This window comes from Schistocerca gregaria, chromosome 1 (assembly GCF_023897955.1).
Source record: "Schistocerca gregaria isolate iqSchGreg1 chromosome 1, iqSchGreg1.2, whole genome shotgun sequence".
Taxonomy (NCBI): Eukaryota; Metazoa; Arthropoda; class Insecta; order Orthoptera; family Acrididae; genus Schistocerca; species Schistocerca gregaria.
Window position 1 is genome coordinate 676,930,920 of NC_064920.1, and position 1,153,433 is coordinate 678,084,352.

At 43.1% G+C, this 1,153,433-nt stretch overlaps 3 protein-coding genes, 1 non-coding gene and 1 pseudogene across 4 annotated transcripts; 3 read left to right on the forward strand and 2 right to left on the reverse strand.

Moving 5' to 3' along the window:
* The first annotated feature begins 233 nt into the window (after nucleotides 1–233).
* Nucleotides 234–94,535, forward strand: LOC126267983 (odorant receptor Or2-like). Its single transcript, XM_049973373.1, has 6 exons — nucleotides 234–285; nucleotides 21,034–21,862; nucleotides 30,026–30,125; nucleotides 54,754–54,855; nucleotides 74,553–74,708; nucleotides 94,479–94,535. The coding sequence occupies exons 1-6, from the start codon at nucleotides 234–236 to the stop codon at nucleotides 94,533–94,535; spliced, it is 1,296 nt and encodes a 431-aa protein (XP_049829330.1).
* Trnas-cga (transfer RNA serine (anticodon CGA)) lies at nucleotides 53,101–53,175 on the reverse strand. Its single transcript has one exon. It is a non-coding gene; the product is annotated as a tRNA-Ser (tRNA).
* A 57,177-nt stretch (nucleotides 94,536–151,712) lies between the features above and the next one.
* LOC126301915 (uncharacterized) lies at nucleotides 151,713–203,027 on the forward strand. Its single transcript, XM_049991720.1, has 3 exons — nucleotides 151,713–151,957; nucleotides 177,697–177,850; nucleotides 202,487–203,027. Exons 1-3 carry the CDS (start codon nucleotides 151,821–151,823, stop codon nucleotides 202,526–202,528), a joined length of 333 nt encoding a protein of 110 aa, XP_049847677.1. The 5' UTR covers nucleotides 151,713–151,820; the 3' UTR covers nucleotides 202,529–203,027.
* A 41,725-nt stretch (nucleotides 203,028–244,752) lies between these two features.
* On the reverse strand, nucleotides 244,753–758,331 carry LOC126363134 (CUB and sushi domain-containing protein 3). The gene is made up of 20 exons (XM_050007939.1): nucleotides 758,085–758,331; nucleotides 454,109–454,235; nucleotides 443,279–443,337; nucleotides 360,538–360,747; nucleotides 350,553–350,648; nucleotides 345,787–345,909; nucleotides 324,860–325,153; nucleotides 291,923–292,072; nucleotides 283,823–283,999; nucleotides 275,957–276,136; nucleotides 272,543–272,661; nucleotides 263,746–263,980; nucleotides 263,477–263,650; nucleotides 263,085–263,264; nucleotides 259,858–260,094; nucleotides 253,185–253,364; nucleotides 251,609–251,782; nucleotides 250,936–251,115; nucleotides 246,656–246,764; nucleotides 244,753–245,401 (listed from the first exon to the last, which is right to left on the reverse strand). Exons 1-20 carry the CDS (start codon nucleotides 758,191–758,193, stop codon nucleotides 245,125–245,127), a joined length of 3,390 nt encoding a protein of 1,129 aa, XP_049863896.1. The 5' UTR covers nucleotides 758,194–758,331; the 3' UTR covers nucleotides 244,753–245,124.
* On the forward strand, nucleotides 713,676–713,793 carry LOC126289675 (5S ribosomal RNA; annotated as a pseudogene).
* Nucleotides 758,332–1,153,433: the final 395,102 nt, after the last annotated feature.

Consider the following 1,153,433-nt stretch of genomic DNA (forward strand, 5'->3'; position numbering starts at 1 on the left):
TGCGTCGGAAGCAGCCGTTGGCGCTTTGGAAACAGGTGTCGTTTGTGAAACCCTCATTAAAAAAGATCAGGTACTGAGAAAATGAATGACTGTTGAGTTTAGTACATCACTTGGAGCGAACATCGGGCTCATGATTTAAGCACGGCGAACGCTACCTTAAAAGAACGGAGCAGCCATAAATCTGGGAACGGGTGGACATCCGTATTCAGTCTCCGGGAGGGGAATTTGCCGGAATGATTACTATCGGATCCAGCGCAAAGCCGATAGTTGAACAACCAAGCAAATGTAAGATTTCTAGGTGATATTCCTCATGTATTAGACATTAGTGTGTCATTCTTCCACTGCTAATAAATAACATGTTTATAATCTGCAGTGCTATTTATGTGCTCCAAATTTTAAACTTTATTATATCTTCTTGTGTCTATCAAAGCGTTTGAACTTTATGGTGACATTTCTTAATTCAGTAATAAAAGAGTGCACGTCTTAAACATTTAATTAGTCTGTGAACTTTTGTCTTAAGTCATAAATACTGTGGCGCTGTAATGTGATGATCGTTTCTTTGTTTCTTTTTGTTTTTTAGTGTTTTCATTGTTCCACCTTAAGAGTCCCCTTCCATAGATGGGCGGCCAGCACTGAAACACGGTTTTGATTCTCGCTATTTAAAAAGATTTCCCATTGACTGAAAAGACTGAGACAGGTTACACTCAGCGCCTCGAAAAGCACTAAGGGATTGTTAAAGTTAAAAAATATATCGGCTCAACCACTTGTTTATAGTGTAAAACACTAAGATTGACGCGTTTCGGAAGTCAAGCTTCCATCATCAGAATAATAAAAAATAAAAGAATCTGTTAAAACTCGCTAAAATGAAACATGCACCAGGCACAATAAAATTGATAATAAAATTAAAAGATCGTGGCTACTTCCCTTGTTACAGCCGTGTCTTGGGAACCGGGACACCCCATTTTGGAAATAGATCAGGATCTCGTTATTTTACATAGACAGGACAAAGGCAAAAAGCTGGAGCTACTTGAACAGCTGGAAATTACGACACATAGCGTGGATAATCAGAACACACTGAATGAACAACTAACTGGTGATACAAATAACTATTTCAAACATTTCACTGGTTTCTTTTAGTAACTACATGTTTAGTAATTGGTAGGATACTATCATTTCATGAGGTCCTTGGAACCTGCATAAGTTATCTGCTTGTATAGTCATCTCTGTGACTTCCTTGTTTTCTTGCGCGTGAGGTCATTCGCAATTCAGTGTCGTGTTTGGCTACGTGGTGTGTGGTATCAACGAAGACGCACGGGTGGTTTACGACGATAGAGGAGAGAGCCATGTGGTTAGATGTTGAACACCATAGGCGACACCATTTTAGAGTTTTTTTATATTTTGACGACTATGTGGAGATGCACCTTGGAAAACACGGCTGCAACAAGGGAAGTAGCCACGATGTTTTAATTTTATTATCAATTTTATTGTGCCTGGTGTATGTTCCATTTTAGCGAGTTTTAACAGGTTCTTTACTTTTTATTATTCTGATGATGGAAGCTTGACTTCCGAAACGCGTCAATCTTAGTGTTTTACACTATAAACAAGTGGTTGAGCCGATATATTTTTTAACATTGACATTCACAACCACGACCTCTCACCCAGTATGGATAAAATCAAAACACTATGTGGTTTCTTGAAGGAGAGGTGGCTTCGATTCAGAAGCTGAAATTAACTATCGAGGGAGTGCATTGTTCACCAGATGCTGGTATAAAGTGACGTTCAGTGAAGCTGAGGCAGAAGGGACATCACAGTCGGTGGGCTCTCGTGACCCAACGGGCTTGAATGCGTATTTACTATTATACTAGCAGACACATACGGCGTTGCCCAGCTACTCATTTGCCCTATTTTCAGTTATAAACGGAAACGAAATATGAACTGTAACCGTAGTGTAACATCGAAAACATTTCTTTTCCTGTATTCGTGCAAATATCTCTGAAACAGATGTAAAAAGAACTTGAGTAATGTACAACTGCTTTACCTGTCTACAATGCGATTTTGAACATGTCTCTATGGCTATGCCTCTTCATAGTTCTACAGCCAGCCAACAGCCGTTTACGCTCCGCACTTGAAAGATATCAAAAGCTCTGCCATTTGACAGGGATTTCTTTAAGCTGAATCGACGGTCTTACCAGTAAAGATAAATTTATTAAAGCTTCATGCATGGTGCGACATTTTTCACGCATCTCATTGATTATGAGGTCACATCTCTTGAATTGTGTATCATACAATGGTATCTTTGTGTAGGTAGATACAGGATGTGGACAATATCTGCGATATATGTTGAGAAAAGAGTTAGTAGCAAAGAAGTAATAAATTTAAACTTCATTCATGATGCGGCAGTTTTTCAAGCATCTTAGTGTTTATGACGTCATATGTCCTGACCTATGTATATTAGTGACAGGGGTGTCATCACAAACGAGTCCGTAGGGTTCGATTTTGGTTCCAATCCTATTCCTTATATACGTGAATGACCTTCCACTTAACATTCCATAGGCAAAATTGTTACTAGAATGAGATTTTCACTCTGCAGCGGAGTGTGCGCTGATATGAAGTTTCCTGGCAGATTAAAATTGTGTGCATGACCGAGACTCGAACTCGGTACCCTTTCCTTTCGCGGGCAAGTGCTCTACCATCTGGGCTACCGAAACACGACTCACGCCCGGTAATCACAGCTTTACTTCTGCCAGTATCTCGTCTCCTACCTTCCAAACTTTACAGAAGCTCTCCTGCGAACCTTGCAGAACTAGCACTCCTGAAAGAAAGGATATTGTGGAGACATGGCTTAGCCAAAGCCTGGGGGATGTTTCCAGAACGAGATTTTCATTCTGCAGCGGAGTGTGCGCTGATATGAAACTTCCTGGCATTACGGGGCGTGAGTCGTGCTTCGGTAGCTCAGATGGTAGAGCACTTGCCCGCGAAAAGGAAAGGTCCCGAGTTAGAGTGTCGGTCATGCACACAGTTTTAATCTGCCAGGAAGTTTCAAAATTGTTAATTCTTGCAGATGATGCTAGTGTTAAAATAAATTACACTAGAGAGAAAGCAATACAAGAGTTAGTAAATGGTAATTTCCAAAGAATTATAAGTGATTCTCCTAAAACGGACTCTCCTAAATTTTATGAAAACGTACTACATTCAGGTCTGTACAGCAAATAGAGTCATACAATCAGTTGAGTTAGGACATGATCGGGATTCAGTAACTAGAGTAGAATTCCCCAGATTTTCGAGTGTAAATATTGATGAAAAGTTGAAATGGAATAATCATACGACCGAGCTTCTCAAACAGTTCAGTTTAGCTACTTTTGCTCTTCGTATAATTGCTAATCTTGGAGATAAACGTACCAACCTCCTGAGATATTTTGCATATTTCTACTCATTAATGTCGTACGGTGCAATTTTCTTTCATCACTTGGAAAGAAAGTACTGACTGCACAAAAGCGAACAGTAGGAATAATATGTGGTGTCCCCACTGGAACTTCATGTGCTACCTCCTCAACGAGTTAGGCGTTTGAGCTGTGCCGTCAACATACCAATTTTCGCTGTGAAATTCTTCATAAATAATCCATCACAATTTGCAAAAAACAGTGATTCACTTACCTACAAAACTAAGGACCTTACTGTCCATTGTTAAAGCTGTCAGTGGCTCAGAAAGAAGTTCATTAAACAACAATAAAATTTTTTGAGTATTTGCCAAATAACATAAAATGTCTGACAGGCAGTGAAGCAAGTTTTAAATCTAATTAAAAATCATTTCTCCTGGACAACTCCGTTTATTCCACTGACGAATTTCTACTTAAAACTGGTAGCCAGAGAAACACTTGTTTTTAAATGTAAATTCGTGAATAGGAATAAAATGACAATTTATTCATCAGTGCTAACAGTAATCGTATATACATATTCTGCAAACTGACGCGTTACACATCGTTTGGATGAAAGAATCATTAAAATGCTCTGTGGAACATGTAACTAACTAACCACAATGATGTAATTTTGAACGTATTAAGTGGATACTGTCCGCGACATTTACAGCGAACACATACACACACACACACACACACACACGAAATAAGCATCAAACGAAAAAACTACAAAGAACGATACTCATCTAGCTTGAAGAGGGAAACCAGATGGCGCTATGGTTGGCCCATTTTTATTACATATTCGTGTAGTACGTAAAGAAATATGAATGTTTTAGGTGGACCACTTTTTTCGCTTTGTGATAGATGGCGGTTTAATAGTCACAAGCGTGTAAGTACGTGGTATCACGTAACATTCCGCCAGCGCGGACCGTATTTACTTCGTGATACACTACCCGTGTTAAAATGGACCGTTTACCAACTGCGGGAAATGTCGATATCGTGTTGATGTAAGGCCACTGTGATCAAAATGCACAACGGGAGTGTGCTATATATGCTGCTCGGTATCCTGGACGACATCATCCAAGTGTTCGGACCGTTCGCCGGATAGTTTAGTTATTTGAGGAAACATGAAGTGTTCAGCCACACGTGAAACGTCAACTACGATCTCAGTGTTGACAATGCTACATCAACATCGATTGCACCCGTACCATGTCTCTATGCACCAGGAATTGCATGGCGACGATTTTGAAAGTCATGTACAGTTCTGCCACTGGGCACAAGAGAAATTACTGGACGATGACAAATTTTTTGCACGCGTTCTGTTTAGCGACGAAGCGTCATTCACCAACAGCGGTAACGTAAACCAGCATAATATGCACTATTGGGCAACGGAAAATCCACTATGGCTGCAACAACTGGAACATCGGTGACCTTGGCGGGTTAATGTATGGTGCGGCATTATGGGAGGAAGGATAATTGGCCCCCATTTTATCGATGGCAATCTAAATGGTGCAATGTATGCTGATTTCCTACGTAAGGTTCTACCGATGTTTCTACAAGATGTTTCATTGCATGACAGAATGGCGATGTACTTCCAACATGATGGATGTCCGGCACATAGCTCGCGTGCGGTTGAAGCGGTATTGAATAGCATATTTCATGACAGGTGGATTAGTCGTCGCACGTTCACCGGATCTGACGTCCCCAGGTTTCTTTCTGTGTGAAAAGTTGAAGGATATTTACTATCGTGATCCACAGACAACGCCTGACAACATGCGTCAGCGCGTTGTCAATGCATGTGCGAACATTACGGAAGGCGAACTACTCGCTGTTGAGAGGAATGTCGTTACACGTATTTTCAAATGCAGTGAGGTTGACGGACATCATTTTGAGCATATATTGCATTAATGTGGTATTTACAGGTAATCGCGCTGTGACAGCATGCGTTCTCAGAAACTATAAGTTCACAAAGGTATGTATACCACAATGGAACAACCAAATCAAATGTTCAAACGTACCTACGTTCTGTATTTTAATTTCAAAAACCTAACTATTACCAATTGTTCGTCTAAAATTGTGAGCCATACTATGTTTGTCACTATTACAGCGCCATCCATCACAAAGTGAAAAAAGTGGGCCAACTAAAACATTCCTATTTCTTTACGTACTACACGAATATGTAATAAAAAATGGGGGTTCTTATTAAAAAAAAAAAAACGCAGCTGCCATCCGTTTGACCTATGGCAGCGACATCTAGCGGGCTAACCATAGAGCCATCTGGTTTCCCGCTTCAAGCTAGACAAGTTTCATTCTTTCTAGTTTTTTCGTTTGATGCTTATTTCGTGAGATATTTGGCCCGGTTTCGATCAATGGACCACCGTGTATATATCATACACAAACTTACAGGGTGTTTCAAAAATGACCGGTATATTTGAAACGGCAATAAAAACTAAACGAGCAGCGATAGAAATACACCGTTTGTTGCAATATGCTTGGGACAACAGTACATTTTCAGGCGGACAAACTTTCGAAATTACAGTAGTTACAATTTTCAACAACAGATGGCGCTGCAAGTGATGTGAAAGATATAGAAGACAACGCAGTCTGTGGGTGCGCCATTCTGTACGTCGTCTTTCTGCTGTAAGCGTGTGCTATTCACAACGTGCAAGTGTGCTGTGGACAACATGGTTTATTCCTTAGAACAGAGGATTTTTCTGGTGTTGGAATTCCACCTCCTAGAACACAGTGTTGTTGCAACAAGACGAAGTTTTCAACGGAGGTTTAATGTAACCATAGGACCGAAAAGCGATACAATAAAGGATCTGTTTGAAAAATTTCAACGGACTGGGAACGTGACGGATGAACGTGCTGGAAAGGTAGGGCGACCGCGTACGGCAACCATAGAGGGCAACGCGCAGCTAGTGCAGCAGGTGATCCAACAGCGGCCTCGGGTTTCCGTTCGCCATGTTGCAGCTGCGGTCCAAATGACGCCAACGTCCACGTATCGTCTCATGCGCCAGATTTTACACCTCTATCCATACAAAATTCAAACGCGGCAACCCCTCAGCACTGCTACCATTGCTGCACGAGAGACATTCGCTAACGATATAGTGTACAGGATTGATGACGGCGATATGCATGTGGGCAGCATTTGGTTTACTGACGAAGCTTATTTTTACCTGGACTGCTTCGTCAATAAACAGAACTGGCGCATATGGGGAACCGAAAAGCCCCATGTTGCAGTCCCATCGTCCCTCCATCCTCAAAAAGTACTGGTCTGGGCCGCCATTTCTTCCAAAGGAATCATTGGCCCATTTTTCAGATCCGAAACGATTACTGCATCACTCTATCTGGACATTCTTCGTGAATTTGTGGCGGTACAAACTGCCTTAGACGACACTGCGAACACCGCGTGGTTTATGCAAGATGGTGCCCGGCCACATCGCACGGCCGACGTCTTTAATTTCCTGAATGAATATTTCGATGATCGTGTGATTGCTTTGGGCTATCCGAAACATACAGGAGGCGGCGTGGATTGGCCTCCCTATTCGCCAGACATGAACCCCTGTGACTTCTTTCTGTGGGGACACTTGAAAGACCAGGTGTACCGCCAGAATCCAGAAACAATTGAACAGCTGAAGCAGTACATCTCATCTGCATATGAAGCCATTCCGCCAGACACGTTGTCAAAGGTTTCGGGTAATTTCATTCAGAGACTACGCCATATTATTGCTACGCATATGTGGAAAATATCGTACTATAGTTTCCCAGACCGCAGCGCCATCTGTTGTTGACAATTGTAACTACTGTAATTTCGAAAGTTTGTCTGCCTGAAAATGTACTGTTGTCCCAAGCATATTGCAACAAACGGTGTATTTCTATCGCTGCTCGTTTAGTTTGTATTGCCGTTTCAAATATACCGGTCATTTTTGAAGCACCCTGTACATATATATTTTTGTAATATGTGTGGACTTTATGTGGGCACAAGGACTACGCAAAGTAAGTTGAAATGTTGTGACCATGTTTATTTTAGTTAGTTAGTATGTGCTTTTTCCGTGCTTCTATTTTAAATTGCCCCAGTCTTTCTTCTGGATTATTCCTTATCGTCAATTTGTTAAGGCTGAATTTTAGATCGGAAGATCTGTCTTTTCTGGATGTCTCCTTGTGTGATCTCTGTCAATCTTAGATAATTTTTTTATTTCTGCTAACAATTTAATGTCATATGTATTTACTTTATTCCTGGTTTCAAAATATTCAAATAGTAATCTTGCTAAGGTAACGCCGCATAGAGCAAATGGACGAAACTGACATGGATGTAATAACAATTTTTTTGTTATGTGAAGAAAAGACTGTAAATTTATATATGTGAACGTTTATTACTTCGCAAATAATAGCGATACGGGGATCTCTTCACAGTCGGATTTAGCAACAAAACTGCAGACAAATACCTTGAATATATCAAGGCCAAATAATTACTATGCTCAAGAGTACGAATGCCTTATATAGTTGTCGGAGACGATGTTTTTCCTTCAAAAACCTGTTTGTTAAGACCTTATTCTGGTGCACAATTAGATGACCAATCGAAAAAAGTTGAGGGTAACAGACATAACAGAGGCAAAGAGTTTCAGGAAAAAATGATTTTTGTGTATTTATTATTTGGAGGATTTATTATCGTTATGATCTGTCTCAGTCCGGAACATGTAGAGAACATAATGTCTTGCACAACTTTTTCAGACACAATGCAGTGTTCTTTGACAATGAAGAGACTGAAGAGATACAATTACGAGACCTTCTTCGCGGATGAGGAAATTTCGTAAATAATTCTATACACATACAGGATTGCTTCAAATATTATTTCAATTCTCCGCAAGGTAGTTTTTTCCGGACAAAAGACGTGGTAAACATTGGATGCCATCCAAGAGAAAATAAGTAGTAAAAATGTAATAATAAACATGTAGTCATAAAAAACGTAGATCTAATCTTCTGTTCCACAAAATTAAAAAAAATATTACTAGGGTGGTGCATAAGTTTGTAGCGCTTTTGTTTTGCTTGTTAGTATTCCAATTGCTATAGGTTTATTTGTCGATTGTTATTCTTTGTGTGTCCACTGTTGCTATTTGAGTTTTCATATCGTTATTTTGTCATTTGAAGATAGTGAGAGGAGCCGTGGACGCTAGAAAATGGAGTACCAAGTGCAGAAATCGAAATATTTCTAACATATTCTTTTGTCTGAGTTCAATAGAGGGGCAACAGCAGCGGAGGCAGCCAAAACCATTTGGGCCTCTACGGGGGTAACGCCAATGGACACGTCACGGCAAAAAAATGGTTTTCTCAATTTAAGAAGGATCGCTGTGACGTAAGTAACTCGCCATCTTCAGGGTTTGACGAAGACCGTTTAAACTCATTAATCCACAATGATCCCCGTCAGTGTACTCGAGAACTGATAAGTGTGATGAACTGTGATCATTCCAGCACTGTGCGATTGTTGCATGCAATGCGAAAGGTCCAAAAATCAGGGGTATTGGCTCTCAGCCAAAATCACAAAAATCAGCGTGTAGCCATTCGTGCATCTCCGCTTGCTCAATTGGCTCGTGAACAACACCGACCATTCCTGTCCCTTATCGTTACTGCTGACGAGAAATTGTGTCTTTATACCAACTTAAAAAAAAGAAGGAATGGTTGAGCCCAAACAAAGCAGCAAATCCCCATACAAAAACTTATGCGCAATCGTAAAATGTAATGTTATGCATCTGGTGAAACAGGGACGTGCGATGTACTACACATTGCTTCCTCGAGGTGTAACCACCACTGCTGGCATTTATTGTCAACAACTGAAACACCCTGCAGACGAAATCCAGCAACAACGACCAGGAAGACTGCGTTAAGTGGTTCTACTCTGCGATAACACCCGTCCATATTCTGCTAGACTGTCAAAAAACGCTGTACAGGAGTTGGGTTGGGAAGCCACAACCGTCGAGCAACTCGACGAGTTCTGCTCCTCAAAAGCACGTGATTTCTACAGTCGCGCAATCGAAAAGTTATCCCAGCATTAGCGGACTGTTGTACATAAGGAAGGAGAATATATTATTAATGACTAAAGTGCAAATGGTTCAAATGGCTCTGAGCAATATGGCACTTAACTTCTGAGGTTATCAGTCCCCTAGACTTAGAACTACTTAAACCTAACTAAGCTAAGGACATCACACACATCCGTGCTCAAGGCAGGATTCGAAACCGCGACCGTGGCGGTCGCGTGGTTCCAGACTGTAGCGCCTAGAACCGCTCGGCCACCGATCCACTGCAGTCTTGCCAATAACCTACCTGCAGCTGACAGCTCTTATGGGACTTAACTGCTAAGGTCATCAGTCCCTAAGCTTACACACTACTTAACCTAAATTATCCTAAGGACAAACACACACATCCATGCCCAAGGCAGGATTCGAACCTGCGACCGTAGCGGTCGCGCGGTTTCGGACTGTAGCGCTTAGAACCGCTTGGCCACTCCGGCCGGTGATGACTATAGTCTCTGTTATGTGTGTCTGTTGTGTTTATTAAAAAAAGTACTCCGTCTTCAGGCCACGAGTGGCCCAGCGGGACAATCCGACCACCGTGTCATCCTCAGAGGAGGATGCGGATAGGAGGGGAGTGGGGTCAGCACACCGCTCTCCCGGTCGTTATGATGGTATTCTCGACCGAAGCCGATACTATTCGGTCGAGTAGCTCCTCAATTGCCATCACGAGGCTGAGTGGACCCCGAAAAATGGTAACAGTGCATGGCGGCTGAATGGTCACCCATCCAAGTGCCGGCCACTCCCAACAGCACACATCTTCGGTGATTTCAGGGCAACCGGTGTATCCACTGTGGCAAGGCCGTTGCCCTGTGCTTATTAAACATATGTAAAACCGCTACGTACTTATACACCAACCCAATAATTTGTAAATATTCGTAGTCGGTCGATCACGATACATTTGCGACTTCAGGTAATCCCATTTTCTTGGCAATCACTTTCCAAATGTTGTTTTTTCTGGTACTATTCATATAATGATATAATGCTCATTTTGAAGTGTCATATAAACCTGGACATCCGCTTACACTTAACTTTTCTTTCTCCAACGCCATTTCGATAAACAAACTTTTGTTTCGCACTTCAAAAGAGTGAATGGTCAACTTCGCCTCGCAGTGCTGCACGGCAAAGTTCCGCTGCCGCGTAGTGCGTTCTGCCTCTTAATATTTCATATACCGAGTGATCAAAAAGTCAGTATAAATTTGAAAACTGAATAAATCACACAATAATGTAGATACTGCGTTACAAATTGACACACATGCTTGGAATGACATTGGGTTTTATTAGAATGAAAAAAATACAAAAGTTCAAAAAATGTCCGACAGATGGCGCTTCATCTGATCAGAATAGGAATAATAATCATAACAAAGTAAGACAAAGCAAAGATGATGTTCTTTACAGGAAATGCTCAATATGTCCACCATAATTCCTCAACAATAGCTGTAGTCGAGGAATAATATTGTGAACAGCACTGTAAAGCATGTCTGGAGTTATGGTGAGGCATTGGCGTCGGATGTTGTCTTTCAGCATCCCTAGAGATGTCGGTCGATCATGATACATTTGCGACTTCAGGTAACCCCAAAGCCAATAATCACACGGACTCAGGTCTGGGGACCTGGGAGGCCAAGCATGACGAAAGTGGCGGCTGAGCACACGATCATCACTAAACGACGCGTGCAAGACTTTTTGATCACACGGCATAAAATTTATGGTCGCGTCATGCTGCGCCGGACTGCTGCGGTGCAGTTCTGGTCACTGCGGTCTAACCTTTAACGTATCCCCTTTTCATTCCCTTTCATATGGTCGTAAAAATTTTATCCGCATTTTATAATGCTACTTTCACTACCTACGTAGTGTCTGGTTTCTTGATTACCTCTTAGCTGGAAACAATCACATACGAATTTTGGGCCGAGGGTGTTTTTTTTTTTTTTTTTTTTTTTTTTTTTTTTTTTTTTTTTTTTAAAAAACCGCGTAGGACTGGCCTGTGCGGCTGATCCCGGCGGAGATTCGAGTCCTCACTCGGACATGGATGTGTGTGTTTGTCCTTAGGATAATTTAGGTTAAGTAGTGTGTAAGCTTAGGGACTGACGACCTTAGCAGTTAAGTTCAAATGGTTCAAATGGCTCTGAGCACTATGGGACTCATCTGCTGTGGTCATTAGTCCCCTAGAACTTAGAACTACTTAAATCTAACTAACCTAAGTACATCACACACATCCATGCCCGAGGCAGGATTCGAACCTGACACCGTAGCAGTCGCACGGTTCCGGACTGCGTGCCTAGAACCGCGAGATCACCGCGGCCGACAGCAGTTAAGTCCCATAAGATTTCACATTGTAATTTTTTGTTCTCCAATTTTCGATATCTGTTTTCCCGGTCAGAGTAAGTGTTTTGGAAGAATAGAGACATTCTGGTAATGGTGGAATTGTTAAGTTTCATTATAGAGAGTTTTGAAGTACACTTTTTTTGGTTTTTTTTTTCAGTGAGACGGTATGTTGTTTTGCATTTTTATCAGCCTAACTTCATTAGCTTTTTTTATTCTCAGGTTGACCACTTATAAACACGTTACGACTTCACTTTGTTTTGTTTGTAAGGAACTTCCACTGTTTCCAATACTTCTTCACAGAGTCACTATGAGAGTCACTATGTAGTTGCTGTTGTTTTTCACCCGTTTTCGTCCGGCCTTTGTAGTTCTTCTTTCGAACTGAAACCTTTCCCAGCTTTATATTCTGTTTCGAAAAACCGCGCGGGCTACCGGGATGTGGGACCTGTCAAGGTGTTTCCGAAGGAAGGAAGATTGAGTTTAACGTGTCGTCGCCATCGAGACCATTAGAGACAGAACACAAGCTTGGATTGTGTCGAGAACTGGGAATTAAGTCAGCCATGTCCTTTCAAAGGAACGATCTTGCCATTTGCCTGGAGCGATTTAGGGAAATCACGGAAGACCAAAACCTGGATGGAAGGACACGGATTTTAACCATCGATCTCGTGAATGCGAGTCCAGTGTGCTAATCACTGCGCCACTACGCTCGTCAGATCTTTCCGATCTTCTTTCATCCGCATCTTGCTGATTTTCTTGTCCCAGCAGTAATAGAATATTTGTTTGGATTGTCTGTTTTTGTCCGTTGTGTACAGATATCCCAAAAATATCGGTACTTTTCCTCGTGGTCTCGGAAACCCTTTCCACATTCCAGTGGTTTTTTTCAGAAGTTTCCAGTCAGCTTCAGCCTCAATTGCAGCCATGATTTTTCGTAAGATTCTCCGTTCAAGGACCTGCAACTTCTCTACTTCTCTACACTGTAGTTCATCGACAAACATTCACTGGCGTACAATCCTTCTGTCCGCGCTATTGTAGTGTCTTAGTTTGGTGTTCAATGAGATGCACTTTTTGCTGTAAAATTTTACAGTCTATCCACATGGTCTCTCCATTTTTGAGATCAGATCGCCTATCGCCGCTTAGCCCAGTTTTTTACCTGGTCGCGCCGATGTCCTTACCCTCGCAATCCGGCCTGTTTCTATTGCAATATATTCATATTTGTATTTGTCATTCATGATGAATTTGGTCTTTCCTATCGAGATCCTCAACCCGGTTCTGGTGATGATTCTTGCTACAAGGTTAATCTGGATGGTCGCGTCTTCAGCGCTTTCCAACACTATCGCTTTCTTTATTATTATTATTATTATTATTATTGTTATTTTTATTATTGTCTCATGAAATTAACTACGTAGTGAGCTTCGTTGATTACTTGGATCTTCAAGCTTGATACAACTGCAGATGCATTCAAGTTTGCGGTTGGTGCACAAAGGTATAAGCAGCAATAAAACGGGTTTCTTATGGTGAATAAAATGCACGGCAGTTGTAATTACAAAGTTCCTTCATTTGAAATTATGGAGTAGATTTTAACAACGCTGTATGGTTGTTCGAAAATATTCACCGGTTGCTTGTGAATTTCTTTATTATTCCTTGTCATGACGCATTTCGGGATTATCCCATCACCTGGTGACCTAATAAGTGAACAAAATTTCTTTTTTAATTTTCCAAGAGTCTTACAATAATGATTACAGTAAAACAGCAGTGAAGAATAATAAAATGTGAACCTCTGATACATGCCATACAGTGAATACGAAGACACGACTTTAACGTACCAGTCGTGCATCATCAATTGAAGCTTAAACTTCATCAAATAAAAACTTAATGCCAACAAGGAACTTGACATCGCATAAACCTAGAATTGTAGTGTCAAGGCGAATTGTCTGCGCTGCAGAAGAAGACGCGGCGCACGCTAAAAGACTTTGGAGCACAGCTAAATGTGTATCGAGGGCCACGACTTTGTGTGACTTACGTGGAAGATACTAGTCAAGCAAACAAGTTAGCATACACGTATACAAAAACCTGAAATATCGCAATAGTCTACAATCACTGGCAATTTTTGCAAGAAATTTACTGAGTAACATTATAGAATAAAACTGTCTTTATGTAATACAAATAGCCGTAAAAATGGAAGTACTGGAAATTCTTTATTAAAACGCATACACATCAGGCGGTGACTTGTTTGCTTAACTTACCAATATGTATATTACGATAAAACCAAAGTATATATTAAGTTCATTTGTAAAATGTCATCAATTGGTTTCTTTACAGAGAGGAGTACATTGCTTATGTCGGGTTGCTGTGATTGGTTTATTATTTCATTAAGATGTCTCAGATGTAGCAACAAGGGACTGAATGAAGGATTTTCAGTCCAGTTTAGATTCCTTCATTTGGATAAAAGCATGTTCACTACCCCGGTTTCAGGACAGTGATTCAGTTTTCAGGTGCTACTTAATTGTGTACGACAAAACCGTACAAGCCACGTGGAAAAACTAACAAATTTATTGAGTAGTATGAAAAACGTAGGGTCGGCTGCTGAGACTCGAGGCAAACAGGGCGGCGCAGGCGCTCAGGGCTATGCTGGGTGTACTCCACATGCTGCTTCCTAGGACCCCCACGTTTTTCATGCCTCACTCGCAGAGGCTCTTTCAGTCTAATCAGTAAATCTGTTAATTTTTTTACATGGCTTGTACTGTTTTGTTGTTCGTAATTAAGTAACACCTGAAAACTGGATTAGTGTCGTGAAACCCGGGTAGCGAACACACCTTCAACCAAATGCAGGACTTTTGTAATTACAGCTACAGCGAATTTTATTCACCATGAGTAATCCAAGTGACAGTAGTGGATGCCCTACTAACAAGGAGACTACATGTCAGTCGGGTTTCTGTGTTTTTGTGTTTATTCAGAACTCAAAATCAATTTCCCAGAGATGTTCGAGGTAATACACAAAAATTTCCGAGAAAATCGACTCTGAAGTTTTCTGAGCATCGCTAATCTCCTAACTCAAGTTCTTTTTTACTCATTAGCCGTATGAATCTGTGGTAGAGCGCACACCTGCCACTTAATGTACCCCTCAAAGACTGAATGTGTAATAAAATGAACTTCAGTCCTCCAAAAGCTAATTGTTCAGATGGAGGACACATCACAATGACCACAGCGCTAGGACATTAAAAACCAGTGGTAATCAGAATTTTTATAATAAATTACATATGTAAAGCTGTATTGTAGCCTATTTGTTTTTGTGCCCGCCGCGGTGGTCTCGCGGTTCTAGGCGCGCAGTCCGGAACCGTGCGACTGCTACGGTCGCAGGTTCGAATCCTGCCTCGGGCATGGATGTGTGTTGTCCTTAGGTTAGTTAGGTTTAAGTAGTTCTAAGTTCTAGGGGACTGATGACCACAGCAGTTGAGTCCCATAGTGCTCAGAGCCATTTGAACCGTTTTTTTCTATAAACAGGACATAGCACAATGACTTAGTCCTCGACTCAACGCGGCGAACTCGCCGCACTGCTGCACCAGTAAGTGTTGCAAGATATCAGGCTAGCAGTATAATCTGACATTTTTATCTTTAAGCGGGAACTGCGGATCTCTTTTGACGTGAACAAAGACTTCCATTTCTACCAATATCATTAAGGTGTAGCCTTTACGTGCCGTATAGAATATTTCTGGATATGGCCTATTTTTTGTTTCTCGGTGTTCATATGATTTCCGACGAAACTCTTGTTCTGATCATATGTGAACTCTCTAAATCGAATCTCAAAGTTCCTGCCTGTTTGCCAAACATAAACATCTCCGTAGTTTATTTTATAAACATCCCAGTCGGTGAATTTATTTCGTTTCTCACCGATTCTGTGCCGTAGTCTTCCTCCCAAGGCTCTTTCGGTGCGAAAGCGGACATTCATTTAAGCTTTTTTAAAACTACGCGCCATTCCCTTCGCCTGTGCTCCGCTGTACGTCATTGGTACATAATTTTTATCGCAAGCACACTGTTTACAGTCATGAGTTTTCTTTTTTCTCCCTCAACTTGTTTAACATTTTCTTCATATCACACTTTTTATATCCGTTGGCTCTGATCTCTTGCATGATTATTCTAACTAATTTCTCAATTTCTTCATTTTCAAGTGGAAGATCAAGGATACGGTAGATCTATCACCTGACATAGGCCTATTTATGTATATTTGGATGCCTAGAGTCGGCATTTATAATCTAATATGTGTTCGTCGGTCTTCTGAACACTCCATATAAAAGTTTGTCAGAGAAGATAGGTTCAATAGGTGGCAACATTTATTTGGAGGGAATGGCGCATAGTTTTAAAGAGGCTAAAGTGAACGTCGGCTTTCGCACCAAACGAACCTGGGGACGAAGACTACGCCACAGAATCGCTGATAAACGTAATAAATTCATGGACTGGGGTGTTTATAAAATAAAATACCGAGACTGTATTAAATTTTATGTTTTAGAAACAGGCGGGAACTTTGGCGTTCGATTTAGAGAGTTCGTGTGTGATCAGAATAAGAGTTCCCTCGGAAGTCATCTCAACGCCGACAAATATAAAATACGCCATATGCAGGATAATTCAGAAATTGTATACACGGTACGTAAAGGCTGTTAGTTAGTCCAATTCTTTATATTTGTAGATTATTTTTGGTGAAATGACTGCATGCGCAATGTAGAGACGTTAATCTGAATTTTCCTCTAACAAGACAAATTGCATTTAACGCCACCCAACCGACACATATTGTTATTTAAAGTAGGCTCCATCACTAAGCAGGACTAGTCATTGCCCAAGCGAACATGTGAACTGACGAAATACTGCGTATCGAGATTTTGAAAGTGATATGTCTTCATTTTTTTCTATAAATATATTATTGTAATTATTGTAAAAACGTCACTTCGCCTCATATGTGCTGCATATTTGACAGTTTTTGATTATAGTTGTTGTCGAAATACGTTGAGGCGTATATTTGAATAATAATAATAATAATGAAAAACATAAATAGCTATCAGACCAGCAATTAAGTAGACCAGTGACAATGATCACAAACTCGCCAATTTTTTATGTTATTTATAGACAAAGCAGATTGTTATCTACATCTGTGATAACACAATTGCAGTTATAAACAAAAAGATACTTTTAAAAAACTTCATTATATAATTCAGTTTCAACAGTAAATATCAATCGAACTAGTAAGTTTTCCACAGGCAAAATCTGTCTCGCGTGGTGAAAGACCCACTCCAAAAGTTTAAATTTTGGTAGCGTTCATTAATACTGCCTTTCAAAACACTACTAACTAAACCCATCAAATTGCTAAGAACTATACTACAATGTGATCTTATAAATGCAAAACCCATTGCTAAAGACACGATGCCACTACAATTATGAGCAGTTGTAAATACCAGTATTGTGAGTTGCCCCGAGAAAGGGAATTATTTAAAGTCAAGAACTGAAAAAATTCTTTCCATGGAGACACGGAAAGCTGTATCAATGAAAGTTAAATAACATTCAAAGTAAGCATAACATATAGCACATGACATGGGTCACTGTGTTTTTCTAAAAGTACCGTAAACCGGGTATACTTTGACCTCCATGGTTACTGAGAGCACTCATACACCAAAAGTTTTGCAGCTCTCTGCTGGCTCCTTGTTGAGTGTGTAGTATATACAATTTGATGGTGAAGTTCCATCAATATACACTAGATGACGCCATATAGTGCTAATTTTCTTGCGCAACCTATTGCGACTTATAATTGCACACGAAAAAGTGTGCTAAAATCTGGTCGTGTAAAATCTGTCGATATCATTTTACTGCAAGTAGTTTTCAACTATATCGTGTATGTTACTTGATTAATTCTCAAATCAGACTACTGATTAATTTTTTTCACATGTAAATATCTGCCAATGTATTGCGGTTTCTGAGGACCTGTGTATGATTTTTCTGTTTCTCGGTTACTTTGACCACTGCTCATTGTTACACCAGATACACAATTTATTAAACAGTGTTGATGCCAACAACAGTGCGAAACTAAGGAATACAATCATTAACCATCGGTACATAGACGAAGGCTCATTTGTAATTTTTAATGTGCACACGACCAAGAAAAACATATGTCAGTGATATATATCGCTCATATCCCAAGTTATTGTGATTTAGGCGGTGGTCCAGGTATAACATAAAATGTCATATATCTCCAAAAACAAGTAATGAAGTTTGTTTGGCCACAAATTCCAGATCTTGACTAGCTAAATGAAGAACAGATAACCTTATTTCTTACTGCACCGGATATTTTGAAATAAATATTGAGGTTTAAGGTGGCTGAAACTGAATGTATTATGCTCATCTAAATTTGGAGCTAGGTGTGTGGTACTCCATCCTTATTATACTTACAAGTTTGATGATGGAACACTCTGTTGAATTAACGTATCATACGAAGTTTTTTTTGTTATGAGGGTTAATAAGGCACTTAAGAAAATTTTAGATCAATCCTATTTATTTCTGCGTAGTCAAAGTGATCACAAATGGAATGGTAGTAGACACTTTGGGTGGAAATATAAGCCAATCAATGCATCCCCAAAGCCATGGAAACCTTGACCACCTACAATTTTTTGTTATTTCCCCTGCGTTTTAGAAAATGTATTGTTCTAATTGGTATGTAATATTTTCATACAAACACCTATATTCACTACCATAAATTTCACAGATAATCTCATATAAACCTGAAAATCGGTCAAACTATACCCGGTTTACGGTATACGAAAATTAGACGTGACAAGAGAACGGCTACGAACTATTCTTAAGCACTAGCAACGTTCACGGGACTGTCAGGACCGCAGAATATCCATTTCGGTGGTGTAGGCAGCATTCCCACCTTTCGGGATACAGAGATCGGGGCAGTTGCTCGAACCACTTTCACATTATTTTCTCGACTGTTTTACTCTTGAACAGCATGTTGGGGAAAATGAACACATGGTACCTTCCACTCAAGCTCTGATGTCTTTTATTCTATTACAATGCTCATGTCTCTTTATGTAAGTGGGACTCAACAAAATATTTTCGTGTTCACACTGATATCCGTGAAACCTCTCCCCTACTTCGCAATAATATAAAACGAGCTACCCTTTCTTGAACTTTTACGAAAATCCTATCTAGTAAGGATCCCATACTAGTGCTCTGTAATATCTATATGTTTAATATGTACTTCAATATTTCTACATATTAGGTATGTTTAAATAAATAATGGGCGCTAAACACTGGCAGGTCACCTATTGCGGTGGTCATATGTGCAAGGATAGAAAAGGTTCAGATAACCTGTTAGTTAGACTGCGTGCCTGAAATCCTCTGGTTTCATAGTAGGGAACTGAACCTTGACCCTCTCTGAATTCTGACTGGACGTTCCTTTGAGAGATTGCGTCACATGTAGGAGGGGGGAGAGGGGGAAGGGGGAGGGGCGCAGATCTGCAGCGTAGAGCTCCAAGAGAACCACTGCAATAAATATTTATGGAAGTAAAACTGGACAAGATTAACTTTTACGGCGTTGGAGGGCGTATAGACTGTCACTGCTCTGGCCACACAGCCGGCCGCGTTGGTCTCGCGGTTAAGGCGCTCAGTCCGGAACCGCGTGACCGCTACGGTCGCAGGTTCGAATCCTGCCTCGGGCATGGATGTGTGTGATGTCCTTAGGTTAGTTAGGTTTAAGTAGTTCTAAGTTCTAGGGGACTGATGACCACAGATGTTAAGTCCCATAGTGCTCAGAGCCATTTGAACCCTTTTTTTTTTTTTTTTTTTTTTTTTTGCTCTGACCACAACATTGTTGCAGGGAATCAGTTTGGTGCAGAGGAGTTGAGTGGGCACTAGCTACAGCGCACTCATTCCACTGCAAATGGCTCTGATCACTAAGGGACTTAACTTCTGAGGTCATCAGTCTCATAGAACTCAGAACTACTTGAACCTAACTAACCTAAGGACAACACACACATCCATGCTCAAGGCAGGATTCGAACTTGCAACCGTAGCGGTCGCGCGGTTCCAGCCTGTAGCGCCTAGAACCGCTCGGCCACCATTTCACTGCAGTCTTACCAATAACGTACCTGCAGCTGACAGCCGGCGATGCCGTTACGGCCAACAATAAAAAACACTGAACGTGATAAGGCATACAATTGTGCATAATAAACAAACTTTGGACTGTGGTGCCACAAACTCATGCAGGGTCATTGGAAGTCGTCTTGGGTTACAGGGACCATGAGTCCCATTAATCTACTGTCAGGCCCCTTGACCTTGAACTTGGGGGAGGTGGGAGAGTGCAAGGATGTGACAGGAGGGGACTGATTTAATGGAAATCTGATATCCATACTGGATGTGTCACCAACTGCAGTCATCTCAGGTGGTCGTGAATGTGTGGAAAGTTGAACGGGAGAACCAATTATGCAGGCTGTCCCAGAATGTAAATGTGATTATAGTTTGTGGTTTTGATTGTATTACAGATCATAGTAATTACTGTTTGCTCATCCCTCATAAACTGAAATTATTTTATCTTCATGATCCCTATAGAAGTAGTGCATTCGAGTTGCAGTGTACCCCTTGATACCTTACTGAAATAGTGTGCAACTTCTGTCACACATGAAGCGTGTATCCTAGCCTGAGACTCGAGTGTGCACACCTGTCGTTAATGGTCATGGCGTTTTCAATTGTGATCAGAGTACGCTACTTAGATGGACTAAAACGTTCTACTTGCTGCTTGACTCCTTACCCTACGGCGTCACTGACGAAGAGCCCTGAAATTTTGTAGAATATTTCTCCGAGAGGATATCAGTATCTCTTATCTAGTGCTAGTCAATTTACTTTTGAAATAATTCTGTAATACTGTCTTGTAAATAGTGAAAAAGTGACAATTCTTGCTTTGCATATCATCAAAGCCTTGATTTCTCCGTTACTTGAACCTGATATGAATTTTGTTTCCTGAAATAAAATTACAGTGTTGGAGGAATAGCATTTTTTAGCAAGCTATTTCTCTGACGATTTGCAGTTTCGTTATATCCTACCAAATCCTCTAAAGAGCACCTGGAGTGAAGTGTTACTGTTCGTTTATTAATATTATTTTGTCCAAATCTAACAGTTCTGAAGTATTGCTTCAGAAGTCGTATGGTACTTCTATTAAGCTCTCTAAAGTGTGCAACCCTTATATTTTTCAGCCTGGGACGACGTCTTAGGCCGCAATGTGAAGATCCTGATATTTGGCGGGGTGTGGCGGCCAGTTTCGCGAAGTGGTTGGCGACCTTACGTGTTCCCGCTGTACTTCGCCTCAGTGTGTGGCAGCCTGCTCACCATCATAGGGCTGGACATCGTCAGGATCTGGCTGCTGTGGGGGGACATGACAGAGATCACCTACGCCGTCGTGACTGCAGTGTGCTGCTTCAACGGAGTCTACAAGATGGTCCACTGCTTCAAACACGGCGACACATACAGCCGGCTGGTGAGAGGCCTGAACGACCTCGTAGCGCTACAGCGGCCGTACTGCGAGAGGGATGACACTCTCATGGAAGTCTTCCAGGAGGTGTGCCGGAAGACCAAGCGGCTCACGATCGGCTGCCTGACGTACATGAGCGTCCTGGGGCAGATGTGGTGCGTGTTGCCTCTCGTCTCGCCCGTGCCACCAGACAGCAGGGAGGACCCGATGCCACTGGTCAGTCTCCCCGGGCTCCACAAGGGAAACACTGGCTGGTATTCATTCATTTACCTGCTGGAGTGCCACACCGTTTTCTACTGGAACTTTTCCAGCTTCGGCATGGACATGTTCTTCGCCTCGATCATGAGCCACGTAACGGGGCAGCTCAATATCCTCAACATGCGTCTGACACAGCTGAGACAGGAGGAGTCATCAGAAGACCAGGTCCGGCCATCCACGTGCAACGGATTCAATCTCAACACAAGCAACCAAGATCAGGAGCAGAATGTCAATGATTCTACCACAATGTACATCGAATTGTGCGAGTGTGTGAAACACCATCAAGCAATAATAAGGCAAGTTTGCCGGTTTAATTTTGAGTATTACGTAAGTTTTCCTTAGCACAGAGCTTAACTCTAATGTGTCACTAAGTGAGCCCTAAGCTTAACAATTTTAATAACCCCTATAATTTGAACATTTGTGGTGATCTCGTTCATCCAATAGCTGATGAGTTCCAAATGCAGAGAAACGCTACAAATATTAGAAAACAAAGATATTTTGGAAGCCTTCCATAGACTGTAAAATGTTAGTTGTCAATACGCACTATATTTTTATAGGATACTAAATAAATTTAATTTACGCTCTTTTCAGCTCTTTGTGTGAGCAAGGGTCTCGCTCCAAGTTTTTTTGTCTCCTTACACATGGTTCAAATGGCTCTAAGCACTAAGGGACTTAACATCTGAGGTCATCAGTCCCCTAGACTTAGAACTACCTAAACCTAACTAACCTAAGGACATCACACATCCATACCCGAGGCAGGATTCGAACCTGCGACCGTAGCAACAGCGCGGTTCCGGACTGGAGTGCCTAGAACCGCCCGGCCGCATCGGCCGGCTGTCCCCTCACAAAAACAGTCTCGCCACTGTGACTCCGTCACAATGCACCTCTGTTAGCATTATACATCGACAAATATCGAAACAACGTGACAACAGATCTTTCATCTACACTGTACAATAGAAACTCTGTAACTGCCTCCCACTGTGAGGCATAAGTTTGAAATTTGGCCCAAAATGCCTGCAACCGTCTCCTATAATGCTGAAAAAGCGTGGCGCCCCGAGACGTCACGCTCGACCTCGACAACGCTTCAAACAGCAAGGCATCAGCACATGCAAGAAACGGCCAGAGCTCAAAAGTTGACTTGACGTGTAAGGTGGGTTCATGACGACACAATGGCACAACATTTCACCACAATTCTGCCCGACGTCGCCGTGGCCGTGTCACACAATGGGGAGGTCGTCACAGCCACTCTTACCCACATTTCACCTTTCTTTTGACGCCTCAGCGATAGAGTTCAGAACCGCCAAGCCTTGGGTTGAAATCGCACTGTTTTCTTGTGAGTGGCTGGAGAAAGCATTTCAGACACACCGCTGCTCAGAATGGCCACGAAAAGGCCTCAGCGATTGGCGCAAAGGGCGTCAATGAAACCATTGTTTTCCTCGGAGTGTTAATTACCATTAATTTCGCAGTCGAAAACGACAGTTGGCGATGCAGTGAGCGGCATGGCGATGTTCTTGACAACATTTATCTCTGCTGAATAGTCAGAAGTATGAACTCTGCTCAAAGGACATTATGGAGCTGCACTCCCATCGAAGGTGATCGCATCACTCTGGAGTGGAGTGCAATCGTGTTTTTGCTCTCGTGTCGCGGCCGTTCAAAACCATTTCACGAAATCTCAACATGATCTGAAACAGCAAAGGGTGCTTATTCTTTTTTAGCCCTCCTCTTTGGTGTGATCCTGTAGCAGGGGTGGCGCAGGAGATACGACATTCACGCAGGCGCGGATAAAACTTCAAAGGGACCCTCTAAGGTCCGCCAGTTCGGCAAAATCTCGGTGGCACCTGCCCATCTTTACTGAGAATTTTAAAAATCAATAGGGTTTTTATTTGCTGTCGAGAGACATAAACGAGCCGAGAAAGCCCAGAGAGACCAAAGATCATCCCAGAGAGGCCTAGAGAACTACAACACCAAGAAAACAAAACATGACAATAATGAACTAACAAACATCGCAATAGGCACTCATAAAGTGGCTCCAATGCTGTTGCGTGGCTAATAACATGCAAGCATACGTTAGTCACTATGCGGTTGCATTGCAAAATCCGTAGGTCAGCCATTGAAGCGAGCTACAAAATACTCAAGGTCAAACGCTACTGCGGCAACAGATAGGGACTCTCTTGCTGAAAAAAAAAAAAATGGTACAAATGGCTCTGAGCACTATGGGACTTAACTGGTGAGGTCATCAGTCCCCTAGAACTTAGAACTACTTAAACTTACCTAATCTAAGGACATCACACACATCCACGCCTGAGGCAGGATTCGAACCTGAGACCGTAGCGGTCGTGCTGCTCCAGACGGAAGCACCTAGAACCACTCGGCCACTCCGGCCGGCTGTTAACTCATTAGTGTCATGTATTGTTTTCTTGGTGTTGTAGAGAAAAGCTGCAAGGTAGTCCCAGTTGCTGCAGGCAGAAACCCCTTGACAGACTTCCGAGTCCGGCTGCCTGCCTGCAGGCACCTGGGGCTACTTTACAAGTTGTCAATGAACAGGATGATTTTCAAAATGGGTCTGAAATAACTATAAGCACCCTTTACTGCTTCGGACCAAGTTCAAATTTCGTCGAATGGTTTTTAACGGTCCCTACTGGTTCCATCTTCAACACTAGAGCAAAAATTCTGGCCGCGCTGCAATCCACAGGGGTGCGTTCACGTTCAATGGGAATGTAGCCCCACAACGTCCTTTGTGAAGGATTGAAACGTTCGATGAAGTCAGCAATGTCAAAGGTTGTCAAGAACGTCGCCCTGTTGCTCACTGAAATGCGAACTGTCATTTTATACTGGGACATATGTGATAATCAATGCTCCAAGGAAAGGAGTGGTTTCATTGACACTCTTTATGCCATAGCCTGAGGCCTCTTCGTGTCCACTCTGAGCGACAGAATGTCTGAAATGATTTCCTTGGCCACTCACAAGAAAACCGCGTAATTTCAACTCTGAGCTTGGCGGTTCTGACCTCCATCGCAGAGGCGTCAAAAGAAGTGGTGAAATAGGGATAAGAAGTGTTGTGATGAGCTTGTCATCGTGTGGCACGTCCGCCGTGGCGTTGAGCAGAATAGTGGCGAAATTTTGTACCAATATGGCATCATTATCCCGCCTTACACCTCGCATGAACCTCTGAGCTTTGGCTCTTTTTTCGCTTGTGTTGACTCCTTGCAGTCTCAAGCGTCGTCTCCTTTCAGTAAAATTTCAAACTTATGCGTTGCAGTGGGATACAATTACGTGGTTTTGAAAAGTGTCCCTTTAATTCTGTTGCGCAGTGTATTTCAAAAGAGACCGGTTTGACCATTCTCAACCACCTTATAACCGTTGCCAAAAACGCACTGCGATTAATAGAGATCACTTTGAAGAAGAATAAACGTATTGTTTCTATCATCCATTTTAAATCACTTATCGGATTTTTTAGATTACATTGTTCTAAAAGCGTATTTGGAGTGCGCTTCGTTATATACCACAGCACAAAATGCAAAAGTAGTTTCCACAAATACACGATGACCTATCTAGGTTAGAAAGTGGAGTCCTTTTCAAACTCTTTCATCAGTTTTAATAAGTTAGTTTCTGACACAAGACATCAATTTTCTAAATACATAATTTAAAAAATATAACTTTTCCTAAAAAAAGGTAAGGAAACTCCGAGTTCAAGCCCTGAACACTACAGGGTAGTCAACGGACTGCCGTGTCATCCTCAGAGTCTGCATCAGCAGATGCAGTATGGTGGGGCATCGAGTCAGTACATCGCACAGCCAGCCGTTGTCGTTCCGACATCGGACCCGCTGCCTCTCGCTCAAGTAGCTCCTAGTTGGCATCACGAAACTGAGTGCACGTCGGCCCACACTTTAAACCAAGGAAAAATCCCTAGCAGTTGCAGGAGTCGAACCCAGGTCCCCCACATGAGCGTCTGTCGCGGTGACAATTGGACTACGGAAGCGGATCTAGCGTCTTAAAGATCATTTGAACGTTTGGATTCTGAGTTTCCGGACCACTATTGAAAATGTTCCTAGTATCTACGGCAGCAGTTACATAATACTTGGTCATTGTTATCCTTCAACTGACATGTCAGGTTTTCTGGGTATGATAGATTAATGGTGTGCTCCCAGGTGTTCTGCCGAATTACTGTTTCCATTTGCTACCTAGTGTTTCGCGACCGACCCAACCCCTTCTTCAGGTGCTGCGAGTTTTGATGTCAAGTGCGCTCGCTCCCTGGACTCCAACCAGACTGTGAACTGTTGTTGGTCTCACACTGCTATTTGCACCAGAGTTCGAGTCTCAACGCCCATTACACTCTTTCAGTTTTCAGAGCTCGTTCTGATATTCCGTGAATCGTAAATTCCGCCAGTATTCTCGAACTCGGGTGGATGTGATGGCCGGCGAGATTTTAATAAATCGAGTCCAAATCCCATGCATTATTTCGACCGACACCTCCGCCCTTATTTATTAGATTTTTTGACATCTTTATTTCGACAGACTTCTTAATTATGTTGTCCATAAATTTGATGTTTGTACCACGATACTTGTCTCATTGTATTTCATTTCATGATTACATTCGAGTCAGTGCTCTGCGACTTTTGATTTGCTTGTATGTCTTAGTCTAACGTGTTGCTGAAATTCCTTGTATCTCTCCTCGATTGTTGTGAAAGTCTGCCCCACGTAAGACATGTCACATCCGCATCGAATGCGATATACACCCGGCTTTCGGAGACGCACATCGTCTTCAACTTCACAAAGAATATGAATAACAATAACGACGCTCAACACTCAACAACCATTCGAATTATCATAAATATTACAACGATTAAAAGGTCAAGAATGATATGGTGTTTCCTGCTGGCCTCAACGGGCTGTTTATACCACAGCAGCCCGTTAGCAATACGGCGGAAGTAAGCGCATTACACAGGGTTTTAAGTTTTACTTCATTGGCTTTATTCGATCGGTGTTTACCCGATTCAGTAATGTATGCTACGTCGTGTTATCCAACCTGGCTCATTCAGCAGTCACGTTTTGTACATTTTTGCAAGCATCTTTTGAGCGTACCCAATTTTCTCATGATAACCCCTCATTCTGGTTTGACGTTTAACGCGGATAACTTCCCGAAAGCTGGGACTCCTTAACTGTCCATCTACATTATGGAAATATAAATATTATAAACCTGAAGAGTCGCGTTTACTGACGACATAGCGGTAATTGCAAATAAAGCACCTTGAAGCAGCTATCCAGCCTTTAGAAACATCTTATCATACTTGAATTTTTAATTAGGATTTGAATTATTATTGTTGAGTGTTGTTATTGTTATTCGTAATGTCTCTGAGCTGTAGATGTCCTCCCCATAAAGTTGTTTGTTACAAAGATTATCTTTTATCTGACGTGAGGGGGGTAAAATACACTCGATGCCATATTTCTATTGGAGTCATCGATCTTCCCAGACATTTTTCCAGCATAAGCTAGTTAAGTGATCTTTGGCGTCTCTTTCTCTGTCTCAGTCTGAACCTCTTTCTCAGCCTTCCTTCTTTTGACTTCATTGCCCATTCAGTTTGATGAATTATGTATCCATTCCTTCGGAAAACTATTTGCAGGTATTGTAATTCCTCGACGAGGCTGTCCTTGTCTGAAAGTCCTTGAGTTCTGTGGATCAGAGTCTGAATTTCTTTGTGACGGATGGCGATGGCTCGAGGAGTGGAGATAGAGGTCAGTGGGCCCAGTTTTTCTGTATGCACTGTGGGGAAGGGATCCACCCTTTCTTATCTTAATTAACACGTCAAGGAAAGGCAAATGGCCATTTCCACGTTCCATCGCTCCTTTTATGTTGCGATAGATAGACTTTAAAAGTTCCAAGAACTCTTGAAGGTTTTCCGTTCCATATAGCTACACCACAAACTTGTCGTCCACGCACCGATGGAAACACATTGGTTTCAACTTGGCGGATTCTAGTACGTTAGCTTCAGAGTCCTTCCTGTAAAGGTTCGCCATCACAGGTTGTAAAGTACTACCCACCGCTACGCCACCGGTTTGTTCATAATATTTTCCGTCGAACAGGAAATCTGTAGATGTCAGAACGTGCCTAAAAAGTTCTGTGAAGCAATCGTCGAACTTTTCCACGATTGTTTCCAGGGAATACGAAAGCAAAACTCTTGTAAAGAAGAAGTTCACATGGAAAATTAACATAAATATTCTTATCCTGGAGGCGCAATTGCTTGAGGCGAAGTACGAAGTCAGCGGAGTTGTGAACGTGATGTTTGCACTTCCTCGCATATTTTCTGAGAATGCCTTTCTGATATTTTGCCAGATGGTATGCAGTAAGAGCTCTGAAAAAGAACATCTAAGAGCGCAGTGGGTGTCGGGATTCGAACTCTGTTATAAATAGCGGCGTGAGACCAACAATAGTTCAACGCCTGGTTGGTGCCCAGGAAGAATGAACACACAATACCAGAAATCACAGCACCTGACGAACGCGCTTGGGTTGGTTGTCGAAATATTGTACAAAAAATGGAAATAACGGCTCGGCTGCTTGGTATTATTCCTTCAATTGTTTTCAGTACTTTGTTATAATTGTAAAGTAAGTAATATCAGCTCAACAACAGCTGAATCATAAAACTGGAAAAGGTTTTTTTTGCCATAGTAATGGACTTCGCTGGAATTATGTGAGGACTGCCCTTGATGCATAATATAAGCGACCTGTCATAACTAACAATTGCTAGTGTACCGGTACTCTACAGAAGCAGTTAACAGCAGTTGCCGGACGGTTCACTCTGATAATGGAATGTGCAGAGCACAATGAATCAATAAATGTTTTCTATTGTAGAAGACTATCCTGCACCAGTGTGAAATCTTAAAAATGGACGCCGGTATGCAGTTACTCTTTTTTGTGTAGGTACAGATAGTGTCATGATCTCCAGGGGAATAAATTAGGCTTGCCAGTTGCCACTGCCTATCAGTATGTGTTACATTGTTAAAATACAACTGTTACTAGTTACTCCATGTCTTCATATCTTTTCAGTCACAAAACTGACGTGTTATTTGATTCGACGACAATCGTTATGAAATTACGCAAGAAGCTGAATCTCATCGACAGTGGATCGTAATGGTTGACCTAACAGCATAATCATTTACAGCAAAACACGAATATCGTTACAGTTTACGGTTTTTTAATACAATGAATAAACAGAATAATCGGCTGTCAGTTGCAAATATTTTCCGTTCTTTCGTTTATGCTTTTGTCAAATCGCCGTCTACGTTTTCACCTTATATGTTGGTGGGCTGACATACCGGTGCTTGATCCTTAACTGAACAGCGATGGTTCGTCGCTGGTGTATGGTTATATCACGCACTCATTAATTTATCCCTTTTCTTATCTGTAGATTCGTGTAGTAAGATCTACCTCGCAAATAATAATCCCCAGCTTCCAAGCGCAGGCGACACGGCGCCCACAGCTTGAACGAATAATGCAGTTTATTCATTTTCAAAAACGCCCAAATACTGTAGATACAAAAAACGCTGGCCAAATAAATGTTTTAATTGCACTTGGTTGTAAGTCTTCAAATAGAAGTTTGTTCGGATTCTAAAATACTTAGCGAGCATAGCTTTAGTAACACGGCAGCTAAAGTTCAGTTTTTGTTGTCTGGTAGCGAATATGAATAAGTCCAAATTACTCCTTTAGAGAACACAACCCGACAGTACACTAGAGTCTCTTTTCTGCGTGCAGTCCATCCCTCTCGAAAATTTTAAACTAAAACAATAGCTCCCGATGTTCGGATCCGAAGGCCTACGCTCACGAAAATTCAAAGTTTAACTACGCAACGACCCCGTCAAAAACAGAATTCTAGCGCCTGCCTCACAGTGAAAATGTACAGCATCACTATCCACGCATCCGTGTGTGGAGGCTCGAAACAGAAGGAACGTTGCCAGATTGCATTCCCCATCACCATACGGGCGCAGCACATGGTGTACTGGTATCAGAAACCAATGGGTACACATCCTCTGGTCAGCATAGCTGGTAATTTTAACAGCAGCCCTTACATTTCCGACTTGCTACGGCTGGCGGCTGAGTCCTGTCTTCGACGTTCCCGTGACGTGAACTTTCCTCTGCGGCCCATATAAAAGCGTTTACTGTATACCTACCTTCTGCAAACTTTGAAATTGGGTCTACCACGCAAGTGATTGCAGGACCACAACGCCTGCTTCAGTACTTTCCGTTCATGAAGAAGTTCTTTAGTCCAATGATAGATCACAGAATTAAGGTGAAGGTCACCATCTTCAGATACCTTCCAAGGTCATCAATCGAGTAAAATCATTCATCATTTACTGTAACCTGGGGTATAAGGCTAAGAATAAGAAGCCCTTCCACAGTTCGTGGAACGTTGCTATCCTCGACACTGACGATGCCTCATTGTCGCCTCTCTGTTTCTGGTTTTCAGGTACCTGGAGTTCTTGGACAGCGTGATGAGCCCCGTGTCGTTGACGCAGTTCCTGTGCAGCGTGGTAGCAGTGTGTGTCACGCTGTACCAGATAACATTTGTGAGTACAAAGCTGCGTGTGAGATGTTCAGACGTCTTAGCAAAACTGTCACCAGACTTACTGGTCTCTGCAATCACTGTGACACTGCGAAGAAACTCAGATGGACGTTAGCACTCTTAGCTGTGAAGGAAATACCTTTCACTAAAGCAGCTGTGAATAGGGCTCACATTAAAATGACTTAAGAATTTGCGAAATATGCAGGCATTTATGACCTAAAACTTGTGTAAAAACGATATTGAAAATAAATTACGTAAGTTTATTTAAAACATTCTTGTTAATTTTTGGATATCAAACAATACAAAATTCACTTCTGCACACAGTGTGAGTATAGTACTTACTTTTTGCAGTTTTTGGAATTAACTAGCGCTTCTTTTTAAAATGACTGCATGTATCCGAAAAGTTAGGAAGTACGGTGAAAACAATAACATATATCCAAACACAAAAAACCATGTTTTTTCTTTTGCACACCATTTGTATAAAGTATTAAAAATTAATTAACACGTCCTGTCAATCTTCAGTTTCTGCAGAGTTGGAATGGATCAAAAAAATGGTTCAAATGGCTCTGAGCATATGGAACTTAACATCTATGATCATCAGTCCCCTAGAACTTAGAACTACTTGAACCTAACTAACCTAAGGAGATGACACACCCAAGCCCGAGGCAGGATTCGGACTGCGACCGTAGCGGTCGGGCGGTTCCAGATTGAAGCGCCTAGAACCGCTCGGCCACACAGGCCGGCGCAATGGATCACAAGGTGCACTTTCAGTTTTTCCATTTTAAAAGGCCTGTAGTTGTCGCTGATTATAGTTTTGTACTGTAAAAGCTCCTTTCCACATCACAGGACGTTACCTAACGTGTTTGAAGACGGCGAGTCACTACAGGCCAGCTTTGGTTCATTGTTTCGAGTGTTGTGGCATTCCCAGAAAGACTGTCACTATTTTTGCACATTGCAGACTATTCAGGATCCCGCTGGAGGGCACTTTGCAATTTGTTGCTCACTTTGTCTGACACTCGACCACGAATTCGACTCAACTCATTCTGCACATATTGCACAATATCCAGGGCTCACACAGTTGATTACCAGCAGTTTCCAGTCATCTGATGTCTTTAGATACCACTAAAAACTCGGTGTTGATGTACGCCAAGCTTCCGGATAAGGTATCTCTAAAGATCTCTTTCACAGATTTTTTAGCACCTTATTCATCGCTGTCATGGTCACAAAAGACGGTTGTAACCTTCCCGTATTAAATAATAAAATTATATTTCCAGAATGAGATTTTCACTCTGCAGCGGAGTGTGCGCTGATATGAAACTTCCTGGCAGATTAAAACTGTGTGCCCGACCGAGACTCGAACTCGGGACCTTTTCCTTTCGCGGGCAAGCACTCTACCATCTTTTTTATTTATTTATTTATTTATTTTCAATAAAGATCACTCTGTTAAAAGGAACATGTAGATCATTTCATCGTATAGTATGTGCATTACATATTGAGTGGTGAGAGAAGCGTGAGGTTCATTATCAGCTGTCAAATGAGCACACCGACTGCACCCGGCACATTCCAACTGCGTGGGGGGTCAAGGAGGCTGCCTGAAGATAGTTGGCAAAGGTTTTCCGATAGTGTGACCATCTATGAACCTCATTGTGGGCTTGCTGCAAGAAATATCAAAAGTCAAGTCGCGACTTGGCAGCATCCCCATAGAGGCACGCGATTGTCCAACCTTTGACCCAGATGATCGACTGTGATTTAGTCGCCGGAAAGTAGTCAGTCTCCGGATGTAAGAAGGAAGCAGGGGTAACATGCTGCGGGGTGACACGGAGGTAGCAAGCCACCACCTGTCTTCCTAGGAGCCAGACGTCCTCCACCGCGATACAAGTTAAGCGGTGATGGTCGTCATCCACTTGGCGACATTTCGGGTATAGTGGAGTGTCCACTAGTCCAATTGCATGCAGCCGTTGGTTGGTGTTGAACTTGCCACAGGCGACAGAGAACCACAGTGCCCGAACGAAGGTAGGAAGGAATTTTTGGTGCACATGTCTCCAAATCTTCGGCCAATGCAACCTGGGGTGTTTGAGTTCAATGACATTACGACTTATCCGTCGTAGCAGCCAAACATAAAAATCCCCTCGCACATAGCGGTCTCGTGCGCGGAAGCTCGTCTCTGACATAACTAAGTTCCACGATAAATGTTGAGACATGCGCAAAATGTTGCGTAATGTTGCCCACCGCCACCAGAGGTGTGAGGGACGCTGGAACTAGGAGATCCAGTAGGCGGGATGTAAGGGAATCACGACCGCTACGCCATTGCTAGAAGGAGCGCCGTCGCTCGGCAGTGAAAATTCCTAAGTATGAGTCCGCCCTTGTCCGTAGCGAGCGTGAGCGTTTCGTATCGCACCTTGAGGGGCGACCCAATCATCACAAAATAGCCTAGTGCTGATTGAAGTCGACGTCGGAGCGTGAGTGGTAGGGGCAGGATCTGCGAAATATGCACCATTCGAGAAACCACATAAGTGTTCAGATACTCGACTCGCTGCAAAGGATCAAGGCGCCGTAGGAGATGTTGTCGGACCATGGTACATGTTGTCTGTAAAATACCTCGGTAATTAACTGCCGCAGTATGTTTTACAGATGAGGTAAAGTCTATGCCGAAATAGCGGAATCGTTGCACATAAGAAAACGGACTGATTTCTTCCGACGTTAGGCCCCTTCCAACCGGCATTGCCGCCGATTTGTTCATGTTCACTGCACTACCCGCCGTCACACTGTGGTCCAACAACAGTTCAAGAACCGTCTTCACCTCTTCCTCAGAACGAACGAGCAGCAGGAGGTCGTCCGCACAGGCACGACATTTGAAGGTGTAGCCCCGTAGTTCTATCCCAGAAAGAGAATTGGTTAGCCTCCCAATTAATGGTTCCAACGCTATTGCGAACAGCAGCATCGAAAGAGGGCAGCCCTGGTGAATGGATCGTCGAAATTGAATGGGCCCTGCTGTACGCCCATTAACCTGTACCAAGGATTGTGCGTCCCCATAAAACCTTCTAATCAGACCAGTAAAACGGTCAGGAAATCCCATTTGTTCCAGTACAACGTACAGATAGTTGTGGCGCACCTTATCAAAAGCACTGTCAAAATCAACCGCCACCATCGCTGCCTTAAGCCGGCACTCCTCCGCCAGCGCTATCACATCACGGCATTCGCCAGTAGCTGTTTGCACATTCACCGATCCACCCGGTGTCGTCTGTTCTGGAGAGAGAACGCTACGAATTAACATACGACATCGAGACGCTAACAACCGTGCAAATATCTTATAGTCGGCATTAAGCAGGGTGAAGGGGCGATAATGTCTGACCGTAATTCCTGGCATCGGTTTATGCACTGGCACCAAGAGGCCTTCCATAAAAGCCGGTGGAATAGGCGCATCGGAATTTAACATCTCGTTGTACGGGACTGATTCAACGCACCTTGTGCGATCGCGTCATGTACTTCCTCACAGCTAATGGCTTCCAGTAGGGTTTCCGCGGCTTCCACCGCCAGTGTACGGGAGACTTGCGTGGCTATACGGTCGAGGTCATCGACAGGGGCTGCTTCTTCCCGATAGATGTGTTGGTAATGGTCGACGAATGCAGAGACAATGTCCGCTTGACGCGTCACTCTTCGGTCTTCGCGGGTAATTAATTCCCGTACCAAAACGCGTCGTCGGTGCTTTCATTCATTCACGACGTGGTGCATGGAAGGAATCTCGTGCCTTATCGTATCGTGACATCTGGCGCACACCATGGTTCCCTGAAGATGTTTCGAGATAAAGTCACTAGTTTAGCTCTTATCCTTTTGCGTTCGATTGAGATGTCCTGTCCCGGCGGACCATCATCCAGGTAACGCAGTGCTGCAAAATAAAAGTCGGTCGTACGGTGGCGCCATTCTGCCATCTCCCTGCTATATGAGATGAACGTGTGGCGAAGCGCCGTTTTAGCACAAGTCAGCCACCAATCAAGCTTCGTCCCATACCTTCCAACCCTTCGCTCGCACATCGTCCATGTCTCAAGGATCCGTTGACGGCATTGAGGATCACGTAGATGTTGAATGTTTAGTTTCCACGGGGCCTTACTGTTCCACACCTCTCTACGGGGAAAAAGCACCGTACAGATGTAAGCGCTGTGATCGGAAAATGATATGGCCAGCGTTTCGCGTCCTGGACATCATTTGTATGAGTCCGTGAGATATAAATGCGACATAATCTGCTCGCCGAATGACTTGTCACATAGGTGTATCCCGGTGCATCTCCATGTCGCAATTCCTACGTGTCACTAAGTACAATGTCGTTGGCAACGATTCGCAACTCCTGGCTAATGTTTGCTTGCGGCCATTGGTCTTTCTGGCTGAGAACACAGTTGAAATCTCCACCAATTATTACACATTCATAACGTCCATGGAATAGTGGAGCAATCTCTTCTGCATAAAAGTGCGCCCTTTCCCGCCGCCGATTATTGCCCGACGGTCCATAAAGATTGATGATGCGTGTCCCAAACGTTGTGAAAGCCATTCCACTGGCCGACGGAAGATAAGACATGTTTTCCACTGGGAAGCCATCTCGCACGTAAGCTGCCACCCCACTACCATTGTGATCTCCATGTGACGAATAGGATTGGTAACCTGCGATGTATGGGAGCGCAGCTATGTGGACTTCCTGCAGCAAAGCAATATCCACATCAGATGCCCAAATCGTTTCCTTCAGTAGGTGTATTTCGGCCGGTGAACGCACGTCATTTATATTTAACGTCGAAATACGGTTCGCATGGCGTTCAATCCCACTCTGTCGAGGCGCAACATCTACCTGCATCGGCGCTGGGGGCTCAGTTAGAAGACGTTCTCTCGCCCCTCTCCCTTCACCTTCAGCAATTATTAGGCCATCTTCGTGAGTGCCGGCTGCCTCTGTATGACGTCCGGCTCCTCCTCAATATTGTCATACCACATCTTTTCAGGCTGTGATATATTCGTGTCCATAGCCATAGTATCTGCGTCTGGAGAGCCAACTGGCTGTGATTCCTCTTCAGCATCACCACGTCCCGGTACCGTCAATGTGACAGACCGCTGAGGTTCTGATCGAACAGTTTCCATTGCCTCATCCTGTTTCGTAGAGGCTGTTGTGTCGTCTTGGTCCACAGGCACATCGTCGTCAGGGCAAGGGGAGTCATCCAGAGGAAATGTCGTGCGACGCCGCCGTTTCCTCCTTTTCGGGGAACGTTGATTGCGTGATCTTCCTTCCGTGTCCTCAGATTGTAGGGAATCACGGCTGCCCGACAGAAAAGCATCCGTAGGAACTGGAAGTGTTTCGAGTCCCATCGTTTTACTTGGCGGGAGTTCGGTCGAAACTAATGTAGTCCTCTCAGAGTGCATTCCAGACGGAACAGCATCCGTAATGGTTGGAACTGCTTCGTGTACTATCGGTGTGCTTGGTGGGAGTTCGGTCTCATCTGATGATGTCGCTGTAGATTGTATGCTCGATGGAGCATCACCCTCTGTCATCCCGACGTCTGCGACAAGGTTTCGGACAGTGCCATCTTGATCTTCCACCGGGGCTGTGTCCTTTCGGTCATCAGCGGACGCAGTGAGGGCTTTGGCATAGGTGATCGGTAGTACTGTCATAGCCGGCGATGGCTCCCGCACATCTGAAGGCAGTTGCGTAATCCGCCGTTGCGTACAGTTCGACCTGAAGTGTCCCTCCTGGCCACAGCCAGAACATGTACGTGGTTGACCATCGTAAATCACCACCGCCCGACAACCACCAATTGTCAGATAGGACGGTACATGCTTCTAAGATCAATAGTGATCTGTCGTACTCCGTTAAGAACGGGGTACGTGGCGAATTGTGTCCAGCGTTCTGCCGTGTGACCATGTACCGTGCCTTATGGCTTAAAAGCCCCGATAACTTCATCAGCCGGGAGCTCAAATGGCAGCTCAAAAACTCGTATTGTCCGTATACCCAGACCAGCATGTTCTACAGTTACCGTGCCGACATTCCCGTCACTATGGCAAAATCGGAGTCCTGCTTTTGTCGCCTGTAGAATTCTCTCACATGCCGCGTCATTTACCATCTTAACATGCACCGTGGGACTAATGATGGACAGGTGAATTCCGACAATATCGTTTGGCGGTAGCTTGACTTCCTCTCGAATGAATCGGTCCACTGCTAAAGCCTTTGGTCGTTCGTAGTCTTTGCAGAAATCGAATCGTAAAGTAGTTTTCCTGTACTTGTTCGCCATGATCGTTGTTACTAGCATGCGCGCAGACTAAATCCGCAAGTAAATAAACACTCGCGCACGCAGCACAGACGGAAGTATCGGACCTCCGCTTCGCACGGCCGCTAGCACCGAACTTACCATCTGAGCAACCGAAGCACGACTCACGCCCGGTACTCACAGCTTTACTTCTACCAGTATCTCGTCTCCTACCTTCCAAACTTTACAGAAGCTCTCCTGCGAAACATGCAGAACTAGCACTCCTGAAAGAAAGGATATTGCGGAGACATGGCTTAGCCACAGCCTGGGGGATGTTTCCAGAATGAGATTTTCACTCTGCAGCGGAGTGTGCGCTGAATATGAAACTTCCTAGCAGATTAAAACTGTGTGCCCGACCGAGACTCGAACTCGGGGCCTTTGCCTTTCGCGGGCAAGTGCTCTACCATTTGATCTACCGAAGCACGACTCACGCGCGTTACTCACAGCTTTACTTCGGCCAGTATCTCGTCTCCTACCTTCCAAACTTTACAGAAGCTCTCCTGCGAAACTTGCAGAACTAGCACTCCTGAAACTATAAAATTATAAAATTACAGTTTTTTATCTTATCTCATGAAAACTGATAAATTTTGACGCAGTAGCGCTACGCCATGGCCCTGTGAAATCAGTCTGAAAAATTCTTACCTCATGATGGTGTCCCCGGATAACATTTTCTATATATCTGCTCGTAAATGGCACATGTTAGTGCAATTCTGGCCTACCTACTAATACTGGACAAAATTTGTCTGAGATCTGAATTGTTAGAAAAACTGACTTTGCTTAGTGACACAACTGGACGGTCGTCTGATTACTAAAGAACACGTGACTATGATCCGAGAACATTTCTGAAATATTTAAATTTAAATAAATGACTGGATCTGGACTGGTAATGACTTAAGGCAAAATTATTCCTTCCTTTTCTTTGCTGACTAGTAAAAATTATATTCTGAAAATCTGTTACATTATTAATAAAGATTTGCAATCTATTATATGAAAAATCGAATATTACAAATCTGGGTCAACAGGTGCTGACGAATCACAAAAAAGATTGAAACAAATTCATTTTAACATCTCAGACAAGTGACTTAACTATGCGCATGCCAATAAAAATAATAAAATTTACCTTACAATGAACTGCGCTGTACCGGGCGACAGACTACAACTACACTATAGCAGCGAGCGACTGCAACAAGTGCCGAGACTGATGTCACCTGCAACTCTATTGCAGCAAAGATATTTTCTGTCGCAGGCAGCGCGTGAGCAATACATCGAAATTACGTTTGCTTCAGCAGGGTTGTGAACCCCTTACACGGTCTTTATTTTGTGTCGTTGGTAGTACTCAGCAGCATTAAGCCAAGAACCCCATCGTATAAGAACAGGCTGAGGGGAGAGCGGCAGTGAAAGTGCTTGTTCCTTTTCCTTGAATTTGTTCACCCGTTGCGAAGGTTTCACACAGATTTTCTTGCAACAAGAAATTAATCTGTCCACTCCAGGGTTATTTGATCGCATCTCTTCTGCAACTCTATGCAACACATGTGCAAGGCAAGGGACATACACCTTGCTGGAGTAGATAATGTGGAATCCCTTGGCTAACTAGTCGTGTTTAAAGTACTATATGTTACTAACAGCAGAACATTGTTTCTGCTCACAACATCAGGTCACAGTAGCTTCATAGAGCTGTCAAACAAAATGGCAAATGTTGGCTTGTTTACCCCTTGAAAGCTTCACACGTTGTTGTTGTTGTTGTGGTCCTCAGTCCTGAGACTGGTTTGATGCAGCTCTCCATGTTACTCTATCCTGTGCAAGCTTCTTCATCTCACAGTACCTACTGCAACCTACATCCTTCTGAATCTGTTTAGTGTATTCATCTCTTGGTCTCCCTCTACGATTTTTACCCTCCACGCTGCCCTCCAATGCTAAATTGGTGATCCCTCGATGTCTCGAAATATGTCCTGCCAACCGATCCCTTCTTCTAGTCAAGTTGTGCCACAAACTCCTCTTCTCCCCAATCCTATTCAATACCTCCTCATTAGTTATGTGATCTACCCATCTAATCTTCAGCATTCTTCTGTAGCACCACATTTCAAAAGCTTCTATTCTCTTCTTGTCTAAACTATTTATTGTCCATGTTTCACTTCCGTATATGGCTACACTCCATACAAATACTTTCAGAAACGACTTCCTGACACTTAAATCTATACTTGATGTTAACAAATTTCTCTTCTTCAGAAACGCTTTCCTTGCCATTGCCAGTTTACATTTTATATCCTCTCTACTTCGACCGTCATCAGTTATTTTGCTCCCCAAATAGCAAAACTCCTTTACTACTTTAAGTGTCTCATTTCCTAATCTAATTCCCTCAGCATCACCCGACTTAATTCGACTACATTCCATTATCCTCGTTTTGCTTTTGTTGATGTTCATCTTATATCCTCCTTTCAAGACACTATCCATACCGTTCAACTGCTATTCTAAGTCCTGTGCTATCTCTGACAGAATTACAATGTCATCGGCGAACCTCAAAGTTTTTATTTCTTCTCCATGGATTTTAATACCTACTAGGAACTTTTCTTTTGTTTCCTTTATTGCTTGCTCAATATACAGATTGAATAACATCGGGGAGAGGCTACAAGCCTGTCTCACTCCCTTCCCAACCACTGCTTCCCTTTCATGCCCCTCGACTCTTACAACTGCCATCTGGTTTCTGTACAAATTGTAAATAGCCTTTGGCTCTCTGTATTTTACCTCTGCCACCTTCATAACTTGAAAGAGAGTATTCCAATCAACATTGTCAAAAGCTTTCTCTAAGTCTACAAATGCTAGAAACGTAGGTTTGCCTTTCCTTAATCTTTCTTCTAAGGTAAGTCGTAGGGTCAGTATGGCCTCACGTTTTCCAACATTTCTACGGAATCCAAACTGATCTTCCCCGAGGTCGGCTTCTATCAGTTTTTCCATTCGTCTGTAAAGAATTCGTGTTAGTATTTTGCAGCTTGACTAATTAAACTGATAGTTCGGTAACTTTTAAATCTGTCAACACCTGCTTTCTTTGGGATTGGGATTATTATATTCTTCTTGGGGTCTGAGGGTATTTCGCCTGTCTCATACATGTTGCTCGCCAGATGGTAGAGTTTTGTCATGACTGGCTCTCCCAAGGTTGTCGGTAGTTCTAATGGAATGTTGTCTACTCCGGGGGCCTTGTTTCGACTCAGGTCTTTCAGTGCTCTGTCAAACTCTTCACGCAATATCATATCTCCCATTTCATCTTCATCTACATCCTCTTCCATTTCCATAATATTGTCCTCAACTACATCGCCCTTGTATAGGCCCTCTATATACTCCTTCCACCTTTCTGTTTTCCCTTCTTTGCTAAGAACTGGGTTTCCATCTCAGCTCTTGATATTCATGCAAGTGGTTCTCTTTTCTCCAAAGGTCTCTTTAATTTTCCTGTAGGCAGTATCTATCTTACCCCTAGTGAGATAAGCCTCTACAGCCTTACATTTGTCTAGCAATCCGTGCTTAGCCATTTTGCACTTCCTGTCAATCTCATTTTTGAGACGTTTGTATTCCTTTTAGCCTGCTTCATTTCCTGCATTTTTATATTTTCTCCTTTCATCAATTAAATTCAATATTTCTTCTTCTTCGTCTTTTTACCTATTTGATCCTCTGCTGCCGTCACTATTTCATCCCTTAAAGCTACCCATTCTTCTTCTACTGTATTTCGTTCCCCCATTCCTGTCAATTGTTCCCTTATGCTCTCCCTGAAACTCTGTACAATCTCTGGTTCTTTCAGTTTATACAGGTCCCATCTCCTTAAATTCCCACCTTTTTGCAGTTTCTTCAGTTTTAATCTACAGTTCATAACCAATAGATTGTGGTCAGAGTCCACATCTGCCCCTGGAAATGTCTTACAATTTAAAACCTGGTTCCTAAATCTCTGTCTTACCACTATATAATATATCTGATACCTTTTAGTATCTCCAGGGTTCTTCCATGTATACAACCTTCTTTTATGATTCTTAAACCAAGTATTAGCTATGATTAAGTTATGCTCTGCGCAAAATTCTACCAGGCGGCTTCCTCTTTCGTTTCATAGCCCCAGTCCACATTCACCTACTATGTTTCCTTCTCTCCCTTTTCCTACTGATGAATTCCAGTCACCCATGACTATTAAATTTTCGTCTCCCTTCAGTACCTGAATAATTTCTTTTATCTCATCATACATTTCGTCAATTTCTTCGTCATCTGCAGAGCTAGATGCATATAAACTTGTACTACTGTAGTAGGTGTGGGCTTCGTGTCTATCTTGGCCACAATAACGCGTTCACTATGCTGTTTGTAGTTGCTTACCCGTACACCTATTTTTATATTCATTATTAATCCCACTCCTGCATTACCCCTATTTGATTTTGTATTTATGACCCTGTGTTCACCTGACCAAAAGTCTTGTTCCTCCTGCCACCGAACGTCACTAATTCCCACTATATCTAACTATAACCTATCCATTTCCCTATTTTAAATTTTCTAACCTACCTGCCCGATTAAGGGATCTGACATTCCACGCTCCAGGAACATTTCTCCAGGCCGGTCAACTTTTAGAACATTTGCAACATATAGCCTACCCACATCAGTTGTTTCATCTACAGACAGTCAGACATTTTAGTCAGCAACACTAATTCGTACATTGATAAACACCTCCTCGTAGCACAGGGATAAATAACTCTCAGTTTTGATTCAGCTGAAACTGGATGTGTTGCGTGCTTCTCCAAGAATTGTCTGAAGCATGGATTCTTCAGCTTCTTCAATGGGATGCTGCAAAACACCATCATCTCACACACGTCCGTGAGGAATAATTACACGATCGTCTGTTCAGATAAGATAGTTTATCTCGTTTTCAGCACTTCTCTTCACATTGCTGCTGTGTTTCGCGGCATTATAGTGTTGTTTCGCAGTCAAGTGCTTTTCTTCATAGTTTACAAAATGTTTCCCCGGGAGTGCAGAAGAACTTCTCTTTAAATTCATGAACAAAACCTCACTTCTTCATCTGTTGGAGCACTTTACTTTCGGCATATTGAACCACATTGAGTTTGTATTCATACTGAATAGTGTGACCAGGTGTCACTTTTATTACGTCTGAACTCGTCTTCGTTGGCTTCAAGAGAGTTTTGTTGACACCATACAACGACGTCTTACGTCAGCGGACCGACTAGTGTGTTACACTACTTCTCTACTACAGGCCTGGTAAATAAAGTTTTGCAGTAATTGTTGTGTATATTTGTAACAATATCACCTGAAACATTGCCATGTGAACGACATTTTCATGTGTTTATATTTGTATCCTTAACACTTACGGTGCTAGTCTTGTACTGATTGGCCACGATAATTTGACGATTTCGCTAGCTCGGCCAGATGCGGGGAAAAACCGCCACTGCTTGAAATATATTAATTTATCTCCGAGCGCTTCCAACATCATGCTAAGTATTACGTAAGGTTTGCGTTTAATAGAAATAAACTTCTGTAAGCACTTCCTGAGCTGTTTACTTCTTAAAGTTTGATTTCAGGAGCTTTCTGCAAGTAGTTGTTGCAGAAGTTCAGTTTTTCTAAAAACCAGATCAGTCGCCACTGTTGTTGTATTGTTATCAATGAATAAAAATCGTGACGAAGCACAAAATTTTTAACAAAATAGAAAAATATTTTGGAGAGTACACGTTTGTTACCAAGAAACACAATTCGTTTAACTTCACTTATATTAAGTACTTTGAGGATGTCGTATGGACATTTCGAACAGGCCGGCCGGTGTGGCCAAGCGGTCTGGAACCGCGCGGCTGCTACGGTCGCAGGTTCGAATCCTGCCTCGGGCATGGATGTGTGTGATGTCCTTAGGTTAGTTAGGTTTAAGTAGTTCTAAGTTCTAGGGGACTGATGGCCTCCGATGTTAAGTCCCATAGTGCTGAGAGCCATTTGAACTATTTTTTTTTTTAATTTCGAACATTTCTTGTCTAATACATAATCAAATATTCGACAGTAGGAAACAAAAGTCCGGTCCGATATGTCACCAAGACTGCGTGTGCCACACTGCCACGGACTGGCTAAAATATGTGTTCTTTTTTGTAAGTTACAACTCGCGTGTACAAATATGTAGTCGCAATTTCAAAATATTTTTCGGTTTATTGGACTTTAAATATGCATCTTTTCGCATTGCTTGCGTCAAATCTGCATCCACATATGACATTTCAATTTAATAGTAATCATCCCATTGAAATTGAAAATGAGTTCTGATATTCAAGTACATAACTGGGTAAGAAAACAAGTGACCTATCCTGTTTAAATTTCTTTTACAGCCCATTTAAATCTAAAAACTCACACAAAACACAAGACCATAGTGGAGTACAAATTGATACAAATTGTACATGACACTCACTGGAACCATATCCTCAGACTGATTTCCTGATTTACCTGCAGGAACAAAATCTGCGAAAATATGACGGTAAACGTGCGATCCAAATCATCACCAATTATTTCGTTCCCATCATCCGTAGACTCAGAAACGACTTCGTAAATCATTTACTCCAGTCGATTCTCCTCTTCACAGCACGTTTTGGTCACAAAATCAACACAAAATCACACAAAACAGAACTTGAATGTCAGTTAACGCCTACGAAACAAGAGGTGATAGCAAAATTTTCACAGAAGGGCGATTTTTTTCCGTTGATACCGCTACTACCACCCAGCAAAAACTACGAAGCCTACAGAAATGACAGGCGTTTGTGGGAGTTTAAACAAACGTTTGACACCACTGAAAATCTTCTTAACTGGCGTGGCGTAATATTGCGTCCGTCGCACATTTCCATTCACGCAAGCACTGCAATATTACGTCAGCGTTAAAAGTTAAGTGTTAATGATATGACAAAAATATGTATTTTCGGCAGAAGTTGGCCGAAATGTGTGACCTATTACTAAAAAGGATTTATGTACAATTAAAATACGTTTTACTACACTACAATACATGTATTCGTGCATAATTTGTTGTACAATTCCACGTAAAGTTAAAGAAAAAAATATATTACTTGCCATTAAAATCTGGACCCTGGTTATGATACTGGCATTCGTAATTTTAAGAGCACGACTTACTTCGGAAACGAACATAGGAAAATATTAAGCCTCTCGTTGATGTCTAAAACCAAACTCTGTCTGAACAGGCCTTGGAAGGCCCAACAGTACCGACCGGCCGCCGTGTCATCCTCAGCCCACAGGCGTCAGTGAATGAGGATATGGAGGGGCATGTGATGAGCACACCGCTCTACCGGCCGTTGTCAGTTATCGTGACCAGAGCTGTTGCCTCACAATCAAGTAACTCCTCAACTGCCCTCACAAGGGCTGAGTTCATCCCGCTCGCCAATACCACAAGGGATACCGCGTGGAACCCATCCACGTGCTAGCCCAGCCCGACAGCGCTTAACTTCGGTGATATGACAGGAACCGATGTTAACACTGCGGCAAGGCCGTTGGCCTCATTGATGTCTAAGGCATGTAAATTAATTAGTTGTAATACTAGCATAATTATAATACAATTTATTACGATCTAGACAAAAGCCATCATCACCATATAAATTTGCGGAACAATATGTTTAGTTTGAGTATTAGTCGCCACGTTATCACTTATTGTAACCCTCGCTGTTGTCTTTAGTTCTTGAGCCGCTCGGCAATCGGTAGGCAAAGATCTGCATCTCCCGTCTGCAGGCTTCTTGTCTAAGAAGGTCCTGGCTAGCAGTGCCTTCTCTGGCTAGTCAGCCGTTGTTTTTTCCGCTCGGCGCCGATCTAGCTCAGTAGTTCCAACCTATCTTAGACCATTACCCCTGAGGGCAATCAGATATTACCTAGTATCCCCGCCCTCGCCAACACCTTGCCGTCTCTTGTCCCCCCCCCCCCTCCTCCCTCACATTATCACGAGCTTTAGAACCTAGCTAAACTGTGGAATGAAAGACTTTGCTTGGAAAACTCTAATTTTCAGAATTATGAAAAGTGAATGATATTTAATTTGCGCGCGTGCGCGCTAGCGAGCGAGCGCGCTCGCATGTGTGTGTGTGTGTGTGTGTGTGTGTGTGTGTGTGTGTGTATGTGTGTGTGTGCGTAGGGGGATTAGAATGAATGTTGGAGGTACTCATGGTGCATTGCAAGTGCTAACGATAACTCCTTCTCAGACAAGAAAGCTAACTATTCACAGTGAGGATAGACATTTGCTACGAAAAACATACTTCCCGTACATTACTCCTCTCCACTGCTGCATTTGTTTTACCTGCACACCTTAACCTCATTTAAAATCAACCTAGTTAAAATGTTTGCTCTATACTTAATGTTCTAAATCACTTTATTGCTGCACTGCCTACTTCCGAACTGGCAAAAATTGGAAGACTTCTGGCTATTAATGTTTTGTGTCTGACCACAGCCACTAATAGTAATAGTAATAATAATAATGCTGTGTACAGCACTATAGTAGCACTTATGTAGTTACTACTGTGTCGTGTTGTCAATTAATTTATTTATCTGTTTATAAGGGAGGAATGAAGCAATTTCTGGACTACTGCAGAAACTGTCTACAGCTTGGAGATGACATTTTCTTGAGAGCATTTGTTAGGTATATGTCTCACGTTTATCATCGGCGATGTACGGCACAAAGCACAACGTATATGTGTAAGGCGTGGACTATGTGGGGAACATGTAGCCTCCACAGCTTTAATGCTACTAATTGAGAAAGTAGTTTTTGATAAATTATATAATCAGTATTAGAGTGTTTCAAAATTTTAATAATAGTAATGATCTCTCGAGAATAAATTAGTTTCGTGACTGAAACAGAATCGAATCGTTAGCTTATCATCCACATTGAAAAAGTGACAGATGACCTGGAACTTGCCATTGATAGACAAGAAGCGACTATCATCTGCTTCTTAGATTTCAGCGAAGCATTTCATACTGTCGACTCCGACATCTTACTTGTCAAACTTATCAGTCTAAATTTCTCACCAAGTGCAGTACAATGGTTTCGCTCATACATGACGTCTCGTCAGGAACGCGTTCTGTCCGGGAATATAATATCACAACGGCGGCAGGTAGTGTCAGGAATTGCCCAAGGCTCAGTATTAGGTCCAATTCTCTTCTCTCTGTGTGTCAATGATGTGTTATCGCTTCTGACCTATTATAAATATCACATGTATGCTGATGACCTTCAGTTGTATCTAAGAGCAGAAACAATCAACCTTAAGAAAGCTATTGAAAATTTCAATACTGACCTCGAAGCACTATCAAAATGGGCACAGAACATAGGACTAAAACTCAACCCATCTAAAACCTAAGCGATACTTGTTGGTCACTCTCAGCTCATTAGCACAAAACATCTGGAACCTTCTCTAATCATAAATGGAACAAATGTCAACTTCTCTCCCTCAGCAAAATGTTTGGGAGTAATAATCTAATTTGGACATAGCACGTAACTGCAGTGTGCAAAAAAGCATCAGCATCCCTTCATGCCCCACAAAAAAAAAAAAAAATAAAAAAAGCTCTTCCCTTTCGATCTGAAAAAGAAATTAGTTCAAAGGCTTATACTCCCAATCATTGACTACAGCGATATTATCCTACAAGGTCTCTCTCACGAAAATTCGTGACGTCTGGAACTGGTCATGAATGCCTGCGTCCGATATATCTGTGACGTTCTACTTTTTGATCACATTTCACCAGCGTATGCACGACTGTCCTGGCTGCTTTCAAATAGACGCGGAGATTTCCATACACACCGTCTCATCTACTATCTTAACAAATTTACACTGTCCCTCATATCTCTCATCGTCCTTAACGCTCATGTCTGAACAACATGACAGAAACAAACGTTCCCATCATAATAAAATCCTCTCTGTTCCACTACAATGCTTAGTCACCTTCTCGAAGTCCTCTACACTAGCAGGAACCCGACTCTGGAATAACCTCCCTCGTTATATTAGAGAACTTAAAAACATGTCCGGCTTCAAAAACAATTAATGACGTATCTACTTAAGCAACAGCAATGCCTTCCTCTGTACATGAATGCACTTCACCCCATTACTTCCATTTTTCCTACTTGATCTTCCTCAGTTCCCAGTGCTCTCTTAACTGATGCGACCTCCTTAAATCTCCCTTCACCAAAACCCACTATACCAGTAAACAGCTACTTTACACACCAATATATTAATGTACATCTACACAAATCGACATTAATTTTGACAATTTTTCTCATGTTTACCATTACTATTTTATTTTTTCTTTCACTGTTATTATTATTGCTTTTATCATATTTTTTTTTGTATAGCAGCAGTTGTAAAAATACTGCCAGTATTTACTTTATTACGTCTTATTCATTATTCTTTATTCATATTGTCCCTATATTAATCTATTTTTCTTGTTCAAACAACTGTCATGATGTTACTACGATGTGTAAAATGCTGCATGTGTGGAACAGTGGTCCGATGTAAGAGAGGGCCTGATGGCCCTAATCTGATCAGGTTAAATAAATAAAGAAATATACCCCTCAGGAGGTAATTACACTGAGGTTGGGGACCATTGTTCTAGCTGATGGGCATGTACACTCCTGGAAATGGAAAAAAGAACACATTGACATCGGTGTGTCAGACCCACCATACTTGCTCTGGACACTGCGAGAGGGCTCTACAAGCAATGATCACACGCACGGCACAGCGAACACACCAGGAACCGCGGTGTTGGCCGTCGAATGGCGCTAGCTGCGCAGCATTTGTGCACCGCCGCTGTCAGTGTCAGCCAGTTTGCCGTGGCATACGGAGCTCCATCGCAGTCTTTAACACTGGTAGCATGCCGCGACAGCGTGGACGTGAACTGTATGTGCAGTTGACGGACTTTGAGCGAGGGCGTATAGTGGGCATGCGGGAGGCCGGGTGGACGTACCGCCGAATTGCTCAACACGTGGGGCGTGAGGTCTCCACAGTACATCGACGTTGTCGCCAGTGGTCGGCGGAAGGTGCACGTGCCCGTCGACCAGAGACCGGACCGCAGCGACGCACGGATGCACGCCAAGACCGAAGGATCCTACGCAGTGCCGTTGGGGATCGCACCGCCACTTCCCAGCAAATTAGGGACACTGTTGCTCCTGGGGTATCGGCGAGGACCATTCGCAACCGTCTCCATGAAGCTGGGCTACGGTCCCGCTCACCGTTAGGCCGTCTTCCGCTCACGCCCCAACATCGTGCAGCCCGCCTCCAGTGGTGTCGCGACAGGCGTGAATGGAGGGACGAATGGAAACGTGTCGTCTTCAGCGATGAGAGTCGCTTCTGCCTTGGTGCCAATGATGGTCGTATGCGTGTTTGGCGCCCTGCATGTGAGCGCCACAATCAGGACTGCATACGACCGAGGCACACAGGGCCAACACCCGGCATCATGGTGTAGGGAGCGATCTCCTACACTGGCCGTACACCTCTGGTGATCGTCGAGGGGACACTGAATAGTGCACGGTACATCCAAACCGTCATCGAACCCATCATTCTACCATTCCTAGACCGGCAAGGGAACTTGCTGTTCCAACAGGACAATGCACGTCCGCATGTATCCCGTGCCACCCAACGTGCTCTAGAAGGTGTAAGTCAACTACCCTGGCCAGCAAAATCTCCGGATCTGTCCCCCATTGAGCATGTTTGGGACTGGATGAAGCGTCGTCTCACGCGGTCTGCACGTCCAGCACGAACGCTGGTCCAACTGAGGCGCCAGGTGGAAATGGCACGGCAAGCCGTTCCGCAGGACTACATCCAGCATCTCTACGATCGTCTCCATGGGAGTATAGCAGCCTGCATTGCTGCGAAAGGTGGATATACACTGTACTAGTGCCGACATTGTGCATGCTCTGTTTCCTGTGTCTATGTGCCTGTGATTCTGTCAGTGTGATCATGTGATGTATCTGACCCCAGGAATGTGTCAATAAAGTTTCCCCTTCCTGGGACAATGAATTCACGGTGTTCTTATTTCAATTTCCAGGAGTGTAGTTATCGTTCGATGGTCGACATAGTGCGCGTTAGTGAGGACCGACCTTGGTAGCAGCAGTACACTGTTGTCGAATACGGTGTTCTTTTGTGTGCGATTTGGCGGATCAGAGGGGGCTGCCAAGTACTGTTACTGCTACTCGCGGATTGTGGATACTTCCCGTTACATGACTGATGGACATTTGTGGGGAGAAGAAGCAACAGTGCATGAAATGGTGAACGTTATCTTTGCATGGTAACAATTGCGGCTTGAATTGGTATACGTGACTCAATTATTTGTTTTATGATAGGGTGCGTGATTTTGCCTTCAAGTTTTGTATAATCAAAGAGCACAAGTCGCTCGCATGCTTATGAATTTTGCCTGTATTTTGAGAACGGCAGGACATCTACTTCGTGTTTCCTTGCGTGGCTTATTTAATCTAACGTTTTAAATGGTTCATTTCCTGGCTCTCTTATTCTAGCAGCGTTGTTTCCTGTAACCACCACCCAGGGCGATGAGAACTGAATTATTTCTTCTGGTTTGTGTTCTGTAGTAAGTCTTTCTGGAAGATTCTAGGCTGTAAATTCTGACTGGTTTTGATCGGCTGAGTATTGTGAAACGTAGAATAAGAGTTCATAGCTTTTAAAACTGTTTATCCTTAATATGTTAAGGTCTGTTTCAAAGAAAGCTTTCTAAAGATTTTCCTATTTAAAGAACTTTAATTCCCTTTTAAAAGCCACGGCACTTTTGCCAGCAGTTCTTTTAGTAAAGATTATATGGTTCTCTTACGGACTGCTATGTTTTATTAATTGTAGTTTTGTTATTACTGCAACATTGGCCGAGTAAATTTGAATCCTTTTAAAGCAGTTTTCTGGTCTTTAAACTGCGACGGTACTGACCGCTTCACTTGATAATGCTATGTTCTGTTATGCTTTCAGGTGTGTGTTTTAGATTTTTCCTGCGCCTTATATTCGTCAATGTTTTTGTGAAGGCAGTTGTCAGGATTGCAGGAGGCGCAGTTTGTTTGTGAAGGCTACGCTGTCCGTCGCATCTGAAATGTCAGTGTCATTTGAATTTGTTGGAAATTGTGCAAGCTATGTTATAATTGTCTGTTGTAACTTAAAGGTTTATTTGTAATTTATTGTTATATAAGTGTGTGCAATTTATTTGTGTTTCCTCTAGGTTTGTGTTCACGATCTTTCCAATTCCGAATTGAGATAGTTGGCAATTTAGCTCAAATGTACGAAAGCAACAGCTCAGATTTCGTTAAGATATTTCTTGGATCCGTCTGCATATCTCTGCTTCTCTTTCCTTCTGTTTACCCTTCAGCTATAACATGCTGCCAACTGTTTTTCTTTCAAATGTATCCAGCCTAGGTTGCATATTTCTTTCTAATATAGTTCAGAAAGTTTACTTTTCCTTTGCTCTTGTAAACATTTCATCACTCTCTATTCTGCCTAACCACTCAATTTTCTCGATTCACCTCCACAGTCATATATCATAGGTGTCCTGATACCTCTCTTCTTTCTCTTTAGTGTCGTAGTTCCTGGGTCCACGTGTAACTAAACTCCAAATAAATCAATTTTCACGTCTCTTTCTTAGTTCATTTGCTATTGCTCTTCTCTCAGCAACCACTATGTTTGTCTGAAGGCTTTCTCTCGGTATATTATCCTTCCTCTTCTTTGCTTGATACAGTTTCAGTCCGCAGTAAGCACACATCCTAACTGACGAAGTTCACTTGCTCTAATTTCTTTCTGTAGAACGTTAAATTTATTGGATAGTATTTATTTTTCTTGGAAATTCACGCATTTCAAAATAGTTCCCTCTAGCTTTTCAGTGTATATTATTCAAGATTTAGTCCATAAATTTGTCACCATAGATACTAAAAAGAAGTGGAACGTGGGGCAACTTTGCCTTTGACATCTCTTAGTAGCTGTTTTATCCGTTGTTTCTTCGTGAACTCACCACTACTGTTACAGGAAGCAAGTTCACATAAACTGCATAGAATCGTACAGGCAACTCATCAGGTCCAAGATCCTTTTCTGTTGTGAGTGATTTTAGATGGTTTTCTATTTCACCACTGCTTGTTTTAGTCAATACTGTTTTGGTATTCGTGTGAAAATATTACAGCCTTCTGCAGGGAAACAATTTCGGAATATCAATTTTAGTACTCCGCCTTCTCTCCATAATTTTAAGTTGCGGCACCAGAATGGTCATCGTTCCGCAGTACGGATGACCTTATTCCGTTTGTTGGAAGTTACGTAAGACGGAAACATGCTAGGATTTTTCATCAGAATCGTAGCCGGAGTTTTACCTTGTAAGTCATTGAATGCTTCTTGCACTACACTCCTTACATTTATTTTGACATTGTCCAGTTTTTGCTTGTCAACAAGGCTTTGTGTTGCTTAAATCTAGATTCAGCACTCTCTGCTTTCGTAGCAGTTATCTAACACGGTTGTAGAAAAACAATGGATTTTTGTCATCCTTCACAGTTCACAGCTGACCATAAATGTCCAGAGTGTATACAACACCCTCGAATTTTACCCTTTGATACTCCACATCTTCATCGTCAGAGATCAATGATGTGAGACAGTCAGGTAATTTGCTACATGATTCCAGTTCAGTTTCCTGAGGATAAAAGTTTTATCGTCTTTCTTAACATCCATTTCACCATTTGTAGAAACTGGTACTGTAATGGCCTCAAGGTCAATGATTTTTACCTAGAAGTCCAAAAATTATGACCTGTTACTTATCAGAAGATCTGACCAGTAAGATATTGCCTTGGCGAGTCCTTTCTCTAACTGCCCCAGATAAATGTCGTAAAAGACGTTCAGATTAATTTCTGCTATCTTAAATGTCTACATCGGTGGGTTGTCATACAGAGTGACTAGCGATACCCTCAGAGATTATTAATACAGTGGTTTCTCGCCGCCTCCATTTCGCACTGCTGGCCGAATGCGGTTCCTCACCCTGCAAAGTAATTCCTTACTACTAGGACAGGGGTGTACAGACTTGCCAGTTCCATGGGCGGGAAAATAATCAATGCGACTACGTAAACACTGCAAGCAAAATTCATTCACGTCATTTGTTTCACGAGTTGTCACTTTATTTAATAAATGTAGTTGCAACAATACAACAGTATATTACCAAAAAGCTAAGTTCAGCAAGGACCCGCCCTCTCCTTTCCTGGAGTAAAAGAAAGATGACTAAAAAAATTATAAGACAGAACGATGAGACCAATGGCTCGCCGCATGCGGCTCGCCAATGCGATTTGTGCCTCCCTGCCCCGGAGCAACAGTGCCATCTCATTGTGAAGAGGCTCATTCGGTCCCTGAGTACATTGTTCGCCTTACACGTTGTCCACTCCCTACCACGTCAATGTATTCAACAAATTTCCGTATAAATAAACATACTCCCTTTGTCAGAAAAGTTCCAGGACAGTTTTTTTTTTTAAATATGAAACTGCACTTGTCAACTAATGATTGTAGCTCCTTTCGAAGTAGTCCCTTTTGTTATCTGCACACAGTTGGCAACGTTTCTGGAGGTGTTGGAAGCAAGCATGGCAATTTTTTGCTGCAATGTTTAGAAGCTCATTTGTCTCAGCCCGTTGGATGTCTGCGACATCTTGATGAAGCTTTGCTTTCAATCGCCTTTTCACTCGGGGAAACAAGGAAACATTCGCAAGGCGAGATGTCGGGTAAATATTGTGGATGTGGTAATGTAATAACAGAATGTCTGGACAGATATTCGGTAAACAGATTAAGCAGTATGGGATATTGTATTGTCATGCTGTAAGAAACAGTACTGAGAATGACGTAATTAGGGACGCGATGATTAACTGCTCGCCAAAAACGTTTCAAGACTTCGATGTAAAGAGTTTGTTTCACTGTTTGACCTGGAGGAACAAGCTTATGCTGAACTAAACCTTTACTATCAAAGTGTGATCAACATTGTCCTTGTTCTCAAAGGCTGTCGTTTGACTCTTGTCGAAGCTGATGGCCCAGGACTCTGTCATTCAGCACTTTGGCGCTTCGTATGAATGTCGTACTGGCTACATGAACTTTCATCCTCACCAATAATCTTTGGCAGAGATGTGGGAACACGTCTGGCTCGGTCCAGTAGTCCAGTAAAAATTCTTTGTCTTTCCTATTTCCGTTCGTCTGTCAGTGTGTGTGGGACGAGTTTTGCATTAAGTTTCGGTTTCCCAAAATCTTATCTTAAAATCTAATGACACACGTCACAATTTAAATTAAGTCCTTCTGATATCGTTCGCACAGTTACATGACGGACTTCATGCAATACATGCTCCATGTTTGCATCGGTATGAGCTGTAGACGGGCGATCAGCTTTGAGATCGTCTTGCACTGAATCTCTGCCTCCAGGAAACCATTTGTGCCACTCGAAAACGACTTTTTGAAAGTGCCTCGCCTGTATGTGCTTGTTTAATCATTGTCCACGTCTCACTAGGGTTTTTTCCCGAGCGTTACGCAGGAATTAATGTTCACTCTTTCCTCACGATGCATCCATTGCGTCACCGTAACTAAAGCGCCAAGAATCCGAACAGTGTGTTGCTAAGCGCAGCTCTGCCACAAATTGAGTTGGAGCGGAAATATGTCCAGGGTCATTTCAATACTCACACTTAGCGAGTAACAAAAACACATTTGTTCCTGGAACTTCCTGGCAGATTAAAACTGTATGCCGGACCGAGACTCGAACTCGGGACCTTTGCCTTTCGCGGGCAAATGCTCTACCAACTGAGCTACCCAAGCACAACTCACGGCCCGTTCCCACAGCTTCACTTCGGGCAGTACCTAGTCCCCTACCTTGCACACTTTACAGAAGCTCTCCTGCGAAACTGCAGAACTAGCACTCCTGAAAGAAAGGGTATTGCGGAGACATGGCTTAGCCTCAGTCTGGGGATGTTTCCAGAATGAAATTTTCACTTTGCAGCGGAGTTTGCACTGACTGAAACTTCCTGGCAGATTAAAACTGTGTGCCGGACCGAAACTCGAACTCGAGACCTTTGTCTTTCGGGCAACTGGGCTACCCTGGTTGGCAGGAGAGCTTCTGTAAAATTTGGAAGGTGGGAGCCGAAGTACTAGAAGAAGTGAGGCTGTGAGGGGTGGGGAAGGGGGGGGGGGGCGTGAGTCGTGCTTGGGTAGCTCAGGTGGTAGAGCACTGGCCAGCGAAAGGCAAAGGTCCCGAGTTCGAGTCTCGGTCCGCACACAGTTTTAATCTGCCAGGAAGTTTCATATCAGCGCACACCCCGCTGCAGAGTGAAAATCTCAGTCTGGAAACATTTATTCGTTTTAAGCACTGCAAACTAAGAAATTAAAAAAAAAAGCCTGGAACTTTCCTGACAAAGGGAGTGTAATTTGTTTTCCCTCCATGACAGTGCATAAGATCAGGAAAACTGAACTCAGTTACTCACACAAATGATTTAGCAAATATTAATCGCTAAATAACTCAGAATATTTTATAATACTAGCATGAATTGAAACAGTACTTCATTAAACTTTATTTTACTAATTCGAAATTTATTCGTTGACTGCAAATTCTGTGACGTCATCTGTATTAGGTATCGGTGTAGTACCTATTAGTGACATACGAAAACTCAGCCGGACCGGGACTCGAACACAAATCTCCCGCTCACTGCGAGTAGTCGCTTTAACCACTTGAGCTATCCACGTACGCTCCCCGATCCAAAGTAAACCTCCATATGTCGAACATATAGTGAATTATGGCATAAGGACTGAGACAATGGGGTTTGGGTCAGCCCGGGAGCGTGCAGGGATAGCCGCTATAAGCAGGAAATTTGTTTTCCAGTCCCGGACCGGCACAAGTGTTCGTATGCCGCTAGCAGCTAGTACATCTATACCTAACACAGCTGATGTCAGAGAGTTCACAATGAGCGAGTATATTTCTTAATTATTTTGTACAGCTCTGGATCGTCAGCAAAGTCTGTTCCTTCAGACACGCAAGTTATTAAGTCGTAAGCTATCAAGTGTTAAGTGAAAGGTAAATATGGCTGTGTAACCTGAAGAGAAGCTTCTGAACACTTGAATCAGTACGTCAAAGTGACTACCTTTGCTTCATGTGTAGTAACATTGACATCATGTTTCCTTGTTGGTGGTCTGTTTGATATCTTGACATACAGCAGTGGTGTCTACCAACAGCAATCTCTCGGGAGAGACCAGAGATAATTTTGAAGTAAAATGGAACTTATCACATAAAACCAGTTTCAGTAGTTTTGTGGTTAGACTTTACTTATAGTGTTATTGATTTCTAAATGTAGCTTTAGACAGCAGTTGCTGGTATCAATTACCATTTTACCTTGTGTCTTTTCAGAATCCACAAGACAGTGCAGTGATAAAATGTGCCCTGTACCTTCCAATCCCGGCTCTACAGATATTCATCTATTGCTGGTGTGGACATGACACAATGGAAGCAGTAAGTACTTCTTATACGTATACATTTGCAAAGTAATACAGTGGCTCTAGTGTTCGAATTTTCATAACAGATCCCTCAAAACCATATTTAAACAACTTTAAGGAGTCCTTGATTCATTCCACTGAAACTACTAAATCAGTTCAGATGAAAATGCCATCTAATTACCAAGAATCGAAAAGAAATTGAAAATAGCGAAACTTTCGATCTTGTGGTTATGATAGGTTTTATTTTAAAAACAAACGTTAGAAACGTACTCAGTACCGACAAAATACGTGATAGGTGACAATAGCATTCTAGGTGAAAGAAAGAAAGACTAAGAAAACAGCTAAAGCTAAAGTAGTTTGTGAGTCTTGAATACAGTTTGTAACGGAATGTGATGAACAGACGGAGCAACAATGATTACCAGCTGTAATATCAACTGAAAAAAACTCCCCCTTTCGCAAAACACCGTTTCTTTCTTTTTGCTTTACCCATAGGTGTTTCAGCACTTCCTGTGCTATCTTGGGTACATTGTTGTTTGTCATTCTGCCTGAAAATTATCATGATACAGTAACATCTTGTGAAATTCATATAAATTTCGGGTTAAACCTCTATACCCGAAGGGGTGACGATAAGGCATTAATTTTAGGTTAGCTTCATATTTACCTAAAGACACATGTGTAATACAGTTGAAATACGATATGTATATACGTTTATACCGTATTGAAAATAAGATATACAGCTGTTTTTATCTCACTTAACGATATCAGATATTTTGTACTGGCAGTTTAATGTGTACCACTCATTATACAGCTTGTCATCTGCAAAGAGCATGATTTTTCTGTTCTTCTTCCATTTCAGAGTGAAAATAGCTTCATCATAATGCATTTTTAGAATACTACTTACGGTTTCTGATACTGTTGTCTTGCTTCCCGTTGTTTTAGCCTTTTACTTCTACATATATACTCCGCTAGCTACCAAGCGGTGTGTGGCGAGGACACAATTCGCGCCAAAGTCATATTTGCCCCCCCCCTCCCCCCCTCCCCCCCCCCCCTCTGTTCCACTCGCGGATCGCACGAGGGAAAGACGACTGTCTGGACGCCTCAGTACGAACTCTAATCTTCCTTATCTTTGGATGTTGATCACTGTGCGATTTCAAAGTTGGTGGTAATAATGTATACTCTACATCCTGGGCGAAGATCGGTTTTCGGAATTTAGTGAGCAGCCCCTTCCGTTTAGTGCGTCGTCTATCTGCAAGTGTATCCCACTTCAAACTTTCTACAAGATTTGTAACGTTCTCGCGCTTGCTTGTTAAAAAGGATAAGGCATACGACAACGAGGCGAAACACAAGATTTGTCTTACATTAAGTGAAATCTCTCTCCAATATTTCTTTGCAAGCATGGAAAGTGATAAGAGATATGATATCCAAAAGCTGATTGGGTGCATGATCGGCTCATTAAGATTTTCCGTTTCATTACAGCGATGGTCTTACGTGGATATGCATGTTTCCAAACAACCCTGACTATGCAATGCGAACTTGTAACGCTGTAGCGCAGATGGCTTTTACGACACGAGAAGTGTGCATGTCACAGAGGCAGAGTCATTCCACAGGGCTTGGTTCAAATGGCTCTGAGCACTATGGGACTTAACATCTATGGTCATCAGTTCCCTAGAACTTAGAACTACTTAAACCTAACTAACCTAAGGACATCACACAACATCCAGTCATCACGAGGTAGAGAAAATCCCCGACCCTACATCTACATCTACATCCGTACTCCGCAAGCCACCTGACGGTGTGTGGCGGAGGGTACCCTGAGTACCTCTATCGGTTCTCCCTTCTATTCCAGTCTCGTATTGTACGTGGAAAGAAGGATTGTCGGTATGCTTCTGTGTGGGCTCTAATCTCTCTGATTTTATCCTCATGGTCTCTTCGCGAGATATACGTAGGAGGGAGCAATATACTGCTTGACTCTTCGGTGAAGGTATGTTCTCGAAACTTCAACAAAAGCCCGTACCGAGCTACTGAGCGTCTCTCCTGCAGAGTCTTCCACTGGAGTTTATCTATCATCTCCGTAACGCTTTCGCAATTACTAAATGATCCTGTAACGAAGCGCGCTGCTCTCCGTTGGATCTTCTCTATCTCTTCTATCAACCCTACCTGGTGCGGATCCCACACTGCTGAGCAGTATTCAAGCATTGGGCGAACAAGCGTACTGTAACCTACTTCCTTTGTTGTCGGATTGCATTTCCTTAGGATTCTTCCTATGAATCTCAGTCTGGCATCTGCTTTACCGACGATCAACTTTATATGATCATTCCATTTTAAATCACTCCTAATGCGTACTCCCAGATAATTTATGGAATTAACTGCTTCCAGTTGCTGACCTGCTATTTTGTAGCTAAATGATAAGGGACCTATCTCCCGCCGGGAATTGAACCCGAGAACCCGGGCGCGGGAAGCGTGAACGCTACCGCACGACCACGAGCTGCAGACCCCACATGGCTTCAGTAACGACGATCTGTATAGGTGATGCCGCAGAGCTCCAAATTCACACAGAACCATAAAAGTCGAACGCTTATGTGATATCACTGAATTCCAGTACAAAATCAACACGTGGGCCCTCGTAATCTAAAAGACATTGGCCTCTTATCTGAATTAGAGCGTTTCATGTCTCGGTCGGCTATCCTGAGGTAGGTGCTTCACGGTTTCTGCAAATCACTGCAGATAAAGTTTGTAATCGTTCCTTACACAGGTCACAGCCGCTTTCTCACCCTACCCTTCTCCAACCGAACTATTTCTCCGTCACCCTTTATCTCGACTTCTATCCAACACTATCCTCTAATCCTCCTTCCTTCCCTTTTCTTAATGCAAGAGAATACGCTGACGAGCCAGAACATTATGAACACTGACCATGGCGAGATTAAACGCCACCTGGGGTACGCGACACGATAAGGAAAGTATATAAACTGCGGTGATATAAGTCACGGGATACCATCTCCTAAAATCGTATCGGACCTCCTTTTGTCCGGCGTAGTACAGTAACTCGACGTCTGGACTCAACAAGGCGTTGGACGTCCCCTGTAGAAATACTGAGCCATGGTGTCTCTACAGCCGTCCATAACTGCGAAAGTGTTGCCAGTGAAGGACTCTGTGCTCGAACTGACCTCTCGATTATGTCCCTTAATTGTTCGTCAGGATTCATGTAGGGCGTTTTGGGTGGCTAAATCGTTCTCCCGTATTGTCCAGAATGTTCTTCAAGCCAACCTCGAACAATTGTGGCCCATTCATATTCCAGAATAATTCCATCGTTATTATCTACAAACAGTTTTCAAGTAACCGAACATAACCATTTCCTCCATTCAATGGTCGGTCCAGTTCGACCAGAGGAGACAGTCCATTACATATAAACACGGCCATCACCACCAGCTTTCACAGTGCCTTGTTGACAACTTGGGGTCCATAGCTTCGTGAAATGTGCGCCACATTCGAATCCTGCCATCAGCGCTTATCAGCTGAGATCGTGATTCATTTGATCAGGCCACGATTTTCCATATGGTCACGAACCCAGGAGAGCCGTTACAGGCGATGTCGGGTAGTTAGCAGTGGTACTCGAAAGATCTTCTCCCATAGCCCATTAACGTCATGTTTCGCGGCACTGTCGTAACGTATACTTTCATTGTATGTCCCACACCGATTTCTGCCGCTATTTTACAGAGTGTTATTTGTCTGTCAGCACTAAAAATTAACACTAACAACTCTACGGTCTTTAAGTAAAGGCCATCGAACACTGCGTAGTCCGTGGTGGGCGGTAATGCCTGAAATGTGGTATTTTCGGTACACTCTTGACATTGTGGATCTCGGAATATTGTATTCCCTAAAGATTTTCAAAATTTAATGTCGCATGCGACTAGCTCCAACTACCATTCCGCACTCAAAGCCTGTTGATTCCCGTCGTGTGTCCATAATCAAATCGAATACATTTTCACATAACCACATCAGTACAAATGACAGCTCCACTAAAGCACTGCCATTTTATACCTCTTGTTTGCGATACTAACGCCATCGTTATATGTGCATATAGCTATCCCATGACTTCTGTCATCTCAGTGTAAGCAGAACGCAGACGAATGGGGAATTATTCTAGCGACTATCTCGGCCGCAAACAGGAATACGATGTGATTCTTGAGTTTCTCCCGGCGTATTTGATAATCAAAATATCCACGGGTGTACTGCCGGTCTATAGTGTCCAACGGGCACAATATTTCGGCGATCAAACATGTCGCCATCATCAGGTGAACTGACGGACTGAGCTCCTGTGAACGTGCCGGCACGGAGATCCGTACGCTATGGCTGCTCAGGGGGAACTGGGTTCGGTCGCTGACGCTGACGCTGACGCTGTAAAGACGAGCCGATCCTTGGCTCGAGACTGGTGCAGTCTAGACAGATTTGTCATTCCTGCGGTTCCTGTGGAAGAGAAAAGAAAAATATATTAACACACCTGTCGAATTTTCCATGCTGGTGTGACCTGTAAGAGAAAAAGTAACACACTCTGCTGGGGGATTAGTAAAACTTAATCCCTCAGCAGGTCAGGCCAGCGCGTGCTTGGCCTGTGATATGGTTGTTGGCCCAGTCCACGGATGAGCCGGTTACTGGAGTGTTCCGTCCTCTCGTAGAATTTCCTGGCGATGGCGCGGAACCTTTCTCGAAGAGGCAGGATTCCGGTGTCCTCGTGGAGTTGGCGCGTCGAAAAGCGCCTTGGAAGATGCATAGCAGTCTTCAAGGCGCGGTTCTGTATCCGTTGCAGAGTCACAATGTGAGCATCTGCGGCTTTCCCCCAGACCACGGCCGTATACTCTAACAGTGGGCGAACCAATGTTAGGTAAAGCGTGATGCCGTGTTGCGGTGGCAAAGTTGACTGCGGGTTTAGCAGTGGATACAGGGCGCGGAGGCGTCCAACTTCTCTCCCTTTCACATCACGGATGTGATGCTTCCAGGTGAGCCTGCGGTCTAGGGTAACCCCTAGGTATTTTGCCGTCCCACTCCATGGGATGGGTTCTCCCAGGATTTCGAGCGGCGTAAGCCCTGGCGGCAGAAGTCTTCGAGTGAAGACGACTGCCTGGCTCTTTGTGGCGTTGAATTTCAACCGCCACTTTGTTGCCCATGAGCCCAAGGCGTCGCACCCGCGTTGGAGGCGGTTTCTCAGCACCTGGGCATTCATGCTGCGAGTGAACAGGGCTGTATCATCAGCATACAGCGCCAGTTCGACTCCTGCCACTTTCGGCGCGTCTGCAGTGTACAGGGAGTACAGCGAGGGGCCGAGAACCGACCCCTGCGGCACTCCCGCACGTATCTGCCGGTCTGTGGACGTACCGTCGTCGGCCCTCACGTGGAAGGTTCGTTCAGACAAGTACGACCGCAGTAGCGTCATGTGGGACGTCGGTATCCCTTGTTCAAAGAGTTTGAACTCGAGACCGTCGTGCCACACCGAGTCAAACGCTCGGGAGACGTCGAGGAACACTGCGCCAAGGAATTCCATTGTTTCCAGTGCCCTCATGGCCGGTTCTACCACCCGCAACAGCTGGTGGGAAGTGGCATGCTCTTCTCGGAATCCGAACTGCTCGTCCGGGATGATGCCCTCCTGGGTGACGTGTCGCATCAGTCTTCTCGCGTACAGCCTCTCGAAAACTTTCGAGAGGGACGGGAGTAGGCTGATGGGTCGGTAGCTCGATGCCTGGCGTGGGTCCTTGCCAGATTTCAGGATGGCCACGACCTCCGCGTGTTTCCACGCAGAGGGGTAGTCACCCGATCGGAGAATCTCGTTGAAAACATCGGCAAGTTGCCGGTGTAGGCCCGGTGGAAGGTTCTTCAGCAGGAGGTTTGTGACGCCATCGCTGCCTCCGGCCTTCTTGGGGTTCAGCGAGCGAAGTTGTACCGCAACTTCCTCCTCCGTTATCGGCTCGATAACGTCGCCTTCCTCCCTTGCGCCGCGGAAGGTTGGTAGTTGCTCGTGGACTCGCCGTATGTGGTCGTCGTCAATGACGTCGGCCATCGGTGTGAAGTTGGCTGCAAAGGCGTCAGCCAGGACGCTGGCTTTCGCGTCGGGGTCGCTGGCGAAGTCGTTCCCGACCTGTAAAGGCGGTATTCGCTGTCGCCGGCGTAGGAAGGACTTTACCACCCTCCATGCACTGCCATCCTCAGGATTGAGGGTAGACACAAGGTCTTCCCATTCCTGGTTCCGGTGATGCTCGACTGCTGCCTTGATTTCCCGTCTCATGCGGTTTAATCGGCGCTTCGTGTCTGGTAGGCGAGTGAGCTGCCATTCACGAGACAGTCGGTTCTTCTCGGTGATCGCGTCCAATATAGGGCGCGGTAGCTGTCGCGAGAAGTCTCGTGTTCCTTGGCGACGTCTCGGCGTGGCTTCCTCAGCTGCTCGGAGTATTCTTCGGGTGAAGAATGCTAGGGCGGCGTCTGCCCCTACCACGGTGGGGTTTGGCGCGTCCTCGAGCAGTTCGAGCGCTTTCATCCGAAAGCGCTCGGCGTCGAGCCTGCGATAGCTCGGACGGCTGTCTGGAAGAGAAGTTCCGGCCACGTCGAGGCCAAAAATGACCGGTACGTGGTCGGAGGAGAGAACGTTCCGCGTCTCGGCGGTCGCGAAGTGCCCGATGCCCTTCAGAAGGGCAATATCGAGCACCTCTGGCTGTCCCCGTGCATGGAAGATCGTGGGGTCAAACGGCCCCATGGTGATCGCGCCGTTGCGGTGAACAACGCGGGAGAGGCGGCGCCCGCTGCGGCTAACAGTTCGCGAGTTCCATTCGGTGTGTTACGCATTGAAATCCCCGGCAATGAAAACTCGCCCCTCCAGCGACAGCAGGACGTCGAAGTCGGCTTCGTCTAGCGGTCTGTCGATAGACTGACACGAAAAGAATCTTTCCGGCGGTGGTGTTGACGGCCACTCCCGTGGCTTCCAGTGCGTTGAGCGCCGGCAGTTGAACTCGGTGGTGGCGCAGTGACTTCTTCACGTAGATAGCAGTGCCGCCCCCATGGGTGGCTCTGTCATCTCGGTAGCAGCAAAAGTTTGCTGCTCGCACGTCGACCCCGGGTTTGAGGAAGGTCTCCTGCACAAAGCAGATGTCGACCGCCTCGTCCCGTAGGAATTGGCGAAACTCGCCCTGCTGGGGGTGGAGACCCCGAGGGTTGAACGTGCATATGGTTAACCCATAAATATGGTCGTTATCCATATTAGGGCTGGCTTCTCCCGGCGGTGGCCTGGAGGGCCGCCGTCACTACTCCCACGATAACTGGTAGCTGCGTCATCAGCTGGTTGAGTGACCGCAGAAGCGCGGCCAGCTCGGTGGTGTCGTCTTTCGCCGTTTTGGGAAGACTTGGCTCCCTCGCGACGTTTCCCGCAGCCGGCAGCGGAGCGGCGCGCTGGGAACGCCCTGCGCGGGCGGCAACCCCTCCTACAGCCGCGGGCGCCGGCAAGCCGGCCTCCCCGACTGCAGGCGGTGCCGCGGGAGAGGGCAGCTGCGACGGCTGCGGTGCCGGTGCGGCCTCCCCCGCGAGCGGCCGTGGCCTCTCGGAAGGGGCGGCCGGCTTCCCCTTAGCAGCGTCCGCGAAGCTGCGACTCGGGTTTACGCGGCTGGCGCGTTTCCCGCTCTTGAATGCGGCGCATCCCCGGTAACAGGCGACATGGTCACCGTTACAGTTGCAGCACGTCGGTCGCTCCTCGGCGCACTTGCAGCAACACACAGGCATCCTGCAGAACTTTGCCACGTGGTCCATGCGTTGGCAGTTGAAGCACTGGGCTCGCCTGCCTTTCGCGCGTAGTGGCTCGACTTTCACGTCGAAGTCAGCAATGTTTGCAACCTGAAAAATTTTCCGGTTGTCCACATTGTCGACTAAGACCACAAGGAACAAGGGCATGTCCTTGTGGGTCCTGGGCGACCTCATCAGGCCCACGTGGCGGGTCTGGAAGCCGAGTTCCTCCCGCTGCCGCTGTAGGAACTTCGGTTCCATCTTCATCGACAGGTGACGGATGACGACCTTCAGCTGCTTTAGCTGCTCCGTACTCTGCGTGTAGCAGAACAGCTTCTTGGCCTCGCAGAGTCTCATGAGTTTCGCATGATCCTCCAAGGACTCCGCTCTGACCTTGTAGATGTCTGTCCCCGCGAACATCTTCAGCGGTTTTGCGATGGAGTACAGCATCTCTCGGAGTTCGCTGTACTCCTTACTCCAGTGAATGGTGATCAGCGGAGGGCGGCGGGGCAGTTTCGTCGCCGTAATCGGTGTTGTCCCGTCCCCGTCGGTCTCGGCTACCTCAGGTAGATCTGCAAAGCGGTTTGCAGCCTCGACCTGTTCCGGCGTCACCGGTCCAAACGACCTGGGTTTCGCAGTGTGGCGACGGGAGGGCGCGATGAAGCCTTCTTCATCCGGCTTCCTCGGTGATGCAGTCGTCATTCTGCGGCGTACCCTCCTCTTCTTCCCCCTGGCGCGACCGGAACTTGCCTTGGGGGAGGGAGTGTCCTCTACGGCCGCGGCTGGGCGCTTCCGCGAGGTTTTCTCGACCTCGACAGGCTTGTCAGGTGTTGCCAGCCTGGACGTCGGTGAGGGCGTGGCGGCTTCAGTAGCCACCACGGCTGGTGCGACTGCTGGGCGGCAGCTGTGGCAACTGCGACAGGCAAATGACTGTCGCGAAACGCAGGTAACCGAGACCGGAGTCTCGTTACCACCTCCACCCTGTCCGTGTCTGTTCCCATAGCCAGACGTTGCACGGCGATGCAGTACTCGTCGGGAGTCAGCATGGCCATGGCGGCGGAGAGTTCCTCCTTTGTCAGGTGGATCGGCGGCTCGATCCGTCGTCTCGGCAGAGAGAGCGAGCGGGCGCGGAGCCGTCCGTTCGCGGAAGTTTCCACGTTCGTCCGACGCCCGCGAGCAACACTCTCACTCGTCGGTGGTGGGGGGCCAGACGCTGCCGTCGTCCGTGAAACTTCCCTTAGAACGCCATCTGCCTCATCCTCAGTCTCGTCGGGGCGATCGCCTCGTTCGAGCTCCTCCTCCATGTCGTAACCCCGTACACGACAATTTTGCCTCTTTTGAAGGGCACGACAATTTGCTTTTTCAGACAATGGGGTCACGCCACGTGGATTTTGCCGCACGAGTTCCTAAAGGCCGTTGCAGGCTGTCGACTCTGAAAGAGAAAGACGCTGGTTTGCGAGAACACGCAAGGCGAGAAGCCAAATGCGTGAACCCGCGCAGCCGATTGCTACAAAACCGCAAACAAAGGAATAGCCTCGGCAGCGTCAGCTAAGAGCGTCCGCTCGCTTCGGCATCCACAGCCCATAGCCCATTAACGTCATGTTTCGCGGCACTGTCGTAACGAATACTTTCATTGTATGTCCCACACCGATTTCTACCGTTATTTTACAGAGTGTTATTTGTCTGTCAGCACTAAAAATTAACACTAACAACTCTACGGTCTTTAAGTAAAGGCCATCGAACACTGCGTAGTCCGCGGTGGGCGGTAATGCCTGAAATGTGGTATTTTCGGTACACTCTTGACATTGTGGATCTCGGAATATTGTATTCCCTAAAGATTTTCAAAATTTAATGTCGCATGCGACTAGCTCCAACTACCATTCCGCACTCAAAGCCTGTTGATTCCCGTCGTGAGTCCATAATCAAATCGAATACATTTTCACATAACCACATCAGTACAAATGACAGCTCCACTAAAGCACTGCCATTTTATACCTCTTATTTGCGATACTAACGCCATCGTTATATGTGCATATAGCTATCCCATGACTTCTGTCATCTCAGTGTAAGCAGAACGCAGACGAATGGGGAATTATTCTAGCGACTATCTCGGCCGCAAACAGGAATACGATGTGATTCTTGAGTTTCTCCCGGCGAATTTGATAATCAAAATATCCACGGGTGTACTGCCGGTCTATAGTGTCCAACGGGCACAATATTTCGGCGATCAAACATGTCGCCATCATCAGGTGAACTGACGGACTGAGCTCTTGTGAACGTGCCGGCACGGAGATCCGTACGCTATGGCTGCTCAGGGGGAACTGGGTTCGGTCGCGGCGGCGGCCGATTTAAATACCCTCCACCCGCGGCGCGCTCTCTCCGCCGTCCGCGCCCCGCGCCACGGTAGCGCGGTGGAACAGATTGCGACGGTGTCTGAGATGACGTCGGTGTGATGGCTCTGTCCGCCGTGGTCGTCACAACTATGCGTTTGCTCGATTTACTCTTGATTAACCCAATCGCTGGTTCCCAAGCCTTGCTAAGATTATAGCCACAGTCACGGTTTATGAGGTCGTCATTGGTGCGAATTTCGATGGCCTCTCTAACAACGCTGTCCCAGTATCTCGACGTCTGTACCAGAATCCTCGTGCGGTCATACTCCATAGCCTGATTTTCGACAAACAATGTTCAGCGACCGCCGACTTGCTCGGATACATCAGTCGAATGTGCCTCTGGTGTTCATGGCATCGATCCTCGACGGTACGCATCGTCTGACCAATACACGACATACCATATTGACTCGGAATCTGGTACACGCCGGCCTTCCTCAAACCGAGGTCATCTTTGGCGCTCCCAACCAGTGCACGAGTTTTATTCGGAGGACAAAACACAGTTCAGACCCGGTGTTTCTTCAGAATATAGGCGATTTTCCCTGAGAGTGCGCCTGTGTATGGAATAAATGCAGTGCCTACCTCCTCCCTAGTGGCTTCATCCATCTCAACAGGTTGTGATGCAGTGGTTGGGCGGAGAGCACGTTGGATCTGCCACTCTGAGTACCCATTTTTTCGAAATACAGTTCTCAGATGTTCCAATTCCTGGGGTAGACTCTCTGTGTCGCGCCCTATGTACAAGAGTTTTAAGTACCCCATTCCTCTGTGAAGGGTGGTGGCAGCTGTCTGCGTGCAAATACAGATCAGTGTGTGTTGTCTTTCGATACACCCCATGACCTAGGGTGCCATCAGCCCTTCTCCTGACCAAGACGTGAAGGAAAGGTAATTTACCCTCCGTTTCAGTCTCCGTAGTGAATTTGATGTTGGGGTGTATGGAGTTTAGATGTGTAAGGAAGTCAAGGAGTTTATCCATACCATGTGGCCAGATGACGAACGTGTCGTCCACGTAACGGAAAAAGCAAGTAGGTTTCCATTCGGATGACGACAGGGCTTCCTCCTCGAAGTTCTCCATGTACAAATTCGCTACCACCGGTGAGAGTGGGCTACCCATGGCGACTCCTTCCGTTTGTTCGTAGTATTCTCCATTAAAAAGAAAATACGTGTAAGTCAAGACATGCCTAAAAAGTTCAGTGGTATTCTCGTCAAACCTCTGACCTATCAACTCTAGCGACTCTCGCAGGGGTACCCTCGTAAACAAGGAAACGACGTCAAAACTCACCATGATATCTGACTCATCCAACCTGAAGCTATCAAGGCGTTTAACAAAATCCACGGAATTACGGATGTGATGAGGGCATTTACCCACATAAGGACTTAATATTCCCGTCAGGTATTTGGCCAACAAATATGTAGGTGCCCTGATGTTGCTGACAATGGGGCGTAATGGTACCCCCTCTTTGTGAACCTTCGGGAGTCCATATAGTCTAGGCGGTACCGGACCTTGGGGTAACAATTTCTTAGCGTCACTCTCCGGTAAATCTGCGTCCTTGAGAAGAACCCTCGTCTTGTTCTCCACCTTCTTTGTAGGGTCAACGCTGATCTTCCGGTAGGAATCGTCATTTAGCAGGCTCTGCATCTTATCAGTGTAGTCCTTATGGGAGACAACAACTGTAGCATTGCCTTTGTCAGCAGGTAAGACAACAATTTCAGAGCGTTCCCTCAGATCACGAATGGCCACCCTCTCTTTACTGCTGATATTTGACTTCATCGGCTTGGATTTCGTCAACGCACGACAAGTTTCACGACGTATTTCCTCGGCTGATTCTGGCGGAAGTCGAGCTGCAACCTGTTCAACAGCACTAACAATTTCTGCGACCGGAGTGAACTTAGGGGTGGGAGCGAAGTTGAGACCTTTCTGCAAAACCGAGACCGCATCATCGCTCAACACCATGCCACTCAAATTGATGACAGTCTTGCACGGAACCTGCAGAGATGGTTTGTCCAGGAGACGTGAGAACTTAGCTGTTTGACGTCCCGTGGCCTTCTTATGGGCGGAATCAGCTGACACCCAGGTGACTCCATCAATCCAATCTCAGGAAAAAGAAGTGAACTTTGTAGCCAGTTGCAAATGTAATTTGAGTAATTCCTGTGAGATAAACTCAAGGCTCCGGCTGGTGAATTTCACTCTCTCACGTACCAATGCGAGGCTGGCTCGTTTCTTGATTCTCTTAGCTGCTGCAGAATCGATGTGATAAAATAGCAAAATTTGGAACAACATTCTCGGAACGACATCTCTTTAGAAAGGCAAGAGTACTTAGCAACCGACATCTACGGTGGCGCAACTTTTCAAATTTCTTCATGCTGCGATACATCTCCTCCCCGTAAAGGTGTATGATGTGATTCTTGAGTTTCTCCCGGCGTATTTGATAATCAAAATATCCACGTGTGTACTGCCGGTCTATAGTGTCCAACGGGCACAATATTTCGGCGATCAAACATGTCGCCATCATCAGGTGAACTGACGGACTGAGCTCCTGTGAACGCGCCGGCACGGAGATCCGTACGCTATGGCTGCTCAGGGGGAAATACCCTCCGCGGGCGGAGGGTATTTAAATCGTCCGCCGCCGCGACCGAACCCAGTTCCCCCCTGAGCAGCCATAGCGTACGGATCTCCGTGCCGGCGCGTTCACAGAAGCTCAGTCCGTCAGTTCACCTGATGATGGCGACATGTTTGATCGCCGAAATATTGTGCCCGTTGGACACTATAGACCGGCAGTACACCCGTGGATATTAGGAATACGATGTTGCAGTGTCTATGTTGTTCAGAAGTGTGATGCAAAGTTCCTTCAGAGAAGCATGCATGTACGAAAAAACTCTGCGCTGTACTTCTAGACAACGCAGGCACTGCAATATTGTATTCATCCGTTGACACGGGACAGGTGACTTTCAATTACAGGGTCTCCCCTGTACGAGAACAGGTTGTAGACAAATGTTTGATGACATATGGTAAGGCGACCGCTAGCGATAAGCGGTAAATTCGGGTTCGAGACCCGGACCGCTACAAATTTTCATAGTCGTCATGGTTGTCCATATTCGTAAATGGGAATACATTTCATCCAAATGAGGACATCCACTGGTATAAGCACCTGGGAAGGGACTTATTGAAAGCCTAAACCATCGGCTGTTCCCGACCTACTGTCAGTGAGCAGCTACGGCAAGTGCTTGAAAGACGGTGAAAGCACGAGCAGGTGTTGTATTAAGTACATCACCACGGAACCGGGAGGTTGGAGGTTTGTTCGCTTTGAAAATCAGTATCGGCGACAGGTCTGACGACAGAGCACAGTGCTGGCGCAGACACGTGTATTTCGGAGCACACCGTTCCGCGCACATTGTTGAACATAAGCTCAGCACCGGACGACCCCAACATGTTCCCATGTTAACTAAATCGACAAAATCGTCAGTTACAATTGCAGTGGAGACAGGATCAATCACCGTGCCTTCCACAGCGGCTGTGAAAGTAATCGACGGTACCATGACAGCTGCCGGCCGCGGTGGCCGTGCGGTTCTGGCGCTGCAGTCCGGAACCGCGAGGCTGCTACGGTCGCAGGTTCGAATCCTGCCTCGGGCATGGGTGTGTGTGATGTCCTTAGGTTAGTTAGGTTTAAGTAGTTCTAAGTTCTAGGGGACTTATGACCTAAGATGTTGAGTCACATAGTGCTCAGAGCCATTTGAACCATTTGAACCATGACAGCTGTGATCCACGTGAACGTATTTGCACACACCTAGATCCTTTCATGCTTTATTTCTTCCCCGACGGCGATGGCATCTTTCAGTAGGATAACTGTCTGTATCATAAGGTCAAAATCGTGTTACAGTGATTTGAGGAGCATGATAGTGAACTCATGTTGCTGTCTAGACCACCAAATACGCCTGATAAGAAACCGATCGAACAATCAGGCGCAAGTTCCGCCTCCACAAAGCGCCGGTCCGCAATTTACGGAATTGTGTAACCTGTGCATGGACATCTGGTGCCCAATACAGGGCCAGTTTAAGGCCCAAGCGACACAGGCCGCCGAAGTGCAAGGTTTCGTCTACGGTACGGATCACAGTTACTAACGAAAATTGACACAGATGAAAGGTTATGACGGAAAAGGTGGGAGGAGGGGAGGGGGGAGGCCGCCAGATTGTTGGTTCATTGATTTGGGGGAGAAGACCAAACAGCGAGGCATCAGCCCCATCGGATTAAGAAAGGATGGGGAAGGAGGTCGGCCGTGCGCTTGCAAAGGAACCAGCCCGTCATTTGCCTGAAGCCACCATTCGATAAATCCTTTGTATGCAAAAATTTTCTGGAACCAGCCCTTCCGGACTTGTCGACAACCTACCAGGCAGAAGCCCTGCTGTAGTACATTCCAAAGGTTGACCAACACGGTATTAAACAGCTGGTGATAATTTTTATTTATGGACCGTCTGACAGCAACTTAATGAAACACAATTTTAGTGCCATACGCGTTTCGTGTTTATTTTCTGCAAGGTATCATGAGTGGCCTGGAATATATACATATGTTTGCTATTTAATTTACATTTTGGTCACTGTACCTATAGGTTATAAAAAGTTCTAGAGGTTGGTATTTCCTATTAAGTAGTAATGTTTTGAACTGTACTTACAAGTTGAGTGGACGATTTCCTACATATTACGCTCCTGTTGCATTTCGGGTGTTGTTCTTATTCTTATAAATGCCAATTTGCGGTTTTTTCCCACCTTTCACAGCGCTACGAACTGAACACTTGTTTCGTTGCAATTTTTTGGTTTCTGTTGTCAACTGTCAGATGTTTCTGCCAAAAATCGAATGTTATTGCCTGACTTTCGAGTGTAATTATTGAAGTATCTGTGATATATATATATATATATATATATATATATATATATATGTGTGTGTGTGTGTGTGTGTGTGTGTGTGTCCAGAAGGCGAAGGTGGGGGGGAACACACACACACATTTCGTGTTTGACATTCAAATTAATGTCTTACGTATTAACATCCAGTGTCGAATGTTTTTATAATATTCGCCTGACTATTTAATTAAGAATGGCCAGAAAAATTGCTTGCACCTTTTAGACATAGTGTCATAGTTTTGGCTATAATACCTTTTTCTGACAACCAGAGAGCTTTGGCTGGTTCACGTGATCATCTCCACCACACCCTGTGCTTGCTTATGAGTGTAAGAGAGAGTATACTTTAAAACGTGTCCACAAAGAAACTACCATTACTGCATTCCCATTAAGCCAGTCGATTCGTGTACAACTACTATGAACCATTTATCAGTTGAACGAACAAAAAAATTTTAAGCCTGGCCTTTGGTAGGCCTGTTGTTTTTGAAAGACGACAGAAAAAAGCTACAAGACTTTCAATATCTATCTGCCACAATTGTGAATACTGTTGAAAGCAGAAGATGCAAGAGAAAACGTACATAATAAGAAGGTATGAAAGGTATTTCATATCTAGTATTATTTTGTGCTTGTGAATACTGAACGCTAGCTATAGTACAAATCAATGGAATACAACCCGCAGAGATGAGAATCTTGGGAAAATTATGTTTTATTTGATCAGAAGAGAAATGAGGACAACAGTGTAAACAATAAGTGACAGCATACTGGAAACATGAATAAAAACGCCCTCAGTCACCATTTTTTCGTGTTTTATAGAATTACACGACATATTTCTGACCATGTGCGTCCATCAAAAATGGTTCAAATAGCTCTGAGCACTATGGGACTCAACTGCTATGGTCATTAGTCCCCTAGAACTTAAAACTACTTAAACCTAACTAACCTAAGGACATCACACACATCCATGCCCGAGGCAGGATTCGAACCTGCGACCGTAGCAGTCGCACGGTTCCAGACTGCGCGCCTAGAACCGCGAGACCACCGCGGCCGGCTGTGCGTCCATCGCCAGATGCAAATCGTCACATAATTTACTACTGCTATGAGTGAAGTGAGATGTATGTACCTCATATGAGAAGGTTAGATATTAGGTTTTGTATTTAGGGAATCAAATGCGGAACATATTGTAAGAGACAGTGAGAAAAACAGTGAAAAACTTACCGAAAAATCGAGGAAGATAATTGGTTAACTTTCTAACACCAACAGAGAGTCATCTTTTCTGTCCACGCTCAGAATGTCACTAAAGGTGCACATTTATTGATACATTTTAAAAACACTTTCCATACATAGTGTAACATGATACGATTAAGGATGATGTCTATCACGTAGTGTCAGAGATCTCAGTATTAACTAAACTGGCATATGCAAGCACTAAATTGATAGGAAGTTTTTAAAATTACTGAAACAATTATAGCTACCGAAATTTAAGAAATAATCAGGTTTTTTTTATTTTTTGGAGGTATCTTTCAAGTTGTTCTGGTAGATTTATGGTCTTATCATTGGCTTTATCGCATAGTACAATCAAATTGTTTTCTGTCTTGTTGATAATGTGTTTGGTTTCAAGCATATGCTGTGCAATAACTAATTTTCCATATTGGATGAATCTTAAAGCAATTATGTGTTTTTGGAAATGAGTTTTGGATTTTCTGCATGTTTTTCCTACATAGTATGCAGGACACCTGAGCCATGATACTTTATACACACCATTTTTATGAATTCTGGGAAAAGTCTTCGTGAATTGTGGACCAATAATTGTCTGAACTTGTTGTCAGTGGAGAACTGTTACATTGTTTTTTAAATGGGTTAGCATTTTTTGTAATATCTGTCCCAGGTATGGGATTTTCGTTTCTTTCTTGTGTCTATTTTCATTTCTTTCTTAATGTACCAATTTGATGTCTTATTTTTGTGTATTCATGTGTCTAAATTATCCTATGTTATGGCTGTGAAGCCATTGTTTATGGCAATACTTTTTATCGTTTCCAGTTATGTCCTAAGAGTCTTTTCTTCTAAGTAAAGTTATTCTGCTCTGTGTAGCATGGACTTAACATGCAGCATGTTTGTATGTTGTGGTAGGGTACGATGTATCGTGTATTGTTAAATCTACTTATGTGTGTTTTCTGTGTATACTGAACTTTTTGTTGGAGGCTGGAGATTCAAAGATGGAGGAAATGTATGCTTTTGCTGTCCTCATGTTCTACGGTGAAATATATATTTTTCAGTCAAGAATTGTATAATACAAGTAGTAATTCAATCTACATTTTTGTGCCATCATATACAGTAGTAGCATTGTGTCATCAACATAACTCCAATAGTATACTATTTTACTTTAAAGAAGTAATTTTCCATATGACGGGGAAACATGTCTATTAGGAAACTTGTATACTACGAGTACTGGATAAAATAATTACGTGTCGATATTAGCTACAACATCTCAGCGGCATCTGATATTTCTGAAACTGACAATATATATGTTTTAGTAAGTTTTTAAGAAGTTAGTAAAACACAAAAAGTTGTCAATTTCCGGAATATCACAAGTCATTGACATTTTGATCTAATATTTTTACATAATTACTTTACCTTTCAGGGTGAAGTTTATCAACAGAAAGATGGTCTTGACGAAAGCAATAGTATATGAAGAAAATAATAAGCTCGAAAGTGAAACAGTGTTTTACTGGAGGTGCATTAATGAAATATTGCTGCTGTATTGTGATACGAAATTGGAAAATGAAGAATTCTTTTCCCGACCATATGAAATTTACAGTAGAACGTGTGGATAAAAAAACCTGTATTTCTTGGATCTTACAATCACAACCTTCCACAAAAGCACAAGTTCAGCAAACACAGAAACCGCACATACACAAATACAACAACTGACAGCTCATCAAGCCATCCCACTCCATACAAACATGCTGCATGTTAAGTCCATGCTACACAGAGCGCACTAACTTGACTTAGAAGAAAACAACCTCAGTACATAATCGGACACAATAAAAAGTATTTACGTAAGCAATGGCTACACAGCCAAAACATCTGATAATTGAGACATAAAAATACACAAAAACTCTAAGAAAGTAGAGAAAATATTTTCTGCCATCCCATACCTAGGTCCTACATCACAAAAAATCGCTAACCTGTTCAAAAAAAAAAAAAGTGTAACAATTGCATTCTCCACTACAAATAAGTTCGGCCACATACTAGTCCAAACACATATCCAAAAAGTATCATGCCCCAGTTGTTCTGCATGCTATGTAGGGGAAACAGGCAGAAATTTCAAAACCCATTTCGAAGAACACATAAATGCTTTTCGTGTCAGTCTATCTAAAAATCAGTTATTTTGCCGTATATGCATGAAGTCAAACGCATATAAACAAGATAAAAACAGTCTGATAATACTACACAATGGAACCAATGGTAAGACCATAAATCAGTTAGAACAACTGAGAATATACCTCCAAACAACCAAAAAGCTTGAATCTATCTTAAATGAACAGGCAAATTTCGCTAACCATAGTTATTTTGGGCAACTGCCTTGCCGCAGTGGATACACCGGCTCCCGTCAGATCACCAAAGTTAAGCGCTATCGGGCGTGGCTGGCACTTGGATGGGTGACCAACCGGGCCGCCATGCGCTGTTGCCATTTTTCGGGGTGCACTCAGCCTCGTGATGCCAACTGAGGAGCTACTCGACCGGATAGTAGCGGCTCCGGTCAAAGAAAGTCATCGTAACGACCGCCCCTCCTATCCGCATTCTCATCTGAGGATGACAAGGCGGTCGGATGTTCCCGATGGACCACATGTGGCCTGATGATGCAGTGCAAATAGTTATTTTAGTAATTTTAAAGCATTATTTTAAATTTATTTCATGCACATGTCAATTCAGTTGTACTCACATCTCTGACACTATGTCATATACTTCATCTTTGATGGTATCATGTTGAACTGCGTCTGTGAAGTATTTTTAAAAACTTATAAACAAATATGCGCCAAGAGTGACGTGACATGCGATAACAGAAAAGATAACCGAATGGTTATTGGTGTTAAAAGGTTTAAAATGTTCTTCCTCGATTGTTCACTATATTTTCCACTGTGCTTCACATATTTCACCCCACTCAAAGCTCCAGTAAATTATGTATTACGACGATGTTCAGCTGACGATGCACCCACGGCGTCCAAATGCATCGCGTAATTCAACAAAACACGAAAAAAATGTTTCTCAAGGCGATTTTAGTCATACTTTCAATGTATTGAATACAGCATCGTATACAGCTCAAAAAAAAAAAAAAAAAAAAAAAAAAGAGAGAGAGAGAGAGAGAGAAAATGGAAAAGGTCAAGTGGACGAATCGATGAGTGAAACCGAAGTACAGTAGTTGACCACCCAACGAAATGTCAGATTTGTGAGATCATAAAAAAGTGATACATACCACAATTTAATCCTTGGTGATAATAATGCCAATTACAATAACTTTCATGATCGCTACCTGTGTTACATACTGTTAGTGAGCAGCAAGAGGGCAGGAACAGTCTGAAACAGGTGTTCTCTCCAACGCACGTTTCTCACTGAGACAATTTCAACGGCGTTGCCAACCCACGAATGCTTGTAGCTGTTATATGACGTGCGCGGTGCCCGCAGGGCCTGTCCGTGTCGCTGGCGGCCTACGGCTCGGGCTGGGTGGGGGTGGACCGACGCGTGACCAGCACGCTACGGGTCGTCATGTGCAGAGCACAGACGGCGCTGCAGCTCTCCGCCGGCAAGGTCTACCCAGTCAACAGGGACACCTTTCTGTCGGTAAGGGTTTACTCTACTAACAGTAGTACCTTTCTGTCGGGGTCTGAGCGCCATAGAAATCTTGTCGATTGCGACACATTCTCTGTAAATGGGCAAGGCATTTACTGCCTTTAATGCAGAATTTTCTGCAATTTTGCGGGCACTGGAGCAGATGAGATGCTCTTCCCGTCCTAAATTTCTTGTCTGTTCTCATTCACTGAGTGCCCTTCACTCATTGCAACGTTTGTATCCAGCAGATAAAATAGTCCAGAACATCCAGGATGCCCTCCTCCAACTACAACGACTGGGGAAGGAGGTGGGTTTCTGCTGGGTTCCAGGGCACGTCGGCATTGTTGGGAACGAAAGGGCAGATCTCAGAGCCAAGGAGGCGTGTCTCGATCGGCAAGTATTGCAGTGTGCCATCCCCCTGCACGCATTCACCTCGCTATTGAACTCACGAGTCATGCTTCGGTGGGAGGATGAGTGGCTGGCAATGACTGACAATAAGCTCCTTTTAGTCAAGCCCACAACGCGTGTGTGTTGTACTTCCTTCCAGCCCCGCGGACGCTACGAAGTTCTCCTTACTCGGCTTCGGACAGGTCACAGACCTATGACCCATGGATTCCTGCTTCGGCGAGAGGACCCTCCAATGTGTGGTTCTTGTGGCGTCCAGGTCACTGTGCGCCACGTTATATTGGATTGCGTTTTATTTCTGATCAGCGGATCGCGGCTGACTTGCCAGCGAATCCACCATCTCTTTTACGATACACTCAAACGAATGTTGTTCAAATGGTTCAAATGGCTCTGAGCACTATGGGACTTAACTTCTGAGGTCATCAGTCCCCTAGAACTTAGAACTACTTAAGCCTACCTAACCTAAGGGCATCACAAACATCCATGCCCGAGGCAGGATTCGAATCTGCGACCGTAGCGGTCGCGCGGTTCCAGACTGTAGCGCCTAGAACAGCTCAGCTACTCCGGCCGGCCTCAAACGAATGTGGTTAAAGTTTTAAAGTTCTGTGACGTATCAATGTTTTTACCAAGATTTTAGGGAGAGGGTCTTAATTTGTTCACAGGATGACTGGATCGCCCACATTTTACGTAAGTGGCAGCCAGTGACAATTTACTGTGGCATCCTTGACGCTTCTTTCTCGTTTTTCTTACTTTTTATTTTCGTATACAGCATTTTTCATCTTTTCCCGCTTTCTTTGCGTGTATGCTTTCATTTTGCTAAATTTGTCCACATTCGTTTAATTAATGTGTGTCAGGGAGGTGATGACCTCGACGTTGAGCGCCCGTAAGTCCCAAGACACACACATTTTCAAGATCCACACGCTCCAGCCACATTAATGTAACCACCGACTACGTTTTACGTCAACGCGCATTAACCACACATAGACGTCAGGTGACAGCAGTGGCATTGGGGAGTAACTAAAGCGTGACGCGGATCGCGAAACACAGTGCAATGGTTGTCGTAAGGCGGAAATGGAGCGATTTATCTGACGACCAAAAGGGCATCATCATTTGCTTACGGGCCAAGGATCGACGCATTTTCGGAATGACAAAGAATGTATACTTTCGCATGTCGGCGTGCTTAGTGTACCGCGCACGGCAAAATGGCGCCATCAAATGTGGCGCACAGCCAACTGTAGCGCACCACTTGTCATAGATGGTAGGGACGAACGACGGCTGTGAAGACGTGAACAGATGAATAGACGTGCAATTTTTGAGCAAGTGACGACCAATAGTGTCTCCTTAACGACTGTTCAGCGAACATTCCTGCGTATGTTCCTGCGCAGCAGGTGCTTGGTTCATTTACCCATGTTGACTGCTGTTCATCAGCGACGAAGGCTGGTATTTGCGCGGCTGTACCGCAGCTGGAAGTCCACTGAGTGGCAACGAATGGCCTGTTTACATCAATTATGTTTTGTGCTCCGTTGGACAGATGGCCTTGGCCTGTTCGGCGTGAAACGTCTGAAAACAAACACCCTGCAATAGTCATAGTTTATGGAATACTTCCGGGTATTCTCTGGCTGACCTCGTCATTCTGGAAAGCACAATCGATCAAGACAAGTATGCATGTATCCATAGGCACCGTATCTACCCCTACATGCAGTTTTCTCAGCACGTTGGCATCTACCAGCAGGACAATGCAGCGTGTCACAGCTTGCAGTGTACGTAAGTGTTTCAAAGAGCACCAGGATGAGTTTGGCGTACTACCCTGACCACCAGACTCCCCGAATTTAATGCCAATCGAGTATCTGTGAGTATGTTCTGACTGTTCACAACATGGGTCCTCAACCGAGACAAGTGGCGCAGCTGGCCATGACACTGGTGTCGGCATGGATCCACGTCACTGTCGATACCTTCCACAAACCTTCTGACTCTCTCCCTGCGCCATCCGCTGTGGCCGAGCGGTTCTAGGCGCTTCAGTCCGGAACCGCGCTGCTGCTACGGTCGCAGGTTCCAATCCTGTCTCGGGCATGGATGTATGTGATGTCCTTAGGTTCGTTAGGTTTAAGTAGTTCTAAGTCTAGGGTACTGATGACCTCAAATGTTTAAGTCCCATAATGCTTAGAGCCATTTGAACCATTTGAATTTCTCCCTTCCCGTCTCGCGTTGGTCCGCGTTGCAAAAGGTGGTTATTCAGATTTTTGACATGTGATCACATTAATGTGACTGAAAAGTGTTCTACACAAATAGTGTCATGTACAATTCAGTAAGTGAAAACCAAGTACGGTCTGCTCAAAAAAGAAAAAAAAGAAAAAAAAACATCTTTGGTCGTCAGTCCCCTAGACTTAGAACTACTTAAACCTGACTACCCTAAGGACATCACACACATCCATGCCCGAGGCAGGATTCGAACCTGCGACCGTAACAGTCGCGCGGTTCTGGACTGAAGCGCCTAGAACTGCTAGGCCACAGAGGCCGGCTATGGTCTGTTCATCACTGGATATCTTTGTTTTGTAAATGGCCAGCAATTGAGGGCTGCCCCACAAATAAGAGTATTTTGTTCACAGTACATGGATACAGTCCAAGATTCACCTCAAGTTTTCCTCTTCTTCTTCTTTTTCCTGGCCTTATACCATGTCTCCACTGGGTCAGCATGTTATTCTGAATCAACAATATTATTGGTAGAAGATTGCTGGATGCTCTTGCTGTTGCCTCCTTTTTCTCCGACAACACAATATGTGTACCTTATCTGACTGGATCTAGTGTTATCCCAGGTGAAGGTGTGAGAAAGTTATCGAAATGTTTGCAAACTGTGTAACTGAGGCGGGACGTGGGTACCAGGTTGATACTCACCCAGTCGGATGTGTGAAGCCTAAAAAACAACATCAGGGTGGGTGGAACACTGGCCCTCGATCATTAATCCACCGAGCAGATTCGTACCCCAATGTGCCAAGCAGCATGCTACTGTAATCAGATGTCCTAGTGGGTCCAACGTTCACCTCAACAAAGCATTATTATCTTCATGTTCCATATCACATGTATAGTCTTAGACATAAAATCTAACCGATGGCCGGCCGCAGCAGAGACCATTCTGAGTCATTTAATGCGTCAATGCAACTGATCGCCCCTCAGAATTCCATGTTCTGCCATCAGCATGCTCTGGAAACACTGAAGGAAGAGGAAGTGTGTGGAGAAAGTATTGTCTACCGCTCGAGATGTACAGTGTCGTATCTGCTACTAACAATGTAGATACAAGGTCGCAAGACCGAGATGACGACTTCGTTTATTTTTTTAACCGCATTTCGGCTCTCTACTAAAGGTGTCAATTATATGGAATCTCAAAGATAATTTCCTTCACTTTGTAACCAACTAGTAAAGGCAAAACGTTCCGCGAAGGAGATCGTGACTGTGTCTAAGACCAAAGCAGTTTCAGCGCGAGAGTTTCCTCGCCTTGCAGTGGTCACCTCCCACGCGCCACCGGGCACCGTAACGTTAAACTTCTGCCGTCCGACCAGCAGACCGCGGCACAGCGCACGTAGGCAAGTTTCTGCTCTCGCACTGTCAGCGTAGGACGGTTTCTTATTCTAGTTCGATTTCCTGTGTAAAATAACTTCGATAAACTGAAAAAACACCATGGAGTTGTTACAGTGAAACGCCGAAATCTGGAGAATGTCGACTTTCTCCGGTGAATGTCACTATTCTCATAGTCGCTTAGTGTATGTCCGAAGTATTTGCTAAATTCCCTTATTTCCGACTTACACCGGTAAATGTTGACGTTCACCATTCACTAATGGTGAATCTTGAACAAGGGTGACGTAACTTTTTCGCCTCTCCTTCTGAAAGGAATGACCAAGAATTTAAAATACACAGTACATTCTACATGGGAAAAGAAAATAATACTTATAAAAAAATTATTTATTTATGTGATTAAATATTATTTACTGCAACAACTTAAACTATTATGACACTTTGAATTGCACAAGAGTCCCTTACTTTTACAACTGAATTTATTTGTGGAACACTTCCTTTTGCAATGACAGCGTGTGTAGCCTCGTCCCTCGCTTCTCGGATTAACTGCAGCTGCTTCTCTCAGCGACATTTCTTGAAAAGAAATCTCATCTATGGAAAGTAACTTTTCTTTACAAATTACGAACTGATTACGTGTGTAAAGCTGTTTGAGGGTACCATTTTTATTTGCCAGTTTGTAGAAGTCGGAGTCTTCTATTCCAACAACAACCGCTAACACATTTCGGCTATCTGAACGACCACGGTCGACATCAGGGACTTATGTTCGTACATTATCACCAATCTGAGCAGGAGGAAATTGATTTTGTGCGGTTCGTAACATCTTTGTTGCTTGCAGTGGAAGATTTTCTTTCACGGCCGCTCTTTTTGTAGAAATCAAGTCGTGTTTGATGTGAAGACGTTGTAGGTTGTAGGTCCTCTTCAATATTTTTCTTTGGAATATGGTTTTCGGTATGACCACCGCTCAAATTTTTTTTATAAGCATTAATAGTTTCCTCAAACTCTTCTTCGGTTTCAGAAGTATTGGCAATTTCTTGGAGTTGTTCTTCAGTTTCAATATTTGCGACTTGTTCGCCAGGCAAAAAAGACGATGCTATGCCTCTTTTTGCTTTAACGTCAAACTTGGCTTCATACGGACTTTGGCGTATTCCTTCGTGGTATTTAGTGTTCTTGGCAAATTGAACAAAGGATAAACCATCTGACCATTTATTTTTATCGTTATCGTTCATCCATGCAGTCAGCATATTCTGTATATCCTGATTAGCCCTTTCAATTGAGCCTTGTGTTTGACTGTGACGAGGCTTTCCATGAACTATTTTAACATCTTTTCACATAGCACATATTTCGGATATGACTTGATTACTAAATTCTCTACCATTATCTGATTGCAATATTGCTGGTGAACCAAATGTTAAAAATATTGAAAGAACGTGATGCGCTACTTCTTCAGCTATTTTAGTTTTCAAAGGTCGTAGCAGGACAAACTTCGTTAAATGATCTTGATACACCATTATGAACTTATATTCGCCATCTCTGTTTGACAGCAGATCTATAAGATCAACTCGACATCTTGAGTTTAATTCAGAACTAACTATTGGATTCACAACAATACCTTTCTTAGGTGCACTGTGTTTCATTTGACACTGTTTGCATAAATTTATATACAACATTACAACCTCGTATGTAATATTTTTGTATTTAACTTGCAACTCTTTAAGAATAAGTGTTCTTCCTCCGTGGCCTATTCTGATGTGAGTTTCATATAGTATACTGTACAATTCTTCATTGGTAACATAATGCTGTGTGTTCGTTTCCACTGGTTTTAATGGTACAATTAACTTCTCTTCATCATTAATTTTTAAAACATCAAAACGTTTTAATCGTCTGTAATCCAAAGGTGTGTTGCATTTAATTTTAGCAGTAACCACTTCAGAAAGTATTTTAGAATACTTTTCTTGAAAAAAATAAAAACAATTGTCTTCTCGTTTACCCACAATTAATGCATTTAGCATTTCATGAAAAAGATCACGATTTACTGCAGTATTCATTTAGTATAAATTCGGGTAACGGAAAAAAATTAAGATAACGTTGCTCGCGTTATCAAAGCTTGCATACGACTGACAGAGCTGATTGACTCCCAGCAGAATAAAGTATTTGGCGGGAGAGAGCCAGTCGCTTGTTTTTTGACTCTTCTGTACAAAAATGTAATGAAATATTCGATCTTTCACCGACGTTTTGGTATCTGTTGACATTCAGCGGTGAAAGTCGACATTCTCCAATTTCGGTCATTCGCAGTAACATATTACATAAGATTCGTAGGCTGCAATGAGTATATGGATCAAGTGACAATTTTTCATTTGATATTCTAGAATTAGTCGAGTAGTTATAAACTAGGTTTTCCATACTTACGTCTTACGAAAATCCTTTAAATGTTATAAAATAGAGTTGCAACTGGATGAATGTCTAACATTTGGGACATATTGTGCGTTATGTGTGATGAAGCGGTGCAGGCAGCAGAAGCAGCTCGAAACGTTTCTGTAGTGAGTGAGGCGAGTGCTGTCGGACAAATCATGTCAGAAACGATTTTCTTGGTTCAAGAAAGATGTTTCTGGCATCAATGAATTTCCACATTCAGGGAGTCTTGATAATTAACACGTGTGACGAACTGTGACATTTACATTCAATAGGCTTGATGCAGAGGTTGGATGTACGAGTACTGCGTGCTCTAATTCAAAGCAACAAAAATCAGAGCGATGATAATCACAAGATAATTGCTTCAGAGTCATCATTTCCCTCAGAACGAGACTTTCACTCTGCAGCGGAGTGTGCGCTGATATGAAACTTCCTGGCAGATTAAAACTGTGTGCCCTACCGAGACTAGGGACCTTTGCCTTTTCGCGGGCAAGTGCTCTACCATCTGAGCTACCGAAGCACGACTCACGCCCGCTACTCATAGCTTTACTTCTGCCAGTATCTCGTCTCCTACCTTCCAAACTTTACAGAAGCTCTCCTGCGAACCATGCAGAACTAGCACTCCTGAAAGAAAGGATACTGCGGAGGTAGGGAGGTAGGAGACGAGATACTGGCAGAAGTAAAGCTGTGGGTACCGGGCGTGAGTCGTGCTTCGGTAGGTCAGATGGTAGAGCACTTGCCCGCGAAAGGCAAAGGTCCCTAGTTCGCATCTCGGTCGGGCACACAGTTTTAATCTGCCAGGAAGTTTCACATCATTTCCCTCGTTCAGTAACCGTATGCAGTATTGCTACTGGTGAGGAATTACACCGAAGAGGTAAAGAAATTGGCACACCTGCATAATATCGTGTAGGGCCCCTGCAAGCAAGCAGAAGTGTCGCATCAGCACGTGGCATGGACTCTGTCTGAAGCGGTCCTGGAGGGAACTGACACCATGAGTCCTGCAGGGAAGTCCATAAATCCGTGAAAGTACGACGGGGTGGTGGTCTCTCCTGAACAGCACGTTGCAAGGCATCCCAATATGCTCAGTAATGTTCACGTCTGGGGAGTTTGGCGGCCAGCGGAAGTGTTTAAACTCAGAAGATTGTTTCTGGAACCACTATGTAGCAATTCTGGAAGTGTGGGGTGTCGCATTCTCATGCTGGAATTGTCCGAAGTCCGTCGGAATGCACAATGGACATGAATGGATACAGGTGATCAGACAGGATGCTTAAGTACGTGTCACCAGTCAGAATCGTATCTAGACGCATCCGGGCTCCCATATCACTCCAACTGCACACGCCCCACACCTTTAGAGAGAGCCTCCACCAGTTTGAACAGTTCCCTGCTGACATGCAGGGCCCATGGATTCATGCGGTTGTCTCCATAACCGTACATGTCCATCAGCTGGATACAATTTGAAACGAGACTCGTCTGACCAGGCAACGTGTTTCCAGTCATCAACAGTCCAATATCAGTGTTGACGCGTCAAGGCGAGGCGTAAATATTTGTATCATGCATTCATGAAGGGTACACGAGTGGGCCTTCGGCTCCGAAAGCTCATATCGATGATGTTGCGTTGAGTGGTTCGTACGTTGACACTTGTTGATGGCCCAGCATTGAGATCTGCTGCAATTTACGGAAGTGTTGCACTTATGTCTTCAGGCGTCGTTGGTCCCGTTCTTGCAGGATCTTTTTCCGACCGCAGCGGTTTTGATGTTTTACCGGATTCCTGATAATCACGGTACACTCGTGAAATGATCGTACGGGAAACTCCCCACTTCATCGCTACCTCGTAGATGCTGTGTCCCATCGCTCATGCGCCGACACCACTTCGTACTCACTTAAATCTTGATAACCTGCTATTGTAGCAGCAGTAACCGATCTAACAACTGCGCCAGACACTTGTTGTCTTATATAGGCGTTGCCGACCGCAGCGCCGTATTCTGCCTGTTTACATATCTCTGTATTTGAACACGCATGCCTATACCAGTTTCTTCGGCGCTTCAGTCTATGATGCCTTTATGTTAACTTCTTAAGAAGGAACTAAGGCTGAGCTTTAACAAAAGTCATTTCCTCGAGAAAAGGGCAATGTGAGCAGATACTATATTGCCTTTTAGTTGGTTCTCCGCCGGGGTGTTCCCATTGCGCTGACATTTTTACCAACAACTGAGGCACATTTCGGCTCCAGTATAGCATAAACTACCAATAAAACTACATCAGTTGTCGCTACTATATGTTAACGCGCTCTGCTGATTCGACGAACAAGATTATCCAGGATTCTGTTCGGTAAGTCGTTTCTGACACTGTTCTTCACCTGATATAGCCCCCTCAAATGTTTTCCTTTCCCGCTCCTTGTCGAGCGACAGACCAGAAAATTCATTTCCAGACGAAAGACATTTCAAACCTGGCTTGACGATATCTTTAACTCCGAAGGAGTAGATCTCCACAGGCGTGGAATCGATAAACTACCTGAGCATTGCCAGACTGTTTTAGGTAATGTTAGTAAATATATTTTTAAAGATTAATTTCGCTCTTATGTTTACTGTCGTGTTCAGTAAAATAATGGAAAATGCTATTAAAATATGCAGTATACTAATATAAGTGCAACTTACTATGATAACCTTACTACGAAAGTCTTATTTAATGAAACATTAAGTATTTGTAACACAAATGTGCCTAGATCATCACGAATTAGTAAGGTAGTAGTATTATGAGCTTCAGACTTAAGAAATGGTCTGTGTTTACATGCTGTCCTGTGTCAATATGGAAACTTGGCTGTTGGAGTAGACGCATGAAGGAAATTATTCAGTGCTTCAATTTCATAAATAAAATTGTTTATTCACAAAAACAAAAATTATATCGGCAGAAGCACACAAAGGGATTTTCAAATGTACCATTGTGCATTTTCCCACTTACAATCTGGCGGCGCTGGATGTAGCGAGAGGACTTACGACGTAGAAATTTTCTTAAGAATTCCGTATTGATTTTCGATCAGGCATCTTAAAGCTTGTGAACTGATGCTGCACTCGTCTTTCCCTTCCTGCCCCAGTAGCGGTTAAAATGGCTCTGAGCACTATGGGACTTCACTTCTGAGGTCATCAGTCCCCTAGAACTTAGAACTACTTAAACGTAACTAACCTAAGGACATCACACACACCCATGCCCGAGGCAGGACTCGAACCTGCGACCGAAGCGGTCGCGCGGTTCCAGACTGTAGCGCCTAGAACCGCTCGGTCACCCTGGCCGGCCCAGTAGCGGCTAACACAGATAAACTCTAATGTAAAAGCCGAGATTAATTGCAATTTCCGTGTGAGGCGACTTGCCTGGACTAAAACGATGTCACACCTTAAGTGAAAATCACTCAGACTATTCAATGAAAACGACACCAAAATATCTGTGAATTTAGCAGCATATTTCTGTGCAAGTCAGGAAGTAGCTCGTCGGTCACACAGTTCTCAAACATATTCTTTGTTGTTGTCAAGTTTCATTTACGCTGCCAGCAGGAATGATTTGCTTATGTGGGCACGTAACTGACTGGAGCTTGCCTTTGGAAGACGCCGCCACCAAGGACCGACATACCAAAAGTGTATGTCAGTATCTTGTATCCCCATTTATGTACCTAGAATTAGGTCAAGAGAATAGCTACTAATATTACTCAGCCGGCCGTGGTGGCCGAGCGGTTCTAGTCGCTACAGCCTGGAACCGCGCGACCGCTACGGTCGCAGGTTCGAACCTGCCTCGGGCATGGATGTATGTGATGTAATTAGGTTAGTTAGGTTTAAGTAGTTCTAAGTTCTAGGGGACTTATGACTTCAGAAGCTAAGTCCCGTAGTGCTCAGAGCCATTAGAACCATTAATAATACTCAGATGTACCTACAGGTACTGCAAACTGAATCAATAACTATCATATTGAAAATTGAAATGCAAATTCACCAGATACAATTCACATTTTTGGAGGGTCTAAAGTGGTTATATAATAAGCATTTTGAGAAGGCAACACATCTTTTGACCGTTATAGACTGTTTTTTTAAGAAGAATGTCAGTGGCACTGTCCCCGAAACAGACGATTTCAAATGAAAATCCAACAACGCAACATTGATTGAAAAAGGTAAACATCCACAGCCACACCTCATAAACAGTGAATTGCATAGGGATCCAAATCAAGAAAGACCAGAAAAGCGGGTTCTAAAAGCCATGGAGATAATAACACCAATGAATGTGTGCGATAAAAGTTCGAGTCCAGCTTCTGTTAATATGAAAGGAGAAGCAGTTGCCGTTAAAACGTGGAACAAAGAAAAAACGCCGACAGTGATGTCTAGAATAAGCTATCCTTAACTAAAACTGTCATTCAGTCCATAAATACTGAAAGAATGACAAATATTATGTACTCTTAATGTTTACAATATAATCGTTGCTAATATTTTGTTAATAAAGCCGAAAAACTTCTATGTTGAAGAGCTTTTCAACTTACAGAATGCTTAAGCCAGCGAGCATGGTTTTAATTTTTTTGCTGCGCTTCCTAGTCAGCAGAGAGTGTTATTAATTTATTCGCTGATGGTTTCATATGAACGATACCTCTAGGCTCCCTCAGTATTTCTGAGGGAACTATTGAAGTGTAATTCAACAGCGCTGATGGCCAGAGTTCATAAGCTGCTGATTCATGACGAAAAACTACCGCCACGTCGGATTACACTCCAGACGTAATTACTGTCTGTGAAAGAATTGCTCACCAGTGGGCTATTAGCATCAACACCCTGGCACCCCAAACACAACACAGATCCATTATATATCAATCAGTCACTGCAAAAATGCTCTAAGGTTACATGTTTCCGCCAACGATTTAATTTCCCTCGTATAAGATTGTCACTTTGTTTCGTGGGTGACAAACAAGTGTCACAGTCTACAACAAGATTGTTCATGTTCACTCCCTCCCTCCCAGCACATCTACTGGGATGTCTCATAAATTTATAAATTATAAATTTATACCACCTTTAGCGGCTTCTTGTTGTCAGCTTTTCTGACTGCGTTTTCTGCAGTTGCTCCGAAGATGAATACTTAAATACGATTGTTCTGTGTGGTGAATATCCAATGTTTCGATTCTGCCAACTCCATCATACAAAAATAATGAAAATAAGGCACAGAAAAGTGCCCATGAAGGAACAAATAATAATACAGTAATAATTAGTGAAGTTTGACCAATTCCGTCACTTACCTGACGATTCTGACAATCTGGTTTTGTTATCTACACTGCACTGCAGCACGATCACAAGGGTTTCTTAGAATTATGTTACTTAATCTCGCCGTGATCTTTTTAAATTACAGCAGAGGAAGAGGAAAAACATCTCTCTTTAAATACACGTTTCCAGCAAGATTTCAATCAATGACTACAGTTACAGTAGCTCATAGCTAGTGAGGCATCGATAAGATGAATACTCTCTCATGGCTGTAGTAGTGGTAAAGACAGAAAGAGAGAAATTTTTTAAAGTAATAGATGAAATTTATTTTCTCATAGAATGACACTCTTTTAGTTGGAACATTAGATTTTCTAAATCACTGTCACTTATTATGCAAGAATTGTCCAGTGTACTTCATCAAAATTACAAGTTAATGTCTACTGAACTAAGTAGGATAATCCTGGCAGTCCTTAGACTATCACTCAGTTGCCAAACATTTATTGGATTGCACTTTGTATGTGTCTAAAGGCAATATGGGTTATTTACGGACATTCGTCTTGTCATTTGTGTACTAATACTTCAATGGTATCCTTTCCTCAGTCATTGTTTTCCGATTGCACTAAGCCTTGTCCAACATATGTGAATCGGAGTGTATTGCCTATTTGTTCAAGTACCTTATGATCAGTATATTTCTGATAAGTGAAAATAAAAATTCAGCAACCAGATTATTTATCTAGGTGTAACATGTAGGACCTGTGTAGTTACTGTCATTTCATATGCATAGCAGATGCTAATATTTGTTATCTAATTATCTGCAGCATTAATGTAAGTCAGATTATTCAGATTGATGGCAAATACAAGAAGACATCATTTTAAATAGATCTTCACGTGTGTTTCACAGAAAGACCCCAAACCTAGATACAGAAATGGGTATTTCAGTCCTTGCCCGCTGTGATTTTCAGACGCAAGCTGTAGTCAGTTCCATGCCTGCTCAAGGAACACATCGACTAATGAATCGAATTCTTTCTGCTGGCAGTATAAGTGAAACTTGTCAACCACATATAATCCGTTTGACAGTTGGGTGACAGTTGGGTGACTTCCTGGATGGCACATAAAGATACAGCTAAATCCATTTTATTTTTTGTTGCTATCTCCATTGAATAACGCGAGTGATTGTCGCTTAATATCTGACATTGGTTAGTGTTTATTGGTTTTGACCCCAGGGATGTCGTTCCACGAGGAAATTGCAATTATCTCGTCTTTTACGTTGCGGTTTGTCTGACCTATCTACCACTGGGGCAAGAAGGGAAAGACGAGTGGCACAGCCCTCTGGCTACTTCTGAGGTAATGGGGTCGCGACTGTTTTGATTCTCGGTTCCAGTATCGATGGAGGCTGTTTTTTCACCCATTCTGTGACAGAACTTCCATCAACCACATCGAAAATAAAAAATAACTTCTTAAGAAAAATTCTACAGCGTAAGTCCTCTCACTACTTCTAGTACCTTCACATTGTAAGGGGATGAAAAATTATGATAAAGCACACTTGATAATGTTTTTTTCTGCGTCTGACGCCATAATTTTGGGTTTTTGTGATTAAATAACTTTATTTATAAAGTTGTAGCACTGAATAATTTCTTAGCTGGGATTCTTTGTGCGTCTATTCCCACTGCCAGATTTCCATAATACTTGAGTATGACACAGGACAGCATGCAAACATACGAGGGTAATCCCAAAAGTAAGGTCTCCTATTTTAAGTACATAGACCTGTTTATTTCTACAATGGTTTACATCAGTTTACAGCTTGAACATTTAGCTATTTTTCGACATAATCACCACTTCTGCCGATGCATTTTTGTAGACCCTGGCAGTTTTTGTATGCCTACGTTATACCAGCTCGCCGCCATGCTGTTCAGAAAGTTATGAACCTCTTCTTTCGCCTCGCCGTCGGAGCTGAATCGCTTTCCGGCCAAATGTTCTTTTAACCTAGGGAGGGGTGATAGTCACTGGGCGCCAAGTCAGAACTATAGGTTGGGTGGGTGATTATGTTCCACTGAAACCGTCGCGGGAGAGAAACTGTTTGCCGAGCGATGTGTGGGCTAGCGTTGTGATGGAAAATGTGTACACCCTTGCTCAACATTCCTCTTCTCCGGTTCTGAATTGCCCGTTCGAGTTTTTTCAGAGTCTCACAGTACCTGTCAGCGTTAATTGTAGTCTCATTGAGCATAAAGTCGACCAACAATATCCCTTCCGATCCCAAAAAACTGTCACAAAAACAGAGTTCTGTACTTATAAAAAAATCGGAACCTTACTTTTGGGATTACCCTCGTAGATAATTTCGAAATCCAGAGTAATTCGTGACGTTTTAGTAACGCCCAAAGAGCAGATACTTTGTTTTATTAAAAAAGACTTTTGTCCTAAGGTTATAGTGGTGAGTCGTGCTTCATTTGTATTAGTACAGTGCATAATTTAGTAGCATTTTTCCATTAGTTTAGTGAACACATCAGTAACCAAAGGGGCGATATTAATCATCAGAAACACATTCCCTCAAATTATCTGAAACTGTGTGAGAATGATCTTGTACTTTAGCGATTCCACGCCCGTAGAAACCTACTCGTTCAAAGTTGGAGATGTCGTCAAGCCAGGTTTGAAGTGTTTTTTGTCTGGAAATGAATTTTCTAGCCGGTTGTTCGATAAGGAAAGGGAAAAGTAAATATTAGAGGGTTGCAAGATCAAGTGAATAACAGCGTAAGGGATGACTTACCTAACGCACTCGCGAACTGTTTGTGAAATCAGCGGAGTGCATTGACATGTTGTAGCCACAATTATTAATGTGGTTTCGTCGGTCGTTTCTAGGGTTCCGTGCCTCAATCAGCAAAAAAAGGAACCCTTATAGGGTATATACGTAGGGGATCTGGAGGCGTAGTAGTAAAGCGCGTGCATGGAAGCCGAGAAGTGGCGGAATCGCATCTCGGTCTAACTACAGAGTTTTGTCTTCGTTTTAGCGTAGCCTTCACATCTCAACGATGTGAATAGTCACCAGAAACAGCCCATGTTTCGAATCCACGTTAAAAACTGTAGGCCCCCTTTCCCTGGTTGGATAAACGAAGTTGGTTAGGGACAGGTATGTCCCCGAAGTGACGTCCGTCCAATGAAAGACTTGCACCATGCAATTCATCCACACGCAGCGATTATTATTATTATCGCCTACACACATAATTACGTTTGTATGGAACCCTCACAGCGTGAATCCTGCTCGCACAGGAAAGGTTTTTTCATATGCTGTGACCAAAATGCGCCTCAGCTGTTGGCTGAATGAACGAACTGATGACACTAGTAGGCTTTTCCGTCACACTTCGCGAACTTTCGTCTTCCTGCAGGGCCTACGGGGAATTAATGTCATTAATGTTCCCACTGAAGGTCTTAAATTTCTCGTGTCCAGTCGAAAACTTACATGCATTTTAACGAGCAGTAAAGAATTATAAAACTCGTCTGAAACATTACTCGCTTCCCGCTGGAGAGGGCTGCTGACACTTAGTACCTACAGTGTCACTGTGACGGACGCACCACGGACTTTCCCTCTCGTGGCCCTCCTCTTAAATTATGTATCGTACAATGATGTATGTCTGTAGATACATTCAGCGGCATATGTGGATACTGCCTGCGAAATATCTTGCGAATAGAGTTAGTAGCAAAGGAGGCATAAATGATGCGATTGTTCTTCACGCATCTCAGTATTTACGACATCATATCTCCTGATCTATGAGTTACACAATAATATAATTTCTTTAGGTATATGCAGTGGTATACGTAGATATTGGATGCAAGATGTGTTGCGAACATAGTTAATATCAAGGAAGTGATAAATTCAAACGTCGTGTGCAACGCGGCAGTTTTTCGCGCATGTCATTGTTTAGGAAGTCATGTCTCCTGAATAATGTTCGGTAGGTGGTTCTTATACCAACAGCAATTTTTGCCTGAAAGTAAAGGATATATGTACCAAGTTCCATTGAAACCGCTCCAGTGGCTTAAGAGGAGATATGGAACAAACACACACACACACACACACACACACACACACACACACACGTAAATCCACTTTTATAGTATGTATTGAATAAGTTTGCACGGAACCCTCAAAGCGCGAGTCCCCTCGCACTTGTCCGTTGTTTTAATAAACCTTTACTGCTATGTTAGGAATTTACATAGTTAATTCGACATTGGAAATGGTTTGACACTAGATACAGTTCATGTGGCTAGGTGTTTCTGGAAGGCCGACTCCGTCCAGAGAGACCTCGTTCATCCGGCTGTTCTTGCGTCCTGGTGCTGATATGAGCCCTTCAATTTGTTGTTGTTAATCAGTTTCTGGCCGGTCCTGGTTGTCAATGTTCACCGCATTTCTTGTAAAGGCTATATCTAATGCAGTAATGGACGCATAGATGAGCAAGCAATTGCAGTTTCTCGTTGTGTTGCAGGTGATAGATGGATTGCGCTGTATTGGTGACTATCCATATGGTGGTAGATTTCTTGTAGGCATGGAATGGCTTAAAGTCAATTTGTCAGGCTAGGTATTAGTTTACGTTTTTCAAACGTCTGCGGCCGTTCGGCACAGAATCCTGTGCTGCACAGTGTCTGGTTCACTACACATGTCGCAGGCATCTGTCCTGATCAGGAGTATGACTGCTAGGTTTTCGCTGGGCGGTATCGTCCTATTAACAGCCTTGTACTACGTGAGGCGGACTTCTGGTGACAAAAAGAAGTGCTGCTACATTTTTCTCATGATGTTCCACTGATAATGAGAAAATTTTGCCTAAAAGACATTCTTCAGTGGATTGCCGCTGGCTGTGTCATACACTTTCTTTGCAGTCTTCTCTCAGAGATTGAGAACGTTTCCTATTATTTAGTTCTTCCGCGTGTAGTATTGTAAATGAAATCTTTGTGTGGTCCATTGGCGCTGTTTCGGGCAGCATGCCCCGAACAAGACAAAAATAGTTCAAATGGCTCTGAGCACTATGGGACTTAACATCTGAGGTCATCAGTCCCATAGAACTTAGAACTACTTAAACCTAACTAACCTAAGGAAATCACACACATCCATGGCCGAGGAAGGATTCGAACCTGTGACCGGAGCGGTCGCCCTGTTCCAGACTGAAGGGCTTAGAACCTCTCGGCCACTGCGGCCGGCCCGAACAAGACAGCTGTCGGACTAGCCGGGTAGTTTTCTATGATTTTGGATGTCCCGAGTATCAGCAGAGCCGCGCACTGTGGAATAAAATCGATTAGGTCGAGGTCTCCTTCTGGTTTTATAATGACTATAGTGTCTGCAACCTTAAATAAGTCTCCAGGCCATTGCAGCCAGAAGACCTCTTGTATTACAGCTCGATTCATTTCTTGGGCAAGTTTAGAATTTGGGCAATAAACCAAGGTTTGATAGTAAACGTGTGTTTGTTAACTTCACCTTCTCTGTCAATGTCGGATTTGTTGATGCGTTTGCTTTGTTAGTGTTTTTGTGAAACACAAAGAGTGTCCCAGAAGGAATGGTCAACATTCAATGATACGACAGGAGCGATCAGTCGAAACAGAAAACTTCATATGAACGTATGCCCTATTCCGAAAGGTTTCCGAGGTAGACCACATTTACAGTATTTTGTTATTTATTTTTCGTATTATTCAATACATTATCAGATTAACACATGTATACATGTACAACAGACAATACACATTAAAACATTCGTTTTACAAAGAATCAATCGGGAAATATCTGTTATTAACAGATTCATCTCTAAGCATTATCACATATCTCACATTACAGCTGTTGTACAGTTCGTAACAAATTTTAGAATATCCCATCATGAAATTCAGTGCATTTGTGCATTCTTGAGAAAACACGTTTTGTTGCTTGTTTGAGTGCCAATGCACGTTCCCTCATGAGGGCAGCAGCGTCCATGAAGCGACAGAGCAGTTCATTCCGCGTATTCACCTATCATTTGTTTACCTCTGACTTCATTCAAACTCATAAACAAAAATCCAGTGGTGTAAGTTGGCAATCTTGGTGCCCAGTTAATTGTACTGCCACGATAAGTCCAGCGATTAGGATAAGTGCGGTTGAGATGTTCCCTCACATGTCTAGTAAAATGTGCAGGAGCTTCTTAATGCTGCAAGTACATAGCAGTCCGTGTGGCCAAAGCAACGTCCTCAGTGTTTTCAAAAAAAGAATTTTCCAAAAAATGCAAGTAATAATATCATTCGTTCGTCTGGAATTTTACCGATCTTGCAGCACCAAACATTGGACAAAAAACGAACTTAAAAATTGTATAGCATGTGGATTTTTCTGTACCTTCGATGATTATTACGGGTATTTTTTATTCCATTCCTTGTAAACATGGCTTCATCAGTGAATGGTATTAGTAGTCATTTCATCAGTGACAAAATGCAAGTCGTGTGGCATTGTCGCCAATATGAAGATTGTGAACACAGTGTATGTCAAACTGGGTACATGTTTTCCACATGTGGTGTTCGCAATACACGTGTTCATGGGACGTTGATACGTCCAGGGAGTTTCCGCCTCCTGGTAATAGGACTACTCTGCGCTATTTCAACAACGTGTTGCTGTTTCTGCACAGGTTGTTAAACTACACGTTCAGAAGAAAAATGATACGTGTTTCATGCAATGTGCTGAAAACTCTGGTAAACACTCCACGGTCAGGAATTCGACGGCTGAAAACGCCGACTGGATTCTCCGATAATGGCTGGAGCAGTACCATATCAAAAAGTGTAAATATACACCACATCTGCGTACTCTTCATAGATACAGATGTGTGCCATTTTAGCTATCTTGTGTACAAACTCAGTTAACTGATGCTTCTCTTGAAGCGCTATCAATCCGTTGCACTACTTCACTCACAAAGCATCATCGACAACTGCACGTTCAGTGGGCTGGTTTAATGGCAGAAAGACATCCCAAGCAAAGAGGTTGAAAGCAACAAGTTACGTTGGGCTGGAATAAAACGCCAAACAGGTTTTTGGATGGTTAAGACACATATGTACGCTCTAGCCCAAGAACAAATGTACACTAAATGTGCTCTGTCTATGAAATCATTCAGACCTGGGCATTCGTGGCATACGTCCATATGAAGTTTTTTGCTTAAAATGAGTGTTCCTGTCATATCTCTGAAAACTGACCGTTCCCCCTGGGTCACATTGTAGTGTTCGCCAGTTGTAAATTGTCATTTGTTGGATGTTGGCTTGGATATCTACTCTGAGGATTTTGTATTTTTTTTATTACTTACCAAAGCTGACGAAGGCCGTTGGAATTGTGTGTAACCCCGTGGATATGTGACCAATTTTCATGGGGTTTATCGCTGCAGAAGATACTCTTTTGTAAATATTTAAATTTTCCTTTAGCTTTCCCAAGTCTTGGGTATCTGTAACAAATATCCCTAGATCATCCGCGTAAGCTTTACAAACTGTGCGTCAGTTTCCCACATTTAGACCCGTGCAGGATGAGGAGGTTTTGCACAGTAATGGGCCGACCGGTATAATGAATAGTGCCATAGGTAATGGGCGTCTTTGTTTAACTGAGCATTTGGTAAGAAATGTTGCTTCTCCGCTGACGATCACCCGATGTGTCGAATATTGATCTGCTTGGTACGGTACAAATCTGGCTCGCACTAATAATTTTGTTCATAATCGTCTTGAAGGGTCCGGTAAAGCATCAGGCTACAGTTTTATCGTCTGAGTTTAGAAGTATGATGGCTCGAAAATGTTCGTTTTCGTACCCATTTTGAACCTTTTGGTTTGGGACAATTCGACTTTCGAGGAATTGTGCTGGCACGTAAGCTCCATTTGCGATTCAGTGATCTATAGAAAAGTATGCCCCTGTAGCCACATTATTTTTTGAGTTATGACTGCAATAAACTATATTACTCCAATTGTAATTGCGGTTACGCTCGTCTTATATGATAAACATGAACGATCTTCCGCTTTTTGTGGCCGTCAGACGCGGTGGTTAATACTAATGGTATGGAAATGCTTGTTTTACACTTTTCATATTAAAATAAAGTGTATTGACGCTCCATACATATTTACATCCACAAAAGGTAATAGAAAGTTCAATTATCGACTTAATTGCTGACTGCTATTACCATAATCTTATTGTTAGCTAAAAATTGTTCTTTCTTCTCCTTTATAGCTGATAAACGCTTCGTACACATACTACACGCTCCTACGGCAGATGAGAAATCTTTAAGGAGATTACCTCATTGAATCCAACGTGTCTCCAAGAAGCTGACATATGGAAACGAACGAGAAAACACAAGAGATGTCAAAATAGGAAGTGACTGACACATCACTACATACAGTATGAGTATTATTTCAAATGAAGATTTCGTATTCATTAAAAAACTTTATATAGCTTTATTTGAACCCAAAGTAATTAGAATACCATATTCAGCAATTATTTCAGTAGCCTAAACATATTTATGCGAAATGTTGTGTATCTTCTTTAGTCAAATGCGATGACAAGTCTGTGAAAACGTCAATATTTAAATGTTACATGCATAGTTTAGAATGTCGAACCATATTGACTATTTGTAAGAACATGCACTCAATATTCGCTTGTAGAAACCAATCGTCATATAAGCAATAGCATTTGATTTATGGAAAATACTGAATATCGCACGCAAGGGTGGTGTATTGTATGTGCAATTAGCAATAAAGCACGTTATGAGCTTGGAACACAATTATTTTACATTAATAACTTATAAATTGCCTGTATGTCAGATAAAAAAAGTACTAAATTACTATGGCAGATTATATGGTTCAATTAGGTTGTGAATGTAGACGGATACCAAGCTAAGGCTGCCTCTCTGCGCAGATGCCGTTTCTTTTCTTTACCTTGGACACTGCTGTAGCTATCCCAGATCCAGAGTGCTGCCCTGTTACTACATCATTTCAAAAGCAAAAAGAAAAGAAGGTTTTAACCACGTTAAATGCAGTTGAAGTTATTTAGAAGTCAGTACATACAGTCACCGCAGTCCAGTTCACTTTTATCATATTCCATCTCCTCCTTATCTTGCAAGCAGAGTGTTATTCTCATATTAAATGAAAAAGGGGGGTACCAGAAGGCTTGATACTTTTCAACGTAAGGTATTAATCACTGCTTGACTACAGCAAAAATGAAGATGTATGAGAATAGCTGAAAGTGCTAAATAACACCCAATTGCTCAGCCTTCGCTTTCTTTTTCTTTGCCATTGAAAAGTATGAATAATCAGGTAAAATCACATGTAAACAGAAGTATTAATATTACGAGTATGAATAACGATACTGATAATGTTGGCAGACTCCAGAGAATAATTTTCAGGAAGGAAGGAGTGTTTAACAGCAGTAGAACTGCATGTAGCATTTTTCTTTATTTTTTATTTCACTATACTATAAAAAATATTTATAAAATATGAATTAATATCACACATTACCAATTAAGTTGGTTTCCCTACCTTTTCCTCCTAACAACTATATATATATCCAGCTTTTCCTACCTTTGTATGTGCTCTTGGTGTACAATGAACTGCAGTTATTAGCATCTGTTGTTTCCGAAACACGCCAACTTATTTTTCAATAGTGGAGCATATAGTAATGATTCTGACATAGCTCTACGAAGAGTTCAAATTAAATGTCACTGAGACAAAATGAATATATTTTCCTTGTGATGGTCAGTTTTAAAAATTCCTTCAGGTGGGTATGTGAGTCTCTTAGGAGAAGTAATGAGTTATTTACTTTCAGTATACCTTATCATCAAAAGAATCTTCTGGACAACATTTCCCAAGATGTAATAATAATAATGGCAGTGGTGGTGGTGGCAGTAGTAGTAGTAGTAGTAAATCAAAGAGAGTTGCTATAACTTCATTTTCAAGATCACTGGTCCACTCACTGCATAGATTCTTAGGATAAATGAATTCATTAATGATAAAGATTTCTCGTTTTCAATATTGCTTGTATTGGCGATAGTATTCATAAAGGACAGTACTCTCAGAGAAGATTAAGACTGTATTTTTGTTGGACTCATGTTATATCTTAGACCATACACAAGAAAAAATTCTAAGTGGTCGTGAGAAACTCTGTACCTCAAGAAGTACTACAGATTATGGTTGCTCCTAGATAAAATTCCTAAGACAGGTTTCTAACATGAAATCCACCATTAAAAAGTCTATCCAAATATTTGTGGCAATTCGGTAATGTAGGACACTATAGATAATTTGTGAACTAAAAAATTTGTCTCCTTGATAAGGACCTGAGCCCAATATAGAGTGAATAGATTGGTCTTGACGAGATCAGGTGAATTAATTATGCAAAGTCGTACAATGTATAACTTGTTACATATCTGAATTAAACAGGGGTGGGCCAATTAAACATAAAAAATGGGACCATAACTCACTTATATATACTGATGAAGGTTTTTATCAAGCTACTAAATGAAATGAGAGTTTACTGAACAATTCGATTTATTGCTGGATACATTAATGTGATTCTAGCCCCTAAATAAACAAAATAAACAATTACAAAAGGGTACAAGGATGTGAAAACATGCATGGAACTCTTGGCACAGGTGGGTCGATTTGATACAGAAATTATACAAAAACTGTGTCGGCGAAAGTAGTTGCTAAATAAGTCGATGGCCTAAAGAAAAGACTCCTAAAAATAGACATAAACTCGAGTTGTCTCATGTAAGCCCATGTTAAATGCAGCTATCTGGCTGTATGGATAAATTCAGAAAAACCAAACTTTGATGTGAAACAAATATAGTGCCCTCATCATGACATGCGAATGCAGCCTATGCTTACTACTTTGCTGATACTCTGATGCAGAGAATGCCTACAGTAGTGGCTGAGAATACTATGTTCAGCTCGAGCTTCTGTGATCACCTACAAAGTAAATGCTTATCCCTCTTCTGTACTAAAATGTAGTCATCTCTCCTTTTAGACATGAAATGAAGAAGTATACTGTATCATGCCTTGAGACAAAGCATCTTTCTCCTCTACTCCACAAAATCTAGCTCTTTCAGTCAGCAACAAAATCTCGGTAGTCAATAGCAACATATTTTCAGAGTTCCGACCAATGAAAAGTTTATAACAATTACAACCATCTCCTTTCTCCCAACGAAACTGACATGGTTAATCAATACTGCTCAGTTCTCTCTTTGAGTGGGGCAGCCTAGCAAGAAATTCGAACTTTCACGTTTTGTCCAATAGAAATGGCTGCATGTCTACACTTACAAGTCCCCAACACCGCTGCAAAATTGATTGTTGAAAACCAACTGTAGGTCTCCTTACAGAATTTCAATATCTACACCTTTGGCATACCCTGGTCCCCAACGGTTATGTCCCATGCTGAATGTGTCCTGTTTTCTCTTCCCTTCACAGATGTTACCTTTTCTAAAAGGCATCATTAAGCTCCTGACATACCGAAAATGTGCAAACATGCCGGGCACTTCTGGTCTGCCGCCCGCAATGGCGACCACCTGGGGTCCCCACATCTGTCGAAAAACAGCGCTTGGTTCCCGTTATGTACGTGACTGATTCCTGACTAAAGTAAAAACTTATTTTATGTCTGTACACTGCGCTCCCTTCAGAGTTCCTGTGTATTATCACAGTCAGCTAACCATTCCAGGCAGCAGAAAAACATTACAAGGACCTGTCACCATACAGAATGAAAGGAAACAGTACTACTTAGATTTGCAATCACTGGCGTTAGATTTGAATGTGAACATACTTACATGCAGTGTTCATAATTTAAATGGAATGTATATCCTCATCTGAAGAACATTTTATTTATGAAGTTATGAAGTAGTTTTGGAAAAACTGTCATGTAACAGCAAATATATTTTTTTTATTTTGTAACAAAATTTTCTAATATATTTTGTGTTTATTAACATTTTTGTATATAGGTATTTCAATGATAAAAAGAAACTTATATGTGTACTAAAAGATAACTTTTTTACGCTACTACTAGCAATTTATTTTATACAGAGATACTTTAACAATAATGACCAGAAACTTAGACATACATAGACACACACACACACACACACATGTATCATTATGAGGTAGGGCCTGGAAATACCAAGTCGAAAGTTTCAAATTGAAATCGTTCTTCTACGTCTGATGAACACATCTCCGCCACTGTGAGACACAACTGTTCTATTGAACAACTGCCCATAGCTCTTTTACTGCTAAGACCTTAAAGTAGGTAACTCTCTGAGGTGGTAGAATGGACAAAGACAAGAAAAAACATCCAGTAAATATGGGATCTAAAATTCATACCTTTCATCTTAGACACTGTGAAACACACCTGTTCTACATCAAGGTCTTCGGTTTTCATATTTTTGGAAGAGGCAGTATGGACCATAAGAAGGAAAAAGCCCAGTTAACAAGGACTGTAAGCAACATGCTGTAAGTGCTATGAACACTTGGTCATCTCTGCCACTGTTGAGCACATCTATTCAACTGAACAAGTGTCCATAGCTTTAAGGTATGTGCTTTAGAGCACAAGTTTACTACGTTTTTTCTTGTTTTGGTCCATACTATCACTTCTGAAAGTTACCTACCCAACAGTCTTATCAGCAACAGTATCAGGATATCTATTCGACTGTCAGAGGTAACAGAATTATTTTCACTTACAACTTACGTCCCAGTCGTTTCTGGACCTGGATCTCTTACCTCAGTTATCTTTTCTCAAGCGAAAATTACCCAAGTATTCAACAATTAAGTGAGCACCTTTCGCTGGCTCTTTACTATTTGCTTTGTTTTACTATTACTCGCGTAACAACTAATATATGAAATAAAATATGTTGCTACGAAAAGAGCCCCGAAATACCTTTTAGTGATGCTGTGCTATGACTTTCTTTGGATCATTAATTTTCAACAAAACAAAATATATTATGTTCTTATTATTCTGGATCTGGCTTTCTATTAATGGAACATTCTTTCGTTACTGTAACTCGCTATAAAGTTCAACATATCTTCCTTACTTTATAGTTATTGAAAAGGTTAATGAAAATAACTTCGTTATCAATACTGATGTTACAGTACGCAATGATTGTTCAACATCAAAATTTTGCAGTGGATTTTTGTTAACAGTAAAACACCAATAAGTACCACGACTAACACGAGAACATGAGATTATTGTCATAGATAAATATGTTTTTACTATAAGGTTGGCCAGACCAGAACTACGCACAGCAAGATTTCTTTTATGTTATGAAGGTAAATTATCTTTTTGCACTGTTAATAATATATTATCAGCAGCTCGCGTCAACCTGTAAAACACATCATAAAATCTGCTGCTCTGCTCTGCAATTCCGAAAGCTGAAAGAAATAATTTTACTTCACTATTACCTGCCCGCTTCCTTGCGGTATGATTGACTTCATTTAATGCAGTTTGAATGCGCTGCGGCAGCGGCTCGTTCGTTCGTAGAGCGGCTCTGCTCCACGAATAATATTTAAATAATTGAACATTTCTTAAAGGGATGGGATAAAATACCAGGCAAGCTTATTAAAAATCATAATGAAAAGTTTCACTAAGTAACTCTATTCAAAACATTTAAACAAATCAAGTTATTACACATCTTTCCCAAGCTATGTCTAGCGGCGTCACTCTCACAATCTTGACAAAAGAATGCTACGCAAGCGTGCAATATAACGTCACAGGCTCTTCGTACTCACGTAACTCCAAGAAGACGACAGAGTAATTAATGTTCGTTCTGTATTATTTATAGGAGTCACATATTCTCATCTTTGTTTGATATTTAATAAGTATCGTCTGCGGCGGTTTCTGTACTCGCCGACACAGATATTATCTAAATAAAAAAAAAACAGTACGTAATTCTATACAAGAAAAAAACATGACACATAATGCTTTCTCTTTATTACATAATATGCCTTTTGCTAAGAGACGTTACACACCATATCCTCTCAAGCCACAGGGAGTGGCCGCTTCGTTAGAGCCCCAATGTCATGTATTGCGCAGCCCCTCCCGCTGGATATTCGAGTCCTCCTCGGGTATGGGAGTATGCGCTATTCTTAGCATAAATTAGTTTAAGTTAGTTTACGTAATGCATAAGCCTAGGGCCCAATGACCTCAGCAGTTTCGTCTCTTAGGAATTCACATACATAGCCTCTCAAAACTGTGGAAGGAAATGGAATAGTGTTGAGGCAGTAGATATTTCGAGGGACTAAAATTTAATAGTCATGGGTGACTGGAATTCGAGATTAGGAAAAGGAACAGAAGGAAACGTAGTAGGTAAATAAGGATTGGGGCTAAGAAATGCAAGAGGAAGCCGCCTGGTAGAATTTTGCACAAAGCATAACTTAATCATAGCTAACACTTGGTTTAAGAATCATGAAAGAAGGTTGTATAGATGGAAGAATCCTGTAGATACTATAAGGTTTCAGATAGATTATATAATGGTAAGACAGAGATTTAGGAACCAGATTTTAAATTGTAAGACATTTCCAGGGGCAGATGTGGACTCTGACCACAATCTATTGGTTATGAACTGTAGATTAAAACCGAAGAAACTGCAAAAAGGTGGGAATTTAAGGAGATGGGACGTGGATAAACTGAAAGAACCAGAGGTTGTACAGAGTTTCAGGGAGAGCATAAGGGAACAATGACAGGAATGGGAAAGAGAAATACAGTAAAAGAAGAATGGGTAGCTTTGAGGAATGAAATAATGAAGGCAACAGAGGATCAAGTAGGTAAAAAGACGAGGGCTAGTAGAAATCCTTGGGTAACAGAAGAGATACTGAATTTAACTGATGAAAGGAGAAATTACAAAAATGCAGGAAGTGAAGCAGGCAAAAAGGAATACAAACGTCTCAAAAATGAGATCGACAGGAAGTGCAAAATGGCTAAGCAGGGATGGCTAGAGGACAAATTTAAGAATGTAGAGGCTTATCTCACGAGGGGTAAGATAGACACTGCCTACAAGAAAATTAAAGATACCTTTGGAGAAAAGAGAACCACTTGCATGAATATCAAGAGCTGAAATGGAAACCCAGTTCTAAGCAAAGAAGGGCAAGCAGAAAGGTGGAAGGAGTATATAGAGGGTCTATACAAAGGCGATGTTCTTGAGGACAATATTATGGAAATGGAAGAGGAGGTAGATGAAGATGAAATGGAAGATACGATACTGCGTGAAGAGTTTGAGACAGCATTGAAAGACCTAAGTCGAAACAAGGCCCTGGGGGTAGACAACATTCCATTAGAACTACTGACAGCATTGGGAAAGCAAGTCCTGACAAAACTCTACCATCTGGTGAGCAAAATCTATGAGACAGGCGGAATTCCCACGGACTTCAAGAAGAATATATGTTGGTGCAATAATTTCAATCAAAAAACGTTGCCAGTTGTTTAAGGTCAGAGAGGAAGCATCTCACAGGATTATCCTTGATGTATCAATCAAAATGATTGAGAGTTAAGTCATATGAGCATACAACTTGATACGTCACTGCATATAGTTGGTGACTTCTTTGAAGATACTATGGGAGGCAGTGTGGCCACCTTCACAACATGGCACAGGAAATAGGAGGCACTCAATATCCGTGTTTATTACAGGTATTTCCACATGTATACTGATTGTTGGCTAGAGCAATCTATCACATGCTTTGCTAACAACTCATTCAAAGTAAATGATGTGTGACATCTCGGACAAAACTAATTTGCACCATTGTGCTTTGACCATTGGGAGACAAGTAAGCAGGATTTTTTTATCCATATATAGTGTTGTTTCTCTCCCAAGAGTATAACAACAAATCTACATGGTGAGTTCTAGTCTCAGTCCAGCATCTCAGTCCAGCACACAGTTTTAATCTGCCAGGAGGCTTCAACAATTAGATGTATTTGGGATGCTGACTGGCTACTTTGGGAAAGTGGAGAGGTTCAACGACATGATGCTTTACATTTTTTCGTTCTTCTCTCTTTCTGGCTAGCTTTCGTCTTACTCCAAACTGTCAACATGAACGGATTATGGGGATTCTTCCTTCCAAATTTAGGAATGTCATGACGTTCAATGGAGAGTCTGATGCCACTGAAATTGTAATGGTTTAAAAGTGGTGTGTGACTAACCTAGTGCTTGTTAAAAGGATTAATGAGGGGACTCCTGCTAGCCATAGTTTTACTTCTACTAGGTAGGGGATGAGGTGATGGCCAATGCTATACTGAACATGAAAGTCCAGGGCGAGTCAAACGTATTACTGGAGGCCCAGCATGAGACAATGACAGATCCACACACGGTTTTGATGAACCCAGATGCAATGTTAACATACCTGGGCGTAGCGTTGACGGATCAGAACACAATGCTGATGGGCTTGGGTGTGACTTTGACTGTACTGGGCGCAACACTGATGGACCAGTTGCTGCATATGCATCACTGATGGGCCCAGGCATGTTGTTGTTGAAAGCCCACCTCTGGATGGTCCCAAAATTCATGGAAGGAAGAAAAAAACGACGACATTGGCAACTAGCCTATGTGTTCAAAAATGGCTTTGAGCACTGTGGGACTTAACATCTGACGTCATTATTCCCCTAGAACTTAGAGCTACTTAAACCTAAACAACATCACTCCATGCCCAAGGAAGGATACGAACCTGCGACCGTAGCGGTCGCGCGGTTCCAGCCTGAAGCACCTAGAACCGCTCGGCCACGCCAGCTGCCATCCTATGTGTGTAACGATTTTGAAACAATAATCACATGCAAGCATCAATAATAACAATTTAGGTACCAAATTATCAGCACCCAGCTTGCTAAATACAGTTCTCACTCTCATCATTTATTGATGTGCTGCCTCTATTGTATTCAGATCATCAAAGCCGCACCCAGACCCATCAACACTGTCCCCAGAGGCTGTTAGTGCCACGCCCAGGTCTTTCAGCATTACACCTGGGTCCATCAAAGCCATGTCTGGATATGTCACTGTTGCGCTCTGGCCTCAGTGTCCATTGTAGGCTCCTTGTTATTTGGGCTTCATAGTCAGGATGGGATTCTGATTTCGCCTGGCTTATAAGGTCCAATTAAGTTCAGTTCATGTGATTAATATTAAATGATAATCAAAACACTATTGTTGAGATTAAATTTATTCAGTTTTGCTGACACAACTTCCAAACAGTATTTAGCCAACCATCATAACTCCCTTCTGTCTTGTGAACAGATAAACTCACATACCAATTACAGAAAACTACTATCTTACGCAAAAATCCTGTACTAACTCACGCCAGGAACCTATTAACACAAGAAGAAGAAAGATGTGAAACCCTCACAGTACAGCGATAGTATAACATATCGCTTTCTGTTGTAAATGCGTCTGGTTAATGCGGCGGCCATCATTTTAATTCAATGCTGTTTCCAGTGTACTCGGAAATCAAAGGCATTTCCAGTTTATGTTAGTCTATTCTGTGTGTGGTCTTTGGGGCAGCTGTACAGTTGGTTACAAAAACGTACGGCCAAACTTTCAGGAAACATTCCTCACACACAAAGAAAGAAAATATATCATGTGGACATGTGTCCGGAAACGCTTACTTTCCATGTTAGAGCTCATTTTATTACTTCTCTTCAAATCACATTAATCATGGAATGGAAAAAGACAGCAACAGAATGTACCAGCGTGACTTCAAACACTTTGTTACAGGAAATGTTCAAAATGTCCTCCGTTAGTGAGGATACATGCATCCACTCTCCGTCGCATGGAATCTCTGATGCGCTGATGCACCCCTGGAGAATGGCGTATTGTATCACAGCCGTCCGCAATACGAGCACGAAGAGTCTCTACATTTGGTACCGGGGTTGCGTAGACAAGGGCTTTCAAATGCCCCCATAAATGAAAGTCAAAAGGGTTGAGGTCAGGAGAGCGTGAAGGCCATGGAATTGGTCCGCCTCTACCAATCCGTCTGCGATCGAATCTGTTGTTGAGAAGCGTAGGACCACTTCGACTGAAATGTGCAGGAGCTCCATCGTGCATGAACCACATGTGGTGTCGTACATGTAAAGGCACATGTTCCAGCAGCACAGATAAAGTATCCCATATGAAATCATGATAACGTGCTCCATTGAGCGTACATACTGACGAAACTAAAATGAGCTCTAGCATGGAAATTAAGCGTTTCCGGACACATGTCCACATAACATCTTTTCTTTATTTTTGTGTGAGGAATGTTTCCTGAAAGTTTGGCCGCACCTTTTTGTGCAAAAAAAAAAAAAAAAAAAAAAAAGTCTGTCTAAACACTGTAATGTGACTGCAGTGTCGTTCTGCACAATGTATGAGTGTGTTTACCTAGAATAAATTTATTGACAGTTTTGACGTGTGTGCGTTAATTCAACCACCTGTCCTCATCCACATCTCAATAGCATCGTATACTTTAAAATTACAACAGGATATGGGCCCAGTGTATGAGTGCGGTGAGCATGTCTGAGTTCGTCGAGAACAAAAAACACTAAGTGGAAGAACTGACGGAGACGACGAAGAAAACGGTTAAGAATGACGGAACCATCTGTGAAGATTGATTCTGTGAACAGCAATAACTATTTCATGTGGTCAATCCGTGTTTGTTCACTGATACAGAATCGTCAGGCTTGGAATGCCATAGAACCTGGCTTTGGAACACGTTATGGTGAATTGGATGTGGAAAAAAAGAAGAAGAATGAGAGAGCTTTGTCCACCATTATAATTCTTGTCAAAAACTGCTACCTAGAGACGACTAGTAGGCTACTCTTAAACTAGCAAAGGAGACATGGGAGAAGCTCGAGAAAATACACTGTAACAGTGGCCTGCTTAATGCTATACCCAAGATGAGAGACTTAGTAATTATCTAAAAAGAAGACGATATAACTTTGACGGCTATATAACGAAGATACGGGCTGCCATATATCAGTAAAGCCTGGAGGCTTCATCTTTGATGACAAAACGTTTGCAAGCTTCATACTTCTTGTGCTGCCTCTGGAAGAGTATGGCGGCCTCATTAGAAGTTTAGAAAGAGGCGAAGGCAGATTGATCCAGACATTGTCATCAGCAGATTAGAAGAGAAGAGCCTAGAACTAGATTCTAAGTCCACCAAGAGCCAAGAAGAAGCCAAAGCATTTGCAGCGCAAGGACGAGATCAGAAACAAAGCAAGTTCATCCGAAGCCACTACAAAACTCACAAACAAAATCAAGAAAGTGGAAAGTACACATCCAATAGAAACAGGCTCTGTTTCTCCTGCGGTGAAGCAGACCATATCAGCAGGGATTGTCTACATTTCCACGAAAAGCAAGCAGCAGGTGCATCGAACAAGTAGAATAATCCCATGAAATCAGCATACATCACAAGCTCAGAAGTCCTAAAAATGATACAAACACCGAAGACTTATCATGGGCAAGTGCAAAGGAAGATGATGAAATAGTGACTATGCCAGAGATAAAGCTGGGGTGGTGCTGATGGGAAGGTGTGGGTTCTGTATTCACGTGTGTCACATCATACGACTGGTGCACGAGATTACTACAAGAATCAGAGGTAGGTAACTTTGGATAAGTGAAATTGGCTGATAGGAAATTTACTTGTGAGTAGCGGGAAAGTGTTATCATGAAGCAATAAAATCACATGGTGGTAAGTCAATCCAGTGAACAGAAGCGCTTCAGGTGAAAGAACTGAATGGGAATTTGCTGTCTGTTAAACAAATGGATGAGAAATGAATGTGCATTAGATTCAAAAACAGTGACGTTAGTGTGTCTATTGATGAGATGGAAGTGTTGAGAGGAAGATCATCAAGCAATGATGTCTGCTTAGTGTGCCGTGAATATTAAAAAGTGAAAAACAGTAGAGCAATGCCACACAACGACAAAACACATCAACAAGTGGAAAATGAAACAACGCCAAATGCGCAGAGGTTTTGTGGCACCAATTTTGGATACAGTGCAGCTTTACCTAACGTGTGTGGAGCTACTAAGTACAAAGAAAAATGTGAAATGTATGTGACAGGAAAAATGAAAACAAAGTCTTCCAAACAAGTCAACTACTACTGAAAATTTTCTACAGCTGGGACATAATGATGTAGTCTACATTCGACAGACCTCTTGGGTGTAGCATATACTATGCTACTTGCCTGGATGATCACTCAAGATATTCGGTAGTGAAAGTGCTAAAGCGAAAGAGTGACTTGTTTGAGTCTTTTGTCAAGCTTAACGGAGGAGCAGAGTGTGAGACAGGGAAAAATCTGCAATGTTTCCATTTAGATAATTGGACATCAACAGAACATTTAATGGCACAAGGGATTTACAGGCATTGGATGCTAATGGTCATTGATTTAAATCATTGGAGAAAGTTGAAAATTTGTGCTGGACTGGAATTCGAACATGGGTCTACTGCTTACTAGGCCAATAAGCCTCTCAGACACAGCAATCATTGCAACTGCATGGACTACCCTAGCACTCCTCCTGTCGGACTCAAATCCTCAACTTATTCATGCACTACTATTGTAGTGCCCCTTGTCCATTATCCTCATTACTCGCAGCATTTTGCTGATTCCTGTAAGACTTTGAGCCTTGTGTGCATCTGCACTGAAGAGGTCATTGACAGTTCTAGGCTTAGTTATATACAAATGGTGTCTGTTCTTTCAGACTCGTTTGAAAGAACAGACACAATTTTGATCTAGCAGCCAGTATGAAACAATACATTTTCGAATCCCAGTCTGGCATGAATTTACAACTTTACCATTGATTTAAATCAGTGCCCACTTGCAGCCAATATCTATAATTCCTTCGTGTGCTAATTCATAGTGGCTGTGGATCAAAATGGTGTCTGTTCTTTTAGACACATCCAAAAGAACAGACACCACTTATATACAAATTCAAAGAGGGCATATTACTTTGGAAAAGTACAGTTTATTCTCCTCCATACAATGGAAAAACTGAGTGCCTGAATCAAACACTTATATCTATCATGACACGTCTACTAGTCCAAGGTGGTTTGTCGAACAACTTTTGGGGGGAAGCTTTCATGTTCGCTCGCTACATCCGAAATAGATACACAACAACATCCTCTGGTGGGAAAATCCTGTATGAAGTCCGGATGCAAAAAGAAATTGGTAAAGAAGATTTGAAGATGCCCAAAGTGTTTGGCTGCAGAGCCTGGTAAGCACATTGACATCTGAAAACTTGGGGAACGAGTAGAAGAATGTGTTTATCTTAGCTTGGAAGCAGAATCAAAAGGCTATTGTCTGTGGAGCCTTGGAGAGAGAAAAATCCTTTTGAGAAGATGTATCATCTTCGACAAGAGAGTATTCCCTCTGATGTCTATGGTAAAAAGGGAAATGTATCTTCCAGGGAAAGGAAACACGAATCAGATGACAACAGCCATGAAGTGACAGTAGACGACGCCAATACCTTGCAGTTGACTTCCCAGTTCTATCAACAGATGGAGACAACACTACACCAAGGATTGCGGAAACTGTTGCAGATAACACAGCCGAGTCAACAGCTATTCAAGGAGATGGGGGCCAATCGCTGATCGGAGAAGGAGAAGATAGTTACAACACAGAAGGCGGCGTAGTTACCAGGAATGAAGATAGCGAGGTGTGTGAGGAGTGTGATACAGTGTTGGAAAGTGAAATTTCCAGTTCAAATAATGAAGTGGGATTATGACGGTCTTCTCACGTGGCGAAACAGAAAAAGTGTGCCTTGCGTCTCTTTGCATGTTTCTCAGCTATTATGTGTCAAGTGAATCCATCTGATCCAAAATCAGTAGCACAGGCTTCAGCCCCAGTTCACAGGAACGAATGGTATAAGGCTATGGAATCAGACGTGTGTAGCCTAAAACGCTACAACACCTGACAACTTATCACAGATCAAAAACTGGTCATGTTATAGGAAGCAAGTGGGTATTTACAACAAAGCGAAACGAGGAAGATAATATCACTAAATTTAAAGCAGAGTAAGTAGCTTTGGAGTACAGTATTGGGAAAGCTATAGCCCAGTGATGAGATGAAGCAGCTTGAGACTTCTAATACCTACTAAGGGGATGGAAATCAAACATGTGGCTCTAGAAACTTCTTATTTCAATTACACCATAAGTGCCACTGTTTTCATTCAGTAACCAAAATTCTTTATGGCGAGGAATAAAGCGTGTTTATTGAATAAGATTTTGTATGGGCTTTACCAGGCAGGTAAGAATTGGAATGATTTTTTTTTCTTCTATGATAATAAATTTAGGTTTGAAACGGTTCAAAAAGATCCTTGTGTATTCGTATCTAATAATATGTTCATTGGTGTTCATGTTGACGATGTTGTTGTAATAGACGAGGAAGAGAGGAGTTTAAGATTCACAAATGTTTTGAAATATCACATTAACATTAAAGAAATAAAGATCTGTTGTTTATTCTAGGACTTGAGATTGAACAGTCTCAAGAATAGGTGAAATTGAACCAAGCCAGATACATTCAGCAGACACAAAGAGAATTTAAAATGCATGACTGCAAGGGCAGAGCTATATTTTGTAATGACAACCGTCTTGATAAAGATGAGAATGACAAGCCGTTTGAAAAATATTGTAACAAAAGGCTGTGGGTTGTCTGATATATATCTCATTGTGTACTCAGCCTGATATTGCATTTATTGCGGGAATATTAGGTCAGTTCAGCTGTAAACCATATGTTTCTCGCTGTGACTGAGTAAAAAAAGGTGTTTCGGTACCTGCAGCAGACTAAAGTTTTGCGTTTACGTTTCAAAGGCAATTGTTCTGATACTAATACATTCCTTGATGCTGACTAGGCAAGTGGCTCAGCTGATAGTAAGTCTGTAACAGAACACACGATTTTATTAGCTAGAGCAGCAGTCACATGGAAGAGTAGAAAGCAATTCACTGTAGCGACCTCCACAGTAGAAGTTGAATACATTGGCATGTTTGAAACATATAAGGAGGTGGAATGGTTTTGAGATTTTCTAATAAAGTTAAAGTGTTCTGAATTTGTTAGACTGCTCCTGTAGGTCAATTCTGCCACTGAGATTGCCAAGAAAATAGATTTATTGGAAAGGACCAAACATTTCAGGATGCACAAACAAAGTCAGGCAAACTGTCTTCCAGGGTTTTCTTAAGTGTATGTGTCAGCTGGTAATAGTATGACAGAACATTTTAATAAAGGTCTCAGCAGCATTAAATATGAGATATTCAGAGACGTTTCAGGATTAAAATAAGTATCATTTCCCGATGGGCTATTGGCCTGCTAAGCTTTGTCTCATTTGTGCTCTTATGATTAATACTGGATTAAATAGTGTGAGAATATTAAGTTCTTCCCTCATGATGCTCACAAAGGGGAATTGTTGTAATACTAAATAGTAAAAGCGGTGGCCATCACTTGAATTCAGTGTTGCTTCCAGTGTACTCGGAAAGTAAAGGGATTACTAGGTTATGTTTCTCTTTTCTGTATTTGCTTTTTGGTGTAGCTCATGCCAAAAGATAAACTTTGTATACATACAGTAATGTGATGCTAGTACAATTCTGTAAATAGAGTGTATAAATGTCTTTATCTGGAATACATTTGTTAGCAGGGACGATTTTTGTGTTGCAATTCAACCACCTATCCTCATCCACATCTCAGTAATGTTGCACACTTTAAAATTACAACAGTTTTACATCCAGAGAGTTTACATGCGAATGATTATTTCTTTTACAGATTCTTTTGCACTATTAGCTACAATAAATTTCAGAAATATCAGTAATAACATTAATATTCATTAATTCCAAATGCCTCTTTAAAATTTAGAAAATAATTTTTTAGTACATTTGGTATTCAAGTTCAGAATAATTCATTATAGCCGGCCGCGGTGGTCTCTCGGTTCTAGGCGCGCAGTCCGGAACCGTGCGACTGCTACGGTTGCAGGTTCGAATCCTGCCTCGGGCATGGATGTGTGTGATGTCCTTAGGTTAGTTAGGTTTAAGTAGTTCTAAGTTCTAGGGGACTGATGACCACAGCAGTTGAGTCCCATAGTGCTCAGAGTCATTTTTTTAAATTCATCATAATTTTTTATAATTGAATGAAGGTGACATATTACTCTACTGTTTGTTCACTTAAAATAAAATGCAAAGTTATTATAATCTATGAATAATATTTTGTGTATCTTTCCATTTAAAGATAGTTACTACATCCTCAAAATTTTGTAGAACCATGTTCCCATGATTTGACTTGTGGATATTGTCACATTCATGGCCATGTTCAGTTTACCTGTAACTGAGCCTATGTGATCGTTCCATTTCAAATTCTTACAAAGTGTTACACCTAGGTACTTGTATGAGGTGACTGAATTCAAGTGTGACTCATTGATAATACAGTCATAGGAGAGTACATTTTTTTCGTTTTTTTTTTCAGTGTATCGTTTTACATATCTAAATATTTAATACAAGTTGCAAGTCTTCGCACCACTTTGTAGCCGCACAGAGTAGCCTCATTGTTTGAGGCGCCATGTCATGGATCGTGTGGTCCCTCCCTCGGGTACGGGTGCGTCTGTCGTTCTTAGCACTTTGGTCGCTTAGGATTTCACACACATTTGAACATTTTTGAACTTCTTTGAAACACTGTCAAAATTTGACTGAATGTACAGTTTCTTTCAGACAGTAAGATATTCATTATATGCAACTGTATCATCTGCAAAACGTCTAAGGTTACTATTAATATCATCAGCATAATGGAACGTAATAGGGGTTATTATCGCACTGACTAAAATAATTAGAAAGAAATGTGCGTCAAATGCCTAAACCACAAAAAGGTAAAATGGTATTCAGTCTCTCCCAGTATCACCCAGATCCATTTGCATATTCACAATACCACGTAACCTATAGCATACCGAAAACTCGGAAAAATGTTCTTAGACATTTTAGCAACATGTATAATACTGGTAGAAGAGTAAAATAATGACACAACGTATATAAGAAGCTAATCATTTACAAAAGCCTATCATACTGGTAACTGTATAAAAATTCCTTCTTAAAATTTTAGGGGCCAAGATAGACTTTTTACATACTCTTAAAATTTGTATTACATCTATGTTATTGACCGCTAAAATATACGATAGATCTATGCGTAAATTATTTCTGTGCTCTCCTGTCTGAATACAAAACACAGTCATCTAAACCCTGACGCACTGTGATCTCCACACCACAAGCATCACACATTGATGGGCCCTCTAACTGAAGCTAAAAGCCATGCACAATTAAATTACATAACAAAGGCCCCAACACGTCTGTGTGGCTGGTAGGAGGTATGACTCTGCTGCGTTGCTGACTTTTCCAGCAGGAGCTTATTGTTAATCACAGAGAAGATAATTAACCATGTTCTGTGAAAGCTATAGACTCGTTTTGTGCAAATGGGTTAGCTTTAAATTTTGAAACCACACAGCTCATCCAGTTGTGTCAAAAATGTGCTGCCTCCTATTAAATTACCATTACAGTAAGAAACAGTGAACAGGATCACAAATATACATCGTTGCATATCACCTGCTGCAGCTGGTATGTCATTCTAGACAGCGTCTTTCAGCTTTCCCCACAGAAAAAAGTCTGCAGGCGTAAAATCCACGAAACATGATGGCCAACGTACAGGTCTTCTGCATCCTATTCAACGATTTGGAAACAATTCGTGAAGACATACAGTAGTACTTCGTGCACTATGGGCTGGACAGTCATCATGTTGGTATCACAGGTTCCTCCTAGTCTGCAGAGAAACGTCTTGTAGCGTCTGTGAGAGATTGTCTGTTAGGAGGCTGTGATATTTGTGCGCATTCAGTGTTCTCTTTATGAATTGATGGTTCACTGTCCCACACCACACGTTTACATTACATGGGCGCTGATGTTCCACCTGGCAGATGAATAGTGCATATTTCGACGGTTTACCAGGTCACGATTGGTAAATGTGGCTTCATAACTAAACAAAATACATGATACATCTCGAATATCCTGCCATAATGCGCGTGTACAGAAGTTACACGATTCTAATAATCGTTTTCATGCAACTCTTGATGGAGAGATATTATAGGGACGGAACCTATGTCGGTGAAGAATATGTAGGACACTTCCCTGACTCATGCCACTCCATAGTGCGACTACGTGGGAACTAACGTGCGGAACAGCAAAAAGAACATTTATTTCCCCCTCGTCTGAGTAATTTGTTTCATTCTGTTACGTGTCTAGGTTTTCCACTACCACTTTCACATAACTGGATGTAGAGGACTTTTATTCTGTTGATGTCAATAGGCATATTATCATTTAAAAAAGCGTATGTATGCAAAAAGTTGACTTTCTAAGTATTACTACAATCTGTTTATTGGCTAACAATACGAGCCACTGACTATCAACACATCCTGTGAAAACTACATATCAATAGCATTTTCCACTTTCGCAATACTAGCGTTGCAAGTCTTCATTTGATAGTGACCGGGCCAAATTTCTCACGAAATAAGCATCAAAAGAAAAAACTACGAAGAACGAAACTCGTTTAGCTTGAAGGGGGAAACCAGATGGCGCTATGAATGGCCCGCTAGACGGCGCTGCCATAGGTTAAACGGATATCAACTGCGTTTCTTTTTTTAATGGTAACCCCCATTTCTATTACATATTCCTGTAGTACGTAAAGAAATATTATTTTTTTAGTTGGACCACTGCTTACGCTTTGTGATAGATGGCGCTGTAATAGTCACAAACGTGTAAGTACATGGTATCACGTAACATTCCGCCAGTGCGGACGGTATTTGCTTCGTGATACATTGCCCGTGTTAAAATGGACCGTTTACCAATTGTGTAAAAGATCTATATCATGTTGATGTATGGCTATTGTCATCAAAATTCCCAACGAGCGTATGCTATGTATGCTGCTCGGTATCCTGGACGACACCATCCAAGTGTCCGGATCGTTCGCCGGATAGTTACGTTATTTAAGGAAACAGGAAGCATATACCGTCCGCACTGGAGGAATGTTAAGTGATACCACGTACTTATACGTTTGTAACTATTACAGCGCCATCTATGACAAAGCGAAAAAAGTGGTCCAACTAAAACATTCATATTTCTTTACGTACTACACGAATATGTAATAAAAATGGGGGTTCCTATTTTTTAAAAACGCAGTTGATGTCCGTTTGACCTATGGCAGCGCCATCTAACAGGCCAATCATAGCGCCATCTGGTTTCCCCCTTCAAGCTAGACGAGTTTCGTTCATTGTAGCTTTTTCGTTTGACGCTTATTTCGTCAGAAATTTGGCCCGGTCACTGTCAATGGACCACCCTGTATACACAGAGCTAGTACATGGTACGAAATATACCGAAAATTACAGAAACAAAAGATCAGCAATAAATTTAAGCGAAAAAAAAACATTCACATGCCCGAGTAGAAAAAGTATACCACTCATGTCCAGTCGTATATGTAAAAATGATATACTCACATTTATTAGCCATACAAGCTTCGTCTTATATATCAAAATAAGTTTTGGTCCCGGAGTTCCGGAACTGTACAGGGTTCCGAGAGTTCCGGAACCTGTACAGAAAATTGGAATAGAGATCAACATAAACATCATTTCCGCCCGTTTTATTGCTCACGAAAACCACACATTGCGTGTTGCACCACCATACAGCGAGACCTTCAGAGGTGGTGGTCAAGATTGCTGTACACACCTATTCCTCCAATACCCAGTTCCACGTTCTCTTGCATTGGCGCATTCCTGAATACGTCGTGGCATACTATCCACAAGTTCATGAAGGCCCTGTTGGTCTAGATTGTCCCACACCTGAACGGTGATTCGGCGTAGATCCGTCATAGTGGTTGATGGGTCATGTCGTCCACAAACAGCCCTTTTCAGTCTATCCCAGGCATGTTCGATGGGGTTCATGTCTGGAGAACATGCTGGCCATTCTAGTCGAGCGATGTCGTTACCCTGAAGGAAGTCAGTCACAAGATGTGCACGATGGGGGCGTGAATTATCGTCCATGAAGACGAATGCCTCGCCAATACGTTGCCGATATTAAACGTCTCCGACGATTGTCTGGTTGAAGGTGTATACGACGCTCATCGGTGAAGAACATGATGCCAATCCTGAGCGGTCCATTCGGCATGTTGCTGGGCCCCTCTATACCGCACTGCATGGTGTCGTGGTTGCAAAGATGAACCTCGCGATGGAGGTCGGGAGTGAAGTTGTGCATCAAGCAGCATATTGCTCACTGTTTGAGTCGTAACATGACGTCCTGTGGCTGCACGAGAAGCATTACTTACAATGGTGGCGTTGCTGTCAGGGTTCCTCCTAGCCGGAATTGTAGGTGGCTCTCATCCACTGTAGTAGTAGCCCTTGGGCGGCCTGAGCGAGGCGTGTCATCGACGGGTCCTGTCTCTCTGTATCTCCCCCATGTCTGAGAAACATCACTTTGGTTCACTCCGAGACGCCTGAACACTTCCCTTGTTGAGAGCCCTACCTGCCACAAAGTAACAATGCGGACGCGATTGATCCACGGTATTGACCGTCTAGGCATGGCTGAACTACAGACAACACGAGCCGTGTACGTCCTTCCAGGTGGAATGACTGGAACTGATCGGCTGTCGGACCCCCTCCATGTAATAGGCGCTGCTCATGCATGATTGTTTACATCTTTGGGCAGGTTTAGCGCCTTCTCTGAACAGTCAAATGGACAGTGTCTGTGACACAATGTCCACAGTCAACGTCTATCTGCAGGAGTTCTGGGAACCAAGGTGTAGTAAAACTTTTTTTATTTATAAATATATGAGGGGCATTCAAATGAAACCCAGTCACTAATGTAAAGTAACAATAACGATTTTATTAACTCAAAAATGTAGTTTTACGCAGTAAACATACCCAAAAATAGTCGCCAAAACTGTTGGCACATTCATCCCATTGGAACACTAGCCGGTCTATTCCATCCTTGAAGAAACTAGTATGCTGCTGTCGGATCCATACCTGGACCCAGTCACACGCTTCGTCGTCCGTTGCGAATTGATGTCTGCGAATAGCTTGTTTGAGAGGTACAAACACATGAAAGTCATACGGTGAAAAGTAGCGACTGGATGGTGGATGTTCCAGCATTTCCCACCGAAACTGCTGCAATGTCGTCTTCACCTCATTGGCCGTGTGTGGGCGGGCATTATCATGCAGGAGGATAACGCCATTAGACAACATGCCTCGGCATTTCGACTTGATGGCTCGTCGAAGGTTCTGTAAAGTGGCTTAAAAACACTGGGCATGAAATCGAATCACTCCTCGCTATTCCTATTTACTCGCGTACATTTTCGGTAGTGAACGTTAACTTCTGTGACCACCTTCTCTTCGGCGTGAAACCACACTGGCGCTATGCAACACCATCGATGACAACGCGTCAGTCACTCTACCAATATATGGCGCCACCATACCCGCAGTTAGGTGGTGCCACTTATCACGTAGAGAAAAGGTAGACACACTGACCAGGTTGTGTTTATATGTAGTGACAAATAGAGAGAGTGTGTGAATCCCTAAAACTTACACTGAAATATTGCGCAACGTCCTATTGATGTGCGGTTTTTCAAAGAATGGATCGAAAGTCAGAGGCTCGTATTGTTAACCAATAAACAGATTGTAGTAATGCTTAGAAAGTCTATTTTGAGCAAATATACATACATCCATTTGTTATTCAAAGATGGAGAGATTTGCACAGTACAGAACAACATGCAGAGCTGCATGAACTATGTACTGAACACTAACTGCAGACCACGTCCTTGAACCTGCTTACTGTACTCATCTCTTTACCTCCTTCTACAACCTCCCCCCCCCCCCCCCTCGCAAACACACACTTCCCACCAACACACTTCCTTCATGTCTCTGAATGTGTCCTATCAACTAAACCCTTAATTTAGTAAAGTTCTGCCACTATTTTTTTCTCCTTAATTCTATACAGTACCAGTAGTCACGCAATCTACCAATATAATCTTTAACATTCTTTAATGGCATTAATTTCAAAATATAATCTTTAACATTCTTTAATGGCATTAATTTCAAAATCTTCTATGCTCTTCTTGTTGATCTGTTTATCAACTACGATTCACCACCATAGAAGGCTATGCTCCAAACAAGTAGCTTCAAGAAAGACTTCCTAACACTTCAATTTCTATTACATATTAGCAAATTCCTCTTCTTTAAAAACATCTTTCTTGGAATTGCTAGTCTACATTTTATATCCTATCTACTTTGGTCCTCATCAGTTACTTTACTGGCCAAACAGTAAAACTCATCTACGACTTTAGTGCCTCATTACCTCAATACCTCTTGGTTTCATTCAACTTATTTCCACAACTCTTGTTTTACCTAAATAGTAAAAATCAACCACTAATTTAGTGCCTCATTTCCTAATCTAATTCCCTCAACATCTCCTGGTTTAATTCAGCTACATTTCACAACTCTTGTTTTGCTTTTATTGATGTTAATCTTGTATACTCCTTTCAAAACAACGGCCATTTCGTTCAGCTGCACTTTCACGTCCTTTGCCATCTCTGGCAGAAATACGAAAGGCGTTCAATAAATAATGCAACACTGTTTTTCACGACAAGTTTCGGTTGAAAAAGGCGGAATGTGTTGTGGAACATCGCGCAATATTCCCGCTTCAGCCCCTATAGTCTCATGAAGTTCTGACTGTCGGAGGCGCTGCAAAATAGCGTCTGTAACGGAGGTGCATTCCAAGCAGACAGCTACCATTGAGTTTGTTTTAGCGGAAGACCAGAGCACCACAGATATTCATAGTAGCTTGCGTAATGTCTGCGGAGGCCGTCAGTGAAAAGAAGCGCAATGAGTCGTTGGGCGAGGCGTCTGTCGTCATCGCAGCAAGGTTGTCCAAACATGTTCGATCTCGCGCGTGCCAACTGGACACACACACACATCTGTGACTCCTGCACTGTTGGAACATGTGGACACTCTCATTCGAGATGATCGACGGATCACAATCAAACAGTCCACTGCTCAACTGGACGTATCTGTTGTTACTGCTGACACACTTGTCTACCAGTTGCAGTGCTCAAAGATATCTGCCCGCTGGCTTCCTCGCCACGTTAAGAGTCTGATCGTGACAATTTTTTGTCGTACATCGTCGCAGGCAATGAAACACGGGTTCATCACTTCAATCCAGCAATCCATGGAATGGCGCCAAACCACCTCTGCTCCTGTTTGATGTCCTTCTTCATGGTGCATTGATTAACGCTGAATGTATTGTGCTAACCGCAGGAAATTGAAGAAACGTCTTCAAGGTGTTCGTCAAATGCAAACAGACTTCTTCTTTTCCATGACAATGCATGATCTCATACAAGTCTGCGCACTGGAGAAAAGTTCAAAAAACGTCATTGGACTGTTCATCATCATCCACCCTACACCCTACAGTCTACATCTCGCATCTCCTGACTTCCATCTGTCTGGCCCAATGAAGGATGCCCTCCATGGGAAGCAGTATGTAGATGATGGAAAGGTTACTGATGCAGCAAGACATAGGCTCCAATTTCTACCAATAGAGTGCTACCATAGGGCATACAAGCCCTCCAATTAAGGTGGCGTAAGGCCATAGCATTGAAAGGAGATTATGTTGAAAAATAGGATTTCGTAACCAAAGAGTCGGGAATAATATGGTTTGTTGGAATCCTCTATAAAACCAACCTGCTTTCAGAAGAAAATGCGTTGCATTACTTACCGAATACCCCTCGTACAACGCAATTGGTAAACCTCAAACTTTTTATTTCTTCTCCCTGAACTTTAATATCTTCTCCAAATTTTTCTTTGGCTTCACTTGCTGCTCGCTCAGCATACCGATTGGTTAACACTGGGGATAGGCTACAACATTATCTCGATCCCTTCTCGGCCACTGCTTCCCTTTCATGCCCTTAGACTTTTGTAACTGCCGTCTGGCTTCTGTAAAATTTCTATATAATCTTTAGTTCCCAGCACTTTCCCCTGCTACCTTCATAATTCCTGAAAGTGTATTCCAAAAAACTTTCACTATGTCTACAGAAGTTACAAATGTAGGTTTGCCTTTCTTTGGCTTATCTTCTAAGATGAGCCATAGGGTTAGTACTGCCTTGTATGTTCCAACATTTCTCTGGAACCCAGACTGGTCTTCCCTGATGTCAGCTTCTATCAATTTTTCCATTCTTCTGCAAATTCAATATTTTACAACAATGTCTTAGTAAACCGATAGTGCGGTAATATTCGCACCTGTCAGCATCTGCTTTCTTTGGAAATGGAATCACTACATTCTTGCATGCCAGCTGGAACAGTTTTGTCATAGCTGGCTGTCCAAGTGTATCAGCGTTTCTACAGGAATGTCGTTTACTCATTCTTCTCACGGTGTCATATATTCCATCTCATCTTCATTTACTTCCTCTTCCCTTAAAATATTTCCTTCAAGTCAATTCCCCTTGTATAGCCCCTCTATACGTTCCTTCCACATTACAGCTTTCCCTTCTTTGCTTACTATCGGTTTTTCGTCTGAGCTCTTGGCATTCATAAAACTGCTTCTATTTTCTCCAAAGGTCATTTTAATTTTTCTGTATGTGATATCTTTCTTGCCCATTATAAATTATTCTATAATCTTACATTTGTCCTCTAGCCATTCCTGCTAGCCGTTCTGAACTTTCTGTCAGTCTGAGTTTTTAGACCTCTGAACTCCGTTTTGTCTGCTTCATTTGTTACATTTTTATATTTTCTCGTTTCAGCGAATGAATTTACATTTGCTGTGTTATCTATGGTTTTATACAAGACCTTATGTTTTCATGTGTGTGATTTCTGCTACGTTTGCTTCCTTTCTCAAAGCTAGACATTCACCTTCTACTGCATTTCTTTCATTGCCTAACGCTTCCTTTGAAACTCTCAGCAACATCTGGTTCTTTCAACTTAAACGGGTATCATCTCCTTAATTTCCTATCTTATGCAAGTTATTCAGTTCAAATTTCGATCACATTCCACATCTGCGGCTGGAAATGGATTACAATTTAAAATCTGGTTTCGAAATCTCTGTCTTACCATTACACAATCAGCCTGAAAACTTTAGCGCCCTCAGGTGTCTTCCACGTATACATTGTTCTTTCATGACTCTCAGACCAAGTGTTTGCGATGATAAAATTACGCTCAGTTCAAAATTCTAGCACTCAGCTTCCTGTTTCATTCCTTTCCTCCAGTTCACATTGTCTTACCACTTTTCCTTCTCTCCTATACCTACTATCGAATTCCAGTCACCTGTCACAATTTCATTTTTCTCTCCCTTAACTATCTGAATAATTTCTTTCATCTCATCATACGTTCTTTCAGTCTCTTAATTCTATGCAGAGCTAGTAAACATGTACTGTAGGGGTGTATGTTGGCTTTATGCCTATTCTGACTACAATAATGTGTCTAGTATGCTGCTCATAGTCACTTATCTGCATCTTTATTTTCTTATTCGTTATTAGACCTACTCCTACACTACATCTATTTAATTTTGTATTTGTAAAGCTACAATCACATAACCAGAAGTTTGGTTCATCCTGCCACTAAACTTCACAAATCCCTACCATATCTAACTTCAACCTAACCATTTCCTTTTTTAATTTTATCACCTACCTATCTAATTAAGGGATCTACATTCTACCCTCCAATCTGTTGAATATCAATTTCTTCTTCTTTCCTGGCACCTGATAGTCCCTATCTGGAGATCCAAATGAAAAATTATTTGCCCATAATATTTTAAGCAAGAGGATGCCAAAATCATGTAAGCATACAGTGGAGTTGCATGTCCTTGGGTAAAGTAATGGCTGTAGCTTCCTCGTACTTTGAGATATTCATAATGACACAACAGAAAAGCCATGCTAGCTGATGTTATAGGGCCAGATCAGTCAGTCATCCAGATTGTTGCCCTGGCAACTATCTAAAAGGTTGCTGCAGCTTTTCAGAAACTATGTGTTTGCCTGGCCTATCTAGAGATACCCCTCCATTGTCATTGCACCTATCATGTGGCTATCTGTATCATTGAGGCATACAAACAACCACATCTCAGCAATGTCTGTGGTCCATATGGCATAAATATCTATGTTTCTGTGTGTGTATATGTTTGTTTGTTGACTCATTCCACATCATAATGCTAATCATGAACTTAATCTATAGAAGAAGTGACTGTCTGCCAGCCATTCTTCTTTCTATCTACAAATTACTCTGAAAAACAAACAATGCTAGGGGGATGGTACAATGAAACAACTGTTATCACACATGCCTCTTTCATTACTACGTATGCTAATAATTTTCTTCAAATTACTATGTAATCTAGTATCTAACAGAATGGGATATCCTCCCCCACTGTTTGTAGCTAGAGAAGAGTGTCCTGCATATTCTCGACTTCTTTATTTTCTGAATGTTGTGAAGACTGAAGGTCTCTGAGGGACCCATACCAACAAGGAATTCTATGATCAGAATGAATTGCATCTGCTCCAGTGCACTCTAGAGTGCATGTAACTGTACAGATACAAAGCAGCTGTTTTTGGTAGATGGTTCTTGGGCACACAGTCAGGGAAAGCCACAGATCAATCAGCAGAATCTTCCTACTTGCAGCTATCTGAGATTACAGCTATACAGTTTGGCAACTATTTAAAACTTATAAAACACTGCTTTAGAAACATATGCAGGAATGCTGTCTATCCTGTATGTCACTAAATCATTTGAATGACACCATTTTTTTGCCTGCCACTTGAAGTTAAAATCTTTTTTAACTTTTACTTTCCTGTACCATTTCTCAGCAGTCAAATAACACTGTTTGTCTGTCACCTGGACATAACTTTGCAAAGCATCACACTGTTTATATTTTAGACAGATACCTAATAAACATGTCTAACAATGATTTATTGAGAAGGCCATGAGACTTCATATGAAGTTCCTTTTTTGTACAATTGTACACAGAATAGATCACACTTTTAAATAAGTTGTGTCATATTCTTTCTTGTGTGTGCATTAGAAAGTTATTGAAGTGCAAGTAAGGTAATTTTCTGTAGTTGGATCATTATTTAATCTTTTGTTACTGCTCTCACAACAAATATATAGAAACCCATTGTTTCATTTCATATGAGACATCCTAACCATCATGAGAATAAAATAATGGACCATACAATACGAAATTTATTTACTAGGACTTCATTCACAGTTATCATAACTTGTAGATAACTTCATTTAAATGGCTGGAAGTTCGCATTGCAAGAGATATTCCTGCAGACTGGAGGCTTATTTAGTTTTGATTTAAACTTCTGTTGCGTTAGACATACTTTCTGCTTCACAAATCCATATTCAGGAGAGCCTCAAAGATGTATAACATGTTATAGCACAAAATATATGATACACATTTACAAAAAAGATATATGTTAATGCCCCTTCCACATATCCTAAGCGAAATGATACTCATGGATGTGGAATAAATAAAAAAATCAGGTATATTTACATTTAGGAGATAATAACGAACTTATCACAAAACATGTGAATGTACAACTATACTGAGGTGCATATGATAATACTTAGACTATTGCAGCCATGTATCATGTAGCAAAAAATCAATTTATAACACTTATTTACATTGATAAATTATTGCACTAAAGATCTGCAGAAGTCATGTTTTGCATAATATTCATATAATTTGGTATTATTTCCTTCTACTAAAAACTCATCAGTGGAGTAGAACGAGTTGGCCACCAACAAATCCCTATACCTTCTCATCAACTGAACATTAGTATGGCTGCTGGCAAGTTACTGAAACCGTATACTAATGATTTATGGACAATTTTCTGGATCAAATTAAATGACTTTACATTTTCATGGAGGTTATTCTTGTTTCTAGTACTGATTCCATGAACTGAGCTGTTGGTTTCAAGATGACATATAGTATTTTATTGCAAATTGGTTTAAGGAATACATTTATTCAGAAGCAGTAGTATGTATTCCGCTTAAAAACGCCTGTGTAGGACATTTTTGAGGTTACACCATAAATAATTCATGTTACACGATTTTGCATTTGTATAACTTGACTTGATGAACTACCCCAAACAAGATCCCACATGATATTATGAATGAAAACATCTGAAGCATCCTATTTCCTTTTGGCAAATGTCTGACAACATCTGCAGTGGAAATTACTACTTGTTTAGGCACTTTAGATGTTCTGTGGTATGGTATTTCAAACTGAGTTTGCTAAAAAGTAATTAACCAAGAATTTAAATCTGACAAGCCTCCTGTGTCCACTTGTGATCATATTTTAGACATATACTTGAGGAAATCTCTTCCAAGGTTTGAACTAGATAAAGTCTGTATTCTCAAAGTTTAGTGACAGGAAACTGCCTAGGAAACATTTTATTAATGTTCAAGTAAATTCTATTAAGCGATTTTTCTAAAACTGTACTTAATTTTTCTATTTGTTGCAAAAATGGCATCTGGTAATATTACTGATTAAACGTCACTAATACCCAAAAGAAAAAAATAAGGGCCCTAAGATGAAGTCTGGGACCATGATGCGTAATTACATCGCAGTTTGGTTATGGTTGATACCTTAATACCATACCTAATACAGAACTCTATCCTTGGGACACTATTTTTCAATATCTACATCAATGATTTACCAGTTACTATTAATAACAGAGCAAAAACAGTGAAATTTGCTGATGATACAAGCATTCTGATCGAAGGGCTCAACTCTACAATGCAAAATATAATCCTGACGCCCACTAACCAAGAACACAAATGGTTCACAGAAAATAAACTAATCCTAATTCTTTTTCAAACATTTATTTTATGTCGTTTCAGACAACTGATAAATAATTTCATTTATCTGAAATGGATATTAGCAATTAGAAAATTGCTGGAACCTCAGATAGAAAATTCCTAGGCATTCTGATACACAGACAGTTAAAATAGGAAGAGGAAATTGATCAGCTGGTCAAGAAATGTAGCTTGGTATGCTTTGCCCTGACAATCATTTTTCACTTTGTTGATAGACAAATAATGCTGTTGTCATATTTTGCACATTTCTGTTTTATTCTGTCCTATGGTATAATCTTCTGGGAAAATGCTGCAGGAACTAAAAACGGTTTCAAACTCCAAAAACGAGCAATGAGTATATATGCAGGCTCTACAAACACATCCTGCAGGGGTCTCTAAAAGCCTCTAAGGATGTTTCTTGTTACTGGTCAATATATACACTCACTGAAGATGTTAGCAACCAACAACAAGAATTGTTTGGATAAATTGTGACATTCACAACTACGATGCAAGAGAAAAGAACACAATTGAGTCAGTTATAAAAATACACAATAAATTCCTAACAACATAAAAAGGGGAACTGATAATGTACAGTCATTCAAAAGGAGAAGTAAAAACATTAGTCTTAGATTAAACTTTTCATAAAGAGAACTACATCTTAGGCATCCTTTAGTGTAAGGATACATAAACCCACTTAGGTAAAACCAAACTCCTAAAAGAAAAAAATGCTATACTTTTATGTGTGTCATAAAGAAAAGATTTGTATTTTAATTTAAATTATGACAATAAAATGTCATTTGGTCAAAAATACATACTTTCTTTTATTCTACACTCCAAAGAATTCACTTACACTTTTATTTATGATATGAAGATAAAAATTTTGCATTTTAAATTAAATTATTATGATGTGATGTAAATATATTCATATATGTCATTAGGAAAAATATGTACTTTCAATCATTCTACTATTTTGAGCATTCAGTTAAACTTATGAAACTAAACTGCAGGTTGTCACATTATACACAACCGACTGTTCTTAAACAATAAGTAAAATTGTGTTTATATGACATATAAATGCTCATATAACACTGTGTTATTTCACTTGACTTGTCCTATATTGCTTGTACACTAGTTGTACAACACGTAATCAACAGGACCAAAGAAAAGTCAAATCAAACCTAAGTACAAGCATTTTGCACAAGAGACATATTTACATGTTTTTTTAATATATATAATTTCACAGCAAAACCACTGTTATACCAGGTTTGCAGAAGAGCTTCTGTGAAGTTTGGAAGGTAGGAGATGAGGTACTAGCAGAATTTAAGCTGTGAGGACGGGTCGTGAGTCGTGCTTGGGTAGCTCAGATGTTAGAGCACTTGCCCACAAAAGGCAAAGGTCCCAAGTCCGAGTCTCGGTCCGACACACAGTTTTAATCTGCCAGTAAGTTTCAATAATAAGAACTGTTTGCAAAGTACCACAAGGTACACAATCCATAATGTACCAATCGTCTTCTTGTGGAAACATACATAATAAAAATAATGGAAAATACGTTTCTGTACATATTTGTACTTCAGTGCAAAGTCCAACACAGCCTGGCACATCAGATTGATATGTCTGTGGTGTCTCACTGTATTACACAGTGTGCACCTTCTAGTGCTCTCCTTACAAGCATATGTGGCTTTGTATATCTGTTTACCTTGTGGAACATATGGACAGTAACAGCTGATGTTTTGTGCTTCATTTCCTCGTGCTAATGGCAAGCATATTATGGTCCCCACACCAGCCCAGCAATGAATGCAACTACACTCCTTCAGATTTATGCTTTGGTTAGTTATTTTCATGTTCCATGGATCATTTGCAGAATAATTCGTAATAATGCAGAACCAATCATTTTATATTTACTCCAAAAGTTTTTTCGTTAATATGCCAACAATCTGATCATTTTTGAGCGCTATTTGTTTTCTTTATCAGGAACGCTGAATATTATGCTGCCACTGACTACAGTCACATCAAGAAAATGTAAAATTATGCAGTGCCAACTTTTCACTTTCATTGACTTCTGATGATATGGTAATTCATCCAGTAGCTGACATAGGACATCACTGCTCAGGTCAGCAGTAGATTCCATGATTTCAATGCTGAGAAGAACGGATGATTTGACCTTATTTGCCAGTAGTTAGAGACTAAAAACACACATATGACGTTCGGCATATGAAACGTAACTTTATAAGTATGTCAACATCACTGCAAACAAAAAATGAAGTTCTTCGAACTGAACACCTAAAAACAGGAAACAACTTATAGATAGCATAACACACAAGAAGCACGAGTTACAGTGGCAGTCTCAACACCCAGAAATGTGAAAATGCGTGCCATTTGGTGTCAAGTTCTGTGGGTAAATAGCTAACAACAAACACCGTGGTTGTCTCATTATGAGACCGTTATACAACAATGTCGTTTCCCACAATTATCGAAGACAAATAAGGGTTAAAACGATATTTTAATTTACGTGATCAAATGCATTTGAAAGATCACAAAATATACCAGTGGCCTGTAATTTAATGTTAATGATTTATGGACATTTTCAGTCTATGTATAAATAGCCTTCCCAGTGTTGGAAGCTATAGAAACCCAACTGCGACTTTGATAATATTTTTTGATGATAAATGATTATGAAGATGTTTACATATTACCTTTTACAAAATTTTAGAGATAGGATATGTGGAGGTATGTGTCCACAAATAAGCTAAAGATATGAATATTCTACTGTAGTTAAAGCGTTTATTCGTATCCTAGACGCATCGCTCAAAATAATTTTATATTTTTTAGTTTATCCATAAATCGCAATCATACAAGGCTTCACCAATGAGTACATTTCCCCCACTGATTGGGGGAAGTGTCCCATCAAAAGGAATAAATGTCTGATCAAGTGAGGTAGATGTATGCATGTGAATAGACTTGCCCTTTGAGAGAAGACATCCTGAAGTGACATGAAATTCTGGAAAACTGAGGCCAAAATATCGTTTTGAAAGACATGACCTTTTATTACATAATAGACAATCAAATACCAACATTTATAAGTAAATATGAAATACAACATCAGCTCAAATGTATATGTTTAGTAACAAAACTTGAATAAATGGTAGACAACACTGTATTATATTGAACAGTATAATAAGGCACTGTAGTCACTCATCTTGAAATCGAACTGGCTTTCTGAATCTACTTGAGCTAGACTGTGGTGCTTGTGAAAGTTTCTTAACAATGCTGTCCTTATGAAAAAAGGCTTCTTCCATTGTACGATAAGTTATGATGTTTGAGGGTCCTTTTATTAAAATTTAAAAAAAAAAGCCTTCAAAACCAGGCTGACTGAGGTCTGTGATTTTGGCCACATAGTAGAATCCTTAGAAAATACTTTGCAAATTACAAAATCACCTTTTTGTTTAGGTCTAATCAATACCGATGTGCCGCCTATCATCAATCTCAGACTGACGAATAATCACAGTTGCACGGACTGACGAGAAATCTCAGTTGCACGTGTCTTCACTATCATGAAGGGACTCACTGCAAGAATAATCAGAGGACGTTAGTCGTCTTTTCCTTGCAGTTTTAGATTTAGCGTTGGACATTTCATCTGCTCTTCACTCCTTCTCAATAGCTGCATCCTTCTTCTACTGAACTACGTGCTGTAGCTTTAGATTGTGTGGTGTTGACGTCACGAGAGATGATTACAAACCTCTGCTACATCGTTTCCTTGCGTTTTGGATCTGAGTAGTAGGAATCACATCTGACTGTGACGTGTAACTGAAGAAAATGATATTCCATCTTGAATACTTGTTGGCAGGCAAGTAGGAATCGCTGAAGCAGACGTGTATTTAGGCCTAGGCGGACTAGGCCGGAGGATTTTAGGACGTGGCTTATATGCTCTTACTGTCCTTCCAAAACATTTTATTGACAACTCTTAAGGAGAGAATGCGAACTATACTCACATTTAAACGGATATGAATAACACTGGCAACAGTCCCATTATTTCCTTTAGTCAGTGTCATGCCTTCTCATATGGTACGCGTTAGGAAGGACATTCTCATTGCTCGCAGTTAATCTTTGTCAGGGGAAACACCGAACACTGTCACAGGAGTAGACGATGTCGAAACTCAATAGTGCCCGCTCAAGTTCAAAGAAAATACCGCCAGTCATTCTTACAGCTGGGCGCTTGGGTGGCAGTTGAGTTTAATTTGAAACTGTAAAGAGTGTAGTTATTTAGTGCTTAGTTTGTGGTTTATATTTTAGTATTAATTAAAATGAGTGACAATCGGATTAAAGAAATGGTTCTCAGCATCGAAGACCCGTGAAAGATAAGGCATTTAAAGAATGAGGAAATTGTGAGAAAGAGCGAAATTAAAAATTAAACACAGCCACCTACTCCCAGCTCGAGTCTAGAGGCTCCAGAATGTAGTACACTGAAGTGACAAAAGTCATGGGATAGCGATATGCTCATATGCACATGACGATAGTAGCGCGTACACAAGGTATAAAAGGGCAGTACATTGCTGGAGGTGTCATTTCAATTCAGGTGATTCATGTGAAAAAGTTTCCGACCAGGTTATGGCCGCATGACGGGAATTAACAGACTTTGAACGCAGAGTTGGAGTTGAATGCACGGGACATTCCGATTCGGAAATTGTTAGGGAATCCAATATTCCGAGATCCACAGTGTTAAGAGTGTGCTGAGAATGCCAAATTTCTGGCATTACCTCTCACCAAGGACAACACAGTGGCCGACGGCCTCCACTTAACGACCGAGAACAGTGGCATTTGTTAAGAGACAAGCTAACAGACAAACAACACTCCATGAAATAACAACAGAAATCATTGTTGGCGCACGAGGAACATATGCATAACGTTAGTGCAGCGAAATTTGGCGCTAATGAGCTATGGCACCAGACGACCGACGCTAGTGCCTTTACTAACAACACGATATCGCCTGCAGTGCCTCTCTTGGAGTCGTGACCATATGAGTTGGACGCTAGAAGACTGGAAAACCGTGGCTTGGTCGGATGAGTCCAAATTTCAGTTGGCAAGAGCTGATGGTGACGATTCGATTGTATCGCAGGCTCCACGAAGCCATGCACTCATGTTGTCAACAAGTCACTATGCAATATTGCGGTGGCGCCATAATGGCGTGGGCTGTGTTCACAAGGAATCGATTGGGTTCTCTGGTAAAACTGAATCGATTCCTGACTGTAGATAACTATGTTGGTCTACCTGGAGACAATTTGCAGCCGTTCATGGACGTCATGTTCCCAAACAACGATGGAATTTTTATGGAAGACAGTGTACCACGGTAACATTCCACAACTGTTCGTGACTGGCCTAAGAACATGTGGGGGATTTGAGCGGATGGTTTGGCCGCCCAATATAGATCCCATCGAACATTTATCGGACATAATCGAAAGGTTGCACTGTGCCGGAATTGAGGATAAATTCTAGTGTCCGATACCACCCGTCGGCTTTAACCAATGACGTCATACGTAAGGCAAAAACGCTGTAATGGACAATCTATGAATGGAACGGATCATACTCTTAAATAAACAATTGTAGCATGCCATAAGATAATACATTTAAAGCGACTATTATTTACGCGTGGATTTCATATAAACAAATGGAAGATGACTGAAATAACTAACAACACGAGCTCAATTACGAGTGGATATACACTCCTGGAAATGGAAAAAAGAACACATTGACACCGGTGTGTCAGACCCACCATACTTGCTCCAGACACTGCGAGAGGGCTGTACAAGCAATGATCACACGCACGGCACAGCGGACACACCAGGAACCGCGGTGTTGGCCGTCAAATGGCGCTAGCTGCGCAGCATTTGGGCACCGCCGCCGTCAGTGTCAGCCAGTTTGCCGTGGTATACGGAGCTCCATCGCAGTCTTTAACACTGGTAGCATGCCGCGACAGCGTGGACGTGAACCGTATGTGCAGTTGACGGACTTTGAGCGAGGGCGTATAGAGGGCATGCGGGAGGCCGGGTGGACGTACCGCCGAATTGCTCAACACGTGGGGCGTGAGGTCTCCACAGTACATCGATGTTGTCGCCAGTGGTCGGCGGAAGGTGCACGTGCCCGTCGACCTGGGACCGGACCGCAGCGACGCACGGATGCACGCCAAGACCGTAGGATCCTACGCAGTGCCGTAGGGCACCGCACCGCCACTTCCCAGCAAATTAGGGACAGTGTTGCTCCTGGGTTATCGGCGAGGACCGTTCGCAACCGTCTCCATGAAGCTGGGCTACGGTCCCGCACACCGTTAGGCCGTCGAGGTGAGACTGAATAGTGCACGGTACATCCAAACCATCATCGAACCCATCGTTCTACCATTCCCAGACCGGCAAGGGAACTTGCTGTTCCAACAGGACAATGCACGTCCGCATGTATCCCATGCCACCCAACGTGGTCTAGAAGGTGTAAGTCAACTACCCTGGCCAGCAAGATCTCCGGATCTGTCCCCCATTGAGCATGTTTGGGACTGAATGAAGCGTCGTCTCACGCGGTCTGCACGTCCAGCACGAACGCTGATCCAACTGAGGCGCCAGGTGGAAATGGCATGGCAAGCCGTTCCACAGGACTACATCCAGCATCTCTACGATCGTCTCCATGGGAGAATAGCAGCCTGCATTGCTGCGAAAGGTGGATATACACTGTACTAGTGTCGACATTGTGCATGCTCTGTTGCCTGTATCTATGTGCCTGTGGTTCTGTCAGTGTGATCATGTGATGTATCTGATTGCAGGAATGTGTCAATAAAGTTTCCCCTTCCTGAGACAATGAATTCACGGTGTTCTTATTTCAATTTCCAGGAGTGTATTATTTAACATTTTCCACACGTACTCCAAAAACGATCTAAATAATAAACCGTCGAATAGTTGGAATCGGTAACTAGAAGCAACCTAAGAAGGAGGTCATTTCTAGTCATCGATTCCAATCTCACTGTTTGTTTCGTAAAAATCTTATAACATATCAGAAACGTGCTTAAAAAATGATCTTATAAGTGAACTACAGAATACGACTAGACTATCAAAAAATGAATATCTTTACACACATTACTGCACACGCAAAGAAATAAAACGCAAAAATGACCAAACCTTGCGACCGATAACTATACTACAAGAAAGTCGCACCAACTACAGTACCTCCAAATAACACTTAGTAAAATCGATGCACGAGGAGTGACAGTAAAAGTAAGAGAAGTGTATCAGAAACATCGAAAACGTAAAGATAAAAGTGGCTAGATGAAAAGAAACTTATCGTATATGAACTTCCAAAGGAGTCAAAGATCGAGGCTGAAAAGAACGAAATAAGAACATAACAAGAAAGCAAAATGCAGAATAACTAATAAAAAAACTAATAAGAAACACAAACTGCCAGGCACGAAAGAGATACGACCCAAATCAGTTCTTCCCTACCACCCGCCCTCAATCAGACGCAAAACTGTAAAATAGTAAAAAAAAATAAAATGAAACCACTTGGCAGACACAGCAATACCCCTCGGCCCACTATTGTAACCAGAAAATATTAAAAAGACAGACAAACCTAACTCAAGAGAAACCAAAAACGTAGCACTGGCACAATACAGTAACATAAAAAACGCAACGTAAAACAAGGAAAAAGTATCAACCACACCAACACCTAACTAACAAAACGAGGCTTGTACTTTTTGCTGACTACTTTCATAAATGCTAGAAATAAACAATAACCTTTAGGAATACTCTTCCTCCAACAGTATTAATCTAAATGGTCTTGCAACACAGAAATCCTTTTCTTTCCGTGCCCGATGATTTTACAGTCCTCCAATACTCCTCGATAGTATTAGTACATGCCCCCGTCTTATAACCTTTAAACTGAATATTGTGATTCACGGCCAAATGATGACAACCCATTTCACCCAACCCCTTGTACACAGCAAACCAATACACCTGACTGTAGAACCTTCTTCCACATAATCTTCTGTTAAAGATGTCAAGACTTACTTTGTCCGATTTGGTAAAACGCTAAATACAACATCAGCACAATCTCCTCTAGAAACTACTACTCCAAAAACCCAAAGCCCAACAACCTCTTTCCCCCTCTCGTACTTTCTCTTTCCAAATTGTGACTCATCTACTTCAACTATAACCTTTGCCCCCCCCCCCCCCCCCCCTCCCCATGACCCCCTAAACTTACCAATTCCCCGCAGACATCTCTACAAAACGAGATCCAGTCGACTACAATGCTACACGAAACCCCTGCTTCGTGCATGACAGATTTGCAAGAAAATTCATAGCAAAAATAGTAGGTTAGCATGACAATTACTTCTAAATTCAGCCTCGATCTTTCGAACCACGTCTCCCTACGTGTGGATCTCCGTATGTTTTTTTTTTTTTTCTTTTTTTTTGCGCCTCCTCATGAATTCGTCGGAGATTGTGATGACGCAACCTTCGTCAGAACCATATAATTTCCACAGACACCGCACTTGATAAATTCAGCAATTACGCCCAACGATTGCAAGAATTTTATAGTGTATTTACGGTCACTCATTTTCTGGAGCAGAATTTTCTTAGTAAAAACAAATGACTCATCCATAACGAACAGCGTCAGAAATCAAGATCTTATAAATCACGACTACTTATAAATCACGATTGCTTTGATTAACAAAAGATGCCGAAAACAAATTAGATATGAAAACAAAACAATCTACATCGAATTTTTAATATAAGCGGGTAACGAGGAAATCCAGAGAAATCATTTAACGTTTATCGACAGCAATCTACGGCACAAACAAAATAACGTCACACATTACGTCATTGGTCAAAGCCGACGGGTTGTATCGGACACTAGAAATGACCCGGAATTGCCGTCTACAACTTCACTTAACTAGTCCTGTTGCTAGCAGACACAGCCCAACCCCAATAAGAAATTTTTAATTAGTCTTAAGAGTTATGATTTACAATGTGAAGGTACTCAGTCTCCTTTCCTGACTCTCTTTTCCTGACTGTAAACTCTGTCCGGGTGTATTGTATCTACTTATTATCCAAGAACACACGTTTACGTAGTTCTCCAAAGAAGTTCTAGTTCTGGGGAACTGCAATTGAGTACACAAACGTCAGATATTTGGGTACACTGTTATCGAAATATATTTTAAATATCTTTCCGTTATGTGTTACTATTATGTTAAGGCCAATAGGAGTGACGTTACTGAGTAGTTCCTCGTATTGACGTCAGTATACTAACAGAAAAATGCAATTGCCTATCGTACACTGTCCAGTAATACCAATAATTAAATACCACAAATTGACGGAATAAATCTGAAATTATTTTGTCTGAACACTATGTAAGAGGTAGCGTTGTAGAACAATCCCTACAACAAAAATAATTTAATTTTCTTACTCGTAGCCTTATAGAGTAGCCAAGAATCTCTACTGGAAATACACACGTCAGAGGGGTCTTAAACGTAACTCACAGACATTAAATCCACTCACTTCCCTATTGAGCTTTTAGTAAAATCACAGTAAAAGTTGTTATATTTTGCTGTCTTCTTACTTACGCCTATTGCCTTCACCAAACAAGCAAAATGTTTCAAATGTATGAATTTTGATAGATACAGTCAGCGACGTATTGTGTTGCTACGGCAACGCCCTTCCATAATACCAACAACCTCTCTTGTCTTTATGAAAGTACGTTCGTAAACATTCAACTTTGGAACAAAAACCAGCCCTTCGTATTTTTTGTACTTTTAAATAGATAACTCACTCTTATGTCCTTTCGAACACAAACTATAGCCCTAATTACTTTGTTATGATTTTATCAATTAAGTGATCTTGAGGTGAACATTTTTGACAGCTTAAATACTTTGGATCGCCTATCTTGCGTTTAATGTCACTCAAGAATCTCTGACTTCCACAGTCCTCTTCTACTTGTTAATATTCCACAGTTTCAGATCTCGCTTTTTTCTGTCATCATGCATGATTTCTCTCAAACAGCAGTTGTTTAGTAACTCCGGGATAAATGAGAACATGAGGATTATGTTTTGACTTTTAAACAAAATAACTGTTTATTTCCTGCTCTTTGCCAACTATGTACAGAGACAAATATCCACGAAATAACGAGTGATCAAGCGGCAACCTAAACTAAATTCCCACGCTAAATGAAATGATGTAATAAAAAGAATCAAACATAAATCCTATGTGCTACCTTCACTTTTTAACTCAATTTAAAAAACAAATTGCAAAGTTCTCAGCCACTTCAGGTGTCGGCGATCCGCAGTCCCGATAACAAAACCTCCATGAAAATGTTACTCGTCGCTATTTACTCCAGAAATAATGAATGGTTGCAGGGAAATTCCGCTTAAATACGGTTCTATTAGGGTCTGGGTCAACGTAAAACGTTACTATCGCAACTCTGAGTGAGGTAAACTCTGTCAAAATTTTAAAAGGAAGAAAAGGCACGCGATTCTTAACGTTCCAGTAACAATGTTCAAATCTCGTCAAAAATGAGAACTCTGCTCGACAGTAAAATAATTCAGTATCCACAAAATTCTACTCACACATCACCTCAAATACCCATTACTTCCAGTACATTCACGGCCGTTACTCTATGCCTCAGAGAATGACTTCGTCAACTTTTACAATTGATCACAGCACCCACATTACAGAAGTGAACCACAACCAGAATACCGACGCAAACAGCTTCAGTCCGATCGCTGAAATTAAACAATATCCTATGACTTGTCACTTGGGTCTAAAGGATCCGTCAGAGACTTGAGAAAACCTTCAGTAATAGTTATGTAGAACATCTCGTATCCTTTATCTATCCCTGACGTGTAATGTGCAATGTAAAAATGTGTTAAAGAGTAACGAAAAGAGTGCAACGCGTGGGCGATCTGATTCAGGCGTTTCCGATATTAGAAACAAATAATTTCAGCTGACGCAAAGGAAGCATATAAAGAGAGTGATGATAATGATACTGTTTCTGACTATCTTGCAAACTTGATAACAAATTAATGAATGCATTGGCGAACATATCGATAAGCAAGGTCAGTGGCACAAAGTAGGGATTGTGATTTCAGTAATTCATATTGACTTTCCGATGTAGTTAAATGAAGGTTTGTTTTTCGGAAACAGGAAGAAGGCGAAAAATAACAAACACTATTTTTAGGATACGGTCGAAGCTAAGGAAGTGCATTTTGTGTCCCACGTTTATTGTTTAGTGGAACATCACAGTTTGCAAAACCTAGTGAAGGATTTAATGACTAGGAAAATTGTCAGTCCCGATTGACTGCCTATGAAAATTCAGGCGAACGTCTACATCTACATTCAAGCTCATAAATTAAGGATAATTGCAGAATGCGGCGCCACACAGCGTGGCACTACACAAAACTGGCGTTAATAGCATAGGCACATAGGGAACACACACGACACAGATCTATAAGTACACGGTATTGGTGATAAGTTGAGAAAACCGTCCCGAAACACATCTGCTACAAAATGCCACTGTTTCCTGCGCATGTACCCCAACATCAATATGGGATATGATCACCATGCACACGGACACAGGCCGCACAACGGGTTGGCATACTCTGGATCAGGTGTTTGAGCAGCTGCTGGGGTATAGCCTCTCATTCTTGCACCAGTGTCTGTCGGAGCTCATGAAGTGTCGTAGGGGCTTGAAGACGTGCAGCGATACGTCGACCAAGAACATCCCAGACGTGCTCGATGGGGTTTAGGTCGGGAGAACAGGCAGGCCACTCCATTCGCCTGATATCTTCTGCTTCAAGGTGCTCCTCCACGATGGCAGCTCGGTGGGGCCGTGCATTATCATCCATCAGGAGGAAGATGGGACCCACTGCCCTGAAAAGGCGGACATACTGGTGCAAAATGATCTGCCGGTACACCTACCCTGTTACAGTTCCTCTGTCAAAGACTTTCAGGGGTTTAAGTGCACAAATCATAATTCCATCCCACACCATCAAACAACGACCTCCATACAGGTCCCTTTCAAGGACATTAAGGGGTTGGTATCTGGTTCCTGGTTCACGCCAGATGAAAACCCGGCGAGAATCACTGTTCAGACTATACCTGGACTCGTCCGTGGACATAACGTGGGACCACTGTTCCAATGACCATGTACTGTGTTCTTGACACCAGGCTTTACGGGCTCTTCCGTAACCAGGGGTCAGAGGAATGCACCTTTGAAGTCTCCGGGCGAATAAACCATGTCTGTTCAGTCGTCTGTAGACTGTGTGTCTGAAGACAACTGTTACAGTGGCTGCGGTAATTTCCCGAGCAAAGCTACCTGCAGTACTCCGTGGCCGTTTGCGGGCACTGATGGTGAGATATCGGTCTTCTTCTGGTGTTGTACACTATGGACTTCACGTGAAGTAGCGCCTAGACACGTTTTCTGTCTGCTGGAATCGTTTCCATAGTCTTGAGATCACACTTTGTGGCACAAAGAGGGCCCGTGCTACAACCTGCTGTGTTTGACCAGCCTCCAGTCGCCCTAGTATTCTACCTCTCATAACGTCATCAATATGTGTTCTTTGAGCCATTTTCAAAACACAGTCACCATTAACACGTCTGAAAACGTCTGCACACTTACTCTCTGCACCGTACTCTGACATGAACCAATACACCTCTGCGTATGTGGACTGCTGCCAGCGCCACCGTGCGACGACCGCAGGTCAAATGCACTGCATGGTCATACCCCGAGGTGATTTAAACCAGCAAACCGCCCACCAGAGCGTTGTTTCACCATGTGTCAGCATTATCCTTAATTAATGAGCATGAGTGTACATCTAGATGTATGCTTCGCAAGTCAACGTATGTTGCGGCGCGGAGTGTACTAGTCATTTCCCTTTTTGTTCCACTTGCACACATACCGAGGTAAAAGCACCTATCTATATGTCTCCGTACGAGCCCTAATATCTCTAATCTTATCCTTATTCGAGAGGTACGTTGAGGCAGAAGACTCATTTTGCAATCAACCTCAAATCCCGGTTCTCTAAATTTTCTCAGAAGTGCTCCTCATGAAGGTCGTTGCCTTTCCTGCAGTCGTTCTCATTTGGCTTCCCGAAGAGTCATCGTAATACTTGTGTGTTGTTCGAAACTTTCGGTAACAAATCTAGCAGCCTGCCTCTGAACTACACTCCTGGAAATAGAAAAAAGAACACATTGACACCGGTGTGTCAGACCCACCATACTTGCTCCGGACACTGCGAGAGGGCTGTACAAGCAATGATCACACGCACGGCACAGCGGACACACCAGGAACCGCGGTGTTGGCCGTCGAATGGCGCTAGCTGCGCAGAATTTGTGCACCGCCGCCGTCAGTGTCAGCCAGTTTGCCGTGGCATACGGAGCTCCATCGCAGTCTTTAACACTGGTAGCATGCCGCGACAGCGTGGACGTGAACCGTATGTGCAGTTGACGGACTTTGAGCGAGGGCGTATAGTGGGCATGCGGGAGGCCGGGTGGACGTACCGCCGAATTGCTCAACACGTGGGGCGTGAGGTCTCCACGGTACATCGATGTTGTCGCCAGTGGTCGGCGGAAGGTGCACGTGCCCGTCGACCTGGGACCGGACCGAAGCGACGCACGGATGCACGCCAAGACCGTAGGATCCCACGCAGTGCCGTAGGGGACCGCACCGCCACTTCCCAGCAAATTAGGGACACTGTTGCTCCTGGGGTATCGGCGAGGACCATTCGCAACCGTCTCCATGAAGCTGGGCTACGGTCCCGCACACCGTTAGGCCGTCTTCCGCTCACGCCCCAACATCGCGCAACCCGCCTCCAGTGGTGTCGCGACAGGCGTGAATGGAGGGACGAATGGAGACGTGTCGTCTTCAGCGATGAGAGTCGCTTCTACCTTGGTGCCAATGATGGTCGTATGCGTGTTTGGCGCTGTGCAGGTGAGCGCCACAATCAGGACTGCATACGACCGAGGCACACAGGGCCAACACCCGGCATCATGGTGTGGGGAGCGATCTCCTACACTGGCCGTACACCTCTGGTGATCGTCGAGGGGACACTGAATAGTGCACGGTACATCCAAACCGTCATCGAACCCATCGTTCTACCATTCCTAGACCGGCAAGGGACCTTGCTGTTCCAACAGGACAATGCACGTCCGCATGTATCCCGTGCCACCCAACGTGCTCTAGAAGGTGTAAGTCAACTACCCTGGCCAGCAAGATCTCCGGATCTGTCCCCCATTGAGCATGTTTGGGACTGAATGAAGCGTCGTCTCACGCGGTCTGCACGCCCAGCACGAACGCTGGTCCAACTGAGGCGCCAGGTGGAAATGGCATGGCAAGCCATTCCACAGGACTACATCCAGCATCTCTACGATCGTCTCCATGGGAGAATAGCAGCCTGCATTGCTGCGAAAGGTGGATATACACTGTACTAGTGCCGACACTGTGCATGCTCTGTTGCCTGTGTCTATGTGCCTGTGGTTCTGTCAGTGTGATCATGTGATGTATCTGACCCCAGGAATGTGTCAATAAAGTTTCCCCTTCCTGAGACAATGAATTCACGGTGTTCTTATTTCAATTTCCAGGAGTGTACTTTTGTGCCATCCTCTAATCCTACCTGGAGCAGATTTCCAGATCCCACTCGAACTGTACTCAACAATGGGTCCTACATGCGATTTCCTTCACAGATAAATCACACTTTCCTAAATAAAAGAAGTCGATCATTTGCCTTCCCTACCACAGTTCTCATATGCTCATTCCATTTCATACAGACTTGCAACGTTACGCCTAGATATTTAATCGACGTAACTGTGTCAAGCTGCACACTACTAATACTGTACTCGAACATAATAGGTTTGGTTTTCCTATTCATTTGAATTAACTTATATTTTTCTGCAGTTATAACTAGATGCCATCATCCCAAAGACTAGAAATTTAGTCTAAGTCATCTTGTGTCCTCCGACAGTCTCCTCAATGACGGCAACTTCCTATACACCACAGCATCATAAGCAAACTGCCGCTTAACCTGTCCGCCAGATCATTTATGTAAATAGAAAATAACAGCGGTCGCACCACACTACCCTGGAACACTCCTGACGGTACTCTCGTTTCTGCTGAATACTCGCCCCCGAGGACAACATGCTGGCTTCTGTTACTTAAGTCTTCGAGCCACTCACATGTATGGGAACCCATGCCGTATGATTGAACCATCGTTAATAGTGACAGTGTGGCATCGCCTCAAATACTTTACGGAAATCTAGGAATATGGAATTCTCCTGTTGCTCTTCATCCACATTTCGCAGAATATCGCGTCACAAAAGGGTAAGTTGATTTTCGCACCAGCGATGGTTTCTAAAACCGTGCTGATTTGTAGGCAGAAGCTTTTTCTCCTCAAAAAAATATGTTACATTTTAACTAAGAATACATTCAAGGATTCTGCAGCAAACCATTGTTAAGAATGATGGTGATGATGATGGTGAGTTCCCACACTCAGAGTAGCGTAGGGGACGATGTGGGAGATCCGCACGGCCGACTAGATAAGGTCTGGTCTGTAATTTTACGGCTCCGTTCTTTTGTCCTTCTTATAAACAGTAGTTACGTGGTCTTTTTCCCAGTCGCCTGGGACAAGATATTCGCGATAAGTGCAGGCTAAGTAAGGAGCCAATGCTCTAGAGTACTCTTCGTAAAATCGAACTGGAATTCCGTTAGGACATGGCGATTTATTTGCTTTCATCTCTTTCTGTTGTTTCGCTACACCAGTGATGTTTATTACCACGTCCACCGTACGGAATCTGTGTGATGATCAAACAGCGGTGTGTCTGTCTGATTCTCTGGCATGAACGGTTTCTTAAATGTAAAATTTAAAACTTCGACTTTACTTTTGCTATGGTCTACTACCATACCAGACTGGCCAACGCGTGACTGTATAGGAGCCGTGGATCCACTTTGTGGTTTTACGTAGGACCAGAATTTTATCCATTCTGCTACTCGGGATAGCTACACAGTCTTAGGCGTCTTGACACGGTTCGTACCCCCCCCCCCCCGCCCCCCGCCCCACCCCACCCCAATCTGAGGTGGTTTGAGTCCTCTCCTGGGCATAGGTGTGTGTGTGTTTGTTGTCCTTAGAGTAAGTTAGTTTAAGTTAGATTAAATAGTGTGTAAGCCTAGGGACTGATGACCTCAGCAGTTTGGTCCCATACGAACTTGTACCACAAATTTCCAATTTCTCTCATTCTCGGCAAGATCTTTTGCTAAGGCATGACAGAGGTAGTTGAAAGCCGAATGGAGCGTGCAACAACTTTTGCGTCTTCAGCATTTTTCGAATTTCGTTGTTAAAAAGCGGTGGTCGTTTCTGTCCTTAAACCACTGATTCGGCACTTTCTTCTCCAGACTATGATTTACAAACAGTTTAAACATTGCCCAAATCTCTCTACGAGCATTGTACTGAAACTAAATTATGTCGATTCATTGTCTAAGTGGCATGCAAACAATTCTTTCTAGTAAAAATACTCTCCTAGCCTTCTTGACTGATTTATTAACTTTAGTAACCAAAGTTGCTGTGATGACATTATGATTACTAATACCTGTCTCTGTACTAATGCTGTCGATTAGGTCAGGCCTGTTTGTATCTGCAAGGTCTAAAACATTTCCATTGGATGTGGGCTGTCATACCAGCTGCCCAAGACAGTTTCGAAGAACGTGTTCAAAATGACTTATGTACTCCCTACACTGAACCCAAAGACATCCCAGTCTGTACTTGTTAAGTTGAAGTCGCCTGCATGATTTGGATATTTCCGCGCTACTGACCGTAGACTTTATTTCAATGACTCTAAAACCGTCACTGCGGAATCGCGTGGCCGGTAAAAACATCCACTGGCCGGTGTGGCAGAGCGGTTCTAGGCGCTACAGTTTGGAACCGCAAGACCGCTACGGTCGCAGGTTCGAATCCTGCCTCGGGCGTGGATGTGTGTGATGTTCTTAGGTTAGTTAGGTTTAAGTAGTTCTAAGTTGTAGTAGTTCTAAGTTGATTTGGATATTTCCGCGCTACTGACCGTAGACTTTATTTCAATGACTCTAAAACCGTCACTGCGGAATCGCGTGGCCGGTAAAAACATCCACTGGCCGGTGTGGCAGAGCGGTTCTAGGCGCTACAGTTTGGAACCGCAAGACCGCTACGGTCGCAGGTTCGAATCCTGCCTCGGGCGTGGATGTGTGTGATGTTCTTAGGTTAGTTAGGTTTAAGTAGTTCTAAGTTCTAGGGAACTGATGACCTCAGATGTTAAGTCCCATAGTGCTCAGAGCCATTTGAACCATTTGGTAAAAACATCTAACAATTAACTTGATTTCACCTACACACATTACATGAAACGAGATAACATCATAACACTCAGATTCGATCTCAACACAGTCAACATTTTTGTCATCTTCAATTAACACATCTCCTCCTACGTTTCAGCCAGTTTTCGGTTCTGAGAATAATTTGAGTGTGAGAAGTTTCCTGGAGGGAACAATTTACTGATAAAATTTTGACAGTCGAAATGTCTTTACTCTGAATGAAGACCGATTTTGCTATCTGCGAGTCGTCTAGCGAGTATTCAACAGAGAACCTCAACCTACCACCTAACTTTAAAATAAATAAATAAATATAAAATAAAATAAAAAGAAAACCCAATGCACTCTGTGAGTGCTCTGCTACCCGAGTAGCTGATCCTTTGTGTACTGCACTCCTGACCTATCAAGAGGAGTCCTCAATAATGCAGGTCCAGGAATCTACAGCCAAGATCCTGATAGAGTCGACAAAGCCTTTCGTTGAGGCCCTCCATTCGGCCCCATACCTAAGGACTCCGATCGACTCAGGGAACAATGATGCAGATTGTGAGCTTTGCTTGCACCTCGCACGTGAGGCCAGCAGCCTTCACTACGTCCGCCAGCCGCCTATATGAACTGAGGATGGTCTCAGAACCCAAGGCGTCGTTAATGCCGACGTGAGCCACAACTGGTAGACAGTAGCACCTTGTACTCTCGACAGCCGCATACAGTGCCTGATCCACATCTTGGATGAGGCTTCCCAGCAGACATATTGATTTAACAATGGCTTTCTTTCCAGCCTTGAATACTACCTGCCTAATGGGCTCCGTAACACGCCTAACATTGACGCTCTCGATGACAAGTAAACCCCTCGCCCTGTCTGCCTGCTCGGGCCCTGCTGAAGGACCAGTCACCTGTCCACTTACAGAGTGAATGGGCGAGGCCAGATGGCCAGCCTCCACATTGGTCCTCCACCTCGAGTGATTCAAATGTGGCACCACCTGACACTCATCCTCCCGTGAGGTTGGATCCACCACGTTGGGTACATTGGGAGATATCTCAGAAGCAGTTTTAGTGGGGAAAACAACAGATACCTTATGTGTCTCATCCAACACACCAGATTCCCCGCCACTGCTGCACTCAAAGGCAGCAGTCTTAAGGCGACTGATCATAGCCAAAAGCACATTTAGTTATTTGTGAACAGCAATAAGCTTCTCCTGCGTCCGCACACAGCATGCACACATCCAACCCATCCCAGTATCAGTAACTTAAGAATTGACTATAAAAGCACAGAAAGAAACCTAGATATGTAACTTGCTATCCTCCTGACATGTCACCAATGGAGGCTGACGCCCTATGAGCAGTGTAGATGGCTGTTTAGCACAAATTACAACTGCACTGGAGACTCCTTAACAATGCTTTACAATTACAAAAACCCGAGATTACACATTTTAAGTAGAAAAATGCACGGAGCTTATGAAATGTACTACTAATAAAACACAGACGAAGCCAAGTATGTAATTTGCCGCTCTCCAGGTGTGTACCAAGGTGCAGTAGGAAATGCATGTTAACTCTGAAAGCTAGATGACAAATCACAGGGACAATATATAACAAATTAACATGTCAGCTTGAGGCAGAAGCAAAAACACTGAATGGATTCGTAAAAACGAGTTGTTGCAGGGGTCAAAATATTTTCACTAAGAGGCGTGTCTTTCAGGGCTCACAGTTATGGGTCTGGGTCAACAAATCGAGGAAATTTCGAGATGGCAATACAGCTAACAACAGAATTCTATCCTCTTCTAGCTAAACATATAGAACTTCATGGAGTAAAAGGGAGCACATCATATCTTTCTTTTTAAACGTGTGAAGAGTTTATATCAATTCTTACAGAAAGGTTGGTTAATTACTATACTGTAGAGGAAGTACAAGAAACTAAAAATTTTCCGTCATATTAGACTCCACCCTCGACATCACACATGTGGATCAGCTGCCTCTTGCTACAGGATATTTATCAACAGAAGGACTTATCTATTCTGTCCCAAATTCAGGGCACAAATCAGAAAAATTAGCTGATTCATTAATGAAGTTATTAAGTAAATATGATTTGCACAGTCACTTACATAGGGGTCAGTCACACGAGAAAGCAAGCAAAATGGTTGATACATACTCTGGTCTCCAAACTAGAATTAAACAAATCAGCCTCTTACTCTGTTTGTTCTTTGTACAGCTGACTCCCTTAACTTAGAAGGATCGTGTGCAGCAGAGTATTGTTCCCAAACGGCTTCATTTTCCCGTTTGGTAAACTAATTTACACTTCCTTCTCTGTTTCGACGAACTGTTGCAATGTTTTTCGGTCAAAACTGAGTGGTTTAGTTCCCACAAAATAACTTTCAGAAGCACACTGGTCGGGGTGTGCTGATGCCTGCTATAGTCTCAAAGTTAGCAGGGTAAAAATAATATCAGCTTTGGATGTTATTCAGGATACTGAAACTCAAAAGGCTTCACTAAGATGCGAGGTGACACGAATGCTGAGCAGTTTTTCACCTTTCCTGAGCCTCAGGCAAATTAACTTTCAGCAAGAAACTAAGAAATGAGAATTCAAGGAAATCGGTAAAGAGAAGTACAGTTTCATTGTTATATAGTTCGCATGTTAGAGGTGTAGACCATCTTTTATGTGATGAACTAGGATCAGAACATCAAGTTAACAATTCTTAAACCTAATGCTAGTATATAAAGAAAATTGTTACTCTTATTATAAGATAAATACGTTATCATCATGAGTGCACAATATGTTAACTGTGTATTTTTCTGGGAACTCAATGACAGATTTAATAAGTGACATAATGTTTATATTATCTTGCATGAACCTCGATAGACAAAGCTTCCATCTAGGGTGACAAATGAATTTTCACCTTCATCTGTGTGTTTCATTTCTGCTCATATGGCTTCAGATGATAGTATACTGGAGTCAGTGTCATTAAAAGTTTGAGGCTGAAATGAGCAAATTGCATCTCACAGCGCCGATGCAATGTGAACTGTCATTGCTTTTTCTTATGGCATCATTTTAGTTGCATTTAGGAACTTTATATTTATTATTGAAGTTCTATTTTTTTTCGCTTCACAGGCTAAGTCACGTTCGTACAGCTAATTAATGTGATATCACAGCTTGTGGCATTCTGTAGAGCCAGCAAGAGCTACCGTCATACATGAAGCCACATATGCTACATTTTCTCCAATTAAAATTACCTTGTGACTGACAGATGGCAATTGTGGGAAGTAGAGTTACTAACTTGCATGTAATGTTCCCTGTACCCATTGACTGATAGCTGTGTGCACACCAAAAATAAACAAGTCGTATACTTACTGACTGTTACCAAGATCTTTTTAGGGGTTGGGTAAGGCACTGGTGGAGCTTGCTGCTGCTGTAGCGACAGTGCTACATTAAGATACATTAACCACAAATTACAGATGAGTAGTAACAATAAGACAATCACACAGTCACACACATACAATATAGTAACCAAGTTATAGAAATACACGGAGGAGACTGTAATGGGGAAAACAACTGAATATTTTATAACACACTATACCACTAATGTAAGTAATTCACTTGCCTTGCCATCTGTATAATCACTGGAATTGTTGTCAGATTAAATAATAAGTTGATCTATGTTGTTTTCCACTATACATTTATTTTCTCATACTTTCATTGCCACTTCCCTTGTGTGTCTCACAACATTATGCCAATCTAACGATGAAGTCTGCTTTATAGTGTTCTTGTCAGTCTTTCCACTTATGCCAGCATACTTTTCTGTTGTTACTTGCCACGTAACCCTTACCTGATCCCATATGAGTTCAATGGAAACGAAATGACAGTGATATGATGGCAGTATGAGGACCCTACGGCCATCTTTTTTCGCCAGTTCATCTACAGTACAATGACGATGACGGTGATGAGGTCCCATACTCCGAGGATCATAAGGGACGATGCGCGAGAAAGTAAATCAGAGCTCGTAAGGAAAGATATAGGTGTTCATTCTTTCCGCGCGCTATACAAGATTAGAATAATAGAGAATTGTGAAGGTGGTTCGATGAAGCCTCTGTCAGGCACTTAAATGTGATTTGCAGAGTATCACTGTAGATGTAGATGTAGAGACCCGTACTGCCGTACTAGGCAAGGTCCTAGCGGAGGTGGTTTGCCATTGTCTTCCACCGTACGTAATGGGGATGAATGATGATGATGAAGACGACACCCAGTCATCGCGAGGCAGGAAAATCCCTAACCCCGCTAGAATCGAACACACGACCCCGTGCGTGGGAAGAGAGAATGCTACCGCAAAACCACGAGCTACAGTATGTAGCGGTAAAGGTGGTTTGTTCTGAACCACGAGATTCAGTATTTCACCATTTATACAATTGTCTCATATGGAATTTTTGTTGTTGTAGCCAGTCGATAATGTCTGTTTTCTGGAAGTTATTGTAAGTTCCTTATCAAGGATAAACGAATATGAGGTATCGTTCATCATTTTTACTGAAGGCATTATCAAGTTTTTGACGCCTCTTTTACACCCAGTTGACAAAAGCCATTGAATACTTCCTAACGTGTCGGACCTCCTGTTGTCCAGTGCAGCGCAGCAGCTCGACATGGTATGGACTCAACAAGTCGTTGAAAGTCCACTGCAGAAATATTGAGCCTTGCTACCTCTATAGCCGTCTATAATTGCCAAAGTGTTACTGGTACGGCATTTTATGCACAAACTAACCTCCCAATTGTGTTCCATAAATGTTTGATGATTTTCATGCCAGGCAATCTGGACAACCAAATCATTCACTTGAATTTTCCAGAATGTTCTTCAAACTAATCACGCAAAATTGTTACCCATTGATGTGGTGCATTGGCATCCATAAAAATTTCATCGTTGTGTGGGAACATTAAGGCCATGAATGGTAACAACAGGTCTCCAAGTAGCCGAAAATAACCACTGTAGCCAATAGTCGGTTCAGTTGGACTAGAGGACCCTGTCCACTCCATGTAAGCACAGCTCACACAATCTTGGAGCCACCACCATCTTGCAAAGTGCCTTGTTTGACAATTTGGGTGCATGGCTTTGTGGACTTCGCACCACACCCAAACCTTACCATCAGCTCTTGGCAACTGAAATCTGGACTCACCCGAGAAAATCACAGTTTTACAGTCATCTAGGGTCCAACCGATACATTCAAGAGCCCAGGAGAGGCCCCACAGGCGATGTCGTGCTGTCACCGACGGCATTGTCTCGCATCAGTCGTGTCGCTGTAGCCCATTAGCGCCGAATTTCGCCGCCCTTTCCTAATGGGTACGTTCATCGTAAGTCCCACATAGATTTCTGCTGTTATTTCACGCAGTATTGCTTGCTGTTAACACAGGCCACTCTACGCAAATGCCGTTGCTCTCGGTCGTCATTTGAAGCTGTGTTATCTGTGGTGAGAGCTTATGCCTGAAATTTGGTGCTCTCTGCACTCTCTTGACACTGTGGATTTCAGAATATTGAATTCCACAACAATTTCCGAAATGGAATGTTCCATGCGTCTAGCTCCAACTACAGCTGCATGTTCAGTCCGTTAATCCCCGTCATGTGGCCATGGTCACGTCGAAAACCTTATCACAAATGACAGTTGCATCAATTCTGTGCGCGCCATCGTTATATGTGTGTATCATCACCCCATGACTTTTGTCACTTCACTGTATGTCAAGAGCTGCAGAACAATTCACAGATTCCAATTCTGTATGCCTTTAGCTGAGACTAATCCCCACTGCATTTTAATACACCGATCAACAAATAAAGCCAGGGAATAACGACATTTATAAATACTGGGCTTTTTATACACATGGAGGGGAAAATAAAATAACAAAATAGTTTATTACATTGATAAACGTATGATATTATAGTGAGAGCTATTAATTTTATAACCACATTACAACACATACATAGTTTTCTTAGAGAAAAATAACAGTGTGATTATTATATCAACTCCACACTGCAGTGAAATATGGCTCTCCTTCCAGTCTTAAAAAGAATTTCACTGTGATGACTTCATTTCATATACTATAATATAAGACATGCAGTGTACTCAACGTAAAGCGAACATATTTTTCACTGCAAGTTCTGCAAGTTAACGGCTGCATGTTTCTTAATTTCAAAATATCGTAATAACTATGACCAGTAAAGGCAAGATGCTATATAAGATTACAAAATGCGAAAGAACTGAAACTTTTAGCCACATGGTTTATTTGCGATTGTGTGATAAATATTGTGAAGCTAATATTTTTCTTTTCAGTATTTTTGTGCAGTAACTTCAACTGCAGATAAACTTTTGGCTTATAAGTACAAAAATGTTTTTATACTCGTGCAAGGCAAATGCACTATGTGAACAAAAGTATCCGGACACCTAGCTGAAAATGACTTACAAGCTCGTGGCACATTTTATCGGTAATGCTGGAATTCAGTATGGTGTTGGCCCACCCTTAGCCTTGATGACAGCTTTCATTCTAGCAAGGCAGGCGTTCAATCAGGTGCTGGAAGGTTTCTTGGGGAATGGCAGCCCATTCTTCACAAAGTGCTGCACTGAGAAGAGGTATTGATGTCTGTCGGGGAGGCCTAACACGAAGTCGGCGTTCTAAAAACATTCCACAGGTGTTCTGTAGGATTCAGGTCAGAACTCTATGCAGGCCAGTCCTTTACAGGGATGTTATTATTGTGTAACCACTCCGCCAAAGGCCGTGCATTATCAACAGGTGCTCGGTCGTGTTGGAACATGGAATCGCAATCTCCAAATTGCTCTTCAACAGTGCGAAGCAAGAAGGTGCTTAAGAGATCATTGTAGTCCTGTGCTGTGATAGTGCCACGCAAAACAACAACGAGTACAAGCCCCCTCCATGAAAAACACTACCACACCATTACACCACCGCCTCTGAATTTTATTGTTGGCACTACACACGCTGGCAGATGACATTCACCGGACATTTGCCATACCCACATCCTGCCATCGGATCTCCACATTGTGTACCGTGATTCGTCACTCCATACAACGTTTTTCCACTGTTCAATCGTCCAATGTTTACGCTCCTTACACCAAGCGTGGGGCCGTTTGACATTTACCGGCGTGATGCGTGGCTTATGAGCAGCCGCTCGACCATGAAATCCAAGTTTTTTCACCTCTGGTTAACTATCATAGTACTTGCAGTGGATCCTGATGCAGTTTGGAATTCCTGTGTGATGTTCTGTATGGATGTCTGCCTATTACACATTAGGACCCTCTTCAACTGTTGGCAGCCTCTGTCCGTCAACAGACAAGGTCAGCCTGTACGCTTTTGTGCTGTATGTGTCCTTTCACGTTTCCATTTAGCTGTCACACCGGAAACAGTGGACCTATGGATGATTAGGAGTGTGGCAATCTCGCGTACAGAAGTATGACACAAGTGACATCCAATCACTTAGTCACGTTTGAAGTTCGTGAGTTCTGCGGAGTGCCCCATTCACGATGTCTAATGGCTACTGAGGTCGCTGATTTGGAGTACCTGACAGTAGATGGCAGCACAATGCTCCTAATAAGAAAAACGTACGTTTTTGGGGGTGTTCGGATACTTTTGATCATATAGTGTATCACTGTGTATTTGGTGCTCTTTCTCCTCCACTTCTTCCATTGTGGGCTACCCACATGGCCCCTTCCCAAACCCCACAGGTCACAACACATGGCAAGGCTCTGCCACTCATGCTGACAGAGCGGGCAACACAACGAGCTCAAGGAGCCCTAGAAACAGCTACGATTCCTTGACGCCTGTGCCCTACCAATCGACTCGCTGAAATGTCAATCACAAAGTAATTTTAATCTGAATGTAGTTTTATTGCTTTCAAGAAGGAGTTTCTTATATCCTGAGCATAAAATACTTTCCCACCAATGAAATTCGCTATGCTATGAGCAACTTCACAGCCACAAAGCTTCTGTAGCAATCATTTAAACTTGTAATGGCCGATTCGATCGTGTACACTGAGCAGTACACTTTGTGTGATAGTGACTTTAAGCTGAGAGTTAGCATGAACATTTCAGCAATGTGCATATAGCTTTTTGCTTGATTTTGGATTAAAGCTACAGAAAGAGCATGTTGTTCCAATGTTCAAAGAAATGGTTCTATTACTGTCGTGAAGCAGTAAGTTTATAAAATAATTAGTTTATGATGCACACTTTTGTGGTAGTTTCATTTGTCACATCAACTAGCTGAGAACAGTAATAAGTTTCTTGGCATATTTATCGATGTTCATCCTTTGTGCCTCTTATTTTGATGCAGTTTTATATGGGTAGTTTGTTTCAATGCATTCATAAAGATATTACTTTGTATGAATGGTCTCTGAAAAACTTTCTTTGACTGTTCATAGGAGTAACAAACATCATTATCCATGATTGTCAGTATACCGTTTCTTGTTGTAGGTCAAAAACTGAACTTGCTGCACAGTGTGCCCCTTCTCTTCAGTATTGCTTAATGAACAGATAGTAAAACGTTTGTCAAGTATTACTGTCCCCATAATGTGCAAGGTGATACAGACTGACCACAATAAAACTGCACTGGAAAACACGTGAGGCTGGCTCAAAATACATTGACTAAATTAATGAACAGAATGTGCCAGGAATCACCACTGTTGATGTGAAACGTCAAATTGTTCCCACAGAATGCTTGTCTCAAGACAGTTTTATTTAGGTTATTTTGTAGTAATTTTCTGGTATCATACTTTTCTTCCAAATAATGTTCCCCTGTAGCAAAGTTCTAAGTTCATAGTAGACAGTACTTTGCCACTGTAGCCTGTACCCTCCTAATTCGTGTGGCACATTTTACACACCCAGACATTTAAGTGCTTTCTGTGTATGCAACACAGGTTAAAAGTAAAAATATCAGTACCATTTGGTTCTGTAAAGACATAATTTCTGTACATCCTGCTTAAATTAAAATGAGTGTTTTCGACGTCCTTGCTCAGCTGCTGTAAGTTTTATGCCTTGCATCCATTATGTGTTGAGTTAACTGTTCAGTTCAGGCCATTTGCTGTCACACAGGATTCAGCCTGACAGAATCACATAAAATGTGGAATGTCACGCGTAGTAAGTACTATTTGTTTAGTGATGTGTTTATACTTGGGTTAACTATTGAAATGTTACAGGTAACACCGCAGAAGGTGTAACTTTATTGAGATTTTGTATGATATGAGAGACTCCATCTATGCTGAAAAAGTCAAGAGAATGCACCTTCTTGCTCAGGACCTCTACATTATGAATGATTATGGGATCAATGATAATCAACACCTGTCATTGAAGTGTTGACTGTGTGTGTGTGTGTGTGTGTGTGTGTTGGTTCTGACCATAGGTACTATAAAAATTAACTTCTTTCCTTTTGTGGTGATTTGGAAATTATCATTTTTAATAAAGAAAATAAATAAGTTATGTGCCTGTTTCTGTTCTTACCTTCATCCTAGTACAAAAACCTGATAAGCTTTAACTAAAATATACAGGTTATTATTTCAACATTAATTACATTATGTGGATTTTAATAGCTTTAAAAATATCAATATCCATTTAAGTGTATGCAAAAGAATTTGTAAATTCTGTAGAACAGTAGTGGTAGTCTTCTGTAGATCTTCGCACTGTACTGCAATTTTGCTTATTTATGACTCAGCTATGGCAGAGAATGCACTGAATAAACGACAACAAAATGTTGATCTGGAATTTTTCTAAACATTAAAGTATTCTTGTAGGGACCTGGAATATAGGATATATGCATGTTTTCTTTTTGTTTTTCAGCCTCTTTTCGCTGCAGATACACATGTTGTATAGCTTAATTACCATTCTTTGCAACTGTAATGAAAGTGTTATTAAGACCAGTTGTGTTTTGCTTTATTCTTAAGCATCTTCATTCGCCAGTTTTTTCCTTGCTTACTTCATTCTTCTTCATCTTCATCATCATCTTCTTATTCTATGTCTATGTGTAGGGTTTTTCACTTTCACTGCACTAAATCTATTCACATTTCTATGTTGAGAAGTATCACTGTCCTCTCGCCAAACTTACGATATAGTTTACAAAGCTTTGACCAACAGGTGAGTGACGACAATTGGGTCAAAATTGTCATTGTCTTCTACATCACATCTTCAATGTTAACCAGTCGCCACACTTCGACCATAGATACTGATTCAGAGCCTGCCAGAATGGACGTCATCGCATTTTGTCTGATGGCAATAGTGGGAAATTTTGCTGGGAAAGAGTTTGTTGCTTGGGCAACAACAAGTTTCAATTTAGACTTGCGCACGTTTTCCAATATGGCTTCAGTTTAAATCATGGGTATTAAAATTATAGTTAAACTTATGGCCTTAGAGCTGTGACAAGAGTTAAATACAAGGTAGAGAAAATCCAAATGTTGGATTCGAAAATAAATTTTGCACAGGGGTTAATCAGGATCCACAAAAACATTTACAAAAGAAATAACACACGAAGATGAAAATGCTGTCTGCTATCGCAAACTAAACAACAGCTGGCATGCAAATTTCATCTACAGACACGGCACTCTTTCAAGATTTTAGAATATTATTATATACATTCAGGTAGGAATTTCGAATAACTAATTTTTAGTTTAACAGGTGCCACATCACACATCCGGTCTATTTCCCGCATATAACCCCCAATTTATACGATGCTTAGCCTCGCACAAAGAGGTTTTTATGACTCATGTTTTTTGTTACACATGAAGTTTATGTATTTATTCATCGAAAAAATTTTCGAGATCGTGGGATACATCAATCCTCTGCTAATACTGCGCTGCTCGCGCCCCGCGCGCTGTAGGAGATTTAACGGTAGTGTTAGGTTGTTGTATTCCAGAAGCTGCGAAAGTGTACCTGCCGACCACTGTTTTGACTTCCTTCAGTGATAAAATGAAAATACGCTGAAGTCGAATGGAGTACAGGAGCAATTACTACTGGACAACCGCGACAGAATGCTCTTGTTTCGAAATAAAGCCAACAGGGAACAGTGGTAGAAGTACACAAACTACGAAGTACAAGTATGAGATGTGGTACAAGCGGGACGAAATTTTTATGGCATGACAAATGTTCCAGCACTCGAGTGAAGCCACTGAAAACTCGAAGTTCACATGAGCAATTGCAGTGCCACCGCAGTAAACCGTTAGCTGTGGTGTCGCTTTATGTGCGTGTGTGAGCCCGGCTTTCCCGCATCGAATATCTCGCAGATATCTAGTGCTTAGTAGTGAAGTGGAATATCTGTGAAATATGATGTGCCACAAACCAGGAGGGAACGAAGTTACATTTAAAGGGATAGCCAGATCAGCAAGAGTCCTACTGATAGAAAGAGTGGCGTAGATTGGTTATAAGGCGGTGGAAAGTTGTTAGAAGACACAATGCGAGGGCCAGAATTTCTGTTTGGTGCGCTTTTTGGGGCTCTCGTGGCTCTTTGTATGCATTTTTCGAGACAGAGGCAGCTAACTTATGAAAATCAACCCACAAATTCTGGAAGTAGTGGCCCTGGCTATTCGTGGTGAGTATTAAAATTATATTTGTTGGAGTAGAATGTAGGAAAAAGCATGTACTACTGTAATAGAATTTTTAAGAGTTACATGGCTTTTTTATAGTTGTGGGCCTAGGTAATTGTCTAGCGGAGACTATCGGTAGTAATTGTTTTGGGATATACTTACGAAATATTAAGCTCCACTAAACTGACGGAGGTGCTAGCACCATCTGCGGTACACTAAGCTTAATTGTAATTACTTTGATTCCAGGTGCTACATTACTTAAAACTCATGTAGTATCGCAATTAATACTGGAGCGTCATACGTCTGTTTTAATAGTGAATCGCTACTCAGAATTTTGTTTTGAATACACGTAGAAGATAAATTCCTCCACGGGGAGTCAAAATTAGCTTACACATTGCTTATTTCCTGTTGTAATTTTTGTTAACTGGAAGTAAAATAAACCTTTACGACCAGAGCACCGATATGTGGAATGGGGTGTCAGATGTAGACAGTGGATACAGTAAGCAACGTAATTTTCTCAAAGTCTATTTGCCTTCATTTCCGAAGTTACATTAATTTTGGCTGCGTAAAACGCGTATTGTAGTAGTTAAGATATTGGAAACAGCGTGCATTTTAGCTTGCAGTACCGTTTCTGATAGACAGTATTTTTCATGTCAGTCGAAGCGTTCGGTGTAGGCCTTGACACAGGATAATGCTGTGGTGTGTGACCTAATGTATGGGCAGCGTATTTGAAAGCTTTCGAATTGTGGTGTTACAGGCAACACTGAAGATTCATCCGATAGCCAGTGACGAGAGATTACATCATTTCGGGGAGAAAAATTTTTAGCACAGCTTGACCAAAGGGATTGGTGGATCAGACACTCCTTGATGCCTGAAGGAGTCGTAGATGTGGTAATTGAGTGAGGGAGGCTGGCGAAGTTTGCGATACATGTTTACTTTGCCGCGTGACGTAATGCTGTGACGTCATGGTGGCGCGGCGTATTTGAAATAGATAGTTTGCAGGGTACGCTGCTGCATTCTCGTATGACATGTTTGTTGCTGAACTGGGTGTTTTGTAATTCATTGGGCAAATTTAATGTGGTTTGTAAGACTACTTGAGATTGTGGTCGACCGAAGCGTCTGATCCCACCCTTCGGCTTTTACCCGTGACAGAAGACTGTTGTGATGCGTGACGTCATGACTGCGCGTAGTATGTGGTGTGTGTGTGTGTGTGTGTGTGTGTGTGTGTGTGTGTCGTTGTTGCTGTTCGTGGTGCCCTCTGGTGGTGTTTCAAGGTTTTGTGCTGTGTGGTATATTGGGTTAAGTTTGGTGTTGCTGCTTGTTCTGGGTGGTTCTGGTTTGTTGTAAGTTATTGTAGTACTGTTCGCTGTCGGTCGTGTGTTAATTTGAGTAATTTGTTGCTGCTCATGTTAGGTATGGATATGACTGCTAAAATTAAGTGTGCGTTTGCATGCTAAGATCGGGGCGAGTCCGTTGAAGTTGATTAAATTTCTGCAGCTGTTTGGCTTGTTGGCGGAGGTTGTGAAGTGTGCTGTTTGTGGTTGACATGAAATTGACATTAGTTCCGGCGTCTCGGACCAGGGGCGGTTATATGTGGCTGTGCTGTAGGGACGCTCCATACGTTGCGGTTCCTGTTTCGAGAAGTCTAGGTTTGCCATGCGCGAGATTGTGTTGTTGATTTACTACTTTTGTTATAAATCCTCAGTTTTGGCGCGCACGAGACTAGTGTGAGTGGGAGGAGTGTGCTTGACTGGTTTTCGTTTTGCTGAAAAGTATGTTCTGAGGTTATTACTTACAGGTGTAAGTTGGGTGAGCCAGGGTTGTGGTGGTGGACGAGTCAAAGTTTGGGAAAAGGAAGTATGGAAGAGGTAAGTCTGTGGTGGGTGTCTTGGGAGGGGGGGGGGGGGGGTGTTAGGAATGTTTTTTAGGGTCGTGGAGGGGCAGTCTAAGAGAGAAATAAGTTTATAGAACTAGGTTCTACTGTGGCTTCTGATGCGTTTTCTTCTTGTAGGGGGTTGGGTGGGAGGGGGAGTACAATCATTTAATAGTGAACTCTAGTTTAGCGTTTAAAAATTGATATGGGGGCCTTGTTACAAATAACGTTACAGGCTGAAGGTGGTTGGTTAGGGTGGTTTGTTTGTGTGTGTAGGTACCATTGTCAGCTTGTGACTGGTGTTTGTGGCTTTCGTTTACCTACATTGGTAATATTGTTCTCGATGTTAAGTAACAGTATGAGGGGTTGTAGGTACAGTGGTACCGCGGACTTCATTCTGAATATATATATATATGTAAAAGACAAAGAATTTCAGATACCACTTTCTTCTGGTCTGTAGAGATTTAAGATTGCTTACTATTTGTCATAGACCTTAGATAACTTAAACTGCGCGTGACGTCATTACACTGGAACAAACATGCCACCTGTCTCTGGACAGGAGGCAGTTTAAGCATCATGCACTGTGTGGATTGGAGTTGTTTGTTTTTCTCATTCATAACTGAAATCGAGCATTGATTTTAACAAGATAACAATTTGCCTTACTGCTCTTACACATGTAGTAGCGCAGTTAACCTGATTTATCCGAAATTCCTATTATTAATGCGATGGTAATCGTTTTTACGTCGCCAGGTGAAACGTACGGACAGTTCTGTTTAAAAGCAACAAAATTATTCAGTGAGTACTTGCTTTTGTTGCACTGTCTTTTAGTACAGTTTCCACAGGAGTGGAACACACATGAGTAATTTGGCAGGTAAATTACTTTCCTGACTACTCGGCACTAAAACATTCGAAATGTTTAATTAAGCTTTTATAAGGAGTAGCATCCATTTGTAACCGTAAGGTCCGGTTTTTACCCGAAATATGCGTTTATATTTGGATTTTTCTCTTAGTGATGCTGACATGTTAAGTAAAAGATTACCGGTTTATGTTAAAAGAATTTCGTGGGGAACTTAACAGGTTCATTCAACGAGAACAAGGTTTATATGTATAATAAAGTCCACGTTCATCTTTCGTTGTGCATGATGCAATCAGAAGCAGATCTCCACGAAGGAGGACTTTCCATACTGACATATGAAATCATTCGAGATCTGCTGGAAGTGTTTGCTAATGCTGTGAAAAGTTGGGAAGGAGCAGGGTATCAAACTGTTTGCATACCACATCCAGTTTCTTGCCTTTGGCTACGAAACTGACCAAAGAACTAGTGCCATATTTGGCAAATTTCACCCTGTTCTAAAACTTCTAGTTACTTGTATTTTGAACAGGAAAAAGGTGGTTTATCTATTACATCCAATGATCATGTTTATCCATGCAAAATGTGGCAAGAAGTAATAGAAAAGTTACAGTAATGTGAAAAAGTATTAAGAAATTAGTTATCTCATCTTAGCAAATAAAGGATCTGATGTTTTCCTTCAGCTGAATAAAAGTTTCGAACAGTCCTTCACTTGATAATCACATACATAAACTGGAAAAAAAGCTGTAGTGATAGTATTCTGAAATAAGGCTACATGATGAAGTGACTCGAGCAACCTTCTGATTAGTAGTATCCACACAGTTTAATAATCAGTGATTTAGTAATTGTTTTGATAAAATTACATACAGTGTGTTAACTGTAAGACGGCATAGTTGCGAGGGGAGTGCGGGGAGAGGAGGAAGCAAGCATTGGCTGGCGAGGGGAGAGGAGCCGTTGGGGGGGGGGGGGGGGGGGGGGACTAAAGGCTTGGAAGTAAAGCTCGCTTTCAATGTTGTTCGTAAACGAAACTGAAATAGTCATGCACATTGAAATGTTTGTCTACTATGCTCTCACAATCCATTCATCCGATTGCAATGAAACTCTGGTGAGTTCTCCGAACGCCCGAAAAGAGTAACAATGTTTCAACAGTTAGGTTACTGTTGCTTGCGTAGCGCAATTGATTAGGTAAAGGCTTGTCACGCAGCAGACCGAGGTTTGATTCCCACTGCTCGCAATTTTTTATTTCATTCCCTGCAATGTTAAACTATTAATTATAAAATTATACTTAAACAGGTCCTATAGTATAACGTAACTGTCAATCTCTTTATGTACAAATGAATGAATGTATGTATGTATGTCTGCCCTGTGTTTTGAATTTGGGAATGTACTGTAGTATGAATGTTTCGAAATAATACGGTAACCAGTGATGTTTCCATACAAAGCAATATGGTAGCAAGGAAAAATGAAATATAAGGCAATTCGGAGGAAATGTGGGGCTCCTTCAAAGTGATCGCGAACAAAATATCTGAAATGGAAACTCACCTTTTCTTGCTAGGCGTTTCTGGTGATACGCCAGGATGATTCTTGGAAAACTATTTGGATATTCAAATGCTACGCATGCTTTATCTTCTGTATGTACCAGCTCTCACTGAAGATTTGTAAATGAGTTGAAGCAATTTTTTCTGCTCCCATTCCCTTTCGCAGCATTCAATCGCACGCAATATAATTTTGCGAGTATTGATACGTAATACTGGTTTCCTTCTGACTGTAGGCCTACCGATATGGGTTGTTGGTGACTCCCGAGATAGGCCAGCAGCTGCCTCTTCACTCATTTTGATAGTGTTTAGCACAACTGCACAATAAAAACATGCAGAACAGTACAGGGCAAAATAACGAAGCAGATGACAATGGCTACCTTGTACAACAGTCAGCTACGTAATGTTGGCAGCAGTCGAAACTGCCTGCCTGCCTACCTTCCGAAGCCTCCCGACGTTTACCGACACACCGATTAAGGACTAGGGAGAGGTGTGCCATCTAAAAGTTTACACACTTGTACACATGGGGAGGTACCTGCAGTTACATCTGAACTGTAGTTTGAGTGTAAATTAATGTATTTGAGTGCCATTCTGTAAACCTTTTATGTATTTTTCTTAAACTCTGTTGCTTACAAGTGAGAATTTAATGCCTTATATTTGTTTTAATATGTAATTCTGAATATCAGTTTACCATTTTTTATGCCTGAAAACTGTTTCTTACCTTTTAAGATGACTGAACTATTTTTCTTCTCCCACTTGTGTAGTTTCCACTGCAGCAAAAACTGGATTAAAGTTGACTCTAAGATATCTGTTTAGTGATATAGTAATAAATGTCGACAGTACACAGATATAAGCTGTTCAAAAGTGCTGTTTCTCTGTTAAAGATAAAGAACTTTTATTACCATCAGTATTTTCATTTTTGTGTTGACTGCTGATTTTAGAATTTTTCAACTTTTTGGCACCAGCTCACAAAGTGAAAATGTCATAAGAAATTATCTTCCCCCCCACCCCCTTCTTTACCAGAAAAATCTGCATCTGTAACAAACATAATACAGCCTATTACAGATAGGTTATGAGACTGATAATGTTAAAAAACGGCTGCTTACCTTATTCTTCATATAGCTCCTCATCTACAAGAAAAATACAGTAAGATGACACAGTAGTATAAAACTTCATTGTGTGTTTAAAGTATTTATGGTGTACATTGCTGTCCACATAAATGCTATTTGGGGGGGGGGGAGGAGGGAGGGAGAGGTTAGGTATTGGTGTCAGCATATTTTCACTCACTGTAAATGAATCTCCTGGGGCAGGGCACTTTAAGTAAATAGTGCTTTGGCATGTGTAGTAAATTGTACCTATCTACCAGAACTGAGCAGCAAGATTGTGTAAAGCAGATAACCAAATGTTGTGCAAAATGCCATTTTAAGGCCCTCAGAATTCTTACTCCCCAATACCTGTACTCCTTAATAGTTTTTGTTACTGACAAAACAAATTTCAGCTGAACTACTGTGTTCTTAACAGAATATTAGGCAATCAAAATCATTTTCATTTGCAGTTTGCATTCTTGCAGTCTTCATAGAGGAGTAATGGATTCTGCTGCAAAGGTACAGTATTCAGCAAGCTCCCATTGAACATACAGCAACAAATTGGAAATTTCTACTGATTAAAAAAACTGTACTTAAATTAGCCACTCCTTTTATTACTTTAAGGTTGTCAATAATTTCTCTTGGTTATTTGGTAGGTATGAATGTGTGATGTAATACTACATGATAAATAGTAATGCACTGCAAGCAACACTGTTTTAGCGGGTACAAGTAACTATTTTGTCTGACAAAGTATAATCAAGTTAGTATTTAGCTATCAGTGGGAGGCAAACAGCAAGAATTTAATGTAACTGTGGCTGCAGCAACTTTCTTTTCACTTCAATTACCTGCTGTAGAGTACACTATAGATGTAGGTACATCAATGTTAAAACAGTGTGTCCAGAATTTCAAGTTACTGTAGGTCTTGACTCATTCCACATCTGTGAGGGCTCTCCATCTACAGTCTAATTGTTCGATCACTTTGTGCTTGTATTAGCAGCATAATTGACTTTCACATATGCCCAGAGGAGTCCTCTTTTGCCCTACACACCTCACAAATAGATGGAAAAACTCAATTGTGAAAAGGAAATATTTAAAAATCCTTGCATGGGCATTTCCTTGAGTTGAAAGTTAGTATGCATATTGATCCTTTAGATGTAATACTCGATAAATGACGGTTTTGAGACAACGTTGTTCATATCTAGCTCACTACCGAGATATATTATGCTTCCTATCTTGGCATCGTTTCGGTATCTGTACTGGATTACGCAAGTCAGAAAATATATGCGCTTATTTTGAGTTAATACCTGACATTATGTACATAAACCAATTCCCTTTTTTAGAAAAGCTTACTAAAACATTTCACAACCATTCTCGTGGAATCGTTAAAGTGGTGCTGAATGTAAGACTTATTGTCTTCCACTCCTGTGAGCGATGAACTAAAAGATCTCACAGTATTCCCTGAACTGTGATTCAGTCGCTTGTTAAAAATGTCAATACACATCAACTTAACAACGTGTAAAAAATCGATGACTGGTATATTATCAGGAATTTCGGAGAAACTAGGTAACTGCACTACTAAACGGGTGACACTAGTACTACAGTTCGTTGAACTGTCAAAAGAAAAGCTTTTATTAAGCTATAAATCAGAAAACCCGAAACTGTCAGCTCCACTTCACACAGCACATACATGAACTAGGTTTGCTGCCCCGCGTTTGTGCTGTTACTTTCATGTTACTTGTGCAACTGCATATTGACATTTGTCCATTCTTGTGGTCTGTGACGTCTTGGACGCAATGTTACATAAGCTGAAAATGGCAATCGTCATGGAGGTAAGGCTGGTATTACACAATCAAATTTAGTTGTCAAAGATTTGATCACAGATGTGATCAAATATACAGCTCACAGGACTTTGCACACGCATGACGCCATACGATGTATCGAAACAGTGGGAACTGCTACTTTTGGCCTTCGATGCGGGTTGCTTCAGAAACTTAATATTAAATTTCGTATTTTCAAGTAATCGTGCCATATTTAAGTGGTTAAGGTGTCCATGAGATGGGTTACATCAGAAATACCGTTAACATATTTTCCACTCCGTTAAGCCGTCTGGTATGGCAACCGTAGGTAGAATATTTGGAGTAGTGTTGGTCGCAATTAGTTTTGCTATCGACGGGCATCTTCATATTATCAAAGTAAGCAAAAATTAGGATGTGGTCCTGGATTGCACGATTATAAATGTGAAAAATGTATTTTTACTGAATGTAAAAGTCTTTTAACATAGCCTGTTGAAAATCATAAAACGGCACTGAGCTAGGTAAACTGAAACACACCTCGAATCAGATGAAGCCAGACACTTTTGCCTTTTAATTTTATCCCTATAGATAACCAGAAGACGGCGCACCAGAGACGCGTTGTTAAATTGCAGCTAAAACTTCATTCTTTAAACTGAAATGTCAGTAATCTACGAATCAAACGTGATGCTGATAAACATAAAAAAGCACATCTACTCGGCTGGTATTGACTCGCAAGTCGCCGATGTGGCGTCATCTAAAAAGGGCGTGCAATACGGCGGCTGAGCTCCCCGAATGGGGCCTCCCGGCCAACAATGCCATACGATCACGAAATACCACGCAGAATAAAAACATAGAAAAGGCTAACCCATTTGCAAAAGAATTAACATGTGCCTTAACTTAGTCTCAGCCATGTATCAAGTATAAAAGGAAAATCTACAGTTCTTTCAGAACATTCGTTTCCAAATGTCTTCAGCTGAAGTGCATCTGTAACCACCAATACGTTTTTCGTAGTTTCACCTATATTTCAAGAGGTCGTCGATGTGCTGGTGTTCTGAAACAGCATTTATTCATAAAACACAAGATAAATGAACTGCTGCTTTGTCCGCTTCTTTCAAAACTCTTGAAACTGTTTTCAGAGTTTCTGAGAAAAATTTACACATTAATGAACATGAATGAAATAGATTTGACAGAATGCTATCTGCTTTCAGTCGTCCAACTTTTAGCGTTGTTGAGACCGCATTCAAAAAGTTTTTACAACTTTAAGTTTCGGAATCCAATTTTCCCTTGTCAGGTGACAAGGCCACAGCATTTAACATATACATAAATACTTTCGAGGTTACCGTTTACTTCAGTAAAGAAAAAGCATAGGCTCGATCTTTCTTAAGATCAATGTTTCGAGCGTCATGTTCGCATCCCGTGTTGGCAGCCGAACAATCACGAAAGTATAGTATGACGTCAAAATGTCACCTACGCGTGAAGTCTTCTGAACGTCTGCCTGCGTGAAATAGTGGTGTATGCCATCTTGATGACGTCATGGGTCAAAGCCGATGGTGGTACCGCAATCTGAGAACATTTGTATCCGTACTCTGTAATCCACTGTGAATTATATGGCAAAGGGTAGTTCCCGCTGTGCTTCTTACAAAGCTGTTACTCGTTCAATGCAAGTTAGGAGTGTGGGAGGTTGAGGGGTCTCGTAAAGTTTGATTCTTCACATAGTTGGTTTGTGAAACTCTGTAGTTAGCATCACCTTTAGCCCTCTGCCAGTTCAGTTCCACAATTTCTCTGGCGCTCTATCACGGGGCAGAGATCAGACTATTCATACTGATTTTTAATTTTATTTTTTATACGAGAATTCCTTGCAGACGAATGGAAAACCTTGTAGAAGCCGACCCCCGGGAAGATCAGTTCAGATTCCGTAGAAATACTGGAACACGTGAGGCAATACTAACCCTACGACATACCTTAGAAGCTAGATTAAGGAAAGGCAAACCTACGTTCCTAGCATTTGCAGACCTAGAGAAAGCTTTTGACAATGTTGACTGGAATACTCTTTCAAATTCTGAAGGTGGCAGGGGTAAAATACAGGGACCGAAAAGCTATTCACAATTTGTACAGAATCCAGATGTCAGTTATGAGTGGAGGGGCATGAAAGGGAGGGAAGCAGTGGTTTGGGAGTGAGACAGGGCTGTAGCCTATCCTCGATGTTATTCAATCTGTATATTGAGCAAGCAATAAAGGAAACAAAAGAAAAATTCGGAGTAGGTATTACAATCCATGGAGAAGAAATAAAAACTGAGGTTCACCGATGACATTGTAATTTTGTCAGAGACAGCACAGGACTTAGAAGAGCAGTTGAACGGTATGGATAGTGTCTTGAAAGGAGGATATAAGACGAACATCAACAAAAGCAAAAAAGGGTAATGGAATGTAGTCGAATTAAGTCTGGTGATGCTGAGGGAATTAGATTAGGAAATGAAACACTTAAAGTAGTAAAGGAGTTTTGCTATTTGGGGAGCAAAATAACTGATAGTCGAAGTAGAGGATATAAAATGTAGACTGGCAATGGCAAGGAAAGCATTTCTGAAGAGAAATTCAACATAGAATATAGGTTAAAGTGTCAGGAAGTCGTTTCTGAAAGTATTTGTATGTAGTGTAGCCATTTATGGTGAGACATGGACGTTGAATAGTTTGGACAAGAAGAGAACAGCTTTCGAAATGTGGTGCTACAGAAGAATGCTGCAGATTAGATGGGTAGAACACATAACTAATGGGGTGTTGAATAGGATTGGGGAGAAAAGTTTGTGGTACAACTTGACTAGAAGAAGGGATCAGTTGGTAGGACATGTTCTGAGTCATCAAGGGATCACCAGTTTAGTATTGGAGGGCAGCATGGAAGGTAAAAATCGTAGTGATACCAAAAGATGAATACACTAAGATTCAGAAGGATGTATGTTGCAGTAGGTACTGGGAGATGAAGCTTGCACAGGAGTAGCACGGAGAGCTGCATCAAACCAGTCTCAGGACTGAAGGCAGCAACAAATGTTAAATACGCTTTATTAGTCCTACTTGGTACACATCCATCATACCGTATTTCCTCGAATCTAAGCCGCACTTTTCCGGTTTTGTAGTCAAAAAAACCGCCTACAGCTTAGAATAGTGCAAAGTACGCGGAAGTCCTGAAAAATGTTGGTGGGTGCCGCCACAACTAGCTTCTGTCGTCGAATATATGTAGAGCTACACAGGCATGCTTTGCAGGCACAAAGATGTATACTGGCGCCAAAATCTTTGCGTCAGTAAATTAAGTTAGAAGAATGTAAACATTGTCAAGTATTCTTTAGTGTTTGCCGCCATCTCATTTAAATCCTGTATGTCTAATGAACTACGAAACTAGTGTGACCACAGCAAACGCGGAAGAATATACATATCATGTCGTGCTGAATACTGATAGTCAGAAATGAAGCACGGCAACTGACAAGATTTTTAAATCTAAATGACTCTAATTTCTGTGCAGGATGTAATGCACTAAAGAGGCGTCTGCAAAGATTTTCAAACTGAGAAAGTTTCGCTAAACTCTCGATCAGAACATCTATCATATTATTCGGTTCTTGTTGGTCATTATCAAAGAAAGCAGCAGTGTAAGTAACAAAAAATAATCCTCTAGCCGTTGTTTCTCATGAGACAATATCTCGCTTTTTGTTGTAAGCCGCGGTAGCGCGAACGTAAGCCATGCCGCGAGCGGCGACAGGTCGTAAACACTCATTATCAGAGTGCGACAATGTATGACGCAGTACAATAATGCATTTTCAGCTTGAGTGACGTAAACACCTATAATAAAGAGAACAGCACTTATCAGATCAAAGCTAAATAAGCAATCCATACAAACCAGACGAAGCACGTGAAAAAGGGTACCCGTACAAATATGGTCGGAGCGCCAGACACACAGCAATGGGTGCTTGGCAAAGTTTAACTGTTCAGCTTGCGACTCGAACCAAACAACTGTAGCTGTATCTTCATCCATTCGACCCAAATTCTCATGTTACAATGTACCAACTTTGTTTCGATTTGGCGGTGCGGTCTAAAACTTCTCTCCCCCCCTTGAATTTAGTCTCATTTTTCAGGTGCGACTTAGATTCGAGTAAATACGGTAATTAAGCAAAATTACAGGATGGGTCACAAGGTGTCATAGACAGCCACCTTCATTAGGCTTATTACATTGTTAAAGTACTCCAATGAACACAACTGAGAGTGTGTAATGATTGTTTCATATTCTTGAAAACTAACACAGGTTTTTGTATAAGTTGGTTTCCTGTTATGACTCATAGATTTTGCAGTAAGGTATACTACATTTATTAATTTTGTCAGCAGCAAAATTGTAGAGGTAAATCATATTGACAGATGAAGTGTTAGTTACTTCAAAAACTTCACATACACTAACTTCAGGCAAGGCACAGATAAGTCAGTAGCTAATGACTGCTTACATTTCAGAAACTATTAGACTTAAACTAAATGTTGCCATTGTTGTGCTCTTTGTTTGGCCACTTACGTTACGCACAACGTCTTACTACAAGATGACCACATCTGATATTGGTAAGAGCAATTGGCTCATCCTGACTACAGTGATTAGGTTCAAATGGATGTAGGCTATAGCAGTTGTGTAGAGATGAAGGTACATGAGATAGTGTGGAGAGCAGTATCGAACTAGTACTCATAGTGAAGACAATAAAAAATGGGTAGTATACCTCTGTGGAGAACAGATTTATTGACTGCTTCACCTACTGTGATTCATTTAACAATGTCCAGATGTGCCAGATACCAATCCCTACAATGATGAAATTGTCATCTTGTTTGTTTCATCTTGTGGTTGTTTATAGCAAACTTAAGGTTATACAAAGAAAGACCACAACACTACAATTTTCTTGACTTTCCCTTGTTGCCTCGAACCATTTGTCCCCCTCTGCTTAAATTTTATTATTTTTACATTATTTTACATAATAGTTGCTATAAGAATTTTAAAATAGTTGATGGAAGTTCTTGAATACCCAAAATGCACAATCCTACTTTGACTTAACTTTAGATAAAGTTGTAACTTGCAGATCTATGCCACTAATACTTTGCAATATTAGCACATCTTAGCCATAGCTGTATGTACAGAAACCGAAAAGTTTTAAGTTATTTTTAAATTTGAACAGTTAGTGAACAAATGAGAATTTGGGCTGTCAAACAGGTGGTGGTGTGGACTTGGGAGGCTCATGTCCCTCTGTTAGGGCTGGCAGCCTACACTAAAATTTTTTGCTTCTGATTATTACATGGTCATGAGTAAGTTTTTAAGTATGTTCGTTTGCTGTGCAAACTTAGTGTCTTAAATTCTGAGTAACCACACTGCAGCCCCCACAGTATTGAAATAGTTGTTAGTTTTCACCATGATCAAAGCTTGAAACACATCACTGCTTCATAGGCTTGACGATATACTTAAGTCTTAGTGTGGACAGTCCAAGTAGTCTCACTCAATAAGTTTTACTTGTACTTGTTTTCAGACTGTCAGTTTGTTTTCAGTCTTCTTAGAGACACTGAGAACTGATGTTGAATGTATGAGTCAAAATAAGTCAAATGGGATCACAGATGAGGTAGGCACAATACCAAGAGCACCATGCTCTAGTAAATAGGAGGTAAACTAGATTCCTTTGATTCTGGACATTTAAAAGTAAACGGGAAATACATCTATTAAAGCTGAACGCCCTATTGGACACAGCCAGGGAAGCACACAAAGAAATGTGAGCCCTTCTTTGTCAGTATTTAAATGTAGTACAACAATACTGTATCCTTAAAAGTGTAATTTGGTCTAAGTAACTAAGCCAGTGAAAGTGAAATAAAAGTTGTGGTAAACTCATCTGTGGAGCAGGCTGATACCTAAGTTTCCCCATATTTAATGCATGTCACAACACATTTTATTATAGTAACACTAACTATGCAAGCTAAATTCAGGAAACGTATATATTACATAATGGGCAAGCCTAAAAGTATTTTGGTGAGTATTACAAACATGTCGTACATAAACTGTAAAAATTGTGTAGGGGTGAGCTATGTAACTTTTACCCTAGACTGTTTAAACACAGGAAGATATTGACACAATGACTCTTCAAGAAAAAGCATCTGGTCAGTTTTGTCTAAATGTTCAACTGTGTGTGGTCACTCAAACTATCCCGCAGTTATGGCATGGTGTTCTTCATGCCAATTATATGTCGTCTTGCAAATTTAATAATTTGCCTGATGGTTGTTGAAATAACCACATACAAAAACCATTAAATTGGGGTTTGATAATTAAAATATAATATGGAGGAAAAATGACAAGGGCAAGGAAATGAAATGTATTCAGATGTAAGGTAATAGTTTCCATGGTACTAAAGGGAGCTGTAAAGGGTTTTGAGGAAGACAGATGGAAATGCATCAAGCAAATAACTGCAGACATTGGGTGCAGGTGCTACTCAGAGGGGTTAGTGCAGAAGAGCTAAGTTCAGACAAGTTAGAAATCAGAAGACAAAAGGAAAGACAAGAAAGTAGCTGACTTCATTAATTGGTATAGTGCAGTGGCCCACTTGCAACCCATGAATGAAATTATATAATGTAGTGGCAATTATTAATTTGCCTGGGATTCATGGATTTTCAATGCTTAAAACAAAATTTCAATAGTCTGTACCAATGTTCCACGGCAGTGTCTGATTAATACTTTATTGTACTGAGAAACACTGTTTCCATTAAATTTCATCAGAATAGTGGGATAGTTTGAGATTCCAAATCACCAAAATTATTCATAGGAAACCTTGCTGTAGTGAGTGATTCTTTAAACTGGGTACTGAAAAAGTACAATTAGGTCAGAAGGTGGAAGAATGCTTTAACAATTTTTTTAAAAATTCAGTGAAAGATACAGAGCACACCACATTACAGCTCAAAAACAAAAATTCTGCAGTGTGGGATGACATACCTACTATAGTGAAATCAGCTGCTAGGTTAATAGCTCACCCCCCTTTCCTCAATCAGTAAATCACTCAAAGGCTACTTTGCAGATGCCCTGAAGCATGCAGAAGTAAAACCTTTGTTCAAAAAAGGTTCAAGAGATATATGGGAACTACTGCCCAACCTGTTATCCCAATTTTCTCAAATATTTGAAAATGTGGTAGTAAGGCAAATCAAATTTTTAGAAAAATCAAGCATACTGTCAATACAGCTTCCATTTAGGCAAAAACAATAGATGCCATAAATGAGTTCGTGAAAAAAATTTCTTCTGCCCTAAACAAGTCTAAGAAAGTTGCAGGATTGTTCTGTGACTGCACAAAAGCATTTGATTGTGTAAACTATCAACTACTCGTGTATAAAATGGAAAAATACAGGATTGGCAGTCATGTTTTAGTGGTTCAGGTCATACCTCACAAAGAGAAAACAGTAGTTACATCATCAAGCAAGGGAAATTTCTTCTCTGAATGGATCATTTCACAAGGCTAAATACTGGGTCCAATTTTATTCTTACTTTACATAAATGACTTGCCCCTAAACATAAATTCACACTGTTTCATTCGCCAATAGTGTCTGCCCTCATCGAAAGCAATCGCTCACAACAAATTCCATCAACTGTCACAAATCTACTAGACAGTTTAGAAAAATTGGTTCCAATTAAATGGGTTAAAACTAAATATTGGAAAAATACATTCACTACATTTTAAAACTAAAAACTCAGATAAATGAAATTCGTATTACCTGCACAAACCAGGAACTGAAAGAATAAATTGTGTTAAATTTTTAGGAATACATTTCAATCAAAATTTATCTAGGTCTTCACATATAAAATACTTACCAAATAAGTTCTGACCTTTGCTATGAAGATTTTGTCATATTCAGCTAGCATGGAGATAAGAGAAGTAGTTTATCACAGCTATTTTGAAGTTGTTAGAAGGTATGGCATCAGTGACACTGTCATAAGGACGGGTGGCAAGGTACTTTGTGCCCCCCCCCCCCCCACCCATAGCTAAAATTAGGGGCCTCAGTCCCCCCTCCCCCATTCAATATTCAAACATGCATTTCTCACTGCTACCCCTCCCCCCCCCCCCCTCCTCATCCTTCACTGGGAAATTTGTTAAAACTTACACATTTTTTCATAATAGTATGTAATGATTATGTAGGAAAAAGTACAGATTTTATGAGCTATTGTGTATCCCTTTCTGCTACTCTGCCAACCTCTGCATATGATGAACTGTCGTGACAGGGTTTGCCCCTGCATCTATACTATTCGCACACTTTTACTGTACAGAGGTATGTGAGGAACGGAAGCTCACCATGAGCTCCCAGCACTTTTGCTGCTAGGAGGAACTCTGCTTCCTCCCACAGCAGCCTGCTGGCAGCTTGTAAAAGATACTAATGAGCAACAGTGACACCGAATTTGATGGCGATCGCTAGAAGGACCAGGTGACGTTAAAGACTCATCATTCAATTTTGTTAATTCTATTGACAATCACTATGTACAACACCACACAAATCAGCACCGGCTCCAGGGATTTTGCCACCCCACGCGAACATGTCAAGTGCCCCCCCCCCTTTTTTTTTTACATAGTCAACTTTTCCATAATATTTCTTACATGTTGCCTTTTCACATATCACTCATTCATCTATTTGTTGTGAATGTCTTTAAGATCAAAGTAGCAGTCAGTGATGCATTTACAGTGCAATACATTTTAAGCCATTTTTGTTGGCGGAAATGTTTCTTTCGTAAATCGGAGCGCACTGTTTCGGTACCATAGACAATTTTTAATAAGACCCTTGATTTTATGAATAATTTATATTTCCAATTCTCACATTCCTTCATTTATGGAAGATGGATTTGCCGTCCCCAAAAATATGCTGCCCTGGGTGATGGTATGCTTTGCCCCTACCCCCTCCCTAAAACCAGCCCTGACAATCAACACTATTGTTACATAGCTACTTCTTGTTAGGCACACAGTACTGTTATGCAGGCCGCAGCTAATGTTGGCAGTGAGCTTAAATATTCCAGAGCTGGGCATCGCCAGTGGTCAGTTAGTCTTACTGTGACTTGGTTCAGTTGTTAATTTTCGTCCCTTACTGTCCAGTTTAAAATGGACAAGTTTATAATTAGGAAGAAATGTGACAATGTGGCAAGTGTTTGCGATGGTGAATCTAGACCCAGTGTTAGTGGTGCTGTGTGACAACAAAGACACAGTGACGGAACTGTGGCGGCGACAAAAGAACACTGTTCCTGGGGGGAAAAAACAAGGCTGTTATCAGCCCTCTGGGAAACAGCAATTTGCATGGATCAATTACAATAAGGTAAAATTTATTTTTTGCAAAATTTGCAGACAAATGATTGAAGAAAATCGTTTTCACTTTTCTCACAAAATGGAAAACTTTCATAGAACCAGTTTTTCGAATTGGAAGAAAGAAATAGAAAAGTTGAAAGCACATGAAGCACTGGGCTGCCACAGAGAAGCTGTATTGAAATTCAAATACCTAAAATCGAATGTTGATATATTTAGCAAGATTTCCAAAGAAAAACTGGCACAAATGAAAGAAAACTGACCTTGTTTACTAAAATCATATCTTTCCTCCATTATTTAGTAGTGCAGGGGCTTGCAATACGTGGGCATACTGATGAAACAAGTAACTTTGACAATTTATTACGCCTTCAATGGGAAGATAACCAGCTACTTTTAATATGGCTACAGTGCGAAACTTAGACATCCCCTGATGGGCAAAGCAAAATTTTGGCCATTTTAAGTCACACTTCTTCGAAAATTATTGGACGATATCCAGAGTGCAGAGAATTTTGCAATAATAGCAGACCAAACACATAGCCACCAAAGGGCACTTATTGTATCTGTAGATTTATTGATGCTTCGCTAGAGATAGATTTGTTTTGCAATTCTCAATACAAAGTACAACAGCTAAGGCTCTGTTTGATATTATTATTGACATTTTAAGACTATTTGATTTGCCTACTTCTAATTGTAGGGGCCAGTGCTTTGATGGTTCAGCTAACATGGCTGGATTATATAATGGTGTCCAGGCAAAGCTTTTGAAAATGAAGAAGAGAGCTATATTTGTGTACTGCCTTGTACACTGTTTAAATCTAACACTACAAGACACTGTGAAAGCAGTTCCAGAATGTCAGAATGCATTGAATGTTATGAAGGACTTAATACATTTTGTGATATTCACCTAAAAATTAAATCTTTTTGCTCACCTGATGGCAGATGCCTCTACAAATTTGAAACCACTCTATCCTACAAGGTGGGCCATAAGATACTTGGCAATGTCTTCAGTTTTGTCCAACTATACAGAAGTTACGGAATTTTCTCTAAATGTTTAAAGAAATGACAATTCAGACACTGGGTCCAAAGCAAACAGCTTTTTAATTGATATGCAGACACGATTTCTTTTTCATGATATCACTTTTGGTAAAACTGTTTGGTCACATTGATACTGTAAACATAGCACTATAGAGGAAATCCCTACACTTAGAGGAGGCCAATAAGATGATTTCCACTCTCGTAACTTCTATTAGCCTAAATTAATGAGAAACAATTTTGAATCATTAGGGGGTGAAGTAGCTTCAAAATGTCAAGATAAAGATGTTGATTCCCCAAAATTGCCCCATAGAAGAAAATTCCCTAAGAAATAAGATGACCCCATCAATTCACCTTAGAAACCTTCTCTGAAGTATCTGACAAATATAGATTGTATTATGAAAAAATGTATGCATCCATCAGCTTCTTGGAATCAAGGTTCAAAACTGTCATGTTTGTAAATAAAATTGAACAGTTTCTACTTGGTAATAACATTCATTAGATATTTTATCTTCCTACAAATCTGATATAGACAAAGAACACTTGCTTCTCCACCGAAGCACGTTTCATGAGATTATCTGAATTAGTAATTTTGCGAATATTAGTTCGTTGGATGACATAGTTAAATTCATACGTTTAGTGCTGAAGATTCAGGTAATGTCCTGCACTGCTGAGGAATAGTTTTCTTGTCTGCGGAGGGTGAAAACTTACCTTCAGTCTGAGGCAGAATCATCTTAATGCCATCGCCATTCTCAATGCCCATAGAGATGAATCGATGAAACTCTACCTTGATGCCATATGAGTTCATATGCAGTAATGATCTGAGGAGCACATTTGCCATCAAAAATTAAGGTATGTTTCTTCAACTTTATGTATATAGTTTTCACCACTACTGACTTATACTCAGGCTGAAATGACATTGTGATTGACGTTTCAGTGAGTTGAGGGGCAGGGGCCAGTTTCCAGCCAATCGTAGTTTGCACAGATTTTCAGCTGTCTGCATTTTTCATTATCCTCAATCTTTTTTTGTTCCTTGAAAGTTATGCTGTGAGGGGAATTTCCCAAGGATATGTCCTAACTCAAAAGGGAAAGTATGTGTGCATAATATGTCTCTCCTTCAGCACTTGTGTTCCATATAATTCTCACTGCAAAGGGCATTTTAGATAGCTTAGAATTCAAAAATGTGATGTGGTAATCTTGTCTTGTAAGTAAACAAAGCAATTTTTTCAGTCAGACTTAATTTTTTGTTTTTCAAAGAAATACTTGGTTTTACTGGATTTTTAATTTTGCTGTGTATGGAATTGTATAGCGGTGTTTTAAGGGTTAATCAGTAGCTTATTCCCTACAAACCACTCTGAATTCTTTTCATTTGCGACTTCAGCATACAGCCTAAGAGCCTTTCTATTTCCACCTTCAATCAATACACTAGTGTCACTTGCAAATAGGACTGATTTGGAGTGTCAAACATGTATATAAGGAAACACAGTTATGTCAAACGTAGTACCTAATCAAATGATGCCCTCAACAAAAAAAAATATTTTGAAGTTGGCACCACTGCAATATCTTCTGGGGAAATAAAAGCAAATGCATTGTAATATTAAAACTACAAAAATAGTTAAATATTTGTTATCAAAGACCAAAAGAATCTTGTCACCCACTGTTAAGAAATTTAAAAATACTAAGTGCCCGCTGTTTGTACATCTATAAACTGATTATTTTTGTATACAGTAACACTACGTTATTCAGACAACAATTTTAAGCATCAATACAGCACTAGGAATAAGAGAAACTTCATGCTTCGTACTCACAGGTTAAAGTTACATGCACGAACTCCAGAATATGTTTTCAGTCCAGAGACTGGTTTGATGCAGCTCTATGCTACTGTACCCTGTGCAACCTTCATCTCTCAGTACCTAATGCAACCTACATCCTTCTGCATCTGCGTAGTGTATTCATCTCTCGGTCTCCCTCTAAGATTTTTACCCCCACACTGCCCTCCAGTACTAAATTGGTGATCCCTTGATGCCTCAGAATGTCCTACAAACTGGTCCCTTCTAGTAAAGTTGTGCCATAAACTACTCCTCATATCTGTTAAATACCTCCTCATTAGTTGTGTGATCTGCCCATCTAATCTTCTCCATACTTCTGTAGCAGCACATTTCAAGTGTCCCTTCTTGTCTAAACTACTCACTGTCCACATTTCACTTCCATACATGGCTACATTCCATGACAGGCTACATTCCATATCGTCTCTACTTTAACCATCAGTTATTTTGCTTCCCAAATAGCAAAACTCATCCACTACTTTAAGCATCTCATTTCCTACTCTAATACTCTCGGCATCACCTCACTAAATTCGACTACATTCCATTATCCTCATTTTGCTTTTCTTGATGTTCATGTTATACCCTCCTTTCAAAACACTGTCCATTCTGTTCAGCTGCTTTTCCAGTTCCTTTACTGTCTGACAGAATTACAATGTCACTGGCGAACCTGTTTTTATTTCTTCTCCATGGATTTTAATACATACTCCAAATTTTTTTGTTTCCTTTACTGCTAGCTCAATATACAGGTTGAATAACATCAGGGAGAGTCTACAACACTGTCTCACTCCCTTCCCGACCACTGCTTCTATTTCATGTCCCTCAACTCTTATAACTGCCATCTGATTTCCATACAAATTGTAAATAGCCTTTTGCTCCCTGTATTTTACCCCTGCCACCTTCAGAATTTGAAAGAGAGTATTGCAGTCAACATTGTCAAAAGCCTTCTCTAAGTGTACAAATGTCAGGAACGTAGGTTTGCCTTTCCTTATCCTATTTTGTAAGGTAAGTTGTAGGATCAGTATTGCCTCGTGTGTTCCAACCTTTCTACGGAATCCAAACTGATCTTCCCTGAGGTCGGCTTCTGCCAGTTTTCCATTTGTGTGTAAAGAATTCGTGTTACTATTTTGCAGCTGTGACTTACTACACTGATATTCAGTAATTTTCACATCTGTCAACACCTGCTTTCTTTGGGATTGGAATTATTATATTCTTCTTGAAGTCTGAGGGTATTTCCCCTGTCTCATATCTTGCTCACGAGATGATAGTTTTGTCAGGGCTGGCTCTTCCAAGGCTATCAGTTCTCATGGAATGTTGTCCACTGTCAGCCTTGTTTTGACTTAGGTCGTTCAGTGTTCTATCAAACTCTTCATGCAGTATCATATCTCCCATTTCATCTTCATCCTCTTCCATGTCCATAATATTGTCCTCAAGAACATTGCACTTGTATAGACCCTCCATGTACTCCTTCCACTTTTCTGCTTTCCCTTCTTTGCTTAGAACTGGGTTTCCATGTGAGCTCCTGATAGTCATGCAAGTGGTTCTCTTTTTTTTCCTGTAGGCAATATCTCTTATTCCTAGTGAAATAAGCCTCTACATCCTTACATTTATCTTCTAGCCATCACTGCTTAGCCATTTTTGCACTTCCTGTCGGTCTCATTTTTGAGACGTTTGTACTCCTTTTTGCCTGCTTCATTTACTGCATTTTTATTTCTCCTTTCATCAATTAAATTCAATATTTCTTCTGTTACCCAAGGATTTCTACCATCCCTCGTCTTTCTACCTACTTGATCCTCTGCTGCCTTCACTACTTCATCCCTCAAAGCTACCCATTCTTCTTCTACTGTATTTCTTTCCCCCATTCCTGTCAATTGTTGCCTTATGCTCTCCCTGAAACTCTTTACAACCTCTGGTTCTTTTAGTTTATCCACCTCCCCTCTCCTTAAATTCCCACCTTTCTGCAATTTCTTCAGTTTTAATCTACAGTTCATAACCAATAGACTGTGGGTCAGCCCACATCGGCCCCTGGAAATGTTTTAAAATTTAAAACCTGGTTCCTAAATCTCTCTTACCATTATATAATCTGAAACCTGTCAGTATCACCAGGCTTCTTCCATGTATACAACCTTCTTTCATGATTCTTGAACAAAGTGTTAGCTATGATTAAGTTACGCTCATTGCAAAATTCTAAAAGGCTGCTTCCTCTTTCATTCCTTACCCCCAATTCCATATTCACCTATGTTTCCTTCTCTTCCTTTTCCTACTATCGTATTCCAGTCACCCATGACTATTAAGTTTTTGTCTCCCTTCACTATCTGAATAATTTCTTTCCTCCTCCTCATAAATTTCATCAATCTCTTACCCACTTACTGCGGAGCTAGTGAGGATATAAACTTGTACTACTGTGGTAGGCATGGGCTTTGTATCTATCTTGGCCACAATGTGTTCACTATGCTGTTTTTTCATTATTTTTTATTCATTATTAAACCTACTCCTGATTACCCCTATTTGATTTTGTATTAACAGCCCTGTATTGACTTGACCAGAAGTCTTGCTCCTTCTGCCACCAAACTTCACTATTTCCCACTATATCTAACTTTAACCTATCCATTTCCCTTTTTAAATTTTCTAACCTACTTGCCCAATTAAGGATCTGGCATTCCACTCTCTGATCCGTAGAATGCCAGTTTTTTTTCACCTGATTACGTCCTCCTTGGTAGTAATCACCTGGAGATATGAATGGGGGACTATTTCTACCTCCGGAATACTTCACCCAAGAGGATACCATCTTTGTTTAGCCATACAGTAAAACTGCATGCCCTTGGGAAAAGTTAGTTGTAATTTCCCCTTGCTTACCAGCACAGCAAGGCCGTTTTGGTTAGTGTTAAAAGGCCAGATCAATCATCCAGACTGTTGCCCCTGCAACTACTGACGACTGCTGCCCCTCTTCAGGAACCACATGGTTGTCTGGCCTCTCAACAGATACCCCTACATTGTGGTTGCACCTGCGGTATGGCTGTCTGTGTCACTGAGGCACGCAAGCCTCACCACCATTGGCAAGGTCCATGGTTCTTGGGGGGAAGCTCCAGAATATATGGGCATGAAAATCAAAAACATGCTGGAAAAGAAACAAACAGCATGGAGCTAGGGCAACTGAAACCAAAGCTGCAAAAAGTTATTAGTGGAGAAATGTTATTACTACATAGAATTTATGATGTGGACGTCTGAGAAAGGAAACATCATCTGTATATTAAGCTTAGCAGTTGTGTGTCATATAAGAGACTGTAAAAATATGTTAACTGCATAAATGCTGTTACATTACTTTGTAATACTATAAAATAGTGTTGATATATCGTTTTTGTGATACTCTAAATACAAATTGTAATTTTGATGTAATGTAGAGTCCCCAGTACATCAGATCTGTGATTCAACTTTGTATGTTACCAGATTATAAAATTCTGGTTTCTCACACACTGACATAGTTAACCATACCCATGTTACATGCCACAGTTCTGACCCCTCTAGTGGCAGAGGCCTGTAAATGTTTAAGAAACTTTGTTTTCACATAAAATTCAGAGGCATTACCACTCAGCATGTCCTCGTACATACATCTGAATTGTAAACAACCAACCTATTCTTAATAGTATGCTGAGTAAACTGTGTATTTTTGAATAAGTTTAGGAGATTGTGCTGTTCTACAAAGTAGTAGACAGTTGGTACTGTTAACTGATTAATTTAAGATTGTTCATGAGAATTATCTTAGTGTTCATTTAATGGGGGTCAAGTAACTGAAAAATGTGATGGTGCTAAATACCACTAGAAAATGAAAGTTAAAATGTCATCAGTTGAGGTCCTGTTCAAGGTGTATCGCACACTGTCTTACGACAAATACTGTATTGTTAGTCACAATTCATGCTTTTAAAGTCTTCAAACACAGGTCAGTTGTTTTTCCTATGACTGTTAATAGGTGAATTATAAAATTAACATGTTACTGGAAATAATTCTGAAAGCTTATTTCTGTGTTGGGAAATGGCTTAATTTTTAGTATTCTATTAACACCTGTCTGGCAAGGAAGGGATTGCATGTGGAGACCATAACATTTTTGTCTACAAAATTGTTAGTAATTTATAGCAAAAAGCCAGATAATGAGTTTATTTGGAAGTGATACCAGGTGGTTTTGGTTAATCTGAAGGTGTTTGGTTGCACTGTTCTCTGCTCACTGCTCGCTGGTGATAGGGCTCCCTCCTGGGACTCCTTCATCCTGGCATATCTCAGGCTGGAGGCCTGCTAACACAGCTCAAGACAGATATTATAGGATGTGCTTGACACCACACACTGAGTTGTCCCAGAACAAAATACATTAATACAAACAGCAGAAGAGTTCATTGTGTCAATGCCACATAAAAATAAAGCAAAGTGTAAATATTGCTGAGTCTTCTGTGATAACTGTGGGAAAACTGACAGCTGTGACAAGTGTTAAGAACATCCCCATGATGCAACTTGGTGCAAACTACACTCCTGGAAATTGAAATAAGAACACCATGAATTCATTGTCCCAGGAAGGGGAAACTTTATTGACCCATTCCTGGGGTCAGATACATCACATGATCACACTGACAGAACCACAGGCACATACACAGGCAACAGAGCATGCACAATGTCGGCACTAGTACAGTGTATATCCACCTTTCGCAGCAATGCGGGCTGCTATTCTCCCATGGAGACGATCGTAGAGATGCTGGATGTAGTCCTGTGGAACGGCTTGCCATGCCATTTCCACCTGGCGCCTCAGTTGGACCAGCATTCGTGCTGGACGTGCAGACCGCGTGAGCCGCTTCATCCAGTCCCAAACATGCTCAATGGAGGACAGATCCGGAGATCTTGCTGGCCAGGGTAGTTGACTTACACCTTCTAGAGCAAGTTGGGTGGCACGGGATACATGAGGACGTGCATTGTCCTGTTGGAACAGCAAGTTCCCTTGCCGGTCTGGGAATGGTAGAATGATGGGTTCGATGACGGTTTGGATGTACCGTGCACTATTCAGTGTCCCCTCGACGATCACCAGAGGTGTACGGCCAGTGTAAGAGATCGCTCCCCACACCATGATGCCGGGTGTTGGCCCTGTGTGCCTCGGTCGTATGCAGTCCTGATTGTGGCACTCACCTGCATGGCGCCAAACACACATACGACCATCATTGGCACAAAGGCAGAAGCGACTCTCATTGCTGAAGACGACACGTCTCCATTCGTCCCTCCATTCTAGCCTGTCGCGACAGCACTGGAGGCGGGCTGCACGATGTTGGGGCGTGAGCGGAAGACGGCCTAACGGTGTGCGGGACCGTAGCCCAGCTTCATGGAGACGGTTGCGAATGGTCCTCGCCGATACCCCAGGAGCAACAGTGTCCCTAATTTGCTGGGAAGTGGCGGTGCAGTCCCCTAAGGCACTGCGTAAGATCCTACGGTATTGGCGTGCATCCGTGCGTCGCTGCAGTCCGGTCCCAGGTCGACAGGCACGTGCACCTTCCGCCGACCACTGGCGACAACATCGATGTACTGTGGAGACCTCACGCCACACGTGTTGAGCAATTCGGCAGTACGTCCACCCGGCCTCCCGTATGCCCAGTATACGCCCTTGCTCAGTCCGTCAACTGCACATACGGTTCACGTCCACGCTGTCGCGGCATGCTGCCAGTGTTAAAGCCTGCGATGGAGCTCCGTATGCCACGGCAAACTGGCTGACACTGACGGTGGCGGTGCACAAATGCTGCGCAGATAGCGCCATTCGACGGCCAACACCGCGGTTCCTGGTGTGTCCACTGTGCCGTGCGTGTGATCATTGCTTGTACAGCCCTCTCGCAGTGTCCGGAGCAAGTATGGTGGGTCTGACACACCGGTGTCAATGTGTTCTTTTTTCTATCTCCAGGAGTGTATTAGATCTTCAAAAGTTACAATACTTATGTTTGTTTGCACCTGATTGAGAATTTATAGACAAACTGAATTGCAGTTCATAAGATCTGTGCCAAAGAAATATCTTTATTTTCAAATTTGTACTTGGATAGGACTTGGTTTTAAGAGTAGACTGGAGACGATATAGACTGCAATATCAGAGCTGTACACCATTCCCTGTATCTGAGACGTTTTCCAGCAGTAAAATGAACTCTAGAATAAACAGAACAAGACACAAGGGGGCTGTTGTTTCATGATAATGCTCCCACATTCAGAATGTTATTTTCCTGGGAGTATTAGAAGTGTTTTTCAGACAATTTCATGTATTGCACACAAACAAATTACATAATGGAACCATTGGACCATTATTGTATTAAGAATTGGGTCAAAGCTGTATTCTAAACTTCGTTTGAAACACATTTTACAGCTATGAGGATTGTTCACAACAAATTTTTGCATAAACATTAGTCCCTGATTTAATGTATCTTTATAGGACACACCCACAGGCAGAACAGAAAGGAAGAAGAAACAGCATTGATGAATGTATAATCTGTCTGCAAGCAGTGGACGCAAACTCTACAACCTCCAGAAAACTAAGATGTGGTCACATTTTTCATTATAAATGCTTGGTCAGTTGGTTAAAGGAGGTAAGTCATAGTGTGGGGCATGTCTACAATTAAATTGATACATTGTGCCACTTATATGAACATCAAAATAATCGCAAAAGCAGTTTTTCTGTAATTAGATTTTAATTCTAATATGCTGTTTGTGATAGTGAACATATGTTGCTTAAAGTGGTTCATATAATCTTACGGTTGTTATTGGGGTTCCATACCTGACAGTAAAAATACAGAACCTTCAGAGGAACTCTGTGATGAAGACTTCCTTTTTCTCAGGGAAGGGTAAAAGTTCCAAGTTGAAATTTGTCACTAAGTCTGTCCTTCGGTGGTGTAAATAATTTGTTTCTAAGTCAATGTGATCATAATGTCACCAACTCAATCACCACAACATGTAGATGAAATATCCGTATACCTGTCAATCTTGGTAGTCTATGGATAAACTGTGTCTGGAAACGAAAGTCTCATTGAACCTTCATTGGTTCATGGGTTTTTCAGTCTGTGTTTTTGCAACTCCTTACATCATGTAAGTGAAAGCTACATTAAAACAAAGTTGGATTTCATGTCACTGTAGATCCCCAGTTCAGCAACCAGGATATTAGGTACACAAGTTGCTGAAGTGCCGTCCAATAGAAAGACATGCAACAGGCTATTGACCCATACAAAAATAAATGTAGCTAATTCAGTAAGATTTCTTCCTCATTCTTTTAGAAATTCTGCAACAGCAGACATCAGATTGAGCAAATGCTCCTTTAACTGAAAACGTGACTACTCAACAAAGATAGACAATATTTTCATCCTCTCAGGGGCTCAGCATTCGTTTGCTGAGTACAGGCTTTGTGACCCTGGGGTTCCTGAACTGGGGACTGGTAATTGCCGTGAGTCCTCACCATAAAATCTGGTTATACTTCAGCGAACACCATGTGGCACAGTGGTGGAATGGTGTGTGTTTGGGAGAATGGGTGTCTTGGCTTCACTGCCTGGACTGCAAGGAAGGTACACCCCTCTATAAAAAACCCTCAACCTCTGTGTGCTACATGCTGAGAATGTGAATGTCTGTTGAGTCTTTAGTGGGCAACCTCGGTGGCACCTGCCACCCCTCCAGTTGTATAAGGCTTGCTCAGGCACGTAGGGCTCTGCCTGGGGCAACAGTTGTTTCCCTAGCATCTCGTGATATTGCTATAGAACTGCCTCATAAAACTACTCCAGACGGGTCGAGTGTAAAGTCAGACAGCACCTACACCTACTTCTCAAAGAGCTTGGTTGGTTAGTCCTCCCAAAAAGAAATCTGAGTGATAGTAACAGGGTGTTAGTGTGCCATAACACTCACTGTAATAAAGTGAAATGGGGGAAGCTTTGAGAAGATATCCCCTTTCTATATTCACAAGTCGATGGAAGGTATTACTGGATATCTGAGAAGTGTCAAACAACTTCGTAAGGGAACACTTCCAGTTGAAACTGCTAATTCCAACCAAATATTGCCCTCACATTCTTTTCACTTTTTAACATTTTTGTTTTGTTTGGATTATCTAATGAACTAGGAATTTCTTTACTAGGTTGCAACACTCTTTCCACTGTTATCAGGAACATTATAACATACAAATACAATAAAGTAATAAACATGAGAAACATTCTATTCTTACCATGAAACTTTCATATACATCAGATTTAGATGAAGAAATCATAAAAGGACATAAAATAGCAAACCACAAATAAGAAAACAGCAAATCAGTCATAAATTACAGTTGAGTTTTCCTTGCTACTCACTTTCACTTTCTTGCTGGTGATGAAACACCAGCAGTCTCTAAGCTTGCAAAGTCTCAATGAAATGCAAGAAAGTACAACCTTAAATAATTCCCTCCCTGCCCCCCCCCCCCCCCCCCCCCTCCCCTTGGGTGGAACACCAGGCTAAGGATGGCAGCAAACCTTATTCACCTCGTAGATATGAGAACTGATGGGGACTCCTTTGTTTCAATGAAGCTACAGTTTTTTTTGAGGTGGAGGGCTCGTCCAAAGTGCGATTTGGGTCAGTCTTCATAAAACAGCATTCTCTACCCAGTCACAGACTTAACTCTCTTGTAACTAGTTGGGAGATGTTTGTTACCATCACGCCACATAAGAGCTTAAATTTGGTCCAAGGTATTATCTTCGACAGAGACCTTCTTTTGGAGTCGGATGACAAGCTGCATGCCAATTCATTTCGTGAAATGCGTCCATCAAGGTCCGAGGGATAATAAAGTTGCCACTGCTGCCATCATCTTGGCCTTTTAGGGTGGAATCTTACCTAAGAAGGTAAAGGTGATGGTCTACTGCTGCAATCTTAAGCCATATCCCTCGCCACCCCCCCCCCCCCCACCCCCCTCCAAACAGTGCTTTAGTACTGGAGGTTTGGCCTTATGTCTTCCCGCTGTACTTTCAAACATCAAATGTTGAGATTGTGGATGTCCATCACATCCCAATAATCCATGTGCCCCACATCCCATCTATGTCAATTGCAGTGAGCATCATTCATCTCATACACCAGACTGCAGAATTTTACAAGAGGAAAATCGTGGAATAACACCTTGGACTGACCAACCTATACTGAGGCTAAGAGAAAATGAGTGCCTGTATCCTGTGGCTATGACCACCTCATACACCGCTGCTACATTGCACGAATTCGTCAGCTCTCGGAACCTGAAGGCTACACCTGCCAACTTGATGGTGCCCTCCCTCCTCCATTGCTCCTGCACCACCTACCTCAGCGCACCCCCCCCCCCCCCCCCCCCATGCGTCCAGGGGTTAAAATAGGCCCTAGGTATTCCTGCCTGTCGTACAAGGCGACTAAAAGAAATTTCACATCTTTTAGCCTTTATGTGATGGTCACCTGTAGGGTTTGACCTCCATTCCAAATTTTCCCGAAGAGTGAGCCAATTCGGGAAAGGAGCCTTACAAGGTGCATAGTGTCCATCATGCATTGAGGTCTTTCGCCCACTTTCTCATCACATTGCAGTCCTGCCCATTCTCCATCTCTTCGATCAGTACACCTTCCTACATGAGTTTTCTTTCATGAACTATGCAGTGTAGATTTCTGCATCGATGACCGTAGACTTCTTTGCACCAGATATCCAGCATGGTAGCCAGAACGTTGTGGGGCTGCCATGTACCCTGTTGGTTGTAGCCCCCTGACCACACACATTGTTCTGCTGATGCCTGCACCGTTAATTCCCCGTGTTTGCCATCCCCATAAGGCATCAGGATTCCTTGCAATGGCCATCCTGCCAGGTGGCCTTTGCTGCGGCTGGGTGACACCCGTGGGGAGGGCCCCCCTGGTCGGATTGGACATCAGTGCAGATGACACGAAATGGAAGTGTAGTCCAGCATCTCTTCCTGGTGGTAAAACACCAGCAGTCTCTAAGCGATCACAAGATCAATTCAATACACAGAAGTACAACCCCAAATCATTCCCCTCTCTGGCCAAACCATAGGAGGAACGTCAGGCAAAGGTTGGCAGCAGATCTTATTCACTCTGGTGCCTTGTACGTTAGAGCTGATGGGTCATCTTTCATGATGATGAAGCCTCATTTTTTTTGTTTTTGTTCAGCATTTAGAGGACAAATTCGAGGAGGTGGAGGGCTTGTCAAAAATGGAGATCTGGGTCAGTCTTGATCAAAACAGCATGGCGCCAATAGGAAAGTGTAGTGGCGATTCTCTCTCATTAAAAAGGCAAAAAATGAATAGTTCTTCATGTAGAGAATGTAAAAAGCGTGTAAAGGGTATTCTGTGTATCAAATGCAACTTCTGGTTACACGAAAAGTGCACGAAAGTAAATTTAAAGTTTGTCAGTGACTTTCCGTGAACATGTCATGGTTGTTCACATGACGAAATGGCCGATCTTGTAAGTGCAGTTGATACAAAAAACGAAATTATAAAGTTACTACGAAGTGACATTGAGGCATTAAAAACCGAACTTTTGACCATCAAGAAAGGAAAAGATACATTAATACAAAAAAGTCCTGTGTGTGTAAAAGTCATCAAATGGAAAAGCAAAAAGATCGTGAAAATACGAATGACCGATCATACTTTAAAAACAACATTTAAAGTGTTCCCGTTGATGTCTAGGTAAACTCAGTAAGCCAAAAACCGGAAGATAAATATAAATGGTAGGTGGTGACATACAGCAAAAGGAAATGAAAGGCGACAGATACACAACAAAAAGAAAATGACTTTTCAATAATTGGCAATTCGCTGCTGAAGAATATTGCTGTCCCCAATTGCAAGAGTGACGTACGACCTGGTATTAGAATGCATCAACTCGGTAAACATTTTAAAAATATGGTAAATGCAGGACAAGATACTACAGAACCAGATTCTGAAACCAGACATAACTATAATGGGGTGTTCATACATATTGAAACGAGTTCGTTAAGGAGCAGCAGTGAGGAAGAAATGGCAAGCGAAACAAGAAACGTGATCCGTTCTGCAAGAAATATGTATGCAGGATCTCGTCTGATACTTAGCGGAATCATAAACAGAAGTTCGGTGAGTGAAAAATATATCGACAAAATAAACTGTGCTCTTAAAGAGCAATGTGATCGTCTTGAGGCAATTATTATAGACACAAATTCCTATGTGAAAACTCACTAGCGAAGGATGGCTTGCATTTAAATAGACTGGGGTCTGTAACATTCAGCGGAATGTTTGCAGATGTCTGCAAAATCATTAGATGCAAGGGAAACTAATATGGCCTGAAGGGGGTGAAAAATCACACTCCAGCTGGAAAAGAAAAATATAAGTACCATACAAAAAAAGATGATACTAAAGAATTTGTCCCAGAATACAGCTCACAACATGTAAACCAACAAAAGAAAAATTACATAAAAGTACATCATCAAAATATTCAATACTTTGATAACAAAAAATTAGAAGCAGAAGTACTCCTGAGTGGAGTAAGACCAGACGTACTATGCATAAGTGATGGACTAACTGAAAGTAAAATACATAATGTGGCAATAAAGGACTACAGACTAGCTAGTTACTCCTGCAGATCTAAATATAAGGGTGGTGGCATATATATATATTTATATTTATATTTATATTTATATTTATATTTATATTTATATTTATATTTATATTTATATTTATATTTATATTTATATTTATATTTATATTTATATTTATATTTATATTTATATTTATATTTATATTTATATTTATATTTATATTTATATTTATATTTATATTTATATTTATATTTATATTTATATTTATATTTATATTTATATTTATATTTATATTTATATTTATATTTATATTTATATTTATATTTATATTTATATTTATATTTATATTTTGTGTGTGTGTTAAAACAGGTACTCTATCGAAGAATGTAAACAGTGAAGCTGCTACATTTCCCATAGTTAGAGAAAAGACTTTGAAGTTACTGGTATAGTGGCAGAGGATTTTAGTGTTTTGTGTGTACAGGTCATCATGTGGCAATATTAGCATCTTTCTAAAAAAAAATTGCTAGCTTATTGAGAATGAACATGAAGAAAAACCTTATGTCGAGACTTCAACATTGACATGGGAAAAGACACAAAAATAAGACATGATTTTGAAGAATTGTTACTACAGCATAACATGAGTGACAATAACTGCACCAACAAGAGTGACTTCACAAAGTGAGACAATTATTGACAACATAATAACTAATGTGTAACTAAGTCACATGTAGTTCAGACAAATATCTGATCATCATGCACAACTAATCAGCTTTTGCAGAAGTAATGACTCGGTATCAGAACCAAAACAAACAACCAAAGAAATTAGGACCATCAATGAACAAAATATCAACATCTTTTGAACAATGTTAAGTAAGGAAACCTGGAGTGAAACCCCACAGGCCCAGTGTAAATGGAAAAATATGATGCATTCACTTCAACAATTAAGTACCATTTTAATGTAGCATTTCCCAAAGTAAAGAGACAAGAAAGGCATCAAGATCAAACACAGTGGGTTACCAGTGAAATACTAGAACAGCGAAGGAAGCTTCAGGACGTGAGGCGGATGGGTGAAGCTGAAAACTATAAAATTTTAAAGTGTAGAAAAACAATAAGAGACGCAATAGCAAGAGCAATTGACACCACTATAGCGAACTCAAAAAAAAACAAGGCAAAGGCAACTTGGAATGCATTCCATGCTGAAAGAAAGGAAAAAGATTGGTCAAACAAAGAAGGTATAAGGTCAATTAAAATAAACACAGTGGTCACAGATGGTATGGAAATAGCAAACATACTGAATAATAACTATATCAGTGTAGCAGAAAACCTAAAATTGGAAAGAAATAGTCAAAAACAGAAGGGTATTAAGGTACCAAAAAGATCATGCAGTACTGTGTTCTTAAGACTAAATCATGTAATAAAGCTGGTATGTGAGAACACCACTGAAGAACATAGCAAACTGTTCTTTCAGAGATGCAATTTTTCCAGAAAAACTGAAGATAACGAAGGTAGTGCCAGTGTAAAAGAAAGGGTGTAGGGATGATCCCAACAACTACAGACCAGTTTCACTGATACCAGGTTTCCCAAAAATCCTAGAAATGCTTATGTATACCAGATTAGTTAAATATTTGGACAAACATAACATTCTCATGCCCTCACAACATGGTTTCAAAAAGGGTAAATCTACAGAATCGGCAATTGTCAGTCTAACAGAATACGTTTTAAAGTCCTTGGATGAGAATAAGGTTCTCTCTGCAATGTTTCTGGATCTTTCAAAGGCATTTGACACCATTGGCCATGAAATTCTGATACAAAAATTAAGCAACTATGGCATTCGGGGGCAACCAGGTGAATGGATAAAATCATACTTGTGCAACCGCAAGCAGTATGTATCATTAGGAAACTTGTACCAATCAGAAACCAAATCCATCAAATATGGAGTGCCGCAGGGTTTGGTAATGGGGGCATTGTTGTTTAATGTATTTGTTAATGATATAGGTGTTGAAGATGAAGAAAAGAAAATATTGTATGCTTATGACATGACAATACTAAATAGTAACCAAAATATAGAACAGCTTGAGAGAAGAGCATACATGTCTGCAAATGTCACAGCTCAATGGCTGTTGGAAAATGAACTGGTTATAAATCTAAAGAAGACTATGTATACATTGTTTAAAAACAAGGAAAAGGCTGTAGACATAGATTTAGATGTTGATAGAACAAGGCTGGAAGTAGTAGAATCTGCTAGATACTTAGGTATTCTTGTGGATAATGGACTGAAATGGAAAAAACATATTAATAATGTCTGTAAGAAACTGAGCTGTCACATTCTTAATGATGCAGCTATCAGAGTATTCAGACAAGAACCTTCTGTGTACAGTGTATCGTGGACTTTTCGAACCATACTTACAGTATGGAGTGACTGGGGGAAACTCAAACAAACAAGAGACAAAACGAGTGTTGACATTACAAAAAAAAAGCAATTAGGACCATTTTAAGAAGAAAGACCCCTGAAACGTGCAGAAACTGTTTCAAGAATTTAAATATCTTAACTTTTTCATCGTTGTATGTATACAAAACAATGTATATCACAAAAGGTAGTGAGGACTGGATTACAAATGCTAGTGTACACACCCACAATACAAGAAAGATGAAGTACGGAGCATACCCCATCGACTGGCAATGCTAGAAAAAGGACCCCAGTACTTTGGTATCAGACTACTAAGAAGTCTGCCCTAAACCCTGAAAGATAGTGTACTTCACAATGACTTTCCAAAGAAACTTAGTCTATCTCATTGAAAAAGTTGTACAGTGTTGCAGAATACTTATATTAAATTTGTATACATTGTTTCTCATTATCAGTAATGTAAAAATGTAAGCTAAAGGTGTAGAAAAATAAGTGATAAAAAATGTTAACACTTTGACATGTCCTATATTACACGTACATTTACTGTACACAATGTAATCTTACAGAATCAAATAACATTCAATTCAATCATCTGCCCAGTCATGGGAGTTAAAAGCTAGGGATGTTTCTGTAACCATCATGCCCCATAAAAGCTTAAATACGGTCCAGGGTATCATACTTCAGACTTTCTTTTGCAGTCCGATGATCTGTGCCCCAGTTTAGAGCGGCGAGGTGCACATTTCATCTGGCATGTCCACTGGAGTCCAAAGGATAATCAGGTTGCCACCGGTGCCTTTATCTTTGCCTTTGAGGGTGATACATTGCATGAGAAGGTCAAGGTGATGGTCTACAGTGTGATGTAAAGCCCTATGTCTCTCCCCCCAATGTGGTGCTTTAAGTGCTGGAAGTTCGGCCGTGTCTTCCCACTGTACTTCCAGTGTCACATGCTGAGATTGTGGACACCCATCACATCCCTATACACCATGTGCCCCACCTCCCATCTTTGAATGCCTACATCCTGTGCACATGACATCTTAAGCTGCTGCTACAACAGTTCTGGAACCATCAGCTCCACCAACCCCGGTCACCTCTCAAGAGCCGGAAGACTACACCTGCCCCTTGATGGTGGGAGGGGGGGGGGGTGATTTCCCCTCCTTGTTGCTCCTGCACCACCTACTTCGGGAGCAACACCCCCGATCCATCAGGGATGACCATCCCCACTTCTAAGCCGGAAATGCAAAACTCTTCTTTGGCTACTCTCGCTGGAAATGGATCCCTTGGGTCACTCCCTTCCCAGGTTTCTTCTAGTGGGAAAGACGACACCCACCAGTGGCTGAAGAGCCCAAAAGCTGCTGGTCCTAGGGCTTCACACTCATTCTCAGTCCTGGAGACTGAGCCAGTGAAGTCCTCCCAGCCAGGGAAACCCACGTCGCAGTAAGAGAGGAGAGGAAAGAAAGCAACCCCAAGAACAAGGAAATTGCAGTAGCACCCACACCACCACTATCTAAAAGCTCTGCAGCTGAGGATGGGGTGGAGATTTTGGTGTCCTCTGAGGACCTAGATCTTGCCATATCATCAGATACAATGCTCAGGCAATAAATTGGTGGCAGTAAGTGACTCTGCGGCGTAAACTGCCTCATTGAAACTTTCGTGCCTTCCCAATCTCAGTAAGTCATTCTCCCGTGGAATTGAGGCAGTTTTTTCCACTGCCTGGTTGAGCTACGGCAACTGTTAAGCTTCACACCTGCTATCTGCATTGCCCTCCAGGAAACCTGATTCCCAGCAATGCGGACCCCTGCCATCTGCAGCTATAAGGGATATTACAGGAACCATAGCGACTATAATAGTGTTGGGTGGAATTTGCATTTATGTCCTAAACACTGCCCATAGTGAAACTGTGCCCTTTCAAACCCCTCTTGAAGCTGTGGTTGTCAGAATGGCGGAGCAAATAACTGTCTGCAGTGTATATCTCCCTCCGGATGGTGAAGTCTCCCTGAATTTATTAGCTGCACTGATTAACTCCCTAAAGCTTTCCTACTTCTGGAAGATTTTAATGCCCATAACCCCCTTGTGGGGTGGTACCATGCTTACTGGCTGAGGCAGAGATGTTGAAACTTTACTGCCGCAGTTCAACCTCTGCCTCTTAAATACTGGGGCCGCCACACATTTCAGTGTGGCTCATGGTAGTTATTCAGCCATTGGTTTATCAATTTGCAGCCCAGAACTTCTCCCATGTATCCACTGGAGAGCACATGACTACCTGTGTGGTAGTGACCACTGCTCCATCTTCCTGTCACTGCCCCAGCATCAGGCACATCGACGCCTGCCCAGATGGGCTTTGGACAAGGCGGACTGTGGAACTCACCTCTGTCACAGCTGAATCTCCTCCACACGGTGACATTGATGTGATGGTTGAGGAGGTGACTAGCACAATTGTTTCTGCAGCAGCAAACATGATCCCTCGCTATTCAGGGTGTCCGAGGTGTAAGGCAGTCCCTTGGTGGTTGCCAGATGTCACTGAAGCAATTATAGTGTGTCAGTGAGCTCTATAGTGGCATAAGTGGCACACTTCCCTGGAGCATCTCAGTCTTTAAATGGCTCTGCCAGTGTTCGTTACCTTATCAAGGAATGGAAGGAGTGTTGGGCAAGGTGTCTACACCATTGGGTGCCACACATCACACTCCCATGTCTGGGCAAAGATAAAATGTTTTTTTTTTTTTGGTACCAGGCCCCAACAGCTGTGCCTGGTGTTACTGTAAATGGTGACTTATGTACCGATGCATACGCGATTGCCGAGCACTTTACTCAAGCTTCTGTGTTGGAGAATTACCCCCCCCCCCCCCCCCCAGCCTTTCATACACTCAAACGGCACACACATGGCAAAATGACCACTTTAGGTGGCCAAAATTCAAATATGTTTAATAATATGTGCATTTACACTTAGAAAGGCTTCTGACCTTAGGGTTAATGTGTATTCAGACTTGACAAGATTCTGAAAGTACTTACCAAGCTAAAAGGTGATTTGTAGGTGGTTAAAAATGAGAAAGTAGAATGAAAATCAAATATATTTTGCTTAATGTTTACAGACAGTAAGACAGTATCTCTCGTCATAATCATCCATTGTTCCATCGTCATAATTGTCGTCCATTGTTTCTTCGTCACCATTATCTTCAAGCATTTTCACAAGTTCTTCTAACAAGAACAGTTGTTCCTTAGGAAAGGGTTTTCTTTTTCTAATGTGCCGCCTCCTCTTGGACACAATGAGAGGATCTGAAGCTATCGGCCTCCATTGGACAATATCCGTATTGGTATGTATTCTTGAAGTTTTCCTTGCGTGGAAAAGTCTTAAACCTTTATATTCTGACTAGATTCCTAGACATCTTCTGAAAAAAGCCCCACAGGCAAGGGTAGTTCTTTTATTATGTCTGTACCATGTATTAGCAGCTTGTGCACAGACGCACTCATTTTGTACCACTTTTACGTTTCTAAACAGATTTTTGCTGTTTAGAGGCAATAATTTTTAAAATTACTGTAATTAACATTAAATCCACAAGACTAAATGCTTAGGATGTTTGCAAATCTTTGTATAATTTCGGGCTCTAGACCTGTTATATTCAGATTTCGTGGCCTCTGCAAAACATTTTCTTGCAGTACTCCCATCATTGGAGTTACCTCCTTGCATGGGGTGGTCCACCACTAACCCCATTTCATGATAGAATTTATTGGTTATTTCTTCTTTTTACATTTTCTTTGGCTTCTTTACCTCTTGCTTGCCACTGCTTGAGTTCCAATTTATATGATATATGTAACAAGTACTCGTAACCTCTAAGGTAAAAGTGTAAAACAGATATCCCAAACTTAAATGAATTAGTTGTAGAATACTGTTTTTGCAAAAGTCAAGGTTGTGGAGTTCTTTGGGTGTTGGCTTGCACACATTACACGTTGTGTTGAAGTGTCTATGAGCACATTACACATTTTTCTGTCCATTCTACATTCAGAGTGATGTTTAAATGTTAAGATTTATCCCAAAGGGTCACCTCAGTAGGCTGCAAACTTAATATTTGTTCCTCAATTGCTTCGTAATGGAATTTTACTGATTCCTTTGTCTCCTTTCTAATCTGCAGGCGAATGATGTGATTATATCTCAACGAAGGAAGACTCGGGTTTTGCCAGAAAATCTGTTTACCATTCGTTGTGACCTCCGACATTTGCAGTGGAACTATAGTACATAGAATTATGTTGGTATCCCCATACAGTGAGTTGCTGGCAACACATTATTTGTAAATGGAATGTCCACCACTACCGCCAAGGCCCAACTTGTAGATGACTTCAATCGCTGAGTTTGCAGTGTGATTGTGGTGTAACAGAAGTACATCCTGCTGTTCATGAGCAAGTCGTTTGTGTGGTCCAAAATATCTTGAACTGCAATTTGCACTTTGGTGTCCATGATTATGTTACTCGGGTAACATTGCTTCTTCATTTGTACTATGACATAAGGTGGATCGATGTTCGTGCTGTGAGATTTCGCCCCTTTTTTGCCACAGAATATAATATTCTTTTCACATATCAGTTAATAATGAGCGCTAAGGCTTCATAACCAAATATGATGGCTTTTCGTGAATGTTTCATGCGTTTGTATCTGCCAGGGCTTGTGGTTAGGGCTAAGTTTACTACTTGTGCAGCTGTTCTTTTTCCAATCTTACTAAGGATACTTTAAGCAGCAGTAAACAAAAGCTCTGGGGTTGACTTGGCAATAATTGGTTGCACTATTCTTTGTTTTTATCGTTGAGAGCTCTTAAAAAGATTTTGCAGGTCTTCCTATGGATTTTTTCCATGTGTAAATCTTTGTTTTTGGTTGTAGTGCTTAGAGCTGGCAAGACTTTTTTAACCATTCTGAATTGGATTTGGTGGTAAATCTTTCCATATTCCAATTGGATTTTTCCACTTTTGTAGCAATTTTGAGACACACTTTCAAAATACTTAGCTTTCTTTTGACTGTTTATATTCACTAAATTTATCCAGAAATGAATTGTAACACTGTCTATTTAATGAACACACCAGTGGCTTCCACCTCCATGATACATATTGAGATTTTCGCATGAGATGTTCAAAATATTCGCATTACAATGCTTTAGAGTTTCGAATGCAACTTGCCTGTCAGACCCTCACATGCCTTTATCAACATAACTAAGGATATTTTACAGAAGTGCGATGGACTAGTTACCTGAGGTGAAGAATACAAGGACGTTTAGACCTAATCTATAAGTGTGAAAATAGATTTTTGGTCGCCTAAAGTGGTCATTTTGCTGTGTGTGGCGGCTGTAAGGGAAAGTCCTCTTGTTCACTACACACTGCAGTGAATCCTATAACGCCCCATTTACAGAGTGGCAGCTCCTCAGTTCCCTTGCACATTGCTCCGACCCATCTCAAGGGCCTGGTCACATCCACAGCCTGATGATTAAACATATCTCATCTGACTACAAGCAATATCTTCAGCTCATCTACAACCAGTTCTGGTGTGATGGCGCCTTTCCATCAGTGGCAGGAGGACACAATTCCGGTGCTCAAACTTGGTAAAATCTTGTTTGGTGCGGATAGCTATCAGCCCATCAGCCTCATCTATGTTCTTTGTAAGCTACTGGAATGTATGGTATGCTGGCAGTTGGGTTGTGTCCTGGAGTCTTTTGGCTTGCTGGCTCCATGTCATGGCAGCTTCTGCCAGGGTCGCTCTACCACTGATAATCTTGTGTTCCTTTAGTCTGCCATCCAAACAGCCTTTCCAGATAGCAAAACCTGATTGTTGGGTAAAGCATAAGACACGACTTGGCAACATCATATCCTTGCCACATTGTATGAGTGGGATCTCCGGGTACCACTCCTGAGTTTCATCCAAAACTTCTGTCTCTCCGTACTTTCAATGTCCAAGTTGGTGACGCTTAGTTCCATCTGTATCCAGAAGAATGGAGTCCTGCAAGGCTCTGTATTGAGTCTACTTGTAGTGGCCATTAGTGGTCTAGCAGCGGCTGTCGGGCCCTGTCTCACCTTCTCTGTATGCAGACAACTTCAGCATTTCATACTGCTGCTCCAGTACTGTTGTTGCTGAGCAGCACCTCCAGGGAGCCATCCACAAGGTGCAGTCACAGGTTCATGCCCTCGTCTTCCAGATTTCAGCTGCAAAGTCATGTCACGCACGTATTGTTCATCTAGAACCTGATCTTTACCTTAATGACAATCCATTCACTGTGTTGGAGACATATCAGTTCTTAGGACTGGTTTTCTACGCTTGATTTAAGCATAAGCAGAAGTGCTGGCAGCACCTCAATGCCCTCTGTTGCCTGAGCAACACCAATTGGGGTGCTGATTGCTGTACACTGCTCCAGCTCTACATAGCCCTTGTCTGATCCTGAATTCACTAAGGGAGTGTGGTTTATGGTTCAGCAGAGCCTTCAGCATTGCATTTACTCAACCCCGTGCACCACTGTGGGGTTCGATTAGTGACAGCGAACTGGTGGAGGCTGGTGTCCTTCCATTGTACATCAGACATGTGCAATTGCTCGCCATTTACGCAGCACACATTCATAGTTCCCCTGAGCATCCAAATTTGTCTCCTTTTCCCACCAATGGCAGTCAATCTCCTGCATTGGCAGCCCAGATCAGGGCTAACAATAATGGTTAGTGTGCGGTCCCTTCTCTGAACTAGTCCTTCCCATTACCACCTCTACTTGCGGTCCATTCGTGTACGCCTCCATGGTGTACGCCTTGGCTGCAGCTTTGTCTGAACCTTTTGCATATCCCTAGACTCCGTTAACCTCCCTACTCCCCACTGCCACTTCCTCTAGATTCTTGACTGGTTGCGGGGCTCTGAAGTGGTTTACACCTATGGCACAATGGCTGATAGTCACATAGGCTTTCAATATGTTCATGGAGGACACATTGAGCAGCAATCCTTGCCAGTTTGTTGCAGTGTTTCCACTGCAGAGCTGGTGGCCATATCTCGTGCTCTTGAGTAAATCTACTCATGCCCTGGCGAGTCACTTCTCCTGTGTACTGACTCATTGAGCAGCCTACAAGCTATCGACCAGTGCTACCCACACCACACTCTGGTAGCATCCATTCACAAGTCAATCTATGCCCTGGAACAGTCCCGCCATTCTGTGGTGTTTGTTGCCAGGGATTCTGATGTGTCCTGGGCTCCACACAAACTTGCCCACAGGCTGGCCAAACAGGCAACGAAGAAACAGCTTCCGGAGATAGGCATCTCTGAAGCTGACCTGCGTTCTGTCTTAAACCATGGGGTTTTCCGGCTTTGGGAGATGGAATGGCATAACAGCTTGCACAACAAACTGTGTCATTAAAGAGACTAGGAATGTGTTTGTCTTTCATGCAGGCCTCTCGCAGGGAATCAGTTGTCCTCTGCTGGCTCTGCATTGGCCATACGTGGCTAACACATCGTTACCTACTCAGTCACGAAGACCCACCTCAGTGTCACTGCGGCTCTCAAATGAGCCATTCACCTCTTGCTGGACTCTCAACTTTTTGCTACTCTGCAGCAGACTTTTAACTTTCCCAGCACCGTGCTTGTGTTGGGCGACAATGCCTCCACAGCAGCTTTAGTTTTAAATTTTATCCATGAGAGTGGGTTTTATACTTCTATGTAGGTTTTAGCATGTCATTTGTCCCTCCATGTCCTCCACCCTAGTGCTTTTAGGGTGTAGGTTTTAATGTGTTGCAGAGTGGCTGCTGTCTATCCTCTTTTTTTTTTTTTTTTTTTTTTTTTTTTTTTTCCTGCCACGGTAATCTGCTTTCATGTTTTAATCTCTTCCGTTTCTAGAGTCTCTCTGCTGTTTCCTTGTCCCCTTTTGTTCCTTTTAGTGTTTGTTGCCTTCCATTCATTCTTGTGGCTTTTCGTTTCTTTCCGTTTTGTGTTATAGGTTTAGTCAGTTTTATTCTCACACTTGCAGTATTGTTTTATTAGGAACAAGGGACCGATGACCTCGGTGTGGTCTCTTCTTCCACCTTTAAACCAACAAGCCAGCCAGCCAGTCAACCAACCTACCTACCTCGGGAGCACTGCCCCCTCCTCCCAACCATGAGGGGATACCAATCCCTACTTACCAAATGGAGAAGTGTAAATCTTCTTCAGCTCCTATTGCCAGGAACGGGTCCCTTGAGTCACTCCCTTCCCAGATTTCTGCTAATGGGAAAGATTATGCCCGCCAGTGGCTGAAGTGTCCAAAAGTAGCTGGTCATAGGGCATTGCACTCATCTTCAGTCCTGGAGACTGAATCAGTGTAACCCTCCCAGCCAGAGAAACTCGAGGAGCAGTGGGAAAAGTCCAAAAAGACCCCTAAGACCAAGGAAATTGCAATGGCACCCACACCACCGCTACGTACAAGCTGTCTGGAGATAAGGTGGAGATTCAGGCATCTGCTGTGGACCTTTATCTTGCTGGACTCTGACAGTGGATATAGACTGCTCAGAAAATCAGTCAGTGGTTGCAGGTGATCCTGAGGTGTAAACTGCCTCATTGAATGTTCCATGCATTCCCAGCCTCTCAATCACATTATCCTCCAGTGGAATTGCAGCAATTTTTTTTCCATCACCTGGCTGAGCTACGGCAACTGTCAAGCTCTACACTTGCTTTCTGCATTGCTCTCCAGGAAACCTGGTTCCTGAAAATGCAGTCCCCTGCCCTCTGCAGCTATAAGGGATATTACAGGAACCATAAGAGACTATAATAGTGTCGGGTAGAATTTGCGTTTGTCCTAAACTAGGTCCATAGTGAAACTGTGCCCTTTTAAACCCTTTTTGAAGCTGTGGCTGTCAGAATGACAACAGAGGAAATAACTGTCTGCAGTGTATAGCTTCGTCCAGATGGTGCAGTTTCCCTGAATGTATTAGCTGTACTGATTTATGAACTCCTTACACCTTTCCTACTTTTGGAAGATTTGAATGCCCATAAAGCCTTGTGGAGTAGCACCGTGCTTACTGGCCAAGGCAGAGATGTCGAAACTTTGCTGTCTGTTCTACCTCTGCCTCTTAAATACTGGGGCCGCTACACATTTCAGTGTGGCTCATGGTAGTTACTCGGCCATTGACTTATCCATTTGCAGCCAAAGTCTTCTCCCATCTATCTACTGGAGGGCACATGACAACCTGTGTGGTAGTGACCACTGCCCCATCTTCCTGTCACTGCCCCGGCGTCAGGCCCATGGACGCCTGTCCAGGTGGGCTTTAAACAAGGCAGACTGGAAAACTTTATCTTTGCAGTCACCATTGACTCTGCCCCACATAGTAACATCAATGCAATGGTTGAGCAGGTGACAACAAATGTTACTGTGGCAGAAAAAAAGATCTCTCGCTCTTTAGGGTGCCTGCAGTGAAAGGCAGTACCTTGGTGGTCACTGGAAGTTGCTGAGGCAATTGAGCATCGGCAAGCTCTAGAGCAGCATAAGTGGCACCCTTGCCTGGAACACCTCATAGCCTTCAAGTGGCTCCATGCCTGTGTTTACCAACTTATCAAAAGATGGAAGCAGGAGTGTTTGGAGAGGTAAGTTTCAACCATTGGGTGCCATACTTTACCTTCCCAAGTCTCCATCAGAAGTCTTTTTGGGTACCAGACCCAGATCTGTGTCCCCGGCATTATCATCAATGGCATGTTACCTACTCATGCAAAAGTGATTCTGAGCACTTTGCTGAGCACTGCCTCGGAGAACAAACCCCCAGCCTTCTGCACCCTCAAACGGCAGATGGAAAGGAGACCTCTCATTCACTACTTGTCACAGTGAACCCTGTAACACCACATTTACAGAGTGGGAGCTCCTCAGTGCCCTTGCACATTGCTTCAGCACAGCTCCGTGGACAGATCGCATCCATGGTCAGATGGTTAAATGTCTCTCATCTGATTAAAAGCGACATCTCCTCGTCATCTTCAACGGGATCTGTTGCGATGGCATCTTTCCATCGCAATGGCGGGAGATCACCATTATTCAGGTGCTTAAACCCAGTAAAAGCCCGCTTGATGTGGACAGTTATCGGCCCATTAGCCTCACAAACATTCTTTGTAAGCTGCTGGAATGTATGGTGTGTTGGTGGTTGGGTTGGGTCCTGGAGGCACGTGGCCTACTGGCTCCATTTCAAGACAGCTTCCACCAGGGTCACTCTACCACTGATAATCTTGTCCCTTGAGTTTGCCATCCAAACAGCCTTTCCCTGACGCTAACAATAGGTTGCTGTCTTCTTTGGTTTATGAAAAGCATATGACACCACCTGGCGATGACATATCCTTGCCACATTGCAGGAGTGGGCTCCGAGGCCCACTCCAGATTTTTATACAAAATTTCCCTTTGCTTCGTATTTCTTGTGTCAAAGTTGGTGCCCCCCCTCCTCCCCCCCCCCCTCCAATGTCCAGGAGAATGAGGTGGGTCACACAGGGCTGTGTATTGAGGAGTATCTCTATTTTCAGTTGCTGTTAATGATCTAGCAGCAGCTGTAGGGCTCTCTCTCACCTTATCTGTATGCAGATAGCTCCAGCAGTACTGGTGTTGGTGAGTGGTGCCTACAGGGAACCATCCAGAAGGCACAGTCATGGGCTGTAGCAGCCCACGGCATCCAGTTCTTGTCCACAAAGTCATTTGTTACTCTTCTGTTCATCTGAAACCAGAATATTTTATGAACATACCGGGTGTGTGCATCTGATAACATCCTAATCAAAATTCCATACTTCCCAGACTTGTCTTCATGAAAGACCTTAAAGGGACATCTTCCTTGAAGTAGGGAGAGCATTCCATTGATTGTTAGATCTGCACTTGGTATGTAGTATTTCACAAACTTTTCATCAATTTTGTCATACTTCATGAAGGGGGCAGATCTTCTTGTGCTGCCTGCACTTTGGCAGATTTAAATAATTCACAAAAATTATAAAACTGTGACAGCACATACTCTAAACATTTTTCTACAGCTTCCTAAATTCTTGCTTCTTCACTCCAACAGATATATTACACAAACTAAACAAATACTGTTGGCAATTCTGTCTCCCCCTTAATAGTGCTGGGGTTAATCATTATAGCTTCTAGTTTTTGCAGAAAATAATATTGAGCATGAGGAAATAAATTGCCACATTTGTACTTGTCAGTTTACACACAGAGCCTTACAACAAGACTGCTTCTGTTCACTAGGGCGTTACTCTACACATTAAACATCTGTTGGTGCTTACTGTTGAAAACTTGAGTGCATCATTTGACTGCAACAAGCAGAGAAACAGAATTTTAATTTACTTAAGGTTACGTTTAAAAGAATTGTTGCTATTGTTTTAAGTCACTAGGTAATCTGCTGAATGTGTGATCGGTAAAACACTCGACTGATCAAAATTCTGTTACAGACAGAAACATATTGACAGACAAATTTTCTTGCCATGGCTGTTTAGTCAGTCCCCCAGTTCTGTAATCCAGTTAGTTTCCCCTTGAAGATTAGTGTATAACTTAGTAATGTATCTAAAATGTCTGAATAACTGTTGATCTGCCTTGGCTAAACACTTAAAAACTGTAACAGGTTTTTGAAACCTTTGTTGAGAGGTTTCACGTAAATCATATTTCAAATGATTTTGTAGTCATATATGTAGAACTTTAGTCTTTGTGACTGATTTCTATAATGCATTGCCAAGGCATGGCAAAACATAAACACAACTCATGGATAAGGCTTTCAGCCTGTCCCTACTTGCTGACTGCTGTGTACAAGGCAGTAAGAGGAAAAATATGTGATCTTGATACATGTTGCCACTCTGTCCTGCGTTTATTACCAGTAGATCAATCAACATGATGGTACTACTTCTCTGCTTGAGCAGCTCCTCATTAAACTTAGTATTTAAGTGGAAGCAGTTCTAGACCACAGGAAAAACTTCATTTCCTGGCAATGAAGACCAGGTCCCTCCACACTAAAGGTAGCAATGCTAACCATTCAGCTACAGAGGTGGTCAAGGCAATGTATTGTATAAAAATCTTTCTAGAACTGGAAAACACTGGAAATTCATGAAGTTTTTGTCTTAATTTATTACATTTTGTTGAAACTATCCAGTAATTGGACATTGTAGACTGTTGATGCTGTATAAATCTTATCCTGAGGAGCTATAATTAAAATGCTTGTATAATCTGCAAATAGAACTGAATTTTTTCTTTTGTCATGTCAGTCCAATGAATGAATAAGAGGTTCCTACTAACAGGTGCTGTGATACATCATACTTAATTGATTTGCCAGATAAATGTGTTCTTGTTGTAATAACATTTCCTTTGATATCACCATTAGTTGCATGTCATATGAGTAAGATATTATCCACTGATTTGGGATCTTACACCTTTTTGAGCTGACTTGTGAATAATATCATTGTACCTTGTCAAATACTTCGACAAATTGAAAAAAGTGCCAGTAGTAATTGGTCATCCAGTGACTAACAGCGTCTAAATGCTCGAACATTGCTGTTGTAGACTTGAATTTATTAAATCTGATTCTGATTTTGTGATAATGAATTTTTTTGTAGAGTGGCTTTGGAGAATATTGTGGAATGGTTATTTGAAGAACCAGTGTTGGGGTACTGAATTGTAATTCCTTTTCTAAATAGTAGTTACTTCAGCTGTTTTGAAGGTGTTGCAGAACATTCTTGTTGACAAATATGAGTTTACAATGTACATTAGTGCTTATCTTGCAAAAGATCTTTGAAATACCTAATCTCGTACACTGTGAATCTTGTCTGAATATTAGTTTGAGTGACTTCATGTCATCTGTCTGTGTGGCTTCTTGAAGAATTTGGAAGGCAGGTTTGTTGGCAGAGCAATTTTGAATTAACTCATTTTTGTTACTAAGATACATTAAATTTTTGGCTTCCTTGCTCTTTTGGTTCTAAACCTGTTATTTATTAGCAATTTTTTGACTACTAAATACCAGTTTGGTAACTGCTCTGATAAACTTAGGCAGCTTGTCTTTTCTGTACTCCAAATGTATTCCATTAACTCCTTTGTCTTCCCTTATCAATTTGTTGAATATTTGTTGCATTCTTTTCTGTAATTCCTAAATAAAGTGTAATACTGTTTAAGTGGAGATTTTTCTTTAATTGAACATTTACAACTTAGCTCTTAACTACATTCCCTACTTCGACTAATGTTATTAACTTTATGGGGTAGTTTTGAACCCTAAAATGAAAACTATCTGAAACTTATTTACTTCTATTGTTCTCTAAACTACTGTTAGACTCAATGAAGGAAAGATTTCCATTTATGAAAGATTTCCATTTATGAAAAACCGGTCTTTATAAAAAACATTATCCTAGCAACAAACTCTTGCATTAACATTGGCTTGGTCAGAGTTTTTGGAATTAACTTACAAACAAAAATCTGTCAACAATGTTCAGAAACCTCTTTAGAGTTCAGATAATAGACTATCAACAAATAATGGCAGATGTACATGAACACATGAACTAAGCACTTTCTGTTAGTCATAATAAGACATCCCCCTTATGTTGATAGAACATATTTTGCACATACATTTCACCTTTACAATATGTTTTGGTATCTTGTGTGTCTTCGAGATTGGGCATTTGTGGCATTGTGAATCATGACTTTTGGCTGGTTGGGTTGTGCTTGGACTTAAACTGCAGATTTGTTGACCCTATTTTCAGAATTTTTGCAAAGAACTTCACCCATTGCAATCTCAATATCCCTAACAAAATTTGTGGAATTTATTTGCCTCTTTCATATTTGCTAAGATCAATGCCATGCTGAGTTGTTTCAAAACAATTTTGAGGCACCCTCTTCCTATTCTTATTTGTAACTTTTTCTGTGAAAATAGCCAGATTGTCTTACTGTTTCTTGGTTCTCTTCGTAATCATGCTCTTCTGCTGACTCCTCTTCAGCCTCTATTCCATTATCAGTTTCATGACCAGATAATTATGTTTGTCACTAGTAACTCCTCTCCAATTGAAAATGGCCTGGTGTGTCCATTGACTCAAATCTTCAGTAATTGCCAATAACACCAAAATTTTATCATTCAGGATGTCACCCCATTCTGTCTGGAAGAGCTACAATCGAATTCTTGTGAGAAATAAGAAAACTGGCATAACTTTGTACCATAAATTTTGGCCCCAACTGGTACGTACCTAAAGATATTGTCATTGGTGGTTATCACGTACCTGCACAATGGAAAAGCAGTCAGTATTGATTACGTTGAAGGGGAGTCGTAACATTGAAATAGTAATATGACTGTAAACATGTGTCATGTGTGGTAATAAATTACTTCACAAATACAGCTAAGGGTTAATCCTATTTTTCATTGGAAATGATACATGAAAATAATGCATATAAAACTTCTGGAAGCTGTCAAATTCCCGTATTTGAGGGGTGTTTCACAAGTCTGTGAAAAAATAAATTGTTTGGGGTTAACCTTTCTTTATTTTTCAGCATAGTCTCCTTTTAGACTTACTTTGTCAGTGCTGTTTGAATTTGTTGTTCCCTTGCAAATAATAGGAGTGGCTGGTGGGACAAGTTGGGAACAAATAGTCATCAGAGTGAGCCAAGTCTGGAGAATAGGGGATGTGAAATGAGCTGGAATCTTATTTCCATTAATTTTGCGACAACAGTTGCTGAGGTGTGTGCTGGTGCATTGTCATGATAAAGCTTTTTTGTGGTAAAATTACCAGCATTTTTCTTGCAGCTCTGTGTTCACAGTCCAATAACAATGAATAATATTCACCTGTACTAGTCTGCTCCTTTTCCAGATAATTGCTGAGGATTATCCCTTGTGAATCCCAAGAGTCGCTGTAACCTTTCCAGCCGAAGGAATGCTCTTCTTTTTGGTGCAGATTCTCCCTTGATAACCCATTGTTTAGATTGTCTGGTCTCAGTAGTATAGTAATGTATCCATGTTTCATCCTCGGTGATGAAACAATGCTTAAAGTCCTGTGGATTCTTCCTGAACTGCAAACCATCCTTTAAACACTTCACACAATTCAGTTTTTGGCCAAGTGTGACCAATCTTGTGGATAACTTTCTAGTGCCCAAATGTTTATGCAAAATATTGTGTACCCATTCATTTGATATGCCCACAGCACTAGCAATCTCACACACCTTAACTCTTGTCATCCATCACCATATCGTGGATTTTATCTATGATTTCAAGAGTCTTGACCTCTACAGGGTGTCCAGAACGTTCAGCATCACTTGTGCCCATATGGCCACTCCGAAAATTTTGGAACCATTTATAAACTGTTCTAATCAAAGGTGCAGAGTTACTATAATGTTTATCAAGCTTCTCTTTGGTCTCCTGGGGTGTTTCGCCTTTCATAAAGTAATGTTTAATTGCGACACAATTCTTTTTCGTCCATTTTCTTACAATTATTCCACTTCCTCGATTCACATGAATGTCACACACAGAAATAGACCAATATGGCTGAAACTTACTGTGCATTCTTTCCAAAGATGCTACTAACTAAACCTTACCTCGATACATGCCAGTGATGCCATCTCTTTGAATTTGTACGGACTTTTCAAATGCGCCTTGTACTTCATTTTTACTGAGACTGTGTACCATGTTTCTCTTGAGTGCATAAATTCTCTCATGGCATCACTGAACACTGTTCAATATCTTTTTGGGTACCAAATCAACTGTAAAATAGTAAATTATCAGTTTGTCTGAAAAGACCTAACACAGTTGAAATGTGAAGCAATCTTGCACAAAGTGGCTCTTTCACATTGGCTATTAATTCTACTGTAGGAAATGGTGACTTTGTACTCGGAAATCAATTGATGTAATCTGATCGGCTAACTAATGCTGTTACCCACAGAATGTAAATATTTAGTTAAAGATCTCTAAGACTGTGGTAACTTACTTAAGAGTTAATACTTTCTTACTGTCTGTAATACCTCATCACAGCCTGCTCTCTGAAGAACACTATTCCTCCTAGTTGGCACAAAACAAAATAAGAACTAACATAGACATCCTAACAGCAAAGAAATGAATTTTAATCCCCATGGAAAAACACCTGGAACAGCTAGGCAGACTGGTACTGTGACAGAATTGAAGAGGCTTGTGAAGGGTCCTATCTATGATTTACCAGCACTTTGGCAGTGTATTTACCCTCCACTCTTTAAACCTGTAACCTACCTTACTTTACCTGCAGTTCAGCCACTTGTTCATTGTTTGCTGCCCTGTGAATTCTATACCTTGACAAGATAAAGCTACAATAAGATTTCTTATTGACAGGCCCTGCATATTAAAAGTTGTACGAAGCTGGAATGTGGGCATTCATGTTCATCAGTACATTTTGTAGTGTGTGTCACTTCTCTATTCTCTGTAAATGATTCCATGTGATTATTTAGATTAGCTTTTGTTAAATTTCCAGTGACGTAAAAAGAATAATGCATAATATTAAATCTTTCGCTAACCCTGCTGATATCAGCATACTAGAGTTTACATGTATGTGGAAGATGTTCATTTGCAACACTTACTTAGTACTCACAAGTAAGCAAGGATGTAAGTCGGTGTAAAAAAGTTCACATGTTTCTCTCTCGAATAACCTAAACAATGATTTAGTTCATACAGGCTACTAGTATTTCATTCCCGTATATTTCATTTAAGCCTCCAAACAATTCAGTGAAATACTTGTGCAATTGATTCCCTCTGAATGAGCATCCTCTATTTCAGAAAGGGATGTCCAATGCTCAGCGAAATCTGTTCCCCGTGAGTTTGTTTACGCGAGTCAGATCCCATGTCAGACTGTCTGCAACAATCACAAGCTTTCTCGGGCAATTATATAGTCATGTGGTCGTCGTTTGTTGAGGACAGATTACTGCCTAGTGGTATTTGATTATGCTTAGTATGCTGTACAAAATTACCATTGTTACTGACGTCATTAAGCCCTTAGTCTGTCCATTAATGTAATGGTTTGTAGACTTAGTTGATTTATTAGTAAACCCACAACACTTCAGTATTTTTGTAAAGTTCATGTTTCCTTTGTTAGCCGTCTTTACACAAAAATTGTAATTTTGTCCTGCACCCAACACAGGATGAGTTTGGTGGCTCACTACTAGACTACAAATTTCAAGTTTTACCACACTTTTTACAAATACTGACACACTGTTCTCCAAAAGCCTTAGCCCCACAAAGATATCAGTCCTTTCCAAAGGCTTCACCTTTAGCTCCACACTCAAATTAAAGCAATGTCTACAAAGATAGAACAACCTGAGTGTGTTTCTTCAGACATAATTTTAATGTGATTATGTTATTTCTTTGTTTCAGAAGAAAGAGTGCCCTTTATGCAGGAAACCAGCAACTCAATAACTTTGTTGTACTTAAATGGTTTGAAGCATTAACTACTGTGATATTTAGTAAATTTTAAAGACTGGACTGTGATAATTATGTAATGTAGTGTAAAATATCTCTCATTTTATTTTTAGTCTTGTGTTTGTTTTTATTGTAATTAAAATAGGCAAATTGTTTGACAGTATGACACTGTGCATTAAGCAAACTGAGATTCATTTAATTAGCTGACAGAAGAATCTCAGTTCCAGCCATAAAATTAAGATAAAATAGACAATATTCTTCGAATCTGTGTTTTCAGTACTCTGACTTATTTGGTATTCAAATTTCTCACTTTTTAGTCTCGAAATTTTTTTCAGTGCACTTAAAACTAATTTTGTCTGAGACTAAGCTGTCAGTTTTTATTCAGTAAAACGTTGTCAGTGGCCTGTAACATCTTTGTAACATCTTTGCAAGTAAAAGTAATACTTCCCCTAAATTGCAACATTACAGAAATCAATAAAATGTATTTTTTACTTGACATGTGTGTTGATGAATAGCAATTACAGCTACTGGGAACAGGTCATACAATCATTCAAGAACCCGAACACCACTTTGTGCTTACTAGTTACATTCGTTGACAACACTGACACTTCCGTTGTAATGTTATGTACAAAGACTGAAGAAGAAGAAGAAGAAGAAGAAAAACTGCAATGGAGGCACTAGTTTGAATAGTCAGACTTTCGTAGTTCAAGGGTAGCTCACTGTGTTGACACAATTCTGGTGGTAAATTACCACCACAGAGCTTTAGCACTTAAAATAACTCATTATTGTGGTTGTGGCAGCTTGTACTTTATTACTTAAAACCACTGTTTCATATTGGACTTAAATTGTCTGGAATAAGAAAATTGACACCACTGTCAGCCAGACCTTATTCTTACAACCAAATATGTTCAAATTTAAAGCTGACTGTCTGAAAGAAACCTATTGAAACAAGTTCTGGTGTGATGGGAAGTATTTTGTACATCAGATGTATTAAGAGAAAAAGATGGATCATGCATTCATTGTTAGAGGTGAAATGTTGCTCAGCAAGGTTGTAAACAAACAAAGGTCATAATGTATCTGAGTCCTTTTTATTTTAAGCATTCATAATGGTTCAACACCTTGATACTGACAATTGGGAAAAAGCCATATATCTTTATACATTCCCCAGACTTTATCTACAGCACTTAAAGAAAATAAATTTCATTGTAATTTGCTACCATAAATTTTCTGCTTGCAGTTTGTCATGCCTATCCCATGGACACACAAACTGCATTTCTGTGTTTGATCCTCACTGCATTCACTGCACTAATGCAGTAACAAATCTGGGACATTGTTAGTATAAATTAAATCTAACAAATGATCAGGGTATTAAGTATTATATTCAAATGGTTTATGTTATACTTTGACATGTTCCACAGCCATGAGAATCATCTCATTCAGTTGGGTCTATAGAACAAAAACTGAATCTGTCACTTCTTGAAGGATAATTTTTGCACCTCGTCTTTTGGCTTCAAACTGGACATACCTCAGCCATGGAATTTAACTGCCCATACATCCTATAATGTGAACAAAGTGCGTGTGCTCGCATGAGCGCGTGCTCGGGAACTCGCGCACGAGCGCGTGCTCTTCTCATTGGAAAAAATGTGCAGTCTTTCCACTAATACAGTTTGAAATCTGTAATTAAGCCTGTGAACTTCAAACTTCTGAACATAAAGATAAGGAGAGAACTCAACTGGAGGGGGTGGGAGGTGGGATTTTAAAAGTAATTCATTATTTAATGTCAGATAATTTCAAAGAAGAGTGAGTGTATGAGTTTTACATTAGGTTCACTGCTCCAAAAGGAAATTCCATAAAACATAGAAGAATGTGCATACAAAAATAAGCAAACACTTGTGTGTTCAGATCAGTATGAGATTTCTAACAGAAAAGTGTGATCTGATTGTGTGTTGATTCCACCACATTTTATATATCTGAAAGTCAAAGAATTTCACACAGTGTGTATTGTATGAACATTTATGTATAGTTCTGGTGCTAGATCATTTTTTTTTTTTTTTTTTTTTTTGAAATCGTGAGACTTTGAGGTCTTAAACTGTTGGCTGTGAGCCACATGTCGACGCTTTCAGTTGTAATCTGACTTGTCTAAGGTTATGGGATTAGTGTCTGTGTGTCACCACCAAACAGTTTTCAGATTTCCATTTAAAGGCACTGGAAGATAGTTTATACTGGGTGGTGGTGGTGGTGGTGGTGGTGGTGGTGGTGGTGGTGGTGGTGGTGGTGGTGGTTAGTGTTAACGTCCCGTCGACAACGAGGTCATTAGAGACGTAGCGCAAGCTCAGGTTAGGGAAGGATTGGGAAGGAAATTGGCCGTGCCCTTTCAAAGGAACCATCTTGACATTTGCCTGAAATGATTTAGGGAAATCACGGAAAACCTAAATCAGGATGGCTGGACACGGGATTGAACCACCGTCCTCCCGAATGTATCCAGTGTGCTAACCACTGTGCCACCTCGCTTGGTATACTGGATGATTATAATTAAATTTTAGTTAGAGGTCAATGTGGACTGTAATTAATGTATGGCTGTGTGTGCTGTAATTATTGTACAGGAGTGAAAGCTGGTAGATATTCAAATGTGATAATGTAGAACTGATTTATGCTGCAAATGCAAGAAAGAGATTGAAATGTTTTCATATGTAATAGATCAGGAATGGGAAATGGGTGGAAAAGGTAAAATAAGTGAGAAAAGCATAATGTTAATAACTGCCACTGTTTTTCAATATGAGCACCAGAGGTAACAATAAGATACTGTAGAGTGCCACATTTGCACCTGGTGGCAAAAATTGAAAATAATTTTTTGCCAGTGTATAATAGTTCCTCATTAATGAAATTTCTACTGCCACGTGATAATTACTGGACCTCTGTGAGTAGCTGCACTTAATTTATAACCACCTGGTATAAGTTAAAAACAAGAGCAGGCCAGTCATTGTTGTATGCCATATGCTACGTTCCACCAGTCTCATATTTTCATATGAGATACAGGGTTAGCATTATCACAACACATCATTCACAATCTAATTAAACTGTTTATGGTGAGATAAGTGTACTAACAGATATTGTATTGTATGAAGTGAACTATACTGGACAGAAGATACAAAAACCAAAGATCCACTACTACATAGCTATGTGAAAATGTTTGAATGTCAACATTTATAAATACTTAATGCAATAATGGTGACTATGGGCTCATCAAAAAAGATAGTTAACTTTTTTATTTATGAAATATATGTTGCAAGGGTTTTTCTTCATAAAGAGATCAATGCACAATTACTTTGCCCATGTTGTTAGAGGTAAATCTTTCTTTGTGCAGTTGGTAGTAAGAGTTTGAAGTGTGAGGATGGAGAATGAGTTACATGTTTTATTGATTTGTATTTTGAAGTGAAATGACTAAAAACATGTTTAATTCTGCAGAATGTCCAACAGAATTCATACTGTTATTCAAACATAAACCTGACCATCCTCCAGATCTTTATAGAAAGGTAAACCATTAAACCACAGGAAGGAAAAGCACAAGAAGCTGTCAATATACAACAAAGAGCAACAAAAATGAATATTTTACTGTGTTTGTGTTTGTGTTTGTGTTTGTGTTTGTGTTTGTGTTTGTGTTTGTGTTTGTGTTTGTGTTTGTGTTTGTGTTTGTGTTTGTGTTTGTGTTTGTGTGTTTGTGTTTGTGTTTGTGTGTTTGTGTTTGTGTTTGTGTGTTTGTGTTTGTGTGTTTGTGTTTGTGTGTTTGTGTTTGTGTGTTTGTGTTTGTGTGTTTGTGTTTGTGTGTTTGTGTTTGTGTGTTTGTGTTTGTGTGTTTGTGTTTGTGTGTTTGTGTTTGTGTGTTTGTGTTTGTGTGTTTGTGTTTGTGTTTGTGTGTTTGTGTTTGTGTGTTTGTGTTTGTGTGTTTGTGTTTGTGTGTTTGTGTTTGTGTGTTTGTGTTTGTGTGTTTGTGTTTGTGTGTTTGTGTTTGTGTGTTTGTGTTTGTGTGTTTGTGTGTTTGTGTGTTTGTGTGTTTGTGTGTGTGTGTGTTTGTGTGTGTTTGTGTGTTTGTGTTTGTGTGTTTGTGTTTGTGTTTGTGTGTGTGTGTTTGTGTGTTTGTGTGTTTGTGTGTTTGTGTGTGTGTTTGTGTGTGTGTGTGTGTTTGTGTGTGTGTGTGTTTGTGTGTGTGTGTGTTTGTGTGTGTGTGTGTTTGTGTGTGTGTGTGTTTGTGTGTGTGTGTGTTTGTGTGTGTGTGTGTTTGTGTGTGTGTGTGTTTGTGTGTGTGTGTGTTTGTGTGTGTGTGTGTTTGTGTGTGTGTGTGTTTGTGTGTGTGTGTGTTTGTGTGTGTGTGTGTTTGTGTGTCTTATTGGCTGCCCAAGTTACTTACTACGAACACTAATAAACTAACTTTGAGCAACAAGAGGATGGGTGTCAGAACAAGAACAGAATCAATGTCGTTGCCAGAATTACCTGAAACACTGCTCCCTTACCCTCGTCTAGATGTGTCACTGTTGCTCTGTTGCTAAAAAAACATTCATTAATGTTATTGTCCAAATTGTCATTCTCACTAGGAACACCCGAATAATCATTGTCAAAAAGTGCTGAAAGTATTTGATTTGTTCATTTATATCTGTTTTCTGAATAGGGCCATGTCTGAAAGCAGAAGTAACTTCAGGATAAAAATAATTATTTCAAATATCAAATTAGGATCAAAATCTAAGAGGAAAAAGTACATGAAAGCAGTAAAGTTTCATACATTGCCTACTGGTGTATACATCTAGATGAAGTGGTTCAAATAGATGGCATCTGCAGACAGCAGGTAAAAAGTGAGTTTTCTAGATCCGAAATGGATGGCATGCAAAACGAGTGAACTTTGGATCTGTCCAGATTGTGTTATTGATACCCTCTGTTTCCTATTATGTAGATAAAATTCCATCCATGCAAGGAGGGTGCCATTTTCATGGTATAGGCCACACAGCACTCTTAATGGTATAAAAAGGCTGAATGAGACACCATAAATAAAACTTCTAATTTTGAATTCAGGGTAAACATTTATGGGTGCTGTATAGTTTAAGAGTGCCTAATTCTATCAAGTTCACAAAAGATTTAAATGTTGTGCTAAAAATATTGTTATTGCTTTTGAGTCTTGATTATGATTTGATGCAGCTCTCCAAAGCATACTTCTCTGCGAAAGCCTCATCTTCACATAACTGTCACTACTTACATAAATTTCAATCTACTACCTGTTCTCAAGCCCTGGATCCCTCTACAGTTTCTACACACTGCCCTTCCTTTCATTACCACATTGTAATTTCTTGATGCCTTGAAGTGTCTTGTCAGTTTGAAACATTATTTGGTCTAATCATTGTGAAGAAGTCATTGAATTTGGTGGTCAATGATTTTAATGTCACCATTTAATTTGCTTTTCTATTTTCGTTCATTTCTTGATAATGTTCCAAAGTACTTTTTCCTTACTATTGCTTTATTTTTCTAGCTTAGTGGGTATGTTTTTCATATTAAATGATAGACTGGAAGATACAAAATTTACTGTAATAGTCTCAACGCTTGACATAAACTTGTCCTTTAAATTAAGTGGCAGCTCATGCTCATTTTTTTGTTGGCAGGGCCAATATAAGCAACAATAGGTTGGGGTTGGGTTGCTAGACAGCGAGGTCATGGTTCTCTTCAGCTTAGGGAACGATGGGGAAGGAAGTTGTCTGTGCCCTTTCAAAGGAATCATCCCAGGATATGCATAGAGCGAATTAGTGAAGTCACAGAAAACATAAATCAGGATGGCTGGACATGGGATTGAGCCATCATCCTCCCGAATGTGAGCCCACTGTGCTAGCCACTGCGCCACCTCACTCGGTAAACGAGAATGTGACAGGCATTCAGTGAATTCGAAAGTAAAGTTCTATGTACTGACTCGGCAGAAAATCCTAAGAAATTTTGGTCATATGTCCTGACACTCTGTGACCAAAATGGTACTGAAACAGAGGATGACAGACTAAAGGCAGAAATACTAATGTCTTTTTTCCAAAGTTGTTTCACAGAGGAAGACTGCACTGTAGTTCCTTCTCCAGATTGTCGCACAGATGACAAAATGGTAGATAGAGGGATAGGAAAATAATTAAAATTGCTCAAGAGTCAAGGGTGCCGGACCTGATGGAATACTAGTTCGATTTTACACAAAGTATGCGAAGGAACTTGACGACCCCCCCCCCCCTCTATCTTGCAGTGGTGTACCATAGGTCTCTTAGAACATAGCATCACAAAAGATTGGAAAAGGGCTCTGGTCATCCCAGTTTTCAAGAAGGAACATCAGATGTGCAGAACTATAGACCTGTATCTCTAATATCGATCAGTTGTAGAATTTTAGAACACACATTGTTACAGAATGGAGACTAGATATTTCCTCTGTAAGAATCAGCATGGGTTTCAAAAAAGACAATCATGTGACACCCAGCTCGTGCTATTCATCCACGAGTCGGAGGGCCATAGACACAGATTCCCAGGTAGACGCCATGTTTCTTGACTTCTGTTAGGCATTTGATACAGTTCCCCACATTCGTTTAATGAGCAAAGTTAGAGCATATGGACTATCAGATCAATTGTGTGATTGGATTGAAGAGTTCCTGGATAACAGAATGCAGCATGTCATTCTCAATGGAGAAAAGTCTTCCGAAGTAAGTGATTTCAGGTGTGCTCCAGTGGAGTGTCGTAAGACTGTTGCTATTCACAAATATATATAAATGACCTTGTGGATGACATAGGAAGTTCACTGAGGCTTTTTGTCAATGATGCTGTAGTATATTAAGAGGTTGTAACAATGGAAAATTGTACTGACATGCAAGAGGATCTGCAACGAATTGATACATGGAGCAGGGAATGACAATTGAATCTCTATATAGACAAGTGTAATGTGCTGCGAATACATAGGAAGAAAGATACTTTATCATTTAGCTACAATATAGCAGGTCAGTAACTGCAAGCAGTTAATTCCATAAATTATCTGGGAGTACGCATTAGGACTTATTTAAAATGGAATGATTATATAAAGTTGATCGTCGGTAAAGCAGATGCCAGACTGAGATTCATTGGAAGAATCCTAAGGAAATGCAATCTGAAAACGAAGGAAGTAGGTTACAGTACGCTTGTTCACCCACTGCTTGAATACTGCTCAGCAATGTGGGATCTGTACCAGATAGGGTTGATAGAAGAGAGAGAAGATCCAACGGAGGGCAGTGCGCTTCGTTATAGGATCATTTAATAAACACAAAAGTGTTATGGAGTCGATAAACTCCAGTGGAAGACTGCAAGAGAGGCGCTCAGTAGCATGGCACGGGCTTTTGTTGAAGTTTCGAGAACATACATTGACTGAGGAGTCGAGCAGTATATTGCTCCTTCCTACGTATATATCGCAAAGAGACTGTGAGGAAAAAAATCAAAGGAATTAGAGCCCACACAGAGGCTTACTGACAATCTTTCTTTCCACAAACAATAAGAGACTAGAATAGAAGGGAGGACCAATAGAGGTACTAGAGGTACCCTTCGCCACACACTGTCAGGTGACTTGTGGGTTATGGATGTAGATGTAGATAACTGAATTGGTCCAACTGTCGTTCTACAACCTTCGTGTTCGACATGAGAAAGGAACGTTTCAACAGATTTCTTCCCTTTAATGTACCACAGAAAAATGACAAGCTGACTTTCGCATGTAACTTGTTTCACCTGCCTACACAGAAACAGATGGAAGTTCTAGAACTAAGCTGTCATCCAAGAAACTGTCAAGATTTCCTTGAAATGATAATAAATTAAGAAATTGCCAAAATTACCTGAATCTTTGTGCTAACTCCTGAATTCTATAATATGTTAAGAACTCTACTACTCTGTTTAATATGTTTCTGTCCTTTGTAACTAATTCATTGTTTCTGAATTGACATTTTATGTGCTAAATCAGTCAGGGCAGCAATATTAATGATGCCAATTATTTTGTATTTACCAACATTTTCTAAATGTAGCCCACTTTCCTCATGTTTCTTAAACCATTCACTTAAATGCTTTAAATCATTACGTGGGAGAGTGGTAACATGACAGGCAGCAGGGTTCACTGAGGTATGGGGAGGAATGAGTATGCATGTGCTGGTGAGTTTGATGGGCCCACGCAAGGTGGTCCAAAGCTATATGGCCAGGGGCAAGATGTAGGAAGGGAAACAGCTTGCTCATGTCACTAGCAGTGCAGTTGACAGAATCGGTGGTGTAGAGGGAGTACAGCCCACATGGGTCAGACCCACAGACCTCAGCCGAATGGGATGGGGAAGAGAGAACACATTAATTGCTATGGAATAATGGGCTGAAGGAACGAGTGAAGTAGTAGCAGCAAGATTTGTCCCTGCTGCTGGTAGCTCAGAGTAACATTGTTTTTATCTGCAACGGTGGAGTGAAATCGCGTCTTACATTTGATATCACCCAAACTACACCAAAATCTTGTCATACGCAAACTGTTTGATATAATACTGCAGAAACAAAAAATTATGTATTCCTTATCCTTGCTTCTGTTCAATGTTAACCTTGTATGTTTAGGTTGGTTGGTTTGGGGAAGGAGACCAGACAGCGTAGTCATTGGTCCTTGTCTGTTTAGAAGAAAACAATACTGTACATTGTAGAAGTAGCAGTTTCAACTTTGATAACCATAAGTGATACTGCATGATGAACTAAGAGATGAAATTATGGTTTCTCTTTGTTATTAATTAATGTTATTGCAATACATGGACTGATGCATTGTTCTTTCAGAAATGAAGCATGATGTCCTGTTAAAATAGTAATACTCTAAGATCAAGATGTTAAACATTGGAAAAATGAGATACAGAATACAAGAATTTCCACAGTGTTTTGCTGACTGACAGGCATCATCTTCAGCTGCGGTGATTTATGCTGTTATTTTCATAACCTGGGTTCCAACCAGACTAAGAACTGTTGTTGGTATTGTGACAGACATTATTTATAGCTGATTGTGAGTTTGACTCCCAACACCCACTAAGTACTTAGAAAGTACATTTTACAGAATGTCATCAGTGTTTTTTCCGTGCCCTGGTGTATATAACTACTGATGGAATCTTAATAAATTGAGTGTTGGATGGAGATTCTGTTCATCCATTTGTCAACAGCATTAATTCTCCAACACATTACTTCCACAAGGAACTCCATAAAAAAAGTAAGCAGATTTTACACACTTCAGTGATCCTATAGCATAAAAAGCAACCATGTCTTTGACAACTTAACCAGGGAAATTAATATCCTGATGACGTCCTGTTTAGCATCACTTGACATCACAAACTTAAGCCAAGTTTCCACGTCAACAGAAGTGTCACCACTTGGTCACTACTCGACTGGCATCACCAAAGCTGCATGTGGATGCACCCAAATTCATGCAGTGTCACTTGAGTGATGCAACTTTTAGCCCTGACACAAAAATTAGTCAGCTTAACTGACACCAGTTTGCTTCACCCACCACTGATTAGTGTCAGAAGGAGATGTTATCTCATTTTCTCTGCTTCCAAAGGTAATACACCTGTCTGGGGGTTTTTCATATTTGTACTTCTGTATTACAAAAACGAGGTTTCAGTGATACTCCTCATTATCTCTCCAAATGTGTAATATTGAGAATGATTTGTTGTTTCTGTGGCAGGGGGTGTGAATTTTATATTTAAAAAAACTTTGATCACATTATAGTTAGTTTATTTGGTGAAGTAATAAGATTATTGTATGAGGGGGTGTTCAATAAGTAATGAAATATTTTTATGGAAGCAAATTTGTTTTATTCAGGATTCCAATACACTATATTATTCCCCACTCATTTGGCTAAAAGTCTTAATTTTTCAACATAATTTCCATTCAATATAGTGGCCTTAGGCCATCTTAACTGAGAGGGCCTGTGTGTCTGCTCAGTAGCACACTACTGGTCAGCATTGGAACCGATGTCTTGTTGCAACAACAACCTCCCCATCATCCATGTGCTGCTTCTTGCAGAGTGCATCATTCATTGGGCCAAACAGATAGAAGACAGAAGGTGTGAGATCTGGGCTGTTTGGTGGATGAGGAAGAACATTCCAATGAAGTTTTGTGAGCTGCCCCTGAATGTGCAGACTTGTGAGCCCTTTTATTGCAGTGCAGGAAAGGTTCATTTGCATTTTTTGGCAATGAATACACCAAAATTGTTTCTTTAATGTCTTGAGGGTAGCACAATACACGTGAGTTGATAGTTGCACCATGAGAGAGGACATCAAACAGAATAACCCCTTCAGAGTCGCAGAATACCATTACCATGACTACTGGCTGAGGGTGTAGCTATGAAGTTTTTCTTCAGAGGATTGCTTTTTTGTTTTCAGTTTGAACTGGTGAACTTAAGTTTCATCACCTTTGACAATGTTTGGCAAAAAAGGGTCACAATTTGCATCGTAATACACAAACAATGCCACACAGATGGTCTTCCATTCCTCTTTGTGGTCATTTGTTAGGCCGCGGGGAACCCAGCACACACACACACACACACACACACACACACACACACACACACACACACACACACACACACACACACACACACACACACACACACACACCTACCTTTGAGTACCCTAACTGGTGGATGAATGTGTCAGCACTATGTGTAGAGACATTCAGTTCTGCAGAGTTTTTTTTTTTGTGATCAGTTGATCATCTCAAACAAGTATGTCTGTGCATTCCAACATTGCACAAGTCAAAACTGTGTGTGGCCAGCTGGCACACAACAAATTCTACAATTTTTTTTATTTAACCATGCCAGGACCCCCTCATTCACATGGGTCTATTTGAGAAAGTATTTCCACTTCCATTTTTATTATCACATAACATGCCTTATACGGTTGAAGACTGTCACGTAAGTGACTTGTCAGTTTTACACTACATAATAATACTAAAAATAGACAATAAACTAGTAATACATATGGTGTAAAATCTTCAAAGAGGTATTTTAATTACAATTATAATGCACTGTTGCTATTGGAGAAATCATCTACACTATAGTAACACTTATCTTTCAGATTTTTTCCAGGTCTCTTTTGGTACCTTTTACATTTGTCATCCATACCTTTTCATATTTTATTTACAAATTTCATGCCCATATAGTATGGGTTTATTTCGTATGATTTTGATTGGTAGGTAGGTAATGTGTAACTAGTACTATATCTAGTATCATATTGATGCAAAAAGCAGTTGCCCTCAAAGTTGTGGGTTTCTTTTCATGAAAGCGAGAGTTTCATATAGTCATAAGCTTGAAATGCTCAGTAGATGTAGTTTCACAAATAAAGATTTACAATGTTGCTTTGGTTTTGCTCCCACCATTGCTCAGATGATTTTTTTTTTTTTCTAAAAGCTCTAAGTAAATTTGCTTTTTCATACCTCCAGAAAATTATACTGTACCCAATGACTGAAACAAAATATGCATTTTATACAGTTTTTCTTACAGCTTAATCAGTAATAATATAAAAGATATTCATAATATATAAAAGGCTATTCAGTTGACCCAGTATGTTATCCACATGGTGACTCCATGACAGGTTTTATTGACTAATATGCCAAGGAATTTGACACAGTCTGCAGTCTCGGATTTTTTGTCCATGTACCTTATTTCTCTTATAGACTGTGCAGATTGTTTTGTGGTGAAATGAAAAATTTCTGTTTTTGTAAAATTTAATGTGAAGTTGTTTTTGACCCATGCCTCCACTTCAAGTGTTTGTTCAATCTGACAAATTAGGTCTCCCTCATTTTTACAACAGACTACATCTGTTGAGTCATCTGCATAGAGGATAGTATCAGACTGGACCTTGCACGGCATATCATTAACATAATACAGAAAAAGTAGTGGCCCTATTATTGAACCTTGTGGTATACCTAATTGTTTCCTGCCAGAGAGAAATTTCTTACCATTGAGTTAATAAGTACTCTTTGTTTTCTGTTTGACAAGTATGATGACATCCAGCTAAGGGATTTGCCTTTAAAACTGTAGTGTGCTGATTTTTGGAGAAGCAGGTCATGATTTACTGTGTTGAAGGCTTTGCACAGGTCACAAAAGATGCCGGACACACACATTCTACCATCAAGACATCTGCTGACTTTTGTGACTAATTCATTTATTACATGGATTGCGTTGTGGCCTTTTCTGAAACCATATTGATTGCATAAGATAATGCTGTTAGATGAATTTTGGTTTCTGATCTGATTACACGCAGCTCTTTCAAATATTTTGAGAAAATTGGTAACAGTAAAATTGGCCTGTAGTTGCCCAATTCATCTTGTTTGCCTTTTCATGTATTGACTGAACTTCTGCATATTTTAATCAATCTGGGAAAGATCCCTCATCAGAAGATTGGTTGATTATGAAAGAGAGTGGATATGCAATACTGTGATGGACTATTTTTATTATTTCGGTGGGGACCTCATCCCACCCCACAGATGAATTTTTTAGTATTGATGCAGAATCAGAAAGTCTCAAGAGGACTGGAGTGTTATCAATAGAAAAGATGTATCTGACAGCCAAACCCTTGTTGTGGAAGACAGTGAAGAGTCTTAAAGGGCAATGCAAGAACAGGGCCTGAAGCTGTAATTAGTTCTTCCAGGTAACAATCAGGGTAATTAAGGACATAGGAAGTGCCCATGGCCACAGGTTGGTGGCTGCAAGAATTGCACATAAACCAGCAACAAAGCAAGAGGGCAACAGCTGCCTTGAGTTGCCTGCTGGGAAGGCAGGAGGTGGACATGGCCCTGATCCTAGAATACTGTTTATATAAATGGTAAATATCAAGCCTCAGAGGAAATGGAAGTAAGCTGCTTTATGCTAGAAATCTAAAATGTCAAGAATGGAATTTCATTCATTATGGCACACTTTAATTCCAGGAACTCGGTAACTGTCAAGATAAAACCGTGTCGGTATGTATCACATGATACTAGAAACAAAGAAAATTTTAGGCTCCCCACCCACTGCCTCAGACACTGTGCCCAGAACCTCAATACATGGGAATGAAAATTTGTAATAAATTAAAAATGAATGAGTTAATGCAGGTGAATCTAGATTCACTTAAAAAAGCTGTATGAGGTACTGACACAGAAGTCTTATTACTCAGCAGATGAATTCATGCAAGACAAACTTGAAATTTGAGCTGGATACAATGTTACACATTCCAAGAAATATTCTTAGTGTTATTATTTATTGTAGTGCTATTATTTATTAATGTAAAAATCATTGCAACTGTATTATAAATTTTTGACTTGTCTCCTGTACGCAAGCCAATGGATTGCAAATGTACGTCATGAGATGAATAAAACACAATTCACAAAAGAAGCAAGCGTGTGACAAGTTGTTTCGGCCTCAGCTTACCTTCCTTCTAAGGACAATGCCCCTTTTTCCCATGAAGTGAGGAGACTGGTGCAGCTGCTTGTAGCTAAATGAAAAATTGTTGGTTATGGTTGGTGCTAATGCTCGCAGCCCAGCTTTTCGGAAGCAGCGAAATCAACAGCAGAGGTGAGTACCTACTTGAATACCTATTTGACAGTAAATTTGAGGTCTTGAATAGGGACAAGGAACCTACTTTCAGGAATAAGAAGAGAGGTAGCTATGTCAACAACTTTTGGATCCATCTTTGTGTGTAGTTATTTCAAACAATGGCATGTGGCATTGGAGCCAGCCTTATTGACAAGTATTTTAAGTTTAGGATTGAGATGGTGTTAGACCATGGAGTAAAGGAATCCCAGGTAAAAGGCCTGGGTTCATAGAGGAAAAACCTGGGATTCATATAGGAAAGACCTGAAATCATACTTACCTGATGTTAAAACTTTGATAAGAATCCAGTAGATCTTGAGGAAATGGCAGATGGTTTGATGTCTGGTATTATGCCCTCATACATAGAAAACTATTCAGTCACCAGTAAGAGTGCAGGCAGCATGTACTTACATTGAACAATAATCTGGAACTGCAAAGGAAGCAAATAAGAAGACCGTTCTGCTTTGCAAAGGAGGAAGGACAATGGGAAAAATTTTGGGAGACCCTTGCCGCGTGCACCCTTGCCGCGTGCACCCTTGCCGCGTGCACCCTTGCCGCGTGCACCCTTGCCGCGTGCACCCTTGCCGCGTGCAAAGTGAAACTCATCCTAGAAGGTATTCTGTGAGATAGTGGAAGGTACAGTTATTAGGGTTAGACTTTGTAAAATCATTACACAGAAGCCAGCTAATCTAGGACACACTCCGAGGAAGGAGAATGTTGGTTGTACAAGGCCAGAGTATGAGACACTAGATGTCCTGCTCAAGAGTCACTCCCCTCACTGCACTCTGGTAGATAATGCAGACTAAGGTCCAGTCCCTTGAAGGTACTGATTTACAGGTAACCAAAATGAGAACTGGAAATTTGCTGGAGAGTGTGTTGATTACAAAAGAAGCAGTGGACAATGAGAACTTCTAATCATTAAAGTCATCAGGGCCAGATAGAATCATTTCAGCTGTACTGCAACAAGCTGGAGAGGTATTAATCAGATTGCTGTGCAGACAATGCAGAGTTAGTCTTGCAACAGGAGTAATTTCTAATGCTTGTAGGACAGTGAGAGTAGTTTTCATGTGTAAGTGAGGGAGAGTTGACAATACCAATGTTCCTTTCTCCTACAGACATTAGAAATTTGGCTAATGTGCATGTTAGGACACACACACAAAAAAAAAACCAGGTGAAACAGCACTTGAATACTGAGATGGCTTTTATTAATATGACCAGCAAATCCATGGTTAGGGCTGTGGCAGACTGGCATTTAGAACCATGTAGTACATAGATTAAGACTTTACTGAGTAGAAGAAAGGTAGAAGTCATCACAGTGATTAAAAATATGGTGAACTCCAACACCAGAGGATGCCAACAAGGAGGTGTTCCCCCCCCCCCCCCCCCCCCCTACCTTGGAACCTAGACGTGAATGAACTCGTCAATGAGTACTAGAGGGTACTTTTGCAAAGGATACACAGACAATTTAGTCATAGTAATACCTGGTTAATTCACAAATACTGTTAGAACAATGGCACAATGCTCTCTGAACACTGTACACAATTGGTGCGGGAAACAGAATCTAAGGGTCGGTCCCAGAAAAACTGTTGTACTTCCATTCACAAGGAAGCATATCCAGGACAGGTCTTGGAATCTTAAGCTTTTTGATGAAATTCTACCAGAACAGGGGCAGTGAGTTACCTGGGGGTAGCCTTGGTAGCAGAACTATCATGAACCCCTTGCATAAAGAATACAAATGTTCCTAGGTGAAAGGTGCTCTTATGTGTGGTAGAAGGGCCTGCAGTAAAACCTGAGGTGTGTCTGTTGTATATGGATCTCAGCCAACAGAAGATGGTTGCTGATGAGCTTGTAAAGGTGCACAGACTTTCCTGCTTAACCACAAGACATATTTAGCACCAAACCCTCTGCTGGGATGGAAACTATGCTGGAAATGTCCACATTACCCTTTGGGTTACAATGGAGGCAGGGACAACCAGGTTAAAAACTGTTTATAACTGGATATCTTTAGGATATCTGGAACTGCACGGCAATGTAACCAATGTGCCAAGTATAGGAATGGTAGGGAAAATGCCACATGACTATACACCAACTTCGAACTGCTTCATTAAACTTAACAGCAACAGTAGGAAGTGGGGAACAGTGGAAGAATGAATCACAGTACCATTCAGCAGACACAGTCCAATTTACTGACAGATCAAAACAAATGAATGTGCTGGGGCTGGGGTAGAGGAGGTTATACCTAAACTACAGACAACAATCTCTCTGGGGAAACTGGCTGTGGTATTTCAGGTGGAAATACCTACTGTTAAAGTGCGTGTAGAGGAGAATATACATGTGTGCTGCTAGGATTGTGTCATTTACATTCATTCAGACAGCTAAGCATATCTGGAATCTCTAACAGCCCCTGCAATGAGATCAAAAGGTCATTGCAGAATGCCATGAAATACCCATGGGATTAGTGTAAACCTGGTCACTCTGGAATTAGTGACAATGACCAGGCTGATAGGCTGGCCAGGACAGCAGTGTCAACTCCATTTGTTGAAGCAGAATCTGTCCTAACTATCACTAAGGCCATGGTGAAATCAAAACCACATAATTGGATCAATAGGCAGCATGCAGAATATTGGACTAAGATCCAAAAACAAAAATATGGTAAGCTAATGATGCAATCCTATCTTCCCACAGCAGACTAAACATTCATGGTAGGGGTGACTGACTATGGAAACTTCCAGAAACACCTGTGCACAATGGATATAGAGAATAAACCCCCTAAGTGTAGACTACATGATGATTGGAATTAAATAGCACCACATTTACTCTTCCAAGGCAAAGCCAAAAGACATAGAATATTCAAGTCCTGAAGAAATTGTGTGTAATAAAGAAATAGTATGTATCTCCTATAACTCTTTAAGGGTATTAACTGGCTTTATAGGAATGAAAGGGGGAGAAACCACACAAACTCCCATTTCAGTGTTGGCAGTAGGGGTCTCAGACCACTATTGATTTGCCTCCCTTCGCAAATACAGTTGGGGCTGGCAATGGGAAACAGCCTTGTAGGCATTTTATAAGATTTTTTCATCAGTACCTCAACATCTAGTTTTTTAACAGTAGGGGGATCATCATTAGTGAATTGTGTAGTACTACTACTGGTTATTTTATCCAGTGATGTTTTTCTGTCTCTATTTTTCAGGTCTACTTGTTAAATTAATTGAGTATGGTGTAAAACGTATCTATGAATAAGTACACAAACCCCAATATAAAAGTCAAACTTATATCTGCAGAGAATCTGTCTCAGCAGAAGTCCTGTGTAACAGCTACTATAAAATTTAACTATAAAGTTAAAAGAATATTTAATCCTGTATTTAATTTCTAAAAGTTATTTATTGCAATTTCAAAACCAACGAGTTTTTACATAATGGAAACAATTGGTAACATACATACAATACAAATGAAGCAGCTACATGCTTACTGCTCAAAAAAACCAAAACCAGGCTGACCTCCTATGCCAATATGGCTGCCCTTATATGTATATAATCTAATCAATCCCGAACAATCCTCAGCATTGTTTAAAATGATTTTTTGATTAAGTAACAATTCAAATTAACAAATATAAACTGAAAATACATATATAAACTTATGTTTGCTCCAGAATAGCAAGTACAATTCTATATTACTTTGTGTCCGTTATTTTATTCGAGTATATCTTCTTGAATACAAAATTACAATAATATGTTTTCATATTTTATTAATTAATAGAGGCTCCCTTCATGCAAGATGTTCCCTTCATTTACAGAGCTTCTGTACTTTAAGGTAATTGGGTTGCAATAGTTAATTTAGTGGCTATAATTTTTTTAGACACATTACATATTTTGTTTACATTAATGTTCCTGAATGAGACTGGAAATGTTCGTTTTAAGTGGGTCTTAATGGGTTGTTACAGTTCAGGTGTCTTTTAGTACCACCAGAGTATTACGCTTACCCTGCCAATGTTATGCTTAAATGTTTATAGAAACTATATGTAACAAAGGAAAAGGGATGATAATAATAAAGAATAATTTTGCAAATACAATCTTTATTAAAACTAAATTTTGAATCTAAACTTACAAATACAGATAAACATATATTTACAAAATAAATTTTTTCAACCTTATGGCTTGTTCTCAGGCAGAGCTCCAAACAGGCCATAAATGCACATGTATCAGGAAAAAGAAAGAAAAATTGACATAAATTGCTAAGGTAATTACAAGAAAATAACTTTTTTTCCTTCTGACATGTTTTCAGTGAGAGCCATCTTCTTTGTCGAAACACTTTGCATGCGTGTACTGAACACTTCCATCTTGTAAACCACATACAAAATTCATGCACATATTTTTAGTTTTGTTTTAACTTTTTAATCCTCCTATGTGGCATTACTTGTGTACTGGTACCTTGCAGTGGTTAGAATGAATGTATGAGCAGGCCCTTTCCTTGAATGCACATATGCAGAGGCGAGTTGTTCTGCTAATTTGAAAAGAAACATTTGCTAGGTAACATCTTCTCATGTTGCCTCTCTGTAAAGGGTCCGTGCATTGATTCCAGCAAGTTTGGCATATTGAAAAAATCTTGCTTAGTCCATTTGTGGTAGCCAATCTTGATGTTGTACAGATGAGACATCTGGTCCAGAATATAAACTCCTAACATAGTGGTATTGTAGAAGCTCACAGTTTCATGGAGTTTCTTCTATCTTAGTTGGTCTACTACGACTGACTAATATTGTGTGCTATGCACAACAACATTTTTCTTGGTCTTTCCCTTATAGGAAATAATTGCTGTCACCAGATTTGTATAAAATAATATTGCACAAAGATCTGGCAGTAGACATCTACATCTATACTCTGCAAACCATCGTGAAGTGCATGGCAAAGAGTATGTCCCATTGTACCATGGGGTGTGGGAAGAATGATTGTTTGAATGTCTTGTAGCGATTCCACCTTTCTTTATTTCTTTCTTCATTTGTTGTCCTCAGGTGTTGAATTATTATGTTGCTACACTGGCTGAAAAAAATGGGTTGTGGATTCCGACACTGACTACTGCAAATTATGTAGCTGACAGGTGCACAATTGTGTTTCATGGTACTTTAATTTCACTGTTCACCCCCCCCCCCCCCCCCCCAATAATACACATTTATATGGCCAGTGCACTATTGTTTAAACTTTCCATAAGCCTCATTAATAGTTAGCAGGTGAAACTCCACATACTGCCACAATAGTTTCCTGTTGAACATCTACAAGCAGTAAAAACATAACCATAAAGTTCATAATTCCTGAAGAATAATCAGGTATGTATGGAGCAGACACTGCCACTGCTTTTACACGTGGTCTAATTGTTTAACACTTATTACACTGTTAAGTTGAAGCATTGTTGTTGTTCTAACCAGCACAGGCGGACTGCCTGTCTCATGGCCCAAAATCGGGCCCTTATCATCATAATAAGAAGTGCTGAAACTACACATTGTTTAAAGTTAAATTGACAGAAATTACAATTAAAACTTAAAAACTTAACTCACCAAATTAACTGAATACATCAAAAAATTGCATCCTTTTAGCAGTTTCTTCTACTACAAGGTTTAGGCCTAATTATTTGTTTAAATCATGAAATTAACAAATAACACTTTGCCACGAAGAAAAATAATCCTGATCCCACTCCTAATGATCCAACTCCCCAAGACACTATCCAAATTGAACCCTGCCTGGAACAGTTCCATCCTCCATCACAGCGGGACCCACCTCCTCTTCCTCAAAATCACCCTCTCCAAACCTTCCAGGAATTTCTCACTTCCAGCCTTGCCTCTCAATCTTTCTTGAAAAACCTTAATCCTACTCCCAACATCACCACAGCCGAAGCCCAGGCTATCCGTGATCTGAAGGCTGACCGATCCATCATCATTCTTCCGGCTGACAAGGGTTCCACGACCATGGTACTTGATCGTCGGGAGTATGTGGCTGAGGGACTGCGTCAGCTTTCAGACAATTCTACATACAAAGTTTGCCAAGGTAATCCCATTCCTGATGTCCAGGCGGAGCTTCAAGGAATCCTCAGAACCTTAGGCCCCCTACAAAACCTTTCACCTGACTCCATCAAACTCCTAACCCCGCCGACACCTTGCACTCCTACCTTCTACCTACTTCCAAAAATTCACAAACCCAAACGTCCTGGCCGCCCCATTGTAGCTGGTTACCAAGCCCCCACAGATCAACACCTTCAACCCATTACATGCAGTCTCCCATCCTTCATCAAAGACACCAACCACTTTCTGGAATGCCTGGAATCCTTACCCAGTCTGTTACCCTCGGAAACCATCCTTGCAACCATTGATGCCACTTCCCTACACACAAATATCCTGCACGTCCAGGGCCTCGCTGCAATGGAGCACTTCCTTTCACGCCGATCACACCCTACCCAAAACCTCTTTCCTCGTCACCTTAGCCAGTTTCATCCTGACCCACAATTTCTTCACTTTTGAAGGCCAGACATACCAACAATTAAAGGGAACAGCCATGGGTACCAGGATGGCCCCCTCATATGCCAACCTATTTATGGGTCGCTTAGAGGAAGCCTTCTTGGTTACCCAAGCCTGCCAACCCAAAGTTTGGTACAGATTTATTGATGACATCTTCATGATCTGGACTCACAGTGAAGAACAAGTCCATAATTTCCTCTCCAACCTCAACTCCTTTGGTTCCATCAGATTCAGCTGGTCCTACTCCAAATCCCATGCCACTTTCCTTGACATTGACCTCCATCTGTCCAATGGCCAGCTTCACACATCCGTCCACATCAAACCCACCAACAAGCAACAGTTCCTCCATTATGACAGCTGCCACCCATTCCATATCAAACGGTCCCTTCCCTACAGCCTAGGCCTTCATGGCAAATGAATCTGCTCCAGTCCTGAATCCGTGGACCATTACACCAACAACCTGAAAACAGCTTTCGCATCCCGCAACTACCCTCCCGACCTGGTACAGAAGCAGATAACCAGAGCCACTTCCTCATCCCCTCAAACACAGAACCTCTCACAGAAGTACCCCAAAAGTGCCCCACTTGTGACAGGATACTTCCCGGGACTGGATCAGACTCTGAATGTGGCTCTCCAGCAGGGATATGACTTCCTAAAAGCCTGCTCCGACATGAGATCCATCCTTCATGAAATCCTCCCCACTCCACCAAGAGTGTCTTTCCGCCGTCCACCTAACCTTCGTAACCTCTTGGTTCATCCCTATGAAATCCCCAAAACACCTTCACTACCCTCTGGCTCCTACCCTTGCAACCGCTCCCAGTGTAAAACCTGCCCTATGCACCCTCCCACCACCACCTACTCCAGTCCTGTAACCCGGAAGGTGTATACGATCAAAGGCAGAGCCACATGTGAAAGCACCCACGTGATTTACCAACTGACCTGCTTACACTGTGACGCTTTCTATGTGGAAATGACCAGCAACAAACTGTCCATTCACATGAATGGACACAGGGAGACAGTATTTGTTGGTAATGAGGATCACCCTGTGGCTAAACATGCCTTGGTGCACAGCCAGCACATCTTGGCACAGTGTTACACCTTCCGAGTTATCTGGATACTTCCCACCAACACCAACCTATCCGAACTCTGGAAATGGGAACTTGCCCTTCAATATATCCTCTCATCTCGTTATCCACCAGGCCTCAATCTCTGCTAATTTCAAGTTGCCGCCACTCATACCTCACCTGTCATTCAACATCATCTTTGCCTCCACACTTCCGCCTTGACTTACATCTCTGCCCATACTCTTTGCCTTTAAATGTGTGTGTGTGTGTGTGTGTGTGTGTGTGTGTGTGTGTGTGTGTGTGTGTGTGAGAGAGAGTATATACCTATCCTTTTTTCCCCCTAAGGTAAGTCTCTCCGCTCTTGGGATTGGAATGACTCCTTACCCTCTCCCTTAAAACCCACATCCTTTCATCTTTCCTTTTCCTTCCCTCTTTCCTGATGAAGCAGCCGCCGGTTGCGAAAGCTCAAATTCTGTGTGTGTGTGTTTGTGTGTTTTATTCATTGTGCCTATCTACCGGCACTTTCCCGCTTGGTAAGTCTTGGAATCTTTGTTTTTAATATAATTAACAAATATAGTTACACAAACAATTCTTTTGACAAAATTGTTAATTGCTTTGGAATTTATGAAGGGCTGGTTTTGCTAACATGTTTTTGAACAGAGCTAAATAAGTACATTAAGATTACTAGTACTTCGTCTTCCAAATGTTTACAGTTATTACAGAATTTATACTTGTTTATATGTCAAAAATATATCACTCTATAATGAAAGTTACCAACTAGGAATAGTAAAAATAGATGAGAAAATTAATTACATACATAAAACTAAGCACAAAATTAGATCTGGTGTTATTTACTTTAAAACTGAGGGCCAATCTTTCTCTTTTATGGAAGTGTGGATTTTATTCATATATGTTAATGATAATTAGTTAAAAGTAACAAAACAAATTTAAGGAGACATATAGCAAAACAAGAGGGGAATTAAAATTGTCCCAGCTTGCTTCATCATTGTCTCTGTGTGTGCTGTAATTATTCTCATCTTGTCCTAATGATCCCTATGTGAGTAATGTGTAGGGGGTTGTACTATATCTGTAGAATCATCATCAAAAGCTGTTTCTTGAAACTTCATCAGCAGATATTCTCACTATGGTTTACATCTATGCCAGAGGCCACCAGTTTATTTGCTGCAGCATCTCTGTAACACTTTCCCATGTCTCAAACAAACCTGTGACCATTCATGCTGCCATTCTCTCTATATGTAGAACATCCTCTGTTAGTCTTATTTGGTAAGACTCCCACATACTTGAGCAGTATTCTACAATAGACCACATTAGTGATTTGTGGGCAGTCTCCTTAGCAGACTGACTGCACTTCTCCAGTATTTTACTGAAGTCTGCCACCTGCTTTACCCACAACTGAGCCTGTGTGGTAATTCCATCTCATATCCCCACAAACTGTTATGTCCAGGTATTTGTATGAGTTGGCCAATTCCACCAGTAACTCATTGGTATTAGTGACAGGATACTATTTTTTTTCATTTTGTGAAGTAAACAATTTGACATTTCTGAATATTTAAAGCAAGTTGCCAGTCTTGCACCTCTTTGAAGACTTATCAGGATCTGACTGAATATTTATGCAGCCTCTTGAAGACAGTATTTTATTATAGATAACTGAATTCTCTGAAAACAGTCTGAGGTTACTATTAATACTGTCTGCATGGTCATTAATATGCAACAAGAACAGCAAGGGCCTCAACACACTCCTGTGGGGGACACTCGAAGATACTTCAACATCTGATGATACTCACCATCCAAGATAACATGCAATGTTCTCCACACCAAAAAGTCCTCAGTCTAGTTGCAAATTTCACTTGATACCCCATATTATCAAACTTTTGACAATAAGCATAGATGTGGTACTGAGTCGAGTGCTTTTTGGAAATCAAGAAATAATGCATATACCTGACTGCCTTGATTCAAAACTTCAGTATGTCATGTGAGAAAAGTAAGTTCTTACGATCAGTGTTGGTTGGCATGCAGGAGGTAATTCTGTTAAAGATACTTCATTATATATTTATTATTGGCATCTGATGCAAACCAAAACTTCAAACCAAATTTATCTGGTTTATTACTCATGTACAAGGTCTAGTCAAAAAATTCGTTAACATCCATAATTTTGCATCAGTGGTGTGTTGGAGCAAAATGCGGTTGGAATCTATGCACATGCCTGTTAACTGTGTAAGTTCGAGAAGTTTCATTGTTTTATGTTTGTTAGTTGTTGTTCAGTGCTTTACTGAGTTGAATGTCATGTTGCACAGTTTGCGAATTACAGAATGGCAGAGTTACAGGACCAATGCGCCTGCATTAAGTTTTATGTAAAACTCAAGAAAACCTTTAGACACATGCAAAATGATGCAGGAAGCCTCAGTGATGAGTGCTTAGGGCATACTCAGTGTTATGAATGATTCATATGGTTTAAAAAATGGTCAGACAGTAGTTAAAGGTGACCCTCATTCAGAATGCTTTTGACATCTACTGATGACATTCATGTCAGGAACATCAATGAAACTGTGCATGCTAATCGAAGAGTGAATGTCCAAGAGATTGCAAAAGAATGTAACATTTCAGTTGGATCATGTCATGAAATCCTGACTCATCATCTTGGAATGCATCAAGTTGCTGCCAAGTTCATCCCATGGCTCATAAGGTAAGACCAGAAAGACCATCACCTTGCAATCTGTGAAGAGCTTTTGGATCATGCTAATGAGAATGAGATGTTCCTTAAGAGAATCATAAGTGGTGATGAGATACAGGTCTATGTTTATGATGTTGAGACCAAGGTTCAATCTTCACAATTGGTCAGGAAAGTTTCTCCAAGACCAAAAAATAATTAGGCCAGGTCAAATGTCAAATCCATGCTGATAGTTTTCCTTGACTTTGAAGGATTAGTTCATAAATTCGTGCCACAGGAATAAACTGTTGATGGATGCTACTATCAGGATGTACTGCAGTGCCTGTGAGAAGGGAACAGCCTGAAATATGGTGAGACCATTCATGGCTCTTGCATCACGATAACACACCTGCACATTCATCCCTGTTTGTGCATGACCATTGCATGAAAAACGAAATCACTGTGATGCCTCATTCTTCATACTCTCCAGACCTGTCCTGTGTGGACTTTTTTCATTACCAAAGTTGAAAATCCTATTGAAAGTATGAAGATGTGCAGTGACAGATGAGAGAAAAAGAAAATTCGTAGATGGCACTTCACATGATCCAGCAAGAAGTATACCAAGCCTGCTTCTGGAAGTGGAAATGGCACCGGGAGGGTGTATCAGTTGTGGAGGGCAATATTTCATGGGAAACCATTCCCAATAATTAATAGGAAAGTGTAGAAAAATTTTGTGGACAAAGTGCGGGAATTTTTTGAACAGATCTCATATTCTATATAACAACAGTAAACTTTAAATGGATAGATCTGCTCAGCTATGGTTATAAATGCATCTGGTTTGTTATTCCAGATACAGTTGTCTGCAAATGGATTCCAGCATCTGCTGTGAATCCATTGGTCCTGACTCTTGGCATGAGTGTGCTTGTCATCAGATCTTAAAGACTGCCTGACTCTTATGACCTAATTTCTTCCCACAGTGCAAGAAAGAAAATGGTAGCCCCCACTAAAGTTTGAAGGGGGAAATTCTCTCCTCTGTACACTCCATGGCATATGTTATGGCTAAGGCTTCTTCTAATTTGGCAGTGCTTTACTGAGTAGAATGTCATGTTGCACAGTTTGCGAATTACAGAATGGCAGAGTTACAGGATGAATGTTATGGCTAAGGCTTCTTCTAATTTGGCAATGTCAAGTACCCATGTGTCATCCTGGAGAGCTTCTTGGGGTTAAATTTCTGTGAAGGTTTTTATGTTTTGTAGAACATTACTGTCTATCAACACTTGCCATGCACTCAAATAGCTCCCACTGATTAGGCATTTCTTAGCGTTACACGTTGGCCCTGGAGCTTCTGTCACCATGTTGTGATGCCCTAATCTTCCAGGCTGAGTGCTGAAGTGGATGCAGCTCTTTCCATTTTCTTCTTTGGCTGAGAGTAGGAATTTGTGGTACCACTCGAACTGAACCCTTAAGCACTGGACTATTTCTATGTTGTAGTACAGGTTCTAAATATTCATCTTCATACGCTGATGATTCACCTTGCACTATATCGTCAGGCTGATATTCTGTGTTGTCTTTATCATCCAGCTCATCATATTCACAAATATCTCTTCTATCAGAATCTTCTTCAGGTAAACTGTTTAATAATTAACTAATTCTTCATCAAAACAAAACCACTGATATGCCATAATAATGAGGAATTCTAAAGTTCCGCAGAGCACAACACTGTACTGACAGAAAACAGCAACTAAAGTATGTCCACTCTTCCATTAAATAAAGTAAAATGGAAAGAAAGAGAGGGAACGAGATCACAACATTGCAATAAAATAAGCTAAGTGGGTGTAAAGAAACCATTGTTGTGACTTTAGGCACATAAAATGTAAAAACTCTCCCACTGTCAGAATGGCTGGCTGCAGTCCTTTAAGGTAAAAATGTTTATAATTCATTCTGTTTTTGTAGTAGCTGTTTGTCTTTTACAGAAATTGTAAACCACCAAAGTACTTTAGAAGTCATGAAATATAAGCCCCTTAAATAAAAACTTACTCTATTTATATATGTTAAACAATGCTCACCATTCAGAATGACTGGCACAGTCCTTCTAGTGTTAAGGTATCCTTACATCACAGAGAGAATCATTTATTACTACAAGTATGTTGGCAAATCAGTTTTATTGTAAAATGATAATGCAAAAGATGTGAAAGAAGTACCTAAAACAGAAATGCCATCCATGCATCTCATCTTAAAATTCTTCATTGAAACGGAAGCCAGTGGACAAATTAACTTCGTCGGCATGGCTGTAACTATGTGGAATGAACATGTATTCAGGAACTAAGACAGCCAACTTGTACAGGTGTCATTATTGATACAAATTCATGCCACCTGTGACAGTATAAAATAACATATTTTAGAGCCATGATTAACAGAATTTTAAGACAAATTTTGAAACAAAATCTACAAAAAACTAGAAGTTCTTAAACAAGTCACAATTAATAATATATCTCATGATAATATAGCTGAAACACTATACAAGAAAATTAAGAAAGGCATTAAAGTGAAAAAATCTTTGAATGCAGTGATTAAACAATAGAAACTCCAGCTAGGAGACAGCATTCATCTCTCTCCCTACCCATACACTGCCATCCCTTCCCCTTCACCACCTGCACCAGATCACTGCTTGCATCCCACATGACAGATGCATTCTGGCCTGAGATGCTGGAGGTGGTAGTCAGGTGTGCTTCTCTCTCTCTCTCTCTCTCTCTCTCTCTCTCTCTCTCTCTCTCTCTCTCTCTCTCTCTCTCTCTCTCTCTCTCCCCCTCTCCCCTCCCCCTCTCTCTCCCCTCCCCTCCCCTCCCCCCTCCCTTTCCTTCTTTCTTTTCTTTCTATTACTGATGAAGGCTGTGGCTGAAAGCTATATAAGTGTCTTTTAATTGTGCCTGTCTCCAACTTGATGTGTCTTCTTTACAGTTTGAATGCAGTGAATAATACTGTCTCTGATAACAACAATGGAACAGTGTGAACACAGCAAGATATGCTTCAATGATGTACAGCAGTTGAATTTAAGATAAAATACCACAATGTCTGTGTGAACATAAGATTAGTACAGCTTCAACATCAGGAATACACTAGGAAACAAATTAAAGCATAATGATGAAAATAAGAAACTTTTGGGCTCAAGAGTATACAAACTCCAGTGCAGAAGTCGTGACAAAGAATGCATCAGTCAAACAGGAGAATCTTTTTTACACAGTATAAAGAACACACTTACCAACAGAATTATAAACTCATCATATGGTGTTTTGTTAGATTATAAATGCCATGGGACACACTATGAACAGCATGCTATCAGATTTAAAAGTTCTTTATCAAGAACAAAGATGTGCTCTACTCACCATATTAGAGGAGATTGAAACAAATGCAAAAAAAAAAAAAAAAAAAAAGACACTTCATGAACTTCCTAAATGAACAATGTGAGTTGCACCACAGCAAATATTTCAACATCCTCAAGGATTTTCTGGATGCTGCCTAGGTGTACAACAACTCATCATAATTGCCTCTACCTTTATTTTGAACTGTACTTTGGGCCAATATCAAACTCACAGCTCACTGATGTTAACATAAGTCATGGACTGCCTGGCCTCCTGCTACTGTTGTCAAAGGTCACCTTGAGCTCATCTGACTGCTGCTGTCACCTGGACTGCTTCACCTTCTGTACATTCAGTCGCATTTCATTGTAATTGTATTTTATGATTTTATGTCACTGTTCATTTTCTTGAATTGTTCTTTAAGGCACCATATATTATTATATCATGTTTTTAAGCTTTTAAAAAGCATCCTTACATTTGATGTGTTTCTACACTATATGGTTTTATGTGTAAAACTGTGATGCAGGGTGCCATTTTTCATATGTCTTTATGATCTGTCTGTATACATGCAACCTTGTAGGAAATTTTAAAATTGTTTTCATTCCTTTCACTTTTATCTTACATTATGTAACAAGTTCTTTTGTCACAAGTGAAAGGAGCTGATCTATAGCTTTTAAATAGATGAAATCCAGTATGTATTTTTTAAATTGACAGATTATGCCACATCTAAGATATGTAAAAAAAGTATTCCATTATACATCTTCTAATATACATTATTTTTTTGTGTTTTTTATACACATTCTCTCAGTTGTCTGTAACTAGTATTTGACTAGCACCACCAGCACCGATCATTGTAAACTTTATTTCCTGTATAAATAAACACTCCCTGCTCTTGTTCTTTTAAATACTCACTACGCATCCATATTGCATCACCTACATGTTGGTGCAATATTTTTAGGAAATATGTTCATTGTATTCATAAAAATTTGCTGTCAATATTTTGTTTGGTAATTTTATTCATTTGTTTTTGCCAATATTTTTTTCATTTTGATCTGATGATGTGTGAAGCTGGAACTATTAATTACTTTTAATAAAATAATGTGTGACAAAGACATGGCTTTTATAATTAGTAATGCACACATTGTTTGAATTTTTTTTAATTTCTCAAGTATTTGATGAGTGTACTTAGAAGTTATCCTTTCACAATGTTTATACGATTTCCTGAAAATGCTGTTTGTTTTCAGTTTATTGAATTTTCTGGTTATCTACAGTATGAGGAGGTCATATTGTACAAAAAATAGTGTATCAGTATTTTCGTGATGAAAACAGTTCTTAACAACACATAATTTTTATGAGATTTATCCACGTTTGGGATAACTTTCTCTAACACTAGGTCCACAATTCATGCAGCTGTGAAATGTTAATTTATGTTAAAATAGTGAATCAATGCAAGGGAGTAAAAAAACAGGTAACAGAAAGGAGAGATCCAAACATACATTCCATTGGCCAAAGGAGTGTACATTTGGGTGTCTTTCTTTCTTTATTTTGTGTGTGTGTGTGTGTGTGTGTGTGTGTGTGTGTGTGTGTGTGTGTGTGTGTGTGTGTGTGTTTTTCTGTGCTCCATGCATTGATCCACTATAGGTGAGTGGTTGCCTTTCCCTTATTACATGTATTGTTACATCCAGGAATATCCACTATTGTTTTACTTTAAAATAAAATAGCTGCTCGTGTAAAATGATACATAATATGCATTAAGTGAACTAAGCAACAAGGAAACCCACACTCCTTGTTATTAACAAAAAAAATTAGAAACAGACTACTGATGGATGTTACTGGATAAACATCTGTCACAGATTTTTTCATGCATACTACCCTATTTCTATTGAGGAAATAAGTAGGAGAGACCAGCACAAAAAGTTGTTGACAGGAAGTCCCTGAAGTTAAGGGTTCTCTATGAGCTCTTGAGACAATAAAGAAACACAGTTTACTGGTCATTTTACATGTTCTTCTTGGATGTATATAAGAACTGATAGAGTAAAGAAAACTCATTCAGTGAATTATCTGTTTTTACTTAGAAGAATGTATATTTGCCTTTAATGATGAATATGTTCAAAAGCTTGGTTGTTTCAGTGATTACAAGTGAGAGGGATTGTCTGACAGATTCATGGACATTGATTATGTAGTCTGGATAAACATGGATACTTATATGTAATCTCCCAGGTATTCTTGATGTGATTGATTAATGGTGTACTTCAGCAGTTCAACAAATTTCATGTTTCCATTTTCATGCAATGTTTCAAAGGCCTTCCCCAGTTTTCTTCTTCCACGTGCTGTGATTTATGGTGTTGCACATACTCACAGTCAACCAGACTGTAAACCATTGCTGGTATTGTGCTGCTATTTATAGTTAATTGTGTGTTTGATTCTGTATGCCCAATAAGTCTTTTAATGCTCTTTTGTTTTTCAAAGCCTGAAATAATAGTCCATGCAATACTCATTTTTCACAGTTTTTCCCTTCTCGGGCGTGTGTAGTGGCCAGTGACAAATTAATAGATTGAATGCAGGTCCCCAATCTTTGTCTAAATGAAAGGCTCTATCCCTGTTTATTAGGTCTTCTGATAGTTTATTTCTACAGACTCCTTAACTACACTGTCCCAAGAAACTTGGTGTGTGCACCACAGTGCTACTGTCATCATATTTCATTTCAAGATTATATTTGAGCAGTGTTTTTTTCTGTAAGCTGTGTTGCTTATGTTCCTTGCACCTATCCTCAACTGTTCTGGTAGTGTGCACCACATAGAGCATGTCACTTTCACATTGTATGTGGTGCATGTCTGGCTTTCAGAGACCTACATCACTTTCAACATTATAAAGAAGACTTTTTATTTTTGTTGATGGGAGAGAAGTTCACTGTATACCATGTTTCCATAAGAGGCTACTGATCTTTCAAGAAATTGGACCAACATAATGTTGGTAAGCATTTCTTGATAACAAGTCGTCTTTTTAATGTTAACGATGATATACAACTCCACAACCCAAGCAAACAAGAGCATTACATAAGTTGAATATTGTGGTATTTTTATACTGCCCTTAACAGGAATCTGAAAATAAAACGAACTTCCTATCAGAAGAATGTTTTCTACTACCTTCTAAATAATTTGCAAGGTGAATGTTTTTTTCAGAAGACCTTGTGAACATTTTACTTTTTGATATTGCATATGTACCCAGTGTTTGTGTTGTATACATAAATGCTGAAATTGTATTCTCGAAGCCTAGTAAGATAAATAGATATTTCAGTTGATATCTTTAGAGCTGAAAATGTTTGTTATAAATCTTACGTTACCAACCTAATAGCACCATTAACTTTTTGTAACCAGTTAGAAACTTTTCAGTAGAGTATAAGCTACATAAACTTCAAATTTTCTTTTTTTCTGAAATAATCTATACAGTACACATTTCAGATAAGGGTAATTTAAATGAAATGCTAAAGTCAGTATTAAAAAGTTTCCCAAATTGTGACACATTATTTGCACCCCTCTCTTCTCATAATCTCTGAACCTCAGCTACAGAATTCGCTGTGTTTTTATACACCCTGTCAGAGATGCCATTGTGAGAATAAAACTGCCGTATTTCTGGAATTCAAAAACACTTTGAGCAGTTTTGTAATGTGTTTTTATGCTTTTATCTTGTATTCTCTTTTTTTGTCATCATCGTCATCTCCTCATCTCTTTCACTTTCTCATGTCCTTGTAGGCATATGTCCCATTATGGTGGGAAGTCCTTTTTTGAAGTGCAGAATATATCACAAAAATCTTTCATGTTTGCCACTTTGCTTCTGTCTGTTTACTGGATAATAATTTTGGTATGATTTATAAGCATGAGTACATTCTTTCTGCAACATGAATCAAAATAAAAATAAGTTCTTACTATTAAACTCGCGTAATTTTTTAACAAATCATTTGAAAAGTTTCAATGAATCGTACGAGCTCTAGCTGTATGAATGTTACTGGCTCAAGCAGCACCTAGTTTGAAAGCATGAATTTTCTTTTTAGCCAACATCAGCTGCACCATTAATTCTCTTTCTCCTAGCACTAGCTACAGCATTAACTTCCATTTTGTATTGACACAGTGATCAGTTTCATGCTTTCTAGTATTTGAATATTACAATTTTCATTAATATGATTAACAACTGGAGTATTAGGAGGAGACTTAAAAAAGCAAGTTACACTTATTATGGCTGTCCAAGTAACTGTTACTGAATGCTGCATTATATTTCAGAGTGACACAGTTACATGACATTATTTTTCAACATCACCATCAAGTCTCTGTAAACAACAGTCAGAACTTTCTACCAATTTTTCAATTCCCTGATAACAGAAATTTGTTCCTTGATCATGGAGCTATGTAAGAATCACTGTGTGAACATTCTCATTTTTGGAAACCCTGCAAATCAGTTCCTCCATCGCCAGGAGATTTTTATCCATGGTCAATGTTGATGGCATTCCTTTCTGATCAGCATCACCGATGTCTCTGCGGCGTTGTTCAAATTTTTGGCACCATTTCAGTACAGCCAGATGGGAAATTGTGTTTGACCATATACTGCTATAATTTCACATGAATCTGCCTGCAGTTTAGAAGTTTTGTCCACCAGAATCGTACCGCCCCACATACTCTACTTTGGAATGTGTTTTTAGTTGCCACATCGTTTCACTCCCACACTGTGATGTGCCTATTAATCGTACCACAACAAAACTGTGTGTACAGAAAACCAAGACATTTAACTAACTTTTTGAAGCTCTCAGGAGCTAAGCATTCATTCCCTGCATATGAGCTTGGTGACCCCAGGATTCCTGAGCATGGACTGTTAAGTTCCGCCAGTTCTGTCACCATAAGCTCTGGCATGCTTCAATAAACACCACGTGGCACAACAGTGGAACAGGAAACAGGGATATTAACTCGACCACCTGGATTGTGAGGATGGTAAAAACAACTATTTTTAAAAAAAAAAAAAAAAACTCAGCCTCAAGGTGTGCTGCACACTGAAGAGATGCATGGGTGTTGAGGCAGAGCAGTCGTTCGTGGGCAGCCTCTGAGGAAACTACCACAACTTAGTTGTATAAGGCTTACTTGACCAAGTGGGCTCCTGTGTGAGTGGACTCTTATATCCCTGGGTACTTGTGGGTCTGAGATGGACCCCTCAAAATGAGGCCACTGGAGAGGATGGGCCACTGGTAGGTACTGACTCCGATTCTAACAAGAGAGCTAGTGTAGCCAGTCCTCCAGACTTGGGAATATTTTTGAGTTCTAGTGTAGTTGGTAACAGAAAGCATGCTGATAGCCGGAATGTGTTTTTATTAATTAAAAGGAAAGAGGGCAGCTTTGAAAAAGTATCACCTATTTGAAAGAGTTGAGAGGGGGTTGTAGTTGTATTAAAATCTGTTAAGCAGCAGTGAAATGGGACACTGTTGGTTGAAACCTCTAGTTCACAACAAATGATTAATGTGCAAAGAGTCAAAAGCCTTGGGGAATATGCTATGGAGATTGGGCACCCTGCCACCTTGAACTACAGCACAGAGGCCGGTGGACATTCCCAATGAAGAACTTAAAGCTCAGTGGGCCAAAGAAGGCATTATTGACACACAATGTTGTTGACATACAACGTGTAATTAAGAGTGGATGGTGATATGGTTAAGCTATTTTTACTGACTAAAGAATTTACAGTATCTATTAAACTGTCGGCAAAGTTTACAACGATGTGAGTTTTTACTGCAAATTTACGGTCCCTCACTTTGTTAGTTCTTTCGGACCTAATTCCATAGGAATTGGTCCACCATATTAGTTTCCCTGTGAAGGAGCTTCCATTGCAATAACAGGTCTGTTTTCGTTATCATGAGATATCAGTTAAAGTACATTGTTAATATTCGCAGCTTATCTTTCCCTACCATGTATGTTGTGATGCATTCCATGGCATGTGAAACAGTTTCTTTCATAAGTAACAATATCTATGAGCTTTACATTTACAAATTTGGCACAAAAACTTTTTAACTTATAATTCGTTCGTCGAATTTCTTTGTTAACACACGACCAGTCCGGAAAATCATACCTTTGTGGGAGTGTTGTTACAATTACGTTTGAGAAATTCAGGAACTGCAGCACTGTGATCAGCTTCTTAACAAAGGCCGTGGCTTCATTTCTGTAAACGTTGTTTGCACCTCCTATTATCACCACACTGTCTTTTTTTTTTGTGAGTTTTGAGCAATCTTCGTTAACACTTTTAACCACATTGTCAAAACTGGCACCAGGCTTTATAATGCCTGAGATTTGAACATCGTTATTTACACTGCTTGTCAAGAGTTCCTGAATGTTGTGGCCGTGACTGTCGCTGAATATTTTCACCGTCTTCTTCGGATGTGTCTTCTTCGGATATGTCTTCTTCGGATGTGTCTTCTTCGGATGTGTCTTCTTCGTAGAATCGTTTTTACATGTCGCTGAGAAGACTTCTTTTGATGTTTCTTTGTGTCCATAATCTTCCTTAGACTAGAAATCATCTTCTCTTACCAAGGAGGAGTCTGGTTTGTTTACACTTGGTTCCTTGTATTGAAGATGTACCTTTGTACCACATATACACTTATTCTTCAGAGTAGCGTATTTGTTGTTCAGAGTAAGTAAATCACTTTGAAGTACTCTGATTTTTTCGTCTTTTTCCATGATGGCGTTTCTAAATTTGTTTTCCACAGCATCACTGACACACGTGGAACAAGTCCATATGTAGTCCTCATTTACAAATTTTATGCTTAATTTAGCGCACTTCTCGTGGAACCAGCAGTGGCAGCCTTTACACCAAATACCTTTAATCACTTTTTTGTCACATATCTTACAATTGTTAACACTTTTATAGTCATATTTATCGGAGCCATCCTCATTTACTGTTTTACCGTGCGGCGCCATTTTAGTGTGTCTTGATAACACTGTACCACAGAGCCTTACGCTCCACCACAAGGATAACTTGACTGGGTATAGAGCCAATGGAGGGGTTGGTATGTTTGTTGATAATGTACATCACTCCACTGCTCTCTCCTGGCTACTGACCTGCAAGCAGTTGCAGTTTCTCAGAGGGTCACTGCTTGCTGTGCTTACCTTCACAAGATGTGATAGACTCTGATACTCTTTGATCTCTGTACTCTGATACTCCTTGATCTTACAGAACAACTCCCCTGACTGGGAGACGTCAATACCCATCATGTATTGAGGGGCTTGACCCCTAATTGCTCTCAGAATTGCGTTTTGGAGAGCCTCATGACGTCTCATGAGCTGTACTGCTACAGGATCATCCTCATCTTCTTCTGCTCTCCAGCCCTCACTGACTCTCTTCAGTGGGAAGTTGCTGATGACCTCCATCACAGTGACCACTTCTCATTCTTGATTCACCTACTGGATGGAGCTTTTTCTGAAAGAATGCAACAACAATGGATGACCAACAGAGCCAACTGGATGCTGTTCAGCCAGTTGCCTGTTTTTGAATGCTGTGCCTCCAGGAATGGGTAGAGGACATTGTCCGAGTAATCCGTTGTGCTGCTAACTTGTCCATCCCAAAGTCCTCTTGTCATCTTAGGAGGACAACTGTCCCTTGATGAATTCCATTCAGTAATCTGGGTCAGATGTATGACTCTGCCACAGTGTAAGTGCCACGCAATGTTGGATACCTTGCGGCCTCCTCTTAGTAGGGGCCAAGGTTCAGTGGATCATCAGGTAGAGCAAGAAAAGGACAAGGCAAGTATTCCTGGTCTCTTATCAACAGTTCCACTTGTTTTGCTACAGTATGGGAAGCTAGCAGACGGATTTCTGGTAAAGGCAGTGACTCACAGTTGTTGGAACAGGGGTGTTTCCAAATGGCACTTGGAGACAACATGCAATGGCAGAGCATAATGCAATTACTACTGCAACTGCCAGCCAGGATCCAGCATTCCATTGCTACTGCTCCACCATGGAAAGGGGTGAGCTGGACTTCATGTCTAACAATTTGAAGTCCTGCAACTGCTGATTCTCCATGTGAATGTTGGATTCACCTCTCTCTGTGACATGTGATACTGCGTCCAGTCATGAACAAATATGATGCATCATGCTGTGGAACTTGAAATCAGCTTTGAAGGATGTCCTATTGCAATATTTTAATTTGATATGGAAGACAGGCCACTTTCCCAACTAGTGGAGGGAGGCAATTTTGATACCTCTCCTCAAACCAGGAAAGGACTGAATGTCTCTCAGTAGTTACCTGAGTGTTACATTAATGAGCTGTGTCGGAAAGACCTTGGAGTGGATGGGTAACCATAATCTGATGTGGATGTTAGAGACCAGGCAGCTCCTAAGTTGCTTTCAATGTGGATTCAGATGTTGATTCACTGTTGACAACCTAATCTGGCTGGAGACAGCTATCGAGCAGGTTTTCCTATGTCAACAGCAGTATATATTCTGCAACATCACAATGTATGTCACACTACTTGGAGACACAATGTTCTAGGACGATTCCACCAATGGGGCTTCTTGTGGCCATCTCCCTGTATTTATTTGGCCCTTCTTATCAAAACACTTTTTTCGATAGCAGGTTTGCGATATGCTGTTGAATAGATTTTAGCAGAAGAATGGTGTCCTTCAGGGCAGTGTATTAAGTGTTACACTCTTTGCCTTAGCCAAAACAGTATCATATCTCTGGTAAAGAGTCCTGTACAATGCTCCTTATTTGTGGACCATTTTGCAGTTGTCTGTTCCTCATCCAGCACTGCAACAGCAACTTTTTACCTGCAATTTACAGTAAAGAGGCTGGAGGAGTGGGTCGCAAAGATTTATTTTTCTAGAGAAAGAGAGAGAGAGAGAGAGAGAGAGAGAGAGAGAGAGAGAGAGAGAGAGAGAGAGAGGGAGGGGGGGGGGGGGTGCATAGGTATGTATGTGTGTGTTTTCATTTTAATCAATCATGTCATATTTTTAATTTACCTAAATTGCTTAATTGGAACACCATTCTCCTTTTAAAGACTGTGCAGTTCTTGGGACTCAGTTTTCTCTTAAAACTGTTGTTGTTGTTACAACACCTGAAGGCAAGAACCCAGAAGGCACTAAACATTTTGAAATGTCTTAGTCATAGGTTTTGGGCTGCTGGCAAGCTGCATCTGCTCCAGTTTTGTGAACTTTTGTGTGATCGGGGCTGGGTTGTGGTTGCACAGAGTACAGGTCAGTCAGGCATTGACGCTGTACGTTATGAGGGGGATCAGGCTGACACAGATGCTTACAGGACCAGGTCCATACGCCATCTCTCTGCTGAGGCTGGTAAACTGCCACTTACCATCCAATGGCAACTCCTCATGGTAAATCAGGTGTGTACATCCCTCACTGCTCCCAATTCACCAGCACATCATACCGCTGCTCGCCCACCTATGGAATGTCTCTTTACCATTCAGCCAGGGGCATCTGAGGCCATTTGGTATCCACATGAAGTGTGTGTTGGAGTCCCTTGGTGTGCGGCATGTGCAGGCTCAAATCCATGGTTTTAACAAAGCGCTACCCTCGCTACTGCAGAGGCCTAGAGTAGTTTTAGATTTAGTGCAGTACAGGAGAGGTTGCACTCCTGCTTCTGTTTTAAATATGACATTTTTTGATGTTTTAAATGGGCATCCCAACATGTTGCTGTATTCACAGATGGGTCCAAACAGGGTGTTCTTAGTTGCTTTATTGTTTTCCCGGATCATGTTCTCAAGATTCAATTGCCTCCAGAGTCCACTGTATTTGATATCAAATTATCCGCAATACTGAGTGCACTGGAGCAGATGACATGTGCCATGCCTGCTAAATTTCGCATCTGTTCAGACTCCTTGAGTGCCCTTCAGTCTCAGCAATAAGTGTATCCACCCAATAAAGAAGTCCAGAATATCGAGGATGCCCTTCCACATTCACAAAGGCTGGAGAAAGAGGTGGCTTCCTGCTGGGTGCCAAGGCACATATGTATTGTTGGGAACAGAAGGGTGGATGTAACAGCAAGGTCCCATGTGATCATCAATTAGTTCAGTGAGCCATCCACCCCCTTCCCCTGCATGCTATCGTCTTGCTCTTGAGGTACAGATAGAGTCATGTGTCAATGGGAAGATGAGAGGCTGGAAGTGACAGACAAATAGCTCTATCTAGAAAGCCCACAACATGCTGGGTTGTACTGTCTTTCAGCCACACAGATGAGAAGAGGTCCTCCTTACTCAATCTTCACATAGGCCACAGCACTATGCATGCACTTCTTGATCCAGCTTGTGGCATACACATCACTTTGTGCCACATTTTATTAGACTGTGTTTTATTTTCAGACCAGAGGGCAGTAGCAGATTTACTGACAGATTATTTTAAGGGACATTCAAACAAATTTGGTGAGAGTTTTATGGTTTTGTGACATGTCCAACTTGTTTCCTAAAATTTTTGAGTGATGGTCTTAACGTGTTAATATGGCATGGTTGAGCAGTGTACAATTGAAAATTTACATTCCTATTCGCCCCGCCTCACAGTAGGACAAACAATTTGTTAGGCAGCTGGTTGACCACTGAAGACCATTTATTCTGGCAATAAATTTGAGCTTTCAACTTGTCTGTGTGCACAGGCATAGCAGAAACAACATACATATCTTGTGGCGCAAAGTGTGCAATCAGTTTTGAAACTGCCCGGCACACACTGTTGAAGAGACACAGTTGGAATGTAGACCTGTTTGCCACAAGTGTAACACTTTGCTTGCCCCCATGGACACTATGCTCTGCATATGCACTAAAATGCTATGGACAAGACTTCCTTGTTTTCATGTGCTGCATCTTGCATTGACGGTGGGACATATTAGCACGGAACTGAGACCTCGGGTGATACTCAGTCTATGTGGGGGCAGGGGGGCTGATCCCTGCAGTTGCTTGTTATATACCACAGACATAGCCACAGCTTACAGTCAAGTTCAGTAGTAGCATCTACTATGCACTGAGATTCAATGACTGACAACATGGTTTTCAAATGCAGATTTGGAAGCTTCAGAATAGAGACCCGAATATGGGCACCAAAAACACTAAAAGTGATAGCATTCCTATGCATAATGTCACAATAACTTAAACCACAGGAACAATTGAACTGACACAGTCTTGCTAATCCTCGCATTTCTGTGACCCACTGTTTATAGGATTTCCCAGGCTGTTGCTTGAGCCAAAAAAATTTATACCTGGCAGTTGCCACATGTACTTGCAATTTAAAAATTTGGAGAGCTTGGACACTAATTTATCATATAGCTCTTAATCAGGATAAATGTCCAGAAATATTTTTACAGTCAAGTGATAAACTTTCGTGCCTACCGTGCACAACCAACAAATGCACTGGTTACCTATGATGATGTAAGTGTGGAAATATGCTGTAAGCAAGTCCTCGTATTTCACCCAGTTCTCATCTTGCCCCATAAGCTCCTGAAGCTTAGGCACTTGAGCCACTTGAAAGTACGGACAACTGTTATGGTGCTGCTGCTTCTAGTAACATATCTTTGAAGTGTTTGTATAGCCAGCCAATATGCTTTCCCTCCGGCTGTACAATTTGAGTTAATGAGAAGTCCGCCACTGGAGTGGTGACAGACATGATACACACGCTTATTGAACTAACACACAAAAACTGTGCTGAATAAAATAACAAATTAGTCTCATTTTGGACATAGAGAACAGTCAACTGATTAAAACACACACACACACACACACACACACACACACACACACACACACAGTCAATAAACACAACTCATAAACACAACTCTTTATTTAGCAACAATAAATGTTCTATCTTTTATAGCTTTCCTATCTGCTGTGACTGAAGTCAGCAATTGTGGGATTATATACATAATTCTTGGTTATCACTGAAACAGAAAGAAACAGCAGAAAACACAAGACTGAGAGAGATAGCGAAACTGCAGTTCTCTAACTCTCAATGTTCTAAGTGCAGATGCTACTAACTCTTGTCCACAGGGCACAACTCAGCACTCAGTTTACTCTAGTCTGATGTAAGCTCAGCAGATCGAGACTTGATAACTCTGTCCACTGGAAGCAGAAGTAGAACTTCTTTGCTTGTCCAATGCAGCTATATTTCATAATTTCTCTGCGACAGTGGTGCCTCATAATTCGAGGAGGTGTGGTTCAAGCCTCGTACAGACTGGCATTGCGGGTGATGCTGCTGCTTTGAGATGCAGCATCTTTGCGGTGACTGACTGCTGGAATGAAGTTATTGATGACTGACAAGACTGCACTAGTGATAGATGGAGGAGGTAGCCCATAACTAAAGAGGCTCAATTCCAAATTTTGTCTTTACCAACAAGACACATTTATAAATATTTACTTTCAATTCTGTAATATGTGCACTATGCACCTTTACACACATTAAAAGAAATGTATGTGGATAAAATGATTGTCACATAGTGGACAGGAAACCTATTCACTCACTCACGCCTCACTCGTGTTGACCCACACAACCACCCTATCTCACACACCTGAGGATTAAAACAAGTAAAAAGAGGAGCTAAAAGATTGGCTGACCATTTACAAAGAAACTTGGGTGTGCCTGTCCCCAGTCCCAAAAACTGATGCCACACTCTATGTGTATGTTGTTTCTGCTATGCATGTGCACACAGACAAGTTGATAGCTCACACTGATTGCCAGAATAAATGGTCTTCAGTGGTCAACCATCAGTCTAACAAATTGTTTGTGCAACTGTGCGGTGAAATGAAATGTAAAGTTTCAATTAGACACTACTCAACCGTCCCATGTATGAATGTTTGGGTAGCCCCCAGCTCCAGCAGTCAAGTGGCACACTATCAGAATATTCCTGTTTTAGGTGTGTGTATCTCACCAGTTGTTTTTCATGCTACTATGAAAACAGTTCCCTTTTATGTCCTCTGTTGCTGAGACAGTCCAAATACATTTGGAATGGATGGTTTTAATTTATTTGGTTATCATTTCAACATAATGTGTTGCAAGTAAATTCAGCTGTGCAGATTGCTAGGGTTAATGCACTATGTGACAAGTACAGTCTGTCGCTTGATGTTGTTTTAAGGAAAGCATCTAGATTTGAGGCCCAGGTTACTTTGAAAGACAATGTAGAGCCAAATTTTTTCAGGCTTGTCCCATCCTACATCCCCTATGGGACTTGGTAGCAGTGGAGTTGCAGCATTGGTTGAGTAGTGATGTGCTTAATCTTGTGTTTGTGAGTCTGTGGGTGACCCCTTTTGTCATTCTGTCAAAGCCATCAGGTGGGCTGCTCCTCTGTACAAATTTCAAAGCTATCACCAGTCCAAAGACTGTTGTTGATGCCTTCCCATTATCATTCCCAAAAGATTTAATGGACAAATTTGAACAACAGTTTTTTTTCTTTTTTCCTCAAAAATTAACTTACAGGAGGCCTCTCTGCAACAGCCTCTGGATGAGGCACCCAAGAAGATTTTTGTGATCAGTTCCCATCAGGATTTGTCACAGTTTCAGAGGTTACCATTTGGTAGTGCATCAGCTCCAGCAATTTTTCTGAGATACTTAGATCAGCTTACTTTACAAGTGCCATCCTGTGCTAATTATTTGGATGACATTGTCATCCCAGGCTGTATTCAAGCTGAACTTATTCAGAATCTGGAAGCATTGTTGAAAGTGTTACCAGAATCAGGGTTAAAGTGTAACGATTCCAAGTGTTCCTTTTTTAACACAGAAACAGAGTATCTGGGTCATGTAATTAATTCACATGGCATTTGACCATAACGTAATGGAACTGCTCTAGTCATGGGGAAATTGTCATATTACACTTGTTTCGTACCCATTGCTGCACAAACTGCTGCACCACTGAACCATTTGTGCCACAAGGATATTCCTTTTGTATGGTCCAGAGACTAACCGATGGCTTTCCAGCACTTGAAAGGATGCACTATTAAGTGACCAGTGTCATGTAGACTTGAATCCCTCAAAACTTGTCACTCTTGTGGTGGACATGTCCTCATATGATATTGGTGCCATGTACTCCACAGACAGGTCAATTGCTATTGCATCAAAGGCATTGACTAAGGCACAGGACAATTACAGTCAATTGGCAAAAGAGGATCTTCTCGCTGTCATCAATTCCATAGGTATTTATATGGATGCATTTTTTACTTGATTATGGCTGTCTGATTCTCCTCAACCTACCCCAGCTTAAACAGCACAGAAGCTACAGTGGTGGGTATTACTGTTGTCTAATTACCAATTGACTTATCAGCCTACCACTAAGCATTCCAATGTTGACTTCTCTCACAGCTGCCAGTGGGCACTGATGCCAAGTTTGATTCCTCAGAGGCCTCCTGCTTCCACATGGATTCTCAGGAGATACACATGTTGGAATAATTTCTTGTGACTTTTTGCTAGGTGGCTGCAACTGAAATGGCATCAGACATGGCTTGGAGTGAAGTTCTGGACTTCGTTCACCACAGGCAGCCTCATATGGAAAATGATGGCACTTGTGCAACGATTCCTCAGTCTCTTCAGCAGAATCACTCAAACTGTTATACCAGGGTCATTGGGGTGTTGTCCATACCAAACAGTTAGCCAGGTACCATTGTACATGGTCAGGGTTATTAACCTGAGATTTTTAACACTTATTGGCAGATACGAGCTTTCCAACTACCTCAGAAACTCATTGCTGCCATGTGTAGAATAGCTTCCTTAGCATTAGAGTGCTCAATTATATGGGACATTACTCTTTTACTGCACTACTGAAGATATGTGAGTCTATGGCACGCTTCTCAGTGGCATAAAGGGTAAGATATTTTCTTTACCCTGTACTGTGCACACCAAAAAGGTAATAGCTCAACCTGATTGCCAGAATAAAGTCTTTAGTGATCAACTGGCAATATAACATATTGTTTGTACAACTGTACATGGCGAATCAGAATGTAAAGTTTCAGTTGGGGTAGCAGTTACTCTTCTCAACTGTGGCACATATGAATGTTACTTTCAATAAACTTGTTAGGTGAATATCACACAAGAGATACTGTAAAATATAACAAATATATTTTATTCTCACACAGCCACTTCTATACAAAATATTTCTACAAAATAATTTTATTTACAGACAATTCACAAATATACAACAAACAAACAAACAAGCACACAGATGCACATACACACATCGGCACTCATAACACAGTCTTGGAGTGTCATACATGGTCACTGATTAAACGTATGTGGGCATATTGGTATCTTTGGAGGAGTGAAGCACTTGTATCACACATTTGATACAGTCACATGAAATATGCCACAAATTCTCTGCTCAAAATTTACATTTTATGCAGATGCATTTGTAATTTATAAATACAAGAACAGGCCACAGGTTGTGCACTGCATTAGTTTCCATTTCTTCATCAGCGTACTGCCACACCATTGATTGTGACCACTGGACTTGTCCTGTCTCTTCCAATAGGAGTAGATTCGTAATGACTGCGACGTCCAGTAACTTCATAGGGAGCATCGTACAAGTTTTCATGCTCGTGCATGTTTTCATAAACACCATTGTGGGGTGGCATGCCATAACTGCTGCCTCCATTTAAAGTTGCATAAGACATGACTGCAGCATTCTGATTTTCTTTACGAAGAGCACCTTCAATATTTTCAGTATCTTTCACTGGGGTTGCCTTACGTCTGAAAATAAATCAGATTTACATCTTTGATTATGAGTAAATATTTATTTGATAAAATAAAGTCTTTAACACTAGAATACAAAACAATAATTCAGTTTTTTTACTCTATATGTGGCATTATTTTTGTCTGAGTGTGAGGACTGACTTAAAATAGGAAAAACAGTGTATATGGAAGGGGAAAAGTGATATGTAGTATGAAAATTTGTGAACTGTGTTACAGAAGAGAGCTCTACAGCAATGTAGTATACATCAGACAAGTATTTATAAGAATTTTTTTAACAAACTGCACTTTCACCCTTCAATAAATTGCTGTCTATCATTGTGCTTTCCCAAGACTAAACTAATGTGATTGTTCTGCATCACATATCTATGCAAGTTTTCTGCTAGGTTCTGATATTGATTGGCTGACCTGAATTGGCTCATTATCTGTGTCATCAGAGGTACTACTGTTAACATAAAAAACCATGGGTCCATATTGGAGCTGGCTAATAATCTCTGCACCAATTTATCTTGTCAAGATCTGACTGGATGCCACATCAATATTCCCAGAATACCCTGCTAATTTGATTTGGGTTCTATTCCTTTTAAATGTCATTTTCCATATCTTTATGTAGAGGCATCTTCTCTCTAATATATGCATGACATTGTCACATGAACAATCAAAATCTTTGATCAATTACACTTACAGAAAATTTTTAGTAATTAAAAGGTGAAAGGGAAATAGTGTTTATCATTTTTCTTTTCTAAAAAATTATGAAGCCTTATTAACTAATGAAGTATTGAAACATGACATAAATTAATATGCAAGTGCATCTGGCAGAGTAAATGGTACTTTGTACATTAAAATTGATTAATTTAATAAGTGGTAGACTGTAGTAGTAAGAAAAATACATAGTGGTAAATTTTGAAAAAAGACAAGTGACTGAGTGAAAACTATTATAAAAATCAATAAATGTTGTCTGCCAGACATTATAATACAAATAGTATAAATAAGTTCTACAAATTCTTTAAAAATCATTTCACTAAGTGCAATCAGAAATTCTACCTATGTGATAAACAATAGTATGTGAAGCTCACTCATTGAGAATTAGCTCTTCTGTCATAATAAATAATACCTGCAAAAGAGGTCTGTAGTTGTGCATAGCTCTGTTGTAGTAAGACTTTTTAAGTGATCAAATTTATTTTACACTGTATTACAAAATTTTTACGAGCAATTGTAATTATTTATGAAGAAAGGAAGAAATGAAATACTTACAACCGGAGGTAGATTAGACCCAGAATTATAAGCAATATTATAACAACTCCAGCTGCTGCTCCAACGATCACTCCCATGTCCGTTGATTCATTTTCTTCTGCTATGTTCACTGAAAGAAAATTAAATAACACATCAGCAACAAAAACATTCTCGCTTGCCTTTTTCGTTCATTCTGTGGTTACAAATATGGTAATGAATAGAAACCTCATAAAGTTTTTGTCTGGATGAGAAGACAATCTAGAAAACAATGACAAAGTTACGTAAATATTGGTCTATTAACAAAATAAATTGATTGTTGCAAGGTAGGTGTGGGAGTAAATAGGCATAACTTGAGCTCTTGAGCATATTCTAAATCTGAATATAATTAATTTCTTTCTGGCTGCAAATTGCCACTGATTTAGAAAGCATCACTTGTGCAAAACTCAGCTTGCTCTTTTCTCACACGATATCTTACTAACCATGGATGAAGGGCAGTTGGCAGACTCCATATTCATATATTTATGGAAAGTGTTTGACACAGTGCCCCACTGCAGCATTTTAATGTAAGTCCGAGCATAGGGAATAGTTTCCCATATATGGGAGCAGCTTAAAGGCATCTTAAGTAATGGAACAAGTATGTTGTCTTGAATTGTGAGTTTTTATAGGAGACAAGGGTATCATCAGCAGTGCCCTATGGAAGCAATCCCACTTTTGTTCTCTATATGTATAAATGATGTGATGTATAATACAATATTAGTCACGTAGATTAAATATCTAGGTGTAATGTTGCACAGTGATACAAAGTGGAATGAGCACCTAAGGTTGGTAGTAGCGAAGGCGACTGTCCGACTTTGGTTTAGTGGGAGGATTTTAGGAAAGAGTAGCTCACCTCAAAGGAGACTGTATATAAAACATTAGTATGACCCATTCTTGAGGATTACTTCAGTGCCTTGGCTCCCCATCAGGCCATTAAGGGAAGACATAAACACAGTTCAGAGATGTGGTGCTGGATAGCATAACATTAGGTCCAATCAAAACACAAATATTATGGAAATGCTTCGTGAACTCAAATGGGAATCCCTGGGCACACAAGAGGGTTGGTACTCTGTCTGTTAATGGAAGCTGACTAAATGGTCACTGCTGAAGTAAGCTGTTCAATCAGGCCAGTACCATGGCGTCCATAATGACTAAACCTGATGAAACTGCACTTAATGACTGCATATATGGAAAATGCTCCAAACATGTTGCCAGTCGTGTAGTAAACAAGTAATACATGAAACCGATCCAAGTAACGTAAATATGATTTTATTCATAAACCTCTGAACAATATCACAAATAAGCCTGTCATTACTTCATGTCTAACAAGAAAAAAAGAGTTGTACAGAAGGTGCAACATAAGTAATACACAGAACAACTGATGACTGTGGTAAAAACTAAAAGAACATAGTGAGAGTGAGACAGTGCTGCTCTGTACGTATGTAGGTGCGAGTCACTGGTAGACAGCACGTGGAGACCATGCTGTGTACACGCTCCCTACAGGCAGCCTATAGTGGCCGGCTGGCCCACGCTGATACAGCTGGCAATTGATTTACATGCACATGCACATGCGCAATGACACTACACTTGGGGCACTCACGTGCACTAGCAGCAGGATACAGCATTGAGATACAGCCCTGGGTCTACGATACTGGGGCAAAAACTTGATAGTGGCCCTCCACTTCCAAGAATTTGAAATAGAACATTAAAAATGAAAAAAGAAACTGACTTTTCAAAAATACATTCATTTAGTAGTCCGCATCTTTCTGGAAAGTTTGATGTATAAAACATACATGTTCAAGGAAATTTAAGACATGTTATTTGGTTTTAAGTGTGCCAAAGTGCAGTGCCACACCTCTTCACACAGTATTCTTCTATAGCACATCACTCTATTTCGCTCTGTGGAATTCAAATGTGTGTATTTTGTAAAGGAAGCTAACAAACCTATATTCATGAGTGTGGAAATTAAAATGTCCTGTGGTATCTCTCCTGCTCCCAGTAAAAAAACCCTCACAATTAGTACTGGGTTGGATTACTTGTGACTGGGAGAATAAGAACTCTTCAGAAAATTTGCACTCTGTATTGCCTATTATCTAATAACTTTCTCTCTTGTGTGACATAAAATTAAATATAGGAAACATAAAAGCAGGAAAGATAAGAAACAAGCAAGACAATACACATTTCTTCAGTTGTTAGGTCCCAGCATTTTTTTTCCTCTCTCTGTCTAATCTTGCTACAGCTTTACATGCTGTGCTTTCCTTTCTGTGAAAAAATCTATGAACTCATCAGAGTTCATCAAATATTTTACTACATGAAAAATCAAAAATGTCATTGTCTACTACTGAAAAATCTGTTAATGTGAACAGTACCCAAGGCTGGCGAGGTTTCCCGATTTGATTACATCTATTTTGTCACTGTCTGCTTAGATAAAATGAAACAGGCCTTTCTCATATTGCAGCAATTATAATATATGTCAAATAAGCGAGACTGTTTTGGTGCAAATTATCATTTTTATTTACCTCATATATACAAATAGCATGACAGAATATAATTCATGAAGTACCAATATCAAATGTCTATTAGGCCTACTACAAGCAAAAAGTTTTATGTTGTGAAATAGTTTCACATTTCATTTATATGCTCCATTTTCTCAAGTATGAGTTCAAAAAGTAATAGGGATTTGACATTTTTACATAAATTTGGAACTGTCATATTCTTCCATATAATCTGTTTGATGCCCCACTTTCTTCTCATTCATTGTTCTAACAAAAAATCTTGTCATCACTAAATTTGTAACTATCCCTGTCATTGTCAAAACTTATTCCCCAGTTAACTTTGCTAACACACTAGAACCACTGGTTCACTCACAATGTGTTTTCCACACTATTCCGAGAATAGATTTACGCGGCTGCTGACCAGGGACTGTACAAATGGCCGTTAGCAGTGTAGCAATCTGGCAAAAATTCTCCATCAGACTTTCATTTTTTTTTTAATACACTGAGAAGATAATACGCAATCTTTGTTATCTGTTATTCCTGTTCTGCATTTACTTCCACTCTGTTAGTACAAATCTATTGATTTCACTTTGATTATAACAACATTTATCATTTGCACACCTAATCAACCACATAAACAAACAGGGATTTGCATTCACCTGTCTTCTTTGTGTGCAGGAAAGTTATTTATTTCTTGATTTCTCAGGCAGACACATCACATACACTATACACACATTCAAAAATCAACTTACGGTATATTCAGATATCGATTTAGAATGTGTTCACAAATGTTCAAAAATTAACAAGGATCTGTTTCAATATCGTATAAACAACTGATAGATCAAGATACATTTGATGCTACACACTTTGCGAAAAAAGGTTTTTTTCTTCAAGAATGTGAATTTGGCACTCCCTGATAATTGCCACCTGAAGCAGACACCCCAGTTTACCCCACACCCTACATCCTGATCTGCTGAGATAAAGTGAACGCATCCAGAAAGTATATCTGTAATAATTTAGAACTGTGTACTACAGTTTAATTAAAATTATTTCTTAGCTGACAGCTGTTGTGGCACTTTTGTAGTGGTATGCAACAGATATCAGGCGTTTTTAAATAAGGAGTAGGCTGCCAGTGAGGGAAGAGTATGTTGCTGTTTGCTGCAACAGGTGACATTCAAAAAGATATGAGCAAGACCTGACTTTGAATTACTCATCTACATCACACTGGTCAAACACTGAATGTGAACTGACACTTTGTTGTACACATTGGCCAAGACAGATAATTTTCATGTGGAACTGAGAGCTCTAGTACAGTTTCAAGGTGTATTGTGGCCATATAGTAAGTAATTTAAATTATGTTATAGTCATAGACGGATACCTGGAAACTTGCACTCTGCAGATACTTCTTGTCCAAGTTGAAACTCCATAAGGCATTCTCAGAAGACTAATTTCAAGAATGACTGCATTGAGAACGAGGTGCCAAGTTCCTACTCACGGTCTGTCGCTGTCTTAACTTGTCACAACTCTTTGGAACTTGAACTAGATTCATAGTTTATAGATGATATTTGTAATGTAGGATGATAAGTTACTATTTATCAGATGGAAGCACTATTTTGTAAGAGATTTATGAGAAGCAGAGGGGGGGTTTGAAACTGCAGTGTCTGGAAAAGTAACTGACGTAATGAATTGTTTTAAGGGCAGCATATTTCATACCTAGAAACAGGGCTCAACAGAACAAGGAATTAAATAAAGTGGTTTGTTATAGCATACCTTCACATCTAGGTTCTTCACCAGACCAAGACCCATCTTCCATACACTTGCGAAGATATGGCCCAATACGTGAATAATGCTCAATACAGTGGTACTCAGCAGCACTATTGTAAGTGGTTGTGTGGTTTACTATTATTACACGGCCATTTTCAATAGTTCCTGGATGTTTGCAGTCCACAGCTGTAACATAAACATGGCAATCATTTCTGTAATTAACTTAACAAATCATGGTAACTTTACTCCCAATCAGCAAAAGAAAATTTGTCAAATGTGATATAAATAAAAAGAAGTGTTTCCATGCATAATTTTTTGCATGCAATGACAGCAATGTTGTACATATCAGTCCATTATGTGTTACAGAAAAATATGACACATGATGTCTTACACTAAAATCAAATCAAGGGCATTTTCATATCTTTCTTTCTCAGTGTGATGAGAACAGCGTCATAAATTATTTTTAGTATTGTTTTCAGCTGCTTCTGTCAGCATATTATTGTACAATATGACTCATCGCACATCCTAATTTTGTATACTGGTTGTAGTATTGTCATTACTAGGAATTACTGGAAATATATAAGATGTCACAGGAATGCTTAAGGATGTTAAAAGCTAAGAGTTTTCCATTATTCTATTACTTTATAACAAAAAATATAACCAAATTATGATATCTTACGTGTGCAAGTGGGCATTTTTCCCGACCAGGTTCCTTTACTTTGACAAACTCTTGTGGCATTTCCATCCATAAACTGTCCTTTGGGGCATGAATAGCGTGCAATTCCACCTATACTGTGTGTGTGCACCTTCACAGTTACCACTCCGTCTGTTTCAGGCTCACTGCACAATACCTCTGAAATGGTAAGAATGAGGTTGAACATGAAAATGTAAACGTAAATAACAGGGTGGTGTTGAGTATCAGACAGGCACAATGAAGCAATGAAGCATGAAACCCCTCCCCCTACCCCCCGCCCCCTGCACGTACACAGATATATTCACGAAAGCACATTTCACTCACATGATTACTTTCTCCAGCCGCTTGGGCCTATTGTTAGGCCTATTGTTATTAGATCCTGGATTTTTCATTGCTTCATGAGAACAAATGTGTCATAAACATGAAATACTGTGTAAAATAAGGAAAAGGCAACCACTCAACTGTAGCAGATCAATACATGGAGCACAGTAGCACAAAAGAAAACAGCATTCACACTAGCTTTCAATCACTAGCTCTTTTCCCACCAATAATACACACACACATGTACAGAACCACACAGAGACCCAAATGCACACTACTGTGGCCAGGCAAGACACTCTTGCTGGGGCCATGGGAGAGTGTGTTTGTGTGTCTGTGTAGTTGTATGTGTGAATCTGTGTACTATTTCTGGAAAAAGAGCTAGTGCTTGAAAGCTAATGTGAATGCTGTTTTGTTATTTGTTACTGTGCTCCACACATCAGTCTGCTAAAGGTGAGTGGTTGCCATTCCATTATTTACATATTGCTCAATCCAGGAATTTCTATTATTGTTATGTTATGCAATAAATAGGCTACTTTAATGTTCACACTGACACTTACAAAGTTATGTAGTAGGAAATAATATGTCACTTCAAAGAATTATTGTGTATAGTTTTTAAAAACCAAATTATTGAATTTTCTTGTTATTATATTCACAATACTAACAAATGAATTATCAGTTTAAATAAGGAAGCATGAGAAAAAAGTTTCACATACACACAATGACATGTCATGAATGCATGTCCATTGATAACAATAATTTTCATACTTTACATTATTGCCTAAACATGTAATTTAAGTGTTTAAATACTGTGGTATAATTTCACATACTAGTGAAAGAAACCTACTTTTACTCACTGTGTCATTCTGTAGAAATTAAATCAACAAAGGAAATCATTGGGAAGTATTATAACTTGCATAGTTATTTCTATGCCTACCATGGAATCATATTATACATTGCTGTAAATTTTCATCTCTTTGACACAAAGAAAATTAATGACTAGGGTATTTCATGGGATATACACATCCATTGCAAGATCAATTAATGAACTACACATTCCATTCTGTTGAGACTGAACTGAATGGATGAGAAGACAAACCTTGTAGATACCATTTTTGAAATAATGGTATGACTAATCATTTAAAGGAAGAGATTAGGTGAGAACACATACAGAGTTAATGGAGCTATTAATATTTGAATTGAATTGCTTCTCAGTGTGATAGATTTTTAAGGTGATACTTACCTTTGCATTTTGGTGTTTCAGAACTCCATGTTCCATTTCCAAGACAGTGTCTTCTACCATGACCATCAAGTTCATAATTGGTGTCACACTCATACAAAATAGTAGCACCATAATATGTTGCATTGGAACTCAGAGTGTATTTTCCATGTGCAACTGCTTCAGGTTCTCCACAGTTCACATCTTTAAGAAAAAGTTAATTTTAGACATCTGTAGATATCCAATGGTTACTCAAAACATGTGCCACCTTGCTGGGTCAAATTACACATAGTAAAGTTTAGCTAGTTTGATCAGCTGACATAAAATATAAGTACTGAATAAAATTTTCTGACTTTAGCACAATAAATAATTAGCTAAAAAGAGGTAATAATACACTTAAATATGAAAATATGGGCATCAACCAAGATATTATCATCAGCATAGCAAAAGATTTTGTTTCCTGAGGTAGACACAAACTTCAGAAGAACTTATCAAGCACTGTAAAGGGCACTGCAGATATTCTGGTGAGACATGAATCTTGTCTTTTTCCAAGAATGTCCAAAGTTTAAATTTGTTGATGGTAGGGAACTTAATTAGAGTAAGGTTTGCTGTTTCAGAAATTCTTTTCAGGGGAAATTGTCAGGAAATGCTGGAAGGGGAAAATTCTTGGAATACTTGTGGACCATGCTTTTGGGGGAGAAGAGGAGAAATCCTTTGGAACTGTGTCTGAGACAGTTCTAGGATGGGTGTAATGCAAGCTATATTGTTTGTGAGTTGGAGTTGGGTGTGGATTGGTATTTACAATAGTGTGAAAGTGAGGTTTGCAGCACTACTGCTGTAGACTCTTTGGTGAACTGAGTGATGTAAATTTTACTGTGTCTTAGTGTTTGGATGTGTGGTTTACAAATGTGAAATAAAATGTAAAATACAGACAAGTGCAATCGTTTCTTTCAGCCTAAAACTATCATAATCTAACAACTGTGACCTTTGGAATGTGATTAATGCTCTTGTTAGGCCTGGCTGGGAGACTGCTGTGAATGGCATCCTGAAAAATGGGGTGAAACTGGGTCTGTCAGGTATTAGGATGGTTTGCTGAAGGCGTATTGGATGGTGATTGGAGAAGAAGAGGAGAGGTACTTTTGAAAGCACAAAAAATGTTCATGGCTGAAATCTAAATTACCTGCCATGATACACAGGAGCCAGACACATTATGGGGTGATTTGATGTGCTCATAAAACTAAAGATTGCTTGTAATTGTGAGTCTAGTAGAAGAATTAACATCTTTTGACACTTAGCATGAGAATGTACTCCTTAAAATCATGCCAGAAAACTGTGCCACATTATTCATAGTAAAGGCACTTCATTTCATGATCTGGAATCAAGAGTGGTAAGAAGTATCTAAGTGTTGGCAGTTGTAATATAATGCATTTGTAGTTCAGTGGCATAGATGATGGTCTAGTAGGCAACTGCCTGCTGACAAGGTTTGGTTCATATCTGGCTTAGTGCAATTATTTGGCAATGTTAATTTATTTAATCAGTAGAAATCACAAAATAAATGGAATGAACAGTTTATAGTTATTATTAAGAAACCTTCGACTCTCTAAAGAGCACAGCATTTAGCTTCTTTACTAGTTAATATCCTGTCCAAAGGCCTTCAGCTTGAATTACTATCTGGAACCTGCGAGCAAGTGAGTCTATGAAGTGAGTAATAATCTCTCATTTTCTGTCAACTCCTCCCTTCATGGTATGGGGTCAGACTAGTTTTCTCACATGGACAGTTTTGTCTCTACCTATATGTTTTCAGAGAGGATGAGGTTTGGTGCAGGAGGGGACTAATATAGAAGAAAAATCTTAGTGTGTTCTACAAACCACTCCTGCACCATTGCTGACGTTTATATAGGAGACTGATCCTACTGGAAACAAATTACTCTGTCAGCACATAGCTGTCAAACAGATGGTACCATAATATTAATCAGAATATGGGTATACTGGGCAGCATCAAGTCCACCATTAATCCTATGAAGCATTCCAAGTCCACAGAAGCATATCCAGACCCTAGCTGCCACAGAGACAGGGCTACATCACAGAGCCTCTCCTTGATGGCCACACTTTTGCTAAGTAATCCAGCCTCACTGAATCATATTCACTGACCTGGGAAATGCAGCAGTATGTTTCAATTGCACTGTGTTTAAAAAAGGAATTTCCCATGGTGTACTGACAAGTTCATTATCGTGGACAGGTGCTGTTACACCTCAGTCCAGTTCCAACAAGCCTACTGCATTTTCCAGTACCTTGACAATGTTATATCCATTATCATACGGGGTACCCAGGAACACCCTACTGTGTCCTGGCATCTGATGCCATCAAATTCCCTTCCTCCACAAGAGCAATGACGCAACCATGAATAGCGTTCTGACAAGTTCATTATCGTGGACAGGTGCTGTTACACCTCAGTGCAGTTCCAACAAGCCTACTGCATTTTCCAGTATGTGGTGTGGGTATTTGACCTTGCTAACTCACCACGATAGGCTGACAGTCTATTATCACATAACATTAATGAAACTATGTGAATATTTCTCACATACTATGTTAAATATAAAAAATTAATTTTTTGACTCCAGGGCAGTCATTCTCCACCAAAAGTAACTCTCTTTAACCTACATCCAAAATCCCATTGCATCTTCTGTGGGAAATTAACTGCACATCCTAAAATGTATTTCATACAATACAGTGGAAGACTTCACAGCTTTCAGCCAGTAAGACCTGCATCAAAAATAGACAACACACACACACACACACACACACACACACACACACACACACACACACGCGCGCGCGCGCGCGCGCGCGCAGCGCGCGCGCGCGACTGCAGTCTCAGGTAGCTGAAGCCATACTGCACTCGCTGCGCGCGCGCGGCTGCGCAGCGCGGCTTGTGTGGTTGTGTGTGTGTGTGTGTGTGTGTGTGTGTGTGTGTGTGTGTGTGTGTGTGTGATCTATTTTTCATTAAGGGCTTACTGGCTGAAAGCTTTATTTGTGACAGTCTTTATGTTGTGCCTATCTGCAACTCAACATCTCTGCTATGGGATTTGAACTTAAGATACTTCACATATAAAACCTGCACACTGTTTATTCAGCGACAGTGACAATTTACAAACTTATACCTAATCAGTTTATATGTACTATCACTATAGATAATAGCAGCATATTTTCTTTGCAGAAAAGACTTTGTGCCTTCTTGGAAAATACAAAAAATATGAAGTGTTGCACTCAATTCGCATAAGTCCTGTATCAATATTTGACACTGGCTGTGATTTCTGCCAGCCAGTTTTAGTACTGTCAAGTCTACATGACAACTGAAGTATTTGACTAATGTGGCTGATAGCTTCTGCAGGTGATGAGAGACATATTGTTCATATCCACAATTATACGCAAGAAAAATGATTCTGAATGTGCTCAGATTCTAGAGATGGAAGGTAAGGTATGTTAAATAGAACATGAGTTGTTGGGATTGGTATTACATACATAATGATAAGCCTGGAATTTATAAAGGAATTAGTGGAAAGAGGGTTTGCTGCTGAGAACTTTGAATGTCAGGCCTTTAGGGGCAGTTCAAGGATGATGAGCAAAAGAATATCAGGCTGTATCTTGGCAATGATGAGAATGCTTTTGCGGAAGATAAATAGGTATTAACAAGAAACAAGTGTCAAATAAAGTAAGGAGCCCCTGTACACAGGCAAAAAGATAATGAGTACATACAGAATGAATAATAACAGATTGTAAACAAGAAAAAATTGTCATTAAGAATGCTGTAAAGATTGAATAAAACAAATAAGACTAAAAAGAGGTAGAAGACTGCCCACTGAAAAAGAAGGAAAAATGTCACCAAAACAAAGAGATAGTTGTCAGAGAGGAGATCATCAAACACAGAACATAATCACTGCACAAAGAAAATGATGATTACCATAGGAAGAAAATTAATGATTGATATCAAACTATTAATAGGCAAAATGGGCAATTACCAAACTGGTGTAAGAGGTTGTGGAGTAGTTGAAAGCCATTTAAATGAATACATAGGTTAATTAGAAGGAAAAAAGAGATCATTAATGAAAAAAAAAGTGCTGTAGGAAAGAAGAGAGACATTTATGATGAGAAAATAAGGCAACAGTTAAGATGGGCCAGATGAGAGGCAAGAGTGTCAGTTAACATGTAGGAGCCACACGAGAAGGAAATTCCACTGTGAAAACTGTTAAAATTATAGAGAGACAGAGTCAATTGTCAATACTTGCCTGCAGAAGATGTAAATTGTAGAACTATTTGCAGAATCTAAAACAGAACACAGCACTCATAACTTTAGATAAATAGGTCCCTTGATAAAGGAGGAAAGACAAATAGGTTGAGGAAAGGGGTGGAGGGCAGAGCACTCATACAACATGCTAAGCCATGTCCAGTTATTGAGTAGAAATGGAAGGCCTATGTCAGTTCTGACAGAAATATTAAATTCCAGTGTTTTAACTTTTCTTGCTCAAAATTTAAATTTGTTTCACATACCTGTGGAAGACAAAAGTAGATAAAGGAATTATATTTTGTGGGGCTCAGTTGTGAAAAGAAAGTCAATTAGCACAGCATGCACACACAATTATTAATGTGGCAACAAATTTTGCATTGTGCTGGTGTGCGAAAGAGAATTTATATCAAATCCTTTTTAACATACTGAGTGATAGTAAATACACTCCTGGAAATTGAAATAAGAACACCGTGAATTCATTGTCCCAGGAAGGGGAAACTTTATTGACACATTCCTGGGGTCAGATACATCACATGATCACACTGACAGAACCACAGGCACATAGACACAGGCAACAGAGCATGCACAATGTCGGCACTAGTACAGTGTATATCCACCTTTCGCAGCAATGCAGGCTGCTATTCTCCCATGGAGACGATCGTAGAGATGCTGGATGTAGTCCTGTGGAACGGCTTGCCATGCCATTTCCACCTGGCGCCTCAGTTGGACCAGTGTTCGTGCTGGACGTGCAGACCGTGTGAGACGACGCTTCATCCAGTCCCAAACATGCTCAATGGGGGACAGATCCGGAGATCTTGCTGGCCAGGGTAGTTGACTTACACCTTCTAGAGCATGTTGGGTGGCACGGGATACATGCGGACGTGCATTGTCCTGTTGGAACAGCAAGTTCCCTTGCTGGTCTAGGAATGGTAGAATGATGGGTTCGATGACGGTTTGGATGTACCGTGCACTATTCAGTGTCCCCTCGACGATCACCAGAGGTGTACGGCCAGTGTAGGAGATCGCTCCCCACACCATGATGCCGGGTGTTGGCCCCGTGTGCCTCGGTCGTATGCAGTCCTGATTGTGGTGCTCACCTGCACGGCGCCAAACATGCATACGACCATCATTGGCACCAAGGCAGAAGCGACTCTCATCGCTGAAGACGACATGTCTCCATTTGTCCCTCCATTCACGCCTGTCGCGACACCACTGGAGGCGGGCTGCACGATGTTGGGGTGTGAGCGGAAGACGGCCTAACGGTGTGCGGGACCGTAGCCCAGCTTCATGGAGACGGTTGCGAATGGTCCTCGCCGATACCCCAGGAGCAACAGTGTCCCTAATTTGCTGGGAAGTGGCGGTGCGGTCCCCTACGGCACTGCGTAGGATCCTACGGTCTTGGCGTGCATCCGTGCGTCGCTGCGGTCCGGTCCCAGGCCGACGGGCACGTGCACCTTCCGCCGACCACTGGCGACAACATCGATGTCCTGTGGAGACCTCACGCCCCACGTGTTGAGCAATTCGGCGGTACGTCCACCCGGCCTCCCGCATGCCCACTATACGCCCTCGCTCAAAGTCCGTCAACTGCACATACGGTTCACGTCCACGCTGTCGCGGCATGCTACCAGTGTTAAAGACTGCGATGGAGCTCAGTATGCTGCGCAGCTAGTGCCATTCGACGGCCAACACCGCGGTTCCTGGTGTGTCCGCTGTGCCGTGCGTGTGATCATTGCTTGTACAGCCCTCTCGCAGTGTCCGGAGCAAGTATGGTGGGTCTGACACACCGGTGTCAATGTGTTCTTTTTTCCATTTCCAGGAGTGTACATCAAAGTGTCTAATGGCAACAGAGTGTAACAGATGAAAGACTGTGGGGCAACATATTTGATATTATTTAGCAGTTAAGTCATTATCCTCTTAATGTTGTGTTCTTAAAATTAAAAAAATACTAATTACGATAAAACTAAAAGAAAAGGCAGTTTGTCACTCATGCTTTACATAAAGTTTCTGTCAAGAAAATTCAGTGCAAAACAAGCAGTTAATGTAACTTTGCAATTCACAATTGGTTTGTGCAAACTCTAAGATCAGCAAAGTGCAGAAAAGAATGTATGCATGCCTTCTCTTTTAATTTTGAAGTTAAGTAATAAATACGAGGAAAATAACTAAAAAAACACATTAAACAGTAGCAGTCCTCTACTGTTCATTATTTCACTCTCAGGTTAATTAGCAGTTATTTCTGCCACAGTCATATGCTTACACTGTTCTAGATTCTTCATTCAAAAATATTGTTGCTGCTAGGATACATTATGTACTTAATGATACTAAGGTTGTGACCAAGTGTTATAATAACATGTAGAACTTAATTTTGATGTGTGGGATTTTGGATTCCTTAAGAAGTTACTGTATGTTACTTACAGAGACATTGTGGAACTTCACCACTCCACTGACCGCTCTCTTCACATGTACTTAATGCTTCACCAACAACTTTATATCCCCTTTCACAACTATATTTCACAAGAGATCCAATTTTATAGGTAGCCACAGAAGCGGCTGAATCCTGAGTTTTTATAAGTGTTCTGCCATACACTCGGTCATTTCCTGTTACTGATAATATGCTGTGAGGTGGAAGTACTGGCTCTGGACAGCGGATTTCTGGAATACAGTGATTATGTTTTAATTAAATAAAAAAGATCAACAAAACCAACACATAAACTGTAATATATTGTGACCAAGGTAAATACTTGGTTCATTCTCTCTCTCTCTCTCTCTCTCTCTCTCTGACAGATTGTCAGACTTTTCCTGTAACTCCATCTGGTAAGTCTCCCCTGACCTGGGGTTCTGGGTGACTTTTCTGAACTCTACCCCTTTCCCTAAACCTCTTCAGTCCTTTCCCTTCACCCTCTTCAACCCCTACACCAGAGGAATGAACCACTGTCTCCAAAAACTTGCATATGTAATACCTTATTTTTATATGTGTGTTCTCCTGTTGCCACTTGGTGAGTAGATTTTTTATCTATCCAATTGCACTATATTGTCAAAAATGGATTATTTTCATTGTTTAATTATATTTTGAATTTCTGTTTTATCTGACAGTTATGAATTGAAAAAAATTGAGGAGCTTCTTAAAGTACTCTGCTTATTTTTCAGTTTTCTTTATTATGAACAGACAGTTCATCATTTTCTCTTTTAAAACATGGACTTGGCAGCTGATACTTCTTTGAGTTAGTTTTGAAAGTTTTAGAACACTTTTTAGTGTCATTTTTCTAAAAGATTTCTTCAATATCATGTAGAAGAGACTTTTTAAAATGTCTCTTAGCGATCTCAAAATGTTTGCCACTTGCTTTCCTTCATGTATGAATTCCAAATAATCATCTTCTTTCTTTGCATGATACCATTTTTTCTACCCTCTGTCCTTCCTGCAAAGCATATTTGCAGTCCAAAGTCCACCATTTGTTATTCTTATTCTTTTTCAATGGTGCAGTTTCCTTGGCAGCATCTAGTATTTTCATGCTGATTCTTTTCCAAGCACACTAGTTTCTAAGCTATTTAATTTGTTCTGGAAGAGTTCTTTGTTGTTACAGAATTTCTGTACATCAAGCTTAAATTTTATTCCTCTTCGTCTTAGTCTTACGTAGAGAAATATCTTACCTTTTCTGTTATCAAGTAATGCTTTCTTTCAGTATTTGCTCCATTCTTCATCTTGACTCTCATTATTTCTTTAACATTTCTACCTGAAACCACAACATGATTAATTTGGGACATTTCTAAATTTGAATTTAGTGGTCTCCAAGTTTTGTTTTCTTTTTTTGTTTTCTGGGAAGCTTTTTGATATGGGGACACCAGTTTTAAGTTGAAAGCTTTTCACAGACTGATCAACCTTCAACATTTCTGGTTGGACTCTTCGGTAATTATTCAAAATGCATTCTGTTTTCCATCCTGAGCATTAAAATCTCTGAATAGTATTTTTATATTTTAATTTGGGATTTTGGATACTCCATTTTCTAATGTTTGCCAAAAATATTCCGCCTTATCTGGGTTCTTCTTGTTGGCATCATATGGAGGATCATGGCAGTTAATTAGCATCTAATTTTTGTTTCCACTCTATAATGTTACAAAGGACAGTCTTTCTGATGGAGCATAAAAATTTGTCATGGAGTCCATCACTTTACAATTAATGGTGAATCTCATTCCTAGATGTGGAATATCTTGTTTGTGACTAGTTCCTACTTCTCCTCTAAAGATGTAGTACCACACTTATCATATTCCATAGGACTGTTGTATGTGTACCCTGTTTCCTGTAAGGTCTAAACAGAAATTCTTTGTTTATCTACAGCTTTTGAGAGTCATTTTAAGTTTTGGTTTTTAAAAAAGGAATTTATGTTCAGTGTTCCAAGAAAGTATTTCCTTTTGGATCTAAATTTTTACAGGTGGTATTCAGAAAACCACTCATTCCTGTAATCTGGTTTGGGCTCTCCATAATCCACAGGCCCAATTGCATCGCCTAAGGTGGTGGAGTATTTCTTTTGAAGAATACCTCTTGGAGTAATTCTTTTCCAAGATGTATCCATTGTGCATTCAGAAGCTGCTTGAACTTCAAAAGGGGGAAATGAATTTTGTCCATTTCACTCTTAGAACTGGAACTGTAAGTAATTTCACTCACATCCACTGGGAAGTTTGTGGGGACCCTCCTATCTGCTTCTTTTGGAAATGGACTACTTCTGAATTGCCCTCTTCTGAGTAATAATCACCTGCAACACACATCTATTAGTGCCTTCATTACCACTTGATGCAATTAAATATTGCATTCTAGTTGCTTAATCTCTTTTAAATCATTTGCAGTACATCCTGAGATTGGGAAAGGTATCTGTAATCATGATCTTTTAAATCTACTAACCTTTCTTCTGTTTCCTGTTTGTTTCCAATGGGCCATGCATATGGTTTATTTTTGTTTCTTTTGTCCACAGTTTGCTGTATATTTCTTGCAATGACAACTATTTTTTATGTTTTCTTCATCCATTTTGTATAAAAACTCTTTCTTCCCTTTATTATCTTCCACTGTAGTTACAAATTCATCTCAGCACCTGATATGTTTGGATGTAGTGCCTTAGTTTCTTCTTTATAACTGTCAGTTTGGTTTTGTCACTTGTACCTAACACTCTGGTTCTTCTTTTCAAACAAGTCTCCTCTTTCTTAATTTCTAAATTGTAAGCTTTTATTTTCCTTACTTTCCCTATGATAACCAATAAACTCAAGGACTATTTTTCTGTAACACATTTAATGTTTTTAAGTTCTCCACTAACATCACCTGCTCCTATTGAAACTCCTTTAACAGGTATAATCTATCAAGATATGATTACCTTACTGATCGTATTTTTAGAAGATAAAAAATTCCACTGATTTTTTGCTTATTTATATTTACTCAATGAGCAGTAGTGTTTATGTCTGTCAGCACCATTAATTGATTTTAATTTATATCTGCACCCATTTTGACTCTCATATCTTTAAACAATAATCCGCATTTCAATCATTTACAATAAAATCTATCATTGTTTGATATCTTTCTATATTTAACTTAATACATATTAACGTATTATGTTTCTAAGTGCATTTGTATGTGGTATTGTACAGTAAATTTTACATACCTTCACAGTGTGGTGATTCATCACTCCACTGATAATTTTCAAGACAACGTCGGGATGAAACTCCAACAAGTCTGTAGTTGCGGACACAACTGTATGTTATTTCACTGTCAAGGTAAGTTGTTCCATTTACATATGTTGCAGATCCATAAAGCATAGGTGGAACTTTACCACAGTCAATATCTGTTAGAAACATGTGTTTTATTCAGAAATTTATGTATCGCAAATTATTTCAGTTCGCAAATGGACTGACTGTTACAAAAGCAAATTCATTTTTAATCATGAAGTACAAATTTATACTTTCTGTGCACTATAAACAAAATAAAAATTAAATCAGTAACACTACTAACTCATTTTCAGTACATATGCCATATGGAGTTATACTTGTAACTTACATTCACAAGTAGGTGGTTCACCAGACCATTCACCGTTTAATGTACATTCATGTATGGATTGTCCACGGAGGATATGGCCAACTTCACAGTGATATTCAATAGTTGAATGCACATTGAAGTCATAGCCAACTACATAGCTTCCAGAAGGGACTTCAGGTTCCTCACAGGTAATCACTGTAATTTGATAAATGAGTTTGTTACAGAATGTGTAATACTGTGATCATGTAACTAATACTGTAGAGATTTTGGGTGGGAAGAGGTATACTTACAAACACAAGCTGGGGCATCTGCTGACCATTTCCCTTCTCTTGTGCACGTCTGTCGCTCTGTTCCATCCATCCAATAATCTTCATCACAAGTATATTCTACTATACTTCCATGTGTAGTTGTTTTGTTGACTAGATTATAGCGACCATTGTCAATATTTGGTGGCGCTCCACAGTCAACAAATTTACAAGTAGGAGCCTTACCAGACCACTCCCCACCAAGACTGCATGACAAGACCTAGAAGATTTTTAAAACCACATATCTATTTTATACAAACATTTGTCTCCAAACAAACAAGCAGTTCTTTGTATCACCAGAACATCACTACAAAATAATTTCAAAAATTTTATAAACATAATTATGACCATTTAAAAAATAATTGTGAATATAAATCATGGAAGCAATTACTAGGGTTTGTAATATTTACCAAACATGAAAAAAGGAATTTCAAATTTTGAGCCCGAACCCCAAATGTTACACTAAGTCAAATAACTGCTTCATAACTGCTTGAACAAACTGTTTTCATATAAGCAGTTTTGATTATGTCTTTATTTTTCACATCACATTTCCATTTATGAATATAAATTATAATAATTTGTCTAAAAATATATGTATAGATTAATAAAATCTTCTTGGGCTTCCAGCTACATCAGATGGTCAAAATGTCAAGAGCTTTTGACGAAGCTCTCCTCAGCCATTGTCAAGTGGTAAATCACTGCCATGTCATCATGACTTCACCAAGAAGATTTTATTAATTCCTATCGCCATGAGACCATGCATTAATACATATGTATAGATTTAAATCATAGTGAAACTTTCACCTTCTTTTGCTGTTCCAAGGTAACCTTGCATTCTGCACTGTAATCACATTCGTTCCCTAGTAATCATTAATAACAAGATATATGAGAGCAATCATGTCTTCTCTGGTAAATACTTCTGACTCCTATCCTGCATGTTTCTTTTGTATTGTTCTTGTGTTGATGCAACTCCGTCTCTTTTTATTCCATATCAATGTTTTGATTTCTTCATGGTTACCCATACAATTTCCTTGATAATGTGCATGCTAGCTTTCAGACTTCACACTTTTTTTCTTTATTAGTCCAGCTACATCTACATCTACATAAACCTCTCCAGTGTATGGAGTTCCCCAATGTACCACTTAATAGCCCTTCTTTCCATTCTGTTTGCTCATGGTGCATAGGTACAATGATGGCTTAAATGATTCTTCAGTACACTTCCTAAATCAATTTTTTTGGCTTGTTTCACAAAACTTTATTACTTTTGTACACACACACACACACACACACACACACACACGTGACCACAGTCTCTGGCAGCTGAAGCCAGTTTGGCTCTCTGCGTGCGTGTGTGTGTGTGTGTGTGTGTGTGTGTGTGTGTGTGTGTGTGTGTGTGTGTGTGATTTATTTTTGACCAAAGCTAATCTTGTGACTGTCTTTTTGTTGTGTCTATCTGCGACTCAGTATCTCCACTATATGATGAGTAGCAATTATTCTTTTCATAATGCCATTATTATAATTTCTAATATTTTTTATTGCATGAGCTGTGCACTTTTTTCCTTTACGTACAGTACTTCTACATCTATTAAATATTTGTGGTTCTGGTTTAAGCAATGTTCAGAAAATGATGAATCTGGCTTGTTAATTCTCCAGCTTGTGTGATATCCAGTGAACCTAGTACAGATTGACTACTTAGTCTGTCCATTATAGCAGGAACGACACTTTTGGTAGATGGTCTCATAATCCCCACTTTTCGTTATGACACGGCTGTTTATCCTTTGAACTGAAGAAACATCTACCTAATGCCTTTGGTACATAAAAATACAGAGACCCTTTTCAAATGTTTCCTATCCTACTAGAAATTTTACCTACAAAAGGTGAGCTGCACTATTTCCTTTTTGGTCTACTTGTGTTGTTCACTGAAAACAACGGTGATCAGGCTTGCTTTGTCAGTTTATTTATTGGGAATGTTTCAAATAATGTTGGATTTAAATTCACTACTGGTAATCTTCTTGGGACAAGAGGACAAAAAGGAGATGGTGTAACATTCATAAGCTACTGAGTGTAGAGAGAAAGCTGGGATAAACATATCAGTAAAAGAGTTTTTTCAGTAAATTTAAAATTTATGGTTACTATTTTTCATTTTTAATTGATGTCAAGGAATTGAGGAATGCCCTAACTACATGTTAACCTTTTTGTTAGTGTGCCTCTGGTTCTTATTGTCCAAGAACCTCTGAAGTTGTCTAGTGGAACCTTTGCACATACAAAGAATATCATCTACATATCTACACCAATACACTACATATTTTGCCAGTATTTCACGCTCTAATCAGTCTCCCACTTGTTATGAAAATTCCTGTTAACAAGGAGGGTAAGTGTAAGCCCACTGCCAGACCATCTGCTTGCTTGTAATAGTTCCCTTGGAATCAGAAATAATTCTGATTTAAACAAAATTCTGCTGTCCTTCTGGATTGTTGTTGTGTAAATGCAATAACTGTGGCACAATATCTATACAGTCTTTCACAAGAATGTTTGAAAACAGGCCGTGTACACAAAAAGAAACTAATTTTACAAAGTACAATTTATGTACTGTAATTAGTCTTATTTTGTCTTTGCACTCCTTTTGAGAGTGATACTAGGGGGTTGCAGTAAGTTCCTTGACTCTTCACTTATTGCTGATTACTGAATCCTGTAAAAGCTGATAGGCTTTCACAGAATAATTGGTGTCTTCTAATAACACTAAATTAGTTACAATTTACCATAAAATGGTCAGATAAACACTTCTTTGTACTGGTAGAATGGGATGATGGACGATATTGAGTGGCATGGATAGAGGGAGAAAGAATGGGGAAGTGGGAGAAGTGGTTGGGGAAGGGTAGTTGATGGCTAGGAGGGAGGTAGTGGGGGTACAGGATAGGGATGCAGGAGGGAAATGCAGCAAATGCACATGATAGGAATATAATATGTGGATGCCAGAGCCAGTGAGTTCATGTAGTATATGATGATGACAATTGATGATGATGATGATGATGATGATGATGATGATGATCTGAGAGAGTGCATTAGGAGGAGGTGACTGGTCAGAGGACAGTGAGAGCCTTGTATAAAAGGTGTAGGTGCTGTGTGTTACTGGAGATTGAGGCCAGAACGATTACATGAGTGGAGGATGTGTTGCAAGGATAACTCTCAAGTGTGTAGTTCAGAAAAACTGGTGCTGAGAGGAGGGATCCAGATGGTATGGGTTGTGATACAGTCATTCAAATCAAGCATGTTGTGCTTGTTAGTGTGTTCCACCATGGGCAGACAACTCTGCTCTTTGCCACACTTTGGCGGTGGCCAATCATCATTGTGGACAGCTAATTTGTGGTCATGCACATATAAAATGCTACACAGAAATTACGACAGAGTTGGTATATGGCGTGGCTGCTTTCACGGGTGGCCCTGCCACTGATGGGATAGGATAAGTTTGAGTGCTATAGCTCGTTAAAGGACTAATCTGAAAGCTAGCAAAGTTTTCATTCTTTTTTGCATGGCTGTCAATGATTCAACACTTCCAATATTTGGTGAGCTGTCTCCATTGTTCCAAAATTATTTACGCTCAGCTAGCACTTTCCTTAGCCAGCCTCCATAGCCAAGGTTCCTAATGCATGCTTGCATGGTGGTGCTCGACTTGTAGGTAAGCTGCTCAAAATCTCGATGTCGCAAAATTTTCCCTGCCAGCAGCTGGCCATATGAGGTGGTGGAAGCAAGTTCCTAATTACCAGCTTCTGCACCAATGTCCTGGATAAAATTCCAAATGTCTCCACAGTGTTTTGTGAAGTGAGGATATGTGACACTATTGATGGTGATCCATCTGCAAGATGGGAATCTTAAGCTTGATAGTCACCTTGGTGCTTCCTGAGAGAAGTGTGTTATGTGGTGGCACCAGGTTTCATCCTCTTCTTTCCCTTCATCCATAACAACACACACCCAAGACTATACTGCACAAGCACTTATTGCAGTCATCCATAAGAAACAGATACACACTTGACACTTCAGAACAGGTCAGAGGAAGGCAACAACAAAGCACCTCCACTAGGATGTTGCCCAGAACCCTGATGCAGGATTACTGCATCTGTTCTCCTATGCTCATTCCCTGAGTATGGGACTATGTTGATTTACTATATTTAAATATTGAGTTTTTTATGAAGTTTAAAGTATGTAAGCATAAAATATGTTGCCATTCAGCTGGCCAGTGTGGCTGAGCAGTGCTTCAGTCTGGAACCACGCGACTGCTACAGTTGCAGGTTCAAATCCTGCCTCGGGCATGTATGTGTGTGACTTCCTTAGGTTAGTTAGGTTTAAGTAGTTCTAAGTTCTAGGGGATTGATGACCTCAGATGTTAAGTCCCATAGTGCTCAGAGCTATTTGAACCATTTCTTGTTGCCTTTCTTTTCTTTCTTTCTATTTTTCTCTCTTTTCTTCCCCTGTCCAGTCTACACTGGCAACCATCTGTGATAGGTAATTACATACTCAACTCGACAGTGGTTTGCCTGGGTATATAGTAGAGAGAGCTATAGTCCACAGTGTTAGATTAGTGTGCCAATGAAAGCACATTGCATTCTTTTGCATTCTATATCAACAGTCAGTCACTATACTCTGTAAACAATGTGCCCTGATAAGACAAAATATTATATCATCTTTCATGTTCTTGTTTTACAACTGTGTTGGTGCCATCTTTAACCACTTCATATTCAATGCTAATGCTTTTATACTTGCATAGCTATTAGTACAGTTTCCTTGAGAACAGATGTTACAAATTCAAATTTTTTATTTTTGCATATTTTTTCTCTACATTGCTTCCTCAAGCTCCAAATAAATAATTCTTAATCAATTTTGTCTTTCTTTGCTTAAGTGTTATTTATGACTCTAGCTTCAACTTTTCTCAGACATTGTCTGTCTACTTAATTTTTACGATACTTAAAAGAACATTTCAAATGAGTCCAGTTTCTGCTCCTCTAAATTCCCCAGTGTTCATGCTTCACTTCCATACAGTACTGTGCTCCAGACATACAGTTCAGGAAGTGCTTGCTCCACTTTATTTTATATTATTGGTGGGGTACTGGCAGATTACTTTCGTAGAAGGAAACTTTTTATCTCCACTAATCTAATTTTTTGGTTTTCTGTCATCTTGTGTAATCTTACAGTCTGAAAAGCAGCATTAATTTTCACTTTTTTGTGTTCCCAAAATTTGCTGTTCAGCAAATTTTTAATTTGCCACAAGCTACACTTCTTGATTCAATGTTTGCTTTCATTATTTTTAAAACAGATTCTCTGTTAATTAACATTTCTAGTAAGTCTTCATAACTTGCTATCAGAAGAGTTTTACTACTTTAACCCTGGTGCATTTACATCAGTTTCCTGTGTAGGACTGTTATGCTTTATTGGTGTTTATAGTTATTTCAGATGATTCATCCATCTCTGTACATCATCCTCACTTCTAATAATTTATTAGCACTTATTCCATTGTATAGTTACAAAAGCTTTGTGTAGGTCTAATCGTGTCATGATAATGTTCTAAATTTTCGTTACAATACTGAGTGCTTCTCAAATATGTGAGACTTTTGGTACATTGCCATCTAAAAACTTTGCAGTTTTTTCATTGTTCTTCACATTATTCTTGCAGTTACTTAAGAGTGCATGGCAGAAAGTGGTAGTCTTATAGCTTTCACATTTATCAACTGATTTTTTTTTCAGGTTTTATATGATGGCTTTTGTAATGAAATGCAGACAACTGTTTATCTGTAAACAATGTGAAATCTGTAACAAGGTTAATAAACACTGTGAACAACTCCTATCTCAAATTACTCAGAATCCCTAAAACTGTACGAGGTAATCATATGCCAATGACAAGAATGACTTATAGTGAAGATCTGAAGGAAATGCTGAATTTGGGATAACATAGTTCCTCCAGTAACAAAAAGCTGTTGCCATACATACATAAAGTTGACAATGAGTAAGAAGATGTTGACTGTGGCACACTGGATGCTTTACCAGCACAGAATTCATGTGTGTGAAAACCAGAGAAATTTCAAATAATTTCCTTAAGTTGCTGAAGTGGACAAACATCCTTCATTTAGTACCTCTAAAAGATTTGCTTTTTGAGATGTTAGACAACAATATGAATTTTGCTTTTCACATTTAGTGAGTTTGATCAACTGAATGAAGTTCACTGAAATGAATTTTACAAAAGTAATGAAATCAATGAATTTTAATGACATTATAATGATATCTTTGAAATTCATTTATAAACTGCGTATTTAATGTAATGAATACACCATGAAAAATTGTGCCAGGCTAGAATTTTTAACCTGGATACTCTGTTTATCATAAGTAATTACCCTAATCATTTAGGCCACAGAAGCTCACCTGCCTGGACCAACTCAAATTGTAACAAATTAGAAAGTTTCCTTGCCCTACAGTACCCACTGGTAACTGGCCACCCATCACCAGCTACTTGATTACAGCCACCTCCCAGCCAGGTGAAAGCAATGCGGCGTATCTTGGGAATTTTTCCGCTCTCGCATAGATAAGCAAGGAATCATTTTTTATTGTAGTCTGCTAATCCACGCAAAATAACTCTGATAAAAGTAACATAACAAGCATATGTTACTATGAGTGTATTTATCAGCTCTCATTGTCATGTCTGTAGCACTAGTATTTGTCTTGCAGTTACAAATTGGATCTTGAATACTTCAATCCAATTAACATTGTTTAAGCTTTATAAAGTAAGCCACAAGCGGAAAGAAAAGGTCTAACATTTGTGACATGTTATTTCCTTTGAGTTTAAAAGAGGGTTGAAGGCTGTGGAAGCATCTTGAAAAATTTTGTGTCATGTGTGGTGTAAGTGCTATCGTACAGATCACTGTTCTGGCATGAATGATTTTCCACATTCATAATTGTTGATAAGTGGCATATGTGCAATGAAATGTGACCATTTGAATTTCATATGACATTTGCATTCAATAGGAAAGGTTCAGAAGTTGTGTATAGGAACAAAAAATGAAGAGGTGAGTATTACTGGATTTTCGTTTGAACATCCACAGTTCATTCATTGAGCACTATTAAACAATAGTGCTACTGGTGAAGAGTTATGATACCTTTATGTTAGTTTTTAAAGTAGATTTCTACAGTATTTCCCTAACGTTGTCTACAATAAAGTGACAATGCTCAGGTAGTTTACTGATTCCTACACGTTCAGTGTTAAATATGTTAAGAAGCCAGGTTTGAGGAACATTGTCATCTAGAAAGAAATTTTCTTGATGGTTGTTCAGTAAGGTAGTGGAAAAGGTGAACATCTAAGGGCACAAGACCAGACGAATAAGTGTGTGAGGGATAACTCCCTTGGCTAGTTCTGTTTGTGAAATCAGCAGACTGCATTGCCACGTATAAGCTACACTTGGCACAGTTTTTGTGGTTGTTTTTCACATAGTGTTACCAAAAGGTGTCTCAGTTGTTGGCAACAAATGCCAGCTACAATAGACACACCCCTGGGGGGAATTCATAGTGCACAACATCCTTTTTGTACCACTAGATGGAAAATTTTATCTGTTCACACTGCCCTTTGCATGAGGAGATGCCTTTTGCTAGTGATCAACCATTAATTTCTTCGTAACAAGTTTGCATAACGGCATCACAAGTTGTCACCAATAACATTATTGCTTACAAATGCTTAAGGAATAAAATGATGAAATAAAAAAATTGCAGTAATAGGTGCCCCTCTGTAACTTTCAATTAAGCAAACAAGACACCTACACCTGGCTTACTAACCTTGCCTATTAAGTCTACTGTCTTAAGTCCACTGTCTTAATCATGTTAATAATGTAATATGAAACTGTCATTAGCGACAGGTACAAATAATCGGGCACCTGAGCCCCTAGTGAGTTAGTATGGCACAGAGAGAGTGAGTTGGGAAGTTAATGGGTATTCATGAGTAGGTGAGGAGTCAGTTAGTCGAAATTTGATATATTTGTGAAAGGTTATGTTTTAATACCATATGATAGAGCATAAAAACAAGTGTTTCATGTATCTGAGTGCACAAATAAGATCCTACAATCATGAATACCCAATTTTAAATCATCTGCAAAAAGTGAGTTATTACATCCACTGCAACTATAAAAGGAACTAGAAATTAAGTAACTATCTACTGCAACTTAAATCTTGTCTGTAATAAGCTTCATGAACTATTTTGAAGCAAAGTAAAAACAAATCAGTTTATCACACCACTTTTTAGGGGACTGTTACAAGAAGTAATACAGGAAACATTAGTTATATTGACTAAATGAGTCAATGTGTGTTCAGATGACCTCAGAAACTGAGGCAACAATTTGTGGTTGGTTCTAATTTCCACTTGTCATTAAATAGTCATCATGACTGAATGTTATGTTGTAACCACAGTGTTACAAAGTATTTATCTTTAGACACAGTAGTTTACAGCAAAGCTAAGAAGTTTCTGTTGCTCTTCAAGTGTATTGTGAAAAAAATACGATACGTGATGTGCTGAAAACTAATTAATGGTGTTATGAAGACGAACACTGATCAACACAACACAGTGTCAGAAATAGCCACTCAATAACAAAGAACAAAGAACAAAGAATCAAAGTTGTTTGTACAGACATTGATGGGATAATATACTGAAATAAGTAAAATAATGGATTTATATTTTCCATTTTTCTATGGTTGATGTTTAGCTATTTGTGGTGAAACATATAAACATTTGTTGAAGATACTATCAGTTACTCACCGGTTGTCCAAATAGAATGAATCCTGGTTGGCATGTGTATGTTGCTGTTGAGCCAGCTCGCTGTCCAGATACCTCCACAGATCCGCCATGGACTTCTGGTGGCTCGGGGCACCAGTCAACTGAAGTATATACAGACTATATTAGCAGCCATTAACTTCTGAGGGAAATTTCTGTAGATTCACTGTTATGTGAAATCACAGCTTAATTATTTTAGACTTTAAAGGAAATTGTTTAACTCCGAAATAACAAAATGCTTATGTGAGCACAGGATGCCTTAATACTTCCAAACTAAAAAGGATGGGGGAGATGTTCTGCTCACACTGTTGCAAGATATTATTAAATTATTTGTTATTCACTACAAATGGCTATAGGTGGTGGAACTAGGGCTACCACAATTGAGCTAAACTTGAAGCACATTAAAAAAAGATGGGAATAAAAACAATACAGTGGTAGTGTCATCACAATAAAGGATGTTCTATAGCAATCTTGGCTGTTTGAAGTTGTACTTCTGTTTCTGCATTAATCTATATCACCCCCTAGCTTGGCAATGTCAACCATATATGCTTTTTAGAGCCACTGTGCTCACGTTTTTGAGAATTTTAAAAGAAACTGAATGCAGGGTGACAATGATTGAACTACACTCCTGGAAATGGAAAAAAGAACACATTGACACCGGTGTGTCAGACCCACCATACTTGCTCCGGACACTGCGAGAGGGCTGTACAAGCAATGACCACACGCACGGCACAGCGGACACACCAGGAACCGCGGTGTTGGCCGTCGAATGGCGCTAGCTGTGCAGCATTTGTGCACCGCCGCCGTCAGTGTCAGCCAGTTTGCCGTGGCATACGGAGCTCCATCGCAGTCTTTAACACTGGTAGCATGCCGCGACAGCGTGGACGTGAACCGTATGTGCAGTTGACGGACTTTGAGCGAGGGCGTATAGTGGGCATGCGGGAGGCCGGGTGGACGTACCGCCGAATTGCTCAACACGTGGGGCATGAGGTCTCCACAGTACATTGATGTTGTCGCCAGTGGTCGGCGGAAGGTGCACGTGCCCGTCGACTTGGGACCGGACCGCAGCAACGCACGGATGCACGCCAAGACCGTAGGATCCTACGCAGTGCCGTAGGGGACTGCACCGCCACTTCCCAGCAAATTAGGGACACTGTTGCTCCTGGGGTATCGGCGAGGACCATTCGCAACCGTCTCTATGAAGCTGGGCTATGGTCCCGCACACCGTTAGGCTGTCTTCCGCTCATGCCCCAACATCGTGCAGCCCGCCTCCAGTGGTGTCGCGACAGGTGTGAATGGAGGGACGAATGGAGACATGTCGTCTTCAGCGATGAGAGTCGCTTCTGCCTTGGTGCCAATGATGGTCGTATGCGTGTTTGGCGCCGTGCAGGTGAGCGCCACAATCAGAACTGCATACGACCAAGGCACACAGGGCCAACACCCGGAATCATGGTGTAGGGAGCGATCTCCTACACTGGCCGTACACCTCTGGTGATCGTCGAGGGGACACTGAATAGTGCACGGTACATCCAAACCGTCATCGAACCCATCGTTCTACCATTCCTAGACCAGCAAGGGAACTTGCTGTTCCAACAGGACAATGCACGTCCACATGTATACCGTGCCACCCAACGTGCTCTAGAAGGTGTAAGTCAACTACCCTGGCCAGCAAGATCTCCGGATCTGTCCCCCATTGAGCATGTTTGGGACTGGATGAAGCGTCGTCTCACGCGGTCTGCACGTCCAGCACGAACGCTGGTCCAACTGAGGCGCCAGGTGGAAATGGCATGGCAAGCCGTTCCACAGGACTACATCCAGCATCTCTATGATCGTCTCCATGGGAGAATAGCAGCCTGCATTGCTGCGAAAGGTGGATACACACTGTACTAGTGCCGACATTGTGCATGCTCTGTTGCCTGTGTCTATGTGCCTGTGGTTCTGTCAGTGTGATCGTGTGATGTATCTGACCCCAGGAATGTGTCAATAAAGTTTCCCCTTCCTGGGACAATGAATTCACGGTGTTCTTAATTCAATTTCCAGGAGTGTATTTGAAATAAAAGTTTCATATCTTCTGAACGGTTTGCATCAGGATGTCCAAAATGCATGGTCAGTGGGGGACATGACGGGAATTAGTATGTGCATGCATACACACCTTGTTCTCATTGGCCATTTGTACATGAAAACGTCATGATACATGTGTATATAGCACCTGTCAAGATGTACTATGCAAGTAATAACAGCCAAATTGCAACTCAAAGGAAATTTGCAACCGAGTTCAAGGTGAAGACAACTGGTCAAATTCTGCTAACAACCAAGAATTTGATTCACAAGTTTGAGTGATGAGTGTTGGCAATGTCAGTTATCCAAAAAGCATGAAAATGCCTGAAAACATCGAGAAGACATGGCCCAGGAAATCAATCAGATGAGATGCAGAACAGGTGAGAATCAACTGGGAGAGACTGCAACAAATTGTTGTTGAAGGCCTGCATCTCTTCCCATACAAAATTCAAACCCATTAGCTATTAAGCCCCAGGGCCCTCTTGTCCAAAGAATTGACAAACAGAACTCTGATGTGAATATGGTTTGGTTTAGTGATGAAGCCCACTTTCATTTGGATGGGTTCATCAATAAACAAAATTGCTGCATTTGGGGGACTGAGAATGTGCATTTTGCAATCAAGAAGTCTCTTCATCCTCAACTGGTGACTGTGTGGTGTACAATGTCCAGTCACAGAATAATCGGTGCGATAGTTCTTGATGGCATGGTGGCTACCAAACAGTATGTGAAGGTTTTGGAAGATAATTTCATCCACATTATGCAAAGTGATCCTGATTTCGCCAAGCTGTGGTTCATGCAAGGCGCAGCTTGACCCAACAAAACAAGAGAATGTCTGATGTCTTGGAGGAGCACTTTCGGGGCTGAATTCTGTATCTGGGGTACCCAGAGGCCACTGGTGTGGGCCTCAATTGGCTATCATATTCTCCGGATCTGAACACAAGGGACTCCTTTTTGTGGGGCTATATTAAAGACGAGAAGTACAACAATAGCCTCAAAACCACTGCTGAGCTCAAGACAGCCATTCAGCAGGTCATCAACAGCATCAATGTTCCGACACTTCAGCACGGCATGCACAATTTCACTATTCGTCCACACCACATCATCACCAATGATGGCAGGCATACTAAACATGTCATAACCTAAATCCGAATATCTGTAGTGATGTTTACACGCTGAATAAAATGTATGCACACTATAGCTATTTTTTTTTTTTTTTCGTATAGTTCAATAATAGTCACCATGTATTTTCTTATTAAAATTGTTGTCTTACTGATGTAGCTTCATTGTCATTTGTTTTAAAGCAACTTAGAGAATATATGGAAAACTTAATTAAGTACTTACACAGACACTGTGGCTTCTTTCCGCTCCAGCTGCCATTATCTCCGCACACCCTCCTCTCATGACCAATAAGAGTGTAGTTCTCATGGCATGTGTAGATGGCAGATGCTCCATGAGTTGTCCGGTTCTCCTCCAGCCTCACTGATCCATGGTCAAGCCCATCCAGATCTCCACAGTCAATGTCTAATGAATATTTATTTAACCATTACTATTAGTCATAGGATTTTTCTTGTGTAATATTGGGGTATTCACAACATCTTTAAATTTTCAGTTCTGATCAAAAGTGAGATACTTAAGAGCACAGGATATCTGTTACAAAAGCTTATATTATGGTGCTGCGTAAGAGCCATAAGCCAAAATGTTTATATGTTCTTAGTATGTTTATAATCAAAATGGACATTATCTTCATCTATACCTACATCTACATCCATACACTGCGAACCATTATGAAATCCATGGCAGAGGTTCGTCTGCACCACATCATCGCCAATGATGGCAGGCATATCGAACATGTCATAACCTAAATCCGAATATCTGTAGAGATGTTTACATGTTGAATAAAGAGTGTGCACACTATAACTAATTAACATTGTGCCGGATATTAGAATTTCTTCACATTCCATTCAAATATGGAGTGCAGGAAGAATCACGGCTTAAATGTGTCCTGTGTATACTGTAATTCGACAAATGTAGTCTTCCTTGTTCCATTAGGTGTACCTAAGACTGGTCTTGGAACTTTGTAAGCAGGCTTTTGTACGATAGTTGGTATTTTATCCTCAAGTGACAGGTAGTTTAGTTTCTTCACAATTTCTGTGATACTCTTCCATGGGTCAAACAAACTTGTCACCCTTCACACTATCTTTCCTTGCAGATATTCAGTATTTTCTATTAGAACTTTTAGTATGGGTCCCACACTCATGAGCAGTATTCTAGATTGGATTTGATAAGTATTTTGTGAACAAACTTTTTTGTAAACTGACTGCATTGTCTCAGTATCTTAAAAATGAAACAATGGCTGTCACTTGCTTTTTTGAGACTGGGCCTATGAGAGTATTACATTTCATATCCCCACAAATTGTTACACCTATGTGAGATAACTGATACCAGTTCCAGCTTATTGTAGTGTAGCCATAGCATCCAGAGTTTCTGCATTTTGTGAAGTGCACAATTTTGCAGTTCTGGACATTTAAGGCAAGGTGCCAATCTTAGCACCACATCTTATCTAGATCTGAATGAATATTTGAGCAGCTTTTTTCTCCAACAGTACTTTATAAGAGATACCTGCAACATCTACAAAAAGTCAGAGGGTTCTGTTGCTACTGTCTGCCAGCTTATTAAAATACAACATGAATAGCAAAGGTCTAAATGCACTTCCCTCAGGTTTACCTGAAGTTACTTCTACATCTGTAGAAGGCTTTCCATCAAAAATAACATGTTGTGCTATCCCTACGAAGAAATTATAATTCCAATTGCACATTTCATCTGATAACACAGTGATACCTCTGTATGCTATTCAGAGGAAATTGTCCAGATCACCCATTAAAGTAGGAGGGTATATTTTTTGTAATTCCACAGTGTTGTTAAGCAAGTAGTTGTACAAATGAATGTGACATGTAAGAAGGTTTAATAACAAATTTAAGTAGAAAAACCAAATCCACTTCTACTTCTTCTGATGTACCTCTTAGACAATAGCTAAAGTTTAAAGGACCATATCTAGTAATAAGTGTAATTAAAATTTAAAAAATCATAAAACATAAGAAAGTATGAAGAACAATTAGTCTAGGTACTCCAAAAATACATTTCTTTTGCAAATTTTTCATCATCTAAAAATACCTGATGACAAGCTAATGGGGACAGACCATAGCATCTTCTTACTTCTTTTTTCTCTCAGACACTTTCCCCTAAAAAATTAAACAGCCTAAACGTGCAATGCAACAGTTACATGGCTTAGTGTTACCTTTTGTAACTTAGTGTGTGGCCCTCTGACGCCACTGGGACCATCAAACTGTTAGGCTCTCTGAGGAACTCCCGTCCACATAAAAACTACCAAGTTACACTGTGGATAACAGTTCATTCGGCAGCTAACGGTGCGAAAATAAGAGGGTGCGGCAGAAACAGTGCCAATTTTATACATTTTATTTGACCACGAAAACATGTAGCTACACAGTATTAGAGCACATTGTTCTAAAAAACGCTTCGTAAACATTTAATTATACATGTCACTTACTACACGATGTCCTCCAAGCACCCTCCATTCTTGGCGTTGCAGTTTTCAGCACACACACTCGCCATAACATTGCGAAGACTGACGCTTGTTATGACACCGATTCCAAGTGGATGTAAGGGCAAGCGCGAACGGGTGATTTTTGTCACCGGGACAGTTTGGTCGTTCTTCTCTGGCAGCCCTTGATCGAAGGGCGGGCATACCGGGGTTTCTGCCCCGGGCGGCAGTTTCAGAGCGCGCCAAATTGTTGTTATTCTTGTTATTCTTGAAGAGAACCGCCTAGTAGCCAGCGCACTTTGGTCTATGGATTATTAATATGATTTTGAAACACATCTCGGTTGGTTATTTAACATTTCTGACACATTCTAAGTTGATTTCTGAACGAATCGTAAGTTGACTTTTGCACGCGAGCATAGCGTACGTGATGTCTCTGCCAGGGGAATCCCCGTCGCATTCAGAAATAAATAACAGACGAAAAGGAACGGGGCTTTACTGGCTCAGCCAAATAAAGCCCATTGGGCGTATGCCAACATAGATTCAGACTAACGGAATCGAAATAAACGACCAGCAGGTAAGAAATATATTATCTTCTCCAGCTAATCCGCACATCAGTAGGAGACAAATTGTGCGAGAATCGGGAATCTCAAAAACGTCGGGGTTGAGAATGCTACATCAACATCGATTGCACACCTACCATATTTCTATGCACCTGGAGTTGCATGGCGACGACTCTGAACGTTGTGTACAGTTCTGCCACTGGGCACAAAAGAAATTACGGGACGATGTCAGATTTTTTGCACTCGTTCTATTTAGCGACGAAGCGTCATTTACTAACAACGGTAGCGTAAATCGGCATAATATGCACTATTGGGCAACAGAAAATCCACGATGGCTGCGACAAGTGGAACATCAGCGACCTTGGCGGGTTAATGTATGGTGCGGCATTATGGGAGGAGGGATAATTGGCCCTCATTTTATCGGTGGCAATCTAAATGGTGCAATGTATGCTGAGTTCCTATGTAATGTTCTACCATGTTACTACAAGATGTTTCACTGCATGACAGAATGGCGATGTACTTTCAAAATGATGGATGTCCGGCACATAGCTCGCATGAAGGTGGAACTGAATAGCATATTTCATGACAGGTGGATTGGTCGTCGAATCACCATACCGCACGTTCACCGGATCTGACGTCCCCAGATTTCTTTCTGTGGGGAAAGTTGAAGGATATTTGCTATCGTGATCCACCGACAACGCCTGACAACATGCGTCAGCGCATTGTCAATGCATGTGCGAACATTACGGAAGGCGAACTACTCGCTGTTGAGAGGAATGTCGTTACGTGTATTGCCAAAAGCATTGAGGTTGACGGACGTTATTTTGAGTGTTTATTACATTAATGTGGTATTTACAGGTAATCACGCTGTAACAGCATGCGTTCTCAGAAATGGTAAGCTCACAAAGGTACATGTATCACATTGGAACAACCAAAATAAAATGGTCAAACGTACCTACGTTCTGTATTTTAATTTAAAAAACCTACCTGTTACCAACTGTTCGTCTAAAACTGTGAGCCATATGTTTGTGACTATTACAGCGCCATCTATCACAAAGCGAAAAAAGTGGTCTAACTAAAACATTCTCATTTCTTTACGTACTACACGAATATGTAATAAAAATATCGGTTCCTATTTTTAAAAAAAGGGTTGATATCCGTTTGACCAATGGCAGTGCCATCTAGCGGGCCAACCATAGCGCCATCTGGTTTCCCGCTTCAAGCTAGAGAAGTTTCGTTCTTTGTAGTTTCTTCGTTTGACGCTTATTTCGTGAGATATTTGGCCCATTCACGATCAACGGACCACCCTATATATATTGAGAGGCCAATGTCAAAATACGCAGACTAGTGACAAGAGGTTCGTGAACTTACACCACTTATTGCCCGAACCGCCCTTTCGTGGGCCAAAAATATCCTTTTAGAATAATGGCAGCATTAAGTCTGATCCTGAACGTGGGCTTTCCACGACAGTTTACTATCTTTCTGAACACCTAGAAATTTGAACCATTCAGATTCACTAATCATATGCCCATTCTGTGAAATTAAAAAGTCGTGTTTTGTTGAATTGTGTGTTAGAAACTGTAAAAACTGAGTCTTACCATGATTTAGGGTTAGTTTATTTTCTACGAGCCATGAACTCATGTCATGAATTGCAGTATTTGAAACCGAGCCAATGTTGCACGTAACATCCTTTACTTCCAAGCTAGTGTCATCACCAAACAGAAATATTTTAGAATTATCCATAATACCAGAGGGCATGTCATTTACATAACTTAACTTAAATATATAACTTAAGTTAAATAACTTAATAAAAACAAGTCTTCTGGTCCAGACTGTGTACCAATTAAGTTCCTTTCGGAGTATGCTGATGCATTAGCTCCATACTTAACAATCATATACAACCGTTCGCTCGGCGAAAGATCCGTACCCAAAGACTGGAAAGTTGCACAGGTCACATCATATGGATTCTGGCCAGTAAAGAGACAATTGACTATAACAGGTTGTGTTCAATACACGCTTCCATTCTGGTGTGGAACGACTGCTGCATACGTGCTAGCATTTCGTCGGAGACCGTCCGAGTAGGCTGCAGTAACACGTCGTTGCGTATGATTGGGTGTAGTTACTATGTCCTTAAAGACAGCGGCTTTCAATTTTCCCGCAGGTTAAGGTCTACAGACGTCAAACCAGGGGAACGGGCGATCAAGGTCCTTTGCGTCCCGTCAAACTATGTGGAAACAATTGGTGAACACATGCTGTAGTACTTGGTGCACTATGGACTGGACAACCCTCATGGTATCACAGATTCGTCCTAGTCTGCAGAGGAACATCTGGCATCCGTGGAAGAACGTCTGTTAGGAGGCTGCGGTACTTGTGCGGGTTCAGTATTCCGTCTATGAAAAGCGGTCCTATGAGCTGATGGTTCACAATCCTACACGACACGTTTACACTCTGCGGACGCTGCCGTTCCACCTGACGAAGCCAATGGGGATTGTCAACAGACCAACAGAGCATGTTTCGATGGTTTACCTGGCCCTGACTAGTAAGCGTGGCTTAATTACTAAATAAGATACATGATACATCTGGAGTATCCTGTCTTAATGCCCATGTACAGAAGTTAACACGATTCTCATGATCGTTTCCATGCAGCTCTGGATGGAGAGAGATGTGATAGGGATGGAAACTGTGTCGATGGAGAATGCGTTGGACATTTGCCTGACTCATACCACTTTCTCGTGCGATTGCACGGGAGCTAACGCGCGGATCAACTGGAACAGCAGCAAGAATATTAATTTGCCCTCTTCTGCCGTCACTTGTTTTCATCTTTTGCGTTGTCTAGGTGCTATGTTACCACTTTCACATCAGTGGTTGAAAAAGCTGATAAATAACTGCCGAGATGGTTGACGTCTATCACGATATCTTGCAGCATACACCGTGTACGAACAAACTGCATTTTTCCTACACTCTCCTTACGTCGGCTTTTCCTGCGTTGGTAAATCCCATGTTTCTCCCACTTCCTACTGTTTGGATTGTCTCACACTAATTGGCTAGCAAGTCGCCATGCACTCAAGGAACACACAAGCACGCAATAAGCAAACATAACAACATTGTACCTAGAAACCAGGCAGGCTGAATGGCACAAATAAGCTCCGGTGTGGAAACTTTTTAAAATATGATACCTCGTAAACGACTATCGCACTAGAATCCTGAAACAGACACCACTGATATTCTAATTTACCTACTTTCAGTTCGTTATTGTCAATAGGCATTGTTCAATTTAAAAAAATGTTTATTTGCACAAAAATACACTTTTTAATTATTACTACTGTCTGTTGATTGGCTAACAATACAAGGCCCTGACTACCAATCCATTCTGTGAAAACCACATATCAACAGCACTTTCAATTTTCGCAATATTTGCGGTGCAAGTTTTAGGTGATTCACCCTGTATACCCAAGCTAGGTACATTCTCATCAAAATACAACACTCTTCCCTAACTGATCATAAAAATGTGATTGACGAATAGGTTATACAAGGTGAAAAGTATTTAAACCGACAAACCCTGGGAGGTTCTAGGGGACATTAAAACAAATATTTTTCCCTGATGTCATTTTTTCCTTTGAGGATTATTTAAACCGGTGGAGACTGTTTTACACTTTTCAGTTGTAGGCAACTGCTGTCCACCAGTGTAGTAGTGCATTTTCTCTGTTTACTAATGGAGCGATACAGCTCGAGTGAGTACACTGATATGGTTGGTGCGTACCACAACGGACGAGCTGCACAGCGGGTTTATCAACAACAATATCCTAATTGCCGTATCCCGCATCATACGACCTTTGCTGCTGTGTACCAACGTCTGCGTGAGACCGGGTCATTTAGCAGATTACCTGGACAGGGACGCCGTCGCACGGTAAGAACGCTGCAATTTGAGGAAGCTGTCTTGCAGCGTGTGGAGCGGGATCCTTCAATCAGGACTCGTGCAATTGCACGTAACATGGGGATGAATCAGACGAATGTGAGAACAGTCCTTCGAGAGCAATTCACGTCCATTTCACTTACAGCGTGTCCACAACCTGGAACCAGTTGATTATCCATCCAGAGCACAGTTTTCGCAGTGGTATCTGGAACAGTGCCAAATGTATCCTACATTTGCATCCTCTGTGTTGTTTACCGATTAAGCAACGTTCGGGCGCGATGGAGTCTTCAACATGCACAATTCGCATCTTTGGAGTGAGTATAACCTACATGCCACATTTACTAGCGCTCATCAAGTGCGGTTCTTCGTTAATGTGTGGGTCGTTGTTGTTAGGGAGTGTTTAGTTGGGCCGTATCTGCTACCTAGGCCATTAAATGGCAGGCACTATTACAATCTTCTAGGCAGTGCTTTGCCAGAATTTCTGGAAGACGTCCCGCTCCCTACAAGACAAAGCATGTGATTCCAACATGACGGAGCGCCGACACATTTCAGTCGTCGTGTGCGTCGATTCCTGGACCGACGGTTCCCAGAAACGTGGATTGGTAGAGGTGGTCCTGTACCATGGCCTGCTCGATCCCCAGATATGTCCCCTCTGGACTTTTTTGTGTGGGAGAGATGCGCAACCTTGTTTACGCAACTCCCGTTGCATCAGAAGAGGATCTGGTTGCCCGGATAGTAGCAGCAGCAGGAACAATTCAGGATAGTCCTGGAGTTTTTGTTCGTGTCAGACAGAACATGATCCGACGGTGTAACCTTTGTTTACGTGTCAATGGAGGCATTTTTGAAAATCTACTGTAATTGAAATTGGGTTGTGTTAATGTGCCGTCTCTTGATCATAAAAAAATGGATAAGTGTTTGTTGGTTTAATTAATTTGCCGCCAGAGAAATCTTCCTCTACCGGTTTAAATACTCCTCATAGGAAAAAATGACATCAAGGAAAAATATTTGTTTTGATGTCCCCTACAACCTCCCAGAGTTTGTCGGTTTAAATACTTTTCAGCCTGTATGTGCTGTCCAGTAACTTTTGCAAATCTGATAACAAATTTCGTCTCTGATTTACTTTTCGTAGGAAAATCAACTGTCGCCCACCAAAAGCAGTGAGCTGGTGCACTCACACTGGCAGGCGGGCGCGGTCCCCGTCCAGAAGCCGTCCTGGGCGCAGAGGCGCGTCGCGTTGCCCTCCAGTCGGTGTCCCTCCGGGCAGCGGTACGTGATGGTGGAGCCCACGCTCTGCTGGTCGCCCTCGATGGTCGTGTTCAGCTGCTTGTCGGGGCTGCCGCACGTCGACGGAGCTGCCAAAGAAGCGACAAGGCTCGTGAGAAACCAGAAACAGTGGTCCCCCACCAGAAGGTCTGTTTCAACACAGTACTGTCTCATTATTACGGAATATTTTATCAGATGAACATCGGCAACTGAGGAACATGTTTGTTGAATAAAAATACGCTTCAGGTACCAGTAATTTTCTGGACCTGTCGAAACTTTAAGCTTCATTTTTAGATGCCAGCAGCTGCTAACAGGACGAGGGGCTACTAATGTGCAAGTACTATGTGGTTGACATACTCAAGTCGAAGGTACAGTTGTGGAAAGTAGGGTACTAACATAATTATGGGAACGTAAATATGCCGCGGGCCCGTCAGTCATGGGGAATCACCCGACGTCAAACAAATGCGTGGGATTGGAGGGCAACGCGTTTGTTTGAGGTGGGTGTGATTCCCCATGACTGACGGGCCTGATCACCGCGTATTTATGTTCTAGTGATTATGTGAGTACACCACTTCCCAGAACTGTACTATCATTTTGGTATGTCAAAAATGGTTCAAATGGTTCTGAGCACTATGGGGCTTAACTTCTGAGGTCATCAGTCCCCTAGAACTTAGAACTACTTAAACCTAACTAACCTAAGGACATCACACACATCCATGCCCGAGGCAGGATTCGAACCTGCGACCGTAGCGGTCGCGCGGTTCCAGACTGTAGCGCCTAGAACCGCTCGGCCATTCCGGCCGGCCGGTATGTGAACCCCAGAGTACTTGTACGTTAGTAGGCCCTCCTCTCGTTCGCAGTTGGTGGCACCTGAGTATGAAACTGTTAGCTTCGAATCTGGTCATGGAATAAATTAAGAAAAAATTCTGGCAACTGAGGAACATACACTCTTGGAAATTGAAATAAGAACACCGTGAACTCATTGTCCCAGGAAGGGGAAACTTTATTGACACATTCCTGGGGTCAGATACATCACATGATCACACTGACAGAACCACAGGCACATGGACACAGGCAACAGAGCATGCACAATGTCGGCACTAGTACAGTGTATATCCACCTTTCGCAGCAATGCAGGCTGCTATTCTCCCATGGAGACGATCGTAGAGATGCTGGATGTAGTCCTGTGGAACGGCTTGCCATGCCATTTCCACCTGGCGCCTCAGTTGGACCTGCGTTCGTGCTGGACGTGCAGACCGCGTGAGACGACGCTTCATCCAGTCCCAAACATGTTCAATGGGGGACAGATCCGGAGATCTTGCTGGCCAGGGTAGTTGACTTACACCTTCTAGAGCACGTTGGGTGGCACGGTATACATGTGGACGTGCATTGTCCTGTTGCAACAGCAAGTTCCCTTGCCGGTCTAGGAATGGTAGAACGATGGGTTCGATGACGGTTTGGATGTACCGTGCACTATTCAGTGTCCCCTCGACGATCACCAGCGGTGTACGGCCAGTGTAGGAGATCGCTCCCCACACCATGATGCCGGGTGTTGGCCCTGTGTGCCTCGGTCGTATGCAGTCCTGATTGTGGCGCTCACCTGCACTGCGCCAAACACGCATACGACCATCATTGGCACCAAGGCAGAAGCGACTCTCATCGCTGAAGACGACACGTCTCCATTCGTCCCTCCATTCACGCCTGTCGCGACACCACTGGAGGCGGGCTGCACCATGTTGGGGCGTGAGCGGAAGACGGCCTAACGGTGTGCGGGACCGTAGCCCAGCTTCATGGAGACGGTTGCGAATGGTCCTCGCCGATACCCCAGGAGCAACAGTGTCCCTAATTTGCTGGGAAGTGGCGGTGCGGTCCCCTACGGCACTGCGTAGGATCCTACGGTCTTGGCGTGCATCCGTGCGTCGCTGCGGTCCGGTCCCAGGTCGACGTGCACGTGCACCTTCCGCCGACCACTGGCGACAACATCGATGTATTGTGGAGACCTCACGCCCCACGTGTTGAGCAATTCGGCGGTACGTCCACCCGGCCTCCCGCATGCCCACTATACGCCCTCGCTCAAAGTCCGTCAACTGCACATACGGTTCACGTCCACGCTGTCGCGGCATGCTACTAGTGTTAAAGACTGCGATGGAGCTCCGTATGCCACGGCAAACTGGCTGACACTGACGGCGGCGGTGCACAAATGCTGCGCAGCTAGCGCCATTCGACGGCCAACACCGCGGTTCCTGGTGTGTCCGCTGTGCCGTGCGTGTGATCATTGCTTGTACAGCCATCTCGCAGTGTCTGGAGCAAGTATGGTGGGTCTGACACACCGGTGTCAATGTGTTCTTTTTTCCATTTCCAGGAGTGTATTTATACAAACAAAAATACGTTTCAGTTGCTAGTAATTTTTCTCAGTGTATTCCAGGACCGGTTTCGAAGCTTTAAGCGGATTTTTATTCTATTAAAAGTATCATTATTAGGTATCTGAAGCTCTTGTACTTACGGCATTACTCGGATGGTGCGAAATATCGCTAGAAGTATTTCAGTTTCAGCGACATCTTGCAGTGTACAATCGAGAGCAATATTCGGTACGCCGAGATAGTCTTAAAGAACACACAGCAGTGAAACTTCCTGTGTGCTGGACCGGGAATCGAACCGGAATATTTACCTATCGAGGGCAAGTGCTCTTACTTACCACTGAGCTATCCAGGCGCGACTCACGGCCCGCCTTCACGGCTTTACGTACGCTAGCACCTCATTAAGCTTTCCAAAATTCCCAGCATACCTCAGTGGTCCTGTTACCGCTGGGAACTAGCTAACACGATTTAACGCGCAGTTGTTCTTTTTCGGTGTTGAATTTTTATTTTGAGAGAGGACATTGGCCTTAAGAGGGGACGTTGATGAAACTGACCAAAAATTTCAACGTTCGATTTATTTTTTACTTGTTAGTACAACTCATGGACAATAAGTTCCCAAAGTTTCAATGTTGAAATCGCATCCGAAGTGCCTGAAAATTAATTAAAACTGTGACGTAGCCTCCCTGTCACACCCACTTTTCGAAGCAGCACTTCAATACCAGCTCAGTGAACAACGATTCTGTGTGTTACTTTCAACCAAACGTGTGCGGGATACATTCAGAAGGCCGTGATACATACTCTTCGGTTTTATAGATCATCTTTGGCTGATCCAGCAATTCTCAAAAAGTGTGTCCATGGCAAAACCCAAAATCCGAATGAGTCTCTAAATTCACTAATATGGAAACGATGCCCTAAAACACATTTGCATCAGCTACAGTTGTCAGAATTGAAACTTATGATGCAGTTATTGTATTTAATGATGAGAACGTCGGGAGGATGAAGGTATGAGAAAAAATGGGCTCCAAGATAGGAAATTTTACTCAAGACATCCTGAGAAAAATAGATTTACAGCGCGTGTCTGCAGCTGAAAAGTCAGTTGAAGACCTGGTAAAGGAAAGAAGACAGACAACAAGAAACCAGAAGAGAAGTCTTGAAGGAAAGACGACCCAGAGTACAAATGTGGTGCCTTCTGAAGAAGTGACATAAGGAAAAAAGTTAGGTTGAACTTTAAATTGCGTTTCCTGAAAAGTTTGTTTTTTACAGTTTATGTACCTTTCCCTCAGATTCTATGAATGCTAGAATTATGAAATTTTGTACACATATTTCTGTAAACCTAATAAACGTTGGATAAAGAGCAAATTTTGAAATTCTGATTGCAAGCTGAGATATGGGTCAAAGTGCTTGGAATTTTCATGAATTTAAAATTGTACTTGTGGAATTATAATCAACAAATTATGAAAATTCTCCTGTTGGACCTATTCCAAAAACCTCATGAGAGAAGCTGACAACATATAAAGAGATGAAACAAAGAAATTTTTGTAGAAATCTCTTGAATACTCTCTGAGAAAAAGGAACATACATTATTTTTTGAAAATAAAACTTCAAATTTCATTAAAAAAGTTGAATAGATGTAATCAAAGGATTTTATAGGTAAACGTGTTACTTTCATGTAAAGCGTGGTACAAAATGTCATCGCCATATCTCCAAAACTGTGGATTTGGTGCATTTTGAAATAGTGTGTGTTTTTCATCAATACCCCCCATTGAATGGCAGATAAAGACTACAACAGTTTTTGTATTTATCAAATTCATTGGTATTAGACCCATCTCCTCTTGCTTGTGATGGCATCGTAGATCATTGATCAACGTGTCGATATTCCAAAATGGTTCGGAATGCTGCCAAACACACATCAGAACCGAATAAATAGCAACTTATGAACAGGTATTTTAATTTTGAAATTCTCAAAGAAAATGTTAATTTTCTTAAAGCGTGAGTACGAATGCGGAAACGTCGTTGCTACAAATGCACAATATCAAACATTCACATTATTTACTTTGGCATAACATTTCATTTGTGGTTTTGTTCCCTCGAAATTATCAGTTTTTTAGATAATTTTAAGTAAATGAGGCACTAAAAGTAGTAGATGTGTTTTGATATTCGACGGCAAAGTAAGCAATGATGGCGAAAGTCGAGAGAATATAAAATGCAGACTGGCAATAGCAAGAAAAGCACGTCTGAAGAAGAGAAATTTACTAACATCAAATACAAATTTAAGCATCAGGAAGTCATTTCTGAAGGTAGTGTTGCCTTGCATGTATGTGAAACATGGACTTAATTAATTCAGGCAAGAAGAAAATAGAAGTTTTTGAAACGTGGTGCTACTGAAGAATGCTGAGATTAATTACTGCTAAGTAGGAACTGAATCTAACTGGAGAAAAAAAGAAATTTATGGCAAAATTTCACAAACAGAAGGGATCGATCGACAGGAAACACCCTGAGACATCAAGGATTAGTCAGTTTAGTAGTGGAGAAAAGTATGCGAGGAAAAATATTTTGGAGGTCGATCTAGGTATGAATACAGTAAGCAGGTTCAAATGAACGTAGGTTATACTTGTTATTCGAATATGAAGAGGCTTCTACAGATTGGTCTAGTATGGAGAGACGCATCCAAACAGTCTTCAGATTGAAGATCGCGGGAACGACAACTTGATGGTGAAAAACTTAAGGCTTATCAGAAACAGTTATGTACCACTTAGAAACGGACTTTCAACTTATTAACTCATCGAAAATTATTGACCAGAATTGCATTTTCTTCTCTACATTTCTGGGATACACTAAACGTAACGTAATTCTGTGATACACGCTTGTAGGACGAGGCAGAGGCTGTTGGCTGGGCGCCTCTCAACTGCGCAATACCGTGCAGAGGTGAACACTCGGCGTGGGCAGTGCGCGAGGCTGACGCCCACAGGTTCGGGTACGGTGATTTGCCATCTCAGCAGGTCACATTTTTGCGTCTGCTACAAGTGAGTATTGTACGCTGACCTAGCTGTCAAGGAATAAAGCCACAGACGCTCAAATTTAGCAAGTGAGATATCTGGACCAATGCGACCAGTACAAGTAGAAACTGCTACAAAGATTTTTGCTTCTAAATGTTATGTGTGTCACAAAATTCTCAAGAGAAACATAATTTGAGGAACAGACATCTTAGCAGTCATTGTGATAAATATAGTTGGTGTAGTGTAACAATGATGTAGCTCTACCTCCAAACTTTCAGGGTAACTTCCTCACACACAGGACAAGAGAATATATCTTTCGATAAAGCAAAGTTTGATGTACACCACGAGCTGCTCTTAAAAACTAGTTGTTTGTCAAACTGATGAACGGGCATACAGCCCCTCGTCAATATCATACACTGATAAGGCAAAACATAATGACCACTGCCCACAGCGACGTTGGATGCCCCCTGGTGGCGTTGCGGACATTTGATGCGGTAACAAAAGTATGTAAGCAGAGCACACACGCACGAGGGACCACCCTAGTGAAGATATGGGGTACAAATGGGGAAATCCATGGACAGGAGTCTTTGACAGAGGGTAGATTAATGTTACGCAGAGCCTGTGAATGAGTATTTCGAAAACGGCGAAACTGGTCGAATGTTCACGTGCTACTGTCACGACCATCTGAGGAAAGAGGAGGGCCAGTGAAACTACGCTAGGCACTAAATGGTTGGTCGTCCACGACTCTTCAGAGAACGCGGGGTTCGGAGGCTTGTCTGCTCTGTAAAGTACGATAGATGGTGGCGTTTCTGCTGGAAGAGCACAATGCTGAAGCACGCGCAAGTGTTTCGGAGCGCACCGTTCATCGTACATTATTGAACATGGAGCTCCGTAGCAGACCATCCCTACGTGTTCACATGTTGACCCAACGAAATCGTCAGTTACGATTGCAGTGGGAACGGAACCATCGGGATTCGACCGTCGATTACTGGAAACTCATCGGCTCTTCGGGTGAATGACATTTTTGCTACATCAGGTCGATAGTCGTCTCCATAAACGCGATGATTACACTTAATGGATGCAATTCGCTGTCACCACGCCGCCGCGGTTCCACCAAATGCATAACATTATCTTTTGTGGATGCCAACAGCTCTTTGTGCGGGGAGTGTTACTTTGTTTGGGGTTAGCCGTTCCTTTCTTTTCTTTGCTAGGATAAAGATACCATTTCTTGTCACCAGTAACGATACAGGACAGGTATGGTCGGTATTGTTCTCGAGCCATTTGATGACGGACAAGCAGAAATGCACATACGACCACCCGCCGTGAACCATTGTTAATTAACGTATTTAAACGATCGTCATCAAACCCTGAAGGTCTTCCTGAATATGGAGAGTCACTAATTTCAAAACGATCCCCTCGCAAAACGGGAAAACCATTTTCTTTCCGTGCTTTGTCGAATGGCATTATCTACACGGTGCAAATGTTTCGCGGTGCTGTCTCCCCTATATTGAAGTCAAACAGAAGAATAGGTCGGAAATGTTACGATTTCTCCAATTGGCACTCCATTTCCTAGCGTCCTCAGCTTCATATCTCCAAATGACAAAATGGCAATATGCACACGCAAAACAAAAACACTACGAACTTATGCACCAACCTAATAGTCCTGCGACGACAAAATAAAGTTTGTTGTGGATCGAGTACTCTGTCATTACTATATTTTCACGACACAACAAGGTATACTACGACTTCCACGTCACTGGCACCAGCTTATACATAATGCCGCTTTGAAGGAAAGTAATGTTTTGAGAAACGTAACTCTTTTGCATAAATTGTAAATGCGTAGTTGCCACTATTAACGGTCCAATCCTCATACTTAACAGATACGTTGAAAGGTGTCTACACTGAGTCACAGCGCCAGAGATTGCGCCAAAGAGTATTATTCAGCCGCCTCCACTGGCAGTTGCAGCTGAGAAGTTGCTGAGGGCAGTAGTAGTTCTGAGGTAGCCGTAGTTGGAGTACTAATTGTGACCATGTCGTGTGCAGTTGTTCTGTTGGGCAAGACACCAGATGTTGTTGGATTGGGGATGTTGTAATGATCAGAGTGTATTTTTCGTCAATATATGTGAAGGTAAAGAAAATTTTTTATTTCAAATGTCTTATGCCTCTTGGTCACAGGTTCAGTCAACAAAGCATCTGGCTCGTGTTCTTGTGTTAGACTGTAATTCTGGTTTCTATATGCAATTGTAGTATTTCTAGTTTTTTTAAATTACTTCAGTGTAAATCGTGTTTAAAATATCTTGTCTTATTGAGGTAGAAACGTGCCAGATGTGTACGTTGAATCACACTTCCACACACAGAACAGTTACATTTGTACTTTGTTGTTTCGTAGCTTTTATAGTTGCTGGGGACTTAATTAATTAATTGTATTAACGGAAATTTCCTTTCATTCTTTGTTGTTATTCTGCGCGGTCAGATTGCGGAGTAATACTAGTTGGGGCCAACCGGTTACGAGACTGCGTAACCGGACAAACAGCGACTAAAATTAAAATTATTAGCGTCTTATTTAATTAAGCCCGCAAGCAACGTCATTTGATGTACATATGCACAATAAATTCCTGTGGTGATGAACGATGGAAGTGCAGCCCATGGCGGCACTCACTGTGCTGGCAGATCCAGTGCAGGTAGTCGAGGTTGCAGCCCACGTCGTTCCACAGCCAGCCGCGGCCGCCGTCCAGCACCACGCAGTTCTGCTCGCCGTTGTAGTTGTTGGGCTGGTCCTTGCCCCACGCTGGCCGCTCGATCACCTCGCCTGCAACAACGGAGCGTTCTCTACACTCAGGTGTACACTCATATACACTGCTGTAGTTAAAATTGCAACATCATGATCGATCACAAAGCACATTTTACTCATTGTGCATGTACAGTATAGTGGGAAGAATTCACGACTACATTGTTAGATGATTTGGATGTATACAGGTTCCGCAATTTTAGCACACAGAGCTGCCAATTATAGCAGTAGCACCTTCTCCAACCAAGCTGAGTGCCGAATGAAACTGAGCTTAAATGACAGTCACGGGTACGTTATTCCCCGCTGCTGCAGTTCTTTGATACAGTTCACAGAACGAAGCGGCTGGTGAAAGATGGCGCACCGGTCTCCCTTAAAACCGTGACACGACGTTTTCGGTAAGTGAGAGAACGTGCTGACCAGGACCAGGGTCGAACTTGTCCTGTATAGAGGTAGGTCAGGACAGAACGGGCAACATGCGCTCCTTCTTTGTACCTTTGATATTGGCTACATCCAATGGACTTAACACGTCAGAAACGCCACGCCTACTCTTCAGATTACCACCTGTGCGAACCAGAAGTGATCGTTACAAATAAAACAGTTTATGCGTCAGTCATCTGCTCATTTTGCCTTTCGATGATTCAGACCATCATCGTCAGGTGGAGAATTTTTTATTTACATGGTTGGAGTTGGTGAAGATTACAGTCGTCTTTTGACAGGAGCAGACCAAGAGCAATGTACGTTATTTTACATATTTCGCAAATGTTAAAAACTGTTTATTTATAAAAGGCACTTTTGAGATCAAACAACTTTTAACATTTGCAAAAGATGCAAAGTCAACTACAATTTCCGTGGTCTGCTACTGTGAAAAGACGTCTATACACTTCACCAACATCAGCCACGACAAAAATAAACAATTGTCCACCTGAAGATGCTGATGTGAACCATCGAAACGCGTAGTGACAAAATAAATGACTGGCGGAGAAACTGATAATTCGGCGCGTGAATGTTGTGACCAGACCTCAAATCATTAATTTAAAATTTTCAACATATTAATTCTTTTTTGAGCATATAAGATTATTTTGTATTGTGTAAATTATTAAGTTGAAAGATTTATCTCTAATTTAGGACCTACTGCTCCAGACATTAGTCTAACAATAATTCCTGTGCAACAACAACTTGGCATGTATTGCTAATTTGGCTATTTCATGCGTGTGGCTATTGTTTAGAGTTGCTAAAAGATATTCATTCAGTCCAGGAGCACCATCTCATGTCATTGCTGCACATATCAAGAGAAGGTTGCACACTATCAGTGAAAGAAACGTGCAATACAGGAATAGAATCAACCTTCTGCAGCAGCCAAATTGTCTCCTGAAGCAATGGAATTGCAGGTGAGGAAATACGCATATGGAGAGAGTACTTCAATGCTCAACAATGTATCAGCTGTAAATGAAGAGCTGTGACGTCAGTTTGCCGGGACAACATGTTCTGTCGCTCTTACAAAATGTGGCTCAGCTTTGAGATCTTTTGCATTGACGCATAACTGTCATTCTGCAAGAACATATTATTATGATAGGGCATATACGATACGTGCATGCCATATCCTAGAACAATAAGTCAGTGATAGCAAAATGTGGCTGGGGCAATTGGTTTTACAAGATTTGCAATATGTATTCCCACAGGATAGTACTGATTTAATTGTCAGCAAAGCTATGTATAAGTGTTGAAATAAGACTTTAATTCTGAACTTGAATTGTCACATGAGACATCAATAGTCACTTGATAACCACTTAGTGTTACAGTCTAGTACGCCTGATGCAGGAAGAATGCTGGAAGTCTTTTCTCACAGAAACAAAAGTAAATGTAAATACACTAAACTAATTATCTTCAAAGGACAGTGAGGTAGATTTGTGGTAAAGTACACTGATTGATAAGTTACATATTTTGTTTGTTTCTGAAAGTGAAATAAAGATTTAACTTCACAAAGCATTAGAGAGTTGCTTTGTTGCGTATAAAATCATTATATAACCCTTTTGCTGTTGAGATTACTTTTTAAAGACATCATAACTGAATATATGTGCGCTAGTGGTTGTGACGGTAAGATGAAACTATAACTGAAATATATAATCCTGATCGTGCAAAATTGTCAAACGAAACTGATAGTGTTGACAATGGCTTGAACGTTCTTATCGTACGGGCTAATACGGAATTATGCAGTTTATCATTCATTTCTGTAACTTTTTCGAAGACTACTTTAAATTTATATAATTAGTCGACCTTTAGAGAACGCACGTGATCCTGATGTCCTGTTTTCTTGTACTATCGTCACAGATTCGTTAACGTGTCGAAAGTGTATGTCAAGGTGACTCTCAGACATTTTCTGAATAGTGATTAAATATTAAACTATATTCACACCAAAGAGTTATATATAAATTAGTGCACACTAACTGTAATCCCCAGCAGTTGCGTATGTGGCCGCAATGTCGCATGTCCTAGTTTATACTTGCAAACTCGTGTACTCTGTCTCCTTTCTACACGTGTACCCGACGACGGATATGAGTGTCGAGTTTTCGCTTAAATGGCGAGCCGAATGTCCGAGCTTATGGGAGGACCCGCTGGCGAGTTCTGAATCGAGTAAATTGACCTCGCTCCTCATTTTTAGCAGATACCCAGTTCTAGTTGTAATGAAGCAAGTAAGAAATGTGGTAATTTTGAGGTAACTTCCTAGAATGTTTGCCTATCGAAGCCCTGACAGACCTAATTCAACGACCTCCACGCTATGCGCGATAGAGAACTGACATATTTGCGGCAGTGAAAGAAAATTACTGGGAGAATAAACTCTGTGTAGGCGTTGCTACTCTTTGCTGATGTAGCCTCCTTGACACTGGTTTAATAATACTTCACTATGGCTTGAGATACTGTAATAGAAAGACGTGTTATCGGAGCGAATCTAATTGTATTGCTGTACGGCAGCCATTACGGAATTAGTTAGAGAGCTGAGTTTATTTAAACGATGGCGCATAATATCTTGTGAATAGAAACGCGAAAGTGGTTGTTTTGTTAAAGAGAACTATCGTATAAATAAATGTTTATTCAAAGGTGACCAATTTCATCATATCAGCAACTTCGGAAATTTGTGCTTCAAGTTTACTTATACTCACGATTAGATATTCGCTTTGCGGCTTAATGAGTGTTAGTTTGAGCTGCACGCTGTCGTGTTCCGTCGCAGTAGGCCATCTCTGCGTTGGAACTATTACTTTGTGTTCTGCCTTACGGGAGATCTTGTCACGAGGGAAGCCTCGTCAGAAACGTCCACCGCATGAGCGTTTAGGGAAATGATTCCAGAGGTGGTTTCCGTTGCCGCCTTTCACTGATGATGATGAAATGATAATGACCACAACACAGCACCCAGTCCCAATCTCCAACCCAAATGGGAATTGAACCCAGGCCCCTTGGCGTCACAGACGGCCGCGCTGACCACTCAGCTGTCGGGACGGACGTTATAACTATAATTTCCTAATATTTTCTCCCCCCAAAACTGAGACCACTACATTCATACATCCCAGAGTGTGCTATGAGCATAGATGGCCACGCTGCCTAACATGAGAAACAAACTTTATAAAGCTTTTCAGGAGAGTGGCGTGCAAACAGCAGCGGTGCTGAGTGCGGAGGCTACGGCTTCGTACTGCTGCTATTTGACCATTACGCGTACTATACGAACCTTCATCATACATGTAAACTTGTTATACATATGCATAACTGGGCAGCCCTGAAAACTTAGATACCTTTAAAGGCACCCTTAATTAAGGGGAAAAACATATTTGTGAGGGCCATTAACATTTAACTTAACATTCAAGTAACCTTCATTCCAACTTCAACATTTGTGTGTTCAGTATTCACTGAAGTAAAATCGCAATTTAAATTTATCTCCCTTTATTTTTCAGTTGCCGTATATAAAAAATGGCGACCGCGACAGGAGGTAGTGAATTAGGTCTCTACAAGATGGTAGGCTGCTACAACCCCTGACCTCACCCAGTGACTGTTGTCAGCATAGGTAACGCCGTTTCCCTCTGTTCCAACCACCTTGGGCGCAGCGCTGACGAGAACGATGAGATCCTACATGACGCTGAGTACGGCTGCTGTAAACGTAGCAGTTCCATATTCCCACAACAGTCGTGGGTTTCCGACCAACGCGATCCGCATTACCGCGGGACGATAACCGTAGACCCAAGTCTGCCACTGTCAAATTCCGACACATGCAGCTATACGTTCCTCCTTCTTACACGAGGCATAACACCGCCTTCTCGCAAGCAACCAACATTCAAATGAGAGTTATGAGTGAGAAACTCAGTGCACAGAGGACCTTAATCTTTTAATGTTTCTTAAATAAAACAAACGTTATTAACATTCTACACCTTTATTCTTGCTGTCTACCTGGCGACGAACGCAAATCTCCCAAAAAGAGAGCCGGCCGTTGTGACCGAGCGGTTCTAGGCGCTTTAGTCCGGAACCGCGCTGCTACGAGTGCAGGTTCGAATCCTGCCTCGGGTATGGATGTGTGTGATGTCCTTAGGTTAGTTAGGTTTAAGTCTAATGGACTGATGACCCCAGATGTTCAGTCCCGTAGTACTTAGAGCCATTTGAACCATTTGAACCCAAAGAGACACCAGTCTGCTGATACTGTTGGTGCAGAATGTTTGACTTCGTTGGCGAAGCCACAACGTCACCTCTCCTTGCACAGCTTCATCACTATCAAAGCGAAGTCGTGGAAAGTGTTCTTTAAGTTTTAGAAACTGCTGAAAGTCGTATGGTGCCAAGTCAGGACTGTAGGGAGGATGACCGATGATAGTGAACTCGAGGGGTTTGATTGTTGCAGATGTCGCAGCACTCGTGTGTGGTCTGGCGTTGTCATGGCTGAAGTAGAGGGTGCTCCATACGTGCAAGAACTCTTCGAAGTCGAAACTCCATTACAGCACCCTGTTTCTCACGCACCGACATAGTTACTTTACACACAGCCATGTTACACACTACAATTCGGAATTCCCTAGACATGAAGAACAAAAATGTAGAATGTAAATAATGTTTGTTCTATTTAAAAAGGTTTAAGAGGCTTCACATAAAAAAATCGGAGGCATTACTTTTCAGCAAGTCCACGTACATAATGTAGACGACATTAATGCTTCCTACTTCGTGTGCCTGCACTGAAATGCTAATCATTCTCACGGCCAAGTATGCAGTACTCTTCACTCCAATTTGACGTTTCGTGAATGCTGTCTTCATGACGCAGCAGTTTTAATAGTTGGCAGTGTGTTTCACATGAAGTACAAGGGAGGGGTGTAATTAAATACAAACGAATGTGGAAATTTCTTTGATGTGCAAGACTTTAGGAAGACATGAAACGTCGTTGTCCCGACACCACTGTTAAATTCGGAAGACTTTATGAACAGCACCGGTAAAAGCGCTAGAAAATATGTGCATCTGGACAAAACCTGACTCTGTACCGAGATCTGCGTAGCTGTATTATGGCGGGCTTAACTTTTATCCTCCAACTAATGACATTGCATGGCTATTACTAAGGCCTTTATGTAGGTTGTTAACGGTATCTCTCTGACCTTTGAGAGAAGTGCTCTCGGCGAGCTGGCACATCCGAGATCGTATCGCAGTAGGCAATTATGTTAATAGAACCAGAGGAGAGGTGTGCGCTACATGCACATCCGCCGTGTGCAGCGTGGTGCTTACGTGTAAAGCCAGACTGTTAGGGCGGAAACTAATGTCCGACAAATGAGAGAGAGCGCCTCGCTCTAGGACGTTCACTATGTGATCAAAAGTATCCCGACAACCCCAAAAACATATGTTTTTCGCAGTAGGTACATTGTGCTGCCACTTGCCGCCAGGTACTCCATATCAGCGACCTCAGTAGTCATTAGACGTAGCGAGAGAGCAGAATGGGGCGCTCCGCGGATCTCAGGGACTTCGAACGTGGTCAGATGATTGGGTGTCACTTGTGTCATACGTCTGTAGGCGACATTTCCACACTCCTAAACTTACCTACGTCCACTGTTTCCGATGTGATAGTGGAAACGTGAATGGACGCGTACAGCACAAAAGCGTACAGGCCGACCTCGTCTGTTGACTAACAGAGACCGCCGACAGTTGAACAGGGTCGCAATGTCTGATACGCAGACTTCTATCCCCACCATCACACAGGAATTCCAAAGTGCATCACGACCCACTGCAGGTACTATGATAGTTAGGCGGGAGGCGAGAAAACTTGGATTTCATGGTCGAGCGGCTGGTTGCTTATAAGCCACACATCACGCCGGTAAATGCCAAACGTTGCCTCGCTTGGTGTAAGGAGCGTAAACATTGGACGACTGAACAGTGAAAAACGTTGTGTGCAGTGTCGAATCACAGTGCACAAAGTGTCAATGCGTTGGCAGGGTGTCGGTATGGCGAATTCCCGGTGAACGTCATCTGCAAGCGTGTGTAGTGCCAACAGTAAAAGTCGGAGGCGGTGAAGTGGTCGTGTTTTTCGTGGAGGGGGCCTGCACCAATTGCTGTTTTGTGTGGCACTATCACAGCACAAGCCTACACTGATGTTTAAAGCACCTTCCTGCATCCCAATGTTGAAGAACAATTCGGGAATGGCGATTGCATCTTTCAACACGATCGAGAATTTGTTCATAATGCACGGCCTTTGGCGGAGTGGTTACATGACAATAACATCCCTGTAATGGACCGGCCTGCACAGAGTTCTGACCTGAATCCTGTAGAACACCTTTGGCATGTTTTCTAACGCCGACTTCGTGCCAAGCCTCACCGACCGACATCGATACCTCTCCTCAGTGCAGCACTCCGTGAAGAATGGGCTGCCATTCCCCAAAAAACCTTCCAGCACCTGATTGAACGTATGCCTGCGAGAGTGGAAGCTGTCATCAAGGCTAAGGGTGGACCAACACCATATTGAATGACAGCATTACCGATGGACGGCTCCACGGACTTGTAAGTCATTTTCAGCCAGGTGTCCGGATGCTTTTGATCACATAGTGTATCTGGTATCGTGTCTGAGGAAAGCAATTGAAGGATCTCTTTACTATTATGAATTGTTCGTTTATCATTCGAAATCAGTTCCGAAGTTGCGGGTGGCAAAGGGCCAATCTATATAATTCGCCTTACTAAGAGGGTTGAGAAAACACACAGTATCAAAAATTCTTTCGGGAGACCTATAAGTGTAAGACTAACGCCCTAATTTCCAGGAGAGAATAAAGGAATAAAAGAAATCCGAGTATCTGTACGAGTAGCATGCGTCAGTCAATGTAGGAGCATATGCTTCTAATTTCACGAGCGAATATGTGGGTAAAGAAATAGAAGAAATCTGACAACTCGATGCATATTTCATGGTAGTTAGCCAATATGTTATTTCTTTACAGAATGAAAGAAGTGCATAATTTAAGACTACTGTTTCATTGTCAACAAGCAAGGGATCATGTCAACAATTTTTTGCAACCATATTAATAGGCGTTCTGAGTGTTTTGGACATCGAGCAAATCGAACATGTATAACAAAACGATCGTTGGAATAAAATTGTGTGTTAGTGACAGAGAAAATACTAGCGTTTCTTTCGTCTTTCGACCTCGGAAACTTCTACAGCGACATTCTTACTGTTCTGCTTTGCTTCGACGTATGGGAAGAAAATTAACGTACTCCTGTATGCCATAGGAAGTCTTAATAAAGTACGACGGAGGTAGCGAGCTACTTTTCCTCTAGTCTGCCCTTTCGCTTCCTTTCATTGCCGCTTGGAGACAATGCCATACACCCGTATTACTCAGCTAGTCACGTACTTTGTCGTACGTTGCAATGTTGGTGTCCTTCGTGACCTGCCAGATCGTCTGCACTGTCTCCCGACGATTTATCAATCTAGATGAAAGTATGGTAGTATTACCACTAAACATGTAAATTTATATATTTAAAAAATTTAATCTGAATTTACTATAAAAATTTATGTATAGAGTTAAGAGAAATCGTGATACTCCGTAGTACCGAATGTTAAAAAAACTCTGCTTTAAGCTCTACGTGTGGCATTCGTTATTTGTTTTTTTTTCCTGGTCGCTCTTATACCTACACAATTGAAATAAGCGGTGTACACGCATCTCATACAGTATGAAACGAGAGATGTATCTTATTTCTGGGCGTCCACAACAGTGGTGAAATGTATGACTGGAGCAATTAAAATTTGGTACCCACAATCTAGAACTGTATTTCCCTGAACCACCCAAACCAAAGCAAGTTCATAATCCTGAGTTCACTAACGCAGTTCTTTATCCTGTCCTTCTGTTATTAGATTACTAGATTAATAGTTGGCACCATGTTACTTGTGGTATAGTTGATTAGTTCACGTACTATCGCGTTCTAAAGGAAAAAAAAGGTGTTTAATTGTCGCTGCTGACTTGCTCTTTTGTAAGTTTTTGCAATAATTTAAATTCATTTAATTCGACCATATGGCAAGACACTGGTCGATTCCAATAACTGATGGTTGTATTGCAAAGATTAATCCCATTACAACACATTGATCTAAGAGCTCTAGGGACTGTTGTGATGCCATCGGGCTTAATGCACATTGTGAATTCTCTGATACCGACGAGTATCGATAGTTTCATTTGTAAGATAGGAATCACATACACAGCTTTGTATACGAAAATATCATACTTCATGTATTGCTGCTTATATTTTACGAGATTAGGATAAACTTGAAGTCATTTAGTGCGAAATAATGTAAATCCATTTTCCACTACGTTGTGCTCAATTTATGTATTGAATCTATATTAGTTACTCTAAATAATGCCTTTGCCAGCAATACAAATGATTTAAACTCTTTATCCTATAAATGCAAAAAATGGTTCAAATGGCTCTGAGCACTATGGGACTCAACTGCTGTGGTCATCAGTCCCCTATAACTTAGAACTACTTAAACCTAACTAACCTAAGGACATCACACACATCCATGCCCGAGGCAGGATTCGAACCTGCGACCGTAGCAGTCGCGCGGTTCCGGACTACGCGCCTAGAACCGCGAGACCACCGCGGCCGGCCTATAAATGCAGTCGTTGATATCTCTCACACTTGGCGGAAGGAGATACAACAGTTGTGGTTTAGGAAAATTTGGATATTTGTGATAAAGTCTTATGGGACCAAACTGCTGAGGTCATCGGTCCCTAAGCTTACACACTACTTAATCTAACTTAAACTAACTTCGCTAAGGACGATAGACACAGCCATGCCCGAGGGAGGACTCGAACCTCCGGCGGGGGAAGCCGCGCGGACCGTGACAAGAAGCCCAAGAACGCGCGGCTACACCGTGTGGCGTAGTTGGGGTTTAGTTATTGTGAGAAGCAGTCATGACTAGATTGTGTAAAGAGTAGAAACGTTTTGTATTTAGCTGGAGTCTGTAGCTCGCTGTAGCAGACTGACGTTAATTTTGTTAACCAATCGATCGAAGTGTTTTAGAATAGATAAGTTAAAAATGTGAACATTCTTGATTGCGTAATCAGCGATCTAACGATCATTTGCTATCCTGGAAACTTTTGATTTCTAGGTAAAGGAAAATCCGGCGACAAAAACTCGTACACTGAAGACAAGGAAGCCGGAAGTCAAAATTTAAGGAAGTGGGTACACCTTTAAATTTCTCTCAAAAATGACGAAAATCAGTGCGGTGGATCCACCATGAGGCAGATATTCAGTATTGAAAGAGCATGTTACACTGTGAAGAACGCTTGACAAAGTTGTGCGCAATTATGTTAATATTTTCGTCATTCCTAATTTACTGACGACTAGAATAGATTTGTGATGGACTGCAGACGCTGTTACGCTCAGTGTTGTCCTAATGGATGTGGGGTTAATGACGATGCTAAGGCAATATGTGTAACTAATTATTCGTGTTATAAATAAAAGAGAGTAGTGTAGCGTTGTATTAAAATTAACAGCTGAGAGGCGACATGGCCGTAATAATGGTGAACCTGTCTTTACTTCAAATTACTGGAATTAGTCGTGAGTGCTACAGCGCTCAGAGAAGAGAATCAGAATGTTTTTTTGATGCAGGGTGACAATTATTGAACTATATGAAATAAAATCGTAATAACTTCCGAACGGTTTGCGTTGGGACGTTCAAACTGCACGGTTGGCCGCGGGGCATGATGGGAATTAGTGTGCGCACGCATGGTTTGGTTTAGCGACGAAGCCCACTTTCATTTGGTCTGGTTCGTCAATAAGCAAAATTAGGTACTGAGAATCCGCATTTCGCTATCGAGAGGTCTCTTCACCCTCAAGGGGTGATTGTCTGGAGTGCCATGTCCAGCCACTGAACAATCGGCGCGATGTTCCTTTATGGCACGGTGACCAGCGAACGGTACGTGAAGGTTTTGGATGATGATTTCATCCCCATTATCCAACGTGACCCTGATTGCGATAAGATGTGGGCTGTTTGGGGACCGCACTCTGGCTTCAGGGTACTGCATAGGCCTCGGTCGGCCGCCGTATTCTTTGGATCTGAATACATGTGGGGCTATATTAAAGACACGGTGTACAGCAATAACCCCAAAACCTCCGCTGAACTGAAAACAGCTATTTAGAAGGTCATCGACAGCACCGATGACACTGCAGCGGGTCGTGCAGAATTTCGCTATTCGTCTGCGCCACATCATGGCCAATGATGGCAGGCATATCGGACATGTGACAACCTAAATACGAATATCTGTAGTGACGTTTACATGTTGAATAAAATGTGTGCACGCCTTAGTTTGTAATTAATTTAAGTTTTTTCTCGTATAGTTCAATAATTGTCATCCTGTATATTTGACGTAGTATAAGCAGCAGAGCTATTTCGTGTTTACGTCAATACAAATCGCATAAAAATAAAGAACGCTCGTTAAGGGACCAAAGTAATTCAGAACAAGCCGAAAGACTGCGAGTGAAGCGAAGGCTGGGCTCTCCCCTTACTGAGCGAGCTCTTCCGGACTCTTTGGTCACACTCTGTTACTTTTAAAGGCCACTGCGCTAAGCGCTGTACGTGCAGCGTAACAATTGCGTGTCAAATGTGGGCGCTATCGCCATTTGTGGAGCTGTTTCGGAAAGCGAGAATTCTGCTCCGCCGGAACTCCCCAGCCGGCACACAGAGCTAGAAAGCAGAACGCCGCAAATTATACCGGCACCTATTCATCGCCCAGAATGACGGCGTTGTGTCAGAAACTCCCTGCCGTGTGTTCAAACTCCTCTCGCGTCAGCGCCTTCCGCGTCCGGATCCGCTGAGCGTAACGAAGAAGTGAGTGACACGTCCGCCTCGGTAACTGCGCGTTCAGCGCGGCGGATTGCTAACTGAAGGCGCTCGGGTTCCACTACCGACCGGACTGGTGATTTTCTCCGCTCGGGAAATGGGTCGTGCTGTGTTGTCCTCACGTCTGTATCGTCATAAATGACATCCCAGTATTGAGACGGCTGTATGGGCACGTTCCGATAGCCAATTTAGCCAACACTTGAGCAGCTCCTCTCGAAGAATGTCAATGGATCCAAATATGTCGATACCTACAGCCACCAGAGTCGTCTCAATCAAGCGTTTTATATATAATGAAGAAAATAACTCTGATCGCAAAACAGAAGATAATTTATTAGTGGTGGCCAGTTTCAATCTATGCAAACGGTCTTCAGATCATAAGGCACATCTTTGAGTTATCCGTGGGGCCGGCCGCCGTGGACGAGCGGTTCTAGGCGCTTCAGTACGGAACCGCGCGACTGATACGGTCGCACGTTAAAATCCTGCCTCGGGCATGGATGTATGTGATATCCTTAGGTTAGTTAGGATTAAGTAGTTCTAAGTTCTAGGGGACTGATGACCTCAGGTGTTAAGTCCAATAGTGCTCAGAACCATTTGAACCATTTCACCCGTGGAGACGCTGAGCGGACCCGAACTATATTATAGAAAGCACGTTTTCAAATGCTAGATCTTACTTAAATCAGTAAGTGTCGGAGGGTTTAGAATTGAAACAGAGGTGAAGTGTTCGCTATAGTTAACAAGAATTATTTCCTCGCTTTCCACAAAATTAATTAATGTTTGAGCTACATTTGTATGTCCTCTGCCGCATAGTTCCTCAGAAAACATAAAATATTGCTGATCCGTCTGTATTTGCAACGAGAAATCTGGAGAAGTAGCTTCTATTTCAGTTATTGTTGTACCTCTGCAAGAGAGAAACATTTATCATTTTGTTTATATATCTGACGACACATCCATTGCAATGTTTCGAGGCAGCCATAGACGCGTTTTTGATGGTTCCTGACCTGTCGGCTATTATTACCTTGTATTTCTTTTTTGCAGTTTCTCGCCTTCTTGAATATTCTGCATTCAATGGCGAGAGATAACTTCTTTATCGCTTTTTCTCTATGTCAATTAATACCGACAAGGGGATTGGAAATGTTAAAGAATGACGAGTCATTTTCTGCGACCAAGGATTGTAATTCTAGACGAAAAGCATTCTGATTGGCACTTTCAAATAAGCGTGATCTCAGAAAGTGCAACATTTACTGACGCTGAACTGTATATTTGGTGAGAGAGGATTCAATAACTTCATTATTATCACGAAACAACCGCAATATTGATTCGCACGTTAAAAAATGGTTCAAATGGGTCTGAGCACTATAGGACTAAACTTCTGACGTCATCAGTGCCCTAGAACTTAGAACTACTTAACCCTAACTAACGTAAGGATATCACACATCCATGCCCGAGGCAGGATGCGAACCTGCGACCGCAGCTATACGCATGTTACATGTTAATCAAATTTAATGCAACTTCCCAGCGAAGCGAGTGTTTAAAGGAAGCTGGTTAACTATTTAACTGTAGTGGTGTATGATATTCTGATCTCTTGAGACTTGTTTATCAGTCATATCTAAGAAGATAAATTTGTCTATATGTCATGGGACATGTGAGCATATGTGTGTTTAGGGAAACGGCGATTTCTGTCAAACCGACCTGGTATGGATCCCACACTCATGAGCAATACTCAAGTATAGGTCGAACGAATGTTTTGTAAGCCACCTCCTTTGTTGATGAACTACATTTTATAAGGACTCTCCCAATAAATCTCAACCTGGCACCCGCCTTACCAACAATTAATTTTGTATGATCATTCCACTTCAAATCGTTCCGTACGCATACTCCCAGATATTTTACAGAAGTAACTGCTACCAGTGTTTGTTCCGCTATCATATAATCATACAATAAAGGATCCCTCTTTCTATGTATTCGCAATACATTGCATTTGTCTATGTTAAGGGTCAGTTGCCACTCCCTGCACCAAGTGCCTATCCGCTGCAGATCTTCCTGCATTTCGCTGGAATTTTCTATGCTGCAACTTCTCTGTATACTACAGCATCATCCGCGAAAAGCCACATGGAACTTCCGATACTATCTACTAGGCCATTTATATATATTGTGAAAAACAATGGTCCCATAACACTCCCCTGTGGCACGCCAGAGGTTACTTTAACGTCTGTAGACGCCTCTCCATTGATATCAATATGCTTTGTTCTGTTTGCTAAAAACTCTTCAATTCAGCCACACAGCTGATCTGATATTCCGTAGGCTCTTACTTTGTTTATCAGGCGACAGTGCGAACAGTATCGAACGCCTTCCGGAAGTCAATGAAAATAGCATCTACCTGGGAGCCTGTATCTAATATTTTCTGGGTCTCATGAACAAATAAAGCGCGTTGGGTCTCACAAGATCGCTGCTTCCGGAATCCATGTTGATTCCTACAGAGTAGATTCTGGGTTTCCAAAAACGACATGATACTCGAGCAAAAAAACATGTTCTAAAATTATACGACAGATCGATGTCAGAGATATAGGTCTATAGTTTTGCGCATCTGCTCGACGACCCTTCTTGAAAACTGGAACTGCCTGTTCTCTTTTCCAATCATTTGGAACCTGCCGTTCCTCTAGAGACTTGCGGTATACGACTGTTACAACAGAGGTGAGTTCTTTTGCGTACTGTGTGTAGAATCGAATTGGTATCCCGTCAGGTCCAGTGGACTTTCCTCTGTTGAATGATTCCAGTTGCTTTTCTATTCCTTCGACACTTATTTCGATGTCAGCCATTTTTTCGTTCGTGCGAGGATTTAGAGAAGGTACTGCATTGCGGTCTTCCTCTGTGAAACATCTTTGGCAAAAGGTGTTTAGTATTTCAGCTTTACGCGTGACACAGAGTGTCTGGATATGCTGTTCATCTGTGCATCTGGTGGATCAGCGACGGTGTGGTGTATTACGAATCGCTTCCGCGAGGTGCAGCCATCACTGCTGATATTTACTGTCAACAACAGAGACGTCTTGCAGACGCAGTCCAAGAACGAACAACCAGACAGACTGCCTGAAGTGATACTACTCCACCACTACACCCTCCGTCATTCTGCTAGACTGACAAACACCACTATACAGGAGTTGGTTTGGGAAGTCATTCTGCAGTCAGTCACCTTATCCACCCTATCTTGCATCCTCAGATTTTTACCTTTTTCGCTCTCTGCCGAACAACCTTCAAGGAACTACTCTTCCGGGTGAAAATGCGCTCCGAACATAGCTCGACGAGTCCTTCGCCTAGAAAGCACGTGATTTCTACAGTCGCGGAAATTTAAAAATTACCCCAACGGTGATAGACTGTTGTAAATAGTGAAGGAGAATATATTATTGATGAAGAAACCCTCTGTTATGTGTATAAGTTAGGGTTTCTACATCCCCTCTGTTCCACTCGCGGATCGCACGAGGGAAAAACGACTGTCTGAACGCCTCAGTACGAGCTCTTATTTCCCTTATCTTTGAATGATGATCATTACGCGATTTGGAAGTTGGTGGTAATAATATATGCTCTACATCCTCGGTGAAGATTGGTTTTCGGAATTTAACCTTGCGAGGTGGCACAGTGGTAGCACACTTTACTCGCATTCGGGAGGACGACGGTTCAATCCCGCGTCCGGCCACCCTGATTTAGGTTTACCGTGATTTCCCTAAATCGCTCCAGGCAAATGCTGGGATGGTTCCTTTGAAAGGGCACGGACGACTTCCTTCGCTAATCCGATGTGACCCATGACCTCGATGTTTGGTCTCTTCCCCCAAACAATCCAAACCAAAATCGGAATTTAGAGAGCAGCCCCTTCTGTTTAGCGCGTCATCTATCTGCAAATGTGTTCCACTTCAAACTTTCTAAGACATTTGTAACGCTCTCGCGATGGCTAAATGTACCAGTCACGAATATTGCCGCTCTTCTTTGGGCCTTCTCAATTTCTTGAATCAGACGCAACTGACAAGGATCCCATACAGACGAACAATACTCCAAGACTGGACGAACTAACGAATTGTAAGCTATCTCCTTTGTTGAAGGACTGCGTCCATTCAGGATTCTACCAATAAACCGCAATCTAGAGTTCGACTTACCCGTTACTTGTGTAATCTGATCATTCCATTTAAGATCATTTCGAATAGTCACACCCAAATACTCGACTGATGTTACCGCTTCTAAAGACTTGTACTCACACATAATGGGGATTTTCGCCTTGTTATACGCAGTAGGTTACACTTACCAATATTGAGAGATAACTGCAAGTCATTTCACCACGCATTCATTTTCTGAAAATCCTCATTGATTTGTTCACGACTTTCGTGTGATAATACTTTCCTGTAGACTATAGCATCATTTGCAAACAGTCCAAGGCCGCCGTCAATACCATCAACCAGATCGTTTATGTAAATCGTAAAAAGCAGAGTACCTATTACGCTGCCCTGGGACACACCTGTAGTTATTCTTGTTTCTGTTGAAGTTACCACGTTCAGGACGACATACTGCTTCCTGTCTGTTAGAAAACTTTCTATCCAACCGCATATGTCATCGGATAGACCGTAAAGGCGCACTTTTTGTGGCAAGCGACAGTGCGGAACTGAGTCGAACGCCCTTCGAAAGTCGATAAACACGGCATCAACCTGGGAGCCGGTTCAAAAATGGCTCTGAGCACTATGGGACTTAACTTCTGAGGTCATCAGTCTCCTAGAACTTAGAACTACTTAAACCTAACTAACCTAAGGACATCACACACATCCATGCCCGAGGCGAGATTCGAACCTGCGACCGCAGCAGTCGCGCGGTTCCAGACTGTAGCGCCTAGAACCGCTCGGCCACCACGGCCGGCGAGGGAGCCGGTATCTAGAGCCTGTTGTATATCATGCACAAAGAGGGCCAGCTGTGTCTCGCATGACCACTGTTTACTAAAACCGTGCTGGTTTCTGCAGATGAGCTTCTCAGAGTCTAGAAAGGTCATTATGTCTGAATGCAAAATATGTTCCATGATTCTACAACAAACCCATGGAACCTATGGAAAAACGCCTAAAACTTATGCACTAACTCAATATTATCTATCGGTGTAATACGCAGTTAAGTGTGTGAGACCTTAATCAGATGCAAATAAAGGAAATGGTGGAGCAAATTCGTGCTAGGCCGGCTGCCTCCGGTGTGGGCGTCGGCGGTCGGCGGTCGGCCCGCGTCCTTGGTTGGCACGGCGCGGCCTCGGGCCGCTGCCATTTGCGGCGGCTCGCACGCCGGCTGGCCTAAAGGCCGCGGCCGGCCACAGCCGTCCGCCTTCTGGATCGCCCGACGCCGGACCACTCCGTGCTGCACTGCAGCTCCCTGCTACCTCTGACAGAGCGTTCTACTTGGCGCTGTACATCGTGTAATCGCAGTTTAGACTTGTGAGACCAATATCCAACGCGGATATCGCAACCGTCACGTCTTTAATTAATGCTTCACCCAATCCTTAAATTTCTTCCTTCAACATGTCATCGAATACGAAGTAGGTTAAGAAATTCCGAACTAGTTTTTCTGGGGAATTAGTAAGGGACATCCTTGACACCAAAACATAAAAATACCGTATGCACATCTAGAGACTATTTCGATTTAGTTTACATTATGAGACAGGCACTCCCCACTTTGGGCGGACAGCATAGAGAAGATAGACAGAGATGTACCTGAAGCAGTACCATACAATGACAGTACAGGATAGTTGGGTAACTGTATGTAGCTGGTAATAGTATGCAATCGATGTTAAAATCTTGCAGTAAACTTGATGATTTGCCATTATTCCTGGCCTCTTGTAATTCCTCTTATTGTGAGTAATCAACACGAACGGAAATGACAAGCGTGAGAGAGATGGAAATAAAACAGGCCGTTCCTTGACGTTTTCAGAACACAGGAAATAAGGTGGTACTGATTTACTTTTATCTGAATGTGTGATTAATATCTGTAATACATTGTGTCATTGCATGTATTTAATATCTAAATACACTGAAGCGCCAAAGAAACTGGTATAGGCACACGTATTTAAACACGGGCATACACTAATCGCCATTAAAATTGCTACACCAAACAGAAATTCGGCTCATAAACGGTTATTCATTGGACAAATATACTATACTAGAACTGACATGTGATTACATTTTCACGTAATTTGGGTGCATAGATCCTGAGGAATCAGTGCCCAGAACAACCACCTCTGAACGTAATAACGGCCTTGATACGCCTGGGCATTCAGTCAAACAGAGTTTGGATGGTGTGTAAAGGTACAGCTGCCCTTGCAGCTTCAACGCGATGCCACAGTTCATCAAGAGTAGTGACTCGCCCCCCTCCAAACAGCCGTGTACCGCAAGTCTCTAGAGGAACGGAAGCTTCCAAATGATTGCAAAAGAGCACAGGTAGTCCCAGTCTTCAAGAAGGGTCGTCGAGCAGATGCGCAAAACTATAGACCTATATCTCTGACGTTGATCTCTTGTCGAATTTTAGAAAATGTTTTTTGCTCGCGTATCATGTTGTTTTTGGACACCCAGAACCTACTCTGTAGGAATCAACATGGATTCCGGAAACAGCGATCGTTTGAGACCCAACTCGCTTTACTTGTTCATGAGACCCAGAAAATATTAGATACAGGCTCCCAGGTAGATGCCATTTTCCTTAACTTCCGGAAGGCGTTCGATACAGCTCCGCACTGTCGCCTGGTAAACAAAGTAAGAGCTTTTGCCTTTCACGGGCAAGCGCTTCGGTGGCTCAGATGGTAGAGCGCTTGCCCGCGAAAGGCAAAGGTCCCGAGTTCAATTCTCGGTCGGGCACACAGTTTCAATCTGCCAGGAAGTTTCATATCAGCGCACACTCCGCTGCAGAGTGAAAATCTCATTCTGGAAACATCCCTCAGGCTGTGGCTAAGCCATGTCTCCGCAGTATCCTTTCTTTCAAGAGTGCTAGTTCTGCAAGATTCGCACGAGAGCTTCTGTAAAGTTTGGGAGGTAGGAGACGAGATACTGGTAGAAGTAAAGCTGTGAGGACCGGGCGTGAGTCGTGCTTCGGTACCTCAGATGGTAGAGCGCTTGCCCGCGAAAGGCAAAGGTCCCGATTTCGATTCTCGGTCGGGCACACAGTTTTTATCTGCCAGGAAGTTTCACATCAGCGCACACTCCGCTGCAGAGTGAAAATCTCATTCTGGAAACATCCAAAGACTATGTTTGTGACGACTGCTTATAAGGAAATAAACATTTTAAGAATTCTTTAAATGTGAATATAAAAGTGATTACATCTTCTATGTTACTGTTTAAATACGTTTCAAAGTTCTAATTTCTTAACAAAACTTGGCAGATAATTCAAGTGCCGGTTATGTGCACCCATGTATATTTAACATAAGATTCGCTTCACAAGTAAACAATTCCCCATCCATTCAGGATAATTTGTTATGCTGTGGGGTGTAGGAATCGAGCACAATCGCAACTTTGTGATATTTGCAGTTAAATCTAATTTTACAGTTATTTAATTTAAATTGATTCAGTGTAGTAAAAGTAGAGAAACTACCGCTATCTTACATTCAGTTGGTTTTAAGTTACATATTATCTATGTGTTCAAATAACACTTTTACTCTTAAGTGTGTAATATTTCCCCACTTTCCCTTAGTAATACCCAAATACCATTAGGAATCATGTCCGCCGTAGAGACGCGTCTGTTCGAGACACTAGGTACGAGGCTGTTCAGAAACTGTGGGTATGTTGCCCCATAGGGCTCCCTTTGCGCAGTATTCAGGTCCTGATAAGCTGACCATGTGCCACGTCTGCTGAAGAAGGAAGTAGCGTTTTCAGATGTCTTGCGGTCGAGTGTAGTGGTCAACGATTCCCTCCTGTCACTTCCCAGTCCCTCCTTGTTAAACCCACGCTGGGACATGATTTTGAACCAACGGCACATCAGGCTGAAATAGGTGCATCAGTACAGAAAACGGAATGTGGCTTGGTGATAGGACGTGTCATGGAAGAATCGCGCTCATCTATGGTTAACAATTACCGCTTCCACTCGAATCCTGCCACAATACTACTTCATGATACGCAAGTGTAGTCCCATGGGAAACAACAGCACTACGACTAGGTGGAACAAAATGGTGTGCACAATTATGTGACTAATGAATTATTTCTGCGTATTACATTTAATAAAATCAAATCGTGTATTAAAGTTTTCGCGAAGGATGTGTAACTTCAGTGGTGAATCAGTGAGTTAATGGAGCTACCTGCTGAAGAACGGCAGGTGTCCCATACTGTGTTGATACCATAGTTGACTCACACTCTCAGAAATGTACTCATTTCTTGTGCCTGAGAAATTCCATACGTGGAAATCAGTATGGACAGAAGAAAAAAATCCAGGTAGGGGGTGTCCCACTGCACTTAACTAAAGCATGAGAGAAAATACTGACATATGTTTTCAGGAAGACGATCCGATTTCATGAACAGCAGGAACTATCATTGGACTACGACAAAAGTATAGTTTGTCACAAATTCTTTGTAATGTCATTAAAGAATATAATTTTATTTCCACCCTTGTGTTTGCAGGTGGTCAGAATATCATATCAGACGTGGAAGTAATTTTATAGGAACTTAACGAATTAAATAAGATTATGCAAACGCAACGAAATGATAACGTCATAAATGAATGCTGCCTGAAGTGATCGGATTGCTGCGTCTCCCCACTAATCCCTTAGAGCTATAATACAATTTAGTAAGGTGATGCGGGTGTGACTTGTTTGAGTTTTTGTCTTGATATCCGCTTGCCGTAAACCAGGAAGCGTACAGGTAGCATAAGAAGGAAGCGGTTTCCTGGCGTCTCCAGGAAGCTAGCAGGAGACAGGAAGAGCAAGAGACAGGAACAGTGAGGGCAGCGAACTGGAGGTGTGGCAGGAAGGCAGCAGCACACAGGCGGCCAAGCACCATCCCAAGAAAATCACATAACACGTTCATAGGAGCCGTGTAGGGTGACGCTCACTGTGAACAGTGTGTTTATTATGTATAACTGAGTAACACCCGCGTTGAGAGCTGTCTACTTCTCAACACGTTTGCACATTTGTGTAGTTCGGTAATCTACGAGGCGCCTTCAGAACGTAAGTGTAGAAGATTTGTAGATTTTTTTTTAGAAAAAGTGTATTTTAAAAAAATTCATGATATTGTTGATATACTTTTTGACAATTTTTCCACATTCTCGCTGTCCCATTAATGCATATGGTGAGCCGTGGCACACGCTACTTTATGCCCTCCTCGAAAATCTCTCGCGCCAGCTCCTTCCCCCACTTCAGAATCTCTTTCTGCATCTGGTCGTCGGTTGAAAATTTAATTCCACTCACGTGTGCCTTCAGAGAGGTGAAAAGATGATAATCTGCAGGCGCCAAGTCAGGGTCGGTTCAAAACATCCCACCCAAATGAGTCCAAGAGAACCTCGGTGGCTAATGCTGGGTTTTGAATCCTCCTTTTGAGTTTTTTAGCGTCTTACAATACCACTGTGCCTGGGGCAGAAATTAGACCAAAATGATACTTTTCGGTCCCAGAAAACTGAGACCATTATGTTTTCGCCCGAAATTGTGGTTTTGAATGTTTTGGCAGATAGGGAAATTGTGTGACGCTACTGTGACGACTATCTTCTTGTCTGAGGCGTGTAACGAGCCAACCGCGTTTCATCTTCTGTTACAGTAGAGCTCAAAAAGTCCTCGCTTCCAGTCCAAGTCGCTCAAGAATTCGCGGGCGGTGCTGGGCCGATTTTTCTTGTGCTTCTCTGTTAGACGTTTTGGAATTCATCTTGCGCACATTTCCTGTATCCTCGCGTTTCTATGAGTGTCTCGTATAAGAAAGTTCAGTAGACTTGTGGAAACATCTCAGAAATTTCATCCACTGTCAAATTTCGGTAGGTGATATTTCTTCCGCGAGTAGGAAGGGGATCACAACACGTGGCGGGATTTCTTACCGACATCTTTCACGCAATTGCACCCCGGCCTCTACCACTCAGTGTTACCAACCATAAAAGAAACAGCCCGTTGTGGTCACGATACACTTATTTTCTGAACGTGGCTGCTCGCACTTAATTTCAATGCTTTATCCTATTTTCCTGTGCAGATAATAAATTAATGAATTCATGCAATAAATTAATGAAACAGATAAAACATTACCTTCAGCGGAAAAAGTCTTCCTTTTATTTAAAGCATGTCGACATTTTGGGCAATGTTCACGTACTGTTAGTATTAAAATATGAGTAGGCAAGGGCAAAGGGAGTTGTCCACTAACTTCTTAGAATACTTTTTGGTCAAACGTAAAAATTTTACTGAAAATTTTGTTCGTAGGTGATTAACGTAACAGGTCGAACTGCTGTCTTTAGAAATCTCTCTTCCGCGAATAGAATATTTTATTTAATATTTTGGTCAAGTGACAACGTCATCCTTCAAGTAACCGAAAAAATGTATTTTCAACGATCAGTCGTTCATTTTAAGATCTATGTGTCTACCGGTTTCCATCACGGACCATCAGCACAAGTAGTAATGTGAAAAACAGATCAGGTAAAGGCAGATTTCATGTTCTTTTTAGGCTGATACAGCTTCAGAGCTGTCATAGTGAGAATGCACAATCAATAGTCAGATTCAGCACTTATAGTACTAATGAATGCGTTTCACAGTAATTAACGTCAATAATGATTAGTGTCATTAATCACAGTGAAACGTATTCATTATTACTGTAAGCGCTGAATCTGAATATTGATTGTGGAGTCTCATTATGACAGCTTCGAGTTTGCATCAGCCTCAAAAGAACATGAAATATGCATTTATCTGATGCGTTTTCACCTTACGTCCCGAGTAGATGTCCATAACCGAATGCGGTAGACATATAGATCTTAAAATAAACAGCTGTTGGTTAAAAAGGATTCAGTTTTCAAGAATATTTCAATCAAATGTGAAACGTATTAAGAAAGTACTTGTTCCAATATGAAGTTAGTCACTGATATCGCAAAGAATGATAGTTTTTTTAGCTGCAGAAGGTCTCGACACATGACATCAATTGTTTAATTAATACTCACGTTATGATGAAGTTAAGAAATCGTAACGCGTAAACGTGTCTGTTTTGCAAATTAATGTGTCTAAAATAATCGCCTCCAGTAGAACTTGAAAGGAAGCTTTTGTGGGCAGAATAAATTTGAATAGTAGTCTTCTTAATATGTGTCTACGTCATAATGTAAAGCCGGCCAGTGTGGCCGAGCGGTTCTAGGCGCTTCAGCCTGGAAACGCGCGACCGCTACGGTCGCAGGTTCGAATCCTGCCTTGGGCATGGATGTGTGTGATGTCCTTAGGTTAGTTAGGTTTAAGTAGTTCTACGTTCTAGGGGACTGATGACCTCAGAAGTTAAGTCCTATAGTGCTCAGAGCCATTTGAACCATAATGTAAAATACCTTGGCACCGGGGCCTGTTTAGATTAGATTAAATTCAGTTTTCGTTCCATAGACCCAAAAGTGAGATGATTTTCGTGGGTGTTGAACAAATCAGATGGTATAAATAAAAAAACATGAATATAATACTCACTATCATGATCATTTGTCAGGAGATCAAAAATGGTTCAAATGGCTCTGAGCACTATGGGACCTAACATCTGAGGTCATCAGTCCCCTAGAACTTAGAACTACCTGAACCTACCTAACCTAAGGACATCACACACATCCATGCCCGAGGCAGGATTCGAACCTGCGACCATAGTAGCAGCGCAGTTCCGGACTGAAGCGTCTAGAACCGCTCGGCCACCACGGCCGGCTGTCAGGAGATCGTCAAAATAGTTTAATACATTACAGTAAACTGGAACTGAAAATGTTTACAGAATTAATGCACTGTCAGAATGAAACTTAGTTACGCACTTTTAATAAATTTATCATACACAAAGTACCGAATCTTGACTGTTGTGACCAAGTGCTTTCAAATCGGAAATCTGACAGACAATTTTACTTTGTATTCCTTTTTGCCTGCTTCATTTACTGCATTTTTATATTTTCTCCTTTCATCAATTAAATTCATTATTTCTCTGTTACCCAAGAATTTCTACTAGATCTCGTCTTTTTACCTACTTGATTATCTGCTGCCTTCACTACTTCATCCCTCAAAGCTACCCATTCTTCTGCTACTGTATTTCTTTCCCCCATTCCTGTCAATTGTTCGCTTACGCTCTCCCTGAAACTCTGTACAACCTCTGGTTCTTTCAGTCTATCCAGGTCATATCTCCTTAAGTTCCCTCCTTTTTGCAGTTTCTTCAGTTTTAATCTACAGGTCATAACCAATAGATTGTGGTCAGAGTTCTAGGCGCTTGAATCTGGAACCTCGAGACCGCTACGGTCGCAGGTTTGAAAAAATGGCTCTGAGCACTATGGGACTCAACTGCTGTGGTCATTAGTCCCCTAGAACTTAGAACTACTTAAACCTAACTAACCTAAGGACATCACACACATCCATGCCCGAGGCAGGATTCGAACCTGCGACCGTAGCAGTCCCACGGTTCCGGACTGCGCGCCTAGAACCGCGAGACCACCGCGGCCGGCGGTCGCAGGTTTGAATCCTGCCTCGGGCATGGATGTGTGTGATGTCCTTAGGTTGGTTAGGTTTAAGTAGTTCTAAGTTCTAGGTGACTGATGACCTCAGAAGTTAAGTCCCACAGTGCTCAGAGCCATTTGAACCTTTTTTTTCTTTTTTTACTCAGGAAACTTATTTTTCAGATTAATAGGTGTGCGCTGTTTTTACCACAGTAAAGTGTTGTGTTCCTTGTTTTTGCCCTAAATTTTGGCTTTACACGTTAGGGTATATCTGGTTATACATCCAAAAGTTTGTGCAACAAAGCGCGTCCGTGCGCCTTAAGTTTAGGCTTCGGCATTTTTGTAAATACGTTGAAGCTGACCGCAACCTGTTTTTGACCAGTATGATGTACAATTCTGAGACGTACAGACAGCACAAAATCAGTACCTCGAGAATAATTTCCATTTGTTGTATTCCGGCAAATCTAGTAGAGTGCTTTGTTTATTAGTGAGATTTATGAAGGCCGACCGGAGTGGACGAGCGGTTCTAGGCGCTTCAATCTGGAACCGCGAGACCGCTACGGTCGCAGGTTCGAATCCTGCCTCGGGCATGGGTGTGTGTGATGTCCTTAGTTTAGTTAGGTTTAAGTAGTTCTAAGTTCTAGGGGACTGATGACCTCAGATGTTGAGTCCCATAGTGCTCAGAGCCAGTTGTATGAAATGTTCTCTGAATGAACGTTGTATTTTGATCGTTTATACGAATGGTGTGTATAAGGAATGCTACCAATAGCCGTCTAAGCTTACATCCATTTTATTTCTTTTACCTATGCTGATCGTTCCTGTGTTTCACAATTTTAATTAGGAAAAAATACTGCAATAAAATGCTCTCTAATTACCAGTCTGAGACCATTTCTTTCATCCTAATTAATCATACGAATGGGTTCCCTACAGCTCCATCAGCGATGGAACTTTAATATCTAACTTCAGTATTTATTACTTGTTGCAGCTAAACCACTTGCTAATGACTTAAAATCGAAATTGAAATTTTGTGATTTCCGATAAAATGGATGCAGTTAGTGGCGAAGATTTTACTTAAAAACTCAAGGAGACTATGAATCCACCTCAGGTAGAGAGATGTAACTCAGGAAACGAACGTCTTCTGTAAGTGGTCCCAACACACATTTCTGTAATCTACAATCTTTTCCCACAATATCGAGGCGTTCGGTTGCTGCTGTATGTCCACTTTTCTCTTTCAGCATCTCATGGTGAAACCAAGAGCCCAACTCAGGAATTCCACAATCTGTGTTCTGCCTTTTCCTTTCTTTTTAACACCAAACTCTCACTGCCCCACAGGCACCTTGTTACAGTCACTGTTTTGTGGAATTTCATCATTTTATCATCTCTAGTTTTTTCCTTGCCAATGATCTTTTAACGATCCCACTCATATATTTGAAATTTTCTAGATTACAATTAGAACCAGAGAGGATGTTCAATGACTCTGCTTACGAAGGTTAGATTGTATCATCACAATAGAGGTATTACTTTGATTTTAGGTATATACATTTTGACGTGTAATTCGTAAAGAGCTAGTTGTAAATCTACATCCTAATGTGATAAGAAGTTTCAACAGCCGTAGTCGTAAGGGCGAGCAACGGTATTCAGTTCTGGTGACTGGGCAATCGATAGCCCACGCCATGCTTGGTCCACCATGGCAAGTCTCCACTCGCTAACAAGGGGCGGATCTACAGCCTCACCAAGTGATTGGGGATATGTCTGGTCCTGAAAGCTGCTGTTGTCAGCCAGCATGAGGGTGAGCTGGGCCTGTAAAAGTAACTATATAAATTTAAACCGTATGTATTCGACACTGTCAAGGAATCCACTTGTTGCAAAATACTAACTAATGGTTATATCCGCTACTAAACAGGCATGTCGGCGGACAAGCCGTTACAGCTTTGCTGTGGTTGGCTAATGGAGAATGGACGGGAACACGCCATATTTGTTTTGATAACCCTTCAGGTAAAAAGCTGTTTGCAGCCACGGGCACACTAAGCGTCCTTCAGAAACGTGTCATTTTATATGATTCGTTAAAATATGATGACTGTATATAAAACATTGCATTGTGGTATCTTCCGGATTGCACATGGAGTATAAACATCTATGGAGTGAGCATGGTCTACTATGCATGTTATCAACATCAAACCGCGTTAGTTATGTGATTTTGGGACACTGCTTGTCTAAAATTTGCGGAAATAGTGAAACTTGAATGTTACACGTATTCGCCTTGTCTTATATACGTTAGTGCACGTTTGAGTTTCAGTAGCAGCTGTGGCGGAGTATTGTCGTTGCTACGGATGTACAGAGAAGTACATGAAAGATGGACCAGTTACTTTTCTTAGGTCCGTACAACAAATGTATATCTGTAAATGCCATATTGATATGAGTCATTTTATATGTTGAAAACTATCCATGTATGGTATTATAATGTCTTGTACTGTAGAGATAATTTCTACGATGTTATAACCATGTGTTTACGACACAAGTTGTCTATAAATTTGCAAGTGTGTTTGAGTGAACTGCCAGTCAGTGTATACACACTGGCGCTATGTTTATATCCAGATGAAATTTATACACGGCAGTTTAATTAATTTCCTTCAACTTATGCAGGTTCTCAAACGCTTGTGTGCATCTAAGTATTTCTGCATGAGACAGTGTCATTGTACAGTAATTAATTACAATAGATTCGTCAGTACGAATCTGTGCAACAGAAAACCTAAAAAAGATTTGTTTTCTGTTACTTCTTTTATTAATTCAAAATTCGAGCACTGATCTTGTATTTTTATGTATGTGTGTGTGGTTTTACTTTTCTGATGAGATGGCGAAAAATTGTTGTAGATAAAGAAAAATTGAAAATAGTAATGGAGAAGCAGGTGGTGGAAATCGCTTACCGTATTTACTGTATTCATTTCATTGTTCCTAATGCATTGTTTTTTTGTGACACCTTGGCAGCGTCTACAGTGTCACTGTAACGTAATTTATTAAAACAGAGATTCGACATCATGAATAAGCGCAACAGAAAACGTAAAAAAAGATTGTTGGCGGCCACTTCTTACTACGTTACCAAAAACAGGTACATGAAGTAGAATATGAGCTATCATACTGTGGCGAAAAACATAATACCGTTGCTCTTCGCATTTTAAGCCAACTTCAGTTCCTGGTATAGTATTGTTAAGATGTCTGTAAAATGAATATACGAAGTTTCACGGCACTTCTTAAGGTGATCTATCTGTAGCAGCGGAAGTATAACGCTCAAAATACGCTACGTGTGGCGTCCAAAAATCACGAGACTTGAGCTGCAGGAGATATTGCGGACAGAATCCTCGTTCTTCGTATCCGAATGCTCACTCCATAGATATTTATACCCTTTGGGATTACAGCTGAATACACACTGTGGTGTATCTGATCATCTCATTCATGTATCTCCGGGTGTTCTGATACTTTGGTTGTGTTTCAGTGGCCTTCTTCAGGGCATAGACTGAGAGAGGCTGCTGCATCAAGTCCGAAACTTCAGTTATTTTGGTATTTTAAGTCTTTTATTAGATGGTGTGGCAGTACACCCAGAAGGATTTTGATGAAATTGACACCGGCGACCGATGGCTAAGTATTTGTATCTGCTGCTTTGTTGCGTAATGGCTGAAATGGAAAATACAGACTACAAAACCATATGAGGTCTGAAACTTTCTGGCAGATTAAAACTGTGTGCCCGACCGAGACTCGAAATCGGGACCTTTACCTTTCGCAGGCAAGTGCTCTACCAACTGAGCTACCGAAGCACGACTCACGCCCGGTACTCACAGCCTTACTTCTGCGAGTACCTCGTCTCCTACCTTCCAAACTTTACAGAAGCTCCACTGCGAACCTTGTAGAACTACCACTCCTGAAAGAAAGGATATAGCGGAGTTTGGAAGATAGGAGACGAGGTACTGTCAGAAGTACAGCTGTGAGTACCGGGCGTGAGTCGTGCTTCGGTAGCTCAGTTGGTAGAGCACTTGCCCGCGAAAGGCAAAGGTCCCGAGTTCGAGTCTCGGTCGGGCACACAGTTTTAATCTGCCAGGAAGTTTCATATCAGCGCACACTCCGCTGCAGAGTGAAAATCTCATTCTGGCATATGAGGTCTGTTCACCAGTCGTTAACTTTTTTCTCACTTCTCTCTTGTCCACATCTCCGAAAGTTTGGAGGATAGTGTTACAGTTCTCTTATAGCATCCTTCAGAATTTAACACTATTTTATCAGCATAATTATTAATGCAGATACTAATAAATGATAGGAATACACGTGCGATTCCGCTGCCCATAAACCGCAGTTCTATATCTGGCCTTCAAAAGCCACGAGGGTGTTTTTACATTCTCTCGCTCGCTACGTGCAGAGTATCAGTCCTACAGAAAAATGAACATGATCGTTTTGTAGGAAATATAATGTAGTTAAATTTTGTAGTGGGATCCGTTTCCGCTAGAGGCTGAGGTTTTCAGGTTGCTCAAGAAGAACGCAGAAACGTGTCCTTGCAACGCATCCCCACTCATCACCATCTTCGTTTCCTCTCTGTCTGACATCTGGTCGGGTTGAGGTATCAATGGCACTTCGCCACTTCACTCGGTCTTTCCACCATTCTTCTTCCACAACTTGCTTCCATAATAGGTTTCTCCTCCTTAAACTCATCTTTAATGTATCAGTCCATCTTCTTCTCGGTCTTCCTCATGGCCTCTTGCCCTTAATCTTGAACTCCATCATTCTTCTTGGTATTCTTTCCTCTCCCATCCTCTTCACATGCCCAAACCATTTTAGTCTATTCTTTTCAATTTTCTCAGTCAATTTCTCCACTCCAATTTCCTTCCTAACATCTTCATTTTTCAGGCTGTCTCTCCTCGTCTTCCCTAGCATACTTCTCAGAAACTTCATTTCCCTGGATTGTCTCCTACTCTTCTCTCTTCTAGTCATAGTCCATGTCCCTGAGCCGTAAACTAGTGTGGGTGTGAAGTAAGTCTTGCATCGCATCAGACTGCACCTCATTCGCACTTCCCTTCCCCACGCCAAGCCCCTCACGCACTGGTAAAATGTACTACTCTGTTGTATTCTTTTGCTGATTTCTGTCTCCAAACAAGCATTCCCCATCAATACGCTTCCCAAATATTTTAAGTGGTCCACTATTTCAATATCCCGTCCCTTAATATAAATTTGTCGCTTGCCCTCTCTATCCCCTCTAGTTACCACCATGGTCTTGCTTTTCTCCACACTAAATTTTCATTTCATATTTCTCGACCTTCTCGACCTTATCATTTAGGATGTCTATTTGTTTTTGTTCCTCCTTACTGCTTTTTCCCCACACCACAATATCATCAGCAAATAGAAACAGCTTCATCTCCCTTCCTCTTTGGGCTTCTTTCGTCCCTTTGACTATTTCATCCATTACCATTATAAATAGTAGTGGTGTAATCACACTTCCTTGTAATAGTCCCATATCATTCTTAAACCATTCAGTTCTTCCAACTGGTGTCCGCGCACAAATAGAGCTTTTTCCATCCCCATCCCCACACTCAAAACCCATCGGTCGGTATTTCTAGCATGTTGTTCATGGCACTCGCTCCTACCACTGTACGAAAATTTGCTACTGCATGAATTATTTCCCACATTTGCCCTTTTTTGGTCTTCATTGACTGGCCTTATTGTGCTGCCAGCTTAGTCGAGTACTTACAAACTGTAAACTGACGTTTATGTGAATTTAGTTAACAATTTTGTGAATTTTAACAGCATAAAATAAATAATTACATCGTTATATGTGTCCCACCTTCTGACTACGAAGGTACTGCGCTGGTTAGCGTAAAGTCTGGATCGAATTGCCGGCCAGAGTGGCCGAGCGGTTCTAGGCGCTACAGTCTGGAATCGCGCGACCGGCATTTTTTGGATCGAATTGTCAACGTAAATACCTTTAGTGCAAAGTTTACAAAAGTCGTTTTTTTCATTATCCTCTAGGGTACGGGTAAATTAGTTATATTAACCAAACAGCCGACTGTGCTGGTGGCGTAATAGCCCAATCAGTAGAGACCCAAACAGTTCGAATATCGAGAACAGTTCGTGTGTTAGAAATTTTTTTTAGTGGTAAGAGGGAGTGCCACGAACAACATATTAGAAATACTGACTGGTGAGGAATGAGCGTTGAGGTGGAGATGCGCTTGAAGATCCCTATTGTATGTTTTTCTTGAATAACTCGAAAAACATGGCCTCCAGCGAAAATGTACACGAGTACAAAATTTAAGTACCTTAAATTTCCTACAAAAAAAGATCCTGCTGATTTTTCTGTTGGACTAATAGCTCACGCGTAGCAAGAGAGAGAATATGAAAATCTTGCGGATTAATTTTGAAGGCCGGATATAGAATCGAGGGTTGCGTAAAACGACATGGGTAGGGGCAGATGGACGACGCTGTATGCTGAACTGAACCGCGAGCTCGGCTGTTTAGAGGACACAGGGTAGAAATGGGATTAAAGTTACGAATGTCTGTTTGCCGTATCACACGCACTCATTATCCTGTTTGGTGGCCATACGAGAGCACATTGAGAGGAAAAATCAGTTAAGAAACCCAATTTGGGATGTTACGTTATGTTATATTAAACGGGGACCTAGAAACGAAGGAGAGGCTCCGTCCCCCCAGTGGACCCCCCAGGGAACGTCTCACACCAGACGAGTGTAGCCCCTATGTTTGCGTGGTAGAGTAATGGTGGTGTACGCGTACGTGGAGAAATTGTTTGCGTAGCAATCTCCGGCATGGTGTAGCTGAGATAGAATAAGGGGAACTAGCCCGCATTCGCCGAGGCAGATGGAAAACCGACCAAAAACCATCCAAAGACTGGCCGGCTCACTGGACCTCGACACGGGCGGGGGACCGGCGCTCCTTCCCGCCCGGAAAGCCGTGCGTTAGACCGCACGGACAACCTGGCGGGCTAACCCTATTTGGGATACTTATTCGTTACTACGTGTCACTTCAAAATCGCCCGAGCCGGTTACAATGACGCGCGTCGAGTCCTTGCACGCTACCCTTTCGGCGCGCTGAAGCGAACTGGTGGAAACAGACGACTTTGCTTGCGGTAAGTTGACATGCAGGGAACCGAAACGTTTTAGGATGTGTGTCCTCGGGGTCTTTCGCGGTGGCATACTTCAATAATATCTTCTCGGTTTACAAGCCTTGTCACTTGGAATAAGATATTCGAGTTTTCAGTAACTGCCTCTGCCATCGTCATCAGGAGCTGAAACCACAGACTGCTAGGGCTGGTGCGGTGTTCTGCTTGTATACAGGGTGTTACAAAAAGGTACGGCCAAACTTTCAGGAAACATTGCTCACACACAAATAAAGAAAAGATGTAATGTGGACATGTGTCTGGAAACGCGAAATTTCCACAGTAGAGCTCATTTTAGTTTCGTCAGTATATACGGTACTTCCTCAGTTCACCGCCAGGTGGCCCAATTGAAGGAAGGTAATGTTGACTTCGGTGCTTGTGTTGACATGCGACTCATTGCTCTACAGTACTAGCATCAAGCACATCAGTACGTCGCATCAACAGGTTAGTGTTCATCACGAACGTGGTTTTGCAGTCAGTGCAATGTTTACAAATGCGAAGTTGGCAGATGCCCATTTGATGTATGAATTAGCACCGGCCAATAGCCGTGGCGCGGTACGTTTGTATCGAGACAAATTTCCAGAACGAAGGTGTCCCGACAGGAAGACGTTCGAAGCAATTGATCGGTGTCTTAGGGAGCACGGAACATTTCAGCCTATGACTCGCGACTTAGGAAGACCTAGAACGACGAGGACACCTGCAATGGACGAGGCAATTCTTCGTGCAGTTGACGATGACCCTAATGTCAGCGTCAGAGAAGTTGCTGCTGAACAAGGTAACGTTGACCACGTCACTGTATGAAGAGTGCTACGGGAGAACCAGTTGTTTCCGTACTATGTACAGCGTGTGCAGGCACTATCAGCAACTGATTGGCCTCCACGGGTACACTTCTGCGAATGGTTCATCCAAAAATGTTTCAATCCTCATTTCAGTGCAAATGTTCTCTTTACGGATGAGGCTTCATTCCAACGTGATCAAGTAATAATATGAGGTCTAACATGGAAAGGAAGCGTTTCCGGACACATGTCCACATAACATATTTTCTTTCTTTGTGTGCGAGGAATGTTTTGTGAAAGTTTGGCCGTACCTTTTTGTAACACCCTGTAGATGTGGTGGCGGCGTGTCGAACCTTGCAGAGAGGGCCAGAGTGACGCCTACTAGCAAAGGAAGTTGAGCAGCTCTCAGCGGCTCCCTCCCGCCACGGGACAGAGGTCCACGAGGAAGACATGCCGCGGAGCCTACGTCACAGCACGTGATACCACAAGTCTTATGAGTGGCAGCAGCGGTCTCGGGCGGAGAGCAAGTAGCTGTTTCAAACGAGATTAATAATTCTTGAATGCGTGTTTAAATACATGCAAGTTCTCGATAGCACACGACAAAGTTAAGACCTTCAGAAGGTACCTCTCCAGTTAAATATTGATTTCCCGTGGGGTCTGCACGGTGCCGAGCATTCGCGAAGTGTAGCGGGCAGGGCGGCTAGTGTGACGCCCAGAGGTCGTTACACGGTCCGTATATCTCATTGGCCCCGGGCGAGCGGCCGGCGTCACGTTTGGCACTCCCACGTCCCTACGAGCGTCAAAGCTACGTTTTGGCTCTTGCTCAAAACCCTAAGGTCGCCACCGACCCCTGGACTCCTTTAAAACTGTTGCTGTTTATTCTAAATTCTGCCCTTTCTTCTGAGACAGGACCTCGGGATGATGATGTTTGAGCCAGAACTCTCGGTGCGACCTGCAGCAGTACTCACCGTCGACCCAGCGCCAGGTGCGGGAGGTGGCGCCCGGCTCTCGCTGCGCGCCTATCCAGACGAGCTGCGTGCGCAGATCTGCACGGCGGCGCTCCAGCTGCGCCGTGAGGAAAGCGGCGGCGCGCCCGGCGCCCCCGAAGCCGTGCGCCAGGTCTCCGCCGGCTCCCGCCGCCTTGCAGGCCGCGCGCGCCTGCGCGAACGAGCCGCGCGACGCGCCCAGCTCGTAGCAGCGCCGGTCGAACGCCGCCACCGTGTCGCCACCGCTGCTGCCGCCGCACCGTTCCGGCGAGAACTCTGCAACACGCCCCAAATGCACACTCTCCTATCTGTCCGACGCCGTATATACACTACTGGCCATTAAAATTGCTACACCACGAAGGTGACGTGCGACAGACGCGAAATTTAACCGACAAGAAGAAGATGCTGTTATATGCAAAAGATGAGCTTTTCAGAGCATTCACACAAGGTTGGCGCCGGTGGCGACACCTACAACATGCTGACATGAGGAAAGTTTTCAACCGATTTCTCATACACAAACAGCAGTTGACAGGCGTTGCCTGGTGAAACGTTGTTGTGATTCCTCGTGTAAGGAGAAGAAATGCGGACAATCACGTTTCCGACTTTCATAAAGGTCGGATTGTAGCCTATTGCGATTGCGGTTTATCGTATCGCGACATTGCTGCTCGCGTTGGTCGAGATCCAATGACTGTTAGCAGGATATCGAACCGGTGGGTTCAGGAGGGCAATACGGAACGCCGCGCTTAATCCCAGCGGCCTCATATCACTAGCAGTCGAGATGACAGGCATCTTATCCACATGACTGTAACGGATCGCGCAGCTACGTCTCCATCCCTGAGTCAACAGACGGGGACGTTTGCAAGACAACAACTTCTACATGAACAGCTCGACGACGTTTGCAGCAGCATGGACTATCAGCTCGGAGACCATGGTTGCGGTTATCAATGACGCTGCATCACAGAGTGGAGCGCCTGTGATAGTGTACTCAACGACGAACCTGGGTGCACGAATCGTAAAACGTCATTTTTTCGGATGAATCCAGCTTCTGTTTACAGCATCATGATGGTCGCATCCGTGTTTGGCGACATCGCGGTGAATGCACATTGGAAGCGTGTATTCGTCATCGCCATACTGGCGTATCACCCGCGTGATGGTGTGGGGTGCCATTGGTTACACGTCTCGGTCACCTCTTGTTCGCATTGACGGCACTTTCAACAGTGGACGTTACATTTCGGATGTGTTACGACGCGTGGCTCTACTCTTCATTCGATCCCTGCGAAACCCTACATTTCAGCAGGATAATGCACGACCGCATGTTGCAGGTCCTGTACGGGCCTTTCTGCATACAGAAAATGTTCGACTGCTGCCCTGCCGAGCACTTTGTCCACATCTCTCACCAACTGAAAACGTCTGATCAATGGTGGCCGAGCAACTGGCTCGTCACAATACACCAGTCACTACTCTTGATGAGCTGTGGTATCGTGTTGAAGCTGCATGGGCAGCTGTACCTGTACACACCATCCAAGCTGTGTTTGACTCAATGCCCAGGCGTATCAAGGCCGTTATTATGGCCATAGGTGGTTGTTCTGGGTACTGATTTCTCAGGATGTATGCACCCAAATTGCGTTAAAATGTAATCATATGTCAGTTCTAGTATAATATATTTGTCCAATGAATAACCGTTTATCATCTCAATTTCTTCTTGGTGTAGCGATTTTAATGGTCAGTAGTGTAGATTGACGGAAAAAGGCCCAACGCCAAGGAGTTGTACGACATAAACGAAAGTTTTCTTCATCTGAAAGACGACGTCTATTGGAATTTCGCGCCTTCAAAAAGGAGTGGCGCTAGTGACGCCTCTAGGAGGATGCAAATCAGATTGCTTTTAAACACGCGCTCTAACGGTCATCAGCGTTAGTTATCTATCAGAGCGGATGTGGTTGAGTTGGGGTTAGCCAAGAATGCCGTTAAGGCGACAAAGACGCCATTGTCAGCAACTCATTAAATTTTAATGGAGTCGTGTATTACGGCTGCAATACTGCAGAAATTCTTTGCAGGAATATAGCAACTGTAAATGACTGCTGGCAGCGATTGTCACTGGAAGATACCGTCCCAAGAAGACCGAACACCAGACGGCCACGTGGCACTACCGAGAGGGGAGACCATTGCGTTTGACGTATGGCTGTGATGCATCGTACTGCATCAGCAGCAGCAATTCGGACAGCAGTAGGCACAAAGAACTGTAACAAATCGTTTACTTCAAGGACAACTCCGAGCCAGACGCTCTGTAGTGTTCATTCCACTGACACCAATCCACCTCCATTTGCGACTTCAACGGAGAGCTCAATGCAGGGCGGAGAGGAGCTCTGTTGTGTTTCCTCATCAAAGCCGCTCCTGCCTCAGTGTCAGTTGCTGGCGTGTGCTGGTTAAGAAGAGGCCAGGTGAGCACCTGCAACCAAACTGTCTGCTGCCTAGACAAAGTGAACCTACACCTAGTGCTATGATCTGGGGTGCTATTTCGTATGACAGCAGGATCACTCTCGGAATGTTGCCTCGGCCTGCTCGATCACCAAATCTGTCTGCAATCAAGCGCGTACGCCACATCATTGGAGTACAAATCTTTCATCAGCCATAACCAGCATTAAACATCCCTCTATTGAACAACAAAGTGCAGCAGGTGTGGACCTTCGTGCCACGAACTGACATCTGGCACCTTTGCGACACAATGTACGCACGTTTCTAATCTTCCATTCAACATACTGGTGGCTACAACAGTTATTAATGTACCAGAATTTCACTATTGTGGTGGCTGTTCTTGCACTTACATAACACTGTGTTATCTTGCAACTTTAATGACTTAAATATGTTTCCTAGCCACATATATTTCCGAAATTATATTACTCTACGATACTTATTTTTTGGAGTTGGGATTTTTTTGGTGTCAGTGTACACATTACTAAGGAACACTCACAGATGTATATTTTACAAATAAAGGAAATTAATGAGATCGGACTTACGTAACCTAAAAGAACCACAAGTTATTGACGGTTTCAAAGAGTGCTTCTGACAATCATTGACTGAAACAGGGGTAAGGAACGTAATAGAAGACAAATGGATAGCGTGGGGAGATGAAATAGTGAAGACAGCACAGCATCAAATGGACAAAACCACAATGCCTAGCAGAAATCCTTTTACAATACATGAGATATTCAAAATCATTGAAGAAAAGTGAAAATACCCTATACAACAAAAGTTATAGGTACACTTTTTCGAAACCCCGTAACTGTCTTCCAGTGTGACGCATAAGTTTGAAATCTGACTCAAAGGTGCCTGCACCCTTTCTCTGTAATGGTGAAAATGCTTGGCGCCCTGCGACTCAAAACCGGTCTCGGCAACGCTCCGAACACCGAGGTGTCGACACATGGCGAAGAAAAGGCCACAGCTCATAAGTTCATGCGACATGTAAGGTGGGTTATTCATGTCGCACTAGCACCGAAATTCACTATAATTCTACTCAACGCCACCAGTGTCATATCGCACGATGAGAGAATCATCACAGCGCCTCTTAATCATGTTTCATCCCTCCTTTTGACGCCTCTACCATGGAGGTCAGATTCGCGATATCCAGGTTGAAATCACAAGGTTATCGTATGGATGGCCTAGAGGAGCATTTCAGATACATAGCCGCTCAGAATCGACACGACAATGCCCAGCGGGTGGCATAGAGAACTCCAAAAAACTACCCTTTCCTTTGGTGCGTTGATTCCTACACATTTCGCGGTCGACAACGACAGTTGGCAGTGCGATGAGCAACAGGAAGATGTCCATGACAGCTTTTGACACTACTGAAGGCTTTGGACGCTTCAGCGCTTCTCTAAAAACATTTGCCGTTGAATCACCATTGAACATCATCGGACCCATTTGGAGGGTAGCGCGATGCAATTTTTGCTCTCGCGTTCAGGTTGGAACCATTAGGAAACGTTGAAGACCATTCGGCGAAACAGGAGCGTGATCCGAAGCAGCAAGGTCTTTATGATCTTTCAACCCCCCTCTTTTAAGCCCTTTTGTCGCGTGATGACGTGGGAGTGAAACATTAACATGAGTGTGAATAAAATGGTAAAGGGCTTCTCTGAGATACCTGATTTCGGCAACACCGTCGGAAGCATCCATGCAACTTTGTTGAGCTCTAGCGCCTGAAGGTAGCCAAACCACACGAAAGGACTGTCGAAGGATTGTCTGACCTTCAAAAGTTTCCACACGGAGTCAGCCTGGCGGTTGCACTGGCGCCTGAGGGTCAGACAATGCTTCGACAGCCCTTTTGTGCGGTTTGGCTACCTTCAGGCGCTAGAGCAGCCGTCAGGCTGAATTGGCGTTAAAGTTTCTGAAAGATGCATTTGTAACGCGCTCATCAAAATTCCGTGGATAGCACCGAGGATGTTGCTGAACACGGGGGCGTTAAAGGGACTCTTTGCCGTTTTATTCATGCACACGTTAATGCGGCACATCCGCGTGAACACGCCAGTAGGGCTGAAAAAGCATAAGTACGCTTTGATGCTACGGATCACGTTCAAAATTTTGGTGGATGGTTTTCAGTGGTCTCTGGTGTTTCCAACTTGTAAGCGAGAGCAAATATTGCAGCCGTACTGCACTCCAAAGCGGTTCGGCCACGTTCAATGTGGATGTAGCCCCACAACGTCCTTAGAGAAGGGCTAAAACTTCCGAAGGTGTCCACAGGGCCAAAAACTCTCAAGAACTTCATCCTGTTGCTCACTGCACAGCGAACTGTCGTTTCCGACCGCTAGATGTGTGGGATCAACCGCCCCAAGGAACTATGTGGTTCTTTTTTTTTAAAAAAAAAAAAAAAATCTTTATTTTAACCAATGTTATATTATGATACAGAATAACCCACCACCTGAAGCATTAGTGGGTCTTTGCTTACATACAATAATACAGTTACTACAGCTTTCATTACGTAATATTATTACCTACTTTTTAGTGTTAGTTTTTATTTTCGCTATGGGCATTTCTACTTCTAGTATTAACCTACTTAACCTAACTGCAACGTTACACACGTGCCAGCGTGAGTATAAACCTACTGTTTGTGGCCGGGCCCACTGGGCTGAGTCCAGTGGGCATGCCCCTGGCACCGGGCTGGCCCAAGACGTTTGAACCGCTGCAGTTTATACTAAGGTATTATCCTAACTTATCCTACTTCTTAACCTATTCCTACGCTACTGTCAATTTCAGTGTGTTGGTCAAATCCGGTAGAAATGTGCACCCTCCTCCTGGTCCAGGAGCGTGGCGGATCCCAGCCGTGAAACGGCTGGCCAATTCCACGTCCGGCGGAAAGGGACGGGTGCACTTAGGTCTGGTCAGGTGTTTGTCAATTTCGGGTTAATTTTGGTTGTTCCTGAGAAAGTCCTTTAATATTTTGCCCGAGATCTCATTCGCAAGATTATTTAAAGTTTGAAAGTGATCCTCGCGCCTGAGTAAGTGGTACGTGTCTTGATTTGGTAGTTGGAGTCTGAGTTGTGATGCTACTTCGTCGAAGAGATGGCACTCATACACCACATGGTCTGGGGTGCCCTGTGGGGCCCCACAGTCGCACGCTGGTGTAGCCCGTTTCCCGAATCTGCATAAGTATGCTGGATAGGGTCCATGTCCAGTGAGGAAGTGCAGAAGTCCTCTTGATGGCTTGAAGTATCTGAGCTGTAAGCGCTCCTTGATATTTGGCAGCAGTTCATGCGTTCTCCGACCTGTGTCGTCCGCATCCCATTGCTCTTGCCAAAGTTCTTCCCCCCTATTTCTAATTTCCGATTTAGAGCCCGTGTAGATCCCCATTATTTCTATCATTTTATCCCTGTTGCCTTTCTTGGCCCAGTACCATGCCGCCTGTTCTCTTATTTTAATGTCCAGAGGACACAGCCCCATGAGTACTAATAGCGCCCCCCCTGGTGTTGTTCTATATGCTCCTACAGAGCGCAGGAGCATATTCCGCTGCACTCTCCTCACGGCCATGGCAGGCATGACCCTCGTGAGCCTGTGAGCCCAGACTCCTGACGCGTATCCCACAATGGAGGTCAGTATGCTGTTATGATATAGTTTGATTAGGTCTGGTGGTAAGTGAAACCGCTTGTGTCCTATGCCAATGAGTTTATTCAGTGTTTCTAGGGATCTCTGTGTTATTGTGTCAACATGCGATGTATAGTTCCATCTCTCATCGACGATTACGCCCAAGTACCGGGCCTCACGTCGCCGAAGCACTGGCGAGCCGTCTATTCTCACTGTCGGGTTCCTAACTAGTTGTCCCTTGAGCAACAGATATGTAGACTTACTGGGTGATATAGTCATTTTTGTTCTGTGACACCATGTGGTCGAGATAGATATTGCTCTCTCAATTTTCGGTTCCAGTTCTTCGCGGCTGCGGCCGCCAACCAACAGAAGGAGGTCGTCTGCGTAGGCTATGCCCTCTAGCACATCCTCGCTATTCTGCAGATCTTCTAAGAGTGATTCCATTGTTATGTCCCAAAAGAGTGGCCCAAGGACAGAGCCCTGTGGACACCCCTTTGTAATCTGCTTTCTAACCCTCCCGCTAGGGGACGATAGCCAGACCTCCCTTCCCTCACAGTAGCTCCTAAAACAACCATATAGCGGCCCTGGACACTCTTTCTCTCGCAAGCGAGAGAAGAGCGAGGGCCACCACAGATTGTCGAAGGCGCCGCTGATATCCACCATGATGCCAACAATGTATTTGTGCGGGGCTGAGCCACAGACCTCCGCGGCAAGGGCGATAGCGTCAGACGCTGATCTCCCCGACCGGAAACCGAACTATGTGGTTTCATTAATGCCCTCACACCACTCCCAGAGGCGATGTATCTGAAATGTTTCCATCGGCCATACATAAGAAAACTGCTTGATTTCAACGCGGTTCTGGCCTCTATCGCACAGATGTCAAAAGAAGGGGTCAAATGTGGGTAAGAGGGTTCAATATGGTTCAAATGGCTCTGAACACTATAAGACTTAACATCTGAGGTCATCAGTACCCTAGGCTTAGAACTATTTAAACTTAACTAACCTAAGGATATCACACACATCCATGCCCGAGGCAGGATTCGAACCTGCAACGGTAGCAGCAGCGCGGTTCCGGACTGAAGCGCCTAGAACCGCTCGGCCACAGCAGCCGGGTATTCCATCTGGTGTGCAAGATATAACAGACAGGATAAATATCCTCAGAGTACCAGAGGGATGTAATAATTCTAATTCCAAAGAAGGAAGGCGCTGACAGATATGAATATTACTGAATCACCAGTATAATAACGCATGGTTACAAGATACTGACATGAATTGTTTACAGAAGAATGGAAAAGCACGGTAAGATCAGTTTGCGTTCCGGAGAAATCTTGGGACACACGAGGTCATACTGACCATACAACTTATCTTAGAAGATAAGGTGAAGAAAGGCAAACCAATGTTTATAGAATTTGTAGATTTAGAGGAATCTTCTGACAACGTGCAGTGGACTACAATCTTTGACATTTTGAAGGTATCAGAGATAAAATAGCTGGAGCGAATGGTTATTTACAACTTATGCAGAAACCGGAATGCAGTTATAAGAGTAGAAGGACGTGAAAGGGAAGTTATAGTTGAGAAGAAAGTGGGGTAGAGTTGTAATTCAGTCTGTACTTTCAATCATAGGTCTTTCTGTCTATGTATTAGCATACGTTACATTTGCCTATGTTGAGGATCAGTTGACGCTCACTGCAACAAGTATCGACGCTACGCAGGTCTTGCTGCGTTTCGCTACAATCTTCTGGCATTACGACTTCACTGTGTACAACAGCGTTATCCGCGAAGAGCCTCAAGCAACTCCAGACGTTATCTCCAACGTCCTTTATATGTACTGTGAAGAGTAATGGACTTACAACACTCCCCTGGAGCACTCCAGAAGTTACTTCTGAAGACTTATCTCCATTTAGAAGGACATGCTCTGTTGTGTTTACTAGAAACTCTTCAAGTCACACAGTTGATCTGATATTCCATAGATCGCATTTTGTTCATTAAGCGGCAATGAGGAACTGTATCGAACGGTTTTCGGGAGTCAAGGAACACAGTATCTACCTGGGCGCCTGTATCTACTGTTTTCTGCGTCTCGTGGACGAAGAGAGCGAGCTGGGTCTCATACGATCGTTGTTTTAGGAAGCGATGCTACAGAGGAATTTTCGTTTTCAGAAACGTCATAATAAGCGAGCATAAAACATGTTCCACAATTCTACAACAGGCTAATGTCGGAGAAACAGGTCTGTAGCTTTGTGCGTATGTTAGAAGACCATTCTTGAGGAGGGGAATCACTCGTAGTGTTTTCCAAATGTTATGAAGACTTCGCTCCTTTAGAGACCTACAGTACACCGCTTGGAGGAGAGGGGCAAGTTCTTTCGCATACTCAGTGTAGAATCGAACCGGTACCCCGACAGGTCCAGTGGCCTTCCTTCAGTGAGCGAGCTGATTTTTTTAGTCTTTGCTCTTTTGTGCGGTTTGAGTTGTTTTTCTGTCCGTTGGTCACTTATTTCGGTATATGTCACTTTGTTGTTCGAGTGACGATTTGAAGAAGGAACAAAAGTTCGATCTTATTCTGTAAAAAAGTTTTGGAAAAAGAGTTTAGTATTTCAGTATTTTCTCTGTTATCCTCTGGTTCAGTACGATTCTGGTCACAGAGTGTCCAGAGAGATGACTGGACTGCACTATGGTGCCGTACGCCTCAGCATTTATTGTTTCTCCCCTTTGAAAGACAAGGTGGCGAATGATGCCAGCAGTGTTCCGTTATAATTCTCTGCTGGAGTACTGGTTTTGGCAGCTATTATATAACTTTACTCTGCATAATAATGAAAAGCTTCATTCCTAGGGGAACAGACGAATAATTATTTACTGGTTGGCATCAGTGTCGTAGGATCGGACTTTTTTCGAACATTGTGGTTCATTCATTTTCACTGTCAGGTTGCAGTGTTTCGCCATTGTACCTGGCATCGCATTCTGGGTTGGAGTGATTTTAGGTTCGCAAGCAAAATGTAGATGCGTATATTTAAGTACGCACGCGCTGTATTTGTGAGATTACACTGATACGAAAACTAGTGATCATACAAGGTGTTCGGAAATTCCCGTACAAACTCCTAGGACTTGTAAAGAGGAATGGGTACATAATACGAGTTTTATGAAATGGAAGACACGTCTGGAAACGTACCGTTTCCGTGCTACAACCAATTGAAAACGTGTAGGTAACGCAACCACTTTTACAAGTAATCGATTAGGCGTGACTCAGTACGTTACTTGTCTTAGAATTCCATTCATTAACAGCCAAAGAAGTTGCTCGTGTACTTGTTGACGGATTCCCTTGAACATGATGCAGTACGGCGTCTTCCAGTTCGGGTGAGCGACGTCCCCTTGGAACACCACAGACACGCTTGCTTACGGTGAAGGTACCGTTTCTTGGAGCCGTTGTGTAGTTGTGGCGAAAAGGGTACGTGACAGAGTCGCCGTTGTCGAGGTCGATTCTGATGAAGGCGACGAGCAGCTCTTTCATTACCGCGAGCTTCGCCATCCACAAGGATCATGTCGGTGTATTCTGGAAACGTGTACTAAACCGTGTTGCTCTAACAATCACAGGCACGTGAATGAGGCTCGTACCGGGCCAGAGAGGAAGGACAGACGTCAAATGACATCAGCCCATCCGACGTAACCCCCCTCCCAGCCCCCCCCCCTCCCGCCACTACTACCCTGCTACATACCTACATAGCAGATATGTTTTCAAACGGCGTTTCCGGACACGGGTTTGTATTAAAATTACACCCCTGCACAAGATCTAGGTGTTTGTAACTGGAATTTCCGAACATCATGTATATGAAACAGGTAAATAGTTCTACCACGGCTGTTGTTATTCTCTTTGATTGTCCCAACAAGCGCGACATCTTTACGCACCATGCAGACTGCGAAAACAGAGCTAATATAGTGCAATGATCAGCTACTTTCGTCGCATGCTTCAGAAATATAATTAAATATCAAGTATAACTTGCTGGGATCCGCCTCCATATAACTGGGGAATGTTGTCCTTGCATCGTTGAGTGACTGCTAAACAACCGATCTTCTTGTGCACATGACAGGAGAAAACAGCACTAAGTGACTGCCATGCGGAGGACTTGGGTTCGATTCACGGTACTCACAAGGATTTCTCATTGTTGGTAGGTCTGGGACAGGTTGCCAGTAGAGGACATACTTGACGGAGAAGTAGCGGCTCCAGGTCACGAAAACTGACAACGGCCGGGAGAGACATATGTTGACGTCACGCCCCTCCATCCCGCCTCTAACGACGCCAATGGCAGTCGGTCGGTACCGATACGCTCTCCAGGGCCTGTGAACTGAGTCTATGTACACGTTCCTGGTCGATACCGCAATCTTCTTTCACAAACAGAATACACTCTATCCATCCATTATTGCAAAGAATTTCCAATAGCCGTCGTATGGGAGTGAACACAACAGTAAATGAGGAAAGTTCCTAAGAGATACAGCATACAGCGTAATATGCAAAAGAAGGAGGAATAATATTGCTGCAGTAAACCACGTGGATTGCCTCCAACTTCCGAATGAAGCAGTACTCCAAGAACGTAATTGTGGGAGGAGAAAGAGAGGAACCGAGTGCTTCTGGATGGTTAGAACGGCGAAACAAGCTGCGCAGAACTGCTGCGAACAAAAGGACCAGTCACCGCGGACGGGGGAAGAAGACGTCAAGAATTTCCGGAATGCGTGCCGTCGGAGGACGATAATATCAGCTTAGAAGAGGTAGGAGAGGAAAAGGGAGATTCCGCAGCCGGCTAATGAAGGGACGAGTGTAATCATGAGGATCGTTAAGGAGGGAAAGGAAAGTGAAAGAAAAAGTAATGGGAAGCGAAGCGGATGTAGATTAATGCGGATGAAGGGCAGGAAACCAGCCAGCGCTTTCTAGCGCACGCAGCAGTGAGAGAGCCCCACTGCGTGCACCGGAGACCCGAGGACGTCTCCGCGGAGCACCAAGTAATTGCGTCTCCCCAGACCCGGGGAATGTTGTCCTTACTTCGCTGAGTGATTACTAAGCAGTCGGTCTTTTTATACATGACACATGACGGGAGAAAACAGCACGAACGCGAATGTCTACTAACTGCATTTCTCTCGCTCTCTTTCGTCACGTTTGTGCTACTTACGCACTGTGTCCATTTGCGACTTGTCGGAAGACCCAAATATTACAGACGCCTGTCGATATTCCAATACTTCATGCGTCCATTATCATAATCCACATTAACTTGCAAAACAAATAGCCCTCCTCACCCAGTCGTTCACAAGTGTTGGTGTATCTTTGACGAAACATTCGGAACTCAGCAGTCTTTCCTTACACATCTGATTGCTCCGTATCCTCTCGAAAGGAAACTTTTATCATCACATCATATCCAGTTCTGAAATCTGCTACGACAATTACACTGGGAAATCTAACTCATTCCTTCATTAACTCAGTTAGGACCTCAGTATCATATAATCGCCCACTAATCCCACTCACTAAAATTACCTACTACCACCAAATTTCTTTCCTCTGTAGCCTTCCTACGTATAACGTCACATTCCAACACCACCTACCCTTATGCAATCACTGTGTTTGTTCGAATAACATGTGTTCCGTCTTGCCTACAATTTCCATGCAGCGTCACTAATACCATCGTCTATCAACTTGCTAAATTCCTTTCCTACCTCCTGTCTTTTGCTCATAGACTATCATACCACTGACTATTTCCTGCATAAAGATTGGTTTCGAGAGAGCTACGACTGTTTTATTTGTATGGACCATAAATCATTTTGAATATGTATAATGTTGCTCCTGTACTAGTTTATTCCCTCCTATGACATCAAGATACTCCATTTTCTCACACGTAAAACTTCATCCACCTAACCCTACAGGATACTGTGCCTATAAGGGTGTTTGAAAATTCCCGTTACAAAATCTAGGACTTATAGAGGGGAGTGACAACATAATATTTTGAATAGGAAACCGTATCCGCAAACGTCATCCAACTACGCTACAGAGCGTCAAAGGTATAGGCGCAGGCGTCTGTAAATGTATGTATAAACAGGGTGATTCTGTGAGGATGTTACAAATTTTTAAGAACGATGGAGAAAGATAAATGTATCAATCTGAGGTAAGGATCCCAGTACCGGAAACGAACGAGTCGAAAGTTGTAAGGGAAAACGGTTCAGGTACCTCTGACAGTGAAATACATGTGCGGTACTGTTGTTGCTAAGATTGTAGGGTAGGTAGCTTTCAGAGGTGGTAGTATGGACCAACACAAGAAGAATATCTATCAAACAAGGGGTCTAAAATACATACCTTAATAGCTATGAGCACTTGTTCAATAGAGGAGCTGTTTTTCAAACTAGCGAAGGTGAACAAGTGCTCATAGCTATTCAGATATGAGTTGTAGAGCCCATGTTTTAAGGCTTTTTTTCTTGTTTTCGTCAATACTACCACCTCTGAAAGTTGCATACCTTACGTTCTTGGCAAAAACAGCACCGGTGCATGTATTCCACTGTTAGAGGTATCAAAACAGTTTCCCAACCAGGAACTCTTACCCCAAATTAGCACATTTATCCTTTTACATCATCATTGAAACTTTGCAACATTATCACAGAATCACCCAATACACACATACAGGCGCCGGGGTCTACAACTTTGACGCTATGTAGTGCAGCTGGAAGTTTGTAAAAGATGGTAAAGGGAATTTCCGAACACCTTGTATGTTATGAGATATATCTAGCGCAAGGAATCTAACTCATTCCTTTCCCTTCTGTAATTTCGACCCCAATTTACTATGATGATCCACCATGACTATCCGCTAACATCAACCAACCACGAAAACACCGCCACCTCCTCTCTTGTCATCTTATAAGATTTATTCCCACTTATTCCTGCTGCAGCATCAAAGCTCAAATTACAGTGTTGTGATGCTCTGGTTCCCCACAATGTCAACAACAGATTTTAGGTATGAAAAGTGACATCGTCTTGGTGGAACATAACAGTGGTTCAGTCAATACGGTGGGAGTCCAGGAAAGAAGTTAAATATGTAGAGCAAAAAGAGTGGCGCATTGGCAGAAGCGAGTACCTGTCACGGGTTTGCCGCAGAGAGTTCTGCTGCGGTACGATTAGCAGGAGCATCGTAGAGTGTGAATGAAGTGGTGCGTCAGCTGGAGACGTGCTTCAAAGTTAGAGCTGCACACAGATTCGCCGTGAAATTCTGTTGGTATATAGACCAAATGCAGTGTCGCTTCCAGATGTAGTGAAATTGTAAATAGGCTGTTTAGGTTTTTATGTTGGTAACGCCATCTAGCGCTCTGTATGAAAATCACTGACTGTGCTGTGTGCAATCTGTGGCTGGTTTGCATTGTTGGAATTTTTAATATTGTAGTGTTGGGCAGTTGGATGGGAAAAGCGCGTAGCGTTGCGCAGTTGGAGGTGAGCCGCTAGCAGTGGTGGATGTGGGAAGAGAGATGGCAGAATTTTGAGAGCCGACGATCTGGACGTGTGTCCATGAGAAAGAGTAAATTTGTAATACGTATATCATGAACTGATATATATATATATATATATATATATATATATATATATATATATATATATATATATATATATATATGATGACTTTTGAATATTATTAAGGTAAATACGTTGTTTGTTCTCTACCAAAATCTTTAATTTGCTAACTATGCCGATCAGTAGTTAATGCCTTCAGTAGTTAGAATCTTTTATTTAGCTGGCAGTATTGGCGCTCGCTGGATTGCAGTAGTTCGAGTAACAAAGATTTTTGCGAGGTAAGTGATTCATGAAAGGTATAGGTTATTGTTAGTCAAGGCCAATCTTTTTTAGGGATTTTTTGAAAGTCAGATTGCGTTGTGCTAAAAATATTGTGTGCCAGTTTAGTGTTGTATAGAATAAGTAAAGAGAGAAATGTCTAAGTACGTTCAGTTCTGCTCAGCTGTATGAAAATCAAATAACGTAAGAGGTTTATCAGCACAGTAATTCAGTAATTTTTCTAAGGGGATGTTTCAAAATGGTTACAAAAATTTGACCAAGGTCTAGCAGACTTGGGTAATGCCAGTCGGGAAGGAAGGCCATCGACATTCACCGCACGAGGAACTGAGCAGCAATCGCAGGTTTTCGACACATGAGGCCGTTCACACAGCTATTCCCGAATGTCTCCGTGAACAAAAAACGGATTTATAATTGAACGACTGATAGACCGTTTCGACCACCTCCATTATAGAGACTTGGGTTTTATCGTTACAGGAATCAATTAAAAGAACAAATTGAATACATGTTTAAACAAGGAAAACACACATGTGCAACTATTTACAGTATATACTAGTTCTGTTCTAAAAATACCGGAACATTCCTAATTTCGAGCCAGTGGTGTGTTGGAGCGAAATGCGGTTGGTATCCCTATGCTTAATGTGTAACTGCCCGCAGTGCCATTACTGTATGTTAATTAGTTATTTTTTAGTGTTGTACTGAGTACAACATTGTGTCGTATAGTTTACGAACTTGGAGATGGCAGAGTTAGATGAGCAACACGTCTGCATTAAATTTTGCGTGAAACTCAAGAAGACCTTTACAAAACACACCAAATGATGCAGAAAGCCGCGCGGGATTAGCCGAGCGGTCTCAGGCGCTGCACTCATGGACTGTGCGGCTGGTCCCGGCGGAGGTTCGAGTCCTCCCTCGAGCATGGGTGTGTGTGTCTGTCCTTAGGATAATTTAGGTTAAGTAGTGTGTAAGCTTAGGGACTGACGAGCTTAGCAGTTAAGCCCCGTAATATTTCACATACCTTTTTTTATGCAGAAACCCTACGGTGATGAATGATTACGCCGTACTCGGTATTACTAACGATTCACACTGTTTAAAACTTGCCGGGCTGAAGTCAAAGACGTCCCTCTTTCAGGACATCCTTCGATGTCTACCGACGACGATTTGGAACGTCAACGAAATTGTGCGTGGCAATCGAAGACGGCCCGAGCGATTGCAGAAGAATGTAACATTTCTGTTGGGTCATGTCATGAAATCCTCATACAGGATTCGTCCCACGGCATGAGTCAAGACCAGTAAGATCTTCGCCCCGCAATCTGTAAAGAGCTTTTGGATCGCGCAAATAAGAACGAGATATTCCTTAAGGGAATTATAACTGGTGATCAGACATGGATCTACGATTATAATGTTGAGACCACAGTTCAATCTTCACAATGGGTCGGGAAAGGTTCTCCAAGACCAAAAAGAGCTCGTCAGGTCAGGTCAAACGTCAAAGCCACGCTGGTAGTGTTCTTTGATTTTGAAGGATTAGTTCTTCATGAATTCATGCCACAGAGACAAACTGTTAATCGATGGTACAGTCGGGACGTGTTGAGACGCCTGCGAGGAAAAATATGAAAAGCAAAAGGCCTGAAATGTGGCGATACAATTCATGGCTCTTGCATCAGGATAGTGCACCCGCATATTCATCCCTGTTGGTGCGCGACTATTGAACAAAAAACAAAATCTTTATGTTGCCACATCCTCCGTACTACCCAGACATGGCCCCTGCGGACATTTTTTTACTTCCAAAGTTGAAAACACCGTTGTAAGGACGAAGATTTGCAACGACAGACGAGATAAGAGAAAATTCGCAGCGGCACTTCGGCACGATCCAACAAGAAGCGTACCAAGACTGCTTCAGGAAGCGGAAACGGCTTTGGGAGCGGTGTATCAATTGTGAAGGAGAGTATTTCGAAGGAGTCTATGCACAATAAGCAAAAGCTGAGCGTAGAAAATTTTTGTGGACGAAGTTCCGGAATTTTTTGAACAGACCTCTTACAAACATTGAACAGGCCAGACTAGACATGAGTGTCAGAACACTCTATCTGGGGGAGAGCCTCGTCGGTTGCTTCATTTAGAGACTGGATACCGCCGCGCGGGATTAGCCGAGCGGTCTCAGGCGCCGCACTCATGGAGTGTGCGGCTGGTCTCGGCGGAGGCTCTAGTCCTCCCTCGGGCATGGGTGTGTGTGTTTGTCCTTAGGATAATTTATAATAAGTAGTGTGTAACCTTAGGGACTGATGACCTTAGCAGTTACGTCCCATAAGATTTCACATACATTTGAACATTTTGAACAGACTGTATACCCCTAGGGAAACCCCTGTTAGGCCACTCATTTGCGTACAGTGTGGCTGATTGTCTGATTCTCACCACAATGCACAAGCCCCACTCTTAGGTGTTTTATTTGCACACACCTTCTCCAGTCTAGTATCTGTTAAGCTGCACCCATAACTCCCTAGGATAATCAAAAAGTGGAAGTTTAACAGCTGGGTTGTCAATAAGTTCCCGGTTTTGGTATCTGGCTACTCCCTTTACCGTTCAGCGTTCCGGTTCAACCAAATGGAGAGCATTTGGACTCCTTCTTCATATGCTAATCTTCTGGATTTGAGGTGTTTCCTAGGCAGCGAAAGTAAGTCTTCGTGAGGAGGGATGGATTCATTTTTAGAATCTTGCTGCCAAAGGATGTGGAGAACACATTTCGGAGGTTAGCTCGAGCGAGGTTCGACAGTATTGGCAGCCGGCATGTAGGTATAGATCTGACTGCGTCACTAATGGTTCTCATAGCTGTATTCAAATGAACTCCAGTTTCCATCATACGGGCACTGCGGGGCCAAACTGTTGCGTAATGTTCTGCTGCAGAGCCTATCAGCGCAAGGGATGCTTCACGGAGGACTGATGTATTTGCTCCTCATGTTCTACTTGGCAGCTTCCTCACCATTTTGACTCGTGTGTGTACCTTTTTAGAGTTTATGATATGTCACCGACCTGTCTAATGTGACACCAAGCTATTTTGGCTTATCGTTTTATTTGACTGTGCTCAGAGGGCCAAACTGTGGGCTGACCTTTGCTGATGATAGACGATTAGAGAGATGGAAAGGTATACTCGTACATCTGTTTTACAAGCATTACGTCTAAGTTACTGCGTCTTAAAATATTCACGGAGTGTAATGAAGCTGTTTTTGACAACAGTATCTTGTAAAAATCTAGGTAACGTCTTAAGCAACATGTTAACCGCTCGGCAGTTTAAAGTACACCAAGGTGAAAAGAAGAGTAGATGGCATGTGCTCAATAATGCCCTGCCTCAAGTCTCTGTTCTTGCTGTGTTATTCAGCCTCTACCTTGCAGTCCTGCCGAACTTCATATGCCGTAAATTCCAATATGCAGACGATCTTGTAGTTTCATATCAGTTTGTAGATCTTTCTGAATGGGAATACTTTTGGTGGCTATTGTGAAAAGCAGTGTCATGCATCTGTATCATTTTGAAGTTTGGTGCAGCATTCAATAAAAGTTACTTGGCCCGCCATAATAACGTGTAACTCATTTTTTTGAAGTCCCGTATAGAATCCATTAGAGTGTTAAATACATTTTGTAACGTAATTTTACTATCCTGTAAATAAAAGAATCTCGTCTCGTTGCATTTTAAAGTGTTTGAGAATAGAGTGGAGATTAGGGACCAGCCACCGTCCACTAGGAGCATAATATCACCACACCCCTATAAATTTCCTGTCTAGAATAGAGGGTGTCTTCTTCACTCCTGATTACCTGAATGGTTTATTGCCACGTGTTAGACACGTAGACGAATTGCTCTGTTGACAATGTATGAAATTCTATGCTTGTACATAGCAATGTTCGTCACTTGCTCATTATTTGCCAGCAAACAACAAAAAATGGCTCTGAGCACTATGGGACTTAACTTCTGAGGTCATCAGTCCCTTAGAACTTAGAACTACTTAAACCGAACTAACCTAATGACATCACACACATCCATGCCTGAGGCAGGATTCGAACCTGCGACCGAGCGCCTAGAACCGATCGGCCACTCCGACCAGCTGCCGACAATAAATTGCTTAGAAGAGCCCATTGGTTTTACGGGAAGTATGTCTATCGGGATACCCATAGTTTGAAACCTACATGCTAAATGCAATACGAAAACATAGATAAAAATGAATTATTTTCCTTGAACGGGAATTTTTTAACGTCGCCGCTCTCAAGGCGACATTATAATGAAAAATCAGCCGAAACAATTAATACTTTCTTTTCTCAGTACGGTTTCCTAGCGGCCTTAAACGTTGACAAGAGCGCAGATGATTTCTTCCCTCAACCCCCCCCCCAACATACACAGAGCAAGTGCTTTACCTCAGTTGATCCTGTAGTCGATACGGAGTTTTGTCCGTGTTCTTTCGTTCTAACTACTCGACTAAATCTTGACTAAAAGAAAGGCAGAAACCTGCGTTTATGATAATGATTCTATTATACTGCGTTTCTGCGAATGTCAACAAAAGCCGAACAGCCTTCTGAATGTACTACAATTGTCACTTAAAGCAATAGAGCTACAACTTGTCATTATTAGTTGGTGGCACCCTGGTTTCCCAATATCTTAGCTTCTGCAGCACAAGCTTAATAACCACAAACGTCACTCATAATGCTAGGGAAACTTCGCTATAATGGTGATAATAATTCCTCTTTTGGGTATCAGGCTAAGAAAAAGGTGTCAGAAGTTAGGGCGAAATGGCGGTTTTTAAACTAGATGTATCTTTCTAGGAACCAGTGCGGATACAAATTTTTTCCCCAGAGTAAAATTCCAGCAAAGCGCACGCAGTGCTATTGGATCTCTCATGGCGCCGTGTTCGCCTCGGTGCTTTCAGTTGTCCCCGTCACTTCTGTGGTAACTGTAAACCCGTCAACGAGAAGGCCTTGGAAGCGCGAAGACCACTTATTTTGACAGGCTTCCGTGGAGCAACGGCATTGACCTTTAGTGATTTGTACCCACGGTCGTATACGACATTTCGCACATAAACTGGAAAAGAATATTTTACTGACAGACTTTTACGTCCCGCTGACACCGAGGTCATTGAGACGAAACTTAAGCTCATTTTTTAGAAGATTTAGAGGAAGAGTAAGCGTCGGTTTTGATGAAGGAACTGTGCCGGCATTTTACTAGAGCGTAGTGGAGGAACCGGAAACCTAATTCGTGATGGGAAGCATGGAAAGTAAAATGTGAAAAAAAGTCCAAAAGTTTGACCTAAGACTAAATTAAAGATACTATTTTAACAATAGTAATGAAGAGTAAAGTGTAGACAGAAGAAGACAATTTAAGAATGTATTAAAATATTTATGTTCATTGTCCCAGTTGCATGCATTATCAATAATGAGTACTTCAGGTATTTCAATGATGGTCTTCAGGCCTAGTTTCAGAAACTAAATACTATTTTTCTCTGCGTAACCTGCAAAAATTTTGATAATGTACATCTAGTCGCGAGAGATATCGTAACTGTGTTTGAAAGACGTACATTTCCACAGTCTGAGGCAGCGAGAGACAATTTTTATTTTTTGAAGTTAGATAGCAGGAGGATCACTGAGTGATCGAAAGTATTAATAATGTGTGCAACTGAGACTCTGAAAGTAAATCTTTTAGCACTCAGGAGCCTATAAGAGGTTTGAAAGCCATTCCTTGGGCCATTAGATCGCTGACTTGTCACCAATTAAACAATGTTAATGAATACTTTGTGAGTAAAAGCTTAGTTTCAGGAGCGCAAGGTCTCCGGATCGAATCACACTGCTGGCACTACTTTTTTGTGTGCTGTATGCACCAATATTCGGTGATACTGTTCGACATCGGTGGTACACCACTAAATTATGTGACGACCGAGATCTCTTTGCGAATGTAAACAAAATTTGTTTTACTACGACACATTGGAAAAACAATGGATATGGAAAAATTAGAGGTACATGCATGTGCTGTATGTTGAAATAATTATTGTTTTCCATTTTTCTGCGATCAGTATCATCATGATTCGTGCAGTGGTTCATAAGTAAAAAAGTATAAACAAAATGATAAGAGTAATTTCATTTAAAGTTCCTGTGTAGCCTGTTTTTCTAATCTCCTTCAGAAGAAAAATTTATCTCCTTTTTTCAGGATAATGGTTAGAAAAGTAGTAAATGAATAATTAAATATTGATAATTTGCTAGCTGTAATAAATCTGTTGTTATACTTAGATGCGATTAAAAAAGGTGACAGTGGCGAGATTCGACCCAGAAACTTCGCATTTATGAAAGTAAGTTAATATATGAGAACGCAGGCTTTCTCGGCGAATCTCGATGATAAAATCTTCTCGGGTTGGCAGCCGAGTCAGCGTGCTGTTCTCCATTGACTCGGCTGTCAACCCGAGAAGATTTTATCGTCAGCAGGCTTCTTGCATTGTAGCGACCCTACGAAGTATATAAACAAGCCTCAAATTTTCAAACTCTTTTTTCTCGTAAACGGTTGACAGTTGCGCCTTCCTGTTAACATATGCTAAATTCCTAGTCAAGCGCTACATAGCCTATCAATATGATCCAATTCGCAGTTCCGTGAGGTGAAGTTCGGACGCAAGTTGTATACCCTCTTCTTAAATGTTCTTATTCATGATAAATCCTGAATTTCAAATGGTTCAAATGGCTCTGAGCACTATAGGACTTAACCTCTGAGGTCATCAGTCCCCTAGAACGTAGAATTACTTAAACCTAACTAACCTAAGGACATCACACACATCCATGCCCGAGGGAGGATTTGAACCTGCGACCGTAGCGGTCACGCGGTTCCCAACTGAAGCGCCTAGAAGCGCTCGGCCACAACGGCCGGATCCCTGAATTTCAGTCATTGTGCTTGCGATTATTGTACTTGAAGAAATGGGTTGACTTATGGGGGTTCTTATGAGCTGTGGCGATGTGGTGTATAAACGCACAGTCCCTGGCGTTGTTGTTCGAGGACACGGCGTTCCGGTGCGTGAAGCCGTTCCCTTACCTTCCGGCGTGAAGACCTCCACCTCGCAGACGGACAGCGACCCCTCGACGCCCACCAGCTGCAGGAACACGTACTGCCCAACCAGCATCCGAGCGCACGAGAACGTCTTCGTTACGCCCTCCTCTGAAACAAAACACGCCCAACAATAAGAAATTGTCTAAGTAAATACTGAACATAACGAATTTTATGTGCAAAAATTTGTCACACGTGCTTTAGTTTGGAGGCGAATGTGATGATAATGCAGCCAAAATGGTGCTCGTCGCAAAAAATGAGTGGAAATTGTTTTCCATTGTCTCTCTGCCATTTACGCGTATGATACGGAAGTGTGCAGCATAGACGTCCGCATTGACTGGAGATTTTGTAAAGCATCAGGAGATCTATAACTATCGGAAAGAGTAAAAAATTAATAATCCCATTAATACTGTCACTAATGCGATACGATAGTAATAGAAATGTACAAAAAGACTTAATTCTTTTTTTTAAAAGGAAGGGATGGTGGTGTTTTTATTCAGCGACTTCAGCTGTTCCGCAACTCCTGATTGCCATTATTTAAACAGATTTTCTGTCAGGTACAAATGAAAAATAACGGCGAATGACAGTGAACGTACCGTATTTAGATAAACCCCTTGATGGAAGTGTGATTGCACACAACTGTGAACTGCGCTATGGAGTTATTCAGAGAACTGGGTCAATGTTAGTAAAAATGGAACTATTTCTGTATAAAGGTTTTTGTTACTGAACGAAATTTAATCTCGTCTTGTGAATTTTATGAAAACTACATCTGTTTTGGAGCAGTTTTCGATATATCTATTTTTAACTTCTCGCTTTGCTTCAGATAATATGCAGTGACTAACTGGCAAACACCAAGCAAGCCACGTTGAGTGCAACAATCTCATATGACAGACACAGTACCACAGTCAACAGAATCACCGTCTCACAGTTCGTAGATCATTACTGAGATATAACGAGACATAAATGCGTTGACTGGTGATGAAATATAAACTTCCGGCCAGCGGCTTCTGTGCCCAGCACAACAGCTCCATAACGATTTGGCAAAATGTGATACTGATGTACGAGTGTGTTTGTATATATGAATGAAGAACAAGTAATGACATGTCAAGCACACAAGCAAAATTCTCATTGTCTTAAAAATGAACTTATATTTTACGGACGAAGAAGTACGAACTTCTCCATGGTGTGGTAATGTCCTGAATGCTCGTAATTCCGACGGAGACGTTTGATGACAGTGTCTTTTGCAACATTTTGAACTATGAAAGTGTTTTTGCCTTTCGTCTATATTTTTGCTACTGCTTTGAATCAAATTATTTGAAATATAGCCCTTCTCAAGACTATAAATGTGTACTTACAATGCTAATTTAAGTTCGTTAAAGATGCAATTACGCTGGTAACGTCACTAATTGTTACCACGTTTGTTTTTTGTACACCATGTGATCAAAAGTATCAAGACACCCCCAAAAATATACGTTTTTCGTATTAGGTGCATTCCGCTGCCACCTAGTGCCAGGTACTCCATATTAGCGACCTCAGTAGTCATTAGACGTCGTGAGAGAGCAGAATGGGACGCTCTGCGGAACTTTCGGACTTCGAACATGCTCAGGTGGCTGGGTGTCACTTGTGTCATACGTCTGTACGCGAAATTTCCACACTCCTAAACATCCCTAGGTCCACTGTTTCCGATGTACTAGTGAAGGGGAAACGTGAGGGAACACGTACTGTACAAAAGCGTACAGGGCGACCTCGTCTGTTGACTGACAGAGACCGCCGACAGTGGAAGAGGGTCGTAATGTGTAATTAGGCAGACATCTATCCAGAGCATCACACAGGAATTCCAAATTGCATCAGGATCCACTGCAAGTACTATGACAGTTAGGTTCAAATGGCTGTGAGCACTATGGGACTTAACATCTGAGGTCATGAGTCCTCTACAACTCAGAACTACTTAAACCTAACAAACCTGAGGCCATCACACACATCCATCCCATTCGAACCTGAACCGTAGCAGTCGCGCGGTTCTGGAGTGATGCGCCTAGAACCGTTCGGCATAGGCGGCCGGTGGGAGTTAGGAGGAAGGTGAGAAAACTTGGATTTCAAGGTCGAGCGGCTGCTCATAAGCCACACATCAGGCCGGTAAATGCCAAACGACGCCTCGCTAGGTTTAAGGACCGTAAACATTGCACGATTGAACAGTGGAACAACGTTGTATGGAGAGACGAATCACGCTACACAATGTGGCGGTCCGAAGGCAGGGTGTTGGTATGGCGAATGCCCGGTGAACGTCATCAGTCAGCGAGCGTAGTGCAACAGCAAAATTCGGAGGCGGTGGTATAATGGTGTGGTCGTGTTTTTCATGGAGGGGCTTTGCACTTCTTGTTGTCTTGTGTGACACTGTCACAGCACAGGCCTGTTGTTTTAAGCACCTTCTTGCTTCCCACTGTTGAAGAACAATTCGGGGATGGCGATTGCACCTTTCAACACGATCGAGCAGTTTTTTATAATGCACAGCCTGTGGCGGAGTGATTACACGACAATAATATTCCTGGAATGGACTGGCCTGCACAGGATCCTGACCTGAATCCTACAGAACATCTTTGGGATGTGTGGAACGCCGACTTCCGTGATTAATGTGCTGCCATTCCCCAAGAAACATTCCAGCGCCTGATTGAACGTATGCCTGCGAATGTGGAAGCTGTCATCAAGGCTAAGGATGGGTCAATGCCATATTGAAATCCAGCATTACTGTTGGAGGGCGCCACGAACTTGTAAGTCATTTTCAGCCAGGTGTCTGTATACTTTTGATCACATAGTGTAGTTGTTGTTATGCAGTACGTAAGGACTGAATTACACAGTATATCACGTATTAAAGGAAAATAATTAACAGATTTATTTTTACACTTTGAGTGCCACTCGCCTAATATCATGTTGCGTTCAATGTTGGAAAGTACGCGATGCTAGTAGCTTTTGGGTACAGCGTAGTAGTGAGGAGTGCCAAGACCGTAATACAGTAAGCAGTTACATTACTGTGACCACCTGTTAAATGCCTGAATAACCACATTTTGCAGGTAGGACCGCTGTAAGACAAGCAGGAAGAGAGGCCATGAGGTTCTGGAGGGTACAGAGACGGATGTGGACACTGCCGAATCCAATGCCGTGGCCAGCTTGTTTGAGGCCACAACAGTCCGATTGAGGTGGTCCCACAGATTCTCGAGTGTGTTTCAATCCGGGTAATGTGGTGGTCATATGAGAGTCGTAATCTCATACTGGTGCTTTTAGCATCACACGCGTACAACGTTGCGTTGTCTTACTGATAGATGCCGTCGAGCCAAGGGAAAACAAACTGCATGTAGGAGTCGCCATGGTCCCTAAGGGAAGACACATAATTGTTTTGATCTACTGTGCCTTCCCGTTGAGATCACCCAGGGAATGACGCGAAAACATTATGCATACCATAACGCTCCCTCTTCCGCTCTGGACAATTCCGACGATTGCTGCCAGGTTGTTTGCTTTAAGAGGTTTCACGCTGTACTCGACGACGGCCGTATGTCCGATAGGGCACAAAATGTGGTTCATTTGAAAAGTCCACCTATCACCACTCAGTGGACGTCCAATTAATAACTGAGGTCAGCATGGGTGCATGGACCAGGCGACTGCTGCAGAGGCCCATACACAGCAACGTTCGCAGGTCAGTCGCTGAGGAGACACAGTTCGTAGCCCCATGGTTCATCTGGGCTGTCAGTCGCTCAACAGTTCCACGTCTGTTCACCCGTTCACATCACCGCAGCCGTCGGTCCCCCTGTCAACTACGGAGCGTTGCCTCGGCGCCGGGTTTGGATAGCACCTTTTTGCCATGCCTGCTATACTTCAAGCAACGGCAGCACACGAATAGTTTACAGACGTAGTGGTTCCGCAAACGTTTTCCCAAATCCAATGATCATGCCCTTTTCGATGCCAGTTAAATTGCTCCATTTCCGCATTATGACCACGAATGAACTACTGTTCTACGTGCCCGGTACACGCTTTAATACGCACCACCGCTTAGTACTGTCATATGACGCCTGTTAGTGGTTATTGCGTGTTAACGTCGAAGCATAGGTAGTGGTTACATTAGTGTGACAGGATCGCGTATTATGGGCATGTCATTCTCGCCAACTCTGAAGGCAACGTAATATTATTGACATGGCGCTCAAAGTGTTAATAAGTACTCCATTAAATAAAAAGAAGCAAGACTCACTGCACGAGCATAGTGGGCACTGACTTGCGATATTGTAAGTTGTTAAGTGTTTCCTGCAATAAAATCTACCTGCTGTAAGAGAAAGCTGGGCTTCATCCAGGATGCCTAATGCCAACGACACTACGTTGCGTCATGTCTTAATGAAGCCGTAACGCTTCGCCACAAGCTATGAGACACGCAGTAATAAATTTCTTTCAGTTACGTATACTTGAATTTTCCAGGTATTGTGGTAATGTTCTGCAGTATCGTTATCATTAATAACTGTCACGATTGCTGAAAGTAAGGAAAGGCGTTAAATAGTGAACTGTTATCCTGCTTCAGAGCGTATTGTAACTATTATACGATTACAGAATAATGCTTTCGATTGGAACGTCTCGCTTGAAACAATACTTCTGCGCATAGCCACTCACTGCTTTGAATTGTCCAACCCAACAGTTTTCGAAGTACAACAGTATAATCTTTCTACAAAATTAGCAAGTTCTGATGTTTACGTGCTGTTGAGATCGTGTTTACTCACCAATAGTTCCCGGAAACCAGGCGCACAAAGGATTCCTCTGTAGATCCGTGCTGGAGTTCCCCACACGGATTTCGATGTCCTTTAGTGGTTGGTGGCCTGTAAACAACAAACTGTTTTCAGTGATTGAAGACAACCAAATAATTAAGACTCAGTCCACATAAGTTAAAAAATTAACGCTGGAAACTGAAAAAATAGCGTGGAGCCTATCCAAATAGACAGATAATATCAGCGATAATGGAAAAGTCAATGTTCAAACATTTTGACGCAAGAGCGTATCCAGGATCTGTACCAGAGGGGAGCAGAATTAATTTCATAGAAGTGGGAGAGTGAAAGAAACTGAAAACATTTTCTTAAAAAAATAAAACTCAAAACTATAAAAAATGTGTTCATTAATAACTAAATACACTATTACAGCTACCTACTACCTACAATGTTCTTAACTGAGAGAGACCGGAAAATTTTATTTTGCTGTCAGGTAGGTAATATTCAATTACTTGCGAACACATTGATTGGTAACACGAGGAAATTCAACGCATATTGTTGGGGCAGCGCTACTGGAAGTTCTTAGAACCGAGAAGCATCTGCATTTTCAGTTGCAAGGAGAACAGCGGCACACGTTTAGTGTTTTGGATTTTACTAGCTCTGGATGCGCTGCTGCTAGTCAATTTGCATTAGTTGCATTGGATTTCTTCAGACTGTTGACATGCCTGACTGTAAGTCGGGGCAGGCTATAAGAAGTTAATTGACAAAGATCACTATTTTTTCTCTTAGCGGAGGGGAGCGAGGCAGCAAGTAGCCTATACCTGTCGCCCGCTTAGGGAGTCCATTTTCTGGGGTCATCTCTACCGATTGAATGAGAACAGACCAGCAATACTAATACGAGTTATTTCTGAAAAAAGGAGTCAACCATACCTCACACAACTGGAAGTTAAAAAACAGTGAATAGAAACAATAAGGAAGAACAGAAAATTACAGAAATCTGCAATTATATAGTATAGTATAGTATAAGTTCGTGAGATGATGATGAATAGCACTGAAATAATAGAAAGCAAGAAGAAAAGAGACAGAGGAACTGAAGTTGTTACTTGACTACAGTTGATCAACGGAATGATAACACAAAGAAAACATACATTTATAGCTGTTGGAGCCCATATGCAAGGGAAATGTGGTTACTACGATCTTGTTTCATCGTATACGTGTACTTTTATTGACTCTTAAGTTGAACTCCAAACACATGCCACAGACGTCAGTTTCGCTGAATAAGAAGGCTACAGAGCCACTAACTGGAATTTGATAAGCCGAAGATGGGGCACGGCCTCCGAAATTGCAAGTTTTCCTCTACTGACGGAATACCCAGAGCAAATCGCTGATCCGGAATTCTGATGTCAGTATGGCATTGACTGTCCCTCCGCTGTCCACAGCTCTACCATTATAGAAAGACTTCCCGCTTAGTTACGATACATTTATGTAAATAGTCTCTTTTGATCTTTTGCAACCACGGAGGTTAAAAATTTGTGCCGAACCGAGACTCGAACTCTGTCCGGCGCATAGTTTAATCTGCTAGAGAGTTTCATATCGGCAGACACTCCGCTGCAGAGCAAAAGTTTTACTCTGAAAGTGAGAAACTATTAAGTGTGGCCATATTAAGCATTCTAGCCCGGTACTCGATGTAGTTGACACGTAACTCGTTTCGGAAAGCACAAGTATTAGTTTTGGAGCTAAATGCGAAGTAAATGTAAAAAGTGCCTCGGGAAACATTTGACGTGAATCAACCTATTCTCGAGAAAATAAATTGCTATTAGGTATAATAATTGCGGTGCTCGATATTGTGATTACTGATCAGACATAGTAATCGCACCATTCACTTATGGATTTTTACTGGCCCTCACGTGGTGTTGATGATACTACGCTCATGCTCATAAATTAAGGATAACTGCAGAATGTGGTGCCACACAATGTGGCACTAACACAAAACTGGCTCTAATAGCATAGGAACATAGGGAACACACACAACACAGATTTGTAAGTCCACGGTATTGGAGATAAGTTGAGAAAACCGTCCCGAAATAACATGTGCTACAAAACGCCACTGTTTCCCGCGCATGTGTCCCGACATCAATATGGGATATGATCACCATGCACACGTACACAGGAAGCACAACGGGATGGCATACTTTGGATCAGGTGGTCGAGCAGCTGCTGGGGCATAGCCTCCCATTCTTACACCAGAGACTGTCGGAGCTCCTGAAGTGTCCTAGGGGTTTGAAGACGTGCAGCGATACGTCGAGCGAGAGCATTCCAGACGTGATCGATGGGGTTTAGGTCTGGAGAACAGGTCGGCCACTCCTTTGCGTGATATCTTCTGTTGCAAGGTACTCCTCCACGATGGCAGCTCGGTGACCGTGCCTTATCGTCCACCAGAAGGAAGGTGGGACCCACTGCACCCCTGAAAATGCGGACATACTGGTGCAAAATGACGTCCCCGATACACCTGACCTGGTACAGTTCCTCTGTCAAAGACATGCAGGGGTGTAAGTGCACCAATCATAATCTCACACCACACCATCAAACCACGACGTCCATAGAGATCCCTTTCAAGGACATTAAGGGGTTGGTATCTGGTTCCTGGTTCACGTCAGATGAAAATCCGGCGAGAATCATTGTTCAGACTATACCTGGACTCGTCTGTGAACATAACCTGGGACCACTGTTCCAATGACCATGTACTGTGTTCTTGACACCAGGCTTTACGGGCTCTTCTGTAAGCAGGGGTCAGTGGAATGCACCTTGCATGTCTCCGGGTGAATAAACCACGTCTGTTCAGTCGTCTGTAGACTGTGTGTCTGGGAACAACTGTTCCAGTGGCTGCGGTAAGGTCCCGAGCAAGGCTACCTGCAGTACTCTGTAGCTGTCTGCGGTCACTGATTGTGAGATATTGGTCTTTTTGTGGTGTTGTACACTGTGGACGTCCCATACTGTAGCGCCTGGACACGTTTTCCTGTCTGCTGGAATCGTTGCCATAATCTTGAGATCACACTTTGTGGCTCACGGAGGGCCCGTGCTACGATCTGCTGCGTTTGACCAGCCTCCAGTCGTCCTTGAGTTCTACCCCTCATAACGTCATCAATATGTGTTCTTTGAGCCATTTTCAACACACAGACAGCATTAGGACGTCTGGAAACGTCTGCACACGTACTCGCTGACTTGCGCCAACACTCCTCTGCGTATGTGGACTGCTGCTAGCGTCACAGTGCGACGACCGCAAGTCAAATGCACCGCATGGTCACACCCCGAGGTGATTTAAACCCGCAAACGGCCCACCAGAGCGCTGTTTCACCATGTATCAGCATTATCCTTAATTTATGAGCGTGAGTATACATCGCGAGATATAACTGTTTCGTTATTTCACACAGCTGGACTATGGGACAAATAACTAAGATGGCATCGTTCTTTTTAAATCAAAGACTGTGAACATTTTTGTACTGACAATATTAGACATCTCAGTGATCGAACTTATTTTCAGTTGTGTAAGTAGCTATATTAGAAGCCGCGACCTAAGGAGAAAAATTACATGGGGTCAACGAAACATCTTTAGGAGTTATGAGGCAAGCAGGCCTCTCTTCCAACAATCGGCGAACTACCTAAAGCAGATAGCTAGAATTTACTCTCGGAGTTTATCCAGAAACGTAGTCCTCCAGGTGCAATTTTGTGTAGGGAACAAATTGGTTGCGCAGACAGCATACAAAGGTGCAATGAGGTATTGCGGCAGGAAGATTCCAGTCTTTTCTACAAGTCCAGGAACAGGCAGAAGGCGTTGAGAGAGGAGCGTACCGCCGAGGAAGGGGTTCGCGGAAGCTCCGCGTGCGCCGGAAGTGCGCTTCACGGCTGAGTGGTGCCCACCCGGTCCCTGCTGGCACTTGGCTGCGGCGACAGCAGACTACGGAGCCTGGCTGACGCCCCCGCGGTGGTGTCGCCGCAGTGTCTGTTTCGCGGCTCCCACAGATTTTCAGTGTGGGCTCTCAGACTGAGGAGCAATATTCACCAAGTGGCTACAAGCATTAAAAAGCGGCTGCAAATTTCGTATTCGTTACTTAGACGTTGTTTCGATCTAGTTGACGGTATATATCGTCTACACTTCTTCTCCTCGGTTTCAGATCGGTAACCACCATTCTCGATTCCTTTTACCTAAGTCTCATCTCTTATTTCCCTTAATCGCATAAGGCGAATAGTAAAATGATGCATCTGAAAGTAAATGGTCAATTTCATTCCCTATTCTTTTGTAATCCGGTACCTTTACGGAGTGTAACTTGCTGGAAACCTTTTATAGATAAATTTAATTTCTTAAGAAAGTTTACGAACGTGATGCCCTCTATGAGATAAGGACGGCGGCTGTCACTTGACGGCAGTAGGTCTCTCGACAGTGACAGGGAAGGATTTTATCCCAGACTCGTTCGCTTTGAACAATCTGATGCAACTGTACGCCACATTTAGTGACAAAATTGATCGTAATAATTTCTTGACCAATTGCAGCTGCTGAAGAGCATTTTATATCAATTTACAAGTTAATATCTTTAATATGTCAGTCCGTACCTGCTAGCGAGCGTCGTCTACTCTCTGACAAAGTGTCATTATTGCGGATGGAATGCAAAGGTCGCTGCATTTGATATACTGCTGCAGAAAGTGGTCGCTGCCTTTCCCCATTAGGTATTAGACCTCTTGTCGATCTCTGTGTGTTAGAATTCCTCTGAAACTGTACATTATGTGCCACCTTGTTCTCCCTGCCGTATTACAAATGATCCGGCGGACTTTCATATGATGTTAGTCGCCGAAGAGGAAAATCAACAAAAGTAAACAATTGTTGTGTAATATAGTCTAATGAAGTCAGGTAATGCTGGGGAGGAGGGGGGAGATTAGATTAGAAAATGAGACAGTGAAAGGAGAAAAATAAGTGACGACGATGGAAGTCAATACTACATGAAATACAGACTGACAACAACAGAATAAACAGAAATATTTTAAAAAATAGCCATAAATTTATGCGTCAGGAAGTCTGTTATGAAAGTTTTTGTCTGGATTGACACCTTGTACGGAAGTGAAACTTGGGCGATAAACATTGCAATTTGTAGGGGTACACCAAGGCTTGGCTACAGTAAGCAAGTTCAAGAGTATGTACACTGACGGGAAACAAATCGCAACACCAAGAAGGAATTGTGCAACATAAACGAAAGTTGGTAGGCGTGTTTCTACATCTGAAAAATTATGTCTACTCAAACTTTACGCCAGTCGAATAAGAATGGTGGTGGTAACACTGCTACGAGAATTCACATCAGGCTAGCTTAAAATACACGCTGCAACGGCCCTGAGCGTTAGATACCGTTGAGGTTGGACGTGGTGAACAGATGTTAGTCAAGGATGCCTTTAAGGTGACAGAGACGCCTTTATCACAACCTTTCAATTTGAACGAGGTCATGTAATAGGGTTACGAGTAACTGGATGTTGCTTCTGCAATATTGCAGAATGACTTGACAGGAATGTAGCCACTGTACATGATTGCTGGCAGCGGTGGTCACGAGAATGTACGATCGCAAGAAGACCACGCTCCGGACGGTCACGTGGGACTACCGAGAGAGAAGACGATCGTGTAAGGAGTATGTTTTTGGTGCGTCGTAGTGCATCTGCAGCAACAATTTGGACAGCAGCTGGCGCCACAGTGACACAACGAACTGTTACAAATCGGTTACTTTAAGTATAGCTAGGAGCCAGACGCCCTGTAGCGTGCGTTCCACTGATCCCGGTCCACCGCTATTTGCGACTGCAGTGGTGCCAAGCGAGAGCTCATTGAAGGGCACAGTGGAGGTCTTCAGTGTTTTCTGATGAAAGGTGCTTCTGTCTCGGTGCCAGTGATGGCCGTGTATTGGTTAGAAGAACGCCATTTGAGGCCCTGTAACCAACCTGTCTGCGTTCTAGACACGCTGGAAGTACACCTGGAATTATAGTCTGGGGTACGATTCCGCATGACAGCAGGAGCACTCTCTTGGTTATCCCACGCACCCTGACCGCAAAGTTGTACGACAGCCTGGCGATTCGACCTGTTGTGCTATCATTCATGGACAGAATTCCAGGGGGTGTTTTCCAACAGAATAACTCTCGCCCACGTACCACTGTTGTAACCCAACATGCTCTACAGAATATTGACATGTTGCCTTGGTCTGCTCGATCATCAGACCTGTCTCCAATCTAACACATATGGGACATCATCGGACGATAACTCTAGAGTGGCCGAGTGGTTCTAGGCGCTACAGTCTGGAACCGCGCGACCGCTGCGCTCGCAGGTTCGAATCCTGCCTCGGGCATGGATGTGTGTGATGTCCCTAGGTTAGTTAGGTTTAAGTAGTTCTAAGTTCTAGGGGACTGATGACCACAGCAGTTAAGTCCCATAGTGCTCAGAGCCATTTGAACCATTTCTAGAGTCATCGATAAACAGCATTAACCGTCCCTATATTGACCGACCAAGTAGGGCAGGGCACGGAATTCTGTCGCACAAAGTGACATGCAGTACCTATACAACACGGTGCACGCGCATATGCATGCTTGCATTCAACATTCTGGCTTTTACAACGGTTATTAATGAACCAGCATTTCACATTTGCAATGGCTTACCTCGCACTTACATTAACCTGTGATATCTTGAAAAGTTAATCACTTAAATATGTTACCTAGACAAATGTATTCCCGAAATTTCATTACTCTACATTAATTATTTTTTGGTGTTGTGATTTTTTCCGTTAGTGTAGATTGCAATACATACATAGTGATGAAGAGGCTGGCACAGGATAGACTAGCGTAGAGAACTTCCTCAAATCAGTCTTCTGACAGAAAATAAGAACAACAAGAAGTCGGCGCACGCTTTTCAGTTTTTAGCCCCTCCAAAGCTTTGTCATACTAGTGCATTTTTTTGTCTCTATCCACATTTCGTGACAAGTGACTCTTCTACGGGCACTTTACCTCTTATTAAATCCTCTATCCACCCTGCCCTCACACTGCAGTGTCATTCTTTATTTGCCACTGATCTGGACCGTGCTAGATTACGCTGCCATGGTGTGGGGGAAGCAGATAGTCACATACGTTTGCTACAAGGCCTGCAAGGCATAGTAATTCGACTCGTCATGCATCTCCCATGCGATTTTCCGGCTCGGGAGTTGCGTACAATTACCGCGATACTACCCACACAAGACCAGTTGAAACCCACTGCTCGGAAGTTTTACGAAACTTCGCAGCAGTCGGAAAACAGGTTTACTGCAAATCTGGGCAACCAAATACACAGGCTAGGAGCGTTCTACGGGCGAGCCTGCTAGAATAGTGAGCCTCTCGTAGGGAAATTAAGATAAGAATTTTAGCAATAGTGCTCTAACGGAAGAGGGGACAAACACGAAACGTTAGGTCAATGAAAAACCATTTGTTGGCAAATACAGAGATAGTGAAAAGCATTTAACCTGCGCAGCCAGAGACAGTAAGAAGTTCCTGGTTGGGTCAATAGCGAGAGTGAGTCTATGGCATATTATTCCTTTCTTGAGACTCGTCTATCCGGAACACTGTCTCATTTTTACACGCAGCCTCCCAAATTAAGTTTGTTCTCACAGTACTGAACGGTCAAAGAGAGATTATGAGGAACCATCAGACTAACGAAAGTCGGAGTATACTAACAGCATTAAGGAACTAGCAATGATAGTGGAGGTTATTAATGAGCAAAGCAAAATTGATATTTAATGCCCTTGACGAAAGCCGTATGGTAAATTTTCCACAGCACACAGAACGAGTCAACCCATCAAAATTTATGTGCTCCAGGAATTATACACGTACAAACAGATCAAACGATATTCAGAAGAAAGTAAATAGAGCCCTTTTACGTTAACTTTTTATCTTCTTTTCTAAGTGCCAAAATTCAAAATTATTTTTCTCCTTTAATAGACCTTAGTTTTCACTGTTGAAAACAGTTTGATTAAAAACCGTTTTTCAGCTATTTACATTCTTAATTGCGCTCTTTCTTTATTTGGGTGTTGTAAAAACTATTGTAGTTGTTTCTCTTCTCAGTCAATGCTAGTTGACAAAATATCAAGACCATGTCCAATCTGTGCAATGCGTCTCGAAAACAAAACAGACAATAAACTGAAGGATAAGAGGATGCAAAAGCACTAAATGTATAACTAAAAAATTAGTGATTTTGGCGAGAACTTGATGTCCACCGATAATACGAGACGAGGTTACCGTTCCCCCTTTCTGTACTCGCAACTTTAAACTTGACAGTCAACTGAGTACTGACGTCACCGACCCTTTAGCTGATTTACATACTTGCGTGTGTGACGCGCACCCGTAACCAACAGTCTATTTAGGCAAAAAAAGTTCCAGTTTATACTGGTCGGCTTTTGCAGCCTGAAACTTTTTCCAGGGAATTGGGCCCAAGCCCGTTGTCACAACCCCCAACCTGGTTTCCTGGCAATTTGGTAGCGAGGTTCTAGTCTCCTAGCTTTCGACATACCATTGTCGTGGACAACAAGGCAGCAGCAAAAAGTTAGATTTTATGGTTAATATTTTAAAAATTAGATTTTATGAGAAGATACCTGTAGCTCATCCATAAAGATAAGGTCAAAACATCTAAAGTACAGGAAAAAATGGTAGTGATGCGCTGCACAACGAGCAGACTCGAGATTAAGTCTTCAGTGGTCTGGGGACGTTAAAAGAATGAGCAATGGCAAGTGGCGTAAGAAACTGTTAATGTGAGCCCCGGGAACAACTAAATTTTGTCATGGAAATTTTATATTGATCGAACAATGGGCGGTAAGCGGTTAGCAGCTGTCTATTGGAGGAAGGGAGCCTGCTGGAAGGAAAAACGACTAACCTCTGGTGGGAAAAGTCAAAGAACAAGAAAGAGAGAAGAAAGCCTTTCGTATGAAGTAGGCCTATAGTTCGTTGAAAATCCTTGTTGACTTTAGTTGTAAGCGCATTAAGTCCTGATGTCAAGGAATCACCAAATTCGAGTCCCTGGTATTATAGTTTTATCGAACTCCAATCTTTACTATGCTAGAACGTATAGAGATGCCATAGAATACGAAAAAGAACAGAAGAAACTGTAACAGAAAATACGAATGACAGGTTGTGGAGCTTGGTAATTAATGTGACAGACAGAATCAACTCTGAAACTTCCTGGGAGATTAAAACTGTCTGCCGGACCGAGACGCGAACTAGGGACCTTTGCCTTTCGCGGGCAACTGCGCTACGAACTGAAGCTACCCAAGCACGACTCACGCCCTGTCCGCACTCCTTTACTTCCACCAGTACCTCGTCTCCTACTTTCCAAACTTCGCAGAAGCTCTCCTGCGAACCATGCAGAACTAGCACTCCTGGAAGAAAGGATACTGCGGAGACATGGCTTAGCGACAACCTGGGGGATGTTTCCAGAATGCAGCAGAGTGTGCACTAATATGAAACTTCCTGGCAGATCTCTGCGAAGTTTGGAAGTAATGACAGAAGTAGAGATGTGAGAACGGGCCGTGGGTCCTACTTGGGTAGCTCAGTTGGTAGAGCATTTGCCCGCGAAAGGCAAAGGTCCCGAGTCCGAGTCTCGGTCCGGCACAAAGTTTTAATCTCCCAGGAAGTTTCGTATCGGCGCACACTCAGCTGCAGAGTGAAAATCTTACTCTAGCACCAACTCGTCTGCTGTAGAGTTTCCTTAACTAATGCTGGAGCGACTCCACGATTTTTGGCGACGTTTGTATGACGTCACGACCCTTTCATTGCATCATTACGTGTAATCAGTTCGGCTCTCTGAGTTTATTTGGGTTTGAAAATCAGCTAATGAAGTGTTTCTAGTGTCTGCAGCTTTAGGAGACAACACGTTAGGTACAGAAACATGCCTCAGAACACAGCCTAACTGCCAGTGACCAGCTGTGAAAGCGTGCAGTGTGTGGGTGGCGGGCGGGGTACTGACCGCAGCAGCCGCGCGTCGTGACGCGGACCACGCCGACGGCGTAGGGCCGCAGCAGGTCGACGCTCCACCAGGGCGACGCCTCCTTCATGGTCTCGGTGCAGCGCCGGCCGTCGTGCACCGTCGTCGCCTCGCCGTCGTTGCCGTTGCCCGCCGCGCCGCCGCGCACCGTCGTCGACTGGTTCGCCGGCCTCCGCAGCGCGATGTTGGTGCCTGAACAACACGACAACAAAACCGCTGTCAGCTAAACACTTTGCGATGTTGGTGCCTGCACAACACGACAACAAAACCGCTGTTAGCTAAACACTTTGCTACCAGCTGGGTGAAACATACGTTCGCTGCAGGGTAGACGCTGGTTCAACACAACCAACCAACGAGTGAAACACTTCGTACAGGTGCGTAATATTCTTATGTAATCGTTTTTGAAGGTTATTTAAAAAACCTTTATTTTAGAAATAATTAAATCAGTGGATATCCCAGGGTTGTCAGTCCGTCTTAATTTATTCTTGTGCGCATGGTCGCCCGAAGATGTGGCTCTTACAAGGGAACTTCCCCATCGCACCCCCCTCAGATTTAGTTATAAGTTGGCACAGTGGATAGGCCTTGAAAAACTGAACACAGATGAATCGAGAAAACAGGAAGAAGTTGCAAGAAACTATGAAAAAGAAGCAAAATACCCAAACTGAGTAGTGCATGAGCAAGATAGGCAACATCTCAGCGGGAGCAGCTGCGGAACGAGAGGTCCTTGATTCAAATCTTCCCTCGACTGAAAAGTTTAATGTTTTGTTTTCAGACAATTATTATCTGTCCGTCCGTCCGTCCGCTGCGAGGTAACAGCGCCGTAGTATGGGGACGCTACACCTAAACAAACATCGAAACATACGTCGTCAGTCGACTACAGCGCACGGCGGCAGTTGACTGTCCGCTACTTTGGACGAGAGTGCATTAAATACGTGAGATGTATCCCGCGGGCAGTATGAATCCAACAAATATGGCTCACGACTTCAATAACAAGGTCAATGAATATTTTCCGAACTGTAAGGAATCTGTTGACCTCTGACATTGCGATCAAATGTTTTCGGTTCCCATTGGAGAGGCACGTCCTTTCGTCTACTAATCGCACGGTTTTTCGGCGCGGTCGCAAAACACACACTAAACTTATTACAGTGAACAGAGACGTCAATGAACGAACGGACAGATCATAAATTTCCGAAAATAAAGACAGTATAATTTTCACTCAAGGGAAGACTAGAACCGAGGACCTCTCTTTCCGGAGCTGCTGCTCACACTAACCACGGGACCACGACGCCCCTGGGCTCACAGTATCCTTGATGTTGCCTATCTTGCGCATGGACTACTCAGTTTGTATATTTTGCTTATTTTTTTCATAGTTCCACACTACTTCTTCTTGTTTACTCGACTGATCTGTGTTCAGCTTTTCAAGGCCTATCCACTGTGCCAACTTATAACTAAATATGAGGGGGGTGCGATGAAGAGGTTCCCTTGTTAGTACCACGAAATAGGGCTGGTGATAAATATCGATATAAAGATTACCGGTATATATCGGTGACATTTCCTTGTATGTACATCGATATCAAAAAATGGCTCTGAGCACTATGGGACTACATCCATGCCCGAGGCAGGATTCGAACCTGCGACCGTAGCAGTCGCACGGTTCCGGACTGCGTGCCTAGAACCGAGAGACCACCACGGCCGGCCATCGATATCAAAATGGCAATATTCAGTGCTGAGATTTTTATTTTATATTATATATTTTCGCAGTTTTCGGTAAATATTTGAAATTGTAATAGGACATAGCCGGACGGGATGGCCGAGCGGTTCTAGGCGCTACAGTCTGGAACCGCAGGTTCGAATCCTGCCTCGGGCATGGCTGTGTGTGATGGCCGTAGGTTAGTTAGGTTTAAGTAGTTCTAAGTTCTAGGGGACTGATGACCTCAGAAGTTAAGTCCCATAGAGCACAGAGCCATTTTGTAATAGAACATAATTCTATTTAATTTTATGGGTATTTTGCGTCTTCAAACGTAACTGTACTGAATACACTCGAGGCACGAATTAAAAACCGCCTTCAGTCACAATTTTTCGTGTTTTATTTAGTACACGATGCATTCGGACCCTGTGGGTCCATCTAATGTGCCTCTTGAATGAAGTGATATGCTTTAAAACGATGGAGGAAGAAACTTGTACTGTTACTAAAACGTTAAAAACGCTTTTCGTGGATTATGTGGTAAGCTTTATCTATTCATATTTTTCACTATTTCACGCATGTTTTCCGCGTCTGACTTACGAAGTTCGTATCCCAACATCAAACCTTTTCGTGACAGGAATATGCATTTCATCTCATTCAAGAGAACAAATAAATCACGTATTAAGACGAATTACACCTGAAGATGGACCCACAGGGTCCGAAATGCATCGTTCACTGAATAAAACACGAGAAATAGTGACTGAAGGCGTTTTTTAATTCGTACCATGAGAACATAATTCTACTTTCACTGTGTGAGGGACTCTTACTACTTTTTGAGCTTGCATCACGTCCAGTCTTTTTCTGTGACGGTGTGAAGGAAGTATAGGTGGCTCAAAGAAGAAGTGAGATTGCGGGGGTTCGCGGTGTGAATGGAATAACAAGACTTGCCATGTGAAGAAACAGCACACGAATTTCTTTAAAAATAAAATTAACGCTACTAAGTGGTTATTTCTTCTCATCGAAATTCTCCAAAAACAGTTGTAGAAAATGATGAACAAGAATCTAAATGACAAGATTGTTCTTTGCTGTGGGTGGAGACGCATGAGGGGAAAAGCTGACGTAACCGACGCTGAGCGGTACCAACAGAAACTGCAACGTTTAACTTCAGCACTCAATTTTGACACTACAACTGCTAGTTCGCTGGAGTTTGTAGAAATGAAAAAATTGGGAAGTCGAGTTGAAGTGTTCTGGGAAAATCTGATAGGTGACTAAACCGAACGACGAATCCTTCCGGGCGCCTTTTATTGTGTCGCTTAACATGCAATTACCATTGTTAACAAAGTGGTTATCACCAAGCGTGAATGTGCATTGCTTTCCTTTCAGTTCCTACTCTAAAGGGGATAGACAGACTGCTAGCTCGTTGATGCAGAGAATATCTAATAATAAATCAAACTCAGCTCTAAACACGACAGTATATGTACAATTTGCAGCCGATATTGTTATAGGCGGGTATGTCGACATCTTATCCGTCGATATGTCCATACTATTTATCGATATATCGAGAGCCCGTAATTATATCTTAAAATAGGGATATATCGGACTCACGATATTTTTAAAAATATTAACAGTCCTACCAGGAACCCAGTAGTGAATTAAAAATAAAGGACTAAATACAGCTGAAGCGGTTCATTAATACCCGAGAAGATGTAGAATAGTTCTATGCTTAAAGATTAATGTTTGTACGCATACATCATCATACCAAAGAATCTCTTCGTAAGCACAAAGTTAAAGTAGTCACATACTCAGGGAATAAGCGGAGCGGGTAGGTGGAGGAATCCCGCTTTGCCGTTGTAAGATAGGTCCTAGAGGAGATGGTTTGCCGTTGCCTTCCTCTAGCTTGTTATCAAATGTCAAGTGTGTACCTGTGTTATGTGGATGACTGTGATGAGTGCTTCTACAGTGTAGTACACGGTTTGTATTGTTACGAATAAAAGAAAGGGGAGGGTCATACCCGGGACCGACATGCAGCCTACTCTTCTTGAATACCACCAAGGGGACGCTCACCTACAACAGTGTCACGTGCCGTCACTTTCTGAGAGACTGGGGAGAGGTGTGGAATTTAATACAGGACACTGGCGCGAAGTCTGGTGACCGGGTACTTTGGGTCTCCACCTATCGTCTCATTGCCGGCCGAATGCTGGCAGCGAAAACTTTCCACCGCCAGTATAAGAACCGGTTTACCGCCGAGTCAAGTGCCAATACACAAGCGTGTGTCAGCTCCCTCCCCTACAGAGGCAGGTTTTGATAAGCACACCATAAAAAAAAATCACCCGCAGGAGACATCAAGTTAATACCGTGTAACTCTCGCTGTAGCCTTATGCTGGCGTAAATTCGGAGAGGAAAATAGTCCGCAAGTATTTTCAGGTATGTCATATCCAGCTGAAGACATTCTCTGATTCTGTACTGCTACCAAACTGCAGGGATGTTGAATGCTACGTTTCCCCCACTTCCTAATAGTCGCAGACATTTTCTGTGGGACTAAGCTCCGGTGCATTTGTTGTCCAGCTGAGGTGTGACAGAACGCCTGAGTGTTCGTCACACCAGGAACGTATGCGTCCAGCCCTCTGGACACGGCTGTTGGCGTCTTGGAGGACGGGAGTGTCCACAGCATACAACCATGACAGTGGAGAAGGAAGGGGGCAACAACTGTTCGCCGAAAATCTTGTATCTATACTAATAATAAATGTGAAAAACTATCGTGTCTGTCTGTTTGTCTGTTTGAACAGGCTTCTCCAAAACTACTAGAAGAATTATCATGTGGTTTTCATAGGTAACTAGAGCATAGCTTGGGGCACCGCATTGGATTTAGTTCATCAAAATCGGACCACAGAAAGAAAGGCGAAGGGAGTCGCGCATCAATACCTATGCTTACAGACAGACATGTGGGGGCAGCTGAGATTACTGCACGTACAACAGTTTACCTATTCACGATCACTGATCATAGCAAAGCTACCGATATGCGAGCGCAGCCGCAGGTAACAGCTAGTGTTCAAATCGATCCTCGTTCATGTTCACTGTAAGCTGGAGGTGTGGTCCCAACTCATCATACGAAGCAACCCCCCCCCCCCATGCAAAAAAAAAATCACGGAACCATTCCCGGTCTAAAGAATGCCCTTCACACACCGCCGGTTAAACGCTTCATTAGGCCGTCGGTGTGCTCAACGCGTTGAACAATTCGGAAATAGACAAAATCTCGATTCACCAGACCACACTTTGCGCTTACAATCAAATACCGTCGAGTATCGGTGTTGTTTAGTCTACTAAAGACCCGCAGTTTTATGTCACGCCTTTTGCGAAGTCTCGTTCTACAAATGTCCATTGCACGGAACTTCCACTGCTATGTACTCTCGTAAGCTGATTGGCATGGATCTGAAATCACTGCCGTCATCAGTTCATGGCCGGTTTCACTGGTTAGTTGATTTGGGGGAGGGGGCTAAACAGTGAGGTCATCGGTCCTATCGGATTAGAGAAGAATGGGGAAGGAAGCCAGCCGTGTCCTTTCAAAGCAACCATCCCGGCATTTGCCGGAAGCGATCTAGTGAAATCACGAAAAACCTAAATCAGGATGACCGGATACGTGTTTGTACTGTCGTCCTCCCGAATGCGAGTCTAGTGTGCTAACCACTGCACCACCTCGCTCGGTAGGCCGGAGTGAAACCGCTTGTCAGCCACAAGGCGTGGTACTGGCACCGATCTCTGATGGTCAGTTTTTTACGACTGTTGTTCTTACGCTATGTTACCACTGCCATGGGTTTCATGACGATGATGTTTGGTTTGTGGGGAGCTCAACTGCGCTATCATCAGCGCCCGTACAAAGTTCCAATTTGTACATTGTCCAAATTTTCTTTTACACAGTCAACTGTCACGCCTGATGATGATGATGATGATGAAATGACTAAGACAGCTCAAACACACAGTCCCTGGGCAGAGAAAAATCCCCAACCTGGCCGGGAATCGTACCGGAGGCCTCGTGATCCAGAGGCAGCAACGCTAGTCGCTAGACCACGTTGACCAACTCGCTCTTATGCCGCAGCAAATCGGGTTTCTTCATTCACGGTGTTGTCGTGTGCACGTCCAAACACGAAGGAACTTCGCTGCCGGCCGCGGTGGTCTCGCGGTTCTAGGCGCGCAGTCCGGAACCGTGCGACTGCTACGGTCGCAGGTTCGAATCCTGCCTCGGGCATGGATGTGTGTGATGTCTTTAGGTTAGTTAGGTTTAAGTAGTTCTAAGTTCTAGGGGACTAATGACCACAGCAGTTGAGTCCCATAGTGCTCAGAGCCATTTGAACCATTTTGAACTTTGCTGCCACTCCGACACGTCTCCACATCTCCCTTATTTCTACACGGATTTAACACTACTGATTGGCATACACCACTGCCTCATTGTCATCAGTTATGGCGTCGGTGGGGAGTTATATGGCCAGTTATGCACCAACGACAGCGGTTCGAAGCGACCAGCGTCTTCCTTTAAGGAAATGATTAATATTTTGACCGATGAGCTTATTTTTCTAGCTTAAGGCTTTTCAGAGTGCTTACACCTAACTCTAATGTTAATTAGTATGGGATGCTGCTGATCAGCCAAAAGTACTACAGGTGCAATTAACGATATACAAAACGGGTGGATTAAGGAATGAGAAGTGATTCCTTACGTGATGTGGATGCGATGCGTCAGTTCTGTATATGTGATAGTTATATGTTGTCTTGTAATGAAATTCACCGGTCATTGTGGCCGAGCGGTTCTAGGCGCTTCAGTCTGGAACCGCGCGACCGCTACAGTCACAGGTTCGAATCCTGCCTTGGGCATGGATATGTGTGATGTCCTTAGGTTAGTTAGGTTTAAGTAGTTCTAAGTTCTAGGGGGGCTGATGACCTCAGATGTTAAGTGCCATAGTGTTCAGAACCATTTGAACCATTTTTGTAATGAAATTCAGAAGCGAAGTGAATTAAACGAATGACTCTCGTCTGTATATCTTTCATCAGAAATCAGGGCACTGCTGGAGGGAGGAAAGGAAGAATGAAAGCAGGATAATCTGTGCACGTACACGTTATTTAAGACGACGTATCAGATAACATGCACTGGTGAAAAACCCAGATGTAGGTTTCCTGAACCAAGCTGTACAGTAGAGATATGAACACTGTCGCTATTGAATGCGATTCCAATATCGCCTATGTGGATACGAGCAATTCGCTAAATGATCCTCGATGACGACACTTGGTGCCTTCTATTAAAAGACTAACAGAATCTTCCAGACATAGCGAAGTTAGATGTACTTCGCTGTAACGGTATCCATTCTAGACACGCTGTCTGATTAAGTCTTCTGTCGCACCTTATTTTCTGCTGAATAAAGAACAAGCAAACTGCTGGTTATCACACAACAGGGAGTACCGTGTGTCTGTTGTACCGGACGAAAATGCAGTGGTCAGTACGACGGTGGGTTCTTCGGTTTTCTCCGGCAGGACACCGAGTCGATATTGTAACACATCAAATAGTAGTTCACTTTATTAGAACTACACTCCTGGAAATTGAAATAAGAACACCGTGAATTCATTGTCCCAGGAAGGGGAAACTTTATTGACACATTCCTGGGGTCAGATACATCACATGATCACACTGACAGAACCACAGGCACATAGACACAGGCAACAGAGCATGCACAATGTCGGCACTAGTACAGTGTATATCCACCTTTCGCAGCAATGCAGGCTGCTATTCTCCCATGGAGACGATCGTATAGACGCTGGATGTAGTCCTGTGGAACAGCTTGCCATGCCATTTCCACCTGGCGCCTCAGTTGGACCAGCGTTTGTGCTGGACGTGCAGACCGCGTGAGACGACGCTTCATCCAGTCCCAAACATGCTCAATGGGGGACAGATCCGGAGATCTTGCTGGCCAGGGTAGTTGACTTACACCTTCTAGAGCACGTTGGGTGGCACGGGATACATGCGGACGTGCATTGTCCTGTTGGAACAGCAAGTTCCCTTGCCGGTCTAGGAATGGTAGAACGATGGGTTCGATGACGGTTTGGATGTACCGTGCACTATTCAGTGTCCCCTCGACGATCACCAGAGGTGTACGGCCAGTGTAGGAGATCTCTCCCCACACCATGATGCCGGGTGTTGGCCCTGTGTGCCTAGGTCGTATGCAGTGCTGATTGTGGCGCTCACCTGCACGGCGCCAAACACGCATACGACCATCATTGGCACCAAGGCAGAAGCGACTCTCATCTCTGAAGACGACACGTCTCCATTCGTCCCTCCATTCACGCCTGTCGCGACACCACTGGAGGCGGGCTACACGATGCTGGGGCGTGAGTGGAAGACGGCCTAACGGTGTGCCGGACTGTAGCCCAGCTTCATGGAGACGGTTGCGAATGGTCCTCGCCGATACCCCAGGAGCAAAGTGTCCCTAATTTGCTGGGAAGTGGCGGTGCGGTCCCCTACGGCACTGCGTAGGATCCTACGGTCTTGGCGTGCATCCGTGCGTCGCTGCGGTCCGGTCCCAGGTGGACGGGCAAGTGCACCTTCCGCCGACCACTGGCGACAACATCGATGTACTGTGGAGACCTCACGCCCCACGTGTTGAGCAATTCGGCGGTACGTCCACCCGGCCTCCCACATGCCCACTATACGCCCTCGCTCAAAGTCCGTCAACTGCACATACGGTTCACGTCCACGCTGTCGCGGCATGCTACCAGTGTTAAAGACTGCGATGGAGCTCCGTATGCCACGGCAAACTGGCTGACACTGACGGCGGCGGTGCACAAATGCTGCGCAGCTAGCGCCATTCGACGGCCAACACCGCGGTTCCTGGTGTGTCCGCTGTGCCATGCGTGTGATCATTGCTTGTACAGCCCTCTCGCAGTGCCAGGAGCAAGTATGGTGGATCTGACACACCAGTGTCAATGTGTTCTTTTTTCCATTTCCAGGACTGTAGATAAGATGAATGATTTAGGTTCGTACAATCTATTTCAACAAGAATGTCACGAGTATTTACAACCATTCCAGAACAACTACTTTCGTGTGGAGTCCTTCCTAATACGTGGAAGTAGTCTTAGTCGATGACTGCGGGCTGGGCTGGGCGATACTGAGCTCGACCGTAAGTAGACGATCCGCTGCGGCAGCGCAGCGACATGTTTGCTGCGCGTCTAGGCCGGCGCCGCTCATTTGTCGCAGGTGTTTTCTTGTGGTTGCGTTGCGAAGTACCAAGCTCGCTTTGGCAGCTCGTTCTTCGGACGACATCACAACGTGGACGCCAAATTATTTCCACTGAAACACGTTTCGGCGCTATACTTACATTACGAGCAGCTTACCGTCTTACCTGATAGTCTGTCTTACCGCAGCGCTGTCATAAGTACACTCCTGGAAATGGAAAAAAGAACACATTGACACCGGTGTGTCAGACCCCCCCCCCCCCCCCCCCCCTACTTTCTCCGGACACTGCGAGAGGGCTGTACAAGCAATGATCACACGCACGGCACAGCGGACACACCAGGAACCGCGGTGTTGGCCGTCGAATGGCGCTACCTGCGCAGCATTTGTGCACCGCCGCCGTCAGTGTCAGCCAGTTTGCCGTGGCATACGGAGCTCCATCGCAGTCTTCAACACTGGTAGCATGCCGCGACAGCGTGGACGTGAACCATATGTGCAGTTGACGGACTTTGAGCGAGGGCGTATAGTGGGCATGTGGGAGGCCGGGTGGACGTACCGGCGAATTGCTCAACACGTGGGGCGTGAGGTCTCCACAGTATATCGATGTTGTCGCCAGTGGTCGGCGGAAGGTGCACGTGCCCGTCGACCTGGGACCGGACCGCAGCGACGCACGGATACACGCCAAGACCGTAGGATCCTACGCAGTGCCGTAGGGGACCGCACCGCCACTGCCCAGCAAATTAGGGACACTGTTGCTCCTGCGGTATCGGCGAGGACCATTCGCAACCGTCTCCATGAAGCTAGGCCACGGTCCCGCACACCGTTAGGCCGTCTTCCGCTCACGCCCCAACATCGTGCAGCCCGCCTCCAGTGGTGTCGCGACAGGCGTGAATGGAGGGACGAATGGAGACGTGTCGTCTTCAGCGATGAGAGTCGCTTCTGCCTTGGTGCCAATGATGGTCGTATGCGTGTTTGGCGCCGTGCAGGTGAGCACCACAATCAGCACTGCATACGACCTAGGCACACAGGGCCAACACCCGGCATCATGGTGTGGGGAGCGATCTCCTACACTGGCCGTACACCTCTGGTGATCGTCGAGGGGACACTGAATAGTGCACGGTACATCCAAACCGTCATCGAACCCATCGTTCTACCATTCCTAGACCGGCAAGGGAACTTGCTGTTCCAACAGGACAATGCACGTCCGCATGTATCAAGTGCCACCCAACGTGCTCTAGAAGGTGTAAGTCAACTACCCTGGCCAGCAAGATCTCCGGATCTGTCCCCCATTGAGCATGTTTGGGACTGGATGAAGCGTCGTCTCACGCGGTCTGCACGTCCAGCACGAACGCTGGTCCAACTGAGGCGCCAGGTGGAAATGGCATGGCAAGCTGTTCCACAGGACTACATCCAGCGTCTCTACGATCGTCTCCATGGGAGAATAGCAGCCTGCATTGCTGCGAAAGGTGGATATACACTGTACTAGTGCCGACATTGTGCATGCTCTGTTGCCTGTGTCTATGTGCCTGTGGTTCTGTCAGTGTGATCATGTGATGTATCTGACCCCAGGAATGTGTCAATAAAGTTTCCCCTTCCTGGGACAATGAATTCACGGTGTTCTTATTTCAATTTCCAGGAGTGTAGTATAGCAGCTAACTTTTTTATGCGATTCTCTTGAATACGTTTAAGTCGTCCTCTATCTATTTTCTATTTGCTTCCTTTTAGCACATGTAAAGATTTGTTAAACGACAGCAAAGACTACGGATTAAAACACAACGATGTTGTAAATAAACGTATTTTTGTTTAAGAAGCCTGAGTCACCTACAAGTTCGCAGCCGTTTCTGGTGCAGTCTTTCACCAGACTGTAACTGCCACATACCAACGGTGTCAATGGTGGAGCCTGTTTCCACGAAGAACATTCTACTGGTAAGTTTTTGGGTTTTCCAGCCAAATTTGTGACTTCATTTTGGCGCTAAGTATTCTATGAATGAGCTAGTCGTCCTCTACAGGCGCTGCGGGTGCTGGCCTTACCTTAGCTAGCTGTCTGAACTGCAACCGGTCATCAGTAATTGCATAGTTTATGTTGTTGCTTCGATAGCGCTGGAAACTGGGGACGCACGGTGTGAAATATTTTGTCGCGTAAAAAAAGGCTATCTCAAACTACTTCTCTTCGAAAAGACTGTAAGACTGTCTTCACTTTTATAGCAACCACACTACAGATTTCAGTGGGAAGAGGGGGGGGGGTCGTAACAGACTAACAGACTATACTTGCGATAGTATAGCACTTTGACCACGGTGCTACTTCCCTGTGGATGAAGCCTTACTTCCTTCGAAATCAGCAACAAACAAATTAATACAAACTACAAAACCTCAGACTTTGGCTGGGCTTCCGGCTGTGAGAAAACGCCAAGACACCTCTCGCAGCACATGAAGAAGAAATGCCGTGGAAATGAGATAAAATAAAGATACCAATTTGGATAGAAACCAAAAACATACCACAAATGTACATGAAGTTAAAATGTTCAGTCACTGAGATCGGAGAGGCAGAGTTTCATATTGATTTTGCTCAAAATTCATCTGCACAAGAGGAATAACAATTTCTATTGCTGTTGCTACCCAGCTAGCATAGTGGGTGAGAGTTATTTTCGTTTGTAACAAGGATCCTCCGTAGTTTGGCGTGCGGTGCTGCTGGCTAAACCTGAAAAGTACTTGACGGGTAGTTTATTTGTATAATGTGGGGCAACTGTAGTTGCAGCCGAGCGTGGGATGCATAAATTTAATGGCTGCCACGGACTGGACATAATGTGTTACCGTAACACTGACGGGGCTTATGGACTGGTTTCCTGCGTACTTTCGCACACCCGAAAAACAAGTTTGGACGGGTTGCACCTACTTACAACTTGCTTAGAGTTTGACCCCTTCTCTGGCAAAAAGTAGGTGGGGACGTACTTACAAATAATGGAGCTATCATGAGACAGAATCTGTGACGAGTAAGAAATACAATGGGAAAACGTATTCGAGAATATATTTCCTGCGACACGGTTTTACAGATAATACTTATCTACGGTTAACATAGATTCAAAAATGGTTCAAATGGCTCTGAGCACTATGGGACTCAACTTCTGAGGCCATCAGTCCCCTAGAACTTAGAACTACTTAAACCTAACTAACCTAAGGACATCACACACATCCACTCGCGGGGCAGGATTCGAACCTGCGACCGCAGCTGTCGCGCGGTTCCGGACTGAGCGCCTAGAACCGCTAGACCACCGCGTCCGGCCTAAACATAGATTTCAATAAGGCTGAATCACTTTTGTATTTTGAGAGTCTAGTTATTCTTGAGGTTTTTAAGGTCGACTACTACTGGTCATTAACACAACTGAATTTTGTGTCACGTCAGGTACTGAGGATTGAGTAGAACCTCTGGATCGGAAGTACAGTCACTACGTGATAAAAATCGTCCTGACACCTGTCTGTAAATGACTTACAAGTTCGTGGCGCTCTCCATCGGTAATGTGGGAATTCAGAATGGTGTTGGCCCACCCTTAGTCTTGACGACAGCTTCCACTCTCGCAGGCATACTTTCACTCATGTGCAGGAAGGTTTCTTGGGGACTGGCATCCCACTTTTCAGGGAGTGCTGCACTGAGGAGAGTTATCGATGTCTGCCGGTGAGGCCTGGCGCGAAGTCGGCGTTCCTAACATTCCAAAGGTGTTCTATAGGATTCAGGCCAAGACTCTGTGCAGGCCAGTCCATTACAGAGATGTTATTGTCGCGTAACCACTCCGCCACAGGCCGTGCTTTATGAACAGGTGCTCGATTGTGTTGAAAGATGCAATCGCTATTCCCGAATTGTTCTTCAACAGTGGGAAGCAAGAAGGTATTTAAAACATCAATGTGGGACTGTGCTGTAATAGTGCCATGCAAAACAACAAAGGGTGCAAGGCCCCTCCATGAAAAATTCGACCACACCATAACACCACCGCCTTTTGTCACTACACACGCTGGCTGATGACATTCACCGGGCATTCGCCCTACCCACACACCCCCATCGGATCGCCACATTGTGTACCGTGATTCGTCACTCCACAGAACGTTTTCCCACTCTTCAATCGTGCAGTGTTTATGGTCCTTAAACCTAACGAGGCATCGTTTCGCATTCACCGGCGTGGTCTGTGACTTATAAGTTCGACCATGAAGTCCAAGTTTTCTCACCTCCCGCCTAACTGTCATAGTACTTTTAGTGGATCCTGATGCAGTTTGGAATTCCTGTGTGATGGTCTGGATAAATGTCTGCCTATTACACATTACGACCCTTTCAACTGTCGGCGGTCTCTGGCAGTCAACAGACGAGGTCGGCCTGTACGCGTTTAAGCTGTACGTGTGCCTTCACGTTTCCACTTCACCATCACATCGGAAACAGTGGACCTAGGGATGTTTAGGAGTCTGGAAATCTCGTGTACAGAAGTATGACACCAATGAAATCCAGTCACCTGACCACGTTCGGAGTCCATGAGATCCGAGGAGCGCCACATTCTGCTCTCTCACGGTGCCTAATGATTACTAACGTTGCTGATATGGAGTACATGGCAGTAGGTGGCAGCACAATGCACCTAATATGTTTTGGGGGTGTCCGGATACTTTTGATCACATATTGTATTTAATCCAGATAACGACTGTGACCATTTCCTAGCGGTCTTCCTGGCTGAATTCTCCTGAGTTGTGACTCTGACGCCTCCCACAAGAAACTTAACTGAAACACCTGATCATGTCTCACCACACTGACACGCCGACGACGCTATCCAGAATTTGCGTTGTGTCGTAAATCCACAGCCTCAATTTATTGTGACGTTGGGACCTCAGATAAGCGCATTCTCCCTTTTGTGAACAAAAGTCTTCAAGGCTGCTTCGTTAACCAAAATTCTTTCATACTTGTCTCTCCGATTTCTTCTTCTGTTTCAAAACCGAACTCTTCGGATATATAGTCGAGCACGAAGAAGACATTATTACTGATTAACTTTTTTATGCTCATTTTTCTTTAATAAGAATTTTTGCATAACATCAACAGATAATTAACGCTGATTTCATTTTAGTTCGCGAATACTTTGACTGCGGACCATTCACAGAGTATTTCGTTCATGCGATTACGCAAATAGTGTTTGTGTTAATCTTAATTCCGCAACAGAATTTGAGACGGATAACGCTCGTTTACAGAGTGTCCTAAGTGGCAAGGTCAATATTAGATAGAAATGATCATTTAAAGACACAAGCTATATTCTGAACGTTTGCTCAGATGACCACATTTAGTTCATCACTGATAAATGGTTTGATTTGATGTGTATTTTCATGCGTAAATTATTTATTTGGCAGTTTACAAATCATAAGAGTTCATACAATTAGGTAGAAGACAAGAGCAGGAAGAATTACTTGAGATAGATGGCAAGAGGTTGAAGAGAGTACACCAGTTCAAATACCTGGGATTTTGGTTTACCAAGGACAACAACATAAAAATGGACAAGGAAAGAATAGCAGTGGGAAGGAAATTCATGCATTCCCTCAGAAAGACGCTCGGCTATAAATCGATCTGAGTGAACAAAATGGTTCAAATGGCTCTGAGCACTGTGGGACTTAACTTCTGAGGTCATCAGTCGCCTAGAACTGAGAACTACTTAAACCTAACTAACCTAAGGACATCACACACATCGATGACCGAGGTAGGATTCGAACCTGCTACCGTAGCGGTCGCGCGGTTTCAGACTGTGGCGCCTAGAACCGCTCGGCCACCCTCGACGGCCTCTGGGTGAACACTAAGATGAAAATCTACAATACAGTGATATGGCCAGCAGTAACGTACGGTTCAGAAATATGGAGCATCACTAAGCGAGAAAAGGAAGAAAACTATTAATATTTGAAAGAAGAGTAATGAGGAAGATATGGGGACCAGTTTTGGATAACGGAGAATGGAGCAGGAGGAAAAACGAGGAAATCTACCTTCTGATGCGACAACCGACTATCCTACAGAAGATAAAGAGCAAAAGAATACAATGGCTGGGCCTTGTAGCACGTATGCCAGATGGGAGACAGGCGAAGGTGGCACTAGCGGGGAAACCAAACACCAAACACCCCATTGGACGACCGAGACAGCCTTGGATGGACGACCTGGTGATGGACGAAGGACCTAGCAGTCCTGGGGATTGAAAACACTTGGAGGAACCGGGCACAAAACAGGAAGGAATGGAGGCAGTTTGTGGAACCAGCGCGTGGTCTGTAGGGCGTGTGATCGCTGGTAATATATACGTTTACAAATGAGCAAAAGTTCATAATGTGTTTTAAACAATTTACAAATATATACAATGATTCACCTTACACTTTCGGTAGGTCAGAATAAATTTCTAGATGTTTGCAAATGTAAATATTTCACAACAAATTTTTAAGAAGCTCAATTTCAGCGCGTTTTTTTGCTCTTAGAAGAACACATTTCGTTGTTTGTCTTTGTACATGTCCGAGTTCCTTTATGAAGCCATTATGGGACCAAGCTTCATTCCGTAAATTCTGTGTGCTTTCTGTATAGTGCACAAAAACCTAATCATAGTAGGTATGCAGATCTTGGATCCAAATAACAGTGATACGACACCAAGTCCACCGGTTACTGCAGCGTGGCTGAAATGCTGTTTTATTTGTATGGCATAACGCTGAAAGTACCTTTCATTCGCTGTGTCCAACAGAATTTCCTCCAGTTGCTCAAATAACACATGTGCCAACAAAATCATAAGTATTTGTGTTTTGTCTAGTAGAAAAGGCCAACTACTAATAATGAAACTAATCTCCACGAATAGGTTCTACACTAATGTGATAAAAGTCATGGGATAGAAATATTCATATAAATAGATGTTGGCGGTATTGCGTGGATAAAATATAAAAGAGCAGTGCATTGACGGAACTGTCATTTGTACTCAGGCGATTCTGTGGAAAGGTGTCCGACGTGACTATGAGTGTACGACGGGAATTAACAGACTTTTATGCCGGAATGGTAGCTGGAGCTAGACTCATCGGAAATTCCATTTCGTAAATTGTTTGGGAAGTTAATATTCCGAGATCCACATTGTCAAGAGCGTACCGAGAATACCTAATTTCAGGCGTTACCTTTCACCAAGGGCAACGCAGTGGCCGACGGCCTTCTCTTAACGACCGGGAGCAGTGACTTTTGCGTAAAGTAATCAGTGCTAAAAGACAAGCAACATAGCCTGACATAACCGCAGAAATCGATGTCGGACATTCGACGAACGTATCCGTTGGGACAGTGCTGCGAGATGTGGCGTTAATGGGCTGTGGCAGCAGACGAGCGACTCGAGTGCCTTTGTTAACAGCACTACGCAGCCTGCAGCGCCTCTCCTGGGCTCGTGGCCATATCGGTTGGTCCTTAGACGCTGGAAAACCGTGACCTGGCCAGTTGAGTCCCGAATTCAGATGGTAAGAGCTGATGGTAGGGTTCGAGTGTGACACAATCACACGAAGCCATGGAGCCAAGTTGTCAACAACGCACTGGTAAGATGGTGGTGGCTCCATTATGGTTTTTGATTTATTTATATGGAATTGATCACTGCCTGTAAATAGCTATGCCCAGCTACTTGGAGACAATTTGCAGCCATTAATGGACTTCATGTACCCAAAGAACCATGCACCAGGTCGCCGGACCACAATTCTTCTCAATTGGTTTGAAGAACAATTCGAACAAATGATATGGCCACTCAGATCACCCGACATGAATCCCATCTAACATCTATGGGGTATAATCGATAGGTCAGTTGGTGCACAAAATCCTGCACTGGCAACCCTTTCGCAATTGTGGACGGACTTGGAGGAAGCATGGCTCGTTATTTCTGGAGGAAAGTCCAAACGACTTTTTGAGTCAGTGTCACGTCGGGCTGCTGCACTACGCCGGACAAAAGGTTGTCCGGCACGGTATTAGGAGGATTCCCGTGATTTTTGTCACTTCAGCGTATTTATGAAATAATTTGTGGTAGTACATACGTCAATATGAACATTTTGCCGCAAATGGTCATTTTTGCCTTCTCCTGGAATACTGATATTTCCCCCTGGGACACAATATGCATCATCTAAATGCTTCTCTACTTTTCACTTACCTTCTTGACAGTCACACCACGCAATGTGTTTGAGAGGTGGTGGATTGTTTTTCTGAATAACAGCTTTCTAACTACAGCACAATACGAGGTGCATTCAAGTTCTAAGGCCTCCGATTTTTTTTCTAATTAACTACTCACCCGAAATCGATGAAACTGGAGTTACTTCTCGACGTAATCACCCTGCAGACGTACACATTTTTCACAACGCTGACGCCATGATTCCATGGCAGCGGCGAAGGATTCTTTAGGAGTCTGTTTTGACCACTAGAAATTCGCTGAAGCAATAGCAGCACGGCTGGTGAATGTGCGGCCACTGAGAGTGTCTTTCATTGTTGGAAAAAGCCAAAAGTCACTAGGAGCCAGGTCAGGTGAGTAGGGAGCATGAGGAATCACTTCAAAGTTATCACGAAGAAACTGTTGCGTAGCGTTAGCTCGATGTGCAGGTGCGTTGTCTTGGTGAAACAGCATACGCGCAGCCCTTCCCGGACGTTTATGTTGCAGTGGAGGAAGAAATTTGTTCTTCAAAATATTTTCGTAGGATGCACCTGTTACCGTAGTGCCCTTTGGAACGCAATGGGTAAGGATTACGCCCTCGCTGTCCCAGAACATGGACACCATCATTTTTTCAGCACTGGCGGTTACCCGAAATTTTTTTGGTGGCGGTGAATCTGTGTGCTTGCATTGAGCTGACTGGCGCTTTGTTTTCTGGATTGAAAAATGGCATCCACGTCTCATCCATTGTCACAACCGACGAAAAGAAAGTCCCATTCATGCTGTCGTTGCGCGTCAACATTGCTTGGCAACATGTCACACGGGCAGCCATGTGGTCATCCGTCAGCATTCGTGGCACCCACCTGGATGACACTTTTCGCATTTTCAGGTCGTCATACAGGATTGTGTGCACAGAACCCACAGAAATGCCAACTCTGGAGGCAACCTGTTCAACAGTCATTCGGCGATCCCCCAATGCAATTCTCTCCACTTTCTCGATCATGTCGTCAGACCGGCTTGTGCGAGCCCGAGGTTGTTTCGATTTGTTGTCACACGATGTTCTGCCTTCATTAAACTGTCGCACCCACGAACGCACTTTCGACACATCCATAACTCCATCACTACATGTCTCCTTCAACTGTCGATGAATTTCAATTGGTTTCACACCAAGCAAAGTCAGAAAACGAATGATTGCACGATGTTCAAGTAAGGAAAACGTCACCATTTTAAGTATTTAAAACAGTTCTCATTCTCGCCGCTGGCGGTAAAATTCCATCTGCCGTACGGTGCTGCCATCTCTGGGACGTATTGACAATGAACGCGGCCTCATTTTCAAACAATGCTCATGTTTCTACCCCTTTATAGTCCGGAGAAAAAAAATCGGAGGCCTTAGAACTTGAATGCACCTCGTATGTTCTGGAAAAAAGAGTACCCGTTCTGTCTCGGAAGCTCCTGCATTTTCTCGGTCTTCGCTGTCTGTGTTACGATCGCAGACTCAACGTGCTAGTACGCTAAACGAGAAAAAAATACGGGTTCCCTGGAATGAGATGCACATTTTCTAACCATCTGTCGGTGAACGTTCACCTATTTTCACTACAGTAGCATAGTCATCCACTGTAAGTCCGTTTCGCTGTTTGTCGCAGACTTCCGGCCATTACGAATAAAAAATGGTTCAAATGGCTCTGAGCACTATGGGACTTAACATCTTAGGTCATCAGTCCCCTAGAACTTAGAACGACTTAAACATAACTAACCTAAGGACATCACACACGTCCATGCCCGAGGCAGGATTCGAACCTGCAACCGTAACAGTTCCGCGGTTCCGGACTGCAGCTCCTAGAACTGCACGGCCACCGCGGCCGGCCATTACGAATCAAATGGGGGCAAACGGTCTTGCGTTCATCATTCCAAGAAGTGACTGATGAAACTGACTTTGACCTGGAGGAAAAAAGGTTATGACTGATTCATTTTCCTTCTTTAAAAAAAGCTGTCATGCTTAGTGATAAAGTTAACAGGCGGATATTCATAATATATGTCAGCAGCTCCAAACACCAGACGCCTAATGTCATCTCACGCGGACGCGTTGATACTTTTTTACAAGGTGCTGCTTTTTTTTTTTTTTTTTTTAGCACTCAGTCAATTATTTCTTCCTTGGTGTTGAGAAATGGATTCTATTTTTATTTACTGATAATAGTTTTATACAGGAATCGTCGATGCTGCTCACGAGATAGCAAACATACACAAATGGTGCCCAGCAGTAAGTGTAATTTTCACTTAAATCGTGCAATACTTTTGCAACGGCAGTTTGAACGTTGTCCATGCAAAGTAAGTGTCGCAAGATACTTGGTTCGCCACGGTTCATCACGTCGTGCAGGCAATTGACGCTTCCTTAGTATTGTCTATTGGTTTGAGACACTTACCAGGCTGGTCAGAGAATATTCATAAAAATGCTGTGCAGCTCGTCGCGAGTTTAATTTATCAGTGGATCAGAAATGCTCAATGAATTTTAATTATTGTTGTTGTGGTATTTAGTTCTGAGACTGGTTTGATGCAGCTCTCCATGCTACTCTATACTGTGCAAGCTGCTTCATCTCCCAGTACGTACTGCAGCCTACATCCTTCTGAATCTGCTTAGTGGATTCATCTCTTGGTCTCCCTCTACGATTTTTTCCCTACACGCTGCCCTCCAATTCTAAATTGGTGATCCCTTGATGCCTCAGAACATGTCCTACCAACCGATCTCTTCTTCTAGTCAAGTTGTGCCACAAACTCCTCTTCTCCCCAATTCTATTCCATACCTCCTCATTAGTTATGTGATCTGCCCATATAATCTTCAGCATTCTTCTGTAGCACCACATTTCGAAAGATTCTATTCTCTCCTTGTCCAAACTATTTATCGACCATGTTTCACTTCCATACATGGCTACCCTCCATACAAATACTTTCAGAAACGACTTCCTAACACTTAAACCTATACTCGATGTTAACAAATTTCTCTTCTTCAGAAACGCTTTCCTTGCAATTGCCAGTCTACGTTTTATATTCTCTTTGTTTCAACCATTGAAACAAAAAAAATTGAAAAACTCCTTTACTACTTTAAGTGCCTCATTTCCTAATCTAATTCCCTCAGCATCACCCGACTTAATTCAATTACATTCCATTATCCTCGTTTTGCTTTTGTTGATATTCATCTTATATCCTCCTTTCAAGACACTGTCCACTCCGTTCAACTGCTCTTCCGAGTCCTTTACTGTTTATGACAAATTACAATGTCATCGGCGAACCTCAAAGTTTTTATTTCTTCTCCATGGATTTTAATACTTACTCCGAATTTTTCTTTTGTTTCATTTACTGCTTGCCCAATATACAGATTGAATAACATCGGGGAGAGGCTACAACCCTGTCTCACTCCCTTCCCAACCACTGCTTCTTTTTCGTGCCCCTCGACCCCTGTATTTTACCACTACCACCTTCAGAATTTGAAAGAGAGTATTCCAGTCAACATTATCAAAAGCTTTCTCTAAATCTACAATTGCTAGAAACGTAGGTTATCCTTTTCTTAATCTAGGATAAGTCGTAGGGTCAGTATTGCCTCACGTGTTCTAATATTTCTGCGGAATTTCAAACTGATCTTCCCCGAGGTCGGCTTGTACCAGTTTTTTCATTCGTCTGTAAAGAATTCTCGTTAGTATTTTGCAGCCGCGATTTATGAAACTGATAGTTCGTTAATTTTCACATCTGTCAACACCTGCTTTCTTTGGGATTGGAATTATTATATTATTCTTGAAGTCTGAGGTTATTTCCCCTGTCTCATACATTTTCTCACCAGATGGTAGAGTTTTGTCAGGATTGCCTCCTCCAAGGTATGAACTATAATGAGAGAACATGATCGAAAAATTTGAGAACATCGAGGGGTGTACAGGCAGTCGTTCTCCCCTTCTATGTGATAAGAAGGGACGAAAGTGGTATCGGTACACAACCTGGGACCCTCTCCCTCATAACGTGTGGTTACTTGCAGAAACCAAATCCATACATGTGTGTGTGTGTGTGTGTGTGTGTGTGTGTGTGTGTATGTGTGTGTGTGTGTGTGTGTGTGTGTGTGTGTGTGTGTGTGTGTGTGTGTGTGTGTGCGTTCCACATCTCCTCCTAAGCCACTGGACCGGTTTCAGCCAAACGTGGTACGCATATCCCCTACTGTCAGGCGAGCAACACTCGCTGTGGCCATAAGAACGAGCCACCTATCACTGTTCAGGATAAATCACTTCATAAACATTGAGATATGTGAAAAACTACCGCATTATGCAAGATGTTTTAATTTATTACTTCTACACTGCTAACACTATTCGCAACACATTGTGCAGACAGTATCCACACATGCCGCTGAATGAACCTACGAAATTATATCATCAGATAAGTCACCATAAACATTGAGATACTTGCACAAAATTTAAATTTATTATTTCTTCGCTAATAATTCTATTCGCAACATATTTCGCAGACAGTATCCATATATGGCGCTGAATGAATATGCACAAATATATCGTAGTATGATCCACAGTTCAAGAGATATGATGTCATAAGTACTGAGATGAGTAAAAAAATGCCGTCTTATGCATGAGGTTTTAATACATTTATTTTTTACCACTAACACACTCCTACAGTCATGTCAATTCAAGGAAATCCCAGACACCGGGCAGCGCTTTTGATAGCTTTCAACTGCAATGGGCGAAAACGATGGCCGTCTGTAGAACTATGAAGAGATGTTATTATCACAGAGGCGTTTACAAAAACGCGTTGCAGACACGCGAAGCAGTTGAGCCCAGCCTACACAAACGGTACGTTTCTAATAGAAGGTCGCCAAAACGAATACCCTCGCCATGACGGATTTGTCAGATAGGATAATTATAGAAGTTCTGCCTCCCTCTTAAGATTTCCTGTTATTTGCGGCTAACGTCGCCAGTGATACCCAGCAATTATCGGTCCACTATACCAGTAATCGTCTGGTATAACAAAGGAGAGGGAGTTCAGCTTTGGAATGTCTGAAGTGCATCTGGTGGTCACTGCAGTCCAAGCTTAAGCGAGAACAATCTGTTGCCAACTTCTGCATCAATGAAACTGCAGTGGAGTCAGATACTGACTGTAGGCGTTTCTGTGTGTTAATCTGTAGTACCCTCAGCAAAGGAATGCATTCAAGCATCTCACAAAACAGGAGTCGCTGGTGAAGAGTGGGAAATACAACGCGCTTTGTAGAAGCGCTTCGCCATTGGGCCAATACGTGAGACCAAACAATGCTCCTCATTTGAGAAACTCACAATCAGATGACGCGTCTGTCACCCCTTGGCAAAGACACTTTATCTTGACCCGTTATCAAGTTTACATCTGTTACAGTTTTTTAAGGTTCCAGACCTCAATGGGTAAAAACGGAAACCTTATAGGATCAATTAATGGATGTCTATGTTATTACATGGACGAGGGACTTCAGCTGATGACATATATGAGAAAAAGTACCGCTACAGCTGTGTGTTGAGAATGTCTTTATTCTGTCACCCGACAAGTTCCGGCGCACATTACCACCATCCTCAGAAAACACCGTTGCCAAAAGAGTATTTGACTTCCTTTGCGCAATAACTGTGGGATCCTTGTTTCTTGTGTACATGGTGGGCTAGCTTTTATCAAGAGTCTGTACTCGATACCATATACATGTCGAGTATAGATTCTTTATGAAAGCTAGCTCACGTGTGCTATTAACAAGGATCCCACAGTAAATGCGCCAAGAAAATCAAATACTCTTTTGGCAATGATGGAACCTCAGGATGGCGGTAATGTGCCACCAAAACTTGTCATGTGATAGAATAAAGACATACTCAAGATACGGCTGTAGTGGTACTTTTTTCACTTATAGGGTCACTTTGTTCTCAGTCTGACTGTCTGCCCGACTGTTAAAAACCCCTTTCCTCATGAACGGGTAGACGTATTAGGTTAAAATTTATGTTACGTACTAAGGTTTACGGTCCCCTGAATATGTAAAAAATTTAAGCTTCTAAGTCAATGCAATCAAAAGGTCCGCCATTAATGTCACATATTTTAATACTCTAAAATTCACTCATCAGTACCTGTAGGATACCACCGTTGGCCTAGAATCACGAAACTTGGCAAGAATCAAGATTTAACAGTATAAGTAAAGAAAAAATAGAAAAAGGTTAATTTGTAATTACATAACTCGAGAGAAATATATTTTTGCTGTTGTTTGTTATCCGATTTAAAACTTAAAACAATCTGGAAAGTCTTGGAATTCCCGCGACCGGTATCTTGCCAGTATCGATGTAGATTACAGGCAAAACTGTTAGAGATTCTTGGTTCCCTGGATGGATGCATGGTCAGTACATATAATTAAGTTTCTAAGGAACCCCCAGAACGCCAGTCATACTCGCACCTGGCCAGTTTTTTTTCTTTTTTTTCGGCCACATCTGTTGTAAGTGCCTTGCTGTAGCACCATTTCTCCCCATCTTAGCAGAGTGCCATTATATTACATTCCAGAGTGAGGGAAGTCCACCAACGGCACTCGTTCTACCTAAAATGGGACCCCTTCCTGTCCTCGAGATGTGGTAATCTCTCGTGGGACAAAAGAAAAACTCTTCTATTCCCCAACGTATGCCGAATCGTATGCAGTCCCAGTACTTCATGTGGAACTCCATACATTCAATGTCTCCTATGTTTGACAAATTTTTTGACGCTGTTGCATTTTTCTCAAATAAGGGAATCTAATAATAGAATCATCCATGGAATCCCAGAAATTTCTTTTGTAGCTGACAAAGAGAGTGTGGATTACCCTATAATCTTTGGGTGTGAACTGGAGCAAAGGAATCTTTTGCACTTAAAAGTGACAGGTCGTGCTGTGCTCGGGATTAGACGTTGAGCTTCAGGTTCATCCATCTATTCCGCAGATCGGACGAAGAAAACTGTACAATACTTTGAACAGAATGACAGCACAGAAGTGTGGTTATCAAAGAAAACTCCTTCCAAATTATTGTTCTCGTTTTCTGTACTTTAAATAAATCTTCGGAATTGCGCTGACGTCTTGTCACAGCAGTGAAGCCGCAACCACGGTTTCGCTGATGTCGTTCTCATCGAGATGACGCAGTGGTCAAGACAGTGGACTTGCATTTAAGCAGAATGTGACTCAAATCCCAGCCCGACCGCCCAGGTTTAGGTTTTTCGTGGTTTCCCTAAATACCTAAGGCGGATTGTGGTTGGTTCCTTTCAAACGAGGCAGCTGATCCTTCCCAATGTATTCCAGTCCGAGCTTGTGCTCTGCTTTCGGTGTCCTAATCGCCGCGGGATGTTAAACGCTAATTTTCGTTACTTTTGATGTCATTCACAACGATTGCGTGAAATATAATTAAGGATGCCGGAATTCTGAACCAAACTTCTCCCAATTATTAATTTAGAGAACATCCGAGTGCTGAGTAATGTTCTTTTTTCATGTGTAGAATGTTGGAACAATGCAGTTTTTTCCTGCCCCGCTGACGTCTGTTGCATAAATACAGGGTGGCTAGAAACGGTCTGGAAGACTTTTAAGGGTGTTTCAGAGTAGGTTGTGCTGAGAAATAATTAAGAAGCAAAAGTTTCATACGTTTCGTGGTTTCCCCAGTTTAAATTGGAATTGGCCAAGCGGGCCGTTGAGCGCGTAAATTCAAGCATCCCGCGAGAGACGGTGTCGCCAGACTTGTCCTTTTTGTTTCCTAAAAATCGAGCAAGAGAACCATACAGAAATTGGACGGGGAATGGTAGCAAGGATGGAACGCCAGCCAAAGACTGATCAGTCGCGTGCGATATCATCTGCCCTATGAGAACAACTGACACTAATTTTATGGTTTTCCATGATTTCCCTAAATCGCTTCCGGCAAATGCCGGGATGGTTACATTGAAAGGGCACGGATGACTTCCTTCTCCATTCTTCCCTAATCCGATGGGACCGATGACGTTGCTGTTTGGTCTCCTCCCCCAACCAACTAACCGACCACAAATTGTATCTGGCGGACCGTTTGAATTCTGCGCGCACAACGGAATGATTGTCTAAATTCAATGCTAATTAACTCTTACACACCGCAACAAATCGAATTTTTTCTTAACAATTGTTTCTGAGTATAATTTACCCTGAAACATCCTTTAAAACTTTCCAGACTGTTTCTGACTACCCTATATATCCCTCCAAACGACGCAATGAGGATCGTGACAGGAACTCTTAAACCAACGCCAATACAGCTCTTTCTTCTATTTGTTTCGTGAGAGTTTATGAGTACACATCCTCAGACTATCGATTTCATAGAGTAGCCGATTTTTACACTGACTGGTTGGTGGCAGTCAGTTCTCGCTAAAGAGCCTGTGTTGGCGGGAAACTAATTTTACGAAAAAATGGTTGCAAACAGGCAGCGAGACTTGAGCCGTAACTTTTAGTGGTCATTCGACTTCTTTTACTGCTTTCATTCCGGCTTCCCTGTCATAACGAGCCATATAACGCTGCGTTACCCTCCTTTATGTAGGGGGAGAGAAAACGATATCCCTCCTCCGCCATTGTTCGGCATGTGTAATGTCACATAACTTGCTCGCTAGCCGGAATTACGCGCTGAGAGAAGACAAAGAATGAGGAACGGCTTTTGTGCCGTCGTGATTAGCTTCCTATTCCATGGTCCAGAGTCACCCACTTCGATTCCCGTCTATTCCGGTGGCAGTATAAAGGAATCAAGGTTATTACTCCGCTGAAAAAATAATACGTTTAGTTTGCTCTGCTTGTTCATCTCTATGAGAGGATTAATCGCTGGGTTGTTCATAGTCACACGTTGAACGGAACTTTTAGGGATCTTTGGACTGCACAAGGATGGAGAACCAAATCGTTGGTGGCACGGGTTAAGTAGTAGAACCATACTCGTGTGATTTGGGAGATCATGGAAAAATCATCGTCGCCAACTGTGACATGATCTCTGCTCCTGCAGACTATGAGTGCAGTGAACTTACCACTGGTCTACCTCACTCGCCAGAAAGTTCTGCTACTTCACTGTTTGATTTCGCTACGAGTTCCCTCGCCCTTCAGCAAATAATACAGAAGTCCTCAAAAAAATGGTTCAAATGGCTCTGAGCACCTGGGACCTAACAAATGTGGTCATCAGTTCCCTAGAACTTAGAACTACTCAAACCTAACTAACCTAAGGACATCACACACATCCATGCCCGAGGCAGGATTTGAACCAACGACTGTACCGGTCACGCGGTTCCAGACCGAAGCGCCTAGAACCGCACGGCCACACCGGCCGGCACGGAAGTCTTCAACAAACTGCATTCTGAACTCTTCACTCCTACTGGTTTTTGAGTGGTAAACGGCTTGTAACACAGTCGACTGAATGACATTGCAGTAATTTCAACTAACCATGAGAACTGCACGAAATTTGTCTCAAATCGTAATATAAACGCAACTTCAACGTATATTTATTACCACTGCATGCAGCAATGTTTATACGAATATAACGAGTAGCGCTCCTCTGTTGCGGAAGACACGTTGTACATACTAGCAGTAGGCATCCTCCGTCAGACACAAATCCAACTGCAACGTGTAAAGAAATACCTGCCGTTGTTTAATACACTAATGAACAATTTAACTAGAGACATCTACCTGGAACATAGCTGGGCAACTTCTGAAAGTATTTCTGATGAGTTAGGACTCACTCACCACACTTGTAATCTATCTCGAGGAGTTATCTGCTCCATAGAGAGACACTCTTAGAAGAGAAAGGTGACAGTGAATGATCTGAACTGGGGAAGTGTGACTCGTGTTGTTAGGGACGCGCCTGCCGCTGTGGCCGAGCGGTTCTAGGCGCTTCAGTCCGGAGCCCCGCTGCTGCTACGGTCGCAGGTTCGAGTCCTTCCTCGGGCATGGATGTGTGTGATGTCCTTAGGTTATTTAGGTTTAAGTACTTCTAAGTCTAGGGGACTGATGACCTCAGATGTTAAGTCCCATAGTTCTTAGAGCCATTTAAACAATTTTAGGCGAAACGCATCCACAAAGCAATCTAATTACGAGTACTAGTTACTGGTGAGACATTTCTGAGCCACGGCCCAAAGCGTCTTCGAGGAATGGCAGAAAAATAGCCGGAAAGGATATGCACGCTACTAACTACAGGATTTGTCTTTGCTTGGTCCCTCCTGTGTCAAGTTTCCTGAAACGGTCTGTTTCCCGTCCTTCAAGTGTACTGCTACTGTCACGGTTGTCCCTTCACAGGACCGTATGTTTCCCACAGAACTCTCTTCGTTCTACGGCACTTGATGATGACCTGATGTCAGCATAAAAAGGCGAGAGTGTATTCCACGAGAAGTCACCAACGAGCAGACTGTGGGAATGTTGCACGTAAAAGGATGGCTCTTCAAGGCCCTGTGAAAATGCCGCTCCTAATGGCGTCTGCATGAGAAGCGAACGGTGCAGAGCAGAGGCGTAATACTGAGGAGTGTAGCAGCGCCGGAAAACATGTCACGCGAGCGCTCTCTCTCTTCGCCCTACTCAAATGACACAATATTTTCCATTTCCTCTAAAGGTCCATGAAAAGCGCTCTATAAAGAGAATAAAGAACGAACAACAATTTTAGCCCAGCCTAACCTGTCTAGTCTAATCTCAGTTTTGATGGCAAGGCGTAGCATTAATCACAAATACGTTTTCATTGCCGTGCCTGTTAAGCAGTGAGCTAGGGGAATTTTCTTTGTAATTTGGAAGAAGGGTAAATTAGGCGTGTCACGAAGACAGACGTTTTAGCAGTGTGTCTTTCTTGGAAAATGAGATACAGAGAAAACTTCTGTGATTGAGATGAACGACCTTGACCTTATGACTCTCACAGGACGAGTGTCTTGTAAGTCACGAATCTATTGGCTACCCTGTTGCGCTTTACCGTTTCTCATATTTTCCACTAAATTTATCACCTCTCATTTGCACACATTGTTCACCTAGTCACCACAAGCATCGTCTTCACTTATTCCAGTTACACTGGAAACTTAAGTTCCAATGCGACTTTCTCTCGTAACATTTCTGAAATTTTAAGCATATTCCTGGCCCCTTTTCTAGTTATTTTCAAAACTAAAGTACAATAATAACTCAATTTCACAACTCTGTTAGTAACGAATAATACCTTATTTTCTTCTTCTTTGTCTTGTGCTTAGCATTTGTGTAGCACTGTAGTAGGCTCCTTCCTTTTGGCCCTTTGTGTCCTCTTGGTTCGGTCGTGAACTCGACTTTGGAATGGTTAGGGCGGACAATCTTTCAATTGCTTCTTCAAGTTCTTCAGGCTGTCGGAGGACAAACTAAGTAAGATAACGTGGTATTCGGTGAAGAGGTGCTTAGGCTTCTCGGTTTGTTTCTCACAAAGCAAAAGAGTTGCATGGACAGCATCGGTGGTCCTACAGCCTTTCACAAAACCACACTGGTTGGTGGTAATAGAGATAACTTGGTTTATTCTTCTGTCTATGATTTTCTCTAAGTTCTTCAGTGTATGAGATGGGAGACGTACAAGTCGACGAAACATTCAGCCGGGCTCCCCTTCCACTTCGAAGTTGGGACTGTAGTGTTCAGTGTTCGTATCTTCTTCTCTTTAATGATCCTGTTGAGGCAAGATACCAGCCAATCTGCTACCTCAGAGTGCACTGATCTCCACACTCACCTTCCCAAAGTCGATCTTCCCTAGGGCGTTTAGAGCTCCAGACTTGACGATTGGCATGAAGGGTCCTTCAAGGAAGGCCAACAATTGCACTGGGAAATGTGGGAACACTTCACTGAAGACTGCTTCGCAGTACTTCCTTCTTCTTTACTGATGACACAGATTTTCTTTCTGTATGCAGTACGCCAACGCCGCTTCTCTGCTACGCAATAGATAGTGCGCTCGCCACGTGGTGTATCAAGCGTTTCACCAATATCGCTGTAACGGGTTGTTTGGCCACTGCAACTGCCCTCTTCGTGTCACGTCTGGCATGCAGTAGGCGTTCCGATTCTAAAATGATTTCGAAGGAAGGGGAACTTGTGATGGTACTCTTTTCTTCTCTCAGTTCGTTCATAGCACTTCCTATCAATAAACGCCTGGAGATCTGTTTTGGGCGTCCAGGTTTAGACATGCCAACTTCCAGACTGGTAACCGCTGGCAAGTTTCTTTTAGTGTACTTCATGTTGTTTCGGCGTCAGTAATAAGTGAAAAAGTTATGTCAGGTGCAACTTATTTCGATTCTTCTTTTGAACCGCCGCTATTATAACTGCGATGTGCCATATCCCTCTTCTTTCTTTTGAGTCCTCATTTTGCTGTGCATTTGGGCTACAAGTGATCGATACTGAGGAGCCACTGTTTCATAGAGAATATCCTTTGCATCCAGAACTAGATTTTGATCAAGTTTTCGCAAAAGAAGGAAGTCAAAGCGGTTGACGTTGCTGTTACCGGCTGTTACCGTAGTAAGTCCAAAGATGAGAGCTCGCTTCTCGAAAAACGTGTTTGTGACAGCTAAATCGTGAACTTCCGCAAATTATCATATTTTTTGTTACGGAATTTGATATTTCTATTTCTCCTTCTGCCTACCCTCTGTTGCATTTCTAGTTCAGAAGAGGACAGGCTATAACATAATTCGAAACAAGAACAAATATTCTCTGAAAATTTAATGTTTTTGTGCAGTTCAATTTATATTCCTATTGTCTCATTTTTTGGCGTACCCTTCGAATTACCTTGTCATTTACGCTATTGTTACCGTTTTTTATCAGTTGAAATACTGATCTAATTATTAAAAAAATCTCGCATCAATTTTCCTGAAGTCTGTTATGTCTCAATTGATGTCGCCCGCTATAATCTCCATCCTTACGCTATCGTCATAGATGTGTTAAACCGCATTCCCTTCTTCTTCAAAATTGCGTTATGTTTGTTCTTTGCTAGTGAAGGAACTACTGAACAACAAGCACATTCTACTTTCTTCTTTTATCGTAAAAAATTACAACTGATTCCACTCTCATTCTGAAAGGTTGTTTTCAAGTGTAGTGTCTTAAGAGCCACATCTTTAATTATTTAATTGATCAGATTCCCAACGAACACTTGAGTCTAAGGTAGTTGGTCATGGGACGAGTCGGAGCATAATTTACATAAATCTGAGCAAACATTTAAAAATAAGAAAGTAAACTGTAGAATTTAAAAAAAATGTTTTGCAATAGAGTGTACAATAAATACTGCGAGGAAACTTGAACAGAATAAAAAAAGAGCGTATAGCAAGGAAAACCTTCAACTTATGTATGAAAACCTGTATTTTATGATTTTTTTAGGTCATTTGGAACCGTATTGAAAATGGAACCTGCAAAATAATGCACTTTTCTGTATAATCATTAAAGAAATGCAAATAACGTTTCTTCGTCTAGTCTTCACTGAGTTAAAATGGCGGATTCTTTTGAATGAGTCCGTAGTATTAAAGGCAAACCCCATTCACTGAATACAGAGCAAGTGTAATTCACCCACGAAGAAAGTCGCTTGCAAAACTCTCGTCCGACTGATCCTTAAATTTCAGCTTAGGAATTGTATCAAGTTGAAATGAGGAAAGAAAAAGAGAGGAAAGCTGTAAAGCCCGTAACGATTCTGTCTACTCATAGTTAGAGCGTCAGAACGATGTTCAACAAACTACAGCTAGAGAAACTAGGTGCACTTCACGAAAATGGTTACTCTCAAGTTCCGAAGTGGACCTTCCGATTCTGAAAAAATGTATCTCTTACACCGACATACATCTCGTATTATATTCAAGACCGTGAAACTAGAGACTTGTGATTACACTGACGTGTACCAAAAACATTCTTCCCGCTCACGAAAATGCAGCTGGGTAGTGGGGGGGGGGGGGGGGGGGGGAGGGGGGGAGGAAGATCTTCCCAACGTACAGTGGCTTCCGGAATTTTTCTGCAAATAAAGACCGAGTGGAGAAAACCGTGTGCTGTTTCTATAGCAGGAACAAGGCTGCTGCTTTCAGAAGACCGCAGAACTCTCAGGAGAGCTTCGGTGCCAGCAGCCAGCTGCGGCCGCGGAGTACGTCAGCACTGTGGTCGCGCCTCAGTGGAACACCACTCCAGCACATGGCCGCCTCTGTGGACTGGAACTGTGCTGGAGAAAGCCGCACGGACAAAGCGCATTCCGCGGCGTACTGAGCTGCAAAAAGCGAGCGTTGCCTGGAAACGGAGCGCCACGCGCCTCAGGGACCTACAAAGGCCCGGAGGTTTCTCCCACTCTCCCGCGTCCCATAATACGTGATAAACTTTTATCCGAAACTTCCACACGTATACTGTTGATAAACTGCTGGTATTTCTGAAGCGTACGAGCCTCTCCGCACCCACGGCGTCGCTTCTTCCAGTCAGTGTGATAATACATCTTGCAGCTATGGAATCAGTCGCTTTTATACATTCTAGGTACATTCTAGAGCCTGCAAGAGATTGGAAGACAGCTGCTCAATAATAGTTCAGGAGGAGACCAAAGGTCATTCAACCCTCTTGTGCATCTTAATTTGACACAACCGAGATAAATAGGGCACTGCTCAACAGATAATACTGGAACAGGAGTAGTAGTCATTGTTAGGCTGCATCGTATTTCTGTTTCCACAGAACGAGTCCTCTGACCACTGCAACTCCTACTTACGGATAAAGACAGGAAATAAGTAAGATTAAAGTTAAACATTCCGTCGACGATGAGTACTTCAACGACAGTAGAACCTCGATTTAGGGAAGGATGCACTCTGTCTACAGGCCACGAGTGGCCTACCGGGACCATACGACCGCCGTGTCATCCTCAGCGGAGGATGCGGATAGGAGGGACAGGGGGTCAACACACCGCTCTACCGATCGTTATGGTGGTATTATTGACGGAAGCCGCTACTATTCGGTAGAGTAGCTCCCCAATTGGCATCACGAGGCTGAGTGCACCCCTAGTGGCCGTGCGGTTCTATTCGCTAAAGTCTGAAGCCGAGCGACCGCTACATCGCAGGTCCGAATCCTGCCTCGGGCATGGATGTGTGTGGTGTCCTTAGGTTAAGAAACTTCCAGGCAGATTAAAACTGTGTGCCCGACCGAGACTCGAACTCGGGACCTTTGCCTTTCGCGGGAAAGTGCTCTACCATCTGTGCTACCGAAGCACGACTGACGCCCGGTACTCACAGCTTTACTTCTGCCAGTACCTCGTCTCCTACCTTCCAAGCTTCTGTAAAGTTTGAAAGGTAGGAGACGAGGTACTGGCAGAAGTAAAGCTGTGAGTAGCTCCCCAATTGGCATCACGAGGCTGAGTGCACCCCGAAAAATGGCAACAGCACATGGCGAATGGGTGGTCACCCATCCAAGTGCCGGCCACGCACAACAGTGCTTAACTCACGGGAACCGGTGTATCCACTGCGACCAGGCCGTTGCCTATTTAGGGAAGGATGGGGAAGGAAAATTCGCGGTGCCCAATTCAAAGGAATCGGCATTTGTCTAAGTCAAATTGGGGGAACCAAGAGAAATTGAGATGTCAATCGTCAGACAGGGAACTGAACTGCCGTCCTTCCAAAGACGAGTTCAGCGCTTTACCACTGTATCATACCATTCCGTTTCTGTACGGTATTGTCCAGCATAACTACGAGGGCTATTTCTTTTAACCTCCGATGTGTCGCGAAATTAAAACTACAGTGAAAGTCAGGCGAATTTTTGTGCAGGTATGTAGTGCTGTATCTGAAGTATGCACATTTATAGTGCCACGTCGCACTTTTCTGTGTTGAGCGCACGGTGAGCACGTAAATATGCATGGAATAACACTGTCTCCCGCCATGTGTAAAGTGGCTGCTAAGAGGTTTCGCTTGATTTCATGCACCCCGCATAACGCAACCGTCATGCGTTTCCTTCTTCATGATATTATTCTCGGTCACCCACTGCCGGTGCAACGAAGGCTTTCGTGCAGCGTTGTCGATGGGAAGTTCTTGATCACCCACCATACAGCCCAGACTTGGCTCTCTCTGTTTTTCATCTCTACACTCACATGAAGCGCTGGCAATAAAGACAACTTTTTGACACAGACAACGAGCTGCAGACGAGCTTAGGGAAGTGGTGGAAATCACAGGCGGTTTTCTGTGACGAGGATATAGGTAAATTGGTACCACACTACAACATACGTTTAAGTGGAGTAGCGACTATGTAGAGAAGTAGCTGGAAGATGTAGGTAAGTGTTACAAACAAAACATTTATGATTTTCTCTGTGGTTCGCACTCCGCGACCGATCGGTGGTTGAAATAACAAGAAAAAGCCCTTGTATACATCACTCAAAACGGGCTCCAATACATGTATATTCCGATAAACAACAACAGCTAGCATTAATAATTCAAGAGACCAACTTGAATATCTCAATAATTATATACTACCTCCGATAAGCCGTTAAAACAAACACACCGATCAGGATTATACTTCAGTTTGAGGTAAGCAGACCGCCCTAAAGAACCTTTTCAGTACAAAATGTTCAAATGTGTGTGAAATCTTATGGGACTTAACTGCTAAGGTCATCAGTCGCTAAGCTTACACACTACTTAACCTAAATTATCCTAAGGGCAAACACACACATCCATGCTCCACCGGCACCAGCCGCACAGTCCATGACTGCAGCGCCTTAGACCGCTCCGCTAATCTTGCGCGGCTTTTCAATACAGGAGCATATGTTTTCGCCCATTTGCATGTAATTCTAAAAAGGATGTACTTATAAAAACCACGCAAAGCGTTAAACGTAGATCCGCCTGTTATAGGTTCGTAGTTACATGCTTAATCAACACTATCGCCTGTTAATCTCTGTACCTAAAACGACTGTTCTACATTAGGTGTTTAATACCAATACAAGAAAAGGAAGGGAGATTAGAGGTTAACGCCCCGTCAGGAGGGAGGTCATCAGAAATGGAGGACGAGCTCGGATTACTAAAGGATGGGGAAGGGAATCGGCCGTACCCTTTTCAAAGGAGCCACCCACGAATTTGCCCTGAGCAGCTTAGGGAAATTACGTCAAACATAAATCTGGATGGCTGGACAGGGAGCTAAACCGTCGTTCTTCTGATGCGTATCCGGTGTGTTAATCGCTGCGCCACGTCGCTCGGTCATACCACTACAGAGCTGTTGACCAAACAGTGTGACGAACACCGTCATTCCACCTACAGACAAAAATGACAGCCCAAAAGATGCAATATATCAGCAGTGTCATTTACCGGAATATGTACTTGATCAGTCGAATAACAATAATAATAATAATAATAATAATAGTGTAATTTTATGACTATGCACTCGCTTTCATTAAATATTAAGTGTACTACAAACATTGCAAAAGATCATTCACGAGAAACTACAGCCAGAGATGATCGTTGCCTGTGGCTCACAGATCTTTTGATAGATAGTAGCCACAGATTGTACGGAATCGTTTTCGTGAAGCTGAGTCCTACACGCACGGGTCAGAAACATGCGTCTTATTAACAGCACAACGCCTCATTGCCAGCAACAACGGGTAAACATCGTAGATGGGAGCAGATACCAAAAGGCTCTGAGCTCTATGCGACTTAACTTCTGAGGTCATCAGTCACCTAGAACTTATAACTAATTAAACGTAACTAACCTAAGGACCAGAATGAGATTTTCACTCTGCAGCGGAGTGTGTGCTGATATGAAACTTCCTGGCAGATTAAAACTGTGTGCCCGACCGAGACTCGAACTCGGGACCTTTACCTTTAGCGGGCAAGTGCTCTACCATCTGAGCTACCGAAGCACGACTCACGCCCGGTACTCACAGCTTTACTTCTGCCAGTACCTCGTCTCCTACCTTCCAAACTTTACAGAAGCTTGGAAGGTAGGAGACGAGGTACTGGCAGAAGTAAAGCTGTGAGTACCGGGCGTGAGTCGTGCTTCGGTAGCACAGATGGTAGAGCACTTGCCCGCGAAAGGCAAAGGTCCCGAGTTCAAGTCTCGGTCGGGCACACAGTTTTAATCTGCCTGGAAGTTTCTTAACCTAAGGACATCACACACATCCATGCCCGAGGCAGGATTCGAACCTGCGATGTAGCGGTCGCTCGGCTTCAGACTTTAGCGCCTAGAACCGCACGGCCACTACGGCCGGCTGGAAACAGATACATCACACAAGAAACCGCGATAGAGGTCAGCGGTCATTCTGTTTTACGCTTTAACTATTGTACGAAAATTTCGATCGCACAATCAGTTTAATAGAAATGACATGTTTAGCATCATCAGAATCTGTGATACATTGAAATAACGAAAGATTCAGTATCATGCACTTAAATTTAAGTCGAAAATCATAGTCATTAAAGTAAATAAACATAAAAACATAAATTGACTTGAAGATCGCCCAGTTTGCATCAGACAAGACATTACGATTTGCGGCTTTTCTGAGGATACTACAATGTTGAGTTCGTACGAGCTAATCCGTTATATCAGGGTGCCGGTGCCGAAGAGTTTCTCCTGTTATTCGTGATAGACGTATAGGTGCCAAGTTGATCGTATAAAGCCATTTGCTTAGTGTTTAGATCGATAAATCTGTCTCAGTTACCTCCAAAAAGGCAACGCGCAGTTTAGTTCTCTCTTCTCTGAGCATCTAAGGTTTGTAGGTAGGGGTCGTCAGCTGCAGTTGCTGGACCCAGGTGATGACTACGAGATAGATCATCAACGTTTTGCGTCTACCGATTGGAGGATGATTGTTCAAATGATATCGCTGAGATGTGCGCCAAGCTGACGAGCAACTTCCAGTGCTGACAGTACAATTTGCCGTAAAGTGAGAATGCGCTCACGGTCTAAGCTTCAAACGACTGTTCGACATACTGTGGCAGAGCGAGCAGAGGATACAAGTTCCATCTATATTTGCAGTAATAACAAAACTGTAACACTGTCATGCATGTGCACTGAAAATACACTCCTGGAAATGGAAAAAAGAACACATTGAAACCGGTGTGTCAGACCCATCATACTTGCTCCGGACACTGCGAGAGGGCTGTACAAGCAATGATCACACGCACGGCACAGCGGACACACCAGGAACCGCGGTGTTGGCCGTCGAATGGCGCTAGCTGCGCAGCATTTGTGCACCGCCGCCGTCAGTGTCAGCCAGTTTGCTGTGGCATACGGAGCTCCATCGCAGTCTTTAACACTGGTAGCATGCCGCGACAGCGTGGACGTGAACCGTATGTGCAGTTGACGGACTTTGAGCGAGGGCGTATAGCGGGCATGCGGGAGGCCGGGTGGACGTACCGCCGAATTGCTCAACACGTGGGGCGTGAGGTCTCCACAGTACATCGATGTTGTCGCCAGTGGTCGGCGGAAGGTGCACGTGCCCGTCGACCTGGGACCGGACCGCAGCGACGCACGGATGCACGCCAAGACCGTAGGATCCTACGCAGTGCCGTAGGGGACCGCACCGCCACTTCCCAGCAAATTAGGGACACTGTTGCTCCTGGGGTATCGGCAAGGACCATTCGCAACCGTCTCCATGAAGCTGGGCTACGGTCCCGCACACCGTTAGGCCGTCTTCCGCTCACGCCCCAACAGCATGCAGCCCGCCTCCAGTGGTGTCGCGAGAGGCGTGAATGGAGGGACGAATGGAGACGTGTCGTCTTCAGCGATGAGAGTCGCTTCTGCCTTGGTGCCAATGATGGTCGTATGCGTGTTTGGCGCCGTGCAGGTGAGCGCCACAATCAGGACTGCATACGACCGAGGCACACAGGGCCAACACCCGGCATCATGGTGTGGGGAGCGATCTCCTACACTGGCCGTACACCTGTGGTGATCGTCGAGGGGACACTGAATAGTGCACGGTACATCCAAACCGGCATCGAACCCATCGTTCTACCATTCCTAGACCGGCAAGGGAACTTGCTGTTCCAACAGGACAATGCACGTCCGCATGTATCCCGTGCCACCCAACGTGCTCTAGAAGGTGTAAGTCAACTACCCTGGCCAGCAAGATCTCCGGATCTGTCCCCCATTGAGCATGGTTGGGACTGGATGAAGCGTCGTCTCACGCGGTCTGCACGTCTAGCACGAACGCTGGTCCAACTGAGGCGCCAGGTGGAAATGGCATGGCAAGCCGTTCCACAGGACTACATCCAGCATCTCTACGATCGTCTCCATGAGAGAATAGCAGCGTGCATTGCTGCGAAAGGTGGATATACACTGTACTAGTGCCGACATTGTGCATGCTCTGTTGCCTGTGTCTATGTGCCTGTGGTTCTGTCAGTGTGATCATGTGATGTATCTGACCCCTGGAATGTGTCAATAAAGTTTCCCCTTCCTGGGACAATGGATTCACGGTGTTCCTATTTCAATTTCCAGGAGTGTATTTGGTAAAAACTGATTGCCGGTTATGTAACATAATGCAATAAGACTATTTTTAAAACTTTCTCTGTCTGAACACGCTGATAACCAAAACCACTTGACGAATTTTCATGGGGTTTTCAGCGATAATTTGAGCGTACCTTGAGGCAGCATATAGGATTTAGTTCATCAAAATCGTATATGTTTTTTAATTTAAACTTTTAGAAGTCTGCTCAGCTAAATATTTCGGATGACATGATCGGATGAGAATATCATCACGGCGTAGTACTCCAAAGAACCGACTGACGACGCTGTTAGTTTTGTAGTTCACCAAAGACCCAATCCATGGTGTTGTTCTACAGTAAACCAAAGAATCAATAGATGGCGCTGTTAGTTTTTACCTTAGTGACGGAAGTATTTTCGGAAGGTTATGTCAGTGACAGAAATAAGCACCGCAAGCTTTTCTTTTACGAATGCTAACTAGTATTGAATTTAATTGGCTAGGATATAGAGTTTTACGATTTCACTTTATGTATTGAAAACTTAACGAAATTGCTTTACTTCTCTCGATAGGTTTTATTTATATTCGACTTCTTGGGTAAGAAAAGGAAGTTATTGAGATTAATTTCTGATTTGGGTGCCTACTTATTACAGGTGGATTTAGTTTTTTTTACGAACAAAAATATCTAGAAAATGCTCGAATCTTTCTCAGCATACTAGAATGGCTTAAAGGCTGAGGACTATGCTGTCTGAATAACCCAATGAAGACCCAGTTTGAAGACACCGCCACCCGGCTGGAAGCCCGAGAACTCTTCGCCAGCCGTATACGCCGGGAAAGCATACATTCACATTTAACCCAATGAAGACTTGCTGCCGCTCGAGAAACTCAGGCTTTAGCTCGCTCCTTGGAAACTCTTTCCGAAAACGAGGCGTGACTTGACTCTGATCGAGATGATCACGCTTTGTCTCGCTTCTCAGTGAATGTTATAAAGAAGTCATCCCGCCACTTGCTGCTACCTGCATGAAGCCGGGACGGGTCGCTAGTTGACATACAAAAACAATTGTTAGTCGTGAAGATGTGCAACACTTCTTAAAGCAATTTGCAAAGCAGAAAAGTGTGACTCATCAGATAGGATCATACATTGACACTCAAAAGTCTTGAACTGTTTACCAAATTTAAGCGTTTTACATCGACACACTGTTGTCAGTACAGTGTAAACAAACACTGGTTAGTATCAAAGTTCGAGCAGGTATGTCTTTTGCCAATGTGCTGAAACAATTGCATACTGGGAAACATTAATGCCTTACAACCGGCAACAGTCTTAATAAATCTCATTCTGGAAACATCCCCCAGGCTGTTGCTAAGCCATGTCTCCGCAATGTCCTTTCTTTCAGGAGTGCTAGTTCTGCAAGGTTCTCAGAAGAGCTTCTGTTAAGTTTGGAACGTAGGAGACGAGGTACTGGCAGAAATAAAGCTGTGAGGAGGGGGCGTGAGTCGTACATGGGTAGCTCAGTTGGCAGAGCACTAGCCCGCGAAAGGCAAAGGTCCTCAGTTCGAGTCTTGGTCCGGCACACAGTTTTAATCTGCCAGGAAGTTTCAGTATTAATAATAATTTGCCTTTCCATTTATCATTCACTTGGAAATATGCGTCTACTCTGACCTTCCTCTAATAGTGAATTAAAAACAGTCTTGACTGCAATACAATATATATTTACAATAGTTATCTGTTTCGATTACAATTTGAGCATCTTCAGACCATTTATACGAGGGTGAGTCAAATAAAAACCTTAAATATTTTTTAAAAATATTATTGATTGGGCAGGAGTGGTACAAAGCTGTATCACTTTTCAACATAATCTCCTCCACGCTCAATGCAAGTCCTCCAACGCTTACAAAATGCATAAATTCCTTTAGAAAAAAATTCTTTTGGTAGTCGCGCAACCGTTCATGCACCGCGTGCCGTACCTCTTCATAAGAACGGAACTTCTTTCCTCCCATTGCTTCTTTGAGTAGTCCAAACATATGGAAAGCATTTGGTGATTAGGAATGGCGCCATTCCTTGCACGCTCGCTCTCTTCGTTTCCGGTTGGTGGAAGTGAACCCAGGTTTCGTCCCCAGTAACAATTTTTTCGAGGAAGCCATCGCCTTCTAGTTCAAAGCGCCGAAGAAGTTCTTCACAAGCATCAACACGTCGTTCTCTCATTTCAGGAGTCAGCTTCGGTGGCACCCAAATTGCAGACACTTTGTGAAACTGGAGCACATCATGCACAAATACTAATCTGTAAACATGCTGCAATGTCATTCAGTGTCACTCGGCAGTTTTCCTTCACTATGGCTTCAACTGCTGCTATGTTCTGGGGAGTCACAACTCGTTGTGCCTGCCCTGGACGAGGAGCATCTTCTACTGAAGTCACACCATTTGAGAAATTCCTACTGATTCGTAGACTTGCTGCTGTGACAAACATGCATCACCGTACGGAACCTTTATTCGTCGATGAATTTCAATAAGTTTCACACCTTCACTACGCAAAGACGGAATAACAGAACGCTGTTCTTCCCTGGTGCAAATCGCAAGTGAGGCGGCCATCTTTATACTGATAGTGCGACGGTATGTGTGCATCTGCACTATGCTGCCACCTACAGGCCATTCTGCACGCTGTTTGTAGCACGCTTACCAACTTACAGGATAAAGGCACGAAATTTCGATTTGTTACTACAAATTTTTCATTTGACTCACCATCGTGCCATAATGGTAGGCGGCAATGGTAAATGGAGCAGGTGCGCAAGACAACGGCCACCGCCTACCATCATGGTATAAATGGTCTGAAGATGGTCACGTTGTAACCAAAACAGGTAACTATTGTAAATAAATATTTTATTGCTGTCAAGACTGTTTTAATCCATTCTTAAAGTATTTTCTCAAGACCACTGTTTTCCTCCACGAGAAATTTTCTCAAAAATTACAAACCATCGTAGTTGCTAACGAGCTGTCGGGTATAACATGTACATATGTTTAGACGTGAGTCACCCAGCGGGCTCCGCAGGAAACGAGAGGTTAAGAGGGCTACGAGACACAGGATAAGGCGCCCTGGTGAGAAGATGTGCTGTAACTGACACGGTCTGCACACAAAGCCGGTTCGCGGCAGACGAGTTCCCGCCATTGTCTGGGCAGATAGCGGACGAGCGATGTGCCGCCCGACATTCGCGTCCTCTGAAGATGCCGGAGTTTCCGCCGAAACGTGCCGTTCCGCGTTGTTGCGCCACCGGACATCCAGCCCAACACGGCATCACCAACACCCCGCGCTATACCAACAGCACGCTTCGGCTGACGCAAGCACTCTCGTTTGGAGACGAGTATTGTTCTTCTTGTCGATTCCAGCGATAAGAATGTGAATGTTGTTACATCACCTCCTCCTTTTCTGTTCTCAGTGTACACACTTCTGGTCGCACACATGGGCTGGTAATACGCAGCTGTACCAACTGTAATATTTAATGAATGCAAAAGATGAACTGCACACAATGTCTGTTCTCTTAATCGATGTTGTCGAACACAAAACCCCATTTGGATGTCACTCTCGCCACAGAATCCAAGTTTCAGTCTAGATTTCTGAGTTCGTACTTTGAATTGCACAATAAAAGACACGCGGAATCAGACAACAACTTACTTGAAAACAATTTTATTAGCATCGTACAATTGCAACACAATGTTCTTATGAGACTTACAAGCTTGGCCCTATATGCCATCGTCTGATCCGTAGAAAGAAAAAGAAAAGACAACTATCCAGGTTGAATTTCCCTCTTTCTTGGAATGAACGCTGACCCAAACTTCCTCGTATATTAAAACTGTGGGCCAGACCGGGACTCGAACCTGGTACCCCTATTCCCCGGCCCGTAAACACACTACTGATTGAGCTATTTTTTGTTTGTTCATAGTTATCAATCTGTTTCTTGTTCATTATTCGTTAACAGTTCTGTGCGGATGTCGAATGACACCGCTTTCATTTCACCGATGAGAACTTCATTCACTTTTTTGTTAGGAAGGGTGGTGAATCCCCTGACCGAAGACACTGTAGGACTGAGGTACGACTCAGGACCTGCCCTCACAGGATTACTTCCGCCAGTATCTTTCCCCTACTTCCTGAACTTGACAGAAGCTCTTTCGCACACCTTGATGGTAGAGACGAGTAAAATAGTCTGTTGAAAGTATTTAAATGCAAATACTTACTTTTTTTCCATCTCAGATGTAAATGCAAAAGTATGTAAGTACAAAATGCGAAATACGTAGTTTCAAAACACTGTTTTCAAATAAAATATCTCTAGTTAACGGATACGTTACATTCCTTTGTTTCACTGATTTTACAACCAATAATTATTCAAATAATTCATCTTTCATGTTTCACATACGTGGCCTCATTAGCGTTCTCTCAAAGGAAAATAGTCGTTCAACACGATGGGAACTTGAAATCAGAAGACAGTCGGCACGAAATGTTCCGCATTGTGCCGACTTGACACGAAAAGAACTAGGGGCCAAGCGATTTCTTATCGCGTAGGAACTGTAGACAGACAGTACCTGGTAGTGCTACAGCACCGAGCTTCAGAAGCTCTTAAGGTTCATTACGAAATCCACAAAACGTAGACTCCCGAGCAACGCCGGGCACTTCAGCCAGTGTAAATTAAAAATTTTGAATGCAATTTTACGTGTTACTAAACACAGAAAGATAATGGTGGAATTTTATTTTAGATTAGATTGCTAGAAATAAGTAAATTATAATGTTTGACATGTTGATATTTGGTTAAACACTATCGATGATAGTCTAATCAGCGAAAAGAAAAAGCAATTTTTCAAGTACTCCATAGATGTAGACACCGTTTACAAAAGTATAGCTGTCACTGTCACATTCAATGAAGTCTCTTGGTGTTACCTATAAGCAAACTCGTGGCCTCACAAAAATGCGATATTGGCCTCCCTCCCTCGTTCCTTTACTTTATTTTGAGATCACTAGGCACTGTCAGATGATAACACTGTGTTTTACGTTAAATGGAAGATAATGGTAAACATATAATGTGTACTCGTGTCTTACTGCCTTTTCTAATGGTCATGGTCATATTACTTTACACGTATACGTTTTGCTCTTATTGCGCCTTCTGTATATGTAAAGGAACTATTTTTCTTTAAACAAATGGCTCATTAAATGAATGAAAAATATGACGTATGAAATAAAATTCTAGGGAAGCATGCTGCATTTTACAAATACAAAATACTTACAATTTAAACAGTTCAAACTAAATATTTCAAATAAACTAGAAAATGCAAATTAGAAATAGGTATTTTGCATTTTGTATTTGCATTTCACATACATGTATTTGACATAATTCACATTTCTATTTGCGGACTAGCACTGCTGGAAAGAAGGATGTAACGGCGAAGTGCCTTGGCCGTAACCTACGGAATGTCTTCTAAAAACAATGGAAAAATATTGTAAATATCCCTCTGAAAGTTGGCGATGTGACAGCTGGCTATAGCACAATGGTGGTTCCTTATATTTGTCACGGCCAGCTCGCAAACTCTTCACTGAAACATTCAACACTCAACGGCTCTAATGGGGAGAGAGGAAGATCAGTCTAAAGAGGATGGAGAGGGAAATGGAGGAAATATTTTTGAAAAAGTATCGAATGAAGCAAGTGCCTTAAGTGGTGTAGGTTAACCACAGGTTAGTAATTCTGTGTTATCGGGCTGGTATTCACGGATCACTGTTTCCCAATTTGAGACTCATGAGTTGAACACTATACCACCTTAAGCACATTAATCCGTGGCTTGGAAAGCGATGGCACCCAAGACCGTCAGATCGAACGCCAATGAGCTTCCTCCTGTTAAGTGACGTGGAGAGCTCGGCTTCGGAAAGGAGGAAGGTAGGAGGGTACGAAGAGTAGGGTTTAATTTTTATCGACGGCAAGGTCATTAAAGACAGTGCACAGGCTCGGATTAGGAACGATTTGGAGAGAATTCGGCTTTTCAAAGGAATGTTCCAGGTATTTGCCTTACATGATTTAAGTAAACGAAGGAAAACCGCCGGCCGCAATGGCCGAGCGGTTCTAGGCGCTTCAATCCGGAACCGTGCGACCGCTACGGTCGCAGGTTCTTACCCTGCCTCGGGCATGGCTGTGTGTGATGTCCTTAGTTTAGTTAGGTTTAAGTACTTCTATGTTCTAGGGGACTGATGACCTCAGATGTTAAGTCCCATAGTGCTCAGAGCCATTTGAACCGTTTGAAGGAAAACCCAAGTCCAGATGGCCTTAGAGAATAGGACCACCGCTCCACTCAAACGCTAATGCAGTACCTTAACCATTGCTCCACGTCATTCGGCAAGTTGAGTTTATGCTGTCATAAGCTCAGAGAATCTGACTGCTCGAACTAGCAGCGAATCAGTGGCTGTCAAACGTGAAGCTGTTGTATTCATCTTGAGTTTGGACTTCACTCTTGTGTCCATGTTTACTTACAAGTAAACTTGTTTTTGGTTACATTCCGCCCTCAGCAAACGATTTTTCTTCCCTTTTTTTTCCTAGATGTGTTTCGCTGAAGTTACAGCTTCCGCAGTTAGTTTCTTATTTGTTTTCTTGTTAACACGGGCCGCGGATTCTGCAGCTTTCTGTATTTTGCAAAATCGCTGTTTTGTTTTACAATTTGTCATTTTTAGTGGTTTCCACACTACCTTCGCTGTGAAACTTGCAAAAATGACAAATTGTAAAAGGAGAACAGTTACTATGCAAAGTACAGAAGCCACAGTATGGATTAACAAGAAGGCAATCATAAAACCTACTTATGATGCTACAGCTTCAGCGAAATATGTCTGGGTAAAAGAGAAAAAAAAACGCATTTCCACGAGTCGGTACCTATCTGAAAACATTTTTTGCACAGTTACAGTCTTGTTGCATTGTCAGTGATTGTGTATTGAGATAAAAGTGTGTAATTTCAAGCAGCAATTGTAAAATTTAAGTTTACATGTGAATGCACAGAATCAACTCATGGATCCACAGGATTCATTTCTGGGTCCACTTCTGTTCTTGCTGTGTATAAATTATCAGCTTCCATGTTTCACTTACAAAAAGAAACAGTGCTCTCTGCTGATGAAAGTAGCGTCATAATCAAACCAAAGAGAACTACAACAATAGGTGGACTAACAAATGACATACACAAAATGTAATTGATTAGTCCTCTGTAAATGGTATATGCTCCTCGTGTCCTGACTTAAGGGCTGTGGAGTGTCGCACAGTGGCGTCGGCTGGCTGGCGCGCTACGGCAGACGCGCTGGCAGCTGGTCGTGACCTCCAGGCGTGCAGGAGTGCCGTGGGATGGAGAGTAGCGGCGTGTCGGGACGCGCGTGTTTCGCCAGCATCAGAGGAGGATGGACGGGACGGCCGCGTATAGGTGGCGCGTCTGCTTGCGCCAGCGCCGTTGAGCAACCCGTGCATGTTCCGGCTGGTCGTGACCAACCGCTCGCCTCCCATTGGAAGCAATCGGCTGCCGACCCAACAAGAAAACCGTTTGAAATGAGGACTCAGCCTTTAAACTTCCGCCTGTGAATATTTCGCTACAGTGTTATGCGTATTGTTGGTGAAGATGTCTGAACTACGAGTTTTGAACACATCTTCCATTATGTTCCATTTCGTAAATCGTCTCATTACATAATAAAATGTGAATATCTAAAGGACCTAACATCACTTCTCTTTAAAGGTACATGGCGAAAATTACCCGTCCTGTCATGGAGACCAACTTTCGCCACTGATTCTCGCTTTTGTGCTAAGGCCAGAACCGATAAAGAATCGCGAAGAAACTAATGTGTTCTGCCTGTGCCCCACGTTCTCACTCTCCCCCGCTCGCCTCTCCCCCCCCCCCCCCCCCTCCCCAATGCCAACCATCCAGTGAGTCATCCTCGGCCACATCCTCGTTGCTCCACATCCATTAGCAATGCTTCACTTGTCATCTGTGTAATGGGCATTAAACAAAACAGACATTAAGATGCAACGTAGTTGGGAACGATTTAATGACAGTAACGAAAACAAAACTATATTACTACCACAATTACAGCTTTCGGCCGTATGTGACCAACGTAAAATCTGTTCGACCTCAGAGTGACGAACCAGTTTACTAAGAAACTTGAAGTGTTTGACGATTTACTTAGTACCTTAAACTCCCATAGATATGAAGTTGACCGTACAAGTCAGAGAACGGCAATTGTAATATGAATGTAATTTTGACGTAGTTAGTACATAGGTATATATAGAGTCATATTCCCCTCTCTCAATTAGCGAACAGCAAGATGGCGTAATGTTCTGGATCAGAAACAGAGTGCAAAAGTTTTGTTTCTCTATGTATAAAATCAGCCACATACCATCCAACGAACATGACATGAAGTTCGCTAAGTAATAAACGGCAAAAAAGCGCACAGAAAATATGTCGCAGACAGCGACAATAATTGCTTAAAACATGCTGTAACATATAATAAAATAAAATTTAAAAAAACCACTGATGATGGTGATATTTGTCGCCGAAACTAGTTTGGGCGAAAAAAGAAATAAACAAATAACAAGTTGTTTTGCATCAAGGCGGGCTCAATTTTTTGATATTATTATTTTTCTATGCAAACACGGACCAAATGGAAATGTTCCAAGATAAAATCATTGACTCTCCTGCTTGCTGGACAGACACGTTATTCACTGAACCACTCTGTCATTGTGACTGAGCGAGCTGCGTGGTCTACCATACTCCACTGCCCTCCCTAACACAAATTTCAATTCGCACCTCAGCAGATCTTGATTTTACTCTTCTTGGGGTGCTATTCCAATGCTGGAGAATCTCAGCAATACTGACGATTTAAGAGGGGGAAAATCAAGATAGGCTAAGGTGTAAATTAAGGTTTGTGTTAGGGAGGACATGGTGGAGGGTACCAATATCATCGATTTCCTTTTTATACTGTTCGCTCATTGACAGAGGGAAATATGGCTCTATATATTCCTCTGTAATTACCCTACTATCTCTTAGCTTATTCTTTCGTTCGCAATACGAGATATTCGATGGTAGCAGCACTATGATCGTATTGTCTTCTGACAACATGGGTACCCCAAATCTACCCAACAGGTTTTTGCGAGAACTATGTCGTCTTTCTTCGAAGGTTTCCCATATATTTTCACCGGCCATTTCTATTATACTTTCGTATGGGCTAGACCAACCCGTCTCTTAATTTGGTCAACGTCTGTTGTCATGCTTGCTTGACAAGGACTCAGTACTGAAGAATTAGTCGCCCCAACCTGCTTAAAGAAGCGTCCCACTAATCACGTGGAACAATTTAAGGAAACTGCCTAAATCAGGAAGTACAACGTGGCTTCGGCCAAAGATGAAGCCCGTTCTTTAAAAATATCCTGAAAATCTAAGAAGCTATTACGTTAAATTTTGATTCATTTCTTCTTTAATCGTGTTCTTCACAGATTAACAGCTACTCTGCCTCACTGCTTAGAAGTTCAGATAGGGTAAGAATAAGGCTTCTTGGATTAGCCTCCAGCAACTGAATGGCAACCAAGTATCCGATACGCGACCCTCTCGATCACAAGCTCTGTTGATTATTAATTTGCCTGTTGGCCCTGATTTGCCTGACCGACGTTGACAGCTTGCGCCATAAGTCCACTATCGTCTACAGTTTTCCCGTAGATCTGTTACTTTCGAGACAGACTTAAGCTGTAATTTGATTTTAATAGGCTATAATGTAGTTTTATGCTATGTCTTAGAACGTTTTTCTTAGTCATCAGTCTTATGACTCGTTTGATAGGGCCAGCCACGAATTCCTCTCCTGTACCTACCTTTTAATCTCAGAGTAGCACTTGCAACCTATGTCCTCAATTATTGGCGGAGTGTATTCCAATCTCTGTTTTCTCTACAGTTTTTGCCTTCTACAGCTCCACCCAGTTCTATGGAAATTATTCCCTGACGTCTTAACAGATGTCCTACCATCCTGTCTCTTCTTCTTCTCAGTGTTTTCCATATATTCCTCTCCTCACCGGTTCTCTGGAGGACCTCCTCATTCCGTACCTTATCAGACCACCAAATTTTCAATATTCTTTTGTAACGCCACGTTTCAAATGCTTCGAGTCTCTTATTTTCTGGTTTTCCCACAGTACACGTTTCAGTACCACACAATGGTGTGCTCCAGACGTACATTCTCAGAAATTTCCTCTTCAAATTAAGGCCTACGTTTGATACTAGTAGACTTCTCTTGGCCAGGAATGCTGTTTTTGCCATTGATAGTCTACTTTTGATGTCCTCCCTGCTCCAACCGTCATGAGTTGTGTTGCTGCCTAGGTACCGGAACTCCTTAACTTCATCCAATTTGTGATCGCCTATCCTGATGTTAAGTTTCTCCCTGTTCTCATTTCTGATACTTCGCATTACTTTCGTCTTTTTTCGATTTACTCTTTGTCCATATTGTACTCATTAGACTGTTCATTACATTCAGAAGATACTGTAATTCTTTTTCACTTCCACTGATGATAGCAGTGTCACAAGGAAATCTTAACATTGACATCTTTTCACCTTGAATTTTAATTCCACTCGTGAACCTTTCCTTTATTTCCGTAATTGCTCTTTCTATGTATAGACTGAACAGTAGGGGCCAAAGACAACATACCTGTCTTACAGCCTTTCCAAACCGAGCACTTCTTTCTTCGCCCCCACCCTTATTATTCCCTCTTAATTCTTGTACATATTGTATATTACCTGTCTTTTCCTATAGCTTACCCCTATTTATCTCAGAATTTCAAACATCTCGTACCTTTTGACATTGTCGAACGCTTTTTCCGGGTCGACAAATCCTATGAACGTGTCTGTATTTTTTTTTCAGTCTTGCTTCCATTGTCAACCGCAACATCAGTATCGCCTCTCTGGCAACTTTCTTTTCATGTCTTCTGTGAATTATTCTTGTCAGCAACTTGGACGTATGAGCTGTTAAGCTGACTGTGCGATAATTTGTCGGCTCTTCCAGTCTTTGGTATTGTGTGGATGATATTTTTTCGAAAGTCAGATGATGTATCGATAGATTCATACATTCTACATATCAACGTCAATAGTCGTTTTGTTGCCATTTCCCCCGAATGATTTTAGAAATTCTGAATTTTGTCTATCCCTTCTGCGTTATTCGATCGTAAGCCTTCCAAAGCTCTTTTAAATTCTGAAACTAATACTGGATCCCCTATCTCTTCTATGTCGACTCCTGTTTCTTCTATCACGTCATCAGACATACCTTCCCCCTCATAGAGGCTTTCAAAGTACTCCTTCCACGTATCTGCTCTCTCCTATGCATTTAACAGTGGAATTCCCGTTGCACTCTTAATGTTACTACCTTCGCTTTTAATTTCACCGAAGGTTGTTTTGAATTTCCTATATGCTGAGTAAGTCCTTCCGACAATCATTTCTTTTTCGATTTGTTCACATTTTTCATACAGCCATTTAGCCTTAACTTCTCTGCACTTCCTGTTTAGCCGACCGGTGTGGCCGAGCGATTCTAGGCGCTACAGTCTGAAACCGAGCGACCGCTACTGTCGCAGGTTCGAATCCTGTCTCGGACATGGCTGTGTGTGATGTCCTTAGGTTATTTAGGTTTAAGTAGTTCTAAGTTCTAGGGGACTGACGACTTCAGAAGTTAAGTCCCGTAGTGGTCAGAGCTATTTTGAACTTCCTGTTTATTTCATTTCTAAGTGAATTGTATTTCTGTATTCCTGAATTTCACTGAACATTTTTGTACTTCCTTCTTTCATCGATCAACTGAAGTATTTTTGTGTTCCCCAAGGCTTCCTTGCAGTTACCTTATTTGTACCTATGTTTTCCTCTCCAACTTCTGTGATTGTCCTTTTTTAGAGATCTCCATTCCTCTTCAACTGTAGTTATCGGAGAATCTATGACCTCAGAGAAGTTCAAGCGTATCTCCGTATTCCTTATTAGTACTTCCGTATCCCACTTCTTTGCGTCCTAGTTTTTCCTGACTAACATCTCAAACTTAACCCTACTCTTCATCACTACTACATTGTGATCTGAGTCTGTGTCTCCTCATGGGTATGTCTTACAATCTAATATCTGATATCGGGACCACTGTCTAACCATGATGTTATCTAACTGGAATTTTGCTGTATCTTCCGACGTCTTCCAAGTATACGTCCTTCTCTTGTGATTCTTGAACGGAGTCTTTGTAATTACTTGCTGAAATTTATCATAGGACTCAATTAGTCTTTCTCTTCTTTGAGTCCTTGTACCACACTGGACTCACATTCGGGGGGACGACGGTTCAATCCCGCGTCCGGCCATCCTGATTTAGGTTTTCCGAGATTTCCCTAAATCGCTCCAGGCAAATGTCGGGTTGGTTCCTTTGGAAGGGCATGGCCGTCTTTCTTCCCCATCCTTCCCTAATCCGATGAGACCGATGACTTTGCTGTCTGGTCTCTTACCCCCAAACAACCCCCCCCCCCCCCTAATCACTGCTGCCTTGTACCACCCCCAATATTCTCCCGTAACCGTTTCTTCTACTCATTCCTCTATACAACCGAATTCCAGTCCCCCAAGGCTATTAGATTTTCGTTTTCCTTTATGTACTGACTTACCCGTTCAATATCCTCACATATATCGTTTCATCTTCGGCTTGAGACGTCGGCATGTATATCTGAACTATTGTTGTCGGTGTTGGTTTGCTGTCGATTCTGATGAGATGAACACTGTCACTGAACTGTTCACAGTAACTCACTCGGTGTCCTACCTTTCTATTCATAATAAGTCCTACTCGTTTTATACCATTTTCTGCTGCTGTTGATATTACCCTATACTCATCTGACAAGAAATTCTTGTCTCCTTTCAATTTCATTTCACTGACCACCATTTTATATAGGTTAAGTTTTAGCATTTTCATTTTCAGACTTTCTAGTTTTCTTATAACGTTCAAATTTCAGACATTTGACTCTCCGACTCGTAAAACATTACCATTTCGTTGGTTATTCATTCTTTATTCTCACGGTCATCTCTCATTTGGAAGTCTCCTCGCGGAGATCCGAATGGGGGACTATTCCGGAGTCTTTTGCTAATGGAGAGATCATCTTGGCTTTTTTTTTCATTACAGGCCACATGTCCTGTGGATACACTATATGTTGTTGTAATTCAGTGGTTTCCATTGCCTTCTTCATCCTCACGCCATTGATCATCGCTGATTCTTCCGCCCTTATGGGCAGTTTCCCAGCCAAAGGGCATGAGATTGCAATGAACCTCTGTCCGCTCTTCCACCCTTTTTCACAAGGCCGTTGGCAGAATGAGGGCGACTTATTATACCGGAATGCTTCGGCCGCCATTGCTAATGACTTTTATTCAAAATTTAAGCGATGGCGGGATTCGAACTTAGGCCTGAAAACGTTTTGATTAGTAATCAAAGATGCTACCCCCCGTTTTCGTGATTGCTCTTGTTTTGTTCGTTATTGTTCGTTGCACTTGTTCTGGGCAGACGTCTCATGACACCCATTCAAGCTTATCGATGAACCATTCACTCAGTTTTTTGTTAGAGAGGGCAGCTAGCCCTCTGACCGAACAGGCTGAGCCACCGTGCCGGCGTACCCCTAGACCACAGTTGCACTTACAAGATAGCGCTTTATATATTTTTTTATGTCATGACAACTTAGTGCTCCTTTTTATCTTATCTAAAAGTATTCTATTTATTGCCGCTCGTATTAAAAGTATAGTATATCATAACCTCCCATATAAGTACTTAATCAAGGTTGGAGCCGTGGCAGAAGAATTGTAGACATAAGAATTACTTTGGAGAAGTGTATGATTAAGATTCTACGCACTTTATGGTTTAAGAAAGATTAGTTAACTAACCATCATGTGCGATGCTCGACAAATGCTTTTTTAAAATCTGCATAACAGCCCTCCCCGCCCTGCCTCCCATTCCTATAAAATGGTTGAGATCGTGTCCATGCATTGCTCACGGTTTCAGTCAGTTACTTGGGTCGGTACTACAAGTGCGCGGCGTAGTGGATAATGGGAGCGACAGTAAATACAAAACTCCTTTACGGTCGCTCCCACCAGCCACCGCGCTGAGTGTCAACTCAATGTGCACGTACGTATAGTACACATATGTGGCATTTCTAATATTACTCTGTCTTGATTGCTTCTACATTTGTATTTCTCCAAAACGTCTCAAGATGCTAGAAACCAGCATTCACTATTGCGAAGTCTACAAATCGGTGTGTGCCCTCCACTAGGAAGGAATAAAAATAATGCAAATGACGGAAAGTCCAGGAAAGACCGAATGAGACCTACAGGGCATAATGTTTTTCGTTTGACTGGCTTGTCGTGAATTCATCCTTTTAGAGTTTCTTAAACCGAAAACGACTGCTGTCATTAATTTGCATTATTATCAGATGTCATTCGCTATCGGAACACCTTCACGTGACTCTCCATTAGAATTCTATATACGAGGGCTGTTCGGAAAGTAAGGTCCGATCGGCTGCGAAATGGAAACGTCAGTGAAAAACGAAGCTTTGCATAGAAATGTTGGGTAGTGTCTCTACTATACACGTAGTTCGCGTCACGTCGCTCTTTTCGGTTCTGAGCGTTCAGTGAGCATTTAAAGATACCTAGAACAACAGTGTCTCCCGCCAGATGTGAGGTCGTGATGATAGATTTCACTTGATGTCATGCAGCACACGTAACATATCTTTCATGCGTTTCCTTCCTTCTCGGCCACACTCTGCTGGGACAAAGAAGATGCTCCCGCAGCATTTTCGATGGGAAGTGTTCGATCACCCACAATACAGTCCGTAATTGGCTCCCCCTAAGTCTCATCTCTGCTTACGTGAACCGGCTATGAAGACAGTATTTTGGCACAGACAACAAGCTGTAGGCCAGCGTAGAGAAATGGCGGAAAGTACAGACGGCTGCCTCTATAACGAGAGTATTGGCAAGTTGGTACAACGCTACGATAAATGTCTAGGTCGGAGCAGCGACTACGTAGAGAAGTAACTGCAATGCGTAGCTAACTGTTGCAAATGAAACATTTTTCATTTTTCACATTGGTTTCCGCTTCGCGATCGTCCGGGTTTTACTTTTCGGACAGTTCTCGTAGATTGCGTAGCAAATCTTTAAAAAAATCGTTAAGTCAGATACATGTTTTACTTACAAATGGCATTGCATGCACTGCATCATACCATTGCTTCTGTTTCTAGTAACCTTGCTGAAAAATGTAAGTAATTTTAAAATTAACAATTGGGTTTTTGAGACTTGAAATGATTGGCAGTGAATGACAGATGTGATAACATAATATGTACGCATGACCAGTGCTGTTCTCATTGGTATTTTCACAATTTAGTTAACGATACCTGCCTAATCCATTATAATTTTACGTTTATGGATTTCAATTTGCTCTTATATTCTGTTTTGACGTAATTTTTGTTATCTGTTATTTGTTGGATTAAGTGTTCGGAATCTGTAATGCCAACTTATGTTTGTATTTCAAAGTGTGCACCTCACTGTTGACATCGATCGCATGTTGCCCTGGTAAGAGAAACTGTACTCAAGTTCCGCAAGAGCTGCTGAGGCAACGACAGGGGATGCAAAGAGGCTGGGTATCGCAGCACTTTCTCTGGCCCGCCACTCAGCATTCTGCTGTCACACGTAAATCACATACACGGCTTGCTGGCGCCCTCCACAATGCTTGGAATGGCCCGTGCATGTGAACCGGCGACGAAGAAAGCGCTGACATTTATATTCACAGCATTTCTTCCGTAAAGCACGGCAGTTTCGTAAACTGAAAGCCCGCTTGACTCACCTGGGATCTCGGTTTGCGCTCTGAGCCCTCATACGTACGTGGCGTGCAAGCAGGATACGTGAAGCGCTCTTTTGCTCACTTCTCTCTCCCCTTCTCACACTCCCTGTTGTTACACTACCGACATACCGATTGTCACATTTGAGTAAACCTGCAGTTTTGTGAAGATAATCATTGCCACAGACTGCTCCTCTAAAATTCGAGACAAAAGATGTTATCGTTGACTAAGCAGATCGATCACAGGGTCGAACCCTTATTGGGACTGCTGGTAATGTGGAAGGAGCAAAAATGCTCTATATGCCACCCCACAGATCCCGATGTGGAAGAGTTGGACTTAGGATTTATTATAGAGAAACTCGACAAAGCTTTATTTCCCCTAGCTAGTGGTAAATCCTTGACGAAATTATAATAAACAGGAAAACCCGGTTACGTTGGGAAGAGGAATACATTCCACAAAATATTCGCCTTTCGAAAATTTCCACCTTTTGCATGAGGAAGGGCGATCACAGGGACAGCGACAGCTGCTGAGGAATTCTCCTCCTGCGTGTTATTCGTAAGGTAACTGCCTGAGTCGTTCTGATGTACTTACACGCTCTTGCTTTCAGCATCTACCCGGAGTAGCAGCGGGGATTCACAGTAAGCTGATCTACTGAGTTCATGATCTTTCCCTTCATCAACTCCTGAAGAAGTGTCACCAGCAAGGAAAACCCATTTATCCACTAATCGGACTCGTAAATGCTCCTGTCTATGAAGGAAAAGGCTTTCAAGTGTTTCAAAATATTGGCTAGCATCTTATGCTCCTAACTATTGATATCTCCTCCCATGAGAAAGAAAATACGAGCCCGTGGTGAAAAGTAGTACCTAAGAATTTTTTACTCTCTTCTCAGTACCTGTTGCGGAGTTAAATGTCATGCTTAGTATACGACCGACTTCCCCGCTTCGCTTACGCAAGTTGCCCCTGCCGGTAGAGGGCTCCGAATTGTAGCGTGTAGCATGCAGATGTGTACCTTGACTATCCCGGTGCGTGAGAAACAGCGTGCTTTAATCGAGTTTCTAACGGCCGAAAACGTGCCTCCAATTGAAATCCATAGAAGAATGAAGGCTATTTACGGTCACAATACTACACCACATACATCTGCAACAATCGTCCGCCTCCATACTGTCTCGACTTGACACCATTCGATTTTTAAATATTTCCAAAATTTGAAGAACATCTCCGAGAACTTCACTTTGATAGTGATGAAGCGCTGCAAGCAGAGGAGAGGTTGTAGCTCCGTCAAAAACAGCCAAACATCGTACAGTGACGGTATAAACAAAGTAGTCTCTCGTTGGCAGAAATGTGTTCTTCGCCTGGGTGACTATGTTGAGAAGGAAACAGTTAGACAAGAAGAATAAAGACGTAGAATGTTAATATTGTTTGTATTATTTAAACGTTTAAGAGATTTCACATAAAAATTCAGAGGCATTACTTTCCAGTACGCCCTTGTATGTTTCAACATCAAATTTTCGCAAGTCTTGGCCATGAAAAATGGTGACAAACCAGGCTGCATACTGGTCCCTACGCTTTGTGGTACAGTCTTCTCGTTGCTTCGGGTATATCCCTTTTAAAAACTGCAGTGAGACGAATATTTGCATATAAGAGTCACATTTAAATTTTTCAGTGGCAGTCATCTTAAAACACAAACCCAGTTGATTGAGATGTACGTGAGATTCTATGTTGACGATGCTGGATTGGTAGTCGAGGCCCAATTTCAGCTCCGTTAAATCAGGTACGAGCTATCAGATGCAGATGCAGATATATCATGTAGGCTGCTTTGTTCATAAAACATGTAAACTTTGTGCTTTCTGTATTTTTAATTTAACTGTTCGTTTGGTGGAAATGGAGAACTAGTACAACATTTATCTAGAGAAGTGTCGAAATCTGCGTGTAAATCCTTCCCAGGTCGGTTTAGCAGACGATCCGCGCATAGATTCGATCATGATTTCGTTCTCGTTTCTGTCTCGTGAACAGTGAGATGAACATTAAGATATACGATTCAGTCGATTATGGAGAAACATTCACGAATTAGATTCTCCGTTAAAAGCTATAATTAGATTCTTCTTTAAGGACAAAATGTAGGGAAGTTTTATATCTCCAAGAAATGTGTGTAATAAGTATGGATGTGTATCTAATATGTTCCAAAACGCCGCGCCGGCCGTAGTGGCCGTGCGGTTCTAGGCGCTACAGTCCGGAACCGCGGGACTGCTACGGTCGCCGGTTCGAATCCTGCCTCGGGCATGGATGTGTGATGTCCTTAGGTTAGTTAGGTTTAAGTAGTTCTAAGTTCTAGGAGACTGATGACCTAAGATGTTAAGTACCATAGTACTCAGAGCCATTTGAACCATTTTGAACCAAAACGTGGAGCGTAAGATCGTGATTTTCGGATGCTCATACCTTGGGTTCTATTGGTGATAAAAAGATAGGGTCAAATGTTTTGGGTAGCCCTCGGGATAGTGACCATTTGTATACCTAAGAGAAGGATTTTCTTAGTGTCACTACCCGATAGTACAGTGTCAAATTACGAACATTACACACTTCCTCCTGCTGAAGCAAATGGATCAAATCGGTTGGTTCTTTTTTAATTTTATGTGTTCTACAGTGGGTTTGATGAGACTAATGGAGGCACCATCAGTTCGTGGACGCTTCCTCAGAAAACCCAACAAAAACGGTTTTTTTTCTATATGTTTGTCGTCACCAATGGACCAAAACCCAGCCGAAGATTCCAAACGGCTATGCACAGAAAATGGCTGAAATTTTTACGATATACTGTATTCCTAAGACCACTATCTCAAACAACTTTGAAAATTCTCTTGAGGTTCAAAATTACCCGAATTCCAGACGTAAAATCCGGTATGATGCGAAATACGAGGGTTGGAACGTTATTTACAGTTCGTACAAAATAGATACGTGTTTCAAAGTTTTACTGACGTTCAAAGTAGTCACCAGCATTGTGTATAACCCGTTGTGGAAGACGTAGGATTCTCTTAGTAGTGCCAGTTGGGTTGACAGTTCGAGTGGCGCGGTGTATTGCCCGACGAATTTGTAGCAGTTCTTAAGAGAATGCCGTGTAGTGTTTCCTACAGTTTAGAAATCCAGTTGAACACACGAGGGCTTAAGTCACTGGAGTGCAGTAGGTGGTATAGCACTTAGCAGCCCCATCAGTCAAACAAATCAGTAACAGCTTGCATCCACACACTGTCCTGTTAAACGATGGTCAGGTCCTCCAGAAAGTGTCGTCACTTCTGTCTTTGAGCTGTTCATTTTTGGAACACAACCTGCGACCAGCTTAGAGACAGAAGTGATGACACTTTGTTCAGGACCTGAGCATCATTTTGCAGGACAATGCTCAAGCACGTACGGGTCAACACCTTTTAAATTGTACACTCAGCTTGCTGTGCACATAGTTATTGCCTACATAAACAAACATACCCTAATTTCCTCACCTTCGATGTCCTGCCCTTTTTTATGCACTGTAGTACCTCTTTTAACATGATAATAGCGCAGCAAACATTGATAAATCTACATATCCCTTCAGTGTAATAACTTAATTGCTAACTATGTACAATACTATACTTTTGCCACACATGCTCCCTTCAATTCTCCCTATTTATTCTATAAATTACTTGAGACGGCATACATGATGGTGTCCCAAGGATTTTCCTGTCTTCACGGACTAAATTTCAACCGAGTTTGCGTGCGCTAGTCTTTTTATACGTACTGGGCTGCTGTATCTCTTGAAGAACTCTTGACACAGCTTCATTTGTTTGTTGGACAACCTGTAAGACTTAACTAAGATTTTTTGTCCAACTAAAAATTCCCTTACTTGCGGCTTTTGGTCTCTGTGCAACCTTGCGCTTCTCTACAGCGACCCGAATATTGCGCAAAGCCTCCTCCACTATGACTTTATGTTGTCGGCGCGTCCTTTGTGGAAAATCGATCAGTGCTCGAATTTTATCAGAAGGGTCCCTGTTCTATAGAACCATCATAGGTGGCATCAGTGGGGGAGCTCATTTATCACATCCTGAAAATCGTTAAGATTTACATCCCAGCTAACATGATTCTTTACACAGTACAGTCTACATAAATTACCCAAATCTTTCATCATTATTTCCACAGGGTTTGAACTCGGATGAAATCTACTAACAAATATTTATCTAGCAGGCCATTCTACAGGGCCTCCGCGTCCTATTCAACGACTGGGGAAGATGATGCTGAGGTGTCGATGAACTGTAATGAGAAACTGGGGTGATTCTGCGTCGTGCAGAAACCACATAATCTGTCATACTGACAAAGGCACACTCTCAAGCAACCCAGGCACAGTACTGCGCAGTAAGTCCAGGAATGTTCCTCGGTCAAGGCGTTCCAAAATAACAACCAGACCAATCGTGTGGTCGCCAAGAATCCCTCGCCACACATTGATGCTGAACCGATGCTGATGAGACGCCTCAACCACTCCCTGAGGATTGTCTGTAGCTCACAGATGACGGTTATGCAGGTTGATGATGCCAACTCAGGTAAAGGTAGCTTTGTCGGTAAAGAGGACTGGTGACAGAAATCCCTTAATTGTGATGGTCTGGTGCAAAGGCCTTTGACGAAATCCTTCTCGTACGGGAAATCCGCTCCTGATAGTCCTCGCACTCGTTGCACGTGATAGGGACAGTAGCGTTCGTCATGCAGGATACACATAATCGTATTTTGACTTACACCATGCTGGCGGGCCACTACCCTGGAACTTGTGCTAGGGATCATCTCAGTATCCTGTGGAACCCAGCCCTCTAAATCTGGTGTCTGCTGCTGCCCTGCACGTTCGTCTGTCTGAAAGGACCCACGATCACACAAACGCTTCAAAAGGGCTTGAAATGTTGTGTGATATGACACGTGTCTGAGAAGATACTTGTTTAGGTATAATCGCGCTGCCTCTCGACCGTTTCAATCTGCTTGGTCATACACAAACACCGTCTCGGCTTGTTCCCGACAGAATACTGGACCATTCTGCTGCTTACAGTACGCTTCGTCAGTCGCACTCCCTGCAACGCACAAGGAACACACGGTACGTGGTCAGATGAAATCTCATTCGTCAGTGACATATATCGTGGCAACGATGCATTTCCGGACACATGTTCATAGGAGCTTTTTTCCCCACATTTCTAGTCAGGAGCCCGTCCTTGCAGTTTGCCAGTTTTATTAATGTTCACCTTGCATTGACATGAAAATAAGTAATTTGTAAGTTATTGATGATAACGGTTTTCTGCTTTTCACACTTTACACAAAACATGTTTTCCTTGATTCTTGACGAGCAAATTCGTCAACTAAGTTCAGTTTTGGAACCACTTCGTGTTCCACTGACAAAATGACAACAGAAGACAGGCGTTCTTTCGAGATTCTGCTCCTGAAGTAATTCTTGATCAGTTTCAAACGCGGAAAGCTCCTTCCAGCAGGGGCCACCGCCGCTAGCACGGTAGGCAAAATGCTGAAGGCAATATAAATGTTGGGAAATAGACTTCTAATTTCATCTAAGTATTTCAATATTAGCACTGGAGTTTTCATACTCTTGGGCATCATTTCTCTGAACACTTTGATTAGTGCCAAAAGTTATGAGGCAATAACGTGTTTTGAACACTCAGCATTTATGATTACATTTAGCTCTTTCTCATGTTTTTTAACGTGGTATTTTCAGTTCTTTGTCCTTCATGTGTCTTAAACTTTCTGGAGAAAATAAAAAATGTAACAATTGCCCAAACTTTCCTTTCAAACTTTGTAATACTGTATCAACGAGAAGGCTAGAAAAATATCAGTTTTGTATTTTTTCTTTGGAAGTTATGCCTTGCAAATCATGTGGTCACATCTGCCTCGTCTTATTGGTAATTCTCTTTTATTGAAATTTTAGCTCCACCCGTAAACCTTCAGCTTATCTGCAGGTTAACAAAACCTTCTTCACGAAAATTCTCAATAAACTTCACTAGATTTCCGAGGGATTTAGTTGCTACTTTCACGGCCATATTTTCTGCGTTTATTGCAAAGAGGACATCTCGTAATACAATACCAACAACAATCTCGAAGATCTCTAATTCATCAGTGCTATCGTTTACCCCAAGAACGGCATCCCTTACTTCTCTTGCCTGAGCTTTGACTCTCTCCACCCTACTTTAACTCCGAGCATCTGAAAGCTTTTCGCTGTTAAAGTTGGTTCTCTTTTCAGTAAGATTTCCCATCTCTGCGTGGATGCACAAAAACCGTGTATATTCTTTGAATGACACCAAAAAATGCGACTGATTTTGCTATAGATTTTGCCACATCTGATAACACAAGATTGCCGAGCGGTTCTAGGCGCTACAGTCTGGAACCGTGCGACCGCTACGGTCGCAGGTTCGAATCCTGCCTCGGGCATGGATGTATGTGATGTCCTTAGGTTAGTTAGATTTAAGTAGTTCTAGAGGACTGATGACCTCAGAAGTTATGTCCCATAGTGCTCAGAGCCATTTGAACCATTTTGATAACACAAGATTAAAACTATGGCTAGCACATGACGTATAAAATGCTAGCCAATATCTGAGTACATTAGAGGTAATGTTCTCAGAAAGATTAGAAACCACTGTTGTAGACCTTCTTCCTCGCCGAATTTAGGCCGCTTTGGAGGCTAGAAACGTTGTTACACGATATTATTGCGATGCCTCCTGCCTAATTTTTTGTCTACAGCTGTGGCGTTGTTCGGGAGGTCTTAGCACATTCGCGTGTCGTGCATCCAGGAAGGGGCGTACACGTCAGGCGAAGCTGCGCTACATAAGAACAGTGCGGCCCGGCACCTTGTACGGTGGTCGTTGTTAGCAGCGCTGACAATTAGCACGCAGCGGCGGCGCTCTGTGGAGGCGCTCCCGAAGCCGGCGCGGGCGAGGCGCTGCTAATTAAACAGACCCGCAGATCACATCGAAAACGAGCGGACGCCATTGTTCGTGGGCCTGCCGTAACGAGTGCTAATTTCCTGCCCTGCGCCAAACCTGTTGCATTGTGTTGCAGCCCCCGCAGCCGGAGCAACGCCAAGGAAGCGGACGGAGGCCGGGTCATTCATTGTTTCAGGCAGGTGCGCCAGGGCCTGCCTGCGTTACTCTGGATACTCGCTGGTTTCACTGCGTCGAGAAGGTCAAGGAAGTCGACATCGCTATGATGCTCCGTGCGACCGGATATGCAAACTTACTACACTCAATCTGGGGTTCACAACCGTGAACCAGAGCGAGTGCCACTGCACTTCGAACGAGAATTTCTTATTATTGCAATAAATAAATAAATAAATAGAAATAAACAAATGCAATCTGAATGAAACGTGCGCCTCAGTTTGTCACGATTGCTGCTGTTGATCTCGTATGTATTCGTTACTGACAAGAAAACCCTTGCGTTAATCTGATCAGGTTAAATAAATAAATAAATGAATATGAGGTTGCAGAAGGCCAATGTTGTTCACGACATTCGAAGCTCCATATGCAACCACAACATTGGCTGCTAATGGCAACAGGGGCAGGACTGGAGGTATCGATTGGCGAGCACAGCATGAGGCTACGGAGAGTTGTTGAAATGCTTAGTCGACGAATAACTCACAACAGGGCTACAGTGCTTGTGGTGTTGATACAAAGGAGAGCAAGGGCAAAGATAAACAAAGCAAACATTCCATTATATCTACAAAAACAATTGCCAAAGCTTACATTTCCATAGAAAGGAACGCAAGGAAATTTGTAGAGTGTCAGTGGAATGTGTGGGGTCGTGCACGATCGACTGCGCGGACAAGGTTCGCAAGGAGCACATTGATGACGATACGTGCTCAACAAGTCAAAGTCATGTGACTACGAAGGCTTTCCCGGCGTAATAATTGATAATATTCTTCTCGGGTATGCAGCCGGATCGTAACGTCTTCAAGACACAATATTTCTGCGGTCCAACTGGCCGCCATCTTCAGGTGAGAGTGCTGGTGCACGATCTCGCCGGAACTGACTTCCCAGCGCAAGCGGCGGCCCCTATATAGGCCGCAGAAGACCCACAACGCGTGCGCGAGAAGGTGCCGTAACCGCCCTCTAGCGCAGTAGACATACCCCGCCGCCAGTGATGGAAAGAGGCGAAATCGAGATATCAATATTATCAAGTAAAAGTCATATTGAAATAGGTGTCAAGCCACGTAGATCATCGTCCTTGTCGGACACGGAGCCACAGAGCTTAGCATACGACAATCGTTGTCTAAGGAGTGGGTACTAAACATGTTTAACACACAGTAAAAAAAAAAAAAAAAAAAAAAAAAAAAAAAAAAAAAAAAAAATTGTGAACAGATTTTGAAAAAGTCCGTAGCAATATAACCGTGAAGAGTACAAGAAAACTACGGATATTCAAGTGAGGAAAAAGAGCACTTTTACAAATACTGGTGTTAGAGCGTTTCAAGGATACTCGACAAAATTTGCAAGATGTGCATGATAGTTACCTATTACGTTATGCAGATCAAACTGCACGCAACACAGATCACAGTGATTTCAAGGGAAGCAGTGCATGCCTACATAAATTGGAAGACGTAATATAAAGAAATCTCCAAAAAAGTGCCAACTTGATGATGCACAGTAAACTGCGCAGTCGCTCCGAAAATTTGCGGATGAGATAAACCAGCTTATCCCATCGTTCAATAAGAAATTTGTTTTTGTTACGTCGTAAAGCCGAGCGCTGGCACCCCAGTCAGAAACGGTAGCGAAGAGATGACTTTGAGAAGACGTCAGCGAATCACACACCGACCGACCCCTCTTCAGGACGACAACGCGACGTCTGCGCCCGCTATGTGCAGAGGACGTAAGCACCGTGACCGACTGGCGACGCCCAGTTGAATACTAATTTCAAGAGTAGCGACTTGGCTAGAGGCGTCAACGTCCGTTACTTCGCTTGTGCACTGTGTGTAGCTCAAACTTAGAATGGTTTAATAGTGAAGAAGCTTAATTATTTTGTATGTCGCCAGTTGCTTGCGGCACTAGTGTGTAATTGTCAAAGTTATGTTTTGTCATTAGCTTTTTTTGTAAAAAAAAAACTCATTAATACGATTTGTTTGAATTGTTTGCCTAGCGAATTGAGCACGCAAGTTTCCTAGACACCCCATATTTGACGACAAGGAGACATAATAGTTTTCGTCTCCCACCAATCGTGATTTGAAACGAAATGCATATGAAAGGAACCCTGTAAATTAGACGTAGCAAGAGAGTTGGTCAAGATCAACTAACATCAGTTGCTTAATATATTCGGGTACGATTATTCCGATTGCTAATTTGGATGGTAAACTGGCTGGAAAGTTATTTATTGTGCTGCGAGAAGATGGAGGTGCTCTTCCCCCTACGATCCGTTCTTGTGTGCGTGATCTTGCAAGGGCAGTAGGGAATATATACGCCACAGCAAGCAAAAGTGTGAAAATGGGCGTAAGAGAACTACAAATATGGTAGGAGCGTTGCGTTTGGTCAGTAGCTTGTCAAAATAACTTGTTTTTGCTCTATTGCTGGCCTGCGTATAAAACTCACACTCTCTGAGAGCAAACAATCGCTCCTAAGAAGCGTGTGACATTGCAATTCATACCACCTGGAACTGCTGTACAAATTCAGCCTTTGGATGTTTGTTTTTTTCCGTGCCTATAAAACACATTATCGCACTATCTGCAACTACGCCCTAAAGGATAGCCAGTTTCACGATAAACTCCAAGACACACTGTTTCGCATTCGGTTGCATGCCATCAGACTGCATCAGTTTTTATCACCCCGTTACACCAAAACGATTTTGCAAGTATTCTGTAAGAGTGGATACCTACTGATCGTCATGTACGGTTTGTACACTAGTGGCCATTAAAATTGCTACACCAAGAAGAAATGCAGATGATATTTTAATAGCCAAGAGTGTATATGATAGTATGGTTATAACAGTCTTACTGTACGGGAAAATGACAACATTTTTTATAGGTGGGTCACAGTGGAAATAACGGTTGGCTTCCGAAACCGGTCTTCTGTTACGAAAGGCGTGTAATGAATCCATTAATAGGAAAGGAAGTCGTACACCGCTTGAATAACCTTTTTCTAAAGGGAACTGTTCCCTGTTGAAGTTCTGTTCTGTTAAGAGGAGGAAACGTTGTGCTCCACAGGTTTTGTCGGGACAAGAAAAAGACAGGGAAGAAGTTTCGCCGCAATTTTGCGTCCGAACTGGAGCGAGCAACGGTTTGGGTGCCGACGAACGTCTGCAAGAACAGAGAAGCCATTTCATGCTCAGTAATGGGAGTATGCGTAAACAAATCGCATTCTGTACTTACAGGGGACTTACATTATTTTCTGTTGTAAGCCAAAAGAAAACATTTTGTGTTTGTATTATTTTGATGCTATGTTTCTGAACCTCAAATGACGATTGGTTAAGAGCTACATCTAGTTCAAAACAACAGAAATAACAAGTCGAGAAGGTCTCTCTATGAATACGTGAGCTTACTCAGTTGCTTTCCTTACTGCCATGTTTTCAATTTTATTCTTAATGTATCCGTAGGCATATTTTGGGGAAAGCTGTTGCTCCCATGAAAACGACAAAAGGTGAATCGCTAGCTAACATTTAATAGTTTTCTATTTGTTAGACCAATGAGACCCTTGATCACGTTGTGCCGGCTAAAATAAATAATGTTATTTAATTATCGTACTGGAATGAAAGACAGCGTAACTTTTCGTGAGTGGAACAGGGTGGGAGGAATCAGATAGTGATACTGAAAGACCCTCCCCCACATAACATTAGGAGGCTTGTGGTGTTTGACGTAGATGTAGATGTAAGAAAAGAAAATAGTGAAAGAGGTTCGTATTTTCAGGTGTCAGGCTACATTTCTGTTCTATAAAACAAAATCCAGGCGACAACGCAGAGTTACATTTCATTATCTGCGTAGGTAGGATCTTAATTAAAGGTATTAAAGTGTTTCATAATATACAGTTTGACATAGTCGTGTATACTTTTAACATTAAAGCTATCTCCACTAAAGCGCCAAAGAAACTGGTGTGGACATGGGTATTAGAATACAGAGATATATAAACAAGCAGAATATGGCGCCGCGGTCGGCGAAGCCTACGTAAGACAAGTATGTGGCGCAGTTGTTGGATCGGTTACTGCTGCTACAATAGCAGGTTATCAAGAATGAAGTGAGTGTAAACGTGGTGTTGTAGTCGGCGCACGAGCGATGGGACACAGCATCATCGACATAGCGATGAAGTTGGGATTTTCTCGTACGACCATTACACGAGTGTACAGAGAATATAGGAATTCCATAAAACATCAAATCCCCGACATCGCTGCAACCGGAAAAAAATCCTGCAAGAACGGGAAAAACGACGACTGAAGAGAATCGTTCAACGTGAGTGAAGATCTGTACTTCCGCAAACTGCTGCAGATTTCAATTCTGTGCCCTCAACAAGTGTCAGTGTGTGAAACGTTCAACGAGACATCATCGATATGGGCTTTCGAAGCCAAAGGCTGATTCGTGTACCCTTGATGACTGCACGACACAAAGCTTTACGCCTCATCGACATTGGACTGTTGATGACTGGAAACATTGCCTGGTCGGACGAGTCTCGTTTCAAAGTATATCGAGTTGTCGTGTATAGGTATGGAGACAACCTCATCAATCCAGGAACACAGCATCTCAGCAGGGAACTGTTCAAGCTGGTGAATGCTGTGTAATTATGTGGGGCGTGTGCAGTTGGAGTCATATGGGACCTCTGATGCGTCTAGATACGACTCTGACAGGTGACACGTACGTAAACATTCTTTCCCGTCACATGCATCTATTCACGTCCATTGTGCATTCCGACGGACTAGGGCAATTTCAGCAGGACAATGCGAAACCCCACAAGTCCAGAATTGCTACAGAGTGGCTCCAGGAACACTCTGTTGAGTTTAATCGCCTCCGTTCCTCACGAAACACCCCAGACATGAACATAATTGAGCATATCTGGAATGCCTTGCAACATGCTGTTCAGAAGAGATCTCCATCCCTCGTACTCTTACGAATTTATGGACAGCCCTGCAGTATTCATGATGGCAATTCCCTCCAGCCCTACTTCAGACATTAGTCGAGTCCATGCCACGTTGTTTTGCAGCACTTATGCGTGCTCCCTCGGGCCCTACACGATGTTTGCCAGGTGTACCACGTTTCTTTGGCTCTTCAGTGTACGTCCTACCACTAGTTGGTGAAACTCGTATCAAAACAAAAAGCACCAGTACCACAGTTATGTGCTATACCACCATAATAATACAACAAACTTTATTCGACAGAGCAACTACATGAGCGTGCTTTAAAAAAATGTGCATAAATAACGATAGTTCTGTAAGTCAAACGAAATTAATATTTGGCAACGTTAATGACTCAGCTTAGAAAAAATAAGGAGTGGTTACAGTTAAAGAATTTGTGATCGCCTTCAGAACAAATGTGAAACGTACAAGATTGGTAGGTTCCGTTCGTTTAGCACGAATCACCAATAGGAAATAAACTGCGAGAAAAAAGATCAAGGTAATTTTATTGTTAAATGAGTTGGCTGATAGTTGATCATTGTTTGAGTATATGATAACAAATTTAGACGAAATGGAACACAAAATGGTTCGAATGGCTCTGAGCACTATGGGACTTAACTTCTGAGGTCATAAGTCCCCTAGAACTTAGAACTACTGAAACCTAACTAACCTAAGGACATCACACACATCCATGCCCGTGGCAGGATTCGAACCTGCGACCGTAGCGGTAGCGCGGTTCCAGACTGTAGCGCCTAGAACCGCTCGGCCACCCCGGCCGGCAAATGAAACACACATATCATAGCAAAGGGTGGCGCATCACTATACAACGTACCCCCTTTCTACCTCTCTTCACCCTCTCCCCTCCCCCCTCCGCCTCCTCAGGCGGCGACGCAAGCTTGTATTCTCGCATGCAAAAGATCATTGACGATAGACTGTTACCTTTTCTTGCAGTTCGGAATTGGGTAATGGTTCATGCACGTCGTGGAGAATGACTTAATTCTCGATAGATGGCGTCCCATACTTGTTCAATTGGCGAGAGATGCTGTTCTTGCTGATCAGGGAAGTTGTTGTGCACCACGAAGAACCTGCTACGTCGCAGCAGCCGTTTGGGGACGACCATTGTTCTGCTGGAAAAGCACATCACCTTCATGTCGAAGAAATGGCAGTAGCGTGGGGATAACAGCCTGTGCGATGTAGCGGGCACTGGTTACTTTACCTGAAGAGACGCAGTATGTGACCACGTGTTGTAACTGATGGCCCACTGCGTGAAGCTTGGGACAGGACCTGTGTGTTGTGGGCGAATGAAGTCTGGGAAACGAACTCAACAGAAACGTACGTGAACGTCCACCCCTCGCATACAGACAGAATCTAGTCTCACTGCTGAAAACAACAGAGTCCATTCCCATTCCACTTTCCACTCACCTCTCCCTCAAACCAGAGTAGCCACGCATGGGGGTGTCGTGATGTCAGTGGTAGCCTGGCCAGAGGCACGCGTGATCTAAGTCTTGCTGCAGTGGTTCTCGGTGACACAACAAATGCAACATACGATCGGATTTGTTCTCTGGATGATGTTCAGCCGGCCACCGCTTCTCGCACTGTGTGTTGCTCTTGACGTGCATCTGTTCTAAGGGACGTTCAGAGCCTGGTCTGCAAGTGTCAGAACGTCTTACAAACTACTGCTGGAAGCAGCGACACACTACGATACGTTGTGCCCAAAGTGTTCAACAGTCCGTCGATATGTACATCCTGCTTCGCGCAGGCTCACAATGCCATCCAGTTCAAATAACTGAAGCTGATAACCAGGAGTACGTATTCGTCGGTGTGTCATGGCTGTACCCTAGAATAAATACATCAAACACTGTTCATATTTAAACTGATCACAGCTTCTGCCTAAGGACAAAGCACAGGGTGGACTGACAGGCTTCTTACGATGAAACTGCAAATTTACTTCCAAAAATCTAGCTTCATTCGGATTTTACATGCAAAAAAAAAAAACACGTTTTGTGAGTTTTTTTTTACGCGCGCTTTTTCTGTGTTCAAACTTGTGCGAATCGGTTCAAATTTTGTTATAAAGTTGACAAGTTCACGTAAAAGTCGTTCTATTACTTTGAAAAAATTTTATCCGGTGCCACGTTAGAAGAAACACGGGTCGGAAAAAACCTATACAGAATTAGTCGTCGCCCAAGTCAACAAAAATCTACATCGGTTGCCTAGTTATGGCGGACTAATGTCAGAATCATGGAAGAGGAAAAGTTGGGAACATAAATGATAGATGTTCCTATCCTAGCACGAGAAGGTGAACATGTAATAGAAAGGTACCTAGTTTTGGACTTATGTTGCAGCTTCAAAGGCGTTTAAATCGAAACATCTTGACACATTTGCGCCTTTTACGAGATGACCCTACTTCCCCACAGCAGTGAACTCTGTTAGACCCACCCCCTGTTGCAAGTATGGCAAAAGTTGTAAGAACAAATAGACAAAAAGGGGAATGTGCATCTAGAGAGTGGGATGTATCTACAGTAGGAAGTGTGCCAGAGTTGGGGAAGCACTCATTCCTAACTTTAATGACTCGTTGTGTCATATTGCTCGACATGACGAATGCCATGTTTGATGACGTGATGGAATGTGTCATGTTAAACGACATGACGTCATGTATCACGATACTTTACTTGACATGTTGCATTATATACATGACTTGGGTATCAACATTAAAGTAAAAAAGCGCGAATACGTTAAGATATTTGACTGAAATTACTTGCAAGCTGTCAGATAAGTCGGAAAGGTAGTTCCCCTCTTTTACATCCCTTACTCGGCCCAGGTCATATTCGCCTTTTTTGTGCTAAGATAGAAGCATTTTTCATTTTGTTCGTATGTGCATAAAAACATCGCTTGCTTCTAACTCGCCGGACACGCTGGATTTAACCATATGAGCACGTAAAATCAGATAATTAACAGCGATACGTGTCGTCCATAAGCATATTCATAATGTAAAAAATGTATTTCACAAACACGAATGAATTACAGTTGCCCGTTTGGTTCGAAGTAATCTACCTTCAAAAAATATTGAGTGAATCTCTAATAATCTTTGAGATATAATAACCTTTGTGCACATCACGTAAAATTTAGTCTCGGAGCATTACGGTTCTCGAACTCTTCTGATCTGTTACACAAGAAACAGCAGTTACAGAGCGTTGTTCCCACGGATAAATTTTTGCGGACGCCCTTGCGTAAACACAAATAAGGATGGAGACCTCCCGATACGTGGTTTTGAATCATGAGTCCACAGGGCATGGCTACAGTCTGGCTCCTCTTTTGATGACCGTTCTCCATTAGTTGCGTAATTTTCGCAAGTCACTTTGTAGGATGGAACTACGAGAGGATGCCCCGGACTACTCTTGGACAGTTCGTCAGCCGACAGACCAAAGACCAGACACGAGCTGTTTAGCAACCTGTGCACAGCTCGACGCGACCGGAGCCCCGGCCGAGTACGATGCTCTGTGCGACGTGTTGGCGCGCCCTCAGCGGCAGCTTCCTGTCACGAGCTCTGAATGCAATACATAAGTCTCATCGCCTCACATACGCACCTCCTTTGTGAAGCCTTGTGTGAACAGTACTCGTTCATACCATCCCTCCATCGGGGGCAACAGTGACACAGCAAACGAAGAACTGGGTCGTGCACCTACTACTTGCCGCGCGTAACAGGAAATATTGGTGTACACATAAATAAAACATAATACACTGAAGAGCCAAAGAAACTGGTACACCTGCCTAGTATGGTGTAGGGTCCCCGAGAGCACACAGAAGTGCCACAACACGACGTGGCATGGACTCGACTAATGCCTGAAGTAGTGCTGGAGGGAACTGACACCGTGACTCCTGTAGGGCTGTCCATAAATCCGTAAGAGTACGAGGGGGTGCAGTTGGAGGTGAGCCGCCAGCAGTGGTGGATGTGGAGAGATGCCAGAGTTTTTAGAACGGCAGATCTGGACTTGTGTCCGCCAGAAAAATTTGTAAAGATGGATGTCATGAATTGATAGATATATATGTGAAAACTTTTGAACATTATTAAGGTAAACACATGCTTTATTCTCTATCAAAATCTTTCATTTGCTATCTATGCCTATCAGTAGTTAGTGCCTTCAGTAGTTAGAATCTTTTATTTAGCTGGCAGTATTGGCGCTCGCTTTATTGCATTAGTTCGAGTAACGAAGATTTTTGTGAGGTAAGTGATTCATGAAAGGTATAGGTTATTGTTAGCGAGAGCCATTCTTTTCTAGGTATTATTGAAAGTCAGATTGTGTTGCGCTAAAAATATTGTGTGTCAGTTTAGTGATGATCAGAATAAGAGAGAAATGTCTGAGTATGTTGAGTTTTGCTCAGCTGTTTGACAATCAAATAACGTAATAGTTTTTCCAGCACTGTCATTTTTTACATTCAAAGGAGAAGTTTCATCAACACACCAATCACTGAGACCCCTAGACAACTTTTAGCCCGCTGCCTTAGCAGAAGTCCTTAACACACGGTAGTTCGATGACACTCTGTTCCGAGGTAACAGTTCTGAATCCAGAAATTTTCGTGTCTAGTATTTGTCTGACAGGGAGGAAGATGATGCCTCTCGGCACCTGTCACCAGCCTATAGAAAATGTCCTGTATTCAGTTTCAAACTTGTTGCTCCCATAGAGCTGTATTAAGGTGACTTCAGTTGTAGTTGTTTTTTAGTTTTGAAGCACACAGGCGATTTTCAATCTGATTTTCCACTTAGCCATGTTTGTTATGTGCTTGATTTACGATCGATTTCGTGTCCTTTTATAACTTAGGCTCAGTTATCGAAATGATATACACCAGCAAGTGCTAGGGACTTGAGAAAGTAACTTGTCTCACGTTAAGACCATTTCACAACAAGAGTAGGGAATTGTCAAAAGAGAGTACACGTTGATGGTTTCCTGAAGAGATAGTTCTGCTCCGGTACAGACAACAGGTGCATGACAGTGTGGGAGTGGAATGGCGCGGCAACTGGAAACTTACTCCAACGCTGAAATACACAGGACCGTCTGATTCTCCTGGGAAAATCTTCGAAATGGTGCATGGATTCACAGTCAAATTCTTGCGATATATGGACCAAATGAAATGTCTCGCCCTGCCGTAATGAAATGGTGCTAAAAAATTCGACAAGGTTCGCAAAGACGTGGGTGACGCTGATTAGCGAGTGCAGATCTCGTACCAAGCGATTTCCATGCTTTCAGCAAGCTTCAGCAGGAGGTCTGGGTGGATGGAGGGGGGAGGGTGTTTAGAGGAGAAGACATATGGCTCCGTGACTGAGGAGCGCATTTCTGTCGTTAATAGGAACTGATCGATTAATCGAAAAGTCCGAGCGTCGTTTATGGAGACTTGGTGATTGCGCTGAAAAATAGTGTCCTGTATCTGCGTTACTTCGACGTGTAGTACAGCTTTCAGTAAAAGTTACTCGGCCTGCCATAATGATGTGTAACTTACTTTCTGAAGTCCACTCGCCGATCTTGTTGCTGTATCACGACATTCTCTAAGGTAGTAAACATAATTCATATTTACTCACATTTACTATATTTATTATTTACGTTTACGAAACTAAACGTTTTGAAACGACCCCTTTGAAAATTAAGAATGACAGTGCTGGAAAAACTCTTACGTTATTTGATACAGAAAGAGCTGAGTAAAACTGAACGTACTCATACAGTTTTCTCTTTACTTATTCTGATCATCACTAAACTGACACAATATTTTTAGCGCAACGCAATCTGATTTTCAGTAATCCCTACAAAAGAATGGCCCTCACTAACAATAACCTATACCTTTCATGAATCACTTACCTCACAAAAATCTTCGTTACTAGAACTACTGCAATACAACGAGCGCCAGTACTCTAAATAAAAGATTCTGACTACTGAAGGCACTAACTACCGATAGGCACAGTTAGCAAATGTAAGATTTTGATAGAGAACAAACAATGTATTTAACTTAATAGCGTTCAAAAGTAATTTCCTTTTTCTGGCGGACGCACGTCTAGATCGTCCGCTTATAGTAACCTCTCAAAACTGTGGCATCTCTCTCTCCACATCCAGCACTGCTAGCGGCTCACCTCCAACTGCACAATGCTACGCGCTGTTCACATCCAACTGCCCAACACTACAATAGCGGATATTCCAACAATGCCAACCCCCCACAGACTGCACACAGCTTATTCAGCGATTTTCATACAGAGCGCTACGTGGCGTTACCAACATAAAAACGTAAACAGCCTACTTACAGTTCTTGTGGTACAGCAATGAAAGGCCTCGTTTTTGGCCACAAATAAAGTAAACAATAGACACAGAGAAGTGGAAAATTAGTATGAAAATCTCTTGTATGCCACGAAACTGCATCCGAAACGTTTCTGTTGTGTCTCAAGGTAAGTTAACGTTGATTCGTCCACTAGAGACGAACATTCAACTCAGGGGCGTCCTTTATGTTATTCCAAACTGTAGTGGTCCACCTCTCACCTTTTTAACAACGAGATGTGCCAAATGTACGCCTGTGAAGAGGTACACGTTCTTCACGTCTTTGCGACACATGCAATACCGCTACGTGACGTAGCTGCACCTCAATTGGTGAAGAAATTTTTAATCGGTTGAGCCGGATCGATATGTAACTGAATTAGTTTTCGAGAAGAGTTGTCAACTTCATTTTATCCACCGATACAAGGTATAAGGAGTGTTCAAGTGAAAAGGTACGAAACGTCGTATCAACCAGAAAGGTTTAAATTTGCTTATGGCGCTTTGGGGTGACGTAGTGAGACATATAGGGACGCGAAGCATGCGTCGTCACCTCTCCCTGAAAAATTCAGAACTGTGACCTCAGCATACAAGGTGACGCTCACGGTCTTTTCCGACGTCCACGGTCCGATACTCGTCGAATTCCTCGAACACGGAAAAACCATGAACAGTGACGTGTACTGTGGGACACTACGTAGTTTACGCAAATCCGTCAAGAGCAAACGGCCTGGGCTGCTTGCGAAGGCAGTGATTCTGCTCCACGACAAGGTGCCTGCACACTTGTCCAAGGTCACGCAGAGTGTAATGGCCAAGTCCAAGTGGGAGCAGCTCAACAGCCCGGACAAATCATCCTGCAACTTTCATGTGTTTGGTCTGCTGAAAGAGCATCTCAAAGGGAAGCGCTTCAACTAGGACGACGAATTAATGGACACAGTGAATGATTGGCTCCTGTCAAAGTCTCAGAAATTCTGGGAACAGAGATACCTTCGGCTCTCGAAACAATGGAATGGTAGTGCTCAGGCCTCTGGTGATTTCTTTTGAATAAAGACATCAAGTACACCTACAGTGTTGTTTCATACCTTTCCTTTTGAACGCCCCTCATAAAAAACTAACGATCTTTACAATGCTCTGCAGCAGTGGCGCTCAGTGGTAACATGTCGTCTGGTCAGTCGAATGACGTTTATTGGTACACCAGTTCGATGGTCGTGTCGGGATACGCCGTCATCTAGGCGAGCGGGTGCTCGAAACGTGCACCGCGACACGGATGCAGGGCGTTGGGGCAGTATCATGCTGTGGGCGACTTTTAACTGGGCTTCAGTGCGACCTGTGATAGCCTTATACCGTTGAGGTAAGTTGGGGAACTTTTTACCCCAGATTAATAGCTGAAATTATTGAAATTTTTGAGGGGACAATTTGAGGATGTACGCAATTTACGGTCGCACAGCGATTCCAGATAACATGACAGGTGTGGAGTACGTGAACGTCACTGCGAAGTAGATGCACTCCTTCATGTCTAATGTCTTCACTGACATGGAGCATATGCGAGACGCCCTGGGATGCCAGCTCCGCGCGACCAAACCACCGGCCCATAATATACGGAAGCTGCGTGACTTGTGCATGGACATCTGGAGGATTACACCTCCGGAAACCTACCAAGAACATGTCGAATCCATCTCAAGCAGAACCGGTGCTTTATTGCTTTACGAAGGTGGACCAGTCTGGTATGAAGCAGATGGTAGTAATATTTTGTCTCATCATTGTACTTATACCGTTGAGGTAAGTTGGGGAACCTTTTACCCCAGATTAATAGCTGAAATTATTGAAATTTTTGAGGGGATAATTTGAGGATGTACGCAATTTACGGTCGCACAGCGATTCCAGAAGTCCTGTCGACTTCTTTTCAGCCTTCCCACATACGATCTTGAAATGTCGTTTCACGGACACTTGTAGCGTGGAGTCAAAAAGCGCCTAGCTTCTGCACAAGCAGAACCTCACGCACGATGCGTAATACCCGTTTATACGACATGCCTAGCCTACCATAGCAATCGTTTCACTACTCCTAATAGTGATAGCACGAATTCTATCTCTTGAGCAGAAACGTCAATCGGACGGACACAACACACCAAATTTGCAGTGTTCTTACTTCCGTGTCATTTTCATTCACCGACTAACATATGATAATGAATGATGAAAAAGAATCGTCAGGAACTCCCTTCATTTTGTTCGGCGACCGTGATTCCCTTTGTAAAATAAAAATGTTTTTCGGTGCACCGTAGAAGCCTTGTGCATCTCTACGAACGGCGTTACACCTGTCGATTAACTGCTGGTTTACGAGAAGGTGTCGAAGTTGACTGGCTGTAGGAGGATACAAGATTGTTTAGGCAAAAATTTTATTGGTGTGAAGAATGGTAGCTTGCTTTAAATGTAGAAAAATGTGATTTAATGTGGATGAATAGGAAAAAGAAACCCATAATGTTCTGCTACAGCTTTAGAGTATCCTGCATGACACAGTCACGTCGTTTAAATATCTGGGCGCACGTCGCAAAACGATGTGAAATGGAACGAACTTGTGAGAATTGTGATATGGAACGCGACTGGTTTACTTGTGTTCGTTTGGAAAGTTTTAGGAAAAAGACCGCATTTAGGATGCTAGTTCGACCTATTCTTGAGTACTGCTGGAGTGTTTTGGATCCATACCAGGTCGGATTAAAGGAAGACATCGAAGCAGTTCAGAGGAGGCCGCTGGATTTGTTACATGTAGGTTCGAACAAGATGTGAGTGTTAGGGAGATGCTTCTGGAACTCAGATGGGAGTCCCTGGCGAGGAACACTACTGAGAAAATTTGGAGAACCGGTATTTGAAGCTGACTGCAGAACGATTTTCCTGCCTCCAACATACATCTCGCGTAAGGACCGCGTAAATAAGATCCGAAAAGTTAGGGCTTATACGGCGGCATATAGACATTCGTTTATCCCAAGCTCTATTTGCGAGTGGAAGAGGAAAGAAAATGTGGTCCAGTGTACCCTCCCTCATGCACCGTACGGTGGCTTGCGGAGGATGTATGAAACTGTAGATGTAGACATAAGAATTATGCGTATTGGTAGCCAAGCTCATTAACAACATTTTCCGATATTTCGTTAAAATTTACCGGATTTATAAACTGTCACCCGCATGTAGTGCGAAGGCAATGGCTATAGACTCGTTGCACTTTGCTGGCTCTTTCTCCTTCCTTCTTCTCTTCTTCCATCATTCCTTCTGGCTGCTGAAAGATTCTGTGATGTTCAGGCTTCTTCAGCTTCGCAGACCATGTTTAACTCAAAGCAGCGACAGTGAAGTGGGAACAACAAAGCGGTGATCGTTCGTATAACACGACAGGTGAGCGTGTGCAGCTAGCCACGGGGCAGCGAGTGCTGGCAGGGGTGCCGACCGGAAGTACGAAGTACAGAAGGCCACCCTGTGGAGCTTCCGGGCTGCTCCCCCTCCTCCACTGACGCTACAAGAAGCCGTGGCAGCTGCTCTTCAACGTGCCTCCAATAAATGCACGTCACATTATTATGCAGACTGTCCGAGGTTTGCAATACTACTATTGTGCACACGACTCTATCTTGATCATAGAGGACGCATGTTTACCAGAGCGTGTATCTCTGTAAGACTACTGTAGGTAATTAAAAAAGCGAATCAATCAGAAGATGAAATGGTTTACACGTACACGTTAGTTTCGCTGATTACTTTGGATGTTTCCGAAAAGTTCTGGCCGAACGGTCCTAGGCGCTTCAGTCTGGAACCGCGCGACCGCTACGGTCGCAGGTTCGAATCCTTCCTCGGGCATGTATGTGTGTGATGTCCTTATGTTAAATAGGTTTAAGTAGATCTAAGTTCTGGGGGACTGATGACCTCAGAGGTTAAGTCTCATAGTGCTCAGAGCCATTTGAACAGAAAAGTTCTCGACGCACATCATATTTTCGTAAGACAGGCGAAAACCCAATGGTTTTCTGGATTCGTCATCAAAATACATCTGAGTCTGAGTGACATTTTTAAGACAGCTGTATGTACGAGGAATACACTACGAGCCGCGTCCGAAAATATTCTAGTAATAGGCAAGTTTGACACTAATCCAAGGAAAGAGCAGCGGTGAAACAATTATCTGCTCCTGTTTGACACTTTGGTAGCAAAGAATAGCAGTGAGCATGTTTATTTCACAATGAAGTTCATTGCTGTCAAATACTAGCATAAAGTATTTTAGTCGTTTGAAGCAGGTTCGACTTACCAGCGATTCTCAATGACCAATGGAATCATTCTTGACCTAAGATTACATCAAAATATGGTGGTCCTCGATTATTTTGATGCAGCATGGGTCACTGAAAATGCCTGAACAGCAGAAAGCGGTTCATCCACTGAAATATTTTATGCATCTGAGTGAAGTAAATTTACCTGTTTCGTCAGTGTAAGAAAAGGGTTCGACCACGCAGAAAACGGAGCTGAATAGTTGGTTCAAATGGCTCTGAGCACTATGGGACTTAACTTCTGAGCTCATCAGTCCTTAACCTAAGGACACATATCCATGCCCGAGGCAGGTTTCGAACCTGCGACCGTAGCGGTCGAGCAGTTCCAGACTCGCCTAGAACCGCGTGGCCGCTCCGACCGGTCCTGAATAGTTTGAACAGTTGATGGCGGAAGTGGTCCTGAAAGATTCATGCTGATGTCAGATCTGTTTACTTCACTCTTACAGCGTGAGCCTAGTTTTATGACAATCACAACGTACAATTCAAGAATATCTACAACCTTTTCTGAGTTAATAATTTAATCTCATATGGAGTTTTATTGAATACTATCTCGGGTGAATTTAAGAATTTGGTAGGTGTGCTTCAAAGGACTTTGAAATCGTTTTTTCGGTCAGTGCCTTCATGCCTCTATGTGCAGGCAGATTGAGACAATTTATGATACTCGGTGGTCCGTATGATCAATTAAAATGTCCCAGAGTTTCTCAGAGAAGATGAAAACGTTGCGGAGAAAAAGGCTGCGGTGATGAGGTGGATTTGCAATTCATAAAAGCACGGAATTTTAATGTGGTAAAAGTTTAATCTCGAAAGCAAGTGAAAATTTAAAATTGACTCTTAAATGAATTAAATTGCAGCTTAAAGAGCTGGTAAGCTACGAAGCGCTTGTTAGAATCCCTAACTGAACAGTCAAGACTGGTAGCAAGAGAACTCATGTTTACTTTAAAATTCGAGTAATTCTCAAACACTCTGTACGTCATTCGCTTTAGACACGCAAAAAACAATACCAGTTAGAAAATGTTTAGTGGGAAGGTGCTCTGAAACAAACGAAATCTGTAAGATCTTGCAGACAGTATGTTTCATTGTTCGTCAACTCATCTGAAAAGAACTTGCGAAGAGGTAATTTCGATCTCTGTATTCTTAAATGATTATCTCTGCTAGACATTACACACACTAATTGGAAAGTGCATCTAATGAGTGCAGCGTTACAGCATACAAGAGCGTTTGAAAGTAAGTTTGTATGAATCTGATAGACAAAATTTTGATTCTGTTTCAATTAGAGACTGGTTCGTGACTGTCAACAAAACGTAGCTTGTAATACTAGTGGAAATTTTCTCTAAATCACTTCAGGGGATTGAGACAAAGCCTCCTAAGATAAGATCGTAGCCTAATCCTTTCCCCAGCATTAACTGAATTTGTATTCTGTAGCCAATGATCTCGATTTCGATGTTTTCCAATAAAGTGAAAGACTTAGCTATCGGCAATATGAGTTAAGGATAGGTTCAAGAGTATGCCACAGTTACAGTATGTCATCGAGTTCTAGAGCTTTCCAGGCACAGTTTATATCCACTTACAGCAATGGCGATGTGCACATTACGTAAGATCTATGTTCCTACGTACACTTGAGGAGATTCATTATAGAAAAGAGCCGGTGCAGTGGAAGCTATGGTTTGCTCACTTCAAAAACCTCGGTCCATAGCGACAGCTGTCGTTGCTAAACTGTATTTCCGGTGGGGAAATTGTGTAGCTCAACGCCATACCAGATCTTCTACGAACTCCTGGGCTTAGAATCTCAACATGGTGATGCTCACGCGCTGTATTCGATCCGTTCCTTTATGAAGAATACAGGACTAGTTCTAATCCGCTCTAATTGATAATTATGGGATCGCAAACACTTTTGCATCAGAATGTAAAAAGGGAATGCATAGTCTATACAGAAATACGTTTTTCTTCTAGTATTGTAGTTGTGAACCCTAAATTCCCTCTTATTACTAATGAAGGTGCCATAAATACCTCTTTCTCATAATATCCATATTTTATCTCAAAGGTAAATGCAGTTTCTTCTCTTAACTGCACTTTCAGTTTGTCGTCAGCAGTAAACCTGAACATGAAGGTCGCTCGATAATTAATCTAAAACTGATCGTAACTAAGGAGTCTAATCTAAAGTGCATGACAGAAAATACTGCATAAACAACTCATACATTTTCCTCATTTGATATTTTGCAAGGAAGTGTTACGGCGCAGTTTTCCCAAAACTGCTGCATAAGCTGTTGTATAAAACATCCTCGGACTTTTTGCCATCTCAGTACAAGGTAAAACCTCGACCTTTCGACGATTCGTTGGCCCTGACAAAGAAGATGGAGGTAATCGACGAAAGCATGAGGTTTTTCTTCGAATTGACGTGGCAAGAAGTCCGAGAATGGTTTTATACAACAGTGTCGTCGCGAAAGATTTTGTCCTCATGCAGCCTAACGTTGTTAATAAACCATTATTCAGATGAGAATACCCATTCCATTTAATTATTAACGCTGCATGAAAGTATGCACACAGTTAAATCTGACAACAATGATTACAAATCTAATTAGTACTGTTACTTTCAGTTCAGTGGGGTCAACTGTTTTTGTAGAGTTTCTCTGCAATTTTGAACGGTAAGTTGGCTGTGAGAACGCACAGGAGCTCCTGCCTCGGGCATGGATGTGTATGATGTCCTTAGGTTATTTAGGTTTAAGTAGTTTTAGGTCTAGGGGACTGATGACCTCAGATGTTAAGTCCCATAGTATTTGGAGCCATTTTTGAACCATAACTCCAGGTGTAGGTCCAGTGTCTCTAGCACGCGCACAGTGTGGGTGCAGTTACTCAACTGACCGCCTCCATCACTGACACCGAGGCACAGCTTTCATCAAGAAACACCACAGACCTTCAACTCGCCCTCCAGTGAGCTCTCGCTTGACACCATTGAAGTCGGAAACAATGTTGATTTGGGGTCACCGGAATGCACGCTACGAGGTCTGTGGCTCGGAGCTGTCTTCGAAGTGACCGATTTGTTACAGTTCGTTGTGTCACCGTGGTGCCAACTGCTGCTCAAATTGCTGCTACAGACGCAGTACGAAGCCCCACAGCTATACGCCGAACACCCCCTCAGTGGTGCCACGTGGTAGTTCGGAGCCCGGCCTTCTTGCAACAGTACATTCTCGTGACAATAGGTGCCAGCAATAATGTTCAGCGGCTACGTTCCTGCCAAGTCTTTCTACAATATCGCAGAAGAAACATCCAGGTTCTGGTAGCAGTATTACTCGACCTCGTTCAAACTCAGTGAGCTGTTAATAATGGCGTCTTTGTCGCCTTAAAGAAGTTCTTGACTAACATCAACTCACTACAGTCCAATCTCAAATATATCTAACGCTCACGACCGTTACAACGTGTATTTAAATCAAATCTGTGTGGTATCCTCATAGAGGCTCTACTGCCACCACTTTTATGCGATTGGCATGAGATTTGAATGGACATCCTCTTTCAGATGCAGAAACACGCATACCAACTTACGTTTATGTCGCACTACCCCTTCTTGAGTTGTGTTTTTTTCCGTCAATGTATGAAAGATAAAAGTTGAAAATTTTCCGGATCGGGTCTTGAACCCGGTTTTTCTGTTTCTCACAAGCGTTCGTCTTGATCGCCACGGCCACCCGGACACGAGTGTGACCATCTAAAATTTGCAACTTATCCACACACTATTGACATTGTGTCCCTGCCCATTATCCTCATTACTTGCAGCCTATTTCTGATTCCCATAAGAGGTCGAGTGTATTGTGCATTCTCACTGAAGGGATCATAGGGCCGCTTCGGCAGAGTGATGTATATGTGCAATGCTCTCTTGATCTGCCGGGACGCTTGAATTTCCGCGCGCAACAGCCTGATTGGCTAACTCCAATGCTAATTAACTCGAAAACGGCGCAACGTACAGATTACTTTTCTTAAGAATTATTTATCAGTACAACCTACCCTGCAACACCCTTAAAAGCTTTCCAGGCTGTTTCAGAGCACCCTGTGTATGTACGGGATGCTGGAAAACAATTTGACCAAAAGTGTAGAGCAGAAAGACAGCACCTAACGAAGAACTTTGAGCATACGAACAAGGTATCGTAGTTGAAAATTTACGGCGCTACGGGTATTAACTTCAATTTCGACTACGTGACGGTCTTCAACTCCGAAAATTGTTTATGTTTGACAGACGTTAATAACTTTCACTCTACTCACTGACTCTAGGTGGGGTTGATATGCAGTGCAGATCGTTTGTTCTAAGTATCCTGTCGTCGTATTCAGAGGGTACAGTAGCCCGACTAGAGTAGGTGCCGACGAGTGAGTGATATGAAGCAGCAAAATGGAATATGCTTTTAACATGGAATGATTTAAGTGAAATGCACTTGGCTTACGGCGCTGATCGTGGCAATGCAAGGGGGGCTCGTAGGACTTACCAGGAACGTTATCCACATCGTAGACAGGCTCAGAAAAATACTTATGTGTCAACTGACAGGCGTGTGAGAGGGACAGGATCTTTGCGGGCTAATAACCGTGATAGAGGCAGAAAACACACTGTTTGTACCGTTGAGTCCCAGGTAGATGTGTTACATCGCGTAGAGCAACATCTGAAGACAAGCAACAGACGAATTGCTCGTGAACTTGGCGTGGATCGGCGTCACGTGTGGAATGTTGTTTCTGACATTGGTCTACATCATTTCTAGCGGCAGAAGGAACTCACTGTGGGTCTGATTGGCTCCTTCAACAAGAAGCACGACAGCCACATTTCTACGCACGGGTGTCATTTACGGACGAGGCTTGCTTTACCCGTGAAGGTATTTTCAGGTCACACAACAGCCACATTTGGGCAGTACAAAATCCTCATGTAACGTAGGCGTCCAAGGTCATCAAGAGCGATCCACTGTGAACAGATGGACGGGAATTACGAATGACTAGCTCGTTGGCGCCTACATGTCAATTCAAAGGTTAAATAGTCACATGTACCAAGTGTTTTTGAGACAAGTATTGCCTGCACCCCAGGATGATGTACCACTTGGAATTACGCACAGCCTTTGTTTCCGACATGACGGCGCAGCTTCATATTTTGCACAAGCTCTCCGAGATCGTCTAGACAGGACATTTTCTAACAGATGGGTCGGACGAGTGGACAAAGCCCGTGCCTTCCACGTTCGCCAGACTTGAAACAGCTGGATGTCTTCTTCTGGGTCATGAAAGATGCAACATCCGCTGAAAATGAAGACTTGGTCGATCACACTAAGGCAGCAGCAGAAACAGTTCAGACTACTCCTGGTGTATTTCAGAGAACACGTGAATTCCTACATCGCTGCTACGTTCTATGCCAGCGGGAAAATAGTGATTAATCTCAACATGTATTATTTAAGTGGTGGCAAGTCTGTGTACAAAAGCATACTCATTTTTCATTTACTTTGACCGTTTTAGGAGACGTTGTAACATGAAACATGGACACGTGATTGCTTTCATTTCTAAAGAAGTGCTGTATGGTACAAGAGCAGCTAAGAGCGATACACTTGTCTGCGGTGCTTTAAGATTTTCCTGTTCTCATGGTGACGATTAGTTATTCCAAACATTTTGATTAGGTATGCGTTTTCTTTGAATTACTGTTCATTTTGAATAAAGACGTCATGTGTTCAGATTTCAATTACGATCATATAACGTCGAAAATATGCAACTGCTATACTTAGCTCCTATACTAAAATTCCCGTTTGATGCTGTCTTTATGTCCTAGTCTTTTGGTCAAATTGTTTTTCCATTCTCTGTATATACAGAAACAGTCAGAAAAACTTGTAAATATTTTATGGAACAGACTGTGATGAAAAATAATTGTTAAAAAAAAATTTGGCACTGTGCACTGTTCCCGAGTTAATTAGCATTGAAGTTAGGCCATCAGGCCATCACACTCGTTAACTCACGCAGCCTACAAAAGGGGGTTCGTTCTTGTATCCATGGATGCGTCGTGTATACGGATAGTGTTAATCCCTTCAGCATCAGCTAAGGCCTGAAAATGCTGCAGTGAAGCACCGAAACTGCTAGCCATACAATGAATGAAATTTTAAGTACGGCTGAAGATGTTTCGTTTTCTTGCACGTTCCTCGTTTGCTTTTCTCAAAACCGAACAAACGTGGCTTTTTCTCGTGTTGGTTCTTTTCAGTTAGTTGCTCTTCACAGAGATATCACTCATGTAACGTTCGAAATTGAAGATACTTTTAGTTTTGACACGCAATGTTAGCTGCAGATTAACATTTCGACGACCGTGAAGATAGCTCATGACCGAAATCGGTCGGAGTAAGATACAAGTAAAGTCAGCATTTGCATGTGACGCATTTTATAAAGTATGTACAAGCTAACAGCTGTCTCAAAAAGACTATTAAAAATATGGCATTTGTAATAAGACAATATGAAAACGGAGTCTCTTATTCGCGATTAATAACTTAGCTCTGTAAAATATGTGTATGGAGCTGTGCATCCGTAATGCTCTTCTGTCAACGACAGTTAAAAGTCTCTTTTATGTTAAAATTTACACAAATAGTAAATTTTAGTGCAAAATTGGTATACAATTTATGCCGATCAAAATTTTTTTTAGAGATATCTCATTCATCGCTCTACGATAAAATAATAAATTGTAGAATATTAAACCAATCTCCTTTTGGTTTGGACGGCTGCGTCGCACTTCTACATAGCGGAGTTTTTTACGACTTTTGCTTAAGTTTTGCCTTGGTAACGTTGCTAATTGCGAGTACTGTTCTTGCGCTGCAGCTGGAACACGAGAGTAGGGCGTTTAGCGTGTTCAGAGGAAGCAGCAGGCGCGGTACTCACCACAGAAGGGCGGGTCCCCCTGCCAGGAGCCGCGAGGCGAGCACGTCAGCGACGGCGACCTGCAACACACCACCAACACACTCTGCATAAGCGCCGCAGTGTTCGTGGCTTCAGCTTCAGCACAATACATAATGCATGAGTCTGGCAGGCCGGCGACCGCTGCGTGCGAGAAGTCCCGTAACCACACGCTGCAGCGTTTTCTGCTCGCTCAGATAATGTTCTGTCTACATTCAGCACCAGTAATCAGCAATCTATGACTCGCCGAAGATGATGACTGCAGGGTTGTGGACTTATGAAACTGTACAGCAGTTCAGTGTTGAAACTCCTGGCTGCTGCGACGTTTATGGGTATTTATATTACAGGAAGAAACTTGCCTCCGTAGTCGTTTGAGTTGTGCCCGAGCGGTTCCAGGCGCTTCAGTGTGGAACCGCGCGACCGCTACGGTCGCAGGTTCGAATCGGGCATGGATGTGTGTGATGTCCTTAGGTTAGTTACATTTAAGTAGTTCTAAGTTCTAGGGGGTTGATGACTTCAGTCCCATAGTGCTCCGAGCCATTTGAACCATTTTCGAACCTGCGACTGCAGCAGGTTCAAATGGCTCTGAGCACTATGGGATTTAACATCTTAGGTAATCAGTCCCCTAGAACTTAGAACTACTTAAACCTATCTAACCTAAGCACATCACACACATCCATGCCTGAGGCAGGATTCGAACCTGCGACCGCAGCAGTCACGCGGTTCCGGACTGAAGCGCCTAGAACCGCACGGCCACCACGGCCGGCTACTGCAGCAGGTTTTAATTAGTTATGGAAGTCGCTGCTTTACAGTGGCAGTTTTTTAATTATATAGTGAAACATATTAATGTACGAGGACTGTTCAAAAAGTATCCGAGCGTATTTTTTACTGTTGAAACTAAGAACGGTGATGGACGTGCTCTCTCTCTACGTTGTACGCATACGTAGTGCTAGGCTTTTTTGACAACTGCGGAAACATGAGGTCGCTAGCTAGCCGTTGACAAGTGAACCTGTGTAAGTGGCTGTCGTCGTATTTTGTGCTGTACGAAAAATGATAGAAAAAGTGGAACAACGTTATTGCAACAAATTTTATTTTACGCTTGGTGATACAAAAGCTGAAACAATCTGCAAGATGCGAGAAGTGTTTGGGGACGAAGCATTGGGTACCACACAGATAAAGGAGTGGTTCAACCGCTTCAAAGATGGCCGCTCATAAGTCAAGAGCGAAGCACGTTCAGCTACGCCCCCAACATCCACAAATGAGGTTGTTATTGATCACGTGAGGACCAAGGTGATGGAGGAAGGACGAAGATCGGAGAACTTCCAGACGAGGTCAAAATTAGTATTGGATCCATTCACTTCATTTTGAAAAAGTGGCTCTAAGCAGTGTGGAACTTAACATCTGAGGTCATCAGTCCCCTAGACTTAGAACTACTTAAACCTAACTAAACTAAGGACGTCACACAGATCCACGCCCGAGGCAGGATTTGAACCTGCGACCGTAGCAGCAGCGTCGTTCCGAACTGAAGCGCCTAGAACCACTCGGCCACAGCAGACGGCAATTCCATTTTAACGATACATTTGGACCTTAGGAGGATCTCAGCAAAATTTGTGCCAATGTTGTTAATAACTGAGCAGCTTCTTTCGGAGGTCGCACAGGCTATCCCAACTTTCTTAACACCGTGATCGCTGATGATGAGTCCTGGTTTTATGGGTACGACCCAGAAACAAAGTTCCAGTCATCACAACGGAAACCGAGACGCAAAAAAGCGAGACGGGTCCGCGGCAATGTGAAAGTCATGCTTGCCGCTTTTTTTAACACCAATGGCGTGATCCATCACGAGTGCGCTGTAGGAGGCATTAATGTCAATAAGGCATACTAGGAAGAGATTCTGCATCGCCTTCCTGAAGTAGTGAGACGCAAACGGCCGGACTTGTGAGCAGCGGGCAGCTGGTTCCTTCACCAGGGTAACGCACCCGTTAATCATTCTCAACTCAACGTGCTTGCCCAGCACCAAGTGACGTCTTTATTTTCCCTAAACTGAAAAAGACTCTGGAAGGGACCAGATCTCAGAACAGGGAAGACATTATGCAGAATTCGACGGAGCAGCTGCCGCCATACCAAAAGAGGCTTGCCAGAGATGCTTCCAGTAGTGGCAGCGCCGTTGGAAGAGGTGTGTAGAGGCTGAAGGAGACTACTCTGAAGGTGACTAGTCTCAAACTATTGTATCGGAATAAAGAGAGATTTTATAAATAAGAGTCGGATACTTTTTGAACAGCCTTCTTAAATCTCAATAAGCATTGAAGATAGATATGAGGTAAAATAAAGACGTAAAATGACAGGAAATCGTATGAGCATATATACAAAAATACTAATACAAGGAAGAATACATGTATTGAAATTTAGGAACACAAATATTTAACTCAGTTACTATTGGTAACGAAATAAGTAGGGAGGCACGGAAGCCAAGGCGAAAAGACAGCATAAAAATGTAAATGAACTGAAAAAGAAGTGGCAATTGGAACGACTGATTCGGCATGTAGAGAAGTCAAAACAGTATTCGGTGGAATTAAAAACAAAGAAGGAATGAGAGTCTACGTAGAAGACACAGGGGATTCAGTACTAGAACGAGAGTTTAATAGAACTTCAGAAGAATTGCGATAAAATAATGAAGAAGGGATACGTAACATTACTGCACGATTCCTGAAATAATGGGGGTGGGGGAGTGGCAACCAAGCGACTATTCAAGTTAGTGTGCAGAATCTATGAGTTTGGACATATGCCATCAGACTCTCGGAAAAATATCAGCCACACAATCAAAAATGGCTCTGAGCACTAAGCGACTTAACTTCAGAGGTCATCAGTCACCTAGAACTTAGAACTAATTAAACCTAACTTACCTAAGGACATCACACACATCATTGCCCGGGGCAGGATTCGAACCTGCGACTGTAGCGGTCGCGCGGTTCCAGGAGCCACACAATCCTGAAGACTGCAAGGGGCAGATTAAGTACGAGAAATTAAGCAGGATAACCTTAACAGCTCATGCATCCAAGTTATTGACAAGAATAATTTACAGGAGAATGCAAAAGAAAATTAATGACATGTCAGATGACGGTCAGTTTGGAAAGGACACCAGAGAAGCAGTCCTGACGTTGCGCTTGGTAATGGAATCAAGACTGAAGAAAAATCTAAACATGTTCATAGGATTTGTTAGCTTTTTTGGTTCAACGATGTAAAACGCTGGAGGATGTTCGAAATTCTGAGAAAAATAGTAGCAAGCTGTAGGGAAGAAGTATAATATGCAATATGTACAAAGACTAGAAGACCAAGAATGAAGTGCTCGGATTGAAAAGAGTGTAAAAGAGGGGTGCAACCTTTCACTCCTACTGTTTAATCTATACATCGAAGACTTGTTGGCGGAAATATAAGACAGGTTCAACAGTCGGATTAAAAGTCAGGGTGGAAGGAAATCAATGATAAGATTCGCTGACGACACTGCTATCCTCAGCGAAGTTGAAGAAGAATTACAGGCCCTTCTGAATTACATGATTAGTGTAATGAGTATAGAATGTGGATTGAGAGTAAAACGAAGAAAGGCGAAAGTAATGAGAAGTACCAGAAGTTGGTGAGCAGGGAGCAGACGAAGTGAAAGTATTTTGCTACCTTGAAAGCAAAATGAAACACGACGGACGAAGCAAGGAGGGGAAAAAAGCGGACAAGGCGAGCATTATTGGCGAACTAGGGCTCTGTTGATATCAAACATCGATCTTAATCTATAGAAGAAATTTCTGAGAATGTTCGTCTGGAGGACAGTTTAGCATGATATCGTATCACGGACTGTAGGAAAACTCGAAAAGAAGAGAATCGAAGAGTTTGAAATGTAATGCTGCAGAAGTTGTTGAAAATTGCGTGTTGGATAATGAGTAAGGAGGATCTCCGCAGAGTCGATGAATAGAAAGGAACATACGGAAAATCATGAGTTAAAAAACCAAAAAGAAGCCTTGTACGCTGTTGGGACCATTTATACTACCATCCATTATCGCAGTTGACCTTACGGGTGTAGAAGCACTCTCTTCATGTGGGAATCTACGCTAAGAGTAGAATCTGAGAAACAGCATATGTAGACTTATTGCCTACACAAGAATCGATCAGTTAATCATCTTCCTTCGGCGGTAGGAGTTGATATAAAAGGGTTTTGCTATTTAATCTAAACACTGTTTTTTCGACCTTTTATCGGACTCGTTACATATATGAACGCATGGACATGAATTCTATCGAAAGTCGCAAGTCGGGCTCCCTCACACGCGGGTCAGCGTTCCCGCATGGAAGCTGAAACCTGTTTCTGTACACCCCCCGTGATGCCACACGCAGAGTAGGTGACGATATCATGTTTATTATGAACAATCGCGTAAAAACAAGCAAATGAAGGGACCTAAGATAAAATTCACATACAAAAGGAGGTAGTTATCAAGTATTTAAGTTTGAATATTAGTTTTATAAACGTGATCTAAGTAATCGAGAGATGACAATAACGTAATGATGTTCCTCGGGTATTAAATTATTTTCCCCGATTTTTCCAGCTCTGTTATTACACTGAAGTGATAAAAGTCGTGGAATAGAGATATGTACACGTACCGACAGTGATCGTATCACCAGGTACAAAATGGCAGTGCATCGACGGAGCTGTCATTTGTACATAGGTGATGGATGAGAAAAGGCTTCTGACGTGATTATGGCCGCACGGCGGGAAATAAGAGAGTTTGAAAGCGGAGTGGGACACAGCGTTTCGGAAATCGATAGGTAATTCAATATTCCGAGATACACAGTGTTAAGAGGGAGCCGACAATACCGCGAATACCAAATTACAGGCATTTCCTCTCATCACTGACAACACGGTGGCCGACGGCCTTCGCTTAACGACCGAGAGCAGCGGCGTTTGCATGAAGTTGTCAGTGCTAACAGACTAGCAACACTGCGTGAAACGACCGCAGAAATCAATGTGGGACGTACGACGAACGCATCCGTTAGGACAGTGCAGCGGAATTCGGCATTAATAGGCTATGGCAGCAAACGACCGACACTAGTGCCTTCGCTAACAGCACGACGGCGCCTGCTGCGACCCTCCTTGGCTCGTGAACAAATCGGTTGGACTCTAGACGACTAGATAAAGGTAGCATGGTGAGATGAGACCAAATTTCAGTTGCTATGAACTGATGGTAGGTTTCGAGTGTGTCGCAGACTCCACGAAACCATGGACCCTAGTAGTCAACAAGATATTGTGCAAGCTTTTGGTGGCTCCATAATGGTGTGGGCTTTGTTTACATGGGGTGGACTGCGTTCTCTGCCCAAATGAACTGATCATTGACTGGATATCGTTATTTTCGGCTACTTGCACACCATTTGCAGCCCTTTATGGCCTTCATATTACCAAACAAAGATAAAATTTTAATGGCTGACGACGCGCCATGTCACTGAGTCACAATTCTTCTCGACATGTTTGAAGCACAATCTGGACAATTCGAGTGAATGATTTGGCCACCCACATCGCCCGACATAAATATTCATGGGACATAATCGAGAGGCCACTTTGTGCACAAAATCCTGCACCGGCACAACTAACGCAATTATGGGCTGCTATAGAGGTAGCATGGCTCAATGTTTCTGCACGGGACTTCCAACAACATTTTGAGCGCATGCCAAGTTGGGTCGCTGCACTACGCCAGGCAAAAGTGGGTCAGACACGATGTTAGAAGATATTCGACGGCTTTAGTCACTTCAGTGTAAGTGTAAGTAACCAGTTATTGTCACGGTCACGGTTGCGATTTCCATTAAAACGGAACCCTTTTGCAAAAGAACCCGGCGTTCATGCACAGTAATTCCCCACCCAGGTGGAACTGGACGTAAGCAAAGTCTCTGGGCACTACCAACTTTACATCACAGAGCGGTTCCTTCAGAAGTTGCTGAAAAGAGACCCAGTTCAGCTTATCACCTGAATTTGCTTCACTTGGGTTAGTAGACTGTTTTTCTGTAGATAGGAGTCTTCAAACACTACCCATAGAGAACAGTCATCGTTCGCGTTTTAGCTGGACTTCGACAACACAACGCGCGCTTCCGCGATTGTTATAGTCTGCCGTCAAGCCACATAGACCTACAATTTAGGAGTCATGTTGATTCAAACACTCACTGAGTATTGAAGCGTCAGAAGAATAGAGAAATTATTTAGTTTGTTTTATTACTCTTGGTCTGCGGTACTACAAGTACAGATTTAACGATGGTGTCACCTATCGATGATAGTCGCCGATCTTAGAGATCAATTAAGGTGTCGTTCCGATAACAGCTAGAAACTTCTACTGCCGGCGAATCATGACTTTCAGTATCTCTCTGTCTCTCTGTCTCTCTCTCTCTCTCTCTCTCTCTCTCTCTCTCTCTCTCTCTCTCTCTCTCTCTCTCTCTGTCGCTCGCTCCCCACATTATCTCATATTTCTTGATACCTATGAGTTTGTGTAACACCATCACTCATTTATCCTTGGGACAGCTAGCCATGACAAAACAAGTCCATCTAATATGACAAGTTCTATGACACAGGCGAAATACCCTCTGACTTAAGGAAAAATATAATAATCCCATTCCAAAGAACGCAGGTGCTGACAGGTGTATGTGCTACCGAAGCACCGGTTTAACAGATCACGGCAAAAAAATATTGACACGAATTATTTCCACATGATGGGCAGATTAATAATAGGCAGACTTTGCGGAGGATGAGTTTGCGTTCCGGAGAAATGTGGGGACACAGAGGGCAGTGCTGACAATAAGACTTAGCTCAGAAGATAGGTTGAAATAAGACAAACCTACGTTTATAGCATTTGTACAGGAAGCGAAACGTTATTTACAACTTGTACAGAAATCAGACTGCAGTTATAAATTCGAAGAACATCTACACGTACATAAATAATTACACAGCAATTCACACTGAAGTGGTTGGCAGATAGTTCAACGAACCACCTTCGTACTCTTTTTCTACCGTTTCACTCTCGACCGGCGCATGGGAGAAATGAAAACTTAAATTTTTCCTCGCGAGCTCTGATTTCTCTTATTTTCTTTGCGATAATCATTTCTTCTTATGAAGGTTGGCGTCAACAAAATATTTTCGCTTTCAGAGAAGAAGGTAGTGATTCAGATTTCACGAGATCCTATCATAACGAAAAATGCCTTCGTTTCACTGATTGCCGCCCCATCAACATATCATGTCCGTGGCGCTCTCTGCCCTGTTTCTCGATAATACAAAACGAGCTCAGACTGATTGTCACAAAACAAATTTCCGTAATTTAGATAGACATTGTAATGACTGTTTCACCTGCCAGCGAAGCCGAGGGCTGCCGGCACGGTAGCTCAACGTGTTCGGTCAGAGGGTCAGATACCTCTGTAATTAAAAAAAAACTGAGTTAATCGATCAACAGCAAACTTAAATGGATGTCCTACGACGTCCGGCCCGAGCAGATGCAACTAACAAAATTTAACAAAACGAGATTTAAAAAAAATAGCGCTAAAGCGCCGCTTCCTGGATTCGGGTATGCGCGCCGGCCCCGGATCGAATCCGCTCGGCGGATTAACGACGAGGGCCCGGTGTGCCTGCCAGCCTGGATGTGATTTTTAGGCGGTTTTCCACATCCCGCTAGGTGAACACCGGTCTGGTCCCCACGTTCCGCCTCAGTTACACGACTCGCTGACATCTGAACATGTTCGCACTATTCCATTCATTACACTCGATGCAGATTGTAGGGGTACACTACTTCCGTCCTGGGGGATACGGGGTGGCGGCAGGAACGGCATCCGGCCACCCCTTTCCACTAACGTAGCCAAATCGGTTCCTAACAATGCCGACCTTGCGTCAGCGCGCGACATGGCACCAGTGAAAAAAGAAAGAAAGATTGTAATGACTGTTTCAACATATGAAACGCCAAACAGCCTATACACATCTATAATAGGAACGCCAAAATGCAGCATAAGTAGGAAATCAATAATGGGCCGTCCATAAAACGCGAATAATTAATTGCTGTCAGTCACCAACACAACATTTCACAGTTAAGAAAAAAATTAGTAATATTTCATCATACAAATTGCTGTGTCACCCGAACAAGACACTGTCAGGGAAAGAGAACCACAGGCGCAAAGATGTGAGCTGGTGCCAGTGCCTTAGAGGCTCGCCACTTGCGCGACTTCCGCCAGCGCCTCGGACGGCGCCTCGGATGAAGATATCGACTTCGCCTCGGCCAATTGCCTGCCGCGTACAATCCGCCAATGACCGAACGACAACGGACAGAAGACTACTCGGAAAACAGAAGAGCAGCTCTCGCCAACTTGGTTGAAGATCATCGTCCACAGCTGACTTATATAGAGAACGTTGTCTAATGAACGGACAGTTTTTGAAAACTGCGTTTCCTCTGAAGTTTACCTACGATTATTTGCACCGAGTCATTGAAAGTCCCTTTTGTGTTATATTACATACATCAAAAAGAGCTTTGTATCACCTCGGTTCCAAGAGATCCGTAACCTGTACAGAAAATTGGAATAGAGATAAACATAAACATGATTTCGAACCATTTTATTGCTCATGAAAACCACACATTCGATGTTGTACCACCATACAGCGAGACCTTCAGAGCTGGTGGTCAAGATTGCTTACACACCGGTACCTCTAATACCGAGCAGCACGTCCTCTTGCATTGATGCATGCCTGTACTCGTCGCGGCATACTATCCACAAGTTCGTCAAGGCACTGTTGGTCCAGATTGTCCCACTCTTCATTGGCGATTCGGCTTAGAATGATTGGTGGGTCACATCGTCCATAAACAGCCCTTTTCAATCTATCCCAGGCATGTTCGATAGGGTTCGTACCTGCAGGACATGCTGGCCTCTCTAGTCGAGGGACGTCGTTATTCTGAAGAAAGTGATTCACAAGATGTGCACGATGGGGGCGAGAATTGTCGTCCATGAAGACGAATGCCTCGCCAATATGCTTCCAATACGGTTGCACTATCGGTTGGAGGATGGCATTCAGGTATCGTATAGCCGTTACGGCGCCTTCCCTGGTCACCAGCGGCGTACGTCGGCCCTACATAATGCCACCCCAAAACAGCAGGGAAGATACATCTTGCTGCACTCGCTGGACAGTGTGTCTAAGGCGTTCAGCCTGACCGGGTTGCCTCCAATCACGTCTACGACAATCGTCTGGTTGAAGGCATATGCGACACTCATCGGTGAAGAGAACGTGATGCCAATCCTCAGCCGTCCATCCGACATGTTGTTGGGCCCATCTGTATCGCACTGCATGGTGTCGTGGTTGCAAAGATGGACCTCGCAATGGACGTCGGAAGTGAAGTTGCGCATCATGCAGCCTATTGCGCGCAGTTTGAGTCGAAACACGACGTCCTGTGCCTGCACGAAAAGCATTATTCAACATGGTGGCGTTGCTGTCGGGGTTCCTCCAAGACATATTCCATGGGTAGCTGCTGCAGTAGTAGCCCTTGGGTGGACTGAGCGAGGAATGTCATCGACAGTTCCTGTCTCTCTGCATCTCCTCCATGTCCAAACAACATCGATTTGGTTCACTCCGAGACGCTTGGACACTTCCCTTGTTGAGAGCCCTTCCTGGCACAAAATAACAATGCGGACGTGATGGAACCGCGCTATTGATCGTCTAGGCATGGTTGAAGTACATACAACATGAGCCGTGTACCTCCTTCCTGGTGGAATGACTGGAACTGATCGCCTGTCGGACCCCTCCGTCTAATAGGCGCTATTCATGCATGGTTGTTTACACGTTTGGGCGTGTTTAGTGACATCTCTGAACAGTCAAAGGGACTGCGTCTGTGATACAATATCCACAGTCAACGTCTCGCTTCAGGAGTTCGGGGAGCCGGGGTGATGCAAAACTTTATTTGATGTGTGTATATGTAGTATTGCAGACATCAATAGTTTACAATACACAAAGATAAGTAAACCCTTTCGACTCATTTACGTGACTTTGTTACTAATTTGTTATTTTTGCAGAACCTTCGTTTTCCTATCCTGTTACCTGACCCTGGGGCATATCTGAGTAGTAGTGGGAGGGGGAAATTGTTTTAGCGGTGTACTGCACCAGAAGCCGTTTCACGAACTCACAAACTCGCCCTACCGTAACAACAGTGGCAACTCAGCCTCCCCAGCAGGAGCGACGAGGCCTTTACAAAACTAATTGCTCTATATATCGATAATAGAATCGTCAATATGCCGCAAGAGTAAAAGTTAAAGACAGGGCAGTCTACACAACGCGAATAAGTCTTGTGCGTCCGTCAGCACAGATGAAATATCGTATTCTGATCTTTATTTAGATCTTATACGTAGCTATCCGTTCAAAAACGTGTGTGTAAAAAGCCCTTCGTATATACTTATTTTCTGTCCAACTCATTTTCTCACAAACCCTTGTCTCCAATTGGTTGCTACCAATATACAAGCGCAAGCCTTGCATGCATTAGCGCTGTACCGAGATGAAGAACAGCAAGTGGACGGGCCACAGTGCCGCAGGCACTGTACTGCATACGGCAAGAAAACTTCCAAGACAGCTAACAGCGCTGTTTTCATGTTTCAATCGCGAAACGTAAACGACAGCCCCAACACTGGCCGAAAGCCGTAGCTGCGGCAACAGTGAGACGTTGCCACAGAAACCCAAACAAAATGGCGTTACTTGACTGGTCCTGGCAGACGGGTGATGATAGTGCACTTTTATTTGTGAGGGACGTCCTCTCGGCGTGAGCAGAGCGCGCGCTCACTTACCCGAAGAGCTCGTATCCGGAGTCGCAGGAGTAGGAGGCGGTGGTGCCTGGCGCCAGGCCTCCGCTGCTGAGAACGACCCGCGCGTTCAGCGGCACCGCCGGGTGGCCGCAGCGAGGGCCGCCGTCGCCTGCAACACCAACAACAGCAACGCGTCAGCACGTGTCGCGGGCTGTAACAGGCGCTCTACTGGCCCACATAACAGCCAACATTCTCTACACCACTTCAGAAATAACTACTCTGTACGAATGGTTCTTGTGTGTCAGATTTAAGACTCTAAGATTTAAGACACACAAATAGATTTAAGTCTCAGGAACTCTTTTGTGAAAGTATTTGTATGGACTGTAGACATGCACGGGAGTGAAACAGGGACTATAAATAGTTTAGACAAGAAGAGGTTAGAAGCTTTCGAAACGTGGTGCTACGGAAGAATACTCAAGATTAGATTGGTAGATCACCAACTGATGATGAGGTACTGAATAGGACTGGCGAGAAGAGGAATTTGTGGCACAACTTGGCTATAAGAAGGAATCGATTGGTAGGACACATTATGAGGCATCAGGAGATCGACAATTTAGTGTTGGAGGGAGGCGTGGAGGGTAAAAATCATAGAGGGAGACCAAGAGATGAATACGCAAAGCAGATTCAGAAAGATACAGGTTGCAGTAGCTACTCGGAAATGAAGAGGCAAGCACAGGATAGAGGTGAATGGACAGCTGTATCAAACCAGTCTCTGGACTGAAACCAAAACAACAACAGTAACCATTTCGTATTATCAGGGCTGGGGCGTTTGTATCTCATACCTGTGTAGTGCTAGAATGTAGGAAGATGCCTTCGGAGCAACGCGAAAGAAACTGGATAATTGGGTGGATATATAGCGGGCACTGAGTAATCTAATCGAGCGGCGTGTGTTTATAGTGCGTCTGTTTCACAAAAATCAGATCAAATTACCATCTTCTCTATTCTAAGAATATCTGAAGTAACTGATTTTCTTTTCTTATACATGACATACATTGTTTTGAAACATTAGTAAACACCTCAGGAATTCCTCTGATTTGTACATAATTTGTTCATAGTCGGACACACATGCCCCAGAATACTTCATAAAATGTGGAAAACATTGGTGTGTGGTACGCCAAAGCTATCTTCAAATGTTATGTCGAAATCTTGTATGCAATATTTTACGTTTTTCATTGTCAGGAGAATAACTATGTTTTCGTACTGATTTGGTATACATTTTCCAGAACTGCCATCCTGACCAAAACCGTTCTATAATTTAAAATTTACTTCTAAAAACCCTAGGTTCACATGGCAACGTGAATATACACTCCTGGAAATGGAAAAAAGAACACATTGACACCGGTGTGTCAGAACTACCATACTTGCTCCGGACACTGCAAGAGGGCTGTACAAGCAATGATCACACGCACGGCACAGCGGACACACCAGGAACCGCGGTATTGGCCGTCGAATGGCGCTAGCTGCGCAGCATTTGTGCACCGCCGCCGTCAGTGTCAGCCAGTTTGCCGTGGCATACGGAGCTCCATCGCAGTCTTTAACATTGGTAGCATGCCGCGACAGCGTGGACGTGAACCGTATGTGCAGTTGACGGACTTTGAGCGAGGGCGTATAGTGGGCATGCGGGAGGCCGGTTGGACGTACTGCCGAATTGCTCAACACGTGGGGCGTGAGGTCTCCACAGTACATCGATGTTGTCGCCAGTGGTCGGCGGAAGGTGCACGTGCCCGTCGACCTGGGACTGGACCGCAGTGACGCACGGATGCACGCCAAGACCGTAGGATCCTACGCACTGCCGTAGGGGACCGCACCGCCACTTCCCAGCAAATTAGGGACACTGTTGCTCCTGGGGTATCGGCGAGGACCATTCGCAACCGTCTCCATGAAGCTGGGCTACGGTCCCGCACACCGTTAGGCCGTCTTCTGCTCACGCCGCAACATCGTCGAGCCCGCCTCCAGTGGTGTCGCGACAGGCGTGAATGGAGGGACGAATGGAAACGTGTCGTCTTCAGCGATGAGAGTCGCTTCTGCCTTGGTGCCAATGATGGTCGTATGCGTGTTTGGCGCCGTGCAGGTGAGCGCCACAATCAGGACTGCATACGACCGAGGCACACAGGGCCAACACCCAGCATCATGGTGTGGGGAGCGATCTCCTACACTGGCCGTACACCTCTGGTGATCGTCGAGGGGACACTGAATAGTGCACGGTACATCCAAACAGTCATCGAACCCATCGTTCTACCATTCCTAGACCGGCAAGGGAACTTGCTGTTCCAACAGGACAATGCACGTCCACATGTATCCCGTGCCACCCAACGTGCTCTAGAAGGTGTAAGTCAACTACCCTGGCCAGCAAGATCTCCGGATGTGTCCCCCATTGAGCATGTTTGGGACTGGATGAAGCGTCGTCTCACGCGGTCTGCACGTCAGCACGAACGCTGGTCCAACTGAGGCGCCAGGTGGAAATGGCATGGCAAGCCGTTCCACAGGACTACATCCAGCATCTCTACGATCGTCTCCATGGGAGAATAGCAGCCTGCATTGCTGCGAAAGGTGGATATACACTGTACTAGTGCCGACATTGTGCATGCTCTGTTGCCTGTGTCTATGTGCCTGTGGTTCAGTCAGTGTGATCATGTGATGTATCTGACCCCAGGAATGTGTCAATAAAGTTTCCCCTTCCTGGGACAATGAATTCACGGTGTTCTTATTTCAATTTCCAGGAGTGTAGTTCGGTTTATCGGGAATATCTACCCCACTTCATAGATTTTCAAAATCGGTCAGCCCAAATTTTTTTGGTAGTGAAAATTTAGTATTCGTCGCAAAGGAAGAAGGGTACTGACCTCATTTTTCAAATATTTGCTTAATGCATTTTAACCCTGAAAGGATTAATACCGAGGGAAGAGCAATTGACGATATTAACCGTCGACTATGACCAGTAATGTAATGGTAATGACTATTGTGATGTCACTTCTTGGTGCCTATTTTGAATTCCATTTGTTTATAGCTCTGATGGTTGTAATATTGTTCTTAGGCCGGCAGTTGTGGCCGAGCGGTTTTAGGCGCTTCCGTCCGGAACCGCGCTGCTACGGTCGCAGGTTGGAATCCTGCCTCGGCCATGGATGTGTCTGATGTTGTTACGTCAGTTAGGTTTAAGTAACTCTAAGTCTAGAGGACTGATGATCTCAGGTGTTAAATCCCATAGTACTCAGAGCCATCTGAACCATTTTTTAAAAATTTTCGTTAGTTTCGAGTGAAAATACGCTTTAATTTCTGCTGTGTATGAGAGACAAAATGCCTTCTCTTTTGCTTTGGAGGCAATTATTATGCTTAGTAGGGCATCACTTTTCTTTCTGTGCCACAAATCTTTTCTCTAATTTTTTTTATCGTCATCCCACTTTATATACATATATGGTGTCTCTCCTAAGAGTCGTCAGGCCATTGTTATGATATTTCAGCAGATATTTGTAATTTAGTTTTTGTTTTTGTGTTGTGTAGCTGGAGTCAGCTCAGACAAATACTACTCATCACGTCGGTCATGCAACGCCCAGTGTCGACGGAATGCGTCGGTTTGTTTCCCGTTACAAACAAAATGATTTTTAAAGTGGAATGTCACGTGCTTATTCGATAGAGCAGGCCAAGATTAGTCTATCCCAATATTCGCTTTATCTGTATGTATTAAAGGGAACAAGAAGACACGAAGAGTAATCTGGACTCCGGTAGCAACAGCACTGCCCTGACCCGAGCTGACTGCTGCCGCCAAGCATGCAGAGCTGTTGAGTCGCCGCTGCATTGCTGTTTATTCTTTGTGCTTTTCTGTCCCTCTGAAAACATATAGATGAAACGGATATCGGAATAGACGAATCTGGGAGCGCTCTGTCGAAAGGGCACGTAATAGTCCGATTTACAAATAATTTTATTTATAATCGGAAATAAACCGACGCTCCCTGCTGACAAAGGGCGTCGCATGAAAGTCGTCACGAGCAATAATTGTTTGGGCTGAGTCCAGCTAAGCAGTCGACAAAACCAGTTGCAAATATCTGCCGAAACCAGAAAAAATGCGCCTGGTGACATTTACCCGTAATTGCGAATTATACTCCCCATTTGAGCTATATAGCTAATGTATATTTTCTGACACCAGCTTCGATTTACTCACTATAGATTCTGTTTCTAATTCGTTCTGTGTATCGTAGTCGCCTCTATAGATGTAGAGCTTTATTTACGATACTCGGTTAGGTTTCTTTCCGAGAAACCTTTCTCTTATTTCTATGTGTTTTGTTGTAATAGTTTTAACGAATTATTTTTTTTCCCTATGTAGTAAATTATCATAATAAAATTCGTCCGCGTTGTTTGTGTTTCAAAATATGGGCACTGATACGACCATGTTGGTTATAATCGCCATGTTGTTTGAATCGTTTGTCGCAGATCGATTATGTCGCTGGTCAAAGTCGACTGCTAGTATCATAATTTCCTCTTTATCCTTTACAGGCCTCGACTCTTTGTAACGGCAGTAGTGAGCTTTGATCTCCAGCGCAGTGAAATATTATTCAGTTAAGGTGTACCGCAAATATCGCATTAAGTGTCTTTTAATGTTAAACTTTAAAACAAATGTGGCTGTCTCGTCACCGGTAAAACTAATCAAATTTTTCTAAAAGTATCGTGTAACTAAATATATGGACGAAAGCAGGTATGGGGAGGTTTGAAGTTTATTTCAGTAATAAGCTGGAAATACTACAGTTATACCCATAGTAAAGAATTACATCTTACCTATTCCGGTTGATCATTCATTCACAATAAACGTTGCTTCAGAGTGTTGCCAAGAGTAGAACAACTACAAGGACACAAGTCTTATGACTTCACATCGAGAGGTGTAAATAATCGAGTAATGCATTTGTCATACTATTACCTAATCTACAAGTTAGAAGGAAGGAAGATTAAGTTATAACGTCTCATCGAAGGAAAGTGTCAATAGTACAATTTTTGCCTATTTGCGTTACAGACGATCTATGAACGCGATAGAACGAAGGGACATTGTACGTTGGTTCTAGGGCAAAAGATAAGCCCTCAGAGCTTCGGCGTACCGAATGATTTGAAATGGTTTGCAACATTTCACTATCCACGGAAGCCGATTAAAGACTTGCAGAAGCGGATGCAATGTGGATACAGATGCGGATTCATTTTATCTTACACGTGCATTCACCGCGAATTTTAATAAATACGCAACTTCGATTGCTGTGACGTTATTTAGCTCATTACTGCTGCCATCTAGATCAATCATTGTTGCTGAGTGAATCTTGCCGTCGCACGTTTTGGTCCTTTTGACATGACATTGCTACGTCTCCCTAAGGTTGTCTTGGCTAGTATTTCAACAAGCTACTCAACGTCTATTAATCAGCAATGGGAAATGAGTACGATCGAAGTCCACCCTCGACTTTCAACCTTCCAGACACACGAACAGTCCACAGTTTCAAGGACATGGCGATTATAAATTACAGCACAGCACAATGGTGTTGGGAGGAGGATGTGCTACGTCTTTTTGAACTGAAGCAGCCCTGCAATTACCTCGAAATTATGCGGCTGGAAACCTATATTTGGATAGCTGGTCGGGTTCTTCTCGAATGGGACTGATGTCTCAACAACTGCTCCATCTCGCTCTGTTTTCTTTTTGATGATGGAAACGAGATCATTTAATTATGTTTAGAATTGGAACAAATCTTGACTTACGAAATCGTGCAACAGTTTGTAATAACTGTGTATGTTAAAGTAAACATCGGACACGGATTACTGAAACTAGCACAAGAGAAAACACAGGAGAAACCAAATGTCAGGCATACATTTTGCTTCGAATACATTTTCTTGGAGTACTTTAATATGATACAGAAAGTGACGACTTTAAAACAGTAACACGCAGTAACTACACTATGTCATCAAAAGTGTCCGGACACCTCGCTGAAATGACTTACAAGTTAGTGGCGCACTTCTTCGATAACGTAGGAATTCAATATGGTGAAGGCCCACCCTTTGCCTTGATGACGACTTCCAGTCTCGCAGGCATACGTTCAATCAGATGCTGGAAGGTTTCTTGGGGAATTGCAGTCCATACTTCACGGAGTGCTGCACTGAGGAGAGGTATCGATGACGGTCAGTGAGGCCTGGCACGAAGTCAGCACAACAAAACATCCCAAAGGTGTTCTATAGGATTCAGGTCAGGACTCTGTGCAGGCCAGTCCATTACAGTGATGTTACTGTCGAGTAACCACTCCGCCACAGGCTGTGCATTATGAACAGGTTCTCGATCGTGTTGAAAGATGCAATCGCCATCCCCGAATAGCTCTTCAGCAGCGGGAAGCAAGAAGGTGCTTTTAAAACATCAATTGAGGCTTGTGCTATGATAGTGACACGCAAAATAACAAGGGGTGCAAGCCCCCGCCATTTAAAACACGACTACATCGTAACACCACCGCCTCCGAATTTTACTGTTGGCACTACACACGCTGGCAGATGACGTTCACCAGGCATTACCCATACCCACACCCTGACATGGGATCACTACATTGTGTACCGTGATACGTCACTCCACACAAAGTATTTCCACTGTTCAGTCGTCCAATGTTTTGTGTGGCTTATGAGCAGCTGCTCGATCATGAAGTTTCCTCACCTCCGACCTAACTGTCATAGTACTTTCAGTGGATCCTGATGCAGTTTGGAATTCCTGTGTGATGGTCCGGACAGATGTCTGCCTATTACACATTACGACCCTATCCAACTGTCGGCGGTCTCTGTTAGTCAACAGAAGAGGTCGGCCTGTACGCTTTTGTGCTGTACGTGTCCCTTCACGTTTCCACTTCGCTATCACAGCGGAAACAATGGACCTAAGGATGTTAAGGAGTGTGGAAATCTCGTGTACGAAATCTCGTGTACAGACGAATGACACAAGTGACAACCAATCACCTGACCACCTTCGAAGTCCGTGAGATCAGCAGAGCGCCCCGTTTTGTTCTCTCACGATGTCTAATGACTACTGAGATTGCTGATATGGAGTACCTGGCAGTAGGTGGCAGCGTAATGCACGTAATACGAAAAACGTATGTTTTTGGGGATGTCCGGATACTTTTTGATCACATAGTGTAAGATCTTTGAGTGCGACGCTATGATTGTCAAGAAGTACACGTTTACAGATGTATAGAGTCTTTTGTAGTGCATAAGTAATTATATATTTTTATAGAGATAATACGTTCTTTGTAGTGAAATAATGATCCGTCTTGTATCCGCCAAATTATGTACACCATTAAAAAACTGGAATGAAAATTTGTTGTCGAGATAGATTGAAATTATTAGCGGATACTACAGTATCTGATCTTATCCTGCTGTGAGTTAAGACGGATAAGGCCTTCATGGAAATATCTTTGCGGTTGCCTATGGAACTATGGTTGTACCTAGACGTGCACCCCTCAGAGTGAAGCAAATAGACGGTCTTTCTTGAGAGCTTTCTTTGACTGCAAGGTACCGCTGCTCGTTGGCTCTCTAGAACACAATGACACAATTAATGGACACCAGCGGTATGTGTAAACTTTGCAATAGCTGAAGTAAACCTAAACGCTCGGGACCGATGACCGTAGTAGTCTGGTCCCTTTAATCCCCCAAACCAATCAACCAACCTAAACGCTCACGAATGTTGACGGGCGGCATTATTCTGTTGCACGATAACGTCCGTCCACATGTTGCCAAGATTGTTTCGACTACGCTGCAGACTTTCGCTGGGAAGCACTTACACACCCTCCCGATCCCTCCCCACGTGCCGGCTGGGGTGGCCGAGCGGTTCTAGGCGCTACAGTCTGGAACCGCGCGACCGCTACGGTCGCAGGTTCGAATCCTGCCTCAGGCATGGACGTATGTGATGTCCTTAGGTTAGTTAGGTTTAAGTAGTTCTAAGTTCTAGGGGACTGATGACTTTAGCTGTTAAGTCCCATAGAGCTCAGAGCCATTTGAACCATGTGGTGGTGGTGGTTAGTGTTTAACGTCCCGTCGACAACAAGGTCATTAGAGACGGAGCACAAGCTCGGGTTAGGGAAGGATTGGGAAGTAAATCGGCGGTGCCCTTTCAAAGGAACCATCCCGGCATTTGCCTGAAACGATTTAGGGAAATCACGGAAAACCTAAATCAGGATGGCTGGAGACGGGATTGAACCGTCGTCCTCCCGAATGCGAGTCCAATGTTTCTAACCACTGCGCCACCTCGCTCGGTGGTTGAACCATGTCCTTAGGTTAGTTCGGTTTAAGTAGTTCTAAGTTCTATGGCACTGATAACCTTAGAAGTTAAGTCCCATAGTGCTCAGAGCCATTTCATTTGAACCTCCCCATGTGATTTACGTATTTTTGGAATCCTGAAGAAAGACGGCCTTGGCCGTCGATTTGCTTAGGATGAAGAGGTGCTCGTCTCGGTACAACTATGTTTTCTAGAGAACCGCAGACATTTTTCCACGAGAGTATTACCCGACTTGTATTACAGTGGGATAAATATATTAACAGTTCAGGTGATTACTTTTGAAATAATGAGCAGTTTATTTACTCTTTTTCCATCAGTCTCGTTTTCATTTGCCTGCCCCTAATTGTTAAGCATATAACGAAATGTTTATGCTCATTAACTGGTCGGCTCTCTTTGTCTGCATTTATTCTACGTTCATGTACGAGGCGTATTCGAGAGGGAAGGTCCGATTAGACACGAAGTGGGAACCACTGTGAAAATCCGATGGAACTTTGCACAGATGTGTTCGGAAATGTCTTTAGTGTGCCTGTCGATCGCTTCACGTCACTCTTTTCAGTTCAGAGTGCAAAGTGATCAAGTAGAAACGCCTAAAACAACAATGTCTTCCGCCTAGTGTGTGGATCTGGTGAGAGATTTCGCCTGAAGCTATGCAATCCACATAACATAAATTTCATGTGTTTCTTTCTTCAAGACAATTTTCAGCAGCATTCTGCAGGGGCAATGAGGACGCTGCTCTAGCGTTTTCGATTGGAAGTATTTGATCACCCACGAATCAGCCCTTAATTGGCTCCTTCCATTCTTTCTGTGACGAGGGTACTGGAAAGTTTGTACAGTGCCACAACAAATATCTAAGTCGGAGCGGCGACTATTTAAAGAGGTAGCTGGAAGGTGTGGCTAACTGTTGTGAAAAAAGCCTTTTTGATTTTCACTGTGGTTTTCATTTCTCGACAGATCGGACCTTACTTGCGAACAGCTCTCGTAGCATTGAAGCTTTGTGAATCTCTAACTGATGAAATTAAAATTCCTTTTTCTAGTTCTATGTACCATGGATTTTTTTCTGTTTCATGTAGTCTCACACACTACCAAAGCCTTAAGAACTCCTTCAGTCCGACATGGATTTCTGGGGAAGGCACGCTCCGCCACTGGACCCCAGGAATAAGGACCGGAATATATATGACGCAGTTAGGACACTCTTCGCAGCAGAAAGCGAGAATTCAGATATGGACAAATAATATCCTGTTACTCGTCGTATTTGTGCAGCAACTTAACTGTGCTAAGCATATGAAATTAAGAAAGAGTTCTCGAGACGTGTCCTTTTTAGTACAGTCAAGAGAATCTGGAAACTAACTGGGAATGGAAATGACAGTTTACTATACGAAAAGCTTCTTTCTAAAATACACTACTGGCCATTAAAATTGCTACACCAAGAAGAAATGCAGATGATAAACGGGTATTCATTGGACAAATATATTATACTAGAACTGACATGTGATTACATTTTCACGCAATTTGGGTGGATAGATCCTGAGAAATAAATACCCAGAACAACCACCTCTGGCCATAATAACGGCCTTGATACGCCTGATGGCGTGTACAGGTACAGCTGCCCATGGAGCTTCAACCCGATACCACAGTTCATCAAGAGTAGTGACTGGCGTATTGTGACGAGCCAGTTGCTCGCCCACCATTGACCAGACGTTTTCAATTGGTGAGAGATCTGGAGAATGTGCTGGCCAGGGTAGCAGTCGAACATTTCCTGTATCCAGAAAGGCCGGTACAGGACCTGCAACATGCGGTCGTGCATTATCCTGCTGAAATGTAGGGTTTCGCAGCGATCGAATGAAGGGTAGAGCCACGGGTCGTAACACATCTGAAATGTAACGTTCACTGTTCAAAGTGCCGTCAATGCGAACAAGAGGTGACCGAGACGAGTAACCAATGGCACTCCATACCATCAAGCCGGGTGATACGCCAGTATGGCGATGACGAATACACGCTTCCAATGTGCGTTCACCGCGATGTCGCCAAACACGGATGCGACCATCATGATGCTGTAAACAGAAGCTGGATTCATCCGAAAAAAATGATGTTTTTCCATTCGTGGATTCAGGTTCGTCGTTGAGTACACCATCCTGTCTGTGATGCAGCGTCAAGGGTAACCGCAGCCACGGTCTCCGCGAGGATAGCCCATGCTGCTGCAAACGTTGTCGAGCAGTTTGTGCAGATGGTTGTTGTCTTGCAAACGTCCCCATCTGTTGACTCAGGGATCAAGACGTGGCTGCACGATCCGTAACAGGCATGCAGATAGGATGCCTGTCATTTCGACCGTTAGTGATACGAGGCCGCTGGGATCCAGCACGGCGTTCTGTATTACTCTCCTGAACACACCGATTCCATATTCTGCTAACAGTCATTGGATCTCGACCAACGCGAGCAACAATGTCGCGATACGATAAACCGCTATCACGACAGGCTACAATCGGACCTTTATCAAAGTCGTAAACGTGATGGTACGCATTTCTCCTCCTTACAAGAGGCATCACAGCAACGTTTCACCAGGCAACGCCGGTCAGCTACTGTTAGTGTATGAGAAATCGGTTGGAAACTTTCCTCATGTCAGCACGTTGTGGGTGTCGCCACCGGCGCCAACCTTGTGTGAATGCCCTGAAAAGCTAATCATTTGCTTATCACAGCATCCTCTTCCTGTCGGTTAAATTTCGCGTCTGTAGCACGTCATCTTCGTTGTGTAGCAGTTTTAATGGCCAGTAGTGTATGTTGATTCATAAATTTCCATCATAGTAAAACTTATTCTTGTTACTAGATTGATATTCAGAAGAAACCCACAATCACCAGGCACAAAACACCACACTGAGTTACCTTTAACTCCACGTGAAGTTATGAAAGGATTTATTTGTGATAAAAGACTTTATGGCTTCTGTAGCACACTTCATGCAAGCTTCCCATCCGCAAAAGGAAGGTCTGAGTGATTAAATTAACCGACGCTATCCATTGTCTACTGGCGTTGTTCGGCAGTATTTACCACAGTGCTGCCCGGAGCACAATCTTTCGTAACAAGCCTCAAAATCACAGCGTTGCTGCTAACCAGCGGCAGGTCCAAGGCCGCCGTAATAGCTGGCAGCAGGGCCTCCGACCACAGGCAGCCGGGCTCAGGAGGCGCTTTCGCCAGCCACGCGCTGGTTCGGTAGGCAATGCTGAGAGACCGGATTCTGAGACTACAATCCACGCAAACCCCAACTGTTAACCATCTGTACTATTTACCTGACCTTACGGTAATGCTACGGAAATATGGAGAAGGGACTAACGTGCAGGTAGACAACAAGGTAGAGTTGTTGATCCAATGTACAGTGAACAAATTATTTAAAATTTATCAACTACTTGCTGTTTAAGTGTGTAGTTGATTCGTTTCAAAAACTATATTCTCATATCAAGTCCTATCTCTTATTGTGTCGCTAACAGTACGAAAATGAAACATCCCGTAATAAGTGCGCAACAAAGAGTTATCAGCATTGGATACGCTTTCCCTGACTACTACTACTACTACTACTACGCGATCAGGCCCACGCATCTACAAGTTTCCTCCTCCACTGTATTCTGTCCATTGCTGCCATCCGTTAACATCTATTGACACTTGGTTTAAATCATCATCGAGTCCATTCCTCCAACGCTTCTTGGGTCTCCCTGGCGGTCTCTGTCCTGTAGGTGTGAAATCCAGGAGCTTCCGAGGCCATCTGTGATCCTCCATCCGGGCCACATGGCCTACCCACTGCGTTCGTTTGGCTTTGACAGTTCCTGCTATGTTGGGCTGCTGGTATAGTTCCTCAAGCTCTTGGTTGTATCTGATCATCTATGCCCCTAAATCTGCATCCAGAACCGGACCGACGATCTTCCGAAACACTTTTCTCTCAAAAGCAAGAAGCTTATGGAAGTCCTGTTTCCGGATACTCCATGTCTCACAGCCACATACAACAACAGGCTGGATCGGGGTTTTGTACAGTCGAATCTTGAACTGCCTGGAGAGATATCTGGACCGAAGCAGCTGTGCTAGGCTGTGGTATGATCGGTTTCCTGCTTGTATTCTGGCGTTGATCTCTGCTTCACATGACGAGTTCTCGGTGAAAAGTGCCCGTAGGTATTTGAATTCTTGCACTCTCTTGTAGGACTGGTTCCCAACCTGCAGTGATTGTAGATGATCAGCAGTATGACAATGACCACGCGTCATAACGAGGTACTCTGTCTTGGCTTCGTTTATGTTTAGCCCAAATTTGCTGGCAGCCTCCTTTAGTGCTTTGGTTACTTGCTCCAACTCCTCTTCCGACCTAGAGAGTAAACAGATGTCGCCTGCATAGGCTATGTATGCCAGTCTCTTTCCTTCGATTTCAATCCCTTCGTTCTCTTGGAAGGTCTCGCGTACAATCTTCTCGAGGGTAAAATTGAACAGAATACCTGCCGCAGTAGATAAATGTAATTGGTGTACGAAGTGATATGTGGACAAAACTGTTCCGAAACGGAGTAGTTCCTGTGTTATATCACCTTCTATAACATTATACCCCCTTCCAAATTTCCTCTAAGGGCAATAATTAATGCAACACATATTTATCTGAAAGCAGATTGGTGTTATTCAGGATTACAGTACACCATATTATTCACCACTCTTTCGTATAAAAATCTATTTTTCAACAATGCTATGACCTTATGCCGCCTTACTGGGAGGGCTTCTTTACCCGCATGGTTCCACTCTACTGGTCGACGTCGGAGCCAACGACTTGCTGCATCGATAATCTCCCCATTTTCTACGTACTGCTTTGCGTGGAGTGCGTCCTTCACCGGGCCGAACAGAAGGAAGTCGGCGGACTCCAACATTGTGCCACGCGGGGTAGCCGCGCGGTCTATTGCGCCTTGCCACGGTCCGCGCGGCTCGCCCCGTCGGAGGTTCGAGTCCTCCCTCGGGCATGTGTGTTGACCTTAGTGTAAGTTAGTTTAAGTTAGATCAAATAGTTCGTAAGCTTAGGGACCGATGACCTCAGCTGTTTGGTCCCATAAGACCTTACCACAAATTTCCAAATTTTTTCCAACATTGCAGGAGTTGCTGTATGCGGCCGACCGGCACGAGGGAGATCGGACAGGTTTGCGCGACCTTGTTGCGATAATGACAGACACCTCGCCCAAGGACTCTAAGTGTTTTTTTTTTCCACTGCCAGGTCTCCGTAGACATTCTGTAAGCGCCTAAGAATATCTCCAATGCTCTGGTTTTCCGCCAAAAGAAACTCAGTGACAACTCTCTGCTTGGACCGCAGCCCCGTTACAGACGCCATTTTCAAGAATTCAGTAGTTCCGCCACCTGTCGAAACTTCATGGAACTATAGGGGCTGAAGCAGGAATATTCCACGCATTTTTCGACTGAAACTGGCTGTGAAAAAAATTTGTTGCATTATTTACTAAACGCCCCTCGTAAAATCAGTTGACGTAGAGATGAGACACTGATGCCGTTTTCGAGTACCGGGATTTCCATCTCCTTCCATCACGTCGAATTAGGTTTCCCGTGGTTTTCACACATGGCAGATAACTTGCTCTGAATATAAGGCTTGGTTTTTCAGCGGTGCCACTATCGATTTGCTCATCGTCCAATTGCGCTTGTGCTCACACTCCAGTGACCATGGTTTCGATGAGACGTTAAGGAACAACCTCCCTTCTTCCATGAGTCACACAAGCATATCATGGGCCTGTATACGGTCGTGTATGCTTGTAGGAAAGTTTTACTTAAAGGACGTACGACGAGACTAATTTGCGCAATATGCCCTTAAAATATGGAGTGACTTTGATATTTACTCGTGAAATGCCAAACGGAAGTTATAAGAGTCGAGGGTCGTTAAGGGGAAGCAGTGATTGAGAAAGGAGTGAGGCAGGCTTGTAGCCTATCCCCGTTGTTATTCAATGTGTGCAGTGAGCAAGCAGTAAAGGAAACCAAAGAAAAAAATTGTAGAAGGAATTTAAGTTCATGGAGAGGAAATAGAACTTTGAAGCCTGACAGTGACAATGTAGTTCAGTCAGAGACAGCTAAGCAGCTGGATGGAATAGACAATACTTTGAAAGGAGTGTACAGGATGAACAACAACAAAAGCAAAACAAGGGTAGTGGAACGTAGTCGAATTAAATCAGGAAATTATAAGGGAAATACATTAGGAAATAAGACAGTAATTGCTATTTGAGCAGTAAAATAAGTGATGATGGCCGAAGTAGAGGAGATATAAAATGGAAAGCAAAGCGTTTCTGAAGAAGAGAAATTTGTTAACATCGAATAAAGATTTAAGTGATAGGCAGTCCTTCCTAAACTATTTGTCTGGAATGTAGCCTTGTATGGAAGTGAAACGTGGACGATAAACAGTTCATGCAAGAATAGAATAGAAGCTTTTGAAATGTGGTGCTATGGAAGGATTAGATGGGTAGATCATGTTACTATGAGGAGTTACTGAACAGAATGGGTGATCAAAGAAATTTGTAACACAACTTGACTAAAGGAAGGCAAAGGTTGATAGGATGCTTTCTGAGAGATCAAGGGACGACCAGTATAGTATTGGAGGGAAGTTTGGGTGGTAAAAATTGAAGAGGGATACCAAGAGATGTAAACGGTGAACAGCTTCAAAAGGATATAGGTTGCAGTAGTTATTCACAGATGGAGATGCTTTACAGGCTAGTGTAGCATCTAGCCAGTTTTTGGACTGACGAACACAACATTAACAAAGTCGAAAGACTACACAACAATATTGTGCTGGTAAAACAGTTTTAGGACTGCTGTAGATGGGAAGGAAGGAGGGACAGAGGGCTGGCGTTTAACGCCCCGGTGAAGGCGGACATATGCATTCGTCGTCAAGCCGTCTGCTTCTGAGTGAGAATACCGTTAGGGAGAGATGTAGTTACCGCCGAGCAAAGCAGCTGTTCAGGCCCTGGAGGAAAGCAGAGAGGTGGCCAGCTGGTGAATGCCACAAAGGGAGAGGGGAAGAGAGGAGGTATCGTGTTGGTGAACGGCGCGGTGCGGTGCCCGGCCAGCCGTGCGACTTCACGAAAACAGCTGGCGGGCGGCGGCTGGCACGCCCTCAAACCAAGGCTGCAATGGTGTTAACCGAGACGAGCCACACTGCGCCCGCTAGCGATCCCTGCGTCTGTTGTTATGGGTCCGGGATGGATTCATGTGTAGCATGTTATTCCCTTTGATACGAGAGGAGTCGCCGTTTTCATCGATTGGACTGATATTTTATACTGACGAAAAATCGCAAACACGAAGGAGGAGTTGTCCTACATGAACTAAAGGAGGTAGGCGTGTTTCTACAGCTGAAAGATGATGTCTATTCAAATTTTGCGGCCCTCCTATAAGAGTGGCACTAGTAGCGCTACGATGAGGATGCAAATCAGTTTTGTTTTAAATACACGCTGTAACGGTCGTGAGCATTTGTTATCTTTGAGACTGGTCGTGGTGAGTTGATGTTAGTGAAGAAAGCCTTTGAGGTTACAAAGACGGCATTATTGAGTTTGGACGAGGTCATGTAATATGGCACAAAAAGGTGGACGTCTGTTCTACGATACTGTAGAAAGACTTGGCATGAATAATGCATCTGTACATGATTGCTACAGCGGTGGTCACTGTAGCATGCGGACGCAAGAAGACTGAGCTCCGGACGGCCACGTATCACTAACGAGGGGGAAGACCATCGTGTTCGGCATGTGGCTCTGGCGCATCGTATTGCATTTGCAGCAGCAGTTGGCACCACGGTGATACAACAAAATGTTACAAATCGGTTACTTCAAGGGCAGCTCCGAGCCAGACGCCCTATAGCGTGCATTCTACTGACTCCACAACACCATCATTTGCGACTCCAGTAGTATCAAGCAAGAGGTAATTGGAGGGCAGGGTGATGGTCTATTGTGTTTTCTGATGAAAGCTGGTACTGCCTTCGTGCCAATGATGGCCGTGTGTTGGTTAGAAGGGATCTGCAACCAACCTGTCTGCGTGCTAGACACACTGGACCTACACCTGGAATTATGGTCTGTGGCGTGATTTCGTATGACAAAAGGAGCACTCTCGTCGTTATTCCATGCACACGGACTGCAAATGTGTACATCAGTCTGCTGATTCGACCTGTTGTGCTGCCATTCATGAACAGCATTCAGCGGGCGTTTTCCAAAAGGATAACGCTCGCCCGCCTACCGCTGTTGTAGCCCAGCATGCTCTGCAGGAGGTCGGCACGTTGCCTTGCAGTGCTCGACCACTAGACTTGTTTCCAGTCGAGATCGTATAGAACATCATCGGACGACAACCTCGGCGTCATCCACACATAGCATTAAGCGCCCGGTATTGACTGACCAAGTGCAACAGGCACGGAACGCCATCCCACGAACTGACATCCGGCACCTGTACAACACAAGGCATCCACGTCTGCATGCTTGCACTCAACATTTCGGTGGTTACACCGCTTATTAATGTACCAACATTTCACATTTGCAGTGGCTCATCTGTCGCTTACATTAACTTGTGGTCTTGCTGTGTAAATCACTTATATACGTTGTCTGGGCAAAAGTATTCCCGAAATTTCGTTACTCTACATTAATTATTTTTGCTGTTGTGACTTTTTTCCACCAATATACATCCGATGTAGTGCCAATCAGATTTTGTTGCGGTCTTCAGTCGGAAGACTTTCGGCGCAACCCTCCAAGCTAGTCTGTCGTGTGAAAGCCTCTTCATTTCCGCACAACTTTGCAACTTTGCAAAGCACATCCATTTGAAAGTGCTTATTTTCGTCAGACCTTGGACACCGTCTGCAATTTTTACCACCCTCCGCCAATCCTTCCCCCCCCCCCCCCCCCCCACACACACACACACATCTCTGCATTACCAAATTGACTTTTCCTTTATGACTCTGTCTGTGTCCCATTTTCTTCTTCTGGCAAAGTTGCAGGCAAAAATTTCCTTTGTCCCCGATTCGATTCAGTACCACTCCGTTTGTGACTCAATCTACTCTATAATCATCAGCATTCTACTGAAGCGTCACATTCCAATTATATTCTTGTCTGAACTGTTTGTCGTCCACATTTCATATCCGCACAAGGCTAAACTACAGACAAATGTCCGTAGTAGACACTTCCTTTGACTGAAACTTGTATTTCGTATTTCATTTTAAAATTTTATCTCTTTTGACACTGATTAACAAGTAGATGATTTGTAAGTACTACGATTTAATGAGAAAACATTTTTTCCGGTTTTTCAAAAAAAAAAAAAAAAAAAGCTTCCCAAGTATTAGGACTGAAAGACATGGTAGTGGTGAGAAGCGTTTGGCAGAAGGTTTGCAGAAACAGTTTCAGCCTAGTTCTCGACCTTTCCATTCTGGAAAAGCACTTGTCAAAAATGAGAGTGTAAATATTTCAGTGCAGGCTCTATTTTCTCTTGTTTTCTTGCAATGGTCAGTTAACCATACGCTGGTGGGAGTCAACAAAATATGTTGGCATTCGGAAGAGAAAGTTGGGGATGGAAATTTCGTGAAAATATCTCGCCGCAATTAAAAACGCCTTAGTTTTAATGAATGCCACATGAACTTGCTGCTCTTCTCTGAATGTAAAATGTAAACTTTCACGGCCGGAACTGTCATGATTAATAAAATTCTTTTCCGGGCTATTATGCCGTGGTCTTATGGATTTCGCATTGTAACCCGACGTTTCGTCCCCATCTGCGGAGGACATCTTCAAGGGGGTTCGTGGCTTCTGTTAACTTCCGAAACACACACTGTCTCACTACTGACTGCAGCAAATTTTTGTTTTCGCGTGCTCCCGCGCATAGGCGTGACGTCACATGTTTTGAATACGCTAGCGCAATTGGCCGTTGTCGGTTGCCGCCGTCCGCTGTTGCTATCATCCCATGGCGGAAGACTGGTACACATCTTCTTCAGCACCGGCATCCAGATGTCATTCAATTTCACGCCCTCCTCCTTCCTATTAAAATTCCTGGGGTGTTTCATAATCTCTATAGCCTCTCTGTAAAGGCTTTCATGATATCCGCTTGTGGCTGCCAGTACTTGAGTTCTATCAAAATAAATGTGGTGGTCTCCTGACTGCAAAGCGTGTTCCGCAACAGCTGATCTATCAATCTCTCCCCTTCTGCAATTGCCCTTGTGCTCCTCTAGTCGTTTTTTGATCGTTCTTTTTGTGGTACCCACATATACCTCCCCACAACTACACGGGATCCTGTAAATTCCTGCTTTTTCCAGCGGTTTACGAGCATCCTTAGCCAATCTCAGGTGTTCTTGTATCTTGCGGGTAGGTTTGTAAATCACCGCGATATTCCGTTTTTTCAATATTTTCCCTATGCGGTCAGTGACGTCCTTAATAAAAGGCAGGAAAACTTTCGATTTTGCAAGCGCTTGTGCATTGCTATGATTTTCACGCGGCGGTCTTAACGCTCTTTTTATCTCAGCAGCCGAGTAACCATTCCTGAGTAATGCATCAGTGAGGTGTTCCAGTTCCGTATCCAGTAGCCCAGGTTCACAGATGTACCTCGCTCTATCCGCCAACGTTTTTATTATGCCTCGCTTTTGCTGTGGGTGGTGGTTCGAATCCCGGTGTAGATAACGATCCGTGTGCGTGGGTTTCCGGTAAACTGTATGGCCTAAGCTACCATCCTGTTTCTTGTAAACTAGCACATCCAGAAAATTTAGTCTCCCTTCTGCCTCCTCCTCCATGGTAAACTGAATCTTCGGATTAATACCGTTTAGATGTTTGTGAAAACGGCCTAGTTCCTCTCTGCCATGCCTCCACAACACAAACGTATTATCTACGTAGCGGAACCAGATATTTTGTTTTTTGTTGGCAGTTTCTAGTGCCTGCGCCTCGAATTTTTCCATGAAAAAGTTAGCTATAACCGGGCTTAAGGGGCTCCCCATTGCCACGCCATCAGTCTGTTCGTAGAACTCATCGTTCCATTTGAAATATGTGGTTGTAAGGCAATATTTAAATAGTTCTGCAATGTCGGGAGGAAAAATTCTATTCAGCTGTTGCAACACCTCATTGAGAGGAACCATAGTAAATAGCGATGCCACATCGAAACTGACTAACATGTCCTCCGGCTGGACCACTATGCCGCTTAATTTACTGATGAAATGTGCAGAATTCTTGATATAGGCGTCCGATCGTCCCACATGCGGCCGTAATAGCGTTGTCAAAAACTTCTTCTCTGAATGTTTTCGATGTCCTATGTGAGTTCTTCTCTCCGGTAAGGTAAGGTAAGTAAGTTGCTGTTTCCAGGTAATCTAGTAAACAAGGTAAAATCCGATTAAAAGTAAAAAACAATCTTTTTTATGTATTCCTCTCATATGCAAATAAAACATTGTCTGAGGGATGTGACATGAGAGTGTTTATAAAAGTCTAGATCTACCTCTGTTTCTAGCTACATTTAGAGTGTAATTCTTTCCTCACCTATTCTCTCTAACACATCTTAATTTCACACTTTGACAGTCTATATAATTTCTTACATTCCTTTCAGACAATGTAAATTAATTCCTTCAGTTTCTATGTTCCGATTTTTCCTGTGGCAAATTTCATTGAAAAACAAAAACACTCCAAGAGAGAATGTGTATCTGTAACTCTCATATTAACAGAAGTTAAATAACTTTAGGTAAGGAAAAGACTAATAGGAAATCTCGAAAGATGTCAATGTCCGTAAAGCGTGTTTGCTAAATAATATTACTGAGATAAACATTTTCGAAAGACAGAAGGAACTGTCCGTACAATTGGAATATGAAATTCTGGGGTACTTGCAGAGTGCGTACAATAAACATAATTCCGAAAATATTCTCAGATTGAGGAAAATGTAAGGAAAAATCCTTATAGCAAGATCGTAGACTTTACTAACAAAAAAATCTTGGTGGTCATTGCCTAACCGTTTGGTCACCTCTCTCATTTACAAATGCCTTATAGATGTGTCCTAGCTATCGCATTTCGTCCAGAGCAGCATACATTGCTGATCAGCCTCTGAACTTGTTGGCGCTATTCATTCCCGATCCAGTGTTGGTGTTCCTTATTCCACCTTAACGGATCTCAATCACGTAAGCATGAGTGGACACGCTGAAAGAGATATTCAGAACACCTGTATGCATGGTGGTCAGAAACGGACTGAAAAGCTTGTAAGGGTGTTGCAAGGTGGGTTATGCTGAGAAATAACTGTCAAGGAAAAAATCGGTATTTTAGCCGTATTCGAGTTAATTAGGATTGAAGTTGGCCAATTAGGTCGTTGCGCGCGCAAATTCAAACGACCCGACAGATACAATTAGTGTCAGTTGTTCTCGAAGTATGGATAACAACGCACGATACCGCTCAGTCTTTGGCTTGGGTTCGATCCGCACTACAATCCCATGTCCAGTTTTTGTAGCACTCTCTTCTTCGCTTTTAGGAAATCAAGCGAAGAACACGTTTCGCGACATCTTCTCTGGAGGGCTGCTTGAATTTGCGCGCGAACCAAAAAGGTTCGTAAACCTAATGCAACAATGTCCGCTGAAGAGTTTTCTGCCACTCTGTTGTATTTATCCTGCAGTTTCTTCATTTTGCACTACATCTGGCACTAGCGTAGCCGCACGTAGATAGCCACATGCCTCTGAGTATCTGCGGTGCAATACGTACGCTGCTCAAGGTCCACAGTTGGAGTCTTCACTGTGATTGGTTTCAACTAACGTAGAAGGAGGAATTGAATCATAACACACATTTTTCTTTCACATCTGATTAATGGTGGCTATATAAAAAAAGAAAATCCGAATAGCGTTGTCATGGAGGTGGAGTAAGTCTTATGATATCGGAATTGAATAAGCAATGAATCGATGAATGGACATAAATGATGGAAGACTTGGAAGTTTTGTTCGAGTTTTACGGATATGTGTGATGATGTATGGCTTATGACAGATTGTCATGAAGAATGATGCATTAGATTGAAAGTTCGGATAAAATCGACAACGGGCGATGTGAAAGAAAATATGATCGATGGCGCTGACAAAGAGATAAAGACATGGGTAAATGACGCCCGGTAAGGGGACTGGGTACCACGCAAAGTCGTGGGAAATCGCACGAACTGCAAGACTCCTGCCTCTTTACTTTCAGTAATTATACGGCAGGAGGTGATTAAGTTTCAACAGTTTGCTGTACTTTGCTTTCTGCGATGTTACGGTAATGGGAAAAAGAAACGTAATGGTCATGGAAGCCAGAGTGAAAACATTAAACATATGACTGTTATCCAAGTTCATTGTATCGGCCTTAAATATCCAAAATTGACATGGATTTTCCATCGTTAACTCGATAAATTTTTCTACTAATATTTTTAAAAAAAACTTTTAAAACACCTAGAAATATCGAATTCCGTATTTTTTATAATCAGAACTGGATTTATCTTAGATGGTGAATAACGGTAATTGATAATAGTAAGGAATATACTTTAGCGAAGTGTAAAAATGCCGTTGCCGTTCATTATAATTATGTATAAATGACCTGGATAGTAACATCTGCCACCTCTTTACTAAGTTCACCAAGAACGTGGAGGTTACTGCTCTGATATCATTAGCGCTGGTTGGAAAGATAGGAGTCTGAACCTCAAAAGACGATGTGACAGTCACGTAAATAGGATAAAAGATTCACTAACTGCTAGGGAGGCACCTCCTGGACTCATATTCAACTCATATTCACTGGTAGGAAGTCGCTTACATCATTCTTATCTGACCGATACCTGAATTTTTTTGGTCCTTACCAAATTATACTGCCGGAAGAAGTAGAGAAATTCATACAATAGCTATGCACTTCGTCGCTGTCTGGTTTCATAAGTAAACGTGAATTTAGCAATAAAATTTCCGGCGAAATCCAATGGCAAGCGCTACTAACAGTTTGAAGTGAAGATCTGTACTTAAAATTATTCAAAGCGTACGTTCCAAGATACGCCAAGCAAAATAAATTTTTGGAAAATCACTGTATCTTCCGCAACCAGTTGTCGTGAGGAAATATGAAGTACTGATGCATGATTACTGTGCACCAGATGGTTATTCGCTGCATTCTTGCTTCACTATCATGTAACTGTGTAGATGAAACTAGAATTTTAAAAACAAAGTACCTAGATCCGTAATGGAATTATCGAACTCTTAACCAGTGCAACAACTAATCACGGTACTTAAGTAAGATACTTGTCCTAGATGTGATTACAGCGTTGCCAAGTTGCCTTCCTTGGATGTCCTTTTTCCATCAAAAATGTGCATGGGATGAAATTTTGTTAGAGGCTTCTGCACCGTTAGTATGCAAACAATCGCCCTATAGCATCCAGCGCGCGAATTTTGGTTCTTTCTGAATATATACGGGGTGCATTTGAAATGAATGTAGGGCGGGTCATAACAAGCGTACATCACATAGCGATCCATGTCCTCATCACTCAGCGTACGGCGTTGAGCGGCGTCGGGGGCCACCAAGTGGGTAGGCAAGCAGCATGCCGTCCGAACCGTCATGGTAGCAGGTCTGCAGCGCAACGTTTTCAATGTATTTGTGGCATCAAGGGAAACGAGTGGTAGGGGTGAAGTTTCATAACCTTTATTTGAAAAGAGTTACAAAAGGTGCTCGAAATTACGCCCTCCTGGCAAAGCGGAAATTGTATCGGAGAATGCCATAATGAGCACTATCAGTTCTTCATCAGTCTAAATAGGTGTTTGATAGACAACAGATTTCAGATTGCCACGGAAGAAAAAATTAATAGGCGTCAAGTCGGGAAAAACGTGCAGGTCTTGCCATCGGCTCAACGCACCCTATCCAGTTCTCACCAAAGGTTTTATTCAAATGCATTCGCTCTAAATGTGCGAAATGTGCAGGTGCATCATCGTGCTGGTACCACATTCGCTGTCGCATGTTGAGTGCAACATGTTTCAAGAACTCTCACAGAGTTTCCTGTAAACAGATTGAGTATCTGTTTGCGTTCAGTCGCCGGGAACCAGTTATGGACTGACCAAATTATCACCTACCAAGCCGGCCCATTGTTAACAGCGAAGCGATCTTGGTGACTATGAACAAAGATGGCGTGCCGATTTTCCCGTGGCCTGGCGTGTTGACTGCGGCTGTTGGACATACCCTCTTGTATAAAGGATGCCTCATCCGTGAAAAGTATACGGTCTGGAAAGTCCAGTTGATTGGCACACCTCCGCAAAAACCACTGGCAGAATTCAATTCGATGGGAAAAATGGTCTGGTTTTTTAGGACGTGAACCTCCTGAAGTCGGTAGGGGTGCATATTATCTGCGTGCCATAAACGCCAAATTGTGGAACGGCACTTGGTGCAGGGAGTGGCAACTGACCCTTAACATAGCAAATGTAGTGTATTGCGAATACATAGAAAGAAGCATCCTTTATTGTATGATTATATGATAGCGGAAAAACCCCTGGTAGCAGTTACTTCTGTAAAATATCTGGGAGTATGCGTGCGGAACAATCTGAAGTGGAATGATCATATAAAATTAGTTGTTGGTAAGGCGCGTACCAGGTTGAGATTTATTCGGAGAGTCCTTAGAAAATGTAGTCCATCAACAAAGGAGGTGGCTTACAAAACACTCGTTCGACCTATACTTGAGTATTGCTCACCAGTGTGCGATCGATATCAGGTCAGGTTGACAGAGGCGATAGAGAAGATCCAAAGAAGAGTGGCGCGTTTCGTCACAGGGTTATTTGGTAAGCGTGATAGCGTTACGGAGATGTTTAGCAAATTCAAGTGGCAGATTCTGCAAGAGAGGCGCTTTGCATCGTGGTGTAGCTTGCTGTCCAGGTTTCGAGAGGGTGCGTTTCTGGATGAGGTATCGAATATATTGCTTCCCCCTACTTATACCTCCCGAGGAGATCATGAATGTAAAATTAGAGAGACTCAAGCGCGCACGGAGGCTTTCCGGCAGTCGTTCTTCCCGCGAACCATACGCGACTGGAACAGGAAAGGGATGTAATGACAGTGGCACGTTAAGTGCCCTCCGCCACACACCGTTGGGTGGCTTGCGGAGTATAAATGTAGATGTAGATTTCCCGTGCAACACGCCGCGATCTTGATGATGGTGTATTTTCTAGCGGTGCTAACGCCTCCTCTTCAAGCTCTGGTGGACGCACTTTGCATTGACGATCGCATCCGTCAGACCTTCGCATTTATAACACAAAATGAAGACACGCGGTTTCGAAGTAGGCTTAAATGCACATGTGCCATTACGAGAACGTGCCAGCGAGAAACATAATCCAAGTGAATCCGTCTCTCCTAGGGACCCGTGTACGGCAGCAAATGTGCTTGGATCGGAAACCGCCGAACATACAAACTTTGAGCAGCGTGAGTATTTCCATCAGCTGCCTCGTAAGCACAGTGCATGTCTGCTCTTTGCTCCCAAGAATAGACTCCATTTCCTGTCCGCTCCAAACATTAAAAACGCAAGTCTGTCCCCGTTTGATGACAAAATGACGCATGGCGAACCACACTCCGCAGTGTGCACAGGTGCTGTCCTCTATGCAGACATTTGCATAGCCAAAAGCAACGCGTTCACGTCCCAGTAAGTGTCGGGAACCCCTAGTGTTGTCCCTCCTGGAACATTCGCAACTATGTCGACTACAGCGTTTGCAAATGAAGGCCATAAAACTTCAACCCGACGTCTCTTTTACGTTGATGTCTCAAATACATTTAAATCGTTACCCTGCAGACCTGCTACCATGATGGCTAGGATGGCATGATGTGTGCCTACCCTGCTGGCGGCGCGCGACGCTATTCAACGACGTCTAGCGCCGTACGCTAAGATATGGGGACTTGGACTGTTGTGTGAAATATGCTTGTTATGACCCGCTCTATCAGTCCTCTCGATTTCTGCATTCATTTCAGATACACCCTCTATATCCTTGAGAAGCTCACTGCATCCTTCGTGCATAGGTCAGTAACATCTAATGCTGGAGTAGAAATTCTTTGTTCTCCTGTGCATCAGCTGACGTGATGTCAGACATGTTCTGCCTCGAGTAAAAGATCGAATGGAACATGTTGACTTCGTTCCTTTGGGGTTAACGTCCGTGGTGGCTGGTCGAAAGAGAGGAAACCGCAGTCAGCCCTACTTGGGCATGGGATTGATAATCCATACAAATGAACTTCAATCAACCTTTTTACACTTTATACTTGTGTCGCAGTGAATTAATATACATTAATCTGATTGTAATTTGCATATGTCAAATTTACTCATGTACTTCCTTTGTGTTGGTGCCTCTAACGCGTTGCCTTAGGCGATACACCTCTTTAATTGGCTCAAATGGCTCTCAGCACTATGGGACTTAACTTCTGAGGTCATCAGTCCCCTATAACTTAGATCTACCGAAACCTAATTAACCTAAGGACATCACACACATCCATGCCCGAGGCAGGATTTGACCTGCGACCATAGCGGTTGCGCGGTTCCAGACTGTAGCGCCTAGAACCACTCGGCCACCTCGGAAGGCTACATCTCTTTAAAGTGGTAAAGTTTCAACTAAATTAATTATTCATACTCACATGCGAGTTTAGTATGTGTTCAAACTTATGGAATATGTTGCAAACATGCAGTTGCGAGCCTCGATATCGTATTCATATTCCCGCGGTGATTTGCCTATAACGATTTTGTATGTTAGCGAAGTTTACTGCTGACCACTTCATCTAGATGTTACCATGCTTAATACTAGATTTATGTAACCGTGTGTTTACTCGAGTGAACCTTCAGGTCACATAGGTATCTTAACAAATTAGTCAACACGTTTGTTTTCGATTAATCTGCTTCGTCAAAAAAATAAAAATAAATAAATGGTTCAAATGACTCTGAGCACTATGGGACTTGATATCTATGGTCATCAGTCCCCTAGAACTTAGAATTACTTAAACCTAACTAACCTAAGGACATCACACAACACCCAGTCATCACGAGGCAGAGAAAATCCCTGACCCCGCCGGGAATCAAACCCAGGAACCCTTCTCGCGGGAAGCGAGAACGCTACCGTACGACCATGAGCTGCGGACTCTGCTTTGTCAGCTACTATCAACACGTTTTCATATTTTTCCCATATCCTTGTCAACTGCTGTTCCCAATATATCCATTCTTTTAACTGAAAGCATATTTCCAGAGAGCAAGGCTAGATTTTCACAAAATCCTGCCCACAGACAACCCACTTTACAAATTTCCGTCGCTCCTATTTCCATTATCTCGTCGTCCTTATGTCATTTAACAACATATTTATGGTTATCACATCAATGTGCTTACTGTAAGGGATAAGTATATTACGGCAAGGGGATGCAGCTGTTTCACAATGAAGAGACAGATGAGTCCCTTGCGCACTTAGTCTGCTTTATTACTATTATCTGTATGTTTGTCTTAGTTCAAGTTAGCACACACTTCACCATTATGTAATGGTTGTGTATTTTCAGTAACTGAAATAATTTATTCAAAATGTCTAAGTTTTCAGAGATCATTGTACAGTGCACAAGCGAAAGTCAAGTTTTCAACCTCTTCGAACTAATACTTCACATATGTTGATAAAAATTGAGACCTGCGGGAGCTTACGAAGACGCTTATACAGATGTTTTTGGATAGCGTCAGCAACGAAACGTATGGGACAGGGGAAATTGAGACTGATGTAATACGTACTCTTCGCCATATACCGTATATTGACTACAATTGTAGATGTAGTAGAAGGCTGCTTATGCAGGGATTGGACAGAAATACGGAAACACCAAATTGACACCAGATTATCATATCTAAACGGCTTTGGAAACCCACTGGCAGTCAAAGCAGCTTCCAGCCATCCCGTAATTGATGCATGGTTTTCAAGGGAATGTTATACCATTCTTCCTGCATAATGGTGACAAAATGGTGGCAAGTTCAGGTTACGACCATGGAGGTTAACAGCGATCAAGGCCACTTCTCTCCGTACCACAACACAAAGGCGCATTAATACTGAGACATGGTGGCTGTGGTACCCAGTGGGAGGTATGACAGTTCATCCTTTTGCACATGAAACTGTAAGTAGGGTATTGGTAACGCCACGTAGCGCTATGTGTAAAAATCACTGGCTGTGCTGTGTGCAGTCTGTGGCTAGTTTGCATTGTTATCTGCCATCGCAGTGTTGGGCTGTTGGCTGGTAACAGCGCGTAGCGTTGCGCAGTTGGAGGTGAGCCGCCAGCAGTGCTGGATGTGGGGAGAGAGATGACGGAGTTTTGAAATTTGTAAGACTGGATGTAATGAACTGCTATATACATTATGTCTTTTGAACACTATTGAGGTAAATACATTGTTTGTTCTCTATTAAAATCTTTCATTTGCTAACTATGCCTATCAGTAGTTAGGGCCTTCCGTAGTTTGAATCTTTTATTTAGCTGGCAGTAGTGGCGCTCACAGTATTGCAGTACTTCGAGTAACGAAGATTTTTGTGAGGTAAGTGAACGAAGATTTTTGTGAGGTAAGTGAACGAAGATTTTTGTGAGGTAAGTGATTTGTGAAACGTATAGGTTAATGATAGTCAGGGCCATTCTTTTATAGGGATTTTTGAAAGTCAGATTGCGTTACGCTAAAAATGTTGTGTGTCAGTTTAAGCACAGTCATGTATAATTGTTCTAAGGGGACGTTTCATAAAACCAAATGGTTCAAATGGCTCTGAGCACTATGGGACTTAATATCTGAGGTCATCAGTCCCCTAGAACTACTTAGACGTAACTAAACTAAGGACATCATACACATCCATGCCCAAGGCACGATTAGAATCTGCGACTGTAGAGATCGCGCGGTTCGAGACTGAAGTGCCTAGAACCACTCGGGCACATCGGCCGGCTCATGAAACCAGTGCTAGATGATACGAGCTGTGAGATCAGGGGCCCTGTCTTTGAACACAACGCCACCAAAGGGGAACAAACACAGTACCATGGAATGGACCAAAATGGCAATGTAATCCTTACAGTAATGATAAATTGCAGGGTAACCTTGTAGCTCATGGAATACCAGGCTATGGCTGCCCAAATCGTCACCGAATCCTCTTCATGTTTCAAATTCAGAACGCAAATTCGGCCAGAAGTTGGTAACAGTGTGAAACAAGAGTTATCCGACCAAATGATTATGGCTGTGGAACCACGCTTTCCTGTTACGGGCATCTGAGTCGCTGATGAGTGGTTTCGTAATTCCAGCTCGCCCTGTTATTTCCACATCATGGAGCTCCCTTCGTGTTGTTTCGGTGATGTAGGGGTTCGCGAGTGCGATACACAGTTCTGTAGTGACAATTGCAACTCTCGTCCTGTTACTTTTCATCACAAGGCTCCTCAGGGACCGTCTGCTACAATTGCTCGACACACACTTTCGTTTGCATTGTGACTTAGCAGATGTCTTTTCTCCACTTTCCCTGTACGTAGTAAAAATCTTCGATACGGTGCCTCTGGAAACAGAAAACAATACTGCTGCCTTGATTACAAAAGCACCCACCATATGAGCACTTAGATCCGACATAATGCACTGGCAAGTACACAGAAAATTGTTCTGACTGCGACTGACTCTCGCATCGTACTGAGACCATAGCACAGGTCTAGTTCGTGGTCAGATCCTGCAGGCTTGGTTAGCATCTGCACATTTTTGTCAAGCATGCATTTCTCGCGGTGTTTCGACTTTTTTTTGTCCAACCCCTGCATTTCACTGCAGTCAACACACAAAAAGAAACGCGGAAGGATTGCACACCGTTCTGAACGGGGAAGTCCGCTGGCACCTCCATTGAGAAGTGCCGCTGCGCTCTTCGACCGTTGGCTCTGGAGTGAAAGCTTGCAAGTGGTTGCTGCCCGCATCCTCCGTGAAGAGTAAGGCATGTTAATGAGAGCAGACGAGCAGATGTGACGCAAGGGGGGAGGACTCGCCATTAGCAACGCTCCGCATGTCTGTATCCGGGCTACCGTGGGCCGGTGTCGTCCACGGAAGACGTGCACAGCTAGGGCGCTTGCCGCCACGTGCTGGCGCAGACGGAGCCAGTTTCAGTGGGTGGCGCCCTTTAACAATGTACGTACCGGACGTTACGAAACTTCTGGAGACTCTCGGAATTCCAGCGCAAAGGATGTGTCGTACAACAGATGCGGTACAGATGTGAAGCTTTCATTTCGGCGAGTGTCACTTGCTATACTGCTATGTCGCCACAGATACGCGCAAGAAATTTTGTCGTGATACTGAGTGCGATCGATATGTGGTACGACTGACAACTTCTTAAACGTTCGTTATGTTTGAAGAGCAATTACACAATGGCTGTGAAACGAAATATGCAGATTCTTTCAGTGGTAGCGTAGCTTCCAATACGGCGTGTGTTTGGGCCACGAGATGACGTAAAGGATATATATATATATATATATATATATATATATATATATATATATATATATATATATATATAGTATCTTATCTTGAAATCAAGTATCATAGACAGAACAAATTGTAATTCTCAATTTCTCGGCTAAAAGACTGACTGTCTTACCGAAGACCTTCCAGATCGCCACGGATTTTCCGCTGGTGAGAAAACTGAAATGATTACCGCTCAGCCTCATAAACTTAAACGTGAAGATACTGTAAGAGAGATAGAACATCTATTTCAGAAGTGAACTTTAAGGGCCACGAGAGTTCTCTGCTAAGTTCTTGCCCTCTAGTTCTGTCGCTTGATGACGCTTTAAGTAGAAGATGAAGTAGTGACATCCAGTTTAACGCCACAGAGATGAGTTTACTTTACAGCTTATGTGTTATAAGCGGCCTCACCGTCATATTTGTCTATCGGAAATGTTTCTGCAGGACAGATCTGCATTATCCTTTGATCGGTGCAACTGGGAAACAGCGTGACAGGGCCGACAGTCCGTTGCCGTTTATTACGGCATGCGTTATGTGCGCGTCGTCCAGTTCTCCGCCTACCTTCGACGAATGTGCAGAAACACGTTAGACGGCAACTGTATGTGGAAAGACGTCCCTGGCAACATGAATGGCATCAGATAGTATTTTCGGAGGAATCCAGGTTCTGTTTGTTTGAAAATGATTGCCGCCTTTTGATTCGCCGGTGACAGAGGGAGCAGCATCGCAATGACTGCATTCGCACAAGGCCTTCTGATGTGGGGTGCTATTGGGTGCAACCACAACTCTCAGTTGATGCGTGTCCAGGGCACTGTGATCAGTGTGACTTACGTGAATGACATCCTGCGACCCGTAGCTATACCCTTTCTGCACAACACCCCAGACGCCATTCTTCAGGTAGACAATGCACATGCCTTCTTGGTGCCACAGGATGCCAGCCTTTTGCCCTGGGCCACCAGATCACCAGCCATATCGCCAGCTGAAAATGTGTGGGATATGGTGAAAAGACGATGTACCGCGGTGGCACAATGCCAACCGCCAAAGACGAACTTTGGAACCAGGTGAATGCAGTATGGGTGCTATTCGCGTCTTATAAGCGTCGTTGCCATCAAGCATGGAACAAGTTATCAGGACTCACGGCGGAACCTGTACCTACTAGGCAACAGAACATAGGCTGAATCGAGATGACTGAAATGCTAATCATTTCTGCAGATCATACTAATGTACATATGTTGTGAATGGGAACGTCTTATGTCTAGTCGTTCAAGGTGTTGTGTTTTTTCTGAATATGAGGGTACTAACATACGGATGAAGTACAACTGAGCTGAAGATTGTAGTGTTATACATCAGTAACTACGGACAGTTGAAAAGAAAGAAAAAATATATTTAGAAAGTTTTGAAATGTGGCTATATAGAAGAATGCTTTAGGTGAAGTGGATTTATAGACTTTATAATGAAGAAGTAGTGCAGAAAATAGGAGAAGAAAGAATATCACAAAGAGGAAAAAATCTCGACTGGGACTTATAATGCGCAGGATCTTCCTGCAAAGGAGATGTGGAGTGGGAACAGTAAGAAGAATGAGACAAAGAAGTTGGAAGAGAACTGGAAACATGTGCCAAGTTAGGAGAGGGCTAAGTTACAAACGGATGAAGGAAGGTGCTCGGAACAGGACACGCTCGAGAGCCTCCAGTTGAAACTTGTCATAAGACAGACACACTACAAAAAGAAGAACAAAAAGCAATGTTCGCAAATAGTTAGTGTTCTGAAAAATAGATGTCGCAGCTCTTTCGAAACGACCTGAAGGTCTATAAAGCTTTCAATACCAATACTTGGTTCCAACGAGTGGGATTTCATGCTGGAAATTTGAATTAAAATTAGTTCGTTCTACAGCACATTTTTAAGAACTATTTACTACTGTACCTTAACTTTTTTCTCTAGCGGTGATTCATTCCCAGTCAAGCTCCATCGTGTGTGATCACCTTTAGTGGTCGTGACTGGCTCTGAAAACGGCTCAGGGCAATGTTGAAGCTGTTGCAAAACGGAGAGCGCTGCGGCAGACTCACGGAGTCCTAGTTTCAGCAAAGAGGCCACTGGTGTTTTCACTATCTCCATGCATGAACCACCGACACTGTAATGTGCACAACATTACCGAGTTCATCTGACATTCAAATGGTTGTAATAGTCTCTGGCGTAAACAAAAGTGCGTGTTAACACTACGGATGCGCTCTTTCTTCGATTCTGACGGTGTAATACCTCTCTACGTTGGTAAAACACTGATTAAACCCAATGCTCATACGAAATCCACCATATGTAATCAGAAATAATTCTCACGAAAGTAGTTTGTCCTAGTCTTTCCTCTACCTCAGAGCTGGCTCACTCAGACTGAAGCACCTACGATTTGACGTGCAGTCAGAGCCACGGCACAGCTTAACTTTTTTTTTCATATACAGGAAAGTTATGTGCGAGGAATAATCCTAGGATCACCTGGGGAGTGAATTAACACCGGATCCGTGGTTCGAATGTGGGGAGGCGGGAGGGGTAGTCGGTCTCTGTTTTGCTGTTTGATAATATCTCTCCTCCCCCTCCCCCCCCCCCCCCCCCAAGCAAATATAGTTTCACATTATCCACATTTTCGTCGCAAATGGTTGCAATGTAATACAGCAATAATAATTTGGAAAAGACTATATAATCAGGGCAATCATAGATGCGAGTATGCATCTTGGAAATTATGAAGACGCTTCTGTCTTATAAAAATACTTTTTAAACGATATTTATACAGCCGAAGAGCCATCATGATTTCCAAAATAATAATAATCTGTTTGATCAATATTCAGTACATTGCTTTATCACAACATCCCAGAAATTGCAGTTCAGAGGCGTACAGCACTTGAAAAACATTCGCATGAAAGTAGGAGAAATAGCAACAAAAGCTCATAACATTTGTTACGTCATAATTTACACAGAATACAAGCTATAAGAAACTAGGTCTGTAAAATTTGTCGAGTTATTAGATAAGGTGAAAAGATACATTTATTGTGTGACACTTACGTCTCATGTGCGCGTTGAAGGGTTTGTCCCTGGACTTGCATTAGACCAACGTTCACAGTATTTCGATTGCTTCTTATGCAACACGCTGACATTAGAATCTGATTTATAACACAATTACATGTTATTGCTAGAAAGTTTTCATTACTGCTAATGGTGTATACGTCCCTTTTAAAGCAATTACATTGTAAATGTTTATGTTATGATGTGTTTCTGCTAATGATTAAAATTTCTAGGTGGCTGATTACACTGTAACCGAGTTAGCTGACAAGTATCTGGTTTGTGGCTAGTCACGAGGCAACAATCGCGCAGCAAGCCGACTATATACAGAACGACTTCCGGGGAGGATGTTAACGTAACGCCGGCCGAGGTGGTCTACCGGTTCTAGGCGCTCAGTCCGGAACTGCGCGACTGCTACGGTCGCAGGTTCGAATCCTTCCTCGGGCATGGATGTGTGTGATGATGTCCTTAGTTAAGTTAGGTTTAAGTAGTACTAAGTTCTAGGGGACTGATGACCTCAGATGTTAAGTCCGATAGTGCTAAGAGCCATTTTTTGTTAACGAATAATGTCACATTCAAAGACATGATGGTCGTCTTCGTGACAAAGTAAATAGAAAGTTTTTGCAGTGTACGAACTGTTCAGTTTGAGGAATGTGAGTTACAGTGAATGGAGGACAACCAGAGCACCAGCACACGATTCACAGCCAAGGGACTCAATACCTCCAATGCCAATTTGTAGAACGTTCTACACGAGGTATGCTTGCATCAATTCAAGGAACAGATGGTACTAACCTATCAGCTAACGACTTTCCACAGACAGTGAAAGTCTGTCAGTTTGTGAGCATGCCTGATTTCCAAAGGGGTGTGTTGTTTACTGACGAGGCTGCCTTAGCAAGTGAAGGAATGTTCAACAGCTATGTCAAGTGGAAAATCCACACGCAGTTTGTATGTTCCATCGTGAAGAGAGAAATACCATGAATGTGTGGGTTGGAAATGTTCACTTGTATCTGACTGAGGCGAATCTACAGCCTACCAGGCTCGTTGCAGGAAATTCCTTATCTTTCTTCGTTAGTTACTACCGAAAATACTGGAGAATGTCTCGTTAATAGGGAGGTAACGATATTACGGTTCCAGCGTGACGTCACCCCTCCCCACACTTCATCACTGAGGTCAGAGAACATTTAGACAATGATTTAATTGTTGGACTGGGAGGAGTGGCCTAGTACCGTGGCCACCACGTTCTCCTGACCTCATTCCTACGCGTTTTATTCTGTGGAAGACTGCTATGCGATACACCGATACACACTCCAGAAGAATTGGCTGTATGCTTCGCTGAAGCAGCAGCCATTATTCGTAAAACACCTGGTCGTTCTGACTGTGGCAGAAAATCGTTAGTACGCAGATGTGAATTCTACATTTCCAGCAACATCTCTACGCTGGCGGTGTAGTACTGTGCGACAAGCTTGTGAGAATTATGTGCGCCATACACATGCATGGACGATACGAGGATTTTATTATCGGTGTGCATCTTATCATCTGCTTCCTTTTTATCAACTACGTGCATTTTATCAACTGGATTTTTATGAAGACATGTGTACGTGGGGAGTGCCTTTAAGGTTTAGACTTCATGTAATGTAACAATGCAGTTTTATAACACGTTCCACAAGGTCGGATGACGGCAGCGAAAGACTATCGAAACTAGTCATCTAGGAATAATAAAAGTGCCTGCACTGCGATCGCGGCGCAAGAATTTTCAACAACACCGATCGCGCCACACCACAGCGTGTTTCAAAGGAAACACAAAACATCTCTAAAACAGAGTTCGTCACAATGCACAAGTCAGTTTGAGCACTGTCTCTGAACTTCAGTAGTGTGAAAATCTTCTTGGAACTCGAGCTGGTAAACGGTGCACCTGTGGCTTTTTTGTCACGTAAAAGAGTGTTTCTTTTTATATCGTCTAAACATTCTAACATTTTATATACTTAATTTTTTATGTTGTTTAGAATCGTAATCTGGACTCACCATTATGAATATTTCACTTAGTGCCATGACAGTGAACACACCTCTGCAGACTGTAGCTGTGTAAGCGCGTACGTAAGGTACATGCTGTTTGTTTGTTTTTTCTGCACACGTTCGGGAGAGTCACTCAGTATTTTTAAAATTTTTATTTTTTTTAGAGTAGTGTATTTGCCCTTTCTTTCTTGCCTTACTCAACACCGTGTAGTTTTCCAGTTCTACCTGTGGACTCCCGAGCAATCTATCCCCTGTAACACATCCTTGTAACACATTTTGTGCCAATCACATGGAAGAAGACGATTTCTCAATTTGCGCATGCGCTTTCCTTTCTGACTGTCTCATAGCCTAGCCGCCGGCGCCACCTCAGTTTACCTGAGAGCCCGTGACCCACCGAACGTTGGCTGGAGTGAGGAAGCACGCTTCTGAAGTTTGAGCTAAGTACAGCTATTGACATGGTACACACGTACCGTTTATTTCACATTTTATGCGAGTCTTTTGCCCTATTGGGCGTTCTGTATTAATGTTGGACCATGCCTCTTGAGGAAGCTTGTAGTTTTAGTGTGTTCCGAAGAAGGCGTGGTTATCCGTGCCGAAATCTAGGTCAACATCCGGTTTCAATTTGCAATCGAGGCGGATTCCTTATAATCACTATCCCTTGTTGTTGACAGCAGGGTAGGGCTAGCTTGTGATTGGGCACCCTTACCAGACAGGGATGTTGTCGGCCAGCGATCAAACCGCGAGCTCATCAATTTGAACAGTGGCTCACGCAAGCGACTGAAAATGTCCAGCCTTAAATGTAGTCTGAAATTTCTAGAGTGCAATGCTGTTTTAAATACTCTTTCTTTTCACGCTACTTCATTCTCCGTAAGTTGGCTGACAACGGAAAATTGTATACGTGAAAATACACAAACTCACAGTTTTGGATCCACGCCTGAAGCGATCACTCAACCTTTGTTCGCTGAGAAAATTATTTTTGCACGTAGTAGGATTTTCTTCTACAGAAACTCTTCGTTCACCGATAAGCTGCATGTGCAGGATTGCTCGTAGTAAAATAAAATGTAAATGTCGTACGACTAGGGCCTCCCGTCGGGTAGACCGTTCGCCGGGCGCAAGTTTTTCGATTTGACGCCACTTCGGCGACTTGCGCGTCGATGGGGACGAAAGGATGATGATTAGGACAACACAACACCCAGTCCCTGACCGTAGAAAATCTCCGAAAGACTCCGACCCAGCCGGGAACCGAACCCGGGCCCTTAGGATTGACGTTCTGTTACGCTGACAACTTCTTTTTTTTTTGTGATCTCATTTTGTTCTATATTGTTCGTTGAATTTGTGAGTGGCGAACGGCCGAAGACACCAGTTCAGGTTGTTCGTTGATCCGTTCACTCATTTTTTTTTATTACAGAGCCTTGCTAAACCCTCTGACCGAACACGCTGAGCTACCGTGCCAGCTACCACTCGGCTACCTGGGGCGGACGCTAGTAGTTCGAAAACGTATTTGTCGTCGTCGCACAGTTCTGCTTCATCCCTGCTGTTAAGACTGGATGAGTCAAGTTATCTGCAGTGTCTCAATGCGGTAGGTAGAGCATCTAGCGGTCTAATAACTCACAGCCAGCATAGCTGTGCACAAAACTGTTAATCCGTTAGTCGTTAATGAACGAAGTTAACGCCTCCAGTAACTGATTAACTTTTAGGTTAATTTTAATGAACGTTAAAGAACTCATTAACTTGCCCCCCCCCCCCCCTTCTTGCAGCGGTGTACCGTAGGTCTCTAAAAGAGCATAGCGTTCCAAAGGATTGGAAAAGGGCACAGGTCATCCCCGTTTTCAAGAAGGGACGTCGAACAGATGTGCAGAACTATAGACCTATATCTCTAACGTCGATCAGTTGTAGAATTTTGGAACACGTATTATGTTAGAGTATAATGACTCTTCTGGAGACTAGAAATCTACTTTGTAGGAATCAGCATGGGTTTCGAAAAAGACGATCGTGTGAAACCCAGCTCGCGCTATTCGTCCACGAGACTCAGAGAGCCATAGACATGGGTTCCCAGGTAGATGCCGTGTTTCTTGACTTCCGCAAGGCGTCTGATACAGTTCCCCACAGTCATTTAATGAACAAAGTAAGAGCATATGGACTATCAGACCAACTGTGAGATTAGATTGAAGAGTTCCTAGATAACACAACGCAGCATGTCATTCTCAATGGAGAGAAGTCTTCCGAAGTAAGAGTGATTTCAGGTGTGCCGCAGGGGAGTGTCGTAGGACCGTTGCTATTCATAATATACATAAATGACCTTGTGGATGACATCAGAAGTTCACTGAGGCTTTTTGCGGATGATGCGGTGGTATATCGAGAGGCTGTAACAATGGAAAATTGTACTGAAATGCAGGAGGATCTGCAGCGAATTGACGCATGGTGCAGGGAATGGCAATTGAATCTCAATGTAGACAAGTGTAATGTGCTGCGAATACATAAAAAGAGATCCCTTATCATTTAGCTACAATATAGCAGGTCAGTAACTGGAAGCAGTTAATTCCATAAATGATCTGGGAGTAGGCATTAGGAGTGATTTAAAATGGAATGATCGTATAAAGTTGATCGTAGGTAAAGCAGATGCCAGACTGAGATTCATTGGAAGAATCCTAAGGAAATACAATCCGAAAACAAAGGAAGTTGGTTACAGTACTCTTGTTAGCCCACTCCTTGAATACTGCTCAGCAGTGTGGGACCCGTATCAGATAGGGTTGATAGAAGAGATAGAGAAGATCCAATGGAGAGCAGCGTGCTTCGTTACAGGATCATTTAGTAATCGCGAAAGCGTTACGGAGATGACAGATAAACTCCAGTGGAAGACTCTGCAGGAGAGACGCTCAGTAGCTCGGCACAGGCTTTTGTTGAAGTTTCGAGAACATACCTTCGCCGAGAAGTTAAGCAGGATATTGCTCCCTCCTACGTATATCTCGCGAAGAGAATATGAGAATAAAACCAGAGAGATTAGAGCCCACACCGAAGCATACCGATAATCCTTCTTTCCACGAACAATACGAAACTGGGATAGAAGGGAGAACCGATAGAGATACTCAAGGTACCCTCCGCCACACACCGTCCGGTGGCTTGCGGAGTAAGGATGTAGATGTGGTTGTAGAGTAGACGTTGACTTTCTTTGAGTCCGTTATTAATTAATTATGCTTACCAAGTAGCGTAGGAGAAAGCTTTGGACCTCTGCTAGACAATTAACAATGCCAACTTGCTGCGGCTTTTCATCCGAAGTTCCCGTTGATGTAGCTGGAAATGTGTGACAACAGTCGAGTGGAAGGAGTAAGGAAACGAACGGAAAAAGCCGTAGAAGAGGCTATGAGGCACGAAGCCGCCGAGAGTCCAGAGATACACTGAGCGGCGGTGACGGGAGCAGCAACAACGAAGAAGAAGGGGAATATTTTTTTACGGATGTCACTCAATGTAAAGAGAAGCCTAATAGTAACACATCTGTAAAAAGTAAAGCCCAGAGTCTAGTCAAAACGTGGCTGGACATGAAATCAAAAGACTCATTCAGTGATACGCTATTTCTTGGGGAATGGTTTTTAGTAAATTTATTTATTAAATATAATACCCCTATAACCTCGAGTATTGCAGCCGCACGAATTTTTTCTGTGGGCAACGACATTTTGCTTCCTTTACGAGCTTAGCCCTTGAATGAAAAATTTAACATTTTGATATTAATGAAGGAAATTTGAATTTTATTTCAGGTATTATCTGATTCTTGTGTAACATTTTGATGTTATGAAGGGAAATATGCACCTTATTTCAGATACTATCTGAATTTCGTGTAGTTTGATCCTCTTGTGATTTAGCATTCAAATGGTTCAAATGGCTCTGAGCACTATGGGACTTGACTTCTGAGGTCAATAGTCCCCTAGACCTTAGAACTAGTTAATCCTAACTAACCTAAGGACATCATACACATCCATGCCAGAGGCAGGATTCGAACCTACGGCAGTAGCGGTCGCACGGTTCCAGACTGCAGCGCCTAGAACCTTTCGGCCACTTTGCCCGGCATTTAACATTGATAACTAAATAATGGTTAAACTGTTTTTATCTTCAATGTCCAACCTAAACTTCCCAACCAAAACATTGTTATTTAAGCAACGTTAATACGTTTGATTCACTTGCTCACTCCACTACGCCGCCGACATGAAGTTGACTGTTACAAGTTAACAATTAACTGCAATGGTGTCAAAAATTAAAGCAGCAAAAGGAAATTTTGCAAGATTGCGTTTATTTTGCCACAAAACAGTATAAATAGGTGATAGTAAAGTAGAAACAATGTAAAGAATACAGAACGTAATCAACTGCAATATGCATAAAGATAGAGAAAAGTGTTCTTCGCCTTTTCCTAAGTTGACTGATTTGCACAGACAGTCTGACAACTGGCTAGTGCTCAGTAATGGGTTTATCCACCTCTGGTACCAATACGTTCCTGACAACGACGGGACATGTTGTATGACGTCATCAGTCTAATGTTGAGGCAGTAACGCCCTCTCTTCCTGCAGAGCACCTCGCAAGTCTTTGAGAGTAGTTGGTGATGCCGGGGTGGTGCAGCCCGTCTCCCTAGTGCATCCCAGACATGCTCTGTAGGATTAAAATTGACAGAGCGTGCAGGTAGCGCCATACGTGCAGTATCTTCCGTTTCCAACCATCAGTGTTTTATGAGGTCGATTATTATCATCTGTCAGTACTACGTCTGGGCCCACAGCTACTCGCAACAACAATGCATGAGAGCCCAAGATCCCCTCACGGTATCTGAAAGCAGTTAAATGCTCATAATTCACCCGTACAATTTCATGAAGTGTTCGAGTGGTCAACGTAATGTCTGCCTCCACCATTTCGGGTCCTCCTAGATATCGGTCTCCTTTTCACAATGTTTGGATCCCGAAATCGTATTCCACGCGCCTTCCAGATACGAATCCGTAGAGAATCACTCTCCAGACCAAATCAGGACTCATCTGTGAAAAGAACATCATTCGCCTACCATTAGACCGTCCAGGTGGCATGTTGACGGTTCCACTCTAGACGTTCCCTTTCGTGAAGACAGGCCAGAAGTAAACAGACAGCATGTGTAAAACAATAAAGGAAACTCTACTGAAGCCTTCTCTACACCGTTTGCCTCGATACAACAGTCCAGGGGATGCTGCGAGGTCAGATGCCAGTTGCAGTGCAGTACCAAGGCTCTACCGTCGTGCCCTTACAAACAAATAACGGTCCACACTTTCTGATGTCACACGTGGTCGGTCCTGTTCTGGTCTCCGGGATACAGTTTCTGTCTCAATTGTCACCCCATCCATGAAACAACAGACTGATACACAGGAAGCCATCGGGCCACATGAGTTAGCGACTCTTCTGCTTTCATTCTTCCCAAGGCTCCCCACAGCATAGAGTCTGTATGCGTCTTCTCTGTGCCATATTGCACCGTCTGCGACTGTACACAGCGAATATGGATACAGTAGTACTCTGCAAACACTACACCGCTTGACAGGTCCCCTGACGTCATTGCTGGCGTGGTTGTATGTTGATCGGAATGTCATCTTCCTTGCAGAACACGTCCGTAACGACATCTGTTGGCGGTTTGAATGATTATACCGTGAATCAGACACAGGACGTGGAAATAGCTGTTTGTTGCTTTAATTTGGGACACCAGTGTATGAACTTTAACTTCCGGTTAATCACCCGTAAAGCGACGCTTTAACGTTTAACGAAGTTAACGTTTTTAGTAACAGACTAACGATTAGCTAAGTTATGTTTGTTCAACGTCGCTCAGTTATGACAGCTATCAGCAGGCATCTTTTGAGTCACCCAATTCGTGGGGTGTCGTCACATCTGCTGCGTGCCTCTCCACGGTCGCGAACACCAGCCTCGCCATGGCGTAGGCGGTGCTGGACGGGCGCCAAACCAAAGCAGCGAAGGGTCGGAGCAGGCTGACCGCCAACTCAGAGACCAGAGCCCAGAGTCCACCCACAAGCCGTTTATTCGCAGCGGTTACGGCCGCTGGTGGAACCGCCGGCCGCGCCCCGGCACTGCTGGTGCGGCAAACTGCACACCAAATGTGACATGCAGACTGTCTATATGTCAGGCGTATCGTGGTACTACAGTTTCCGTTGACCTGTTTCCACATGTATGGGGTTGCATTCGGTTTTGTTTTCTCTTATGTGCGCAGAATCGTTAGTGTTCATGAAGAGAAGTCAAGTTTTTGCAAGGTTATTTCTCTATATCTATGAGAGCACGAAGTAATTTTTTTAATTACTTCTTAATGTCAACTAAACCATTTGAGGAATTAAACGGGAAGCTTAACAACCGTATTTCACACCAAAATACATATATGAGGGAATTGCTTGGGAGCTGTTGATGGGAAACGCAAGGATTGTCCACCCTCTGTGTCGCGTGCCCTCGGACTCCAACCGCGTGCTGATGTAGTCGACGCCGTAGAGCTGCTACTGCCACAGCTCTCGCGGAAGAGTAGAGACACGATGCGATATAACATCAGTCCCCGTAGATTAACCGGAGAAAAAAACCTGAAAAACTTCCGAAAAGGCGTTCCTCGCGTATTCGTTGTACCTCAATCACAAGTCCGCAACATTTCCAGTTATGCGAACTCGTATAATTGATGTTTTTTATTATTAATATTGCCCGGATTTGCAGTGGTTATTAATTCTTCTCTCGTTCGCATAGCACACACCACTAATTTCGAGGAAATGTTTTAGTTAACAGTTTCTTTTTTTTACGCTGTTGTCTCGTTTTTATGGAATTGTTATGTTGGTTTGCAGCGAGATCCACAGATACTCTTTGATTCAGTCTTTGTAAGATTGCGTCGTAATACGAAAATATTTTAAAATTGACTTCTCAACTAATGATGTGAATATTTGCACTTCAATGAAATAGTCTTTCATGAGTAGTCGTTAATGTAATCATTTATCAAATTATTTAATGATGTAGTCCACACCAGGTATTTAACTGGTAACGAACAGTTGTTATTTTGTCACTAAATACTTATAACTAACTCCCGCACCACACGCACACGGAATAGTTTGGTTAAGTCAGTCCGATTGAGTTATATTTTCTTGGGAATTACCACAACTCAACACTTTAGCGTAATTTTTTTATCTTCATGATGTCGTGTACTTGGATTCTACTCAATACTAATTCAGTGTATTCTTTCATAGAATGTTCACTTCTCCTTAAGGTCCAACTAATTTAAAGTCAAGTCCAATGTTCACTAATTCAAGTCCAATGTTCACTAATTCCGCTATTAGATTTCAATTCACCCGCAGTGCACGCTTAAATGAGTCTATCTGTTCCTGTCTCAGTTCATAAAATCAGTTTCTTAAGCCGTGAATCCCGTCCCGCAACAAACACTTCTAAACTCGAAAACAATCTCGTCACGATTCGCAATCTCAATAATTCAGATCAGAACTGCTCTCGTACGTCTGCAATGGATGAGTTCTAGCAACGACTTCTTCTGTGGAAGAGCATTGTAGGCGCACTGAATTTCTTCGTTGCGATTACAACTCTCTTCCACATAAGTTATCTCTGATGACATTACTTTGGACTTAACTTTTGAGATATTAATTTCACATTTATCACATGGATATTTGTCCATTGCTGAAATACGATGTTTCTTGTTTCTCTTTCGCTAACAAATGTGCTTAGTGGTGTATAATGTAGTTGTTGACAAAACTCTTTCGTGTTAGCTCATCGGCAAAGACGTCGTAACCGCCAAGATAACTTTCCCTGCTTCATGTTCTTTCTTAATTGACTTTAAGGTGGTCGTTGGGGCGTTACACCTCTCAACTTGATGCACATAAACTGTAAAGGATATTCGTCTATAGTTCAGTTGGCAGTAGCCTATGTGGTATACCGACTTCCTTACGCTAGTGTTGGGAGTCTACGGGAAGGACTGCGAGTCTGAAGTTTTTCAAACCTGTCAACTGTGGGGATTGTTTGTTAACGGCACCATGGATCCACTTGAGGACTAGTGCTTTCCAGGCACACAGAACCTCAAAATCCCTCACTACCTAGTAGGAGATGATGGTTTTGGCTTACATAAGCATCTTCTCAAACCAAACAGCGGACATAGTTCGACTGTGGAGAAAGGATCTACAGATACCGTACTTACACAGCTCGGAGGTACGACGGATGTACTTTTGGCACACTTAGCAACAAACGAAGAATGTCCCATCGCGCAGTTTACTTGGATACGACTGTGCTACGAATACAGCGAAAGGTTGTGTAGTATTGCACTACTTCGCACGAGACGAAGGTGGTTTTGAAATGGAAAACACGTTGTAAATCTCCGGCTTTGAAGAGGTCCACTCCAGTGACAGAGGAGAAATCAGACAACTACCACAGCCAAAAATTTAAGAGATATGTTGAAAGAATACTTCATGACTGAAGTGGGTTCAGTGAGTCGGCAATTTTCTAAAATCCGATTTACCTTGACACTAATCACAAAAATGGTGCACTGTATTATAATTCTTAGTTTTCCAATCTTTTCCTCTTAAATTTCTTTAAAATCGCGGCGAATTTATCAGTTGTCGTAATGTACTACGTCTGTTATTCGAGAAGAATGAATTTTTCAATACTTACCCAATTCCATTTTTATGGCGCCAAATTCTTCAATGTCGTTGAAAATTTCGACACAAACGTCTTTTCATGCTTCCTGCGTTTTAAATTTATCGTTATATTTTTCATAAGTTTTATCCTAGAGCACTGGTTTAGATTGCACTGAAATCAGCCAATCGACATCAACGTCTGGTAAACATCAGAAAAACTGCGACAACAATAATAATAAAGAGATAGTTTTTACAGAGATTCACTCGCTATGAGGTTAAAACAGAAACTGAACCGTGAGAATTTGAATGCCTTGATTGGTTTCTGTTTCCTGGACACGAGTTTGCACCTTATACAAGCCTGAGAAACTTGTTCGTGTCGAGAGAGTATTCGGTGCTCTACTTTTTGTATTATACATCGAATAGAAATTGCAGAACCGCTACACACTTGCCGGCAGTGATCGTAAAAGAACCGAACCGAATGGAACTACACACGTGGGGAACAGCCCTTACAGACTTCAGAAAAATACTGGCTGTGCTGCGGTGGGCAGATAGTTTCACCCGTTTATGTTTGGCGATACAGTGTTGCCTTGATTATGTTTGTGAGGAGAGATGCTGGATACTTTGTTGCATAAGCTGTATTGTCGCTTTAATGCTGAGTACAGCTCATGAAACGAGACGAGAACAAAGTGAATTTTATATTTTTTCCTCAGAATCTGAGAGTCCACATATGATAGGCCAAAAATACTTGTCTGGAATGTCATGAGAGAATAAAGTTGAGTTGTATAAAACCAGGTCACACTGGAGACAACAAAAATGAACCCAACAAACTAGCCGTTGCAGGCGACATCTGTTGATCGGAGCTCCTTACACGAAATGCCGCATAGTGGTGATTTATATTCTACAAAATATTCTGTCCCTTACTTGACATTAGTGAGATGTGCACGACACACTTTAGAGCCGCTTTAGTGTGTGTAAATGTGAATGAGATGCACCGAATTGTCAAACTACAGGTTTGTACAAGGCCAGTCGATAAGCCACTTTGCGGATCACAAGGCCAGTCATCCCTGTGGTGAATAGTTTTCTCTCTCATGAAAGAAGCATTAGGGCAAATATATATAAACTAAGAAACGGAACGTTCGCAGACCTATATACAGAGGGGTCCAAAAAAATGTACCCACTGTTTAAAAGTCCATAACAGGCAAAATAATTGACGGAGTTGTCTCATCTTTGGTAGTGTAACAGTTTGTAGTTCTGGCAATCACCACACAAGCGTTTATTGCGTTGTTTTGTTTTGTCAGATGACAGTCGCCAGATAGTCAGTGTTTTGTTCTTGGTTTCGCCTAGTTACTCGAGTAAACATGGTTGGCGCAAGGATTACATTCGATGAAAGGAAGTCAGTTTTGAAGTGATATTTTAAGTACGAAAACATTAATGAGGTTCAACGGCAATGGCGAAATGAGTATCAAATAGGCACACCGACACATTTAACGATTCCAATCCACTCGCTCACCACAGAAGTCTGTGAGTCAGTGTGCCCGTGAAACCAGTGAGTCGCTCAAGTGTTCGGCGAATGTTGAAGACAGCAAAGTGGAAGTGCTACATCCCACGATAGCTACTCGCAACGAACGAGGACGACCCAGATCGCAGAATGAAGTACTGCGAGTAGTTTACTAACATGGTGCGCAACGATAAAGAGTTTGCAAAGATGATTGTGTGGTCTGATGAGGCACAGTTCAAACTCAATGGTACAGTAAATCGCCACCATTGCATCTACTGGGCCGCCGAAAATCCGAACGTCCATGTAGACAAAGCCGTGAACTTGGTGTGGGTTGTCTTACCGGGGCTTGATTGGGCCATGTTTCTTTGGCGGCACAGTTACCGGTGATGTGTACCTTCAGAAGCTTCACACATCCATTTTACCTGACATCCGAGACTTGTATGGAGACGGAAGAATTCACTTTCAACAAGATGGTGCCCCAGCCCACTACCAAAATCGTGTTAGGGCGTATCTAGACGAAAATCTACCAGGAAGATGGATAGGCCGTAGAGGTGCTGTGGAGTATCCACCACATTCCCCAGACCTAATTCCTCTGGACTTTTACCTGTGGGGAACACTAAAGGACGTCGTTTATCGACAAAAGCCACGCACATTGGATGAACTTCGAGAATCCATCGTACATTCATGTGCAAATATCCAACGGAACACGTTGCAGTCAGTAGTTCGTGCTGCAGTTCGGCGGCATCATTTCTGTGTGGATGTTAATGGTGACCATTTCCAACACATACAGTGATATCTTTAAGTTGGACTTTAAGTTACACTTTACCAAAAATGAGACAACTCTGTCAATTAGTTTGCAAGTTATGGACTTTTAAACAGTGGATACATTTTTTTGGACCACCCTGTATAGTCTATGGTTGTTCCATGCTACGCCGCCCGTCATGTGGCTGCTTTAATCGTTCTGCGACTTTTTATATTTTGGCCGTACTTTGCCTGATGCCTTTTAATCGTTACAGTGTGAGTTTTTTGTGTAAAATACTTTTTTAGACTTTTACCTCAGTTTTACAGTCGTCGCTTTTTGTATGCTTTCTTCTCTTATGTTCCGCCTTTTTTCTATGTTCTGCCATGTTTTCTTCTTTATATTGTTTTAAATGTCTTGCTGACTGCTTTTAATGTCTCTTGGCTGAAGAGCAGTGTCTAAGCTGCTGCTAGCTCGCCCCTGACAGGGAACTGCAAATACAATAAAGGAAAAAAAGTTCACAGAATTATCTTCATTATTTGATCAAAATCGAACTTACCTACTATCTGTAAATACAACGAACTGTATTGATAATTTCATGGTCGTTAAGAACATCGTGTGACCGGCACCGCGTACCTTGTCGTTATGAGGTCGCAAGATTCATACGGCATGAGGACATCAGGTGTCTGTTCTTATACCGCAACCGTGAAAATTACAACATTATGTGAATCTGTTTTGTTTACGTATGAGGTACACATGAAATGTCACTCAGTTCCGTTATTCAAAATATAGAAAACTGCCCAATGGTGTGAATTCTGAACTACTGGATACAGCGTCCTTGTGAGAACTAGACCGAAACAGACTCCAGTCCCGGTTGGTTGGCGTGCTGAACGCACCGTGCTCTCACATTGCGACATACGTGCCTGCTGATGCGGGAAATGTCACATATTACGTATACGATAAAAAAATGAAAGTTTATAAATTGAAGGTACTCTGACACGAAGTACGGTTTTGAGATACTTTCGGGAAAATACTGCCAGAGAAACTACGACTTCTTACGGAAATTGAAACACAATTATGTAAGGCCAATGATGTTCTTTAACAGAAGAGTTGTTTCTGTTATTTCCTAGTGCGTTAGTAACCAGTCACTATCTGAAAATACAAATCTCTGAAATACACATAGAGAAAAATTTATAGTGTGCAAATTCAAGGTGCAGTACTGTTGGGATGCGTCGCTAGTGTATTAATTGCTTCACCAGGTGCTGTACTGCACTGGCAAACTGCTTCCTAGATGCACGCCTCCGTCTCCGACGTAGCCAACGCTCGAGCATCGGTGGCGCTCGTCTCGCAGGTACTCCATTCGAATACTGGAGGGTAGTAGAAACTTCCAGCATCACTATTTGCCTCGCAAATGGAGGAGAAGCTGGGCTCAAAGTTCCTGATCATCAGATATCGCACCAGAGTCTTGGATTAAACTTCAAATGTCTCTCGAGTCTGTCGTGGAATGAGAGCATGTGACTGTTGATAGTGATCCATCCGTCCGATACGGTGTTATTCAATAGCAGTAAGCTGTGTCCTGGCACCAGGTGTTATCCTATCCCTTCTATCATCATCATACTTACATCCGTAAAAGTTGCCTACACACCGAGGGAATAGGTCCACTGCGCGAAGGAAAAAATAACTTTTCCTATTAGACGGCTGACCCATCCCATCGCAGTCTGCTGGAAATCAGTGCAACACAGTCTCTAAAGACTTGAGTCGAGGTTGATGTCGAGGTTGTGACTTACGGAGGAAGGTGAAGGATTCATAAGCAGATCATTCAGAACGTATTCTAATGCAGTGCAAATGAAATATACGAATACACAGTGCAATAATAGCAGTAGTTTTTCAATTGCATTTTTTACTGCTTTTGAACATTATTTCTCCCACTTTTCATGCTATTACCGTGACACAGGACCATTTTTCCCTTGTCCTTCTCATGTAAATAGCTACCTTATATCAACTGTTCATTATTTTGTGCCTTATGGGCAATGAAAATGGAAACTGTCATGTGAATATTGACAACCATACTGCTCATAATGCCACAATAAATAAAGGAATTCTCTTTTTTCGGTAGAACTTGCCACCTGACTACCAGTCATGGCCATTCAATAACGTATTCCTTCCTATGCTACTGTCACGGAGCCAGCACCCAACATCAAACTTCGAAAAAGCATGTAACTTCGGCATGAACAACTTCTGCATGAACCATCTGAAGACGAGCCTGAAAGGGCTCCCAAACTAGTGTAAATAAAAAAACAGTAACTCACTGGTCTGGGTTATATGTATTTATATTTTCTTACGAAGTAAGCTGCACCATATTCTGTCATAAACTTGTGGATAATATACACTGATGAGCCAAAACATTATGATTACCTACTTAATAACGTGTTGGTCCACGTTTGTAACGCAACACAGCAGCGATTCTGTTTGGCACGGGTTCTACGAGTCCTTGGTAGTTTTTGGAAGTATGTGGCACCAGACGACCACTCTCGGGTCATGCAGTTCCCGTAGATTACAGGCTGTTAGTTTGTGGGCGCGGAGGTGGAGCACGATAGCGCCCCACTTGAGTTCCATTGGGTTTAGATCAGGCGAATTTGGTGGCCGAAACATCAGTATGAGTTCGCTGTCGCTGTCGCTGTCGCTCGATTCTGACGTTGCGACACGGACAGTCGTCCTGTTGGAAGATTCCATCGCTGTCAGCGAACACATTAAACATGAAGGGATGTAGGTGGTCCGTAATAATGTTCACGTAGTGCCTTAGATTACCACTATAAATCTCAATAGAGACCATAAAATAAAACTGCTCTCACCGCCGTACTTCAGTGGTGCAGTGGGTGTTTCGTGTAGCAGTTCACGTGGATGACAGCGTATCTAAGTATCGATGTTCAAGAATATGCACTGAACGCTTTAGTACGCAACACTTGTGTCTGCACTGGTACTCTACTCTCTCGTCAGACATGCTACAGATCGTGCTTTACAAATCAGGCAGGACTTCAGTCTCCACGTTCTGTTGTCATGAATAGACACCCAACATCTTGTCGCCTACTTTGCTTAGACAGTAGCAAGCGGGCAGCCGCATAGCTTCGCCATTTGAGAGATGCTCGTTTCCAGCTGCCGATAATCTAGCCTTTGTAAAAGGATTTACTCATTTGTGTCCCGTATCGTCGCTATATTGATTCCTTATTCGTCTCTGCTCAGCTTAAGTACTTTCCTTAAGGAAAGAAAAGACATCATGTGTCTGCAACGCCACCAGGCAATATTCATTCTCACTGCAATAGGCAGTGGTCATAATGTTTCGGTTTATAAGTGTATATAGATGTAGAAGTATTTGTCCAAAATCGGAATCCAGATTATCGCTTGGAAATTTGAATGAACAGTGTGGTGGTTAAAAGAGTGTGTCATCGGTAACGAATACGTTTACAGACTTCATTTGTGCTACATCAAAAAGGTTAAAGCTAGAAGTCACTACGATACTCGTGAAGACTATAGCCATAGTACTTACTGGAATAACATGGTGGAAAGAAGAATAATGCAGTCAGCATAAGGTCAGACCGTGATGTTTGCGTATCCGCGAGACGTGCCTGCTATCCATCATATTTCACAGCGACTACAAGCAAGATTGCTTTTCAATTTTTCTATGACACAGGGTTCGTCGTCATCGTGCTCGTATCTGTTTTAAGTTGTTGGTTTAGTGGTTTTCAGTCAAGACTCTTTTGATGGAGCTCACCACGCTACGATGTGCAACTCATTTCATCTCGTATAACTACTCTCTCTATAGCTTTCACCCCACACTGTTTCCTCTGGTACCAAATACAACACTCCTTGGTGCCTCAGGGCGTGTGATACCAACCAATCACTTCTTTATGTCAATTTGTGCTATAAATTTCTTTTCTACCCAGTTCGATTCAACACCTCCTCTTTAGTTATCGGATCCTTCTATCTACTCTTCTGTGTTATTCTGCAGCGCCTCATTTCGTAAGATGTTATTCTTTTCTTCTCTGAACTGCGTATCATTCACCTCTGACTTTTGTAAAAGGCTACACGTCAGACAAATATCTTCAGAATAGACTTCCCCTTTTTCCGAAATTCTTCGTCGCTGCTACCATTCTGCTTTTTATATCTTCTCTGCTTCAGCCATCAATAGTTATTTTGCTGCCCAAATAGCAAGAACTATATACTACGCCTAGTGTTTCTTTTCGGCAGCTAATTCGCTCTATATCGTCTGATTTGATTGAAATACAACCCATTACACTCGTTTTATTTTTGTTTAACTATTCACTATGTTAAACTGTTCTTCCAAGTCCTCTGTCATTTCTGACATAACTACGAAGTCATCGACAAAACTCAAAGTTTTAATTTCTTCTTTCTTTACCAAACGAGGTGGCGCACTGGTTGCCACACTGAACTCGCATTCGGGAGTACGACGGTTCAAAGCCGCTTCTGGTCATCGAGTTAAAGGTTTTCCGTAATTTCCCTATATCGCTCCACGCAAATGCCAGGATGGTTCCTTTGCAAGGGCACGGCCGATTTCGTTTCCCATACTTGACAATCCGAGCTTGTGCTCCGTCTCTAATGACCTCGATGTCGACCGGACGTTAAACTCATTATTCCTTTCTTTTCTTTTCTTCTTCTCCATGAACGTTAATGCCCTTTACAAATCCTTACTTCATTTCCTTTAGAGATTGCCCTACGTACAGACCGAATAGCATCGAGGATAGTCTACAGTCCACTCACCCCTTTCCAGCTACTGCTTCCCTTCCATGTCCTCCGACTCTTATAACAAGTTATAGATAGCCTTTCGCTCACGTAATCTTAAACCTGCTACCTTTTTAATTTCAAAGCCAACAGTGTAAAGGTATCTCTGAACTACAAAAACCATAAACGTACGTTTACCTCCCGTCAATATATCTTCTAAGAAAAGTCTAGGGTCCAGTATTGGCTCGCATGGTCCTGCATTTCTCCGGAACCCAAAATGATCTTGATACTGTTAGAAGCACGACTCTGCAAAAATGATCTTCATTAGCATAAGAAAGCTGCTGTGCAGTGGCAGTGTTAGGAAATGAAGCCTCGATCACTGGGAACTTGAACAGGTAGTCTCGCGACGTGTTGAGTTATTAGCAACATCTATTACCGCAAACAGGTAATACAACTAATAGGTGTGAGTGTTGGGTAATGGTGAAACTGTCGTGGGCTAGTGCCTCATTTACATAACTACTACCCTGTCTGGCCGGTGGTGATAACGGTGTCCGCAGGTAGAGGTCGCCGGGTTGGGCAGCTGTGCCCACGCGAAGGCGTGGCGAACAACGGGCAGCGGCCAGCCGTCACACGTCACACTTGCCGCTCTGTGGCCACGGCGAGGGTAGGCGAGGCGGCTCTGCACCACTGCTTCTCCGAGCAGTCGTACTGTTTTAATTAGCGCCTCGAAAAGAATCAAGCTGCGATTCTGAAGTTTGGTGCTGGTGCTAGCCCATATCTATACATTCACCCGTAATTGTGGTTCATTTTTCCCTATGACAGGCCTTCGTTGGAGATGTCTGCATTTTGGGTGTGCAGGGAACTTGGATCCTGGAAGAACACCTCGTCGTAGTTCTGCAAATGCCTGCCACGTAATGGTATCTTTATACGTGGTGAGAGGCAGAAGTCAATGAGTGGCTTGTGAGGGTATTATAGTATGCTGCTTCGACGCGCAAGTCACCGAAGTGGCGTCAAATCGAAAGAGTTGCATCTGGCAAACGGTGTACCTGACGGCAGGCCCTAGTCACACGACATTTACATTTTAGTATGCTTCTGTGACAGTTTGTTCCCTGCGATCATTACCTGTTAGTACCTCACGCCGGCAGTCCCAAGAGACACACAAGCACCACCTTGCCCGATGACGCTTGGATCTTTGGCGGTGATACATCCACATGTGCTTGTTGCATGCTCCTTTATCACAGTGTAGTGGTGCTAAACGCAGTACTGGTCCATGGTGATTAGGAGACTAACGAAATCATCTGGTATGGATTTACACAGCTAAATAATGCGGCTGCAGCCTCGGTTTAGCGGCCTGCATGAATGGGTTTGAGCAGTCGTGAAACCCTGGGCCGTCACTCTTTGTCATGTTTAATTGCCGTAAAAGATATTGAAAACTGATTTTCAATTTCCCCGCTATCGACTCCGAGAAAAATGTAGATTTTAGAGCATCATCGCTTCCGTTTCTCTTAGGATTCCCGGCTCTTCAGAGAGAGGTGGTCTGCAACTTCATTCTTCTCCATTCAGATTTGTTTGGGGACACTGGAAGCCTGTGCACCACCTAATCACTGTATCATATATTGGTGTATTGTTGTTGGACACTCTTCCACCAACTCAAAAATGGTTCAAATGGCTCTGAGCACTATCGGACTTAACATCTGTGGTAATCAGTCCCCTATAACTTAGAACTACTTAAACTTAACTAACCTAAGAACATCACAAACATTCATGCCCGAGGCAGGATTCGAACCTGCGACTGTAGCGGTCGCGTGGTTCCAGATGGTAGCGCCTAGAACCGTTCCTATGCAAAATACAGGAAACAAATTACCACACGACATTTCAATTTATCAATGGTTTGCACCGTATCGTTTTGGCGCCACTAGCAGCGTGTTCAGGGCCTATGCCGCTATGGCGGGGGCGAGAGGAGGTGTGAGGGGGGGGGGGGGGGTGTCGGAGGTATTTCAAGTGTACCATGACTACAGACATGTATCTGCAAATAAACAAAATCTTAATGACGTAAGACCAAGTTTCCGAGATCATAACTGAAACTTTATGATTACCCTTCGTAAAACTAGTCATCAAGTGAAACAGCTTACGGCTTCTCAGGCTGTTCTATTTGTTCTCGAGAACATACTGTCAACGAGGCCACACGGAAATCGGATTTTTATATTTTTCTTTATATTTATGGTACTTCAAGTTCAGAACACAAATATCAGACCCCGAACCAGTTTAACGCAGCTCTTAAAAATTCTCGAGAAAATTGACCTTTAATACGAAATGGTCGCGTGCCTCTGTAGTAGAAATCTTACCTGCCAATTGGGTTGTGTGGGTTCATTCCTTGCTGTGGTAAAATTTAAAATAAAGGTGCCCGTTTCTTCAGCATTTGCGTGAAGTGTAAAATACATAATAATGAAGAAAATTTAACTTTATATGTATTTTTTAATTTAAGCAATATTTACTGACAATCTTTTACAAATAATCAGTACTTAGAACTGCTTTTGGATAGTGATATTTGAGTTCTCGACGTAACGTACTATGGACATAAAAAGTTACAAAAATCCGAGTTCCGTGCACCAAAGCCGATGAAATAGTCTACCACACAGCATGATTTACCACTAAATAACAAGAATTTTGAATAAAGTTTTTTCTGCATATACAACCATGTCATGTGCTTAAATGTCCGAAAATTTTTGACTGAGTTGCAGGGATGGACGGCTGCCGCAAGACCACGCCTTCGGCAGCAGAGGGCTTGTAACGCGCCCACGCCTGGCTCAGCAACAATGTGCAGTAGGGATGCGCAGATGGCGGCCCACGGACCACGTGTGGCCTAAACCTCACCTGCCGCCGGCCTGCCCCCGTGGCACGAATTAATTCTGGTCCGGTGAGACTGTCGAAACAACACCTGAAGAGTGCACGGTGACTATGTGATGCAACTGCACTGTGTAATCAACCAGTTGGGTTACGACCCATGGAACGTATGTTTTCATCGTCTCATGTGCTTTCAACAATTAATTCCGTGAAATTTCATGGTCTCAAACACAGAAAGTTCAAAACGTTTCTTGAAGACGCCGATAGGAAATACGATGACGTGGTTTCTTATGCACAAATAAGGTGACCTGGTCACGTTGAACCGTTGGAGAGGAATTCAATTGATTAAACGGAAACTTTGCAAACAAAAAAGAACGTAAATACCTCTAAATTTAAAAAAAATAGATTAATTGCGTGCTTTAAAATTTCTCACGGACAGTACTAATCATTTAAGTACGTTAAATATGCAACTCGATTACTCAGCGTCTGGTCATTTTTTTTTTCAGTGTATCGAGTGAAGCCACGCAGAGGTCAGCACAGTGGACTCGCATTCAGGACAACAGCCATTTCGACTTACGTTTTACGTGATTTCCGTAAATTTTACGTGATTTCCCTAAATCACTCCAGGCAAATGCCGCGGTGGTTGCTTTCGAAAGAGCAAAACCGATTTTTTTCGCAGCCTTTTTGTAATCCGAGCTTCTGCTTCTTCTCTAATGTCCGTCCTGTTGACGGGACGCTAAATTCTAATCTTCTCTCCTTTCCTTTCTTGAGTGTAAGTTAATTCTATTTGAAACCCATCTAACGTCAGGGTAAATAACGTCCAATTTACTGATAAAAACAAACCCCTGAAAAGCTAAATGTCAATACATATGACAAAAAATTGGTAACTTGTTATCAACTTTCAAGACTTAGGGTAAGGCTGGTGCTACATTTATATAGCTACCATTTTGCCATTTGTCTGAAATTGCGCCAGGACTGGTTCAACTAGAACTCATCGACATGAAAAACGATGAAACGTCGTGAAGGAAACTCGATGGAGAAAATTTCTTGCACTTTCCTTGTTGTGTCGACAGAAACAATTAAAATCATTACTAGGTAATGAGTTACAAAAAACAGCCTGTGAAATTAATGGTGCGTACGTTTGAAATTAAACTGATGTAAATATTCCATCATTTACTGAACAAAATTAATACTTATAAAACGAATGGTGTGATTATGCTGGATGAATCATCTGAATCTTGCACAGCAAACATTGCGGAAGGGAAAAGTGCTATTGATGTGCGGCCTTGACAGTATGGACTGATAGTCAGGGGCTCGTACTGTTAGCCAATAACTAGATGGTAACAATGCTTAGAAAGAAAATGTATTTTTGTGCAAACATATTTTTTTAAATGGACCAATACCTACTGACTTCAACAGATTAAAACTAAGGTAAATTAGAACGTCAGTGGTTTTTGGCGCGAGAATATAGTGCGAGTCGTTCACGAGATGTCGTATTATGAAACGTTTCCACATCGACACCTGTTTGTGCTATTCAACAGGCGTAGTTCCTAGGAGCGACGTTGCTTACAGAGTGCTCCTGTGGTCCTTCAGTGCGTTACGACTTGCTAGTGATTTAGTGTGTGATAATTGAAGAAGTACGTCGTGGGTGTACTATAACATTTACCAGTGGAGAGTGTAGAAAGAATGCAGTTCGTTCTTGTACGGTGTATGCGGCAGGATATCCCAATATATGTCAACCATCTCGGCAATTATTTATCAAGCTCCTCAACCAGTTACGTGAAAGTGGTAGTGGAACATCTACACAGCGTAATAGAAGGAAACAAATGACGACAGAACAAGGGGAAATTAGTGTTATTACTGCTGTCGCAGTTGATCCGCACGTTAGATCCCGTGCAATCGCATTAGGAAGTGGCATGAGTCAGGCAAGTAACCTACGCATTCTCCATCGACATAGGTTCCTCCTATCACCTCTCTCTCTCTCTCCATCAAAAGCTGCATCGAAACGATTATGAGAATCGTGTTAACTTCTGTACATCGGCATTAAGAAAGGATGCTCCAGGTGTATAATGCGTATTGCTGAATGATGAAGCTACGTTTACCAGTGATGTCCAGGTAAATCGCCGAAACCAATACAGGTCTGCTGACAGACCCCGTTAGCCTCGTCAGGTGGAAGGCGTAGCGTCCATGGAGTCCTTTGCCCAATTGCAGGCGATACTGCCCAATAAAACATTCTTCCAAACATAAGCTCACTCCTGTCACCTCAATTTACTTCGTGCAGTTAGGTATGAATGAACTCAGTACCCAACCACTCTCAATTTACAGTCCCTTCCTATCTACGAGGATGAGTCAAATGAAAACCTTAAATTTTTTTTAAATATTATTTATTCTGCAGAAGTGGTACAAAGCTGTATCACTTTTCAACATAATCTTTCAACGCTCAATGCAAGTCCTTCAGCGCTTACAAAGCGCATAAATTCCTTTAGAAAAAAATTCTTTTGGTAGTCCGCGCAACCACACATGCACCGCGTGGCGTACCTCTTCATCAGAACGGAACTTCTTTCGTCCCATTGCGTCTTTGAGTGATCCAAACTGCGACTGCTACGGTCGCAGGTTCGGATCCTGCCTCGGGCATGATGTGTCTCATATCCTTAGGTTAGTTAGGTTTAAGTAGTTCTAAGTTCTAGGGGACTGATGACCACAGCAGTTGAGTCCCATAGTGCTCAGAGCCATTTGAACCATTTGAACCAGTGGTCCAAACACAAGGAAATCACTTGTTCTCTTCGAAACTTCTTTGGTTTTGCTGATGAGGAATGGCGCCATTCCTTGCTCGATCTCTTCGTTTTCGGTCGATGGAAGTAAGGGAACTCAGGTTTCGTCCCCAGTAACGATTCGTGCAAGGTAGCCAACACTTTCGCGATCAAAGCACCGAAGACGTTCTTCACAAGCATCAACACGTCGTTCTTGCATTTCAGGATTGAGCTACCGTATCATCCATCTTGCAGACACTTTGTGGAATTGGAGCACATCATGCACAATGTGGTGTGCTGACCCATGACTAATCTGTAAACATGCTACAATTTCATTTAGTGTTACTCGGCAGTTTCCATCACTATGGCTTCAACTGCTGCAATTTTCTGTGGAATCACAACTCGTTGTGCCTGACCTGGACGAGGAGCATCTTCCATTGAAGTCAGACAATTTGCGAACTTCCTACTCCATTCGTAGACTTTCTGCTGTGACAAACATGCATCACCGTAATGAACCTTCATTCGTCGATGAATTTCAATAGGTTTCACACCCTCACTACGCAAAAACCGAATAACAGAACGCTGTTCTTCCCTGGTGCAAGTCGCAAGTGGGACAGCCATCTTTATACTGATGCTGCGACGGTATGTGTGCATCTGCACTATGCTGCCACCTACAGACCATTCTGCGTGCTGTTTGTAGCACGCTTACCAACTTACAGGATAACGGCGCGAAATTTCGATTTGTTATTGGAAATTTAAGGTTTTCATTTGACTCAGCCTCGTAGATGCACGTGCCCTAACTGCATATGTTCGTATGATGTGAATAATTAAAGCGAAAGAAAGGCGAGCCCAAAGGACTTGCCATCTTTCAACCACGGGTTCCTTATAACGAAGTATGCAGATGATATCAATGAAGAGTCTCCTAAATTTTGTCGGTGAAGTTCCGGCTCTTCGTGTATTTGGTCTGTCGCAGACAACGCTCCTCTTCCTCCAACTCTTCGCTAATGTGGCTGCAACGCTTATTGCAAAGAAATGGCGTGTAAGCGTTAAGGTTTCCAATATCGACGATACCATCGGGTTACCTGAAGCGAGCGACTTGGTGAACGGCAGGTGCAGCGGCGCCTGCCCGGCGAGTGCAGAGAGAACGCAACGGAGCGGCTGGCGCTGCAGAGGGCGTCCTCCGACGCTGCACCAAGGCTGGCGCGCCCGCTTGACTCACTCTGGCGAACCGGGCCAGCGCCGAGTGGTCCGCTGTCCGGCTAATGCCGTTTCCCTGTACCGCCAGCCGGCCAGGACGAGAGTGCCGGGGGCTTCTAGGGGCGGCAGAAGGGCCACGCCGCCACTGGCAGGCTGACGGCGCGTGCCGGCTGAGAACTTCAGCAAAATGTCGGTCATTTATTTCAACTGGGGGGGGGGGGGTACCGGAGACACTTTGCGATACCGACTTTAGTTGTGACTTTGAAAGAGACACGGTTGAATTTGAGAATGAATCTTTCACTCCCTAGTAGTGTGTAAGGGAGATCAGAAATTAGTTCCGTATATTCGCTTTAAGCCCGCCAGCGAGTCCTGTGACACCATTTCCAAAATCGCTGTCTCCGAGTGCTCGTGGACGCTGCTCGTAGGTCTCAGCCACTGCCCACTCGTCACAACGGTCTGTTGCCGGTACAAGTGGACTCGACTGGCTCATAAAGGAGACCGGCTACATAATCCGTCAATGCTGCATATGCAACCTTTTTGGAAGAAATTGCGACCATTAGACCGTAAATTACTATTCGCTCTTGTTTCACACAATCACGATTTCGGGTTTATAGCCATTCTCAAATGCAAGTTGTGATGTCACAAAATGTCAGACCTGCCTAAATGACGTAAGCAACCATTAGGCATGATGATTATTATACAAGAAGAAACACATAAAACCTGAACCGCAAATATTTCGAAAATGGAAAGTACTATTGATTCGCAGTTTTCATAGAATGGATTGGTATCAGTGGTTGGTTAAAAACAGTCTTGGTTGCAATTTTAGTTTTAGTTATAACCTGAAGATGCCTAAATAAGGCGAAACGCGTAGTTGAAGAATAAAAAACTAAAATTATAACCTGAAGATGCCTAAATAAGGCGAAACGCGTCTTTGTTATGTTTAATTGCCGTAAAAGATATTGAAAACTGATTTTCAATTTCCCCGCTATCGACTCCGAGAAAAATGTAGGTTTTAGAGCATCATCGCTTCCGTTTCTCTTAGGATTCCCGGCTCTTCAGAGAGAGGTGGTCTGCAACTTCGTTCTTCTCCATTCAGATTTGTTTGGGGACACTGGAAGCCTGTGCACCACCTAAGCACTTTATCATATATTGGTGTATTGTTGTTGGACACTCTTCCACCAACTCAAAAATTGTTCAAATGGCTCTGAGCACTATCGGACTTAACATCTGTGGTAATCAGTCCCCTAGAACTTAGAACTACTTAAACCTAACGACATCACACACATCCATGCCCGAGACAGGATTCGAACCTGCGACCGTAGCGGTCACGCAGCTCCAGACTGTAGCCTCTAGAACCGCTCGGCCACTCCAGCCGGCCCCACCAACTCAGCATCGAGTTTTGCAGTGTTGGCAAATGGCTCAAATGACTCTGAGCGGTATGGGACTAAACTGCTGTGGCCATCAGTCCCCTATAACTTAGAACTACTTAAACTTAACTAACCTAAGAACATCACACACATTCATGCCCGAGGCAGGATTCGAACCTGCGACTGTAGCGGTCGCGTGGTTCCAGATGGTAGCGCCTAGAACCGTTCGGCCACTACGTCCGGCTTTTTGCAGCGTTGTTCCTATGCAAAATACAGGAAACAAATTACCACACGACATTTCAATTTATCAATGGTTTGCACCGTATCGTTTTGGCGCCACTAGCAGCGTGTTCAGGGCCTATGCCGCTATGGCGGGGGCGAGAGGAGGTGTGAGGGGGTTGGGGGTGTCGGAGGTGTTTCAAGTGTACCATGACTACAGACATGTATCTGCAAATAAACAAAATCTTAATGACGTAAGACCAAGTTTCCGAGATCATAACTGAAACTTTATGATTACCCTTCCTAAAACTAGTCATCAAGTGAAACAGCTTACGGCTTCTCAGGCTGTTCTATTTGTTCTCGAGAACATACTGTCAACGAGGCCACACGGAAATCGGATTTTTATATTTTTCTTTATATTTATGGTACTTCAAGTTCAGAACACAAATATCAGACCCCGAACCAGTTTAACGCAGCTCTTAAAAATTCTCGAGAAAATTGACCTTTAATACGAAATGGTCGCGTGCCTCTGTAGTAGAAATCTTACCTGCCAATTGGGTTGTGTGGGTTCATTCCTTGCTGTGGTAAAATTTAAAATAAAGGTGCCCGTTTCTTCAGCATTTGCGTGAAGTGTAAAATACATAATAATGAAGAAAATTTAACTTTATATGTATTTTTTAATTTAAGCAATATTTACTGACAATCTTTTACAAATAATCAGTACTTAGAACTGCTTTTGGATAGTGATATTTGAGTTCTCAACGTAACGTACTATGGAATAAAAAACTAAAATTGCAACCAAGACTGTTTTTAACCAATACTGTTAAGCACTGGTTTGCTGTATGTCACATATGGATTGGAAGAATTTCTATGGTATCAGGGGTTCGAACCGTTAGCCGATAGTCTGATTGTCGTAATACTTAGTGTATTTTTATACAAACATGCGCTTTTTTAAATGGAGCAATACCTTTTGACATTAAAAGACTAAAAGTGGGGTAAATTAGAAACTTAGTAGTGTTTGTTGCAGGATTCTAGTGTGAGTCGTTTACGAGATATCGAACTGTGAAAAGTTTCCACGCCAACATTGTGGTAGCACGCACTAAGAACAACACAACTGCATACAATATTTATGTGGATTCTGACCGGTAACGAGATAATTAACCATCACAGTTTGTATTCAAAATGACCCTCTGCAGCGGCAATACATGCTTCCAGTCTGGTACGGAACGACCGTTGCACACGTGCTGGCATTTTCGCGGAAATGTCGGAGCAGGCTGCAGTAATACGTGCTTCCATATCATCCGGTGTACTTACTGTATCCTTTTAAGGGTGTTTCAGATTTCCTAACAGAAAGAAAGTCTACAGACATCAAATCCGGGGAACGGGCCAGTAGCCGGCCGGTGTGGCCAAGCGGTTCTAGCCGCTTCAGTCTGGAAGCGCGAGACCACTACGGTCGCAGGTTCATATCCTGCCTCGGACATGAATGTGTGTGATGTCCTTAGGTTAGTTAGGTGTAATTACTTCTAAGTTCTAGGGGACTGATGACCTCAGCTGTTAATTCCCATAGTGCTCAGAGCCATTTGAACCATTTTTGAACTGGCCAGCAAAGGTACAGGTCCTCTGCGTCCAGTCAAGTGATTTGCAAAAAGTCGTGAAGATATGCTGTAGTACTTCGCGCACTATAGAATGAACAGCCATCATGCTGTTACCATACGTTCCTCCTACTTTGCAGAGGAACATCTTCTAGCATCCGTGGAAGATGGTCTGTTAGGAGGCTGCGATACTTGTGAGCGTTCGGTGGTTCATCTACGAAACACGGGCCTGCGAGCTGTTGGCTCACTCTCCCACACCATACGTTTGTACTCCATGGGCACTGACGTTCCACCGGACGAAGCCAGCGGAGATTGTCAGCAGATGAGCACTCCATTTTTCGGCGGTTTACGTGGCCATGATAGGTAAATGTGGCTTCATTACTAAACAAGATACATCCGCAGTATCCTGTCTTAATTCCAGTGCACAGAAGTTAACACGATTCTCGTAATTAGTTCCATGCAGCTATTGATGGAGAGCGATGTGATAGGAATGGAATCTATTTCGATGAAGAATGCTTAGGACATTTTCTTGACTCATACCACTTCCTCGTGCGAATGGGCGGGAACTAACGTTCGGATCAACTGCAACAGCTGCAAGAACTAAATTTCCCCCTCTTATGTTGGCACTTGTTTTCTTCTGTACATCTTCCACTACCACTTTCACGTAATTAGTTGAAGAGGGTGGTAAATAATTGCCGCGGTTGTTGACGTCTATTGGGATGTCTTGTCGAATGCACCATACAAGAACGAACTACATTCTTCCTACGTCATGAGGACGTCGGATTTTTCTGCATTGGTGAATCCCTGAGTATACTCACGATGTACTGCTTGGACTGTCACATCCACGCGTAGTGGCCGCGCGGTTTGAGGCGCCATGTCACGTACTGCGAGGGCCCTCGCACCGGAGGTTCGAGTCCTGCCTCGGGCATGGGTGTGTGCGTCGTTCTTAGAGTAAGTTAGTTTAAGTAGCGTGTAAGCCTAAGGACCGATGACCTCAGCAGTTTGGTCCCTTAGGAATTCACACACATTTGAACATCTGACTGTCACATACTAACTGATACGAAAGTCGCAATGCATTCAATGAACACACAAGCACACTATAACCAAACAACATCGTACGTAGAAACTATGCATGTTGAATGACACAAACAAAGTGTCTGTGTGCAAGCTTTTCACAATACGATATCTCTCAAAGGTCTCGCATTGGAATCCTACAACATATACCACTGATATTTTGATTTACCCTAGTTTTAGTCTGTTAGTGTCAGTAGGTATTGTTCCCTTTATACCAAAGTATGGTTTTAGCGTCCAAAAATTATATAACTAGTTTTTTAAGATATATGGAATTGTACTTGGCATAAAATTCTGTAACTGAAGACTAAACAATACGTTCCAAATAACTTTAATATATGGAGGTCATTTCAAAACTCCCGCAGACTACGCATATTCGACCGATACGGTCGCTGAACTTCAAATTCATGTCAGATATGAGTGAGACTATAGCGTGACGGTAGTATACGTATTTGACAATTCGTGTGGTTGTCATGATTAATTTAGTTTAAAAATGGAAAATAAAATCGTGTCAGGTCGGATTACACTTAGTAACCAGCAATCCTAATCGAATCCTTATATGAGAAGAACCCAAAGGAAATTTACAACGCTTTGAGATATGTATGTGTTAATCCACTACACTATTGTAGCACAGTAAAACGGTGATCTTCTGGTTTCTGTGAAGGTTGGGTAAGTGCTGAGGACAACCCGAGAAGCGGAAGGCCGTCAACTGCAACAGACTGGATTCAAAAATGGTTCAAATCGATCTGAGCACTGTGGGACTCATTTTCTGAGGTCATTAGTCCCCTAGAACTTAGAACTACTTAAACCTAAGTAACCTAAGGACATCACACACATCCATGCCCGAGGCAGGATTCGAACCTGCGACCGTATCGGTCTCGTGTTTCCAGACTGCAGCGCCTAGAACCGCACGGCCACTTCGGCCAGCAACACACTAGACCTGTCAGGTTATTGTTAATGACATTTCCGGAGAGTTTAGATGAAAAACATGCGAGGAAATTGCGTATGAGGCCATAATGACTGTCAATTCAGTTACAGAACCATAACTCGAAAGTTAAAGATGAGAAAGTTGCTGGCAGACGGGTTCCGCACGATCTGAGCTGAAGAGCAGAAAGTAGGTCGCAAAAGCATCGCAGAAGAATTCCTTAGACGTTATCGAACAGAATGAGAAAAGTTTCTAAAAAGTGACTGTTGCCCTGATGAAACATGAATACGAGGTATTGAGACAGAACTGGAGACTCGCTCGTCTCAATGGAAATGTTCCGACTCTCCATGCCCAAAAGAATTCCTCCGCCGCCAAAACTTTTAAAGTCAAAATGATGATGATCTTTGCGTATGACATGAATGGAGTCATAGCTACAAATACACTCCTGGAAATGGAAAAAAGAACACATTGACACCGGTGTGTCAGACCCACCATACTTGCTCCGGACACTGCGAGAGGGCTGTACAAGCAATGATCACACGCACGGCACAGCGGACACACCAGGAACCGCGGTGTTGGCCGTCGAATGGCGCTAGATGCGCAGCATTTGTGCACCGCCGCCGTCAGTGTCAGCCAGTTTGCCGTGGCATACGGAGCTCCGTCGCAGTCTTTAACACTGGTAGCATGCCGCGACAGCGTGGACGTGAACCGTATGTGCAGTTGACGGACTTTGAGCGAGGGCGTATAGTGGGCATGCGGGAGGCCGGGTGGACGTACCGCCGAATTGCTCAACACGTGTGGCGTGAGGTCTCCGCAGTACATCGATGTTGTCGCCAGTGGTCGGCGGAAGGTGCACGTGCCCGCCGACCTGGGACCGGACCGCAGCGACGCACGGATGCACGACAAGACCGTAGGATCCTACGCAGTGCCGTAGGGGACCGCACCGCCACTTTCCAGCAAATTAGGGACACTGTTGCTCCTGGGGTATCGGCGAGGACCATTCGCAACCGTCTCCATGAAGCTGGGATACGGTCCCGCACACCGTTAGGCCGTCTTCCGCTCACGCCCCAACATCGTGCAGCCCGCCTTCAGTGGTGTCGTGACAGGCGTGAATCGAGGGAGGAATGGAGACGTGTCGTCTTCAGCGATGAGAGTCGCTTCTGCCTTGGTGCCAATGATGGTCGTATGCGTGTTTGGCGCCGTGCAGGAGAGCGCCACAATCAGGACTGCATACGACCGAGGCACGCAGGGCCAACACCCGGCATCATGGTGTGGGGAGCGATCTCCTACACTGGCCGTACACCTCTGGTGATCGTCGAGGGGACACTGAATAGTGCACGGTACATCCAAACCGTCATCGAACCCATCGTTCTACCATTCCTAGACCGGCAAGGGAACTTGCTGTTCCAACAGGACAATGCACGTCCGCATGTAACCCGTGCCACCCAACATGCTCTAGAAGGTGTAAGTCAACTAACCTGGCCAGCAAGATCTCCGGATGTGTCCCCCATTGAGCATGTTTGGGACTGGATGAAGCGTCGTCTCACGCGGTCTGCACGTCCAGCACGAACGCTGGTCCAACTGAGGCGCCAGGTAGAAATGGCATGTCAAGCCGTTCCACAGGACTACATCCAGCATCTCTACGATCGTCTCCATGGGAGAATAGCAGCCTGCATTGCTGCGAAAGGTGGATATACACTGTACTAGTGCCGACATTGTGCATGCTCTGTTGCCTGTGTCTATGTGCCTGTGGTTCTGTCAGTGTGATCATGTGATGTATCTGACCCCAGGAATGTGTCAATAAAGTTTCCCCTTCCTGGGACAATGAATTCACGGTGTTCTTATTTCAATTTCCAGGAGTGTAGATATCTCCAGAGGGCATCTGCAAGAGGCGCGCACTAGAAGCTTCTGAAAAATGTTTTGCGTCCAAATATTCGACAAAAAAGGCCAGAGATACTTGCAGCTAGTGGTCTCATTTGCACTATAATGCAAGACTGCATATTGCCCCACCAGTGAGAGAAACGCTCGACAGATATACTTCTCCAAGCAGCATACATTCCTAATATGGGCCCACCAGACTCTGTTCTGTTTCCCAAACTGAAGGAACAAATCCGTGGAAAACGTTCTGATACAGTGATGAAGCTTCCAGTGGAAATGAAATGAGCGTTTGGCGTCATTGGCCGGGAGGCCCCGTACGGGGCAGGTCCGGCCGCCTTGGTGCACTTCTTATTACATTCGACGTCACACTGGGCGACCTGCGCGCCGGATGGGGATGAAAGCTCAACAACGAATATCCGGAATACAGAAGTTTCCAAAACGTTGCGATCCTGTCAAGAACGGAAGTTATATTGAAGACCCGGTACGGTATTATTTTCTTCAATTCTATTTTACTGTGTGCAGAACTTTTGAAATGGCCCTCGAATTATACAGAAATATTTAAAAGTGTTGTACAATACACAAACTCATGTCTAGCAACAACAGAAACTAGAGGGGAAAACATAATGTTCAAAAGAATTAAAGGGTCACTTTTTCGAAACCCCGTCATTTTCCCGCGCTGTTATGCAGAAGTTAGAAACTTGGCTTAAAGGTGCCTACAATATGCCTCTGAAATGATGCACAAGCGAAGCGTGGCGCCCTAAGAGGTCAACCTCGGGCTCGGCGATTCTCACCCCCCCCCCCCCGCCCCCTCCCGCCCCTAACGCCCCCCCCCCCCTCTAACCAAGTCTCACCCCTGCTCTTGACCCCTCTGCGATGGAGGTCAGAACAGCAGTACCTAGTGTTGTAATCACTTGGTTTTCTTAAGCCAAAACATCCCAGGAGGTGGCATATAGGGCATCAATGAAATCACCCCTTCCCTTGGAGCGTTCATTTACAAACATTTCGCGGTCGTAAACGATACAGAGGACGGAGTTGTACAGTGAGGTGCACCCCTGCAACAGAGTCGCACTAGGCCACCAGGCTTAGTTGTCGACAACTTGTCGACCAGAGTAACGTATCGCAACCTAACGGCACGGCGTGTCCGCCGTCACGAGCCACAGGCATCGGTGCCAGCGCAGCCAGTCCTCTGAACGGGATTCGGCCTTCGATAGCGGACGCAGAATTCCTTAGCAGCCACGAAGTCTCAAACAGAAATCGGCTTCGTGGGAGACGGCCGGAAAACCACATGTGAATAACAATTGAAGTGGCTTGATGGCGTCACATTTACTCAAAATCTTAAAAAAACAACGCTCTTTTTTACCCTTAGTTATTTGTCGGTGTAATTCAGCTGCTTGCAAATGATTCAGGAACTTCATTTCAATCAAGTTTTCTGGAAAGACAAAAAATGGCTCTGAGCACTACGGGATTTAACTTCTGAGATCATCAGTCCCCTACAACTAGAATTACTTAAACCTAACTAACCTAAGGACATCACACACGTCCATGCCCGAGGTAGGATTCGAACCTGCGACCGTAGCGGTCGCGTGGTTCCAGACCGTAGCGCCTAGAACCGCTCGGCCACCATGGCCGGCTCTGGAAAGACAGCTCCGGAAAAAAACATTATAGCTGTTCGGTCGAATATTTTCGTCTGCAAAATGTGTACCGGCAGATGTTGTGTGGATATTGTAGGTTATGGTTAGAATGCGATATTTACGGCGTACGCATGTGATTCTGACAGTTCCAAATGACTACATAATAAATTTCTACTTGGGTGGTGCAATACGACCGCGTAGACGTCTGAAAGAAGCGTTTTAGTGAGCAAGCTGGAGAATATAAGAGTGCTTCCTCGTCACACAAACAAGTCACCCACCGCTAAAACCTGCATGACATCTGAGTTGCAAGTATGTGATTTATCTGGTAGCCTGATACATGAGACAAGCAAAGAGCTGCAAAAAGTTTTATTCAGGTGTGTATACCGTTACGAAGGAATCAGTTCCGGAATGGAATTTTTCTCAGAAAATGTGGCGTTCCATATATTGTTTTTCTTCAAGGTAGGAATTATTTTATTAGTACCACAACACATTTGCATATGCAACTTCTGATATAACTCTGGTAATAAAATGAATGTTATCACCGAGGATCTGTAGCTGTTAAATTTTATTTTGCTGCTTCTATTATTTCACACCTGTACACAAAAATAAAAAAAGACATTGCCATCACTGTCTTCCGACTACATTCAAGAAGCGAGGGGAACAACAAAACGGTACTCTTATTTGAGTAAGACACTGACATCAGTGTAACAACTTTCGACAACCTTGTTCTTATTCTTATCATGTGGTTTGCCAATTTATAATAATAGAATAGTAAAACTAATGGAAGTCTCATTCATAAAAAAAGTGTATCAACAGTGCACAATGCCCCAAGAAAGAGCTAACATAGGGAACAGAGATTGTGGAAAAACTGTGACTAACCATAAAATAATCATTTGCACAGGTGTAATGTCTTTAAACCTCCGGAACAGAACGATTTGGAGGAGAGGGCGGCTAACTGGCATAGATTTTGGTTTTTGATTTTTCTGTTGTTTTCTGCAATATTTGGAGAGATTCTGGCGAATGTGTTGGGTAGATTAACTCCTTGGCTACAAAAACATGTAATAACCATTAATTAAATACGTGTTTAGGTAATTCCAAAAATACTTTTTCCTAACATCTTGCAATTGTGCCAGCGAACACCAGGCGCGGGATAATTGGCAAAAGCTGACATGTATACGGATACTTAGGTAGAACACGGACATTTTCTAGGAAAAACGCTTTATTTTACCAAATCTTGCGGTAACTTTCTTGAAAGTATAAATTATCCAAACAGTAAATTCCTCGTGAAGAACTAATACTCAAACAAATATATTTCTGTTTAGAAATATAAACAAGAGGATGAACTTAAATGTATGAATGGAAAAGAATTCTTCAAGAAAAATTAATTCTGCTTATTATTATAGCTACCTATAGCTTTTCAAACAGAATTATCTCAATGCCTTAAATTAACTACGAATGTAGAAACTGGGCGCTCATTTATTCCCACAGATGGGTTCAAGTTCCACACAATTTTACTTCGGTCGTTTCCAGTTGACTCATACTCGTCTCGCCATTTGGCTATCGTGAAGATATCGTGGATATCGCTGCCGTCGGTTTCGATAATCTTCCCAGGAAAGAACGAAGGAAGATTAATGTATAATTTCCCGTCGACGTTATTAGAAAACGGAGCACAACTTCAGAATGTTCAAGGATGAGGTAATAATCGGCCATGTCCTTTAAAGGAATCTTCGCGGCATTCGCCTGGAGTGATTTAGGGAAATCACGGACAACCTAAATCTGGATGGCCTGACGCGGATTTGAACAGTCGTCTTCCCGAATGCGAATCCAGTGTGCTAACCACTGCGCCACCTCACTTGGTAACCTTCCCAGGGTGCCGGCAATGATGGTATTTCACCAATGCAAAGTCATTTACATGACAATCAGGAGGTCCTTGAGATTTTGGATGATTCGCTGCTGGACTAGTTTGATGAGACCTGTTGGCATCTGTCTGAGGTTCACCAGGATTCGTGGGAACTGTAGAAAGAGAACCCTTACCGTCATCTGCGCAAGAGGCTGGGGGTAAAAGCTTTCGCCAGGGAGAGGTTCTACAGCCTCTGACCTATCACTGAGGAAGGCCAAGCTGTCGTCAGTGCTGGAATAGCTAATGTTTGACATGCTGTCACCAGAATCCGAAGAAGAAAATTCAAATCGATCATTTCTGGGAAGTGTTTTCTTCTTAGACTTGTCAACCTCAGCTACGTCGCCCTTCTTGACTGTACATAACCTTTTATTGCTATTGACCGTTTCAGCACGGTTTCATCTTTGATGAGACTCTCTGTTATAATAGCAGTAAGCATTATTTTTCGGCCAGGGATAGATTGCTGTCACGCTCACTATAGGTAAAGCGCGAATTTCCTCAGGTGTGATGTGCATTTTTATTTTTTTATTTTTACAGAAACTGGTTCTTTTTTAATGACGACAGTGGAGGGTTAGTTGGCATAGTTGTGGGACGAGAGGAATGCCAGCCGACCCCATATTTAACTACAACAAGCTCCATGGCGATAGCTGTGTGCCAGCTAGCCCCTTATACCGTCTAATCCCGGTCTCCACTACAAACCACAGTTTGCGAATCAGGCCTTTCCAGGAAGCTTAGAAAGAGTACCGAAATAGCGTGGAGTTGGTTATCTTGTGAATAGTTCCAGCGGAAAATAGTAATTTATGGAATTATAATAACAAGAAAACTACACGTTTCATTTGTGGTCCAATCATAAGACATATCACATTACTTCCCTTAAACACAATACGACTAGCTTTTGTCGCATCCATTTGGCTGACGAAGATCCAAGGTTTCCTGTCCATCTGAATTAAAATGATTACTGACGGTCCTGAACCATGGAAACTTATTTAGAAGCTTATTTTTCTAATGCTACATTTCTGAATGAATGCATAGAAATACTCCCCACTACTATGAGGGACAAAATGTTCTCTCACTTTGTAAAATGGTAATCTATTGTTTGACGTAAATAGTATTATGGACACTGAGTTCACGATGAATTAATCGCAGCTTTTCCCTTCTCTAATGATCATACATGGCTCAAAATCTCATATAATTTTGAACTAAATTTGACATTAAGCCTTACCTTTCTCTGTTCCTCCGGCTACTCACTTCTATTTCTTAGAGAGGTGATTTGCTGTCCACTGAGAAACATGTTTCAACAAAAGTCTGCTGCAACCCAGACTAATTTTTATATCACTATAAATGAGAAATCCGGGCCAGTACACCGGAAATAAAAAAGGAAGAGGGATAGAAGTTGTCCCTCTTAAATTCTGCGCTATTAAATGGAACTTGCCGGCAACCAAACGAGAGTCGATTGGCTCGTTGTTAGCGGCATTCACAGCACGAGGTTGCCGGTAAAAACTGCTCTTGAGCAGCGTCGCGCACAGCAAGGACGCTGTTACGTAATAACAGCAGAAACTTTTGTCATCGTGCGGTTTTGATGGGTACAAGAACAAAGGAGGCTGGAGAGTTACTTCGTTCCACGCAGCAAAAGAGCTGCCATTGCGTTCGTTTCGAATCCGATTTTATACAGAAGACTCCACGGCGTTGCGGTACAAAGTTGTGATCCGGCACGGAACTTCGTCTTCGCACAGTTTCGCTTACCGCAAAAATAGGAACAAATACTTTACTTTGAGCGTATGATCCGAAACGTATAAGTATGCGGTAAATTTTCCTCTTTGCTGTCGTTGTCTCTCCTATTGAGAGGGGATAACACAAAAAAACTGTTTACCTCTTGGTGTTATTTCATGTTTTACCAGCGTGTTTCTTTACAGCTCACCATGTTCCTTCTACTTTTCTTCGTGTTCTGTTATTACTATTTTATGTTGGTCCCGCATACAAATATTCCATAGTTGAATACTTGTACATTTTCGTTTGCAATATAACTTTTTACTGGTGTGCAATAAAAGTATACAAACTAAGACACAGGTCACGCAATTCCACTACTCCTCTTCTACCACTATTAAAATTTCACGTGTGTTCATGAAAGTAGGCTCTCCGGACAAAATATGTCTACCCTTCAAAAGAGGCAAATCGTCTCTTTAGAACGAGGTAGATGTTGTATACTTGTACTACGCGGTCATGTGGCCCTTCACTGCTGACATAAGTCTTGAAAGTGAAGCGACGTGTAAAGGCTAGACGGTACTATGGAATCAGCACATTAAGATTGGTCGATATCGAGACGTGATAGTGGGGCAGAAATGAGCCACTGTGTTTGGAGCCCATGCCCACACCGTGGATGAAGTCGCCCGATTTGTTGGTGTGAAGTGTCTACAAGGAAAGATGTACCACTCGCAGCCAAACAACAGTGCTGCTAAAAATATTCTAAGAACGAGGATCAGACACGAGTGTCACTTCTTGACAGTGACAAGCGGTTTCAAACCCGACAGGAATTGCTGCTGTTAGTAAATATAGATCCATCCTAACCTGTTTCCGATCGAAGGGTAGTACATGCAATGGAATTCTGGGGTCGGGTACCCTGCAAAATGCGATTGCTTGTATAGAAACTGGTGAATAGCTGGCTGAATGTATGCGGTGTGGTCCGACCAGTCGTAATTTAGACCTAATTTTCTGAGTGCACCAACGGCCCAAGAAGGCATTCTTGCAACGTTTTGAAGGTATATTTCAGGTAGGGGGAGGTCCTGCAATGTTTTAAGGATGCTTTTTGGACTATGATTTTCAGCTTACCATCAGCTGGAACCAGGATGTTTATCACAGCATTCTCGGTTACCGGCTATTATCCTTGATTCCATGTCTTCAGGACGAGTATGAACAAAGTAAGAGCATACGGACTATCAGATCAATTGTGTGATTGGATTGAGGAGTTCCTAGATAACAGAACGCAGCATGTCATTCTCAATGGAGAGAAGTCTTCCGAAGTAAGAGTGATTTCAGGTGTGCCGCAGGGGAGTGTCATAGGACCGTTGCTATTCACAATATACATAAATGACCTGGTGGATGACATCGGAAGTTCACTGAGGCTTTTTGCAGATGATGCTGTGGTGTATCGAGAGGTTGCAACAATGGAAAATTGTACTAAAATGCAGGAGGATCTGCAGCGAATTGACGCATGGTGCACGGAATGGCAGGTGAATCTCAATGTAGACAAGTGTAATGTGATGCGAATACATAGAAAGATAGGTCCCTTATCATTTAGCTACAAAATAGCAGGTCAGCAACTGGAAGCAGTTAATTCCATAAATTATCTGGGAGTACTCATTAGGAGTGATTTAAAATGGAATGATCATATAAAGATGATCGTCGGTAAAGCAGATGCCAGACTGAGATTCATTGGAAGAATCCTAAGGAAATGCAATCCGACAACAAAGGAAGTAGGTTACAGTACGCTTGTTCGCCCAATGCTTGAATACTGCTCAGCAGTGTGGGATCCGCACCAGGTAGGGTTGATAGAAGAGATAGAGAAGATCCAACGGAGAGCAGCGCGCTTCGTTACAGGATCATTTAGTAATTGCGAAAGCGTTACGGAGATGATAGATAAACTCCAGTGGAAGACTCCGCAGGAGAGACGCTCAGTAGCTCGGTACGGGCTTTTGTTAAAGTTTAGAGAACATACCTTCACCGAAGAGTCAAGCAGTATATTGCTCCCTCCTACGTATATCTCGCGAAGAGGCCATGAGGATAAAATCAGAGAGATTAGAGCCCACACAGAAGCATACCGACAATCCTTCTTTCCACGTACAATACGAGACTGGAATAGAAGGGAGAACCGATAGAGGTACTCAGGGTACCCTCCGCCACACACCGTCAGGTGGCTTGCGGAGTATGGATGTAGATGTAGATGTAGATGTATGCAAAAGTCGCTACCGTCTTGCAAGATCAGAACAACCGTGTTCACAGGACTGAGAGATGTATCTTTGCTTAACACTTGAATTAATTTTAGATGACATTATCGATCCGAACAATATGTACCACCTTCCCATTTGAAGTTCAGTAGTTAACCTCAGTTAGTCCACTTTTCTAAAGATTCGAAACGGAATTATGTTCAATGCTCAGTTCGTTCCATTTGCTTCATGCTTTTTGTCACGAACTACACTGCTGGTGAGCATGAAGACAGCATGCAACAATTGTCAAATCGGCATGAAATGTGCTACACGCTTGGATATTCAAATGATTAGCATTTCAGGACAGCCGCACACAGTAAGTAGGAGTAACATCACCTACATTCTATATGTAACGAAAGATTACATCCGCGTTCGCATTCAGAAATCGTATCTGTATGCTTTTTCTTTGTGAGAAGATCGTGATATACCTCCTGTAAGAAGGCGAAACGTATTTCAGCACACCGTATCATAGCTGCAGGATATGAGCGGTTACGCGGCACTGATTCTAGAGACAACAGAAATTTTGATCGGTCTGCCGTGCCGGATTGTACAGCTCTTGAATCAGGAAATGTCAGCAAGTATCCACACGGAGAACATCGCGACATGTAGAGCACCACGAACTGAGCGTACAGAAACCTCGCTGGAGATTCACTTTACACGGCAGCAGTCAGAGGCACTCCGAGGGTCGTGCAAATTCTTTACAGAGCAGATGCACCTCCGACCCCCACCGTATGTGAAGAGTCGAGTACGTCCAGCCGTTTAGCGTCTTATTAGTTTGTCTTTCTACGTCTTTCCGTTAGTGCTCACGATAGTAGCATTTGACCAGCTTCGCCGTTTTCGAGAGACTCGTTCACAGGCTCTGCGAAATAATAATCCGCCCTTTGTCGAAGTCGCTTCCGTCAATGGATTTCTCCATCTGTAGCCCATATCTTCGCTAGAGTGATCCCCCGTCCGTGTCTGCTCCGCTGCTTTTGTTACAGCGTCACGTGCCCGCAGCGCCACTAGATGGCATCCAACGTTGCGGTGGGCAACGGTTATAATGTTTAGCTTATGAGTGCATTTCTTATCCTGTGTACCTCCAAATCACCAAAAAATTTATTAGTGTGTGTATCCTACAATACTGCGTGCTTACAGTTAAAAAACTTAGTTCTTTAATATCCTTCCTTGAGTTGCGATTATGGCCAGCAGTGTAGCTACCATACACAGCTCGTCTGCGGATACCGTCAACACTAGCCGCGCATATTCCTGAGACGTCACAGGTGGTGCTCCAGCCGAGCGGTGCAACAAGCTGGCGGTGACAGCAGGTGGCGGAGGCAGAGGGCGTTTCGCAAATGTGCCGGTGGCACCTGCCACGCCCTCGCCAGCCAGGCAACGCCTTTCTCTGGGCGCTCCCAACAGCCACCGCCTTTAGCGCCACGCCGTTAGGATTTCACATACGATAACAGTTTCTGTCCGTAGCACAACACACCAGTTAATGTGCGTAGCACGTATCAGGCACTTTGATCTAATTTGGCTCTTGCGGCCCTTTCTATTGCAACCCATTTGGTCTTTAGCACTCACCCGAATTTTGCGTCACTCGCGTGACCTACATTGCACCAGCCAGCTTACAGCAGCTGTATAAATTGCTGACTATTCTACTTTGCCGGTCATGTCAATTGTTCAACCGACAAGACGAGAAGCTAGATTTGCACCCATAACTACGTTCTAGTCTGCAGCCTCCAGCAGTGCTAAACTTCACTTTCACCTCTCAGTTCGTGTTCACTAGTAACCTAATTGACATGAACTACAAAAGGTGACATCTTAACTCTCGTGTCTCCTAAAGACATCCAAAGCGAAAAAAAAAATAATTTAATTATGTGCTCTAGATGTTCTTATAATCTGTTATATGTAAGGAGTTCCATAACAGTCATGAAATACTGTGTTCTTAAGTTCTTCTAAGGAGTTATGTGGAGCCAAGGAAACTGTTCCTAGCCGTGGCAGTGAAAAAGTTTGAGTCTGGGACACCATTGTGGACAGGCTCATTGTCCTATTATAAAATGTCATTTCTTGCTGTATACTAATGTGCACACATACTTCTTCGTCCATTTGGTCTAGGGGAAACGCCTAATACTTCACAGCTATTGATTTACCCTTTGCAAGATTATCGACAATGAGAATTACTTTTGCCTCCCAGAAAACACTCATTACCTTTCCGAGACATGAAAATGACATCTCGTTGTTTGGTTCTGGCTACCGGCTTCCATTTGCAATGTAGAACGCGGGTTCTTCATGGTTCGAGGTGGAGAAGCCAGGACCGATAGATGTAACATATCTATGCATAATAGCAACTGTACTGTCCTTAAAGTTATCCGAATATTACTAAAATAACGTTCTTTCTTTCCGTTTGGTTTTGTTCTGTGAGCTCTGTCCCAATACGATTATGCTCAAAGCTTTTTAACAGATAATAATTTGTGTGATATGTTTTGTAGGTCTCCATTCGTACGCATAGTTTTACACTTTGAATCGCAGATTCAGTGCAATACTGTGAAATGTCTGAGTGTTTCATCCGGGGCTCCCATATTGCGATGACTTCCATGTGTGTGCACCCGGTTCAGCTCAGCTGCCCAATTCTTAAGCGTTCAAAATGAAGGAGTAGACGCTCATAATGCTTCGTCACTATTACATGAAATTCCGCTAACGATACCCTGTCCAAAACCAAGCAGCTTATGACTGAACGTTATTCAGGTTCATTCACTTGAACAAAACACACTACACTATTTTAAAAAGTCGTATTACCAAAACACATGTCGCATTTACGAGTTTACTTGACTAACGTTAATTGTGCATAAGCAGAAGAAATTCCATTTATGTCAAGGTCATCTCAGTGCTAGGCTAGAGAAGTACTGTTGTGTTCAAACACGTTAAGAACACCGGTGCTAGCCCATCGCGATGCTTGTTTTTCAATGAGAAAAGCCCACTCCGCTTCTTGTTGCCGGCACATGTGTCCACTTGGCAAGAATCAAGTTGCACCAGTTGTCACCCTTATAAGATGTCTTTTTCTGTCTATCGGGACAAATTTGTAGTACGGCGCAAATGACCAAGGAATTGATTGTATAAAAATAAAAATTTCGGCCAGTAGCAGACATGTTCCACGGAAAGCTATGGGTATTAGTAAGACCACGATAGAAACATTTAGATACTTTTAATGAATATAAACATAGGTAAAGATGTCATTAATCACATCTTACTTTATCGTCGTCGACAATTGACACAAATAAAAGAGCGTCAGAGTTGAATAGATCTTCGTGTAGATTCCTAGACGTATGGTTTAACATGAAGTATTGGTAAACTGAAGTGATTTTCAGGAGAGCTCGCAATCGAAGGGGAATGGAGGGAAACTCGAATCAGATCCCTCCTAACACAACAAATGGGAAATGACCTTCTATGTTTCACTTACTTCAGGTCATTTCCTTGGGAGGGCGCCTACTCTCACTTGAAGCAGTAGTCCTGCCGTATAACACTCATTCATGTTTCCAGCAAACGCGCTAGCCCCTGCAACCATTCTGAGTTTCTATACAACGAGAGGGAACATTTGGTGAACACCGGATGATACTGAATGAGCCTGATTAGTTTTCTTCCATAATTCGAGTTGGATGTGCTAGCCAAACACGTTTTCTCTTGATTTAACAGGTCTTCTGAAATTTACTGTATACCTTTGGTTCACAGCTTTTGAACGCTTCACATTTTGTAACAGCATAGATTGTGGTAGGCGACATTCCACATGCATTTGTATCTCTGGTGAGGTCGTCGATTCTGGGAAAGGTTTTGAGCGGTTTACCGAAGTGGTAGGAGAAGTAAGCAGGTTAGCATATTTCCTTCAAGTTTACCGGCAAATTCTTTCACGGCCTTTGGAAAATTTTAGTAGGGAATATTTTCTTTATGCGGGTAGCTTCCCTCTCACGGAAAGTCAGAACTACTCATTTTGACAAGGAAAGTACAGGATTGTTATGGATATATAGCTGAAGTGTCTCATTAATCGAAAAAGGAAACAAACCACTAACCATACGAGATACCCTTAGGTAAGAGCTTTTGCGCTGTATGCACTTTAGACCATCCGGTTCCTCTGGAGGTCTCTTCTGCAGGCGTGAAACTGTTTTTTGCTGGAGCGGAAAGCTGTTCTGTGAATCTGCACATTCGTCAAGGACGTGCTGCAAGGCAAGCTTACATAAATTTGGCTACGTCGTGTCTCGCTAAGCGTGACGGTATATGGAATCAACTTCAGACAAGTGTCTAGGCGGTCTTGTTCTTCATTACACGCAAATTTTCCTTAGATCTGTAATTTTCCTATTTTTAACAGTTTGGACAGTAGAACTCCCCGTCACAGAAAATTCTGGAAGCCGTGATTTCGAATTCTGCCGCCGGTCATTTCAGAATGAAGTGGAATTAGTACTTTTGAAAACAAACGTTTTCTTTTTTTTCAGATGAGGCCTAGTTTAGGTTCTTAGGGTACGAGAATTCTCAGAGCAGATAGCATTTTGCTTCAGAAGATCCCTATCACTACACGAAGAGCTTTTGGATAATAATCTCCAAGATTCACGTTTGGTGTGCAATGACTGGTGCCCGCATCGTAATCCTTTCCCCAAATTGTTAATGTTAACCGGTATGTCCAGAAAATGTTTAATTCATGTATGGATCAGTTCACGAAAATAAACAGCTGTATGGGTATTTGTAGCTCAACGGACCAGCTACACGTACCGCCTTGGAAACTCCGCCAATGAGCAGAGGCTGTTCGATCTCCTGACCGTTTCGATCCCCTGATCCCTCTTCCTGTGACTGAAGGGTCAAGAGTACTCAAATAAACCTCATGCACAAAATGAGTTACGACAGGACACTGAAGATGGTATTGCATCTATCCCTGAGGCAGAACTGACACACGTGTCTCACAGTTTGATAAATCGAGCACAGTGCCGCATCGACGTCAACGCTGGTCGTTTCCAGTTTCTGTGATGTTCAGTAACAAGGGTCAACGCTTCGTCAGTGTTATTGTGAATATTTTACGGGTCAGTTTTATTCTGCCTTCCGTGTTTTTTCCAGGGAAGCGGGGGAGATGGGTTAGGGGGAGGGGAGGCTGAACACTATACTGACAATTCTAGGTCAGTACGCGGGACACTGGTTAAGTAAAAGCAACCCATCCTTTCATATATATAGTAAAAGATGCAGGAAAGTAAAATATCTAAAATACTATAACACTTGTAAATATTTATTGCTGACTGATCACTAAACTACATGCCAGATATTCTGAAACACACCAACACCTCCAAACTAATCTTTGTGTAGAATTCTAGAAGGTTGAAACCTTTTAAATCGTTACTCAATCTCATCGCGGCATAAGTGGACAGGTTTCTAGCTGCATTTACTTAGTCTTAGTAAGAAATTCAAAGGTGCTCCATTAAGACATTGCGCACACACGTGTTTTTGTACCGCAAGTTAATGGGTCCACCCGCCGATGCAAACGTTATAAAAATTGCTGACATGTTTAGCTGCGAAAGGATTCATACATGTGTTGTGTACAGTACTTTTTCGTATGTACAGAATTATAAACATGTGCATCAAAAAACTCTGAAAATGTTGGTAGCGTGTTTATTAGTATTAAGCCACTGGTCACCGCATACACTACACACACGCACGCACGCACGCACACACACACGCACGCACCCACGCACACCCTAAGGACCATTTTCGGCCTTTGTATTACGTTATACTCGTTTTCGGAACAGTCTGTCGGAATAACGCCATATTGAGCTCAGAAAAATATATGAAGGTTGGTAGATTACCCGTCATAAATCCTGGTTATAAAATTTTACAGCCAAATGTACCATTCATTCACTGTAAACTATACAGTGACGGGGATTATTCTTATTGATTTATGTAAATTTTTTACCAATAGCTACTCCGTTCAAAAAAAATTGTTCAAATGGCTCTGAGCACTATGGGACTCAACTGCTGTGGTCATCAGTCCAATAGAACTTAGAAATACTTAAACCTAACTAACGTAAGGACACCACACACATCCATGCCCGAGGCAGGATTCGAACCTGCAACCGTAGCAGTCGCACGGTTCCGGAATGCGCGCCTAGAACCGCGAGACCACCGCGGCCGGCAGCTACTCCGTGTTCACTAATTAATGCATGACCATAGTGTTATCTAAGAGGTATGCTTTAATGATTTATAAAAAAAATAGATTTAGTTTTTCTCTTTAATCTATTTGGACAATGTACAGAGTGATTCAACTGGGCCTACCGATAGCTTTTATGCAATCCAGAATGCCTTCAAATACCAACTGCAAGACTTTCGCATTCCTTTGTTCGCTACACACAAACTATTAGTTCTACAAAAATAATGAAGAGGACCTTTCTGTAGGAAATTTAATTTAGTTAAATTTTGTACTGGGATACGTTTTCGCCAGAGGCAGTAGTTTTCGAATCATTCACAGAAAACACTCAAAAGTGACCTTCAAATGCGTTTTTGTTGAATATCTCCATAGGAAACTTATACCAGTACAAGATTTAACTACATTAAATTTCTTACAAAAATGTCCTGTTCATTTTTTTCTGTAGGGCTTAACAGTTTGCACGTAGCGAGCGAAAGAATACGAAAAATTTATTTGAAGGGTTTCAGGCAAATGGAACGCAAATCACATAAAAGCCGCTAGTGCAATCGGTTCTAGAGAACTGTTCCTGTGTTTGGAGTTCTTATCAAGTAGGAATTCAGAGACACAAATCTATGGTCGATACACCCCATATGAAATTGTAGCAGCAATGCTCAGGGAACTTAAATGATAATTCCTAGAAGAAAGACCACATATTTCTCTCGAAACTCTGTTAATGAATTTTAGAGATCCTGTATTTGAAGAAGGATGGATGACTGTTATGCTGCCAACATCGTATATCTCACGCATGAATCACGATAATATGATGAGAGAGACTGGGGGACGTACTGAGCCATATATGCCGTCACATTTCACTTGCTTAGTACTGATTGGAACAGAAGAGAAAATAATGTTGGTGTGAAGTACCCAGCACTCTGAACTGTTGAGTGCCGTGTGAAATATGTATGTAAATTAGCTGCAGGGAATATTTTGTGCTTTTGTTTATTTTTCCCCGATAATTTTCAGTGGCAAAATAATATGAGTATTTCATCTCAAAGTATATGTGCATTTCATCACAAAATGGATACATGTACTGCATCATGTAATGTATACCTAAGAGAGGCATAGCCAGCGTACGTTGTAGATTTTGACGTTTCGGACTCTTTCTTACATAAAGGGGAATGTACATGTACCAGCAGTAGTATAATATATTGCTGGCCATTGAAATTGCTACACCATGAAGATGACGTGCTACAGACACGAAATTTAACAGACACGCAGAGGATGCTGCGATATGCAAATGATTAGCTTTTCGGAGCATTCACACAAGGTTGGCGCCGGTGGCGACACCTACAACGTGCTGACATGAGGAAAGAGTCTAACCGATTTCTCATACACAAACAGCAGTCTACCGGCGTTGCCTGGTGAAACGTTGTTGTGATGCCTCGTGTAAGGAGAAGAAATGCGTACCATCACGTTTCCGATTTTGATAAAGGTCGGATTGTAGCGTATCGCGATTGCGGTTTATCGTATCGCGACACTGCTGCTCGCGTTGGTCGAGATCCAATTACTGTTAGCAGAATATCGAAACGGTGGGTTCAGGAGGGTAATACGGAACGCCGTGCTGGATCCCTCCGACTTCGTATCAGTAGCAGTCGAGATGATAGGCATGTTATCCGCATGGCTGTAACGGATCGTGCAGCCACGTCTCGATCGCTGAGTCAACAGATGGGGACGTTTGCAAGACAACAACCATCTGCACGAACAGTTCGACGACGTTTGTAGCAGCATGGACTATCAGCTCGGAGATCATGGCTGCGGTTACCCCTGACGCTGCATCATAGACAGCAGCGCCTGCGATGGTGTACTCAACGACGAACCTGGGTGCAAGAATGGCAAAACGCCATTTTTTTCGGATGAATACAGGTTCTGTTTACAGCATCTTGATAGTCTCATCCATGTTTGGCGACATAGCGGTGAACGCACATTGGAAGCGTGTATTCGTCATAGCCATACTGGCGTATCACCCGGCGTGATGATATGGAGTGCATTGGTTACTCATCTCGGTTACCTTTTGTTTGCATTGACGGCACTTTGAACAGTGGACGTTACATTTGAGATGTGTTACGACCCGTGGCTTCAAATGGTTCAAATGGCTCTGAGCACTATGGGACTTAACTACTGTGGTCATCAGTCCCCTAGAACGTAGAACTACGTAAACCTAACTAACCTAAGGACATCAGACACACCCATGCCCGAGGCAGGATTAGAACCTGCGACCGTAGCAGTCGACCCGTTGCTCTACCCTTCATTCGATCGCTGCGAAACCCTACATTTCAGCAGGATAATGCACGACCGCATGTTGCAGGTCCTGCACGGGCCTTTCTGGATACAGAAAATGTTCCACTGCTATCCTGGCCAGCACATTATCCAGATCCCTCACCAATTGAAAACGTCTAGTCAATGGTGGCCGAGCCACTGGCTCGTCACAATACGCCAGTCACTACTCTTGATGAATTGTGGTATCGTGTTGAAGCAGCATGGGCAGCTGTACCTGTACACGCCATCAGGCGTATCAAGGCCGTTATTACGGCCAGAGGTGGTTGTTCTGGGTACTGATTTCTCAGGATCTATGCACCTAAATTGCGTGAAAATGTAATCACATGTCAGTTCTAGTATAATATATTTGTCCGATGACTACCTGTTTATCATCTGCATTTCTTCTTGGTGTAGCAATTTTTATGGCCAGTAGTGTGATTGCAATATGTTTATAGTACACACAAAAAAGAGTCCAGAACGTCGAAAAGTACATGACGACTCTGGCTACTCATCATTGAGTTGTATATTACGTATCCAATTTGTGATAGAATATTCACATATTTTTAGAGGAAATACTGATATAATCATTGCTATAGTTATCATGGGGTCCAAGGGGCCTCCCTTGCATGTTGATTCTGCCAAAAGTCGAGAAGCGTGTGCGTATGAGTCGGTGTATCTGGGCTGTATTTTGTCTTTGGAATTATGTAACCCTGGCTGTATCTATGTCTGTAGCTGGCTGTTTTTCTATGATTCTGGCTGCTGCTATTACTGATGTTGTTCTTAATGTCCTTAAAAGATAAGTGGATGCACTCATGTGTTGCATTTAAAATCTACTACTGTTGAAACATATAATTGCGGTAAACCAGTTATTATTTTTTGTTGTGACGCATAGGATCCTTTTCTGTTGTTTGGAAATAGTGTCCATATTCACTGTGGAAAGGTAGACTGGAAGGTTTATTGGGAAGGCGTTCACTCACAGAGAGTGTTCCGCAGTGTTGAGGTGAGCTCTACACGCGTGATCAGCTGGCAGGCCACGCGTGCTGCGTGCTGCGTGCCCGGCTGGGGCGGCTGCGGCCGCGACCCGACCCGCTTCCCACGCTCCTGGCACGATGCGGCCAGACACACACACCTCTGGTGAGAGGCTGGCGCACGCAACCGCGTGCCAAGGCGTTCTCGCCCTCACGGCAAGTCAATCATGATCCTCAGAACAAGGAACTAGCTTTTCACTGAACGAGTAGTGCCCTCTTTTCGTACTCGTGTCACGTGAAGACAAGCTCCAGTAACTTGACTGTTACTTTTATGTGGCTTTCCACTGCCCTGTTCCTGTTCAGTAATCACAGTGTAACAAAATGGTGCCGACAAACTTCCAGAGATGGAAGAGTGAACATATAGAGGAGCAAACTGAGGATAGGGATCCAAGCCCGGAAACGTCATCCAAGGACGCTACAGACTATCGAAGTTGTAGGGGACAAAATATGCCTTTATGTCAGCCTTCGGCAATAACACGAGTTTGTACGCTGCTAATGTTCCTGTGCCAGGTGCAGACACTACGACTCCATTTAACGTCCTGAAAACTGCCAGCCCCAAAGTGCTGTGTCACGTTTGCGGTCCGTCGGGGCAAAAACTCGCCTTCTCTGCTGAACGGTTGGCCCAGTGGCAGGCTGCCCGTTTCCTGAGGCACCTCCGGAAAGTAAGTTACACTTTGTCATGGCAGGCCAAGTAACTCTTGCTGAATGCTGCACTACACTGCAATATGACCCACAAACATATTTATCAACATAGCAGCCAAGTCTCTTGCACATCCAGTATAATTTCGCAATTGAGTTTCAATGAACGTTTGCAAACAGCTAGTAAATGTAAGTTAATATTTTATTCAAATACTTAATGTAATATCATATTTGAGAGTCTTGAATACTGGTCAGGGGTAATTGTTTACCACGTAATTATAAGTAAAATACGAGCGTGCTCCCAGACGGTATGATTCTAACGCTATCTGCGAGTATGGTAGCAACAGCTTTTCTTCACTCGGTGTCGCGTTATTCTCCAACACGCGGAAACGCCACAGAATAAATTCCTCACAGTTAAAAAAAGGTTCTTACCATTAACAAAGAGTGTTTTTAGGTTGATTAAATTCATAAATGAGTAATACATAGCGGTCCGTCTCTCTTCCACTAATTGTTCGAAAAATGTGGTTGCACAAAGTACATAAATCCTCAGCGTGATCCGTTCTTCCATACTAAAGTAATATGTAGATGATTGATTCTTAATGAGAGCAGTTGTCAAGGGCGTCTGTTTACTTCAGTGTTGGTCAGAAAGAGTGAAGGCAGAAGCTGTTCGATCCGAGACAAAGGATGAACGAAAATGGCCCAGCGATGGTATTAAAAAGTTCTTGCGACTTGAGCTTCAAAGACTTTTGACTGCGTAAAATACATGGGCATTTACAAAAAAATAGCAAGTCATGCTTTAAACGTTACACTCCGTAAACAACGGTCGGAATGTTCGACCAATCTTTTAGATCCTCGACGACAGGAATCTGCAACTTATTCACGGAGCCATTCGAGAACCGCTGGAGGAACATCCCCACAGTTGGAAAACTTCTTTATCACCAGATATTCTTTTATTAAATGTATTAGCAATTGCGAATATGGACAGCCATCAGCCATCAGAATTCAATGACGACAATGAAAGTTTGTGCGAGTCCGAGACCTGAACCCGGATTTCCAGCTTATCACGGGCGGTCGTCTTACCATTTGGCTGTGCCTGCACGTCTCACAGCCACACCAAAGCAGTTGTCATTAACCACGCGTCTACAACCTGTACTCGTACATTCATTATAAACATCCTAGTGCAAGTGAGACATTTTACTTGAACGAAATTAGAATTATATTAATACCTTCAGCTGACCTTCAGCTGCTGACGGGCGTTGATATATACCATCGGGAGCAGGTGAAAATGTGTTCCCCGATCAGGACTCGAACCAGGGATCTCCTGCTTACAGGGCAGACGCGCTATCCGTCTGAGCTACCGAGGACACGGACGATAGTGCGACTGCAGGGACTACCTCGCGCACGCCTCCAGCGTGACCCACATTCTCACCTTGTATGTCCACACACTACATTCGTAGTGTCCCACCCCAACACACTCATTACTCGGGGAAGACATTCTTACCAAGACCCGTAAGAGTTCGGGGAATATGTGTGCATGCGCACAGAAGAAGGAGGTCATGGCCAGTGTTATCAGAACTACATATTTACATGGATATGGTGTCTGTTCTTTCGGACTTGTCCCAGAGAACAGACACCATATCAATTGGATATTGACACTAGGGTATACAGATCCTATCATAATTCGTGCCGTAAACGCGTGCAGCTGAAAGTAGACGGTACTAGAAGCGAAAAAGTCTTAGTAAATATGGGCTCTAAAACGCATGCCTGAAGAGCTATGTGCACTTTTTCATCTTCTATATTCCGAAACAAATCTCTTCTAGTGCAAGCTCTTTGCTTTCAATACTTTGCGAGGCGGTACTATGACCAAAAAAAGAGAAAAAAAATTGCAGTAAATACGGGCTCTAACATGCATCCCCTAAGAGCTATGAGCACTTGTTCACTTGAAGAGATGTGGGTTTCACAGTAGATAAGATGAAGTGCTCATATCTCTGAAGGTATGCACTTTAGAGCCCATTTTTTCCTTTTTCGGTCCATACTACCACCTCTCAAAATATGGAGAGCAGAGAGTTTGCAGTAGAAGAGATTTGTTTCAGAGTATCGAAGATCTAGGAGAGCTCATATCCCTTAGGATATGCGTTTTAGGGCCCGTGTTAACTAAGATTTTTTTGAGCCTAGTATCGTGTATTTTCAAATGTATGCGTTTACCCCATTAATTGTGATATAACTTGGAACTAATATCTGATATTTATCATAACTGGACACTGAACACATGTAAAGTGAAAACAGAATTCTAATTTTTACCTGTATTTGCAGTTTAACTTCTTTTGAAAAATAACAGTTAGCAATAATAGTTGCGGCGTCAGAGCTATAGGCTTTCACATGAAATAATAAAGCCGCTAATAATAATAAAGCCAAGCTTAACATTTTCCAATCTTAGTATTTTACTGCCATAAGTGACAAACAGGAGCAGTTATTTCCGGAAATGAATACTTGTAATATTGAACACCACCGTTTCCAAATGATAATTATTCAGAGCCTTACCGGAATTACATAGTTCTGAATCGTACAGCATGATTTAAATAAACATCCAGTCTTTCAAATTATTTGACAGACCCTTTTGTCTGGGGCTACTCTACATCGAGTAGAGACGCCACCACAAAGCTGTGTTGCGACTAGACGGCGGTCGGAATGCCACCGAGGATACAGCGCAATGGGCAGAAATCGTCCCTTGCTCCACAGCGAACTCACCCCCTGCTCTCGACGTTACACACACACACACACACACACATACAAACGCACCGAAAACTTCTTCCCACACGAATGAATAGTTTCATATTGGCGTTGCGTGATCGTCGCTCATATACTGATCATGTCAGAGTTCTGAAAACAGGGCCTATACAGGCGAAATACGAACAGTTTATCGTTTCATCCTTCATGTCTTACCACTTCCGTAACAGAGCTCGCTGCCGCACGACAGTGTCGTGGTGTTCGACGCGGATGTAACATATTCGGATCACGAGTACTTGGCCAGTAAGGGAAGGCGAGGTAGAGGTGTGACGTTCCTGATCACCCTATTGTCCACAAGAGCCCCGTGTTAAGCCCAAATTTTTCCGCGGTGTCTCTAAAAAGTGACAGAATTAAACACTGTTTGCAGTATCTTACGCGAGACCTTGGCGGCCGTCTCGGTCGACAGCAATAAGCTCTCACGCCTGCCGAGTTCGCTGGCGCAATGGTTCGTACTCTGGACTAGTGTTCTTCAGGATCCGGGATAATACACACGTGCTTTCCGTTCACCTGTAAGATTCCTTTGATTTTCCAAAATCAATTAAGGCGGAATAACTTGTTTGAAAAGGCTATCGGCCGGCCACTGTGGCTGAGCGCTTCAGTCCGAATCTGCGCATCTGCACGGTGACAGGTTCGAATCCTGCCTCGGGCATGGATGTGTGTGATATCCTTAGGTTATTTAGGTTTAAGTAGTCCTAAGTCTAGGGGACTGATGACCTCAGATATTGAGTCCCATAGTGCTCAGAGCCATTTGAAACATTGAACCACTTCCAAATATTTTAAGACTTATGACAAAAAAATCTGTCTTTTCTGTGCCTTTTAGTAAGTCTTTATGTGCCTTTTAGTAAGTCTTTGAGCACATTTATCATTATGGTATCTACGGTTTCGTTTAGTGACACATCACACATGTATCATTTTATATGTAGCAACTAAAAGAAAAGAAATTAGCGAACTTTGTAGGAAAGGTAAAGAAAATACGGATACCTTTTCGCAAAAATTGCATAACAATTAGCGACCAGTGGACTACCATTATTAAGTCATGACTTACTAATATAGAAAGGAATTGTTAGGAACATTTGGGAGTGACGTTTATTGAACCTGCCCCGGGATTATGTGCGACCTGTCATCTTACAGTGTTTTGGTCAACATTAAGAGAGTTTTCCTCAGAAAGCCAATATGGACGAGCAGGGAGCTGCACACGAAGTAAGGTGAAAGTCGAGATGCAGGCTGAGTGACCTTTCCATCTGGTGCCCCCCACCCCCAGCTGACAGCGAAAGATCGTGCTCTGTACCAGTCTTCCGGCATCGACGTCGACGCTCACGTTCCCAAGAACTCTTTCCCTCCCACGTTATTCAGAAACCAGGCACAGTCATACTCGGTGTAGATAAAATCACTACGCCTACCGTGTTCGCCTGGATTTCAGCACGGAGCCACTATTCAACAGGAAGGACTTCGCTTCTTTTTTCGTGGTTTCTTAACAGTTTAGTACCTGACAAACTTGTTTTTCAAACATTTAAAGAACTCTCAATAAATACTTAAAGTGAATGAACTTAAACTGAGACCTATGTATTTTTTTTCACCTTGTTGTAAGTGTATTGCCTACAGACACATTAAATGCACAGTCATTACAAGGAAAGAAACGCCTGAAAACAAATGGCGTCCTACCGAAGACGAAAGACACAACATCCCGCTGAGCCCCTTCTGGCACTCACAAAGTTCTTAACCCTTGTTGACAATTTGTTCCAGAACTACATATTCTTCTCAAATACAGTTAATCGATTTTCTCGTTCCACATACTTTTTTAGCTTCGAGTTTCTAAGTTATAACCTATTTGTAATTTTTATCTGGTGTCACATGATAGTAGGCTGTCTTTACATGTTTCTATGAGCATTTGCTTCTTATGGCGTACCTGGATCTATTCCTAGTGAAAAAATATGTCAAAATAGTTAATTGATGCTTTATTCTATGATTCTCACTATAATGCAACAGAGCCTTAAATTCTGTCACAAGTTCTGCTCCGTGCTTGCAGGCACCATTTACATTCGTGGAAGATCCCAATTTTGGGAAATATTTCACTTCCATGGCAGTTGGCTATCAAAAGTGAGTAGGAATCTTAAATAACTTCCGAGTCCACTTAAATGGAGGGAAGTGACACAGTGGTTAGCATTAGGGAGAAATGGATTCAAGTGTCTGCCCAGCAATCAATATTTATGCTTCACTAAATCATTGCAGGCGAACTACAGCAGAGTTGCTATGAATGCGCTACCACAGACAACGCCCTATCAGTGTAGTCAGTGTCAGGGAAAAAGTCGCCTGACAGAGAGATGACACACAGGAAAACCTGTTTCCATGCTCCCACAAGACTACGACGATAGCCTGAGAAATTTCTAAGCCTCTTTATCCAATGATCTGTCTGCAAAGTATCGATAATTAGTGCCCTTCCTATAGTCGGAATTCATTCATTACTTCTTGACTCATTGACTTTGCCTCAACATAGGCCTTAGTCTCTTCTTAGAGCGTCCATATCGGATTTTTCTGTTTTCGGCAGCAGATTTCCAAATGAAATGTTCAACAAAATGCCGTGAGCGCCAGTATAAGATATTTTTAGGAGCAGTGGTCGTTGTTCTCGAATTCAAGAGTATATGTTCTGTTGATGGCCTAGAAAGTCATTGTTCCCTTTAACGTTCTATTCATGCAATGACCATGACGTTCGAGCAATTTCACCTTATACAGTGAAGCACTGGCAAACGTTCTTCTGTTTGCAAATGGAATAGAAAAATGCGAAACGATTCCGGTACACCCAGTACCCTCCGAAAAGCTCTCTACCGTGACACGGGAAGCACAAGTGTGGATATAGGTAAATGAGAATACCAAATGCTACACTAAAAAAGTGACACACTTCTATTCCCTGTACCATGTTTGAGATAAATTCACAATTTCTTTATTTTTTGTTCTACTTTAATAAACTGGCTGTACACCTTATTTGCTTCCACAGATCAGGCAGCCTAATTCTGTTCCCTAGAGTGTTACTTCCAACACTAAACGTAACATGATCATAGTCCCTTAATCCTGATTGATTATTGTGCAATACAGCTGCAGATTTTTAAAAAATGATAGTATTTTTTACACAATTATAGACAATTCATTAAACGTTCAAATTTGAATATGGGCATTATAGTTTTCAGATAACATCTTCCTGTAATTATGGTGGAACGTCTGAACCATGACCGACAATAATGAAGTTGTAGTAATGCCTGGCCAGTATGCAGAGTAAGGATTTGTAAGTAGTATGTTATAATTAAGATATTGGAGCTTCTAAACGATGTTTGTATTTTATGTATGCAATTGTGATTTTCAGTTTGCGATACTGACGTTTCGTAGATCGGAATGGAGCGCCGTCTATGTATCCAAAATACACTCCTGGAAGTGGAAAAAAGAACACATTGACACCGGTGTGTCAGACCCACCATACTTGTTCCGGACACTGCGAGAGGGCTGTACAAGCAATGATTACACGCACGGCACAGCGGACACACCAGGAACCGCGGTGTTGGCCGTCGAATGGCGCTAGCTGCGCAGCATTTGTGCACCGCCGCCGTCAGTGTCAGCCAGTTTGCCGTGGCATACGTAGCTCCATCGCAGTCTTTAACACTGGTAGCATGCCGCGACAGCGTGGACGTGAACCGTATGTGCAGTTAACGGACTTTGAGCGAGGGCGTATAGTGGGCATGCGGGAGGCCGGGTGGACGTACCGCCGAATTGCTCAACACGTGGGGCGTGAGGTCTCCACAGTACATCGGTGTTGTCGCCAGTGGTCGGCGGAAGGTGCACGTGCCCGTCGACCTGGGACCGGACCGCAGCGACGCACGGATGCACGCCAAGACCGTAGGATCCTACGCAGTGCCGTAGGGGACCGCACAGCCACTTCCCAGCAAATTAGGGACACTGTTGCTCCTGGGGTATCGGCGAGGACCATTCGCAACCGTCTCCATGAAGCTGGGCTACGGTCCCGCCACCGTTAGGCCGTCTTCCGCTCACGCCCCAACATCGTGCAGCCCGCCTCCAGTGGTGTCGCGACAGGCGTGAATGGAGGGACGAATGGAGATGTGTCGTCTTCAGCGATGAGAGTCGCTTCTGCCCTGGTGCCAATGATGGTCGTATGCGTGTTTGGCGGCGTGCAGGTGAGCGCCACATTCAGGACTGCATACGACCGAGGTACACAGGGCCAACACCCGGCATCATGGTGTGGGGAGCGATCTCCTACACTGGCCGTACACCTCTGGTGATCGTCGAGGGGACACTGAATAGTGCACGGTACATCCAAACCATCATCGAACCCATCGTTCTACCATTCCTAGACCGGCAAGGGAACTTGCTGTTCCAACAGGACAATGCACGTCCGCATGTATCCCGTGCCACCCAACGTGCTCTAGAAGGTGTAAGTCAACTACCCTGGCCAGCAAGATCTCCGGATCTGTCCCCCATTGAGCATGTTTGGGACTTGATGAAGCGTCGTCTCACGCGTTCTGCACGTCCAGCACGAACGCTGGTCAAACTGAGGCGCCAGGTGGAAATGGCATGGCAAGCCGTTCCACAGGACTACATCCAGCATCTCTAGGATCGTCTCCACGGGAGAATAGCAGCCTGCATTGCTGCGAAAGGTGGATATACACTGTACTAGTGCCGACATTGTGCATGCTCTGTTGCCTGTGTCTATGTGCCTGTGGTTCTGTCAGTGTGATCATGTGATGTATCTGACCCCAGGAATGTGTCAATAAAATTTCCCTTCCTGGGACAATGAATTCACGGGCAATTTCCAGGAGTGTATAAAGGGCAGTCAAATGAAAATGATACAATGTAAAAAAAAAGTAGGTAAACTGTTTATTATTTCGAAACTAACCACATTATGAGACAATATGTTCGATGTCTTCATGGGAAATATGTTGCCGTTGCCTAAGGAACCACGATTGTACACAGGCGTGCACCTCTTCGTAAGAAGCGGGGGCACACATTAGCGAGGTTGTTTCGAGTACACTACATAAATTTCACTGGGAAGCCTTTACACCTCCATACAGCCCCGATGTCTTTCCATGCGACTTCCATATTTTTGGAGCTGTGGAGAAAGACATTCGTGGCCTTTGACCTGCTTCGGACGAAAAGTTGCAGGTTTTCGTACAATCATGGTTCCGTGGGCAACTGTAAACGTTTTTCTGTGATGGAATTGACAGTCTTTTCTCACTCTGGGGTAAATGTATTAACAGTTACTGCGCGTACTATTGAAGTTGTAAATAATTTGCTTACTTTTTTTTCCATCTGTGCCGTTTTCGTTTGGCTGCCCCTTTGTAATGTTCACGAAAAACTTCCGGTACTGATGATGGTCTGTGGCAGTCGAAACTGTTAGCGATAAGAAATGTTTTTCTTATTAATTGATGGTGGTACCATGGGATTTTCGATAAATACGAGGGTTGGACCTTTAATAGTGGTAAATATTTACTTACAACTTATAAAAATAGATAAAAGTTTCAAAGTTTTACTGTCCTTCAGAGTAGTCACCAGAATTGTGTATAACCAGTTGTCACTGATGTGGAAGCCGTAGGATAGCTTTAGCAGCGCCAGTTGAGTTGATAGTTCGAGAGGAGCGGTCTATTTCCCGAATCTCTGTAACAGTTCTGAAACAAATGCCAAGAAGTGCTTCCTTCTTCTTAGGAATCACGTTGAAATCACAAGAGCTTAAGTCCTGGGACTGTGGTGGATTGCAGGCCGTGTTCCAAAAACGAACAGCTTAGAGAAAGAAGCGGCGACACTTTCTGCAGGATCCGCACATCATTTTGTAGGACAATGCCCGGTCTCGTGTGGCACAACTTGCGACTGATTTGGTCGATCGATGGGGATTGATTCCTCATATGAAGGAAACACTTTATGGCATTCGTTTCAGTACTCTTACAGAGATTCGTCGGGCAGTAGACCGCTCCACTCGATGTATCAACACATCTAGCGCTGCTAAATGTGTCCTACGACTTCCACATTGCTGGTATGGGGATAGATACAATTCTGATGACTACTCTCTCTCACACACACACTCACTGGTAATACCGGACTCGAGAGTCCATTACCGTAGCAACGTATTTTCGCCATCTGTCCCTGTCTTCGGCTATTTCCTTCCATTCACCTTCAATACCTAGTCTCCTCAAATCAGCCTTCACATTGTCCTGCCATCTACGCCTCGGTCTCCCCACAGGACGTTTTGCCTCTAAGTGCCCTACCAGTATTCTGCGCGCTGCCCTGCCCTCATCCATTCGAGCTATGTGACCCGGCCATCGCAATCTACGTGATTTAATAGTACTGATTATGTCAGGCCTTAAATAGAGTTCATGACCTCTTCGTTATGCAGTTTTCGCCACTCTCCGCTAATGTCATCCCTTTTTGCTCTGAAAATTTTCCTGAAAATTTTGTTTTCAAATACTCGAAACGGCTTCTCATTTTGCACATTGAGAGACCAAGTCTCACACCCATACAGCATAACTGGTGGAATAATAGTTTTGTATATTCTAATCTTTAAGTTCCTAGACAATATCCGCGCTGAAAGTAATCTATTCAGTGAGAAGTAGCACGCATTTCCCGCCCGTAATCTCTTCTTCAGTTCGGATTCAATCTCATTTCTCGAAGTGATGTCGACGCCTAGATACTTAAATGTGTTCACTTTTTCAAACTGCATGTCTCCAACTCTTAACATTTCCTGATCTACTGCTGTTGGAATTCTAGTACTAACCAGGTATTTAGTTTTTTCTTCACTTATCCTTAGACCTACATCTTCACTAGCCTTGATTGACGCATTCGCATTTGCTGTTACAGATTCTTTCCTATAGCTAATGATGTTTAGATCATCTGCATACGCTAATGTCTTAACATTTCCATTTAACTCCACACCCTCTGAATTATCTCCTGCCATTCGTACAATATATTGTAGGACTAAATTAAGAAGTAGCGGAGACAGGGCATCTCCTTGCTTAAGTCCGTTCTTTATTATAAATTCTTCTGACTCCAATTTCCCCACGGGTACTCTATCTTTTGTGTTTTTCAAAGTCTAACATACTTCTTTGTGTAAGTAGTAAATAAATATTTGCCACTATTAAAGTTCCAACCCCCTTATCTCCAATCTGTGAGGCACCACCTTTCCAGTAGTAATTCATATTCGGTGCACATGTTCCGCAGCAGAATTTTGAGAGCGGAGTGAACATTCTGCAAGGTAAGTGGAGCAGCCGAGTACAGTGGAATGTGCTGCTCTCCTGCCGGCTGTTCGGCAGTTACCGAAGTCTTTCATCGCGACAGCAGAGCGCCGCCGGCGCTGTAGAGCGGGTTGCGACAGACTGCCACACGGCGGCCGTTACCGCCGAGAAAGCTGATGGCTCCTCTCTCCGCGCTGCGTCGCTGTCATGGCGCGCCCTGCTGGACCCCTACCAGATATCCCGCGATACACAGTCTCCCTCCAACGCTGCGAAATGTTCTCCTTAAAAAGTAAAGGTAACGGTTTGCGAAACGTTTGTACACCCGGCGGCAGTACGTGTGGTTGAGACAACGCGCGTTGGGTGGTGATTCTGTTCGCCAACCGGACTAAATTGGTGAAATTGTGGGTTCTGTAACAACTTCGTTACAGTTCGAATGATGAAATACTCCGGCAATTTTCTTGTGCTTACCATTCGACAGCAGTGATTTGCAGAGAACGAGTTTCAATTCTGGACCAGTAGCGTGAATATACCGCGCAACAGTGCACTTCTAGCATGTTGATGTGTTTGATGTGATTCACCAGTCACTCTGAATGGCTTGAAAAACGGATTATTTCGTTACTTTGACATCCGACTATGTCTTCCTGGTGTTCCACTTTTTTGTCAGGCAGTGTATATCTGCACCCTCAACTGTCATTCGGAGTGACTACGAAGTCTTTCGCGACGGAGTCCTTGCATAAAAAGTTCTCGGTTTACTTGCCGCGTCAAATTTGGATAAAATCCCAAGCTTTCGATGAGTACCTCCGTCATCTTCGTCAGGGGTAAAACTGACTGTCGTGGATCGGTGAGGCTTCCGCTTTTATAAGCAGTGGACAGCTTCTCATTGGCTGGATGACGTCACGGTGAAACCGGCGCGTACTGAGGTGGCGGCCTCTATGTCCATAGATTTTGTTTGCGCGCTTTATCCAGCGTTGTTTGCAGCGCCATCCATCGCAACAGGCGGAGAACTGCGAGGAAGGTAAGAAGTCTCCCTCTGTGCTCTTTCTTTATCAATTGCGCGCTTCCATGCATTGCTGAGTGCATAACCGGAGTCTCTGTTGAAATTATTTTCACAGAGTCTAACAATGCTGGATAAAGCGCGCAAACAAAATCTATGGATATAGAGGCCGCCACCTCAGTACGCGCCGGTTGCACCGCGACGTCATCCAGCCAATGAGAAGCCGTCCACTGCTTATAAAAGCGGAAGCCTCACCGATCCATCACAGTCAGTTTTATCCCTGACGAAGATGACGGAGGCAGTCATCGAAAGCTTGGGATTTTATTCAAATTTGACGCGGCAAGTAAACCGAGAACTTTTTATGTCATTCAGAGTGACTGAAGTTTCTCATAATGAGAAAGTGTAAGGAGCGATCTATTTTAATTTTTTTTAGCCAAGATCGGATTAATTAATATTTATTACTGATGACTGGTTTCGGCAGTATAGCATTGCCTTCGATAAAAAAATGGCAGAAAAAAAATTGCAGAGACTTAACAAAGGAGAAGAGTTATCTGTGCTATCAGATTGTAGTGCGTATTTTTGTGAGTAGGTAGTACCTATCCTGTATATGATTCAGTAAATAATAATTAAATGTTGACCTGGCCATTTCTCTGTAGCCTCATTGGTGTAGCGACGACATTAATTACAAAAATTATATAACTTCTTCCAACAGTCATATGATACTAAAAGTATAAAAAGAATAAATTACAATGATATGAACACCCTTAACTGCTTACAGGCGTTGACATACGTCAACGGGGACAGATGAAAATGTGTGCCCCGACCGGGACTCAAACCCGGGATCTCCTGCTTACATGGCAAACGCTCTATCCATCTGTGCCACCGAGGACACAGAGGATAGCGCGACTGCAGGGATTTGTCTCTGGCACACCTCCTGCGAAACCCAGATTCTCAACGTATTGTCCCGCACTACATTCGTAATCTGAAAACGGCGTCCCGCAATATTTTCCAATTCATATTAGGCCAGAGGTGCCGTTTTTATTAACACCAATACCAATAAATTCTTACGCTGCCATGGCACAAAGGCAGCTATCCTGGAACATCCAGCCCCTCAGAAAAAATAATTAAGAATTGTTAAAATGTATTACCGCGTAATAGCTGAAAAGGATTTTAATCCATCGTGAGTTGGACGGATGTCTTCACGTTGGGCTATGTATGCTATTGTTGGTGGGTGACTGCACCCTGAGAAAAATCAGGCGTAACTTTTAACATATGTAAAAGAGAAAAGATTCATTATTTCCATTTCTCAAAACTATTTCATACAATAAGAATGACAAGGTTATCGTTGCATGAATTATTCAATCAATCATTTATTATCATTTAAAATTACGCGATAGCAGTCAAAACATCCATTCTCTGATCTTCAAAAAAATTTTGGTTATACACGTACATCGTGTTCCATTGTGAGTATATCACTCATGCCACGTCGTCATTATGATGGAGAATATACAGCACCTTTTACATAGGTTTGTCAAAAGGTGAACCGTATACGTATAAAAAGGACCTTGTGCGACTCGGTTTATGTGGAATGCTACGTGTGTGAACGTGCCCATTTGCACAACCTGCTTTTCATCTGTATATGGTTTTGCTTTGACAAGCCTACGTATAATATGCAGTATATTCTCCACCATGAGTGGTAAACTCATGATGTAACATGATTTATAGCAAAAAATGTTTTGAAAATCAGAAGATGAAGAATTTTAACTGTCGAAACCGATCGTCAATAATAAATATAAATTAATACGATGTTCAAGTTAAATACAGATAACGGCTTTCATTTTCTCATTATGAGAAAATTCAGTCACTCCGAATGGCGCCCGGGGGTGCAGAATGAAACGGCCAGAAGACATAGTCGGATGTCAAAGTAACTCTGTACACGAACATACCATCGGCACGTATGTAATTGAAATTCTGTGTGACAGATATAATGGAGACCAAAATGCATTAGTGTTGTTATGTTTAGTGTCGTCACTAGGCCTGGTAGAATATACGCTGAAGCGCCAAGAAACTGGTATAGGCATGCCTATTGAAACACAGAGGTATGTAAACAGGCAGAATACGGCGCTGCCGACGGCAACGTCTATATAAGACAACAAGTGTCTGGCGCAGTTGTTAGATCGGTTGCTCCTGCTACAATGGCAGGTTATCAAGATTTAAGTGAATTTGAACGCGGTGTACTAGTCGGCGCACAAGCGAAGGGACAGCATCTCTGAGGTAGGAATGAAGTGGGGATTTTCCCGTACGACTATTTCACGAATGTACCATAAATATCATGAATCCGATAAAACATCAAATCTCTGGTCGGAAAAAGACCCTGCAAGAACGGTACCAACGACGACTGGAGAGAATCGTTCAACGTGACAGAAGTGAAAGCATTCGCAAATAGTTGCATATTTGATTGCTGGGCCATCAACAAGTGCCAGCGGGTAAATCATTCAACGAAACACCATCGATGTGGGCTTTGGGAGCCGAAAGCCCACTCGTGCACCCTTGATGACCACACGACAAAAAGCTTTACGGGTCGCCTGGTCCGTCTACACCGACATTGGACTGCTGTTGACTGGAAACATATCACTGGTCGGACGAGTCTAGTTTCAAACTGTATCGAGCAAATTGATGTGTACGTGTATGGATGAGACAACCTCATGAGTTCATGGACGCCGGCCGCTGTGGCCGAGCGGTTCTAGGTGCTTGAGTCCGGAACCGCGCTGCTGCTACGGTCGCAGATTCGAATCCTGCATCGGGCATGGATGTGTGTGACGTCCTTAGGTTAGTTAGGTTTAAATAGTTCTAAGTCTAGGGGACTGATGACCTCAGATATGAAGTCCCATAGTGCTTAGAGCCAAGTTCGTGGACTCTGTATCTTAGCAAGGGACTGTGCAAGCTGGTGGAGACTGTGTTATGGTGTGGGTCGTATGCAGTTGGAGTGATATAGGACCTCTGATACGTCTACTATGACTCTGACAGGTGACATGTACGCAAGCATGCTGTCTGATCTCCTGCATCTATTCATGTCTATTGTGCATTCCGCCGGACTTGGTCAATTCCAGCAGGTCAGTCCGACACCCCACACGTTCACAGTTGCTACAGAGTGCCTTCGGGAACACACTCCTGAGTTTAAACACTCCCGCTGCCCAGCGAACTCCATAGACGAAAACATTATTGCGCATATATCGGATGCCTTGCAACGTGCTTTTCAGAAGAGGTTTGGAAGTTTGTGATAAGATCTTATGGGGCCAAACTGCTGATGTCATCGGTCCCTAAGCTTACACACTACTTAACCTGAGTTATCGTAAGGACAAACACACACACACACACACACCCATGCCTGAAGGAGGGCTCGAACCTCCGACGGCGGGAGCAGCGCAAAGCGTGACACGATTCCTGAGATAGCGCGGCTAACCAACGCGGCTCAGAACAGATCTCCACCGCGTCGTACTCTTATAGATTTATGGACAGCCGTGCAGGATTCATGGTGTCAATTCCCTCCAGCACAACTTCAGACATTAGTCGAATCCATGCCACTTCGTGTTGCGGCACTTCCCCGTGCTCGCGGTGGCGCTACACGATATGAGGCAGGTGCACCACTTTCTTTCGCTCTTCAGTGTATAAGGGATATAAATGGCATGACATGTTGCGTGATCACTATGAAGGACATGGAGGTCCACGTATTCGCATGAGACAGCGTTTTCAGTAGCCGACAGTGTTTGAAATCGGCCTCATCGTGGGTCTCCATTTGGACGGCTGGTCGAATCTCTTAATCTTCAGATTTGTGGGGCTTTCGGATACGACAGTTGCCCGATGTTGGGGAGCATGGGAATGTGACGGCACTGATACTCGTCGTCAAGTTTCCGGTCGAGTACGTCTGACCAACACAAGGTAGGATGGGCGTATTGTGCACTAAACACGTCGTAATCGCTACGCATCTGCTCCTGTATGTCGAGAACAAGTAACGGACTTCCTGCAACATTCTGTGTCATTCCTCTCCGTTGGTCGGGGACTGGCAGCAGTCGGGCTATAAAATTGTTGTTCTACACGTAAACTGCCACTCACGCCGCCACACAAACGGCTGCGTTTGGAGTGGACCCGTGACCTCGAAAAGCAAGCACTGCAGATGAGCGTCGTCGCTTTGCGTTCAGCGGCGAGTCCGTGTCTTGAACTAACCCGAATGAGCATCGTGGGCGAGTATGGCATCCACCGTTCGAGAGGCTTCATTTTCCCAATGTTTTCGAGACGCACAGAGGAACTACACCTAGTGTCATGGTTGGGGAGCCATCGGTAGTAATTAAGGTAACTATGAAAGCTCACACATGCTGCCTCTGTTGTCTTACCGCTCAAGTGAGAGTACCATGGCGCCATTTTCTCAGCAGTAGTATGGTTGTCCAAACAATTCGGGCGTGTCTGGATGTGTCTATGAACTGTCTGCGTGATGCTGAGGTCTCCTGTGGCCAGCAAGATTCCCAGATCTGGCCACAACAGATCACGTGTCGTACAAGGTCGGGCGTCAACTCGGTCCCAGTGCCGTTATCCAGAATATCAGGGACCAGTAACAACAGTTGTGCGGCAGCTTGCCTCAGGAGCGGATAGAAAAGCTTCCACTTCCCAAAAGAATCAGTAAATGCATCCAGGCCAGAGGGGATGCAACGTCATCTGGTAAGTGGGCTAATACTGTCAAGTTATTTGTAAATGTTATTCGAATTTGGAATCAGTGAAATAACATCACAAATCCCCTTAACCCTTGAAGTTACACTTTGTTTCCTCGAATCCTTCTGGGTCCTTCATGTTTCTTGTCAGGCAGCGTACCTCAAATTGTTTTCCGTTCATGTAGTTGGATGTTTCGAGGTTCGGGTATGTAGACTAAGGAAGGGGGGACTTTTGCACCTAATTTACTCTAGATTTACTTTCACTCAGATAAGCACACTTATCTACTTCTCTACATCCACACTCCGCAAGCCACCTGACGGTGTGTGGCTGAGGGCACCTCTATCAGTTCTCCCTTCTGTTCCAATGTCGTATTGTTCGTGGAAAGAAAGATTGTCGGTATGCGTCTGTGTGGGCTCTAGTCTCTCTGATTTTATCCTCATGGTCTCTTCGTGAGATATACGTAGGAGATAGCAATATACTGCTTGACTCCTCGGTGAAGGTATGTTCTCGAAACTTCAACAAAAGCCCGTACAGAGCAGCTAAGCGTCTCTCTCGCAGAGTCTTCCATTGAAGTTTATCTGTCATCTTCGTAACGCTTCAGCGATTACTAAATGATCCTGTAACGAAGCGCGCTGCTCTCTGTTGGATCTCTTGTACCAACCCTATCTGGTACGGACCCCACACCGGTGACCAGTATTCAAGCAGTGGGCGAACAAGTGTACTGTAACCTACTTCCCCATGTTTTCGGGCTGCATTTCCTTAGGATTCTTCCAATGAATCTCAGTCTGGCATCTGCTTTACCGACGATTAATTTTATATGGTCATTGCATTTTAATTCACTCCTAAAGCCTTTTCCCAGATAATTTATGGAATTAAGTGCTTATCAGATGATAATTAACATTTTTTAAGAGGAGTACTGTCACAATCAACTTAACTGCATAGGCTGAATTGCTCTGCAAGTATCGTGAACTGGAACGCATCGATTACAAATTTAATAAATAAGACGTGAATTGTGAGTCTCATATTCACGTCAAATGTCACTATATTATTCGAAGTGGCGTCAACGCGATAGCGTGCTTCCAAGCTACTGACTGTAGACAAATCTATCTGTCAAGTAATACTGCCTCCAAGTGGTGGCTGAGAAATGTTTCATTATTCATAAGCACGATATTCCTCTCAGCTTCCGCTCCCAGTGTAAAACCAGGTGAGAAGTCGTTCAGGAGACGTGCACGTGAGCTCCCCGTTGTGAAGTGTGTATACACTGTATAACGAATCGCAACGAGAAAACATTTCATTCAATAAAGGAAAGGGGACGATGGAGATGTAAGGAAGCGGCACGTAAGCAATGCGGCAGCGGCGTGTGTTAATGAGTTCGCTCGCGAGCACTGGCAGTAACGGGAAGGCTTGCCAGCGGAGGTCGCTTTCATTAAGGCCACTGACTCGCCGGCCCTCATTAAGGTCTCTGACTGCGGGTATCCGCCTGTGGAAGCCGATACTTCAGGCCTTACCTGATTTCTCGGGCTGGGGAACCGGCCGAGTTTGATCTGCAAGTCGGATTCGTGCACTGTCGAGACTCGTATGAGAATCTGAAACGACTTACACTGAGGCGGAAAAAGCCACGGGATACATGCCAACACTGTGTCGAACCTCTTGCTGTCCGCAGTAGTGCAGCAACTCCACGTGGCGTGGACTCCACAAGTTGTCGGAAGTTCCCTGTACAAATAATGAGCCCTGCTGCCTCTACAGCCGTCCATAATCGCGAAAGTGTTGCTCATGCACGATGTTTTCCACGAACTGACCTCTCGTTCGTGTCCCATAAATGCTAAATGGGATTCATGTCAGGTGACCTGGAGGCCCAAATTATTTGCTCGAACTGTCCAGAATGTCCTTCAAACCTATAGGGATCAATTGTGGCACAATAAACTGGCGCATCCATAAAAATTCCATCGTAGTTTGGAAATATGAAGCCCATTAATGGATGCAAACGGTCTCCAGATAGCTGCAAGTAACTATTTCCAATCAATTATCGGTTCGGTTGGACAAGCGGATGCACTCCATTTGTAGTATAATAAATATGTAATGTACTGAATCGACTGTGAGAAAGCTAAGTGGCGAAGACGTTGTCTGAGAGACTCTATGATAATTATATCGTTGACTCGGAGCATTACTCTCCCTGTGGTTTACTCGTAACTAAGGGTAACTAGAATTTTCTGTTCGCTTCTTTTCGTGTTATGTTGAGAATTGTACAAGAGACCCAATAAACCGTTATTATTTCATGAGAACAAAGGTGAGCGTCACGACCTTTATTTGTATTTTTGGAAGTATTGAAATAGCAGAATTGTTTCAGATTGAATGCGACGTATACAGGAAGAGACGTGGACAGCAGCAATCGAACCTGCAATCTCATGTATGAATAGTTGCTAAAAATGTCCAGCCGTCTCTCCCAAGACTCTTCATACGCGCAACAAACAGTAATTCTTTTAACAGCACTATCAGAGACAATCTTATCACGTTCTTACGACCTTTTACTGCGAGCATAATACATCGACAACAGACAAACAAAACAAAAAACACATAAAAGAATCTACCATACATTCCACCTAAACAAAGCCCACACATTGTGGAAACATCACCAGCTTGCACCAGTGCCCTATGACAGCATGGGTGCACGACCTCGTGGGGTCTGCGCCACACTCGAATCCTACCATCAGCTTTTACCAACTGAAATCGGGACTCATGAGACCAGGCCACGATGCTTCAGTCGTCTAGGGGCCAGCCGACTGTCTCACGACCCGAGGAGAGGCGCTGCAGGCGATGTCGTGCTTTTGGCAAAGGCACTCGCGTCGCTTGTCCGCTACCACAGTCCATTGACGCCATATTTCTCCGCACTTTCCTAATGGATACGTTTATCGTACTCCCACATTGACTTCTGTAGTTACTTCACGTAGTGTTGCTTGTCTGATGCGGACTTGCAAATCTTCAAGGACAGCCCTGATGTAATGTTCAGTTATTGATGAGTTTGCAGGTACAACATACTGACAAACCATTGCATGAATGCTTAAAAATGAAATGACCATAACTTCCCCAGCAGAAGGCACCACTTTTTTGGTTTTTCTTTGGGAGCAGGGGGGAGGGGGGTGGGGGTTGATTATGAAGGAGATTGCCACACTTCCTCTCACAAGTAAAATGTAGCGAATTTAATCAACACTGATCAACTTTGAAGGAAATCCCTGATCTTTCTCTATCATGAACCCTGTACACAACAGTGGTGGAACCCATCAAGTACAAACACCTCTCATGTGTAAATTTTCCGTCATCACCTTGTGAATGGCACCCAATGAAATTTCCAGTATTTCAGAAAGTATTCGTAAGGTTATTTGTCGATTCTCTCTCACAGTGACAGCAGCGGTGTTGACATTTTCTTCTGTAAATGCCGTAACTGGAGATTCCTATGAAACTGATTGTCTCCCCTCTTTAAACATTTTACATTGTGTTAGAACTGGGACTAGCTAACAACAGAATCTCCTTAGGTCTCCGGTAACATTGCACAGGCCTCAGCTGAAGATTTGTCCAGACGATAGCAGAATATTGTTTATCGTGGGTCACCTCGATTATTGTGGTAGGGGATCAGTGTTGCCGTCTCTCCAAAAGTAAATAAGCTAAATACGTCTACAAAAAGAAGCCAGAAAAAGCTCAAATAAAACAAGGTGTATTATGTCCAGTTTCATTTTTGCAATAATTATATTGTTTAACGGACTATTACGAATTTTTTTCGTAATTTGGTATCTACTGGACATTAGGTCTAAAGTTATGCAAACAATTAACTGTAAACGAATAAAGTTATTTAAATTACATATCACTGGTAATAAGGAAAAAATATTCCTGCTCTCTAAAAGACCAAAACGGATGACTTGCATCACTATACATGTCAATTTAAACATTAATTTGTATCTATGAAACCTATATTTGGTACTGCTTCATCCAAATGATTTATGCATGATAGTGGGGTCGACACCTTAGCAAACGACTGCACTGAATAGAAGTTCGCTGTTCCTCTCCTAAGTTCATTCGCTGGCTCCTTTTTTTTTTTTTTTGCAGCTGTGAGGCGTACGAATTCTGATTCATTTTGCACAATCAAAGTCTGCTTGGCTCAGAACAGCTTCCTTCATTATTCTCAAATTGCAATTCTTTTCTGATGTCAGTATGCTGCAACAACGTCCCCAGTAACGCTTTTAACTGTTTATACTTCGTAGTTGTGGTTTTGTCCTCGTGTATGTGTAGTAGTATTCTGACGAGCGCGGAAAGAACACTAACGCAGCTTTAGTTTGCTTTGTTGTGCTTTTAAATTCAGTCTAATAATAAATTTTAATGAGATATTGTTAAAACGGGAAGCGAAAGGCTATTTACAGTTTCCACAGAAACCAGATGGCAGTTACAATAGTCGAGGGGGAAGAAAGGGAAGCAGTGGTTGAGAAGGGAATGAGACAGGGTTGTAGCCTATACCCGATGTCATTCAATCTGTATATTGAGCAAGCAGTAAAGGAAACAAAAGAAAAATTTGGGGTAGGAATTAAAATCCAGAGAGAAGAAATAAAAAACGTGAGGTTTGCCGATGACATTGTAATTCTGTCAGAGGCAGCAAAGGACTTGGAAGAGCAGTTGAACGGAATGGACAGTGTCTTGAAAGAAGCATATAAGATGAACATCAACCAAAGCAAAACGATGATAATGGAGTGTAGTCGAATTAAATCAGGTGATGCTGAGGGAATTAGATTAGGAAATGAGACATTTAAAGTAGTAGATGAGGTTTGCTACTTGGGGAGCAAAATAACTGATGATGGTCGAAGTAGAGAGGATATAAAATGCAGGCAAGCGATGGCGAGGAAAGAGTTTCTAAAAAAGAGGAATTTGTTAACATTGAGTATACACATAAGTGCCAGTAAGACTTTTCTGAAAGTATTGGTATGGAGCGTAGCCATGTATGGAAGTGAAATATGGACGATAAATAGTTTGGGCAAAAAGAGAATAGAAGCTTTTGAAATGTGGTGCTGCGGAATAATGATGGATAGATTATGTAACTAATTAGGAAATACTGGATAGAGCTAGGGAGAAGCGGAATTTGTGGCACTACTTGACTAGAAGGGATTGGTTGGTACGACACGTTCTGAGCCACCAAGGGATCACCAATTTAGTGCTGGAGGGAAAGGTGGAGGATAAAAATCGTAGAGGGAGACAAAGAGATGAATACACTGAGCAGATTCAGAAGAATGTCGGTTCCAGTAGTTACTCGGAGATGAAGAGGCTTGCACAGGATAGAGTAGCATGGAGAGCTGCAACAAACCAGGCTTTGGATTGAAGACCACAACAACAACAACATCGAAAAAACGTGTTCTGATATGTAATTTTTCCTTTAATCAACATAGATTTTAATCCTTTCCTATAGATAAGAAAAAAAACAGAAAAAAGAAAAATGTTTTTTAAAAAAGCCATACTTCCGAGTTAAATCACCTATTTGTCAGCTAAATGATATTAAACAGAAGTCGGAGCTAGCTCTAAAGAAGCTGATTTGGCAACACAGTAAGCGATACTGAACATATCTCAGCTTGCCTGCCTCTCACAGGCGTGAATCACGGGTGCCAGAAATGAAACTAATACGGTGTATTTGTTACACATTAAGCTAGCATAATATCGTATGGTTAAATTCCACGGCGGAAATGTTACGACTAAAGAATTATATCATTCATTACTAAAAGGCCCTACAAAACTGTTACTGATTATGTTTCCGGCGGAAATCAGGATTATCTGCAGCGAATGAAGAAACAAATGAGCAGAACTCGGTGTATCCTTAGCATGCGCCATTATTAAAAAGGTTTGAAGATGCAAAACTCGCTTTGTACACTTTATTTATTTTGTCCGAATAAAACAGCCTTCCCAGCTTATTACTTCATAAACGTTACTTTTGAGCCTATGGGTGGCAATTTGTCAAGTTGTCCCTACTGCAAATTAATGTGAAACTAAAAACAGTTGCACGTCAACTGTTACCTGGCCATATTGGCGCGTTTTTCTTGGCTTGGTTTGTTTATGAGTGCATGGAGAGCGTTTGTGGTACTGTTGTTGGATAAAACACGAAGAGTGCTTTATCATTTGCTCCATAATCATTGATGTTACTGTTGGAAGACATGTAAAATCAGTTCCAAAAAGGAAAGGCCGTAAAAAATCGGTCATCCCTTCTGTCTGGAAGAGGAACAAAGAAAAACGCGCGAGGTAAGATTTAGTCCCCAACCCTTGTATTTTGTGCTATTTCACTGCATGGAAATAATAAGTTCATTCGATTCTACCATCCGACATAATTTTTGGCCGGATCTAAAGTCACAATTTCCTCAACGAGTGAGTAGAATGAAGTATTTGATGATCACGGAATAGTTTTGCAATTATGAGTAGACGTCGACAATCTGTGTTGGGAGGATGCAATTGCTGATGTCATAAGCCACCCCGTCAATGGCACTTCAGATTTGCCCCTGTAAAACGGGTTGTGATAACCAGAGGTAAACTTAGAGACGCACTAGTGACTTATAGAATGGTGAAGGAAGAGGGATATGCAGACGAGGCAAAGCCTACTCGTCCGTGGAGCCAAACGTTATCAGAACTGGAAGAGCCTTAAACGAAGCTAAAGTGAGGGATATTGATTTCCTGCTCAAAAAGCATTTCGGTCACACTTTGGAAGAAAAAGAAAATCTTGTTTTCTACAAGAATGTAATCCATTGTCAGACAGCTGGGAACAATGCAGATGAAGATTCAGACTTTCAGATTCATCCAGAGGACAATGAGTTGCCAGTGTAATTTAGAGGGGGCAGGACAGAATTTGAAAGCTTGTGACGTATTAACTACTTTCAAACTAGTGCTTGATGTCAAATAGTTTCTATTAACTACTTTCAAACTACTGTTTAATGTTCAAATGGTTCAAATGTCTCTGAGTACTATGGGACTTAACTTCTAAGGTCATCAGTCCCCTAGAACTTAGAGCTACTTAAACCTAACTAACCTAAGGACATCACACACATCCATGTCCGAGGCAGGATTCGAACCTGCGACCGTAGCGCTCGCACGGTTCCAGACTGTTGCGCCTAGAACCGCTCGGCCACCCCGGCCAGGTCGCTTTAATGTCACATACTTTGTAATCACATTCAGTTTAGGTCATTAAATCTTTTGTAACGGTATTAAGGTGTCTTTTTATTTTTATTAATGATAATATACGCACATCGATCTCTAAAGAAGCATAACTCTTTAGATCCCTGGGAACAGAGGCAAAACTCGGTCAGTCCAAACTATTTTAGGTTATAACTAGGAAAATAAAAGCCGAATATTTCAGGGATTGTCAGAAATATACTCCTTAGGTAAGCATAAATCTATGATAAAAAGGAATTTCGAATATCTGCCATATGAAGTAAGTAAGAAGTTTTTTTGCGTTTCCTGACAAAAATGTTGCTGTGCACTCACTGCATTTTGCTTCTGGACGCCTCAGATAGACTCGCACGTACACTCTACACGCTTTCAGCATTTCATTTACTTTCAAGGGAACCTCCCCATCGCATCCCCCTCAGATTGAGTTATAAGTTGGCACAGTGGATAGGCCTTGAAAAACTGAACACAGATCGATCGAGAAAACAGGAAGACGTTGTGTGGAACTATGAAAAAAATAAGCAAAATATACAAACTGAGTAGTCCATGCGCAAGATAGGCAACATCAACGATAGTGTGAGCTCAGGAGCGTCGTGGTCCCGTGGTTAGCTTGAGCAGCTGCGGAACGAGAGGTCCGAGTGAAAAGTTTACTTTGTTTATTTTCGCAAAGTTATGATCTGTCCGTTCGTTCATTGACGTCTCTGTGTCTGTGTTTTGCGACCGCACCGCAAAACCGTGCGATTAGTAGACGAAAGGACATGTCTCTCCAATGGGAACCGAAAACATTTGATCGCAAGGTCATAGGTCAACCGATTCTTCCACAGGAAAACACGTCTGATATATTATATACAACACTGGTGACGGCATGTGCGTCACATGACAGGTATATGTTGTCGACCCACCTAACTTGTACACTTGGCGAATGGGTAAAAAGATTCTTCTACCTTGTCCGATTTAGGTTTTCTTGTGGATGTGATAATCACTCCCAAAAAAGTGATGAAAACATAAGAGTTTGTCACATAAACTGCAACAAATGGATGCAACAGTTTCACAGTCGCACAGTTTCCCTTGTGCTCTGTCAAAACATATGTTTTTAACGTTTTCAAATGTTTCTGTTTAGGTGTAGCGTCCCCAAACTAGGGCGCAGTTACCTCGCATCGGACGTACGGACGGACAGACAATAATTATCTGAAAATACAAAATTAAACTTTTCACTCGAGGGAAGACTTGAACCAAGACTTACTCACGCTAATCACGGGACCACGGCGCTCCTGAGCTTACATACTCCTTGATGTTGCCTATCTTGCGCATGAACTACTCAGTTTGTATATTTTGCTTATTTTTTTCATAGATCCACACAACTTCTTCCTGTTTGCTCGATCGATCTGTGTTCAGTTTTTCAAGGCCTATCCACTGTGCCACCTTATAACTAAATCTGAGGGGGATGCGATGGGGAGGTTCCCTTGTTAGGAACGGGGCGGAGCTCTAGAAAGCCATTCGCGGCGGTCAGCTGGAGTGTAGTACGGCCCAGCCCAGCTCAGCGCTGCGGTGTTGTGGTCGTGCGGCGAACAGGGAGCGCGCCTGGGGCCGGTGACCCAGTAGCACAGTGCAGGGATCGCGAGCCGCCAGCAGTGAAAGCGCTCGCCCGCCTTCCTGCGCAGCACAGCTACCCTGCGGGCTATTGCCCGCCAAGGCGGCGTTTCGACCACACCGTCACGTTAAGCTTTAATCAGACTGCTTCGACTAATCAACGAGCAAGTGGCGCAGAACGTGTTATCTGACATGAGGCTAAATTTGTTAACAGTTTAGTAAACAGTGTTCAGATCGCAGGGAGAAAAGGAAGGTTTTTTACGATATTGCAGTCCCTGTGTTGTTCAGAAGTACACGCATGGATGTCCGAAGGGACTTCGCATCGTACTTTTGAACAAACCAGTCACTGCAATATCGAATTTATCCGCTGAAACCGAGCTAACGACTTCCAAGTTAAATGTCCCCCCAGTACGGGAATGTGCATAATGGATGTACGAGTGCAGATTTTAGGCACATGGTTGGCGACACATGGAGGTTTGGGTCTGGCTGTCTGTCGCGCTCGGATAACATAATGGTAAGGCGACCGCTCGTGATAAGCGGCAAATGCGGGTTCGTGTCCCTGTTCGTCACAAATTTTCTTTGTCGTCATTCCATTACACATGACGGTTATCCACATTTGCAACTGCGAATACATTTCGAGTAGAAATGTTTTAACTGTGCTGAATACAGCAAAGTACTTATAAACAGTGATCAATAAATTATACATACTGGCGTAGCTTTAATACTGAACGTTCTGATACAGAAATACGTTATGATATCAATACACCGGCCGCTATGGCCGAACGGTTCTAGGTGCTTCAGTCTGGAAGCGTGGGACCGCTACGGCCGCAGGTCCGAATCCTGCCTCGGGCATGATTGTGTGTGATGCCCTTAGGTTAGATGAGTTTAACTAGTTCCAAGTTCTAGGTGACTGATGACCTCAGATGTTAAGGCCCATAGTGCTCAGAGCCATTTGATATCAATACAGTGGCTTGTTTGTAATGTAATTCTATCAGATGGTTGAAATGGCTCTGAGCGCTATGGGGCTTAACTTCTGAGGTCATCAGTCCCCTAGAACTTAGAACTACTTAAACCTAACTAACCTAAGGACATCACACACATCCATGCCCGAGGTAGGATGCGAACCTGAGACCGTAGTGGTTGCGAGGTTCCAGACTGTAGTGCCTAGAACCGCTCGGCCACCCCGGGCGCCGTAATTCTATCGGAAACAGACCAAGTTCCTACCGTGAGGGGTCAATATGTGCTGTCCATGGCAAGCGTGTCACCTATAAACGTGGCAGTACTTGATCTATGCGTTATTACGAGAGTTGTATTGCTTCAAGATGATTCCGACAACAATAACGTACGACCAGAGGCTGCGTAGATTCACTCTAATAGAGCGGGGAATGAGACATGAGAACGTCGCAGCGAATGTGACTGTGAGTCATAGTTTTACCTCTCAAGAACCTCCTAGAAGTTAAAGAACGTCACAGAATCGGTCCCAGAAGAAAAATAACAAGTGTGCAGGACCAACATCTGTGTGTAGCACAAGCAGAAATCCTCAACACCATGCTACGCCCTCCACGGTGGCAGTTCCAGAGAGCAGGAGAACAGGTGTCAGAACAAACGATGCGAAATAGGCTCCATGAGCAGGGATTATGTGTCAGAAGACTCTCAGGGTCCCTACTCTAAATTGAGTTCGGAGAGGGACTCGTTTCGCAAGGGCACGAAACCACTCTTAGTGGATTAGGCAGCAGTGGGACACAACACTTACAGATGAGACCTGTAGCAGCCTCCACCCTGACAGTGCTGACATTTGTGTGTGGAGGCAATGAGGACAACATTCACACTCTATATGTCAGAAGGAAGTCTGGTTCTGTTTTGAGCAAAGAAAATTTTTCTTGTGCACATGACTTACGGGAGTGCAGATGGGTGACCCCGTCGAAAAAGTGCGCCCTGCCACTTTCAAGGCAAGACTTCATCAAGTAAGCATTGTGCAAGCGAATTTAAAACCTCGATTTCCACAGAAACTCAGTAAAGATATCACACACACACACACACACACACACACTGTAAACAGTAGTGCCATCACAAAACAATGACTACCGACGTCAGAAATTATCGATAATAAAATTAATAATCAACGGGTGAGGTAGCATAAACTCTGCGGACAACGCTTGCACAATGCCCACTTGATACAGTCTTGCCTTGAAAATGGTAGGGAGGAGTACTTTTTCGACGACGTCACCCGGCTTCATTCTCGTAAGCTATTTGAAAATTACATAAACCGGGAGAAACTCATGTCTCTCACAGGTTTTCTTGGTTTACGATCCATAGCTGTTTCGGGGAAGTTCCTCCATCTTCTGTGGCTTTTACTTATTACCTCATTATAACATATTCGTATTCACAAATACGATAGAAAAGACAGGAATGCTTCGTAAAGAGAAGTGTTTCTAATTAGTATTGGACGGAAGATGAAGTTTGGAAGAAGAGAACGTGCAGAGTGGAACAACAGCATTGCGTTCAAGTCCGAATGGCTGAAGTGTTAAGTGTATCGGTCACGAACGCGATGTAAAGGAAGGAAAAAAAAAGGTTCAAATGGATCTGAGCACTATGGGACTTAACAACTGAGGTCATCAGTCCCCTATACTTAACTACTTAAACCTAACTAACCTAAGGATACCACACACATCCATGCCCGAGGCAGGATTCGAACCTGCGACCGTAGCAGCCGCGTGGTTCCGGACTGAAGCGCCTAGAACTGCTTGACACCAGCGGCCAGCTGGAAGGAAAGGCGAGTCAAACTTGGAACATTCGAGAAGACGTCTCCGGTACTATTGCGGCTACAATTTGTTAAGACTTTAAGAGTAGGAATTTATTTTGAAATCGCAGGTGTGAGGACATCAAGAGAAGAAAGAAGAAATTACACTCAAGAAGAATTCGAAGACTCTCGCAGAAGATGTCGGGGAGAAGATATTATAGAGACATGGAACCTTCTACAATCAGCGGCAACCGAGTTAAGAATGTGCCATTCCATCGAAGCTCATTCACGTGGCAAGCCAAACAAATGTAAACTTTAAGACCAACAAGAGATTGTGTATTTTACTGCCCTAAGGATTTACGAGTGAAATTTGACCTGTTGTCTCCTGTGCTCTGAAATGCGAATCATTTTGAAAATTCTTTTTGATTGTGCGTAAAGGACAAGCTTCTGAGAGATTATTTTTAACTGAGAATAAGAAACCGACGAATTGCTGATTAAGTAGACCGTCAATCAGTCGTCATTCTTAGAAATGATGGTCTATGTTTGTAACATTAATGCGACTAATTTCAACCCGCAACTTTTGGAATCAGTTCAAAGCTTTTATTTACAGCGTGTTTTGCTCTCAAATCACGCATGGAAGCAGCCGTAAAAATATATTTAAATTTTGGTAATTAATTTTTTCATTAACTAGGCAGTTATTGCCAACTTAACCCAGGCAGCGATGTTAGAGGACAGCAGAGCATCGGCACCAGAGATCTACGCTGCAGCGTTCAGGAGGTAGGCAACATCTGAGACTCAGTTATCAAGAATCCGCCGCTATTTGTCATTCTGTATCGTACAAGATAGACATCTAACTGACCATCATGTTAAAGTGCACCACATGTAAAGCACAACTGCTTAAATAAGATAACTGACCAACCGTATATTAATTATATTTGCAGCACTTGGATTTCTCTCGCTGCCAGAACCTTACAAGCAGCCAAAAGAAAGTAGCGGTGCTAATATTACATCCCATGCAAGACGTACGATCACTATTGATTAAGACCTGGCTGTACTCTGTAGTGAAGTGTTTTATAATTAATTTGGAACTAAGTGTACAGACGATATTACCTTACTGAACTTTCACTACTCATTAAAATTGGCTCTGTCATTTACGGAAGTGTATTGTAATTCATTTTTAACCAAGCGCACAGACGATATTACCTTACTGAACTTGCAAGTTTATTAGAGGCTGGCGGATCATTACACTAGATTGCATTCACTTGTCAGCTTCATTCAGTTGAGACTTCATACAGTAGTGTTATTATTATGCATGGCATCTAAGTACTAGCCAGTTTTACAATCCATTTAACTTAATTTATGGTTCACATCGCTATAGCTAAGAGCCCGTATAGTAATTAACGTTTGGTCATTATGATCGATCTGAACTTTTGCTGCACTAACCTGTTAATACACGTCAGCAAACCTATCCTGTTCACTTAGTCTGTGCATAACCATTCCCGAAAACGTATAATAGAAACTTGCTCGCAAATCTACATTTCGCACCTAATAGTTAAGTGACAGTAACTATCACTACAGCAGTACCTATACTATTGATGTATTTACACTCCTGGAAATGGAAAAAAGAAGACATTGACACCGGTGTGTCAGACCCACCATACTTGCTCCGGACACTGCGAGAGGGCTGTACAAGCAATGATCACACGTACGGCACAGCGGACACACCAGGAACCGCGGTGTGGGTCGTCGAATGGCGCTAGCTGCGCAGCATTTGTGCACCGCCGCCGTCAGTGTCAGCCAGTTTGCCGTGGCATACGGAGCTCCATCGCAGTCTTTAACACTGGTAGCATGCCGCGACAGCGTGGACGTGAACCGAATGTGCAGTTGACGGACTTTGAGCGAGGGCGTATAGTGGGCATGCGGGAACCCGGTTGGACGTACCGCCGAATTGCTCAACACGTGGGGCGTGAGGTCTCCACAGTACATCGATGTTGTCGCCAGTGGTCGGCGGACGGTGCACGTGCCCGTCGACCTGGGACCGGACCGCAGCGACGCACGGATGCACGCCAAGACCGTAGGATCCTACGCAGTGCCGTAGGGGACCGCACCGCCACTTCCCAGCAAATTAGGGACACTGTTGCTCCTGGGGTATCGGCGAGGACCATTCGCAACCGTCTCCATGAAGCTGGGATACGGTCCCGCACACCGTTAGGCCGTCTTCCGCTCACGCCCCAACATCGTGTAGCCCGCCTCCAGTGGTGTCGCGACAGGCGTGAATGGAGGGACGAATGGAGACGTGTCGTCTTCAGCGATGAGAGTCGCTTCTGCCTTGGTGCCAATGATGGTCGTATGCGTGTTTGGCGCCGTGCAGGTGAGCGCCACAATCAGGACTGCATACGACCGAGGCACACAGGGCCAACACCCGACATCATGGTGTGGGGAGCGATCTCCTACACTGGCCGTACACCTCTGGTGATCGTCGAGGGGACACTGAATAGTGCACGGTACATCCAAACCGTCATCGAACCCATCGTTCTACCATTCCTAGACCGGCAAGGAAACTTGCTGTTCCAACAGGACAATGCACGTCCGCATGTATCCCGTGCCACCCAACGTGCTCTAGAAGGTGTAAGTAAACTACCCTGGCCAGCAAGATCTCCGGATCTGTCCCCCATTGAGCATGTTTGGGGCTGGACGAAGCGTTGTCTCACGCGGTCTGCACGTCCAGCACGAACGCTGGTCCAACTGAGGCGCCAGGTGGAAATGGCATGGCAAGCCGTTCCACAGGACTACATCCAGCATCTCTACGATCGTCTCCATGGGAGAATAGCAGCCTGCATTGCTGCGAAAGGTGGATATACACTGTACTAGTGCCGACATTGTGCATGCTCTGTTGCCTGTGTCTATGTGCCTGTGGTTCTGTCAGTATGATCATGTGATATATCTGACCCCAGGAGTGTGTCAATAAGGTTTCCCCTTCCTGGGACAATGAATTCAGGGGTTCTTATTTCAATTTCCAGGAGTGTATATCTGTTTATATGATTAATTGTGTTCATTGCTTTGTGAATGTGATTGTGGGAGTGCATATGTGTTGTAGCGACCATTTCAGTCAGATGTAAGGAGAAAAGCTAGCTGCCAGATATTTTCGTACTTCCATTTATTCAGATCGGAAGTTGTGTTACAAAGGTGTGCTTGGCACCTCGTGTTACGATAGACAGCAATGTGTTGAGTCAAGGTTGTGTTCTGAGGTACTACGTGTTCAGAACGGTATACAGTACCCTCCTGCTATTAGAGTTAAAATGTACAGCTTGTGGAGAATATTGAATTTGGTCATACATGTAGGCTACAAATGAAGCTATTTTGGAGCACCTTAAAGACTTACAGACTCTACAAACGTTCATAAAAACTGTCTGGAAAAAGTCGTGGTGGTTAATCAGTCGGCAGTGGGAGTACTTGGACCATTTTAGTACCTCTGTCGCAAAAGCAGCAAATATCAGAGAAAAGTATAAAAGTGTATTATGAATGCCATAGACTTGTCTTACAGTGTCGTCCAATAATAACAAAAAATGGCTCTAAGCACTATGGGACTTAATATCTGTCATCATCAGTCCCCTAGAACTTAGAACTACTTAAACCGAACTAACCTAAGGACATCACACACACCCATGCCCGAGGCAGGATTCGAACCTGCGACCGTAGCAGTCGCGCGGTTCCGCAATAATAACAGGAAATTAATTACACGGACAAAATAAGAGTCCGCTAGACGATCTACATATTTTATAGTACCTGTGTTTAGTATGCCGAGTCCATTTTTAGCGCCGATGAAGCTAACTGCTTATTTAGTCCTGATGCATTCCTTTAAATGCGTTAATTTCCAATCCCAGCGCGCCTAATATAATGAATTTTCATTGCATGCTATAGACTAAAGTTTAGATAATACATCAACATCGACAATTTCATTAGCCAATACAGTCCATCTTAATACTCGGACAGCAACTATCACCGATTTCTTCCTTCAAGACACATTAATCAAAATAACATGTAGAGGCTCTTATAACAGTGCCTGGTAACTTAACAATTATTGATTTTTTCGCTTGATACTGCTGAGCACAATAATCTTTTGTTTGGTTATGTCGGCCCTAATTTCTGCGAAGTTAAAACTGTAGGACATGCGGACACATGAAGTTGGTGACCTGCCTTCCTCTCCACTATTTCTAAGGTCAACAGCAGCTATTCTGCAGATGTGTGGGGCTTGTGTCTGCAGTCCACGAGGCGCACTTACGTGGCCCTGTACCGGCGTGAACTTGCGCCTCCGACTATGTGGAGTATGTTCATCGGGAGAAGTGGTGAGACATAGCAACGTCGCCGATACCATGTCGTGTAGGCCGTTCGCAGCTACAATAGATTCTATTTGTAGAGTGTAATTGTGGCTTCTTTGCCAGTTCTGGAGCAAAACGAGTATTATATTCAGACTGTTTTTCAAACACATTTTATCTTTTGCACTGTAATAGCGGTCAGCTTAGTAAAGTTCCACCATAAAATATGCATTGTGACATGTCGCTGAACATCATATAGATGGTATCCTACAAGACAACATCCGTGCGTTAAAGAAGTGTTTAATGCCATAGTGTTCCAATTATTTCGCCCAGCCCCTATAAATCAATTTATCATCGTATGTGAGGTGTGGTTTGACACTTACAGTTCGACTGATGGAAGGAAAAAAGGAAAAGGAAGATTAACATTTAATACCTCTTCAAGAACTGGGTCGTTAGAGACATATCACAAGCTCGATTTAGGTAAGGATGAGGAAGGTAATCGGCTTTGTCCTTTCATAGAAACATTTGCCTTAAGCGTTTTAGGAAAATCATGAAAAATCTAATCCTCAATAACCGTCGTCTTCCCACATGCCAACCTAGTGCGCTAACCACTGCGCCACCTTGGTCGGTGAGTGATGAAACGGAGAGTGAAAAAGAAGAGTCATGAAACTCGATGGTTCTGTTCAGCAGCATCAAATGCCCTATCAAATCTCGTTATCCTCCCAGCATTAAAGAGCGCTACTTCTATTCTACAAAGCAGCACGAAAGGGTCTGTCTTCCATTATTTAACTTGGTGCACAGTTCGGTAATCACGAACACTATATCAATAGTTTGTCCAGCGTGTTAGTGAAATATTAGTGTCGAAATAGTTTTCCACTGGCTAAGCTCGAGAGAGAACGCTACCGCAAGCAACGGTTGGGTGACCTCGGTGGCAGAGACGGGTTTTCAGAATGCTGCCAACGTCACCAGCGATCGGGCGATTGAAGTCAGTGACACACTAACGGACGACGAACTGATTTTTGTTGGGCAGTTGATGTCATACTTGAAGGATATTTATTCAGACAAGTAGAGGGCCCCATGGCTCACATTGGTCACATGGGCAAACACCTTAATCCACATTAGCCATTCTACGGATCGATTATATTACACACGCCAAATTCTCTTTCTCTTGCATGGTGAAGCTATTATGCTTCTCAAGCTAAAGGTACAAAACAGTCTGTCTTTCTATTATTTTTGTAATGTAATAGCTACCACATACCATCTTTATCGCCATCACTTTTCTCGTATGTTATGGTGTTACGTTATTGAAGAAAACAACGGGAAGCCTGAATGTGGGCTGCCGGACGGGGAACTGAACCGCCGTTCTCCCGAATTGCGAGTCCATTGTGCTGACCACTGCGCCTATTTTTTTCTTTGTTGTCGATAACAGGAAAACGGATGAAACTATATGACGGCGTAATTAATTGAGCAAAAAGAATTGAAGCATACATTCGCACACCATTAAATAATCGTTTAGAGATTAAACGCTCTTTCCTTTTAGAAGTGTTTCGCCTCTTATATTAAAGGCATTTTCAGTGGATTTTTCCACACTTTGTTTTGAGTTTACTGCACGGTGTGCAGCACATCACTGTTGATACGGCAACCATTAAATTTGGGAGAATTGTGTCACCCACCCAATAAAACCTTTATAAGATTCGAAGCACAGCTGTTAACCAAGAATGCATGGAAATATAAAAGCTTATTACCAGTATTTTAATTTATTTTGTCTTCGTTGTGACAGTTTGTCTCTGAAACTTACAGGTGTCACAACAATTAATTTATGCTTCTTCTGTGTATATCTTTCCTACAAGAGATGCACTCAAATCACAGTCTAGTAAACAGGGCGACGCGTATACTGCTGGAGTATATGCTTTCCCCTCAAGTAAACGTTTGCGCTAAAGCAACCTGTGTCTTACTACAGCACTCTAAGTGTGCTCCAGAGCTAGCCAGACTTTAAATAAAGTCCCGCGTGCCCACCTGGATATTTTGCGACTGTTAATTAAGAAATCAGCAGTCTCTTATTACCATGACAACTGCGATTTGCATGAAATTCCTCTTTATGTTACTGTTTGTCCATTGTATGATAAGCAGAATAATCTCAGTGATTACGACTGTAAGTCTCTCTCTCTCTCTCTCTCTCTCTCTCTCTCTCTCTCTCTCTCTCTCTCTCTACCACTAGTCCAAGACTTGCGTACGTAAAGATAGAAAGATAATTACATTTTAAAATCGGTCAAGAATGAGCACACTAGAATGCGCAACAAGATCAGTTTGAGAAGAGAGTCAGAGGGAACCAGCAGAAGCTTTCCTGAAAGAACACTCAGGGTATACGCTTGAGAGGATAACTGACCCGGGGAAATTTAAATCGATATTTGATGCCTGTTCTTTTCAAATGATGTTACCCTACTCCATCTCGGACACTAATGTATACGATGTCAGAAAATAAATCACTGACCGTAGAATACCTGGACAAATCTGTGTTATTCCGTCTGATATCTTAATTGCTCTGTCCAGAGTGCACTTCATTGTAGCATGCACATTAGCGGCGCTGCACTAACGTTGTGATTCTTATGTGAGTACTAGTCACTTGCCTCTGCTGCCAAGGAGATGAGGTAGATGCCACAGCATACTATGAAATGAAGTCAAAGAAAATAAGAGCAGTCATTACTCCAGCTTATAAAAGTCCTCTTCGATTAGTTAAAGAGAGTTTAAATGCCACGTAGAGGACGAAACCCGACGAAGATTGCGGCTCTCACTATTATTTATGTTTTTCATAATAACCAAACTAATATTATTCAAACTACAATACTTGCTAACCTAGTCATATGATAGAGTTCTTGATGCAACTTGACTTTGTATTAACTGGCTGAAAGGTTTTCGTGATGAGTCTACCGGCGACTGCGGCGTAAGAGACATACGATCTTTTTCAAAATGCGTGGTGTCGTTAGTGAAATCTGGAGTTTATCAGTTGACTTGTAAGCATATAGGATAATAAGAAAGGAAGGAAAGGTGTAAAGTAATTATATATTCACAAAGACAGTAAGTTGTGTTTATGGAGGTTTCTATAAGTAAACCAATTTTAAGACAAAACTGATTTTCAGAGCTATCGAGAGAAGTACTAGTATGTGAATCTCAGTCAGATCAGAGACTGACTTTATTACATAAAATGTATCCTTTAAGTTTATTCTGTATGATGAGGCAATAAATTTCCTTGCAATTAAACATGTTATGGTCATTACTGTCTGTTCATATATAGAAGATATGATCTTTAATTACAGTCTCATTTAGAGGGAGGAATGCAAACTTCATCTTTCATCAGATTGTGCTCTACAAAGCGCTTGCATGACCTGAAGACTGGCATAATTTTACACAAAGCGCAACGCGTTCAGCCGGTAAGTTAACAGGGAACTGAACAGTAAAAACGGCACTCCACTAACGCGTTTTTACGAAGACGGCAACTTCAATGCAAGCGCTGTTTGAACAATGTGACGTAGAATAGTAAGGCTACTAGAGTCCGAAGAAATCGTAGAAGCCAGAAGCCCATGACGAGAACAGTACGTCGCTAGTAACAACAGTCAGCTATGACGGGCAAGTACGTCAATACTGTTGTTTGCACACGCGGTTTATAACTGTATCTTCTTTATATCAACAAATTATAAATATTTTACCGAGTCTCTTTGTTTCCAGAGGAATTCGAATGAAATAAAAGATACGAATTGCCAGAAGGGGCTTTACCTGATGATGAAGGCTCTGAAGTATACATCTCATGCTGTCACATACCTGTAACAGACAAAACCAGTTCTTTCTTAGAAACTCGTATTGTTGAAGATGACAATGTGAGAGAACATAAGACGCAAGTGTCATTTATCCGACTAGTCTGTGTATTATAACAAGTAAACAGAATATAATAAAGTAACGTCACAACTAGAGAATGTTTTTATTAGATACAAAGAAAAACTGATAATGTAGAAGTAGCAAAAAGAAAATTCTTGTAGCTATTGTATTTTTAGTTGTTTCAGTGTGGAAGCATGTAGCACGCAACTTAAAATAGTAGAACAAAAAAAATCCCTTTTAAAGAGAAGTTGTCAAACCTAGTAGGCAAAAATCACTGGGTGTCATTCCTGTACTGAGCCGAAAGAAAGTTTTGTATTGCTTTGTATTGCCTTCACTAATAGTGGCTGCTGACATCTAATGAAAAGTGAGTAATGTTTCGGAAATATATGTTAAGTTAGCATGTAGATGTCTTTTTGCAACGGTAACATTCTATTACATTCTGCTTTTAACATTCCATTCACAGTTAGAAGTCAGTGCTCACGTGGTCCGTATCACTTATTTGTCCACTTCGGAATGCAATAAAACTTATTATTTACATAAAATTTGTTGTTCCATACTTTATTCGGGGGGTTTAAAAAGCGTCCAGACGCTTGGAAATATTTTTTTTACTGACAAGAATTGATAAACAACCTGACAGATGCACCACGACAGTGGATGGGAAGCAAAGGGCGCGACTATCGGAGGGTTAAGCAATTTGATGACTCCTGCAACTTATGAAGGCATCACATATAGTGATATAAATGTTGAGCGTTGAATCCTACTCCTACTGAAGCCAACAGTATTATTTGCGTAACTGTACAAGGCATAAAACATGTTGCTGTTTCTACCGTGCGTCGAAGTTACCAACTGTGCAACTTGTCTTAAGGCGCAGATCACACCAGAGTTCGTACGTTTTAATTTACTGAATTTATGGAACCCGGCTTGGTATTTATTTATGGTATCACTTGACTGTAGCGCGTCGCAGAGCTTTCGGTCGTAGCTCCTAGACGCTAGAATCTAGCGTGTTTCACTATTTGGGCCAGCCAAAACTTGCATTCATACGGAAATATCATGAATCGCAGCGAATTTGGCCGTCGAGGATAGAGGACTTCTCCGTTTTAATAACGAGTATTTGAGGACTGTGGTAGAAAAGGCGAATGGTTGACTTCCGTTTATTGGGATAATTCAAGGAAAATATGGTTCACCTTGCAGGTGAGAACACAATATAGGAAGCTAGTGCAATCTGTTCTTAAAGGAAGACATCGAAGCAATTCAGATAAGACTGCTAGATTTTTTACGAGTAGGTCCGAACAACATGTAAGTTTAGTTGTTCAGTTTTTCAGAATTCTATAATAACCAGGAGAAAGTGATTTTACTATTTCCGGGAAATGATAGGGACAAGAGAAAATTTTATTTGCCATGACATGGCTTTGTTAGATTGGAATCCATCAAATCTCACCTGTATTCGGCATGGAGAAATTAAAAGTAATTTTCTCGTTTTGCAATAGTTTCTGTTCTATCAACCGTCGCTGCTTTGCATCATGCGTTTCAAGAGATTTCATATGTTCAGTGACGTTACACCTATACATGTATGCGTTTAACTCTTTGTCACAGAGCACTCCACCTCCTATAGAATATAGCTACATCCAATAAGGGTAAAAATTTAAATGTCTACATTACTTATTTCCTGAGTAGAAATGAATTACCAAGTACGTGTGAACAGTATCAATAGCTGTAGATTACACTTTTCATAAGCAGCTGTCATTTTCCAGGATAAAGTGCGGAAGGCGAATATGCGATATAACTTGCGTAGTGATCTCGTTGTAGCAGGGCAAACTGCATAGTCCTTGCGAGAGAGATGATCCTTCTTCCCAGAATTTTCTCCCAAGTAGGACAGTTGGTGCCCGCAGCTCAGGAGTGAGCAGAGGGCTATTGACTTCCGGATGACTACGTCCGCAGTAACGGCAGGCGGCGGAGAATGGGAGAATGCGAGCGCATCTGCAGTCTCCGCGGGAGCCCGGTACGCTAGCCGAATGACAGGCGCAGCAACAGCAGCAGCAGCAGCGGGACTCCACGTAGTCACCCTGAACACGTCCTCCTCCAGACGCCTCGATCGTCACGGGGTCAGCGCGCCCAACGGTAGACCACGCGAAATCGCGAAAGGACCTATTCTGTTCCTCTGGACTGTGGCTAAGTACTCATACCGCTCCATCGTCCTTGCAGCCCCAGTATTCGAAATCGTGACAAGTAAAAAGGGCCATAAAACCACGAAATGTGTGAGTAGTTTCGCAATTAACTCAATCGATTAGTATAATTATATCAGCAACTGACTTCTCACAAACGGTCAGGGGCCTGAAGCTGGCGTAGTAAAACGCTGAAACTGGTTTCCAAATAAAATGAGGTTGAAAATTGACGGCTGAAAGATGTTTAATTTGACATCCTCTACCGAACAGCCGATCCCGCATCCATCTCTAAAAGGACGGACATACAGATAGGTTCGCAGGAGAGCTGTAATGTTGATGCATTAAGTTGTTCTGAAAGCGGTGCTGATATTCAAGACAATAAAAGCGGGTTAAAAGCTGTGAGCTATCTGGGGAAGTTAACCTTGCATTACTGACCAACTGTTTCACCAGGTATCCAGTCTAGCTTACTAAATTCCCAACCAGACTTTTGTTTTAATAGTCATCTTACGACAACTGGTATATATATATATATATATATATATATATATATATATATATATATATATATATATATATATATAGAGAGAGAGAGAGAGAGAGAGAGAGAATTTAAATAAAAAGAAATAAATCAGTTTATATTTGGACATTTATTTTAAGGTTGATCATTGTTCCGTTAAAATTTAAGCATATTAAACTTGATTCATAACTAAACTGGCGCCTTATTTAGGACTGTGAAAATGTGAGTTTGTAATCTTACAGAACACATCAACTATGGAGCCAAGATTGGGAGACTGCATACAACACTGCATTCATAAAAAAAAAAACACACGAAGATCGTTGAAATATGCAAGAGGAAATTAACCACAACCAACTGATTCAATTTTCATCCAAAGAAGTTACGATCGTAGCGAATCCTGTCCGTCATGAAATTACCACACACTGGTATACTGAATTCATACTAACTCTCTGTGAAATCTTCCCGAAAAGAATAGCTGAGGGCTACTTTGATGATTACACCACATGCTTCACGTCGTTAACTTGGTTTACACGAAGAGTGTAACTCCACAATAATTTTTATAATTAAAATAAATTACATCGAAACGCAATGTACAAAAGAAAAACCTCGAACTGGTTACTATCGTCTTACTATTAGCCTGATGGGTCAAACAATTGTATAAGCACGTGATACTGGTCTCACAAAGTACACCCCACGTAGGTTGAACATAAAGAAAAGTTGCTATATTGAAAAATATTGTCAAGACGAGACGTTATAATCTCATGCACATTCGCATTTAAGATTGATGATCTTAGTTAGAGCTACGGATCATCAACACGTGGTTCCACTTTATTCACAATGTAGTGACAAAGCAACTACTGGACGATATTCTGAGCTTCACACTCGAATTACACTGCGTTACAATGTAAGATAACATAAGATATTTTAGATCTAATCCTGAAATAAAGGAGATTAAATTTTCAGTTAGGCTGAACTTAAGAAATCTATTGTCCTACGGACTTAGCAGAGACACACATAGCCGGAGATCTTATCACGTAAGACGCTCGCCGCGGACAGACTGCCGTGGGCCCCTTCTAAGGGTGCCTCACAGATACAAACGGAAATGACCATAGACGCGGCTTCCTGTACTAACATGACAAGGAACGGACAGGACCATACTAAGGATAGAAACTACTTTGCTTTTAGAAAGCGTAGCTACATGTTCCGACGTTGGTCCTACTGTTATCTAGCAGACAGGCTTGTCTGCTACCATGAAGCATGCAACTAGAAATACATTTGCTCATTCATCCTTTCACACAGAAGGGAAGGGGGATGACAGTATCTTATCACATACAGTATATAAAAGAAAGCGGATGTAGGTTTCGTATAAGATTGTAATTACATATAAGCTGTGTTTTAAAGTGTAGCAGTGTGACAGATCGTTCTTGATTATGTGTAAATGTAACACGTTCCACTGCTCAGTCTCCTCCCAGATAGAGTCAGAAACACCACAGTAAATTTAGAAGTGGAATGTATGCCGTAAATGACAACAGGTTTGCCGGCCGCGGTGGCCGAGCGGTTCTAGGCGCTCAGTCCGGAACCGCGGGACTGCTACGGCCGCAGGTTCGAATCCTGCCTCGGGCATGGATGTGTGTGATGTCCTTAGATTAGTTAGGTTTAAGTAGTTCTAAGTTCTAGGGGACTGATGAACACAGATGTTAAGTCCCATAGTGCTCAGAGCCATTTGAACCATTTTTTGACAACAGGTTTAAGAAATTAACATGAAAGGAATAAAACAGAGACCTTTCAGAGCTTCTGTAAAGCCTGGAAGGTAGGAGACGAGGTACTGGCAGAAGTAAAGCTGTGGAGATAGGGTGTTAGTCGTGCTTGGGTAGCTCAGTTGGTAGATCACTTGCCCGTGAAAGGCAAAGATCCTGAGTTCGAGTCTCGGTCTGGCACACAGTTTTAATTTGCCAGGAAGTTTCATTTTTTGTTTGTTTGGAGTTACATGTCCGCAATCCTTGTACACATCGAAATTGCCGTCACACCGCTCCACGCCTTCGGAGTTGCCAAAACAAATGGCATAGCCTATTGATAAAGTGGAGTAAACGTATAAAATTCCGTCCAAACACCCTGAAGCGACCGCAGCGTCGTTCTCCGCGTCGGAGGTATGGAGGGCAGTCGGGTCAACACACCACTCTCGCGGTCGTTGTCAGCTTTCGTCGCCTGGAGCCGCGGCTACTTAGTCAAGTAGCTCCCCAATGACATCACGAGGCTGAGTGCCCCTCGTTCCAGTGCTTCCAACAAGGAAAATCACTAGCGCTACCTGGAATCTTCCGCAGTCGTGGAATATTGTGATGTATTTCGTTTCTGCATCTGAAGGAAAACTACTTGCAACAATCCATACTGAGTTTGGAGCTACAATACACCGTCATGTGACACAGAATTTAGATGCAGTGTGATAATACTAAGTGGTCTATCAACTCTCTGTAACGTACCGGGGATTGCAAAGGAAGTGGAGGCCCGAATTCTCAAGCATATCGCAATCGAGGCGAGAGTGAAAATCAAGCACAGATAAGCTTTCAATATCAAGCATAACGTTTTGAATAACACAAAAGTCGGCGACCGCTGTCTTCCGCTACTCGTTCATACACATTCAAAGAGCCCCCCCCCCCCCTCCGCTTCCCCACCAACCAAGACAACAACGGGACGGAAACGTTGTAGCTGTATCAGGCCAATTAATTGGCTTCTTTCGGAGCCTAGTTACCATGCCATGTACGAGTGTTATGTGACATTATAATACACAATGTGATGTTGCGTGTTTGTAGGACGTACTACGGTGTGGTGCCAATAGATTATACTGGTACGTGGCAAATCGTCATAAGAGTATACTACCGAAATTTCCTGACGAGCTTTCAAGAGCTTCTCAAGACGAAACAATGCAGGAAGCTGTCCAATCTAAGAGGGTATCTTTTGTCTATAACTATGTCCCAGCTGATTCTGCACAGGGCACAGCCACATACGCCAGTGCTTTGGACTATCAAATTTTGGCTCCTCCCTGCTCCCCTTCCACAATCTCCTGCCATGACACCCAGGGCTTCTTCCTCGTTCTTTGGATGAAGAAACAATTGCGTTACTGGCATTTCTGCAATGAAGATAAAGTGATTTTCGAGGTGGTACATTTCCTGAAAAACTAAAACGCAGACGTCTACATTACAACCAAGGACTCTGCCAAGTAGCCAATCGGTGGGAAAGTAATTCGCTTAGTAGGGTGAATAAAAGTACGTAGAGAAGGACTGGCAGTGTAAACAAGATCCACGGACGCAACTTGATTTTTCCGCATGATTCTACCCCACCTGCCTCCTCCTGTGATACGAACATCGTTTGGAAAGAACTTGAGTATGGGCGGATGATAGGAGTGGGGTTCGCAGTTATCTATGCGAGAGACAATAAGAGGAGGTAGAGGAACTCGCTGTAGTACTACAAGCAGGAGTAAAACAAGAGCGTGAGAGGTGTGGTAAGGCGCGAGGCAGCGGGCAGGCGGAACGCGGCCGCCGTGGAGTGGGAGGCCGCTCGGTGGGCCGGGGTCAAGGCTGCGCCGCCAGCTGTGGCCGCGCCGACATAAACACGCACAACTGTGTGCGCCCGCTCTCTCTGCAGCCGTCTCCTTCTCCAGGTTTCTGTTTCTATCACTCGTTATGGGGCAGGCGGCACACTTCCTGAACGCCAACAGCTCTCCAGCAGCAAGTTTCACGAGATTCCTTCGAACGGTTAAGGGTACATTCAGAGCATTGCTAGCGCATTACTAGCGCATTGAAGAGGAATCTGAACTCGAAATAGAATGCTACATCCTCTAACGTTTGCCTCCGGATATGGACCGGAAGAATAAAGGAATACGAAGGAGCAATTATACACTACTGGCCATTAAAATTGCTCCACCAAAAAGAAACGCAGACGATAAACGGGTATCTATTGGACAAATATACCAGAACTGACATGTCATTACATTTTCACGCAATTTGGGTACATAGATCCTGAGAAATCAGTACCCAGAACAACCACATCTGGCCGTAATAACGGCCTTGATACGCCTGGGCATTGAGTCAAACAGAGCTTGGATGGCGTGTACAGGTACAGCTGCCGATGCAGCTTCAACGCGATACTACAGTTCATCAAGAGTAGTGACTGGCGTATTGTGACGAGCCAGTTGCTCGGCCACCATTGACCAGACGTTTTCAGTTGGTGAGAGATCTGGAGAATGTGCTGGCCAGGGCAGCAGTCGAACATTTTCTGTATCCAGAAAGGCCCGTACAGGACCTGCAACATGCGGTCGTGCATTATCCTGCTGAAATGTAGGGTTTCGCAGCGATCGAATGAAGGGTAGAGCCACGGGTCGTAACACATCTGAAATGTAACGTCCACTGTTCAAAGTTCCGTGAATGTGAACAAGAGGTGATCGAGACGTTTAACCAATGGCACCTCATACCATCACGCCGGGTGATACGCCAGTATGGCGACGATGAATACACGCTTCGAATGTGAGTTCGCCGCGATGTCGCCAAACATGAATGCGACCATCATGATGCTGTAAAAAGAACGTTGATTCATCCGAAAAAATGACATTTTGAATTCGTGGACCCAGGTACGTCGTTGAGTACACCATCGCAGCCGCTCCTGTCTGTGATGCAGCGTCAAGGGTAACCGCAGCCATCGTCTCGAGCTGGTAGTCCATGCTGCTGCAAACGTCGTCGAACTGTTCGTGCAGATGGTTGTTGTCTTGCAAACGTCCCCATCTGTTGACTCTGGGATCGGGGCGTGGCTGCACGATCCTTTACAGCCATGCGGATAAGATGCCTGTCATCTCGACTGCTAGTGATACGAAGTCGTTGGGATCCAGCATGGCGTTCCGTATTAACCTCCTGAAACCACCGATTCCATATTCTGCTAACAGTCATTGGATCTCGACCAACGCGAGCAGCAGTGTCGCGATACGATAAACCGCAATCGCGATAGGCTACAATCCGACCTTTATCAAAGTCGGAATCGTGATGGTACGCATTTCTCCTCATTACACGAGGCTTCACAACAACGTTTCACCAGGCAACGCCGTCAACTGCTGTTTATGTATGAGAAATCGGCTGGAAACTTTGCTCATGTCAGCACGTTGTACTTGTCGCCACCGGCGCCAACCTTGTGTGATTGCTCTGATACGCTAATGATTTGCATATCACACTATCTTCTTCCTTTCGGTTAAATTTCGCGTCTGTAGCACGTCATCGTCGTGGTGTAGCAATTTTAATGGTCAGTAGTGTAGATTGAGCAGGTCAGATTAGCGTGGACAGGAAAGGAAATCGGCCGTATCCTTTACAAAGAAACCATCCCGACGTTTGCTTGAAGTATTTTAAGAAGCTCGTGGAAAACCAGAATCTGGACGAGCGTACGGATATTTTTCTCGCTGTCTTTCTGGATGTGAGTCCATGTTTCACAATTGCTCATCTTACTGAGTTACAGGAATCGAATAGCAAATCAAAGTAAATTAGAAATTCTGTTTCCACTCTTGGACTCTAGCTCAGAATACCACTGATTTGCACATTATTATAGACTCAAGGGGAAAGTCTCTTATTTACTATAAAAATGAATTGTAAGATTAATATATTATCTTAAATACATGAAACGTATTTGCAGATGCGAATATGGACAGCTATTAGCTGTTTAAAGGAATGATGACAATGAATATTTATACTGGACCGGGACTTGAAGCCGGATTTTCCGCCTATCTCGAGGGGTAAGCGGGAAATGAAGGTTCGAGTCCTGAACCGGCACAAATTTTCATTGTCATCATTCCGTTATACAGCTGATGGTTGTCCATATCCTCAATTGCCTATATATTTAATGTATTTCATAACGACTTACATGCGTGTTCCAAGGAACTTCGCACCGTAATTCGGAATAACACAGGCACTGCCATATCGTATCATATTATCTCACGTCTGGATTACGCGACGAACAGACGAGGCAACGGAATACAATACCTTGCAGCTGAGTACAATATTGTGCCTGACTCATAAAGTGGCCACTTGGCAAAGAAACCATTCATTTTGTAATAACACTTTAACAAAATCGACGCCTGGTACAGCGTTTATTGAGGATTAAGTCATCGTTCAGTAGTTCCCAAGCAAGGACGATGAGAATTAATGAGTTCTTACACAGAAGATCATGTAGCAGCCTTGTTTGAACACGGAAGCTCGTACGTTGCAACCATATTATTGTCTCTATAAGAATGGCTTTCCCGGCAGTGATAAGACAGCTTCCGTCAGATCACCGAAGTTTGGCCCTTCCGGGCATGGCTAGCACTTGGATACTGCCAGGGTCCGCCGAGCGCTGTTGGCAAGTGAGGAGCCACTTGACTGAAGTAGCGGCTCCGGTCACGAAAACTGACAACGGGTGGGAGAGCGGTGAGCTGACCACCTGACCCTCCACATTCGCACCCAGTAACGCCTACCAGCTAAAGATGACATGGCGGTCGATCGGTACCGTTGGGCCTTCCGAGGCCTGTTCGGACGAATGTTTTGAGTTTATAGGAATGACTGCCTAACACTTCCTAATTATTTTAGAATATTTTTGTGCCAACTAGAAAACTCAGTATAATCTACTGCACCAGGTAATTCTTTCTTTTTGAGATTTTCGTGACGATGAAGCCACGATTCATCTTTTGAGTGACCTAATTCAATTATAGACTGTCAGGAAACACTGGTAGTTTTCTTTCCCATACTAGGACTGATGTGGTTGAGTTCCAGAATAAACAAATTAAACCAGTAGCTTTCGAAGTGACTCCTGGCAATCTCCACAAGATACTGAACTTAGCTATGTAATTAGTCGTATGAAAATCGTATGTTCAGCCAATCAGGTTTGATATCAACAAGAAACTTAATGAGTTTTTAGAATGCATGGTTTCTCAGAAAACTACTCCAGTCAACACGGCAGGAACAGTGTTTTCTTAAAGTAATTCCGAGAAATTTCCCATTCGCTATCATCTGGCCCAATGACTAGTGAGTAGAACAAATGTCGGGACGTTGCTTCAAAAGGACCCTGTTGCTGTACCGATAACCCATGAAAAATTCATCAATGTGGAGTTTTCTATACAGTTAGGGAATAACATACGCCATTACACATTGCAAAAGAATCATTACTTTTTCTACCTTGTCAATTACCTAAGGTGGTATAAAACTGACCAATAAAATGCTCAAATTAAATGATTACGAAAACGTAACATATAACAACAATCCATTAGCACCGCTCTCATTAGTCACGGCAAGATAAGTGGTGAAGCTGCTATTACTCCGGTCTCATTTCAAGCAAAACGCATTTCAAAGCGATGGCTCTTAACTTTTGAGTGGTTTCTTCCGAACACACCGCATTTTCACGAATGATTCCTTTTATAAAGTCCATGTTCGTCTTCGTGGCTAATTCTAGTCCAGCTGAGCTTATGGCATTCCAATTCTACTAATTTACATGTCTTTGAAAAGTTAAACCCTAACTCCCATTTTCTACATAAGTTTATAATAACAGGATGAAAGTGTGACAAGTGTTGATGAGAACAGTAAATTTGTAATCATTACGAGTAAAATCTTCAGAAAGGCGGCGATAACACCTCATTAACGATCAACATACGTTACGACGTCTCGTAGAGGTGACGTTTACCTTTTGTATATCATAAACCATTCGATCACATACTTACAAGAGCACCGCGCCTACTCTCCTAACACCGTATTTCGTCCAGATTTATGGTATACGCACGACGTGGCAGAGATGAAAGTGGGGGCTCCAAATAGCCAAGAATTTAGAAAAAAACAGCATTTTTGGCGCGGGTGTGACGAGTTATGACCTATTTTCGTTAGCGTAACCTCTCTCCAGTGGATGGCGCAGCGGAAAAGTGCAGGTAATCGAGGTTTGTGGGTAGAGTCCCTTTGTGAAAACTTTGTTTTTTATTTTTGATTTTTATGCTGCTTACAATGCAAATAACGTGAAATAATGTTCAATATATTGTGTTTATTAATATTTTTTACAAGGCATGAAAAGGAAAGGTAAAGCAAATTTTGGGATTGCAAATACGTTTTCAAGAAATGATATCCCGATGACTCTGCATAAAATGCATTCCATGGCCAACTATGCGCGCCAGACTGTGCTGTGAGAGAAAATCTTTTGTGAATGTGAACCAAGTTAGTTTTTCTACATGAATTTTAAAACAATTATGTAATTGTAAAATGTAAACTTTCACGGCCGGAACTGTCATGATTAATAAAATTCTTTTCCGGGCTATTATGCCGTGGTCTGATGGATTTCGCATTGTAACCCGAATGGAGACTAAATTTTCTGGATGTGCTAGTTTACAAGAAACAGGATGGTAGCTTAGGCCATACAGTTTACCGGAAACCCACGCACACGGATCGTTATCTACACCGGGATTCGAACCACCACCCACAACAAAAGCGAGGCATAATAAAAACGTTGGCGGATAGAGCGAGGAACATCTGTGAACCTGGGCTACTGGATACGGAACTGGAACACCTCACTGATGCATTACTCAGGAATGGTTACTCAGCTGCTGAGATAAAAAGAGCGTTAAGACCGCCGCGTGAAAATCATAGCAATGCACAAGCGCTTGCAAAATCGAAAGTTTTCCTGCCTTTTATTAAGGACGTCACTGACCGCATAGGGAAAATATTGAAAAAACGGAATATCGCGGTGATTTACAAACCTACCCGGAAGATACAAGAACACCTGAGATTGGCTAAGGATGCTCGTAAACCGCTGGAAAAAGCAGGAATTTACAGGATCCCGTGTAGTTGTGGGGAGGTATATGTGGGTACCACAAAAAGAACGGTCAAAAAACGACTAGAAGAGCACAAGGGCAATTGTAGAAGGGGAGAGATTGATAGATCAGCTGTTGCGGAACACGCTTTGCAGTCAGGAGACCACCACATTTATTTTGATAGAACTCAAGTACTGGCAGCCACAAGCGGATATCATGAAAGGCTTTACAGAGAGGCTATAGAGATTATGAAACACCCCAAGAATTTTAATAGGAAGGAGGAGGGCGTGAAATTGAATGACATCTGGATGCCGGTGCTGAAGAAGATGTGTACCAGTCTTCCGCCATGGGATGATAGCAACAGCGGACGGCGGCAACCGACAACGGCCAATTGCGCTCGCGTATTCAAAACATGTGACGTCACGCCTATGCGCGGGAGCACGCGAAAACAAAAATTTGCTGCAGTCAGTAATGAGACAGTGTGTGTTTCGGAAGTTAACAGAAGCCACGAACCTCCTTGAAGATGTCCTCCGCAGATGGGGACGAAACGTCGGGTTACAATGCGAAATCCATCAGACCACGGCATAATAGCCCGGAAAAGAATTTTATTAATTATGTAATTGCGTAAATCGACGTTGATAACTTGTGCAAGAAGCCGAGAAACCTGCTGCTGCCTCTGCTTTTACGATGAGTGTCAGCCTTACACTCTTAAATCGACACCAGTATCTTATTTGATACAGAGATTTCCAGGAGGAATGGTCAATATTCAAGAACATTACAGGAACGATCATTCAAAGCAAAAACGTCTAGTAGGCATTGTCTCTAAAATGCATACCCTAAGAGCTACGAGCATTTGTTTAGTAGGAGACTTGCGTTCCATAGCAGTGATGACGAACAGGTGCTCATAGTTCTTAAAGTATACATTTTAGAGCTCATGTTTACTAAGCTTCTCTTGCTTCGAACGATCACTTTTGTCATGTCCCTCAATATAGACCATTCCTCTTGGGACACCTTATTCACGAACTTCTCGTGTACACTCTGCAATTCCCTAATGGAAATTTATTTGAAATCTCTAATTTCCCTTTACCTTTTTTACACATTTTATGAAAATATTAAGAAATACAATAAGCTGGTTCTCATTCCGTTTTATTTGCAATCTAAGTAACGTCAAAATTAAAAGTAAAAAAGATTACAAATGTTTCCGCAAAGGGCCTCGACCCCACTGCCCTGGGTTTACCGTTCTGAACTCTTCCCACTGCGCCAACCACTGCCTGGAAACGAACATAAGCAGCTCATGACTCGCTCCAAAAATGTCATTTTTTCTAAGCCCTTGTCAATCTGGAGCTCCTTCTGTCACTTACATTTCTGGCCAAGCCCCGCATAAACCATAAATTCGATCGGAATAGGTGATGACGAGTAAGGGCAGCTTGTAAGACTAAAATGTTGAGTCGTATTTCAGTGCGCCGTTATCTCTCGATTACAACCAGTAAGCAACATTGTGCAACGCGCACTGGTGCCGAACAGAATGCGGTCTCGGCTGCGAGCGGAGGCGTATCGCGTAGCCCTCGCCCACGCCTGCATGCCGTCTCACCTTTCACGGTGCGACGTGTTGCCATGGAAACCGCTGCACTTGCTGTTTGCGCTGGAGCAGTCAAGCGTGAGCCAGACAAAAATCCTGTGAATCGTTTAGTACTATCAAAAGATAAAATACATTTTCCTGATCATATCCTCACTTCAACGTCCCAACGGCTACTCAAAACCAGCGTACAAGCGGTTTACCTTTCCTTACAAGTTACTACACTCATGCTCATAAATTAAGGGTAATGCTGATACATGGTGAAACAACGCTCTGGTGGACGGTTTGCGGGTTTAAATCACCTCGGGTTATGACCGTGCAGTGCATTTGACCTGCGGTCGTCGCACGGTCCATATATGCAGAGGTGTGTTGGTGCATGTCAGAGTACAGTGCAGTGAATAAGTGTGCAGACGTTTTCAGACGTGCTAATGGTGACAGTGCGTTGAAAATGGCTCAAAGAACACCTATTGATGACGTAATGAGGGGTAGAATACAAGGGCTACTGGAGGCTGGTCAAACACAGCAGATCGTTGAACAGGTCCTCCGTGTACCACAAAGTATGATCTCAAGATTATGGCAACGATTCCAGCAGACAGGAAACGTGTCCAGGCGCTACAGCACGGGACGTCCACAGTGTACAACACCACAAGAAGACCGATATCTCACCGTCAGTGCCCGCAGACGGCCACGGAGTACTGAAGGTAGCCTTACTCGGGAACTTACCGCAGCCAGTCTCCAGACACACAGTCTACAGACGACTGAACAGACATGGTTCATTCCTCGAAGACCTACAAGGTGCATTACACTGGCCCCTTGTCTCAGGAGAGCCCGTAAAGTCTGGTTTCAAGAACACAGTACATGGTCATTGGAACAGTGGTCCCAGGTTATGTTCACGGACGAGTCCAGGTGTAGTCTGAACAGTGATTCTCGTCTGGTTTTCATCTGGCGTGAACCAGGAACCAGATACCAACCCCTTAATGTCCTTGAAAGGGACCTGTATGGAGGTCGTGGTTTGATGGTGTGGGGTGGGATTATGATTGGTGCACGTACATCCCTGCATGTCTTTGACAGAGGAACTTGAACAGGACAGGTGTGTCGGGACGTCATTTTGTACCAGTGTGGCCGCCTTTTCAGGGGTGCAGTGGGTCCCACCTTCTTCCTCATGGATGATAATGCTCAGCCCACCGAGCTGCCATCGTGGAGGAGTACCTTGAAACTGCGAATGGAGTGCCTGCCTGTTCTCCAGACCTAAACCCCATCGAACACGTCTGGGATGCTCTCGGTCGATGTATCGTTGCACGTCTTCAAACCCCTACGACACTTCAGGAGGTCCGATAGGAACTGGTGCAAGAATGGGAGGCTGTACCGCAGCATCTGCTAGACCAGCTGATCCAGAGTATGCCATCCCGTTGTGCGGCCTGTGTACGTGTTCATGGTGATCATATTCCATACTGATGTCGGGGTACATGCGCAGGAAACAGTGGTGTTTTGTAGCACATGTGTTTCGGGACGGTTTTCTCAACTTATCACCAATACCGTGGACTTATATATCTGTGTCGTGTGTGTTCCGTATGTGCTAATGCTATTAGCGCCAGTTTTGTGTACTGCCACGTTGTGTGGCACCATGTTCTGCAGTTGTCCTTAATTTATGAGCATGAGCGTGGATATCAGCAGTTTACCGCAAACTGGCAGCAACTGAAAATTTCCTAAAATTCAAGAAATAAATTAACGGCATTTGAATAAAAATAGCGACGCCAGTCATATAACTCATCAAAAACATTTATTGTTTCACTTTGCGCTAGGCAATATGCGAATCGTTTATATATATGAAGTACAGAAAAGGTGCCTTATCTAAGCGGTAAGCGTATATTTCACTTTTTTTACCCACCCAGTTTCAAAGTCAGAATAAAGTACGAAAATATCGTTTCTTCTTCAGTAAAACGTTTCCTGGTACGTGACCAAGTCGTCACGTCGCTAAGAAAACAACTATTTCGGCCACTTTTGTAAGTGGGCGTCATCGAGGGCGATGGAGACGGTAATGCAAAGAACTTTGACAAGGTCGAAGGAGATGTTTTGTTAGCGACGTGACGACATGGACACATACCCGGAAACGTGTTACTGAATGCGGCAACGGTACGGAAACCTATGCTCGCGCTAGCCACTTTTTGTTTCCTAAGTTTTTTTTTAATATATTTCCGACAGCAGACAAATGACAAGAATCTAGATTGATTGTCTTACGTCTGCAACCCCCAAACTCAAAAATGAGTTTTGTAGAACAGCCTCAGTTGCCATCATAATTGTCACACATTTAAAATCGTTAATTTCTATTTATCCTAAGCAATTTCAAATGGTTCAAACGGCTCAGAGCGCTATGGGATTGAACATCTGAGGCCATCAGTCCCCTAGACTTAGAACTACTTACATCTAACTAACCTAAGGACATCACACATATCCATTTCCGAGGCAGGATTAGAACCTGCAACCGTAGCAGCAACGCGGTTCCGGACTGAAACGCCTAGAACCGCTCGGCCAGAGAGACCTGCGTTTGAGAGGGAGGGAGGTGAGAGGGTTAGTGAGTCACAAACCACACTGGGTCCTCATGAACGTGAATACACCAGTCCACTCATTTAAACGTACCTGACAGTGACCGAAATGCATCATGAAAAGCAAATAGAAAAGTGAAACACGTTTACTTTTTAACTGAATGTTGTTTTTCGTATATTCTCTGCATACAAGAGTAACTCGTTGACGACATTTATTGAGGATAAAACAAAGTAATTTTAACATTTTCAAGTATATATTATGCATATGCTTTACGCGAAGCTTGATGGGGAAAACTGGAAGAACCGAACGAGATCTGGCATCCCAAATAAATTTCCTGTGGCTTCCCTAAATCGCTCAACCCATAGGTCGAAATGGTTGCTTTGAGACGGACAAGGCCGATTCCCTTTTCCATCCTTCCTCCCTCGGAGGCTATAATCCGTTTCCAATGACCTCGTCGTCTACGAGACGTAACATCAGGAGGTTCACTCCTTCCTTAAAGCTAGAAGTTATAAGTCATTAGCCATTTGGTCACTGTTTTGTAATTTTGGTGCTGTAACAAATAAAAAGGAATACTAATGTGGCCTTTCTATGAATATTTTCATCTGATATGTATTTCACTGGTTCCACATACGTCTTCATCATTTTCAATTTCTCCATTCCTATAATTATGATTCTGAGTATGTTAAACGTTTAATTTTTAATCAAAAAGTACGAGGTATTTGTCATTCTGGAAAAAGCATTAGTTTATTCCCAACTCACGAAGTCCAGCTATCTTCTGGGGACTTCTAACCACACACTGAATCACAAAATATATTTCTGTCACTTCACGTAAGTCTCCGCGTATATTTACGAGTCATAGAGCGGCCTGTTCTCTGTGAAAATGATTTACACAGTCTTGGATCAGAAAATGGCTTTTTTTTGTCAACGTCTGTGGTCACCAGAGTGCTTGCAGTGTGCCTGAGATCTTTACCTCTTGCAGTGGTTTACAAAAAAAAACGAAAATATGAGTTGAGGTATTTACATGCTAGATACCATTATTACATTTTTGATACGATAGAAATACTGTTAAGTAACTTTTCACCTTATAAGTTTCTGATTAATGAGTATTTTGCGCTCTATACGTTTATTAATATTTACTGAAAATGGTAGGTAATAGCAAAGGTTCAGTATTTCACGTTCAGAGTATCGTATGTAGTTAGAGGTTGCGTATTATTGTAATTATTTCACAGACGAGTCGTCTAGACTGTGTATCTGAATTTTTACCTCTTCTATCATGTTTAATATCCTATCTTTGTTTAATGTATACAGTGGCTTGAGATTTTCTTGGACGAATACACGTTCGTTATAACTAAACTTTCGCTACTTGAGAGGCTCCCCATGAAAAACGAGTGATCGCAGTACAATGAAACTTTGTGGAAACGTCTGTAAGGGCATGCGAAGGAAAAATAACGAATAAACCTAAATGAGTTCAAATTGCTCTCAGCACTATGGGACTTAACATCGGACGTCATTATTCGCCTAGAACTTAGAACAACTTAAACCTAACTAACCTAAGGGCATCGCACACATCCATGCCCGAGGCAGGATTCGAACCTACAACCTACAACTGAAGCGCCTAGAACCGCTCGGCCATTGTGGCCGGCAAATATATCTAAACCATCGAAAGAAACATAATTTAATCTCCACACGAGAGGTAAAATTTTTTAAATTGCGTATCACGTTTACGTTCCAGGTTGCAAACATTGCTCAGTGTGACGATCGTCTGCATCCACGATAGCGAGGAACCGCACTAGTGGTTGCTCTTCTACTGCTCGAAACAAAGCGGACACAGCACGTGCACTGTCTGAAGTCGCACATTCCGTACAGCATTTTCTGCAATATCAACAGTAATTTCTTCAACAATTTACGGCGTAATTGGCCGTAGATCTCTCCCAGGAGCAGTTCTCAAATAGCCAGTTAATTCGAAAGTCCACACAATGCTCTTCAACTGTTCAGTACCGATAAGGAAAGAAGATTTCTCTGCAATTCCTTTAATGTACCGACAGTCGCAAGGAGCAGTAGCACGTTTGCCGTCGTTTTCATAAATCAGTCTTACTACTAAAGCTCTGCTCACCTTATTCAGACCCACGTTTACTGTCTGCAACTGTAATGCATACTGGTGCTTGGGTTTTACCTCTACGTCCCCGTACCAGCATCGGCGCCTAACGGCAAGTCATGACATTAAACACTACTAACAACGTAAATCCTGCAACACACAATCTCAAGATCATACGGAAAGTAGTTTTCGGTCTATACTGACGCTAGAAGTGGGAGTTTAATTATAACCACTCTGAATATTAAAGTCCTGGCCGTGTTTGGCTAATGCGAACTTTGAACTTCCCCTATTGTGTTGCACTCTATTCCTTCCTAAAACTACTTCCCGTAATATCTTCCTGTTGGTCAGAGACCGCCAGACACTTGTGTTAGTCGCATAAAAGCATTAGTTTGTCGCATATATATCAGTTTATACACTCCCGATTAACCATGACAGCGTTGTGTGCTTTTTATATCACATATAATTTTTTACTAAGTTTTCTTTAGTTCTGTGTGCAATGTTGAGTTTTTGTTCCCGAATAAGGCAGCAATTTCATCTGACACAAAGTATTCGTACGATTTGGTGGTTCATCTCATCATTTCTGCTTTATTACATTTTTCAGGTCTTGAGAAGTTTTTTTGTATTTTTGCAGGTGGTATTGATTAATTTTATGCTATACCCATTATAAATGGGTATTATTTTAATAAAATATATTACCTCGTTATAATGTACAAGCGTATTTTGTAAAAGCATTCTTCTACACTATTGAACAATGTACACTTCAGGACCTTACTTCTAATCATTTGTACTTTACATTGTCAAAGTTTTGTAACAAAGTGCAAACTATAATGTTTCCTCACAGGATCTACGACACAATACAGATTCCGCAGGCTTTCAGTACGTTAGTCGCTAGCAAGTGTGTTCCACTTGTGAGTTTACAAAGAACATTCGTGAAAATTTCTGTATCCTGGAAGGAAAAATTTGCTTTAATTATGTTCGTGGCCAGATGTCCGCCGAATACGACTCAAGATGATGAACTGGGAATAAACTACTACTGTCTCGCCAACTATCACAAATATCTGGCAGCCCTGCATACAAACAAGAGGTTAATCGAAAAGACAACGATGCGCTCACCGAAAATGCGGCAAATGGATGACAAAATAGACTGTACAGCTAAGCAGAAAAAAATGTTTTCTCTAAGACTCCAGCTTTTTGTAGTAGCCGTAAGTGTTATTCTAATTCGAGATGACAGCTCTGGCTTACCCGCCTTAATGTACTTGAAGACGAACGCAAGTATGGGTTTGCTAACTATGCCCTGGACTAATTATCGCAAACCGAATGTGAGACTATTTGTTAAGAATCTGCATATTTGGATACAGTAAAGAATATTGCAAAATAAATGTGAAACCTAATAAACATTTTATGCTTCATCTGCTTAGATCCCGGATGCCTGAGAGAATCGCAGAATGATTCATAATTTCCATCTGGAACTACCTCTATTCTCTCATTAAGAAACAGCAGAAGGTCATTCGTTAATTTTTTTTCAAAATTTATTCCTCCAAAGTAGGACTCTTAGAGTTTGGAGATATCTATGGCATCAGAGACGAAGTACACTCACGTGACAAAAGTCATGGGATACCTTCTAATATCTCGTCAGACCTCCTCTTGTCCGGTGTAGTGCAACAACTCGACGTGGCATGGCTCGAGTCGTCGGAAGACCGCAAAAATAAAGAGCCATGCTGCCTCTTTTGCAGCCCATAATTGCGAAAATGTTGCCGGTACAGGATGTCGTGCACGACCTGACATTACGACTGTCCCCAATAGAAGTTTTATGGGGTTCACGTCGGCGATCTGGGAGGGCAAATAATTCTGTCAAATTGTCCAGAATGTTGTTGAAACCAATCGCAAACACTTGTTATCCGGTAACAAAGCTCATTGTCATCCGTAACAATTCCATCGTTTTTGGGAGCATGAAATCCACGAATGGCTCCAAATGGTCTCGAGGTAGCCGACAATTCTCAGAGGACCCAGTCCATTCCAAGCAAACACACCCCATGCCATTATGGAGCCACCACGAGCTTGCGCCGTGCCTCGTTGACAACCTGGACCCATGGCTTCGTGGAGTGTGCTCCACACTCTTACACTACCAGGAGCGCTTACCAACTGCAATCAGAAACCATCTGACCAGGCCACGGTTTTCCAGTCATGTAGAGTCCAACCGATATGGTCACGAGCCCAGCAGAGGTGTTTCAGGTGATGTCGTGCTGGTAGCAAAGATACTCTCGTCGGTCGTCAGCTGTCATAGCCCATTGACGCCATATTTCTCCATACCATCCTAACGGATACGTTCGACGTACGTCCCACAGTGATTTCTGCATTTATTTCGCTCTGTGTTGCTTGTCTGTTAGCAGCAACAACTCTATGCAAACGCTGCTGCTCTTGGTTGTTAAATGAAGGCCTTCGGGCACTGCTGGTGAGAGGTAATGACACAAAAATCTGATACTGAGCCTATGACTTATCTTAGAAAATAGATTAAGAAAAGGCAAACCTACGTTTCTATCATTTGTAGACTTAGAGAAAGCTTTTGACAATGTTGACTGGAATACTCTCTTTCAAATTATGAAGGTGGCAGGGGTAAAATACAGGGAGCGAAAGGCTATTTACAATTTTTACAGAAACCAGATGGCAGTCATAAGACTCGAGGGGCATGAAAGGGAAGCAGTGGTTGGGAAAGGAGTGAGACAGGGTTGTAGCCTCTACCCGATGTTATTCAATCTGTATATTGAGGAAGCAGTAAAGGAAACAAAAGAAAAATTTGGAGTAGGTATTAAAATTCATGGAGAAGTAATAAAAACTTTGAGGTTCTCCGATGACATTGTAATTCTGTCAGAGACGGCAAAGGACTTGGAAGAGCAGTTGAACGAATGGACAATGTGTTGAAAGGAGGATATAAGACGAACATCAACAAAAGCAAAACGAGGATACTGGAATGTAGTCAAATTAAATCGGGTGATGCTGGGGGAATTAGATTAGGAAATGAGACACTTAAAGTAGTAAAGGAGTTTTGCTATTTAGGAAGTAAAATAACTGATGATGGTCGAAGTATAGAGGATATAAAATGTAGACTGGCAATGGCAAGGAAAGCGTTTCTGAAGAAGAGAAATTTGTTAACATCGAATGTAGATTTATGTATCAGGAAGTCGTTTCTGAAAGTATTTGCTTGGAGTGTAGCCATGTATGGAAGTGAAACATGGACGATAACTAGTTTTGACTAGAAGAGAATAGAAGCTTTCGATATGTGTTGCTACAGAAGAATGCTGAAGATTAGATGGGTAGATCACATATTGGATAGAATTGAAGAGAAGAGAAATTTGTGCACAACTTGACTAGAAGAAGGGAGCGGTTGGTAGGATATGTTCTGAGGCATCAAGGGATCACCCATTTGGTATTAGAGGGCAGCGTGGAGGTTAAAAATCGTAGAGGGAGACCAAGAGATGAATACACTAAACAGTTTCAGAAGGATGTAGGTTGCAGTAGGTACTGGGAGACGAAGAACCTTGCACAGGATACAGTAGCATGGAGAGTTGCATCAGACCAGTCTCTTGACTGAAGACCAAAACAACAACAAGATTCTTAGCTAACTCTTGACCCAGTGAGTTTGGGAATATTGAATTCCCTAACGATTTCCTAAATGGAATATCCCACGCATCTAGTTCCAACTACCATTCCGCGCTCAGTCTGTTAGTTCCCATCGTGCGCTCATAATGACGTCGGAAAGCTTTCCGCAAAAATCACTTGAGTACAAGTCAGCCGGCCGCTGTGGCCCGACGGTTCTAGGAGCTTCAGTCCGGAACTGCGAGACACTACGGTCGCAAGTTCGGATCCTGCCTCGGGGATGCATGTGTGTGATGTCCTTAGGTTAGTTAGGTTTACGTAGTTCTAAGTCTATGGGACTGATACCCTCAGGCGTTAAGTCCCATAGTATTTAGAGCTATTTGAAGTACAAGTTACAGCTTCGCCACTGTATTGGTCTTTTATACCTTGCGTACGCCCTACTATTGCCTCCTGTATATGGGCATATCGCTATCCCCTGACTTTTATCAACTCAGTGTATTACTTAGGTTGGAGTAGGATAGGCAAGGAAAACGATGGTCATCGTGTTGAAAGAAACGCCGCAGAATTAGTTTGATTCAGGGAAAGTAAGGAAAGCTGAAGATAGCTTTGTCACAAGGGGATATGATCGCCATTCCGCACGAATGCGTGTGCGGTATCTCAACGTCGGCACAATTTTGCCTTGCCCTATGTGATTTCATAGCATCAGTGTATCTAGTGAAATGGCTTTTCCCTTTTTCTTTTGGCTAATTATTTGCTTTCATGGGTCTTTAAAACTCTGTTCTAAATTGAAGAGTAATCCTGACGGCTCAACTCTAAGAACAATGCGTATTTGAATCCTTATCCAGTGTGGGGTGACGGTGCCATGCATGGCAAGTGGTGTAGCTGGTGGCCGTGGTCCACAGGTGGCTTTGTTGTGGGGGTCACGGGTGAGGCGCCACACCCAGGCCATAGGCTTCCTGGAGCGGGCGGTGACAGCGCCGGCCACTGGAGAACCACTCTCCACTCAAGGACGCCCGCCGCCTGCAATGCTGCCAACTCATGTGCCTATTATATGTGCTGCAAACCAGGCTGGCCAACGATACATTGTTTGGCATATTCCGCCTGTACAGAGCCTTCCGCTTATACACTTCAACTCTTTTATTCTATCTTAGGTTGTCGGGCGTTCTGCCGGGATCAGTGTCGTACTCGCACGATATTTCGGTAGCGTAACTCGTCTCAGGTCGCACCTGATGCAGGTAACGAGTTATGCTATCGAAATATCGTGCGAGTACGACGCTGATATCCGGCAGAACACCCGACAACCCAAGATGTCATTAGATCGCCGGGAAAGCTTGAAGAATTACATCTTTTATTCTAGATTAATTTAGGCGTAAATTTATACTACGAGAGCACGCTGAAAAGTAATGACTCCGACTTTTGCGTGTGAAAACTACTAAAGTTTTTTAGGCGAAACAAACATTATTAACATTCTACGTTTCTACGTCTACATATTTATTTCTCAACATAGTCGCCCTGGTGACAAACACATTTCTCCCAACGAGAAATCGGTTTGTTGGCACAGTTACTGTATAATGTTCGACTTCGTTGACAAACGCACACCTCACCAATGTTTGCACCGTTTCATCGCCGTCAAAGTATAGTCCTCGAACATGTTCTTTAAGTTTTGCAAACAGATGAAAATCGGATGAGGCAAAGTCGGGGCTGTATAATGGATGATCTATGACAGTAAACCAAGGTGACGGATTGCTGCAGATGTCGCAGCACTCGTGTGTAGTCTGGTATTGTCATAACCGAAGGAGAGGGTGCGCCATGCGTGGACAAACTCTTCGAATTCATTGTTTCAGCTTTCTGAGGGTTTCTCAGAAACGTTTTGCGGCGCTATGTTTCACATTACAGTTCGGAGCCCCCTATCGGCTGAGAGCTGCAGATATGTAGACCTGAAGGATTAAGATGTAGACTTTTAGTGACGTTTATTTTATTTAAAAGCTATAAGAGTTTTTACAGAAAAAATTCGGTGGCATTACTTTTGAGCACGAGCTCGTATATAAATGATGATTTCTTAAGCAGGTGAGTGGAACAACGGCAGAGGACCAGTCATACGGTTTTAATTGTCACCTCGAAAAAATAAAGTTCGTAATGAATACTTAGTTTCTTACGATGAATCCCTCAGTTCGAGGTTGCAGAAGGCCGACGATGTTTACGGCAGAATGGAAAATGGGCGTAATATTATAACTATGGTAAGAGCACTTCATTTGGCCAGTAGCTGGTTAAAATAACTTGCTTTTGCTTGATCTCTGGCCTGCTTTGCGTATAAAAATGGCATTTCTTTAGAGCAAACTATCCCTCCTGAACAGTGTGTGGCATTGCAATTCATAGCACTTGGAACCACTGCACAAATTCAGCTTTTGGATGTTTATAAAATATGTATGTAAAATATATTATCGCACTATCTGCAGCGACGCCTTAAAGGATAGCCAGTTTCACGATAAGCTCCACGACAAACTGTTTCGCATTCGGTTGCCTGCCATCGCATTACATCAGTTCGCATCACCTTGTTACATCAGTATGGCTCTACATGCATTCTTTAAGAGTGGTTGCGTAACTGAACGCCCTGCGCTGTTTGTAACTCCCAAATGTTCGCCTTCAGTCTTGGTGGTGCAAACCTTTGTCATAGCTGTGGCGCGCCATTTTTCATTCGGTTTTCATTGTAAAAGTTAGTGGTTCGTTTCGAATATTACTTTAATGTCGACGATGTCCATTTTGTGAAGTTTGATATATACACCCCATAGAAGGCTGATCTCTGCACCTCCCACACACTCAGTTTCTGTTGCCGGCCTGATGCACATGGTGAGTCAATAGCAGCTAACTTTTCCCTGTCATAATTGTTAGCACAACATTTTTAAATGAGACTTGTTGTTGTGGTCTTCAGTCCAGAGACTGGTTTGATGCAGCCGTCCAGCTACTCTATCCTGCGCAAGCTTTTTCATCTCCAAGTAACTACTGCCCTCTACGCTGCCCTCCAGTACTAAATTGGTGATACCCCTCCCCTGTGGTTGCACATACGGTACGGCTATCTGTATCGCTGAGGTAGGCAAGCCTCCCCACCAGCGTCAAGGTCCGTGGTTCATGGCGGGAGGGAGGGAGGGAGGGCGGGAGGGTGGTTGGGGGGGGGGGTAATGAGCCTTATTACTAATGGAATTTTGCAGCCTAGCACTCAATGGGTTCCTTGTTAACATGTGCTCATCTGCACCACACCACAGGACCATAGCACACCACGTTTTATGAACACTCTGCGCCATTTTGTTTTGGCTTGTTACGGCATTGTGGCTCAGCGACGCCACTGTGTTTCAAAACTGGAGATTTATATGTGCCTGAGAACAAAAAATCAATTACGTATCTTAATTTTTCGAGGTGATAGTTGAAACTTCATGACTACCACTCGTAGACCACCTGAATGATTATCTCGTCCCGCTTATTTATGCTTAAAATTGTAGTTTACGCGATTTTCTGGTTTTGAGATGACTGATTGCAAAATCCGACGAAAATATCTTTTCACTACTCTTACTATCTAGCAATATCAATAATTTTCCAAGAAACGATAAAGTAATGAGATATATAGAAACATGTTGTGCATTACCGAAAAGAAGCTACAGACGCCATGAACCTGAATGCAATTTTCGCTCTGTATACTGTCCTATATCTATGAAGCACGATGGAGAAATATTATTGAAGATATATTGAAGTGACGGAGAATTCGGAATATCTTTTTGCATTGTTTGAGATTCAACTATTTGAAAGCTATAACAGACAAGAATAACAGGATATATTACATGATCAACTGCTAGTTCGTCCATTGTACATTAGCAAAACAGTATTCTTCCACGTTTATATGCTAAGCAATTTTATCAGTATGTGAGATTACATCCATCATCTTGACAGAGGAAATAGAATGCGTAACTGAAAGGCACAACAACAAGGCACTTCGTAATCAAATTTAGAGATACCATCTCATCTGCCAGGTACCAGTTTTTCGTTTCGTACTCATCATCGCTTGTCACGCGTCAACACTTTTCTCCTAATGGTGTGAGATCATATATCGAAAGGACATTTAGGTCTACTGCAGTAGTGCGGATATTTTGCCCCCTGAGAATTATTTTGTTCAGGGTAAGATGTTCCAGCTCACATTCGACTAAATTCTGAATTTGCGGAGAGACGAGCATGTTTTAATACGTATCCAAAAAAAAGATTAATGATGATGATACAAAGATTAAGTTCCATTTTGATTGTGGTTCTGTGCTGTCTCTAACTAATGGACGAAGACCGAGAAGTAGGTGGTGCGACACCATGTGGCAATAAACTGGAAAGGTGAACTGTGGAAAATTCGGCCCACAGCTCACATTCAAACCAGACGGTTTCTTGTTCGCGTGGCAGTCAGCTTGAAGCTTGCCTGGTTCATTGGCCGGAACGCCTGCAGTAAAACTTTACTTAATTCCAGTGCTGAAAGACGCTAAGACGCTCTTGCAGTACCAGAAGTCATCCGGAATATAACATAAGTATATGAATCTTGGAAACATTGCCAAACGACTTTTGTTTTGAACATACGTCATGCAAAACGCTAGTGGTTTTAAATAGCAATACACTGTGTTTAGTTAACTATTGTTGAGAAAGATGTTTGTAAACAAGAACATAATCAAAACCGTTGTTGCCTGTAGATTAAGGCATTAATTCTCGTTTTTAATACACCAAACGTGACAGCATAAGACATTCACGTCAGCCCTGTGAAGTCTACAGCGCTGCCTCAACAAGTCAACTAATGGCTCTTAGGCCGATGAGGAAGTTAAATTAAGAACCTGAGAATGTTCGCGACAGAGAGCAAATCGGTCGACGTTCAGAAATGTGATCGAGAAGGTTCGTGCAGTAATTAAGAGAACAGACGTTTCTCTGTGAAAACTCAAACGTTTAGGTTTGCAGAAATTTCATGAAAATTTCTTGTTGATACCACTGATGCCAATGGATGATCAGAGACACGAAAGGGAAGAAATCAGCCCGCCATTCGCCTAACAGAGTTAGCGAAACTACAGAACATCTGAATTAACACTACCGGCCGTGTTTTGAATACGTTCATGTTTGACACAAGTAAATTTATTTCGGCCAAGAATGCCCTCTTTGTAAGTGCTAGTTTGCTTCTGTCCTCTTTACTTCGTTTCGGACGGATACGAAAACTGATCTCACGATACCATAACTGTCACAATAAAGCTTAAAATTATCTAAATTATATGTATAAAACTTTCCTATTTCTTTCTTTACTCCTTTAGTTTCTGGTGTTTATCGTAGACAAAAAATGAAGCGAAAATTTTCACTATCTGTCGATGAGAATAAATCTGTCTGTGAGGTTAGTTTATGATACGCATGGATCAAAATGGATGTGAGGAGCACTGTATCCAGAGCATTATTACGTTGGCCTTCGACGACGTGGTTTCGAGACATAACAACGTTAACTATGGCAGTAGACCTTGGTGTGGCGCTGAGAGATATCATATCTCGATGGAGAAATTCTCATTGTCTACTGCGCGTGTCCGGTGATATATCTCAGAACTAAATACATTACATAAGATTGTTGGCCGCATTCAACCACATAATTACTTGCAGATTGGTCCGGTTCCAAAACAAAGAGAACTGACATAAAAGTGGCACGTTCCTACTGTGAAATTTCTTTGCAAGTAATCTGTTGGAGAATTTTATCGATGAGTTCTGTTTCGTGTTTTATATTTGGTACTAAGAGTCTCGCTCGCATAATCATGAAGGGAATCACCGTATACTCAGCTACGTCTCTACTACAAGAATGTATCTGCAGTACTCTGTGAAAGGAAAAATAGGGAAATTATGTATGTGTGACAAAAGTTCGGATCAATACTGCCAGAGGAGCGATTTAACGGCATTCTGTTAGTCACATTGTCATGTGAATTGATTAACATGGTTAGGAGTGCCTGAGGGCTGAATGATCACACTGTTGACCTCAGAAAGTGTTAGAGTACTATTGTGCGCTTAGTGGTGACGTTGTGTGATAAACGGGACACATGTAGAGTGGAATTAGGTCTAGTGAAGAAGACACAGTGCATGGTGACGCATTGAATCTGAAGAGGTAGTATATCTTTGAGGAACCCGTCTTGTTTGTGGTGCTGTGACCTTCGTTTTTGGACAGATGAAAATATATGGTGTGCTTTATGGGTGGGATCAGTTTCCCCATGGGCCCAGTAATCTCCAAGGACTTCCTGCCCATCTTGTCAGATCACTGTAGAAACAGAGAGGAAACTACGAATTTCCACTGATTAGATGTTCATTAGATTCACACCTATATTCGGGCATTTCTTCAGAATGGACTGAACTGAACATATCCTTGTATAGGAATGAGATACACAAATTCTGGAAAATGGTACTTAGTTTCTGAACGCAGGGGCAAAATATCTCTTCATACTCCACTGGTCACCGTTGTGATGTCTCATTTGATTACCACCATTCGTGTGACAGGAGACATTTCCGCGGTCAGGCCCAGCGGATCACCTAAAGCCGACTGGTCGTGCATCATCCACTGCGATACAGCGTCATTTTGATTCCATATAGAGGGGAATAGGTTCTGTGAAAAGCTTCCTGTAAAATGTGCATTGTACTTATAAGCGTCGAAGAACGAGTAAAGGAAACAATAGTTCGGAGGGAGTGAGGCAGGGCTGAAGCATGTACCCGATACTGTCCTATCTGTGCATTAAGCAAGCAGTAAATGAAACCAGGGAGAAATTTTGAAAGGGAATTGAAGTTCAGAGACTAGAAACAAAAGGTTTCAGGTTTTCCGATGAAACTTTAATTCTGTCAAAGACGATTAAGAACGTGAGCGGATTGGATAACGCATTTAAAAAAGAGGATGTAAGATGAATATCAAGAAAATGATCGACTTAAATCAGGCTATGTTGGGAGAATGAGACATTAAAAGTAGTAGTGTAAGTTTGCTATTTGCACAGCAAGGTGGCAGAAGCTGAGAGTGCATAAAAGACAGACCAATAACAGCACGAAAATCATTTCAGAGAAAGAACAATCGGTTAACTTCGAAAATAAATTTAAATTAAGAAACCGTCTGGATGTTGCCTTTTATGAGAGTGAAGCGCGGTCAGTGAACGGCGCAGACAAGACGAAAATACACACTTTTGAAATGTCGTGCTGCAAAAGAATTCTGAAGATGAGATGACTGTCTTATTAGAAAGTACTGAGTAAAAGCGCGGAGAAAACAAATTTAAAGGACGATTTGGCTAAAAGAATTGATGACTTGATAGGACACCTACATCTACTTCTACTATCTACTTCACAAGTCACCAAGCGGTGCGTGGCTCAGGGTACCTTCTGCCACTCCTATCCATTTCCTTTTCTGTTCCACTCACAAATGTAGCTAGCGAGAAACGACCGTTTATATGTCTCCGCACGAGACCTCATTTCTCTTATCATGTCTTCGTGGTCCTTGCGCGTAATGTTCGCTGCCGGCAGTAGAATCGTTCAGCAGTCAGCCTCAAATGCCGATTCTCTAAATTTTCTCAATAGCGCCCCACGAAAAGATCGTTGTCTTTCATCCAGGGATTTTCAGTTGAGTTCACGGATCATCTCTGTAATACTTGCGTGCTGAACGAACCTACCGATAAAAAATCTAGCAGTACGCCTTTGAATTGCTTGCATGCCTTCCTTTAATTCGATCTGCGTGAATCCAACACCTTCTGACAGTGCTCACGAAACGTTCGCAGTAGTGTTCTATACACTGTCTTCTCGACAGATGAGTTACAGTTTCCTAAAACCCTCCCAACAAACCGAAGTCCACCAATTGCCCTCCCTGCTGCCGACCATACGTTCTCGTTCCATTTCATGTCACTTTACAACGTTACTCCGAGATATTAATCGATATGACTGCCTCAAGTAGCACATCACTAACGCTGTAAGTTATTCGAACATCACAACATTGTTTTCCTATTCATCTGAATTAAGTTACATGTTTCTGCATTTAGAGCAAGCTGTCATTCATCACATCAAATATAAATGCTGTCTAAGTCATCTTGTATCTTCCTTCAGTCACTCTACGGCCATCCTTTCCTGTGCACTACAGCACCATCAGCAAACATTCGCAGATTACTGCTCACCCTGTCCGTCAGATCTTTTATGTATATAACGCGTCTTCCCTAAGAGCCGCCAGGCGCAGTTTCTCTGATGTTTCCCAGATATCTGCAATTTCATTTTTGTGTTGTGTAGCTGGGGTCATCCAAAACAGATGTTGCTCACCACGGCTTCCATGGGACGCCCAGTGTCGACGGGAAGCTTCGGTACATTTCCCTTTACAAACATATTTATTTTTAAAGAGGGATTTTACGTGACAACTGGTTAGAGCGGTCACAGATTAGTCTAGCGTGATGTTTGTTTTATCGACATCTATTAAGAGGGACAGTAAAACGCGGAGAATAACCACTTCTAAGCATCGGCAGCGCCGCCCTCTCCGTGCTGACCACTACCGCCTAGCGTGGAGTGCTTCTCAGTCGCTGCTGCACTGCTGTTTATTCTTCGTATTTAACTATCCTTGTTAACACACACTGACAAACCGAATATCACACCGGACTAATTTGGGACGGCTCTATCGAATGGACACTTAAAATTTCGGTTGAGAAACAATTTTGTTTGCAACTGAAAACAAACCGGCGCTTTCCGTTGACACTAAGCGTTACATGAAAAATGTTACGAGCAGAATAAGTTGGGTCGACTCCTTCTATGAACTGCAAAGAATGAATCTGCAGATCTGAAAAGACCAGACAAAAGAGGATGACGATTCGTAGGAGAGGCACCCCGTATTGTGATCGGGAGCGGTCATATCACACTCCTGACGATATCTTCGTCTCCGAGGAACACTCACAGACCAGGGCAACATACTGGATCTTCGAGCCACTCACATATCTGGAAACCTATCCGTATGCTCGCACCGTCTTTAATAGTCTGCAGTGAGGCATCATGCCACGCGATTTCCGGAAACCTAGGAATATGGGACGTGCCTGTTGCCCTTCATCCATGGATGTCATCCGAGAAACCGCGCCGGCCAGGGTGGCCGAGCAGTTCTAGGCGCTACAGTCTGGAACCGCACGACCGATACGACCGCAGGTTCGAATCCTGCCTCGGACATGGGTGTGTGTGATGTCCTTAGGTTAGTTAGGTTTAAGTTGTTCTAAGTTCTAGGGGACTGATGACCTCAGAAGTTAAGTCCCACGGTGCTCAGAGCCGAGAAACCGCACCTCCTGAGGCATCAAGAAATTATACATTTGGTAAGGGAGGAAAAGTGTGTGTGTGTGTGTGTGTGTGTGTGTGTGTGTGTGTGTGTGTGTGTGTGTGTGTGGAGGGTTTTAGGGAGGGGGGCGTTACATTTGTTCAATTGTTGACTACAGTAAGCAGATTCAAATGGCTGAAGGTTGCAGCAGTGATGAGCAGTCCTGCATAGGACAGAAAAGGGCGGAGAGCTGCATCAGGCCTGTCTCGGTCTTAGGATCACAACAACATTACAATACAGATAAGGCCAAAGCCGAGTGCTGAGTTACAGCTCCCTCGGGGTGAAGGTCGTCGACGGAAAACCCTAGGAAGGCGCTGGTGGCGCTGTCCGGTCGCAAGTATGTCGCGGCCGGCGCCAGCTCCAGATGGAGGGCGAGTGGGCGTCAGCTGGGATGGTGGACTGGCGCCGCGGGCGGCGCACTCACACGCCACGCCACTCACCACGCCATGATCGCCCGGTTTTTGCAGGAGATTCTCCGCGCTCGCCAGATTTCTCCGCCAACTGGCTCGGCTTGGAGAGTGCGTCGCCAGTACGCCTGCCCCACTTCCTTTCGTCCTTCCTTGCGGTTTGCTCGCCACGGACACTTGCTGTTCCACGCACTCTCTCTCCAATGAATACGAGACAGATGCTGATGCGAAAATGTTTTCATTCACGTTGTACTCGAAGGTAGACCATGGAGGTGCTACGTGACTGTGTTAAATCCATACTGAAGTCACTTGAAAATACACGGTCCAATCACAGGTGTTGCTTCAAGTGCAGGAACAGATAGTAATCACTGGACGTAAGATCGGGGCTGTGCGGAGGATGATCTAGAGTTTCCCATCTTTGGTCTGATTCGCTACATGCGGAGGGGCATTGTCTTGCAGCAAAACGATGCCCTTGCTCAGCTTGCCACGTCTTTTGTTCTGAACTGAATGGCGCAGATTGTGCAATGTCTTACAGTAAGCTGTTGCATTGATTGTCGCATTACTGGGCGGTCAGCGTCTTCAAGATGATGACGAAGTCAAAACAGTGGTGATGCAGTGGTTAACAAGTCAGGCAGCAGACTTCTATGAGGAGGGTATTCAAAATCTGGTACAACGCTATGACAAGTGCCTCAGTATTGACGGAAATTATGTAGAAAAGTAGATTAAGCTACAGGCTTTAATGTAAAGATAAAATTATTGTGATATCTTAGCACGTCATTTTTTAATTTCAAAACGGTACTTACTTTTTAAAAAAAAGTTCACACCATTCTCATAATCGTTTCCATGCTGCTATCGATCGAGAGAGGTATGATAGGGATGGAACCTATGACGATAAAGAATGCCTATGACACTTGCCTGACTCATACCACTTCCTCGTGGGACTGCGCGAGAGCTAACGTGCGGATCAACTGCAACAGCAGCAAGAACATTAATTTTCCTCTCTTCTGTCGTTAGTTATTTTCTTCTGTAACTTTGTCTAGGTGTTACACTACCAATATCACGTAACTGATTGACGAGGCTGATAAATAACTGCCGAGTCTGTTGACGTCTACTGAGATATCTTGCCACATACATTCTTGCCACACTCTCCATATCTCATGAGGACGTCGGCTTTTTCTGCATTGGTAAATCCCATCGTTCACTCTCGACCTACTACTTGAACTATCACACACGAACTGACTAGCAAGTCGCCATCTACTCAAGGAACACAGGAGTACAATGAAAGCAAGCATAACAACATCGCAGCTATCAACAAAGCAGGTTGAATGGCACAAAGTGTCGGTGTGGAAACTTTTGAAAATATGATATCTCTTAAACGATTTCAGTATAATCCTGCGAGAAACAGCACTGACACTTTAATTTGCCCTACTTTTAGTTTGTTAATGACAATAGGCATTTTTCCATTTAAAAAGAGTATGTTTGCACAAAAAATACGCTTTCTAAGTATTGTTACAATGTTTTTATTGGCTAGTAATATGAGACCTGATTATCAGGTCATTTTGTGAAATTCGCACGTCAATAGCACGTTTCATTTCCGTTGCGGTGATGATTGGAAGTGTACTACAGAATCTGAATCGTCTGAAACTTTGTAATCCTATCCTGTTGCAGATTAAAGCTATGCGAAATATTGTCTTTGAAGCTACTTCCATGACAGATCCAGCAGCAGCAGCGGTATCTCATTTCCCGCAAACGGTGTTCCCAACCGATTTACCCATTTATTTTAAGCGACATTAGTTTCCAATTAAGGTTTAGTTGGACATAACAATAAACAAGTCTCATGGTGAAGGAGAAGGATATGAAGAGAGAAGGGGGAGCAAGAATGAACATAGAAGGGGGTGGGGAGGGAAGAAGTAGATAGACAGAGAGAGGAGAGAGGAGGAGACTGACAGAGATATGAGGGAAGAAGGAGATAAGGATGTTTGTCCAATTCCCGTACATATTTAGCGATTGGGAAGCATTGCCAGGTTTGCCAGTATTACACAAACGTGAACAGCTCTCTGAAGATGACCCTGTCCGTTCGGTACCGGTAACGGCAGTAATTCTGTAAATGAATAGCATTATTAACAGTGTCTTGTTGTTATCTTCTTTGTATGAATCAACTTGTAAAAACATTCTTATAAACTCCTATAACCAGTGAGTTTCCTGGTATGGCACTTGGAACGTTCTTAATAATCTATTAATAATGCATTTATATTCTAATTTGTCCCTTTTTTGCGGTGATCCGGGAGCAACATAGTTCTGTCATATCAGAATACCTTCTCAATTTTTTGGGTTAGAAATCAGTTATGTTTTTTGTTTCTCTCGAGAAGTGTCAGATTTGGGACTTGGAACGATTTCCGTTCATTTACTGCATTCAGTTAGATGTCGCCAAACTCGCTTCTTTCATTAAAGAACACTGTTCAGCCAGCTAGTAGCTCCACGCTTTCATACGAGACCTCACGCTGCCGAGCACACACACGGTCACTTAAACTGCAACATTCGCCCAAAAAACCGGTGTGTGCCTATGCAGAATCCTAAGTGCGCACAGAGGAACCCTCTTTCGAATTCTTGCATACTCTGCGTATGGGAAAAGCAACCTTGTCGATCACTAAAGTGTACTAAGTCTCATCTTCCCAAATGTTATCCCCTTCAAAACACAATCTCCGTCCCGGAAGGCACACGGCGTACCCACCATAGCCACGAGTGCCATCACCTGCAGCAGCTCCACGAAACTGGTTTCTACCATTCTGACCCGTCAGCCAGTCGGCCCCCCCAGCAGAATGCAAGCATTTTGATCGGCCATTTGTTGCTCCTTCTACTAGTATTTCTCTGCCACATTTTTCAGAAGTTTATTCCCAACAGGTACTGCAAAACTACCTAGAGGGAAGTCTGACTTAGAATTTCCAGGCTGGAGAAAGCGCCCCTTGCGCTAGATAGCGAAACCAGCTCTGGCGTCCATAGTAGCCAAGAGGACCCATTCATAGGCGCTACAAGGATGGCTTGTTACAACAGTGTTAATAGCACACGAGTGACTCCGGTATCCTGCTCAGGTAGCACGCTTTCTCAGTGTTCCGAGCCGCTTTACGGTGTATGTAAATTCCGTAAATTCATTCTTTCCTAACAGCTAAATGCCGCGCAGTCTAGCTGCTTAGTATGTATTGGTTCAGGGCAAATGATGGACCTTGCAGTTTTTTTCTGTATGTTGTATTTTCTGTGTGTACGAAACGTATTTGAAAAGCATTCATTGTCCGCTTTTGTGTCCAACGAACCTCCTTCATTTTTCTACCTAATCGGAATTAACTTCTAAGCACTATTTTACAAGGCGCACTACCTTCTTCAACCACTCTGCACAGCGTATTGCTAATCAGTCTGGGACCCTTATTAGGTTGTACTAATAGAAGAGATAGAGAAGATCAAACTGCGAGTAGCGCATTTCGTCACCGTACTATTTACTGAACGCGAACACATTATGGAGATGCTGCGCAAACGATGGAAGAGAGGCGTTATGTATCAGGGAGAGATTTACTGTTGAAATTTGAGAGCGTATGTACGAATAAGAGTCGGGCAACACATTACTTACTGCCATGTATGGCTTGCGAAATGCTCCGATGACCCAAACGAAGATTTATTGATAGTCATTCTTCCAAATCACCATATGGGAATGGAACAGGTAAGGAGGGAACTGATAAAGGCAACCATAAGTACCTTCCACTACACACTGTAATGTTAGACAGCACAAATGTTTTATGGGCAAATGTTTGTTTGTTTGCTTGTTTTGTTTTAGAGCGCAAAAACAACTAAGGTCATACGCGCTCATGTCAGAACCTTAGAAGACTACACGTTAAGTCCAATCATCGGAAGGAGAGACAGCTGAAAACAATGATTACTTCTTGGACAAAGGCCCACAAAATATGCTGTAGAGACAACGGATGTCCTGAATTGAGAATTAAATGTCCTTCAGCATATTGCTACGACGGATAAAAAAAAAAAACTGGGTCGACAGCCCACGCGCCGTTCGCTGAAACGGCCGATAACAAAGACGGCAAACACACATTAAAACGTAAATGGTTAAAAAAAGGGGCATTCTGTCAGGAAATGGCGAACCGTCAAAGTTGGGCAAATGCGAAATTCTCTCAAAGTCCTCTCCAGCCAGCACCAAGCCAAGGAAAGCCAGGCCAGTGCCTCGTGTGGCAATCAAAACGACAGACAAACAGGAAGTCAACACTGCGGAAAGCCGGACAAACCTGGAAGATATTGCGAAAGGATTGAATCGTAAACTCACCAACATGACCTGAGCGAGGAGCAGATGTCATGTCATTCTAACAACACAGCTGGATTTAGTAAGAGAGAATATAAGGCTGGAAAGGAAACAAGCTGAAGTCCTGAAAGTCATTCTTGTGAAAAGTAGGCCACATTAGTTATTGGCAACCGAGATAATCACGTTGCTTCACACAAACAGAAATAAATACTCAGGCTTGGTTACCGTCTTTACATTGCAGTACACGACCTATGGGTCCGAACCTGTCATGTGCCGCGCGGGATTAGCCGAGAGGTCTGAAGCGCTGCAGTCACGGACTGTGCGGTTGGTCCCGGCGAAGCTTCGAGACGTCCCTCGGGCATACGTTAAGTAGTGTGTAAGCTTAGGGACTGATGACCTTAGCACTTAAGTCCCGTAAGATTTCACACACATTTGGACATTTGAACCTGTCATGTGCTGCTACCGTTCACCGAGATGACTTCCACCACCGTCGAAACTGCTATCTGTTTGGTGAAATGAAATGAAATGTCGTGTGACGAGGGCCTCCCGTCGGGTAGACCGTTCGCCTGGTGCAAGTCTTCGGCGACTGGCGCGTCGATGGGGATGAAATGATGATGATTAGGACAACACAACACCCAGTCCCTGAGCGGAGAAAATCTCCGACCCAGCCGGGAATCGAACCCGGGCCCTTTGGATTGACAGTCTGTCGCGCTGACCACTCAGCTACCGGGGGCGGACATCTGTTTGGTCTTCCATACTTAGTCACTGTGAACTGTCGATCTCGCAACCACTGATGAGAAGTCATGGAGATTTCTGATGGTCTCTGGCGCATTTTGCACCTGTCGCTGTATTCGGGATGGGTGCTAACTGCTGCTGCCCTCTACTAGTACCTGTAACCAATCATCGACATCTGCTGGCCTACGTTGGTGGAAGGCTATGCCGTCGCTCATCTCCGCACCACACAGAGTTGTTAAGGGATTACCCGATCGCACTCCCTTCGTTGTCTATAAAAGAGTGCTCTGGTAAAAAAGCAGCCTGCGTCCTGGGCAGCAAGGCCTGTCGTACGGGCTACGCCGAACGCCAAAGCAGCTTGCCGCCAGCCAACACCGTGGTTACATGAGCTGAACGCTGAGGGCCGACGTCCGCCACAGATAGCTGAGACAGCGTTACCACGTTCCAGTGCCAAGCGCTCTACAGCTGCTGACTTGGGCACCGACACAGAGAAGAACACACGATTGTAAACTTTAATGTATAAATTCTTGTTCCACTAATGTTGTATCTTTAGCGCCGTATAAGTTCTTCCATTGGAGATTGGACTAGTTAAGAACGGCGATCTTGAGTCGCACATCATCTTCGAACCGATTGTACACCGAATCACCGTTTCAAGTGAAAAAAATGGGTAACATCACCGTTTGCGAGGTCAAGACTGTGTAATGGGTGGTCCGAGGTTTCTAACAGAAATGCAGAATTCTATCCTTCGTACAGGCAGTGGTGTGTCAGGACACGTATTGTCGTGGAGAGCACTTATTCCGCTCGACAGTTTCCAGACAGTTGTGCGTCCAAGATGCAAGATGAGGAAATTTATCAGCCAGTGCAGCAATCGTCCATAAGATCGCAGTTTTTGGTCTACTTGTTGCATTGTTACATTTTCCTCCATACTGCGCCTGCCCCTCCATTCGTCATCACGTACATTTGTACGGCCTCTTTTAAAGTCCCGACACCATAGTCAATCTTTCCTTCACTCATTACTGTAGAACGGTAAACTCCGCGTAACTCCTGAAGAACGCGAGCGGTTGTACAAAAAAAAAAAAAAAAAAAAAAAAAAAAAAAAAAAAAAACACCGAATTACAGCAAGCCTTTCGCAACTGGCTGAAACAACGATTTCAATAGCTAATATTGTTAGTTGTCACCCACTACCAAACGACTACTAAATGAAAACGACTTCTGTGGCATTGTAATCAATAGAATGTGCTACGTTTGCGCGACTTTATTCGGAGCTGTCAACATACAGATACATGCAGACCGACCTTTATCTTAGAATGTGCCTCGTACAACGCTTGGTGCTTGTATGATGCCATTTAGATTATTAGGGTCCATTTAAATTATTTACTCGTTCCCTCTTTGTTAATGCGTTTTGACACCAATAACTAATCTGAACTTGTGCCTCTTTTTTAAGTTCGAGAAAAGGAATTATTTGCAGTATTTATATTCCGTAGTATCTCAGTTCTCTTAAAGGGATATTTTGCTCCTTTCTAATTTCATACATTTACGTATCAAATTGCTTGCAGCTAATTTGAATATTCCATTCGAAACAATACTTTCTTTGGCTGTTTTAAATTGCATTTTCCGCTTACGTTTCTAGCGGTATGCGTTACTAGTTCGCCTGTACACTCATGACTTTGATTTTGGTTTCCTTGAACGCAGCCTTGACATTACATACCGAGAGCAACTTGATCGTTCTTTTTGTCACGGTTGTGAGGTACGCGCAGGCAATCGACAGTGTCTTGCGTTTTCCAGATATGAACACCAATCGCATATTATTTAGCTCCAAACGCGGCAGCTCCGCCACACAGTTGGCCTCCTCTTTCGAGCTACGACCTTTGGACTCCGGTTCGTTACTAGTCCTGGTCACTGTGTAAGCGGTACATTCCTGTGGTTGGTCGTGAACTTTGCGAACGAGTCTTTTTTTACTCTTTCTTTTGTATGAACAACAAGGGCAGGTACAGTATAAGTCCAGAAAGCAATGGTCGTGACTGAATTAGTCCTCTGGCTGTCCTTTTCATAATCTTCAATGCGGATTAACCACTGTAAATCATATTCACTATGACTGTCATCTCATTTTCCTTGCTGACTTCGTTTTCGACGTGTCCAGTATTCTCCGAACTAAATCACTGACCTGATTCTTAACATCGTGTTTTGTGTAAGAGCGCACCTCGTAGTACAAAATCTAAACAGTGGAAAGAACGAGCAAAACGTTACTTGAACTTATGTGTTGATATTCCTTCTTTATTACTAACTTACTGAAGACTAGACAGATAAATGAGATAACTAGAGAAAATACAATTGCAATTTACTTCAACATCACAATGATGTGGTTGCATCAATACCGCGTGGTGAACTTGTTTTATACTATATTTGGGAAATCAACGATAAGGTATCTTACGGAAAAAAACATTTTCTTTGGCTAAATATTTCGATACTTTTCAAAGCCCTATAGCTCTTTGGCACTTTTATAAGAATACCGTTGACAAATCGTGCAAAAACTACAATTTGTTAAGCGATAACGAAACGGACGTAAGGCGTCGGGAGCGATTAACAGGGATACAGATCTGTGCCGGCTGGGCTGTTTCCCATAGACTGATGGGAGAACGCTAGAAAAAAAAAGACAAACTGCTTTCTACATCGTGTAATGATATCGATTTCGAGGAGGTTAAACTGTCTCTTTTCTTCTCTCTTCAGGTGTTAACTCTTTTCAGTTTGTCGATACGTGAATCAGTAGATGGTCTCAGTTCGATCAGGGGGTTCAAACAAATGGGAAAACGGCGGTACATTTGTTTTGTTTTCGGGAAATACAGGGTCTGGACAAAATATGTAAGCAACGTGGGAATTGCACGCTTGAACATAAGTGCAGATGTTGGACAAATCTGCAGGTTGCGCTGTAGTATTTCACCGTGAACGCCCTCAATAACTTACAAGTTTTGGTCGTGGTCAGAACAGTGTTATATGTAGTTGTGAATGGCTCATGTCGGAGTTAAGTGAATTCGAACGACCAAATTGTTTGCGTTCGTTTGGCGTGTGCTTACGTAATCAACGGAGCCGAAGTGTTTGGTGTTTCAAGGGGCACCGTATGATTACACTGCATACCGTGAAAGTGAAAAAACATCATCTGCTAAGTCACAAATCGGACCACAGGGTATATCGAGTGATCGTGACAGACGGTCATTGACGAGGTTTGTGACGAAAGATAAGAGGGCGACAGCTGCAAATGTCACTGCAGAACGGAATGTCTTACTCGCGAACTCTGTCATCACCAAAAAACCACGAAGGCCTCTCCATAAGTTACGAATTGCAGGGATAGCTGGAATTCCAAAGCCACTTATGAGAGGTGCAAATACCCTTAACAGGAAAACTTGGTGCCAAAACCATAAAACCTGGGCTGTAGATCAATGAAAGAAAGTCATTTGTTCGGATGAGTCTTGTTTCACAATGTTTTCAACTTCTGGCTGAGTTTACATCCCAAGAGTGTAACATGGCGGAATTTCTGTGATGATTTTGGCAGCCATATCATGCTATTCCATGGACTCCAATGGTTACTCTAAGAGGTCGCATTACTGCTAAGGATTATGAGACCATTTTGGCTGATCAGGTCCGTTCGACGGAACAGTGTTTGTTACGGAGTGGTGGTGCTGAGTTCCAAGATAGCAGTGCCTCTTCGGACAGCTCGCATCATCCAAGACTGGTTTTGCGAGCAAGATGATGAATTGTAGCATCTCGCCTGGCCCTTACTGTTACAAGATCTCAGTATTAATGAGCCTTTGCGAGCTACGTTGAAGAGAACGGCGCGTGACCGCTGTCCACTTCCATCATCGTTACCTAAACTTGTCACTGTTTTGCAGGAAGAATGACATAAGATTCCCTTGAAAACAAGAATGACATAAGATTCCCTTGAAAACCATACAGGACCTTTAATTATCCATTGCGAGACGACTGGAGGCTGTTTTGGATTCCAACGGTAGTTCTACACTGCATTGGGCATGGTAATGTACTGTGTTTCTGGTGTCTCCATATGTTTGTCCACCCCTGTGAGGGACTAGAGTCCACAGGCGTGCTCGTGGAGGTGCGACAGGATGACTGGTTCAACGCGAGGCCGGAAGTAGGTGCCCCACCACCTGCCCATTCCACGTCGGCCACCTGCTCCGACTTAGTGCGAAGTCGGCGCTACTTGGTGCAGCTTTCGGACGGCCACAAACATAAGGCAACACATCTGAAACGTACTAGATGGATATCCGATGAACCATTCGGTAGCCTAAGCAAATTTTGCTCCCTCAGTTTCGTGTTATAAGAGCGCATTTTAACACGGGTAATGATACCCCGTACTTATACGTTTGTGACTATTACAGCGTCATATATCACATAGCGAAAAAAGTGGTCCAAGTGAAACATTCATATTTCATTACGTACTACACAAATATGTAATAATAAATGGGGGTTCCTAAAAAGCAGCTGATATCCCATTGACGTATGGCAGCGCCATCTAGTGGGCCAACCATTGCAATTTAATGCCACTTCAAGAGATGCTGGCCACTATATTACAATTATATTTGTTTATTTATTTCGTAATTAATTTTTAAGGTTACTGATACGAAAATAAAAATATCCACATTGAAATTTATTATTGTTACGATTGTGAATTAATGACAAAAATGACTTGTTTTATATATACTTCATGTACGAATGTACCAGAAACTCTTTTCTACCTCAACAAAAATTTTTATTCAGCGTGTATCAGCATCTCATCCAGCAAAGTGGATTTTGCTTTTGATGGTCTTTAACTGATACTATTAGTCTACCCTTTCTGGCAATAATTTCTTTAATTAATTAACAAATATCCGGGGGAGCCTTTCTTTGCTGGTAGTAACGAATAGCATTAAATGTTGCGTACAATGTAATTGCTTACAATATTAAGGAAGGATTTGAAAGTGTCGGTAAAGTAGGAAAGGCGAACCGTCATACTTTAGCTGGTTAGACAGAACTCCAAGTTCCGGATTATTTTCCGTTATGCATACGGCTTTAATTAGGATTACAAGTTTTAGATAGAGAAACGCGTTGTTGTATGTGTGTGTGTGTGTGTGTGTGTGTGTGTGTGAGTGTGTGTGTGTGTGTGTGTGTGTGTCAGAGAGAGAGAGAGAGAGAGAGAGAGAGAGTGAAAGGGGCGTGTGTAAATGTAGAGAAATTCGGTTTCGGCAGAAAGATGAAAGTAGATCGAACTGGATGACAATGGAAATCAATAGCGGCAGAGGGGTGTGCGACCACAAAAGGACCATCCTATGCTATCTGACAGAACACCATCGTCTCATTCGTGCCCCTCGGCATACATACAGCCCAAAATTACTGGACATACATATTATCTGACAACGATTAAAAGAAAACAGTGATATTTGAACCCAGTGCTCCCATTTCTTTCATGATCGGTGCTGTGCAACTGCTCCATATAAAAAAGTAGTTGCCACGTAAATTTCAGTTGTGTTTTTCTCTTTACTGTTCCATTGTAATGAAGGGAATCTCTGCAATAGAGACTAATAACCCTGGGGACACGTTTTTTTCTGATAGGCCTAGCGATGTCGACGCTTCCTAGTGACGGAAACATCCGCTACGCAGCGTTCCGCTCTTTTCTCCGGCCGTAAAGTATGCCTGCAGAGCTCGTCAGATTGCAAATCAAGGTTTCTTTTCTAGCGTGAAGTTTTCCCAGTCTCAATTAAGAGGCTTATTTGCTCTTATTACTGTGGCAACACTTATTTGCATTACACTGCTCTTCACGGCGTGATGAGTCTGTTGTTTGACGAGGAGATCGGATCACGGGAAGTTTATATCCAGATTAAATACGAGAGCAACTACCGTAACTGAGATCTCGAAGTGTGTCTATGAAAATGATGAAGAAGTCTATTCTGTTCGTCTTTAAAGGTTAAAGAAAAACCAAAACAGTGTAAAGTGGAGATGATGACTGCCTCATGAATGTCACCAACAGCATGGATACAATTTTGCATTTTTTACGCATAGAAAATTGTTTGTTGTCATGATTCCCCCACTTCATACTACTCTGCGCTACGCTATAGTGTTACAGTCATGGTAACAACTGTAATGCTAACTTATTCATTTGGTTTTTATGGAGATAAGAAGGACACGCTGCGAGAGATGGCGGCGGGGAAGCCTGGCGAAGCACCCGACGTGAGGGATTTCTAGTCGCTGTAAGAACTCATGAAATTGTCTCCATCTGTACCGACAACTAATTGCCTAAATGGGTTAACACAATGCAGAAAAGCTAACATGTTACAAGTCAGTCCTTCGTGAGACATTTCAATTTAGAAATTCACAGTGTGGTACTATGAGAAACCATGGACCTGACTCCCCCACAATTTGCTGAAAATGACAGTTTGATGAGATGGAAAAGAAGTCTAGCTTAAGTTGACGCACCATTAGATCTGACGTTTGCCGTCTTACACATCGTTAGTGGGAATATTTTGAACGATTCGTTTACGGCCTACAGAGCAGGAGAGAAGGCGTTATGCAACAGAGAAAGACCATCCTGTTCCGATGTTCTCATCTAAATCTCTAACCACTCTACAGTGTCTTTCAGAATGGGGACACCTCTCATGTGTATAGCTCGTGGCACAAAACGCCAGTCTCCGCGATTCCTTCCCAATTTTTCAATCGGAGTAGGTTTTGTGCCAGCTCTCAGTTTCGTCCTCAAGCTTCATTTCGTTTCCGTAAGCATAAAACAGGGCCATACTTTTAATAGTCATTCATCACTGCCATCCGCGCTGTACAGTTACGTAGCAGTTGTAGGTGAGAGCAGGACAGTTTCAGACAGCATACACTAGAATCTTTCATCTCTTAAAGACCTCGATATCGACGGGTGGTTAAACTCGCAGCTTGGTTACAATGGCTAGTTGTGGATGGTACGAGTGATCGCGTGTTGTTCTGGTACATGTGTTGAGTGATCTAACGCTGCTACAATATATGCTAGCCGACGGTGACTCCTGTCGCCTAACATCTAGTCGAAGGCTTCGATTTGATTCGCGGTCCGACACACAGACTTATTATCGTTGCAGTGTTTCTGTATAGAGAACACACCGCCGCATAGTTAAAGGTACATTCTGCAGCACAAAGTCTGATGACTTCAGACTGCCTACGTTGATTTATTCCAATCAGTAGCAGCGCTACAGAAACCCATAAAATGATCCTCGGAACTCCCATGGTGTCTTCCTAAGTACCGCTTGCGCCTGTGTAAAAATCCATTCACTTCTGACGATCCTCGACTTGAGAGAGAAATTACGCGGAACACATATTTACTCGGAAACGTTTCATTCGCGGGCCCAGATTAATCCTCCGCATTGTTGCGCTATGAAAAACAGTCTAAGTAGGAATGAGTAGCTTTTCTTTGATACACGAGACAGAGCTAAACTTGTTATTACTTCAAAGCCAATTGTTAAAGCGCTGTAGCTGATTAAGCACTTTGAGAAGGAATTCCAGATATGGTCATTGGAGGAGAAAATGTACGCCGTTAACAGTTTATACGCCTCCTCCAGATAGTTTCTTGCACCTTCCACTGATAGTTAAAATCAGAGTAAGAGTTCTAAGTCAAGAATTCCATGCTGGAATGCACTTTCGAGTTCTTGTAGGCTTTCCCTACTGAAAACGTAATCTTGTTGGTACTGCAGAATTACTTTAAAATATAACCTTCGCCCCAGAGGGAACTCCTACATCCACGAGGACTGTAGTAAAACTAATCGATTTCACAGTCTCATCAGGAATTCCCCAAGAATGTTTAAACATTTCGTCTTTTTCTCTCCCTAGTAGCAATTTTTTGCATAGTGGTGTTTTATACCAAGGGCTCTTCCTAGTTTATAGCCAACGTGAGCAATAATACACCTGCAGTCGTGGGGAAGTCGCTAGAACTTATACCCGCAAACTTGCCCTTGGCAACAGGAAAAAGCCACATGGGACCGGTGTGAGTGCGGTAACACTCGCACTTTTTTTCTTCTACAAGAAGTCCATCGTTGTAGCTGCCATGTGTGCTGAGCTTCTTGATACAGAAGAAGATGCCCACTCTTCGACTTTGGGTACTGCGACTTCCACGTGGCAATGACTGTCGGCAGACGTTCAGTCACATACCATCAGCACTGACTGTGCGACGTGTGTCAAAGGTCACAGATGTGAGATGACCTACGTTGTTGAAGAAAGTGGCCACCATCTTGTTTCCAGAGATCCTACTTTTCTGAACTTTCATGAGTGGTTCCTCAGCTGGGAAGCACCATAATGAAGATTTATTTCCTCTTCCTTTCGGGGTCATAATAGCGAACCCACGTTTCGTCACCTGTGATTATACTGTAAGTGTTTTTGGACCATCCCTTGTCGAATTTTTCAGGCACGAAACGACACCAATCTATTCTTGTGTGCTTTTGGGATTCTGTAGAGGAATGTGGCACTCAGTGGGCACATCTCTCCGTTAGGCCTAAATGAACGCGAACGATGTTCTCCGCCGTAGTCGATACAGTATTTAGCATCCCATGAATGTCAAAAAATGTGAGATGGGGGTTATCTTCGATCATTTACCTCCCAATATCAATGTTGTTTTGGGTTACTGCTGTTTGTATGCGACCGTGACGAGGTGTGTCTACAAGAGATTTCCGGGCCCTTGAAAATTAATGAAATTAGTTTCCACTGGTGGTCTTCGAAGAAACAACGTACAGGCTTCGTCCAGCCGTAGCCCTCACTGGTTTACAACGTCACAACATGCCACAGCAGTTGTTCCACCCCGTCGCCGCCCTACACCGAACCCAGGGTTATAGTGTGGTTCGGCCCACAGTGGACTCCACGAGAGCGTCCCATGCCAGACGAGTGTACCCAAAATGTTGGTGTGATAGAGAAATGGTGGTGAACGCGTACGTGGAGACAGTGTTTGCGCAGTAATCGCCGACAAAGTGTAACTGAGGCGGAATAAGGGGAACCAGCCCGCATTCGCCGAGGCATGTGGAAAACCCGCTAAAAACCATCCACAGGCTGGCCGGTACACCGGACCTCGACACTAATCCGCCGGACAGATTCGTGCCGGGGACCGGCGCGCCTTCCCGCTCGGGAAGCAGCGCGTTAGACCGCACGGCTAGCTGAGCGAGCTAACTGTGTCTTAGTCAGCACTGCCTGCATCTTCACTCGCAGCTCACAGCGTGGTTTGAAATCCAGTTGTCGATCAACCGCTGCGCGTGCTTTCCAAGATCGAAAAACAACGCTCGTTTTAACTGAAATAACCCTTTGTTGTCAGACGTCCGTTTTAAGAGCATATATATATATATATATATATATATATATATATATATATTACACCGCCCGCGTACTGGGCTTCCGCCGCTTGGGTGGATTAGAGAAGGTCCAACCGGTCAACTCTAGGTTTTCTGCTGGGTACCCGTGACCAGTCTGGCGTCCACAACAACTCAGACCAGGAGCTCAATTGTGCGGCCAGGAATGGTGTGTTACATCCGGCAAGTATCTGTAGGGCTGATCGTATGCGTGTCTGGATAACGCCTGGCAATGTTAACAGAATGAAATGTCAGCTTGAGTGTAGTATTCCCCGTTGTGGAGCGGCGGCTGCCCGGCGTCCTCTCGCGGGCAGCGAGCGGTACATGTGCCGGCCGGCTGGCCTGGCGTAACGGAGCGGCGCGACGCGGTAGCAGTAGCGGTCTGCGGCTGCGGGAGCGGCCGGCCGAGGCGAGACGCGCCGTCTGACGGAGCGGAGGGCCCGCTACACGGTAGCGGCTGCGTGCGCCGTGCGTGTTCGCGGGCCGAATCCGCAACCAGCTGCCTGCGCGCAGCTCAAGCGCGACTTCTGGTGCCGTTCCAGTCGATCAATCTACGGAGCGCTCCATTTGCTGCCGATGTCGGAGAGAAAGCACGTGTGCCACATTCCCGGAACGCATGCTGTTGTCAAAGCCTGTTGGATCCAGCCGGCCGGAGTGACCGAGCGGTTCTAGACGCTACAGTCTGGAACCGCGCGAACGCTACGGTCGCAGGTTCGAATCCTGCCTCGGGCATGGATGTGTGTCATGTCAGGTTAGTTAGGTTTAAGTAGTTCTAAGTCCCATATTGCTCAGAGCCATTTGAACCATTTTTTGGATCCACCAAGGAGCACACCTGTTTCTTTTATCACATTTTAATGAAGATTCTCGATACAGGAGCATTGTTTTGGCAGCAACACTGAACATCAGTCAGGCGCCAGCCTCCGGTTGTGAACCACCATGACAGTACCGAGTTAAATATTGAGTTTTTTTTCTGTGTCTTTTTATAGTTCAGTCCTCAAATTCCTTGCATGTTTGCATATCTAAGAGGCGTGGCCTTGCGATTTAACAGTTGTAGTTTAGATTTACGCCGTCTGTAGCGTCATTGTCGTTTCTTCGAGCAGTCATTGACCTTTCTAGATAGCTCAGTTAGACGCCATCCTCCGATCGTACACCATCACCAGAAGAACGAATTACTTATTTAGTATTTCCCTATGCTTTTATAGTTTAATTCTTAAATTCCTTGATCTTTCGTACAGTAGCTTGGATATGACCTGCGCTTGCTGCATCCAGACGAAGGGGGAGCTGGCCGCAGATCGCAAACAGCTGAAAATGTTGGCCCCGATCAGCCCTCCGCAGGCTGCTGCCGCGTCAGATGAGACACCTAAGGATCGTTTGATTCGATCACTGGCTGTGCTACCGACACGAAAGCACGTCCGACGCGGGGATTCCGTGCTCACAGCGGATTGAGTGGTGGTCTGCAACGCCTTCGTATACCTCGAGACGGAGAATCAATGTGGGAACTCGCCGTCTGTCCTCTCCCATTCGCCCTGCGAGTGGTTAACTGGCCGCTCCTTCAGCAGGGCACGAGCAGACACACAGGGAGGAGGAGGCGGGGCGGGGGAGAGAAGGGGCACGATTTACTACACTACTGGCCATTAAAATTGCTACACCAAGAAGAAATGCAGATGACAAACGGGTATTCATTGGACAAATATATTATATTAGAACTGACATGTGATTACATTTTCACGCAATTTGGGTGTATAGATCCTGAGAAATCAGTACGCAGAACAACCACCTCTGGCCGTAATAACGGCTGTGACGCGCCTAGGCATTGAGTCAAACAGAGCTTGGATGGCGTGTACAGGTACAGCTGCCCATGCAGCTTCAACACGGTACCACAGTTCATCAAGAGTAGTGGCTGGCGTATTGTGACGAGCCAGTTGCTTGGCAACCATTGACCAGACGTTTTCAATTGGTGAGAGATCTGGAGAATATGCTGACCAGGGCAGCAGTCGAACATTTTCTGTATACAGAAAGGCCCGTACAGGACCTGCAACATGCGGTCGTGCATTATCCTGCTGAAATGTAGGGTTTCGCAGCGATCGAAGGAAAGGTAGATCCACGGTCGTAACACATTTGAAATGTAACGTCCACTGTTCAAAGTGCCGTCAATGGGAACAAGAGGTAACCGTGACGTGTAACCAATGGCACCCCATACCGTCTTGCAGGGTTATACGCCAGTATGACGATGACGAATACACGCTTCCAATGAACGTTCACCGCGATGTCGCCAAACACGGATGTGACCATCATGATGGTGTAAACAGAACCTGGATTCATCCGAAAAAATGACATTTTGCCATTCGTGCACCCAGGTTCGTCGTTGAGTACACGATCCCAGGCGCTCCTGTCTGTGATGCAGCGTCAAGGGTAACCGCAGCCATGGTCTCCGAGCTGATATTCCATGATGCTGCAAACGTCCTCCAACTGTTCGTGCAGATGGCTGTTGTCTTGCAAACGTCCCCATCTGTTGACTCAGGGATCGTGACGAGGCTGGGCGATCCGTTACAGCCATGCGGATAAGATGCCGTTGGGATCCAGCACGGCATTCCGTATTACCCTCCTGAAACCACCGATTCCATATTCTGCTAACAGTCATTGGATCACGAACAAGGCGAGCAGCAGTGTCGCGATACGATAAACCACAATCGTGATAAGCTAAAATCCGACCTTTATCAAAGTCGGAAACGTGATGGTACGCATTTCTCCTCCTTACACGAGGCATCACAACAACGTTTCACCAGGCAACGCCGGTCAACTGCTGTTTGTGTATGAGAAGTCGGTTGGAGACTTTCCTCATGTCAACACGTTGTAGGTGTCGCTACCGGCGCCAACCTTGTGTGAATGCTCTGAAGCGCTAATCATTTGCATATCACAGCATCGTCTTCCTGTCGGTTAAATTTCGCGTCTGTAGCACGTCATCTTCGTGGTGTAGCAGTTTTAATGGCCAGTAGTATATTCTATGTTTCTAACTCTAATAGTTGCCTGTGAACGTATCTGGACGCGAGTAGCCGGCGCAGGTGAACGAAATTTACTGAATGATCTTCATAGGCCGTCCGACTCCGCCACAACAGTTGCAGAATCATTCAAAGAAGGTCGACAATCAAATAGCGCTGAAGTACCCTGAACATGCAGTATTAGTTGGAGGCGACTTTAACCTACCGAGAATAGACTATGGCGTAATTGCAGGTAGTATTCACAGACCCTCTTGCGAATAATTCTGGACACATTTTCCGAAGACTTTCTTGAAGAGCTAGCTAGACAATCCACATCCAGTGGAATTATTTTACACCTCCCAGTTACAGACATGCCTCATCTTATCGATGGTTTCAGTAAAGGCACAGGATTTAGTAATCATGATGTCATCGTAGTGACCACAGTTACTGAATTTAATAAATCCATCCAGAGGGCTAGTGTGTTTTTATGCTCGAAAGATTAGGTAAAGTAGTTGTTAGCACCCTACTTAGGCAAAAAATGGGCATCGTTTAGTTCCAATATGCTAAACGCAGAAGAATTTTGGACAAAGTTTAAACTGACTATAAAGCGGACACTGGAGAAGTCTGTGCCGAGTAAGTGGATTAAGAACGCAAAAGACCCATCGTGGTTTAATAACAAAATTCAGAAAATTCTGAAGAAACAGATATTCTTGCACTTTTGATACAAAGATAACACAAGAATGTCGGCACACAAAAATTAATACAGATTCGTGTAATTTAAAAAATATAAATTGGTGAAGCATACAACCTCCATCGTCATACCATAGCAAAAGGTCTAGATGAGAACCCGAGAAAACTGGTCCTTCGAAAAATCGTTAAGCTGGTGGAATGTTTCTACCCAGTCAGTCGTTGACCAGCCTGGTGTGGCAATAGAGGACAGCGTTTAAGAAGTCATTCACTCAGGAGAATCGTACTGGCGTACCATCGTTTGACAGTCGCACAGACACTCCGTATGGAATACATAGAATAGGTAACCCTGTAGCTGAAAAGCAACTGAGAGAATTGAAAACAAACAAATCGCCAGGTCCGAACGGAATACCAATTCGGTTGCTTTATGACCATGTCTTCTTACTTAGTTTGCATTTATCGCGAATCTCTCGCCCAGCACGAAGTTCCAAGCGACTAGGAAAAAAGAGCGGGTGACTCCTGTATGTAAGAACGGAGCGCAAAATTACAGACCAGCATCCTTAACACCGGTTCAGTGCGGAATTCTTGAGCATATTCTAAGTTCGAATATAATGAATTTCTTTGTGACAGAAAAGCTTTTGTCCACTAGTCAGCACAGATTTAAAAAGCATCGCTCGTGCGAAACTCAACTTGACCTTTTCTCGCACGGTAGCCTACGAACCGTGGATCAAGGAGACCAGACAGATTACATAATCCTAGATTCCCGGAGCGCTTTACACAGCGTTTCACTGCAAACCGTTAGCGAAAATCCAACCATACGGAACAGGTTCCCAGACTGATAGAGTAATAGAACCCAGTACGTTTCCCAGTGTTCATCAGAGACAAGGGTCTCGTCAGCAGAGCCTCAGGAAGCTGTCGTTCTCTATATATATAAGTGATCCGACGGATAGGGTGAGCAGCAGTCTGCGCTTGTTTGCTGATAATTCTGTAGTGTACGGGAAAGTAGGGTCGTTGTGAGCATCTGCGTCTGACTGCAGAACGATTTTACTGCTACCAAAGTGCATTCACGTGTATTTCGCTTAACAATCGTGATCACAAGGTAGAGAAACTACAGGACGTGTGGAGGCATAGAAACAGTCTTTTTTCCCTCGTTCCATTTGCGGGTATTCAGGAAAGGGAATCACTATTAGTGCTACAAAGTAACCTTTCGTCATGCACCGCATGATGTTTTGTGAGATATGTATGTAGAGGTAGATGTAGAACATAAATTCATAATTCTACAGCCATCTCTAAACTGTGGTTGTAGGTTATACATCTATGTCGACACGATTACTCCGATATTCACAATGAAGAGCCTGGCAGACGGTCCACCGAACTACCTTTAAGCTATTTATCTACCATTCTCGAGTGGCGATCGGGAAAAACGAGCACTTAAATGTTTCTGTAGGACGTCTGATTCCTCTTCTTTTATTATGATGATAGTTGCTCTCTATGCAAGTTGGCGCCAACAAAATATTTTCGCAATCGGAAGAGAAAGATGATGTGGTTGAAATTTCAACAGAAGATCCACCAGCAACGATAAACGCCTTTGCTTTAATGACTGCTACCCCAACTTACGTATCATGTCCGTGGCACTCTCTCCCCTATTTGGCGATAATACAAAACGATCTGCCCTTCTGTGAACCTTTTCCATGTCCTCCATGAGGCCCATCAGGATGCGGATCTCACGCTGCACAGTAATACTCCAGATGAGGGCGAACAGTCGTGGTGCAAGCAGTCTCTTTAGCACACCTGATGTACTTTCTAAGTGTTCTGTCAGTAAATCGATCTTTGGTCCGCTTTCCCCACAACATTACCAATGTGATCGTCCCAACTTAAGTTACTCATAATTGTAATCTCCAAGCATTTAGTTGAATTTACCATCCTTAGATTTGTATGATTTGTCGTGTAAACGTTTTAACCATAAAAATGGAAAATATGGATTTTTTCAAATTTAATTTTATTGACTTTTAGTAATCATTTATAAATGCTTATTAGGGTCAAATCTTTCATATACAAAGAATAGCTACAAAGTTTTAATTATCACCTCGAAAAAATAAAATTGCGTAATTAGTTTTTTGTTTGTTTGTTCGTATACGTCTACATTCTTAGTACACACTGAAATCCCTGCGCCACACTACCACAGCCAGTATAGAATGGTAGTTTATCAACTTCTCGAGCCATTTTATGTTTCTGTTTTTGGGCTCTACTACCGACATTCTGCGGTAGAGAGATGCGGGGATTTCAGTGTGTACCTGGACTAGCGGACATTTGCCAGCAAAGCAACAAAAATTTAATTCGAAATTTGAGTTGATAATTACACCTTCATGACTGTCCCTTGTACGTCAGAGATTTATGTCAGGTTCTTGCAAAGAACACGCTATTATACCGTCAAATATCGACATTATACTGACTCGCTTTTGTTTTAATATGTGTTAGCGAAGGAATCTGCATTTTGGGGAGGTTTCTTCATAGTTTACTTGAGTATGGAGCATATTTAGTACATCCGAGTATGACATTGTTTCGATCTGCATCGTGTTCTGAATGTTCAAAGGATGTGAGAGTCTATCACTACGATATTAAATAAGTGTACAGGGGAACACATGTTTCCGAACTGATGTCACATGTTTCTTTCGAGGACTGTTTTGGCTGCACCAAGGTTGTGTTGGCATGTTTGCAGGGAATGACATGGTTGAGTGGCGCGTGAGTAAACCATTTTCTCTGCTGCGAAATTTACCATTGCTGTATCCCACTGCTGCTATGCCTGTTTTCATGAAACATGGAAAGAGCCAGAACAGGCAAGCATCGGATTCCCTTCTTTCATGTTGTCTTCTGTAAGGCCACCAAGTATGTCATTATGCCGAATAAGTAAGTGCCTCTTCAACCGCGTTGAATAAACTTTTTTCTTTACTTGTTTTCTTTTTGTTGTTACTTCCACCACGTTGTAGCTACAGGTGTTATCTGATTTCCTTAGTAGGAATGTGCACATGTTATTGTTGGAGAACTTAGTGTAACTGACAGATCGCACCTGATATGTGTGCTTGAAAAACCCACGAAGTAGTAGTGTTGTCGTTCGACTGGCATATAGACCACCATTTGGAGATCGCATTCCTCTTGCGACGTCAGTTCCAACGTGCCACAGTTCCGTCGTCAAACAAAAGGATACAGTCGGAAGCCAAGCGGAAGGGAAGGTACAGTTGGAATAATGGGACTCAGAACTCCATGTATCACACGAAGATCAATGTGGACGACAGCCAACGGCACCAGTTACCTACATCAACGACGACGCAGATTCTACAGTAACCTGTTGGATCCCACATAACAAGTAACGTTTTAAACAAGTAGACTAGAATAGGAGCTCAAATCCATATTTGGCCATCAAGATGTACGTTCTTCGAGGCTTTCCTAAATCGTTTAAGACAAATGCCACGGTACTGCTTCTATTGTATCCCCTACAAAACGCTACTGGTATACGAAATGAGGTTTGTGAAAACATAAAGAAATACACTATCTGTCAGAAACTGTCACCATCTAACTACGTAATGGTTTGAGGACACGAATCGTTACGAGCAGGGCAAGCGACGTTCCATTTACGTGGATATGTTCGGAGACGAGGATTCGACAAAAGCAATCACTGCAATAGAAAGTGGCAGCATAGAAGTAAGAGTGCTTCACGTTACTTCTGAAAGGTATGTTCGGCCCACGGTTCTTCGCACAGAACTATTACAGAACACGTGGACAATTGATTGAAGTGGGACAACTAACGACAGAGGGGGAGGAACAGGGGCCCACATTCCATCACAGATCGACACATGGCACCCCGGTGCATTGGTCGCACATCGGAACGAATGGTCAGTGCCCTCTGCACATAGCCACTCTGTTCGCTGGATTGCCCACTGAGTGGCGCCTTCCAGCAGGGTTTCGTCATGCATAATATTTATTTCTCAGACATGACTGAGAACGTTTGGGGAGAGTGAAAATTCACTTGGACGCCTGTAGAAAACACGTGGCTCTCACATCAGTGGCATCTTCGGTCGATGGGGAATTATTTATTTTATCTTTCATTTTTTTAGTCTTCTCTCTGTTCTGTAATAGTATTCACGAACATCCTTTTGGAACTTTTGTTGTTACGCCAGAGGTCATTGACATACACCGCGATCAGTAATGGTCTTATAAAACAGTCTTTGCGTATGTCCGCTGATTCTTTCTGTTCTAGAGATTTCTTTATATTAAGTATTAGGCACTTTAGGACGTATTCAATCCAATAATAAATCTGGTCCTATAATCTTTCAGAGCGTTTTTTTTTTTTTTCCTCTGGGTGAGTGTGTGGAAATGTATAGAACTGCAGAACGCCTGCTGCAAGCCAAGATATACGGCATTAAATTTAGGGACAACATCTGTTGCCTTTGGATCGAATGGAGGAATGGAGAGAGTTGACTTTCAAAAGATCTCTGTTCGTGTAATCCACGTTGATTTGCAGAAAACATTTCAGTGACCTAAACGGCCGTAGTACGTCAGCACGAAACGGGTGCCACTATTCTATGACAGATTTACGTTAGCGGTATAGGCCTATTGGTAGTTGCATCTGTTAGACAACTCTTCTTAGAAACGGGATTACCAGTGCCTTTTTCTAATCGTTTGGAAACGTGGGAAAAATCTCCAAAGACATTAGATAATTTTCTTTTTTTGTGTATCATGTTTCATTGGACTAAAGGAAAACTTTTGAAGAGTCATATTTATGGAGACACAAAACAGCGATACTTTACTGTACATCGTGATTTCACCATTAATCTGAGGAGTGCTCTTACCGGATACGTCAACATTTCTCGACTGTCATGTAGTTAGAAGGCGATGTTGGATTAACTTATCTTCAAGGCCATCGTACCTGAAAAATAAAACATGCTCATTGTAAATATATCAACATGACTCTTGCTTCAGCAGACTTAAACACAGTTGCATGCAAAATGTAGTGTTTTATTTTTGTTATTTTTCAGTGCCAGGCCATGATGTTAAGTTAGTAAAATATGTGTCCTTCATTCATTAGGGTTCCGTACTTCAATCGAGAAAACAGAACGCTGATAATATCAAGTTGCTGTCCATCTGCATGCCTGTCTGTCTGTCCGACTGTTAAAAACCCTTTTCCTTAGAAACGAGACGACGTTTCAAGTTGAAATTTATGTCACATACTAAGGTCCATGGCCCTTTGGTGTAAGAAATTGAAGCTTCTAAGTCAACACAATCAAAAGGTATGACCCTATATGTCACTCTTTTTTTGACATTCGCAAACTCACTGATGAAACCCTATAGAGTACTTCCCTGTGGCCTATAATCACGAAATGTGGTAAGAAGCAAGGTGTCATATTACAAGTAAAGGAATAAATCCGAAAATTGTGAATCTGTAATTATGTCATATGAAAAACAATTCTCATTTTATATCAGCTCTCAGTCCGTCTGTTAACACCCATTTTTCTCAGGAATATGTAGACGTATGAAGTTGATATTCATATCAGATACTAAGGTCTGTGGTTCCTTGGTGGTTTAGGAAAGTTAATTTTCTAAGACAGTTCAATGAAAAGATATCTCCGTTTATGTCACATATTTTGATACTCGCAAATCTATAGGGTGCTTCCCGTTGACCTAAAATTATGAAGTTTGGCAAGAAAGAACGTTTCACAGTACAAGTAAAGGAAAAAAAATCCGAAAATTGTTAATTATATCACACGAAAATATATTTTTTGCCATTTGTTATCAGACTTAAAAGTTAAAAATTAAAACATTCTCGAAAGTCTTGGAATTTCCGGGATCGATGTTTTACCAGTGTCAATACCGATAAAAGGCAAGAATAGTCGAGATTCTCGATTCTCGGACGAACAAATCGTCTACATACATAATTAAGTTTATACGTAATTAAGTTTGTATGGGAACCTCAGAGTGCGTGTCGTATTCGCACATTGTCCTATTCTTTTTTTAATATGATGTGGGAAGTTCTTGCACAAGAATTAAGGCACATGCATGACACCTTTGGAAAAATGTAAAAATGAACCGGAGTTATTGTTTGGGTCAAATTAGTTACCGAACACTAGCTTAATGTTGCATGATATACGTAATGTGAGAAAGCTGGGGCTTGGCTTGGCGGTATGCCTTACTGAACAGCAGCGCGCTGGTTTCCGAAACAGGGACGTGAGTCACACCCGGATATGAGCGACCGTTCGTCCCGGACGCCTTACGACGTGAGCGTTGTTTTTAGGCAGTTTTTCACACTTCTGTACCCAGTTTCCCAACTGGGTCCTCATTCCCGCCACAGAAAGACAAGATCAAAACCGTTAGAATACGAGCAAATATTGAACGAAGTTTATACAACTGGCTCTGGCTCTGAGCACTATGGGACTTAAGATCTGAGGTCATCAGTCCCCTAGAACTTAGAACTACTTAAACCTAACTAACCTGAGAACATCACACACTTCCATGCCCGAGGCAGGATTCTAACCTGCGACCGTAGCAGTCGCGCGGTTCCGGACTGAAGCGCCTAGAACTGCTCGGCCACCCCGGCCAGCTTTATACAACTAACAAAGAGATTACGCACACATATTTTGCCCGCAAGGTAAGAAAATAAATCGTGCATTGAAGATTATCTATCTGCGTAGAGCACTGTCGAGGGAGGGACAAACGCTCAGAAGAAAAAAGAACAGAACAGAGTGGGGCGCAAACAATGTGATACGTAAGGATCCCAGATTAAAAAGTTGGGTTACACAGGCGGTGGTGAAAACATTGTAAATAGATGAGCAGAATATGCATTTGGCTCTCCGTGCGTTCACAAGGATTCGCGCGCACTTAACTCCGGCACGGCGAAGGCCGTACGTTGGCAGCGGGGAGGCCGGAAAGCGGGGATGTGGAGCGCTCCGTGTCACAGCGGGGGGCCCATCGCACCCCACAGACACACTTCTGGAGCGCTGCTCTGGGGCCGATTTCCACGGCGACGCTCCAACAATGGCGGAAGCCGCAAGTTTCCTCGTAAAGTAAGTCAGCGGCGCCCCGTCCTGGCACCACAAAGGAGGATTCTGCACGTGCGCCGTCGCAGTGAAAGCCGTCGCCGCAGGCACGCTGTTCGCACCGCGAATGTGCCGGCGAAACAGGACATCTTGTCGCACGCATCTCGGCAGCTGGCTTACGCCGCCAGGTGACTTTCGTGAATGGAGATGCAGTGGTGGCACCGAAAGAGTCTAGATTAAACTGTAGACATCAATATCTTGCTCGTACGTTATTTTGTTAAAGGCCACGGTTGGTTTCAGATTTGGTGCTATCATGAAATGCGACGAGATCAGCAGCGAGATGTAGACGCGTGTTGACTACGTACCTAGATGTTGCTGCTGTTCTCGTCGCTTCGGATTATGGGAGCGAAGTAGAAATCGGTCACGAATTCTGATGAAATTATATGAAGGGCTTGTTTCAATAGCGGTACAAGTCAATTTTTGTTCGTTTTGAGATACAGAGTCCTAAAGTTAAACGAGCACTGAAAAATCTGCAAAAATCAGAAATATTCAAGCATATGGCTTCTTGCTAGAGATGAACCTTTCTTTCTGTTTGTTTGGATAATTGATTTAAGAAGCATTATAGACAGAAAAGTGGAGGTAATAGACTTGTATCGTTATTGAAATAAGCACTTTATATGGGTCCAAGAAATTGTTTTCTACAATTTAATCATTTACAAAATTCACCGATCTCATCCACAGGTCTTAGCAGTCTCATTTAACGACGTTTTAAATTCGCATGGTTGGCTAGGAAACACACTTTTTTTCAGCGGCTACTGACGTATTTGTAGATGTAGCGATATCTGGCTTAAGAAAACCTGCAGAACTGTAAATGCACTAGAATCGGCTTCTCAATATTTCGTAAGTTGTGCACATATAATCACTTCCAGGAAAAGGAGTGCAATACCATGTTGCACTGAGACGTAACGAAGCAGTTGTCTAGAATATGAAATAAAAAAATGTTCAAATGTGTGTGAATTCCTAAGGGACCAAACTGCTGAGGTCATCGGTTCCTAGACTTACGCACTACTTAATCTAACTTAAACTAACTTAGCTAAGCACAACACACGAGCCGGCCGCTGTGGCCGAGCGGTTCTAGGCGCTTCACTCCGGAACCGAGCTGCTCTACGGTCGCAGATTCGAATCCTACCTCGGGTAAGGATGTGTGTGATGTCCTTAGGTTAGTTAGGTTTAAGTAGTTCTATGTTCTAGGTGACTGATGACCTCCGATGTTAAGTCCCATATTGCTCTGAGCCATTTAAAGCATTTGAAAGAAAACGATAGCAAAATGAAAGTTCATAATAATGACACGTATCAGATTAAAAGCGTACTTTGGTTAAGCGGTAGCACAGTGATCGAAAAGCATGGATCTGCTGATTTCGGAAATTTGATTAAAGAGTCGTCGATGGCAAACTTTCACGAGTGTACCGTAAACATCAGGAATCCGGTAAAACATCAAATCTCTGACATCGCAGTGGTCGGAAAAAGATCGTGCAAGAACGGGACCAACGATGACTAAAGAGAATAGTTCAACGTGACAGAAGTACAAGCATTTCTCAAATTGTTGCAGATTTCAGCGCTGGACCATTAACAAGTGTCAACGCATAAATCATTCAACGAAACATCATCGATGTGGGCTTTGGGAGCCGAAGACCCACTCATGTACCCTTGATGACTACACGACAAAAAGCCTTACGCCTCGCCTTGGCCGGGCTCTGTGGCCGAGCACTTCTAGGTACTTCAGTCTGGAACCCCGTGACTGCTACGGTAGTAGGTTCGACTCCTGCCTCGCTCATGGATGTGAGTGATGTCCTTAGGTTAGTTAGATTTAATTAGTTCTAAGTCTAGGGCACTGATGACCTCAGATGTTATGTCCCATAATGCTTGGAACCATTTGAACAACACACACACCCATGCCCGAGGGAGGATTCGAAACCCCGGTGACAGGGGCCACGCAATCCGTGACTTGGCACTCTAGAGCGCGTGGTCACTCCGCGCGGCGAATAAGAAATATATCAGTCTAAAGGCTATCTGAAAAACAGTATTTTTAGACTTTTTTACAAGGTGATTACAAGTTACTCTGTAACGAGCCACTGGAAGTGACTCCTCTTATCAAAACAACAGTGACCATTCTCAGAAAATTTGTCAGAGGAATACGGACTAGCCTTGTATAATCTTAAGCACAATTAGAGACACCGCTATTCGCAGACTGAAATGCCGCTCTATGTTGTTTCTGTAGCTCTGTGTAGGTCTAAACCAACTACTAAGAAATTTCAGGACTCAAACTTCGACTGACAAACGCGTGTAATTGCCGGAAGCTTATTCTCTTGGGCACGATACTTTTGCTGACACAACAGAGTGGAGTCACGAAAGAATGCGTTGGCGGCTGTGTGTGACAACACGTGAGCGGCTGGGTTCCCAGAACAGCGGGCTATCACGGCGCCGGCTCGCACGTTCCCACCGGAGACGGCGCTCACTTCGCACAGACACGTCGCGCTTCCCACATCACTTGCCGCGCGTTACCAAACGCAGCGCGGCCCAGGCGCAGCGTGCCGTGGCGCAACAGCAACGGCCGGGCAGGCGGGCCGCGTCGTGAGCTATCGCTTATGCACGCCTCTCGCCGCCTGCTTTCGACGGTTCACCCGGCCAGCCACCCGCAGCCACGCCGGGGACCGCGGAGGCTGCGTTTCGCAACCGGGGGACGCGACCCGTTGCGAACCTACCCACTCTGAAGAAAGTACTGTCATACCGAATACACACCTACATATACAAGGTGTCCCGGGAGGAAAGGCCAGTATTCAGGGACATGACACGAACCATCATTCGAACATTCTTTTGCTTCACTTTTCTTTCGCTGATGCCGTCATCCCGCACAGTTAGCAGAGTCGAAAGTAGTGTTCCCCAGCTGTCTGCGTCTAGTGTAAATCGTGAAATAGTGTAAACGTGTTGCAAATGTCTGCGAGTCGTGTAACTGAGGCGGGACGTGGGGACCAGACCGGTATTCAGTTATTAGGATGTGGAAAACCGCCTAAAAACCACATCCAGGCTGGGATTCGGGGCTGGCGCGCCTACCCGAGTTTAGGAAGCAGCGCGCTAGCGCTCTCGGCTACCCTGGCGGGTCGAACAATCATTCGAAATAAAAAAGTTTAATAAACGTGTGCTCTGAAATGCGTACCTGAGGCGCTATGAGCACCTTTTCATCTTCGATACTGTGTCACAAATCTCTTCTATAGCAAGCTCTTTGGTTTCTATATTTTGTGAGTCACCGGTACGGACCAAAACAAGAAAGAAATGTCAAGTAAACGTGGGCTCTAAAATGCATAACTTAAGAGCTATGAACACTTGTTCAGTAGAAGAGATGTGTTTCACTGTAACAAAGATCAACAAGGGCTCATAGCACTTAAGGTATTCGTTTTAATGCCCAAGTTTACTGGACTCATTTTTATTGTTTTGGTCCATATTACCAACTCTCAAAATATGCAAAACAAAGAGCATGCACAGCATGCACAGTATCGAAGACGAAGACGTGCACACACCACTTTAGGTATGCTTTCTAGAGCCCATATTTACTAGACTTTTCTGCTTCGAATGATCGTTCCTCTCGTATCCCTGATTACTGATCATTCCTCCTGAGAGGTGCGACACACTTCATACATTTTGCAGTGTGTACAGATAGGCATATCGTACCAATATTACCTATTTTCTTTCCTATTCTCTTCGCTTACTGCCGACCGCTGTGGCCAGGCGGTTCTAGGCGTTTCAGTCCGGAACCCCTCTGCTGCTACGGTCACAAGTTCGAATCATGTCTCGGTCATGGATATGTGTGATGTCCTTAGGTTAGTTAGGTTTAAGTAGTTCTAAGTTCTAGGGGACTGATGACCACAGCAGTTGAGTCCCATAGTGCTCAGAGCCATTTTTGAACTTCGAAGTTAGGTTTAAGTAGTTCTAAGGTCTAGGGGACTGATGACCTCAGATGCTAAGTCCCATAGTGCTCAGAGCCATTGGAACCATTTGAGCTTCGAAGTTCAACCACTCTTTCTGTGAGGCACCAATGGGGATGGGCTCCATCTTGATGACAAATAAAATCTTCATATTAAATAGTCCGTACACTTGACGCTGGGTCACAGCGCAGAGAACAGTTTCGGGGATCTCTTTGATATTGTACAAGTTCATAAGGATGTCCCGAGCCGCAGATACAAACGCTGTTCGCATTTATCTTCCGACTTTGATGAAAAGTTGGCTGACCACTCAACACTACCACATTAAGAAAGCCGTCTTCCCGCTGTTACACTTCGCTTGCGAAGATATGACCTACGCCATAGGTTCAAAAATGGTTCAGATGGCTCTGAGGCAGGATTCGAACCTGCGACAGTAGCGGTTCCGCGGTTCCAGACTAAAGCGCCTAGAACCGGTCGGCCACAACGGCCGGCGAGCTTCGAAGTCCCTGACCGTTGTATCAACACAACAGGCCTCTTTTCCGTTGGCCTCCACTTTTAGCTGACCTCACGTCAAGCGACTTTTTGTCCTATGGGGTTTATACTACATCGTGACTGTGTTCCCCCACTGTCTAATTATTTGCCAGAGCTCAGACACAGGACTAAAGAGGCTATCGCTTCCATTACTCCGGACTTGTTATCCAAAATGTGGGAAGAACTGGATTAAAATCCAGTGTGCCATATTACAAAGGGTGCACGTACTGAACATTGGTAAGAAGAACTCGATATTTTACCTTTAATTTGATGTATAATTTGTTGCAAACAGTTTAGATTAAGCTGTTATACGAGGGCCATTCGGAATGTACGATCTAATAGATCGCAAAATAGAACGACAGAGCAAATTCTATGAAACTTTGCACATATTTGTTGGGCAGTGTCTCTAGTATGCCTGTCGATAGCGTCACGACACACTTTTCAGTTTTGAGCGTACAGTGAGTTCGTAAAGATGTCTAGAAAAAAGTATCTCCCGCTAAGTGTGAGGGTGAGAGATTTCCCCTGAAGCTCTTCAGGCCACATATGACTGTCATGCGTACCATGAAATTCTGGCTCGTACTCTGCAGGAGCAATGAAGATGCTCCTGCAACGTTTTCGATGGGAAGTGTTTTATGGTCAACAACACAGCCCATAAATGGTTCCCACTGAGTTTCGTTTCTGCTTACATGAACTGCTGGCTATGAAGACAACATTTTGGCACAAACAACGAGGTGTAGATCAGCATAGAGATTTGGTAGAAAGCACAGGCGGCTGCTGTCTATAAAGAGGGTACTTGAAAGTTGGTACAAAGCTACGACAAATGTCTAACCCTGAGCGGCGACTATACAGAGAATTAGACGGAAAGTCTAGCTAACTGTTTCAAATAAAACAGTTTGAACTTGAAAGTGGTTTCCATTTCGAGACCGATCGGACTTAACTTTCCGAATAGCCCACGTAATGTAGTACTGAAACTGGGACGTTATTTTACGGAAATCCTGTATTGTGCCTAAAATGGAAGCAGCAACTCAGCTGAACTCCTGGAAGCACATCATTAATCAATCACACCGAATGACTTGAGATACTACATTTCTAAGCATTTGAATGTGTTTACTTTTAGGGCAAACCGCGATGGTTCAGCTACAACGGTATATGATTAATGCTGGATAATACGACGAGTGGCGCGTAAATGTAATTAGTTGCTTCATAACCGTGTAACAAAATCGGAAGCGCAGCTGCTTTCCTGGACACTCGCTGCAGTCAGGTTGGTGTTACGTAACCCTGAGGCTGGTATGGTGCAGGAACGCTCTAGCCGAGGAGCAGAGGCGTGTTTGGCCTGCAGCTGGTGTTCCCCTGGCGGCCTCGCCGTGAGGACGGCTAACGGCGCCGAGCCGCTGCGCGCCTCGCCCACAGCTGCCCTGGTTACCGTGTCCCGCGTGCTGGCTGCGCCTCACGCCGCGGCGGGCACCTATGTAGCGGCAACTCCCTGCGAGGTTAAAAATGTGTGTCGCCCGGGACGCGAACTCTGATCCTTGGGTTTCGCAGGCACTGCTCTTCTCCAATTCTTTTTCTACTTTTTTTAAAATCTTATTTTGTTCGTTTTCGTTCGTAGCATTTGCTCGGGTCGGACATTGTAAGACACACGTTTCAGTTCGTCGTTGATCCATTATCTCAGTTTTTTAACTGGACAGGGAGCTAACCCTCTGACCGAACACGCTGAGCTACCGTGCCGACATCTCCAATGAGCTATCCAGGCCCGGCTCACGACCGCCCTCGCCCTCACCATTTGTTGTGCCAGTACCTCTTCGCTGCATTCAGGTAAATGTAAATGTCGCGTGGCTAGGGCCTCACGTCGGGTAGACCGTTCGCCGGGTGCAAGTCTTTAGATTTGACGCAACTTCGGCGACTTGCGCGTCACTGGGGATGAAATGTTGATGATTAGGACATCACACCACCCAGTCCGTGAGCAAAGAAAATCTCCGACCCAGTCGGAAATCGAACCCGGGCCCCTTAGGATTAGCTTTCTGTCGCCCTGACCTCTCAGCTACCGGGGGCGGACTACATCCAGGTTGTGAGTAATACTTCGATAGTTCAGTCGATAAGGGCATTCTTTGCAAAACACAAGATTTCAAATTTGTCTCCCACACCAGCACACAGTTTAACTCCACCAGAAAGTCTCGAAACAGTGTGTAGTCTGCTTCAAATTGAGAAGTTCAACCTGAACCCGTGTAGTTGCCAATGCACCGACGTGGGCTATCATCTACATCTACATCTACATCTACATCCATACTCCGCACGCCACCTGACGGTGTGTGGCGGAGGGTACCCTGAGTACCTCTATCGGTTCTCCCTTTTATTCTAGTCTCGTATTGTTCGTGGAAAGAAGGATTGTCGGCATGCATCTGTGTGGGCTCTAATCTCTCTGATCTTATCTTCATGGTCTCTTCGCGAGATATACGTAGGAGGGAGAAATATACTGCTTGACTCTTCGGTTTAGGTATGTTCTCGAAACTTTAACAAAAGCGCGTACCGAGCTACGGAGCGTCTCTCCTGCAGAGTCTTCCACTGGAGTTTATCTATCATCTCCGTAACGCTTTCGCGATTACTAAATGATCGTGTAACGAAGCTCGCTGCTCTCCGTTGGATCTTCTCTACCTCTTCTATCAACCCTATCTGGTACGGGTCCCACACTGCTGAGCAGTATTCAAGCAGTGGGCGAACAAGCGTACTGTAACCTACTTCCTTTGTTTTCATCACGATGTAGTGATGGATTCTACTCGCCCTGTTAGTGACAGTTTGGATCTTCGGAGGTTTTCCATAAGCTTCTAAGCAACCGCCAGATTGTCCTCCCCCCTCCCCCTCCACCCGGTCGCCACCTCTCCGCCTGTGTCTAGAAGCAGAATATACACCCAGTTGCGACCTATAGAACAAAGTTCTTATGATCTGCAGACAAATTATGCTTGCATCCCTCCTCGCTGGGACTGACAGTTATTAGTCGTGATATGGAAAAGTATCAAGCCACAGAATTAAAATGAAAACTACCTCCAAATCGCGCATGGGCGATTGTCCGCCACTAGCTTAGCATACCCTTCCATGGGCGCGACGAATGGCTAACATGAAAAGAACAACGTCTCCACACTATCGCCAGCCTGTAGGAGCCCCACATCCGGGGCAAGACTTGAACGTCCAGCAGCCCCTGAGGATCTGTGATTACCATACTGGAGTCGCGAGGACGACGATTCAGATCTGCGTCCGGCCATCCCGATTTAGGGCTTCTGTCACTCCCATAAATTGCTCCAGGCAAATGCCAGGATGATTCCTTCCCCATCTTTGGAACAATTCGAGCTTGTGCTCCACTCCTAATGACGTCAGTGTCCACGGGACCCTTAACACTAATCTTCCTTCCTTCCTTCCTTCCTTCCTTCCTTCCTGAGGGCTCTAGGTAATAATTCTCTGTACCCGATACCAGAAGGCTCATGTGAACATTTGCATCTTGTTTCCTGAAGTATCAGTATATTTTCAAAGGAAATACTTGCTCATAATCAGTAGGAACGTCGAGGGGTTAGATAGTAATTTTTTTGTCCGGAAGCCACACTGTAACAAAACATCTTCATTATTGCATTTCGCATGAATGAAACTTCTGCGTAGTCTAGAAGGCTTCCAGATATCGTTGCAGAGATTATAATTTCTTATAAAATCCTGTGACAACACTACACCGAACGTGAGTTGTACGAGGTGTGGCTGTAAAATAACGGGACAGTAAGTGCGTATGCGTTAAAGATGAACGAGCAATAGCTGTGAAGCGTGAAGTCTTCTCAGTCAAATGCTGCATCTCTGGTGTCTGTAGACAAATCATTGTGACCGTGATCTTCGTTTGTGCAAAAAACAAAAAAACGGACGAAAATATCGAACAAGTAGGTAATGAGATTCCAGTTGACCGTCGGCTGAGTATTCGTTCGACTGCTGAAACTGTAGGAGATGACAAAGAGCACATATGTCAAATTTTACATAAACAATTTAACATAAGAAAAATTTGTGCGAAACTGGGGCCGAAAATTGTCGCAAGTGAACAAAAAGATGCTCGTGAAAATGTTTGTACTGACACTCTGGATACCATTGAAAAGATCCCAATTTCTTTGAAACAGTGATAACAAGTGACGAATCTTGCTTGTTCGCTTATAATCCAAAAACAAAGCGGCAATTCATGTATTGGAAGTAATCAAATCCATCGAGAGTGAAAACAAATCATGATTCAAAGCGATAGTGGCCTTTTTTTTAGGTATTTATGGAATTCTGTTTCTTCACTGGGTCCATGAGGGTCAAGTTATTAATCAACATTACTGCCTTGACGTTCTCGCTCAACACCTTGAGAAAATTAGAAACAAAAGCGGGTTGAATTTTGGATGAACAACGCATTTTCTGTCAAGAGGTTTGCAGCGAAGTAGAGCATCCCAGTATTAGGCCTACCACGATCTGACTTATCTATTTCTGAAGGTCAAATGTGCATTAAGACGAGCAAGATTTCTGTCCGTTAAAGCAGTGAAAGCAAAGCGGGACACTTCACCAAGGAGCTCACAGAGGAAGACTTCCAGCTCTGTTTTCACCGATGGAAAATTCGCATGGAGCTTTGTAACGATACAGGAGGGGAGTATATTGTGGGTTACAATAACTAAATATCTGTGTTCTTGGAATAAAATTTTTTACAGCTGTAATATATGTAGTATCACAGCCCCACTAGCAGTTTTCTCTAAGATCAGTAGACTTGCGGTAAATGTAAATGCCTTATAGGGTACATATTTAAGACCATCAAGAAGCTATTTAACGGCGTTGTAGCGAAGATTCTTGTCAGGGAAATCTAAGGTAGCTTGTAGTGTATTGATGGCAAAGACGTCCTATAATACGATTTCCCCAAAGTATGAGTTCAGTCATCATTTCTGCTATATTTTCATTACTTGCCAAATTGTGTTAAAACGGGACATGTGTAATGCCTCTAGTATCCGCTGCTTCACGTTCCGTTAATGGGGCCAGTCCGAAGTCCGGCGGGCAGCAGGGGACACCTGGGGGACGCAGAGCTTAGAGCTGGAGCCCCGCCACTTGGCGCTGTCGCTACCCGGCTCGGCCAATAAGACATAAACAGCTGGTTAACGGCTACCTGTGCGCAAGCAGATACGATTTATAGATCAGCAAGGCGAGAAACTTGTCATGCCGCTATGATTCTGTCACTTTTTTTGTTCTGGCGAACATCCATCTCTACCTGTTTTGTGTCCTAGTTCAAACTAGATATGTTCTGCTCAACAACGTTGCATATCTGACAAAGAAAGAGCAAATTACTGAGAACAAGTTCAGTGTTAGAACTACTAACAAAAAATTCTAAAACTGTTTCTAAAATAAAGTCAGGAACAAATACTGTTTTGAGTAGTTTGAAATTCCAGAAGTTCGCTCTGCATATATGTATTATGACAGAAACAGACAAAGCAATTATTTTGATAATGATGCGGAAATACAGCTGCGTGAAGCTGAAATGAACAATTCCGAAGTTGGCCTCAATTTTAAAGCCCACAACGAGTCCTCATGATTCCAACTCCATACTGAATTTCCCTGTTAATATAAGTAAGCACTTGAAACAATGCCGGTCATCTCACATTAGCTGAATGTGACGATATGGTGATTATTTACGAGATTGTGATATGAATGCTCTTACAGCTGGTGAAGAATTCCGTAGACAATTTCTAACAGCACGTCAAAATTTTCAAGCGCATCTTTTTTCGAGTTTTCAACACATTCGCGACGTTGCTGCAGTTGCTACCACACACATTTCTCATAAACGAACAATGATGCCCGGTGTTTGGAACTTGTGTCAGTGGGAATCTGCCGATTACTTACACTCGTTGTATGTGCTACTTCCACACTTACCAGTAAGAAAAGCTCTCGGTCCTAGATTGGTTGAGCGTACCATTGTAGAGAAAAATTTCCATCATCGCTTCTCCGTAAATGCGCAGGACACTGATTACTACTCGGTTAGCTGGACACGTCTTAACGAGCCGCCTTTACGTGCTCACGTGAGGAGATCAGCTACAACATCACTTGCTTCTGCTCTTCGGACAAACCCGCCCCGGTAGCTGAATGGCGGGCAGAGACCTGGTGTGTCTCTGTAATTAAAAAATTGAGTGAAAAGACCAACAACGAACTTCAGTGGATGTCACGTGACGTCCGCTTCGACCAAATACAACGAACAAAATGAAAAAAAAGGTCAGCGTGACTAACTGCCGTTCTAAGAGGTCCGAGTACGATTCCCGGCTGGGTCGGGGATTTTCTCCGCTCAGGACTGGGTGTTGTGTTGCCTTCATCATCATTTCACCCACATCCGGCGCGCAGGTCGCCCAATGTGGCGTCGAATGTAATAAGACCTGCACCAAGGCGGCCGGACCTGCCCCACAAGGGGCCTCCCGGCCAATGACGCCAAACGCTCAAATCCACTTTTTGCGGGGGGGGGGGGGGGGGGGGGGGAGACGCCTTTAGCTATCAAACTGGGACAGAGGAGTTGTAGTTTCAACCCTGCATCTAACACTTCACTCAAATGTAACCTTGTCTGATCTACGCCGCGGCCTCACCTTACCCCACTGGACATCAGTCTGTGGGGATGAATGGAAAGCGACGTAAACACAACGCCTGCTGGACAGTGCAATCCACACAAAACTGCAGTAAGACGTCTTAGAGGAATCACACGAAATGTGGCGATGGAAGAAAAGTAGGCAACACGATTTTTGAACATTTAATTTGAGCTGTTATTACTGTCTGTTTTTGCGTCAGCAAAAGGCTTCATCAGTAATTAATGTTTCGTTAATTATTGTTGTAATGTTTCAGACGACTGCTGTGGAGATGTGAGATGCTTGACAAGTCGTCAAGCCACGACGAGTAATTTTTGTGGTTCATTGCGTCTGCTAGCAACGTACAGTGATGCAACAGCAAAGGAACGAGCACACTCAAGGACAAAAAGGAAACGGACAACGGAACAAAAAGGAGGTGGACTTGCTGACTGGTCAACGCCGCGAAACTATCTGTTCTCCAATCACCTATTGTTTGTCAGGATTTTTTGCCGTGAGCGGTGAAAGGAAGGAACAGCTAGAATGAAAAGTCCTGGTGCAGATAGGAGTACTGATTTTTTATCAGTAATTAACGTGCAAAAAAGCACATAGAAAAACAGTTGATGTCATTCTATGTAATATTCGGTTCTTTGTTCTTCGAGACAGTAATTCAGAAAGTTCTAATACTTTTTTCTTTCCATTTCAACTATTGAAGAGTTGCGCTGGTAAACGGCAAGGAAGATGTGGCAAAGGAATATGCATCGCAGGAACATGATATCATTTTTGCTATAATTCCAAACAATTACCGGTGTAGATAATACGCATTACACTGAAAACTTATATTCTTATTGTACAGATATTTAAAATAAGAGCTCTCGGAACAGTTAGACAGCTTAAATTTTAACATTTGTTGTCAAGGAAACCATAAAAACTGAACACTAGGTATGATTTCCAAAGTAATAAACCGCCTAGGACTTTTGTAAATTAATCAGCATTTACCTGAGGTGATTAACCAAAACCATCGAAAAACTAAGTTAAGGTGTGCAAGATGGAATGGTCTTCTTAGGTCTTAAACCATCAGGTTGGTTAGCAGTGGTTCGCCATTCATTTCTGTCTTCGGCCTGCCTCTTGTCAGTGCTATAGCTGGTCCAGCAGGTATCCTCCATGATTAGTTGATGTATTCTAGCCTCGATCGGCCTCTTGTAATTTTCGCTTCTACCGTCCATTCGATGTTACTGTCACGTCTAAGCCGATGACCGATCCATGCGTCCCTTCTGTATTCGGTTACCTCCAGGAGACAAGGCTTCTCTTTCTTCACTCTGTAGAGCACCTCTTGCCTTGATATCTTTCGGGGAGTATTTAAACATGGCGGCTCCTTCTAAGTGAACTGTTGTCCACCACTGAATCCCCTCTCTGGCTATTGACAGGTCAGTTAATGATATTCATTGATCGTTCTGACGTTTCGCAGGTTTGCCGGCCGCGGTGGTCTCGCGGTTCTAGGCGCGCAGTCCGGAACCGCGCGACTGCTACGGTCGCAGGTTCGAATCCTGCCTCGGGCATGGATGTGTGTGATGTGCTTAGGTTAGTTAGGTTTAAGTAGTTCTAAGTTCTAGGGGACTGATGACCACCGCAGTTGAGTCCCATAGTGCTCAGAGCCATTTTGTTTCGCAGGTTTATCTGGCTGAAAACTTCTTGTGCTGCATCGACCATCGTGCGAACACGAAACATCTTGCTGCGTTCTTCAATCTCAGTTACTTCACCAAGTCAGAACTAGTATATGCGTTCTCTCCTCGGAAACTGTTTGAGTCGGTTGTACTCATGATCAAGGGATAGTAATAAAGTTTTGATTATCATCTCGAAAAAATAAAGTCTCGAATGAACACAGATACCACGGAAATCACTTGCAATTCCAGTTTGAAAAATCTGCAGTTAGTTCCAGATTAGTAGTGATGTTCCACAGGCGTTAGATTACGAAATATCAAAAATACGAAAAAAATATCGTGACATGAAAACGTGTCGATGTTTCATAAGTGAAGTGACAATGTGACCTCTAACCGATGACTAGATGAGAGGAAACGCAAATGTCGGCCAGAAAGACGAAACTGTAACTGGTAATTATTTATTTTTTTAAAACAGTGGGACGTGAATTGTCTTATACCCTGCAAATGGCACATATAAAACAAGACTGTATCAGTCCAGATTTAATCTACAGAAGATGCCTTAATGTAAAATGTGAAAAGTATCTCTCGCATAAACAACAGATTGCAGCAAGAAAAAGGTGTTTAATTTATAAAACGAATATTTATATAGTTGCTGCAGATTATGTTAAGGCTAACAGACTTTTTACGTAATTAGTTTCTTTTTGCTTACAGGTAGACATCTGCAGACCCGGTAATACACATCTCCGTGATATAGTACAGTAGCACGCAGCTATAGAAACTAAAGCGAAGTGGTGTGCCCACTGATAAAGTAAATCGTTCTCAGCCACAGGGAATATATTGCACCTAGCAGGTGAATACACAAGGCTCCTTTAGCAATCTGCATTGGCCTGACACAGCAGCAACATTTCCGCTGTTGCCGAAACGAATTAACACACGATAGTTCACTTCAACTGTGGGCTGTGTAATTTCGTTTTGGCTAGTGTAGCGTCTGTTAAGGCACTGTCGTAGAGGGATTTCGATGTTTACAGAGAAGGTACACTTGTGTCCGCAAAAAAGCGAAAAAGAATTAGGTAACTTCATTTTTTTCAGTGTGATAATCTACACTTTATGACTATTCCTCGTATATATAAACTAGATGCATTCTATTACACATTTACTGCTTTCATTTGACTCGCTCCCGTATGCTTTAACATGCAAAGGATGTGATGATTTCGGGTTACTTAATTATAAACGAGTCTCGTCCGACTGTTTCAACGGTGTGCAACAGAGCATCTCTTGCAAGTTTGTGGCCTCTATACTGGACGACAAAGGCAGTATGAAATTAAGTAAACCCAAATCACTGGCGAAACACGTGAAGCGAGCACTAATTGTCTGTTTCAACAGCGGTAGCCAAAGTATTTGTTTATGATGAGCGATAATAAGTCATCTGCAAGAAATAAACGGTATCGTTCTTTGGACATCATCAGACTTTCCGGTTTTTTACAGGAATTCTGTACGTAGCAGCAGTAGGCTTCCCGTATTGCACGCGTGATTGTAATATACTGGTGTTGTTAAAACAACAGACAACTGTTTCTCCGTCCTGTATCTAATTCACGATATAACCATAGAAACTGTCAACAAATGTCCGTATGATCGAGTTCTGCACGGAAGATGGCATTCCGGTCAACGGACAACGACGCCAACGATGTCATCAGGGCGCCCATCAAACGCGGTAGTGTTCGTGGGATAGTCCCACATAAACAATCACTGTGCACGCATTCACAGACGGTGCAGTATGGCACAGAGAGGACGCCTACTAGTCTCTCTGTGGTGGAGGGACGTAGGAAGAATTTGAGGACGGTCGTTAGCTGATGTGGCCCGTTGGCTTAATGTGAAACGTTCTGTTGTTTCTCGGATGTGGCGACAGTTTATAGAGACTGAAACTGTATGTCGAAATCCAGGGCAGGGCTGACTATGTCTGACATCATGGCGCTGATGACCACGCTGTTTGGCGCCCGTAAACCTCAAACACACACACACACACACACACACACACACACACACACACACACACACACACATCAGAGAGAGAGGCCGTTATTTGGCTGTAAGGGCACAAGGGTACTGCCGCAGCACTGACGTCTGGTCTCGGAGCATCCACTGGATGTGTTGTGTCGAGACAAACGGTTTACAGAAGGCCTCAGCAGAGTGGCCTTTACTGCGGAGACCTGCTGTATGTGTACCACTGAAGCGCCTTCACAGAATGGAACGTCTAGAGTCGAGTCGTCAACGTGTCACCTGGGCGGTCGAACGGTGTGCCAGTCTTCTTTTCAAAGATGAGCCCCGATTTAGTCTGGAAAGTGATTCTCCATTGATTCGCATCTGGGGGAAATGTCGAACACGAATTCGGAACCCAAACATTGTGGAAAAATACCGATGTCGGGGAGGATCCCTAATCGTGTGGGCAAGGATTACGTTGACCACTCGAACAGCTCTTCGTGAAATGGACGGGTGAATCGGGAAGGTTTAACTGATGTTAGGTACCGTGACAGGATCTTGAGACCTCACGTGCTGTTGTTGCGAGACACTGTGCGCCCAGACTTCGTACTGATGGACGATAATGCTCGACCTCATAGAACAGGGTTGTCGATGAATTCTTCAAAACTGGAGATACTGCACGCACGGCGTTGCCTGGTTACTCTCCCGACTGGAATTCCACAGAGCACGACTGGGATGTACTAGGAAGACAGGTTGCCTCACGTCAGCATCCACCAACCGCTCTCCAAGACTTGCGAGCAGCTCTGCAGAAAGAATGCGCGTTATTGTCTCAACGTGAGACGGGCGACATCATTCACTGCATGTCTCGACGTTGCCAGGCGTGTAATGGTGCCAGAGGTTGTCACACCCCATACTTATCACATTACCCAATTGTCGGAATGTGTGTGCAAATCCATTAAGTTGGAAAAAACGGAGACCATTTTTGTCTACCGTTATGCATGTTTCAGTTATTAACGTTCTGTCTTCTTTGCAACGTTTCGACTGTACTACAAATCGTTTGTACTGTTTTGTGGCAAAATAAACGCAACCTTGCAAAATTTCCGTTTGTTGCTTTAATTTTGGACACCAGCGCAGTTCCTCAGCAATCGCCGAGCGGTTCTAGGCGCTACAGTCTGGAACCACGCGACCGTTACGGTCACAGGTACGAATTCTGCCTCGAGCATGGATGTGTGTGATGTCCCTAGTTTAGTTAGGTTTAAGTAGTTCTAAGTTCTAGGGGACTGATGACCTCTTAAGTCCCATAGTGCTCAGAGCCATTTGAACCTCAGCAATCTCTCCCGGCAGCTGTCGGCCACATGACGTTTGGCGCGTATTGTCCGAAGTGCAGTGCCACAGTAGTGAGCTGTGCTGTTGCTCCCTAGTGTTCCTAGCCTTTGTGGTTATCCATAGCGCTACACTAAACGCGCGAATGATGATTAATTTTACTCTCGTTTTAGTCATTGAAGTATTATTGATAAGGCACTGTACTGTTACAATGACATCAGGCAGCATGTGGTGCCTTCGTAGCAGAAATAGGTCGCTAACGCACGTCTGTTCAGAGGCAGCCGACTCGGTGGTACCTGCTTCGAGCCTTGGTACTGTAAGAAATACATTTAACTGACAGGAGTAGAGAGGCTAAAAAAAATGTTCAAATGGCTCTGAGCACTATGGGACGTAACAGCTATGGTAATCAGTCCCCTAGAACTTAGAACTACTTATACCTAACTAACCTAAGGACATCACACAACACCCAGTCATAGTAGGAGAGGCGATGGTGTACAATTCCTGATCACCAGTATTTGCTCCAATGTCCTGATTTAGAACCAGACTTTTCCAAAGTGCCTCACGCAATGGGGCTATGTGACATTGTTGATCGCTCTAGGTCTCCCAGCAAACAATAATATATCTCTCATTCCTTGTTCGGCTGCACACAACCTGCCTTACTTTTTTTTCCAGTGCCGTGGCTTTTATCGTAAGATCAGCTTAAACGGTCCCTAGCTCAGCTTACGGAAGTTGTGAAAATACAACCAGTGATATGCTTGTTGAATCGTCCATCCCTGAACTAAGACTGGCGCAGAGAAACTTCCAAATCAAAATAAAACTGGCCAGTTCAGAATTTGAAACTTGCCTCTCGGGAGGGTGACATCATAATTCTGCCACTGTGTGCACCTCTTGTGTAAGATGTCGCGTGAGACGGGAACCTGTAAATCATGACTAAGGCCTGACCTTCAAGTAATTTTCATCCAGTTACTGCAAGAAACACGTTTTTTTTCTGTTCTTTAATTGCAAGAACAGGAAAGCACAGAAGTATAACGGGAAACAGAGAAAAAGGACAGCAGTTATGTAAACTTGGCAGACTTTGAGAATGGAAATATAAAGGGTTATCTTCTTATCACCCTCTACGCGGTGAGAGAACGTCCGAAGTTTGACGCTACAGTACCGCCAAACCTCCTAATGGGAGTGACGTCCTGCTGACTTCCGCCGACAGATGACTGTTATGTACAAAATGGATGAATACGTAAATGAATGGTTAGTATGATACTCCGTTTCTGTCATCAGAGAAGAGCAGAGGCAGTGTTGAATCGAATTCACTGCTGTCAATAGAGCGAGGTGGCTACAGCACTCGGGTAGGACAGTAATTCAGATGCCTATCCTGCCATACAGATTTAGGTTTTCCTTGGCTTCCCTTAACCTCTGACAACAAGAGCAGAGATGCTTAGTATGAAAAGAACATAGCTGACTTCCTACCCGACATTTTCAAAGTCATGAAGCAGACATAACAAACACGAACACGCAAGCACGCACGACCACACACACACACACACACACACACACACACACACAAACACACACACACGCAAGCACGCACAAACACACACACACACACACACACACACACACACACACTCACACACACACACACACACACACACACACACATTTAATTTTTGACATGACATAAATACATTCCACATTTGGTGATGTTTCAAAATCAAAACACAACAACGCGATAAAGAGATCTGTTTGCAGACTGTTTGCTAAATTGAATATAATTATTTGTGATGTAGACAGAAGAATAGCTTCACCAACAGAAGAGCAAGCGATCATGCAGGCAGATACCAACACATAGTGTAAGTAATAAAGAAAGTGCCAGGACAAAATTGTATTTTATAAATACAATAACATTTTACTGAAAATGTGTATGTTTTTCAGGCCACTGAAGACGTTTCATTAAATTGAGGCGCAGTTCGTGTGGCAAAATGTAAATTGCACTCATTTAGTTACACACAACCATAATCAAAAAACCTTAATATATTATTACTAACAACTGATAAAATAATGGAAGGAATATTTGGGTTTAACGTCCCGCTACCGACGAGATCATTAAGAGACGAACCACAAACTTGACCTGTGGAATCGTGGCGAAGGAAATGAGCCCTGGCGCTTGAAATAAATCGGCCCGGCATTCGCCTTAAGCGATTTAGGGAAATCGTGGAAATCCTAAATCCAGATTTGACCCACTGACCTCTCATATAAATATAGTCACATAACTGTGCCGCTTCCCTCGGTGTTAGCAAACGAAGTTAGACGAGACAGCAACATGGAACATTATAGAGTAAATGTAGCAGAAACTAGAAGTAGAATGCCATTTTTATCGGTGGCTGATTAGCAAACTTTTCAGTTGTCGTATGTCTGCAGGCTATGAATTTAAAGCAAAACAGTTTAGTACACATAAAGCTTACGACGTACGAAAAGATTTGCGATGTTGTGCCCTGAAATGATGTACCAAGTAATTATAATTAAATTGATGGTTCTCCGATTACTGCAGTGCATTCTGCACACATCTCAAGACGCTGCTACGTCGTATGTATCTTCAGTAACCGGTGCGGTCGTGGGGTATGCTGAAAAAATAGTAATTCCAATTTGTACCAAAAGGTGAAAATGCAGAGCTGTAAGCAGTCAGAATGTGAAATGTTTCCTCTTTTGACGTCAGTATGCTGATTGTCGCATGGCGACGCGTGTTAATTTCCTCTGTGAAGTCACTTTTGATGTAAATGGTTAACAAGGTTGAAATTTTGCGTGTCAAACGCAATGGCTATTGCGAAGAAAGATCATTCACAGCTGTTAAACTTGTTTTATCAGAACAGCAGCAATACCAGCGCTGTATTGAGAGAATACCGCTGACAAAAATAGCTGTGAAGAGGCCCCATATCAACAAATTTTGTTAAAGATTATGATCAAGAAATTGGAAGAAATAGCTGAATTAAGTGGTGCAGCAGGGACAGGGAGAGGGTCCATTTCCATGGAAGTTGTTGATGAAGTTGCTGCACCTAGCCGGCAGGAGTGGCCGTGCGGTTCTAGGCGCTACAGTCTGGATCCGCGCGACCGCTACGGTCGCAGGTTCGAATCCTGCCTCCGGCATGGATGTGTGTGATGTCCTTAGGTTAGTTAGGTTTAATTAGTTCTAAGTTCTAGGAGACCGATGACCTCGGAAGTTAAGTCGCATAGTGCTCAGAGCCATTTGAACCATTTTTGAACATCACACACATCCGTGCCCGAGGCAGGATTCGAACCCATCGTACCGTTCGCGCGGTTCCAGACTGAAGCGCCTAGAACCGCTCGGCTACTCTGGCCGGCGAACATGCTTAAATTTCTTGAGGAAGTGCTGGAGATGTGTGACGGGAAATTTCTCTCCGCCGTTCAACAGCTCAAAACGTTTTGCGGCGTATTTTACACTGGCATCCCTACAAGATTCAGAATGCCCACCATTTGAAGCCTCAAGATAGGCTACAACGCCGTGACTTTGCCATTCGCTTTTTTTGGCACTCATGGAAAGGGATGCCATTTGAACGGGGAATATTCTTTCGACTGACGAGGTACATTTTACCCTGCACGGTGCCTTGAATGTACAGAACGGTAGCTTCTGAGGTTCTACTCCGTCACATGTTGTGTAAGAACATCCACTGCACTCAGCTTATGTGACTGTGAGGTACGGTTGCAGAAGCTGCTTCATTCACGACCATAATGTCTTCGAGTAGATGACACATCGCGGACCTGCTTGGTGTACAGTGACATCTGCAGTTTATAAGGACCTTCTCGTGCAAGAACGCAACTGTGTGTACACCACTATTTTCATGCAAGATGGGCTAAACCATGTGTCGTTTGCCAGGTGAAAGATAAGGTTCGAGAAACCTTCGGTAGGCAGTTTCAAGATATGTGGTCTTCCAGATCCCCCGACTTAAACCCATGTGCTGACTGTGGGGACATATGAAAGGTCGTCTCTATCAGAGATGTATGGGGACTCCTCCTGATCTGAAGGATAGCATACGACGACATGTCGCTCTGATTACACCGGAGCAACTATCGACCAAGCCGAGATACGGATGCTGTATGTTGCTGAGTTGGAAGACCATACTGAACAATGTAGTAACTTGTGACAATATCCTAATAAACGCACCAGAACCGCCGTCATCTTGTGTTTGAATGTTCTTCTCCTTTTCCTGCATCCACACCACATTGTGACTGCTAACAGCTCCATATTTCCACCTGGTGGCAGAATGTGGAACAATTATGTTTTTCAGCATACTCCGCGATCTCACCCATTGATGAACATGCAGTACATACGACGATTCAGCGTACTGCGAAGCATACAGCCTGCTCTGCAGCACTCGGAACACCCTCAGTTCAGTTACAACCAGTCGGTATTTGGTTGTCCGGTGCAGCTGTCCCACCCTGCCTCGCGGCCTCTGGACGCTAAGCCGTGTACCGGCGTCCCGTTAGCGCCGCCGGAGCTCTGCTGACCCGCACTCAGCTCGGCTCTTACGTCACCCGCCCGTACCGCCTGCGGTTCGGAAACGCCGACGCAGCGACCTTGAAAAGCGCCGCGGTTGCCCTGCAGCTTTCCCCAACCAGGAATACCCGCGGCTTGTAGGCAGGTGTATCATTGGCGTCAGTATAGAAGTAAGCCTCCAGGCACTGGAAGTATCCCTGTTGTACCTAATTTCTTAAGCCAGGTGGTTTTCTAACTAAAGCAACCATATCTTTGGGATGTTTTACGGGGCTCCAGTTGCAGTGTAGAAGGAAAGTCGGTCGATAAATCAATAAAGTACTCGGCCACTGGAACGCTTGTTCCTCTCGGTGGCGTAGCGCGCGACATCTGAGTCGGCGCGCGAGACAAATTTCGCGAAGTATTGTTTCCAAGATTAAGTATATGCAGACTGTACCAATGAATGAAAATTTGTTCTAAAGCCGGGTTCAAACCCGGGTCTTCTGCTCAGTAGGCAGATGCGCTGGCCACTACGCCACAGTGGTTTTGCACTACTGCACGGACTACCCTAGCATACCTCCCTCCTTAATCCAAATTCTCATTCACGCATCAGCCTACTTAGTATTCCCCCTAAACTGGAACAGCGTGGTGGCATAGTGGTTAGCACGTCTTCATAGTGAGGAAGAGTTCCAGTCTCTGCCTTGGTACAAATTTTCATTCGTTGCTTCAGTCTGCACAGACACATAACAGATTTTTGAGCCTTGGAAACGTCTCTGGAACTGTACAGTTTCATCTACATTTACATCTGCATCTACATGGATACTCTGCAAACCACATTTAAGTGCCTGGCAGAAGGTTCATAGAACCACCTTCACAATTCTCTATTATTCCAATCTCGTATAGCGCGCGGAAAGAATGAACACCTACATTTTTCCGTACGAGTTCTGATTTCCCTTATTTTATCGTGGTGATCGTTCCTCCCTATGTAGGTTGGTGTCAACAAAATATTTTCTCATTCGGAGGAGAAAGTTGGTGACTGGTATTTCGCCGCAACGAAAAACGCCTTTCTTTTAATGATTTTCAGCCCAAATCCTGTATCATTTCTGTGACACTCTCTCCCATATTTCGCGATAATACAAAATGTGCTGCATTATCGCGAAGTATGAGAGTGTTACAGAAATTTGTTTAATTACAACATAGTCTCCAGTCTCGCCTCCACTCGCGAGACAGGGTTAAACTTGTCGTTGCGTCTTAAACAAATGATTAATGCCCTGTGGGTATGTAACTGCGTTAACAAAAATTTCGAGGTAGGCTACAAATATACGCCGCTTTCTATCAGTACCCGGCATCCAGTCAGTCCGTGGTAGCTTCCACCAAAATTCCGCAGGAAGCCAAACTAGAAAAGCAGTTCAAACTCTCTCTCAAGTCGAACAGCATTGCTGACGCTCTCCGATTGTATTGGGATAGCACCTCACGCAAAAGCACCACGCTTCAAGCGTCCAAAGGAACAAATGTAATTTACGGGGTCCTATAGTGCCTATCCAAGTCCGTCTCTTTCAATTAACGCCATCTCCAGCGATCTGCACGACCTACTGTGAGGTCTTTGCCTGCTAAGCACGCAAATACTGCACTACAACATTCGCCTAGAAAACTGGAAAATAAATCAGAGGTCCAAACCTCTCGAAGAGAAAGCACTTTCGAATTGTTGTGCGCTTCGCATGTAAAATTAAGATTGTTGACGAGTAAGGACCACGAATTTGTGACTTCCGATATGTTCAGCCAACCATCCCGAATTTTTTTTCTGATCCTTCAGCCAACCTCCCGCAACAGCACAACATAGATCTTTGCGTTTTTCGTGCTCGTGCTAGTAACAGTCTTCTGGAAAGTACTGCTTCCTGTCAGCACGATGCACATGGCTGTTCCCAGCAGTTGCTAAAAGACACCTGACGCTAGAGGAAAGTTACCAGCCCTTAAGCTATTCTAGAAGGCTCTGAGTAGTCCTCAGAACACGTATCTCATAAACGTCCTTGCAAGTAATCTTTGCCATCAGTTTCCATGCAGCCTCCACCTCGTGTTAGCATCCAACGACGTAGCAACATATAAGCTACTGTACGAGTTCGTCAACAGTGCCAATATCAAGATGTAGCTTCCTGCGCCGCAAACCTACTGCTCTTGGTATTTAAAATGCCAGGGGAGGCCCACAGCTCAGTATTACTGATTGACTATATCCCCACGTTCTAATCTGCATAATATGGAACGCTCAGCCTCTAAATGTATGTCACTATGTGCCTCTCTTGTGCATATGGCTGAATACTGGTGTGTGGCTGTAATGTACAACTCTGATTCTTGTTAACTGTTCTCCTGATCTGTAGATGGTACTTGCAGACCAGTTCTCTATCCGCAGCTTTTGAAACAGTTATCAAAGGACATACAAAGACATTTTATTGCATTTTATTGTTATTTTAGATATATAGCCACTCATACGGACTGAACTGGGAATGTCCAAATTGTGCACCAACGGCGATTTATCATTTCTTCTTGTGTTAGCAGTAGGAGTTTGATAGTATACTACTACTGTGTACCCTGTGCTGCAATTTCGTCTTGTTCATCCGTTTCAGTATATTCTTATTGAAAAGCTTTTTTATCTCTAATTAGTCCTTCGTTAATCTTGTTACATCACGCATGGGTACGACTTAAAAAAATAAATAAAATAAAAAAGAAGACTCCGAATGCAAACCACTTCACAGTATATCGACTTATCGTCAACAGAATGAACAATGCCCTCTACCATAGGATGCTGGGGTGCTACGAAGCATCCCAACAGCCAAAGGGATGTTCCCACAGTGTGGCCAAGTGGAAATTATTTGTTGTGCAATCAGGTATTGAACCTAACTTTTACTAAGCAATACGCTCTTAGAATGACTGGCCTATCAGCAAGTGATCATTTTCCTTTAAGAATGCCAAGTAATACAACATAGTTAAGAAATGTGCTGTTCTGGTAATACCAGCCTGAAAGCAATGTTAAGTACCTCTGCCCACTCGTAAACAGGGGCAATGTTGGATAGTACGTAGAAGCTTTTGTCAAGGAGACACATCTTTATAGAGACTTCTTGCTTGCAACGCACACTAAACAACACGCGTAACTCAATCCGTTGCACTATATTTTCTTTAAATAAATGTTACAGAGAGAAGAAAAGCTACACATAAAAACACAGATAGACCACTGATAAACTTTGGCACTTTTATCCATGAAATATATTTTCGTAAAATAACCGATGAATATCATGGCTGGTCATCTTCGTTACTGAACCAGGTAACTCAGAAACAGGTGCGGAGACCTACGTATTCTTTAGGGATAAAATGATAGTTATGTGATGTTTATCTTGCAGTGTAAGGAAGATTGAAGCTAAACTACAAAGAAGTTGGTGGTCAAACAAGCCACAATAGTTCCGACAATGGGTCTCGTTCCGGCGGAAACAGGTTGATTTTCACGTCTGGTAATCGTGTTTTATATCAAATAATTTTTTCCTCAGCTCATGCAAATTAAAGCCTGATTTTTTTGTCATGGGCGATTCGTTTCGCAATTCTCCCTTCAACTCATCTGGCATTCCGCCGTTGACGGTCCTGTAGATTAAATTCTAACGTTAGTCCTTCCCCAATGTACTGGTTAGAGCTCCCTCAGTTTTTAGTTTAGATTTTATCGCTTGAGATCACTACAGCAGTAAGGAACTGAAATAGGAAGAGATTAAGAGTGCCACTGAGTAAAGTAAAGTCGTCGCCAACCCGAAATTGTATTTGAACACTATATTCCTTTACTGGGCACCATCCCATAGGAGATAGTGTGCCCTTGACTTCCTCCAACTTTTAAAGGGGCTTTTCAGCTATTTGTCAGGGCAACTATAATTAAACGTAGGGGTTCAAAAATTGTTCAAATGGCTCTGAGCACTATGAGACTTAACATCTGAGGTCATCAGTCGCCTAGAACTTAGAACTACTTAAACCTAACTAACCTAAGGACATCACACACATCCATGCACGAGGCAGGATTCTGGCCTGCGACCGTAGCAGTCGCTCGGTTCCAAACTGAATCGGCTAGAACCACTCGGCTACACCGGCCAGCAAAAGTAGAGGCATCATGGTGGAAGCTGCTTGTTCAGCATTTCGACTACAGTCGACAGCGATCACTACGTCAGGGAAGAAATATAGCTGGAAATGGTTACCTTCCGTCAATCATCCCTGGTGGTGCATTTTAACAGAACATTACAAACAGTGAACAGGATTTTTATCTATGAATGTTACCGTTTCTTCCTTGATCTGTTAATTTAGGAGACGTGCCGTGGAATCTCAGACTGCAACAGTGGGCGACATGGTTGTAATTTGTGTGTTCAGAGGATGCAGCTTTTTGTAAATAGATTCTCTTGGGGTACAAAGGTCACTTGATAATATTTCCAACACAGAGAAAAGTGTGTCCAGCGATAGAAGATAATGTAAAAACAGAGTCGCGCCGGCCGTTGTGGCTGAGCGGTTCTAGGCGCTTCAGTGTGGAACCGCGCGACCGCTAAGGTCGCAGGTTCGAATCCTGCCTCGGGCATGGATGTGTGTGATGTCCTTAGGTTAGTTAGGTTTAAGTAGTTCTAAGTTCTAGGTGACTGATCACCTCAGAAATAAGTCCCACAGTGCTCAGAGCCATTTGAATCATTTTTGAACAGAGTCGCTGAATACATGTCCATATTGGCCAATATTACATTTTTTGTAATCTTTGGCGCAGTACGGCCTCTTGTTTACAGACGTTTGAGTAACTAGAGTTTTGACATCAGAAGCTCTGTTATGAACGCTTTCTTCAAGGAGTTACCGTCGCACTGTCTTCCTTGACACTGGATTGCGCTCTGTGGCCACGCTATTGGAAGTTTCCCGTTACTAAAGGAAACGACTATGCGTAGCGTGTTTATTTCGTTATCATTGCTCCTATTTACTTTGCCTCTGTCTCATTTAGCGAAATTTTGCCATGAACTCTGTATGCTGCAATGCCGCTAAGCAACACCTGTATATAACTCTCGGGCGTCGGCCGGAGTGGCCGTGCGGTTCTGGGCGCTACAGTCTGGAGCCGAACGACCGATACGGTCGCAGGTTCGAATCCTGCCTCGGGCAATGACGTGTGTGATGTCATTAGGTTAGTTAGGTTTAATTAGTTCTAAGTTCTAGGCAACTGATGATCTCAGAAGTTAAGTCGCATAGTGCTCAGAGCCATTTGAACCTCTCGGGTATTCAAAGCAGTTGTCGTTAATTCAATAATAAAACGCACACCGACAATAATTAGTCTGCGTTGAAAACGTGTGAAGTTAGACAAGAGAATTGCGTCAACGCAATACCTCAACAGTCGCACATGTGCTGGCAACTCATAATTCCTCGAGAGACGGTCATGTCATTGAGTTACAGATGGATAAACAGGCTACGGAAATCCGGCGTTTATGATAGGGAGCTCAGTGAGGGATAACGCAGATGAAGAAGCTCGTTCACTTTAGCATTTATAAGAGGGTCCTGGTATTAATCTACCTGCCGCTGTAAGACGATACGAAGATGCAGGAAGCTATTACAGCATAAGGAGCCAGCCTTTCGCCGAGCACTGTGTGCGAGGTCGACGATTTGCCGACGGCTGCAAAGTTCGGTTGCAGAACCTGAAGAAGATGCGCGTCCCCCGGTGATGGATGACCTTTATGAGCGGCGGCTCTCGCCGAGTAGCACCGCGAGGACGGGACGGCAGTTGCAGCCGCATGACCTGCGCCAAACCCACCGGTTACCCAATGCGCCGACAGTGCATGCATAATATCTAACGGGAGGCTACCTGTATCTACGTCTATGTAGAGAAAAAGAGCTGTTAGCGCGCGTGGGACGAAGTGGAGTAACGGTGTGGCGTCGCGGGTACCGGCGGTTGCTAGGCGGCCGTTTTTGAGCTGGTTTCGCAAGCGCAGCGCAGCACAGCAGGTTCTTTATTTTCTCCTGCCACCGCCTGGCTGCGCTGGACAGACGGGAAAGTCCGTGTTTGGCGCACGCCGGCACAGCCGCACACCGCCTGCGGTCGCCGGCCAACAGCGCCGCAGACACTGCAGCGAAACTAGAGCCAGCTGCTGAACGTTCCGAGCCGGGACAGATATACAGGCTCCGGAAATCCGGCGTTTATGAGAGGGTGCTCAGTTAAGTACTACTCAGGTAAAGAACATCACCACACTCGTTGAACACGGCACTCCCACTCTGTGAATAACAGTTAATGTTGTTTTGTGAATTGGAAGTGGAAGGGGACGAAAGGAAAGGGAAGGTTCAAAATGACTCTAAGCACTATTGGACTTAACATCTGACGTCATCAGTCCCCTAGACTTAGAAATACGTAAACCTTACTAAGCTAAGGACATCACACACACCCATCCCCGGGGCAGGATTAGAACCTGCGACCGTAGCAGCAGCGCGGTTCAGGACTGAAGCGCCTAGAACCGCTCGGCCACAGCGGCCGGCGGAAGGGAAGGAACTTATCATATCAGCTGCATCGGGACTTAATGTGGAAACAGTGGCAATGACTGCAAACCTGGGATCTCCTACTTACCCTTTTTTTTCTCAAAGGAACCTTCCTGGTCCACAAATGTATGGATGGGATTAAAGTGGACAAGGGTCGCATCCCGAGGCCTCGCCGCCCTACCCCCGGGAACCAAGGAAAGCAGAGGGAACATGGAGTAAAGGTACAAGAACATCAATGATTTATTTTTCCTTCTTTCCGCTTTTCAGCCATTATTAACACCACAAACAATAGCAAAAACCCGACGTCGTGAGGAGGAGGGAGCGGTAAGTGGCCAGGCTCCGTGAAACTATCAACGTATAGTTTGACGGGAAAGAACGTTCTGATGGCCAGAGAGTAATCGGTTCTAAGAGCGGAAAGGCGTGGATCAACTGCTCATTGCAGTAACACCGTAACTCTGGGGTGGATTAAGAAAGATATTACAAGGGAAACTGCAGGAAAACAGTATGTATTTGGCATTGCAACCAGTTGCCCAATGTCGTTCATCAAGAAAGTGCAAAAAATCAAGGACATTTTTCTCGCCATGTGCAAGTAGTGAACTGTTGCCCACAAACCCACTTCATGGAGCTTGTCTTCCTAGGGCCAGCAGCCGTCGCACCAAGAGCCACACACCTATCTCCGACCCACGCGCCGGGTGTGTCCAGAACATCATAGGCGGCACGCAATGTGGTGTCTATTGGGCGAATCGCGTGAAACCGTGACCGAAATATTTGCTTCCCACTGGCCACAATGTACCATTCGGACTGAACGTCAGCGGCAAGATATGAAGCAACACTAATCGCCAGACGGCACGCCAGTATACGTGGGGATGTCTCCCCTCAACCACATTCGGTGACCTGTGCTGCTGAAGAAAGCAGTAGACAACCTTTGAAAATGCCAAGCGCGTTGACAATATCACAGCTGAGTTTAGCTCAGTTCGAGGAAAAACTGCAGAAGTAAAAGAAGGGTGCGGGACGTACAAAAGCTGGATAGGGGCTGAGAGAGAGCGTGATGCAAGGGCCTCCAGCAACAGGCTGGTAAGGCAGGTAGGACAATGGCGCCGCATCACCATTTGAGAGTCTGCCCCTGGTAGCTGAGTGGTCAGCGCGACGGAATGTCATACCTAACGGCCCGGGTTCGATTCCCGGCTGGGTCGGAGGTTTTCTCCGCTCAGGGACTGGGTGTTGTGTTGTCCTTATCACCATCATTTCATCCCCAGCGACAGGCAAGTTGCCGAAGTGGTGCCAACTCGAAAGACTTCCACCAGGTGAACGGCCTACCCGACGGGAGGCCCTAGCCAAACGGCATTTCCATTACCATTTGAGATCTGACGGGAAGGGTTATCGGTTGACAGGCATGATATACAAACCTCAATCTTATTTTGGAGAACAAGCCGTGGCAAACATACGAACCCCACGCCACTAGCATGCGGCGGGCCATGGACAGCCAAACAGGAAGTGTCTGTGCCACGTGGGGGATATGTTACGCGAAACATACATTTACATACTAGCTCCGTTGGAGGAGATTGAGGGCCTGTTTCGACTAAGATCATTCAGTGATCTGTCAAATTCCTCTCGCAGTATCATATTTCCCTCCTCATCTTCATCTTCTTCCTTTATAAGAACAAACACGCCAAACAGCATTGATACTGATCCCACCACGAAATCATAAGGCGAAGCTCAGCGGCCACTGTCTTGGTGTTCAACAGGCGTAGACTATATTCGGGAACAGCTTTCATTCCTTCCCTTCATCATTTACGACACCAGTATCACGTTCTACACTCACGACAATTATCTACAGCAATAACACCTAACCAGTATTATAAAAATTGAAGGGGGAGGGGAAAGAAAGGACAGGAAAGGAACTAAAATGTCAAACGCATCGGGACTTAATGCGGTATCAGCGGCGACGAGTGAAAGTGTATGCCAAACCTGGACTCGAAGCAGGGATCTCCTGCTTACTGGGCAGTTGCATTAACCGCAGGTCACAGTGATCACCGCAAATGCGCGCACTACGTCGGCACGCTTCCCCACACTCCCACCTGGTACCACCTGTTCGCAGACCCCGTCCACGTCTCCACACTCGCTACTTATAGATTCCCGCAGGAGGTCGAATGTCAATGTGCATCCGCACTGAACACTGTGGATTCATTGTCCATCGAGGCGAATCAGTTACATGAACGTGTGGTGCCTGTTCTTTCGCACATATCTGCAGCAGTAGGAGGTGGTTACGAGGACGACCTTTTAAACCACAAGCACGGAGACTTACAGTTGCATTTGTAAAATGTACCAACTATTATTTGCAACGTTACACGTAGACAAGCTCGCAAAAGCACTAATAGAAAGTACTAATCCTTCTCTGTTGAACTATTAAATTCTGTCCGATGTGGCCGAGCGGCCCTAGGCGCTTCAGTCCGGAACCGCGCGACTGCTACGGTCGCAGGTTCGAATCCTGCCTCGGGCATGGATGTGTGTGATGTCCTTAGGTTGATTAGGTTTAAGTAGTTCTAAGTTCTAAGGCACTGATGACCTCAGATGTTAAGTCCCATAGTGCTCAGAGCCATTTGAACCATTTTTGAACTGTTAAATATTCGTGTAATTGAATAACGTTCTTGGGTCGCTGATTTGTAGCATCTTGTATACAGATAATAGCGGTCCAGTTACAGACTCGACGTCTAGATGAAGCTTCGATGACAGTCTTCCAGTGTTCCTCGTGTCTTCTCTCCCAGTTTCTACACGTGCGCCGACACTGAAGCAGGCGTGGATGAATATTATTAGATCCGTCGAGGGAGAGGCCATTACCGGCGACATCCCATCTGAAATACTTGCGATGAGAGAAGAGGTACCAGAGTAAACAAAGCATCCCCTGGCGGATAGTCTGGAGTTGCTATACTCGTCTGATTTCACCGCGGTTCGATGGCAGCGTCGTGTGCGGTCGGCGTAAACACCGCCGATCCTGCAGTTAGATGGCTCTCAGAGTAATAACAATACTGTGTTTATATACTTCTGGTTTTGTGGTCTTAGGTCCGACGACTGGTTTCGAGTAGCTCTCCGCGCTGGCCTATCCTGTGCAAACGTGTTCCTCTCCGCATAACTACGACAACCGTCATGCATTCGAACCAAACTTTGAGCTATCTCTAGAATTTTTAACACACACACACACACACACACACACACACACACACACACACACACGCACGCACGTACATCCATGATCAAATTCGTGATTCTTCGAGGCCTCAAAATGTGTCATCAAATTCGTGATTCGTCGAAGCCTCAAAACGTGTCCTATCAACGTGTCCCTTCCTTTACTCACGTTGTACCTTACATTTCTTTTCTCTCCAGTTCGATTCCCTATTTTTTATTAGTTCTATGATCTATCCATTTAACGTCCAGCAGCCTTCTATAGCATCACAGTGGAAAATTATCTATTGTCTTCTTGTCCGTCCTGTTTATTGTCCCCGTTTCCTTTCAGTACAAAGCTACAATTCAGACAAATACCTCCAGAAAATATTTCCTAATACTTAAATTTGTATTTGATGTTAACGAATTTATTTTTTCAGAAGCGCTTTTCTTGCAATTGACATTGTGCATTTTACATCCTCTTTACTTCGGCATCGAGCCCGGTAAGCCGGTAGTTAACGCGCTGGACTCTGATTCGGGAGGACGATGTTTCAAACCCGCGTCCAGCAATCCTCACTTATGTTTTCTGTGAGTTCCCAAAATCGCTTAAGGCTATTGCCAGGAGGGTTCCTTCGAAAGAGCACGGCTGCTCTCCTTCTCCATCCTTCCCTAATGCGAGTTTGTGCTCCTCGTTGTTGACGGGACGTTAAATCATAATCTCCCCCTCTAATCGGCCATCGTCAGTTATTTTTCTGCGCAGATAGTGAAACTCAGCTACTACTTTTACTATCTCATTTCCTAATTTCATTCCCTGAGAATCGGCTGATTTAAGTAGAATAAATTCCGTTATCATTGTTCATCATCATCATCATCATCATCACCATTGTTTTACTTTTGTCCACACTCATCTTATAACCTCTTTTCAAGACATTATCCGCTCCATCAAGTGCTCTTCCGAGTCTTTCGAGTTATAATTTCGTTTCCCTAAACTTTAATTCCCTCACCAAATTTATCTTCTTTTTCCTTTACTGCTTGCTCATGTTCAGGTAGATTGTCGTCGAGAATAGGCTAAAATTCTGCCTCACTCCCTTTTTAACCACAGCCTTCTTTCCATGGACCTCGACTCTGATAACATTAGTCTGATTGTGCACAAGCAGTGGTTAACATTTCGCTCTCTGTGTTCTAGACCTCATATCTTTAGAATTTAAGTGTGTTCCAGTCATACTTGTAAGCTTTCTCTGGATCCAAAAATGAAATCAGCCTGGGTTTTATTAGTCAAAAATTGTTGGAGTCAGTCACATACTTATTTAATTACGTTGTAAGATGGTCGACAATGTGGAACGGTTTACAGTTTCTAGGAAAATAGAATCTACCCGTGAGTGTGCTTCCTTTATTGGCGACACAGTCTATATCGAATACGTACAAATTATTTGGTATTCTGTCATTTCTCTATTGGTCAATTCACCGATAAGAAGAACTTGCGTACAGAATAGATTATTTCTTCACGAAACTAGTAGCCTTTGGGTCTGCTAAAAACTACAATTTTCAGTCAAATTTCACTTGTGGGAGTTATTTATCGGTGTAGTGTTAACAGAAGTAGACCATTAGCGCTGGGTGGTTTTGTACTCCTTTAGTCTGAAACCCGTTTTAAGACACGTCTCTGTCAGTAATATGACTTCATGTAGCACGCTTCAAGACTCACGAAATTACGACAGCAGTTTTTCCAGTCAATTGGAAATAGCGAAGGCGTTCGTTTTATGTGCGCTGAAGCACCCAACTTACATTTTGTTGTCTGCAGGACCCGGATTTGCTCTGCTCACTCGAAGGAAGTAATTAGTTTAAACCCTCGTCGACAATCGTCTGAATAACGCTAGCTCAGTTGCACAAGGACCAAGCTGTACATGGACAACGTCGTTCTTCATTTAAAGGACATGCTACTCAGGAGCACCACGAATAGATGTACCACGCTATCAGACAGGGATTTGACACCCCGTCTCCCCGATCACAACGCTACATCGTCCACGTCGCTATTTGGCTAGGTTAATCGTATCAATACGCGTAAAGTAAAAGTAATTAATGAACAGATAATGCTTTGTGTATTTCATTTTAGTAGGTAATACATCAATATTAGAATATCAGAATCAGAGCTAAAATGGCTCGTCGTTCCCCAAAAGTGTGGTGATACTATCTACAGCTTCTTGAATATATAGGAAATTTGTACTTAGCATGCGCAGGAACTAAGTATTCTCTGTACTGAACGTTTGTATGAAAAGTTCCCTTTAATGAGAACCAGTATTTCTATTTTTTTTCTGAGAATTATATATGATTAAAATGGTTCAAATGACTCTGAGCGCTATGGGACTTAACATCTATGGTCATCAGTCCCCTAGAACTTAGAACTACTTAAACCTAACTAACCTAAGGACATCACACACATCCATGCCCGAGGCAGGATTCGAACCTCTGACCGTAGCGGTCGCGCGGCTCCGGACTGAGCGCCTAGAACCGCTAGACCACCGCAGCCGGCACATATGATTAGTTAATACTAAAGACGAATAAGTGTTCACACTTTTTAATTTAAAACATAATTATTTACTAATAACTTGAATACAACGTATTAATGTTCCAGAATAATATTTATTAGTTCGTTACGAACAGGCTTTCGGCTTCTTAGGCCATCGTCAGATAACTTAATGTTCAGAAGATAGTCCACACAACGACATCGAGAAATCAGAGTTGTAAAAAGACAGCTGCACAAGGATTGCAGAAGTTGTGAAGTTGTGTGGACTATCTGTTCAACGTTAAGTTATCTGACGAAAGCCTAGGGAGCCGAATGCCGGTTCGTAACGAACTAATAAATAATATCGTGGAACATTAATACGGTGTATTCAAATTATTAAAATGTCGATGTTCCTCCAAGAGCCGACGGAATATTCATTAATAGTAAAATTCTTTCATTAGCGAATAGGGGACACCAGGAAAATTTGGGCGGAAAGGCATGTCTACTTGATGTTACGAGAAGCTGAGATCACAATCAGCTATTTTAGCAAAGCTGAAAAAATGCATATGCCAATACACCCTTGCAAGAAACACACACACATTTATACAGGGTGGTCCATTGATAGTGACCGGGCCAAATATCTCACGAAATAAGCATCAAACGAAAAAACTACAAAGAACGAAACTCGTCTAGCTTGAAGGGGGAAACCAGATGCCGCTATGGTTGGCCCGCTAGATGGGCTGTCATAGGTCAAACGGATATCAACTGCGTTTTTAAATAGTACGTAAAGAAATATAAATGTTTTAGATGGACCACTTTTTTCGCTTTGTGATTGTTGGCGCTGCAGTAGTCACAAACGTATAAATACGTGGTATCACGTAACATTCGGCCGGTACGAACGGTATTTGCTTCGTGATACATTACCCGTGTTAAAATGGACCGTTTACCAATACTGGAAAAGGTCGATATTATGTTGATGTATGGCTATTGTGATCAAAATGCCCAACGGGCGTGTGCTGTGTATGCTGCTCGGTATCCTGGACGACATCATCCAAGTGTCCGGACCGTTCGCCACATGTAAAACGTCAACCATGACCTGCGACAAATGATGATACCCAAACAGGTGTTTAGCTGCTGTCGCGGCTAATCCGCACATCAGTAGCAGACAAATTTCGCGAGAATCGGGAATCTCAAAAACGTCGGTGTTGAGAATGTTACATCAACATCGATTGCACCTGTACCATATTTCTATGCACCAGGAATTGCATGGCGACGACTTTGAACGTCGTGTACAGTTCTGCCACTGGGCACAAGAGAAATTACGGGACGATGACAGATTTTTTGCACGCGTTCTATTTAGCGACGAAGCTTCATTCACCAACAGCGGTAACGTAAACCGGCATAATATGCACTATTGGGCAACGGAAAATCCACGATGGATGCGACAAGTGGACCATCAGTGACCTTGGAGGGTTAATCTATGGTGCGACATTATGGGAGGAAGGATAATTGGCCCCCATTTTATCAATGGCATTCTAAATGGTGCAATGTATGCTGATTTCCTACGTAATGTGCTACCGATGTTACTACAAGATGTTTCACTGCATGACAGAATGGCGATGTACTTCCAACATTATCGCTGTCCGGCACATAGCTCGCGATCAGTTGAAGCGGTATTGAATAGCATATTTCATGAAAGGTGGATTGGTCGTCGAAGCACCATACTATTGCCCGCACGTTCACCAGATCTGACGGCTCCTGATTTCTTTCTGTGGGGAAAGCTGAAGGATATTTGCTATCGTGATCCACCGACAACGCCTGACAACATGCGTCAGCGCATTGTCAATGCATGTGCGAAAATTATGGAAGGCGAACTACTCGCTGTTGAGAAGTATGTCGTTACACGTATTGCCAAACGCATTGAGGTTGACGGGCATGATTTTGAGCATTTATTGCATTAATGTGGTATTTACAGGTAATCACGCTGTAACAGCATGCGTTCTCAGAAATGATAAGTTCACAAAGGTACGTATATCATATTGGAACAACCGAAATAAAATGTTCAAACGTACCTACGTTCTGTATTTTAATTTAAAAAAAATACCTGTTACCAACTGTTCATCTAAAATTGTGAGCCATATGTTTGTGACTATTACAGTGCCATCTATCACAAAGCGAAAAAAGTGGTCCAACTAAAACATTCACATTTCTTCACGTACTAAACGAATATGTAATAAAAATGGCGGTTTCTGTTTTTAAAAAAACGCAGTTGATATCCGTTTGACCTATGGCACCGCCGCCGGGATGGTTCCTATGAAAGGGCGCGGCGATTTCCTTCCCAATCCTTCCCTAACCCGAGCTTACGCTCCGTCTTTAATGACCTCGTTGTCGACGGGACGTTAAACACTAACCACCACCACCACCACTACCACTATGGCAGCGCCGTCTAGCGGTCCATCCATAGCGCCGTGTGGTTTCCCCCTTCAAGCTAGACAAGTTTCGTTCTATTTGTAGTTTTTTTGTTTGACGCTTATTTCGTGAGATATTTGGCCCGGTAACGACCAATGGACCACCCTGTGTATATGTAGTGTTGCGTCTTGTCCGCCGGTGCCCTCTCCATGGGATAATTCCCGGACTGGTACTAGCAAAGGGCTACAGCATAAGACTCCAACTCTATGACAACTATAGTGTGGCGGGCACTAATAAATGCTGTTGCGAATAAAACATTAAGTCCTCAGAGGGCAGGTGAGCTGCTTCCGTTGGCGAACCACGTCATCCACCAGCTGCATAGATTCAGACACGACTAGCTGAACTCATATAATATGCAGCGAGTAGTTGCGCAACATAACGGCAGTACTTTTCAAGGTTCACCAATCCTGGAACAGCTATCATTGCGTCACGCTGCTATTATCGACTGCAGGTTGTGGCTGCAGTCGCGGCCTCGCAGAGGTCGCCGGGGACGGAGACTGAGCCTTTCATTTCGCACCCACTGCCGTATGCAGACCAGTCTACTGACCACGCATCGGGGAAACTTGGAGGTCGACCTCCTGCCGCATCTACCATGGCTCCCCGTGATTAAGATTCCTGAACAGATTCTGTCATCGAAATACATCTACAGTTATTGGCTCATACTGTAGAGATCTGAAGATGATAACCTTCAGGTAAAATGGACACTGCGTCCATAAGAAGTGGTAATAATCAAGGTTTAATACAAGATAGTTCATACAATAATTTCTCTGCAAATCACACTTCTCCCACTTTTTTGTCTGTCTCTTTTCGCAGGTCCTTTCTTGCACAGTCCGCCCACTTAGCTGAAATGGTCAGCTCGTCTGACTGTCATGCAGTAGGCTCGGGATCGGTCCACGGTCGGTTCGGAGATTTTATTCGCTCAGGGACTGAGTGTTGTGTTTTCCTCATAACCATTTTATCATCATCGACACGCAAGTCGCCCAATGTGACGTCAGCTGAAAAGACTCGGCTGTTGAACTTTTCCAGTGGTGACCACCGGCAGCCAATGCCATACGATCATTTCATTTTTATTTTTCTTGCACGTTCGAGGTTCGTGCACGATGGGTGATCCGTTGTAATGAAACGTCTTACGATCAAGGATACGGAAAAGTCATTTAAGTTACCTGTTTGAGAATCACATGATACTGTGGATGGTACATGTCGTCTACCGCGGTTGTTTGAAACGTGACTATTTTTTATTGTTTATTTGAATATTGTAAAGAATTGTATGAATTAAATTACCTTTGAGAAAGCATTAGCGACAGAGTGCAAGCTCAGTTTGAGAAGATCGAGCAGATGTAATGGCATGACCATCGTGACATTGGCCTGAAGTGATTAGGGAAAACTACGTAAAATCGAAACCAAAACAGTCGGAGCCTAATTCTCCATAACACGAGTCCAGTGCAGTGGCCACAGGACTCCCTCATTGCTTTGTGTGTTCAACGCAGAAGGGAGATTCTCCAAACAGATGCCGGCATTATTAAGGGAAAATGTCACCGCTACGGTCGCAGGTTCGAATCCTGCCTCGAGCATGGATGTGTGTGATGTCCTTAGGTTAGTTAGGTTTAAGTTGTTCTAAGTTCTAGGGGACTGATGACCTTAGAAGTTAAGTCCCATAGTGCTCAGAGCCATTTGAATTTTTGTGTTCCCCGAGAAACAAAATCAGGAGATACACGTCTCGTAGCTGCATCTTTGTATTGTTTTCTCAAGGGCATGCTAGGAGATTCAGACACAAAAACTGCTTATAGTATGCAAGGATTGGATATACAGAACCCAACAAAATTCCCCCTCAGTCGTAGCGCACGCCTAATTGAATGAATGGCGATGAAATGTAGTTATTCAGGTTTACTGTGAAAACTTAAACTGGACACACAGAGTTTCTTTTACAGTCACTCTGCCGATAACTCTTACAGAAATCATCATTATGCATAGTGTTGTAGGGAGTGAAGTGGAAGATGAGTACATTTTGATGTTACTGTTGACATCTGAAATACTCTGAACACGGAGAACTCTGCTTGAAGCACATGTCAAATGGTTCAAATGGCTCTGAGCACTATGGGACTTAACTGCGAAGGTCATCAGTCCCCTAGAACTTAGAACTACTTAAACCTAACTAACCTAAGGACATCACATACATCCATGCCCGAAGCAGGATTCGAACCTGCGACCGTTGCGGTCGCGCTGTTCCAGACTGTAGCGCCTAGAACCGCTCGGCCACTCTTGCCGGCGAAGCACATATCATTAGCTCAATCCATGCAACTCTTATTCTCATCCCCTTTGCTGTTTTTTCGATGTACAGTTCGAAGACTACGTTGATTCAGTTCTTCGCGTTAATTTATGCTCTTAAAATTTCTTTATCTCTGCTTAACTGTTACTGCCTACATCTACTTGAATCTGCTTAATGTAGTGAAGCACGCGTCTTCCCCGGTAATTTTTACCACCCGCCTTCCCTCCAGAAAGAATGTGACTATTACTTATTTTACAATGTACGTCTCTTCAGCAAGTATGGACGTCTCAAGAAACAGACACTTGTGACGGTCTGCAGCTGTACTAACATCACGAAATGTATTCGCCAATTGCGACTCCGTTTGGGTTCATCTGTATTAGGTATGATACATGAAAATCTGTGCCGGACCGGAAATCTAAGCACGATTTCCCACTCACCGCGAGCTGTCGCCTTAACAATTTCGGCTAACCGTGCACACTTCCGCGACCGGTCCAAACCTCCCTATGCCACACTATCTACGTGGCTACTATTCACAGCATTACTGGAATTCCCACAACAGGGTTAATGAGACAAACGTTTCCAACGATGGTGTTATTATCGTCGTTTTGCTCGTCTAGGCTCGTGCTACTAATTTACAATTTCTGTTCCTTCAGACATGCATGAAAGTCTGATGGAACAGAAATTGGTGACGTTTTGCAGTTGTATTAATATTACGAAATTTATTCGCCAATTTCAAATTCTTTTAATTTCAGCTGTATTAGGGATAGAAATTTTACGTCTTGGTGACACATGAAAATTTGTGCTGGACCGGTACTCGAACACGTCGTGTTGATCATATTACCAACACGTGTACGCTTACTGGACCGATCCAAACCTCCATATCCCACACTGTCTACCCCTCCATTGCTCGCACTTTACTTGGTTTGCTGCAACAGAGTTAATGGGACATATCCGTTCAAAGTTGTTATTATTATCGTATAGGCTCGTTGTATTTATTTTACAATATCTTTTCCTTCATACAGGCAAGTCAGAAGGAACAGACGTTGTCAAATAACTAGTACAAACGTAAACGGGCAAATGACGAGAATAATACCAACGTCGAACAGGTTTCTCTTATTAGCGCTACTGCGAGAATCCAAGTAATGTTGTGACCAACGGAGGCGCAGGCAGTGTGGGATATGGAGGTTTGGCTTGGTCCAGTAAGTGCGCACGGATATGCGAGATCGTCAAGGCGTCTGCTCGCGATAAGCGGGAAATCCGGGCTCTAATCCCGGTACAGTACAAATTTTCATGGCAGCAGTAGGTAACACTTCCATCCCTAAGGGACCTAAAATCAAAAAAAATGGGGAATAAATTTCGTATGAATGGACTATCCCTTGATGCCTAAAGATTTACTGGTAGGTTTGATCATGAAGCGAGTTATACGGAAATGCTTCAGGAACTTGGGTGGGAGTCTCTGGAGAAAAGGAGGCGTTCTTTCCGTAAATCGCTACTGAGGAAATTTAGAGAACCAGCATTTGAGGCTGACTGCAGTACAATATTACTACCGCCCACTTATATTTCGCGGAAAGACCACAAAGATAAGATAAGACAGATTAGAGTTCGTACAGAGGCATATAGGCAGTCCTCTTTCCCTCGTTCTGATTGGAAGTGGAACAGGGACAGAAGATGCTAGTTGTGGTACGAGGTACCCTCCGCCACGCACCGTATGGTGGATTCAGGAGTATGTATGTAGATGTAGATGTGTTCCATCTGCTGAGTTGTTCTTTCAGTCAAGTTGTGTCATAAACTTCCTGTCTCCCTAGTTCGATTAAGTAGTTCTTTATTATTTATCCCATCTACGGTCTGATCTTCATCATTGGTCTGTAGCACCAGTTTCCAAAAGATTCTATTCTCTTCCAGTCTATACTGTTTAATAACCAAGTTACATTTTCGTATAAGGCAAATACTTTCAATGAAGATTTCCTAACGCTGAAACTTATAGTCGATTTAATTAATGTTAATGATGTCACGGCCGTCCGGTGTGACCGTGCGGTTCTAGGCGCGTCAGTCAGGAACCGCGCGACCGCTACGGTCGCAGGTACGAATCCTGCCTCGGGCATGGATGTGTATGATGTCCTTAGGTTAGTTAGGTTTAAGTAGTTCTAAGTTCTAGGGGACTGATGACCTCAGATGTAAAGTCCCATAGTGCTTACAGCCATTTGAACCATTTGAATGATGCCACCAATTAGAAATTTTTATGAGCAAAAAAGGAATGCTCCAGACTGTAGCGTTGATGGGGACAGTCCGACCGACGAGTCATCCTCTGCTAATGGCATCATGGGATGCTGTATGGAGGGACGGGGATCAGCACACCGCTCGCTCGGCCACTGTTGGCTTGCTTGACCTTGGAGCCGGCAGTGGTCGGTCAGGTAGCTCCTCAGTAGCCCTAACGAGGATGCGTGCGTCCCGTTCGAGTCCTCCCACCAGTACCAGGAATCGAAAAGAGGTCCTCTGGATGGCAGCCAATACTGAGTAACGGAGGCGGAGCAGATTTCTACGAAGTTGACACTTGTCTCAACTGTTGTCTCTCTGTCATCGAAATATACAATTCAAACAGAAACTGCGTGGTAATTCCACGTTTCTTTACACATATTTTAGTATCACTCCAAATTCGATAAATTGCCACTGTGTTACATATGTACCTGTTTCTGGATTCTATCTTGAGCGCGATTCACTGTCTTTTCCTCTCTCGGAGTTTGTATTCCGCGCACACAGTAATTTGTGACCGTGGGGAAGGGAGATCCAGGACATAGTGAGCGCCTGAAACACTCGTGCGGGCCGCTTGCCAAGAGATGTTGCAGACGGCTGACAGATGCGCGAAAGCGCGGGATGTCGCGATGCTGCCGCAGACGGGGATGGCACGGAGACCGCACCAGGGAGTGAGCGGGTGTCCACGGTTGGGAAAGTTCGGTCACCGGTAACGGACAGGGGAGCGGGCGGAGCGGCCAGCCGTGGGCGTGGCCGGGCCGCTCAGCTCCGCGTTTGTGTGGCGCGCTGCAACCGCAGCCGCAGAGCGGCCGTAGAAAGCGAGCCGGGCTCGTGAATAACACAACTCCGCGCTGGCCGTACGCCGGCACGACGCGACCCGGGCACTGGCAGGGCAAGGCGCGGCAGGGCAGGCCGAGGCAGCGTACGGCAAGCCATGGCGAGGCGGGGTAGAACTTACTTTCGATAAGAGGCCAAACCTGGGGCGGTGCTGAACGCCCAGATCACGCCCCACATTCAGTCGTTTGGACTCGTAACCAACAAGACGGCTCTTCAACTCATCATCTGGCAATCCACATTTACGTTTTCCCTTAACCGTTTAAGACTCTTCTTGCAGTGGTGTACCGTAGGTCTCTAGAATAGCGTAGCGTTCCAAAGGATTGGAAAAGGGCACAGGTCATCCCCGTTATCAAGAAGAGGCGTCCAAAAGATGTGCGGGACTATAGACCTATATCTCTAATGTCAATCAGTTGTAGAATTTTGGAACACGTATTATGTTAGAGTATAATGACTTTTATGGAGACTAGAAATCTACTCTGTAGGAATGGGTTTCGAAAAAGACGATCGTGTGAAACCCAGCTCGCGCTATTCGTCCACGAGACTCAGAGGGCCATAGACACGGGTTCCCAGGTAGATGCCGTGTTTCTTGACTTCCGCAAGTGGTTTAATACAGTTCCCCAGAGTCGTTTAATGAACAAAGTAAGAGCATATGGACTATCAGACCAATTGTGTCATTGGATTGAAGAGTTCCTAGATGACAGAACGGAGCAAATCATACTCAATGGAGAGAAGTCTTCCGAAGTAAGAGTAATTTCAGGTGTGCCGCAGGGGAGTGTAGTAGGACCGTTGATATTCACAATATACATAAATAACCTTGTGGATAATATCGGAAGTTTACTGAGACATTTTGCGGATGATGCTGTAGTATATCCAGAGGTTGGAACAATGCAAAATTGTACTGAAATGCAGGAGGATCTGCAACGAATTGACGCATGATGCAGGGAATGGCAATTGAATCTCAATGTAGATAAGTGTAATGTGCTGTGAATGCATAGAAATATAGATCCTTATCATTTAGCTAACAGGTTAGCAATTGGAAGCAGTTAAATCCATAAATTATCTGGGAGTTGGGATTAGAAGAGATTTAAAATGAAATGACCATATAAAATTAATCGTCGGTAAAGCAGATGCCAGACTGAGATTCATTGGAAGAATCCTAAGGAAATGCAATCCGAAAACAAAGGAAGTAGGATACAGTACACTTGTTCGCCCACTGCTTGAATACTGATCACCGGTGTGGGATCCGTACCAGATAGGGTTGATAGAAGAGATAGAGAACACCCAACGGAGAACAACGCGCTTCGTTACAGGATCATTTAGTAATCTCGAAAGCGTTACGGAGATGACAGATAAACTCCAGTGGAAGAGAGACGCTCAGTAATTCGGTATGGGCTTTTGTCGAAGTTTCGAGAACATACCTTCACCAAGGAGTCAATCAGTATATTGTTCCCTCCTACGTATATCTCGCGAAGAGACCATGAGTATGAAATCAGAGAGATTAGAGCCCACACAGAGGCATACCGACAACCTTTCTTTCTACGAACAATACGAGACTAGAAGGGAAAACCGATAGAGGTACTCAAAGTACCCCCCGCCACACACCGTCAGGTGGTATGGAAGTAGATGTAGATGTAGACAAATGACCTGATGTTTTCTCGGGAAACGGCAGCAACGATTTCTGTCCCCATCATTCAACAAGCGAGGTTCACTCCGTCTCTAATGACCCCGACATCGACATTCCATAACACAGGCCTCTGTTGTGAAACTCAGCTCGGTGGCAGCTGATTCGAACAATACAAATTTTCATACCTAGCAATAGGTCGGCAAGGGCAGGAAGCCTAATGCTGATGTGAACTCTTCATCTTTATACAAAATACGGTGCTACAACTGCGGAGCTGCAAACTATATGTCCCAGAGTGACTTGACATTTTTCAGAAAAATTTACCGAAACCGAAAACGCATATTGCATAAAATCTGTTAACTTGTAACGGAACAGGTTTATAGCAGGGCCGTGCAGTTTTGCAGGGCGACTAGTCAAAAAATGGTTCAAAGGGTTCTGAGCACTATGGGATTTAACATCTGAGGTCATCAGTCCGCTAGACTTAGAACTACTTAAAGCTAAGGACATTACACGCATCCATTCCGGAGGCAGGATTCGAACCTGCGACCGTAGCAGTCGCGCGGTTCCGAACTGAAGTGCCTAGAACCGCTCGTACCCGCGGCCGGCGCGACTAGTCATTCGTAATAAAAGACAATAAAACTACTCTATGATTACAGATACAGAAGAGGTGCGTAGGAACGTTATAAACTTTTCGTAACAATTATAATGTGTACAAAAATTTGAATAAAAAATCATGTGCTGCTTGCGATTTAGGAAGGCACGCGAGTTATTTGTTAGTCACACACCGCCATTTTCTGCAGTTACTAGAAACAGACGGCTGATACAATGTGGTAACTAACTCGTTTGAGTTTTTTACAAGCTGCTCACGAAAGCACCGTGAAGATAAAGCTCAATTTCTTGTGATCCGCACGTACACATATGCGCAATTAGTATTTCATCACTACGCTCGTAAATGGAACCAGAGTGTCTAACAGTGGTCTTACAATGGCAGGGGTGCTACGTACCATACAATGGTCTGCACGGCACACACGTAGATGTCGATGCAGGCGTATGATGCGCGGCGCAGCGTGCTCCGTTAGCGAGCTGTATTGGGTAACCGTTGCCACTGGCCATAAGGCACACAGCTGCTAGTAATAAACATGTAGATTAAAATGCACGCCGCGTCCATCACGTGAGAGGAAGACACGTGCGACTCCGAGGTTTCTCCCGGACAGCGCTTTCTCTGGCTGAGTGCGCACGTGTGTGTGAGGGACAACACGGCTGCTGCCGCTCTAGGTCACGACTGAACTGTTGCCCCGGAAACGCTCCCTACACTGGCCAGCGATACTACTGCAGCGGGACAACGCCATCCATATAAATATAATCGCGGTCAAATGAAAACTAGACAGGCAGAAAAAAAGTAGGGTCAGGCGATACAATCCGTTGGCTTTGACCAGTGACGTCATACATTACTCATAGATAATAATGTCTTTACTTTCAATCAAAGATAATAAAACAGTTTTGTGTTCCGGATAAGCGCTATCATTGTACATTAAAATAACTCAATGTGATTTTAAAAGAGATGGCAACATGTTGCTCAAAATATTCTTCGTGTGCATTTATTTAAATAATTGGTTGCTTGCAATTCATTCGGTACTTAATTTCATTCTTAGTGATATTGAGGTAATTTGGACAATTAGTTTCTTATTTTAGGACAACTTTTAGTTTCTCATTTTAGTTTGTAGATATCGATTTATATGCTCCCATGAATCTAGATGATTCGAGAGAGGCTATCGGAGTAGACATGTTGACCACGATTTGCTTTTTACAAATGTGTGGTCTCGTTGCCGAGTATGTTCAATGTCGTGAGTGCGGCGAACATATGCGCCTCACAAGTGTGTCTCATCGCCGTAGCCACGACTTATTCGTATGGCGCTGCAGCAAAGATCGGTAGTGGTGGTCCATTAGACGAGGGTAGTGGTTCGAAAAATCTAAGCTCGCCTCGAGAGTCATTATAAAAATCACGTACTGTTGGTCTTTGAGATATCCTGTGTGGCTGTGTGTCCATGAATGTCGTGTGAATAAGCGTACAGTTGTGGATTGGTACTCCTTTTGTAGAGAAGTTTGTGGGAAATACATTAAATATAGGGGGCCGTTGGGGGGTGGGGGGGTGGGGGGGCAGGTGTTATGGTCGAAACTGACGAGTCGCATTTTGGCATACGGAAGTACAACAGGGGGGAACCTCCGATGGAATTGTGAAGTTGGGGCCTGCAATTTCAGGTCAAGAGTGTGACGCTGTAGTGTTTAAAGTAGTACCCAATCGAAGGAAGTGAGCTTTGGTCAGGTTCATTGAATATCACGTTCCACTGTAATTTATGATGGTTTTTCTTCATATAGGGATTTAGGGGAAAGGGGTTATCAGCATCTCGTAGTTAATTACAATATTGAGTTCAGATTATTATCCACAGGGGCTTGCACAAATAGCATAGAGGGTTATTGGACAGCTGTGAAATCTCTTGTAGGGAAGAGGAAATGCCGGATTTCCACACTTAAACGAAGCTTCGGTTCTTTTAAGAAGTTCACGTGTGGTAAGTTCAGTTTTACATATTTTTCTTTAACTGCATTTGAGTATTTTGAAGTATTTCACTTTTGTATTACACCATTATGTACGTTTTCGTGTACTCCAGTACGTAATAGAAATTTCATAGCTGTCGTTCGTCTTTCGTTTTCCCACACTAGTATCAGTACGATTTTTTCGAGTATGTACTAGCAATATTAAAGGCGAAACGTGCGACACTGCCTATTTTAAAAGAACGACATATGAAACATTGATGAGATTTACCTATGTATTCCTTGACTTGCGCCATAGGGTGGTGGGGTTTCGGGTTCCGCTGAATAGGTCAGGAGTTCACCACACTCAGCTGGCGGCTACACGGGTAGCGGAGGCTGTGTGGCGTGGACTGGGAGGTTTTTTAGGTTAGAAGGCCTCGGGAAAGTACGGGGTGGGCTGCAATGTGAAAGGGTGCATGGCAAATACAGGACGTGCTTGGATCAAGGAACAGTCGGAATTATAGTTGTAAATTGTTGTAGTGGCGCTGGAAAAGTCCCTGAGCTTCAAAGCGCTAATAGAAATCACAGAAGCTGATATCGTTATAGGTACAGAAAGCTGGCTAAAGCCTGAAATAAGTTCTGCAGAAATTTTTACGAAGTCTCAGACGGAGTTCAGGAAAGATAGATTAGGCAGAATTGGTGGTGTAGTGTTCGTGTCTGTCAGTAGTGGTTTATCTTGTAGTGAAGTCGAAGTAGATACTCCGTGCGAATTGGTATGGGTGGAGGCTATACTTAACAGCCGAATTAAGTTAATAATTGGCTCCTTCTACCGACCCCCAGACTCCGATGATACAGTTGCGGAACAGTTCAGAGAGAGTTTGAGTCTCGTAACAAATAAATACCCCATTCATACGGTTATAGTTGGTGGGGACTTCAACCTACCCTCGGTATGTTGGCAAAAATACTTGTTCAAAACCGGTGGTACGCAGAAACACCTTCTGAGATTGTACTAAATGCTTTCTCCGAAAATTATTTCGAGGAGCTAGTCCACGAACCCACGCGAATTGTAAATGGTTGCGAAAACACACTTGACCTCTTAGCCACAAACATCCCAGAGCTGATAGAGAGCATCATGACTGATACAGGGATTACTGATCACAAGGTCGTTGTAGCTAGGTTCAATACAGTTTCTTCCAAATCCGTCAGAAACAAACGCAAAATAATTTTATTTAAAAAAGCGGATAAAGTGTCACTAGAAGCATTCCTAAAAGACAATTTCCATTCCTTCCGAACTGACTATGCAAATGTAGACAAGATGTGGCTCAAATTCAAAGATATAGTAGCAACAGCAATTGAGAGATTCATACCTCATAAATTGGTAAGAGATGGAACGGATCCCCGTGGTACACAAAAAAGGTCCGAACGCTGTTGCAGAGGCAACGGAAAAACCATGCGAAGTTCAGAAGAACGCGAAATCCCGAAGATTGGCTAAAATTTACAGACGCGCGAAATTTGGCACGGACTTCGATGCGAGATGCCTTTAATAGGTTCCACAACGTAACATTGTCTCGAAATTTGGTAGAAAATCCGAAGAAATTCTGGTCGTATGTAAAGTACACAAGCGGCAAGACGCAGTCAATACCTTCGCTGCGCAGTGCCGATGGTACTGTTGCTGACGACTGTGCCGCTAAAGCGGAGTTATTGAACGCAGTTTTCCGAAATTCCTTCACCAGGGAAGATGAATGGAATACTCCAGAATTTGAAACACGAACATCTGCTAGCATGAGTTTCTTAGAAGTAGATACCTTAGGGGTTGCGAAGCAACTCAAATCGCTTGATACGGGCAAGTCTTCAGGTCCAGATTGTATACCGATTAGGTTCCTTTCAGATTACGCTGATACTATAGCTCCCTACTTAGCACTCATATACAACCGCTCGCTCACCGATAGATCTGTACCTACAGATTGGAAAATTGCGCAGGTCGCACCAGTGTTCAAGAAGGGTAGTAGGAGTAATCCATTTAACTACAGACCTATATCATTGACGTCGGTTTGCAGTAGGGTTTTGGAGTATATACTGTATTCAAACACTATGAATCACATCGAAGGGAACGATCTATTGACACGTCATCAGCATGGCTTCAGAAAACATCGCTCTTGTGCAACGCAGCTAGCTCTTTATTCGCACGAAGTAATGGCCGCTATCGACAGGGGATCTCAAGTTGATTCCGTATTTCTAGATTTCCGGAAAGCTTTTGACACCGTTCCTCACAAGCGACTTCTAATCAAGCTGCAGAGCTATGGGGTATCGTCTCAGTTGTGCGACTGGATTCGTGATTTCCTGTCAGGAAGGTCGCAGTTCGTAGTAATAGACGGCAAATCATCGAGTAAAACTGAAGTGATATCAGGTGTTCCCCAGGGAAGCGTCCTGGGACCTCTACTGTTCCTGATCTATATAAATGACCTGGGTGACAATCTGAGCAGTTCTCTTAGATTGTTCGCAGATGATGCTGTAATTTACCGTCTAGTAAGGTCATCCGAAGACCAGTATCAGTTGCAAAGCGATTTAGAAAAGATTGCTGTATGGTGTGTCAGGTGGCAGTTGACGCTAAATAACGAAAAGTGTGAGATGATCCACATGAGTTCCAAAAGAAATCCGTTGGAATTTGTTTACTGGATATATAGTACAATTCTCAAGGCTGTCAATTCAACTACGTACCTGGGTATTAAAATTACGAACAACTTCAGTTGGAAGGACCACATAGATAATATTGTGGGGAAGGCGAGCGAAAGGTTGCGTTTCATTGGCAGGACACTTAGAAGATGCAACAAGTCCACTAAAGAGACAGCTTACACTACACTCGTTCGTCCTCTGTTAGAATATTGCTGCGCGGTGTGGGATCCTTACCAGGTGGGATTGATGGAGGACATCGAAAGGGTGCAAAAAAGGGCAGCTCGTTTTGTGTTATCACGTAATAGGGGAGAGAGTGTGGCAGATATGATACACGAGTTGGGATGGAAGTCATAAAATATTTTGTTGAGCCCAACCTACATAGGTAGGAATGATCGTCAAAATAAAATAAGAGAAATCAGAGCTCGAACAGAAAGGTTTAGGTGTTCGTTTTTCCCGCGCGCTGTTCGGGAGTGGAATAGTAGAGAGATAGTATGATTGTGGTTCGATGAACCCTCTGCCAAGCACTTAAATGTGAATTGCAGAGTAGTGATGTAGATGTAGATGTTAACTAAAGAATGGGATACTGTTGTCACTGCTGTGAGCAGAACTATAACTTTCAGTCGGTACTATTAGCATCGAAGGCGAAAAGAAAACTGTACCTCATAGTGAAGTATGGGATACAAATTGTATATGTGTCATCTTATTGCCTCTTAGCGTAGTTCAACTGAGTTACAGGTTGCAAACGTAACGTACGTCTATTTCCACGTTTTCGTTAGCAGTGTACATACACTCCTGGAAATTGAAATAAGAACACCGTGAATTCATTGTCCCAGGAAGGGGAAACTTTATTGACACATTCCTGGGGTCAGATACATCACATGATCACACTGACAGAACCACTGGCACATAGACACAGGCAACAGAGCATGCACAATGTCGGCACTAGTACAGTGTATATCCACCTTTCGCAGCAATGCAGGTTGCTATTCTCCCATGGAGACGATCGTAGAGATGCTGGATGTAGTCCTCTGGAACGGCTTGCCATGCCATTTCCACCTGGCGCCTCAGTTGGACTAGCGTTCGTGCTGGACGTGCAGACCGCGTGAGACGACGCTTCATCCAGTCCCAAACATGCTCAATGGGGGACAGATCCGGAGATCTTGCTGGCCAGGGTAGTTGACTTACACCTTCTAGAGCACGTTGGGTGGCACGGGATACATGCGGACGTGCATTGTCCTGTTGGAACAGCAAGTTCCCTTGCCGGTCTAGGAATGGTAGAACGATGGGTTCGATGACGGTTTGGATGTACCGTGCACTATTCAGTGTCCCCTCGACCGTCACCAGAGGTGTACTGCCAGTGTAGGAGATCGCTCCCCACACCATGATGCCGGGTGTTGGCCCTGTGTGCCTCGGTCGTATGCAGTGCTGATTGTGGCGCTCACCTGCACGGCGCCAAACACGCATACGACCATCATTGGCACCAAGGCAGAAGCGACTCTCATCGCTAAAGACGACACGTCTCCATTCGTCCCTGCATTCACGCCTGTCGCGACACCACTGGAGGCGGGCTGCACGATGTTGGGGCGTGAGCGGAAGACGGCCTAACGGTGTGCGGGACCGTAGCGCAGCTTCATGGAGACGGTTGCGAATGGTCCTCGCCGATACCCCAGGAGCAACAGTGTCCCTAATTTGCTGGGAAGTGGCGGTGCGGTCCCCTACGGCACTGAGTAGGATCCTACGGTCTTGGCGTGCATCCGTGCGTCGCTGCGGTCCGGTCCCAGGTCGACGGGCACGTGCACCTTCCGCCGACCACTGGCGATAACATCGATGTACTGTGGAGACCTCACGCCCCACGTGTTGAGCAATTCGGCGGTAGTCCACCCGGCTTCCCGCATGCCCACTATACGCCCTCGCTCAAAGTCCGTCAAATGCACATACGGTTCACGTCCACGCTGTCGCGGCATGCTACCAGTGTTAAAGACTGCGATGGAGCTCCGTATGCCACGGCAAACTGGCTGACACTGACGGCGGCGGTGCACAAATGCTGCGCAGCTAGCGCCATTCGACGGCCAACACCGCGGTTCCTGGTGTGCCCGCTGTGCCGTGCGTGTGATCATTGCTTGTACAGCCCTCTCGCAGTGTCCGGAGCAAGTATGGTGGGTTTGACACACCGGTATCAATGTGTTCTTTTTTCCATTTCCAGTAGTGTATATATAGGTCAACGGAAGTATGGGATACTAATATTATGTAAGTAGTCCCTTCTGCCATCGGTAGTACTACTATCTTCGTAAGAAGCCACTATTAGTGGTAGCGGAGGCGAAAAAAACAACACATGTAAAATTTGTATCCCATGCTTCAGGACACCTATATAGTTCATCTGAACAACAGGATATTAATGCTAATGAAAACGAGGAAATCAACGTACGCTAAACTTGTATGCCGTACTGCAGTTAACCAATACAGTTCGAATGAGATTCGAGATACAACCCATATATATGTGACGTTAGGTATTCTAACCTAGCAATATTTTTATCCATTTTGCCCCTTCATTTTACACAGATATAATACGATACAAACACGCAATATCTTGCCTTGATATATTTCAACTACATTTTTCAACTCTCTTATTCCTTTGTTTCTGAACAGTCTTATCAGCTCTTTCATCTGTCTAATAAATGATCTCTGGCCAATTCTGAACGTCATTGGTCAAAGCGTACGGGTTGTATTCCCTGCTTCACTAGACCAAAAAAGTAAGTAAACTGTTTGTTATTTCAACAGTAATCAACATACATGTATCCGTCTGTGAGACAAGACGGTCAGTGCCTTCGTAGGAAATGTTTGCGGTTGCCTACAGGACCATGGTTGTTCCCAGGAGTGATCCTCTTCGTCCGAAGCAAATCTACGGCCACGAATGTCTTTCTGCAGGGCTCTGAAATCCCATGGGGACTGTATGGAGGATGTGTGAAGGCTTCTCAGCGTAACCTCTGCTGCACAGTCGAAACAATCTTTCCAGGAAAGCAATGGCCTTCTTGTCTCACAGTGGGATACATGCATTAACAGTTATGGTGATCACTTTTGAAGTAATAAACAGTTTGCTTCCTTTTTTCCATCTGTCTCGTTTTTATTTGGCTGTTCCTTATACATAAACATGCATCCGCAGTGAAGATGCGAGACAGTCTGCTTAGCGTATAATGTTCAGCTGAGAGTGGAACTACCGCGACATTATGATCTAATCCATCAAGTACAAAAAAAAAAAAAATGAAAATAAGGCCGCTTGCAGATGGGTAGCTGTTGATAGTGCAGGTGATCATGTTATTATGACGAGCCACGCAGTAGTGTATTATATTAACATTAGTAGAAACGGAAAAAAATTAAGCGATAAACGTCTCCTCTTGTCGTATTCCTTATCTCAACTGGTGGAGAATGGTCGAATAAACTTTCCAGGGCCTGCTTAAAGATCCATTGTCGCATTCATTTGAAGAGATTTCGATGCAAACGCAAACAACCCTAGGATGTCAGAGCCGAAGAAAAAAGCACAACAAGCGGAGCGAATGGTTAAGACAGTACGCTCTCAAGCACCATGACCTGTGCTCATATTCGTTTAGCGGTAGTCTGCTTTAAGTTTCAAATGGTGCCCTCAGATCATCCTGGACTCCTTCATTCCTTAGGAAAATCCAAGTAAGATTCCTTCCATATCAAGTCCAACAGAGCTGCTAGTTCCAACTAACTGATTTGCTGTCGATGAGCATGTTAGAAAGAATGAAACTTCCAAACAGCGCCCCGCGGCCGTGTGTACTTTACAGAAGTTCGCAGGTAATGGAACAGCGAAGAAGCCAGGATTCCATGAACATGGCAAGAACCCACTGAAAGAAAAAGATAGCAGAACAGAATGCAAGTCCATGATAGTGACACCTATCAGACTGAAAGCGTACTTTGGTTAAGCGGTAGCATAGTGATCGAGAAGCATGGCTATGCTAGTTTCTGAAATTTGATTAAAGAGTCATCGATGGCAAAACTTTGTTTTTTGTGAAAACTGGTTCAACGCCTCGGGGTTCTTCTTTCTCGTTAAACTGCAGGTCCCTTACAAGTAGCAGTCGACCCGGTGCAAACATCAATGTGAGGGTCGCTAATATTTCGCGGAAAGATCGTGCCTACTAAATCAATGGTCTGCTTTTCGGACTGATAACAACTGTATGTTTAAGGCAACCGAAAAATGAAGTTATGAGTTTTGACTTTTCATACTCAAAATTTACTATCAAACCAAAATCACCCTAGGCTCGGAAACAAAATGATTGGTTGCTTGATTTGGGGAATGGACGAAACAGCGAGGTCATCGGCCCCATCGGATTAGAGAAGGATGAGGAACGAAATCAGCATGCCCTTTCAAAGGAGCCATACTGGCTTTTGCCTGAACTGATTTAGGGCAATTACGGAAAACCTAAACAGGATGACCGCACGCGTCTTTGAACCGTCGTCCTCCCGGATGCGAGTCCAGTGTGCTAATCACTGCGCTCCCTAACTCGGTAAAGAAAATGAAACAACATTCTTTGAACTGTACTATACGTGTCAGAAATGAATAAGTTCTGGATATTCGATGTCTACATCCATCATAAATATCAATGGTAAAAATGTGAACTTAGGAACCGATGATTTCAACAGTTTGGCCCCATAAGACCTGACCACAAATTTCCAGTTTTTTCTTAACTTGGATGCGGATCTATCAGCTTCCAGCAGCGTAGTAACTTACCGTCGACCTGCCAGGCAGGGAACTGGCAACTACTGCTTTGCACGTTTGTTATTGTACTGCATAAACGATACGTCACCGTATATAGGCTTCTGCTCATATGTTGTTCTACCCAGTGCCTTGACCGTCCTAGGCATTCGTAAGGCGAATTCAGAAAAAATCTGTACAAACCGTTTGTTAAAGAACGTTACAATGCATGAGTATTTGTCGCGGAAAACATTGAAAGATGAACTACGTTCATAAAAAGTTCATTGGTGTCACCACTAATTCTAAGTCATCATTCACGTTTATTTGTTTTCACTTCACGTCAAACGCAACTGTTTTCTTAGCGACACTCCTTGTTGAACAAGATTGATTAATACGAAAAGTTTCTTTTCGCGGCTGACAGTATTGTGTTTCCATGCCTCTGTTGTTCACTAACCAATGGAAGATCGTTTGAGTGGCAGAAGAGAGAGCGTAAGCAAGGTCAGTGAGCAATCAATAGCAGTCACAAGCAAGGATGGTCCTACTCGCTGACCTTGGCACAGAGAAAGCTGTGTTCTGTCTTCTCTCGCCCCCTACAGTGGCTATAGTCACAGTATAGACATGAACATGACTCTCTCTCTCGCTCTCTCTCTCTCTCTCTCTCTCTCTCTCTCTCTCTCTCTCTCAAAAACACAAAATGGTTCAAATGGCTCTGAGCACTATGGGACTCAACTGCTGTGGTCATTAGTCCCCTAGAACTTAGAACTACTTAAACCTAACTAACCTAAGGACATCACACACATCCATGCCCGAGGCAGGATTCGAACCTGCGACCGTAGCAGTCACACGGTTCCGGACTGCGCGCCTAGAACCGCGAGACCACCGCGGCCGGCTCAAAAACACACACACACATTATTCGCGACGAAATGAAAACAATTGTTCCTGCTCCGAAATGCTACGGTTATTTTTGTGCATAACAAAATGTCGGGGTTGAGTTGTTTGGGGGAAGAGATCAAACAGCGAGGTCATCGTTCTCACCGGATTAGGGAAGGACGGGGAAGGAAGTCGGCCGTGCCCCTTCAAAGGAACCATCCCGGCATTTGCCTGGAGCGATTTAGGGAAATCACGGAAAACCTAAATGAGGATGGCCGGACGCGGTACCGAACCGTCGTCCTCCCGAATGCGAGTCCAGTGTGCTAACCACTGCGCCACCTACCTCGGTGAACAAAATGTCACATTATCTGCCTTCCATCAAGAGCACCTCGACGTGAGGTGGACTAAGCTCAAATCTAGAGATAGTTTGATGGTAAATACGAAATAAAATCTCTATTAGCATATAACGTAAGGCCATCCAAATCCGCCTCACTAGCCGAATCAAGTCTAGAAGTCCAAAGTAGCGTGTAGGTGTGTTGTAGCGTGAGGGCACAGAGAGAAATCTGATTCGAAAAAGTGAGGTGAACTGTAGCAATAAAATCAGTTGACGATAGATAGGCTTACACACTGTCTCGTAAGACCCTGAGAGGTATTTGAAACTCTGTGCAGGAAGCAATCGGATAATTACTCGTTAGAGAAGATGAGCAGTGGAGTAAAAAAGCAGCTAGGTTAGGCCAGGTGGTACTATTGTCCAAGTCAGCAGCACGTGGTGATGTGGTTAGCACTGCTTGCTCTCGATCTGGGCTCCACCGGCGATTTTCTTCTCTCGGAACTGAGAGTCTGTGTGCAGGTTTTCTTTTTTTTTTTTTTTTTTTTTTTTTCATCATCAGTTCATCAGCGCCGACTCACAAGTCGCCGAAGTGGCATCAATAAAAAGACTTGCACCAGGCAACCGAAGTCTCCAGAAGGGGACTCCCGGGTGAATACGACATACGCTGTATTGGCCGGCAGACTACGACGCTAAAGTTAATTACACTGTTGGATAGGCTGCATGGATGTGTGGTGTCATTTCTTTCGGACATTCCAACAGAACATCACCACTCGAGATCCGCAGCTCTGACACATACTATGTAAATTGAAGGGGATTTCCGCTGATTCTGCGCAAAGTCACAATGCAACTGATATAACTAGTTCCTTCCCTTTTCTTTCCTTTCTGTCCCCTCCCCCTTCAATTCACATACATCTACATGACTACTCTGCAATTCACATTTAAGTGCTTGGCAGAGGGTTCATCGAACCACAATCATACTATCTCTCTACTATTCCACTCCCGAACAGCGAGCGGGAAAAACGAACACCTAAACCTTTCTGTTCGAGCTCTGGATTTCTCTTATTTTATTTTGTTAATCATTCCTACCTATGTAGGTTGGGCTCAACAAAATATTTTTGCATTCGGAAGAGAAAGTTGGTGACTGAAATTTCGTAAAAAGGTCTCGCCGCGACGAAAAACGTCTATGCTGTAATGACTTCCATCCCAACTCGTGTATCATATTTGCCACACTCTCTCGCCTATAACGCGATAATACAAAACGAGCTGCCCTATTTTGCACCCTTTCGATGTCCTCCGTCAATCCCACCTGGTAAGTATCCCACACCGCGCAGCAATATTCTAACAGAGGACGAACGAGTGTAGTGTAAGCTGTCTCTTTAGTGGACTTGTTGCATCTTCTAAGTGTCCTGCCAATGAAACGCAACCTTTGGTTCGCCTTCCCGACAATATTATCTATGTGGTCCTTCCAACTGAAGTTGTTCGTAATTTTAACGCCCAGGTACTTAGTTGAATTGACAGCCTTGAGAATTGTACTATTTATCGAGTAATCGAATTCTAACGGATTTCTTTTGGAACTCATGTGGATCATCTCACACTTTTCGTTATTTAGCGTCAACTGCCACCTGACACACCATGCAGCAATCTTTTCTAAATCGCTTTGCAACTGATACTGGTCTTCGGATGACCTTACTAGACGGTAAATTACAGCATCATGTGCGAACAGTCTAAGAGAACTGCTCATATTGTCACCCAGGTCATTTATATAGATCAGGAACAGTAGAGGTCCCAGGACGCTTCCCTGGGGAACACCTGATATCACTTCAGTTTTACTCGATGATTTGCCGTCTATTACTACGAACTGCGACCTTCCTGACAGGAAATCACGAATCCAGTCGCACAACTGAGACGATACCCCATAGCTCCGCAGCTTGATTAGAAGTCGTTTGTGAGGAACGGTGTCAAAAGCTTTCCGGAAATCTAGAAATACGGAATCAACTTGAGATCCCCTGTCGATAGCGGCCATTACTTCGTGCGAGTAAAGAGCTAGCTGCGTTACACAAGAGCGATGTTTTCTGAAGCCATGTATCATAGATGCGTGGTGTATGTCGTTTCGAACATGTCAGAAAGAACAGACACTACGAAATTACACAACTGATTGGACTGGCTGGGTAATGAATCCATCGTATTTAGTACGGATGCAGATTTGCGTTTGACGTCCAACGGGAACCATGGAGGATATAGACAGGGAGTGGTGGCACTAAGTGGGAATGTGAGTCGGCTAGCGAGCTTGCCGATACAGCCCGCGCATTTACGGTAAACCCTGTGCACGGGTGGCGCAGTAGTTAGCGCAGTTGCTTAGTAAACAGGAGATACCAGGTTCGGGTCCCAGTCTGGCACACATATGCACTCGTAGCCGCTGATTCCGCACAAAGATTCGAAGCAGCTGATGTCGTTAGTTACTTTCATCTGCTTTCTGCCCCCTCCCCCTTCACTTTACATAATACTGGGCAGGTGTTATTACTGTATATGATTTCCACGTGTGTAGGGCGTGGTATTTTTGCCGTAAATGATGAAGGGGAGGAATGAAACCTGTTCTCCAATAATAGTCTACGCCTGTCGAACACCAGGACGGCGGAGGCTGAGCTTCACCTCTTCGTTTCATGGACGGTTCGGTATCAACAATGTTTCGTGTATTTACTCCAATAAGGGAAGAGGATAGAGATGAGATGGAAAATATGATACTCTGGAAAGATTTAAGTCGAAACGCGGCCCCTGGATTAGACGACATTCCCTCAAGTATTGAGATCCTGGGAGGAGGCAGTCATGTGTTTGTGCAAGATAAGCGAGGCAGGTGAAATACCCTCAGACTTCAAGAAGAATGAAACAATTTCAGTTCTAAAGAAGTCTGCCGCTGACAGCTGTATTACTGAATGATCAGTTTAATAACTCAATGTTGAACATAATAAACGAATTAGTAACAGAAGAATGGAAAAATTGGTAAAGGCCGACCTCGGGTTGAATCGAAAACCAAACTGGGTTCCGGAGATATGTTGGAACACGTGGGGCATCACTGATCCTAGAAGCTTGACCACTGAAAGGCAAACCAACTGTTATCATAGTTCTAGATTTGGAAAAGGCTTGTGAGAATATTTACTGGAATACACTCTTTAAAATCCTGAAAGTGGCAGGGGCAAAATACAGGGAGGGGAATGTTGTTTGCAACTTGTACAGAAACCAGACGGCAGTTACGAAAGTCGAAGGAAATGAAAGAGAATCAATGGTTGAGAAGGGAGTGAGGCAGAGTTAGAGTGGAATAGGAAAAGAAATGACCAGTAGTGGTACAAGAAACACTACACGATGCACCATATCGTGACTTGCGGAATATGCATGTGGATGTAGATGTAGCCTTTTCCCAATATTCAGTGTGTCTATTGAGGAAGTAGTAAACAAAGCCAAGGAGAAATTTGTAGAGAGAATTAAATTTCAAGCACATGAAATAAAAATTTTAACTTTTGCCAACGATATTGTAATTTTGTTGAAAATAGCAAAGAACCTTTAAGAGCAGCTGAAAAGAATTTCTGTTGTCAAAAAATAAGTTAAAATATGAGTATCAACAAAACTGAAACAAGGGTAACAGAATGTTGCAAAATTAAATCGGGCAATGGTGAGGGAATAAGATTAGGAAATGAGACAATAAAAATAGTCAGTGAGGTTATCTACATGGATAGCAAAATAACGGCGGAAGGAGGAAGGGTATAAAATGCAGTCTGGCTGCAGCAGAGAATAGCTGCTGAAAAAGAGAAATTTGTTAACAAGTAATATAAATACACTCCTGGAAATGGAAAAAAGAACACATTGACACCGGTGTGTCAGACCCACCATACTTGCTCCGGACACTGCGAGAGGGCTGTATAAGCAATGATCACACGCACGGCACAGCGGACACACCAGGAACCGCGGTGTTGGCCGTCGAATGGCGCTGGATGCGCAGCATTTGTGCACCGCCGCCGTCAGTGTCAGCCAGTTTGCCGTGGCCTTCGGAGCTCCATCGCAGTCTTTAACACTGGTAGCATGCCGCGACAGCGTGGACGTGAACCGTATGTGCAGTTGACGGACTTTGAGCGAGAGCATATAGTGGGCATGCGGGAGGCCGGGTGGACGTACCGCCGAATCGCTCAACACGTGGGGCGTGAGGTCTCCACGGTACATAGATGTTGTCGCCAGTGGTCGGCGGAAGGTGCACGTGCCCGTCGACCTGGGACCGGACCGCAGCGACGCACGGATGCACGCCAAGACAGTAGGATCCTACGCAGTGCCGTAGGGGACCGCACCGCCACTTCCCAGCAAATTAGGGACACTGTTGCTCCTGGGGTATCGGCGAGGACCATTCGCAACCGTCTCCACGAAGCTGGGCTACGGTCCCGCACACCGTTAGGCCGTCTTCCGCTCACGCCCCAACATCGCGCAGCCCGCCTCCAGTGGTGTCGCGACAGGCGTGAATGGAGGGACGAATGGAGACGTGTCGTCTTCAGCGATGAGAGTCGCTTCTGCCTTGGTGCCAATGATGTTCGTATGCGTGTTTTGGCGCCGTGCAGGTGAGCGCCACAATCAGGACTGCATACGACCGAGGCACACAGGGCCAACACCCGGCATCATGGTGTGGGGAGCGATCTCCTACACTGGCCGTACACCTCTGGTGATCGTCGAGGGGACATTGAATAGTGCACGGTACATCCAAACCGTCATCGAACCCATCGTTCTACCATTCCTAGACCTGCAAGGGAACTTGCTGTTCCAACAGGACAATGCACGTCCGCATGTATCCCGTGCCACCCAACGTGCTCTAGAAGGTGTAAGTCAACTACCCTGGCCAGCAAGATCTCCGGATCTGTCCCCCATTGAGCATGTTTGGGACTGGATGAAGCGTCGTCTCACGCGGTCTGCACGTCCAGCACGAACGCTGGTCCAACTGAGGCGCCAGGTGGAAATGGCATGGCAAGCCGTTCCACAGGACTACATCCAGCATCTCTACGATCGTCTCCATGGGAGAATAGCAGCCTGCATTGCTGCGAAAGGTGGATATACACTGTACTAGTGCCGACATTGTGCATGCTCTGTTGCCTGTGTCTATGTGCCTGTGGTTCTGTCAGTGTGATCATGTGACGTATCTGACCCCAGGAATGTGTCAATAAAGTTTCCCCTTCCTGGGACAATGAATTCACGGTGTTCTTATTTCAATTTCCAGGAGTGTATAAATATCAGCAAGTCTTTACTTGAGCTATACGTCTTATAAGGAAGTAAAAATTTGACGATAAACTTTTCAGAAAACTAGAGAAAATATGCTTTTGATGTGTGGCGCTATATCAGTATGATGAAGATAGGATAGGTATATAAAATAACTAACGAGGGGATACTGGAACGAACAGCGGGAAAAAAATGGGTCAGCTTGACTAAACTAAGGGACCGGTTAATAGCACTTGGCATCAAGGACTTGTCAATTTGGTAATGATGGAAATGTGAAGGTGTAAAAATTGTAGAGCGAGACCAAATGCAGACTACAGTAAACTGGTTAAATGGGCGTAGGTTTCAGTAGTTATTCAGAGATGAAGAGAGATGAACAAGATACAATAGCGAGCAGAACTGCATCAAATCAGTCTAGGACTGAAGAGAACAACATTAACAACAGCAACAACAATAAACGCCGCATGAAAATATCGGATTAATCCAGGACTTTGGTGCACAATTTGATGGTTTGTAACTCTACGACATCATGTCTCTTTACCTTAACGTACAAATACTAGCGAAGAACATTTCTCCCAAAGCCAAGATTTGAATATACTGCGCCGGGACCGTGTGCCATTGCTTCAGTCTGCGATGATGACCTGTGTTACTGCTTGCCGTATCTTACTAGCTAAATACCGACAGTGATAATTACTTTCATGTTCAGATTTTAATCTTTGAGTCAGCGGATCTTGTGATATCCGTCATGAGTGAGGTAACAATCGGTGGTGACAAAAACGGTAAACTAAATTTCTCACGAACTATGTTTTGGAATCTCTGTGCATGACAAGGGATGGAGAGGATAAACTCGAAAACGCACCAGGAAACCGTCAACCACCCTGCACATCCGTACGTACGCACCGCATGAATGTCTGACACACTGGAAAGAATTTTATAGCATTACAACCCCAGACTCGATAAAGTATATCTTCGATGATGGTGGTGCTCAATTTACGCAATGTATATGAGCTGTTTAAAGGTGACGAAAACTGACATAGGGGGATTTTGAGTCAAGACAGCAAAATCCACAAAAAAGTTATTCATGCATATTAATTTATTCATAGATGCAGAAGATATTTAGTATACAACTGCGCACGCTTTTGGTGTGGAGTTCGAAGAGTAGTGACTCCGGATTTTTGTGGCTATTAGAAGCACATAAATCCCTTACAGATCTTTGCGACAAAATTGATACACTGATGAAACAAATGGCAACACCATAAAATAATTAATGTAGAGTAATGAAATTTTGGGAATACATTTGTCTAGGCAACATATTTATGTGATTAACATTGCAAGAGCACAGGTTACTGGAAGTACGAGATAAGCCAATGCAAATGTGAAATACTGGTACATTAATGATAGGTGTAACCGCCAGACTGTTGAATGCAAGCATGCAAACATGCGTGCCTTGTGTTGTACAGGTGCCGGATGTCAGTTTGTGGAATGGAGTTCCAAGCCTGTCGCACTTCGTCGGTCAATACTAGAATGGTTAATACTTTTTGTGGATGATGTTGGAGTTGTCGACTGGTGATGTCAAATATTTGCTCGAATGGGGACAGATCTGGTGAGCAAGCAGACCAAGGCAACATGTCGACACTCTGTAGAGAACGCTGGGCTGCAATAGCGGTATGTGGGCGAGCGTTATCCTATTGGAAAACATCCCCTGTAAAGCTGTTCATGTATAGCAGCACAACAGGTAGAGTTACCAGACGTAGAAATTTTTAGTCAGGCTGCGTGGGATAACCACTAGAGTGCTCCTGCTGTCATACGAAATCGCACTCGCAGATTTTAGGCCCATTGTGTCTAGCACGCAGACAGATTTATTGCAGGCCTTCAACTGCCTTCCTTCTAACCAAACGGAGCCATCATTGATACCGAGGCAGAACCAGCTTTCATCAAAACACCAAACAGACGTCGACCCTGCCCTCAAATGAGATGTCGCTTGATAGCACTGAAGTCGTAAATGGTGGTGGTTTAGGGTCAGTGGAATGCAAGCTAAAAGGTATCTGGCTCGGAGCTGTTCTTGAAGTAACCGATTTGTAGCAGTGCGTTGTGTCAGTGCGGTACCAACTGCTGCTCAGATTGCTGGCGCAGATGCAGACGATGCGCCAGAGCCATACACCAAACACGGCGGTCTTCCCTTTTGGGGGAGCCAAGTGGCCGTCCGGAGCCCAGTCTTCTTGCGACCGTACATTCTCACGATCACCGCTGCCAGCTGCTGTACAACGGCTACATTACTGCCAAGTCTCTGTGGAATATCGCAGAAGGAACATCCAGCTTCCCTTAGCTATGTTGCACGACCTCGTTCAAACTCAGAGAGGTGTTGATAAATGCGTCTTTGTCGGTTTAAAGGCATTCTTGACTAACATCAACTCATCACGTCCAATCTTAAACGTAACGAACGCTCACAACCCTTCAGGCGTGTGTTTAAAGCAAACTTGATTGCGTCACCATAGTGGCGCTACTAGTGCCACTCTTATGCTACTGGCGCGAAATTTCAATAGAAATACACTTTCAGATTTAGAAACAGGCTTACCAAATTTCGTTTAAGTTGCACATCTCCTTCCTGGTATTTCGATTTTTTCCCCATCAGTGTAGTTGTACTGTTGTTAGGACTGCACTTTTGAACATGGGTCACTGCATCACTGGCTGTTTGTCGGGTAACAGGGAACCAGTGGCTTTGCAATAGTTCTTTCATATTTTCTCTTAACTACACTACCGGCCATTAAAATTGCTACACCACGATGATGACGTGCTACAGACGCGAAATTTAACCGACAGGAAGAAGGTCCTGTTATATACAAATGATTAGCTTTTCAGAGAATTCACACAAGGTTGGGGCCGGTGGCGACATCTACAACGTGCAGACATGAGGAAAGTTTCCAACCGAATTCTCATACACAAACAGCAGTTGACCGGCGTTGCCTGGTGAGACGTTGTTGTGATGTGTCGTGTAAGGAGGAGAAATGCGTACCATCATGTTTCCGACTTTGATAAAGGTCGGATTGTAGCCTATCGCGATTGCGGTTTATCGTATCGCGACATTGCTGCTCGCGTTGGTCGAGATCCAATGACTGTTAGCAGAATATGGAACCGGTGGATTCAGGAGGGTAATACGGAACGCCGTGATGGATCCCAACGGCCTCGTATCACTAGCAGTCGAGATGACAGGCATCTTATCCGCCTGGCTCTAACGGATCGTGCAGCCACATCACGATCTCTCAGTGAACAGATGGGGACATTTGCAAGGCAACAACCATCTGCACGAACAGTTCGACGACGTTTGCAGCAGCATGGACTATCAGCTCGGAGAGCATGCCTGCGGCTACCCTTGACGCTCCATCACAGACAGGAGCGCCTGTAATGGTGTACTCAACGACGAACCTGGGTTCACGAGTGTCAAAACGTCATTTTTTCGGATGAATGCAGGTTCTGTTTACAGCATCAAGATGGTTGCATCCGTGTTTGGCGACATCGCGATGAACGCACATTGGAAGCGTGTATTATCCATCGCCATACTGGTGTATTACTCGGCGTGGCGGTATGGCGTGCCATTGGTTACACGTCTCGGTGACCTCTTGTTCGCATTGACGGCACTTTTAACAGTGGACGTTACATTTCAGATGTGTTTCGACACGTGGCTCTGCCCGTCATTCAATCCCTGCGAAACACTACATTTCAGCAGGATAATGCACAACGGCATGTTGCAGGACCTGTACGGGCCTTTCTGGATACAGAAAACGTTCCACTGCTGTCCTGGCCAGCACATTCTCCAGATCTATCACCAATTGAAAACGTCTGGTCAATGGTGGCCGAGCAGCTGGCTCGCCACAATACGCCAGTCACTACGCGTGACGAACTTTGGTATCGTGTTGAAGCTGCATGGGCAGCTGTACCTGTACACGCCATCCAATCTCTGTTTGACTCAATGCCTAGGCGTACAAAGGCCGTTATTACGGCCAGAGGTGGTTGTTCTGGGTACTGACTTCTCAGGATGTATGCACCCAAATTGCGTGAAAATGTAATCACATGTCAGTTATTGTAAAATATATTTGTCCGGTGAATACCCGTTTATCATCTGCATTTCTTCTTGGTGTAACTGTTTTAATGGCCAGTAGTGTATGAACGGAAAGCCGATAAAAATGTTACAAGTGGATTTGAGTTTGCGGCAACAGTAGCGTTTCCCCGCTAGTTGCTGGGTAGTCAGTGAAGAACCGAGGGGGAGCAGAACCCGTGGCTCCGTGTCCTGTGGCCTGTGACCTGCAGCTGCAGCTGCTGAGCGTGCAGCGATCGCCGCCCCCGCCTCCCGCCACTAGTGGCGCCTCCGCCCCCACCGCCGGTCGCGCCGTCACGCCAGCTGACGCCGTCGCGTCGCTGCAGACGACCGGCTGCGCGTGCCTCACGGTTAGTGCTTTCTCTCTGAGCTTCTGCTGACGCCGACCAACCGCGTCTATTTGTGAACGATCGACAAGAAAAACTTTTTTATTTTCAACATTATTTAAACTCGTGTTCCTACGTAATCCGAACAATGATCCACAGACATGCTGGTCACTGTATCATTACAACGTTCTTATAGAAAACTCGTGGAACAAGAATAATACGCACAGAATGAGGTAGCGCGCTGGTTTATATACCGCAACTTTACAAGTATTTGGGAGGACTCAGGTTGAAATACAGTCGGTCCACCTTCACTTATGTTTCCGTAAGTTCCATATACCACTTTCGTTGAGTGCTAGATTGATATACTAGAAGAGCCACAGCACTTTTGCTCGCCCTGTTCTTCTACTTGCGAGATGCCCTTCTCTAATCACACTGACGCTGAAGAGACACTAAAATCAGATCCTCCTTCTTCTAACGATCCGTACAAATAATAAAGCGTTTAATTATTAAATTCTACCTAGTGTAATACGAACACTGTGACGAAAGTAAGTGAATTTGAACTTAAGCGATGGTTTACAAGCAAAAAGGTTATCACATTGTTTCATGTTTTCCGTCGTTCCTTAGTTGCTTTTAAGTTCTTGGAGATGTGCTGCATCTAATGAAACTAAATGAAAGGCAGTTTGTTTTGTGTATTAGTGTTTCGCTTTTTTTATTTATGAAGGAGAAAGAATAACACACAGCGACAGCTGACAACACTATACACAGGAAAACACACACATCCAACACATAGTGAAAGTGAAATGTTAAATTGTGATGTGTTCGAGAACACTGAAAGTCTGGCATACTGACGTACTCAGGCCAGAAAAGTACTACTCCAGGACGACACAAATGGAATAATAAGACCACTAAATCAGAGCCGGGGCCAACTTTAACCTCACGAAATTTGCGTTCCAGAAACTCGTTTCTGATCTAACAATAAGAGAGCAACCATAAAAAGTGTAATACAGTAACATATTTGAAATAATTACATAACGATGTTATTAGCTGTATAAAACTAACATGTATCACTACTAAATATATTTCTTAAAAAAGAAGCGAAAGGCGTATGGCACGAAACGAAGAGCCTTTCATTTAGCTGCATAGACGAACCACGTCTCCAAGAAACATGGTTAGTGTCAATTTAAAAAAATCGTAATTTTTAAAATGTTAAAAGAGACACAAAATACATTTATTTAAGAAAGAAAGTGTGAGAACAGGTTTTTTTCTCATTACGACATTAAAAAGTACCTCCACTACCAAACAAATTTTGTGTTCCATTTAAAAAGCATGTTCAACCGATTACCTCCAGGAGAAGGTTTAAAAAGCATGTTCAACCAATTACCTCCTCCAGGAGAAGGTTTTGTTGGTATCTGAAACCGGACAAAACATGTCAACAGTCAGCAATGTCGGTAGACACATGTGGCGTGGTAAAACGCGGAGAAGAAATTCATTGAAATGTACCCTGGCTGCGAAAGCCCGTGTTTTTATACGTCAAAACACTTTCCAGACAATAAAACAATGGTTTTTGAGCCCTCTGCAATCAATACGACATTTCTACTCTCATCTCATTAGAATTTCTAAATCCGACTTCGTTTTCTCCAGTTTCCAGCAGATTATTCTACGCAAGATGAGATTCAGCATTCAATTACTCTTTAAAAGTTTGCCCACAACTCATTACTTGTTTAAAAGTAGTGTTATAAATAAATATTCTAACATAGGCTCGCCAGAAAAATTCTTGATTCGAGGTTACAAGTGAAACGAAATTTGAAAAACTTTTTAATCTTTCTCTTTTACTTATTTAGCACACGGCACCTACTTTCATAATTCGTGTAAAAAGAACTTCTTCTTTGTCTATTAGGATGTGCTTAATTAGATACTCTAAATGGCTGCACAGGAAAAAGTTGCAAGAGTTAAATCCTGCGATGTGCGTAACCAAACAGTAAAGCCAACGCAGGTCATACATTTTGTCACAAAGCTTGACCGAAATAATATTGGACCACAAGCGAGCATAGCGGCAGCGCTCCATCGTGCTGTGACATTAGCAAATATGGCTCTTAGTCAGTCGAAGTGTTTGCCTTACATAAATTATTAGACTTCGCTTTAAGCGTATCATGGAAACGTGACATCGATGAATACGTGCTCGTATTCAAAACATTAAACTGGTTAGTGTCCACTACAAGCACCAAAACATAGGAATTTGTAGGGCGAGTGTATGACGTTTTTGCAGCTCATAGTAATAGTTTTATTAGAAGACTAATAATTATCAAATAAAAACAGCAAAGTAGATTAGAGCATCGATGATGATGATAAAGTTGCTGTAGGTTTTCTCTGAGTTATTGATTAAGTGTGTTGACGTCCGGGCAGTAAGCACACATAAAAGCAAAACTCGCAGGACCTGAAGAAGATGGCTAGTTAGGGGCTCGAAATATTGTGCATAAAATGGAAACAACAATTCGACAGAACACTGGGACGCGCGCCATTGTTGGAAGCCATTTACATATCTTTTCCATAACCAAGTAATAGCCTCTCAATATAAAATACAGTCTGTACGTGTAGTCTAGGTAAAACGGACGAGTGGAAAGGTTAGGGAAGATGCCTACACAGTATAGACATGTATCGACTTTCGATAGCACAGTTGTAATCAATGGCTCGATGATGACCTGGTACCTACGTTATTTCTGGGGAAGAGGTGTTTGGGTTTGTCAAATTGTCACACGCCCGTTTCGACTCAGTCCTACCCTTTTGTCCTTTCTTCCTATCAATGTTTTCCACGTATTCCTTACCCCGCCGATACGGCGGAGAACCTCCACCTTTACGTCATTAGTCCACCGAATTCTGAGCGATTTGTATGGCATCACACCTCAAAAGCTTGGATTCTTTTTTTTCTGCCTTCTCTCAAGCACATCATTTACTTACATGCAATGTTTTGCTACAAACGTACATTCTTAAATTAAAGCCTATTTTTGGTATAAGCAGACTTCCTTTAGCGAGAAACCTCCTTTTCCTGTGCTAATCTGCTTTTTATATCCTCCTTGCTTCCTCTACTTCGTGGTACCTAATTTTGATGTTAAATTTATCGCTACTCTCATTTCTACAATTCCTTATTACTTTCAACTTGGTTTGGTTTACATTCAATCCTCATTCTCTGTTCATTACACCATTCAGTGCCACAAATCCTGCAATTCTTCCTCGCTTTCACTGCGAATGGAAATAGTATTTAAGAAAAAAAGTATCGTTCATTGTGTACATGAAATCCATGGATAACTGGCAGCTGACAACACCGATTTTCTCCTCATTGTTGATTCCGTTTCAGTAGTGGAAGATTTGAAAGACCCTATCAGACGAGTTATCGAGACAGTTGGTGCTATGATGGTCTTGCACACGTAATCTAGGGGAGAGTGTTACAAATCCGCGAAATGCCATCCCGACTTAGAATCCGTCCGAACTGAAACCTGAAAACCAGGGAAAATTTGTGCTGGGCTCAGGTGCTGCGCATCAAGTGACCTGGCTGTTGATAGAGCGTTAAACCCTGTTCCCCTTTATTCCTTTCAGGGGCATGACAGCCGTAGCTTTGTGGCGTTTCTTTAGGTTCTCTGCTCTAACAACACACTGTGTGAGGCGGCGCAGTGGTGAAGGTATAGAACTCGCACTCAGGAGACGTGGTTTCAAATGCCCCGGCAGCCATCTAGGTTTAGGTTTCCCAAAGCACTAAAACAAAATACCAGGATGGTTCCTTTGAAAAGGGCACGACTCATTTCCTTCTCCGTTCTGGTCCAGTCGGAGAATGATCTCCGTCTTTAATAACCTCAACATCGACAGAAAGTTAAACCCAAATCTTCCATCCACTCTTCGGGCAACAGAGGAAGAACTCCCTACTCACTATTCCAGGCTTTTAGTTGCAGCTCCACTGCCACGTTCAAGACAGGAGGTGGTTTTAATGGTGTTGTAAGTTTCGGTCTTTTGTTGCTACCTTCCTCGGGTGGCAAATATAGCGTCAGAGACCTCTCTTTTATGTCTAAAGTATATCCTTCACTGTGCTGTTTCTCTGATGGTTTCACTCAGACGCCGTTGCTCACAGAAATGGAGTAAAAGTGATGGCCACTGCATAGTCAGTGCCAGAATCTGATGCCTGCACTGGAATACTCTCAGTATATTCTTGACGCGTAGGTAGAGATATGATGAAAGTCGTCTGATATCCCCCTACTCTCATGTTCAGTTAAGTCTCGAGGTGTACCTGTATTCAGGTTACAAGACGTTTCACAAAACGCCAGAGTTTGCTAAATTGATTCATGCTGCACTGTCTAGGTAGCTCAGTGCTGGACTATGAAAAGGTTCGGCATTCGACCCTCAGTCTGCCACAGGAATTTTTTCTTTCTCTAGCAATGATTTGCTAAGATGAGAAAAGCTAAATTTCACCTCGATTTAGAGCCACGTTAACCTATAGCTCCCCACACAACTGACTCGGTAAATCACTACAAAATAAGCTAAAGACATACCACCTCCAACAGCATAACGCCTACTAACGCAATGGATTCGGGTTGAGAATAGTTTTAATTTATAATTCTTTCTATTCGAACCATCTAAACGATTGCTAGCGGCGCATTTACTGGCATAATTTTACCTGTAAATGTAACTAGAAGAAATATTGAGCCACTGCAGACAACGGCATGGTGTGTGTGTGTGTGTGTGTGTGTGTGTGTGTGTGTGTGTGTGTGTGTGGCGGTCCCCTCCTCCCACCCACGCGCGACTTTCGCGCCTGCCACCGCCCCGGCTTAAATTGCGAATGAACTGCCAAGGCGGAGCAGTACCACGGGCTGTTAGCTGTGTGACTCTTAACGGCAGTGTGGCAATTATCGCCTGATGAATATTAAATGCACCACTAGTACAGCGTAGTCCTTTTACCCTGATTTTGCTTTATGAAGCTTCAGTGTGACTTACGGCTTCCACAACGCCGTTTTAAGCTCTTCTTTTAAAAGTTTAAAAATTTTAATGTTGATTTATCAACTAATAACGGACACAGAAGTAAAATAGAAGCAGTATATGGTTAACTGATTAACTTAATTTTACTAATTGGGATTTCGGAACACTTTCTTTCATAAACACGTTTCTAATACTTTTTATCCCGAAAATAATGACGTACCGCTTACGAGATCGAATCAGTGCAACATACGGTAGCGGTCCGGCGAGTAAAAAGCAAAATACAATAACGTGTCATTTATTGTGCCTAGGAAATTTAGGTTTTAAACTTTTAAAGAGCAGTGTAACTCCCATGAAAATGCATTACTGTTTGTCCTTCAACCGCACATCTGCAGGACGGATTGTATCGCAACCAGTTCTGTATATAGAAATTATAATACTTGATTTTGAAAGACACTGTAATAGAAAAGTGATTCTGAAACCACGTTAGAATATGACACTGCTTATAAAAAGCTATCGGAGTGATCCAGTTGCCACAGAGGACACAATTCTAATATTTTTTCATGATACTTCATGTTTATTTACTGATGTCAGGATGACGACGAAAAGTTAGAAATAAACACTGGTTCAACCATACTTTTACATCCGAGGACGCTTACGCAAGCTTCTACGTAGAAAAAAATGTTCAAATGTGTGTGAAATCTTGTGGGACTTAACTGCTAAGGTCATCAGTCCTTAAGCTTACACACTACTTAACCTACATTATACTAAGGACATACTCACACACCCATGCCCGAGGGAGGACTCGAACCTCCGCCGGGACCAACCGCACAGTCCATGACTACAGCACCTAGACCGCTCAGCTAGGCAAAAGGAGAAAGGTGGTAGTGTCATGTTCCTGATTATCTGGCTACTTACCAATGATTTTGTATAAATTCCAAAACTCAAGGCAGTGTCTGATGCAGTGTGTGCATGTGACACCGTTGACGGTGGTACTTGCGTCGAAAGTGTACTTCGCAAAGCGGAGTAGACTATGTAGCCATCACTATGTTTTACTCTTTATCTCTCTTTCTCTCTTATCAACATACTACGAAAGCATTAATCACAGTCATATACGCCAAACAAATACACATGGACACGAGGAAGGCAATCCTGTTTCCATAGGCGGGCTCTCCCAATCAACACAAGCAAGTGCGCCGTACAACTCTTTCTTCGATCACTGCAGTTAACACTATGATGTTTCATCCCAAACTCTATACGAAGTTATTTTGCAACAACAAATCTTCTGTAAATAACACTGACAGGCGAACCTCTTCTTAAAGTGTAGAAGTTTATCAAATAACACTAGTAGAATTAATAGAAGTGATAAGGTTGCTTATCAAGTTGGGGCAGAAGTATACATACCAAAACATCAGAAGAAGAAGTAGAAAAGTAAATAAAAAGCTCTAGAAGTTACGAGAAGGTGGTTGTTTCTGAAAAGCTTTGAAGCGAAATGTTAATTCTCGACAGAATAGACAGTTAAATTAAAAATTAAAATAATGTTGCGCCGGGATCCGAACTGAATTTTAACGAACCTTTAAAACTAAACAGACAACGGCCTTGGCGCAGTGGTAACACGGGTTCCCGCCAGATCACCGAAATTAAGCGTTGTCGGTCTGGGCTAGCACTTTGATGGGTGACCGTCCGGTCTGCCGAGCGCTGTTGGCAAGCGGGGTGCCCTCAGCCCTTGTTAGGCATACTGAGGAGCTTCTTGATTGGGATGCAGCGGCTCCGGTCTGACAAAACGCATTCCGTGACGTCTGTGGGCCGAGGATGACACTGCGGGCGGTCGGTGCCGTTGGGCGTTCATGGCCTGTTCGGGCGGAGTTTCGTTTAGTTTACAACTAAATATCTAAAACGGCCACCGTATCATCCAATCTCTGTTTCGGGTTGCCTATCTAACGACATCCAGGAGCAACAAAAATTTGATTTCCTATATTTCATACAGTTATTGACCGAATTTAAAATGTTAAAATGTTATCATAATCTATTCACTAATACGTTTCATCTTACCTAGTATTAAAGTTGGAAACTATATACGTGTCTTGAGACAGCACAGCTCACGGAGTACCAAGAAGCAGATTGCATTCAGTGAGGTGACAGAAGTCATGGGATACCTCCTACTATCATGTCCGACCTCCTTCTGCCCGGAATAGTGCAACAGTTCGACGCGGCATGGACTCAACAAGTATTTAACCATGCTGCCTCTATAGCCGTCCATAATTGCGAAGATGTTGCCGGTTGCAGGATTTTGTGCACGAACTGATCTCTCGATTATGTCCCATAAATGTTGGATGGGTGGCCAGATTATTCACTCGAATTGCCCGGACTGTTCTTCAAACCAATCGCGAACAAGTGTGGTCTGGCGACATGCTGCGTTCAAATGCTTCAAAAGGCTCTAAGCACTATGGGATTCAAAATCTGAGGTCATCAGTCCCCCAGACTTCGAACTACTTAAAAGTAACTAACCTAGGGACATCACACACATCCCTTCTCGAGGCAGGATTCGAACCTTCGACCGTAGCAGCCGCGCGGTTCCGAAATGAAGAGTCTAGAACCGCTCGGCCACAACGGCCGACCATGCTGCATTATCATCCATAAAAATTCCATCGTTGTTTGGGAAGATGAAGCCCATGATTGGAGCAGACGACCCAGTCAATTCCACGTAAACACAGTCCACACCATGATGGGGCCAGCACCAGCTTGTACAGTGCCTTGTTGACGACGTGAGTCCCTCGGTTCGTGGAGTCTGCGCCACACTCGAACTCTACAATCAGCTCTTACTAACCAAAATCAGGACTCGCGTCACCAGTCCACAGATTTCTAGTCTTGTAGGGTCCAAGCGACATAGTCACGTGCCCAGGACAGGCGCTGCAGGTGATCTGCTATTACCAAAGGCACTCGTGTCGGTCCTCTGCTCCCATAGCTTGTTAATGTCAAATTTCGCCACGCTGCCCTAAAGGATAGGTTCGTCGTACGTCTCACATTGATTTCTGTGGTTATTCCACGCAGTGTCGCTTGTCTGTTAGATTGACAACTGTGCACAAATGCCGCTGCTGTCAGTCTTTAAGCGAAGGCTGTCGGTCACCGCGTTTGAGAGGTAATGGCTGAAATGTGGTGTTCTCGGCACTCTCTTGACACTATGGATCTCGGAATACTGCATTCCCAAACCATTTGTTTGTCCCATGCGTCAAACTCAAGCTACCATTCCGGGTTCAAAGTCTGTTAATTCCCGTCGTGCAGTCTTAATCATGTCGAAAACCTTTTCACATAATTCACCTGAGTACAAATGACAGTTCCTCCGAAGTGTTGCCCTTTTATACCTTGTTTACGCGACATTACCGCCATCTGTATATGGGCATATCGCTATACCATGACTTTCGTTACCTCAGTGTTATCCACAGTTTCAGAATGCAGGCAATTACTTGGAATAAACTTTACACGTAACTGAAAAGTTTCACAAAAACTTTTGTCGTTGACATTCCCACAAAACGTAAAAAGGAAAAGAGTTCACCTCTTCCTACAATTTCGCTGTTCATGCAGGCACGACGTTTTAATTGTTTAATTCTTTACTACTGACGTTATTCCCAAGACATTTTTCAGACAGTATTCACATATACCACTGAAGGTACCTGCAAATCTATGTCATTGTACAACTTATAGTTCAGGAGATATGACCTCATAAACATTAAGATCCATGAGAAACTAGTTTTTCTTAAAACGAAGCCCAGATTGCCCAGACACACCAATCTAGCGTTTGATAATAAGAGCCCTTTCAGCAAAGCTTGGACGTAATTAGGTTTTTGCATCTTCAGTTAGAAACGCTTTACAAGCTTAACATCAAATATTTAACACATTAACTGATTTGTAAACTCAACAGGCTATGAACCTTTTTTTTTATACATGGCAGTTCGATTCGTTAAGAGTCAATTTTAATTTCGCCGTTCTGTCTTTTGTACAGGCTTTTTATACGCGTCTGAGCCGACACACGTTTTAGAAATTCCACTTCGGCGACGGCATCAAAAGTATCTGTACCGTAAGATGAAGTTTATATATATATATATATATATATATATATATATATATATATATATATATGTGTGTGTGTGTGTGTGTGTGTGTGTGTGTGTGTGTGTGTGTGTGTGTGTGTGTGTGTGTGTTGTATGTGCGTGCTTGCGTATCGTAAATTAAAGGTCAAGTACATTTCTCCCGTCTCTTATCTGTTAGGTTTGGTTGTATACCTCTGAGGCGCAAATAGGAAACATCTGTACATTCGTGCAGAAGATGCGTGATATACACTGTAATTGGACAGTTTGAAATATTTTACATAGTACTATTAAGACTAGTTTAGCTCATTTTTCTGGTAGAATGAGATAAGGCAGAATGCGTAACTGAAACATCAACTGTCCGCCAGTGATCACTTTTGGACGCTTTTTCCTTAGAACTTTTTCATAAAACTTTGCAGTTAATTACGTTTGCACAATATTTATAATTAGAGCAGGGATCGATTAGGGCACCTGCTCCTCTTAAGGTGAATGGAGGAAGGTTAGGGTGTAAGGTCCCGTCGACGGCGAGGTCACTAGAGATGGAGGAGAAGCTCGGACATGGCAAGGATGAGAAAGTGTCCTTCTCTAGGCTATTGCCTCGACCGTTTAGAGAAGCCATGGAAGACCTAAATCAAAAAAGCAGGATGGGGATTTAATCCCCGCTCTTACAGAATGTGAGTACCGTGTACTAACCCTTGCCCCACCTTCCGAGATGGTGCGTATATGTGGAAAGTTTCATATCGAGATTGTCAGATGGCTTTATTTTGATAGTTTTTACACAAATTATACATGATTGCACAGAGGATCTAGTTCTTTCTCTGCATACGTACACCTGTAATAGTCTAACAATATACCCAAAACGTACAGCAATTTTCTTGTCGCACAGAACATGCAGCATAATCACACACGCGCTAGTATATGTTGTAAAGAAACCGAAGGTGACATAATTTTACCATAACTTCAGCTTTATGAGAACTGGAACAACATTAAACATTTTTTCCCAAATAACTATCGGTTCGTATACATGGCAAAATTTATTTTTGCTACTGTTTTTCGATAAAAAATGACAGGATATGGAATTGTGACAGACTGCAAAAGGAACTTAACGCAACGTTTAGTTATAAAAAAAGCTGTAATCATAAGAGAACAAAGACAAGGAAATAGGACAGAGCGTCGGCGCAGGCGACTGAAGTTGCTCCCAGGATTCTCGACCTGTGTAACGTAACGCAAAGCAACACAACGCAACGCAACGCGACGCCTCTCATGGCTGACACTGACCGCCTGACAGAGATCGTAAAATTCGGAGTGTAAGCGCTTCCTCTCCCTTACGAGCAAGAACACACGCTGTTATGTCAGAGGAAACCGACAACCACATCTCCTTCACCTTGTCATAACTGTGCTGACTCTATTCAGGCTCGACGCAACAAATTTACTTTACTAGCCTGCCCAATACAAGTGTGCCACTTTCTCTTCACCGTAAAGAATTCACATAAGAGCAAAAAGCGTAATTCATATTAATCAGTGCATTTTATCTAGTATACAGCCCAAAAGTTGAGCACAATCGTGAAATGAGAGTATACTTCCTGAGCAGAGTGCCGTAAAAATTACATAACAGAGTGCAGCTTAACAAATATACATTTAGTAAATTGGTGTGTGGAAAAAGAAATTGCAGAAGTTCTCAAATCGAACACACGCTCTTAAAAAATAATAAAACCGGTGAATCTCTTTCACAACGAAAAATCATTTTTAGACACCCACTAATGCCTACAACTATTACTTCTCATTTTATTTCTGTACTATTGTACAGTATTTTACCAGTTTTGCGTGGAATTCGTGAAGCGCTTTACAGCTCGTCAGTGTTCTTATGGTGACACACGACAAACGTAGACGATGTACAGTTGACTGTGAAAGTACCTTAATCCTAAGACGTTGTGATTTTAATATTTCGATGTAAAATATTAGTACATTGTGTTATTGCAACTGAAAGATTAAACCCAATAATTGAAGTTACTCGCTATTACTAGACAGATACCGAAAACCTGTTATACATGTATGTAGTGCACCTTTAGCATACATTATTTGTAATAACAAGTTCCACTAAATTGGAAATATTTTCCATGGCAGGTATTGTATGATCAAAGAGCTAAGAAATGCATCCAATAAGTTATTACTTGTAGCGTAGCTTATGTTCTACTGAAGATGTAATATTGTTTTATATATAAAAAAACATTTAACTCGAAAATGGACTAAGACTGAAATGGTACAGAAGACCCACAATAAAATAAAGATTAACAGTTGCAGGATTCGTCAAAATATTCATAGCAATAGAAGACCAACGATAAAACTCTTTTTTTTTAAAAAAAAAAAAGAACATTTAAAGGCTCCGGCAAGCGGCAGTGAGGAAGACAAGTGAGGAGAGGAAATTTTGATTTCCGATACGACAGTGTGCTCCAGCGGACACTGGTGAGTTACAGTGTCAGTGCAAACAGGGATCAGCATACACTGTTTCGAAACCTCTCATGGACAGTGAATTTCTTTGAATATATGGAGAAACTAAAAATTATTCAGTTGCCATAAAAGACGTTTGTCGTGTAGCAATATCACAGCTTTTCTTTGAGATCCGCGACGTTTTCTCTCACTGCGGTCTACACTTCGTGAGCAGCATGTCTGAGTAGTAGCCACTGCTTATTATACACTACCATTCGAAATAACAGTAGAAAAAATATTTCGCTTCGTTATTGTTAGTAAAAATGGATTTCTACCATTATATGCTAAAATAGTGAGATGATTACGGAGATATCAGAATTTTAATGGCAGTAGATGTAGAAAAAGTGAACTAAAAGTAGAAACAGGAGTAGCGGAATCCTTATCATTTATAACGCAGCACAAAGAGCTGGTTGTAAACCATAGGACACGTCATTATAAGACTAACGAGCTACGTTTCAGTAACACAGCGTTACATTTCGCGAGTATCATCGCTGAAAAGTGAACAATAGTGATTTGGGCTTCACAGACCATATGCATGGATTTACACTTGCATAGCGACGCGCAACATTATATAACATCTCATTATCTTCGCAGGAGAAACAATATCTGATCCACGTCAACGCTGGTGGAGGGAATTAATACAGCAGTAACATTACTTATCCTAGAAAAATTACACCAGTGCGAATCATACCAAGACTACAGTTTTCTGCTTTCTAAATCGTGGTCACCACAAAAAGAAAGGAAGGAATATTAGAATATTAATTTCCTTGAACGACGGAGTCATACGAAAGAAAGTGGGCTGGAGAAGAAGTAAGGCAGGAAATCGCCAGTCTCCTATGTCAAACAAACAATTCTGGCGTTTGCCTTAAGTGATTTAGAGAAAAAACGGAAAACCTAAATATGGATGTCCTCCCGAATATCAGTCCAGTGACGTATCATTGCTCCACCTCCCTCGGTACTTATAATAAAATGAAGAGCCAAAGAAACTGCTACACCTTTCTAATATCGTGTAGGGCCCCCGGGAACTCGCAGAACTGCACAACACGATGTGGCATGGTCTAGACTAAGTCTGAAGTAATGTTGGAAGGAACTGATTCCATGAATCCGGCAGGGCTGTCCATAAATCCGTAATAGTGGGTGGAGATCTCTACTGAACAGCACGTTGCAAGGCATCCCAAATATGCTCAATAATGTTCATGCTCGGGGAGTTTGATGGCCAGCGAAAGTGTTTAAACTCAGAAGAATGTTCCTGGAGCAACTCTGTAGAAATTCTGGACGTGTGGGGTGTTGCATTGTCCTGCGGGAATTGGCCAAGTCCGTCGGGATGCACGATGGGCATGAATGGATGCAGGTGATCAGACAGGAAGCTTACCTGCGTCTCCTAACAGCAGGTTCGTATCTAGACGTATCAGGGGTCCAATATCACTTCAATTGCACACACCATTACAGAGCGTCCACCAACTTGAAGAGTCCCCTGCTGACATGCAGGGTCCATGTATTCATGAGGTTGTCTACATACCAGCGCACGTCTATTCGTTCAATGTAATTTTAAACGAGACTCATCCGACCAGGCAACATATTTCCAGTCATCGACAGTCCAAAGACGGTGTTCATGGGCCAGACGAGATGTAAAGCCTTGTTTCATGCAGTGATCAAGCGTACACGAGTGGACCTTCGGCTCCGAAAGCCCATATCGATGACGTTTTGTTTAATGCTTCGCAAGCTGACATTTGTTGATGGCCCAGCATTGAAATCTGTGGCAATTTGGGGAAGGGTTGCACGTCTATCACGTTGAACTATTCTCTTCAGTCGTCGTTTGGTGCCGTTCTTGTAGGATATTTTTCCGGCCGCAGTGATGACGGAGATTTGATCTTTTACCGGTATCCTGATATTCACACTGCACTGGTGAAATGGTCGTACAGGAAAATCACCACTTCATTGCTACCACGGAGATGGTGTGTCCCTTCCCTCCTGGGCCAACTATAACACCACGTTCAGACTCACTTAAATCTTGATAATATGTGATTGTAGCACCAGTAACCGATCTAAAAATGCACCATACACTTGTTGTCTTATATAGGCGTGCCGTATTCTGCCTGTTTACATATCTCTGTATTTGAAAACGCTTGCCTATATCTCTTTCTTTCACACTTCAGAGTATATCGCATAAAATCAGCGGAAGCAATCACTCGTGAGCTTCAAAGTACTGTCAGCAGTGCAGCTAGAACAATGGGTGTGCGTAATGAGCTAAAAAATGTGGGGTAGAATGGTCAAGCAGCGTCTCTAAGCCACACATTACTGTAGTCTCTGCTAAGCGACGCTGGAGGTGATGTGAAAAGCGACGCCACTGGACAGTGGGTGACTGAAAACGAGTGATATGGAGCGATGAACGAATCTACACGCTGTGTAAATCCTTTGGAAGGGTTTGGGTTTGGCGAATGTTTGGAGAACATTGCCTGCCATTGTGTGCAGTGCCAACATCGAAGTACGGAGGAAGTAATGTTTTTACGTGGTTAGAACGTGGCCTCCTATCGCAAGTAATAAAACGCTAAATCGGAAGACATGAACATATTTCACAGCGTTATGTACTGCGCGCTGTAGAGTAACAGCTCGCCGCGAGGGATTAGCCGAGCGGTCTTAGGCGCTGCAGTCATGGACTGTGCGGCTGGCCCCGGCGGAGGTTCGAGTCCTTCCTCGGTCATGGATGTGTGTGATTGTCCTTAGGATACGTTAGGTTAAGTAGTGTGTAAGCTTAGGGACTGATGACCTTAGCAGTTAAGTCCTATAAGATTTCACACACATTTGAACATTTGAGTTTCAGCTCGGAGATGATGATTGTTCGTAGCAGCATACTATGCATCCTGTCATAAGGCATCACCTCTGAGCCAATAGTTTGCGGAAATAACATTCCTGAAATGGGCTGCCCTCTGAGTCTCAACCTGAGACTAATGGAAAGCCTTTGAAATGAATTAGGAAGTTGATCTCGCCCCAGACGCCAGCTTCCGACATCTCTACTTTCTCGAGTTTCTGATCTTGAGGAATGTTCGGCTACCATTTCTTCACAGACTTTCAGACACCTCGCTGAAAGTGTCTTCAGCAAAATCTAAGCGGCGAGGGTGGACACATCCTATATTAAATTCCACTAATAGGTGCCCTGCTACTTTTAATCAGATAGTGTATATTCCAATTGGGGAAAGACGTGAAAAGAAGCAATCTCGGCTTTTACAGTAAGTGGTTTAGGTGAACGACGGAAAACCTGACTATGGTTGTTCTCTCTAATGCGAAACCAGTGACTCACCATTGCTCCACCTCGCTCGGTGATTCAGATATGTAAGTAGGAGACAATAGCGTGAGTGGCAAGTGAAGATTATCGATTTCGTGCATTGCAAGTTTTGGTTGTATCATCTCTCAACGGCGTTTGGTGAGGCCATACATAATGAATGGTAGATGTTCTCTTTCAATATTCACTGTTCCTTAAATTATGGTGCTTCCCATGCATCGTGCGCAGGCAAACGTTACAAGAGACTGGGTTCCATTCAGGACCTGCTGCACGGATAATACGTGTTGCTATCGGCTGTGAGCGAACGGGAGCGTTCCGAGTACTTCGGAAGGTCCTCCGTGAGGAAGGGGCGGCGCTCCGGCCTTGGCGTCCGTCCCACGCGAGCAAGGTCGCCGACAGCCATTTGCAGACAGTCCGGAGCTCGGCACTGACTTAACACCTTGCCTCAGCCGTACTCCGCACTGCGCTCATCATATTCTGCGCATAAGGCTGCTATTTTAATATTTTTCCATCGCTCTAATTACATGCGTGTCTAACAAATCTGTCCTGTTTATGTATTTGCAGAAGTCGTTGTGGAGTGTACGGGAGTTGGTGATTCATGCAATTAACAGCCGCTTTCTTAACTGTTTCATTCGTGAATGGAATGACTGAAAATTTACACACTTTAGGCCTTTATATATACTTTCATCTCTTTTGTCCTGTTCTTATGATCTATAGATGAGACATGGTACATATTAGCTTGTCTGTCCGTAGCAGAGACCAGTAGGGTTTTATAAAAGAAAAATAATCTTTCTCCTAAAACTCCGCTCGCAAGATCATTTAGCACCTACGGCAATACACTGGTGGACAGAAGAAAAAAATAAAAATTAAAAACGACATGAAGCTATGGTCGCACAAGCATTCATTTTCACATACACGTTAAGCCGTCTTTACGCTGAATTATATTCATCTTACTTCCTTCGGCAGTTTGCGTTACTAAACAGTAGAATTATTTTGCACAGCCTTCCCCAACTACAGTACGGAACAACGATAGTGAATAGAACCGGTCATAGTAGTATAAGATATTATCTAGGGCCTTCGAGTTCTTCGCTGTTTCCATCCGTTTTCGCAACTGCTCGATTCAGATGGCTCCAGACGTCGTTCTGTCCTGTCTTATCTTAATCTGTGTGGAACAGCTGTGGTGACAGGGCTGGCGCGGGGTGTTGTACACACGGACGCTGCTGGAAAAGCATATCTAGGTGCAGTTGTACAAAAGATGCTTACACAGCTCGCGCCCTGAAAATCAGCAGCCTTCCCTAAACTCTTGAGGTCTCAGAACTCATGAATATCGCTACTATTTGTTCATGGTCTGACAGCAAATTGCTGAAACGCGTGTTGACTTCTTAATGGCTTTCTAGAAAATTCGATCCAAAGCTCGCTTTGGGTGCTGTTTAAAACCTTGGCACCGAGAGGAAACAGCCTGCAGACGATAGTGGTACTACCTCTTACGGCTACCCTGTGTATAATGCAGCAGTTCTGGAAGGACATTTCTGGGACTTTAACTTCTGAGCCACTGGCGTCTCCTAATAGTCAACTTTAGCTTGCACATGAACTTCACCCAGCACATGATAACCATGAAGTTCCTTACGGAAATCGTCATCTCGACGATAATTAACATTTTTTTTAAACACAGCTGGGTATCCATTTGTAAAAATCAGCGAACATTCTTTGTACCTAGGTATCATCATTATTTAATCATCTCTCGGTCACCCTCGCATCACGCATAACAATGATATACAAATTTTTCCCTTGATAACTTACGTTTCTGAATTAATTTTTAGCATCAAGTGCTACATTTTCTTTAGTCTAAGTGATTCTAAAATGCTATTGTTATCCCTTAAGGTTTTAGCATCACAGGCTCTTCCATATTCCTGTCAGCCAAAATATAGATCCTGGAATTTCTGTTAATTACACGAATTGAGCTTGTTGATGCTGTTGTATATTTTCATCGCCTGACAAAAAAAGTGAAGCGCTCAGTAGGGGAGGGTACAACAAAACGAAGCTTCACAGGTTGCAAGGGTAAGTGACGTTACTACAAAATCCAGTGAGATTTACAAAGAACTTGGCAGTATTAGCCCACTTATCAGCATGGCGTCTCACCTCTGTCTGGCGTGGATGCATGCACTGATACTGCTGCTAAGAGTTTCATAGAACCGTTCTATCCCCTCCTGAGGCAAGCTGGCCTGCAGCTGTTGTAACTGGTCCGTGATGCACTGAGCACCGGCAGCGGAGAGGTGGAGTTGACGCCCCAGCTGACACGATGCAGCCGCCAGATAAGGTGTGCACAAACCTTGAGATTGGACGCAGCTGTGCGAGCACGGCTTGTAATGAATTGAATGGCAGACGTGGCAGCTGGAGCGCGCCTTTGGCAGTGAAGCAGGGATGGGAACGGGCAACGTGGGGCTCGCGCTGAGCTCCCCACCAGCCTTCGATTTCCGGGGCTGGATGTCGGCGATCTTTGAGCCTCCGCTGTTGAATCGTTCTGGAAGTACGAGAGATCTTTGTGACCAGCGCACGCTCGGGGTGCTCTGCTAACACTTTGTCGGAATTTCCTCTGCTCGCTGGCCTTTGAGGGCAATGAATGGACCAGCTAAAATGTTGAATAGATATATATCAATAAAAAATGAACCCATTAGGATAATGAAAAGGCAGTACCACAAATAAGTTATTTTATGTAAAATATTTTGTGAAGAGTATAAACTTCAAAGATTAATAACTTGATGACACATTTGTATTAGAGAATCAAAACAGAATTTTTATAAACATTACCGGTGTTCGACATAGGATTTAACAGCCAACCGGTTGCACATAAATAGCAGATACATTGACGTAGGTTTAGACACCAACTAGGGTGTCTTCAATAGAATGAAATGTTGCTAAATCGTAAAATGACATTGTTAAAAAGCAATAGTCAGAATCTTGAGGAGCTATGCTCAAGTCAAAAGTAAAGTAAAATGTTCTCGCCTTTGCCACGTGTGCCTAGCTGGGAACAGCATGAGACTTACTTTTGACTTGAGCATAGCTGCTCCAAATTCTCACTACTGCTTTTTAGCAAAGCAATTTAACGATTTAGCAACATTTCATTCTGTTGAAGACACCCTAGTTGGTGTCGAAACCTACGTCAATGTATCTGCTATTTATGTGCAAACGGTTGGCTGTTTAATGCCATGTTGAAACTAGTATTACCAGTTTTTGAAATAAAGGCTGTGATGTGCATACCCTGCGGGATAATAATGAATTTTGGCCATAAGATCAATTCATTCGTTTAAAGTAGCGACAGTATTGTAAAATAAACATAGTTAGGGAAGTATGAGTATGCTTATTGTTAATTGTTTATGTCTGTTAACTACAATATAACAAAAAATAACCTTTTCCATGACAGAATTAGAATCTACGATAAAACTAGTGAATGTATTGATGAACTGAAGTCAGCAATGGAAAGCTAAGAAAGTTTGCATGCAAGTTCATGTACAATATACGTGTATAGAGATGCGTTTATAGTTTTCATATGTTCCAGAAGAAATAAAGTATATGTTTTAACTCATGTTACAATGTGAGGATGTAAATACCCTGCGGCCATCTTGACGCAGACAGTCTGATCTTGGTGGCGCTAGGAATCGAATAGTCTGATACTGGCGGTATCACTGATTGTGATGGACTTTGTATCAGTGGCAAGATAATTGTTACGGGAAAGTGAAGAAATTTTCTGATGTGTCTAAACGTTGACTTATAAAATTAAAGCATTATTTTTCGCCAGGGGACGATTCCGAACTTTGAAATTTAACCGCCGACCTTAGCGAGCGATTTATGGGACTTGTATCCAGTTTGCAACTGAGGAATTTTAACTTTTATTTTAAGCGAGTGGGATTTAGAAATGTTGCGACATTTTTCAGTGTGCAAGTTGCTACCTGGGTTTATATAAGTTCTTGCATTGGCGTGATAACATTCAGTGTTGGAGATTGAAAAACTTGTTACTGTGTGAAAAAGAGGAAGTAAATCCCTATTTTTGATAAACTCGAATCCGTGAGTAGCGAACTCTCTTTCTCAAATTCCTGCCTGGAACTTTCCTTTGTGTTTAGTTGACAATTTTAGCCCAAAAGCTACGAGTGACTGATTTCGGCTAGACTTAAATGCAGCCAAATGATGTGTAAAAAAAATCCAACTGCTCGCTGTGGCCCATGGTAGAATGCTACTAAGTGGAACATTGATACATTGATAATCTTCACAGTACTGCTGCGGGCTTTGAGCTAATTTTTTTGACATAAACTTTTAAAAAAGTTTTTTTACTGGGAACCTTTCTGGCCTTGGGAGTACCTCATCATCACTGTGAGAGTTCATAGGAACATGGGCCACTTGTGGACGAGCATTGTCCTGTTGAAAAATGACACCACGATACTGTCGCGTAACGGGTAAAACGCGAGGACACAGGATTTCTGTGCCGTTCCGTTCTGCCGTCAGTTTTCGTAATCGCTACCAGCCGTGACCTGAAGTCATAAACGACGGCTCCCACTCACTATGACGCCAGTAGTAACACCTCTGTGCCTCTCTCAAACATTGCAAGAATGGCACCTCTCCCACAAGTCGCCGATGATGGTCATCCGGATTAGCAAAGAACGGCGTCCCGTCGCCGAACACATTGTGACACCACTGGTCATCAGTCCATGCTTACGGGTCAAAGCAACACGCTAAAACCAGCCGTCTGTGCTGTGGAGTTAACAGCAGCCTGTGCACGGGACGATTATACTGTTGTTCAGCGGCTGCTACTCTGCGACCAATCATGCGCGATGACCCAGAATTTTATAGGTTTTTCTCGGATGGTAGGTGCAGATCTGGAGGGGTTAGGATGTGCTTGGTGAACAATACGGCGATCCTGTCTTGTAATGGTAGGACGTTGTCGACTGGACCCGTGACGACGAGTATGCCTGCCCTCACACTCCCATGCTGTCCAGCAACGGGCATCTGCCACGTATGAAGGCCCCACATGTGTGGATATTGCACGATTAGACAAGCCGGTCATATGGAGACTCACAACGAGGACCCTTTCAAACTATACCAGGTACTGATAACGCTGTCTCACACGAGTACGCAGCATCTCCTTGTCCTTCACAGCGATCACTCAACATCTGACTTTTTCACGTCCGTTATATACTCTACCACTCCTGCCGACGACACTAAAGATGCAGTCTGGTGGCTGTTCTATCTGGCACGGAGAATTTCAGGCTAATCATTTACATAGCCACCAAAGATGTGTACATACCCGAACTTGCACTGACATCGGCCGTGTGTTCCTGACGCCTCAGTTTTTTGTTAGGTAGTGTATACTCCTGTAATGTCGACCAGCGCAGAACGGCACTAGAAACTGCAGACGACTCTTTCAGCTCGTCTAACATTAAATGGATGCTCCATATATGATTTCTCTACTGAACATTTATTTTGCTGTCCCCATGTAAACATAGTGTATCTGTGTCATATCTGTAGGAGAGTTCAATTTTTTAAACAAAATGGCTCCGAGCACTATGGGACTTAACTTCTGAGGTCATCAGTCCCCTAGAACTTAGAACTACTTAAACCTAACTAACCTAAGGACAACACACACATCCATGCCCGAGGCAGGATTCGAACCTGCGACCGTAGCGGTTGCCCGGTTCCAGACTGTAACGCCTAGAACCGCTCGGCGACACCGGCCTGCTCAATTTTCAGTTTGAGCTCGTGCTGCTGGGTGATTAATTACAATCTGCGCTCTCTTCTGGAACGCAGGCACTGTGAAGTCTCAGAGAGAAAACTGATACCTTCAGTGAGTTACAACAAGACGGACGTCCCATGTGGGCTGGATGTGGGGAGGGCTGTACTGCAGCAGGTCAGCGCACCTGACGCGCTCTGTGGAAGACGGTGCCTTCTCCGCCACGGAGCGGGAACAGGGTCGGCGCAGTCTCTGCGAGAAAGGAGTCAGCAGTCTTCATTAAGTCATCATCGCGGGGGAAAGCAAGCTTAGGCGGAGCTAAGCAGCGGGGTCCGTTGAGGGCGGGGAAAAATGTTCCAGAAGCGAACAAAAGAGGCGGCCGATGGGGAAACTGGAGCTGGTTACGCCAAGGTGAACCGGCGCGTCGAGCTAACCTTCCGCTCACCTTCAGTGCCCCACCTGGCGTAGCGGGACCTGCGGGAGCGCAAGGTGTCTCTCACCGTGGCAGACACGGCAGAAACACGATGCTTCCTAAAAGTATCCTAGTGTCTCTCGCTCTCTCTATATTTCCGTACTCGGCTGTCGTTCTCTACATTCAGCTGCAGCTAATACCACAATTGTGATGACTTTTTGCAGACCTTGTGCAGTGTGGGTCCAGGTTGTGAGATTCAGCTGTCGTTCTGTGCGGAATGCGAAAGTTAGTTAGTTTCATGTTACATAGATAATTTTGCACGATAAACAGTAATGATGTGGAACGAAACATTTTACATCCACATCGCAAATTAATTAGTATATATGTCCACACATTGAGCAATTAAATTCTTTTTGATATATGGATGTGAGTTAGTAATACCTATCCATCTCCTTTTACACACTGCAACAGCAGAAATTCATCTACGGAATAAAAGGAATTGTCAAAGAGAAGCTTTTTCAGTTTGTTTCCAAATTTTACCTTTATTTTATGTCACTGGGTAAATGATCTAAAATTTTGGTTGCAGATTTGTCCACCCCTTTTTGTGCTCAAGACAACCTTAACGTGGAGTAATGAATGTCATTTTTCTTTCTAGTACTGTAATTATGTTCATCATTAATCCTTTTGAACAGTAGTGGATTATTTACAACAAACTTTATGAGGGATTAAATATACCGTGAAATAGAAGACAGAACGCCCAGCTCATTAAACAGATGACTACAAGATGATCGAGAATGAGCACCATATCTTATCCTTACAGCACGTTTTTGAGCAATGAAGACTTTATTTCTTGAATATGCGTTACCCTAAAACGTTATTTAATAAGAGGTAATTGAAAGAGAATATGTAAACCATGTCGACTTACATGTTTGTCTCTCGTCGAGACCTGCAATGATTCTATTTGCAAATGTGGGTGAACTAAGTTGGTTTAGGAGTTCCAAAATGTGCTTCTTCCAGCTTAAATTCTCATCAATATGCAGACCTTAGAATTTTGAGGTTTTCATTTTATTTATTATTTCCTCAACATACGTTACACATATGATTGGCGTAGTACTGCAATATGTGCAGAACTGAATAAGAAGGCGAGACAATTAGCAGAAAACCAGCCAATGCCACTTTTAGGAACACTCTTTACCATTCCTTCTTGGAATAATTACAATAGTGGTCTCATCTGCAAAAAGAACTAATTCTTTTTGTTGTATATTAGACGGAAGGGCACAGATAAGCCTGCCGTTGAGCGCCTGTACATCCCAAAAAGCCGGCCCTGGTGGCCGAGCGGCTCTAGACGCTACATCTGGATCCGCGTGACCGCTACGGTCGCAGGTTCGAATCCTGCCACTGGCATCGATGTGTGTGATGTCCTTATTTTAGCTTGGTTTAAGTAATTCTAAGTTCTAGGGGACTGATGACCTCAGAAGTTAAGTCCCATAGTGCTCAGAGCCATTTGAACAATTTTGAACCATCCCAAAAACAACAATAGTGACGGAAGAATGTTTGCATAGATGATGAACATTTGTGAATGTAAGACTGAGGCAGTGATGCATTACGTATTTCAGATAACACCATGCTTACATAATGGCTAAAAATCTTTCGCGCACTATTGAAAACACCATAAAAACAAGATGAGCTTTTATTTTTGAGAAAATGTGTATATAAACAATGAGGTGATAAGTCATGGGATAGTGATATGCACGTATACAGAACGAAAGTACTATTACGTGCACAAGGTGTAAAAGGGCAGGGTATTGGCGGAGCTGCCGTTTGTACTCAGGTAATTCATGTGAAAATATTATCGAAGTGATTAAGACCGTATGACGGGAATTAACAGACTTTGAATGTGAAATGGTAGTTGGAGTTAGACTCATGGGACATTTCATTCAGAGACCCACAGTATCAAGTGTGTTCCGGGAATAGCATATTTTAAGCATTACCTCTCACCACAGACAACGCAATGGCCAACGGCCTTCGCTTAAAGAGCGAGGGCAGCGGCGTTTGAATAGAGCTACCAGTCCTAACAGACAAGCAGTACTGCCTGAAATAACCGTAGAAATCAATGTAGGGCGTACAACGATCGAATCCGTTAGGATAGTGTGGCGAAATTTGACGTTAATGGGCTATGGCAGCAAATGACCGAGGCAAGAAACTTTGCTAAGAGCACGACATCACCTGCAGCGCCTCTCCTGGCCTCGTGACCATACCGATTGGACCCTAGACGACTGGAAAACTATGCTGTGGCCACGTGAGCCCCGATTTCACTTGGTAGGAGCTGATTGTAGTGTTCGATTGTGTCGCAGACTCCACGAAGCCATGGACCAACGTTGTCAATAAGACACTGTGCAAGCTGGTGGTGGCTCCATAATGGTGTGAGCTGTGTTCACAGGGGACCAACGGCCTTGCCGCAGTGGTAACAGCGGTTCCCGTCAGATCACCGAAGTCAAGCGCTGTCGGGCTGGGCTAGTAATTGGATGGATGACCATCCGGTCTGCCGAGCGCTGTTGGCGTGCGGGGTGAACTCAGCCCTTGTGAGCCAAACTGAGGAGCTACTTGACTGAGAAGTAGCGACTCCGGTCTCGGAAACTGACACACGGGTGGGAGAGTCGTGTGCTGACCTCAAGCCCCTCGATATCCGCGTCCAGTGACGCCTATGTGCTGAGGATGACACGGCGGCCGGTCGGTCCGTTGGGCCTTCGTGGCCTGTTCGGAAGGAGTTTAGTTTAGTGTTTACAGGGAATAGACTGGGTGCATAGGTCCAATTAAACCCATCATTGACTGGAAATGTTTATGTTCGGCTACTTGGAGATCATGTGCATGCGTTCGGGAGCTTCATATTCCCAAAAAGGATGCAATTTTTATGAATGAGAATGCTACATGTCGCCAGGTCACAGTTGTTTGCAACTGGTTTGTAGAACATTCTGGACAATTGGAGTGAATCAATTGGTGATCCACATCGCTTGACGTGTATCCCATCGAACATTTCTGGATCGTAATCCAGTGGCCAGTTTGTGCACAATATTCTTCACCGGCAATTCTTTCGCGATTGTGGACGGCTATAGAGGCAGCATGGCTCTGTATTTCTGAAGGTGACTTCCAACAACTTGTTGAGTCTATGCCACGTGGAGATGCTGCCGGGAAAAAGCAGATGCTCGCGATATTAGGAGATATCCCATACTTTTGTCACCTCAGTGTATATATGATGACGTTTACACTCTATCACTGCCTTGGAAAGGATTATCAGTACCGTACTATGGCAAGGTGTAGAGAAAACAACTTATCAGATATAGACGAGGTGAATTATCTGATGAAAACAATTAAAAGTACAGAAATACAATGAAATTCTTTTGAATATCTTATGCTAATACTATATTTAACATTTAGAGATGTGAGATCGAAGTCTTACGTCTTCTTGTAATTAACAGACTCGAATTTTTCGATTTAGTTAAATGAGTAGCTGCACCGTTGTTCGGAATCCACGTTAAACTGCAGGTCCCCCTACAACTGGTTGTGTCAGGTTGTTCAAAGGTCGGAAGAAGGCAATAGCGTAACACTTCTAACAGTAACATGCATAGCAGCGTGGTGTTCGATACAACCTTCGCGTTAATGACAGCTTTACCTGCAGAGACAATTATTGCATAAATGACTACAGCTATTGAAGGAGAGGAAAGAAATGCAGAAAAATATTCCTCCCCGTCTACTATGTAACGAAACAGATTCCATATCATCCGGGTAGCCAACAGTAATATATTTTCGGTGTCCATTGCGTGGAGTATCAATGGATAAAATTCAAGTTTAACGACTATACAATATCTTCAACATATGTACACAGACGAGCCAAAACATTATAACCATCTGTTTAATAACTTGTTTATCCGTCTTTGGAAAGAAATATATCACTGATTTTGCGTGTCAGGTATCCGGCAGTTCGTTGGTAGGTTTATGGAGATACGTGTGATTAGTTGTCTAAGCACAGGTCATGTAACTCTCGTAAATAACGGCCGGTGATTTGTGTACGAGTGATGGAGCCCGATACCGACTCAGATGGGTTCCATGGGACTTACATCAGATGAATTTGGTCGCCGAGACATCAACCTGAGTTCACTATAATGCTCCTCAAACCACTGTGGCACTGTTCTGGTTCCGAGACAAGGGCAATTTTGCTGCTGCACGATGACGTCGTCTTCGGTCAAGACATAAAGCGTGAAGGGATGAAGGTGGTTCGCAGCTGTCAGCGTGTCTTCGATTATTACCAAAGATTCCATGCAAGCGCATGAGAATGTCTCCCACAGCATAATACTTTTCTCACCAGCCTGCTTCCGTGGCGCGCTGGACGTTTCGAGCAGCCGTTCACCTTGATGATGAGGTCTGTGGAGACGTCCATCGACCTACTGTACCAAAAATTTGGCTCATCCAAAGACCCAACACGTTTCCATTGGCCAACTGTCGAATACTGATGATCCCGTAATTGACTATCTCGTTGGGTCAACATGCGAACATATATGGGTAGTCTGCTGCGCATATGTGCTCTGAAACACTTGTGCGTGCACCGGCATTGTGCTCGTTCAGCAGAGATAAGACAGATCACCATCTATCCTACTTTACAGAGCAAACAAGCCTCCAAACTCCACGTCCTATGAAGAGTCGTGGACGTCCAACCATTTAGCGCCTAGTGGTGGTTACATTGTCCTTTTACTTGTTTCCGTATACGCTTACTACAGCAGCACATTAACACTCCACTAACTTCGCCGTTTTCGAAATACTCGTTCACACGATCTGCATAATAATAATCTGCCCTTTGTCAAAATTGCTTATCTCAATGGACTTCCCCAATTAGAGCCCATACCTTTACCCGTGGTCTAGGGTAACGACTTCGATTAGTAATCAAAGCGTCCTTGGTCCCCGTACCGTAATCCGCTAACGCATAAATTTCGATTAGTAATTAGTATCGGCGGCCAAAGACTTGGCATAAGAAGTCATCCTCATTCTGCCAACGGTCTTTTCAAAGAGAGCGGAAGAGCGGACTCTCATGTCCTTGGGGTGGAAAACCGCCCCTAAAGGCGGAAGAATCAGCAATGATCAATGACATGAGGATGCAGAAGACAATGGAAAGAACTGCACTAAAGACACATAACGTGTATCCACAGAACATGTGGCCTGTAACTGAAAAAGTGTCATGAAGATCTCTCCGTTGTCATAAGATACCGGAACAGTCCCCCATTCGGATCTTCGGGAGGGGACTGCCACGGAGGAGGTGACCATGAGAAGAAAAAATAATAACCAACAAAAGGATTATGTTGTACGAGTTGTGGCGTGAAATATCGGAAGCTTGAACGTGGTGGGGAAATTAGAAAGTCTGAAGAGGGAAATGCAAAGGTTCAGTCTTGATTTAGTAGCCGTTTGTGAAGTGAAATGGAAAGAAGACAAGGATTTCTGGTCAAATGAGTACAGGATAATATCAACAGTAGAAGAAAATGGTGTAACGGGTGTAGGATTCTTTACGATAGGAAGGCAGGGCAGCGAGTGTATTATTACAGTTCAGTGATAAGGTTCTTTTTATCAGAATCGACAGCAAACCAGCACCGACAATGAAAGTATACATGCCGACGTCGCTAGCTGAAGATGAATCCATAAAGAAAGTATATGAAGATAATGAAAGACTAATACAGTACGTAAAGGTGATGAAAATTTAATAGCCATGGGAGACTGGAATGCATTTGTTGTGGAAGGAGCAGAAGTAACGGTTACAGGAGAATATGGACTTGGGACAAGGAATGAGAGAGGAGAAACTTTAATTGAATTCTGTAATATACACTCCTGGAAATTGAAATAAGAACACCGTGAATTCATTGTCCCAGGAAGGGGAAACTTTATTGAAACATTCATGGGGTCAGATACATCATATCATCACACTGACAGAACCACAGGCACATAGACACAGGCAACAGAGCATGCACAATGTCCGCACTAGTACAGTGTATATCCATCTTTCGCAGCAATGCAGGTTGCTATTCTCCCATGGAGACGATCGTGGAGATGCTGGATGTAGTCCTGTGGAACGGCTTGCCATGCCATTTCCACCTGGCGCCTCATTTGGACCAGCGTTCGTGCTGGACGTGCAGACCGCGTGAGACGACGCTTCATCCAGTCCCAAACATGCTCAATGGGGGACAGATCCGGAGATCTTGCTGGCCAGGGTAGTTGACTTACACCTTCTAGAGCACGTTGGGTGGCACGGAATACATGCGGACGTGCATTGTCCTGTTGGAACAGCAAGTTCCCTTGCCGGTCTAGGAATGGTAGAACGATGGGTTCGATGACGGTTTGGATGTACCGTGCACTATTCAGTGTCCCCTCGACGATCACCAGAGGTGTACGGCCAGTGTAGGAGATCGCTCCCCACACCATGATGCCGGGTGTTGGCCCTGTGTGCCTCGGTCGTATGCAGTCCTGATTGTGGCGCTCACCTGCACGGCGCCAAACACGCATACGACCATCATTGGCACCAAGGCAGAAGCGACTCTCATCGCTGAAGACGACACGTCTCCATTCGTCCCTCCATTCACGCCTGTCGCAACACCACTGGAGGCGGGCTGCATGATGTTGGGGCGTGAGCGGAAGACGGCCTAACAGTGTACGGGACCGTATCCCAGCTTCATGGAGACGGTTGCGAATGGTCCTCGCCGATACCGCAGGAGCAACAGTGTCCCTAATTTGCTGGGAAGTGGCGGTGCGGTCCCCTACGGCACTGCGTAGGATCCTACGGTCTTGGCGTGCATCCGTGCGTCGCTGCGGTCCGTTCCCAGGTCCACGGGCACGTGCACCTTCCGCCGACCACTGGCGACAACATCGATGTACTGTGGAGACCTCACGCCCCATGTGTTGAGCAATTCGGCGGTACGTCCACCTGGCCTCCCGCATGCCCACTATACGCCCTCGCTCAAAGTCCGTCAACTGCACATACGGTTCACGTCCACCGCTGTCGCGGCATGCTACCAGTGTTAAAAGACTGCGATGGAGCTCCGTATGCCACGGCAAACTGGCTGACACTGACGGCGGCGGTGCACAAATGCTGCGCAGCTAGCGCCATTAGACGGCCAACACCGCGGTTCCTGGTGTGTCCGCTGTGCCGTGCGTGTGATCATTGCTTGTACAGCCCTCTCGCAGTGTCCGGAGCAAGTATGGTGGGTCTGACACACCGGTGTCAATGTGTTCTTTTTCCCATTTCCAGGAGTGTATTTCAGCTAGTAATAGCAAATATCCTGTTCAAGAATCGCAAAAGGAGTACACACGCTTGGAAAAGGTCGGTTGATACGGGACGATTCCAGATAGATTACATCATGATCAGACAAACATTTCGAAATTAGATACTGTATTGTGAGGCGTACCCAGGAGTAAATAACCGCGCGGAGTAGCCCCGCGGTCCGCGCGGCTTTCCCCGTCGGAGTTTCGAGTTCTCCGTCGGGCAAGTGTGTGTGTGTCGTCCTTAGCGTAAGTTAGTTTAAGTTAGATCAAATAGTGTGTAAGCTTAGGGACCTATGACTTCAGCAGTTTGGTCCCATAACACCTTACCACAAATTTCCGATTTCCAGGAACAGATATAGACTCAGATTACAATTTAGTAATCATGAAGAGTAGGCTGAATTTTAAGAGATTATTCAAGGAGAATCAATACGCAATGAAGTGGGACACGGAAGTATTAAGGAATTACGAGATAAGCTTGTAGTTCTCTAAGGCTATAGATACAGCAATAAGGAATAGTTCAGTAGGCAGCACAATTGAAGAGGAATGGACATCTCTAAAAAGGTCAGTCACAGAAGCCGGAAAGAAAAACGTAGGTACAAAGTAGGTAACTGCAAAGAAACCATAAGGTACAGAAAAAATACTCCAGTTGATCGATGAAGGAAGGAAGTACAAAACTTTTCAAGGCAATTCACGAATACAGAAATACAAGTCGCTGAGAAATGAAATAAATAGGAAGTGAAGGGATGCTAAGACCAAATGGATGCATAAAAAATGTGAAGAAATCGAAAAAGAAATGACTGTCGGAAGGACTGCTCAGCATATAGGAAATTCAAAACAACGTTCGTTGAAATTGGAAGCCAGGGGGTTAACTTAAGAATGCAACGGGAGTTCCACTGCTAAATGCAGAAGAGAGTAAGTCGAAGGTCTCTATGAGGGGGAAGACTTGCCTGTTGCGATAGAAGAAGAAACAGAATTCGATTTAGAACAGATAGGGGGATCCAATATCAGAATCAGAATTTAAGAGAGCTTTGGAGCACCTAAGATCAAATAAGGCAGAATGGGTGGATAACCTTCCATTAGAATTTCCAAAATCTTTGACAAAGTGACAACAAAACGACTATTCACGTTGGTGTCTAGAATGTATTAGTCTGGCGACATTCTTAAGTAAAAATACTATCCATACAATTCCGAAGGCTGCAAGAACTGAAAAATGCGAGAATTATTGCATAATCACCTTAATAGCTCACACATCCAAGTTGCTGACAAGAATAATATACAGAAAAATGGAAAAGAATATTGAGTATGTGTTAGATGACAATCAGTTTGGCTTTAAGAAAGATAAAGCCACCAGAGGCAATGATGACGTTGCGGATGATAATTGAAGCAAGACTAAAGAAAAACGAAGATACGTTCATAGGATTTGTCGACCTGGAGAAAGCGTTCGACAATGTAAAATGGTACAAGATGTTCGAAATTCTGAGAAAAATAGAGGTAAGCTATAAGGAGAGACGAGAAATATATAATGTGGAGAAGAGCCAAGACGGAATAATAAGAGTGGACGACCAATTCATGGTGAAAGGATATCAGTGATACGATTCGCTGATTTATTGCTATCCTGAGTACAAGTGGTGGTGGTGGTTAGTGTTTAACGTCCCGTCGACAACGAGGTCATTAGAGACGGAGCGCAAGCTCGGGTTAGGGAAGGATTGGGAAGGAAATCGGCAGTGCCCTTTCAAAGGAACCATCCCGGCATTTGCCTGAAACGATTTAAGAAAATCCACGGAAAACCTAAATCAGGATGGCCGGAGACGGGATTGAACCGTCGTCCTCCCGAATGCGAGTCAAGTGTGCTAACCACTGCGCCACCTCGCTCGGTTGAGTACAAGTGAAGAAGAATTACACGATCTGCTGAATGGAACGGACAGTTTAATGAGTACACAATATGGATTGAGGGTAAATCGAAGAAAGACGAAAGCAATGAAAAGTAGCAGATATGAGAACAGCGAGAAGATTAACATCAGGATAATGGTCACGAAGCAGATGAAGTGAAGGAATTCTTCTTCCTAGGCAGCAAAGTAACCAAAGATTGACGGAGCAAGGACTTCAAAAGTAGACCAGGACTGACAAAAAGGGCATTCCTGGCCAAGAGAAGTTTACTAGAATAGGCATAATTTGGGGAAGAATTTTTTTTACAATGTACGTTTGGAGCATAGCACTGTATGGTAGTGAAACATGGACTGTGGGAAAACCGGAACAGAAGAGAATCGATGCATTTGAGTTATGGTGCTACGGACAAATTTTGAAAATTAAGTAGACTAATAAGGTAAGAAATGAGGAGGTTCTGCGGAGAATCGGAGAGGAAAGGAATATGTGGAAAACACTGACAAGGAGAAGAGAAGGATGATACGACATCTGTTAAGACAGCAGGGAATGACTTCCATGGTACTAAAGGGAACTGTAGAGGGCAAAAACTGTAGAGGAAGACAGAGATTGGAATACATCCAACAAATAAATGAGGACGTAGGTTGCAAGTGCTATTCTGAGATTAAGAAGTTGGCACAGGAGAAGAATTCGTGGCGGGCCGCATCAAACCAGTCAAAAGATTGATAACCAAAGAAAATCTTCGCTACGGTGATCCCCAGTTACGTTACATGCTTTTGTTACCGAGTCCCTGCAAAGCTACTAGGCAGCATCCAGCACGGCGGTGAGCGGTGGTCATCACGTTTTGGTTCATCAGCGTAGACGCCGAGCAAGGTTGGGGGGCTGGGAATCATCCTCACCGGTTCAATAGCCTTGTTAGCAATGCAAACAGAACTTTATCACCGTAAATGAAGCCAAAGCCTTGTTGAAACACAAAATCAGAGAGAAGACTAAATGAACATAAGGAGAGCAACGCCAAAGCATTCAGTGAATTCTAAAATAAAGTCTGAAGATAAGTTATAAGAAGTTTCAGTCATATGTGAAGCAATAGACGGATAAAAATCATCTATACAACGGCTCGGTGTTCATACCGACACCAAGGCGGAAGGTGGCAGAGGGTGCAAACCTGAATTCTTTCTTTCAAAATTGCTTATCTGAGGAAGACTGTAGTACGATTCCTCCTCTCGATCATCGTACAAACGGCTAAGTGACACGTAACTGAGCGCAGAATATAAGAAACAATTTAAATTGCTCAACAGGGAAAGAGACAATTGGACCTGGTGAAATTTCTCTACGATTCTACGTAAGTTATGCGAAATAACTTGCTACCGCATCGACAATCATTTATCGTGGGTCGCTGAAGGAACGATGCGTTCCAAACGTTGGGTAAAAAGTGTCGTCCATTCCCGTTTCCATAGGCAGAACTATAGGTTTATTTCACTCGATTCAATCAGTTTATAGTTAGGATACACACTTTGTGCATATTTCTAATTTCTGGGAGACAGAGAACCTTCTCTGTAGGAACCAAAATGTATTCTGCAAACAGCCACCTTGTGAAACTCTGCTCGCTCTTTTCGTCCTTGAGATCGAGAAAGCTACAAATGACGCCGGCCAGGTCGATGCCTTCTTCGTGGACCGCCGGAAGGCATTCGATATAGATCAGCGGTGCTACAAAGTGAACTACGAAATATGGGACCAGTTTCGTGATTATATTCAGGATTTCTTTAGAGGAAGGTTTTAAGGTGTTGTCAAAGAGCCGCAATTGTAAAAAGACAGAGGTTTTCAGGCTTATCCCAGGGCCCACTGCTGATCCCGATACGTATAAGCTATCCGATGGCTAAAGAAAGAGTGTCTTTGAGACTGTTCTCAGATGATCCAGTTCTAATTTTCGGACGAAACAGCCTTAGGTCGCACACAATCTGATTAACTATTATAGTATCGCTCGTCAGACGCGAGCATTATGAGATAATCGTTGCCCTTTCGGCAACATGTTAGGGGACAAAATCGGCGCCCGCTACTACAAAACACATGAAGTATCCCTCCGCCCGTACAAAGTAAAGCACAAAGTATCCGAGGAATGGTCTAAATTACAAGAGCCGATCAAAAAGTTTCCGTTCGAAGGCAGTGCAGTCCAGAATCTATAAGCGACTCAGACAAAATCAACGTTAGCATTGAGTCAATCGTCCCACCGGCGCATCAGGTTGAAGATTCCCAGCTGGGAAAACTCCGTGTCCTGGTGCGTGAAGAAGTCCGCAACTGCCTGCTGCATATCCTCGTCCGACAGGAATCACCCACCCTTCAGTGTAATTTTTAAGGAACCGAAGGCTTGGGGAGAGTTTAGAGCTTAAGGGCAGGTGCTCTAGTACCTCCCACTTGAGCTGATGTAACTTCTGCGTTACAACATTTGCGATAGGAGACCTTGCGTTGTTATGAAGCACCAGTACCCATCGGCGCATCATTCGATAACGGTTGTTTTCGAAAGACATGCTACCCAGTACACATTCTTCATTATCCGATAGAGGTCTACCGGTGTTTGTCCTTCGACATCCAAGGAAAGAATAATAGCACATTTGTCCTGTTTGGACGCAATCGGTAATAACGTCACTATAGTTCAGATTTCCACATTTGTCGCACGCACGTCGGAAAGATAGGAATGCCAAGCTGATCCGTTGCCTACATGGCGGTGCTTATACAACAGCATCGCAGTCGCGCAGAAACTTTTTCACCGCCCCTTATTTACGGAGAATTCTTCCAGCATTCAGAGTGTAAAACACTGCTGAGTGGCTTTGATACACACTGTACTGAATACATGAATGTAGAGTTTTGTGATGGAGAAACTATTTTGAATAACTGTGTGTCCACTACTGAGGAATTACAACGTTAAAGAACTGTTTGTCCACTGAAGCGAAGTGTAACTGCAATGATTTGCCGATTCTGGCTGTCAGCGAAGAGGTTCGGATTTTCCAGAGTCTCTGCCAGATCAGAAAAACATCGTAACTAATCACGTTGCACTGTATTCTCACAGAGAGGCAAAGCAAGTCTCTGCAATCAGTTTCCAACCAGGAGGCGGCGCCTTGTATCTGCTTAAATTCTCGTAATACGACTCGTTGTCCTGTCATTAACATTCCTAATTTGTGAGCTCGATTTTCTTCGTATCTTGTCACGGAACGGCTAAAGATGTAAATAATTTTTCATTAAGTGTCATTAACTCGAAAACAGGCTGATACAATTAGTTTATATACAGGGTACGCCTTTTATCACTGTAAGCAGTTAGTTAGGTTACCTCTGTAACACATAGCGCTAGCTACGAAATCATTATGTAAGTTGTAAAATTGTAATTGAATTACACATATGCTTATGGACACAGTCAAAAATCGTTGACGTAAACAATAGAACATCACCCATTTATTAAAGAAACTCTATGAACGTGAGAATAAAATCCCCTCTGGCTTCCAGCAAAGTCGAGTGTTGAAACATCCACGATCCTTCGGCAGAGCGCTCCTGGACCATTGTCAAGTGTGACTGACTTGCGTATGGTCGCTGGCCTCGCTCCTTATATAACTGTGGTGCCGGTAAAGACGAAGCCAGCAGCGACCAGGTAGTGTTACCGGTAAACGACGGGAGAGGAGTGCTCTGTCGAAAACTAGTGCGTATCTGACCATTTGACACAGATGAAGGCCAGAGAAGATTTTATTCAGTCATTCTGCCAAGAGACCGTGCACAGATATTGGTTTAATATGTTATCATCCCCATTACGGTCGGAGGAAGGCAATGGCAAAGCACCTCCGCTAGGACCTTGCCTAGTACGGCGGCGTGGGTCTCCGGCGTCGTTCCCCTACGCTCTGTCACGGGGTATGGGACTTCATCATCATCATCATCATCATTATCATGTTATCAAAAAAAATGGCTCTGAGCACTATGGTACTTAACATCTGAGGTCATTAGTCCCCTATAACTTAGAACTATTTAAACCTAACTAACCTAAGGACATTACACACATTCATGCCCGAAGCAGGATTCGAACCTGCGACCGTAGCGATAGCATGGTTCCAGACTGAAGCATCTAGAACCGCTCGGCCACAGATATGTTATCAAATGTTGAAATGTGGGTGAAATCTTATGGGACTTAAGTGCGAAGGTCATCAGTCCCTAAGCTTAATCTGAATAATCCTAAGGACAAACACACACGCCCCTGCCTGCCCGAGGGAGGACTCGAGCCTCCGCCGGGACCAGCCGCACAGTCCATGACTGCACCGCCTTAGACCGCTCGGCTTTAACCCCGCGCGGCGATATGTTATCGAATAGTTATATTTTCATACGTTTCTTCATTATGGGACCTTCAACATATATTATGTCACAATGGGACATTATGTAGGCAGTAAGCTGCTTGATATTTTATTTCTTTATATAAGCTTATTTTGGCTTTATTGCATTGATCAGCACAATTGCAAACAATCGCATTTACGTATATGTCACATAATGTATATTTTATAAAGATTTTTTACACTGGGTGTTGTACTCATGTCCTGACGTTGCAGACGGACATATGTCGATTTTGAGGTCGTTAATTTAGTATATCGTGGGGATAATCTTTAATGTGTACGTATATTTCAAATTCCCTCAAAATATTCATGACTGGACTTAAGAATTATCCTCACGATATGGTAAATGAACAAACCGATTTCAAGCACACACAGTTTTTACAATATTTTATTGAAATTTTATATGGGGACCACGCATAACCGAACAGCAAAGGTTACAGACACATCAATAACAGTTCCGTAGATATACGACCCGCAGTAATATGAATATCTCTGAGTAAACAACTAGCTGTCAAACTTGAATTTCTACGGCTGTCAAATTATTTAAAAAAGTGTATTATAACATAGGTGCAACATCAAATCATCGAACAACCTTAAAATTATATTTTATATAAAATATAAATAAATGTGATTGTTTACAGGTGTAATGATGAAGGCAATAAAGCCGAAATAAGCTTTATAGAAAAAGGAAATATCAAGTAACGTATTGACTACCGATTCTCTGCGTAAGTTATATTTTCATTGGAATCAACGTCGTTGTAAAAGTAAAATAAAAGTTGTTTGCAGATGTATTGATGAGGGTAATAAAGCCGAAACAAGTTTAATACGAAAATAAAATGTCAAGCAGCATACTGACTACTAATTCTCTGTATAAGCTATATTTTCGTTGGAATCAACGTCGTTGTAAAAGTAAAATAGAAGCTGTTGTCCTGGGCGAAACGGTGCTAGGCCATGCGGGGCACAACACCTACGATAATTCCCCGTTAAATAAAATTAAAAAAAACAAAAATTTCTGTTGTCATTCTGATTCTCTGTGCCGCTATCGAAATTGTTTATTATTATTAAACAAAATCTTATTCTTCGACGTTAGAAAATCTAAACTTCCATTGAAACAGGTAAGTAAAAAGCAATGTTCTACTGTTGGAACGCATTTGAACAACCTAAATTGTTATTCTCTAATTAGATAAATAAGGGCAATTTGCACACGGAATAAAAGTCATTCTTCGATATCGTGTCCAATTGCGTTGATATCGTTGCATACAGTTTTCTGTGTACAAGTAAAGCCTGATCGATCTGATCTGCATATACACTATCTGTTCAAAAGTTTACGGACACGCTACTACATGTCACGAGCGGAGAACCCGCCAGTGTAAGAGGTGGGCAATAGTGAGTCGATAGTGAAGAAGCGGTAACACCAGAATAGGTCATTCAGGGCAGGTCGGTGACTTCGAATGTTGACTAGCCATTGGATGTCACCTGAGTAGAAGATTCGTCACGCACATTTGAAGCCTTTTGAAGCAGATCAAGTCGGCTGTTGGTAATGAGAGTGAAGCGAACACTCGAAGGAACAACTAAACCAAGAGAAGGCAGACCTCGTGTACTGGAGGACAGGTACTGTCGGACATTGCAGAGGGCGGTCGTTAAAAGTAGCGTAAAACAGCAGGAAATCAGCAGAGGAAATCACTTGTTAATTCCAAGGTGCTATCAGCAGTACAGCTAATACACTGACTGAGCAACTGTGGGCAGGGAATTAAAATGGGGTAAAATGGACGAACAGCGGTTCATAAGTCACACATTTCTGAAGTCAGTGCTACGCGACGCTTGAGATGGTGTAGAAAGAGCCGCCACTGGACAGTGGATAACTGGAGACGAGTGATTTCGGGTGATGAATCACGCTGTACCCTGCGAAATCCGATGGAAACGTTTGGATTTAGCGAATGCCGGAGAGCGTTGTGTGTCATCATGTGTAGTGCCAACAATGGAGTAAGGAGGACGATGTGTTACGGTATGGGGTTGTTTTTCGTGATTTCGATGTGTTCCCTTTATTGCGCTTAAATAAAATCGCTAAGTTCGGAAGGATATGAACACATTCCACAGCATTACGTACTGCGTACGATGGAGGAGCAGCTCGGAGACGTTGATTGTTTGTAACAGCATGACAGTGCACCCTGTCATAAAGCAGCAGCTGTGAGGGAATGGTGTGTGGACGATAACATTCATGAAGTGGACTGGCATGCCCAAAGTCAGGATCTGGACCAAATGGAATTCCTCTGGGATATGTTAGAATGTCGTCTTCACTCCAGGTCCCAGCGTCCAACATCAGTACCTGCACTAGATTCGGTTCCTGTGGAAGAAAGCAATGCCATTCCTCCACATATCTTCAGACACCTCATTGGAAGTGTCTGTATCAGAAGGGTGGACACACCACATATTAATGGCCTCTAATAGGCGTCCGGATACTTTTGATTGGCTAGAGTACGAGCGATTCCCCCGGGATTCATTACAACTTCCATTACGAGGTATGACAACATTGTTGAATATTAGAAACTGCAGTGCGGTAATGTCTGTTATTAATGACAAAGTGGTTCTGCGATAATTTATGGGAGTTTCGGAGTGGATTTACTTCTAAATTTTGTTGTAGCTAAACAACTAAAACTAAGTCAATCAGATAATTAACCTCCGTCAAAGGCTGTCCGACAACTACCAATATACACTGAAGCGCCAAAAAAAGTGGTATAGACATGCGTACTCAAATACAGAAATGTGTAAACAGCCAGAATATGAAGCTGCGGTCGGCAATGCCTATATAAGACAAGTGTCTACGGCAATTGTTAATCGGTTACTGCTGCTACAAAGCCAGGTTATCAAGTTTTAAGTGCGATTTAACGTGGTGTTATAGGAGGCGCACGAGCGATGGAATACAGCATCTCCGAGGTAGCAATGAAGGGATTTTCCCGAACGACCATTTCATGAGTGTATTGTGAATATCATCAGTCCGGTAAAACATCAAATATCTGACATCGCTGCGACCGGAAAAAGATCCTGCAAGAACGGGACCAACGAAAACTGAAGACAATCGTTCAACGTGACAGAAGTGCAACCATTCCGCAAACTATTGCAGATTTCAGTGCTACACCATCACCAAGTGTCAGCGTGCGAACCATTCAACGAAACATCATCGATATGGGCTTTCGAAGCCGAAGGCCCACTCGTATACCCTTGATGACTGCATGACACGAAGCTTTACGCCTCGCCTGGGCCCGTCAACACCGACGTTGGACTGTTGATGACTGGAAACATGTTGACTGGTCGGACGAATAAACATGTTGCCTGGTCGGACGAGTCTCGTTTCAAATTGTATCGATCGTATGGACGTGTTCGGGTATGGGGACAACTTCATGTATCCATGGAAACTGCTGTCAGCAGAGGACTGTTCAAGCTGGTAGCGGCTCTGTAATGGTGTGGGTCGTGTGCAGTTGGAGTGAAATGGGACGCCTGATATGCCTAGATACGACTCTGACATGTAACACTTACGTAAGCATCCAGTCAGATCACCTACATCCATTCATTATTTTTTCTTATATGAAGATGGTGTCTGTTCTTTCGGACATGTCCGGAAGGACAGACACTATATCCATATAAGTATATAGTTCTGGCAATACCGGCCATGACCTTCTTCTTCTGTGCGGTTGCACACATATTCCCCGAACTCTTACGGGACTTGGTAAGAATGTCTTCCACGAGTAATGAGTGTGTTGGGGTGGGACACTCCGAATGTAGTGTGGACATAGAAGGTGAGAAAGTGAGTCTGGCGGGAGGCGTACGCGAGATAGTCCCTGTAGTCGCGCTACCCTCTGTGCCCTCGGTGGCTCAGATGGATAGAGCGTCTGCCGTGTAAGCAGGAGATCCCGGGTTCGAGTCCCTGTCCTGGCACACATTTTCACCTGTCCCCGTTGATATATATCAACCCTCGTTAGCAGCTGAAGGTATTAATATACCTAATTCTAATTGCATCCATTCACGTCCATTGTGCATTCAGACGCACTGGGCAATTCCAGTAGGCAATTCCAGACACCCCACAAGTCCAGAATTACTACAGTGTGGCTCCAAGAATGCTCTTCTGAGTTTAAACACTTCCGCTGGCCACCAAAGTCCCCAGACATGAACATTATTAGGCATATCTGGGATGCCTTGCAACATACTGTTCAGAAGAGATCTCCACCCCCTCGCACTCTTTTAATTATGGACAGCCCTGACGGATACGTGGTGTCAATTCCCTCCAGAATTAATTCAGACGTTAGTGGAGTCCATGGCATGTCGTGTTGCGGCACTTCTACGTACTCACACTGCCCTACACGATATTAGGCAGGTGTACCAGTTTCCTTGGCTCTTCAGTGTAGAGCACATGGGTAACAGAGACTATGCAGCGGTAGCTTGTCTGGATCCCACTGTACTATACGTTGCAGACTGAATCGAAATGGCGACGACTTTATCAAGCTGTGACTGACTAAAATTAGGAGCCGTTGCCGCAACTGACCTTATTAAGCAATCGTACCTTAGAACTCAGAGCAGCCAAAATTATAATCAACATGACAGATTAATTTCTGTAATAGAAGAAAGCAGTGCATGTACTTCGGCTTAGACTAGTATTCACTAATCCCAGAAACAGGAGAGATACATCAGCAACATCAAAATCAGCATAAAGGATCAGGTGGAAACGCCTTTGCAATTCACCAAAGAAAAACAACCCTGTCGTTGGATCACTCAAACCCTCAGCTGATCGGTCAAGACACTCTTCACCACAGAAAATCCTTGTATAGTTGCAGCTCATTTCCAAATCGAAGAAAAATAATAGTGAGTAGCAACATGAAGTGCTACGCGGTACACAAATCATTTTTTATGTGATTTTCGATCTGTATATGGAATTTTTTGAAGTTGTGAATCATGAAGTTTCTAAAGAATGTCTAATATGACCAGTAGTTAAAAAAACACAGTGTCACTGTCAATTTGCTAACTAAATTTAGACATTTTCCCAAATCAGTAAGTTTTACAGTGACTTCACTATACCAACCTCAAGTGATGAGCTAGTTTAGAAGGCTAGGGTTTCACCTCCTATCGACGACAATGAGAGACGGAGCACAAAGAATGGAGAAAAAAAAGAATCAGCCATGTCATTTTAAAGACAATGTTCCGATGTATGGCGATTTACAGCAACCATGGAAAACCTCATTGTGGATGGCAAGACAGAGATCTGAACCACCACCCTCCGAGACTTGAGTCGTTCATCTTACCACTGTGCTATCTCGCTGTCTCATAAAATAAGAGAGATTTTTGGCGTGACCATCGAATCGGACATACCAGCACTAACAGGCGGGAAGATCAGCTGTACGAAAACTAGGTGTCATTTGTTCTCGAAAAGGACGATAAATACTCGGAGCAATGGCTCTGTCCTACTGGACAGTATGGAGACGAATATTATTTCGAAACTAGGAGCAATGATGGAATCACTGCGGTGTTCAGAGAGTAGTGTCATATCGACTCCTGAACGTAGCTTTCTTCCCTGGCTAAGTGGCAAACTGTGTTAGTTTACAAAAACTTTCCGCGACGTTAATGAAACCGGATATACCCCGATGGATTCGACTGTTTTACAGAGACTCTCCAAGTGTTTATGGTAATACATCCGTCAGGGAGTCAAGTTCTGCGAGCAAAAAAAAAAAAAATTCTTGAATAGTATCAAGGTTCAGGACGGCCCTAATAGTGATCAGTCAGCATACGCCTCCCTCTAGTTTTCTTCATTGCGGGATGCGCCTCGAGGAAAGCTTAGAAAGCTGTCTTGCCAAGAATTGGTTCTCGCTGTTGTTTGGCGGCCACTCCGCAGCGCCTCCTCTCCTGGACAGCGCCCTGCCACCTGCCACTGTGCCACGGAGCTGTGACGTCACGTCTGGGCGCTAACAGCGCGGTCCGGCCTCCCACACCCGCCGCCGCATATGAGCCTCTCTGCGACCCACTTTTCCAGAGTCAACGGCCGCCCAGAATGGCGCAGATCACTGGACGCGGGTATAACGGGAAGGCCCGACCTCCCGGGTCTGTCCGTGTCGTCCAAAGTATCAATCACGACTGCACGTCGTTTGCACTAATACACTGACGCGACAGAAGTCGCGGGGTACCGATATGCACAGGCACTCGTACAGATGGCCGTAACATCGGCTACACCAGGTATAAAAATGCAGCGCATTAGCAGAGGTGTCATTTGTAGTCAGCTGACTCATCTGAAAAGCCTTCCGACGTGATTATGTCCGCATGACGGGAATTAATAGACTTTGAAAGCGGAAATCGTTAATAAACTCAGTATTCCGAGATCCACAGTATCAAGTGTGGGCCAAGAATATCGAATTTCAGGTATTACCTCTCACCACGAACAATGCAGTTCCCGACTGCCTTCACTCAACGACTGAGAGCTGCGGAGTTTGCATAGAGTTGCCAGTGCTAACAGCCAAGCGTGAAAATCAATGTGGGACGTACGAGGAACGTATCCATGAGGTCAGTGCAGCGAAATTCGGGGTTAATACGCTATGGCAGCAGGCGATGGTGGCGAGGGTCTTTACTAACAAATGGTTCAAATGTCTCTGAGCACTATGGGACTCATCTTCTGAGGTCATCAGTCCAATAGAACTTAGAACTACTTAAACCTAACTAACCTAAGGACAACACACACGTCCATGCCCGAGGCAGGATTCGAACCTGCGGCCGTAGCGGTCTCGCGGTGTCAGACTGTAGCGCCTAGAACCGCACGGCCACTCCGGCCGACCTTTACTAACAGCACGGCGTCGTTTGTAGCACCTGTACTGGATTCGTGACCATATCGGTTGACCCTACACGATTGTAAAACCGTGGCCTAGCTAGATGAGTCCCGATCTCAAGTGGTAAAAGCTTATGGCAGGGTTCGAGTGTGTCGCACGCCTCGCGAAGAAATAGATCCAAGTTCTCAGCAAGATACTGTGTAAGCTTGTGGTGCCTCCATAATGGTGTAGGCTGCGTTTACATGGAATGGGCTGGATCCTCTGGTCTAATTGAACCGAACATTCACTGGAAATGGTTATGTTCTGCTACTTGAAGACCATCTGCAGCCATTCATGGACTTCATGTTCCCAAACACCGATGGAATTTTTATGGATGACAATGCGTCACCGGGCTGCCATTGTTCGCTCTTGGTTTGAAGACTATTCTGGACAATGGAGCGCCCGACAAGAACCCCGTCGAACATTTATGGGACGTAATCGAGAGGTCGGTTCGTACACAAAATCCTGCCTCGGCAACATTTTCGTAATTATGGACGGCTTTAGAGGCAGCGTGGCCCAATATTTCTGCAGGAGGCTTTAAACGACTTGGTGAGCTCAGGATACGTCGATTCGCAGCACTACTCCTGGCAAAAAGAGATACGACACGATACCAGGGCGTATTCCGTGACGTTCGTCACCTCATTGTAGATCCACAGTTTCTGTACTGACGCTGTACATTTTTGATGGCTACTTAAGTATTTGAGTTGGACGAAATAAAGAATTCAATGCTTTTCCCAAGTTTCTTTTTTTTAATTCAGTAATCTTCTTTTATTACCTTTTCGGTCACTGGTGACGATCTAAAACTTTGCAGTGGTTTACAAGCAAATAATAGATGATTTGCGTTGAGACAGCTAAACCTGGAGCTTAGTGCGTTACTAAAAATCAAATATATGTACGAGTGCATTAACACTAAAATCCTGTAATTGTTTCAAGCACTATTTTACATGTTCATATATTTCTCCTTACAAGATAAGTCTCCACGTCTCTCTTACACATTCTCTCGGCATTCCGCATGAAGTTCTCTTTACAAAATAAACTACACTGAAAGTGTATTTAGAAACTCGTCGTGTGTTTGAAACATATGATGTTGGGCGTGTGGTACGGGTCACTGCTTCCCTCACTTCGACATACCGCCACTATTAAGACACTATGGGCCCTCGAGGTGGACTCACACAAGGGGTATGTGCTCTGCTGAGATCCTACGGATACTGCGAGACAGTGCAGGGCCTGCACAAGCAATGTAGTACCCAGTGGTGGGGAGTGCTTCTCCTGTAATGTATCACTTAGCCTATTTCCGAATACGAATATCTCTCGAACTCCAGGCAGTGTTGATCTTTTACCCTTTCTCTTGTGGAGGTATAATGAAAATGAGGGAGAGTGATAGATGAGTGACGTGTGTTTTTACAGACAGTCAACAAAAAGAGACACACGAGCAAACTGACTTTCGGCCAGGGGTTCTCTAGCTTTTCCTCTGACTGTAAACTTTTTGCGAATCCTAGCACTTTGATGGAACACCGTGTTCATTTTGAAGGTTATTAATTTTTTTAAAAAATGGGAATAAATTGTTTTTTTAGTGATTACTCCTGTTTTATGTCATAATTAATGACATAGATACCGTAATAACTTTTTAAAAAGTAATTAATATCCACAACATGTCAGAAGAAAACGCCATGTTATTCATAGTTTTTCGCGGAATACCTGTCCCACCCTACACTGTTTGGGAAACACTGTGAAGCCTGTAGTGTTCTGTGTCTCCATCGCCATACATGTGCACTGGTTTCTATCAATTACAGTGACCCAACCGACTCGATAAAATTTCGGATGAAATAAGGCAGTTGACAAGAATGTGGAGTCCATTGTTACCGAAGAAGTACTGCTGGAAACTACCACATGAGGACGAGTAGCGCTACTTTATGCAAGAGACAACCACATGTATGACTGCGATATGGCAGTTTGTGCAGCGATATTGAGGGCTGTAACAGTGGCAGTAAACTGGTCAATGCTTGAGAGTAATAATGAATTTACCACAGACTGCAGTTAAATGATCTTCAATTTTTTATTGTATGATTTAACTACAGTCTGGGGCAAGTTCAGTCTTACTTTTGATGTATCATTTGTCTGCGCTCCCGCGGCTCTCTCAACGATGGTCAAATGATGCAGAGCTATGATTTTAGGAAGAAACTGCGGTAGACGGTCGTTGATAAATTGAATTCTGGTCAAACACGGCTTCCAGATAGTTCAGTCTTTGAACAGAATTACATACAGTGAAATGAAATGAATTAGTCGATGGAAACGAAATTCATGAAGGCGCAATGGGATGAAATGCTGACTCTTTTCTGCAATATCTACGTCATGACAAATGAAAAACTGTGCCCGAGAAATGGCGGTCTAGGGTATGGCAAGGACGAGGAGTAGGAAATTGGCTGAATATTTTCAAAGTAACTGTCCTTATATTCGGCTCATTCTACTTAGGGTAACATGGAAACGCTTAATTAGCATGGCCAGACAAGAGTTCGAAGCGCACTTCTCTATGGTAACAACTGCACCTCTTCGCTCGTTATAACAGCAGTATGTACTATGGGTGGGTGGTAGGAAATATAGGCAGAATGAACAGAGGTAACTGGAGACATGCTCAGAGAAAGAGGAGAGGAAAGACTGAAGTCGTCGGAACATCTACATCTACATGGTTACTCTGCAATTCACACTTAAGTGCCTGGCAGAGGGTTCATCGAACCATTTTCATACTACTTCTCTACCATTCCACACTCGAATGGCGCGTGGGAAAAAGGAACACATAAATCTTTCCGTTCGAGCTGTGGTAAAGACGTGTGGTGAAGTAGGTAGAGCGGGAAGACAACGAGAATAAGTTCTCTTTCACAAGCCTTAGGTGACGAGAACAGAGAAGTTCCGATTGATTGTCTCGTTGCTTGCCAGTTCATTTACAATTTAGTGTTAGAGTCAAGATAACTTGTATCCAGAAATTTATGTTTCGTATAACGATATTGTTAAATGTAGCCACATCTTATTAAAAGTATCTTCTCGAACACAACGAGGGTTGTGCAACATTTTGCATTTTAATTTATCCCTATTTTTTTGGTTTTCAGTCAGCTTGACAGAAAACTTTCTCCACTTTTGAAAAGGTATAATGCGGAAGGACTGACTCAAAATAAAATTCATTCGATCTATTACCTATTTCAAAGACCCTCGTGGAAATTTTAAACATGTATTCGTTGCTAATAACGACCAAGCTTGTGCATATAATGTTTTGCAGTGTACACTGCTGCAATGACATGGTTTATGACGTATTCGAAGCAAATTTGATGAGTTAGAGGTATCGTAAGTACGCTACAAATAATTTTTAATTCCTGAATACGGAACAGGCAAAAATAAAAGTTCTAACGTTCGTTTAAAAATACTCTGTTGGCGCTACAACTTCGCCTCACCTCCATAAAACGCCTCTATTGACCAACTAGTCTTAACTGTCATTCTCTCAGGATATTTATTTGTTGTTTCAGTGGTATTCCAATCCGTTCTAAAAATGGACAATCGTCAAATAAAGTCGACCCGTCCTTCATGTACGAAAGATGTCAGTTGTGTTCCGTTACCTTTGGCTACCGAGTACTCGTAACTGTTGGATACCGTACAGGAACTTGCGTGTTATCTCGTCTGGCGTGTTTCTTCATTTGTACGAAGCAGCTTATTACGTGACTTTTTAATTAACTTGTTGTCTTTCAGCAACGAGACCGCTCCGTCGCTGGCATTTCAGCCGCGTCAGGCGGCGTAACGGTTCTGTCGTAAGGCTGTAATGCATCGGCTACGCTCACAGCTTCTCCGGCAGCTCGAAATAGTGAGTCACTCGTGTTTAGGATGCCACTGCTTGTTTCCAGTCCCATCTGAGTAACTGTATCAAGTCTCACTTCTATTTTATCTCTCTAAGATAAGGCACGTAACATGTCGCATGCTGGCAGTAAAAATTCAAGAGATTTTAGATATGTGGTTCTACCAATTACATCTCGTCACAGTCTATAGTGTACATAACGAGACACTGCTGATTACGTTGCGAATGTTTGAAGCAGAGAAATTTAATTTGCTTAATTTTCTCCATCTCGTTAACTTGAGTTTCAGAGTCCGCGTGTGAAAGATCTTGATTATACAGAAACTTCATTCTTTACAATAGTTGCTGCATTTATCCTTTTCTTAGAGCACGACTGGTTGTGCTCCAAGTCAAATCAATGTATTTCGTAACTGCTCTACATCCTTTCATGGTGCTATGGCTGGTACGAGCATATCGTAGGTAGAGGGCAAACTAGCAACTGATTGGCACAACAGTAACATAGCTAACTCTGGGGAAGCGAAATCAAAGCTAAGACTTGCGGGAAACAATTCGCCTTTTGTACGACTACGTAGTATCAGTGTGATATAAACCAATAAATCTTTCTCGAAGGTCCAGCCGCGTCATGTCGTTAAATGATGACGTGACGTGACTGATACCTCGCGAAAATTTTATCAAATCACTTTTTCCATTGCATAGTTTATGTGTCATTCCTTTGACATCCAATTATATTGTGTGCGTTGCTGTTACGTTTTATGTTTTTAATTTTTGTATTTTGACTCATTGTCAACTTCACCTTGTAGTGCAATCACAAGAATGGTTTGTTACCCAGGTACTCAACAGCAATGAGGACGGTACATTATTTGCAGCATTTGAGAAATCACTTCTCTTTCGTTAAGTAATGGATTTTGAACTGTATCCTGTATGGGATACCGCCATTCTTTTTCCCATAGACTTCCTCATTTGTTCCGCCTGTACTTGTATTCGGAAAGACGTAGATAGCTCCTAAACCCCGTCCAACCACCAAGATTTAGGTTTCCGGTAGTTTCCCTGATCACTTCAGGTGAGTGCCGGGACGGATCCTTAGAAAGGGCACAGTTGATTTACTTCCCCATTCTTCCTACACCAGGGTCTGTTCTACGTCTCTACTGACATCGGTATCGACGGGACGTTAATCCCTAATCCTAATCTTGCTTGTCGCAATCAACACACTTGTTACACCAGAGAATTGTAGCCCTGATACGATTCGTACAAGACTTGTCCATCGAGAGCAATCAACTGCGAGTGGTACGTATTTTCATGTTGTTAGTTAACCGGGGACCTAGAAACGACGGAGAGGCTCCGTCCCCGCCGCAGCTGCGGTGTTCCGCAGCCCCACGACGACTACCGCAGTCCACTTCACCCCTCCGCCGCGCGACACCGAACCCAGGGTTATTGTCCGGTTCGGCTTCTGGTGGACCCCAAGGGAACGTCTCACACCAGACGAGTGTAGCCCCTATGTTTTCGTGGTAAAGTAATGGTGGTGTACGCGTACGTGGAGAACTTGTTTGCACAGCAATCGCCGACATATTGAATTTTAGGCGGAATAAGGGGAACCAGCCCGCATTCGCCGAGGCAGATGAACAACCGCCTCCGGAAAGCCACGCGTTTTTTTTCCGATGTTGTTCGTTGCATTTGTTCGGTGCGTATGTCCCATGACACCCGTTCAAGTTCAGTGTTGAGCTGTTGACTCAGTTTTTTGTTACAGAGGGCAGATAACCCTCTGACCGAACAAGCTGAGCTACCGTACTGGCTGCGTTAGACCGCTTGGGTAACCGGGTGGGCTATTTTCATGTTAAACCATGCTCGCTCCACCAGGGTCGGCCTACAGAAGACACTGTTTCTTCTGCAGAGGTAGTGATATCTTATATGATTATTCTACAGACGAGTAAATCCCTTTCTTATCGTCTGTGGAGCACTGCTCGTTATTGTTCAACGATAACTCCTGAACAACGGAGCGTAGTCGTACGGGAGTGTTCCATTACCATCCTTGCAGCAGTGTGTGTCGTGGACTGGGAAATTTCCTTGTCAGCTCACCCTCCTCTAACTGTGTGTATGAAATGTTTCTGGGTATACAAAACCGTCATTTGAAGTTTGAGATCCAGGATCGTCTTCCGGCATGCGTCCATTTCTAGAGCTCAGAAAAGTTCAGTGCCGCTCTTTGTTCCCGACCTCACAGCAGTTACTTTGCGTTAAGGAAACAGTGCTTTGAGTCGCTGTTAATGTGGCGCCCCACTTGGGCGAGCGCAGCCGCTACCTTAGCCTCGGTGACTGTGCCTGTCCCGGAGCAGTGAAGCCGAGCACTCGGCCACGTGTACATGACACCCACGCCACCCACTGGTTCCTCGGCTCGCGGCAGCGCGCTGTGCAATTCTGGTCTCCGCGCCTTTCCCCGTGCGCTGTCCTCCCTTTTCTCCCATCAACTTCCACACAACTTTTCTCGCTCCAGGTTGCACGGTTCCATTTTACAGCCTACCAGTAAGCCTCCGATGCTCGCCCGGTTAGCCGATCGGTCTAACGCACGGCTTTCCGGAGTGGGAAGGAGCGCCTGGTCCCTGTCACGAATCCGCGTGAACCGGCCAGTCAGTGGGTGGTTTTTAGGCGGTTTTCCATCTGCCTCGGCGAATTCGGGCTGTCTTTTTTCTTCCCGTCTCAGCTACACTATGTCGGCGATTGCTGTGCAAACAAGTTATCCACGTACGCGTACACCACCATTACTCTACCATGTAAACACAGGGGTTACACTCGTCTGGTGTGAGACGTTCCCTGGGGGGGGGGAGGGGGGAGGCACCGGGGCCATACCGCACAATAACCCTGGGTTCGGTGTGGGGCGGCGGAGGGGTGAAGTGGACTGCGGTAGTCGTCGTGGGGATGTGGACCACTGCTGCTGCGTCGGGGACGGAGCCTCTCCGTCGCTTCTAGGTCCCCGGTTAACATACAACATACTTACAACGACAAGCCTCCGGTTCTTGAAAGAATCGAACTCCTACGTACAAAACAACTTTAAAAGGATGATTACTTTACAGATGAGTTATTATGTTAAATATCTGGCTTTAAGCGTGTAAGCGAGAAAAAGTTAAGAAAGGTTTGAAATAATGTTACACTTTATTGAATGTGAGAAATTAGTGAGATTCGAGTCCACAATCGTTCTTCCATCCTAACCGTACGCGTCTGAAATAAGAAAAGGGGTAAGTGACACTGTGCACAAAGTACCCTCCGCCACAAACTTCCAGGGTATAGTTGTGGACGTACATGCCGTGAAGTGCTCTCATTCTAAAATACTGGCAGAATAAAGTCCAGGTATTTGCGCGGCGCCATTTATGCTGCCTCAACACAAACGCACAGTTTACAGCTCTACTACTTGTCTTCTTGTGTTGAACTTCTAGCGTAAGAGTATTCTGACAAGATTGTGACAGAATTTTAAATTTTTAATTTCTTTGAATAATTACGCTAAATAATGAAAACAAATTTTTGTTGCCCCTGGAAACCAGTACATGCGCAGCCTGCAACTGGTACCGGGTTCCGCGGTGGTCGCTTAGTAATAGAGATGGTCTGCGTTAGAGTTTATGAACTGTGTACAAACATCATCAAGGAAAGCAGCCGGGTAACGATTTAGATAACCGCCAATTTTTCATTTTAAAGCCGCAAATTCAAAGAGGGTGTGCGCTGTGTAAGGAAATTTAAAGCCTTTGTACGCCAACCAAGAAATATAGTACGGCATACCTAGAAAGACAAAACACACACACATACACTCACAACTAGCCCCACCACACAACGTCACAATTTCTCCATAATGAATACCAATTACCGTCGGTAAGGAAGTACCATTAACCCTGTTCTCTGACAACACAGGATTCCAAAGATAGTTTCAGCAAAAACCTCTACCTCTATTGATAAGGTCACTTGCTAATTTCATCTCTATAACTTCCTTAATAACACTATCCCGAGAGCTAGAGGTGGACGCCACAATCTCGGTGCTGTTATACTCCAGAGGATGGCCGGTACCAAGGCAATGTTCTGCAACACCAGATTTGCTCTTTTGTAAGAGCGCAAGACGCTTATGCTCAATACCCCTGGTCTGCCCAATGTTTGACATGACAAAACTGTAGGCGACACGATGGCACACGTCTAAAGCAAACCAAAACCATCCTTTTCAGATCGTAAAGGGACCCTAATCTAATTGTGGTGGAACAACGCACTTCATACCTATATATCCGCAGAATACGACCATTCCGCTTGTAAATATCACTTGTGTAAGTTAAAAAAAAGTTGTGAACTTACGTATCACCTCGTTATTTTTGTCACTTAATCTATTCACAATCGGTCTGATCTGTCTTTCCATACAACCATCCTGGATAAAGATGCTTCTAAGGGGGCCAACTCAGCTGAAAATCTTTCACTGTCTGAGACGGCGTGGGCCCTACGAACCATGATACAAAGTATCCGTTCACGCTGGGGATGAAGGTGACAACCTGAAGATACAAACTAGGTTGATCTGGCTTCGCCGGCCGCGGTGGTCTAGCGGTTCTAGGCGCTGAGTCCGGAACCGCGCGACTGCTACGGTGGCAGGTTCGAATCCTGCCTCGGGCATGGATGTGTGTGATGTCCTTAGGTTAGTTGTAAGTTCCAGGGGACTGATGACCACAGATGTTAAGTCCCATAGTGCTCAGAGCCATTTGAACCATTTTTGATCTGGCTTCCTATAGACCGCTTGTTCCAACGTATCGTCAATCTTCCTACGACCAACACAGCAAGCAAAGGAAGATAGCCATCCCTGTCCATCTCCGTAGTGAAGCAGATATTTGTATGAATTGAATTCAGATGTTCCAAGAAGCTGATCAAATTCTCATTGTCACAACAAAAGTATCGCCTACGTATCTAAAACAAACCGGCAGGTTTCAATGCCGCCGATTCCGTGGCACTTTCCTTCAAATCTCCCACAGACAGATTAGCAGTGAAAGGGAACAGAAGGATGACCATAGGAATTCCATCAGTGTACTCACAGAAGTGGCTGCATTTCTGGCTTGAAAATGATGGAATGTTCACCTGTCGAAATATCGACACGTATCAAAGACGTCGCCTACCTGAATTCCAGCGATTTGAACAATTTTTGCGGGAGAAGAAACTCAAGTTTCACTTTATGTATTCGGACTGTACCTGACCTGAGTCTGGTATTAGTCTCTATTTTAAAATTACTGGTTACCATTCGTGAATAACTTTTTAACTTTTTTTCTTTGGATGCTGTAATACTGCAAACATAACACGGGTACACTCAGAAAACCACAGGATTTTTCCATCCATACTCTTTACACAAAGAGGCATGGGCTGATGTAACACCGAAAGAGAGAAAGAGGAAGAGACAAAGATAGGGGAAAAGACAAAGAGAGGAGGAGATACAGAGAGGTGGAGACAGACAGGGAGAGAAAGAGAGAGAGAGAGAGAGAGAGAGAGAGAGAGAGAGAGAGGGAGAATCGTTTGGACAGGGGAAGATCTGCTTTAGTTGGCTCGGCATGTATTTCGGCAAAAAGGCGCAACCTCGTGCGATATAGACTACATAAGAATGCAGGAATGACCTATTCACGAGTAGTATGGATTGAACGAAAAGCATTGACATGAAACGGAATCAATGGCACTGAAACCATGAAAGATGCAGTGACGTGAATTGGTATCAGAAAAAGCTGTCTATAAATGTGCGACCTGCATTGTTATGAATATGTTGTGCGAATTCAATCTAGGCGCCAATCCAGGACTCGAACCCTGATTTCCTACTTTTAGCTATCAGTATCTAAACAGTGAGCCCAATTCTTATATGATCCTTGTGGCAGGTCGATTCACGGTCCTCTACTAAAATCTGTTTCCTCAAAGGAAATGATCCCATATGTCTCGTGGGAAAAACTTTGGACGTAGCATTCGGAAATCATAGGTGGAAACATCAGTTATAATGAAAGTCTGAGTCAGATTGTAAGACTTGCTTCGATAACCTAATTGTAAAGGCAACAGATCGCATAAAGCAGGAAATCCGGTATCGGAATTTCTAATTCTCACTACATATTCATTACCTGTAGTCGTGACGTATCATAATCGGCTCTCAATATTTTAGTAAATAATTAAACGTATCGATGTCACTGTGAGTGCGCCATGGTTCGCAGTGTTACACTACAGCACACCATTCGACTGAGGTGTACAGTTCTGACTACTGTACAGTTTCAAGCACTGTAGCTGGTACAGAATTTTGTTCTCGTTGTTGTAGCTTGGCCTGGCGTCTCCCCCCCCCCCCCCCCACCCCCCCCCCCACCCCCCCATACCTCCCAGCCTCATCTGTAGCTCGAAGCAGCGTGTGTTTGCGTACGCTGTTACACCAAACGGAGCGCTGTGCCGCTATGCAGCTGCCGACTGTCTGCGCTGTCTCTACGCCTGCCCTTTCCCCTGACCCTAATGACGCACGTCTTCAAGGATAGGCGAGCAGCCGGGCCGCAGCAGGGCGAGGACGCGGCGTGGGAGGCGGCTGGGGCACTCTCCTTCCCTGTCCTGGAGCTCTATTAAAGTACACTACTTGACAGACACGCTACTTGCAGGTGGTGCAATCATACCTAGTCGACGTCATCACGGTGCCTTTAGGAAGCAGTGCACTTAGCTGTGTAAATGGCCGATGAGAGTGCACTCTCATCACAGTAACTTAAAAACAAAAGGTAAATCAGAAAGACTAACATGGACGCATAAAAATAAAAAAAAAAACGGTCAGAAACATGAAAATTTGCCAGATACTTTTTGAATTCACTAGTAAATTTCCAGGGAGGGATCACTGGTGAGTCTTTTTCTCAGAGAATTGCCGTACCAGATAAGGTTGATAGAACAGACAGAGAAGATCCAACGGAGAGCAGCACGCTTCGTTACAGGATCATTTAGTAATCGTACTTTATGCGTGAGAAAAACACCATTTTTTTCCATCAGCTAGGACGCTTGTTTGAGCTCTAGGCCTTCCTACTAGTACGGTTCCCATACTGGAATAAGATCACTGAATGTCACCTGCAATAAGTCCATAACTAGTAAGGCACTATGGTTTCCCAGCCAACGTTTGTGTCGACACTATCTTATATTACACACAGTCTTCCGTAACATGAGTGGACGGTTTAGTTGGCTGGTTCATTTGAGGGAGAGAACCAAACTGCGAGGTCATCGGTCACATCGGATTAGGGAAGGATGGGAAAGGAATTCGGTCGTGCTCTTTTAAAGCAACCATCCCGGAATTTGCCTCAAATGATTTAGAAAAATTACGGAAAACCTAATCAGGATGGCCGGATACGGTTTTGAACTGCCGTCCTGCACAATGCGAGACCAGTGTGCTAACCACTGCGCCACTTCCTTCGGTAGTAGAGCGTTTCAGGTGGAAGTAATAGTAGATCTGTCCACAAGATACTCCGTGAGCTCAGCAGTAACAGTTGCCGATTTGTCACAGAATATTGCTCGAGAATGTGGAACCCCTGTGAGGCTGAGTTTACAGGGATGTTTATATACAGCCAGGAAATAAGCACCAATGACTGTTACTTTATGCAGTCACTGAATGAGTATAGTGTGAATGGACAACAGAAACCGCATTAGCGAGGACGACGGTTCAAACGCACGTCCGGCTATGCTGGCTTAGGTTTTCCGTGATTTTTCTAGGTCACTACAAGCAAATGCCGGGGTGGTTCCTTTGAAAGGCGACGGCCGATTTCCTTCCCTAATCCAATGTGACAGATGACGCCGCTGTTTGGTCCGTTCCACCAGACCAACCAACCAGTCTAATAAATTGCACAAGATGTTTCGAGGAACAAACCACGGGCTTGAGGGAGTTTACGTGGTATTCCATGATCTCAGTCCTAATAAGAAAATCTGGGACGGCACGGAGCGAGATGGGTTCTGACCATCCTCAGTAAACAGCTGCTGTATCAGGATGGCTCCCTACCGACCGCGGTGGCCGAGCGGTTCTAGGAGCTTCAGTCCGGAACCGCGGGACTGCTACGGTCGCAGGTTCGAATACTGCCTCGATCATGGATGTGTGTGAAGTCCTTAGGTTAGTTAGGTTTAAGTAGTTCTAAGTTCTAGGGGACTGATGAGCTCAGATGTTAAGTCCCATAGTGCACAGAACCATTTGAACCATTTGAGCTTCGAAGTTAGGTTTAAGTAGTTCTAAGTTCTAGAGGACTGATGACCTCGGGTGTTAAGTACCATAGTGCTCAGAGCCATTTGAACCCTTTTGATGGCTCCCTAACACTTTAAATGTCTCGTGGAGTCCACACCACGTCAGCAGCATAAAGGGGGCGTTACACTGTACGAGGTAAGTGTTCAATTGCGCATGTGAGTATTTTGTTATAAGCCTATGCCAGCCAGAAAAAAACATTATTCATAGATCTTTACGTGTTACTAAAGTAAGGTCCCTAGTCAAGTTTTTCTGTCTTTATGTGAAGGCTAATCTCAGGAACTACTGTAGAGATTTTGGTATGTGTCACTAACAGATATAGCCGAGCGGTCTAAGCCGCTGCAGTCATGGACTGTGAGGCTGGTCCCTGCGGAGGTTCGAGTCCTCCCTCGGGCATGGATGTGTGTGATGTCCTGAGGTTAGTTTGGTTTAAGTAGTTCTAAGTTCTAGGTGACTGATGACCTCAGAAGTTGAGTCGCATAGTGGTCAGAGCAACCCATTTCTCAGGTAGGGTGCATTCGGAAGGACGACGGTTCAAACCCACGTCCTCCCGTCCTGATTTAGGCTTTCCGTGGTTTCCGTAAATCGCTTCAGGCAATTTACGGGATAGTTTCTTTGGAAGAGCACAGCCGATTTTCTTCCCTAATCCGAGCTTGTGCTCCGACTCTAATGACCTCGTTGTCGACGGGGTGTTAAACTTTAACTGCTCCTCCTTTTCCTTCTCCATATCCTATCAGGTCGGGAAATGATTTGTTTGGTCTAAAGGTGGACATATTTCGCCTGAAATTACCTACTGACTGTGTGTCATTTCGAACAAAGTTGCAGTCGTTATCAAATGGCGCTTCGTCTAACGAGACTGTGAGACTGCACAAAAATTCGAATCCGTTATATTCGGATTGAGTGGTGCAGCACTAGTGTGGGCGAGATCGTCAAGCTACGTAGGCAGATAACTATTCTGTACTTTATTGTTTCAGCGCGGGTACAGATTCGATAAACTGTATCACACTTTATCAGATACTGCTGCGCTGCGTCAGGCAACAGCTAACCTGTGTATCCGCTATAGCTGTGGATGGTTTTGTGCAGTTAAAGGAACTACAGGCGTTTAAACTACACAAATTCCGTACGGTGGATGTGATTTTGAGTATTAAATTGATACGCGCTAACGGGTCTGATAAAAAATGGTTCAAATGGCTCTAAGCGCTACGGGACTTAACATCTGAGGTCATCTGTCCCCTATACTTAGAACTACTTAAATCTAACTAACCTAAGGACATCACACACATCCATGCCCGAGTCAGGACCGTACGAGCAGCGCGGTTCCGGACTGAAGCACCTAGAACTTCTCTGTCACACCGGCCGGCGCTAACAGGTCTGAGTTTGTGGTTGGAATAAGTACGTCTGATGCGTAAAATGCGTTGCACATTTATCGTACGGAACTTGTAGTTAGTGGGACATTAGCGCGTGGGCGGCAGCTGCAGTGGCCTGTACAGAGGCGCCTGCCCCAGGCCGGTGCGCGCCGGCTGGCGCACTGCCGCCGCCGATGCCGCACGCAGTCACGTCACGTGCCGCGGTCTGCCGTCGCCTGCCGCACGCTGCGGCAGCTGCTGCTGGCTGCCAGAAAGTGGACCGGCGAGAGCGTTGCCCCCTCCTGTCTCTGCAGTCGCTCGCTGGCCGCCACACTCCTTCTAGCTGCTGTTGCAGTTGTCAGTCCGAAGTCTCTACGCCTCTACGTGTCTGATGCAAGCCACATCCAACAGAATCTGCTTACTGTAGTTAACTCTCGGTACTCTCTACATTTCAGCCTCCCACACATCCTTCCGTTATTGATTACGTTAGCGGCGCCATGTCATGGACTGCACGGCCCCTCCCGCCAGAAGTTCGAGTCCTACCTCAGGTGTGGCTGTGTGTGTTGTCCTTAGCATAAGTTATTTTAGGTTACTCTACTGCCCATTAAAATTGCTACACCACGAAGATGACGTGCTACAGACGCGAAATTTAACCGACAGGAAGAAGATGCTGTAATATGCAAATGATTAGCTTTTCAGAGCATTCACACAAGTTTGGCGCCGGTCGCGACACCTACAACGTGCTGACATGAGGAAAGTTTCCAATCGATTTCTCGTACACAAACAGCAGTTGACCGGCGTTGCCTGGCGAAACGTTGTTGTGATGCCTCGTGTAAGGAGGAGAAATGCGTACCATCACGTTTCCGAGTTTGGTACAGGTCGGATTGTATCCAATCGCGGATGCGGTTTACCGTATCGCGACATTGCTGATCGCGTTCGTCGAGATCCAATGACTGTTAGCAGCATATGGAATCGGTGGGTTCAGGAGGGTAATACGGAAAGCCGTGCATGATCCCAACGGTCTCGTATCATAGCAGTCGAGATGACAGGCATCTTATCCGCATGGCTGTAACGGATCGTGCAGCCACGTCTCGATCCCTGAGTCAACAGATGGTGACGTTTGCAAAACAAGAACAATCTGCACGAACAGTTCGACGACGTTTGCAGCAAGGACTGTCAGCTCAGAGACCAAGCCTGCGGTTTCCCTTAACGCTGCATCACAGACAGGAGCGCCTGCGATGGTGCACTCAACGACGAACCTGGGTGCACGAATAGCAAATGGCAAAACGTCATTTTTTCGGATGAATCAAGGTTCTGCTTACAGAATCATGATGGTCGCATCCGTGTTTGGCACATTGCGGTGAACGCACATTGGAAGCGTGTATTCGCCATCGCCGTACTGGCGCATCACCCGGCGTGATTGTATGGGGTGCCATTGGTTACAGGTCTCTGTCACCTCTTGTTCGCATTGACGCCACTTTGAACACTGGACATCACATTTGAGATGTGTTACGACCCGTGGCTCTACCCTTCATTAGATCCCTGCAAAACCCTACATTTCAAGAAGATAATGCACTACCGCATGTTGCAGGTCCTGTTCGGGCCTTTCTGGATATAGAAAATGTTCGACTGCTACCCTGGCCAGCACATTCCCCAGATCTCTCACCAATTGAAAAGTCTGGTCAATGGTGGCCCAGCAACTGGTTTGTCACAATACGCCAGTCACTACTCGTGATGAACTGTGGTATAGTGTTGAAGCTGCATGGGCAGCTGTACTTGTACACGCCATCCAAGCTCTGTTTGACTCAATGCCCAGGCGTATCAAGGCCGTTATTACAGCCAGTGGTGGTGCTTCTGGGTACTGATTTCTCAGGATCTATGCACCCAAATTGCGTGAAAATGTAATCACATGTCAGTTTTAGTATTATATATTTGTCCTATGAATACCCGTTTATCATCTGCATTTCTTCTTGGTATAGCAATTTTAATGGCCAGTAGTGTAGTCTAAGTAGCCAGTTCGTCTAGCGACCGACGACCTCAGCAGTTTGGTCCCTTAGGAGTTCACACACATTTCAACCTTTTATTACGAATAACTCAAATTTTAGCGCCCACATAGATGATGTTGTGCGGAAAGCGAACCAATGATTACGATTTATGACTTAACACTCTGCCAAGGAGAGTGTCAACTCTACGCTTTTCCGTTCTGTACTGGACTATTGCTGTGCGGGCTGGGATCAGCATCGGACGGGAATGAGGGAAGACACCGAAAAAGTTCAAAGAAGAGTTGCTCGTTTTGTACTATCGTGAAAAAGCGGAGAATCGCCACGGATATAATACCTGAATTGAGGTGACAACCATTAAAACAAAGGTGTTTTTCGTTGCGGGAGGATCTTCTGGCAAAATTTCGATAGCCAACTTTCTCCTTATATACGAAAATATTTTGTTGGTGGCCTACCTACATAGGTAAAAATGATCATCTCCGTGAAGTAAGAGAAACCATAGGTCCCACGGGAAGAGTTAATTATTCGTTTTCGTTTCTCCCTCACGCTGTTCGAGCTAGGAATGGTAGAGTAATAGCTTGAAGGTGATTCGATAAACCCTCTGCCGGGCACTTAATTGTCGATTACAGAGTAATACATGTAAATGTAGGATGTATCCTGACAGCTTATCCCTTATATTAATCAAGTAGTGCCATAAATCAAGTAAAATTTGTGGCTGGATTGAGGGTGTCTTGGTAGGGAGGACACTTCAAGATCTTTTGAACACATTGGGAAATAATTCGTGCAGTCGCAAAGTTTTGTACAGCGGTAGGAGAAGGTGCCACAAACAACATACAACATGAAAATCTCGATCATGGTTTTTGAAGGGCACATTAACACAGCGGGTTGCATAAAACGACATCGGTAGGGGCTGATGAATCACCCTGTCAAATTTCCTATCATTCGGTAAGGAAAATTATTCAAAGGCAATCTAAGTCAACTCTGGCTAGGCGCTGAGTAGCTCAAAGGACAGCATATCATATACACTCCTGGAAATTGAAATAAGAACACCGTGAATTCATTGTCCCAGGAAGGGGAAACTTTATTGACACATTCCTGGGGTCAGATACATCACATGATCACACTGACAGAACCACAGGCACATAGACACAGGCAACAGAGCATGCACAATGTCGGCACTAGTACAGTGTATATCCACTTTTCGCAGCAATGCAGGCTGCTATTCTCCCATGGAGACGATCGTAGAGATGCTGGATGTAGTCCTGTGGAACGGCTTGCCATGCCATTTCCACCTGGCGCCTCAGTTGGACCAGCGATCGTGATGGACGTGCAGACCGCGTGAGACGACGCTTCATCCAGTTCCAAAAATGCTCAATGGGGGACAGATCCGGAGATCTTGCTGGCCAGGGTAGTTGACTTACACCTTCTAGAGCACGTTGGGTGGCACGGGATACATGCGGACGTGCATTGTCCTGTTGGAACAGCAAGTTCCCTTGCCGGTCTAGGAATGGTAGAACGATGGGTTCGATCACGGTTTGGATGTACCATGCACTATTCAGTGTCCCCTCGACGATCACCAGAGGTGTACGGCCAGTGTAGGAGATCGCTCCCCACACCATGATGCCGGGTGTTGGCCCTGTGTGCCTCGGTCGTATGCAGTCCTGATTGTGGCGCTCACCTGCACGGCGCCAAACACGCATACGACCATCATTGGCACCGAGGCAGAAGCGACTCTCATCGCTGAAGACGACACGTCTCCATTCGTCCCTCCATTCACGCCTGTCGCGACACCACTGGAGGCGGGCTGCACGATGTTGGGGCGTGAGCGGAAGACGGCCTAACGGTGTGTGGGACCGTAGCCCAGCTTCATGGACACGGTTGCGAATGGTCCTCGCCGATACCCCAGGAGCAACAGTGTCCCTAATTTGCTGGGAAGTGGCGGTGCGGTCCCCTACGGCACTGCGTAGGATTCTACGGTCTTGGCGTGCATCCGTGCGTCGCTGCGGTCCGGTCCCAGGTCGACGGGCACGTGCACCTTCCGCCGACTACTGGCGACAACATCGATGTACTGTGGAGACCTCACGCCCCACGTGTTGAGCAATTCGGCGGTACGTCCACCCGGCCTCCCGCATGCCCACTATACGCCCTCGCTCAAAGTCCGTCAACTGCACATACGGTTCACGTCCACGCTGTCACGGCATGCTACCAGTGTTAAAGACTGCGATGGAGCTCCGTATGCCACGGCAAACTGGCTGACACTGACGGTGGCGGTGCACAAAGGCTGCGCAGCTAGTGCCATTCGACGGCCAACACCGCGGTTCCTGGTGTGTCCGCTGTGCCGTGCGTGTGATCATTGCTTGTACAGCCCTCTCGCAGTGTCCGGAGCAAGTATGGTGGGTCTGACACACCGGTGTCAATGTGTTCTTTTTTCCATTTCCAGGAGTGTAGAACGAAACAGAACTGACAATACAATATAATTTTCTTTTATCTGCAGCCGACCTCGAACTTAGTTCTGCAAAATTTTCAAATTAATTAATACGCAGCTAATCCTCGAAGACGGCAGTTCGTTGATCCCTCAGCAGATGTTGTATTCAATGTAATTTAGGAGCTTGGTCGTGAGGTCAGCTATCAGAATAAACCAGGACGACAGCAATAGGTGATCTGTCACAAGAAGTAAATGTCTTTTCTCCCCCCATTCGATTCAGTACCTCTTCAAGATTTACTCAATCTGCCCGTGTAATATACAGCACTCTTCCGCTACTTCCTGTGTTCAAAAGCTTCTTTTTCTCTTCGTCTCCCTGTTACCGTCCACATTTCCTATCCTTCATAAGAGAGAGATGCGACCAGCACTTGAACGGTTGGTCCGTTAATCAGTAAAAAGCCTGGGACATTTTTTGGAATGAGTCTTTTACGCCTCTGAGCAAAGTACACTGTAATGAAATATTGTAATACATTAAACATGTGTTGGACTGCACCATGAACCCGGACGTCGGCTCTTTCGCGGGCACACTACCAAAAGAGTCACCCGAGATGCCAGCAGTCTGATGTTTCGGGTCTGGCTGTGAGAGTTACGAGGATGTTGTACTGGATACAGTGTTTCAGTACAACGGCAGAGGTCCAGGCCTCGGGGTGGGCCCGAAAGACATTTTCAATTAAGAGCCGTAATTGTTCTTGTTAGGGTGATTTGGCATCAAAATTCTAAGCAAGTAAACAGGGACCCAGTCCAACACATTTATTAAACTACCAAACTTCGTTCTGTACTTTTAAGATACACACATCAAAAAAAGTTTTGTATCACATCGGTTCCGAGAATTCCGGAACCTGTATAGAAAATTGGAATAGAGACAATCATAAACATTATTTCCGCCCTTTTTATTCCGCATGAAAACCACACATTGCATATTGTACCACCATACAACGACACCTTCAGAGGTGGTGGTCCAGATTGCTATAAACACCGGTACCGCTACTACCCAGTAGCACGTCCTCTTGCATTGATGCATGCCTGTATTCGTCGTGGAATACTATCCACAAGTTCATCAAGGCACTGTTGGTCCAGATTGTCCCACTCCTCAGTGGCGATTCGGCGTAGATCCCTCAGAGTGGTTGGTGGGTCACGTCGTCCATAAACAGTCCTTTTCAATCTATCCCAGGCATGTTCGATAGGGTTCACGTCTGGAGTACATTTGGCCACTCTAGTCCAGTGATGTCATTATACTGAAGGAAGTTATTCACAAGATGTGCACGATGGGGGCGCGAATTGTCGTCCATGAAGACGAATGCCTCGCCAGTATGCTGCAGACATGGTTGCGCTATCGGTCGGAGGACGGCATTCATGTATAATACAGCCATTACGGCGCCTTCATGACATCAGCGGCGTACGTTGGCGCCACAGAATGCCATCCCAAAACAGCAGGGAACGTCCACCTTGCTGCCCTCGCTGGTCAGTCTATCTAAGGCACGCAGCCTGACCCGGTTGCCTCCAAACATGTCTCCGACGATTGTCTGCTTGAAGGTATGTGCGACACTCATCGGTGAAGAGAACGTAATATCAAACTTGAGCGGTCCATTCGGCATGTAGTTGGGTGCACCTGTACCGCACTGCATGGTGTCGTGGTTCCAATGATGGATCTCGCCATGGACGTCGGTAGTGAAGTTGCGCATCATGCAGCCTATTGCTCACAGTTTGAATCTTGACACGACGTCCTGTGGCTGCACGTAAACCATTGTTCTATATAGTGGCGTTGCTGTCAGTGTTCCTCCGAGGCATAATCCGTAGGTAGCGGTCATACAGTGTAGTAGTAGCCCTTGGTCGGCCTGAGCGACGCATGTCATCGACAGTTCCTGTCTCTCTGTATCTCCTCCATGTCCGAACAAAATCGAGACGCCTGGACGCTCCCCTTGTTGAGAACTCTTCGTGACACAAGGTAACAATGTGGACGCGATCGAACCGCGGTATTGACCGTCTAGGCACGGTTGAACTACAGACAACACGAGCCGTGTGCCTCCTTCCAGGTGGGATGACTGGAACTGATCTGCTATCTGACCCCCTCCGTCTAGTAGTCGCTGCTCATGCAAAGTTATTTACATATTTGGGCGGATTTAGTGACATCTCCCAACAGTCAATGGGACTGTGTCTGTGATACATCCACAGTCAACGTCTATCTTCAGGAGTTCTGCAAGACTTTTTTTGATGTGTGTATATTATACGATGATACAATGCATGTAGTAAGGTGAAATGATCTTTTCTGTTAGTGATCTATAGTGTTTGGATAGTGAAAACCTGTAATGCCCGTTGCCAGATGGCCTACTTTATTCTCGAGAAACAACTCATCGAAGTATCCACTACTTCTTCCTCCGACTGCACAGACAATACACTTCCCGATTACGGGATTGCTGTCGCTTCCGAAATCCCACTGACCTTGCAGCGTCTTTGCATCCATGACTGAGACTATACGATCATCGTCGCTTCCCAGAAGCAGAAGACACTTCGGCACCAATTATCGAAATATTTCTGAGTTCAGCACGTTCCACACTATCTCAACATATTCTTCTCCTGGTGATGAAAAGATCTTCCACCATCAGAATTCGATCCTGTTACATTAGGGGACAGGCGTTCTTCCCTAGAGCACGATAGAAACTGTCACTGTAGAGGGAATCCGTTAAATATACAATATTACATGAAATGTCATATGTAAATCGATACCTATAACGTCAGAGTGGAAAACAGATCTTCATGGTACAGCACTGACAGAGGACTGTGTCTCGATACATTCGTTTATCGACACCTCTGTCGATTATTGGCTGCGAGGTGCATGGCTCACAGAAGAAACAGCTTTTATCCTCCACGATGTACTGGCATTAAAAATGCGATAGTTTATATTTACTCGGGTGTCAGCTTCTCGAACTCAAAGATGTGTTCACATTATGCACATTTCTTTTGTTAGTCAAGTCCACAAATAACACCTAAAACTAGCGGTGACGGAGTTTATGCTCTGAGAGCTTTTTATTTGCTAGTCGGTGTGCTTCTTAATCAAACACCTAGACAGTATTGCTACTAATGGATATAGTGTAGCTTCTAGCATAGATACCTATTTAGGTGTAATATCACAGCATACAGACTAAAGCCATCAGCCCTAATGACGACAGTTTCTGAGGTGCTTATCGATTTAAGACCTACTTGCTGTACTTTTACTAATTAACGTAGCAACATATCTTGTTGAAGACATACCTACAGTTCTGACTGCTGTATTACGTGAGGCATGTAAGCTATGGAACAGAACACTGTCATTTAAGAGGATGAAAATACTTCGCGTAAATCCAAATCATAATTGGGAAGGACTTAAGGAAATAGGCGTGGAAAGAAAATTAAAATTTATACCGCAAAGTTCTCCTAAACCTGTGCTAAACTGATTACATATATGTGTAGCACAGTTTGTAATGATGTACACGAAAATCTGAAATGCGATATTCTTAAGCTTTTCTAACTCCTTGTGTAAGAGATAATCACAGAAAGGTAGGTAACTGTAACATTAAAATGTAAACAAACGAAAAAGTGTAGTATGATTTTGTTGATGAGGGAAAGTACCATACAATTACAAGGGAAATAAACAGCAAACTGAGTTAAAAAAGAAAATAACAATAACAAAGCAAGACCAAAAAGCAAAAATTTGTCATTTATTGTCGATGAACATAACAAAATAACCTTATATCGTAAAAAGTCAATGTGTTCAAATATAACTTCTTTCTTCTAAATATGCTGTTGTTATTTCTGTCTATGGAGAACTACGTTAACCTCTAATAGTGAATTGGCAGTGAAGTATGGCAAGGCATCTCCTTTGTAGATTGTCTGCACATTATCAAAGCAACGTCATAAAACTTCAACTCATTTCAAAGGACTTGGAGTCAATATGAGGAGGTAACAAGTGCCAAAAGCCTTTAACACAGTTAAACAGAGACCTAATGGTATTCTCAAGACATTACAGATCGCAGAACATTCCACACACGAAGGGCAGGCACGAACCCACGTTTACCACAATGAATGTCCCGCGCAAGAGCAACAAATGAGATTCCACTGTCACACTGAAAACAGCTGTCGCTGGCAGAGCCGCTGATGTGTTTTCGACCGCAAGCATAATGTTCGTATCCCTTAGCTGACGTGCTATAGAGTTTTTCTATTTGTGAAGTAATACAATCGCCTTTTGTAAGCGTGGAAAGGCAGTGTGTGAATGCCGTATTTATTCTTTCTGTTGTAGTGTATTACCAATCATTTTTGTGGTACTCGTTGCGTATTCTTTTTTTTGCAATTTCTTCCCTATTTAGCACTGTATTTTTGAGAGGAATCATTCCCATTTCGCACCATAGACGTTGCATGCCACAGTTTATAAAATCCATAGCAAAAACTGCGATAGAGATCATTGTACATAACGAGAGAAGCTTTCTGTGTCTGACCTAGGCTGATAAAAGCTTTAATTATCCACTTTTAACCATGGATACTCATTTTACTTGTGCTTTCGATACGAGAGAGAATTTTTAGTATTAGTTCGGTCTCAGACTCTGACCTTGCTGAGGTTGGAAATGAATCGGTGGTTACCGTTCAGTACCCTGAATTTTTTCCTAAACCCAAGATTCTTGACAGACAATAAACGAAAACACTTTCTATTCTACGGAGGGGTTGTTTTAAGAGAGATTGAAGCTTATACAACCGTCGACTACGATGAACGCAAAGAATCAGTAGTAGAGATATTTCTGAGGAGAAATACAAAGAAACAGTAGTAGAGATATTTCTGAGGAGAAAACACTTTACAAAAACCTACATGTATCTGTATGATGAATGGGAACAGTTGAGAGGATAGTAAATTCACAGACTGTTACTTTCTGTACTTTATTGTTAATTTCTCTTGCAAACCTGATCAATATGTCATTATGATTTTCAATCCATTAAAGCGTGCTTCCGCTAACTATCTCGCAGATAGTAATGAATCGCAGGAAGGTCGGATAGCCTTGGTGGAAATGCAGCAGTATCACAGCAATAGGTCGAATTTCCAGGGCATGTTGCAGTGATATAATATTCTGCTGATCGGGATGACTGTGAAGAGGCCCTATTTGGCAGTAAATGAATTCCAGCCTTAGTTGCAGAAGGAGTATCCTTCAAGTATTTCGGTAATAAATTCTATAGAAATGTTAACTAGTGTCCTGGTAAGACAGTTTCCTAAAATAAATGGAGAAACAGGGACTGATGCCAATGAAACCCCATCAACGTTTGACTGAGAAGCGACAATGAAAATTATTGTCCACTAACGTTAATATTCTCACTCTCATAAGTGTGTGTCCTGCAACAAACACCTCAAAAAGCTGTTTTTCATCAACTGTTAACAACAGAAAATGTTTTTGCTGCAAGGTATTCTTTCGGAATATCCCGTACAATCACACGGTAACATGTGAGTGTTTCCATCTTAGACGGCAATCCAACTTATAATTATTACTCTGTTGTGCGGACGTCTTCGGCTAATATGACAGGAAAGTTATGTTGGTGCGGTGAAAAAAACAAATTGTACGATGTGAACTTTTTTTTTCACATGTGAAGTCAATAAATGATCGCCCAAATTATTGCAGTGAATATTAATTTGAAGATGTGTAACTGAAATTTACTGACAGCATGATAGCACTCCACCATATATTATCCAGTGGTAATATAAATGTTGAATCCCTGAGTATTTCAAAATTTTTCATCTACAGTGAATATCAACATCTTTGGTAATCTACCTTTTTTTTTCCTGGACAACACGAACTATCCGATACGACGAGGACATTTGGCATTCTTCCTCAAGGTGAGGGGCAAAGTTGTCAGTAACTGATGTGCTGTATGATTTCAGCCGAGAAGCACTGTTGGTAGGTTCTCGACTGCATTCCTTTGCCGTCTGGACGCTGTTATTCGAACAGCGCAGTAGCTTGTAGCCATTTCAGTGACCACGCAAGCTGGTGCTACGGCTATGACGCTCCACTCACTCTGGGGGGACTGACGGTTTTGATTGACTGACTTTGAGTCTGCGTGGTTTTCGTAAATTGTTGGACGCTCTTCCATCGATTACACGGACTATCCCTTCCCCAAACTGGCTCCAAAGTACACCAGCTCATCATCTCCTAATGACATCTGTGGTAATATGATATATAGTCAAACAGAAGAAGAGGAACGTTTCCGCAGTGGCCCTCCGTCTACGTACGTAGTCTGTCTCGACCAGTATTTATAAACCGGGATATTACTTCGGAATCAAATGCGACTTGTTACTCAGTATTTATAGCATATATAAAATCTATATACGTATTAAAGAAGAATTAACATGTTTCCAGCGGATCGTGAAAGACGTACATTTTGGATGACAAGTGTAATTTATATGAAGGGTAATATCTACGCAGAGAAACACAGCCCGTTTCGCATCTGCGTTAAACTGGCAGAGGAACCTGAGCAAGTGTAAGGAAAACGTTGTAACAGACAAGCTGTAAGAGTTCAGTCGAGAGGCACAATAAGAAAGAAGTCAAACATGCCGCGAAAATCTACTTAGAAAATTCCAGGCTGCAGTTCTCAGGCCATATTTTTCGTATACTGTTCAGTGCCCCACGCATCGGTCTCGTAGAGGCAGCAGAGGTAGCGTGCGACTGTTAACAGCTCACACAGGACCAGTTACATGACGATCCCTTGAATTCCATAAAAGAGGAATGTTAACAAATGCAGTGCCTTCCGCCTCTTAACTTACAGCGATCTGCATGGTGTAACTTTGAAGATGTTAAGTAGGGTGATTACGAAAAGGAGAAGCGGGTTCGGGATTAGTTCCGTTGATACTGAGGCAAGAGTGATTAACTACTTGCATTTTCTGCTAACAGTCACTTTTTTTTGTAATCTTTAATTTAACATATTGGAATGCGTTTCGAGTGTGTTCTGCTAAACTTTAGGTGTTTATACGCAGAGAAAGTTGTTACATAAAAATAAAACGTCTTAAACTAAATTAAAATATCGACAGTATGCAATGGAAACCTGGTAACTCCGTCTATTTCCGAAAACCTCTAATTCCAGTAGGCAGTAACTCAACTTACCAAACAGACTTGAAAGTGCATGGATTTCTCAAATCTGTCAGTAACTAGGCTTCTACTATATAGTTACACAAGTACCAACATTAACTGTATCACATGCCCGCAAAAGGCAAAGGTCTCGAGTTCGAGTCTCGGTTCGGCACACAGTTTGAATCTGCCAGGAAGTTTCATAATAAAACGGAGTTACGAAGTTTTCATTGCCTACCATCGATATGACTTTTCGTGTTCTGGTCACTCCTGGTGTGGTTTAGTTTAAGACATTTTATTTTTAAGAATGATTTTCTTTATGTATAAAGGTCTGAAGATAACCAGAATATTCTCGAAACGCGTTGCATTTTGTGAAATTAAACATGAAAGCAAATACAAGTGACAGTTAGCATAAAATACAAATAAGTAACTGTTCCTCACAGACACGGTATCCAGACGTAGCCTGTATTGCCACAAGTAGTTATGAGGCAAGATTGTATCCAGGATCTGAGCTTTGGGAAAGGGGGGGGGGGCGGGGGAATGGAGGGGAGGAGAGAGGTACCACTCACTAGTTCCGTGTAAGCTGGCAGAAGAAACGAGGCACAGAAATGAAACTGAAAACTGCTGAATAACTGTGTTTATTAAGCAGTAAGCATAGTAATGCTATTACTTTACAATATGTATATAATAACAAATACGAGCTTAACGGAAAGAGTGCAGTTTGTAGGACATTCGTACATATTATTTTTAGTGTTGCGGAGGTAATACTCATATACATGTGGATACGTTTTAGCTGTTTTTGACACTGCCTGGTAGCGCGAGGAATTAGTCGTGAACTAGAGGTGTAACGCTCTTGAAAGGTATTTGAATGAAGACCGATATGAAATTTTCAATTGCAAAGGGAAGAGCAGCGAACAGCGATACAGTTGTGAAATTTCCTGACAAATGCTTCTGGTTACATCCGCTGCTAGTCAGTACTTATTACATGTTCCGCCTTCTCATCATACTGATACTGAACTGATACGTTTGCCTGTGTGGCGACGTCGGGTGCGAATTAGGTACCGATATCTAAAGTTCATGATTTTTTTCTAGGGGGTTGCACGCTCTTACATTGAGGTGTTAGAGATGAATCGGACTGAACGAAGTTGAGAGAGGAAATAGACCGTAGTGTTTCCTATGATATCATCGTAGCATTCGCTTAGCTGGAAGACACAAATCGGAATGGTGACATGAGGAAGTGAACTTTCTCGCGCCTCTAACACCAGGCCATTGTCCAGTGGCACTGCCGCGGAGTTTGTGGTAGTTTGTGGGTGTAAAGATCTTTATGACAATTGAGCCACCTCATCTGCCCTATTTATGTGCGGGCACAACTCACTTGTACTCGAGGGAATCATCAGTGCACATCTCCTTAGTTGGAAGACAGGAAACACGTTGGAATTGAATGACAGGTGGGTAGCAAAGTAGAGGCGCGTTCCTGAGGACAGCGAGTCAGGCCCCGTGCACTCGACAGCGAACGGTACCCACCTTGAGGCGTCGCGGCGCCGGCGCCTTCGCCAGAGGTCAGCAGCAGCAGCGGCAAATAGGCCGCCAACAGCGTCACAGGACGGCGGTGGGCGTCCGGGCTATGCACCATGGCGAGGCGGCGGTCGCCACAAGACCACGAGAACAACAACAACAACGGTAACAACAATAACAAGAGAGATGCCCGCACAGCGCTACAGCCGCGAGACCGCGACACCCGACATCACACTCCGGACTCCAAGTCGGCACTGAGGCGGCCTCCAGTCGTGCTCCCTGGAGAGAGCGGCGGTCACGTGGCCGCTGACGTCACTCGTAACGGGTTCCCCGGTGCTCGGAGAAGCGTGTCAGTAGTGGCACATCGCTCGTGGGGTGCGCTCGTACTCACCCACTGGCCTCCTGGTCAGCGTCTGGGCGGCTCGATGGCCCGATCCGGTCCAGCGGTCGTTTCTGGAGCACACTACGGCCAGCCGAGGACCGAGGGCCGAGCGCCTCTGGTATAGAGCTCTAGAGAAGGCAGGTGGAAGGGCGAGACTTGCAGAAAGCGTGAAGCCATGAAACTACAACTACAGCAGTGAATTACACTCTGAGGCTAAATGTTTCCAGATCCAGTTCGTACATACATATCACAGAAGTATTTCCCTGAACGAACGGAAAGAACTGACTAAATTTAAATACTGAAGAAACTAACAAAGGGGCACAGTGGTAAGGTTATTAGTTTTTGTGCTCCTGTCGTCCTTAGTTGCGTAAATATTACGATATGTTAATTGTTACTCTGGGTCCATATGGACACCACAGCACAACCACCATCCTACGAACGTGGAACAGTACATGAAAATCATCAGAATAAATAATCATAGGCAATGCCTCATAGCAATGCAGGAAAAGTACCCTATCCACAAGGACATTGCTGAGAACAAACATACGACGTTCAGAAAACCATTACTGAGAACAAACATATTATAAACGATTTGACATCAATACGTATCATCAACTAAATTTAGTGAAAGAAACGATAAGACAGAAAATGGATAGTCATAGCAACTCACACCAAAACATTACCACTCGTACTCCCCTCCCCCCCTCCCCCAGACACAGATTTCTGATATCACAAAACACATTGACTAGTTGACAACAACATTCCACAGTAGGCAACAACATCCGAAACATAACATCAGAACGATCGTTCAGTTCATGTTGCTGTGAAAATAAAATTTAAAATGACAGTAAGCAAACGAACACCTGTAGCTCAGCATCCACGAAATCTATGATTATAACCTGAAGTTATTACCACATCATACAAAAGCAAAAAGTGCCAGAACTGTTTATAATCTCAATAAGTAACGTCCAAATTGTCAATCAAATAATATAATCAAAAATGTGTATCTCATTTACAGATTCTTCCGTTACTTCTTGGTAGAACTATTCCACCGTAATTGCTATTCAGCATTAAAACAATGTATATATGCTAGGTCACTGAAGATGCCACACAAATAATAAAGAAGAAACGAGTGTGGCACAAGAATTGTGTTTCATTCAGTTGTGATTAGACAGTTCCAAAGTTTAATAATTATAAACATACCGTAATAGTGATAAGACACTGATTTCACATTCTGGAAGGAAGTGGTTCCGCCGGCCGTGGTGGCCGAGCGGTTTAGGCGCTTCAGTCCGGAACCGCGCGACTGGTTCGAATCCTGCCTCGGGCATGGATGTGTGTGATATCCTTAGGTTAGTTAGGTTTAAGGAGTTTTAAGTTCTAGGGGTCTCATGACCTCAGATGTTTAGTCCCATCGTTCTCAGAGCCATTTGAAAGCGGTTCCAATCCCAGTTTCGTTATCCAACTCGCTTAAGATGAATTACCCTTTAGAAAAGGCTTCATCAGTCTTAGTGTGCTCGTCACTGACCTCGTTAAAATGCAGTATTGCTTCAACTACTGACAGGACCTACAATAGAGTCAGAGAGTTCTCATATGCCCACAACCTAGCGTCTTGTGAAGAGTAAACGCAAGGAAACATAAAAATCCTTCTTGTAGTCATAGTACAATAATTAATAGGAAGTAGTAAACTATAAAACGTACTGTACGACCAAATTTTCAAATATAGTCTACGATCGGACAGCAGAAACAGATCGATCCGGTGAAACCAGGCTGCTGAGAACGGTCTGCACCTGGGAGTGAGCCCACTGATCCCAAGAATCAGCGCGTGACGTCTCTCATAGCGTTGTACACAACGGCATCATTGGTCTGTGGAAGAGGGTTTTTATGCAGTGACGCGCCAGTCTTTGCGGGAGTGTGTTGGTCTGGTGAGAACCTAGCAAACAGTTTTTTACCTGGGTACTTTTTGGCGATTGTGGAATTGCGGGGAGATGAAGTGCTGTTCTGGAATAGTTTTTCCTGGATCAGGATCGGACCTTTATTTCTGATCTATGAAATCAGATATTTACGAAAATATTTTACATGATATAATACTTTCAAAACTATGGTAATATTTGGATGTTGAGCACCTTCTTCATTGCCCTGATAACGAAAAGCGCATTAGTTCACTCAAAAACCGAGCAGTCATTGGCCGCAACAGAAACATATTTCGTGCTTAGCACTTGACATTTAGTGGAAAGCATTCGCTGTAGATTAAACTGTAACAGCAACAGTTTGGTCATAGATTCATGGGAAGCAAGAAATGAAACAATTAGCTCCGTGAAAATAAAAAGAAAGAAAGAAACTGTCACCCAGAGAACGGCAGGAAATATTTCTGAGGGAGATGGCAACCAGTCACAGATAGCTTTAACCGACTTCATTTTATTTCTATGACCGTTTTCGGACCATTATACCCATCTACATATGACTGTGCTTGCTTTAGAACAGTAACAGAGCCGTTAGCAGTATGTCGTCCGCTCTCGTACTGCACAAGAATATTTAAGTAGGTTACCCGCCATTTAATGTTCTGAATAAATGGCTTGTAAAACATAGGGCGTAACTAAATTTCCTTTCCAGAGTTTGAAGACTTGTAATGGGGATCAAGACGGTTAAGCTTAGCATATGAACTCATATCCGGAAACGTACCGTTTCTCCGCTACACCGCAAAACTCCACAACTCGTCTGGGTCCACTTATAAGTAGGGCTCGATGTGAAGACCTCCAGCGTCGACACAGATATGGTACCTACGTACATCGTACCGGTACACACGCTCACCAATTCTTCGTCATCCAGCATCCGCCACAGGCATAAACCGCGCCAGTAGGTCTTCCTCGGATGCTACTGTAGTCTCGTAAATCAAGGATTTAATGTTACTCCACAGATAGTAGTCTATCAGGTTGAAGTCGGGAGACGGTGCAAGTCAAGCAATCAGGCCACCACTACCTATCCAATGTTGCCCAAATCCTTCGTCAAGATGATCTCGGACCGCACGTGAAAACTCTGGCTGTGCGCCATCGTGCTGGAAGCACATGTTTCGACACACATGCAGTTGTACAACTCCCAAGAGCCCTTGCAGTATGCTGTCGGAGAATGGCAAGTGCACGGCATCTATTGTGGTGGAAGAAGGCAAGGCCCATTTACACGTCCATCCAGGTTCAAATGGTTCAAATGGCTCTGAGCACTATGGGACTCAACTGCTGTGGTCATTAGTCCCCTAGAACTTAGAACTACTTAAACCTAACTAACCTAAGGACATCACACACATCCATGCCCGAGGCAGGATTCGAACCTGCGACCGTAGCAGTCGCACGGTTCCGGACTGCGCGCCCAGAACCGCGAGACCACCGCGGCCGGCTCGTCCATCCAGGAAACCTGCTCAAATTTTCCAACCGTGTTGTTCCAGGAGCCCCATCAGCCCACACACAGCTGTTGTTGGACTGAGAACACCTTCCATAGTGTGCCCGGCTTCAAGCGTTGGAAGGATACGCCGTGGGAAGTCGGGCTCGTCCACACAACGGTGCAAGAATCGTGTGCAGTAGTGGGTTCGTGACGGAAAATCCTGTGACAGCATTGCCTGAACTTCTCGGGTGGTACGGGTGCAACTGCTGCTCATGCAGAACACGCCGGACAGTTTGGTGATCCACATTTAGTCTAATTGCTATGTTTCTGGCACTCGCCGTCGCGTCCTCTTCCACTCCTTGGAGTACAGCCTCTTGAAACTCACATGCGCGGTGCCGCTAGCCGCGCGGACTGGCGCGGCGGTTTGAGGCGTCATGTCACGTACTGCGCGACCCCTCCCGCCGAAGGTTCGAGTCCTCCCTCGGGCATGGGTGTGTGTGTTGTCCTTAGCATAAGTTAGTTTAAGTAGTGTGTAAGTCTAGGGACCGATGACCTTAGCAGTTTGGACCCTTAGAAACTCACACACATTTAAACATTTGGTGCCTCCGTGGAGCCCACGGCCGGCCCTGCTGGTTGTGTACCCGCCTCCGAGCCTCGATGGTACTCAGTACTCCTCATACAACTGACGAGCAGTCGTCCCATTGCACCGAGTTCCGCCATACACCAACGTCTGTATAGAGAAGTTGCTTGCACCCTTAAAAAATATATATGCTAATGTGCATGCAGTTAAAACGTTTAAAGTGAACAACTTGCGCAGGCATATATTTGTTCTAAAAAATGATGTTTTGCTCCTATTTTTTCTTTACATATTTTTGGGAGGGAGCACGAAATGTACAATAGCAAAGAACACGCATGTATTACACAATCAGTTGTGGCAATTTGATAATTTTTTTACGATATCTTTAACTCCAGACTGCCGGCCGCTGTGGCCGAGCGGTTCTACGGCCTTCAGTCTGGAACCGCGCGACCGCTACGGTCGCAAGTTCGAATCGTGCCTAGGCCATGGATGTGTGTGATGTCCTAAGGTTAGTTAGCTTTAAGTAGTTCTAAGTTCTAGGAGACTGATGACCTCAGATGTTAAGTCCCGTAGTGCTCAGAGCCATCTGAACTTAACCGATCTTTTATCTTTAGAGGTAAGACAGTTCAATTTATTTGTTATTTGCGCAGGGACCAAAGTTATCAGTTTTGAACAGGGCCAGATGGTTCAGTGCCTAAGGGGTTGTATGTATTTGCAGTGACTGTATTTCTTTATTGATATTGGGAGTTACATTGCCCTAACAGTTCGTATAAAGTTTTTGCTAACAGTGACACAGAGTAAGCACACCACTTGCAGTTTCAGCACTCTACACGATAACCCGAGTTTTGTATCAATTCCACAATTCAAACATTCATTCAATGCAATCTTAAAGCTTTTCATATTTTTTAAAGAACGTTACAATCTTAACACAACAAATGCTATGGAGTCCATGTTTTATGCGAGTATATAGCTGCTAAGTGTTCTGACTATTGCGGGTCCGTGATGTGTTCATCTCGTGCGAAAAGTTAGAAAAAATCTGCAGCAATTGTTTGTTTGCAAACTCAAGTGGTTCATTGAGAATATGTTGAGGTGAATGTGTCCATGCATATTTGTCGTTTCGAAATGGTCCATTTTCATTCCTTTGCTAGCTGTGTGCAAAATCGACAAATAATCTTTAATGCTTCAAACACAGGGGCCATTTTGATCCATATGAGAGGCAAAAGCAGTTTTACTAGTTTTTTTTAAATCTATAGGCATCCATGTGTTCTCAATATCTTATTTTAAAGATGCTGCCAGTGTAGCCTACATAGAGCTGAGACGATAGCCACAAACAATGTTATAAATTCATGATTTATGATAACGTAGGCTAGTGATGTTGTGCTGTTTTCTACGTTATGTTGCGGAAACTTACTTAAATGACTCTCTCTCGCAAAGGGTTTGATATTTGATGTGAGGAATTGGTAAGAAAAGTGATGTAAATGAATATATTGTTTTCTGTTGGTGAATGTGAATTTAGTTCGAATAGTTCAAATGGTTCTGAGCACTATGGGACTCAACATCTAAGGTCATTAGTCCCCTAGACTTAGAACTGCTTAAACCTAAGGACATCACACACATCCATGCCCGAGGCAGGATTCGAACCTGCGACCGTAGCAGCAGCGCGGTTCCGGACTGGAGCGCTTAGAACCGCTCGGCCACTCCGGCCGGCCTGAAACAATCCTGCCGCCCGCGGTGGTCTCGCAGTTCTAGGCGCGCAGTCCGGAACCGTGCGACTGCTACGGTCGCAGGTTCGAATCCTGCCTCGGGCATGGATGTGTGTGATGTCCTTAGGTTAGTTAGGTTTAAGTAGTTCTAAGTTCTAGGGGACTAATGACCACAGCAGTTGAGTTCCATAGTGCTCAGACCAATTTTTTAAAACAATCCGTTTTTCCTTGTTAGTCATAATTGCATCTGGGTTGGGTGGGTACTCTATGGGTTTGAAAGGTATGCTTGTGATTCAACTTTTCTATTACAACATCGAGAAGGCTGATGCCATCATCTGTTTGGTGCTCATCGGTGAACCCAATGTTGAGCACTAGGCGCACGAGATGACGCAGAGGTTAAGCCACTGGTATCGCATCCGGGAAGATTGGGATTAAAATCTCTGTGGGACCATTCAGTTATAGCATCCCTGTGGTGTTTTTCTAACTGTTAAAGTGAATATGAGGATGGTGCCATTGAAATATACGTGATCTATTTGCATGTCTGTCGTTGCGCGATTCTAGCCTGTACTCCGCTCCTAACGAGCTAGTTATCGATCGGGCGTTAAATCATATATTTCTTTCGTACAATTTCACCTAGAATTCAAGCTATTTAGTTCTTAAGCTCAACGCCAAGGTTATCAGCGCCCTGATACACATTAAAATAAATGCATGTGGACAAAAATTAGCAAATTTTGTAATACCTGCAAAGACCACTGGGGAAGAGCAAAGAATGTCACACGAAATTGTCACTGGCTGGCCACTTACGTACAAGTAAAATATGGGCGAACCAGTCACTCTGTGAACTAATTAAAACCCTCTCCCTAAAATCTTAGTAAAACATGGGACAATTCACAAAACTTCAAAACTCTAACCACATTTGATTGATTATTGCCTAAAAGAGGTGGCATGTCCACCAGCAAGTTAGCCGCGGCCCGCTGGTCAGAAAATAAAACCCGCACAGTGAGGTGTACTCCACAAGTGCCACACTATTACATGTCTCGTGGATCATCTGCACGAGCTCTACCGAAATGATGTGGAACGAAGCTATTCACTGATAACATAATCAATTTAAATAATTTAGACACCTGAGGTGTCTGTGCGATCACATCTAATGTTATTCTATGAGTATCCTGAAATAATTTCAATCACTGTAGATATTTCTCAGTGGACGCTAACTTACTCTTTTGTAATTGTCAACAAATCCTCAATCTAGAAGCAAGTCCAGTTAACCATTTTTCTGCAATGTTGAAGTGAAAGTTGTCTCGATGTCGAGGAACATTCAAACCACCTGTTTGTTTATCTCTCAAGATGACCACACGACAATCGGATTTTTGTAATCTTTTATGCTATTATACCAGAAGTTCATAACTCAAATATTAGACCCCAAAATAATTCAATGTAACTCTCTAAAATTATCGAGAAAATCGACTTTGAAGTTTTCCGATCGTCTGTAGTAAGCTAAAGGAAGGTCGATTTTTCTCGACAGGCAGTTTTCTGTGTGGTAAATTGCTCTCCTGATAAATAGAGGTTTTGTACTCCATTCCCTGATGCAAATTTTTAAACAGAGTTGCTTGTCCTACTCAGTATCACTGGAGGCTGGTAATCGCTAATTCGAGTCTGGTTATGGTAATTAGTTTATAGTTTTTTTCCGTTCAGTTCCAATACTTACAAAAAAATGGTTCAAATGGCTCTGAGCACTATGGGACTTAACATCTTAGGTCATCAGTCCCATAGAACTTAGAACTAGTTAAACCTAACTAACCTAAGGACATCACACAACACCCAGCCATCACGAGGCAGAGAAAATCCCTGACCCCGCCGGGAATCGAACCCGGGAACCCGGGCGTGGGAAGCGATAACGCTACCGCACGACCACGAGATGCGGGCTTCAACATTTACATTACTTACATACAAAAGTCATCAAATATATGCTGGCTAACAGAAAATTTAATTCCAATTTTATGAATAATGCACGTCTTCTTTTTGTAATTACATATCGCACGCAGAAACCAGCTTTCATTACAAATAAACATTCTTATTTCATAAAAGATTGTTTATATTAAAATATTTACAAATTAAATTATTTTCATCCTCATACATTTTGTGCTTTATGGAAATGTTCATGAACCATGCATCTTTCTTTAAAACTTTGACAGGACTGAAAACTGAATCTGTACCACACACTTGGCTAGTGAACATTTGACCAAGTGACATGTCAAGGAAAATCGACCTTGCTTTAACATAACAACGACGAACTGCATATTCAAATCACATTAATCGTGGAATGGAAACACACAGCAACAGAACGTACCAGCGTGCCTTAAAACACTTTGTTACAGGATATGTTCAAAATGTCCTCCGTTAGCGAGGATACATGCATCCATCCTCCGTCGCATGGAATCCCTGATGCGCCGATGCAGCCCTGGAGAATGGCGTATTGTGTCACAGCCGTCCACAATACGAGCACGAAGAGTCTCTACATTTGGTACCGGGGTTGCGTAGACAAGAGCTATCAAATGCCCCCATAAATGAAATTCAAGAGGGTTGAGGTCAGAAGAGCGTGGAGGCCATGGAATTGGTCCGCCTCTACCAATCCATCGGTCACCGAATCTGTTGTTGAGAAGCGTACGAACACTTCGACTGAAATGTGTAGGAGCTCCATCGTGCATGAACCACATGTTGTGTCGTAATTGTAAAGGCACATGTTCTAGCAGCACAGGTAGAGTATCCCGTATGAAATCATGATAACGTGCTCCATTGAGCGTAGGTGGAAGAACAACCTAAAATGAGCTCTAACTAGGAAATTAAGGGTTTCCGGACACATGTCCACATGACATCTTTTCTTTATTTGTGTGTGAGGAATGTTTCCTGAAACTCTGGCAGTACCTTTTTGTAACATAGAAATGTCCGACTGCCATATCCATGCCGTTGCCATTTAGGATTTCGTGTGTAGAAAGAGCATGCCGCATTTCGTTTGAATGATGTTTCTCTTAAGCCTGTTCATTATCTAAGAGAAGATAATAAGTATTTTATTTGGCTTTACGGTGACTGTTATGATGAAATACTACTTTAGAGCACTACAGTCTAAAACATTTTCGTTAAGCCTTAATTTCGCAAGAACATTTTTATTCCCACGCGATATGGGTTTCGACCATCGATGTTACTTCATAAAACAAGTAAAGGATTTTCATTACGTACTGATGTAAGTCATTCATGTAAAACAATACTTACCATGCGTCAAACAGAATAAGATTAATTGTTAAAGTTTAAATTAAAGTGATTATTTTTAAGGCATCATTATAAATTTGTTGGCTAAGAAGATAATGTGATTACAATGAACAATTAGATTTTGTGGCCTCAAAATTAGATAAAAACATCTGAGGATCTGACTAAGGCTACATCTACGCGGTTGGCAGCAGTGACAGTGAATTGCAAAACGCGGAGTGAAAGCCTTGCACAACGCAGAAACTGCACGCCGCATATAAGTATGCAAACGAGCAATGATGACGGCAGCTGCCTGTGGCTCCACGGAAAATATAGAATACTTTGTAATACTGTTGACGCTACACACTTGAACGAAAGCATCGTAACGAACACGTGCGTCAGGAGTTACAGCAATTAAGGGTGAATTGTAAGTCACTCCTTTCTGATCGTGTAATATTTAGCATCATTATAGAAAACAGACATATAGTAAACTGATTTAGCATTTAATCTTGAAAGGCCGTATTTTTAGTGTAAATGCAGTGGGCAACTTTGGACACGACTGTCAAGCAAGCCTATTGCCCCACAGTCCCGTAATTACCCTACGGCTAACAGCGACAAACTGAACAATGGCTATTGTCGTGATTACCTTAGCATGCGAAATTCCTTGCTTGTACTTCAGTGTCTATAAAGTTATGTGTTCAAAATAGATTATGGTAGACCCTATGGTTTGCAAAACTAACTAACTAATATCGTTCGGAAAACGAAAGGTAAATGGAAGAGCGTCATTTTTCAGTGCTCTGAAATTTACACAGTTCGCAAGGAAACAATTTCCCTAAATGGTTTTCTGTCGGGCCTAAACCATGCCTACTAATAGCATTTAACCATCTTTCTAAAAGCTGTGCTTTTGAAACAGGAAAACAGAATGAAGGCTTTGACGACAGAATGGCACTGCTGCTGGTAAATCTTCTTTTTAATTTTACCGAAGACTGTTTTGACTTTTCTATATGCTGAGTCAGTCCCTCCATCAATCATTTCTTTTTGGATTTCTTCAGATTTTTTATGGAGACATTTCGCCGCACTTGCTATTTATTTAATTCCTAAGTGACTTGTATTTCTATACTCCTGAATTTATCTGAACGTTTTTGTACTTGCTTTGTTCATCGATCAGCTGAAGCTTTTCTTCTGGTACCCATGGTTTCCCAGCAGTTACCTAACATGTACCTCTTCCCTAACTGGTCTCTTAAACTTCAGTCTATTCTTTGTCATTAATAAATTACCAAATTGATGAGTTACGGACGTTAAAACAAAAACAACATACACCGACTTCATAACTCCACATTGAAACATCTGATGGTTGTATTATCGTAGGCTGCGCACTAAAGAACAAATTGAGAGCTGCTTGTTCATTAGCAATTTCCTTCTTTTTTTCTTTTTTTTTTTTTTCAATCATGAGTAGTCGTTGTAACACTTTGTGTGTTTCAAGAGTCGATAGCTTCGACTAGACGATAAAAACTCTCTGAGCAATCTCATTGTGTCTCCATTTACGTATTTCGTGTCTTTGGAGGTCGGTTTACACCGTCAGCCAATGGGAAGCGTTCGCCGTTATGACACCACAAGTTGCTCCATTTCTAATGTGTGTTCGCCATATTGGTACTGGTTTGCGTCAAGTTCTATTCTGTGCTATTCAGTAGGCAGTCTGACTTCGGCTCGTGACTGTTCGGAGTTTCTACAGTGATAAAAATAAATGAGTTCCATGGTCACTATTAAGCAAATATATAGTTTATTTCAGAAGTGCATTCTACATATCTGTATAGTTAACCTTCGATCACTCTGCGTTCATACTTGCTATGATATCCTTCCCCGTTGTGAGATAGAAGCTCACAAATTGCACTCTTTCGTTAGATGGATGCTGACTGTAGGACTAAACATTCTCTTTTGATTCCGTCCGGATGTAGATTCAAAATTATTACCTTGTTAGAAGTTGTCTATTTACAGTATACAACTTCTTTTACTATTTACAAGAATCTTATTTACATTTGCTACTTTGCCGACCCATGTGAAATTTGTAAACCAGAAAAATATACGCACCTGTTTATAATATTTTTATCTGAACGGAGCTGTATGCTGCTTCACCACCATATTGTCACACTAGCTCCCGCCAACTAGGCTCTGAGATGGGACGGAAGCTAACTAAAATAGTTACATTATACAAAAAAAACTATGTCTCTTTGCATGGAGTTAGGTATCAGACTGTAGAAAGTAAGTCGTCGATTGCTGTTCTGGCAGACTGCTGGCTTCAGAATGCGATTTGTAGTGACCTGGCATATTAGTGAGATGTACTATAGAATACATGATAGATATGAGCTCTCTAATTGCAATATTATGAAATAATGTTTTGAAGTTATATTGTGATGTTAGTGCCTCAAGAAAGTATTGATTTCATTATTGTTTCACGTCTAGATTCGGTGATACACATAAGAGAGAACTGCGCTGCTTGAGGCTCTAAGCCCAAAGCAAACACATTCTGTAATTTTTTTTAAGTTTTCTGGTGTAAAATTACTTTTTGTTTAATACTTGAACAGTCTGATATGCAGCATTCGTTTTCTATGTACATGTGTTAATAAAGCGTGTGTGTCCTTGACTGTTCAATGAAATATTCGTGTTCAGATTGCGTATACTATTTGTATTCTGGGGCATAAAGGTTCATATATTACAACAAAGATTAAACGTTTGGGCTGTGATTAACTGCCCACGGTAGTATTTTAGTTTTTATCATACACATATGCTTACGCTACCATTTATAAGTTGATCATAAAAAAGGCGGGGCGTAGTGAAAGCGAGTGGCTCTGTTTGTGTGTGTGTGTGTGTGTGTGTGTGTGTGTGTGTGTGTGTGTGTGTGTGTGTGGTCTCCAAGATCCGACAAGAGAGAGGTAGCAGAGACCTGCAGAAGTGTCCATCATGCAGAAGACGGAGCAAGCTGCCTGTGTAACCAAATGCGAAAACAGAATGTTTCGTTTTTATTAGTCTCTCGGCCTTACCCTTCGGGTAAAAACCGTCTGCATCCAATTTACTATCGGAGCCTTAAACTATGATGCATTTGGGATACGGTGAAATCATGTTTGGTTCCTCTCTTTAGACGGGATCGAAAATTTTAAAGGCTGATTATCTTCTTGACGTACAAGGTCTTTCATTCGGGTTCAACAAATATTAGGCTGGTGCATAAGTCCGTAGCGTTTTTGTTTTGCATGTTGATATTCCGGTTGATAAGTCATTTTTTATTTGTAGTTCACTGTTGCTATTTGGGTTTGCATACCGTCATTTTGTCACTTGGAGATAGTGAGTGGAGCTGTGGACGCTAGAAATTGGAGTGTCAAGTGTAGAAAGCGGAACATTTCCGACGTATTCTTCTGTTTGAATTCAATAGAGAGGGGTGCTCATAGTGGAGGCCGCCAGAAACATTTGCGCCGTGTGTGAGGATAATGCCGTTGGGCAGAGCACGGGAAGAAAATGGTTGTATCGTTTTAAGAAGGATCGTTTTGATACAGTAGCTCTTCACGTTCAGAAAGACCTTAGTGGTTTGATGAAGATCGGTTCCCAGAAACGCCACTTCCATCCAGTTAAAGGCTTCACGTTCTCATACGAGGCCTCTGCCTGTCAATCCCCGCTTCCGCAGTCGAGATTTCTACGGCGCTACGGTACGCTTGCGCGACGGTGCTCGACTCGTAGGTAGACCGTATCCAATACTGGCGGCGAAACATTTTCTCTGCTAGTACTTGACCGGCAAAGGGAGGAAACAACCTCTCCTTCCTTCGCAAGCCAAATACTAGCAGTGAAAATCTTTCACCCTCTCCCTTCTCTTCATCCATAACAACATAAAACCAACACTACGCTGTGCATGCATTTAACATAGTACCTACAGAACATAGGCAAAAGCTTGACGCTTAATGACAGATCGGAGAAAGGCACCCTTAAACCTCGTCCATCTGGACCTTGCATAGAAAGGCGAAGCAGGCATTCTACATCTGCTTTCCTACGCTCATTACTTCAGTGTAGGAGTGCTTGGAATACTTCGAGTTGGCCATCAATCACGTGCTCACTCGCTTATCTGCAAAACACAAACTAAAAAAAAAAAAAAAAAAAAAAAACGCCTGTAACACTACAACACATGGCTTCGCGTATTTTTCAGCTACTTAATTTCATCAGTTTAACCGTTTTTTGTAACTACACTGACGGAAAAGATCGCAGCACCAAAAGATAATTAATGTACAGTAATGAAATATCGGCAATAAATCTTCGTAGGTGGCATATTTTAGCTATTAACATTGCAAGATAATAGGTTAATGTAAGCGCGAGATGAGGCATTGCAAAAGTGAAATGCTGGTACGGTGCACCCCCAGTGAGTTGAATGCAAACACACAAATGTCCGTGCATTGTGTTTTACCGCTGCCAAGTGTCAGGTTGTGGGCTGGAGTTCCATGCCTGTTGCACTTGGTCAACACAGGAACAGTTAATGCTGGCTGTGCATCACGCTGGAGTTGTCGTCTGATGATGTCTCATATGTGTTCTATTGGAGACAGAGCTGGTGATCGAGAAGGCCAAGGCCACTAGTCGACACTCTGTAGAGCATGCTGGGTTACAACAACGGTATGTGGGCGAGCGTTATCCTCTTGGAAAGCTCCCCATCGAAGGCTGTTCATGGATGGCAGCACAAAAGGTCGAATAAATAGACATAAGTACGAATTTGCAGTCAGGGTGCATGAGTTAACTAAGGGAGTGAACCTGCAGTAATATATTATCACGTACAAGAAGGGGTAGCTAAATGAATGACGAACACTAACGTCACTTAACGAAGGTATATTCAGTACTTGCACATACAAAAGGGCTGAGTGAACTGCCTCCTGTCAGAACACATACGGTATGTGTACAGTTACAGAACATTCCAGTACAATGATTCTTGACATTTGTGGATACTTCTAGGACGTACTTGAATCGAATAGAGAAATTAAAATTTTGCAGTTGTGAATTTTGAACTCACGACCCTCCATGCAACAGTTTAGTATCATAACCACGAGACCACGGTGGCTGAACTACTCACCTTCTTCTGCGACATTGCTCCCTCCTTAAGAGAACAGCGTCTCGGTGTTGCGTCCTCCTAGTCCGGGAACAAGTCATCGGTCCTGCATACTCCGACTTCCGATGACTGGTGTTCGCCCCGGCGGTGATCTTAAAACTTCCTTTGCCGCTACGCTCTTCGTCACCTTTCCGCATGCTCCCTCTCACTGGAACTTAGAATTTACCCTGGGTTGCAGGATCCTTATAGGGCTTCGTTCGAAAGACGTGGACAGTATCTCTGATCTTGTGTCGGGCGCGAGATCTTCAACTTCATAAGTAAAATCAGACAACTGTCTTAGAACCTTGTAAAATCCAAAGTAGCGCCTGAGGAGTTTCTGAGAGAGACCAACTTTCCGAACAGGAGTGAAGATCCAAACGAGGTCACCAGGTTGGTAGACAACAGGGCGGTGTCTCGCGTCATACCTTCGGCGATCGTTTTCTTGAGCCTGCAGCGATCGGACTCGAGCTAGCTGTCGAGCTTCCTCAGCTATGGTTAACACCTGGTCGATGCAGTCGTCGTCCACGTCATCAGGATGTAACGGAAACACAGTGTCCATCGTCGTGGTCGCCTCACGCCGATGCACCAGGAAAAATGGTGTAAATCCTGTGGTGTCTTGTTTGGCAGGTTTTCAGGCAAACGTGAAGAAAGGTAGCACTTCATCCCGGTAGCTCTGCTCGACATTGCCGAACATTGATAGGAAGTCGGCCGAGGTCTTATTAAGGCGTTCAGTAAAGCCCGTTACTTTGCGGATGGTAGGCAGTCGTCATGTGATGAGTAATGCTGCACCAACGCTTTATCTCTGTCACAAGATTCGATTGAAAAAGTTTCCCTCGATCCGTAGTTAACGGCCTTGGGACACCGTGTTTTAATACAATGTCTTCCACGATGAATCTGGCTACCTCGAATGCTTCGGCTGTTTCACGGCTTTTGTAATGGCACAGCGCGTCATATAATCAGTTCAAATAATACTGTAATCCATCTATTGCCACTAGCAGACGTTGGAAATCGTTCGAGGAGGTCAATCCCAACACGCTGGAAAGGTGTTTCGCCTGGTGGAATTGGTATGAGTCGGCCAGATGGTTTCTGTGGGACTGCCTTTCTCCTCTGGCACTCTCAACAGTGCGACACATAGTGACGGACACTCCTAAATAAACCTGACCAGAAAAATCTCTTCCGGATCCTATCGTATGTCTTAATAAACCCTAAATGTCCGACCACAGATGTCATGGAATTTCTGTAGAACATCTAAGCGCGTGTGTTTAGGAACCACTGGATCAAAGTTTTTCTTGCTAAGTGATCCATTAACTACCTTAAATTGTCCTTTCACATCCTCTGACCGATTTAAGGCAAGCATCATTTGAAATATCTTGGCGTCCTTCTTCTGCTCAGCGGAGAGATCCTGGAGTGCAGCGAGACAGTCACTATCTCCATCAAAGTCTTGATGGTCTTGCGCAGGATTTCTTGAGAGACAGTAGGCACCTTGGTGTTTCCTTCCACTTTTGTACACTGTGGTAATGTCATAGTCTTGAAGACGTAGTGCCCATCTGGCGAGTCGTCCAGTTGGATCCTCAAGATCTGTCAACCAACAAAGTGAATGATGGTCTGTAACAACTGTGAATGGCCTTCCATAGAAATTCCGTCTAAATTTGCACTTGGCTCAGATCTTAGCAAGAAAGTCTCTTTCTGTAGCTGAACAGTCAGTCTCTCTCGGCTTTTGTAAGTGTCCTAGAGGCATACGCTACACCCTCCTCTTTTTTATCCCAAATCTGCACCAGAACAGCACCGATCCCATACACACTGGCATCTGTGTGTAGTTCTGTAGTCGCTCTCTCGTCATACAGATCAAGTATAGGGTCAGTTGTCAGAGCTTTTCGCAGCACATCGAAAGAATCTTGTTGACCACCGCCCCAGATAAATTTAGCATCGGCTTTTAACTACTCTTGGAGTGGCCTGGCTTTGATACAAAAGTCTTTGATAAAACGACTGCAAGAAGAACATAATCCAAGGAAGCTTCTCACATCTCAATACTCTTAGAAATAGGAAATTCCGTTATAGATCTCACCTTTTCTGGGTCTGGCCGCACACCTTCGTTTTTACACAAGGTGTCCAATTATTTTGATTTCTTTTGCTCCAAAGAGACACTTTCCTAGATTAAGTTTCAGGCCGCCTTGTTGGAGACACTTAAGAACGGCCCTCAGTCTTTTTATATGTTCATCAAATGTCTCTTAGAACACTATAATGTCATCTAAATAACAAAGACACATCGTCCACTTCAGGTGTCGTGGAAGATTATCCATCATCCGTTCAAAAGTTGCTGGTGCATTACACAAACCAGAGGGCATTACCTTAAAATCATACAGGCCCCCAGGGGTGATGAAAACAGTTTTCTTACGATCAACCTCATTTACTTCGATTTGCCACTATCCCGAGTACATGTCCATGGTTGAGAAAAACTTAGCCCCTTCAGACAATCTAGTGTATCGTCAATTCTTGCAAAGGGGTAAACGTGCTTTTTAGTTACCTTATTAAGCTTCCTGTAATCAATACAAAAGCGCCAACTGCCATCCTTCTTCCTGACGAGAACCACTGGTGATGACCATGGGCTCTGCGAAGGCTGAATGGTGTCATTCTTCGTCATATTCTCTACCTCTTCGCGAATTATTCAACGTTCCGTTGCCGACACACGGTATGCTCTCTGGCTTATTGGTTGATGGTCTCCAGTGTTAATCCGGTGCTTCACCATCGATTTGTCTAATTTGCTCTTCACCTGTGGATTGAAGCTTTCAGAGAACTCTTGAAGAATGGTAAGTAGCTTCTTCTGTTGTTCATTAGTGAGATCTGGTGATAGTCGAGCTAGAAGATCTCGTGTCATAGTGGTAGCGCCAGTTTCGCCCATAGACTTGGCGTGGGAGGTTTCTATGACTCTCAGCTGTTCTGCAATTAACGGCTCAGCTTTTGCTATGCACGTGCGTCTTGGAAGGATCTGCGGTTCTCGGCGACAGTTAACTACCCACATTTCACCGAATCCGTTCTTAAACGAGACGACAGAGGCTGGGATGATCAAGTTATTCTTCAGTGGTATGTTTCTCTCACATTCCACTACAAGATCCATGGTTTGATCCATGGCATGACACATGATGGTTACCATTCTAGGTAACTAACTACTGCAGGAACGATCACTTTGTGGTATCGATAGCTACGATGTCACGGCGTAGGTTGGCACTACTACGAGACACCGACGACAGCGCACTCTAGCCGGTGCTGTGGAGCTCTACGAGCTCCGCTCCAGATTCAGCCCTTTTCATCGAGAGCAGACGGCCTGGAACATCGCTGAACCTACAATGTGTGTTGACTTGCTATTGAGACATTGTACTACTCACGACGGGATGTACGCATAGTTATGTAACCATTTATTAACTTGTTTTTGCCTATAGTAAACATCTAATTTTTTAATCGCACTACCGAATTGCTTGTCCCCTCCTGCTCCTACTCGCTTTCTTCATGAGGCCAACATTTCAGTTTACAGGAGCAGAACTCTGCGGCGTCTTCCAGGCGGGATACAAAACCATCCAGCACACATAGTCTCCACACATTTGGATGTGTATCTTCCTATCCACAGTATCTCATCTCGTCTAGCATAATCTTTAAACGACCACAGTCTATAACAGCCTGAGAAACTTTCAAAAAGTCCCATCCGAGAATGACGTCATGACTACACTCTTTTAAGATGATGACTTCTAAGGGCTGTGTATGTCCACTTATACCCACACGGATGACCCATCTTCCTGTAAGTGTCACATATTTTTCATTAGCCACCGTCATCAGAGATGTTTTACTGTTGACGAATACGGTTTTCTGCCATAGGCGACGGTACTTCTCCGAAATACACTCCTGGAAATTGAAATAAGAACACCGTGAATTCATTGTCCCAGGAAGGGGAAACTTTATTGACACATTCCTGGGGTCAGATACATCACATGATCACACTGACAGAACCACAGGCACATAGACACAGGCAACAGAGCATGCACAATGTCGGCACTAGTACAGTGTATATCCACCTTTCGCAACAATGCAGGCTGGTATTCTCCCATGGAGACGATCGTAGAGATGCTGGATGTAGTCCTGTGGAACGGCTTGCCATGCCATTTCCACCTGGCGCCTCAGTTGGACCAGCGTTCGTGCTGGACGTGCAGACCGCGTGAGACGACGCTTCATCCAGTCCCAAACATGCTCAATGGGGGACAGATCCGGAGATCTTGCTGGCCAGGGTAGTTGACTTACACCTTCTAGAGCACGTTGGGTGGCAGGGGTTCATGCGGACGTGCATTGTCCTGTTGGAACAGCAAGTTCCCTTGCCGGTCTAGGAATGGTAGAATGATGGGTTCGATGACGGTTTCGATGTACCGTGCACTATTCAGTGTCCCCTCGACGATCACCAGAGGTGTACGGCCAGTGTAGGAGATCGCTCCCCACACCATGATGCCGGGTGTTGGCCCTGTGTGTCTCGGTCGTATGCAGTCCTGATTGTGGCGCTCACCTGCACGGCGCCAAACACGCATACGACCATCATTGGCACCAAGGCAGAAGCGACTCTCATCGCTGAAGACGACACGTCTCCATTCGTCCCTCCATTCACGCCTGTCGCGACACCACTGGAGGCGGGCTGCACGATGTTGGGGCGTGAGCGGAAGACGGCCTAACGGTGTGCGGGACCGTAGCCCAGCTTCATGGAGACGGTTGCGAATGGTCCTCGCCGATACCCCAGGAGCAACAGTGTCCCTAATTTGCTGGGAAGTGGCGGTGCGGTCCCCTACGGCACTGCGTAGGATCCTACGGTCTTGGCGTGCATCCATGCGTCGCTGCGGTCCGGTCCCAGGTCGACGGGCACGTGCGCCTTCCGCCGACCACTGGCGACAACATCGATGTACTGTGGAGACCTCACGCCCCACGCGTTGAGCAATTCGGCGGTACGTCCACCCGGCCTCCCGCATGCCCACTATACGCCCTCGCTCAAAGTCCGTCAACTGCACATACGGTTCACGTCCACGCTGTCGCGGCATGCTACCAGTGTTAAAAGACTGCGATGGAGCTCCGTATGCCACGGCAAACTGGCTGACACTGACGGCGGCGGTGCACAAATGCTGCGCAGCTAGCACCATTCGACGGCCAACACCGCGGTTCCTGGTGTGTCCGCTGTGCCTTGCGTGTGATCATTGCTTGTACAGCCCTCTCGCAGTGTCCGGAGCAAGTATGGTGGGTCTGACACACCGGTGTCAATGTGTTCTTGTTTCCATTTCCAGGAGTGTATGATTCTCCAGACTCCACAAGAGCTTGGGCTGTTCGGCCACCCCTGAGGATATCGACGTAGTTTCCTATCATTTTTGATTGACGGCGGAGTATTTTTCTCTTCGGCGGCCTCTCCTCCAAGGAAGGTGGCACCCTTTAGTTTTCCAGATCGCGGCAGCTAGGTGATCGGCTGGAGTTTCTAAACGGCGATGGGGACCTTGATCGGCGTTTTGGGGAGCGTCCTCTCCAGAGGCTAGCTTGCGGCGATGGTGACCTAAGTCGTCCTGCACCCACATCTTCTTGTTCATCTTCGTCGCCCCGCAGTTGGCGTCTGCTAAGATCGGTCTGATGCGGACGTCATCAAATATCCGCCGCCTTTCTCGACAATAGCGGCCCCATGTCCCGGTCGTCCGCAGTGGAAACGTACTGCTTGGTTATCCTGGGTCCTCCAGACATCAGTCTTCCTTGGTGCCCAAACAGGTTTCTCATGCGGCATTGTAGGAACGTAACTTCGCCTGGACCTCGACTTTTTTACCGTTCTAAAGGAAAATGAAGGAAGAGAGAGATTGAGTTCAATGTTTGTTGCAGTTCCTCCCTTATGACCTCTCGAAGCGTCTCGGTTTTTTGCTCGCCGTGCAATCCAAGTACCTTCTGAACTTCCTCTCTCACTATCCGGCTAAGAACACTTGTGAAATCAGTTCCTTCCTCCATCACAGACATCAATACGACGTTTGGACGCCGTTCGAACTTCTTGCATGTAATTGTTTTTTGATGCATTGTCTCGATATACTGGCACCATTTTATGAAGTCGTCTGCTGTCGAAACCTCCTTCAGGAGTAGGGCTTGATACATGTCCTCAGCAACACCCTTCAGGAGATGTGCAACCTTATCTTCCTCTTTCATTCTAGGATCCACTATTTTACGCAGGTCCAAGACGTCTTGATTGTAGGGTACTGTAGTTTCTCCTGGACGCTGTGTCCTGTACTTCAGTTTATCTTCAGCGTTGCACTTCTGTCGTTGTGTGTCGCCGAAATACTAGCGCAGTACTCCGCCTGGAATACTTCCCAACTTGTGAACTTCTCTTCGTTGTTCTCATACCATTGCTTGGCAATGCCTTCCAAGTAGAAAAATACTTTAGCCAAACACACGGTGTCATCCCATTTGTTAAATTTGCCGGCCGCGGTGGCCCAGCCGTTCTAGGCGCTTCAGTCTGGAACCACGCGGCTGCTGCGGTCGCAGATTTGAATTCTGCCTCGGGCATGAATGTGTGTGATGTCCTTAGGTTAGTTAGGTTTAAGTAGTTCTAAAACTAGGAGACTGATGACCTCTGATGTTAAGTCCCCTAGTGCTTAGAGACATTTGAATCATTTGTTAAATTTGGCTACATGCTCATTTGCCTTCAGTCACTTGTTTGGATCTTGGTCATCGTCACCAGAGAATCCGGAAGGATGTCTCATATGGTGGCACACAGTTTCTGTCATCGTAACGTCCTCTTCTTCTTTTCTCTCCGATAGATTGCGATCTGTTGAATATGGCTCGAACTCGGGTTTCTAGCCACTGTCGTCACCTGATGGGAGCCACTGTGTCGTGGATAATATGCGCTATCACAAGTTTCAATACCCAGCGCCTCCACCAGAATAATGTCACGTAGTAGAAGATGAAATTCGATGAATGAAGAACACTAACTTCACTTAACGAAGGTTTATTCAGCCCTTGCACATACAAGAGCGCGGAGCGAACTGCCTCCGTCCAGGACACATACAGTATATATACAGCTACAGAACATTCCAGTACAATAATTCTTTATATTTGTGGATACTTCTAGAATGTACTCGAACCGAATATAAAAATTAAAATTTTACAGTTCAGAGAAGTTTTGTACTTACGACCTTCCATGCAACAGTCTAGTATCATAACCTCTACACCACCGTGACTCTGCTACTGAGTTTCTTATGCGACAATAGAATCTCATCCCATACCATAACTCCAGGTGTTGGTGCAGTGCGTCTATCACGCAGACAGGTTGGTTGCAGGCGCTCATCTGGCCTCCTTCTATCTAGCACATGGCCATCACTGTAACCGAGGCGGACTCAGCTTCCATCATAAAACACAACAGACGTCCACCCTACCCACGAATGAGCTGTCGCTTGAGACCATTGCAGTCGCAAGTGGCGGTGGTTTGGTGTCAGAGCTGTCCTAGAAGTAACCGATTTGTAACAGTTCGTTGTGTCTCTCTGGTCAGTTCAGTTCAGTTTGAATTGAATTGAAATTGAACTGCTCAAACTGATGCTGCAGGATAAAACACAATGTGCCAGAGCCACACGCCAAACCCGATGGTCTCCCCCTCAGTGGTGCCACGTTGCCTCCCGGAGTCCGGTCTTCTTGCGACCGTACATCCTCGTGACCACAATCATGTACAGCGGCTACTTTCCTGCCAAGTCTTTGTGAATTTCGCAGAAGGAACATCCAGCTTCCCATAGCCCTATTCCACGACCTCGTTGAAATTCAGTGCGGTGTTGATAATGGCGTCTTTGTCGCCTTAAAAGCGTTCTTGGCTAACGTCAACTCAATACTTCCAGTCAAAGGTAACTGACGGTCACGTCCGTCAGAGAGTGTATTTAAAGCAAACCTGATCTACTTCCTCAAAGTGGCGCCACTCTTATGCTACTGGTGCGTAATTTGAATAGACATCACGTTTCAGATGTAAAAAAAAAAGCCTACCAAACTTCGTTTATGTCTCGCATCTCCTTCTGATGTCGCGATAGTCTCCCTTTGGTGAATATGCATGTATGAATTTTGTCAGTAATTAGTACTCCGTATTCAGGCCACGAGTGGCCTACCGGGACCATCCGACCGCCGTGTCATCCTCAGTGGAGGATGCGGATAGGAGGGGCGTGGGGTCAGCACACCGCTCTCCCGGTCGTTAAGATGGGATTCTTGACCGAAGCCGCTACTATTGGGTCGAGTAGCTCCTAAAGTGGCATCACGAGGCCGAGTGCACCCCGAAAAATGGCAACAGCGCATGGCGGCCTGGATGGTCACCCATCCAAGTGCCGACCACGCCCGACAGCACTTAACTTCGGTGATCTCACGGGACTCGGTGTATCCACTGCGCCAAGGCCGTTACCGTTTGACAGTAATTAGTACTTATGCAAATGTATTGTGTGCTGAAAGAATAAGTAACGACAAATAATCGTGTTAAATTGGTGTAGTAAGCACGCTGGCAATGTCAGAGAAATTATATGATAGGAAAGTCAAAGAACATCTTTAATGTAACAACAACACCGTTCCCACGAGCGCGCGCCGTCGTAGAGGTGAGGGTAGGGTTGAGATTGGAAGCATCTGTGGTGTGGTAAAATCGTGTGTGTCGGCCCGCAAATTCCAGATGGAGAGAGTGCTGCAAACGATGTAATAATATGTGGCAGGCAAAGTATGAGTGAGTATGTGTACAGGCACAGTATATGAAAGCAACAAAAGTCTTTTATTAATGAAGAATATTATGTGGCCCAAATTAATTCCAGTTACTCGCTAGTTAAGAAGAGGCTATTGCCAATACAGAATTTCATAATAAGCATTAGATCGCACCGCAAGGAACTCATCGCAAAATAAGATCCAGCCAGTAAATTTATCGTTGTGTTAGGGGTGCAGGGCTATCAGACAGCTACCTTGCTCCAAACAGCACACGGCGTGCCTCCTATACTTGACAGCGATGCCGGCCGGCTCCCAAAAACTTCTCGCTCTCCACGCTCCTGCTTTATTTTCTAGGCTTTCAGACAGAGGGTCTAAGAGACAGAATGACAGGATTTTGACTCAAATAGGAGCAACCCATTCTCCCACTAATATCAATATTTTTGAATGTATTTCTTCCTGCCAGGACGCCTTGCAACTTACTGGTAAATTTGCTAACGGTTAGCACCATGATTGCGCCGGACCTGTAACACTTTAGTCGGACGCAACATTAACCTTGAATTTCCAATCTCCTTTACAATTCACTTTCGTCGAATTATGGAGAAACAACTCCATGAAGTGCCGACAGCTGACAATACAAGACATGTAGTTCATGTGGCACACGAAAATTCCTGTGTACTCGGAGTGTTCCGGTGATGACGTCGAAGTTTACTCCCCATCACCCCACCGCCAAGGTACAACCCATCGTTATTTAAAAGAGGTTATGAACTCCATGCTACAAATAAAGTATTATTCTGATAACACAAGGTGTTTCAAAAAGAATATACGGATTTAGAACGAATATATTTATTAAACTGTAAGACTTAACATCTACAAAACTTGGCACACACGTTTACGAATCTCTTAAGTTTAGATTCCTTAAGTTTATTCAACATGTCCTTCACCATCGATACCAACAATACCAATAGATACTCGAATTCCTCCCACACTCGGGTAAGTATGTCGCTGATGTCGTGGGAGTAAGGATCGGTTTCTTCGACTCTTCTTTGTTCTCTTGTACTCTGGTGCTGTTGGTGTATAAATGTTGTTCTCAATGAAACCCCACAGGAAGAAGTCACCTATTCGGTGATCGTGGAAGCCAGATATGTACTAAGTCGTTGGCTGTTTGATGATCAATCCAATGGCTCAGTAGAATTTCAATCAAATATTCACACACTTGGCGAATCAAATGAAGGGGTGCTCCCGTCTTGTTGAATAATGAATTTGTTCGTTCAGCCTCGGAAACAACGTTTTGTAACATAGCAAGACACTGCTGATCGTTAATTGTGTTTCCGTCAACGACGAATGGGCAGTAAATAGATGAGTGGGATATCGCATGAAATACATTGACTTTGGGTGAATCTCGTACACGTTCAGTGTGCATGTGGGTTCTGTAGGCCCAAAATTCGTTTACTTTACCACCAAGGTAGAAATTCGCTTCATTACTAAAGATGATGCGTTGTGCAAAAGTGTTATTATCGTCAATAGCATTCTGAAGCACGTCAGAAAATGCCACATGTTTGCATCTGTCGACATGATGTAGACCCTGAAACAGCTGCAAAATGTACGGCCTTATAACCATATGATTTCTCAAAACGCGCCTAATTGTTGTTGTAGGCAGCCACACAATGACGCCTAGTAATAGGATCGTCATAGGAACATAACCACACCGAAAAAAAGTGTCACTCAGACCCAGGAGACATAGTTCTGTGTAAAAAAACACCGCCTCTAGCATTGGCAACGACCTCAATTCGCCAGTGAAGAGAATCTGCTTGTTTCTTCAGGTATGCCACATTGAGCTCAAAGCACTCACTCATTCTATAGAGCTTGAGAGAGGACAAGTTACTCTCTCATCTATTTTTCACATACAGAAAATTATTGAAGATTTTGTTACAATCTGACTCACCTTGAGCGAGCCTCTAGAAAGTTAACGGCCTGAGCAGATGGAGCCTGGTATGGCGCTAAAAGCATGAGGAATTTTTATGATTCTTATCCCATAGACAAGCATGTTGGGAGTTGAAAGCGATTGGTGGCGAGCCCATCCCTTATTGATGTTGCCAGACAGGTCCTCAGGCGTACAGGGCAGACAGGGCAGCCCCTCATCGAGACAGGTCTCCAGCAGAACAATGCCACGCTACCTGCTGCAGTGCCAGCGGAAGCCTGGGCTGGTGTGACAGTCTAAAGGAACATGTCTACATAGTGTAATCATAAACAGGGCATTGTGTGCAGAGCCATGCATAATATAATAAAAATTCACCTGTTTTCATGTTCGCCTATAGTGCAAATTGGCCAGTGAACCACTTCCATCGGCCGCCTCGTATGTATAAGAAACTTTCGGCTTCTGAGAAACGTTTAGAGATAGAATCTTTATTACACCTCATAGCTAGGACTAACAAGCTCCAAGGCACAGGCGATTCAGATAAATATCTTTGAGATTGTATCTGTTCGCTTGTTGCCATGGGAAGAGACACGACTTCAGAAAAAATCCTCTTCCCCTCTGCAAAAACTTAAAAAAGCAAGTAATTGGCGGTTTCCTTTTTTTTCCAGAGATACAGGTTTCTTAACCCTCGCCTGGTTCGACATAAGTTTCTGCTATGGTGTGGGAGGGAAGATTTAGTTAGTGCCACTTTTTTTTTCTTTTTTTTTTTTTTTTTTTGCTGGAGATGTGCAAAGCACTTCTGGTCGAAGGTCTGGCATGGGTGGTTGGTACTTGGGACCTGCCCTGAGTCCACTGGGGAGCCTGTGATGAAGTTCTTACTGTACCGACAGTATGAGTTCAAACGTCTCGGACAACTCGTTTGCCGAGGGAACACTTATTCTGTTTTGGTTTACCAGTATTGACGTTTGCTATCCTTGTGCGATCTGTCGTATGAGTGAGCCAAATTGGTCCTTGGTACGCCAGCGAACGGTTGTGTCACACACTGAAGTCTAACATGATTTCAGGGCTCTGATAGAGAGTAAATTTCTAACCGTCTGCCTGATCGTTAGACCGTGAGATGTTTGCATTTCTTTCGTGACCGCGATCGATTCACGACTCACCTCCGCCGCACACATCTCGCCGGCTGCAAGTTACATCACTGCACGAAACAAACAGGGTAGCGTATTGCTGCTCCGGCATTGTCAGGGCGTACAGATCTCAAACGCCACTTGCTCTCAGCTGCAACTATGTAGAGGAATTTCAGTAGATCTGATCAATCAAAGTATGTTCAGCGTCAGATCAATTCAGATTGCGTTATCCATAGTTTTAGGGCTAGAGTATTTGACTCACTGCACTAGTTAAACTGTCTCTGCCACCCAGGATCCTTATCCAGTGTAGTCTTAAATCACCTGTTAGTTGTTTACAGTAGTCAATCAATAACTTGTTTAGCATAATTTATGTCTGTTTTGGGAAAATAAATGTTGCTGGGCCACTAAAATTATGCCAACATTCTCAGTCATTTAGACAGTCCCACCAGAGTTGCCTTTGAGGGTGTTGATGCCTTCCTTTCATTAGGAGTTCCAAATAGTACCACACATTAAGATCGGCAGAGTTAGCGGTTCAGTTGAGATGCGATACGGTGGCTGAGTGTTCGTCAAACGATTTACGAAAGACACTGGGAAGTTATAACTTGTGTGCAGCTATTCTTTGAGGTCCATTGCGGGCTGTAATTACTGTATGGTAGCGAAATGTGGTAGGTATGCTAAATGCGTTAACAGGGAATGCTGGAAAAATTGGTTCCACTTTTGGCCACCAGTTCCAAATGTGGCGCTCTACAGCGTGTTTGGTGCTCATACTGAACGAAGTGCGTAAGCTCCAGACTGGCGCGATGAGTCGATTTTGTAGGATTGTGTTGGAAACCATTTGAATTCATGCGATATTTTCGTTGTACACACAATTGCAGCCAGAAGTCTTTCCTTTACATCACATTCTGTGTCTACAGACTGTCGACACCATCTAGGAATGTTCCATCCATTCGGAGGACCAGTTTCACACCTCAACCTGAAAAGCCTTTGCACTGCAATCGTGGAATTACACTTCCAAATGTCGAGATTTGCTGCATAGTAACCATTTTGCATCATGTGATGGTAAACAGGCAAACAGAAGACAAAAAATGGTTCAAATGGCTTTGAGCACTATGGGGCGTAACCTCTGAGATCACCAGTCCCCTAGAACTTAGAACTACTTAAACCTAACTAACCTAAGGACATCACACACATCCATGCCCGAGGCAGGATTCGGACCTGTGACCGTAGCGGTCGCGCGGTTCCAGACTGTAGCTCATAGAACCGTTCGGCCATCCTTGACGGCTCAAACAGAAGACAAGCGACATCTAGTGACAATTAATATAAACTAGAAAATATATTCGTTCCTCCAATAACCGATTCGTGGCGCAGCGATCGATAGTTTTGACTACATAATACTTGTAAAGACTCATTTTCTTTTCGAAGCACCCTGTATTTTCTGTGATCATGTATGGAAAAATATTCGTCGCAGCCTTAAAAGAGCACACTGGTCAATTTAGAGCAATGTAGCTGGTATGAGACCGGTGGCAGGAGGTCTCTGACCGAGTCTTGGCTCTGAAGTGGTGTGGTTTGCCGGTGGGGAGGGGTGAGACATATGGAACCAGAGTAGTAAGATGGCACGACGCCGAGGCGTCATGGCAGAATAGCAGGAAGGAGGTATCGCGTTTGGAATAGCTCACGACTACACCGTGGATGAAGTTGTCCGGTAAGTTGGCGTATCATCAAGGACTGTCAAACGTGTCTCCAAGGAACGTAACACGGCAATAGAACCTATGCGGGAAACGGAGACGAATGCCCCGCCTCGTCAATCGCAATCAGTTTCAAACGGCCGGAATTGCTTCCGCCTGTGTTAGCAGATCGATCTGAACCAGTTGCCGAACGAACGTCGCTAAAAAAATTTCTATGGAATGATCACTGGCTTCAGGTACCATACAAAAGGCCATTTTCTACGGCAGCACACTAAGCTTTTACGCCCTGAGTGATCTGGACAACATATAACTGGGCAGTGATTGACTTGTAATGGGTCCGACGCCGTGATATTGCTTCTTTTCAAATGATGCAAGCCGTGGAGTACACATTGGACACAATGGGGAGTTTAACACGCAGTGTGCGGAAGGGATAGTTATACCGTGGAGGTGGTTCCGGGATGTTTCTGCTGAGTTTTTGATACCCTGACTCTGGCGGAATCCTTCAGGTTTCCGTGACCATGAACGATGATATATCTTTCAACGTTCTCGCTGACCAAGCTTTGAGTGTACTATGGATATTCTCTTCCTCCAAAGTAACAACAGCTATATTTACAGGTCTGCACGCAAACCTTTCTGGTACCTACACTGACATGGGATAGTGGGGCACAGATGGTTCAGGTGTGTTCTATGGACACCACACTTCCACTGTGCCAGCTGTAGTTATATAGGACACCTTCTGAGAAGTGGATGTGCAAGCGATTTGTGCAACATGCAACGTTGTCGTGAGCTGACGCTGTTTTAAGGGGGTATGGCGCTCAATGCCCGACAGATGGGAGTTTTGATTTCGGCAGTGGTGCAGGAATTTGGCTTCACACGTTCAACCGTTTGTAGTGTGTATCATCAATGGTTGAAAGTCCTCAGTTCTCAACAGACAAACTACCTGCGTCCAGACATCCTCGTTGACCGTGACCGGCGACATCTAAAACGGATCAACAATAGTGACATAAGGGCAACACTGCAATAAATTACGGCTCGGTTCAACACAGGACGAAGTGCGAGACACGTCTCCCAGTGGATAATCCGTAGGAACGTGGGTTATATGGAATACGGGATCTCGAACCGCACACGGGCGCCACTGTTAATCAGACGTCGGGCACGATTGCTTGCATTTGTCGCCAATCACCAGTGATGGGCACTGGGACAACAGCGTAACGTGATATGGTCGGACAGATCACAATTGCAACTGCACCATTCCGATGCGAGGCATCGTCTGTGGCGCAGACCACATGAATCGATGGATCCCGCCTGCCAAAAAGATACGGTACAAGCTGGTGGTGTCTCTGTTATGGTCTGAGTTGCACTTTCCCAGTATGGAAAGGTCCCGTAGTTGTTCTAGAAGGAACTTTGAATGGTCCGCGATGTGTTGAGCTGCTTGGGCCTTCCAGCATGCTGACGATTGTGCGGTGTTTCAGCATGATAACGTACCGCCACATCGCTCCCATGTCTCGCGGAAGTGGTACCAGGAAAATGCACGGGATGTCAAAGGACTGAGCTCACCACACTGGAGCCCAGGTTTGAATCGATGTCATGCAACGCAGGCTCCGTGTCGTGGATCCCGTACCCACGAACGGACCAGAAATGGCTCCCGCGCTGTAAACGATTTGGTGTCCTGCTTTCAGAGGAGTACCAGGGGCCTGCAGACTCATTTCCACGGCGTCTCACTGCTGTCCTCAAGGCTAGAGGAGACCCCACGCGATATTAGATGCCCATCGCATGACGTTTGCTAACTCATTGTACACTCCTGGAAATTGAAATAAGAACACCGTGAATTCATTGTCCCAGGAAGGGGAAACTTTATTGACACATTCCTGGGGTCAGATACATCACATGATCACACTGACAGAACCACAGGCACCTAGACACAGGCAACAGAGCATGCACAATGTCGGCACTAGTACAGTGTATATCCACCTTTCGCAGCAATGCAGGCTGCTATTCTCCCATGGAGACGATCGTACAGATGCTGGATGTAGTCCTGTGGAACGGCTTGCCATGCCATTTCCACCTGGCGCCTCAGTTGGACCAGCGTTCGTGCTGGACGTGCAGACCGCGTGAGACGACGCTTCATCCAGTCCCAAACATGCTCAATGGGGGACAGATCCGGAGATCTTGCTGGCCAGGGTAGTTGACTTACACCTTCTAGAGCACGTTGGGTGGCACGGGATACATGCGGACGTGCATTGTCCTGTTGGAACAGCAAGTTCCCTTGCCGGTCTAGTGCACTATTCAGTGTCCCCTCGACGATCACCAGAGGTGTACGGCCAGTGTAGGAGATCGCTCCGCACACCATGATGCCGGGTGTTGGCCCTGTGTGCCTCGGTCGTATGCAGTCCTGATTGTGGCGCTCACCTGCACGGCGCCAAACACGCATACGACCATCATTAGCGGAATACGGCCTAACGGTGTGCGCGACCGTAGCCCAGCTACATGGAGACGGTTGCGAATTGTCCTCGCCGATACCCCAGGAGCAACAGTGTCCCCAGTTTGCTGGGAAGTGGCGGTGCGGTCCCCTACGGCACTGCGTAGGATCCTACGGTCTTGGCGTGCATCCGTGCGTCGCTGCGGTCCGGTCCCAGGTCGACGGGCACGTGCACCTTCCGCCGACCACTGGCGACAACATCGATGTACTGTGGAGACCTCACGCCCCACGTGTTGAGCAATTCGGCGGTACGTCCACCCGGCCTCCCGCATGCCCACTATACGCCCTAGCTCAGAGTCCGTCAACTGCACATACGGTTCACGTCCACGCTGTCGCGGCATGCTACCAGTGTTAAAGACTGCGATGGAGCTCCGTATGCCACGGCAAACTGGCTGACACTGACGGCGGCGGTGCACAAATGCCGCGCAGCTAGCGCCATTCGACGGCCAATACCGCGGTTCCTGGTGTGTCCGCTGTGCCGTGCGTGTGATCATTGCTTGTACAGCCCTCTCGCAGTGTCCGGAGCAAGTATCGTGGGTCTGACACACCGGTGTCAATTTGTTCTTCTTTCCATTTCCAGGAGTGTATATCTACACGGTTATTCTGCGATTCACATTTAACAGGTTTACAGACGATTCATCGAACAAACTTAAGATTCCTTCTCTACCATTCCTCTCTCGAATATCACACGGAAATTCGAACATTTAAGTCTCTCTCTGGGAGCTGTGATGCCTCTCATTTTATTAGAATGATCAATTCTCCGTGTGTAGGTGGCCGTCAACAAAATATTTTCGCACTCGCTGTAGAAAGTCGCTGATTGAAATGTCGACAAAAGATCTCGCCACTTTATTGACTGCCAGCCAAACTCGCGTATTATACCCCTGTTTCGCCATGATACAGAACGAGCCATCCTTCCATAATTTTTTTCGACGTTCTCTGTCAATTCTATCTGGTAAGAATCTCATATCACACAACAAAACCCTCGAAGAAGTCGGACAAGCGTAGGGTAGGCAGTATTTAGTAAATATGATGCATCTTCTAAGAGATATGCTAATAAATCACAGGATTTAGTTTCGCCTTTTCCATGACATTCTGTATGTGGTAACTCCAATTTAACTTATTCTAATTGTAACCGCCACGTATTTAGATGAACTGGCAGTTTTTTACAGTAGTGTAATTTATTGTGTAACTGAAATTTAACGGATTCCTTTTAATACTCATGTGGATGGCCTCACACTTTTTATTGTTTAGAGCCAATTGTCACTTTTCGCCCAATACCCACAACTGACGGTTAAAAACTGAAGCGCCAAAGAAACTGGTATAGGCGCGCTCATTCAAATACAGAGATATGTAAACAGGTAGAACACGGCGCTGCGGTCGGCAACGCCTATATAAGACAACCAGTGTATGGCGCACTTGTTACATCGGTTACTGCTGCTACAATGGAAGGATATCAAGATTTAAGTGAGTTTGAATGTGCTGTTATAGTTGGCGCAGGACCAATGGGATACAGCATCTCCGTGGTAGCGATGACGTGGGGATTTTCCCTTACGACCATTTCAGGAGTGTACCATGAATACCAGGAATTCGGTAAAACATCAAATCTCCGACATCGCTGTGGCCGGAAAAGATCTTGCAAGAACGGGAGCAACGACGACTGAAGAGAATCGTTCAACGTAGCAAAAGTGCAACACTTCCGCACATTGATTCAGATTTCAATGCTGATCCATCAACAAGTGTCAATTATTCAATTAAACATCATCGATATGGGCTTTCGTAGCCGAAGCCTCACTAGTGCACCCTTGATGACTCCACGACACAAAGCTTTACTGCTCGCATGGGCCCGTCAACACCGACGTTGTATTGTTGATGACTGTAAACGTTTTGCCTGGTCGGACGAGTCTCACTTCAAATTGTATCGAGCGAATGGACGTATACGAGTATGGAGAGAATCTCATCCCTGGAACCTGCATGTCAGCAGGGGACTGTTGAAGCTAGCGGAGGCTCTGTAATAGTCGGTGGGGAGTGTGCAGTTCGAATGATATGAGACACCTGACACGTCTAGATACGACTCTGACAGGTGATACGTACGTAAGCATCCTGTCTGATCACCTTCATGCATTCATGCCCATTGTGCATTGGCCAATTCCAGCATGACAATGCGACTCCCTGCACGTCCAGAATTGCCACAGAGCGACTCCAGGACCACTCCTCTGGCTTCAGACACTTCCGCTGGCTAAAAAAAAGTTCAAATGGCTCTGAGCACTATGGGACTTAACATCTGAGGTCACCAGTCCCCTAGAACTTAGAACTACTTAAACGTAACTAACCTAAGGACATCACACACATCCATGCCTGAGGCAGGATTCGAACCTGTGACCGTAGCGGTCGCGCGGTTCCAGACTGAAGCGCCTAGAACCGCTCGGCCACAACGGCCGGCTTTCGCTGGCCATCAAACTCCCCAGACATCGACATTATTGAGCATACCTATGCTGCCTTGAACCGTGCTGTTCAGGAAAGATCTCCATCCATCGTACTCTTACGGATTTATGGACAGCTCTGGAGGATTCATGGTGTCAGTTCCCTTCAGCACTACTTCTGACATTAGTCGAGTCCATGCTTCGTCGTATTGTGGCACTTCTGCATGCTTGCGGGGACTCCACACGATTTTAGGCAAGTGTATCAGTTTCTTTGGGTCTTCAATGTAACTAAAGTGCAGCTACTCATAGAGGTCCAACATGGGCTGCAAGTATCGTATGGCAGCGAAACTTGGTAGATATTCTAATGCTTTAATGCGGAACGTATTTACGCTTAGAAAATTAGTTCCAATTTAGGCCAGCAGGTGCAAATCTGGCGCTGTGAACGAAAGGAGGAGGAATAGAAATGTGTCGATATGTAATGAATTAGGACCAGAAAGTGAGCACCAAAAGTCAAGCATGGAAGAAGGGCATAATGTTGATTTTATTATTAATCGCCGCCTACACAGTTCAATATGAGCACAGGAGATGTAGACAAGATGCTGTACTGCGCTAGATTTATACCTGGTAGCCAAAATTGGAACTAATTTTTTGCCAGCGTAAGTCGAGTGCACGTTTACGTTTTGGCACATCTAGAAAGTTTCGCTGTCATACGATACTTATAACCCATACTGAATCTCCGTGATTAACTGCACTTTAATTACAATCACCCGGTATCTTGTAGCATCGTTTGACGAACACTAAGGCAACGTATCGCACCTCAATAGACCCGCTAAGTCAGCCGATCTTAATATCTGAGACTATTTGGAAGTTCAGGTCAAGGGTTGGAATCAACATCCTCGAACAGCACGATCTGGTAGGTCTACGGAATCACAGTGGCTTCAGCTGGATGAGGTATACCTGAAGAAACTAGCAGATTCTCTTCCTGGGCGAATTAAGGCAATTATCAACGCTGCAGGCGCTGCTACGCGGTTTTAACGTGGTGTCTCCTGTGGATGACTAACGTGTTGTTCGGTGCGTTCATTGTGTTAGTATGACGATGGCGCTAGCAGGCATCGTCGTGCGATATCGTTGCAGTGTTGTCACAGCGGGAAGGAGAAAGTCGCCTGCAGCGAGAGTGGCTCGCGGCATATGGCGCGGGCATAACCGCTCGCTAACGTGAGTTACGCCGCCTACCCCGGGCCACTCACTGCCGGCCACACACAGCTGGCGCTCAGCGCGCCCTGACCGCCACGTTCTGCGCCGCCGCTTCTTCAAACTATGGTCCCCCGGCGAAAGTGCTGGCTGTGCGGCGGTCACTTTCCTGTGGACTCCCACGCGTGCCGAGCACAGCTGAAGGAGAAACGAGTCGCATAATCCTCGCACAGCAGCTACCGCGTTCAGTCACCCCACAGGTCAACTGACGCCTTTCCAGCTCTTGGCTAACGCTGCGCCACAGTCGTCTCTAGCCAGTACTGCTTTCCAATACTTGCTTGACTTTCATTTCGCAGAAGGTGTCGTCACCTTCTTTACATTTTGCCTTGATATCAAATCAGTCAATCGCCTGTTGACATTTCCATACCCCTCAATATCAGTATTAAATACACTACTGGCCATTAAAATTGCTACACCACGAAGATGACGTGCTACAGACGCGAAATTTAACAGACAGTAAGAAGATGTTGTGATATGCAAATGATTAGCTTTACAGAGCATTCGCGCAAGGTTGGAAGTTAGCAGAATATGGAATCGGTGGGTTCAGAAGGGTAATACGGAACGCCGTGCTGGATCCCAACGGCCTCGTATCACTAGCAGTCGAGATGACAGGCCTCTTATCCGCATGGCTGTAACGCTTCGTACAACCACGTCTCGATCCCTGAGTCAACGGATGGGGACGTTTGCAAGACAACAACCATCTGCACGAACAGTTCGACGACGTTTGCAGGAGTATGGACTATCAGCTCGGAGACCACAGCTGCAGTTACCCTTGACGGTGCATCACGGACAGGAGAGCCTGCGATGGTGTACTCAACGACGAACCTGGGTGCAAGAATAGCAAAACGTCATTTTTTCGGATGAATCCTGATTCTGTTTACAACATCATGATGGTCGCATCCGTGTTTGGCGACATCGCGGTGAACGCACATTGGAAGCGTGTATTCGTCATCGCCATACTGGCGTATCACCCGGCGTGATGCTATGGGGTGCCATTGGTTACTCGTCTCGGTCACCTCTTGTTCGCATTGACGGCACTTTGAACAGCGAACGTTATGTTTCAGATGTGTTACGACCCGTGGCTCTACCCTTCATTTGATCCCTGCGAAACCCTCCATTTCAGCAGGATAATGCACGACCTCATGTTGCACGTCCTGTACGGGCCTTTCTGGATACAGAAAATGTTCGACTGCTGCCCTGGCCAGCACATTCTCCAGATCTCTCACCAATTTAAAACGTCTGGTCAATGGTGGCCGAGCAACTGGCTCGTCACAATACGCCAGCCACTACTCTTCATGAACTGTGGTATCGTGTTGAAGCTGCATGGGCAGCTGTACCCGTACACGCCATCCAAGCTGTGTTTGACTCAATGCCCAGGCGTATCAAGGCCGTTATTAAGGCCAGAGGTGGTTGTTCTGGGTACTGATTTCTCAGGATCTATGCACCCAAATTGCGTGAAAATGTGATCACATGTCAGTTCTAGTATAATATATTTGTCCAATGAATACCCGTTAATCACCTGCATTTCTTCTTGGTGTAGCAATTTTAGTGGGCAGCAGTGTAAAATTTAACGTGCATCGCGTTAATGGTTCGCTGTTTTCATTTTCTTCCTAGTTTTATTCTTTCGAGTTATACCTGTACCATGTTTTTCTTAGATGCCTCGAAACTGCATCTCATGTGTGTACACTAGTATCTAAATGTTAATTGTAGAAAAAGGAATAGTGAAACTCAACTGGTGAGCAAAGAATGTACAGCGTGGCGACTGTGTGAAAAATACAAGACATGCAGAAAACAGACACATATCAGTAGATTGGGCACCTCGCCAAGTTCTTAACCAAAATTATGGATGCTCCATACGGGCACCATTAGTGTCGCGGCTAGCGTCAATATGGGCGGAAGAAGATGTGATTGCAGATCACGGAATTAGCTAGTGCAAAACGACTGGAGCCCGCTTTGAAAATCAGTTCATTGGACTGCATAGCTGCATTCACGAAATAATTCGACGTGCCAGTATGGAGTAGATTATTGTCCATATGTTCTGACGCGCCTGCCCCTAGTGGTGAGCTCTGCAACTACACGACGGCACATATTACAAATTGCAACTTGGGGAGACGCTATATCCAATGTACACTCTAACTTAAAAACAACACGACGACCACGAACAAATTATCCAAATGAGAAAGAAATCAGTAGATGTGGTATACATGTACAGACAAACAAGTAATTACAATTTCAGAAAAAATGGTTGATGTGTTCACGAGAAAGAGCTTCACAAATGGAGCAAGTCAATAAAGTGTTCGTCCACCTCTGGACCTTATGCGAGCAGTTATTCCGCTTAGCATTAATTGAAAGAGATTGGATGGTCGTACCAAACTGTGTCCAAATGGCGCGTGAGATAGTCAAAATCCCGAGATGGCTAGACGGCCTTGCCCATAATGCTCTATTTGGGACCGATACGGTGACCTTGCTGGCCAAGCCAGGGTTTGGCAAGCACCAACAGAAGCAGTAGAAATTCTAGCCACGTGCAGGTAGTCGTCATTTTGCTGAAATGTAAGTCATGGATGCTTGCCATGATGGTCAACAAAACTGGGCTTAGAATGTCGTCGACGTACTGCTCTGCTGTAAGGGTGCCGCGGATGACAGCTAAAGGGGTTCCGCTAAGAAGAGAAATGACACCCCAGACTATGACTCCTGGTCGTCGGGTCATAGGGCGGGCAAGAGTCAGGTGGGTATACCACCGGTTTCCGGGGCGTCTCCAGACACGTTTCCGGCCTAGAATGAGATTGCCGAGTGGTACAGTCTTCAGTGACGAGTCATCGAACTGAGCCCCGATGACCAGCGAAGAGGTTTCTGGAGACGCCCTGAACGGCAGTGGGGTAGCAATCTGGCTGTCACCCGTTATACGGCCCAACAACCAGCAGTGACGGTCTGGGGTGTCATTTCTCTTCTTAGCGGGACCCTCTTAGGTTATTCAGCGTCTCGTTTTGTTGCCCTTAATGGGAAGCCTTTCTGGGCTTTACATTTCAGCAAGATAATGTCGAGAGTTTCTAGTTCTTTTCTTCGTTCTTGCCAAACCCTACCTTGGCCAACAATGTCGTGCAATCCCTTCCCATCTGAGAACGTCTGGAGCATCGTGGGCAAGGCTCTCCAATCATCTCGGGATTTTGATCATCTAACGCCTGGGCATTGAGTCAAACACAGCTTGGATGGCGTGTACGGGTACAGCTGCCCATGCAGCTTCAACACGATACCACAGTTCATCAAGAGTAGTGACTGGCGTATTGTGACGAGCTAGTTGCCCGCCCACCATTGACCAGACGTTTTCAATTGGTGAGGGATCTGGAGAATGTGCTGGCCAGGGCAGCAGTCGAACATTTTATGTATCCAGAAAGGCTCGTACAGGACCTGCAACATGCGGTCGTGCATTATCCTGATGAAATGTAGGGTTTCGCAGGGATCGAATGAAGAGTAGAGCCACGCGTCGTAACACATCTGAAATGTAACGTTCGCTGTTCAAAGTGCCGTCAATGCGAACAAGAGGTGACCGAGACGTGTAACCAACGGCACCTCATACCAACACGCCGGGTGATACGCCAGTATGGCGATGACGAATACACGCTTCCAATGTGCGTTCACCGCGATGTCGCCAAACACGGATGCCACCATAATGATGCTGTAAACAGGACCCGGATTCATCCGAAAAAATGACGTTTTGCCATTCGTGCAGCCCGGTTTGTCGTTGAGTACACCATCCGATGCGCTAATATCTGTGATGCAGCGTCAAGGGTAACCGCCGCCATGGTCTCCGAACTGTTCTTGCAGATGGTTGTTGTCTTGCAAACGTCCCCATCCGTTGACTCAGGGATCGAGACGTGGCTGCGGCCACGCGGATGTGATGCCTGTCATCTCGACTACTAGTGATACGAGGCCGTTGGGATCCAGCACGGCGTTCCCTATTACCCTCCTGAACCCACCGATTCCATATACTGCTAACAGTTATTGGATCTCGACCAACGCGAGCAGCAATGTCGCGATACGATAAACCGCGATCGCGATAGGCTACAATCCGACCTTTATCAAAGTTGGAAACGTGATGGTACGCATTTCTTCTCCTTTCACCATACAACGCCGGTCAACTGCTGTTTTTGTATGAGAAATCGGTTGGAAACTTTCCTCGTGTCAGCAGATGGTAGGTGCCGCCTCCGGCGCCAACCTTGTGTGAATGCTATGAAAAGCTAATCATTTGCATATCACAGCATCTTCTTCCTGTCGGTTAAATTTCTCTTCTGTAGCACGTCATCTTCGTCGTGTGGCAATTTTAATGGCCAGTAGTGTAATTTGGCACGATATCCCTCAAGAGGACATCTAACAAGTCTGTCAATCGTTGCCAAGCCGAATAACTATTTATACTCTTATAATGACCAGTTGTTGACCAACGCTTTATTCGTTCAAAAGGTTCTGAGCACTATGGGACTTAACGTCTGAGGTCATCGGTCCCCTTGAACTTAGAACTACTTAAACCTAACTAACCTAAGGACATCACACACATCCATGCCTGGGGCAGGGTAGCGGTCGCGCGGCTCCTGACTGAAGCGCCTCGAACCGCTCGACCACACCGGCCGGCAACGCTTTATTGACTAACTCGATTTGTAAAGCTCTTTCTCTTGAATAAATCATCCAATTCCTCTGAAACTGTAATCATTTGTTTGACTGTAAATCACATCTACCCATTTCTGTCCCATTCCAATAATTCATCCATAGTTTGTATTGCCTTAGAATATGGATTGATGGCCGACCTCTGTGGCCGAGCGGTTCTAGGCGCTTCAGTCCGGAACCACACGATCGCTGCGGTCCTGCCTCGGGCACGGATGTGTGTGATGTCCTTAGATTCGTTAGGTTTAAGTAGTTCTAAGTCCAAAGGGACTGATGAGCTCAGATTTTAAGTCCCATAGTGCTCAGAGCCATTTGAACAATTTTTTTAACTTAAATAAATGGGCGCAGATACACCCCTTCGAAACTGTGAAGATGATCCTACATCAATCAAAAAGTATTGTTAAATATTCTATTACAACGCGACAACGTTCCCATGACCACATAGAAGGAGAATGAAGATTTGTTCAATAATGCTGCTGACTATCATATTTGTGGGCTGCTGTTCGGCAGAAAAGCGGAGACTTCTCATAGAGACCACTGTCATCTTACGGCGAAGTTCTGTGCTGTATCTCGCAGTACGCGCAATTTGAAGTACCAACTACCAAGGCGCATACCCGTTTTCTTCCATATTTTAAGTGGATGTGACGCTCACTTTCAAACTGAGCACTTGGCTGATTTCGACATGGAGAACGATCAGGTCAGTTCCTACCTGAGAGCGTTGTGAAATATATTTCATTCTCCAAAAGAATGATGCCAAGACTTCCGCTCCGCTTCCTTTATGCGCTACATTTTATGCAGGCGCCACTCCAGAAACTAATTGAGACTCTACCTGGGGAGGACATGCATATCACTCGAGCTGCATTTCCCTACGAGGAAAAGTTTCAACTTGTGACTAGGAAGGGGTTTTCCTATACGAGTATATGTGGGTAGTATGGCGAAACTCAACGAAACCAGACTACCGAAGTAACTGCAATCTCCAGCAACCTTACAGGCGATGCCATAATGGATACAGAGTATGAGCATGCCGTGAATGTCTGGTGGGAGTTCAACATCTCCATTCTAGGAGAGTATCTACGACCTTATATGGATACAGTGATGCACTTGCACGACAACATATTCTCTGGAGTCCGCCTTTTATTAGATGGTACCTGAATTGTCTTGGGACACAATGCTCAAGAAAATGAAGTGCAGCACCGAATTATTGACCGATGCTGACATGCTTCTTTCCTTTAAGCAAGGGATCTGTGGAGGACTTTTCCAATGAATCCATAGGCATGCCAAGGCACATAATGCACAGATCGGTGACAGGTTCAACTCATCCCTTGATTCGAGTTACATCGTGCATCACTATGTAAATAACTTACATGGGCTCACCATGCAACAGTCAGTGGCGATTGGTGAGTTTCGATGGGTAAGCGAAGAAAAAAATCATGGAAAAAAATACTGGGTATTACGACAGCTGATTATGATGTAGGGTATATGCTGGAGACATAACTCAGTTACCAGATTAGTATGCATGTTGCACACACAGATCTGCTGCTGTTCCAGAGCAACAAGTTCCTTGAGGAGGCTCCACCCCAAAACTGATGATACGAGTAACACTGTGGAATAAGTGGTGTTGAATTATTCACTATCGTATTCTCCAGCAGTGTCTCAGCTTTAGGATGGAACTGGTTAGAATCACCCAGGTTATCCCTTTCAAGCAGTCTCACTGGCTGAAGAAGTATATTGGTTTGAATACGAGACAGAGAGCTTCTGTGACATGTGACTCTGAGAAAGATTTTTATAAATCAATGAAATTTTAGTTTTTGGCAAAACAATGGAGAATTTGAGGAAACGACATGATATTTTGATTAGAATCGAATGGGTCTGGCTTTATGGCGTAAGAAAATGTATTGCCAGATCAAATTTTAAGCAGGTTACCATATTCAATAAGAACTTCGTTGACGTGGAGATGGCGAAGACTGGAGTAACGTTTACAAAACATATTTATGTGGAGATGTGCACACTAGACCTATCAAAACATCACATGTACCACTTTCATTATGTGTTTGTGAAAACACAGATACAGATAGTTTCATACTGGGTGAAGGACTGCGATCCATGTGAAATAATGGGGTACCACAATAATGAATTCGATATGTCATCATACACGGCCGATTTTCTTTAGGGTATTGTTCCACAGAACAAGAAGTTTATTGGCCTTATGAAAGACAAAGCGAATGGATTGCCGAGTGTGGAGGTGGTAGGTCTGCGATCAAAAATGTATGCGTATGGCACATTGGAAGGTGCCAGAAGCGGGCTACGGATGTGTGTCGTATAGCATTGAGGGCCATTTCTGTCGAAGATTATTTGTGGTGCCTGTATCGCGGTATTCACAATACTGCACCGCAGCCCCATATATGGTACAGCAGATTAGATTCGATCAAGAGGCCAAAATGTGCTGCAGTCTAAAACTGGCCTGTCGCTTCATGATGATAAAAGGGTCTTCTGTGATGACGGAACTGAAACTCTCCATTACTCATACTACTCACTTGTAGCGAGAGAAAGGGTGGGGGAGTCTGATTGTGTGAGAATGACAGAGAGATAGTATACAGAGAAGTAGTATGACCCTTATAACATGACAGTTTTGTGTGTGTGTGTGTGTGTGTGTGTGTGCAGTGTAAATACTCATCTGATATGCGTACTATGTACACATGTACGTACACATGCCATTTGTGGTATATGTGGTAATGAATACAAAAATAGGAGTGCGGGTAAGCTACTACAGACAGCATAATGAAAGCATTATTGTGGCCAAGATGGACACGAAGCCCACGCCTACTACAGTAGTACAAGTTTATATCCCAACCAGCTCTGTAGATGATGAAGAAATTGATGATATATAAATTGAAAAGTTAAGAAATTAAAAAAGCATAAACAAAAAAAAATTTATATTTATTAAAAAGCATAAACATAAAAAACATTTGTGTATTTATTTACTTGTAAGCAACATATGTGTACCACACACACATATATGCACCATGTCCGTCTTGCAAATAGAAAAGTTTTTAAGTTTTTCACCTGCCACCTCAGGAGGACCAGGAGGACGTCGTTATCAGGAGAAAGAAAACTGGCGTTCTACGGATTGGAGCGTGGAATGTCAGATCCCTTAATCGGGCAGGTAGGTTAGAAAATTTAAAAAGGGAAATGGATAGGTTAAAGTTAGATATAGTGGGAATTAGTGAAGTTCGGTGGCACGAGGAACAAGACTTTTGGTCAGGTGAATACAGGGTTATAAATACAAAATCAAATAGGGGTACTGCAGGAGTAGGTTTAATAATGAATACAAAAATAGGAGTGCGGGTAAGCTACTACAAACAGCATAGTGAAAGCATTATTGTGGACAAGATGGACACGAAGCCCACGCCCACTACAGTAGTACAAGTTTATATCTCAACCAGCTCTGCAGATGATGAAGAAATTGATGAAATGTATGATGAGATAAAAGAAATTATTCAGGTAGTGAAGGGAGACGAAAATTTAATAGTCATGGGTGACTGGAATTCGACAGTAGGAAAAGGAAGAGAAGGAAACATTGTAGGTGAATATGGATTGGGGCTAAGAAAGGCAAGAGGAAGCCGCCTGGTAGAATTTTGCACAGAGCAAAACTCAATCATAGCTAACATTTGGTTCAAGAATCATGAAAGAAGGTTGCATACGTGGAAGAACGCTGGAGATACTAGAGGTTTCAGATAGATTATATAATCGTAAGGCAGAGATTTGGGAACCAGATTTTAAATTGTAAGACGTTTCCAGGGGCAGATGTGGACTCTGACCACAATCTATTGCTTATGAACTGTAGATTAAAACTGAAGAAACTACAAAAAGGTGGGAATTTAAGGAGATGGGAACTGGATAAACTGAGAGAACCAGAGGTTGTACAGAGTTTCAGGGAGAGCATAATGGAACAAGTGACAGGAATGGTGGAAAGAAATACAGTAGAAGCAGAATGGGTAGCTTTGAGGAATGAAATAGTGAAGGCAGCAGAGGATCAAGTAGGTAAAAAGACGAGGGCTAGTAGAAATCCTTGGGTAACAGAAGAAATACTGAATTTAATTGATGAAAGGAGAAAATACAAAAACGCAGTAAGTGAAGCAGGCAAAAAGGAATACAAACGTCTCAAAAATGAGATCGACAGGAAGCTCAAAATGGCTAAGCAAGGATGGCTAGAGGACAAATGTAAGGATGTAGAGGCTTATCTCATGAGGGGTACGATTGACACTTCTAAACATTCATGGTGGTGTCTGTTTGTTCTATATCGTGTCTCCCTACCACTTTCGCGCAACGACGCTCTGAGCGTGTTTTTTAGGGAATTAACTAGTTTGAACCTGGGGCCTGTTGCTGGTAAGGAGACGTCAGACCACACATGACTTGTAGTATTCAGAAGAGTTCAGTGAGACTAGCGATGATATAACCAAATACTAAATGATCTCAGCGTCAGCTCCACTGCACTCCCTGTAAAAGAATCTTAATACTAACTAAATTTAGTGGAAAGGGTTCAAGGCTTTCCTATTTTTAGTTAGCTGGTAAAATAACGTCGAAAAAGCAGTTAAGTTTACCATTGGAAATTTTATTCTACTCACAAAACATTGTTTATAAATTGCACTATTGATAAAAGGAAGTGTTTTAGTACAGGGTGGTAAAAACCAACTGAGTTCAACAAAAATGTGAACGAATATTCCCTGAATGGGTTTCCAAGTTCTACAATGGATCGAAGGGTGACCTATGCCATATCACATCTATAATCTAGGTTTAATTTAAGTTTCACAAGAGAGAAAACTATCAAAATGGTCTACAGTGACCCTCAATTATCTTTAATAACTTATCTAACTTGTCGTAAATTACAGTGGCTGATGTGGCTTCTCAATAACTATATAAAAGAAAAATCATCGCGTTTCAGATCTGTTCTTCAACTGGCAAATGTGAACACCATGAGTTTTAATTAACGATCGACACTAGTATTATGCAAAAAGGGGTGTAACAGATGAGTCTTCTGCAGTTCTGAGTGAAGTCTTTTGCGCTCAAAAATGCGCATCGCGTGCGTTCATTACCTTGTCGGTGTTTAGGCAGCGTCAAGGCGACAGCGGCCGGCGCACCAGCCATCTAGCTCGCCGTCTCGGAACTAACTCTCCTCTAACTTCTCCTTACTACAATTTACCGAAGTTAGTTTAAAAAAAACTATCTGGCTATGTTTTCATCTGGCCAATCAGGGTCTCAATGTTAACCTTAAGCTCCGCCTACAAAAATTCTGTCTATCCAATGAGAAACGTTATACTTTTCGTGGTGGGGCAATGTTTTTAAAGTTTGCAACGTAACAGAGACCCTAAAAAGTCTCACGCTAAAACCTGCAGCTGGTGTGGTCCTTTTAGCGTTATCGTAAGATCTATACTGTTCTTCTGGAGGGCTCTATCTTTCAACATAGGCTGGGGGGTGGTCCTTGACGTACCTGAGTCGCGAAAAAGTCTCACGCTAAAACGTGCGGGTTGTAGACTTAGAGGTAGGCTGCCGACGTGGGTGTCCGTCCCTTATCGTAGGGCCTTCTAGCTTAACATGGTTCTGCTCTCGGCTTCTGTCCTCGTTTCTCCCCTCGGAACTGCGTCTGCCTCACAGTGGGAAGGTACGACATGCATTTAGGCATTCTTGTGTTAGTCTGTGGTATTCCATTTGCTCACTCGTTACTCGTATTACTTTGGTTAATTTAATGTCACGATTTATTCGGAGCTATGTGACATACTACTGGATTTGCTTATCATGTCAGGGTTTTCATGTAAGGTGTTGGATTTGCCTGACACCTTACACACTGCCTACAGGAAAATTAAAGAGACCTTTGGAATAAAGAGAACCACTTGCATGAATATCAAGAGCACAGATAGAAACCCAGTTCCAAGCAAAGAAAGGAAAGCAGAAAGGTGGAAGGAGTATATAGAGGGTCTATACATGGGCGATGTTCTTGAAGACAATATTATGGAAATGGAAGAGGAGGTAGATGAAGATGAAATGGGAGATATGATACTGCGCGAAGAGTTTGAGAGGGCACTGGAAGACCTAAGTCGAAACAAGGCCCCGGAAGTAGACAACATTCCATTAGAACTACTGACAGCCTTGGGAGAGCCAGTCCTGACAAAACTCTACCATCTGGTGAGCAAGATGTATCAGACAGGCGAAATTCCCTCAGACTTAAAGAAGAATATAATAAGAAAGCAGGTATTGACAGATGTGAATATTACCGAGCTATCAGTTTAATAAGCCACAGTTGCAAAATACTAATGCGAATTCTTTACAGACGAATGGAAAATCTGGTAGAAGCCGATCTTTGGGAAGATCAGTTTGGATTCCGTAGAAATGTTGGAACACGTGAGACAATACTGACCCTACGACTTATCTTAGAAGAAAGATTAATGAAAGGCAAACTTACTTTTCTAGCATTTGTAGACTTAAAGAAAGCTTTTGACAATGTTGACTGTAATACTCTCTTTCAAATTCTGAAGGTGGCAGGGGTAAAATACGGGGAGCGAAAGGCTATTTACAATTTGTACAGAAAGCAGATGGCAGTTATTAGAGTCGAGGGACATGAAAGGGAAGCAGTGGTTGGGAAAGAAGTGAGACAGGGTTGTAGCCTCTCCCCGATGTTATTCAATCTGTATATTGAGCAAGCAGTAAAGGAAACAAAAGAAAAGTTCGGAGTAGGTATTAAAATCCATGGAGAAGAAATAAAAACTTTGAGGTTCGCCGATGACATTGTAATTCTGTCAGAGACAGCAAAGGACTTGGAAGAGCTGTTGAACGGAATGGACAGTGTTTTTAAAAGGAGTGTATAAGATGAACATCAACAAACGCAAAACGAGGACAATGGAATGTAGTCGACTTAAGTCGGGCGATGCTGAAGGAATTAGGTTAGGAAATGGGACACTTAAAGTAGTAAAGGAGTTTTGCTATTTGGGGTGGGAAGCGAAGTAGAGAGATGATGGTCGAAGTAGAGAGGATATATAAGTACGTGGTATCACGTAACATTCCTCCAGTGCGGACGGTATTTGCTTCATGACACATTACCCATGTCAGAATGGACCGTTTACCAATTGCGGAAAAGGTCAATATAGTGTTGATGTGTGGATATTGTGTGCTGTGTATGTTGCTCGGTATCCTGGACATCATCCAAGTGTCCGGACCATTATCTGGATAGCTAGGTTATTTAAGGAAACGGGAAGTGTTCAGCCACATGTGAATCGTCATCCACGACCTGCAACAATGATGATGCCCAAGTAGGTGTTTTAGTTGCTGTCGCGACTAATCCTCACATCAGTAGCAGACAAATTGCGCGAGAATCGTGAATCTCAAAAAGGTCGGTGTTGAGAATGCTACATCATCATCGATTGCACCCGTACCATATTTCTATGCACCGGGAATTGCATGGCGACGACTTTGAACGTCGTGTACTGTTCTGCCACTGGGCACAAGAGCAATTACCGGACGTTGACAGATTTTTTGCTCGCGTTGTATTTAGCGATGAAGCGTCATTCACCAACAGCGGTTGCACTATCGGCAACGGAAAATCCACGACGGCTGCGACAAGTGGAACATTATGGGAGGAAGTATAATTGTCCCCCATTTTACCGATGGAAATCAAAATGGCGTAATGCATGCTGATTTCCTACGTAATGTTCTATAGATGTTACTACAAGATGTTTCTCTGCATGACAGAATGGCGATGTACTTCCAACATGATGGATGACCGGCACATAGCTCGCATGAGGCTGAAGCGGAACTGAATAGCATGTTTCATGACAGGTGGATTGGTCGTCGAAGCACCATACCGCACGTTCACCGGATCTGACGTCCCCGGATTGCTTTCTGTGGGGAAAGTTGACGGATATTTGCCATCGTGATCCACCGACAACGCCTGGAAACATGCGTCAGCGCATTGTGAATGCATGTGCGAACATCACGGAAGGCGAACAGTAGCAGCGAGTACGCTGTTGAGAGGAAGGTCGTTACACTTATTGCCAAATTCATTGAGGTTGACGGACATCATTTTGAGCATTTATTGCATTAATGTGGTATTTACAGGTAATAACGCTGTAACAGCATGCGTTCACAAAGTTACGTGTATCACATGGGAACAACTGAAATAAAATGTTCAAACGTACCTACGTTCTGTATTTTAAGTTGAAAAACCTACCTGTTACTAACTGTTCGTCTAAACTTTCGAGCCATATGTTTGTGACTATTACAGCACCATCTATCACAAAGCGAAGAAAGTGGTCCAACAAAAACATTCATATTTCTTTACGTGCTACACGAATATGTAATAAAAATGGGGGTTCCTACTTTTTAAAAAACGCAGTTGAGATCCGTTTGACCTATGGCAGTGCCATCTAGCGGGCCGCCATCTGGTTTCCCCCTTCATGCTAGACAAGTTTCGTTCTTATCAGTTTTTTCGTTTGACGCTTATTTTGTGAGATATTTGGCATTTGGCCCGGTCACAATCAATGGACCTCCATATATATATATATATATATATATATATATATATATATATATATATATATATATATATATATATATAATTATTGTAAAAGCTATGGTATTGGGACTGTAGAATTTAGTTATAGTACTACAACTGTATTGTATCTCTAGGACTGCATTGTATCTGTGTGAATTGAATAAATGGAAACATTCGTTTGTTGTTGTTATTTGTAAAAGAGCAACTATCCCCTATTGCATTGTATGTTTATATAAAGAATGTGAATAACACAAGTGACGTTAGTTATTCCGAAGATGAGTGCTATTAAGGAGGTGCAGCTTAAGATGATAGATAACAAAATATACAGAATAGTTGCATGGAATTACGCCTATCGTGCAGCACAAATTGGCTAATGGGAGCAGGAGGCATGTGATTGCGTCCACTTCCAAAGACAAATGGTAAACCTTTCTAAGATTAGATATCCTGTGTTTTAAGAAAACCACAGACATAATAAATTTACATTTTCATGAGCACCCATGGCAACATTATTTTCACCCATATTCTTCTTTAATCGATGGAGAGTAGGACACCTGTAAAATACCAGATCTTGAATAGCAGAAGACTTGATGATTCAACGCATCAGTGAAAACTTCTCCTTCCCGCTCACGTAGATGATTGTAATAGGGTGGTCGAATAATCGAAGCGATGTCACCATATCTTTATAGGGTATGACAGGATCATCCCAGTGAATTTCTTGGTAAAAAGTGTTAACCATTTTGCGGTCTTCCATGTTTTAGCGCACTTCACATCCCTGAACGACCTCAGTGATACAATGTTTGCTGAGAATGTCTCTATTATTCCGGCATCTTCTGTGTATGATAAGAATGCAACATATTAAAATACGAACTACGCTCTTGGAAATTGAAATAAGAACACCGTGAATTCATTGTCCCAGGAAGGGGAAACTTTATTGACACATTCCTGGGGTCAGATACATCACATGATCACACTGACAGAACCACAGGCAAATAGACACAGGCAACAGAGCATGCACAATGTCGGCACTAGTACAGTGTATATCCACCTTTCGCAGCAATGCAGGCTGCTATTCTCCCATGGAGACGATCGTACAGATGCTGGATGTAGTCCTGTGGAACGGCTTGCCATGCCATTTCCACCTGGCGCCTCAGTTGGACCAGCGTTCGTGCTGGACGTGCAGACCGCGTGAGACGACGCTTCATCCAGTCCCAAACATGCTCAATGGGGGACAGATCCGGAGATCTTGCTGGCCAGGGTAGTTGATTTACACCTTCTAGAGCACGTTGGGTGGCACGGGATACATGCGGACGTGCATTGTCCTGTTGGAACAGCAAGTTCCCTTGCCGGTCTAGGAATGGTAGAACGATGGGTTCGATGACGGTTTCGATGTACCGTGCACTATTCAGTGTCCCCTCAACGATCACCAGAGGTGTACGGCCAGTGTAGGAGATCGCTCCCCACACCATGATGCCGGGTGTTGGCCGTGTGTGCCTCGGTCGTATGCAGTCCTGATTGTGGCGCTCACCTGCATGGCGCCAAACACGCATACGACCATCATTGGCACCAAGGCAGAAGCGACTCTCATCGCTGAAGACGACACGTCTCCATTCGTCCCTCCATTCACGCATGTCGCGACACCACTGGAGGCGGGCTGCACGATGTTGGGGCGTGAGCGGAAGACGGCCTAACGGTGTGCGGGACCGTAGCCCAGCTTCATGGAGACGGTTGCGAATGGTCCTCGCCGATACCCCAGGAGCAACAGTGTCCCTAATTTGCTGGGAAGTGGCGGTGCGGTCCCCTACGGCACTGCGTAGGATCCTACGGTCTTGGCGTGCATCCGTGCGTCGCTGCGGTCCGGTCCCAGGTCGACGGGCACGTGCACCTTCCGCCGACCACTGGCGACAACATCGATGTACTGTGGAGACCTCATGCCCCACGTGTTGAGCAATTCGGCAGTACGTCCACCCGACCTCCCGCATCCCCACTATACGCCCTCGCTCAAAGTCCGTCAACAGCACATACGGTTCACGTCCACGCTGTCGCGGCATGCTACCAGTGTTAAAGACTGCGACGGAGCTCCGTATGCCACGGCAAACTGGCTGACACTGACGGCGGCGGTGCACAAATGCTGCGCAGCTAGCGCCATTCGACGGCCAACACCGCGGTTCCTGGTGTGTGCGCTGTGCCGTGCGTGTGATCATTGCTTGTACAGCCCTCTCGCAGTGTCCGGAGCAAGTATGGTGGGTCTGACACACCGGTGTCAATGTGTTCTTTTTTCCATTTCCAGGAGTGTATCTACGCTCGTCATCATAGAAACCCTGACTGTCTGCAAAGATGACCACACCTTGAGATGCCATTGTGGAATGCTCTGGGTATGGCACAGCACCAGTTCATTTATACAGCTCATTGCACAAAACCGGTGAGTGGACAGTAATTAATCACATGGTCATGTAGAACTAGAACACATGCGCAGGGTGTTCCGAGAGATATGCCAAAGATTCAAATTCAAGTCGCACATCTCTAGGTCCAGAGTTGAATACTTCGTTCTGGTTTGAGCAGTCTATTATGATGATCAGTGACAACTCTTTGAAATTCCGTCGAATGGGTAGACATCCTTCTCCTTCAGCATTTTCACAGTAAGAAGCAGGAAACTTCGCATACGCGTTATATGATAGACTGTATACATTTTCATCACACTGCAGGCGTAAATTGTCATACGGGTAGAATTCTGAATTCAGGTAGACTTTTACATTAGTTAATTTGCAACTGTCGAATGTTGTGTAATCATTTGCCATATTCCCTCTTCTACCAGCCTGAAACGCAAATATGGTGAATCTAGATGTCTCTAGCTGACAAGAAGTTTTAAAAACCGCAGTTTGACTGCTTGCAGTCGGTTAGCACTGGGTATTCGAAAACCTCCCAAGACCAGAATGCTAGTGACAGAAATGTACCGGAATTCAGAACTTTTAAAAGTTTGAAACGCTCCTTGGCTGATGCACTGACGTGAGGTATTGTTATCATACTCTCCTCTTGAGCTCTAAGCGCGTCAGTTCGTAACCACGCGGCTGCTATAGTCGCAGGTTTGAATCCTGCCTCGGGCATGGATGTGTGCGATGCCCTTAGGTTAGTTAGGTTTAAGTAGTTCTAAGTTCTAGGGGACTGATGACCTCAGAAGTTGAGTCCCATAGTGCTCAGAGCCACTTGAACCATCTCCTCTTGAGCTACTTGAATGTAAGAGCTATTACCAGTAGCACTCCGTAACAGAATGAGTTTCTGTTTAGTCTGCTTCATGACCTCAAAGTAGCCCATAAGCATTTTTAGAGGTATACTTACAGTAAATAGTTTGTAATCTGCAACTGTTCTATGCACTGGATCGTCTGTGAATTATCCTGCATTTTCTAAACCATTCAGATTCGTGGGTGATGCAGAGGCGCATGTTTTAAGAGTTGATGTTGTGCCGATTTTATGTGTAGGGTCTATCTCAGACCCACTGCGTATATCTTGAAACAGGAATGCCAAAGCTGGGATTCTATTGTAGCACTGCCGTCCATTTTCTTGGAAGATCCTTCCAAATATATGAAACTCTTGCATGGTAGGGTAGCGCGGATTGGTGCTGGATGACAATCCTAATTTCATTATTATTGTTAAATGAGGTTGAAGGATAAGGTTTATACGAGTAGTATTCCTGACATATAATTCCTCATCATACTCTACTGGACTGGTTATATTGAGTGAGGACATCATTGCGAGGTGTTAAACCAACTGATTCAAGAAACAATTAGCTCGCACGTTTTATCACTTGGCGCTTCGGCAGCGAATTGACGTGTTGTTTATTGCGTGAACTGGTTTTATACCGTGCGTCTATCCTGCCTTAGATGTAATGGTACAATGATTTCCTAACAGCGAAAGTCTACAAGTTGGTTGTACTGATCCACAATACGCAACCGCAAATAGTGAAATGCTTGAACTATCACTGGAATGTGCGTTGCACTGGCGGGAATCTCTACAGTCCCCTGTTTCAATGGGGGGGAGGGGGGGGGGGGGGGGGGAGAATCCGTGAAGTGAAAGTGTGGGTCAGACTGTCGTTGAGATAGAAATTCTTTGCAATGTTGACTCGGATTTTGTGGACAGGCAGTATGTCCACAGTCTGATCTGACTTGTAAAATTTACTACGCTCCTTCATCAAAACCTGTCCTTTTGTGAATCCCAATAGGCGCTGTGCTGAACCTTTCCGGTTAAAGTCAATCGTTGCATTCACAGTCCTTTTTTCAGATTTAAGTGTACTGATGTTTGCTCGTAGCTCCGTACCTTTTCCAGATTGATTTAAGACTTCGTTTAAACCGTCGATATTGTATGCACCAGGTTCTATTTCCACAATGTCTTTTTCACCAATAATATCCATATGCAGTCTGTTATTAGCCGCGGTGATATTTAGGATGCTGTCGTACGTCTTCAGTCCAATCAATGCAATTCTCCATTCACCAGTGCTGAAATCAGCTGGTGGAAGTAATTTGCACGTAATACAGCTGATTGTTATTTTAAAGTCAAAGTGAGCGACATTGCATCTGAACCTCAACCAATGAAAGAATGTTTAAAGCTGTCTCTTATATCTTCAGCCTCTTCTTCTTCTTCTTCTTCTTCTTTGTAAACGTCAAGACAAAGATGATGCATAGATGTTCTTAAAGGTGAGTATTAAAGTCCTGATAGCGCCGAAATTTGTAGAATACACGTCTTTTGCGACTGAAGTATAGTTGTAATTCTTCTTTCGGTTGCAGGTCACCAAATGAGTCGAAGTAGTAGACGGTATTTAATTTTTCATAATGTGTCACACCCAGCGGGTGCCGCGACCTCTAGTAACATCTAAATTCACAGTACAACATTCACCAATTTGCCACATAGTCTTCGGTAATGTATCCCGCATAAACACACCACGGAATCTTGGAATATTGAATTTTTATCTAACAAACTTAAATAGATCAGTATTTGCGTGTGCTCGATCTGGTAGGATTGCCAATGGGCTTCTCTTTATTTTTTTTTATGAGTAGACCAAGTCCTCTCCTATACGTTTTCAAGTATAATCCTTTTCCGATGGCTGCGGCTTCCATCATGCGGTTATGTGTTCTTACCTATTCTAACTGCGTTTGGGAGTTTTGGCATACTTGACTGTTCAAGCAGTAGTTGCTGCACCACCAGCGAGGGACCCTGCCGCCGAGAGAACGGACAGGGCTGCGATGAGGAATGGAAGAAAACAACCAGACGCCTTGGGTATAGTTAGAACTCGAGGTGCTTTAACCGATCCCCTTCTTCTTCCCGTATCCTGCTTCAGACTGGTTTTAGCTGCATACATCGCTGTCACTATAAAGTTCTTCAAACACCTTTGCTTCCAACACTTATCCATATTCGTCTTCTTTAGTGCACAATGTGCAGCATTCATAATTCGCTTGACATTCATCAAACCTAAACCCAAATTAATTTTTACACTGATGGTTTTATCAACTGCAACTGCTGCAATGTGATGACCTACACAAATACCCTTTCTTCTGCGTATCCCCTTAGCCTTATCAGTTGAAACCGTGTCTGCAATGTGACGACTTGGGAGATCTTTATTTGCGGCGTATGCAACATCGTGTTCCATGCGCGCTTCGTCCTGCAGATTAATCCCCTTATCACTTCGTTCCAAGCGTTTCTGAAATTTTGTTCCAGGTCCACAGTAGTTATATCCAGGAATGTGTCATTCCACTGGCAGTTTGTTTAGAATACCACCTCCTCCTCTAATGCGTCTCCTGGCACAACGTTATGCTACTGCGGTGGCTGTGGACTGCGTACCCCATAATATACAGGGTGTTTCAAAAATGACCGGTATATTTGAAACGGCAATAAAAACTAAACGAGCAGCGATAGAAATACACCGTTTGTTGCAATATGCTTGGGACAACAGCACATTTTCAGGCAGACAAACTTTCGAAATTACAGTAGTTACAATTGTCAACAACAGATGGCGCTGCGGTCTGGGAAACTCTATAGTACGATATTTTCCACATATCCACCATGCGTAGCAATAATATGGCGTAGTCTCTGAATGAAATTACCCGAAACCTTTGACAACGTGTCTGGCGGAATGGCTTCACATGCAGATGAGATGTACTGCTTCAGCTGTTCAATTGTTTCTGGATTCTGGCGGTACACCTGGTCTTTCAAGTGTCCCCACAGAAAGAAGCCACAGGGGTTCATGTCTGGCGAATAGGGAGGCCAATTCACGCCACCTCCTGTATGTTTCGGATAGCCCAGAGCAATCACACGATCATCGAAATATTCATTCAGGAAATTAAAGACGTCGGCCGTGCGATGTGGCCGGGCACCATCTTGCATAAACCACGAGGTGTTCGCAGTGTCGTCTAAGGCAGTTTGTACCGCCACAAATTCACGAAGAATGTCCAGACAGCGTGATGCAGTAATCGTTTCGGATCTGAAAAATGGGCCAGTGATTCCTTTGGAAGAAATGGCGGAGCAGACCAGTACTTTTTGAGGATACAGGGACGATGGGACTGCATCATGGGGCTTTTCGGTTGCCCATATGCGCCAGTTCTGTTTATTGACGAAGCCGTCCAGGTAAAAATAAGCTTCGTCAGTAAACCAAATGCTGCCCACATACATATCGCCGTCATCAATCCTGTGCACTATATCGTTAGCGAATGTCTCTCGTGCAGCAATGGTAGCGGCGCTGAGGGGTTGCCGCGTTTGAATTTTGTATGGATAGAGGTGTAAACTCTGGCGCATGAGACGATACGTGGACGTTGGCGTCATTTGGACCGCAGCTGCAACACGGCGAACGGAAACCCGAGGCCGCTATTGGATCACCTGCTGCACTAGCTACGCGTTGCCCTCTGTGGTTGCCGTACGCGGTCGCCCTACCTTTCCAGCACGTTCATCCGTCATGTTCCCAGTCCGTTGAAATTTTTCAAACAGATCCTTTATTGTATCGCTTTTCGGTCCTTTGGTTACATTAAACCTCCGTTGACAACTTCGTCTTGTTGCAACAACACTGTGTTCTAGGCGGTGGAATTCCAACACCAGAAAAATCCTCTGTTCTAAGGAATAAACCATGTTGTCCACAGCACACTTGCACGTTGTGAACAGCACACGCTTACAGCAGAAAGACGACGTACAGAATGGCGCACCCACTGACTGCGTTGTCTTCTATATCTTCCACATCACTTGCAGCGCAATCTGTTGTTGAAAATTGTAACTACTGTAATTTCGAAAGTTTGTCCGCCTGAAAATGTATTGTTGTCCCAAGCATATTGCAACAAACGGTGTATTTCTATCGCTGCTCGTTTAGTTTTATTGCCGTTTCAAATATACCGGTCATTTTTGAAACACCCTGTAGCAAATCATTAGCATCAGTCCAACTGTTTGGTGCTGCAGGAAAACCTAGCCATTTGCCTGGTGTCTTGTGACTCCACGAGAAACACATCCGGTTCTGAGCCTTCCTGCAACTCCTCGATGTAGAAGCAGCCAGCAGTTTTTTCACCATTACTATCCTTCAAGTTACAATTTCTAGGATTCATTCGTTGCACCTTTAAAACTGTAAATACTACTCTTGATCAATTTGGCAGATATGATTTCTCAATTGGTGTCTCGTGTTTTGAGATACGACCAAATTACCTACATTAAATTTCTTTCTGGGTGGATCCAGCATTTTAATGCGATAGTACATCTTATCCATGAGTCCATTATCACGAAACTCAGTTTGCCTCATTTGTATTGTACTATTTTTGGTTCGATTATACTGAGCTGTTATTTCTGGACGGATACCTGTCCATTTTTATGAGTCGCGAAGATCAAAAGGCATCCGCATTTGAGCTTTTATTGTTCTGTTCAGACGTTGCACGATACTTACATTCAGGTGGGTGAATGTTGAGTAGTGATGTTTTCCATGCTACTGCATCACGGTCTTGAAATACCTCCCCACTGTAATCAGTTTGGAAGTTGTCCTGGCTCCACATTTTTGTTTCAACAGGTAATGCCGAGGAAGATTTGGAGCATGTATGAACAACAATTAAAATATATTTAGATCCATTATTCTCATGTGAATTTCCCTCACATCTACAACATGAGCCTGCCATATGTCATCCAAACCTTCAATCATAACATGCCTACGAGGGTATGTTTTGCCTGCTGGTTTGTGATGTTCTCGCACTACTGTTTGCATACTTATTCGATTACACCTCTCTCACTAAGCTCGAAATTATTGATACGATTTCATTCGAATGAGCTGTATTACCTGCAGCATCTGATGATATGAGCAGACATAGCTCATTGGGGTCGTCGTAATATATATACTACGAGATTCGACTGTTCACTACTTTACACTCAATGTCAATATCATTGCCGCTGCTGCTTTGATGCTTTTACCACAAGTATTGGTTTTATAAAGGTTTTATATTTCTTGTTGTTCTGGCTTTTTGTGATCTTACGTACTTCAGTCAAATGCAGTATTTCACTGTACATTTCCCTCTCATTAACTGAATAGTTCATGGGTTTTTCATGGGCCCTAGAAAAATATGATTCATTAAGTCAGGTGCTCTCTCAAAGTGTCTGCCGCCTATTTGTCTCGAGTCATCAGTTTGATTTGTAACTACGTACCAAGCACTGGTCTTCCCCTGCTGGCGCCGAGTGCTCTACGAGCCTGGCCAGGTGTTTACCGTCGATCCACATGCCCTTACTGTTGTTGTTGTTGTTGTGGTCTTCAGTCCTGAGACTGGTTTGATGCAGCTCTCCATGCCACTCTATCCTGTGCAAGCTTCTTCATCTCCCAGTACCTACTGCAACCTACATCCTTCGCCCTTACTGTAGCAACGTAATTTCTCTCGAACGACTTTCCGCATATGAATGACGTTCTACTTCGTTGACATCTCGATATATACTAATCAGACGTCTCTGCAGCGTGAGGCTTTATATATCCGCTCTTCTTCCTCTTATTATGTGCTTGCTCCCCTTTCTCAATACAAGGGCCTCTACATCTATTTTCCCCTCAACAGCCTCAAGCTTGTCAGTGAAGTCGGTTACTTGAAACTTCCTGGCAGATTAAAACTGTGTGCCCGACCGAGACTCGAACTCGGGACCTTTGCCTTTCGCGGGCAAGTGCTCTACCAATTGAGCTACCGAAGCATGACTCACGCCCGGTACTCATAGCTTTACTTCTGCCAGTACCTCGTCTCCTACCTTCCAAACTTTACAGAAGATCTCCTGCGAACCAGTCTCGGTATGGCACACAGTTTTAATCTGCCAGGAAGTTTCATATCAGCGCACACTCCGCTGCAGTGTGAAAATCTCATTCAAGTCGGTTACTTTCTTACCTATTTCATTCACTAATTCACTTAATGCGTTGATCATTCTCACAAGAGCCTGGTAATAAGCATTCTTGCCCATTACCTCCAACTTTATGTTCGATAGTCTCAATTTTGACATCCATGTACTAGTGAACGTTCTGTCCATTTTCACACATTCTCTAGGGTTGGGAGCCAGAAATGGGCACGAATTTGTTCATCGTGCAGTGTGTGACTGATGTACTCACCTCCCTTACTGGGCTACATACAGAGAAACTCTTGGAAGATTCGCCTATACCTGCTATCATTCAGTTTTCTTGTTTTATGGAAACCCATACTGTGAATGATTCCAGCAGTTTGCACATATGTTTACATAATCATTGAACGACATATCAGTTCCCATATGCGCTTGGCAAATTTGTTATGAATTCAGTTTGTGTTGTTTGAAGGCTATAACGAGGTCTGCATTGTCCCTAACAATCTGTTGTGGGATTCTTGAATACGTTTGCTTCAGATAAAATACGTCAACACACATGTGGTAATGTGACTGGTGAGTAGGTGTTTGAGGCTAATGTCTGCTGCTGCACGAGTATAGCATTGAAACTAATGATATTAATAAGGGTAATACTTGGACTACGAGGAGAAAGGTATGAAATAAAAAACAAACATAGTTTCAGATTATATCATCATCATCATCATCATCATTTAAGATTGATTATGCCTTTCAGCGTTCAGTCTGGAGCATAGCCCCCTTATAAAATTCCTCCACGATCCCCTATTCAGTGCTAACATTGGTGCCTCTTCTGATGTTAAACCTATTAATTCAAAATTTTATGTACGTAATATTTATTTATTTTAACTGAGGAGTGCCATAGAGAAACACACTTGTCGGCTGATTTCACACGTAGTGCAGAGTCATCATACATTGTCATAATAGACAGTGTCACACCAGTAAGGAGAATGTCCAGTGGAATACGAGTTGGATAATACTCTGTGGTCATCTGATGATTGATGTAACACTCTGCATGACAAATTTTGTCCCAGACGGACTTTCAAATAAGCATTTCAACACTGTGAAATGCATTTTCACTTTCGATCCTCACACGCAAACCCAGTCGTGACATGCTTCTGCACCCCCATTTACAAGTTTCATTCCACTAGGAGTTAAACTGTATGTGGAACTGAAATGCATGAGTACACTTCATACTTCTTATCCACAGCATCTGCACCCTGTCCCTGCGCTAGCACAGGGGTGTTCTGCAGGACAGTCATATGTTGGTGATTAGTACTGTTCTCCATCTTGTTGTTTAGGATCACCAGCAGCACTTGAGGCATTGAGAGCAGACCACGTATCCTCATCACATAAACTGATGACGGGGCAGACGATAACAGCTCGTTGTCCTGCTCCAGCAAATGGGTTATGTGTGGAACCTTCTTACCCACAGCATCTGCACACAGCCCTCGCACTACCACAAGGATGTTCTGGTGGCATGGGTCAAATGTCGGTAACCAGTACTGACCTTCATACTGCTGTTGTTTAGGACCACCAGCAGCACTTGAGATGTCAGGAACAGACTGGGTGTCCTCATTGCCCAAACTGATGAGTGGGACAGACAACTACTTCTTGTACTGCTCCAGCAAGTGGGCTGTATGCGCTACAGGGCTCCATGTAATCGCTACAGGTTCAGACATGCTGGAGGTTGTTCCTGCTTCAAGTCCAGAGGTCGGTGCAGGTCTCGACAAGATGGGTCCAGAGGCACCAGAGGTTGACATGTTGACATGTTGTTGCGTGCTCCTGCAGGCCCAGACATGTCAAAAGCTACTGCTGAGCAGGGAGGAGGAAGTGTTACATACAGGCCAAGATATGAAAACAACCAATAATAATGCTGACTACAGATAAAAATGTGATATAGAATACTTACTTTTCCTCCTCTTCCTGTTCTGAAAGTCTGTGCTGGGTCTTGACTGCTGCCACTGACACTTCATGGTTTTTCTACTGCTGCTGCTGCTGCTGCTGGCTTACTTAGTGAGACTAAAGCTGCAGAGCTGCTTAGTCTGCCCTGTATCTCCTCTCATAACATCACCAGATACTTCCATCCTATTGGCTGAAGCCTATCACATGACCAAATTCAGCATTCCTATTGGTTACTGCCCTTTTTTCTGTATCATCATTTTGGACTACGTAGGGGAGGGTCAACAGTGACGTCTGGTGGCGATGTTGTGAACTAGGCCAGTTATTTTCCAAACCTCAAGGTTAACACCTATGGTTCATTGTGAAATAGGGCGAAGTTGATGTGGAGTGCTAGGCAGTTTCAAAAAAGTTAGGCAGATCCAGCACAGGCATCTACCTGTGTGAGCTCTGAAATGCAGCTCCATGCCATCCTGCTGCATTGTCATTATTTGTCGAAAAGTATTTACCAAATGCTCATCCAATATCTTTTCTTTACACTCATTGAGTAGAAGGCGATGGATACAGTTCTTAGCACTGTGCTTGCGTGCTATACACTTATTAAATTCATCCCCGCTCATCACTAGCATTTACTCAGATGTACACATGGATGCTTGCACTGAAGTGAGTGAATGTCTTGCCTCTTGTGCTTCAGAAGATCTACAGTTACAGCACATGCATTTATCAGCATGAGTTGTGAAATATAACTTATCCCCATCTGGGTGCATCTTCATTATTTGATGAAATGTATTCATCTTCTTCATACATTCACCAAATATCATTGCTTTCCAAGCATCATGCAGGTGGTTATGGATGTAGTCCTCAGCTGCATGATTACAGCTAATATACCCATTAAACTCCTTCTTCTCCAGCACAGACATCAGATGCATTGAACACATAGAACAGAGTAAACAATCACGTCCGTCCTCTTGGGAATTTCCCGTATTTCCGGCGTCTTGGATTATGTAACGGCAGGTGGAGAGAGGGAAAGTCAACAGTGGCCTCTGCTGGTTGGGTTCTGGACCTCAAGAAGAACACATTGGATGGAGCTACTGTCTAGTGCATGACCAGTGACAACTCAGATCGTATAAGTAAACAATATACCACACTGCACACAAAATAAAGACTTACCTCCATCCTATCTGGCAGCCCAGCACAGACTGAGTGCTTTTCCTGCCAATTTCCAGACAGAGGAGGGGGGTGGAAGAGGGAGCGAGGGAGAGAGTGGGGAAAGGGTTGGAGTTAGGTTAGTGGAGGTAGCCCGATTGACCGATCTATTTTCCCGCCAAAATTTGAACCTGTCACCATCACGTCAGTGCGACCTTGCCACATTGATGGCCACGAACTTGGATCCGCCACCTTGAATAAATTTGGCAACAGTGCAGAGTCGGATGACGCTCTTTGTTTCACTACTGCCAAGTCTCGACACACATGGCTATCTTTTCCGGAAAGGATTGTCCGTATTCTTCGTTTCTATCAAGTTGTGGCAGGAGACAACTTGTCGCTATTTTTGTTCGCAAGTCAATGTGTACTTGGGCCGCGGCTCGTGGTCATGCGGCAGCGTTCTCACCTCCCGCGCACGGGGTGTCGGGTTCGATTCCCGGCGGGGTCAGGGATTTTTCTCTGCCTCGAGATGACTGGGTGTTGTGTGTCTTTAATTATCATTTGATCCTCATTCACTGGCAAGTCGCCGTAGTGGCGTTAAATAACTTGTGGAGCGGCGGCCGAACCGCCCCGCGAAGGGTCTCCCGACCACCAGCGTCATACGTTCATTATTATTATTAATGTGTGCAGGATTAGCATTGCGACACAGTTCTCTCTTCTGTAAAACATGCTGGAGAATGCCTTGAACACTTAATTTAGATATGTTCAGTTTGTGCCACAAAACAGTCATAGTATGGCTGCCTGCTCACAGCTGACTGGTCGAATGGACGTCTGTTGTTTACAGAGTTTAGTTCAAGCCGGCAGCGTTGTTACTGCCTAACGCTGCTCGTGCGCTATGAATAAAATCAATAGCTGAACTTCCTGGAAGGACCGTGTGCGTATTATGTACACTGCAGTTAAGAAAAGGAAAGGGGCCTTTGAAAGAATCGTTCCGAAATTGGTCCCTGTCACGAAAAAGGCAAATCTAGGCGGCCGGATGCGTGTTTGAACCGAGAGCAGGTGCTGACAGAAGGTGATGTGAGACGGTGCGGACGGGGGCCCGGTGTCTGCTCTAGGAATGCGGCTAGGTAGCCGGTCTCGAGAAACCTTGTCGAGAGAATTCCTCCTGACGATGCGCAGCGGGGAGATTTCTCCCGGTTCCTGTGGGCGAACCAGCGTCCGTGGCCGGGCTGGAGGAGGAGAAAGGCCGGCGACCCGGCGCCAAGGCGTCGCGGCCTTGCGGCGGGCCGCTCTCCGGAACGGCCAGCGACGCCGGGCGAACCCGCCGTGGCGCTTATCTGGCCGAGACATTAAGCCGCTCATTACGAGAATTACCTCGGCAGTTCACACCGCTGTACAATGCGCCTGTTCTCAAGAAAATGCGCGACGGATAGATTATATCGGCGCCAAAGGGAACCACCTCCTCCTGCTTGTTGATGAAAAGCGCCTCTCCTGCTTTATGGAAGTAGCCCAGCTGTACACGAATGTAGTCACTAAAATTAATCACTTGCCAAAGATGTGTCTCAAAAGGTTTATCAGAATTCCACTACATATTAACGACGTCTCTAACAATTTCACTAAAAAGAACCGTAGTTTTTCTAACATAATTTTTTTATATATATACTGCGGGTAGGCGGATCTGAAAATTAAGGCCCACTATATGAGAAAAAATATACTTAAATCATATCACACACGTTGGTACAGTTATATAGAGGCAGTGTGGATGCCGTACATGATAAGACTGATTTAAAATAACGAATGAAGAAGTCAAGTGCCAGTTACGTAAGTCACCAAGGAGTTAGTGGCCTAAAGATGTTCATGTTTGGCTGAAACCGGTTACTAAAATAAGTAATATTAGTTTCTAGAGAGATTTTTCCTGTTATATTCACCACTAAAGCGTAATCAAGCAATCCCAAAGTAGCTGTCCTGATGGTGGAACATTTTCATTTTGAGTATTTGGCCGACACGGGAATAGAGATGATAGCATAAATTCCGTGAACACCAGACAGTGTCCTTGAATAAATTCCAAATCTCTCCACAGTGTGTCGTGGAGAGAGGGCCAGTAATACTATAGATCCTTCCGTCAGATGGAAACATTAAGCCTGGAAATACCCATGCTGCTGTTCCCAAGGAGTAGGCTATGTCTTGACATCATGTTTCACCTTCCTCCATCTTTCATCGACATACAATACAAACATTACTCCATGCTACACACACTTGCATTCCACTGTCCATAGACGCATTTAACACAATCCACACGCTCCGCGAAACAACACAGGGTACTCTGTAAAGGTCATGGCCTGTACCAGTATTGATTGCGGAATTCACCATATGTCATATAGAGAAACCACAGAAAATCACATTTCTGGAAGGGCATTTGAACGCCACTCCTCCTGAACGTTATCCCAGTGCATAAACGAAGCCACATCCCTCTCAGTCCCGTCCATACGAAATCCGTCGAATGAAAGTAATTTATTTTCAGAGCCTTACTACCAACGAGCTCTAAATACCCAGTCACAGAAATGTCTTTTCTTGCCGGCAACAACGTATACAGAGAGAACACTGCCGGTCGGGGTGGCCGAGCGGTTCTAGGCGCTACAGTCTGGAACCCCACGACCACTACGGTCGCAGGTTGTTAGGTTTAAGTAGTTCTATGTTCTAGGGAACTAATGACCACAGCAGTTAAGTCCCATAGTGCTCAGAGCCATTTGAACCAGAGAGAACATGAGACGGCGTCGATTGCCACAACGGTACCTGAGGGGCACTTAGCAAGTTTCTTGTTGCCAGTACGCCGGCGGTGAAACGTGATAACGTCTGAGGCGGCCAGTGTATCCTCTTACAGACGCAGGACTCTGTTCTGGCGAGAATAGCGCCCTGATGCGTCACGCTATCATGAACACGGAGTTTAACTTGCAAGGACCCACACACCGCAAAGTGGATGCTGAGGTTCCTCAAAATGTATCGCAGAGGAAGTTTGAACACTGCAGCTATAACACAGTTCTGTCCATGTTGAATGCCGTTCGGAAACTGCGACTGTATAAGACACAGAAAACGAACTGAAAGAATTGCATGGCTCAACCGGATTTTATTTTCTTCCACATTACTTTTCGAGGGCTTAAACATTCATCCTCAAAAGGAAAAAGCGGTTTATACTTGTGTTTCTTCCATCATGATTCATAATATGGCACTGAAGTCCTACGTTAAAAAGGAGAAAAAAGCAATTTACAAGTTGTTGAAGCGAGAAGCACACTTGAATCCGTTACGTTTATACAATTTGGTTAGTGAATATCACATCCAAACGCAAACCAAAAAATGTCTGGGGACGATACTGATGTAGAAATATATCTGTAACTGCAGAAAATTATATCAAATGGCAACAAATTAGAACTATTTCACTTTCAGGGATACAGAGTACAAACATAGGTCCGGTAGTGGGTTCCAGCTTACTTTGGACCATAGCTCACATTTATGTAATCCACATTGAGCAAAAATTACTTAACAGTAGCATGCCATGTTTATAAAACATTATGTTTATGATGCAAATACTACGAAGGGCTATGAAAAATAAGCAGTAAATGGATACATTATTCCAAGCTCTCAATGTTAAGCACAAGAAAATTTAATTTACGAATGGGTATGAGTGTCAGAATTTAATCACCTCTCCAGATCTCACCTTCTCAATAAAAAACAATTGAAACTTTTTAGCATCTAAAGGAAACCAATAATAAGAAATATAAACATCCATGTGTTTTCATACCGCCCTCACACATGCAAACTAGCAGCCAAGACATAAGTATGACACAGAGCACACAAAATGCTGGCGTACGGTGAAAGGTATTAAATTGAAGCTGAAACAACAAACGTCAGCTGCAAATGGTTTCCAACTTGTACTCATTGACGAAATGTCCAAGTAATTCATAAAAGAATATATAAAAACAAAAATAAGAGAAACGAACAGACACAATGGTAGAATGCATTAAGTATTTTTGTGTAATTTCTGAAATAATGCCAATGTATTCCCTTTTGCACCATCATTAAATCATTACGAGGCTGACATACACTATAAAAACTAATAAAGCCAAATTTTCTGATTAGAACATCTAGAAGATAAAACATACCGATTGTCCAGTACAGTAGATGGATGAGACTTGGCGAAGCCTCCCGGACTAGACTTCAGGGGCACGTACATGCATTCTAGTACAACACCCCAAATTCATCTGCCATAGCTACCCATAGTAACAACACTGAGAATCCTTTTGACATGTACAGTAATCTAAAGAGAGGTTAGAAAATTACGTCGTTGAAGAGTTGGACATTTTATCCACAATAAAAAATATAGATAGAGCGTTTTCATTGACAAAGCTGAGACGGTGACAATGTTTTTCCAGTGGTTTCTCAATCATATTTGATTATACACTGTAATTTGTTACTGCCGTCTTCGCATTAACGACAGAAACTAAGAAATGAATCTTATTGTAGTTTGGGGATCAGACTGGGCGAAGTTTCTGGATTAGACACCAGAAACAAATTTATTATCAAATGAATATGCTGAAATCTGTGCTAATATTTAAGAAAAAATACGTTTATAAATTAATATTCTATTGCGTATTGTCTGTATTTCTGTTTCGCTACGTAATGTGTTAATGTTCTATGACTTACAAAGTGCTATATTTCTACACTAAATACTATACACCTTCCTTGAAAACTCCTAGAACGGGTATTCGGAAGCCCACCCATAATGCAAATATTGTATTGGAGCTAATGAAAATAAATACATGTGTGGTGGTTGTAGCAATAATCATTACTAACATTCAAAGGGCAATTAAATTAGAAAGGTTTATTTGTGCAGGAAGAAAGATAGAGATACTCCTCAATTACCAGTTAGGAGATTCAGGGTTGTAGAAACTATGGAGGATCAAAGTAAACATATTAAGAAACAAATATTAGTAGAAACTGAAGTACGACATTCTAAGTATAATATTGATGCAATAGTAATTCCGCAGCTTTGTGAGTCAATGATTGTAGGTGATGATTGTATGACAGAGCATGCAGTGAGTTTCGGTTTTCCTTGTGAAGCCATGGAAATAAATAATGACAAGTTATGGAGATAATCTTGTGTATTGGAAAGATTATTACTATGAGACATACTAACTTTGCCAAAGTTTGTGAAGTAAGGACAGAAAATCTGAAAATAACTGAAGAAGAAGTTTGGTACTAAATGTGTGAAAATATAAGAGTAGAAACCCATCCAGAAGAGGAAGTATTAAATAAAAAGAAGAAATTGTACACAAAATCCACAGAACCGAAGGAGTAGGAGCTGATATGAAAGATAAATTATGTAATATGTTGCTCAAGCATGCATATCTGCTCTCTAAAGTTATTAGATAAGATGAAAGGGACAGGATAAAGATCAGACCACACAAATCTTTTGATTGTCACCCGCACCCATATCACAATCAAAAAGGAATGTTGTAGAGAAGGAACTACAGGAGATGTTGTCTGCAGGAGTAATGAAATCGAGTCATATCCAGTACAGTATTACTCTGCGTGCAGTAGACAAAAGAGGAGGTGATGCTAGACTGGTACTGGATGCTCGAGAACCAAATAAAACTTTTGAACCAGAAAGAGACCAACCACAAATCACAGATATGAAGATACAAATTTCATGGGAGTCACAGCATTTAGCAGTCTTGACCAAATGGTAGGTATCGTCACATGACTTAATTTATCAGCTTCTTGTATCTATGTCAGCATTTATACAAACCTTGGGTAGAGTGTCAGCAGAAGAATTATTAAGTAAAATTACGATGTATGCAGAGGAGATATTGATGGCAACCATAACGTGGGAAGAGCACATTGAGGTACTTGAAGAAGTCAATCATAACTTTCTGATGTAACATTAAATTTAAATAAAGTGCGAAATTGGAAGGAAATCGACAAAATTTCTAGGAAATATAATTACGCGTAAAGGAATTAACCACGACCCTGCAAAGATACGAACTATTAAGGATGTTCCAGTACCTGACAAAAAGTAATACATTTCTTGAAATTTCAGTAACTATAGAAGACTTTTAGATTAGTCGGCATTGAATGGAGAAGTATTTCTTGATGTACTTAAGAAAAACATTGTTTGGGATTAGTCAAATAACTGTGATAAAGACTTTCAGGCCATTAACAGTAATCTAGGTACTGCTTCAATTTTTTGTCATCCAGATCTGAATAGAAAGTTCTACTTGGTAGGTGACTCATCAGAATATGGAATCGGAGTGCAGCTGTCAATTAAATGACAATGTTCAAATAATGATTATAGACTTTGCAAGTCCAACATTAACGAGTGGAGGAAGAGTAAATGTAGTGTAACAGAGAAGGAAGCGTTTGCTATAGTTCATAGACTTTCAAAGTATTGTTAGTACCTGGCAAGTTGGAAATCAACAACAGTAACTGACCACAAAGCACTATCATTCTAACTCAATTGTAAATTGGGGGACAGTAAATAAGATGGTTTCTAGCCCTTCAAAAAACTTTGATTTTGATACTCGCTACGTTCCACTGCACGGAAACATCATACCAGGTGCAATGTCCAGACTTCCCTGAGAACTGAACGGCAGATCGCGGAAATGAAAATTATAGTTATGAGAGGAGCGAAGCATGAAGGATACCTTAAGAAGTGATCTCGAAATATTGAAACTGAGCAACACAAAGACGAATGTCTGTAAATGATAAAGAGAAAGTATGATTGCGCAGGGGAAGATAAGATTAGAACTATTACCTGTTACCCAGCAACATATATCATGAGACAAATGTAATGCGTTAAAACTGGAAATTGTATATACCAGAGCATGTAGTGCAACAGATGATACAGTAGACGATCAACAGTATAAAGCATTTAGGAGCAAGAAAATGTCTTTTTAACAAAATAGCTAAGAAGAGATCAAAAGTAGTGAGAACATGGCGACACTTTTCAAAAAACTGAGACACCATTAAGTGAAAATATGAAGATGGTATCTGTTCTTTCGGACATTGGTGACCTTGCAGCTCTCGAGGAATGAAATTATCACAAAATCCAGATCATTAGCTGCTTACAGACGGACAATGAAAATGTGTGCCCTCACCAGACCTCGAACGCGGAATCTCCTACTTACAGGGCTGAGACTTTATCCAACTGAGCCATCGAGGACACAGAGGACAGGGCGAATGCGCGGAATTATCTCTGGGACGCTCCCCGTAAGACCAACATCTCCAACTCACTATCCACACATTACATTTGTAGTGCCCCTGCTCACTATACTCATTACTCACGGAAGTCAGTCTACCGATTCCCGTAAGAATTTGAGCAATATGAGTGCATCCGCATTGAAGGAGATCATTAGCCGGTAAGCTTCATATGTATGGTGATGTTGCAGCTCTCGAAAACTAAATTATAATGAAATACAGACCATCAGCTGCTTACAGGCGGTGATAAATATCAACGGTGACAGTTGAAAACGTGTGTCCCCACCAGGACTCGAACCCAGGCTCTCCTGCTGACGTGGCAGACGTTCTAGTCGACTGAGCTACCGAGGACATAGAGGATTGCGCGACTGCAGGGACATTTCTTTCTGGCCAGTGAAGATACCATCTTCATATAGATCAAATTGCAAGCCAATAATCTTCTTCAGTTGGATGCACTCATATTGCTCAAACTCTTACGGGAATCGGTAGATTGACTGCCACGAGTAATGAGTATAGTGGGCTGGGACACTAAAAACGCACTGTGTGGAGAGTAAGTTGAAAATTTGGGTCTCACGGGGAGCGTACCAGAGATAGGTCCTTGGAGTCGCACTATCCTCTGTGTCCTCGATGGGTCAGTCGGACTGCCGGCACACTAGGTCAGTGTGTTCGGTCACTGTAACAAAAAACTGAGTGACAGGATCAACAACGAACTACAGTGAATGTCATGTGACGGCCACTACGACCGAACACAACGAACAATAACGGACAAATTGAAACAAATGTCGGATGGAGCATCTAACATGCAAGCAGGAGATCCCGGTTTCGACTCCCAGTCGGGGCACACATTTTCAACTGTTCCCGTTGATATTTATCTGGATTTCATTGTGATTTCATTAAGTGAAAAGGCTTCAAGCATCAAATAATACCAGAAAAATTGAAACAGGTTATTGTTTTCATTCATAGGTGCTGGCACAAAAACTATTTTTGAAGAAATAATTCTAAACAGGACATCATATATACAGGACAAAAAATTTAATCATGGCAATTAAAAAAATTAAGTGTCTGCCGAAATTAATCACGCATCTGCATATAAGTGACACTGTGCACTCTCACTTAATAATTATTTCGCCTTTTAGCCTGTTGAAATAACTCATTTTCATTTTAAAACACAATACAAATATTAGAACGCATCGGGACATCAAACTGGAGAGGCTGTCCTGTGAAACTCTCAGCTGTTGTCTCACATATTCAATAAATATGCGTGTTCTCAACATCGATTTTCAGCGCGCATCTCGCGTATCGTGCACAAAGGAAATTCAATTAGGCAAGAGTGTCGCACACTACAATGTCATCGCCCCCTATTTAGGCGTAAAGCTGCTTCTCTGATGCTATGCCTTGGCGTTGCTGACTAATAATAAACACGAATAAATTAGTAGTATTTAATGAGATTTTCGACATGTTTCTTTCTGTAGTATGCTTCAGAGGCTGGATGTCCAATATGAAGAGCATTAGAATGATGTATCCTACCAATACCATACGGTCGTTTAGAAACTGGCCAAACCTTTGTAATGGAATTTATGAATCATCAGTGTAAGTCTCACTGTTAGAACCAAACGCACTGTCCAACTCAGGAAAGACAACACTTAACACTTGTTAGCACTAATGAGTGTAACGTTTCCCTAGCTGCAGGCTGCTGATAAATTTTCCATGTGTTAGTGCATAGAGTCCTTGCTACCTTCCCAATGAACGTCCAGTAATCGTAATGCTACATAAAGCATTCAGTAGGAAGACTTGCAAGATTTCTGTGACGGACATCCCGATGGAAATGACCGCTGAGAACAAGGTCTGGAGTGCAGAGTTCCCAGTATCAGAAGGTGTGTCCATCTTGTCTGTGCATTCGTAACAGTTGAGTTGGATAAATATAATCTCGTGACGTGACTGGAATGATCATGATGCGTATTTGGTCGCCCCTGAGCGTGGGGAGGGGGGGGGGGAGAGGGAGGGAGGGGGGGAAAGAACATTAATACGTGATGATGCACTCCCACTGCATTATACACATTATAAAGTTCTTCAACTGTATTCTACTAATCACTCACTTGGCGATGATTATTGGTTCAAATGGTTCTAAGCACTACGGGAGTTAACATCTGAGGTCATCAGTCCCCCTAGACTTAAAACTGCTTAAACCTAACTAACCTAAGGACGTCACACACACCCATGCCCGAGGCAGGATTCGAAGCGCGGATCCGGACTGAAGCGCCTAGAACCGCTCGGCCACAGTGGCCGGCTGATTATTCGTACTGTGTACATGTTTCTCCCATGCAGCCAACACAGTGCACCGGCATACGTCATTGTCTTGCGTTCTGAAAAGACACCCAAATGTAACGAGAAATGCTTCGACCGTGGTAGTTCTGAACATCCAGTGAGCTGCTGGAGTTGTGCTCTCGACTGGGTCCCCTCCCATCCCACGAGGGAACGCCGGTGCGCCCACACGTTTTTGCAAGGCAGATACCACTATAGTATGGCTTGTCGCAACTTCTACTCGTACTAGCTCCCATTTATAGCTTATTCATGATTAAAATTGCTTTTGCTGCTTTTATTCCGGATCCTACGACTGCCATGCAAATTTGGAATCGATGACTCCAAGAAGAACATACTCTACACCACGCACGCTCTCAGAGGTTCTAAGCGTCTAGCGCCGTAGCGGACGGACATATCGTTTGATAGTCCGAGAAAAAATGTAGCACGTCACGTGTCTTGCGTCAACAACGGGTCAAGTTTGCATAAAGATTAATATACACACGGACAGCACCCACGTGTGGAGGCAGTGAGGAGAATGAACGTCGACGGATTGCATTCGTCTTTGTCATATGGACCCAGAACTTCGTATGACGGTGTCGGGTAGCATTTGTTTCACAACATGATCAACTCTGGTGACATAGCCGGTAATTTGGACAGCAGCCGTTAAATCCTTGACGCGTTAAGGCCGTTGGCCGTGCCCAATTTCAGAAGTGTCGGTGACGTTATCTTTCAACAAGATAACGCCGGAACACACACTGCCTGTGCTGTCCCGACATAGCTAGGTACAAAGGATGTTCGACTATTCCTCTGGCCAGCAAGTCCTCCAGATCTTTCAACAATCAGAAACATCTCTTCTTGGGATACCAGAGCACTACTATTGTATTACTGGCTTAGAGTTGAAACAGCGTGTAATGACGTACTAGTATTTATTACCAAAACTGAGTTCGTCTCGACGCCCAGCCGAGTTCAATCCGATTCCCACTAGAGCGCGGCATGCGACAACGGCAACGGGAAGCGTTTTCCGTGGTGACGCGGCGGCACGCGGAATTGGCGTTCCCACCTGGAAGCGACAGACGCTGGTGGTAGCCAATGACATACAGCCAGTGAAACAGGGGTGGGGGACCCACTGAAAGGCGTTTCAATGTGCACCTTGGAGGCAGGTTCATTTGTCAACATGGCTCGTAACGGTGACTTAGAATGTGCAGTTTCAGTACATGTGGTGGTGGTTTGTGGAGGGTTAAAGGGACCAGACTGCTACGGTCATCGGTCCCTTTTTCCAAATACTAAAAACACCCACAGAGAATAAAAACGATCAACAGACGATAAGACAGACGACACAGAACAAGAGAAACGTAGACAAAGCCCAGACAAGACGAACTAAAATCACACATAGTGTGACGGTGGTTGGCTGACCATACAAACAAAAAGGGAAAAGCCAACCACCGAGAAACACATGAAAAAAAAATCAGACAAGTCGTAGGCCATAGGCCAGAATCAACACAAAAACTCACACACTTACATTAAGCGATAAAATCCCCCTGCGCAAATAAAACGCAGAACTATGTCCGCTATGGAAGAGTCGTCAGATAAAAGTGCAGAGAGCGTATCAGGCAGCGCAAAAGTCTGCCTGAGCACAGTTAAAAGGGCGCACTCCAACAGAATATGGACCACCGTCAAGGACGCCCCACAACGACAAAGAGGGGGATCCTCACGACACAGTAAATAACTGTGCGTGAGTCGGGTGTGGCCAATGCGGAGCTGACAAAGGACGACTGAGTCCCTGCGGTTGGCTCGCATGGATGACCGCCACACAGTAGTCGTCTCCTTGATACGGCAGAGTTTGTTTGGCACGGGCAGGTTGTGCCAATCAGTGTCCCATAAATCGAAAACTTTACGGCATAATAGTGAACGCAAATCAGTCGCCGGGAGGCCAATCTCCAGAGATGGTGCACTAGTGGCCTCTTTCGCCAGACGGTCAACAGTTTCATTTCCGGGTATCCCAACATGGCCTGAGGTCCAAACAAAGACCACAGACCTGCCGCAACGGGCAAGAGTATGCAGGGACTCCTGGATAGCCATCACCAGACGAGAACGAGGGAAACACTGGTCGAGAGCTCGTAAACCGCTCAGGGAGTCGCTACAGATAACGAAGGACTCACCTGAGCAGGAGCGGATATACTCTAGGGCACGAAAGATGGCGACCAGCTCAGCAGTGTAAACACTGCAGCCAGCCGGCAACGAACGTTGTTCGGAATGGTCCCCTAGAGTTAGTGCATAACCGACACGACCAGCAACCATCGACACGATAATTTGGATGCCTGGGCAAGCTAAAAACATGGGCAGCATAAGCAGCCAGTAATTGTTGGCGTCGTAACCGCAATGGAGGGACACCTGCCTCCACAAGTATGCTGTCCACAGGGCTGGTCCGGAAGGCACCCGTGGCAGGGCGTATCCCGCTGTGGAGGATTGGGTCCAGCAGCCGCAACGCAGATGGGGATGCTGAGCCATAAGTCACACTCCCATAGTCCACATGGGACTGGATTAACGCCTGGTAAAGCCGTAGGAGAGTAGATCGGTCGGCGCCCCACCTGGTGTGACTCAGGCATCGCAGAGCATTTAGATGCCGCCAACACGCCTGTTTAAGCTGCCGAATATGACGCAGCCAAATCAACTGGGCATCGAAAACCACCCCCAAAAACCTATGTAACTCCACCACTGTAAGAAGCTCGCCGTCAAGATAAAGCCGCGGCTCCGGGTGAACAGTGCGTCGCCGGCAGAAATGCATAACGCACGTCTTGGCTGCCGAAAACTGAAAACCATGCGCTGCAGCCCAAGACTGCGCCATGCGGATTGCGCCCTGTAGCTGACGTTCAGCAGCTGCAATGCCAATATAGCTCTAGTAAATGCAGAAGTCGTCAGCATGCAGGGAAGCGAAGACAGAATTTCCCACGGCCGCAGCGAGCCCGTTAATGGCTATTAAAAACAGACAGGCACTTAGAACAGAACCCTGTGGCACACCGTTCTCCTGGACTTGGGAGGAACTACATCAGGCCGCGACGTTCACGCGGAAGGTACGAGACGACAGAAAATTGCAGATATAGATCGGCAGAGGGCCCCGAAGGCCCCATCCATGAAGCGGAGAAAGGATGTTTTGACGCCATGTCGTATCATACGCCTTCCGCATGTCGAAAAAGACAGCGACCAGATGCTGACGGCGGGCAAAGGCAGTACGGATGGCCGACTCCAGGCTCACCAGATGGTCGGCGGCGGAGCGGCCTTTACAGAACCCACCCTGAGACGGAGCCCGGAGCGAAGGGATGCCAACTCAGCCTGCATCCGAACACAGCAGTTGCAGTCCCTATCCATGCTAAAAACTGTTGTGCAAAGAACGTCTAAATTAATCTACAGAGAGCACAAAGAATTCGACACAAAATTTAAACGGTTATTAAAATACAAGAGTGCCTAGTAAATGCAGTAATGCTGCTACTTGCGCACTGCTGACGCACTGCTTAGAGGCGGAAGGAGACTACGCGGTATTACACTATTCAGGTACTAAAAACGTGATGCTACGACTCTCAAGTACTATAATACGCTCGAAATTTATGAATTAAACAATGCAAGTACCAAAAACACGCAAAGAAATTAAGAATTAAACTATGTAACAAATGAGTGAGCTAGGAGTATACGACTTGCTGCTGCAGCTGCTTATCCAACGGCGGCAGGGAGCACACTGACTGACCAACCGACACTGGCCGTTCAAAACAAAACAGAAGACAGACGACTACGCGAATTTACACTATTCAGGTACTAAAACGCGATGCTACAACTCTCAAATACTATAATACGCCCGAAATTTATGAATTAAACAATGGAAGAACTAAAAACACGCAAAGAAATTAAGAATTAAACTATGTAACAAATGAGTGAGCTACGATTATTCGACCTGCTGCTGCAGCTGCTTATCCAACGGGGGAGGGGTTAGAATTCTATGAAATGGGTGAACAAGCGAAGTAGTGCTGATCTTACACATTATCTTAGTATATACAATGAAAAAAGGCAACCCTGCACTTATGGAATTTCTAGATTTAGAGAAAGCTTTTGAGAATCTTGACTAAAATACACTGTTAGAAGCTGTGGAGGTATCAGCGATAAACCACAGGCACACAAAATTATTTTCAGCTTGTACAGAAACCAGACTGTAGTTGTAAACCTTCAAGGACTTGAAAGGGAAGTAGTAGTTGAGCAGACAGAAGTAGATAGGGTGTAAAATGTAGACTGGTAATAGCAAGAAAAGTATTCCTGAAAAAGAAAATTTATTGACACGGATTATAAACTTAAGTGTTGGGAAGTGTTTTGTGAAGGTAAAGTGTGGAGTGTAGATTTTCATGTAAGTGAAATGAGGACGACAAACAGTTCTCTCAACAAGACAGTGGATGCTTTCCATATCTGATGCTATAGAAGAATGCTGAATATTAGATATAAAGATCGCACAACTAAAGAAAAGGTACAGGATCAAACTGAGGAGAAAGAGGAAATTATGGCACAACTTGTCTAAAAGAAGCGGTTGGTTGCGAGAACATATTGTCAGACGTCAAGAAATCATCAGTTTGGTAATGGAAGCAAAATTGTAGAGACAACGGTAAGCAGGTTCGAATGGATGTAGGATGCAATAGTTTTAAGATGATGAGCCTTGTACAGAATAGACTACAGTGGAACACTGTATCAACACAGACTTTGGGCTGAAGACCACAACAAATAGACGAATTGTTAACGCAACCCTGCAGTAGCTGGCAATACCTTTGGTTAACTAGGTGAGTTTTGCACTTATTTCCAGATTATTTTATTTTTAGTATAGCAGCTAGTGTGTATCTCCTGTGGACTTGTGAAGTATTTGTGTATAGTATCCCCTTACTGCAAACAGTCTTGTACGAGGAAAAAGTTTGAGAGTCTGTTGGTACTAAAGATGGTGCACAGAATATTGTATCTGGTATTTTATGCCAAGGTGCTTCGCAAGGATGCGATCAGGGCTCTGCAGTCTTTTGGTCCTGCCTGAAAAGGCTGTTATAGCGATGCTGTAAGGAATAATTGCCAATCTGGTGTTATTACATGTTGTTCTGAATTATTCTAAATGTTGCAGACAAACATAGTTTCTTAAGGCAAAATGAAATAATTAATACTTGTTGATACATAGCAATTATGACACACCAACAAATTGGATTCTGTTTAAGGTATGTAGTTATATACAGAACATTGTAAATACTAACGCGTTCCATATCACTGTGCTTTTCATTTCACATGCTGCTCAATGGCGTTGAAAATGTACATCGATCAACTGTAAAAGTCTATAGTTAGTTCGATATCTCAATAGATAAAAAAGTTTCGTGTATTTACCGTATGACAAAATACGTGACTCTTCGGGAGCTATCATTAGCAAAAAAAAAGACATTTCGATATTTTGAACCGTTTACGAAATTTGATGCTGCTGCAATCATATGTTTTACGATGGGCAGGGCGACCTGCAAGCGGTCACCGCGCGACCTGTCTGCCCACATGAGAACGGTGATCGCTATTGTTCTGCTTCCAACTTTAAGATCAATTTCGATATATTGGCTACATTTCATACGAAGTAACGTACTACCTAAAATGAACTACACGCAAAGTCTACGCAATGTATTTCTACCTCTCCACACTGAACAAAATTTTGTGCAGTGGTTCACTTGAAAGTGTCACAACAAGTAATCACGATGAAAAACGAAAAGAAATTCAGTCCTTTATTGGACGAAGGTATAAAACTGTAAGATGCGAAAGAATCTGTACCTAACGTCGCGCTCAATGCATTCTATGCTTGGTGACACAGACTTGCGGCGCTGCACGCGGCAGCGACAGAGGTTCGACATGGCCAGACCGTGCCGCAGAGCCGGTCATGCCGCGTCGCTGATGGCATTTCCATGGCAACCACGGCACTGCCGCGATGCCTTGAAGGGCAGCAGCCCTTGTGGGAATGGGCCTGTAGAGCTGTTGCTGCTGGTAGAAGTAGCAGCTCTGTGAACAAAATCACCTACAGATTTAATCACGTATTCCTCCAATTATTGATTACAACGATGTTATCTTTCAACGCCTATGGTGTAACATATACTGTATGTGTGATACCCTGGTCTGATGTAACAGAGAGCATGATGGCCCTAATAAGTTCAGGTTATATGATTAAATAAAAATAAAATAACAATATACTATTTATGCTTCGTAATTTGCTGTCCTCCCATTTTAAGATTGTATGTCATTTTTTACGCTAAGGTTACTTTATTAGCAACAGATTCTCTTTTAGAATAAGGTGAGTAGTAGAGCCATGGCAATTCATTTGTTTATGCTCTACTGTCACATTCGCTTCGACAATGCTACTCTGCTTAGCCTTCAAACAGTCTTGTGTTCCCCGAAAAGTTGTACAAATATGTTGTTTGTGTACTCAAGAAATCCCTCTGGATTTGTCCCTATGTAGTTGTAGTAGGACGGGCTCTAGAGTTCTGAGGTGTTCCACATATGTGACGCAACGCCTGCGTCAGGCGTTGAATGGGAACCAACACGAGGGAAGCAGGCTCCTACCACCACATGAGCTGCCGACTGTGGCAGCTTTTAGCTGAACTAGACGAGTTACGAATAGTCGTATTAAGTCTGAGGAAACCGTTATCTAATTTAGCACTGCAGACTTCCATAGCAGCAGCGTTTGTTCAGAGAACTGTGTGTAAACCCAGTCTGAAACTTTACAAAGTGACATTATTGCATCGAGTGAACAATTCAATCTGTGTTGATCGACATTAGAGCTAAAAGTGTGTGTTGCAGAGTGTGCACGTTGGAGTAGTTACAAACTTCATGTAATCACATGGCCAAATTTTTAAATGCATTGACAAGGCATTTTTTTCTGCTGGTATGAGGGGGCTCACAGTGATACCTACAACCAATCAAGAAGTTTCATGTGTAGGGCACTGTCTTGTAGATTCCCCATATATACAGTTACTGTAGCTCTCTACACACACACACTATATATATATATATATATATATATATATATATATATATATATATATATATATATATCCCCCTCCCGGCTTTCCCGTCCCCCCTCCCCCTTGACCGCCAATTCCAGCTTCAATGTGTAACAAAGACATAAGATTCTAATAACAAAGATAATACTATTAAATATGTAAAGCGTTTATATATAATAATAACAGTTTCTCTCCATTAGTGCTTAGTGGCTCGCTTTAGCATAGCTTCCTCGAAACTACAATTCACAGGAAAACCTCATTTAAAGAGCATTCACCCGAAAATTTGACAAGCACTTGTGTCACTGAATTGATTTAAGAACTGTAATAGCAAGAGACACTCACAACTTCGACAGTATCATAAATTACATGACATAAAACCGATATGTATTCACTATTGAACTTATTTCTCTTAGCACTACGATCGTGAACGTAAGTCTGCAGTCAATGCCTATGCAAGCGTGTAAATTAGCGGGATGCTGTTTCTTTAAGCTTTTTCCACCAACGTCCAGGAAATATCACCTTTCTTTTAATGTTTGTGGAGAGTCTTTACATTTCCCTCTTGCCTGTTGCCTGTTTTAGCTTCTTCTACTTTGCTGATCTGCCTGTGGATACATTAACAGCGTTGAATTTGTGCTTCACAATAACTACAGTCACCAAGTGGATTTCCATCTTTAACTATATGGTGTTCTTACTGTACCACAAAGTCTGGATATAATTAAATGTCACTCTGGAACTATTAGTATAATTCAAATAGTAAATGTGGCCCGTGTAAAACCTAGGCATCGGACCATGGTGTTGGGTGTTATTTTGCTACACACTAATTTAATGAATTAGTATAACCTGTTACTTGCGGAAGGATTCGTGTAGGGGAGGGTAAACGTATCTGAAAGGCTAGACAGAGCGCGTGGTGCTCTTGGATCTGTAGGGCTTCATAGAATTTTGATGACTGGAAATCTACGCTACATTTGCATAGCATAGGATGTGCCGGATCACGAATTTATAGGTGTGGAGCATTGTAGATGGGTGCAATCCCTAAGTTCGGCCAGTTACTGGTTTTAGTCTATTGTGGGCTCTGATGAATGGTTGGCGGGTAGAGTTCCCAGCTAGTTGCATATCAAGCGTTACTTCGACGTATTTTAGTCATCATCATCATCGTCATCATCATTACCATCATCCATATGCATGAATTAGATACGAGGAAGCTGGTCAGGTTTCAGCTCATATCTCCATCGTTTGCATCCCTTACCCCTGTGGGTATATAGTGCAAAACTTTTTAGTGTAGCTGTGTTGTATACTGTCACATGTTCCTTCCGTTACTGCATACATGTCTCGATTTCTTCTGTTACTGCAGATATTTTAAGCTCATTTCTAATATCTCCGTTTCGTACTCTATCATCTAGTTTACAACATTTAGCTGATCTGAGAAATTTTTTCTCTGATATCACTATTCGATTTATGACGTCCTTAATTGTATCCAAGCCTCAGCTACGTAGAGTAGCAATGGAACCTCTGGTGTTTTATAGAGTTTCAAAAGCGTTCCTTTAGTTGTCTTTTTGTTTAATGTTATTTGCATTTTTCCACAGGCACTCCGAATTTTTTCTGTTTTATTCCTTGTATCTTTACACGATCGAAGGAAATGTCGCAGCCCAGGTAGTTAAAATGACTTACTTGCTCCATTATTTTGTTTCCTATCAACATTTTTGATCGCATTTCTTGTTTTCCTCGGAAGCCATTACTTTATTCTTTTCTATAGACACTAAAATTAAAATTTTGGCAAATTTGCTTCAATTTAAAAATATTCTTTTGCAGTTCCTCTTCTGGAATAGCCATAATGATGTGGCCGTCAGCAGACATAAATGCTTTTATATAATGGTCCGCATCTAGTTTTATTTCTTTATTGTTTTTGTTTCCTCTTTCCACTTTTGAATCATGTATAATACACTCCTGGAAATTGAAATAAGAACACCGTGAATTCATTGTCCCAGGAAGGGGAAACTTTATTTACACATTCCTGGGGTCAGATACATCACATGATCACACTGACAGAACCACAGGCACATAGACACAGGCAACAGAGCATGCACAATGTCGGCACTAGTACAGTGTATATCCACCTTTCGCAGCAATGCAGGCTGCTATTCTCCCATGGAGACGATCGTACAGATGCTGGATGTAGTCCTGTGGAACGGCTTGCCATGCCATTTCCACCTGGCGCCTCAGTTGGACCAGCGTTCGTGCTGGACGTGCAGACCGCGTAAGACGACGCTTCATCCAGTCCCAAACATGCTCAATGGGGGACAGATCCGGAGATCTTGCTGGCCAGGGTAGTTGACTTACACCTTCTAGAGCACGTTGGGTGGCACGGGATACATGCGGACGTGCATTATCCTGTTGGAACAGCAAGTTCCCTTGCCGGTCTAGGAATGGTAGAACGATGGGTTCGATGACGGTTTGGATGTACCTTGCACTATTCAGTGTCCCCTCGACGATCACCAGAGGTGTACGGCCAGTGTAGGAGATCGCTCCCCACACCATGATGCCGGGTGTTGGCCCTGTGTGCCTCGGTCGTATGCAGTCCTGATTGTGGCGCTCACCTGCACGGCGCCAAACACGCATACGACCATCATTGGCACCAAGGCCGAAGCGACTCTCATCGCTAAAGACGACACGTCTCCATTCGTCCCTCTATTCACGCCTGTCGCGACACCACTGGAGGCGGGCTGCACGATGTTGGGGCATGAGCGGAAGACGGCCTAACGGTGTGTGGGACCGTAGCCCAGCTTCATGGAGACGGTTGCGAATGGTCCTCGCCGATACCCCAGGAGCAACAGTGTCCCTAATTTGCTGGGAAGTGGCGGTGCGGTCCCCTACAGCACTGCGTAGGATGCTACGGTCTTGGCGTGCCTCCGTGCGTCGCTGCGGTCCGGTCCCAGGTCGACGGGCACGTGCACCATCCGCCAACCACTGGCGACGACATCGATGTACTGTGGAGACCTCACGTCCCACGTGTTGAGCAATTCGGCGGTACGTCCACCCGGTCTCCCGCATGCCCACTATACGCCCTCGCTCAAAGTCCGTCAACTGCACATACGGTTCACGTCCACGCTGTCGCGACATGCTACCAGTGTTAAAGACTGCGATGGAGCTCCGTATGCCACGGCAAACTGGCTGACACTGACGGCGGCGGTGCACAAATGCTGTGCAGCTAGCGCCATTCGACGGCCAACACCGCGGTTCCTGGTGTGTCCGCTGTGCCGTGCGTGTGATCATTGCTTGTACAGCCGTCTCGCAGTGTCCGGAGCAAGTATGGTAGGTCTGACACACCGGTGTCAATGTGTTCTTTTTTCCATTTCCAGGAGTATATATAAAAGTCTTGGGTGTGTATATACTGACATACTTCTCTCCATAACCAGTCACTGCCACCCACCGTGGTCCTGGTAGCAGATAGCCCTTGGTCTCATGCTGTTAGTAAGTGGGTTTGGTCGCGGTGCGTGACAGTCGGTGCGTATCCGCAAAACATGGAGCAATAAATACTCAGTATAAGCCATATCTTTTTGACTTACGAACTTTACCGTACGTATACAAATATGTTTATTGTTTCATTCGTCCGACATTAAACGATGCCTGCGCAATTGCATAATTCAGACTTTAATAACGACGTGTAACTGAAACGTCCCCTTAGAAAAATTATACAAGACTGTGCTTAAACTGAAACAAAATATTTTTGGCGCAACGCAATCTGACTTCCAAAAATCCCTACGAAAGAATGGCCCTGATTAACATTAACCTATACGTTTCACAAATCACTTACCTCACAAAAATCTTCGTTACTCAAGCTACTGCAATACAGCGAGCGCCACTACTGCCAGCTAGATAAAAGATTCAAACTACTGAAGGCACTAACTACTGATAGGCATAGTTAGCAAATGAAAGATTTTAATACAGAACAAACAATGTATTTACCTTAATAGTCATAATATATATATCAGTTCGTGACACCAATTCTTACAAATTTCAAAACTCCGCCATCTCTCTACCCACGTCCACCACTGCTGGCGGCTCACCTCCAACTGCCCAACGCTACGCGCTGTTAGCATCCAGCTGCCGCTGCCCAACACTACAATGGCAGACAACAATGCAAACCATCCACGACTGCACACGGCACAGCCAGTGATTTTTATACAGAGCGCTACGTGGCGGCGGCGTTACCAATTAAAAAACCTAAACAGCCTACTTACATAATATAAAATATGTAAGTCTTTAAACTCTCAGCTTGTTGCCGTCAATCACACTTCACCGACGATCAACAGAGACACAAAGGAAAAAAACCAGATAGACTTAAAGCTAAAATACTCGTACCTAACAAATGAATAATCGAACGCTACACTGCAGTGATTTCGGATAGACATTTCATTTATTGTTCGTGAATATAATCCTTTTCATTATTTAGCGCGTTTTCGTCAGTCGCTTTGCATTGGCACCTGCTGTTAACTATGTCTCATTAGCGTAGTGTTAATGCCTGTGTGGATGGAACACTGCGAAACTGGTAAGCGAATGTATTCACTAATACCGTCAAGTTCAAAAATCATAGAGAATATAGCTTTTTCTAAGAGAACTAAGTGTACCACGTTGTATGTAGATATCTGCCATCCACAATCATCTACTTCCACCCACCAAAGTATGGATGAAAGACATTGAGGACTCTATCATCATTACACACTTTCACGTTTATGGTAATGTTCGTAAGTCATGGCGTATATAGCTTTTTCTAAAAGTATTTATTGCTACACAGTTCAAGGAGTTTTGCCCACCACACTCACCTACTGGCAGGCACCACCGCTTCGAGACTACCTTACTAACAGGATAAGTGCATTCATAGTATCCTTAACGAGATATACGTCCGTATGTAACTGGTATCCATAATGGTGCTCATGCCTTTTCTCACGTCATGTATTCCGATCAATGCCAGGTTTCTCAGTTAGTTTACAAATAAATTGAATAAAACTGGAGAAAGGCTGCAACCTCGTTTAACTCCCTCGTTAGTTATAACGCCATTCTTACTTATTTTGCTCCCTGTTTATATTACAAATTTAGTTTCACTGTGTAAGCTTTTCATGGTCCATATCAAGTGTCACGAAATTCCATTTTCTTGTAATACTGACTAGAGTTTTGACCTGTCTAATCTATCAAACAAGTTGACGTAGATGATAAAAACTATGTGTGTCTCATTACTTTTCTTTCATCAGTATTTTGAAAGTGGAAATGATATCCATTGTTGTTCATCCAAATCTAACTTGGTATTGAGTTAAAATTGTTTCTACAAACTGTTTCGGCTATTGGTCTTAACTTTAGAGTTAAAATTTTTGCATATACTTTATAGTTAGCTGTTATTGTTATACTCATTTCGAACTCGTTTCTTGAAGATTGAGTGTACAACAGCAGCTGACCAGATTTCATGTACTCTATTTTCGTGTTCTCTCAGAATATATTTAGGAAATGTAAAAATCTTACTTTAAAGAGAATTCCTCTGTATTTTAATAACTTGCTGTTAATGCCACCTATACCAGATTCCTTACTTTTTTCCGTTGTTTTTAAAGTTTTTTCTAATTATGCTATTGTTTGTACATCCACTTCGTTCATACACTCATGCATTTCTACTTGTTCCATTACGTTCTGGTCAAAGCACTACTTTTTATAACGTTCCGCCCACTGTTCCTCCTTGATTGTGACAATGTTAAATGTTTCTTTATCTTGTCTATTTAAATGTATGACTGCTTTGTAGGCAACAGCCTGTGGTCCATGTTAGTCATTTCCTAGATTACTTACATGTTTGTCTCAACTTGCTCTGTGTGCTTTTTCACATTCTCATCTTGCAGTTCCTCTTTTGCGCTTATATTTGCTCTTAATTTCTGACGTTTCTTTCTATAGATATTTTAGATAGGCCTCCTTTTCCTCCCTTATTACTTTTCTAACTTTTAGTTCCTTGTTCTTAAGCCCTTCTCATTATATCTCTTAAGTCTTGCTCCCAGTTCTCCAAAAACCACTTTCTGGACACTACTTCTTATACTCTTCTCCTCTTCATTAAGAAGTCCAGGGTGCGTTTCATTAGCATCTGTTCATTTAGCCTATTTTCGTACCAGAGCTGTATGCGTTTATTTTGTACAAAGTGTACTTTGAATGTTGTTTCTTAATTTATGTGTTATTACTGATTCTCCATCTTGCAGAAATATTTGTTTTACAAATTACTACATACGGCCAGAATACATGTGCTCTTGTTATCAGTGCTGATGCTTTTTGTCAACTGTTATGTAATCAGTTAATGACATTTGACCTTGAACTCACCACGCATACATGTCAACATTCTCTTTATTTTTAAGAAAAATTTTAGTGATTTTCATGTTGTTCAAAATCGCGAATTGTCTTAATACTTGTCCATTGTTATTTAAAATACTTTCCCATGGGTGCCAATTACATCAGTTATAGGCTAAATTATTTCGTTTCCTATTCATACTTCTTCTGGTGCACATATGGCAACTACTGTACTTCAACCTTGTAGTTATTATTCTTTGTTGGTTAGTACTCTGACAATCCGAGTCGCTATCTTTAGACTCCCTATATTCTATATCCTCTCTTACTATGCCTTTTCATGCTGTAGTCGACATCATGCTTAACCATCCCGCTATTGATGTGCTGAAGCTTGTAAGTGTCTAATTTTTTTACTAGTAGAGATTACTGTTCCTCAGCTAAACCTTTAAATTCCTGGGGGACAGGCTGATCAACATTCCCAATCGGCTATAGGCTAATCTTAGCTTCCCTTCACCTGTTCCCACCCAGCAAGGTAACACACTAGACAGGAACGGCGTGGCTCATTGGGTACTGAGACCTACTACCACTATATCTACATCTACATCCACATCTACATTTATACTCCGCAAGCCACCCAACGGTGTGTGGCGGAGGGCACTTAACGTGCCACTGTCATTTCCTCCCTTTCCTGTTCCAGTCGCGTATGGTTCGCGGGAAGAACGACTACCGGAAAGCCTCCGCGCGCGCTCGAATCTCTCTTATTTTACATTCGTGATCTCTCGGGAGGTATAAGTAGGGGGAAGCAATATATTCGATACCTCATCCAGAAACCTAGACAACAAGCCAAACCGCGATGCAGAGCGCCTCTCTTACAGAGTCTGCCACTTGAGTTTGCTAAACATCTCCGCAACGCTATCGTGCTTACCAAATAATCCTGTGACGAAAACCGCCTCTCTTCTTTGGATCTTCTCTATCTCCTCTGCCAACCCGATCTGGTACGGATCCCACACTGATGAGCAATGCTCAAGTATAGGTCGAACTAGTGTTTTGTAAGCCACCTCCTTTCTTGATGGACTACATTTTCTAAGGACTCTCCCAATGAATCTCAGCCTGGCACCCGCCTTACCAACAATTAATTTTATATGATCATTCCACTTCAGATCGTTCCGTACGCATACTCCCAGACATTTTACAAAAGAAACCGCCACCATTGTTTGTTCCGCTATGATATAATCATACAATAAAGGATCCTTCTTTCTATGTATTCGCAATACATTCCATTTGTCTATGTTAAGGGTCAGTTGCCACTCCCTGCACCAAGTGCCTATCCGCTGCCTGCATTTCGCTGCAATTTTCTAATGCTGCAACGTCTCTGTATACTACAGCATCATCCGCGAAAAGCCGCGTGGAACTTCCGACACTATCCACTAGGTCATTTATATATAGGCTAGTGTGAAAAGCAATCGTCCCATAACACTCCCCTGTGGCACGCCAGAGGTTACTTTAACGTCTGTAGACGTCTCTCCATTGAGAACAACATGCTGTGTTCTGTTTGCTAAAAACTCTTCAATCTAGCCGCAAGCTGGTCTGATATTCCGTAGGCTCGTACTTTGTTTATCAGGCGACAGTGCGGAACCGTATCGAAAGCATTCCGGAAGTCAAGGAAAATGGCATCTACATGGGAGCCTGTATCTAATATTTTCTGAGTCTCATGAACAAATAAAGCGCGTTGGGTCTCACAAGATCGCTGCTTCCGGAATCCATGTTGATTCCTACAGAGTAGATTCTGCGTTTCCAGAAACGACATGATACGCGAGCAAAAAACGTGTTCTGAAATTGTACAACAGATCGATGTCAGAGATATAGGTCTATAGTTTTGCGCATCTGTTCGACGACCCTTCTTGAAAACTGCAACTACCTGTGCTCTTTTCCAATCATTTGGAACCTTCCGTTCTTCTAGAGACTTGCGGTACACGGTTGTTATTAGGGGGGGGGGGGGGGGGGGGGGCAAGTTCTTTCGCGTACCCTGCGTAGAAGCGAATTGGTATCCCGTCAGGTCCAGTGTACTTTCCTCTGTGGGTGATTTCAGTTGCCTTTCTATTCCTTGGACACTTATTTCGATGTCAGCCATCAATGGCCTACAATGTGAGGCACACAGAAGGGAGGTATTTTCGTGTGTTAATTAATTGGATACTCTCTCAAAACTCCGTCCGAACAGGCGTCGGAATGCCCAACGGTACTGACAGATGGCCGTGTCATCCTCGACCTACAGGCGTCACTGGATGTGATTATGGAGGGGCACGTGGTCAACACACCTCTCTCACGGTCGTTGTCAGTTGACGATACCGCAGCTGCTACTCATTAGTCGAGTAGCTCCTCAATTTTTCTCACAAGGACTGAATGCACCCCGCTTGCCAACAGCGCTCGGTACACTGGACGGTCACCCATCCGAGTGCTAGCCAAACCGACGGCTCTTATCTTCGGTCATCTGACGGGAACTGGTGTTACCACTGCGGAAGGCAATTGGCCTAATTAATTGGATGGAACGATCATAAATGGTAAGGTCAAAGTTGTGGGCGTGGAAATTGCAACTGGTCCTGTATTTATCGTCTGGGTTTTTGAAAGGTTTATTATGAGGAGTGACTGGTTGGGCCAGGAGATGAATTGGTTGAGATGGATGTGGGGAAACCGATGGGATTTCTCAAGGGTAAGGTACGGGGCAAGGAAGGTGGTGTAATCGGCACAGTAGAGAAGATGAGATCGAGCGAGAGGCGCAATGGTTAGCGTGCTGGACTCACATTTGGGAGGACGACGGTTCAAATCTGCGTCCGGCGATCCAGATTTAGGTTTTCCTTTAGTTTCCTAAAACACACCGGATAAATACTGGCATGTTTTCCTTGAAACAACACATCCAGTTTCCTTGCCCATGCCTGGATTATTCCGAGCTTGCGATCTGTCTGTAGTGACTCAAATCTTCCTTCCTTGAGGAGTAGATACCTGTAGCATCACCGCAGGTATTTATAACGAAATTATTTTTCAAACTTCAGTAGTTACAGTGAGCGATAAGTAATAGATGACGGATAAGTACGTACAAATTCGTCACTGACGCAAAGTGCTCATCGCTAATATTGCGAATCCCTAAGGGCTTGTTGCATCGAGTGGACACTGCGGCCGTTTCCTGCGGAAACTGGACGCACTCGCGATGCAGCGTCGGGAATGGCGTGAATCCTTGCTGGTGCTGCTCTCTGTGGGCAGAGCTGTGAGTTAAAGCACCGCCTTTGTCGCCGTTGCGCGGTGTAACAGGTGACCGCGGCACAGAATAAAAGCCCTTCCCGTGTTTAATAAAGTAGCCACTGCCGCGCTGGGCCTTATTGTTTTAATTAAGCAGCGCTGGAATGCAAAAGACAGGAACGCTCGTTAAAGCCGTAGGATCCTCACATACGCTCTTAATTTCTGCCTCAGAGTCACAGCCAGACACAGAATACGGTTACGCGCTATCCGGGAGACACTGTTGGTATAATACAACTGGATATCCTAGTTAATTTCAGTTGAAGAATACGTTTTGATGTTAGTACCTATATGTTGTTGTTGTTGTGGTCTTCAGTGTAGAGATTGGTTTGATGCAGCTCTCCATGATACTCTATCCAGTGCAAGCTGCTTCATCCCCAGTACCTACTGCAACCTACATCCTTCTGAATCAGTTTAGTATATTCATCTCTTGGTCTCCCTCTGCGATTTTTACCCTCCACGCTGCCCTCCAATACTAAATTCAGGATCCCTTGATGCCTCAGAATATGTCCTACCAAGCGATCCCTTCTTCTAGTCAAGTTGTGCCACAAATTTCTCTTCCTCCCAATTCTATTTAATACCTCCTCATTAGTTATGTGATCTACCCACCTAATCTTCAGCATTCTTCTGTAGCACCACATTTCGAAAGCTTCTATTCTCTTCTTCTCTAAACTATTTATTGTCCATGTTTCACTTCCATACATGGCTGCACTCCATACAAATACTTTCAGAAACTACTTCCTGACACTTAAATCTGTACTGGATGTTAACAAATTTTTCTTCTTCAGAAACGCTTTCCTTGCCATTACCAGTCTACATTTTATATCCTCTGTGCTTCGATCATCCTCAGTTATTTTGCTCCCCACATTGCAAAACTCATTTACTGCTTTAAGAGTTTCATTTCCTAATCTAATTCCCTCAGCATCATCCGATTTAATTCGATTACATTCCATTATCCTCGTTTTGCTTTTGTTGATGGTCATCTTATATCCTCCTTTGAAGACATTGTCCATTCCGTTCAGCTGCTCTTTCAGGTGCTCTGCTCTCTCTGACATTATTACAATGTCATCGGCGAACCTCAAAGTTTTTATTTATTCTCCATGAATTTTAATTCCCACTCCGAATTTTTCTTTTGTTTCCTTTACTGATCGCTCAATATAGAGATTGAATAACATCGGGAATAGGCTAGAACCCTCTCTTACTCCCTTCCCAACCACTGCTTCCCTTTCATGCCCCTCGACTCTTATAACTGGCATCTGGTTTCTGTACAAATTGTAAATAGCCTTTCGCTCCCTGTATTTTACCCCTGCCACCTTTAGTATTTGAAACAGAGTATTCCAGTCAACATTGTCAAAAGCTAGAAACATAGGTTATTGTCTGTATATGAGCTTGTAAAGGTCGTATTACGTACATGTCATATTAGAACTAAGAAAATAATGAAGCAATTACCAAAAATTCCGACAGTATATATAGTGGCAAATAGAAACTGTATTGAAATGGTTAGCAGAGACAAATACACACGGCCGTCTTCCACTACGTACCAAGTGAGGGCAGGGGAAAGCAGCTGATCTCTCCAGCTGACGTTTCGGATCCAGAGACAAAAGCGGAAAAGAGTCATAGCATTGTGGCACCCCACAGGAACATTTAAGCAAATGTGTCCATTAGTTTTTCGCAGACATTCATTAAGAAATTAATAATAAAACCTTTTTAGAATAAAATGGGCACTCCTCTTATTAGTGTTAAAGCTATCAAAGAAAAAATGCTTGACATTTGTCAGGGAGAATGGGATCGGTCTAATATGGGCCATAGGTTTCTACCTACGCTAAGGGAAAGACTAAAGAACAAGGTAATGAAGCCCTCTCAGGGCCTAGTTCATTTCCTTAGAGGTCATAGTCCCTATCCCACGTACCTACATCGAAAAGGGAAAAGGCAACATACAGTGTTTGACTATCCAATATACGAACAGGCTGTTTTGTTTATGCAGCCAATAGAAAGCTGCGTGCTGCCTTATTATCAAGTCTAGTGGGGATAGACCCACGATTACCAATAGTTCATCTGTGGAACTGGTGTTGAATGCCCCAATACATGTCATCAAAATATTCCTCTGTATTAGCCTGACAGCAGCGGCAGGCCGTACCAGAGCTAACCTGTGGGCGCAACACCTTCGATGCCACGATACGAGAGAGGGACTGAGGGACAGCAGTCTCTGTTGCAGGCCAAATAACCAAGATTCCTACAGCCGCCATCACAGTCGTCCTCTATCGCTTAAAATTTAGTGAGCAACCGCAGCGATGACAAACCGAGTTAAAGGAAGTACGCGAGAATTTCCGACTGACGTTACGGCTTTCATATTTTTAACTGAAGTACGTTTATTAGCAGTAGTGAGCTCAACATGTGCTCAACTGTGATATTGGGTACATATGTGAATCTTTCTGCCGTCCTTTCTTTTCTCTTTGAGTAACGTTCGGCAATGACTGTACGAGACCAGCGAACTTAGTTGTTCCCCCGAATGTTGTGTTCATTCTAACCTCAGACTCATTATCCGAGTTTTGCAAAGATGTTGATATTTTAATCCCATTGTAACCTGTGTTACTCGCAGTCCGCCAAAAAAATAAATTTTACAGAAAAATATTTGTGCCAAAATATGACCAAGCAACACGAAAATGCGTTTGGAGATCAGACGAAGACCTAGTAAAGCTAGGCGGCCAAAGCGAGACGTTTGCAATGGGCAGGAAGAATAGTCCGTCAGAGGGACGACAAAATTTGGAAGGCTCAAGACCCCTTGCAAGACCAAGAAGCAGATGGGAAGACGAGGCGACCTCAGACTTCAGCACTGAAAAAGAGAAACGGCACGAGACGGCAACAACAGGAGTGAGTGGCGCGGGGGTCGTCACGTCCCAAAGAAGCCAACGGAGGGACCGAGTTCGATAATGACTATCGTAATCTGTGTTAATATTTAATGAACGTAACACTTCTCTGGCTTTGTGCATTTGTGTTTAATTTTAAGTCCACAGCGACTTATAATAAATAGGGTCTTAAGTGACCTTTGTTTCATTCAGCAGCTTGACGAACCACCAACTTTTATCATCTTGTAGTTGCAGCACCCATATTTAACGTATGCCAAGCCCACCCCTGTTTAGGAGATTCTTTAAATTATCCGTTATGTCACACATGAAATGTAATTCACATGATCTTATGGGGAGCAATCTGTTCATCGGTAACGTAACTCAGTACAGAATTTTCTGGCAATCGCTCAGCTTGAAACATCCCCTTAGAAAAATTGTTCAAGATTGTGCTTAAACTGACATACAATATTTTTAGCGCAACGCAATCTGATATTCAATAATCCCTACAAAAGAATGGCCCTGACTAGCATTAACCTGTGCGTTTCACATATCACTTACCCCACAAAAATCTTGGTTACTCGAACTACTGCAATACAGTGAGCACCACTACTGCCAGCTAAATAAAAGATTCAAACTACGGAAGGCACTAACTACTGATAGGCATAGTTAGCGAATGACAGATTTTAATAGAGAACAAACAATGTATTTACCTTAATAGTCATAATATATATAGCAGTTCATGACATCCAGTCTTACAAATTACAAGACTCCGCCATCTCTCTCCCCACGTCCACCACTGCTGGCGGCTCACCTCCAACTGCGCAATGCTACACGCTGTTAACAGCCAACTACCCAACACTACAATGGCAGACAACAATACAAACTAGCCATAGACTGCACACAGCACAACCAGTGATTTTCATACAGAGCGCTACGTGGTGTTACCATTAAAAAAACCTAAACAGCCTACTTACAAGCTGTAACCTCACAGTCGACCACAGAGATGTAGCGCACCGTAACCAAAGACAATAGCGAAAGAAAGTCTAACAAATTAAAGAAGAGAAAACGAGATTTGGCTAGTGTATGGAAGAAGCGTAGAGTGTGAATCGTCTTGTTTCTTGTTTTATTGCATTAATTTTAGGACTTCCTTTCCCGACGACACTCGTATTTTCCCCAAGTTTCTCAAACGTTACGAATATTTTTAAGACAAATTGTAAATTTCTTATGGCATCATGTTCGGGGTGGGTCAAGTCAACCTCCTCGCACATAGGCCCCTTTCCATGCTGATATGTGAGAGGTGTACCGTATGTGTGTTTTCAGAGTGTAGATTAGTGTAATGGGTGATAGTATAGTGCAGTGTTGCGTGAGAAAGAAGGGACAGTGTGAAACTGTAGTGCCGGCACATAACCTGCACCCCTCGAACACAAACAAGGGGGCCACGAAGCTTAACGTCCCCATTCGAAGGGCGGATCATCATCATCAATGTCGTAATCCCCCACTCCATGAGACACTGCGGAGAGCTTTGGAGTTAATCCAGGACACTCAAACAAAGACTCGTGACCAGTAACTTTACGCCGTCACCTCTCCTCCCTTTACCGGCCAGGTACCGGCCATCAGGATTCGAACCGGCTTGCCTCCGAGTTGACAACCACCCCACAGGCCGGCTTTAGTATCTCGGCAGTAGAGGCGGGTATTTTGAACAAAATTTTTTTTCTCGCTTTCACGTCCTTCACGTAGCGAAAATAGTAAATATGAAAATTTATAAAGTATACGAAGATAATTATTTTTTATGAGACCATGTACTAACACAACAATCACAGACAACTTTGTGGACGCCAAACACTTTGTTTTACACTCTAAGAAACAGATACTGGAGAGGAATTGTAGGTATGTGTTTACTTCTCTGTGTAAGAATATAGATAAGGTATGAAATGGAAACAGAATCCGCGGTTAAGACATGAGTGACGATAGAAGAGATTCGTAGGAGATACGTCAAGGCACCCAAGATTATCCAGAAAGAAACATATTAGGGAAAGATGTAAATGGTGGAAGTCAGGAACATCGGGAATGCCGAGTACTGGGTGCAGGACAGAGGTCTTCCCTGCCCTGCGAGGTCCGAGTGGGGATGTGTTGCTTTTTCTGAGCTGTTAGTGAAGTGTTAGATGTGTATCTGTGTCACGTGAATGAATATCACGACCGCAGTACGGTGCGTCGTGTTACACCTAAATTAAACAGCTAATTTCGTGAGTTGAAATAGCCATTGTGTTTTTGTTTTGGCGCGTTGTGCAATCGATTAGGAGCTTACGCGAGCCATTGTACCTCTCCTGCCACCGAGTCAGTTGTCATCACAACCGATCGACACAGTTACTTGTTGGTGTTCATACAAGCGTCATTGTGAGCACCCGGAATAATTTGTTAATTTTTTCAAGAAAATTTCGAAGAGGTTAATAAAATCGAGTTGATGCAACAGTATCGGAACGCCAACGCTATTCTGCATCAGTACTGTGAGCTGACTCTACATGTTTCAGTAAGATTTAACTTGCAATACTTCGACTCCTTCATTTGTTTGTCTCTATATTTGCCGTTGAATGTAGAAATTATTTATTTCACAACTGCAGTTTCGGCCTGTGGGCCATTTTCAAGTGGTACTGTAAACGATATTGCTTCAGCAGATGTCTGAATTTCAAATTCTCTGACATGTATAAATGCCATCGTCAGGTTGGTATTTACACACAGACGTTGAGTAAACGTAGAAGAAAGGGTCAGACAGAACCTGCCATGGGAGATATAGTACATGTGTTTCTGTTGTTATGGATGAGTATAGAACAAAAGGTAGGAAGCACGTGAAACGTCGTGTACAGACGCATCTACTCCTCTTGAATAGCGTTAACGAGACCGATGAGATTAACGACCACAGCTGATGGATAAATCATCATCAATAGCGTAATGTGCCACCACTCAGAGGCTTACTGCAAAGAAAATTTAGTAAAGGGAATCGCCGTGAAATCTGCTATTCAGAAACCCTGAGATGTTAGAATCGCTAATGAACCTGTATGGTTTTGCAAATAATGCCAAACCATTAATATTGAGAAGGTAATTTAAGGAGCCATACTGTTCGTAGAGTGCGTTTGTCCTCTCGACTGCAACCGGGGCAGATGGCAGGAGCTATAGGGGAAGACAAACAAAATGTTGAGAACGTTTTGTGTAACAGGGGTTCAGAGATTGGAATAGTCAACAAACGAAGTCGCGCACCAAAGAAATCGAAAGCGCAAAAAACTTCCACGCTCTCTTGGGGACGAACAATGCTAACGCAGCGAAAACGACGGACTCAGGTGTGAATGAACGCCTTCCCGGGGAAGATCAGCACGGAATCATTAAAAGTTCTCGGCAGCCCGATAAGTTGCCGTCAGCACTGGCGTGACGAAATTAATTTAACCTCTGTGTAGTTTTGTTGGAAAATTAAGGTGGGACCTAACTCAATTAACCACCAGCCAACGCTCGTAGCTCCCCAATTAGCTTAAGTTTGCTGCTTAATTTCACCAACGCGAGTAACTAGCAAAAGTTCCCGACGCGTTCTTTTTTTTTTCTCTGAATTTGTCTCGAATACGGCGTCTCTCGACGTTAGCAGACCTGCGCCAAGTCAAGTTTAGCTTTAGGAAACTCGGGGAGTGTGCGTAAGAAATCAGCACCGTCAATATGAACATAACTCTCCCCTGATGTGCGACAGGGATCAATACCAAATCCTCTTTTGTTCTTTCATGTACAAATGAGCTCCAGCCGTATGCTGAAGGGGTTCAAATAGTTTCTTTTTCTGGTACGGGAAACATAATTCTACTGAAAGGAAAATAATGAAATTTTCTGGTTGTTATTCATTAGTTCTCTGCGAAAGGACTGTCGTAACCTTCGATGAAACAAAATACTATTTATTTTGTTCTGTACAAATCTACACCTCTGCGTTAACAGAAATTTGTGGTCGAAAATTAAGTAATCAATAAAAAAATACATTTTATATGAATCTTTATTATTTCTTGAAACGTAATTAAATGTTTCCAGTTACAAAACTCTGTGTGCAATCTCTTTCATTATCTGTGCTAAAAAGATTCTTGACAACAGAAAACTCTTCGTCGAATCTACAGTAGAAAGAGGTACAATATTGACAAATTTTTGCAGAGCTCGAATACGTCGTAACGTGGAATATACACCCGTTATCTTTCCTGTCATACAGTGTGACAACTATTGAACTGCGTGAAAAAAAACGTAAATTAGTTACAAACTACGGCATACACACATTTTATTCAAAATATAACGTCACTACAGATATTCGACTTTAGGTTATAACATGTTCGATATACCTGCCATCATTGGCGACGAGGTGCCGCAGACGAATAGCGAAATTCTGCATGGCCCGCTGAAGTGTCGGAACATTGATGCTGTCGATGACCTCCTGAATGGCTGTTTTCAGCTCAGCAATGGTTTTGAGTTATTCATGTATTGTATTTGATACAGCCCCACAAAGAGGAGTCACATGTGTTGAGATGGCGGCCAATCGAGGCCAATGCCAGTGGCCTCTGGGTACCCCAGAGCTGAATGCGGTCCCCAAAGTGCTCTTCTAAGACAACAAACATTCTCCTGTTTCGATGGGGTCAAGCTCCGTCTTGCACGAACCACAGCTTGTCGAAATCAGGGTCACTTTGGATAATGGGAATGAAATCATCCTCCAAAACGTTCACGTATCGTTCGGTAGTTAGCGTACCATCAGGGAATATCCCACCGATTATTACTTGACTGGACACTGCACACCACAGAGTCACCCGTTGAGGGCGAAGAGACTTCTTTATTGCGAAATGTGGATTGTCAGTCCCCGAAATGAGCCAATAGTGCTTATTGATGAACCCATCCAAATGAAAGTGGGCCTCGTCGCTAAACCAAACCGTAATACCCTTACTAATTCCCATCACGCCCCGTGGCCAACAGTGCAGTTTGGACGTCCTAACGCAAACCGTGCAGAAGCTATGAAGACTGTATTTCGTATAGTTCAATAACTTTGAATACTGATTATTCCTCCTGGGACACCTTGTATGGAGAACGACAACGGTCATTAATTTTGATACAATCGGCTGTTTACGTTTACAGCTGTTTAAACGACTACGAACAATTTTACATTAACACCGTCGACGTCTCTACGCCTGATAACAAAAAAATATAATTTGAAAATAATAGCTGTAACACTGTATATCAAATCAGGTGCAATTTTCCTTGATATGGCACATACGCAGTTTCACTAGATAAATAAATCACTTTTCGTGAGCAAAATTTCAACTGTAGGTCGTATAACCCTAGCTTACTTATTTGTTACATAGTTTAATTAATTTCTTTGCGTGTTTTTGGGTACTTGCATTGTTTAATTCGTATATTTCGGGCGTATTATAGTATTTGGGGGTTGTAGCATCGCGCCTTAGTACCTGAATAGTGCAAATTTGCGTAGTCGTCTGTCTTCTGTTTTTGTTGTGAACGGCCAGAGTCGGTTGGCCAGTCAGTGTGCTCCCTGCCGCCGTTGGATAAGCAGCTGCAGCAGCAAGTCGTATAACCCTAGCTTACTTATTCGTTACATAGTTTAATTAATTTCTTTGCGTGTTTTTGGGTACTTGCATTGTTTAATTCGTATATTTCGGGCGTATTATAGTATTTGACAGTTGTAGCATCGCGCTTTAGTGTTTACTTCGTAGATTCTTATTTAAATTGCGTGTGAGTTTCGTATAGGAGGTGCAATTTCGAGTTTTAGTTACTGTAATCGTAAATTCAGCAGATTGTAGCGCAGTCGTTAGGCATTTGTAAAGGTTAGTTGATACATTCTTTGCGTGTTCCGCTTGCGTTATCTAGGCACCGACTCGTGTTTCAGTAACTGTTGTTAAACATCGATTAGAATGGACAGGGACTGCGATTGCTGTGTTCGGATGAGGGCTGACTTGGCATCCCTTCGCTCACAGCTGCAATCGGCGCTGACTTCGGTCGCGCAGCTTGAGGCTGTTGCCAATGGGCACCACTGTGGGGAGCCGGACTCGGGTATCACGGGGATGTCAACCTCATCCCGTCTGTCCCCAGATCGGTCTGCCGCTGTGGTTGCCCCGGTTGCTGCCCGCAGTGGAGCTGAGCCCTCGCCTGTGGTTGATTGGGAGGTCGTTCCAAGGCGTGGCAGGCGGCGAAGGGCGTCCCCGGAAGCTGACCAGAAAGCCTCCCCGGTGCGTCTGACAAACCGGTTTCAGGCACTGTCTCTGGCTGAGCCAGATGCAGCTGCCTGCCCTGTTTCAGAGGATCATTCTCAGCCTTCAAGGTCCGGGCAATCGCAGAGGTTGGGCTTACTGGTAGTTGGGAGCTCCAATGTTAGGCGCGTAATGGGGCCCCTTAGGGATATGGCGGCTAAGGAGGGGAAGAAATCCAGTGTGCACTCCGTGTGCATTCCGGGAGGAGTCATTCCTGATGTGGAAAGGGTCCTTCCGGATGCCATGAAGAGCACAGGGTGCAGCCAGCTGCAGGTGGTGGCACATGTCGGCACTAATGACGTGTGTCGCTTTGGATCTGAGGAAATTCTCTCTGGATTCCAGCGGCTATCTGATTTGGTGAAGGCTGCCGGTCTTGCTTACGAGATGAAGGCAGAGCTCACCATCTGCAGCATCGTTGACAGAACCGACTGCGGACCTTTGGTGCAGAGCCGGGTGGAGGGTCTGAATCAGAGGCTCAGACGGTTTTGCGACCGTATTGGCTGTAGATTCCTTGACTTGCGCCATAGGGTGGTGGGGTTTCGGGTTCCGCTGAATAGGTCAGGAGTTCACTACACTCAGCTGGCGGCTACACGGGTAGCGGAGGCTGTGTGGCGTGGACTGGGCGGTTTTTTAGGTTAGAAGGCCTCGGGAAAGTGCGGGATGGGCTGCAATGTCAAAGGGTGCTTGGCAATTACAGGACGTGCTTGGATCAAGGAACAGTCGGAATTATAGTTGTAAACTGTTGTAGTTGCGCTGGAAAAGTCCCTGAGCTTCAAGCGCTAATAGAAAGCACAGAAGCGGATATCGTTATAGGTACAGAAAGCTGGCTAAAGCCTGAAATAAGTTCTGCAGAAATTTTTACGAAGTCTCAGACGGTGTTCAGGAAAGATAGATTAGGCAGAATTGGTGGTGGAGTGTTGGTGTCTGTCAGTAGTGGTTTATCTTGTAGTGAAGTCGAAGTAGATACTCTGTGCGAATTGGTGTGGGTGGAGGTTATACTTAACAGCCGAATTAAGTTAATAATTGGCTCCTTCTACCGACCCCCAGACTCCGATGATACAGTTGCGGAACAGTTCAGAGAAAGTTTGAGTCTCGTAACAAATAAATACCCCACTCATACGGTTATAGTTGGTGGGGACTTCAACCTACCCTCGGTATGTTGGCAAAAATACTTGTTCAAAACCGGTGGTAGGCACAAAACGTCTTCCGAGATTGTCCTAAATGCATTCTCCGAAAATTATTTAGAGCAGTTAGTCCACGAACCCACGCGAATTGTAAATGGTTGCGAAAACACACTTGACCTCTTGGCCACAAACAATCCAGAGCTGATAGAGAGCATCATGACTGATACAGGGATTAGTGATCACAAGGTCATTGTAGCTAGGCTCAATACCATTTCTTCCAAATCCATCAGAAACAAACGCAAAATAATTTTATTTAAAAAAGCGGATAAAGTACCACTAGAAGCCTTCCTAAAAGACAATTTCCATTCCTTCCGAACTGACTATGCGAATGTAGACGAGATGTGGCTCGAATTCAAAGATATAGTAGCAACAGCAATTGAGATATTCATACCTCATAAATTGGTAAGAGATGGAACGGATCCCCCGTGGTACACAAAAAAGGTCCGAACGCTGTTGCAGAGGCAACGGAAAAAACATGCGAAGTTCAGAAGAACGCGAAATCCTGAAGATGGGCTAAAATTTACAGACGTGCGAAATTTGGCACGTACTTCGATGCGAGATGCCTTTAATAGGTTCCACAACGAAACATTGTCTCGAAATTTGGTAGAAAATCCGAAGAAATTCTGGTCGTATGTAAAATACACAAGCGGCAAGACGCAGTCAATACCTTCGCTGCGCAGTGCCGATGGTACTGTTATCGACGACTGCGCCGCTAAAGCGGAGTTATTGAACGCAGTTTTCCGAAATTCCTTCACCAGGGAAGACGAATGGAATATTCCAGAATTTGAAACACGAACATCTGCTAGCATGAGTTTCTTAGAAGTAGATACCTTAGGGGTTGCGAAGCAACTCAAATCGCTTGATACGGGCAAGTCTTCAGGTCCAGATTGTATACCGATTAGGTTCCTTTCAGATTACGCTGATACTATAGCTCCCTACTTAGCACTCATATACAACCGCTCGCTCACCGATAGATCTGTACCTACAGATTGGAAAATTGCGCAGGTCGCACCAGTGTTCAAGAAGGGTAGTAGGAGTAATCCATTTAACTACAGACCTATATCATTGACGTCGGTTTGCAGTAGGGTTTTGGAGCATATACTGTATTCAAACATTATGAATCACCTCGAAGGGAACGATCTATTGACACGTAATCAGCACGGCTTCAGAAAACATCGCTCTTGTGCAACACAGCTAGCTCTTTATTCGCACGAAGTAATGGCCGCTATCGACAGGGGATCTCAAGTTGATTCCGTATTTCTAGATTTCCGGAAAGCTTTTGACACCGTTCCTCACAAGCGACTTCTAATCAAGCTGCGGAGCTATGGGGTATCGTCTCAGTTGTGCGACTGGATTCGTGATTTCCTGTCAGGAAGGTCGCAGTTCGTAGTAATAGACGGCAAATCATCGAGTAAAACTGAAGTGATATCAGGTGTTCCCCAGGGAAGCGTCCTGGGACCTCTACTGTTCCTGATCTATATAAATGACCTGGGTGACAATCTGAGCAGTTCTCTTAGGTTGTTCGCAGATGATGCTGTAATTTACCGTCTAGTAAGGTCATCCGAAGACCAGTATCAGCTGCAAAGCGATTTAGAAAAGATTGCTGTATGGTGTGTCAGGTGGCAGTTGACGCTAAATAACGAAAAGTGTGAGATGATCCACATGAGTTCCAAAAGAAATCCGTTGGAATTCGATTACTCGATAAATAGTACAATTCTCAAGGCTGTCAATTCAACTAAGTACCTGGGTGTTAAAATTACAAACAACTTCAGCTGGAAGGACCACATAGATAATATTGTCGGGAAGGCGAGCCAAAGGTTGCGTTTCATTGGCAGGACACTTAGAAGATGCAACAAGTCCACTAAAGAGACAGCTTACACTACACTCGTTCGTCCTCTGTTAGAATATTGCTGCGCGGTGTGGGATCCTTACCAGGTGGGATTGACGGAGGACATCGAGAGGGTGCAAAGAAGGGCAGCTCGTTTTGTATTATCGCGTTATAGGGGAGAGAGTGTGGCAGATATGATACACGAGTTGGGATGGAAGTCATTACAGCATAGACGTTTTTCGTCGCGGCGAGACCTTTTTACGAAATTTCAGTCACCAACTTTCTCTTCCGAATGCGAAAATATTTTGTTGAGCCCAACCTACATAGGTAGGAATGATCATCAAAATAAAATAAGAGAAATCAGAGCTCGAACAGAAAGGTTTAGGTGTTCGTTTTTCCCGCTCGCTGTTCGGGAGTGGAATAGTAGAGAGATAGTATGATTGTGGTTCGATGAACCCTCTGCCAAGCACTTAAATGTGAATTGCAGAGTAGTCATGTAGATGTAGATGTAGATGTAGGTGCAAGAGCAGCTCACATATTGTATCTGAGGTTAAAATGGTTCAAATGGCTCTAAGCACTATGGGACTTAACATCTGAGGTCATCAGTCCCCTAGACTTAGAACTACCTAAATCTAATTAACCTAAAGACATCACACACATCCACGCCCGAGGCAGGATTCGAACCCGAGACCATAGCAGCAACGCGGTTCCGGACTGAAGTGTCTAGAACCGCTCGGCCACACCGGCTAGTCTGAGGTACAAACTAAAGATATCTCAACCACAACTTAGAGATAACCAAAAGCAATTGAACATGGTTACAAATAAATAATTTCAGTTGATTTTCCTAACAGTTCGATAATAATGTCAAGTAGTGATGCAGTTGGCCCATGTAAGTCCCCCTGCGTCCGCAGACTCGCACCGTGTGGCGAGCCGCCTTAGATTTATGCAGGATGGTCTCCGCTTAGAGGGTGTCTCGTTTGGGGAACACTGGCACATAGGAGAAAACAAAGCGAGAAATGAGTTCTTACACTTTGCAGAAATAAAAAAATGTAACGGACAAATTATTTTGTTGTGACTGACAATTCGCAACTTTTCACAAACACAACTTTCATTCACGTAAGTTCACGTGGTTGATGACTGAACACAAACGAAAGGTAAAAATAACGATGTCAGTAAATGTCTCCTAATTGAGGCAAACAAAAGTTCACTTCTAATTTTCCACAAAAGTTCGTGGTAACACACACACACACACACACACACACACACACACACACACACACTAGTGACAGTCTACTTCAGAGACAAAGACATAATCTACAATGGTCGCAGTATACGAGGTCGGAATCCGTCCTGAACTTCGGGGCTGGTTCTAGCCCCTGAATAGCTGTATCCAGCCAATCAGGTTTTGGCGTTTCTGTTTCCATTATCTTGTAACCGGCCGCGGTGGTCTCGCGGTTAGGGCGCTCTGTCCGGAACCGCGCGACTGCTACGGTCGCAGGTTCGAATCCTGCCTCGGGCATGGATGTGTGTGATGTCCTTAGGTTAGTTAGGTTTAAGTAGTTCTGAGTTCTAGGGGACTGATGACCTCAGATGTTAAGTCCCATAGTGCTCAGAGCCATTGGACCCATTATCTTGTATGTAAATAGCCGGTGTTTACCATGGTGCTTTTAGTACGCCTTGGGCCTAGACAACATCGTCCTCTGTGATGTAATATGGGTTGCCGGCCTTAGGGGCTACCTTGGCTCAGGTATAACAATTTGTTGTCATTTATCGTCAAATATCAATCACAGCTACAAAAGAAGAGTAGCTAACATACAAATTATTAAACTAAACTCTGTCCGAACAGGTCTCGGAAGATCCTAAGCATACCGACCGACCGCCGTAACACCGTCAGCCTATATGCATCACTGGCCGCGGATATCTAGAGGCGCGAATTCAGCACACCGCCCTCCGGCCGTTGTCAGTTTTCGTGACCGGAGCCGCTACTTCTCAATCAAGTAGCTCCTCAGTTTATCTCATGGGGGCTGTGTGCACCCCGTTTACCGACAGCGATCGGCAGATCCGATGGTCACCCATCCAAGTGCTAGCCTAGCCTAACAGCGCGGAACTTCTGCGATCTGACAGAAACCGGTGTTACCACTGCAGTAATGCCGTTAGCACATAAATATTGCAATTACTATAAAATAAATGTACGTCACTGCCTAGTACTCACGACTGAAAAAGCAATGAAGCTGTTACCATGTACAAGTGTGTGTTTCTTTTCCTGATGTGGTAGACCTATGTCTAAGTTCCTTTCTCACAATCGCGGAATAAATAGACTCAAGGCTGAATAAGTTCAGTACACAGTCACAGAAACAGATAAATTTTGTATCTCATGCATGCCTATGTAATATGCAGAAAGTTTCCACAAAATAAAAATTGTCGCTTATATTATTCATGATACAAGAAATAAAGTACATTACTGCTGCCTGTATCGACAGAACCTCATGTTTCACTGTAGCCATTTCGAACTGTTTTAAGTTTTAATACGATCGCTGCTGGTCGGAGCTGCACAGGTCAGGTTACAATCAAATCTTTCCTGTAACCACATCACTGGGACAGTGTACTGGTGTCGTCAAAATTCTACCCAGCGCCTAGTGTACACTTTAATTATACATCTGTCATGTTGAAGACATTTTGTAAAATTACGCAGAAATGAAATCATATAACTGGTACCAGTAGCCTGTTAGTGCACCTTTTGCTACAGTGTATACCCTTATTTGGACCAAATATGTTTCGCTTTATTTGAAGTATGAGTTTTTGGCTCCTACATTGTTTCCATGTGTTCATCTATACATGGGCGTTCCGTTTTTTAAATTTACATGTTTTAATGCACATCCATATTCACCAAGTGTATTTTGTGTCAGTGCAATGAGTTGTGCTAAAAACCGAAGAACGCATGCAAACAACCTAGAAGTCAAAAACAGACTTCTGTGTGCTGAAAATAAACTGAAACGGGGTTATTTTAAATAATACGCTTTATTACAATCGCAGAAGATGAAATAACTCATGTGTTACTTTTATAACTGCGACTGATGGGGGCTTCCAAAAACAGAACGACAGCATATGTACAACACTTCTTTTAATGGTAAAACTTTTGTAACTGATACAAATACACTGACGTGCCCACCTATCAGAGGCGTGGATAACCACCATTTGCAGTGTGGACCGCTGCGAGAAGTGGAAGAAGAGAGTCAATGATATTCTGGAAAGTAACGACAGGTCTGTGGTGTCGTGCCCACTCCACTGCTGTGGCCACCTGCCACTTGGTTTCTCAGTTGAGGTTCCAGGGTGCGAACGACTCGAAATAGGTGGCCCCACAGATTCTCGACTGCGTTTACAAAATTGGTTCAAATGGCTCTGAGCGCTATGGAACTAAACTTCTGAGGTCATCAGTCCCCTAGAACGTAGAACTACTTAAACCTAACTAACCTGAGGACATCACACACATCCATGCCCGAGTCAGGATTCGAACCTGCGACCTCCATACAGTACTGATCTTTCCCTGCTTCCATGCTTCCCTGATTCCATGCTTTTGAAGCCATGAAAAATACATGCGTGGCCACCGATTTGCTTCGGTGCACGCCTGGGTACAATTGTGATTCCCTAGTACAACTCTCCTCTTTGCTGTTTTTTCATATTAATATTTCAGTCTTAACTGCAATCTAGCGCAGTACACTGTTACTGCAACATTTGTAATCAAGGTCTACAGGGCAGACATTATATACTCACAATATTACTTAATATGAAGTTGGCGTCAGCGTTCAGGCATAGTTTCCGTTACATTATTTTGTTGGAAATAAATGTGTCCTGCATGTTAGTTCACACAATATTTGTTTGTAAATTAATCCAGTATAAGAGGTATCTCTTATGAATCATAGTATATTGATTGTACGAACTCGACAGAAAACAAGGTTATATTTTATACTTTGTACTGACAATTATAGGAAGACTAGCATTGGTAGCGAAACGTAGAAACATGCAAAATTTAACAATACTTAATAGACTAACTTTAAGCAAGACAGAGCTTTGCCAGAGTGCTAATGATAGTGTAATAATGGAAAATCATGTATCTAGTATCACATATCAAAAATCGGTACAACCATGATTGACATACAGTGGTATTGTAAATTTCCGTAATTTGAAAAGTTACCTTAAAATCATGATTCGCTGTCGTAGGCAACGACAAAACTTTTTCCACGAAGACACTGATCATCTTGTCTGACAGTGTAATAAACATATTAACACGTATGACAGTCTACTTACTTTTTTCCATCGTCTCGTTTACGTCTGGCTGCCCGTTGCACTATGATCGCTGGGGTAGGGTGAAAATTGACACTTAGCGCTACTAAAATTGCTGATATGAAACCTGTCACTATCAAAACTTATTTCACTACAGTAAAAGTAAAGTTTCAAAAAAACTTTCATTTTCGGTAAACCTTAGTCAACCCCCGGGAGAAATGTCATTTGAAGAGATTTCCTCCCGTTGTCACAGGACGACGCCACATGATTCCGGCAAATCCTTGAGATCTGCAGGATAAGTGCGCTTCGCCGAGTGAGATTTCAGCTAGTATAGCATCCTCCTCCTTCGAAATATGTCATAATAAGCTGCATGGAATCCTATCCGGTTGTCTCGTTTTCAAAAGCTTTTTCATCCGTCCCTGTGCTCTTCGAGCAGTTTGAGTCTAATTTCCTTTGATGTCAACCTCTGTTGTCACGCATCAGCGTGTGAGACTCTGTAAATAAGGAATCTGATTCAGTATTTAAGTCTACTACGCTCGCAACAGTTACTTCGTTGCAGATTACCTGATGTACATGGACTGTTTGTAGGATATTGCCTAAGCTTTAAGAGGTTAATTTAAGTGTTTACATTACCGGAAGCCATAAAAGTTGTGATATTCGTATCAGAGAGGAAGCTCATTATTTATTTCCTACAACATGGAGTGTAAAAATTTCCCATTTAGGGAATAACAAACCAGTTTCCTGGCCTTGTATGGAACAGGAGTATTTCAGGCGATACTGCTGGCACTGAGTCACGACAGAGGTGATGTATAGAGACAAATGATTCCCACTTCACGAACTTCTTTCTGCGATATTCTTTACGTGCATTTGTGTGTACTGCTCCTTAATTTATACTGACTTGTGAGAATATGATTCTAACAACACCAATATTTCACGTTGCAACTGGGCTTTTCGCGACCTAGCGTGTACCTCGCTTCAAGAAACTACAGCAACTGCTAAGAAAATGTGCATGATAGGGGTTGTCACTTAATACGATGGATTATACGGGCGATTAGATCGAAGACAGTGAAGCATATGAGGAAATTCATCAGCAACTTCCTTGCCAACAAGGTACCATTCTGGAAGGTAATTAAGGTCTTCTCTCATGGGGATCTTTACACGTGGCTCCCGACATATCTGTAATCATCTATCACTGATGAAAGATACTGCAGTGTACTGTCCTATCATGAACATGCTACAGCAAACCCCATCTGACCCGTAGCTTCAGGATGCGAAAGTAACACCTTAGCTACCAGGAATATATCATACATAGCGTAGTCAGTGTTATGGGTGCCAAGATCTTGAGATGTTCGGTGTACATCATTTATATGCCGAAAGAAGAAGTTTGTGGGCAATCAAAACTATATACTATACACAGTCCTTCATGACAGCTTACCATTCTTCAACTGGAAATATCTTTTCTTCTCGTAGTTCCTGTTCCGGCGTAACTTTCAGTTGTCGTTACTAGGAGTCAACAGCGTCTGCGCCGTTGGCGTATGTGGCCCGTAAAGCAACGACGTACTGAGAGATGCCGTCCTCCAGGCGCTATGCGGAAATTTGTTTACGGAAGGAAAAGAGAAAGATCCCATGCTCGTAGTCATTGGTTCTGATTTAACAGGCGTTCTTGAAAATCTTGTAATATGTTCTGCTTTCTTTTCCGATTTCATGCTTTGGAGATAACCTTCGCTCTTACGTGATAGCTGGTTCGCATAGGGAGAGAGTGCTCCTACGGCAAAATAACACGCATTGTGATTTGACTAAGTGCCTGAGAGTGGTTGGACGAGGACGTTAACGATCTCTGAATATTTCTGTGGCTTTCCACATACCATACCTTAAACAAGTGGAAGATCTGTGATCAATTGTCATATCCACTGTTTGTATTGTGGACCAAGTACATTTCAGCAGGTGAGAAAGGCATCGAGGACATTCCTAATATCAGTCAAAGAACACAGTGCACTTTATGCATAATAACATTATGATTGTTTAAACAGGTAACAAGTTTCAGCTCTTATCATGTGCCAATACAGACTAAATGAAACGCCGAAGCAAGACGTCCAAACACTGAAACATTTTGGGCTCAAACAAAATCGATCTTTTACATCTATTTAAATACATTCTATTTATTTGTATCTGGATCAATTGTCAATTTTTGCACCACGCACTGATCACCCACAAGTCTCCCTGCATTTCGTAACGATTTACTAAAGTAAATTAGTATTCGCCGTCCCTGGGGCGACGAGATTGCACTGAACTAGCAGGGTCTACTAATCAGGTGGGATGCACACTGCATACTCCAGTAAATTGACAGAGCGATCTTCAAACCTTAAGAATGTGTGTCCCTAAGAAGGGGACGATATCCTAAAGCGAACCAGGAACTTTAATTTTGTTGGATATACCACGTTTCATTCGGAGCAAATGACTGCATTACAGGTAACACACAGGTGTCAAGAATAGCTACGCCGTGTCGCCTCTCAAGGATGTAAGCAATAGGTCTACACAAGAATTGCTAGCATCTTTGGGATACATCAGCGAACCATTTTTTCCCACGACGTGGTTTATCAATCCTAGACCTTGATGCAGACTTTGAAACACCCTGTGTGTAACTCCGCCTGCCCAAAAATTTGCGAGATTTATTCCTGGTATATAAGCAGCGTCAGTGCAGTAACTACGGAGTTAACGTGGACTAACGGCCAAACAACAAATTTGCATTCGACCAGTCAGTTGTGAGCAGGTAGTGTCAACATGAAGCAGTTCTGATGTTCCTGAGCAACAGTCGTACAATAATTTTAAATGAACACACTGTCATTTGACTGTATTGTTGCTTATTAAATTACGACCCAGGTTTCATCCTCTTTTTAAGTGATTGTCATTAACATACATGCTATGATAAACAGTCCAGTGAATGTGTGTTCATTTTTTTAAAAAAAAAAGTGTCAACAATGTCCTCTCACAAATTGTAACTGAGCAACATCTCTAAGTCAAGGGTTCAAGACATTTTCCGGAATGTTCTGAAGAAGAGAAAATGTTCGTGGAAAGTTCGTCCCGCACTCTTTGACACCCGAACGTAAACGATTCGCGGACGCCTGCCACGACTTGATTGAAATTCAAAACGTGCACAATTGTTTTCTGGAAAAAAAGTCATCACATGTAACGAGACGTGGTGTTATCGATACTAGCCTACTACAAAATGACGAAGTGCAGAAATTCATATGAATGATCAACAACGCTTCGACGACGTAAATGACATTCAGGATAATATGACGCATGAGTTGAATACCACCCCAAAAAAGAATTTTTTGACAGTTTCGCATTATTATCTTAACAGCTGTACTTTGTATTCAGGTGTGGGGAAGGGGGGCACTATTTTGCTGTTTTGTGTAGTGGGGCTGGAGTCTTTCCTGTTGCCAGAGGTAGCAACTCTATTCACTAAATTTCCCACCCTATATACCCACAAATCACCTAAAAATTTAATTATGCATTCTTCTTACTGTACTGTAGTCACGCACTAAGGAAAATTTCGTTATTTGCTCCCCTTCTTATTTTTGTCATTCTGCCTTGCTTTGACTTTTTTCTCCAGGTAGCCGGCACTGTACCGTGGGTTGTAGCAGTGTTAGTTGCAGTCCGATTTCCGCTGCGGTCGCAGGTTCGAATCCTGCCTCGGGCATGGATGTGTGTGATGTCCTTCGGTTAGTTAGGTTTAAGTAGTTCTAAGTTCTAGGCGACTGATGACCTCAGATGTTAAGTTCCATAGTGCTCAGAGACATTTGAAGTAAATATGTTGTTTAAGTGTGAGAACGTTTTCTAGATGTTTGCGTACCGTGTATGTGAGGCGGGGTTTGAGCACCAGACGGATACTCCTCCAGTTTGTGGCAGCGCCTGGAACCCACATCCACGATGAGCAGCTCACCAGCCCTCGTCGTTGATCGATCCGGGCTTACCGAATCGCGAAAGCGGCTAACCCTGGTGGTCGGTATCCTCCTTAGTGCTGCAATGTTAACGCTCTGCAGTGTGCGATAAAAACTGCTCGTGCGATCTAACCGCTAGCTCCTGTCCCAGCAGCCCTTAAATGTGTCACGTTCAGCTCATTGATTCGTTGTCAGTGCATGTTTGGATACTAGCGTACAAGTGGACGGTGGTGGTTGGAGAATGGACCTTCCCGTGGAGGTGGCAGAGTGGCATGGGGGGGGGGGGGGGGGGGGAGGTCGCTGTTAGGCCACGCGAGGCCAGACGCGTGCTGCGTGCTGCGTGCTGCGTGCTGCGCTCCACGGCCCGGGTGACCCGCACACTGCCACGCCCACCACCCCGGCCGCGGCCCGGCTAATGAGCGCTGCAAAGTTCACGGGTCACACGCAGCCGCGGGCTGCGACACGCGCGCGGCACGCAGCGTCACAAAGCCTGACGTCACACAGCGCCAGATGCAGGCGTTTTCCGTCCGTTTCTTCGATTATGTGCAGACGAGATGAAACCTTAACAGTTGGTGCATTTCTACCCACATTGAGCTCGCAATTTTCCACAAGAAAAACGAGTGCAGTTTCATCTACATCGACATCTACATAAATACTCCGCAATCCACCATACGGTGCGTGGCGGAGGGTACCTCGTACCACAACTAGCATCTACTCTTCCTGTCCACTCCCAAACAGAACGAGGGAAAAATGACTGCCTATGTGCCTCTGTACGAGCCCTGATCTCTCTTATCTTATCTTTGCGGTCCTTCCGCGAAAAGTTGGCGGCAGTAAAATTATACTGTAGTCAGCCTGGTTCTCTAAATTTCCTCAGTAGCGATTCACGAAAAGAACGCCTCCTTTCCTCCAGAGGCTCCCATCCCAGTTCCTGAAGTATTTCCGTAACACTCGCGTGATGATCAAACCTCCCAGTAACAAATCTAGCAGCCCGCCTCTGAATTGTTTCCATGTCCTCCCTCAATCAGACCTGATAGGGATCCCAAATGCGCGAGCAGTACTCAAGAATAAATCGTATTAGTGTTTTATAAGCGGTCTCCTTTACATATGAACCGCATCTACCCAAAATTCCACCAATGAACCGAAGACGACTATCCGCCTTCCCCACAACTGCCATTACATGCTTGTCCCACTTCACATCGCTCTGCAGTGTTACGCCCAAATATTTAATCGACGTGACTGTGTCAAGCGCTACGCTACTAATGGAGTATTCAAACATTACGGGATTCTTTTTCCTATTCATCTGAATTAATTTACATTTATCTATATTTAGAGTTAGCTGCCATTGTTTACTCCAATCACAAATACTGTCCAAGTCATCTTGTATCCTCCTACAGTCACACAACGACGACACCTTCCCGTGTACCACAGCATCATCAACAAACAGCCGCACATTGCTATCCATCCTATCCAAAAGATTGTTTATGTAGGTAGAAGCAGGCCGGAGGCCGTGCGGTTCTAGGCGCTGCAGTCTGGAGCCGAGGGACCGCTACGGTCGCAGGTTCGAATCCTGCCTCGGGCACGGATGTGTGTGATGTCCTTAGGTCAGTTACGTTTAAGTAGTTCTAAGTCTAGGGGACTGATGACCTCACATGTCAAGTCCCATAGTGCTTAGAGCCATTTGAACGCCAGAGAAGATTGCTCTTGACTGTTCGCCGAGACACAGGTGTTAGTGGTAGCCTTCCATTGAAGGCAGTGGAGGAATTTCCAGTGGAAATTAGAATTATAGGGAAACATTAGGACTATCACAAGGAAAGCGTCCAATGCAATATTCCCGACAGATATCACAGAGGCCCATGTCCACACAGAATCAATGGAGAACGGAATAAAAGCTCAGGGAGGGGCAGATTAAAGGACAGTAATAGACAGAAGTAGTGGAAGAGAGGGATTCAGCGACTAATCCGAACAACGGGAGTGTAGTGCCGCTTCTCAGCCGCACCCGATGGGGCAAATAGACACTTCGGCTACGAGAAAACGATAACAGAATCTGATGGCCACAGGTCAATTACAAGCTAGGTACACTACTGGCCATTAAAATAGCTACACCAAGAAGAAATGCACATGATAAACGGTTATTCATTGGACAAACGTATTATACTAGAACTGACATGTGATTACATTTTCAAGCAGTTTGAGTGCATAGTTCCTGAGAAATCAGTACCCGGAACAACCACCTCTGGTCGTAATAACGGCCTTGATACGCCTGCGCATTGAGTCAAACAGAGCTTGGATGGCGTGTAGAGGTACAGCTGCCCATGCAGTTTAAACACGATACCACAGTTCATCAAGAGTAGTGACTGGTGTATTGTGACGAGCCAGTTGCTCGGCCACCATTGACCAGACGTTTTCAGTTGGTGAGAGATCTGGAGAATGTGCTGGCCAGGCCAGAAGTCGAACACTTTCTGTATGCAGAAAGGCCTGTACAGGACCTGCAACATGCGGTCGTGCATTATCCTGCTGAAATGTAGGGTTTTGCAGGGATCGAATGAAGGGTAGAGCCACGGGTCATAACACATCTGAAATGTAACGTCCACTGTTCAAAGTGCCCTCAATGCGAACAAGAGGTGACCGAGATGTGTAACCAATGGCACCCCATGCCATCACGCCGGGTGATACGCCAGTCTGGCGATGGCGAATACACGCATCCAATGTGTGTTCACCGCGATGTCGCCAAACACGGATGCGACCATCACAATGCTGTAAACAGAAACTGGATTCATCCCGAAAAATGACGTTTTGCCATTCGTGCACCCAGGTTCGTCGTTCAGTACACCATCACAGGAGCTCCTGTCTGTGATGCAGCGTCAAGGGTAACCGCAATCATAGTCTCCGAGCTGATGGTCCATGCTGCTGCAAACGACGTCGAACTGTTCGTGCAGATTGATGTTGTCTTGCAAACGTCCCCATGTGTTGACTCAGGGACCGAGACGTGGCTGTACCATCCGTTACAGCCCTGCGGATAAGATGCCGGTCATCTCTACTGCTAGTGATACGAGGCCGTTGGGATCCAGCACAGCGTTCCGGATTACCCTCCTGAACCCACCGATTCCATATTCTGCTAACAGTCATTGGATCCCGATCAACGGGAGCAGCAATGTCGCGATAAGATAAACTGCAATCGCGATAGGCTACAATCGCACCTTTATCAAAGTCGGAAACGTGATGGCGCACATTTCTCCTCCTTACACGAGGCATCACAACAACGTTTCACCAGGCAACGTTTGTGTATGAGAAATCGGTTGGAAACTTTCCTCATGTCAGAAGCTTGGGGGTGTCGCCACCGGCGCCAACCTTGTGTGAATGCTCTGAAAAGCTAATCATTTGCATATCACAGTATCTTCTTCCTTCGGTTAAATCTCGCGTCTGTAGCACGTCATCTTCGTGGTGTAGCAATTTTAATGGTCAGTAGTGTAGCATTTTGCAGTGTTTACTATTCCAGTAAACATTGAACCGAGACTGCCTGTCTCTGTCTTAGCGAATTAAGTTAGAAGAATTTCAGTGAACAGCTGAAAAAAGTTGCTAATTGGCACTTGTCTCTTGTACTATAGGGCAAGTCGCCCTTAACTGATCGTGAATTATTTCAAAGTATTTCTGATTTATGACTTATGTGAAGTGTGCAGCAGCTAGCAGACCGAGCGGCAGTAAAAACTCTCGACTTTGATAAAGGTTCTTCCTAGCGATTATTGAAAGCATCTTATGGTGTGTTGAGGGGTTTTGGTCTGACACCTCAATAAACAGATATGTTGGCAGAACAATAAACGGATTGACTTAAAGTAACAACTTACTACTTCAGCAGATCAGCCCTGCCAATTCCATGAGGATTCCCAACCTGCTGTAACGGAGCACCCATCCCACCTAAGGGGACTTCCTCTCTCTCATCGCCGCTATAAAGGTTGACAAAGGAGCCAACTAAACCCATGCTGCTGTTTACATCCTGACTATGCCACGCACTTAACACCGAAGCCAAAAGGAAAACAATGTGGTGCGAGGAAACTGTGCCGGGACACGGCAACAGCTAAAGCTCAAACCAGCCAAAGCCCAAACGATCGTGGTTGGTCATTCCAGGTTCAGTAACCCGAAACATCGGGAACCACCACCGTCCTTTCTTTTTCCTTTATTGCATTTCGATTCCATCCAGAGAGGGTGGGGGGGGGGGGGGGGGGGGCTGGCAGCGCAGCGGTGTACGGACGTTTGCCACGCCGGACATTTGCCACGATTTTACCTACTCCGATGGGTTGGGTCCCTAGTCTCCCCCTCTTCCTGCTTCTCCTCCTCTCCTCACTCGCCGCCCGACCCTCAGTAAAGGAACTTGCTGAGCCTTTCCGCTGGTTTTCTTAACATAGGACCAGAATCTCTATGGATTTGTCGCCACATTTCTAGACAGAGTTTCGGTATGGAAACTGTTAAATGCATCTCGCATTCAAATCCACACCAAATTTCGAGCCACAGTAAAATTTCGCCAGTGTTGGAGATTTTGCGCTCGTCTAAATTATATGTGCCTTTTTCGGTGCCCCTGCAGCAGCTTTCTGTCGTGTTTTGTGTACCATGGGGGATCAGTTCAGTCTGATATTAATTTATTTGGTACGAATCTCTCGAGTGGTGTTGATACTATTTCTTTGAACTTAAGGCACATATGGTCTTCACTTACATAGTTTGGAAGGATTGCAGACTGTCCCTTAGAAAGACGTCAACCGAAGTTTTAGTTGCTTTTATAAATACATATATTTCGCGTTTAGTTTTGGTGGATTTCTTTGTTACGGAACTGAGCCTCATTGTAGCTGTGTGTTCACTAATTCCTGTACCCGTCGTGATGCTCAGGATTATTTGTGGCTAGGAGGACAAGTGTGTTTTCGTAACCATTTACAATTTGAATGGCCTCGTCAACTAATTGTTCAAAATAATTTTAAGAAAGCATTTAGAACAATTACGGAAGTTGTTTTCTATCTACAGTAGCGTCTGAAAATATATTTTTGTCAACATACGGAAGGTAGATTGAAGTCACTGCTAACTATAATTGTATGAGTTGGGTATCTATTTGCGATGAGACTCGAGTTTTCTTTTAATGTTCAGCAACTATTTCATCTGAGACCGGGGGTAGGTAAAAGGAGCCAGTTATTAATTTTTGCGGTTGTCGAGTATAATCTCTGTCCATACTAAGTCACAGGAACTACCTGTTTCAATGTCGCTTGTGAGCGGAACACACGCTACATTATTTATCCTTAAGTTGTGCTTCTTGTTTCTGTTGTAGTGGAGATCATTACAATTACGGCTTTTTCCTCCAAAACTTAGGATGCTTTCTCTGTGATACCAGAGCTAAACAATGTAGAACAATAAGGTACGTTACAAGCATAGCATTCTGTATTACTTCATTTCCTTACTTCCAACACTTTAAAATTGTACGTCGACTTTAGATGACACGTCAGTCATAGATGTTTTTATCTCTGTTTATGAACGTACTTTCAATCATGTTTTGAACATTGTCCCGCTACACTTTATTAACTAATGTTTCGCTGGAAGGGATACCGGATTTTAGAGAGTAAATTAATATGGAGTATGTCGTTCTTCTTTTCAAACATTCACGTATCCATTTCTTCTTTCCTTATTGTCTTTTGGGCATGCAGTTGTAGTAATTAAAGTAGGCACAAACGCAGCGATCAAAAAATGATTACCGTACATTCGCATTCTCTTTATAGCATTCCTTTCTTGTTGCTTCCATGGCGATGGACTGTTTCTATCACAATCAGTAAGCGTGAAAGTAAGCTACCGTACAGACAGAGGGATCTTCTACTTGGTAGAACTAATTACATACTGACACAATTGTCGGAATTGCTTTCGTTTCCCAAAAGATACAAATATTTCGATTTCGGAAAAGTAGCTCTGTATTTCGCCAAGATGTCGAAGAAGAAGGTTCCTTACGTACTGGTTGCATCGAGTAAGATGTGGAGACGGCGGTTTGAAATCTGACAGACGAAGTACGAGGAAGGGCGTCCCTTACCTGAGGGATCACTACCTGGCGAAGGGCAAAGTGTGGCAAGTGTTTGACGTGGCAAATGTCCGGCATTCGACAGCAGCGTAATAGGCCTCTCTACAGCCTACAGAAAAGTTAAAAAACATAATGAGAAGATAAACAAACAAATAGACAGATGATAAAACGGTACCATTGTAAAAAAAAGTGTAAAATGGCGGAAGTTGTGAAGTTGTGGATGTCGAAACACGGCGTTGACGATGCGGATGAAGACATACAGTAAGTAGACAGGCACAATTAAAAAACATGGCGACAGTCTGGTTTCTGTACGCACAGATTAAAAACACAACTAGCGACAGTATGGTGGCTGTTCGCAACACCGACAGGGGACGCACAACACTCAACATTCACTTAAAACAGCACTACAGAGGCGACACGGCGGCAGATGGAGGCGGGAGGAGAACCCGGACCGACGAGGGGGAAAAAGGGGGGAGGAGAGGAAAAGAAAAAAGCGGGGAGCCGATGGAGGGAGAGGACATACAAAAAGAGGGGGCAGTGCGTACCCGAGAGGGAGTGGGGAAGGCAGTGGAGGGGAAACCGTCTTTAATCTGAAATTAGACAAATATAAATTTCTCCCCCTCAGCAAAGTTTCTAGGTGTAATACTAGACGGAAAGTTAAACTGGGCAGACCACGTAGCTACAACGTGCAAGAAGGCGTAAGCACTATTTCAAATCCTGTGAAACTACAAAAAGCTCTCGTACTTTCAAATGCTGATTGCTGCTCTGTTAATGTGCAAGATATTTAGTGGTAATTTCGAGAGAATTATCGTGACAGTGATGAGGGCTACGTTCTAGCCAGTCACAGAGAAAGTGCTGTGTGGCTGGAAAAACGGTAAAGTGAACAGCTTCTGCTACCCCAGAGAGCAGCGGTGCTTGCCCACAACTCATACACCTCCATACAAACTATACATCTCCATACAGGCGTTTCAAAGTCTATGCATGAAACATATAAGGGCGATATATCATGTCATGGAGAACAACTTTTGTCAGAGACAGAAGTCCGCTGTCGCTTTCGAGTGACACTAGCCGCCCTTCAGAATTCGCCGGTCCTGAGATATCCAGATTTCGCCGAACTAGCATAGCCCACTAACCAGGCGTGCAGCATACTATATACCCCAGTAAATTGACAGAGTGATTTTCAACGATAAAACCGCAAGAATGAGCCCTCCAAGCGGAAAAAGATATTTTAGAAGCGAATCAAGAAGTTAAATTTTGCTGGGGCGACCGCTTTCACTCAGAGCAGACGACTGAATGTTAAGCAACACACAGTGTGTGCTTGTGTCCTGCCAGCTCTCAGGGTCATAATCATTTATGAAAGATGGCTACTCTAACCGGGAAGCATTAGCAAACGTGTTGTCACTAACAAAATTGTTCCCCATGACCTGATCAATGAACCCTCGACGGATCCCACAAAGACTTTCAAATAACTTGCATTATTGATTAAAGCCCCACACTGTGTTTTTCTCTCTATATGAGAAGGTTAATCCTAGGAACTGCTGTAAGGATTTTAGAACTCCGAGGGAGGATCATAAAGTACGGTATAATAATTTTTTTCTCCCCTGGTACTGCACCGCAATGGTGAAATTTCGCGACAACATAGTTTGAAATTTGCGCTACAAAGGATAATTTGTTTTCGTCTGCGGCTCTAGCGAGGCAAGTCTGAACTACGAAACAAACATGGTGTGCATGCTACTGTCGTCAACGTGCTAACCGCAGCGAAGTGTTTCGATATTTGTGGGTCAAAGGGCGTAAACCGAGTGAAATTTACAGGGACATGCATGACGTGTATTGGGATGACTGTATTGATCGTAACAACGTCTCTAGATGGTGGCATTCTTCCAAGAGGACCGTGTGAATCTTAGTGATTTGCCATGATCCGGGCGGCCGGTAACAGCTGCAACGTCGCATATTGTTGGAGTCGTTGAAGCAGCAATTTTGAACTACCGGAGTGTGCAACTGCGAACTTTATCGCGGCAGTTAAACAATTCCTGTGGTACGGTGTACGAGCTTGTTCATGACACGTGGAAATCCCGTAAAGTTAGTGCTCACCCCATTTTGCTGCTGCCTACGCTTACCAGCCCGCCAGCCAACCTAGATACCCACCCAAAACCTCATCGCAGAAATGACATCTCATCGCAATAACGGAAGCTACAGGCTGACCAGCTACAGTGGAACGGTATCTGGCAGGAACAGCAATAAACTGCTGCTTCAACTCCAGATAGGAGCAAAGCATGACTACGGTTCATATACACCTATACATAACTCTCCCACCATAATTTTCTGTCTGTATTCGAAGGCTAATCTCAGGAACATCCGTAGTGATTTTTGTACAGTTGTCACTAATATGTATACTGTGACTTACGAGGAATGACCGACCTCTGTGGCCGAGCGGTTCTAGGCGCTTCAGTCTGGAACAGCGCTACCTCTACGGTCGCAGATTCAAATCCTGCCTCGAGCATGAATGTGTGTGATCTCCTTAGGTTAGTTAGGTTTAAGTAGTTCTAAGTTCTAGGGGACTGATGACCTCAGGTGTTAAGTCCCACAGTGCTCAGAGCCATGAGCGAGGAAAGTTTGTGTATATCATTTACTACCAGTACGCCAAGTGAGTCGTCCGGACGCAGATATTTAGAACTGCCCATGTGAAACCGGGCAGAGTTGCTAGCATCTACTAAAAAAAGTGGCCTGGTGCGAGTAGGACTGCCGCACTGATGGTTCCGCACAGACTTAATTATGCGCGCAGACAGTTCATACACTCCGGGAATCGAGGATCTCGACTATTTTGGCCTGTTAACGATATTCATACTGGCAAGACATCGCTCGCAGGGATTCCAAGACTTTCGAGAATGTTTTAATTTCAAGTCTGACGTAGAATATCATATGACAAAAGAAATCTTTTTTCGTAAGATATAATTACGTGTAAACAGTTCCGGGTTTTTCTCTTTACTTGATTCTACAATTCTAGATCAACCGGAAGTACCCTGCAGATTTTCATGAATGTGTTTGCGAGTATCACAATATATGACTTTAATGACCGTATCTTTTGATTGCAATGACATAGAAGTTTACATTTATTACACAGCCAGTGGCCTGCAGACCTTGGTATCTGACATGAATTTCAATCTGATATGTCTACCCTTCCTGAGGAAAAAAAACGGTTTTTAACAATCTAACAGTTAGACAGACAGACGGATTCTTTAAGGATTCCGTTTTTACCGAAGATAAGTAGTCCTAAAAAACAACGATATCTGCATTTATGTTGTACATTCCCCTTACCCCATTACAAATGAGTACCATTCTCTCCAGTCAAATCTTCCTCACTTCACATAGCCCGTACCTGGTGCAGTCTTCCCACACTCCTCCCTTTCAAAACTTGTTATATCAGAAAATCCCTTTTTACACTCATATACTTTTTGTATCTACTACTGCCAGTATTATTATTATATCATTGCTATAGTTACTATTTCAATTACTATTATTATTATTATTATTCTTATTAGAATCAGCACCAGCACCACCAGTAATGTTAGTACCACTATTATTACGCCATTCGTTCTTAGTCAGTACTGTTATGTGCAGTGTCGTTAGATACTTCAAATTTTGTTTCAAATCATCATTAGCTCTGACGCTACAATTGTAATATTGTTTACCGTAAGTTGGGTTGTAAGGCCGTTTGAGACACCCAGTCACAAGACAGTCGCGTAATGTGATGTGATGTCACATCCAGTCAAGTAATACGACATCACATACCGCCACAATGAAACCACACCCATCTACGAGATAGCTTGGCAGGAAGCTTTCGGATTACGCCATGTGTCAAACAAACCCAATAGCGTTTTCTATGTGGAACAGAAAGGTGTAGTCTAAGCTCATGTTTCAGCCTGCCCGCAATTCAGCCAAAAAGAGCCATTACAAAATGCATAAGCCAAACAGAGACCAGAGCCTATACTAAAAACAGAGGACCTGAATGGTAAATATTTCAAATTCAACTCATTGGTACTTATTCCACATTGTGTACCGCTTACTTTCTCAAAAAGAGAAGGGGAAATCAAACTTATGTGAAAGACGGAGGCACGTGCATATGCTGTTCTAGAACCACTGGAAGATCTCAACTTTTGTTACGACAGGACTGGAGGACATTTCAAATACTGAGTATAGCAATGAACAATATACGGTTGAGAGCAGTCAGTAAATCACTGCATTGATAAACGTGTATACACATTTTAGCGTTCTGTACAACCCTATAGATATCGTTATTTACTCGATTTAGAGGGGGAGTGGTTCTATAATTCACTTCATGCCTTGCCATAATTGTCTTCGACCAGGCATTTGTGGAGTGACGCTTCAGACAGAATAGAACAAGGATTGTTCTCACATAGAAATGACGAGGATAGTATTTAAAACGACATTAAATGTTAACTTCTCGATTCAAAGTAAATAACAGATTGTCCATTAACGCTGAGTTCAGACAGTATATGACGTTTCACTAAATAGAGAACATTAAATAATTAATTCGTATATGGTCTATATTTACATCTACGTCTACATCAACACTATGCAATCTACCTGACGGTGTGGCAGAGGGTCGCTTCTGCTACCACTAACTGATCAACCCTTCCCTGTTCAACTCGCGAATAGCCCATGGGAAGAACGATTGTCGGTAAGCCTCGGTATTTCGCGAGACGTATATTTGATGAAGTAATATGTTGTACGACTGTTCCCAGTACGTACTCTCCCGAAATTTCAATAGTAAAACTCTTCGTGATGCACAACGCCTCTCTTGTAACGTCTGCCAATGCAGTTTGTTGAGCATCTCAATAACGCTCTCGCGCCTACAAAACGATCCCGTGACGAAATACGCCGCTCTTACTAGGGTCTTCTCTAGCTCTTCTATCAGTCCTACGTGGTAACGATCCCAGATTACTTAAGAATGGGTCCACATGCGCCTTGTAAACCACTTCTTTAGTGCATGTTTACATTTCCTACAGAATCTTTCTATGAATCTAAGTATGGCATCTGATTTCCCTATTGCTTGTTTTATGTGATCTTTCCACCTAAGGTCGAACCTGATACATACTATTAGGTATCTTACAGTGGTTACTGTTTCCACCCATTTGTCACAAAGGGTGTAGTTGTACAGTAGTGGATTTCTTTTCCTATGTATGAGCAACATGTTACGTATATTTACGTTCGGCCTCGACTGTCAGTCCCCACACCATTCGTCAGTCCTTTGCAGGTTGTAACTAAAACGTTACTTTCTTCTGGCACTGAAACTAATTACAGCTCGTAACACAACCTGAAACTTACAGCAGTGAGCAGGTGGCTCGCACAGGTGTCAGTAGCCTGCTGAATCGTGTCTAACACGACAACACATGCAACACGTCTGCTGCGAACTGTTCTCTATTGCTCACGGCAGTTAACGTAGAACAGTTCGAATGTTAAAATGCAAAAGAGTTATAAATAGAGTAAATATATTACTTTACATAACTATCCACCTATCTAACGAGAATATTTGACACCAATGTTATCAACTTCATCCTGCATTTCATTCCCTAAAAAGACCAACAATGTTCGATCTTAGAATACGTTTCTGCATTCCGCAGTAGGTTCATCGGTTCTGCTACCCAAAGCCCCTACAAACGACAAATACTACGCGTTTTTTCAATTCTGGACGAATATGAACTAAAACAGACTAGTTCCTGTGCTTGCTTTGTTGCAACATTTAGTAGTATTTCCACCGGCACCCTCTTCACTGTAAATACATTGAGCTGGCATAGGCATGCATAGTCAAATACAGAGATATGTAAGCAGCCACTGTTATTTTAATAACAGTGTAGCGCAGAGCACCGCCATTGCTATAGATCCTTATATCGACCCTTGTATCGTACAGGCTTTTGTTTCTTTTGGTTAGAACAGCTCAGTGTCGGTTATACCGTCAGTGAGAGAGCACCGCGAGTTCCTGCTGCTAATAAGGCGAGTACACTGTTCGTTTATTACATATTTTTAAGTGCTTAAACAGAAGCGACTTGAGTAATGGATAGGAACTGTGATTGCAGTGTACACAGGGGAGCTGAGTTGTTCAAATGGTTCAAATGGCTCTGAGCACTATGCGACTTAACATCTGTGGTCATCAGTCGCCTAGAACTTAGAACTAATTAAACCTAACTAACCTAAGGACATCACACACACATCCATGCCCGAGGCAGGATTCGAACCTGCGACCGCAGCAGTCGCGCGGTTCTGGACTGAGCGCCTAGAACCGCGAGACCACCGCGGCCGGCAGCTGAGTTGTTGACCCTTTGCTCACAGCTCCAGGCTGTGTTGGCTTCCGTCATTCAGCCTGAGGCTGCTGCCAAGGGGCATCACTGTGGGGTATGCGAGGGACGCCGAGCGCACCCCATGTGCTCCCCAATCGGTCCAATGCTGTGGCCGCCCCAGGTACTGCCTGCACTGAGGTAGACCGCTCACCCGTGGTCGAGTGGAGGGTCATTCCAAAGTCTGGCAGGCAGTGAAAGGCTTTCAGAGGGGCCAATCGTACGGCCTCCCAGTTCGTTTGACGATGAAGTTTCGGGTGTTATCCTTGTCTGACGAAGTCTCTGAACCAGATGCAGCCGTCCACCCTGTTCCAGAGGTAGCTTCTCGGCCATAAGGTCTGGGCATTCACAAAGGGGGGATTTGCTGCCAAGGAAGGGAAGGTAGCCAGTCTTCACTCCGTGAGCATACCAGGAGGGGAGTCTTCCCAGATGTTGAAAGGGTGCTTCAAAGTGCCATGAAGAACACAGGATGGAGCCAACTGCAGGTGGTGGCCCATTTCAGTATCAATGCCGTGTGTCGCTTTTGATCGAAAGAGATAATCTCTTGTTTTGGACAGTTAGTGGAAATGGTAAAGACTGCCAGGAGTGCTTGCGAGATTAAGACGGAGCTCACCATCTGCAGCATCGTGGACAGAACAAACTGTGGTCCTTTGGTGGGTTTGCAGGTACCACTTAATAGGTCAGGAGTCCACTATACCTGTATACAGGAGGCGGCTACACGGGTAGCGGGGGCTGTGTGGAAGGGACTGGGAAGTTTTTAGGTTAGAGGGTCTCAGGAAACCACAGAAAGAGCGTTCGTCAAAATGGGGCAGTTAAAACACACTAACGTAGTTGTAGAAACGATCGGTATTGTAGTTGTAAATTGTCTAGCTGTGCTGGGAAAGAACTAGAGCTCCAAGCCCTAATAGAAATCACTGAAGCTCAAATAGTTATATGTACGGAAAGCTGGCTAAAGCTGGAAATAAGATCAGCCGAAATTTTTTCAAACAATCTAACAGTGTCCAGAAAGGATAGAGTTGATGGTGGAGTATTTATTGTTGTCAGAAGTAGTTTGCCTTGAAGTGAAATTGAAATAGTTAGTTCCTGCGAAATTGTATGGGTAGAGGTTATACTTGACAATCGGACTAAACTATTAATTGGATCGTTTTACCGACCCCCTCCTCCCTCCCCCGACTCAGAAGATATAGTTTCTGGACGGTTCAAAGAAATCTTGAGTCTCATTTCAAATAGGTACCCCACTCAAACAATTATAGTCGGTGGTGACTGCAATCTACCTTGACTGAGCGGTTCTAGGCGCTTCGGGTGCGACTCCTGCCTCGGGCATGGATGTGTGTGATGTCCTTACGTTACTTAGCTTTAAGTAGTTCTACGTTCTAGGGGACTGATGACGTAGTGTTCAGAGCCATTTGAAACATTTGAACCATTCAATCCACCCTCGATATGTTGGAAAAAATTTATGTTTAAAGCCGGCGGCAGGCATAAAACGTTCTCCGAAATTGTACTGCATGCTTTCTCAGAAAATTATTTTGGACAATTGAGAGTGTGATGGACTATGGGCGTTATTGGATTTACGCCCTTTTTTCGTCGAAGTGCTCAATGGATACCTCTGTATGTGAATTATCCACCCTGAAAATTTCAGCTCGACATCTTTGATGTAGGCTAAGCAATCAACTTAAGAAGGCAGTGGATTACAGGCAGTTGTCGCCTTGTTTACTGTGTATAGGTTACTGTATCGGCTCTGAGCTGCGTTGCGTGTTAACTTGTGTGATACAATGAGTGAAGTGAGTGGTAATGAGTCAGAAAATGACTTTACAGACGAAAAGAAGAAAAGAAACAGTGGGAAAAGTTATAGAAGAAAGTTATGGAAGAAAGTTGAAGAAGAGGGAAACCGTACATTCAAAAGAAGAGTATGTCATAATCCTTAAACAATGCTGTGAGAAACCAAATAGGGAGTATCGTGACGAATACAGGTATTAGCGACCACAAGGCAGTTGCTGCTAGGCCGAGTACCGTAGCACCTACAACCATCAAAAAGAAACGCAAAGATCATCTGTTTAAAAAAAACCTGATAAAATGCTCTTAACGCCTTTTTAAGAGACGGACTCCACTCCTTCTGAACTGATCACGTTAGCGTAGAAAAGATATGGAATGATTTCAAAGAGATAGCAGTGACGGCAATTGAGAGATATAAACCACATAAATTATTAAGTGATGGTTCTGATCCCCCATGGTACACAAAACTGGTCAGATCGCTGTTGCAGAAGCAACGAAAAAAGCATGCCAAATGTAAGAGAACGCAAAATCCCCAAGATTTGAAAATTTTTGCAGAAGTTCGAATTATAGCGCGTACTTAAATGTGAGATGCTTTTAATAATTTCCACAACGAAACTCTGTCTCGGAAACTGGCAGAAGTCCCAGAGAGATTCTGGTCATACATAAGCCACACCAGTGGTAAGACGCAATCAGTACGTTCACTCCGCGATAACAACAGTGAAATCACTGATGACAGTGCCAGTAAAGCAGAGTTATTAAACACGGTTTTCCGAAACTCCTTCATCAAAGAAGACTAAGTAAATATTCCTGAATTCCAATCAAGAACAATTGCCAGGATGAGAAATATAGAAGTAGATATCCTCGGAGTAACAAAGCAGCTTAAATCACTTAATAAATGCAAGGCCTCCGGTCCAGATTGTATAACAGTCAGGCTCCTTTCAGAGTATGCTGATAAAATAGCTCTATATTTAGCATTTATATACAACCGCTCGCTCACAGAAAGTTCCGTACCTAAATACTGGAAAATTGCTCAAGTTACACCAATACCCAAAAAGGGAAGCAGAAGTAATCCGCTGAATTACAGCCCTATATCATTACGTAGATTTGAAGAATTGTTTTGGAACATATACTGTATTCCAACATTATGAATTACCTCAAAGAAAACGATTTATTGACACATAGTCAGCACGGATTCATAAAATATCGTTCTTGTGAAAAACTACTACCTCTTAATACTCATGAGGTAATGAGTACTATCGACAGGGGATGTCAAATTGATTCCATATTTTTAGATTTCCAGAAGGCTTTCGACACCGTTCATCACAAGCGTCTTCTATCCAAACTGCGTGCCTATGGAATACCGCCTCAGTTGCCCGACTGGCTTCGTGATTTCCTGTGAGAAAGGTCACAATGCGTAGTAACAGATGGAAAGTCATCGAGTAACACAGTATTAATATCCGACGTTCTCCAGGGAGGAGTTATGGGCCCTCCATTGTTCCTGGTCTATATTAACGACATAGGAGACAATCTGAGTAGCCGTCTTAGATTGTTTGCAGGTGATGCTGTCATTTACCGCACTGTAAAGTCATCAGATGACCAAAACGAACAGCAAAATGATTTGGATAAGATATCTGTATGGTGCGAAAGTGGCAATTGACATGAATAAAAAAAAAAGTTTGAATTTATTCACATGAATACTACAAGAAATACGCTAAATTTCGACTACGCGGTAAGTCATACAAATCTGGAGGCTGTAAATTCAACTAAATATTTAGGGATTACAGTTACAAATAACCTAAATTGGAACGATCACATAGATAATATTGTGGGCAGAGCAAGCCAGACAGCGATTCATTGGCAGAACAAAGGTGCAACAGGTCTACTAAAGAGACTGCTTATACCACGCTTGTCCGCCCTTTTCTGGAGTATTGCTCTACGGTGTGCCATTCGCATTAGGTGTGTCTGACTGGTGACATCGAAAAAGTTCAAAGAAGGGCGGCGCGTTTTGTACTATCGAGAAATAGGGCAGACAGTGTCACAGACATGATACGTGAATTGGAGTGTCAATCATTAAAACAAAGGCGTTTTTCGTTGCGACGGGATCTTCTCATGAAATTTAAATCACTAGTTATCTCCTCCGACTGCGAAAAAATTCTGTTGGTACCCACCTACACAGGGAGAAACGATCATCATGATAAAATAAGAGAAATCAGGGCTCGCACAGAAAAATTTAAGTGCTCGTTTTTCCCGCGCGCCGTTCGAGTGCGGAACGATAGATAGACAGCTTGAAAGTGGTTCATTGAACCCTCTCCCAGACACTTTATTGTGAATAGCAGAGTACTCACGTAGATGTAGGTAGATGTGGAATACGGCCCTGAGGTCGGCAACGCCTATATAAGACAGCAAGTGTTTGGCGCGGTTGTTAGATCGGTTACTGCTGCTAGAACAGCAGATTATCTAGATTTAGTGAGTTGGAACATTGTGTTATGGTAGGCCAAGAGCGATGGGACAAGGCATCTCCGAAGTAGTAATGAAGTGGGAATTCTCCCGTACGACCGTTTCACGAGTGTTCTGTGAATATCAGGAATCCGATAAAACATCAAATCTTCGACACCGCTGCGGTCGGAAAAAGATCCTGCAAGAGCGGGACTAACGACGACTGAAGCGGATCGTTCAACGTGACAGAAGTGCAACCTTTCCTTAAATGGCTGCAGATTTCACTGAAGGGCCATCAACAAGTGTCAGCGTGCGAACCATTCAACGAAACATCACCTATATGGGCTTTCGTAGGCGAGGCCCACTCTTATGACTGCACGACACAAAGCTTTATGCCTCGCTTGGGCCCGTCAATACCGATATTGCACTGTTGATGACTGAAAGCATGATGCCTGGTCGGACGGATCTCGTTTTAAATTGTATCGAGAGGATGGACGTATACGGGTATGGAGACAACCTCACGGAACCATGAAACCTGCATGTCAGTAGGCGACTGTTCAAGCTGGTGGAAGCTCTGTAATGATGTGGGGCGTGTGCGGTCGGAATGATATGGGACCCCTGATAGGTCTACATACGACTCTGACAGGTGACACGTACGTAAGCATCCTGTCTGATCACCTGCATCCATTCATGTTCATGGTGCATTCCGACGGACGTGAGCAATTCGAGCAGGACAATGCGGCACCCCAAACTTCCATAATTGCTACAGAGTGACTCCAGGAACACTTTTGAATTTAAACACTTCCGCTGGCCACCAAACTCCCCAGACGTGAACGATATTGAACATATCCAGGATGCCTTGCTGTGTGCTGTTCATAAGTGATCTCCAACCCTTATGGATTTATGGACAGTCCTGAAGGATTTGCGGTGTCAGTTTCTCCAGCACTACTTCAGACATTAGTCGAGCCCATCCCATGTCGTGTTGCGGCACTTCTGCGTGATTGTAGGGCCCTACACGATGTTAGGCAGGTGCACCAGTTTCTTAGGCTCTTCAGAGTAATTTCATTCTTTTCCGGTAAAGAAAACGCTTTTTTCTCTGACAACTATTTAAAACGGTTTTCAGTCATAATAAAAACTGCTTTTACTAGTTTTTTCAATAGTTACATTAAAAGACTATGGTAACGAACTAACTAAAGTGAAATTTTTATGAAATTAACGCTCTCGTATCTGGGCTCATGTGACTTCCCCACATTTCACAATCAACGTTATGGTTCTCATCATAAAACAATAAACCATACGTAAACCATCTGTCCAGAAAAGTTACTGGACTAATTTTGCTCCTGGCACATAGGAGACGTCAGTGCAGTAACTATGGTGGAAGCGTAAGAGAACAACTGTAAGCAAAACATGAAATTCGACCATTCGGCTGTGAGCAGCAGTGTTAAGCAGTGGCTGTGCGACTATGGTATGTCTATGTTGTTGTGTAATCCCTATAGAGTAACATATCTGTATCAAGTGTTCAAGACATTGTTCAAGAATGTTTTGAATAAGAGAGAATTTTGTGCAAAGTTTGTCCCGCACTCGTCTACATCTGAACAAAAACAACGGTCGAGGGTGCCAGCCGCGAATTGATTGAAATGCAATTCTTCTCTGGCAAAAAAATCATTACGGTTCACAAGTCTTGGTGCAAAAATCCACATGAAGGGGCAAAATTTTGACTATATAACCTACATTCAAGCCAATGTGGCACGCGAGTGACCTATATCCCAAAGAAGACTTTTCTGACACTTTCACGTGGTTTTATGAGCGTTCTGTGAGTTTTACTGAAGAGGGGGGAGACAAAATGGAACACATGAAGCACTGAAGCCACCACATTAACGTTTATCTATTAATTTTTGTTAATCCAGCCTCGGCACTTTTTGGAATGAAGTTATTAGTACACATTTATTCATTAAATAACAATTTTTCCCTCACACGTTCCACCAAGACAGGATTGCATCCACATCACAGAGTACGTGATAACACACAGCCTAGCCTTCAAACATGCTTACTTTATTCCTTCATATTAATTACAAGAAAAAAGCAAATTAAGCAGTTTTATAAAACGACTGTTGTAGATGAGAGAAGATTCCTCCGTCTACGCTGACACAAAAAAGGGAAGAAATGTGCTATATGTGGTAGGATACAGTACCATCACAGTGGATTAACTAACCAGAGAAAATAGTAGTTGACTCCAAACCACAGCACTTAAAAGGCATTTCTGACTGTGCATTATGACAAGTATTTTTATTATATATGCTAACAATACCATGAATGCAAATGTTCTGCGTTTATAATGACGGTTTTTCATGTTTCAAAGTGTAATCAGTGCCTAGAAAACATACGACACGTAATAAAACAGAGCCTGACTGAATCTTTCTCTCCACTACTAAAGTTGACAATACCACCTAAAATCTGGCCAGATTTGGTCGTGTTATCGTTAATAAAGTATATAATCCTTTACTGTGAATTTTTACGAACGTTTCTAATGGCCGAACGTAAATTTTGTCCTAAATGTACACACATCAAAAAAAGCTTTGCATCACTGTTGCGAGAGTTCCGCAACCTGTACAGAAAACTGGAATAGAGATCAACAGAAACATAATTTCCGCTCTTTTTATTCCTCATGAAAACCACACATTGCATGTTGTACCACCATACAGTGAGACACTGAGATGTGGTGGTCCAGATTGCTGTATCCAACGGAACATCAAATACCCAGTGGCACGTCGTCACGTCGCCTTTCATTGATACAAGGCTGTATTCGTCGTGGCATATTATCCACAAGTTCATCAAGGCACTGTTGGTCCAGAGTGTCCCACTCCTCAACGGGGATTCGGCGTACATCCCTCAGTGTGGTTGGTGGGTCACGTGGTCCATAAACATCGCTTTTCAATCTGTTCCAGGCATGTTCAATAGGGTTCATGTTTGGAGAATATGGTGGTCACTCTAGTCGAACGATGTCGTTACCCAGAAGGAAGTGATTCACAAGATGTGCACGATGGGGGCACGAATTGTCGTCCATGAAGACGAATGCCTCGCCAGTATGCTGCCGATATGGTTGCAGTATTGGTCGGAGGATGGCATTCACGTATCGTACAGCCGTTACGGTGCCTTCCAAGACCACCAGCGGCGTACATCGGCCTTACATAATGCCATCCCAAAACAGCACGGAACCTCTACATTGATGCACTCGCTGGATAGTGTGTCTAAGGCGTTCAGCCTGTCCGGGTTGCCTCCAAACACGTCTCACGATTGTCTGGTTGAAGGCATACGCGACACTCATCGGTGAAGAGAACGCGATGCCAATCCTGAGCCGTCCATTCGACATGTTGTTGGGCCCGTGTGTACCGCGCTGCATGATGTCGTGGTTGCAAAGATGGACCTCGCCATGGATGTGGGGAGTGAAGTTGCGCATCATGTAGCCTATTGCGCACAGTTTGAGTCGTTACACGACGTCCTTTGGCTACACGAAAAGCATTCATCAACATGGTGGCTTTGCTGTCAGGGTTCCTCCGAGCCATAAACCGTAGGAAGCGGTCATCCACTGCAGTAGTAGCCCTTGGGCGGCTTGGGCGAGGCATGTGATCGACAGTTCCTTTCTCCCTGTATCTCCTCCATGTCCGAACAACACTGCTTTGGTTCACTCCGAGACGCCTGGACACTGCCTTCCTGGCCTGAAGGAACAATGCGGACGCGATCGAACCGCGGTATTGATCGTCTAGACATGGTTGAACCACAGACAACACGAGCCGTTTACCTTCTTCCAGGTGGAATGACTGGACCTGATCGGCTGATGGACCCCTTCCGACTGATAGACGGTGCTCATGCATGGTTGTTTATGTCTTCAGGCTGGTTTAGTGACATCTATGAACAGTCAAAGGGAGTGTGTCTGTGATACAATATCCACAGTCAGCGGTATGTTCAGGCGTTCTGAAAACCGTGGTGATGCAAAACTTCTACTCATGTGTGGATATTATCGTTCGCAGACCTTAACTGCGTCAGACTTTTTTTGATGTACACTGGGCTAATACCTGTATAGCTTCTTGCGGTGTGTGCTGCAAGTAGACAGTGAAGAGTTCTGTGTACAAATTACTCGAAAAGAAAGTCAGCAGAATTTGCTTGCGGAAACACAGATAGTAGTGCCACAAATTACCCTGTGGTGGCAGAGGGACGTTTACTGACCGCCCCAGAAATCTTGTCCACTAGAAAATCCACATCCGCTCCGTCATAATCCAGATCCCCCTCCGTCATAAAACAGTTCCGCCACGCAATATAATGACGGTGTGCACGGCAACAGACAAGGCAGAAGAACAGCTCACCGTGGTGAACATTACAGCGCGCACTCACGCAGCGTCCAAACCTTCAAATAATGCTAAAGCTGTAAGCTATGTAAGTCTTCGATACAGGAATTGCGGACGAAAACACCGAATCGATGTCACAGCCTAAAAACCCTACTCAGTCAGTGAGAAGCAGCAGATTGACAAGAAGGAAAAAAGAAAAATAATAACTATGCAAGGCGAGGCCGTAGTTCAGAGTACAAAACGCGAACTGCCCATGCCGCGTGTTAGACGAACAAAAATCAACGCCACTGGGCAGTTTGGAGAAGATATTTCTGACCTGGCCCCGTCGACACCTCTTCCGACAGCTTTCCGCACGTCAGAGAATGAGAAAGACACCGCTGACACGCGGTGGTCTAGCGGTTCAGGCGCTCAGTCCGGAACCGCGCTCCTGCTACGGTCGCAGGTTAAGTCCCATAGTGCTCAGAGCCATTTGAACCATTTTTGAACACGGCTGACAATGAGACCCCGAAAAAGTAGAAAAAGTGCGTCTGGGTAGACGATCCAGAAGCTTAATCAAAAATTCAGATCTGAGAACGATTGCGCAAGTAACAGATGATTTTATTGTATAGGTGTGTTTCGCAGATGACGCGTACGTCCCAGCACAGTTCTTCGAAGATCGGACTGTACTAATCCCAAAAGGCCAAAATAAGTAAGAAATCGGAAACTTTTGGCCAAACTTCTAAGCGCAATGCTTCACCGGGCGCCTCAAGCAGGCCATGAGCAAAATTATTACTGTGAGCCAAATTTGTATCGTAGCAGGCAGAGCAATACTAGTCATGAACGCACTAGGGCTTGAAAATAAATTTAGAATCGCAATCTTTAGTCTGCTGACAAATTCCAATTCTCGAGTGACCGCCAACGGAGAGGCAAACACGTACTTTTCCTGTCAAGTACTCAGTAAAGTAACGATGCTCATTATCGCTCCACTCATTGCTATGCGAAATCCCCTCATCCTGGACGGGTCTGCGTGTGGGAAACTCACGTGCAGTCTGTAAAGTTTACTCAGATGATAATTGTTACAGATACAAGATTTTGACAAGGTAAAGGAAGATTTAATTATATACGAAAGAGCAGCGATAAAACCTGCGAAACTACGTTCATACTCACAGAGATAATACCAGTGGCCTTGCTACGTGTAAAAGAGAAACTTCTAACCCTAGGAGCACATGTCCAACCCTACATTCAATAAATGGCAGCTCAGAAATGGTGAGAAACAATGTATTCTGCCAGAGCACTAACTAAAGCAAACAGAACAAGAAACCTGACATTGAGAATAAGATAAATTATTAAACATATATCTACGAGCAAAATCTTGGTTTATTGCCCAAATTCTATTATTTATTGCCTAAATTCTAAACCCGTCCCAAGAGAACTCCTGGCTTCTAAGGAGTGGAAACATATTTAAAGTTTCGTACACCACACGCACCCTAAAACCAGAAATAGGGGCCGTGGCTTAGTCAAAGAGTGCAAAGAAAATACGGGGGCATGCTGAAAAGTAATGCCTCCGTACTTTTTATGTGTAAACTCTTAAGGCTTTTTAAATAAAACAAACCGTCACCACCGAGCGAGGTGGTGCAGTGGTTAGACACTGGACTCGCGTTCGGGAGGACGACGGTTCAATCCCGCGTCCGGCCATCCTGATTTAGGTTATCCTTGATTTCCCTAAACGCCTCCAGGCAAATACCGGGATGGTTCAATCGGAAGGGCACGGCCAACTTCCTTCCCCGTCCTTCCGTAATCCGATGAGACCGATGACCACGCTGTCCCGTCTCCTTCCCCAAAAACAACCCAACCCAAACCGTCACTGTAGAATATTTGACATTGTTGACAGAGCCGAAACGTTAGCTCTGCTTGCATCACTTCATCACTATCAAAGTGAAGCCCTCAAAGATGTTCTTTAAGTTTTGGAAACAGATGAAAATCGTTTGGAACCAAGCTGTGACTATATGGAGAATGATCGATGTCGGATAGTTGTAGATGTAGCGCTCGTGTATGGTCTGACCGTGCCATGCAGAAGAAGAGGGTGTTCCATGTGTGGAAGAATTCTTCGAATTCGAAACTCAATTACGGCACGCTGTTTCTCAAGCTTCGACATAGTTGCGTTGCACACTGCCATGTTGCAGGCTGCAATTCGGAGCCCTCTAGCGCCAGAGAGCTGCAAATATGCGGCCGTAAAGAATGAAGACGTATAATGTTAACAACGTTTGTTTTATAAAAATCGTATGGTAAAATGTCTCAGAAGTTGCTGGCACATACTCGATCAGGACAGACGCCTGTGACACGTGCAGTAAATTAGACACTATGGGGCACCGAATAATTTGTCGAACGGTTGCAGACGTTGGAAAACTAGTGGACTAATGCTCAGTCTGATAAACAGTACGGCGCCGAACTATATCGGTGCCCAACAATTCCGCAGCAACATCTTCACGGCACCAGACCTCAAGCCAGTCCCTGCCTGCGAAGAGATCTCGCAGCACGCGAGCAGTCGCCCGCACTGCGCAATCCTTCTGTCACCTGCGACACACGATGAAATTACAATTCCCAACTCGTTTATGGGATCTGCAATAGAAAACAGGGAATATAACAAATTATGAAGGAAGTTTTATGAATTGTTTGGTCATGGCAATGGAAACAGCATTAAAAAAAAGAGTCGGAAACCAAGCCGTCAACAAACTGTTTAAGAGTAACAAACCGATGGGCTCATAGAAACATAAGGACGCAGCAACAGCCGTTCAAACGAGGCATCCCTCTAGACAGAGTCAGCCTCCCAGTAATCAACTTTCTCAAGTACAAAACATTTCCAGTTTACAATGTCGAATTAACTGTGCAAGTTTATAAGATAACAAAAGTTTATTACAGAAAACTGAGCTCTCCATGCACGACTCACTACCCGTTCTCACTGCCTTACTTCACCCACTATTATTATCTCGTAACTTTCACATTTCACAGAAGTTTTCCTGCATACCTTGCAACAGTAGCACTCTTAGAAGGAAGGCTACTGCGGACACTGGTTTATCTACAGCACGGGGGATTGTTTACAGAATGAGTTTTCGCTCTGCAGCGGAATGTGCGCTGATTTCATTCTGGAAACAACCCCCCGGACTGTGGATAAACCAGTCTCCGCAATATTCTTCCTTTTAGGAGTGTTACTTCAGTAAGGTATGCAGGAGAAAATCCGTGAAGTGTGAAAGGTAGGAGACGAGGTACTGGCAGAATTGAAGCTGGGGGGACGGGTTGTGAGTCGTGCTTGGATACCTCAGTCGGTAGAGCACTTTCCCGCGAACGGGAATGGTTCGTGGTTCGATTCCTGCTCTCACACAAAGTTTTAAGCTTCACAGATATCGTCGAAATCTTTATAACTACACGTACGATAAGAGTTTTTAATGCATTTTCTCACAGCGGGTATCAGTGATCGAACAAAACCATATTCATCATTATTTTGAACGTTGTCTATAGTGTGCTGTTTTCTGAACGCGTTATCGAACTTGTAAAAGCCAACTTTCGACCCTGTAAGCTGTGTGAAGGTTTTCCGGATTCTTTTCTGTGAAATTCTGAAAACCGTGTTTCAAGTTTTTTGAAATATTTCTGGTAAATTTGTGTTGCGCCTAACAACACCCCCCCCCCCCCAACCTCTTGTTCTTATTTGATCTTCCTTTGCCACCAAAAATCAACAGAGCAGTGCTGAGTAACATTTTACTGCAGTTGAACGTAGGTTAGAAATAATCTCCTTAATATTGCCTCCCAATGGTAACTAACTTGCCTTAAGGAATAACGCTGGATCACGGAAACCAGTATTTTGAATGGTACCAGGATGTGCTCTCCCTTAAAATCAGCACACTATAGTGTGAACTTCAATTCAGAGGAGGCTTGTAAGCTTAAAGAGAAACGCTTCTGGCATGGGTTGACGCTAGTGGTGCGTGTTATGCTGATCCTGCTGCTGTTGCTGGTGGCTGCAGTCGCGGTGGTGGACAGGGTGCCCTCATGTGTGCAACACTTCCAGTGTCTCCTCTCGTTTTAGCGTTGGCGTTTATGACGCCCCTCCCATGCTTTAGCAATAATAAATTTGTGTTTACAGTTCACGTTGATACCGTATAAAAACATTCGCTGGTTAGCAAGCAATGTACGTTAAATGCAAGAAATGTGACACCAGACAATCGTAAAAAGTTCACTTCTAGTTTTAAGATGGCGTCAGTGTCCACATACGTGGTCGGAGAAATTACATATCACTGGTGTCTGTAGGTGCCCATTCTATGAAATGAAAACCTGACGTTCAGCCATAATAAGGAGTGAGGTGATATGCCTTTTTTCCTATCTACACGAACGTCCCGGACACCGTTACCTACTTTTCATCTAAATGAGGCATCACTGTATCCGGCAACTAATAAGACTAAACAAGCACATCGATACAACGCACGGTATGGTTCAATTTCTCACGGACCATGCTCCACACCATCACATCTACACCGTGAGTTGGTCTAAGTCGGACAGACACATGAAAGTGTGGTAAACATGGATCCTGTGAGCATCTAATATTATGTTGCAATACACTCACACACATAAGAACAAGGACAGTACGACGACATTGGACGAAAAATATGAAATCGGGTACTTGGTGTGTAATGAACAATATACTTGCGAAGTCTCACGAACTTTCTACAAGACATAGAGGCAAGAACGACCATACGCAAGAACCAGAGTGGACACACAAGAAACGCAATTAATGTGTAATGACACAGACACTACCACAGCTAGAGACGTAAATGTCGAAACAGACATAGACACTGATATACATATAAAGATCTAGACGTAAGATAATATTAAGAATCATAGATTTAGAACAACCATTATTGCGTCTATATAAGAACCACCGGCATAACATGTGTACGAATAAGAAAAAAGGTACAGTCAGTTTTATTAAACACACACACACACACACACACACACACACACACACACACACACACACAGTCACAGCGTATAGAGCGAAGTCTACTTGTAAGCAATACAAACTGACCAAAGTATTTCGCAATGGCCTCATTCGGGATTTCGAACAACAAGTTGAAAATTCTAATTTCGTATCCAACATGCAGTACAACTACGTTACTTAGAGAACCGTCAAAAAGTCGGAATTGTATCTTCTTACCGTTCTCTGTGACCAATCTTTCAGAAAAATTGTCTTAGCTGATTTCATAAACAGAGAATTTTGTATAAAATCCAATTGGAGGCCTACTAAGCTATCTACATCTACATCCATACTCCGCAAACCACCTAACGGTGTGTGGCAGAGGGTACCCTGAGTACCTCTATCGGTTCTCCCTTCAATTCCAGTCTCGTATTGTTCGTGGAAAGAAAGGTTCTCGGTATGCCTTTGTGTGGGCTCTAATCTCTCTGATTTTATCCTCATGGTCGCTTCGCGAGATATACGTAGGAGGGAGCAATATATTGCTTGACTCTTCGGTGAAGGTATGTTCTCGAAACTTCAACAAAAGCCCGTACCGAGCTACTGAGCGTCTCTCCTGCAGAGTCTTCCACTGGAGTTTATCTATCATCTCCGTAACGCTTTCGCGATTACTAAATGATCCTGTAACGAAGCGCGCTGCTCTCCGTTGGATGTTCTCTGTCTCTTCTATCAACCCTATCTGGTACGGATCCCACAATGCTGAGCAGTATTCAAGCAGTGGGCGAACAAGCGTACTGTAACCTACTTCCTTTGTTTTCGGATTGCATTTCCTTAGGATTCTTCCAATGAATCTCAGTCTGGCATCTGCTTTACGCGACGATCAACTTTATATGATCATTCCATTTTAAATCACTCTTAATGCGTACTCCCAGATAATTTATGGAATTAAGTGCTTCCAGTTGCTGACCTGCTATTTTGTAGCTAAATGATAAGGGATCTATCTTTCTATGTATTCGCAGCACATTACACTTGTCTACATTGAGATTCAATTGCCATTCGCTGCACCATGCGTCAATTCACTGCAGATCCTTCTGCATTTAAGTACAATTTTCCATTGTTACAACCTCTCGATACACCACAGCATCATCTGCAAAAAGCCTCAGTGAACTTCCTATGTCATCCACAAGGTCATTTATGTATATTGTGAATAGCAACGGTCCTATGACACTCCCCTGCGGCACATCTGAAATCACTCTTACTTCGGAAGACTTCTCTCCATTGAGAATGACATGCTGCGTTCTGTTATCTAGGAACTCGTCAATCCAGTCACACAATTGGTCTGATAGTCCACATGCTCTTACTTTGTTCATTAAACGGCTGTGGCGAATTGTATCAAACGCCTTGCGGAAGTCAAGAAACACGGCATCTACCTGTGAACCCGTGTCTATGGCCCTCTGAGTCTCGTGGACGAATAGCGCGAGCTGGGTTTCACACGACCGTCTTTTTAGAAACCCTTGCTGATTCCTACAGAGTAGGTATCTAGTCTCCAGAAAAGTCATTATACTCGAACATAATACGTACTCGGGTACCTTTGATTCCTGATTTATCCATTCGTGAATTTCGTAGGCAGATCGGTAGTCTGCGTCACTATCAGATACATGTTGAGCAGTTGTTTTTCTGTTGTAGGATTCCATTATACTTGCAGAGTGTCTGCGGACAAAGCGTGCGATGGCCCATAAGAGCAGCTAGATTCCACCAGTGAGTGTTGGAAAACCAAAGTCCGTCGCAGCGAACGGCAAAGGCGTCACCGTACGCTGCCAGTGGTCGAGAACTTCTTCAAGCAACGCAAATATTTCAAAACTTTTAGAGTAGCGGACTTTGACTTCCACAGAACGATCTTTGCTAGGCAAAGGTTCCAGGTTCTAGTCTCGACGCCGGCCGCTGTGACCGAGCGGTTCTAGGCACTTCAGTCCGGAACCGCGCTGCTAGTACGGTCGCAGGTTCGAATCCTGTCTCGGGTATGGATGTGTGTGATGTTCTTAGGTTAATTAAGTTTAAGTAGTTCTAAGTCTAGGGGACTGATGACCTCAGATGTTAAGTCCCATAGTGCTCAGAGCCATTTGAACCATTTCTTTCGAGTCTCGGCCCGGCACACACTTCCAATCTACCAGTAAGTTTCAAAGTTACCCGCTCTCTATTTCAAGATGAAAATTCATTCTGAATATATCTAAAGAGTTTTCTGACAGTGGCATCACTTTCCCACGAACGTAAGACAAGAGTTATACCTAAATTTTAGCGGCGAAACCACAATATGTCTATTAACGTTTTCGAACTTTAAGAACTTCATGAAGAAGGAAAGAAGGAATGACACGTCGTTGTAGGCCCACTACACCTGTCAGCATACGAGGAGAGCACGTACCACGTTAATTTACTGCTGATTTCAAAAGTACACTAGTGTCCAAAAATTAAGCAGAATGATGAAAGGAAGACGTATTGCCTTATCAGGATATCTGCACAATTATTTAATCACAAGACATTTCGCATACAACAGTACCCGAAACTTAAAGTTAGAAAAGTTCAGACAGCTAAGATACAAATCTGTAAGAAAATAACACAACTGGGAAATCTCTTCAATGACAAAAAACCTGTTAGTTCAAAAAATGGTTCAAATGGCTCTGAGCACTATGGGACTTAACTTCTGAGGCCATCAGTCCCCTACAACTTAGAACTACTTATCCTAACTAATCTAAGGACATCACTCACATCCATGGCCGAGGCAGGATTCGAACCTGTGAACGTAGCGGTCGCGCGGTTTCAGACTGTATCGCCTAGAACCGCTCGGCCACTCCGGCCGGCAACCTGTTAGTAGGGGATATGGTTACCCCTAACGAGCACACGTGCTGCACAGCGACGCAGCATGCTCTGAACGAGAAGGTTGAAGAGTTATTTTGCATTCGATCTCATTCCACAGCAAGAGCAGTGCAGAGGTCTGGAGGTGTCCTGCAGTTCGCCTCTCTAATATTATTTTGCAAACTGAATTGGAATTCATACGAAGAGAGCACATTCCTTCATTCATTCATTATCTAATTCTGGTGCTGCACACCCCACAATTTATATGTAGTTTACAAATTACGCGTCTCAAACTACAGCTTTTTCAGAAGATCGCTATGGTTGTATTTTTTCAACAGGGTATTTGTAGCAGTTCAGTGTTCAACCCAGACTTGAAAATGAGTTACATCATTTATGTAGATGTAAATAATTCTTAAGACAGGGCTTTGTGTGAAAATCTATCTTTCTGAGCGTTTCACTGGCTAACACAAAAAGAAATTACCCCTCTCAATTTAACAAGCATTTCACATGAGGTTTCTACAGGATATATTTTAGAGGTCTATTTTGCCACGTTATTGGTTTCAATTAGAGTCTCTTACTGAAGCAACATTGTTTCAAACACTGTGTAAAAAAGCACCATCGGTTCTGGGATATTAAGGTGAGTATTTTATTCATAATTTAATTTTTTGAAATCCATGATTTAGCTGTCTGTAACCGCCACTCTTTTCAATGCCTAGGTTCAGAGCCAGCCTGTATTTCAGGACAGAAGTTGTTCATTCTGGTAAGGCTTGCTGACGGGTTACGCTTTCCGTGCACTTGCGACACATAGGATGACAATTATTGAACTATACGAAACAAAATCGTCATAACTTCTGAAAGGTTTGAGTTAGGACGTTCAAACTGCATGGTAGGCCGCGGGGCATGATGGAAATTACTATACGCGTGCATGGTTTGGCTTAGTGACGAACCTCACTTTCATTTAGTTGGGTTCGTCAATAAGCAGTTTAGCGCATTTGGGGGACTGTGAGTGCGCATTTGGCGATCGAGAAATCTCTTTACCGTCAACGGATGACCGTGTGGTGTGCAATGTCCAGTCACAGAATAATTGATGCGGTATTCCTTGATGGCACGGTGACTACCGAACGGTACTTGAAGGTTTTGAAAGAATATTTCATTCATTCCAATTATCCAAAGAGACCCTGATTTCGACAAGATGTGGTTCATTCAAAAAGGAGCTCAACCTCATCGAAGAGGGAGAGTGTCTGATGTACTGAAGGAGCACTTTGGGGACCGAATTTGGCTCTGGGGTACCAAGAGGCAATTGGCATGGGCGTCGATTGACCATCATATTATCCAGATCTGAATACATGCGACTGCTTTTTGTGGGGTTATATTAAAGACAAGGTGTATGGAAATAACTCTAAAACCATTTCGAGCTGAAAACAGTCATTCAGGACGTCATCGACAGCATCGATGTTCCGACACATCAGCGGGTCAACCAGAATTTTGATATTCGTCTGCGCCACATCATCGCCAAGGATGGTAGGCATATCGAACATGTCATATCCTAAATACAAATACATGTAGTGACGTTTATATGGTCAATAAAGTCTGTTCACGCAGTAGTTTGTAACTGATCTACTTTTTTTCATATAGTTCAATAACTGTCAACCTGTATGTAGACAACAATAATATTGCGTGGGAATAGAAACACGTACTATTCGCGGATATGTGTCCACACCAGCGAACGGGAGTCTCTTGGTTCTCTGAACTCGGTTTTCGGACTGACCACGCGTGTTTCTCTCCCCCCTGGCTCCATTCCTACTTTCTAGACCTCAGTCCACCTCAGACAGTCTGCGACGGCGCTCCAGTGGTAGGTTGCTTGCACACTTTCTGTAGGCGAACTCTGTGTATCCCGTATCATACTTTTACTTGTTTACCTTTCAAACCCCCTGTTCTTATTACGCCCATATCGGACGCCCACTCACCGCCCATCCTGGACACCTGTAAGAAACTGGTGTCAGTTTGTCACTTAAATGGGTTAGCCCATGTTTTGGTTTGAAGGGAGGCAAAGGAGTCATGGCAAAAAGCAGCGAATGAGACGTCCCCACTATCCGAACCAAGCCAGTCAAGTCATACAGACGGTTGTTTCTTGACGCGGCTGCAGCATCTGGGCATCGGCGCGCTGCTGCCTGGCACTCACTGCATCCGCGCACACTCATCCCAGTGTCGAGCGAAGTCGGCTGCGCCTTGCTGCGAACAAGCTGCACACCATCCAGGTGCACATGGCGTGCAGGCCATGCTCCAAGCCCATGCCACTACCATGACTCCGGGCTGAATCCCCAGGCGAGCTGCAGCCTGTCGCCATAACTTATCCTGCCTGAAAGGTTGTCTGTCCGCGGGCCGTGCTGTCTGCCTGCCGCCTAGCTGTGCGGTCAATCTGCTGCCCGGCATCATACTGCCGCTGCTGTGTTAGTACTGGCCACAATCTGCAGCGGCGTGGCCCATTTGCCACCCATTCATCATTGCAGCCTGATACTGCGCACTTAGCGTATAGCTGTCCTGCCTGAAGATCCCGATTTAACACTGAGGCGCCTCTTCCTCTCCGCTCTTGCCACCGAGTGCACACCACCTTCATGCAGGTTCCATGTGCTAGAGGACCATATTACCCACATTTGACACTGCTGCGGCTGTACTTCACGAGTCACTTTGTGTCACGTCTCAAGTACACTTGAACTATTTGACTGTTTGCTTTGAGTGGACATAATACCCTCTACACAAAGTAGAAGGAGCCCCAAAGACGACCAATACTAACCCAGTTAGACACCTGCGAAATCAAATAGTGACTGTAAAGTTAAGAAATAAGGAATTTAGCCCCAGTGTGTGAAGGACGCAGCTCAGACTTGGAAAATTTTCTGTGATACGTTGGGGGTGTTTTTCGTACAGTCATTTTGGTTCACGAATACTCAGAAACTTTATCGCTCCTCGGTTGGTATCAGATCGTTAATCCCATGGAAAATGTCTGAGAGTATTTCGAACAGTGGGTGAAAGGTAGCAGTCAGCAGCTCGAATGGTTCAAATGGCTCTGAGTTCTATGGGACTTAACTTCTGAGGCCATCAGTCCCCTAGAACTTAGAACTACTTAAACCTAACTAACCAAAGGACATCACACATATCCATGCCCGAGGCAGGATTCGAACCTGCGACCGTAGCGGTCGCGCGGTTCCAGACTGTAGCGCCTAGAACCGCTCGGCCACATCGGCCGGCAGTCAGCAGCTCCGCAACTTTCTAGCTCTACAGCGGACTATCTTCGTCGTAGGGTTGCGGCTACTAACAAGGTCAGAGCCGGTGTCACACGCTATGAGTATGGTAACTCCCGGGATTAGTTAATTTACTGCAACAAAACAGAACAGCCGTCCTTGCGATGTTCTTTATTATACAGCTATCAGTTTCCATGCTTCAGTACCCCACCGTCAGGCCATAACTGACGCTGAGGGGGTTAACTCAAATCGTATACACGATTCCAGCAGTGGCCAACCATTATGAACTGGTAGTTGATGGGTGGGGACACAACATCGTTGTTACAGGTAGTCTGTCAGTTAAGGCCTGAAAATGGAGTACTGAAGCACCGAAACTCGTAGCCATATAATTAATAACATCGTAAGGACAGCTGTAGGTGATCCATTTTACGAAATAAGTAAACCACCCAAGTGCCTCAAACCTCCACTCAGAAGGATGAACATACAATTATTCAATACGATGTCTTCTGTACGGAATGGCTGTTCACGACCTGCTGTTATCGAGTACTAAATTAGCGGGTGCTATGGCTCAGTTGTCCTCCGTTGGCTGACACGGTGTGCTGTATCTTCATGAATCAAGAAACTTAAAATACAGTAGATTCTCGTAATTTGATCTTACGCACAATGTTTAAAATATTATCACCTATTCTTACACAAGACACTGCTGGTCAAAACTATAAAGAAGCGTTTAAACATACATCCAGAAACAAACAGTTGTTAAGATATCTGTTATTATGACCTGTGATATTCAAATGTTTTTTGACAATACTGGAGGTGATCCACACTGATGAGCCAAAACATTATGACTCGCTGCTTGGTAGCTTGTTTGTCCATCTTTGGAACGAAATACATCACAGATTCTGCGTAGGCGGGCAAGGTGACAAGCTTGACGTCAGAAGTTCGTTGCGGGGCCCGCATTTATCGTGGGCCCCATCACTACATCATTACGGCATGGATCGAAGTCGACGTCCGGCACCTGTAGATTCAACCCACCCAGCGTTTGGGACACCACTCCGGAAGCATAGATCAGACGAAATTAACTGCATGGCGAAGTTGGTGGCTGCCCTGTTCCCACTTCGCCGTCTAACCTTGAAACGGACAGAGATATGATCGCTTATTGGTTGTCCGCAATACTAATTTCTTGTAGAAATCTTTGTAGTTGGGCACTGGAGAAAACCGATCTACTTCGACTTTACGTACAGAGTGTTTAAAAGAATGGTGTACCATATTCTTACATGAGACAGTACTAGAAAAAATGTCATGTAGAGATATATCGGGAAGTGGTGTTGTGTCTGATGACACTACTAGTGAATTTTATTTTGAATTTTTTCCATTTCCTCTAATAATCTTCTCACTTCGTTGACTTCCCACAAGTTATCCAGGTTTTACTTTCTGCGAAAGTCGTTCCTGTCATTTTCCGCCATATTCACGTATCTGCAACTTTAAGTCGATTACTGTCCTGTTTACCAAGAATCCAGCTTTCGCTTCCATACAGCAGTGTACACCACACAAATGATTTTGCAAGGGATTTTGTGACATCTGCATTCATATTATCGCTCGTTAAAACTTTTTTCTTAATCATAAACACCTGTCTGGCCAATGCGGTCCTTCAATTCACCTCCATTAAGCATTTATTGTCCTTTGTATGTATATTACCGATATAATAAAATTATTTCACCTGATCATTTCTGACACGATAAATGTTTATATTGGTTGTAATTTCTCCCGTACTTTTCGATACTACCATTACTTTTGTTTTCCGATTGTTCATTTTTAGTTTCGATGGTTTGAATATCTACTAGGACTTGGAATATTCTGCAGCTATCACGATGCCATCAGTAAATCTAATACAACGTATCCTTTCACCATTGCCTTTTATTCCCTTTGTCTTCTCCTTCACGATTTGAATAGCTACCTCAACACATTAAATAAATATGGGGACAGTGGACGTCCTTGTCTCACTTGGCTTCTAATCGTGGCCTCCTTCTCTACCTTACTTATGTTTATTTCTGTCTTTGGTCCTGATCTGTTAATCAGTCATTCTTCTATCCTTCCAGCCGTCCTATTTTTTTCATAGGTTTAAAGGGTAGCTGTCAGTTCACACGGTCAAAAGCTTTTTCTCAGTCAATGAAGGTAAGATAAGTTCTGTAAAGTTTGGAAGGTAGGAGACGGTTACTGGCAGAAGTAAAGCTGTGAGTACCGGACGTGAGTCGTGCTTCGGTAGCTCAGTTGGTAGAGCACTTGCCCGCGAAAGGCAAAGGTCCCGAGTTCGAGTCTCGGTCGGGCACACAGTTTTAATCTGCCAGGAAGTTTCATATCAGCGCACACTCCGCTGCAGAGTGAAAATCTCATTCTGGTAAGTTCATCTAGTCATATCCACGCTTCTCTCAAATACCACGCCCAAGTCCAAAGTTGCTTCTCTTGCTCCTCTTCTCTTGCTTCCAAACTTGTCTACTCCAATACACTTAGCTTATTTTCCTTTTATTCTGCTTTTAACTATATTAATGAGTACTTTCGAGACATGTGTAAACAATGATAGTGTTCTACAGTTGGTACAGTCTGGTTGCTTTCGAGTGTTCGGTACGGCAATGGTTCTGCATTATGTAGTAGCAAAAAGAGTTGTAAATTTGTGGTAAGATCTTACGGGACCAAACTGCTTAGGTCATCGGTCCCTAAGCTTACACACTTCTTAATCTAACTTAAACTAACTTTCGCTATGGACAACACACACGCCCATGCCCGAGGGAGGACTCGAACCTCCCGCAGGAGTAGACCGTGACAAGATGCCCTAGACCGCTCGGCTACCCCACGTGGCTATGTAGTAACACATTCGTACAATATGTTCATATGAACAGAGTCTCTTAAGAGCTATGTTGTCGTTGAATGGGAGTTACATATACAAAACTATAAGATGTGTCATCAAACTGGTGGTGAGAATAATATCTCCCGACGATGAGTAATGTGGTAATATCCCTGAAAGCTTGAATATTAAACGGAAGCTGTTATATACTGGCAACTTCATATTAACTTTTAACGCTAAGAAAAACTCGGCAGTTACATAATAATTCAGCAAAACGTCAACTGCAGCTACCCAATTGGTCCCCTGTATTGACACAGCTCAACTTTGTGGAAGGCCCTACTCGACAAACCTTGCAACAATGAACAGTTCCGTCTCATTGAGTCAGCGCCGCCTTCATTTCCTGCTGCTGTCACTCGCACACTCTTTGCTTTCTGCGACATTCAATATCCTGCAGCGATGAGCCAGTCGATCTTTCCGCTGTGTACTTGTCGTTATGTACTAACTTCAGGCCTAATAAGAAGCAATAATAACATGGCGCGAAGAAAATAAATAACTGAGGCAACGAGTACAGAGGCTTAGCTTCAAAATTTTTCACCTTTTATTCATTAAGGTTACGTAGTTGCATCACAAACAAAGCTGTGAAGAACATGTTGTACCTTACTGTCAATCAAGTTAATTACGTTTGTCATTGAGCCGTGCGCGGCTCGCGGTCATTATTGTTCGTCATCTTGTTTTTATGGTTCTGTCATCTCGTTTTTCTTTTAATTCGATTTACTGGCGTCACTAGGTTGCTGGTTTGCTTGTCCGTGAGTGGCAGCAGCAGCGTTTATCGATAGGTCATTTTCGTACCATCACTGGAGCGGCCGCTAGCATTTCCGGGTCGTCGTATATCTGGACGACAGTAGGGTACGGAGCGCCAGTGAGGGACGGACAGCCAGTGCTTGCCGACCGCTGGCCGCACACATGAACTGTCCGACGGAAGGAGATTGGAGCGGGAACAACCGCTGGTTGGTCGTTCGGTTGGTCGTCTCATTGGGCGACTGTAATTGGTCTTTTGACCATTTCTGGGCCTCGTCACTGGGTCATCTGGCCAATGGGCAAGAATCACCTCTGTGTGGTTGGGTGAGAGTCAGGGTGCCCGGGTCGCCATGTCTCCGAGTTCCGAACGGACTTCGGGTTGAGTCGGGTTGGAGCTGCGGCGAACTTCGGACAGCCAAGACTTGCCCGACCGTTGCTGACTCTCATGACTTGAGTGGAGACGACGTAGGGTGGTCGTTCGGTCGGTCGTCTCATCGGACGCCGTTTAATGGTTGCCGACCGCTTATGGAAACTCTCTGTGTGTATGACTTGTCATTTCTCCTTGTTGTTCCACTGTGATTAGTTTTAGGATTCCCGAAGTTCTTGGTGCAAGTGTTTACCTGGAACTGTGTGTAGCTTCTGTGATTTCCGCTGAGAAGATGAATAAAACACAAACACAAAAAAAGAGAAATTAATTTAAATTTTCCTTAATATGGCTTTTAGCCGAGATTTGTAAGGGCTTGTCTTTTAAAGAATTTCGTTTGCTGGTCTGAAATATTATTTGGGTCTTTAGAGTCGAGAAGACATTTTAATTTTTCTTAAATAAGGCCTTCAGCCGTTTGTCTAAACTCTGCTTCTTTAAAAGTAATTATTTGAACTTTATTATTGAGAATTTACTTGGGCCCTCAGTCGTGAATTGGTCGGTGTTGTTTTAAAGAGAAAACTGTGCATTGGTTTTCGAGGAATAAAGTTGTCTGTTCTTGTGCAACTAACAGTAACTGATTTGGCCCCTTTCAACAACCTGATCCGTTCTGTCGTGCGAAAATAGATTTCAGTCACGATATAGCGTGTTTTATTGCAACATATGTACTAAAGAGTTAACGGGTAGAAGAAGTTTGTCTGCAGAAACGAGCTTGTAATACGGACACATTTTAAAGATGTACAACGCAAGTGGCATGGTCACAACGGCTATCCAGACGAGTCCCTATCACAAAGAATACAATTAGTTTAAAAACCACTCCGCCTTCAGGCCACGAGTGGCCTACCGACACCATCGCCGTGTATCCTCAGTCGAGGATGCAGATAGGAGGGGCGTGGGGTCAGCACACCGCTCTCCCGGTCGTTATGATGGTATTCTTGACCGAAGCCGCTAGTATTCGCTCGAGTAGCTCCTCAATTGGCACCACGAGACCGAGTGCACCCCGAAAAATGGCAACAGCGCATAGCGGCCTGGATGGTCACCCATCCAAGAGCCGACCACGCCCGACAGCGCTTAACGTCGGTGATCTTATGGGAACCGGTGTAGACACTGCGGCAAGGCCGTTGCCAATAAAATTAGTTTAGTAATTTCAGTATAAGATTCGAGTTACCTAAAAAATTCTGATTTCGCTGACAGGAATGTCAGACTTGACATGTGCTTTCTACCTTAGTTACCGTAAGCTCTACCAGTTTTTGCCGTTGGCCGCATTTGGACAAACCAGTGCAGTGATGGGAGTACTGTGTGTTTCCAACTAGCTACATGCTATAGGCGGCGACCAATTTGCTAAATCGGTTTAAAATCCTAGAGAGTGTAGTTTTTCTTACAATGCGTACTGCAGTGCCCGGCCGTAATGGGTCATTTATGGAGCAGTGAAGGTGTTTCCGTGGATGAGGAAATGGGCCAGTCAGACGCCGCAGGAGTGTGCCGGCCCACACCACTGCCTCCACCAACACCGGTGCCTTTCTCAGGGCTAATGCCACTGTCTTCGGACGTCAGTGGCCTGTGCTGAGGCGCGAACGCGGGCCCCCGATGTCCCGGAGGCGGACTGCTGACATTACGGCCGGTGCCTGCACGCTGCCCAGCCTCGACCGACCACCGATGCCGCCTCCGCCGACGCTACTCCGCTGCCGGTGCAGTCCACGACGCTGCGGTCGACACCGCCCTTGCCGCTGCACCGCCCCGTCACAGCAAACCGACAACGAGGGAGGTGTTTTATGCCCCTCGAATCCACCGCTAGCAGATTCCGACGAAAGACAAGTACTGCTGCGTAGCCAGCAGTTGACGCTGATGCGGTGCAGATTGTGATGGGTCAGTTGCTGGTCACAATTGCAGAACAGCGGACTGAAATACGAACGTTTATGAAAGAAGAAAGCTCAAAATTTGAAGAGCGGGAGACTACATTGGATATAAGACTGGAAGCACAGCATACTTACGGCGATCTTTAGATGAGAAAAGTTTGAAATTAGAAGTGCAGACTGAAAAATTATATGCGCAGCACGATAAATCGAGTTCGGAATTAGCAACGAAGTCTGAGCCACAACTGCAACTCTACAAAAGGTCCTTCAGGCCTATAGCGACGAGTTCTCCAATAGCCTAAACTCTCAGGCTCTAGCCTTGCAATGACAGGAACAAGTGGTGGGGCAAGTTCTTGTTGACAACATGGACGCCTCGAAGATTACTTAATCAGACCTTAGTGCTGCTGATCAAATACTTGAATTTATAGATGAGCAGGTTGTAACTATTGCTCCCTAAGCTGAGAGACAAAAGTTTATCTTGCAGTCGATGAGTAAGCGGGTAGAAAAGACTATCGTTGTCCTTCCAGATAACACTGAGATATTTGGTGCCGTAGACGCTGGGCGTACAGAAATGGAAGGAAAGTTGGAAGAACTTCAGACTGGTGTTGTTACAGTCTGGTGAATAAGAATTATAATTCAACAATAAAGTTAGTGATAAGAGTCGCAGTCTTTAGACTGTCTGATGGGTGCCTGAACCTGGCGTCGCAGAGTCCTTGTCGGTAGGTCTCCAGGCAGTCCAATTCTCCCGGGCTGTCTCTTCAGGGGGTAACTACAAAGAGGCGGGCTATGCGTTGAGGCCCAACTGGTCCGCCAACTCGCTCACCTACTCTCTCGCTGACCAGTGCAACTGGGTATGGACACTGGCGAGTGCTTGGCCGACCCTACCTGCCTGCAGCTCTGGCAGGTGGAGGTTCACCACTTGAACCAATTGCCGCAGGCCACAGATCGGATTGTGAACCCAGCACTCACACACAGGTGAACAGGTCGGAGGAGACTAGCTCGGTGGACAAGTAGACAGACTGCTCCACCGGTGTGTGGAGGCCTATAAAGGTAACGTCCTGCGCATGGTCCCCTCACTGGACTTAGATTTTGCTTCAACAATTACCTCTAGGATAAAAAAGACAAATCAAATGGGACCATGCACTACTACAGTGAGAGCCACAACTCTCTGTGCAGGAATAAATTCTTAGAAAACAGTCAAGGAATAGTTATCCTACTCAATAGCAGGAAGTAATTGTCAGTCTTGGTATCCCTCTATTGCATTCGCCACAACTGGGAACGTTTCAACCGGGTAATTTTCTTGAAAAATTTCAGCACTGCTACAACACCGTCAGTATCAACCATCGTCCGCTGTTAAATCCATTCGGGATGCACCAAGTTCCTAAGGCGAATCTATGGCTGTAGATCGCAGGATGTTACTGTTCAGACATCGCACAATTGAAAAAAAAAATGGTTCAAATGGATCTGAGCACTATGGGACTTAACTTCTCAGGTCATGAGTCCCCTAGAACTTAGAACTACTTAAACCCAACTAACCTAAGGACATCACACACATCCATGCCCGAGGCAGGATTCGAACCTGCGACCGTAGCGGTCGCACGGTTCCGGACTGTAGCGCCTAGAACTGCCCGGCCACTCCGGCCGGCGCACAATTGAACAGAGAATTCTTAGCCCACTACTGGAACCAGGCACATAAGCAGAGAGTCAGACACTCCCTAATTACAGTCCCACCGTACAGTCTGATAGGCGGGAGTCTACAGTCTCTTTTGTGTGTGTATGTACATGAGGTTCGACACCTCGAAGCGACAGCTCGAAGCACCTATAGACCCTGAGGAGACGATCCCGTTAATTTATCACCGGATGCCTGAATGGACAAGAGCACAACTGGTGACTGTACCTATCATCAGTACGAAGTAGTCTGAAGAGGTTTTGTCCACCCTAGATGATTTTCAGGAGCGGAGGATTCATCAACTCCTACAGAATTAGGTATTAAGAAGCGGAAACAATCAAGCACAGAATGGTAATAACCAGAATATGAACAGGTCCAGACAGACAAATTGTCAGGCTGGACAGTCAGGACAAAAATACCTGACAGAAAAATCAATAAGGTAGGAGCGTGATGTCAGTTCATACACTCCTGGAAATTGAAATAAGAACACCGTGAATTCATTGTCCCAGGAAGGGGAAACTTTATTGACACATTCCTGGGGTCAGATACATCACATGATCACACTGACAGAACCACAGGCACATAGACACAGGCAACAGAGCATGCACAATGTCAGCACTAGTACAGTGTATATCCACCTTTCGCAGCAATGCACGCTGCTATTCTCCCATGGAGACGATCGTAGAGATGCTGGATGTAGTCCTGTGGAACGGCTTGCCATGCCATTTCCACCTGGCGCCTCAGCTGGACCAGCGTTCGTGCTGGACGTGCAGACCGCGTGAGACGACGCTTCATCCAGTCCCAAACATGCTCAATGGGGGAGAGATCCGGAGGTCTTGCTGGCCTGGGTAGTTGATTTACACCTTCTAGAGCACGTTGGGTGGCACGGGATACATGCGGACGTGCATTGTCCTGTTGGAACAGCAAGTTCCCTTGCCGGTCAAGGAATGGTAGAACGATGGGTTCGATGACGGTTTGAATGTAACGTGCACTATTCAGTGTCCCACTCGACGATCACCAGTGTATGGCCAGTGTAGGAGATCGCTCCCCACACCATGATGCCGGGTGTTGGCCCTGTGTGCCTCGGTCGTATGCAGTCCTGATTGTGGCGCTCATTTGCACGGCGCCAAACACGCACACGACCATCATTGGCACCAAGGCAGAAGCGACTCTCATCGCTGAAGACGACACGTCTCCATTCGTCCCTCCATTCACTCCTGTCGCGACACCACTGGAGGCGGGCTGCACGATGTTGGGGCGTGAGCGGAAGACGGCCTAACGGTGTGCGGGACCGTAGCCCAGCTTCATGGAGACGGTTGCGAATGGTCCTCGCCGATACCCCAGGAGCAACAGTGTCCCTAATTTGCTGGGAAGTGGCGGTGCGGTCCCCTACGGCACTGCGTAGGATCCTACGGTCTTGGCGTGCATCCGTGCGTCGCTGCGGTCCGATCCCAGGTCGACGGGCACGTGCACCTTCCGCCGACCACTGGCGACAACATCGATGTACTGTGGAGACCTCACGCCCCACGTGTTGAGCTATTCGGCGGTACATCCACCCGGCCTCCCGCATGCCCACTATACGCCCTCGCTCAAAGCCGGTCAACTGCACATACGGTTCACGTCCACGCTGTCGCGGCATGCTACCAGTGTTAAAGACTGCGATGGAGCTCCGTATGCCACGGCAAACTGGCTGACACTGACGGCGGCGGTGCACAAATGCTGCGTAGCTAGCGCCATTCGACGGCCAACACCGCGGTTCCTGGTGTGTCCGCTGTGCCGTGCGTGTGATCATTGCTTGTACAGCCCTCTCGCAGTGTCCGGAGCAAGTATGGTGGGTCTGACACACCGGTGTCAATGTGTTCTTTTTTCCATTTCCAGGAGTGTAGTTACCAACACCAAGGGGAGGAAGCGAAGTGCAGATCATTGGCTGTGAGTACACTCCATGGCCGGCCGGAGTGGCCGTGCGGTTCTGGGCGCTACAGTCTGGAACCGAGCGACCGCTACGGTCGCAGGTTCGAATCCTGCCTCGGACATGGATGTGTGTGATGTCCTTAGGTTAGTTAGGTTTAATTAGTTCTAAGTTCTAGGCGACTGATGACCTCAGAAGTTAAGTCGCATAGTGCTCAGAACCATTTGTACACTCCAGAATGTTAAAGAAAGTATATCATTGGTGATGGTAGCTTGAGTTACTAAAGTGACTCTGAAAAACTAACCGGTACCATCAAGTTACTCCTGCTGGCTGTGTGCAGTGATTAGAGAAGGGTGGTGAACTGCTCATAAGATCCTCTAGAAGATTTGTTGCTGGAGGAATATTTATTCCATGGGTGCAGTTATCTTAGTAATTTCGGAAGCCTATTTCAACGTCCTTAGGAAATGTAAGAAATTAGCAGTTTTCCCAGTGATTGCGGTGAGGATCCAAAACAGTAAGCAGGTACTGCTGAGGCGGCCATCCACAACTCGACTGGTCTGCCGACTCGCTCGCCAACCTGCTCGCCGACCTGTCCGACTGTGTGTGGATCCAGCGACTGCTTGCCAGACCCCACCTGTCTCCACTGATGGAGTGTGGGCTAGCAGATAGCGCTTGGGGCTAGCCGTAGTGGCCCATCACCCGTACACAGGTGCATGTGTCGAGGCAGACCCATTTGGCGGACAAGTGGGCGCACTGGTCCAACTGTGTTTGGGGGCCTTCACCGTTGTCCTTGAGGAGATTTACACGGTACCATCCAGCACCTGTTGTGCATCAACTAACAGCGCCTATAAATTTGGATCCTTAATGGCTGAGTCTCACAGATGCAGTGATAGATCGTGAAAATGAGAAAGCCAGTATTTCTGAGAACGGAGAAAGACTGGTTCTCCCTCTCAGTGAGTCACTCGTCGTACATGGAAGAGGTGAGCGTCCCCTGCGGACACCCTCAGCCGAAGCCAGACACTTGGCTAGTGGAAGTCACTCGGTAAGGCAGATAACGGCCTGGTCTGCCAGGAACGAGAGCGCCCCACCCCAAGATTGCCAGAGGCAGAACTATAATGTAAGATAAGGGAAGCATCCTTCTTATACACGGAACAGCAGACTATATTATTCAACGCATTGCACAAAAGTATTCCAACATAAATCGCGGAGGGTAACAACATTCACCTCTCATCTCAGAGTAAAGGACAGAGAGAAATTTTATTCTCCTCCCTACCCCACTCTGCTGCCTAAACGGAAGGTAGTAGATAAATAAGTTTTTCCGCAAATATTAAAAGGATTATGTAGAGAATAGCTTCTACCTAACTGGGCTACGAAAGAAGAACGTTCCATTCTGCTGTTCTGGCGAGCACAAGTGTCAGTTCTACGTTATCAAACAAGAAGCGTCTCGGAACATTTCTCTACGCCACTCCGACTTTAACAAGCCACTCCGACTTTAACTAGACGTTTTACCTCTCGACAGATATCTTCTATTATACAATATCTTCGTACATCCATATTTAAATTGGATGATGGTGGGACATCAGCTGGTATAATTTTTATTGAAAATAAACTCCTTCGGCTCTTAAGTACAGCTGGAGGCGTCTCATTTTTAATAAAAATATTATACAGCAGGCTAACAGTTACACCAGGAACAGGATGAGGCAGATCAGAAGGAAGACAGAGTCACTTGTTTTGCGAGTTGAATGTTAAGTGGTTCTAAGAGGAGGTACGGTGTAACTACGAAGGGATTATTGGTAGCAATCTGGAGACTGCACAAGTTCCTTTAGCGCCTGCTTGGACATTAGGTGATGGTGGTGACCGACCACAACGCACTAACGTTCCTCAACAGGCGTCAGCACCTAAACGCCAGATTGTTGTGCTGGTCACGCGCCTTGCAGGAATTTAATTACACCATCCAGTGCGTACCCGGCAAAGCTCATAAGGTTCCCGATGAGTTATCCTGTCTTCCTATTGTAATGCCCGACGAGGATATGGACCACCCAGAGAGTAAAGAGACTGATATCCACTGAATTAAGACTATAGTACTTGATGCAGAAATGAAAAACAAGCCCTGGGACGTAGCTACTCATCAGTCAGACGATCCTAAGCTTCCGGCGATTAAGACCTAATTAGTCATAGATCGAGAGAGAAAGGCAGTACATATGTACTACCGTTTGCTGGAAGGAGTTCTGTACGCCCGCACCCATTTTGAATGGGAGAGATGAAAGCTCTGCGTTGCACAGGGAATGGCCGCTGATCTTATAGGGTGGACACACTTCTTGTTCAGACACTTCGGGTCTGCGAAGTTCCTCGCAGTTCTTAAGCTGGACGACACATCAACAACATGGATTCAAGCATTGTCAAGTAAATGGCAAAGTGCTTCCTGTTCCAGAAAGCTAAACCGACGAGAGCATCCGTATCTGGATTAAATGTTCAAATGTGTGTGAAATCTTATGGGACTTAACTGCTAAGGTCATCAGTCCCTAAGCTTACACACTACTTAACCTAAATTATCCTAAGGACAAACACACACACCCATGTCCGAGGGAGGACTCTAACCTCCGCCGGGACCAGCTGCACAGTCCATGACTGTAGTGCCCCAGACCGCTCGGCTAATCCCGCGCGGCCGCATTACTGAGATGTGTTAGCAAGGAGTCACTGGCAAATCCAATCGAACATTGTTTCTGGGAAGTTGGGAAGCTGGCACGAACTCACAGCTCAGTGAAGCTTACAAGATGAGTCGAGTACATTATGCAATTTGACAGTATTATCAGTAGTGTAAAACATCACTCCACCAGTTGTTTTCTAGTTGACCTCATCGAACTCGTGGTAGAAAGGGCAGCAATTACACCCGTGTGAACAGTTGCACGATTATTCGCTTCCCCTCAAAGATAATTTACAATCAGAATTATCAGACATTTTGCGAAGGATTAGACGAAAAGAAGAACTGAGGAAAGCAAGCGATGTTCATTCCACCAAGAGAACAACAAAGAGTAAGGAGAGTTGGTTCTAGTCAGAAACCATCACCGGCCTGACCTAACTCAGAAGAAAACAGCTAAGTTTTATTTGTTATTCGATGGCCCCTACTAAGCAAAGAAACGCCTGAGTGACCACTTATGTTGTTGAAGACACAGAAACCAGAGTCGAAAATGGCATCCAGAATATTGGCAACACTAAGCTGTTCATCAGCCAAGCCCTCAACACGTTTGGACTTTTAGTTTAATATTTCAGTGTTGTCTGTGAGTGTATTTGTTGTGCTAGTTGCTGACCGATTGGTATTCCAGTAGTTAGGGAGACAAGATGAGATTGTTCTGTTTATTATGTCTCTGTACACACAGGATACTGTGCTTATTTTATTAGGATTTATGTTGCGATTTGAAATTGTTAGATTATCGATAATTCCAAGATGGTTCAGTATCAGGTTAAGGAAAACACAAGTAATGAGCACGTGAGCTGACCTCAGATGGATGAATAATGAGGATGGCTGTGCTTATTTTATTAGGATTTATGTTGCCATTTGAAATTGTTAGATTATCGATAATTCCAAGATGGTTCAGTATCAGGTTAAGGAAAACACAAGTAATGAGCACGTGAGCTGACCTCAGATGGATGAATAATGAGGATGGCAACAGCACAAGGGCTGTTGTCCTTGAGGCGGGAGACACCTGGGAGGTGATTGCTGTGTGTCACTACTGCGTCTCCCTCCCCCCTCCACACACACACACAATATTTGCCAAAGACAGCCTGGGTAGGAGGATCGTTCTGCGACACTGAATTCCTCCCAACACAGGAGTTTAGTTTCGTTAGATAACACTACCAGGACAACGTACACACTCGTAAGAGAGGATGGAGGAAGATATGACGACTCCCAATATTACTAATGTTCAATTTAAAAATATGTAGAAGGGTCATTGTACAAGGAGGATGAAGGTCAGAATATACATGAAGGTATCGAAGAGAGAGCTCTGAAAAGCGGTTAGGCAAAGAGGGAAGACAGTGAAGTTTAAATAGAGTGAAAGCCAGAGGATACCATAGACAACAATACCTTCTTATTAGATTTAGGGGGTAGCGTTAGTAAAGAGAAAAGATACAGTCTGGGCTTAAGAAGTAAACACCGGAGGCATCACACTGGTAATGTCGGTTTCGACTTCCCATTCATCCAGTAAATCTAGAGAACTGCGACAAAGGAGACAGTCACTGAAAAAGAAAAGGCGCACTTGTGATCAAAGAAGCGGTTGCCCTGTAACACCAGTTAAACTACGGTGGAGGAATACAGAACCTATACCGAGGAACGCAGAAAAGATGGAGCTAGATGTTTGTTTAAAAAAAGGGAGAATTAAACGTACAGAATTTTATTTGAACTTGGCTGTTAAGAAGAATCGGAAGAGAGACTTGTCATTTCTGTTTAATGAAATGTAAAGCATGACGTAAATGCATGAGCGCTAGGCACTTGGGAATTGAGATGGCGCTATACGGAAATGTAGTTTTAACGAAAATAACGTCTTTTATTGTGAGTATTGTCTTTTCCTAAACTATGTTATGCGTGTAAATGTAAAACCTGGAGCATGGCGATGTCATCTCACAACTGATACACTATAATCTGTGTGTCGTCAGCAAGTCCCTCAGAGAGCGCTAACAAGGGAGTCATCTGCGATGACTGCGCCTCTTGTCAAGGACTGAACAGCTGGAAGCGATAGCAGCTGGGTATGAGCGGACGCCTCTCAAGGCTGCAGGCAAAGACTAAACAGTCCACTGAGGTACCAAAGGTATTGTTGCAGTTATCATCACCGAGAAGGGGCTGTAGTCCCAGGCCACGAGATCATAGGCCTGCCTGTCGGCATAGGCTGTTGACCGCAGCTATCTCCAGTCCACGGATCGGCCTCCCCATCTCACATGCCAAAGATGTAACTTGTCCCCCCCCCCCCCTCTCCCACTTCTGCAGGGACTACAGGGCCAGTTACTTACTGCGGTAAAGCTGCTCCATTACCCGTGCATGTGCCGAGAATAATAATGTTCAGGTACAAACAGAAGGTCAAATGTAATCCCACAGTTAAATGCCTATGCGAGCACTTTTGGAATATTGTGAAGAGGTATTCTGGAGTACAAAAAAACTCCAGAAGAGAGTCACGTATCAGTGTATTATGCAAGTACAGTAAAGACAGTGTAGTGTAAGAGTCACTCTTGAGACAAACTGTCCTTAACAAATTACAAATTACAATTTTTTCTGAATGGAGCAAAAGCCACCGTTGGCAAGTAATTCTACATTTCTAATTAGGTTAGGATTTTTGTAATGTGAACAAAATGTCACTTTTTTGTGTAAATATTTCATATCTTTGTTGTTTTTCTATCAGGTGTGTTTAACGTTTAGTGTTTATTTTGACAGTGCATTCATGTGATGGTTAAGGAGAGATTTTGTGTCCCTCATGAATAGCCGTTGTTTTATTCAAAACCGTTGAGGGGGGCGTTGTAAGACGGAGACTTTTAAAGGCGTACAGCGCAAATGGTGCTGCCATAATGGCTGTCCAGAGCACTCCTTATCCCAAAGAAAGAGATCTGAATAAAATAATTTAGTAATTTTCATCACAAATTTGGGTTGCCTGCAAACATTTGAGATCACTGATAGTAACCTCAGACCGAACGGATCATAAATTAAAAAGTCATAAAGCTAATTCAATCAATTTATATGATTAGATCAGTTTTTCTCTGACAACGGACACCACCAATGGCTTGCCCGCATGGAGGATCACTGAGGCCGAGACGAAGGAATTTCTACATTTACCATTTATTTACTTTCAAAAATACACTGCGTGGCGTAATTCGGTAAACTTCCGGGGCTATGTTTAAAATTTAAGTTCAAGTCGCAGCCTGGTGGAGGTACACTGATTTTTCCCTTGTTCAGAGAAATGGTGACCAAATAGGTGTTCCACCTGAGAGCCAACACAGAGCGTGCTACCTCACCAAGCTGAGGATGCAGCAACAGTTCATCCTCCACCCACTGCCAAGTTACTAAGGGAACCCATTTGCTACCTGCAAACGCACACTGCAGTGTACCGTCCGAGTGTACAAAAATTACAGAGAGTCACTCTCCTGTCCATTCGGTCTGGACGCCTTCGCTTCACAGCTAACAGAGTGGGAGTTACCTCCATTTTGGTGCGCAACCACCGATCGTAATGCGATAAGTTTTGTCTTTCGGCCCCATCCACTGCATCCAAAACACAGATCTCATGGCTAGCATTTCTCATCTTCTCGATTGATCTAGATTGTACATTCCTCGCTCTATCTAGGGACTTCACTTACTCTCTTTTAGTTATAATTGAGTTTCGATGTATTCTATAATACACACCTCAAAAAAAGTTTTGCATCACCTCGGTTCCGAGAGTTCCGGAACCTGTACAGAAAATTCGAATAGAGATCAGCATAAGCATTATTTCCACCCTTTTTATTGCTCACGAAAACCACACATGGCATGTTGTATCACCATACAGTGAGACCATCAGAGGTGGCGGTCCAGATTGCTTTACACACAGGTACCTCTAATATCCAGTAGCACGTCCTCTTGCATTGATGCATGCCTGTATTCGTAGTGGCACCATCCACAAGCTCATCAAGGCACTGGTGATCCAGGTTGTCGCACTCCTCAACGGCGATTCGGCGTACATCCCTCGAAATAGATGGTGGGCCACGTCGTCCATAAACAGCCCTTTTCAGTCTATCCCAAACATGTTCGATAGGGTTCATGTCAGGAGAACATGATTGCCACTCTAGGCGAGCACTGTCGTTATACAGGAGGAAGTCATTCACAAGACGTGCACGATGGGGATGTGAATTTTCATCCACGAAGACGAATTCCCCGCCAGTATGCTACCGATATGGTTACACTATCAACCGGAAGATGGCATTCACGTATCGTACAACCTTTAGCGCACCTTGCGTGACCACCAGCGGCTTACACCAGCCCCACACAATGCCACCTCAAAACAAGAGGGAACCTCAACCTTGCTGCACTCGTTGGACAGTGTGTCTAAGGCGTTCAGCCTCTTCGGGTTGCCTCCAAACACGTCTCTGACGATTGTCTGGTTGAAGGCATATGCGACACTCATCGGTGAAGAGAACGTGGTGCCAATCCTGAGAAGCACATTCGGCATGTTGTTGGGCCCATCTGTCTAAGGCGTTCAGCCTCTTCGGGTTGCCTCCAAACACGTCTCTGACGATTGTCTGGTTGAAGGCATATGCGACACTCATCGGTGAAGAGAACGTGGTGCCAATCCTGAGAAGCACATTCGGCATGTTGTTGGGCCCATCTGTACCGCGCTGCATGGTGTCGTAGTTGCAAAGATAGACATCTCTATGGACGTCGGGAGTGAAGTTGCGCATCATACAGCCTATTCCGCACAGTTTGAGTAGTAACACGACGTCCTGTGGCTACAAGAAAAGATTATTAAACATGGTGTCAGATTTCCTCCGAGCCATAATCCGGAGGTAGCGGTCATTCACTGCAGTAGTAAACCTTGGGCGGCCTGAGCGAGGCATGTCATCGACAGTTCCTGTCTCTCTGTATCTCCTCCACGTCCGAATAACATCGGTTTGGTAGACTCCGAGACGCCTCGAAACTTCCCTTGTTGAGAGCCTTTCTTGTCACAAAATAACAATCTAGGCATGGTTGAACTACAGACAATACGAGCCGTGTACCTCCTTCCCGGAGGAATGACTGGTGATTGGCTGTTGGACCCCCTCCGTCTAACAGGCACTGCTCATGCATGGTTGTTTACACCTTTGGGCGGGTTTAGTGACATCTCTGAACAGTCAAAGGAACTGTGTCTGTGATACAATATCCACCGTCAACGTCTCTATTCAGGCGTGATTCAAAACTCTAATTGATGTGTGTACATTTGAAGAGAGCTGCCGTTAAATTCAACGGCTGGAAATTTTGTGTAACTCTTTGTGCAGTTCTTTATGACATACAAACGAAGATAATTTTCTGTCCTCCCCTGTGTAAAACGGCATCGACAACAAACTGCCTTGAAGGGCTTCTGATCTTGTCTGATAGCTCTTTGATGTGTATCGAAAGCATTGGAGGTCCTATTGCGCAATCTTGGTGCACTCAATAGCTTTTCCGCTTCTGTGGAACATTCGGCTTCCAGTAAAACGAACCTGGTTCTACCAGGGCCGACCAGAAAGTAAGTTCCGATCGGCAGCGAAATGGAAACGACTCTGAAAACCCGATAAAGCTTTGCACAGATGTGTTGGGCAGTGTTTCTAGCATGACCCCAGATAACATCAAGGCGCTCTTCTCATTTCTAAACTCACAGTGAGCGCGTAAATATGTCTAGAAAGTAGCGTATTCAACCAAGTACGAGTGTCTGGTGTGAAATTTCGCCTGAAGCTATGCAACCATCATTACATAACTGTCGTGGTGTTTCTTCTTCAAGATAATTCTCAGTCGCATTCTGCAGGGGCAATGAAGATGCTCCTGCATCGTTTTCAATTGGAAATGTTTGATTACCCACAATACAGCCCGTAATTGTCTCCCTCTGAGTTTCATCTCTGGTCGCGCGAACCGCTGTCTATGAAGACAACATTTTGGCACAGACAACGAACTGTAGGCCAGCGTAGAGACTTGGCGGAAAGCACTGACGGCTGCCTTCTATGATGAGGGTATTGAAAAGTTGGTACAACGCTACGACAAATGTCTAAGTCAGAACGGCGACTACGTAGCGAAGTAGCTGGAAGGTGTAGCTGTTGTTGTGTAAGTAGGCTGTTTAGGTTATTTTATTGGTAACGCCGCCGCCACATAGCGCTCTGTATAAAAATCACTGGCTGTGCCGTGTGCAGTCTGTGGCTGGTTTGCATTGTTGTCTGCCATTGTAGTGTTGGGCAGCGGCAGCTGGATGCTAACAGCGCGTGGCGTTGCGCAGTTGAAGGTGAGCCGCCAGCAGTGGTGGACGTGGGGAGAGAGATGGCGGAGTTTTGTAATTTGTAAGACTGGATGTCATGAACTATCATATATTTTTTGACTATTAAGGTAAATACACTGTTTGTTCTCTATTAAAATCTTTCATTTGCTAACTATACCTATCAGTAGTTAGTGCCTTCCGTAGTTAGAATCTTTTATTTAGCTGGCAGTAGTGGTGCTCGCTGTATTGCAGTAGTTCGAGTAACGAAGATTTTTTCTGAGGTAAGTGATTTGTGAAAGGTATATATTAATGCTAGTCAGGGCCATTCTTTCGTAGGGATTTTTGGAAGTCAGATTGCGTTGCGCTAAAGATATTGTGTGTCAGTTTAAGCACAGTCGTGTATAAATTTTTCTAAGGGGACGTTTCATATGGCGACCCATAGCCGAGGATACCTCACTGGAATCTTCTGATTTTTTCCTTGTAGTTTGTGTAATTAGTGTAGCTTTTGTTTATTGCTAGCGCGTAATCATAGAGAGAATTTCCTTTGTAGTTGCAGTCTTTCATTGTTGTACAGTAAAATAGTTGTGGCATGCATGTAGTTTTGCACGAAGTATTTCGCAGCTGCGCTTGCAATTAACTAGATATTATTTTCAGTGCTATGTTAATGTGTTCTCTTATTTTTGTTCTTCAAATTGTGTTTTTCTGTGTTGTCGTGTGAAAAATTGTGACAATAATGGCATGTGAAAAACGTAATACTAGGCTCCAAAGTAAATTGAGAAATGACAGTGAAGACGAAAGCAGTGTGTTAGCGCCACCATGTAATGAATTAACTAATGTTCAAAGTAGTAATTTGGTAATTGTGCATAGGGAAATGGAGCGGGTTGCAAATAATGGTGTAGGCAGTGAAACAATTAGTGAACAGGAAAGCGTTATCGATCGATCGGTCGGCAACAGTTCGCCTCAGGATTCCGAAATGACAGGACACAATATTGCAAATACTGTACATTCAGGTTTTGCGTCCTCACCGTTTTCTCAAATAAGTCAAGACACATTTTCTGTTTTTCAAACTGCGAATATTGCCGGTGCAAATGCATTGCCGAATAGGACTAAGTAACATGTTTCAGACACCAGTGCATTGTTCTCACAACGTAAATCGTGACCAAAACAGACACCACCCATATGACAACCACTGGCAGAGTAATAGTTACAGAGAAAAATCGCATTTCCGTAGCAATGAATATAACACAGACAATCATAGAAACAGACAATATGGCAACCAGAACTATTATTGTCACGGGAGACAGAATAACTTCAGACACAACAGTCTACCGTGCAGTGATAATTTCGGGAGAAATTCTCCACCACTTAACCGACAAGAACGAAACTACAGGAACTACCGACATGATGACAGACGATATGATCGTAACGACAGACCGGAATTTCATCAGAACTGGCGGGATTCAAACAGAGCTGGGCCCTCTCGGCAAGGTGAATTTGTAGAAGTTAGGTCTCCTAATCCCAATCACGGCGCGCGCCAACAAAGAAACAGACAATGACTCGCACCCCAGGCAGCCACCTGCGCCAGCTGGCTCAGAGAAAAATAACAAGAGACACTAACCTTGAGAAAAAATTTAGCATTCCTTACCGACGTATAAAACATGATAATTGCTTTTCAGTTGACAGTCTGCGTACTAGGAAGAGTAAAGGATTGTACTACATTTCACATGTAAAACCGTTTATTGAAATATAATATGCTTTTTAACTTTGTCTTTGCCATAAAACATTTCACTTAACATTACTAGTATGGTTTGTCACACGGAGAAACTGTTAACATGCAACAATGTTTTGAAGTTAACTAACCAGTCTAGAACCAAGAGAAGTTATTTAAACAGAAATAACGAATGGATTGTTATGGCGAACAGACGACACAGTGTTGTTATTTGTACATTCTTGCTTGTTAGTTGCACGATTACGTAACGACTATAAGGCTTACATACTTAAAACAGTTATCAGTACTGCTAATGAGATTTTAAGGCAACATTTTGGTTTACTTGAAAATACATTCTGGATTTGAAGTACTTTTTGTGATATTAAAGATGATTTAGCATTTGGTTTCTTTGATAGCTACACGATTATATCACGACGCTACTAATGTGTGACACAATTTACATTGTGCTTTTGCGGTGTATCTGTTTTATATCTGCACAGTTTTTCTGAATTCGTCTGGAAAGGAAAACATGTTTTAGTAGTAACGTTTGTGGTATAGCTACAATGAGACAGCCTTTTCTGTAGCACAACAATACGTTACAGAACAGTACTTACTTCATCACAGCAATAAGCGTAGTAATACGATATCTATACGCAAAGCATTTCACTTTTATTTATCATGAGGTAAGTACATTGACTTCTGCAGAACGTAGCTTTCGGAGGACAATAACTACGACACTTCCACAGAGATTGTCTTACAGCAAGACGCACATTTAGCGCTACAGGACACGCATTAAACTATTTATTTTTCAACATATTTGAATTACAAAGAAAGTTTTCCGTGATACATTTCATTCCATTGCTGTAATCTGTAACACCTGAGGATATAATTACATTAATCCTCAGGGGGGTACACGCTTACTTTGTGTACCATGTGTTTGGCAAGCACAAGGAGCCCTAGCTAATATGGTATTTGCTTATACAACTTTACACATCGGTACCATATTTCTCTAACACAGAATTACACACCTATCTGATAATTTGACAGAGAAACAAACATCTTTTTACTACGTCAGTGACACATATTTAAGCAATTACGCAGGTGGATAACTTCACACTTATGAAATTCTATTTCGTCTGTACTTTGTGAACTGTTCATATTTTTTCGGAACCATTGTGATACTATGAGAGCTTTCAATGACATATTTGGTATGGGATCATGACTTTTAAAGTACGTTTGAGGTAGATGACACTTTTGACATGAGCAGAGAATTTTTTTAGGTTTTGAAATTATTGGAGGAAGCTACGACGATTTTGAGAATTTGACTTAGGTGTTATGATGTTTTTATTACGATGACTATGTGTATTATGCTGCAGAGGTATGTTTATGATCAATAAGCTGATGCTATATGAGGAATTTGATTATGCTACTTATTTGTTATAATGAAATATTGAAGAAGTGTCGACGAATATGTATATGTGTAATAAGGTAAGAAATAATGAGTAGTGGTTAGGGACTCTGATTTGTGAAAAAGGATGTTGGAAACCGAGAATCGTACTTTAAGAGTTATGAAATGAGTGTATATGCGTGAATGTATCACTATGCTGGCGAAAATTTTTTGGACACAATTATGTTTAAATGATTTTATTTCTACAGATTTGTAACGCAAATGCTTGACCTGTGAAATTTTTTATATGAGACAGCCACTGTAGCGGAAACTGGTGTCGTAAATATTTCGGTAAGAAAGTTAAGTGACCACCTGGACGTAATGCGTCGTCGGCGCCCAGCTGGGCGACAGCCACCAGGAAACACCTTTAGTGTGTGCCTTTCAGAGGCACAGGTAAAAAAAAAAAACGGAAGCCATTATCCTCGCTATTGACATTTCTTTGTTGAAAGCGTCGCAAATACGACATGCTCATTACTTGGAAACATTTTTACATCTGCACACCTGATTAACAAGTGTCTTTCTACGAGAGTTGAGAGAACTTCTTCTGACTTATGAAATGCCACATAGCTATTGAATGATGTTTTTATTCTTTACTTTGCATAATTGCTTATTTCAGTTGATATCTGTTTTCCAGCTGTGTTACAACATTGGTTTTATAAAATAAAAGTAAATGCATTTGCTAATGTGAAAACTTTCTGTCAACAGATCTGTTAAATAATAATTTTATGATCCACATTCTTCAAAAAAAAGGAGCACTTGGAAAGGAAAGAACAATAAGAAGGGACTAGTAACAGGAACTGCATACATAATTTTCTTTTCAAGTACTTGGTAATTTATTTAATAGAATAAGTTGTGGTGCACCACTTTAATTATATAGACATTAATATGTGAATATACATTTCCCTTATCTACATTGTTGTCTTTAGTGTAATATTTTTTCTGCTTGAGCTTTGTCATGTTTAGGTATAATTTATAGCATTTGCTGCTGCTGCTATGTGCCAGGCATAGTGCTACTGAATGTCACTTTGTATTACTAGGTTAAGCCAATTTTATTACTGATTTATTTTTCTTGCTTGCTGTGCATTGCCTTATATTAGTTGTAATATTGCTGCCTTTTTCTGCCAATTTCCATTTTTTATCATTGCTGTTTGTGTAAATTGTTTTCTGCTGCTGCATTGCCTCGTCCCTTAGTTAAGCATCTGAGCTCAGTAGATTTAAGTTAGCTTAAGAGGGGGTAGACTATATAAGAATCTCACTATGATGAATTGGAAGAGAAGCATTGAGCAGCTATATGAAAATGATTTGGCCAAAAAAAAGTAGTGTATAGTGGAGAAAAACTATTTTTGAAAGAGGATGAGAAAAGTACAGAAAGCAGGTATAGATAGGACTTTTTGGAAATAATGAAGAACGAAGAGAGATCTCCGAGACATAAAGAAAGTTTTGTTTGCAAAATACTGCAGTAAAACAAACCCTGCCCTTTCCTTGCGTTATCCCACTATGTGTTTGTGTACCCTTGTGTATTTGTTTTCTTCCTGTCTCTGTGTGCTGTTTCATAGAATTTTTTCTCTTCTAATAGTAAGCTACATTCACTATGATGAGGAATACTGTCATCCTCAAATATAATTTGCGTTAATAACATGTTATTTACTTCATAAAGATGATTACACATTATTTATTCTGTTTTGTTCTAATGCTCATGTGTGAAGTTGATGTTTCAAAAGTTATTCTGATCTCTTATGTATGTACTTATGTCGTAAATTTTGTAACACTGATGTATTTGCTATTTCGATTCTTTTGTAAAGCCTGTACTACTGCAAATGTTATCTGTATTGTTATGTTCTTTAAAGATGTATTTTGTACCTTTGTTATTGCATTCTTATGTTATAAAATTGTAACTGACACCAGTTCATCAAATTAAGTAACTTGTAAATTACATTTCACTGCACACGTTTCTGTTGGTCATAGTATATGGACAATATGTGAGAAGTAGGGACTGATAGTGTTTGCACGTGTGTTCATAATTCAGTAAGGGACTGGATAACAGCATTGCTGGTTGTAAGGACATTTCAAAAACAATTTTTGTGAGTGCACAGGTGGTGGTTATGGACTTGCTATATTATCCGCAAGACTCTTCAATGGTGATTGTGTGCCTGTGCAGTCAAACAGATGGCTGCTGGCCATCTCTACAAGGACTACAGTGGGTCTACACCTTTGATGACCCACCAATACCATTATTTCTACAAGGACTGCAAGGGTCTGCACCTCTGGTGGCCCACCAATAGTAATCTCTACCAGGACAACAGTGGGTCTGCTCTGTGATGACCTACCTACCGATAGTCTTCAATGTCGACTGACTCTGCTGTGGCCCATTACCTGTCTGCATGTCAAGAGTCAGCACTGTCTTTCCGTTGGAAGGACAACACTACTTCTTCAAGACTGCTTAGAAATCCACTACTTCCAAGTGCAATTTCTTTTATTGCTCAGACTTTGAAAAAAACACTGCAATTTTACTATGATGAACGATCAGGACTGTCTTTATGGACTGTGAGAGAATTTTAGCTTCTGACCACCATTGTATCAATAAGTGTGTGCATTTGATATCTTTGTTATAGCAATTATGAAAAATTTTACCAAATCATTATTGGCCACTGCCCAAAACAATTTGTAAAAATTTTTTGTGGGGAGCATGGGGGCTATGTAAGTAGGCTGTTTAGGTTATTTTATTGGTAACGCCGCCGCCACATAGCGCTCTGTATAAAAATCACTGGCTGTGCCGTGTGCAGTCTGTGGCTGGTTTGCATTGTTGTCTGCCATTGTAGTGTTGGGCAGCGGCAGCTGGATGCTAACAGCGCGTGGCGTTGCGCAGTTGGAGGTGAGCCGCCAGCAGTGGTGGACGTGGGGAGAGAGATGGCGGAGTTTTGTAATTTGTAAGACTGGATGTCATGAACTATCATATATTTTTTGACTATTAAGGTAAATACACTGTTTGTTCTCTATTAAAATCTTTCATTTGCTAACTATACCTATCAGTAGTTAGTGCCTTCCGTAGTTAGAATCTTTTATTTAGCTGGCAGTAGTGGTGCTCGCTGTATTGCAGTAGTTCGAGTAACGAAGATTTTTTCTGAGGTAAGTGATTTGTGAAAGGTATAGATTAATGCTAGTCAGGGCCATTCTTTCGTAGGGATTTTTGGAAGTCAGATTGCGTTGCGCTAAAGATATTGTGTGTCAGTTTAAGCACAGTCGTGTATAAATTTTTCTAAGGGGACGTTTCAGTTGTTGTTGTGGTCTTCAGTCCTGAGACTGGTTCGATGCAGCTCTCCACGCTACTCTATTCTGTGCAAGCTTTTTCATCTCCCAGTACCTAGTGCAACCCACATCCTTCTGAATCTGTTTAGTGTATTCATCTCTTGGTCTCCCTCTACGCTTCCCTGCAATAATAAACTGGTGATCCCTTGATGCCTCAGAACATGTCCTACCATCCGATCCCTTCTTCTTGTCAAGTTGAGCCACAAACTCCTCTTTCCCCCAATCCGATTCAATACTTCCTCATTAGTTATGTGATCTACCCATCTAATCTTCAGCATTCTTCTGTAGCACCGCATTTCGAAAGCTTCTATTCTCTTCTTGTCCAAACTATTTATCGTCCATGTGTCACTTCCATACATGGCTACACTCCATAAAAATACTTTCAGAAACGATTTCCTGACACTTAAATCTATACTCGATGTTAACAAATTTCTCTTCCTCAGACACGCTTTCCTTGCCATTGCGAGTCAACATTTTATATCCTCTCTACTTCGACCATCATCAGTTATTTTGCTCCCCAAATAGCAAAACTCCTTTACTACTTTAAGTGTCTCATTTCCTAATCTAATTCCCTCAGCATCACCCGACTTAATTCGACTACATTCCATTATCTTCGTCTTGCTTTTGTTAATGTTCATCTTATATCCTCCTTTCATGACACTATCCATTCCGTTCAACTGCTCTCCCAAGCCCTTTGCTGTCTCTGACAGAATTACGATGTCATCGGCGAACCGCAAAGTTTTTATTTCTTCTCCATGGATTTTAATACCTACGCCGATTTTTTTCTTTTGTTTCCTTCACTGCTTGCTCAATATACAGATTGAATAACATCGGGGAGAGGTTACAACCCTGTCTCACTACCTTCCCAACCATTGCTTCCCTTTCGTGTCCCTCGACTTTTATAACTGCCATCTGGTTTCTGTACAAATTGTAAATAGCCTTTCGCTCCCTGTATTTTACCCCTGCCACCTTCAGAATTTGAAAGAGAGTATTCCAGTCGACATTGTCAAAAGCTTTCTCTAAGTCTACAAATGCTAGAAACGTAGGTTTGCCTTTCCTTAATCTAGCTTCTAAGATAAGTCGTAGGGTCAGTATTGTAGCTAACTGTTACAGATAAAACATTTCTGATATTCACTGTGGTTTCCATTTCGCGATCAATCAGAACTTACTTTCTGGACAGGCCTCGTGTTAGTCTAATATTCCTGAAGCCAGTCACTGACTTTCGAAAATAATCTGTCGTAACATGGTTTTTTTAGTAGCTACTTTGTTAGCTGTTTGCAGACTACAGGAACCGGAGCCAGACTCAGGTTCGTAAGACCGTGACTTCTGATTGGTGCTGTATTCACGGACAGTGGTTGAGCAGGCAGTAGAGAACTAAGTGGAAGGGAGCAGGCACGCTAGCGGCCCTCCCGTACAACCCACGTAGGCAGCAAATCCGCTGCAGCCGGCCCAAGTGCCGGTGGTGCCTCGGAGCCGCGTAGCCCGGCCCGGATGTTGCCGTATCACAGGCATCTCGCACCGCTGCCGGAATGCTGGTGGCGGGCCTTCAGTAATAGTCGCAGAGGGAGACGGCTGCGGAGCGCGTCCCGGGCGGCAGCGTCTGAGCAGCAGCGGCGGCGGTGAGGGTCAGGGGTCACGGTGACAGCGGCGCCGGCAGCCGCGGCTGCGGCCGACACGGCGGCGGCAAAGGCGGGCAGCGGCACAGCCCGGCTGCCGGCTATCGATCCAGCGGCGGCGGCGGATCTGAGGCCCGGGACCCGCCGGGCGCACCTGCGCTGCGCCGCCTCTCCGGTGGCTCTCGGGACGACTGCAACACGCAGTATACACTGTCATGGAAAAGGTCGTGGACAACCTCCTAATACCGTTGAAACGGTACAGCAGTTTCCGCTCTATAAGCAGCGGGCTTCGCTGCTCGCTCGCACCGGGAAATAGAAACAGAGGCTCCGCAGCCAGTTTTATTACACGACGCGGCCGGCCGCGGGTGCAACAGAACCCATGTGGACGGGTGAAAAGAAATGTGTAAGGCTTCATAATACGTATTTATATGTGTCTTGTATTATGCATTTCTTGTACGTGAATGTGAATCTGCACATGAACTTTCCTAATCCTCCTCACACCTTTCCGTAAAGCGTGGCCAAATCTTTGTTGGGAAGTAGTTCTGTAGTATAGTAGTGACAACCTTACTCCTGGCTAGGGGATCAGAGAGACAGCACAGGCAGGTAAAAGTCAAAGACTTTCCAGTGTCACAAGATTTGTGGTGGAGACGTTGGTCACGGCCAAGTGGTTCGACCACCCCCTCCACAGGGGCCCAGGAAGACCTCCGGGTGCCCGGAGACGGGTAAGTGAGCAGACGTGTCCTCAGTGCGTCTGTCTCAATGTTCGCATATTGAAGAGAGGTATTTGAATATTTCTACTAATTCTTTTATTTCCAGCTTCGGATTGTGTACGGATATGAATGATCTCGTTAATTTAGGAAATTTGACCCCCAGTGTTAATGTATCTGGTCCCCAGTTTGCCCGTTATCCTCCTCACATAGTGGATGTCCTATGTAAAATATTGGGAGACTTTGGTGGTATACATATGGCCAACGCAATTCCGTCTTGCCCGTAGAAATGTGCGTCCAGATTAGTATATAATACTGTATATCCGAGCTATAACTTGAAAAAGGTAATATCTGTAAACTGGAACAATTGCTGCAATCGCTGTAAAATCGAGTGATAATATTTAAAATAAATAGGTAATCAATTGTCATCAATCTTTAACATATCTTAAAATCACAAAGAAGTCCAGTTAAAGGAATTCATTCAAAAACAGAAGATATAGAATGCAGGGACCCACACATCAGCATGTGATCCCTCCAGCCCCTTGCCTAGTATCGTGCAGAAAGGGCACGCTCTACAGGTAGGGCTCTCAAGCTCCTCTCCCCAGTTATCCGTTGGGCAATTTTGATTCAGGGCTTGACATCAACTTTCATCCGGCGTCCCTAGGAAAGAAGGATAGACGGTAAACTTTGACCGTGTCGGACTTCCTCTAGCCCGGGGTAGGGCAGCACCTCGACGTAACGTGGACTCAACAAGTCGTTTGAAATGCCTTGCAGAAATATTGAGCACAATTGCGAAAGTTTTCACGATGCAGTAGCTTGTGCACGGACCGACCTGTGGATATGGAAATGCCGTGTGGGTAGCGCCTCCCGTCGGGTAGAACGTTCGCCTGGTGCAAGTCTTTCGAGTTGACGCCACATCGGCGCACAGCCATTTGCAGACAATAACCGATTCAGCTGGACAGACCATTGTGGAGCCACGTCCAACTTGGACAGCGCCGTGCGTCCATGGCTTCATGATTTCCGCGCACGACACCGTTTTCGAGTCGTCTAGGGTCCAACCGATATGGTCACGAGCCCAGGAGATGCGCTGCTGTTATCAAAGGCACCCGCGTCGGTCTTTTGCTGCTGTAGCCCATTAACGTCAAATTTCGCCGCACGGTCCTGACTGCCGTACTTCCCACACTGATTTCCGCAGTTTGGCTCTGAGCACTATGGGACTTAACATCAGTCCCCTAGAACTTAGAACTACTTAAACCTAACTGTCCTAAGGACAACACACACATCCATGCCCGAGGCAGGATTCGAACCTGCGACCGTAGCGGTCGCGCGGTTCCAGACTGAAGCGCCTAGAACCGCTCGGCCACCAGAACCGGCAATTTCCGCAGTTGTTTGAAGCAGTGTTGCTTGTCTTTTAGCACTGACGACTCTACGCAAACGGCGCTTCTCTCGGTTGTTAGGTGAAGGGAGCAGGCCATTGCGTTGTCCGTGCTGAGCGGTAATGCCTGAAATTTGGCACTCTCATCACACTCTTGACACAGTGGATCCCGGAATGCGCTGTAGTCATGGGCTGTGCGGCTGTTCCCGGAGGAGGTTCGAGTCCTTCCTCGGGCATGGGTGTGTGTGTTTGTCCTTAGGATAATTTAGGTTAAGTAGTGTGTAAGCTTAGGGACTGATGATCTTAGCAGTTAAGACCCATAAGATTTCACACACATTTGAACATTTTTTTTTTAATTTGATCCGGGAATATTTAATTCCCTAAGTTTTTCCGAAATGGAATTTTCCATGCATCTATCTCCAACTACCTTTCCGTTCAAAAACTCTTATTTCCCGTCGTGCGGTCGTAATCACGTCGGTAATGTTTTCACATCAGTCATCTCTGTACAGTTGACACCTATGCCGCTGCACTGCCCTTTTATACCTTGTGTGCGCGATCCTACCGCCATCTGCATATGTACTATCGCCATCCCACGACTTGTCACTTCAGTGTACTGCGTCTCACGTGTCACATCACCTGCGTGTATCTCGCGTGATAAGTCCCGAGAAGTCTCAGCATACCATCAGAAATTAAGACGTTCGGTATTCCGATTCCTACTCTTCTGCATCTACATGTAGACTCCGCATCTCACCTTACTGTGTGTAGTAGAGGGTATTTTGTGTACCATTTTCACTTCCTCCCTTTCCCCTTCCAGTAGCGAATGCCTTGCAAGAAAATCGATTGATCGTAAGCTTCCGTTTGAGATTGGCATCTCACTAATTTTCCGATCCTAGTCTTTTCGAAAGATGTATACAGGGTGTTATAAAAAGGTACGGCCAAACTTCTGAGGAAACATTCCTCACACACAAAGAAAGAAAATATGTTATGTGGACATGTGTCCGGGAACGCTTACTTTCCATGTTAGAGCTCATTTTATTACTTCTCTTCAAATCACATTAATCATGGAATGGAAACACACAGCAACAGAACGTACCACCGTGACTTCAAACATTTTGTTACAGGAAATGTTCAAAATGTCCTCCGTTAGCTAGGATACATGCATCCACCCTCCATCGCATGGAATCGCTGATGCGCTGATGCAGCCCTGTGGAATGGCGTATTGTGTCACAGCCGTCCACAATACGAGCACGAAGAGTCTCTACATTTGGTACCGGGGTTGCGTAGACAAGAGCTTTCAAATGCCCCCATAAATGAAATTCCAGAGGGTTGAGGTCATGGGAGCGTGGAGGCCATGGAATTGGTCCGCCTCTACCAATCCATCGGTCACGGAATCTGTTGTTGAGAAGCGCACGAACACTTCGACTGAAATGTGCAGCAGCTCCATCGTTCATGAACCACATGTTGTGTCGTACATGTAAAGGTACATGTTCTAACAGCACAGGTAGAGTATCCCGTATGAAATCATGATAACGTGCTCCACTGAGCGTAGGTGGAATACATGGGGCCCAATCAAGACATCACCAACAATGCCTGCCCAAAAGTTCACAGAAAATCTGTGTTGATGACGTGATTGCACAATTGCGTGCGGATTCTCGTCAGCCCACACATTTTCATTGTGAAAATTTACAATCTGATAACGTCGGAATGAGCCTCATCCGTAAATAGAACATTTGCACTGAACTGATGATTGACACATTGTTGGATGAACCATTCGCAGAAGTGGACCCGTGGAGGCCAATCAGCTGCTGATAGTGCCTGCACACACTGCATGGAAACAACTGGTTCTCCCGTAGTACTCTCCTTACAGTGATGTGGTCAACGTTACCTTGTACAGCAGCAACTTCTCTGACGCTGGCATTAGGGTTATCGTCAACTGTACGAAGAATTGCCACGTCCATTGCAGGTGTCCTCGTCGTTCTAGGTCTTTCCCCAGTCGCGAGTCATAGGCTGGAATGTTCCGTGCTCCCTAAGACGCCGATCACTTGTTTCGAACGTCGTCCTGTCGGGACACGTTCGTTCTGTAAATCTGTCTCGATACAAACGTACCGCGCCACGGCTATTGCCCCGTGCTAATCCACACATCAAATGGACACCTGCCAACTCCGCATTTGTAAACATTGCACTGACTGCAAAACCACGTTCATAATGAACACTAACCTGTTGATGCTACGTACTGATGTGCTTGATGCTAGTACTGTACAGCAATGAGTCGCATGTCAACACAAGCACCGTAGTCAACATTGCCTTCGTTCAATTGGGCCAACTGGCGGTGAATCGAGGAAGTACAGTACATACTGACGAAACTAAAATGAGCTCTAACATGGAAATTGAGCGTTTCCGGACACATGTTCACACAACATCTTTTCTTTATTTGTGTGCGAGGAATGTTTCCTGAGGCACGGATGGTACAGCAGCAAATGATGTACGACGAGATAAAGTCTTGGTTGCGGGAACGCATTTGTTTTGTTATTTACCAACGACGCGTTTCGCCTAATTGAGGCATATTCAGATTGGCTGAATGTTAGATAGTGTTGGGTACATGGGCAACCGAGCATAAAAAACATTACGCGGTATCCTTGTTGAGGTACGCGGCGTAGTCCAATGAATGCAGGACAGGATCAAGCTTTGGATTCACTGGATTACCCAGCCCAGCTTCGCAAGACTAGTATTAAGTATGTACGGCCTGACGACTTAACTGATGTGGTGTATTTTCTTTGTGGGCCACTGAGTAAAACTGTGAATCAAATTTAGGGAACAGTGTTACGTAACTGAACATTATCACTTTCGTGTAATTTACAGAATGCAAGCAGCGCACAGCTAGAAATTTGTGTGGAGGCATCAGTATTTTGTCCTCCATATTAAATTCGCGTTTGGAGTGACGTCTCATTGCAATGATACGAGCACATCGTGATTTAAGTAAAATGTTTACAACCAATGTACAGTGCACGCGAATCATAGGTGTATGTGTATGTGAATGATTCATTATGAAATTTAACGCGGAAATAATCCTTAGAATGTGATATTCAATTAGCAATATTCACTTTTCCACATAATCACCAGCCAATTGGATACATTTCTGCCAACGATGAACAAGTTTTCTCAAGACGTCAAGAAAGACGTCGACACTGTTCCCGCAACCACAGTCTCACAGTTCTCTCATCGTCTTCATCAGAAGCATAATGGTTGGTGTGACGATTGCACACTCTAACCTTGTATACCAGTAACACAACCAGTTTGTAGTTGCAACACTTCTTTATTGATTACACATACACATGAATTCATCAGCAGTAATAATCAATTAACAACATTTGCATATCAAGCCGCGGAAGATTCTAGACTTTATGCAAGCTTAAGGCAAAACGTCAATTTGATGAACATGTGATGTACGCGAGCAAACGATAATCTATTACGATTTCACAAACACACGATCCAAAGAGTGAACTTACACTCAACTTTGGGCAGTAGGAAATCTTCTGCCTAAAACAAGCTTCTCGTTGAATGGAATAGAGAAATCGCGCGTTAGCGGGGTCCGGACGGCCCTGAGTTCAAATCCTGAGATTTCCGTCACACTGTGATCTCGCGGGGCGAGGTTTGGTCGCGTCGACAGCTATACAAGTTTCTGAAAACATGAGCGGCAGGCGCACTGTATATACAAGTTACACAAATACATATATATAGAAAAGCAATACATTAATATAAACATATTACAAGTTAACCAATGAATAGAATTAACGAGCTTAGTTTCCTTTCATCAAAAATAAAATCTAGACACAACGTGAAAAGATGTGTCAGTCCACACCCAATGCCTTAAGGTCCACCTTACACGATAATCTGTCTTTGCTGAATGGCTGACGCCACATAAATCAAACGTGCAGTACCTATCATGACAATCAGCCTTGAGATAGGTATTTGAAATTGGAATAGAAAAGTAATCTCACTTCAATAGGTCGCTAATGCAATAAACACGGCCCTTATGCCACAGACCAAAATACACACGGCCTCTATCCGACCATAAAACACAATGAGAATTATTTTTATGATGGCCACTTGCCTCCCATACACACAAGAAATTATTAAGAACCAACAACTACCACTAATTCGTAAAACCAGAAAATTCTAAATCTGTAACTAAATTACGAAATGAAGTTCGTCCGCAGCTCGTGGTCGTGCTGTAGCGTTCTCGCTTCCCAAGCGCGGGTTCCCCCGTTCGATTCCCGGCGGGCTAAGGGATTTTTTTCTGCCTCGTGATGACTGGCTGTTGTGTGATGTCCTTAGGTTAGTTAGGTTTAAGTAGTTCTAAATTCTAGGGGACTGACGACCACAGATGTTAAGTCCCATAGTGCTCAGAGCCAATTGAACCATTTTGAAATGACGTTCAAGTGAACAAGCTACCTCCAGCTTGCCACTAAGAACCAAATCCAAACTTACAAATGCGAGGTGCTATGTCTAGCCACTTTAGTAACATAATTTCATGGCCGTTCCTGAACATAACTCGCCTCGCCACCACTGCAGTGAATGTTTTGCTGGTCACTAGAACGAGCAACTGCAACAGTCAACAGTCCTTGAGTACACCATAATATTCACTATGTATAGAAGGAGGAACCCACCACGAAAGATTGGCGATTAATTTTTTTCTTCTTCACACGCCATCCACCCATATAGCTCTCGAGGTATTAGCAAATCCTGGTCGCCACTGGCCAGCCGTGTCAATAAAACTTTAATTCTTTCCGGTAGCAGCCTATGCTTCTTCGTTGCTCCAACTCAACTGGTTCTCACGGCATACGGCCGTGCCACGTGAGCTGGTGTCGCCAACTCCCCACAACGACAACATCGAAAGCACTTCATGTCACAGACGCGGACCCACTCCCCTCGACTTGCGCACTCGCGCCACCATAAATAGCCTTCCTCAAAGAAGTAAAGAGAACAAGGCACAGGAACAACGATCAAAGATGCAACTAAGAATCGATATCGCCTGGCGCCAGAAACCCACCCGCTCAATGATGTCCCCGCACATCGTCTTTGATTATCGGGAACACGGAAGTCAGAAGGTGCTAAATCTGGACTGTATGGTGGTGAGATTCAGTCTCTGAAGTCCTGCTGTGGTGGCACGTGAAGTGTGGGGTTTGGCGTTGTCAAGCTGCAGGAAAACATTTTCCTTTTCATTTCGGACCCTTGTTAGCCGTCGTTTCAGAGTTCGCAGCGTTGTGATGTAACTTTCTGAATTTATTGTTGTTCCATGACCAAGGATACCAATATGGATAACACCGTCTGAGTCTCAGAACACTGTGCCCATGATTTTTCCAGTTGATGGCTGTGTCTTGAATTTCTTTTTATGGGGCGAGTCTTTGTGTTAATATTCCATAGACTGAGTTTCGTCTCCGGGTCGTAATGGTGTACCCACGTTTCGTCTCCTGTCACAGTCGAATGGAGAAAGGCATCACCTCTATTCTTGTAATGGGAGAGGAGTCCCTGCCAAACTTCAAGTCTGTGTGCTTTCATTACAGGAGTCAGTATCTGGGGTACCCATCGCGCACAGATATTTCGATAACGAAGAAAAGCAATCGAGTGACCCACACGTTCTTGTGAAATTCCGATTGTGCTTGCACTTTCTCTCTGAGTGATACGACGATCATCCTGAATCAATCCGTCAACATTGGTCTAGCAACTCAGTGGTTGCTGTCACAGGACGTCCAACTCTTTGTCACGCAGGTCAGATGTTCCCGCCTCAACATCTTTAAACTCAATCGCCCAACGACGCACAGTACTCACATCAACACAATCACCATAAACTGCTTTCATTCTCTCAAGAATCTCCTTTGGGGTGACACCTTCGCTGTCAAGAATCCAGTGAGTGCACGTTGCTTAAATCGCACTGACCGACCGTCTGTGCAGGGTTCTATACTTTACACTTTAACAACACACCCGTTCAAGCCGGCCGGTGTGGCCGAGCGGTTCTAGGTGCGTCAGTCTGGAACACCGTGACCGCTAAGATCTCAGGTTCGAATACTGCCTCGAGCATGGATGTGTGTGATCACCTTAGGTTAGTTAGGTTTAAGAAGTTCTAAGGTCAAGGGGACTGATGACCCCAGATGTTAAGTCCCATAGTGCTCAGAGCCATTTTTTAGCCCGTTCAATGCTGCCAACTGTTGAAGAGCTACGAAGGTGGAGACATTACTTTTCAGTCAACCCTCGTAGAACACGCTATCTGCTCTCTCAAGCCACTGCTTCTATCTAGACCTATAGCGGATGTTCACTGGGTGGCGTCGTTTACACAGCTTAACTTTAATCCATTATAACTCACACAATTTGTTGAAATACTTATAAATAACGTATATAAATCTTCGTCGTCAATCAGTGCATCTATTAGTCAAACCCGGATCAAAATCCCTACAACAGTTCCTGATATTAGCTGGCACATACAGACGAAAGCGGGGAGGCGATTAAATTTTATAAACAGAGACTATGGAATCTGTATCATCCGAAACGATGTAATCCACCCCATTCGTAGATTAAAACTGCACAAAACACTGTTGCTGAAACTACTATCCTCACAGCTCCAGCAGTGTGAATGGCCTCTCTCATTTCCTGCATACCAATGATACCAACCGTTTTCCCATCCATGTTAAGCGAATTCAACAACAAGCAAGACTCAAGGTCAGAGAAAACTTGAAAGAGGAGATGGACAGAAGGATAAGATGGTCAAAGAGAAAGGAAGGAGAAAGTGAAGAGAAATAGGGGAAGCAGGTTATGGACACCAGAGGGAGGGGAAGGAGGAGGTGACGGACAGGGAGAGAGGGTAAGAGGTGGACAGCTACAGAGAGGAGGAACAGAAGAAGATTGGAACCTATATCCAATTCCCAGACATACTCAGCAATTGCGAAGCATTTCCAGCGGTATGTAACAGTCGTCATTCCCAGTGGTTGCTTCTGTCATTCAAGCAGGTCGGACATTTTGTGATCTTCCAACTTGCACTTAATAGTGGCTTAAAGTCGGAATCATGATTGTGCGAAATAAATGAGCAGTAATTTACGGTCTAATGGCGGAAATTTCTTTCAGAAATGTTACATATGATGCGGGAAAGCCGTGAGTACTACTTGCAAACTATTGTACTCTAAGCGAGTCGAATCCACTTGTACTCGGAAACAGACGAAAAGTGACAAATGTGCAGAAGCGAAGACTCCCGAGCCGCAGCTACGAGCACACGGAGACGGCCAGTACGGAATGACGTCAAAGGACTCGCTGGCGAGTTTAAAGCGAGTATATGGAGCTCATTTCTGATCTCTAATAACCACATAGGTAATAACCCAGTCAATACTGACAATAGAATACAAACATACGGCGGTTGCCTTGTTAGTCGTCAGGGCACTAATGCTGATTTAACATTAATGGTATAGTCAGAGACGCTCTGGCAACAGGATTTTGTGTATAACAGTTGAATATACCCGCTCAGCAAAGCGGATGAAGCGCGATAACGAACATAAGCTGTTCCACACAACTAGTGTTCAATACTTGACAGTAATCAACACGTAATGGCAAAACACATAACGATAATATTCAAGCCAGACGCTGGTCAACACAAAATAACAACTTAAATTAGAAAAGCGCACATCTGTGCAATCAAGGCCCATATACAAAACAACCCTAAAAAGATTGAAAATGTTCATAAAATCAGCCAGCCAAAACTGAACGCTCCCTCGGACAAGGTGTTCGTAAACCACTCGTCCTCGGACAGTCCAAACAGGGTCACCAGGTCACGTGACAGTTTAAACAACAGTGGTATAGGCGGTCTTAATTATGATAACCATTTCAATTACGGTTGCTTAACATTGTAAAGAGGACAACCGATGAGACTTACTGATCGCTAACTTCCAAATGACGTACTGAATTCACTCCCCGCCAATTAACTCAATGTGCGAACCATGCATCATTGATATAGATAATCAGTACAGGATTTCAATTAGGTTCCACAAACTCAATGATCTCAGTAGACAACTGATAGTAGACAACAGCAGAGAGATAAACTATTGGTAACTTATCCTACACGCGGTTCGCATGTGAAAGGAAAACATAAATGTCCCAAATTATCAACCACACTTCGTTTCGGATACTTCGCAAGTGCACCAGAGCCAGTTTCCCAAAACATGATGCCGAAATGACAAGGAACATAAGCGCGCACTGATTCGTCACAACTCAATGTTGAAGTCAGCTCGTCAGTCCACGCAGGTAGGAACAAACTCTAAACTACAGCTGGAAGAAAGTGACGACTCTGTCCGGTGCTTCCACAATTCGCAAGTGAGTAGCCACACCATCTGACAGCTGAAGAGATGACTGGACTCTTCCGCTTCCAGGAGAGTACTGCACAGTCTGTAACTCCACTCTCCCGCAAACGACTGTGCAGTGGGAATCTGTCACATCAACACCCACATACGCCACTCCTTGCCTCAGCGATTCAAGGAAGAAAACAGCTGTTACAGCATCCACGAGAGGAGGTACAGGTTTCCGCTCCACTGCACGTCACGGGAGGAAAGACCTCGTCTCCGGTGTGCTGCAAGTCTTAAGATGGTAGAAACAGCCGCCAGGCAGCCACAGTTCGGTGTAGGGCACCGGACAGTACGTAGAAGGATTTTAAAATTCTTGAAAGCCGTAACTACTTGGCTCATGCGTTACAGTTGTTTGAGGGTCAACTGCCAGCCCCTGCACAAAGCCTCGATATTCTGCAGGTCTTCCAGCATTTCGGTATAATTTTCTAGCTTTGCGACTCCTCTCTACACAACATCACCATTCGTGAAAAGGCTCGACCAGCCTCCGACCCTGTACACTACTTTATTAATGTATATTTTGAACAATAATGGTCCTGTAACTCGCCCCTGGTGTACGCCCGCAGTTACTTTCACGTCCGAAGATTTCTCTCCGACAAGAATGGCATAAAACGTGTTCCAAGATTCTACACCAGACATACGTCAGATATATGGGCCTATAGTTTTACGTGTGTTAAGAGCTCCAACGTTAGGCGCGTTATGGGGACCCTTGGGGTCATGGGATGCCAAGAATTGGAACAATGCCAAAGTGCACTCCTTGTGTATACAGGGCGAAGTCATTCCAGACGTGGAATGGGCCGTTCCGGATGCCATGAAGAGCACAGGGTGCAACAGGGTGGTGGCTCACGTCGGTACCAATGATGTGTGTCACTTTGGATCAGAAGAGATTCTCTCTGGTTTCGAGCGGCTAACAGAAGTGTTAAAGGCTGCCACTCTTGCTTACGAGATGAAAGCAGAGCTGACCATTTGCAACATAGTCGACAGGGCCGATTGCGGATCTCTGGTGCACAGCCGAGTGGAGGGTCTGAATCAGAGGCTGAGACGGTTCTGCGACCGTGTAGGCTGCAGATTCCTCGACTTGTGCCATAGGGTAGTTGGGTTTAGGGTTCCGCTAAATATGTCAGGAGTCCACCATACGCAGGAGGCGGCTACACGGATAGGAAGGGCTGTGTGGCGTGGACTGGATGGTTTTTTAGTTTAGATGGTCTTGGGAAAACACAAAAAGGGCTTCAGTCGCAAAGGGTGCAGGCCGAACACAGGAAGAACGTAGAGACAGGAACCATAGGTATAACAGTTGTAAATTGTCGTAGCTGTGTTGAGAAAGTATCTGAGCTCCAACCGTTAATACGTAGCACTGATGTTAAAATCGTTAAAGACACTGAAAGTTGGCTAAAGCCAGAGATAAGCTCAGCCGAAATTTTTGCAAAGAACCTAACGGTGTTCCGAGAGGATAGGCTAAACACAGTGGACAGTGGCGCAATTGTTGCTATTAGAAATTGTTTATCTTGTAGCGAAATTGAAGCACATAGCTTCTGCGAGTTAGTATGCACTGAAGTCATTCTTGACAACCACAATAAAATAATGGGTCCTTTTACCGATGTCCCAATTCATATGATACAATTGCTGAAAAGTTCAAAGAAAATTTGAGTTTAATTTGAAACACGTAACCAACTCATGGTGGTGACTTTAATTTACCCTCGATATGTTGGCGAAACTACATGTTTAAGTCCAGAGGTACGCATAAAACATCACTCGAAATTGCACTAAACGCATTCTCTGAAAATTATTTCGAGGAGCTGGTTCATGAGCCCACGGGAATTGTAAACGGTTGTTAAAATAGACTTGATCCCTCATCAACAAATAATCCTGAGTTAATAACGAGCATCAAAACCGATGAAGGGATTAATGAACACAGGGTTATCGTAGCGAGACTGAATATTGTAGCCTCAAAATCCTCCAAAAATAAACGAAAAATATACCTATTCAAAAAGCAGATAAACATTCCCTTGAGACCTTCCTGAGAGACAATCTCCACTCCTTTCAAATTAATAATGTAACTGTAGACCAGATGTGACTTGAATTCAAAGAAATAGTACCTACAGGAACTGAGAGATTTGTACCAAATAAATCCTCCTTGGTACACAAAACGGATCAGAACACTGTTGCAGAAACAACGAAAAAAAACATGCCAAATTTAAACAGAGGCAAAATCTCCAACATTGTCGATCTCTTACAGAAGCTCGAAATTTAGATTCTTATAATAATATTCACAACGGTACTTTGTCTGGAAACCTGGCAGAAATTCCAAAGACATTCTGGTCGTATGTGACGTATGCTGGCGGCAAGACACAGTTAATGCCTTCTCTCCGCGATCGAAGACAGTACTTCCAAAGCAGAGTTACTAAACACAGGATTCCGAAATGCCTTATCAAAAGATGACGAAGTAAATATTCCAGAATTCGAATCAAGAAAAGCTCTCAACATGAGTAACTAAGAAGCAGATATCCTCGGAGTAATGAAGCAACTTAAATCACTTAATAAAAGTAAATCATCTGCTCCAGACTGTATACCAATTAGGTTCCTTTCAGGGTATGCTGATACAATAGCTCTATACTTAATAATCACATAGAATCATTCTCTCTACGAAAGATCCGTACCCAAAGACTGGAAAGTTGTACAGGTCACACCAATATTCAAGAAAGATAGTAGGAGTAATCCACTAAATTACAGGCCCATATCATTAATGTCGATATGCAGTAGGGTTTAGGAATATATATTGGGTTTGAAGAATATGAATAACCTCGAAGAAAACGGTATATTAACACATAGTCAACACGGAATTAGAAAACATCGTTCTTGTGAAAGCTAGTTCTATACACGTATGAAGTGTTGAGTGCTGTTGACAAGGGATTTCAAATTGATTCTGTATTTCTGGACTTCCGGAAGACTTTTGACACTGTACCGCACAAGCGGCTTGTAATGAAATTGCGAGTGTATGAAATATCGTCTCAGTTATGTGGCTGGATTTATGATTTCCTGTCAGAGAGGTCACAGTTCGTAGTAACTGACGGAAAGTCATCGAGAAAAACAGATGTGGTTTCTGGCGTTCGCCAAGGTAGTGTTATAGTCCCTTTGCTATTTCTTATCTACATAAAAGATTTGGGAGACAATTTGAGCAGCCGCCTAGGTTGATTGCAGTCGACAGCGTTTATCGACTAGTTAAGTCCTCAGAAGATCAAAGCAAATTGCAAAACAATTTAGAAAAGATATCTGTATGGTACGAAAATTGATAATTGACCCCAAATACCGAAAAGTGTGAGGTCATCCACATGAGTGCTAAAAGGAATCCATCATACTTCGGTTGCATAATAAATCAGTCAAATCTAAAGGCCGTAAATTCAACTAAACACCTAGGAATCACAATTTGAGCAACTTAAATTGGGAGGAACACATAGAAACTGTCGTGGGGAAGGCTAGCCAAAGATTACCTTTTATTGTCAGGACACTTAGAAAATGTAACATATCTACTAAGGAGACTGCCTACACTACGCTTGTCCGTCCTCTTTTAGAAAACTGTTGTGCGATGTGGGATCCTTACCAGGTAGGTCTGACGGAGTGCATCGAAAAAGTTCAAAGAAGGGCAGCACGTTTTGTATTATCGCGGAATACGGGTGAGAGAGTGTGTAACGCCGGAAATGCATATCCTCCTATTATACTATAAATTTTTTTCCTTGTTTTGTTACCTGAAGATATGACATTTCTGTGCCTTTATATATTGTAATTACTATATATATATATATATATATATATATATATATATATATATATATATGTGTGTGTCGGTGTATAATTGGTTTGTTTTGTAAATATTATTTGTATTTTTACACTGGGTCTTGCCTAGGGAAAACTATACTATCGATAGGTTGCGTGGAGAACCAAAGTGTTTAGGATATTTGGTAGTGTTAACTCTGCCGCTGCGGGCAGAGGGAGTCTGGCTGGAGTAGGGCGGTGGAGCAGGTGTGTTGAGTGACGCTCCCACGACTTGCCGCGCTTTTGGGGTTTGACAGCATGTAAGTGCGCTCGACTTGCTATGACAGTTTCTGACATGGTGTCGCAGACGGGAAGCGTTAGCTGGCACACATCAAGTGCCCGTTTCGGCTGGAGACCGTGTCGAAAAGAAGGCGCACCAACATCCAGCTTCTGCAACAGCAACGGCCGACAATGAGTGATTGTCGCCACCTCCTCGATCGACAACTTCAAACCTTCAATCAACCAGCAAGGAAGACTGGAAGCAAGTAAAGCTTTAGAACTGTATGGCAGACCTAAGCTTTTAAAATTGTTCCATTTGCCTCTTTAAATTACAGCAATGTAGCATGAACCTTTGTTGCTCATTGTCCCAATTGCATTACCAAGTAGGGTCCCTTCCCTTTCCGGAATGAACCCAAGTGTCGTTGAAATTCAAATGCCAGCATTAAAGTAATATCACTCGATTTCACTGCTTTAATTTCAAAGTTCAGTTAAGGTATTCATTGCTGGCTACAATATTTAGATTACACAAGCAGAAATTAAGAGTGCAAGTTTTGTTACCATATTTTAACTTACCTGTGACTACAGCTCAGCTTGGTACGTACTAAATTTTACTATTGTTAATTGTTCAGAATCATTTAATTCAGGTTCAAAGTTAAATCTCTTATTTCTAAATTGCGAAGATTCAAGTAGCTTTTGAAATGATTGTTGAGGTATCCCAAGACTAACCTTATTTTACTGAATTTCGTAGTGCTTCAGAAACAAAGCTCACTATTAATTTCAGTCACTAAATTAACTTCCAGTTTTCCAGTTTTATTAATTCTTCTGCTAAATTAAGTCAGAGTGTAGCGAAATTTATTACTTCTGACAAACATTCAGTTTTCACACAGCACGTGTCAACCTTCAGTTGCCACGCTTTTAGTGCTAATTATGTGTGCATTAATCTTTCATTTTCAGTTATTATAGTAGTTGTCCATAGGATTGGCGACCACAATTTTCCCCAAATCTCAAATATCTAATTAACGCCAGTTAATTGTTAACGTAACGACCGCTCATTTACTTTCTTTATTAACTTTACTCGTTTTCAAAATTAATTTCCATCAGTTTCATTTGCATTTTTCCTTTCATTTCGATGTAACCCTTTCCTCCCTCTTTACCGACAAATTAGATTCGGTGACGATTGCTTTTTCCAAATTTCCATTAGGTACACACGGTTTAATTTTTCACTGTCATTAAGGTCAATAAGTGAGGGGGAGGTTACAAGTGCCACTAAAACATACAGGATTTCCGATGGATATCATTAAAACAAAGGCAACTTTGGTTTCAGAGCAATCTTCTCACGAAATTCCAATCACCAACTTTCCCCACCGAATGTGAAAGTATTTTGTTGACACCGATCTACATAGGGAGAAACGATCACTACTATAAAATAAGGGAAATCAGAGCCCATACGGAAAGATATAGATGTTCGTTCTTTCCGTGCGTTATACGATATTGCAATAACAGAGAATTTCGAAGTTGGTTCGATGAACCTTCTGCCAGACACTTAAAAGTGATTTGCAGAGTATACATGTACATGGATGACCCTTCTTGAAAACGAGAATGGCCTGTGATTTTTTCCAGTCACTCCTCTGGTGGCCTACGGCACGGTGTTCCATACCGTAGCAGAAAACAGTGAAGAACTTCTATGTAACTATGGATTGGCATCTCAATCATGGTGAAACTACTCTTTCGACATGGCGGAAGACTGAGTGCGTTAGACAGTCAAAAAGTTTCGGAACATGTTCTCACAGAATGTGAAACGTTAACTTGCCCAAGCACTGGTGCTACCGACCCTCCATTACCGTTACGTAATCCAATAAGGTACCAGCATGGAGAGCACTAGAGCTACAACTAATCATGTATGCTTGGATCTACAGTATTCGTCTAATGACCATCTCAGTGTCTCGTACGTCCAGTTAGGTTGGATTCAACCTCAAAAGTAACGTGGTCGCCACACCCTGTGTCTACTTTGCCGTTTGCTCAGTGCTCATGCACCCCAGTACCTCGCATCAGCGATTAAGTCCCGGTCATCTGATCGTAAATGAAACACAAGATCTCTCTTATATGGAGCATCCATTCTATGCCATTTCGCAGACAAAAACGTTCTCCAACTCCTTCTTGCTGCTGCTGCCCGTCTGCAGAACAACCTAGTCTCCACTACGGGCACAATAAAATGGCCTGTTGCTTTTAAGAAGAAGCTGAAGCACTTCACTCTGTCGCCCTCAAAACATTTCCCAAAAAACTAACGTTCGTGTCTAGTTTTCCTTTTGTCAAACAGTCAAGCAAAGGCTCCTGTGTTCTCCAAGATACGCTTCATGCCTTTTCCAATTTTTTTCGTTATCTTCATTAACTGCGTTTTATCTCGTCCCTCTTTCTCCCCCTCCTCCACGCTTTCGCTCATCTACATCCACATACATACTCCGCGAGCCACCCTACGGTGCGTGGCGGGGTATCCCGTACCATAACTATTCGTTTCCTTTCTTGTTCAACTCGCAAATAGAGCGAGGGAAAAACGACGGTCTATATGCCTTTGTAAGAGCCCTAATTTCTACCTTATCTCCGTGGTTCCAACGCGAAATGTATGTTGGCGACAGTAAGATCTTCTACTGTCAGCTTCAAAAGGTGTTTTTCTAAACTTTCTCATTAGTGTTCGAAATGAATGTCTTCGCCTTCTCCCCTCCAGGAATTCCCTCTTGAACTCCCGAAGCACATCTATAACACTTGCTTGCTAACCGAGCCTAACAGTAACACCTGGCAGCTCGCCTCTGAATTGCTACGATATCTCCTTTCGATCCGACCTGGTGAAGACCCCAAACACTCAAACAGTTCTCAAGAATAGGTTGCACCGGCGTCCTATGTGAGGTCTCCTTTATAGATGTATTACACTTGCCTAAAATTCTCCTAATAAATTGAAGTCGACCATTCGTCTCCACTGCCACAGTTCTCACATCCTCGTTTCAGTTCATATCTCTTCGCAACGTTGCTCCCAGATATTGCGTGTCAACCAAGACACTCCTAATGCTGTATCCGAACATTACGGGTTTGCTTTTCCTGCTCATCTGTATTAACTTACATTTTTCTGCATTGAAATCCAGTTGCTATTCATCACATTCATACCCATTGCTGTTGCCCTCATAAATTAAATACACTTTCCTATAAAGTGTTTCTGCCAACTAATGTAAATTGTGTTTACTGTTATCTTCGGTGTACCATATTAATTACTAAATCTCTCATAACTCTTTATATTAGATGTAACTTTTAATACAAATATTGTAATAAATGTAATACAAAATATCTCGAATGCCTGGTTAGCTGTAAGAGAAGTTCCCATGGAACTAATACGAGCAGAGTAAATAAATGAATAAAATATATCATGTAATGTACAATGGTGACTTGTGAACTCTCATTGATACGGAATTCTCCAGTGAACATCGTAAAATAGAATACAAGGCATGTTGTGACACAGTGTATGAGTATCACGCTGCAAAACCAAAGCTCCAGGATTTTGTTCCCAGTTGTTCCTAATGGGCGGTTACGATGACTGTACCTAGGTCGTTAGCTACAGCACCAGTTGCACTGCCTCACGTCTACCTCATAAACCCGCGGTTCGTTTAGACCTTTATAAAAAGCAGATTGAGCCAGAAGCAACTTCTTGGAAACTAAACACGTAAACATCCGGCAGATGTAATGGCTCACCCTCAGACTCTCTCTGTAAGTATTTTTATTTGTTAGAGAAGAAGTCTTGACCAAAATTTTGCAACTTCAGTTGTACTCGGTGTCGCAAGCAGAAGATATTCTGTGGAAGATGTAGGGCATGACTGACAATCCTGTAGGCTCTGCGTGGTCTGTGGACCTCCGCAGTAGCACTTGTGGTATCTAGAGGAAAGTGTCTTTTCTGGAGATTATTCTTGGTTCTTACAATTCCAGAACGAAGACCGCTGAGTGACTTCCACATGATGCATTTCTGCTCATGACCAGGCGGGAGGGTTTTCGAAAGAAGAGGCCAGGCAGAATTATTCTCAAGTCGAGAGATCCACAGTTGTTTTCTTGCTCTAGTTGATGTTGTTTTTAAGACTGAAGTGGTCTTAAGGAAACTTGTTCTGGCTCTCAAGATTTGGGCTGCTGGGGCGTGCCCATGTGGTGGGTAGTGTCGCCTATGAGCCTGATTTGTTGTCGTCGCGTTGGCAGCTACTTCCCGGCGACTAGCTGCTGGCGCTGTGCCTGGGAGTTGCTCGAGTTTTAAAGTGGCGTAGGTTTAAGACAAGCTGTAATGAGACTACACGATTCGTTTAGCGCCTTGTCCACTGTGCTTGCGTGCGTGGGTTTGTAGCAGCCGTCGTTCGGGGGAAGTAATATTAACCTGTATTAAGGTCAGGATAGTGCTGATCACAGAAATAAATGGCAAATACATTACTACAGCCGCGGGTTCATTCCATCGGCCTGGTGGGTCGACTTGCATCTCTGAAGCATCACAGTCTATGTGTACAACGTGTTATTAAAGCCGTAATGGTTGCCCTTGCTTTAGGCTGGAATATATTAAATCGTGCAAGGGCCCTGACCCGCATCTTATCTACAACCTTACACATAATGACGGAATAACAGCAAACATCTGCCTCTTTGGCCGGTCCTTGGCAACGTGAGGGAGCATTGAGCAGTCTGAACTTTCCGTCTCTTTTGTACAGGGTACGGCTGCTCTGGCAAACGTCCATCATAGTTCTGTGGCTATCGTTCAGACACCTATAAAAAGGAAATGTTGATTCGTACGGGATTAGGGTGATCGGATAGTTAAAGCGTGGACCTGGGGCAGGTTCCGCTATGGCGCCAGCTTCCATGCCTCGGCAGTGTATGGTAGGGGTTGTTGTCTGTGCCAGACGTGGTGGAACCATTTGTGGCCAGCCTGTGGTTTGAAAACTGTGCATCTTTTCATAACCCTATATGGAGTATATTTCATGCAGCTCAGTTCAAATGGTTCAAACGGCTCTGAGCACTATGGGACTTAACTTCTGAGGTCATCAGTCCCTAGAACTTAGAACTATTTAAAACTAACTAACCTAAGAACATCACACACATCCATGCCCGAGGCAGGATTCGAACTTGGGACCGTAGCGGTCATGCGGTTCTAGACTGTAGCGCCTAGAACCGCACGGCCACCCCGGCCGGCGCAGCTCTGTTAATAAATGATTTGGACACTAATAACCCTGTTGCCTCTTGTAGGCCGGCGGCGGTTATTTCGACTCCTCGCCACGTCACAACGTCGTGTGATCCGTTCGCACCCTGAAGCCGCATCCTACGTGGGCGACAGAAGTAGTCGACAGTGCGCAACATTTGGATGTGCGACATTCCAGGTGCCAGCAGCAGCATCGTCCCGCAGCTACAAAGATCACCGTACAGATTATTCGAATACACAAGGATGAGCATATATACCTTCGGCTATGTAATCAAGGAGTTAATGAAAACTTCTTTTTTGACTACCAATTTCCAGCAGCCAATAACCGCTGAAGAAAGTATCACCATTCATTCAAGTAAGCTACTTATTCAAGTAGAAAATACATTTTGTATTGTGTGTGTGCTTTAAACATGTAATGTGACTAGCATTAGATATCTTCCTCGTTGTTCCTTAACAATTTGGTATTTCGGGTTAGCGCTGGCGGAGTTTGTATTGTGCAAATATTCATAAAGTCAACTTTTCCGTCATCGAATCAATAAAGGTAAATGAACCATCTACATGTGCACTCAATATTGATTTCTTGTAAATTTTGCCTCTTGTTTCCGTTCAGCTAATTTAAGCTTACTTTGATCTTCTTTCCACCGTTACACCTAATTTACTTCAAGTTTAATAATAATTTAAAGCACGTAACCTCGTTACCACTGTCTTTCAATTCTTAATGTCATTCTTACATTGTTTCTGCGGCAAAATGTCCTTGTCTTACTTTCAAAAAGAAGTCTGTGTGTTTCGTTTTAGTCTTCAGTATCACTTAAGTCGGTTGTGAATGCCTCTATTCGATTTGAATGTAGTTTTGAGGAAACTGTTCTGTTAATCGGCCGGTAGAGTAAATGCTTTGAGTCTCCCTAATGCAAAGTTTGTTGCAGGACTTACACTAAGAGGAAGTTAAATTCAACAATTTGAAAGTTTCGTGTTAAACGGCACTTTAAACCCTGGTACACTTTTGTTTTCTTCAGTTCGCTAATTGATTACTTGCAAATTTTAGGAAAGGCTTTCAGTAACCAGCATCGATAAGGTAGAGTTTTCGAGGGTTTCCCTCTCCGGTGGCATGTGTGTTTTCGGCTGCGTTGCGGCACACTTCCAAGTAATGAGAGAGCTCTGCGGGTGCTTTCGAGTGACTTGAAATCACTCTTCGTTCTAGTTGTCTGTCGAGAAGTTGTTGCAGCTAGGAGGTGCTGGCAGTAGATAGGACATTTGGTGAGATCGTTTGAGTTATTTTCAGGGCTTGCTAATAAGCAGAGTTCTGAATGTCTTCATTTGTGTGATATTCATATCACACGGCTTATTTTGCTTTTATTTCGGCTGTTAAATTGATGAGAAATTATGGAGGCGAGCAGATGTTCAGGTGAGACATTTCGGAGGCTCGGGATCCTTGTGGTTTTCGTAAGATGGAAGCGAGTTACTGGATGGCTTTTAGTCATTCAATCCAATCTGGTAGTCATTATAAGTGCACTCTTCATTTGACTATGCTGTTACTTGTTTTTGCTTTTCTTACAGCATTTATTACGTATTAAATATCCCCTTCTATGCACGTATAAATTTCAGATGTAAGGTTAAGTTTTGACGATGGTGTCTGAGTGCACAGTTGCAGTATCATATTTTCTCTTAAACTGCACAGAGCATGGTACTGATCCTTTCAGAATTTCGTCTGACAATGGCCTTGTAAGCGGAAAACCGGTTGAGTAAATAAATTAATGTTGTAGAAATTACACAATATTGAGCTTGACATTTATGTATTACCTCATAAATAGTTGATCTGTCGAGTCACGTCATTACTCAAAGGAGCTAGTGAGTTATATCAGCAATTAGCCATTTTCATGTTGAAGCATTGTGATTTCAGTCAAGGGCCACGATACTATTGCGCCGTGTCCCGCTATGAGCTGAACATTTGTACAATCTATATTTTTGATTACGACTTACGAGCAGTTTTTATAATATTTGATATTTAGTTACACAAAAAACCAGCCAATACCAAGTAAATTAGTGGTTCTGTGACTGTTCCTTTTCTATTCTCGACGTTGGTTTTGTGTCATGAGTTTTTTATTACCAGTTATAGTTTCACTAAATCAGCATCTAAAGATACTACTGGGTAAAAGTAGTCCTGTTTGCAAAAACCGTACACCACTTGCAAATTAAATTTCTCATATACAGTCTACGTCAACAGGTCCATCCCTGTTTAACACGCATTCGCTGATAATCGCTTTTTGATGATGCTTCGTCTCTTTTTATGGATACTCGCTAATTAGCTTTGCCTATCAGGCAAAATTATTCTGATTATTGACTGATCTTGTTTTTTTATATTTTTACAGTTTTTTATACATGTTTGAATAGATAGGCGTCGACATTCATCTCGTAAACCCATATTTCCGTAGTATCAATGGCCATTCTTGTAGCTTTGTTTCATTCAAATACGAATTCTTCAACCACAGAACAAGCACAGTTTTCTCTAACAGAGGAGTTACGAAACATGACCCATTCACCCCCGGTTCGCTACCGTTCAAATTTCCCAGTGGTCCGTGGTTTAATTTCGCATATTAGTAACTGAAGAACTGTAAAAACAGCTAGCTTATTTGGTAGTATTTGGTACCTACATAAATTTAACACTAATGTTCTGCAGGTAGTATGTAACAGGTTAAAACACTGCCGGATCCGAAGTTCTATAGAATTTATACGAAATGTGTGTGACGAACACGGAAATCTGATTCGCCGCTGCATACGTGAATGTTTAATGCAGCATTAAAGCAGACAGTAAAAATCGCTAAAAAAAATTATTCTCGCTCATCGTACTTTTCCATGAATAGGAAAATGAGTAATTTAATTTTTCTTCATAACACTGGACAGCCACGGACTGATTTCAGTATTATTTATGTCAATCATTGTTCCATTTTTCCCTATCATTTTCCTCATGAGAAGATAGGGGTTTTTAAATAAATTATTAGGATGGATAGAACTAAATATCTCACCAATGAAGTGATCTTCTGAACTGTTTATGAAACTGCTTGGTCTGGGGAAACTTTGTAATTCAGCATAACAAGAAACGACTCAGTCTAAAACGCGAAATGCCGTCGGACACTTATGAAGAGCAACTTCTTATCACTCCAGTATCCTAAAACACTATTTACTGTAGTCCTCAGGACAGAGAGCGAAAGAGGGGCGTATCTGACAGATGGATGGATGGAATAAGCGCGCCGTGAAATTACGTACTACGAACTTCGTTCTTTACTGTAAAGCGGCAGGAGATTTACATGAAACTATGTTACTTGAAGCCAGATTTTCAAGCAGTTACTTTTGGACAGCAAGAATTAAGAGTTTCAAATAGTGTAAGATTTCTTCTGTAGTAATTCCACCACTGGAAAGCACTTCCCAGTAAGCCGTCACATACTGAAGTAACAAAATCATTGGATAGCGATATGCACATATACAAATGGCGACAGCATCCGGTACATAAAGTACATAAGGGTAGTGGATTGGCGGAGCTGTCATTTGTCCACAGATGATTCACGTGAAAAGGTTTCCGACGTGATTATTTACGCCGATTGACGGAACTTAATAGACTTGGAAGGCGCAGTGGTACTTTGAGTTCGACGTAAGGGCATTCCATATCTAAAATCGTTACGGAATTCAAAATTCCGAGATCCACAGCGTCAAGAGTGTGCCGAGAGTACCAAATTTCAGGCATTACCTCTCACACACAATGGCCGAAGACCTTCACTTGTGAATCGAGGGTAGTGGCGTTTGCACAGAGTTTTCAGTGGTAACAGACAACCAATACTGCGATAATAGTCGCAGATATCTGTTTGGGCATTCGACGAACGTATCCGTTATGACAGTGCGGCGAAATTTGACGTTAATGGGCCATGGCAGCAGATGGCAGACGAGCAGAGCACGACATCGCCTGCAGCGCCTCGCCTGGGTTTGTAACCATAGCGGTTAGACCCTAGACGATTGGAAAACAGAGGTCTACTCAGAAGAGTCCCGATATCAGTTAGTAAGAGCTGATGGTAGGGAAAATTTGGAAATTTGTGACAAGGTCTTATGGGACCAAACTGCTGAGGCCATCGGTCCATAAGCTTACACACTACTTAAGCTAACTTTAACTTACGCTATGGACAACGCACACACCCACGTCCAAGAGCGGACTCGAACCTCCGACGGAAGGAGCCGCACGGACCGTGACAAGGTGCCTCAGACCGCGCGGCTGATGGTAGGGTTAGAGAGGGGCGCAGGCCCCACGAAGCCATGGATCCAGGTTGTCAACAAATCACTGTGGCATTTGGTAGTTGGTTCCATAACAGTGTGGGTTGCGTTTCCATGGAAAGTATTGAATCCTCTGGTCCAATTGAAGTGATCATTGACTGCAAATGGTTACGTTCGACTATTTGGAGACCATTTGCAGCCATTCATGGACTTCATGTTCCCAAACCACGATGAAATCTTTGTGGATGACAATGCACCATGTCACCAGGCCACAACTGTTCGTGATTGGTTTGAAGTACATTCTCGACAATTAGAGTGTATGATTTGGCCATCTAGATCGGCCATCATGAATCCTATTGAACATTTATGGGACATAATCGAGAGGTCAGTTCGTGCACAAAGTCCTGCACCGACAACACTTTCGGAATTATGCATCTCTGTAGTGGCAAACATAGGTCAGTATTTCTGCAGTAGACCTCCAACGACTTGTTTAGTCGATGCCACGATGTCTTAACAGATGTCCTATCATCCTGTCCTTTCCCCTTATCAGTGTTTTCCACATATTCCGAATCTGCGCAGAACCTCCTCATTCGGTACCTTATCAGTCCACCTAATTTTCAACATTCGTCTGTAGCACCACATCACAAATGCTTCGATTCTTTTCTGATCCAGTTTTTCCACAGTCCATGTTTCACTATCATACAAAACTGTGCTCCAAACGAACATTCCCAGAAATTTCTTTTTCAAATTAAGACCTATGTTTAGTTCTAGTAGACTTCTCTTAGCCAAGAAGGTCCTTTTTGCCAGCGCTAGTCTGCTTTTGATGTCCTCCTTGCTCCATCCGTCATTGGTTATTATATTGCCAAGTAGCAGAATTCCTTCACTTCGTCTACTTTATGACCATCATCAATCCTGATGTTCAGTTTCTCACTGTTCCCATTTCTTCTCATTACTTTCTTCTTTCTTCTGTTTACTCTCAGTCCATATACTGTACTCATTTACACCGTTTATTCCATTCAGCACATCATGTAACTCCTCTTCACTTTCTCTAAGGACAGCAATGTCATCAGCGAAAAGTATCATTAATATCCTTTCACCTTGAATTTTAATTCCTCTCCTGAAACTTTCCTTTATTTCCATCATTGCTTCTTCGACGTACAGACTGAACATTAGGTGCGAAGGAGTACGTCCCTGTCTTACACCCTTCATAATCCGAGCGCTTCGTTCTTCGTCGTACACTTTTATTATTTCCTCTTGGCTCTTTTATATAATGTATATTATTTTTCTCAGGATTTGGAACATCTTGCACCACTTTACATTATGGGACACTTTTTCGAGGTCGACAAATCCTATGAATGTGAGCTGATTTTTCTTTAGTCTTGGTTTCATTATCAACAGCAACGCCAAAATGGCGTCCTTGGTGCCTTTACCTTTCCTGAAGTTTGCTAACACATCCTCAATTTTGTTTTCCATTATTATGTACATTATTCTTGTCAACGACTTGGAAACTCTTGTAGTCTTCGGAATTGTGATATTTTTCCGGAAGTCAGATGGAATGTGGCTATACTCAAACATTCTACACACCAACTTAAATAGTCGTTTTGTTGCAAATTCCCCAATGATTTTAGAAATTCTGATGGAATGTTATCTATTACTTCTGCCTTATTTGATCTTAAGTCCTCCAAAGCTCTCTTAAATTCTGATTCTAATACTGGATCCCATATCTCTTCTAAACCGACGCCCGTTTCTTCTTCTATCATATCACAGAAATCCCCCGCTTAGGGTCCTTCAATGTACCCCTTCGATCTGTCCGCTGTTTCCTCAACATTTAACAGTGGAAATCCCGTTGCACTCTTGATGTTACCACTCTTGCTTTTTGTTTCACCGAAGGTTGTTTTGACTTTCCTAAATGCTAAGTCAGGACTTGCGACAATCACTTCTTTTCCGACTTCTTCACATTTTTCACGCAGCCATTGCGTCTTAGCTTCCCTGCACTTCCTATTTGTTCCATTCCACAGTGACGTGATTTCCCTAACATTTTTATGTTCCAACTGAAATATTTTTTCTGTTACTCATGGTTTCTTCGCAGTTACCTTCTTTCTACCTAAATTTTTCTTTTCAACTTCTGCCATTACACTTTTTAGAAATCACTCCACTTCAATCGCACTGCCTACTGAGCTCTTCATACTGCTGTATCTATAGCCTTAAAGAGCGTATATCGTCACTCGTTACTACTTCCGTATCCCACTCCTTTGCGCATTGATTTTTCCTAACTAATCTCTTATTCTTCAGCATACTCTTCATCACTACTAAATTCTGATCTGAGTCTTCATCTGCTCCTTGGTACGCCTTACAATTCAGTGTCTGATTTCGGAATCTCTGTCTGACCACGGTGTAATCTAACTTAAATATCCCGTATCACTCGGTCTTTTCCAAGTATATCTCCTTCTCGTGTCATTCTTGAACAGATTATTCGCTATTACTAGCTGAAATTTATTACAAAACTCAGTTAGTCTTTCTCCTCTGTCATCCCTTGTCTCAAGTCCATATTCTCCTGTAACCTTTTCTTCTACTCCTTCCTCTACAACTGCATTCCAGTTCCCCATGACTGTTAAATTCTCATCTTCCTTTATGTACTGTATTACCCTCTCAATATCCTAATATACTTACTCTATTTCTGCATCTTCAGTTTGCGACGTCGGCAGGTATACCTGGACTATTGTCGTTGTTGCTATGCTAACGATTCATATGAGAACAACTGAAATGTATACAGTAAAACACTGTCTGACCTACCTTCCTATTCATAACGAATCCTACTCCCGTTATACCATTTTCTGCTGCTGTTGATACTACCCTGTACTTACCTGGACAGATATCCTTGTCTCCTTTCCATTTCACTTCATTGATCCCTATTATATCTAGATTGAGCCTTTGCATTTCCATTTTCAGATTTTCTAGCTTCCCAATTATGTTCAGGCTTTTGAAGTTCCACGTGCCGACTCTTAGAACGTTGTCCTTTCGTTACTTATTGAATCTTATTCTCATAGTCACCTTCCCCTTGCTAGTACCCTGCAGGAGGTCCGAATGGGGGACTACTCCTGAATCTTTAGCCAATGGAGAGATGATCATGACACTTTTACAATTACAGGCCATAGGTCCTGTGGATACACAGTATGTGTCTTTAATGCCGTGGTTTCCATTGTCTTCTGCATCCTCAATCCGTAGACTATTGCTGATTCTTCCGCTTTTTGGGGGCAGTTTCCCACCTCTAGGACAAGAGAGTGTCCTGAACCTCTGTCCGCTCCTCCGCCCTCTTTGACAAGGCTGTTGGCAGAATGTGGGTGACTCCTTATGCCGGAAGTCTTCGGCCGCCAATGCCTATAATTAATCAGAATTGAAGCGGTGGGGGGTTTCGATTCCGGGACCGATGGTAGAAATTAGGAAGTCCGAAACGACATCGTTCGGCGATTGACCACCTATAGATATAGCCTGTTTATGTGTAATCTATGACACTAGACTCACAAATCATTGTTAGTAATTTTGCGCATACCAGTTAATCACAAACCCTTGCTGCAGCAGTGTGCTTCTACTGGGAATGGATGCAGAGTATACCGCGCTGACGGCTTGGCCAGTAGTGGCGAGCCATCTTCCAATGACTACACCTCGATCCAGCCCGGTACACTCTCACAGAGCGCACCAGGGTTCCACGGCAGTCAGAATGAGCGCACCTCGTGAACGCTCGACTCCCACGCTCCTCTCTGACATCTGCCACATGACTCTGCCACCGACTGCGCAAGTTTCCGAAATTCACCAACGTTTTTGTCTCCCGCATATTGTCAGGAGCTGCAGGTAATCCCCTTCCCAGTTCCAGCTGCGCCCGTTCTAGCGAACGAAATCTGGTTACGTTCTTATGCTCAGTGTTTGAGAAAAGGTCTCGGTGAACCTTGGACGTTACAGGGTCCCAAAAAATTTCAGCTCTTATTAAATGAATGAGGTCATTTCCCACTTATGTGGTATTTATGTAGGCTTCTTCTAGTTTCGGTTTTTTGAATCACATCGAATGTTTAGTTGTATACAAAAGCACGCTACATTACCGCCACGAAGCTGGAACACAATGATGCGAAGGTAATTTAACGCAAAGATAGATGCCTAGAAAAAGGTGGCACTCGTATGAAGAGGGCAGTGTATTTACATGTCGTGTTTCCGTTTTTGTATAAAAAATTTTGTGCTCCCGACAATTTGACAGATAGATGGTGCATATAAGGCAAGGAGATATATGCAGATATAACGCTGGCCAAAGAATAAAACTGAGGACTGACTAACAGTTGAAACGTCCCCTTAGAAAAATTTATGAATTACTGTGCTGGTAAACCTCGCACGTTATTTGATTTTCAAACAGTTGACCAAAACTGAACGTCCTCAGACATTTCTCTTTATACTTATTCTGATCATTACTAAACTGACACACAATATTTTAGCGCAACGCAAACTGACTTTCAATAATCCCTACAAAAGAATGGCCCTCACTAACAATAACCTATACCTTTCATGAATCACTTACCTCACAAAAATCTTCGTTATTAGAACTACTGCAATACAGCGAGCGCCAATACTGCCAGCTAAATAAAAGATTCTAACTACTGAAGACACTAACTACTGATAGGCATACTTAGCAAAACAAAGATATTGATAGAGAACAAACAATGTATTTACCTTAATAGCGTTCAGTTCATGACATCCAGTCTTACAAATTTACTGTGTCTGATGGACACACGTCTAGATCATCCGCTCTCAAAACTCCACCACCTCTCTCCCCACATCCACCACTGGTGGCGGCTCACCTCCAACTGCGCTACCCTACGCGCTGTTCACATCCAACTGCCCAACACAACAATAGCGAATGTTCCAACAATGCCAACCAGCCAAAGATTGCACTCAGCGCAGCTAGTCATTTTCATATAGAGTGCTACGTAGCGTTACCAGCTTAAAAACATAAACAGCCTACTTACATAGTTTCCAACGTATGTTTATGCGTATACCCAAATAAAAAGCCAGTAAAAATAAAAAGTTATTAAAAAAAGACATGGTGTAGCAAACTGGGAAGCACATCGTGTAAATGAGCTGCCATTTTCATATGTATGGCACCTTTTCCTAGGTAACTTTACTCCATTTCCATTAAGTTGCGTTCACACCACTGCATGCATGTTTCGTCATGGTAATGTACTGTGATTCTCTCTCCTGTTAATGTACTAAATTTGCCTTGTGTTCTAGGTTGACGGGTTAAAGATGATATTTATGAAAGTAAGTGGTTGTCTCCTGGAAAAATCGTATGATGTCGCTGGGTTGTAGATGAATTAGTAAAGAAGGCGGGTACTCACCCATTGACTTTATGTTGTGGCTGATTTTGTAGTGTCTGTGAAACTGTTTCGAATCTCTCTTGTGCGATCTATATCACACGTATCCTGACTGTTACAAGTCGCTACGTCCATCAAATCCAGAGATGATTGACGAGCATGATTGATGATTAAAGAGTTACCCAGTTTTTGTAACTAGCATAATGCGTGGTATACGTGTTCTTAAGTAACGAATTTCAGTACAAATTAGGAACATAAAACAACGAATGATCTGTAGTTGTGTGTACTTCAGGACGAAATTATAACACATGAAACAACAGCTAAAAATAAATTTAAAGCCAGTGTAACAGTGTATCCTATTGATAATATTCTTCTCGGGTATGCAGCCGGATCATAACGTCTTCAAGACACAATATTTCCGCGGTCCAACTGGCCGCCATCTTCAGGTGAGAGTGCTGGTGCACGATCTCGCCGGAACTGACTTCCCAGCTTAATAAAGGATGGGGCCCCTCCACGCCCGCACCAACGTGGTGACCAAACCAAAAGTTCTACTGTCACCTCCGTATAACATGTTAGTTTTTAGAATCAAGAGTCACAGGATGCAGGCTGTGACGTTATCCATGCGTCTGGGTAAGATTACTCATTTACATGGTCCATCAGGAGATAGAAGTGGTCGAAAGCGATTGAAGGGTAGCGGTTTTTAAGGGCAGAGGGAAAAAAGTGCCAAGGCAAGCGCCAAGGGAAAAAAACCTCTGCGATAGTAGGACGGGTAGTAAGGGCAGTAGCGGATTACTAGCTGCGACAGCGCATGCAAGGTGTGGTTATGTTAGTGCGAGGTATCGTGCATCGTTACCGTTGTCGTTGCTGGCGTTCGTTCCAGGATCTGCTGCTGCTGCGTCCCTGAAACATGACATTGTCATCATATATTAGTGGGCGATCGGTCGTAGATCAGCTCACAGTGTGGGGGGTGTGTGTGGCTGGTTTGCGTGCTGTGTGCAGTACGGTTTCCCTGCAGTTGCCGGTATTTCGGCGGGTTAATCATCTGGGGTTGCCAGTAGTAGCTGAGTTGCAGGGGCTCGCCAGTACTGTCATGTTAGCGTGCTATGGACCATAGATGTTTAGTTTCGTGCTAATAGTGTTTTTGGTCTATTATGTTTCCATCTATGGTTGTGGTCGTAGTTACCCAGAGAAAGAATAAACGGGTTACGCGACTGTCTCGTGTTCCTGTATAGTCGTGTGGAGAGTTTTTGGAATACCTGCAAGATAGTATCTAGCCGATATTCCCGGTGAAGGTCCGCGGTGCGCGTGTAGCGCGGAGCGTTGCTTATGATTCTGAGTACTTTGTTCTGTATGAGCTGCAGACGGCGCACACGTGTGGGCGCAGCGTATCCCCAAACGGGAGCAGCATACGTCATCAGAGGTCTGATAAGTGTGGTGTACATGGACCTGGACACCCTCCTATTCAGTGTGCTACGCCTGTTAAGCATAGGGTAGAGTTGTTTGAGCCTCGCGTTTGCTTTGTTGGTCACGTGTTGGATGTGGTCCCCCCAGAGTAGTTTCCGGTCCAGCCAGACACCGAGGTATTTGACCTTCTCTCGGAAACGTATTGGGCGTGCGTGTAGTGTTATTTGATTGCAGTGTTGATGTTTGCGCAGTTGTTTCGGTCTTCTGGTGAACAGAACGGCTTCGCACTTGTCGACGTTTACTCTAACACGCCACTTCACCAACCAGGGCTCTGCCGTTCTGAGTGCGGTCTGTAGTCGTGAGTTAATGTTAGACGGCTTCCAATCTTGCGCTAGGATGGCAGTGTCATCCGCGTAGATTGCCATCGTCGTGTTATGTGTATCTGGGAGGTCGTTAATGTAGAGGTTAAACAGTAAGGGCCCTAGGATGCTTCCTTGGGGTACCCCTGCCTGTATACCGTGTCGTGTTGATTGTTTGCCCTGCACGTCAGTGTTGAAACTCCTGTCCGTAAGATATGAGTGTATGAGACGTACGAGCCCGTCGGGAAACCCTGCATCGTTTAGTTTGCGTATGAGGCCGTTGTGCCATAGACGATCGAAAGCCTTCTCGATGTCCAGGAACACCGCACCAGTTGCTTTGTTCATGTTGTATCCGTGTGTGATGTATTCGACGACGCGGAGGAGTTGTTGTGTTGTCGAGTGGTGATTCCTGAAGCCGAATTGCTCCGGCCTCAGGGTGTCATTTGTGATGCAGTGCCTAGTGAGTCGTTTTAGTATTACCTTCTCAACAATCTTGCTGAGCGCGCTCAGCAGGCTGATGGGTCGGTAATTTTGTGGGAGGGAGTGGTCTTTCCCCGGCTTCCTGAACATCAGGACCTTGGCCGTCTTCCAAAAGGCGGGGAAGTGTTGGTGTTTGAGTATGGCATTCGTGATGTGCGTGAGATAGTCTATTGCTTTATCCGTGAACTCCTGGAGGACACGGTTTTGAATGCCATCGTGACCAGGGGCCTTCCTAGCAGTGGTATGCATGATGGCCCATTTCACTTCAGCTGTGCTAGCCTGGCGGATGTTGTTGCGCGCTGGTTGGGCCAGGATGCGAGTGACCTCCTGGTCTGTTGCAAGTGTGAACACTGGATCTGACGGATCCATGTTCGGTGTGAATGACGCTGCAAGTGTGAGGGCCATCAGTTCAGCTTTTTCTTCCGCAGACTTCCCAGCGCAAGCGGCGGCCCCTATATAGGCCGCAGAAGACCCACAACGCGTGCGCGAGAAGGTGCCGTAAACGCCCTCTAGCGCAATAGACATACCCCGCCGCCAGTGATGGAAAGAGGCGAAATCGAGATATCGCTGTCAAAAATTAAAAATAAAAATTAATAAAAAATTTTTATTCAGACGATAGAACCACAGACCGTTGTTTTTTAATGTCAGATAACACTGGGTCCCAAGTCTTACTTAAAAGCAAACCCTTGTCTCTATTAATAAGATTGTCAGATAACCGAATCTCTATGGATTCGTTTAAAATACAGTCCCAATAGCGAGATGCAGGGGCAACCATTTGGGTCTCGTCATATAGTATTTTGTGTCCCTCGGTGAGACAGTGTTCCGCCACTGCAAACTTCTCAGGTTGAAGCAGCCTTGTGTGCCGCTGATGCTCAACACATCGCTCCTGAATGGTCCGGATTGTCTGACCAATATAAGTCTTTCCACAGTGGCAAGGGATCTTGTACACACCGGGCTTCCTCAAACCCAAGTCATCCTTAACAGAGCCAAGGAGCGCTCTAATCTTGGGTGGTGGACGAAAAATACTTTTGATGTGATATCTTTTCAGAATCCTTCCTATCTTCGAGGAAATGCTCCCAGCAAAAGGCAGAAAAGCTACCGATTTGCAGGTATCTTCTGGTGGTTCAGGCGAAGGTCCAAACTGGAAAGCACGACGGATCTGTTTATCTGTAAAGCCATTCTGCTTGAACACAATCTTAAGATGGTCCAATTCCTGTGTCAAGCTTTCTCCATCTGAAATGGCATAAGCTCTTCTCGTCAACGTCCGCAGGACCCCCGTACGCTGGAACGATGGATGACAGCTGGAAGCATGTAAGTAACGGTCCGTGTGCGTAGGCTTTCGATAAACGCTGTGTCCCAGTGTCCCATCATCCTTTCTGTACACCAGAACATCCAGAAACGGAAGCTTTCCATCATTTTCCACCTCCATTGTAAATTTGATGCTAGGATGCAGGGAATTGAAATGATCTAAGAGGCGGTCCAGAGCTTCTCTCCCATGAGGCCACACCATAAACGTATCGTCAACGTACCTCCAAAAACAGGTTGGTTTTAAGGACGCTGTCTTCAGCGCCATGTCCTCAAAATCTTCCATAAAAAGATTGGCGACTATTGGGGACAAAGGGCTCCCCATAGCCACTCCGTCAGTCTGTTCAAAATATTTGTCATTGAATAAAAAGTAAGTCGACGTTAACACGTGGCGACAAAGCCTGGTTGTTTCCTCATCCAGTTTCTCGCCAATTAGTTGCAAGGATTCTTCCAGAGGAACCCGGATAAAAAGCGACACGACATCAAAGCTCACAAGCAAATCCCAGGGACTAAGAGACAAGGACTTCAATCTCTGAATAAACACCATAGAATTGGAAATGTGATGTTCGCATTTACCGACGTGAGGGCCAAGAACAGATGCTAAATACTTGGCTAGATTGTAGGTAGGAGCGCCCAAACTACTCACGATCGGACTAAGCGGGACCCCTTTCTTATGAATCTTGGGTAGACCGTATAATCTCGGTGGCACGGCAGCACCAGGACGAAGTTTTTTGAGAACGTCGTCAGGTAAAGAACTCTTCTTCAACAGTGAAAGCGTCTTCCGTTTTATCCGTTCAGTTGGGTCGTCCTGCAATGTTCTGTATGCTGAGTCTTCAGGATCAAGCTGAAGAGATTAGGCAAGAGGTCTCACATACATTGCGGCGGGCGCCGCCTCCACGGAGTAACATCTCCTCTCTCGAAAGGGCAGCCGTCCGGTCCATTAGAGAAGACGAAGATCTGATAGTTCTACCAGCGGACAAAGGCAACGCAACTGTTCTTCTGTCACGTGATGACTATCTGGGAAAGATGGATCTCTTACTTGAAGACTCAGCATACAGAACATTGCAGGACGACCCAACTGAACGGATAAAACAGAAGACGCTTTCATTGTTGAAGAAGAGTTCTTTACCTGACGACGTTCTCAAAAAACTTCGTTCTGGTGCTGCCGTACCACCGAGATTATACGGTCTACCCAAGATTCATAAGAAAGGGGTCCCGCTTAGTCCGATCGTGAGTAGTTTGGGCGCTCCTACCTACAATCTAGCCAAGTATTTAGCATCTGTTCTTGGCCCTCACGTCGGTAAATGCGAACATCACATTTCCAATTCTATGGTGTTTATTCAGAGATTGAAGTCCTTGTCTCTTAGTCCCTGGGATTTGCTTGTGAGCTTTGATGTCGTGTCGCTTTTTATCCGGGTTCCTCTGGAAGAATCCTTGCAACTAATTGGCGAGAAACTGGATGAGGAAACAACCAGGCTTTGTCGCCACGTGTTAACGTCGACTTACTTTTTATTCAATGACAAATATTTTGAACAGACTGACGGAGTGGCTATGGGGAGCCCTTTGTCCCCAATAGTCGCCAATCTTTTTATGGAAGATTTTGAGGACATGGCGCTGAAGACAGCGTCCTTAAAACCAACCTGTTTTTGGAGGTACGTTGACGATACGTTTATGGTGTGGCCTCATGGGAGAGAAGCTCTGGACCGCCTCTTAGATCATTTCAGTTCCCTGCATCCTAGCATCAAATTTACAATGGAGGTGGAAAATGATGGAAAGCTTCCGTTTCTGGATGTTCTGGTGTACAGAAAGGATGATGGGACACTGGGACACAGCGTTTATCGAAAGCCTACGCACACGGACCGTTACTTACATGCTTCCAGCTGTCATCCATCGTTCCAGCGTACGGGGGTCCTGCGGACGTTGACGAGAAGAGCTTATGCCATTTCAGATGGAGAAAGCTTGACACAGGAATTGGACCATCTTAAGATTGTGTTCAAGCAGAATGGCTTTACAGATAAACAGATCCGTCTTGCTTTCCAGTTTGGACCTTCGCCTGAACCACCAGAAGATACCTGCAAATCGGTAGCTTTTCTGCCTTTTGCTGGGAGCATTTCCTCGAAGATAGGAAGGATTCTGAAAAGATATCACATCAAAAGTATTTTTCGTCCACCACCCAAGATTAGAGCGCTCCTTGGCTCTGTTAAGGATGACTTGGGTTTGAGGAAGCCCGGTGTTTACAAGATCCCTTGCCACTGTGGAAAGACTTATATTGGTCAGACAATCCGGACCATTCAGGAGCGATGTGTTGAGCATCAGCGGCACACAAGACTGCTTCAACCTGAGAAGTCTGCAGTGGCGGAACACTGTCTCACCGAGGGACACAAAATACTATATGACGAGACCCTAATGGTTGCCCCTGCATCTCGCTATTGGGACAGTATTTTAAACGAATCCATAGAGATTCGGTTATCTGACAATCTTAATAATAGAGACAAGGGTTTTCTTTTAAGTAAGACTTGGGACCCAGTGTTATCTGACATTAAAAAACAACGGTCTGTTGTTCTATCGTCTGAATAAAATTTTTTTATTAATTTTTATTTTTAATTTTTGACAGCGATATCTCGATTTCGCCTCTTTCCATCACTGGCGGCGGGGTATGTCTATTGCGCTAGAGGGCGTTTACGGCACCTTCTCGCGCACGCGTTGTGGGTCTTCTGCGGTCTATATAGGGGCCGCCGCTTGCGCTGGGAAGTCAGTTCCGGCGAGATCGTGCACCAGCACTCTCACCTGAAGATGGCGGCCAGTTGGACCGCGGAAATATTGTGTCTTGAAGACGTTATGATCCGGCTGCAAACCCGAGAAGAATATTATCAATTATTACGCCGGGAAGACCTTCGTAGTCACAGTGTGTCCTATTCTTCATCCCAGCAAGTTGTCTTTCTGGCCGTCTCAGGCCACATCAGTAATCATGTGCAATGTTTCAGTAATTCTACCTCACACCACACTTCTGACATTCATAGAATAGAAATTACAATGTCGCTTGCTGATGTGATGCGACTGTAACAAATCGCCTAATGTTCGAGAAGCTCTCGTAACTCAAATTACAGTTCGATTTTCGGGTGTACGAATAACATCAAAGCACATTAATGCAGCTGTTATAAACTTTCATTATGACACCACGAAAGATACCGGTATCAGTTAATGTACTACTAAAGTGTCTTACATGAATGCCAGTAATGTACCTCGGGAAATACCGTGACCGAATCCTAATTTCATAAATTTATAATTACAGTACCTTTAAATAATCACAGTGATTCAAAGCGACACTACTTCAGCAGCACATGCTATGCTACGTGCACAAAGGTGGGGACAGCTTTAAAACTTGACAACAGGCTATTTGTTAAAAGACACTTATATTGATTGCGTCAATTTCTGTTGAACTAGAGATATTTTTTTATGTATGGGGAAAAATAAAAAAGAAAGTGAAAAAGACAGTAAGGAAAATCATTGAAAAGTTCCGATATTGCTGAAGAATCCTACCATAAAGTTTTCAGTTAGTGGTTAACATGAGTTTAGTAGGAAGTATATTCTCAACTGCAATTACTTGACAAGGTAGTGCATTTAAAAGAGGGGTACTGAACACGCTTACTAAAGAGTCAATTTTGTGCAATACGATAGCACATGGCTTAAACAATTAAGGCGTGACCAAAGTCTGAAGGCTATTTGCATAAAATTAGCGAATATGTATTGAATTTTATTACCGTTTGAATGACGTACGTAAGCAGAGATGTTGAAGCAAACACAGTTTCTATTAAAACCACCTAAGCATTGTACATAATCAGGATAATGCTCTATAGAGCGAGGTAATACGGTCTTAGAGACTCAGGCGTGTGTGGATAGCCACACTAAATATCTTGTTGCAGATCGTCAAAGTAGTCACTGGTAGGTTACACAAGACTGATTTATATCTAACGAAAAACTGTGTCAGTGTTTTAGTGAGGTTCAGTTGGAGTATTACCTGTGGATACAGCACCCCTTATGATCACACCCTCCCCGATTATTTGAAGAGCCGAACTCATATATATATATATATATATATATATATATATATATATATATATATATATATATATATATATAACAACTTCAAATGTCTGATTATTTCACACATGAGTTAAGTGTTAAATATTTGACATTAAGCACTGCGACGGTACGGGGATAAACTACACTCCTGGAAATTGAAATAAGAACACCGTGAATTCATTGTCCCAGGAAGGGGAAACTCTGTTGACACATTCCTGGGGTCAGATACATCACATGATCACACTGACAGAACCACAGGCACATAGACACAGGCAACAGAGCATGCACAATGTCGGCACTAGTACAGTGTATATCCACCTTTCGCAGCAATGCAGGCTGCTATTCTCCCATGGAGACGATCGTAGAGATGCTGGATGTAGTCCTGTGGAACGGCTTGCCATGCCATTTCCACCTGGCGCCTCAGTTGGACCAGCGTTCGTGCTGGACGTGCAGACCGCGTGAGACGACGCTTCATCCAGTCCCAAACATGCTCAATGGGGGACAGATCCGGAGATCTTGCTGGCCTGGGTAGTTGACTTACACATTCTAGAGCACGTTGGGTGGCACGGGATACATGCGGACGTGCATTGTCTTATTGGAACTGCAAGTTCCCTTGCCGGTCTAGGAATGGTAGAACGATGGGTTCGATGACGGTTTGGAAGTACCGTGCACTATTCAGTGTCCCCTCGACGATCACCAGAGGTGTACAGCCAGTGTAGGAGATCGCTCCCCACACCATGATGCCGGGTGTTGGCCCTGTGTGCCTCGGTCGTATGCAGTCCTGATTGTGGCGCTCACCTGCACGGCGCCAAACACGCATACGACCATCATTGGCACCAAGGCAGAAGCGACTCTCATCGCTGAAGACGACACGTCTCCATTCGTCCCTCCATTCACGCCTGTCGCGACACCACTGGAGGCAGGCTGTACGATGTTGGGGCGTGAGCGGAAGACGGCCTAACGGTGTGCGGGACCGTAGCCCAGCTTCATGGAGACGGTTGCGAATGGTCCTCGCCGATACCCCAGGAGCAACAGAGTCCCTAATTTGCTGGGAAGTGGCGGTGCGGTCCCCTACGGCACTGCGTAGGATCCTACGGTCTTGGCGTGCATCCGTGCGTCGCTGCGGTCCGGTCCCAGGTCGACGGGCACGTGCACCTTCCGCCGACCACTGGCGACAACATCGATGTACTGTGGAGACCTCACGCCCCACGTGTTGAGCAATTCGGCGGTACGTCCACCCGGCCTCCCGCATGCCCACTATACGCCCTCGCTCAAAGTCCGTCAACTGCACATACGGTTCACGTCCACGCTGTCGCGGCATGCTACCAGTGTTAAAGACTGCGATGGAGCTCCGTATGCCACAGCAAACTGGCTGACACTGACGGCGGCGGTGCACAAATGCTGCGCAGCTAGCGCCATTCGACGGCCAACACCGCGGTTCCTGGTGTGTCCGCTGTGCCGTGCGTGTGATCATTGCTTGTACAGCCCTCTCGCAGTGTCCGGAGCAAGTATGGTGGGTCTGACACACCGGTGTCAATATGTTCTTTTTTCCATTTCCAGGAGTGTATATGTTGGGTTTTAAATAAAATACGATGGATCTAGTTGTCTTCGCTAGGGATAGTAACGACTGCTTCCCTTTCCCGTGTGCATTAGTAATTAAAGTAATGTAATAAAATAGCTCAAGACCCTACTAACCAGCATGACAATTAATCGCTAGGCATAATCCAGGTGCAAATTACATGAATTGAAGACTTGCTACTGCACAATTTCAATTTTCACCGATAAAAGTTTATTGCCGTTAAAATATTCGCATAAGCTCGAACACTGGTGGGACCAACTACTGAGTTAAGTGGTTAAAAGTGATGGTTCAAATGGCTCTAAGCACTATGACACTTCACATCTGAAGTCATCAGTCCCCTAGAACTTAGAACTACTTAAACCTAACTAACCTAAGGACGTCACACACGTCCATGCCCGAGGCAGGATTCGAACCGCGACCGTAGCAGTCGCGCGGTTCCGGACTGAAGCGCCTAGAACCGCTGGGCCACCACGTCCGGCTGGTTAAAAGCGAGTCGAACGCCCAATATAGAGGCAAGTAAGATCGCTACATAAGATTTAATAAACTGAAAAACACCTGGAAAGCATTAACGGCAGACTACCTCGCACCTAATTAGCCAGACCGACACACGAGGGCAAATTCTAACTGCCTATTTACAGCCAAAATCATCAGATTTCCTCATAGGCAAGACAGAGCCAAAGTCCAACTTTAGTGTTCAGAAACAGAGTGCGGAACACACGTCACACGAAAATTACAAGTCCAGACGATCACCTGGCAGAAAATAATCATGCACCAGACTAGACTTTGAGTTTTCTAAGTCTAGCTTCTGGACTACCCGTAAAACTTTTATGTTCCTAAAGCGCACACGGCTGGAGCCACCACTCGGCCTGACCTAGATCTTGATTCAACTACTGTAGCTCGCGTAGAATACTCTCCGATCAACACAGATCCTGCGCCAGCCACGTCCTACCGAACTCTGTTACTTCACGACAGCCATCGCCTTTGTACAGCCTCGACCCATCCCTTCCGTGAAATTTCCGTATGCGTCACTTAACAAGGTTCGTGTTTCACCAGCTGCACTTACATCTTTTGATACAGAGTACTTACGAATGATCTGACTGTGCCATTAGCTACACCCTGAAATTCTAGTCTAAAATTATATTAAGTTGTATATGTAATAGTTTGCTTAGTAATTAAAGCTGAATAATTGCAAACTTTGGTGCAGTGATCAGAACAGTTCTCTTTGTGCCGTTAAATACCACTACTATTATTAATTTGGCACCACTTCTATTTTTCTGCTCCTTTAGCAACACTACTCAGAATTTACGTCTCTTTAATACTTCACTAGTTGTGGACGAAACTAGGCAAAATTCTAAACAAGCACAAGAAATATACGACAAATTATGAAAAGAAGAAAAGATAGTTAATTGTTTGTTACCATCTTAATCAATGCATACTATCTTGCTGTATATGTGTACTTGTTTTGCGCTCTATTTTATATCAATTTTCAGTTAATTCCAATTAAGATGTGTCTCACTGCTTAACCAATTATTCTATAAATCGTGTTTATGTACCAGTCGCAGAGCCTCGTCGAGAGTTACGGTTTGATTGCGCGATCTTCATGACACACTAACTAGTAAACAAATTACACTGTTTTGTTTTGTAAATAAAAACCGCCTTTTCTTGCTATACTGATTTTATTTCTCCCAGACCCGTTTCGCATTTTTCACTTTAAGGCATCATCCATGGGCATCTGCGTTTCCTCTCATCTAGTCACATGCTAGAGGTAGCACTGCACTCTATTTACGAAACATAACATCTGCATATACTTCCACGTGATTACTCTGCTATTCACAATAAAGTGCCTGGCAGAGGGTTCAATGAACCACCTTCAACCTGTCTCGAGAAAAACGAGCACTTAAATTTCTCTGTGCGAGCCCTGATTCCTCTTATTTTATCGTGATGGGTAACAACAGAATGTTTTCGCAATCGGAGGAGAAAATTGGTGATTGAAATTTCAAGAGAAGATCCCGTCGCAACGAAAAACGTCCTGGTTTCCAAGATTGGCACTTCAATTCACGTATCATGCCTATGGCACTATCTCCCCTATTTCGTGGTAATACAGAACCAGCTGCTCTTCTTTGAAGGTTTTCGATGTCATCCGACAATCCCATCTGATGCTGATCCCACACCGCACAGCAATAATTCCAGAATAGGGCGGACAAGCGTGGTGTAAGCAGTCCCTACAGTAGACCTGTTGCACCTTCTAAGTGTTCTGCCAATGAATCGCTGTCTTTGTTTTGCTTTACCTACAACATGTGATCCTTATAATTTAGGTTAGTCCCTAAGTATTTAGTTGAATTTCTAGCCTTCAAATTCGTGTGACTTATCGCGTAATCTAAATATAGAGGCTTTCTTTTAGTATACATGTGAATAACTTCACACTTTTCTTTATTCAGCGTCAATTCTCACTTTATGCACCATACAGATTTCTTATGTAAAGCATTTGCAATTCAATTTGGTCACCTGGTGGCTTTACGGAACGGTAAATGACAGCATCATCTGCAAACAATCTAAGACGGCTACTTAGATTGTCTCCTATGTCGTCAATATAGGCCAGGAACAATAGAGGGCCTGTAACACTTACTTGGGGAACACCGGGTATTACTTCTGTTTTACTGGACGATTTTCCGTCTATTACTAAGAATTGTGACCTTTCTGACAGGAAATCACGAATCCAGTCGCACAGCTGAGACAATACTCCGTAGGCACGCAGTTTGGATAGAAGACGCTTGTGAGGAACGGTGTCGAAAGCCTTCTGGAAATCTAAAAACATGGAATCAATTTGACATCCCTCTCGATAGCACTTATTACTTCATGATTTTTACGAGCTAGTAGTTTCTCACAAGAACGATATTTTCTGAATCCGTGCTATGTGTGAAATCGTTTTCTTCGAGGTACTTCATAATGTTCGAACACAGTATATGCTCCAAAACCCTACTGCAAATCGACGTTAGTGATATGGGCCTGTAATTCCGCGGATTACTCCTACTTCCCATTTTGGGTACTGGTGTGACTTGACCAATTTTCCAGTCTTTAGGTACGGATCTTTGTGTGAGCAAGCGGTTGTATATAATTGCTAAATATGGAGCCATTGTATTGTGATTCCAAGACGTAGCCAATGTGAGTTCACTATGTGTCTCATCTGCATCCAGGATAGGATCAAATTGTCATCTGCACAGGACATTTCCGCGGCCCACCTGGCCGCCTTCATCAGGTGAGAAAAGCCAAGTCGGTGTCGCTAAATAACTCATTCAAGCTGTGAACGGGGGAACCTTTATATACAGCGAAAATACGGTAGCACATGAGATAAATGATACGCAAGCGCTTAATCGTTGCTGCTGCCCCCTGGCGCAAGACGAGTTGCAGCGCCTCCGGCTGTGAATACTGTCGAAAAACGATATATCGTTAAAGATCATTAGTCTTCATTTCCATCGTGAAATTGATATTAGAATGAAGACAGTTAAAATAGTACAATAACAAGTGCAAAGAATCTATTCCATGTGGCCAAGTCCGCAGCTCGTGGTCGTGCGGTAGCTTCCTCGCTAACCGCGCCCGGGTTCCCGGGTTCGATTCCCGGAGGGGTCAAGGATTTTCTCTGCCTCGTGATGACTGGGTGTTGTGTGATGTCCTTAGGTTAGTTAGGTTTAAGTAGTTCTAAGTTCTAGGGGACTAATGACCACAGATGTGAAGTCCCATAGTGCTCAGAGCCATTTGAACCATTTTGAACCATGTGGCCAAACAAGAAACGTATCGTCAACAAAACTCAAACTATAAACGGGTGTCAATAAAGATGTTTTCAGAGCCACATTCTCAAAGTCCTCCATAAAAAGACTGGCGACTATGGTAGATAAAGGACACCTATAGCTATGGCGCGCCGGCTAATGAACCATTTTAACTGTCTTCATCCCAATATCAAAATCACGATGGAAACTGGAAAGGAGGGGAAATTACCCTTTTTGGATGAACTGTTTTATAAAAAATAAGATGACAGAACTCTTTGACACACAGTTTATAGGAAATAGACACATACTGATACGTATTTACATGCTACCAGACGTTATACACCGTTCAACATAAAGGAGTTCTACGGACCTTTGTCAAAAAGGCATCTGCTATCTCGGAAGCTGAGAATTTACCACAAAGCTACAACATTTTAAGGACGTGTTTAATCATAACGGCTCTACGGACAGACGGATTCGACGTGCTTCTGAGTTTGGACCACTACTAAACCAGCTGAAGACACTTTCAGTTCTGCAGCTTTCCTTCCATATGTTAGGAAAGTGCCTGCCAAAATGGAAGAAACATGAATTCAGATGTGTATTCCGTCCTCCAGCTAAGATTAGAGCACTTCTTGGCTCTGTTAAGGACAATTTAGGTTTGAGCAAGCCTGGCGTTTACAAAATACCATGCAAGTACGCTAAAATATACATTGGCCAAACTACCGTCAGTGACAGATGTGCTCACATCATAGTCATGCGTGATTATCGCAACCTGACAAATCTGCGGTGGCTGAGGACATAGGATGGTATACAGTGAGACGCAAGAGGTTTCAAACGCCTCGCGCTACTGGGATTCTGATTAAAAGAATCTGTCGAATCAGACTAACAGATAATATCATTAACTGCGATAATGGATACCCGCTAAGTAGAATTTGGGCTCCTGTTTTATCAAACATGAAGAAACAACGGCATCTGAATCGGCCGGGTATGAGTGATCATCTTTAACAATATATCACTTTTCGACAGTATTCACAACTGGAAGCACTGAGTCTCTTCTTGCGCCAGGAGGCAGTAGCAATGATTAAGCGCTTGCGCATTACCTAAGCGCATGCGCTTTCGTATTTTCGCTGCATATAAAAGTGCCGTCAATCACGGTTTGAATCAGTTATCGGCGCGAACGGCTTAGCTTTTCTCAGGTGTTGATGGTAGCCAGGTAGACCTTGCTAATATCGTGTGCAGAAGACAGTTTGATTTTGCTGAAGTCCCACAAGAATTAGATCTATCATGCCTTATCCTGAAGATTTCCTGCATCACAGTGAAAATGTAGTAAACGATTAACTTTTTCCTTTCTTTATTTTGTGGGTGTGGGGGAGTAAGCGAGAAAAAGCTTCGTAGAGGTTTGATGTTATGTGTCACGTTTGTTGGCATTTGCCAAATATTCTCATTATCAAATTCTGAATGAATATAGGCTCAGTAATTTGCGCGCCGTGAGTTCCGCTCCCCTAAGACATATACACAGTTTCTAACCTTAATACTTGGCGTACTGCTTTAAACCTTGAATGTAAGATTATGGCTCTTAGTAGGCAGATTATGACAGCATTTTAAATCAAAATACTGTCACTAATTATATGAAATGTTAAGAATCCAATTCGTGTTCCCAATGGAATAGGCAAAGTGCAATCGGGGCCGTATTCTATTTTAGCTGCTTCGTAATATGCGGGACTGGGTGTTCGGGAATTCCCGTTACGAGCTTCTAGGACCTGTATAGGGGTCTGAGTACATAATATTTCAAGTAGGACCCGCGCGACTCCTTCCGTCCGAGGTTCGAGTCCTCCCTCGGGAATGGGTGTCGTCCTTAGTGTAAGTTAGATTAAGTAGTGTGTTAGCTTAGGGACCGATGACCTTAGCAGTTTGGTCCGATAAGATCTAACCACAAATTTCTAAATTCCCAAATAGGCACCCATTTGCGAGTTACAGTCATTTGGAAACACGTAAGTAACGCGACGACGTTTACAAGTAACTGATTTGGCGTGTCTCAATGCATCACTTGTTTTACTATTCCACTCATTAATACCCAAAGAAACAATTCGCGAGTCCTGTTCCACATTGAGCAATGCTGCCTCTTCCAGTTCTGGTGTTCTGCGTCTCCTTGGAGTACCACAGTCACACCTGCTGACGGTGAACGCACCCCTCTCTCGAAGCCGTTGCGTCACTGTGGTGAAAAGGGTATGCGACAGCGGCGGACGTCGTGAAGAGCGATTTTGAGAAAGACGACGAGCAGCTCTGCCTTTACCGTGAGCATCGCCTTTCAGAAGTATCGTGTCGGTGCATTCTGTAAGCGTGTCCTCAACCTTTTGATCTAACACTAAAGGAGACGTGAATGAGGCTCTAACCAGGTCAGAGAGGTAGGATAGACGTCAAATAACATCAGACGATCCGACGTCAGCACCCCCCCCCCCTCCCAACCCCCCGTGACTACCCTGTTACATACCGACCCAGCAAACATGTTTTCAAACGGATGTAGCACTGAAACGGTGCGTTTCTAGACATAGGATCCTATTCAAAATATTAAGTACTCACTCACAAGTCATGGAAGTCTGTAACGGGAATTTCCGAACAACCTGTGCATACCGGGTGATCAAAAAGTCAGTATAAATGTGAAAACTGAACAAATCACGGAGTAATGTAGGTAGAGAGGTACAAATTGACACACATGCTTGGAATGACATGGGGTTTTATTAGAACCAAAAAAATACAAAAGTTCAAAAAATTTCCTACATATGGCGCTTAATCTGATCAGAATAGCAATAATTAGCATAACAAAGTAAGACAAAGCAAAGATGATGTTCTTTACAGGAAATGCTGAATATGTCCACCATCATTCCTAAACAATAGCTGTAGTCCAGGAATAATGCTTTGAACAGCACTGTAAAGCATGTCCGGAGTTATGGTGAGGTATTGCCGTCGGATGTTGTCTTTCAGCATCCCTAGAGATGTCGGTCGATCACGATACACTTGCGACTTCAGAAATCCCCAAGGTAAATAATCGCACGGACTGAAGTCTGGGGACCTAGGAGGTCAAACATGACGAAAGTGGCGGCTGAGCACACGATCATCACCAAACGATGCGCGCAAGAGATCTTTCACGCGTCTAGCAATGTGGGGTGTTTTTTTTTTTTTTTTTTGTCATTCCCAGCATGTTTGTCAATTTTTACCTCTCTAACTATATTATTCCGTGGTTTATTAAGTTTTCAAATTTATACTGACTTTTTGGTCACCCGGTATATTTGGAGGTGATAGAGCAAAAGATGTCTCGTTTGTAGATAGCCAACATGACTGTGATGCTGGAAATGATGCGTGACGGACAGCTGATGTTCTTTTTTATCTTTGTGTCCTTATCAAAACTGCTTTTCAAATTTCGAATGTGAGTCAATTACTGATCTATAGTAAATAAAATGTAGTTGGACACACTCACTGATAGTCAGTTGATAAATGGTTTCGGGAGATAAAGTATTGGCGTAATATAAATTTCCAAGAAATATTAAAACCTCTGTTTATTTCTTAACGAATCTAAGTTTAACCGTACAAAAAGTAGGAAAATACTTAAGAGCACTACGTGACATACAAAGAACATCATTACAAAAGTAAAGTGATTCATTTTCATGAATTGTGTTTAATCCTTGGATTTTGGACTTTAACTTCTATTTTTGATTATAGCAACGTAACTACTTGCACAGAGCGTGAAGTAATTGTCGCTTGTTTTCTTGGTATGAAATTTATACCTCTTTTAGGTATACCATACTCGCTACCTTATGCTGACAATTATTATGGTTCGCTTGATTTTGCTAACAAAAGAGAATAGCCGCCTGACAGGAGCATAGAACCCTAATGAGGCTTTTGTACCGGATTCGTGAATTACGAAATAAGTCTCTCCTGACAGCGGGATGCACAGCTTATAATAAGCACATTGCCGTCCGCTGTTATTTTCATTAGCCGCGCGCGGAAAACAGGGCGGTCACGTAAATAGGAAACGTCATTGTCAGCTGGCCACTCCCACACGCTCACTGCGGCTGCGTGCCGACGCGGCGACAGCGCAACACGCGCGCTCCATTCGTCTGCAATGATAATCCCTCCAGGGAAGGCTGTTTGATTAATAGAGCGGATATGCGGGCTCGCGCAGTTTGCGGCTCTCGTTTCAGCCGTTTTTGATCGGCCGGACACAATATCTGCCCGCCAATGGATCGCCGAGATCCATCGCCCGCTTCGCTCGCAACAGGAACAGCCGCTCGGAAATACCTGTCTCTCGCGCACGCACGGACTAATTAGCCACACGTAAATCCTGAACGTACCTTTGTCTGTCGGATAATAGAATTAAAAATGAATTTAAACCCTTATTACGTCGGACTGGAAAATCTATAGGGTGTATTTGAAAATAATTTGTCCGATTTCACAAGACGACATCTTCAATAGGAATGAGTATAGAAACTTGGACTGAGTTTTAACTTGCACATAGAAACTAGAGGTTTACGTTAGCGCCGGTAGTATGTTGCCAGTTCGTACACTTGGCGATAGGGTTTCCCATGGTGCAGCTCGTTCCACAGAGAAGTAACCGATTTTGTGATATATTACATGTTCCTAAGAAGGAGCGAATTATTTAGTTTCACGTGTGTGCTTTGGTAGTTCAGATTTTGAATCTCTGCATGTTAACGTAATTTATTGGATACAGTTCTTGCGTCTTCCTTCGTCTCTACAGTATAGATAGCTCCGTAGCGCTGTCGTTTGTCCTTGCTTGTCCATGTACTGTAGTTTTCCACAGTCTTTGGTATGGATAGGGACTGTGATGGCTATCTGCGGACACGAGCCAAACTGGTGGCACTTCTCTCTCAGATCCAGGCTGTGATAACTTTCGTTACACAGCTTGAAGCTGCAGTGAGTGGATGAGCGTAACTGTTGTGGGACGGCCCTGCGGTTCCAAGGACATCCGGCTCGTCTGAGTCCACCGATCGGCCTGTACTGGTGACCAACCCAGTTACTGCTTCCACTGAAGTTGACCACTCACACTTGGTCGAGTGGGAGGTCGCCTTGGGGGCTGACAGGCAGTGAAAGACCACACATAAGGCCTCTCCGGTTAGTCTCACTAACAGGTTCCAGGTGCTGTCTGTGTCTGACACTGTCTCTCAGCCAGGTGCAGTCGCTTGTCGTGTTTGAGAGGGAACCTCTCAACCTACAAGATCCGGGCTATCACAGAGATTGGGATTATTGGTAGATGAGAACTTCAATGTCAGGTGCGTTATGGATCCCCGTAGGTAGACGGCTGCCAAGGAGGGGAAGAAAACGGACGTGCACTCCGTGTGCATGTTGGGTGGAGTTATTCCAGACGTGGAATGGATCGTTCCAGATGCCATGAAGAGCAAAGGGTGGTGGCTCACGTCGGTACCAATGATGTGTGTCACTTTGGATCAGAAGAGATTCTCTCTGGTTTCGAGCAGCTAACATAAGTGGTAAAGGCTGCCACTCATGTTGCGAGATGAAAGCAGAGCTCTCCATTTATAGCATAGTCGACAGAACCGATTAGGGACCTTTCGTACAGAGCTGAGTGGAGGGCCTGAATCAAAAGATCAGACAGTTCTGGACCGTGTAGGCTATAGATGACTTGCGCCATAGGGTGGTGGGGTTTCAAGTTCCGCTGAATAGGTCAGGAGTCCACTATAAGCAGGAGGAGGCTACACAGATAGCAGGGGCTGTGTGGCGTGAACTGTGCGGTTTTTTAGCTTAGAGGGTCTCGGAGAAATACAAAGAGAGCTTCAGTCTCAAAGGATGCTGATGGAACACAGGAAGAATGTAGATACAGGAACCATCGATGTAAAAGTTGTAAATTGTCGTAGCTGTGTTGGGAAAGTACCAGAGCTCCAAGCGCTAATAGAAAGCATTGGTGCTCTAATCCTTACAGGCAATCGAAGCTGGCTGGCTAAGGCCGGAGACAAATTTAGCAGAAATTTTTGCGAAGGTTTCTGAAAAAAATTCCGACATCATTGTGGCTGCACGACAGGAATTAAAAGACTCTGAGGGCCGAATGGTAGTTGGAGCTACAAGCATGGGACATTCCATTTTAGAAATTTCTAGGGAATTTAATATTCCGAGATCCACAATGTCAAGAGCGTGCCGAGCATACTAGATTTAAGGTTTCCTCTCTCACCATCGACAACGCAGTGGCCAACGGCCTTCACTTAACGACCGAGAGCAACGGCATGTGGGTAGTGCTGTCAGCTTTAGTGGACAAGTAACTCTGAATGAAACAGCAGCAAAAATCAATGTGGGACGTACGACGAACGTATCCGTCAGGACGGTGCAGCGAAATTTGGTGTTAATGGGCTATGATAGCAGACAACTGAATAGAGTGAATAGAGTGCCTTTGCTAACAGCACGCCATCGCGTACAGCGCCTCTCCTAGGTACGTGGCCATATCTGTTGGGCCCTAGACTACTGGAAAACCGTAACCTGGTCTGATGAGTACCGATTCAGTAGGTAAGAGCTAGGGTAGGTTTCACAGACCCCACGAAGCCACTGAACCAAGCTGTCAACAACGCACTGTGCAAGCTGGTGTGGGCTGTGTTTACGTGGAATGGACTGGATCCTCTGGTACAATTGAACCTATAGCTGACTGGAAATGGCTATGTCCGGCTACTTGGACACCATTTGCAGATTTTTAAGGACTTCTTGTTCCCAAATAATGATTAAATTTGTATGGCTGACAGTGTACCTATGACAGGACCACCATTGTCCGAGACTGGTTTGAAGAACATTTTGGGCATTTCGAGCGAATGATCTAGTCACCCACGTTACCGGGCATCAAGCACATCAAACCGTTGTGAGACATATTCGGGAGTCACTTTGTGCACAAAATACTGCACCGGCAATACTGCCGCAATTATGACGTCTATACAGGCAGAGGACTTCGAGCGAATTGTTGAGTCCATGCCACAGCGAATTGCTGCACTGCGCCGGGAAAAAGGCGATCCGACATATTAGGAGGTATCCCATGATTTTCGATACCTCAGTGTATATCGCACTGTTTCCGAGTTACGACAACAATTTTAGTGTTTTCCGTGTCCCCCGGATACGCTTTATATACCCTCCAATGCTAGCATTGCCACCTGCCGTCTGTGAATGGTTATTACATGTTAACTTCCAACACAGGCATTAGTCACATTAATGTGATTGGGCCGCGGATGATGAGTGCGATGATGTTGTAGATTGTTTTAAAGTTCTGAATACCGTCTGCGTGATATATTATTTCCATACGCAAATACGGTACTTCTCGCAGCGCCATTACATTATGTCAAATCCGTGTTGTAGCAGGAGTATAAGAATTAAATTAGCTTGTTGTACGTTAAATGTTGATGTATTCATGGGGTCTGGTGGAAGATAAGTATTCGCCAGTCTCATCATGTCCAGCAAGAAGTTGCTGACTTTTCCGTACCGATCGACATTGTATTGCCAGAGGTCTCCCAGTCGTGCACAGGAACTCGGACGTCACATGGCGTGAGGCGAGGCCAACGGAAAGACAGGTCATAGCGCATACGTCACAGCACGTGACACTACAGGTCTTACTAGTGCCAACAGCCGCCTCCGGCGGAGACCGAGTAACTATTTCAGACGAATTTAGTAATTCTTGACTGCGTGTCTAAGTGCCTGGAAATTCTCGACAAAATTAAGACCTTTATTAGGCACCTTTTCAATTAAATATTTATTTCCTGTGGACCCTGCACGGAATCGAGCGTTCACGAAGTGTGGTGGGCAAGCCGACTCGTGTGACGTCACAAGTTCGTTACAGGCCCCATAATCTCGTTGGCACCGGCGTGAGATCAGTGTGGCTACTGTACCGAATGGGGATGGCTCTGCAACACGTGGCAGCTGAAGGACGGGAAACGACAATGAGTATAAATCAGCGAGCAGTTACGATGGCCTATGGTGGTATTCTTCATTTCAACAGTTCAAAAAAACTTAATGATTTCACTCGGAGAAGAATCATCGAGAAACTGGAAGGAGGACAAAGTGTGACAATTGTAACTCAGTAATTTACTACGCTAACAGCATTTTTTCATGTGCATACGGAGCGTTCCGTAAAGCAAAAAAAGAAGAGTGCAGTGAAATTTCAGATGAGACAAGTTAAGGCATTTTATTCTTTAAAAATCAAATTACTTTATTTCTCGTCAGGAGACATATTTAGTATCCAGAATTAGATCAGTTATCACTAAAGCTATAGCTCAACTGTAAACTATCAAAGAATAAAGATACTGGTATGAGCAGTTACACCGTTTTCCGTTCGTGTAGCTCAAAGCGTAGGGTACTGGATTACAAGACAGGGCGATGAGTTTGGCCGAAGAAAACATCTGTCCGCTGCATATTTGATGTGATATATCAGTCAGCTGAGAGTGCCTTTTAGGCGGCTTTCCACACTATGGTATTCAGTGTCCCCGCACCATGAACACAATGCACAAACAGTAAAAATATGAACACGATCAGAATAATTTATTTACAGTTTGCAGACAAATGGTGTATCTGAAGTACCTCAGGTACTTTTTAATGGTTACCCAGCACCATATGCCTACAGGTAATAAAGTGTTGGTTTACAGAAAGCCGTACTGTCTAGCAAAGCATCTTCAACCCAAAATGAAGGATTTTGTATCTCACCAATTAGCAGGCCATATAATACGGTGCAGTGACAGCCGGCCACAAATATTGCCATCGTCCCGAAAAGCTCATCAAACGGTACTAAGAAGTACAGATTGTGTTGCGATAACAGCTACCTGAAAGTGAAAACTGTGACAGTGACAGATGAATGTCCCATCCCAATATTACGAAAAAGTTAGACACTCTAGTACAGTGCCAGTACTTTTCAGCAATGGATGTAAAGATATGGGTATCACCAGCTACAGGCAGTCACAGAAAATAGATGCAAGACCGCTTTCATTGTGCCATGGGGACATTACCAGTACAAGAGGTTGCGTTTGGGCTGAGAAACGCACCAGCCACGTTGCAGAGATTATTAGATGAGGTCTTGTGTGGTTTAAATCTCAAAACTTGCTTGGTATATTTGGATTATATCATTGTATCCTTGAAGGATATGCCAGCGCATGTGAAATGGTTGGAAGATGTGTTCAACACACTGTGATCTGCACATCTTGGGGCGTACCGCCTTATTTCGCTCCTCTCTAGAGGCTGTGTATCGGGAGAATGACTCATGGGCGCACAGTGACAGGTGGTCTGAAGCGGATTTCAGTCCAGTTCGTAGTTCTAACTTCACCTGCTAGGGGACAGTAGCGGACAGAGACGTCCAACAAACAGGTCAAGAGAATGTTCTGTGAAGCGTTCTGTTCATTTATTGAAAGCTTTTTTGTTTATTTATTACGATTGTACAGTTTTGTAAATCCTTCAAGCAGTGTGAATGATCCGTGAATGTCATAGAAAGCAAATATGTAGATCGTTGTTCTACTGATAAACGCTGTACGAACTAGCGTGAGGAATTTTTAAGACAGTGTGAATGTAAACGACGCGGAATTTTGTATATAATATGCTAAGTAACTTTATGGTAAAAGGAAAGCTAATTCGAGTGCAAATGAATATAGTTAATAATATAAAGTATAAACAAAATATCAGAACGTTAAATATTTGTTTCAGGGAAATGTACAGTTTGAAAGTGTGTTATTTGTTGACTGGTTAGCCATGAAAAGCGCAGACTAACGCGTGTTTCTATTGGCAATAAAGAAAACTGACCAATCAAAACGGAATATTCTTCACACATCTTTTCTCTTGGAGATATAGAATGCTCGCAGCAGTCTAAGGTAGTCGGAGTCAGTCAGTGGTACGGTCGTGTGTAGTATGAGCTCCGAAAGAATTCATAATTTGCCGGTTTTAGTTTGCTACGTGTTCAAAAAGAGTTTAAAGTAAAGGAATATTTATTTCGGTGTTTTTTTTTTAGAATGTATGGATTTTAAGTAATTTTGTATGTGAGAAAAGACAGCAATTCCGCGTGGCATATTGAGCAGATCGGATACTAAAAACTTGAGTGCATTGGACACCGATAAACGTAATAGTACGGCGATCATTTTCATTTAAGAACAAACCGTACTTAGTAGCTGTTCAGATTTCGAGAAATACGTTAACATAAACTTGCTTACGTGAATGAAAGGGTTTGTCCACAACCGTGTTAGGATGAGCACGGACTTGGCAGTGAAAGTATACATTATCATGGTTCAGAAAATATCCAAGTTTTGTCAGTATTTCCACCGTTCATTTCAAATTAAGAACTTTTCCTGATTCTTGGTTTACACACCTGGAAATGGAAAAAAGAACACATTGACACCGGTGTGTCAGACCCACCATACTTGCTCCGGACACTGCGAGAGGGCTGTACAAGCAATGATCACACGCACGGCACAGCGGACACACCAGGAACCGCGCTGTTGGCCGTCGAATGGCGCTACCTGCGCAGCATTTGTGCACCGCCGCCGTCAGTGTCAGCCAGTTTGCCGTGGCATACGGAGCTCCATCGCAGTCTTTAACACTGGTAGCATGTCGCGACAGCGTGGCCGTGAACCGTATGTGCAGTTGACGGACTTTGAGCGAGGGCGTATAGTGGGCATGCGGGAGGCCGGGTGAACGTACCGCCGAATTGCTCAACACGTGGGGCGTGAGGTCTCCACAGTATATCGATGTTGTCGCCAGTGGTCGGCGGAAGGTGCACGTGCCCGTCGACCTGGGACCGGACCGCAGCGACGCACGGATGCACGCCAAGACCGTAGGATCCTACGCAGTGCCGTAGGGGACCGCTCCGCCATTTCCCAGCAAATTAGGGACACTGTTGCTCCTGAGGTATCGGCGAGGACCATTCGCAACCGTCTCCATGAAGCTGGGCTACGGTCCCGCACACCGTTAGGCCGTCTTCCGCTCACGCCCCAACATCGTGCAGCCCGCCTCCAGTGGTGTTGCGACAGGCGTGAATGGAGGGACGAATGGAGGCGTGTCGTCTTCAGCGATGAGAGTCGCTTCTGCCTTGGTGCCAATGATGGTCGTATGCGTGTTTGGCGCCGTGCAGGTGAGCACCACAATCAGGACTGCATACGACCGAGGCACACAGGGCCAACACCCGGCATCATGGTGTGGTGATCGTCGAGGGGACACTGAATAGTGCACGGTACGTCCAAGCCGTCATCGAACCCATCGTTCTACCATTCCTAGACCGGCAAGGGAACTTGCTGTTCCAACAGGACAATGCACGTCCGCATGTATCCCGTGCCACCCAACGTGCTCTAGAAGGTGTAAGTCAACTACCTTGGCCAGCAAGATCTCCGGATCTATCCCCCATTGAGCATGTTTGGGACCGGATGAAGCGTCGTCTCAAGCGGTCTGCACGTCCAGCACGAACGCTGGTCCAACTGAGGCGCCAGGTGGAAATGGCATTGCAAGCCGTTCCACAGGACTACATCCAGCATCTCTACGATCGTCTCCATGGGAGAATAGCAGCCTGCATTGCTGCGAAAGGTGGATATATACTGTACTAGTGTCGACATTGTGCATGCTCTGTTGCCTGTGTCTATGTGCCTGTGGTTCTGTCAGTGTGATCATGTGATGTATCTGACCCCAGGAATGTGTCAACAAAGTTTCCCCTTCCTGGGACAATGAGTTCACGGTGTTCTTATTTCAATTTCCAGGAGTGTAGTTACGTTGTATGCAGCCTGGTGCGAGTTGCAGTAAGGTAAGTTTCTCGGCTTTCCTACAGGCGCCCTGTTGCAATGAGATCTCAGATAGATGCAGGTAAGAAGACGAAAGTAGCCGCGCCGCCGAACATGATTTATCTGTGCCGGGAAAAGAGTTAAAAAGTCCTAGCACAATGAATCCGTGACTGAGACAAATTTTGTGAAAGACTGAACAGTGAACGATAATGAAAAATTTAGTAAATCGGTTAAACAGTTACAATAACAACGAGGGCTCATCGAAGTAGCAGATGGCGTCATTACGGTATCAACGAGCAGCATTATGACAGGGCACCACTGCGGACTTACCCGACGAGCGGGGACCCGGGAACTGGTGCGGCAGACGAAGGAGCTCGGACTCGCAGTTTCAGCACGCTGAGGCCGCAGCATTCAAGGAAAGATAAGTCAAGTTTGTTATATTTGTTGTGTGTGTGCTGAAAGACTGAGTAACATGGAAAGTAATAAAGATTTTGTAAATATGGTAGAAGAGGAAGAACTCTCATTTCAGTGTAAGTGTTTCACAAACTAGTACTCCTGGACAGAGAGAAGAATTTAAAATAAAAGTGGAGGTTTCTGTCGATATTTCTTTGTTGTTTTTCGGACAGTGGAGTAGAATTTGCTTCAAGTATGTCAGTTAATGGAATTAGTGGGGATAATGCAAATCCTGAAAGTGACATTAAGCATGAAATCAGTAACAACCAATTGTGTGATGACAGTGTTGGTAGAGTTACTGAAACAAACATGTCAAATGTGGACACCAAATTTGGTATAGTTCGGGTAACATGGTAAATAGGAAACAGCAATGCAGAAAATAGAACCTGTAAGTATGCAAGAAACGTTTGTTGCGTAAAAGATGGGCATACTAATTTGGGTGAAACAATTGGTCATAAAATTTAATAGCAAACTAGGGATTTTAAAGAAAAACTTGAAAAGCAGACTGCGGTTTTAAAAGAAATGTGGAAAAATGATTTGAAGTCGTTAGAAAGTAAAGTGGATGCCAAAATTTATCAAGTTGGAAATAACTACCAACAATCCATTAAACTGTAAAAAGTTAATTAACAGATTCCTTGAAAAAAAGTTGCTATTGGAAACAAACAAAGGGAACATTTCATAAAAGAAAGTGTGTAAAAAGTAGAGCTCAAAATAGCGGCGGTAGAGTCTGCATGTGTAAATGACCACAAATTGTTAGACAGTAAAAAATTTCTGAATATGCCAAACGTATGAATGAAGTAAACAATGTGTCTGACCGAGTGGGTGTATCTGAAGAAAATGTTCTTCAGGTAACTAACAAGGCACAAGAGGTTGAATATAAGTTGGATGAGCATAGCAGTAGATTATGCCAAGTTGAAACTAACCTCAGACATGGAACTAACAGTAGCGGATGTAGTTTTGTAGCAGAGTCGTCTGAAATATCATATGTCGCTAACAGGCAGTTTTTACGTTTTGATCCAACAGGAAATGTACATCTAAAAGAATTTTGGAATGACTTTGAAGGTGCTCTACCTAGTTTGTAATCAGACAGTCAAAAAAGAGAATTTATTACGTCTAAATTCTTGGGAGAGGATGGAACTTGAAAGTTTATCACTACTGGTAAGTACGATACTCAAGATAAATTTAAGGAGGCGTCTTTTAAAGAATATTTGGGCAAGCAAAAACAAATGGAGTTGCTAAAAAGCTTCTGGTTTGGGGAAAAGTTTAATCCCAGAAAGGAAAGCGTAAAAAAGTTCGCGGTAAAGTGAATGAGAAATTTACTATATTTAAACAATAAAGTCGATACCAGAACAAATTGTTATGGGCCTGGAAGGTAACCTGCACATGAACTGGTGAAACAAAATTGTCGGTCCGTGGGATGACGTTCATAAATTCATCAGTTATTTGGAGAGAGTTGAGAAGTTTTTACATGAGGAGCATGCAGATCGTAATGTCAGACCACCAAATAATGCAGAACCGCGGCAGAATGTAAACGTTAACAGAAATGGTGTGTACCGTGCAAATAGCAGGAGCAGAGGTGCCGTGAGGTGGCGCTATCTAGCAAAAGCTAGACGAAGTAATGGGCAGCAGGTGCACAAAAAAATATTGTTATTTGTTATTCTCCGGTGCGAGAGGATGATGTTGCGTTAAGGTGACAGTAAATGGGGGTAAACGTAAGAAATGGTACAGAATCACAGAATACGTTAAATTAAATGCCTTTTCTGAAAGGGCTAGCGTTTAAAAGACGGGAAGTAGTAATTTGAACTCTCTAGCAAAACCCTTTGTACTTGTTAGAACTAAACGGACAGGGATTATTAGTGAGGAACAGAAGAAGGTAGTAACAACAGATGAACCGAGCTGCATAAAAATCTGTACAATTCACGAAGGTTTAAGAGATTTTTTTGGATAGACATAAACAAAATAAGACGTGTATTGCAGACGAAATGGGTGATGTATTAGAGGAAAATGTGACATATTTTGATTGACAGAAAGTCTTCAGCAACCAAGATGAAGTCGAGTCACGTTCTGGTGAAGGAGACAGTAAATAAGCTGAGATTAGCTATGTCAGTGTAGAAGAAATATTAGCGTCTATAAATGACGACATTTGTGAGGATATAAGGGAGAGGCAGGGAAATGGTGGCCAAAATGGGGTCAGCCAATTAATTGTGGAAAAAAGGGAGAGAGCGAGAAGGGTAAATGGCGAAACACTGGAAAAACATTTTGAGCTGTCATTAGTCGACAGAATAGTTAGTATGGGGGAGAAAAGTGATGAGGGTTATTCTGCAAAAATTTATGTAATTTCTGGAAACAGCGAAGGTTTCGATAGAAGAGAAGTTGTGGTGAATTTGTTGGAGGAGGGTTCTGACACTAGCAATGAAAGGAAGGTGCTGAGTGAGCTGGTAATTAGTCTGCCAGTGTGTAACGAAGAAGTACAGCGTTTAGCAGATAGTGGCAGTGATTTATGTGCTGTGAGTAGAAGTTGATTAGGATCGGTGACAAATAGAAATGAACTCGTAATAATGCCAGTAATGGGGGTGCAGGTAATTGTAAATATGGGAAAAGTTAAAAAAACATTTTAAACACGAAGTTCTGTTCCAAGTAAAAATAACTGGTTTGCAATCACTCCATAACCTCTTTACAATCCCTGATCTATATATAAAAATGGTAATTGATTTAGATTAATTTAAGCAGTATAAAGAGAGATTAAATTTTAATAAAAATGTAGTAATTTTTGAAATAAATGGGAAAGATACAGTTGTACTATTTTTCCGAAAAAAATATTTGACCAAAGAAGAAGTAGCCAGTATACCAATTAGGGATTGTAGAAGGATGGAAGATTTTGAGGGCTACAATGAATATGGGGATGATTTGGCTGTGGGTCCTGAAGAAATGAAGGTGGTACAAGAAAAAACAGAACTGAAACGAAGAGTTAGATGTGATTTAAACTTTGAGGCCTCAGAGGGTGTTGCAACCTATGCAATTCTAGCTGTTTGACAAATGTCAGGAGCTCGAGCTATTGGCAGTGCTATTTCAGTTTCCTCTAGTATTGTCAAGCTTCGTCTTTTGTCGTTCTCAGCTGAATCTATAATCTTTAATTTTCTTCTCTATCAGTGAAGGTATAGTGTTTCAGAGTCTCTGAGGGCGTTATGGTGTCTTACGGTGAAATAAGTTTTATGGTGAGAGAAATGGGGGTCAAATTGTAATGGAGAGCAGTGATGACATAAGTATGTTGACATGTTGACGTAGGAAAACAATTAAGGTACGAAGATGATGACATAAAGTGAAAGCTAACAATTAGTATTGACTATAGTAATATGAGAACTTCTTCCACTGGATGTGGAAGTGTACGAAGCATTAACATATCAGTTAAAATAATGGCATATAGGAAGGAATATCCTGTTGGAATATGTAAAAAGAATTTAGAGCTGAGGGAAGTGAAAATAACCGGATGTGACAAGTGTATTGAAAGGATGTTGATGATAAACACTAACGTGTAGTGATCAGGAAAAGGTGGGTTCCAATAATGAAAAGGGATATTAGTGGCCACTTAGTTAAAGGAAGTTTAAATAAAAAATAATTTCTGTTCATTGGTGGTAAAATAATATGAAGAAGTGATCCAAGAGACACTGCATAAAAGAGGTAACTATATATTATGGAATGTTTGTAAATAATTGCTTTGTGTGAAATCTATTTTTCACAATCAAATTTCTCTAGTTGAGTTAAAGTGAAGAAAAAGTTTAAGTTTTGCTTTCAGCAGCAACTAGTTCTTTTAAAAACTCATTATGTCTTCTAAAGGAAATAAAATCTTGAAAAGAATTTTAAAGTAGGTTTGATCTTGCTGATTAAGTTAAACGAAATATAAAATTTGTAAATAATTTCTTGTAATAATAAGTGATGGTGTATTAGGTTGTATGTAAAGAAAGTAGTCTTAGATGGAAGTATGGTTTCAGGGACAACATTGCATGTAAACATTGGAAGGTCAGATATGTGGGTAATCGAGGAATGTTATGGATGCTACAATGCAAAGGTAGTATAATCAAAAACCAGGTAAATGACTGTGATGAAAAGATGATAGTGGTGTGCTGGTGCTAAGGTAGGATAACATACTATCATTAAATGGAAGGACACAAATTGCATTGCCTTTAAATGCAAAACTGAACAAGTAGTTAACTTAAAAGGACTTTTATGAAACATGAATTTAAAAATGCTGAAAAAGTTATTAAAATATTGAAAATTTGTTTTGAAACTTTGCATCCATTTTGTCAAGTAGGAAATGAATTTTCATAAATAAATTAAAAGGTTAGGGTAGATTAGTTGCAGAGTGCCAAGTAAGAAATTTGTGATTATAGTTTATAAAAATGAGACTTTTTGAAAGATTTAAAATTTGAAGCCAGGATAGACAATTTGTATACTTCTAAACTTTTTAAAATTAAAAACTTTATAATCATAGGGGGTGTGAGGCGTGACGCCTTATATCGCTCTTGTCTAGAGCCTGTGTATCGGAAGAATGACTCATGCGTGCACAGTGACAAATGGTCTCAAACAGATTCAGTCCAGTTTGTAGTTCTAATTTACATCTGCTAGAGGACAGTAGCGGACACAGGCATTCAAGAAACAGGTCAAGCGCATGTTTTTCTTGAAGGTTTTTTTTTGTTTATTTATGCTTGTACAGTTTTATATATCCTTTTAGTAGCGTGAATGATGCGTGAATGTTGTCGAAAGTAAATATGTAGATCATTGATCTGTTGATAAACACTGTACAAACTAGTGTGAGAAATTTTTAACACAGTGTGATTGCAAACGACAGGGAGTTTTGTATCATAATGCGTTAAGTAAGTTTATGGTAAAAGGAGAGCTAATTCGAGTGCAAATTAAAATAGTTAGTTATAGAAAATATAAACAAAATATCAGAATGTTACATATTTGTTTCAGGAAAAAATACAGTTCGAAAGTGTGCTATTTGTTGACTGGTTAGTCACGAAAAGCGCGGACTAACACGTGAGAATAATGTTTTTTTATTGGCCTTAAAGAAAAATGACCAATCAGAACGGAATATTCTTTGTGTGTCTTTTCTCTTGGAGATATGGAATGCTTACAACAGTCTAAGGTAGTCGGATCCCAGCCTTTCAATCATATGGTGGTGTGTAAAATGTTCAAATGTGAGTGAATTGCTAAGGGACAAAACTGCTGAGGTCATTGGTCCCTAGTCTTACACCCTACTTAAACTAACATAAACTAACTTATGCTAAGAACAAGACACACACACACACCCATGCCCGAGGGAGGACTCGTACTTCCAGCGGGAGGGGCCGAGCAGTCCGTGACATGGCGCCTCAAACAGCGTGGCCACTCTGCGCGACAGTCGTGTGTAGTATGAGCTCCGAAGGAATTTACAATTTGTCGGATTTAGTTGTGCTACATGTTCCAAACGTGTTTAAGGTGAAGGAATATTTATTCCGGTGTGTTTTTTTTAGCATGTATGGATTTTTAAGTAATTTTGTGTATGAGAAAAGACAGTAATTCCGCGTGGGATATTGTGCAGATCGGTGACGAAATACTTGAGTGCATTAGACACCAATAAAATTAAGAGTTGGCGAGCATTTTTATTTAAGAACAATCCGTGCTTACTAAGCATATTTCGGGAAATATGTTACCATAAACTCGCCAACGTGTTAGGATTAGCATGGGCTTGGCCGTGAAGGTGTACATTATCAGAGTTCAGAATATACAAGAATTTTGTCAGTATTTCCACCTTTCATTCAAAATTAAGACTTTTTTCTGGTTCTTGGAATAGTTAAATTGTATGCAACCTGGTGAAGCTGCTGTGCGGTAGGTTTCTGTTTGGCTTTCCTACTGGCGATCTGCTACAACGAGTTCACAGGCAGGTGGAGATAACAAGACGAGAGAAACCGCGCTGCCACAACCTTACACGTAGCATAGGCAAGTGTCAGTTTGCACAAATGCAAGTAAACTATCTTGGGCATGTGATTAACAGGAAAGTAATCTAACTGGTCCTCACACAACAGAAGCATTTCTGAATTTCAGAGTGTCACTTATCGCAAAACCACTACAGTCATTTGTGGGTTTATGCATTTATTACCACACATTCATAAAGAATTTTGTGCAGACCACAGAACCTTTGAATGCATTGTTGAAGAAGGGCATGAAATTCCAGTCGGCAGTAGAAGACAAACAGTCTGAAGCATTGAAGGCAGTATCATTGTGTGATTTGCTAATGTTACCTGACTGAGAGGGAATTTACCCTCTCCTGTGACACCAGCATTGGTTTGGTTGTCTGTATTTTGTGCCAGAATGTCGACGGACAGGGACATCCAGTAATGTATACATCAAGGCAACTAAACAAAGCTGGGTGTAATTAATCCATTACAGGAAAGGAAAGGTAGGCAGTCTTGTACAGAACAGCATACTTGCATTCTTATTTATATGGACATAAATTTTAGGTTGCTTCAAATGATGCATCACAAAATGGCTGTTGGGTTTGAAGACCTGTCGAACAAGTTAACAAGATGGGCTCTCAAACTGAACTAGTTCGATTATGAGGTGATCCATAAACCAGGTAGGAAGCACACAAAAGCATACTCATTGAGTAGGAAAGTTGCAGTGCAGAATGCATTAGGCAAAAACGTAACAGAGTAGCAGAAAGCACAAGTAGGTGACAAAGACTGTCAGACATTTAGATCACAATCACAGATCATTACACATATGGGTTCGTTTTGCAGAACATCTAAATGTGGACCATGCATAGTGATTCTGGTGCTCCTCAAGGCTGAAGTGTTGTAACAAGCATATTACTATACTTTTTCAGTCCTAGAGGTTGCTGAATAATCGACAGATGAGTAGAGGAAAAGTGCTGATTTAGAACAAAAAACCGTGATGTCCAGCAATATGTGAAGGACTATGTAACTTGTCCAAAAAGAGCTGATCTTAGCCATCAAAAAATCTCTTTTTAAAGACTACCAGAGGCGTTTAAGCCCTTTCAGATGTTTGTGATTGATATCTCTGCACCATTTAAGAGGATACTCACTGGAAATAAGTACGTGCTGACAATTATAGATCAGTCTTCAGCGTCCTTGACAATGGTGGCGAGTCTTGATCAACGGGTGAGTTCAGTAACCTGGCTTTGGCTTTCAGATGGGCACACAAATTTGGGATGCCTGACGCATTAGTTACAAATTAGGGTGGAAATTTTCTATCACGCATGATGAAGCTGTCGTGTCATCTACTTTGTATCTGTAAGCTACGAACAAGTCTGTTCGATCCGCAAAACTAGTGGCAGAAAGGGAATAAGTTCATAGAACCACCTATAAATGTTGAGTTATTATGTTAATAGCCATCATATAGATTGGGATACATATGTACAAAATGTAGTTTTTACATACAGCTAAATTACATACTGGTACTGGTCTGTCACCTTTCGGCGTTGTGTACGGTAGGGAAACGCCGTCCCACTTTGATGTCAGGATTCCTAAATAAGGACCAAACTGTGACTCGATTAAGAAATTAACAAAACGAATATGGGAGGTATGGCAGAAGGCAAAGAAAGCAAATACTAAAGCTATGGAACAACAGGCAAAGTCCGCACAACATGTCGGAAAATTGCCACAATATCGAGTTAGTCAATGTGTATTAGTTACTAACCATTACTCTCCTATAGCATACACAAAAAATATCTGTGTAAGTATTAGTCTTTTTCAAGTCATTAAGGCGACTTCTCCAGTAAATGTTAAAGTGTGAGTGCTGACTAAAGTGTCTGTTGTCAATTTAAATAGGGTTAAACATCTTAGAGAATGCATTCGCACAAGTCATGACGGTGTCGTCAAGGCATAGGAAAGCAACTAAAACAGGCTCAAGCATATACCAGTGGACAAGGAGGATGCACATGGGGTATTCTAAGCATTGAGATCACATGACAAGTAGTAGTATTTAAGTTTAGTCGTCTAAGAGCTGTTTAGTACATATGTTAACCTCGTTTGATTAGACTGCGAATTTTCACTATTTAGCTCAAGTCGTATATAGAGGGTCAATACAAGGGCAATGTACTTGAGGACAATATTATGGAAATCGAAGAGGATGTAGATGAAGATGGGCAAGGGCAACAGTCTGGATGATTGACTGATCTGGCCTTGTAACAATAACCAAAATGGCCTTGCTGTGCTGGTACTACGAACGGCTGAGAGCAAGGGGAAACTACGGCCGTAATTTTTCCGTAATTTTTCCCGAGGGCATGCAGCTTTACTGTATGAGTAAATGATGATGGCGTCCTCTTGGGTAAAATATTCCGGAGGTAAAATAGTACCCCATTCGAATCTCCGGGCGGGGACTACTCAAGAGGATGTCGTTATTAGGATAAAGAAAACTGGTGTTCTACGGATCGGAGCGTGGAATGTCAGATCCCTTAATCGGACAGGTAGGTTGGAAAATTTAAAAAGGGAAATGGATAGGTTAAAGTTAGATATAGTGGGAATTAGTGAAGTTCGGTGGCAGAAGGAACAAGACTTCTGGTCAGGTGACTACAGGGTTATAAACACAAAATCAAATAGGGGTAATGCAGTAGTAGGTTTAATAATGAATAGGAAAATAGGAATGCGTGTAAGCTACTACAAACAGCATAGTGAACGAATTATTGTGGCCAAGATAGATGCGAAGCCCACGCTTACTACAATAGTACAAGTTTATATGTCAACTAGCTCAGCAGATGACGAAGAAATTGAAGAAACGTATGATGAAATAAAAGAAATTATTCAGATAGTGAAGGGAGATGAAAATTTAATAGTCATGGGTGACTGGAATTCGAGTGTAGGAAAAGGGAGAGAAGGAAACGTAGTAGGTGGATATGGATTGGGGCTAAGAAATGAAAGAGGAAGCCATCTGGTAGAATTTTGCACAGAGCACAACTTAATCATAGCTAACACTTGGTTTAAGAATAATGAAAGAAGGTTGTATACAAGGAAAACCCTGGAGATACTAAAAGGTATCAGATAGTTTATATAATGGTAAGACAAAGATTTAGGAACCAGGTTTTAAATTGTAAGACATTTGCAGGGGCAGTTGTGGACTCTGACCACAATCTATTGGTTATGACCTGTAGATTAAAACTGAAGAAACTGCAAAAAGGTGGGAATTTAAGGAGATGGGACCTGGATAAAGTGAAAGAACCAAAGGTTGTACAGAGTTTCAGGGAGTGCATAAGGGAACAATTGACAGGAATGGGGGAAAGAAATACAGTAGAAGAAGAATGGATAGCTTTGAGGGATGAAGTAGTGAAGGCAGTAGAGGATCAAGTAGGTAAAAAGACGAGCGCTAGTAGAAATCCTTGGGTAACAGAAGAAATATTGAATTACATTGATGAAAGGAGATAATATAAAAATGCAGTAAATGAAGCAGGCAAAAAGGAATACAAACGTCTCAAAAATGAGATCGACAGGAAGTGCAAAATGGCTAAGCATGGATGGCTAGAGGACAAATGTAAGGATGTAGAGGCCTATCTCACGAGGGGAAAGATAGATACTGCCTACAGGAAAATTAAAGAGACCTTTGGAGATAAGAGCAGCACTTGTATGAACATCAAGAGCTAAGATGGAAACCCAGTTCTAAGCAAAGGAGGGAAAGCAGAAAGGTGGATGTGAAAATTACCGAACTATAAGTTTAATAAGCCACAGCTGCAAAATACTAACACGAATTCTTTACAGACGAATGGAAAAACTATTAGAAGCCGACCTCGGGGAAGATCAGTTTGGATTCCGTAGAAATACTGGAACACGTTAGGCAATACTGACCTTACGACTTATCTTAGAAGAAAGATTAAGGAAAGGCAAACCTACGTTTCTAGCATTTGTAGACTTAGATAAAGCTTTTGACAATGTTGACTGGAATACTCTCTTTCAAATTCTAAAGGTGGCAGGGGTAAAATACAGGGAGCGAAAGGCTATTTACAAATTGTACAGAAACCAGATGGCGGTTATAAGAGCCGAGGGGCATGAAAGGGAAGCAGCGGTTGGGAATGGAGTGAGACAGGGTTGTAACCTCTCACCGATGTTATTCAATCTGTATATTGAGCAAGCAATAAAGGAAACAAAAGAAAAATTCGGAGTAGGTATTAAAATCCATGGAGAAGAAATAAAAACTTTGATGTTCGCCGATGACATTGTAATTCTGTCAGAGACAGCAAAGGACTTGGAAGAGCAGTTGAATGGAAAGGACAGTGTCTTGAGAGGAGTATATAAGATGAACATCAACAAAAGCAAACGAGGATAATGGAATGTAGTCGAATTAAGTCGGGTGATGCTGAGGGAATTAGATTAGGAAATGAGACACTTAAAGTAGTAAAGGAGTTTTGCTACTTGGGGAGCAAAATAACTGATGATGGTCGAAGTAGAGAGGATATAAAATGTAGACTGGCAATGGCAAGGAAAGCGTTTCTGAAGAAGAGAAATTTGTTAACATCGAGTATAGATTTAAGTGTCAGGAAGTCTTTTCTGAAAGTATTTGTATGGAGTGTAGCCATGTATGGAAGTGAAACATGGACGATAAATAGTTTGGACAAGAAGAGAATAGAAGCTTTCGAAATGTGGTGCTACAGAAGAATGCTGAAGATTAGATGGGTAGATTGCACAACTAACTAGGAAGTATTGAATAGGATTTTGGAGAAGAGAAGTTTGTGGCACAACTTGACCAGAAGAAGGGATCGGTTGGTAGGACATGTTCTGAGGCATCAAGGGATCACCAGTTTAGTATTGGAGGGCAGCGTGGAGGGTAAAAACCGTAAAACCGTAGGGGGAGACCAAGACATGACTACACTAAGCAGATTCAGAAGGTTGCAGTAGGTACTGGGAGATGAAGAAGCTTGCACAGGATAGAGTAGCATGGAGAGCTGCATCAAATCAGTCTCAGGACTGAAGACCACAACAACAAAAACAATATAGTTGTACACTTTTTACATGTTATTTCTTATTTGTTTTGTTGTATATATACATTTTCGAAGGAGGGAGAGAACGAGAGAAGTTATTTTCCTCATGTCGCTGACACCTTGAACAGCAAGATGGAATGTGGTAATCCTGATGTTACTGAATGTGATCAATGAATGATCAATGCACACTGAGCACATTCGATCATCGGAGACAGTTGCATTATTCTGTCAACAACTGGATATGTTACTGATCAGTCATTAATGGGCATTGAGGTTGACCATTAATGTGTGGGAGATAAGGAATGAAGTTCACAGATTGCACGATGCATTCATAGATTTGCATAGGGAAGCACAGGACAACTATGGGTAAATGGGTACAAGTAAAGGCACGAGAGATGTTAATAATTTCTGAGCATGGAGAAGCTCATGCTCTTATGTCACTAATAGAACTACATGTATCTTTGAAGGGAAAAAGAATCACCATTTGTCCAGCCAGAGAAGTGTAGACTGATGCACAGAAAGGTGAAGCGCATGTGCTTAAGGGGAAAGCAGAGGCAACAGAATGACAAAAGTAAATATTGGCACCACAGCCTCATTTTTCTGTGATAGGAGCGTATTGAATCTACTGTTTTTTGCAGCTCAAACGGTCATCATGAATTGCTGTAAGACTGGAAAACCTAAGGTTATGTAAAAGTTCGACTTATGTAATAGTGGTGCAATTTATGAGGTAGCTAGGATGAACTTTTCCTTCCCAGCTATACTCGCAGGTATGACTGTACAACTAACCAATTCTACATTTTATTGGGCAAAGAAACCGTCAGAAGTGCTACAGAAGCAAAAACTAATCCTGCTTAACAATACCCCTCATATTGATCTCAAACACTTTGACACACTAATAGCATATCAGAAAGTCAAAAGTTCCACAGATCAAAAGTTGCAACATGTTTAGGAATATCAAGAGAACCAACGCTAAAATGTGGTGACCATAAGCATTAGAGGCAATAATCTTTCAATGTTCAAATGGCTCTGAGCACTATGGGACTTATCTGAGGTCATCAGTCCTTTAGAACCTAGAACTACTTAAACCTAACTAACCTAAGGACATCACACACATCCACGCCCGAGGCAGGATTCGAACCTGCGACCGTAGAGGTCGCGCGGTTCCAGACTGAAGCGTCTAGAACCTCTCGGCCACCCCGTCCGGCAACCTTACAATGTTTTCGATAGCAATTTTTGTAGCCTACTTTTGCCTCAAACGTATAACTATCCATTCTCTAGACCTACTGACACACTAGATAAGCTGTCTAGTGATTAACTAACATAACGTGAGAAGCATAGAATGAAATAACTGTAACATTAGTAAAACTTGTAAAACCGAAAATATGGATAATGTAGCATAACTCTAAAGAGGTTTCACCAAACTGAAACTTAAGAATAATTGTATAGAATTAAGAAAGAGAGAGAGGGAGAGTAAATGTAAGGCAGCTCTCATTCAAAAAAAAGTTGTTGCAGTGGACACAATATACAATTATGTAAATATACCTGTGAGAGTGTTGCAGGGGATAGTCAATGCAAAGTTCGAGACGAAATTTTTGAAACAGGGGACGTGTGTTGTGCAGCATGATAATTTTACTGCACACGCTCAAATTTCTGGGAGTTCTACAGAGCGAGTGCAGAACGCTACAGAGGCGAGCGTTGGCACACAACCTCCAGGTGAGGAACACTACTGTGAACACTGCAGTGCTACATAACATGCCACTGTGAAGTAGGACATTGTAACTTCAACGCCAAAGCACCACTGCAGAGTCGAAAGTAGCCAGAAAGATCTAGGTGCAGCAACTCAGAATAGTTGTTGGATTACCACAGAACGGCAAGGAGCATTGATGGGGCTGGTAAATGAAAGCAAGTGTGCTCATACATTCAGACCCACTACGTCACTGGAGCGGACTTGGTTTTTTTAAATAAGGAGGCTTTTGGAGCTGAAAGGCATATTCAGTCGTGCTGCCATTCCGTCATTCCGTCTGTGTAACTAGAACTGGGGAGACTGACTGATATTCTGTTGAGTTTCAGTGAAACCATGACAAGTTCATCGATGGTGGACTGTCTGCTAACTACTTACTGACTTCAGACCTGGTATTATTGTTGCTTGGGTAAAATGTTGTTCTAGACTACACCACTCTCTCAAACTTGATTTCCTAAGGATATTATTGCTGCTCAGAAAGGATACTATTCTAGAGTACATCACATCCTCAGACATTTTGGAAAATGATACCACAGGTGTAGTCTGCTGTTGTTGTCCAGGGATCACCGAGCATGAGAAGATGAGGGCGCAGCCACCCCTACTCGACAACAAGTCATTACGGATAATCTGCAAGTTGCTGTCTCCACACTGTCCAGGTGTGGCACATTCACGTAGCCTCCAGGACTACTCTTGAACACCTACTACGGTCTTGGTCGATCCATGGTGGATGACGAGGGCGTAGTCTGTATGACAACCTACATCCTGGACCACAGTCCGAAGTCTCCACTTGAGCACACGAAGGGCTGTTATCGAAAGTGCTAGGTAGAAACCGCACTAAGTGTCAGAACTTCTGGGCAGGCAACGCCTTGTGCCCCCAGCTCAGCACAGCTCGTGGCCGTGGCTCGCTGACCCATAGGGTGGTGTCAGTCTCAGTGACGAGGCATCAACGGTTCTTCGCAGCATGCACACTTGGTCCTGGGTGCTGAATGCTGCACCGAAGACACTAAAAACTCTGGAAACTCAACACGATAAATACAAAATACTTCAGATATCACTGTGTCCCACACTCTGTGTGGCGCCTCCTGTTCAAACACGACCCCAACTCTCTGGGTCACAACAAAATTCTCTCAAAAATAAAATCTCATACTAGCTGATGGTGTCCTCAACAGAGGACTAAAGCGCTGTTCACATATAATAAGTACTATGCATTCTGAAATATGTAATGCGTCACAGATCCGGTGCATTTTTCCAGAGAGATTGAGATACGCCATTGTTAAACTCCTCTACAAGAAAGATGATAGGAGAGACATCAAAAACCACCGACCCTTTTCGCTACTGGTATCATTTTCCAAAAAGTTTAAGGAGGTGATATACTCTAGAATAGTATCCTATGCGAACAACAATAATATCCTTAGTAAATGAAGTTTGAGAATGCAATGTATCCAGAACAGCATTTTACCCAAACAATAATAATATCATGGTCTCCGAAGAGTTACATAATTGACAATTTCATTCGTTCAGTCATCAAATTTAGCGAGAAGTAAATAGCGGAGTAGCACAGGTTGGTATTCTCTGGACAGATGAAAGAAATTTGACTGTGTAAATGAGAATATCCTCCAACATAAACTAAGGTTCCATGGAAATGATGGTGCAGTAAACCAATGGATGATGTCATTTCTTCCAAAAAAAATGCAGAAAGTTTTACTTCATAAGTCACCTAATGTAAGCAGAGGAGATTAATTTTACTGTGGAGGGGTCCACCACAAAGCTCAGTCTTAAGTCCACTGTTGTTTCTCATATATGTATACGACTTTCCATCTGACACTACTATTGCGTTCAAACCAAACGTACATACAGCAACAGAGAAAATTGTAAATAATATTCTTAAGAGTACTGTTGAATAATTTTCTGCAAATGGACTCACTCTCTCAATTCTGCAAGGCTAAAGGTACTATACCAATGATAAACATATCGCTTTGTGGCGAAACAATAACTAGTGTAGAGGACAAGGTTTTTTTTTAGGAAACATGGTGCGAAATTGTGATTTAGTGTGTTTCAGTGCGCGATGCGCCAGACTCACAGCCAGAACGCAGCATTAGCTGAATAACGCAGGCGCGGGCCGCGTGTGGCGGGGTTGCGTTAGCCATCTCATCGAGAAAATTCTAATAAACACGGCGCCGCGTAACCGGCGGATTCAGCAGCGGTCTGTACTATTTAAGGGCATCAGAGGCGGGCGTCGGCATCGGTTCGACCAACTGGGCGCACGGGAACGCAGATGGTCTGAATCGTGAAGTATGCGCCATGGAATGTACAGGAATAAATGAGAACGAATAGGAGGAGGCACAAACCGCCAATACAGATTTTCAACGATTTACCTCGCAGCGACAGTTCGTCATGGAAGACGAGACATTGTACCGTAAAACTAGGGACGGTCCACGCATAGTCGTACCAGAAAAATTCCGAAGCGAAATTTTAAGGCAAGCACATGATTCAATGTTTTCTGGTCATTCGGGTCGAAGAGCAACGGAAAGGAGGGTACCACAGAGTTATTGGTGGTCAACGCGTAGGCAAAATGTCGATCAGTGTGTAAAGAATTGCGTTCCGTGTGCTCAGCGGGCGGAATTGAGTCATCAGAAAATTGTGTTGCAACGGCTACCAGAAGCGGATAGAACTTTTCAATTATTTAGCTTAGACCAGTCGCACGGTTGCAGATTGCAGCGCCTAGAACCTCTCGGCCACTGCGGCCGGCATCGATCTAAGAAAAAGAATTAGAAAAGAGTAGAGAAACAAGTTAATTGTGGAAGCGATCAGACATGCTATTATGCTCTTAGGCCACGCATAAAAAGGAAGAGCTAATGTGAGTTGTTTTTATTTTGTTTCTAAGGAGGCGTGACGTTCTGGTATGACCAGCAGTACCATTGTCATGGGTTGCGCTGAAGAGGGAAGGTGTGCACTATCTCTCAGCGTAGTTACTCTGTTTGGCTGTTGTAACTTAGCTGAAGCCTTGAAGGTACGTCCTATATGAAGTGGTGTTTTGTTCTCGCGACAAGCGGATGTAATTATGTCCGGACATCAGTGGACCTCAAGTGTGGACTGTAATATATGGGCGGTCGAAGACGAAGTCTCTAAATTAGAGGATACATTTAATGAACTTCATTCCATGGTGGCTAATCAGATAAGGTTAAATGACACACAGGGGGAATATCAGCTACTACGATCAGCTTTTGCACGCTTGCAAGCTCAGTTGCGGCAAACTGCAGCGTTAATCCAGCACGTCCGCAGGAAAAGAGGCTGGTTAGACGCAGGTGGCCGTACCCTAAAAACGGTTTTTGGGACCGCTGACGTGGACGATATTAAAAGTATTCATGAAACGCTACGGCAGGCACAGGATAATGTGAATAGCAACCAGGGAATGCTGGATCTTCACACAACGCAATTAGAGAACGTCAAAAATTTTAGCTACTCGTATTGATGAGAATTTAAACTCTAAAGAAAGATGTTTTTTAATATGAAAAGCAACCAAATTTAGCCCACTTGTACTAGGAATCATGTCAAACAATATATTTTGCGAATTTGCATTCATTAGTGTCATATGAAATAATTATCTCGGGTAATTCATCTTTCAGGAAGACAGTCTACATTGTTAAAAAACGCGCTTATCTATGAACGTCACTTAGGAACCTGTTCTAGAAGTTGTAAATTTTGAATAGTGCTTCGCAGTACATTTGTTTCCTCATAAAGGTAAATAACCCACTAAACTTCAAAAGAAGCAATGATGTATGTAATTATGTTACCAGAAGAAAATATATTTTTTATTCTATGTTAAGGTTGACTTAAACACAAAAAGGGATGAACAATACTGGCACTAAATTTTTTTATAGTTTACCACATGATATAATTTCTATTTATGTGGTTTGTAAAAGATGATGGGTAAAAATTACTAATTCACAACTATATAATAATAATAATAATAATAATAATACTAGTTAATGGTCAGCAAATAACGATATTTACAACATTACGATTATTCACACACATGCTCCTTGTGTAACGCCACAACTTTATGTAATCTGCAGCAAAACAAGCAGAAGGCTTTAGCTGCATTCCTCTGCCAGAGACTCAAAAGGAGGCCAAGCTATCATGACAGAAGTCTCTGTCCTAGCAGTAAAGCAAACCTGGTTGCCAAGCGGCTATCGCCACGGCCTGCTGCCGGGGCTGGAACATTTTCGGCAGAGGATAGTACGAGGGCCAGGCCGTCTCGGTTACACCATGCCTGAGTCTAGCGCTGCGCCGCTTCCAGGCTCCACGCGAACAGAAATGGTGTCGTATCACAAGAGGGCGGCCATAAGTACCACACGCTCCAGGTTTCTGTATCTGTCATTATCTTCAAAGGCATTGAGAAGTGCTCCGCGCCATAATCGACCTGAGGTGAGTCATCGAGCCTCAACTACTACTAGATGCTGCCTCCACTAACTGCGTGAATGAGTTCTGCGCCTAGTCCTGCTGCTGCCGGGAGTTGATCAGGGACCTTCCAACTGGGGGCCAACTGGGAAATCCTCACTTCATCGCTTCCTCGGAGATGCTGTGTCACATCGCCCGTGCGCCGACTATAACACCACGCTGAAACTCGCGTAAATCTTGATAACCTACCATTGCAGCAGCAGTAACCGATCTAACAACTGCGCCAAACACTTGCTGTTTATATATATTCGCTGCCGACCGCTGCGCCGTAGTCTGCCTTTTAAATACCTCTGTATTTAAATACGCATGCCTATGCCAATTTCTTTGGCGCTTCAGTGTATGTATATAATTTCAACTGAAGTTTGCTAGTGTGAGTCTTTAGATATAATTACGACATACGTATCTAGATAATCACCAGCTGTGTATAAATCATTAAATTTGGAAGTGGAATAGGTTTTCCTGCATTGTTATAATTGGTATAGTATGTACAAATAGGACGGCATATCGTTTCTTGCCTAAGAATACGGGTTGTTGACTGTAAACTCCTCTTAGCTCACACGGCAGCCAGTGATGAGAAAAGGCAGGAAGAGGTTAGTCAGTCAAACAGTATAGACTATACATCGTGGAGGAATTTTGTTACAGTTACTTTGTAAAGCAACCTGCTGGCGTTAGTTAAGCTGTGATTAAGTCTTGATTGCGCAGTCAGTTTCATGTGACATCACTTTACACACTACTTATCATTTTTCATCTGCTTATAATCAAACTCTGTTGCACATTGAAATAACAAAAAATGTGTAGAATTAATAAAGTCATATTAGATAATTATAGAATTTATGATAAACACAAGTGAACCTAGAAACTTATATCCACTTCAAGAACGTAAAACATTAAGAAGTACCGTTTGAATCAGTCATGTTACTGACAAGGGGAAGGCCTGAAACACGGCCAACCTATTCGGCTCAAATATGGCAGGTCGCTTGTGTACAACCTAAAACGAAGGAATTTAAGATATTTTGAGTCAACACCCCCGCTTTTTTGAGAAAATCTGCCCTAAATGTTATGACGAGCAATCGGCTCAAAATTGGCGGGATCGGTAGATAATTGTAAATATAGCATTTTTCATCATCAGGTATGGGGTCCGCAAACGCATACTTTTCCAGAAATCGAGGTAAGGAACTTTTACAACCTACGCTTCTGTACCCACATGGTAAACGCCTTTCGCCGACAGCACCGATAGCGCAAAGGCCAAGGTAACTGGCTGGGAAACAGAGAACCCGGTTCGAATCTCGAAGAAACCTAGCGGATGTACTTACTTTCGTTTGTATTTTTCCATATCTCAGTTGATAGGGGTAGGAGGATTAATAAGGTAAGTAAATCAATAAGGAATGATACTAATAAGGTGGGCAAGTAATCCTCCTATCCCTATCAATTGAGATATGGAAAAAATACAAACGAAAAGAATAACACCCGCTAAGTTTCTTCGAGATTCGAACCCGGGAATCCTGATTTCTATTTTTTTTTTTTTCATTTTGTTCGTTGTTGATCATTGGGTTTGGTCGTTGTGGGAGTCACATGACATCCGTTCAAGTTTGTTTGTTGATCCTTCCACTCAGTTTCTATTATTATTATTACAGAAGCCAACCGGCTCTCTGACCGAACACACTGAGCTGCGGTGCCGGCTTTACCTTGGCCGCTGCGCTATCGGCGGTGTCGGCAAAAAGCGTTTACCATGTGGGTACAGAAGCGGCAGTTGTAAAAGTTTCTTTCCTCGATTTATGGATTTGCGTTGTTTTGGGGGAAGAGACCAAACAGCGAGGTCATCGGTCTTATCGAATTAGGAAAGGATGGAGAAGGAAGTCGGCCGTGCCCTTTCAAAGGAACCATCCCGGCATTTGCCTGAAGCGATTTAGGAAAATCACGGAAAACCTAAATCAGTATGGCCGGACGCGGGATTGAACCGTCATCCTCCCAAATGCGAGTCCATCGATTTATGGAAAAGTTTGCATCTGTGGACCCCATATCTGATTATGAAAAATGCTCTATTTGCAATATCGATCCCTCCAATTTTGAATCTATTGCTCGTCATAACCTTCAGGGATGGTTTTCTCAAACTTTCGGGGGTGTTGACCCAAAATATCTTAGAGTCTTTCGTTTTAGGTTGTACACAAGCGACCTGCCAAATTTGAGCCGAATCGGTTGGCCGTGTCTGAGGCCTTCCCCTTGTGAGATGTCCAACCTGTATCAGGCAGTCTCTCAAAGAATAAGACGTGTAATTAAAATGTGCAGCCCTCATGGAACATAGCTGCTGACTCAACTAGTGACGCGATATCCAGAAGGAGGGCTCAGCGACCACCAGATGACAGTAAAATGTAAAGTTCGTCAGCAACAAAATTGAAAATTAAGAGAAAGGTATCGTTTAAAACAACTAGAAGAAGTGAACTTAACCAGTCTTTGAGAAGTAAACGAAACAATATTTTAAAAGTTTTCTGAATTCGAAAATGCTTAATTAAAATAAAGGACATTGTCCTCAGTCTAATGGAATGAAGTACCACAGATTTTGGCATTGGTTTCGATTTCGGGGCCCAGCCCAACATACAGTTTTAATCTGCCAGGAATTTTCGTCTCGGGCTATTCTACTCAATTTTCTGACTGTACTGACAACTGCAAGAACCGTCCAACTTAATTCCACAGAAGAACTACTTCTATTAAGAAGACCTATGGGCCATTATTATGGGCGACGAACCTTTTTCCCTATAATCTGAAGTTCCTGCAGGGTGTTAGGGTATAGACACAGATGCCTCAATATGTACTTACTTCTGCGTGTTAGTTGCTTTTTCTCTGCATCTAACCGCCTTCACGCAAGCACATCACATAATATTCTACCTGATGTTTTCTGCACAGAAGTAATTGCACTGCACAGTGGACTATACCTAGATCATCCGTTTTGGTCCACGTGTCCACACCTCAGTACCTGACCTGTTGCAAAGGAGAAAATAAACATTAACGGCTTGTTTGTGACAATCGTACTTGCCGGTAGTAACCAACCTAAAAATTTACTACTCGTGATAGCTATAATTATTACTCCGCTAATGGATTGGTCAGTACACTGTCCTAAGTCATCAATATAAATATATACGTCTAACTCCCAGGATACAGATTACAAATTTAAATAAGTAGTGGTTATATTTTCTAATTTAAATATTTCACATATTCAACAATTATTACTTATAAGTCGCTAAGGGGTAGGATGTGAATATTACAAAGTATATGTACGAGTTAGACGCAAAATGCTCTACCAACTGAGCATAGAGCTTTAATAGACCAAGAAGATTGAAATCGGTGCACTCTTTGCTGCAAAGAAAGGCCTTCGCTGTCTGATTGGCAGACTAAAAGCCACAGCCGTAAACCACATGGCCAGAAGCCTGGACCCAAATCAAAGGACGTTGATTAAGAAAATATTTTACAGCAGGAAATAACAAAGTGTAGTGTGGGAAGCTGCGGACATCACTGAACATGAACGTTTTTTTCACAAATAATATGCATAAGCTGTCTACGGGTTAGCAATCATATGCTCTAACGTGATCTCAAATATGTAAGGATGTAAAACTCAGGACTTCATAAAAATTGACTAATATGTTTTAACTGCTAATTTATTGTGATAAAGCGTCGAGTAAATAAATGTAAGCAACCAACAGTAGCGTTCTGTTCTGAAATGTGTAACACCAATAACATTTAAACTTCGATGATGTCTTTAAATAACAGCATAAAAAGTAAGTTCAGCCTACTTGAATTCCATTCTTGTATTTCCGTACCTCATCCTCTGTATTCACTTGCAGCTGCCACATTCCAGTGAATGCATTTAATAAAGAATTAATTAATTAACTTTTAACCACAGAAATATTTGTTATCATACTAGTTTTAAACATGGAACTGCAATGTCTAAACACTTCAAACATTCAAAGACTTACTAATTTTATACTAAATACATGCCTCCAAAACTCGTTTTCTGAGTGTCTCAAAACTTTGCAGTACGTTATGATTTGTAAAAGTAAAGCAGTGTGAGAGCTGTTTAGTCTGAATATGCATGTGTATTTATGTCTTGATGCATTATAATGGTTCTGATACTTGGCTTTCTCTTTACACTGCTTATTTTCGCAATTTTGAAGTGTTGGTTTGAGGTTCAGTGATGCACAAACGTTTTTCCAATTAACAATAACTGTAAAGCTGACGGGTCAAAATTAGGAATAACCCAATTAATCGATCGCATTGTAACTGTAAATCTAAGAAATTAAGCATTATACCGCATTCAGAGTTCTAGCGCTCATTTGTCAAAGTAAATTTGCTGATTTTTGTTATCCATTAAGCTGCTATTGGGGTAGCAAGTGCTGCTGTTCTAGTTAACCAGAATTAGGCGATCAACTTTATGCCGAAAGATTGCTTCTTTAAAGTCACAGAACATAAAGCAGTCCGGAGCTCCCTCGAAATAAATGTTCGTATGTGGTGGCAAACATAGGCATGATGCGGTTGATTCTATTTTTTTTATTCTATTTGCTAGTGCTATGATTCCATAATCCAGTGCAGTCATTGTGTAGAATTCAGTCCACAACGACGCTATTGGGTTCAAAGGAAAGGGTGTGGTAGGGCTGTGCAAGGGAATCAAGGTGTCGCTAGGAACTAGTGAGTAGTGGGAAACTCGGAAGGAATTGTCCTAAGGCTAGATGCGTATGGCGACTAAATGGATATTCCGATGGGAACGTATATCTGGTAGAATTCGAGTGGAAGGTGAGCTCAATTGGCACCAAGAAGGCTTATTGCAAGGGATGATTTTGTTTTGGGAAACTTCACTAGCTGGTGGATTTTCAGAGGACAAACCAAAGCGAGTAAATCGCGGGACAAAAAAGACGGAGGGCGGAAGAGCACTCTGCCACCTGTTGAGTCTTAGAGGAGACGAGAAAACTGGCTGTATCTACATATCTATACACACACCCCGCAAGCCAACGTAGGTACAACGCAGAGGGTATCTTGTACTACTTCTAATCATTTATTCTCTTGTCCCACTAGCAAACGGATCGACGAAAAAGGTCTGTCTACATGCCTCCGTACAGCCCTAATTTCTCTTATCTTGTCTGCGCGGTTCTGACTCGAAATTAACGTTGGACTGTCTGGGGGAGGAGACCAAACAGCGAGGTCATCGGTCTCATCAGATTAGAAAAGGATGGGGAAGGAAGTCTGCCTTGCTCTTTCCCAGGAACCATCGCGGCATTTGCCTGGGGCGATTTAGGGAAATCACGGAAAACCTAAATCGGGATGGCCGGACGCGGGATTCGAAATGTCCGTTGGTGGCAGCAGAGTTGTTCTGCAGTCAGCTGCAAATTCCGGTAGTCTAAGTTTTCTCAACACAGTTGCCCGGAAAGAACGTCGTCTTCCTCCAGGTATTCCCATTTGATTTCACGAAACATGTCCGTAACGTTCTGGTGCTAAGCGAACCTCCTGGTAACGAAGCGAGCAGCATGTCTACGAATTCTTCGATGTCTTCCGTTAATCCGGCCCGGTGGAAATCCCAAACACTCGAGCAGCATTCCAGAGCGGGTTGCTCTAGTATTGTAAATGTGGTCCCTCTCCTAAAATATTCTTAATAAGCCGAAACCGACCATTCGCTTCCCCACTAACGTCCTTAGAGTTAATTTCATTTTATAAAGCTTTGCAAAGTTAGGCCTGAATATTTAATCGACTCCTATTACAGGACTGTTTCTCCTAGGCACACACATATTCTACATTTACGGCTAGGTATCGTTCATAAACTCAAATCTGAATTCTGTCTAAACCGTCCTGTATTCTTCTACGCCCACTCAATGATGACAACTTTCCCAATGGCACAACATCGTCTTGCCTGAAATCTATGAATATGGCATCTACATGTTGCTCTTTATCCATGGTTCACTGTATATCACGTGATAGAAAAGAAAGCTGCGTTTCGCAGGAAGATGCTTTCTAACCCCGTGCTGAATTGCAGATAAAACCTTTTCTGCGTAGCCGCAGCTGCTATGAGGCTGTGCCCTTGCCAAGGCCTGTCACTGCTGCCTCTGTGCGGCTGTTGTTTTTTTTCCAGTGGTTCAACACATGTAACTGTCAATATTCAATATTCTGACGTGGCCGAATCATTCGCTCGAACAGTCGAGAATGTTCTTGAAATCAATTGCAAACAATCGTGGTCCAGTGACATGGCACACTGTTATCCATAAAAATTCCACTATTGTTTAGGAACATGAAGTCAATCAGCGGCTGCAAATGACGTCCAAGTAGTGGAACATAACCATTCCAAGTCACTGATTTGGTCTGTTGGGCCAGAGGGCCCTGTCCATTCCATGTAAACACAGTCCACACTATTATGGAGCCACCACTAAGTTGCACGGTGCCTTGTTGGCAACATGGATCTACGGCTTCGTGGGGTGTGCGCCACACTCGAAACCTATCATCAGGTCGTACCAACTGAAATCGGGACTACGCCACGGTTTTCCGGACGTCTTTGGTCCAACCGTTATGGTCACGATTCCAGGAGAAGTGCTACAGACGATGTCGTGCTGTTAGCAAAGGCACTCCCTCGGTTGTCTGCTGCCATAGACCATTAACACTAAACTGTAGTATCTGTTACGTTCGTCATACGTTCCACATTGATTTCTGCGGTTATTTCACGCAGTGTTACTTGTATGTTAGCACTGACAACTCTACGCAAACGCCGCTGTTTTCGGTCGTTACGTGATGGCCGTCGGCCACTGCGTTCTCAGCGGTGAGACGTAATGCCTGAAATTTGCTATACTCGGCGTAGTCTTGACACTGTGAATCTCAGAAAATTGAATTCTCTGCCGATTTTCAAAATGTAATGTCCCATGCTCCTAGCTCCGACTACCATTTCGCGTTCGAAGTCTGTTAGTTCCCGTCGTGCGGCCACAATGACGTCGGAAACCCTTTCACATGAACCACCTGAATAATAATGACAGCTCCGCCAATGCAGAGCCCTTTTTTACTGCATGTACCCGTTAGTACCTCCATCTGTATAGTGCATATCGCTATCCCGCGAGTTTTGTTACCTCATTGTACATACGGTTTCTTCACAAGCACGGGAAGCTGAGGAGCTGAAGCGTTTGGTGTCCTAGAAGATAGATTGTTCCCGTAAAAATTCTTCATTCACGGATCTGTGTTCTATTCCTTTTCGGCACGAGAACGGAGGTCTCAGTTCCACCCATTACTACGGGCAGGGGTAGTACATAGCGCGAGCTAGGCCGCGCCACACCACGCCGCGCCTGCCAGCCGGTGGCCGCGGCGTAATGCGCGCAGCCAAACAGCATTAGGTGCCTAACGCAGACCACTAATGTGCCGGACGCCGCCCTAATGACGGCAAATTACATCGCCGGCAGCGGCATTTACAGGATCCGGCGTCATGGCACCTCCATGCCGAGGTAGCTGCCCCACGTGCTAAGACCTGAAAATTCTACGAGGCCAGAAAAAGTGCTTCATTCTCAAGTCTCTCGCTACCCGATGACGGAAATGCACGTGAAAACTGTAGTCGTACCATAATAGCTACTGGTGTGCACTTTTCACTTAAGATGCTGAGAACTGGTCTCGACCAATCCACACTGCCTGACAAAAAAATGAAATACCCAGAAGATACAGTCAGATGCCAATGTACGCACCATCAGCGAATATGTAACAGATCAGTGATGCAATTGTCTGAGCCTGGGTGCAATAGAGTTGCTCCTGTTTAGTGTTGTTATAAGTCCTGGTAGGGTATAAAAGGCTCGTGAAAGGCGCCAGATGTTGAGTGATCACTCTGAAGGACACGGAGATGCTGCGTACTCGTGTGAGACAGCGTTATCAGAATCCGTCTGAGCCGTGTCGCTAATCGACCTATCGCGTCAGGCTTTCCTGGGCGCTTATCTTTGCCTAGAGGACGTCCACCGTGGCTTCTGATAGATCTTTGGCATAGTCGCTCTCTCGGAGACAGTCCACTGAGGAGGCAGGTGCTTGTTAGGTAGCTCGTGGGGTGTGCAGAACACCTGGTCGTCCGGGGTTGCCAGTTGTGCTTTCGTCGGCGAGCGTGTGGGCCGCGTTCCGCTGTAGTTATTGGCATCTCTGGAAGAGGGGCTTCAGACCGCCGTCTGTGCCAGACACAGGAACGCAAGTTGCATGTTTACATTTCTCTTTTAATACCCGGCGAGGAGCTCGAAGCTGATGCTTACATTTAGCAGTGCAGCAGCGCTGTTGTAACAGCAGTTACGATACGTTACACCAGCCGAGTGTCTTACAAGGTGCGCTAACGTCCATATTGCACCTGTACTGTGCGAATCTCTGAATGAAACCGATACCCACTAATTATCATCTTTCTATTTATATTATTTGATTTGTTTGACAAGATTCAGCCTGCCGTGGTAAAACTTCCTTCTAATTACATGCTTGCTGTTTATTGCGTTGATTCTTTGGCGAGACAAGTGGATAAGGGCATACAATCTGACATTCAGTAAATTTTGCCGTTGCGAATAGAATAAAGTTTCGTCTGACTTTTATAGCTCCGTCTGTGTTCTTGTGGCCAGCTTTATGGAGTTGGCCCAGCCTAGGCTCTCTTAGTATTAATGGAACTGTCTACTTAAGTCCGGTATTGTGCGTCCTGTTACAAAAAAATGTAATTCTTGTAAATGACTTGATGTCACCGCTGGTAGTGACTGTGGACATCGTGACAGCACGACGGTACATCACGGTCAGCCTGCGAACTCACTCATGAGCTCTTCTGCGAAATTATCGTCGTGTGAGTTTCCAACAGGACAATGCTTATCCACACATGGCACCTGTCTTGTGAACTGTCTATGTGGTGTTGTTTTTCCGTGGCAGTAAAAATCCCTAGATCTCTTCCCAGAAAAAAAATGTGTGCGACCACCTCGGACATCAAATCCGCTCCGTACCAGTATCGGGGATGTCAAGGACCAGTGAAAATATCTGTGGGTGAGCTTGTCTCAGGAGAGGGTATAATGGCCTCATGACGTCAGTCAGTACTTACATCCATACCAGACGGAGTGCTGCGTCATACTGATAAGCAGGTTCGTACTTTGATTGTATAGTCACTGAAATAATATTAAATACCCTACCAACTCATGAAGTTTCATTTTGTTTCCTCCTCCTCTTCTGGGTGCTTCAAGTATTTTGTCACGCCGTGCATAAAACGATATCTTTCTCACCTAGATAAAGAGATTCTCAAAAGCGTTTTTAGTTCAGTCTAGTCAGTGGCCGGCCATAAAAGCCTGGAGCAGTATGACTTTAGAAAATGCACAATGGAATGTGCCACTGTAGTTATACACGTACCCCAGCCACAAAAACTGTCAATAAGGAGACATCACACTAATACAGCGTAACTTCGCCTCCTGTCTACATAATGGCCTCATTTTGTTGAGGGAGAGGGACCACAAATTTCTCCTGGTACACCATATCCAGCTGAAGCCTGTCATTTGCTGGAGTATCCCGTTGTGGGATGGTGCTCAGGTAGCACTGAACAGTTGAAATTTATTTCTGTAAGAAACCAAAAAGAAAATATAAACAACAGAATACTGATTCTCTATGAAAGAACACAAGAGATCGTCCTGATATTATAAGAATAATTGTCTCTCACTTCTCAAAGGTGCGAGAGAAAGCACTTAGTCTGTCACCATGGGTGACTCTGCAAGGTCAGAATCGGTCGCTGTCAAATTCCAATGATGCACCGGTGTTGTCTTAGTCCGGTAGCTCTGCGTCGTAGACTCGTCGATTACTCTGAATCAGACACTGCATCAGACACGCCGTTGGAACCGCTGGAGCGCTGCTGGCGGCAATCTTATGAAGACTGTCCGGTATATGGAAACCGGGAATCGGACGGAGCAGCGTGGCTTCGCGGATACGAAATAGCGCCGGTTTTGTCCGACGATCGTGGCGCCTTACTTAGTGCAGTGAATGGCGCTTTGAAGTCGAGCATCGGCAGTTGTAGGCTCCTGGCTGGGCGGCAACCCGCAGAACAATACTGTGTGGCGCGAGTGCCGACTCATCAGGCACCAGCCGTACACGGCGTTCCTCTTCCTTTCACAGCGAGATGGCGAAGCCATCGCGATGAATAGATGGTCGCCTTGGCGGAGGCTACAGCCAGGACAAGGCATTTACTATTAGACCCCGTAGGGCTACTAAACTACGGGGATGCTGACTGCAACATTTCACCCACTGTTCCAGAAGGCCCCAGATATTTTCTATGTGATTATGATCGGATGGTTTTGTTGGCCAGTCGATTTACGATATGGCGCTTGTATACCCTCCAAACCAGAGACGTATGTATACACCCGTGTGAAGACGACTGTTGACATCTTGGAAGACGGGAGTGTCTCCAGCATAATTTTCATGAAATTATAGAAGAAAAGACATTTAATCATCGAAAATTTTAAAATTTTCATTTCCACACTCGATACGAAAAACATCCCAAAACATCACAGAACCTCCTCCACCCTCAGCTACAGCCTCACACACTTTGGAATAAGGTCTTTATTCGGTCATCGGCGTGGCCGAAACCTCGCATCATTTGGAAAGACGTAAATGTGCCAGTTGTCACTTCTGTCTCTAAGCTAGTCGTAGGTTGTGTTCCAAAAATGAACAGCATAGAGACAGAAGGGATGACACTTTATGCAGGACCTGACCATAATTTTGTAGGACAACACTCAAGCACGTACAGAGCAAGCTGTTGCTCATTTGTTTGACAGATGGGCTGCTAAGTGCTATACCACCTACTGCACTCCCCTGACTCAAACCCTCGTGAGTTCAGCTCGATTTCTGAACTGAAGGAAACACTGCATGGCATTCGATTCAGAACTGCTACAAATTCGTCGGGGAATAGATCGCGCCGCTCGAACTCCCAACACAACTGGCACTGCTAAGTGTCCTACGACTTCCACATCACTGGCAACGGGGTATACACAATGCTGGTGAGTACTTTGAAGGTTACTACTATTAATGTTCCAACTTGAGACAGACCGAGCGGTTCTAGGCGCTACAGTCTGGAACAGCGTGACCGCTACGCCCGCAGGTTCGAATCTTGCCTCGGATGGGTGTGAGCGATGTCTTAGGTTAGTTAGGTTTAAGTCGTTCTAAGTTGTAGGGGACTGATGACCTCAGAAGTTAAGTCCCATAGTGCTCTGAGCCATTTCAACCATTTGAACTGACTACATGAAATTCCTGTCGAGCCTGAAAGCGACTGTTATTGACACGGCGTGACTGTCGTCTCCGGTCATTGTCGCTCATAATTTTTTAGGACGACTGTTTCTACGTCACGTTACACGTCTGTGGGAGACACATTGTTCCTTCAGACACGGTGGATAGTCAGCGCTTATAGACCAGTGTATATTGTACAGTGTGCTCACTATCACTTACCTTGAACACAGGAGGCGCCCTAATACGCTTTATAGGGGTATGCTTCATTAAACTGGTCTGTCACACCATCGTTTAAACTAAATCACATATCAATGTTACTGTGACATTACAGACGACACAAGGTCTGGTGTTCCCCTCTAGAGACGTTCAAATAAAAGTAAAGACATGACTTTAAAAGCTGAATTACTTTATGAGCAGTGACAACACGAGGATTTTAATGCCGCTTGAAAATCTTACACAAAAAAATGTAAATGATTGGTATCCATAAAAGTACTTTAGGGGATATAAGTCATTTTTTAAATGAAACTATGTGGTTCCAGAGACCCTTTCAAGTCTCAAACACCTATAAGGTACACATGTAGACTGAAGCGACGAATGAAAATTTGTACCAAGGCAGGAATTCAAACCTGGTCTTCTAGTCACTAGACAGATGCGCTAACAAGTAATCCACCCTGACACGGCGTACCGTTTGATTGAAGCACCTACGCCTTGGTTTCAGGTAGGATCCTGTGTTTTGTTCGATGCTGGGGTGATAGTTGGAAAGCATCCGCAAAGCTTTTCTAGTTTAGGAAAATATCAAGTAGGCTGATGCGTGAATGGGAATTTTCACTGTGGGGGAGGCGTGTTAGGGTAGTCGGTGCAGCTGTGCAAAGTCACTGTGCCGGAGTGGCGTAGTGGCCAGTGAGCACGACACCCAGGTTCGAATCTCGCTTTTGGTACAATTTTCCATTCATCGCTTCAGTGTGCATAAATAAATCAAGGAATTTTTAATTTTGAATGTTACTCACTTAATCTTCCCGTGCTGAACGCAGTACAATCAGATAACTATAAATAGTGAACGCAAATGAAAATATCTAGCTTGCTGCAAGGGACACTGTATAGAAATGTATATATTAAAGGTGGTATCTAGTCTACCGTCATGTTAGTAAAACGCTTTTACATTTTTGTAAATAGAACTGCTTCTTAGAAAAAAAGACAACTATTGCTAATCCCTCAAAGGGACCACACCTGCGTCTCACTCTCTAACAGATGATTTTTCTTGGCAGTTCTAGATCCACTTGCACTGCAAGTGTGATGTAAACACGTAATATGTTCATTAAGTTTCCTTAATTCAGTTACTGACAACATATGTTCCTATACTGTAGTTTCCTTCATCTACATCTACATTTATACTAGGCAAGCCACCCAACGGTGTGTGGCGGAGGGCACTTAAGTGATACTGTCATTACCTCCCTTTCCTGTTCCAGTCGCGTATGGTTTGCGGGAAGAACGACTGTCTGAAAGCCGCCGTGCGCGCTCGAATCTCTCTAATTTTACATTCGTGATCTCCTCTGGAGGTATAAGTAGGGGGAAGCAATATATTCGATACCTCATCCAGAAACTCACCCTCTCGAAACCTGGTGAGCAAGCTACACCGCGATGCAGAGCGATTCTCTTGCAGAGTCTGCCACTTGAGTTTGTTAAACAACTTCGTAGCGCTATCACGGTTACCAAATAACCCTGTGACGAAACTCGCCGCTCTTCTTTGGATCTTCTCTATCTCCTCCGTCAACCCGATCTGGTACGGATCCCTCATTGATGAGGAATACTTAGTACAGGTCGAACGAGTGTTTTGTAAGCCACCTCCTTTGTTCATGGACTACATTTTCTAAGGACTCTCCTAATGAATCTCAACCTGGTACCCGCCTTACCAACAATTAATTTTATATGATCATACCACTTCAAATCGTTCCGCACGCATACTCCCAGATATTTTACAGAAGAAACTGCTACCAGTGTTTGTTCCGCTATCATATAATCATACAATAAAGGATCCTTATTTCTATGAATTCGCAATACATTATATTTGTCTATGTTAAGGGTCAGTTGCCACTCCCTGCACCAAGTGCCTATCCGCTGCAGATCTTCCTGCCTTTCGCTACAATTTTCTAATGCTGCAACTTCTCTGTATACTACAGTATCATCCGCGAAAAGCCGCATGGAACTTCCGACACTATCTACTAGGTCATTTATAAATATTGTGAAAAGCAAGCGTCCCATAACACTCCCCTGTGGCACGCCAGAGGTTACTTTAAAGTCTGTAGACGTCTCTCCATTGATAACAACATGCTGTGTTCTGTTTGCTAAAAACTCTTCAATCCAGCCACACAGCTGGTCTGATATTCCGTAGGCTCTTACTTTGTTTATCAGGCGACAGTGCGGAACTGCATCGAACGCCTTCCGGAAGTCGAGAAAAATAGCATCCACCTGGGAGCCTGTATCTAATATTTTCTGGGTCTCATGAACAAATAAAGCGAGTTGGGTCTCACACAATCCCTGTTTCCGGAATCCATGTTGATTCCTACAGAGTAGATTCTGGGTTTCCAAAAACGACATGATACTCGAGCAAAAAACATGTTCTAAGATTCTACAAGAGATCGACGTCAGAGATATAGGTCTATAGTTTTGCGCATCTGCTCGACGACCCTTCTTGAAGACTGGGACTACCTGTGCTCTTTTCCAATCATTTGGAACCTTCCGTTCCTCAAGAGACTTGCAGTACACGGCTGTTAGAAGGGGGGCAAGTTCTTTCACGTACTCTGTGTAGAATCGAATTGGTATCCCGTCAGGTCCAGTGGACTTTCTTCTGTTGAGTGATTCCAGTTGCTATTCTATTCCTTGGACACTTATTTCGATGCCAGCCATTTTTTCGTTTGTGCGAGGATTTAGAGGAGGAACTGAAGTGCGGTCTTCCTCTGTGAAACAGCTTTGGAAAAAGGTGTTTAGTATTTCAGCTTTACGCGTGTCATCCTCTGTTTCAATGACATCATCATCCCGAAGTGTCTGGATATGCTGTTTCGAGCCACTTACTGATTTAACGTAAGACCAGAACTTCCTAGGATTTTCTGTCAAGTCGGTACATAGAATTTTACTTTCGAATTCACTTAACGCTTCACGCATAGCCCTCCTTGCGCTAACTTTGACATCGTTTAGCTTCTGTTTGTCTGAGAGGATTTGGCTGCGTTTAAACTTTGAGTGAAGCTCTCTTTGCTTTCGCAGTAGTTTCCTAACTTTGTTGTTGAACCACGGTTGGTTTTTCCCGTCCCTCACAGTTCTACTCGGCACGTACCTGTCTAAAACGCATTTTACGATTTCCTTGAACGTTTTCCATAAACATCCAACATTGCCAGTGTCGGAACACAAATTTTCGTTTTGTTCTGTTAGGTAGTATGAAATCTGCCTTCTATTACTCTTGCTAAACAGATAAACCTTCCTCCCTTTTTTATATTCCTATTAACTTCCATATTCAGGGATGCTGCAAGGCCCTTATGATCACTGGTTCCCTGTTCTGCACTTACAGAGTCGAAAAGTTCGGGCCTGTTTATCAGTAGGTCCAAGATGTTATCTCCACGAGTCGGTTCTCTGTTTAATAGCTCGAGGTAATTTTCGGATAGTGCACTCACTCGATGTTCTGTTCCTACCACCCATCCTAAATATCTGAGTGTCCCAGTCTATATCTGGTAAATTGAAATCTCCACCTAAGAAGTTGTTCTGCCACTAATGCTGCTGAATCGGGAGGTCGGTAAAAGGAGCCAACTATTAACCTAGCTCGGTTGTTGAGTGTAACCTCCACCCATAATAATTCACAGGAACTATCCACTTCTACTTCACTACAGGATAAACTATTACTAACAACGACAAACACGCCACCACCGGTTGCATGCAATGTATCCTTTCTAAACACCGTCTGTGCCTTTGTAAAAATTTCGGCAGAATTTATCTCTGGCTTCAGCCAGCTTTCTGTACCTATAACGATTTCAGCTTCATTGCTTTCTATCAGCGCTTGAAGTTCCGGTACTTTACCAATGCAGCTTCGACAGTTTACAATTACAATACCGATTGTTGCTTGGTCCCCGCATGTCCTGACTTTGCCCCGCACCCTTTGAGGCTGTTGCCCTTTCTGTACTTGGGCGAGGCCATCTAACCTAAAAAAAACCGCTCAGCCCACGCCACACAACCCCTGCTACCTGTGTAGCTGCTTGTTGCGTGTAGTGGACTCCTGACCTATTCAGCAGAACCCGAAACCCCACCACCCTATGGTGCAAGTCGAGGAATCTGCAGCCCACACGGTCACAGAACCGTCTCAGCCTCTGATTCAGACCCTCCACTCGGCTCTGTACCAAAGGTCCGCAGGTAGTCCTGTCGACGATGCTACAGGTGGTGAGCTCTGCTTTCACCCCCTCTATCGAGACTGGCAGTCTTCACCAAATCAGATAGCTGCTGGAAGCCAGAGAGGATTTCCTCCGATCCATAGCGACACACATCGTTGTTGCCGACATGAGCGACCACCTGCAGATGGGTGCACCCTGTACCCTTCATGGCATCCGGAAGGACCCTTTCAACATCTGGAATGACTCCCCCCGGTATGCACACGGAGTGCACATTGGTTTTCTTCCCCTCTCTTGCTGCCATATCCCTAAGGGGCTCCATTACGCGGCTGACGTTGGAGCTCCCAACTACCAGTAAGCCCACCCTCTGCGACCGCCCGGATCTTGCAGACTGAGGGGCAACCTCTGGAACAGGACAAGCAGCCATGTCCGGCCGAAGATCAGTATCAGCCTGAGACAGAGCCTGAAACCGGTTCCTCAGACAAACTGGAGAGGCCTTCCATTCAGCCCTCCGGAATGTCTTTCGCACCCTGCCACACCTCGAGACGACCTCCCACTCTACCAAAGGTGACGGATCAGCCTCAATGTGGGCAATATCCCGGGCAGCCACAGTCGTAGTCCGATCGGGGGATGCGTGGGACGAGCTGGCCGTCCCCGACAAACCCCCATCCGGATCCCCACAGTGATGCCCATTGGCAACAGCCTCAAGCTGTGTGACCGAAGCCAACACAGCCTGAAGCTGGGAAGCTGGGAGTGAAGGGATACCAATTCAGCCTGCATCCGAACACAGCAGTTGCAGTCCCTACCCTTGCGAAAAACTGTTGTGCAAAGAACGTCTGAACTAATCTGCAGAGAGCACAAACAATTAGACACAAAATTTAAACGGTTTTAAAAATACAAGATTGCCTAGTAAATGCAGTAATACTGCTACTTGCGCACTGCTGACACACTGCTCGGCGGCGGAAGGAGACTAGGTGATATTACACTATTCAGGTACTAAAACGCGATGCTACAACTCTCAAATACTATAATACGCCCGAAATTTATGAATTAAACAATGCAAGTACCAAAAACACGCAAAGAAATTAGGAATTAAACTATGTAACAAATAAGTGAGCTAAGACTATACGACTTGCTGCTGGCAGCTGCTTATCCAACGGCGGCAGGAAGCACACTTTCAGGTGTCTTGTCTGGAAACTACAACGTCTCCGTTCCAGCATCACTGTAACAAGCGTCCATACTTGTCTACAAATAGTCTCAACACGTATCTTCGTGAAAACTATATAATGTTATTTAACTAATAATTTCACATTCACTATAACCAAATGGAAAGGAGCGTATGGCATCGTTGACCGAGAGGCCCCTATTCGGAGAAGTTCGACCACCAATTGCAAGTCTTATTTCATTCGACGCCGCATTGGGCGACTAGCGCGCCGGTGATAAAGATAAAATGATGATGACGACAACACAACACCCAGTCCCCGAACAAAGAAAATCTCCAACGTGACTGGGTATCGAACCCGGGCCCGTTTGCATGGAAGGCGAGCACGTTACTACCCTGCTAAGAAGGCAGACCACTTGGCCTAAATCCCCTATACACACTAATTGATTCAAAACTGAACTAAGAAAAGTATTTATATCTAACAATGGTCTTTCAAAGATCGCAAACGCTACTGCCTATGTCACACAGAAAAGCTGCCATTGGTAAAGTTCACTCATGAAAGTTATCCGTTCTAAGGGGACTGCATGGATCATTAGTATAATCAAATTCAGTTTATCGTGTAAAAAACACTTCATTTTCCACGTGGTCTTTAACGTGGACGCCATTACGGAAGATAGCCAACAAGAAAAAGAATCAACAGCTCCTTCATCGCTCTAGTTTCAAATTACCTTAAAAATCAGTGTGAAGAATAGAGTGTAACACACCCGAGAGACAAAGAGCTTATTGTGAGGTAGAGACAGCAGCGGGTAACATGCACCACTCCTCCTGTGAGGGACCAAATGGGCAAATTTCGTGCAGCAGCTGGGGCAGTGTTTAGATCACCCTGCCGATATCACCTTACGATTGCAGCTGTCTCTACCAGCCATACCTTTTACGATTATTATAACTGGTTCTTGCAATCCCGTTTGGGAATTTACAGTGGATCAGATAATTTTTTACTGAAAGCCGATCTTTTCCTGAGTAAGGTCCAGTAAAAAGTGTCATCCAGTCAAACACAAAAAAGGTAATAAAATGTATAAAGTCGTAATGCTGAAGCCTGCATGTGGATAGATTACCTAAGCTACAGTGCTCAAAAGCAACATCGCATCGTTAACTCTGCAATATGCCAACCTACTAAAATTGTCAGTTCGAATCGGACGATAGCTAATCTTGACAGATCCCACACAATTCTGTGTACGGCGTGGTAGAGAAAAGTAATGACCTGACAACATTGCGAGCGATCTGGTAACGCTGTGTTGTTTTACTTGTGCAGACCGTTGCGATTATCCCTCCTAGACGCTCTGTCCGAATTTCAGCCCCGTACAGCCTTCACATGAAGGCCATCAGTGAAGTTGTGTTTTTGTTGTGTGTTACGAAAATGGAGCAGCGGAATTGAGAGCAACGTTACGCCATTGTGTTGAGCTTGGGGAGTCTGTGGTTGCGACCTTTGAAAAGTTGAAACTGGCCTATTGGGAACATTCCTTACACGTTTTTCGCTGGCACAAATCATTTTTGAAAGGCTCAATAACACTGACAAAGGGCAACATTGATATTAAACTCTTATAATGGTTCAAATGGTTCTGAGCACCATGCGAGTTAACATCTGAGGTCATCAGTCCCCTAGAATTAAACCTAACTAACCTAAGGACATCACACATATCCATGCCCGAGGCAGGATTCGAACCTGCGACCGTAGCAGTCGCGCGTTTCCGGACTGAAGCGCCTAGAACCGCTCGGCCACGGCGGCTGGCGGACGGTTCCTCCAAGACAAACTGGCAACTAAAAGCTTTACAAAGTTTTCGGCTCAGGGAAAGGTTGAATCGAGTGAGGCCAGATATAGCAGACAAGTGCATGATGTATCATGACAATACACTATGTCACACGGCCACTTCCATCACGAAATTTTTGATCTCAAAAACTGCCTGTAGTTCTCCAGACCCCCCCCCCCCTAATCACCTGAAATTTAAGAGATTTTAGTTTTTCGAAAAATTTAAAATGTCTAGTTTAGGTATACATGCCCACATCGTAAGCTGAGGAACAGTGAGAGAGAACAGTGTATGAGGATATTGAAAGGGTAATACAGTAAGTAAAGAGGGATGAATATCTAATAGTCGTGGGGGACTGGAATGCACTTATAGGGAAGAAAAGGTTACAGGAGGATATGGGCTGAGGACAAGGAATGAGGGATAAGAAAGACCACTTGATTTCTGTAACAAGTTTCAGCTAGTAACAGCGAATACTCTGTTCAAGAATCACAAGTGGGAGAGGTATACTTGGAAAAGGCCGGGTGATACTGGAAGATTTCAGTTAGATTACATTGTGGTCAGACAGATATTCCGAAATCAGATACTGGATTTTAAGGCGTACCTAGATGCTGATGTAGACTCAGATCACAATATAGTAGTGGTGAAGAGTAGGCTGAAGTTTAAGACATTGTTCAGGAAGAATCAACACGCAAAGAAGTGGGATGCGGAAGTGCTAAGGAATAATAAGATCCGGTTAATGTTCTCTAAGGCTATAGATACAGCAGTAAGGAACAGCTCAGTCGGCAGTACAGTTGAAGAGCAATGGACATCTCTAAAAAGGGCCAACACACAAGCTGGGAAGAAAACATAGGTACAACGAAGGAAACTGTGAAGAAATCTTGGGTAACAGAAGAAATACTTCAACTGACCGATGAAAAGAGGAAGTACAAAAATGTTCCGGGGAACTCAGGAATACAGAAATACAAGTCGCTGAGGAATAAATAAATAGAAAGTGCAGTGAAGTTAATACTAATTGGCTGCAGGAAAAATGTGAAAACATAGAAAAAGAAATGATTGTCGGAGGGATGGACTTAGCATACAGGAAAGTCAAAACAACCTTCGGTGACATTAAAAGCAATGGTGATAGCATGAAGAGTGCAACGGGAATTCCACTCCTAAATGCAGAAGAAAGAGCAGATAGGTGGAAAGAATACATTGGAAGCCCCTATGAAGGGGAAGATTTGTCTGACGTGATAGAAGAAGATACAGGAGTCGATTTAGAAGAGATAGGCGATCCAGTATGAGAATCAGAATTTAAAAGAGCTTTGGAGTACAAGATCAGATAAGGCAGAATTTCTAAAGTCACTGGGGTAAGTGGCACCAGAACGACTATTCACGCTGGCGTGTAGATGGATGAGCCTGGCGACGTGCCACCTGACTTTGGGAAAAGCATCATCCACACAATTACGAAGACGGCAAGAGCTGACAAGTGCGAAAATTATCGCACAATCAGATTAACAGCTCATGCATCGAACTTGCTTAAAAGAATAATATACAGGAGAATGCAAAAGGAAAATGAGGATGCGATAGATGACGATCACTTTGGCTTTAGGAAAGGTAAAGGCATGAGAGAGGCAATTCTGACGTCACGGTTGATAATGGAAGCAAGACTAAAGGAAAATCAAGACATGTTCATAGTATCTGTCGACCTGGAAAATGCGTTCGACAATGTAAAATGGTGCAAGATGTTCGAAATTCTGAGAAAAATAGGGGCAAGCTGTAGGGAGGGACGGATCATATACAATATGTACAACAGTCAAGAGGCAATAATAAGACTGGACAATCAAGAACGAAATGCTCGTAGTAGAAAGGGTGTAAGACAAGGATGTAGCATTTCGCCCTTATTATTCAATCTGTACATCGAGGATCCAATGATGGAAATAAAAGAAATGTTCAGGAGTGGAATTAAAATTGAAGATGAAAGGATATCAATGATATGATTCGCTGACAATATTGTTATCTTGACTGAAAGTGAAAAAGAATTACGTGATCTGCTGAACGGAATGCACAGTCTAATAAGTATAGAGTATGCATTGAGAGTAAATCGAAGAAACACGAAGGTAATGAGAAGTAGTAGAAATGAGAACACTGAGAAACTTAGCATCACAATTGATGGTCACGAAGTACATGAAGTTAAGGAATTCTGCTACCTTGGCAGTAAAATAACCAATGACGAACGGAGCAAGGCGGACATCAAAAGCAGACCAGAAATGGCAAAAGGGCATTCCTGGCTAAGAGAAGTCTACTAATATCAAATACCGGTATTAATTTGAGGAAGAAAGTTCTAAAAATGTACGTCTGGAGTACAGCACTGTATGCTAGTAAAACATGGATTCTGGGAAAACCGGAACAGAAGAGAATCGAAGCATTTGAGATGTGGTGCTACAGACGAATGTTGAAAGTTAGGTGGACTGAATGAGGAAGTTCTGCGCAGAATCGGAGAGGAAAGGAATATCTCGAAAACACTGATAAGGAGAAGGGATAGGATGATAGGACATCTGTTAAGACATGAGGTAATGACTTCCATGGTACTAGAAGGAGCTGTAGAGGGCAAAATCTGTAGAAGAAGACAGAGATTGGAATACGTCCAGCAAATTAATGAGGACGTAGGTTGCAAGTGTTACTTTGACATGAAGTGGTTAGCACAGGAGAGGAATTCGTGGCGGGCCGCATCAAAGTAGTCAAAATACTGATGACCAAACAAAAAAAACGTTTTAAAAGGACTCATTTTGGGACTCTGGAGAACATTCAAAAGAATGTGACCGACATGTTAAAGGTCCTACCAACTGAAGCATTTAAGGGAGGCTACCAACAGTGGGGTCCGCAGCTCGTGGTCTTGCGGTAGCGTTCTCGCTTCCCGCGCACAGAGTCGCGTGTTCGATTCCCGGTAGGGCTGGGATTTTATCTGCCTCGAGATGACTGAGTGTTGTTGTGTCGTCTTCATTATCATCATTCATCCCCATTACGGCCAGAGGAAGGCAGTGGCTAAACTACCTCCTCTAGGACCTTGCCTAGTAGGCGGTGCGGGTGTTTCCCATCGTCCCCTACGCTCCTCGAAGTATGGGACCTCATCATCATCATCATCACCAACAGTGGGAACAACGGCTTCACCGGTGTATAGCTGCCGAAGGAAACTACTTTGAAGAGGACAATACTGTTGTTTGAAAGAAAAAAGCATGACATCATATAGCTGTGGTAGGTGCGCACAGTATTAAGAAAAAAATGCTGTCATAACCATAACCCTTCAGGAGTGTGAACTGAATACCGAGTGCCGAAAAAATATTAGAGAGTGAGACAGGCAAACCCATACTTGTTCCCTCACAAAGTTAATACCGTGAAAGACCATCTTTGCAACGCAATATGGCGGCTATTCTTCGTGGTATAGGTTTGACAACTCCTTGCAATGTCTCCGGAGGTATGTGGCACGCAGTTCCCGTATAATACGAGCCGTTGGTTTGTGGCCGCAGAGCTGGTGCCCGATAGCGTCGCAGATGTTTTCCTTCGGATTCCGTTCAGGCGAATTTGGAACCCAGCATATCCTTTAATCACTGTAGTACGGTTCCGGCCTCGTGATAAGTTATTCTGCTGGAGGATGCTGTTGCCTTTGGGGAAGAGAGAAGCACATAGTGATACTGGTGGTCCGCAACAATGTTCATGTAGTCCATACATGCTATTGTGTCTTCGACTATTGCATGATTTCTGTGGTTTGATTTCTACCAAAAAAATAATTTTTAAATATGTATATTTTAACTCATTTCAAGTAGTTTTGATCGCAGTAAATTAAGATTCAGGCTAAGCGGCGATGAGAATTACACAAAACATGGGTAGATAGGCAAAGAAGCGAGCGGCCCAAGGTGGAAGCTCCCCCTGACCGTCAGTAAATCTATTGCACCACTGGATACAGGAAATAAACAGTTATGTACCTGAAAAAAAAATACAGATGTGTTCTTCTTTAAAGTATACGGGTATGTTTATATGAAACTGTATTTTTTTTGCCCCTTTACCCTTTACGGAACCATTTTAACACGCACCCGTCGTTCTCGCTGAAATCATAGCGCAGAAATATGAAACAGCTGCAATGTTTTATGGATGCAAAAATAGTCGAATAAATAAAGGGAAAAATACATGGCAGTTGTCACACAACCGCATTTCGTTGCTTCGATCTGAAACAGACCGTAACACGTGACTATCGTTTTGGAAGAGCGACGTGGTGGCGGACTGCACGCTTCACGCGTAGCGCGCACGCCACACCGTCGGGCCTGTACCACAATCTCGCTCGGTAAACAAATTACTGTTAAATTCTGAAATATTTTTACAGTCGAGGCTCACAGTGTAACAACTGTGCTTAACAAAATTGTTCGAGATGTACTTTAGTACATTTTGTCAGTGTTTTAAACAGAAAACTTGTGTCGTGTGATGCAGAACGATTACTCATGATAATGCGCAAAATCAATGAGCCTCGAAGCATAGCTTCTGACGTTTAGAAGTATATAATCCCCACAATCCCAAAAAAGTCAAGGGCACATAAATAATTTTCTCGGAGTCAGCTTGACAGCCAATATATCCACGTTAATACTATGTACGAAGGAATGGCGAAGAAAATTAAGGCTAGATGACGAACAGTTTGGCTTCAAGATGAAGAGAGGCAGAAAAGACTCAATCAGGGAGTTACACTTTATAATAGAATCAAAAAATCAGAAAAATCAGTAAAGAAGTATACGACAGAGGATAAAACAGGTAATCTATAATATGTGCAAGATCCAAGAAGGAATTATATGAATGGAAGACGAAAAGAGAAGAAACGACATTTAGGGTGAGAGAATACTGGTGATAAGATTCGGTGATGCCATTGCTACGCTCTGTGAAAGAGAGCAAGATTTCCAAGACTTTCTTTTTTGGCGGGCATCAGTCTTCTGACTAGTTTGATGCATCCTGCCACGAATTCCTCTCCTGCGCCAACCTCTTCATCTCACAGTAGCACTTGCAACCTACGTCCTCAACTATTTGCTGGATGTATTCCAATCTCTGTCTTCCTCTAAGTTTTTGTCCTCTACAGTTTCCCTGCACTTCCTATTTATTTCATTCCTCGGCGAATTGTATTTGTGTCTTCCTGAGTTTTGTACTTCCTCCTTTCATCAATCAAATGAAGTATTTCTTACGTTACCCATGGTTTCTTCACTGCTACATTCTTTGTCCCTATGTTTTTCTTTCAAACTTCTGTGATGACCCGTTTTAGAGATGTCCATTCCTCTTCAACTGTGCTACCTACTGAGCTATTCCTTACTGGTGTATCTATAGCCTTAGAGAACTTGAAACGTATCTCGTCATTCCTTAGTACTTCCGTATCCCACTTCTTTGCGTGTTGATTCTTCCTCACTAATGTCTTACACTTCAACCTACTCCTCATCACCACTATATTTTGATCTGAGTCTATAGCTGCTCCTGGGCACGCCTTTCAATCCAGTATCTGATTTCGGAATCTCTGTCTGACTGTGATGTAATCTAACTGAAACCTTCCCGTATCACCCGGCGTTTTCCTAATATACCTCAACCTCTTGTGATTCTTGAACAGAGTATTCGCTATTACAAGCTGAAACATGTTACAGAACTCAATTAGTCTTTCACCTCACTCATTCCTTGTCCGAAGCCAATACTCTCCTATAATCTTTTCTTCTACTCTTTCCCCTAAAACTCCATGACTATTAGGTTTTCGTCTCCCTTTACGTACTACATTGCCCTCTCAATATCCGAATATACTCTATCTTTTCATCTTCAGCTTGCGTCGTCGGTATATATACCTGAACTATCGTTGTCGGTGTTGGTTTGCTATCAATTCTGATAAGAACAACGCTGTCACTGAACTGTTCACAGTAACATACTCTCTGCCCTACCTTCCTCTTCATAACGAACCCTACACCCGTTATAACATTTTCTGCTGCTCCTGATATAACCCTATACTTGTCTGATCAGAGATCGTTTGCTTCTTTCCATTTCACTTCACTGGCCCCTCGTATATCTAGCGCGAGCCTATTGAAAGGAATAAACCGTCTGTTGAGCACAGAAACATCGAAATCAGCGATCACGCGGTAGACAGTTTGAAAGAATTCTGCTGCTTACGAAGCAAAATAATTCGTAGTGGGTGGAGGAAGAATACCACGAATGCCAGACATGAACTTTAACTCGACAGTGTACGTCCGGGGCACAGCACTGCAGTGAAGTGAATCAAGGACTGTGGGGAAACGGCAAACGATGAAGATCAAAGCATTTGAGATGTGGTGTAACAGAAGGATGCTGGAAATTAAATGGCCTGATAAGATGAAAAGTGACATCCCCCGTAGAACCAGCGAGGAGAGGAATATAAGGATAACCCTGACAGGAACGAGGGACGAGGGACAGAATGATTGGAGGTTCGTTAAGACATCAGGGCATAGCATCCTTGGTGATACAGGGAGTCGTGGAGGACCAAAACTGCTGTGGAAGACAGACTGGAATACATCAAACAAATAACTGATTACGTTGCGTGTGAGTGCTACTCTGAGAGAAGAGGTTAGCGCTTGTTAAGGAAATCACAGCGGGCCAATCAAACCAATTAGAAGACTGACCTCTCTATCCTAATAGTCACTAATTCTAAGTTACGTGTTTCACAAATACGGATTTGATCTTTTTATGGTCCCACTATCTGCTTCGTGTATCTCATTATTAAACTATTAGGTTTGTACATAAGTTTGTAGCGATTTTGTTTTGCATGTTGCTATTCCGGTTACTGTGCGTTTATTTATCGATTGTCTTTTTTTCGTAGTTGACTGTTGCTATTTGAGTTCTTCATATTGTGATTGTCATTTGTAAACAGTGAGTGGAGCTGTGAACGTTAGGAAAAAAAGAAACCTCAAGTGGAGAAATCGGAACATATCCGATATATTCTTCTGTTTGAGTTCAACAGAGTTTTGATAGCAGCGGAGTCAGCCGGAAAGATCTGCGCCGTGTATAAGATATCGCTATTGGACAGGGCACGGCAAGAAAATGCTTCTCTAGTTTTAAGGAGGACCGTTTTGACATTAGTGACTCTCCACGTTCAGGAAGACCTTCGGTGTTTGATGAACTTCATTTAAATGCATTTGTCCACAGTGGTCCACATCAGTCTACTCGATAAATGGAAGATGTAATGAACTGTGATCATTTCACCATCGTGCGACATTTTCATGCAGTGGAAAGTTCCAAAAATCGGGTTTATGGGTACGGGATGAACTACGTCAAAGTCACAAATATCAGCGGGTGACCATATGTGTATTATTGCTTGTTCGTCATAAATTGGCTGTTGAATAACACCGATCCTTCCTGTAAGGAACGTTGTCTTTACACTAACATAACGAAGAGAAAGGAGTGGTTGAGCCCAAACAAAGAACCAACTCCCAGTACAAAGGCCTGTGCTCGTCTACAAAAGATAATGTAATGCACCTGGTGAAAGATCGAGACGGTGTGGTGTAGTACGAATTTCTTGCCCGAAGTATAACCATCACTGCTGACGTTTATTGTCAACAGTGCGATGTCTTGCAGACGCAATCCAAGAGCAACGACCAGGAAGACCGTGTGATGCTACTCCACCATAACACCCGCCCGCTTTCTGATAGGCTGGCAAAAACGCTATACAAGAGTTGGTTAGGAAAATGATTTCGCACCCACCTTATTTAGCTGATGTTGCGTCCTCAGGTTTTCACGTTTTCCGCTTTCTATCGAATAACTTTCCAGGAACTTCCTTCCCTGATGAAAATGTGCTCCTAACATGGGTCGACAAGTTGCATTCAGGTGATTTGTACAGTCGTGGAATTGAAAAGTTACCCCGGCATTGGCAGACTGTTGTAAATGTTGATGGAGAATACGTTATTGATGGTTAAGGTCTCTGTTAAGTGTAGATTTTGCATTTATTAAACTTATGGAAAAACTCTACGAACTTATGCTCCAACACAATATCTTTATACTAAGTGAGTTTTATGAGAAGCAAGCACTGTCTCTTGTCAAGACTTAACGACAATCCACAACTTAGTAGTGGCTCAGAAATGAGCTCTATACGTAGCTGCAAGAATCACTGATCATCAATAAATTTTCTAACATGTAGCACAGCAATTGTTAAACCAACCTGAAATCACTTCTTCTGAATAATTCCTTCTTTGGCAGACGTGTTTTTAATGAAACGCCGGCAACATGTTTTCATGAACACGAACAATATAACTTTAAATATATGACCAAGTACATGAGTTTTATTAAAGACTGATATGTTCATTTTCATTAAATTTATTCTGACGAGTGATTCAGTGACATACAACAGCCCAATATGTGGCTGCAACCGCAAACAAAGCATCTGTAAGTAACTTGTTAATTTTGTTCTTTTCGAACTGTGCAAATGATCCTCAGCTAAATTACACCAATGTTTGTTGTTAAATATTTCAATATCCTGCTTTTTCCGATTCCTAAATTAACTCCAATTTTTATTCCTAGTAATATAATTTACAAGACAGTACTTGACCCACTAAATTCCGGGAGTGCAGCCGCAGATATCCTCTTTCTTCGCCTTATATTTAGGCCGTATACCTTTCTACCATTTTCAGAACGAGCCGAGAGACTGAAGCTACATCGGCGGGGTTTACAACTTTTGGTATTTTAGAAGGAACAGCGTCTCAGTAACTCTCCGTCTTCTCCACAGGTAATCGTTAGAAATGCTTAAGGTATAAGGATTGTGACTTTCAGATGTCTGAATTGTAAGAGGACGATCAAAAAGTTCCTGTTCGAATGCCCTTGCCTACACACCAGTGCTTATGGACACGCATCTGAATGGCACTGGCTTGTATATACGCTGCTACTGAAGGCTTCTAATGGTAACTCTCGTTTCCTTTGTTTTCTGAGACCATTCACTGAACACTTTCAGACGCACCTTGTGCCTTGCCGATGTGGTACGGCTTACACAAGCCAGATGACGTGCACCAGGGGAGAACGCTGCAGTTTAACATAAGCACTGCACTAACATTGCTGTTTTATCTCCACCATACATTTGAGTGTGATAAAATAACAATTTTGCTTACAGCAACGTTTTTTTGCCGCGCTATTGTTAAAACCGCTTGGTGCAGTATCTAAAGTTTCGGTACCATGATAGCGAGTACCAGTATGGAAGCAGTATCTTTTCACAATTTGCTCCTAAAGAAAACGGTATATTACGCCTGTGGCCACAGTGGGCGGCAACCAGGAGGACTGTTGATTCCGCAGGTCCTCCAGGAAGGCGCTCCCTACCGGGTGCCGTGGTCGCCGTGATATCAATGTACACGCGGAGCACATGCAACGCGTTACAAATGGCTCACCAGAAGATGACTGGGAGGTGCCCAGTCGAAATATCGCCGCTAAGCTGTAGTCAGGCCAATAGCTGGACAGTGATTGGCAGCTCTGTTGGCGGTGCGTGGCGACATGGGGTGGGGGGCGCCGAACGTCCCCCGTGCAGCCGCAGGCGCCGCGCTGCACGCAGGGTCAACCGCAGGTCATTACACGCAGCCGGCCGTCACAATTCCATTAGAGCGCAGCTGCGGGGGCGTCAAACAAGCAGCACACACGTGACAAGCTCGCCGTGTCCATCAGGCAGCCTCTGCATTTTAAGAGCAGTGAGCATACGGGGAGAGCTCGTAAGCGATGCAATACATATTTTTCCCGGCCAGATTCAGTTGAAAAAATGCGTAATTAGATTGAAATTTTCACTCTACAGCGGGGTGTGCGCTGCTATGAAACTTAGTGGCTGATTGAAACTGTTCGCCGGACCCAGACTCGAACTCGGGACCTTTGCCTTATCGGGGGCAAGGGCTCTACCGACTGAGCTAACCAACCACGACTCACAACTTTCTTCCAGGAGTGCTAGTTCGGCAAGGTTCGCAGGAGAGCTTCTGTGAAGTTTGATAGGTAGGAGACGAGGTACTAGCTGAAGTAAAGCTGTGGGGACGGGGTGTGAGTCGTGCTTGGGTAGCTCAGTCGGTAGAGCACTTGCCCGCGAAACGCTAAGGTCCCGAGTTCGAGTCTCGGTTCCGGCACACAGTTTTAATCTGCCAGGAAGTTTCAGATGTGGAATTTATTGTGGGACATCGAGAAATATTCCCACTTCATCTCCTTTAGTTTCTTGAAGTTCCGTTAGGTGGCGTCGCTATACGTAGCCTTCAAATGAGGTCTGCAACGGAGGTGCGTTCCAAGGAGAGAGTTGTCATTTGAGTTTCTTTGGGAAGAAAACCAGAGCGACACAAATATTCATAGGAGATTGCATAGTGTCTACGGAGATCTGGTAGTGAACAAAAACACGGTGAGTCGTCGGGCATGATTGCAACAAGGTCGCACAAATCTTTCTCACGCATGCCGGCCGGTCGCACACAGATGAGACCTTGTAATGTTGGAATGAGCAGACACTCTCATTAGAGGTTATCGAGAGATCACAATTAAACACCTCGTTCCACAGTTGGACCTCTCTGTTGGTAGTGCTGACACACTCGTCAGAAGCTCTCAAAACTTCATTGGACTGTTACTTCCCCATCCAACTAGCAGCCCAGATCTCGCAGTTTCCGACTTCCATCTGTTTGGTTCAATGAAGGATGCACTCTGCAGGAAGTAGTACGTGGTTGCTGGGGAGGTTATTCATGCAGCAAGACGTTGGCTGCGACGTCGAGCAATAGAGGGACACCAGGCAGGCATACAGGCCCTTCCAGGAGAGTGACGTGCGCCGTCGCATTGAACAGACGTTGTGTTGAAAAATAGAGTTTGTAGCCAAAAGAGTGGGGAATAATATGGTGTATTGTAATCCTGAATGAAACCAACCTGCTTTCAAAAACAAAAGCGTTGCATTACGTAGTTGACTACCTCTCATACATACTAGTACAACGGGCTGGGGAAAGTAGGTGTCACGCTTGTAAATAGAATCAGCGTTTTCATCCTTATATATCATATGCGCATCATCAACATTAGGTAGTGTTCGAACCACAAGTAATAATTAAATAATTAAAGAAATGCTTTGGTAAAAAACGACCTTGGTTTGAGAGTGCCTGGTGTATAGAAAATGCCATTTGGATGCGAACAAAATTCCGAAGTCAAACTGTCCACATCGTGCCCGATTACTGCTTCGAACAAAAATGGGGCACGCTTGAAGTACAGATACTTGTTACCAGCAGCGATGGGGACCATATCCATCTGAAAGCGTATAACATCAGGTATTGAGGTTCCTATACCATCTGAGTAAAAACCAGATTTACTTGCAGCTTAAAGTGTTATTAACGAGGCATTTCGCCATTGTAGAGCATCTTCAGACTACCTTCAAATTTTCGTTTTACGACATTTTAAAAACCAATGAAGTTATTCTGTATCAGACTGAAGCAAGCGTCGAATCAGATGAGCTCATAGAGACCAGATCTGATTCAACGCGTGCTCCAGTCTAGTACAGAACAACTTTATGGTTTTTAAAAGTGTTGTAAAAGGAAAATTTTAAGGTAATCTGAAGATGTTCCACGAAGGCGTTAGTAAAATGTAAGGTTGCAAAGAAGATTGTTTTCAATTCGAACGTTCTACATAACGCTGCTGTATCAAGAGGTCTAATGGAGTGGAAGAAGTTTCTATACCACTCTTAATCTTCCTGAAATTCCTTAGTAAAAGAATTCATTACCTTTAATAAAAAAAAGTGAATCTTATTTTAGTGACCTCTGGGACGGGTGATAGAAAGAGCTGAACTTCCTTCATTAACAATTCCCTTCATTTATGCTTGCGAGTCGTTCCCTCCAATTGACGCCACTGCACCTATAGTAGGCCAAACCAGCAGCTATAAGAGGCACACATTGATCTCTTGATAACGAATGTTCAAACGAGAGCTGGATTGTACAACGAGAGAATTTTGCGGAACGGCATCGCTGCGAAAAACTTCAGATCATGTCCGTGAATATTCCAAAATTCGGACGGCAGACGACAGAATCAGGCTAATAGCTGCTACCCTCTCCTTTTGTTCCATGCATCTCCGAGACTTCGAAAACTTTCTAGTTACCTTCGCAGACTGGATGCATTTCTTTTTTTACTGTCACTGCCAGTGCTGCAGTTTGTGTAACTCAAAAACGTTCATCTGATTTCATAAGTCTATATCTTCTACATGAATGTAGATATAAACTTGGGGGTGAATTTGAACTGAGGCATAGGACCACAAGGGTTTTTATTTTCAAACGAACTGTCTGATTTTAAAACAGTTTGTCCCTTACATCCATGCATATACAACCTTCGGGTACTCCTCGCAATTGATTTTAGCGTCGAAGTTTTCTTTGCATTTGTTCAGAGTACCCTTCAAGGAATTCACGACTAATCCAGACGATAGTGAAACTCGCTCCATACTCTGGTCAGCATGTCTGGAATTCCTGGAATACACTGCTGTTGCTGTGCTGCGTCGCAATGAACTCAAAGTAGTTGAAAGAGAAGACCCACTGATGGAATGTCTCACAAACAGCAATGCAGTGAGGCTATCTTGGAGGCCAGTGGTGTAATGTGAGATCCGTATGACCCTTACGGCTGATCAGCAGGGGAGAGCATTGTACCTTGGAACCCATTTCGGACTTCCGCCTCTAGCCAGCTCTGTTACAGAAGTTTAATACAATTCCTTATTCCATTTGCAATTATAACATTCACATTACGTGTGCTGAAGTCTTTTTCTGAATTTACAAAAATTACTCTGGTATAATAAGGTTTTTCCCAAAATGAAAAACTGTTCCAGGGCAAATCATACTCATGATCCTAGGAGCAATTATTCTATTCAAATTTAAAAGTGTTCCAACAGAGAAAATATTGTCAGTAATATGTTTAGTTGTCTATTGTTACAGTATTACTCGACTGCATATTAGTAAACAGTAAATGCAATCAAATTATGAAGAAGTATTGTCAAAAACCACTTACAAGACAATAACACAATTTTCATTTTCGAAACAGGGAAATTGTTAAGACATTAAAGAAACTCAGTTCATTTGCACATATCACGTGTTCCGTGGCAGAGAGTCTGTTTCGAGATAAAATATGATGCACGACAGAAGAAATATGGCTTAACCCTCCACACATTTTGTGACTGATTTTTAAAATATACAGAATTTTACTCACCATAAAACTCAGTAACTGTAGATTTAACAGTGCCCTTAAAATAGCTTTAAATATATCATACAGCACTTAACTACTTAGACCTCGTGATATTTACTAACGCTGCCCAAAACTCAATCTCAGTCTTGCACGAAATATAGTACGAATTGCCGAAAACTGATTATAGCGGTCTCTAATGCGAGTTCCTCACATGATTCTAAAATCGGTCACTCGATTTACAACCCGACCAGGAAAGATCAAACGTTCCTAGGTATAATATCCTCCAGGTACAACACTATCCCCTTGTCTCGCAAAAATCACGCCGCGCAGTGGTAACTGAATTGCACTTTCTGAAACATGCCTTATGTTGTTGTGTTTGTGTTTACTTCATCATTTCATCGTCATTCATGGTAGTGGCGAGATTGGAGTCAGCAGAGGTTGGGAATTTGTACTGGCGCTGATAGCGGCACAGTTGAGCGCCCTACAAAAAAAATCAACATCATTACCTTATGTTGCTGTGGTATTGCCATCCCGGCTCGACATACATTGCGTAATGAGCGAACGAGTGAGATGGCTGCAGCAAGGACCAACTGCCAGGAACAACACGAACCGACAGCTTACGACTGATGCCAAGGTAAACCATTTCTCTTGATGCGTAAGCACACTATCCTGTCACGTTACTGTGACTAAAAGGCTATTTACAATTTGTACAGAAAGCAGATGGCAGTTATAAGAGTCGAGGGGCATGAAAGGGAAGCAATGGTTGGGAAGGGAGTGAGACAGGGTTGTACCCTGTCCCCGATGTTATTCAATCTGTATATTGAGCAAGCAGTAAAGGAAACAAAAGAAAAATTCGGAGTAGGTATTAAAATCCATGGAGAAGAAATAAAAACCTTCAGGTTCGCCGATGACATTGTAATTCTGTCAGAGACAGCAAAGGACTGGGAAGAGCAGCTAAACAGAATGGACAGTGTCTTGAAAGGAGGGTATAAGATGAATAAGTCGGGTGATGCTGAGGGAATTAGATTAGGAAGTGAGACACTTAAAGTAGTAAAGAAGTTTTGCTATTTGGGAAGCGAAATAACTGATGATGGTCGAAGTAGAGAGGATAAAAATGTATACCTGTTTTGTAAATTAAACTGCCTTTTGCTGCTGCTATTTAGTTTATTTCTCCCATACGCGTTTCGCCTTTTCTTGTTTTAAGGCATCATCAGTGGGATCTACAAAGATACATTTTTGTTTAGTTTTAGATTATTAAACAGTTCACATCGCGATTTTTGTGAAAAAGTAGTTACTTACAATTTGCTGATCTGCGTTTTCTCACATCTGGTGTAGAGGTCGCACTACCACTTTTTTCACTGCCACATACTCATAACTTCGAGTTCTGGCCTTCCTTACACTGTTTCCCACGTTTCTCACACTTTTCGGGGTGAAATCTTGTGGTTTTGATACTCGACACAACTATTTCGTGTGACACTGCCTTTCACAAACGTAAATATTGCGACTCCATTTCGCGTTTCCCCCTCTTTGGCATGTTCACGTATTTGTTGCCAACCTATCAAAGTATGTGTTTGAAACTACCTTCTATTTGTGCTGTTTATACCGTGTTCGTGTGTGTATGAGAGAGAGCGAGAGAGAGAGAGAGAGAGAGAGAGTCAGTTCATGAGTGTAATTTTGTGTGTGTGTGTGTGTGTGTGTGTGTGTGTGTGTGTGTATTAGCTTATTAGCGAGTGGTTGAAAACTTTGGTGATAGATATGTTTGATGTTTGGTGCTGTAATCCTTTTGGGTGTGTTATTCTATTATTTTATCTATTAGTGTAAATAATGAACTGTTTGCCATCTGTATTTGGTCATTCAACAGGATTTTCTTTTCTGCTTTGGTTTTCTGTATGTGATAATTTTCTTGCGTGGTTAGGAGGTGTTTTTTATTGTTGAGTCTAATTATTTTCATGTCATCTTCTCTAGTGGTTGGTTTGTGGTCATTTTCTCTTAGGTGTTCTGCAAATGTGGAGTGGTTTTTCCCATATTTCCAGGCTCTCATGTGTTCTTTGTATCTGATATCAAATGTCCTGCCTGTTTGCCCTATGTATCTGCCATCACAAGTGTTACACTGTAATTGATATATACCTGCTTTCTGGTATATGTCTATGTTTTTTGTCAGTTTTGGAGTGTATTTTTGTATAGAATTGTCTGTTGTGTATGCTATATATATTACCTGTCTTTTGAAAATGTTGGTCATTTTATGGGTGAGTTTGTGTTTATATGTCATTGTGTACCATCTTGTGTTTTCTTTCCTCTTTTTCTGATCATCCTGTGTAGTTGTTATGGGACTGTGTGTTTGTGTTTGGTTCTGTTGTGTTGTCTTTGTTTTGATGCTTTCTGCTTTTATTTTACTTTTAATTTTGTTGTTTAGCTTTGTGACTGTATTATTATTGTAACCATTATTTCGTGCTATCTGCATTATTATGTCCAGTTCTTTTTGGTAGCTTTCTTTGGTGAGTGGTATTGTGTTGAGTCTATGGATCATATGTCGAAGTGCTGCTTGCTTTTGTGCATGTGGGTGGTTCAAGGATTGGGGAATGATAATGTCCATAGCTGTGGGTTTACGGTAAATTTCAAATGTATGCTTATTGTTTTGTTTTTTGATTGTTATATCCAGAAAGTTTATTTGGTTGTTCTGTTCTTTTTCAATTGTGAATTTTATATTTTTATGTATCTTGTTGATGTCAGTATGTAGTTTCTCAATTTTTGTTTGTGGTTCATCTATTAAACAAAGGATGTCATCCATATACCTGAACCAATATAATATGTTGTATTCTTTTGCTGCTATTTTTGTGAAAATGATCTGTTCAATGTGGTTTACAAAAATATTTGCTAAGGCTCCTGAAACTGGGGACCCCATTGGTAATCCATCTTCTTGTAAATAAAATTCATTATTGAACTGGAAGTAGTTTTGTTCTGTTATGAGCTTTATTAATGTGTGTATTTCCTTAATCTGTTCATTGGGGAGTTGACTATAAGTTTTCAGGTTCTTATCTATGATTTTTATTGTTTCTGGTTCTGGTATGTTGGAATACATGTTTTCTATATCAAATGAGAGGAGTGTTGCTGTGTCTGGAATTTCTATATCTTTTATTTGTTGTATTAGCTGTGTAGTGTTTTTAATGGTTCTGTCTTCTTGTATTTTGAAATTTTGAGACAGTAGTTTTACCATATATCCTGTAAGCTTGTAAGTGGGGGATTTTCTGAAATCTAGTATTGGTCTCATAGGAAGATTCGGTTTGTGGATTTTTGGTTGGCTTCGGAGGGCAGGTGCAGTGGGACTCATCTGTGTCAACTTTCTTTTCTCTGTGTTATCCAGTACAATGTCAATATTTTTCAGAGTGTTTTTTACTTTTGTCTGGAATCTGTTGGGTCTGATTTTAATTTTGTAATGTTATTTTGTGAGATGAATTCTTGTGTTTTTTCAATGTATTGTTCTTTGTCTATCAGTACTACTGTGTTCCCCTTTTGAAATGATTACATTTTCATTTTGAAGTTTTTTTCTAAGTTTTTTGAGTGTTGTAAATTCTGTGTTTTTATTGTTTTTGTGTTGTTGTGTTTTCATACTGGTTATTATATTCTGGATTTCTTTTTTTACTAGTTCTCTAGTTAGTCCAATGTTGACACTGCTGTTTTCATTCTTATCTTCCCTTGTCAAAACACTTTCTGCTTCTATAATTAGATTTTCTAAGTACTCTTCATCTATTTCTGAATTAACATTGTATTTTAATCCTTTCTCTAACAGCTGTCTTTCATTACTGTTTAACTGTGTGTCAATAAGGTTCACTAATCTTGGGTAGAATACATGTGTGTGTTTTTCTTGGCTGTTTGTAGAGGTATTATGTTGTGACTGGAGTTTTTTGAGTTGATTGATCTTTCTTCTATGAACTGATTCCATTCTTTGTACAGCAGTTTTTGTGTGCTTTTCTACCTTGTTGACCAGATGTGAGAAAACTGTCATATTATCAATGGTGTGTGCAAGTTGTAAATGTGTCTTATACAACTCGTAATTTAGCTCTCGTTTTTTAGAATATAGGGATTTGATTTCGTATTTTAACCATACTTTCTGCGCAGCATGCATTGCTTTTTGAGCGCTGGGCGAACTGTTTTTAATCTTTACATTGATATATTTAGGTACAAGATCGTTACATTTGCATATGTTGTTGAATTTTATATGTAGTACGGTTTTATGGATGTTCAGATGAAGTCTTCTGAATTTTTGGTATAGGCCACCTGGAAATGCCTGGCATGGCGTGAATAACAAGTTTGTTTGCGTGGCCATCTTCCGCAGCAAGCATATAAATACTTGTTTTGTAAATTAAACTGCCTTTTGCTGCTGCTATTTAGTTTATTTCTCCCATACGCGTTTCGCCTTTTCTTGTTTTAAGGCATCATCAGTGGGATCTACAAAGATACATTTTTGTTTAGTTTTAGATTATTAAACAGTTCACGTCGCGATTTTTGTGAAAAAGTAGTTACTTACATTTTGCTGATCTGCGTTTTCTCACATCTGGTGTAGAGGTCGCACTACCACTTTTTTCACTGTCACATACTCATAACTTCGAGTTCTGGCCTTCCTTACACTGTTTCCCATGTTTCTCACACTTTTCGTGGTGAAATCTTGTGGTTTTGATACTCGACACAACTGTTTCGTGTGACACTGCCTTTCACAAACGTAAATATTGCGACTCCATTTCGCGTTTCCCCCTCTTTGGCATGTTCACGTATTTGTTGCCAACCTATCAAAGTATGTGTTTGAAACTACCTTCTATTTGTGCTGTTTATACCGTGTTCGTGTGTGTATGAGAGAGAGCGAGAGAGAGAGAGAGAGTCAGTTCATGAGTGTAATTTTTTTTTAATTTACCGTAAACCCACAGCTACGGACATTATCATTCCCCAATCCTCTATGGATCATATGTCGAAGTGCTGCTTGCTTTTGTGCATGTGGGTGGTTCGAGGATTGGGGAATGATAATGTCCGTAGCTGTGGGTTTACGGTAAATTTAAAAAAAAAAAAATTACACTCATGAACTGACTCTCTCTCTCTCTCTCTCTCTCTCTCTCTCTCTCTCTCGCTCTCTCTCATACACACACGAACACGGTATAAACAGCACAAATAGAAGGTAGTTTCAAACACATACTTTGATAGGTTGGCAACAAATAAGTGAACATGCCAAAGAGAGGGAAACGCGAAATGGAGTCGCAATATTTACGTTTGTGAAAGGCAGTGTCACACGAAATAGTTATGTCGAGTATCAAAACCACAAGATTTCACCACGAAAAGTGTGAGAAACATGGGAAACAGTGTAAGGAAGGCCAGAACTCGAAGTTATGAGTATGTGGCAGTGAAAAAAGTGGTAGTGCGACCTCTACACCAGATGTGAGAAAACGCAGATCAGCAAATTGTAAGTAACTACTTTTTCACAAAAATCGCGATGTGAACTGTTTAATAATCTAAAACTAAACAAAAATGTATCTTTGTAGATCCCACTGATGATGCCTTAAAACAAGAAAAGGCGAAACGCGTATGGGAGAAATAAACCAAATAGCAGCAGAAAAAGGCAGTTTAATTTACAAAACAAGTATTTATATGCTTGCTGCGGAAGATGGCCACGCAAACAAACTTGTTATAAAATGTAGACTGGCAATGGCAAGAAAAGCGTTTCTGAAGAAGAGAAATTTGTTAACATCGAGTATAGATTTGAGTGGTAGGAAGTCGTTTCTGAAAGTATTTGTATGGAGTGTAGCCATGTATGGAAATGAAACATGGACGATAAATAGTTTGGACAAGAAGAGAATAGAAGCTTTCGAAATGTGGTGCTACAGAAGAATGCTGAAGATTAGATGGGTAGATCACATAACTAATGATGAAGTATTGAATAGAATTGGGGAGAAGAGGAGTTTGTGGCACAACTTGACAAAAAGGAGGGACCGGTTAGTAGGACGTGTTCTGAGGCATCAAGGGATCACAAATTTAGCATTGGAGGGCAGCGTGGAGGGTAAAAATCGTAGAGGGAGATCAAGAGATGAATACACTAAGCAGATTCAGAAGGATGTAGGTTGCAGTAGGTACTGGGAGACGAAGAAGCTTGCACAGGATAGAGTAGCATGGAGAGCTGCATCAAACCAGTCTCAGGACTGAAGACCACAACAACAACAACCCGTCAAAAGCCTTAGTAATCACCTTTTGGAGCGCGGGCCCTGCGAGACGTGCGTACACAGATGTCAGTGATGTTCTGGATGTGATGTGGAGCCATGACGACTTCAGTGCCAGCTCCAGCTGCGCTACGTTTCTCGATTAAGGATACACGGCACGAACAACCCTATCGAGGCGGTCCCACATATTCTCGACTGTGTTTTAAACCTGGGAGTTCGATGGCCAAGGAAACTCATCGTGGAGCGCCTAGAAAGACGCACGTACACTGCGAGCTGTGTGACGCGTTGCACCTGAAACGTCCCCTTAGAAAAATTTTTACAAGACTGTGCTTAAACTGACACACAATAGTTTTTAGCGCAACGCAATCTGACTTTCAATAATCCCTGCAAAAGAATGGCCCTGACTAACGTTAACCTATATGTTTCACAAATCACTTACCTCACAAAAATCTTCGTTACTCGAACTACTGCAATACAGCGAGCGCCACTACCGCCAGCTAACTAAAAGATTCAAACTACGGAAGTCACTAACTACAGAGGCACAGTTAGCAAATGAAAGATTTTAATAGAGAACGAACAATGTATTTACCTTAATAGTCATAATATATATATCAGTTCATGACACCAATTCTTACAAATTTCAAATCTCCACCATCTGTCTCACCGCGTCCACCACTGCTGGCGGCTCACCTCCAACTGCGCAACGCTACGCGCTGTTAGCATCCAGCTGCCGCTGCCCAACACTACAATGGCAGACAACAATGCAGACTAAACACAGACTGCACACGGCACAGCCAATGATCTTTTTATACCGAGCGCTATGTGGCGTTACCAATAAGAAAACCTAAACAGCCTTCTTACATAGCCCCCATGCTCCCCACAAAAAATTTTTACAAATTGTTTTGGGCAGTGGCCAATAATGATTTGATAAAATTGTTCATAATTACTATAACAAAGATATCAAATACACACACTTATTGATACAATGTTGGTCAGAAGCTAAAATTTTCTCACAGTCCATAAAGACAGTCCTGATCGTTCATCACAGTAAAATTGCAGTGCTTTTTCAAAGTCTGAGCAATAAAAGAAATTGCACTTGGAAGTAGTGGATTTCCATGCAGTCTTGAAGAAGTAGCGTTGTCCTTCCAACGCAAAGACAGTGCTGACTCTTGACATGCAGACAGGTAATGGGCCACAACAGAGCAAACCCACAGCAGAGTCAGTCGAAGTTTTGAAGAATATTGGTAGGTAGGTCAACACAGAGTAGACCCCTTGTAGTCCTGGTAGAGATTACGGTATTGGTGGGCCACCAGAGGTGCAGACCCATTGCAGTCCTTGTAGAAATAATGGTACCGGTGGGTCGTCCAAGGTGTAGACCCATTGTAGTCCTTGTAGAGATGGCCAGCAGCCATCTGTTTGACTGTGCAGGCGCACAATCACCATTGAAGCGTCTTGCAGATAACATAGCAAGTCCATAACCCACCACTTGTCCACTCACAAAGTTTTTGGAATTGTCCTTAGAACCAGCAATGCTGTTAACCAGTCCCTTGCTGAGTTATTAACACATGTGCAAACACTATCAGTCCCTACTTCTCACATATTGTCCATATACTATGACCAACAGAAACGTGTGCAGTGAAATGTAATTTACAAGTTACTTAATTTGATGAACTGGTGTCAGTTACAATTTTTATAACATAAGAATGCAATAACAAAGGTACAAAATACATCTTTAAAGAACATAACAATACAGAGAACATTTGCAGTAGTAGAGGCTTTACAAAAGAATCGAAATAACAAATTCATCAGTGTTGCAAAAATTATGACATAAGTACATACATAAAAGATCAGAATAACTTTTGAAAGATCAACTTCACACATGAGCATTAAAACAAAACACAATAAATAATGTCTGAACATATTTACAAAGAAAATAACATTGTATTTGAAAAATTCTACAACATAAATCTTTTTAGCTAAACACATAAAGACAGGAAAAAGACAAATACACAAGGGTACATAAACACATAGAGAGATAATACGAAAGGAAAGGACAGGGTTTGTTTTACTGCAGTATTTTGCATAGAGATCTCCCTTAGTACATCATTATTCCCAAAAAGTCCTATCTAAACCTGATTTCTATATTCTGTTCACATCCTCTTTCAAAAATAGTTTTTTTCCACTGTACACTACTTTTTTGGCCAAACCATTTTCTTAAAGCTTCTCAATGCTTTTCTTCCAATTCATCATAGTTAGTTTCTTATATAGTCTACCCCCTCTTAAGCTAACTTAAATCTACTGAGCTCAGATGCTTAACTAAGGGACGAGGCAGTGCAGCAGCACAAAACAATTAATACAAATAGCAATGATAAAAAAATGGAAATTGGCAAAAAAAGGCAGCAATATTACAACTAATATAAGGCAATGCGCAGCAAACAAGAAAAATAAATCAGTAATAAAACTAGCTTAACAGAGTAATACAAAGTGAAATTCAGTAGCACTATGCCTGGCACACAGTAGAAGCAAATGCAACAGCTTATAACTAAACATGACAAAGCTCAAGCAGAAAAAATATTACAGTAAAGACAACAATGCAGAAAAGGGAGATGTCGATTCACATCTTAATGTCTATATAATTAAAGTGTTGCACCACAAAAACTAATGCTACAACAAATTACCAAGTATTTGAAAAGAAAAAAATATATATACAATTACTGTTATTAGTCGCTTCTTATTGCTCTTTCCTTTCCAAGTGCTCCTTTTTATTTTTTTTTTTTTTTTGAAGAATGTGGATCATAAAATTATTATTTAACATATCTGTTGACAGAAAGATTTCACATTAGCAAATGCATTTAATTTTATTTTATAAAACCAATGCTGTAACACAGCTGGAAAACAGATATCAAATGAAACAAGCAACTATGAAAGTCAAAGCATAAAAATATCATTCAATAGTCATGTAACATTTCATAAGTTAGTACAAATTCTCTCAACTCTCGTAGAAAGACGCTTGTCATTGTCAGGTGTGCAGATGTAAGAATGTTTCCAAGTAATGAGCGTGTCGTATTTGCGGTGCTTTCTACAAAGGAATGTCAATAGCGAGGATAATGACCTCCTTTTTTTTTCACCTGTGCCTCTGAAAGGCACACACTAATGGCTTTCTTTTGTCAGGTGGTTGTCGCGCAGCTGGGTGCCCACGACGCATTACGTGCAGGTGGTCACTTAACTTTCTTAACGAAATATTTACGACAGCAGTTTCCGCTACAGTGGCAGTCTCATATAAATAATTTCAAAGGTCAAGAATTTGCGTTATTCATCTGTAGAAACAAAATCCTATTGATATAACAGTGTCCAAAAAATGTTAGTCGGCATTGTAATACATTCAAGCATTTACATACATTTCATAACTCTTAAAGTACGATTCTTGGTTTCCAACATCCTTTTTCACAAACCAGAGTCCCTAACCACTACTCATTATTCCTTACCTTATTAGACATATACATAGTCGTAGACACTTCTTCAATTTTTCATCATAACAGATATGTAGCATAATCAAATAACTCATATAGCATCAGCTTAAACATACCTCAGCAGCATAATTCACATCGTCGTCATAATAATAACATCATAACACCTCAAATTCTCAAAATCGTCGTAGCTTCCTCCAATAATTTCAAAACCTAAAAAAAATTCTCTGCTCATGTCAAAAGTGTCATCTGCCTCAAACGTACTTTAAAAATCATGACCCCATACCAAATACGTCATTCAAAGCTCTCATAGTATCACAATGGTTCCGAAAAAAGTTTGAACATTTCACAAAGTACAAACAAAATACAATTTCATAAGTGTGAAGTTATCCAACTGTGTAATTACGTAAACATCTCTCACTGATGTAGTAAAATGAATGTTTGTCTCTCCCTGTTAAATGATCAGATAGCTGCGTAATTAATGTGTTAGAGAAATATGGTACCGATGTGTAAAGTTGTATAAGCAAATACCATATTAGCTAGGGCTCCTTGTGCTTGCCAAACACATGGTACACAAAGTAAGCGTGTACCCCCCTGAGGATTAATGTAATTATATCCTCAGGTGTTACAGATAACAGCAATGGAATGAAATGTATCACGGAAAACTTTCTTTGTAATTCAAATATGTTGAAAAATAAATGGTTTAATGCGTGTCCTGTAGCGCTAAATGTGCGTCTTGCTGTAAGACAATCTCTGTGGAAGTGTCGTAGTTATTGTCCTCCGAAAGCTAAGTTCTGCAGAAGTCAATATACTTACCTCATGATAAACGAAATTGAAATGCTTTGCGTATAGATATCTTAGTTATTACGCTTATTGCCGTGATGAAGTAAGTACTGTACTGTACGTATTATTGTGCTACAGAAAAGGCTGTCTCATTGTAGCTATACCACAAAAGTTACTACTAAAACATGTTTTACTTTCCAGAAAAATTCAGAAAAACTGTGCAGATATAAAACAGATACACCGCAAAAGCACCATTGTAAATTGTCACTCATTAGTACCGTCGTGATATAATCGTGTAGCTATCACATATACTAACCACTGTGTCATCTGGTATCTCACAGAAAGTACTTTAAATCCAGAATGTATTTGCAAAAGAATGGCCCTGACTAACGTTAACCTATATGTTTCACAAATCACTTACCTCACAAAAATCTTCGTTACTCGAACTACTGCAATACAGCGAGCGCCACTACCGCCAGCTAACTAAAAGTTTCAAACTATGGAAGTCACTAACTACAGAGGCACAGTTAGCAAATGAAAGATTTTAATAGAGAACAAACAATGTAATTACCTTAATAGTCATAATATATATATATATCAGTTCATGACACCAATTCTTACAAATTTCAAATCTCCGCCATCTCTCTCCCCACGTCCACCACTGCTGGCGGCTCACCTCCAACTGCGCAACGCTACGCGCTGTTAGCATCCAGCTGCCGCTGCCCAACACTACAATGGCAGACAACAATGCAGACTAAACACAGACTGCACACGGCACAGCCAGTGATTTTTTCATACCGAGCGATATGTGGCGTTACCAATAAGAAAACCTAAACAGCCTACTTACATCGTCCTGCTGGTAGACGCCATTGTGCCGAGGAAAACGAACTGCATGTCGGAGTGGACATGGTCTCCGAGGCACTGTGCCTTCTACAATGGCGAGATCACCCACGGAATGCCTCAGACCCCACCGCTCCCTCCTCCAGCCTGGACACTTCCGATTATTGTTGCAGGGCCCTCCACGCCAACGGCATTCTGCTCGATTGAGCATGAAACACGATTCATTTGAAAAGCGTCGCCATGCAGTGTACATGTAGTTGTTATTGTCGTGCGAATTCCAGCTTTCCTGAGCGGTATACTTTAAACACGGCGGCACGCGAGCTATTTACAAACGTAGCGGTCTCGGAAACGCTTCCACCCTTGGGCCGAAAGCCGACAATTCCTTATGGACATCAGATTAATCTCCCCGTTTCCGCATTACAACAACGACTGCACTGTCTTCCCTGTCCCCTGACACGCTTCACGTACCTTTCACTGCGAGAGCTGCCGCCTGCTGTCTATGAGTGGTTATTATACGTTGACGTCCAGCATAGGCGGTGGACACACTAATGTGACTGGACCTTGTAAATGCCACACTAAGTTTCTGTCTTCACTAATATAGAATGTATAGCGCTTTGAATCGGATTAATCTTTTCCAAACTCATTGTATAATTTTACTAGTTTTCAACTGTTTCTCAGTTCATACCCTGATCATATTCGTTCAACTTTAAGTAAAAATTGTAATTCTTTGTACATATAAAGTGAAGCCAAATTTGACGCAAACGACATCGAAGATATGTCTAGTACTGATAAGAAAAAAGTTTGTAAAAGATAACCATCATCTACATTTTTCCTCTGGGCTCTCATTCCATCTCTAAATTTAGTTGAGGGGGGGGGGGGAGGGGGGGGGGGACATACAGCACGTATGACGACCTCGGTATAAGCACCCAAGAGTCAATCTTTATCTTTATTTATTATGTTAACTCCATTGTGAAATTAGCTGCAATGTGTTACATTAGCACGAGCGCTAATGATCGTCCTACTGCGCCCTCTAATACAAACGACACTAATAAAAACAAAAGAGCTGATCAAATAACTATTAATTCATCATGACACGATATAAGATAGCATAGCCTGCTTGTAGTGACTTTAGGATACGGCTCATGTCATATTTTAGGTATTATTTTAGAGGAAGTGATTTATCGTTGCCTCTTACGATGAGAGAAGTATAAACGCATCATGTGAATGACTATAACGATTGCTTACCAGCAGCCATGTTAGACTTGTAGTGGTACGGTAGGATATGGAAACGAAACCAAAAGAGAGATTGGAAATGAACACTACCTCAGTACTAGCCTCCTCTCAATACGCACTTCCAAGAGCAACCTGTGTTCTCACCTTAAATGACTCTTCGAAATGATCTGGAATGACATTTGTTACATTTCCACCAGCAACATACAGAATTTCACCATCTTTACCAATCAAATTTTTCTTCGCCAAAACTCGAAGCAACACGCTCTAAATAAGCTCATTTGATTCCAGAATTGCCCAGGCTGTGGCAAAGCCATGTCTCCACAATATCCTTTCTACCATCAGTGCTAATTCAACACGGTAAGCATGAGAGCTCCTGTGAAGTTTGGAAGGTAGGATACGAGGTACTAGCAAACGTAAAGCTGTGAGGACGGGGCGTGAGTCGTGATTGGGTAGCTCAGACAGTGCCGGCACGATAGCTCAAACTGTTCGATCAGAGGGCTGCTCGTCCTCTGTAATACAAAACTGAGTAAAAGAATGAACGATCAACTTGAACGGATGTCTTGTGACGTCCGTCCAGACCAAACGCAACGGACAATACCGAAAAAATGCAAAAGAAAGGAAAAAAAGACGGTAGACCACTTGCTCGCGAAAGGTAAAGGTCTCGAATTCAAGCCTCGGTCCTGAACACAGTTTTAATCTGCCAGGAAGGTTCGTTTCAAGCGCATTTCCGTCCTTCTTACACAAAAATACACAAATATCGACATCGTGTGTTTCATAGCACCACAGAATGATGTTTTTTGTTTCATGTACAAGGGTCTACGTTTCACTTTCTTGTTTTTGGTACGAATATATAAGGCTTGGTAAGTGAGGGCCTCCGCCAACTCGGTTAATCACGGTAAATGTGAGCAACTATTCGTATCGTCTCTTCTAACCATGATGCTCCATCACGCAAGAAATGTTCCAGCAGCCAATATGCACCCACGTTAGTAAACATTAATCAGATGTATACTACAGCAAAACCTAAACACCTGTTTTATTAATCAAGTAGTAGTTGTTAATTACTCCAGACTATTCCGTGATTATACCATCAAATTATAGATATTGTACATATGTAAAAATATGTGGAATGTAGAACCCACGGAACACACGTAAAGTAACTTCACTGTGCAAAAGATAAACAGGAACCAGTGTTAATAAAAAAAAAGCATAGCTGTTTATATCTCCACAATGAGGATCAGTAAGACAACGCCATCTCTAAAGCATTCTCGGCATGACTGATTATTAGTGTGGTCATGGGTGTACAGGCGAGTTATTTATTCCATCTCATGCGCAATATTTCGACTGCCGATCCGACAGTCTTCTCCAGGTGCGTCCTTATATGTACGCGCTGACTGGTTGGAGTCCAGGATGCGAGTATGCGTAACAACACAGCTTGCAGCACGTGGAGAAGACGAATCGTCCTTCAAAATATTCTCCATGAGATAAAATAAATAACTCGCCTGTACACCCGAAAGCACGTCTTGAACATTTTCGGCAATTTCTTCATATAAAGAGTTTAAGAATGCTATTGCGATTTTACACTATCGTAGATAAAATACGTGTGGCTTACACCCAGTTTACCTTACGGCTAGTGGCAGAGACAGAGAAACACGTTTTCTTTCCGTCACCGTCTGGTCCAGTATGCTGCAGTTTTGTCGGCATCGGACCATCACAAAGCAAAACCTGTGAGCTAATGTGTGCATCAAAGGAATTGTAGCAAGACACTTGTGTAGAATATTCGGTTTTTTTTTTTTTTCAAGACAGAAATTCCACTTAGAAAACGAGGATCAAATGGATGAGGGACGGGGGGGGGGGGGGGGGGGGAGGGGGAAGGGGATGGGCAAATTGATTACTAAAACAGTGAATTCCAATTTTCTCATTCTCACCCTCGCTCCCCTGCTCTCATCTAGACAGAGTTCCTTCTCTCTTGTCTTAGCGTTTCTAATCGACAAGCAACAAGCACTGCTCAGCGGAGGCTGAATGTTGGTACGCGGCACCGATCCGTGCAGGGAATTTGGGATAGGCAGAGAGAGGGAGCAACTTTTCCCGAGCTGTCGACTGCCGCCACCAAATAACCGCGCAGATGAGAGTAAACAAATTAATTTTGAATTCTAAGACGAGAGTATGAAATGAAGATCACAAAAGGTAACAGAAGTTCAAAAACACGCAAAATTAATAATAATAACAATTTCAAAAATTCTTCTCATCTCTCATTTCATTAACCTTCTTGTGTCGTTTGTTTGGCATGTACCATTTCATGCTGTTACGAGATTTTGTTGAGGACATTTGTTTATCAGTAGCTAAATATTGCTCAAGGAGTGCTTTACCAAATGCTTCACTTGAGCTTGCCAGAGGTGTTATTTTGAATAACCTATCACAGGTCAAGACTGCAGCAGGAAGCAGATTGCTGTTATTTAAATAAATCAGCTCTCTCATCTTTTCAGATTTATTGAGAAGTATTACAGATGCATATCTTGCTGATAATAAAATTCTGAAATCCTTATTGACCTCCAGAAATGCCTTATAACCGAACGTTGTTGTTGATGTTATACACATTGGTAATACAGTAAGCATTACGGACTTCAGTCTCACTCACCTTCTTCAACGATATGTCTTTGTTAACACTATCAAGTTTACTTTCTAGCGCCATTTATAACACAATGTCTTGTACGTTTGTGCACTGCAGCTTGAAGAAATTGTAAATATATCATCTTTTTACGTAAGTATTCGACAAAGCTGCTTTATGGTAGTATTTTATTTCAGCACACTAGTTTCGAGCGTTTCTCATCATTAGCGGTATCTGTGCTACGCAAAAGACACATGTTTCTTATAGTAAATTACTTACAGTGTATGTTGTAGAGCTTTATGCATCTGTGATTTTTCACTTCATTGTAATTCGACTTGCCTAGTGCACCCAGTGACAATATTTCGTAATGTTCATGTAATAATACGATTACATAATTTATATTTACAAGAACTGTAATCAGCATAAGGAATTTTTTACAATATGTAAGGGGTTCACCACCCTGCAGGAGCAAATGTAATCTCGATGTATTGCTCACTTGCTATAACGACAATACACAGGCGCTGCCTGACACTTAAAATATCTTTGCCCCTGTCAAAAGAGAGCAGGGATAAAGTTGCAGGTGAGAGCAGTCTCTGCCGCAGCTGCAGTCGCTCACTGCTACAGAGTAGTTGCAATCTGTCGCTGCTACAGCGCACTTCATAGTCAGTAGTTGATAAAGTTACAGTGCAGAACAAATTATAAAATTTTATTATATGGAACTGAATAATAATTGTGATCAGCTGCAGAGTTAAATGATAACATGGAATGAGAAGATGATAGACAACTGAATAATTGTTAATATAACGAAAAATCAACAGTATACATAAGTCAACCATCTACTGTAAGGCAAATTTCATTACATATGTTTTTGGATAGGGTCCACCTTTAGCAAAACACAATTTTGTTTTTTAACCGAAACATGTTTCACTGCAGTTGCAATATCTTCAGTGGGCTTTTATTTCATGGCTGTTAAAGTGAAAAAAATGGTCCTTACTTTTTGTATACATGTAACTATTAGTTTTTAAATCGTAATTGCAGATATTTAAAAAAAGACACATAAAATTATGAATTCATACCTTTTTACCACATGGTGTAGTTTTTCTGATGTATTGTGTTTCTACAGTGACGGTATTGTTTCAGAGTTTGTCATCTGCAACCACTTACACATTAAAGTAGATAAATTGTTTAAGTCAGAATTACGATTTTAAAATTGTTATTTCTATGCCTGAAATTAATTAATTCATTCATTGTGTGTGTGTGTGTGTGTGTGTGTGTGTGTGTGTGTGTGTGTGTGTGTGTGTGTGTGCGTGCATGCGAGTCTATTTACATATTGTTTCACTTACGTTTTCTTTTCCCTCATATTCATCACTGTCAAACACTATACATTGAGCAGTCATTGTCGCTGTCACTGTTTCACTGTTTACCAGCTGTAAAAACAAACATGGAGGGCAGTGGAAGAGGTGAAGGTGTAAAAACAAGATGGCTGCCAGTGGAACAGATGAAGGTGTTCCTGGCGATTGTTCTGTGTCTTTCAGAGATGTCAGTGCATTTGTGTGTGTGTGTGTGTGTGTGTGTGTGTAAGTACCTTTTTTGTGTGGTTTTTGTGTGTGAAAAGTGGGGGGAGAGACAGAGAGAGAGAGACTGAGTATGACAGTAGGTCTGAGAATTTTTTGTGGGGTGGGGATGGGGGGGGGGAGGGAGAACCCTATAGTTTTGTCTTGTCTAATAATTCTTTGAGGGCAGAGAAAAGAATTATATTGATTTATATTACAGAGAGTTGTGTATTCATTTATCACTTTTTTCTTTCCACTATGCCTTTTTGTATCCGATAATTTTCTTCAATTATTAATTTTTGTAGGGGGCTGTTGCTGCATTTGAGACTTTTTCAATCAGTATTGATGTTTGTTGGATTATGTTTCTTGCCCATAAGGACTTCAAAAAATGTGGAACGACACCTGTTACTTTTTAATGCTCTTCTGTGTATCTGCTATTAAAGTTTCCTCTTGTCTGCCCTATATAAACTGATTTGCAGTCCTGACACGTTAGTTAGTAAATACCAGATGTGTTTGTCTGTGCCTGTGCTGGGTCCTTAGTTTTCTCTGTGTTGACTTGTCTGTCCTGTAGGCTATTTTTACCCCTTGTTTTTGGAGTATGTTGCCTATTCTGTGGATTGCTTTGTTATTGTAGGTGAGAGTGAACCACTTGTTTGTCACTGTGGGTGTTTCTTGTTTATGTGTGCTCATATGTGTATTCTGTGTGTTTGAAAGTAGATGATGAGGCTTTCGTTTTTGTGTGTTGGGTCTCTTTTTAATTTTGTTTTAATCTTGGGGTTCATTTCATATATAGTGTTTGTGTCATATCCATTCTCTGCTGCTATTTGTCTGATTGTCTGTAATTAATTCTTGTAGTTGTTTTCAGTGAGTGGGGTTTTGTTCATTCTGTGTAGCATATATTAGAAGCTGGCTAGTTTGTGTGTAATAGGATGATTAGAATATTTGTGAATGGCTGTGCTAGTGGTGGTCACTTTCCTGAATATAGAGAATTGGTGTTGGTTGTTGTGTCTGTATATTGTGAGGTCAAGGAAGTTTAACATTTTGTTGTTTTCTGTTTCTATGGTGAATTTTATTTTTGGGTGTACTTTGTTTATATCATTGTGGAGTTGTTGGATGCGACTTGGTGTTTCATCTAGAAGGCATATGATGTTATCTACATAATTGTACCAATATACACTCCTGGAAATGGAAAAAAGAACACATTGACACCGGTGTGTCAGACCCACCATACTTGCTCCTGACACTGCGAGAGGGCTGTACAAGCAATGATCACACGCACGGCACAGCGGACACACCAGGAACCGCGGTGTTGGCCGTCGAATGGCGCTAACTGCGCAGCATTTGTGCACCGCCGCCGTCAGTGTCAGCAGGTTTGCCGTGGCATACGGAGCTCCATCGCAGTCTTTAACACTGGTAGCATGCCGCGACAGCGTGGACGTGGACCGTATGTGCAGTTGACGGACTTTGAGCGAGGGCGTATAGTGGGCATGCGGGAGGCCGGGTGGACGTACCGCCGAATTGCTCAACACGTGGGACGTGAGGTCTCCACAGTACATCGATGTTGTCGCCAGTGGTCGGCGGAAGGTGCACGTGCCCGTCGACCTGGGACCGGACCGTAGCGACGCACGGATGCACGCCAAGACCGAAGGATCCTACGCAGTGCCGTAGGGGACCGCACCGCCACTTCCCAGCAAATTAGGGACACTGTTGCTCCTGGGGTATCGGCGAGGACTATTCGCAACCGTCTCCATGAACCTGGGCTACGGTCCCGCACACCGTTAGGCCGTCTTCCGCTGACGCCCCAACATCGTGCAGCCCGCCTCCAGTGGAGTCGCGACAGGCGTGAATGGAGGGACGAATGGAGACGTGTCGTCTTCAGCGATGAGAGTCGCTTCTGCCTTGGTGCCAATGATGGTCGTATGCGTGTTTGGCGCCGTGCAGGTGAGCGCCACAATCAGGACTGCATACGACCGAGGCACACAGGGCCAACACCCGGCATCATGGTGTGGGGAGCGATCTCCTACACTGGCCGTACACCTCTGGTGATCGTCGAGGGGACACTGAATAGTGCACAGTACATCCAAACCGTCATCGAACCCATCGTTCTACCATTCCTAGACCGGCAAGGGAACTTGCTGTTCCAACAGGTCATTGCACGTTCGCATGTATCCCGTGCCACCCAACGTGCTCTAGAAGGTGTAAGTCAACTACCCTGGCCAGCAAGATCTCCGGATCTGTCCCCCATTGAGCATGTTTGGGACTGGATGAAGCGTCGTCTCAAGCGGTCTGCACGTCCAGCACGAACGCTGGTCCAACTGAGGCGCCAGGTGGAAATGGCATGGCAAGCCGTTCCACAGGACTACATCCAGCATCTCTACCATCGTCTCCATGGGAGAATAGCAGCCTGCATTGCTGCGAAAGGTGGATATACACTGTACTAGTGCCGACATTGTGCATGCTCTGTTGCCTGTATCTATGTGCCTGTGGTTCTGTCAGTGTGATCATGTGATGTATCTGACCCCAGGAATGTGTCAATAAAGTTTCCCCTTCCTGGGACAATGAATTCACGGTGTTCTTATTTCAATTTCCAGGAGCGTATTATCCGGTATTGTTTGGGTCTTACTATTGTTTCAAATATTTTATTTTCAATGTGATTGAAAAAAATGTTGGCTAGGAGTCCACTGACTGGTGACCCCATTGGAAGCCCGTCTTGTTATGAATAGAACTGATTGTCAGATGAGAAATAGTTTTGCTCTGTGATTAGTTTTAGCATGCTAGCTATTCCTTTTATGTGGGGTTTGCGTATTTTGGCCTGTTCTTCTAATTGTTGTTTGATGATGCTAATGGTTTCTGTGGTGGGGATATTGGTGTATATTCTCCAGCGTTGTGTATTTTTCTGTTATTTGCTTATATGTAATGGTTCTGTAGGTATGTGTGCATTTCTCTGGAATGTGGGTGCACTTCTGAAATTGACTATGGGGCGTATCAGAATGCCGTCCTTATGGAGCTTTAGTAGGCTGTTCAGTGTGGGTGCTTGGGGGTTCTATTGTTTCAGTCATTTTGCTTTCTGATTTGTGAATATGTGTGAGATATTTTTGAGGGGTGTTAGCGTGTTTTTCTGGTAAATTTCTGTTTGGTCGCTGGTTAGATTTTTTATGTTGCTGTCTTCCTGGAATTTTAAGGTTTTTTTTCCTTATATGCATCCTGTTTTTTATTATCATGGTGCTGCCCTTGTGTGATATTTTAATGAGTGCCTCATTGTTTTTAAGTTTGTCCTTTATTTTTCTGGAAGTTTTTTCTTCTTCACTTTTTGTTCCTGTCAATATGTTGTTTTTGTTTTCCTTTATTATGCATCTTCTTTCTTCTGCAACTAATTCTCTTGACAGACCTATTTGAAGTATGGAATATTGTTCCTTTGGGTTGTTTTATGATGTAATCACTTTCTGTTATAAGATTCTCCACTGTCTTGTGTGTGATTTGTGTGCTGACATTGTATTTTGGGCCTTTTTCTAGAAAGTTTATATGTTGGTTAGTTAGCTGTATGTCATTCTATTTTTATGTGAAAAAACTTTGTTTTGATTTAAGAGAGTGTTTAGTTTTTGTTGTTGTGTATTCCATTTTGATTTTATTTGTGTTTCTGTGTTCTGTTTGACTGCATTCATGATCTCATTAAATATATCAGAAATTTTAATGTGATTTCCTAGTTCCAGGTGAACTTTGAATGGTTCCTCCTTTTCTGTATGTAGGTATCGAATTTCTTGCTTCAGCCACTCAATTTCGGTTTTGTATGTACATTTACATGTATATAGGTATGTATTACATTATGTGAAAGAAAATTGAATTGAATTTTATATTTAAAATAGTTTGATGTAACTTTCCTGTGGTGTTCCAGAATTTGTTGTGTTCTGGAAATGCCTGGCAGGGCGTCGAAATAATCATCTTGGGGCTGAAGCTCTTCTTTCCATGTTTGCTTTATCAATAAATATGTTTTTGGAAAGGGTCCTCCTTTAGCAAAACATAATTTTGTTTGTTAACTCAAACATGTTTCGCTGCAGTTGCAGCATCTTCAGTGGGATTTTATTTTATGGATGTTAAAGATAAAGAAAGTTCTTTAATGTTTGTATACATGTAACTATAAGTTTTTAAATCATAATTACAAATATTTGAAAAAAGCACATAAAATTATGATTTCATACCTTTTTACCACATGGTGTGGTTTTTCTGATGTATTGTGTTTCTAAAGTGACTGTTTTGTTTCGCTCTTTGTCATCTGCAGCCACTTACACCTTAAAGTAGATAAATTGTTTAAGCCAGCATTACTATTTGGAAATTGTTATTTCTATGCCTGAAATTGACTAATTAATTCTGTGTGTGTGTGTGTGTGTGTGTGTGTGTGTGTGTGTGTGTGTGTGTGTGTGTGTGCATTTACATTCAGTTTCAGTTACGTTTCTCTCCCTCATCGTCATCATTGTCAAACACTGTATACTGAGGAGTTACTGTCAATGTTTCACTGTTTACCAGCTATAAAAACAAACATGGCGGTCAGTGGAACAGTTGAAGGTGTAAAAAAAAGCTGGCTGCTGGTCGAATGGCTGAAGGTGTTCCTGGTGGTTGTTTTGAATCTTTGAGAGGTGTCTGTGTATTTTGTGTGTGTATGGTTCAAATAGCTCTGAGCACTATGGGGCTTAACATCTTAGGTCATCAGTCCCCTAGAACTTAGAACTACTTAAACCAACTAACCTAATGACATCACACAACACCCAGCCATCACGAGACAGAGAAAATCCCTGACCCCGCCGGGAATCGAATTCGGGAACCCGGGCGTGGGAAGCGAGAACGCTATCGCACGTTTTGTGTGTGTGTGTGTGTGTGTGTGTGTGTGTGTGTGTGTGTGTGTGTAAGTACTTTTTGTGTGTGTGTTGTGTGTGAAAAGGGAGAGCGAGAGAGACAGACAGAGAGAGAGAGACAATAGGTTTGAGGATTTTTTTGTGGAGGGAGGTGTGGGATGGTGAGAGCTCTGTAGTTTGGTCTTGTCTAATAATTCTTTGAGGGCAGAGAACAGAGTTGTATTACAGAGAGCTGCGTATTCATTTATCACTTTTTTCCTTCCACTATGGCTTTTTATATCTGATAATTTTCTTCAATTATTAGTTTTTGTTGGAGGCTGTTGCTACATTTGAGAACTTGAAAATCAGTATTGATGTTTGTTAGGTTATGTTTCTTGTGCATAAGGTGTTCAGCAAATGTGGAATGACACCTGTTACTGTTTAATGCTCTTCTGGGTTCTGTGTGTCTGTTATTAAAGTTTCTACTTGTCTGCCCTATATAAACTGATTTGCAGTCCTGACATGCTGGTTGGTAAATACCAGATGTGTTGTGTTTGTCTGTGCCTGTGCTGCACAGACACCTCTGAAAGACTCAGAACAACCACCAGGAACACCTTCAACTGTCCCACCGGCAGCCCTCTTTTTTTTACACCTTCACCTGTTCCACTGTCCTCCATGTTTGTTTTTACAGCCGGTAAACAGTGAAACAGTGACAGTGACAATGACTGCTCAATGTATAGTGTGTAAGTAGGCTGTTTAGGTTTTCTTATTGGTAACGCCGCTTAGCGCTCGATATGAAAAATCACTGGCTGTGCTGTGCGCAGTCTGTGTTTAGTTTGCATTGTTGTCTGCCATTGTATTGTCGGGCAGCGGCAGCTGGATGCTAACAGCGGGTAGCGTTGTGCAGTTGGAGGTGAGCCGCCAGCAGTGGTGGACATGGGGAGAGAGATGGCGGAGTTTTGTAATTTGTAAGACTGGATGTCATGAACTATCATATATATTTTGGCTATTAAGGTAAATACACTGTTTGTTCTCTATTAAAATCTTTCATTTGCTAACTATCCCTATCAGTAGTTAGTGCCTTCTGTAGTTTGAATCTTTTAGTTAGCTGGCAGTAGTGGCGCTCGCTGTATTGCAGTTTGTTTGAGTAACGAAGATTTTTGTGAGGTAAGTGATTTGTGAAACGTATAGGTTAATGCTAGTCAGGGCCATTCTTTCGTAGGGATTTTTGGAAGTCAGATTGCGTTGCGCTAAAAATATTGTTTGTCAGTTTAAGCACAGTCGTGTACAATTTTTCTAAGGGGACGTTTCATATGTCGACCCTTAGCCGAGGATACCTCACTGGAATCTTCTGATTTTTTCTTGTAGTTTGTGTAATTAATGTAGATTTTTTTATTGCTAGCGCGTAATCATAGAGAGAATTTCCTTTGTAGTTGTAGTCTTTCATTGTTCTACAGTACAACAGTTGTAGCATGCATATAGAGTTGCACCATGTATTTCGCAGCTGCACTTGCAATTAACTAGATATTATTTTCTATGTTAATGTATTCTCTTATTTTTGCTCTTCAAATTGTTTTTTTTCCTGTGTTGTCGTGTGAAAAATTGTGACAATAATGGCGTGTGAAAAACGTAACACTAGGCTCCAAAGTAAACTGAGAAATGACAGTGAAGACGAAAGCAGTGTGTTAACGTTACCATGTAATGATTTCACTAATATTCAAAGTAGTAATTTGGTAATAGCGCATAGGGAAATGGAGCGGGTTGCAAATAATGGTGTAGGCAGTGAAACAATTAGTGAACAGGGAAGCGTTATCGATCGATCGGTCGGCAACAGCTCGTCTCAGGATTCCGAAATGACAGGACACAATCTTGCAAATACTGTAGATTCAGATTTTGCGTCCTCACCGTTTTCTCAAATAAATCAAGACACATTTTTTGCTTTTCAAAATGCGAATATTGCCAGTTCAAATGCACTGCCGAAAAGCACTGAGGAACATGTTTCAGACACCAGTGCACTGTTATTACAGTAATGCAACAAATGGGACAAAGGCTACAAAAGTTAGACACAACGCTTGAACAAAATCAGAAACAAATGGGACAAAATCTTCGAAAGTTAGACACAATGGAACAAAATCAGAGACAAACACAACAAAAGCTTCAAAAGTTAGACACAATGGAACAAAATCAGAGACAAACACAGCAACAGTTGGACACAATGGAACATAATCTTCAAAAGTTAGACACAATGGAACATAATCTTCAAAAGTTAGACACAATGGAACAAAATCAGAGACAAACACAGCAACAGTTGGACACAATGGAACATAATCTTCGGAAGTTAGACACCACACTTGAACAAACACGTGAAGATTTAACTACTGAGTTACATAACATTGAATCGAAATGTCAAAAAATCTGTAATGACGTAAAAACACAAATTTGTGAGCATTTTCAACCTATTTTTTCGCGGCATGAAAACTCATTACAGAATCACGAAACAGCCATAAAAGAATTGCAAACTGTTGTTCGTGAAAATCACGACACCTTGCAAGCTAAAATGGACTCAGTTGCATCCACCGATTCGGTTATGCAACTTGCAAGAACTCAGGAAAACTTAAAGGACACAGTAGATTCGATTTCAACACAAATGGACACTCTGAAAGTTGGTTCAGAAAAACACACTGAGGAAATGTGTTCACTATCGGAGAAAGTAGCCGAACTTCGGATCAGTTCACTAATTTATCTACGAAGGTAGATGATAATCTGAATGACACAAAACCGGTAGTCTTTAATGACACAGAAGAGTGCGAAAAAAATTAGGAAATTCAAACAAAGTCTGAATCAAATTAGTACGCAACACCAAAGAGAAATCCGGGAAGTACAAGATCAGTTGACACAGGTAATACAAGAATTACGTATTTCAGAGGACACTCGCACTCCAATACGGGAAGAGGGACATAAAAATACGGAACTGCCACAAAATAACAACACAGGGCACTTTGGAGATTATGAAAGAAATTGGCAAAGTACACCGAATTTTGAGATGGAACCGCCGAAACGACGTAACAATGACCGATATGCGATCCGCCGACACGATGATTTTGACTATAAGCTGTTCATTACTACACGTAAATTCAAAACATTTAAGAATTCTGGCAACGACATTCATTCACAAGCGTGGCTCCATCAATTCTCTCATTGTTTTCCTCCCAACTGGTCATTAGAGCACAGATTAGAATTTATGTGTGGCTACTTGGAGAATGAACCAGCTGTAAGAATGCGATCGGTCATTCACGATTGTCATAGTGAAGGAGAATTTTATCATGCCTTCCTCTCAGCATATTGGTCTCAAGCTACACAAGACCGAGTAAAGCATAGCATCATGATGATGAAACACTTTGAACGATCTGAATTTTCCAGTCTTGTCAAATACTTTGAAGACATGTTGCATAAGAACCAGTATCTTTCAAACCCATACAGCCCGTCAGAACTCATCCGCATTTGCTTAATCAAATTGCCTGGACATTTAAGGAATATTATTTTGGCAGGGCGTTGCAAAGACGACATTGAAGCTTTTCAGGGACTCTTACAAGAATTAGAAATTGACACACACAGTCGCGGGATGCGAAAACAGGAAAACAATCACCACAGTTCACATCCGTCACAATTCCTTGACGACAGAAACAATAACTAGACACGACAAGTCTATTCTCACAATACAAATCGTGACCAAAACAGACACCACCCGTATGACAACCGTTGGCAGAGTAGTAATAATTGCAGGGAAAGGTCACCTCTCCGCGGTAATGACTATCACAGAGACAATCAGAGAAACAGACAATATGGGAACCAAAATAATTACTATCAAGGGAGACAGAATAACTTTAGATGCAACGGTCCAGCGCGCAGTTACGATTCAGAGAGAAATTCTCCACCACGTGACCGACAAGAAAGAAACTATGGAATCTACCGACATGACGACAGACGATATGATCGTAACGACAGACCTGAATTGCAGCAGAACTGGCGGGAATCAAACAGAGCAGGGCCCTCTCGACAAGGTGAATTTGTAGAAGTTAGGTCTTCAAATCCAATAACGACGCGCGCCAACAAAGACACAATAGGCAATGACTCATACCGCTGGCAGCCTCAAAACGTACTTATGAAACTGACGACGCAGCTGCCGTAGCTAGTAATTACGTTAAAATGGAAGACATTAGGGACGTATTACTCCAGGAACACGACGTAAAACATAACAACATTGCATATCCTGTGATTCACATTACTGTAAATGACGTAAAATTTACGGCAGTACTTGACTCAGGCAGTCCCATTTCAGTAATTAGTGAAACAGCTTTTAGCAAATGCAACAAATCGAACGATTGCCCCACACTTCCGTTACGCAAGATTAAATTACAAGGTGCAGTCATTGGAAAAAGTGTAGATGTACGCCAACAAACCAACTTAGAATTCTTTTGTCAGAGCCACAGCTTCTCTATGAACTTTCTTACTGTTCCATTGTTGTCGACGGAAACTATACTGGGAGTAGACTTTTTGAATGAATACAAAGCAATTTTAAACTTTCACGATGCTGAAATAAGTTTAGAGAAAGAAGGTAAGTCAATAGCTTTGAAATTTGAAGATTGGCTCTCAAACCATGACGAGGAAATTAATCGGCTTTACCTTCTGTTAGACAACAGTTCGGAATTTTCTACGGAACTAGACACTAACAGTCGCTCTGCAAGTACTGACAGGGATGATATCGACGGCACAATTGAAACTAATGAGTTAATTCAGAATAAAATTCAAACAATTGAGAATTGTAATGACACTGATAGGCAGGACCTTTTTGAGATTTTACAAGCACATTCCACAAACCAGGAACAATCAAGGGATCTCAATACCAATTTCGTGTTCGTGAGCATACTAAATTTTGTGTTAGACCATACGTAATTCCAGCACATTATAGGGACCGTGTTATAACAGAAATACAATCTATGCTTGACGACGGCATAATTGAGCCTGCAGTAAGCTCATACAACAATCCATTACTTGTTGTTGAGAAGAAAAATGGATCGATCAGGCTTGTCTTAGATTCGAGACAAATCAATACTATCATTATTCCTGAAACAGAAAGGCCGCAAACGTTGGAAGAACTTCTTCAAAATTTTGATGGTGTAAAAGTGTTGTCTTCCATTGATCTCAGATCCAGCTTTTATCAGATCGAACTTCATCCAGAATGTAGAAAATAAACAGCTTTCCTTTGTTTCGGCGTTTGTTATCAGTTTCGGAAACTTCCTTTTGGTTTGAACATTTCCTCGGCAGCATTCATTCGCGGGCTAAATTCCATATTACCTGAGTTCTTAAAACGTCACATCACCTTATATGTGGACGATACTCTGATAGCAGAAGCCTCATGGGAACAACATAATCGCATCCTCAACAGTTTGTTACATATTTTTGCAGAATCTGGAATTACAGTTAACTTGGAAAAGTCTGAATTCGGTAGGACAAAAGTGAAGTTTTTGGGACATATTATTTCTTCTGAAGGCATCCAGCCGGATCCTGAAAAGTTAGAAGCAATCAGAGCCATTCCAGTTCCATCCACAAAAAAACAAGTCCGCAGTTTTCTAGGTCTCGTAAATTTTTACCGTCGTTTTCTGAATATGCAAATTCTAGTTACACCAAAACTTTGTTCTCTCACTGGAAAAAATACTATTTGGAGCTGGGACGAACAAGCACAGTTGGAATTCAATTCTTTGAAAGAATCGCTACTTAACGCGCCAATACTAGCTCATCCAGATCTCTCACAAGATTTTTGCCTTAGCACGGATTCTTCTAAAGTCGGTCTTAGTGCCCATTTATTTCAAGAAGCCACAGAAAATAACATTACTGTTCAGAAAACCATTGCTTTTGCTAGCCGAGTGCTAACAAAATCTGAAAAAAATTATTCCGTTACTGAATTAGAAGCTTTAGCTATCGTTTGGGCATTTAACATATTCCGTTCCTTTCTTTATGGTAAGTACGTAAAAGTATACAGTGACCATCGTGCATTACAATTTCTTATGTCTTCAAAATTAAATCATGACAGGTTAAAACGTTGGGCATTGTTTCTGCAAGAATTCCACTTCACAATAGTCTACATTCCCGGCAAGGAGAACATTGTTGCGGACGCACTGTCCCGTGCACCGGCTGGGCTTGAGAAAAGTAACAGAGAAAGCAACCTCGAGAGAAATTTCAGTATTCTTTACATCCAGAAAGTCGCCTTTGAAAACTTCATCACCACATCTTTAAAGGACATTGCTCATGAACAAGATAAAGATCCGATTTGGAAAGACATCAAAAGTAAATGGCATGAAAAGACACACACACAGATTCGGCATTATTATCTGGTTAGAAACAACATACTGTTCAAACGATGCAATGTTGATGACAAGCTATGGGTACTTTGCATTCCAGACGATTTTGTTAATAAGCTCATTTGGTACATTCATTTCAGCTATGCACATTTTGGTCCACGAAAATGTTATCATATTCTTCGAACGACTTGTTATTTTAACAATAGGGAAAAGAGAATTCGAAGAGTCTTGTCTATTTGTAAACTTTGTCAAAAGGCAAAACCATCTACTGTCTCTCATCGTGCTGCATTGTTTCCTATCATTCCTTCTAAATTAAAAGAATTTGCTGCTGTTGATCTCTTGGGACCGCTTGTCAGAACATCTAATGGATTTTCGTACATTCTAGTCGCTGTTGAACTTACTTCAAAATTTGTTTCTTTCACTCCGTTACGTAAAGCCACTGGACGGTCTGTATCCAACGCCTTTGTTAGAAATTTCTTACGTGAAGTTGGACACGTTAGTAAAGTAATTTCAGATAACGGACCGCAATTCAGATCTGCTGTTTGGCCATGCATGCTTCGTAACCATAAAATCAAATCTGTTTTTATTTCATTGTACTCACCACATTGTAACCCGTCTGAACGGATTATGAAAGAAATCAATAAGCTTTGCAGACTTTATTGTCACAGAAAGCATCAGCACTGGGACAGATATTTACACTTATTTCAAAACGTGCTGAATTAAATGCCTCATGACTCCACTGCTTTACCACCTGTTCTTGTACTGAAAAATAAAGAACCACCAAACAGAATCAGAGAGCTTGTACCTTTTCCGAATACACGTAAACTTCGACACAAAGACATAATTGATTTGGCTATTAAAAATATAAATTCTGCTGCAGACAAAAGGAAAAAATTACATGGTAAAGCAAATGCAAAGAAATTATATATTGGTCAGAAAGTTCTCATTAAAGCTCATCCATTGTCACATAAGAAAAAACACTTGAGTCACAAATTCTTTCTAGTTTACAATGGACCTTACAGAATCCGACGTATACCACATGATAATTGCGTTGAAGTTGAAACTCTGCGTACTAGGAAGAGTAAAGGTTTACACCACATTTCACATGTAAAACCGTTTATTGAAAGATAATCTGCTTTTTAACTTTGTCTTTGCCATAAAATATTTCACTTCACATTTCTAGTATGCTTTGTCACGCTTAGAAACTGTTAACATGCAACAATGTTTTGAAGTTAATTATCCAGTCTAGAACCTACGGAACATATTTAGACAGTATTTACGAGTGCATTGTTATAGTGAACAGACATCACTGTGTTATTTCGTGTGTACATTCTTGCTTGTTAGTTGCACGATTACGTAACGACTATAAGGCTCACATACTTAGAACATTTACCAGTATTGCTAATGAGATTTTAATGCAACATTTTGGTTTATTTGAAAATACATTCTGGATTTAAAGTACTTTCTGTGAGATACCAGATGACACAGTGGTCAGTTTATGTGACAGCTACACGATTTTATCACGACGCTACTAATGAGTGACAATTTACAATGTTGCTTTTGCGGTGTATCTGTTTTATATCTGCACAGTTTTTCTGTATTATTCTGGAAAGTAAAACATGTTTTAGTAGTAACTTTTGTGGTGTAGCTACAATGAGACAGCCTTTATCGTAGCACAACAATACGTTGATCACGGTAAGGTACGTAATAACTACGGTATCTATACGGAAAGCATTTCACCTTCGTTTATGATGAGGTAAGTACATTGACTTCAGCAGAACTTTGCTTACAGAGGACGATAACTACGACACTTCCACATAATTATCTTACAACAAGACGCACAGTTTAGCGCTACAGTACACGTATTTGAGTGATTAATTTTGTACTTAAGACATTTATTTTTAAAGATATTTGAAGTACAATGGTACAAAGGTTTTCCGAGATACATTTCATTCCATTGCTGTAATCTTTAACATCTGAGGATATAATTACATTAATCCTCACGGGGGTACACGCTTACTTTGTGTACCATGTGTTTGGCAAGCACAAGGAGCCCTAGCTAATATGGTATTAACTTATACAACTTTACACATTGGTACCATATTTCTCTAAAACATAAATTACACAGCTATCTGGTCATTTAACTGAGAGAGACAAACATTTATTTTACTTCATCAGTGACAGATGCTTACGTAATTACACCGTTGGATAACGTCACACTTATAAAATTGTATTTGTCTGTACTTTGTGAACTGTTCATATTTTTTCGGAACCATTGCTATACTATGAGAGCTTTGAATGATGTATTTGGAATGGGATCATGATTTTTAAAGTACGTTTGAGGTAGTTGACACTTTTGACATGAGCAGAGAATTTTTTTTAGGTTTTGAAATTATTGGAGGAAGCTACGACGATTTAGAGAGTTGACTGAGGTGTTATGATGTTATTATTACGATGACTATGTGTATTATGCTGTTGCGGTATGTTTATGATCAATAAGCTGGTGCTATATGAGTTATTTGGTTATGCTACATATCTGTTATGATGAAATATTGAAGAAGTGTCGACGAATATATATATGTGTAATAAGGTAAGAAATAATGAGTAGTGGTTAGGGACTCTGATTTGTGAAAAAGGATGTTGGAAACCGAGAATCGTACTTTAAGAGTTATGAAATGAGTGTATATGCGTGAATGTATCACTATGCTGGCGAAAATTTTTTGGACACAATTATGTTTAAATGATTTTATTTCTACAGATTTGTAACACAAATTCTTGACCTGTGAATTTTTTTTATATGAGACTGCCACTGTAGCGGAAACTGGTGTCGTAAATATTTTGATAAGACAGTTAAGTGACCACCTGCATGTAATGCGTTGTGGGCACCCAGCTGCGCGACAACCACCTGACAAAAGAAAGCCATTAGTGTGTGCCTGTCAGAGGCACAGGTGGAGAAAAAAAAAGAGGCCATTATCCTCGCTATTGAGATTCCTTTGTAGAAAGCATCGCAAATACTACACGCCCAAACTTGAAAACAAATGATTACACTGTGCAGCTCTTAATTTATGATATTTAGTAAAATGCCTAATGAAACGACGAGAAACATTTCATGGCTATTGTCCTGCTAGTTGAGAGAAATGCCATGTGGCTTGCTTTATGCATTTATTTACTCATTTTGTTTAATATCTAGTTTCTAACTGCACTGAAGCATTGGTTAAAATAAATTTTATGGATGTACTAATATAAATATTTTATGCCTACAGATCCAGTAAATAATAACTTTATGATGTACTTAAAAAAAACGAAGTAGCACAAAAAGACATTTCCCTTCATAGAAATTGCATACAGAATTGTCTTTTCAAGTACATGGTAATATTTTTTTACAATAAATTTTTGTGTTGCACCACTTTAATTGCATAGACATTAAGATGTGAATAGACATTGTCCTTATCTGCATTGTTGTCTTTAGTGTAACATTTTTTCTGATTGAGCTTTGTCATGTTTAGGTATAAGTTATAGCATTTGCTGCGGCTGTTTGCCATTCATAGTGCTAGTGAATGTAACTTTGTATTACTAGGTTAAGCCAATTTTATTACTGATTTATTTTTCTTGTTTGCTGCGCATTGCCTTATATTAGTTGTAATACTGCTGCCTTTTTTTGCCAATTTCCATTTTTTAACATAGCTGTTTGTGTAAATTGTTTTGTGCTGCTGCATTGCCTCATCCCTTAGTTAAGCATCTGAGCTCAGTAGATTTAAGTTAGCTTAAGAGGGGGTAGCCTATATAAGAGAATGATTTGCGATGGGTTGGAAGAAATGCATTGAGAAGTTATACGAAAAAACTACAGAAATCAGGTATAGATAGGACTTTTTGGAAATAATGAAGAACGAAGGGAGATCTCCGAGAAGTAAAGGAAGTTTTGTTTGCAAAATACTGCAGTAAAACAAACCCTGTCCTTTCCTTGTGTTATCCCACTATGTGTTTGTGTACCCTTGTGTATTTATGTTCTTCCTGTCTTTATATGTTTATCTGATAAGACTTATGTTGCAGAATTTTTCTAATACCAAGCTACATTCACTATGATGAGGAATACTGTTATCCTCAAATATAATTTGCATTAATAACATGTTATTTACTTTGTAAAGATGTTTACACATTATTTATTCTGTTTTGTTTTAATTCTCATGTGTGAAGTTGATGTTTCGAAATTTATTCTAATTTTTTATGTATGTGCTCCTGTCACAATTCCTGTAACACTGATGTATTTGTTATTTCGATTCTTTTGTAAGGCCTGTATTACTACAAATGTTATCTGTGCTATTATGTTCTTTAATGAAATATTTTGTGCCTTTGTTATTGTATTCTTATGTTATAAAATTGTAATTGACACCAGTTCATCAAATTAAGTAACTTGTAAGTTACATTTCACTGCACACGTTTCTGTTGGTCATAGTATATGGACAATATGTGAGAAGTAGGGGCTAATAGTGTTTGCACATGTGTTAATAATTCAGTAAGGGGCTGGATAACAGCATTGCTGGTTGTAAGGACATTTCAAAAACAATTTTTGTGAGTGCACAAGTGGTGGTTATGGACTTGCTATATTATCCGCAAGACTCTTCAATGGTGATTGTGCGCCTGCGCAGTCAAACAGATGGCTGCTGGCCATCTCTACAAGGACTACAGTGGGTCTGCATCTTTGATGACCCACCAGTACCATTATTTCTACAAGCACTGCGGTGGGTCTGCACCTCTGGTGGCCCACCAATAGTAATCTCTACCAGGACTACAGTGGGTCTGCTCTGTGATGACCTACCTACCGATAGTCTTCAATGTCGACTGATTCTGCTGTGGCCCATTACCTGTCTGCATGTCAAGAGTCAGCACTGTCTTTTGTTGGAAGGACAACACTTCTTCTTCAAGATTGCTTAGAAATCGACTACTTCCAAGTGCAATTTCTTTTATTGCTCAGACTTTGAAAAAAACACTGCAATTTTACTATGATGAACGATCAGGACTGTCTTTATGGACTGTGAGAGAATTTCAGCTTCTGACCAACATTGTGTCAATAAGTGTGTGCATTTGATATCTTTGTTATAGTAATTATGAAAAATTTTATCAAATCATTATTGGCCACTGCCCAAAACAATTTGTAAAAATTTTTTGTGGGGAGCATGGGGGCTATGTAAGTAGGCTGTTTAGGTTTTCTTATTGGTAACGCCGCTTAGCGCTCGGTATGAAAAATCACTGGCTGTGCTGTGCGCAGTCTGTGTTTAGTTTGCATTGTTGTCTGCCATTGTATTGTCGGGCAGCGGCAGCTGGATGCTAACAGCGGGTAGCGTTGTGCAGTTGGAGGTGAGCCGCCAGCAGTGGTGGACATGGGGAGAGAGATGGCGGAGTTTTGTAATTTGTAAGACTGGATGTCATGAACTATCATATATATTTTCACTATTAAAGTAAATACACTGTTTGTTCTCTATTAAAATCTTTCATTTGCTAACTATGCCTATCAGCAGTTAGTCCCTTCAGTAGTTTGAATCTTTTATTTAGCTGGCAGTAGTGGTGCTCGCTGTATTGCAGTAGCTTGAGTAACGAAGATTTTTCTGAGGTAAGTGATTTGTGAAACGTATAGGTTAATGCTAGTCAGGGCCATTCTTTCGTAGGGATGTTTGGAAGTCAGATTGCGTTGCGCTAAAAATATTGTTTGTCAGTTTAAGCACAGTCGTGTACAATTTTTCTAAGGGGACGTTACAAGTGTTTGACAGTGATGAAGATGAGGGAAAAGAAAACATAAGTGAAACAATATGTAAATAGACACACACACACACACAAAGAATTAATTAATTAATTTCAGGCACAGAAATAACAATTTTCAAATCGTAATTCTGGCTTAAACAATTTATCTGCTTTAATGTGTAAGTGGTTGCAGATGACAAACTGTGAAACAAAGCCGTCACTGTAGAAACACAATACATCAGAAAAACTACACCATGTGGTAAAAAGGTATGAATTCATAATTTTATGTGTTTTTTCAAATATCTGTAATTATGATTTAAAAACTAATAGTTATCTGTATACAAACAGCGAAGAACATTCTTTAACAGCCATAAAATAAAAGCCCACTGAAGATGCTGCAACTGCAGTGAAACATGTTTGGGTTGAAAAACTAAATTGTATTTTGCTAAAATAACATATGTATTGTTAAAGCAAACACAGAAAAAAGAGCTTCAACCCCAAGATGAGTAAATTTTATTGTTTGTATTGGCATGGGCGTAGTTTACTTACTTGTCTAAGATGTTAATATGAATTTGTTTTAATCTTTTCTTTTGTGGTTCGTCAGCACCAGTTGATCCAGATTTTGGATATATTTAATTTTCCTGTGTAATACATCATAGATCTTTATCGATAACATAAAAAATTTTCAGAATATAGTTATTTTTACCAGTCAACTATAAAAGTATAACTTCCCCTTAAGTCATTACCAGTCCCAATACAGTCATTTATCTAAATTAAAATATTCCAGAATTATCGTCAGATCATAGTCATATGTCCTTTAGTAATCAGAGACTGTAGCAATTTCAGCTGAAGACATGCATCTTTTCCATATGAATGGATATGCCAACTGTATTTGGTTACACTTTTTGTAAAATTATGACCATGTCAATCTGGTTCTCTGCTTGCAGATATGAAGATAATGACCTAGTCTTTCTGAAGCTTATTTTCTAAACAAAACATTTACTAGCGATCTTGGTTGTTTGAAGATTTTCCAGAGTTCATTTTGACCATGTACTCATTGATTTAAAATATCTGATAGACAGCTTAGTAAAATTTGAAAACAAACTGGAAGAGTTAACCACTGACAACTTCTTTTATTCCATAGAAGAATTTCTGTTATTTTAACATGTAACAGGTGGTAGATAGGAATCACTAACTGAGATTTGTATATTTAAAAAAACTTAAAAATGTTCAGCTAGTAGCCATATTTACAAATTGTGATACGAAAGTCAAATGACTCATTACACATCATTACAATTTATTGAGCAAATGCCATGTGGAACATGTAACTAAATAACTAAGTAATAGACTGAATGCACCTATATAACAGCTATAGGAGGACATTAGTCCGTTTTTATGCAAATCTCACATTACAGAATAACGAACGTATTCTGACAGAAACAATGTAATTGCTGTCGAGACTTTCTACAGCTTAAAAAATTTTATTTACGCAAAGAAATCTAACACAAATATTAGAGCAGATGAATCTTTAAATAGAGTTGATGCTGAGAGTGTTGTTAATTTGTATGTGGATATAAAAGTTTGCACTGGATGCTTGTTAAGTATCGGTTATCAAACTATTCCAGCCAATGAAAAGACTATTACTGATGATGTTCCTAAACTTCTACCATTTGAACTTATTAATGTAAACTTCAGTTTAGCTGATGGCATGTTTGTAAATAGTACAGATCACTTTCATTGAGAGAGAAACACCATTTCTTCATTTAGACATAATGCTGGAACTATGAAACATGAACTGATGTGCCCTCTAGCTGAGGAGCCATGGAACCCTGAACTGACTGTATCATCTGGCTGAGGAGCTGTACCATATTGCTATGAAATATAAATTTAAAATTCAATAAAAATGAGGAACAGTTAATACCACCATATAAGTAACTGAAAGAGTGCCACAGTTTGCCTCTGAAGTGATTTAAAGCAAGATAATTCATGTGGGTGCACATGAAACTCTCAGATATGCTTAGTTTTCGCTTATGGTCTGTATAAGTTTATTGAAAATACCTGTATTTCCTCCCAGTGGTACCTCAGCGACAGGTTTCACGGGACGCCCCAGAACTGAGGTGCATCAGTCATCATGGATCATATCGCTGCTGTCCCAGTTCTGTTCCTGAAGCTACAGATGAGTTCCCTGAGTCTAGTGATTGAGGCATCAACGGTAATTACCATCATGCCGTTGGATCTTCTCAATAACTCAATATACTCGGACTTTGAGCTGAGACAGAAAAAAAAGAAAGGACGAGAGATGAGTAGAGGAAGAAATAAAAAGGAAAAGTCTCTTTGTGATATCCTTCAGAAGGCTCTGAAGGTTTTGCGATTTTGAAAAACCTTTTTATTAAAATATAGTAACTCTCAGTGCAGGTACATTACATTCGCGTTTAACATCGTCCTGCCTCATAGAATTAATACTTGTAACATCATCATCAATATGTCATCAACATCAACTGTAAGTATGTTGGTACATTGTATTCATCGATTACCGACGTCATCATCATCATTATCATGTTATATTTAACTCGGTAACATCATCAACAATTTATCACTCTGTTTATTTGGGACGAGGTTCGGTATGTAGATTACCTGCGTGCCTAATTATTATCTTCATCAGTATGGTTATTCTATGATATCATAGATGAAATGCCGCTTCTAAATCACGCTACACCCAATGAGGTCTTTATTGCCAGGTTCCTTATATGAAAAAGCGTAGGCATCGACATATTTCGGTGATTTCGGTGTAAATCACTAAAAATGGACTAAAATCCTATTGAAAGTGGCTCACCTGTGGTACTGGATACAATTGGTAGAATATACAATATCCTTCTACCAGCATTAGGAGGACATCAAGTGTAAGACAGGGATGTAGTCTTTTTCCTCTACTGTTCAATCTGTACAACGAAAAAGCAGTGAGGGATATAAAAGAAAGGTTCAGGAGTGGAATTAAAATTCAAGGTGAAAGGATATCAATGATAAGACTCGTTGATGACATTGCTGTATTGAGTGAAAGTGAAGAAGAATTGCATGATCTACTAAACGGAATGAACAATATAATGAGTACAGAACATGGTCTCAGAGTAGATCGAAGAAAGACGAAAGTAATGACAAGTAGCAGAAATATAACAGCGAGAAACTTAACGTCAGGGCTATGTAGGCAGTAAAATGACCAATGACGGACGGAGCAAAAAAAAAAAAAAAAAAAAAAAAAAAAAAAAAAAAACAACGTCAAAAGCAGACTAGCGATTGGAAAAAGGACATTGCTAGCCAAAGCAGCCTACAGGTATCAAACATAACCTTAATGTAAGGAAGAAATTTCTGATAACGTACGTCTGGAGTACAGCATTGTATGGTAGTCAAACATGGACTGTGGGAAAACCGGAACAGAAGAGAATCGAAGCATTCGAGAAGTGAGCAAAAGACATATGCTGAAAATTAGGTGGACTGATAAGGCAAGGAATGAGGAGGTATTACGCAGAATTGGAGAGGGAAGGAATATGTGGAAAACACTGATAAGGAGAAGGGTCCGAATGGCAGGGCATCGATTAAGGCATGAGCGAATGACTTCCCTGATACTAGAGGGACTTGTAGAGGGCAAAAACTGCAGAGGAAGACAGATATTGGAATACATCCAGCAAATAATTGAGGACGTAGGCTGCAAGTGTTACTCTGAGATTAAGAGGTTGGCACAGGAGAAGAAATCGTGGCGGGCAGCATCAAACCAGTCAGAAGACTGCTGAGGCCTGAGAAGGAGAAAGGCTAATTGAGTACTGCAATAATTTTCAGCTAGGAATAGCGAATAAACAGGTCAATAAACATAAGAGGAGAAGACACACTTGGAAAAGACGTGGAGGTAAGGACAGATTCCGGACGAATTACATTATGGTCAGACAGAGACTCTAAAATCAGATATTACATGGTGAGGCAAAAGTTTGGATACAGCCGTACAAAAGTCGAACGGTGTGAGGAATGATAATCACATCTGGCATGCGGTGTCCGTACGTGGGGGCTATGGCGACAGCGGCTGCCACCTTGAAATCAACAGTTTTGGATTTGGGTTACTTGTTTCAAATGGGAAAGGAGTCGTGTGGAACATTATTCTGAACTGCCCCTTTCTCAGGAATACACATGTGAAATCTACACTCCTGGAAATGGAAAAAAGAACACATTGACACCGGTGTGTCAGACCCACCATACTTGCTCCGGACACTGCGAGAGGGCTGTAGAAGCAATGATCACAAGCACGGCACAGCGGACACACCAGGAACCGCGGTGTTGGCCGTCGAATGGCGCCAGCTGCGCAGCATTTGTGCAACGCCGCCGTCAGTGTCAGCCAGTTTGCCGTGGCATACGGAGCTCCATCGCAGTCTTTAACACTAGTAGCATGCCGCGACAGCGTGGACGTGAACCGTATGTGCAGTTGACGGACTTTGAGCGAGGGCGTATAGTGGGCATGCGGGAGGCCGGGTGGACGTACCGCCGAATTGCTCAACACGTGGGGCGTGAGGTCTCCACAGTACATCGATGTTGTCGCCAGTGGTCGGCGGAAGGTGCACGTGCCCGTCGACCTGGAACCGGACCGCAGCGACGCACGGATGCACGCAAAGACCGTAGGATCCTACGCAGTGCCGTAGGGGACCGCGCCGCCACTTCCCAGCAAATTAGGGACACTGTTGCTCCTGGGGTATCGGCGAGGACTATTCGCAACCGTCTCCATGAAGCTGGGCTACGGTCCCGCACACCGTTAGGCCGTCTTCCGCTCACGCCCCAACATCGTGCAGCCCGCCTCCAGTGGTGTCGCGACAGGCGTGAATGGAGGGACGAATGGAGACGTGTCGTCTTCAGCGATGAGAGTCGCTTCTGCCTTGGTGCCAATGATGGTCGTATGCGTGTTTGGCGCCGTGCAGGTGAGCGCCACAACCAGGACTGCATACGACCGAGGCACACAGGGCCAACACCTGGCATCATGGTGTGGGGAGCGATCTCCTACATTGGCCGTACACCTCTGGTGATCGTCGAGGGGACATTGAATAGTGCACGGTACATCCAAACCGTCATCGAACCCATCGTTCTACCATTCCTAGACCGGCAAGGGAACTTGCTGTTCCAACAGGACAATGCACGTCCGCATGTATCCCGTGCCACCCAACGTGCTCTAGAAGGTGTAAGTCAACTACCCTGGCCAGCAAGATCTCCGGATCTGTCCCCCATTGAGCATGTTTGGGACTGGATGAAGCGTCGTCTCTCGCGGTCTGCACGTCCAGCACGAACGCTGGTCCAACTGAGGCGCCAGGCGGAAATGGCATGGCAAGCCGTTCCACAGGACTACATCCAGCATCTCTACGATCGTCTCCATGGGAGAATAGCAGCCTGCATTGCTGCAAAAGGTGAATATACACTGTACTAGTGCCGACATTGTGCATGCTCTGTTGCCTGTGTCTATGTGCCTGTGGTTCTGTCAGTGTGATCATGTGATGTATCTGACCCCAGGAATGTGTCAATAAAGTTTCCCCTTCCTGGGACATGTATTCACGGTGTTCTTATTTCAATTTCCAGGAGTGTATTTTAAGATATCTTTATTTGTGTACGAGTTACGACCTATTAAAGTTTAGGACGCATGTCATAGATGGCATTACAGCATAGGCTCAGTATGACCTGGACACACAATCGAAGTCTTTTTTGGCAGTCCTGCTCCACACATCGCAGGGTCTGTAGGTCAATGGAGGCACACGCCTCCTCAGTACATTGTTGATTTTTGCCTCATACACACATAAAAGTCAAGGGGTGTAAGATCAGGGGACCGTGGTGGTCTTTCTGCAGGACCCCTCATATACCCAGTGACCTCCAGACTATTCATGTAGAAAGTGTCTGACTTCAGTAGCATAGTCTCGTGCTGGAAGGAGGTTGGGAAATCACACCTGCTGATTCAACAGCGTTGGAAACACATATTCACGGAGCATGTTAAGATACCTCTCTCCAGTCAAGGTTCCGCCAATAACCTCCGGACGTACGTTTCTTGTGTGCCAAATCCCACACCAAACCATCACTTTTTCACCACCAGAACGTTCATAGGTATCCAACCAAATGATTGAAAATGATGTGCTACATGACCACCTTCCCATTTTAAACAAGAAACCAAAACACAAGATGGCGGATTTCAAGCTGGCCGCCGCGGTCAACATAGTTCCTACAAGTTGCGCCCCCACCTACATACACCCTAAACTAGACGGCGTTATCATTCCTCATACCTTTAGACTTTTTTGTCTTGTCATGTGGATTGCAAGGCGTAACCAGGTGTAAACAGTGTCAGATCACAATCTAGTAATGATTAAGTGTGTACAGAAATTTTATAGATTCCTGTGAAGAAGTGGGAAACTAAAATACTGAGAAATAATGAGTTCCGTTTGAAGTTCTCTGAGGCTGTACATACTACGATACGTAATACCACAATAGGCAGTTCAGTAGAAGCGGAATGGACGTCTCTAAAACGGCAGTCACAGAAGTTGAACAAACCGACAAAGCTACAAGCAAGGAACGTAACCGCTAGGAAATCCTGTCTTGCATCCCTTTTCATCAGAGCACTTCGTTCTTGGTCGTCCACTCTTATTATTCCCTCTTGGCTCTTGTACATATTGTATATTACCCGTTTCTCCCTGTAGCTTACCCTTATTTTTCTCATAATTTCGAACACTTTGCACCATTTTACATTGTCGAACGCTTTTTCCAGGTCGACAAATCCTATGAACGAGTCTTGGTTTTTCTTTAGTCTTGATTCCATTATCAACCGAAACGTCACAATTGCTTCTCTGGTGCCTTTACCGTTCCCAAAGCCAAACTGATCGTCATATAGCGCATCCTCAATTTTCTTTACAATTCTTCTGTAGATTATTCTTGTCAGCAACTTGGATGCATGAGCTGTTAAGCTGATTGTGCGATAATTCTCGCACTTCTCAGCTCTTCCAGGCTTCGGAATTGTGTGGATGATATTTTTCCGAATGTCATGGTTGTCGCCCAATCTCCAACAGTCTACACAGCAACGTGAATGATCGATTTGTTGCCACTTCCCCCCATAATTTTACAAATTCTGATTTAATGTTATCTATCCCTTCTGCCTTATTTGATCGTAAGTCCTCCAAGGCTCTTTTAAACTCAGATTCCAATACTGGCTCCCCTATATCTTCTAAACCACCTCACACAAATCTTCCCCCTCATAGAGACTTTCAATGTTTTCTTTCCAGCTTTCCGCTCTCTCCTCTGTATTTAGCAGTGGAATTTCTGTTGCGCTCTTAATGTTACCACCCTTGTTTTTAATGTCACCAAGGGTTGTTTTGACTTTCTTGTATACGGAGTCTGTCCTTCCGACAATCATTTCTTTTTCGATTTCTTCACATTTTCCATGTAGCCATTTTGTCTTAGCTTCCCTGCACTTCCTATTTATTTCATTCCTCAGCGACTTGTATATCTGTATTGATGAGTTTTTTTATCTTTCTCCTTTCATCGGTCGAATGAAGTGTGTCTGATGTTACCCATGGTTTCTGCGCAGTTACCTTATTTGAAGCTATGTTTTTCTTTCCAACTTCTGTGATGGCCCTTTTTAGAGATATCCATTCCTCTTCAACTGTACTGCCTACTGAGCTATTCCATCTATATCCTTAGAGAACTTCAAGCGTATCTCGTCTGTCCCTAGTGTTTCTGTATCCCACTTCTTTGGGTATTGAGACTTCTCGACTAATGTCTTAAGCTTCAGCCTACTCTTGATTACTACTACAATATATTGTGAGCTGAGTCTGTATCTGCTCCTGGGTACGCCTTACAATCCAGTATCTGATTTCAGAATCTCTGTCTGACCGACCTTTTCCATGTATACTTCCTCCTCTAGTGATTCTTGAACAGAGTATTCTTTATTACTATCTGAAACTTGTTACAGAACCCAGTTTGTCTTTCTCCTCCATAATTCCTTGTCCCAAGCCCATATTCTCGTGTAACCTTTTCTTCTTCTCCTTCCCCTAAAACTGCATTCCCGTCTCCATGAATATTAGATTTCCGTCTCCCTTCATGTATTGTATACCCCTACCAATATCCTCATATACTGTCTCTCTCTCTCTTACTTTTCAGTTTGCGACGTCGGCATGCATACCTGAACTATTGTTGTCGATGTTGGTTTGCTGTCGATTCTGAGAAGAACAACTGAAGAACACTGAACTGTTCACAATAACACTCTCTCTGCCCTACTTTCCTATTCATAATAAATCCTAATCCAGTTATACCATTTTCTGCTGCTGTTGATCCTACCCTATCCTCATCTGACTAGAAATCCTTATCTTCTTTCCATTTCACTTCATTGGCCCCTACTACATCTAGATTGAGCCTTTGCATTTCCCCTTTTCAGATTTTCTAATTTCCCTGCGACGTTCAAGCTTGTGACATTCCATGCCCCGGTTCGTCGAACATTATCCTTTCGTTGATTATTCTATCTATTATTCTCCCGTAGCTCTGCCTTCTATTCCTTCCCCACAAACGCGTTCCGATCCACAATGATTATCAGATAATAGTCTCGTTTTACATAGTGAATTAGCCTGTCACTGTATCCACATAATTTCTCTTTCTACTGATTGTGACGTCGGTCTGCAAATCTGGACTCTTTATGTTGACGTTAGTTTTCTGTCGATTCTGATAATAACCCTACCACTGAAGTGCTCACAGTAACTCAGTGTCTGCCCTTACCTTCCCATTCCTAACGAATCCAACACCAGTGATACCATTTTCTGCAGCTTTTGGCATTACCCTAAATTTGGTTGATCATAAATTATAATATTATTTCGATGTTACTCACTGATCCCGCAATATGTCCATACTGAGCCTTCTCACTTCCGTTTTCAGATTTTCTATCTTCTCTGCCGCTCTCAACGTCCTCACAGGTCGGGCTCCGAATGTTATCCTATGGTCGGTTATTCAGTCTTCTTCTCATAGTTACCTCACACCCGGCAACCCCTTCCCGAAGATCCGAAGAGGCGTGGGAAGGGAGAGGGTTGGTGGGTGACTACTCCGGAATCTTTTGCCAGTGAACAGATCATAAAGACATTTTTTCAGTTTCAGGCAACATTCGGTGTGGATACAAGTCCTCTGTCTTTCCATTTAGTGTCAACCTTGAGGTTGGTTTGCAGCAGTACGCCATTCCCCTCTTCTGTCTGCGTTCCTTTTCATTTCCACGTATGTAGTGCATCCCATACCATTCATAATCCGCTGCATGTGTAGCATCATCCGTCGTCCCTGATGATTCTTTCCCTCAATAGCTTCTCAAAATTTGTCCTACGAATTTTGTCTCTTCTTGTTTTGATGTGGCTTCACAGAGATCTGACGTCCTGTGCTCTTCTCAGCACATCTTCATCGGTAACACTGTTTCTCCAGCTGATCATCTCCTTCTATAGTACCAAATCTCCAGGGCTTCTTGCCGTCTTCTCTCTTGTTTTCCTATTGTCCAAGTTTCACAACCCTATAGGATCACACTCCAAATAAATTCTCTTAAGACGCGTTTTCGTGTTTCCAGAATGATGCAATTTTTGCCTCTAACTTTGTTTCTTTTCTTCTCATAATCTCTTTCCGGCTTCTACCATCCTTTGTGATAATGCTTTCCAAATAGATAAATTCGTCTACCACTTTTAGCTCTTCTCATCTAATTCTTATTCTTTAAGGTCCTTATTCTTCTTCAATACTGCATGCACACATAGCATCACTTTATCTTTCGCTTGTTTATTTTCAGACAATACTGATTGCAGAAAAGAACTTTCTGTTGCGCTGAGGACCTTCTCTAATCCTCTTTCGTCTCCGTGACGGCACGCGTTATGTATCTATACTGCAGTGCTTTCCATTGCCTTCTGGATCCTCATGCTGTTGATCATTTCCGAGTCTTCCGCCTATTAAGGTCAGTTTCCCACCCAAGGGCAAGAGGTTCCTGTGAAGCTCTGTCCTCTCTTCCGCCCTGTTTGGCTGAACGAGGGTGACATTTTGCACCTGGAGTCTTCTGCCAGCATTGCTGATGATCATTATTCAAAATTTAAGCAACTGGGATAGCAACTGCGACCTTGTCGACGACGCTACCCCTATACCACGGACTATGCTATAAACGCTTTCTGATATAATGCCCACTTCGTGTCTGAATTCAGAATATTGATGACGATCAGACAAAACATGTTCAGGTGTGCCTACCCATCAACGGCCCAGGTCTGTGTCATAATCTTGTTAATACTACACAAACATATAGAATATCGGCCATGTCCTGTAAAAAAAAGAAAAATTATCTATATTATTTAGTTGAAGTCTTGTGTATTACCAGACCGAAGTGAATGGCAACGAGTAACAGCCAGGAACGACCTGGGGAACGGGAGTCTGCGGTACCGGTCAGTTCCGTTCCCGCCCAGCACACACGGCGCTGACCTGTTTCTCCGAACAGCCGGTTGGCGGCGCGCCAGTAGCCAGCAGCGGCCGCAGCTGCTGTGCGACACGCCGATGAATGGGGGTGGCGTTTATAACGCGTACGTCGCATCCGACAAGATCGTAGGCGACACTGAACGGGGCATTTATCCAGGATGTGACAGCCACTGCGTCGTTGATTACGTTGCAGCCTGTCGCTGCTGAGGCACTGTGTTCGGTACTGTACAGGAAAGAAAACACACTAGTCGTGCAGAAGGGGTTAAATCACATCGCGCCAGAACATTCAACAATTTAACCCTTTCGCGCCGGAGTGCGTTTCCCCAAAGCGGGGCAATTCGGCGGCACTGTGCGGGTTCCATATCCCTTAGGTTTCTTTCATCGCTTATAAAATCTACAGTTTTTGACTTATAGGTGAAAATTTGTTTTTTTGTTAGTGAAGCTTAAAACACGCTCTTTACTGGCATACTATTTTCATTATTCCATATCGCGCACTTTTTGACTTGGCGGTGGCGTTAAAATAGAAAAAGATGAAAAGTTTTATTTTTTGTTACTTTTTTTAGTTGAGAGGCCAAGCATTGAATTATACTTATCAAAATTAGTTGTATCTTATTCTTTAAAGACTTAGCTTTAAAACTACATATAAAATACAATTTTATCTCTTATGGGACGTCCGTGGGAAGAAAAATAAAAAGTCCATTTTGACGCATGAAAAATTTAATTTATGTCAATAAACTACAAAATTTCATAAAATTTGCCTAAAACAAACTTTACAACCTTGGCAAATCGATTTTTCGATAGGCAACCATATTTTACAAGTCCTTTCGGTACTTTGCTACTTTGTGATACTGTTGAAGCACTCAGGCACGTGAAGGGAAGGGTTGGACAGACAGGTTTGGCAAAAAAAGGGGGGCCGTTCTCGCCCTCCTGGGTTGGAGCGATCACTGCAAACGACACAGCCACCCTGTTTTCGGCGTCTATTCTTGCGATAGCAAGGTACAGGGCGTCCATCCTGTGTAGGTCACCATGCTCAAAGCATGACCTCTTCCTCGATGGGTTGGTTGAGCCCTGACGTCCACCACCGAGCGAGGGAGGACGACGGTTCAATCCCGTCTCCAGCCATCCTGATTTAGGTTTTCCGTGATTTCCCTAAATCGTGTCAGGCAAATGCCGGGATGGTTCCTTTGAAAGGGCAAGGCCAATTTCCTTCCCAATAATTCCCTAATCTACATCTACATCTACATCTACATGACTACTCTGCAATTCACATTTAAGTGCTTGGCAGAGGGTTCATCGAACCACAATCATACTATCTCTCTACTATTCCACTCCCGAACAGCGAGCGGGAAAAACGAACACCTAAACCTTTCTGTTCGAGCTCTGATTTCTCTTATTTTATTTTGATGATCATTCCTACCTATGTAGGTTGGGCTCAACAAAATATTTTCGCATTCGGAAGAGAAAGTTGGTGACTGAAATTTCGTAAAAAGGTCTCGCCGCGACGAAAAACGTCTATGCTGTAATGACTTCCATCCCAACTCGTGTATCATATCTGCCACACTCTCTCCCCTATAACGCGATAATACAAAACGAGCTGCCCTTCTTTGCACCCTCTCGATGTCCTCCGTCAATCCCACCTGGTAAGGATCCCACACCGCGCAGCAATATTCTAACAGAGGACGAACGTGTGTAGTGTAAGCTGTCTCTTTAGTGGACTTGTTGCATCTTCTAAGTGTCCTGCCAATGAAACGCAACCTTTGGCTCGCCTTCCCGACAATATTATCTATGTGGTCCTTCCAACTGAAGTTGTTTGTAATTTTAACACCCAGGTACTTAGTTGAATTGACAGCCTTGAGAATTGTACTATTTATCGAGTAATCGAATTCCAACGGATTTCTTTTGGAACTCATGTGGATCATCTCACACTTTTCGTTATTTAGCGTCAACTGCCACCTGACACACCATACAGCAATCTTTTCTAAATCGCTTTGCAGCTGATACTGGTCTTCGGATGACCTTACTAGACGGTAAATTACAGCATCATCTGCGAACAACCTAAGAGAACTGCTCAGATTGTCACCCAGGTCATTTATATAGATCAGGAACAGTAGAGGTCCCAGGACGCTTCCCTGGGGAGCACCTGATATCACTTCAGTTTTACTCGATGATTTGCCGTCTATTACTACGAACTGCGACCTTCCTGACAGGAAATCACGAATCCAGTCACACAACTGAGACGATACCCCATAGCTCCGCAGCTTGATTAGAAGTCGCTTGTGAGGAACGGTGTCAAAAGCTTTCCGGAAATCTAGAAATACAGAATCAACTTGAGATCCCCTGTCGATAGCGGCCATTACTTCGTGCGAATAAAGAGCTAGCTGCGTTGCACAAGAGCGATGTTTTCTGAAGCCATGCTGATTACGTGTCAATAGATCGTTCCCTTCGAGGTGATTCATAATGTTTGAATACAGTATATGCTCCAAAACCCTACTGCAAACCGACGTCAATGATATAGGTCTGTAGTTAAATGGATTACTCCTACTACCCTTCTTGAACACTGGTGCGACCTGCGCAATTTTCCAATCTGTAGGTACAGATCTATCGGTGAGCGAGCGGTTGTATATGAGTGCTAAGTAGGGAGCTATAGTATCAGCGTAATCTGAAAGGAACCTAATCGGTATACAATCTGGACCTGAAGACTTGCCCGTATCAAGCGATTTGAGTTGCTTCGCAACCCCTAAGGTATCTACTTCTAAGAAACTCATGCTAGCAGATGTTCGTGTTTCAAATTCTGGAATATTCCATTCGTCTTCCCTGGTGAAGGAATTTCGGAAAACTGCGTTCAATAACTCCGCTTTAGCGGCGCAGTCGTCGATAACAGTACCATCGGCACTGCGCAGCGAAGGTATTGACTGCGTCTTGCCGCTTGTGTACTTTACATACGACCAGAATTTCTTCGGATTTTCTACCAAATTTCGAGACAATGTTTCGTTGTGGAACCTATTAAAGGCATCTCGCATCGAAGTACGTGCCAAATTTCGCGCGTCTGTAAATTTTAGCCCATCTTCAGGATTTCGCGTTCTTCTGAACTTCGCATGCTTTTTCCGTTGCCTCTGCAACAGCGTTCGGACCTTTTTTGTGTACCACGGGGGATCCGTTCCATCTCTTACCAATTTATGAGGTATGAATATCTCAATTGCTGTTGCTACTATATCTTTGAATTTGAGCCACATCTCGTCTACATTCGCATAGTCAGTTCGGAAGGAATGGAAATTGTCTTTTAGGAAGGCTTCTAGTGGTACTTTATCCGCTTTTTTAAATAAAATTATTTTGCGTTTGTTTTTGATGGATTTGGAAGAAATGGTATTGAGCCTAGCTACAATGACCTTGTGATCACTAATCCCTGTATCAGTCATGATGCTCTCTATCAGCTCTGGATTGTTTGTGGCCAAGAGGTCAAGTGTGTTTTCGCAACCATTTACAATTCGCGTGGGTTCGTGGACTAACTGCTCTAAATAATTTTCGGAGAATGCATTTAGGACAATCTCGGAAGACGTTTTGTGCCTACCACCGGTTTTGAACAAGTATTTTTGCCAACATACCGAGGGTAGGTTGAAGTCCCCACCAACTATAACCGTATGAGTGGGGTATTTATTTGTTACGAGACTCAAACTTTCTCTGAACTGTTCCGCAACTGTATCATCGGAGTCTGGGGGTCGGTAGAAGGAGCCAAATTAACTTAATTCGGCTGTTAAGTATAACCTCCACCCACACCAATTCGCACAGAGTATCTACTTCGACTTCACTACAAGATAAACCACTACTGACAGACACCAACACTCCACCACCAATTCTGCCTAATCTATCTTTCCTGAACACCGTCTGAGACTTCGTAAAAATTTCTGCAGAACTTATTTCAGGCTTTAGCCAGCTTTCTGTACCTATAACGATATCAGCTTCTGTGCTTTCTATTAGCGCTTGAAGCTCAGGGACTTTTCCAGCGCAACTACAACAATTTACAACTATAATTCCGACTGTTCCTTGATCCAAGCACGTCCTGTAATTGCCAAGCACCCTTTGACATTGCAGCCCATCCCGCACTTTCCCGAGGCCTTCTAACCTAAAAAACCGCCCAGTCCACGCCACACAGCCTCCGCTACCCGTGTAGCCGCCAGCTGAGTGTAGTGAACTCCTGACCTATTCAGCGGAACCCGAAACCCCACCACCCTATGGCGCAAGTCAAGGAATCTGCAGCCAATACGGTCGCAAAACCGTCTGAGCCTCTGATTCAGACCCTCCACCCGGCTCTGCACCAAAGGTCCGCAGTCGGTTCTGTCAACGATGCTGCAGATGGTGAGCTCTGCCTTCATCTCGTAAGCAAGACCGGCAGCCTTCACCAAATCAGATAGCCGCTGGAATCCAGAGAGAATTTCCTCAGATCCAAAGCGACACACGTCATTAGTGCCGACATGTGCCACCACCTGCAGCTGGCTGCACCCTGTGCTCTTCATGGCATCCGGAAGGACCCTTTCGACATCAGGAATGACTCCTCCCGGAATGCACACGGAGTGCACACTGGATTTCTTCCCCTCCTTAGCCGCCATATCCCTAAGGGGCCCCATTACGCGCCTAACATTGGAGCTCCCAACTACCAGTAAGCCCAACCTCTGCGATTGCCCGGACCTTGAAGGCTGAGAATGATCCTCTGAAACAGGGCAGGCAGCTGCATCTGGCTCAGCCAGAGACAGTGCCTGAAACCGGTTTGTCAGACGCACCGGGGAGGCTTTCTGGTCAGCTTCCGGGGACGCCTTTCGCTGCCTGCCACGCCTTGGAACGACCTCCCAATCAACCACAGGCGAGGGCTCAGCCCCACTGCGGGCAGCAACCGGGGCAACCACAGCGGCAGACCGATCTGGGGACAGACGGGATGAGGTTGACATCCCCGTGATACCCGAGTCCGGCTCCCCACAGTGGTGCCCATTGGCAACAGCCTCAAGCTGCGCGACCGAAGTCAGCGCCGATTGCAGCTGTGAGCGAAGGGATGCCAAGTCAGCCCTCATCCGAACACAGCAATCGCAGTCCCTGTCCATTCTAATCGATGTTTAACAACAGTTACTGAAACACGAGTCGGTGCCTAGATAACGCAAGCGGAACACGCAAAGAATGTATCAACTAACCTGTACAAATGCCTAACGACTGCGCTACAATCTGCTGAATTTACGATTACAGTAACTAAAACTCGAAATTGCACCTCCTATACGAAACTCACACGCAATTTGAATAAGAATCTACGAAGTAAACACTAAAGCGCGATGCTACAACTGTCAAATACTATAATACGCCCGAAATATATGAATTAAACAATGCAAGTACCCAAAAACACGCAAAGAAATTAATTAAACTATGTAACAAATAAGTAAGCTAGGGTTATACGACTTGCTGCTGCAGCTGCTTATCCAACGGCGGCAGGGAGCACACTGACTGGCCAACCGACTCTGGCCGTTCACAACAAAAACAGAAGACAGACGACTACGCGAATTTACACTATTCAGGTACTCAGGCGCGATGCTACAACCCTCAAATACTATAATACGCCCGAAATATACGAATTAAACAATGCAAGTACCCAAAAACACGCAAAGAAATTAATTAAACTATGTAACAAATAAGTAAGCTAGGGTTATACGACTTGCTGCTGCAGCTGCTTATCCAACGGCGGCAGGGAGCTTGCGCTCGGTCTCTAATGACCTCGTTGTCGACGGGACGTTAAACACTAACCACCACCACCACTGACGTCCACCCACAAGCTCCTACATCTACATCTACAATTATACTCCGCAAGCCACCCAACGGTGTGTGGCGGAGGGCAGTTTACGTCATTACCTCCCTTTCTTGTTCCAGTCGCGTATGGTTTGCGGGAAGAACGACTGCCGGAAATCCTCCGTGCGCGCTCGAATATGTCTAATTTTACATTCGTGATCTCTTCGGGAGGTATAAGTAGGGGGAAGTAATATATTCGATACCTTTTCCAGAAACGCACCCTCTCGAAACCTGGACAGCAAGCTACACCGCGATACGCCTTTCTTGCAGAGTCTGCCACTTGAGTTTGCCAAACATCTCCGTAACGCTATCACGCTTACCAAATAACCCTGTGACGAAACGCGCCGCTCTTCTTTGGATCTTCTCTATCTCCTCTGTCAACCCGACTTGGTACGAATCCCACCCACACTGATGAGCAATACTCAAGTATAGGTCGAACGAGTGTTTTGTAAGCCACCTCCTTTGTTGATGGACTACATTTTCTAAGGACTCTCCCAATGAATCTCAACCTGGCACCCGCCTTACCAACAATTAATTTTATATGATCATTCCACTTCAAATCGTTCCGTACGCATACTCCCAGATATTTTACAGAAGTAACTGGTACCAGTGTTTGTTCCACTATCATATAATCATACAATAAAGGATCCTTCTTTCTATGTATTCTGCTCGACGAGACTCTTCCGAAACTGCAAATGACTCTTTGGTGTCTCTCCTCTTTTCTTTGCTATGACATATAACAAGAAAGCGGCAGCGGCAGCTGGATGCTAACAGCGCGTAGCGTTGTGCAGTTGGAGGTTAGCCGCCAGCAGTGGTGGACGTGGGGAGAGAGATGGCGGAGTTTTGTAATTTGTAAGACTGGATGTCATGAACTGCTATATATATTATGACTATTAAGGTAAATACATTGTTTGTTCTCTATTAAAATCTTTCATTTGCTAACTATCCCTATCAGTAGTTAGTGCCTTCTGTAGTTTGAATCTTTTATTTAGCTGGCAGTAGTGGCGCTCGCTGTATTGCAGTAGTTCGAGTAACCAAGATTTTTGTGAGGTAAGTGATTTGTGAAACAAATAGGTTAATGTTAGTCAGGGCCATTCTTTTGTAGGGATTTTTGAAAGTCAGATTGCGTTGCGCTAAAAATATTGTGTGCCAGTTTAAGCACAGTCTTGCATAATTTTTCAAAGGGGACGTTTCAGGTTCTAGGCGCTTCAGTCTGGAACCGCGCGACTGCTACGGTCGCAGGTTCGAATCATGCCTCGGGCATGGATGTGTGTGATGTCCTTAGGTTAGTTAGGTTTAAGTAGTTCAAAGTTCTAGGGCGCTGATGACCTCAGATGTTAAGTCCCATAGTTCCCAGAGCCATTTGGACCATTTTTCAACACGTGGTGTAACCACGGGGAAACCACTTCCATCGTCTTGAGGTTGTGAGGCCACCCCTCATTACAGACGTCGGACGTCGTACGCAGGGCAGACTGTTGAAATAGGGCAGGTGGTAAATTGTGAGGGAACTAACATCAGATTTTAATGTTGGGCACAGTACTAGTGTGTCTGACCCGCAGCCCACCGAACATCCCTAAAGATGAGCCTCCGCAGCAGACGACCAATGCTTGTGCCATTGTTAATACCACGACATCGATAACTACCACTGAAATTGGCATTTGTGACCATCAGCACCACACGATGGTACAATGGCGGAGTGTTGCAGGGACTGATGAATCCCAATACCTCCTTCACCGTGCCAATGACAGGGCGCGAATCCGTCGTCTTCCAGGGAAATAGCTCCTTGACACCTGTACTGCAGAACGAAGGCAAGCTTCCAGTGACTCCATTATGCTCTGGGGAACATTCATGAGGGAATCCACGACTCGAATGGAGTTCGTGCAGCCGGCTGGAGTGGCCAAGCAGTTCTAGGCGCTATAGTCTGGAAACGCGCGACCGCAACGGTCGCAGGTTCGAATCCTGCCTCGGGCATGGATGTGTGTGATGTCCTTAGGTTAGTTAGGTTTAAGTAGTTCTAAGTTCTAGGGGACTGATGACCTCAGCAGTTAAGTCCCATAGTGCTCAGAGCCATTTGAACCATGTCAGCTCGTGCAAGGCAACATTACAGCCAAGGACTATCGTATACTGCATACATTGGTTAGAGACTACATACACCCCTTCATGACCGCCATGTTTCCCGACTGCAGTGGGATTTTTCAACAAGATAAAAGTGATGAGTGCCAGTTGATGTCCTGGCCCCACAACGCGTCATATCGTAACCCGGTTGAACACATCTGGGACCTGACTGAATGTGGCGTCAGAGCTCGTCGCTCCCTGCCCGAAATTTACGGGAATCAGGTTACTTTTGCTTGCAGATGTGCAAACTCCCTCCAGCGACCTATCAGGGTCTCACTGCCTCCATGTCACGACGTGTGGCCGCTGTTATCCGAGCCAAAGGTGAGCATACCGGCTATTAGGTAGGTGGTCATAGTGTTATGGTTGATCCGTGTATATCTGCCACATATAAATCTTCAATCAGCTACGATGCATGCCGGAACGTATCTTGGTCACTGCTTGTCATTCCCTACTCCTTTCCACTGGCAAACGAAGAGGAGGAGGTTTGGGGAGGAACAGGTGTCTCTCTGCTTCCGTATGGGCCATGATTTCTCCTCTATTGACCCAGCGGCCCTTTCTGGAGACATACGTTGGTAGCAGTAGGATTTCCCAGTAGTCTGTGTCAAATACCGGTTCTTGAAACTTTCTCATTTGAGGACCAAAGAGAATTTCCGTAATGGTCGCATGCTAATCGAATCTACCGCTAAAAATCTGGCATCAGGTCTTCGATGTCTTCCTCTAATGCGACTTGTGATGATCCCAAACACTCGAGCTGTACTCAAGAGCAGATCGCAGTAATGTTCTGTGCGCGATCTCCTTTATAGATGGACTACACTTTCCTAGATTTCTCCCAGTAAACCAAAGTCGACCAATCGCCTTCTCTACCACTGGCCTTACGGGCTCGTTTTAACGTTGGGCCCAGGTATTTAATCGAAATGACAGTGCCATGCAGCACGCCACTAATACTTGTGTTCGAGTATCCAAGAAACGTTTTTCCTACTCGTCTGTATTAACGTAGGTATTTCAATATTTATAGCAAGCTGTCAACCATTACACCGAATAATAATTGTGTCCAGCCTTAACAGACTGCTCGAGACACTGAAAACGTTGGCAATGCAAAAAAAAAAAAAAAAAAAACACTAGCCAGCCTCTGTTAGTAATGCTGTTTATTGAGAACAAACAATGCCGTTTTACTTGTTTCCTGAAATGAAAATATCTTACCTCGTAATGTAATTGCTTGGAAGCGCGCTGCTTACTGCTCTCTGTGCGCCAGTTTCAAATTTCTGACTAAAGTTGCTGAAAGCTTAGTGCGATGCTCCAGACAACAAGTAAACTACTTCATACACATCACCGAATCAGACACTCTTTAAATTAAAAAAAATTACTTCGATCGAGGATATGGATATATTTAACAAACTGTTTTTAAATTACTGGATGTATTATTACTTATATGAAATTCATGATACAACACTCTTTAACATTAACAAAGGGCAACATTGATATCAAACTCTTACTCTCACAAATGTTAGACAAATAATTAATAAATATGTAAAATTCCTTACAGTGAACATTACTCAATGTTTAATGAAAAATGTAAAGTTCCCTGATATGGATAGCTCATTCAACAATGGTTCCAAACTGCGCGCGATTGAAATGCAACTATATAAAAAATATTACATTGATTCCTCTTCGTATATTTTTCTCAACTCGTCACATCTCACTTCATTTTAAATCATTAATCGAATCTTTCTCTTTCTTTCGCAATATTCAAACTCAAGCCATTTTACTTAAAGACAGATGCACAAAACATTAGGTCTACATTGCTACGAGTCCTCTGCTCGGCGTCTGTCTCACTGCTCCCCTCTACAGACAGAACCCCCTCGCTCCTCGCTGCCAAGCAATGATGGCAAAACAAACACATCTTCCAGCGACACATCTACTTCAACCAAAGACGGCATGCGAATAAAGATCAATTCAAAATTGTTGAGACATCCAAAGTATGTACAAATTCCAGAAATGTAAATAACAAATCCCCAATAGACCTGTTTCAACACTCCTGGTGACCTAGTAACTAGACGAAATTTGATGTGTCATATTTTCAACAAATTTGCTGTCATTGCGAGTCGGTCAACCTGAATACAAGCAATGCACTAAGGGTTTTTCCACCCTTGTCCTTTTAGTTTAAAAGGTTCGATGTCACATTCAAAATTACTTTTGGCTTCTACTGTATCCGCGACGTCGGCTGTTTTTCGTTGTAGCGAAGGTTTGTTGGTAAAGTGGGTCTTTCTGTCACATCGTATTTAGGGTTCCCTACCTCAGTCGGCAAAAACGGAATACTTACAGAATCATTTTGTGTCTGTCTGTTAGAAACCCTTTTTCTCAGGAACGGCTACACGTACCAGGTTGAAATTTATAGCACATACTAAGGTATGCGGTCCGTTGGAGAGTACAATCAGTGTTAGCTTCTAAGTCGATGCAATCAAACGATACAGCCATTTATGTCACATATTTTGGCATTCGCGAACTTCTAACATTCTGCGTGGTGTCTGTTTGTTCTATATCGTGTCTCCCTACCACTTTCGCGCAACGATGCTCTGAGCGTGTTTTTTAGGGAAATAACTAGTTTGAACCTGGGACCTGTTGCTGGTAAGGAGACGCCAGACCACACATGGCATGTAGAATTCAGAAGAGTTCAGTGAGACTAGCGATGATATAACCAAATACTTAATGATTTCAGCGTCAGCTCCACTGCACTCCTTGTAGAAAAATCTTAATACTAACTAAATTTAGTGGAAGGGGTTCAAGGCTTTCCTATTTTTAGTGAGCTGGTAAAATAACGTCGAAAAAGCAGTTAAGTTTACCATTGGAAATTTTATTCTACTCACAAAACATTGTTTATAAATTGCGCTATTGAAAAAAGGAGATGTTTTAATACAGGATGGTAAAGACCAACTGCGTTCAACAAAAATGTGAACGAATATTCCCTGAATGGGTTTCCAAGTTCTACAGTGCATCGAAAGATGACCTATGCCATATCACATCTATAATCTAGGTTTAAATTAAGATTCACAAAAGAGAAAACTATCAAAATGGCCTACAGTGACCCTCAATTATCTTTAATTACTTATCTAACTTATCGTAAATTACAGTGGCTGATGTGGTTTCTCAATAACTATATAACAGATTTTTACTTCAAGTGGCAAATGTGAACACCATGAGCTTTAATTGACGATCGACACTAGTATTACGCAAAAAGGGGGTGCAACAGATGAGACTTCTGCAGTTCTGAGTGAAGTTTTATTCGCTGTTATGCGGCATCGCGTGCGTTCATTACCTTGTCGGTGTTCGTCAGGGGACTGCGGGCAGCACAGCTCCGCTCACCTCGCCATCTCGGAAGCAACTCTCTCCTAACTTCTCCTTACTACAATTTACCAAAGTTGGTTTAAAAAACTATCTGGCTGTGTTTTCATCTAACCAATCAGGGTCTCAATGTTAACCTTAAGCTCCGCCTACAAAATTTCTGTCTATCCAATGAGAAACGTTATACTTTTCGTGGTGGGGCAATGTTTTTAAAGTTTGCAACGTAACAGAGACATGAAAAAGTCTCACGCTAAAACTTGCAGCTAATGTGGTCCTTTTAGCGTTATCGTAAGATCTATACTGTTCTTCTGGAGGGCTCTATCTTTTAACATGGGCTGGGGGCGGTCCTGACGTTTAGCTGGCGACGTGGGTGTCCGTCCCTTACCATAGGGCCTTCTAACTTAACACGATTCTGCTCTCGGCTTCTGTTCTCGTTTCTCCCATCAGAACTGCGTCTGTCTCACGGTGGGAAGGTATGACATGCATTTAGACATTCTTGTGTTAGTCTGTGGCTTTTCATTTGCTCATTCATTACTCGTATTACTTTGGTTAATTTAATGTCACGATTTATTCGGAGCTATGTGACATACTACTGGATTTGCTTATCATGTCAGGGTTTTCATGGAAGGTGTTGGATTTGCCTGACGCCTTACAAACTCACTCATCAAAACCTATAGGGTACTTACCGTTGGTCTACAATCGTGAAATTTTACAAGAAAAAAAGTGTTACAGTACAAGTAAAAGGAAAAAGTCGGAATTGTTAATTTTTAGTTATATCAGAAAATAATTATTTTGGCATTTGTTATTCGTTTGTCTGTCTGAGTTGTCAAACTTGAATGTAAAACATTGAAGAAAGTCATAGACTCCTTGAGCCCCAGACTTAGCCATTATCAATGTTGATAACAGTGTGCCGGCCCTTTGTGGCCGAGCGGTTCTAGGCGCTTCAGTCCGGAACCGCGCTGCTGCTATGGTCACAGGTCCGAATCCTGGCTCGGGTATGGATGTGTGTGATGTCCTTAGGTTAGCTAGGTTTAAGTTGTTCTAAGTCTAGGAGATTGATGACCTCAGATGTTAAGTCCCATAGTGCTCAGAGCCATTTGAACCATTTTTTCATAACAGTGTACGACCGCAGCCAAAAGTAAATTCAAAAGAAAACAGCTGTCTGAAGATGAATCCTATGTTTTAACTGGTAATGACGCTGTCTCTTCATAATAAATAGCGTTATAAACAGTGAGTGCTTGTTGTTCTTTATTTTTTTGTAGGAATCAACTTGTACTCCACTATTTGCATGAACGGTGCGTCGTTAAAAAGCGAGGAATATCACCCAAAATGGTTTTCATTAGCCTGTTCCATGAATCGACACGATCAACTGTAGCACGGCTAATTTATCCAGACCATCTTTTACCGTGCTTCCAGCGTCTCTTGGATGTTTTCTTGTTCTCATGCTACTCTCTGTGTCCGTGACGTGTGGTACATGATGAGAGAGTGTCTTCGTTTCTGAATAGTGTGGCTGCACATAAGTTGTTGCTGTGCAGCATTGAACTTGCCAGATAAGTTTGCGTCGTCTATATGCTGTTAGTGAAGCGCAAAATACGAACCTCCAGAGCAGACATGAGTTCTCGTCCTGATTTCTGGGGGAGTTTACCCAGAGAAAGTTCTTCATAATCAGGTACCTGTGAGTACACGCATTCCCTTTAAATTTATATCGGAAGAGGCAAACGACCAACTAAAAATCTCATTAAGCAGAGTGCTTAGGAGGGTAGCAGCAAGAACCGCCAGCTGTTCCAAGCGCACAATAAAGAGAAACACGCACGAGAGGGACGGCACTGCTACAGATACTTCCCAGGCTTCACTACTTTAGAAAACATGCAGAAGAAGGAAAAGAAAATTTCGTATATGGATGATACTGACGAGTAGGTTTTTTACCTTCGTTGTCCGTACCGGAGTAAACGGCATTATTTGCTAAGCTATATGTCTCACACTCTTTTGTTTTATGAGAGTTGCTTCTAGCAAACTGTCGTCGGAATTGATATACTTTGGTCGGATCAGTCAGATGCCCTGATGGCCGCGCGGGATTAGCCGAGCGGTCTCAGGCGCTGCAGTCGTGGACTGTGCGGCTGGTCCCGGCATGGGTGTGTGTGTTTGTCCTTTGGATGATTTAGGTTAAGTAGTGTGTCAGCTTAGGGACTGATGACCTTTTCAGTTAAGTCCCATAAGATTTGACACACATTTGAAGATTTTGTGCACTGATGTCGTGACTCAGCTGTCAGTCACATCGAAGATCAGTGATAGATCTGACGACATCCCAACCAGCCGGCCGGGATGGCCGAGCGGTTCTAGGCGCTACAGTCTGGAACCGCGCGACCGCTACGGTTGCAGATTCGAATCCTGCCTCGAGCATGGCTGTGTGTGATGTCCTTAAGTTAGTTAGGTTTAAGTAGTGCTAAGTTCTAGGGCACTGATGACCTCAGAAGTTAAGTCCCATAGTGCTCAGAGCCATTTGAACATCCCAGCCAAGCGATGCGACCAGCCATTTCTTTTTCGTTGGCACGTGAGAGAACTGCCTCTCAAATACTGCAGATATCTCTAATTCGATTGCTCTTGAGCGCAGTCCCTAGCAGCCCCTATCTCAAACAACAAAATATGCGTAAGTAGCTTGCGCTTCATCTCGGCCGTACACGTCAGTACAGCGCCCATGTTCCAGACTCATACCCGATTATCTCACAATAGCAATAATAATACATAATAGAACTAACAATCAATCAATACATACAGGGAGTAAATGGTATAAACCGCCAACGATACATCTCGATTTGCTTGCTATAAAACCTGTTGTAATACCGTGTTGTTTATTTTTGTATTCGTAAGAGAGAGATATTTGTAGGATTAATAGTAGACGCATTCTGCTAACATTGTCAGCTGACGACACACATTGCTTGTGTATTACCGAAATCGACGTGGTGGTCAGAGAAAGGTCACGGACGAAGCACAGCAATGTCCGCATCAACATCTACATCAATACTCCGCAAATCACAGTTAAGTGCGCGGCAGAGGATTCATCGAAACCCCTTCAAAATGATTCTCTATTATTTCGAACAGCAGAGAAAACGAGCACCTATTTCTTCCCGTGCGAGCTCTGATTTCCCTACGTAGGTCGGTGTCAACAAAATATTTTCGCTTTTGGACGAGAAACCTGGAGATTGAAATTCCATCAGAATACTCCGCCGCAACGAAAAACGCCTTTATTTTGATGATGTCCATCCCAAATCCTGTATCATGTCAGCTCCATTTTCTCCCCTATTTCGCGAATATAAAAAAAAAGTGCTGCTCTTCTTTGAATTTTCTCGATCTACACCGTTAAGCCTTTCTGGTAAGAATTCCAGACTGCGCAGCATCACTCTAAAAGAGGACGGACAAGAGCAGTGTAGGCAGTTTCTATAGTAGATCGGTTGCATTTTCTAAGTGTTCTGCTAGTTAAACCCAGTCTTTGGTTTACCTTCCCAACAACACTTGCTAAGTGTTCCTTCCAATTTAAATTGTTTGTAATCGTAATTCCTAGGTATTTAGTTGAATTTACGGCCTTTAGATTTTACTCATTTATCGTGCAACCGAAGTAATCGATTCCTTGTAACACTTATGTGGATAACCTTAAACTTTTCATTATTTATGGGTAATTGCCAATTTTCGCACCATGCTGATATTTTTTTAAATCGTTTTGCAGTTTCTTTTCATCTACTGATGAGTTTACTAGATTCTGGGGAGGTTTGCGTGCCTCAGCGATACAGATGGCCGTACCATAAGTGCAACCACAACGGAGGGGTATCTGTTGAGAGGCCAGACAAACGTGTGGTTGCTGAAGAGAGGCAGCAGCCTCTTCAGTAGTTGCAGGGGCAACAGTCTGGATGATTGACTGATCTGGCCATGTAACACTAAACAAAAGGCCTTGCTGTGCTGGTACTGCGAACGGCTGAGAGCAAGGCGAAACTACAGCCGTAATTTTTCCCGAGGGCATGCAGCTTTACTGTATGGTTAAATGATGATGGCGTCCTCTTGGGTAAAATATTCCGGAAGTAAAATTGTCACCCATTCGGACCTCCGGGCGGGGACTACTCAGGAGGACGTTGTTATCAGGAGAAAGAAAACTGGCGTTCTACGGATTGGTGCGTGGAATGTCAGATCCCTTAATCGGGCAGGTAGGTTAGAAAATTTAAAAAGGGAAATGGATAGGTTAAAGTTAGATATAGTGGGAATTAGTGAAGTTCGGTGGCAGGAGGAACAAGACTTTTGGTCAGGTAAATACAGGGTTATAAATACAAAATCAAATACGTGTAATTCAGGAGTAGGTTTAATAATGAATTAAAAAATAGGAGTGCGGGCAAGTTACTACAAACAGCATAGTGAACGCATTATTGTGGCCAAGATAGACACGAAGCCCACGCCTACGACAGTAGTACAAGTTTATATGACAACTAGCTCTGCAGATGAAGAAGAAATTGAAGAAATGTACGATGAGATAAAAGAAATTATTCAGGTAGTGAAGGGAGACGAAAATTTAACAGTCATGGTTGATTGGAATTTAAGAGTAGGAAAATGGAGAGAAGGAAACATAGGTGAATATGGATTGGGGGTAAGAAACGAAAGAGGAAGCCGTCTGGTAGAATTTTGCACAGAGCATAACTTAATCATAGCTAACATTGGTTCAAGAAACATAAAAGAAGGTTGTATACATGGAAGAATCCTCGAGATACTAGAAGGTATCGGACAGATTATATATGGTAAGACAAAGATTTAGGAACCAGGTTTTAAATTGTAAGACGTTTCCAGGGGCAGATGTGAACTCTGACCACAATCTATTGGTTATCAACTGTAGATTAAAACTGAAGAAACTGCAAAAAGGTGGGAATTTAAGGAAAGGGAACCTGGATAAACTGACCAAACCAGAGGTTGTAGAGAGTTTCATGGAGAGTATAAGGGAACAATTGATAGGAATAGGGGAAAGAAGTACAGTAGAAGAAGAATGGGTAGCTCTGAGGGATGAAGTAGTGAAGGCAGTAGAGGATCAAGTAGGTAAATGACGAGGGCTAGTAGAACTCCTTGGGTAACAGAAGAAATATTGAATTTAATTGATGAAAGGAGAATTTATAAAAATGCAGTAAATTAAGCAGGCAAAAAGGAATACAAACGTCTCAAAAATGAGACCGACAGGAAGTACAAAATGGCTAAGCAGGTATGGCTAGAGGACAAATGTAAGGATGTGGAGGCTGATCTCACTAAGGTAAAGACAGATACTGCCTACAGAAAAATTATTTATTAATTTATTTGGTATAAATTTCTCAATTGCTGTCTATACTATTGCTAAGCCACATCTGATCTACAGTTATCTAATTAATTTGGAACGAGTGGAGACTGTCTCTCAGGAAGGCGTCAAGTGAATTTTTATCTACTTTTTTTGAATAGGTATATTTTCCGTTTATTTTTGAAGTATTTCTGGGTTTCAATATTCAGTCTCACTACGATAACCCCGTGTTCACTAATACCTGTATCAGTTTTGATGCTAGTTATTTGCTCTGGTTTATTTGTTGCTGAGAGGTCAAGTGTGTTCTCACAACCGTTTACTATTTGAGTGGGCTCATGAATTAACTACTCGAAATAATTATCAGAGAATGCGCTTAGCAAAATTTCGGATGACTTTTTATGCATACCTCCCGATTTAAACACATATTTTTTGCAACTTATCGAGCGTAAATTAAAGTCACCACCAATCACAGTTGTATTAATTGGGTACGCGTCTGAAATTAAACTCAAATTTACTTTGAACCTTTCAGTAATTGTATCATATGAGTTAGGAGGTTGGTAATAGGATCAAATTTATTTTATTCCTGTTGCCAAGAAAGACCTCTACCCATACTAACTCAGAAGAACTATGTACTTGGATTTCGCTACAAGATAAACAACTTCTAATGCCAACAAATGCGTCACCGGCCAATGTGCTTAGTCTTCCCTTTCGGAACACTATTATGTTCTTCGCAAACATTTCGGCTGAACTTATTTCCGGCTTTAGCCAGCTTTCGGTGCCTATAACGATTTGAGCATCAGTACTTTTTATTAGCGCTTGGAGCTCTGGTACTTTCCCAACACAGCTACGACAATTTACAACTGTTATACCTATGGTTCCTGTATCTAGGTTGTTCCTGTATTCGGCCTGTACTCTTTGACACTGAAGCCCTTTCTGTGTTTTCCCGAGACCCTCTAACCTAAAAAACCGCCCAGTCCACGCCTCACAGTCTCCGCAACCCGTGTAGCTGCCTCCCGTGTGTAGTGGACTCCTGACCCAACCACACTAATAGCGCAAGTCGAGAATTCCTCAGTCTACATGGTCACAGAATCATCTGAGCCTCTGATTCAGACCCTCCACTCGGCTCTGTACCAGAGGTCCACAGTCGCTCCTGTCGACTATGATGCAAATGGTGAACTGCTTTCATCTTGAAAGCAAGACGTGCAACTTTTCCACTTCAGATAGCTACTCTAAACCAGAGAGAATCTCTTCCGATGCAAAGCGACACACATCACTGGTACCGACGTGAGCCACCCCTGCTGTTGGTTGCACCCTGCGCTCCTCATGGCATCGAGAACGACCTGCTCCACGTGTGGAATGACTCCACCTGGTATGCACACAGAGTGTACACTGGCTTTCTTCCCCTCCTTGGTAGCCAGTCTACTGTGCGGAATGTTTACACAAGTCACATCTAATACTGCGGCACTGTCCAGTGTCTACTTGTCTAAAAGCATTGTCCAAAGATGAGATGCTTTTTTTCTGGAACAACCGTAGAAAATGGACAAACATGTCACTAGATCACTAGATGGTTTAAATCAGATACTTGTGTTCTACTAGCGGGATATATATATTTTTTTTTTTGCTGCTTATACCTTTTACAAACGTGCATAATAAAAATAAGCGGGGTGTGCCGATAAAATTTCTCAAGCAAATTTCGCAGCCGTGTGGGGGTTATACGGTGTGGTAACCCCACATACCTCATCCACGACGAAGGCTCTATTTTGGAACGGCAGGGGTTAGTTATGAAGATACGGGTGTGTAAATAGGGCATTAGTTCGGGACAAAATAAATGTAAGCATGGTTTGCCCTTGTGTGGCTCTATGACTACGCCACACACACATGCTTATGGTACGGTAGCCCTTCTTCTCCCATCCATGAAGAAGGTTTGGCTTAGAACTGTATTGGTTTGGGTTCTAGGACATGGATGTCAAAAGAGGGCATATAATCAATAGACTCCCTTGTGGGAAGATGATGAAGTAGTTGGGAATCGTTTGTCGAAGTGGTCGAGACTGGCCAGAATACTTCTTCTAGCATGTTCGAGAATGTTGGAGAATGTTCCAAAATGTGATAGAATCTTCCAAGAGATTCGCCAAGGTAATCCAGAATTAATTGGAGGTGCATTACTACACACACTGGACATTTTCGGCAATCGCTTACAGTCATCTGAAAATCAACTCTAGCAGATGAAATCAATGTATGTTTGAAGAAAACATTTCTTCGGTCTCGAGTGATGAAAGTACAATTAAGAACAAATATAAGAGTTCAACTTTCCAACGATGAGAAAGTGAAACATTTTGTCGAAAACCTCTTACAAACTAGTGGGATTACTTACCCAATTGATTGTCTAACTGTTAGGGGTATAGACCAATCGCAATAAATTGCAATAAGAACACCGTGAATTCATTGTTCCAGGAAGGGGAAACTTTATTGACACATTCCTGGGGTCTGATACATCACATGATCACACTGACAGAACCACAGGCACATACACACAGGCAACAGAGCATGCACAATGTCGGCACTAGTACAGTGTATATCCACCTTTCGCAGCAATGCAGGCTGCTATTCTCCCATGGAGACGATCGTAGAGATGCTGGATGTAGTCCTGTGGAACGGCTTGCCATGCCATTTCCACCTGGCGCCTCAGTTGGACCAGCGTTCGTGCTGGACGTGCAGACCGCGTGAGACGACGCTTCATCCAGTCCCAAACATGCTCAATGGGGGACAGATCCGGAGATCTTGCTGGCCAGGGTAGTTGACTTACACCCTCTAGAGCACGTTGGGTAGCACCGGATACATGCGGACGTGCATTGTCCTGTTGGAACAGCAAGTTCCCTCGCCGGTCTAGGAATGGTAGAACGATGGGTTCGATGACGGTTTGGATGTACCGTGCACTATTCAGTGTCCCCTCGACGATCACCAGAGGTGTACGGCCAGTGTAGGAGATCGCTCCCCACACCATGATGCCGGGTGTTGGCCCTGTGTGCCTCGGTCGTATGCAGTCCTGATTGTGGCGCTCACCTGCACGGCGCCAAACACGCATACGACCATCATTGGCACCAAGGCAGAAGCGACTCTCATCGCTGAAGACGACACGTCTCCATTCGTCCCTCCATTCACGCCTGTCGCGACACCACTGGAGGCGGGCTGCACGATGTTGGGGCGTGAGCGGAAGACGGCCTAACGGTGTGCGGGACCGTAGCCCAGCTTCATGGAGACGGTTGCGAATGGTCCTCGCCGATACCCCAGGAGCAACAGTGTCCCTAATTTGCTGGGAAGTGGCGGTGCGGTCCCCTACGGCACTGCGTAGGATCCTACGGTCTTGGCGTGCATCCGTGTGTCGCTGCGTTCCGGTCCCAGGTCGACGGGCACGTGCACCTTCCGCCGACCACTGGCGACAATATCGATGTACTGTGGAGACCTCACGCCCCACGTGTTGAGCAATTCGGCGGTACGTCCGCCCGGCCTCCCGCATGCCTACTATACGCCCTCGCTCAAAGTCCGTCAACTGCACATACGGTTCACGTCCACACTGTCGCGGCATGCTACAAGTGTTAAAGACTGCGATGGAGCTCCGTATGCCACGGCAAACTGGCTGACACTGAAGGCGGCGGTGCACAAATGCTGCGCAGCTAGCGCCATTCGACGGCCAACACCGCGGTTCCTGGTGTGTCCGCTGTGCCGTGCATGTGATCATTGCTTGCACAGCCCTCTCGCAGTGTCCGGAGCAAGTATGGTGGGTCTGACACACCGGTGTCAATGTGTTCTTTTTTCCATTTCCAGGAGTGTAGATATAGTAGGGGTCAGTGAAGTGAAGTGGAAGGAAGACAAGAATTTCTGGTCAGATGAATATCGGGTAATATCAACAGCAGCAGAAAATGGTAAAACAGGTGTAGGATTCGTTATGAATAGGAAGGTAGGGCAGAGGGTGTGTTACTGTGAACAGTTCAGTGACCGGGTTGTTCTACTCAGAATCGACAGCAGACCAACACCGACAACGATAGTTCAGGTATACATGTCGACGTCGCAAGCTGAAGATGAACAGATAGAGAAAGTGTATGAGGATATTGAAAGGGTAATGCAGTATGTAAAAGGGGGACGAAAATCTAATAGTCATGGGCGACTGGAATGCAGTTGCAGGGGAAGGAGTAGAAAAAAAAGATACAGGAAAATATGGGCTTGGGACAAGGAATGAAAGAGGAGAAAGACTAATTGAGTTCTGTAACAAGTTTCAGCTAGTAATAGCGAATACCCTGTTCAAGAATCACAAGAGGAGGAGGTATAATTGGAAAAGGCCGGGAGATACGAGAAGATTTCAATTAGATTACATCATGGTCAGACAGAGATTCCGAAATCAGATACTGGATTGTAAGGCGTACCCAGGAGCAGATATAGACTCAGATCACAATATAGTAGTGATGAAGAGTAGGCTGAAGTTCAAGACATTAGTCAGGAAGAATCAATACGCTAAGAAGCGAGATACGGAAGTTCTAAAGAATGACGAGATACGTTTGAAGTTCTCCAACGCTATAGATACAGCAATAAGGAATAGCGCAGTAGGCAACACAGTTGAAGAGGAATGGACGTCTCTAAAAAGGGCCATCACAGAAGTTGGGAAGGAAAACATAGGTACAAAGAAAGTAGCTGCCAAGAAACCATGGGTAACAGAAGAAATACTTCAGTTGATTGATGAAAGCAGGAAGTACAAACATGTTCCTAGAAAATCAGGAATATAGAAACACAAGTCGCTGAGGAATGAAATAAATAGGAAGTGCAGGGAAGCTAAGACGAAATAGCTGCAGGAAAAATGTGAAGACATCGAAAAAGATATGATTGTCGGAAGGACAGACTCAGCATACAGGAAAGTCAAAACAACCTTTGGTGACATTAAAAGCAACGGGGGTAACATTAAGAGAGCAATGGGAATTCCACTGTTAAATGCAGAGGAGAGAGCAGATAGGTGGAAAGAATACATTGAAAGCCTCTATGAGAGTGAAGATTTACCTGATGTAATAGAAGAAGAAACAGGAGTCGATTTAGAAGAGATAGGGGATCCAGTAGTAGAATCGGAATTTAAAAGAGCTTTGGAGGACTTACGGTCAAATAAAGCAGAAGGGATAGATAACATTCCATCAGAATTTCTAAAATCAATAGGGGAAGTGGCAACAAAACGACTATTCACGTTGGTATGTGGAATATTTGAGATGGTGACATACCATCTGACTTTCGGAAAAGCATCATCCACACAATTCCGAAGACGGCAAGAGCTGACAAGTGCGAGAATTATCGCACAATCAGCTTAACAGCTCATGCATCGAAGCTGCTTACAAGAATAATATACAGAAGAATGGAAAAGAAAATTGAGAATGTCTAGGTGACGATCAGTTTGGCTTTAGGAAAAGTAAAGGCACGAGAGAGGAAATTCTGACGTTACGGCTAATAATGGAAGCAAGGCTAAAGAAAAATCAAGACACGTTCATAGGATTTGTCGACCTGGAAAAAGCGTTCGACAATATAAAATGGTGCAAGCTGTTCAAGATTCTGAAAAAAGTAGGGGTAAGCTATAGGGAGAGACGGGTCATATATAATATGTACAACAGCCAAGAGGGAATAATAAGAGTGGACGATCAAGAACGAAGTGCTCGTATTAAGAAGGGAGTAAGACAAGGCTGTAGCCTTTCGCCCCTACTCTTCAATCTGTACATCGAGGAAGCAATGATGGAAATAAAAGAAAGGTTCAGGAGTGGAATTAAAATACAAGGTGAAAGTACATCAATGATACGATTCGCTGATGACATTGCTATCCTGAGTGAAAGTGGAGAAGAATTAAATGATCTGCTGAACGGAATGAACAGTTTAATGAGTACACAGTATGGTTTGAGAGTAAATCGGAGAAAGACGAAAGTAATGAGAAGTAGTGGAAATGAGAACAGCGAGAAATTTAACATCAGGATTGATGGTAACTAAGTCAATGAAGTTAAGGAATTCTGCTACCTAGGCAGTAAAATAACCAATGACGGACAGAGCAAGGAGGACATCAAAAGCAGACTCGCTATGGCAAAAAAGGCATTTATGGCCAAGAGAAGTCTACTAATATCAAATACCGGCCTTAATTTGAGGAAGAAATTTCTGAGGATGTACGTCTAAAGTACAGTATTGTATGGTAGTAAAACATGGACTGTGGGAAAACCGGAACAGAAGAGAATCGAAGCATTTGAGATGTGGTGCTATAGACGAATGTTGAAAATTAGGTGGATTGATAAGGTAAGGAATAAGGAGGTTCTACGCAGAATCGGAGAGGAAAGGAATATGTGGAAAACACTGATAAGGAGAAGGGACAGGATGATAGGACATCTGCTAAGACATGAGGGAATGACTTCCATGGTACTAGAGGGAGCTGTAGAGGGCAAAAACTGTAGAGGAAGACAGCGATTGGAATACGTCAAGCAAATAATTGAAGATGTAGGTTGCAAGGGCTACTCTGAGATAAAGAGGTAGGCACAGGAAAGGAATTCGTGGCGGGCCGCATCAAACCAGTCAGTTGACTGATGACCAAAAAAAAAAGTACGCACCCAGACATTTGTATACGCGACTAGAACAAAAAGAAACTCTAATACATGGTACAGCGCTGAGTGCCCTCCGCAGTGCACTTGACAGTGGTTTGCAGAGTGTGACGCAGACGTGGGTGGGTGAGTGAGTGGTGGACGTCGGGCGGTCCGCCTATGCGCTAGTCTCATTACGCAGCGCCCCGCTGGGCTGCATTACCGACTGGCGCCACAGGTGGCGGCCAAGGGCGCTGGCGCGCCAGCACTCTCCAGTGGTGCGGCTCTCTTGTTTCCCTGTGGGCAAACGCTGGAGGGTCCAAAACAACTTTACACAACCCGCAACATCTGCGAAGGTGTGTGGGCAGGAGAGCAGGGAATTAAAGCGCAAGCCCTATGAAAGTATACACAGTTTGTTCCTGAAATGTTGTAACAAACTTCTATGAATTGCGCAGAGTGCCTTGAGAAACACATCGAGGACGGGAATCCATGTCCAGAAATGTCATACAATGACGCTACAGAGTGTTGGAGTTATAAGTGACGGCGCCTCCCCTTCTGACGGACCGGAGGTGGAACGTCTCGCAATGTCTCGCTACTGATTGCCACGATCGCCAGTGGAGAAGATGGAGCAACCTCCTGCGTAGAAAGGCTTTGACTCCTACGAATACAATGCTCTATTGCCTCCGTGGCTGGCGGTTTCGGACACAGGTTTCCATTCCCAAATTATTCCTCTCGTATAATTCTCTAAAATATCCAGTGTTTTTCGGTACACACGAGAAAAATAAACTGTAGATGGAAACCCTTGCTCGAAACCATCATCTTTCAAGGCAAGAGGGAATCATATTCACAGGATACGAGGCCTGTTCAAGCAGAAGCTAGCTCCATCTTCTACACTGGCGATCGTGGCAGTCAGTCGCTATCACAGAACAAAAACAACATTGCGAGACGTTCCGCCTATGGTCCGTCAGCGTAAAAAGCCAGATTTCCTGTCGAAGGGGTGGCCTAACGGTACGTCCAGAGCTTACAACTGCGACGCGTCGGTGAATGATGGTTCAGGACACGGGTTCATACCCTCGATTTGTTCCTAAAGAAACCTTCTACGATTCCTCTAAGTTTGTCGTAATATTCCTTGGACACCCTGTATAAGGAGAGATCAAAAAGATTCCGTTCGAAGGCCGTACACTCTAGAATCGGTACGTCAATCAGGCAGAATCGCCCTGAGCATTGAGGCTGTCATCCCACCGACGCAGCAGATTTAAGACACACGTTATTTGTCCTCTTGCTTGAAGAAGTTCTAAACTGCCTGATGCACATCCTCTTCCGGTAAGGACTGTAGGGTCGTGCTCCAATGTCTCAGACTTGAGTTTGTGTGACTTCAGTGGTATGATACTTGCGATATGGAGACGCGCTATATCATGAAGCAGAAGCACCCATTATGGCAGTTTTCCCTGTTTTCGGCCGACTTGCTGCGCCATAAACATTCTTCATTCTCCGGTGGATGTCGACCGGTTTTTAGTTGTTCTTCGGCACGTTATCCTGTTTGAACGGATTTGTTCACGTTTCCGCATTTACCGCACGCACATCAGGAAGACACGACTGCCTATCCCTTGGCCAAATATCGATGCTTACATGAGACATGAGTGTACTAGCATCGGAGTCGTGCTACGTTGCAGCAACGCCTTCAAACGGGAACTTTTTAATCTTGTTTGTGTGTGTGTGTGTGTGTGTGTGTGTGTGTGCGTGTGTGTGTGTGTGTGTGTGTGTGCGTGTGTTCGTGTGTGTTCGTATGTGTGTGTGTGCGCTCGGGCGTACACGCGCGCGTGTGCAATGGGACGTCTGTCTGCGCTACAACTGGCCACCTTCTAACCACCCCTCTTGCGTTGACAGTGTCAGCTTCTATTTTCAGATGACACCCGCCCTCTTTTCATTCCACATTCGCGTTCTGCGCCCAGAAATACGTACGGATTACTTAAACCATTGTTTCCCATTCGGGGTGTATGGCACTGTATTCGACAAATATCAAGTGTCCCTATTTTTGCAATAAAGAACCGACTCACTTGATTCCACATTTCATTTACGATGAAATGTAAACCTTTGGTTCTAACACTTTTTACTTATGTTAGTAATTTACTTATGTGTTGCAAGTTTGATTCTACAGCGCAAATAATATGGCTAGACACTGACATTTCTGGCGAATAAACAACTTTTCTGGTAACGTAATTCCATGTTCCCTTCGGGGTTGGTTGTGATGAGTTCCCAAACTATTTGAATGCTTGATATCGCTAGCCACCCTCGAACTCCTCCATCAGGATGACTGATTTCGATGTATTCCCACCCAACCATCGTAATTCTCGTGCTGGCTTCTACGCAGCTTCCGGTGACATACAAACTGCAAACATTGTAATAAGGCTCACCTGCGATGGAAACGCACATATCGTGTAAACAGTCACACTCTTGCCCCATCACTGAGCACTCCACCGCGCGGCACACACCACTGCAACGCTGGGTCCTTTTTTTTGGGAGGGGGGGAGGTCATCAGTCTTCTGTCTGGTTAGATGCTGCCCGCCACGAATTCTTCTCCTCTGTCAATCTCTTCATCTCAGAGTAGCACTTGCAACCTACGTCCCCAATTACTTGCTGGATACATTCCAATCTCTGTCTTCCTACACAGTTTTTGTCCTCTGCAGCTCCCTCTAGTACCACAAAAGTCATTCCCTCGTGTCTTAACAATAACATATCATACTGTCCCTTCTCCTTACCACCGTTTTCTACATATTTCTACATATTCATTTCCTCTCCGATTCTACGTAAATCCTCCTCATTCCTTACCTTATCTGTCCACCTAATTTTCAACATTCGACTGTAGCACCACTTCTCAAATGCTTCGATTCTCTAATGTCCCGGTTGTCCCACAGTCCATGTTTCACTACCATACAATGCTGTACTATGGACGTACGTTCTCACAAATTTCCTCCTCAAATGAAGGTCTATGTTTGATACTAGTAGACTTCTCTTGGCCAGGAATGCTCTTCTTGCCGTTGCTAGTCTGCTTTTGAACTCCTCCTTACTCCGCCTGTCATTGGTTATTTTACTGCCTTTGTAGCAGAATTCCTTAACTTCATCTACTTCGTGGCATCAATCATGATGTTAAGTTTCTCGCTGTTTTCATTTCTGCTACTTCTGATTACTTTCGTCTTTCTTCGATTTACTCTCAATCCAAACTCTGTACTCGTTAGATTATTCATTCCATTAAGCAGATCATCTAATTCATCTTTACTTTCGCTGAGGGTAGCAACGTCATCATCGAATCGTTCAAAATCCACTCCAAGACATTTCTTTATTTTTATCGTTGCTTCTTCGATGTACTGACTGAACAGTAGAGGCGAAAGACCACATCCCCGTCTTACACCTTTTTTAATCCGAGCACATCGTTCTTGGTCGTCCACTCTTATTATTCCGTGTCTCTTGTACATATTGTGTATTACCGGTCTCTCCCTTTAGCTTACTCCTATTCTTCTCAGGTTTTCGAACGTCTTGCACCATTTTACACTGTCGAACGCTTTTTTCAGGTCGTCAGATCCTATCATCGTGTCTCGATTTTTCTTTGGTCTTGCTTCCACTGTCAACCGCAACGTCAGAATTGCCTCTCTCTTGCCTTTACCTTTTCTAAAGCCAAACTGATCTTCATCTAGCACATCCTCAATTTTCTTTTCCATTCTTACGTATGTTGCTGTTGTCAGCAACTCGGATGCATGAGCCTCCGCTTCCTCCAATTATTTGAGAAATTCTGATGGTATGTTATTATCCATTCTGCCTTATTTGATCTTAAGTCCATGAAAGCTCTTTTAAAGTCTGATTCTAGTACTACATCTACATCTACATTTCTACATCTACATTTATACTCCGCAAGCTACCCAATGGTGTGTGGCGAAGGGCACTCCAATTTTTCTTCTTCCATCGCATCAGACAAACTTCCTCATCGTAGAGGTTTTCAATGTATTCTTGCCACCTATCCATCCTCTCCTGTGCATCAAACAGTGGCATTCCCATTGCGCTCTCAATATTAGCACTCTTGGTTTTTAATGTCACCGAAGGTTGTTTTGACTTTCCCGTATTCTGAGTCTGTCTTTCCGACATTCATTTCTTTTTCGATTTCTTCACATTTTCCATATAGCCATTTCGTCCTGCCTTCCCTGCGCTTCCTATTTATTTAATTCTTCAGCGATTTGTATATCTGTATTCCTGAATTTTTGTACTTTCTCGTTGCATCGTTTCATCGAGCAAATAAAGTGTTTCTGATGTTAACCATGGTTTCTTCGCAGTTACCTTTAGTGGACCTATGTTTTTCTTTCCAACTTTTATGATGCCCCTTTTTAGAGATGTCCATTCCTCTTCAACTGTGTTGCCTACTGAGCTGTTCCTTATTTCTGTATCTATAGCCTTAGAGAACGTCAAGCTTATCTCGTCATTCCTTAGTAGTTTCGTATCCGACTTCTTTGCATATTTAGTCTTCCTGATTAATGTCTTAGCCTACTACAGTATATTATGATCTAAACTAAAACTAAACTCCTCCCGAACAGGCCATGAGGGCCAACGGTACCGATCGGCCGCCGTGTCATCCTCAGCCCACAGGCGTCTCTCGATGCGGATGTGGAGGGGCATGAAGTCAGCTCACCGCTCTCCCGGCCGTGTGTCAGTTTAAGAGACCGGAGCCGTTACTTCTCAATCAACTAGCTCCTCAGTTTCCCTCACAAGGGCTGAGTGCACCCCGTTTGCCAACAGCGCTCGGCACACCGGATGGTCGCCCATCCAAGTGCTAGCCCAGCCCGACAGCGCTTAACTTCGGTGATCTGACGGGGAGCGGTGTTACCACTGCTGCAAAGCCGTTGGCACACTATATTAGGATCTGAGTCTATATCTGCTCCTGGGTACGGCTTACAGTCCAGTATCTGATTTCGGGATCTCTGTCGGACCATGATGTAATCTAACTGAAAACTTCCCGTATCACCCGGCCTTTTCCAAGTATACCTTCTCCTCTTGTGATTCTGGAACAGAGTATTCGCTATTACTAATTGAAATTTGTTATAGAACTCAATTCCTTGACCTAGGTCCATATTCACCTGTAACCTTTTCTTCTACTCATTCCCCTACAACTGTATTCCAGTCCCCCAAGACTATTAAAATTTCACCTTCTTTTAAATACTGTGTTACCCTTTCAATATCCTCATACACTTTCGCTATCTCTTCATGTTCAGCTTGCGACATCGACATGTACACCTGAACTATCTTTGTCGGTGTTGGCTTGCAGTCGATTCTGATAAGAACAAACCTATCACTGAACTGTTCACAGTAACACACTACCTGCCATACGTTCCTATTCATAATAAATTCTACTCCCGTTAAACCATTTTTTGCTGCTGTTGATGTTACCCTATATTCATCCGACCAGAAATTCTTGTCTTCTTTCCATTTCACTTCACTGATCCCTAACATATACAGACTGAGTCTTTACATTTCCATTTTCAGATTTTCTAGCTTCCCAACTACGTTCAGGCTTCTGACGTTCCACGCCCCGACTCGTAGAACGTTATTCTTTCTTTAGTTATTGAATCTTTTTCTCATGGTCAGCTTCCCCTTGGCAGTCCCCTCCCGGAGATCCGTATGGGGGACTAATCCGGAATTTTTGCCAATGGAGAGATCATCATGAAACTTTTTTCAATTACAGGCCACAAGTTCTGTGGATACACGTTACGTGTCTTTAATGCAGTGGTTTCCATTGCTTTCTTCATCCTCACGCCGTTGATCATTGCTGATTCCTCCACCTTTAGGGGCAGAGAGTGCCATGAACCTCTGTCTTCTCCTCCGCCCTCTTGACAAGGCCGTTGGCAGAATGAGGGTGACTTCTTATGCCGAAAGTCTTCGGCCACCAATGCTGATTATTAATCAAAATTTAAGCAGTGGCGGGATTCGAACCCGGTACCGAGGACATATTGATTATTAATCTACCCCTAGACCACGGGTGTGTAATGGGTCCTTTACAACCATGAACATCGAACGGCTCGGTACTGTTCCTCTCTGGAGCCTGTTCTGACACAGATGGTGCAATGGTTGCTATATCTGTTGCAGAGGTGATCGAAATAATTTTTCTGCAAGAAAGATGGACGCTGCTTTATGCAGATCGTTTTGCTGACAGGACAGGATCCTGTGCAACTATTCATTGTGTTGCACAACAATTTACTACCGAGGGAAGTGTGACACCACAATAAGGGACTCGTAGAGCAACTGTAACGGGGAACATTAATAATTAAATTGCAGTAGTAGCTGCAGTGGTTCACAATCCACACGCAAATGTCTTAGACATACCATGGCAGTCTGGAATCGTTCACACAAGTGTTCGGGCGATTCTACACCGTTACAAATACCATTCCTACTACATCTTCATACATCAAGAACTTCATGGGAATGATTTTCAGAATCGGATGCTGTTTTGCAATTTGACACTTCTGCAGACATAAAGACGCCAACAGTTTTTTTTGATTAGATAATGTTTTCTGAAGAGTCAACATTTGCGAACCGCGGCAAAGTTAGCTGGCGAAACCCTTATTGGACATGTAAAGTTGCTCTTCATCATCTTTGGTCTGTTAATGTGTGGTGCCTTATCATAGGCCAGAACCTAATCGGTCCCATTGTTGTGGAAGACACACTGAAAGGGGAAAGATATCGTAAGTTATTGCAAAAAAGGCTACCCGTTCCGTTGGAAGATCCAGATCCTGTAGAGCGACCAGACATGTGGTTGCAATATGATGGTTCCCCGGCACATTACTCTGCAAGACCCACAGAAGCATTGAACCGCGATTTCAACGGTCGCTGGATCGGTAGAAGTGGTTCGGTAATATGGCCTGCCAGATCACCATAACTTACGAGGCCGTATTTTTTCTTATGGGGTTATCTGAAGGAGCAAGTGTGTGCAGCAACATCAGCTACTCGAGAGAACATGAGAGAACATATCAGGAATGTTTGCAGAAACATTCCACCAGACATGCTTTTAAGTTGTGTACATGTATCCCATGCACAAATTAATAAATTTATCAGAATGGAAGGTCCTCAGTTTGAGCATTTATTGAGGATTACAGCAAGGGGAGTCACCGAAGTCAAGCACCCCAAAAGCGAGAGATATGGGGACTCACTAGAATCGAGCACGACAATGGTGAGAGGCGAGGGGACTCAACAAAATCAAGCACCCCAATGGTGCGAGGCAAGGGAACTCCCGATGGGAATTATTGTCCCTGGATCTTACTAAACGTATTTTCTAACCAGACACTGAAATAGCTAACCACCTTGTACTGTACTGACGAATTTGCAAAATTAAAGTAAATTTAGAACATGAATGTCAACCGTTAGAAAGGTTTACATTTGCATCGTCAAATGAAATGCAAATACAAATGCATCGATTCTTAATTGAAAATACAGGAACACTTGATACTGGTCATTTACAGCGCCATCCACCACGTATGGAAATAATGGTTTGAGAAAACTGTACGTATTTTTTGGCGTAGAATCCTAATTTGAAATGAAAATGTGGGATCACATTTGAAAATCCAAAGTTGACCTCGTACAAGTAGGAAGCATGGTTAGGAGGTGGCCAGCTGTGGCACAGACAGATGTCCTCTTTACTGAAATGAACTTTTCACCTATAACATTTTACTAGAATGATTCGTCGTTATCGAGATATTTTGTTGTCTCAAATTAAAACAATAGGGTGATTCTCCTAAGGGACGTCAGGCACATTGTCTCAGGTGTCGCAGGAAATATTTGCAATTTAATTGTTGCATTGTGTGATTGGAGTCAGCCCAAAGAAAAAGCGATCATCATATCTTTCATGCGACGCCCAGTGTCGACGGAAAGCGTCGGTTTGTTTCCCGTCACGAACAAAACGATTTTTAGAGCTGACTTATACATGCCCATTCGATAGAAGGGTGCTAGATTAATCTAGTCCGATATTAGTTTTATCGATATGTATTAACAGCGACAGTGAAACACGAAGAGAAACCAGTACTCCAGCAGGGACAGAACTGCCCTGGCCTGCGCTGACTGTTACTGCCGAACTCGCAGCATTACTGAGTAGCTGCTCGATTGCTGTTTATTCTTCGTCTTTAGCTGTCACTGTTAATTAATGTCGATAAAACGAATATAGTACTAGAGTAATGTGGGAGCGCTCTCTACCAAATGGGCACGTAAAATTCAGTTTTAAAAATAATTTTGTTTCTAATGGGAAACAAACCGACCCTACTTCTTGACTCTGGGCGTTGCATTATAGAGGTGACAATCAGTAATTGTTTAGGCTGACACCATCCACACAATGCGAAAGTGAAATTATAAATACCTGCCGAAACACCAAAGCAAATACACCTGACGACTCTTAGGGTGGAGAAAAATTGTGTCATCAATTTTAATCCTGGGTAGCTGATGCCAGTAGCAACCAAAATTAATAATGTTGTGTAGGTCGGTAACGCACTTTTTTAAAACTAAGAAACTTGGCGCCACGCGCTCCGATTGGCCGTGGCATTTCTCTGCTGCTGTTCATCGGTTGACGGGCAGCGCTATGGTTCTCGGATCACACATACAAACGTCCCTCCCCACTTCACTGCCCCAACGTGATACCCACACATGTCGAGTAGGTCTTGTTGTTTGTCTGCACCTCAGGTCAGAACCATTCACACGTAACCTTCGCTTCGGAGCACACACACCTCACCTGCGTTTTAGTCATACAGTAACCATGGCGGAACAGTATTCGTTTGAAGAACAACGAGATATGGTTTTTGTTTGTGGACTAGCCGACAGCGATGCGCACGAAGCTCGACGTTAGTGTGAGGAACGGTACCCAGCAAGACGCCACCCACATCCGCAAACGTTTACACAATTCACCGGCGACTTGCCGAAACAGGCTCGTTAGCGGGATATCATGGTGATGCTGGAAGACCTCGAACACGATGGGATGCTGCATTCAAAGGGACTCTTCTCGAGCGCTTCGAGAAAGCATCTACGTCAAGTACACGAGCGGTTGGACACTACATGGGGGTCACTCATCGCTTAGTCTGGAAAGTTTTGGGGGAAGACGGCCAGCATCCATTTAGTTTCCATCCTGTCCAAGACCTAAATCCTGTGGCGAACGATGAACACATGCTAGGGCTTTGCGGTAGTTTCTGCGACGTGTTGCACGAGATCCCGACTTCCCCGCCATTGTGTTGTTTACCAACGAGTGCACCTTCCATCGGCATGGCCTTTGGTTCAAATGGCTCTGAGCACTATTGGACTTAACATTAGTCCCCTAGAACTTAGAACTACTTAAACCTAACTAACCTCAGGACATCACACACATCCATGCCCGAGGCAGGATTCGAACCTGCGACCGTAGCGGTCGCGCGGTTCCAGACTGAAGCCTTCCAGAACCGCTCGGTCACCAGCGGCCGGCGGCATGGCCTTTACAACACTCGAAACGTTCATTACTGTGCAAAGGGGAAATCCTCACGTCACGTACGTCCACGGACACCAGGAACGATTTTCGTTCAACATTTGAGCAGGGATTCTGAGCGACCATGTGATTGGGCCGGCCCGTCTACCTTCTCGACTTACCGGGGCAAATTACCTTCACTTTTTCCAAGAAACTCTACCCGGCCGGCTGGAAGATGTTCCCCTGGACATACGGCTACGCATGTGGTAGGAGCGTGATGGGCACCTGCACATAACAGTCGTGCTGTGTGCGCATATTTAAATGAACTCTTCGACGGCCGGGTAATTGGCAGAGGTGCTCGTAGGACATGGCCCCCGCGATCATTAGTCCTCACCCCACTGAACTTTCTCCTGTGGAATTAGAATTGTATTAATAATACCTTCAGCTGCTAACGGGCGTTGATATATATCAACGGGGACAGGTGAAAATGTGTGCTCCGAGCGGGACTCGAACCCGGGATCTCCTGCTTACATGGCAGACGCTCTATCCATCTGAGTCAACGAGGACACAGAGGATAGTGCGACTGCAGGAACTATCTCGAGCACGCCTCCTGCGAGACCCACATTCTCACTTTGTATGTCCACACACTACAGTCGTAGTGTCCCACCCCAACACACACATTACTCGTGGAGGACATTCTCACCATGTCCTGTAAGAGTCCGCACAGAAGAAGAAGGTCATGACCGGTGTTGCCAGAACTATATACTTATATGGATATGGTGTCTGTTCTTTCGGACATGCCCGAAAGAACAGACACCATACCCATATAAGTATATTTCTCTTGTTGGGTTTCTTCAAGGTTCTACACAATTTGTAAAAGACTTTCTGTACCCGAACTAACAACTGTTGACGGGTTTGTTTCCGATACGTCTTATCACGAAACTACAATGGATGTTTCGGGACCCCAGAGGATTCGCCCCCAGGTCCCCAGAGTGGAAAGCTGGCGCGCTACCATCGAGCGAGCGGGCCGCCTTGGATACATCGCCATCTCCGGCAGGCAAAGCAATTCGCGGCCATCCGTTGTCCAGAGCATCCGGCAACAGGGCAATCCCGAGGCCAATCGAAGCGTGTGGCTCCAAGTTTCCGTAGTTTCAAAATTGTGCGTTGTCGACCTACACAACATTAGTAATTTCGATTCCTACTGGCATCAGCTATCCAGGATCAAAATTTCGTCACACAATTTTTCTCCATCCTGTATTACTGGACTAACTACAAGCATACTTGGTATCACTTACTGAATGGAAAGAATTTCTATGGGGGTAATAACCATCAATCTAGTAAAGGGATGTAGGTGGGGGTGAAAAATAGGTGCAGCCCACAAGGCGTGAATGACCGAGCTTTACATTTTGTCTTCTTTGTTCTTCGTCTCTTTTTCTGCAGTTGCAGATATACAAGTTGTGTAGGTCTTTTGCAACTGTAAAGAAAATCTTATTAATCCAAACGCGTTTCGCTTTATTCTACAGCATTTTTAGTGCTAATTGTAACAATATGACTCTTCTCTTTTCCAATTTTGTTTGCTAGAATCATGAACAGTTCGCATGCTTTACTTACTACTAAAAACAGTGTTGATTCTTACCGCTGCTCATGGTTTTTTTGTTGTTTCATCCGCAGGTACTTGTCAGATTTTAGCACAGCACTTTGACTGCACTAAATATGATCTCGTTTCAGTGCTAAGAAGCACCAGTCTCATCTCGCCATTTCGTATGTTTTGTTTTGCTGTTGCGGGATGCGTTCGTCTTTTGTTTGTTATTGTAGTGGTGAGAGTGTCTGCTATCGCCCTCTGTGTGTGTGTGTGCGTGTAGCTAACACGTCCTAACTATTGTGTTTATAAATTATTGCTTTACTACAGTACAGTGGTGGATTATCTAGGGTGGGGACATGGCCTAGTCTATTTTGTTGTGTCTAGGGGGGCTGTTCTTCCTCTGCAATATGTTATATTAGTTTAAACATATCTAGTTGCTAATGTTTGTCCGGTCATTTATTATGTGTTTCTTTTCTATAATTCCTTTTTGAATTTGCAAGTTCTCTTGTAGACACGGAACATGTTTTTTGTTGCTGAACCTCACTATTTTCATGTCCTTTTCTATTGTGGTAGGATAGTGGTTTTCTTGCCAGATGTGTTCTGCAAATGTTAATGGCTGGAGCCCTATTTCCATGCGATTTTGTGTTCATTAACCTTATATCAAATGTTCTGCCTGTCTCTCTTAAGAATAGAGCGCCACAGCTCTTACACTGGAGTTGATGAATGCCAGATATTTGGTAAATGACAATGTGATCTTCCTTTTTTAGATATTTCTGTTTAGGGTTATTGCTTTGGTATGCTATTTTTATTCCTTATTTCTTGGACATGTTCCCAATTCTGTATGTCAGATTTTTTCTGTATGTGAGTGTGTACCAGCTTGTTTTGAGTTCCCCTGTTGTTCCCTTGCTGTGTAGTGATGGTGATGTTGGTGTGTGTGTGCTTTTGGTGGGTGTTGTAGGTTTCTGGGTTTGTGTGGTGTCTTTATTATTGTTATCATGTTTTTCTGGGTATCCTTGCCCAGTTTTGTGACTATGGACCCTTTTATCCATTATTTTTTGCTATTCGAATAATTATATCCAGCTCCTTATTACAGTTTTGTTTGCAAAGTGGTACTGTGTTTAACCTGTGGATCATATTTTAGAGATCAGATATTTTTTTAGGCCTGTGAGTGGTTAGATGATTGCTATAATATTATGTCTGTCGTGGTGTTTTTCCTGTAAATGCTGAATGAGCATTGGATATTGTTGTTTGTGATGGATGTATATAGGAACTTTATTTGGCCTACTTATCCTGTCTCTGAGATGAATTTATATTTTTGTATGATGTGTTAATCGCTGCATGCAGTTGTTCTATTTTATTTTCTGATTGATCTACCAAACAGAGGATCTCCAACAATACAGTATATTGTATTTTCCCAATACTATTTTTTGGAAAATTCTTTCCTCTGTTTTGTTCACGAAGATATTTGTTAGCTTTTCTGAAATTTATTAGCCTTTTATGTCGTGTATTAGTTCTTTTGTGCATCTCACTGTTGTGTCATTTTGTGTTTTATACTGTTGTATGGGTATGTTTAACGTATGTCTGGTAACGGTATGTATGGGCGCTTTTCTATAATTTACGATAGATCTCGCAGGAGTATTTACTTTATGAAACTTGTGTTGAATCCAGAGTTCTGGGGCATTAGGTTCCATATATGTCGTATGGACTTCACGCCACATACAGGGGAAGCAGAAAAGCATGATCTAATAGCTCACAATGCGAGCGAAAGTGTGTTTTCATTGATGGTGACAAGCAGTCACTGAAGACGGTTTTTCCGAAAAATAAGAGGACAACAGCTGTAAAAGTCACTCCAGAACTGCATGTAACACTTGTGAACCCGTTCAGTACCAAAACAATGCGGAGATGCAGGGTGAGCTGGGATTCCTATACCACTCATCAGTGATGTGAATTCCCATAACAGGACTGCTTTGTGTGGAAGCCGTGAACCTGCACTGTGGAGCAATGGAAGGATGTCACGTGGTCGTATGAGTCCTATTTCACACTGTTTCCAACTTTTGGTCGAGTGTACGTCGTAAGAGTAAAAAATCGCGGCCGGCCGAGTGTGGCCGATCGGTTCTAGGCGCTTTAGTCCGGAACCGCGTTACTTCTACGGTCGCAGGTTCGAATCCTATCTCGGGCATGGATGTGTGTGATGTCCTTAGGTTGTAACCTCCCAACAAAAAAATGGTTCAAATGGCTCTGAGCACTATGGGACTTAACATCTGAGGTCATCAGTCCCGTAGAACTTAGAACTACTTAAACCTAACTAACCTAAGGACATCACACACATCCATGCCCGAGGCAGGATTCGAACCTGCGACCTTAGCAGTCTCGCGGTTCCGGACTGAAGCGCCTAGAACCGCATGGCCACCGCGGCCGGCTAACATCCCAATAGATAAATTCCGTAACCCCGTAATAAAAAATGTGACTCATATATACATAACCTTTCAACAAAAATCTCGTATGTAACCTTTCAATTATTAATTGACTATGAATATAAACTGGTAAATCTGGACATCAGCAGCGCTGCGTCATGGCCGTGAAGAATCATTCTGAATAAACTAAAAATTCCTACCTCTGCTCCTATAAGACATTTTTCTGGCACAGCCCTGTGCAATGCTGGCCACTAGATTTTGTTGTGTATTAAAAACAAATAATTTTTTACGATAATTGGCATGACTTTGGATAGGAGAAATTAGTAGAAACATTAAATTCAGATGAATGACTGTCAAAGTTATCTTCCTAAGAATGATTATTATTGAAAAATATTGAAAAATATTTACATGTGACTTTGAAATAACAACAGTACAAAATCAGTCGTAGCAACTAACATATGCTTTTACCTTATACTACATCGCTCAGGCACCACCATCGTTCTATGCGACCGGCCTTGGTAATTCCATACAGGACACAAGTGCTCTCTGTGAGCTATACAACTCGACAACTGCTCTCTACGAGCGGCCTGACCCAACCGCCTGACTGCGAGCTACAACTCCTACTGCTGCCGACACTGCTCTCTAGTCTGCGACTCTATTGTAGCTTACATATCGCAGGCAGCGCGTGAGCAATCCATCGGAGTTACATCTGCTCGAGTGCGCTTGCAATAAATTCGTTAGTCATGTAAGGTTAGTTAGGTTTAGGTAGTTCTAAGTTCTAGGGGACTGATGATCTCAGATGTTAAGTCCCATGGTGCTCAGAGCCATTTGAACCATTTTGAAACACGGCGATCATGATTTGGGCAGCCATATCGTATTATTCCAGGGACGCCATGGTTACTCTGCAAGGTCGCTTTCCTGCAAGGATTATGAGACGAGGATGAAAAGTCGCACCTGAACTCATCAGCAGGGTTACCAGAATTAAATATTATTGCGCTTTTGTAGTCTGCTTTGATGGGAACGGTGCGTGGTCGTTATCGATCTCCATCATCGTTACCTATACCTTCCAAAATTCTATAGGAATAATGGTAAAGTTTCCCATAAAACCCATGCGGCGCCTGTATTTTTCCGATGATTGGAAGCTGTTCCGGAGGCCAACGGTTGTTCTACACAGTATTAAGCATAGTAATGTGTTATGTTTTTGATAGTTCCCTGTTTTTGTCCATTTCCTGTATACAGGGTGATTCAGCTCCCCTACCGATGTTGTTTATGCAGCCTACAACGTTATCTTTGGTCTTCAAAACTCATCCACAAGATTTTCATATTCTTTCTCTCGCTAGTCAGTAGGCCTGACGAATACGACGATGTAATTGTTTATTTTATGTTGTTACATTTTACAGAATCACCTACACCGTACGACAAAAAAAGCTGTTATAGGCATGCGTAATCAAATACAGAGATATGTAAACAGGTAGAATACGGCGCTGCGGCCGGCAACTCCTATATAAAACAACAAGTGTCTGACGCAGTTGTTAGACCGATTACTGTTGCTACAATGGCAGGGTATCAAGATTCAAGTGAGTTTGAAGGTGGTGTTATAGTCGGAGCACGAGCGATGGGACACAGCATCTCCATGGTAGCGCGGAGGTGAGGATTTTCCCATAAGGACATTTCATGAGTGTGGCCGATAATATCACGAATCCGGTAAAACATCAAATCTCGGACATCGCTGCCGCCGGAAAAATATCCTGCACGAACGGGACCAACGACGCCTCAAGAGAATCGTTCAACGTGACAGAAGTGCAACCGTTCCGCAAATTATTGCAGATTCTAGTGATGGGCTATGAAAACGTGTCAGCGTGCCCATCCATTCAACGAAAAGTAGTCGATATATGCTTTCCGAGCCGAAAGTCCACTCGTGTACCCTTGACGACAGCACGACACAAAGCTTTAAGCCTCGCCTGTGCCCGTGAACTCCGACATTGGACTGTTGATGCCTGGAAACATGTTGCCTGGTCGGTCGAGTCTCGTTTCAAATTGTATCCAGCGGACGGACATGGACCGGTATGGAGACAACCTCATGACTCCATGGACCCTGCATGTCAGCAAGTGACTGTTCAAGCTGGTGGAGGCTCTGTAATGGTGTGGGGAGTGTGAAGCTGGAGTAATATACGACCCCTGATACATCCAGATGCGACTCTGACAGGTGACACGTACTTAAGAATCCTGTCTGATACCTGCATTCTTTCATGTCCATTGTACATTCCGACGGACTTGGACAATTCCAAGAAGACAATTCGACATCCCACACATGAGGAATTACTACAGAGTGGCCCCAGGAACACTGTTCTGAGTTTAAACACTTCCGCTGGTCAACAAACGCCCCAGACATGAGCATTATTGAACATATGTGGGATGAGATCTCCACCCCCTCGTACTCGTACGAATTTATGGACAGCCCTGCACGATTCATAGTGTCCATTCCCTCCAACACTAATTCAGACATTATTCGTGTCCATGCCACGTCGTGTAGCTGCACTTCTGTGTGCTTGCTGGGGCCCTACACGATGTTAGACAGGTGTACCATTTTCTTCGGCTCTTCAGTGTATAAACATAATTAAGTTTGGACAGACTCCTCAGAACGCGAGTCTACTCGCAGCTGACCGGTTATGTAAGTAAACTTCACCCTGGTAGATTACATACATTAATATTCTTCAAAAAATGTGCGGCATGAGAAAAGGTCACTACGCCCTTCCATGTGTAACTCTGTGACGAAGTGCGGTTGAAAAACATAGAGATGAGAAAGTGCAGACTACAAGTTGAAACGTCCCCTTAAAACAATTATACATGACTGTGCTTAAACTGACACATATTATTTTTATAGCGCAACGCAATCTGACTTTCAAAAATCCCTACAAAAGAATGGCCCTGACTAACATTAACCTATACCTTTCACAAATCACTTACCTCACAAAAATCTTCGTTACTCGAACTACTGCAATACAGCGAGCACCACTACTGCCAGCTAAATAAAAGATTTAAACTACGGAAGGCACTAACTACTGATAGGTAGTTAGCAAATGAAAGATTTTAATAGAGAAGAAACAATGTATTTACCTTAATAGTCATAACATATATAGCAGTTCATGACATCCAGTCTTACAAATTCCAAAACTCCGCCACCTCTCTCCCCACATCCACCACTGCTGGCGGCTCACCTCCAACTAGGCAACGCTACGCGCTGTTAACATCCAGCTGCCCAACACTACAATAGCGAACAACAATGTAAACCAGTCACAAACTGCACACAGCACAGCCAGTGATTTTCATACAGAGCGCTAGGTGGCGGTGGCGTTACCAATATAAAAACTTAACAACCTACTTACAAAGTACATTATAACATCTCCAGGACCGATGACCTCACTGTTTGGTCCCCTCTCCTAAAGCAACTAACCAACTAACACCTCCAGAGAATCTTTGTGTGGAGTATCCCTTTTTACGACACAGTCAGGAAGCACTCGTCTCTGTTGACTAATGGTCTGTTGGAATAATTGTAGCAACGTATAGTTAAGATTCGGATCCGATTCACACATTAAGCAACTATTTTTTAACCCCCAAACAGATCCTCTTCACTTCTGGTGCCGCAAGTTGAACAATTTTGGGTTCGCTTCGTCGTTCCAAATCCACATGACGTATTTCAGAAGAGCCGGTGTGTGTTGGTTGGGTCATGACAGAGGCGGTAGTTACGCCAGATAGAAACGATGTCACGAGTTCACTAACTTACATTATATTTTTTATTAATTATTGACTCGTCATGTACGGTCAACAGGCATTTATTTCTTATTGTATTTGAATTTGAGATACTGAAAATACTGATGCTGGGGTTCGAACTCAGATCTGTCCTTTCGCTGTGTTTGATGCCTTTGAAACAATGTAGTACCGTCGTTTCATTGTTTCCTTAAGATTCAGAATTCCTCAACGTCTCCATGAAGCACGTGTCTCGGTTCGAAACCTCATCTGGCACAAAAGTTTCCATCGTGTCCTTCCAAGTCGTAGCACATCAAATTACAGATGACAAAATGGTTATGATTCTAACACCTCACCGTGCGTTTTCGGCAATAACGGTTGATAGCAGCTTCAGCTCCCAGTCAGACGCAGAAATTTTCGTTATATCATTTCAGGTCCCAAGATGCCACCCTTAGTTACTGTTGGAAAATAATTCGATAGTCAACACCTCTTCGTGTGGAGTCAAGTCCAAGTTTCAACTCCTACTCAGCACAAAACTTTACGTGTTATTTACAGTTCAGTCATGTGCACATCCCACTACTGGTGAAGGTAATCGATTTTTAATGTCTATTCGTGACTGAAAAGTCAATGACGGCAGGTATTGGATTCGAATCCCGGTAAGTGAAAACTATTCCGTCTTGTCATTTCAGTTTCAATCAACTCGCTACCGATGAAAAATTACGATTTCTAACATTTGATTGCACTTAGTTAACAATCCGATTAGATACTGGGTTCGAATCGCCGTCCAACACAAAACTTTATGCCTCGTCATTTCAAGTTTAAACTTGCGCATACTTTGTTACTTGTGACTGAAAAGATATTTAACGTTTTCCGTAGTTAGTTAACAGGAAAAATAATTACTGCGTTGGAGTGTCGGGTTCCAGTCCAGTGCAAAAATGTTCATAAAATAAATTCAATGCTGGGCCATGAAGTATCATTGAAACATCATTTACTGTCATAAGTTGGAGTTCACGAGCGTAACGGTTGCGTCACATACATAACGCCTTTACCAATATTTGCATTATCGTGATATTAATTTGTCGCTGGACTGAAAACCATACAGAGCAGTTATCTCTTGTAGTAACCATTTTGCGTAGCCACACGACTGTTCAGAAAAGAGAGCAGGGGACCTTTATGTGAGTTGCATACAAATCAGGAACAACACAATTCGGGCCGTTCGGATACTTTTGAGCGTGATAGAACAATATCAGGTGGACGTTTACATTTATTTTTCTCATTTCTCTTACGTCTATTAGTCCGTGTAACATTTTAATTGTAAGTTGATATGTAGTTAAATTAACTGCCCCAATGCTCATTAGCAGCCACGGTCGTACTACTGACACGTGCGAAGTTGTATTCCATCATATGCTTGTTATACAAGGTGTAATGATTACAATAATGCTAATTGCGTGCAAGCTGTCATAATACTGAACATAGCAGGTACTGCCATAACAACCTGAATGCCGTGATTATTTTTATTATTACTCTTTCCGGGGCCACAGCTAATCACTCGCCTCGCTGCTTCTACCGCAGCTCCCTCTCTAATGTTGCGCTGCAAAGTTGATTACTGATTACTGCTTCTGACATTCGAACAGCGTAAAAGTGTTACGCTATGAAGTGGACGTCATGTTTTCTCATATGTTTAACATTCGTCCAACCAGGATTTCCACCAACCTCCGTAAATGTGGTAACGTGCGCTACTCGCAAGCAAGTAAAGCAAGAGCTGCCTATCATTGATACTTACATAGTTCAGTACATGGTTCAATCGTCTTCTCTTGATCGAGTACAGCTAGAGTTCTGTAGTGGAAAATTTGCCTCGACACAAAAGAAAGAGACTGCTCGTATTGTTAAGAAATAGTACGTCGGGGCGTATTAATCACTACAAAACTCTCCTTCACAATTACTTTATTTTTTGCCTTTCACAATACACAATAATTAACCCAACATTACATATCAACAAACTTGTACAATATCTAACATTATTTCTATTTTATAATATTATTTATGGTGAAATGTTATTCATCATTTATTTCTTTTAGATGTAATTAGTTCTCACCCATTGTTTATTGCAAGTAATGTAACATTTAGGCCATACCACCTGTCTGCCGTATCAGCCTCTTTTACGGGGATGCTGACCGGGTCGGATCTGCCTATGTTAGTCACAATAATTGCATATAAAGATCCTTGAGGGAGAATTACTGAGGTGTATATGTGCTCCTCTGCACTGTCTCCTAAGTTCAAAAAAGTATTCAATCTCGCGTAACATTCCATGAACTCTGAAGGCGTCCAAAATTGGTCAACAGTGCCATAAAAGAAAATTAAGCAGGATTTTCATCGTAAATAGCACAAAAGAAACTCAGTTATTATCTTAGAAAGTTGCTTCTGTTGTTTCAGTTCAACGTCAGGTCTGTTTAAGGCAAAATAGTCCTTTATCTAACACTTCTTCTTGCCTTAGGGCACCTTCACGCAACTTCCGCCTTAACGAAAATGAACCGAAATTTTGTGTACCACACGATGTAAACGACAAATTGAATCTCGAGCAACCATCTGATGACAAACCTATTGGTTTGATACCGGTAACTAAGATATTATTTAATACAGAGCATTAAGAACATTGGTACGATGCGGGTTTTTTTTCTTCTGCTTATTCTAAGAATTAACCTATTTCATTTTCTTTCCTCAGTCGATGAAGGGAACTGTTTACTTTGTGCAAAGCCAAATTTGTTCCTTCCTACACTTTCCTATACTTAGACCACTCAGCTGTGTCTAGTGGCATCATTGTCGACGAGCTGTAGGGCTGGCTTCCCTTTATAACAGCTTCCAGTTTGTCACATTGCAGGCAGCTGTACCCATAGGTGAAGACAGTGTTCCACTCGCATGTGCTGGTGAGAACCTGCTGTCGTGTCCAACCCAAACTATTCCACCTGTAAGTGGTACGCACGAGACTGATGTGTACCCACCATCATGAAGCTTTCCATTTACTGACACTACATTGGTGGTGCCTGCAGCGAGGGCTGGTTCTCCTCTCTGTACGGCGAACGAAGATGTGGGACAGCCGGCAGCACTGTTATCAACTTTCATCCTAAACAAGCTACCACCGTCAGTCCTACATGAAAGCCACGATCGCCTAGAACTCCACCAACACTAAGGCGGTTCTAAGAAAACGTAAACATCGTCGTGGTAGACACGAGAAGTAGCCACGCAGAGCCTATTTTAAATGCCCTGGCTCTTGTCTCACTAAACACACAATGATGGAATGAGGTCACAGTCGTATTCCCTCAAGTGCGTATCAACGAATATTGTTCGTGGGCTAAATGTCCTTGACGTAGAATTTGCGACCGGAAATATTTCATTGTTTTCCTAGAGCTATTGCACCTAACACCAATGATGAAATCAAAGGCAATCATAAAAAAAAGTTAAAATGATGGCTCCGGCATTGTTATATGGCAAAGGAACGGTATCATCAAGAGCGATAGAGAAAAGCTGATGACATTTGAGAGAAAGGTCACAAGGAAGAGTTTTGAGCCATTTAAGAAAGAAACAGGAGGAGGGGACTGAAAAATGAAGATATTTATACGCTACAAACAGGCCTAATATTGTACAGAAAGCAAAGGTTAAGCGATTACAATGGGCTAGAACAGATAATGCTATTCCAAAAGTGTTGTTGGTACGGGAAGGTCGGCGAGGAAGCGCCCCCAGGGAAGACCGCAAACAAGATGGGAAGATGGAGTACGGGAAGACCTACAATACTTCGGGATCAGACGAAACTACACGGAACCTGCATAAGGCAGGACCCGCTGGCAGCGGTTTTCAAAGAGTCGGCAATGTGTCCCTGATGGCTGGTTAAGTAAGCATACAGTGTTATTCCTATTAGCGCTCGAGAGCCCCCGAAGCGGCTTACATGACGTTGATATAAGACACACGGGGCCACAAATGACGGGATATACCCTAAAAGTGGATGACAAATGTTGGACACGTGACATCACCAGACGACGTACCTCGCTGCATGTGCAGCGCTTGAGCCCATCGGCCTGTTGCACATGATCATCCCTACTGAAGTATTCACGTCGGTCGGGCTCCAGGCTTATGTACGTGACTAATCATGTCGTTGTGGCTCTGGGCCTAAGTGCGCAACTATTCACGTTGTTGTGGCTCCAGGCCTACGTGCATTACTCTTCACTTCATTGTAGCTCTGGGCTTACCTGCGCGACTATTCACGTCGTTTTAGCTCCAGGCCTACGTGCAGTACTTTTCACGTCGTTGAGCCTTTTGGGCCTCTGTGCATTACTGTTCAGTTGTTGTGGCACTGGGCTTACGTGCGTGACTATTCGCGTCTCTGTGACTCCTGCCTTATGTCTCCGACTATTCACGTCGTTGTGGCACCAGGCCTATGTGCGCAACTACTCACGTCATTGTGGCTTCATGCCTACGTGCTTTGCTGTTCACGTCGCGATGACTTCGGGCCTATCACTATCACTGTACACGTCACTATGGCTCCGTGCCTATTTCATTACTGTTCACGTCATTGTGGCTGCATTACTGTTCACACTATTGTGACTCAGGGCATATGTGTGCGACTATTCACGTCGTTGTTGCTCCAGGCCTACGTGCTCGACTTTTCACGTCATTGTGGCTCTGAGCCTATGTGCATTACCATTCATGTCGTGCCTCTGGGTTAAAGTGCGCGACTATTCACATCGTTGTGGCTCCGGGCCTACGTATTGACTATTAATGACGTTGTGGCTCCAGGCCTATGTACATGACTGTTCACATTTTTATGGCTCCTGGTCCAACATACATGACTATTCATGTCGTTGAGGCTCAGGGCGTATGTGCGCGGCTATTCGCATCGTTGTGACTCTGGGCCTGTGTCTGTGACTGTTCTTGTCTTTGTGGCTTCTGGCCTATGTTTGCGACTATTCACGTTCTTGTGGCACCAGGCGTATGTGCACAACTATTCATGTCTTTGTGGCTCTGGGCCTATGTGCATTACTGTTCATGTTGTGGCTCTGGGCCTAAGTGCATGAGTATTCATGTCGTTGTGGCTCTGGGCGTTCATGCATTACTGTTCATGACGAAGTGGCTTCGGGCCTACTTGTGTTACCGTTCACGTCATTGTGGCTCCGGGCCTATGTGCATTACTCTTCACGTCGTTTTGACTCAGGGCTAGCGTGCACGACTATTCACATCTTTATGGCTCTAGGCCTGTGTGCTCAACTACTCACGTCTTTTGGCTCTGGGCCTATTTGCAATACTGTTCACATCGATCTGGCTATGGATCTAAGTGCATTACTGATCCCGCCATTGTGGTTCTGGGCCTATGTGCATGATTATTCAAGTTGTTTTGGCTTTAGGCTTATGTGGAACACTGTTCATGTCGTTGTGGCTCTGTGCCTACATGTATTACTGTTCACGTCGTTGTGGCTCCAGGCCTACGTGCGCGACTATTCACGTCGTTGTTGCTCCAGACCTATTTGCGCAACTATTCACCACGTTGTGGCTCTAGGCCTATGTACACAACTATTCACGCCTTTGTGGTTCCTGGTGTACATGGGCGTCTATTCACGTCATTGTGGTTCCAGGGCTATGTTGGCGACTATTCACATTGTTGTGGCTCCTGGCCTATGTGTGCTGCTGTTCTCGTCGTTGTGGCTCCGAGCCCATGTGTGCGTTTATTCTTGTCTTTGTGGCGCCTGGCCTGTGTTCTCAACTATTCACATTGTCGTGGCTCCAGGTTTATGTGCCCGACTATTCGTGACATAGTGGCTGTGGGCCTACGTGCATTACTGTTCACGTCGTTGTGGCTCTGGGCCTACGTGTATTACTGTTGCTGTCATTGTGCCCCCTGGCTTACGTGCTCGACGATTCATGTTGTTGTGGCTCCAGACCTGGGTGCAAGACTATTAAAGTTGTTGTGGCTACGTTTGTGACTATTCACGTCGTTGTGGCTCCGGGCCTATATGTATTACTGTTCATGTTGTTGTGGCTCTGGGCCTAAGAGCGTCACTGTTCACTTCGTTGTGGCTCTGGGGCCTTTATGTATCGCTGTTGACGTCGTTGTGGTTCCGGGACTACGTGCATTACTGTTCACGTTGACGTGTCTCCAGGCTTACCTGCTCGGACTATTCACGTCGTTGCGGCTGTGGACCTACGTGTGTAACTCTTCATGTCACTGCAGCTGTGGGTCTACATGTGTGACTATTCACATTGTTGTAGCTCTGGACTTACATGCACGACTGTTCACGAAATTGTGGCTCTGGACTTACGGTGCGCTACTGCTCACATCTTTGTCGCTCCGGTCCTACGTGTGCGACTATTGACGTCGCTGTGGCTCTGGACCTATGTGCGCACCTTTAGCGCGAGATGCTCAGAGTTGAAGTCTTCTAGCTGGCAGGCAGTGTTTTCTTTACACTGTGTTAGGCAGTTTCGTGTTTACACTGCGGTAAGATTTATTATTTTACTTACAGGTCTCGAGATCTCCTGTGCTTAATTGAGAATTACAGTACAACAAACTGCACCGTATTTCGTGTAAGCTTCCGAATCACTGTCAGTAAGACACATACGTGTTCTTTATTAAATAAAGACTGTACACAAAGCAGAAAGGAAAAAAGGAAAGAAACACAAGATAAGAATAGCTGTTGCTTGGTTAGAGTGAGGACAATAATGTAAATTTTGCATTTAAAAGAGATTATGTTTACAAGAGGTATTTGAAAACAGAGTAGCCTAGCGGAGCGACGTGCAGCGCTGCCCCCAATCGCCGTGGCTAGGAGCGACGGGCCAGTCGCTGCACTCGTGTACCGTACGTCATTTGCTGACGACACGTGTTCAACATTTTTCATTCAGCTTTGGGGTAGTTCCTGACATTTTCAGCCCACTGTGTCTTATACCAAATTGCTTGTCTCAGCATCATATACGTCGCTTCTGGGATTCTTAGACGTTGACGTGCTTCAGCAGCTAATCGGGTGCCACCCTGGCCCGCACTAACCGCTGTCGCCACGCAGCAACGCTCTTCACTCGCTACTGGAGAACTGGTTACTCATCGTGTTCTTCTGTTCCTCTTAATACGTATCGATAAAACGATTGTGACAGTATCGAATGGCACGTAAAATGGTTCAAATGACTCTGAGCACTATCGGACTTAACCTCAGTCCCCTACAACTATGAAGTACTTAAACCTAACTAACCTACGGAGATCACACACATCCATGCCCGAAGCAGGATTGGAACGTGCGACCGTAGCGGCAGCGCCATTCCACTCTGCAGCGCCTAGAACCTTTCGGACACAGAGGCCGGCGAAAGGCACGTAAAATCCCATAATGAAGATCAATTTGTTTGTAGCGGGAAACAAACGGACGCTTTTCGTTCGCGCTGCGTGTCGCATGAGTAACATGATGAGTAGCATTTCTTTCGACTGACTCTAAGTAAACATTGGAAGAACGAAATTGTAACTACCCCTGCCGAAACACCAGAGCTAAAGCGCCTGATGACTCTTGGGGGGGGGGGGGGGGGGGGGGTTGAATACGGACGTCGCCGTTTCTCGCTTCCCATTATTTATTGCTTCTTGTCCAGTTTCCATGTTGCACATCTCTACTTTTCATTGCTTCATCCACGTCTTGTTAGCATCTACTTGCTGATCTACCTCTTTTTCTTGTTCCAGCGCTTATCCTCTGTCACACTCGTTTCGGCCGTGTTATACCATCGATCTTTTCAAGGTGCCCATACCATAGTGCCGATTCGTTAGAAGTGGATGTACAATAGTCTTCGCAACTTCCATTTTACTCCGTATTTCCTCATTTCTTATATGATCCAAATTTGACGCCAGGCGGGGTGGCCGAGCGGTTCTAGGCGCTTCAGTCTGGAACCGCGCGACCACTATAGTCGCAAGTTCGAATCCTGTCTCGGGCATGGATGTGTGTGACGTCCTTAGGTTAGTTAGGTTTAAATAGTTCTAAGTTCTAGGGGACTGATGACCTCCGATGTCCCCTCAGATGTCCCATAGTGCTCAGAGCGATTTGAACCATTTGCACCAAAGTTGAAATTCCGCTACTCCTCCTCCAGAAGTTCTTTACCATTCCGAGAAGCCTTATCTGTTTCATTAATTTCCCATGTTTGCTTCCCTTACGTCGCAGTACTTTCCACAATTGTATGGTATATTACTTCTGTGGTGTTGATTGTTAGCTTTTTATTGCTTAAGCAGGGACTGACCTGCTCGATTGCCTTGTTGCCTTCTACAACTTATTCTTAATTTTTTTTATTGCTTCTGTACTCTTTCCACTAACAGATAATGTACCCTCAAGATACTGGAAAGCTTTACTTCTATTTAACTTGCAAACATTAGTGATCTTACCTAATTTAAGAAAATCACTGTGCTCTTAAGCACCTTCTTTCACACATTAGACCTTAACATTCGGCGTACTGGAGACAGACGAGTACGAGGGAACATATTTCGCCTGCAGACGGAGGGTGAAGTCGTGCCATTTGAAGTGACGGCGGCGCCTTAAAAGCGGCGTCAGCGAGGCGAGGCGCGCGCGCAGGGAGTTGTGGGTGCGGGTCCGGGCAGCGCCGTCGACTGCGGCCCTCGTGCAGCGGCGGTCCAGTCACAGGCAGCGGCGAGGCGTCGGCGCGGCCCTGCGCCGTGCATTATGCAGCAGACACCTGTTGCCCGGCCGTACAAAAGTTATGAGAAGGGCCGCCTGCGCTCCGTTACCGCCGCCGCTACCGAGCTGGAGCAATCACGTAACGACTACTTCGCCGTCTGTGTGGGCTCCCAATCGGACCACTTTCACTCGAGTGGAGGCCCTTTGGACAAAAAGTGGAAATGATGCAATAATAAAGTTTTACTCAACTGTAGAACTAACAACTTGTGTACATAGTAACAATCAAAGTGTAGTACAAGAAAAGAATTACTCTCAGAGAACGGTCGTCACCGTAGACTGGAAATAGGAAAAAGACTACAGTGAGCTTAAAGGGTGTTCGCGGTCTTTCCGCGTAACACTCTATGGCTGACAATGTGGATCGACGAATCTAATGATTTCTTTCTATGGAAGTTACGAGTTGATTACTTTTCTACCTTTTTATTCTAACTTGCTAATATTCACATTCATGGTTTTCGGACTATGTAGCGATTTCCAAGTCTGTGGTTAGTTTGAGGGCTAATAGTAGACCTTGATTTCATGTGACTTAACCGAGTAGCAGTCAAAAATGGTTCAAATGACTCTGAGCACTATGGGACTTAACTTCTGAGATCATCAGTCCCCTAGAACTATGAAGTACTTAAACCTAACTAACCTAAGGACATCACACACATCCATGCCTGAGGCAGGATTCGAAACTGCGGCCGTAGCGGTCGCGCGGTTCCAGACTGTAGCGCCTAGAACTGCTGGGCCACCACGGCCGGCAGTGGCAGTCACACTTAAAGATTTGATTAATGACTGCCGTGGACGGCACGAAAATAGATGGATGAAGTTTATTCCATATTTGTATAGAGATGCAAGTTTGTAACCGGCCGCTGTGGCCGAGAGGTTCTAGGCGCTTCAGTCTGGTACCGAGTGCTACTGTCGCAGGTTCGAATTCTGCCTCGGGCATGGATGTGTGTGATGTCCTTAGGTTAGTTAGGTTTAAGTAGTTCTAAGTTCTAGGGGACTGATGACCTCAGATGTTAAGTCCCATAGTGCTCAGAGTCACTTGAACCATTTGAACCATGAAAGTTTGTAAATATTTCTAGTCCACTTCCAATAATTTAAAAGAATCGTACAGAATGCTGTTTGACAAAATGTGTATGGTGATGTGCTTATCAACAGCTCAGTTTACTTGGTCACTTTTTACTCCATCCAGGAGAAAATATCATAATACCTGAAACTTCCTGGCAGATTAAAACTGTGTGCCCGACCGAGACTCGAACTCGGGACCTTTGCCTTTCGCGGGCAAGTGTCTACCATCTTTTTTTTAACATTATAAATTTAATAAAAGTTCATCCGATTACACGTACTTTTCCCATTACATCACCAGTAATACAAATAGTAAAGAAAATGACTGTGTTAGAAATAAAAAAAACTGGCGACCGGGACTCGATCCAGCGACCCAGCGATTACGGGGCTTTAACGCTAACCACAAAACTCTAACATCTGGTGAGCAAGGTGTATGAGACAGGCGAAATACCCTCAGACTTCAAGAAGAATATAATAATTCCGATCCCAAAGAAAGCAGGTGTTGACAGATGTGAAAATTACCGAACTATAAGTTTAATAAGTCACAGCAGCAAAATACTAACGCGAGTTCTTTACAGACGAATGGAAAAACTAGTAGAAGCCGACCTCGGGGAAGATCAGTTTGGCTTCCGTAGAAATGTTGGAACACGTGAGGCAATACTGACGCTAAGACTTCCTGTATCTTAGAAGCTAGATTAAGGAAGGGCAAGGATATTTACAATTTGTACAGAAACCAGATGGCAGTCATAAGAGTCGAGAGACATGAAAGGGAAGCAGTGGTTGGGAAGGGAGTGAGACAGGGCTGTGGTCTATCCCCGCTGTTATTCAATCTGTATATTGAGCAAGCAGTGAAGGAAACAAAAGAAAAATTCGGAGTAGATATTAAAGTCCATGGAGAAGAAATAAAAACTTTGAGGTTCGCCGATGACATCGTAATTCTGTCAGAGACAGCAAAGGACTTGGAAGAGCAGTTGAACGGAATGGATAGTGTCTTGAAAGGAGGGTATAAGATGAACATCAACAAAAGCAAAACGAGGATAATGGAATGTAGTCGAATTATGTCGGGTGATGCTGAGGGAATTAGATTAGGAAGTGAGACACTTAAAGTAGTAAAGGAGTTTTGCTATTTGAGGAGCAAAATAACTGATGATGGTCGAAGTAGAGAGGATATAAAATGTAGACTGGCAATGGCAAGGAAAGCGTTTCTGAAGAAGAGAAGTTTTTTAACATCGAGTATAGATTCAAGTGTCAGGAAGTCATTTCTGAAAGTATTTGTATGGAGTGTAGCCATGTATGGAAGTGAAACATGGACGATAAATAGTTTGGACAAGAAGAGAATAGAAGCTTTCGAAATGAGGTACTACAGAAGAATGCTGAAGATTAGGTGGGTGGATTACATAACTAATGAGGAAGTATTGAATCGGATTGGGGAGAAGAGAAGTTTGTGGCACAACTTGAGCAGAAGAAGGGATCGGTTGGTAGAACATGTTCTGAGGCATCAAGGGATCACCAATTTAGTATTGGAGGGCAGCGTGGAGGGTAAAAATCGTAGAGGGAGACCAAGAGATGACTACACTAACCAGATTCAGAAGGATGTAGGTTGCAGTAGGTACTGGGAGATCAAGAAGCTTGTACAGGATAGAGTAGCATGGAGAGCTGTATCAAACCAGTCTCAGGACTGAAGACCACAACAACAACAACAATAACGCTAACAACTTTTTTTAAAAAATAATTTGTACTGAACCAACTAAAAGTACACATATATTCACTATGCAAGAGTTCTTCAAGGTACAATACCATTTAAACATATACAAATGACATTAAATACAACAAAATATAACATATTCTGTCTTTTTTTTGGGTCGATGCATGGGAACGTGGGTAAGGGTGTTGCATCATGTGATAGGTAGGCATGATACACCCCAATTTTGAGGGGGGTCAAGGAAGACGCTGCGGAGATAATGGGCAAAATGGTTTTCGGGTGAGGGTGTTACGCGCGGTCACAACTTTGTACCAGAAGTCAAGGACTGTATGCGGACCACTTGAAAGAGGTATTCTAAAGCCTGTCCAGATGAGGGTATGGTGCTTAGCAAGAGGGTAGTGAAATGTCTGGGGCAACAACAGGAAATCCGGGGTTACCGTCGTTGGCGGGGCACAGAGGTAAAAGCCTTCGATTCGTTGGATGAGGAGCCATAAGTTTTGTTTCAGGGGGCACGTAAGACGGTGCTTGTCGGTGTCTTCTAGCTGACAGTCAGGGCAGAGTGGGGAGGTGGCCAGTCCTATACGATGAAGTCTACTTCTAAACATTCATGGTGGTGTCTGTTTGTTCTATATCGTGTCTCCCTACCACTTTCGCGCAACGACGCTCTGAGCGTGATTTTTAGGGAATTAACTAGTTTGAACCTGGGACCTGTTGCTGGTAAGGAGACGCCAGACCACACATGACATGTAGAATTCAGAAGAGTTCAGTGAGACTAGCGATGATATAACCAAATACTTAATGATCTCAGCGTCAGCTCCACTGCGCTCCCTGTAAAAGAATCTTAATACTAAATTTAGTGGAAAGGGTTCAAGGCTTTCCTATTTTTAGTTAGCTGGTAAAATAACGTCGAAAAAGCAGTTAAGTTTACCATCGGAAATTTTATTCTACTCACAAAACATTGTTTATAAATTGCACTATTGATAAAAGGAAATGTTTTAATTAAAATAGGATGGTAAAAACCAACTGAGTTCAACAAAAATGAGAACGAATATTACGTGAATGGGTTTCCAAGTTCTACAATCGATCGAAGGATGACCTATGCCATATCACATCTATAATCTAGGTTTAATTTAAGTTTCACAAAAGAAAAAACTATCAAAATGGTCTACAGTGACCCTCAATTATCTTTAATTACTTATCTAACTTGTCATAATTACAGTGGCTGATGTGGCTTCTCAATAACTATATAAAAGAAAAATCATCGCGTTTCAGATCTGTTCTTCAAGTGGCAAATGTGCACACCATGATCTTTAATTAACGATCGACACTAGCATTACGCAAAATAGGGGTTAAAAGATGAGACTTCTGCAGTTCTGAGTGAAGCCTTATGCGCTCAAAAATGCGGCATCGCGTGCGTTCATTACCTTGTCGGTGTTTAGGCAGCGTCAGGGCGACAGCGGCCGTCGCACCAGCCATCCAGCTCGCCGTCTCGGAACTAACTCTCTCCTAACTTCTCCTTACTACAATTTACCGAAGTTGGTTTAAAAAAACTATCTGGCTGTGTTTTCATCTGACCAATCAGGGTCTCAATGATAACCTTAAGCTCCGCCTACAAAAATTCTGTCTGTCCAATGAGAAACGTTATACTTTTCGTGGTGGGGCAATGTTTTTAAAGTTTGCAACGTACCTGAGACGAGAAAAAGTCTCACGCTAAACTTGAGGGTGGTAGTGGCCCTTTTTGTGTTATTGTCAGATCTATACTGTTTTTCTGGAGGGTTCTAGTTTTTAACATGGGCTGGGGGGTGGTCCTTGACGTACCTGAGCCACGAAAAAGTCTCACGCTAAAACGTGAGGTTGGTGAGCCCTAGTGTTTAGCTGGCGACGTGGGTGTCCAGCCCCTCCCTTATCGTAGGGCCTTCTAGCTTAACACGGTTCTGCTCTCGGCTTCTGTTCTCGTTTCTCCCCTCGGAACTGCGTCTGCCTCACGGTGGGAAGGTACAACATGCATTTAGGCATTCTTGTGTTAGTCTGTGGCATTCCATTTGCTCCCTCGTTACTTGCAGTACTTTGGTTAATTTAATGTCACGATTTATTCGGAGCTATGTGACATACTAGTAGATTTTCTTATTATGTCAGGGTTTTCATGGAAGGTGTTGGATTTGCCTGACACCTTACAAGGAGCCATAAGTTTTGTTTCAGGGGGCACGTAAGACGGTGCTCGTCGGTGTCTTCGAGCTGACAGTCAGGGCAGAGTGGGGAGGTGGCCAGTCCTATGCGATAAAGTCTACTATTAGTTGGGAATTTTCCATAGACTTAAACATACCAGAGTGCAGACACAGACGACGGTAAAAAGGGTGCATCCACACACCCCCAAACCGTGCGTCAGTTAATGTCAGGATGCTGTAGCACCATGGGGTCGCAAGGGTTGGACAGCATAAACAAACAATAATAATCTTTTGTATGGGGAGGACGGGTGACTGGAAGATCGGCCCGAACGTAGCTGAGTTCTATGAAACAATTGGTGACGTGGTACTATAATGGAGAAATAGGTGCCACATTGATCGGTGGATAGAGAGAAGCTGGTCGGAGGATATCTAAGAGACTGAGTGTTAAGGACGGAATCGTCCCCTGCCAGTGCCGCAACAGAGTGTGGACAAAGAGGGCAGAAGATCGTGCCCGCACGTTGATGAGTCCGAGGCCACCTTTTGCAGGAGGCAATGTTAGAGTGTTGTAGCGGACTTTGAAAAGTGCCCCTGCTGACACGAAATATCCAAAGGCTGATTGGATGCGGCGGCCAAGAAGTAACGGCATTGGGAGGATCTGGGCGACGTGTACCAGTTTAGGGGCTACATACATGTTGACATAGGACACACGTTGGAGTTGGTTTAAGTTACGGTGCACTTGACCGCTGACATGGTGCCGAATCGACTGCAAAAGCCGCCGGTATGCCAGGGCCACTGTGCGGTATGTGGAGCTCGTAAATTCTATACCCAAGTAACGAAGGGTGGTACTGACTGGGAGTGGGTTCGGCACCATAGCCGGGAGGCCGCGCCCAATGTGCATCATAGTCGATTTACGGACATTAAGAATGTTATCAGAAAGACGTCCATACTGGTGGATCCATTGGATGGCGTCATTCAGTTCCGTGGGGGAGCAGGTGAGAAAGAGGAGATCGTCCGCATAAGCTCTACAGTGAAAGGTGTAGTCACGCAAAGTGAGGCCCTGCAGTCTAGAGGTAAGTCCAGTGATGAGGGGCTCAAGTGCAATGGCATATAGTAAAGTAGACATAGGGCATCCTTGACGTACAGAGCGGCGTATAGGAATAGGTCCTACAAGCCTCCCATTGACTTGTACCATCGAGACCGCGGGAAGTAGTAATCGGCGAATGGCATCGACAAGATGTAATGGGAACCCCATACGTGTCGCCACCATGAGGAGGAATGGGTGTCGAACGCGATCAAAAGCACTCGTGAAATCGACGGATACCAGTGCTGCACGAAGGCGACAAACCGACGCCAGCGCAATGAGGTCACGGCATTCTCCTAGGGCTGTTTGTAAGGTGGCCCCACAACCACGTGCAGTCTGCTCAGGTGAAAGGACCGTAGGTAAGACGGTGCGTATGCGCGCTGCTAAGAGGCGTGCATAGATTTTATAGTCTGCATTCAGTAGTGTAAGGGGGCGATATGCAGAGACATGAGGCCCTCCCTTCGGTTTAGGCACAGGTAGAAGAATGCCAGTGACGAATTCAGGTGGAATTGGAAAGGACGGAGTAAAGAGTTTCTGAATCATTTCCGTCCAGCGAGGAAGCATTAACGTGGCGAACGCCCGGTAAAACTCCTCTGGGAGACCATCTGGTCCGGGTGATTTGTTCTTGGCCCCTTTTTTGATCGTATCTACCACCTCTTCTGCGGTGATTGCAGACATCATGGACGTTGACTGCGCTACAGTGAGGGTCCGATAAAATTGGCGATAATGTTCAGCAAAGGCAGACACCACCGCCGCCTGTGTTGTGTGGTGAACACCGTCGGAGATCGTGATGTTGGGGACGAAAAATCGACGTCGACGACTATGGTCGGATGCGGCATGGATTGTGGATGGGGTTTCGTCGTGGAGGAGGTCTTGTCGTCGGGAACGCACCACGACACCATGCAGTCGTGCACGTTGAAGAGAGAGGAGACGAGCTTTAGTACGTTGTCGTTCCCTATGGGTGTCAGGTGATGGAGGGAGCGCATCGAGCTCACGGAGGTGGTGTCTCGATGCCATACTGCTGCTTCCTTGCCACATTGTATGAAGGCTTTTCTGATCGCAGGTTTGGCACATTTGAGCCACCAATGGAACGTGGATGTGTACTGCGAAAGGCGTCTTTCGCCCATGTAGTGGAAATACAATGTCGGCAGTGTGGATCATTGAGGAGGGAGGTATTAAGCTTCCAGTAACCTCTGCTGCGCCACACTGACTGAGGTGATAGAGCCAGGGAGCAAATGACGGCGCAGTGGTCCGAAAATGCAAGGGGCCACCGTTCAGCTTGGGCGACGTCATTGCCAAGGTGGGTAGAGGCATAAAACCGGTCCAGTCTGCCCGCAGAATGTGCTGTATAATGGGTAAAACCGTGGGTATTGCCATTAATTTTCTCCCAAACGTCCACTAGACGAAAATCTTCCATTAAGGTGAGAAGCGCCGGGCATGGCGAATAACCATCCTGCGGATGGAGAACACAGTTGAAATTGTCTCCCATGATAAGGCGACCATAGCGTCCAGAAAACAGGGGCGCCACGTCATGTCCGAAGAAAGTGGAAGGATTGTCGTGTCCTTGAGTGGGATTCCTTCGCGTATGTAGAAAGCCACTCCACGCCCTGATTGATCACATGTGGACGTGTATGAGTCGTAGCCGTAGACTGGTGGTAGTGTGGCAACGCGTACTTCCTGAAGAAGGGCGACGTCGACGTCAGAGGCCCGAAGCATGTCACATAGGAGTTGCAGCTTGGGTGCAGTGCCGATCATGTTGACGTTCAGTGTGGCAAACCGGTACGTTTGTTTCAGCGGTGGTGGACGCGCAACTACTATCACCAAGGGAAGTAAGAGGAGGGCACCGACAGGAAGTCCCGTCCCATTAGCTGCAGTGCCCTGCTTTTGATGTTAACAGGCAGCCTTGTCCGGCGGAGGCAACTCATCCGGAGGAGGGGGCGTATCTTCCTCAATCTCGTCGGCCCATGCTCCTGTGCCGTGGGTCTGTCCAATGTCCATGGGAATTGTGTCGTGGTGACAGAGATCTGGTGTTGTCGGCGGGGAGACAGGCGTCTCAACCGGCGCACCGATCGTTACATTGTGCGTGGCGACCTCCATAGTGGTCCCGTCCTGCGAAACGTCTTGTTCATCATGAAAGTTGTCCGCCGGCCTCTGCGTGGAAATGTCGGCTGGTTGGGTGTCGTGTCTTCGTCGTCGCGGGTGGCGACGCTTTGAGAGCCCGTGGGTGAACGGCGACGGCGTTTGTGCCTACGTGGCGAGCGTTGTTTGCGCACGTGTTCCTCAGTGTCGGACGATGGCAAGGAAGAGCGTCGACCTGGTTCGAAGGCGTCGGTGGGTACAATGAAATTGTCAAACAGGTGTTGTGAAGAAGTACTGGTCTCCTCAGCGTCCGGTGCGGGTGCCTGTTCGGCGGCAAGGTCGTCAGGTGGGACGTCCACACTGTCCATAGGTGACTGGGACGGTGGGACGTGCCGATCGGAAGGACCGGGCGACGGACTGGACGAAACTGTAGACGTGGTAAGAGCCGCTGCGTAAGTGACCGGTAGGGCGGTCATCGTGGGTGTGACGGACGCTTCCGACAACGGGAGCTGCGCGACACGTCGTTGAATGCATTCAGACCGTAAGTGACCTTCTTTCCCGCAACCGGAACAGGTTCGAGGTTGACTGTCGTACATTATAATGGCACGGCAGCCTCCGATACGTAGATAGGAAGGCACGTGTTTCTGCAACTCGATGCGGACCTGTCTAACACCGTTTAAAACGGTATAGGTCTGAAATTGTACCCATCGTTCGGCAACATGTTCCAGAACGTTGCCATAGGGACGGAGCGCCTCGATGACGACGTCTGCAGGTAGTTCGAACGGCAGATCGAAGATCCTTATCGTCCGTGTGCCGAGACCTGCGTGATCGACGGTAACGGGTCCGACGTTGCCGTCGGAATGACAGAAGCGCAGTCCACGTTTTGCCTCTTGAAGCACCTTGTCGCACGCCGCATCGTTGATCATTTTGACGTAGACGGTACTGCTAACTATCGGCAAGTGGATACCAGTTAGATCCGTTGGTGGTATTTTAACTACATCGCGAATAAATCGTTCTACCTCCAGGGCCTTGGGTCGGGCGAACTCGGAACAAAAGTTGAAACGTAATGTCTGCTTCCGATAGTTGTGCGCCATGGTGGTCTAGAAGGGAAAACGGTACTTATAGCGGCCGAAGTAAACACAAACACACCGTGCGCGCCTCGCCCGCAGCGTTCTGGCGCGTGACCGCCTCGCAGCACTGCCAGCGGCAGACTGCCCATCTGAGCTACCGAAGCACGACTCACGCCCGGTACTCACAGCTTTACTTCTGCCAGTATCCGTCTCCTACCTTCCAAACGTTACAGAAGCTCTCCTCCAGGTTCGCAGGAGAGCTTCTGTAAAGTTTGGAAGGTAGGAGACGGATACTGACAGAAGTTAAGCTGTGAGTACCGGGCGTGAGTCGTACTTCGGTAGCTCAGATGGTAGAGCACTTGCCCGCGAAAGGCAAAGGTCCCGAGTTCGAGTCTCGGTCGGGCACACAGTTTTAATCTGCCAGGAAGTTTCATATCAGCGCACACTCCACTGCAGAGTGAAAATCTCATTCTGGAATCATAATACCTCTTGAAATCTAGTTGAAAAACTGAGAATCATTTGGATGTTTGTATATAGATCAGTTGTAAAAAAGAGTCAGAGCTCTGCCGGCAGTTTTCGAATATGTTCATTAAATTGTTGTCGCTGACGAACTTACGTCGGTGTTAACCAAGAGAAAACTCTCTAGCAATAAAGTTTCTCCAAAAACATTGAAACCATTTTTAAAAACTCAAATAGTGTCTTCAATCTACTGTATTAGCCATATCTGATGTTTTATTTCCACGGTTTCTGCCTGCGCACGCTCTTGACTTAAGGTGGTATGAATGCTGTGTTACGCTTCGTAAAGTACGCAAAGTATTTCCAATCAAAACAAAATCCAGAACTCAGTGTACACAAGAAAAAAGAACCAGGGAGAAAAACCTGAGATGTCTAAGCCAAAGGACAACAGAGTAAGATCAAATACGAATGTGAACATAGTCGTTACAGGTTTTTAGGAAAAAGTGCTGCTGTTGATAAACACAGAAGTGTAAGTCTTATTTCAAATGTCAATTGCTGGCGTGTAAGCTAATATCCAACACTTACGCCAGATTCGTCATACATTTAAGGGAAAAACTCATTTTGAAATTAAATCAAATAAGTTCTTTACATAGCCTTTACTGACATAAACTGGAGTATCTTTTCGTTCAATGTATTCAAGTTCGCTGTCGCCCGTTTGAGCGGTTTCACTGTGCTGTCTCTTACGCTGGCTTGGAAAATCAGCTTCTTACAGTCTTTCCGTATGTTTCACGGTCCTTGTCCAGCCATACTGAGTTAGTTTGTCTAGAGCGTCATGTATTATCTGATCGAGATCGTAAGTTTTGAAGTAAGGTTTTTTTCCACCCAGGCGCAGATCGGCTCAGTAGGCTTACAGTGGCCGTGATGCTGTGGCAGGCGTAACACTGTGTCCCATTTCGTTTGCCCATTGGCCTAATTCGTTTGTCTTTATGCCATCTACGACGTCTTTTTTACAGAGAAGTTCAGCCTCCATTTCCACCGAGGGAAATTGAAATATCATTTCCATTGAGTCACTCCACTGCGTCTGCTTTGTTCCAATTTGAAGGTGACAGCTTTTCTATTTGAGTGGAATGGTATGTGTAACGATACCTGAGCCTCCTTCCATCGCAGACAGCATTCGAATAAATGAATTCTTAAAGACTTCTGCATTCATTTTCGAAGTTTGGGCTCCCGTGTGAAGACAGTGTTCAACAAATCAGTATAGATGATGATTAGTCGTCCACCTTGAAACTTCCCCTTAGAAAAATTTATGAATTATAGTGCTGATAAACCTCTTACGTCATTTGCTTTTGAAACAGCTGAGCAGAACTGAACATACTCAGACATTTCTCTCTTTACTTATTCTGATCAACACTAAAGTGACACACAATATTTTTAGCGCAACGCAATCTGACTTTCAAGAATCCCTACAAAAGAATGGCTCTGACTAACAATAACCTATACCTTTCATGAATCACTTACCTCACAAAAATCTTCGTTATTCGAACTACTGCAATACAGCGAGCACCAGTACTGCCAGCTAAATAAAAGATTCTAACTACTGAAGGCACTAACTACTGATAGGCACAGTTAGCAAATGAAAAATTTTGATAGAGAACAAACAGTGTATTTACCTTAATAATATTGAGAAGTCATGATATACAGTATTACAAATTTACTCTTTCTGATGGAAACACGTCCAGATCGTCCTCTCTCAAAATTCTGACATCTCTCACCCCACATCCACCACTGCTGGCGGCTCACCTCCTACTGCACAACGCTACGCGCTGTTCACATCCAACTGCCCAACACTACAATAGCGAATATTCCAACAATGCCAACCAGCCACAGACTGCACACAGCCCAGCCAGCGATTTTCAAACAGAGCGCTACGTGACGTTACCAACATAAAAACCTAAACAGCCTACTTACAAATTTTACCACTAGACGCTTTCAAACCACTGTTTCCTTTGGACTCGTTCCATTTATACTTGTTGATAGGGTTTGTGAAATCCAAGTATCTGTTATTCTGTTACATGGTCAATGTGGAAACAAGTGGTCTATGCACCTTTTTAAGGGTAAAGATTTTTTTGTGTACAGTTCTTTTATAGTCCAGATTGCAAAATTTTAACGTCATTGATGACAAGTTTCTGCTGAGCAATCTTCAGATATGAAATGGCACACACAATTGTACATAAATGAGAGAACAGTGGAATCAGTTAATAAAACGACTACAGTGTTAATCACAAGATTAGATTAAGACACATTATCATCAACATAACACATGCTTTTGCACGAAGGTGATGACAAGACAAGTTTCACGTGTTACAAATCGTTGAAACCTCAGCAATACCAAAAAACATAAACAAAGCAAGTAGTAACAAGGAAGACATAATGCGTCATTACACCAGTATAACTATATAAAGCCAATTCTCTCTTATGCAGACATTTCATACGCAAGATCGTATCACTTACACTCTGGTAATAAACGTCACTGGGTACCTCCTAATATCGTCTCAGATTGAGAATGAGATTTTACTCTGCAGCGGAGGGTGCGCTGATATGAAACTTCTTGGCAGATTAAAACTGTGTGCCGGACCGAGACTCGAACTGGAAGGTAGGAGACGAGGTACAGGCAGAAGTAAAGTTGTGGGGACGGGTCGTGAATCGTGCTTGGGTAGCTCAGTTGGTAGAGCACTTGCCCGCGAAAGGCAAAGGTCCAGAGTTCGAGTTTAGGTCCGGCACACACTTTTAATCTGCCAGGAAGTTTCATCGTCTCAGACTTCCTTTTGCCAGGCATAATGCAGCAGCTCGGCGTGGCATGGACTCAAAAAATTGCTCGAAGTCTCCTGCAGAAATATTGAGCCGTGCTGCCTCTATAGCCGTCCACAATTGGGCAAGTGTTGCTGGTGTAGATTTTTGTGCAGGAATTGGCCTCTCGGCCATGTCCTATAAATGTTTGTTGTGATTAATGGATGGCGACGTTCGTGTGGCCAGACCATTCGCCCGAAATGTCGAGGATGTTCTTTACACCAGTCTCGAACGATTGCGGCCAGGAGATAAGTCTCACTTTCATGGAGTCCATGAATGGCTGCAAATGGTCTACAAGTATCTAAACATAAAAATTTCCAGCCAGTGATCGGTTCAAGTGGATCCAGTCCACTCCATGTAAACGCAGGTCACTTCGTGTTTGAGCCGCCACCAACTTGCACAGTGCCGTGTTGACAACTTGAGTCCATGGCTTCGTGGGGTCTGCGCCACATTCGAACCCTACCGACTGCTCTTGCCAACTGAAATCGGGACTCATCTGACCGAGCCACAGTTTTTCAGTAGTTCAGGGTCCAACCGATGTCGTCAAGAGGACAGCAGAGGCGCTGCAGGCGTGCTGCTAGCAAAGACACTAGCTTCGATCGTCTGTTTCCATAGTTTATTAACGCCGCTTCTCTTGTTCGTCACGTGAAGGTCGTCGGCCATTGCGTTGTCCTTCGTGGTGATAGGTAATGCCTGAAATTTCGCATTTTCGGCAAGCTCTTGACACTGTGGATCTCGGAATATTGAATTTCCTAACGATTTCCGAAATGGAATGTCGCATGCGTCTAACTCCAACTATCCTACTGCATTTAAAGTCTGTTAATTCCCGTCGGAAACCTTTTCACATCAATCATCCGAGTACAAAAGACAACTCCGTCGATGCACCCCCTTTTATACCTTGCATTCTCGATACTGCCGCCATCTGTATACTTCCATACCAATATCCCGTGTCTTTTGTCACCTCAGAGTAATAACAACATGTTTTATGTATGGACTACAGAGAACTGAACAGACTTGCACCCATGATGTAGCATCAGTCAACAACATATACTGTGCCCACTTCATAGCAACGAGCATTACATTTTCGGACTTAGGAAACTGCATGTCAGTAGGTGGCACTGCGGTAAACATACTTAAATGATGAATATATGTTAAGAATACAAATGTTAAGTGAAATTAAGAGGTATACGATAATAACAGACAAAATTTGAAAGAAGACAATCTCTTAAATAAAACAGCGGAATTGCTTTGAGACCAAGGAGCGGATAGATGGCATGTAGTGTACCATGATTCAGACTCTAAATGAAGTTTATGACAATGTGATTATTTAGAGAAAATCTGTCATTGAGGATAAAATCTAAACAGCAAAATGCTCCCTTGATACCTAGAAAAACGAAACATAAAACTAACTTAAAATAATTTGTATTGTACATTGTTACGGTAAGGAAAAAAGAAAGTAGGTTAGGGGAGATAAAGTAAGCATACATATAAAATAATTATAAACATCCATACAACAAACAATTTTGAGTTAATGGACAATACGTAATACAGAGCCTGTTTGTTTTTCATAGCGCATTCAATAGATGATCCATTGCACATAGTCTAGGTACGTCGTACAGAACGAATACTACTATACTTATTATCACTGATTCGGTGAGGCATAAAAACAGCGACCTTCTGAATACAGGCCATTACCTCGTTATAGGATTCAAAATCAGCGAGCGCTAGAATACAAATCATTACAGCATTACTCAGTGAGACATACAATATACATTAGAAAAATTATTCTCTCTGCGCAATAAATACGCTCAGAATTTATGTGACAATGTAATATATTCTGATTATAAAAAATTAAGAACAGAATACCAAGGATATGTTCTACAGAAGCCATATTCATAATTAAGTGAATATAAATACATAATCATCCACGCTGAGGGTACATTCTTCATTGTTAATAACCACCAGAAAATGTAGCCACAATCTAACATAACATAAATGCATCAAGCCTATGTGTTAAACTGTCTATTAATGTACAAAGTAAGCTACATCTCATATCAAATATTTTATGAATTGATGCGTAACAAGTAAATAAATAATGAAGAGAAGATGGCAGAACTGTAGGGAGAAAAATGGTATATACGCCTTAACCCAAGGAATACTTGAGATGTCTGTGTACCTACGATTACGTTCATGGTAGTAGAGTTGTACCATAAACATAACAGTAATCGTCATATATAACTTAAAACACAATATAAAATAATGAATACCAGATCCTAGAATTGAAATAGCGTATACGCCTTATTCCAATGCGTACGTGAGACGTAGCGCGACGTCTCGTTCCTAAGATTATGTAAATAGTAGTAGGGTTGTGTAGGGAACAAGAGTTTTATCAACATAGATCAAATACCGCCTGATGTGGCGGAATAGTGACATATGCCACGTGGTATATGAAATGACAATGTAAGAGAACTTATAACAAAAAGTCAGATTGAAAAAACTTTATACATCAGTGTTAACGTACGTAAAACGTCCACAGAGACAACCGATACAATAAAGATGACGTATACGTTGCAAACCATTACCAAAGAGAGTTTTACAAAAGATGAGATAGTAGAGCGTAATATTAAAAATGTATCAGATGCTGTAGCCCAAAGTATATACACGCCATTAGAAAATACTTAACGTTTAATTTTATAAATTACAAAATGGGTAAGCATGTTACAACAATGTATCATTTATTCAGTGTAATAAAGACCTATAAATTGCGTAGGGATGAGGACCTTCAGAAGGAAGTATAGAATCACTATTACAAACAGTACGGGAATCACGGCTTGCAATCTGTAAATTCCTTAGCACGCTTCTAATCATATTAATGAGGAAACCATAATGTTTGTAGGTGCAGTAGCACAACTCCAACTATCACCGATCTTAAACCTATGTCTATGTTACATGTATGAGCTAGCGTGTCGCAGCCTGATGCTATATACTTTGGACGGTTGAAAATTAAGTACCCAAACGTTAATGAAAAAACTTTGTTATTTATAGGAGATCATCAAAAATATTAGAAATTAACTTTGTTTAAACTTGAACTGATCATTGAGTATAAAGTCGGGTGCTTCTTTGTTGCGACTGTAGATTCCTGACTCCTCTAACTAGTCCAGTTTCCTCCCCTCAGGCGCATTGTGTAACACCTCCATGTTGTGACTAATATTTGACGACCACTGGCTTGAGCGAAATTCAAGTGCAACCCAAAGACTGTCCTGTTTTGCGAATAGGAATGTTTTCGAAATATAATTTCAAAAGAACGGCCAGCCTGGCCAGCATAAAATTGTTCACAATTGTCGCATTTCAGCTTGTGCACACAAGAAGCGGTGAAGTTGTCTTTTTTGCCCTATATGATATAATAGGCGCGATTTTAACCTATTAGTAGTTAGAAAACCCAAACTAGCATTGGACCGGCGACAACATTGTTCTGTTTTGTCAGAGATACGACCTCTCTATGACACAGCAACAAATTTAGTTTTATTGTTATAACTACTGTGGGAGGATTGCATGTTTTTGACATATCTCGAGTTCTTCTGGTTTCAGAGTTTATTATAGATGTTGGTAACTACAGTATTTCTGTAACCACTGCAGCAGCTATCTGCTTGAGGATAGATCTTTCTTTATCTCTGACATCCCGTTCAAGAGGTATACGAAATAGCCGATGGATCATTCAGTTAAAAAAAAAAAATCTTATAACGCAAAGGACAACATGCATGTGCGTTGATGATGACATCGGTGTTAGTAGGTTCTTGAAAGATACCAAATAAATGTTTACCGTCTTTCTTGGTTATGGATAAATCAGGGAAACCAATAGAATTATTCTGTTCAACCTCAAGGGTGAATTTAATATTTGGATGTATACCGCTTGTGACGTATATTCGGTGCCTACAGTGTCACACAAATTTTTATTTTTAAACGGGATCACTTAAGACTATTTCCATGGGTTCGCCCCTCAAATTTCTCCCTCATATCACAAAATTGTCGTCTGATGTAGTACAACTGAAAAAATAAATCCCATTTAAAGCATAGTTTCGTGTATAATTTGTATTCAAAACCTTACACCTGTGTCACAGAACAAATCCTACATCGAGAATACTTTACACAAGTTTAAGGGAAGAATTGCTTCCGATAATTATTATAGTATTGAAAGAGCATCAAAATATGAACAGGCGGAAATCAACAAACAGTACATGAGACTATGTTAATCAATTCAACTGTAAAAAGCTAAGGAGCATATTATTAACAAAACGAGAAATATGCAAAAGTGAAATGCGAAAATGAGCACTTCTCAATTGGGAGTAAATCAAAACAATCAGAATGGCTGAAAGAGAGCACAATAACATGAGCCACAAACGAATAAGAGCTAAGCAGCTAAGCAAATAAGAGAATAGGCAAAAATGAGTTGCCAACAAAATGAGAGCTGGCCGAACTCCGTCGGCACTTATAAACGGTTGCGCTCGTGGCGGCACCACGCAGCCCTTACGCAACACGCGCGCCTGCGACCGCAGTGCACTCTTAGCGCTCGCGGCGGCGTCTGGCGGCCTGTACGCAACTTGTGCGATTGCTGTCGCAGGTCGACCCTTAATCTATGATGTTATACGCTGAGCAGCACAGCACATTTCTGTATTTCTAGTTCACTAACGTGAAAATAAGTTGTCATGAACTCACGACTTGTAATTCTTTCACGTCGCTGTTTTCCAGGAAAAATCATACACGAAAATTTCTTCCACTTTTCCTGTTAAGTTACTCCCCATTGCTTTCGGAAAAAAATTATAATTACATTCAAAATAATTATAGTACACTGACAACTCAAACAATTCTATAAACTCAACACTCTCACCTTGATTAACATCCATCGATGCTATTACACCCGCTTTAATTATTTGTATACATTCTGTAATCGGTACACTGGTGTAAAGATTTGGCATGTCTAACTAAGCAAGTTTAGCAACAGTTTGTATGGTAATGTTATTTACGATATTAGCGAACTCATAGCTGTTTTTAATAGAAGCTGAATTTTGGAAATATATTCATCCTTAAGTTTTTTATTTATTATTTTGTTGCGTTCTTAGGTGAAGAGGTATTGTAAACTATTGGTCATAGCGATTTTCTGGTGTATGTATTTTTTATTTATGATCATACGTGTGGGATACATGGAGACATTATTTTTGTTGATTTCTTTTTTTCGCATCTGTGAGAAGGAATACACTACTATCAATCTCTCCTCTTAGATTTCTGTGAAAAAATTTCATTGGATCTTTCTTAACTTCATCAATACCATTGAAGGAGAAGAGAGTTTCAGTTTTGTTACCATAATCTTCATCATAGCTGATCACAAGTGTATTGCTGATAATTACTTTTTCTTCTGAACGTTTTTGTTTAAAGTTTTAAAATATGATTATAGTTTGTTAAACAAAGTGAATTTAGTGTGACCTTTTAAAGGTTTCTTGGTTCTGACAGAAACATTCTTTGTTTGATATTTATACTTTATTGTATGTTCAGGTTGCTATTTTAGTCTCAGCAGTAACTTCCTTAGTCGCTTTAGGTTTAAGTTCTGAGTGCATACTGCATTGCAAGCCCTTCTCTAGCAACGCTAGATCGTCATTTGAAAAATTAATGTCGGCTAAGTTAAGTATTCTACCAAAGAATGGATTTTTGCATGAAAATCTGTGTCATTCGTCTAATTAAATTCATTACACTCATGCCGATTACGAATCGTCGTGACATACATTTTAATATGCTTTTTAATTTTCCTTCTCGATTGAACAAACTGATTCCGAGGTAGCACATTTTTCACTCTGGGTTATACCTGTACAGCTTCCCTAGATAGTTGATCTTTACTTTTTTATATGAATAGCGAATTTGTAATTTTAACCTCCATTGCTCACTTGTTGTTTTGACCGTCTGAGCTATGTTAAATTTGTTTCCTGTCTTACCTTGCACGCATTTTGGTGTGATGTGTAATTCTAAACACTTTTTATTAAATCGGATTCTCAACTACTCTTTAGCAATTTTCTGTCTTAACTCAAGAAGATACTTGGAATCATCGCCGTTCACCTGACAGAGCGCGTTTCTGTTATTTCCTGCCATGGTCAGGGTGGACAAGCCAAGTATAAAGATGTTAAACGTTAAAGATTCTTTAGATAAAATCCTTTGATAGTCCAGATCGGAATATCTAGTTTCGATTGAGCATTCAGCGGTCTTCAGATATGCAATGGTACAGGAAACTGCACATAAAGAAGAAAATAGTGTAAAGCACACTCGCAACCTTAACAAGAGGTAAGTAAAGACAAATGATTTCAGTTAATAAAATGAGTACAGTGTCTAATCACAAGATTAGATTAAGACACATCGTTATCAATATAATACACGCATGTGCAGAAAAGTAAGTACAGTAAAAGTTTAGAATGTTACAAATCGACGAAACACTACGTCAACAATACTTGAAGTATAGAAATAAACCAACTAATAACCACCACGACGCAATGCGTCATTACACCAGTGTAAGTACATAAAGACAATTCTTTCTTATTCAGACACGTAAAAACGTCACACGCACTCTAAAGTAGCATTGTACCACTTAATGACTACATGTATTATGCACCCAATACAGAGATGTGAGCAGACTTACATCCTAATGATGCTGAGGTCAATGAACCAAATTTCAAACCTTTTTCTGCTTTTCCCACTGCAGATTTCATTTAAATCAGTCACCAGATCTAACGCCTACATTTATTTGCTCTTATTGCAAGCAGATAAGCAGATCATATAAAGTATCTACCGAGTCCCAAGATTAAATTTCCAACGGCTAATTCAAGATCCTCTTTACGTCGTGAAATTTTAGATAGCAAGAACTAATCAACTGACACTTATGAAGTAGTATGGGTTTTATGCTGAATTTAATGACAACCCTATCTACAGCGCTTCTTTGTTGCCTGAGTAGCTGCTACTCAAAGAATGGTTTTCTCTGACAGTACAGACTACAAGAAGTCCCGCTCGCTAACTACTTCCTGCCGCCGTTGCAGCGTAAGTGGCGTCGCGACGAGCCCGATGCTGCCGCCTGCCGGCGGGATGACGAACTAGTCGACCTCGCCCTGTCCAACGCGACGCGCCATATTGCGAAACTAATCTGATTTACGTCAGTTTAGCAGTCTTGCGAGGGGCGACGGAGGAAAACAGGGGTACGGTGGGTGTGGCTTATCTGAAATTCGTTATTCTGGACCCGAATGTTAGAAAGCATCCAATAGTCACTGCTCTTAAATTACGCAGCATACATCCCATCTAAGTAACTGAGACGTCAATTTACAAATGTCAAAAAATATTTGCGACACAATATTAGAACTGTTTAAGATATTCATCGTATTAGATTGTAAATATTTTTCAGCAAATAGTATCGGCTAATACTGAAAAAATATTTTTCATAAATCAACTGTATAAATTCTGAATTAAGTTTTTAACCGCTTTCCGAAACAAATTCTAATTAAACGTTGAAACAAGTATGTTTTAAAATGTTAAAATACACTAAATACTGTTAGCTGTCGATTATCCTGCAGAAACCTTTCTGGCTTTTTCACCGTTCCCGTATTTGAATAGTGACTACACTAGTTGACTTCTTCTGTGTCCCGGCCAACTCCACCGCATATACCTCTATCGGTACCCCGTAAATTCCTGTACTCAACGTGTCGTGTGAAACTGGCATAAGGACATACAGTTAATCGAATCATTCATTTAATCGATAGGACGATTCGTCTGTTTGGTTCTTAGCTGCAATACCACTGTCGTATTGGAATATCTGATTGGATTCAGTCCCAGAGGATTGTTTTCTACGGATCTTCGCCACCCGCAGTAGTGCTCTCAGAATAAATTGCCGTATCATTAGCATATCCCTGACATGACGTCTATGGCCTACAACGACATTTCTTCCTGAGCGTTTTCGTTTGTAGCCAGTGCACTATGAGACCGATGGAAACTCGAGGGAAGTGTACGACACTTGACACCCGCATATGGCATGAGACTGTCGTCTTTTCAGATTCCCTATTTCTTAGTAACTACGTACAATGGAAATGCATTGAAATGCGGAGTTCGCGGATGCCCATTTCCTGAACGGATTAGCAGATGGTAATGGTCGTGGCATTCAACGTTCAAAAAATGGCTCTGAGCACTATGGGACTTAACATCTGTGGTCATCAGTCCCCTAGAACTTAGAACTAATTAAACCTAACTAACCTCAGGACATCACACACATCCATGCCCGAGGCAGAATTCGAACCTGCGAGAGTAGCGGGCGCTCGGTTCCAGACTGAAGCGCCTAGAACCTCTCGGCCACAGCAGTCAAAAATGGTTCAAATGACTCTGAGCACTATGGGACTTAACTTCTGAGATCATCAGTCCCCTAGAACTATGAAGTACTTAAACCTAACTAACCTAAGGACCTCACACATATCCATGCCCGAGGCAGGATTCGAACCTGCGACCGTAGCGGACGGAAGCGCCTAGAGACGCTCGGTCACACCGGCCGGCAACGTTCGTATCGGGAGAGATTTCCACAACGATAGTGGCCCGACAGGCGGTCGTTTGAAGCAATTGAGAGTCGTCTTAGAGGGCACAGGGCGTGTAAGCCCACTACTGGCGACTGTGAGGAGGAACTTCTTCGTGCACTTGGCGACAGCCCCAGTGTCACCGTAAGACAATTAGCTGCAACAAGTAACGTTGACTACATGAGTGGAGAGTGATTTATGAGAATGTGCCGCACCCGTACCAGGTAGATAGCCTGTAGGCAGAATCAGCAGTTGGTTTTCCTGTGCGGGGACACTTCTGCGAATGGACCATTGAACTACCTGTCAACCCTCACTTTAGTGCAAAAGTGCTGTTTACGTATGAGGCTTTGTTTCAAATCAGATGATTTGTGTGTTGAAGAGTTGCAGAAATCGAGCTCTAACATGGAAATAAAGCGCTTCCGGAGGACCCGAGCCAGACAAAGGCAGTCTTCCTCCTCTCAACATCGGAACCCAGCGCCGACTACCCTCTTCGATTTCACAGAGAACAGAGATTAGCGAATTCTCTTCAAACGAGCAGAACCGCTGAAACCTTCCCGTCTCCTCTATACCTCTTTTGTTATTTCGCAATAACCGTCTCCTCTATATCTCTTTTGTTACGCAACCTTCCCTTTTACAATAACCTATGTAACCTTCCCTTAGGATTTCTATCTCTTGCTTAATAATAACAAATGAAATCTTTGCTTTGAAATTTATTCTCTTTCTCACTCTTCGCATACAAATTTAATTGCTGCTTATTAAAAGTGATTTTCTGATTATTTCGACGAAACATAGAATGTGTCGTCGTCGTGGCCCTCAGTCGTTGTCTGCAATAACCCAAAACTATTCCTTACCTTTTTTACTGTTACTGGATCGCCATCTGACTGCTACATCGAACTGCGACATGAATATACTTACTCTGGTAAGACAGAGATTTAGGAATCAGGTTTTAAATTGTAGGACATTTCCAGGGGCAGATGAAGACTCTGACCACAATCTAGTGGTTATGACCTGTAGGTTAAAACTGAAGAAACTGCAAAAAGGTGAGAATTTAAGGACATGGGATCTGGATAAGCTGAAAGAACCAGAGGTTGTACAGAGTTTCAAGGAGAGAATAAGGGAACAATTGACAGTAATGAGGGAAAGAAACACAGTAGAAGAAGAATGGGTAGCTCTGAGGGATGAAATAGTGAAGGCAGCAGAGGATCAAGTAGGTAAAAAGACGAGGGCTGCTAGAAATCCTTGGGTAACAGAAGAAATATTGAATTTAATTGATGAAAGGAGAAAATATAAAAATGCAGTAAATGAAGCAGGCAAAAAGGAATACAAACGTCTCAAAAATGAGATCGACAGGAAGTGCAAAATGGCTAAGCAGAGATGGCTAGAGGACAAATGTAAGGATGTAGAAGCTTATCTCACTAGGGGTAAGATAGATACTGCCTACAGGAAAATTAAAGAGACCTTTGGAGAGAAGAGAACTACGTGTATGAATACCAAGAGCTCAGATGGCAACCCAGTTCTAAGCAAAGAAGGGAAGGCATAAAGGTGGAAGGAGTATATAGAAGGTTTATACAAGGGCGATGTACTTGAGGACAATATTATGGAAATGGAAGAGGATGTAGATGAAGACGAAATGGGAGATAAGATACTGCGTGAAGAGTTTGACAGAGCACTGAAAGACCTGAGTCGAAACAAGGCGCCCGGAGTAGACAACATTCCATTAGAACTACTGATGGCCTTGGGAGAAACAGTCATGACAAAACTCTACCAGCTGGTAAGCAAGATGTGTGAGACAGGCGAAATACCCTCAGACTTCAAGAAGAATATAATAATTCCAATCCCAAAGCAAGCAGGTGCTGGCAGATGTGAAAATTACCGAACTATCAGTTTAATAAGTCACAGCTGCAAAATACTAACGCGAATTCTTTACAGACGAATGGAAAAACTGGTAGATGCGGACCTCGGGGAGGATCAGTTTGGATTCCGTAGAAATGTTGGAACACGTGAGGCAATACTGACCTTACGAATTATCTTAGAAGAAAGATTAAGAAAAGGCAAACCTACGTTTCTAGCATTTGTAGACTTAGAGAAATCTTTTGACAATGTTGACTGGAATACTCTCTTTCAAATTCTGAAAGTGGCAGGGGTAAAATACAGGGAGCGAAAGGCTATTTACAATTTGTACAGAAACCAGATGGCAGTTATTAGAGTCAAGGGACATGAAAGGGAAGCAGTGATTGGGAAAGGAGTGAGACAGGGTTGTAGCCTCTCCCCGATGTTATTCAATCTGTATATTGAGCAAGCAGTAAAGGAAACAAAAGAAAAATTTGGAGTAGATATTAAAATTCATCGAGAAGAAGTAAAAACTTTGAGGTTCGCCGATGACATTGTAATTCTGTCAGAGACGGCAAAGGACTTGGAAGAGCAGTTGAACGGAACGGACAGTGTCTTGAAAGGAGGATATAAGATAAAGATCAACAAAAGAAATCGAGGATAATGGAATGTAGTCAAATTAAATCGGGTGATGCTGAGGGAATTAGATTAGGAAATGAGACACTTAAAGTAGTAAAGGAGTTTTGCTATTTAGGAAGTAAAATAACTGATGATGGTCGAAGTAGAGAGGATATAAAATGTAGACTGGCAATGGCCAGGAAAGCGTTTCTGAAGAAGAGAAATTTGTTGACATTGAATATAGATTTATGTATCAGGAAGTTGTTTCTGAAAGTACTTGTTTGGAGTGTAGCCATGTATGGAAGTGAAACAGGGACGATAACTAGTTTGGACAAAAAGAGAATAGAAGCTTTCGAAATGTGGTGCTACAGAAGAGTGCTGAAGATAAGGTGGATAGATCACGTAACTAATGAGGAGGTATTGAATAGGATTGGGGAGAAGAGAAGTTTGTGGCACAACTTGACTAGAAGAAGGGATCGGTTAGTAGGACATGTTTTGAGGCATCAAGGGATCACAAATTCAGCATTGGAGGGCAGCGTGGAGGGTAAAAATCGTAGAGGGAGACCAAGAGATGAATACACTAAGCAGATTCAGAAGGATGTAGGTAGCAGTAGGTACTGGGAGATGAAGAAGCGTGCACAGGATAGAGTAGCATGGAGAGCTGCATCAAACCAGTCTCAGGACTGAAGACAACAACAACAACAACAACAACTCTTGCTTACTACACTCTATTAACTGCTGGTGGGCTGTCATAATAAGTGGCTGTATTTATTACTAAAGCTGACGTTATTCTTTAATAGCAAAGCTGACGTTATTCTTTAATTTATTTGACTGAAGTTACGTAATTGATAGTTACACTTTTTCTTGACAACAATAAAATTTTTGCTAAGTTTTACGTTAATGGTTTTTGGGATGGATTATAATCAGTAATGCAACATTGCTGGCAAAAATTAATTATATTCTCAAAACGTTTCTTAAAATATTTACTGCTGCTAATGAAATGATTTTACAAACGTTCAAATGGGACTTACTTTTTACAATAATCCTACGACTAGCATTGCACAAATATACTTTCTGTAGTCTAGAGCTTCTCAAAAAAATAATTCAAAAATATTAGTTCCTCTGATGATAATAGTTAGCTGACGTCCCTCTACATCCGTTTATAATCTCTTATAAATCATAGCTGGTGGCTGGCAGGCACACCGCTTCTCTCAACCACTCGCTTCAGACCTGCTACCGACTCTCTTCACTTCTCGCTTACTACTGACTTCCTACGAACGCTAAAGTGCGGTCTCTCCAGCCAACAATGCTTTCTGGTGCAGACAATCCCTGCTACCATTACAAAATGTATCAATGCGCGGTCTTTCTCGCTCTTTTCTTAAAATGTTTCCATACGCGGTCTCTCCCGCCCTTTTTAAAATTATATCAAATTGCGGTCTCTCTTGTCAACAATACTTTGGTGCAGACATTCCCTGCTACCACAATTATTTCCGCCATGACAAATATTAATTATTCCTACTTAATCCTATTAATAAAGTATAAACATCTTCCATAAATTGTCATTTGACAATAGACAATAGAAATACACACATCTCACACCGCATGGGCTGCCATTGGCAAACTAGTCCTATTGGTCGAAAGCAAAACGGACTCTCAAAGATATTGTTTCGGCGGGACTGCGAATTACGGAGTTCTGTATGCATGAAGTCCTGTCCTCCATCATTATCAGCACGGGTTTCGATCCACTGTCCACGGACTCATGTTCCTCTAGTAACGCGAAGAGATACTCGTTTCAGTCGCAGTACACGAATTTTTTGACATTAGATCAGAACCACTACGGATTCAATACAACCATGTGGAGCGGCATACATGGTCAGCAAAGTTACACCGCCGGTTCTGGACAGAGTAGCGTGCACTGGCAACCATCATCGTTGGAACGGTGCTGGTGCTACAACGGACAGCTAAGTAGCTATCCTGAGTGTCTCGTCTTCCCGTTGTTCTCGCGCATTCACTTTTTTTCGTGATATTGCAAGCAGCTGCTCATTTAGGAAAATACATAAAAATTTGTGAAAAATCTTGTCAGCATGCTGTTGCACCAAAGGCAAACCTCACCGCGTTTTAAGATTTTTGGATGAATACAGCGTAACTTGTAAGACGAACACATTAACTACTGCAGCCAGTCTAGAGCACCTGCCAAAACTATTGACAAATATAAAAATACGCAGGTACATTTGGAAACGTCTGAAGATTCTGAAATGCATTACGAAGATGTAGAAAGATTTACGTTCCTCTATGTTCTGGGAGAAATGTGGACGATCGACATTAAACATGGCCGGACATTGTCAAGTGTCGTGAAATCTGTATCAGATGTATCGACAAAAATAATTAAACTACACAGAACTGAGTAACTATTCTTTTAACTGTGGACTGTCACAGATCAAACATTTGCAAGACATATCAGTACAGAGGTAGATGGCATTCTCAGAGGCCTCTGTTGGATTTTGAATCACAGTTTTGCTTCAAAGGAAAACCTTCGCACATCGACTCAAAGTGCAAAGGCGTCACAGGAGAGTACTGATTGAAGGAAAGAAGCAAACCTTTCTTAATCATAAGCTTCACTCCTTTGTGCGCATGTGTTCGAGCGTACTGATTTCGGTATCACGGCTGAGTAGTTGAGTCTTCTAAACAACTATCAAAACAAGTTACTGAATGTAGGACATAGAACATACTCGATGACAGAACAGTTGATCCAAACATTTGCTTGCCCTGCAAGAAAGATGTTTCGTTAGCTTCAGAGTTATACCGTTACATTCAGCCGTCGCAATTACTCTCCAGAGAAACAAATATATCCAGTAATCAAGAGCCAGTGATGGCCTGGAATTTTTCAAGGAGGTTCGTTGTACGACTCTCTTTCTGTGCCACTCTAAGTCCATCAGGGGGTCCCATTTGCGTGGCAACAAGACTTTTTCAAAAGTTGAGGAGAGAATCGTTAGACAACCTAAACTGGCCGAGCGGTTCTAGGCGCTCCAGTCTGGAACCGCGCGACTGCTTCGGTCGCAGGTTCGAATCCCGCCTCGGGCATGGAGGTGTGTGATGTCCTTAGGTTAGCTAGGTTCAAGTAGTTCTAAGTTCTAGGGGACTGATGGCCTCAGATGTTGAGTCCCATAGTGCTCAGAGCCATTTCAACCATTTTGAACAACCTAAACTGTAACAAGTTTGTTTGTGTGGCCAGCCTCCGCAGCAAGCATATAAATACTTGTTTTGCAAATCAAACTGCCTTTTCCTGCTGCTGTTTATTTTATTTAATCCATACGCGTTTCGCTTTCTACTGTCTTCATCAGTGGGATCTATAAAGATACAGTTTTGCTAGTTATAGATTATCAAACAGCTCACTTCGCGATTTTTTGTAAAAAATGTAATTACTTACGTTTTGCTGATCTGCGTCTCCTCACATCTGGTCTGGATGTCGCAAACTGTAGCAAAGTTAAGCAAATGTCACAAAAAAGAAGGGAGATTTGGGACGGAATACAGGCTTGGGTTATGGAAGGATAGGGAAGAACATCGACAGTGCGTTTTCATTGAGCGAATTAGATAAAATCACGGAGAACCTAAATTTTAAATGGCCGTACTGGGATCTGAATGAGCGACCTCCCGAATACGAGTTCATTCTCCTACCCCCGGCCCACGTCGTTCGATGTAAATATCATGCAGGAATATGAAGACTTTGGCACAAGCGACCAGGCGTCTTTCCTCTATCCGATTATTATTGCTCTCATCATCCAATTATGAAACTATCTAGTTTAAGTTGTTGCTACAATGTGTATTACTCTATGTTAATAACAAACTACATACTCATTTTCGAGCCCTAGCCCATATTTCTATGAACTTAGGATCCTCTACAGTTCGGAGAATTTTGACCCTAAATTTTTGGGGCAGCATTAAGATTTCCATTAAGCATTTTATGCAAGTAACTGGAATTTATTCTGACCGGACTTTTAAATATGCGAGATCACGAACATGGCACTATTTGAGTTAGCTTCTTTCAAGGCAGCAGCATCTGTTAATGTAGGCCAACCACGATCAAGAAGTAACGGAGATAATGGAGGCATAAACTGAGATGATGAGCCGGGGATGGATTTTCGGAAACTGAATGCACTATGTGTGAAGCTACGAGACACTTCCACAGTAAAAACTGTAGCATCTGTGGCTCTAATGCATGAGATACGAGTAAAGTGACACTCAAATGTGGTGTGATATACTCACGTAATCGTAAAATAAAATCTAATTTAGCGAAAACTGTAAATAAAGTGTCCACCACGACACATACCCACATCCCCTGTAACGGAAACATATAAAACAGGCTGTAGCTGAACTGGAACAAGAGAGGAATGGGAAAGCGTTGGGATATTTTCCTGTCCCTTGAACTTAAAAGAGACATGAGCTAGTCGAAGTTACCCGCCACTTTTACAAAAGAAAAGGAGCAGTAACTTTGGGGCATATCAAATATGCACATAATTTTAGATAGTGCACGATCTGCATTAGGCAACTATTACTGATCACAAATTTCCCTTGATGACCGGGAGAATTTTGTGTGGTTTTCAGACAGCATCAGACCTGAAAGGGAAGAACACATAAGTTACGTGACAAATTCATCACCTACGTGAACAGTAATTTAGACCTGACTTAATTTCACTGTGTGAGACGAATATGATCCTCAGGCTGACATGAGAAAGAATTTGTTGTGCCTCAACGACAGCTCTTTAAAAGCCGTCTCATTTGAATCTGCACTAAAATATGTCATTACGAGCTAGGTTCATGCTCGGCTTACTCTGGTACGGTATTACCAACAGTGTAAGCTTGTGACACGCAGGCAGTCCACCTGCATAGTCATCTACATAATGTCCTCCACACAGAATCAGTAATACATACAGTAATTTGACGAGGGACCCGCTGTCACTATCTCGTTTATTATTGTTGATTTATTGCTAATATTCCTTCGATTTGTAGTATTATATATGAAAGGCTTATTTCAATAGTGGTACAAGTCCATTTTTGTTCATTATGAGATACGGAGTCCTAAAGTTAAATGAGCGCTGAAAAACCTGCAGTTGAGATACCAGAAATATTCGAAAAATCTGCAGTTGATATACCAGAAATATGCAAGTATATATAATTTTAAATGGCCGTACTGGGATCTGAATCAGCGAGCTCCCGAACACGAGTTCGATATAAATGTCAAGCAGGAATATGAAGACTTTGGTCTGGATTCATCCGAAAAATATTCAAGTATATATACTTGAATATTTCTGGTATCTCAACTGCAGATTTCATTCAACTTTAGGTCTCTGTATCTCAGAATGAACAAACATGGACTTGTACCAGTACTGAAATAAGCCCTTCATATTAACTGTCTCCTTCTTGCAACAATTGCGGTAGCACGATTTTGTTTGAACCAGGTGGTGAAAGAAAAATTGTCTAGCAGTGTTCAGTCTGTGGGTAAGAGATGTTGGCATAAACTTTCTGATCATCCGTTCTGACCCAGTTTCCTCGTACCAATCCAAGACATCCTAGCAGTGTATTATCGAGTAACTATTCGTTACACCGCTGACATAAATCCGTCCGCCGACTTTGGAGGCTTAGAAACTACTGCTGTTATTAGTGAGGAGTACGCAGTGTGGTGGAGCCGGTTTTAAACTTCCTGATTGTCTGTTATCGTCATCATTGACACCAACAGCGACGACGACGAAAACACGATATTCCACCTCATGCTTATTCACTATTGATACAGGTTAAAATACACTACTGGCCATTAAAATTGCTACACCAAGAAGAAATGCAGATGATAAATGGGTATTCATTGGGTAAATATATTGTACTAGAACTGACATGTGATTACATTTTCACTCAATTTGGGTACATAGATCCTGAGAAATCAGTACCCAGAACAACCACCTCTTACCGTAATAACGGCCTTGATACGCCTGAGCATTGAGTCAAACAGAGCTTGGATGGCGTGTACGGGTACAGCTACCCATGCAGCTTCAACACGATACCACAGTTCACCAAGAGTAGTGACTGGCATATTGTGAGGAGCCAGTTTGTCGGTCACCATTGACCATACGTTTTCAATTGGTGAGAGATCTGGACAATGTGCTGGCCAGGGCAGCAGTCGAACATTTTGTGTATCCAAATAGGCCCGTCAGTGCGAAAAAGAGGTGACCGAGACGTGTAACCAATGGCAGCCCATACGATCACGCCGGGTGATATACCAGTATGGCGATGACAAATACACGCTTCCAATGTTCGTTCACCGCAATTGTCGCCAAACACGGATGCGACCATCATGATGCTGTAAACAGAACCTGGATTCATCCGAAAAAATGACGTTTTGCCATTTGTGCACCCAGGTTCGTCGTTGAGTACACTATACTAGGCGCTCCTGTCTGTGATGCAGCGCCAAAGGTAACCGCAGCCATTGTCTCCGAGCTGGTAGTCCATACTGCTGCAAACGTCGTCGAATTGTTCGTGCAGATGGTTGTTGTCTTTGCAAACGTCCCCATCTGTTGACTCAGGGATCGAGACGTGGCTGCACGATCCGTTACAGCCATGCGGATAAGATGCCTGTCATCTCGTCTGCTAGTGATACGAGGCCGTTGGGATCCAGCACGGCGTTCCGTATTACCCTCTTGAGCCCACCGATTCCGTATTCGGCAAACAGTCATTGGATCTCGACCAATGCGAGCAGCAGTGTCGCGATACGATATCGCGATACGCAATCGCGTAGGCTACAATCCGACCTTTATCAGAGCCGGAAACGTGATGGTACGCATTTCTCCTACTTACACTAGGCATCACAACATTTCACCACGCAACGCCGGTCAACTGCTGTTTGTGTATGAGAAATCAGTTGGAAACTTTTATCAGCACGTCGTTGGTGTCGCCACGGGCGCCAATCTTGTGTGAATGCTCTGAAAACCAAATCATTTGCATATCACAGCATCTTCTTCCTGACGGCTAAATTTCGGTCTGTAGCACGTCTATCTTCGTGGTGTAAACAGTGTGTTTCACTTTTATGTACTAACTGATCAAATAAAAAGGGAAACATGCAGTCTAAGGCAAAAGAAAAGGACGCACCACGCAGGGAATGGAAATAGGTACATGTAATGTACCTGTACAGATAACATATGACTACAATTTGAGAAAAACTGGATGATTTATTCAAGATACAGAACTTCCATAATGCGCTGGTCCACCTCTCGCCAGTTATTCGACTCGGCATTGATAGAGTTGTTGGATGTCCTCCTGTGGGATCGCGTGCCAAATTCTGTTGAACTGGCCCATCAGATCGCCAAAATCCGGACATGGTTGTAGGGCTCTGCCCATAATGCTCCAGGCGCTCTCAATAGAGAAGAGATCTGGGGATCTTACTGGCCGAGTTAGAGTTTGGCAAGCACGGCGACAACTAGTAGAAACTCTCATCGTGTATGAGCGGGCATTATCTTGGTGAAATGTAAGCCCAGGAAGGCTTGCCATGAAGGGCAGTAAAACGGGGCATAGTATATTGTCGACGTACCGGTGCGCTGTAAGGGTGAAACAGATGACAGACAAAGGGATCGTGTTGTGAAAAGAAATGGCACTCCAGACCATCGATCCTGATTGTCAGGGTGTATGGCGGGCGACACTCAGCTTGGTATCTCACAGCTATCTGGAGCATCTCCAGACTTGTCTTCAGCCTGACTCACTGACTGTATTCATTGATGAGTCCCTCTTCGAATTGAGGCCTAATTACCAGTGGAGACAAATCTGGAGACGTGCCAGACAGCGATGGGATATCAATCTGATTGTCGCCAACCATACGGTCCCACAGCCGGAAGTGATGGTATGGAGTTCCATTCACAGCAGTACCCATTTGCTTGTCACCTGCGGTACTCTTACACTACAACGGTACGTCGATGATATTCTACAGCCCGGTTTAGTGCCCTTCATAGCAAGCCGTCCTGGGCTTACATTTCAGCAAGATAACACCCTTAGGAACACGTTGAGAGTTTCTATTGCTTGTCTTCGTGCTTGCTAAACCCCACGTTGGCCAGAAAGGTCGCCAAATCTCCCCCCATCTAAGAACATTTGGAGCATTGTGGGCAGATATCTTTCAACCATCTCGGCATTTTGACTATCTAACGGATCGACATGGGCAGAATTTGGCACGATGTCCCTCAGGAGGACATCCAACAAGTCCATCAATCAATTTCAAGCCTAATAACTGCTTACATAAGGACTAGAGATATACCACCACGTTACGGACTTGGTAAATTTGTGAAGTGCTGCCTCTCGAACAAATCATTTAATTTTTATAAAATTGTAATCGTGTTCTTTTACCTTTTTTATTTTATTTTTTTTATTTTTTGTCTGAACATATAAATCCCATCTACCGATTTCCGTACCATTCGAATCATTTCTTCGTGCTGTGTCTTTCCTTTGTTTTAGAATGTCTATTTAGTATAGCAAGTGAGTTTTTTTCTTTAGCTAGTTGCCCCGAAAAGTAGAGTGTACACTAAGCCGTGTCATATCTGAAATACGTAATGCGTCACTATCTCAGTGCAGTTTTCCGAAGAGACTGAAACATCCTGTTTTTAAACCACTCTGTAACGAAGGTGGTAGGAGAGATGTCAACAACTATCGACCTGTTGCACTGCTGACATCGTTTACCAAAATTTTTGAGAAGACTGTATATTCTAGAATAATGTCCCAACTGAGCAACTATAACATCTTTAGAAAATCACAGTTTGGATTAAGAAGAGTTTCTCTATTAAGAATGCCATTTACATGTTCACTCACCAAGTTTTACAAGCATTAAATAACAAAATAGCGCCGGTTGTTATTTTCTGTTATCTGTCTAAGGAATTTGATTGTGTGAGCCATAGTACCCTCCTAGATAAACCAAAATTTTATGAAATTAATGATATATCCAAACAATGAGTATACATATTTAACCAAAAGTGTTCAGAAAGTTTTACTTAGTAAGTAATTCAGCCAATGTAGCCCTGGGCCATTATTGTGACTGGGTAGAAATCACGTATGGGGTTTCCCAAGGCTCAATATTAGGTCCACTGTTGTTCTTCATATACGATCTTCCGTCTGATATATAACAAGCAGCATTAGTCCTATTTCCTGATTTCACTAGTCAATAATCAATCCAGCAACAAATGATGTGCTAAACAAGGTTCTTGAAACTTTCACTGACTGGTTTTGTGTGAACGATCTCACCCTCAATCACATTATATTCACATGAGTTAAAGCTTCCGGGGTAACAAGCAGTGGACGGCGCATAAAACGTTCCCCTAACGTTTCATCATCGACTGCGAGAGACAGTGGCGAACTGCAACCAGACCGCGAGGGAGCACTGAATATATAGGCATTGTAGAAGGTAGCTCAGTCCATCTCATGACATCGGCTACCAGACTATCTCTGGCAATGCGAACATTCTCAACTGAAAATAATCGATCATCATTTTACGGTACAACGTTGACATCCAAATTTTATCTAATTTAACACCGTCCTGTTAAAATTATTACGATGTTTATTACGCACGATTGTGAATGCGATGTTTTGTATATCATGCTCGTCTCAGTGAATTTTATTTCATGATTACCACACTGTGTAAACAATGTGTTCAGTTCTGCACATCTAGGGGTATTACACGAATGATAAGAGTAACACATGGTGAGAAAATAATAAATACGTGGGAACGCCAAAGTTCTTAAATGTCGATATTGATGAGGATTTATCCTGGAAAACGCACTTTTTGGAACTCCTGAAGGAACATAGTTGAGCCACATCTGCAATTAGAATTATTGCAAATCTTGAGGACATAGAAATCAGTAATTTGACATATTTTTCATGTTTTGACTTAATTTTATCATATGATATGAAATTGTGGGGTGATTCATCTTCCAGAAATGAGGGTTTCATTGCTCAAAAACATGCTGTAAGAATTCTAAATGGTGCTCACCCTCGATCCTCAAACAGACATCTATTTAAGGAGTTGTGCGTTTTCACTTCTACTTCACAGTATACTTATCTCCTCATGAAGTTCGTTGTAAATAATCTACTCAAGTTAATAAGGAACAAGGATGTACATAATTACAATACCAGAAGGAGGAAAAGACATTTATTACTCACATTATGGTTGTCGTTAGCACAGAAATGGGTGTTCAACGCCACAACTAAAATTTTTGATAACTTACCTAGTGATATAAAATGTCTGACAGAGATCGAAGTAATTTTTTTTTTTTTAGAAAAGTGAAAAGGATGTTCGTAGACAACTCCGTCTTTTCCGCAGAAGAATTTATATTATTGGAATGTGTAAAATCTGATGGGTAGGAATTACTAATTCTCATCTGTTTATTTAATTATAATGTTTAATAAACAAAAATATACTCACTAATGTTAGGGCACGTAGTAATACACATAAATTTGTAATATGACTGTAAATGAATCGTTTCACATCATTACGACTTGTCGTGCAAATTATCTATGTAACATGAACGTAACTAACTTAACGCAACTTAACAACTTCAGATTAAATATACACCAAAATTACAAAAGAACACAGTGCCAGATGGTTTACTTTATCCTATTCTACGAGGCAAAACAGTCAGCGAAAAGTCAATAAATCCCGAAACTAGTAACACCATCACGTCGCTGAGACACCATCGTTAAGAGAAAGACAATTGTTTTCAACGTATCAAACAAACATTGCTGATGTATTTTACTGTATCTTGATGTTGTAACACTCTTGTCAAGGCACCTCGAATAACCTCCGTTGACACACAGTAGCTGGCATCAAATCAACCCCCAGGGGCATTGCATTCTGATCTGTTGCAAGTAACTGTGGCTC

What these genes read in the sequence shown, in the direction of transcription:
- LOC126267983 (XM_049973373.1), top strand. Translation starts at nt 234, where the DNA reads ATGATTACTATCGGATCCAGCGCAAAGCCGATAGTTGAACAACCAAGC. An exon ending in CGCTGTACCAGATAACATTT is followed by an intron (nt 30,126 to 54,753) that starts GTGAGTACAAAG and finishes GTGTCTTTTCAG; the next exon opens with AATCCACAAGACAGTGCAGT. An exon ending in ACAGGGACACCTTTCTGTCG is followed by an intron (nt 74,709 to 94,478) that starts GTAAGGGTTTAC and finishes TCTCCTTTATAG; the next exon opens with CTGATAAACGCTTCGTACAC.
- LOC126301915 (XM_049991720.1), top strand. Translation starts at nt 151,821, where the DNA reads ATGCGAGGGCCAGAATTTCTGTTTGGTGCGCTTTTTGGGGCTCTCGTG. An exon ending in AGTGGCCCTGGCTATTCGTG is followed by an intron (nt 151,958 to 177,696) that starts GTGAGTATTAAA and finishes GTATCTTTATAG; the next exon opens with GACACACCCACAGGCAGAAC. An exon ending in TGGTCAGTTGGTTAAAGGAG is followed by an intron (nt 177,851 to 202,486) that starts GTAAGTCATAGT and finishes TCTTTGTTTCAG; the next exon opens with AAGAAAGAGTGCCCTTTATG.
- LOC126363134 (XM_050007939.1), bottom strand. Translation starts at nt 758,193, where the DNA reads ATGGTGCATAGCCCGGACGCCCACCGCCGTCCTGTGACGCTGTTGGCG. An exon ending in CACGACGCGCGGCTGCTGCG is followed by an intron (nt 350,649 to 360,537) that starts GTCAGTACCCCG and finishes TGTTGTTTACAG; the next exon opens with GCCACCAACCACTAAAGGAC. An exon ending in AAAGAAGCCACAGTGTCTGT is followed by an intron (nt 272,662 to 275,956) that starts GTAAGTACTTAA and finishes TATATACTTCAG; the next exon opens with TTGACTGGTGCCCCGAGCCA.